The sequence below is a fragment of the Penicillium oxalicum genome, chromosome IV, assembly GCF_001723175.1.
Source record: "Penicillium oxalicum strain HP7-1 chromosome IV, whole genome shotgun sequence".
In the NCBI taxonomy this organism is placed as follows: Eukaryota; Fungi; Ascomycota; class Eurotiomycetes; order Eurotiales; family Aspergillaceae; genus Penicillium; species Penicillium oxalicum.
This window is the reverse complement of record NC_064653.1, coordinates 1,302,043-2,225,329: the sequence shown is the minus strand read 5'-3', so window position 1 is coordinate 2,225,329 and position 923,287 is coordinate 1,302,043. Positions and strand designations below refer to the sequence as shown.

The following is a 923,287-nucleotide window of genomic DNA, read 5'->3' as shown; positions in this document are numbered from 1 at the left end:
TGTAGCCATTTACTAATATGCGCACGAACGCCGTATGAAAGGGGGACCAAACAATGGAACTAGCAACAGGCACCTCCAGGCTGCAACCACTCAGCAATCACAAAAGGTAGACTTTGTCAAAGTCGCCCCAGCGGGTGGATAAGCCCCAAGATTAAGTGCAATTTCCCACGGGCCCGATCCCCAGCGCGCGGCAGATCGACCAACAAACTACTCCTTCCTGTACTCACTCAGGAGCCAGACTCTGTCGCCCGTACGTGCCAACGTGCTAGTGTGAATTGCAGGAATGGCAGCCCTGCGACGTGAAAAACATAGAAAAGAAGAGGATGACCATCAACGGGGAGAATAAAAAACTCTAAACATCTTGCATCCTCGACCTGATTCCAAAAATGAATATGCTTTCAATTTGGCTATTTCGGGCCCTCCTCAGACGACCACGTGTGTCATTCTTGCCGGCATCCATGGAACGGGCCTCGCCTGTCTCAAACGAGACCCGAGCCGTCGTTCCTTTGTCTAGAGACAACCACTCTCCCTGGACCTTTTTCCACTTCTGCCCCCTCTGAAACGAGAGACTGCGGTCGACCCTCCGACCAGCTGGGAATGGTCTCAAAGTCTCTACACTTTGTCCGCTCAACCCTATCCTTGAAAATGGGCCCAGGAAATCAACTGTACACTCACGAGATCTCCAGGTGTAAGTACGGTGCATCTGCCGTGCCAAGCAATTTGCCGCGGACCTTTGAAGTGTCCACGTTCTGGAGCATCTCGCTCGGTCGAGTCTACAACGTAGAGAACAAAGTCTCTCCGAGCAAAAAAAAAACAATAAATTATCTGGTGTCAAAGTTGACCAATCCGATTGCGAACCAGAATCTGCCCTCGACAAGTGTTATGTAACTTTTAATTAAGTACCCAGCCCTGCACGAGCTGGTACTGTTTCAGCGCCCATCTGAAACAACGCAGTGTCACGTGGTGAAATTACCAGGGCTTTTCCCCACACAAAGCATCCCCAGTCAGTCGAGAGCTGTGGCTTGCCTCCTCACGACTCCGAATGGGTATGGTCAGATATCAATATACCTTACATGATCAAGGCAGCACAGCTCCTCGCAGACGCTAACCTATCTAGCTGCGGGAATATGCCATGTATGGATCCTCCAGATTCAACATTACCCCATCATTACATACCTGTGTATTAGTGTAGGGTCTCCCGTCCATTTCTCCACCCTATGCACGAATCAATCTGTTGGACCACGATGATAGTACAGTACTGTACGTTTACTAGCAGAACACTCAGCATTCAATTCCACATCATTCTCAATATCGACCTGGTGTAGCACAGGACCGAACCTTAAGTCCTGTCGTCTTACCACTCTAAGAATTAGTCGCCTGCTTCATGGATACGTTACTTGAATCTACTGTTTCCTCCCGACTCCGAGTTCATTCATTACCCTATCGAGAGATATTCAATTATCAACCAATCCCCAACCAATCGCGTGGAAACCTAACGCTTTCAGACTGGCAAAACAGATGGAGAGAATAGGCGATCGCCGGCTCGAGGAAGTAGTCCCTGCCACTTCCGAAACATGCATGTTTCGGACCTTCCCTCAAACAGCCGTGAGACCGGAAGCGTCGCAGTCGAGGCGGAACTCTCAGATCCCAAGGGCCACGGCTCTTTGTCTCTCAAACAAAGGGTGTTATGTACATGACCTGGCACTTGAAATGATCTATCGAAGCTTGGACTGGGTGGTCAAGCCTTGGTTAACGTAGTTTGGAGGTCGGAATTCCCACTTTTGAGGCCAAGCAGGACGATTCATCTACTGCATGACCGTCTATTTCAAATATAAGTAGAGTCGCTTCGGAGGTGATGCATGAAGGCTTTGCCGACTTTCAACAAGGGCGACACGACAGGGTTCTGGACAATGAATATTTCACGCGACTTTGGTAGATCTATGGAAATCAGGTCGTCTCTCAGAAAAGCCTTCAATATGTAGATTATAGTAGCGGAATATCAGTTCAGGTCACAGTCCAGAACGTGCTGTGAATTCAAAACCATGCCATGAGAAGTTCCGGCGAGCATATACGACAGAGACCTGCGGTGACAAGGATCACCCTGACATCGGTTCATTGAGTGTTTCTCAAGAAAGCTTCTCAGCACGGCCCATGGTCTGATCAAGTTCAAATATCCAACGGTTCCGTCCGACTCCCGGCAGATGTCATTGCACGTGAAGCACCTAAATTGCTCCCCCCCCCCCCAGAAAGAGGCCCAACACTCGAGGAACTGCCTCTGATGATGCAGCCTGTTATGATCTGGTGTCGGCACAGGGACCATCCGAGACCCGCTTTGATGCGACAGTGCTAGTTAAGCCGGCAGTCGAAAGCAACGCAACACCAAGGCCTCCAACAGAAGGAGGATTGTCTTATTCTCAAAACATCCGGGCACTCGCTAGAGGATTTGCTTGCGTCCAAAAACGACGCAGCGGGAAATAGTCATATAATCCCATCAAGGAGAGCATCACCCCTCCTCACGTAGGTTGACCGTCGAGGTGGCGCAGTCGATATTGAATGGCATTGCGGTCGTCATGAGCCTCGTCATCCTCATATTCTTGCAAGACGATGGTACGCATCAACCGACGGGGTGCTCGTCGGCCCGTGAACAGCTCGAATTGGGCAAAGCCTTGTTCGGGAAGCACATCCAGGCCGTCCAAGGCGACCCAGCCCCGGTGAGACAGAGCTCGAATTTGTTTCATGAGCGGTGTGTTGAGAGGTTTGTAAGCCAGCTAGGTGCCAAGTCAGCTCTGAAGAACACAGGCCACGGGTGAGATACGAGAGAAACTTACGTCGACCACGACGCCACCTGTCGGGCTCTCCAGCCATTGAGTCGGCACATTAAAGTTGGGTGGGGGCTCCCCACTAATACTGTGAGCCGGAATCCCCGAGACGATGATTGTTGGTTGCTTGTAAGCCGCAGGCCAAGGTTCGTCTGTGTGGTTGAGAATCCTCACCCGGGGACGTTCGTCGGGCCTCCGTCCGTTGGAAAATAATTCTTGTCGATTGTAATGATCGGCCAGCTTTTCGGCTTTCGCGATAGTACGGTTGAAAACAAAGATGTTCCGTACACCGAGATGAATCATGGAGTAGATAGCTGCGCGGGCCATGCCGCCGGATCCAATAACCAAGCCGGTGGTGGACTGACGCACAGCGTTGGCAGGCGAGAGTCCGCGTCGAATACAATTACAAATCCCGATCCAGTCGGTGTTGTCTCCGTGTATGCCTCTGACCGGGCCAGCTCGTGCCCTTTCAAGATGGATTGATGAAACCTCAGAGAGGCGTGGATCCAAGAGATCATTGTTTCGGATAGGAATGATCGTGTTGACAGCCCCAATGGCCCGCGCATGTGGCGACATGGAATCCAGGAGAGGGATTACCTCGGTCTTGTAAGGCAGGCTGACGCTTGAACCACCGAAGAAAGGGTTTCCAACAAGCTCATTCAGCCCCCGGAGCTCTGGACTTTGAAAGATAGTATACCGATGTGGCATTCCACACACCTTGAAGGCGGCGTTGTGCATAGCAGGAGACATGCTGTAATTGACGTTGGCACCAAAGAGAAAGAATTGCATAGGATCATGCACGAAAGAACTATAGAGCGCCTTTTGAACAGCAACGGCGGTGACATGCGAGTCGGTAGGACCGAGAGCGTCGCCGAGACACGGATGTGTGACCGGCGTGAGGATGGGGTTAAAGCACCGTGACATGCGACCGAGAGGTCCTGTGTTGTAAGCAATCACGGGGATAGCTTTGGTCGGCAGATTCTGGACTCTATTTCGAAATCGTTGTACGGCGTCATTGTCTTCCATCTTCTCGGCTGGTTGACAAATCCGTAAAACGTCACATCCAAGCTTTTGCGCGCGATCGTAGATTTTCATACACTCCTCACCGTCCCAGCCTCCTGAGAAGCGTTGATGAGACTCAAAGTGTGCAATGATCTTGGTCTTCGCCCTACTGTTCATGACTTTAGATATGAGGGTTTCTTCGCGACTCAGATCAATAGTGAGAAAGCCGGGACCGAGCCGCAGACCATGTTGAATAAGCGCCGAGTATTCTTGATCACATAGGCGACGACTTCTCTGAGTCGGCGAATGTGGTCTTGTAGGTGTCACATAGCTTTCAACGTGGTAGATAAGTGGGACAATAGTCTGGCGACGGATAAGTGCCACCGCATGACTGATTTTATCATTCAAATTTGAATCGCCATTGGGCTCAGCAACGTGGCCTGCCACATCAATGACTAGTTCAATAGCATCAACATTGAACTCGAGCTCCTCAAGGTCCAAATTCCTCTCGCACAACGCAGAGAAGGGAACTGATAGCGCCAAGGTATTTCGTCGGCTTTCAACGGGCAACAGTGATAATGGGAAAGAAGCTTGCTGACGGCTCGTTTCCGCACGGTCATCCGTCAAGAAAGCAACAAATGAAAGGAAGTCTCGCTGGACCTTCTTCAGAGTCAAGAAGGGTGTCGGTGCCTGTGTGCAACGGTCGAATTGAGGCTCAGGCGACGAACCTTGACCATCGGACCCTGGACTAGTGCTATTCCTCTGGAAGGTTTCTGAGAGATTGAAGAATTCCAGGTTGGAACAGCTCCGGTATATTGGGCCTGATATCTCTAGGAAATGTTGAACTTTTGGGGTGCTCCAGGCTTTGAGGTATGACTGAATACTCTGAGGGTCTCGAACGACGTGGATCACTGGATGCGTGCGCGCATATTCCCTCAACAGCGTTTGACCACGACGCTCCATTGTTCCCGCCCCGCAGACAATTATACACCCTTCTTGATTTTCCCAAAGCATAGACTCAAAGACCTGAGATTCTTGCTGTTGGAGAGTTGCATGATCGTTGTTTTTCTTGAATTCAACTCGCGAACAGCCGGTGACTTGATGAAAGTATCGATCAGAATCTATCAATTGACGACCGGGGGCAGCCGCCAACATAACCGCCAGGCTGGACTTTCCAGTGCCTCGGATACCGATCAAGACGATAGAGGAACTAGGCTTGAACTGGCGCGTACTCGACGATGGTTCGTAATCCGCAATGACTGTTGGAGAGCCTCGGTTGGAGAGTATCGTCTTCATGTTGCGTTCGTGATACGTGTCCGTCTGCCCATCAAAGTATCGCGACGACCCAATGTGCGATGCCAGCGCGGATGACGAGAGGGAAGTCTCTCTAGGGCCGTACTTTCGGGGCCGCGCATCGTGGTCGTCGGTCGATTTACGTTTGGTCTCTACTAGAGACATTGTCGCATCGGAGCGGCTCAAGGATATCTGAGAATTTCCATCGGCACAGGTATGCTGAAGGCTTCACATGAAATGTCAGAAGCTTTCTGGATCGATGGTCCGTAGTTTTCAGGGACGAGAACAATGCAGAAAAGGCAGGCGTTCAGAGAGCTAGATTGGACCGGGACTTGCAGAATCGCAATCGGCAAGCTTCTCTGCGACCGTACCCCAGTCGGCGGGGAAAATGCGGGTCATCTTTCTGCCGCTGGGCCTCCTCTTTCCCCGGACTGAGCGTGGATGCACTCGTCTGCTTCGTCTTCTGCCGGTTTCGGGTGCGCGACAAATTGCTACCATTGTCTTCAATATCTGAAACTCGCCGTATTATCTTCTCAACGGACTGCATAAATTAGCCAATGAGAGTGCACGATATTTGCGACAGTTGCCGTCGGCCAAAGATTCAATTGCCCAGCGCTTGATCGCTTTCCACAGATATGCGGCGAAAGCCGCGGGGTGCAGTTTTTTTCCATTTCTTCTCATGATGAGCTCCGAGCTAGGTCAAGGCACTGGGCCAAATAGCAAACTCAAGCGAGGATTGATAGATGCGGACGATGACGGCAGAGCGAATGCACCAGACGACTCGGCCCAGCCCAAGCGCCAGCGAGTATCGCGGGCCTGCGACAACTGTCGAACCAAAAAAGACAAATGCGACGGAGCCCGGCCTGTCTGCTCAACATGCGCATCACTGGGCCGTCAATGTACCTACAAGACCAATCCAAAGAAGCGGGGACTCCCGACAGGATACATTCGGTCGTTGGAGTTGTTATGGGGACTGGTATTTCAGAAAATCCGAGGCAGCGAAGACGTCATGCGCGCGTTGATGAAGTCCACCAATCTTCTCGGTCATCTCGCTGCAATGGGGAAGGAAGCTGAAGGGTCGGACACTCTACTTGCATCTTTCAAAAACAGCATGATGCTCAGGGACATCGAGCGCATGTTGGTTGTGTTAGAGCAACCACAAGAAGACAGGGAACAAAGCACCTGCCCACCAGATGATGCTGAGACACCGCTCGATGTTGACACAGTCTTAGCGTCCCCAGAAGCACGAGAATGGCAAATTCCCACGGAGATGAATCATAAACGTCATTCGCCGCCACGCGCAGCCCAGCAAAGCCCGGCAGATGTCCGTCGAAGCCACCGAAGTCAGGAGGCGGGTGTTCAGACGCTACCTTCAACAGAGATGTCCTCTCCGATTCGTGCCCGTTCGGGTATTGAAGAGCCCTCGACGACTGCGGGCAGAGTTCTTCTTGAGCTTCCGCCCAATGTGTGGTCTCTCCTCGATGTATACTTCACATACACGCAATGCTGGTTGCCCATTCTTGAGAAACATGACATGCTCCGTACCGCCTACCAGTACACCGACGGCCCACTCATGATGTCAAGCGATGTAGCTGGATCCGGAGATCATGCGGCTTTGTGGGCGATCTTGGCTCTGGCCACCTTCCAAGATGCAGCCAACAAGTCGTCGTACGAGCGCAGTGCGCAGTCCCGCTCTGGCAACGCTGCACAGCTATTTCATATCGCACGCTCATTAATTCCTGCTGAGGGCTACTCGTACGAGCTTGGTCACGTACAGGCCTTGCTAATTCTATCTTTGATAAATCTTGGTCAGCATCAATGGAATGCCGCGTGGATGCTAGTAGGGCAAGCTATTCGGATTGCCCAGATTCTGAGACTGGACCAACCAAGCTTCGAAGTTGCTACACATTCCATCACCAGGACAGTTGGTCGAGCTCAACATGTGTTTTTGGCTTGCTTTCTTCTCGAGACGCTCACTGCGGAGCAAACATCGCAACTTCCTTGCCTTCGAAAGGGCGATTTAGCTCGAGTGGGGACTGTCAGCGAGGACGGACTTGAAGAGTGGCATCCGTGGGAAGATCAGACTGGCTTCAGCCCAAGTCACTCTTTCCGTCTTTCTATGCAGCGGGGGCCTCTCCATGCACTGAGCACGTTCAACCATCTGATATCTCTCGTCTCAATATTGAACGACCTCTGCTTCATCAAGCGGGATCCGACCGCGTCCCGCGCCCAGCTAGACTCTCTCCAGATTCAACTTCACAGATGGGTCTCGTCATTACCCAGGAGTTCTCGCATTGAACTACAGAATCGCCAGTCAAATCCGCCTTCACCTCATGTATTCAGCCTTGAGATATTGTACCGGAGCACTGTCATGAGCCTCAACATGCATATTGCTTCACGCGAAGGTGACAATCATCTTTCACAGCTTTCCCATCGGGGTAAGGCTGTCGAGAGCTCTCAGGCACTCTATCAGCTGCTGCACTTCTTCATGGACACCTATAGCTGTGCAGCGGCAACACCCATCTTCGGGATGATACTCAGTCAATGTCTCAGAGACTCAGTACATCAAAATGGACCAGGGAATTCTAGAGCGACCTTCTGGCCTAAGCTTGAATCGCTCAATTCTCATCTGAGGCAAATGTGGATGACGGCGGATTCCCTTCATGGCCCCGCGGGTAGAAAATTCGAATTGCAGCAAGACTATTCTGAGCATTCCGAAAGCCAAACACCACCGCGTCAGGTCTTATCAACATCTGCTCCTCACCATAGCTTGTCTTCCACCAATTTTTCACCTGATCTTGATGGCCATTCGCGTCGTCCGATGAACTCGATGCTTGCAACGCCCTGGCTTCGAAATACATCTGGTCTATCCGAAACTAGTTATGTGACGATGACCCCCACGTCTTCCCTGGCTTCCATGGCTGGTGTCTTAGGACCTTCGGCTCATACGGGCCACCCAAAGAGAAACTCGCAGTCAACAGAGCCTTCTCTTTCATTGGTACAAGAGTCTGCGCTAAACCATGAATCTGATATTCCGTATGGCGGGCAGTACTCTACCTATGCAGAACCATCGCTTGGTCATGATCCCTTTACAGAAGTGGATGATTACGGGTCTGTGAGACGTCAGGCCCCGCAACGAATTGCGCCGGATCTTGACGCTCTATTCGATGAGCTTGCCTCGCTAGATGGCGCAGAAAAGTAAGTTCCCTGCTAGATCTACCTGATTTGCGGGCTTGACATACTCACCAATCGCGTTCAGACCCGATAATCAGCCTGAGTTCATGCAAAATCTTGGATATGTTACAGAAAGTGGGGTACCAGAACTCTTATCTTTCTCGGATCAGATAGAGCCATTTCTGTTGGCCCAAACACAGCAATTACCGATGGCCGTGCAATCTTCTGCAAGGCGACGGGACTCGCTTGGTATTGGAGACGCACCCCAGAGATGAGCCTTCACTCAGCCTCTGTCATCAAAACATGCTGCGAAACGTTGACTCATTCTCCAGCCCCGCCCAAGTCTTTGGGGTTGAACTTATGCGGCCCTGGAATAAGTTGAGAAAGGCTTCCAGTGAAGGATACTTCTTACAATTTCATACTAAGCCTTCATGTCAACAGAGACAGATCGCTTTGTCTCTGCTCGTGGCGAATATTTGTGGCGAACTGAAGAGTCTTTCACACAGTGTCAAATCTCGTGGCGGATTCCTCTCAAGTGATGTCTACGGGGGCTTGCAACATGTTCTTGAAGTGGAATCCTCCCCTAGAAGAAACCTTTTCTGGCAGCTGGCCTAAAAGCTACGAGAGCAACTATTCCGTATACCTCCTCCGGCATGAAAAGCTTCTTGCCAGAGTGAGACAATCATGAAAGGACGTTTCGGTCTTAAGGGACCAAAAATCATTACGATTAATTCCATAAGTCGACACGATTCTTGAAACAACTCATCTTCGACCTGTAAACATTGAAGTCAAATGACCAGGCAGCTCACAGTGCAGCCCTATTATCTTTCTCCAACTCCGTGAAATTCAACGCAACATGCTCGACTGCAGCCTTGTATCCATGAACACCCAATCCGACAATAATCCCCGAGGCTTTGTCGCTGAAGTACGAGTGGTGTCGCCAAGGTTCTCGTGCGTGGACATTGCTCACGTGTAGCTCGATAAAAGGAATTCCTATGCCAAGCAACGCATCACGAATCGCCACAGAAGTATGGGTGAAGGCGCCTGGATTGATGATGATGCCGTCCACCCGACCTCGAGCAGCTTGGATACGATCGACGATGGCACCTTCATGGTTGGATTGAAATGCATCGAAGCTACAACCATGCTTAGCGGCAGTGCCATGACAGTCATTCTCGACGTCCGCCAGCGTAGTATGGCCGTAAATATGCGGTTCACGAGTGCCGAGGAGATTGAGGTTAGGTCCGTTGATCAGTAGGATTGATTTGCCCATCTTGTGTGTGCGTGAGCAATGCTTTCAGCTAGGCCAAGGAGTTGAATAGATTTTGAATAAATTATCGGAAAATAAATGTGATGGCATCTATAAGATCATATAAACTACAGTGTTTATGTGCTATCAGAACTTTGATTCGGAATCGCACTTGTCTGAAAGTGATGTGAAAGGTGGTCGGCAAAATACTTGTTCACTGCCATCGAATTGCCGAGGCGTCTGTTCAAAGTTTGCGTGGACCATCCGGCTGAGCGCTTTGCCGGTCCGCTGCGCTACCAAAGTTGCCGCATGTCGTGGGCAATCCCCCACGGTGGCTATGATTGCCAATGTTCAATTGAGACTGTTACGATGGTTTCATGATTATTTCATTCCAAAAACTTTTCTGAAGAGGATACATTGTTGCATTGACAAATGGTACATAGTAAACACGTCGCATCGGCTGGGTAACGATCTTCTGACTGGTAGACACCCGGAAAATGAACAAACAGATCATGAATCTCTAAGGGTCCACGCCTCATCGTGTCGCCTCCACCTTGTTGGCCATTGGTTCAACATGGACCAAAGCATGCAAAAGTGGAAAATTACTCTAATGAGCTCTTCGGTTCTATTGCAAAGAGAGCCGTCATTAGCCGGACTTTTCCATTTACCTTCGATACTCATGATGTAAATGGTTCAATAGGGACCTTCACAGTCCGTTTTCGAGTGTCGTGCTGGCCTCTTTGCATGAGTCCAGTATGACTCATTTCTATAAGATTTAATTGACGAATTTTCATTTCTGTTGCGATCAGCAATGAAATCGTATATGACGACCAATTATACAGTCCAGAGAGGTGGCCGAGCTCGCTCAAGGATTTTCGTGCGGCAGGCAGGCAGCCGGCCAAATGACCTAGTCGTATCAATAGCTTAAAACATATCAATAGCTTATTCAACTCAACAACAATGGCGAGCGCAGCATGAAGACAATCTCTGAGATTAAGTATGAAGCGCTTTAATCATCAAGTCTATCTGCCAGCGACGAAAAATAGAACGAATTCGAACACAAAGCTTTATTTGATTCTTGGGGTTATATACCCCGCAGGAGGGTAGCTGGCCGGTCCTGTCCATGCGGAGACCCGGGTACCACCGGTCTCTTCAATCATCTTTTCAGCAAAGATTTGTCCGCGCTCCATCGACTTATCCTTCAATTTTCTCTTATGAAAATCCTACACTTCCTACTCATTCACCCGAAAGATCAATATCCTGAAAATCAAGCAGCCATCAGCACATTTCAGTCGAATATTAGATTGAGATTCGCAATCGATCGCAATGACCGGTGGACAATTATCCCAGGACGACCTGGATCAAATATACACTTTCGCAGTGGATTTAGGGCGGAAAGCTGGTGAGCTTCTTTTGGAAAGAGTCGAGCAGCGAATCGGCGGCGTTAGTACTCCTCAAACGTTTGAAGAGAAGGACAATGCGGTGGACATCGTGACTCAGACCGACGAAGGTACGTAGGTTGGACTTGAAATCGCACTTCCACAAACTTTGGTAATTACAAGAATTCTCATTCTCTTCGGCTGGAGTTAGATATCGAAGTCTTCATTCGAAAAGCTATACAAAGCAAATATCCTGCGCACAAGTTTGTCTGCCAGTCTCCTGACCTGCGCGATTGGGAAAGCTAAGCAATCTGATCAGATTTCTCGGTGAAGAAACATATGCCAAGGGTGAATCGCGCGATTATTTGATTGATGAGCAACCGACCTGGTGCATTGATCCCTTGGATGGTAAGTAGCAATCCATATTACTGCTGGTGCGTTTTGGAAAACTTGAACTCATCATCACATTATAGGAACGGTTAATTACACACATCTTTTCCCCATGTACTGTGTGTCCATCGGGTTTGTTGTTGAGAATCGCCCTGTCATTGGTGTCATTTATGCACCATTCCAAGATCAGCTCTTCTCCGCCTGTCGCGGACGTGGTGCCTGGCTCAATGAGACGCGTCGACTCCCTCTCATTCGAAATCCAATTCCTCCAATGCCACCACACGCCCCGTCCCAGTGTATCTTTTCCTGTGAATGGGGCAAGGACCGTCGAGACATTCCCGATGGGAACATGCATCGCAAGATTGAAAGCTTTGTCAATATGGCAGCGGAGATTGGTGGAAGAGATGGCAAGGGTGGCATGGTGCATGGAATCCGAAGCTTGGGTAGTGCCACACTAGACCTGGCATACACAGCGATGGGGTCTTTTGATATCTGGTGGGAAGGGGGTTGCTGGGAATGGTAAGTGGGAGATTTTATCTTCACCAGTTCTGACCATTCATCTGACTATCATCGGTATCTCTAGGGACGTGGCCGCTGGTATTGCCATTTTGCTTGAAGCTGGTGGACTCGTCACCTCAGCGAACCCTCCAGATGACCCCAATACGGCCCCAATTCCAGATGTGAGGCTAGGGAGCCGGCTATACTTGGCGATCAGGTAAGCACAGCTGATTTTACGTCTCTCTCTCTCTATCACATTTTACTGAATCACTCATGCTTGGATATTCTAGACCCGCAGGCCCCTCAGCCACAGAATCTGGTCGAGAGTCCCAAGAGCGCACAGTTCGAGAAGTCTGGCGGCGGGTCCGTCATCTGTCATATTCTCGACCTGGTGCTTAGGTATCGATATACTTCCAACATCGACGCATGATGCACTTAAGAGGCACATATCGATGTGCGGGGGAGAGAAAATGACTCGCATAAATGTCCCTTCGATAATAGGGCCAAGCGAATTTCAATTTCGAAATGTCTAGATATGCAAAGCCCAATGGATTCTCGCAAACTAAGATTTTATCCTCTCAATTACCATCGAATGACTAACGCCGCAGAAAAAATCACGGCGACCAGCACGTATGTGGAGTTTCAAATGTATTTGGCTTTGTAAATTAGCATCACTTGAATATCGGATCCATCAAGGTTCCTCGTCTATGTATGTCATGGGATGCATATGTCGCAACACAAAAGAGAAGAGAGACTGTACTGGAAAAGTACCAAGATGCGACCAATTGCACCTTTTAATTATAACACGCTCGAAGCCTTCTTCATATGGGCAGCTCGTTCCGCCACAGATCCATTCACGACGGCCTTCACAGCATCCACCACCCCCGGTATCCTGATGACATCTTGTCCAGTCCAAAGACGCGCTTGTTCCAGGCCTTGCCAGATCAAAGCCTCGGAGCCAAGAATCACCTTCCATCCAGCCGTAGATGCCATCTGGGCAATTTCCGTCCACGGGACTGGGTGATAGCACATCTCCAGGATCACACCATCCTGCTGAGAAGCCTCGGCTGCCGAGCCAAGGAATGACTTTACCACTGCACGCGCGCTCAACTCCTCCGGAGTCTTGGGAGGGTAGTTGGGGACTCCGGAGACAATCGCGGCAGGAGATTCCAAACGAGCGGCTTCTTCGGGATCGGTGACATGAATGAGCGGTGCCTGTGCGGTCGGGTCTGGATTTCGCGCCCGATCCTCCGCCATGATCGCGGCCACCTCGGCAGCATCTCGGTTGACAATGTAGATACGGCTCGAGCCAAGCCATCGACGCATCACGTAGATTGCCGTGCGGGCTGTGCCACCGCCCCCAATAATCAAGGCTGGCCGGTCGCGAAAGCGTGATGGATCGGGCGAGTTTTGCAGCAAAGCTTCACGGATACCGTCACAGTCGGTGTTGGTGCCGACGTAGCAGCGGGCGCCTGTTGAGGGGTCCTGGCGAATGAATATTGTGTTACAAGCGCCGGCTTGGCGGGCGTGCTCCGTCAGATCGTCCAGATGAGGCATTATGGCGACTTTGTGCGGCATTGTGACTGATGAGCCGACAAATTTGGGATTGGCTTTAATCGAGGCGAGGAAGGTTTGTATAGGCGGAGAGCGGGTGTAAGGGGGTGGGTAGGTGGCAGAGGTGCCATATACGCTGGACAGAGGGATTTGCTGCCAGTTGAGACCCAATGCATTGTAAACTGTTTGATGGAGAGACGGAGAAAGTGAGTTGAGCAGTGGATGGCCGTATAGGTAAGCCACACCGTCGAGATGAGCAGGACTATGAATGGGCTCCTCTGGCTGGGACGGGCAAACAGACGTCTCGGTTGTTGGTGCGGCCATGACGGATGAGGGTGGCACGTTGAAACTGGATGATTTGGGCAGAGGTACAATTGCATCTGAAGAGGAGGCAGATCAGAGATATTAAGAAGACTTTCTATTTCCGTACCACTTCTCCACGACCAAAAGCTAAGGCTCAGGCCAGGCTAAAAGCTCTGCCGTTTTGGCTCTCCCGCGTGTCGTGTTCGAAACTTGGGGATGCGTGCTGCTTGTTTGGGCCCAGTGTGAGAGATGTAAGTCTTTGAGAGGCAGTCAAGCAAGTTTGGCGATCCCCATTGCTGTCTCGTCGAGTCTTGAAGTTCAGGTCTATTCTAAAAGTGGAGGGTGACCGCAAGGCGCTGGAATCTTTTCGGAATAGGACCAGCCGATTCACAGTTTGGGATTTCTCTGCCGCCGGATAATCGCTTTCCCCAGCCATTCTTCGACTTGGCGTCCGCTCTTCTCTCTTTTCTGTCGTCACTCCACTGGTTCCACTATTGATCGAAAGACTCAATCTAGCAGGCGGGATTGACATGCAAGAAAGCTGCCTTGATTCCTCATCGGCTCCGCTGCCAATTGCATAAGGGCACTTGCCAGATTCCCTGACCCGCATTGGCTTCTCGCGTGGGGAGATTTTGAGTTGTGTCAGTTGGAATTGGGAAGCCCTTTGCGCCTGGAACTACTGGAGACTCGCAACTCGGAAACTCACTGGGCTCCCACAGCTTCCCCAGTTCGCCTCCGCGATATCGGAGACCCCCACACTCTAATGCCGAATGCGCGCACGGAGATTTTGCAAAGTTTTCTTTCCTCTCCGGACGTGATGAGCCAGCCACGCTACAGCTTGAGCTGTAGCATTTACGGTTTGGAAGTACTTTCATCCCCACCCACAACAGTCACTGGTATAGCCTCCTGTGCACAGCCTTAGAGTCAACTCTGCCGTCCCTTCTTTCGTTTTGCCGGTCTTCAAGCTCTGCACTTGGCAGCCAAAGCTTGCGTTATACGCTTCTCCGCACGTTCTCGATGCCTCCAGGTTTTGGCTCATCCCCAGATTCCTTTTCCCTCCCCTCCTTATCCCATGACATTGGAAAATCCGGGGATCCAGCAGGACTATTTAGATTGCACGCGATCCTTTCGGCATTGACATAGTATATTTTTTTTGATTACTTCCCCCGGACTTGCCCCGGATTTTGTCTCGGTCACTTGTTGAGCACACGATCCGTTTGCATTCAACGCAACAGAAGATCGTGCTGCCTTTTGTTCAGGCTTGACGGGAACGACATCTCATTCTGATAGATTTCACTTCTATTGCCTATTATGTCTATCCTGAAGGTGGTCGAAGACCGGCCGACCCCCAAGTCCGTCTACAACTGGCGGATATACCTCCTGGCCGCTGTCGCGTCGTTCACGTCCTGCATGATCGGATATGACAGCGCTTTCATTGGTACCACGCTGGCCCTCGATTCCTTCAAGAGCGAGTTCCATTTCGATACCATGTCCTCCGAGAAGAAAAACCTAATCAGTGCCAACATCGTATCACTGTACCAAGCCGGTGCCTTTTTCGGAGCCTTTTTTGCATACCCCATTGGTCACTTTTGGGGCCGACGAATGGGTTTGCTTTCTGCTGCGGTGGTCTTTGTGCTCGGCGCCGGTCTCATGCTGGGCGCGACTGGTTCTCGGGGACTGGGTTTGATTTACGGAGGACGAGTCCTGGCGGGTGTGGGAGTTGGTGCCGGCTCAAATATCACGCCCATCTACATCTCTGAGCTCGCTCCTCCCGCCATTCGTGGTCGCCTGGTTGGTGTATATGAACTAGGCTGGCAAATTGGCGGACTTGTTGGGTTTTGGATCAATGTAAGCTGACCTCATACAAAATGGCATCTTGACCGCGCTTACCACTAACCATCGATCCTAGTACGGTGTCTCTGAGACTCTCCCAGCTAGCCACAAGCAGTGGCTTATCCCTTTCGCGGTCCAGCTAATCCCTGCTGGTCTCCTTCTTATTGGCGCAGTTTTCCTTCGAGAATCGCCCCGATGGCTCTTTTCGCGTGGTCGCCGTGAGGAAGCCATCAAGAATCTCTGCTGGATTCGCCAGCTACCCGAGGATGACATCTATGTGATGGAAGAAATTTCTGCGATCGATCAAGCCCAGGAGGAGCAGCGCTCGACTATCGGAATTGGTTTCTGGAAGCCTTTCCAGGCGGCTGCCACCAACAAGCGTGTCATGTGGCGCTTGTTCCTCGGCAGCATGCTTTTCTTCTGGCAGAATGGTTCTGGTATCAATGCCATCAACTACTACTCCGTGACTGTTTTCAAGGTGAGACTCCGATTTGTCCCAGACAAGCCGTTCCTACCAAGCTTTGCCTGTGCTAATATTCCTTGCAGAGTATCGGTGTCACTGGTACTAACACCAGTCTTCTCACTACCGGAATCTTCGGCGTGGTCAAGACAGTTGTCACCTTTGTCTGGCTGCTATACCTGATTGACCGTGTCGGTCGCCGTAACCTTCTTCTCTTCGGCGCAGCCGGTGGCTCTGTCTGTCTGTGGATCGTCGGTGCATATATCAAAGTCGCTCAACCGGTTCAGAATCCGAAAGCCCAGTTGGATAGTGGGGGTATCGCAGCGATCTTCTTCTTCTATCTCTGGACTGTCTTTTACACCCCGACCTGGAATGGTACCCCGTGGGTTCTCAACTCAGTAAGTCCCAAGCCCCCCTCGGCAAGAAAGAGCCTGCCCAAACTTGTGGTCGATATGAGAGAACTACTGCTTATCTTATTCATTAGGAAATGTTCGATCCAAACATGCGCTCGTTGGCTCAAGCCTGTGCCGCCGCATCGAACTGGCTCTGGAATTTCCTCGTCTCGCGCTTCACTCCGCAAATGTTCACCTCTATGGACTACGGAGTATATTTCTTCTTTGCCTCGCTGATGATTTGCTCCATCTTTTTCGTCTTTTTCCTCATTCCTGAGACAAAGGGTATCCCACTTGAAAGCATGGATGGCTTGTTCGCGACCAAGCCTATCTGGCGTGCGCACGCTCACATTCTCTCCACCTTGCGCGATGACGAGGAGCGATTCCGACAGGAAGTCATCGAGTCAAATCTAGCCGAAAGGAAGCTCGGTTTGGAACAAGTTGAGGATACTGCTGTGCAGCAACCAAAAGACTCATGATCTGGATTGGAAAGGTGCTTCGCTTTTGTTAATGGCATTTAGTTTATGTGTCGTATATGATGAACTCATCCATTTCCTGTTCACTCATCAAGAGCCACGCTACTGCGTCGAATAAACGTCCCAATTCGCCTCCCCTTGAGCATTCTAATTAAAAAACAATTGGCCGTGTGCACAACTGGCAAGTAACGAGTATCTTGGGAACGTCAACAACAAAGGTCGACTCTTAGAATTTTAGTTGCTTCCCATCACTAGGTCCTTCCTGTATAACCGTCAGTCCTAGACCGGTCATCATCATCTAATTCTCAATAGATTTCCCCCTGGCTCTCAGCTACCATTGCAGAAGACCTGCTTGATCTCCAACATCCGCTATGACTTTGCACGACTCTCTTCTCTAAGGAAGGCTTTCCTTTCATCGTCAAACTCATTGACAACTAAAAGCATCCTAGATCCTGAAAGAGAGTCATAATCTCTTTTCTATTCTTCTTCCCAGGCATCTACGGTCCTTTACCAATCTCTCGATCTCGTCATGCTGCCAGATGGACCTGTTGCAAAGAGCATACCTCAGGCTTGCAATTCTTTCAGGAAAGGGGGTATCCGATGTAGGTATCTACTTCTGACTGGTCTCTATGACTACCTGACCTGACCTGGCCCTAGATGGGTGTCTACTACTTCCACCAAAGCAAATGATCCGGATACTAACTGCACAGATTTCTCTATACAAGCACTCCAAATCCGCTTTACTACTTTGAAACTGAGCTCGTCAGTTCTGCTCAAGTGTTTGTTCATAGAGTTTCCGGTTCTAAACCTGGGTATCGCTACTCCACTGTCCGGGCCGTCAGCCTGGATTTCAGTTGATAGTATCTACCATCTGCCAATAACACCGTCTAAGCCTACGCGTCTCATCGTCCTCATTGAAAGTACTTATCCCTCCGTAGGAAGATAATTTTCCAGCTCCAATAGACGCCATTGCAAGGTTGACCAGAAAAGTTTAGCCCGGGAAAAGGCATTGCGTACATGTGTGGTGTTGCCTATCTGCGCCCGGCTCTTTCTTTTTCCGATACGTCCAAGGTTTTGCCAAGTTCAACCATTTGATGGGAGTGGGTGAACTTTGAAGCCAGAACCTATCAGGGACGTAGAGTTGCACATCGATCAGAGACACCCTTTCTGTTCCGGGGGGGGATAATTGTTTCTTGCCATTTTGGGATTTTGTTCTTCCTTTCTACACAGGTTCGGGAAAACGAAAAGAAGGGTGCAAAATATCCGCCCGTCAATACCCGCGCATCTGATGGTCATTTGCTGTAGAATGTAAATGATTTGTTTACCCCCGGGTGTCCGGGTCTGATTCATCATAGTTAGCAGTGCATATCTAATATCAGGTTGGAGAATTGCCAGGCAAAGATCCATTTATCTACCCTTTCCGGCACTCAGCACGGTTGCTCTTCATTCTTTCTAGAGGCGCCGGTTCACAGGCACATTCCGATTGTTTTGACTTTTTTTGAGATTGAAATACACATCCTCCATCCCGCCGAGCATCTGACAACATTGAATCAACACCCACTTTCGAAGCCTCAACTCACCAGCACCCACCCAAATCTACCAAGATGATACTCAATCGACCAGGCATTGCATCCATGTCCCTCGGTCGACCATGGATCCACAATCTACCCGATAAACTGATCCAAGCCGCGACTCACGGATTCCAGGGCATCGAGCTCTTCTTCGACGATCTTGACTGCTATGCGCACCGCACCTTCAACGGCGATCGCATCAAGGCGGCCCGTCAAACACGCAGTTTATGTACCACCCTCGGACTGACAATCATCTGCCTTCAACCATTCTCCATGTATGAGGGTCTGATCGATCGAGCCGAATCGGACCGTTTAATCAACGAGAAGCTTCCGCTATGGTTCACTCTCGCGCGGACACTAGGAACCGACATGATTCAAGTCCCTTGTAACTTCCTCGGGCCTGATCCTCAAACAGGCGCACCCAGAACAACCGGTGACCGCCGCGTGATCGTCCGCGATCTCCAGCGATTAGCGGACTTGGGCGCCGGTGAGGGGTTTCGCTTCGTATATGAGGCGCTCTGCTGGGGAGATCATGTGGATACTTGGGAAGCGTCCTGGGAGATTGTCCGCGCGGTTGACCGGCCTAATTTCGGACTATGTCTTGACTCATTTAATATCGCCGGACGAGTTTATGCAGACCCCTCGTCACCATCGGGAAAGACACCGAATGCGGTGGCTGACCTGGCTGCTTCGCTTGATCGTCTTCGGACCGCGGGGATAGACCCCGAGAAGATCTTCTATGTCCAGCTGGTTGATGGAGAGCGTCTCACTGCTCCTCTGGATGAGAATCATCCGTTCCACGTTACTGGACAACCTGCGCGGATGAGCTGGTCTCGAAACGCTCGTCTTTTCCCCTTTGAAGAGAGCCGTGGTGGGTATCTGCCGGTTTTGGACATTGCACGGGTCTTTTTCGATGATATTGGCTTTCGAGGATGGGTGTCTTTGGAGTTGTTTAGTCGGACATTGGCGGATCCTAATCCCACGACGCCTGCTGAACACGCCCGTCGAGGAATGGACTCCTATGTGAAGATGAGTCAAACCCTTCAGTGGGAGGATCGGACGCACACGAAGATTGTTCCTGTTCCCAAACGTGTCTTAGCAGACTCGGAAGGCCCTCTGCAGCATCGTCTGTGAAGTTTTTATCTGGCATTTAAAGCGAGGACTTTTTGTAGCGTTGCAAAGAAAACCCCAGGCGTTTTTTTTCCGGGATGAGTCGCTTGTAGAAACTATCAACTATCAAATGAACAACTTCAATTCAACGTGGTCCCGGCGTTTCCGTCTTTTCTTGTAGAATCTTTTGGGATATGAAGGGAACAGAGTATAGATGGACCTACCCACCCCGCCGCGGCTTCGTTCTGCTGGGGGACGTTGCAGCACTCATGTAGACTTGGATTGTTCAGTTTACGCCAGGGACATTTCTAGTAACAGAGCCACTCAGACGCGATTGTGGAAGAGACTATCAATAGTTTTCATGTTTTTTATTAGTATCATTATTTGATATTCAAATCGTGGATTGTGACATGCGTGACGGTCTGTGGCTCGGGTTTCAAGAAAAATGAGCAAAAAAGACCAAAGAGCAAGTTGTCAGAGCATCACTTGTAGGAGGAAAAAAAAGAAGTATGTGCAGTGCAGAAACAAAATCAATGCGGCAAAGAAACCGTACGTCTCCCTGGATACTCGAGAATGCAAAAGCAACGCAAAATCGAAGCCCGGCGGATTGAACGCCATGAAACATAAGGGCTCGCAGTCTTTTCAACCCAAACGCCAAAATTAAAGATCACGCAGATGGAATACCAAACATCAGCCTGTGGCAGATTGTCCTTTTGCTTCCGCTTCCAGACGAGTCGCCTGCGGTCCCTTCATGAAGCTTTGTTGACTGAAAAAAGGACAGACAGCAACAGGAGTCAACAACAACACACGTCGAGGGCAAAGAAGTATGATTGGCCAGTCTTTGCCTTTGGACAACCTCGTACAGAGTCATCCGCCTTGGACTCCCGCGTCGGAATAGGGTGGCCCAGCGGCAAAAAGGCGCGGGGTCATGATGAGTGCAGGAGGCTAGCAACAGAGTGTCGTGGAGTGTTTGACGACAACCATAGCAGGGCTTTGCGATGCGGGGCGAACAGTGGGGACCCACCGCCAATTCGGCATTGATGCCGCTGGGCCACATAGGTGAGAGGGGGGAAAAGAATAAATGCAAATACGGAGCGTAGAAAGTACGCAAGTGGGTAAGAGGCGAAATGGAAGAATCGTAAAGTTGACGGTCGCGGGAGCAGGTCTTGGGGCGGAGGCCGGGCGGCGTTCGTACGTCAGATACCAGAACCAGGCCAATTAATCGAGGAGGAAAAAAGCGCATGGGTCATCGTGAAATGCTGCAAGACGTGCTCCCACTCAGGCTTCTTGCGCCCAGCGCTTCTCACGCAGGGGCACCTCCTCGCCTGCCTTGGCTCGGCTGCCATCCACTTCACGCTTCCATGCCCAGTATTCGCCTAGCCGTTGCTCAGCATAATCAGCATAGTCAAAGTCAATCTGCGAAATCTGAGCCTGAATGAGAGCCCAAACACCCCTGTGGCAGAACCAGAAAAGAAAATCAGTACAGATTCCTGTCCGTGCAAGCAGATAACTCCCGGTCAAATCCGGGGGTTCTTTCTCCTCGCCTTGATGAAACGTACCAGTACAACCCAGGAATACCACGGAATCGATCGACATCTTGATAGAGGCGGTCTACCATTTCCGATTCAGAAGCAGCATCTAGCCCCCGGTGCTTGCAGTAGCTCTTGGTATACTCGGTGAGGAACTGCCGGCGAACCGATTTGGTAGGGATCATGTTGTAATCGCAATCGTAGCCGATCCACTCGGCCAGGTGGTTGGCAATGTCGAAGGCTGCGGGGGCCGGCACAGCATATTCGTAATCGATGAAGTTGACCGGAGCCACATCGTCTTCGGTCTGAGTCCCGACGTCATCAGGCAGAACAATCACGTTGGCACAAAGAAGATCGCAGTGAGCAAAAACCACCTGCATATCGAAAGGAGAGGACGTTAGTTAGCGGCCTGCCAGACCCAGATCATTCGGGGGGGGGAGTCATGGAATATGATTGGAAATGTGGTAACGTACGCCGTCTTCGCCAATGCCCATTCCATCGTCCAGTTGGCCCACAACCCACTCCAACTCATGCTGCAAGCTCAAGCGACGCGCCCGCTGCTCTGGAGTTGCCACGGGCAAGGCAAGGACCCATCGCTGGAGGACCGCCCACATGGAATCACCCGCCCGGCGGGGTTGAATAGGTGTGATCTCGGCATCGAGCTTCTCCGCGGGCGTCGGAGAGACCGAGCCCGCCGCGGTGTTGGGAAGCACAGCGTGCCATTGTGCGAGTTTGCGCGCGACGCCGCGGAAGATCGGCGGCGTCACCAAATCTTCGTGGCCACAGGGCTTGCCGCGAATGAAACGGTACAGCAGACCATTCTTGAAGCGAGCAAGGAGAGGAGGGGCCAGGCCACGGCTGGCAAGGAGGTTGTGCGATGTCGTTTCACCTGTGGCGTCCCAGGTTCTCAGTTAGCATGTGATGCAGCGGATCAGGTCGATTGTCTGCAAGAGCGTCGCGAGACCATCGAGGCCATTGTGTTGGGACACGGGGAGTCCCAAGAAAATGGGGTGGAAGGGTCGAGCATCACATACGTTCGCGATCAATCAAAATCTCGGTTCCATTTCCATATGCGCGCATCAGGACCGCGTCATTGTCAATTTGCTCATCAGTCAGGCCGGGCTTGCGATTGATGATTTTCAGGAGCTGTGAGCCGATTAGCCCCCGGAATCCCTCCATCAGCAGTGTAGAATATCTCTGAACACACGCACAGTGTTGGTGATGCCATCCGTGAAGCGAACGAATTCAATTTTGTTGTCGGGGCCCTCCCAGTGGGGGAAAAGGGTCAAGATCAAGCGTAGTGCGGAGGCTTGCGAATCGGCGGGAGAGTAAGTGAGGGGAATGTAGCGCAACTCGGGGACGCCGTTCGTCGTCTCGGTAGAACCCATCGTGGGCAAAAGGACGAGATCAAGGGGAGGGGAAGCAGTCGTTATTTTCTTGTATCTGTCTGGACCGGCGCAAATGTGAAAGGTGTCGAAGACGAGTCTCGTAGTTGTAATTGCGGTGCTGAACTTCTCAAAACACTCGAGGACTAGGGGTAGGGGGGGTGGTCCCCTGGGGGCGGCGGGGACGGGATTAGAGGGCCGGAAAAAAAAAAAACTCAGGGTCAGGTGGAGACAAGTTGCAGCGGTGGCCTGGGCACTAGAGCTTAGACACAATTGTCCCGAGATGGTAACGCAGGAATCCGTCTCTGAGGAGGTGAGTGTAGAGCGAAGAGCGAAGAAGTACAGAGTGAAGATCGGTCAATGTGATGAGCGGAGAAGTTGGGGGAGGCAAAGAGTCTAAATATGCATGACTGAGGTACGAGAGACTTTGAAGGGACCGTGTTGGTGTTGCATGGATGGACCAACGAGAGACCTTTTTTTTTAGACCAAGGGATACGGGTGTGGTCTGCGCGATCGAGAGAGAAGGTACATGGTCTTATTGGCACAGGCGTACAGGTACATCTGCACTGTGGTGTATGGGGAAAGAGGTCGCATGGTCATTCTCAAATGGTTCTAACTTAAAATGGCCTAAAAGGGGTCGGGCGGAGGCGCGCATTATGGGGGGAGGCGAAGGACGTTCTCAGAGAGGGGCAGATCAACTGGCAAGGCAAAATCGGCCAGGTTGCAGGATAGACCGTACTGCTTCATGACCAGCATAGAGATCGGTTGATGTACAAATCAGGTAGGCCGCTATGCCACCAGGTGCTCCTCGGATATGGGGCACACCCCTTTCTCACCTGGGATCTTATGGAATGGGGAGTTCTAGGTCTCGAAGGTAGTGTGGTGAGGATGGACCGGAGTGGAAAAGCTGAGCAACTTTTCAAGCCGCAGGCACCAAATTGGGACCACGAGCAACTGGTCTCGTGCCCCGGTACCCGAAACACAAAAAAGGGTGGACCTGGTTACACCGTGACCGAGAGAGATTAAGCAATCAGCCTCCAGCACTTTTGTACGCTACTCAGTGCCCGCGAATGGGTACCACTCAATGGCTCAGGTCCAGTCGTGTCAATTGTGGGCCTGGGTCAACATGTTCTCGACTCACGAGGGGTCGACTTCGGGGCAGATCATAAACAAGGCTCGACATGGTTCTTGTTCAGGGGCTCGGAATGCATTCGCCAGCGACCAGTGTGGTACAGGCATTATGAGGAGTGCAATTTGAGTTGGCTTGGAGTTGGGACGCATGGAAATCTGCCGGCTCAACTACCTCAGGTGCGAAATACAAACCTGTTCCATGAGGAATGTACATTGTACAAGTATTCAATAGAGTGTGCATGCAGCCATGCACATCAACCAACAGCCCGAGTGGAATCAAAAGGGAGGTCGTTGGCCGCTCTGAAACGTATGAAGGCACCAAATGGCCGAGGGAAAAGAGAATTCAAAAAGAAAAACAAAAAAAACAAAAGGAAGAAGCCAAACCGGAACCCATCTGACTCGCAGCGGTGGAGTCGTGTGTACATATTTTCGGGCGGCTGCACAGGCTAAGGCGACAAGTCCTGCACGAGTGTGTGGGACTAAAGAGGGAAAGCCGACGGAGATTCCATTTGGCTGGGTCTAGCTGGGACGGAGACTTCACGGCACCTTCAGGTGATTCGATCAATCATATGCTTGAGGTGGGGAGAGTCACATGTGAATACCCACCGCATCTGAACCCCATTTGTCACCTGACTTGAGAAGCCCTGACCACGGTCCGACGTTTCACCGGCAAGAAGGGATCCACGAGCTGCCGGTCAGCCCAATGTGCACTAGCGCCGATCCCTGTCCAGGGGGTTTAAATAGACCGGTCACCCATGTCCCTTTAGTCTTTTTTTCTTTTCTCTCCATCATCAGTAGAGGTTTACTATATCTACAATATATGTAAACAATCCCGTGGCTCCATCACAGATGGCTTGCTGAGGGTTATCCTTGTGGCTTTTGCTCTATGGGTTTCCTTCCGTTCCCGGCTCCGGAGAATAGTTCGTTTTTGCCTTTCACATCCTGCTGAGCAAGGGTTCCCTTCCGGGAGCTCCATGCGCTTCGGCACCTGTGGAGGGTGCGGTACATACCTTTTTTCGAAAAGACCCAATTTTGTTCGTCGTAGATGTCTCGATCTTGCAGTAGTCCGACACATTGATCGGTCTGTGTCCCAGCGGCAAGCCTTATCGGTTATGTGCTTTTGGAAAAACTCTGTCTTCATAGTCTTGATCTGTGAGAGGCAGGTGTTCTACCTAAATGTACTAGACATCAAAACTGGTCGTGTTTTGTGAAGTGTCTGCTTGCCACAGCGGGCATGTAAACAAACACTCAAAACCTGTGTTGTGCGGCAACGCAACGCAACTCGCAGATTAGTTGCGCAGTGTCTCGATATCAACATGAATGATGTCCATGTACTACCGTGTCAATATGGACACTATCTCTCCGAGTTTTGGAGTCAATCCCAACGTTTCCGGCCAGTGTGCCTTCAGCGGCAGTTCTACCATCATGTCCTCTCGTGTAGTTGAGGAAATGCCCCTTCCATGGCCTTGTCCACAGTGTTCACCACTCGAGTCGTGCTTCATATCTTGGGAGAGGGTCTTGAGAATCGATTCGTCGAGTGAGCTTAATATGTGAACAAAGACAGGCGGTACTCACTGTATCTTGACGATCAAGTCAAGGTCTAAAGGTTGAATTCCAACCTTCCATAGTCCAAACCTTAAGTGCTTCCCCAACGTACGCAAGGCTCCAACGCCGTCAGGTCGCAGGGCTATAAGGCACCCCCGATAGGTTAGGTCAACATTTGTGCCTGTTCAAAAACCCCTCGCGACATTCTGTGGAATTTGAGTGCTACAAGATCTCTTTGGCAATGGATGGAAGATTCATGGATATACTCAGACAATTGAATCTGTATAGGTACCGGGCAAGGGCCCGGGGATATATATCTCAGCCTCCTCTGATATCCATGTCCCGTCTCAGCTGAATCGTCCATGAACCTCCCAATCAAGGTACCCACCATACGAGTACCATCATCCCTTCAACATACATGACGTATTCAATCATCTGCCTAGGTAGGGTGCAAGAGAGAAACCCCCGAAATGCCAACAACGCGTATATTTACAGTGAATAATTCCCGCCCCAAGGTCAGATCTTCAACATATCGATTGAAAACGCGACAATTTTCAAAATGAACGTCCAATCACGCATGCCTGGACCTCACCACGTGTGTGTGTGTGTGAGAGAGACGCGATCACTGATCCGAAAAGCAGGTATGAGATCCAAGATATCATGTTATGCCGTATTTTGGCTACGAACTCAATCTGTAAAATCTGCACGGGACGCTATAGGTATATTCATATGGATCGTGCTTGATTTCAAGTCCGAGTAGCATGTTAATGCTGTTGAATATCCGAGGAAAGGCAAAACTGTATGTCCGTCAAGATTAGTCCATGTATACGCCCAGTATTCAAGAGGTATTCACATCGATCTAGACATAGCAACAAAACCGGTACTAGTCTACCAGCCCGGATAGCCGGTCGAGGGTGCATGAAATGTCAGATCAAGAAAGACCTTGAAGCCATTCAGACGCTGATGAGGATTTCTATTGGCGAGACTCCGCGGTTCATGCTCTCTCTGTTCCGTCCCATCGAGGGGCTTGCTTTACAAACAAATAGACAAGGTTTGCGCAACTACCGGGTTTGAAGATCTCTTTACTTGGAAATCTTCCCACTCGGGAAATTCCTGTGAGTGGGACAAAGACAATTCAAGGCACGCGCTTGACAACGGATTCTAAAGCGCGTCATTTCGTAATGGAGGATACTATATGTCCGCCATGGTGTCACATCAGACTGCAGTGCGTGTTCCACTCTGAAATTGACATCAACGTCTGGTTCTTTATTTTCGTAGTCATTCATCTAGCCCATGGCTTTTCAGCTGAGGGGTGGTGTATTTAAGCTCGTGGCGCATTTCCGATCTGAATCCGCTCTCCGGTCCACTTGTCGTCGCTGCGCAGCACCGGCCAACTGGTACCGTCGGCCTTGGCCAGCACCAACTCAAGCTTGGTACCCAGCACACGGAATGATGACTTTGTGGGATCGATCGACGCAAATAGATTATATGTATCCTGGAAGCGCTTGTTATCGGTGGTGGGCAGGTCAAAGGTGATGGACTTTTCGGTCATATCGACGCGTGCGCGATCCTTGTCGATTTTCTTCAGGTATAGTGACACGTTCACGGAGGATGCGGTTTGGTAAAAGTCGTTTCTGTCGAAGGGCGGGCAAATCCCCAAGTATCAGCGCTGTTACTCTTGCGTGCAATTGAGTTGATGATGCGGGGTCATGCACAAAGCGACCAAAATTACCACATCAGACGGAGGGAACTGGACCTTACCGGACAGATTCAACCTTTTCCTCCCCGGCAGACTTGGGCTTACCCACAAACATGTGTTTCACTTTCTCTGTACAGCCGGGGATCTTCAGGAACTGATCAAATTCCAGCACCCGGCGCTTGCAGCAAGACCACCCTTTACTGCCTTCATGGAAGACAGGCGCTCCAGGATGGTGCACACACTTTGCATTGCGATCTGCTGACGGATCGTATGTGGCACCGCAACCCTTCCGACGACATGTCGCGTTCACGGGAATCTCTGCATCAGGATCATCCGAGTCGGGCTCCTCGACGACAAGCTTTGCGGGGGGATTGGCGGCGATCTTGGCTTCCACTGGAACGGGGGCAGGCGCGGACGCGGGCGCGGGCGTAGGTGCCGGCGCAGGTTCTTCTGGGGCCTTGGTAGGTTCAGGAACAGGAGTATCGTCAACAGTCGAGTGTTTGCCCGTAGTGCAAGGGGGAATGGCGAGGAATTCCTCGAATGTCAGAACGCGGGGCTTGCAGCATTTCCAGCCTGAGGCGGATGTTAGTTGAGAACGGTCTCGGCTCAATTGTCATGCAGCTCGCACCCCAAGGTCCTCACCTTTTTGACCTTCATGGAACACTGGCGGACCCGGATGATAGACGCAAGCTTCCTCGGGATCATCAAACGTCTTCCCGCACCCTTTGTGAACGCATTTACTCGCCATGGTGTTGCACTGGGCCGAGGGATCGGGCAAGTGAGAAATGTGCGGGGTCTTGAGCGGAGCGCGGACGATGTTCACGGGCAAGCGCAGTGTATCTTTCTTTAAAAAAAGGATTGAGACAGAGGGCCGAGTGAACACAAAGAGCCCGCACGACTTTCGCCAAAGTGAAGCTCGAAGGTTCCATTGCTTCCACCATTTGAGAGAACGCCAATGTGGGGGTGGGAGAGACCCAATCAGATTGCGGGCCTCAAATGACCGCCACCATTTTAACGTAAAAGCCTCTTGGGGTACAGCGTTTGTTCCCCTCCCGTCATCGAATGATATCCAAAACAGCCGATAGCAAGCAGCTTTGCATCGTGACCCGCGCATCAATTGTGGAACGACAGTGACCATCGGTCGACGGCCTCACAATGGCCGCATTTTACTAACGGATGATGTTTGCGGTGAAGATGTTTTCTCCCCGTCACCCACGGAGGCCGGCATCAATCGTCGGCACCTTGACCTTGGCTACAGAATTTGGTTCGCCGTCACAAGTTAGCTCAATAGAACGAGAGAGACTTTATGTCCGCTGCACACGGAATCACTACGAGGTAGATAGCCATGCCAGTAGCAAAGAGAACTATCAGAATACGATGGAGTACTGGATTGTACCACGGCGTCTCTAGAAGCCGAAATTGAATCGAGCTTGGAGGGTCCTAGAGGATACCGGGTATTGAAGCAGCTGCTGGCAATTGAAAGATTACAAAGGGAGAACTTGAGTGTTGAGAAAATCGAAAAGCCCAAAGAGCAACCAGCCTAGACACTTCCATGTCCCCTCCGTGTCCCCTTGGAAGTGATCACAACTTTGCCTTGAAGGCTAAGTCGGAAGGTCAAGGGCCTCCCAGGATCATTCAATGATCACAACAATGATCAAACTTTGAATGGAATATTGTTGAAAAAAATTCTGCAAAGTATTAAAACTCATGGCCTTCGGCGTTATTTGATAGCATTCAAGAACTGAGATAAAACACAGTGAGACATTGGTTGCAAAGGAGACCAGAGAATGTCACTGCTCATCAGGACGGGTTTGCACAAGCATGAGCTTGGCAGACACTCGGCGAGGACATCAGAATCAAGTTTGGTATTTCGAGATTGGATTTGTGCAGATCATGAAAGTTGACCACCCAAGGTAGAGCGGATTACTTCTAGTACCTGGAAGCTTGCAGGTGTTACTCATCAGGTGCCCGACGACGAACCTAGACGCGTGTCGTGAACCGAGAATTGCCCATCTGGCTCGACTGGGCGAAGACATTTTCACCCGATCCTTACGCCTTGCATCGAGTCTGCCTCGCCTTACACCTTGAAAACGACCTTTTGTTTTCCTGAACTGGGCAACTCGCAGATCGGAGACCCAAGAGTTGTACGATGTAGATTGACAAGATCTTTTGGTATTTTTTCTCTATTGATAAGCTCCTCAAATCGGACCCTTTCCTGACTAAAAGAGGCCCGCAGGACCAAGTGATGTGTAACGCGAGACTGGTCCAGACGGTCTCCATTGCTGGTGCCCGGCGGATGAGTGATCGGAAGTTCTGGAACACTGTGAATTAGGTAAGATTACAGCATGAGGTAGATAATCAAGTCTCTACGAATCTCCAGCCTGGACTCGTTCCCAGGCTTAGAAGCCAATCCGTGAGAGTGGAGGAGGAGAAGAAGAAGAAGAAGAAGAGGAAGAAGTTTTTCTGGCCCCACCCACTGGTTCCATGCAGCTCTCACGATGCTCGGATCTGCATACCTCAATGGTTCATAGACTCTATACGAGACGAGACGAGACGGAGGGCCTTGTCCATGTCAGGCATCCACGATATGTACGACTCCCAATGGCTCCCCACATACAGATAACATGACGATTGGTCACCTGTCCACCTGTCCACCTGCTGGGTGAATGGTCGATCAGGATCTTCGATGGGTGACTGGCATGTTTGTGGACTCCCAATTGGCATAGCATGTCAGCACCTGCTGGAACAGTAAAACCAAAATCACACCGATCTTCAGAGCGGCCGAGACAATAATGTTGGGATGGCGTCTGGTGGTGACGTCATTGGCCAAGCTTCTGCCCGCCTTCGCCGCAACGGTTACCGCGGTGCATGGCCACACCCACCAGGTTTACAGCCTGACAGAATCGCAGACCGGGTGGCCGATGTGTTTCATTCTATCATTTCATGATTGAGAGCGAGCCGCTATGTCATGTCCGCCATATCGGGAGTCCCATCGTGGACCCGTTCTCAGCCCCTACGTGGTGTCAAGTCGATCTGCAAGGACAGTCATTGATGATGAGGATGCACAGCTTGTGGCTACGCTAGAGATGGCCAAATGCTCTGAATTCAGGGTGCCATGTGGTGACCGTGAACTGTCATCGGATTGTTTGGAACAATTGGGCAAAAGAGAATAATTTTATATACATTATCATTGACCATGGAGAGCGAGATCTCTGATGATTTGTACGCCGACCATTGGAACCGTGGTCGAGCAAAAAAAAACAAAAAGAACGAAGACCAAGTTGGACGGTGGTGGTACCTTTGACTGCGGTACCGCAGGGGGGGTTGGAGAACTCTCAGCTCCTCTGGCCACTTCCGAGGTCCACCGCTCAGACTGGATGAGGGGGCATCGATAGTTCTCGAGGTCCTCTCCGATCGCTTCATTGCATCACGTTGGTAAACAGACCTCCTATGTCTTGCTATATTTGGTCGCTGAGAACAGTGAGGATGCAATTCTCGTACTTCAAAGAGAGAATACACTACGATCGTGCAAGTCGTCAAGAGTCGACGGTAGCTGGCAAGTACCGGCGCGACGGGGATCGCCGTTGCCCATCTCAAGCGCCGCTCCCCGCACCGCGAAAAACAGACGGAATTCTGCATTACTACTGAGTCCCCCCCCCAAAGTCGATTCGTACATACGAACTCAGGTCCCGTCTTTGGGACTACAAATAGATGGCTTACAGAACTCCCAGATTCCAGACCTCGACAAATGCAGTCCACTGGAGGATTGAAATCAGTGGCGACTTCATGTCAGAACAGTTCAATAGACGTAGTCTCATCGAGCCGGATCACACGGTCCAGCTCCGGAGCCATGAATAATCTCATCTCTATCCCGTTCTGTGTTTCCTCCCCCCGCTCTCCACGGTTCGGCAGTGGTGATCACATCCAATCGTAGGCCTCAGACGGAGGCAATCGCCCGTGGCCGAGAACCCCCAGGCTGACAAAGACGACACCAGACATGATCCATCATTCCTCCCTGAGATGGTGGGGTGAACGCATTTCCCGAGGGTTGGCGGCCGAGAATTGGAGAGAGAGGGGAAGAAAAGGTTCCCGTACAACGCTGGGTGGGACAGAACGCTGGGTTGCTGAGGTAGCTGTACCCCAATGACCGAATGGACCAGTCCGGCTCTCGCTCTCGTAAGATCATCAGGTCGAGAGTCGACGTAGTCTGCCCCCGGTAGTGCGACGGCTCTCTAATGCGGTTCCCGTCATTCGCTCCAAGACCCGTGATTTGGTTGCTGGACTTCCTGCGCAGTTCATAAAGTGCGGGGACACCCCATCCCATCATCTCAACAAGCAACTTTTCTTCTCTCAAGTAATCCACCTCTTTTCCCTTTCTCTCCCTGCCTATATCACTTCGCTACTACTCTTCCTCTTCCTCCTCCTCCTGCTGCTACCTTCAAAACCTTAAAGTTTCCCTTCTACGATCAATCCAAGCCAAAAATGGGTGAATGTCCCGTTCACAAGCCCGCCAATGTGGCTGGCCATGGCACTCGCAACGGTGACTGGTGGCCCGATAACCTGAAGCTCAACATTCTGCGTCAACACACCAACGCCACAAATCCCATGTCCAAGGAATTTGACTATGCCACTGCCTTCAAGAGCCTCGACTACTATGCCGTCAAGAAGGACCTCACAAACCTGATGACTGACTCTCAGGACTGGTGGCCGGCCGACTTTGGCCACTATGGTGGTCTGTTCATTCGCATGGCGTGGCACAGTGCCGGCACTTATCGTGTCTTCGACGGCCGAGGTGGCGGTGGTCAGGGTCAGCAGCGATTTGCCCCCTTGAACAGCTGGCCCGATAACGTTTCCCTCGATAAGGCCCGCCGCCTGTTGTGGCCCGTCAAGCAAAAGTATGGCGACAAGCTGTCCTGGGCCGACCTGTTCTTGCTCGCCGGTAACGTGGCCCTGGAGTCCATGGGCTTCAAGACCTTTGGCTTCGCCGGTGGCCGCCCCGATGTGTGGGAGGCCGATGAGTCTGTCTACTGGGGTAGTGAGGTTGAATGGTTCACCAACGACGCCCGCTACAAGCCCGAGAGTGACGCCGAGTCCTCCAAGCAGAGCAACCTGTCCACTCGCGACCCCGAAGACCCTCTGGGCGCCACCGTGATGGGACTCATTTACGTCAACCCGGAGGGCCCCGACGGCAACCCGGACCCCGTCGCGGCCGCGCACGATATTCGTGTGACCTTTGGCCGGATGGCCATGAATGACTACGAGACCGTCGCCCTGATTGCTGGTGGCCACACCTTCGGTAAGACCCACGGTGCCGCTCCGGCCGACAATGTGGGCAAGGAGCCTGAAGCCGCCGGCATCGAGCAGCAGGGCTTGGGCTGGACCAACTCTCACGGCACCGGCAAGGGCCCTCACACCATCACCTCCGGCCTCGAGGTCACCTGGACTCACACCCCCACCAAGTGGAGCATGCAGTACTTGGAGTACCTCTTCAAGTACGAGTGGGAGCTCACCAAGTCGCCCGCTGGTGCCAACCAATGGGTCGCCAAGACAAACGACGAGATCATCCCCGACGCCTTCGACCCCAACAAGAAGCACAAGCCTACGATGCTCACGACCGACTTGTCTCTGCGTTACGACCCCGCTTATGAGAAGATCTCGCGCCACTTTTTGGCGAACCCGGATGAGTTTGCCGATGCTTTCGCCCGGGCGTGGTTCAAGCTGCTCCACCGTGATATGGGCCCTCGTGCGCGCTGGCTGGGTCCCGAGGTCCCCAAGGAGAATCTTCTGTGGGAAGACCCGATCCCCGCGGTCAACCACCCTCTGATCGACACCGAAGACGCTGCCGAGCTGAAGCGACACATTCTCAGCTCGGGCGTGGAACCCACCAAGTTCATCTCCGTCGCCTGGGCATCTGCCTCGACTTTCCGTGGCGGTGACAAGCGCGGAGGTGCTAACGGCGCTCGTATTCGTCTGGCCCCCCAGAACAACTGGAAGGTCAACAACCCGGCCCAGCTGCGGGAGGTTCTCAACGCCCTCGAGGAGATCCAGCGCAAGTTCAACAGCTCTCAGACGGGTAACAAGCGTGTGTCGCTCGCCGATCTGATTGTTCTGGCCGGTTGCGCGGCTCTTGAGAAGGCGGCCGGTATCCCCGTCCCCTTCACTCCCGGCCGCATGGACGCTTCGGAGGAGCAGACCGACGCCGAGTCCTTCAGCTTCCTCGAGCCCGTTGCGGATGGCTTCCGTAACTACGGCAAGTCCTCCATCCGCGTTCGCAGTGAGCAAATGCTCGTCGACCGTGCCCAGCTCCTGACTCTGACCGCTCCCGAGATGACCGTCTTGGTCGGCGGTCTGCGCGTGCTCAACGGTAACTACGATCGCTCTAACCTGGGAGTCTTCACCCAGCGCCCCGGTCAGTTGACCAACGACTTCTTCGTCAACCTGTTGGACATGAACACCGTGTGGAAGCCCACCGACAGCAACAACGACAAGTTCGAGGGCGTGGACCGCAAGACTGGCGCGAAGAAGTGGGATGCTACCCGTGTGGACCTCATCTTCGGTCACCACGCCGAATTGCGAGCTCTGTCCGAAGTCTACGGTTCCCACGATGGTCAGTCCAAGTTTGTCCGCGACTTTGTGGCTGCTTGGGATAAGGTGATGAACCTGGACCGCTATGACGTCGTCTACTCTGGTAACCAGGGCCGCGCTCGTCTTTGAACGTCTCGTCTGATTTTCACGTGCACATGACAATTGAATAGCCGATTGATGCATTTCCTTTTCGTTTTCTTCTTGCTCCTTTGTTCTTCACTATTCCCACCCCATTGAAAATATGTCGCCAGCGGATTATATGGACCTTTTTAAATTCCAAATGAGAATGAAAGCATTTTGCTTTTGGAACCAAATCATTACGCGTAGCTCTAGACCTCCTCTTGGAACCTGGAAAGGTTGGAGAATTTCTCAAGCCACCTACACACCTCTAGAAATTGGGACTTCTCCATTGGCAGGTGACCCAACAGATCCCATGGTATTCATCGCTTTGCATACCTAACTTTATCTCCAGAGCAACTTATGATTCTCGTAGTCCTGCATGTTCACCAGCCTTCCTTCCCGTGTGGGTACCCTTTTTGCCTGCGTCAGCTAAAGTGACCAATCGTGACACACCTGACCGACATCGACTTGAAATAGGTAACTAGCTCCTCCACATGGTGACCATCAGTCTTGACTTTTTATATCATCACGTTGAGTGAGTCTCTCATATATTCAGTCGCAATAAATACATGCTAATTTTAACGCCTGATGTACTACTTCTCTTGGTGGGCGGGTACCTCCAGATAACTTAATAGGTCGTCTATTCAGTACCGTCAAGGCGATTAGCATCACGTCCAGAGCGTTTCATAAACCACCATTCTCTCGGTACAATGTAAAAGGAAAATACCAGAAATGTAATCCAGCTATGCTCTACTTGAGTGGATCAGATCAAAATCGAAACGTATCGAAATTGCTATCTCCCAGGGAGTCGAGTACTCCACTACAGTCAGGAGGTGGTAATCTATCATTGAACGATATCTTCCATCGTGCGCCTGAGGTATAATTCACTTTGAAACCCCTGCTTTATTCGTTGAACAGGCCAAGAGATGTGTGGCTGATATTCGACTTCAAGATTGGCGGAAATTCCTTGTAGCACGTGCTGGGACCAGCCCTGCATGAACCACACGCTTTCCATGAAGCTCAAAATAACTGCCCAATAGGCCAATATTGTGAGAGCATATGGCTCTTTCTGCTCCAACAAACAAACAAACTCGTCAGGCAAACGGTAGAGCCAGCCCATGAGGAACTGCGTCAAAGCAACACCTGAGTCGGGGGTAGACCGTTTTTTGTACACTTCCTGCATCATCATCAAGAGATCATCAATGGCCAATTGATACATCGCCCGACTAGGATCGGTGACGATGTTCTGCAGGACGAAACTTCTCAATTTTTGAACCTCGCCAGTGAACTCATCAAGCTCCATGCGCAACGAATCATTCAAGGTTCCAGGCTCTTTTGGCGGGCCGGGTGTCAGGACTCCACTGAAAACTTCGTGGCGATATGTTGTGATGATGACCTTCACGCCTCTCATCAGTCTTTGCCACTCTGATGCACCATTGTCGCTGAAAATGAGGTATTCGCCGGGCTGGGGGCCACGGGCAAAGTATGCAAGACAGACCAGCACGGCGGCCATGTAGATCTTCTGGCAATTTTCAGAATTGAAATTGGGGAGTTGGCGGGTCACAATGCGCAAACCAGACGCAAAATGATCTTCAGCTTGCCGTAAGTAGTCATTGCGTAATTCAGGGGTCAAGTGAGCGAGATGCAAGGCGGATAGAGCCAGTATTAGGTGTAAGATGGACGGAAACTCCATTCCCCATTGAACGATATGATTTTGCATCACGCCATTTGGGTCATTCTCTTCAGTGAGGGTTGCATAAGTCGAAATGGTATAATGATGAAATAGACGGAGATCAGCCATGGAAATCCCGTCTGATGGCGAGGACTCGACTGGAAACTCTGCCGTCTCATTCTGAAGGGATTGCTCTGCTGTCTTTGATGTGACTAGTTTAAAGGTCTGCTTGCGGCCTCCATTTGAGAAAACTTGCGCTCGAAAGCGCGACGCGCGTGGTTTTGGTCCCACTTGCGTACTCGACGACGGTGAGCCGCTTTTTGCTGAGGTTGCTGGGCTGACTGATGCAAATGAGCATTCCTGCCCGCGATTCCCGCAGTTGAAACATACTGGTGTTCTCTCGTCGCACTGTTTCGGAGTGTCAGTAGACCATCAAGCTATGGGGGACCAATTGTGGCAGTACAAAGGGAGATGAAGGCAATGCCCGTCGCGGATAGCAAGGTCAGATATACAGAGCGCAAGTAGAAAATGAAACCATGAACACGCAACAGTTCTTTTCCACCAGGTCTCCGGGGTTGTGCTTTGACCAAAAAACAAGCTGCAAGCGAGATAGCCTTTGAACTAGATGCACATACCTTGATACGCCGCCTTTTACATTCTGCGCAACCAAGTCGGGACTTTTGATGCGACCGCCGTGTTCTGAAGGGCCTTGAGCTCATGGAGAAAGCCCAACGATCTCGTAGAGAGAACGAATCCAAATTCTGCGAAATGCAATGATTCAACTTCGGTACTCGGAAGCTGAGATGGCACAGCAGACGGCTCATGGATACCTCAGGCTTGATCACATTAGTCATGGCTGAAGTGCGGCCACCTCATTGCCCGAGCTGCGGCAAGGCTGTGCCACCTCATATCCACGGGCCACGAGCTAGCAGGCAGCACTTCCGCTCCGATCATCCTCTCCTTTTCGTAGGACCAATTCATTGCATGCCCCTGGCATTTACAACAGTCGATTCGATGACATGACGCATTTGAGATGAGGAGTATGCTCCCCAAAGGCAACGCCTCATGGTTCTCATAGTACTTCCTCGGTTTACTGTCCATCCCCTGCACGAGGTCGACACTTTTGGCTTGTCCATCCTGTCCATAACTACCGACGGTTTTTTCTAATAGATCTGATTCTTTCTGCAATCTTTGTCAATGTACAAATTAAAGAGCCAATTGCTAGTCTTCTTTTTTCTTTCTTTTCTCATTCAAACTTCGCACAAACCCTGTCTCCATCGACGTCAACCAAGCCAGAGAGTGATTTGAAATTCTGCCAGTGGTAGACAGCGATTAGGCACCTGGCACTTCCTCAAGGTTAAGTGGTCTATATTTAGAGTTATCTCCGACTCATACCCAGTATTAATAACACTAAAAGCTAAATCCAACAGTCCCTGACCTTAATTCCATGGATTCTGCCCAGAGTCCACTTGCAGAATTCATTAGGGGGCTCCATCAGGTACAGTCTTGGAGCGGCCGCCTTCTGACCCACAGACTGGATCATATAGAAGTAGCTAGACTTGAAACAAAGGCTTCAAAAGATATGTGGCTCGACTTGAAAGCTGATTGCAACTTGAGACCCAAGGCATCCATGATCTCATCTATCCGGCAGCCTAGGCATATCAAACATTCCCCGAGCCATTCGAACGCCCTTGAAGGCTAAGCATCGGCGGCAACGATGCACCATGTGGGTGCTTTCGCAGACTGAAACCCACCCGCAACCTGCAAGTAAGTTGGAGACCCACACGTATTCGTGTTGAATATTTCCTCATTCGGTAATATCCATGTCTAGCACTCTCAGAGAATGAGGGCTTAACAAGGCGCCCTTGTTGTACATAAATATACCAGCAGACTGCAGGCAGACTGAAGTAAACTGTCCTTCGTTCAAAAGCGGAGAGAAATCATTCATCCTACTGAATTTTAATCAAGAGGTTCTTCGAAATGGATATCGTCTTCCACAACGGCACGAATGGCGGATCCCCTTGGGTGGAATTCTATCCATATACGCCCTCAGCACCGGCGGGATACGCCTTCGTGGTGATATTTGGCATTGCAACTATCATTCACTTTGCTTTGATGTTTCCATATCGTGCTGCATACTTTTTACCCCTGGTGATAGGAGGTGTTTGTACGTCAACCCTTCCACCGATCCCATCTCGATCCCCCATACGTGAAGGGAAAACTGTCTAGCTAATCATTTACCGGTATTCAACGTCGCAGGCGAAGCATTCGGCTACTACGGCCGAGCATGGTCCCATCATGACCGCACAGACATCAGATCGTGGGCTCTTCAAGAGATGCTCATCCTTTGCGCACCGCCTCTCGTCGCAGCGACAATCTACATGGTCCTCGGCCGCATCATCCGCGCCTTTGACGCCGAGCACTTATCCAGCATGCGGCCCAAGAGACTCACGCTCGTCTTTGTCATGAATGACATTATATGTTTCTGCACGCAACTCGGCGGCGCGGGTGTACAAGTCACGGGAGACGCCAACGTCATGAACATTGGTAAAAAGGTCGTTCTTGCCGGCTTAATCTTCTCGCTATTCATCTTCATCATCTTTGTCGCGATCGCGGTGACCTTCCATCGACGACTGCAGAGGGAATCAACTCCCATCTTGACGATGAATCCAGATTTGCCGTGGAAGAGGTACATGGTGATGCTCTACGTCGCCTGCGGAGCACTGGCGGTGCGGAACCTGGTCCGCACGATTCAGTTTGGCGCCAACCGGACGGCTGATATCAATACCAAAGAAGCGTATATTTACATCTTTGATGCCTTCTTGATGGCGTTGGCCATGGGGGTCATGGTCGTCCATCATCCTGGACTTCTGGTCAAAAAACTGCGGCGAGCGGCCAAAGTGGCGGAATTCTGTCGGCCGTCGACTTCGGAGGCGTACAGAAATTCTGGCGGTGTTCCTTTGATAGATCGTGATCCTCGGCCCATGTCTACTTAGTGCACTCTTTGAAGGACGGTCCCTAAGCTCCGGGGGAGGGGGACTTCCGATCTTTCGAGAGTAGAGACATGGACATCACTTGCGATGATCTCCCGATTAAGATACACTTCATTTTCAATCTGGAACCCATTGGTGCCACGCCGGGAAGTAAAGACGTGGTCAAGTGTTGAAGTTCTTGGTCTCGACTCTTCACGAAATTGTGTGGATTGTGCATCTAAACAGTCTCCATACATGAAGCGATGCCTGGCAGAAGACCAGGGCTGATGTATCAAAACGACGTAGGCAGAGCAAGTCACATAGTATACCCGTCCACAAGCAGGGGTTTCCTCCCGCAATGAGATTCGAGGAAAGAGTCAATTAGAGAGCAAGGTGATTATTCAAGTCCACTGGATGCTAAACCAGAGCCATCCATACCAGGTGCCAACCCAATTATTCAGACCAGGTCCGTCCCGTCACCAAAGGCATGATGAAGGTACCACCGGTCCACAATCTTGCTTCGACGCAAAAGCCATTGGCGAGACGGGGAAACCGGAATGTGTGACACGTCCGACCCGAGACGCGACTCACAGGCGAGGAATGTAACACCTCTCCAGCATCAACATTATTAATCACAGCTGTTACCCGGGTCTGAAAGAGTAGCAAAAAAAATATTAAAACCACATTATACCGGCCACCAGGCCAATTACTACCGCCATACAGCTGCCCCGCAGCTCTGCTGTAGAACCGGCAGCGTCTGTCGTCTGATCATTTGTTGTGAGAGGAGAGATGTGCGTCTGAGAGCTCGGCTCAAGACTGCTGTTGACAGCAGACGCTCCTTTCGAGGAGACACCGTCCATGTCGGACTCCACCTCTCGCGCCTTGGTCTGCGGCTCGGTCGACAGCTCCAGCCCCGTTGACGCTAGCATCCAGAACGCAGATACAAATTTGTGAGGATCCGCCCAGAGGTCTCTCGCTATTTGGCAGGCCAGCTGCCATCTGTCGCACAAGGACGGGAGCTGCAGTCCCGCCGCAGTTCTCTCCTCAGGAAGCCTAGTTGGTGTTTGAAGATTGCGATCTTGCTGTTCATTCGGCGCATCAAGTCGTTCATTGTCGTCGATCAAGGTGGGCAGAGGAACGGCGTGAGAAGATGTGATGGGCGATGGGGGGGTCAGAGTGGATGCCGCCGAAGGAGTTCGATTGGCAAACGAGGTGAACAGCTGATAATCATCCAAGTGTTGTATAAAGTACGTTCGAAACGCGCGTGCACGTTTCCCGAACAGAAACGGCGAGGACGGCTTGGAGGCAGGATAGGGCAGCCGGCTGTCGTTTTCGTTGGCGATGATATTTCTGGATTCTACCGGTCCATCTGGAGCTTGTGGAGCGCGCGCAGATCCTTTGGCGCGTGAGTGAGATCGAGTCGACAAGCTCCACGATCCGAACGGTTCAGCGGGAGCTGTGTCCGGTGGGAATGTGGCACCGCCATCTTGAATCAGGGGGAGCTCTGCAGGGAGCCGATCCGTCAGCACCGATCGAGGCAGACGTCTTCAACCAAGAAGAAAGGGAAGGAATGAAACATACGAGAGGCTCCGCCAGTAAAGCAACTCCAGTCCGCTAATTTTAGGCTGGAAACGCCCGACAATGAGGGCACAAGAGTCGCCAGCAAAAAGCCCACCAGCACCAGAAGAGGGAGCGCGCCCGATTGACCCAGCCCCGGGCGCATCATCCACGATTCACCGGTCGGAACCAGGAGCCGTTGAGGATGATAACGTGAGGGGGTTTAACTAGGAGAGCCAGGAGACGAGAAAATTGTGCGCTTTGTATGCCATGGAGAGGGGTCCGATGCGGCGAAATCTGGAGGATGGGTTGGACTCGATGTCTGGGATTGAACGGGGGGTCCGGCCAGCCTGGGGGAGTCTCTCAACCGGGTCACGCAGCAAAGCGAACGCGCTAGCGGGTCACCAACTTGGTGAAGAGTGGTAGAGGACGGGACAAAATGGACTGTTCGCTGGAAGTGAAGGATTTCCAAGGCAAAAGGATTGAAAGGCAGGACTGTCGTCCGAGGGCAGAGAGGGGAAAACAAAAAGTTTTTTCAAGACCCGAATATCAGTATCACACCTTGACTCAAAATGGATGACGGCGAGGAGCCCAAAACGGTATGGATGGACAGGATGTACGACGGACCTAAGTCGCACGGAGCTGGCCGTTGGTGGTTCGGACAGTTGCAGCGCACAACTTTAGTTGCGGCTTCATCTCTTGGCACCGCTTGGGCTCCTGTTTCGGCCCGAGTGACGTCGTCGGAAAAAGAGAACGAGGACGGGTCCATGAAGTTTCTAGCTGAAATCATGATCACACAAAAAGCTCGTTTGTGAAATGTAAGCGTCAATCTGACCGTGGACAGGAGATGGTACATGGCACTACGATATCGCCTATGGTTTGATACAGAACCTATCAGTCAAACTCTCGAATCAGGTCACCCCAACGACAAGATAAGCGGGATGTATCTTTTATCTGTCTTCTCCCTTTCTGTGCAATGATCCCCAACTCGGTCAAATGACCATTCCATCTCTCAGCTATAAAACCAGACGAGCACCTGTTAGTCTCTAGACTATCCTGATGACCCCTATTTAGCTGTCGGGAGAAGTGCCAACCTCATATAATAATCCCCGCCTGTACTTCATGGTGGGCACAGGAGTATCCGGGACAAAATCACACTATGCCTCCTACTTTCCTCCCTCATGACGTGCAGGATTATTTCAGAGGTAGAGAGCTAGGGCGGTTCGCTAGAACAGGGACAATGTCGTCCAGGCTCTTGTTTACTCTCACGGTGGTGTGATCAGTGCTTCCATAGAGTCTGCCCCAAAAAAACCTGGGACAAGGATCGCATGACGCAAAGAGAACAACAACGTTGTCCTCTTTCGGTCCTTTGAGAACCAACGTCGAACAATCTCCGGACCACGTCCAAGCTTCATTTCAAAGCTCGCATGAGGGGGATGCAGCTTTTAGCGGCACAAGTGATCTCTTGGCAGGTGCAAATGGGACCTCAATGGTGGTTGCCTAGCCATCAATATTCACTACTTTGATCCATCAATCCGGTTTGGCAGGCGGTGCTAGTAGCCTACTAAGGTAGTAGAGGGCAGGGCAGCGATCCTGCGCTTACATGAGCACGGCAAGTTGAATTCTCTCCACTCCGATAGACCTCATTTCGTCTGAAGGTTGCAAGTAGCGAGTCATACCACCTTGCAAGAATTTCGAAGCTTGTTTGCCAATTATGGTCCACTGACTTATAGCTCAGACAGATGTCCCGAGCGACGATATGACCTCTTAACAACGACTAGCGCTTCAGCCTGTTGCTGCAGGTAATGTTGTGCTATTAGGAGAAGAGGCTGGGCAGCAACGACGGGACCGGTGATCAATCCAGCTCATGTTGCTTGAGGTTGTTCTCGTCATGACTCTCGTGAAGGATATCCATGTGCCCAAGGCTGACAGGCCCAGGTTTCCTCCGCAGATCCATCCATCTCCTCTGCTGACATGCCTGACTAGATCATGGATCGGCCGTAAGCTGACAGCTGAGGGGTGTGGCTACCGCCAGGTCTGTTCAGCCGGGAATGCTTGCCGAAGGTAGATTTGCCTTTTGCCAAATAAACGCAGGACAAGCTTTACGTTGCTCGTGCAGCTACTGTCCAAAGTTTACACTTTCTTTCGTGCTTCGCTCTCACGCGTACTTAGAACAAAGTGCTGAACTTAAAAATCTTTCCCATCCTGGACTTGAGACTGAACCCTCAATCTCTTCGACGCAGCGATTGACCTCCAATCGTAGCGTAGCAGATGGACGCAGAAGATCGTGAGCTTAGCATTCTCATTTTCAGTTCATGCTGTGAACAAGACTGAAAGATTTGCGTTCGATGCTTGTGGCACGGCGTGTGAGAAACATACCGAGGTAGCCCGTGTGGCTGTCAGCTACTAAACTAGTCCAGGGGCTCTCCGCTCAAGACAACAGGTCGCTGAAGAATGATTTCTGCTGGAAGATCCAGGCCCGATCAGGCTTTTCGAGAAAACTGGGCAACCACTCTGGGAGTGACAGTGAGTCGCTCGTGGGGGGGTTTGGACCCTCCTGGGCATGAAGGGACACTAGAGCATGCTCCAATTGAAAGTTCGTACCTTCTGTCCCCCTGACGCTGAATGCGCCCAGGGTGGCCATCTCACTCTCCTCGTTACTCTTCAGCAGTAATTCGCGGCATGGAGAGGTGTACACGATCTGGTACAGAGTTTCGAGCGCTTCCAGGCCCTTCTTCACAAATGCAGATCGAGAGGCCCCCCGGCGGAGAATGTCAAAGGTGTTTAAAAAGGTGACAAGACAGCATTTCAAGTCTTGATCAGGGCTGATCTGTAGACCCTGATTTGCGAGCCGTCGCTCGTCGGCTTGAATCGATAGAAAACAGACCCCAAGACATGCCAAGGCATCGATAAGCCAGACGGGCAGCAAGAATAACTTCTCGGCAGCGCTCCCCGACTTTTCAGTCGTCGACGCAAAGAGCTGCACGAGGCAGGATATGGCTTTGCAAATGGCATCCATGTATGCTCGACGGTGGGACAGGGCGAGCAAGTCGGGTGTGTGTTTGGGTGGGGTGTTCGTTTCTACATGGAGGCGATTGAACGGGTCGGCAAACGCTCTGTACAGCGAGGCTTTGGTGTGGTAGATGGCCAAATGGAGGAACTGTCGCTTGCGAGGAATCGCCGGTTCTACCGTGTCCAAACGCAGGTCCGGGTTGTCCAGCCAGTAAATGGAAGGCAGCTGATCAACCACGAGAACCTGAAACTGCTGGGCAAATTCAGCCACAAGCGACGCATTATGCCGGTCGGCTTTCCATGACGGTGGACTCGTGAAGGCGGTGATGTAGCGGGCGATCTTGATATGATACACTCGATCCGTGAAGGTTGTGACGGAGCCAGGAGTCGCGGTCAGAGGCCGGAAAAGGTCACGCGGCAATTCGACATCAAAATAACCTTCCGGTATGAGAGGCCAAAACCCGAAATAAACGCACATGTACCTTGAGCCCGGAGCGTTAGATTGCAAAGGGGAATGGATGCGCAGAAAAGCAGCGTGTTTTATGACAAACGTACCGGTCCCAGACATAGAGATTCCAAAAGATTTGCCGACGAAGCTCCATTTCCAGATCGTCGACGGCGGCATTATCGTCTCGACGGTGCAGCCCTGTCTCATGTGCCTCTTTGATGGCGGCGTTCAGGGCGGACCAACACGCTCTGACCTTTGCGTACTTGATCAGGTAGCAAACGTGGCAGAGTTTGTGCTGAACCGCCACTATGGAAGGTTTTCTCTCCTGCTTCTGTGAAGCTTCAAGCTCATCGGCGAGCGAACAAAACCAGTTCTCAAGCTGATTCAGATGCGTGTTGAGAACTCCAAAGGCAGGATATCCGGGACAGGGTAGGCTCTGAATACTAAGAAGACACACGCGAAGCACGAGAATCTCGAAATCATCGCCAAGCTCGTCGTCCGCCGCAAAGGGGGTATGACCCGCGTCTTTCGACTCTCGTCGTTCGCACCAACGATCATATTTGGATTGAAAGGATGGATCAATGACTGATTCAAATGTTCGATTGACTTCATTGAGAAACATCTTTACCAGGAAATCACTGATGGCTTTTTCTGGCCAAGCTCTCCGGAGCTGGGGCTGCTCCCTTGAAGAAGGGCTAAAATATCTGCTATCAGTCAGTGACAGCCCAGGGCTGGATGGAAACATTACACAGCGGGAACTGACAATCCCTCCGCCGAGATCTGAGAACTCTTCGATCCTCGTATCTGGCCATCTGTGACCCATGCAAGTTCAGTCGCGTCGGACTCATAGGAGGATGTAATGTTGTCTTCGCCGTAGTCCAGAACAGAACTTCGTCTTCTCCCTGGAGCCCGGTGGCCACTGCCACTGGCCAAATTCGAGACAGCGTCGGAATAAACACAGAGGTGTCCCACACCTCGACTTGTGCAATTATTGCATGGCTTTTCACGATTGCACTATAAGAGAAGAAGAAAAAAAAGTTAGTTTCTCGCGTTTGTAATCGTTCATTTTGCTCGCGTGCCTTTTGCTTCCGTCGATTGCATTCCAGACAAGTCTTGATCGCCTTCCGGCGAGTGCGCCTCTCCGTCTGCATGTGTCGTCTGGTGGAAGTAACGAGTGAGCGGAGGTAAGTCCTGCTCGGAGGAAATCTGACAAGATGAAGGATAAAGATAGTTCATTTTTCTCGAACTTCTCTGCCATCTCAACTTTAAGGCCACCTTCAGTTCCCTTTTCATCGATGGAGCTGGAACTGCCGCGTCTGAACTGGCCCCCACCCCCGGAGACACCAGGTTGCAACCCAAAAATAAATGCGACCGTCGTGCGTCCATCTTGAAATTGTAATAATTCCCACGGCGGAGCTGTCAAGACATCATATGCTCTTCCTGGTTTAAGATCTAGCGATCAATTTCGGATCGCTTTCCCCTTCCCCTCCTTGAAACCACCAGAGCTGGTGTTTGGTTTGCTGCCAATTGACGAACCTCTGAGAGTCACCGGCACTGGTCTGCATGTACGGTTTACGTTGCCAGCGAAAATCATTTCGGCGACGGTATCTTTAATAGATCCCAAAGCATCAGATGAGCGTAGGCCGCGTATATACGGCCAAGAGTCGTCACACTACTGCGTTGCCGAATTGTGATCAAGCGAATCACCGACCAGGTCGCTCAAAAAAGGAACCGGATCTGGGAAATCTTCCAGATATCAGCCCAGATTGCGGCTCCAAGCTAGAGACGCAGTCATATGCAGTCACCTCCAGTCATTGGCAGCTGATCTGAGCAAAGAAAAAAAAGAAGTTCCGGGCGCTAACAGACTGGGGGCCAGTGTATGGCATTCGCCAGAGTCCAGAAGAGAAGCTGGACGAGAGAACATCACGCCAGATCCTTTCCGGTCGCTGACCGGATTCTCGGATTCTCTCCACGTGGAGCTTTGCCGGCTGAAAAGGGTAGGACTAGACTATGTACTACCATCATGCACAAGCACTAATTCACTAGGTCCCGCAGAAAGCCTGGAAAACGGGGCTAAAGAGCAAATGTGGAAAGAAATGGATCGTTGGCTCCAGTAATCTGGTTGGGTTTTCGCCCCCAAATTTGAAAACCTGCAACCACGTTCTGACTACGGCAGGATAATGGGCTTTCTTGAGCTTTCTGGAATGGACTATCGAACGCTTGGGTGAGAACTTAATGGTAACTTCGTAATCGGAACGAATCACGATGTCTACTATTTCAGTAACGTGACAGGGATAATGGAATGGGTGATGTATGTTCTAGGTACGGCAGTTAATGTTGTTGCCAACTTGCCAGAAACCTTTCGCGTCACGACATGTTTTTGATTTCAAGAGACGGGAGCTTTGATAAGAAGCTAGGTAGCAACCTTGCCATTCTTATTCTCTCCACTGCACTCCACTGCACTCCACACAAGAACGGGATCATCATCCTCCCTGTGTTTTGATGAAGGTTTTAGGTGATTCGCCTTGATCGATTCAACTAAACTCAACGACCGCAGAGGGATATACCAATCTCCATGCGGCTGTCAGCCCTGTGACGTCCGACAGTCATTCCCTGGGAATGGATCTAGTTGCTACATGAGCTCCGTGCTCGTCGCATCAGAATACTCTACTTGGGTTGCTTCAATTATTCGTTTTTTATATTCTTGAGGTTTCTCGTGCAAAGATGCCAGCCAAACCCCTGGACGCTTGAGCTTATTTACTTTGCATGAAGATGAGGCATATTGAAGTCACTCTCCGAACGAGGCCGTGCGTCAATGGCCTTAGGCTCAGCTTGATCCAGCCGGTGTACAACCTGGAGATTTCCGACAGTCATCGAACCATTGAAGTTAGACTAAATTGTCCGGGGACATTAGGTTCCACAATGGATATATCGGATTCCATGGCTATTCTTTGCGCCATCAGCTGGACTATCAACAGATTTAGCTACAATGAAAAGGCGCAGATGATATCACAGGGCCTCTTTAGACTTTTAACAAATAGAAAAGCATAGCATTCCACTGCCTTTGCCTTATGAAATGGGATCTGACATTCAGACATGCTAGCGGGGCATATCAATCTGAGAATTTGGTGTCCGAGTATACTGTCCACGAAGATTCCAGATCCCTAACTTGGTACATTTGCAAGTGCTGAGAAGATTCCACCTCAATGCATTATAATGAGGTGGAGCATGAGCTCGTCAATTGACTTCGTGCAAGGAGTCAAGAAAGGTTTGAAGTGAGACTGCTCGAATTACAAGATAGACGCCCCTTCTATGGATGAAAAGATTGAAACCCGACCATCCAAATGAGCCATGACTTAACGACCAGTAAAAGGTCTTGTGAAGAAATTCATGAGCTGGCGTAATGATAGACATCCTCAAAAGAAGAACTCCAGACTTGGATAGAAAGCCGAGCGACCTCAATCAGCCTAACCTAATAGATAGTCAGGTCTTGAAGGAAATGACAGGTCGGAGCCCTTCGCTACATATATACAATCGTCGTCAGCTTGCTATAGTAGTACTCCTGCGACTCTTAGATTTTTCCGCCCGTAAATCCGTGTGCCTTGATGATGCCCATTGAAAAACGCTGTGCGGCATACCTTGATGACCCACTGCACAGGGACTCTACATTGAGGAATTTCATGCAGAACATCTAGAAGGGTATCTGCGCAATCATTGGAATGTGTGCTACGCCAAATTGTAAACCAGCCCCTTGTTTTGTTTCCCACTCGGCGACGATCCTTGAGAACGCCAAAAAAAAAACATCTCATAGTGCACTATCCCTGTCAGTTCAGGAATTCCCAAGGGCATAAACACAGACCAAGGCCAAGACAGACCGCCATGAAGAAGATGCCAGAAGATATTGAATTAGTCTCACTCCGAGTGAGTTTCCGTCGTAGGCGAGTGAGATCGGCTCATCAGTGATGTATCCCAGGCCGTGACCTGAGTAAACAATCACAAGACAACTTGAGGCATCAATATCGCGCGACCGAAACGACGAGACGGTTGACCTCAACCCTTTCAAAGACAAGAAACTCAAATTACGAGTTTGATAAAGTGCCAATGGGTCAAACGGAAAGATCAGAGGCTGCTTTTGGCTGCGAATCCAAAACGACTCTGGATCTTCCAAGTGGTTTCGACCAAGGGACGCCTCAAAAGGCACAAGAGAGCCAGTTACAACTTTTTGAGGGGCCCCTTTCCGACGAAGAGCCACAATGGCAGCCAGATCTTCGAGACTGGCTTGTTTTTGTCAATATCCTCATTTTCGCCATGATGGATACCTTTGACGCGACGGTCATGATGCCGATCCTTCCAGTACGTGACCTAGAATTTTCTCTCTGCCCCCAGTCACTACTGAAGCGAGCAACTAATGATCATGACTGTTTTAAAGAAATTAGCAAACGCATTTGGGAAACCGCTTGCCAGCATCTTTTGGGTGAATACCAGCTATCTCATCGCAAGCACCGCTGGCCAGCTTTTCTTCACCATGGCGTGCGATGTTTTTACACATGGACCACTATGGATTGTGACCGGTATCTTGAGTACGATTGGATCTGGAATCTGCGGTGGTTCGATTGGCTTGACCGAGCTCATCATCGGTCGTTTAATTCAGGGCGTGGGCGGCGGTGGTGCGACAGCACTGTGCTTTGTGGTCATGGTCGACACCACGCCAAAGTCAATCCATTCGCGATACTCGTGCTATATCCAAGTCACCCGACTGATGGGTCTGATGCTAGGACCTGCAGTCGGTGGACTGTTCATCGACAAGGGAAACTGGACGTGGACCTGCTATTTCAACTTTGTCTTCTGCGGACTAGGTTTACTACTAGTTCCCGTTTCCGTGGATCTGCGAATCTCCAGAAACATTCCCCTTCGGAAACTACGCATTTTGGATTGGTCTGGTGCGACTATGGCAGTTCTGGGTCCGTCTAGTATCCTCATCGGGCTCGCCTGGGGTGGTGTTCTCTACCGATGGACTGAATGGCGAACCATGATGCCCATCGCAGTTGGAGTCTCGATCATGATTGCCATGGTCTTGTACGAGTCAACCTGGGCCCTGCACCCGCAGTTTGGGTCAAAAGTGTTCAAGTCCACTGCAATAACCATGACCTATCTCGGCTGCTTCTGCCATGGTTTTGTGGTGAGTTCCACGGTTTGCACCGTACTGAAATACATTGGGTGACTGACCGCAAATAGTTGTTTACTCAAATGCAGTATTTTGTATTCTTTCTGATGGCGACGAGATATTTTTCTGCAACGAACGCGGGGTTGTCGCTGTTGGCACTCACCGGGCTGGCGCTCACGCCAGCAGTCGTACTGGGAACGGTGTTCGCAAGCAACCTTCGCTTCGCGAAATACTTCACTTCGGGAGGCTGGGCGTTGAACATTCTCGCATCCGGCTGCTCAATCCTCCTCAGCAGAACAACACCCATTGCTGGATGCATTTTCATTCTCATTGCTGCTGGGCTGGGGCATGGACTTCTTTTGGCAAGCTATAACACGAAGATGCACAATATGCCTGGATCGGGGGGAAAGTCATTTGCGACAAAGCCTGTTGTAGTCTCAAGCTTTTTGCGAGCATGGGGTATGACAATCGCGATCCCAATCGGGGCCATGATGGTTTTGAATACCTTTGGGCATGAATTCCAGCGCCTCGGACTCAGCAGAGACCTCATCAATACCACCAATGGCTACTTAGTGCTGATGGACCAGGTCAAAATGTCCCACCAGGATCGAGTGGCAATTCAGAATGCATCTGCAAATGCATTACACTTGGTGTGGGAGGTGATGACCGGTATCAGCGCACTTGGTGGCATTTCTTCGGCCTTTTCATGGAGTGGGAAATTTTGAGCATGAAAAAATGGACCGTCAGGTAGTGATTTCATCTATTCCATCTCCTTAATAATACAAAATAATCCATTGGGCAGTCATGACAAGAGAATAGACCTTTTCGAGGCCACTGAAAGGGAAACAAAAGCAATGGTATGAATGTGATGAGCACTGAGCAAGGTGCGTGCGTCGGCATGGATCTCAATCAAATGAACCCTCGTTCCTTGTCTTAGCTGAGATTGCATTGATCTCGCACCCGCGCTACTCGCCTGAGTTTAGTATCAGTAGGGACCTTCGGGGGGGCGCTATCCCTGCTAGTGGAGGAACGGTTCGCCTCAGGGGAAGTTTGAAGGCGTTCCAATTCCAGCTGCTTCATCCGTTCCTGGCTCCGGAGTCTCGCAGGGACCACCGGTGCTCTACCACCCTGGATAGTCCAACCATCTAGACGAGTTTTGCCGAGCTCCTGGAGAGTCTTTCTCTCGACGATGCTGTACTGGCTTGGGTCTGAACGATCAAAGTTGAAGGGTTGTTTGAGTGAGACCGGGGGGTTAGTAATGATCCGAGGAATCCTCAAACTATTGACTGAGGCAGAGTGAAGCATTAAGGGATGAAGGAGAATCACGTCTCCAATGTTACCAGTCATTTCGTGGAATTCATGGCATTGCTGAATGACGGTGTCGTAAAAGTCACCACTCTGGTCATCAGGCTGTCCTCGAGGAACCATGTACGGAGAAACGCCTTGCGGATGATTGTACTAAGCGGTCACGGAATCAGGTTAGATAATAGACACGCATTTACAGAGGTGTGGACGCGACGGAGCGCACCAAATGCTGAGCCATCTTTCCAATCGCGTCTGAGCAAACCACGGTCCCACCAGCATGTTCCTGGATATCGGTAAACAACGGGATGACCAGCAGTCCCTGTTCAGGGGAGTCGAGAAAATGGATAAAAAAGTCGCCATCGACATGCCAGCCGGTCAGTTCGGCTGGCTGGGGCCATTTGCCCTCAGACTCCGGGGTGCCCAAATTGACAATGAAGGCGTCGTTCCAGACGGCCGAATGCGCCGCCACACGATCCTCGCCGCCAAGGAGTTCACAAATCGCGGCCCATGCTTTGGGGGCGAAGGTCTGCACCGGCTCCGATTTGTGATCGGGCATATGAATACGTTCGGCGGCCCAGGTCGATTTGTCGGTCGGAGAATAGCCTAGTCGTGTCCACACCTCTGCTGTCCACTCGGCCGCTTTCTCTCGTGAGAAACAATTGGGGATGCGGACGTAGCCATGCCGCAAGAAATGGTCAATCTCATCCTGGGAGAGACGGTACTGGCTCTCTTGGCTATTTTTAGCGGTCATTTTGGAACCCGGGTGCAGGCTGTCGAAGGATCAGAGAAGGACGTTGAAGATTGAATCGTGATAAACTGTCTGGTCGTGGACTGTATGATGGTTTTCTAACTGATGAGGGGATTGTGAAAAATGCAAAACCATCAAACATGATCAGGTGCTTGAGCCTCGTGTACTCTCCATTGAAAGGGTTGGACCTTCCTCGAAGATAGTCACATCATCTCTCCCGCCAACCAAGCAAAGCAGAGGTCTGCAAGTGCTCTAGCCTCCAAGGCTTCGAACTCCTCGAGCTGCCAGTTGACTCACTCTCATTTGGCGTGACTTTCCCCCAGCACAATTCTGACTTTGTGAGGCTGACAAAGCGTTGCCCAGCCGGGGCCGGGTGCTCCAGATGAAAGTCTGAGCTCTGGTAGAAATTACATACAGTACTCCAGAACTTCCTCGGGTCAATGATTGAAGACGGTACTCAATACTTGCAACTTGATTGATATAGCAAGTAGCAGCAAGTACCGCCTACTTAGTCCCCCTGGAGGGTAGGCCCGTCCAAGCGGCGGACGGGATCATCCGTCCCTCCGCGAGTCCACTCAGGAGTTACCCAAGAAGGCAGGTGCTCTGCATCTGTCTCCTCTCCTCCTCATCACCACCAGCACTTCCAGAGCCCACCAAAACAGAATGAGCAGCTTCGACTGGACAAGATCATGAAATCATTCGGGTCAACCGCCGTGTGGAAGTCAAACCACCCGGAGTAGTTGTCTTGCCATTTGCACAAGGTCTCCAATGAGGACACTCGAAGCCTTGCATCTATGCTCGTGATTTAGCCCACCCCCGCGCACAGATCTAATAAGTTCCGGCTAAATTATGATCTCACCCCTCAGACGATGACCATCAACAAGCGTGCTTCGTTATTAGAATGGGCACGCTAGTCTTTGCCTACTCTGACAATGACAGCCTACACCACACTGGCACGCCATCCCCAGCAGCCGCTAGACCTGCTGGGCCCGCCTCCGAGCTGGGCTTGTCTAGATTCATCGAAATGCCTTCCACACCACGCGCTACTGGACCTGCGTGTCGGCCCATACTGTGCTCGCGCACGTTCTACCCCAGACGGGGCGGAAATCGCTCCACCACTCAGATGCGTCTCGTTCCTGCGGTTGGTTAGACGCTTATTTAGCCACGGAGAGATCCAACACCGCTGAACATCAATGGATTTGTTTTCCCGACCGACGACGACAAGCCTGGTCATTTGGATCTGTTTCCTCCCCCTTGAATTGTTTGACCAACGTCCCACTAATAATGCCCATTAAGCTTTGAACTACTCTGCGCGCAACAAGGTAGGACCGTCTGTAGACCTATGTACCCCTGGCTTTAGCAATGACCCTCCGCTCGGCTTCAAGGGCCACTTGCTCCCAAACCGGGAACGGGGCACCCCCGTCAGAATCTTTTCAAAGACAAATCGCGGCCATCTCGGGGGATTCTCTTTGCACCAGGGAAATAAAAAACCAACATTTCGCTGGTGACGAATCACAGTTCTTCCACTGGAAAAGTTTCTTCAGCAAGACGGTCCGATCGGCCGTGGCTAATTGAACCTCGCTTGACGAAGCCCATCTCTCGTGGAAAGATTCCATTACTTTGCAGGGCACTGTGTTGCTGCTCGATGGAAAATTGCACGCGATTGTTTTTTTTTTTGACAGGCAGATTTGCTAGTGAGAGGCGGCGGCCGTACTATTGATTGTACAGCTCTCCGACTGCTGCCATGTGTGTCTCAAGAGACGCGCTAGCATGGGTACCCCTCACATTCGGCGGTGGGATGAAACACACGGAGGAAGCAGCCATAATATTACTTTTGTTTTGCGGTCTCCATGATGAATCGGGAATGTGAGGACAGAAGGAACTGTCGGCACTTGCGTTCCGGTTGATCTAAGCGAACGCCCGCTCACTTTGGCAGGCTTCCACCACTGCAGTAAGATCCAGGGCACAGCGAGGTCAAAGCAGCCAACATGAGCATCGATTGACTGTTCTCGTAAGATCGCATAAGACTGTGATTGGGAGTTGGGGTTTGAACTACTTTGGTCTATGGTACCCCTGGAGTCTCGTTTCCCGCTAGTTCAGGGCCATGGGTATGACCATGTCAGCCTCGCGGCGTCTTGAGGGCTGGACTCCGGCTTCCATGTTGGGCTGAAACCAATCGCTTGTGTCTCAGTCATCCATGAGAAAAGCTGGGGTAAATCCCGCTTAGAGTCTCGATGCGCCACATGGAATTAGCCTGGTGACACCCATAGCCTCCCATAACGTTGTGCCGTGAGCACTGCGGCTGGGCCAAAGATTAAAAAGTCCACTAGAGTCCCTTGTGGGGAATTTCCCATGGCATACTTGCTCGAGAGATCTTCCAGAATCTTGGAGGAAATCTCTCCCAAGCCTCGCCCTCGTCGAGTACGCCTTACCTGATTTCACAAGGAATTGAACAGACACCATGCCTCTCGGAGTGGGAAGCAGAGCTCTCAAATCAGAAGTAGAGGTCGCGCAGGCCGAAATGCCTCGCCTCGAGGAGGTCAATTGGTGGCGTGAGCCAGGGCTTCGTCGACTCTACTTCTGGGCCTCTGTTCTTTGTGTTGCATCAGCCACTACGGGCTATGATGGGTAAGAGTCGAGATAATTCCGACAATGCTCCTCCGCCAGCGATGAGCGGTAGTTCCGCGAGATAGGAGACTGATTCGCAATCATAGAATGATGCTGAATACCTCTCAAAATTTGGACTCATGGCAAAAGTTCTTTGGGACACCTTCAGGCTCTCAGCTGGGCCTGATGAATGCTGTCTATCAAATCGGCAGTTTGGCTAGTTTCCCATTCGTGTATGTTATTCCCAAACAGATCAGATCAGGAAATGCCCGTATCGAACTGCAAAATCTGATTATCTTCCGGGACTCGCAGTCCACTCATGGCCGATCGCTGGGGCCGAAAACTTCCCATCATCATCGGGTGTGTGCTCATGATTCTCGGTGGACTTTTAGGCGCCTTCTGCAAGGACTACGGGAGTTCGTCTTCCACCTTTCCAAGCATGACTTGATCTTGTTCTGACGAAATCCACAGTGTACGTCGCTGGTCGTCTCTTCCTTGGCTTCGGAAACAGTCTGGCCCAGATGGCCTCGCCTGTTCTTCTTACCGAGATTTGCCATCCCCAACATCGAGGCAAGGTGACGAGTATCTACAACTGTCTTTGGAACCTGGGTGCCTTGGGTAATCCATCCCCGCTCATCACTTGATTAATGGCATCACTGACCTTGAAAAGTTGTCGCGTGGATCGCTTGGGGCACAATGTACATCCACGGAGACTGGTCATGGCGAAGCTTAACCATCCTTCAAGTCTTCCCCGCTGTAATCCAGCTCGCTCTCATCTGGTGTAAGTGCTCATGAGTCAATCCCGATGGAGTTCAATCTGACCTAAATAAAGGGGTCCCCGAGTCTCCCCGATGGTTGGTCTCGCAGGAGCGATATGATGAAGCCCTTGATATCCTCGCCTACTACCATGGTAACGGCAACCAATACAACTCCACCGTTCAGTTCGAATTCCGCGAGATCAAGGAGACCATCCGCCTGGAAATGATCATTCAAAAGAACAGTAGCTATCTGGACTTTATGAAGACCCGAGGTAACCGCTATCGATTGGCCATCCTTGTCTCGCTGGGTATTATCTCGCAGTACAGTGGAAATGCCCTGTTCAGCAACTACACCAGTCTGATCTACAACAGTATGGGCATCACTGATCAGACCAAGAAAATTCCAGTAAGTCTCCTGGCGTTTCCTATTTTGTGATTGGTCACAGGTCTCAAAAGCTGACATACGCTTCCTATAGCTGAATGGTGGTCAGACACTCCTGAGTCTCGTAGTCAGTATAGGCAGTGCATTCTTTGTGGATCGGATTGGTCGCCGTCCTCTATTCCTAATCTCCACCGCTGGCATGGTGCTCATGTTCTTAGCCTGGACGGTCACGTCTTCGGTCTATGAGAAGACCCAGGACGTCAAATCTTCTGGTTATCCACAGGTCGTCTTTGTGTGGCTTTTCTCCGTCTTCTACGCCATCGCCTGGTCGGGTCTCTTGGTCGCCTATTCTCTCGAGATCCTTCCCTATCGCCTGCGTGCCAAGGGCATCATGATTATGAACTTGACAGTGCAGGCTTCTTTGATTCTCGGAAAGTGAGTAAAGACAATAATCTTCTCGCGGTGAAACAAATCTTTAACGTGTTATAGTTACACCAATCCAATCGCCTGGGAGAATTTGCCTCACCACTGGAATCTCTCACTCATCTATACGGTATGTTGATGATGCTTCATCATCTGTAGCTGCGCTCTTACTGACATGTCCTCGGGCAGATCTGGATTTTCATTGAGCTTGTCTTTGTCTACTTCTTCTATGTGGAGACCCGCGGGCCTACCCTTGAGGAGCTGGCCAAGATCTTTGATGGTGATGATGCCGCCATCGCCCACATTGACCTAGATGAAGTTGAAAAAGATATAGACGAGGATGCCAGGAGGCTGGTCTTTCGCCGACCGTATTAGTACCTTCGCACTTTGTTATCGTTTTCGAAACCAAAAAACAATGAACCCAAGAAATGAAATATATTGTGACATCAATCTACAAACTCAATCTAACTAGATCCCCAGTGCCCCGCCCCTCTCGTGCAACTCCAGTCACTCACATTGGTAGCGTAATGAATGTTATGACAATCTTTTTGTCTCTACCACCCAGCAGACGTCTCCGGTCTATTCGCCCTCCCGAATTTGTGGTCCCGATTCCACCCTTCCAAATCACTTTTGTCCAGTAACAAAAGTCGGAAGCAGACCCTTTGAATGCACTGAGGCGGTTCATGACCCCTTCAAGCGGCTAAGCCGACACCGTTTGTCGAAGCCACGGCGCCATACTCAAGCTTATTCCGAACAAGTCCACCCTGCTCAGCCTGATCGAAAGCAATCAAGGTCACGTACAGCCGGCGATTTACTCTCAAACTCACCCAGAGCCGCAACTTGAGCACCAAAAATCCATTTTTACTCTGGTGGCTGTTGGTCGGCCCCGCCAACCTCAAATCGGAGCCGATGCAGCCCAAACAAAGATGAACCGTCAGTACAGCATGCTATTTTGAGCCTGTCCGTACGTGCGATCGCTAGCAATCTATCGAGCTCTAATTCCACCTCGCATCGACCGAAATCGAATTATCTTTCTGCCTGTCGACAAGTCCATGAGCTAAATTTGGTTTGAGAAGTCACACAGCGCGTCGGTGCCTCGTTAAGCGCTACACAGTCAGCTTTTAGGAGATTCCTGGGAGTTCCATGCGTGCAACTGCAGAAGTCAAACAACAAATCAACGTTTGCCGAGGCAAACTGGTTGTACGTCCACAATGGAGGTGGCAGCTCCTTCCAGAGTAACGAATCGAGTCGACCGATTCGCTCTTGCACTCGATGCCTGTAGATTTGTACCCATTTATGGCAACCTGGTTCACTTTTTGAACTATTTAAACGCGGTAGTCCGCAGTTCTGACACTTGGTGTTGCGCCTTTTCTTTTGTCATTGATATCCGTTTACACAACGGGCTTCAGTCCTTTGTTTAGCTCGTCTCCATTGTTTTGGTCGTGGGTGAAATCAAATCGAAGCCAGCCCATCAGCTTTTCCTTCTCATTTGATCTTCGATTCTTCTCAGTCCATCGGCATAATGCGCTTCGTTTCTCTGGCGGTAGCGGTCTCGAGTCTGACCTGGTCAGTTGCGGGATCGCCAACCTCCCAAGTCATGAACCAGCTACCCAGCGGACTCCCATTCCCAGATGCAAATCAAGTTGAGGGCATCGAGAAGGCTGCCCATGGCACTTTGCCAAATGGGCCGCCTCCACCTGTGATCAGCAACCAGGGGATTGTGAATCTCAAGTTGATCGCCTTCAATGAGCTATTCGAAATTGCCTTCTTCAATGAGCTCGTCAACAATGTGACCAACAAGGTCGATGGCTACACGTTCGAGAGAGGGACAGATCGGGCCAACATGCTCGATGCACTGAAAGCCATTCTAGCGGTATCGTATACCAACCTGATCCGGACGTTGCAGAACGAGTTCAAATGACAACTGACCGTCTATCTTCCACAGCAAGAGGAACTGCATGCTCTCCGCGCCAACGATGCCTTGAAACACTTCAAAATTCCCCAAGTGAAACCATGCAAATACAAATTCCCCGTGCAAACCCTCGACTCGGCCATCACTCTCGCCACAACCTTTACCGATGTCGTTCTCGGCACCTTGCAAGACGTCGTTGAGCGATTCGCGCTCGGCCGCGATTTTGACCTGGCACGTGAGATTTCCTCCATCATCGGCCAGGAAGGAGAGCAGCAAGGCTGGTTCCGCACACTTCTGGGCAAAAGGCCCAGTGAACTTCCATTCTTGACAACTGGTAACCTCAACTTTGCATTCACGGCCATTCAAGGCTTCGTTGTTCCAGGCAGCTGCCCCAACATTGCCGAGATTCCATTGCGCACTTACGAGGAACTGAAAGTGCTTTCGACGCCGGCGCCGCAGAACCAGATTCTCACTTTCCAGTTCAACGATCCCGATCATGAAGCCAAGAACCCGCTTTGGTTGACCTATATCAATCAGCAGAATCTTCCGATTGTGCAGCCTCTTCGTGTTATGAGCCGTGACGCGGGTACCAAGGTGGTTAAAGCGGAGGCGCTGTTCCCTTATGAGAATCATAAGATGAACGGGTTGACTATCGCTTCGGTGACAAAGTCTGCTGGCCCATTTGGTGATGCGAGCAATGTGGCGAAATGGGCTTTGGCAGGACCCGGTCTGATTATAATTAATTGAGTGATGGGTTTGTGACTTTTGGGTCTTTCTTTTTTTTTTTTTTTTGCTTTGTGTTTCAAGCTTGCTCTCCAATCCGAATATTACTTTCTCTTTGCGGCTTTTGCTGGATGCTCCTTGGACATTTCTTGCTGACTTCAATATGAGAGCTTCGGTAGTGGTCGATTACTGGAAAAGTCGGATGGCTCTTTGCTCCGAAGACTTGAGCATAGCATGAACGAACGACCTTATATATTATTCATACAATCTCGTCATGCTTGTAGTGGATGGGCCCCTTTAAGCAATTGTCACAGGAGATGCAAGACAGACTCGGTAATGTGCAGGTCCGCTTATCTACTGATGAACTGGACTGCTCTGAGGTTGGATCTTATCCAGAGCCGCCACCCGGAAGAGCGTCGAGCAGGACTGTAGCTACAGATCAGATAGAAGAGGAGAGTCCAGAATTGACCCAGTGATCCAAGAGATTTGATCTCGAATTAGATTGAAATACAATTCCGAAGAATCTTGTTCAGAAGAGAAAGTGGAAAGAAAGAAAGGATAGTTCAAATGACAATGTGAGCCCGGTCATCTGATTCGAAAAGCAGAAAGAACATCTGTTTTCGTGTGAAAACAGCCAGAGTGATCAACCAAATCAGACAATCCCTCGTAGCTGGTACTTGATTTCTTTTCTCTTTTCTTTTTGTTTCAAAGAGAGAGGAAGAAAAAAAAAAATAAGAAAGCTCACAGCTTGCCCTGACCGGCCTTGGCGTTGACGCTCGCGACAACCGAAGTATAAAGAGCAGCAGAGGCGATGTTCTGGCCCTTGAACTTGGACAAGAAGCTGGAGTCAGCGGAGCTGAACTTGCCGGAGCTTCCGAATCCGTTGATCACGCATGAGCGGCCGAGGGCGCTGCTGCAGGCCTTGTTGGCACCATCAGAGGGAGAAGTGAACAGCTTGCCGTCCATGCTGGTGTCGAGGATGTTGGCGACATTCTGGAAGACGTTGCCCTCGGCGAGGACGTAGCCACCAGAGCCGATCTCGAAGGCGTGACCGCCGTTGTCGTACCAGTAGTTGTTGACCTGGAGCCGGTGAGGAGACAAGGTTAGTTATTCATGTCGCGAAGAAGAATGAACAAAAATTGGTTCGTTCTTTTCTTAGAGTTTTAGCGGGGAGAGGAAGGGAGGGGGGTAAGAAGCTTACGGCGTGCAGAACGGTGTTGCCCTGGACCTTAGGGGAGCGACCGCTGGTGTGGTAGATGTAGTTGCCCTTCAAGGTGACATAGTCGTTGGAACCATCCAGGTAGATACCCCAGTAGTGGTAGCCATTGCAGGTGGCGGACCAGTCGCTGCGACCATCAATGTAGCTGTTGGAGATGGTCACACGCTTGGAGGCCGAGGTACCGAGGACGATGTGCTGACGACCGATGCGAGCGGTGGTGACGTGGTCAATCCAGACCATATCACTGTTGTCGATGGTGATAGCATCACCACCCCAGACGTATTGAGGGTTGATGTCGGTGATAGCAACATTCCTGAGCAGAGGAGAGTATGTCAGCGGGGGAGAAGTCCCTCGTGGTGATGGAGTGTCACAGAGCTTTCACATACTGGATAATGATGTTGTTCGCGCCGCTGACGATACGCAGACCCTTGCCCTTGATCACACCGGCGGAGCCCTGGCCGATGAGAGTCTTGCGGGAGGCAACGGTGATACCAAGAACACCAGCCTTGTCACTTGGGGGATATCAGTGGCTTGTCTTTCTGTGGGAATTGTGTCGGAATCAGATCAGATCCGGGAGATTGCTAACTTACTAGGAGATGGAGCCGACGGTCGGGGCGTTTGGCTCATAGTTCTTGCACCAGTTGTTCTGGTTGATGGCGATCTGACACTTGGAGTTGGTGCCCCAGGGAGAGCATCCACTGCTCTTAGCAGTTCCCTCAGTGCCGCGGAAGTCAAAAGTCTTGGTCAGAACAATGACACGGGGCTGGCTGTCGCCCAAGTACGAGACCAGCTCGGAAGTAGTCTGGGGATAGACAGGGCTCGCAGAGCCACCGCCGGTCACACCCTTGGCGAAACCCTCAGCAGCGCCGGAGACACTGATGGCAGCGGCCTGCGCAGCGAAGGCTGCGATCAAGGCAGTGAATTTCATGATGACAACCAGGTCTCAAGAAAAAAAAAGGGAAAGAAAGGTAGTTGGATTACAAGAGATTTTGTCCCGACGAGATCGAGGGAAGGGGGCGCGACGTGGCCATCTTTATATCAAACCTGTCCCGTTTCCCTTTTGGAGACCTCCAATCCCCTCCCTTCAGCAGGTCTACGAGGAGACCGAGGGCTGTTTCGATGATTTTCAAAAGTGGATATTATAGGGACGGTGCTGCAAGATTTCTCAAGTGCCGACTCCACACGGAATCCACACCCAATTTGGATGGATGTTTTGGCTCCGAAGTGGGCTATCACCTCATCTGCTCTGGTGTCGCGCGTGAGCCGTGCTCGAAAGCACCAATTGAGCACCAGTCAGATGGTTCCCTCCAGAGGGATGATGCAGTTGCTTGTCAGGCTTGCAGATACCAGAGACGTGTATGAGAAGAGGCCCCGTTGCGGAGTCCCGTCAGGGGCATCAATCCCCAATTTGGAAGACGGAGTGTCCAGGGGTTCATGAAGAGCCGAATGAGTTTATCCGCGGATCACAGGCGTGTTGGACGTTTATTGCACATGCCAAGCTTGTACAGTCATATAGATAATTATATTGGGCCTAAAATTGAGGAGTAAATCAAAGATCTCGACATGAGCACACCAATCAAAGTTCTCCTGGCCCCGAGCCTGGCTCGTAGACAGAAGCCGGCAGAACGTCGGTGATGGAGTCAAAATGTGGAGTGCATGCTGAGTGGACTCGGTGTGACTCCAGAAGCCTCAGGAGTCGCAGCATGATTGATCGCACAGCTGCACAAGTAGATTGGTCCAGACCTCCTTTGGCAATTCCCGAAAGACTTTTTCGTCTTTTGATTACTTTTGTCAAAGTGCGTGTCAAGCCGATTCTGACCCCGTTGCGATCGTTAGTGGTCGCCCTTGTGGCCCAAAGCCGTTAGGCGGTTAGAGAATCATCTGTTCGGTGCGTGAGGATGTTTCACCCTGGCCATGGAAAGGCATCTGGGACGACGAATGCCCCACTCGGACCCCCCGCCGAGACTGACTCGCCTTGATCTCCAGAGTACCAGAGTTCTGTGGTTTCAAGTTGTCATTGCTGGCGGAATAATGTTGAGTCCTGAGAATGTGCTCCATGTGAGAAGAGACACAACCGGATCGGGCTAAAGATATTCCCCGTCACGACTGGCCTTGAGTCAAATCAGGTGTTTTATTTCCGAGAGAGACCTGGTCCATTATGGAGGCAGTGAGGTGCTGCTATACTCAGGCGGTACTGTGTACGAGGGGGTGCATTGTATGGTGATCAAGGCTGGAGTGGCCATTTCCCTTCAATGGAGATCATCGACCGACTCTCAGACCTCACTTTTGATCACCAGCAGCGTCGAATCCCAATTCGGTAGCTCAGAAAATAACCCGGTCCCACGCAGTTACATTTCTGAAGAAACTCAAAGCCCTTTTAATCAGATCCCTCTCCGCGAATTCTTCCGTCTTGGCATCCTCGTCCCCGCCCGGAAATGTGCCTCTTCTCGAGAAGCCGGACCGACTCGTATAGGAAGTCGTTTAGTCGATCTGACCCAGTGGACTTCTTGCAACAATGGTCTTCCCAGACAAACGGACAGGGTGAAATGGGCGTTCATATTCAAGCATCGAACTGCCAGACTTGATCCCGTGTCAACCGGCCGAGCAGAGGAACACGCAGGCATGTGGTTGGTTGTAGGACGACACCATGGTACTATCCTGAACAGGCTGGGTTGTTTCGATTTGGTCTACTCGTTTGGGCCGGCCTGTCCCAGACGCGCATACTCACCCGCTCCTTGGCTCCAGAATCTCGCGACGAGGCATGGCAATACGGCATATAGTCCTCCATCCAGTGGTCTCTCGATCACATCTACATGGGTGTACTGGACGTACGAGGAAATACCGACGTATATAGCTACTCAAATGCAAGCAAGCCATCCCCCAGATCAAAAAAAAAGAGGTTCGCCTCCCTGGATCCCTCAAAAGTAAGAAATTCTGCTCACATGTACGCGGTGGCCGATACACCACCCTGTTTAATTCTCGTTCATTCAGAGCAGACCCATCGTTGAAAAAGGGGCTCCCACAGGCTGATCGGTTATACGAAGTTACGAGCCTCCTATGTCGTATTCAAGCAAGGTTTCTTTCAGGCCCATCAAAGCCAGTGCGAGGTACGTTCACGGCAAGAACAGGTACTCTACAACCCAGCCTCAGGTTCGTCCCGTGAAGCTTTGAATCTTATTGGATACCCCCCCCCCCCTTTAAAGGGGCTAAGAGCTCCAGGCTCCAGGCTTCAAGGACGTGGATGATTAGATTCAATTCCAGTAAGCGCTAAACACAAAATACAATAGAAAGAAATCTTCTAAATACTATATGAAGTCGACTGGTCCTATATAAGCATTCAACTATCCACAAAGTCAATTAAAACTCCATTCCAAAAAAAGAAACTCATCCCAATTATGGACCGCGTCCAAATAAGCTCTTAATGTTGCAAGTCAACGCAAGCACGCCAGCATCCACACTCACTTCCCCAAGCACCACAACTCCTGATATACACGAAACAACGATGAAATTAGAGGCGGGGCCGCTAAGCCCTTGAGACGGGATTTCAAGATCTTTTTTTCGTGTAGAATCGTTGGTGTAAAATTTGTGGATAGGTGCTTGGCGTCACACGATACCCCACTGTGTGAGCACTTTCGAGCCCCATGGATCACCCACTCGGAAATTCCGAGTGTCCAGCGTGGTGGTATAGTTGGCATGGCTGGGCTACACAGCCTTCCCCCTGCGGCACTAAGCGTCATGCCGTTCCCATTGTCCGCCATGTTGGAGTTGAGTTGAGCTTGATTTTTTGTTTGAAGGGTTTATTGGTTTGACATATCGCGATGGCTTTGGAAAAATTTGCCGGGAGCCCAGTGTGGCTTCATCATGTGGGGATAATCTGGGGAGCATGAATTGTAGTTTAGAATGAGATGCGGTTCACTATGTGCCTGACTCTCGTTTTTTGAAAGGTACAGTATCACTGTGCAAGTGCGGGATAAACATTAATTCAATCGCTGTATATTTGATATACTCCAACAATCTAGGTCCCCCTTTTCTGGTTTGTACTGACGAACGGACCTGGGCAATATTTCTATTAACGTACAGATATTCTCGACAGCTCTATTTGAAAGAGAAAGAAATGACCCTGAGGTCGAAAGCGACGCATGTCTAGAAAGGAACAGGCAGATTACGCACCAGATAGCCGCGCCACTCAGGAAGAGTACGCTGCCATTCTGTGCCCGAGCTCTTCTGCAGGTCCTCAATTGCACTTGCATATTTGATCAGAGTCGGCTCTGAGAAAGCGGTATTCATAATGGCCAGCCCATAGGGCATGCCCGACTCGGGACTGGTACCGGCGGGGACGGTAATCACCGGATATCCGGCCTGGGCGGCAATTTGAATACTTTGGGCAACGTCGGGGGGAACGAGAAGGCCGTCGAGGGTTCGATTATTGTATTGCAGCGCAGCGTCGATTCCCTCCTCACGCGTCGTGCGCTGGCAGAATTCCAGCGCAGAGTAATATGTTTCGTCCATGATTCCCTTGGACTCTAGGGAGGCGATGAAGCCGTCTTGGCCAGAGCCAAAGGCAGGGTGGATAGATGGGTAACCCCCTTCAGATCCATAATTATCTTCGTAGTACTGGACGACATCCTCAAGGGACTTGATGTTGGTGTTGTTCACCTCGGAGAGGTAGTCACGAAGGTTGTTGTAGAAGTCGACCTTGATGTAGCTGTACTCCGACTCGTTGGGATAACCACGGGCTGAGCCGTAGTCCCAGTTCCAGCCCGTGGGTGACACAATCTCTTTGTAATGAGGCAGCTCGGTGCCGTTGATAATCGTCGCTCCGGCAGATTCGATCAGTGTCAGAAGCTCTTCTAACTGGGCTATCTGTACGGGATCGCCCAAGGCCCAGAAGGACTTCCAGGGTAGTCCGAAGACTGCACCCTTCAGGGCGTCTTTGTTAGACAGGAACTGGGTATAACCGTTCGCCGGGGTTTTGCCCCGTTGCGCAAGAGTGTAGTTGTCTCGAGGGTCAACCCCGTAGATGGCATCCAGAGTGTAGACAGCATCACGCACAGTCTTGCCGAAGGTGCCGATGGTATCTTGGTGCCGAGACTCCGGGATGACGCCTGCACGAGAGGTCAAACCGACCGTGGGTTTGATGCCCACGATGGCGTTTCGCTGAGCGGGATTGATCACTGCCAGTATTGTCAGCTCCGGATACGAGGACCAGCGGGATGTTTGCAGATGCAACATTTCAACTTACCGCTTCCATCGGTCTCAGTGCCAAGGGCAATGGGAACAAGATTGGCACCGACGGCGACACCAGGGCCGGTACTCGAGCCACCAGGGTTCACCGTAAAGTTATAAGCACTTCGGCACTGTCCGTTCCGTGCAGAGTAGCCTTCGGAGTAGTTGTTGGAGCGCATGTCCGCCCATTCACTCATGGACCCTTTCCCCACCAGGAGGGCACCCGCCTTGCGCAAGCCGTGAACCACGAAGGAATCGCGAGGCACCACATTGCCAATCAAGGCCCAGCAGCCCGCTGTGGTCTCCAGACGGTCCTTTGAGGCAATGTTGTCTTTGACAATAAAAGGAATGCCATGGAGGGGACCACGGACATGGCCCTTGGCACGCTCCGCGTCCAGCGCTGCCGCAATGGAGTACGCGTCTGGATTGAGCTGCATGATAGCACTGCAGGGGGTTGATTTGTCAGATCGCAGTGCGCGTGCACGAGGGCTCTCGTGGAAGACTCACTTGAGATAAGGCTGAGTCTGATGGATTCGGTCCAGATAACACTCAAGAAGTTGCACACTTGAAAGAGAGCCATTGCTCATCCGCTGTTGCATCTCGTCTACGCTGGCTTCCTCCAATTTGAATCCATGGCAAGAGCGCATGGGAAATAACGAGGCGCCGGAGGCGCCCAGCCGGGGGAAATCATAGGCATACGGATCGGTGACAATCTGGGATGCGACGAGAGGATCGTCGTCGGAGTGCTCCAACGACGCGACGGCCAGCCCAGCGAGGGGCAGTCCGCTCAAGAAGGCCGGGACCTTGGGCAACATCATCGAGGGGATGGACGATCAACAGGGATCGGCTTTCAACACAGCAAGGGGCCCCACCAGACAACCATGTGGCATTCAGAAGAAAAAGGTCAGCATGGATTGATATACCAAGCAGATTAGCGAAACTCACATTTAGTGCACACGAGAATGTGCATCGTATCGTGACTAATCGAGTCATGTTACTTTCCCCCCTTGTGCAAGCCGTGACCATCGAACTGTTGACGGCGTGCCCCGACTGGCCGCTGAGAAATACAGTTTCGGCGGGTCCCGATTAAACTCCGCCGGTTCTCCCAGCTGGAAGTCCTTTCCCCCCAGCCCAAGTCGAGCTTTCAAAATCCTTCGCGGAGACTTATCCCACGGCTGCATCAAACTCCTTCAACTCTCGTTGCTAGCGGGAACTTCCTGCCCGTGACCTGCCTGTTCCGGTATACCGCCTGAGCAAGGGCCTCGCTGCACTACTATGTGGTTGTGTGTTTGACTTTTTTTCTGTGACTTAGCGTCCAAGGTCGACTTTGGGTTTGCGCTATATACGTTGTTATCCACAGCAGGACAGTGAACCTCCTGCGTAAACTCTCCAAAGGCGGTTTGCCTCCAAAGACTCCGAGGCCCCCACCCCGGGCGCCGGCTGCCGATGCTGCCGATGCCGACGGTACGCGCATCGCCCAAAGCGCCAAAGCGCCCGTGTGGAAAGGGTGGAAATTGCGGAAAACCGACAAACTCGGAGTCAAGTTTGCCTCCGGTGCACTTTTATCAAGTCAGACTGCGCTACCAAATGATCGAATGGATTTCTCGTGCCCTCGTTCTGATGAGTGGTGCTCCTTTTTCTTTTCACCTGGTAAAATCTAACGATGCTCCATAGTCTGCTATACAATTATTATAATTATCAATGGCGACGACGTGCTGCAGTAATCAGGGCTGCATGCAACCACCGTCACTTGGCTGGTCTACGATCTCCCCACTCCGGACGATCGCCTCGATGCTCGTGCCGGTTCGGGTCCACTTGACACCAAAGAAGCCATGGGACGCGGGCGTGGGCGACATGCCAAATCCGGAACTGATGCCCAGAGTTGCCGAATGCGGACTGCAGGGTTGCAGAAAACCATCTCAGCAAGAGGGGCCAAGTCTCGGCCAACAAAGTCTAAGAGGCTGAGTGGTGAAATTACGTCTATCAAACTCTGGGCCGGACACTCATTTGACTCCACGAATCCTTCGTCTGGCCATGGTTGAAACCTTTTTTCCCCCTCTCCCTCTAGTTCTTCCTGTCGCATCAGCCTGGATAAAACTCCCTGGCGTGTAGGGAGGAAGGAGATGTGCTCCGCTGGTGTCAGGCCTGTAGCGGCAGCCACTTATGATTCGGTTCGTTCTATAGTATGTTCACCAAGTACGGTCAAATTCAGGTGCCCCCCTCCGATCCAGTAATGGAAACGAAAGTCTGTCGTGGGAAGGGCCATCGCTCTCATCCTCCGGTCGCTCAACACTCTCCTTTCTTGAATTCTACAAAGTAGTAGTAGCCTTGCTGGTTTCGCAACGCTGTTCACGCGCCAGCTCGCAGATCGGAGTCTTCCATAGTCCTCTCACACCAGGGACATTGCACCCCCGTGGGAGACGCGACAGATCGACGCTACTGCGCTTTCGCATCGTGCCCAGGGCTGGCGTGAGATTCTTGATCCATCGGTCGTGCCGAGTGACGGCTCGGTGTCCATCGGTATCTCGTTCCACTCCAGTGTGCCGATGGTTTAGACATGGTCAGCACGCTTTCCACAACTGGAGATCTTTTCCCTCGAAACATTCATTCTCTTTTTTTTTGTTTCCAAAAGAGCTCAATATGTTATCCTGATCAAGTCCAACTGAGTCTCGTCCATTCGTTTACAGAGATTCTCGTCTACACCGTGTCCATTCTGTTCTAAACCACATATGAGATGTGATTGAAACCGTCGTCGCCAAATCATGTCAATACCCAAAGATATTCTCGCTGCTGAAGCGGCGGGCAGAATTCCCGATGGCATACCTCTTGAGTATCTTGCCCAGTCTCGAGACTATCCCGCCATCGTGGGCATTTTGATCGTGGTCTGTCTTTCAGCAATCATTCTGCTTCTGCGCCTCTACGCGCGAGGGTTTCTCGTCAAGAGACTGGGACTTGATGACTGGCTGGCTGTCGCGACTATGGTACGTCTTGGATGCAACATGAACTAGAGGGCATGTGAGCTTTGCTTCTTGGGCAGTATGGAATGAATCGGCGATTCAACATTCGAACCTCTGGATCCCAGCTTGTATTAAAGACATGGCGTGTGTGTCTGAAGTGGTCACTGATCGGTGGCATCATCTCCAGGTCCTCTACATCCCCTTTGTCGTTCTTTCCCTCATCCTCATCAAACTGGGCAGTGGTCGGCATATCGAGTACATCCAGTATGTCCTCTCCATGTCGACCGTCCGCCAAACCGAAATCCTCGATTTTGTCGCACATATCTTCTATACGACCGCCCTCTTTCTGTGCCGCCTGTCCGGTCTTGCCTTTTATTATCGTATCAGTGTCAAACAGAGCAAGCTCCGTCTGGTGATCATCGTCGTGGGAGTAATCATTTTTGCCGCATATTTGCCCCAGCTCTTCCTCCTGATTTTCCATTGTCTCCCCGTGACTGGACTTTGGCCCTATGGCTGGCAGATAGAGCCAGTCGCCTATAAGTGTCTCAGTTGGGGTTTGGTCTACTCCGTCAATTCCGGCGTTTCCCTCGCCTGTGATGTGATGATGTTTATCATTCCGGGAATCTTGATCCAAATGTTGCATACCTCTTTGAGAAAGAAGATCCAGCTGTCGGCCGTCATGTTCCCCGGTATCCTGTGAGTATTTTGTCTCCAATTTCGGACCCAGCTGCTGACATCTGCCCCCACAGCGTCATCATCATTTCTGCGATTCGCGTCTGGCTCGTCGTTGAGGGCCAATGGGCCGCCGATGGTAGCTGGGCCTACAATCCCATGTTGTGTGTTGAGAATGCCGAAATCGCCGCAACTCTGATCGCTCTCTCCGTGCCTGCGTTGAAGCCGCTCTTCGGCAATATCTTCGGCCACCTGCGCCTGACCGAGTATACACCCAGCAACAGTCGCTCTCGCTTCACGTCCCGCCGAACGCAGCCCCGACCACCGAGCGGCGAGGGTTCGACGAACTGCGACGACAAAAATCTGCTGAATTGGTCCCAGCGTGGCCATGATAATCATGAGATGATGCCCACGGAGGTCTTTGTGTCTCGTGATCGGCAAAATCGGGGCTCTTCGATCAATGCAGCCGGCATTCGGGTGACCAACGAAGTGGACGTTACTCGGACACAGACTGATCGATCGCGCTCTCGGGCTTCCACGAGAACTTCGACTTCATCGCGTGTCCAGACACCACATCTGCTATAATTTCTTTTGATTTTTTCCTTTGTCTATATTCTTTGATCCAAAAACATAGTTGCCTAATTGCTAGAGAGTCTACTAGAAATCTCACCGTTCTCTGTTCTACTCTTCTACCATTCATGCCTCAGGTGTCTAACTCTCTAACCAACCCGACTACGTCATTTCCGACTGGATGATCTGCCACGATACGGTGGCTTTTCCACCATCTCCCACTCCATTCTCCAGAGCGTGTAATTCTGTCGTGTCCTCTGACATAATTGATTTTCACCTGCAAGTACAAGCCACTTGTCACAGTTCACTCAGTGCGTATGGATGGGGCATTGGGCACTGTGCAGGGCGGGGGTACCTACATAGTCATCCTCGATTGCATGGAATACGAAAGAAACTTCCTGGCAGGAGGGGTCCGCATGCCTCGTCAGTTGGTGAGCTAATCTAGGACGGACTCGCATTAAGGGTCATTCTCACAGCATGATCCGTCCTTTCTTTTCATAGATGTACTACTGAGGGTACCTCCAATGATTGGTAAATATCAACCTGCATTACTTGGTGACGATCACTTTAAGAGACAAAGGTCAGGTCCAAGAAAAGTAAGCCCCATCCTCCAATGAAACAAATCGATGGAGCCCTTTTGGCTCATACAGCACCTACAGTACAGGATGTACTGTACGATCCCAAGTCCGAAAGTGACGTATACAGGATGAAAGTATGAATGAAAAAGACTGACTCGCCAACGCCGAGGACCCAGGATACCCCTGCACTTGTAAGCCCGGTGGGTCTGATGGTATTGACTAAATTCGCTGCTCCTCTTCAAATTGGTCAAGTGTGAAAAGCGCAGGAGGCAATTTGATCATTTGCTACTTTGAATCATATTGGGTCACACCATTCACAGACTGTTTTTATTTTTTTTTCTTTTTCTTTTTTTTTCCAGAAAAAATAAAATAAAATCGGGAGCATGTTCGATTTAGACGCTTGCTTGACTATTGTATCGTCAAAAAGTCTGCAAAACCGACTGTTTCTGACTATAACATTATTGTGTACCTGGTAGGTGTTAGGTTCCATAAGGTTGTGGCTTCTAGGTTATGTAATGGTTGAGCAACTTGTCCGATTACAAATGCTCTGAGTCGATTCAGGCCCCTGCGCCAACTGAGAGCTCTGAGTTTGTATTAAGGTGATGAGCACAGCTATAGGTAGGGCTTGGGTTTCTTTTTCCGATCAGCGTGTGGGCACTCGTGTATCGAATCATAGACTTTGGATGGACAAGGATGTCTGCTGGAGTTCTAGAAGTTGCCACACGAATAACGCACAGATGAGCTTTTGGAGAGCCAAGTTGGAAGTCGGGAAGTAACATATTTGTCCATACACCGGAAGATCTATATATTGGTTGTTCCGGTAATTACCTAGCCCGAAATGGAGGTCTTCAAAGTTGTTGACAATCGCGTACATAATAAAGCTCATCATCCCATTCTACAAGGGAATCATGATGGATGAATTGGACTTGGTTGTAGGATGATAATTGATCTAACATTACAGTAGTGACTCGCCCGATCGCAATATGTGACAAATCATTTTTTGACTACAACCTTTCATCATCGACGGGTTGAAGCGAGTCTTGAAGAGTGGATATCAAAATTGCTCCATCTTGAGTCGGCTACAGCAGTTGATTTATAAGCATGGAGAGGATGTTCAGGGGTGCTCTCTGTTGTGATGCTTGATTGATCGACAGCGTGTCACCAGATTAAGGTGGGAGGGTACCTGGGCGAGAAGAGGAGCCTGTGATCCGCGCGGGAGGTTCCCCATCAACATAAAGGCTACCTCCGCCCCACTGGAGTGGGCAGTTGGTCTTCAGGTAAAGAAACAATCCATAAGAGTCTCCCCAGCCACATCGTCGAAGGCAGAAAGTGTCTTTTCATCTTGTCCTTTTTCTTCATCACGAATCAACAATGACTCTCAAATATCTCGTCACGGGTGCTTCTGGAGGGCTGGGATCACAAGTGCTATCATATCTAGTCGCCAACGTCCCCGCCTCCGAGTACGCCGCAGCGTCTTCAAATGAAGCGAATCGCAAACGATTTGAGGACCAAGGGATCGCCTTTCGACTTGCAGACTACAGTGACCCAGCAAGCCTAGAGGCGGCATTTGAAGATGTCGAAAACCTACTGTTTGTGAGCACCAACACGTTTGACGTTGCGAAGCGAGAGAAGCAACATCAGAACTTTGTCGATGCGGCCAAGAAGATGAATGTCAAACATGTAAGTCCAGCACCCATTGCGAGCCCCAGAGCTAGGTATTTACTGCACATGCTGAGCTGAGATGGAACGACAGGTTTGGTACACATCATTGGCCTTTGGTGGCTTCGGGTCTTCCGACGCCGACGTGCAAAAGGCCCATCTGCTGACTGAAGAGATGATGCGCAAGTGAGTCCGAATCGAGTCGCCTGATGTAGGAAGACGGCAAGACTGATCCCGGCACTAGGTCCGGTATTAACTACACCTCGATCCGGGAGGGTCTTTACGTTGAGGCATTTCCCGTCTTTATGAACTGGTACCCTAGCACCTCTGTGATGTATCTTCACTCCGATGGCCCGGTCGCTTTCACTCGACGCGCCGAGCTAGGCGAGGCCACTGCCCGATTGATGATCCGAGGTGGCCATGACAAGGAAATCGTCCTTCTTACCGCCCAGCAGACCATCACCTTCTCCGAGATTATCGACGTCATCAATGAGACTACAGGGCGCAACATCCAGGTCAAATTTGTATCCCCGGAGGAGTTTGTGCGTGTGAAGGCGACCGACGACGAAGGTGGGAAATCTGAGGCTTTCTTCCAAAAACTCCTGTCATGGCATGATGCGATCAGCAAGGGCGAGACCGGGACAACAGACCCATTGATGGCGGACTTGCTGGGGAGAGAGCCGACACCACCTCGGGAGGCTATCCGACAGTTGCTGCAGGAGAATCGTGACTATGAGTGGCACCAGAACTATGTGAATCGGCGTTAATGAAGTGATGGGCAGTCCATCCACAGCACACTGTGTGTCCGAGCAAACTTCGTATCAAGGCGGCAATGCTTTGGCTTTCCCAAAGCAGCAGGGTCTCGGGTTGAGTTGTCTAGCATGGGAGATCTGCTTAGTTGGAGTGGGCCACATGTCATCCGCGATCACTTCCGAAGAAATATGCTCGGCAACCACTGAGATGAGGAGCTTGCCACAGTGTCTGCCTGGCTGCCTGATCCGAGATTGTGGAGGAAGAATGGGCCGAGACAGCGTAATAATACCTATTGGACCTTCTGTATGTACCAAGTGAATCCGATACCTATGTCCCTACCGAATCGATTCAAAATAGAATCGATTCAATCAATTTGCATTTATTTGGCACTTCAATGTAATGATTCTTTAATGATCAATACCACCCTGAGGGTATATTATGTGCTGCACACATGAAGATGAATAATACAAGTGCACATGAACTCAAAAGGTACCAATCGATCGTCAATCTCACAGCGGCAATCACCCATTAGCATCACGAGCCCTCGCAACCTTGAAATCCAGGCGACGCCCGTGTCCGCCCGACGCTTGTAATTAGCCCCGCCATGATTGGCTCAGGTCAGCTGACTCAGCCACTTGCCGACTCTCGAACCCGAGGTTAGTATGCCCAGATCTCCTTGATCTCAATTTGTCGCCATCGTCACCTCTTCTCACATCGTGACTTCAAGCCTCATATCGGCTCTACCTGTCTTTTGATCTCCTGAACGATCACCACGCCGCCGCTTACTGGCATAAATTGACAACAACTCAACTCGAAAAAGTTCCCTCCGGGTGGAACTCGCCTTTCCATAATCCTCCATTCGTCCGTCATGGCTTCCCTCCGCACCACTTCTCGACTCTTCGCTGCGTCGCGGCCTTTGTTCCGCCCAGCCAGCTTCGCTCGCACCTATGCGACCGTCGACAGCAATGTCTCCGAGACCCCCAAGATGAAGACCTTCAAGATCTACCGCTGGAACCCGGACACCCCGACCGAGAAGCCCACCATGCAGTCGTATGAGCTCGACCTGAACAAAACCGGTCCCATGATGCTGGATGCTCTTATTCGCATCAAGAACGAGCTTGACCCAACTCTCACTTTCCGTCGATCCTGCCGTGAGGGTATCTGCGGTTCCTGCGCCATGAACATTGACGGTGTCAACACCTTGGCTTGCTTGTGTATGTGCTTTCACCCACCTTTCGAATCGTCGCAATTGCTGTCTCATGGGGGAATCGTCTACCTGCATACAGCCCATCTAATGCGTTTTCAACAGGCCGTATTCCCACCGAGACCACCAAGGAGTCTCGCATCTACCCTTTGCCGCACACCTACGTCGTCAAGGATCTTGTACCGGACTTGACTCTCTTCTACAAGCAGTACAAGTCTATCAAGCCTTACCTTCAGCGTGATACTCCCAGCCCTGATGTAAGTCAGCTGCCCCACGAGAAGTCGAGGATATGCCAGCTTTACAGACACTGATATATCTATATTTGCAGGGTCTTGAGAACCGCCAGAGCCCCGAGGACCGTAGGAAGCTTGACGGTCTCTACGAGTGCATCCTCTGTGCCTGCTGTTCGACTTCTTGCCCCTCGTACTGGTGGAACCAGGAGGAGTATCTCGGTCCCGCCATCCTGCTCCAGTCTTACCGCTGGCTGGTTGACTCTCGTGACGAGAAGACTGCTGAGCGCAAGGCTGCTCTCGACAACAGCATGAGCGTGTACCGCTGCCACACCATCCTGAACTGCACGCGGACTTGCCCCAAGGGCCTGAACCCTGGCCGCGCTATCGCCGAGACCAAGAAGATGCTCGCCGCGTAGATTTGGATATAAAATTCTGGAGTTTTGAGATACTCATTCTTTTCTTTCTGCTCTGACGTGTTCTTTCTCAGCCATTGTCGATTTGCTACCATCATTCATGCTCTACTTTTGATTATATGTTCTTCCATTTTGAATGTTCCCATTAGGTGTATATTGTACGAATCTGCTCTTACATGCATACATTTCTAACTCTGTGTTTCTCGGTGTCTCTGATCCGCTATAGTATGAGCATGATGCTCACCCCTAATGACCTGATCCTAAGTGACTGAATTAACCAGTGTATCTCGCAAGGGTTTGCCCCTTTCCCACTCCATCCAGTCTGCACTCATCTCCGTGTCTCCACCAATAAAATGACATCGATCTGATTAGATCTGGATCTCGATGACGCTCCCCGATCACTCCGTGTGATCCGAAATCATCCACCCGATTCGATCGCCAAAACGATTCGTTAGCCAGATGATAACTCCGTATTCCAATAGACATTTCCCAGTCTTTGTGGACTCGATCTCACTCGCTTTTTCTTCAACGGGATATGATAACTCGATTTGCAGCACGTGATGCTTTAGACACAGTGGCGGATCTGTAGATCGAGTGTATAGACTGGCTATCAACAAATGAACCAAATTCAGAATACGTAACAAGTACTAAATGCACACATTTGCATTCTGGTGACTTTGGGTCCTCCAAGAAGTAGATCTGATATGAGCGGTATCAGCTTTTGTCTCGGTATGCAAGAGTAGTTGGGTTCTAGCCTCCTCGATGATTTGAATTTCTGAACAAGCAGCTATCCCACATGCCGTTGAATTGCTCCAGGTGTGCTGTCATTCGCTATCAACATTATCTGTGCATATGGATGGGCCAAAGATCTCTCTACACATCTAGGTTTTTCTGGACCCATGAAACAACTCCTTCAGTTATAAGCAGACCTGAAGACGGGAATGACCGACTTCAACAAGTAGAACTTCTCATGGTAGATATTGAAAATGGTAGTCTGCTGTACGGCGTTGCAGGTCCTTCCATAAAATCGGCATGTAAATATTATGTTTTCGGCGTTGAACCCATGAATGACGTTGCATGGACACTTTACGCCACAGAATATCCGGTTTCACATGTAAGAGCGCTCGACTGTTGCGAATTTGCGCGAGTCCGACTAGAGAGCTGAAGTACCATTGCTAATTTCCATAAGTAAAACTTCGCGAGAGAGTATGCAGAGCACATTTCTGGACCATTAGACGAGCTGAGGGAAGATCTGCCTAGTTTTGGATAGATGTGAGGTGTAGAGATATATGATTGAAAATGCCAGGGGCTAGAAATTACATAATGGGGACTGTCCGGAGACTTTTGAACGGCATTGTAGTATGAGTTTGTGATTGATAACTGATCATAACAACGTCCACAAACTTATACACCCTGCTATCAGTAAATCCCCGCATTCTCGTGATGTTGAATCAATCGAGAAGGTCAGCGATACATGATCAGTCATCTAGGCCCGACGATTCAACTGACAAGCGAAAGCACAAAGTAACAGCCTCGAAGAGTGTCTTTCCATCCCGCTGGCCTTTACCGCTACAAGGCATACGGAGTAATCAGCGCCTCTCCAGTCTTGTTTCAGGCACTCCCAGCAGTCTCCCAATATCATCACCCTGAAGCCACAGATTGATAGCGTCGTACATCTCAAAAAAAGCCTTATTGTTCAAGGTTGGAAGCCCAGGGAGGACTTGATGCCCTAGTGTCGATTGTGCAAGCCCAAGGTATCGGTATCCTTCCGGATACAGGTTGAGCTGAGCTTCATCAAATTTGGGCACAGACTGGCCATCGACTGGGATCATCTTGTCCTTTTCGTATATCAATTTGACATACTGTGTTTTCCACTCCAAGGAACCGGATTTCGATGGGATCTTCTTGCAGAAGAATTGGAAGCGACAATCGCATTCAATGTCGACAGAGCAGCCTTGGATATTGAATCGCTGTGTGATGGTCGCTTTCATCTTTCCCACAGCCCGCAGTTTGACCGGGTTCAGGTCAACGAGCGTGCTGTTCTCACGGTGCATAATGAAGTCGCCGCGCTCACGTCCTTCTCTGGATACCTTGATGAACTCATCCACACTGAGACCACCACTCCATGCTGATAGATCGGCCCGGGTTAATTCATGCATTCCTCGCAAGAGCAGACGCGTCAGCGACGGTGGATCAGAATAAAAATCAACTCACTCGTCCATACGAATCCCCCATCCTTCACGAATAAATCTCGGTAGTTGCTCCACTCAGACGCATCGCGGTATACTGGCCAGCCTTTGCATAATTCGGACACCTGGAACCGATCGAGTATCTCATCCAGGGTCCCATTTATGTGACTGTAAACAATCGGCTGCGTGTCCTCTGCACTGACATTGTATGTGAGGCTTTTTGGCTTTTGTTTTAACTCTGCTTCAACAATTCCTGGGCCTAACCCATCCGGCAGCCAGAACTTCTTAACCTCCAGATCGACAGATTCAAGAAGCTTTGTCCACCTCTGGCGGGTGCGCTCGTTACCCGGACACCATACCATCACAATCATGTCCATCAGGCTCTCCAGATATGCGGCGTTTTCGTCCGGAAGGATATGGTCCTCAATGAGGAGCTTTGAATATCCCTCCTCCATGGCAGCAGCAATGTGTCCAAGAATGACTTTGCAGTTTTCGTCGGACCAGTCGTGCATGATGTGCTTCATATAGTAGATGCGAGCGCCTAAGCAACTTGCTTAAGACGCATTGCCGCAAAGGGGAAGGGTAAATGGGAACTGACCTTTAACTGGTTGAGGTTGAAAAAAGTCATGCTTAATTCGCTTGATCCCGCTATCCAGACTCTGAATATCATCGATGACAGCCGGCAGATCTTCAAGAACGAGGGCACCATGGGCGTCAGGGAATCTCTGTTTAAACTCCATCAAGTCATGACCACGGCCCCCAGCAATATCCACTAGCAAGGTGCGATCGTCAGCCACTACATCATCCAGTAACAAATGCTGAACGGGGAACCAGCTGGTCCAGTGAGCACAATCTGCTTTGTGGCCTTCCATGTAGGTATCAAAACGATCGAGGACTGGGGGGTTCTGAGCTAGCCAGTCCCAGCACGTCAGAGGTGTTTTATAGGCATACTGAAAGGGCCCATTCTTTGGGTCTTCGGGGTTTCGGTATCCTGTTTTCTGGAGAAATTCCGGCGTCTGGTGAATAATCGGGAGGAAGTCCATGAAGCTGAGTCCATGACCTCCGTTAGAATTGGTACAGGTCGCGAGACAGGAAACGGGGTCTTACAGTGAGTTCACAGGCCCAAGAACCGTCCTGTCAGTCATTCTGTCCGACATGGCTGAGGCTGTGTATTTGCCAGGTCCTCTTTCCACAGCGAAACCACCGCACACAAGAACGCGCATGATCCGCTCTGGTGAACGTAGAGTGTGTATCAATATCTTGGGTCATGCATTTAATCAGCGGGTATTTTGAACCCACCAGTGAGTTCAACGCTTGCTCCTTTTCGTGCCGCGAGCTCCTGGCAGGTGATAGATGAGCTGCTCGTGGAGAGTATTGAGAACATATCAAGGTCCGAGGCTACTTTGACCGCCATAAGAATAGCTGGCTAGTGATGGGCTCAGCGAGCTGCTCCAATCTTGTTCACGGACCAGACATACCGATAGGAACAGCCTGTATATCGCATCTGCCGGTTTTTCTAACGACCTTGTCAAGTTTGTAGCTGCCTCAACGGCACGGACTCGATCAAGTTCTTTCGTAGTCGCACGATACTTGTCAATAGATGACAGTAGGCTCTTGCATAGACCTTCGACGTTGTCCATATCGATACATGTTTTTGCCTCGATGGCCATATCTGAATGTAGCTTTTGCGTCTGCGGGGAAGGTTTTAAACTGAACCGCATTAGTGCTGTTGAGTTAGACCAGATGATTGCAGTTTGGATGCCCATTCTTATAGATGTCCATGTTTACTTTTCAAGAGAGGGACTTGAATCGGCGTTGAGCACCACCTCCACCTGCACCTCATGTTGACCGCTGATTATGATATCATCCAGGTCCAGGACTCCAATGACCATGGAACGAGGAACTATATCTTGTCTTTGATAAATAATCCAGATCCATTCCAAGGCGGCATAGGCGCCCCAAACTTAAACCTCCTGCTTGTCGTCAATTTGGGACAAATTGTGGCAAAGAAGCACCTAGGACCTACTGCGCTCCAAGTATATTGACAAACCCATAATGTCCACATTTCCCCTTCATTGCGCGGTCTAGTCTAGGTCAGTAAGAGTGTCTTAAATCTGAACCAAAATAAAATGCTACGTGTAGCTCTGATCCGCCGCTGCATAGAGAAAATTTTTTTCTAATAACACAATACTGACCCTTTTATCTTTCACGTTCTGGTGACAGCGTAAATTTCAGAAAGTTGTTAGCATACATTAGGCGTAAGGCATGGATGTAAGACCGCCTTCACTGAAGATAAACCTACTTTCTAATCTCCATAAGGAGTAGCCCGACGTAAAATTGGCGGTATAGAATTGTAGCAGGCGATTCCACCCTGATCTACTTTCACAAAAGTGCTTCCTCACTTTAATGCTGGAATCATTGTGTTGGCGGATGCTCATAAAAGTTTAAGTCGCAATTCCATGCCGAAGAAATGTTTGTTTAATAGAAATAATGTAGATCTGCAAGGAGTGGTTCTCTTGGCACCCCCTGAATTTTGTGGCGGCACCCCTGAGGGCCTCAGGACCGGGATGGGAGCCTGAATCCCTGCCAAGACGGGCGAGTCAGCATTTCGTCCCTTTTGCCACCAGAGTGTTCATTACCTGCACACACTACCCGGAGTCCTCTTAGTCACATGACCTAGAGCTCACCTTTGTCTTTGTTGTTCCCCAGGCCCCTTCCGGCCCCAAGATCAACTTGAAGGTATTCAAACCTACCTGTATCCCTCTCCTTACTATAGATTTTGCCCTTATACTAGGAGTCGTGTTTTGAGTAAGGAGAGGGGAGAGGACATATAGTAGAAGCGCAATAAATTTATCTTGAGGTAAGTGGAAAGTGTAAATATCTCTGAGATTATAAACATTTGAACGTGCCTTAATTAGAATTGATTAGTGTACGGTTTCTGAATAGCTTCAACTTTTGGAGGGTAGTAAGAGAAAAGGATGGGAAGTGGATAAAAGATCATGTGACTAGGGGGGCTTCGGGTCAGGAGGGAGTAGTGCGTGTCGGTGATGTAAAAGTGTGGCGGTGGAAGGCCGGGGGTAACATGCTGACTCATCCGTCTTAGCTTAAAGCCGGATTGGGCAGGCTTCTAGGCCTATTTGAAGGCCCCTAAGGGTGCCGCCATAATTCTCAGGTGCCAACAGCGGCACTATAGAATATTGTCACGACACGAGTACTAAAATCAAGAACACAGGGGCTCAGGGGCCGTCGAAAGGTACTTCCAAAATGTTTTCTGAAAATCTAAGAGTAGCTTAGCTCGTTTGCAGAACTAATGATGCCCGTGATAACGCGCTGTAGAAATACGGGATTACATGCCTAGCTTCTCGCCTCCTAGTCTTTCAGCCAGTGCGGTTCACGTAGCCCAACATGTCCGAAGCACGGATACGTATTATTGAAATAGCTCATGCAGATTTACGACTTGATAAGTCAGGAAGTAGGTCAACTTTGCATTGGTCTAGCGATAATCTCAGGCGGAAATGAACTTTGAGGTTTAACCCCCGGCTTGTTCTCGGGCAATCTGCAGGTTGGAACCCTAATTTTCCATACAGCAGGTCAATATAGAGACTGCGATGTGACTGACTTCTAGTGTCCTGAGCCTAACTTTGTTTGCAGCGGCCTTGCTCAGAAACATATTGGCTCACGCTAGTCTTACTGTCTTCATTTGGGGATCGTGGTTTCAACGGCCTCGATGTGCAATTTGTTCAGCGGGCCCCTCCAACTTGAGTCAAACAGTCAGAACTGGATCATATACCCGGCAACGATCATATTCTTACGAACCGTGCGCCTGAAGTTCAATGAGACTAAAGTCTGTCTTTGCTCGCAGAGCAGTACGGGGCTCTGATGCATGGACGATATCTGTTGCCTGGGTTACTCAGGGTGTGGATGCTTTCAGCCAAACGCCTCGGCACGAGTCCCTTTGCTCAGTACAATATCCAGCATTTGCTCATAGGTACGTGAAGCTAAGGAGTTTATAATCTCTATGGAACTAACTTGAACTCATGGCTTCATTTCATGGCCGTGACCCATATTGAGCTTTCGGTCTGTTCAATGCACGATGAATGTCAGTTCAAGAAAGGGGTTCGATCAAGACAGGACAACACCTCCCTAGTGAGATGCCAATCTGAGGCTTTCTGCCTCTATCAATGATGCAGCATTCAGCTGTGCGATTCGGGTCACGATGTTCCACGTCCAGTCCGTTCTTAGTCCTCGTTATTTAGCTTATAATTGGCTCACACAAATGCCTTCTGCATGCGCGAAAGTGTTCCGGCACAATTGCAATCTGAAAAGCTTATTCTTTGCTGACGGACATGGACGGGGAATTCCTGCTGTCGATCATTCCAGACTGCATCTTTGATCCTTGACCATTTGCGAACGCGTCCCCCAAATTCCAGCCTTTCCCCCCCCTGACCTCCATTCTTGACAAGCTTTCCCGCCCCCCCGTTTGTTGTTTCACCCCTTGTTATAAATGTCGGCCATGTTCGTTCGGGGGGAGCGCTGCCGGCCGTTGTGTACTTGTTTCGTGGATCTTTCAACTTCGACGCCTCGTTTGACTATCATCGACGTGGTCCATTTGAATTGGCAACGAGATTGGACAATTGAGTTTTCACACATCTTCCTGCAGAATCTTTCTATCAAGTGCACTCACACAATGCACGCGACTTACTTGTCTCTGGCGGCTCTTGCCGTGGCTGTCGCTGCCATCCCCGAAGTGCCAATACCGAGTGGCAATCCGTTCGAGGGTAGCTACCCATTCATAGCTCCAGGTAGCTCGGCCGTGGAGGATGGCGATGGCTTCACGCCTGCCTACGAGGCTGCCATGCAAGCCATCGAGATAGTCCATGCGGCCTCTTACAGCAAGTCCGTCTCGGCCAATATGGCAGCGTCTCGTCCAACATCTTCTTCGTCTAAGGCGACCCCGATCAAGCCCATTGACCAACAAGCGGAGTCAACCGGTGCATCTCAGCACAAATCTCCGAGTGGCGGCTCATCTATGGCCACCCCGATTCCTACTGCGGGTGACGAGCACATGGAGGTATACGAATATTCCTCTTCCATGTCGGCCGTTGTCTCATACCCGTCATATCCTTCATCCATGGCCTCCAGTGCATCTGAAGTGCCCGCGACATCGGAATCTTGGCCAGAAAACATGGACTCTACCACCACTAGCAGCCCGGCCATGACGCAACATGGCATGCCCACCTACGGTAGCCTGAAGCCATCCAGCTTCATCACAGTTGCGACGACGTCGGCTCATGCCAGTATGCAAGCCTCGTCCAATATTCACGAGGGACACATGGCTTCTGCCTCTGCGGCGTCGAGTGCTAGAGGTGCCGCGTCTTCGAGCTCGGCTAGCCTGTCGCCCACCTCCGTTGCCTCGGACGCTACGAACATGCTTGGCAAGATTCCTGTGGTGGGTTCTCTATTCAGCAGTCTTGGCTTCCGCGCTTAGGCGATCTACATTGCCAGCGCAGGACTTGCCCGACTACTTTTCTTATCTCTTTATCTTGTTTCTTTTCCCCTTGCTTTCGAACCATACCTTTGATGTTCAAGGAGACTTCAATGTTTCTCTTTTTTTCTTTCCCAAGTGGACTATTCTTTTTGATAACCTCCATACACAATCGTAATACAGATTATGTTAAAAGTCAACGCTACTCCGGACTGGCAGTCGAAGTTGATAAGATTTAGACATCCATCGACCATGAAGGACCTCTCTAACAAAGGAAGATGAAACAAGAAAAGAAAAAGAAAAAAAAAATCAAATTTATACTGTAAGACAGCATTTCAAACGCTCCGCTTTAAAGTATCGCTCACGGGTATCTTCCAGTCGACTCGAGCATGTCCATGCATCGCTCAACCGCCTTCTGCATGGCATTGGTAGCTTCTTCCAGCAAGGTCGTCAACGGCACCTTGCCCGCCTTTTCCTGCTGCACCTTGATATACTCATTATTCAAGACCTTGTTGATATTGATCTTGGAGACTCCACAATCAATGCACTTTTGAAAGATCTCCTTGGTAAACGGATCTGCTCCATGCAGCACCAACCGCACCTGTTTCCCCACCGCCTGATTGATCGACTGCAATCGCTCATACTCCAACTGGATCCCACGAGGACCGTACTCGCCATGCACATTTCCAAAAGCCGGCGCCAACCAGTCAATCCCGGTATCCACAAACTCCTGACTCTCCTCCGGCGTCGTCAACAGACCCTCCAGATCCGCCGTGTCGGCAATTCCATCCTCACCACCTTCGATACGCCCGGGCTCCGCCTCCGTCGCAATCCCCCGCTCATGACAATAGGCCACCAGTTCGCGCGTCAAGGCCAGGTTCTCCGCCTTTTCATAGTGTGACATGTCGACCATGATACTGTCGAATCCGCCGAGGTCGGCGGCCCGGCGGATGATCTCGGGCGTTTGCGCGTGGTCCATGTGGACGGTGATGGGAACCGATGCATTGCGCGCGGCTTCGGCGGCGGCGTGCACGAGGATCCCATCTGCGTAGTGTACGGCCCAGGGGAAGAGGAGGATCATGGCGGGTGAGCGCTTGGCTTCGGCAGCGCGGACGGTGGCCAGAATGCCTTCTACATTATAGCAGCACATGGCGGGTACTCCGTAGTGGTTCTCGGAGGCATGGTCGAGAATGCGCAGGGCGCGATTGTCTGTGAGAGGCATGGCGATTGATTGGGGAAGATGTGGACAGAGGGGGGAGAGAGAGAGAGATAGAGAGAGAGAGAAAGGAACGGCAATGTTTATTGAACCTTGAACTTCGTCTCTTCTTCTTTTTTTCCCTAAAAAAGAGAATGAAAAACTGTATCCTTGCTTCTACTCTTGCAGATCTACACTTATAAGCTTGACCCCGCGTGCTGTGAGCAACATCGCATCGCATCGGGTCGCATTGGCTTTACCCGAGCATGTGCGGGATCGCATCATCTCCGAGAGTTTTGTCGGAGGAAACCCGAAGTGGGCGACTTGACGTCAAAATCAGTGCCCCCCCGCTCTTCCTTCTTCCTTCTTCCTTCACCCCCACGCTTCGACCGGGTTTATTCCAGGCTCGGAGAAGACGATGGAACCAACCTGGTGAAGTGATCACACGAGGGTGGTTAGGGAAAAAGATAGTCACGAGTGGCTGGGTATTTCAAGGCATGGGAATACACCCTGCAGGTCTTAGCTCAAACTCCCGCCCCATCTATGTTTGGTTGCATACAGGTAGTTAACAAAGAGCCGGACATGAGAATGGACCAATTAGGGTTTGATGATGGTAGAAGTGGGGGTTGATGCGTTAGGAATCCATCCAAGAAAAATGAAGGTTTCTCCGTTTCTGCTTCTTTTGTCGCTCATTTCACTTATTCTCTACAGAAGGGAAGTCATACACAGTGAAAAGGGATATGGTGATTTTGAATACTGTATGAACAAAAAACAAAGAAGGGTAATAGTAATCCTAGCCAAGTGACTTTCATGAGAACCCAAACATCTTCACCACGCTGGTACTTCCCTCGGCGCCGAGTCCAGCTCGCTTCGCCATCAACAGCACACCCATCGTAGCGTTACCCAGATGCAATGGACAGTGCAGGTCTCGCGCTTTTTGAACCGCCTTCTCCAAGCGACTGATGGCATGATCGATCGTCTCCGAGTTCTTCCCCACCTGATTCTCGATCATTTCCAATCCCACCGTCATGAACTGCCGACTCGCACCGGCCGCATCGCTGACCAGGGTGAAGAACTGCTTCAGGTCCACCTGGAGGTATTTGGCAAAGGCGATCGCCTCAGCTGCTGCCACGAGGTTGGTCAATTGCATCACGTCCAGGACTAATTGCAGAGCTTCGGTGGTTTCGTCCTGAGTCTTGGTGCTGGTCACTTTTGTGATGGGCTCGGAGAAATATTGGCGGACCATGGAGGAGTCATCGACACGACCGTAACCCTGCAGCAATGCAGAGAGATAGACTTGCTCGGCCGTGGAGCAAAGAGGGGTCGGGAACTGGTTCTCACGCGCAGAGGTAGTAATAATGCCCTAGAAAATGAGAGAGAATCAACCCAAACTGCGTCAACAAGTCCCAGGTCTCGCAGGGTTTGCGGATATGAAGTCTCTCGGAAACTTACCACGTCCTTGAGGATGATCGTCAGCGCACTCGCACCAGGATGCCAGTCCTCCTCCAGCATGCGCTGCAGTCGATTCTCGTGCATCCACGTCCACGAGTCCGAGCTCTTGATAGCCTCTGCGGTCTTGGTCGCATCCAATCCTAATTGAGCCGCAAATCCCATCGCTTCACTGGCTCCGAGGATGTGAATCCCTGCAAGAACCTGATGGACCATCTTCATATTACTTCCGGCGCCCACGCCCCCGGGGACAAGGTACAGCTTCTTCGCATCCGACATGGCCTCGAGAAGGAATTGACCCTTCTCAAGTGCAGTATCCGATGCACCCGCCATGATAGACAAGGTCCCATCACCGGCGCGCTTGGCCCCGCCCGACACCGGAGCATCAATAAAGTGAATGTCGCCGCGGCCACACGATTGCAGCTCCGAAGCCACGGATTGTGCGTAGGATGCAGGCACGGTGGAACAGAGAATCAGAGTTGCGTCTTGTGGAAGAGCTACAGTAACCATCTGGATCAGTACTGAATTCGCTTCGACATCATGTCGACCAGGACTGCGTCGGTCCGTCCCACATACCGGAGACAATGCCATCTGCGCCAAACAGCACCGATTGCACCTGTGGTGCTGAAGCTACCATGCAAATGTAGTATTGCTTTCCCTCGGCCGACTCCTTCAGAGAAGACGCCGGGGTTCCACCTGCTTCCTTGAATCGCTCCACGGAAGCGGGGAATACATCGAAGCCAGAGACGGGATATCCCTCCTTGACCAAGTGTGTCGCCATACCGAAGCCCATGGCTCCGAGGCCGACAAATCCAACAGCAGGTTTTGACATGATGTTCTTTCTTTCTGTGTGTGGTGAAAGATGAATTTACAAATGAAGGTGGACAAAATAGAAATTAAGAAAAGGAAATAAAATGCGATGAAAGTTGAGTATATAATGCACTTCTACCAAGTGTGGGGGAGTATGAGGGGCTCGTCTGGGGAAAACCAGCGACGTGGGGGGGGAGAACCGTTTCGGCGGAAGTCCGATTCCACCGCAGCTCTGAAATGCCCACCCGGCCCGAGCGGCCATTGAAAATGAGAGAGAATGGAGTAAAGCGGAGAACGGCTGGAAGAGCGAGATGCCTGGGCTGCAGGATGGTTTTTTTTTATTTTTTATTTTTGGTTCAGGCTGAATGATTGGAATACTCTTGTTCACGGATTACGGGATCGTTGACGGCTCAGTGGATGCTGACATGGTTTCTACGTGGACCAGCCCAGAATCGGAATGTTTTTCAGAGAAACCCTCTAGACTTCGGTTCGAGGGCCGAGTACTTGACCAAGACGATAGCCTTGAAATAACCTGATATGCAATTCATGCCTACAGAAAAATAATAATGATCCAGCCTGGCATTGGAACATGATACCTGCTCAGTTGATTCTTCCCGGCATAGAGACAGATCTAATTCTTCGATGCACTCGCATATTCCCGCTTATTAGGTATTTGGCTGAACTGATTCGGCCGAGCAATCTTACCTGCTCATCAGGAAATTCTTCAGCTTCGTCCAAATTGACCTCTGACTCGTCAAGCGGCAGCTGTCATGGCCGAACGGGAAACTCTTCTTCACCGTCGACAGCTCCTGGATAGCTTGCTCGAGAACTGGAGACTCGAGGCTAACAAATCGACGAGGCCTCGTGATTCTCAGTGGTGCCGGACACAGGATCGATTCAGATGACGGGCTCTCCCGATGATGCAAGAGACTCGACGATGGCGAGGGAAGCAAGTGACCCGTCGAACACGCGGCTGGTGAAAAAACACGACTCATTCTGCATGAAAAGCCATCCGAAAAGGATTCTTCGTCACAGGAGCCTGGCGCCGTCAGATATCGAGATTCAGTCCCATGGTTAGTCACAGCAGGATTTTCGTGCTCGAATGAAGCCGACGATTGATCTTTTTGAAATTCTGCCTTTGTGTATGGTTCTTTCAAGCACATTTTTGCAAACAAGCTATCCGCATCAACGGATGACTCATCTGACAGGTCAAAGTCGCTCCCAGAGGGAGGACTAGTGCGGTGGTGATCTCTCCCGCCGTCATGAATTTCCTGGGTGAGTCTTGAGATAGCACCGCACAAAGCATTGCGGGATCTTCGCGCACCTACCTGAGTCGCGGAAGGGCAAATATCCTCGGCCGAGGATTTCTTGTGGAGAACATCCCATGAATCAGCAAAGGCAGCTTCGTCTGCCAACAGTTCACGGAGCATGAAATCAAAGGTCTCTTTGCGAGGAGACGCGGGGTTGGGGCTAGACTCGTCTACGTATTCGGAGGGACAACCGGTGACAGCGTGTCCAGGTGCTCTCTGGCAGCAGTTGTGGGGGTCATCGCATGTCTTTGTCAGTCGGAATGAAGTGTATTTGTCGGCGATTGGAGTCAGATCATCCATTGGAGTCGACCGAGGGCACACTATGTGTTGCCGATCAGGAACGCTCAAGCAACCAAAGAGGTCGAGGACCGGATTGGGTGAATTCAAACCCTCAATTTCCAAGTATTCATGATGAGCATGAGAATCCTCCGCGGTGGACTCAGAATCCGCCAGTAATCTGCACTGACTGCAGTCGGCACTGTCGAGCGAGAAAAGAACATCATGGTCAGAGTGAATGTTGTCGCAGCATTCAAACATACCTTGGTGGCTCAACATGCGCAGGGTGGTGGTATAAGCTTGGCAGCTGCTCACTGTCCAATTTGCAATGTGCCCACAGAGTGGGTAGTGGTGGAACGTGAAAAGGCACATCCTGGCTTTTGCAGGGGGGAAGAGGGGAGAATAGATGCGACAAAGCCTGGGGTACTTAAGTTTGAGAAGACAGAGTTGTCTGATGAGGCTGAAGTGTAATGGACCTCGATCCAAGCATGCTCGGCCACAGGGATTTTAAATCCAAGTCCGACAGAGCGCTGGAGGTCACAGAAGTCAACAAGAGCCTTTGTTACCCAATTTCGAGACAAAGGCGCAACATGCTTGAATCAATGTCATTGTTGAAATCCCGTCTCTTGTTTACAGATCGAGTCTTCTATTTTTATAAATAGCCCTTTGTGTGAGGAAACAAAGGCTACATGGATTTCATCGGATCAGTCGATGATCAGATTGTAAATACTCGAATAGAAAGAGCATCCAGGAACATTTGCATTATCTGCACTACTAAAGATAGACCATCACCGGTACTTCAGGATGTCTTGGTCAGCGCCAGCACCTCCAAGAAGGTCTCGGCGTAAACGAGTCAATACTACTTGGCCTCAAAACACAAACACAAAAGTCGAATCAGACACACGCAAGCCTTCCACGTCTCAAGATTCCAACTCCATCAAGTACTTGACACCAGATTCGAGCAGCCACCACGAAGCTGTTTCATGCATCCACTGCAACAAAGGCTTTTCCAACGGCATCGGTCGACGTTCTTCAGTCCGTCTCCACATGAACGTCTCACTGGAAAACACAATGTGATCCCCAATCTCCCTATAGCCCAAAGCGAGTCGGCCGTGAAAAAAGTCGACATTCTTCATCTTGATTTCAAATTCCACCTTGTTTTCGCTGCGGTCAACGACACGGTAAGCCCCGCAGACAAGGTCACCTTTGTCAAAGTTCAGAGAGCCGAGATGGGAGGCTTTGAAGCTCTGTAGCTCTTCTGGTGTCGTACTGACGAGTCGTATCATCCACGCTTGGGGAAGACGGCTAAACGCCGTCATGTTACGGCGCACCAGCCTTGTGAAAAGCTGGTCGGGAGAGATGTTTTTCGGGAGCGCATCGCGTGAGACCTGCTTTGACGAATGGTCATGAAGGGCAAAGTGCTCTTTGGTGAAATCATGCTCGGGCACTGAGTTGACCAGCAGAAGTCTGGGGGACTGTGATGAGAGTGTTCCACGGTGTGTGTGGTGTTCTATTCGCGATGCCAGCCTTTGGTGGAACAGATAGAGATATACGGCTGATCCGCCGCTAACTACGGCGCTGGCTGTTACGAGGATGCGGAACAGCATCTTGGAGCTGAGTGAGGATTTTGATGACCTCCAGAGACCTGAGAGAGCTTTTGGGAGACAGATTGCTGATGATTGATCATGTAGCTAAGTGAAAATTTTAAGAGGAGATGCTCCCCGGATGTTGCAAAGCGACCACACTTGATCGGACCACAGCAGCCGCCGAATACGAACGTGTCTTGGCGTCATACGCCACCAGCTCGGAAATGTCCAAGTGACAGCGGCGACCCTCTCAGACATGCTGCAAAGGATGACAACCTTTTAAAAGTTTCTGTTCTGAGCTCGTGCATTTTTTAAGTCAGCCACTGCTTCGTTGCAAATCTGCTTCTACATGAGAGATCCGTGGGACAAAGGGTCGACTTTGAGTAGCTGTAAACGTGTGTTTCAACTAACAAATCAGAGCCGCAGCGGAGAGCATCATTATTTCCATATGTTTTTATCGTGGACGAAAAAATTAAAAAAAAAAAAGCAGCCCCACGCGAAGTATATAAGGTTAATTTTCAGCAACTGGGAGACGAACCAGGGAAGATGCACGCCCATACCAAGCCTTTTGGATCGACTTGCAGGGGTATGATGAGAGACGAAAAGAGCATCTGGATTCGTCCTCTGGAGAACAAGAAAATGGATTTTTGTCGCGGGTAACGGTTCGTGCGAATTGCGCTGTCATGTTTATTTCTAAATTCCTCCTTGTGGTCGAACCTGTTGATGGTAAGACACCGTCGGCTAGACAGGTCGGATCGAGATGACGTGGACACCAATCGACCAAAATAACGATAACGCGAGTGTCCTCTTCTAGTTGATCTCACTGACCCCCGTCTCCCCCCGCCTTGTGGCCGATAAGCATCTCCTGCGAGGAACATGCCCCGCCAACACTTTTCCAACACCCTACGAACGATGGCTACAACTGTGAATTCGACCCTCAGACTCGCCAGTGGCTATGAGATTCCTCGTCTGGGATTTGGTGTAAGTCAATCATGAAGTCGTCGTCAGTACTAAATTCAGAGAGAAGGCTCATACGATACTTCCAGGTCTACAAGACGTAAGGTCTTATCCTGCAAGCATCTTGTTCATTTCTTTGGGTCACTCCATATCGTCCGACGCTCACATTATATGGTTCTCAATTGTGTAGTCCGCCCGAAGAAACCGAGCGATGCTGCCGGGAGGCTCTAGAAGCTGGCTATCGCCATGTGAGTTGCTGTAACCCCATGTCCCTTGCGACGGCCACCTTCTAATATCCACGTAGATCGATTCGGCCGCGGCTTACAAGAACGAGGCGGGATGTGGCAGCGCCATCCATGCCTCGGGGATTCCCCGCGATCAAATCTTCTTCACCTCCAAGGTCATCAATATCAGCTATGATGAAGCTCGGGCCACGGTCGACACGAGTCTTGCTCTGACAAAACTCGAGTACATCGACCTCATGCTTCTCCACAAGCCCATGGGTGGCTCTGAGAACCGAAAGGGAGCTTGGAAAGCGGTACGTGAAATAAAATAAAAAAACCCCCAAATCCATTTGGATGTCCCCAGATCTAGTCCCTCACCTGGAGGCAAGTTCCGTGGCTAAAGGCATGAAGCTGGTCGAAGCCGTCGAAGCCGGTAAAGTGCGGTCCATCGGTGTCAGTAATTATGGTGTGCACCATCTTGAGGAACTCCAGCAGCATATCCGCGAGCTGGAGGCGGAACGCGGCGGAAAAGGCAGAGGAGGTATCCTCAGCGTCAATCAAGTCGAGCTTCATCCCTGGCTGGCTCGCAAAGATATTGTGGAGTGGTGCACCTCCAAAGGTGTTGCCCTGCAGGCGTACTCGCCCATTGTGCGAGGTGCCCGGTTTGAAGAGCCATCGCTGCAGAGGCTTGCCAAAAAGTATAACAAGACCCCGGCTCAGATTCTCATTCGTTGGAGTCTGGACAAGGGCTTCATCCCGCTGCCTAAGAGTGTGACACCGGAACGGATCGTGGCCAATGCCGACGTCTTCGATTTCAAGTTGTCTCCTGAAGAGCTCCGGGACTTGGAGACCGAGGAATATAGCCCGTGTGCCTGGGATCCTACGGTGAGGAAGCTTGACGAATGACGGAAGCTTGGCGACTTGGACGACACTTCTAGAATCAGCCTTCCAATGAATTCTTTGCCCCCTTCCCTCACTCGCGCTTGAGTGATGGTTCGGGTTATTTTCCTGTGCATTTTCCTTGATATATACAAGGGTTTACAAATTGACCTACCGTAATAAACCTGTTGCGTTGCAACTGCAATTGGGCATGCATGTGAGTAGCATAGAACAAAAGTTGTCTCGTCCGACCGAATCTATCTTGTATCTGTCTAACCCCCAGGGCTAATCTTCCAGAATAAACGCCACTCGATAGCAATGGTTGTAGACAAGCAGATTTCACTGTTCACATCTGAAAGTTCTTCAAATGCTTCATAGGGAAATGCAAAGGTACTTTTGGCTTCTGGTGAGGTCTCCGATTATTTCCGTTACCTGCAGATACCTTTTTCAACACGTTTGCTAGAAGCTCTGCTTTTAATTCAGCCGTTCTTTTTCATTTTGAAGATCCACCATAGAAAATCAGTAGAAAATTGATTGAAGAGGAGGAGGAATGGGTGAAAATGGGGAAACATGACTGTCACAAAATGATACGAGTAACCTCACCGACTCTGGGCAAGTACCTAAGGTCCCTTTAAGGGGGCGGGGGGCAGCGATGAATGGACCTCGGCGATAGAATCGGGACTCCGAAAGCAAAGATAGGAGATATCAGAAGAACTTGCAGCTGGCCTAGAGCCCCCTGCACAGACCGACAGCGTATGTACCTTTTACCTCTACTACTTAACGATTTCCCCGAAACGATACATCCACTACATCAAGATGGAATCTCTCTAATTTACCTCCCCCCCCCCCAAAATGGAAAAAATAGAGGGGAATATTTAGTCAAAGTGCTGATTTTGCCCAGAACTACAGTAGAACAAGAGCAGATCTTCTATCCTCAGATTTGGCTTCCAAATGTCCCCATGCAGAGCTACAGCAATTCCTCGGTATCTTCCAGCCAACTAAAAGGTGGATACAGCCATCCACGGTCTAGACCATGGCTTGTACACCGGTTTGAACCCAACCCTTCCAATACCACCTAGAAATATGGACTTGTCTCCCGGAATTGATACTGAAAACCCGTTTCAGACTGGGGGATCTGCATGCTTACCGGCAGTCTCGCTCGTTCCTCATGGCCGGGGGCGTCTGACGTTTGTTCGCGCATATCCATTTTACCCTAACATTTCCTTACATGCGCGGGTTCATGTTCATGCTCTCTCGCTTTGCAGATGCATGAAGGGGGTTGCAAGGCTGAAAAGTTCAATTTTTTTTTTGTTCTTGCTTTTTGTTTTTGGTGTTTGCGGATGATTTTACAACTCACGCAAGTACTGGGTAGTCAAGCCAGTAGTAGCAAGTAGTAGAGTAATACTACTACTGGAAGTAGTTCAGTACCTGTTGAGTAGCTTCGTACGAAATCAGTACTTCTTGGTCGGCAACCTTACAACACGGGGAGATCATATGACCCTTTTGTTCAAGTACCATGAATCTGACTTTTGATTTTCACTCTTCTCCTCTTTCCAGCTTCCTCTTCTGACTTTAAAAAAAACACAACAGGTCTATGGCTCTGCTACTCGGTCACCAACACCACTGAACTAGTAGGGATCCCTTGAAAGTAATCGTTGTTCCCGACGCGCTCGACCACATGTAGAAAGCAGGCATTATCATCACCACCCACCGACTCCCTCCTGGTAAGATCATCGTCAGCTGAGAAACATACAATTCAGGCGGCGTGCATGGCAAGATTAGAAATACTAGATTTTTTTTTTTGTTTCTGAGCAGGATTTCCAGTTGCACTGCCTCTCAGAAAGGCAAAAAAAAAGAGAAAAAAAAAAAAAAACAAACCAGGTTGAAATCACTCATCGAGGAACGGCCTCCCCCCGGGGAGAGGGGGGAGGGGGGAAACCGTTCCATCAACGGTGCAAAAAAAAGTCTCGACCTTTTCTCATCTGAAAAAAGGCGGCTTATCTGCAAGTGGCCTGGAATTCTCGAGAATCGGCACCCAAGTACGCACAAGGGCCGATCATGCGAACATGCGTTTCTGACCGTGACCGTGCGCGCGAGCGAGCGGCTTGTTCTTTTTTTTGATTCTTCGCTCTTGATTTGTTTTCTTTGGTGGGCGTTCGCTGGATTGATGAAGCATGATGAGTTTTAGGCGGGAGGGGTCCTTTCAGCTGAGGGTATTATACGACTTTGTCTAGGTACCGGCTACCGTAGACGTTGATTATCACGTACTTTTGGGGACGAGGAAGAGGAGAAGGGGGGTGTTTTCTTTTAACCGAGTGTTGCTGTTGCAAACGGTGCCATCTACCTGCGAGAAGAAGATTGATTTACTCATGGAGAGGGAGAAAGACAGGTTTGGTGCGGAGGACTTTAAACAAGGTGATTACTCTCCCTCCCTCTCTCTCTCTCTCTCCTCCCTCGTTCCTCCTCTTTCCCTCTTGATCGCTTCACCTGCATACAAGACCGTCCATATACGCTACGCAAGCCGACCCGTGACCTGATAAGATGCTGAAAACTGATGACTATTGTCTGGTCTCGGCATCCAGGGTTGGCAGTCTTGGACAACGAGATGGGCAAGGATGACTGGCTCGTTGCCTTTGCACCCATCACCCTGATCTCCACGGGAGGCTTTCTCGCCACGAATTTCTTCCGAAATCGCGAAAGCACCGGCGACATCGACTATCTATTGGACCCCCAATGGGCGCACGATAACGAGATCAAGAAACCGCTACAGAACGCCATCACCCGCGCGGCCCGGCGTCTTGGATTCATCGACGACTGGGTGAACGAAGAACTGGCGTTCTTTGTCCCCGATCAATTTCGGCAACTCCTCTTTGAAAAGGCGGAGGAGCAGAATATTGTTCTCTGGGAGGGTCGATATCTTCGTGTTCTGGCCGTGCCCTTGGAGTGGGCGCTGGAGCGGAAACTCCGTCGCATCCACCACAGCAAACGGCATGCGAAACGGGGATCGGATATTGCTGACGTGCTTGCAATTTTGCATCACCTGAGAAGGCAGAATGGTGGACCGCTGAATCGAGAGTATATCCGAACGCTCAACATATGCTCCTTTGAAACGGCCCCAGACGACGCAACGATGGTCGAAATCGCTACTGCGTATCGGCAGCAATACGATAATGACGTCTTTTTCTGAAATTCGACATCCCTGGACTCGACGCAGACAAGGAGTCACACCGGCCCTCAACATTCTTTCTTTCCTCAGACGGTATAAAAGTGGCCCGTGTCCATGATGATGTTCCTTTGTGCAAAGATGGGATTTTCACCGCCATGCTCAAGCACCAGTCTCCCAGCTGGATCTAAGAAATCAGACGGAAACTCATGCAGAAGCTCGACATCGATCGGAGCCACCACTTTGGCCCAGTCGGGGGCCATCTCGGGCACAAATGACGGCAAGCAATCTTCAAAGGTCTTGCGATAGATATGCTTGTTCTTGTCGCGTCGCATCCCGAGGCTCATGCGCCAGTTGAATGCCAGGGCGAGCTCTTCGGCAATGCACGCCAGGATCGCATATCGAACCGGGTCGCTATCTTGAGGATCGGGGATCCGATGCACTGCCCAATTCTTCCGCGGCTGGTACCAGAAGTACTCCACTTCCGATCCGATCGCATAGAATTCCCGCGCAACCACCGCCTCGTATATCCGGTAAAGCGCACGGAGAGGTGTGTCTCGGGAGCGCCACAGGGGTACGGAACGCATGTTGGTCAGGTCGGCTGCCGCTTTGCGTGCTTGTAGAAGCGGGACGTTATTGAGCATGGTCTTGACGGGGACGGGCGCGGGGAGCGGAAACTGCCATGATGGAAATGGGCACAGCAGACGAAGTAACGCCCAGATCGGATGCTTGTGCCGATGATTGAGCCGTGTGAGGGTGCCGCGCAGTTGAAGTGGTGATTCGATGTTATAGATAAATCGGCGGACGCGCATCCACCAGGTAAGTTGGGGTCGTGGCCGAGGTTGAGGCTTCATGGTACCTGGACATGGACAGGCAGAGAGCGGGCGGCAGAGCGAAACGGAATGGGTGGAGGACTCATGGCGATCAGGTAAAGATCACGACTTTCTGGATGATTGCATGGTGGAAACGCTCCGATTGAGAAATGGGTGTATGATGCTGTTCCTTGCCCGTCGTTCTGCTGGTCTGGATATCGCGGAACTCATACAAATAGCGTGACTGGACTATGAATTTCTTTGGGGGGTTTAGGATCCGGACTCGGTTGGCGATTGGAAGCTTGACCCTCGGGGCAACGCGCTAGTCCCTTTTGGGGGGGCACAGGGTTGGTGCCTTACCGCTAGGGTGGACAACTGGACATGTCGGTCTGCCCGAGACTGAAGCAGCCCTGGATGATTGACCAGTCTCGGCTTGAAGAGAGCGAGAGAGACAAGTTACCACATACAAGCTCGGTTACCGCGGCCAAGTGATTATTATTCCTTCACTGCTGTGATCATCTTTCACTGCACAAGTTGAGGTCACGCTCTTCTTTACGCTAATAATCGCTTCATAGTTGAGAGCACCCTTGTGCTTCAGTTCTTCGATGATCGAAATCACGAGGCCACGGTGACGACTAGGAAAGGTGCTCGTAGTGATGGTAGATTGCCTCTTTTCTCACGAATCATGCCGAGCCATTCCCGATCACCATTCATCAGGGCCTTTGTTTTTTCTTTTCTGTTTTTTTTTTCTTTTGCCTCCTCGGTTCATGACTCGGCTCATCGAGCCGGTGGATCCCACCCCTGCTGGAGCCGAAGATCCAGTGAAGTCCATTCTTGGCCATGCCATAGCTTCCTCCCCTACGTCAGTAAGGAGATGTGATCACGATTGCGGTGAGCTCACTCCCTAGTCCCCTATACTGTGTGTGTGCGAGCCCGGAGTCCTTGCCTCAATCGGCATGTCCTTAAGAGGTGGCCGTTGCACCGGTGGAAATACCAGGTCCAATCCACCCAATCCCTGGTTGTCAAAAGACGGGGTCAAGTCCCGTTCTCCAGAGTGCCCTCTTTGCATGGATGGGACCTGTAGCGAGGCCGATTTTTGTGACCCATAGATTGTGGTCTGCCTCTTCTGGGGGTTATCCTTTGAGATCCTTTCGAGAAGAAAAGCATTGAGAATCATCAGATCTGCTCAAATTTGATCTTCTGGAAGATCGTTTCCGTCTCTTTTCTTTTTTTCCACTCGGGAAAGAGGGACATTAGCCTTTGCTCTTGTTGATCTCAGCCAACCAAGCATTCCACGTGTGGCCGATCGCCATGTCGATCCAGAGAATGTAACGAAAACTCATATGTGAGCCCGTTGATTTGAGGTCCAAGCCGCCCGAGACCCAGTCGTTCTGCAGAGAGGTCGGTGGTGCACAGTACACACGGCCACACAGACAAACACACGCACTCTCCCTCTCTCTCTCTCTCCCGTCCCTTTCCCTTCCCTCGGAAAGAGCAAGAGAGACCGGACCACTATCTAGGAACGAAACCAGGACCGGTAGTTAGAGGGAAACCCATCTGAAAAGTAGTGGCTGTCCAACGACCGAATAGATTCCCGTGGGTACCTGAGCCACAATTCAGCAGGACATAAATGTCCGGTTCCGATGACCCGCAGTGGATTGCGCCTGAGCGGCGGGAGGAAACGAAATGGTCAATTGTGCACGATGGACCTACGGGCGACGAGAGGCGACGGGTGAGACTGCCTGTACTCTATGACCGGTCGGTAGACTCGAAAAGTTGGAAAACCTCCATGGTGCAGCGCAGTTGATTCGTGCAGATGATAAAATGGTCATCTCTCTGGATCCGAGCCCCTGCCGTTGGGCGGATGCTACCGACGTTTCCACAACGAGTCGCATCGCCCTTTTCTGTCCAGGTGACAACATGTTGGTCCCGGATTGGGTGGTAAACTATGGCTGTCTTGTTCGTGAAGATTAAGCAAGCGCGTGCATGGCATGACTACTCCATATGGTCCCTACGCACCGTACACACATGTAGAGGAGAGTGGGAGGCCTTGTCGCAAGAAGGGCACTTTTGTGTGATGTATCTTCGCATGCCAACAGCAAACTGGTTCACAGCATTACATGTTCATAGCATAGTCGTTTAAGTGGGACTGGGGTGGTCTTCAGAGACCCAGAGAAAGGACGCGAGGTATGGGGACGGGCCCCGGCCAAGGACAAGCCATCAAGAATGGGTGCCACTACCGAAGGCGCCCATGACGTGGGGCGCATTGGATATCTAGGGCTAGGGGTCTCAGGAAAATGAAAAAAAAAAAAAAAAAAAAAAAAAAAAGAATAAAACAGAAAAAAAAAGGAAAACAGAGAGGTCTAGAGTTGGAGCCGTGTCTTTTCGGGCTCATCCCTTTGGACTTGTTACTGTCTCGGGGCACAAGGACAGGTGCCTCATGGAGATCAAGGACTCGAGCAGGTTGTTCGGATGGGACTGCTGACGGTTTGAAGTTGGTCTGACGCTGGTCCAAAGAAATTGCAGCGACAGACGAGGAAAGGAACATGAATAGGGAGAAGGAGAGAGAGAAATAGTGGACTGGAGGCATGTCAGACGTCAGTGCCATCTGTGTCAATATCCATGGGACTCTGATGGAGACCCTGGATAGCCAAGCGCACACTAGTCAGAGACAATGGATGGACAGCATGGCCACGAATTGTGCTTACGGAACTTGGCACATGTGCCGTAGTCAATCCTCGTCTCCATAACGGGGAAAACCTCGTGGGGCCAAAAGAACAAAGACCCTTAGCACGTGCTGACTGGATCATGACTGTATGAGCTCGTGAGGTGCTTGCGGCAGGGGAGGAGGGCGTGAGTCCACACGGAGCCGACAATGACATTTGAGTAGTCGTTTGGCCCACGCTTTCGTTTTTCTTTGGTGGTTTGTAAATTGCTGTTCATCTTGCGCTTTTTCACGGAGCGAAATCAAGGCCATAGATCGTAGGTCTAGCTGCATTGTGACCACGCTCACTGGCAACAGCGAATGTTCAACCTTCGGTCCGCCTGTCCTCCAGATTGTCTTTCACAGCGACCTTGTCCAGGTCACAACACAGGCGATGAAATAAAGATTCTCCGCAATGCTCTCCCTTAACATGCTGGTTGGCCTTGCATTTCTGGCCGCAGTGTCTACGGCTGACGATTGGGCCCAACATGTTGATGTCTTGTAAGCAAATGCACCTCCCCATCCCGTTGGGGGCGGTTGGGTGATGTCTCTGAGGTTCATCCAAGCTGACGGATCCTGATCTAGTATGGGAACACAAAACGGTGGAAATGACTTTCCGGGAGCTGCAAGGCCTTTTGGTATGGTCAAGTTGGGACCTGATCTACTTCAGCAGGGTGCCGATGCATACGCTGGCTATCTCCCCGGAGGAGAGTTCTCGGGCTTCAGCTTGATGCATGAGCAGGGGACGGGTGGCGCTCCCAAGTATGGTACAGTCTCTCAGCTGCCCCTGGTAGGCCACATTGAGGATCCCCTGTCCAACATCACCGTGCCTCGCGCAGGAGCCGATACAGGCTCCGTCGGGTACTATCAAGCGCATACGGCAGAGGGCGTGGAGGTTGAGCTGAGTGCTTCTGCTCGAGCCGGTATTTATCGATACTCGTTCCCTCGGGACTCGGACGAGGAGAACCACGTGCTTGTGGATGTCTCCCATGTGCTTCCGTCGTTTCGCGGACAGGGCTTAGGACAGCACTATGAGGGTGGAAACCTGACCGTCTTTGCGGACGGTCATTATGAGGGTCACGGGATATACAACAATGGATGGAACGAGGCTCCCGACTGGACAATCTACTTCTGTGCGTGTCTGCAGCCAATGCGAAAAAGCCAGACCCCCTTAGCCCCCTCCCTATTACTGGGCAGTAGGAGAAAGAGAAGACAGGCTAACATGACCGTCTACCGATATAGGCGGCTACTTCGAGTCCAATGCAACCAGCAACAAGACATTTGTGGCTGCGGGTGCCAGCCCGAGTGTCGAACAACCGGGGGGATTTGTCTCTTCCGACTCGGAGACAGTTCGTATCGGTGCCCTCTTCACCTTTAGCGACGACGAAGTGATATCTCGAGTCGGCATCTCGTGGATTTCCTCCGACCAAGCGTGCCGGAACGTGAATAACGAGATTCCCTCTGGAACCGAGTTTGCCGCCGTTGTCAGCGATGCTGTCGCCGAATGGAATGCCAAAGTCTTGTCGAAGATCCAGACGACCAACACGAATGAGACAAGCCTCAGTTTGCTGTATACATCTCTGTACTTTATGCATCTCATCCCGACAAACCAAACCGGTGAGAATCCCGGATGGCAGTCGGAGGAGCCATATTATCAAGACATTTTCACTTTCTGGGTAAGTTCCATGAGATCCCAGATAACTCCTTGACTCCATCTTCTGGGAGCATTTCCCAGATGAACCACCCCCGTTTGACTCGTTCAATTGTCTAGGACCTCTTCCGTTGTGGAACAGCTTTGATGCAGGTCCTGCAACCGACTGCCTATGAGGAGCAGATTCGATCGCTCGTTGATATTTGGCGAAATGAGGGCTATCTGCCTGATGCACGATCATCCAACTACAACGGCCGCACCCAAGGCGGCTCCAATGCGGACAATGTCCTGGCCGATGCATATGTCAAGGGCGTCCGAGGATCCGTCAACTGGGAGGATGCATACCGAGCCATGGTCAAGGACGCTGAAGTAGCCCCGTCGAATACCCCCGTCGACCACATGGCCACCGACTCGTCCACGCACGAAGGTCGAGGCGCGCTGCCCGACTGGCTTGAATTGGGATACATCACCCCCAAGTTCAGTCGGGCCGTCAGTCGGGCTGTGGAGTATGCGGCCAACGACTTCAGCCTCTATCAAGTAGCAGCGGGACTGGGGAAAGGAGAAGATGCCGAAAAGTATCTCAACCGCTCACGGAATTGGCGCAATCACTGGAACCCGAAGCAATCGTCGCTGGGCTTTGCGGGCTTTGTTGTCCCGCGGAACACCACCGGCTTCATCGCAACGGATCCGCTGGGTGACAGCGGCTACTGGGCAGATCCTTATTACGAGGCCAACTCCTGGGCGTATTCCTGGGCCGACGTGCACGACATGAAGCATCTCGTGGAGCTGATGGGAGGCCCCGAGACGGTCGTCAAGCGGCTCGAGACCATGTTTACCGATGGCGCCAAAGGATCACCAGGCATCATCTTTGATCCCACGAATGAACCGTAAGTGTCCTCCAGGGCGCCGGGGGGGCGATCATCTGAGAGAAGCGGAGAGCAATGTCCACGAGAACTAACGGTGGTCGATAGAATGTTCAACATCCCTTATCTCTACCACTACGTCGGACACTCGGACTTTTCTGTCCGTCAGTCCCGCAGCGTGGCCAAGCGCTTCTATTCCACTGGGCCCACGGGACTCCCCGGTAACAGCGACGGCGGTGCCATGCAGACGTGGCTGTTATGGAACATGATCGGGTTGTATCCCATCACGGGCCAGACCACCTTCCTGATCCATTCGCCGTGGTTTGATTCCATGACCATCGATCTCGGCGACAGCAAGCAACTGATCATCCTTTCCTCCGGTGGTGATGGCAACGGCGATGAGAATATCCACGTGCAGGGGGTCACTGTCAACGGCCAACCGTGGACAAAGAACTGGTTGACGTGGGACGATATCTTTGCCGACGGAGGGGTGCTGGAGTTCCGGCTGGGTCCTACGCCGGTGCAGTGGGCAACTGGCGAGTTGCCTCCGAGTCCCGCGTCCGAGTGAGTCCCGTGATTTCGTCAAGAAACTAGGCCCTGTGTGATCTCCTGCTTCTCCAATTTCCCCGGAGGTCGTCGATTGACCTTGGACTTGGAAAAATGTCATGACTGCAATGATCGTTTCATTTCTTTATCTCTCCCTCTCTCTCGAACTTCGAACTTTTATCGATTAGCATAATTATTCTGTGATTAGAGTAAACAGACGAGATATCTTTGTTTTCTCTCTATCTTTTTTTAAATCTCGTCAAACTAGACGTTCTTGACTTGCGTGTCTGCGGTGTTTACAGCATCAATCTTGCTAGATCCGTAGAGATCAGTCTCATTCTGTTTGACTGATATTCTTCATTTAGAAAAAACCCCCACGAAAGACATGTTTTTTTGGCCATCATAAGAAAAATCCTTTCTCCACCCTCGTCCATATCGCGGGCTGGCCGTGCAATCGGGTGGCCGAGATTTCTACACCGAGACGCATCTGGCGTTAAGGGGCGAACCCGTCTCCGTCCACGTACCGCGCCCGGCCGAGCGCCGATGGTGGACTTTTGACTAGCGCATTCACATTGGTACAAGGTGTACAGCCAGTTGTTACTTGTCCCTACTCCAGGATGATTCGCCGGGTCCTTTGAGAATGAAGGATCTTCAAGACCGTCTGCATTGTACAGTGACTTGCTCTGTGTTGGGGTCCATGCGCAGATGGCGAAGAATGAACCGGGCTAGTCTATTAATTGCTCTCGATTATACTTACTACTAGTACTTAGTATTCTCACCTGGCATTATCATGTACAATGTACATTGTACGTACATGCCTGGGCCTGTACGACGAGTTCTCTTTCAAGGCTCTGGGGGGGCAGTGATGGGTGCCAAATCAAATGATTGCTCTTTTGCAGGAGCGTGCAAACGGTGTACGGGCAATCGTTCATGATACCAAAGTGTACCGTATAGTCTGGGCGAGGAACAGGGGACCTCTGTCCAGAAACTGCTCACCACCAGACCGAAAACCGGATTATTGTAGTCGAGACTAGTCCCCGAGTGTCCACTATGAGGATCTTGGCCACAGTCTGCGGGCGAAGAACAGCATCGAAAGGGGGTACTGGGTTAGTCTGTACAGGTTCTCACTCGTAGGCTAGCAGGTTCCTAGCTACCAGAGTCTGACAATTGGAATGATCGGTGGCGGGAGGAGCACGATCCACTGCGATGGTGACTTGAGGCGTTTGGTGTTGTCCATGTCCAGCCAGGTACCGGGCGACGGTTGTACTGTACCTTGATGCAAGTGGGACTGGAGATGTACCCCTTTGTACTCTGCTGTATTTCCCCTCACCCTCCATGCATGGTTGATACAAAGAGGAACCTGCTCCTCCTCCCCCAAAAGTGACCCGCAGCAGGCCCGAGCTCCCCGCATTAGGCCAGTCCCTCATCGCCCCCCTCCGCCTGAGACGGAGACGCAAAAAGTGAGAAAATAGGAACAGGACATTGGAGGGATAGGAAGACTTGGGTGAAGGACAATTCACTCCCAGAGAGAGAGAGAGAGAGAGAGAGAGGCAAAAGAGCCATAGTAGAAAAGAGGAAAAGAGGAAAAGAAGAAAAGAATGAAATCCTCCGTTCAAAACCCAACAATTCCAAAACAGCCCAATCATCTCGACGGTCGAGACCGATAAGCGTTGAACCGTCGGAGGAGGGGGTCCCGCACATGACGGTTCCAGGTTCCCTTCGACGGGAGCTCTTCTCAGCTGGGATGCCAATTTCATTCCATCCATTTATCTTTCTCCCTCTCTTCTTCTTCCATCCTCGCTCTTGTCGTCGATCTCCCTTTGTTCATTTCAACACAGCATTGCCAGTTGACCCGTCGATAGTCGACTCTTTGCAACTGCTCAAGATGGCTTCGACAACTGAAATTCCCACCGACGGAACAGGTACGTCACCCATCTGCGCTCCCTCCATGTTCCGCCAGACCCTCTCGGACAGAGCTCCCCATGCAAGTGGAGTGGACGAGGTCGGCCAGGGAGATAGGCGACCGCCGTCGCTCAGAGCTTCAGAACATGAAGTCGGCAAAAAAAATGACATATCACGTCTTGTGAAGCAATTGGAAACTAACCCCAGACCTTGTCCTGTTCAGGCGTCCTCACACTCGACCCGTGGTTGGAACCCCACCGCGCGGTACTGAAGCAACGCTACAGCGTGATCGAGAACTGGATCAAGACCATCACCGACTCCGAGGGTGGTCTGGACAAGTTCAGCAAGGTACAGTGAAGCTCCCGGACCAATCGCTCCGCCCAATTCTGACCATTCTCCGCGCCTCGCCAATCAACAGGGTTATGAAACATTTGGTCTCCATGCGCAATCAAATGGCGATGTCAAGTACCGGGAATGGGCTCCGAACGCAGTGGAGGCGTCGCTGGTCGGCGAATTCAGTGAGTACACCGACTCCATCCTCCTCACCCGAGGCGGGAGAGAAGGAGAAAGCTGTGATTGAATAGCACTGACACGCCATTAGACAATTGGGATGCACAGGCCAACCCCATGACGAAGAACAGCTTCGGTGTATGGGAGGTGACCGTCCCCGCAAAGAATGGGGCCCCAGCCATTCCTCACGAGAGCAAGATTAAGGTGAGTGGAGCTCCTTGCGATTGACCTCCTACACCAGTGAGCAGAGCAAAGAGAACAAAGGGCTAATCCGTCGCTTCTCGGCATCACTCTAGATCACAATGGTGCTACCTAGCGGCGAGCGTATCTACCGAATCCCCGCCTGGATCAAGCGGGTCGTGCAAGACCTCAGTGTATCCCCCGACTACGACGCCGTGTTCTGGAATCCGCCGGCCAGTGAACAGTACACGTTCAAGCAGTCCCGTCCCAAGAAGCCCGAAAGCCTCCGAATTTACGAGGCGCATGTCGGGATTTCCTCGCCCGAAACCCGCGTCGCAACCTACAAAGAGTTCACCAAGAACATGCTGCCCCGGATCAAATATCTGGGTTACAACGCCATTCAATTGATGGCCATCATGGAGCATGCTTACTATGCCAGCTTCGGATACCAGGTGAACAACTTCTTTGCAGCCAGCAGCCGCTATGGATCCCCGGAGGACCTGAAGGAGTTGATCGACACCGCACACAGCATGGGGCTGGTGGTGCTGCTCGACGTGGTGCACAGTCATGCCTCGAAGAATGTACTGGATGGTCTCAACATGTTTGATGGGTCCGACCATCTCTACTTCCATGAGGGCGCCAAGGGCCGCCATTCATTGTGGGACAGTCGCTTGTTCAACTACGGCCACCACGAAGTTTTGCGATTCCTTCTTAGCAACTTGCGCTTCTGGATGGATGAGTACCAATTCGACGGTTTCCGCTTTGACGGTGTCACCAGTATGCTCTACGTACATCACGGTATTGGAACGTGAGTCTATATCGTTCCTCCCACCTTCCCGCTCTGTCCTCTCTGTCTCGCTCAACTTGTTCTGTCCTGGGTCTGGGCTAACTTAAAAAAATACACATGCAGAGGCTTCTCTGGTGGCTACCACGAGTACTTCGGCCCTGGCGTCGACGAGGAGGGTCTGGCCTACCTGGCCATCGCCAACACCATGCTTCACGATCTTTACCCCGAGTGTATCACCGTGGCAGAAGATGTCTCGGGTATGCCCGCACTGTGTCTGCCTCACGCGCTGGGTGGAGTCGGGTTTGATTACCGACTGGCGATGGCTGTTCCCGACATGTACATCAAGCTTCTGAAGGAAAAGTCAGACAGCGAGTGGGACATTGGAAATCTCGCGTTCACTCTCACCAACCGCCGCCACGGTGAAAAGACCATCGCCTATGCTGAGAGTCACGATCAAGCGTAAGTAGCACTGAAACAAAGGACACCCACCCTTCGGGCCTTGGGGGCGGTTCGAGAAGTGAGGCACCAGCTAATAGACTTTCAAAAAAACAGACTGGTCGGTGACAAGACTCTGATGATGTGGCTCTGTGACAAAGAAATGTACACGCACATGTCAGTTCTCACAGAATTCACTCCCGTCATCGAGCGCGGTATGGCCCTCCACAAGATGATCCGTCTTGTGACGCACGGTCTCGGCGGCGAGGGCTACCTCAACTTTGAGGGTAATGAATTCGGCCACCCCGAGTGGCTCGACTTCCCCCGCGAAGGCAACGGCAATTCCTTCTGGTACGCCCGTCGTCAACTCAACCTGACCGAGGACAACCTCCTCCGGTACAAGTTCCTCAACGAGTTCGACCGGGCCATGCAGGTCACCGAGGAGAAGTATGGCTGGCTCCACGCTCCTCAGGCCTACGTGAGTCTGAAGAATGAGAGTGACAAGGTGCTCGTCTTTGAACGGGCCGGTCTGCTGTGGATCTTCAACTTCCACCCCACTGATAGCTTTACCGATTACCGTGTGGGTGTCGATGTCCCCGGCACATACCGCATCGTGCTGGATTCCGATGACCCGGCTTATGGTGGGTTGGGCCGCAACGTGAAGGAGACGAGGTTCTTCACGACGGATATGCCGTGGAATGGCCGCGCCAACTTTACGCAAGTGTACATTCCGACAAGAACTGCATTGGTGAGCCTCCTGTTCCCTCCTTTTTTCCCGCTCTTATTTTCCCCCAACTTTGCCCCATCGGGTCCTCGCTGGTGTGCTTTGAAGTGCACTCAACCCTTCCAGTGACCTGTACACATTTCCTCATGGAGATTTTGTTTTTTTTTTCTTTTTGTGATCGGGTACTAACCATATTCCCTACCTCTAGGTTCTTGCTCTGGAGAACACTCTGTAATGAATCATCTCATATTTCCGATGATGAATCATTATCCATTTGAACCACGCACCCTGGGAGATCTTTGAAAACTGTTTGCATATGAAATAAATCGTTTATTACTGGTAGCGGATATCTCATTATCCCATCGAATCAAATTTAATACACTGAGCGGAACCCCAGTCTACCTGAAATTTTGCTTGAAGCTTGTGCCAGTCTCCAATTCTCCACTCTGGGAATTCAAAGTGCATCCATACAGATACTAAAAGTTGAAACCCCTCACTGTTGAGTAATTCTCCCCCTGCATTAGTCGGTAGGTAGTCAATCCCTGCCTAAATGAATCACGAGTTTCATTATGCCCCAGCGCACGACGGCCCGACAACCTAAGATACGGCTTCCATTGACATCCTTGGGTACCTCGCGATACCTCCCTCCTACCTAACCACCAAGGTGGTGGAGTTCTGCGAGTTTGAATATAATACCTTGGTATACGGCTGGGGTTACTGCTATCTGGGTATTTATGCCCGTACACAAGGTAGGACTTTGAGGTACCATTACTGTGACCGCCGGACATGCCGTATGCTCTAGTTTCACACGATTTCACATAGGATCAGATCAACCGGATAAAGGTCCAAGCCATGAGAACCGGTAAACTATTTGTAGATCCATCAGAACTGACAATTTTGCATTTTGCAATGGGTATAAGGCGGGGAAATCATCTATATCTTGGTAGTTATCAACTTTGCCGGGGCCGTTCATTATTGCTACCAGTCCTACTACTGTCAGAATACTATCCCCTGAAATCGGTCTGGCTCATCAAGATGGAAGGGATCAACATGGAGACGGACCAAGCTTGAAATATACATTCTAGTCGGTACGGACCTGACAATAGGGATCAATGATGGAGCCGGGCCTGGCCTGGCCTGGAGCGGGCATGTGGAGTGACAGGATGCTTTTGTCCCGACATCAACCTTCAGGTTAGTGGAATGGATCAATGGTAGGAATGCAAACTAACCAATAGGTACTGGAAGTACCTATTATATCACGAGCTTATGTCCATCAATTTTGATATTGACCTTGGTCTTGCTCTTACGAATAATAGTAGTAGTAGTAGTAGTAGTAGTAGTAGTAGTAGTAGTAGTAGTAGTAGTAGTAGTAGTAGTAGTAGTAGTAGTAGTAGTAGTAGTAGTATCACAATTACAAAATAATCATGACAAGCCTACAGATCTAAAGGCAAGGATTAAAGCAATCTGGCGGCGAGACATCTGGATTGGGGAATTTAAGGAGAGGGAAGGAAGAAGGAAGAGGGAAACGCATGACTGGGAGAAAACCCCTTTAGACACCTGACTGCTGGGCCAGTAAACATCTAGAGAGGGTAAACTCTCTCAAATCATGTCAGATCGAACTGGACTACACACTGATTCGACATCTTGCATCTCAGACTCAACAGGTATTGTTTCGCGAATCTCGCGTGCTGTGAGTACAGGATGGAGAATACCCGTTCAGCATCAATCATTAGGTTGGACCTGTCTGCCTGAGCTGGATAGGTCTCGTAGATAAGTATTTATGTGGCGTGGATTTCTCGAGGGTCTGGAGCCTTTTGGTGGCACAGCAGGAGTTTAGGTAGCCGAGTGGGATATTGATAATATCACGAGCAGAGCTGGTATAGACATAAAAGTGTACATCTGCTGTTCATGGATCAGGCTGGACGAGACAATGTCGCTAGGTGGGAGGTCAATACCCTCATCACAGTATGTTGGCAGTCATCCGCGCAAATTGACTACAATATCCCACATTAAAGTCGCAACCTCAGACTACAAGACATGATGGGTTCGCTATGAAAGACAACAGACTCGAAATTTTCCAATTCGCGTCAAATCTAAACGACATAAGAAAGCTAGCCAAATGCACATGGACAAAGGAAACTGAGTTGGACACCAAGACGATATTTAGGGTTGCCATGAGACGGCGTAGGTTTTGAACCTCTAAATACACAATAATGAAACACAAAGCCAAGTCAGGGTGCGTCTAAACAAGGCTTTTTTAAGAAAAATGCGAAGGAACCAGGGGAGGCAATCTCATCAACCTGCTCGCCAGACAACACGGGGAAGTGTCTTGCCTCGTTCAACGTGCACCGCCTCTGGATCTCTTTTCCTTCCCCAGCCTCCTCGTACTTTCTTCTCAACAGATCAAATCCGTCTCTCCCCAAGCGCAAGTCAGCTCTCGTTCCATCTCCTATCCCATGAGAACCAGATGAAATTCTCGCCATCCGTGTCATAGCCCACGCTTTGACAGCTTGACTGCCAGTGTCGAAATCATTCCAAGGCGGAGCAGTGATCTTGCGTCAGGTTACTCGACACAAAGAGGAGTGAATCGAAACTCGGCGAGTTCGTTTCTTCTCCACTTTGATTGCGAGATCGACCCAAAACACCAGTCTCGGTATCTCAACCAAGAAAAGGAGGGTCAAATCTACCTGGACAAAACACCCCCGTCAAGAAAGACTTGGAAAACAATCAACAAAAGCAACGAGATGTCATGATCCCAATCGGGACATCCGGACATGAAAGAACAAAAGTCAACAAACAAGCATACGGGAGAAAGACAGATCTTTAAAGGCAAGAAGATTTCAGAAAAGCCGCGAAAGTTTTCGACATGAGGGGAATGTTAAACATGGGAAACAAACCCCGCCGCTAGCTAAACAAAGTGGATAAAATTACATTTAGGAAGAGCCCTCAAGCTCAGCCAGAATCTTCTCACCCTTGGCACGGGCAGAGGCGAAGTCACCGACCATGTAGAAGGCGTTCTCAGGGAGGTCATCACCCTCACCGTTGATAATAGCCTTGAAGGAGGCGATGGTGTCCTTCAGGTCGACAAGCTGACCCTCGATACCAGTGAAGACCTGGGCGACAGCGAAGGGCTGGGACAGGAAACGCTGGAGCTTACGGGCACGCTCGACAGTAAGCTTGTCAGCCTCAGACAACTCGTCCATACCAAGAATGGCAATGATATCCTGGAGAGACTTGTACTCCTGGAGCATCTGCTGGACACGGCTGGCGGTGTTGTAGTGCTCGTCACCGATGATACGGGGGTCGAGCATACGGGACTTGGAGTCCAGAGGGTCGACAGCGGGGTAGATACCCAACTCGGAGATACCACGAGACAACACAGTGGTGGCGTCCAAGTGGGCGAAGGTGGTAGCGGGGGCAGGGTCAGTCAAATCGTCAGCGGGCACGTAGACGGCCTGGACGGAGGTAATGGAACCCTTCTGGGTGGTGGTAATACGCTCCTGCATGCCACCCATGTCGACGGCGAGGGTGGGCTGGTAACCGACGGCAGAGGGGATACGACCGAGAAGGGCGGACACCTCAGAACCGGCCTGGGTGAAACGGAAAATGTTGTCAATGAAGAGCAGCACGTCCTGACCCTCCTCGTCACGGAAGTACTCGGCAATGGTCAGACCAGTCAGGGCGACACGGGCACGAGCACCTGGGGGCTCGTTCATCTGACCGAAGACCAGAGCGACCTTGGAGTCACCCTCGAGCTGAATGACACCAGTCTCCTGCATCTCGTGGTACAGATCGTTACCCTCACGGGTACGCTCACCGACACCACAGAACACGGAGTAACCACCGTGAGCCTTGGCAATGTTGTTCTATTGAGAGCACGGCGGATTAGACCACTGTCAAACCGAAGGGGTGAAGAATGAGGAGAAGAGCAGCGAGACTTACGATCAGCTCCTGAATGAACACAGTCTTGCCGACACCAGCACCACCGAACAGACCAATCTTACCACCACGGGCGTAGGGGGCGAGCAAGTCGACGACCTTGATACCAGTGACGAGAATCTCGGCAGAGGTGGACTGCTCGACGAACTCTGGGGGCTCGGCGTGAATGGGGAGGAACTTGGTGGCCTTGACGGGTCCACGCTCGTCAATGGGGTCACCAGTGACGTTCAAGATACGACCGAGAGTGCCAGGGCCGACGGGAACCTTGATGGGAGAACCAGTGTCGCGGGCAGCGGCACCACGCATCAGACCCTCGGTACCTGAGAAGGGGCGTTAGCATGCCGAGGTCGATAGGTGGACAAAGGATTGCACATCAAGCCAGGCAGCCCCCCATTCGGAATCCCGAAGGAGGCTCCAAAGCATTGCCGGGTGACCGGGCGCAGTAGTTGGGGGAATAGAAAGCTTACCGTCCATGGCAATAGTACGGACGACATTCTCACCCAAGTGTTGCTATAGATGCAAAAAGACGCGTTAGCCGTGTACCTTGGGGTGAGTAGTGGATAGAAAGGTGGTTGGTCTTTTGGGTAGAGAGGAAGGTCCAAAGTGGACCCGACCAATCAGAGGGCACGTACGGAAACCTCGAGCACAAGCTTCTGGCCGTTGTTCTCAGTCTCAATGGCGTTGAGAATGGCAGGGAGCTTCTCGCCCTCGAACTTCACTGCGATATGGCGAATACCAGATTAGCGTTTGCTTCTGACGTGGCGTGGAGAGCGATTGCGATGAGATTGGCGATGGGTTGGGGCGACGGAAAAGATTTTCGCGCGTGTCCCTTCCGATGCCGACAGGGCGATCCGAGTATCCAAACGTACCGTCAACAACGGCACCGATGACCTGGTGAATCTTGCCGTTCTGAGCGACATCCGAGCTGGCGAAGCGAGCAGAGAGAGCGGGCAGAGCATTAGCGCGGAGAGGCTTGAAGGCACGGGCGACGGGGGTCGGCCGGGCGAAGGCAGCCCTCCCGAAGGTCCGGGCAAGTCCGCTGTTCAAACGAAGAAATCATCAGTTTAGGGGGCGAAAAGTCTTTTGCAGAGATAATAGAGGACCAAATGTCGATGAAAATGGGTAGGAATGAGATGGGTGACGTACCTCTTGAACATGATGGATGTGTTGAAGAGCGAGGTGTAAGGATCAGGAAAGGTGTGGATGGGGGGAAAGGGAAAAGAGGGAAGAAGAGGAAAGAGGTTGGTGGACTCTACTCACCTTTCCTCCCTTCTCGCGCTGGCACGGGAACTGGACCGCACTACACCCTTCCGGGATGGTTTTGCCGATGGTCCCGTGATGAACCGATTGGGACCAGGTTCTGTTGGCCAGCACAACTATAAGCGTCTATCAACGCAAATTCTCTCTACTCGCAGAGTATAGTGTTTTTTATTTGAAAAGAAAAAAGAAGATCTTTAAATAGATCTCCATATGATTCTACAACCCATTCTATCTCAGTGTTTCTCTCACAGTGACTGCGATTCAATGTCTGCTGTCTTCAATGCCGGTTTCTCATTCTCCCGTTGCCAGGCAATTCTCGTCCCTTCTCACCGGTCGGCTTGGCACCCGGATGCAGGGAGAGCAGAACCCCCAGGTATCGATCTATAATGTGCGTAGCTTATTCAATGCCCTACACCATTTGAACGCTGCGATGATCTAGGCCAATGGCTTGACTCTAAAATCCTCCACCGTGGATTCAATTCATTGAGCTTCTCTCATCGAGGGTCCAAGGATGATCGTGTGTTGCTTCTGCCCCAGGTACATCTCCTGTAGAAAATCTCTGACGTGTACCTCGGGGGGTCCTTTAACCGCCCATCATTCCGTTTCTGGGATGTGTCTCGAACGCGCATTCCAGCGGGTCTGTCCAAAGCTCAAATGGCCTTCCATAGTGGCAGAGACCCAATTTCTGAGCAGCTTGACCTCTCTGTCACAATCGTAGACGCCATTTCAACTTGGCCACGATTCACTTGGAAATGGTCGTCTCTGTCGCTGTGCGCTTGAGCGCTGGGACAGGGGTTCTCCGCACCAGCTCTGCAGGTTCCGAATCCCTCCGGTAGCAGGACGCACCAACGGAACTGAAGTACCTCCCAAGTACCAACTATGTCAGAAAGGTGGATATATGCCACATTACGTACATAAGATCCCAATTACACATATATTCCAAAGACAGCGATGGCAGCGAGGCTAGGAGAGCTGCGGCAGAGATGAAACAAAAAGAACAGTCCAATCTGTTTCTCTATGGCTACAAAGGAGATACATTGACTATAGCACAGTACGGGATACACGCATTTTCGGATGCTTGTGGGCCAAAGGACAAAAAAAACCACACAGGACAATGAAGGGAGTTGACGGAATGCCCATCAGCAGGCGTGTCGGGAAAGACATGACTGGCGATCTGGAAATCGTAATCCGAAGAATAGGTATCTTCGAGTCCATGCGGGCGTGCGAAGTCTGGATTCGCTTCAGACAACTCGGGCGCCAGAGTCCCGCTTACCACTTCAAATCAGGAAGACAATCCATTTATGACTTGTCGGCGGAAGGGCTCTGGACGAAGCCCTGGCCCTCGTAACCATCCTTGCTGATGCCGTGGATGGGGTTGATCTTCTCGGACTGTTGTAAAGGAGATTTAGTCAGCATGTCCATCCCACCTATGAAAAAGGACAACTGCAGCCGTGCACATGTCCCCTCAATCAATCACTTGGGGAGAAAGAGCACTTACCAGAGCGTACTCATTGCTGGCCTCCTGCCACTCCTTGGACATGGTCTTGGGCTGGGGCTTGGCGAAGTAGTGGATGGCGTAGAAGACGGCGACCGAGGCAGCGGTGAGCTGAGCAACCTTGAAGAAGATGCGGAGACCCTCACCCTTGGGGGCCTCGGCGCGGGGACCGTGAGGACCAAAGGCAATCCAGTAGGCTAGAGGACAAAAAAGGCAAAGAAAATCCTGATGTCAGCGATGATCGCACCAACCGGAATGGGAGGGAGGTTGAGAGCAGCCGACGATCTCATGGCCTCGGTGACTCGGCAGGTTTGCAATTGATATGAGATTGAAGGAGTTCGTAAGACATCACATACCGGCCTTCTTCTCCTGCAGGGTCATCTGGTGCCAGTCGACCTTCATGCGGTCACGGAGCTGCATCCACAGCTCGGCCTGCTCCTGAGGGGGCATAGCCTCCCAGCGCTTCTCAATGCTGGCGAGAGTAGGGTTGGCAATAGCGTGCTCAGAGGCAGCACGGGTCTGCATGGCGTTCAGCGAGGCCATGGGACCGGCACGGATGGCGGCCGGGCTGCGAGGAGCAGCGCGAGCGATGGAGCGAAGAAACATTGTGCGGCAGGTGGGAGGTGGGAGCACCACGTCGAAAATTGGTCAATTGATGGTAGAGGGAGAAGTCCGGGTCCAGAAAGGTCTGGCGGCGAGGGCGACTCGGCTGGAGTAGAGAGTGGAGGGGGAGGGTCGTGGGATGGGGAAGAATTGAAGTTGTTCGGGTGGTTCGAGGTGGAAAGTCGCGAGGTTTCCGGACTAGCGCTGGCTTGGTTTGTCCGCCAGCTGATTGGGCCGTCGCTCAACCTGGGCTCCCACGGGACATCATCAATTCTCAGCAGCATCATACGACGATCGAGGCGCTCAATGCTTCGTCAATGCGCTGACCACAAAAACCAAGTGGTATGAACGAGCTACACTTGAAGCACAAAGACTACCTCAGCATTCTCCAAAATTCTTGAACCAACAAAAAGAAGTAGTTGAACTACTGCTTGTATAATACCTCCGGTCGGCTGCCGACAGCGCCCTGCGCTCACCACGGATTCGATAGCAATCTCACACCGAGGCTTGCAAAACCCAGGCAGCGAAAGAGCCTCATCTGCAAGATATACAAGGCTCTGAGGGACTAGACTTCACGCTCTCAAAAGAAGGGTCACTCATTTTTACTGAAAATGCCATCGAGGCGAATGCCGCCTCTATCCGATCATCAGCATTTGCTTCAAATAATTGACCAATCCATTCGCAACTACGTCTTCCACTACCAAGTGACCCCACTACATAAAAAGGATGAATACAAGATTGAAACACTGAGCCCACAAAGAACTCGGCGCGATAGATATCAGAGCACTAGGCTTGGGGGGAAAAACCAAACCCGCCACAAATCCGCGGGCTCTTGGAGAAAGTCAAAGATGAGGCCAAATTCATGTTAATCTTTGCATTGCTACTGAATCAAAGTCGCAAGAGAAGGGTAAAACACGAGAATGGTGTGCAGAGAAGGGGATAAATTCGAATGGGCCATAGTACCATTGAGACGGGAAACAACCCCCCCGTCGATCACGCAGCCCGGACCCAGCCGGCGCAATTTATCTATTTACCAGCCTTGCCACCGCTAGCCTCGCTAAGGACGGTCTTCCACTCAATGTCAGACTTGTCATCGGCGTGGATGGAGGCAGACAGGTTGAGAGCATTCTTCAGGACCTCGCGGGTGCTGGCGTAGATCATGGACCACTGCGTGTAGAGGTCAGTACTGGAGTCTTGACCCAAAGGCAATTCTTGCCCAAGCACATTCACAGGGTGGTCACTTACGAGAGTGGGGGTGTCGCTGGGGACCCAAGAAATGAAGATGATCTTGCTTCTGTAGTTATAGTCAAGGTGAGTAGCCGAACTGACAATCACGTGGACTGCGACTGCTCGCGATTGACGATTACATACCTCTTGCCCTCACCACCGCCGAGGTCGTACTCGACATCGTAGACAGCGTACCGGGGAGCAGGACGTCCTTGGCTGTCCTTGGAGGCAGCGAGCTGCTCACGGAAAACCTCGTAGTCCTGGTCGTGACCAACGGCGTCGACAACCACGTCCCTCTTGTTGTCGGAGATCTTGTAGATGATGTACTTGGTCTTGCCCTTGCTCAGACGGAACTCGTTGAAGGCTGTCAAGCACTCATCTTGAACCGAAACACTGCGAGATCAAATTGTCAACATCAGAGTCGATCGGCTTGGCCGCGATTCCACCGGCAGCGGAGAAGGAAGGATAATGAATCATACCCGGATGCGAGCTGTATAGAAATGAACAAGTTAGTCTCACAGAGAATTATCTCGAAACTCTCCACCGGTATAACTGACCGACATCGTTGTTTTTTTTTCTTTGGAGGTGAGAAAGGAAAAGGGGGGAGGAAGGTCGACTAGGCGGCACACGATGTCAGCGGCTGAGAGGTCAGGAACCAAGACATTCCCAACGTCTAGAGTTCGAATTGCAGAAGCGATCGAGTCAATCCGTCGGAAGAAATCTGGTATGATCGCACTGGATTCAAGTATATTGCATCCTCACAAAGATACGATTCAGGGGCGCACTCACAGGATTGTTGGGGAGAATGGGGGTGGGTAAGTTAATTGGGGGGGGGGTTCAAGGCGGAGGGGTTGTTTGCCCAGATGTTGCGATGGTGGGGGGGGATGGCTTGCACGTGATGACCACCTACTGTACCTCAGGAATAAACAAAGCTGGGATCAAGAAACCGAAAGTATCCGACTAGGCGCAGTTTCCAATCACCACACGTTATGCCAAACGAAGTCGGATGTACGCGTGATATATAGAGCTTCATTTTGGAGACAGGCAAGGATACTCCTCTAGGCACCTCTATCTCAAGATTTGAGCAGCCTGGAGCAGTCGCGTGGTTCTAAAAAGGCACCAACAAACGTCAGCCAGTTGCCGGTGTACGCGGGCGTGACATCTATGCGTCGGTGCAATCAGAAAATGTCTAGTTGTATTTTTGGGCTACCTTGAAGGGGCTATGCAACAGCAGTAGTACTCTGCATTGAGAGAAGCACTGTACCTGCGCTGCAGGAGCATCTATGGAGGTAGACAATTTTCATGGTAAAACAATCGACCGGGTACCGACCCGACACGTCAGTCGTGCCGTCATGGCCTGCTTCCACCTCCGTTCCTGCGAGTAAGCCGATGCTACCTACAGATAAAGAAGTGTTCACCATCAAGATCGTAGCCAGATGACTCATGAACGATGTTTCTGGTGGTCATTACACTAGATGACGCGGGGGGCATGGCTCCGCGACCTTTGTTATATTGTTACCTATTCCATCCAACGTTGTAAACAAGATGATCTGCACATGATTCCGTCGGTCTCATGAGCTACCCAGAAGAGCCACAATCCTCCTTGCTCACAGATTTTCCGCAGCCTACTGTGGCTTGGGGGCAAACTTGGCGCGCATCTTGTCGGCGACGTCTTTCTCGTTGTAAATAAAGTTCACGCTCTCGTGTGCAGACGTCGCCTCCATCCACCGTTTGAAGCGTGGAGCCTGCTGCTCCAGCAGACCAGGCAGCTTCGAACTCACCAAGCCATGCTCAGGCTTACTGAAGCTCAGGATCCGAATCAAGAAAGATCCCGATAAGACCTGCATAAGAAAAGAAAGAATAGAAAGAAAAATGTTACCATCGATCCTGGAACGGGGCATGCCAGCAAGCAGAAAGGGAACAAAAGCAAAGGACAGGGATTCCGAGAGGGATCATCGATCATACCTCAGCCAGAGTCAACTTGTGGCTTCCACCAAAGAATGGGCCCTTGCCCTCCGTGTCGGCAAGCAAAGGCTCGATCTCCTTCACGATGTTAGCCACCATCTGCTCCGCGGCAGTATCGCGCTCCTCTTCCGAAGCAGATCTGATACTGGCGAAAAGAGACGGTATAGCCTTGCTGAAGAAAGCATCGACGAAGAAGGCCAGACGCGCGCGGTAGAGCGCGTTCTCTGCCGGTGCAGATGGTGGCAGGAGATGCGACGGGTGGGCGTCGGCAAGGAACTGTGCGACAATGCCAGACTCGGTGATAACTGTGCCGTCATAGGACAGACTGGGCACAAGACCACGCTACGTGGTGCAAGAATATGAATGTGCCTATTAGAGTCTGACTCGCTCAAGCAGCTTGACAAAGGCTCATATCCTCGCAGGACTTGCACATACAGGATTGATTTCGAGATACCATGGTTCACGAGGAACACTCAAGTCAATAGTGACTTCCTCGTACTCGAGGCCAAGTTCTTTGAGTATGACATGGGCACGATGCGCCCAGGGACAGTTGCGGTTGGTATAGAGAATGATCTTGGGTGAAGGGGACGCCATCGTGGGGATTTGGCAGAGAAGAGTAAAGTGTTTTGTTTATCCAACGGGGAGATTTTTCTTTAGGCGTGCTTTAAGACAGGTGGAAAATGACGATCTGGAATTTCTAAGCAACACGGTAATCACGGAATGCAATCGAATAGGATGAACAAGGTATTTTGGGGTAGGACGTGCGTGATGGCGCGATCGAGATCTCCGATTCCCCTCTAAACGCCGAGGCCGAGGAGACTCTCCGAGGAAGTGGGGTGATGCGGGAGACGCGGACACCTCAGCTTACGGTTTCTAGTACCAGATCCTTCACAAGATGGATAGGGCCAGCATCTCGAAGTCCCTCAAGACTTGCCTACCCTGCACGATCCTTAGGGGCTGAGATGTCTTTATGATTAGAATTAGGGAACCCAGGTGCTATTCGAAAGGTTGTCTGGTCGTTCGAATCTGGAGCAAGCCGAGCCTTCAAGGTAGTTCACGTCTGATGATGTACATACGCTATGGGAATTATTCACTATATGTAATCGGCTACTCTCGAAAGCCAACATCTGGGTCAGGCCAGCTCAAGTGCCCAGTCAAATGGCGACATGCCGATGTTCACAGCAAAGATAGGAAAGATATTACACAAGCTTCATCGATGAGGAAAAGAGCATCTTGCGTGCCTGATACAGGGTCCGTTGATGCAACTCTCGAGGCTTGGGTAAGAAGAAATATCAAGAAAAGACGAGAAAAGAAGGCGCCAAGGACCCGGTAAGGAGCGAGGAGAAGTAGTTGGGATGACGAGAGGGTCAATCGCCTTGAAACCTGAGGGTATATAGAATGAAAAGCGCAGAACCACAGAAAAGAGAATCGCAACCAAGCACCACCTGCCATCACACCCAACCAGCTTGGAGATCACCAGCGAGATCGTGCACACAAATCCAACCCTTCCGACGTCGAAGGGCAAGATAGAAGGATACAGAGAGTCCCGCGAAGGCCCTGGTTGAAGGCAGGAAGAACAAAAAAGAAAGGGAAAAAAAAGAGGCAGAGGCAACCATGAAGGAGTTAAACTGTAAGCTCCTCTCCCCCAGGGCTGGCGTGCGGAAATGAGAATGCGGTACACGCTGTCGTCAAGGCGTAAGATGGGGTTGGAAATTGCACAGAGTCGACCCCAGATTCCGAGTCATTCGGTCCAGGCTTAGTCCTCTGCCGGTACACCTCCCTCAAAAATCTTCCGCCAATGCTGGGGAAGGCAAACACATACCAAGGGAAATGCCTTGATTTCTCCTGAAGGTGCCGGTGACGGTGCTGGACGGCGCGAACCACTGGACACTCCACTATCCCGTTGTTCGCGATGGCGAATGTCATAATCCTCCGCCCGCTCGGAAAGACGCACACCCGTGGCCCAACCATCATCCCAGATACCAATCACCTTCAGCATGTCGCCCCGGTCCAGCTCAAATTCATCCCCAGCCCGAGGAGAGTATGCCCACAGCGCGGCCACCTTGTCACCGGGCTGAATGTCGTCCCCGGAGTAGTAGTCTCGGAAATACGACAATTGCTCCGATTGACCGCTGGTGAAACCCTCGGGAGAAGAGAATTGCTGTCCAGATAACGGGGAGCTATCGCTATCCAATCCAGCCAGCACCGAGTTACTCGAGAGCGAGCCGTGGCGTTTCCCCGTCACGGGGGGAATTCGCCGCGACATGGCCCCCGGGCTGGCCCCGAGCGCCTCGGAGTCTTCATCGCTATACTTTGCGGTGCCGAGCACGAGTGGCGATTTTTGAGAGGGGACAGGAGAGGAGCTTGGAACCTCACGTAACGCAGACATGCGGGCGACACGACCGCCGGGAACTAAATTGTACCCGGATGGGCTTTCGGGCTGCTGCATTGGTGGTGAGACCCCTTTTCGCTGCGGATTGGGACGGTTCAGAACGACATTCGATTGAGACCTGCGGCGTCGTCGTAGACAAAGGAAGGCCAGCAGAGCTGCAAGGACGGCCGCGGCCACGAGACACCCCACTACAATGCCTGCAATTTGCCCTCCGGTGAGACCATCGTGACTGTGCGCCGCGGCGGCGGCGGCAGCAGTCACTGTGGACGTGATAATCGGCTGTAAAGTCACAGTGGAGCTGGGGATGCTGACGCCGCTGCATCGATTCGAGGCGTTGGAACTAGAGCAACAGGTGTCGGTAGAGTTGGGCGAGCTAGAGGCGCAGTAGGTGCAGAGACCGATGGTGTTGGAGGAGAAACCACAGTTATCAGGTTCGTTATCGGCCCCCTTGACACAGCTCCCGGTCAGTGAATCAGCCGGGTTGGAGCAAATTGTGAAGTCCGACCGAATCTCGTCCATATAGGACTTGTTGACATCCGGGCACAGTTGCTTGTTGACCATGATTTCCTGCTCACTCGTGGCCATAAGCGCGCACGTCTCGGCGCACAATGGCTCGGACTGGGCGGTGGACAGATCACAATCCTTGATCGAGCTCTGAACGAGGCCACTGCAGATGACACTCATAGTATACTGGGCATAGTAGTCGGTCAAGGCGCTCTTGTTGAGACCGCCGCAACCTAGCTGGTTCACATATCTAGAGTCATCGTTAACGGAACTGACCCCGGAGAAGAAGCGAGCCCGATTGTTCCCTGACGAATCACAACATACTTGTAGGTCACGAAGGTGTTGGCGACATAGTTGCTCAGCGCGGCGTCGAATGCGGTGAGATTGGAGACCCCGTCCAACCACGGACTGTCACCCATGCTGTTAGCTGCTGGCCCCAGTCATTTACACATCGCAGATGATCGTAGTACTGACAAGTTGGCATATTGATTGGAATTGATTGAGATTCTGGATTCATTCCATGCGGGACAGGCCTTTGACTCGGATAATGAGAGGCAAGCGGACATGACGACCGGCGCGTCCCACTCGGAGTGTTCGCTTGGGTCGGGTGTTCCGAGTGATGGAGCCGTGGAATGTGTCAGGGCAGCGAAGGTAGTATATGGTCTCACGCGTATCGCATATCGAACAGAGGTTGAATTGCCGAGTACGGTTCGAGGGACTTTGAAGGAAAGGCAACCCGATCGCAAATTGGTGTTTGCCAGACGTGTTGAAGTTGAATGTCAACCACGAGGGGGGTCTGGAAGGAGAAGGATTGGCCTGCAAAGAGGGACCCTAACGAGTGACTCGGGCGCCAATGATGGACGTATCTCCGTTGAGAAGGGAAGATTGATCGAGGGCGCGGTGGCCACGACTGGCGAAAGGAAAGAAGGACCAATTATCTGCAGAGTGACGAAGGGGGAGACAAAAAGAGTTGTGAGCTGTGTGCTGCTGTGCACTGGATAAGATTCGGACGGGTCTGGGCGTGGTGGCTCCGGGGGGATGGGTTCAATTTTGGAGGAGGGAAGGGGGTCCGTGACTCAAGAGAGCTACAAGCACATTGAGACAAGTACGAACTGGTAGCATATGATTAAGCTATACGAATGTCTGAGCTATGATTACAGGAATACTGTTTACAAGCTTTGAGTTGTTAAAGTGTTCACCTGGCAGGCGACAATGGGTGGAACACTGCCCTGATACGATAGTACAAGAGTAGATGCCAAGCACAGTATATTACTATCCCCTAATATCTAGTAGGGCCCGCGGATCTTGGTGTTGTAACCTGCATCGTTCTTGTGTTGGGGAATCTGTAAGGTACAGTGCCTGAGAAGCTCGGAGTGGTACAGCACACCTTTGTGTTCTGGCTGGGAGCAATTGGTGGTTGCCGATCTAGACAGTGAAAGACTCGGGCAGGAAGGGGGGGGGAAACAAAAACAAAAAAAGGGGGCCACCGGAGTGCTGGGAAGAAGCGAAATGAGCGCTGATCTCGAAGACTCTGAAACCCACCGGGCCAGCCGCGGCGGTACCTCGATCAATTGACCCAAGTCAGCCTCCACTCGGAATGGACTGTCTTAGAGGCCCTATCTGCTACTGTACATTGCAATCGCATCACCACAGTACTAATGACGGAGATCGCACTACTTGACATCCTCTAATTCTAATTTTTGCAGGATGATCCGCCCGCTGCCGTTCTGTGTTTGCATCAATGATGTATCGTAACATGGCAGACTGTCCGTCCTCTTGGACCTCGACTCCCACCTAGGCTTCTAGTGCGAGGCCAGTTTCGCCGACCATCTGAGGTTAGGTCGATAGTTACTGGACGATCTGCAACAATCACTGTCCCTGTATAGGTAACTGGTTGAATGTTTGCGAGATACAGGGTTGCCAGTCAATGATAATGACAACGATCTTTTTCATCCGTTGGCTCGTCCGCTTCTGTCTGATTTTTGACATCCGCTCCACCAATCTTCACATCACTCTGGGACGGCTGCCATCGAGGCCGATCATGCTAACCGTCAATCACATGGCCGAAGGCTCTGTCTCGGTATTTAAGTACTTGTGATCGCTGGTGTAAATCAGACCTCAACGATAGATAAGACACGGCAACCACGATATCCGGACGAGTCATCGTGATCACCTGCAATGTTCCACCGTAGAGTGGGGAGTCTACACTGTTCAGTGCACATTCACCCAACGTTTGATATCTTTGATCAGAAGAGTGACTTTGTGGGTCTTGAATCAACCTGATGAGCGCACTCGGCTACTGCGAAGTTTATCGAATGTCCTCGCTTGTTTGCGCCTTACATCCTGGGCTGCAGAAGTGGAGGAACACCCAAGATGTGAGCTGTCTGGCGGCGACTGACAATGACAACGGTGCGAGGGACAATAGGTCGCCTTGAAATTCCATTTGCATGATGGATGCATACCAGTCCAAAGGGTGCAACTTCTGCCTTAGGAAGCCGTTGGATTTTTGGTTTTCTTTTTTTTCCCTGTGAGAAGTCTAGTCTACGGACCAGGTCCAGTAGCATAGTATATAGTTGATATGCTGAACAATACACACACATAAACTTCATGAGAAATACGCTTAGGTTGCGCCCTGGAACGAAGAACCAATATTCATAATTCGTGTCTCTTCGACGGCAATTGGAAGAGCATTTCAAGTTCTCGAGTAGGTGAAAAGCTTTCATGTTGTTCGTGGGAGACCCTTCCTGCACATAGTCCCAAGGCCTGCAGACTAGAGCCGCTCAGCCCGACAGGAGAGGGCATTTGGAGACCAATAGAAGATCGTTCGATTATGAAAATTCTGCAACAATTCTATAGCTCAGTCTTCATAATCTGGGCTACCATAGCGGACAACCCCCGGAAATATGTTGGCTTGGTGCTGGGCTACAGGTAGTGTGTTACTCGTGTAAAGGCTGACGAGAAGACGACCCCGGTTCCTCCAGTCTGGTTCCGCCTATCAACATCCCACATGTCACATGATCAACGTCATCTGATGCTGGCGCAACGAAGCAGGCAGCCACGAGGATGGATAGACCCAGTATCCAAAAGAACCTCCTTCATCAAGCGCCTGTGTGCATGCTGTAGCTAAAGCCATATTGGCCAGACTGGATATCGTGATATACACATTCCCCAAATCATCCACAGGACCTTTGGACCTGTTCGGCTTTTTGGTCTGTGCAGGCGAACACTCCAACAGAACATCTTCCACTCCACCACCACCTGCACTATTTCGAGACACCATGTGCAGCTCCGATATCTTCCTCGCAATCCTCGCCGTCTTTTTCCCTCCCATCGCGGGTAAGTAACCTGGGCTCGTTTATTCCCACACGCGCGAATGGTTCCCGTCGTGCTCATTCGCGTGGGTCCAATGCAAGTCGGCTTGCTGATGTTTCTCTCTTTCGACTAAAGTGTGGATCAAAGCCGGCATCTGTACCGCCGACTCCATCATCAACATCGCCCTCTGCCTGCTGGGCTTCATCCCCGGCCTCATTCATGCATGGTACATCATCATGAAGTACCCTGAGCCTGATTACGATGAGGTAGCATACGAGCCTGTTTCCGGTGGCTCTGGCCAGCGCCGCGATCTCGAGAATGGTCACGTAACGTATTACTATGTCTCACACCAGCCTCCACAACATGCGCCGCAGCCTTCCTACGGGACTTTGAACCAGCAAGGACAGCAACAGCCCGCCGGCCACTCCAAGACCTCTGATGACCCCCAGCAAGGTGGTGCGGCGGACAGCGGAGAAGGGCGATCAGATGCCCGCCCCCCACCCACCTATGCCGAAGCTGTGAAGGGCGACAACAAGATTCAGTCTCAGGATTGAGGGGGTGGGGTTGAGGCAGCAATGCACACCGTCATGCACGTGCAAGTGTACCATGCCTCCCCGTATTATTTGCGCCACCGGGTGCCTCTTGACGTCTTGACTTGTAAACTCCTTCGTCTGCGTCTCCTCCGAGCGTGGATTCATGACCTTGATGACAGAATTCTGGACGGGAACTGATTCCTTTGATGATGTGCCTAGTCTTTATGCAGTCGGTAATGTTGAGGGCTAATGATGGGAGGCAACGAGCTTTCTGACTTTACTTGATGATGCCTATAATGTTACTCTTTTCGTTTTATGCCAGTGGATCTTTTTGTGTTGCCTCCACCGGGTCAGAACTTGCCTACCTGGGTCGAAAGATGATATCTCTCTGCGTGCGATGTTGGGTCAAGAACAACCCGTTTGGGCCTCGTAGAGCGAGAGTATACGCTGGCAGACACTACTGCCCGGCTCCCTAGATACATATATATGTCGGCATTCGGGCGGGTCGGGTTAAGCAACTCGACGCTAGGTCAATTTACCAAGTACGGATGGTAGTAGGTGCATTTATTCCCTACGTAGAAACACTCACTGGAAACACAGGAGCCTGTTGCATTCCTTGAGAAATTGCATGCTCATCATCTCAAGGAGCTATTATCATTTGAGCTAGTCTCCTCCACGGCTTCAATCCCACTGGAAATCTGTAAAGTCAAGAGCCCGTCTACGCGGTTGTCGGGAATGACAGCTGACGATCTGATAAGCCAATCTGCTCCGCGACAATCCTCTTCCGACCGGAGTTACCCAAAACGAGCGGAACCCCAACATTTCACTCCACGACACTCCATCATAAAAGCTCTCTGCGCTGACCCATGGCCATGCAGTCCGTGCCATTGCTCTTACGGCAATCGCTGCGAGCTCATTCCCAGATCATACGCGCAGGCGCCCGATCGAAACAATCCCCTCAAGTCCGATTCCGTACAACACCTCCGAATGTCTTTGCCGACAGGCCGATCGCCCGAAGCTTCTCGATTTGCAGCCAATGTCACTTTCACCAGCTCCCCAGGTCACTCGCCCCGCTTCCGGATGAGAAGGATAAGATCTCAGACGAATTAGGGAGGGTCAATGAGCATTCTGCGGCAGGCATCGTGTCAGACGGCGTGCCAGACTCCAATGCAGCCGCGGGGACCCCTCACAAAAGCTCCTCGGAGCAGGACTCGACCTCGTCATGGCAGGCACAAATGAAGATCGAAAACGAAGCATCACCTGAGGGGACAGCGGCCGAGCAGAAGAAACAGTCTACACCTTCTTGGTCAACTCTAAGCTCTTCAGCCGGCGGGTTGCCGTCTTACCTGGAGAATCGCCGATCTCAATTGTCAAAGCAGTTCACTACGATGATGGATACAATGCAAGCCAATGTCTTTGTCGCAGGACAGCGTCTTAATGATCTGACGGGCTACTCTGCCATCGAGGTGCTCAAGAAGGATATTGAAACTCAAGGTAAGATGGAAGAATGAAGAACCGCCCTGTGGTGTGCCTTTTTTCCCGGACACATAGTTGTTAACACCCCAACTTTTGTCCCACTACAGAAGATCGACTCCGCGAAGCTCGTGCTCAAGTGCGCAGGGCCAAGGAAAACTACACATCTGCAATTAACAATCGGTCTACTTCGCAGCGCGAGGTTAACGAGCTCCTGCAGCGTAAGCACGCCTGGTCCCCGACCGACCTCGAGCGCTTTACGTTATTGTACCGCAATGATCATGCCAACGAGCTCGCTGAAGCGGAGACACAAGAGGCACTCTCCCGTGCAGAGCGAGAGGCAGAAGAAGCTGCCGCTTCGCTGAACAAGAGCATTCTTTCCCGTTACCACGAAGAGCAGGTCTGGTCGGACAAAATTCGCCGGATGAGCACCTGGGGCACCTGGGGTCTCATGGGTGTCAACGTCCTGCTCTTTTTGATTTTCCAGATTGCCGTGGAACCTTGGCGCCGCAGCCGACTTGTCAAGGGGTTCGAAGACAAGGTCGTCGAGGCCCTGGAGAAAGAGAAGAGCTTGAACCACATCCATAGCGCCGTTTCCTTGCCCGCAGGCTCGGTGACCCTCCCCGAGGTCATTGATTCCACGGTCGAGAAATCTGTCGCGGCCATCGAAGCGCCCAAAGACGAACCTGCCGAGGCTCCTCTCACTCCGGCGATCTCACCAGTTGAACCTTCTCTCACCGCCGAAGCTACCGTTGAACCCGCTGCTGAATCTACGGTTGAGCCTACGCCCGAGAAGTCACTCTACACTCGCGTGGCTGAAATTCCCTGGGCACCAATCACTCTTCAATACTGGCGGCAGGTGATTGATGAACTCTTCGCCGAGCGAATAGTTTCGCTCTCGCAGCGCGATATCACCGTAGCTGCGTTGCAAAGCGCTGCAGCCGGAGCAGCTTTGACCAGTCTGCTTCTGGCCCTGGTGAGACCTCGCTAGAGGCAGGTTTCCCCCTTTTGCATAAAGCATCCATTGTCGATGCGCATGCTGCAATCACTTATATGCTTGTCCATTGCGGCCGCTGCGGGCGCATCCGCACCCTTGAATATGTACGAAAATCCGAAATAGATGTAAATCAGTGTCATCACAAATGTATACTACAGATCATATCATTTCTGGTCTCCACTCGGCCCGTAGATATCTACCCATAGGCTCGTCAACGATTATTGGGTTGGGTCGAATCCAATCAAGCATCTAGTTTTCCCAGTGCAGAGTGCCAAAAGTAACTTGGCTGGACCGAGGGCATTCGTCGTAGATCGACTCTATACCCACAAATACTGGATGGTAGGTGGCAGGCGGAGGCTTGCTCAGAGGGGAAACGAGACTCATTTTTGTCCATATTATAACACAGTCTCTTAATCTTGACAAGACACACGGACGCTCTGTCTAAAAAAACAGGAAAAAAATAAACATCGCACAAGCACATACACAGACAAGATCAACTCGGTCTAGTTTTCATCCTTGTCTTCATCAAAGATCCCCACTTTTCCCAGACCTCAAGGGACTTGCATCCCTGTAGATGTCATGGGAGAGGGCAGGGATGCTTTGTTCTGAGCAGAACCCGATCACAGAAGCAAAAGAACTTTCCATCCTTTTAACCGATGATGAGGGTCTCGTCCTCGGGGAAGCTGTATTGGGGAACCTCGAGGTTCAGAGGGGCGGGGCCCTTGCGAATACGGCCGGAGATATCGTAGTGGGAGCCGTGGCAGGGGCAGAACCAGCCGCCGTAGTCACCAGCCTCACCGATGGGCACACAACCCAAGTGGGTGCAGACACCCAGCATAACCAACCACTCGGGGCGTTGCACACGGTCATCATCGGACTGGGGATCACGGAGGGACTCCCACTTGGTCTCGCGGGCCTCGGTAATCTCATCCTGGGTGCGGTGGCGGATGAAAACGGGCTTACCACGCCACTTAATAATGACCTAGAGCAAGAGACCAATGTTAGAGAAATACAGATGGAGACCCCTTGACCGCTAGCTGTGGCAGTAGTGATTGACGTACGTTCTTTCCCTCGGGGATAGAGCCGAGAGCGATCTCGACCTTGGCCTGGGCGAGGACATCGGCGGAAGCGGACATGTTGACGAGGAAGTCTGTTCATTGGAGAAGCACATTGATCAGTAAACTTTGAGTCCGCAATGTGATCATGTATATCGATTTCCAGAGCCGGCGGAAAAGTCGAGTGGATCCGACGAGGCGTGTCGCAGAATGATAAGAAGGGTTGACGTACCCTGAACAGTGGCCTTGGCGCCGACAGCGGTGGCCAGACCCATAGTACCGGCCATGAAGTAGGAGAAGACCTGGTTGGAGCGAGGAGAGCTCTTGGACTGGTATTTGCTGAAGTTGGGGACGTTCAGGGTCGAGCCACGCTCGTTGGCAGAGGCGAAGGGACTCTGGAAAGAGGACTTCGCATCGGCGACTCCCCTCCGCTGCTGGCAGGAGGTGACGGCGGCGCGGGAGGTGGTCAGCTGCTGGCGGGCGCAAGTGCGCAGCAGAGTGCTGGAGGCGGAAGAGAGCGACATTTCGAATAGCAATTGACCACGGAGTGTGAGGTTGACCGCAATTGCGATGCGTCGGATGACAAGGCGGGTTGAGAAGTTGGAGGGAGTGGATGAAGTCGGAAGTCGAAGTTGGAGCCAGAGCTTTCGCTAGCGATCGGAATCACGGGGCCTGTCATTGGCTGAGCGGGTCTTCGGGCGAACTTCATTTCTGGTCGCAGGACAATTCGCATCATTCTACCACCATATTTATTCTGGCAATTGTCATCAGACGCGCCCAGGGGAGAATTCTTGATCGATTTAGCTAGGAATGTGATCTTCTCTCGTTGTTGATTCCTGATTGATGCAGTACCTAAGTGGACCGGCGCGCAAACGCTCGCCTCTATGATCCTACCGGAGGCCCGCAACTATAACTGAGAAAAAGAGAACCAGAGCCAGGTTGCCAACAATAGCCCTGGGAGACGTCCCATGAAACTCCAACACAATCATTAAAGACATTATATAAAGCAGTGAAAGGCTCTGCTCAACCGTGCTTACATCACCTCAATCCCGCATCTCAACGTCGGGATCACCTCGGCCAGACGGCTCAACCGGCTCGTCAGCAATCAGAACGCTCACAGGCACAACTGGCGTGCGTGGGACAGATGTCGGGGAAGTCGTAGTATCGATCTGATCAGGATCAGCAGAGGCGCCGTTTGACCTTCCAGGTCCAGAGCCATTCCCGTTCAACGTTCGTTGACCCTTTTCCATCTCGGTGCGTTTCGCAGCATCCTTGGCCTTTTTCTCCTTGAATTTCTTATAGGTTGTCGTTTTGGGAATCACGTCCGAAAGGAATTCAAGGTTGTCGATATGTGACACGGCGGTGGCTGTTTGGCGCATGGAAGAATCAGCAAAGGGCTCGATCGACGATGAAAGGATGAAACTTGAGCGGAAGTTGGCTGCAACCTACCTAGGTCCTTGTACTGCACCGTCTTTCGGGGCTTCCTTTCTGACTTGACAACATTGTGCCCTTGTTCTGCGAGATATTCGATAAACATCTCCTGTCGAGCGGTTAGTCGAGGCGAACCACGCCGTGAGATGAACGAGAAACGGCGCACCGTAGCCATGGCAATCACAAAGGTTGCATTGCTGGAGCATTGCGCAATGTCTTCATCAAGCTGTATGATCTTCTTGACTCGCGAAACTGGAATAGCATTAGGCGCTGTTTCTGAGAACTCCCTTGCACGTCCGAAGGTCTACCTACTGGGAAGAGCACTTTGCCCAGTGATCTCCTCGGGCTCGGGCACGACTTTCGGGGACATCACGAAATGTTTTCTGCCGGCTGACTTCTGTGTTCTTTTATATTCGATCGGACCTCCAGTGTCACGTAGCGGGGGAGGCAGAACCGGACGACTCTTTGAATGCAGCTTGTTTCAGGCGCGGGTCTTGGGGCTAAGGAAAGTTAAACGCGCGGGCGCGGCGTTATCTTACCACGACTCCGTTATCGATACTTGGCATTGGCGGAGCCTTGACCCTGCGATTGATTCCACGAGCACCTTAGCTTGGTCACTACTTGCTATTCTCACGTCCAGCGGAACGGCCTATGCAAGCGACTTGCCAAGGTGTGCACTGTGTGGCCTATCTCCCTTCAAATCCGTCTTGCATCTCGGCTTGCGACATCCGGCCGCGGCGTGGAAGCACCATTGACGCTGACACCCACCCGACTATGCTGATTCCACCGCATAGGTCGATGCCATGACCTCACCACGCCCCTCCTCCACAAATTTGAGGTCGCCATCAATCGTTGACGAGCGCCGTATTTTGCGCAGACTCTCTGGCCTCTCTTTCGCCTCGACTGTCGATCCCGAAACTGCCCCGGGAGCTCGAAACTCGCAAGGGCCCACCATCACGGACGAGATCAGTGAGATCAAGCGCTACGAGGACTTTACGACGATTGACTGGGTGCAGGATGCAGTCAATGAACAGAATGCTCGTCGGGTCAAGCGACAGAGCGGGGGCGGTTTCTGGGACCAAGAAGGTGTCTTGGGCTGGCGACGAAAGGTGCGAGAGTCGTACGACGCCGGGCAGGCCTGGCTTGTGGTAACTCTCGTCGGCATGGCCATCGGGCTCAATTCGGCCGTTCTCAATATCATTACCGAGTGGCTATCCGACATCAAGCTGGGACACTGCACGACGGCGTTTTATTTGAACGAACAGTTCTGTTGCTGGGGGGCCGAAGGAGGTAGGTCTAGATGCTACTGAAAGTTGGGGTATATCTTGAACATTGACCCATGATTCAATCAGGCTGCCCGGAATGGAAGCATTGGACGTCTTGGTGGCTGATCAATTATGTTGTCTACTTCTTCTTCGCGGTAAGTCGCCCTGCCCTCCATTGCGCCGGCGCAAAAGCGCACAAGCTGAGAATGTTGTAGGTCCTATTTGCCTTTGTCGCAGCGATCCTAGTCAAGTCTTTTGCTCCATATGCTGCAGGATCCGGCATTTCAGAGATCAAGTGCATTATTGCTGGGTTTGTCATGAAGGGCTTTCTTGGAGGCTGGACACTCCTCATCAAATCAATCGCATTACCACTGGCTATTGCCTCTGGTCTCTCGGTAGGAAAGGAGGGCCCGAGCGTGCATTTTGCTGTGTGTACCGGAAATGTCATATCACGCTTTTTCCACAAGTACAAGCGAAGTGCCTCCAAGACGAGAGAAATCATGACCGCATCGGCCGCAGCTGGTGTAGCCGTTGCCTTTGGAAGCCCCATCGGAGGGGTTCTGTTTTCCCTCGAGGTGGGTGATCGAACTCCATCGGATCTGTGGAGAGGAGGTTGAGTCACTGACATTGACTAGGAAATGGCAAACTACTTCCCTTTGAAGACTTTATGGCGCAGCTACTTCTGTGCTTTAGTCGCCACCAGTGTTCTTGCTGTATGAGATATATCCCATGCTGACGTTTCATGCTCTCCGTCGGAAAAGCGCCGCTAACGCTGACAGGCCCTCAATCCTTTCAGAACTGGTCAATTGGTCATGTTCCAAGTTTCTTATGATCGCACCTGGCACTTTTTTGAGCTAATATTCTTCGTGTTTATTGGTGTCTTTGGAGGGTTATACGGCGCATTTGTGATCAAATGGAACCTGCGAGTGGCAGCCTTCCGCAAAAAATATCTGTCCCAGTGGCCCATTACCGAGTCACTGGTGCTCGCGGCACTGACGGCCATCTTGTGCTACCCGAACATGTTTTTGAAGATCAACATGACTGAGATGATGGAAATTTTATTCCAAGAATGCGAAGGAGGACATGATTACGATGGCATTTGCGAGTATGTCGACTTTGTCGTCCCTTCTTTCCTGCAGCTGGTTGATCTGATGTTTATATCCACAGAAGCAAGAACCGTTGGTGGACGGTGCTCTCACTTGCCATTGCCACGATCCTGCGTACCGTGCTGGTCATCATCTCCTACGGCTGCAAAGTGCCTGCGGGTATTTTTGTTCCATCGATGGCCGTCGGGGCGTCCTTTGGTCGCATGATCGGCATCATGGTGCAAGCGCTCTACGAGTCCTTTCCTAACTCGTCATTTTTCGCATCGTGCAACCCAGACGTACCCTGTATCACTCCCGGCACCTATGCCTTCCTGGGTGCAGGCGCGGCTCTGAGTGGGATCATGCATCTAACCATCTCGGTCACGGTCATCATGTTTGAATTGACCGGCGCCTTGACCTACATTTTACCAACCATGGTAAGACAGTCTTTGTCCCAGCAGCGGCGCTTCTCACCTTTCTTTCCTTCTTTCTTTTCTTCCACCCTTTTTCCCTTTTCCGGTTCCAACACAGCTGACCTTTGGATGCCTCGCTAGATCGTTGTCGGTGTGACCAAGGCTGTCGGAGACAGATTTGGAAATGGAGGTATCGCCGATCGAATGATCTGGTTCAATGGGTTTCCATTCCTGGACAATAAAGAAGACCACGTCTTCAACGTGCCTGTGTCGCACGCCATGACGACGGATCCGCTTACTCTGCCCGCGGCCGGCTTCCCCGTGCGGGAAGCAGAGCATTTGCTGAATGACAATAAATTCCAGGGGTTCCCCATAGTGGAGGACCGCACCTCGAAGACCCTGGTCGGCTATATTGGACGTACTGAGCTTCGGTATGCCATCGATCGCGCCCGCAGCCAGGGCTTACTCTCTCCGCGTGCTCGATGTGTTTTCACACCCGAAGCGGCCGAGGCGAGCGCCACCCGCCGTGTCTCCGTCTCCCGACATCTGCGAACTCCTGACACATTCGAGGACATTCAGGCCAGTGTTGGGGCCGGAGTCGTGGACTTTTCGCGGTATGTTGACCATACGCCCTTGACCGTGCATCCGCGTCTTCCGCTCGAGACCGTGATGGAGATCTTCAAGAAGATGGGGCCCCGAGTGATTCTCGTTGAACGCCATGGCCGTCTGACGGGTCTGGTGACGGTCAAGGATTGCTTGAAGTATCAATTCAAGGTCGAGGCCGAAGAGCATGCGTTGGCGACGACGGGCGCGGCCGACTTTGCATCTGCTCCGCTCGGTGGTCATTTGGAGACTGCTGCCCCGGAGGCGCTGGAAGATCGACTCTGGCGACTGATCCTCACCGTTGCTGGGTTTGTCAACGGATCGATCCGGCCTCGGGGCCCTGTCCGGCTGCAGGATTCCCGTCCTCGCGACAGAGCAATGGCGTCGGAGTCGGAGCCCGGGAGATCGGATAACGCTGTGGATGATGGCTTTGTGGAACTAGAAGACAGAGACGAACAGACTCGGACTCGTGGGCGATAGACCTGTACAAAGATGCATTTTGCATGGCAAATAGAGTCATATACACAATGGAAGGCCCCCCCCCCCCCTCTGGGCTTGTGTAGTTTTGGTCTTGGATCCGAGTCAATTCACATTACTTCCACAAGTCCGGTATCTATGATATCATCCGCTTGGACCTGAAGGTCTATGGAAGGTACCTAGGTAGGTAATCGTTCACGACCGGGCTTCCAGAGCAACGAGTACCGTTCCAGGTATGCCTCGCTATGCAAGATGGATCCTCTAGCAAAAAAAAAAAAAGGAAGACGGAAGAAGAAACAGAATCGCTTTTTGATCGCGGCACAAGCACGCGAAACAAAATACATCGGGATGTCTTACCACTTTTACAACCCTGATCCTTTCCAGCCATCCGGTCTACATATGAATTTAGATATTCCTCGAGTATAATCATTCATTCCATGGATCCACCCAGCCAGAATGGATGCCCACATCCTACCTCCCAGGCCCTAGGCCTCGGACCTGGCTGGATGAAGCTCCCACGGAGCTATACACCAAAGAACCACTGTCCCTATCCATACAGCCCCTTCTACCCCCTCATTCCCAAGATCCAGCAAGGTCCCGAGTCATCAGGAACCGGGACAAAAATCGACACCGACGGAAATCCACAGAGCACCCGTCCAGTCTCAAGCTCAAGCTCCTTCACGCATCCCAACCAATATACAACCAGCACCCATCATTGCCGCCCCAAGCCACCACAGCCCCCCGACCGATTCCCGAAAGATGACCATCCCCAATAAGGCCGTCATCAAAAAGTTGGCCGAGGTGTTTGTGATCGAGACTTTGGTGGTGGACGGTCCGGCCGTCAGAGCGCGGGTGAATAGTGCCCACATGATGATGTTACAGAGGACATTGAGACCGAGACAGAGCTGGAGATGGTGTATAAGAAAGGGTAGTGTTAATGCTTAGGTTGTTTTGTGTGTCTCAAGAAGTTTCAAAAAAAAAAGGGGAAGGCAATGGAAGAGGCGAGAGCCAAGGGGGGGGGGGAAGTAAAAAGGGAAACGTACGCCACGGACCAGGAGCTCTAGGAAGCTTGAGGACTCGAGCCCAAAGAGGTGGGCAATGGATTGAGCGAAGGCAGTGGTGTGAGTGTCGGTCGTTCTGAAAGTGAGAGGAGGGGAGGGATCGTTAGCACCTTGTGTGACTTTTGAAGTCGAGACGGGCAAGAGCACACACTGCAAGCGGGGAGGGTCTGGATGCAGGTACGACGGGGAGCTGTACCCCTGGACGTCGTCTCTGTCTCCCCCGTCGGTGCTCCAGAGCTAGCTGGCTACAGTGGCTGGATGAGGGAGCTTACAGCTTTGCAAAGAGTCCATTCAGGGCGGCGAATGCGCCGCTGGCTAGCGCGATCACGATCCACGACGATCGAGTCGAAGGTGTGGTTGAGATTGGTGTACTCATGGTCGAATTGGAAATAAAAGGAAAAGGAATAAGTAATATTGTTCTCCCAGTGAATATCTCCCACCACTGTACAACAATGCGCAATTGTCGAATCTTCGAGGATGGAGGATCGTCGGTCGTCCACTCCTCCCACTCCAATCCCCGCGGAGATGCGCCAAGACTGATAAGATAGGGCGTGATCGACAATCACATACATCTGGAGATTCCGTCGAAGTGCTCTGAATGTACGGAGAGTGGGGCTAATTCAATTGAGTAGGTCGCTAATGTTGCTGGAGCTGATATGAATTTACGGAAAATGCGATATTGCACATCCTAAGGAGAGAGTCTCTGCAGCCGCCATTTCGCGTTCTCTCCCTCCCCGGCCACGCGGACATAGCGGAAACGATCATGCAGTCGGCTTCGACGGCCCTGCCAGAACTCAATGGACTCGGGAACCAGACGCATGCCGCCCCAGAAGGGAGGGAGAGGAATCTCCTTGACATTTGCGAATCGTGCCTCGACTTCCTTGACGCGCTGCTCGAGCAATGCTCGCCCGTCATCGATATCCGTCACGTCGATGTCGGCCGGGACATTCGCACCGGGAGCTGATCCGGCTGAGCCTTGCAGCTCCGTCACGCCCGCCTGGCGTTGGCGTTCAGCCAGCTGGTCGGGCTCGGCAGACCACAATACCTGGCTCTGCCAACTAGCCCAACCACCGATCTGACTTCCACGCTCGCGAGTGCGCCAGTATAATTCGCTCTCCTCTCGACGGAGTGGCTCCAACATGCCTTCGATCCGCACCGAGCGTTCCGTGATCGACCAAGTGAAGGTCAAGGCAGCCCATTTATTACCCGCCTCGTGTCCGTCAGCGGCCTCTTGACCCGGCTCGGGAATCGCTTGGGGCATGTCGCTGTCCGCTGCTGATGTTCCTGCTCCTTGTCGTCCAAAGATATGGGCACCCTTGCCCTCCCGACTCCCCCAATTGCTGTAGACAACCCATCCGCGCTCATCTAGCTCCTTCAAATAGACCGATCGTGCGCTAACTCGCCCTGAAGGCAGCTCTGCTGTGGCGAGGGTGCAGGTCTCGGGCGCCGAGCTCGCCGGCAACCGTGGGTCACGGAACCATGTATGGAATTGCTGAAGGGGATCCGTCATGTGGAGCTGCGACACGGTGAGAGGGGGATTGGTCACAAATTGGTGAGCTCGCGCTGCCTTGGACACCATTTGGCTATCGGATGCTGCCGTGGGCGCGACGGCCTCGGTGGGGAGGGTCTGCGATGGACCGTGAGACGTGGACGTTGAGTCTTCACCTTGCGCCGTTGTGCCGATTTGCTCATTGTCGGCCTCAATGTCGCCGGGAGCAACTTGGAAGAAAGAAATCATTCGAGTCAGTGGATCGTACTCAATTCGGTCCTTTTCCACCGCGTTTGATCGCTGCAACTCAGCGGGAGAGAGCCTTCCCCGCGGAGCAAACTGTGGTGACGCATGGCCGATCTCGAGGCGGATCTGGAAGCGCAGTGCTGACTTACAGATCAATTTCTTTGGCCGATGCGACGAGACATCCGAGCTGTTCCCGTGAGATGACATTGTTCTGAAGCGTCTCGTGTCGACAGCTGTGGTGGACTTTGCGAAGCGGAAGTGGGGTGGATGGGATGAGACTCGGCGGCCGATGCGGAGGAATACTGAGTCGCGAATGACGGAGGCGGCGGATGGAGATATGCGCATGAACATGAATGAGGTTGATGTGGAATGAGCGCCCAACAGTGAGATTATGGGATGTAGCGGAGAACAGAAGGGGGGGGGGGGGGGAAAGAGGTAGTCGATATGAAGAAGGTGGGGGAAATCCAACAAGGGCGCAATCCAGTTCAGCTGATGCACACCCGTATCGTACGACTGTGAGCCTGCAGCATGAGGATGACTACGAGAGTATGTGGACAAAGAGTACACAATGACAGCAGTAGCCAATTCACGGTCGAGTTCACGATCCACCCGAGCTATAACAGCTTGAGACTGGCCGTCGAATGCGATCTGTTGATCTATCGATCTCTCGATCGGATCGCTGAGGCCTTGTCATCTCCTCTAGATCGAGATGACGGGCAATGGAACAGAACTTCCATACCACATCGGCAAGACCGCTCCGTCTGCTTCTGCAAGGGCCTGCAATGAGCTCTACTGCAAGACACGAGTTGGTCTCGCGCCCAATCTCATTCACATCTATTTTGTAGCAAGCATCACCCTCTCTGATTCTTTTTGGAAGATTCGAGTCAGTCCCTGTGTGCGAATCAAGCCGTTCGTATCCAAAGTCAAGGCTGGGGCCTGGCTTTGATGAGAGGCTTTGAATAGGACCAATGCTTCATCTCATTCCATTCACTGGAGCGAGAAGTGGTAATATTATTAGATTGTTATTCTACCAGCTGGACACGATACTACACCATTGCACTCCAGTAGCCAGACCTGGTCTCTCCCCCTCCATTTAATAGACAGATCCCCCTCGTGGAAATTCCCACCTCCGTATCTCGTTCTGCGAGGTTTCTAGGATCATGTTCACTCGAAGTTAAAGAATTTGGTTGAACCACCGCCAGGGTCGGATCGACATTTCAAGCGTCCGATTCGACTTAACCTGCCGGGTCCAGTAGTGAAGTCATCATAACGTGGGTTGCACCCGCGCTCGTCGCGCCAGACATCCCGCGAGGTATTTGCCCCCCCCTTCTTCGAACTACGGTTTCTCGGCTGGTCGACTGGATTCCCAGTTTCAGTCGGCTCTTTCAGGATGACGTCCATGTCAATGAGTACGCTTCCATAAGCTCTCTGCGTGGCCGATATTGTAGATATTATTATCAGTCATCATATATACCACACAGTCACCGCTATCTCTACTACCACACGTGAATTGATCAAATCTTTTCAAGTCCAGTCATACGTCTCCTTCCTTCCAATTGATCTCCAAGTCTCCTCCAGCGACCAGGTTGATCATACCAACCGAAACAGAAGAACAACCTATCTATCTTGGATCTCCAACCGCCGTAGCTAGGGCTCCTCCCCAATCCAGGTCGCTTCGCAAGATGTCCTCCTTCTTCACGCCTCGTCTCCAGAGAACCGTAGGAACTCGCACAGGCTCTCTTGCAACAAGAACACCCCGAGCTCCGGTTCTGAATCGAGATCTGGGCCGCGCTCTCTACTCCAGCCAGGGCTACGGTGATGGAAAAGGCGATCCGGCCGCTGAGAACCCAACCGAGCAAGGCGTGAGCTCTCGCAGTCGGGAGTTGGAACACCCCGGTCCTGAACAGCATGTGAAGAAGCCTTCTTCTTCCTCCTCGAAACAGATTGAGAATCACAGTGATCGGCGAGACGGCAGTGAGGCTTCGGGTACGTCGTCGTCTCCGTCCAACAAGCAAGGCTTGGAGAATGAACTGGCGCGAGGCCGGGGACAATGATGGATGAATTGGTCTGTTGTGTATGATGTATGGAGTGTCGGAGGTGTTGAGAGATTCAAATTGGGCAGTCGGACGGGATGATGTGATTTGGCATTCTGGCTATACTCCCACCTGCACTCCCAAGACGAGTGTTTTCTGTCCAATGTGTAAGATTATAAAATTCATCTGCGATACCGGTAGCTGATTCCTGTGGGAATACCCGACGTAGTCGAGTCACCGTGAGTAGCCAGCTACTGTATATTTCACTGCTCTCAAGACAACGCCCAGCTCTCCACTCGAGAGCTGAAAGCATGTGTATTCTAAAAAGGTAACAACATAGTTCATACAATATTGCGTTCCCGTCATTAAACCCGATAGTATTTCATGAAATGCTTCACACAGCACCTCTCAAGATGACTCTTGACTCCCAAAACCCTCCTTCCCAAACCTCACCCCCTTTAGACACTAATCATGCGCAAGAACCGATCCCCCAATTCATTCGCCGCCATCGGGTTGGCCGCACTGACCAGTTCACGATGCAGCGTCGTCGAGCCCACCTTCTCCGCCAGTCCCTCCACCATCTCCGCTCCCGCCGCCCGCAACGCCGACTCGACCTTTTCAATCTCCCCACCCATCAAGGTCTCCATCATCTTCTCTTCCGCATCACTCCACGACGTAATCTGATACCCCTTGTACACAAATGACCCATCGCCCGCATACTGGGTACTCAACAGCGCATACGGCCCGTGACAGATCACCGCCGTCGGCTTGTTCTCCTTGTTAAAGTATCGCAGGATCCGTCCCAACTCCGGATCGTCCCCCAGATCCTTCAGAGGCGCGTGTCCGCCGGGGATAAACACGCCTGCAAACGTGGCCAGCTCGTCGTCACCGAGGGACTGGAACGTCCGGGGCCGAGTGAAGCCGTTCTCTTTCTTCATGCGCTCGATGAGATCCTGCTCGCGACGGCGTTCGTAAAAGTTGCCTGCGTAGGCGAGGAGGGTCTCGCTGTTGGGGTCGGGCGTGGGCTCGTGGCCCTTGGGGGAAGCAAAGGTGACTTCGTGGCCGGCGTCGAGGAGCTTCTGTAAGGGTTTGGCAAGTTCTTGGAGGAAGAAGCCGGAGGGCTGGTCGACGGTTTCGCCCTGGTGGGCGCCGCTGGTCTTTTTCATGGGGAAGGAGTCGGCATCGCTGAGGATGATGAGGACCTTTTTGGAGGGCATCTTGTAGAAAATAAAAAAAAAAAATAGATGAAAGTCTTCGTAGAAGTGTAGGAAGTGGTCAGGGGTGTTTATTCCGAGTGATGATGGTTCCCAGAATGTTTAGGGTGGTTTGATGGATGTAGGTGTATGTAGATACCGAGACAAGAATTGAAATTGCGTCAGCTACCTAAACTAGTGAGCAAAAAGAGGAACCCTGGTGACAGTTTTAAATCAAATGACAGAGGATGTCTGCCCGGCTTTTCGAATCAAAATGTGCAATGCTAGTTTCTCCGGCATGGACATCCATCCATGAAGCCAGGAAGAGGATCTTGTTGACATCGTAATGACGTACCCCGCAAGTAGTGCATTCAAGGAGAATCTGAATTGCGCTAGTAAGCAACCAGTCGTCCTTCGCGGGTACACCGCCGGGGGACTAGAGGGTGTATGTGAAAGTAGACAGTCATCATCGCATCTGGACGTCATTTTTGAACTACCAGACGTCAGGATCATCAGTATGGCCTTGGTGGTCGTTTCGGCAGTTCTGCTGGTGTCGCTCGTCTCGGCGGCGTCGTGGATAGATTCTTGGATAAAGCCCTCCACAGAGCACCTACGGCCAGGATAAAGGCAGGCGTCTTTTCTGAGACAGCCAAAAGTGAGAGAGATGGAAGAAATCGTGAAACTTTTTGTATTTATTGAGCGCCTTGGGACGTGGGAGTTGAGAGGTTTCTATCGTCATGCTCAAAGCCAAATGGTATACAGCCAACATAATCGCGTCTCACAGAAAACCAGAAAAGTAAGAAATCCAGCCCAGAACAATGTCCCAGCATGGAATGTGACATGTATCGCGATCCCAAACCTGGGTATGAACAAAAATCAATCCCCCCTTTTAATCGCCCGCTCAACGCCAAACCCTCGCTGGATGCCAAAAGCGGTATAAAACATGAGAAACAGAACACGTCACAGAGTACAAAGCGGAATGGGTCTGAGAGGCAGAGATCATATTAGAGACCGTTGCTGGTCCCAGACCAAACAGGGTCAAGATCAAATACCTCACCAAGACGAAAAGCACCGGTGAAGGCAAAATCCAAAGTCGTGGGACCCCAAGCCGGGATCCAGCCCTGGCCGAATGCCGGGCAGTTCAAATCTATTGGCAGCGGGAATCCATTCGACAGAGAAGAAAAGAAGAAAGAGGGTATCAAAGTCGATGCGATTCGGATATGACTTAGGCGGAAGGAGCAGCACCAACCAAGTCAATGATCTTGCTTGCCACTGCGGACGGATAGCCGCGGGAAACCATCTCGTGAACGATACCGGAGGCGGCTGCCCGGTCGTCCGCGGCAATGTAAGCACGTGTCATGGCCTCGTAGGTACTGGGCTCGCGCTTCTCAAGGCCGATGCCGTCGTAGATAGCCCTCGCCTTGGCAACATGGCCGGCAGATGACCAGCCGTGAATCAAAGTGTTGGCAATGTACGCCGTCATTTCAACGTTACGCTGCTTCATGCCCGCAACAACGCCCTCGGTGTCTGCCACCTGATCATTGGCCACCATGCCCTCGAAAAGAGCTTGGTAGAGGCAAGGCTGGAGACGCACACGAGAGTCGGCGAGCACAGAATCAAACACCTTGCGAGCGGCCGGAAGGTCATGCTGCACACAACCCTTGGCGTGGACCAGGGAAGCGTAATGCACGGCATCCGGTTGCACACCCGCGGTTTGCATGTCATGCAGAACACGCTCCGCAGCCGGCATGTCGACAGGCTCAAGCGAAGCGTAAGCATCAATGAGCAGCTTGTAGGTGTGCGTCGTGGGCTGAATCTTTCGAGTCTGCATACGCTCGTAGTAGGCGAGGACCTTGGATCGATCTCGCTTGGTGTTCAGGAAATACTGGATCATGGAATTGTAGGGCGCAGGACGGGGCTTGTAGTTGGGCATGGACTCCATCTCCTCAAACATCTCTTCCGCAAATCGCTCGTCGCTCACGCGGCAAAGGGCGTTCACAATGGTGCCGTAGGTGACACTGGTGGGACGCACATTGTTGGCCCGCATCTCAGCGAAATACGCGAGACAGTCGTCAATGCGACGAGCTTTGCCGAGTTTGCCAATCAAAGCATTGTAGAGGAATGAGGTCGGCTCAACGCCCTCGGCAACAGCGCGGTGGAAAATCTTGAGAGCCTCGGTCGCCTCGTCAAAGGTCTTGGTCGACTCCTTCAACGTGGTGATGTAGAGACCGAAAGTGTTCGCAGAGGGTGCAGACCCAAGGCTCAAGAGTTCCTGGTGATATTGTGCAGCCAAATGCCGATCACCAAGGGTGAGGCAGGCCGCAACCATGGCATCCAGGATAGAGACCCAGCCGTACTTGACGGCGTTGTGCACTGGATTCAGCGGGACATCCGCGCGAGCCATCGCGTGGATATCGTGCACCAATTCCATACGGCCGACCTTGGCAGCTGCGGTGATGAGTTTGGCGTAAGTAATGTACCGAGGGTGACGTCCGGCACGACGCATAGTCTTCAAGCGAGAGAGTGCGTCGTTCAAATGAGTGTCTGCACGGCCGGAACCTTTCTCGAGCTCCTCAGCAATGATTGCTGAGCCTCGGAAGTCGGTTCCTTGGGCATAAGGGTCAAAAGAGTCCGGACTGACCGAGGCGCTTGTCATATGAGAGTCGGCCATCGAAACAGGGCTGTGGCGATCTACGACGAGAGGTGCCTGGCTCAGAGATTGAACGTGGTCCCGCCATCTGAGAACAATGTCAGGACGGCTAACAAACACCTCGGCAACAGCTCGATCGACGAGACGGACGGTGTAGGCATCAAGAGGAAGACTGGCGGCCAGGACCACGTCGAGCATGTGCGCAAAGCGGGCCGGGTGAGCCACGTCGAAGAGCAACGCGCTGTTGCCGGTCAACATGCGGGCCTGCACTTGGATGGCTAGGGTAAGATCCGTGGGATTGAGCTGTGAGATACCCATTGGACCAAGATTGGCGACGGCGTGCTCCGCAAGAGGGGAGACAAGACCACCGTTTTCAATCATGGCCCACAATAGCGTCATGGAAGCCTGAGGCGAAAGAACGGTAGCTGCCTCGGTGAGGGTGCGACCGAACAAATGCAAAGACTCGACAATTTGCTCACGGACGGTGTCGGCAACAGTCGTTTGATTGGCAGACGCCTTGCGGATGCGGGCAAACATGTTGCGCGCCTCGTGGAGTCCATCCTCGACTTGACCACTCTTCAAAAGGGCGAGGGCATACATCGTTGTCGGTTGGACCATTTCCGGAATTGCCTGACCGACAGTATTCAGCATAATCCACATGGACCGAGCCGCGGATACATTTCCTTGGCGCACATGGAGGGCCAAAAGGGAAATCGCAGGGGGTTGGCGAACGTCAGGTGCGGTGGATAGGCGATCGTATGCCTCCGAAGCGGTGGTGAGATCGCCAGCATCGGCAGCAGCAATGCAGATCCGGGAGATGGCCTGATCGCGGGCCACATCATGCAATCGCTCCTTGGCATGCGTCAGGGCCTTGCCGTAGTCTGCGGTATTCAAATAGTGCTGGACAAGGGCGTCCTTGACAATCACCGACTCAATGGCCGCCCAGCGAGCTTCACGATTTTCAGTGACTCCGTCAAACGATGACTGAATCCGGTCAAGGAAGTGCATTGCACCTGCTTCCTTGTCGCATGACAAGTATGCCCGGATGACAGCTGCGTAAACCTCACCGTCCATGCGATCAATGATGCTGAAAATGCCATTGTCATCGGACACGGCCATGTTTCGGTATTCATTATAACACTCGACTGCACTGGACAGGTCACCAGACCGGGCAAAGGCGTCAATCATCACGGGGAAGATGGATGCGTGGGGAGTGGCTTTGTGAGACTCCATGTGAGAGTATACGCGGATCATGTCTTCAACCCTGCTCTCCCGGGCACAGGCTGTAATCAGCTGCCGGTACAAGTTAATGGGGAAGACCAGACCAGGATGACGGGTCGTGGCTGTATCAAATAGCTTCACCGCAATGGCTAAGGAATGATCCTCGGCGAGCAAGTCGCGCTCTAGTTCACTGGATTGCAACATGAACTTGCCCGGCTCTTCCATACCGCCATACCGAACTCGCTCCTGCTCAAGAACCCCCTTGGCCTTGATGGTGTGGTGAGCCCGGGTAATCAGCAGCTGGACGAGGGTCTGATAGGTGTCTTCGTCGGGAATTACCCTGCGACGGAGCATATCAGAATACACATCGAGAGCCTTGTGAATGGCATCAGCAGCCTCCGGGTGAAGACGGATCGCGGCAACCAAGAGAGCATTGTACGCAGCCACAGTGGGAGTCAATCCTTCACGGAGTATAGACTCGAACGCTGCTGGAATCTCCGCAAAACTCTCATCGGTAACCAGCTGCACAACGCGGTCCGAGGCAATTTTGCTCTCCTGGGAGATCGCATCCGACAGAACAATGTCATCCACGTTGGACTCAGTAACGGCCACTTCGGATGCAACCGAAGCTTCCTCGGCCTGTGCCTGCTCCTCCTGAATCTGGATCTCTCGTGCGACAGCCTCTTCCACTTGCGCGCTCACATTCTCGTTGGCCGCTGCTTTAGACAGATGAGGGGTTTCGGGAGCAGGGATACCCTCCTCCGTGGGCTCCTCGACTCCGTCTGCGGGATTCCAACCGATACGGCGCGTGAACTGGAACTGGCGCCAATCGGTGTCATCACCGGTCAGTTGAGCGTGCTGCCATGCCGCATAATAAGCGGCAAGGCCAAAATCACCGTTGCCACCCGCAGCCTGGCCTGCCTTAGCACCTGCACCCGATGAACTTGAAGCTGTGGAGAAAGCATTCTGTAATTGGGTTGTTCGGGAGAATTTTGCAGCTGGCTGAAGGGCAAGCTGGTTGAGGGTCGACTGCGATGCGTATGACTGCGACGCCGCGACTACCGACTGAGCATAGCCATGGGTGAAGGCTTTGGTGAAACTCTGGCGCGCGAGATGGGTGAACGGCTTAAAGACCATTTATCTAGCGGGAGTCCTCTTCACAGTGAAGAGGCAAAACTGGAGGTATTATGTGCACGTTAGTTGCTGTGCACAGGGACATCAACAGGCATCGTTTAGCGCCAGCGCAAAAACTTGGCTTGCTTACCTTGCTCTCAAAATTAACAGGACAGTGCAGGTTCATTGAACGACTCTGGTCGCCAATGAACGCGCTGATTTTCAAGGGTGTGAGAGAGAATAGGTGATGGAATGGTATTAGGTGTGACACGGATAGACACCGCTAATGTGGAACTCCTCTTCAGATTTGATTGTCGAGGGAGGAAGTATTATGGAATAACCCGTAGGAGAAGGGGGATGGATAGAAGGACGTGTATGTGTGGAATAGAAGAAAGGAAAAAAATTTGTACAGGCAGAGGCGCAACGCCTCACAAATAAGGAATGCAGGAGATTCTGGAAGGTGAAGGAGTCGCAGCGCAGTGGGCCTGGCTGATTGTGCTGATGATGGGTCCCCTTGGCCCTGACACCTCGACAGGCCGATCCTCTCCGGGCAAATCTGGTGTCGGATGTACTTGGTACTTTGGAGCTGTCGCGTGTGGAGTCTGTGGGCTGTGACCTGCACTCCGGCGTGGTACAAAACATGGTTACCTGCATTTGACGATGCCATAATGTCATTGCTCTCTCAAAACACTTCCCATTTCCTCGACATCAAATACAATGTCCATTTAATCAACAGTAGATTTATCCGATTTCAAGAGTTGCAAACTGATGTATAGTCAATGAAGGGTTCACCGTGACCTGTGACCAATCGGTACGCCAGTCCTCCCTAGAGTCCCTACTGCCCAAGTGTGTCTGGGGTACATGGCTAGCGAAACTCATCGACCCCCTTGAAGCATCCAGATCGTCCTGTGGCAAAAAGAATTAAATGATTTTCCTTCATTCGAACTTTTTGATATTGTGAATTTCAGGTTAGGACCAGAGATCCCATGTCAAATCCTATCAAATGATTCGAAGAATGTCGATATACTTTCCCATCGGTTCCCGAGTCTCCAGCGACCAGGTCAGGTCAGGTGGCTCCATGGACGGAGAACAGTGAAAAGTCCGACAACAAACGGATGCAAGTATACAACCAGCCAATGACAGGGTGGAACGGCTTGAACGATCGAGGAAGGATGTGTCTCAAACAGTGCAAAGGAATCCCAAAGGGGCAAGACGCAGGGCGGGATGAGTCACCCACTTCCGGTTCTTTTTCTTGTCCGCTTTTCGGTCGGAGTCGTCGTTCTCGTTCCCCGTCGGCGCGGCGTACCGAATTGTCCGACGGCGTTAACGGTCTTTACCTGAACCATTGAACATACCCGCAAATCGTAGGCCACAGCTCGTGCTTGGCTTTGTCCAAAGACGCTGTTTGACCATTAACTACCACATGAGACGGGCATTGATGGTTACTGTCGGACATGGGTCTATCACGTACAGTCGGGCTACCGGAGGACGGACACACTTCTCGGACGAGTGCAACACTTGATGTTTTTCGCATTCGATTTAGTGCGGCTTTGCCTCCCCCAATGACGTGGGGTGGATCAAACATGAATAGTTATGGAAGCGTCACCTCTAGGCCCACACTCGATCGATCTTGCATACTTTATCTCAAATCTCCGGCCAACGGGGCCAGATGATAATGCAGCTAACTACGGTCTGATCGTTGATCTACACCAAAAAGGAAGCTTTGACAAAATCCTATCCACAGACACGGCATGACGTTGCCAAGGCCCATCGGCCGATGACTACACGTTTGTCCACGTTGAGGTGGAAACCGGATCACCGATCTGATTGTCCTGCTATAGAGTTTCCGTTTTGTCATTGGCTCCCCCCGAGCCAAGTAGGATCTGGATTCAGATCTGAATCTAGATCTCAAACCCGCCCCTGGTCATGCAGAGATTGTAATCTCGAGTGGACCGACGCAGGACTGATCTCAAAGAGGTCACATTCTCACTTATATTATCATTCGCCGCAGTTGACCCTGAGACATCACAGCTCTTCCAGACGGGGCCATTTCCTAGGAAGGAGAACACGTTGGCGACCTTACGAGTCACAGTGGCGGGGAGGGGCCTATCAAGATCTCACTCCAGCTTGGTTACTGTTGCGTCGACGATATATTAGGTACTGCCAAGGTCCTGGTTTGCCATCAAGATTGCTTGTGTCCCCGCCCCACTCTTACAGATTCGCGGAGCTGGGAAATACGTACATGTAATGACTCAAAACGTGTAGAGCTCCGACTCAACTGAATTGGGGTCTCCCTACTTGAGCCTCAGCTATTTGCGTCAGGTCTCCGCACAAGCGTGCGTTAGTACCACGATTGAACAAGCGGAGCACAACCTCGGGGGTTGGTCACAACTTGTTTCCATATCACAACCGTCAAACCTTCCCCGGAGCAGGTTTCGGGTGCAGGTCATAGCCATCCGTGGTGCGCTGGCTGGTAGGCTAGAATCATATCCGCTGGTTCATAGTACAGCCTGTCGAATACTTACTTTCGCACGTTTCGCCATATTTCCTGCAGCAGTCAATGCCTCCCATCCACGATCCATTTTCAAAAGTCCGTGCTGCACGTCAGTGTCCAGCCAAGACATATGTGGATAGCGGAACTTGGTCCCATCCCTCGCAGGATTTGGTTGAGCCATTCCAACAGTGAATTTTGGGCCTCGGCTGTCAAGACAGGCCAAAAAAGTCACAAATGCTTCAGTTTCAACTTCGGCCACTATACTGTAGGTATTTCTGTCGATCCTAGCAGAATAAATCTTCAGTCGTGGCTCGAAGATCAAATCGGACATCTTTAGATCTGGACAGTTGGACAGTGGTTTGAAGAAACGCCGGGGTGAATTCTTGGGCCCTCAATGAAGGGTCATGGGGAACTCGACCTTGCAAGCATGCAGCACAAGATCAATTTATATGTAGTCCATTCTTAGTGACCCAAGGATGAGTCAGTCTAGAAGTCTTAGTTGAGCGCGTTGCATTTTTTTTTTTTTTTTTGCTCCTGGAATACGACCGCGAACAGAGCATTGCTTGGTGAGTCCATGTCACTAGTCCCTTTTAGGAGATTCAAATACAATCAGCCCTCACCGGATCAGGGGGCGACTTTCTACACACAAATCATTACGTTGCTGCCCACAAAAACCCTCCACAATAAGCCACGCTCTTGGAGACCGACAAGGAAATTGAAAAGCGTCTTTCTCCTAATCATAATTCTGTAATCGGCGCGGAGCGGTCAAGTCTCACTCTCGACATAAGAACATCACCTTTTTGCGGGGCGTTCTATAATTGCCTACACTACTAACTCTCCACCCCGCCTTTCCCTCCACAAATCTTTGGTCGAAATCCATGTCCCCCCAACCCTCTTCCATCACGGCCTTGTCCGCGCCAGGCAAGGTCCTCTTGACCGGCGGATACCTTGTCTTGGACCGCGCATACACCGGCACTGTTTTCGCGCTCGATGCGCGCATCCACGTGGTTGTTCAGCAGCAGCAGAGGAGGGGCCACCGCCGCGGCCCATCCACCGCGAGCGCAGATGTTCGATCAGCAGCACCCAGCGGCGGTGCCCACGACGACAAACCTGACGATGAGGGGCTAGAGTTTCAAGATACTGTTGTGGTGCGATCACCACAATTTGTGGATGCAGTCTGGGAATATGGCGTGCAGCGATGCGAGAACGGTGGGGGCGTCAAAGCAATCCAGAAGAGCAATGGGTAGGACATCTCGCTTTGCCTCGATGATTTCATGTGACGATGGCGCTCTTTCTGAGGTCTGTCGACTAACTTGCGCATCGCATTCGCAGGCCACGCAATCCGTTTGTGGAGACCTCTCTCAGCTACGCCCTCACGTATATCAGCTACGTCGCTGATTCCAAGGATTTTGGATCCTTGTCAGTCACCATTCTCGCGGACAACGACTATTACTCGGAGACGGCTACCTCGAAGGCGCACTCTGCACGGGAGCCGTCTGGACGCTTTGTCAACTTTGGCGTCCCTTTGTCGGAGGCTCACAAGACGGGTCTGGGCTCCTCGGCCGCCCTCGTCACCGCGCTTGTCTCGGCTTTGGTGATCCACCGCACCATGCAGGCGGATGACCTTGCTGCTGGCCGAGACAAGCTGCACAACCTGGCTCAGGCGGCCCACTGCGCGGCTCAGGGTAAGGTCGGGTCAGGATTTGATGTAGCGGCTGCAGTTTATGGTTCCTGCCTCTACAAGCGGTTTTCGCCCGCGATCCTGGAGGCCATTGGTGATGTGGGCACCAGTGGCTTTGATGAGCGATTGTTCGCGATTGTGGAGGACGTGGACCCCCAGCACCCCTGGGATACCGAGTGCGTTGACTTTGGCATGCAGCTCCCCCGCGGAATGCAGATGGTCCTGTGCGATGTGGAGTGTGGCTCACAGACGCCCTCGATGGTCAAGAAAGTGCTCGAGTGGCGGAAAAACAACCGGCAAGAGGCCGACACCCTCTGGGGCGCGCTCCAGAATAACAATGAGCGGCTCCGACAAGAACTGAAGCGTCTGGCCCAACATCCCGATGCCAACGCGGACAGCGAGTTCACCGAGATCGCAGCCCTGATCCAGCGTACTCGCCATCTCATCCGCGCCATGACTCACCAGACTGGTGTTCCCGTGGAGCCTCGCGTGCAGACCGAGCTGCTGGACAGCTTGACTGAGATCGATGGCGTTGTCGGAGGGGTCGTTCCTGGTGCGGGAGGCTACGATGCCATCGTGCTGCTGATCCGTGACGACCCCTTAGTCATTATGCGATTAAATGAGCGCTTTGAGAATTACCAAAGTGCCGTTGAAGATGACTTTGGCGGCAAAATTGGCAAGGTCCGCCTGCTGGGTGTGCGGCATGGGTCGGAGGGTGTGAAAAACGAGGTGATTGATCAATACGCAGGCTGGGTGTAACCGCTCCGACCATCTGTCCCTTTGCCCCCGAACACTTGCTTGGATTTGACGACGCCTCACTTGGTCGACAGAAATTTTCTCCTTGCATTTCCTCAATTCTCCTCAGTCATGTTCAACCCGGCCTTTTTCCCTCCTCGGGGTCATTTACACGAAACGGACTCGGCAAGAGATCTCAAGATGAACCTCGAGGGGACAGGGGGGGGGGGGGGGGAGGGGAAGAATACACGATAATCCACGGGCCCATCACCTCGTACGAGATAGATAAGACTCTAGTATGAAAGATACCCGGCATGCCCTTTTATATTCTCACTACCACTTCAGTAGGCCCTAGGTCCCTGAGTATGGTTCTTCCCTTTCGATGATGTAGTTGCCCCCCAGTACCACCACCACATGAAGCCCTGTTGGAACAGCTGATTGAGATACGGAGCCCAGCGCTTCCCTCCTGCAGCCTGGCAGAACCTTCATTTTGTCTCCCTCGCTGATCTCTCGTGCTGGCGCCGTGGAGTGTCTTTATGAGAATGACCGATGCTGCATCGGGATCGACGAGACTCTGGACGGGGAGATTGCCTCTGTATTGATTTTAGGTACCCGCGCCAAGATCGACAGTCAGTGGCTGGCCTCTCCTGCCGGGCATCGCCAAGGAGGAGATGATGAACGCAATCTCCAGTCATTAACAGAACATGCCCTTGGTTGATCCTGAACAGAAATATCCCAAACCGCCCCAATTCCATCTGCACGGGTTCCATGCCCGTTTTTGAGTGAGCCGCGTGCGTTGTCTGCCGATTACGGACGGGTTGCCCTCCTGAATCCAATGGGGCCGGTCTCCTGTCCAACCCAACACTTCCAGGCTGCTCGGGAGATTGCGACCGTTTCTTCGTTCTTGGTCCTTGATCTTGTGTCTGGTCCAGGATCATCTTTTTTGAAAGCAATCCTTTGATTTAAAATTCATTGCTGTGTCCAGTTCACCAAAATACAAGTCTCCAAGGCGTTGCATCGACACTAGCCAGATCCCTGAACTCAAAAAAGACTATCCCCGATCGAACGAGGGCGAGGTTTCGCTAGTGACCAAGAAATTGTCCCAGCGCCTCCCGCTTAGGGGTCGACTCCTCACGTCTGGACCGATCGACCGTCCGACCACATCTTCTCCTCTTCTTGCTCCTCTAGCTGCGCTGCCTTCCTCCTGAGTCCTGACTGTTCAATTCTTGCGTGAACCTGGGTGTTTCTGGTGATTGTCCATCCACGCCAAATCTTTGATCTTCTTCTTCCCTCTGGGGGAAAAGCTCATTGCAAGCTCATTGCATCATCTCATTGGGGCCGTCGCAATCATGTCCTCCACCGATCATCCGGAGTCTGGGGTGCCCGACTCCAGCCATCCTCTCGAGTCGGGGCCGACCACGACGACTCCGCAGCAGAGCACTCATCCTGAGATCGACACCACAGATTCCACTGCTTCCCTCGCCAAATCTGACACGGTCGCAAAGGCGCCCTCACCCACCTCGCCAGCGGTCCTTCACCAACCTCTATCCGAGGAGAATGCCGCTACTGCGCCCCAGCACCCCGCAACCGGTGGCGAACCCGTTGCCCCCATGACCACTACCACCAACACCACGACAACAGGCGCCGCCCAGCCCGTGGCTCTTAATCAGTCGGCCACCGCGATTCCAGCCGACACCACCGCCACAAGCCCGATTGCGCCGTCTCCATCTGCGGAGTCGCCATCAATGGAAACTCACGAGCCCAAGGCTGCGGCTGAACCCTCAGACCAGTCAGAGGAGCTGGGGGGGAAAGAAGTGGAGCAAGCAGGCCCAGCTCTGGTGATCACTCTGTTGTTGACCACCGGATCACGACACCCATTCACGATCGATGCGAAGTACCTACGAAAGCAATCGGTCAACGTGGAGAATGGCGATCCTTTTACCATGAGCGTGTACACGCTCAAGGAGTTGATTTGGCGGGAATGGCGATCAGGTGAGTTTCGTGGTGCAAACGAGACCGTCATCCCCTGTTTCTCCATACTAATCCTTTTGCTTTTTTTGCCAGACTGGGAAACTCGTCCTTCATCGCCGAGTGCCATCCGTTTGATCTCTTTTGGCAAATTGTTGGACGACAAGTCGCCTTTGTCTGGTCAGTCTCTCTTGAATTGTTCTCCTTCACTGAGGGTACAGCGAAAGCGGAGAATGCGGAATACTGACACATCTTTCGCCGCCAACAGATTCGAGGTTCAGCGCAGACCACCCCAATGTGGTCCACATGACGGTTAAACCGCAGGAGATTATAGACGAGGAAGACGCCAAGGGCGCAAAGTCGCAGCTTGGCCGGGAGCGCGAAGCCAGCGAACGTAGTCCTGGGTGCCGCTGCATTATTCAATGAATACGTGTCCAGAGTGTCCTCGGGACTCGAGTCATGTCTGTCTGGCAGGAAGCAGATTATTGCATTCTTGATTCTCTCCCATCCTTTGGAATACATCCTACCAGGCTACCGCGCAACCCGCTTCCCCTCCCGCCTGGCTGCAGGGAGGGGAAAAGACGTGCATGAACGTCCTCGGCCGCTGCACATCTCGCCCCCAAATCTATATACCCGCTTGGCTTGCCCTTTTTTTTTATTGCCCGGCGGCTGGAACTGCCTCTATCGATTGGAATCTATCCCCTTTTGGCGGCTCTCTATCTCGCCTATGGGGCTGTCCTTCCACCTCTCTTTTTCATCCTGCCTCGCGCCTCCTACGACTCCTCGCCTATATACCCCCACCACCCGACCTGTTCCCGAATCTCTGACTCTCTTCCCACGCGCTCGATTTATCTCATTCGGCTTATTTGCTTGTCTCCTGGATCTATCGTCTGTTCCCGTTCTGTTTCGTCTTTTGAAAGGCATTGCTTTTTTTTTGGTTCCCGAGTTGGGATTTCCCGCATTTGCGGATGTGTCTCCCCCGACTATTTTGCGTAACGCATCCTAGTCGTGACTTTGTCTGCAGGTCTTGGTCGGAGTTTCTTTGCCATTGTGTACATTTCCCCTTGCTCCCCCCCCCCCCCCCCTCCTCTGATCAGTACATAACTCAATTTCATACGAACATGGTTTCTAAGGCCATTCTTGGAGAGCATGGCCACCCTGGCGTTTGTCATTTTCAAGCTCGACGCAAGTCACATGAGTGCGCAGAACTGGATTGCTTTGGGATGACGGATCTGCGACATTGAGCATGAAACGTATATCTCCACCCAGCAGGCGAGGGCTCTTTGAATTGAGAACTCTATACGGATGATCTGACGGGATCATCAGATCGGGAAGAACAAGAAGAGAAACGATCAATGGTGGAGTATCAAGTCGTTTCAAAAAAGGAGACATATTGCTCTATCCAATAGCCGTACACTTAAAAGTCCATCTTCAGTCTCTTCTCCATCTCGTCGTGGAACGAGGGTGGTTCCCGAAGCTCGTCGCCTAGATACGGTAAGAGAGTCTTGTTAGCCCAAGTCCACTCTTCTTCATCTTCCCACATCACGGTCGAAATTTCGCAACCAGCACTTCAACGACGAAGCGAGCAGGGTCAGCAGAAAAGAGGCAGAACATACCCTGGAACACATCCTCCCAGCCAATCTCCGTATCTCTTCCGCCAAGCGCAAGGATGTCTTCGTGCACATTACCACCCCTCATTCCACCCAACACGGCGGGCCGGAACGTGCCATCCCGGACGATCTTGAGCTCCATTCCACGACGCACCGGCTCGGCGATACCGTAGGCGCGACGCAGAGATTCCATCTTCATCGAGTCCTGGGTGGCACGCCAGGCGAGCAGGCGAGCTTCCAGGGGGTGTGTGGAGGCAGGGATCTCTGATAAAGATGGGTGGTTGGTGGACGAGGCGGTTGCCGTGGCGGGGAGAGTGAGCTTGTTGCGGAGAGTATCGGGCAGACCGGGGGCAGAGGGAGCCCCCTTGGACAGGTGGGCAACTTGTGAGGTCTGCTGGCGGGTGGTGGTGTTGGTTGTGGAGGTGCGGTTACCGCTTGGAGGTGCAATGCGGAGAGACTGGAAGGGCAGAGAGACGTCAATGAAGTTCATCTAAGGCCAGACTCGAGACGATAGCCAGAGTGGATGGAAGAGATTCATGGTTGTAATGAGAAGAATGCGAAAATGCCACCGTTGAGGTGTAGTACATGATGAACAGCGGCTCTGTCCACCATGGTCTTGGTGTCCTTGAACCAGGATCATGGTCCGATACTCATTGAACCGGGGAGTGACGTTCAGGACTGGAGCATGATAACGTACCATTATGATGGATGTGTGAACTACTTCCGGTGCCTCCACTGGCTATATCAATTCCGGAATCGAAGAGATCGATGGACTGGAAGACCAAGATGAAATTGAAGTAGAGGAAGGGTAACGGTTGGCACGGAAGATGCTTAAAGGCAGTGGACTGAATTGCGGAGGACTGACGGCGTCAGGCAGAGAGCAGCAGCGCGTCCAGCTTCTCCGGCCACCCACAGACACCCACTGCGCCGTTCAATCTCCCAAGTCACGTGAACCTCAATTTCCCGGAGAAGTTCAGCATGGTGCTTCCGAATGCGAGCGACACCTGCCATTGAAGATCCCCATATCCATACACACCAAATGCCTCAATTAGCCTCACAACTGGCCCTTCGGGCCCTGCGGACTCTTGTTCAAGGCCCATCATCAAAATCAGCCTCCATCCGTTCCCTCACAACCTCCTCTGTCAACGCCTTCACTCGCCGGGCAACCACCACATCCACATCCGCACCCTCAATCGCGAACCGATTCATATTTGCGCCCGTCTTCCGCACCCAGACAGCCCTCACGACACTCTCTGCCCGCCAGTTCTCCAGCTCTCCCATCGTCCGTGCCACCTACAATCAAGTTCGGCGTGGGTGCCGTACCGGCCAACGCGCACGCCGTGGTCGCTCGCCCGCCTTGAAGAACCATCCCGCGCTCAAGGGCGTGTGCGTCAAGACGGGTATCACGAAGCCCAAGAAGCCCAACTCGGGTGAACGGAAAGTGGCAAGAGTCCGACTGAGTACGGGCAAGGTGGTCACCGCCTATATTCCGGGCGAGGGTCACAATATCCAGCAGCACAGTGTTGTGCAGGTGCGTGGTGGCAGAGCCCAGGATTGTCCTGGTGTGAAATACACTCTGGTTCGAGGTGCTATGGATTTGGTAAGTTGTTATATCGCGATTGCTCTCCGAAGTAGAGGGGGGAGGTCCTTTTTTTTCGGCGGGCTGCGCCCAAAGCAGGAATCGTACGTGTTGTAACAGGACGCTAATTGATGATGATAGGGTGGTGTTGGAAGCCGTGTGACCAGTCGTTCCAAGTATGGTACGAAGAAGCCTAAGAGCAGCTAAAATTTCTGAAAGAGGGAATTGTGTACGATACTGCTCATAGCCTCCATACCCTGTGGAGCTTGATCTCTACCCTCGGTTTGACATGGAGTAGCTGACACGAAACTTCAAATCACGGACAAGGCGTATCCAGCACTGCACTGTACTGTACTTATGCGCGAGGTTCATCATCGCTTTGTTTTCTTTGCATGTACAATTAAGGAGCAATTATTCAAATTTTTCTTTTCCGATCAACTGTTTCTATGTCCGCAAGACAATATTTATTGTCCCTCAATATTTACGAGGCTAGACGAATGTATGGGGTCAAGCCCGAGTCGTTCAATTTGTAGATGACAAGGATGAAAAGACGTAAGAAACAATGAGATAGCTAATTGCTCGTCCAGTGAGATTTTCGTTCTTCAGCCAGCAGTGCGAGCAGCTCGGTGAATCCAGTCCAAGGGAGGAAGGGGAAGGTGGAACAGATGCCTTGCGTTACTCGCAGGATCCGATAACCAGTGAGAATAGTGGTGATGAAATCAGGAAAGGCAACAGAAATTTCGAGACGAGAGAATCATTGAGCATCAAGGACCGTCCAACGCCGGCCCAATTGAGTTGAGGACGAATGGCATTCCAACGAGACTTTTCATTTTTCTCCCCTTCGATCGAAGCGCCGTATGAGCACAGTGACCAGGAAGAGCGGTGCCTCGCAAAGGAGAGGAAGTAAAAAAACATATTTTATACTTTCTTTAATACTCTCGTTTCTTTTCAATCGCGGCTTCTCGTCGTAACGTGCGGCGGCACAACTTCACAACACTCGGAACCAACTCGATCACCGTTCGCAGCCCCTCGATGGCCCGGCTACGTATCCTTTCACTGCCGAGCACGACCATCATACCTATGAGGGTCAGAGCCACAGAGTAGTGACCGAGTGCTCGAAGTCAATCCTTCTTATCCCAGCCATCGGGTTTTTGAAGATTGTTTACCGAGAACCAGCGATTAGTGCCTGGTACCACATTAGCCGCCGACGTAGATACTAATCGTCCCTACACACATACACACACACACACACACACACACACAGTTGGAATGGTCGAGAAACTTACAAGAATAGTCCTTCCAGTCAAAGTTGTCGTGGGGCTTGCAGTGGCAGCGCAGATCCAGCCGCGTCTGCTCAGAACTGGGGCAGTGGGTGAAGGGATTGTGATAGTACGCAATCTCGTCGAAGAAGTGGATCTCATCTCTCTTGAGCATGGTCGCCGCGGCGATGGAGTGCACGGGCGCATCACCCCATCGCTCGTAGAAGAAACCACCATCATGGTCCAGGGAAGTGAAGTAGTCGATGTATGCCTGGGATCGCAACCACTCGAGGCTGCCGATCTCAAAATTCGACCACTGTGTCCAAGTTTCTCGTTAGCCACATTTCTCACTAGCCATGTACATAGAAACTTGAGGGAGCTCATACGAAGTGGCATTTGTTGTACGTCTCACCGCCATCCTCACTGACAAAGTCCATCGCATTGTTGTCGGCAATGTGTTCGGGGTGTTCCTTCAGGAACTTCTTCGCGCTGTCCCACAGGGTCGGAATAGTGTCGATATATTCGAGCAAGCTGATCACAAAGCTGTATTTCTTGTTATTCTGCTTCATGAACAAGAAAGGGTCTCGAGGAACATCGCAAAAGAGCTCCACGCTGGGCTCCACGCGCCAGTAGTACTCGTAGTTCATCATGAGCGGGTGACGGAAGAAGAAGCCTGACTCATAGCGGCACATGTGACGGTAGCTCTCCGAGTCGCCGTAGATGATCTTTCGACGACCCATATCCTCCCGCACTTCGCGGGCCTTATTTTGGTCAATCCATTCCGGGTAGGACCAGTGCTCCTTGGGAATGCGGCCGTAGTGAGTCGTGCCGGATGCCAGAGACGTCGTCAGCTTCTTGAAGTCTTCGTCGAAATCTTGGTCATTCAGGAAGACCCAGTCATAGTTGAAGTTGCGATTGAACCGATCTTCCACCGTTCGAATCGACTTGGCAATCTCCCAAATGTCGGGGTTGCGAGCGAGGGTCACAAAGGTTGCGTTGACCCGCTCGGTGCTGTTGATCCCCGTGTTGTGTGGTTTCTGTGATTTGAAGTCCTCGTAGGTGGGTTTGGGCTTGGGGAGAGAAGCAGCGCTCGGTAGCTGGAAGGATGATCGAGTGACAAAGTAGAAAAAGGTCAAACCCTACACCAATTGACTGTCAGTATGGCGGCGACTCATGGAGGGGGTGTGATGCGATCTCGGTCGACGCTTCAGTTGGTTTGCTGGTGCAGCTTACCACAACGGCCAACACCAGGTACCTGGTGTATCGCGCAGAGATGGCCATGACGGGCGTGGATGAGGAGGTATGAAAAGGGCCCTGAGGAGCCGCCCGATCAAGGATTCACTGGAATACTTTGGACCGGCCGATAAGGCGAGACCGAGAGGATCGCCGATCGCAGCCTATGCTTTTTGCTATGGTCCTGAAGGAAGAATGCGCGACACGTGCGTCTCGAGGGGGCCGGTGGACACGAAGCAGCAAGGGAGGAAACGAATGTACACTGAGCGAACAGCCGAGAACGCCAGTCAATTAAAGTGTGACAATAACCGATGGCAAGGTCATTGAAAAATCGGGTGGTGAAAAAGGGAGGGAAGAAAGAATCAAGTCGGCCGCGCAAGACATTCAGTACCGCAATCAGCCGCGTGGTTTGATTGATTGCGAGACATCCGAACCGCTTCTGGACGAGACCAAAATCCTTTTGGAAATGATGGGGGCCTTCAGGGATTACTTGAATTACTTGGTCTTGGCTCCCGGGTGGCCCCCCGGATGGGTCCTTAAACTCTCGAGGCCTTGATGTGCTTAGGTGCTCGACATGTAAATGGTTCATCATTCGACCAGACGTCACTCTGGAAGTTGGGCATGCAAGCCTTGGGACAGTCGGGTGGCACTTGGAGGGCCTATTGAGGTCATGTTGCACATTGCTATCGACTCGTGGACTCCTAAGTGGTCAGCCAACTGGAACCTAGGCGCCAGTGACAAACCAACAACTTTCCTGCCGGTGTCGGGTTCTAAAATTGTGTGTGGACGCTGTCAAGTTCGAGCCAAAGAGTAAGAAGACCCCTTTTTGGTACGACTATAGTCCTGTCTTACACCGAAGAATTCGCTGTCTGTCCCGGTACCTATTCAATATGTACAAGACCCGATGAACCTCGATGCGCTCGGGCGTTTGATAATGCACGTGGATGATTTGGCCCTTTATTTTTGGGTACTTCACTTTCTCCCCAAACCTGGACTCAGATTACAAGTAGTGAGTGAACATTATTGCACTTCATAGCTTGAGACATTCATATGACCTTCGTTGCGAGAAACCCCACCTGGGTATACATTCTCAAGTCTTATCAGTTCCCAGAATTGCAGTAACATATCCACACCTTTAGCCCCGACGGGAGCTCGATCTGATTGACGACTGGATGTCCGTACTTATCTTGACCGGGCACCAGGTTCAGTGGAAAGTACCGCTTAATGCCAGTTGGCTAGGTCCCTCAAAAGGCACATTAGCTTGATTGTCAAGAAGATCAACAAGATGAGGGTTTACTTTTTTTTTTCTTTTTCGATTACCAGCTGGAGACTAGGAATTTCCAAGACACGACCAAAAGGGTTGGCCTGATGCGTTGGGTCATGTTCAGATGAAGTTGGCTGTTGCCTGAGGCGTTCACTCCAGAACTTCGCACCGTTCCCTTCCCCCACCACCATCAATCGGCCGTGTCTTCCCTCCCCATCGCCCCCGTTCCTTCTCCTCCTCCACTGTCTCCGATACGATTTGGCATCCGGTCAAAGAAGCATGTCTTTCTTTGGCTTCGATACCAATCTCCCTCGGGATCGCCAACAGGGTGGTTCCGCGCGGGGATTTTTCGAGAACCCGGATCCCTTCGCGGAGGTAGCTCGTGCGCAAGCACAGGATGATGACGATGGGTAAGCTCTTCCTCGCGACCAAAATTCGCGAGTAACGCGCAGCAAGTCGAAGCTGCTAAACTGCATTCACAGAATCGATTTCGAGGACACTTACGACGGCCTCGGCGATCAACTGGACGATGACCAGGACGCCTTCAATGACGACACCTTCGGCGGTGCGGATGCTGGAACGAATTCTGGAGGCCAGGTCGGCCGTGACTTTGACTTCTTCGGAACCACAGCCAAGGTCGCCGATGTGATCGGTGAAGAGCAGGTCCGCTATGCGCTGCAGAATCCATCTGCGGCCCCATTGGCGGCCCAGCAGCATGCGAATAGCCAGGCTTCCATGCCGACGGGCGGCACCACTGCGGCGACGACCACCACATCCACCAAGCGCTCTGGATACGAGAAATATTCGGATCCGGATTTTATTCCCGATCTGCAAGCAAAGTCGAGCGTTTGGGGCATCTCGCAGAAGAAGCCCGACCCGACCCCAGCCATGTCTCGGAGACCGATGATGAGCTTGGAAGAGGTCGAGGCTCAGATGCGCCAACGCTCCCAGCCCGGGCCGATGATCCACCCTCATTCGATGCCACAGCACCCGGGTGAACCGCCGTACCTTCCCGCATCTCAGTTCCCACAGGGTGTGCCCGAGGGCTTCCCCGCGATTCCCCCAGAGTATTTGCGAGCGGCGATCGAGAAGGGCGTGCTTCCCCCCGGCATGCCCGGCCTCCCCCCTGGAATCCCTGAGCTTCATGGCGCCCCCGTCATGTCGGGTCCTCCGCCGATGCACATGCCGCCGCAGAATCTTCCTCAGCAGGGTCCCCGCCATGCTGGTCCGCCCCAAGGCCAGCGAGGGCAGCAGATGCCACCCCCACCGGCTCGCGGGCCAAATGGGGGCCTGCCTGTCATTACCAACCCACAGCAACTCATGCACCTGACGGAAGAACAACGCAACGCTTACTTGGTCGAGGATGCCAAACGGGCAAAGCGCAACCACAAGATTTTCCTTCTTTCGCGCGGTAACGGCTTGATGACACCCCAGGACAAAAACTTCATTACCCGTATCCAGCTGCAACAGCTTGTGGCTGCCGCCGGCAATGTGGCCGATGCTGACGCCGAAGCAGTGCTCGCTGAGGACTTCTACTACCAGGTCTACAGTCAAATTCGCGGTGCGCCGCGTCAACACCCGCATCAGCCTCTCGGACACTTTGCTCAGACCTACTTGCTGCAAACTGGAAATCGACTGGGTGGGCACGGCAACCGCCGCGCTTTCCAGAGCGCCGATAATCACATGCAGCGTATGCAGCAGCAGGTTCAGCGGGCGGTGGAAGCCGCAAAGGCGAAGCCCAAGAACAAACAGCTCATCATCGAGGGTAGTTTGGGAAAGATCTCCTTCAGCAATGCCAAGGCACCCAAACCCATGCTTAACATCAAGCGGCCAGACAGTTCCGAAGGCCCCCGACCGAAGAAGGTGCAATCAGATCTCAGTCTCAGCGACCGCAAATCCATCTTGACGAACATTGAGAGCGTCTACAGTGCCCTGATGGCTATGGAGGACATGGAGCGCACGATGCCACCACCCCCCGAGGAGGGCGACGCCGAAGCAATTCAGGCACACATGGAATGGCGGCAAAAGGTCCACTCGTTGAACCAGAAGCTGTGGCGCGCTCTCAAAGTGATGGAGCCTATCGTCCCCAACTCCACTACCCCTCATCCGTTCATCGCGTTCCTCTCTTACCCGAAAGGCAAGAAGGCCATCCCTCGTATCTTCCGTCACATTGATCAGGAGCAACGGGTCACCATCCTGACCATGATTGTTGTCCATTTGGATAGCTTGGATGTCGTGCGTCTTGCGCAGCCCGTCCCCGGCGAGGCTCAACCGTCCCTTGCGGTGCGCGAATCCATTGACCTCTTCTCCCTCGCGGTCATGCCGAGCTTGTTGGGCTACGTGAATGAAGCCCCATTCAACATTATCATCGGACTCCTCGGACTGGTGATTGCGCAGACCCACGTGCAAACGGTGGCTCGCACCAAGGTTGGTCTCGGCATCCTCACTATGCTGCTCAGTCGGGCCGAGATTGTGAAGGAGGCTGGCCAGGCTGCCGAGCGAGACTGGCAGCAATGGGTGGAGAAATTCAATATCTTGTTCGACACGCTGGAACCCGGCCTTGCCGACATTTTCCCCGGTGCCATCAACACCGGAGACGACATGTATGTGTGGCAGTTCCTTGCTGCCGTCGGTATCGGTGCTAGTCCAGAGCAACAGCAGCGTCTGGTCATTGCTGTGAAGTAAGTCTTTCCCCCTTTCCCTTTCAGTGGAGGATTCCTCTCTGCCTCTCATTCACGGACCGTGCTTTCCCGCCACCTTTCTTTTGACCCTTGAAGGCTAACGCGAACGTCACCAGGGACCGGGTTATGGAGACGGTTGGCTACAGTAAGACACTGCCTGCTGATATGGCCAGCCAGCGATTGGGTAACGTCAATTTGTTCATGAGGGCCATTGGACTTGACGTGGAACTTCTTGGTTGAAGCACGATCGTCAACACGTAGAAAGGACATAGATCCGAGTGGGCCTTTTCGACTTGTCGCGCTGCATCAGTCCCTGCGCATGACTGTCTGCAACCCTTCGGCAATTCCCAGAAAACTTGTGTCACCCTGAAAAGAGTCGGCCGGTGGCGATGCCCCTGACGGTCCGTCCCAGCTCGTTTCTGATGGGCCATGGTTCTTCGCGACTTGCGACACGATACCCGTTGCTGGAAATGCACGCGTGCGCAAGAGGTCCTTGGGAGCATCGGAATTGAATTCGCCGGCCATTCCTTTTCTTTTTTTTTTTCTAACCTCTCCGCCGGGCATTCATGATCTCTTTTGGCTCGTGCCGATCCCAAAATCTTGAAAACAGAGGTCATTATTCTATTGATTTATCTTTCTATTCTTTCTCCTGCCCTTCCCTTGCCCCGGCGATCTTCCAGTAGGGTATCTGCTTCTCCATCTTCGTTCTTGTTTGACGATTGCTACCACTCTGATCTTATGTCGATACGTTGTGACGGTTTCCCACTGCGGTGTTGACCGGGGGATGAATTTGCCCCGGTCTGGAGGTGGAGTCCTGGGCTCCGCTGACTGGGCTGTCCGGGAATGTTGACGGATCATTTGTATTTTCTGATGGTATGGAGATCCCTTGTGAATTGACCTCGAGCATGAAAGGTGTGTACTTTAGGGTCCATTAGCTGTTTTTGAATGTATCTTGGAATCATCCAGCTCCGACCCAGTTGTCCAGCGATCTGGCGCCCGGAATCTCGAATCGTCAAGGCGGTCCGAACGCTATTATCCATGGGTCACGGATGCCTACGTAGGTATAGCAGTAGGACCAACGCCCTCTGAAAGTCCGGCCCGGTACCTCACATAGTTATGTAGCGTGAGCAGTGAGCCCCGAGGTATGCTACAATGGATGGACTAATTGAGCACGAGTGGCAGTACTTGGATAGCAGTAGTACTACCTTCGTACCTACATACCTTACTGTCGGCGGTGCACGGACGGACGTAAATTCTCCGTGTCCGGACAACCGTACGGATTCGGGGCGCCCGCTCGGTTTGGTCACCTGAATTTCTCCGACGTGCCGAATCCGAAGAGCCAACATCTCCCGATCCTCTGTTCTGCTCGACAACTCGGGTGGAATCAGGAAGCTCGACGGTGTTACTCTGAGTGACAGGCACCTCGGCCATGACGTGTTCGGAAAGAAATGGGGATGCAGAGCGTGCACGGTGGGTCCCGGATACGAAACGAGCAATTCCCACGTCCATCGCAATGTGGCATCGCGGGCCAAGTCTCTCTACTTTGGGTGGGACTGACGTTTTGGTCCTGCGTGAAGGACCTTTCATTTTGGCTGCGAGAGGCATTCAGCGGTTGTGATTTGGATCTTGCGCCTCGAACAGGACTCGTCAAGCTCGCCCGGTACTGGTACCTGATCATCCCGCATGTGCTCTCTCCAAACAGTCGTAGTGGTACCGCCCCGTAGTCCCCGAGTCGAAAGTGGTCCAGACTCCACCGCCCACGCGGGACCCCCTGAAAATGGCGAAAGCTGCCAAACTGAAAGCCGACCGACTTGCGTGCCCCTCCTCCACCCCCGCCGCTTTGAGCCCACTCCGTAATTGTCTCCTGCTTCCCCCTCCTTTCTCTCTTCTTCACTCTCCTGGTCAGACTTGCCATCTACCGAATCTTCATCAGCCTCTCTCATCATGCCTTCTGGTTCAGTTCTCGTGACCGGGTAAGTCTGTCGATGCACTCCGTTGGACATATCGTCTCGTCCTTCCCCCCTCTCCTCGCCATTCTGGTGTGAGCGCGACCTCTCCAGCATCATCGTATGCTAACCCTGACCATAGTGGTACCGGATATATTGGCTCCTTCACCACCTTGGCTCTGCTGGAAGCGGGCTACAAGGTCGTCGTTGCCGACAACCTGTACAACTCCTCCGCCGAGGCCTTGAACCGCATCGAGGCCATCTGCGGCAAGAAGGCCGATTTCATCCAGATCGACGTCACCGAGGAGAATGGCTTCGACAAGGCGTTTGAGGCCCACCCCGACATTGACAGTGTCATTCACTTCGCTGCACTGAAGGTAAAGTCGAGCATGGCCACTGGGGAGTGAGATTGACGGCGCAATGGTTCGCACGAGACTGACCCTTTCTCTTCTGTATGGAACTGCAGGCTGTGGGTGAGTCTGGTGAGAAGCCCTTGGACTACTACATGGTCAATGTCTACGGCACTTTGAACCTTCTGCGCTCCATGGTCAAGCACAATGTCACCAACATTGTCTTCTCCAGCTCGGCCACCGTCTACGGTGATGCGACCCGCTTCCCCAACATGATCCCTATTCCTGAGGAGTGCCCTCTGGGTCCCACCAACCCCTACGGTAACACCAAGTTCGCCGTGGAGACGGCCATCACGGATGTGATCAACGCCCAGCGCAACAATGCTCTCAAGGCCGGCAACGAGGCCGAGGCCAAGAAGTGGAATGGCGCTCTCCTGCGCTACTTCAACCCCGCCGGTGCCCACCCCTCGGGCATCATGGGTGAGGACCCCCAGGGTGTCCCTTACAACCTGCTCCCTCTGCTCGCCCAGGTGGCCACGGGCAAGCGTGAGAAGCTTCTCGTCTTTGGTGACGACTATGCCTCCCACGACGGTACCGCCATCCGCGACTACATTCACATTCTGGACTTGGCCGACGGTCACCTCAAGGCTCTGAACTACTTGCGTGACCACAACCCCGGTGTCCGCGCCTGGAACTTGGGTACTGGCAAGGGCTCCACCGTCTACGAGATGATCAAGGCATTCTCCGCCGCTGTCGGCCGGGACCTCCCCTACGAGGTTGCCCCCCGCCGCGCCGGTGACGTCCTCAACCTGACTGCCAATGCCTCTCGCGCCAACAAGGAACTGGGCTGGACTCCCAAGTACACTTTGGAGAACGCCTGTGAGGACCTCTGGCGCTGGACCGAGAACAACCCTCAGGGGTACCGCCAACAGCCCCCCGCGGAGCTTCTTGCGGCGTTGAAGAAGTAAAATGCAGGCTTGGGAGGAATTTTGGGAAACATATATGCTTGCTGATAATACCCTCGGGGTCTCTTTTTCTTCTTCTTTTTCTCTTCTGATGTTTACAAAAGCGTGTCCAAGGGCATGCTATGTATATGGACATAGACCTGTTTTTCTTTTGGTAGAATGGATGAAACGAATTTCCTTTTCTTCGTGGGCCGCACCCATTAACTCATAATTCACCCAACGGAGGGCCTCACAATACGATAAAACGATATTTTATAATGCCATTTTGCCCAGCTAAATTGAAAACGCCGTCCATGATACCTCATGCCGCTTCAGATGTATACGTACACACAATGCGTCTCCCGCGGATGCTCTTTTTTATTCTCTCGCGCCAGTGGGAATACCTCCCTGAATTGGAAAGTTCACGGCCTCTCTGTCCAACATTTGACGCGTCTAATGTTTATTTGGTCTTTCGACTATTTGGCCTTTCGACTCCTCCTTGATCCAGCACTTTTCTCTTTATTTGAAGCTGTCTCCTTCCGAGCCGTTTTCTCCTCGGCTGCTTCTTTCTCCTTTTTCTCCAATGCGCGTCTCACCGCACCCTCCTTTTCAGCCTCTTCGATCTGTTTCTCACTGAATTCCCACACGCGCTTACCCAGGTCCTCGTCGCGGACATCACGCCGGGCACAGTCCACTTCCCGACATTCTTTGATCATCCAGCCCCCCCCTCCACGACCGTATGTTTCCTCCATCAGAGCATACAGAATACTCTGTGCACCCTGGTCGGGCGACTTGAGGATTAACCACCACAGTGGCCAGGTGAGCAGATAGAGAAGAAGACCCAATAGGGAGCCACCGGTCAGCCAGCGACGAGTGCCGGGGGTGCGTGACAAGCCCGGATCAACGACGAGAACTCGGGTGCAAGGCGGAAGACCGTCTGGCCGTTTATACGCGTTCAGGTGACGTTGGAAGGAGTGGGCGAAAGTCATGAGGGTGAATTTGCTCAGGGCGTAGATATCCTTGGTCGAAGCGGGGGGTGGAGTGTTGGGATTGAATTTGGACTTGTTTTTCACGGAGGCGGTTGTGGTGCCCGGGGTGAGTTTTTCTCTCTTGACGATATCCAGGTTGAATTTTGCGCCGATGTAGCTTGAGCAGGTTGCAAATACCACTCGTACGTCGCGGTGCGCGGGTTGGACACGGAGCGCTGGGCTGAGAATGCTCAGCAGGTGGAAATTGGCGAGATAGTTCACCTGCCATTCCTCGTCGATTCCATCAATGGTGTTCTGGCGCGCACCCGAGGGCACAGCGACGCCACCGCAGAGGACGACGGCGTCGAGACGGCGAGGAGGGTTATTGTCGATCCATTTTGTGGCAAAGGTTCGAATGGAATGGAGCGAGGAAAGATCGACTTGTTCGGCGTAAATCAATTGACTCCCGGTCATCCGGCGCAGGTCTTCAATGTATTCGACGAGAAAGAAGTCGGATGGAGGTTGTGTCGTCAGCAGGATGACTTGGGCACCACGAGCGGCTAGTTCGCGGACCACCGAGGCTCCTATCCCCGATGTACCACCCTGTCGAGGCGGGAATTAGTTGATTATCTCAATGTCCGTTGATGAAGGGGGAAGGGGCTCGTTCAGGTCCGTACCGTCACCATCACCACCTTGGAGTGCATCAATCTCTCGGAGGTGTTGCGGGCGCCACCAAAATAATACTTGAGCGCAGCAAGTAGGAGGATCCATGGCGCTGTCTTGATGACAGACCAGGCATATGGGATGGTATCAATCCCCTCCTGGATGCCATGTGCAATGATAGGGATGGGCATCTCGTGGGGACGATCGATCTGGGTGCTGTGTCGTCGAAAGCCAAATACAAGCAAAAGGAAATACTTTTGATGCACGATGCTGCTCGAGCTGTCGGCCGTCAAACGTACGTGGCCGTTATCTCTTATCTTATCGTTCCGCATGACAATCTTATCGGGGTCACCATCGCGCCTTATCGCCAGTGGCATCATCTTTCTTGCATTTGTCCCTCTCACTCAGGTGGCCTGCCCTCGAGGCTGCTGTGCGTCTCCGGAGCAATCTTTCAGTATTGTGTTTCTTTTTCTCTCCTTCTCCAAGGAAAGAGAATGTCGCATATGCAAGGGGATGACGAGGAGGACTACTATCTCCCGCTCCACGACCAGCGCGTCTTCGGCGCCGGTGTCCGTCGCAAACGAGTACCCTTCGTGCGGTCCTCCGATCATGAGCTCAGTACGATCAAGCCGGCAGAACGTCCATCGTCTACCCCGGCCGGTCTCAGCATCGCAGATAGATATCTATCTATCGTGCTCAAAAAGGATTCTTCAGACACATCATCAGCCGCACTGACAGATCAAGCCGCCGCTGGTTCCGTGCGCGCAGTCCATTCTGCGCCACCCGACAGACAACTCATACCCACTTCAATAGTCCAGCCCATACCTCCGTCTCAACCTTCGCCGGCCAATTACTGCGAAATTTGCAATCTCCCACTCTCCTCAGAAGCCCCGCAAGAAGATATGCCCGGCACGTTCTTGACCCGACCCCACGAGGCCTCGCTAGCTCATCAAGTCTGTCTCGAACATTCACATCCACCCTCGCATCTCGATCGCACCCGTCCGGGACTCCGCTATCTTTCCAACTATGGCTGGGATCCGGATAGTCGTCTTGGCTTGGGAGCTACTGGACGGGAGGGAATCCGAGAACCGCTCAAAGGACGGATTAAACAAGATACCGCGGGATTGGGCGCAGGGCTGGATGCAGATGGAGATCGGATTCCAGCACAACCTCCTCGACCGAAGAAAGTTGAAAAGCTGAATGCAAAGCAGGCTCGGAAGGGCGCTGCCGAGGCCCGTCGGAGAGGTGAGAAATTGCGAAATATGTTCTTCCAGAGCGACGAAGTGCTCAAGTATCTGGGAGAGGATGTTTGAGAGAGAGAGAGAGAGAGAGAGAGAGAGAGAGAGAGAGAGAGAGAGAGAGAGAGAGAGAGGGAGGGAAGGATGAGTCCGGTCGCTGCGCGGATGGTTGATTAATGGGACCGTCTAAGATATGCATGTGATTATGGCGTCTCGCGGGAATTGTTAAGCATTTTAGATACCCAGCAATAGAAGGGGTCGTGGAATATGTGTTCGTGATGGCTTGTCAGGTATATACAGCACAATGACTTGGAAACGACATATGCTAAAATCAAGATGCAGAATCAGTATTAGTTTTCCCAGAAATACTGGATTGGAAGTTCGACCAACTCAGCGGTATCCATTCTAGATACCTGTAGTACCTCGCGGGCAATGCCCTGACGTAAGGTAGTTCGGATTAGAGGCGCATACACTACAAAACCCACCCAAAACTGTTATTTTTATTTTTTCACCACATAATATTCATATTTTGCTGATATTTAATCGAAATCTTGCAATCTGCTATTTCTCGTATATCACAAATGGCCACAAGTATTGCCATATATGTCTGCGTTGTCATGTGTGCCGATTCCCAGCCAGAACCACTACTCCTCGATGGGGAATCCATAACCAACCATCAAAGCAGGCTCCTCGATGTTGTGATGTTGATAACTATACTCCCGTTAGAAATGATGATGTGACAAGATTCAAAGTCGATCGACAGTTCGGAGAGAAGAAAAACTTTACCTCAAAACACCAACCGCACCGGGGTCCAGCATCAGAGAGAGAGGGAACTCGAGCGGATACCCAAGCCAGCGCTTGGTAAAAGCGCGCAGTAGATGGCCATGGGCCACAAGTACTACATCGCAGTGCTTCTCGCCGTGCATGTTACCACGGTGAATATCGCGGATCTCTGCAATGAGATTGTCGATACGGTCCGAGACTTCTTGAGCAGATCTGTGATACAGGCAGTTTCAGAAAATGTCTCTACCGAACGTTTCCGAATTGCTCAAATCGATGCCGCGCTGTTCAACAATCCACATGGCAGAGACTATGGATTCTTTTTCCAAGTCTCGACACACACACGCGCAAAAAGGAATATAGGGTACTTACTCTCCACCTTCACAACCGTCACGCCAAATATCCCACGGTTGCTCGGTGTCCAGACCATGCTCCTTTCGCAGGGCGCGAATCTCCTTGGTCAAGAGACCCTCGTATTGACCATAGTCCCACTCGGCAAGTCGCTCAGTTTCGCTAATCTTCTGAGCATCCTTGAGCTTCTGCTGATCTTCTTCCGAGAAAGCAATCTGGAAGGTCTGCATAGCGCGCTTGCGCGGACTGATGTAGACATGGGCAAGATGAGCCGGGTCGATCAATTTGCCCGTGCCAACGATCTGCTTTCCTGAAGCGCGGACTTGCTTCTGGCCGTCTTCGGTCAGATCAAGCTCCGTCTTACCGGTGTATTGGCCACTCTTGGACCAAATGGTTTGTCCTGGAGTTAGAGGTTGTGAGAATGGAAGGGTTCCAACAGAGGTGTTTCATACTACTCCTTTGTGTTGGAGACTCTTGATGTGACTAACCATGTCGGTAGATTAACACACGAGGTGTACCGGCGTCTTTGTCGGGCATGCTGATGGGTAGGATCGAGTTCTAGTTGAGCTCTAATTGACAAATAAATTTCCTTGGTTGTTTGGGTTTCCTGGACTGGTTCTGGCCAGACAGAGATGGTCGGTACCTGTGAATGTAACCTCGAAAGTTGGATGAGGTTCTGGGCTAAAAATTGCGAATCAATGCCCCGCGGTGCCAGTCCCCAGGCCCTCACCGAAGACCCGCCATGACGGGGGACCATTAAAAATAAGCATTTTCACAAATGCAAAAAGTTATCAAGCCAGAGACTCTTCATTTCTGATGAGTTTGACTCTCTCAAAAGAAATCTAGTCGAGGAGTCGAAAAAAAACAAGTACTAGTGGTATGAAGCGATCGTTTCTATCATTCGCAGTTCCGATCCCCCAAATACCATCTAATTGTGCTGTATCGGCACTTCTGATCCTATAGATGAAGAATGTACATGCCGACGAGGCTGAATTATGCATGAAACATACAAGAAAAAGCAACTGGTATCCACAAAAAAAACAAAGTGTCAAGATATGATCTAACCCCATGTACCACCGCCACCACCTCTGCCTTGTCGACGCTGCGCGGAAAGACGCCAATCGTCCTCGCCGGCGAACCGGTTGTGGAGAGGTTGGATGCGCTCCGCCTTCTTGCGCTTCGACAATCGATCTGTGGGCGCCACCTTGAAGAAGGTCGGCGCCGCCTCGACGAGCCATTTTGGTTCAATTGCAGTGGTACAATGCATGTACTCCTTGGTCGTCAACACCAAGGTGTGATAGATGACATGCTCGGCGGGCTTGCCAAAGAGGGCGGAACTGGGGTGCATGTACACTGGCGTGCCCTCCACAAGTGTCTTGTAACCCTCCTGCGGATCCTTGCGAGCTGCATTCCGGAAGAAACCAGTACACAGTGCTTGTCGCACTAGCGTCGTATCGCGTCCGCATGACAAGATCTTGTGACGGTAACGATTCATAATTCCAAGAAGTTGCTGACGAACATCCTGAGCACGACGAATCTGACGGGCCTGAATGAAGTTTTCATAGCACCAGGCGTTGTTGAACTTGGAGTTCTTCCATCCGTTGTAAACGTTCAGCAAGGTGAGATGGTCGCCGTGGGGGTCATGGAATTTGGCTTTCTTCTGGTCGGCTTGTTGTTGCTTTTCCTTCGGGCGATAGAAGACAGACTGGATGGATAACATGGCGACAATGCTGAGGATCTCCTCAGAGCATCCCATATCAACAGATGCGATGAGTACCTTGGCAAGAGCAGGCTCCATGGGGAAGTCTGCCATTTTACGGCCCAGGCGGGTGAGCAAACCTTCGTCGTCCAGAGCCGACAGGGCGTATAATTCTTCAAGAGCGGTCAACATGGTATTTGTGGGCGGAGGATCCATAAAATCGAAATGGAGAAGATCATTAATGCCCATGGCTTTCAGCATGAGAATGGTGTGGGAGAGGTTTTGCCGCTGAATTTCAGGAATCGTTGTGGGAATCATCTCAGATTGATAGGCGGCTTCAGTATATAGCCGGAAACACTTTCCTGGGCCTGTTCGGCCGGCACGGCCGGCTCGTTGTTTCGCTTGCGCTTGAGAGATGGGGGTGACAACAAGCGAGTCCATACCAAGCTTGGGATCATAGGCATTCTGCTTTACAAAACCAGGATCAATGACGTAGTAAATATTGTCAATGGTGATGGATGTTTCCGCAATGTTGGTCGCGATGATAACCTTGCGGCCTCCTGACGGAGCGGGCTCGAAGATTCGACTTTGCATTTCGCTGGGAAGTGCAGAATAGACGGGAAGGATGACCAGCTCGGGCACGGATGGCCCAAGAGCCTTCATACGCTCGTACAAAATTTCGCATGCGGTGTCAATCTCCTCTTGGCCTGTCAAAAACACCAAGATATCACCGGCGGCTTCGGTCAGATGAATCTGCATCACCGTAATGAGGGCAGCATCCAGATAGTCCGATTCAGGCTCCTTGGAATACATAATCTCCACAGGGAATGTTCGTCCTGGGATAGAGAAGATAGGACATCCGTTGAAGTATTCTGAAAATTTCTCGGCATCCAATGTCGCAGAAGTGACAATCAGCCGAAGGTCCGGCCGTCGTTTGATGGTCTTCTTGAGCAGGCCGAACAAAATATCCGTGGCAATGGTTCGCTCGTGCGCTTCGTCAAGCATGATCACAGAGTACCTCTTGAGGTCTGGGTCCATCAAAATCTCTCTCTGGAGCATGCCGTCGGTCATGTACTTGATCTTGGTCTCCGGGCTTGTGCAATCCTCGAAACGAATCGTGTATCCCACCTCGGCACCTAGTCTGCAACCGACCTCCTCTGATACACGTTTCGCAACTGACATAGCAGCAACACGTCGGGGCTGAGTACAGCCAATGATGCCGTTATTTCCATAACCGGCCTCCGCCAGGTATTGTGTCAACTGTGTGGTCTTTCCAGATCCTGTGTCACCAACGACAATCATCAATTGATTGTCTCTGACGGCATCCAGAAGTTGCTTGCGGAATTTGAACACAGGCAAGCTCTCCCGTTGTTGTTTGATGGGCATGTCCGTTCGCTTTCCGAGAGACACATTCTTGCCCATCGTGACCCTCTTCCACTCAGGAACTGGTTCATCTTGCTTTTGTTGCGTGGTGCGGAGGTCTGCGGCAAACTTGCGATCCTCTGGGGCGACCATGGGATCCTGCCACTGTTCATTAAGGTCAACTTGCGCAGCTCTTTCAGCAGCTTTGTCCTGAGCTTCTGACTGTTTCAATTCACGTCTTTCCTTGGCAAGATTCGTGCCAGACATAGCCGCACGGTTCATAGAGCCATCGGGTGCCTTCACGACTCGAATGGGCGAAAGCTCGAGCGATTGTTTCGTTTGTCCAGCCAAGAAAGGAGGCTCCTCATCTCGGACTTCGATATCGACATCTTCCTCCTCTTCGAAAGTACCTTCACCCTTCAGAGTAGCGTGATACTCTTCCTCGAGATCGGGATAATCAGCAGCGGACGCGACACCGGATGCAATAAGCTGTCTGATCTCCCATCTCTCCGGGGACGTCATCCGTTTCCGGCTCCTCGTGGGCTGGCTATGAGATCCTTCGATGACCGGCACCTCTGAGCTTAAATTCCCGTATCTGTCAGGGCCTGACCCGCCATCGAGGCGTTCCATATTTGCCCCGGACGCCAAGCGCTTTTGCGGGACAAGATCCATCCCTGAGACTTGATCAACCTCCTTCATCGACAGCCCGATCCGGCTTCCTTGGATACTGACAACCTTGACCTTGACTGGCTGTCCACGCGAGACCAGATCCGAAGGATGGTTTACTCGTGCTCCTTCCTGCATTGCAGAGATGTGAACAAGTCCATCGACTTTGCCCTTGACCCCGCGCAAGTTAACAAAAGCACCGAAATCTTTCACACCCGTCACTTGTCCGTCATAAATTTTGTAGAGCACGGGCGCATCGTCGAGTTCAACAGGCGGGGGTCGTCGGAACTCGTCATCGTCGAATCTCTCGCGATCTCGGGGTTTCCGCCGATCGCTGTAACCGTTCCGACTCGCGTCTTGATCCCCATATTTCCCAATAGACCTTCCAAACTCATCGATAAAATCGTCATTCTTGGAACGTCGGTAAGGGCTGCGTGATCGTGAGCGGTACTTGTCTCGGTGACGACGCCCTCGGTCGTAGTCGTCATGGTCGGGACTTCGCGTTCTTTTCCTGCTGCCGCGATCGTCTCTGGAAGCGCCGTGTTTGCTGTCCTTTGCCTTTCCAGCTAGACCCTCAAGCATAGCGAATGTGTCATCCATCGCACCATCTGGCGCATCGGCCCTTTCATCGGCCGGTTGATCGAGGTAATCATCTCCCTCCCAGCTTCGCTTGCCATCTGGTACAGCAAGCCCTTTGAAGACACGCGACTTTTTCTCTAAAGCGTCCAGTTCGTCCATAATATTGTCGCCCCCAGATCCCGAATCGCCATTTTCATGCTTCTTCCCCTTGTATTTTGGATGCATCGTCAGCACCAACCGATCAATACTCTCCATTAGGCTTGACGGAAATTCAGCACCCATCTCGTCGAGAAGCTTCTTGAATTCCAGGAATGAGCCGTTGCATTTGAGATGTTGATCGATCACAAATTCCGCCAACGTTTTGTCATTGATGCCCAGGTAGTTCTGGAGCTCTGTTGTCACCCGCGAGACGAGCGACAGCAGCTCCAGCGACTCTAGGTCGTCCATATTGACGCGCCCAGATGGCCAGTGAAGAAGAAGGAGAGTGTATCCACCGGCGAGAGGACTTGTAAATCAGTAACTGTCGCTGGATGCGCGGGGGATTAATGACCGATAGTTCGCGATTCACCAGGCAAAGAGCAGATGCGGCGGAAAATCAGTCTGGCCGGCGTCGCCACCGATAAGGATGGCAGATAAGCTTCACAGTACAATTTAGACTCAATACCGCGGGACACCCTCTCCAAGATTCAAACAGTGCGATAGATTGTTTATACGAGGAAACTTACCTTGTCGCAAACTCAGTAACGCTTGATGTCACATCTAAAGAATAGGTAAGTAGGGCTCAAGCTTGTAGAGACGTCAGGATGGGCCAAATATGCGATTGGGCCGATTACTAGGCAGGTCCCTACTGTTCTACATGTAACTACTTCGTTTTCGGTCACTGAGAGATCGTCCTAGGCTCGCTGGAGACCTTGAAAACAGCTTTAATATGACAATTCTACCACTAGTTGGCTCAAGGCAATTTTTTGATAAGCAGAGTGAAATGTTTCATCATGCGAAAGAATGGAAAAGTAGCTAATATACATTGTTTTACAGATACATACAAACGCACCTTCGGTCAACCTGAAGCTGAGACAGATCGAGGTTGTTTAATGAAACCTCCATCGCCCTCCACTGACCTGCTGCCTTCAATGAGATCATCCTCGGGAAGACTGTCACTGAATCCACCTTCTGGGCTTTCTTCAAAAGGACTTTCATCATAGCTGTCGTCTCCAGAAGACGTTGGCTGATCTTCAGTAGAATCGTCCTTGGACAAATCCACTTGTTCCAAATCTTCGCCTTCGCCATGGGGAGACATCAGGTCCGCATCCGAAATGATGCGCATCTGATCAAGTTTCTGCTTCTGCATCGCGATCTGGCGTCTGAGGGAAGCATTCTTTCGAAGCTTCTTATTGGCTGAGAATTCAGTCAATGCCCGGATCATTCGCTCTTCAACAAGCTCCTTGACATGAGCCGCAAGAGTTCTATCAGTGAATATACCCCCAAACCGGAAGCTCAGCCACGAGTAGAGAATGATTGATCTGTGAAGACTTTCGAGTGCATGCATGTATTCCTTGTTTCCAGAAACTCCCTGTTCGAGAATTTCAAGGTCCAGACTGGGAATATCCAGCAACCGACCACGCGTATTCTCGGCCACACAATCAGCAAAAGATCCGCACACCATTCGCGAGGGCTGATCTTTAGTTTCCATTGGTGCGGCCATCAGGGTAAGCTGGTCTTGAATCTGCAAGCCTTCGACAGTGTCGATAATCTCCGCATTCTGGAGCTGACTTTCCGTTTCACACATGAAGAAGAGTGGATTGACCTGAGCGAGCTCCATCAGTCGCTTGATCAAATACTCGAAAGGAACACTTCTTGGGAAGTATGATGCGAATTTGTGGAAGACAAAATCAGGGGGCCAAATTCCTGCGGCCCGTAGTGGTGGTGGCTCCGTGTTCATGGCTTGTTGGATATAAGGCAAATCAACTTCTTCGATACAAGTGACGAGGCCAATGTTGGGCTCCGATGAATCTTCCGTGCCGCTGTGGGCCGTAGCTGGGCGATAACGCCCAGCCCGTCCGCCTATCTGTTTGATTTCAGGGACCGAAAGACGTTGTAAGCCACTCGGAGTTCGTTTGATGAGAGTTTCGAAAATGATGCGCTTGCAGCTCCTACACATCGGCAGTTTAGTAAAGCCTGATGAAACGCTGGTCCTCACAGGGCTGACTCACAGGTTTAACCCCATACCAATGGCATCACTGGCCACAAGGAAATCGTAGTCGTTATCTGGGTCATTAAAAAGACTAGCTTGCTGAGTCCGAATCTCGGCAGGAAGGCCACCGTAGACGATTGCCACGCGGCGACCAGTCAGCTTCTCAATGTCGGCTTTAAGAGCATGAATGCCAACTCTTGAGAATGAAACAATGCAGTCACCCTTCTCGAGTTTGTTCAGATTGCCTCTGAGGCTGTGGGGCATAACTTGGAGGGGATTGAGCCGTTCATAGCGATGAATCTCGAGGGTATCGCCCGTAAGCGCGCATAGTTCCCGAATAAGGGGAACTGCACGCGTCTCACCACACAAATGCAACTCCTTGACCTGTGCACCCAGAAGCGCCCGAGTCCATGCCCAGCCACGTTTAGGGTTGGCGATCATCTGAATCTCATCAATGACACCAACATCAAACTCGCGACCCAAGCCAACCATTTCCACCGTGTTGCTGATAACACGGGGTGTCTCACCCTTTTCTGGAAGCTTGACATCGTCTCCCGTCACCAGACTGACAGGGATCCCTTTGTCTTTGAAGCGATGGTATACTTCCTGGGCCAGCAATCGCAATGGCCCCGCATAGAAGCCCGACTTGCACCCCTCCAACCGCTTCAATGCATGATACTTTTTTCCTGAATTGGTTGGACCAACGTGCAGATGTATTGTTCGCTGAATCGAGCGTGCGCGCGGATACCATTCCGCCGGATAGCGACAATCGGCCACCTCTTGCTGGCCCTCCAAATTCGGCAAGGAGTACAAGGCCGTTAAGCTATCGGCATATAGTAAGTATTCAAGTTCGTCTCGTAGGCCATGGTCGCCAGATCGTAGGTACGCCTTCTGTAAAGCCACCTTAGTGCGCCGATAAGGATTTGCTGAGTCGTGTTTGTCCGTGACTTTGCCCTCGTCCACACGGCAAGCATTTTGTATTTGGCGTTCAAATTTGCCCCACGAGTCCGGTAGTTGATTCGTATTCTGCATTCGATGTTTGATATCCCGCAAGGCTGCTTCAACTACCCTGCTAAAGTCTCGCGTCGCTGCAATATCCTGCCGAGTAGATTGTCTGGTCGCGGCGGACTTTTTCTTCAAGGATTTATCGAGCCCATCGTGACCGCCAGCCTCGTTGGGCTTGGATTTCGCCTTAGAATTTCGCTTGGATCGTTGAAATGGCAAGGAGACTGAGAAGTATCGACAAGTTGGCGGAGTTAATGGATTGAAGGCGCGGACAAGCAACCGACTGCCTCTGCCAGTCATGGAGCCAGCCCATGACTGCATTGATGCACGTCGGGAGCCTTTGCAAGCAGCAAGCGGCAGCCAGAATGGGCCAGGTATTGTGTGTCCGATGTGTCGATGGCTGGGTAGGGCAGACAGGCGGGTCAAGCATTCAAAGTGTAAAACGACAGCCAATGACGGAGGAATCGCAAATTGTGACTCGGATCGGCGTTACTTGTATGACGGAGAAAAATGGCATGCATGCGCAACTTTGGACTTGGGTACCAGTTGCTTATCGGGACGAGATCCCTGGCGCGCCACCCGGAGATCCACTTCTTGTCGATTGTCGAAGCTTCCCCCCATGGTGGGGAAACCCTCTCCTACGAGCATCCGACCAGTCAACCATCCCTGAACAAAATCCGAGGCACTGTCGGAGCCACCCGCTCCTAGATTGAACGACTCAAGCTTGCTCTCGAAAGCTTCCATTGCCACTGCTCAAGCTCCAATAGCCTTGGAGGGGGGTCTTTGCCGCGATCCTGGTCCCGACGGTTGTCCACCAGCATGGGGTCTTCCATCGTCGATATTCAACGTGACAGTACGTGGCCCGCTAAGAATATAGAATGATGCGACACATTGGCTAATCTTGCCCTCGCCATCTTCAAGTCATTCTCGGCGCCATTCGCAATGTGGTCGGCAACGAGGTAAGTCGAATTCATCCCACTCCCTCTTTGACACAATATTGACCGCCGATCTCGCTCAGTGGAAAGTTCTCGTGGCCGACGAGGCCAGCCGCAAGCTCATCAACAGCGCTGTCAAAGACGAGGAAATTCTCAACCTGAACGTCTCGAGTGAGCATGGCCCAAACTGGTGCGTAACTCGGTCGCATTGCTAAAGGACGCCACTCCGCAGACATCGAACAAATCGAGAATCGCCGGCCGCCCAATCCGGATATGAGTGCGCTCTACATACTCTCGCCGCAGTCATGGATCGTTGACTGCCTGATGGCTGATTTTGAGGTGGGACGATATAAGAAAGCATACTTGGTTTGGACCTCTTGTAAGTGCGGAATGCGGTTGCTTGCCTAGGCGTCTCGGAAACTGACGATGATGATAGTCCTCGAGCCTCAACAACGCCAGCGCCTCGATCGATCGGAAATGGCCCGCAAATACATTGCCGATTATCGCATTCTGAATATCGATTTTTATCCTCGCGAGTCACACTTGATCACTTTCCGTGACCCCTGGAGTTTCCCAGTGCTGTACCACCCAGCCTGTAACGGGCTAGTTCGCAAACATCTGGAGGAATTGGCCCAAAAGGTATGTTGATCAACACTGGCAAGCAAAGTTTAGTGTGGTCGAATTCTAAATCGATTACAGATCGTTTCTGTGTGCGCATCCTTGGGCGAGTATCCCGTGATCAGGTATTATCGGCCACGTGCGCCGACCCATGAAGCCGGCGTCCTTTGCTCTCACCTAGCTCGGTTCATTCAAACTGAATTGGATCAATTCGCACAATTTCAGCGAGATTTCCCCCCTCAAACCAACCGGCCTCGCGGTGTTTTACTTGTCGTTGACAGGTCTATGGACGTTTTCGCACCTTTACTCCACGAGTTCACATACGGTGCGATGGTTTTCGACCTTCTGCCCGTGAACGACGGTGAAAAAATCACTTACAAGACGCTGCTGAATCAGGGAAAACCAAACGAAGAAGTGAAGGAAATGGTGATCGGGGAGCACGACAAGGTGTGGGTGGACTATCGTCACATGCACATGAAGGATGTGCTTGAGAAACTCGGTGACGACTTCGCCAAGTTCAGAGCCGCGAACCCACAATTTGCCGAGGAGTAAGTCTGCCACCGCCTGTTGGAATAGATCTATGTAATGTGCTGACTTGTGCTACAGGAGTGAAAAAATCAGCGTGAATACAATTCGGGACATGCTGGTTGGTCTGAATGAATTTACAGAGGGTAAAGATGCGTACACGCTTCATTTGAATATGGCGGAAGAATGTATGAAGTTCTTCCAGGAACGCAAACTTATTGAAGTCAGCTCGATTGAACAGTCATTTGCGACTGGCCTTGACGAGAACTTTAAAAAGGCGAAAAATCTGGCTGCACAACTTGTCCAGTTGCTTGATGATGAAGCTGTTATTCATCCAGACCGACTGCGATTGATTCTGCTATACATCATGTATCGTGGCGGTCTTCTTGGGGGCGACATTCGCAAGTTGATGGCCCATGCACAATTGCCCGGACAGAATGGCCAGATCATTGCCAACTTGGATCTTCTAGGAGTTCGGGTGGAAAAGCCACTCAAGGATGATAAGCCAGCCGTCCAGCCTCTGTTCAACCGCAAGCCTCCGCCTCCGGATGCGGAGGAGCTCAGTTTGGCTCGCTACGAGCTGAATTTGAAACAGATGCTGGAGGAGCAAATTAAAGGCACGTTGGACCCCACGGTCTTCCCCTTCACGCGACCCCACACAGAGACCGACGGTGGCACCGCAACTCAAGAGATGCTGTCTCAGCAGGCTTCTTTGCGTAGCGCCAAGCCCACTTGGGCACGTACACGAGCTGTGGATCAGCCACGCCAGCGCATTATTGTGTTCATGGCCGGGGGTGCCACGCATTCCGAGTCTCGCGCATGCTATGAGGTGTCACAAGCTCACAATCGAGATGTCTACCTCGTCAGTAGCCACATGCTTACTCCGGCGCTCTTCCTGCGCCAGATCGGAGATCTTAGTGTCGATAAACGTCGACTGGATCTCCCTGCGGACCGACCCAAGCCCACGGCCCCGGCCCATCTTTTTGAGAGGAACGAACCCTCTCCTGCTGCTCCACAGCCTCAAAAGAAGGTCGTGCCACCACCCCATTTGAACCCTCCCGTGGCTCCCGGGGACATGATGGCCAAGATGTCTCTCAACAGCGAAACAGCACCCCCACATTCCAACGATTCACATAAGAAGGACAAGGACAAAAAGGGGAAGGACAAGAAGGATAAAGACAAAGGCAAGGAAAGAAAATATCGGTTCTTCAAATGATCAGTTGCTCCGATGATTCGGCGTCAAGCGACTTGATTCCATATATGTATCCTTGGTTGAGGATTTCAGCGAGACTATCATATGATACCATGTTTTTAAATACCATCTTGAAAGCTCGAGTTCCGTCGGGTGTTGTGATTTACGATGAGGGATAATGCGCTACTGAGCTACTGAGATGCCCCCGTCCTGAGGCCACTTCCACAACCCTATCCTGTTTCCACCCGACGTTTTCAACATATGAGTCTTCAAACATTTCTGGGTATGTATCAGTACTACCTGAGTACCTTTGCAACTCTGTGGGCGGGTGCCAGCTCTTGGTCCACCCCCATGTTTTGGGTAGCGGAAAAATGTTTCTTGTATACCTGCTTCTTGTAATGTGTACATCCAGTTGTGACCTTTTGTGACTGTACTCCACCTTTGTGGGTATCTCCGTGGCTCTAATTCAAAAAAATCAGAAGCAATGTCATTAGATACTCCATCTCTATCGATCGAGTCTTCAAGGGCAGTTGAAAAAACACAATCGAAACGCCGTGCTTGACACAAGTCTACTCCACTAGAGTTCTTCAGAGTGCAAGATAAAGTAATTATGTTGCCTGAGGTGTCAGCAACTTTGGCCTAGCGCACTGGTCACAACCAATCAGCACACGTGAAAGCTCGAAGGCATCGGAAACTTCAAAAATGGGGATTGGAAAAAAAAGGACGACCATTCTCACAGATCACCGCGCTACCAAAAAGATGCCTACTCACAGTGAAGATCATTCAAGAATAAAGCGTAGGAAGTTAGATGAGGGCACTTCCGCTGAGAATGTCAATTTCACATCGCCGGCTCAGCTACGCGACCTACTAGTTTTTCAACAGAATGCGCCTATTGCCAAGCAAGGTCAGTCGATACCCATTGCGGAACCTGAAAAGTGCCTCTCTATTAACAAGAATGTTTTGAAAGGAATTCTCAAGTTTAAAGAATTTCTGATTTCAATTGGGCAAGCGGAGAAGGAGAGTGACAAGCTTCAGAGGCTTCGGATCTTGAAAGGCTATTGTGACAAGCAAATCACCCCTGGCAAAGAGGAAGACTCCTCCATCTGTTTTCCAGACCTAATCCAGACGTGGAGTTTCGCTGACAGCAACAATAATGAGCCTCTGTTAACGAATGTGCCGTCTGTCCTGGCTCTTTTCCTGAAGACAGTCTCTCACCACCTTGAGTTTCGGGAATTTGGTGTTGCCTTGTGCAAGCACTTATTGCAGAAGGATCAGCTCAGACTTTTCAATCGTGGTCTGACAGCCACCAAGACAAAGGAACATCTGATCTCTCCATGTCTGCGTCTCCTTACTGAAATTGTCACATATGATGGCGGCGCTGTCGCGCGAAAACTCTACTTGAGTCGTTACATCACCTTTAAGCGGCTTGAGATTTTCTTGACGCCGAGCAAGCTGCAGCTTGAGGCCGCAGAGGATGACGCGCCCAAATCGACTCTCAGACGCAACGCTGTGAAGTATGTCCTTGCCAATCTCCGAGTTCAGCAAACCCTGGAGAAAAGCGACATTGTTGAGCAACCAAAGCTCACTCGTGCCTTGCTTGAACACATCCGAAAGGACTCCCGAGGAGATGTCATGGATATTATCAAAGCCGTTGAGCGAGATGTGGTGCAAGACGACTCACTTTCACGCAAATCCAAGAGCAAATTCTTCAACAAATGGAATTTAGAGAAGCTTGTGACGCTCTATGGATATGATCGGGAGTCCGATGAGCCCAACCCAGAGGGAATAATCATCGCAAATGAAATTCATCGGGTTCTGATGAACGTCTGCAAGACTGCTGGCCTAGGTGTTCTGTTACCAGAGACAGGCTGGTATCCAGTTGGAGCAGACCCCGAGCTCTTACCAATTGAAGACGACGAATGCATTGAATTAGGTCTTGACTCTCCTGCACATGTGGAAAAATACAGGGAAAATGTTCCTGTGCGAAACAATTCCTTGTCCCATCTGATTCAATGTCTCCGCCCCGATGCAGACAGTCTACAGATTGAATTGCTGGTCACTATTTTCAAGGCTGCCCCGGAGCTGATCGCCGATTTCTTCTCGAAGAAGACCATGTTCACAGCTGATCCTAAGGCTACCCCTTCATGGATGGCTGAATCTACCTTTCTCTTTTCAACTGTGCAGCTTCCGGTCCCAGCAAATTGTGGCTGGAAAGATAAGCTACCTGCTCTGGCGCCTCCCGTATCTGTTGTCATTGAGAATGTCATTCCACGACCGCTGAGCCAGAAGACCATGACACGATGCTTGAATCAGAATGCTGAAATCATCACTTTATTTGCAGTCCGTATTCTGACGCTCGCTTTCAAGAAACTTGGTTTGGTCCTCAAAGTCTTCCGAGCTGATCACGGCCAGTCTCAGTTGTTCTGGAATCAAGCTTCTTCAAAGCTTCTGGCTGAGTTCTCTCGCAGAGCGCCGGCTGTCAAGGATGCAGTCACGCTTTTCCGTCGCACTTCCAAGGATGACCTGCAACAACAGGAGGCTGTTGCGGAGCTGTTGGCATGCTACTACGAGTTGATGCCAGATATCGCTTTAGAGGAGAATTTTGATGTCTCGTTGGTTCTCGTAGATGTTTTAAAGCGTATTGAGGAGCCCGAATTAAGCAAGGACGACTCCGAAATGCTGTTAAGTCAGCTGCAGAGCGTTCTCCAGATAGCTCAACAGTCTGCGTCTATGCGGTGGTGGCAGAAGCCAGGTACGTCGCTTTTCCCAACGATGGCATGGCTAAATTCATACTAACATCTCATTCAGCATCTATGCAATATTCGCCCTTCACTTCGATTCTGAAGGTTCTCACGACAACATCTGATAAGGATTCTGCACGTCGCATTTCGGCCTTACTCAGGTCGATCCTCGCGGAGAACTCAGTTCTGCAAAATTCACCTCATTCATTCAATGCCTTGCTCTCCAGCTTTGAAGATTCTGACTCAAAGGCTCTTCATCATCAACTAAGCTTCCTCGATAACTGCGTGACCCGAGTCGCAAAGAAGCCTGTCCACTACTTGGACTTGATCGGAGACAGCTCGCCAAATGATTCTCTGACAAGTCCACTTGTCGCCGCCATCGTTGAACAATGGCCTTTTGTGGTGAGAGCTAAGGATGAGGCTGCTGAAGCCGCTATTGGTGCATGGATCGCGAAACTTCTTGCTCACCTGAAACAAGCTGGAGAAAGCTCCGATGCCATAAAGGCCGCTCGAGACACTTTAGTGGACGCTACCGAGGCGAAGAAGACCCGCTCCGTCCTCAAGAAGTCCCTGAAAGGGTTGGATGAAAGCAGCAACGAAGACAGAATGGATGTTGATTCTGGGCCATCAACCTCTCACGCCGCGTCTCAGAATGATTCTGCGGTGGACCTAGAGGAGATATTCGGTCCTCTGCCAACCGAGGGAACCACGCACAATGCGCTCCATCGATGGGAAAGAGAGGATATAGAGCAAGCTGTTGAACAAGGCCGTATTGCAGAGCTAGTACTTTGTCTTTGTTCGCAACACGAGGAAGTACGGAGGCAGGCATTCTCCAAGATCGCTCGTTTCATGGCTCAGCTGAAAGTAAGTCCGACTGTACCCTGCCCGACTCTAGTCTTTACTAATCTTGTATACAGGAATCTAATTACGCAGAGTGGCGCACCGTTTATACTCTCGCGGGTGAGCTTCTCGAAACCGTGAACCAGATTGGCATGAACGAGCCGGTTCCCTGGATTGTTGGTGAATGTGCTGCCAATTGCTTGCGAGTCTTGGTCAGCCCTTTGCATAAGGTCTACGGCAAAGTCAATAAGTTCCTGCAGAAGGCCCCCGTTTGGGAAGTGGAGAAACTCCCGTCGTACTGGATCGACAAAATTATTTTGAATGAGCCTGAGCTGGACGATGGCTATCCTGACGAAGTTGACTGGCTACTTGGGCTGTTTGTCAAAGGCCTTCGAAGCCACGCTGTGAGTTCTGAGATTTGAATCATCTAACGTCATCGATTCCCTAACAATCTCTTCAGGATATGGAAATCTATAGACGGGCAAACGTCTTTGAACGCATTCTCTCGCTCTATCAATCGCCAAGTCTCAACGACGCAGCTCGGCGCAAAATTCTTCACATCTTGTACCGTGCTGCGCAGGTGGGTGGGAGTACTACGCTCATCACTCGTGCCGGAGTGATTAGCTGGATACACATTCGAGTTGCGGAAGCTGACGCGAAGGAAGCCGCGCTTCTGGTGGCTTTGGCACTTACTCTCCATGAGACTTCTGACCGCGCACGCGTTGACACATGGAGTGCTGGCACTGTTGAGCATGCTCTCAAGGAGATTACGCACGACAAAGCCTGATGACCATATTGTATAATGAACGTGTTACTTCTTCCGTCATCCTTGAAGTGTGTTACATCAATCATCGCCATCGACTACGCAGGAAAGCCGAGATGGGTTTCGGATGCTCGTGTCCGACGCCAGTTCGGCGTGGGTGCCAAACAATCTCACAACATAACCTTTTTCTTTTGGCCACTTTCTCAATAATGACGGCCATACTCTTGAGCCCTATAAAATCAGACTGCTCCCCTTGCCTCGTCCTCTTTTTTTTTTTTCTCTCCTTCATCCATCCTCTTCTCGATTTCACTCTCCTCACATCGTGGTATCATCCATCTCCTTGTTCCATCAGTTTGTTTGTAATATCATCGTTTCTTCTTGGAATCGACCTTTGTACGCAATGTCTTCTCCAATCATCACTTCCAGCCAGCGAGCTGCTCCTGGTGGCAACAGTTATCTTGAGGATGAAGTCATCACTTGTCTCATGAATCTCAGACTGATCAAGCTGCTGCCTGACGAAGCAGCGGTCAAAAATGGCTTCACTCTCACTAAATGCTTGACCCGTCAGTACCTTTCTCGCTTACCCATGTTCCGCAGCCGCTTTCCTTGTGGGATCTTCAGTGATGGATCCTCCGAGGAGCTGCCTCTCACACGAGTGGGTACCAAAGCACTCGAATTCATCGGGTTTACATCTACAGCCGCAGAAGTCATCTGGGCTCGCTTCCTTCAGGACCATTCGGCCATGAAAAAGATCTTTTCTCGCAACCCTCACTCACCTCTGCACTTCCTCAACTTCGTTGTCACCTACCTCGGCTCCTTCCAAGACCTGTTGGCAGTTGGCGTGTCGCAAGACAGAGCTGCCAAGCTCATCGGCCTGCAGCCAGGCTTCCTCCCAGATCTGTTCAGCCACTATGCAGATGGTGCTGGATTCAGACCCCAAGTCCTGTGCAAGCTTGTGACCCACATGGTCACACACAAATACCAACAGCTCACTGAGTGGCACTTCGCCCTTCACAAGCTGGCGAATGAGCTGTTGGTCAAGAAGAAGAAGCAGCTGCTGTGGCTGCCGAAGCTGTCGATGCAGAAGCAGAAGCAGCGGCGGCGGCAGCAGCAGCAGCAGTATCCGATGCAGCAGCAGCATCCGAGCAGGCCCCGCATTTCACCTCTTGCTGCACCAGAGGTGTCTTCTCACAAGGGGTGGTCCTTCCTCGAGTCACTGCCTCTCCCAATGTGAACGCCCGTTTGGGTGTTCGTTTGTTCAAGTAGACCTGAGCTGAATTGAATTGAACTTGCTCTTGCTATCTTTTGATCTACCCTCCCCGTCCCCTCACTAATCGTGGAAGGTCCCCTTGGATTGATAATAGATAGAAGCTCTCCCAGCTTGCTCGCAGAGCCCGCACATTGTAATAATGCCTCATGCTCTACAGCATGTGTCTGATTTTCGATCATGGGGACTTTTTTTGAAGCTAGAGAAGTGTGCACTGAACAGCGCTGTGAGAGTTGTCTGCACATGATTAGACTAGCTTGTGAATTCTAGATCATCTCTGGAATGAGAGAAAAGCTGCTCCATGGTCGGTCACTTTACACGCTCAGTTCAAGTATGTGGTACTCTCGTGACTTGCTAGCTGTTTACTGTTGATGCGAAGGTCACGGGTGGTGCTGCCCGCACACGCCTCTTCTCAATCTCCCGCTGCTACTTCATCTTTGGCCCATTCAATCACCACCCCTTCCATTTACAACCGTTGATCATTCGCCTTCAAACTCTCCTATCGCTGGAACAACCTCCCATATTATTGCTTCTGTTCGAGTGATTCCGTCATCCAAGTCCCGCTTTCTGGCTGGGAGGACGGTTCGTGATCTCCGAGACTCCTGCTTGGCTCCTACCGTATTCAGTTATCCACCTTTCCCCTCCATCCTCACCGACCCCGACTCCGCCTTAAGCCTCGCCAGAGTCGCCACAAAGTGGCTTGCGATCTGCGCGTTTCACTCAATCCCGATTTCACATCTACTCCCGGCTTTCTGCTCTCCATACTCCTTCGGCGTTTGGTCCCCTTCAGCTAACCTCTCGCCCCTCCTCAAACGTCTTCCAACCCTGTACCACGCGTTTGCCCGCTACGCAACCTTCATCATACCCAATGAGAGCACAGTGATCGATCTCCCGTGGATTATCGACCGCACACAGCTACTGCCCCCTCACCACAACCTCAACCCCGGATCTAGCCGTCATGGCGCGACGGTACGAGATCGACGAATTGCTGTCGCTGCGCTCATCGCCTCTTGTCGCCAAACCCCCTGGTTTACCCCCAATTGAGGAATGGATGTGAGTTGACCTGCCCTCGTCATTCTGATTACTCTGCATCCCCATCCGTGCAAAGCAAAGGACTGACATCGCCTGCCTAACCCCCCCCCTATTCCACACAGGCCCCAACCAGACCCAGCTAGTCAGACCAAGCAGCGAACCCCTCGTGATACGAACAATGCCGGGGAGACAAGCACCAACAGAAGACCCAGTTTCTTTGAAGCTCGACACATCGCCCGCGGCTCGAACTCCGGTAGGTCTAGCGTTCGGGTTCTAGAAGTCATGAGCCATTGGAAGGTTTCCACCCTGGGGATTTTGATTGCTGATTTATCCGCGATGTGCTACAGAAGATATTATTCTCGGCCCTCCAAAAACCGCCTTTGCTTCATCTCGTATTGGCGGTATCGGCAAAGGATCATTCGACCTTAATGACCGTCCAGGACGCACGGGCGACACGGATGACAAGAATGAACGCTTCAACTTCCGCGACAAGCTTCTGAAAGAGAAAGATGGGTCTGAACGGGATCTGGACCGCCGCGACGGAAAGTCTACGGCCTTGACCGGTCGACGCGGGGAAAGAGAGGACTGGAATGCTACCCGCCCTCGTCGCGCTCTCGGGACTGATGAGCAAGATCGCAAGCCGCGTCGCAATGGCGAATTCGACCGTTGGGAGAATCGAGAGAATACTCGGGACCTCACGACCGAGCGAGGCGTTCGGGATCGAGACACTCGTGCGGCTGTGAAGAAAGATGGCCAACCCACCAGAGCTAAATTGGAGGGAAGCTGGTTCAGAGATGAAGCCGCACATGAAGTTGGTGATGCCGAAGACGACAAACAACAACATCGCACTCGAGAGTGGCGTCGTGACCGACACGGTGCGGATCGCGATTGGACCCGCGGTGCGAAATTGGAGCAAGAGCCGGAATGGCTCGATAGCAACGAACGCGATGAGCCACGACGCGCTCACACGCAGGAAGATTTTGAGCGATGGAAGGAAAGAATGAAGGCTGGATCTGGTGCTGGTCAGCAGGCTCCGGTTCATGAAGAGAAGAAGGAGGCCCCCGCCGAGCCACACGTCCCGGACAATCGGCCAGAATCCCACCCTACAGATGGAGAAATCTTCAGTCATCCGGGTGCCCATTTTGCGGCAGATGCTTCAATGGAGCGATTTTTCGGCATGCTCGGGGAGCCGAAACCCCAAGTGCCAGATGTTGCATCTCCAATTGCCGTTGAACAAACTCCCAAGAAGGAGACCCTGGCCCCGAACACTGCTATGAAGTCTGGCAAATCATCTCGATTTGCTGGGCTTTTTAGCCCACCGCCAGAATCGCCAGTGAGGGAGCCCGCTTCTCAAGGACCCTCGCTGGCCACCTTGTTCGGGGGCGGGAGTCCAGCCAATGCCCAGGACGCAGATCAAGAAGGATTCCAGCGCATTCTCAAGATGCTTGGGGGAGGAAGCAGCCGATCTAACAACGGTACCCCAAACCAGGACGAATCGCGCCAGTCGTCTCGACATGTTCCAATGGCCCGCCCCGAACCACCACTGCGCGCACCTACAGGCATGTCCTCCCCTAGAGACTCTCTTCCGCAGTCGGAGTACATGAGTCCCTTGGAGATGCCTCACGCCCAGGCTTCTGGAAAGGAGCCTCAGGCTCGCGAGCGCGAGCACCTGCTTCGTCTCATGCAGCAAGTTCGTGTCGGACCCCCCTCGGGTCACCCGTCCCAGCACTCATCACCGAGCTCCAGTGTGGCACCACCCCCGGGCTTGATACCGGAGATGATGTCTCGGCCTCCTCCTGGACTCGGTGCCCAAAAGACACCTAATTTCCTTGATGATCCAGCCATTGCCAACATGCAGCGGCCGGATAGCGAACAGCTCCGCCGAAGGGTTCCTAACGGACCACCTCCGTTAGGCTACTTTGATGATGCGCCATTTATCAACCAGGCCGGCCAGGGTTCAATGACTCCAGGTGGTTCTCGTCCTCTTCAAGGCTTGACCCAGCCTCCAATGCCACTTCAGCGGCCACCAGGGCTGGAACACATGCCGCCCCCTGGCTGGGCTGGGCAACATGTACCTCAACCCAATGGACCGAATCCAATGGGTGCTCCTCCAGGTATCCCAGCACCCAATCGTGGCTTCCCGCCGGGCATGGTTCCAATGCCCCTTCGCGGGCCCCCACCTGGTATGATGCCACCCCCAGGATACATGGGGGGTCCACCACCGCCTGGCTTCCCTAACATGCCACCCAATCCCGATGTCATGATGGGAGCCGCCCCTGGAGGTCAAGGCCCCTTTGTACCAGGCCCTCAAGGACCGCCGCCGACCTCTCGCCATCTCCTGGAGATGTTTGGTCAGCCCAACGGGGGTGATGGGCGTGGCGGCATGATCGGACCGGGTCAGTTCAGATAAGGGGAGAAGAGCCGATGCCAGCACGAGATTTTGATGTGTTTCCAAGCTTCACGCAGTTTTACTCTTTCTTTTTCCAGTCAATACTACGAATTGTCGTGAGCGTCAGAAGGATGGCTGGGCCGGCCGAGGTTCTTCCTTTCTTTGCTTTCTAACTGGTAGCATGTCGTCTAGCAGCTTTGCATTTCATGGAACCATGCAACACCTCTTTATGTTTCTTGGCCCTCATACACCGATACCACGTGTTGTCGCTTTATTGTGTTTGTGCTGAGTATTCTCATTATGAGCCTCTGCCTTTTCTGCTGGCTCTTCTGGTCCTCATTCTGCGACACTTGGCTATTCTGTACGAATCTGCCCTTTGTGCTTGTTGCACGGGGTGTAAACATTTTCGCGAACGAACAACCCTTGTCCTGTATCATGTGTTAGCTAGATTAACAATCCTGTCATGAACTCTATGACAACTGGAAATCCACATGCGATGGCGACGAAACCACAATTCACTCCCATGTAAGTCAGGTCGGGTTCTGTAAAAATGTATCCTTTGCCTGGAATTTTGTACATACCTTATCGCAGGGAGGAGGTTCCGCATAATCCCAACGGCGAGTCAACCTAATCGGACTCAGGACTATTAGCTCTTGTAAAATGGACGCTACTATCAGGGTATGTCTCGATCTTGAATATATTGTTGCAGTGGAGATAGTATCAGGGGCAGCCCGATATGCATTTATCCCCGATAGGCAACTGCTCAGTGCTATTGGTAGGTAGTTCTGCGTCCTAACTTTCGATGATGTCGCACTGAACAGGTAACTGGTAGTTGGAGGAGGGTATATTGCGGAAAATAAGGGCTGTAACAAGACATACCTTGTCAGAATCAGTAGGTTTACATGCTCACTCGCCTCCGGCTGGTGACTACATGTTTCAGCAGGGCTGTCAACAGTAGAGCTTGCTTATATAGCATGTTCATATTACACTTACCTGGAAGGTGTGCTCTCTATGGCGACTCTTACCAGACCTCGAGTGTAATTCATCTTGAATTGAGTGGGACACGACTACTGGCCTTGCAATCAGTCTAGAATGGTTTTGTAACAAAAGGGACAAGTACGAGAGTTTTCAAGTCTCTGAGCATCAGGGTAGGACTTTCTGACTGACGTTTCTAGGTCTGTTGAGACTATCATGTACTGCGTAGTGATGAGTCCCCGCAAACACAGGGATTTTCAAGACAAACTCAATGTGAAAGTACATTAAATCGGGAACATGAATCTCGAGCCATTCGATATCATTTTGAGTCATTAAGGCAGCTTAGCGTCTATGAATACCGAGGATAAGTAAAATTTTCTGGACTAACCTATTTTCAAACTGGAAAATGATAACTTCTTGAGGGAACTCGTAAAATCAATTTGGGCAGAAGTAAATAGTCTCTATGCCTATAGTAGCCATGCCCTTTACCGGCGTGAGACTGAAGATATGCGAGCTCTGGCAATGTTGAGTGGAATGCGCTTTATCTTCTGTGTTATTTGAGGTAGTGAACGTTAAAGACGGCCTCACATGAAGGTGATTATGCTTTCAGAGGAAGAGAGATCAAACATTAGCTCGCGAAGGTAGACTTTACCGCGCTCAAGTGCCTTCTCGACTCGTACAGAAGCCTCACTTGATACATAAACAAACATAGACGATTCTAGTCCTTGCAATTTGTTTGATCTGCCGGCGTTATTCCTCAAGCACGTGTATTATACACACACGAATTCTTCCATCGTGTACCATCTTACCTTTTTCTTGCCATCCCTTTGGATTCACAACACCGAATCGTGAAAATCACCATGGTTTCAGAGCATCTTCACCACCGTGCTCACCACACTCACGATGTAAGTTGGAGAGCTTACCCGTCTTCTTGGAGTCTTTTTGTTGAATGCTAAGAGACCCAAAGCATCCAGTCATTCAACCATCTCCTGCGTTGAGTCCAAACTCCAACAGACTCTGCTATCGTTCGTACCGTCTCGCCCGCCAGACCCGTCTGCCCCCCGGCCTTCACCGAGTACCTCGCCTGCACCGTGTGCCCCGTGTGTCCCGCCTGACAAGCATGCAGTGGATGCAGCGAAGAGCTCGCCAGGCTCGTCTCTCACGCCTCCGTGGAAGGGGTGTGAACTCCTCGCAGACTGGTTTTACCATGCGCCCCCTCTCGAGACGACGACTCGCGCCCCGACTTGCCCGTGCTCATGTCCCGGGGTCGTCAAACCCGTCACTGGCGATGACCCGACTAGAAGCTCCCGAGAATATCGTGGAGTGGCCATGGCGTAGGTCAAAAACTTCTACTTTATATATTAGCACAATAAAGCCGGTCTTTTCCAACTAACCATCGTTATCAACCAGAGTATTTCTCACGGGCTCGCCGCTGGGACAGCCCGAGTGAGGAGCGGCACCAGTCGCCACAGAACGTGGGCGACGGTGAGATGGATAGTGAGGCCGATACAATCATCTGTCCGGTCCTCAACCCGCAGTTTACTCCAGATCGGCGAGCGAGTCGAGCCTTCCGCACGACCAACTCTGGAGGCCAGGACTTTGTGATCTACCGGGACCCGGTAGAATGGCCTGTCCCCAGATCTGGCTCAGCCAGTCAAGAAGATATCCTGGAGGAGCTAATGAACTGGGATGAGGATCAGGAGAATCAGCCCCCTGTAGACCACGAAGATGAGGAGAGTGAGGGGTAACAGCAACAGCCGCTCGTGTCAAGGCCCGAGAGGTTCCCGGGCTTGTGTGTCTTCTGTATGCACAACCTTAGTCAGAGCATACTCAAGGAGGGCTGGGTCATGCTGTGATAGATTTGTCGTGGGGAAGAGTGGGCGATTGGTGGTTTGTCAGAGAGCGAGAGAGAGAGAGAGCGTCCAGCGGTGGTTCGCTGGGCAGGATCAATATTACGAATTCATGAAAGGCAACGACTCGCTATGAGTGTACATTAGCCTCATTTCAATCCTTTTCTTTCAAATTTCCTTGGGGGCATACCATTACCTTTGAACATATGTTTACATGAAGATCTATGTTGATCTTTTCAGTGCCAAGGCAAGTGTATACGGGTGCAGAACATTGGTTGATCTCGTCCATTCTGCCGGAAGAGATCAACCTCCCGCTCCCGAACGGGAAGCGGGTCCATTGAGGCTGATATGACTAATCATGTCACACTCTCTCATAGGCTGTGAGGAAGCACACGGGCCCATAATTGAACTTTGAGATAGAAAACGAGCCCCACAAAGAGCCCCACAGACTCAGCTACAGCTCATCCAAGTAACCTTCACAGGTCCCTAAAGTTGTCTGCCTCAGGTATTATGAAATTGCTCTCTTCAACATGGTGCAACTTCTGAATAGTGAGCCAGATCATCCGGGCTAAGCCATAGCGCATTTTATTGCTTGATGTGTCCACCAGACCCTATCATCATGTTGAAGACGATCTGAGCTGGTAAATCCCGGATGGCAATTGTGTTGTCGATCTCTGCTGGGTCCGATGAATATCCATGTCAAGGTTTCTGTGATATGCTTCCTCCCGTGGTACGGATACTGGACGCTACACCCAGTACTTCTATGGATGGAGCCAGGAGGTCTAATTACCCAATTCAGTTACTCGCTGGTCATCGCAGGCCTGATTACGACGGTTCTAGTAAAGGCATTCTATAACAAAGACAATAGGCAATGGTACTGGAGAGAGATGCTGGAATTCATCAAGTTTTTAAGACAACAGGACCTACATGATTGAATTTGCTTTCGCATGCAGAAAGTTGAAGATTATGCAAGTTGAGCAGACTATGACACTTCGGCTAACTCACGTGGGGCTTTAAAAAAACACAAAACAGAAACAGCTCTAGGGAGGAACAAAAGTCCGGGTATCGTGGTGGTGCAGGACAAATACAAATTTTACTCCGAAGGGATGGTCAGGAAACAGGACGTGACCGCAACTGAGTCTCTTCAGCGGCAGAAGGCGTATCGTGATCACTTTGAAGAGCAGACATCCTATCGTGATGGGGCTTGTCGTCCTCAACAGCCACGGCGGTCCTCTCCGTGCTGGAAATGCTTGTTGCCCGAGATGCAGTGGATGCTGCACCCGTGGCGGTGGAAGCCATCGAGCGATCCTCGGAAAATGTGCAAGTCGACACCGGTTCTGAACCTTCGGAAATAACGGACTCTGATTTCGTCGCTTCAGTGGAGTTTTGGGTCACTGAAGCATCGATATGTTCGTAGAATAGCATGAACGCACCACCTTGCGACATGACATGAGCCTCGCTCACCATTTGCACGTCATCGTCACTGAGCCGATACCAGCGTTCGGGTTTCTCTTTATCGCCCTCGGCCTGGAGGACCTCGTCTGGGACCGGTGCAGAAAACACAGATGTTGGGTACTTGCGATAGCAAATATAATGGCCATTCTCATGACGACCGTAGTGAGTCACGATGGCGCGCAGTTCGTATTGCCGACTCTGCATATGGATTGCGTCGCCTTGTCCTGGTAGCATTGATTCTGCGGGATTTGTGACCCACTTTTCAATGATTTCACTGGATCCACGAGTCTTGTTACCAAGACACCAGTCATTCAAGTCTAGATTTTTGGGAAATGCAACAGATGCATAGTTCTTCCGGAGCATCCCAGTCATCTCATCGAATAAGCTGCGGTTGATATGAACAACAAGGCACCGTGGCGCTCGAGCAATGACTGCTTGCCGAGACTTGGTAGTGGTCATTCGATTCTTGGATCGGATGTGACATTTGTTTGAAAGGGTCTCTTCGCTGAAATCGTCTTCCTCGATGGCACTCTGAACAGCAGCGAGGCGAGACTGCGCAGATTCCTTGACAGCGTCGGAAAGCCCCGGTGATTTCAGTTTTTCGGTATCGTCTTCATCTGCCATGCTGCCCAGGAGGTTTCGCAGCTGATCTCGAGCGCGCAATAGAGTACATTTGGCACACTCGACCCCCTCAATGGGCTCCAAAGCCATGTATTGATCCAAGCATTCACGAATATCATAATCATGTCTAGCTCCCAGAGGAACTGTGAGACAATTGAAAGGTATCATCGACAATCCTTCTGACCATCCGCATTTCATACAGCCTACTCGCTGAGCAAGCAAGCCCTCAAGAGGGTTGCGGAATGAGGCTTCTCTACTTGGTGAGGCGTTGTCGCTCTCGGCAGATGTTGTGTCCAGGCGCGCTTCTTTCAAAATGTTCTCTTCTGGTCCTGCTGTTTTCAGGCCAAGATTCCTCGTCTGCCGCCGCATGGCTTGCTGAATCTCCATATCGATCTGATCAACAAGCTTGGAAAAATATTCCTGAGCATCCTGTTGCTGCCAGCTGCTCATGGACTTCAACTCAGCAGGAATCCAGAGCTTGTACCCTTGATTGGAGGCGCTATTCAGGAGATCGATGATCTCTTTGAGTGCTTTGTGCGTCGTCAATGGGCTGTTTTCACCAAGAGTGCGAACATTTTCTCCCAAGTAGGCTGACAGTGTCTCAAGCGAGGCAAGGCCTTGAATGATACTGTTTTGATAACAGGAATTATCCCAGTTGCCCAGCCCCGAAGGAATGACATCTTTACTGTGACCCAAAAAAGCGCCACCAATGCCGGAAAGGGACCTTGCTCGAGAGAAGAATGGAATGGCGTTGTGATCTAGCCCCAGTATCCGCTGCAAAGATTCGCTCTTTGCTTGAAACGACAATCGCGCCGGGCTGGAAGGGGGTGTATCTGAAGGCGACATACGGGTATCGAGTGCGATGAGAATCGAGGACGGGATTAAATAGACAAACGTGCTCCAGATTGTGCCGATGAGTGAAATTGGAGCGAGATGGAAGTAATCGAGGATCAGGTAGATGCAGGTGAGGATAAGAAACGTCAAGCCTATCGAGTGAGGATCTTGCAGTTGCGCTATTAATGTTTCATGGTGACTATTCCGGCTTCCGTGGTGATAGAGAGATCCGCCAGGAAAGATGTCGGCTGTCTGTCTGCGAACATTCATGGCGAGATGAATGGTAAAGAGTGTGGCGCAAACCAGGAACCGGATCTGTGTAACATGTGTTGGGCGTGTTCTCGTGTTTATCCACTTATGCGGCAAGTGCTAGGTACGGAAGGCGGAGCCGTCACGAGCGGACAGGACATGGACGCCTCTCTGCTCCTCGATTTGTCAACAGCATGCACCTCTAGTGGGCAAATGCTGATTATGCAGGACTGTTCATCGACCCCGGTCGGGACGGTCGATGGGACTCGTGCGCGGCAAGCCGGAGCTGCGTGCGTGGTCTGTCTCGTCGGCCGTAAACAATTTTTTTTATCGATAAAGGAAAAAGAACCCCACACACAACCAGAGATGTATGCCGAAGTGATTCCCATATCTTTTTTCTACCTTCCTACAACACATCATCCGCCATGGCCAAAAGCAAACGTAAGTTGTTTTGGGTTGCTTCTTTGATTCGTGCTCAACTAACAAGCTTTCTTGGAAACCTTCAGAAAAAGTCAACAACTCACGGGCTGCTCGGCGAGGCGCCTCACCCAGCGTGGATCTTGACAAGTCCTTGGCGTCTTTGCCTCGAGTCGAGAGCTCAACCGTTCAGCGAACCTCGCTCTTGATCGACCGTTCTAATTCTGGCATCCAAAAGAAAAAGAAAGACAACAAGCGCATGACAAAAGCGCAGCGCCAACGACAGATGAAGGGCATGGAAAGAGCAGAAGCAGTCATGGATCAGCTCGAGACCAAAAAGGCGAAAAGTCTCAATCGAGCCAAAACAATTCACGAACGAAGGGTGAGCCATCATATTTCATCAGAACTGAGTCCTTCATTTGCAGCTGGGTTCCAGGACCGTGCACTAATCATCTTTCATCAAAGGCCGATTGGGCAGACATGAACAAGAAGTCCTCCGCCATCCTGGCTCTGCACCAGAACGGGGAGCTTGAAGAGAACGATGAGGATGACGATGCCGAAGAAGTTGACGATGCCATGACCACCGAGGCAATTGAACCCAGCAACCCACTCATGGGCAGTATCTTTGCCCCTCAGCCTGGGACTGCCGTGGCCAGCACTACCGCCGTGGCCGCCCCTACCACTACCACCCAGACCATTGTCGCCTCTAGCACTGCGGCCGAGCCCGCGCCCGCCGACGAATTCGATGAAATCACCTGAGTCATCAATTTGCTTCCAGCACCGAATCAATCTGATATATTTACTTCCTCGGTCTGAGCTGGTTGATCATGCGCTCGATTTCCGTACTCGCAGAGCCGGATGCTTTGGTGCGCAGGCTTTCAAGTGTATGGATATCCTTAATCTTCTGCGCTTCCTCGCCCGCCTTGACGATCATACCGCATTTGACCCACATCTCGATTCGATCGGCCACGGGAAGGTGGGTGCATTTGGGCACGAAGAGAGAGGCAAGCTTCGTATTTCCTGCGCCAAGGATTTCGTTATAAAAAGGCTATTGTCACTTGGATCAGCGGGGGTCCACGTAGCATAGAATCCCAATTCCAACTTACCGCCCAACCTATCGGGGATTTTTTAGTCTTGGCTATTTCCTCCAATTCGCCCCAGTCACGTTTGGCCACAAGCGCTCGCAGTCTCAGCCACCAAAAAGTTTTCTCGGGCATCTTGAATTCGTTCTGTAGCTTGTGCGCTCGTTTCCCATAGCCAGCGCGGATCAGCCGGTAGATCGTCTCGTTGAGACTCAACCCAGAATATTCCCCGTGATCTGCAAGATCTTTGTCCAACGCCTCCTGGGCCTTGAGAAGTTGCGAGGCCTCTGCCACAAGCTTCTGTTGGAACACCACACTTGGATCCTTAGAATCTGATAAGAGCCGCGAGGCCAGGTGAAGCTTTTCGAGTCTGCGCTGTGGATCTGATTCACGCAGGGCCTCTGTCATCAGTACGTTCGAGCCTTCCATAGGACGGTCGTCTTGATAGTAGAGATCTTTGAGCAACTCAGTATCGTCGATCCGAGCCGCAGTCTCAACCAGAGCCGATGCCATGGACCGGGTATTGATCATCCTGAAGAAGCTTGCCAGAGGCAGCTTAGTCTTCAGATGCAGCAGAACATAATTCACCAAGTCGTCATCACCACTTTCAATCGCCTTGTCGAGGGCAAGCTCATCTTCTTCCATATTCAAAAGTAGGGGCACTTGTTTGCCTGCTCGTGGTTCATGATTCAGCAGTTGTGTAGCAAGATGGGATCGGCCTTCGTCATAAGCGGTTTGAGCAATAATTTCGAATGAAATTCCAGGTTTCCCCTCCAGTCTCTGGACGATCAATTTACAGACCGTGTCATCGTCCCCCGTCGAGACGCGAACCTTCTGGCTAGCCCAATGAACATAGATTCGGTCTGCAGGAATTTGCAGGAATTCAGACACTCGAATGGCAAGAAGATACTCATGACGATTTATCAGTCTGTCAATGAGTCCCTCGGGTGTCAGACGGAGGTACTGCTCATAAGACAAAGGGATCCCAACGTGGTAGTCCCTCACAGCACTAAGGACTCTCAGTTTCTCGGTCATTTCGACAAATTCGTCGCTGTTGTAAAGCTCCAAGACCGACTTTCCAAACGAAGCAGCTTTCAGAAGCCGCTTTTGCCAGTAAGAATCGAATTCATGTCCCGCGGCCCTAATACAGGCATCCACTGCAGAAGGTAAACTAGGACGGATGCGCTGGATGTTCTCGTCTGCCTTTGGAGATTTCTTTTCCAGTTGTTCGACCGAGTCAAGAAGGACCGAAGCAGGTGAAGACGATCCTAGCCTGAATATTTCTTGCGTGACATCTGTTTTACATTAGAAGAGATTCAACGAGACGCTGCATAGTGAGACGTACCCGCAACCTTGTGTAAGAACTCGCAATTATCGTTTGTCAACAGCCGCACTCCGTCAAACTCGGGTATAACGTGCACCCGGCCATCGTAATAGTACCTAGAGGTAATGCACGCTATGAGAAGACTGTCACACTTGCAAAAGGGTTGGAACCTACTTTGAAGCCGCGCCGTTCGGGCCAATCAGATGAACCTCATCCTCCCATGCAAGAACAACGGCATCGTCTCCGCACCAGCTTACACTGCTTGGCGCTACTCGAGACTTAGAGTCGTACTCGCTGAGCTTGTTTTGGAAGTCGCTACTGACGATCCACAATTTGCCCTCGGCTGTGAAAAGCGCGACAAATCGTCCACTAGGCGAGACAGCAAGATTTTTGAAGGGTCCATCTTGCAAGATCTTGTCCTCGGCTTCGGTTGAGTCGATCGAGTAGACGGTTTTGTCAACAGCAAGCAACACTTCCACAGATCTCGAGAGCGTGTGAGCTGGAGGAATCAAGGACCACGAAGAAACCTCACCCTCGGGACAAGGCGCTAAGGCTCTTGGTCGTGGCTCGTCGTATTTCGAGACTGCGATCAATTGATTGTTTGATAATAGGGCAACAAGGCCCGATGACCAGAACTGACAGGCTCTCACGCCATATTCCTCCGCTCCCTGTGCGTGGTGAGCTCGCCATGCTTAGAGTGCCACGGGTTCCATTACAAGACTCTTACATTTCCTAGAGAAAAGGACGTGAACTCGCCGTCTAGGCCGAAGTAGCGGCGAACGGTGCCGTCTTCAGACACCACAAGAAGCTCCTCCTTGTCGGACCAGCCGAGCCCTCTGATCGTTGCTTGCTCCCACTTTTGCAGTCAGCTTTGAAGCTACAGCATCATATGTAGGGGACACACATTAATGCGAGTGATCTGCTTTCCGGAGCAGGAATAGATCTCAATACAAGACCGAGAAGCTTGACTGTCTCTAAGCTGAAACGGCTTGCTCTCGTCTCGATACAATGCTGTGCGAAAGATGAGCAATGGCCTTTCTCGTATCTTGGTGCCAGTGCATACCTATTGCGCCGCCGTAAGGGGCCCCCACGACAATGTAGTTCTCTAATTCAGTATCTTCATCGAAGACAGCGTCGTACACAGGAATTTTGCGGTAAAAGCTGTCATCTACCTTTTCCCAGTTGGCCAAAGGATTAGCAGGCGCCATATTTCAGCCGGATGTCACACAAAGGGTCTCTGGACTTTGACAAAGACCGGCAGGCCATGCTTTGTGGTAGATCAGGTTCCGTGATTGTTAGGTTGGCGTAGCTCCGCAGCTTCCCCGTAAAAACACGCTAGTCTGAATTCAGCAGCTGCTGGCTGCCAGTAAACTCAGGCTCTCAAAAGCTACCCGTCTTACACCCATTCCTGGACCACAGGTTGACGCCGTGGAAGCTAAACACCAGAGGTTGCAACCAAGCCTGAGACCAATGGGTCTCAATGATGGATTTTTTGAGCCTCGAAAACCTCGCTCGGCAACTTTCTGATCTCGAAGTTGCTTTGTTCCTGTGTTTTGTGGCGCGTGAACATTGCCTCATCGAGACCTCGGCTGACCTTATTGATGACCTCGCTCAAGAACTAGCCCTGGTATCGACCAAGTGTACCCTCATTGGTCATTCGCAAAAAAGCTGATTTTTTGAAAGATATCCACGCATTCTTTTGACTTTACCTTTTCCATTCTTGATTGTTCCGCGCAAACGTTGACCGATGATCTCTATAATGGGGTTCTCACGGCGAATGCTCGCAAAGGACAGGAGCGGCCGTCAAGCACCAGGCTAAGGTCCGGGTCTGTCAGTGTCTCTCTCCTCCTTTTTCCTTTTCTTTATGATAATGACTCGGCTAACTTTCTGAAGTCGAGCAACTTGTCAACTCTTGTGGCGGCTCGAGATCGGGGTCAGAGCAGATCACCAGCTCCCAGGAGCACGACAGAAGAAACAAATGTCGTGAACGTTGTCATTGCGAAGAATTTCAATCTTGTTGATCATGAAATCCAACTCCAAGCTCTTCAGGTCAGTGGGAGGTCTGGCGCTGATCTGGGCTATTCCAAGCACTGCTAATATAAGGCATAGTTGATGCGCAGCCGAAGGCTAATCATGGAACCGAGGACGTTAATCGCGCCGGCTGATTTTCTCTTCATACCTCTCGTTGTACGAGAATCAGATCAGCTACAGCCGCCATTGAATGGCCATTTGGTAAATTTCGTCGAATCACCAGTCACGGACGCTGGCCACTGACCTCTTCTCACACTAGAACGAGAATCTTATTGTGTCTCATTTCCATGCTGCAGTAGATGGCTTCGTCTATCTTGAGGAGGATGATTGGCTATCGGATGACCGGCAGTCGGCTTCTTCAGTCATACACATACCAAAAAATCAGCAACAGAGAAGTGCCAAGGTCGGGGAGACCGTGAGTTCCACGCTCTTTTTCGTGTTCAACTCTTTGAGACCGGGCTCTGATAAACCTTGACGGGTATCCAGATGATAGAAAAGCTCAGAGAAGCTAGCGAGCTCGTGACCGCAAGTGCAGAGGTCGTGCGCTACATACAGGATATTATCGTCTTCTTGCGTTTGAGCCGCGCAGTGGGTGGTGGGATCTCTGCGAAAGCGAACTCTCATTTGGCACACTTTGCGAGGTTGGTCTCTGCGTTTGAGCGTTCTTTCCCCATCTCGATTTGGTTGCCTGATTGTTTATACGTCCAGATTACTCGCCCCATTACATGGCATCGACTATCTGACACCATCCATCGTGGCCCTTGCCGCGCGAAAAGTGCTCCGACATCGAATCATCGTTGCGAATCCAGATCGGGATAGAAGTTTATTGTATGGAAGTGATCTTCAAATGGTCTCGAGGATATTGGCAAATGTCACTGCAGATTCCATTTTGGATGGCGTCCTGGTACTTGAGCCGCCCATTTGACATGCGATGATATGCCTAGTCGCTAGTATTGATTGTAATCGAATCTTATCCTTGACGAGTGTTTCTGCGGACACGGGTTCATTCGTCCATCGTGGAGTCATTATTGGGCATCACTGCCTATAATGAAATGTTTGATTCATGCGCAAGCCAAGTACGCTTCACATTCTGAATCGATACTTGTTCGTCAATCACATGTAGAGGATTTCTCTCATTGCCCAGGTCCACCAGTCACCAGTGGCCTCCGCTTCAAGAACAGGTCAGGCGGATTGTACTTCTCGCGGGTGACCTGGGCCGTACTTGTAGCAGCCTTCGATCCAGCATCCATGCATCGCTCGCCATGGCCGTTGACGTCGACTCCACGCCAAGAACTTTCCATGGCCTTTGAGTAAGCGCGCCATTCCGCGAGAACAACATCAAGCTCAATCTTTGTATCCCCTACAAGTGCATCCATTTTGATGTCGTTTCTGTCGTAGCCGAAAGGATCTTCCAACTGGGACCCAATCCCTTCGATTCCGTACAAGGTGAAGATCACCAGGCAAACTATCGGAACGGTCCACCAGCCCATCTCGTCAACCATTGCAAAAGGTAAGACGCATCCAAACAGAGCGAGCACTTGCTTTTGGTGAATGCTGCACCGACACGTTAGTTAGATTCTCTGGTGCTGGTTTGAGTTGGGTTGGGACGGGGAAAAGTCTTTCACTGACAGGTGAGCCACGGGCATCGGGGTTAATTTAATGGTTTCCATCTTTCCATAGGCATCCAGAAATCCATTGAGCTGAGCTTGCATCTGACTCGCACCGGGGGCACTGAACCAGCCACGGTCCTCACCGCGCTTGATGAACCCATCGACAAAGAAAGTCAGTTGGTACGGGAGCCCCAGGCCTTCGTGCTCATGTCCTTCGAGTCCGGTGGGAAGCAATCCAGCGTAGTCGGGATTGTAAGCTGCGCTGCCACGCTCATCCACAGTGACACCATGAGTGGTATCAGTGGCCCAGGCTGCCCCCCACTCGGCCCGCACATGGTTCTTCACCGCAAAGGGAATTGCGATCAAAATGCGCAGAGTACGCTCAATGTCTTCGCGCTCGAGGAGATTAGGCGGACCGCGAGTCGAGTTGTAACTGTTGGTGACGATGGTCCGCGTCAAATTGCGGAGGCATGTGTTCATTGTGCTCATAGCGTTACGGCCATCCCAGAACCTGTTGTAGGAGGTTTGATTCCGAAACACGAGCATCAAACCGACCACGATGGAGAGCGATGGGATCTAAACCAGCTGTCAACGAAACGCTTCCCACCCCAAAAAGCAGTGATTCATCAGCAACTTACAATACTTGTTGGAAGCCCGACGGTATCAAAAACGAAGATATCAAGGTAGACAACAAAAGCAGTAAAAAGCGCATGGAGAGAGACCGGGACGAGAATCTGGCCATGAATGGCTCCTTTGATAAAACGAAACACCAGCGGCCATCTACGATCGAGTCAGAAAGAAAGAGCCGGCCAGAGGCTAGGAGATCAACCAGAACGAACCGCCTTGGCTTTCTACGTGACGACAACAGGTGTGGATGGGTTAATCGCCTGTGATGGTGTCGCCCCTGCGTAAAGGTACTTTGACGACTCAGTGTCGGGGTACCTGGCTCACTGAAATTCAAGCGCATGGTCGATGCTCGATCAGGCAATGTCATGACCCAATTGCAGCCTCGTTCTACCAAGGCAAATAAGAAGAGATGCTGAATGACTTCTCCTTATTTCTCGGGAATAAAGGAGGAAGTGGCGGAGATCACGAGGCCCAAAGTAACGAAGAGCGATCGGCCGAGCATTTGCAGAGGCGTCCGTTAGCGCGGGACAAAACGCTATGATCAGACTGAGCGCCATGCACTCGACACCGCAATCGATCAGGTGAGTGATTACGGTCTTTCGTCTAAACGCGTGCGATCGGCTTCAGCTTCAGCTATGTAGTAAAATGCTCGACAGCGGAAGTGCTGCTTGCAGGAAAGAATTATTTTGTATAGAAAAAGTGAACAAGAATCGTCAATCCTATAGGACACGCCCAAAGTGAAACTAGATCGGTCGCCATCTGCATGCGCAAGTCTTCTGGTTGAAACAGAAGGAGACTTGGATCTACCACCTGCATCCATTCGATCAGAGCATCCAAAGGGGACATCGCGCAGTGGGGTCCAGGGAAGACCAGTTTGGCTGCAGCGCGGGGTCAAGCTTCAAAAGTATCCATTTCACAGCCTGGCATTTCCCTCGTCGATTCAAAGAGTCAAGGATGCTCACAATCTGGAAACCTTCGTAACAATGGAACGCTCCTACTCTCGGGGCCAATCCCCAAATCCTCCAGCGTGCATCAAACCTTCTATCCGTGCGTTTCTTCCGTGATTAGTATTCTTCGCCGATCCATGCCTTATCCGAAATACAATCTACTTCCTCCTACTGCGGACGCTGACTGGCTGAATAGTGGATCCTCTCTTCCAAATTCCTCTCAAGATAGAACGTCGCCAGTATTTACGAATGTTGTTCAATGTATTATCAGTCATATGTGCTTAGGGTCACTTCCAACATCAAGGATAAGCGATCAAGTCGCCGAGACACGAAAAAATATTTCATGCAGAAAAACGCTAGGTTTTACTCCAGGAGACTGGCCCACCCCCGTGGGAGCGACCCAGCTTGCTCAAATGGGTATATTGGAAAGAGAAAGGTGCAAAATGCAACTCGAGGCAAGGAGAGAAGAAAGAAGAATGTGTCTCGATCAAAGCTTCTGAATGCGATTGAGATGAGGATTGCAATGAGAGCAGAAACAAAAAGAAAACTCGGCAATTAGGAAATGAAACGGCCACGTGCGGGGTGAAATGGAGATGTGTGTCGCATTGGGGGGAGAAGAAGGGAAGAAGAGAGGCGGCTAGGCGAGAGGCCAGGATCAAGATCCTGCTTGGTAGAAGCCGAGGTTCCCGAATCAGACTATGATATTGGTAGATTCAAGTTCCGACTCACGTAGACGGCACCGATAACCCCCATCAGGTATTAACTGGCCGTTTTAAGCTCGTAGATCTACGAGCGGATACTCGAGAGCGGGAGACAGCTGATCACTGGTGCATCCCGGCCCGACCATCGAATGCAAGAGGGCCCAGGTCGTTTCGAGGGGTCAGTGGGTTATCATCAGAATTCTCCGCCGGGGTGTCTGCGCGGAGATGTGGTGAGTGAGATATGGGAACATTGACTGGCTGTGTCGGTTGAAATCCAGTGACGCTGACGGTGGCACTGCGCACCAGCTCGTCGTTGCTGGTGCTGGGACCTGGGGATTCGGCGTTTCGATCGTCCTCGGCCTCATTCCCAGATCTGGAGCGCTGATCATCATCGTCTCGCAAATGGAGATTTTCCACGTCGGTCGCGATATCCGGTTCTTCGGCATGAGGGTCCAGCGGAGAGCGACTCTGGTTCTCGGAGCCGGTCTCCGCTGCAGACGTTGACGCGGCGACAGGCTGCGTCTCCGGGGTAGGCTCTGTCGACTCGCCCGTAGACACAAGCTCCCCTGCCACGTTCTCCTTGTTCTCCTCCACCGAATCTGGGGTGTCATCGACCTCGGCGCTGAGGTCGGTGAATGCCCGGCAATTGGGACACTGGAACATGGGATAATCGGGCGAGTGCAGCAGGCGACTAATGCACTTGTAGTGCCACACGTGGGCACAAGCTGCCATGAAAAGACATTGGTACGGACGCTAAGAGATGGTCAGAGGAGTCCACATGGGGCGCGAAACAAACCTGGAGCAGGGAAGTCAAACGTACCAACACCGAACCGAGACAGATGGAGCACTCGCGGCACCCTGAGTAGTCAGCCCCTTCACCTTTTCCGAGGTTCTTGATCAGAGTCTCGGTGTTTTTGCTGTCCGTTGTATTAGTCACCAACGATGAACATCATCTCCAATACCGACACAATGAATACTGACTTGAATTCGTTGGGCTGCTGCTGCCAGGATCGATTGCATTCGATCCGAATGCGAACACAGCGGAAGATCATTTCCTCTCCACCGCGGAAATCGATCCCCAATTGTACAATATCGCCATCTTTGATGGAATACAACCGAGAAACCATGTTTGGCTGGCTCAGGCGCATGTGGTTCAAGAAGGTGCCCGATGAGCTGCCCACATCCTTGATGTGCCACTGCCCATTGCTGTAGATGAATTCGCAGTGTTTCCGGCTGACTACTTTCGACTTGAACCCGACGGGTGCGTCCGAGGGTTCAGAGGGATTGGACACGGGGATGCCATCCCGCTCCGAATATCGACCAACACGGATGATCGAACTGTCCGAGGGCAAGGTGCGTGCGATGGGCACAAAGGGGAGAGAGGGTCTCGAGTTCTGAAAATTATCCTGATACGGGAAGAAGCGAATGGTCGCTTTTTGATTCGCACTCGCGGGGCTGGGACTCATGGCTGCAGGCGCATCGCTGTTCGTAGTCACGGAAGCGGTCTCGGGGGAGGCAGTGGGAGGATCAGGCGCGGTCGTCCTGGCGAGCGTGGTGGTACGGGGCGGGCGGCCCTGGACGGCCGAAGCACTCCTTAAGCGCGCCATCACATTCGAGGCCCGCGGGACAGACTCGTTGGAAGGTGTTGATCTGGTTGACTCGGCCGATGACGTTTGTGTATCGATGGTGAGGCCGTGAGAGGAGCCCGCAGTGGGTGCAGACGTGTAGCGAGACAAGGCCGGTTGGTCACTCTCGGGGACTGCGTCGGCGGTGGAGTTCCCCACCGGTCGTGTTGATGACTCGGGGTTCGATGACGATGGCGACAGCCACGGCACTCGGCTGCTCAGACTGTTTCGGGAACGATGACCGTTTGAAGAGGAGGAGAAATTCTGTGTGTATGTCCGCAGCTGACTGAGGCGACGAAGTCGTCCTGGGCGCGGATTTTCCGACAACGAGGTGGAGGCGGTGGCAGTTGAGGTCGACATGGAGGAGGGGAGAGGGGAAAGGGTTTAAAGTACGGGGAGTTTTGCTGGGTGGGGGCGCAGAAGAGTGTTTTGGCCTGTTGGCGTGGGCGGTTGGCTTGATTGGGGGAGCACGCGCAGACGTAGAGGGGGCTTTCTGCTGGTCCTCCGCTGAACAGTCCGTTGCCTCTTCCCGCAAGAGTGCCCACAGTGGTCCAAAGAAGGGGTCTCTTCACCTCAACGTGTGCGCGTGTCGGCAACCGGAACGATCCTGATTGATGTCGGAAGTCGATCACGAGAGACCAGGACAGAGAAAGAGAGGGAAAAGAGGGAGCGAGGGAGGGGGAGAGAGAGAAAAGAGAGAGAGAGAGCGCGCGAGAGATGAAGAGATGCGCGATATCGTGGTCCCGAAAGTCCGGGATCTGCGACTGGACCGGCGTAGCGCGGCTCACAAAAACGGTCGTCGGTACGATGCAGGCATTGCCCAAGAAAGGAACAAAGAAAGGCGGTCGAAAAAGGGGAGCTTATGGGGAACAGCGTCTCGAAGGCAGTCTGGAATCCTCGACCCGGAATGTGGGCGGAAAGGAGAGGCGTATCAATGGGCCCGTTCAATTAAGATGGCGGTGGGAGAGGAGAAATCAGCAGAACACGCAGGAGGGCAGATGGGAAGAGAGAACGAGACTGAATTTAGTTGCCTCGCCTGACGGTGGATGAAGACTCTTGCGGAACCAGACCCCGTTGATCCACGTTTGATGTCTTAACTTGGCCAACAGGCTGAGGAAGCGGACGGGGGCTTGTGCTAAGACAGATACAGACGCTACGATGGGAGCTCTGGCAACGATCGCAATCCTTCCATGGGTACCCTTTTTGACCCCGACAGACCAAGGCACCGGCGAGACCGTAAGCGGAGCTCCTACAGACGCTGGACCTTCCCATACACTCAGCACATCCAGTACATCCAGTACGTCGACCAATCCAGGACAGGTTAGGTTAATTTAGCCGTGCGCAGAGGCACGGCATTTTGCAAAGCTTCTGCGGCCAGGCGGACGCAGCGACATCACGCGAGAGCGCACCGTCCGGGCCTTGCCTGCATGAGATCTCGGGCGCGAAAAGTGCTCGATCACGAGGTGTCACCTGTCACTCCTCGAGGCTTAAAAAGAGACCCTTGTTCCTCGCACTCGTCCGCAATGCCACCGAGTACCGTACCAGCATTTCTACTCCTGCACTTGCAATCTCTCACATTTGAACAGGAGGAGGAGGAGTATAGGAGGTGCCACAAAAAGGCCGAGTGGATCCCGAACACTCGTGGCCGGCCGATACATCAACCCATCGGAGTCATCAGGCAAACAGGGCAACAAGGCACGTACTCATGACTCGCGATTCAGGAGTGTCTCCCAACTCCAGAAGTGAATCATCGTGTCAAAAATCGACCGGAATACTCATCTTTCTTGATGAGAGATTTCTCAAAACAGTGGGGAATCAATTACTTACTGCGACTCCATTACAATTCCCATTTCTTCCATCTTGTCCCCTAATTGCCCTCCGTCATTCTCCCGTGACTTTACCCCACAAAATCACTAGTTGGACCCTTTGCGGCCCAGAGGAATTGAGACCCGCGGCCTCTGACTGGCTCGGACCAGTCGCCCCTCTGAGACTAACTCGGTCTCGGCTTGTCGCTCTCGCTTGTAGTAAGCATTAGGGTGTCCACTCGCGGAGACATCTTGTCCATGGGTGACGGGACTGTAGGTCATGCTACACAGCTTACAGTGTGTGGTCTGACTGGACGGAGCTCCTGTACATGGATTCCCGGTGCGTGCGATCAACGCAGTGGCGCAGATAAAAAGGCATCATGATTTAAAGTACCGTGCCACGAGCCCGTTGAAAACAAGGATTCTTCCCGGGTCTCCGTGATGGGACCTAGTAGGCATCAGTGGCCCAGTAAAACCAAGCGGCAAAAGTACCCAGGGTGCAAAGCCAGTAGCAATGTACTCTAGTCACAGGTGGCTTTACGTACAGGCCTGTAGGGTTCTCTGTCCAAGCTGCTGGTCAAAACTCTGACGCAACGTGCAGATGGATCTCAGGGTCCACATCCTCGGTCCTTATTGCCCGACGATCTTCGTGATCCTTGTTTTCTCAAGCTGAACCAACAGCCTCTATGAGGATAAGCTTTATGGGTATGGCCTGGCTTGAAAATGGTTCACCAATTCGCATTTGATACAATGTGACAACGTGCATTTCATTTGGACATTCGACGGTGATCATGCAACAAGTCCAGAGGGGTCTCCCCGGGATGCAAGTAGCCGTTGTGGGCCTGATGGTTTAGGCCTTGAACATCATGAAGGTGCTACCGACGGGTGAGAGGCATGATTGTACTCCATTGTCTTCGCTCACTACCGAAGTCGCCCCTTCTCCTACTTCAAGCCCCTCGGTCCCAGTCAGTGGTCCAAAGCCGCATGTATACACAATTTTGACACGCTATTCGAACGGATGATTAGCCAACGCGCAAGAAATGCAAGAGCCGGGATAAATTACGCAATATTGGAAGGGGCTATGATAGGACAGTCGTAGTCCTATCGGCCAGCCTTGAATTCAAATAAAACGACAGCATACCCGGACGATCGTTGAGAACCGACTGGAAGCCACAACGTAAGGTCTTCAAAGGTCTATCATTTTCGGGCCAATTCGATCTCGAATCCAAAATCAGCCTGCTATATGCTTATCGACGCCACCGACAAGGTCTGCCCGTGGTTGGTGAACGAGCCAAAACTTTCATCCGGAGGATACAACACCCTTCAACATATGCTTCGTGATGTTTTGACGTATTTTTTGCACTTTCACTTTCCAGTTAGGGAGCTCCCAACTTGTTTTGGGGTTGACCCGGGGTTCCATGACTATCGAGATTTCCACCCTTGGTGACCTAGGTACATAGTATCGATCGGTCTTAAATTAAAAAAATATTCAGGATGACCTAGCATCCCCGAGAGCCCATGTATATATTCAGCTGATAAATCTTTAATCACCCGCTTGTTTTCCCAGAGCAACCTCCAGTCAGAGCCAGCGCTCTGTACAGTTCAGAGAGACGCACAACAGCACAACGCTTGACATACTCCTCCACGGTGAGTGTCATCTGAGGATCTGATGAGACTGATGAGAGAGACTGTTGATGAAGCTAGGCGATTTAGTTTGAACTCGCTGGACTACCTACAAATAAACTCCGTATGGAGAACCTGGACTTTATCCGCACATGAGCAGATCATCCGTCCGCTGATCATTGGGCATGTGCGCCACAACTTAATGAGGAGATCACAAGGACAGAGGGGACAGAGGGGTGTCAGTGGGGTGTGATTGGATCCGACTCAAGGGATGCACGGACCTCGCGAGATGCGAGAAGACAACGGCAACTGACGGACCGAACGGCAGACGGCAGAGGTGCTCAGGTTACACCGTCGGTAGTTGGGAAGTGCACCTGAGTTTGGGGATGGAGTTTCGCTCGTCGGGGCAATTTCAGCTTCCAGCAACGTCAAGATCCGATCAAGCTGAGGTATGAAAGCTTGACCTGGTTGGGGAATCGACTTGACGGATTAGCCTCGGGAAAGGCTGGGTCAACTGGTGAATCAGACATCCCGGGCAGGTGCAGCAGCTCCAATTTGCGATCGACGGGACTAAGTACTAATTGCAACCTGAATGGTCCAGTAAACGGCTGCCAGGGCTGCTGAACCCCAACGATACCTATTTATTTGAGATTTCGTCTAGCCTGACTAGGTAGTTGTACTTTGACGGCTCGTCCACGTGAAAGGGTCCGTCCGAGCTCTTGTGTCTGCAGCCCTCATGGAAACGTATACTGTACATTGGTTGTCTTCCATAGTAACACTGAGTCCAGGCCGGTACTCGCGTCAAAACCCGACAGATCCTTATCTAATATCCCAAAGATACCTCATACTGTATCGACTCGAAGTAACCTCGGGTGCAGCCCCAAGAGGACTGTGAAGTAGTGAAATCCGCCGAAGCGCACATCAAGTGTAACAGATCGGTGATGCATTCGAAGCGACCTGATGACCTTGTTGTGCTTGTTAGGCTTTCCAAAGAGACACGATGCTTTATACGCAGCAAGTACCTCGAACGTTCCCAAGCCCTGTCTGCAAAGTTCCGTCCCGTCTCATCTATTCTAGGATATACCTATCCAAATAGTACTTTCTGCCGCAGCGTGCTGCAGCTACAGCACGCAAGGCATAGATGTAGCCCGTACTGCGGGATACCCACATGAAGATTCACCCAATAAGCCAGTTGATTCAGAGTGCCTCACTGTTCGTGATACTCTCTCCGGTTCTGGCACTAGTACAAGGTATGGGGTAGGTACTGTACTAGGTATGGACTGAAGTGTACTAATGGAGTACTACGCGGATTGGTCGCAGCTCCAGACATGATGTAAGATGGGATGCGCGGGAGGAGTGGAACAAAACAGCTTCAAGGAACGGTTAGAATAACTCGAATCCTGAGCAACCGCGACCCCGATGAATCGGTAGGCTTCACAATACATGGAAAAATAATAATTCTCCCTGCAAGAACTTACTGAAAAGCTCATGAAGGCTCTCCAAATCTACCCATGAGTACATGAGCGCGGTGTAAGCGTAATATTTCTGCTGCGCAGGAGAGTACCACACCAAAGTACACTGGTTGAAGAGATGTAGCAAGACGGTGTGGCAGCGTGTAATAACAACAGTACATGATCCAGTACGGTAGGAGAACTCAACAGGGCCCGTTGCCTGGGTGCATTAAGCTGGGGTCCTCGCTCTAGGGGAGGTCCCGGGGCGTGTCTTAACTGCTACACGGAGTTGCTTAGCTTGCCGGTGACGACTGACGAGTCCTCCGCCCTGGTGTGGAGGTGCGCCTGCATTCTGCAACCTCGTTCCACCTGCCACTTCTTCACTCCTCCCCTCTCTTCCACCACTCCTCCCCCCCAGCGTTGACTTTTTGGCTTATCTGAACCCTTCAACGTGACTAGGTAGGCCGTGGATGCCCACCCGAGCCTTTGACTGTTCGGGGAGCCATTCTGCTCGATCACGCGCCTGCGCCCTTGTCTTCTCCTTTCCCGACGCTTGACCAGAGTCTATGCAACTGCTCTCTGATCTAGCGACCCGACAACCCTCCTCAAATCCAACTGACCCGGATCGTCCACCCACCCAAATTTTGGAATACCGCTCAGATTTGGTTACCTCCATCCTGCCCGAACTCATCTTACTTCAATCTCCTACGCGGGCCTGATGCAGGCCTGAGGACGGCATGAGCGGACTCGTCACCACCTGTCTGTCATGCCTGTCGGCAGTCGACCGATGGTGTCATATCACAGCTTGTCTTGGTGGAGGTCGCTCGCGGGACGGTATCTATGAGACGACCCTGGCCGACAACGAACGAGAAGCTGTATCGGACCTGTTGGGCTACCTTGAAAACGTACGTCGTCATCTTCTCCACTCTCAGCTCCTGCGCACCGCCATTTCCCCGATCGGGGCCATGAGACAGCTGCGATCCCGCGACGGCAGATGAAAGTCGCTAATGACACACTCTTTGACTCTTTTCACAGCGTGCCGAGACGGATTTCTTCGCAGGGGAGCCCCTGCGAGCCTTGAGCACTCTTGTTTACTCTGACAATGTCGACCTGCAACGCAGCGCGAGCTTAACATTTGCCGAAATTACTGAACGAGGTATGCCCGAATGAGCGATGGCCGATGTGACTTCCGCCCCGATCTGACCAGCTTCTCTTTAAGATGTTTGCGAGGTGGATAGAGACACCCTGGAGCCGATTCTCTTCTTACTGCAGAGTTCGGACATTGAAGTGCAACGAGCTGCCAGTGCGGCACTGGGCAATCTTGCAGTCAACGGTATGTTCAAGGCTCTCAGCCTGATAGGGGGAGGAGTCTTTGGGCTGCCAAAAATACTAATTGAGACCATGTAGCCGAAAATAAAGTCTTGATCGTTACCCTCGGAGGGCTGGCGCCGTTGATTCGGCAGATGATGTCGCCCAATGTCGAGGTACAATGCAACGCCGTCGGTTGCATCACCAATTTGGCAACCCATGAGGATAACAAGGCAAAGATCGCTCGATCAGGCGCCCTTGGTCCTTTGATCCGTCTTGCCAAGTCCAAAGACATGCGCGTCCAGCGCAATGCGACCGGTGCTTTACTCAACATGACCCATTCCGGTAAATGATACTCTAGTCTTTCCTATGGCCGCGAAACTTCTGCGGCACAGTGATTGCTGACTCTGAGCCCAGATGACAATCGCCAACAGCTCGTCAATGCTGGTGCCATTCCCGTCTTGGTCCATCTTCTCTCGTCATCGGATGTGGACGTCCAGTACTACTGCACCACAGCGCTCAGTAACATTGCGGTCGACTCAACGAATCGTAAGCGCCTGGCGCAGACTGAATCCCGTCTCGTTCAGTCGTTGGTGTATCTCATGGATTCCTCGACTCCCAAAGTTCAGTGCCAAGCCGCACTTGCTCTTCGCAACCTTGCCTCCGACGAGAAATATCAGCTTGAAATCGTACGAGCCAAGGGTCTCTCCCCGCTCCTCCGACTTCTTCAGTCCGAATATCTCCCCCTTATACTTTCCGCCGTGGCTTGCATTCGCAATATATCAATCCACCCTCTTAATGAGTCACCGATCATCGAGGCTGGCTTTTTGAAGCCCTTAGTAGACCTGCTGGGCTCAACAGATAACGAAGAGATACAATGTCACGCCATCTCAACACTTCGAAATCTTGCTGCCAGCTCGGATCGCAACAAAGAACTGGTTCTTCAGGCAGGAGCAGTCCAGAAGTGCAAAGATTTGGTCCTTCGTGTGCCTCTTAGTGTGCAATCCGAAATGACCGCTGCAATTGCAGTACTGGCTCTCAGCGACGAGCTCAAACCTCACCTTCTGACACTGGGTGTGTTTGATGTTCTGATTCCGTTGACGAGCTCGGAGAGCATTGAAGTGCAAGGAAACAGTGCCGCTGCCCTCGGTAATCTGTCCTCTAAAGGTTCGTTCTCCACTCAATGCCGATCCCTCTCTTGGCGAAGGTTAGACTGATCTTGGATGCAGTGGGCGACTACTCAATTTTCGTTCGTGACTGGGCGGATCCCAATGGTGGGATTCACGGCTACCTCCAGCGATTCCTCGCCAGCGGAGATCCAACTTTCCAACATATTGCTATCTGGACTCTCTTACAGCTCCTCGAGTCGGAGGACCAGAAGCTTATTGGATACATCTCCAAATCGGACGATGTCGTGCAGATGGTCAAGTCCATCTCCGATAAAAACATCGAGTCAGACGAAGAGGACGCGGATGATGGCGAAGGCGAGGTTATCGCTCTCGCCCGTCGCTGCCTCGAGCTATTGGGCACCGGGCCTAAGCAGACTCTTGTCGAGGCTTAAGCCAATTCACGATTTGTTACTCTTAAGCATGCTGTAATACCCCTTTGGACCTTTTTGTTGGCGACCTCAGAATTTCGCATCTGCGTCGCTGTCTTCAATCCCGCTCTCTCGGTGCTACGCGGGCACTCGACCCTCCATGGTCGTTCTCATGCAGGTAGCTGGCGTGGAAGGGGCCGCTTTTTTTTCTTGTCTCTTTCTTTCTCGCTCCTCATTGTTTTGTGTCAGCTTTCTTAAGACCGGTCCCGCTGCCTAATCCTTGTCCTTACGCATACAATCATGTATATCTGCTAGAGATGGGCTTTCTCTTTTATAATGAATTGATACGCATTTTCACGCATCCCCACCTGCGTCGCTTAGTCAAGTCAGGGGCAAATTCTAGTCATTCGAAGAATCCACACAGAAATATGCATATACTGCAGCAAGGCAGAAGTGCAGAGCGCAGATGGTCTCGTTATCAAACGTGGGTCCCAAGAAACGTTGTCCTCAGACCCGGAAAATAGTGCCGCCGTTCCAGAAGAGTCCGAAGAGAGCTCTCCCGAACGAGGAAAAAACCAAGATTCCAAGTTTCTCATCATTGCAACTCAGCTCTGTCCTTCTTTCAACTGCCCTCCAAGCAGGTGCGATGGCCACCTCCGTACCAACATTGGCAATTCCCGGGCAACGCCTTGGTTCAATTACCTCATACTCCGCTGGTCCTGGTACACACGTTCAGCAATCGAATATCTACGCCTCTATTGCTGGTCCAGTGGTTGTCGACTCTGCGCCTTCGCAGACAAACAACAAATCCACTCTTCGAGTTTCACGGGTCTTGGCTGGTGCTGATCAGCTGAAGTCAAACTCGGCGTCCACGGCTGCTCCCAAGAAAAAGCCACGATACAATACTCTTCCCGCTGTCGATTCAATCGTTCTTGCTCGGGTCACTCGAGTGCAGAAACGGCAAGCGACTGTGTCCATTCTCGTCGTGCTCGATGAAACAGCCCCGGTCCACCCTGGCTTGAACCAAAGTGCATCCGATAATGACAATATTGCGTCGATTTTGACCACTGCTGCAAATCCAGAGAATCACAGTAGTACCGACGAGTTGCGGTTCCAAGCGCTCATTCGAAAAGAGGATGTCCGGGCGGTGGAGAAGGATCGTGTGGTCATGGACGAGATGTTCCGTGTGGGTGACATAGTTCGAGGCTCGGTTCTCTCGCTCGGTGATCAGAGTTTCTACTATCTGACCACTGCTCGAAATGATCTCGGCGTGGTCATGGCGCGCAGCGAGGCCGGCAACATGATGTTCCCCGTGAGCTGGAAGGAGATGCGTGATCCAGTCACCGGAGCAGGAGAACAAAGAAAGGTTGCCCGGCCTTATTGAACGACTCTTCGCAAGATGCAACTTGCTTTGCAAAAACCACCTTCCTATCAAGGATCCAGGGCCTGAAATATCCATCCTTGAGCAATCATGACCAATCCGCAACACGCATCCATGATCTGGTGCACCTGGCTCTCTTTCGAGTCTTACTCATTGACGACGTCGCAGACCTCTCTAAACAGACAGACGACCGCGCGTTGCGGCAAGCTCCCAAGCATCGATCTTGGAAATCGAGGTGACTGGCTCGTCTAACCTCAAGCCGCGACCTGGCCTCTTCAACAGGTCCAAATCCGGTAACCTTCCACTGAGGATGGGACTGCCTCGTCCACAAATTCGACGAGTCGCACATCGTTTCTATTCCTTTGCTCTCACAGCCTAGCAACCCATATAAGATACCCAATCAACGAATCCGAAGGCGAGGCTCGACTTTCGCAATCATGAAGCTGTCCAGAGTCGGTGATATCTACATGATATATGTTTGTAGATTTTTCTTTATCGTTTCACACCCTCCTTAGTATACACAGCCGAGATTTTATCCATGTCGGATTTGTGTTTGTCAATGGAGGGAGATTAATGGATTCTTTGGGATCACGCGGAAAACTCTCATTTTTTGCGGAACTTTTGGACTCATTTTCTGTTGAAATTTTTTATGAGACGGAAAGCAAGTCCAAAGTTTACATTTCTCAACTTACAGTGGACCAGAGCGGCTAGGTAGTATCTACCATTTTCTTATCTGTAGAATCAAAAGCGTTTATCAAACAACTTCCCCAGTGTTGGGCCTACATCAAGATAAGAGATTCTTTCTCATGCGTAACCGTCGTCAATTCACGTAGATAAAAGAGGATGTGTGTAGGTATTACTACGTACCTTACCTACCTCCGACTGCTCTGGTCCTTGCTGCTAGCGGTGCTCTCGATCCATTCCTATGCGGGTTGATAGTGCATCGTAATTGGAAGGTCACCCTTTAAGTAGAATAGGAACCTTAGTACTTGAACAGGTGAATAGAAGGAATTTATAGAAGTTGACGATTCTGTAACATGATTGAGTTCTCCTTGAGGACTGTAATTTGATATTCAAAGAAGAAATGTATTTTCTAGACTCTATCCCACCAGATGGTCAAATCGTCACGTCGTAACGGTCCGATGCCTCTATTTCTTTAACGTTTTCTGCTTTTCAGCATCGATCAACTTCCGGCCCTGTACGACCAAACCCTTGCGAGTTCTGACGGCATCCATATACCGCTTGGCGACGTTCTCACGGTCAGCTAATTCGCCCAGATCTTCCAGTTCTTCCTCGGTGGCAGGCACCCAGAATGGGTCCTCATCCAAAGCCTCAAATCCGGCAAAGATGAGCTGGGGCTGCGCCGCGCCGGATGTACGCTTGCGGATCTCTTCGGCGAAACCAAAAGACTCGGCGACTGGAAGGAGAGCGAGAATAGTGAAGAAGGGTGTTCCTTCTTTCATGACCTCGGACAGGATACGACCTCGTCGTCGAGTGATGACACCGTATACTCGGCCAAGGACCTCGGCTGTACAGTAAGTAGATGGGTTAGTTTTGCGATTTCAATGAGGATCTTAGTACGGTGGGCGGAAATAACATACTGGTTGCTTGAATTTCACAGCTGTACATTGCAAGCATGATGCGCGGACTCCAATCCAAGAATCCCTGGGTGATACCTTCGCGAACAAGCTTGATAGAGTCACCTGTGAGGCGGCCCATGTCGAGCTCGTCAGTGGAGCTGGCGTCTACAGAGAGTTCCTCCAAAAATACGGCGACACCCTGCATTGGTTCCTGACAAAGTGGGCCCTGTCCAGTAGCCAGCTGGAAGGCATATGCAATCTTATCGCAAAGGTCGCGTACGAGCAAGGCTTTCATATCATCCGCAGATGCGTTCTTCTGCTTGGAGTCTTCGAGCAAACTTCAGAATGCCAGTCAGTCTTCATCTGCACCAAAGCAAGCCGTGCCCAACGACGATTTGACTTACAATTTCTCGCAGGTGTTAACTGCCGTGCCATCCACGAGGATGTTGGGTCCAACCCTGCGTGGACCGAATGCGATAATTCGCTCAACAACGTTGTTCCATAGATCCTTCTCGTCTTTGATTTCTTCCTCAAAAATCTTGTTCAATTCATTTCGGAAGTCCTGCATCGACAAGAGATTCCCTTCTCCAATTTCACCGGCTGCGGCGGCACTGGAGGCCTCAAGTTGCTGCGCAGAATCCGAGACTGCGGGATTCGAATCTTTCTTTGAATCGGCAGCCGTGCGCTTCTCCGCTTGGAGTCGCTTGATAGTCCCGACATGTTTGGACAAAAAGTCTGTGATAGGTGAAGGCATGGGCATGACACGCAGTCTAATAGTCATTTGCTTAGATGCGGAGACAGAGACAACGCAACCACGGCCCAGCTCTGGATTCTTGGCGGCCGCCATCTCAGCAGCATCTGTGATAGTTTCACGATAGGGAACAATCGCTTCACCTGTTTGGATATCGCATCGAGCAAAACGCTCGCGGAGGTCCTTTATACAGCGTTCTAGATGCAGTTCACCGGCTGTTAAGATGACATGCTCACCACTAGGAAGAACTTCATATTCTGCGCACGGGTCGCTCTGCTCGAGCAGACGGAGACCGGTCACCATCTTGCTAAGGTCTGCCGGATTAGTGGGTTCCAGAGCAACACGGACAATCGGTGGTGTGCTCATCGAGACACCCGCCAAATTGATGCTTCCTTCAATTTGGCTGCAGAGAGTTCCGGTCTTCAGGACATGTCCGGCAAGACCACCAATACCGAAGACCACACCAGCCGGTACTGATTTGAGAGGCTCCAAGCTTCGACCCATCAGTAGGTACAAGTCTGTCACAGTGACCTTTTTCGGCTCGGGGTTTGCGTGCGGATCAGCTGGCGAAAATTTCGGCGGCAGCACATAGATCGAATCTCCAACTGAAAGTGTTCCTGAATACAGTCTAGCAAAACCGATGAGATGCTCCGGATCCTCTTTTTCGGCGGGCTCTTGAGGTTCCTCCGTCTCGGTGATCAGGTTCGTTGACTCAAACGCAGATGTCATTCTCTCAAACGCGTCATTTTGCCCCGACCCGGCTTCAGCTTGCATCTTAGCGATTTCCTCCCTTTTACGACGAGCGATTTCTCTGGCCTCGTCCGCGGTCATGGTGCCCCCTGCACGCTTCTTGCTTGAACCGAGCTCACTCTCGGGGATAGCCATCATTTTGCTGACGTAGGCAACGACTGGTTCCTCGGGTCCAGTCTTGAATGATACCATCGCCTCCTTGATTCTCTCAGACACTTGATCCGAGCCGGGTGATGTTTGGATCATTTCAGGAAGACGGGCAGCTTGTGCAGCCGGAGGACTTGGGAGGTATTCGATCACGGAGACGAGCACTGCTGTGGACAGTGGTAGCCATTGAGAGAAGAGAGTAGTCATGATATTTCTGGGATCACGCGAGCGCATCACATAAGGAGGAATTGAGAGATTCAGCGATTTGGTAATTTTCTCCAACAAAACCGCGTCACTTTTTGAAGAGAATCAGTATTCAATAGTCCGACCAGAGAGAAAGTCCCGACAGATTTCTTACCCTTTGCCCTTGCCGCCGCCAGTAGTGGCTTCATATGCGGCCCAGATACTGTCCAAAACAAGTTGCACAAACATAGGCTTCAACGCCCTACCCTTGAGATGCTTTTGTCCCAGCACACGTTTTGTCTTGGGATCAAGGTAAAAATCACCCCAAAGCACTTTTTCCAATACACTGCGCTTGATTCCAAGTTTCTTCTCGTAGATGGCAGAAAACTGCCGGATGGTGAAGGCCCAACCGTCCACGGCACTGCAGAAGATGACGTTGTTTTTCTCTGGTGCAAAATAGAGATCTTCGTCATCGCGCTCCTCGAATTCGACAAAATCGTTGACGGTCTCAGAGGTACTGTCGTCTGCCGATTTGTTCTTCGTCTTCTCCTTGTCCCGTGCGGCGAGAGCGTTGACTCGATCCTCCATGCGCTCTCGCCATTGCAAATCCTCTTCCATGCGCTCACCTTGGTAGAAACTACCAATCACGGCATTAACTTGTTCCAGGAGCCGACTCAGGTGTGAGTAAGCTTCGCTAGGGCTCATCATAAGCTCAGTCACAAGTCGATCCATCTTGTTGATAACGAGGATCGGCTTCAGCTGCTCAACCCATGTCTGCCGCAAGACTGTGACGGTCTGACTGCAAACACCTTCAACCGCATCGATTAGAACCACAGCACCGTCACAGAGACGAGACGCCGTAGAGACCTCACTGCTAAAGTCAATATGACCCGGGGAATCAATGAGGTTGATCAAATACTCCTTCCGTGTAGGGGCTGCCTCCGGGCTGGAACGGCGAAGCATTGAGAAGAATAGAGAAATCGCAGAGGACTCCATCGTTATACCTCGTAATTGCTCGTCTGGTCTTGAGTCCAAGTAGCGGATCTTACCCGCCAACTTGGGCGAGATAATGCCGTTCGTGGCAATAAGACTGTCTGTCAAGGAGGTCTTGCCATGGTCCTAGAGTGAGAAACCACGAAATGTCGCTGAATTAGAGTCATCCTTGAGCGGTGCACAATGGAAGGCGACATGATGTGTCACGCTAGCACTTACGACGTGGGCAAGAATACAGATCTGGCACATATATTAGTATATCACGGGATCTGACATCACTGGTAATGTATGGATGGAGGGGCACAAACTCACATTTCGAATGTCCTCGGGTCTGCGCTGCAGACGAACCAAATCATCTACGTTGACCACAGGCATCTTGAATTGCTCAGTGGCTTTTTCTTCTTTGCCACCAAAAATTCAAAAAGTGGAAGATGGTGCGGAGGGAGGTGGAAAGGTGGATAGCCGTCGGAGGAAAAAAAAGTGTCGGCTGCCCAGAAATCGAACTTGTCTTCGATCTGGTGTTTTGGAGAACAGCGGCCCGACCTGTCGATGGTCGCAGTGCACAATTAGATTATTTCCACTATCGCCTATATGGCTTGCTATTTAAATTCATGAGCTATCAAATGCCAAACTACTACCACCACATCAAATACCTAATGGTGCAAGCTGAGGCTCACGCCGGCTGAGTGGCTTCGTCATCGAGAATTGACTCATGATGAATCAACTGGGCTGGCTAGGCCCGGCTTTTCAGTGGAAATCGATTTCAACTACGAATGATGTATTTTGAGTCAGTTCAGCCATACTGACGATTTTTTTTTGGAAATTTATGTATTCATTCATCTTGATCAAATGATAGCTTGATCTTCTTGGCTTTCTTGGGCTTTCGATTTCCTTCCTTCGACTTCACGGCCGGAAGCTCCGCTTGCTCAAGAGCCGGCTGCTCTTGCTCATGGTCACCCACGAGCTTGGCCTGTTTACGCTTCTTGGAGCCTCCGATCTCCAGCAGATTATTTTGTTGTCTCGACACTGTACTCTTAGCCGGGGATTGTGCGCCGATCTCGCTGATTTTTGCAGTCTCGCTCGTCGCACTAGTCTCGTCGGTCTTCCCGTTCGGGCCTCCATTCACAAGAGCGTCGTAGTCTGCTTTAGAGATCACCTCATTGTTCGTTTCATCAACGTAAACCGGAGCGTCGTCGTCTTCCTCGTCTTGATTTTTGAGTCTGCGAGGCCGGGCGGCGGGCCGCTCAAGCCGACCAGCGTTGTCGCCGTAGTGACCACGAAGCTTTTGAAGAAAGGCAGGCTCCTTCGCTTCTGTAATTCAGGTGAGCGAAGTTTTGACAGATCGCACGATTCGCATACCATAGGCTAGCTTCGCGTTTTTCGGCATGGTCATGCAACAAACACTTGGCTTAATATCGTGTAATCAAAGTCATTCTGGACAGGACCAACACAGCACGATAATATAGATGAGTCCCAAGAGCTTCTCAAGCCATCTATGAATACCGGCAGTGGGCAAGTGTTTCGGTATGGAGCATCACAAAAACACGAATGAGATCTTTGGCGGAGTGCGAGTGTGGAGGATGAAGGTAGTTGACCGCATGCACAACTTCCACGGCGCTAAACCGGAATGGGACACATCGAAAAGTCCAATGGAGCCTCCGGGTCGCGTCAAGTCTCCTCCATCCATCAAACCTCAGCAAATCTAAATCAGTCATGCTTTGCGCAAGTGAGTCACTTCATTGATATGCAGAAAGTCATTAATTGGAGCCTTGAATCTAATCACTTCTTCTCGCAGTCTCCGGAGAGGCTCCCCAGGTTCCGGTCGTCTCTTCCAAGAGCGGTAGGTCTTCCCAGTCTCTACCAAAAGGATGCGTGTTAAGCTAACAAATTTACAGGCAGCGTCTTCGAGAAGCGCCTCATCGAAGCATACATCACTGAGCACGGCAAAGACCCTGTGAACGGTGAAGACCTCTCTACCGATGACCTGATTGACGTCAAGACGCAGCGCGTTGTCCGACCTCGTCCTCCTACCCTCACTTCTATTCCATCTCTACTCAGTGTGTTCCAAGAGGAATGGGATGCGCTAGCTTTGGAAACATATACATTACAACAGACTTTGGCGCAGACCCGTCGAGAACTGAGTGCTGCACTTTACCAGCATGACGCTGCTGTGCGGGTGATTGCACGACTCACAAGGGAGCGGGATGAGGCCCGTGATGCGCTGTCGCAAGTGACTGTCGGTGCTAGCAAAGCTAGCGCCAGTGGGGAAGCTATGCAGGTAGACTCCGCGACCTTGCCACAAGCAGTACTTGAGGTCATTGAGAATACCCAAGCGACGTACGTCACCCTTGATCGCAAACCCTGCCTACCTATACTACACGAGTTTTTCCAGCCTGACTTTCTCCATTCTATAGCTTATCGAAAACTCGTCGAAAGCGTCCAATCCCTGAAAATTGGGCTACCGTTGAGTCGATTTCCTCTTACAAACCTGCAGAGAGCTCTGAGCCTCTTTGCTCAGGGGGCCGAGCGCTCGCCGTGCACCCAACAGGCGAGCTGGCCCTGGTCGGTGGCGCCGATGGTGCTGTCAGCGTCTACTCTTTGTCACAGAAAGCTGTATTGCACAATTTGAAGACGGATGGACCAGTGACCGATGCTACTTGGGCTGGAGACAAAGCTGTGGTTGGATCCGCAACTGGCTCTGTCAAGATATTTGAGCAGGGCAATGAAGTGGCGAGCTTTGCTGCCCATGGCGGTGAAGTCACTGGCGTTGCTGTGCATGCCAGTGGTCACATTGTCGCCTCTGTTGGAGTGGACAAGAGCTATGTGCTCTATGATCTGATCTCTAATACTGCGATTACGCAGATTTGGAGCGACGCTGGTAAGACACCCTATGACTTCTCTGAGTTGACCTCATGCTAAAACCTTCGCACTAGCCCTCCTGTCTGTCAAATTTCACCCTGATGGCCACCTGCTGGCTGCCGGTACCGCTAATGGCCAAGTCAAGATCTTTGATGTCCGAACTGGCAATGCAGCTGCTGATTTCACAATGTCGGGCCCGGTGAAATACCTCTACTTCTCCGAAAATGGAACTTCTCTCGCAGCGGTATCCGCACAATCCACTACAGTATCGATTTGGGATCTTCGAAGCTTCAAGGAGATCAAGGTTTTGGACACTGGCAACCAAGTCAACTCGCTCCACTGGGATTACACCGGCCAATTCCTCGTCACAGGCGGTCCAAGTGGAGTCACTGTTCAGCAATGCAACAAGTCCGCAAAAGAATGGTCTGAGCCGCTACGCAGTGCTGTGCCTGCCATCTCGGTTGCATGGGGATCCGGCGCTCAGAGCATTGTGGCCCTTAATGAGGCCGGTGCAGTCACGGTTCTAGCAGCATAATCATGATCTTAAATTTTCCAAGCAAAGGTTGTATTTTGTAAGATAACTCTTTGAAATTCCATATTCTCATTTTCTGGATGCTAGATCCATTCACTGTTTCTTTGTATAGAATGAATATGTTTCAGACTCCTAATTCAACGCTTGCACCACTTTGGTCGTTGATTCTCCATAACAGAACCTTTCAAAGTGACAAATTCTCACTGGCTTTCGTGACCATTACGGTTGCTTCTTTTTTGGGGCTGGTAAAAGTATGTGAGTACAAACTATCTCTGCTCTTCTGGTTGCTACCCGTGCCTATGTTCTACTATGGTAGGTGCTCTTTGTATGACGCAAGTGGCATTATGTTTTACCGCCTACAAGTAAAGGTATCCCTGGGCACCGCCTTCATCAAAAGGGGCAAAATGATACCGCCCTCGGAGACTCGGGCCTGCTCGTCATATCTAAGCAGGTCCTTTTACCTTCTTGAAACGAGGAATAGCCTTGATCCACAACAATTTACCCTCCGTGGCCGCACTCTCAACTGACCGGACCAATATATTACTATGAATGAAGATCCTGGCGTCCAGTTCATGGGCGCCAGGTCCAAGGTATGCAAAGACTATTGGATCATCTCGCACGCGGGGCAAACGTGAAAGGAAACTCAAGAGGGGGAGAGCCTAACTGATCTGGGTATGAATCTTATTATTATAGCCGTCTCAGCGTGCCATGTCGCATAACTCCAATGAAAGTGACCAGTCTATCTGGCATCGCCATTTCCACCCTATACGTCCGGATGTCTCTGAATCTGAATCAAGCCAATTGCCACCTACAATGACCTCTCGCGATCGCCATGACTATCGTCAACCACCTGGAGCTCGGCGTTACAATGGAAACGTAATTGACTTGACGAACGATCCAGAGTCGCCTCCCCAGCGTCCGCAACCTTCCCACGAGAATCCTTACTCTAACACCCCACGACTTCCTCGCTTTGGAAGAAATATCATGACTCACGTGGATGTGGTGGACCTGGAGCAGGAGCCGGATGATCCTGGGGAGGGTCCCTCTAGTAGTCCAGAAGTTCAGTTTGTGAGGGCCACAACACGTCACAATGTACCTCCGCCGAGATGGGACGCCTATCGCGCAATTAGTGCGAACTTCCCACCAGGTGGCCGGGCCCCGGCTAATACGTCTACTTTTGGCACGCATCGTCCCCCACGATTTTTCGGAACTCACAACTTCATGCCTGCACAGCTGGACAGGCTATTCGTTGGTATGCCACAGTCCATGCCTAGCTTGAACGCGAACGACGTCTTTCTCGACTACGCCCTGTCAGCCTTTTCCATGGAGCAGAACTCGACCCAACGCGAAGAGCCACCCCCTCCTAGTACATACAAACCGCCCAGCCCAGCTCCAGAGGGCTTTGCGAGAACTGTGGGCGAGGACGAAGTGGCAATTTGCCCAAATTGTGACTGGGAACTCGGAACCGGGGAGGGCAAGAAGCAGGAGATTTGGGTTGCTAAGCAATGTGGCCATGTAAGTGCCCTTTTGACATCTGCCCTTCCAGACTGCTTACTAACTGGTTCATTTCGTCTGCCTTTAGGTCTACTGCGGTGAATGCGTAGAGAACCGGTCTCTGTCAAAGGCTAAGAAGGCACAGGGTGCACCCAAAACAAAGCCATTCTCCAAGTGCCAAGTTGAGGGCTGTGGCAAGCCGGTCAGCGCTCCAACGGCCATGGTCCACCTTTACCTTTGACGATGCCCTCATTGTCTCACGGCTTTTTGATTTGCATGACTGGTGGAGTTTTTCTATTACTGCTATCTTTTTATTCGTCTCATGTTTTCGTCGATACCCAACTTGCATGGTGACTCAGGGCGTTATTCCTCTCATCTCAGTGGCGGAGCAATTTTATTCCCATTATGACCTGGATTCCAACATTACGTAGTCACGGTTGAAAGCCCCGGTTTCGTAAAAACTTTCATCAGTCGTCACCTCAAGCTGCTGTTTCCCCGTAATACACCAACGGGATATACCATTGTCGAAGACTACCAATAGATCCATCTCCTTTTGATTTCGATGCAAGCGCAACCATAAACACAAAGTTGGCGTACGTCTGCACCACTTTGGGGATCCCCCAAAATTCATGAATCGATTTTGAGGGAAAGTAAGAAAAAAAAGCCAAGATATTGGGGAGACGCTGTGGTTTAATAGTACATGCGATGCGATACCGGAGGGTCACTTAAGGTGAATGACCACCATCGTTGCCAGGAGAGAAGATAAACGCCAGAAGTAAAACAAACATGATTTACACGCCACGGAGATCGCCGTGGTAGGGTGACCAAATTCCACGCACGCTTTCGTTCAAACTCGTCACGGGCTTCTTCTGGGCCTTCAACTTCTCACCACTGGCGTCCTTGAGAATCATAGTTTTGGACAAAATGTCCTTCGGCTCGAGATTGCGTACGCATATGGCTTTCTCTCGACCATTGATGTAGTGTCCGCGGATAACGGGGTGCTTTGAAGGTCGTGGAGACACACGAATCTCGATCTGTGGGTTCTCGCGGGCAAAATTGGGAAGGTTCTGGGTGATGAAGGCTCTGGATACCAGTGGTCAGGACATAATCCACCAATGTATTGCACTGGAAGATCTTGACTCACAGCATCCCACGGGAGCTCCCTCCGTAGTTACAGTAGTGGAAATCAAGGCGTTTGCATTGTAAGATGAATGCACCGACTCCGTTCTGTGGTGGACGTCCGTTAGGTTCCTGATCCCTCCTTCCTTTGGTCCCTTTCTGCACCAAAGACGAGAGATTACTTACTCTAGCGGCGGTGACCGTCTTGATTCCCTTGACTGGCATAGCTGTGACAAGGCGCGACTTTAGACCTGTTTCGGTTTCTTTGCATGCTTCCCCGACATATTTTCTTGGTGACACGTGAAGGCGGTGAGAGAAGGCCAAGACGATTACCGCGCTAGCCGCGGCTGCCGCCCTTCGCTCGACGACCATCCGACTAAGGATCTGGTTCAGTGCTTACCTAGCGTTCATCACCCCAACTTCATCAAGAACCCGAATTGTGCAGTCTGAGGGGTAAAGATGACTGACAAACTCCCTCCGCCATTGTTGGCGCTCTTCCAGCCCCGGCCGCCGCTACGCTACATTCCCCCCTCAGATCGCGCACCAGAGGACTGCGGCAAAAGCTCCATCTCTGGCGTTGCGCAATACCTCCCTGCGGCCAAGGAATTCCAAGAAGAAGTACCATACAATGCGACTGAATGCTGGTTGCAGCGGAAATGGCGGGAGAAGGTCGAGAAAAAGGAGGAAGTGGCCACCAGGTTGGCTGAGAGTTTGGAACACTGTATGTCTTTTCCAGTCGATCTTTGCGATTCCTACTTGACAACTGACCATTGATCGCTCGATAGATGATCCCAAGGAAGACCCGCAAGCTCGCGGTGACCCATTCAGAACCCTTTTTGTCGCACGCCTCAGCTACGATGTGAAAGAAGCTGACCTGGAGCGCGAGTTCGGACGTTTTGGTCCGATTGAACGCGTAAGTCTTATCACACGCATGCAATTCTCATTGTCGCTCCAGATGGCTGACTGCTCTTTGATACAGATTCGAATTGTTACGGACTCAGTGTCACCAAAAGCATCCAAGAAACCTCATCGCGGATACGCGTTTATCGTCTACGAGCGAGAGAAAGATATGAAAGGTAAAGCGCACCAATGGCCCGCATCAAACAATTCTATCTTTGCCCTTCACCGGCCTCATCTAGAGTTCAATATTGACCCTCTGTCATTCTCAACAGCTGCATACAAGGAAACGGACGGCATTCGCATCAAAGATCGGCGAGTTCTCGTCGACGTAGAGCGTGGGCGCACAACAAAAGGCTGGAAGCCTCGTCGTCTCGGTGGTGGACTTGGTGGCCGCGGTTACACAAAGGCTATGCCCTCGCGCCCCATGGGACCTGGATTCAATGCACCATCTGGTCCCGGTGGGTTTGGCGGAGGTTTCCGCGGTGGCTTCGGTGGTAGGGGCTTCCGTGGCGGTGGAGGCTTCCGCGGTGGCGGTGATCGCTTTGGTGGTCGTGGAGGAGTTGGCTATCAGGGCGGCCGCGGTGGTTTCGGTGGGCAAGCTCCGCCTAATGCACCTTCCGGCCCCGGCGGTGCTCGTAGCGGTGGCTTCGGAGGTGGCTTTGGTGGAGCCGGCGGCGGAGGTGGTGGTGGCAGATTTGATCGCGGCGTGACTGGGAGCAACCGCGAGCCTGTTCGCCCTCGAGATGCATACGCAGATCGCGATCGCCGTGATGACCGTGACCGTGGTGAACGCGCAGACAGAGGCGATCGAGATGGTGGTGATCGTTACAGAGATCGGGATCGTATGTCGGATCGCAACGGAGACCGTTATCGTGACCGCGACCGCGAACGCGATAGATATGGTGGCGGTGGAAGCCGGGAGGACTATGGACGCAAGCGACCTCGTGAGGATGACGGCTTTGATGACAATCGCTCTAGGAGACGATACTAAGTGCGGCGAACCCTCTCCCGCACATTTTCATGGCCCTCGGTGCCTCCCTGCTGAACCTCGACTTGCTGGTGGGTACCCTTGCCCTTGACTCTCGCTCGTCTCTTATCTTCAGGGTAAGCAATGAAGGCAGGAAGAGTATCGGATACCAGTGTGAAAGCCTTATTCTTCAACATGCCATCGCACCATTGCTCTGTTGACGACACGGCCCCCCCACTCACCAAGCAATTCTAGTCTATGCACTAGCATGCATCTCACCCTGCATGGTCCTCGTGGAGTGTTTTGATATTCACCTTCTCTTTTAATGTCCCCTGCGAAGGTCATTTTTTGTTGTTGCATCCATTTTCTTGGAGGGTCCCTCAAGCGACCCTTCGTTGAGGGTAAGTTTGTACTTTAGTCGAAGCAATATTCTTTTATGTTCATGGAAGGCAACGCAAACACGGCGCAGCACTCAGGTAAGACGAGGTAAGGGCCATTGCAACGACTAATGCCAAGGCATCGGCCGAGGTCACATGCGAACGAAATAGTATTCTTGAGTGTCTTCTGAAGCATTTTCTACCACCGTGTGGCGTCCATTTGTAATACTTTTATGTCCAATCTGGTATCTATCATCGTAGGTATATCAACTGGCAGAGCCCGAGATCTTCCCAGAACAGTATGTAGGGAGATCAAAAGTTCTTGACTATAATTGAAGGAAACGAAAAGCGCCCACCCCATAACTCCGTAAGATGCCCTCGAAGAATCTTTCTGTTCTTGCGTTCGGAATGGCCAAGGCAAGATCAGAGAAAAGCCAGCAAACGAGACAGTAACGTGATGACGCATCTAAGCGTCGGTCTCCATGCCGCTCTCCTCCAAAATTTTGATTTCTCCAGTCTCCCGTGTCCACATGGCCTTCAGATCGACCTTGAACTCGGAGGATGTGATTCCAAACATCTTCAGAATAGTCGTTTGGCGGGAGTCGAGCGTCTCACCCTCACGGCAGATCGGGTAACCCTCCTGACCCTCGGTCAACTCGAGCATGACCTTGCCCTTGACCAAGCGAGTGGGAATGCCGAGTTTCCGGAGAGCGGGCTCGATAGTGTGGCTGACGGGCTCATCTTGATCGGCCGGAATCTCACCACCGCGGGCAGTGACGAGGCCGTTGGGGAGAGTGAAAGAGCGGGTGGCCACGGTGCCAGCACGGGCAAAGTCTGAAGGGCGGAAGTTTTCGAAATATTGAATGACGGATTCGGCGGGGCGAGAAGTGAAGAGCAGGCCGACCGCGCCAGTCAAGTAGGAACAAAGCTTGTGCAGATTATCGGCGGCTTCATTTTCGGGAGCCGTACCAAGAGCAACGGCCATCACCTTGGTCTTGCCGAAGAAGAGACTGGAGACAAAAGATTAGCGGCTGGGTGTGGAAATCAAGCCGGTCCGACACAGAGATCTGTCGACGTCGGCTAGCACATGATTTGGTTGATTTTGGGGCATTAATTTCTTCGAGATCATACCGGCTGTCACCAAACTCGGCGCGCACATCCTTCAGATAAGTGTTTCGCATGTTGTCCACCGAAAAAACAAACAGGCGATCATATTCCTCCACACATTCCCGAATGTTGGCGTACAGACGGCGAGTCTGTTCCTTGTGGTCCTTCTTGACGGTCTTGGACTCGTGAACGACACGCGCGCGCTTGGAACGAGGCATCTTTTATGATTGAATTGAGGAAGATTTTGGTGGACGAGTGAGAAGAATAAACTGCGACAACGTCTACTTCTATCCCGCAATGGCTGTGGGCACTTGTGGCATTCGTTTTTTTCGCTGATAACCGGATCAATAGTTCTGCCGACCTTATCCGATCTTCACTAGTCTCAAAAAGGCAACCAGCTGTGATAGTGGCCTGGTCGTCCGTCTGCTGGTTAACGGACGTTTCTTATCGCCTGCAGCATCGTGAGGGTCGTTGGTGATCGAGAACATGCTGGACTTTATGGATTACGTCCAGCTTGCCTTTGCAGAGGCCACGAATTGGAACACCGACAATTCGTACTCGGCCCTCACAACCACTGCGCAGTGTAAGTGGCTCCAGGCGCACGGGTGACGCGCTCCCGGGCTGATGCGAGAGGTGCAGCGATTCTAGAATTCGAGACGCCCGAACGATTTCGTGTGCGACTTTCTTCATTATCCACACCACATTTTGCCACCAGCTATTCACTGGGTACCGTTGGCTTGCTTGATGGATCTGTGTCGTATCTTTTCAGCACTGTGCCCTTATACAACACTCCGAGCCGCAGTGCCCTGATCCCCCTTCGAAAGATCTCTCCAGGATACCGACAAGTACAACCCCCCGAGGCGCCAGTCCTTGCGTGGGGGTGGAACTCGCTGCTGGAAGATGTGAACATCCCTGGACTCTACAGCGGTAAACGCTCGACAACTGGGACACAAAAGGATGGACTCCAGACATCAGAGGACGCAGCTCAGCGAAAGGCAACCCTCCTACATGCGTCCCTCCATCTTCCATCACCCACCACACTGTATGCGCTGTTTCTGCGCCGACTGTCTCCCACAACTCAGCTGTCGCTCGCAGTTTGCTCCACGCGTGGACCTCCTATGTCCAAGTCTGCACCGCAGGCGTCCATGCTGGCTCAATTGTCTCATGATACCGGAAAGTATTGTCACGAATACCTCTTCAGCACGGACAATGCGCTGTTCGGCTGGCGAGGATTGTGGAATTTTGGCGCTGATCCCCGATACGCCCCTGCCAATGCGCCTCCTCGCCTCTCTCTACTGTCTGCCGGTGCCGAGGCATACTACTCTCCAGTATCTTCGATCATTGGAATGTCAACAGGGCTGAGATTCAGTACTCTCCCGCTGCGACTCAAGCGCCTTCTGCTTCCTCGTCATCTTCCTCCATTCAACCCACGCCAATATCGACATTCCCCTACACTTTGACATTGACGCTCACTCCCATCACTGGTTCCCTATCCACGACATACTCATTACGTGCTTCGCCGAATCTTTCTTTCAGTTCAAGATTTGGATTCAACGTGTATAGCTGGGAAAGCGAGATGGTTGCAGGATGTGAGCTCTGGCGGCGATCTAGAAAGACCACAACGCCTCCCGAAGATGATGGATTAGAATGGGCCCGTCGCAAGATGCGCCTTTATGATTCTCTTACGCCCCTTTCAGGCTCCCAATCAGATCCTTTGCATGTGTCTGACCCGCTCCAATCTGCATCCGTGACCGGCTCAGAGGCAGATTCCCAGGGCGACGAGGCTAGCGATTCTGTCATCAAGCTTCGGGTTGATCAGTCTTGGAACGTACGACTGCTCTGGGAAGGCCGTGTCAAGGAGTTATTAGTGAGCGCGGGTGTTGGACTGGGTCCCGGTTCTTTTTCAATAGCACCCAACGTCTCGTCCGTTGCCGGGAGCGGGTCGGTACAAAGTGGAGGCGGCGCCCCTGCTACGTCGTACTGGCGTGGAGTTGGGGTGTCGGTCATGTACTCATCGTGAGTGACACCGACTTGAGTACCGCAGTTCGTGAAGGGGTTAGCGAACGTAGGCCGGAGATCACGTCTGCAATTGATGAGGGTTCCGATGTCACCTTGGCCAAAGACTACAAGTGATGAGGCGAATATCGTTTTTGATGTGCCGCAAGCTGGGCAACCTATGTGGTTGCTTCAATGTACATATATTTTCATGACCACATATTTCACATTTCTAAATACCGAGGCTTTTGTTGAGGCCCCTTCAATTCCCAGCCCCGCTGATTCAGGCGAGTCAACGTTACTATTGACGGGATGCAGACTTCATGCCAAAGCCTCTTAGATGCGGGCGTTGACGATGTCGACGACTGGTTGAAGATGAGTTAGTGAGGTTTCAAGCGTACAGGGGTCTCCCGTCTCTGCTTCGGTCAACTTACAGGCAGGCTTCAAGCTGGCACCGCCGACAAGGAAGCCATCAACGTCGGGCTGAGTGGCGAGCTCGCGGCAGTTCTTCTCGCTGACAGAGCCGCCGTAGATGATACGGACAGTCTCCTGGGCGTGAGAGTCAATAGTCTTGCCGAGCCACTCACGAATGGCAGCGTGGACCTCCTGAGCCTGCTCGGTGGACGCAACCTTGCCGGTGCCGATGGCCCAAACGGGCTCGTAGGCGATGACAACCTTGGCCCATTGCTCCTTGCTCAGCTCCTTGGCGGCGGCGTTGAGCTGGCGAGTGACAACCTCGATGGTCTTGTTGGCCTCGCGCTCCTGTGTTCAGGTAAAATCGGCTGTTAGCGGCGACTTTTTATCTTGGATGGCCTTGGCCTTCCGATGCCCCACACCGGGTGCTCGGGAAAGATGCTGCATAGCCGAGAGTAATATGACGTACCTCAAGGGTCTCACCAATGCAGAAGATGACAGAAAGACCGCCGTCAATGGCAGCCTTGGTCTTGCGAGAAATGAACTATCACAAAAGGAGGTCAGTATCGTTAGTTGCAGATAGATTTCAGCTGCGTTCCAGCTGTGCTAGGTCCGAAGCGGGAAGAACCCGAGACTTTGACATACCTCGTCGGTCTCCTTGAGGATGACACGGCGCTCACTGTGACCAATGACAACCCAGTCAATCTTGGCATCCTTCAGCTGCTCAACGCTGATCTCGCCAGTGAAGGCACCATTGGGCTTGTCGAAAACGTTCTGGGCAGCAACGCCGATCTTGGGGTTGGCCAGGCTGCGGGTGAGGGTGAGGTAGAGAGAAGGGGGAGAGATGACGACCTCAGTGTTAGAGTCGAGGTTGGCAGAGTTGAGGTTGTTCACGATGCCGGTGATGCTCTCAGCAACACCGTTCCTGTGCTAGAGGGTCAGCTTATGATTCTGGCGCGTAGCAGTCGCATTATGGAGGGGTAGTCCATTGAACCGATTGCGGGGTTAGTACTATGAAGTGGACACGTACATCTTGAAGTTACCACCGACGAAGAATTGGCGAGGCATTTTGATGAGATATGAAATTATTGTTTGTGAAGAAGATTGGGTGTCGTAAAGCAGAACGGGGGTATAATGGTAAGAAAAGTATGGATGGGAGCTCAGACGGCGGTTGAAAAACATGGAGGGGCATCTCCCGAGGATCGGCGCCTGAGCAGCCAGGCCAGCCCCGCCATGACATAACCAGCTGACCGGGTGACCGAAAGACCTTCAGGTGCATCCGTCTCCGGTTCCCTCCAGGATCACGACTTGACCGAAGTCCATATAGGATCGTGAGGCACCTTAGTCCATGCGTGGTATAACTTGGAATGAGATGTGAATTATTTCATTGAGAATGTTTGGTAGAAGACAATGGGAACCGTTCTACGTGTATCACTGAAATAATCTTTGAAACACCACAGCAATGCATTTGATTGCCGACCACAACAGTTTTTTACTTGAAATCGATCCAGGTCAAATCCATCTATCATCCAACCCTCCACCTGATGCCAGACACTCGAATATACACATATTACTTTTTGTATCTAGTAGATCGCATCATCTTCTAGAAAGGTGGATTCACGGTCTAAAAGGTTGTTCTATATTTAATCCTAGTCACCTCGGCTCATCACCCGGGCATAGCCGGTCATCACAGAGAAGGTTCCGAGCGAAGCTCCAACGCTGGAGATTCAATGGACTCATCACCACTATGTCCCCGAATCATATCGGAATTTTCCATACCCAGTCGTCTAGAACATGACTGAATAGAGTGAACCACCAAGTCTCCCAACTTCAGTCCGTATCTCATTGGCATGATTCGAATTACATGATGGGGTAACTGCATCTATAGAGAGGCACCTGCTAGCCATAGATCGGGATTTGGGACAACTCGTGGGGACAGCCATACAACCCCACGGCCGTCATGAGAATAAATGAAAGGCAGACCTGGTAGACCCTTTGCAACTCGCTCTGTCTCAAAGAAACTGCATGGCCAGGGTCAAGACTGTCCCTGTTTTGATCAGCGATTGTCAAGTCTTGCTATCCTTCTTTGTTCCGCCAAAAGCCTTTGATCTTTTTGATTGCTAGCTTTGAAGCACACAGGCTTTCGGTGGAGCAAAGAAGAATAGCAAGACTTGACAATGGATCGATTCCTCGCCTATACAGCCATGATTAATCTACACAATTCAAAGCATGGTATTTTTAGCAAAGACAATGTAACCATGATCAACAATATGTTGCCTTCAAGACCACCAAAGGATGTCTTTGTTGGCCTTCTTTTATCGGTCAACTAGACATCTCAAGTACCTTCAGTCTCCAGAGTGTACTACTACTTTGACCACTATCATATTTCAGCTGCCGCCGCTTTTATGAGGGCGCTCAGGGTCAGGCTCACCGAGTAAATTTCAGTCCGGGAATCAGAGCCACTGACTACTCAGATATTCGTCAGAGGCATCTATTGAGCACCCAATCGATGACCAGCCCATACCCAAACGAGCGCTTTGCCCCACAGTATTGTTTACCCATCTTCCAACCTACTTTTGATGGACCTCATTCTTCACCGTGTCCTGTTTTTTGAGGTACTAGACCCTCCAATATTTTCCCTAAGCCCCTATAGAATAATGGACAGAGGTACGGTGACTCAATAATGGAGAGTTTGGGCATTCCGCCATGCACCGACGCAGGAAAAAGTCGATCCGCTATCATCAGACCCCAAGATCTGTGAACAAGTTCTGGAGTACAAATTGTAGCTACATCCCGCATTTCAAGACACAGCCCATATTTTCTTTATCTTTAACCTCAACAATTACTTCCATTCATTCGTGCAGGCTTTCTACGAGAATACTTTCCGCCATAGGTCAGAAGACCTTCTTTGCTCAGCAAGATAAGGCCTCTAAGCATCTGGCAAAGAATCGCTATGTTTTTGGCGCCTATACGAAGTAGGATTCTATCAGACGAAAAGACAAAATGATACCCAAGACGAAGAAAATATATTTTAGCGTTGTCCGTCGTTGGATGGAGTGAGTTTTACTGTCCAGAGGATTGCCCGCCGGATGCAATGCTGACTACTCTTAGCTTCGTTGAGCAAAATGGCATCAAGAGCTTTGAGTTTGGGCCAGGATGTTGGGTGCGACTCCAGACTATGTGCCAGGTCCTCAAAGAATTTTTTCCGCTGGTATGGTTATACATATAGGTACCGCACGATGTAAGAAAAGTAAGAACGAAAGACTGGTGATGAAATCGTTTTTGAATTGTGTAGAAAAGCTGCCTGGTGGGTTTGAAGAAGGCAAGGTTGCAGATCAATGGAAATTGTGATGAAAGACAGGAGCGAGATATGTAATGTCAGCTTTTGCTGAACTCCATGGTACAAGCAAGACTAACTGCAGCCCAGCCCTGTGGATAAGGAGAACATTGACAGGCAACGAAGGGTGGATTAAGATCTTTGAATATCCAGACCATAGTTTCACTAAGAAGAATTTTCTCCGAGTGATATTGTCTAAATGGAAATCGTATCACCGCCGACTCATCTCCGGATCACTCCAGGCTATCACCACGCTAGCTCTTCAACTGTATATTTTTAGCGGAGCAAGAATTGGAGCATTTATACCAGCCCATGAGGATAGAGACATAAGAGGCCTAAGATACAAGATGAGAATATCCTAGCGTTGGAGTTGTGCTATGCTGTTGAATTCTTGACTTAGGACATAGAGCTGGTGCTATTTCCATCCCCTACGGTCCTGTAGAAGGGCGAGTGGAAAGTCAATCTATTTGGGCGTCGCCTAGAAGCAGCTTATGTCGGAAGAGATTTCAAAGCAGTCTCGTTTTGTGCGCATACTGAGATTCAGAGCAAGTATCAAGGTAGTCGCAGCGACTCTGGTCAGTTTCAACGAACTGAATAGCTCAAGCGGATTGGAAAAGTTGACGCGATCCCCGATAATACTCAGAATCGGATGAAGTATATTTGCAATGATCTCAGAAATCGGATGGACATATACGGCATTGCCTGTGAAGACAGTAAATTCACCTTTACTTACACGTCCTCTGTTTTCTTTTTGTTACTGACAAATTGGACTTTAGCCTTCAAATCCGTGATTCTTGCTCATGAGCGCAACAATAAGGGAGTTCAACCTAGTCACCTTGAAAATTATGCTGTCAAAGTGAGAAAAACACGAGACTCTGGGTACTGGGAGCCTTGTACGATTATCGCTAGAATCCTCCCAACGGAGTGGTTCCAGACAACCGAGCGTCTCCGCGCTACATCCCCGATGAAGCTTTGGTTATGCTTTTCTTGTCTGAGAGTATAGATTTTCCAAATTGGACTCGGTCTACACCCATGATCGATACCAAGCTATTGTCATGTCTCCGTATGTTGACTACAAATCTGACCGACAGCCCGATCCTGCGGGCGATTATTCTCGTCGCTTCCCCGGGTTCACGGCTCGACATTTGCTAACCCGCGATCGCAAACCTCTGCCCGACGTGATACAGGGACGCAAGGTATCTACTGAACTTTTATAGGCGATGCGACAGTTAGCTGACTTGAATATTTGGCATAATGACATCTCTCTCATCTAATCAGAAAGTGAATTGGCCGAGATCAATCATTTGAGTCTAAATATATAAGAGCGGTTAGCCAAAGTGGAACAATGACCGGAAGAGGTAAGGAGCAGACTTACATTCAAACTCTTATCCACCAAGATGTTGTTGACAAAGACTTCTTCCAGAAGGACTACCTTTACGTTCCATTTCAAGAGTATCAGATGACACCTGAGTTAGCATCATATCTAGCCACAGAAGTCGGACGTTCTACCAACGTGAGTGCGAGACACGATGTATACCAGGAATGTATGTGGAAACTTGGCACAATTTTATACGGTATTCTACATGGTCACTGGCCATAGGACGAGGCTCCGAAGAACGGTGAGCCTCATTTGGACTTCCTTGAAGCAGATATATATACAGACCCTTATCAAGTCGTGAACCAGGGACATCGTACTCTTAACGAGCCTTTGCTAGTTAAAAAGAACCTGCCGCAAGATTGCAATGACGTCCTACAGGCTTTGTTTAGCAAAGACCCAGCCAATAGACCCAGTCTTGCCGAGCTGGAGATATCCCTGCCCGATTCTCGCAATAAGCTAGGGAGACTCAACTTTTTGAGCGGCCCTTCTCCGAGGACTCTCGGAGCACCTATGCACTACGGCGCTAATGATTGTGTGGCAGAGAGCGTCGTCCGAGTTCCGCCGGCCTTTCTTATACTGTGATCCCTGCCACTACCGCACGTGGGTCATTCCTGAAGTCCCACCTATTATATGACCAGATACAGTGGTGTCAGGTTCTCCCACTTTAGCTCGCACGTCTTCATAACTCAGGCGCATGGGATCAGTCCATCGAATACATCTTTCTACTCGGTCCTGGGATGAACAAAAGGCGATAGTTTGTTGTTTCTAGATATTGAACACTATGATACTCGAAAAACGAATTAAATCTCTTCTTCGCAGTGTAAATAAGCACGGTATTGTCCTCAGAGTCTTCGCCTTAAGATCGGAAGCACCAGCTGAAAAGCAGCTGGTAAAGCCATTTGGTAGGTAGCTTCTGCTTCGCAAGATCTCAAAGTCACTGATATTGTCGAGATCGTGCCATAACCCTATCTTAATTATTCTAGTGACATATAAAATGAATGCGGGTGCTGTTGGCCACCGGGCAAGGGTGAGAGTGCTGTCAATTGATGGCTGATGGTCTTACAAAAAAACAAATCGAGTGTACCTGACTGAGCATTGGACTGAAGATGCGTCTCCGCTCTGGTGTACAGGAAGTCCAGAACATGAGAACTCGATGCTTTCAGAGAAGACTTCCCTAGCCATGAAAGCTAGCCAAACTGCACGGCCCTATGCTATATACATCTAATGATTTCAATGTTGTCTTCTTTTTCGGGTCGTTCGGACAATGTGAGCCCTGAAAGGGAGTATTCCTCGAGATTTGAGAGGAGCGCATGCTTCATCTGACCGAGGACAGACCCTGGTATCTACTTAGACCTGATACTGTATACCATAGGCAAAAAGCAAAAGACTCTTCGAACCGTATTTAGGTACTACTAGGCCAGTGGATCAAAAATTCGGGCAGAGCGGGCAGCAGGCAACGGTCGTGCCATATAATTTGCATTAGTACGCTAAGATCGAAAATTAAAGCGTCAAGTCGTATAGAGCCGCTAGTAGAGGCGGTATTCCTCCAACACCGGAAAAGCACAAAAACATAGGGATGACAGGCAGAAGAGGTACAGGAGGTGAAGAAGAGCACCACTCAGCGTCTGAGGCTGTCCAGACGCGCCTGGAGATCATCGTCACCAGCGTCCGGTGCACCGCCACCACCTCCCCCGCCGATAGCCTGAGCAACGCGAACATTACCAGCTGATTCTTTTTGGATCTCGCCAGAAGGTGTCTCGCCCAGCTAGGAAGAATGGTCAGCATCTTTGTCAATAGAAAGGGTTGAATCGGGTGAGCACGAACCGCCTGCGTCAAGTCAACACCAATTTCGTCGAGAACTTCCCTGACAATGTCCTCGCCCTCTGCTTCGTCGTCTTCCATTCCTGTTGCCTCGTCAATGGCATCATCCATCATTTCCTGTCGTTCATCCATGATCTCATTCTCTCGCTCGAATTCCATTGTTATGCGCTGGAGAGCGGGCAGATTCATCTGGCGATTCATACTGCCCAAGAGCATCGTGGCACCCTTCATCGACTGCATCATTTGCTCATTGCTGCGAACGGTCTGGCGGCGCATCCATCGTGAGCTTCATGGCACGTGCCAACTTGGCGTAGCGCACAGGAGACATACCTGAATCCGTAACGAGATAGCTTGTAATTGAGTGCGCATCTGGTAGAATTTTTGAATGTAGCTGCGAGATTATGTCATGGGTCAGCCGGGTTGAATCGCAACATTCGGGGTCCATGACCAACACTTACCGTCTGGTCCGAACCAAATCCTTTGCTTGGATCTTGCAAGCTCCAATTTGACCATTTTTGGCACTCTTCTTGATATCTTGAACCAGCTTCTTCTCTTGGTTTTCCAATTTGGTGCGTTCGCGGTCTAGTTCACGCTGTGTTCGATCGAGTGCCCGCTGATGCTTGCGCAGACGCTCCGCCGGCGTCATGCGCTTGCCAAAGGCCCACTCGACAATCTGTAGGTATCGTCAGCCATACGGAATTCATTTTGGAAGAATGGGGTAACGCTGACATTCATGGTGGAAATATAGCACCTCAACAAGGCTCTTGGTGATATTCAGTCAGGCGGCCGTGCTTATTTACTGGACGGGGCAGTGACATCAAGCGGGACAGCGGCAGCGATCAGGTAAGATAACGGTAACTGTACTGCCGCCTTACCAACTTACCGCTCGGTCACATGCCAGTCTAAGCCTGTTCGGGCGCTAGTTTGCTTCAATCCTGAGCCGTGGCACGTCACTCCACATAAAACTACGCTCTTCCGTATACGCCCCGTACATGGACCTGTCGCCCATAAGTGACTCGCGATGAGCCAGAACAGTTCGCCAGGGGAAGGCTCTTCCAAAGCCGGCGCATCTCGTTTCGCCGGTGAAGATGAGGAGCAGAGTCCATTTGCGCCACCTCCGGCCTACATGACCGTCGGCAGCGGTTCAACCTCGGCGAGCGCCACAGCGCTGATGACAAGCTTGAATAACGACTCGGGATATGGCGGCAGTGTTGCTGGTGACAGCTCGGCTGATCTAGATGGCAGTGCCGCTTGGCGTGCTGGTCTTTTGGAAGACCGACCAACGCCGCTTCACACTCCAACACGTACTGGAGAATGGAACCCTGCAGGTAAGCGAACTTCTCTGCCATCTGCTAATTTTGCCGGATTCCCTTCAGCTAACGGTAGAAATTCTGCTGGTTCAGCTGAGCACGAAAAACAGATTGTCGCCAATCACGTCCATCAACTCTTGTAGTACGTTAATGCTTTTCCCGAGCTTTCAATACCGGGCAACTCATTAATGTTATACTCGTCTTTTTAGCAACTCGAACCGGACAAAACTCGGCCGCGCCATCTCACGAACCATCGAGACACTGAAGGAACTACAGGAAATGAACCGGCAGTGGCCAGCACACTACCCTTCTGTCCAAAGCGTCCCCCAATCTCCCTCAGATCGGCCCCGTATCTCGCACACGTTCTCACAACTAGGACATCAAGAAAGCGAAGAAGCCCTGCCAAGGCCCGAACTCAGGCGCGCAGCAACTACATTTGGTGGCGACAATCTCTCAGAGTCTAGTGTAGCGGCCGAACGTCGTACGCCCGCTGGGCCTCGCTTGATGACGCCTCAGATTGCCCAGGAGTTTTCAATCCTGAAATTGGATCTTAAGCTGGGCAACCTCTCTCAAGCAGAGCTTGTGCATTCCTTAGAAAAGGCCTCGATTGCTTCACTGCTTGACGGAAAGATCAGTCAGAGTATCAAACACCTTCTTTCTCTTCGAGATCGAATCGAGGACACGTCCAGCAAAGTGCTCGTCACTGGCGACTTGAATGCTGGTAAATCGACATTCTGCAACGCTCTTTTGCGACGAAAGGTCTTGCCGGAGGATCAACAACCCTGCACGAGCATTTTCTGTGAGGTGCTTGATGCGCGGGATAATGGTGGGATCGAAGAAGTGCATGCCGTGCACAAAGATGCGCAATATAATCGGAACGATGAGAGCACGTACGACGTTTACCCTCTGTCGGAGCTCGAGAACATTGTGATCGACAACGACAAATACATGCAGTGCAAGGTCTATGTCAAGGATGTACGGTCCATTGATGAGTCCTTGCTCAATAATGGGGTAGTGGACATCGCGCTGATTGACGCACCTGGATTGAACTCGGATTCTCTGAAAACGACGGCTGTATTTGCGCGTCAAGAGGAGATTGATGTTGTTGTTTTCGTTGTCTCGGCTGCAAACCACTTCACCTTGTCCGCCAAAGAGTTTATTCTCAATGCTGCCCATGAAAAAGCCTATATTTTCATGGTTGTCAATGGATTCGATCAAATTCGCGACAAGAAACGGTGTGAGCGCATGATCCTCGACCAGGTCGGTAAATTGAGTCCTCGCACATACAAAGAGGCCGCAGAATTGGTTCACTTCGTCTCAAGTAACGCGATTCCAGTTGCTCCCGCAGGGGCATTCTCGCAATCTGGCTCAGGGAGTGGAAGTGGTGGGGGAGATAGCGATCCCAACGACGACGACAACGGCGACTCTACGGGTAAAGGAAAAGGCAAAGAGAAAGAAAAAATTCAAGACTTCGAGAATCTGGAAGGAGCCCTTCGCCGCTTCGTGCTCGAGAAGCGATCAAGATCCAAGCTTGCTCCTGCTCGCACGTACCTCCTTAATTTGTTAGCCGACATCAACGGTCTAGCCACCGTCAACCGTGATGTGGCTCAAGCAGAGTTGCAGCGAGTGACAGATGAGCTGGCCGAGCTCGAGCCTGCCTACGAGAACGGCAAGAAACAGAAGGCCGAGTTGACTGAGGGAGTCAACAAGGCTATTGATGACTCTTGTGATGACGTTTACAACCACACACGCTCGACCCTGACCGACACCATTGCGCGTGTGTCGGAGGCAGATCTGGGCGTTGAATACCCGGGCGTCTTTTCCGCTTTCCAGTACGCGGAGGACTTGAAGCAGGCCATGCTCGACCAAATTTCAATGGCGGTGAATGGCTGCGAGGACTATGCACGTGAGAAGACCTCACAGGGCGTGGGCTTTATTCAAAACATCGGCTTGTTGCACGTTGGTGAAGACAAGTTCTCCCCTCTCAATTTCCGGGCCGACCTCATGTTCCGTCGCGGGCGTCGTCATGGCCTGGCCCGGCAGGTTGATACAGAGGTGGAGCTCTGGGACTTCTTTGACATCGCAGCCCTCTGGGAACGCCAGGAAAAGGTGGCCGGAACTGGAATGGCAATGACCGCAGTCACTGTCCTCGGTAGCAGAGCTCTTGGTGGCTTTAGCTGGATGGATAGCGCCCTGAGCGCAGCCAGGCTTGTTGGCGTAAACAACATGCGCCGATTGTTCTTCCCGGGTGTGCTTGCTGCTGGTAAGTTCCTCTCAGGCTGAGAACCACGCTATTAGGTTGCCCGCATGCTAACACATCCCACAGCTATTCTTGCTACAGCCTATGTCTTGTCGAGTATTCCTACGACTTTGCCCCCGCGGCTCTCGAAGAAGATTGAAGCTACTCTTAACGAGATGGATTACGTCCACTCCAACGCCAACCGCATTTCCACCGAGGTCCGAAAGATCTTGCGCTTGCCGGCCAACAACTTGCAATCCAGTCTGGCCCAAGATATCGAAGATCTCGCACGGCGCAAGCAAGAAGTTTCCAAGGTCAAGCAAGAAAGTGAAGTCGCCCTGAAGTACTTTGCAAACCTGTACCGCGAGAGCGGAGAGAACCGTCGCTCTATCGAGGACCTTGATCTTGATGGGCCTTTGCCGGGTGCCATGGGTGCCTTTGACCCATGAACGTTGCGCTCATCGTCAAGGGCGCACACTCTGTTTATCTGACTTTCCCATCCTCTTTTTGTACATTTCTCATTCCTTGAACCCTCTCCTTTCTATAACTTCCATTCTCATGGCTAGTCTTCGTTTCCCATCATTGTCCATGGCGTCAGGGGCTTCAAAAGGTCGGCTTTGGACCATTCTCATCTGTCCCGTGGCGTGTCCAGGCGTGTTTTTCTATGGCACTTCTTCCTACTTTTAGCCCATGATTCCCACCTGAAATTCATCAATTTGACATACTTTCTATTCTGGAATCGACTTTTTTCCCCTGCTTGTGAGCTACCTAATCAGTCTGGAATTTTGTTCTCTTTCGGAGGGGTTCATTTCCCCAGTCTTTCTTCAAGGCTTGTCTTCATAAGACTTGCTCGACAAATAAAGATATGGGTGTTTTCAAGGTCCTCTGCCGAGTGCAGTGGATTACTGACTTCAAACCTACTATCACCAACTTGAACTACTCAAGTGACCTTCACCCAGCTCTCTACTGGGTCAGTCAGACTTGCTCATGTTTCAGACTCCGAGTCATGGTTTTATGTGGGATTGACCTTCTATTGCAAAAATTCTCCGCTTTCAATTTTTCTCCTTTTTCGATGTCGTATGGACCACTCTACCTATCCCTGCTTTCACCGATTCCACACAAACTCACCATAGCCGATTTGTTGCGCCTCAGGGGTATATCGCCATCTACTGACATACCCTTCCATGGCATGAGTTCCACCATTTGTGGTTGCATAAGCCCCAAGCAGAGTTCCGGTGAACACCAGGGGGCCGCTGACGAGGGACGCAGAGAAGATCGCTAGCTGCCTGCGCTCGTGGAGCTTAGCGGTGGGCGCAGCGGACAATTCATAGTGAGTGCTATTGACGCCATTGATGAACAGGCGGATCGACGAATCCATCCATTTCGCGGGAATGGGCGTAATGACCGGCGATGGAAGCTCAGATTTCACAACCGCCGAGTCAGTCGCCCGACAGCGGAAGGATAATTTTCTGGAATGGGCACTATCCTCTTCCATAACGATCCCAAGATCGATGTGATGGTCTTGATGCAGGAAGACGGTGATGCCGACTTCGTCGCCGGGAACTTTGTTGAAGCCCAGGTGTACGTCCACGGAGAATTCAAAGAGGGTGTTCGTTTGAAGACGAGTGATCAGAGTCAGTCCATCCAGAGCTTTGAACGATGCATCGCCCGTGAGATTGGCTCTGGAGGCAGTTAGCCGGAGAGTGTGTGGATGACCTGGCGGAGAGATTGTAAAGGACTCTGGCTTGGCGGGTGCGCGCCAAAACAACCACTCTTTGGGAATTGATGAGCCTGGCTCAAAGTCGACCACGTCCGCGATTCCCATGAACGTGGGCGACTTCTTTTTTCCCTTGGACGGCGTGACAGGCAAAGGACCGCGCATTTTCCCCTTGACTGGGTCCGCTACCGGCCAGTCTCCCTTTGGCCAGCTCACCGGGTATAAGACGGTCTCTCGGCCCATGGGAAAGATGTTCTCGTTGAACAGAGTCGGTCCTCCTCGAGTGGCGAGTGCCACACCCCACCAATTGCCATTGTGATCCTGGAAAAGATCCGAGTGTCCCACGGTCTGGAAGTAGCGGTCTGTATCGCGGGCAGTGACCAGTGGATTGTGCGGAGAGCTTTCCCAAGGTCCCCTGATGCTTTTGGAGCGCGCGATCGTGGTAGAATGAAGGATCGCCGTGCCGCCTTCAGCAATCAGAAGATAATAATATCCGTCCTTTTTATACAGATGCGGACCTTCTTGATTGTTGTAGCCGGTACCATTCCACATGGCGAATGGCTCGCCCGCTTTGCCAGTGGACAAGTCAATGTAGGCGGCTTTAATCGGGGCTCCTGAGAACGCCATGATTACTTGCCCATCATCGTCCCAGAAGATATCGGGATCAATCGCGCCCTCCGGGTTCTCGATGTGAAAGGCATCTGTCCAGGAACTGTCGTCGTAAGGATCCTTCGTCGTGAAGAGCACAAATTGGGTCCCATTGTTTTCAGTGTTGAGCCACGCTGTGAGAAGGTAGAAGGTGCCCTTGTGGAAGCGCAGCGTTGATGCAAATATCCCGAGAGTTTGTGAGTTGGTCGACGTTTGAATCTGCGGCAGCTGCGCAGGTCGGTTGAGAGCATTGCTGATGAGATCCCAGTGAGTCAAGTCGGCGCTCGCGTACACGGGACAGCCTGGAAAGGCTGAAAACGAGGACGTGGTACAGAAGAAAGTGTTATTCCATTCTGCCACAAAGGTACAACTGGGGTCCGAATGCCACCCCGGCAAGATGGGATTATTGTAGGTGGAATTGTGAGTATGGGGTTGTGCAGTCGCCAACTGAAGCCCCAGACTTGCCAGGAAGGCCCCAAGCACTCTCATTTTAAGAGTTGCCGAGATGGAATCTGCACGCTCTGGCCAGAATATACTAGATGGAGATGAAATAGAAGCCCAGTTTCATGGAGTGATATCCTTTTGAAAGGTTTGAGTACCTATGCAAGGAAGCTTCCAAGGTCAGTTTGCTTATTTATATTGGTCCGACAAAGCCCGTCTACGTCAGCAGCGATCCAGGCGTGACTCCATTCTACCTCCGAGCAAGCAGTAAGATGGTCATGGCGATACCCTGATTCGGCACTGTTGGATTAGCCTAATTGCGCCAGTTGACCTTCCAGGTAATTGCAGATCCTTGCTTGTTTCAACAAAGTGGAAGATCACCGTGAGTGCGGGGGACCACATTTTCCCCCTCACGACAAAAATTCATTTGGCATTTCCAGCAATGTTCAGTCTGGTCCAAGCAAGCAGAATTGAGACCGCTTGTCTCGGTGGATTTCTTCCATTCCGGATGCTGTGGAGGGACCTTTGTAGTTGGAGATCGATTCTTGTTGCACCGGGCTATCTCCCAGCGTAATAACCGGGATGGACACGACTCGCATCGGATCGATTCTCGGAAAGGTGGACAGGACCTGTTCTCTCTCGCTGCATACGGATACCATGTAGGATGAGCCTGACCATCATGCTGTGTACAGTGTACACACTAGAATACATTGGTGAGGGCAAAGTCTCCTCGTTGATGTGATCGACGTCCGTACATTCACAGGTTTGTAGTGTCTTGTTGTGTTCTACCCATCGCTATTCTATTCCTATAGTATACACGACGGAGCATGCAGTACGAATATAATCTACTACGTATTTGGGGGGGTAAAATAATCAACGGCTTACTTCCACCAGGCAAAAGCGTCGGCTAATAGCCGTCGATAAGGAACAGACCATTACAACGTTCCGGTCCATCATTGATGGGTCCACCGGTCGAATGGATTCCACGCTGATTCAGAACTGACCTGAAATCATCGCATCAATTGACTGTACCAACTTGCCCACTGGTAGCAGGCACATAACATAGATTCACTTCAACATCAGCCCCCCAAATTGGGTATTGACTCCACATCCAGCGGGGGTGCTCACCGGGGGATTGACGCTGCCGGTCGAGACGATCACTTTGTTCCGAGAGTCGGGCCGTGACTCGTGGAACAAATGACCTCGCCATGCAGCTTTAAAGTCACTGCCCGTCTGTACTGGGTAGTTCTCAATCGGTTGTTCATTGCCCGCCGGACAGCCGAAGCTGGCTGACGGTGAGGCTAACATCGTTTGGATGAAAGTACATATTTTGAGTGACGTCAATTTGGGATTGGATCTGTACAAATATTCGTCCAACGCCCACTGGTGGGCTGGGACTAGTCTCCGACGACTTCTGCGAAACGGTACATCAGGCATGCCCCATCGCAAGGCGACCGTTGCGGCCAGAGCAAATTTTGAAACACAAATGGGACACATCGAACATATCTTGAGCAGGCTAGAGCAAAACGAAGTGGATTCGCAGCTTCGTTAGATCATCGTACGTACTAGTGGAAGCATCCAGACAAGCAACTCTGGTGTGTTGATGCGATGCAGGTGAATGTACTCAAAGGAGGCGTATTTGTCCAAGCACGTGCCAAAGCGGGTTGGCCAAATGCGCCATACTCGACTCGCTTCTACTATTATCCTTGCCGGCTTTCTTAAATCAATTGCTCAGTTTCCGGAAATCAGCCTTTCAAAAATGCAGTTCACCAAATACCAAATGATTCATGCGCCAATCTCGAGCCATGCAATGCCTCCACAGCCGAACAAGGACCTGCGTGAGGGATACCTTTCAGGACCGTCCGGCCATCCTCATTATTCGTAATCTTCTTTGGGCGGTTGCTTTCGAGTCCGACGCCCATGGCCCCATCCAACATCCTCTAATTCCCGAACTTGACCCAGCAGCATCTCTGAATCGGCGTCGGTCGCCTTGTCTGCTAACTTGCCTGCGTTTCGCAGGAACTCCGCCCTCATCGCTTTGGCGTCAGGGTCTTCGTAGTCCAACTGAGTCATCTGGGGTTGCTGGTTTTCTTCATCTTCGTGAGCGACCGATTCGCCGGCCGGGTGTGCCAGGAAATCGAATTTGGCGCCGCTGAAAATTGACGATAGGCTCTGCTCATGGCGACTATTAGTGCGAGAGAAGGAATTCTCTCGCGTGTTTCCGGCACTCTCGAGTACCGATCCGAGCCCGTCGTCATTGAGAGTATCGATAGAGCTAGCACGCGACGGTGCGTGGCTGAGCTCGGCGGCTCGATGGGACGAGTGTGAAGGCGCACGGCCGAGAAGAGGTTTGCGTTTCCGACGGAGCGGATGGGAGCCTTCGTCTGTGGTCATACTCTCAGACTGACGTCGAGTCTTGGCCGCTTGGGCTTGTTGAAGAAGACCCTTCAGCGCAGAGTCCAGTGCCGAGGGTCCTGCTGCCTTGAGTGGCTCTGGAGGGTCCTCGCTGAGAGTCGTAGCCTTGCTCCTGTCGGGCGAAGGAGAGCGTGATTCTGCTACGCTCGCTTGCGGGTGTTCAGCTGACTTCTCGTCCACGAATCCATCGCCAGGGATCATTAGTCGGGAAGCACTATTGCCATCGTGCAGTGACTTTTCCACTGGCTGTTTGACGGGCGCATCCTGATTCGTCGTGGGGATTCTTGAACTGGCTTTGGCAGATAGTTGACGGAACTGCTTGCCACTCGCAGAGTCTGCATTCAGCCCGCCGTCGCTGCTTGGATGTTGCGAGACACCCTTGCGAACGATGTACGGCTCGAACGATTTCTTCTGGCCCGCTTTCACAGAAATCCAGAACCAGTCAGCAGACACGGCTGGAACTCCCCATTCACTGGTATGGCGAAGCTTGTCAGAGCTCGCCGTTTGAGGGTCATTACAAATGAGGACGGACGCCTTGGGCGTAAGGTATTCATCATAGCGCGCCCCCATTAAATCAACTAGCTTAGAGAGATGGAGAAGATCAATGCGAGTGAATCCAGTGGAGCAAATCCGCATCCCCGCAAAGCCGGGAATGGGGAATTTCGGAAATGGAGTACTCGCAACGTGAGATTCGGGTGGCACCAAAGTTCGAGCATCCAGACATCGTTCTAGCCACATGTCTGTGACAATTTCGCATTCAAATGCCATATCGTCTGTGGGCGGGATGTCCGACCTAGGGGTCTTATATGGAACCATGACATAAAGCCCCTGTCCTGTCTTGGGGATACTGGGGCTTGCTAATTCAGATAAGGAGCCAACGCACTGAGCCGCGTTATATTCGAGGTGGTGTCGTAGCACGTCTTTCTGATCGTGGAATTAGTCTCAAAATCCGTCGTGCACATCCCTACTGGCCCGAGCTTACCTGCTTAGGTGTGAATCCGTGAACGTAAAAGAAGCATCCATCTAAAAACCCTTTGGGGACATGAATAGGTTGCTCAGGCGGCCCCCGAGGCTCCAGAGGTTCACTGAAGGTCGATTCACTTGCAAACGATTTGGCTGCTTGTATCAGAGGCTTCGATTTTGCCTCCTTCGTCACGTCTGACAGCTTGGACCTTGATTCGGCCACCTCGTTGGCGAGACCAACCCCAATTATATCGCCCCAGATGTTTTCGTTTTCACCGACCAGTTTGGTGCTCGCAGTACGACGGATCTTTTTCTTCGGCCTCGGATTCGACGAGGTATCATCCGCAGCCGCTCTTGCTTTACCGAGCTGCATCTTGGCACTGAGAGGTATCCTTCGATCCCAAGCCCCGAGGCCTTGCTGCTCCAAGGGCAGAGATGGGTGGTACTTGTCTTCATCCAGGATCATTCCGCGGTCGAGACAATCGTGAAACCATTTCACAGTCACAACTTTGATGTTCCACTGGGTGGCGAATTTGTATTTCTCGCCCTCGGTGCTGCGAGAGACGAGGTGAGTCACGCTTTTGGTGAGATCTTTCCGAAATTCAGCTCCGTTTTCTACCGCGAGGTCGTGCATCTGAGTTCGAAAGGCCACTGACGAGATGAGATCAGTCCGAGCGAAATTTTTTTTTTCCAAAGCTTTGCGTGGATGAGTTACTCACTGTCGGAGAAACCTGTGATACATATCGTGAGGCCAAAAAAAGTCGGAAGTTCGTATTGTTTGACTAGTGCTTGAATGTCCGTGTCCCCGCCTTGCATCCACGATTGTCGAACAGCCTCGATCCATTCTGGTCTCAGAACAGTCACGTCATTCCGCTCGCGGGCGACAAATTTGTATTTGGGAGAGTCGGTTGCGCCGACAAGTAGGTGTGTCACATCTGCTGTAAGGTCCGGCCGCTCAATTGCGCCCATCTCCTTCGCGACATTGCTGAGTTGGGTCTGTGAGTTGGAGATTGGTGCGTCAGTGGATTCTGTCTCTTCAAGGCAAGATTGTCGTCATGATATCATACCCTCTGTTCTAAGGGTACCGATGTAAAGCATATGACCGCACCCAAGAGCGGGTGCTCTTTGTCGTGTTTCGCAGCATGAGCATGTCGCATACACACGGAGGCGAGCAGACCACGAAACGGCACCACTCACCTGGGGCTTCGGTCTCCGACATTCTTCATGGCTCTCAAGAAAATTGATCCAGCTCCAATCCAGCGGGTCTGACAAGCAAGTATCTCGTCCTCAACACCTTGGATGAATGAGAGTGTCCATACCTGGTTCCTTCTGATCCCAGCGCGTCGCGGGATTCTTTGGAGATCACGTGTCTTCGCCCTCGGCGAAAGTTGATCGGCAGATAAGGTGTGGGGCCGCTGCGGAGACAGTCCAACGCAGTACTTCAGCGCTGTGCTGTTTAGTACATGACTGTGGCAGTAAGTGTCACCCACCGGTTCCAGTCCCTGCATCAATCTTGACTTATGCATCGTTCATACTGAGAGCTTTGCCGTGCGCTCTTTTGACTCTCAACGTATTTCAACGAAGAACCAAGTTGGATCCACCGCATCTAACAAAATGACAAACTATGTCCCAATTCAGATTGAAAAAAGGTCATCTGGAACGCAATGATCATCGGATATCCCATTGGTGAAGAAGTTACTATCCAAAAACATTGCTTCGTATAGGTATGTAGCTGATATCCTGGGTCATTGAAGTCAGAAGGGGATAAACATATATCTGTGCTCCATTCGACTGCAAGGCTGACCAGGCAGTAGCAAAAGCGATAAAAAACCCTCCACGTGGGTTATATGTACCTAGTGGCTGCTTGTTTTTCAAGCTTTACACGCCTAAGCATGTATTTCAGTGATCTTATGGAATGGGCTAGATCCATAGCGACTTGGTGATCCCGCAAACGCCAAAGTACTACCTGTATACCGCCAGAGCTCATCTTCATGCCAAAGAAGGCGCTGACGTACCTGTTACGAAAGTTCTGAGCCTGTACAATCATTAACCTCGTATTGATGGTGTGCTCCACATTTTGAAATGCATGCCGAATGCTAGTAGATGGTGACGGAATTCTGGTGTTTGAACTTGGGGGTGTGGATAGGTGCATTTTTGTGCTAAGAGATTGAGTGATTGGTTTGGGACTCGCGGAGAATAGTATCGAGGTTTGAGAAGAGATGGCACGGGCACAGATTTCACTAATCAAGGTCAGTCTCGCTTGCATAGATTGTGTAAGCTGACAAGAATCAAGTATCGGCGGTACCGACATCTCGCTCCAAGAACATCAATGTCATCTACATGTGTTGGAATCGTCAACAGGATAATTAAGATTGATGGTACCTGACTCCACTCAAGGCGCCTGGGCGGTGGGGTGGGTACGTCCCGAAGAAGTTAAATTAGGTGCCTCAGGCCATCGGACAAGGTTGATCCAGAGCGCGTCGCTCGTGCACGCGTTACAAAGAAATGGAATCTATCGACGCCGCAATTTGGCCGAAAGCCCCCATCCTCGATCATCGCCTTCGTCGCGACGCTATCCGTGGTGATCCCTGTTTATGCGCGCTTCCAGGGCTAGTCCTCGAGGTACGCGTATTACTCGACTACTCTCACCAAGCTGTTCTCTGAGGCCGACAATTTCTTCCACCTTCACATCGGCACCGCCACGGCTCCATTCCGGGGACACTAATATGTTCAAAAAAGCCGTGAAAGATCACCCCGGGGGACCTGCCAAACCGCTCCAGTCCAATTTCCTTCGTGCAAACACGGTCTTGCCCTCCAAACCTGCTCAGCCACAATCTGTCGGTGTCAAACGAAAGATAGACATGACGAATGGTGGGGAATCCACACTGGGCTCCCTCCACAGTGCCGTCTACTTCGACGAGAATGATTTCGACGATGATCTGGATCTCGACATTGACGAGCCCATAGCTCTGAATATACCATCGGCGACGAGTTCGACCTATGCTTCGAAACCTGATCCGGTCAATTACCCGACCATTGATTTAACTTCCCCCGATCATCATAATGTGGTTGCCCCGCGCGCAAAGGAGTCTCCATCGGACATCAAGTACCCGGAGCTTCCACCCCTATCCCAAGAGCAAGCTGCGCCACCCAGTAGCATTCAAGTTCCGTGGTCATCCTCTCCTCCATCCCACTTTCAGCCACCACCGAAACCGCGGACTCTGCCCTGGCTAAAGGAGACCCAGGAGGAGGAGCTTTCGGAATCACGGAAGAACAGCTTTGCTACGCCAAAAAGACCCAGACCCGCTGAACCCTGGAATAAGAGTGCCAGTGCTATCAAAGAGGAGCAGAAAGAGCTCCGGCGGGAATATAAGAAAAGCCAAAAGGCCGATTGCGCTCCCAAGCAACGAGGCAACGCCAAACTGGCCAAAGTCTTCCTCAGTGACGAACAATTACACGTGGTGGATGCAGTTGTTACCCATGGCAAAAGTATCTTCTTCACTGGCTCGGCTGGTACCGGAAAGTCAGTGTTGATGAGGGAGATCATCAAGAAGTTGCGGGACAAGTACAAACGGGAGCCAGACCGAGTTGCAGTGACCGCGTCGACTGGTCTGGCCGCTTGTAACATTGAAGGCGTTACACTTCACAGTTTTGCAGGCATTGGATTAGGCAAGGAGCCCGTTCCCGAATTGGTGAAGAAGGTAAAAGGTTTTCCATGCCCAATGAGAATAATATCTCAAGTCTGACACGAAAGTAGATAAAAAAAAACCAGAAAGCTCGCAATCGATGGCTGCGCACCAAGGTCCTGATCATTGATGAGGTGTCTATGGTTGATGGTGATCTATTTGACAAGCTCGAGGAAATTGCACGACGAATTCGCAACAATGGTCGTGCTTTCGGAGGCATTCAACTCGTGGTGACCGGGGACTTTTTCCAATTGCCGCCTGTACCGGAGGGCCATGGTCGGGAGGCACGGTTTGCCTTCGCAGCAGCAACGTGGAACACCACGATCCAGCACACGATTCTTCTGACACACGTGTTTCGCCAGAAGGACCCTGAGTTTGCTTCGATGCTCAATGAAATGCGATTGGGCAAGATCAGTCCAACCACTATTGATGCATTTCGAAAGCTGTCCCGGCCTCTTGATTTCCATGACGCCCTTGAAGCAACCGAACTGTGCGTTTCCATTTTTGATACCCAAGCTGGTCTGATAAACATTGACTAACCTGTGCCAGATTTCCCACTCGTGCCGAGGTAGAGAACGCAAACTCACAGCGGATGAGTCGGCTCTCCGGGGAAGTCATGACGTTTCAGGCTGTGGATTCAGGAACGATCCAGGATCCTCAACATCGGGAGAAGCTTCTCTCCAACTGCATGGCGCCGATGACGATACATCTCAAAAAGGGTGCACAGGTGATGCTTATCAAGAACATGGAAGACACGCTCGTGAATGGCTCCATTGGCCGGGTGGTGGCATTCATGGACGAGACAACTTTTGACTGCTATAAGGACAATGAAGGTGTCTTTGTTGCGGGTGAAAATGAAAATGAGGATGAGGCAGCACTTCGCGCTCGAAAGAAGCTAAAGCCCCTGGCTCACAAAGAGGGAGGAGTCACAGTGACACGAAAGTGGCCTCTGGTCAGTTTCGTTCAACCTGATGGGACAGAACGCCATCTGCTGTGTCAACCTGAAGCCTGGAAGATCGAACTTCCCAATGGAGAAGTCCAAGCACAACGCCAGCAAGTGCCTCTCATCTTGGCTTGGGCATTGTCCATCCACAAAGCTCAAGGCCAAACTTTGCAGCGGGTCAAAGTTGACTTGGGTCGAGTCTTCGAAAAGGGACAGGCCTATGTGGCATTGAGTCGTGCAACATCGCAAGCTGGTCTACAGGTCTTGCGATTCGATCCGCGCAAAGTCATGGTGCATCCGAGGGTGACGGAGTTCTACTCGAATTTGATCTCCATCACGCAGGTCATGCAAGAAAAGCAAGGCAAGTCACGCGGGGTTGAGAATGAAGAAGACTGAGATACAGTATGCTTCGCATGTGACTGGAATCACATCCGATGTACAATTAAGCCGGTGACGTTTTTAGGACGCAGGAATGCCCATGTATGATTCAAACATAGTGATATCCCAACACCATGATACTTTGCGCCAGCTTCACAAAAATATCTGCCATTCTCGTCGTTCAATCGTGTAACGTGAAACAATAATATAAAAGGTTTAGTCCCTCCAATCTCCACCTTCGCATGTACGCATCATCGTTGGCGAGCTTTCTACCAAAGAGAGGACGAGCAACTTGCTTATCGGCTATCGCACGTGATCTGACGGCGGCATCGGCATTAAGCGTAAGCTTCCCGAGCTTGCGTTTGAATTTCTGACGAGCTTATCCTTGGTTCAGTCACAGATCAGTCCGAAGTCACATCACGATCACATAGGCCGAATATTTCTCGGAGCAATCTGTGACACGTAGTGACTATGGCTTCGGAGTTTATTGGCTACGATGTACTTGTGACCCTACAGGTGCCGCCCGGTGGGAAGCTCCAAGGGCAAGTTGCTGATGTGATCGGCCAGACGTTGCTGCTCAGAAATGGTATGATCTGCCTCTACCTCTCTGCGACATCTTACATACTGCTCATCATAGTTTCGATTACCATTTCTGACTAATATTGATTTAGTGACCCTTTTATGGAGTGGTCAGCAACACGCTCAATTCTCCGTGGACGCGTCAGCCATCGTCGATCTGAGTCTGGGTTCAAGCAAGCCCGCTCCTCCACCTACTCACCCAGCAACGCGGATCCCTCCGACACATGTGCCTGTACCCGCCTCAAATCCTTCAGCGCAAGACTTTGCAGACCCAGCGATCTTGAGCTTTACGAAGCCCCCCACGCAGCGACTCGCGCAACCCACGGCGACTCGTCTTCCCTGGAATTGCACAGGGGTTAGTTCCCGTTAGCGCATCTCTGACCGAACCATTCAGTAATCTTGAGCTGGATGTGAATGCCACGCGACAGGACGGCCGTCAAGTCCCGATCGAGAACGATTCCCATATCGTGCCAAGCGTGACCACACCCATCAAGCAGACGCAAAAGCGGAATCGCCAAGGAAGTCACGGCGGATTTGTCAAACATGGCGCGGCAGCAAGCACAAACCCAAAGAGCAAAGGCTGGCGTCAAACGGCTTTTGTGGAACCAGCGACCTCGGTCAACACCAGATCGCCGGAGCACGGTACACAGCCAAGCGCCAAGCTTCGCAAGAAGAAATCGCGCCGTCCGTACGCTGAGGATGCAAGTGGATGGGCCACTGAGGATGCTACTGACATTCAAGAGCTTGGCGAGTTTGATTTCCAGACCAATCTTTCCAAGTTTGACAAGCGAAGTGTGTTTGAGCAAATCCGCAACGATGATACCACTGCCGATGAGGCCCGCCTTGTGAGCTTCAATCGCCGACCCAAGCCAGGTACAAATGGCGGGAAGAACCTCCATTGGACGGAGAATGTGCTAGACAGTCCTCCCAACAGTGATACCGCGGATGATATTGCAGGTGCAAGTGATGCCAGACACAGCAGTGAGAATATCTCCGGACGCGAGCGCTCCAGAGCTCCTGCCCACGTGCAGATGTCTCGCAAAGGTAGCGCTATCATGGCTCAGCCCATGGTACCTCAGATCAGTGCGCTGGGTCGCAGTCAGCTTGGCACATCTCGGGCTGCTAGTCCTCGTCCAAGCCGGTCATCTGGATCGCCGATGGTGGGCGTTAATCCGACTGGGGCAACGCTACGACTCACTACCACCAACCGCAGCTGTCCCACCGTGAGCCCGTTGCAGACACTTGAGGTTGAGCAGATTGCAGTCGCGGAATTTGGGTTGTCAGAAGACATCTTGACTGAGAATGCGGGAAGGGGTATCGCAGAAGCTGCTGTCTCCCTACTTTCAAATGATGCGGCTGCTCCAACCATCCTCATCATCACTGGAAACCACCGCACTGGGGCTCGCGCAATTTCCGCTGCTCGTCATCTCCGCAACAGGGGTCATCGGGTTTCGGTATGCTTGCTTGGACTGGAGCATGACGAAGAGTTGCTCGAAAATTGTCGCCGGCAAATGGACATCTTCAGGAAAATTGGAGGGCGGGTTCTCAAGTGGGAAGACTTGTCCGCGCGTCTTGCCACCGCTGATCTGACTCCTGACCTGGTGATTGATGCCCTGTTTGGAATGCATCTCGCATTCGATGACCTTCGCACGGACGTCCAAGGCATTGCCTTTGAAATGATTGCCTGGGTGAATCGCAGCGATGCCGAGATTCTCTCAGTCGACGTACCATCGGGGATGTCCGCGTCAAGTGGTAAGTGCTTCTTTCACAATTTGGTCCTCCATGATGACACAATACTCATAATTCATTTTAGGTGAAGTCACAATGGCAGATGGAGGACGGCTCTGCGTCAATGCCTCGTCGGTAGTCTGTCTCGGCGCGCCCAAGGCCGGAATTCTCAATGCATTGCTCTCTGGCGAAGGAGATGCTTGGAATCTCACAGTGGCTGACATCGGCATTCCGCAGATAGTCTGGCGAAAGTATGGCACCCGTCGCCGACATGGCATTGACTTTGGAAACCGCTGGGTAGTCCCCCTTCGGCTGCACACATTGGCAGGATGAAGCATTTCTAGCCAATCGAGCTAGCGTTGACGACTCTGGCTTCGTCACTGCATGATTCCTATGGATAGCGGGCGTTTTTTGATTGATAGCTTTTTCTTTTACAGGATTGGGCGTTTTCTTCCGAAGCCGGGGCAGCTTGCGGACAATTATAAAGCGCTGTATTTTTATTTCCGCTGCAGGCACAATGTGTTGTGTGTTTTTGAGCGATTTTGGGGGTTTCAGTTCAATACCAGGTTTATTCACTTTGATGATAGTGATTATTTTAGCAATAAATCCATTGCGATTTGCTTTGCGCTCAAGCCCAGGATTCACCTTTCGCTCCCATGAATAGGATTCTGGCCATGAAGCCGACGAAGGTTTGCTTTAAGCTTGCCAACAATACGGGTCCTGCCCACAAGATGCAGGCGTCGCTGGAAAAAATGGTGTAGAGAATTCATTTGCGTGTACTATACGAATATCTCAAATGCGACTTATATTGTCAACTTCTCTGCCGCTTTCAGCAGATCCTCGATTGAATGGGGAGCAAGTCGCTGACCAGAGCCTTCAGGAGGGGCAGAGTTATTACTAGGCATGACGGAGTATACCACATAATCCGCAGCCAATGACGCAGTGTCAGTGGCAGTCCAGTACGTCCCATCAAGCTGATCCATGATGGCGGCCGTGCTAGTCGTCATCTGGTCGTTGCGGATCTGTTCTTTGGCCAAAATGAAGGCAATGAGCCTGAGAAAAGCTTTACCCAGCCGACCCCAACTGACAGCCATATTCCAGAGGCCCACAACGCTGCTTTCCAAGACCCGAGTCCATTTCAGATCATCTTGACCGGGTTTACCAATTCGTGCTATCGAATGTATGCCAGCAACACATGAGAAATGCAGCATCACAATGGGTACGGATTTCCAGCCGTGGAAATGCTTGTATAGTAAAATTGTTGAGCAGTGGGCCTCAATGGCCTTGGATTTGCTGGCTGCGGGATCGAAATCGGAGTGCTCGTGTGACTGTTCGACTGTATAGCCCTCGAAAATATCGCACAACGAAACCACGGTGCATTGATACGTCATCCTGCGACTGAATGAGTGACCGTGGCCATATATTGATAGTCATGAAGAAAAACGTACCTTAAACACAACGCGTGAGGAGTGCTGTTTCGTTCCAGTAAAAGCTCAGGCGGGAATCGAAGCTCCCATTCCACCAGTTTCCGGTGAATTAGACACGCTTGAGCCCAGGTCGCTTCAGTTGGAGGTGCGTCCTGCAAATCAAGCGCCAGGATTGAAGCTTGATTGACCAGTGTGGCCAGATCGCAGCGCAGTCGGGTGATCATGTACGTTCGTGCGGCAAAGAGTGGAATCTGAAAAGGATATGGACTCCATGTAAGCTGCTCATCGAGAGCCCTTGCCTCTTCCTCTGAAAACCCTATTGAAGGTGGCTTGGGCCACACACTGGGCTTTCTGTATACTTGGGAGCACAATCTATATTGGTAAGCGGCCGTTCCTGGATATTTGTGGATCAAGAGCAGGCAGTCGCCCTCAAGATTCAAGAACTGACGACTGCACGTCAAAAATACCCCATGATATCAGTTTTTGAGCTCTTACCATACTGATTTTCAGATCTTTGTTGACACAGTCAAAGTAGGGCGCCCCTTCCTTGTGCAGGCCCAATCTGTAATAAAGCGATGCGCCCCTCATAACAAGTCCTATACCTAAGCGGTCGGTTCCGAAAGTGCAGCATAAAAGGCCAAGTAAGATACCTGACAAGAGCGTCGGTACGTCGAGTCTTTCCTTTTCCAGTTCCCAAAGTCGCACTATTTCATCGTAGAGCTTTTGCGACAGTGCTTTCTCTTGACGTCGATCGGTGAACGAGTGCATACCATATGAAAGACTCTGTCATTCGTTAGCACCTGAGTGGGCCGCTAGGGGGGTCAAGTTTGGACGCACGCAACCATAGAGCATCATAATATGGACCAGTAACGGAGAGCAGAATCGTGTGGAACAAGTTTCCAAATCGTGGACAAACAGCTCTTGGTCGACCAAATGCCAAGTCGGATTCTCCCATGCGAAGTATAGTGAAAGCAGGTGGCTCGCAACGTCGTCATCCACAATGAGGCCCCAGTATTGTGATGACCTTGTCTGAATCAAAGGCTCGCGTCGCAAGCCGAGTCCCGCGGTGGGCTTACCTCGAGCAGTGATGTGCATTCGCTCAAGGTTGAGGGTATATTTCGTGCTGGGGTAACTGCGAGGTAAGCTCGTGGCGTTGTTGAATGCGGCAAGAAGTTCTGGACGACGTTGCTGCTTGTCATTAGCTACGGTGAGGTGAGGCCACAGGCGGGGACCACAGAGCAGCATTACCGATATCAATTTCAGGATCGGCTTGAGATCACCTGGTGGACAATTCATGAGAATATCGTTCAGAGTGGATTCATACTCCTGTACCTTCCCCTCCAGACGGTGAAGGTCAATCTGGAGTGCTTCCCGTTTGGACGCTGAGTAGAGGCATGGTTCCCCGATCGTGGCACAGTAGCCACACGATGGACGTTTCCCGTTGCATCTCAACTTGATCAAGCGGCAAGCATCACACGCTCGGGTGACTCGTTGGCGTTTGGCGATGGCCGCTCGCCCCGCTACACGGGGAATGGCAACTTTGTAGCGGGCGTTGCCTCCTGGATCGTTCAACGGCCATACACTCATGGCACCACTTTTTTTTTGACAGCGAGACCCGCTTCTAGTTTAGCAGTCAAAATTAAACCAGGTACCGACTGAATGGATCTGCAGTTGTGTCAGGACGACCGTGCTGAGGGGGAGGAGTTCATTGGGCACCCTAATCCGATCCTCGATGAAGCTGCTAGGTTTAGAGGATCGATCGTGAGATCGGAGGGATTAGTGACGCACTAGGCGGAGGTCCAGAGATTTGACTCCCGGCCCACCAGGATCGGGGCAAGATCGAGTAGTGTGTGCAGGATATCTGTCCGGTGGTCCACTCTTGGGGGGGGGGAAGAAGGGGGAAGAAAGCTGTGGCAGAATGACGAGAAATCCCTTGCACTAAAATCTTCGCAGTGTACGAGGTGATTGAGATGATGATGCGAGGATCGAGGGCCCTGTCATATCGTGGGTTGGGAAGATGATTGGGAGGCGAATGAGAGCGAGGAAATCGACCATCCCGATAGAGTAGAAAAGTCCGAGGCAAAGGCACAAAGGCACAAAAGGGAGAATGGGAACGCTGATGGACCTGCGGGGCCCTCGAGGACACTAGTGGTTGGCTACAGCACACATCTGGCAAAGGATGCGATCGCTGAACTCTGTGAAGCATTCGCTGGTAGCGGGCCTGGCCCACCCGTTCACAGACCACCTCCAACCCTCGGCTCCACCGGAGTGCATTGTGCTAAAGCACTGCCTGGACATCTCGAGATGGCTTCATTTTCGAGCAGTTGTGAGGACCGGGAGACCATATCAAACCGGAGTGGATACTGTAGGCTACTGGGACTGTGGAAGGATGCATAGCAGTTTTCGTGAGGCCCTGGCCGTTCAAAGGGGTTCAAAGCGGTCTACCAACGTTTGCTCGTGACCAGGCGACTCATTTGGTGCCTGAGGCCAATAGGCCGTGGCAGCCAGACAGCGAGCAGACAAGATATGCAAACTGCCTGATGAATGGAATCAGACGACAAGGCAGCACCATAGTGTCCAGATAATAATCTTGCAAGTCCGACATGGGTGTTAGTCCCTAGCCAGGCCGACTGCGACTACGTAGTCAATTGGATACGGTCTGGTGGAATCAGATTCTGGGTGCTTACCGGACGAGGGAGTTCTACCTGTTGTATGCCAATTCAACGCGTGAGGGACTGGTGGGATATACACCGCTCTGGCCCTGGAGCCTAGGGATATAGGTATTTCTCGTTGATGGGTGTCTACTGTCTACTAGGTTTTGCATGGCCCAATTGAACGTAAACCGCAGTCAAGAGCCGGGTTACAATGAGGGCATCTGCACCGAGGCAACGCAAAGTTTGCGGGGATTGGATAGATACGAAGCGTGAATGTGTCCTGTGATAGCAAGGCGGGGAGGGGGACCCATTTCCGAGCCGTTCTGGAACACTGTCAAAGGCCAATCATTGACGATGAGCCCGAATTAACGTTTTATTGTCAGTCGGGTTCAAGATATCGTCCGAGCGGCGGAGGAACCTCGGCTTCGTGCGACAGAGCCTCAAATTGGGCCGTTTCTCGGGAATATTTGACACAGTCAAGCTCATTTGATGAGGCTCTGCGTCTGGTCCCGTCATACCTGCAAGGCGGACATCTCTACGAGTATTATGATGTCCTTGGGTCAGAGGTTCAGTCACCTGGGTTCTAGATCTACCTATCCGGCAAATGTGAAGCCGGCAGTACAGTAGTAAATAGGATCTTCCGGTCAAAAAGCCCGCGCTTTGTCCTCAGACTATTATGATATCTCTCAATATGTACAATCTCTTTCGAGTTTCCATTTTCTATGCATTAGGGACTGGGCTAGTGGCTGGAGCGTGACTTATGTAGGTTCTAGTGATGGGTTATTATTACCTACAGTACCAGATTCATCGTCCTGTTCAAACATAAATCTTCATCACTTGGACTTAGATGAGAGGCGAGTCTGTAGGTATTCCCGCAAATTCAGGAGGTACTGACTTGTCATTTCATCCCAGCTCTTCATGCTCTTTCTGTCTCTCCGTTCGGCCCCTCGCATCTCTGCCACATCCATCAAAGGCCTGGCTCATTAATCGTCGGTGGTTGCAGGGCATTTCTGGTACTGCAGATACATTCCATCAGGCTCTCCCATAGTCTATTCTCGCCTAAATTATTGTAAAAATAAATCACTGTATAGGAAAAGAATTTGCAGCTCTAGTGGGTTTGCATGAATTCAATGGTCGGCTTACATGGCCAGTCTGTCGTACGGAAAGTCAGACTGTGGCAAAGGATGTTGGAATAAGCCACAGCGGCGGACTGTCATACTTGAGTTCAGAACTCTTTTCCCCGATTCGATCAATTCTTTGTTATTGCTCCCGTTATGCACCTCGATGGCGAGTGCTGATGGTTCCATTGAAGACGCAGCTTTCCTGGAAACAGCCCCGTAGGGACTCTCGGGATGAATGTCAGCCTTGCTGCCTTAAAACCCTTACCCCAAGACGGCTAGCCGCCCCGTCATCCGCGGCATTCTTCGAAACCGCAGCAGATAAAGCAGGTCTGCAGTTGAAGCCTCAAGCAAGATGGGTAAAGGTACGTCTCAAGCTCGGAGGGTCCCTCAAATTGTCACAGACACTAATCATATGTCTTGCATAATTAGGAACGGACAAACTCTACGTATGTCATCTTTATGAATTGCGTTCTCCGAGTTCATGCTCGCGTTTTCAGCGCCGCTAACATACCGCTGCATCCAGATCACGCACTCCGAGTGGGCATCGGAGGATGCATTCTCTGCCAGCGCAGGCGCTGGGGTCGCCAAAGCCCGCCAGAGTGGCTCCCATGCGACGTTCAAGCGATTACCATTTAACTTCTGCTCTCTCTCCCTACAACCTTTCTCGCACCCTGTGTGCACGCAGTCCGGAACCATCTTCGACCTCACCAACATCCTGCCGTGGATCAAGAAGCACGGGACGAATCCAGTCGACGGATCGCCGTTGAAGAGTTCAGATCTGATCAAGCTCACCATCGCCAAGAATGAGGACGGCGAGTATGTCGACCCGGTGACATACAAGGTTTTGACGGATAATACTCACATTGTCGCGCTACGAAATACTGGCAATGTGTTCGCTTGGGATACTGTGGAGCGACTGAATATCAAGGGGAAGATGTGGCGCGACCTCGTCACCGACCAAGAGTTCACCCGCAAGGACATCATTACTCTACAGGATCCACAAAATATCCAGTCACGAAATCTCAGTTCGTTCAAATATCTGGAACAAGGCCACACGGACATCCCAGGGCAGAGCCAGCCCTCAGGGACGGTTAATACGGATGCATTGGGAAGCTCGGCAAAAATCCTGAAAGCAAAAGAGGCAGTGGCAAAGGCGCGCGCCGAACGTGCCCAGCAGCAGGCTGGTTCCGCTGCTTCCAAGGCAGGCTCAAAACTCGGAGCTCTGGGATTGAATGCGACGAAGCCGGGAAGTTCTCAGTCGAGCAAGCCTACCCCGTACAATGCAGCCCGCTTTACGACCGGCAAAGCCGCTGCCTCCTTCACAAGTACCGGACTAACACCTCATACTTCCGCTGAATTGGCGTTGCTCTCGGAGGAAGAATATATGCTGAAGCGGGGTCGTATCAAGGCCAAAGGCTACGCCCGCATTGATACGACTGCTGGGCATTTGAACGTGGAGTTATATCCGGAGTATGCCCCCAAAGCTGTTTGGAATTTCATCCAGCTCGCCAAAAAAGGGTACTATAAAGATGTCGTTTTCCACCGGAACATCAAGGGCTTTATGATCCAAGGTGGTGACCCCACCGGTACTGGTCGGGGTGGTGAGAGTATTTGGGGCAAATATTTTGCCGATGAATTTGAAGGGCCGTTGAAGCATGATGGACGAGGTACACTCAGCATGGCCAACAAAGGCAAGAATACAAACAGCAGTCAATTGTGAGTCACTCTCAGGACCGGATCTCTGTCCTGTCCACCGGGATTCGACTATGTTGCTCTCAAAGACGGACCTTCCTCTGACAGCCCCTTCTAGCTTCTTTGCATATCGCGCCCTTCCCCATCTGGACCGAAAGCACACTGTCTTTGGGCGACTGATCGACGATCCCTCGCCCTCATCCACGACCCTCAATGCCCTTGAAATACACCCGGTCGAAGCAAATACCAATCGACCTGTCCCCGAGGTTCGAATCAAAGAGGTAACTGTCTTTGTTGACCCGTTTGAAGATTTCCTCACCCAGAAGCGCGCCGAAGGAGCGACCGAAACGGGCGGTGGAGATGCTGCCAGGGATGAGGTCGAACATCAAGTGGATGATGATCGTGTCACCTGGACTGGCAAACGTGTTCGTAGTGCAGGGACAGGTCCGTCCCCCGAAGGTTCCGGTGGCGTTGGCAAATATTTGAAAGCTGCGCTTGCCGAGCGCATTCAGGAGGAAGATGAAATTGTGGAATATGTGGATGATGAGCCTGAGCCTGAACCCGTGCGCAAAAAAGCAAAGGGGACAGGTGGCTTTGGTGACTTCAGTTCGTGGTAATCGGCCTGCGTCAGGGATTCCCAGTCCGATTGTCACATGAGGCACCGGGGGCGGTGCACCCAGTAGAAATGGCAGAGACTTGGGGGATGTTCGCCAACGACAGGCTTTCTTGTCCTTCCTCAAGCTTTTTTGGCATATTCGACGAGGTATCTCTTCAGTGAGACCATGGCGGAGATATGGCATGGGAGACATCATGGACGTTGACAACAGCCATACAACGTTACTTGTTCGAGGGGATGGGCTCTGTAAAGCTCAAACCCTTCCTAACTATAGCCATTACAGAAATCATTCATTTCCTGGGATGCATCGGTCGCTTGCGACTCGATTTGATATGGACGTGGATCTCTCTTGCAGGATAATCCGATTAAAGCTATCCCATCACCGACTAGCCTCTCTGAGCCACAATCCACTCGATTTGCCAATAATTGGCCAATGATCTGCAACTATTGAAGTGCGTGACACTTTCTCCTTTTTCGAAGAGTGTGTATTGTTCGTTGCTAGATCGACTTTGTATTTTTGGAATCAACTGGAAGGACGGCTTGTTGGCTGATAGTAAGCATCGGTCTATGGGGCAAAGGCATGACAGTTTGCCTACAGTAGGTTAAAATATCCCGGGCTCAATATGGCAGGTATTCATTCCATATACCTCCATGTAGAATTGGTACAAGTCACGTTTCTCCGTGGACTTTGGACAAGACTATCGTTCCTGTCTCCCCTCTCCTTTTCCTCCACGCAATTCACATCAACTAGTTCCCGGGTAAAGGTAGTGTCCCCCATCCAAGCTCCACTCCTCTCCTCTCCGTTCTTGGCTCTTTAAATTCCTCCGCCCAACCGTCACGGGGCGGAGTTAAGCAGCACTTCCACCCGTTCCACGTTCTCTCCCGTCCCCGGTACGTCTGCCCGATCCGGAACGCATCATTTCCCCTCCCCCTAACCATCGCCCCCGCTCGCCAGGCCACTCTCATATCGGCCTTCTTGGAATCATCACCATCCATCAATCTGAGGTTAGCATTCCGTCGCGAAGAGCGTCCACTCGTCAGTGTCTTTTGAAGTCTATCGGTAAGCCTACCTTCACCAGCCTGCACTAGTCAGGTCTCCGGAGGTTCCGTGCAGCGGGGGTGTCGGGGTCCGGGGCGAGAAACGGCTTTCCTGCAGGTTAGTCGCTCGATGGGACGTATGCCACTGTCAATCTGTGGGATGATACAACTATCTGCGACTACGCAATGTGTCCTCGGGAGTGTTTGTCACAATGGCTGCTCTTCTCTGGCGCGCAATGCCAGCGCGAATCCAGTCCAAAGCCTGTAACCTGGTCGGCGCTTGTTGATTTGTGTCCTGCGCCTCCTCAGCTTACCAATCCGCCTTGAAGTCGGTGATCTTGTCTGGGATGGTTTGCAAGGACAAGAAAACTTTTGGACCTGCGCCACGGACACGTTGCTCTGCTTTACCCTGCGTTGTTTCTGGATACTTGCACACGCTCCGACGTTCAGCTATTAACTAGTTTTGTTCAGACCATCCAGCCGGTTATCCACGAGTCACCTTGAAGATTCGACACCAGCCGCACGTATCTGGCACCTGTACTCACAACCTCGTGATCTCTCCTCTTCAGATTCAACTCCTCAATCCCCGTCGACAAGGGACTCTATCAAGCTGGCAGGAAATAAGCGCCGCAGCTTTTCTTCTCAGGGTGGGTTGCTGAGCAGAATGTTCAGTGGCTCCTCGAGCCCACCTAAGGAAAGAATCGACTCTGTCTCGGCTCCGATAGCTGGACTTGAACCCAGCGACCTGAACCTTCAGCCGGAGAACGCCAGCCCTCGTGACAAACGATTTTCTCCCCCGAGCAGCGGCTTTTTCAACCGTCGTCAAAGCGATCACGAAGCCGTGACAGGAGAGAAGAAGCGCCGCAGTAGTACGGTCACTAAAGCCGCCAATTTCTTCAGCAGTGCCAAAAACTCCTTTAGTTTGAACGGGGCGCGTGACTCGCCTTTCTCCGCTCTCAGTTCGAGTCCCTCGGCCCACGAAGGTACTCTATCCAAGCTTGGCAGGATGGACCCAGCTCTTGTCGTCCCGCAGGGATCATTCAACAACTCTGCGGGCGAATCGGCGCCCACTCCACGATCGACTTTCCGCGTGGGTGTTACGGAAGATCGGAATCGAAAATGTCGCCGTACCATGGAGGATACCCATGCCTACTTGTACAATTTCTATGGCACACCTGCCCCTACGTCACCGGACACCAGTGCCACCAACTCGGCCGAGCCGCCGAGCGATCCGCATACAAGCATGGTGGAAACAGACAATGGCTACTTCTCCATATTCGACGGTCATGCTGGTACCTTCGCGGCTGAGTGGTGTGGCAAGAAATTGCACCTGATCCTCGAGGATGTCATGCGCAAGAATCCCAACACTCCTGTCCCCGAACTACTCGATCAAACTTTCACCAGTGTCGATCAACAATTGGAGAAGCTACCTCTCAAAAATAGTGGCTGTACTGCTGTAATTGCCTTGCTGCGCTGGGAGAATCGCGTGCCCAGCTCTCAGTCCGCGACCGGTTCTGCCAACATTGCCTCCGCGGTAGCCGCTAGTAGGAGTGACGCCAATGCCAATGATGTCTCAGATCAGGAGGGCTCCGCCACGTCGATTCCAAAGCTGCAACAACAAGCTCAACGCCAACGTGTGTTGTACACCGCGAACGTTGGCGACGCCCGTATCGTACTGTGTCGTAACGGCAAAGCTCTTCGGTTATCCTACGACCACAAAGGCAGCGATGAAAACGAGGGAAAGCGAATCACGAATGCTGGAGGCTTGATCCTCAATAACCGCGTCAATGGTGTTCTCGCAGTCACTCGCGCCTTGGGCGACGCATACCTGAAGGATCTGGTCACCGGGCATCCGTACACGACCGAGACTGTCATCCAGCCGGATGCAGACGAATTCATCATCCTGGCATGTGACGGAGTAAGTTCTTTCTACCAGATACGCTGCTTTTGACTGTGACATTTTGTAGCTGACACCTCTCTTCTAGCTATGGGACGTTTGCTCAGACCAAGAAGCTGTCGACCTCATCCGCAACGTGCAGGATGCCCAACAAGCGTCTAAAATCCTAGTCGATCACGCGCTGGCGAGATTCAGTACGGACAATCTTTCCTGTATGGTTATAAGACTCGATCCGTCTCGTGTGAAGGACGTCGTCAACAGCAAGCCGGGCGCAAACGCAGTTGAAGGCGATCTCGCGGCCACTGTCCCTCGGGGAATGAGCGAAGCAGATAAGATCGTGGAGACCGCCAGGAATAGCATGGCCAAGACTGGAACAGGCGACCAAGGGATGACAGAGGAGGCGCAGGATGATATGGCGGTCAAGACGGCCACCGAGGAGGACAAACCCGCAGTCCAGATGTCTACCAGTGTACCTGGCAATTTTTCACAAGCAAGCGTACAGCCTTCGACGCATACCACTCAAGAAACAAAGTGATGCCCACGAAGGGATGATGAGATTGCCCGGATGATTTCTTAACGTGCACAGTTCATGGTTTACCTCGATATCCCACACAGCCTATCTGGCCAAGGTCACTGGGCATTTTTCAAAGTGGAGTAAATCGTAGGATATTTTTTTATCCATTCAATTGCTCCCTGTGTCATATTCGCCGAACTATTTCCAGGCCGTTTACCATCATTTGCGGTCAGTCTCGAGACTGTTATCAATCAAAGACTTCTTCCATTGCGGAGGAAATGGATGACTCGACTTGGGTTTCACATTGATTTTACCAATCTGCATTCCGTCTATCAAGTAGATATCAATATTGGAGGCTTAGAAGTATTGCCCGATGCTGTAATTCCAGCGTACCGTTCAAGGCTGGTTGTCATCCCGTTGTATGATTTCTCCATGCTCGCCTGTAGTCATAGATCCTCATTTTCTGGTTACTGGTTTATATTAGATGACTTCCGAAGGTCAAATGGATTGACATCGCCCCCTGGTCTCTCATGGGGTCTATCAATCAGTCCCAGAAGTCATAGCTACTAACTGCTACTGAAATCCCGTAATTGATGGAGCAAGGCAGAATGTCCATACTTGATATGGCCGTGGCTACTGGAGTCGCTCACGCCTTCCATTGCTCTCATACAGTCTGAACGCGACCCAGCGCTGTGAACGATTCGCAAGATCTAACTACTATCTATATCATCTGAAACTTGCACGAGATTTAGATACGGGACCCTTAGCTGGCGACATACATTGTCTCCTCCACTCGATGCCTGGCCATGAGGTTTCGAGATAGTCATCAAGAATCGAAATCGAGACATACTAGGCATCAGATGGAACCACAAGGGCAAACCGTGTGCTTAGAAATACAGTTTATGCAATAGATGGGAAGCTTAGGAGATAGCCCGGAGGTAAGAAAACAGGCCGATAAAATACACAGAAATCGGATGCCCAGACATCCGAAAAATGACGAACCAAGCACATGCCGCTCAGGCGCCTGAAGCAGACTTCGTGAAGAATCGAAGCAGACGAGAAGATAAGACCATTACCCGCGACGTGTAGAGTCATTAAGCTTCCACTGCAGGCACGACATGAACCCGCTCACCACCGATAATGTTGTCACGCTTGAGCTCCAGCTCGCCATGCTGGACCTTGGCAGGCCACGAGGCAGCGTAGTTTGCATCGTGGACATCACGCCAAAGGATCTTCACATCGCCTGGGGTTTCGGGGTAGTCACCGACCTCGCCGATCTTGACTTCCACACCCTCGCGCTCGCTCAGCTGCTTTTCCAAAGCCTCAATTCGAGCCTTATACTCCTCCGATCGCTCGGCCTCCTGTACGATTGCCTCACGTTGGCGCCTTCGCTGGCTGCGCCAATACTTTTGGCGCCAGGTTTCCTTTTCGAGAATGCCGTCCGCGATTTCCTTCTCCTGGATTTCCAGCACTGCCGCGATGTCAGCAACCGAGGTCGCCTTCTGGTCCATGAGAACCCGCGCACGCTCCTTCTTCTCCATTGGGTGCCCAATGCGCTTTTTGTTCATCCGATCGAACTCCTCCGCTTCAGAGGGGTCCTTTGGTCGCCTGGACGCAAGGAATTCCTCGGTGACTGTGATCATCTCGGGAGGCGGGGAGAGCTGGCGTCGCAGGGAGAATTCGCGCAGCAATTGGTAAGCCCGAAGGCCAAGACGAGCGTCACCGAAGTGAACGGAATAGTATGGAATCCACATATCGCGGCGTAGCTTGGCGGGAACAGTTTTCTTTCCGTGGTAGACCATTTGGCGCAGGACGTTGTTTTCCTACAGTACAAGACACGGATCGTTAGTCATGCTGAGAATGAAGACACAAACTGCTTCTGCCAATATCGGTCCCCGCAGCCTCAAAATAACTGCTGCCAATGCAATGAGATTCCACCATCACGCACATACCTCCAAGTACCGCGTCAGGGAGTACACAACTTGCTTCGTCTGAGCATTGTGGTAAACGAAGATGTGCTTCCCGTGTGTGATTGAGTTGAGCGCCTTCTGCAACCGCACACTCTCGCGCTTCAGGTGTTCTTTGAATGCATTGGACGAGGTCTCTCGGATCTTTCCCTGAATCGGCGCCTTGGGATCGATAGGCGGGTGTCGTACGAACTTCTTCAAGGACGCAACCCGGGTCGAATCCAGGATCTTTTGTATCGGCTTTGACGCCGTGCTGGCTGAGGCCATAGCGGCCAAGTGAAAAGCGGCGTTTTAGAGATTTCAGGTATCGTTGTCGGATAGCCAGGCTCGTTCCTGTCAGAGGGCAGTGCAGGGTTGTTGGGTGCCCGAGCAGTCGATGTCGATGGGACGCTGGGAATTCGGAGGTGGATTTTTTGACGGGAACACCTGCGGGTCTTGGCACAGTCTGCTCTCCGCATCGACCGCATCGTCCCTCCATAGCTCCATCACTAACACGTTCAACTCATGCGACGGTCGCTTCAGTCGCCTCCTCGTGTGGAAAATGTGCTTCAATAGTCTTCTGTTCTCTCTTTCTTGTGGCAAATACATTTAGTGCTCAAGTCGGTCGCGGTAACATCTGCAATGGACGCCTCAAACGGCGTGCTGATAGCTCCGGATCATGACGCAGTTGTGCGTAGGGACCGACCGTGGCTGTATGCATCGGTCAGTATTTTCTTTTCGAGGAGCGATGTCTACTTGATCTAATGAGTACTAGAATCGAAAGCTCCGCCATTTACATGGCGTCTCTGTCCGTAACCTGGCAGTCCCCACCCTCAAATCGAGCCCGCGGAAGAACGATAAACGACGACGAGATTCCAAACACCCTGACATCACCATCGAAGCTTCTTGCTCAAAATGAGAGCCGGCCTCTGCAACCATCGCGGTCTTTCGCAGACCTTGCGTCGCAAGCGGTTTCTGATAGCCGTCCGGGCAAACGGCCCGATCTAGTTCCTTCAAGACGCCGAAGTCTGCTGCCCTGGAACGATCCCAATCCAGCAACAAGTCAATTGCGTCTAGAAGATATCACACAGAGTCGCATGGCCAACACGTTCTTCTCACTGCATTGCAATGAATTCGAAAAGCCAGTGTATGTCAGTGAAGTAGTCGACAAGGCAACAAATCCGAACTTTCGCACGTTTGACTTGAACCCTGTGGCCCGGCTGTTTCCCGCCTGGACACGGTTACCTTGAAGCTCTGGGCAAAGACTGAGTCAATGCCGGACTACCTGCTTCTGGTGGAGCTGCAGCAAAACATGCGGTCCCTGCAATTTTTGGGGAAGACTCTGGAAGACTTCCATCAACCTCTCCCCGCCAATTGTGTTTTGTTTCATTTTCCCGATGGGGTATACACAAGCCTTACCGATATCCCCCCAATAGAGCTGCCTGGCGCAGTATTTGGCCAGAAAGGCACTAGCGGAAGCAATGTTTCACCCACATCATCCTATGAGGCGCTGATGCGATTGGCGAACTTGGATGAATGCATCCAGGATGCCTTGGCCACCCGCGAGAAGCTAGAGACGCAGATCGGAGAGATTCTGCAAAGCAATGAGGCTGCATTGAAGACGGAAAGTCAATCAGCAAGAGCACAGGATCGCCTCGTCTCAATCAGACAGGCCGTGGCCGCCGAGCGCAAGCAAATTCGAGCGGCGAATAAACGCAAGGAGGAACTTGCTGCCAGTATTCATGCTCGCAAAAGCTTCATGGAGCAGGGTCGCAACCGCCAAGAGAAGGCTAAGATTCATCTCCCAGATGCCCAAGAGAAACTTGCAGCGAGCGAGAAACTGTTGGCCCAAAATGCCGACGAAACGAAGGGCCAGATTCGGCGCATTGCTGAGGATCTGATGTTGATCTATCCAATTGACCCAGTGCCTGACAAGGTGCTTGCCTTCACGATTGCTGGGCTATTCCTCCCCAATTCCAAATTCGACAACATCGATCGTGAAGAGGTGGCAGCGGCGCTGGGCTACACTGCTCATGTTGTCTATTTGCTGTCTTTCTACCTCTCGGTGTCGATTCCTTACCCAATCAGCCCCAACTTGTCGACGTCTTTGATTCAGGATCCGGTGTCTAACAACCTACCCCAACGTACATTTCCGCTCTATCCAGTCAGTGTTCAGTACCGATTCGAGTATGCCGTCTTCCTTCTCAACAAGGACATTGAGTTCTTGCTCAACAAACAAGGGATACGAGGATTGGATATCCGGCACACACTTCCCAACCTCAAGTATCTCTTTTACATTCTTACTGCCCAGACGCAAGATATTCCCGCTCGTAAGGCGGGCGGCATCCGTGGTCTCCTCACTGGGAGACTAACACCCAACATGTCCCGTCGAGGGAGCCTCGACAGCACCCTGTCTGGCGAGGTAGTCCAGCCACGGAAGCCACTTGATATGATCTCCCGCATGAATGGGCTTGCACTCAGTGCGGATGCCACTGTATCAAATGGGATGTCCCATTGTACACTAATACTGTCGAGCATATGTTTATGCTATCATGCGATTACATATTCAAGTCTATAATAGTTTTGATTGTCGAATGTATATTTGGAGATTGCCGTTTGATTCTATCCATCCAGCCTGCAACTAAGAGGCTCTACGGACATTACTCTTTTTGTCCATCACGGTTGTCTAGGTTGCCCGTCAACTTGTGTTCGTCTCTATTACGCCCGAGTCCGTGTTCCCGCACCATGTCCGCATATTCTCGTATTGTGAAGGTTGTCACACCTACAATTTCATTGGAACAAATGAGACATACCGATCATCGCAAACCCCTCGTCAGCTACCTCCCCTGAAGGGTGCTCACTCAGTGGTCCCATTCTCTTTGCACTCCCCGCCCGGTCTGTTCTGGGCGATGGAATTACTGAATTGGGTCAGACGTGGTGCCTTTCATGCCTCTCTCTTCCTTTGTGTCTGTACGGCCCACGACTTCAAAGCTGCACCTGAAATACCCCTAGAACTAATTACCGGGCTGTGCTCACTTTGTGCTACAACCCCACGTGGGGATAGCGTGAAATTTATATCGTCATCCATGTATATAATTAGAAGCTCTCTGACTGGAGATCGACTGACAGTTGGCAGCCTCCGCAGTCTCAGTTCCAATACTTAGACTAGCAATATTGAGTCCTACTACCTTGTACTTGTTCCGGGTTTCTTTTTGTGCTATAGATATTTACCTACTCAGGCAGCCAGGTGTTCCATTCATGTACCTATGATTGATTCAGGGACCGGACACCTCCGGCCAATAATTTGCTTGAAGATGGTCGAATCAGAACCGCTGTTGTGAGTCAGCTTTCTCGAGTTGGACGCTGAGGTTGTCATGTGCTCAGCCTGAACGTGAAGGTTGGGCTCCTTGAGTTCATTGGATCAGCTCCTTTGAAGGTATCCATATCCATAATTTGATCCATAACCCCACATTCAACCCCAATTCGGCTCTTTCTTGCATGGCCATTCCATCGGATTCCTGGAATGGACACTCAATCGTTGCATCTGCATGGCTACCCCGCACTCTCCTGCATTATTCATCTCCCATTCGATCTCAATGGAACCTCACCTGAGCCCGGACCTACAGGAGTTGCTGGTGCAATACAGTCAGCATATGGGAATCCAGATACTGTACTTAGGTACTTAAAGGGTAGTAGGACAAGTTACACGTAAGAGACCAATGATCAGGTTCCCAAACTGAAGGCTCGACTGATCTCCTTTTGCAAGATCGTGCTATGAGCCCATTTTTTTTATCACAGACTAATGATTTGAGTGACCCTGGTCCCTGTGACCATTTCAAGTATGCCCATTTAGATGGTGGAATGAGCTCAATAGCGTCGGTCATTAACGATGTAGCTCCAGTCCTGCTGGACGTTCAGGCCTTTCTCAATTCCCAGGATTTTGAGTCCCCGTTTTCTCCGCCCTTCTTTGACAATCCTGCATTCTTCTCACTCCTTGAATATTCCTGGTCAGATGCTCGGTAGGCTCAGTGGTGAGCTGTTGTGCAGTCTGTGTTGGACACTCATCTCTCGAGCTTGCAGATAAGTCTCTTCGTTCTACGGTTCCTGCAAGCGCCCCCGACTGCCACCTCAAGATTCAGGCCACACCCCCACCGCCTGTTCCCCCCTCAGCTTATCTTCGCTTTGCATCGGCTTTCCCCAGCATTTGCTATCCACCTTACTGCTTCTCCGACGATTTTTTGAACCCCTCCCCCAAGCATGGGACAGGATACCAAAGACGCGGCCAATGACTCCGGCAAGTCGCCGTCACCATCGCCGTCCGCCCCGCAGCATAGACGCGGCTATCAGGCCTGCGATCCGTGTCGCAAACGCAAGGTTAAGTGTGATCTAGGCAGTACGTACTCAGCAAGCGATACCCTTGTCCCCCTCCCAACCTTGCCGAAACAATTGATGGACAACGGTTGGACTAATTACCCCAATTTTTTTTCTATCAATCCTAATAGGCGTCGATAATCCTCGTCCACCACCCTGCGTCCGATGTCGACGTGAGAGTAAGCGATGTGAATTCTCGGCGACTCGTCGCAAGCGCAAAGCCTCCGAGGCGGCCGAGGAGGATGCGGACGCAGCTGAAGTGCTTCGTCGCGACAAGCGCATGATGATCGGAGAACCGGCTATGGCTGATATTCCTGCGAAAATCGAGCCAGCGCATTTCCCTCAACCAGAATTGTCGATCGAAACGGATGCATTTCGATCTCGCCAGAGATGGCCCGAGGCTTCCCCCGCCACAACCACAGCCTCCCAGCGATTTACGCCTCATGCACATGCACCGACCGCTTCTCCATCAAGACCTTTCCTTGACTCTCGCCACCAGCGCTTGCCTTCCTTCCAAGCCAGCGAGCGAGCTGTGGCGCCTGCCTATGGAGGCCCGCCCATGATGAACCGGACTGCCGTTGAATTGCTGTCGCCGGCCATCACAAATACCCATGACGCTCTTCATCTGCTCTCCGAAGCCGCTGGTCGGACAGAGGATCTCAATCGCCAGAGCTTGGAGAATCGTCATGCGGCGAGACGATCTATGTCATCTTTTAATTCTGGCCCCTCCCCATTGGCACAAGCAAATTCTCCAGGTCCAGTGGGTGGATCCTTTTCGAGGACACCGCGATCTGGCATGTCGGCCGGGGGCAATGGTTATTTTCCTCCTGGCACGAACCAATCTGGGACGGTTGAGCCTCCGATAGTAGAAGAAGGCGGGCCTCGAGAAGGTTCTCCAAATCCCCAGGATCCCGGCTTCGTTGATGCCGTGCGTGCGTGGTCACGATTACGATTCGTCCGTGCGGGCTGGATGACAGTGGAAGAAGGCATGGACTATGTGGCCTACTACTACGAAAATCTCGCGCCTATGAGTCCGGTGGTGACACCTGACTATTCTCAGCCATCCACACATCGTACACTGCTCACGGATGAACCTGTCCTGGCAGTCACCATTCTGACCATCGCATCCAGGCATCTGAAGCCAAAGGGTGATGGCGCAAGTACTCGAGCGTTCTACATTCATGATCGTCTATGGTCTTACCTGCGTGGCATGATAGAGCGTCTCTTTTGGGGCCAAGAAAAGTTTGACGCTCAGGGCGGTCGCCCTGGGTCTTTTGGTCTCGCTTCGGGGGGAAGCGGCCCAACGTCCAAGGGAAACCTCCGGGCGCTGGGGACTGTGGAAGCACTTTTGATACTGACGGACTGGCACCCTCGGAATTTACATTTCCCGCCCGGTGACGATGAGAACACGCTTCTAGACAGAGAGGCCCAGTCACAAAATCGGCTCGATAAGGATTTCGATCACGAGGGTGATCATGCAGGAAACAGAGGATCGGCCGCCGAGGGGCGAGTTGCGTTCCAGAAGTGGCTTGAGCCTGCTTGGCGGTCGGACCGAATGTCGTGGATGCTCCTCAGCACGGCGCAGGCTTTGGCATTTGAACTGGGCGTTTTCGACCACAAGAGTGACTCCAAAGGTGCACCGGAACCTCCTTCTGAGCAAGCCCGAAAGCGACGACTGCGAAGATTGATCCTCGTCTTTACCACGCATAGCAGTGGAAGACTCGGCATTCCGTCGATGCTTCCTCTCACGGAATGGGCAAGAGACATCCCAGAGGCTCCGGCGGAGCTGAAGGAAGTTGACCGAGACCTCAATCAGATGCAAGATTGCTGGATGGGTATCTCCAAGATAGTCTACCAAGCGAACAATCAACTATTTTCCTCTAGTGAGCAGACGTCGGAGCTCATCAGGAGCGGAAGATACCGAGAACAGATCGACTGGTTCCAGCCTCAGTTGCGAGATTTCCGACTCAATCTGGATCGCGTCAACTGTAAGCATGATCTCACAAGCCACCATTTTCCTGGGCTGGAAGCTAACGACGGACAGTGTCCGCACCCATGCGATGTATTTTGATTATTGAATACGAGTATACCCGTAAGTATAGTGCATGATACTGTTCGTGATCAATGGATGACTGACATATCGCAGGGTTATACGTCAATTCGCTCGCCCTTCAGGCAGTCGTTGACCGATGGACCACCATGTCCAACGAATCCTCTGTGCAAGCACAGCCTGGGCGACCAGGGCCGTCTGCAGGAAGCAATGGATGGTTCCGCACTTTGATGGAGCTTTACCGTGTAAATGAACCATATATTCAAGAAGTTGTCGACGCTTCCCGGAAAATCCTTCAGACGGTCCTGGAAGGTTTAGTCCCGGGCGGACGTCTGAAGCATGCCCCCATTCGCACGTTCTTTCGCATTCTTTCCGGCATGATTTTCATTCTGAAAGTAAGTCCACTAGGGTCAAACGAAAAACATCTCTCAACTAATTCGGTCTTTTTCTCTCACGCAGACCTTCACGCTCGGCGCTCGAGAAGATGACGTACGAGTCTCTCTAGACCTGCAGGACCGTACAGTTGAAGCCTTACGAACCTTTGTCGTCGATGATGTACACATCAGTAATACCGTGGCCCGTCTCCTGGAGCTTCTTACCAGTAGCATCCGTACGCGATTCTTGCGATTCGCACCGCACGACCGCGGGGTCGACGGCGATGGACATGCCTCGGCTCCCGTTTCCCGCGCCCAGTCACCACCCCGCGACAGCATCTTGGCTCGTCGCGATGGGCTTCAGACGCCCTGGTCATCCGCCAGTGACGCCCCCTCGGGATCTGGCGTAGGAGCTTTCGCAGACAGCAATGGGGCTGGTGGCACATCATCGGCGCCACTAGGGTCAACGCACGACCCGCTGGCGAGCATCCCTGCGCAACCGATCAATTCGTCCAACTTGAACGTTTCGTTTATGCCCCCACCGCCGTCCGTATACTACAACTATTATGACTCGAATTCGGGCCTCTCTGCAAACGATCTCGAGCGACCATCTCCCAATCATGTCGTCTCCTCGCAGTCCGTCGGAGAAAACAACGGGACGAGCACATCCTCCGGTGCCTTTCCCGATTGGTTTGCGCTACCTCTTGATCAATTCTTCAATAGCTCTAGCGGAGTGGTGGATCAGGGGCTAGGAGGCACCGGTCCGATGTTAGGCGAGTTTGACATGCTGGAAGTGCTTTTGAATGAAGGGTATGATGGACACGGTAACGGCGATAATGACTCTGGGGCCGCTCAACCGCATTTCATGGGCTGAAAAAAAGTGGTTTGTTTGACAAAGTATTGACGTTACGAGACCCTTGATTCACCCGAACTGTTCCGACGTGATATCTGTCCTTGTTGTATTTCAGAGTTGTATACCCCCCAAACCAGATCTTTGAATGAAAGAGGAAAAACGGGTTTGTGGTACCGCAATACTTCTTCGATCGAGTTGGCTGTAGCCATTGCCTTTAAGAGATGGCTATTGAGGGCCATCCTGGCATGATTCTTTTGTTTCCCAAAAGACATTTGTAGCGAAACCTTACAATCTTTTTGACTGTCGGTATTCCCCAAGGCAGGACGTGTGAGGGCAGCATCTCTGCCGTGTCTACACAGAATCGCCTCGGTGAGGACCAAGAAAGGACCCCGCAAAACTGCTCAGTCACTGCCCTTATAAGAAGCGTCCAGCTCGACGATGAATATCTCTATCTAGATTCTCTAGCATCTGTGACTGGACAAGACTTTGGGTGCACGCGTTTAGGTTTCAACGTGGGGGGAGATGAATGTGACGAGTGACCTCGCCGATAACGCAACGGATGACATTGCAGAAACCGTGTACTTTGATCCCGTGGCTGCATGAGACTCGAAAAGCCACCTGATACTGAGGGGAAAATAAACTTTATGAGTGAAAAACCCCGGAGATGACGAAGAAAGAAGGGTCCATTGGAAGACCAGAAGTACACGGGTCTTGTCTCTTACGTGCAGAGAATAAGTGGGCACCAAACACCGCTACACTGTATTAGGGTATCGTTGGATCCACCAGGTCTTCCTGAATCAGTCGAATTAGGTAGGTGTCGAAAATGGAAGTCTCTTCACATTGCTGTACGTTGCATATTCGCATATCTCTATGGAAATTATGCCGTTCACAATCTGATGCCTTCAAGTTGTTTGGGCACAATTTACTGTTAACATGAGACATATCTCGATATCGGCAGGACTTGGTCTCGAAGGTAGGTAGGTGTCGAGAAAATCCCGCATCCACCGGTGCTATCCGAGTCCTATCATGTAAGTTCTTGCATTAGCTTCACCAGTTTGTCTACCGTGATGTCACTCTCTCCCCATTTGGTCCTAGCTGGGATATTCTGATTCTTTTGCAGCAGATTATATTAGCAGGATCGGTCGGTCTCCGTCGGTGTTAATGGGATGAATATGCTGGTGAGATTATCCCCTCAAGTTCAGGATTCAGAATGATGGTTGTCGGAGCAGCATCCACGTTCTTCCCGTCTCGAATTATATTGTCTCCTTTGTGAGGGCAGGTGAAGTAGTTGGGTATCTATCTTCACTGCATCACTTGGATCTCGAATCATGCATGTGGACTAGGTAGTGGCTTACTTAAGATTACGGGCTGCTAGGTGGTTGCTGGCTGCTGGAGTGGAGGTCCGATCCTTTTTGGTTGATGACTCGAACTGAAATGAAAGAATTATGCCATAACACTTGGCATATAAAATACCTATTTCACCCATGATGTGGTTGTCCAACGGAGTCCATTTCAACACAAAACGTGATGCTATCTCTCAAGGAATATGTAGTAGACCGGGGGACCCGGGAACAGGTGACCCCTATGGAAGAATATGCGATCTAGTCAACCGGTAGACTGCCCGAATAAGGGCGGTCTGTGATATATTTGACAGTAAAATCACATTCCCCCCCAAAAAGGAAAAGAAATCAAGAGACATCAGTAAGCGGGCATCGGTTATTTTAATATTTAAAAGCTGAGCGAATCGATAATTTCTGCTTTATTTGATAGAGCGGCGCCTGGATTTCGCAATACATGTAGTTGTGTCTTGACTCGTCACGACTACAATACCATATCACTAGTAGGCCACTAGGTACCATATTCCTCTGGGTAGTGAATATTGAATGATGATTGATGTTTATAATGAGCGTAGTGTGAGAGCACCAATTAATCGTTGTCAATTCCCAACACGGCCTTGGAATCTTCAAGTAACATGACTTTGGCGACGCGAGGCTATTGAACATACCGAGATCGAAGTCCTTGAGAGTAAGAATAGGATTCAAAGGGGATCAATTGAATGACGAATTTCGGTTAGGAACCCGCTCGGGTTCCAGGATCATCCGCTCTGTTGGGTGCCACCCGTGACCAGGGTCCTTGAATGTCCGAGGCCTGCCAAGGATCGTTCACAGATCACGACTGGTAATCACGAATCACGCGCCCTGCTGCTCTTATCTTTGTCCTTTTGTCAGTCCGCACCTGGTACTCAAGAACCATCACATCATGTATAGAGCCATGAAGACAAGGATGGTGCCGCGGGGGTGATGACAGTCGAGTGTCTTGAGACCCAATCAGCCCGCCCCGATCCTCATGACTCTTCACCCTCACAGATGGCACATACGCCCCGTTTCAGCTCTTGAGTTTGACGCGATGTGACCCTCGCACGGCCGGAGACACCACCCCCACCCCCCACCGAGAAAGGCTTTCCGAGTGAAGAGAGTCATTGGCTGCACCGAGGAGATGACCGGCTCCTGATCGACAGAGCAAGCCTCCTGGACCCTTCTTGGTGGCTTCAATTGCTTACACATTGCTCTCCTCTACGGGCCATCATCTCGCAATTTCCACCTGTCAAGGGTCTTCGTTCTTCTCTACTGTACAGTAGAGAGTGACCGGCCTATTTGCTCCGGCCCATTCACAGTCCACGATCCATACTCTATTGTCCAAGCTAAACGCTTGTGGACCACTCACAGACCGCAGCCACGCCGTCACCCAAGGTCGCTATCACTTTTTCTAAATCATTCAGGATCGCTATTAGTTACCAGGTTCGACTGCACCCAGACATGAGCTGGTGAGGGTCTTGGTGGCGGAGACACAGACCTCGCTGCTATCTACGGGCGCTCAGCGAAGCACCTTCATACCACTGCAGGTCCGTAGGCTGACTGGTTGGCAACGAGCGCTTGCTGGGAGCACGTTCGTAATCCTAGGTTTAGGCTTGGCTCTTTTGGGGAAGTGACAATGCGTGTGTCGGTCAATCAGGTTCAGTCCAATCGGCCCTTTGGTTGAGTCAAGTTACTGGTATTTCTCCGACCAACGCTAGCGTGCTCACCAGGCAGCCAAGATTGCTTGTCAGGATCAAGCCTTCCAGTGTCAGGGACCCACCGCGAGTGCGGCGTCTTCCCCGCTTCTTGCAGGTTCCCGAGGATTGGCCTCTCAGAGCGCACGGATTCTCGAGGCAAATTGGGGCTTATCTGCTGCAATTCGACACGATGGTTATTACCCACAGGGCAATATGCAACCCTATAGATGTTCCCACATCGCACTGCTGAACGGACTCCGGCTTGGCCGTTGGACGTCCGTGACAAGTCCGAGGTCTTGATGACCCTGATAGCTTGGGCGGATCCATGAAAGTCCTGCAGAGATTTCGATCGACAGAGAGATCTTCCCAGAAGAGCAATATCTCCTTCTCGACCGATCAAAGAAGATGCGGGATCACTCGAGAGAAGCATTCGCCTTGGATCTCTTGCTGCCGCTGTTGCTTCCAGGGCTATCGTGGACATCGCGAGCTCAGCGGAACCTCCAGATGCCTGAGACCTTCTCTGAGATCTATAAAAGCACAGCTCTCTTCGCAGAACTCAGTGAATCTTTCTATCTCTCAGACTCGTCCACATCTTCTGAGCCTCGATCTTAGCCTTCTCTGAGACCTTCACTCCTCCATATTCGCTTCTTGTCCAATCGTACCGTCTCGTCCATCATGGTTGTCTTCAGCAAGGTTACGGCCGTTCTGGCCAGTCTGGCGGTCGTCTCATCGGCCATGCCCACCGGCGACGCGGCCAAGGCCTCCCCCAAGGCCAACTTCTCTATCAAGCAGACGGTTCGGCCGGGATCAAAGAAGGTCGTCAACTTGCCAGCCATGTATGCGGCCTCGATTGCCAAGTATGGCGGCAAGGTCCCCCAGAGTGTCAAGGCTGCTGCTGCGGCCGGCACTGCCATCACCACGCCTACGGAAAATGACGAGGAGTACTTGACTCCCGTCACCGTTGGTGGCTCCACTCTCAACCTGGACTTTGATACCGGCTCTGCTGATCTGTAAGTCACCCTGTCTGCAAATCACGGGGTATGAGGCTCCTTGAATGCTAATGAATTCCTTAGGTGGGTGTTCTCATCCCAGCTGCCTTCATCTGAGACCCAGGGTCACGACATCTATCGCCCCAGTCGCAATGCGCGAAAGCTCTCTGGCTACACCTGGTCCATCTCCTACGGCGATGGAAGCACTGCCAGCGGTAACGTCTACAAGGACACCGTCACCGTTGGTGGTGTGACCGCCTCTAGCCAGGCGGTTGAGGCTGCCCAGACCGTCAGCCAGCAGTTTGTTCAAAACGCAGGCAATGATGGTCTCCTTGGTTTGGCATTCAGCTCGATCAACACCGTTCAGCCGCAGGCCCAAACCACCTTCTTCGATACCGTGCAATCCCAGCTGGATTCGCCTTTGTTCGCGGTTACCCTGAAGCACAACGCTCCCGGTACCTACGACTTCGGTTTCATCGACAACTCCAAGTACACTGGCCAATTGGCCTACACCCCGGTCGACAACTCCCAGGGCTTCTGGTCCTTCACTGCCGACTCCTACTCGGCTGGTAGCGCTCAGGGAGGTTCCATTCAGGGTATCGCTGGTAAGTGCAAATCTGCTCTGTCTATGATGAATCCACTAGCTGTGTCAATCACCCACCATCCGTGACCTGGTACAGACACCGGCACTACTCTTCTGCTCCTTGACGACAGCGTTGTCGACAACTACTACAGCCAAGTCGAGGGTGCGAACTCGGACTCCTCTGCCGGTGGTATCACCGTCCCTTGTGATGCACAGCTGCCCGACTTTGTCGTCAGCATCGCCGGCTACGACGCGGTCGTTCCCGGCTCACTGATTAACTACGCTCCCCTGTCCGGCAACACCTGCTTCGGTGGTATCCAGAGCAACTCCGGCATTGGCTTCTCCATCTTCGGCGACATCTTCCTGAAGAGCCAGTACGTCGTTTTCGACGCCAGCGGCCCTCAGCTCGGTTTCGCTGCTCAGGCATAGATGTAGATCACCAAGTTGCACGCCGACAGCCGTGCCAAGGTTCTCCCCAGTTCTTAGGGAGAGGGGGAAACCCCTTGTTCAATCAACTTTGGCTCTGATGGCTCTTTGAACGGGCCAATAGGTTATATGGCATGGACCAGAGTCGAACTCACATTATGCCTTGATCCGATTTTTTCGGTTCCCTGATCTTCTCATGTCTATTGATGACTCGTGACCGGAAGCTCTGACACGGCCGGTCTTGTATATAAGTGTCCTTGATCGATACATGCAGGAGATGATTGAATATAGGAGCAATTGTTTCTACCACCTTATTCTTCTCCTATTGTAGCATGAGACCTATTGGGCAGTAGCTTTTGTAGGCCACGGTCAACTGCTAAAATCTCTCGTTATCCACTTTGACTTGCAGGAGTTTTTAATAACAGCCTTTGTGACAAAGTCCTTTTGCAACAAATGGAGTCCTTTCAATCTATGAGAGTCCCCCAGCGTAAGAAATTTACTTCCAATCCGGAGAAAGAGGCACTTCCAGATCGACTTTTGGTCACAAGTTGTATTGCGGGTCAACCTGAGGCTTAGAGACCGATGAACCGGACCTGAGCGACCACGTGCGGGTGAACCCACAAGAGGACGAGGGGCAGTAGTTCAGCAAAGTTCACTTGAACACACCAGAAACCGAGCCCAGACGGGCTGTCGGACATTGCCGTCTACAGCACATATTGTCTGTGCGCAGAGCATCCTCTGAAATATTCTCACTTCATTGCAACATAGACGATGATTGGTGCATGCCAGCCCTGCAGAAAGAGAATTATCATGGTCGTATCCGGGGCGATTCGACTTGCGGGGGAGAGTCACGTTGGTGGAAAAGTGGAGTCCTCTGCGAGTGGCGGATCGCCTCGTCTCAATTGACGACCCGCCTTGCCCGAAACTCCGTTCTCGACCCTCGAATGATCTCAGTTCAACGATTCGATTTGCACAGTTGCCCGCCCCGTCTTGTTCTCGATTGCTTTTTCCGATCAAATTGGAAATTCTCGCGCCCGCTGTCTATCCATTGTGTCCTCCATCTCCAACTGCGATACCCCCCCTGGTACACAACCTTTCTGTGTCTCTCCTTTTCTCGAGCGTTCAGGTCGATTTCCATCTGCCACTGACTACTGCACGCCGACCGTGTCTCAAATCGCCCGCCCTCCCCCTTAGGCTCCAGAGTTCCTTACTCTGCCTTTGTCACAGTCCCTCTCACCCGGCTGGTCGTGGCAGCGCGCGGCTTATACCCGATGATGGACGTCTGACTCTTGAACCGACATCGTTATCTACGCAGATCCTCTGCAGGGGCATTTATCATCCGAAGGAACCGAATCCTAACGGCGCGGACTTGGGCGAAATCGGCCTACCGCTTGAAGCGGCATCCTGACCATGGGAGATGCGCCTCATTTGACGCCCCGCCAGATTTGGGCGGTACCAACAACGACCACAGCGCAGACGTATCCCTCTGGGTGCACGCCTTTTGTTCTGCCGAGCGAAGGTTGGTTTCCCTCTTGTTCGTTCTGGCCATCTGTTCGGCTGAATTCCCGGGCCGAGTTATTGGGGACCCTCAGCTTCGCCTTCGCGGCTTGGCGTGATCGTGACTGATGACCGTGTACCTGACGTTGCTCTACCCAGGCATCGTTCGTATCAACAACTCTTATGCCCTAACTTTGACCGGCAACGCTATCTACGAACCCGTCTGCACTGGCGATCCGACCGACTACGTCCACGTTTCCGCCGTTCTCGATACTCGTGACCCTTTTTACTCCTCCGTGACCCCGCAACTCTATGCGATTGGATGTGCGACTGTCGTCAGTTACGTCCTGGTCATCATTCTTCTTATCACGCCTCGCACTTTCTTCATTGGTGGCCCTGGTGGAGGCGCCAATTTCCTCGGACGCCATGGTATGATCACCGGCTCCTACAGCGGCAACTCGTCCGTCGTTGGGGTGGGTGGACGGCCCTGGCTGCAAAAGGTCGCCGCGACGTTAGTGGCGATATCCTTGACGATTGCGACGGTGGATTCTTTCAAGGTGGCCCAGCGACAATATGATTATGGGTTCTCTGATGCGGAGGCGCTTTCGCAGGAAGTGATTGACGGGACAGAAATTCGCATCTTCCGCGTGATATCGAGTACTTTCCTCTGGCTGGCCCAGGTTCAGACGCTGATCCGGCTCTTTCCGCGCCATAAGGAAAAGGTCATGATCAAATGGGCTGGGTTCGCCCTCATTGTGCTGGATACGACTTTCAGCTGCCTGGAGAATTTCATGGTGCGCAACACGTCGACCCACCCGCGCTTGTACGATGATGCAATCCCTGCCCTCAGCTACCTGTTCGAGTTGGCCCTCAATCTGCTCTATGCTGCGTGGGTTATCTTCTATTCGATCTCGAAGCACCGCTATGCATTCTTTCATCCCAAGATGCGCAACATCTGCTTCGTGGCTCTTCTCTCGCTGTGCGCAATCTTGATCCCCGTTATATTCTTTGTCTTGGACATTGCAAAACCCGAGATCGCCGGGTGGGGTACCTATATCAGATGGGTGGGCTCGGCCGCGGCCAGTGTGGTCGTGTGGGAGTGGGTCGAGCGGATAGAAGCGCTAGAACGAGATGAAACCAAAGATGGAATTCTCGGAAGAGAAGTCTTTGATGGCGACGAAATGCTCGAAGTGACACCGTCCGAAGAGGTCGATTGGCCACGATACTCATCCAACGACTCTGATAAGGGAGGCGGAGACGGCAATTCCTCGGGATGGGGAGGCATGATCAGCTTACCGGGACGCCCGTTGCGGACACGAGTCGGCTTTGCTCGTGGTAATCGCAATCGTGGTAACGCACGAAACGGCCAAGGCAAAGGGACCATGTCTCCTCGGCGAAACCCCCGTCCCACTCCTCCGCCGGCTGCGGTAACCCCCGTCAGTCGAACCGATACCACAAGTGCGGCAAGTACCGTCTATAATGTTCGATATCACCCTGTGGCGACGCCTACCCCTCCCGTAACGATGCCGCACATGTCGGAGGAAACGGATTTGGATGATCCCAAAGAGCTGGCGATTGAGGATGTTTCTCCGGATTCAATGAGAGCCGATCACGATCCTGCAAACCCCGAGAGCAGGGAGCAATCGCCCCAGATCATCGCGACCGATCCACGATGGCGAAATTTGCTTAATCCTTTTAAGAGGCGGCGTGGCTCATTGCCTAAGGAGGTTGCTTCGGCCCAAGCAGGCGAAGCTCAAACAGGCGATCACGACAGCCCTGCTTCGTCCGATGATGAAACTCATATGCAAAGTGCGCAACCACAGAACCGAAACAACTTCTTCTCATTACACCGTAATCGCTTCCCTGGAAGCGGTCCTCAAAGCACAGATGCGCCCCTGCCGGTCACTGTCATTCCCGCCCGTCGCCGGGGCCAGCCGCACACTTGGTCTCCACAAAATCGGATTTGGGAAGAGCGTACGGGATCAGATGCTCGGCCCAACCGTGCGGACCTGCCCGTGCGTGTGATCCCTTCACAGCCTCAGGCTTCTGCCCCGTGGGAGGGTGCAGATCTCGAGAATGGGGATGGAGACTACACACTGCGCTACGACCCCGACGCCGCCGCACTGATCGACGAGGATATCCATGGTGGCTACAAGGATCCGCGTAGGACCCCCGAAGCAGGCCATTGGACGGAAAACCACGAACTATCTGATCGAGATTATCCTGCTTCGCAACAGCCCAGCTCTCCTCTTGACGATTCGCCTGGCCCGTCGAGATCTTAGTGGAGCACACGGCCTTTCTTTCTTTTGCTCAAATCCAGAGCGGTATAAGCAGCGGGTCGATTTTTGATTGGCACCGCGCCGCGTGCCGCCAGCGGCCTTGTCAACCTTTTATACATATTTTTTTTATTTGAAAAGCGGCTGAAAGCATCTGGAGTTCTTGGAGGAATCGCAACACTGATACATATGCGCAAGGCGGGAACGCGTGGTTCTGGTATTCGGTCTTGCTAAACATGGAGTTGCGGCGTTGTTCGTTGATGTTGTTTGACATGGAGGATTGTTGTATGTGATACCTGGATTCAATCTGTTTGATATATACCCCCCCGACATATTTACAAAATGGTATCCATTTTTATACATTTTCTTCCTCGAATCTCAGCGCGTCACGCGTGGACGTTGATGCGTGTCGGTGGCGATTTGAAGGAAGAAACCAAATCATATTCCAGTCCCCACCTCCTGCCCGGACGCCCGGTTATTTCCCAACTCTGTTTTTTTGGAACCCAAGAACAGGCGAGCGAGGATGGCCATGACGATAGCGAGCACACCTACAAGAGACTGTCAGTACCTATTTCGCGACGGATGGGCTCGAGGAAAGGGCAGTTGATGACTTACTCAGTGTCCAACACATAATGTAGTACCCAAAACGCTCCGTCAAGGCGCCAGATATGACCGGGCCAAGAGTCATCCCACTCGTTGCAGCCACTTCGAGCAATGAAAAGACCCTCGATAGACCACCTTGGGGTCCAAAAACGCCGGGACGTTTCGCTTCTTCTGCCTTAACGGCAACTGGAACAATATCGTTAGAACGACTGCTTTGCTCAAGGCATATCCATGTTGACTTTGTGTCGCTACAGTGACTTACAGGTCAATTCCACGGGGCCGATCCCCGAGATAAAGGGACGAATGATGCCAAACGTGACGCAACAGAGAATGTACAGAGCTTTGCCGCGCTCGCCCGTGCTGGACCATTCAAATTGCTGGTTTCCAGCAAATCCCAACAGGACCAGGAACACCGCTTGAGAGGCGAGGGCGATGGTAGCAGGAAGACGAGTCCCGATACGGTCTCGCAGATGCCCGGCCCAGGGACTGATCGGTAGACTCGGCAAGGACAAGAGCAGGAACATCAAACCCACGCGCGAAGGACTCCAGCCAAAGACATCCAGCACGTGAAGCGGTAGCGTGGCATTGAAGCTGGTGTTCAAGGTTGGGCCCCAAACACTGATGAGTAGAGAGGTCACCACACGACTGTTACCGAGCATCATGCGCCAGAAGTTGGCAGATGGGGCAGTTCCATCGCCCTCACGAACAACATCACCATTCTCATCAACAGCAACTTCTGCATCGTCGTTTGAACCTGGACTCTGCAGCAGCGGTTCCACCTCCGAGGACGCCACATCAGTCTCCGACTTGGTCGCCAATTCCTTCTTTTCCACCATCAAAAGCCGAGCCACCACGTCCAAGACCAGAAAGACCACCGGCACACTCCAAGTGAACCAATACCCGGCCAGCTCCAGCGTGAGACCCGAAACCATCGGTCCAACAATCATACCCGCATTCACAAAGGCCATCACCACCCCAGTCGTGACCCCGATCCGCTCCGGTGCGACACTATCCGCCACCGTTGCGAGTCCGACAATCCACGTCCCCGATCCCGAAACGCCCTGCAGGACTCGACCCACGAAGAAGACGCCCAGATCGGTCGCACAGGCGACCATCACCGTTCCGATGATGCACACGATCAGGGAAATAAGGAAAGGGATTTGGCGATTGGGCGCTTGATCGGCCCAATGGCCGAGAAGGGGACCGCCAAAGGCGGATACGATCCCGTGCAGAGCCAGTGAAAGGGAGGTGAGACGTTGGGTTTGCTGGGGAGGTTGATGCATGCGCTCTTCCAGCATGTATGGCAACATTGGGACGAGGAAGCCATAGAGAAAGATTTCTGGGAGAAGAAGTTAATGGGAGATCTGACAAGGTGTTTGGGGGTGGTAGGAGGGGAAATGATTGTTGGATGACCGGTGAACTATGAGGAGTAGTGACCAGTGAATTCAAGTATGGGGAGTAGATGGGAACAGACAAGAGTCCTGGACTTGGTACAGAGCGCATTTACGGACCTAGAAACAGGGCCAAAGTCACAGTGGACAGAATGAACCACGTCGATGAACGCCAGGCCCCATGGTGCGCAGACTGGTGATGACTCTGCATCTGAGCGGGCGTGTCACTCTTTCAACTGCTAGAGGGCTTGGAGGAACTGGAGGAGAGCCTTATTCTCGAATCCGACAGCTCAAAGATTTCCCCCCCTAGTCAAGTGATTGGCGCGACAGGAAAAGCTTGCTTGATCCGAGGTTCTCCAAGGACTATTCCAGAAGGATTCTCGAAATCAGGAAAGTTCCACACGTGAATCCATACCCAGAAGTCAGAACCCTCACACCTTGTCGATTCTTTCGCCAACGGATGAGAAATAAGAGAGGGCGGGAACAGTCTCGAGGTTGAATCTGCGGGGATGACTTTGAATGACTCGACCACGATGCAAGGATCGATTTGTCTAGCGAGAGACCGATTTGAGGGTCCGGGAACCCATTTGCAACGTGCATCAGCACACCAGCACCAATGAGAGTCTTGAAGTGGCGCATTGGATCTGAAGAGTGGGGCGAAAATTAGAGACCATAATATGATTTCAGTCAGACTCATGATGACTCGACAATCGATCATTATCTGATATTAGAGATGATGGTCCATGCTTCTAGGCCAAGACAGCTGTAATACAAGATTCGGGGAAATTCTTTTGTAGAGACAGGAAATACCAAATGGAGACTCGTGTGAAGTCCCAGAAACCGGTAAAAAGGTCTCCCTGGGTCTTTTAGAGAAAAGAATTCTTGTGCATGTTGTGCCTCGGGGTCTAGCCGTTTCCCGACAGAAAGCGTAAACTCGGGGCGATTGATGGCTTTGCGTTTCGGCTTGGACCGCCCACCGCCTACTGCCGATGGCTGATGGGCTAAAGAAATGGAGAGATTTGGACGGCAGAAAACCGAAGACCCGATTGGGAATGACGGGCTGCCGACTGGCTGATCACACCGACTGTGGAGCGTAGACTCGAAGACTGCACAAGTGCACAGTGTGTGCACTTGTGCAGCTGTCAGAGTCAGGAATCATTATTATTGTGCTACTACATTACTAGTATCATGTGGAGGAGAATTCTTGATGTAACAAAGTACGCTATCAAGCACGAATATTCTTAGTCTCCCAACATCTCGTGCGTGACTCTCGGTGAAAAGATTGAATATTGTGTCAACTGTCAAATATCTCCAACTACCAGAAAAGAACCATGAAATTCATGTCAGCAACGAATCGAGTCTACCAAAGGCAAACCAGAGATTCCAGGCGGTCGGTGAAACGATGACGCCCCACTGTGTTGGCAGGCTTGCCGCTTTCCTCCGCTGGACCCGCCGCATGGCGCGCACCGGCAAATTATTTGCAACGGAAGATGAGCCCTCCGAAGCTGGCAATCGTCACTGACTTCGACCTTCACACACCACTTCACGCTCTTTGAACAAACCAAATACAAAAATACAAAACTCTAGCAACCAATAGATCTAATGCAACTTGTTCAGACATTTGTATCACTGTGACCGCCGTCGTCGACATCTCTCCTTCTCCTCCATTGGCCAGTCGCCCGAGTCGATGCTGCGCTACGAGCCAGCGGTCGCATCATGGCGGCTGTCAACCAGAACATGTTCGCCGCCAACGTCGCCTCTGATCGTCCTGGTGGGGTGTCGCTGATGCTCCTCCCACTCAATATTATCGCTCAAATTGTCTCCTATGTAAGTGCGGTGTCAAACCGTGTGCGAGCCAGCACGAGGGCCGCCAGACGAAAGCGTTGTTCGAGTTTTCTAACGAACAAGATTAGGTCGGGGATATCGCAGATCTTGCTCGCCTGTGTCGGACATGTCGTGTCTTCAACTATATGGCTCTGCCCCAGCTATATCGCAATCTCACGCTCACCTCATATGACAAAATTCGATACCGTGGCGAGCTGCCAGAAGGAAGCGGAAGCGCCAGTCCGTTCACGATGGGTCTCAACGCGGTCATGACCAGGCCGCATGCGACACTGGTGCGATCCATCTGTCTGCGTGGCGATTGGAAGGAACCCCATATTGGGGAGTTTGCGCAGGTCGGGCGAGTCCCCGACTCTTCCATGCTGCTGAACGTGGTCGTGAGAGCGGCGGTCGATCGCATGAAAAATCTCGAGAGCTTCAGCTGGGAGCTCAACACCAAAATGCTCGAAATTGTCTACGCCGGTCTAGTCAATTCCCCCCACCTGACTTCCCTCACAATTCGTTTCCCATCGACACGACATCCTCAACCCACTTTTGTCCTGCCGGGAATGCCGAATCTGCGCCGGTTGAAAATCACCGACATCGACCCGCTCTGCTATCCTGATGACATTTCCACCATCCTCCTGAAGAGTCGAAAATTGCGCGATCTCCGACTGCATTGGTCCCCTCGCATGCGACGGGCGCAAGAACCCAGCGTCTCCCTGCACGACCATTTCCGGAAATGTATTGCCGCCAAGCAGCCTCTGAGTGTGACGAAGCTCTCCTTCCAGAATCTGTACGCATTTCACAGCGAGGAGTTCAACTTTGCATTCGACCCCACCACTGTCGAAGATGTGACTTTCCTCAGTGGCACGGATACCTTTGGCCTCATCAACACCTTTATCGACAACAGCTGGCCCACCACCATGCCCGATCGGAAGCTCAAAATTAAGTCTATGCGGCTGGATGCCACCGCGAAGCGTAATGCCGACTTTCTCGGTAACTTCAGCGGCCTTGAGAGGCTGTACTTTGTCAATTCGTTTGACAATGCGCCCGATCATCTGAACTCTCCTCGTTGGGCCGGTGGAGGCCGAGAGGGCGCGAATATCACGTCTCCGATCTCTGCCCAATCGCCGGTGAGGCACGGCATCACGGCCAACTCTCCGGGAGCCGCGGCCTCGCCCGTGAACCCACTGGGCCTCGTGCTCAGTGTCCGCGACGCTTACCTCAGTCATATCACGATGAACCACGGCGCGACCTTGCGCCACTTGCTCTTGAGTGCCAAATGGCCTCTCTCCACGTCCGTCATTGCGCGCCTGGTCCACAGCTGTCCAAACTTGGAGCAATTGGCGCTCGCGACCGAACCCTCCAGTCTCGACTCCCTCGGCATGCTGGTTCCATTTCTGCGAAATCTGGTTGCCCTTCGCCTCTTGATTCCTCATGGAACCCCCGGTGCGTCGCCGGTCACGGCTGGGCTGTCGGGAGATGCCTGGACGAGGCCGTCGGCATCAAAGATGGTGGCAGGCCCTCAATTTTTGGAACGATTACCACTGTATCAGCTCCCCAAAGAGGCCGCCAATGCTCTTGCCACTGCGAGAGGCCTCGCAGATATCGTCAACGTGGATGATGAACACCTGCTCAAAATGATGAGTTGTGAAATGGCTGATGGACTAGTTTTCGGCAAGCTCAGAGTCGTCGGACTGGGATGGAAAGCCTTCGAGCTGCACGAGTCTTACAAGATTCCCGTGTCCGAGCTCACGCCCGAACCGTCCGGAGTCAATACACCGGCTGCTCACGCAGACTTCCTGACCACCGCCGCCGACCATTTGCCGGGTGCCTCCTATGCCGACGATGGAATGAAGGGATGCGAGGACACTCCCTCGACACGTCTGGATCGATCCACCTCGACCCCCTTGAACAGTCCCCCTGGACGCCCTCCAAGAACCTGCACCACCGTGCCACCTTCTTTGCTCGGAAAACGTTCACGAGATGATAGTCAACATGCCCCTCCGCCTTCCCTCCTGTCATCGCACGAACCGATCACCACTTCCAACTCCCCCTGTAACCCGTATGGTCAATATCCTCCTTTCTGCAAATCCGATGGCTTCGTGCATCGACGGCGTGTCAAACGGGTGGGGTGGGAAGTCTTGCAGAACTGGGAGATTTGGGCCCTCGATGCCCAGGAGATTTAATTTCAGTGTGATGCGGGATGAAGTTTTTGTTTGCCTTGTCGTTGTTTTTCTTGTGTTTCAATTTCTTTCCCTCTTGTCACCGTGGATTTTTCCCCCTCTCTTTTTTGTCATCAAGACAGACGGCCGCGGCGCCCCTTAGGGGTTCCTGTGTGCTCTCGTCTTGATGCTCGAACATGGCTCTGTTTTTGCAGGTCGGGATCCAACACAAGGAGTTTTGTGGATCGCAAAGGAGTTTGCATCGTCATTGGACGAGGACAGAACCCATCGGTTGCATTGCATTTTGCTTACAGTCAAGGGAATGCATCAAGATGAGCGCTACGGTTGTCATTTAAAATACCGAGGCTCATAATGCTGGCGCTGGCAGGGAGAGCCCGATCTTGTACATAAGATTATATATAAGTATTGTCAGTGGTCAGGGAGATTACTTTTTTCCCGCCCTGATATAATGTACTTAATAGTGATCCATCCACTCATGGAGTCTGGGAGAATCTTTTCTGGATTTGCTTGATTGACTGTAGGGTCGAGACCGAGTTCAAAGGCATGAAAATACCTCTTCCTGAAAGGAGATTTCATGATATTCCACCAATTACATACATTTCATAGATGTACAGTGTGTACTTCAAACTCCATCCTCTTGCAATAACAGAGTAGGTCACCCTCTGAAAGGCCGCGGGTCAATTCGTCCAGTCAACTAATCTCAATCAGGAATATGGATGCATCCCATACATACACGCATGCCAGTCAGCTCGGTGACGTCCAAGAGATTTCCACCCCAACTCTCTTCGGGGTGTTAGAGGGGGGGCTAACAGTGCCGTCCTGGTCTCCAAGTCGTGGAGACTCCCCGGTCCCTGCCTGTTACCGCTTTGGGTGAGGTCGAGCTCCCGCTTCGCGCCCCCACTCATCAGACTCCACTTCTTTTTTTTTTCCGCTGTGAGCGTTTCGGTTCTCTCACTTGCTCGCTGCCTTGTCCACTCGTAATGGACTCAATCATTTTACAGTTCTCGTGCTAACTGAAACTCGGCTCTTTTGAACTTTATCTCCCGGTCTCATTTTTCCATAAGTGCTCGGGCTGTCGACAAGGGGAAAAGAGAGAGAAAGAGTCTCCGAAGATTAGCCGTTTACCCCAAGCTTTCGTGTGGGGGTGTTTGCTACATGTCCCTCTGTGTTCTCTACCATTAGTGGAGAGACCTGAATGCCCACGTTGGGTGAAAATGTACTAGGGATGTATGACTACTGTACAAAGACGTAATGAAGAGACCGTGATCCGTTTAGCCACTTGTAGACATGTACACTTGATTTTCTTTTCTCTTTCTTCCCCCCCCCCATGTGACTCCAATGTTTTCCTCTCGTTCTGATAGGTGGCTATGAGGGAGGGGCGAGGATAATTGGTTTGCCGATCGGTGATTCGAGAGGATGGACACATTCGTAGCCCGCTATGTGACCTATATTCGGGACCTTTGTACCCTACTTACCTTATGGTACTTTGATCTCTACTCATCATCTACGAGTCGAGTACCTATCTGCTTAGTACCCCAGTAGGCGTCCACGGTAAAGTACCGGTCGTTGTATGTCGCGGAGATCCTTCTGTCCATCGTCATTGGTCACTGGGGCTGTCTCGCTAAGAATGTTGCTTTTGGGGTCTGAAGGGATGGACTGCTAAGGATCCTTTTTTTTTTCTTGGATCTTTTTCTCCCTTTCTTCTTCTTCTTATCATTGTATCTAAAAGATCTCGCTGCGTCCGAGGGTGACATGCTGGTCCCTCGAACTATTTGAACGTCAACTTTGCTATCGGTCCCGCGCATTTACTGGGTCAAATTGCCTCTCTCGTGAGACGGAAAGAATACTTCGTCATGGCCGCATCAACGTCCACTATTACCAGTACGCAGACTTCAGTTCCTCTGAACAAGTCTACGTTCAGGTAAGTTCCATGTCTTTTTCTCCTTGCCCTTTGTGCAACACAATGCTTTTTTTTGGTTCCCCCCCTTTCGAATGCCCTCAAGCATCATGCTAAGTCACCACAAATGATGCAGGCTCACAGGTCCATACGGAGACTGGCGCGACGACCTTCAATCCCAAGGATACGCGGTGGTTAAAAGCGTCATCACTCCTGAAAAAGCCAAACTGTACCAGCAAAAGGCACTGGAATGGCTCTCCTCATTCGACACATCTCTGGATCTGAACGATCCCTCAACATGGACGACCGAGAACCTCCCCTTTCAGAGCAAAGTCAACACCTTTAACAAGTATGGTGTCGCCCACGAGAAATTCATGTGGGACGCCCGCATGGAACCCAAGATCCTCGAAGCCTTTGCCCGAATCTGGGGCACTGATGAACTTCTCGTCTCGTTTGATGCGCTCAATATCACTCTCCCGAATCGGGCGGACAAGCCTGCTCAACGGCCCTGGCCTCATGTAGATCAGTCTCCCCTGCGACGGGGTCTACACTGCGTCCAGGGAATCATCAACTTGAGCCACGCGGGCCCCGAAGACGGATCTCTCATCGTGTTGCCGCGATCCAATACCGTGACGGAACAATTTTTCGACACCGAGACCGACAGGGCGACCTGGGAGACGAAAGATATTCGCTTCATTAGCGAAACTGAGATGAAATGGTTTGAAGAGCGGGACATGAAGCCGCTCAAGGTCATGGCTGAGCCGGGCGATTTGATTCTTTGGGATTCGCGGACCATCCATTGGGGTGGGGAGCCCACTGTCGAAAGTGACACTATCCGCACAGTCATATATGCGTCGTATTCTCCGGCAACATGGGCACGACCGGAAGAGTTGGAGCGGAAAAGGGAAGCGTTCGAGTCGTTCCAGGCCACGACGCACTGGGCTCATGACAATGTTGTGCCTCGTGAGAAGGAGGCATATCTTCCGGATGGCAGTCTGGATCCTCGAAATCGATCAGAGCCTTTGCAGAAGCCGGAGCGGACGGAAAAATTGCTGAAACTCGCTGGAGTCAAGCCGTATTGATGGGGAAAGAAATTCCGCATGACCATTTGGACCGGTTTGGCATGTTTCGATCACGACGCCAAGTAGAGATTATGAAGAACCTATGTTACTGCATCAGAGATGATGAGTATTCCCATTTTACCCACACCAACGGCACTGAGTTCCACACGCTTTCATTTCTGCCTGGTGGACATTATGATTATGATCAATTCAACAAAGTAAGACTCATTTCTGTACAATTTTCCAGTGAGCAAATGGTCATCTCTGTGTGGTATTGTCATTCCTCGGACCAGAATCTAGGTATCTATGCCGGTCTCCGGTATTTGGCGCTCACTCTCTTGTCTGTGTCAGCCCAGACAACTTGCCTGCATAATAACAATGCGGCTTTTCTTACGCGCCAGGTGCAGCTGTGGTGATTTCTAGACTTAGGCTCAGCCTTCGTATCCTACATATGCTTTAGACAACTTTTCGCGAACCCACTACCCGCGTCGGTCGTCAGTTTTGGCTTTTTTCTTTTCATGGACGGTAGAAATGATCGATCCCAGACAGCAGATGAGACTTACATCGCCCGCCTTGAAGGGTGCCCGGCAAGGTGGATTCTCGCTCGAGGTATACTTGTCTAGCACGGAAATGGTGCTGTCGTAGTCAACGCCAAAGAAAAATGGAATAGAGTATCTTTCCTCCCCGGACAGGTTATTCACCCGGTGGATTGTTGACTTGAATTTTTTGTTTGTCCTGTTGTGCAGATCAAAGAGTCAGGAGAAAAGGGAGTCGAAAGAAATAAGTAGTGTCGATCTACACGGCAGAGTAACTGACCAGGTGGAAAGACAATCGGCAATGTTGACAACCAATGTTCCTGCAATCGGGGGAGCCAGAACCCACTCGCCGTTGTGATTGAGGATTTCCAAGCCCGGCACATGCCCCTGCGAGAGGATTGTAAAGCACTCCCAGTCCTGGAAAAGATACCCAATTGATATCCTGATCTAGTGTGCTAACGAAAAAACGCAAAAGGAAGAAGGCAAGGTGAAGCATTCAACCAACTTACAGTATGTGCCCCAAGACCCTCCTGTACTTCTCCCGCCACCGGTTGCGCCGGGTAATGCATCATACGAGAAGTCACACCAGGAGTCTGCATGCTGGAATCAAAATACTCCTCCGGTAGACCCAGTGCAAGGGCAAAAATCTTCATCATCTTGCGACAGAGGTCCAACGCCGAGACGCAGTATCCCAGATACGTCTGAGTGAAACCAGCCAGTGTCTGCTCATCCGGCCACTGGTTTTCACCATAGAGACCATAGGTATCCGGCGGGAGAGTCGCGCCGGGCTTCTTGGTAGAGTCCATAGCAACTTCGTATCCGATATCAAAAGCCTCGGATAGCATGACGCCAGCCTCTTCTTCGGAAATGGGGTTCTCTTCGGTACCAGTAGCTTTTTCGCCGCCGACGGGGCTGTAACCGCGGAATTTCTGCGTCAATTAGTCAGTACACATTTATAAGGGGTCTTGCCTATGAGTTGAATAGATCAGTGAGCTGAGATGTCTTGTCGTCAACTTGCCAACAGACCTGGGAATTCCCAATGTAAAACTTCATTTTCTCTTCTTCGGGCAGGCTGAAAAATTGAGCAGCTACATTATGGACGTCATTGACGAGGGTCTCGGGGATTCCGTGGTTCTGAAAAGTATGTGTCAATCAAAAATTCGTTCTTTTTGCCTCTCTTGGCATAACCATGATAGTCTTTTTTCTTCTTTTTTCTTTGTCTTTTCTATATCTTCCTCATATTATGCGGGACAATGATACCTTGACGTAGAAAAAGCCAACTCGAGTGCAAGCATCATAAATCTGTCGTGCCAGCCGTTGACGCTCCTCTGGACACGAGCTATCCAAAGCCGAAAGATCGATGACTGGGATTGCCGCACACTCTGCAAGCTGAGATTGGTTGCTGGATGGAAGCATTTTTGCGCCACTATCATGTGTTTTCAGGTGGAGATCTGGACGCAGAAGTGGTGCTGGTCAGGAGTAGGCTTGTATGTAGGAAGTTGTACGGTATTGAGTCCGGAATCTGGTGGATTTCTTCACGCTTGATTCCCGTTTCTACTTGGACGTCTGAACAAAGCCAGCACTCGGTGCCTGATCTACCCCTCGTTCGGATATAAGGTTGTGTCCCCCGCACGGCATCTCCGCACTTGGACTCCAATCTCTTCACTGCGTTCTCATTGCATCCTTTCTGATAGCCGTGATTGGCATCTTTTGCGTGTCCTTGAAGCAATTATTATAAGAGAAAATGAACAAGAAGGACAAAGGCTTTGATTTATCGCTATCCTATCTTTTATACATATTTTTTGTAATCGCCGTGACAGGTGACATGACTTCGGATCATATGATTCACGTGATGAGGTAGCTATCTCAGCGAAACAACACATCCCGTGATGATCCAGTCTGCTTCGACTTCTTTTTCAATAGAAGCCGTCCCCCATCGCCGACGCCGATCAGCTCCAACAGGATTTACAAGGGCTCAGTCTGGTCTATTTGGATACAGCTGGTAGATTACCAATGCTCAGAGGTAATAACATCACGTCCCTCACATTGTGCAGGCCCTTTTGGCTTTCGAATTTCCTATCATCATGAACATAATTTTCCATGACTGCCGTTCGCAAGAATGAAGGGCTGTCAGCGAGTGGCAGGCGGGTCAATGTCGTGCACGTCTAATCAAAGGGTTCCTTTTTAACCAGTCCGAAATAGGTCAACCATGTCGAGTCCTCTAGTGACGCTGTCAACTTCACTGGCGGAGATCATGCAGTATCACCTTGACTGTCGGCATGGCAAGGATGACAACTGAACAGACGCTACAGTGATGTGTGAAGCCCATCCAGTGGGTATCGCATATAAATGACTTACGCAATGTTCTCGAAACGAGTCTCCACCGACTACAGCCCACCGCCGGGCACCGCCCTCTGCCCACCAAACTCGGCAATTCCCAATCACCACCTGCGAAGTTGCCCTCGCTCGTGTTTCAGGGGCTCACGTCGTCTCAAATTCTTCTTTTTGCTGGTGTGTGTTCCGGCACTTCACCGAACAGGGTTAGTATCAGTGGCTCAGATAGTCGAGTATGTCTCCACCTCCCACCGTGCGTGTGGACGCCACCGTAACTGTTCCTTGGTTCGGGTGTTCCGTGCGCAATTTTGGCAGTGTCGGTGGGTGCTTGTCGCCCGTCCATTGGTGTGTTCCTGGCTTCTTATCTCCCCGGGTCTTTGCACTCTTCCACTTTGCTGCACTCTTGAGCGAAACTGTAAATCGGCGTGGACGTGAGCGAGACCCTCTCGGCCCCCGTTGATTCGTGAACCGAGCCCCCAATGGATCGTTTGGAGATGAACCGCCGTGCGTGGCGATGGGCCAGAACGTGGCCACCGGTGGCTTCTTGACTACTGGTTGGATTCCGTCGAGACTGGTGCATCCTGTCCGCACGGAGCTGCTATTCGCAGGTAATTTGTGTCGACGAACTATTGAGCAATGAGCAGCGGCGATGTATTCTCTCGCTGAGCTGCTAGTCTCCGTATTGACGGGGTGAATGCAGGCGCTGCAGATTCGGGATATACTACTCGGCTGATTCTGCCGATCGAGGGCAACCTTCGCCGAGTATCCATTCACCCTCGTTTGGAATCCGTCACCAACCCCTGATCGTCTGTGATATCCTGGGTAAGCCAGACCCTCCTGGAAGCAATCATCATGTACAGAAGTTCCCCAGCGATCTCAGAAGAAAGCTGTGTAGTTAGGTTCTTGTTCGAATGAGCATCCGAGGCCACCTGGTGAATATCCCATCTAAATGGTATACAGGCATGACAAGATTGTCATCGGTTTGAATTCTGTCGAGTGGACGGGAGGAGAGTGTCACCGTTCTCCTATCGATTGATCACTGAACCTGCCTGGCTCAAGATTGATTACCCAGAGGCCTGTTTGGGACCCTCTCAATGGCACCTCCTCACTTTTCGGTTCTCACTCTATACCACAACTTCACAAAGGCCCCAGCTGAAGCAGGCCTGTCAACACCGGGAACAAGGACTCAATGGCTCAAGCGGTGGCCCACCGTCTGAATCCGGACTGTGGACAACGGACCAGACTTGCTCAACCTCGTTCCATTTGGTGAGCAAAGGAAGGTGGAATCGCCGATGATCAAATGGAGACAAACGCATGTTGGACCCTTGTATCCAATCCTTCACCCGCTTACCCACTCACCGCCCGCGCGGCCCGCCGATCTTTTGCCATCGCCCCCTAAACTCCCCGACCAAAATGGAAAAGAGTAAAGAAAAGAGAAGAAAAAAAGGAAATTAGAAAAAAAAAACCAAGAAAGAAGGGAAAAAAAGGCCAGCTCGGAACAAACTATTACCTTACTTTATCCCCCCCCTCTCTCTGTCGGCGCCGCCGTTTCCTTCGTCTCTTCTCTTCTTGTCCATCCTCCCCTATCCAAACACCGAAGAACGTCAGGTTCACTCACCCATAGTCACTCTTTTGAACGGGTTCTTCACCTCCACCTCCACAATGGCCAACGAACGCTCCGCCCAGGATGACCGCAACCTCGAGAAAGGTGCCGCTCCGGCTCCAGCCCCAAGCACCGGCTTGCACCCGGCCTTCTACATTGCGTGCGTTGCCCGCTGACAGGACTGCTGTCGATGATTCCTTTGTCGATGGCATGTATCGGGGGATTGGTGTCGTCTTGTTGAGTCAATTTTGCTGATTGTTCTCCTCGGCAGTCTGTGGATCGCCCTGAGCTCCAGTGTCATCCTTTTCAACAAGTGGGTTCTGTCGAGCGCCAAGTTCAGTGAGTACTCCTCCAGGCCCGGCCATGCCTTTCTGAAATGGGCCATTTGTTGGGAAAGTGATGTACTAACCTATCTTGCTTTCTAGACTTCCGTAAGTGCCTCGAACCACGACTTCCTTTTTCTTTTCATCTCGCCGAGGTCCCCGAATGGCCGCTCGATCTCTGCCGCATCCTTCTCCAGATACCGATAGCTAACTCGGTCCACAACAGCACTGTTCCTGACAACATGGCACATGGTCTTTGCTACTGCCATGACCCAGGGTCTGGCCAAGTTCACCACTATTCTGGATTCCCGCCACAAGGTTCCGATGACCCCAAGCACTTACGCGTGAGTCGAAGTTACCCATTCAGCTGCGCCGACGCGCGGCGCCCATGATACTCCCGCTAATTCTCCATTCCAACAGTCGTGCGATTGTCCCCATCGGTATCATGTTCAGTCTGTCCCTGATTTGCGGTAACCTGGCCTACCTCTACCTCAGTGTCTCGTTCATCCAAATGTTGAAGGTGCGTATCCCAGCTTGCAATAATTCAACCCTCTCCCCCGGCATTGTTTCATGTCATGAATTTCAAAACTAATACCCTTTCCTGGGTGGTAGGCTACCAACGCCGTCGTGACTCTTTTCGCCACTTGGGCCTTTGGTATCGCTCCGGCCAACTTCAAGACCCTCGGCAATGTTGGTATCATTGTCGTTGGTGTGGTTATTGCCTCATTCGGCGAGATCAAGTTTGATATGCTCGGCTTCCTCATCCAGTGCGGTGGTATCATCTTCGAGGCTCTGCGCCTGGTCATGGTCCAGCGCCTGCTCAGCTCAGCCGAGTTCAAGATGGACCCCCTGGTTTCTCTGTACTACTATGCCCCCGCTTGCGCGGTCACCAACGGTGTTGTCACTCTCTTCACTGATGTGCCCCGCATGAGCATGAACGACATTTACTCTCTCGGTATCATGACTCTGATTGCCAACGCACTGGTTGCGTTCCTCCTCAACGCCTCTGTTGTCCTTCTGGTAAGCATCTTTCCGGCCGTGTGCCCATCCCTTGTGGCGCGGTGACTGACAATGTCTACAGATCGGCAAGACCTCGGCTGTCGTCCTCACCATGGCTGGTATCCTCAAGGATATCCTCCTGGTCTGCGCCTCCATGATGATCTTCCGCGACCCCGTCACCCCTCAGCAGTTCTTTGGTTACTCCATTGCCCTGGCCGGTCTGGTCTACTACAAGCTTGGCGCCGAGAAGATCCAGGCTTTGAGCACCGACATTCGTCTCCAAGTGGGAGAGTACCGGCGTACCAACCCCGCCCAGGCCAAGGGTATCGCGATCGGTGTCGTTGCGATCATCGTGCTGTTGGTCCTCTACACCGGGGCCCCATCTGGCGCCCACTCGACCAACTAAACCTCGGTCCCTCCAACACGCCTCCCTTCCCGGGCCCTCTCTTCCTCTGCTATTTTGCCAAGACGGTGAACTTGCACAATATGCATGACTATAACTCTTTGTTTTCATCCTGCCTCGACTGGCTGGGAATACCTTTTGAAGGTACTTTTACGTGACACCATTTACCCCGATTTTCCACGATAGAATTGATGGCACTGCTTCGCTCTGATCGGAGCCACCCGTGTACATTTGGCGGGGAGTTTTTTTTTTCCTTTTCTGCTTTTTTTTTTTTAATATCACGACATTCTCTGGAAACCCTTCATCTCTTTTGGGGGGGGGGGTGTCTTTGGGGGACTCCGTTGGTGGGCTCTCATTTTAAAACTTGTTGCTAGATCAGATCCATACTAATTACTGAATGACATGTGTGTGGGTCTGTCCACAAAACCTCTTCACTGCAAGATGTTCATATTGGTCCTTTGAAGCCTCAGCTATTTACAGACGAGAACTTTCATCCTGGCCGTACTCCGGAACCTCCTTCTGAAACGGAGAACCGGCGGATTTGCTGATCGCCATCGTTGATTCGAAGGAGCAACTGCCTAGCCCCATGAAATGGACCGAATCAAGCACTCTTGAAGACGCCGGGAGTAAAATCAACCACCTGACCTTTCTCCAGTACCCCGTCCAGACTCTGAACGAATTCCCGATGCACCGGATCCTCCTTGACGTAGTAATCTCGATCTTCAACGCTTGCAAATTCCACGACAAAGGCATGAGTCATGCCACCCTTTTTTTATTTGAACGAGTTTGGAAATTAGCTTTCAGAGTTGAATTTTGAGACTCATGCCAATATCGGGAGAGGGATCCTGTAGTCTCTAGACGGGGCCATTCTGGAGGGAGACCCGGGTTTAAGGGGGGGGGGAAGGTGCAGGAAGGACAAGGTGAAGTGATGGCATTACCTGTAAACCTTCGATAGAATTATCGCTCCCTCCGGACGATGACTGGATGTATGATCTGTTTGTTGTCGGGTGTAGGCATTTATCTTTGAGTGCGAGCATACGATCGCAGGTCTTGATTGGATGAACGATGAAGGGAGGCGGGGGTTTGAAGGTTAGTTGGTTTCTCATTATTTGATTCGATTTTCTTTTCTTCGTTTGCGAATCTGATTTATTCCAATCGTCTCTTCTGACAAAGAAATCCAAGGGTTCGGGTTGTAAACCTCTCCACGTATCCGGGAACTGATTCCGCTAGAACCGTTTCCAAGAGCCCAAGGGAGTATGTACAGCAAGATGGATGTTTTCTTCTGGTCAACTTACATCCTGGATGATATGGGCCGCAGTCCCGGGTTTGAATTGGAAGAGCACAATGTGAGTGATTGTCATTGTGGAGTTGAGATTCAGGATTCAGGATTCACGTAGTGGTAATGATGTAGTTTGTTGTTCTTGGTCCAGGTATCACAGTCAATTGGGTGGGAATAGGGTAGATGTGTGAGATCCAAAGATGGAGATTCATGAGAAATACTGACTGTTCGGAGTTTCTTGAATTGACGTAATCAGCGGGGGTCTTTGTGAAAGTGGAGAGAGATCAAGTCGAGTAAATACACTTCAATGCCACCTTGCCAGATTGGGACTAAAGTGACTGTCTTCAAAGTCCCACGTGATGCGGTTTCCTAAACGCGGAGAGTTTGAGCCGAGCGAGGTCGGGGGGAAAGTTATCTTACAGTAATAACGTGGTGACTGAGTACTAAGTGGACTACGGTACTCTGATGCTGGATCTCAACGGGAATACTACGAGAATTCATTCCCTTCGAGTCATCAAATCACGGGAAATATGTCCATCCACGCGCCTCCTCACGTGTATCATCTGACGATTCAATTCATCCACCCTCAACTCTCCCGAGTCCCCGACAAACTAACTATCTTGCTCGATCGCGCATATTGTGATCTCCACCATCGCTGCTATTAATGCTGTGGACGGTTTCCCCTGGCAGGTCTTCTCTCCCATCTTGCCAAGTAGAGCAATTCACGCATCGTTTGGCCTATACATCCATTAGACTCAAGGGTCAAGGCCTCCATGTTTTTTCCCCATACCTGCACACTGATAAATTTGCGACAATACCGACATCGAACCGTCGGTTTGATAATCTTGTCGCGAGACACAAACATGTACAAATGAGCCACAGCAAACAGCGTCAGACTCACACCTGCAAAATTGAGCAGCGTCTCGACAAACATTCTGCATGAAACTCATTAGCAATCTCCTGAATCACTCAATCTCGCCTGTCCATCAAAGCCACGGTCAGATCTGGGAGGGATTCATTGCAACTGCAAGGTGAGAAGGGCAAAGCCACCTAGGCGACTCTATTCCGATTCCGATGTCCAAAGACAAAGATATAGTAGTACGTACCCCCAGGCAAGCACCAGCGCCCCATCATCCCGCGCCTGCTTCAGCGTGTTATACCCTTTGCTCTCGTTGTAATTGGGACCGGGGGATAAGACGGCGAATTTCTGATCCATGTTCCGATTCAAGAGAGGCAAGAGCGATACCACGGGCAATACCACGTCGGATACGAACGAGGTCACCACTTTGGTGAATGAGTTTGCGATACTGGGGATTGAGAAGTGAGCGCGAGAGTCTCGAGTTAGTTACTTGGATGCTTCTATGCACTAATTGCGCTTGTCTCTGATCAGGGAGTATAAGAAGCGCGAGAGAGAGAGAAAGAGAGTTGGGGCCATACATCAAACCGAGCGCTACCTCGAGGACATTGTCTCGCGCGGCGAAATTGACAAATGCCCGCCAGACGGTGTGCACTTGTGCGCCGGCAGTGTGTCCAACTCGGTACAAGACATTGTTGGTCTCGTCCAGACCGCGCATATTTGAAGATGTTAATTAGGTAGCAGGCTTGAGACGAGTCAGGACGGGCATTCATGGGTGGGGATGCTATTGTGATATTCTTGCTGGAGCCGTACCCAGTGCATCTACGGTATGCGGTATTCCACTTTGTCGGCTCGGTCCTCTGTGATTTGAGGTTATCTGGTTGTAGGTCGGTAGGACTTAAAAGAAATATAAAAGGGGGGGGGAAGAGGATGATCGACTGGATGAAAGTGGGTATTTCCACATGAGGGGAAGCTGGTCTCAACTGTGGGGGGACTGCCTCCAGCCCCAACTGCAGCCCGAGCCACCTACTTGAGTCTACTTGAGCTGATCAAGATCGCAATATGCCTGCACAATATAAGTAATCAGATGCAGCTCTCTGTACGGGCTAGAGAATTTGAAGTGGAGAAATACTATGAATCTATCATTGAGAGTTCCTTCTTTTTTTTGTATTTCGGATCCATGAGTGCATTTCATCAGGTCTGGTCAAGCAGCCTATATATATAAAGGTAATGAGTTGCGTGGAGCAACAACGGCACTTGCTGCATGGATATTCATACGATTGAGTCATTGCCGATCGGGTATGAAAATTGAATCCTGATCGAGGTCAATGACAGGACTCTGTAATCTACAGAGACTTGATTACTCTATAGATGGTTTTACTTGGAGAGGATCAAGTAAATGCCGGCGGTGCTTGAGTGAACAGCAGGTCTTCCCCGGAAGAAAATAGTCCTATCAAACATGCCCTCTCCGATCTATAGCGAATAGGAATTTTCATATATCGCACCATAGTTGAAGAAATACCAAATTCCCTACATCGATATTCTATTCTAGAAAAGAACATTTGTTTGGTGGACAACCGCTAACTCCGGTATCTACGTAGTAGTCGACATGAACTTTTGGGAAAAGTATGCACAAAAGTAGAAGCGAACAAGTGGCCAAGAGGTGCTTCGCAGAAAAAGTCACCACAGCCTCAGATTAAATTGTGTTCCACTGCCTAGGCAACAACAGTATGAACAAGGTTCCCCAGGGATCAGCAGTAGACATGAATTGAAGTTCAAAGAGAAGGAAAGAAAAGAAAAAAAGAAGTGACCAATGAGTGGTGAACCCAGTAGATTATGATATGTAAACACCATGCCCGACACATGGCTTATCTTACTTCGAGGGAGAAGTGGTCCCGTCTGTGCCCGCGTCTAAAGCAAGACGATGAGAACCCGAGGTTGAACAGCACTGGTGCCTACTTGAACTGAATACTAGATTCTCGCCTCAACCTTTCACCAAAAAAAGAAAGACACAGTGACCCGTGGGCGGCTTGACCGATACCTAAACCGGGCTATCCATACGAGGACTTTGCGATTGGCAGCTTGGACTTGTGGCGTTGGTGGTGCTCAAGTCCCGGGTCCAGCGCTTTTCACCGTCCGCACCCACAATGTCTTGTTGACTGGTGTTTGCTGTAGACCCGACATATCGCTGCCATACTTTGCGATGGACGAGTTTGAACAAAGGTCGCATGTTGGAGAGGCAGGCGGCGACTATTCCGACGGCGGGCTCGATACATGTCCACACGCTCGGGTTCACTTGGGTGTCTGGATAGTCAAAGTGGTAAAATGGTTAATATGCATACTGAGAAGCCGGAATCTCTCTTTCCTCCTCGCTTCGCTTTACTTCAACGCGACGTTGGGGGAAAACAAAAAGAGGATTCCACCTACAGGTAATATCATTGCCCGCCTTGGAGAGATCGACGAGAGAGACCAGGCGAATAATGTCAAAAATCAGTGTTCTGAGGTTTGTGGGTGACATTAGCAAAAGGACATCTTCAATCTCGACTTGGAGGATATGTTGAAGCCGACTGGAAAAAAGGGCGTTTACTGACAAGAGCCCGAGAATGAAAATGATCGACAAGCCGGTCTTTTGTGCCTTCGAGATGGGTAACCCCCAGACGATATGCATTGGCATCACTAAGATGACAGCGTCGGTGACAATGTTGGGAATCTGCAATCCGTAATAAAACTTGCCCAGATCCATACAGCCGCCGGGGATCATTGGATTCCAGAGCTTCTCTGTCGGAATACACGTGAAGCAGCCGGCCAGGATTCCACAGGCGGCCCAGAGAATAATGATTAAAGAGACAACCTGAACAGCAGCTTTCATGGGTCTGACTGGGAAGAGTCGCTTATAGAGCATCAAAATGGAGAGTTTGATGGACGCGACACACAGGGTGTATAGGATAGAGCCTGTGAAAAGAGTCTGAATCGGTAATATTATTAGTTCTTGTATTCATGCAATATCACAAGCGGTTTCTATCGGCGCGCAGGTTCCAGACTCGGTCGAGCCGTTTACTTACCTTGAGATACACGACAAGCTGTTCAGGCTTCACGTACTCGATGTGGGTTCCAAGTCCATTGTAAAGAACTGTACAGGATGAGTAAGAAGAACCACGCAGCCATTGATTTCAAAGTCGGACTGAACGGTGTCCATTCCCGGCAAGTTACTTACGAACAATGCCCGCGATTGAAATCCCCCATTCCCAGATCTTTACGGGTGGAGCGAATTATGTTAGCGCTCTGATCATAGTCCGAAGAAGTGCAGACTTTCAAGCATGAAGGCTTACCAATGCAGAAATCATCAACCAGTCGTCGACAAAGAGCCCACTTCCATTGATCTTTCGAGAGAGGATTCGAAACACCACGGCCGTAGTAGACAGAATGAATGCAAAACAAGTCGACGTGATGACTACATGGCGGAGGTTGTCGTGATTCACACCGGTGCTCGTAGCCTCGCCTGACATCGACATGGTGAAGATGTATGGATCCCCTACTGAGTGCACCGAGAGGGGACGCGGGCCCTGATTCAGCCCAAGGGGCAATCGCTGGAAATGAGTGACTTTCAATGGAGTTGGAGGCGCGGAACAAAAGAGTCGTGAACGGTATGGATCAGATCAATATAAAGAATGCGATGATATTCTTGCGACACCGGGGTACGTCCAGATTGAGGGGCAAAATATAACCCTGTCCTCTCCCTATCCGACCTCGATCAATATACAGGTCTCAATTCTACTCAGGTAGGCCTTCGTCATTACACAGTGCACACAATTAGCTTTCCCCCATTTGTCTCCTCTTTTTTTTTTAATCTTCGTGTGGGGTGTATGGGATGGACCAAATAGAGTCCGAGGTTGGTTCATTAGGTTCTTGCGCGAACGGAGGGGTCAACCCAATGTGCCCTGTCAACCCTTACATGCGTCAGTTAGTTTGCCTCTCTGCAAGATGCACATCTCTCAGCCAGCTTCCGACGAAGGGGGCCTACGGACCAGACTTGAACGTCAACAATAGAGTTCTCGGAAAGTCACCCTCTGACTTCCGGAATCACTTTGATTTCCGTGAATAGAGAAGAATCCTTGGACGCAAAGGCAGGCTCTGCGCTTCTTCTTTGTTGACTTCTCTTTTCGATTAGGAGTTGATATATCACTTGCGGACCCGTCCCGATGACATCGACCTATTGCGAGAGATTGGCACAAGCCTTGCTTGGCCTTTCGTGTGGCTAGTGGGGGGTGGCCAATTCCATGAATGGGCTAAGATACACCCGCGATTGTTATCCGCCAAGTCCAGGTCCAATCGCGTGTAGGAAATTCACGAAGGATTCTGGTCGTGGCAAAAGGTGAAGAACATCTGCCCATCCTGACGATGACAGAAGGCCCGGGATCTGAATGGAGTTCCGATCGGAAGTGTGGCTCGAGCACGTAGCAACGCAGTAATAACAGGCGACTCTTGATTCTTCTCTAGAGGTTCCGAGGCTATTGATCATCATCATCACCAGAAAATCATGCGAGCCACTTTGCCATCGATAGTTTATTACATCTACCGCGAGGGGGCCCCGGAAACAGGTAGGTAGTTCACTGATCTGAAGCCTCTCCCATGCTTTGGTCGGAGGTAAAAGTGACAGGTCAGCAGGGCAAGTATGCCCCGACCCACGGAACTCAATAGCCGTGGGGATCTTCACATCGGATCAACCGCAGTACGAGTTGACTAGTCGATCCATTGAGGCGTTGCTCATGCTCAATTTCCTCATATGGAAGAATCTCTACTCTGCCAGATGCCACGTGACCTATTCCATTGCCTTCGTCCGCGTGGTGTGTTCCTGCGTGGGCGTCTACTCGCCGCGCAGAAATCCATCCTCTGCCCCCCAGCATTTACAAGCGGTCATCCACGAAAGGAGGCAGGAACATTCATTTCATGTCTCGAACATCGAGCCATCATCCCGCTCCGAGGGTATTATTTGTTGCGCTTTACGACAGCTCGGTTGCCAGATCAAAGAATTTAGTCCTTAACGCAAGGCCGGCTATCCCATCCGCCCGTGTCTCATTTGGGTAGGTGGCCCAGGATAAGTCATGGCGGTAGGAGCGGTATATGGCGACAAAAGAGTTGCGCCCTGCTCTCGAGCCGCCCTCCCCCTACGCTCCTCTCGCGTCTGGATTTCCTTTTCATCTTGGATCAGTGTGCAACACGTACAACAAGTAGCTCGAACACAGTCGGTACAGATGTTTCCCTGAATCCCGTAAGCTTTGCGCGTCCGCGTATGCTGCACGGTAGCAAATAACCCTGGATGGGACAATGTCAGAAGAGCGAAAAAGAAAAAAAAAAAAAGGGGGGGGGGGGGGGGATCAAGATGGAAAAAGACAGAATTGAGAGAAACTTACATTGGCAGCCACAGAGAAAAGCCATACCGATGCATGACCCATTCAAGGTATTATATCCCAGCATATTCGTTGGGTCTTGCTTTCGAGACTTCATGGCCAGACGATGTTGAGTCCTTCCATACAGTATGCAAGGACAGGTGACGCCCAGACAGCAGGTTGTGATGTTGGAGCATTCACACATTTCATGATGCCAGTTTCCACCGTGAGCTTCTTGATTGGGGTGCATCGATTGCCCAGGATGATGAAAGGCGCCCAGGTCACTCAAGGGCTGGTCCGGTGACGAGATCATCGTCGGCGCTGTGGGGGGAGGGAGGTACGTGGCGAGAGGTGATTGCAATGGATTCGAGTCTGGTTCAATGGAGAAGGTTTCGCTTCTCTGGATCTCGGCAGGATGGAAGCCATCAGGGTACTGCCCAGCAGAGCTTGGTACTTCATCATGAGGATACTGGGGTGGCTGAGGCGAAAATTGCAACTCGCGATTGGGAGTCGCTGGAACATGAAAGGCTGGATGTTGCTCGACCGGGGGGCATTGTGCGTATGGAGGCATCAGGCCTTTTTCATTGCCATATGACTTCTTTTCGTCGGATTCGTATTGGTGGGGTTGCACGGAATGGTTGTAGTTTTCATACTGGCCATGTGGTGATTGTGATGTAGTTGGAGGCTGTTGAGGTACATGCTGCGACTGTAAATATGCGGGATCATGGACACTGTGAGACGGCAGACGTGGAGCGAAGACGGGAACGCTGGATTCATCGGATCCTTGCATCTCCCTCGGTGTATTCAAAAAAGAGTATCGTTGGTCTTGACCCTGACCACACTGGGTGTCCAAGTGCAGCGGTCGGTCCATCCTCGCAGATTTCGTCTCCAGTGGCTTCGCAAGTCGCGCGACAGGAGACCACTGAGAAGAGCCCAGTGCTGCCGAACCACAAAAAAGGGACGGTCTAGAATAGGCAAATTATAGGTCGATGAACAGAACCGTCAATCCAGACTTTCCTTGGAGCACGATCCGACTATGATTGAGGCCTTTCGATCTGCGTGAGTAGTACTCTTCCCCCAAAAATAACATAGGCACTGGTGGGAAAAAAAAGCTACTGAAAAGGAAAACGAAAGAGCAGTGGGGGGATCCGTCCGAATATACCCTTCGAGCGGAGATCATGGTGTCGAGTCGTCACTCCTCCTGGAGTGATTTGCACGCCAACAGTACATCGTGACGGGCCCTAAAGGAATAGTGGTTTGCAGGACAGCTGCACCTGAGGATCGCGCGACCGTCGCCCTAATGCAGCGTCTCAACTGTCTTCACATCGCCGGGGCCGATGGTTGGGTTAGAGCTTGCTCGGCTACTACCGTTAGGCGTTAGCCCCCTGTCTCCATCACACGCAGGTCATCACATCCGCGGCTGTACTGGCTGGCGCTTTGCACTCGTGCCGACGAATCTCCGCGCTCAGAGTCAAGAGAGCATCAGATGCCCCAGCAGCTCTGTCCGATCGATAGGCTGTCCAGCGCTTAGCTGGTCTACGCCCCCCTCGACTCGGTGGTTTGGGTTCTCACTGCTTGGGCAGGCAGAACCCATGCTCACGTGAGTCCACCCCAATTTCATAGGGTCAAAAGATTCCCTCAAGGACGGTGGACACACGCGCGAGAGGATATAAATGAGGCTGGTATTTCGAGCCAAGTCTCTACATTTGTGAGAGCTGGGTCAGCTGATGCGGGGGTGGGACAAAACTGTGTTTCAAATCTCCAATCCTGCTCATGTTTGTCCAAATGATTTCTCTCGGTGCCCGTCAGTCTTGGCCAGTCCACATCAAGGAACTGCGCTCATGATAGAATTGGATGCAGTCTGTAATATTCTTGCAGTGGGTATCATCTCTGGACACACGGCGTCTGTCTTGAAGGAACCGGCCGCCCTTCAGTTTAACTATCGTGGTGGGTCAGTGGGACAAATGGTGGTGAAATCGTCCCAGAGAACTCGAGCTGGACGCCACCATATCGGCCTCACCGCCCGAGAGTGTCCTGAGGAGCTTCAATCAACGACCCGTCAAGAGCATTCAAGATCATCCGCTTCTCTGGGCGTAGGCCTGTGAGGCCGCAGGCCGCAGTTACTGGACATTCATGGTCCCATTGGTACAGGAGTGAGGGGGACAACAAAAGCACTCTATGGCGTAAATCTTGGCGTACGATCAGCCAGATTATTCGTTTCAGCGAGATCATACCTTTTTCGACTCATGTCTCCTGTATAGATTTGAGGCGATTCGGTTAAAGCTCCAGCTCGTGCTCAGCTAAAGGTTGTTTGGAGAATGTAGCCCTGCCACTCACTGCCGAACCATTTATCTATCGCAATTGAGGCCTCAAAAGACCGTTTCGACCTAGGCGACATGAACCCTGCGCTGCTGAGTGATGAACACGTCCGAGCGTTTTGGATCGGCACGTTGTTCAGTAGATCACCGGATCAAATTCCGCTTACGCGCGTCTCTCCAAGCTCAGATTGAGCAGTACAGATGCGCCAAGTCACCCCAGAATAGGGATGCGAATATTAGGGAGGCATGTGACTGTCGTAATAGAACCCTTGAATTGCTGTCCTCGGGTCTGGATTCCATAGGAAAGCTCATACTCAACTCTGTGAGGTACCAACCTTGTCACGCAAAGAGTGCACGCTCGCCAGGAGGTCTTGTGATTGGTCAAAGCTGCTGTCGAAATGATTCGAGCCGCCAAGAGAATGATGATCGGCCCGAGAACTTTCTTATCCCTTGGTCTCCACACTACGCCTGGAACATCACCTCCTGACCATGGTAATCGTGGGTCACAGACAAAATATGTTGTATCAGGGTCGAGATACACCTAGAGTATCAAAAGCTTTACAGTTTCTGGCAACTTTGAGAAAGCAAGGATGAGAATCTGCAATGAAGGGTTCATTTTGTGGAGAATCCCAAAGACTCACAGAGACCATGTGCGCGCGCTGTTGTGCTCCAGTCTGTTTGTCCTCAAAGTGATGGATGTGCTGACCAGGTCTCAGGTCTGTCTAACTCGTCCTTGACCCTTGCAGAATGTTGCAGCAATTGCACTTGATAGTCTAGGGTAGTAGATGGCGGAGAAGGGAATGGAAGATCTTCATGCCTTTTTCTGCTAGACTCACTTATAGTGAGGGTCGGAGAGGCTGCGTGTGTGCTGCGCTTATCTGTGCTCCTGCGGAAGGCGTGAACGATAAGATGCGGTGAAAGCAGCCCAGAACATCGCCGGAGGCAGCAACGATAACCTTTTCGTCCAATGATTTGCAATCATGATCGACCGCCCGTCCTTTGGTGGTCAACTGGTCTTCCACAAGGCCAAATGGTGATATGTCCACACAGTCCCTATGCTGCCACGATCGCCCGATCATACACTGGAATGAATTTACCCTCTGAATGTCTCCCTCCCTCTATTGAGCCTCTGGTCTGATAAATCCTTGTAAGCAGCATGTCTTTGTGCAAGGAATTTAGGGATGTCCCTTATCTTGCGCTTTAACGAGACTGAATCCTTCATGTCATACGAGCGGTAACGACTGATCGGTGGCGTCATTGTGTTACCGAATCGATCCCGATGAGGACCAGCGGAATAGTCTGGGAAGGCCAGGAAGTCCAGTCATTAGGGGAGAAGGTGGTCGCGACTCACATATCATGCATCCAGTATTATGAGCTCTGGTGCAAGGTTATCTGAACGGTCAGACATCTGCACCGTGTGTCTGATAGTGATCGTTGGATAGGTAGTCTCGAGTACTATCAAGATTCCGACAAGCTTATCGTCTCTTCCTCGTTGGTTGCACGTGAAGAGCATGTACATCATGAATACTCCATGTAGTACATCGTGTGTAACAGATCATCCATACACGTCACTGACTATCAACATGTACACTACGAGACTACATCTTGAACTTACGTAGAGCACCGGCGGCTGGTCGTTGATAACTTGGTATCTTTCGTCTTATCCCCCACCAAATGGCGTACTGATCCACCTGCTCCCAGTGACTCGGTGAAACTTTGCGTCCCCATTGTCTCGAGTCTCGACTCTGATCCTGACTATCATTATTCGATGTACAGTCAGCTGCCTGGCCTGTAAGATGCCGCTCTGGGTCAACGTGACCCATATCTTTCCACCTGGAAGAAGGACCCACTCCCGTCAGAGAAGAGACGCTAGAAACAAGGAATAAAAAAGGGAGGCCGCAGTGAAGAAGAGCAGGCAGAGCAGAACGGACTGCCACACCAATCAATCATGAACGGATGATAAAAGAAAAAGGGGGGGGGGGGGGGGGGGGGGGAAGAAGAAGACAAAATTCAGACATACCAGATTGGGCAAATAAAATAAAATATTACAAAAAAAAGAAAGGAAAAAGGGAAATAAGGCAAAAGAAGGATCAGACCGCCCTGTTTTTCGGGACGCCTCCCAGACTCTCGACTGCTCAGACGGGTTTGCACTCTCTTGCCACCCCCAGTTCTCCGCTCCACTCATTTGCTTCGATTGTCTTCGTGACGCCAACTTTCCTTCTGAATCGCTCGAGAAAAGCCTCTGCTCCTTAACGACCAACCCTTCCCCACCCACCCTCTTGACGAACCGCCAACTCGCGCATCTGCTTCCTTTTTGCTTTTCTGCGGGATTTTTGATGGTTTTCTTTCTGACTATCTGACAACTTCCTGAATCGTCCTGGACCTCGACTCTGCCCACTCTCATCAGCCAACCATCGCCGGCTCCGCTTCCCTTTCTTCCGACCATCGCGGCCTGACCAATGTCCCATCCATGTCAAGCCCGCCGCCCGCTGCCGAAAACACTCTGCCTGACCCCCTGGTGACACCTGCCACGCCTGCTCATCATGATTGCTCAACGTGGACCGAGCGAGAATGGCCAAACTCACGTCACCACTCTGCCGCGCAGGGCCAACACTCATGCCAGGGGGCTCAACAAACGCAATCTCCGTCGCGCGCAGAATCCCCCACAATCACCCAGCAATGGGCTCAGCCCACTCCTGCGACGGCCCTCAAAAGGACATCATCAATCCCGTTGGAGAAATTCCCCCGCCCAGACAAATCTGCAAATTACTCCCCTCAACTATCCGAACGAGACAGCATCTTCGCGACGCACTACCTCCCCTCGGATAGCGCCGCCACTACCCCACACATCCCCCGAGGTCCCGGCGGACAATGGCCAGGTCAACGCAATCCCTGGTCTAGATGATACACCCGAGTCGCTTGGCCCTTCTACCCAGGTCTCTCCCCACTGTGTTCGTGTCACCCCTTCCCACATGGAAGTGGACGTTCGCCGACACTTCCCATTGCGCTCCGCTTCTCTGTACTCCACAACGAATGCTGGTGGTCTGTCTCGACTGCGTTCATCCATCCTGTACGGAGCGAAGGGGCCGGCAAGCGAGACGCAGACCGCTCTTCGCTCCCGGTTGAAAAGCTCCGCGGACGCATCGACCAAGGATCCTCAGGCTTCTCGAACCGGCCCGTCGGAGCGCAATCTTCTCCCCTCTGCGTTGGATCATGGCTCTCAGCCACTATCATCCTTGACGCCCTCTGGAGCCGGGCAGGCCTGGTCCGGGGCGAGACCAGAGCCAAACCCTGACACTTCCTCACGAACAGAAGCTGCCCGGGGCATACCGCTAGAACAGAGCTCGAGCAGAGGTCGTCGAGGTCGGGTGGACAATTCAATCGAGGCAGACCTCAGCAACGTGGAGCCGGCTTCTCACGTGCGAAGCCGCAAGTCTAGTCATTTTCTCGGCTTGTTCAAGGAAAACACCACCTCGCCAGACCGCAAGCGAAGAGAAGATCGAGCTCATCCACACGATGAGCTGCCGGGTCAGCCTGCTCACGCAATGGAACCAGAGCACTCGAATCTGCGTGTGGCGGCAACGGAGGCGGATGGGGAAGACAGCCTGCTTCGAAAAAGCATCTCCCTCCCGTCGCTCTCAGATGGTCACAGGTTTGATATCGAACCGCAGATGGACAGCACCCACCAGCGGGCCGAACGGCACGACGAGGAGCCGCAAAAGCGCCAGCCATTGGCCTTGCCGCGCAGCCTCTTGGAGGAAATTCGAAATTTCCACCTCACTCCCGGTGGAGGACGCGGATCTTCTTTCTCTAAGAGCATTCCCACACAGTATGCTGAACGAGGCCGCGATTACTTTCAGCAAGAGCCTCACGTGGATCGGTATTCCGAGTCCCTCAGCTCGGTCGAAGAGGCAGAGCGTCTGCCATCAGAGCGCTTTGAGGAGGACGAAGATGAAGAAAAGGAGCAGATTTCGTCTGCCGTCTACTTTCCCCACGAGCGGGTAGCGGTGTCTCAAGAGGGAGACGGCGAAAACCCCATCCTCACCGATTCGGAAGCGACCCAGCCTCTCCAGATTTCCGCGGCGGAGCAAGGCCATGAGTTGATGTTGGTCCCCCAAGAGCCAGACGCTTCTTCAGAGCAGGAGGGTGGTCACGTGGACATCTCCTTCCGCTCCAGGACCGAGAACAAGACGCTCTACGGAGAACTCGGAAACATTCGGCACCCACCCGAGAGTGTGCCGGAAAAGCCGTTGACGGCAATTTCGGAGCGCAGTTATGATTCCACCTGTGAATCGGAGATAGCGTCAGCGGACGAAAGTGGGCTCTCCGTGCACGACGAGTCAAGTCTGACCGACGACCCAGAGATAACCCCGACGGCCACCCCCACTCAACGCTCTCGATTCCCACCCAAGCCCAAGCCAAAGCGCAAGGCCGCTGCCCCGCTTGGAGCGGTCGAATTGAAGCCCTATCGACACCAAGTTGGCGGCCATACCACGGTGTTTCGCTTCTCGAGGCGCGCAGTGTGCAAACAGCTCAACAATAGAGAGAATGAATTCTACGAAAGAATTGAGAGGAGGCATCCTGACATGCTTGTGTTCCTTCCTAGGTATGTATCTTGCTTTGTACATCCCCCGCAGATTCATCGCGTGCGTGCGAAACCATGTTCTGCGTTTAGAAGAATTTCACCTCCGGTCGATTCTGACTGTCGTTCTGCAGATACATTGGCGTCCTGAACGTCACTTTCTCAAAGACTTCCAAGCGCTCAAAAAATGCGGCCGACCAAACGGCCCAAGAAGCAGCTGAAGGTCATCAACCGAATGGGGCTTCAGTCTCCCACACCCCATCAATTCAGACCCCGGAGCCTCAGCGAATTGTGAGCCAGAGTCAGGTGACCGGCGTGATTCCCAAAGTGATTCTAGAGAATAACAGGCATATCATTCCGGCCGACCTTTTCTCTCGCGGCCATCGCCCACGACTGTTGGATGACACCATGCTGGGGCGCCCTCGCTCCGCGGACGGACTGGGAAAGCTCTCCACCGAGTCTGATCCGTCCCTGAGAAAACGAAACAAAATTTGGGGCGCCACGACGGTCAATCGAAAACTCCAAGAGCAAGTTTTGCGGGAAGTTTTCAGCCCACCAGCAATTCATCATCACCGCCGTCATCCTCGCGGGCACTTGCAATTGCCGCGAACCTCCTCCGACATTGTGCGTCGGCGTGGCAATCTGTCCGAGGACCACACCGCGAGCAGCCGTACGTCTCCATTGGCCCTGAAGCAAGACTCGCCCGTGGCTGTGAAGAAAACTGTACCCCAAGCTGCCGAAGGACAAACCTTGTCTTCTTCAGCTTCGACAGCCTTGGATGAGAATCGCAATCGTCTCGAAAAGGTGAAAACGCAGGACGAGCCAACCCGGTCGAGCTCACTGAGCCGTGGTCAGCAAAAGCGCCGCCGGCACTCTGGAGGTGGTCTTCAACGCCGAGGCAGCATTAATTCGCAGAATCCCGAGCTGGTGTTCTTTGATGACGAAGGATACGGGGGTGATAAAGAAGATGAAATTTTCTCCATGGATAGCGACGGGCCCGCCGCCGTGACTGACTCCGTCTTATTCAAGCCATCCTCGTCTCCTTCCTCGGTGAGCACTTCTCTGTCCAACCATGGACCAGGAAATGATCAGAACGACGCAGCTTTGGAGACGCCCAAGCAAACGTCGACAAAGGAAGAAACTGAAGATGTAAGCACTCTTTTACCGAGCAATCCCAAAGAAGCGCAGCTCAGCAAGGATGAACGTGTTCAATTCTTCCTACTCTTGGAGGACCTGACCGCCGGTATGAATCGACCCTGCGTCTTGGATCTGAAAATGGGCACTCGGCAATACGGGATTGAGGCCACTGAAAAGAAGAAGAAGTCGCAGCGGCGAAAGTGTCAGTCTACAACCTCACAGCAGCTCGGTGTCCGTCTGTGCGGAATGCAAGCCTGGAATGTCAAGAAACAAGAGTACATCTTCGAGGACAAATACTTCGGCCGCGACTTGAAGTCTGGCCGAGAATTTCAGGATGCATTGACCAGATTTCTCTTCGATGGGGTGAGCTACGCCAGTGTAGCAAAGAAAATCCCCATCATCTTGGAAAAGCTCTCTTTGTTGGAACACATGATTCGAAAACTGGATCGATATCGTCTCTACGCGAGTAGCCTTCTGATTCTATACGATGGCGAGCAAAGCTCCCCTCCACCACCCACGCCCGGGCTCCCAGGCGAGGCTCCGCCTCTTCACCGTCGGGCCTCTGACGATGGCCATAACAACGTTGATGTACAGCTCAAGATTGTGGATTTTGCCAACTGCGTGACCGGCGAGGATGAATTGCCACCAGATACGCCGTGCCCACCTCATCACCCCAATGACATTGATCGAGGGTATTTGCGGGGTCTGCGGACTCTCAAAATGTATTTCCAAAGAATCATGAGAGAGGTGACCCAAGATGAATTCGTGGAGCGAGGTGAAGGCGAAGCCGTCGCTCTCGGTTCGCGGCCTGTTGCCCGCGATGCCTCTTCTGATCAATTCTGGGATGAGACCGTGGTTGAGACTGACGTCGGTGAAGTCAGCTTCTGATTTCATCTTACCCGGCGCGCGTCCCCAGCACTCACGGTCTACCTTTGTCTCTTTTCTCTTTGATTCACATATTTCCTCTTTTTTTCCATTCATCCCCCCGTCTTCTCCTCCCCGCCTCCCCCCCCTTTTGATCCTCTTCTACTCCTACGTCTTTTCTTTCTTTTTCTACCTTTTCTTTTGGTCGACACTCAATAAGGGTCCGGATGGAGTTTGGTTGGTGCTTATTTTCATTCTGATTTCTGATTTTCACTTTTCCCAAGTTCGATTCCCGGTTTGCGCGATTTGATTCTTTCCTGTCTACTCTACTCGTTTGATTCTGTGTTCGTGTTCCTAAGGCAGACTCCACAATATGAGGGTGCTATGAGAAACGAACTTGCTATTGATGCTTCGACGACCCTTTCCACCGCGTGACTTGATCTCGAGAATGCAGTCGCTTTTCGCTGTGCGTCTTTTTGTTCACCTATTCTTATCTTATTTTCTCTCGGTCTCGTTCACTGCCACCTTCGCGTTGCCTCACTCTCACCAAGCGTTTTCACTTCTCGAAGTTGTCTTATTGGAGATTCCCGGTCTTTAGGCCATCGACTGATATTCACGCGGCGAAAGAGGGCGGCAAAACATTCCTGCGGCTCTGTACATGGGAGTTTGTTTGAATTAGACTATACATTGGTGGGATTATCTGTTTGTTTGGCGCTAGGCTTTGCACCTTCTCCCATGATGGACCGTGTTGGTGGAAGTGGCTGGGTAGCGAGAGCGACTTGGCATGTGTGAGTTCGTGCTAGGAAGTACAGTAGTTGTTAGATTAGTTTTCTCTTTGGGTCCTTTCCACATCTGATGCCGAGCAATGGTCGATGTTATTACTCGAGTCAGACTAAGTCCCCTGAAGCCTCTACCTTGTCGATTTTCTCCGTCCCTTTTCCAATCCACCATTAACCATCTCCGCAACCTTGAGATTGATGTGATTTTCGCAGGCATCTTTCGACGTAGAGGCGTGGTGTGCCAACTCAGTCACAGGATGCTAGCTCGCGCTTGTTGGATGTTTCAAAACATGCAGAAAAGGTGTATTTATTCCCCGGCAATGAAAAAAAATTGATAGGCAACAAGAAAAAAAAAAACGGGATAGGTACCTAGTAGCTCAAAGCACGACCTGGGTAGTATATGAAACGATTGACAGACTGCGGTCAACCTCCAGTTAAATAGAGGCTCTCTGTCCTGATATCATCATTCCATGTTGGACGGTTGGGCCAACGAGAATATGTATATTCCAATGGTTCCAACTCTACGACACTTGTCTGATCTGGGGAGTGCTAGGCCAAGGACTTTCAAAGTTCAAATCTGGTAGGCTGGCTTGAAGGTACCCTACAAACACGCACCTACGTCAAGAGGTCAAGGTGCAACAGTAGCAGCTTCACTAGCTACTGCATACCTACCTCACGCTTTAGACCAGTTCTCTGGTTCATAAACCAAACCCTTTGCCAGAACAGGGCCGCGTATTTGTCATTGAACGGCGTTTGCAAGATACGGTTCAAAACATGCACCTGGGGAATGCCCGCCCTTGAAGATCGACCAACATACGTACTTGGAAGACTCCTGGGTCTTCGAGAGAATGTCGGTCAGCATGAAGGTGACTCGAAAGTGGCTGTTGTTGTCCGGCAGTATGACCTCGACCATTCACACAGATCCGGTATATCAACAATCATCGTAATCACAATGACTTCCTGGTCCTGAATGAGTCATGGATATCATCGTGATCCCAGAACAATAACACAGCATCGTAATTATCCGAGCCGACCGTTCAACGTGGACCGTGCTGGCAGTATCACGTGCGCGGCTGATAACCGCTTTGCCCCCCAACGTCGGGCGTGCCCGCATCTCTCCGCCTCCACACGATCGAGTCAGCCCAACTGGAGCTGCTCCCTGCAAGAGATTCTACTCGACGTATTCGGACGGAATCTGGAAAAGTTTCAAATGTTCCGAGATACAGCCTTGCAGCCTTGATTGTACCAGTATAGGCCGGATGCGCAGCCGCAACACCATCAATGACGTAGCGCCGCGCAAACCAGAGTACCAACAAGTTAATCCAAACCAGCTGACCCAGTGTGAGCTATCCCTCACGCTCCACCTGCAGTCACGGAGCAAAGTCACGGAGCTCCTATTAGGCTGATCTTACCCCGCAGGCTGGGGCTCGCAGTAAGCTTACAATCACCACGAGAATTTCCATCTTCATTTTGTACCCATCTTCCCGCCGAGTCCTCCTCTCGGCACGCCCGACACACATCGACTGTAAGAATACTTGTACAGTCAACATGCCCGGCACCTACGGCCAACCAGAACAGTCTATTGACAAGCGAGACTTTGACGCAAACCGAGCTCCTCTGCTGAGCACAGATCCGGACGACCCTAGTGAGGAGTGGATGCCTAAACCAGGCCGATCGCGACCTGTATCGAGTTATTCACGTCGCTCGGGGGAGAGTCGGCGCATAGCGGGGAGTGAGGATGGTCTTCTCAGCGATGTGGTGGAAGGCATTGTCGAGCGCGATCGGGAGAAAATGCAAAGGGAGGTGATTCGGGTCATAAGCTTTGTCTGGAGTGTTGTGACTTGGTATGTCTCTTCCGACAAGGTGCAGTATGAGAGATCATTCGGTCTTGGCTAACGGTGTTTGTGGCCTAGTCTTGGAGCCGGTAGTATTACCGCCTTTTCGCTATATGGTCATCTGTTCCTCACCCGGCTTCGATATACTCAGCTTCAGGTGAACGCCGTGTCGATCGCGGCCGAGGTTGCCTTGTACCTACTTGCGCCCCTGTTTGGATACCTGTGTGATCGGTACAGCCCGTCGCCCTTGGCACTTGCCTCGGGCATTCTGTTTGGAGTGGGATACCTTGTTGCGGCTTTGGTGTATCGAAGCGGGCCTCCCGTAGACGCTGGTGGTTCGGGATGGCCCTTCTGGATGATGATTGTGGCCTTCATCGCTATTGGGATGGCCACTAGCTGCATGTATTTGGCTGCCGTCTCGACATGTGCCAAAAATTATGGCCGAGGCAAACACAAGGGTGTCACGCTGGCTGTCCCGATTGCCGCTTTTGGCCTCAGTGGGATGTGGCAGAGTCAGCTTGCAACGTATGTACTCTGCGAGCGAAGTTCCGATGGCACCCGCGGTGATGTGGATGTCTTCCGGTACTTTGCGTTCCTGTCGATCCTATTGCTGGTCATTGGAGTCGTCGGAATGTTTGCTCTGCGCATCGTCGATGGTGATGAGGAGAAGTACATCGACGAAACGGTTGAAGAACTGGAACGAAGTGGCTTGCTCGAGGAAAGCGAATTCTTCCGACCGCGAAATGAGATCCAAGCCGTTCTCGAGTACGGCACGTTTGGGGACAATGCGGATGATCACTCAATGACTCTTTCCGAGGAAGAGCGCGAGCAGCACCGTCTTGGAAAGGAGCGAGAAGAGGAGGAGCGCCGCAAGAAAAACTGGCTGCTCAACTATGAAACGCGAGTCTTTCTTCAGGATCCCACAATGTGGTGGCTCGCAGCGGGATTTTTCCTGGTGACGGGGCCTGGGGAATCATACATCAACAACGTGAGTTTCCACCTATACGTTTCGAAAACATACAAAGATTGACTTTTTGTGTTCAAATGTAGCTTGGTACAATCATACCGACTTTGACACCACCTTCTTACGAGGCAGACGCCTCGCCTCCCGCTGGTCTCCCATCGACTCATGTCACCACTGTGGCTTTGACTTCAACTATTGCCCGCCTCCTCACCGGCTCTCTTTCGGACTTTTTTGCGCCGTCTGCAGTCCATCTCTTCCCCCCTTTACCCGAAAACGCTCGCCTTCGGCCAGTCCCATCCAACGACAAGCGTCCAACCATCTCCAGAATGCTGTTTCTTCTTCCCTCTGCTTTTCTCCTGGCAATCGGCTACCTGATTCTCTCCACTCCAATTCCTTTGCACCAGCCCCCCATCTTTCATCTCACCACCGCTCTCGTTGGGTTCGGCTATGGTAGCGCCTTTTCTCTCACCCCCATTATCATCTCGGTGGTATGGGGGGTAGAGAATTTCGCCACGAATTGGGGCATCGTGGCCATGATGCCGGCTCCCGGGGCAGCACTGTGGGGTATCATTTACTCCGCTGCATACCAGCGTGCGGTCAATGGAGGTGCTGGACTGGGCTCTCCCGAGGGAGAGTGCCGTGGCTGGGGGTGCTATGGACCGTGGTCTGTTGGCTGCACAATCAGTGTCTTCGTAGCCATTCTGGCCTGGGTAGTGGCCTGGAGAGGATGGAAACGCAAGGGCGTTGTTGTCTGATATAGGACGATGAGATTCGTTTCTTTGTCCTTTTCCCATATTCATTTATCGGCGTTGGGGGTTTGACATCTTGCATATAAGGGTGGAATGTTCTCTACTATAGAATGGAGAGTGAGAATCTTCACATGGATCTTCATCTATTTTTCTCGGTCATATAACACGCTACCACTCAACGCCGAGGAATGTCGTCCCAACTAGGCGACCTTGTCCGGAGTATACATTGGATTGAGTAGGAGGAAACAGGTAGGTGTTCTCTTGAAAGTCCAGAGCCAGTCTCGCACTCAAAGCACTCTAAATATCGGTGGACGAAGGGTCAAGTCCAGTAAACACTTTATACAACCGTCTGCTCGCAGCTGGCCCAATACGAGCATCGGACAAAGCGCCATTTCTATTTGCAGATTTCTATAACAGATCCCAAGCTCGATCAGCATCTGTCGCTCAAGAGGGAATTGCAGGCGCCCTCGGGATACATTAGCACATACCTTGACGTCTTCCAGCATTCCCGGTCCACGCATCTGCATTGCCTGGACCAAATCAGTTACACAAGAATATTGTGCTGCAATCCCATACGCCATGGAGGCAGTCACTCGATTGACTTCTTGGAGCATCTTCACAAAAGTGTCCTGTTTGCCGTCGCCGGTCTTGACCTGTCCGGTTTCCATGCAAAATGATGCATCATGGGCATTTGATCGTTCCCATCGATATAGATTGGTAGATATGTGCTCTGTGAACAATTTGATCCACTCAGCAGACTCTGGCGGGGCCGCAGTATGGTGAATGAGACAAGAGTGCGCGACTTGCAACTCGAGAAGACCATCCTCAACCAAATCCGGATCAACGGGGGGCGTATCTTCGGGTTTGCGCTTGGGTTTCCTCCCTCGCCGGGAGGTTGTGGTCTCCTCGGGGACAGTTGTCTCCGGCACGGTCTGGCGTAGCACTTCAGCTACATAAGCCCTATTACGAGCATTTCCGTGTTTCCTCATCAGAGAAGTGAGTCCCTCAATGAGATAGATAATCGTAAATCCTGGATATGCACTCTTCAACTTTAAAACATGCTCTTCCAGGGATTCTGTTTCTGCCTCTGCGGCAGAGTCGACAAGCATATCCACAAATTCCTGTGCAGGTACTAAACAAAGCAGTTGCTTCTCTTCGGCAATATGGAATGGTGCCGGCTCCCAATGGCCGACTTCGTCATTGTACTTGGCATTCATCTTGCGACGCCACTTGACCACGTTGCGAATCGGACCGGTAAAGAAATGATGCTCGACATTCAGCCGTTTCATGTATTCGACAGATTGATTGCCAACGCTCGTATCCTTGAGAGAAATTGACATATCAAGAATCATCTCTGCAGTGGAATTCTTTTTGTCCGTTTTGAGTTTATTCACATCTGCAAGGTCAGCTGCCAGCTGCTTTTCCCTCGCCTTTTCCTCTTTCAACTTCTGCTTTCGTTCTTTCTCAAGTTTCCGCTCAAAGTCTTTCTGGGCTTTCGCTTCAGCACGCGCCTTTGCTCTGGCTTCTTTTTCTTCCGCGCTGAGTTTGCCAGATTTCTTCAGCAACGGCCGAGGCGGCTCCGGTTCATCAAGGTCGTCAGATAAACCGCCAGCGACTCGATTCCCTCGGATAGCGATGTAGGACTTTCGAGCAGCCGGTGCAGATATTCCTTTCCCGGATCCATTCCCACTGGCGGTTGGCTCGGTCTCGATGGCGGACAACAGTGCAGCGGTTCTGCTGGAAAACTGGGACGTTGGAGCAGAATCTTCATCTGAGGAGACGCTGAACGGGTCATCAGCGCCAGCAAAGACGAACGGGTCGCTGAAGTCTCGTATCTCATCCCGAACAGTACGGGAACCTCCACTCTTTGTTGGCGGCCGTGAGCTCTCGTCGTCGCTGTCATCATCAAGCGTGATTGGATCGGGTCTGTTGCTGGTTGAATCCGTAACTTTTGTAACGGGTCTCCGGGAAGGCTCGGGCGCAGATGATGTAAAGATGATCGGGTCGAAGTCGTCAACCTCACGCTCAGGATGGAGTGTCTGAACTTCTTGCTTTGAAGGTGGCAGAATCTGGTCGTCGTCGGAGAAGGAAAAAATATGTGCATCGACTAGCTGTGCTGCTCTAGCCACATTTGTCTGACGTACGGTCGAATTCTGCTCGCCACTCAAACGGCGTTTCTTTGCGGGCTGGTCAGGCACAAAGTCGGAGAAACCGGAGACATCAAAGATCGAATCAGACGAGATCAGCCCCAGACTGGCTGCCAGTCCAGCTGGTGCCGGTCGCGGCTTCGGCGATACATGTGTCGATGACTTTGGATCTTCAGGAAGAGGCGGATCTGAAGAGATGAGGTCGATCACCTCACGCATGGTGGATGGATGGGCGACGACACGAGGGGCACGCGCATTGGCCCAAACGCGGTGTCGCGGAGTCATGTGACTTCTAGATGGTGTCCGAGTCGTACAAGCCATGGACTGTTAGATGCTGGTTTTTTAATGCACTGGTGGAATAGAACGATGAAAATGGGGGTCTTTTTGTTTGAAAAAGAAACAGAGCCACCTAGAGCCTCGAAAGTAACGTCGCCAACATGACTGCGGAAATTGCAACCAAAACGGCAAGGGCAATTGACGCTTGCTGCCAACCATGGAAAGCACGCCTGTCTACCGACAACATCTTGGATATTTCCTCTTCGAGTCGACCACCCATTGCGGTCAGTGAAAAATGGTCATGAACTCTTGCCTTCCCCGCAATGGCCATTCGCTCAAGGTCCTCCTCGGACAAATGATACAAAACCTTTTCCATGACCGCCGTCCAATCTTCCACCGCCTGGACGTCACGAAGCCAGCCCGTTTCACCTTCGACGACTGTCTCCAACGGGCCACCTGTGTTGGACGCAAGAACGGGTAGACCAGCAAGCATTGCCTCGACGGGTACGATGCCAAAGTGCTCATTCATTGGCGTGTAGAGAAGCAGCTTTGACTGGGCCAGTAATGTGTTTTTGAAAGCTGTTGGGACAGAAAGCAAAAAGAGAACATCGATCTCATCAGGAATGGACAGGGCTGAGACGACCGTCTTGGCCGTAGCGGTTTTCAGCCCGAGGCCTTTGGCGAGATCATCGAGTTCTTGGTGATACTGGACATTTTCCTGAACACGATTGTCGTAGCCACCTGCCCGTGCAGAAACCCGGTCAGTATGTAATTACGACGCCCATATATTTTTAATTGCAATGAAGAGGTGCAAAGAGAGATGAGGGAAAAGGGGTTCTCTCACCAGCAACGACCAATCGCGTGCCTCTTCTTTTCTCAGGACTCAAGCCATGGTAGGCTTGAATAGCTAATCCCGTGTCCTTCTTTCGCTCGAAGCGATTGATGCTGAGTAACAACTTCTTTCCCGCCCAAAGCACATCATCTTCTTGTTTGGTGGGCGCACTCTTGTCTGGATTGGTATCAACGCACGGGTAAACAACCTGGATGTCACCGAGCTTGTCGGCCCCAAACACATCGTGGACGACCCCGCGAGAGAAGTTGGAATTCGCAACCACTCGATCAGACGCACTCATTGCCCATCCCTCAAACCAGTCAAATGGGTATCGATACAACAGCTTCGCAAAGCGTAAAAGAGACCCGCCTTCATTTCGCCGGGCAAGCAGTTGATCCGGGAAATGGCAGTAGAATAAAATCCGCTGGCGCCGAGATTTGCGAGGTTGCGCAAATGATTTCAGCACGGGAACACATGCCGGTAGCTGGTCCACAATGAAAATATCATCTTTTTCCTCCGCTTCAGCACCAGATCGCGATTTCAGCTCCGTCAGAAGTGACACAGTCAGATGCAGTTGGCGCAGTGATGCCATAAGAATATGGAACCTTCCGAGGAAATTCGATGGGAAAATGGTGTTCCCACGAACTTGTACATTTAGTGTACCATCGCGGGCTTCGTCAAAGCAGTGCGTCTTGTCGCAGTGTGAGGTGTATATTGTGACTCGATGGCCATTGTTCTGAAGAGCCAGCGCAACATCAATAATTAGCCGCTCAGCTCCGCCAATCCCAAGATCAGGATGAATTATAATGACGTTCGCTGGGTCAGTGCTTGGCATGGTGGTTGCTATTTTCCCCATTGACACTCATCGATGCCCCGTCGTCAATCAAAGAAGTCTGAGCGCGTGCCGCGATAGTTGCGATTAAGACACGTGGAGTACGTCATCACATGACAAGCTTCTCAGCAGTAGTCAAGTGCAATGTTTCACGTCCAACGAGAGTGTTCTACGATCTCTTGTTCACGGAGTCTTAGATTTCTTACTCGCAATTATGTGCATGCATGCCTCTCTCAAGTGTTAATTAAGTTGATCTTCACGTGACGGAATCCCTTCGAAGTTGGTGTCGTGGCAGAACTATACCGGCAATGGAAGGAGCCCTGGCCGAACCTTGGGCAGACACCCCTTACAAATGAAATACATGGATTGGAGAAATGTACAATTCAGGTGAGCTGAGTCACCTTCAGAATGTGCTAATAGGTACTAAGCGGGCAAAGAGTAGTCGTGAATGAAAAAAAAATCAAGATAGATGCACCGCAACGTTATGTGAGAGAGCACATGGGATAATATAAAAAGAAAAGCAGAAAAAAAGCATGATGGATCTGTACATAAGTAATACCCACCGTATCCAAATACAACAGGTAGGAGAAGAAGAAAATGACGGGGCGAAAGAGGTATCGAAGTAGAAAAGCAATGTCAAAAATGAGGCCGCATCTCACGGTACAGGGAGCATGCATGTAATCGGGAGACGGCAACCAGTTTCATATCGGAGGTAGAAACAACAGACAATTGTAAACAAGAAAAAAAGGGGGGGAATATCAGAAAAGGGCGATTGTAAGCATGATTATCCATGGTCGGCGTGGTAGAGACAAAAAAGAAGTAAGTGAAAACACGGCGCTTCTGCAGAGACCTTGCAGAGATTCTTGAAATGAGTTGGCGTCGCGGCCAGCGTGCTCATGATCCTAGAAGCAGTTGAGTGTGCTCTTTTTCTTTTTCTTATTCAGTGCATTCATACGCTCCTCCAGCTGTGCCCGAGCAGCTTCAGCTTCTTTGCGTGCGCTTCGCTCCTCTTCAACAGCTTGAAGAGAAAGTCGCGCAGAGTTGCGCTCTTTCCTGAGACTGGCAAGCTCGTCCTCAAGAGCCCAAGCCTTTTTCTTCCAGCTTTCACAGTCAGTTTTAACTTTGTTGCTTTGCGTCTCAAGATCGCCCAGGGCTTCCTCGAGAGTGGCAGTCAACTGCTTCTCTGCGTATAAATGCTTCTCGATAGTCCGAATGCGGGCTTCCTGATCCTCAACAATTTGAGCACTGACAAGTTCCCTGCTGGCGTGACGAGAATTGGGCGGAGATACGCTGCTACTGCCATTAGTGGCAGATGCAATAGTGGGGAGAGGAGGTAGCGGGATGGCGGGAGGAGGGGAAGGCAAAGACGCTGCAGATGCACTCTTGCGGAGGTTGGAGGTCAGAGAGCTGCTGCGGTCATGAGAGATGTCGCCGGTACCGTTCTTCAGTTGAAGCTCAAGCTGCTCGATGCGAACACGATAGGTTTCAATATCCCTTTCCAGAATGATGATCTTGGCTTTGGCATCTTCGAGAGCTTGATCCCGCTCTTGCTGAATGATGGAAAGGCGGTTGTGATGCTGATCGAAACTCTTGGTCATCTGTTCCTCAAGCTCTTCTACTAGGCGGACGCTTTTCTCCTTTTCGGCCATGATCTCTTCCACGAGCGCTTCCTTCTTCTTCACTTGCTCATCTTTCTGGCGGAGTGAATCCTCAAGAGTAGCAACCAAGAGAGCCAATTCATTGACCTTGGCCTCCTGGGCGACATGCTTTTGAGTCAATTCGTCAATTGTGCCGGCCTTCTGTCTCAGATGTTCATTGCTGTCCATCAATTCGGCATACTTCTCCGAGAAGTGTTGCTTCTGGGTTAATACATCCTGTATTTGATCCGGGAGAGTGGCACTGGTGACATCGGCATCGAGCAGAGATGAGACAGCCTTCAGAAGATTGACCAATTCATCACGAGAGTCGGCGATCTCCTTGTGCAGGGACGCCATGGCCTTCTCGTGCTCTGCATCTTTCTCGGTCTGATCAGGGGTTCGTTCCGCAACAAGTGAGGCTCGCATTTGCTGCTCCAGCTCATCAAGTTCACGCCGGTGGGAATTCTCCAGGGAAACCAACTTGTCTTCGAGATCGGCAATTGTGGACCTGTGCACGCTAATTTCTTGTTCAAGCTCGGAGATGCGAGCCATATCACCTCCTGACTCAGGATTGGTTGCCACAGATCGCGTGAGAAGCTGATCTTGAAGATCAGCCTGAGACTTCTCAAGGGAACGAATGGTATTCATGTGGGTAGAAATGGTGCTTTGGTGTTCTTCGATGTTTCTTTTGAGACCATCGACAAGCTCTTGCTGCCTCTCACGCTCCATGTCGAGGGCTCGTGCGATCGCCTCTGGATCGGAGGCCGATTCAATAGGCACGGATCGCTCGGAGCGGAGAGTTTCCACGACTGCCAATGATGACTCGAGCTCAGCGAGCGTGGAAGTGAGCTGATGCTCGGAGGCTTGCAAAGACTCAAGCGCCGTTTTATGCTTGACTCTCCATTCCGTCAATTCTCCTTCTAAAGCATTGATCTTCTTGTCTTGCTCTTCAGTGCCAGCGTCCAAGGCCCGAGTGGCAACCTCCTGGCTCTTCAGCAGCGCCTTGAGATTCTCAATCTCAGCTAGTAGCTGCCTCTCTCGGGTCTCGTGGGCATCGCGCAGGACTTGAATCTGATTTTCTTGGCTGACGACTTGGTCACGCAATTGCGTTACAAGTCCCATATCGATTGACGAGGCCCCTTGCAGACTTGAGCGCTCCCGGGTGAGACCAGAGATGATAGTAGCCTTCATCTCCATCTCTTTCTTCACGTTCTGGTTCTCAGCCTCCAATGATTGCAGACGTTCCATGCGAGACGACAATTCATGCATTGTTACATCCAAATTGGCCTCAAAATGTTGATGAACTTCAGGTTTACCAGAGAGCTCCTCTTGAGCAATGTTTCTGAGCGCAGTAAGCGATCGGTGGGCACGGTCTACGCCAGAGAGGAGGCTTTGACTGGTCATGCGACGAATCATTTTAAAGCCAGGCGTGGTGGGTGGAGTGGACCTTTGGCGTTGAGCTTCCGCTTCCGCCTTGAGCTTCTCAACTAGGGCCAGCATTTCCTCGTGCTCAACTTGCAGTTCAGCGTATCGCTGGGTGATACGGTCAGCATCGGCTTGGTGCTCGGCCAGGACCTTGCGCATTTTGTCTGCTTCTTCGCTGTCGGTAGAAGCGATGATAGTGGACCCGACGGGAGATGCAGGGGTGATAAGGCCGTCATGGTGAGGGTCTTCAGAAAGCTCGCGCAAACGCGGCGACTCCGCGCCCGAGGATAACTCCGATGAGAGCGACTGCGAGAATGAGTGTTGTGCTCCAGACTTCGAGGTCGGAGCGGTGGTTTCGCCTAAAAAAGACACCGGGCGCGACAATTCGTTTTGAACAGCGGAGGCTGGTTGGCGAGCCTGATGGGCCTTGTCACGCTGCATTTCTGAAAGTGCTTTTAAAGCCTCTTCGTACTTGGCCTCGAGCGATTCATACTCACTGAGGGTGTTTTCGTGGCTCAGACGAAGTTCGAAGAGCTCTTGTGTCACAGTCTCAAGCTTGTCAACGACAAATTTGGATTGTGCAGGACTAGCAATAGGGTCCGCGTCCGCAGCCTCGGCGCGACGCGCTTGAAGTTGGTTGGTCACGCTCTCGAGAACCTTAAGATCCTCGCCAGGTGCCTCCAGGGCCAGGTCGGGCTTGTTCCCCTCTTCGGACTCGAAGTCCTCATCTGCCTCCGGAATAGGCTCGGCAAGATCCTCGTCCGATTCAGGAATTGCGGTCTCCGAAGCTTCATTCAAGACATCTAAGGAGGGCGTATGCTTGTGATGGGGAGCCTTTGTTTGCGGAGGAGTTTGGAGTGACTCAGAGCCATCGGGCTGGACCTGTCCCCGAATGCTTTTTTGATCATGCCTTGTGTCTAAATCATGGAGCAGGTTGTCCAAAGCCCCGAGACCTCGTTGGCGCTGGATAACATGCTCCAGTCGAATTACCTCGCGCGTCATCATCTCCATGTCTTGATCAGCTTCGGCAAGGCGATCCTCTAATGTGGAGATATACTCTTCGCATCCGACTTCGTTTTCTCGGGCCCGGCTGAGTTCTTTGCGAAGCTCATCGACAATAGTGGCGTGCTTCTCCTCACCCGTCGAAGCTCCGTCAAGCTTGGATTCAAGCTCATGAAGATAAGACTCCGTGCTTGCCTCGCGGTCCAGAAGCTTCTGAAGCCGAGACTGGAGCTGCGAGTTGACCGTCTCGACATAGGTACATTTGCTCTCGCGCTCGAGGAGGGTACTCTCCGTCGTGGCTAGCGAGGCACGAGTATCAGAAAGAGACGACTCCAACGCCTGGATCGTCTTCTCATACTCAACAACGACCTGTTCCACGGACTCGGCAAAGGATTTTGAGCGCTGGATTCTTTCAATCGAGCTCTTGCCCAGATCATCTGGATGAGTGTCAACCTCACCTTTGGCCGTCGATTCATTGGCCAGTTGGGAAATGAGCTTTGTGTGGCGTTGGCTTAAGGCATTATAACTTTCCTGCGTGTCAAGCAGCTGATTTTGCAGCTGAAGTACTTGTTCGCTCTTGCGCTCACCCCGTTCGACAGACGTTTCTCGGCGATCGGAGCTTTCGGCGTTGCGAATCTGCTGACGAAGGAAGGCCACTTCGGCCTTCAGGCGGTCAATTAGAGCTTGCTTATCACTCTCGTCGGCGACCTGTTGAATGCGGGGTTTGCTCTGAATAGCTCTCGCTCGCTGGGCATATTGAACCGTATTCAGGGTTTCACTCAGGTGAAATTCTGCAGGAGTCACACAGGCAATCATATAGGTCAAGGCGTTACCCCCCAGCGAGTCCTGCAAGAGGCGAGTGAGTTTGGAGTCTCGGTAGGACACATGAGAGCCTGACTGTCGAGAGGAGAGCTGTGAAATGACCTTGCCAAGGGCAGCAAGACCAGCGTTGATTGAAATGCCTTCCCTGGCTCGTTCACCAGAGGCACCGGTGTTCTTCATACGTTCACTTCCGGCCAGATCCACAAAATGAAGCTTGCTGTCCACTGTTACGGTTTCGCCTCCAGAGACCGGGTCCAGGGGCATGGACATTCGTTTTTCCTTCGGGGACATTGGCTGCAGCGTAGTTTTCTTTTGAACGAGATTTAAGCTGAACACGGCGTGAGAGCGAGAGGATTTTGCGTTGATGGCAGTCGAGTCTGTCTGTCGAATGGTTGACCCATGGTTCAAGGCCCCGATCAGATCGTCGACGGAATTAATGTTGACCTGGTGAAGGCCCGTCAGGAGAATGCGACCCTTGGCGTCCTCCCGAATGGCCACCGCACTGCGGTCTGTTGTGGACATCGAGTCGGGAAGCAACAAATCGCGCAATTGCTCGTTGTAAATCTGGAACAGGCTCTTGTTAATCACGGAAGCGGGGACAAACAAATGACGTCCACTTGGGGGCGACGGACCTCGACGTAAGTGGCCTTCAATTGCCAATTTTTTTCAACGGTGGGCCTGGCAAAGCTCGATGCTGAGCTCATAGAGTATCGCTGCGGAGTCCGAAGGCCCGTCGAGCTGGAGCTGTTGCGTGTGTGTTTTGTTCCATCGAGTTTCTCAAACAGGGCTTGCGCGGCGCGTGGGATGATACCTGCAAGGGGACCGAGCGAATTCATTAGCGCTGATGCTTGCGGATCATCCTTATCCTCTTGTGCCACCATGGCGTAACTTACCCATTGCCGATGGCTGGCTTTGTTCGCTTGGCCCTGCCGTGCCCATTGTGTATGACTTTCCCGCGCCTGATTGACCATACGCGAGAATGGAAACATTGTAACCCTGGACAAAAGAGCTCACGCTTTCACTCAAGTACTCCCAGATCCCATCCTGCTCTACCGTCTCGGGAAAGACGCGGTCAAACACGAACAATTTACGACCTTGGGGGACATCGACCGCGACACTCGTAGGACTCGTAACGTGCACCATGGACCGCTGGAATCGCTGCGGGATCAGCTCGTAGCCGGGATCCGTGGGCTTGAGGGGCGGTCGCACTCGGACAGCTACCACCAAGAGACCTCTGTCAGTGAATGTACACAATAATCATTTCCCACGAATGCGCCTCAAACGCCCGGGGGAGGGGACTTTTTTTTCTTCTTCTTCAAAGCGTAGTTGCGCGGCAGATCAGAATACAGGAGAAACCTCTCAGGACCTGGACGTACCAACTTTCACTGCCGTCTTTCCATCCTCGTCGGACGCGCGACTGCCCCCATTTCGACTGCTCATGCTCAAGCGACTATTGCTGCGCGGCGTGCGCATCATCGCACTGATGGGCCGCGGGCGGCCCCTGCTGGTGACGCTGGCGGTGAGACGGTCATTCTCCCCAGGAGAAACCACGCCGGGTGGGTAAAAGGAGGTGATCGGGGACAGACGTCAGTGGAATGAAGAATGGAATGTTCGTCGGAGATTTCAAAGGGTCGGTGTCATCAGAGAAGGCGGAGATGGGAAACTGCCTCAATGCCTAGACTTTGTTCCCGGGGGGGGCAAACAATTAGTCCAGAACTATAGCCCCTTAAATTTTGGGGGAGGTGGGAACAAGCCCAAAATGGGCGGGAAAAAAAATTAAGGCGAACAAAGAATCGGCGCCGAGTGCATTGCGATGGTGTCGCACCAGAGAACTTTTCCACTTGGTCTGCACCGAGAGAAGAGGAGCCAGACTGAGATGAGATCGTACCTGTTCAGCGTCGGTTGGTGCGGTCTGTCAGCTCCAGAAACAATGGATTCGTTGGAATCGAATCCTCCGAGTTTGAGGCCGCGATCATATTAATCTCGGTAATGGTTCGATCCGAGCATTGAGCGGAACGTCTGGAGAAAAAGGCCGTGCACCGACTAACTACGGGCGAATTAGCTTGATAGAGGTTGAAAGGGGGCGACGTCCAGTCGTCCACGATCCGGACTGGAGCAAGTTGGAGTCTGCGATGGATGAGGGTGGAGCCGTGCAGGCCCAAGGATTACCGAAAACGGGCACTGCAATTTGGGTCGTCTCCGTCACGGTCACGGGTTTCGCGGTGTTGATGGTACGTTCGCTAGTTGTTTCTCTCCTACGAGAACCTCCGCATCCTGAATGTATTATTTCTCTACGCCTACCTAACGTTGCTGCAGCCCGCTGTTCTAACAATTCAAGACTTTTGTCGATGCCCCCGGAGTCTGCACGGGAATAATGTCACCACATTGATTGTGTTTCTTTGGTCTTTGCTTCTTTCGATTTGCCTTTCTTTTCCCGTTTCCAGTGGGTGCGCGGCTTTGGTTCAGGGGAAACAACCGCCTAGACTCAACCTTAAAATTGCTCGGAGGAACTGTCAAAGGCACGCGTGGTGTGAGAGTGATTCTCTCATCTCATCCAAAAGACACCACGAACAGCCAAGTCCTCTTTTCCCCCCAGCCGGGCTGACCTGACTCGCATAGAATGATGCAGGAGCAACAGCATACTAAAGTCCACAGGCACGTTCCGGTCGGCCTCCTTATTTGTTCTGCGCCTCCGGATACATTTCCGGGATTTGGGACTAGACTTTTCCTACATTAGCGCAAATTGAACGCGCCCTTGCCTCCACTCGACCCTGGGTCTTCCGGGGTGGTAATGTCGTACTTGATCTGGTCTGGTCATCCGTAGATGGATGATTGAATTGAGCAAATAAAATTTCCAAAGTACAACCCTCTCAGCATCAAGGCCCATCTACCGCTCATTAGACGGGCTATTTCTTTGCTTTTTTTAACACTTGGACCAGAGAGCAGTCTCCTCATGCTCCCACCCTACATACCGACAGGCACCGAGGCGGGAAGTAAGCCCCAGACGATTGTCGGTCAAACTCCAAGGCTGGATATTGATGTGACGTGACACTTTTTCATTTTGTAGTTCGCAGTCACTGCTCAATCAAAATATGCTCACTTGAGTACATTTAGCCCACCAACCGATGTTCCTGTCTTTCTTCAATGTTCATCAACAAAAAAAGGGGTTGGGGCGCGCAAAATGAGTCTATCCCAGTGGCGACTCGCGAGCAGGATAACTCAGCTTCAAGAAGCCGCATAGTCCTCTATACGTCTCCCCCCCCCCCCCCCCCCCCCCCCCCCCCCTGCTCTCCTCATCTCATTGGTTCCGCGGATTGTCTGTGCGGGTGACTCTCTGTAAGTCTATAGAAGAATACACAGTAGACTCTGTTTTCGCCAGATCTGTCGCATCGTTCTACTCCTTGAAGAGACCTGAGCTGAGATGAAGTCTGTATCGTGGGCTCATAGGGATGGACTCATTCAAACAGGCCCACCCCCGCCTATTTGACTTTCGGCTCCCCCGGCATCGCAACGGTTCTCTAACCATAGTAGGTGAGTTGGACTAAATCAGACCAGTCCAGATGGAGGTAGACTCTCGAGAAACCGTTAAACAGTCCATCTCCACTTGACAGTGGCCCACATTGGATATTAAGTTTGTATTGAGACTGACGGCTCTCCTGGGGCCTTGGTCATTGGGAGCTTGGTAGGCAGCATGTATTGAATAATGTTTCGTGCTTTGCTAAGTCACTTCGCGTCGCTGATTGAGGCAACAAAATGTAAATCGCTCAGGATTCATTGTCCCAACATCATCACGACTTTCGTGAACACGTTGAATTGAAAGGGTAATTGGAAAGAAAAAATTTATATTCATCGGAAGGTTTCCTTGAAACGACTTCCAGCTATTGACAAGAGAAATTTACTCTCAGAATTCCTTGTGCACGACCAGGTTTCCCGGCTCTTCATTTACAGTTCATGTTCGCGGCCTCCAATCGAAAGAGGTCCCTTCTTCACCATGATAGTAAGGACTTCATATAGTACGTCGGCAGCAGCCCTGTGATGCAAGACCAGGTCAGTGTCTTTTTTTTTTACCGAAGTCTCTTCTTTTTTCCCCTACTTCTCCCTTTATGGGAATTCCAAAAATAAATTGGGTCAGCAGAGACTCACATTGTAGACAACTCGGCGTTGGTATCATAAGCAGGAGCCACCTCAACGATATCCGCGCCGATAAAGTTCAGTCCGTCCAGACCACGAATGATGGTGCGCAGCTCACGCGTTGACCAACCGCCCGTCTCGGGCGTGCCGGTAGCAGGAGCAACTGAAAAAAGAACGATCGATGGTAAGAATATGATGGCTCAAAGACAAGGCCAATGTCACCTGGAAAGTGCAAACTCACAAGCGGGATCAAGAGTGTCAATGTCAATCGACAGGTACACCGGGTTCTCCGTGCCCACGCGGTCTCTGATCTTCTTGATGATACCATCCGTACCAATTGTGTCAATCTCCCGAGCTTCCACGATCTCAAATCCACAGTATCCATCATTCTCATAGTCTGATGGGCCCGAAAGTGTAGTGCGGATGCCGGCGTGGATGTTGGTGTCATTCTTCAGGAGGCCTTCCATCGCAGCATGATAGAAGTAAGTTCCGTGGTTGATTGCAGCTACTTGACTCGGTGAGCCGCCAAAGACCTTTGGCTTCCAAGTATCCCTGGATATTGTCAACGTAATGCTGACACTTGGGTCGCTTGATGATTGTCGGGTAAACTTACAGGTGACTGTCAAAATGAATGACAGTGACAGGCCCATAGGCCTTGTTGATGCTGCGCAGCAATGGCAAAGTGATAGTGTGGTCGCCTCCCAGGGTGATGACACGAGGAAGAGTCTTGCCGGCGCGGGATAGACCCGGCTTATTCGCGTTGGTGAACGGCTTTCGCATAAGAACACTGTTGTGTCCCTCTTCAATTTGCTGAATTGCCCACGCATTGTCATACCTAATGGCGATAAGAATTCATCAGCCTGGGTTCTGACGGTATTTAGACACTTATTACATACGAGGTCACTGGAACATCACCACAGTCGAGAATCTTGAGGTCGCTAACAAATGGATTCGCTTCCAAAGGAACGTTGTAACCGCCGCTGTTGAGCTGTGATTAGTGGGCTTTTTTATCTCAACTGTCTCGCTCAATTACTCGACATACTAGAGGTTAAGACGCCGAGACCCCTGTCGAATACCACTCGGCCCAAACCGAGCACCGGGTCTGTATGAAGTGCCTGTGTCGAACGGAGCACCTAAAAAGGCGATATCGTAGGTCTCGTCTTCGCTCGAAAGACAGGGGAAGTAGGGAAGGCGGCCAAATGTGGAGATACCAGAGAACACCGAGTCAGCCTATGAATAGCAGACATTATTCACGAGTGAGTTTTGGATATTCACAGTCATGACTGCTGAGGTTTTTTGCTTCAATGGCTTTTTGACCTTGCGTGGAAGATTCTCACCTGTGTGCCACCATCTCCGGGCAGCGTGTTGTACCAAAGACCCTTGTGAGGGCCTGACATTGGAAGTTGTCCATGATCGCCATGCGCAGCTGAAAGCCCCGAGAGCGCCAGGAATGCAAGGGCTGTACTAATCATGGCGAGAAAGAAAAGGATCACGATGAGATATCTTGTGGTAAAATAATTTGAGTGAGTGTTTTCGTCCAGCTTCAAAAGAGCGGCCAGCGATCGAGCTCTAATTATATGTTCGTTTTCAACATTCAAGGATTGGTGCTCCATAAATTGAATATTCACAACTCTACGAACATACTGTTTCAATTTCTCGCATCAAAGCCACCCCGACTCTCGTCTTGATCTACGTTTCCGTGTCTTGCCCGCACTAGCAGATCTCCTCTCTTTACCCAAATTCAGAAATCGCACTCCGGACTCACGTCAATCATGGCTCGAAAATTGACGTCACTTGAACTAACAACGATATTCTTATCCAACATGATACCGATCAAATCGTCTGGTTATCAGTATAACATCAGATCGCTCTCTATCTGCCTTCCCATTTGGGAAATCAGACCGGGATGGGAATTTGCGGGGGAAACGGCAATTCTCCGCGGGACGAGGGGCAAAGTAAGCACCCTATGGGGAAGAGAAGCCAATTGAGGAGGAAAGGCGGCATTGAATCGACCAAAATGGAAGTCCGGAGGAGAGGCTTTTTACCAGGAATCCGATCGAAAAGAAAGATAACGATCTGATGTCTTCGAAGCGCGAGGAGCGTCACTTAGGGCTGATCGTTTGAGATGCTTATCGTCGAGTCGCCATTGGCGATCTGAACAAGACCGACGCCGAAAACGGAGCTATCACGCAGATCCCGCTTCTAGCAACGACATCAAGCTTTTGTTCTACTTGATCATCGTAGTTATCATGATTATAATGGAGTGAAAGCTTTCTAGACCTTGATGGCTTTTTTTTGTCGTGGTCTAGAGCCTACGGAACATTCAGGGTGGCAAGGCTCGACTAATGTATCTAATCACTCTATCGCAAGGCGGTTATTCGTTTGAACCACGACCATGCCAGGGTAAAGTTCAAAGGAGGGAAGAGTATCTACCCATAGCTTTGATAAGACTCAGCGCACTATTTTCAGAGACAATCAAAAGCCATGCTTTCTTTTCGTATAGAAGAAATGCACAAGTGCAGGAATTAAACTTCTCGTTGATAAAGATTTCGGGACCCTCTCCATGGAAGCTTGAAGACCCCCTGTGACATTTGGGGATATTTATCAGAATTCAAACTTATTTCATATATCTCCTATTCCTGACGGTTCCAAATACGAAATTTGGAGATTCAATTGAGCCACTTAACTGAATTAACACCAGTCAGGCAATTCAGCCAACGAGGCTACCCTAATATGACAGATCAAAAGGAAATCGAGAAAGCGTCGCAAGGCGCTCACCCTTCTACGCCATTTGACCAGACAGATACTACGGTCGAAGAAGGTATCACACACATAGTGTCCGATTCGAAGGTCACGGTCGACGGATTGAAGGTTCACCCACAACCGACCACAGATCCATTAGATCCTCTGAACTGGTCAACCTTTCAGAAACATGGCATTCTCGGCATTGTGATGTTAAAGTAAGTTATGCAGGTTTTGTGTCAGAGAAAGCATAGTCGAAAGCCGACAGATTGCTGACTTGGTAAAATTTCCGCCAGATATTTCCTCTTCACGTACCTCACAACGACAACGGTGCCTTCGTTTGTGGAAATCCAGAATCAGTACCAAATCAGCTATGAGCAAGTAAACTGGACTGTCGCCTTGCCTGCTCTTGGTCTGTCGGTCGGTCCATTGATCTGGTCCTCACTGAGTGATATCTATGGTCGGCGTGTCATATTTCTGGTTGGGACGCTTGTGGCACTGGTCTCGACAGTCGGGGCGGCCGTGGCCGAGTCATATGCTGGCTACATGGCTACTCGATTCTTTCAAGGCTTCGGTGTTAGCCCTGCCGCGACGGTAGGAATGGCCGTTGGTAAGATCAGAAGTTCAGGAGATAGAAGGAAATAGAACGCTTACGGATATGACCAGTGAACGATCTTTTCTTCGACTACGAGCGAGGGCAAAAGCTCGGCTTGTGGGTTCTGGCAATTGACTCGGGACTGCTACTTGGCCCTACTTGTACGTTGCGATCTCTCCCCAGTTACAAATGTAGTTGATCGACTGCTAACAAGTAGAAAATAATGCAGTCGGAGGCTTCCTTGACTTGGTAAGCCCAGCCTGGATCAATTGGTTCAACGCGATTTTGTTTGCGGTTCTCCTCTTGTTGGAATTATTTTTCATGCCCGAGACACTTTATCCTCGACAAACGATGCTGTTACGACAGAACAGCACTATGGTGACACAGTCATCACCCCCAAACAGTGAAAAGGTCCAGAGCAATGAGGTTCCAGCAGGCGGATATCACTTCGCACTACTGGAGGTTGATCTGTGCAGGACGAAAGATTTGCCCTTTATTAACCTGCGACCAATTCCTGGTGTGCGACACCCAAAGCCCTGGGACTCAATTATCCGGTTTTTCATCACTTTCAAATTCCCATCCGTCTCAATTGCAGTTCTCGGCTACTGCTTTCTCTGGTACTGGTGGGTTCTGAGCGTCATCACCATGGTCCCCGCCGCCTATGCAAACTATACCCCTGTGATACAGGGACTTCTGTTCTTGGGACTCTTCTTGGGCACTGTTTTATCCGAGATCTTCTGCTCTGGCCGATTGAGTGATTCGATTGTACGGAGGCTGTCCAAGAAACGAGGCAATGTCCGTGTGGCCGAAATGCGATTATGGCTAGCTTATCCCGCTATTGTCATCACAGCAGGTACGTCCCAATGATGTCTGCCATGTTGCACGCTGAATCGTTAAATCTGATCAAAACATACAGTTGGCTTGATTCTGTGGGGGATCAGTATTGATAAAAACTATCACTGGATGGTCGGACAAGTTGCATTTTTCCTGTGTATGCCATCACCACCACCGCCACCTAATACTTACTAAACCCTAAGCCCCGGACACGAACTTGAACTAACAACCTCCATCCACAGTCGCCGCAGGCATTCAGATCGGAAACACGGTGACCAGCAGCTATATTGTGGACAGCTATCCGTTGCAATCAATGAGCGTGGTGACTTTCTATTCTGTGTTTCTCAATTTAAGTGCATTTGTCAATCCGGTGAGTCCACATTTACAGCCCAGAATGACGAAGCAGGAGATCAGGGAAGACACATTTGCTGATACCAGACAATCTCAGTTCTTTATTGCGCCCTGGCAAGTGTCTAATGGCTGGACTTGGACATTTACGACGCAAGGCCTGATTGTCCTGGTGGGAGGCTCTTTGTTGTTCGGGACCTTGCATAAATATGGTGGTGCCATGCGAGCGAAAGCGCCGCAGCCGTCTTGGGTCAATCCCGAGTATGACGCTGTCCTGGAGGTCCCGGCAGCATAGGTTCGAATCAATATGGAGAATATCAGATTTTGTGCACTTGGGATAATAATGAATTGAATTTTGTCAATTTACGATGAGATAAGATCTTTTGAAGAAAGCATCAGGACAAAGTTGACGGACTCTGATTTGGAAAAAGGGCGTCTTTTCTCTACATGCATATCGATTGAGAGGGTAGATATTAGGTATACAGCTGCTTTTGGGAAGCATGCGAGAGAGATTCTCCGAGTCTAAAACAGTCTTCTATGGAGATCTTTAGCATTAAAACGAATAGAGTAAATTCCATTCCATCATCGTACAACAACCATGGAGAGTTGACCGCGGATCTGCAAAACGCTGTCTGATCGATATTCTTCAAGGGGCCCACTGGACTGGGTCATTCGGGCCTATCTACAGCAAGTTTCGAATTGGCGAATAGACGAAGAGAGCTCGCTCTATCAACCTTCCCAAACGGGATAAAGTCTGGAGAGACTTAAACCCCGCCATCTTTCACAACACTTTGGGAGATAACGAGATTCCGAAGGCCCTGCGCTGCACAAATCCGAACCCTTTTTTGTGACAAACAATCATATTATGAAGTGGCAACGGAAATACATGATTCTTATCAACTGAGAAGAGCGATATCGGTCTGAAAATTGCAGAGATGATCCTTGAAGGCGAAATTGAACGCCTCCGCACGGCTTGGCTGGGAGTCTTCGGACCCCCTCCGCATCGGAAAAGCCTTGCTTCTGTGGATCGAGCTGCATGGAATGTCCCGCGCGGAAGGGTTCCTTTCAAAGTGATTGATATTGATATCAGGGTAAATCAGAGTCGGATAGCGCAATCATTTTGTACTAAATCAGTCATTAAATCAGCATATGTGAGCACATCCCATACCATATGGCTACTCCTTTACTTGAAGCATATGGCCTTTTATGTCACATCATTCCACCTCTTGGAGACAATTAACCCTTCCGACCTCTGTCTGTGAGTTGATTCAAGCTCAAATATATCAAGACATCATTCCGTTAGCCCCAGAGGCTTCTCACCCCAAAAACCTTCCACATGCCTCGTTTGAGTAACCATGCCAATCGGCATGCGCCTGAACCTCAGAAGAAGTCTCACGACGATGACCAAACCCCGCCAAGTGAATACACGTCACTGCTGCCTAAGCCACTTCCAGACCCAGAGGATGTGCTGCAGGGAGACAACATTGGCTTTGAGGATGATAGTAATCCCATACGCCTGCGACAACTCCTGACCGAATTTTGGACACTCACCATCAACTCTGTCCCGGTGATCGTGGCCTACACTTTACAGATGAGCCTGCAGACAGCTACCGTCGTGATCATCGGGCATTCCTCACCGATGAATCTTGCGGTCAGCGCTTTCTCGATGATGTTCGCGCTCGTCACCGGGTGGATGATCGCTCTTGGTGGGACAACAGCGCTGGACACGCTCGCTTCCTCCACGTTCACGGGGAGCGGCAACAAACATGACCTGGGGATTCTGCTTCAACGGGCATTTCTCGTTCTGGGAATGATGTATATCCCCGTTGCTGTGCTGTGGGTGTGCTCCAATTCGTTTTTCCAAGCGCTCGGACAGGACCCAGAATTGTCGTATCAGACCTCTCGTTTTTTGACAGCACTGGTCCCGGGTGGTCTGGGGTACATTTATTTTGAGACGATGAAGAAATACTTGCAAGCACAGGGTAAGTCACCCGGTACTGTTCACGGTACGTCATTGTTGAAAGAACTTCTCCGCTAATGTTTGATGGGTTATCTTCCAGGAATCATGAGAGCCGGAACCTATGTTCTCATGATCACATCGCCACTTAATGCGGGCCTGTGTTATTGTCTGTGTTATAATTTCAATTTTGGATTGATGGCCGGTCCGATTGCCGCGGGAATCTCGTACTGGCTGTCGTTTTTCTTGTTAGTGTTGTACGCGCGCTTCATCGCTGGGTCTGAATGCTGGGGTGGCTGGTCAAGGAAAGCATTTGAGAACCTGGGGACTTTTGCGAAGCTCGCTATCCTGGGATTCTTCCACGTTGGCACAGAGTGGTGGGCGTTTGAGATTGTTGCCCTGGTCGCCGGACGACTAGGGACTATTCCACTCGCCGCACAGAGTGTGATCATGACGGCAGATGGCATTCTCAACACCATTCCCTTTGGCCTGGGAGTTGCAACCTCATCGCGGTTGGGCAATCAACTCGGTCTGCGCAATGCCAAAGGTGCCTCAGTGACTGCTCACTCCTCGGCAGTCTTGTCTATCATCTATGGCGCAGTGGTCTTGACAGTCCTTATGGCAACTCGCGACCACTTTGCGAAGATCTTTAACAACGATCCTCGTGTTGTTGATCTGGTGGCTGAGATCATGCCGTATGTGGCACTGTTCCAGATTGCGGATGGACTGAATGGAAGTTGTGGTGGAAGTCTTCGAGGCATGGGACGACAACATCTCGGTGCGGCAGTCAATATCGTAAGTTATTACTGCTTTGCTCTGCCCTTGGGCATTTATCTAGCGTTCCATGGTTGGGGACTTAAGGGTCTCTGGGTCGGGCAGTGTATTGCGCTTTACTGTGCTGGAAGCCTGGAATGGCTTCTGGTTGCGTTGACACAGTGGGACTCACAGGTTGAAATTGCTTTTAGCAGGATGGATCCCTCTCATTAGCTGCGCAAGTATTTCCGATGCACTCCGTCAGATCAATTTGATCATTTCTGAGATTCGTGCATTCAAAGCTCATAGCAAGTGTAATGTCCCATTTTCTCTTACTCGAGGTCCCAGCCCTTTTGCTCTCTCATCGTGGCGTACCAGGTTTTTATGTAGTCCTTTCCAGCGTGAGGTCCATATATACAGCTCTCCTTCCCATTGCGGTACAGGCGGAGGTAGGCCCATCTTCGCGATACGGCTTCACAGCGAGATTGGCCAAGTACGTTTAATTGACCGCTTTGACCAGAGCATTTGTGTAAGTGGTGACCGCCCGCTCGTACTCGGTTGGCGCTCAAAAGCTCTCGCGCTCTCTGAATGCCATTCTGGATCCCAGCACTTTGATCCGGTGTCGTGATTGGTACTTTGGCTCGTATGTTTTGCCCCTTGAGGGGACAAGACGTAAGGATCGTTGAAAGTTCCACCGACGTCCACTCCTTGTTGGTATCCTTGTGTCACTACGAGGTCTACTGGGAGTTAGACGTAAGTTGACCAGCAACGAACGTGGCACTGAGATCAGGCAACTCACGCAGAAAATCATACATAATTATATCTCAGAGGAGCTGCAATAACTGAAGTATAGAGTGATAAGTACAAGAAGTGACTGGTGCATGAACCTGAGCTAATCAATCTCTCTGTAACTGCTCATGGGTGATGTCGTGAACTACAGTGCTTGCAAATCTACCGTTTATCGTACTTTTAGCAATATTGTTCAAGTAGGGAAGGTTAGCTTCACAAAGAAAACTCAATTATACTCACCCCAAAGACTCAAATTTTGGTATGCGAATCTCATAGTACAGCCAGAAGTCATCCATATGAGTTCTCTCATCTCCGCTGATTTGGCTCTATCTTGCAAGGATCTCCAGGTGATCACAACTTAACAAGACCAGCCTATCAGTGCAGGCGGAATTGGCGATTTGAATACCTATCGTCAAAACATGAGAAAATCGGTTTCTTCGGACATTAACCCGATCATCTCTCGCGCTTCCCTGGGATTAGCGCTGGCAGGGCCAGAATCTTCAGATTGATCGGAATGGAGGTCGATCACGTCCAGTTTCCTAGTATACGAGACGTAAGCACAGTATTATTGCCCACTCACCAGGTTCTAATGAGGATTCGGTTTCAGGGAGTGGAGTGTCGGTCCCCAAATGTGCTCGGGAGAAGAGAGCCACGCCACTGTGGAAAGAAATTACAGCGAGCTTTCCAGTCACGGTATGTATACTTCTGGGAATGAGGTCCTGTACTTAAGCTGCTGAATGTATGCGGTTGATGACCAGGTTGAAGGGACTCGATTGATTGGTCTGGCGATATATCCAAGACCGCGAGTCTCGCTGGTCTCCAGAGTGCCAAACAGGGTGTGACCGCTAAGGACATTAGCGTCGGAGTGGTCAAAGTACGTAGCTTGGTTTGGTGAAGCAGTCCCATTCTTCCAGGTCGTTAGGCTAAAGAGCATTTAGGTTCATTCCATTCGATGCTGCGCATTTGTTAGAAAAAACAGGGTCATCAATCGTGCCAATATAGTGTGCACCTCTGCCTGCTTGGGTTAATTAATAGACTGGCGGCAGGCCGAGACGGCCCTGCCCCGTTCCATCGATAGCGCACCGGTCTGTTTATGAGCAGAACAACACAGTAGACTTCAGAAAAAGTTGACAAAGGAGACGAATATTACGTACTGCTGGTCCGCTCGCGTTTTTCGTGCAAGTCTTTGGCTATTATCCCATTGAAAGCAGAGTTAAGACTGCCACTTCCTATTTCCGCAATCGAAGACGGACAGTCGCAGGGTTGAGTCGACTGATTATTACACGTTAGGAAGAGTAGAGACTTTAGAACGACCGACAACAGAGTAGCCTGGAAAACAGGGAGAATTACGAAGAAAAGAGTGTAGCTTGTAATTGACAACGCGAGAAATCAAGAGCTTCTGTAATAAAAGGAGATCTTCGCAGTATGCAAGAGGTATCATCTATCAATAAGTACAAGAGTTGCACAATCGTGCCGATGTTGTTTTTGAGAAGAATTTGTCAAAGTAGATATGTGGATCACCCCCGTCCCCGAGAGTAAGTTCATTTGAGAACTTTAACTTGAAGACGTGGCGCCAGTCACCGAGGTGTTTGTGTCCTGAGACACACTCGGGATGTCGACTCCCTTGAGAAAGTTCTCATATTCTCCAATTTGCTTACCACCCTGAATCCATCGCTCCCGGTAAGCATCGCGTCGCTGTTGGGCGAGCTCGTTGAGCGCGGGCCAATAGATCGAGTGGTCATATTTGAACTCGAGCTCACCGCCGACAGGCTTCATAAGCTGGCTTGCGGGAACATGTTCTCGCAGGTCTTCATTGAACTTGAGCTTTTCACGAGTGTTGGGATCAATGAACGGTGTGATCAACTTGAAGAAACCCCAGATAAGGAAGGGCACTGAGAAAGTCAAGCAAGTCAGCCGGAGGGTATAGGGTTTACGGATCTGCTCTCTTACCATTGATCACCAAGGCACGGCCTAATCGCTCGGGATAGTGGTTCTGCAGGATGTCCAGGGTCTGCTTGGCCTGGCCCACAGAGGCATTTTCACCCGATTTGGTCTCCTTGAAATTGACCAGAAGGGCCAAAGTCTCTTGATCGGGTCCCATCAGATCAATCACCCGCTCCAGCATGAACACCAAATGCTGGATCTGACGATCACTCCTTTCGGTGTTTTGGTTGGAAGGCAAAAGATACAAGCAAGGCCGGGCGTGGATATCGTATCCCATAATCACCTGCTTGCCTGTTTCGTTCTCAATAGAGATATACTCAGAAGTCAGCTTGTCCAAGCCGTATTCCCGGCGCCAGGTCAAGGTTTTCTGAAGCCGAGTCTCGGCCTCAAAGATGTTCCATTTGGAGGCGCGCAGGTATCGGAGGATGCATTCCCGCGTTAACCACATGCGCTCATCATCCGTGATTGGCTCAGTGGGAGCATTTTTTTCAGCCTTGATTGGCACAGTGGCCCACAAAGAAACTGTTTTCAATACAGTCTCATACTTGGCCTGTTGGTCGGGAGTCAAATTTGGTGGCGACTGTGGTTTGGCACCGTCGGCTGGTTGGGTGAGAGGTCGTTGAACGATGCCAGGGGCAGCGCCATTCGGCGAGGAGCCAGCACCCTGGTCTGGCGTAGAATCTTTGACAGCCATTGCTTTCAGGACCAGAGCTTAGGAGATGTATGAGAACAACAAGACTATATTCAACGGTTGCTCAGTTCGAGTGTGCCCCTTTTTGAGTTAGCCGCTGCTCAAATATGACCGTTGTTGTGTTCGGTTGAGCACAAAAGGTCAAGTCGGGTAGCCTCCGGGTTCCGCAACGGAGCTCCACTCATTTACGAGTGAAGTGACTAACAACCTGTGGCCACTGACGAATGCTTGCTTCTTGGGATACAATAAATGATTGATGACGAAGAATGATCTTACAGGGTTTAATGCCCAGAAGCGTCTTCTTAGTACGAACTTACCCCTGGTGATGGTGACCTGAGCCTGAACGAAATAATTTACCCTACCTTGTTGAAAAAGGGTTGAAGTATAGCGATTGGCTGTGGACACCTCATGTCCGTGGCACGACTTCTTTCTGACTGGTCCCGTCCCGTTCTTGACAACCCGCAGAACTTGTCAGACTCACCGCCCTGCCACCGCCCGATGAATGGGCTTATGTCAGCACCTCATGACCGGCAGATTGCCCCCCCGCGCGCGGGTTCCGTTGGTGCCTTTCGGACGCGTGCTACGCGTCCAACGGTCTCATTCGGCCGGAAGTGCTCGACAGCAGTACTCAGTTTACATTGCGACACACATCACCACTTCGAGCCTTTATTTATTCGTCGCAGAGTCGGCAGTCAACCATCACGGACATGTCAGATACGACCAAAGAGCTCAATGAGCTTTTTGCGGCAAACTTCCCCGATGGCCTGCCCAAGGATATCCTCGCCGAATTACAATCTATTTTAAGAATCCACTTGATCACACCAGAGGAGCTGTTTTACAAATGGGAGTCATACAGTATCAAGATGGGCGATGAGCTCAAGTTGAGCATCGACACAGTTCGCGGTTTCAAGCAGGATGTTCAGGAAGCTCTGGAACGCGAAAGCCGCGGCAAGCTCGGTCGACAGACGGAGAAAAGGAGCACCGTCACAGCAACACCGCGTGCGGCAACAGGCGCCGATGTGTTTGGGATGTGAGTGCGCCTTTTGGCATGGGGGAATTGTGGCGTGTGAAGACTTGGATCTAATGATTTGCTGGAATTGACAGGCTGGACGAATTGACTCCCAGTGCGGCCAGCACTCGGACAATAAACGGAACTGGGTCCGTGAAGCGCAAGTCCGAGTTCACATCCCCTGCGACACCGAAAGTCGGTCGACTGGAGAAACCGGGGACACCATTTGGGACCAAGACCCCGACGACTGTCGCCAACGGCCCTGCAGTGTCTTTTGCAGAGCGACCGAACCCAGGCCAGACGATAGAGACACTCAATGCGCACCTATCTCTCGCGGAAGCCCCAATGGCACCCTACGCCGAAGCACGCATCCGACCGACTGCGAACACGGATCTCAAGAAGTTCGGATACAAACCCATGGGCATGCGTCTTTCAGAGGCGTCGGAGATTCTCGACGATCGAATCGACGAGTTTGCGGCCATCTTCCAAAAGCACTATGACTCGGATGATATCACATTCGGCAGTGCCGCGACACAAAGCACGAGCGAAATCATTGCGGTCGGTCGAATTGCATCGGACTCCTTGGAAGGCAAACTGAACCCAGCCTCATTGGTACTCGAGACGTCACGGCGAACTGGCGCTGGAAGACGGGTTCCACTCAAAGTGGACTCTGTACCCTCCTTGAATTTCTTCCCGGGTCAAATCGTCGCACTTCGGGGAATCAACCCCGGTGGAGATTACTTCACTGTCAAAGAAGTTCTTCCAATTCCACTTTTACCTCCCGCTGCCTCTTCGGCAGTCACACTGGATAACATTGCGGAGCGCTTGGAAAGCAGCGGAACCAACTCACCACTCAATGTCATGGTCGCGGCAGGACCGTACACGACAGACGATAATCTTGATTTCGAAGGTCTGCGGGAACTTTGCCAAAAGGCTGGCGATAGCTACGCCGATGCTCTGGTACTTCTGGGCCCGTTCCTGGACATTGAACATCCATTGCTCGCTACTGGCGACTTTGACTTGCCAGAGATCAAGGGAGTCGACCCGGATACGATGACAATGACCACTGTCTTCCGCCATTGCATATCGACCCCTTTATCGCGCCTGGCTCAGGCCGTACCGAGCATCACCATTGTGATTGTTCCATCTGTGCGCGACATGATCAGTCGCCACGTGTCGTGGCCACAAGAACAGCTTCTCAAGAAAGATCTTGGTCTGCCCAAGCAGGTCCGCATGGTATCTAACCCTGTCACGCTGTCGTTCAACGAGACTGTGGTGGGCATGTGTTCGCACGATGTCCTTTCTGAGCTTCGTCGGGAAGAGGTTCTTCAGGGTAGGCCCGCCGAGGGCAACCTGCTGACTCGTCTCCCAAAGTACCTTGTCGAGCAACGCCACTTCTTCCCTCTTTTCCCCCCTACTGCCCGCGCCAATCTTCCCAAGTCCGGCTCGGATACCGGCCTTGGTACTGGCGCCATGCTCGATATCCCCTACATGAAGCTGGGCGAGTGGTGGAACGTCCGACCCGACATCCTGATCGTTCCTAGCATGCTTCCGCCTTTTGTAAAGGTAAGCCGTCCTCTCAGTATATCTTTGTCGAATGACTCGTTCCCCCTGGCGCCACTGACCCGTCTCCATGAAAATTTAGGTTGTGGACAGCGTCCTGGTGATCAATCCGGGCACCTTGTCCAAACGCAAAGCAGCCGGCTCCTTTGCTCAAATGGCCATTCACCCCCGGAATGTGACCGATGAGGAGCGCGAGTCCAAGCAGCTCGACCATAAGCTCTACGAACGGTCTCGTGTGGACATCAACCGCATCTAGGCAGTCAACGTCTTCGGTGCTGAAAAGAACAAGATAAATTTATTGCATAATACCCGGGCATTCGCGGGCTTTGTATTGGACTGCATGGACCGACAAAACCAAATCAGGTCCAGCTCAAGTTTTTCAATGCATGCAACGCTTCAAATGAAATTAACAAATAACCAACCCACCCTCTAAAACTAAAATGAACGCATTCCCATAATGTTGGTATCGTAGCTCAACGCTCGGCAAAAAGCGATCCGCCCCCCAAACTCCATCTTGGACTCACAACTCGGGAGTCACAACTATAAGGATTCAAATGTATCAAGCACAACAGCAACCTCCCTCCCTTCTCAGCGCATATTGACCACCCGCCGACCACCCATCTTCCTCCCTTCATTGCGAACTCGCACCGCAGCCGACGAAGCAGCCGCCGCCCCACCACTACTCCCTCGCAAAGTCGCCGCAGATCCAGACATCGCACCTCCCGCGCCGCCACTACCACCACCATTTGCAGCCGTCAATCCAGCGCCACCCCCACCGTGCCCGTAGCCATTCACCAGAGCCTCGAGGCCGAGATCCCTCCAGATCGCTTCACGTCTGCGCTCCATTGCCCGTGCGATACCAAACGCAGCATGTTGATCCGGTACAACATCATCTTCATCCTCTGGGTTAGACGGCTGGTACTGCGGCTGCAGGTAGATGTCTTCAATGGGGAGGAAAGAGGGAATGGTCGCGGGGGAAGTGAATCCATAGGCGGCGGTGTTGGCGTTGGCGGCTTGATGAGCGCCTGGTGGCGGGGCCAGACTCTGTGCAGAGCCGGACGAGATGCCTGCGGCGGAAAGGTGTGGTCTAGTGAATTCCTCGAAGAGGTCAGCTAGCCTGGGCTGGTGCATGTGAAGATACGTGGCTGAGGAATCTTTGCTCTGATGGGGTATTAGCGTTGAACGTTCACATGGTCAGATAGTTTGATTTCGACTCGAGAGGACTGACCATTTTGACGGCCCGCTCTTTGATTATTGTACTACGTCGTGGCAAGTGCAATTAGCGGGGGATGAATTTCATTACACACATCAAGCGCGCATCGTGCCCCCACGATTGCGGCGATTGTTGACACGAAGGAACGGCAGAATGCCGAATATCACATACCGCCCTCCTCACCGGCCGATGTGATCGAGAGTCCAAACGAAGCCAATGGGAGGGCTCATTCTTTCTAGTGACGCCTAATCTGAGCCTCTTTGAAAGTCATTCTATATTGTTGTACAAATGATCCAGAAAGTGAAGGAGACACGAGCAAGTTATAAAAGTTTTCACGGAAGACCCAATTTACCCAATTGTTCCAACCAGCGCTATGTTCAGCCAAGGTCATTAAGCACCAGGAAAAGAAGAAGAGAAACTTGCAAAAGTCCTTGATAAAAATCTGCCAACTGAACCCGTTTATACCACACCCTCGGGCGGCCATTATATTGTCGTTAACCAGCGCATGCTCATTCGGTCATTCGGTGGACAATCGGGACAGCGCTTGGTGGTAAACTTCCCATCTCGGTGACTACCATGTCGACATACTCGGCGGGCGTGACGTCGTACATGATGTTGAGAAGTTGCAGGTTGGAGTTTTCTTTCCAATTCCTCAGGGGAGAAGACGATGTGTCGAGGTCGGAGGCCGAAGTGGCTGGTTTTGGCGCATTGGCAGCGCTTTTGCCGCCTTTCTTGTTGTCGGGCTTGGAGGGGGCCACTGGATCAGTAACGCCGGTGAGCTGCTGTGCTGGCTGAGCGGACACCAGCTCGTCGGCGTCGGCAATTTCATTCACGACAATGCTGTCCAGGGCCACACGATCGGTAAATTTCACAGTCTCACAGCACACAATGACAGGCACTTCCACACCGCCGGCACGTTCCTTGGCAGACATGGCAACAAGCGCAGTTCCCACGCGAGAATATAGTCGGCCATTACTGGTCATAGCATGAGCCCCGAGGAAAACCTTGGTGGCATCCTTGATGGCGTGGCTGATGCCATGAACAAGAGAATACTGCACATCCAAGCCTGCATTGGCGAGTGCGCGAGCCATGTTCTTTCCCTCGAAGAGTGGCCGCGAGTCGATGATTGACACCCGGAACTTCTTCCCTTCCTTGTGCGCAGAGAGCAGAGTTTGTTTGACGATAGAGCTACCCGCAAAGGTAACAATGACATCGCCATCTTGAACCTTCTGCGCGGCGCTTGCCGCAATGACTTGATCGGCAACAGTAATTTTCTCGCGGATGAAATTGTCGATGAACTCGCAAAGGGTGGCCTTGGCGCTCAATTCCGGAGTCGATGGATCAATAGAAGAGATCGCAAGCTTTAGCGCCCGGATCGCATTACCTTGTGTGATGGAAAGAGGTCGACACGTCGAAAGATATGTGATTTGGTGGGAGAGATGCGTGGTCAGGTGGCGGGACAGCGAGGTTCCGAGGGGAGTTGTGTATGATTCGATCACCTGCAACTATCAGCAATTTGATCTTCTATCGAGACTCAGGCCGAGAAATAGCCGTCAAAGACCTACCCTCTTAAAGGCCAACAGTGTGGCCACGCAGCGGGCACTGCTGCCACACACAACATAATCCCGCAACTGTAGACCGAGCGCCAATACTGCAGGATGCACTTCCTTACCAGCGCCAGCAATAGTTGTCCGACGCGGTTGGCCATAGAGGTGTCCAAATACCGCGACGCTCTTGTCCTCTTTTTTCACCGGCTCGTCACCTGCGTGGCCGGTGGGGGCAGATCCACGGCGAGACTGCATCGCCTTCTGCCCCTTTTGTCCCATACTCGCTCCAGATGTGTCCTTCTTTGGCGTGGCAGGCGGCCGACCTTGAGGACCTCCAGAGGCTGGGCTGCCTGCAGCACCAGCCCCGCCCTCTTTGGCAAGCTTTTCCTTTGCACGACGAGCCGCTTTCTCTGCCTTGGCCTTCTTTTTCAGCTCCGCGGGCGTGAGCGGCTTTTCGCCGCCGGCAGCACTCGAAGCATCAGCGTTGGAGGCGGAAAGTTTTGATCCATCACGTTTCTTTCCATCTGGATTATCCGCGGAGGCGGGGGTCTTTGCGCCCTTGGATTCGCGGATTGGGAGCGACTTGGTCGCCTGCGACGAGGCGCGGTCACCCGTGGGAGTGGGCTGCGCTTGCGCGGACGAAGGGACGGGTGAGTGTGTCTGAGCCGTATCAACAGGGTCAACCATGGTGAATGGCTCAATTTCTCGAAGCGCGACGGGGCTGCGTTCAGGATCTTGGATCGCTTGGTGGGGAAGAAGAGTTGACTCAGAGAAAAAGCAGTGATGCCATAAGCGGCCCACCGCGCGGCGCACCTGCCCTAATCTCCGCCTCCGCATCTGCAGCTCCTTCGAGGAACTCTTGCTCTGGACTTGGGGACTGTCAAACTAGATTCCTGAAGATTGGGCTATACGAGGCTCTCTTCGAAGTCTCATACTCTTCAAATACGATATGCAATAACCATACAACCTCGGCCAGCTCTGGGGGGGCATTTGGGTATCAGGGATTCATCTCGGGTTTCATTACTCGTAGCAGGGAATCTCTCGCTAATATCACAAAAGGATCACAAAGAAGTGGCAGCAAAGCAATCAGGACAAAGAACCGCCAACTCGACGCTATGATAGGATACTTGCCACCAGAAGACAGGAAGGTGCTCCGCTCAATAACGACCGTAGCAACTAGTTCCGCCACCAACGCCCAATGTACACGCTTGAACGGAACAGATCGAAACCAAAGGATCAGTAATTAAAGAGTGTTGGAAGTAACGCTGCCGAGCACTCGGCGTTTTCGGACACCCAAATGCTCACTGGTAGGTCGCCAGCGTTCGTGGTCAGAGGCAAGTTTACGCTTGAACATGCCGAGATCACCGAGTAGGTCTTGCATGCGCTCCTGCATCTGATATGCATCGTTCTCGTCATTGCCAAAAATAATCGTGTCGTCGTCATCTTCGTCATCCTCGTCCTCGTCCTCATCCTCCCAAATCTCTGGCTCCGATTCTGGTGGACCGATGGTCGGAGACCCGTCCGGACCCCGCTGGTTGTGATCCTCCTCGGCCAGTGATGGTTCAGGCGATCCGAGTGCCACAGCAGGAATGGGATTCTTCAAACTCTCCAGTGCCAGCTTCAGATGCATGCGCAGAGCTTCATTCTCCGTCTGTAATTGGCGAATCTTGCACTCGCTGACCATCTTCGTCTCCTCCATCAGTCTCTGCATCTTCTCCACCTTTTGTTGGTATTCCTCCAACCGTTCGTCCTGCTGCTCGGTTGCACGTGCATTGGCATGCGCTTGACTCACGCTCAGCTGAAGAGTACGGATAGTCTCGGCCATCTCGGCGATCTGCTGGTCACGTTCGGCAGCAGAGACATGGTCCTGATTCACACGAGCGCGGGTTCGGATGCGTTTTGCCTGATCAGCATACCGAAGGGTCGAGAGTGTCTCCTCATAATCGGCGGGAGAGATACATGCAATCATGGCTGTCTTGGAATTACCGCCCAGACTGTCTTTTAAGAGCCAAGTCAGGATTGAATCTCGATATGGGACCAGGGATTTGCCCTTTCGGCCTCCTCGAATCTTCTCTGGGTCAGCTAAAGCTGCAATAACTCGACCCAACGTGGTCAGGGACTTGTTGATATTAGAGCCTTCACGCAGACGTGCACCCGTTGCTTCAGTCGCCTTGGCACGCTCGGAGCCTGCAAGGTCAACCAACCGAATGCGAGCTGTTCGTTCCGTCGTCTCATCCGTAGAGAGATCGTGATGTATTTGTTTTAGTGTGATGGTGAATACGGCGTGAGATCGCGAGGACGTGTCGTTCATTTTGGTGCTCGCCACAGTACGCGACACATCACCTTTGCGCATGAATCTCATCAGTTCGTTGTAATTTCTCGCTGTGACCTCGGTCAAGTCTTTGACATAGGGACCCTCCGATGGAGACTCCCTGATTCGAAGATAGTGAGGGGGGTCAGTTCTGGGAACTAGAAGATCCCGCACGTGTTCGTTGTAAACCTCAAAGTACGACACCCGGACATTGTAGCTGATATCCGGAGATGGCGAGGACTCTATCCGCTCGAACAAGTCCTCGCAGGTTCGTGGGATCAAGCCAGGTTGTTCCGGGGTGCCCATCATCGTGTAACTTTTCCCAGATCCCGTCTGGCCATAGGCAAAGATGCAGGTATGGTATCCCTCGAAGTTGTGATCCAGAAACTCTTCTCCTAGACAGTTGTAGACGTCTTCTTGGTGCGCATAGTGATCATCTCGCTCATCGTGTGACCAGAACGAGTTATCGAAGGTGAATGATTTATCCTCCAGGACTTTTCCTCGTGCTTGAGATTTCGGCTTTCCGCGATCATCTGGGCTTGGTCTGGGCGCTTTAAGGCGCGTCATCTGAGTTGCAGGGTTCATCTCTATCAAACATTCTGCCTGACGTTCAATCTCTGTGGTCACTCAGTCAGCCTTGCACATTTTTTGTTATTGCCGGTCATTATGCGGCGCGGCGCATGTGGCCGACACCACTGCGACTCAACGAGCTGCTGCTCTTTACCATACCTCGTGGAAGGAATTTCCGAACTCGAACCACTACTCGCACGTTGCCGCCAGGTGAAGGGCTTGCGACTCCATCTTGATGGTTGATCGGCACGGATACGCTCTCTCGAGCTCGAAGGGAAGGACTGGATGCCGTTGATCGCATAACTGCGGCAGAGGCCGATGTCGAAAGCATGCTAGGCGATGTGATTCCGGTAAATGCAGAGGATTCGGACGATGTCGCAGACGAAATCGAGCCAGGCCCATGCCCGTGGCCGAGGTGTCGGTAGAATCGCGGATCTAGCGCCATCTCCCCGCTGTGTTTCCTTAATAAATGCATCCAAGTTTTGACGGCATCGCATCGTCGTTCGACCAAATGAGAGTACATGCAACTGCTGGGGGTGGGTTGAATGGCGTGAAATGTGGGGGAGGGAGTGAAGGCACGAGTCGAACCAACCTGATCGTTGGTCGACGAGCGTCGAATAGTGTTGAGATGGTGTGCAAGGAGAGGTGTAGTAAGATGGGATCAATGCGTACAGTGGTGAAAATTCTCGATTGTTTGCTTCTATCTGCCCCGACTGGTTGTGGTTTCTTGTTTGAGCGTGTGGTGGTCCCCGCGGAGAGTGGCAGGCCAGTAAACAAGAGTATAGATCGGTATGACACGCTGCTTCAGTGAATCATATTGATGGAGAATCTGGGATGCGATTGTTCTGCGAGGGCAAGATCAATATGTCGGAGAAAAGATGATCTTAATGATCCACACGACACACAACGATGACCTCCTCATCGGCTTATCAACAGCGCCGGGGATGGTTGCTTCGGTTGATGAAGCGGGCGATTTGACGGTGGGCGTTGCTACGGCAATGCGTCCATTGATGGCCGCCCGATGAACCTAACGTGCCCCATGCTAAAGTTGCATCTACGTGGAAACCTCGGTCACGGGTGGATCTTACTCAAATGTCATTGTGGAACCTCAATTCGAGCTTGTTCAAAACGGTTTGAATTGTGTTGGGTCACATTGTACGAATGTCTATCATACAAGAATATCCTATCATCTGTCTTGAAAACAAGCTCGGTGTGTGCATCACGAGTGAAGTGTGAAGACTAGGTGGCCCAGTCTGAGTTCTTGTTCTTGTTTTTTAAAGTGCATGCCCAAGATTGCCCCAGACTTGCCAGTAACCTACTCAAATCGAGTTGTGTCCGCATTCATCGCCTCGAACATGTCTGCCTCCTCCATTTGACCCGACTTGTTCTTCGCTTTGGCTTTGGCTCCATCGCCGAAAGTTGCTGGGTCGGGCTCGGGATTGCCCGCCGCGTTCATGTGGGATTCAAGCATTTGCTCCGGAGACCAAGCCGTGCTCTCCTGGGATTTATTCTTGCCATATTCGAGCTCATTGTTTGCCCTGGCTGCAGCTTTCTTGTCTTGGGTAGTCCAAATCCGGCGTTGTTGGTGTTCGCTCGCCGGGAACCGCATCGCAGTGTCTGTCTTGGAGGACGGCATGATGTTGATGTACTAGACGACTTTTCAGTCAGCAAAGTTCTAAAGCTCCCATTGATTTTGTTGGACTTGACAGTACCCACCAAGATCGGTTTCCAATTTGCGTTTCCTCAAATAGGAGAAATCAAATGCTCTCAAAGACAACGAGAACTGATGACTTCGTCATGGAGCTCTTAATAAACAGACACAGAGTGTGAGTGGCGGTTGAGGCGACATCGTGATATGATTATGACGACCCCGTTTATCACACGCATGTAGCCTTTCCTGGGTCATTCTACAGCAAATGAAGTATTTCGAGCACCTACTAGGTACAGGCCACTGGAGTTTCAGCACTGTAGTGCCTCTCAACTCACACGGTGAATTCTCAGATTTTGGAAATCTCAGGATACACTGATTGCTGGAAGAGCGAGTCGTGTCATCCCTCCTCTCAGATTTAGCTCCTAATTATGATCTGGGGAGCTTGATTAAACACGATCACGGCAATCACAAATATTCAGATTCCTATGTTCTCTTTAGAGACTCCAGTCGTTATGGTGGTCTAGAAATGTTTCACTACCATTCGTGGGCCGATCTTTGCTCCTCGTGTGGAGGCAAATGCAGTGACAGTATCAAGACGCGATAAATATTCTGGTTCACCCAGAAACTGGGCTGTCTTTTCGCCTCATCCATTACCTCCGATGAGCACCAACAATCATCGACTCTCTCCTCATGCCCAACTTAGCGACCGGATTGGCTGGGAAACTTCCACCGGAAAATACGTCTTTTTTTATCTCCAAGACTCACAATGGGAAGCCGCTCGCTCTAAAAGGTCAATCTACAACATGATTCCGGAGCAGGAGCCTTACACGAGTTCTTGATTACTCTGCATCTTTACGAAACTTGGCAGACTCCAAAACTAATCAGCTTGCTGTCCTTCATCCCAGGTCACCCGGACCTCATTATCGATCTTCTCAATTGTATCCCATTGCAAGGAACCCCAAACTTGAGGGTTCTCAAGCGCATCCACAAAATGCTTCATGGCCAAAACAGTCTGTCCCGCCCAGCGTGCTTTACTGACTTTCCCGATTCCCGCAGCGAATGGCACCATGAGCATGCTTCTGATCTTTTTGTGCTCTGAAATATGCCGATTATGTCCTTCGACTTGGCACAGCAAGCTCCACACACATTCATACACCAACTCGCGATCCCAGCTGACGTTCTCGGGCTCTCGCATTGTCGGACAAATTGCGACCCAGTGACAACCAATGGGGTTCTGCTTGAGGTCTTCTGGAAATTCGACCAAAGTGCACGAGCCTGGGGGCGCAAACCCACGCCATTTGTCGTAGAGCACTGTCTGAGTGGCGCGAGTGAGCGCATGGTAGTCGTCTCGTGGGCAAAAGGTCATGGAGATGGCATGGTCGAATGCTCCATCGAGGCGACCGTAGGAATTGGCGGGTGAGACCACTAGATCGAACTTGACGGATGGTGGGAGCATATTGAGACGGTAGTTTAACTTGGTGATCTTGATTTGACCGGGGTCGAATTGAGGCCAATAGTTGTGCATGGCATCGTCAAAGGCTGTGAGAAAGTCGGCATCCTGGCACAAGAGGATAATCTCGGGGATGTTCGTGGTCATATTGGCGACTGGTCTTGGAATAATCCCAGACGTGGCAGGAGAGAATGGGGCAGTTTACGTAACGCTCGAAAAGAGAGGAGGTGGTATAAGCACTTTGTGATTCACCACATCTCATGTGTGAAGGAGCAGAGCAGGATGGAGGCTTTGCATCGGTCTCGACTCATGTTTTGGATTGGTGGGGTAACGTCCGGGGGACCAGCCCTGGCTCAAAGCTCCTGAGACTATTTGACACCGCCGAGGACCCAGGGATATTCTAACGCTCAGTCTACTTAAGAGCATTTTTTATTGATTTTCCCATTGAAGGCTTGAACTGGACGAAAGATCTACTCCCTGACTGTGCTATAGGAAGAGGTGCACAATCATGCATCGGATGACCGAGATAGATTATTGGCAAAGAAACCACTGCAACAGCATGTTGACAGCATCGACCATGACCAAGCAACGATGAATATTTGGGAGTTGAAACCTAGACCATCGTGTGGCCCTGCATGTATTCTGAACGATTTCTACACGGCCATGCAAATATCCAAATCCACAAGCCAAAGGCTAGAGTGAGCCGCGATGCACCAGTGGTGTGAAATCATGTGCTTCTTGAAAGGCATTCGATCACTCGAGAGAGGGCCCAATGCTTCAAGTGTCTTCAATGCCCAAATCCCTCTCTTTCCTCAGAGTAAATTGTTCCGCCACATCATCAGGTTGGTTCTGTACAGCAGCCCATCCTTGCTCCTGTGTCGATACATAACGGACGAGGCTTTCACAAAGTCTGTCTAGGATCCACTCGGGCTCCGATTGATGGGCGAGCATCGGGCTATCTTGACCAATCCAGTCCCAATTCAAGACCCCGTACTCATCAGCATCAACGCTGGTGCTCCCCTTTGGGAACGACCTACTCGGACCCTCAGATGGCGCTGGCCAGGATTTTGGATTTGTGAATTGAATGAGCCGAGTGAACTCGACCCATTCTTCATAGGTATATCTCTTATGTTCGAATTCTCGTGCATCTTGTGTGGTTCGACGGATGGCAAAAGCAAGCTGCTGTGCAAGTTCATAGGGCGATGGATTTTCGTCCCGCGCAAGCTCTTCGAGTGTACGGATTGGGTGACCGCTACTCGAGCGAGAACGGAGGGGAACAACTGGTCCATGCTCCTGCGAGCCGGGCGTCACAAAGTCTGTTTCATTGCTTTCGCTGGCTTCCACGCCAACTTCGAAGCCTCGATTGAGGCGCTGCTTTTCCTGGTGAGCCGATATCCATCTCTTGAGGAGCGGCAGATGAGAAAGAGTCTCTTGGTACACTCCCAAGCGAGGTAAGACAAAATAGTCACTGAACTTCTCCGCCGAATGCTTATATCCAGCCACCACCGTGTCGCTCATTTGAGAAATGAGCATGGTCATGGTTGGAATGGCGATCAGTGACCAGACAACGAAGAACGGCCGCCCCGCATTGGATTTGGGTGTAAAATCTCCGTAGCCGATGGTAATGAGCGAGCAGAAACAGAAGTACAACCCGTCAAAATAAGACATGTCTTCAAGACTCCAGAAAACCAGGGCGCCTCCGGTCCAGACGAATGCATACACAATGACGCTGATGACGAGGTCATTCCATCGACGGAATTGCATTGTTTCGTGTTGGATTTTGCGCATTGCGATGAATCGATCCTTTTCTTCCCTCATGACAAGCAATCGTGGACGGCGCACAGGATTCAGGGCGTGGATGGTAGTGCGGACCGGTCCGTGTCGATGATGTCCATTCTGGCCACTGTGAGGACGGTGGGATAAGGCAGCACTATCCCGGAGAGGGAGGCAATCCATGGTGGTTGAGGCCTCATGGTTTCCAACCAGTTGGATATTTTGAAGGGGAATAGTGGGATCATCACGAAGCTGTTCGATTGTGACAGATCTATCAAACGTGGCTTGCCGTTTCGTCTCAATATGTTTACGCACGACATTGTCGTAATGGACCTCTCGAGCGAACTGGTGAATACTGCCCACTACCAGACCGAGCATCACAATGCCAATCACGGCATAGGGCCAGATGAGACCCTTTCCGGCGGAGGTTTGAGGAACCACATCGCCAAAGCCTAAAGTAAGCACCGTGATATCACTGAAGTACAATGCATCCGCGAAATCAATGCCCAAGATTTTTTGAAAGATGGCAGCACCGATCAACAACCAAATCACAAACCCAGTCATCTGCAGAATGAGGGTCCGCTGATCATCCGTGAGAGAGAAATGCTGCGGATATTTCCCCAGGAAGTAACCGAGCATGTTGATCATCAGAAGACTGCCCAGCATAAAGTAGAGCACGGCTGCAATGACAGCACTCCAATACGCTTGGGAGTAGAGTTCATTGGGGGCGATCGGTGGGTCGTAGATTGAGAGGGAAGCTGTGATCCCGCACAGCTGTCGTGGAGAATTAGAAAACAGGTCCCAGGTTGATGCGAGTGGACGGATCACTTACGATACCAGTCGCAAGAAACCACGCAACAACCGTCACAGGAAGCGCAATGATATACCGCACCACTTGTGTAAAATTAAATAGGAGGAAGATATTGCCCACCACACCCCAGAAGAGTGACACAGCATTCAAAGCTAATACCCTAAGGACCACACGTTCATCAATCGGTCATCTGCCAAGACAGAGGAGGGGAGCTGGTATATCCTTACCAGTGGGGGTCATCGAACCCCTGCTGAATCGTCGTGCCGGCCGGACCTTTTTCTTGCGAAACAATCGTGTTCCTCCAGGGTGACACCAGTGCCACGATGGACATGACATTCGCAAGAGGGCCAGTGGCTGCCGCCACGAGCGGGATCGCTGTTGAAGCAATCCACCACGACTGCGGCTCATCGTCTTCGGCGGGTCTCATGCGGAATTTGCTTGACAGGCGCCCCATCAGCGAAAGTCGCGCTGTCGCTGCGTTCGCAGCGGCCGCCACGGGCGGGAATTCGTTCTCCATGGTGGCGCCATGCACCACACTCGAAAGCGTCACGGCGAAGATAAATTCTGGCCGAGGACAGGAAATAGTTGAAAGGATGCAATGCGCCTTGAAGACTTGACTCGGTGATAGCCAAGTGCGAAATGGCTCTTTCTCTCTCTCTTTTTTTTTTCTCTGGCTGAGACGGGGTACCTCCACAAGCTCTTTTGTGTTCGTGGCGCGCACGCCCCGCGATGGGAGGGAGAGACTGGCCTGCAGGATGTACCGCCCTCGATCCAAGAACGGCTACCCGCTCGATTTGTCCATCTCGAGTCATCCGTGCGCGCCACGTTACTTGAAAGCCCAGCGAATATGTGAGCTTCGCCACCCGTCGTATAAAATGGGCCTGTCTCCAGCACTGACCAGCGAAAGAAGATCAACATCTATGTAGCAATTTCCCACCTACACTATGGACAATCAATTTAGGCACCAGGAGTCTCTCAACCCCAACAGCAAGCAACGTCTGCTAGGTCATAAGGTAACAGAACTTTATTTGGTGTAGCTCGAGGTGTGTCCGAGTGAAAGTATTGATCCAAGTCCTGCCTTTTCTATTTTGTAACAGTCCATCCTATCAATATCTATAACTTTACTCCATTCAGCACAGTTGCCCAACCTAAACGGGCGGGTTTGCCTGGGTCTTACAGTATTGCTCTAAAACCCCTCCAAGGTAGCTTGAGCTAGGCAGTTCATCTGTATAGAAACCTAGGTAAGTGTGGAGCGCTGGTGTAGTCCTGACTCGGGACTCTTGCAAAATCTGACAATGGCACTGCTCATAGAAATTGAATCTATTGATAGTATGGTCGTCCTGCCTATTGTTATTAAAATTTGTCTGTACCTGGATCTGAAGATAAGATGTGCTCGTCAACCATGTACCCAACTGGCACGCGTACTCCAGGGCAATATGCATGGTCGCATGAGAGCAATGGGAGCAATGAGAGAGTACTTGTGAGTTGACTAGAATGAGATGCGTAGCACAAGCCGAGCCGTCTCCCAAGTCAAATGTGGGGACAGAGAGCCCGACCGTTTGGCCTCAATCGACCTTCTGCCGAAAACAGACTCTTTGTCAAGATCCATCGCAAAACCAGCCGACAAAGACCCAGGCATGTCCGTCGATAGATCATCACGGAATCCCGTCGAAAGGCGCCACAAGCGGCAGACTCGGGCGAAGCCGACCGAGTGTGTCCGAATGGAGTCATTTGACGGGAACCACAGGAAGGGTACTTCAAAGCATTACATAGTCGGCTGAGTCAAAAGAAGCCAGCGACTATCGAACAGAATACCTAATGGTAATATGTGCAGGTTCTTCAATTGTCATCATCCTTCGAGTCCCACCCAGATCAAGACCGCGCTTGGACCATTCATCTGCGATTCTACGCGATGGACACCTTTTTACCTGCAGACCGCACTACTGCAGGCGTCGGGTCGATCCAGCGGCCAAATGGTAAAAAAACCAGGATTAGTTTGACGATCTCACAATGCGCGCATTGGACAGCCCTCTCTCTCTCTTGTGAAGCACGACATACAGTCCAGCTCAATAGGTCACGCGACAGAAAAACCACGTCGCCCGGGCCATGCGCCTCAGGCGCCGCCTCGGCACATTTGAAGCCTGAGGCGTGATATCCTCTTTCAAAAAATGTTGGGATTTGGAGGGGCCATGATCACATGTCAGTCCCGCTCCCGTTTTCTTATCAGGACAGTCTTCTGCTGCACGTTGAATTCATGCGAACTGGAGCATCCCCGTTGGACTCTTCTCTTGTGGGGTTTGAGAAAATGGGGTGCTGGAATGGAGTCCATGTCATCGTTGCCCCCTCACTACTGCATCCATCTCTTGTAATGACTGGTTGCTCTGGATGGCTCGTCCAGGCATGGACCCATCCCGAAGAGGGTCCTGGAGAATTCCAGACTTTCACAGCTCAAATCACAGAACTCCGTCCACGGAGCTCGTGCCCCACGACAGATCAGTGGTGCCGAATAGCATTTTCCGACGAACAGAGAGGATAGGGAAGCTCACAGTGCGTTGGCCATGCGGGGTGAATCTTGTCCTTGGTAATGGTCAACCGCCACGGTCCGCACCACATGCTCGCAAAAGGGCTGGAAAAGGGCCGGACAAGCTCGAAAGAGACCGTGAAGAGAGCACCGTGACTTCCACCATACGCTACACCGCGCGGGAGACCGAGGGGGGAAAGGTCTTGGTGGGCGATCAGGGCCGGTTCAGGGACCGGATGGGTGTGGTCCTTTACAGGCCTCATTGGCTCCGAGGCACCAGGTAGAGTTGGCTAGTTGGATGCTTCCAAGGTTGACTCCTGGACGGATGTTCGACTCGGAGCCTGTTCAACAGGGACTCCTGAAAGCAATCGCCAGGTTCTCGTCCCGTCGAGCCTTGATCTGGTCGGCCAGAAGACTTATCAGCAAGCCAACCATACTGTCAATGCGTAAACCCCCACTCGGTGGCTCAAGATTTCTTATTTTGGAATCACCTAGCTCTTCCGCCAGATGCAGCGATCATAGTACCATAACGAGTCCAATGGACCCGTGGATACTGGAGTCCCCCGCTCCTCCGCAGGGGAGCATCATAGTGGATAAGGAAGCTCCATCGCCATGTCAGTGATTCCGGAAAAAAAAGGACGAGTGTAGAGGAGGTGGGAGAAGAGGAGTTGAGTGGATGCACGGCCGAATGTAGTGGATGTGGATTGTTGGTATCGCCCTCGGCTCCTCCTTTGAGTTTAGCCGCGAAGCTGTAGCACTCTAGCCAGCTCATCGCTTCCCTTTTTTTTTTCTTTGGTTTGGTTTGCTTCTGTTCGTTTCTTTTTTTTTTGTTAAGACTGTCCCAAGATTGATCTGAGCACCGGGAATCTTCTCCTTTGCACCTCTTTCCCCCTCCTTCCCTATCCCCTCTCTCTTGGCGTGCGGTACGTTTGCTGTTTTGCATGACATTGCTAGATTCCCAAAAGGCAAACGCAAGACCACCATTGAGACTCCTCGATGATTGAATGAGCCTACAATTCGACACAGAACTGAAAAATCACAGTCAACACACGACGGAGCATCAACCCCGTCGCTGCTTCCTCAATTGACAAAGTGATCCTACCATCAATCACCAACGTCTCGATTCGCCATTGCGGCTCCGCCAACGGACCTCTAATTAGGGAGAAAAAGCAACACAGGCAAAAGCAACGCCTCCTTGCGATTTTCTCTTGGTTCAGAAGTGAGACAAAAAAACAACAGTCCGACTGAAGAAAGATGGCCTTCATCGATACAACCAAGGATCTTCCCACGCTGTTCAAGCGCCAAGCGCAAGCAACACCCGATGCGATTGCTTTGGAAGACGAGACTTGCACATATACTTATGCTCAACTTGACCACCAGGTCGAGTCTCTGGCGAGTCACCTGCGACTCCACGGTGTCAGTCGGGACTCACTCGTCGGAGTTTTGCTGCCTCGCAGCGCTCACTACGTGATTGCCTGTCTGGCGACCTTGCGCGCAGGTGGAGCTTTCTTGGTCCTGGAGTTGGCATATCCCGCAGGACTGCTGGCCGACGTGATCGAGGATGCCAAACCAGCGGTGGTGATCACGGTCCAAAGCGAGGCTCCGCGTGTCAAGTCGGCTTGCCCTCTTGTGGTGATCGATCAGCCCCTCGCAGAGGTCAACGGCCACACAAAAGAACCCGCCCCGTTGCCGGCCGAGGATGATCTGGATCGCCTCGCCTTTGTGTCCTACTCATCAGGTACGACGGGAAAGCCCAAGGGCATTGCCAACCCACATCGCGCCCCGGTGCTTTCCTACAATCTGAGATTTGCCGTGCAGGACGTGCAGCCGGGAGACCGCGTTGCCTGCAACGTCTTCTTCATTTGGGAGATGCTACGTCCCCTGCTGCGTGGTGCGACCGTCGTGGCGGTCCCCGATGATGCCAGCTACGACCCAGCCGCGCTGGTTGATCTGCTGGCTGCTAAAAACATCACCGAGACTCTCATGACCCCCACGTTACTCGCCACTGTGCTCGCGCGCTATTCGAATATCTCCAGCCGGTTACCCAAACTGCGTAATCTGTGGCTGAATGGGGAGGTGGTGACGACGGATTTGGTTCGCAGAGCCATCAAAGCTCTACCGAACACTCGACTCCTCAATTGTTACAGTGCCTGTGAGACCCATGAAATCGCATGTGGTGACATTCGCGACGTAATGAACCCCGATTCCCTCTATTGCCCCGTGGGCGCACCCCTCGATCCTGCACACACGTATATTCTAGACGAGAGCGGGAAAGAAGTCGAGGCGGGCACGGCGGGCGAGCTCTTCATCGGAGGAGATCTTCTGGCCCGAGGGTACCTGAATCTCCCCGAGACGACGGCCAAGACTTTCACCTCGGACCCCTTTGACTCCCAACCGGGTGCGCGCATGTATCGAACGGGCGACTTGGCTCGCAGGTTACCGTCGGGGCTTCTGGAGATCACCGGTCGCGTGGGCTCGATGATCAAACTGCGGGGGTACTCCGTGGTGCCGGCCAAGGTGGAGAGCGATATTTGCCAGTATTTGGCCGTCAGTCATTGCGTGGTCATCGCCCATGGCGAGGGGCTCGAGCGACAGCTTGTTGCGTACTTCGTGTCGGATAAAGAAGGCGCCGGCAGCAAACCCGCGGTGGAGATCAACGGGACGGGACACAGCCCGGCGGCGCGTCGCATCCTGGAGAAACATCTTGCGCACTACATGATCCCCGCGCTGTGGGTGGAGATGAATGAATTGCCTACCCACGAAGTGTCCGGCAAAGTCGACCTGAAGAGTCTCCCCCCTCCCCCCAGTGCCAGCCCAAGCGGTAGTGAGAAGGCAATGGACAAGGACCCGATCAGCCTCGGTGACGTGGCCGCCATCTGGGCTACCGTGCTGAAGACCTCCAAGACTCTGCTCAAACCCGAAGACAACTTCTTTGATTTGGGGGGCCACTCGCTGTCTCTGGCCGATTTGGCCTCTCGATTGTCCGCCCACTTTGGCTTCCGCGTGCCGATCCCCCGCCTCGCGGATAACACGACTCTGGCAGGCCACCTGCAGACAGTGCGTGATGTTCGCGATGGCCACACCGCGGCGGTGCAAGCCGAGCTGCCCGCTTTCCTGGTGGCGGATTCCAAGCTGGAGGATGATATTCAGCCCCCGTCCAACGTCTCCATCACCTCGGTGACCGATGCCAATACCATTCTCTTGACCGGTGCCACCGGCTTCCTGGGCGCATTCTTGCTGAGCGATCTCCTGGACAACACCACCGCCAAGATTATCTGTCTCGTTCGATTCAACGACCCTGAAGACGATGACCAGGCGAGCGGTGTCGCCCGTATTCGCCGCAACCTGCTGGACCTGGGCCTATGGCGCGATACCCTGATGGAGCGGGTCGAAATCCTCCCCGGTAACCTGTCCAGACCTCATTTTGGCCTTTCCTCCGAGGCCTTCGATGATCTTGCCGGTCGTGTTCAGGTGATCGTTCATGCTGCCGCCACCGTGAACTTGGTCTACCCTTACGCCGCGCTTCGCAAGGCAAACATTGATGGAACCCGCGAGATTCTCCGCTTGGCTGCCAAGGGGGGTGCCACCGTGCAATACGTCTCTACCAACGGTGTTCTGCCGCCGTCTGGTGAAAAGGGCTGGTCCGAACATACTATGCTGGACGTAAAGGATGTGCCAACGAAACTGTTGGACGGTTATGGCCAAACCAAGTGGGTGGCCGAGCAGTTGGTCCTGGAGGCGGGCAAGCGGGGCCTGCCTGTGAAGATTCATCGCTGTGGTACCATTAGCGGTCATAGTCTAACGGGTTCCGCCAACGCGTGGGATCTACTGACTGCGCTGCTGGTCGAGTCGATCCGTCTCGGATACGCCCCCGAGGTTGAAGGGTGGCGCGCGGAGATGACGCCGGTGGACTTTGTCAGCAAGTCGATTGTTCACCTGGCCACCCAGACTCAAGCCGACGAAACTGTGTTCCATTTGGGCGATCCCAACCCCGTCAACACCCAGTCTGTGTTTGAGAACCTGAATGAACTGGGCTACCCCACGAAGCCTCTGCCTTGGGAGGAGTGGGTGGCGCTATGGTACGAGAAGCGCGGCTCGGCCAAGGGTGGAGATGGATCCTTTACGGTCGACATTCTACGCAGCGGCATGCCGACGGTCGAATTCCTGCGAGGCATTGTTGTTCTTGACAACGCTTTGACCCGGCCGTTCCGTGAGGTCGTCGAACGACCCAAGGTAGACAGTCTGCTGTTGGAGACCTACACACGCCACTGGTTTGCCCGCGGATGGCTTCCGCATGCCCCGTCTCGCCGGGACGCTCTGCACCGGCAGGCTGTGCAGATCAAGAAAGGCCCCCTCAGCGGCAAAGTCGCCGTCGTCACGGGAGCGTCCTCCGGCATCGGTGCAGCCGTGGCCGAGGCCCTGGCCAAGAAGGGATGTTCCGTTGCCCTGGGTGCTCGCCGTCTTGATGCCTTGGAATCTGTTAAGCGCCAAGTCGAGTCATATGGTGTCAAGTGCATCATTCGATCCACCGATGTCACGAGCAAGGCGCAATCGGACGCGCTCATTCAAGTGGCCAATGATGAACTCGGCCCCGTGGACATTCTCGTCGCCTGTGCGGGTGTGATGTACTTCACCATGATGGCCAACGTGCAGACCGAGGAGTGGGAGCGAACCGTCGACGTCAACTGCAAGGGTCTCCTCAACGCGCTCTCGGCCACCGTTCCCGGAATGCTCTCGCGTGGTCAGGGTCACATTGTGGCCATCTCTTCCGATGCGGGCCGCAAGGTCTTCCCTGGTCTAGGAGTGTACTCGGCCAGTAAATTCTTCGTCGAGGCCACCCTTCAGGCTCTTCGTCTCGAGACTGCGGGCATGGGCTTGCGAGTGACCAGCATTCAGCCGGGTAACACCTCCACACCCCTCCTGGGCATGTCGACCGACGCCGAGGCTGTGAAGAAATATGGGGAGCCCTCGGGTGCCAAGATTTTGGAGCCGTCCGATGTGGCCAATTCGATTGTGCATGCGCTGTGTCAACCGGAATACGTCTCTGTCAACGAGATTTTGGTTGAACCGCGCGACGAACCTATTTGAATGCGTTGAAGAGATCTGCATTGATGGACTCCTTGATTGTGTGTCTGATGAGTAAACGACGAAACCATTAGAACTGCTATAGACATGATGAATATGGCGGAATATGTGACACCTTCCAATGAATTCTTTTTTATCCTTCCACTTATGCCGTCTTTTTTTGAAGGGTTGCAGCGTAATGGAATTAGCTTGGTGATTTTTTATCTTCTACCTTGTCGATTACTCTAAGTCGACACATTCTGTTATGTCATGGGTGCTTGGAAGTCGCGCGTTTGACGACGCCTACCTACTGATCTACTCAGGCAATCTACTGATAGAGAACCGTTAGTGACTCATACCCGATCTGCAGCATCTCAGACGATAGGCGACGCTTGATCCACCATTTACAAGGGTCTTCTTTTTAATCTTTGCTGGAAGAAAAGTTGGTCAAGGGATAGTTATGAAATTTCCCAAAGACAATGTTCTCGAACCCACTCGGACTTTCTTTCCAGAAGGTTTCTAGAAGGGTTCGATCATGATCAGGACATGCAAGTGGGCATCCGGATCGGGTCAACCCAGCTGCAGAGCCGGCAATTCCTGTTAATGCAGTAATGTAAGCCAGTAGAAATTTAGACTTTATCCACGGCCAGGGCTGTTAATACGAGTAGAGTTTATATGAACGGGAAAGGATTCGAACACTGCGCTACGGGGCTGTCATTCCTCCCCTGCACATCTGGTAGACGTACCATGGAGCAGTACATCCATCATATCAGACAGTGCACTAATGTTGCACTCTCTCGTAGAAATGCATCGCGTCGTCGACCCCTCCCGTCTCGATCTGAGTGATATATCCAGTTATGTGAAAACAAAGGTGAGCCCTTGAGAATTCCCCGTACTATAGTATAATAAGCGAAATCAATCGCAATATCTAGTATCCACGATATTAAATATTAAATATCATCTCTTCATTTAATCCAGTATTTACCTAGCACACTTTACCCCTCATCTTCTCTTGGCCGTGTGAACCCCCCTCTCCTCATCGGCTACGGCGGCAGGCCACTGGCAATTTGATATTTGATCTTTCCCAATGTGTAACCTACAATCACTAAATTAGATATCCGCCATTCTTTTGACCACTTGGGACTGAGTAGATACTACCTACTCGTATATCCATCTTATGTTCAAACCACAACACAAGTAGTTCCCTCTTCTCTTCCATCCTCGAAATGCCCCTCTTCGAGAAGCTCCCCCCCTTTCCCCTCCCCCACCCGGACTACCCACCTACATCCATGCAGACTCCTGTCTGTATTCTTGAAAGGTTAACAGCTAGTAAAACATGTACCAATCAAAGATCTCCTAGTCGCTGGCTCGCTGCACCCTAATCAGATTGCTCGACCAGTCATAGAGGCCATCACATCATCACCCTGCAGCTTCGGAACTTGGATCACTGCGTGGCATTGGGGATTGGATTGGATCGTGCCGGGGAGAGGGGGGCCCGGGTCGGGGCTTTGTCCCCTTCTTACTGGGACATTTCAAGGTTGGTGGGGGGGGTGTACAATATACGGTACGTTTAGAGTACAGAGTACATCTGAATATGTCGTACCTGGATAATAGCACTAGTAGTAGACATTCAATATCGGACGTCGGACCCGACAACTTTCTCTCTTAGGAGGTGCAGGTGCTGGACTGAGGATAGATCAGAAGAGCGCGTCACACTCCCATGCTGTGGTGGATTTCCTTTTTTTCATTTTTCATTTTCCATTTTGCTTTATTTTCTCTTCCTTTTTCAACTCTCCACCCCTATCTGTTTATCTTTCCTTCTTTCTTGATTTGTGTTATTTTCTCTCTTTGGCGGGGGATATCTCTGAACAAAAGTCCAGACTTGGATGTACTTGATATAGGGTTCGGCATGTCTTTGGTAGTCGTTGGCATGCTTTTCTCTGACATTTTCTGAAAATAAATATATAAAGAAAAGAAAAGAAAAGGTACAAGCGTTAAAAAATACAAGATATCTGCAGTTACCTAGTAGTCCTTTTGATGTACCATGCGCCACTTATACGGGACTTGCTTGTACACGGGGGCCGTAGCGGAGCTCCCTCGGTTCCAGTCAAGAGGTGACATCATCCGTATCTTCATGAATGCCGTCATCGCAGTGAAGGTCCCAGCCATGGGGAGGGGGAAGGCCAAAGCGGCATCTCTATTCTCTAGTGATCCACGACGAGAGAGGATGCTGAAGTCTACATAGAAGCGGAAGCTCATACGGAAAGACCGGGACATGGACAGTATGCAATTCCCGTCTGGATTGAAATAAGCCTTGCATCATATCAGATCGTGGAGGGGTTAGTATTGGTCAGCGCTACAGGGCTGGAAGGGGAGGAGGGGACAAAAGTCTGCCTGCAAAGAGGTGTACATGACTAGCCCAATTGTCTGGTGTCACGCCCGCCCCTGAGGTGTGTAAATCTACTGCCGAAACCGGCTGCATGGATGGGAGCCACGGATGCGTTGTGTTGGTGGTGCCACGTCTGATATGTACCGAGTAGAAAGGGGACCCCAGAATTACGGGTGGAGAGTCATGTCAAGAACTATGATAGGGCTGACGCGATGGATCATTAAACTATGTGGATATAAAACGAGACCTGGGGTCACCGGCGATAAAAAGAGTCAAACCAAGGCTTTTGGATTAAACGAGTGGAATCCTGGCGAGTCCCCACTATCGGTGACGGTCGTCACAGAGAGAGAGAGAGAAACACAAGGGGCTGATAGAGTCAAGACATCGAGATGAACAAAGGAAAAGAGAGATCCAAAAGCCTCCAGAGTGACAAATCAAAGCAAAAACGGGCAGTCACGAAAAGACACGAAACAACGATCGCAAGATGGTATCACCAAAGACAGAATGACACAAACATCAAGGATGGGAGAGAAACACCACTGCAAGATACAAAGTCCTGCGGGGGAAAAAGTCAACGCCGACCCAGTAGCAGCAAGGTAAATCAGGGGCGCCACCTCCAACATGGGAGGTTGAACAGAGTCCCGAACCGGGGGACATGGAATGTATCCCAAACGACGAGCTTTTAGACGAGAACTTGGAAAACGAAACAAATGACAAGACCAAACACTACCAAGCGAGTAGTGGGATAAACCCGCGAAAGGGGGTATCAGGGATATAAGCGTAAATGCAGAAACCCACGAAGAGAAATGTGAGAGGGAAAAAAAAAGAGTAAAAAGGGCCGGACATGGCGTGAACCGGACCACAAGCGCTGAAAATGCAGAAGTCTAGAGCGCCTGAAAATGCTCCGCGCAAGTGAAGACGAAAAAGAACAGTAAAAGTCGGAACGATCAAGACAAAAGGCGGCAAACCCTTGCAGACGTTCATCGATCGAGTGGGGCTCACTTGGTCGAGCTGGACCGTGGAAAGCAAAAAAAAGGTCCGAGAAAGAAACTTGTGGTGTCGACCACGATCGATGGGTCTCCGTGGAGTAGTGGAGATTGGGTTTCCCCACTGGGAACAAGTCCACCGGCTTATTTGGCGGAGGGGCGACGCAGGATCTCCTCACAATTGGCGTCGAAGCGCATGTTCCACAGTCGAATGCTATTCATCAGCTTCTCGGTGTTTTCGAGTTCGCGATCACGGCCAAAGATCGAATCGACAAATTCACAGCCAGCATTGCGCCCCATCGACACCTGTCCCTTACCGCCCTCGCGCTTGGCGGCCTTCCACATGAACATCTCACACGCCTTGAGAAGCTTCTTGAACCGGTTCCACAAGCGATCGCCACTCTCCAAGAAATCCTCCACAATGTCTGCGGCTTCGGGACGCTTGATTCGGGGCAAGCACTCGTCGGCCCGCTTCACCTTGCCCGCGAGTTTGATCAGGAGAAGCCACAGGTCGCCCGCGACGTCCGCCATGGGGGTCGATGCGCCGTGGTGAAAGACCGTCCAGTCGTAGATCCATTTACCGAGCGAGTTGGCATCAAAAACACTGCCGAGGAGGATGATAGGTGCTTCGGTCGGATCCCAGTTCTTGGTAGAGTAGCCGGGAGGGATGCCCGCGCGCTCGGCATCCTCATCGGTGGCGACTGGTGGCGGCTTGGAAGGGGGCGGTGCGGGCTTGGGCTTGGATGGCGTGCGAGTTGAAGTTGACTGCCGGCGGGCGTGAGACCGGCGGACGGCATCGAGATCTTCATCATTCGGAGTCTGGTTGAAATAGAAATGAGAATCAGCGGCTGAGGATTTGCGATACGCGGCGGAGGCGGTTCGACGGTGCTGGCCGGAGCCATCCTGTGGCGACATGGGGGGCTGTGCCGCAGCAGCGGGGGGACGGCCATGGCGCGACGACCGAGACTCGTGGGGCGATGGCTTCTCGTAGAACGAGGCGCGACGCGGTGCCGCAAAATCGTCAGCCACATCCACAAAGATGGGCTGCTGGGTTTGCGGGTGAGTGCCAAATCTGACGCCGGTGCCAGGACCATGACCATCCCCCATGGAGGGCCCCATCGTGCGGGCGCGACGGTGTTTGGGTCCCGTAGAGGAAGCACTTACATGATCGTGCTTGCGCGACGGGATACCATACTCGGGGGTGGCCTCGTAGTAGGTGTGAGGGTAGCCGGAATAATATCCGGATTCTTTGGCGGTGGCCGTGTAGCTGGCCTTGCGAGTGTGTCGACGGGAGCTTCCGCGAGGGGAGGCGTATGAGCTGGCGTACTGTGAGGCATATTGTGCGTGGTAGGGTGAAGTGGGCGGCGACTGGGAGTAGTCGTAGGTCGACCACCCATGGGATGGAGTGGGATAGTGATACATCTTCTCTGTATGTTTGTAGTGCGGACTGAGGAAAACGATCACATGCGGGAGAGGGAAGAGAAAAAATTAAAGAACGTTGAAGCAGCGCTCTGTGAACGTGTAGATCGCGGTGGGATATTAGGCGAAATTGGGTGAGATGATAGACCAACGTGCGGCGGCGGGGATTTTTGCCGTTCTGAAGTCAGCCAGGAGGTGGCGAAACGCGACCAGGCGATGCAACGGCTCCAGAGAGAGGATCGGTGGATCACGCAGGTACTGAGACCGAGAGATATTGACACCAGGTCGGACTGCGCAAATGAAAAACCAGGCGGGCAACAAACTCGAATGCAACAAAAAAAAGAGAAAATAGTTGGCACGGTCGATCCACGCAGAACCCAATCAAACCCAGAGAGAAATTGTACAGGATATCGTGCGCCAAGAGCCAAAACGACGCCGGAGAGAGAGAGGAACACCAAATCTCAGGAGGGTTCAGTAGGACCGTCACCGCTGTACGGTTTCCGATCGGAGAGGAGAGGAGGGTCGAAGCTGACTGTACCGAGAGTGCATTTGAACGTTCTTCGGTCTGAACCAGACACGAAAAGGAGGATGCTAGAACTGGCGAGACGAGGCCGGAGGGCCGCCTGGGGGAGAGTAATTATCGGGTGAAAATCGATAGTGTTTTGGAACCAGAGTCCTCTGGAATGTAGACGCCAAACGCGTTGGGCGAATGGTTGAGATAGACCCCGTCAAAGAGTCTCTCGAGAGCGTTTCAAAGAACTTCCTGTACACCTTTGGTGGGAAGCGCAACTGGTTGTGAGTAGAGAAGGATAAGTTGGGGGGGGAGGAGAAGAAGGGAGAAAGGGCCTTTGGATGAAAGGTATGGTGGGCAGTCTGACTTGGCCCTTTGGCGCAGGTTGTTTGTGTGTGTGTGTGGGTGAGTGTGGGTGCCTGCCCGTAGGGGGCAGGTGGGTTTTTGGCGGGTGAGTTGGTGGAGACCAGACTGGAGAAATCGCAAATTCGATTTAAAAAACGATAGCCATTCAAACATTTCCTGGATGGATTTAATTTTGCCAGGGGTGAGCGATGGATCCAACCCAACTTGACCCTGTGGGCAATTTAGGAGAAAATCACACTATACTTGGTCGAGGAAAATCTGAGACTATCGGAGGGTGACGGTAGGGTGTACCAAAGGGCGTTTTGCCTTCTGCCTTGGCCGATTTGTTCCCAATCGTGCCTCTCTCACTTCATACTATTCCAGGTATGCCAGCCTCTCACCTCGTTCTCTCTGCCTCGAGTTTCTCGACCAGGAGATATCTGGTGGGCTACAAATTACCTCCTTCATGTAAGTGAATTATCTCTGGAACTTTTTCGGGGCGTGGTCAGCCAAAACAGGAAGTGGGCGAGAGAGAGAGAGAGCCCTTGCGACTTCAAGTTCCTCGCGCAAAGGTCCCAAAAGTGGGCTCCCTTGAGTCCTTGACGCACCGGTTGATTATGCAGGCTGTGCCAATCACCGACTGCGGGTCCACTGAAGACTGTGGGATTTGGCGTCATCCGGGCGTGGCGATAAAGCCAACGGTTCGCGCATTGCGCAGCTTCTTTTTTTGTTTGGTGTGTGGGAGATGATCACATGTGGAAGCCGTCGAAGCATTGTTCGAATTCCCGATGCGGTGGGCAGGCATTTTTTTAACTGGTCTTCTGAGAACCGGTATCGAATTCGGGGAGGTACTTCCAACCTCTGATAGACAATGAATGAGACGCTGGCCATGGCGATAAACCACTGCGATAAGATCAATATGACCTCAAAGGTAGTGACCTCCTCGGCATCATCAGGAATGCACCGATCGGGATCTTGCCTTTAAATCGTTGGAAAAGAAAATACAGCATGGCAACCGAATGGCAGACCAACCTCATTTTGTCATGAGAAATCAAAATGTCCTTTTTTTCCCCTTCGTGATCTGTAACCTGTCTCTTGGACTCGTCCAGTAAGGAAGTGACTCGGCGTGTACGATAAAGTTTCTTGATCTGAACCGTGGACTGCGACCGGCATTCATGAAAAAGGTTCCAGACTGTGTCTCCGTCTCGCGTCTTGGTGGATCGGAGACTCGACAGTTGATCTCGAGGTCCTTTGTGACTACCTGTAAATTGGGTAGATTCTTATCGCTGCTTTCTAACTACTGGACAACCTGAGTGGACAGGTGAGTATTACTGAGTAGAACTCGTCCTTTCCACCTGATGACCAACTCCACAATCCGCAACTACAAGTGTTGGGCGAGGACGATACATGCACTCGTCAGTCGAGGTGAGCCTAAGGGATTCAAGCCCGTTGTGATGGAGCCATCCAAGCGCCAGCCAACAGCCAGAACATGACGCGCAGTGATGGGATGCCCCCACCATCGGATGCAGATTCTCTAGCCGACGACTCTACTCACCTATTCCCCTCATCTCATATCGAGATCAAGTCTGGTGTTTCATCGAGGGTGTCCGCATCGAATCTCTTCCGATCGGTGCTGCTGCTTCGTGAACGGTTAGCGACCATCGCCATGATCTCGGCTGTGTGAAGGACTCGGCAGACCTCTGTCCCCGATTCGTGCTTTTGAGGCGAACATCTCAGCCACCGACCATCATGGTCCGACATCGTTGGATCGCGGTATTTGGGAGGGAGTCGCCGCTACTGGGCTTCCAGAAACGGTGCAAGGCTGAGCGCATGGAGCCACACGTGAGTAACAGGGGGGGACGAGGGCTCCTCGATGGCGAACAAGTCTCGAGACGCGACCCATGATTGGAGAGAATTTCCAGTCCTTTGGCGCGGTTGGAAATCCGACGGAACCTGCCCAACGCGAGCCTCGGAATTTAAGCATCCAACCTTACCCCCCCGTCAGCAGCAGCCTGACATACATGATGTATGAAGCCCTCTTCCTGTACGTCAGTTTTGTATGCCGGTAAATGTTGCCCTCTCGTTGAGAAAAGTCAAAAATTCATTCGACTTGACCAACCCCCAAAGCAGTCGATGTGGGACATGGAACATTGTGTCTGCAAGGATCCAACTACGTGCACATGTGAATGTATCCTTTGCTGTCTACCGGCATTCGACTGGAATCATCTGGGATCCAGATCTGGCTCGATCATCCCCGAGCCGGACTCCTTTCCGTGGTTTCGCGTAACGGGCGACTCCACGGACCATCCCGTCTTTACCAGTGGTTCCGACCTCCGCGGACCCATCTTGTAATCCACCGTGAAGCTGGTCGGGAGCTGTTGGTGTGGTACGGTACCATTTACACAGTCTCGACTCTTGATCTCCAGTATGGACCACATGCAGTACGGGTTGTAGTTCCCACCGCCTGATATCATCAAAACCCGCCCGTACGTTGCCAGGGCAAGATAAAAAGAAATGGATACACTTTCCAAGAGAAACCCCCCCCCCCAAAATTCTCAGTAGCTCAGACATGTTCATGCTCATGTGCAGGCTCCCTCTCGCTTACACACACGCACTCAGTCCAGAAGCCGGAATCTCCCCCCAAAAAAAGTTCAAGAACCGAGAACGAAGTTGGGCAACCTCACGGACCACGCCTGGGCTTTACCGCTGCGTGGTCGCTGGGCAGCAACCTCGCGATTCGGGCCAAAATGAGAGAACCCATGGAGCGCTTACAGACCGCAACTTGGAGGTCCAGGTCCAAAGAAGATAGCTTGACATTATCGAGCCAATAAGGTCCTTGAAGGAAAGGAAGTTTTGCTCGTTAAAGCATTTGTGGGAAAGAAAATCATATCAATTTCAATGACCAGAATCGAAGAGCCACAACATCATCGCGTGATCTGAACAGACAACGGAAATCTATGTCAATTCAGGCTCTCCGGCTTGGAGGGATAACCTGATGGAACTTATTTTCTAGACTCATGTGCCCACTGACTCTTTTCCCCACTAGGCAGGATCTGGACAACTCATCGTGTAAACCCTAAACACTCTCCGGCTTTTGCTCTTGCTTTTTTTTGGCATCTTTATCCTGCCGGCACTGATATGTGCGTCGTGAACGGAGATGAATGTCATACATATTTGGAATCGGGCCAAGTTGCGAGTGACAAGTGCATGGCTCGGTTCATATTGATTCGGCCAGCGCCCTATCAGCTCGTGGTGACCAGCCCTAATCGAATCGTTTCGAGGTGACTGAGACAAATGAATGGCGGTCTTAAAATTGATGACAAATTCTGCACCACTTTATCGTTTTACCGGTCAACCCGAATCTCTCAAACGTGTAGTAAAGGGAATGTCATCTGGTTGGTACGGGGGGTTTTTGGCTCACAGGTGACTATTCCACACATACAATATCCAACAAAAACAGGCAGTACCCTGAGAATGTACCAGTTAGATAAAAGCTACATCAAACCTATCTGGTCATATCTCTCACCTCCTCTTACCGCTATACCTGACGCCAAGGGGCACTTTCAATCCCCAGAATACGATGGCCATCAGAAGAATAACCCCACTCTCTTCCACAGACAATCACACTTCCACCGTCAAAGTATCTCGAAATGGCCGATTTCCAGCGTCATCCAGGTTCCTCTCTGCAAGTTTGATGTCATCCTGATCAACATGAGATTGGTGTCGGACAGGACTATGCCTACTGACATGCTACTGGGAATGAACTAGCACTGCATTGGCTGAATACCTGTATATACGACATGTGATAAGATATAATCATGCCGACAGACTTTCCACGACATAGCATCTATTTTACTATCTACACACTACACTGCTTGTACATCATACTCATACTGAATTCCTACCGGATCCCATAGACTCACCATGCTAAGAAACCTTGGTTGGCCGGCATGTTTGCCGTCTGATGTAATACCGACTCATCTCCTAGGTCTACGGAATGGCGAACAAGCCCCCCCCCCCCTTTCTTTTAACATTCTCGTCGAGGATATCGTCTAGGAGGTACTCTAGCAATGACGGCTCCCGTCGTTCCAGAAACATGAACACTCTGATCTCCAGAACCTCGACCCGTCCATGTAGGTATGAATGCATCATGCTTGGTAAGAAAGAGTGCGACAGTATAGTCTCGGTAAAATCCGCTGATAGGGCTGATCGAGAATTTTGAATCTACCGGTCTCGGGCTGGAAGGGCACAACCCTCCTGATCTCCAGTACCTCACATAGACGGTGAGTCAGATCTACGCGAATACGGAAACCCGGTTCATCCAGACCTCCTATCTACGCTGTATTGCCCCTTTTTCGGAGGCCGCGGATTACAGAATTGGCTTCGAATGACTGCGCCACCGACAGGCCGCGTTGATCGACCCCCGTGCCTGCCAGGGCATGTTGCACATGGCATGGCATAATTTTTTTTGGCGTTTTGGCTTTTTGGCTGGTAGGCTGTGGTTAGAGTGAACAACCAATGAGGTTGTGGTATAGACAAGTAGGATCACTTGGTTCCGTCAAAGGAGTCGGATGAAGGTGTCCGACACGGTATGGACTCACTGGACTCTTCTTGATTGATCTTTGAGAATCTCGCTAGCGCGCACAAGGTGGGAATCCGCGCTGGCGAGAGTAGAGACTACAAGATAGCAAATTTGAGTTTTGCAATGGCTGGTCTTTGACGAGAGCCAAAATGGGGATCATCGTGGCACACAACTGGTTCAGGAGATCCAAAAAAAAAGGGTCGTATGTTTCCTGAGCCCGTGGCTTAGTAGAAGTAGAGAATGACCCCAAACACAACGAGCAGCTCCCGCCTTTCTTCGCGTTTAGAGTGGGGGGCCCACACCAAACCCGAAAGACGGACTCCCGGGTGTACTATTCCTTCCATCCCATCCTTGATCTGGCCCTACCATGTATTCAGATGCAAATACCGTCTACATCGTAAGTCTCTTCCCTCTGAAAATAAACATGGAAAACTCTATATAAACCTTGATTGGTCCAGACTCGGGATTCACAAGTCTACCAAGCTGCGCCCACCACCCTTCCCTCGCGCCAGAAAGAGTGGATCGGATCTTCTCCAGTATGCCTACAGCTGTAGCCTACGCCTCCAGTACCCGCTTTTCACCTTTGACCCCTTCCATTCAGCGGGTCTATACTTGATCTTACCTTCACCTTTTCCTCGGGATCTGCTTCCACTGCATGTGAGAATGTGTGCATTCTCGAGGCGCCTAGGTGTCTATTTGTATCAAAAACTTGCCTTGGACACACAGGGGACGTGGAAAAGCGAGGAGATGGAAATGACAAGTACAAGTCTCAAGTTGCAGCTGATATCATAAAAAAAAGAGCACACGATTGAAGTTGGCATTAGCAGAATGGTCTGCATGTATCGGCTCGGCTTGATCACATGTAAAATATGATTGCTTGATTTCCTCGTGGTACCTAAAGGTTCTTTTGATCCTGGAGTCGTTCAGTAGATCAACTGAACTTGAACGTAACGTGATTAGAAGAGACTTCCTTTATTTGATATGGTATAAGTATAGCTGCATTCATTTTTTCTAGGAGAATCTTTTGACCTAGGCCCAGTCTAGAGTTGGATGGATAGGTCTATCCAACGGTGTAAACAATATCCTTCAACCTCCATGTGTATATGTAGCTGTCGGTATGGACTGTGCTGGGCTAGAATGGCACAGGCGTTGAAGTAGTAGTTACCAGACCTCGATGATTAAAGGATCCCCCCAGTTAAGAGGTTACTGATACCAACAACGCCTGTTGTCCCAAATGCCCTTGAACTAGGTTTACATCTTTTCTGGACTGGACTGCCTTGTCTCAAAAAAATGGCCCATGCGCCGAACACATTCAATCTCGTAATCCTGGTCAGAACGGGTTCAGGGGTTAATCGTGGGATCAATTAAAATTAAAACCAGTAATCGTCATATCATTGATACGTATGGGAAAAAGATCACCGACTCGGTTGTGTAAAAAAAACAAAGAAAAAAAAAACTTGAATATCTTTTCCCCCTACAGCCTTCCCTTTATAATCGTCCCCACCAATGTTGCATCCTCTTCACTTGGTTCTTTTTTCCCCAACCCCTTGCCGGAAGATATAGTACTGTAAAAACTAGACGCTCAAGCCACACAAATAAGAAAATTGCAAAAAAAATAGCCCATCCAGATCCAATCTCCAATAGATCATCGAGGATGGGGGGTGGACGGGCGGAGACACGGCTCAAAGGTCTCCCGATCCAAAAACGTTGTCGAGGTTGTTCTCATTTTCTTCCCCTCTGTTAATGCTTTTCATATCAAACCTTGCATATTTGGTAGTTGAATGAACTTTCCAAAGTTCTTAAATGATGATCAGTATTTTACTTGATTTTGAGGAATGTTCATTGCCCTGTCTTAATAAGTCGATGGTGTCTGGGTGTGTGTGGGAAAGCGTGCACTGATCACATACCGCATCTGCGTGCGGCCTGTTCATGTGCCCTTGCCCTGAGCCCTGATTATCTGCAGTTTTAAGCGAAAGAAGGAGGAGCAGCAGCAGCAGCAGCAGTAGGGGGATAATCAGTAGCAAGGAGACGACAGATGCAAAAGTGCCACGGGAGGGAAGCACGAGAGACAAGTGAAAGGGTCCTCTTAAACCCTTGACGAGTATTTGGACTCTTGGTGGTGTGTACTTACCTATCGCTCTATTAAGTTGAGGGGGGGGATAGAGACTCGGCGTTCGTATGATTGACATGTGCTTCGTAGTTGCATTCATTCTAGACATCAGGGTGACGAGGCCAGGTAGTAGGGGGACTGTATATGGCCGGTAGGCCCACTGCAGCTCCCATCCATCGGTGCTGCACCCCAGACGAGACCCTCCAGGCGAGATCGGATCGATCACTGGGGAGCTTTACCCGGACCAGCCTGAATTCCCAGGCACCACTGGAGCGGCCAAATGTCAAAAGGCACACCCGCCTCCCGGGCCAGATTGTGGAGTGCTTGGGACGAGCTTTCAGTGCCCGCCTAGGAGGAATGTATGCCCTTTCTTACCTAGACGGGAACAAAAGCACGGGGTTCAGAACTGCTGTTCAACGATTTACGGGTTCCATAGTCACTTGTAGTGCAGAGAGCTGTCCGAGAACCGCCGCTCTGCGGGTTCACATCGTACGTCAATTCAAGTCTGGCTATGTACAAAACTGAAAGATGCTCCGAGAGGCTGAAGAGGCTGGATCTGAAGAAAGAAAAGAGAGGAAGAGTGAAACAGGAGCGAGCAGGCGAGGAGGAAGGAACGGAGAAGGGGCGAAGGGGGACGGGGAAGCATTGTAATGGAGACTGGGAGGTGACTTTGTATCATCAGTCGTGACTACACCACCATGTATTCTCCATCCCCTCGTTTAGCCTGCATGGCGCGGGACCAGCGGAAGGCCTGAGACGACGGGGCCCGTCCGTTACCATTCTGTAGTGGTGGAGTGCCCATATCAGACGGATATACAGGGTATGGAGTCTCTTCCGAATGATCGGCCCAGATTTTCTCAAGCAGTTCGAGGCACGAAAGATTATTGACAAAGCCGGAATCTTTCGAGATATCCTTACATCGGGCCCGGATGGCGGCTCGATGATCTTCTTGCACGCACTCCGAGCCCACAATGAATAGGGGCCAGAGAAGGTAGACATCCGACTGCACGGTACAGAGACAATGCATGGCAAGACGCACAAGATGCTGGATACGGGCATGGCTGGACGGCAGGCTGGGCTCGGCAAGTCGCTCGCAATAGAGCAGGGCGGCGTGCCGGAAGCACTCTGAAATCTGGTAGACGTCATGGAGATTCTCGGCCGCCACTTGATATGTCGTCGAGGGGGCGGGGGCGGAGGCGGTGGCCGCGGCACTCGACGGGAAAGAAGATGCGGATGTTGTCCAGGAGGACGCTTCGGAATTGGACAGCGGAGGTGAAGGGAATGAGGCGTGGAGCGGGGATGGTGGGTCGAATCTCCAGGATTCGAGACGCTGTCGAAGCGAGTACCACTCGGTCCAAAATGCGGGCGACGATGGCCTCCTGGTCTGATCATTGTTCGGCGGCATGTTGCTTGCGGCGGACGAATACCCTTGGCCATAGTGGGAGTCAGGTGCCACACCCGGGGTGACGGTATTCCAGCCAGGGAACACCATATTGGGGGGCAGTGACGCAGTGGGAACAGACACATCGGCCGGACGAGACTCGGTCGGTTGTTTGTCTTGGCTCAACAGGTTCAGACGACCGAGTTGAGAGATCAACTTGAACAGACGGCCGTCGCAGCCGGCCAGATTTTCAAGCCCCCATTCGCCATCGGTGATGGAGCTGATCTCCAAACATTTCCCGCGAAGCTGCACGTCACGATCATTGGTCGTTGCAGTCAAGGTGTCAAACCAGGAGAACATGCGGATGAACCATTTCAGATCGTCCGAAATGACGGGCGAATGGCGCATGCGGATGGCCAACAGTCTCGTGACCCCTTCGAACTGGGTTCGGAACTCAGCAACACCCGTGTCGCAGCCATGGAAAAGTGAGAGGATCAGCAGCGTCGCCAACACCGAGTCCGACAAGCGGCGACGGGGGTCGGCAAGGTCGGCATTCAGGGCCTTCACGGCCATGCCGCGATGGTGGTTCTCTTCCCGAGCGTATCCCTCTGGGACAGAGATGCCGTATCGATCTTGAAAAGCCTCCTCGGTCAAGGCTCGATGAGCCATCGAGGACATACGTGCAGGCAAGGTTCTCCCCGTGGACGTGTGGTTTCGTTCCCGTCGCTGACGCAGATTGCTGGTTGCCAGCGTTGCGATCGCTTCTTGAAGCGCCGGGCTATCCTGGGCCAGGCGAAGGATCTGGATCCGGAAAGGATTGGTGGGCGTGTCAAAGGCAACAATCATCGGGGCGATCACCTCGGCAAAGTAGCTGATCAAGTACCGCAGACGCGGGGTGCGCCCGACCGATCGTGCCAGCAGCATCTGTGAATAGGACGGACTGTGCCCAGAGTCCCACAATATCGATTGATGCGAGTCGTCTCGCTCAAATTCTTCGTCCACCTCCTCTGCCGAGAAATTTGGCTGGGTAGCCGGCCAGCTCTGAGTGACGGGCCAGACAGGTGCACTGAAACTCGCTTCCGGACTCAACGTGGGCGCATATTGCATCGAGGCTTCCGAGGCGAGACTGGGGCTGGATCGATTCACGACCATCGGACGATTGGGGATGGGGAGTCCTGATATTTGCGGAGGCGCGGCGGGCACGTTGGTCCACGTGTGCGGATCCGGCATGTCCAACGCCCAAGCCATGCTTGCCGACAGTTCTGGGTGCGTCGACGCCGGATAGCCATATCGAGGGTCCGAATCGATGCCACCCATTAACCCGGGGTCGAGCATCGTGTTGGCCATCGTCATCCCCATCGGAGGTGCTGCGACCGGTGTTGGACGTGAACTCGGAGGTATTTGCGTGGTAGGAGGGCTCTGACTGCTTGAAGCCGGTCGTCGCGGTGCTCCCCCCGAGGCCGCCGTTGTAGACGGTTCGGATTCCGTCTCCATGACCGGCAGCTTCTGACCACGCAGCTTGCCCCGGCTGGCCACGCCCACTCCCCATGTCAAGGTGGTCTTGTATCCGGAACACTCCCGGCCCATCTCGAGGCACTGCGAGCAGTAGGGGCGGCGCCGGTCGCACCGGGCCCCTCGTTTGGCGCAGGCGAAACAGTCATCGGGGGCACCGCTGACGACCGTCCTCTTGCGGCGTTTTCGGATCGGCGCTGCACCGGGATCCGTCTTGCGAGATTTTCCTTTGGTCTTCGCGGGTTCCTGGGAGGTTCGAGCCATAGTGTCAGACATTATTGGCGACATGAGCGGAAAACCCTCTCGCGGGGCTCCATCGGTATTGTTGCTGATGAGGATGTCTGGAAAGGGAGAGACACCGGCGACTGGGTAAGAACCCAAGACAATGTCGGGGAAATTTGCAGAATGATCTGAGCCCTCGTGGCGGGAATGAGTGGAGCAATCCAACGGCGAAAATTGGGTGTCGCGAACTTTGCAGCAAATGTAGGTAATTGGAGAGGGATGGCCTGTGTGGAGACAGCCGGAGACGTAGTTGCTGGGGACGTTGCCAAATTTGGGGAGGGGGGGTTGTGTATGATTTTAAATGATACGATGGGTGACCTGAGTGATTAAGTTGTGAGAGGAAGGGGAAAGAGTGGTCGGTGGAAGAGAACTGGAAGGGAAAACGGTGAGATGACAAAGTGCATCGGGAGATCGGATGCGGCTAGCTGGAGAGGGGGGTGTGTCCAGCCATGGGACAGGAGGACTGGCACTGGAGGACGGAGGGAATCGAGCAGAATGGGGCGGGTATTTGGTATTTGGGGGGGGGGAGACACTCGAATTGGCTTCTGGAAGAGACGGAGGAACAGAGAGGGGGGGCGTAGTACTGTGGGTATTCTCTTCTCTGGGCATCAGGCATTTGGCACGGAGATGGACTGGACTGGACTCCGCTGGAAGAGGTCCTGGTACATGCTCGATACATCATGGGTACATGATTGGTCGTCTTGATTACCCCGTTAGCCCCGGTCCCGTAGTGGTCCCTCTGTCCCAGTGTTCCACCGTCGGTTGTCCCGTAGGCTGTAAGCTGCACAGTGATCTCCCCGAGTGGAGACGGATCCGCAACTATTTTTGAGCGCACCACGGCCAGTCCATCATGCGCCCCCCCCCGCTATCTCGGTCCTGGGCGAGCCCGGTTGTTTGTGCTCGCGGTGGCAACAGGGCCGGAAGAGAGAGAGAGACAGAGAGAAGAGAGAGGACCCGAGTCAGGGACTGGAAAGTGACCAGAGCCCGTCACTTTCATTCGGAGGGTATGGGAATAGGTCTGACCAGGCATCGTACCGCGTTCTTGTCCTGGTGGGTTCTCGTCGATCCAGCTTGGCAAATCATTCACCAATGATCGCCACAGACAAGGTTCATCCGCGAGAAGGGGTGATTCATTACAATTCCTGTGAGGAGGACTGGGTTAGCTTGTCCGGGGATGTACAACCCGTCGGTGGGACTGGACGAATTGCAAGGCCCGTATGTCCTATCAAAGGTTGGTGGACTTCTGTCCGCCTTGTTCTCTCCCTGGCTTCTCCGACTGTCCCAGATAGCCGGAGTGCGTACAGCAGGGTCCTTCCAGCAAAACGCAGCCATCAATCATCGTGGTCAAGGATGCACAGAAGCGAGCCAACCCCCAGCGGGGCTCCTGACAAGGATCTACGGCACAGGGCTTGCGCACTAACAGGAAATCCCACGTAAGATAGAATATGCCACGTGGACATGGTTGCCGCACCGATAGTGTTATGAAATGGAGACGAGATGATCGGACTCACCTGAATACGGCGAGAGCAATGGTGGGAGCTGGTGGTGCGTCTCGTGAAGAGACTGAAGGCGGCCTCGTATCACCGCATAAAAAGCAATCATGCCCAGACGATCAATACAAAGCGTCTGTCTGATTTTCGGGTGAGTGGGTGTTTCACGATGCGACCGATCGGCTCAGCTGCCTCTAAGAATGGTCTCAAAGTCCGAGTCCTCCCTGCAGTCGACCGCAATGATCAGCTACGCAAAGGGCATGGAGGGTGCTTTCTTAGTGTACTCCAAGAGCCCGGTTTCCATCCTGATGGCTGACTGCATTCGCGTGCAGATCAGTCTAGTGCTCTTAGGTCGATCCGACCGTGCATATGAGGCTATCTGGGAACGAGAGTGTGCCATGAAACTCGTCGCAGATCTCGAACTGAATAAACGACCAGGTCCATTTTACCGCATATTGCTTTTGATGCATGTTCCACGGACTGAAGGAGGTGGGATTGGTCATTCGGGCCCTGCAGACTGTGGGCTGCCGCAGAGTCGACGACTGCCGTCACGCAAACGCTCCAGACTTTCGGTGGAAATCTCGGGGGCCACATCTCGTCTTACAGGATCACTGATTCTAGAGGTCCTCAATTGTCTGAACTTGCCTCGTTCAAAAATACTTGCAACCACTCGCAACGCTTCGCAGGCTAAGGTTCCTCCAAGTTTGAACCAGGTGGTGGAGCAAAGCGACACGAGTGGGCTCTCCGGGCCAAGCTTTGCGCCGTGGGCCTCCACACAACCGAGAAGCTTTGGCCCAATTCGTGCACTTGAATGTGCGGTAGTGTGCAGACGGCTGAGTGTCGACAGAATTGATACATCATAACACAAAAATACACACTACCCAGTGCAGGTTACACGGTGAGCCCACATCGAATCGATTGGATCTGCAGTACTCTGCGCCGTGACGGAAATGGATAAGCCACATCAGTATCTTTTTTCGCATATCCACTCACATGCGGGACTAAAAACACCGTAGTCGATCACGTGAGGCTCTCAGCAGTAGTGGAAGCTTTGTGATTTCGGTTTGCCAAATCCCGCTCAGCACCTGCAGAACAGGCTCGGACTCCATGGAAGAACTTTGACAGTATCACCTTGATGAGTCAGATGTGAATATTGGATCATCATGCATAAAGTACAGTTCATGATCCCACGGCTTATCAATCTGTGTCCCGCGCCAAAGGACGAGCAAGCTGATCTTGAAGGACTCATTCTTACAAATAGAATGTGAGTTGCGGAAGACTTCTGGCGGATACATGCACAATCCAATCCCACTGATATTTCAGTGTCTTCCATCGACCATCTTGAAATGGGGGAGACCGCCCTGGCGGTTTAGACCTTGAGACAAAGGTTGACCAGAGCAACTTATGAACGGACGGACTGGCCTTAGATGTCTGGCCACTCAGGCACCCACATTCATCCAGGCACAGAGATACGCTATTCCTCATGTGGGCGTCTCACACCCACTCTGGAGTCTGGACCCCGTCAGATAGTTCCAAGTTGGATGGATGTAGATGGCTCGCGATATGAGTAGACATTCTAGGAGACAGTCTTCCTTTCCACGCCAAGCTGTTTTACTCTGAGCGCGGCTGGGATAATACTGCCTCGGTAATACAATAGGGCACGCGTGCTTCTCATGATACACTCACTGGAAGGATTCCGTGACGTTGCCGAGGCGTCCCGACATTTTTCCCCGACGGGATAGCTCCCGGTCAGATTTTAACGTTTTCTGCTGATCAGCTCTCCGATGTCAGAGACACTCAATGACCCTAAACCAGAGCGTCCGATCTCCCCCAACCGTCCGCCCCTTTGTGAGGTCACCATTGACTTGAGTGACATTGACACTGCCACTCAGTCGCACTGAGAACGAGCGCATCTGATATACATTTCCAGAAACTGTCGCGTGGACAACTTCCACCAGTCCCTGGCTAGGTTGACGCCCAGGCTTCGTAGCCACCTTGGTCTTTGCCTTATTCATTCTGTTCCAGCCAAGGATTGAGTTGCGCACCGGCAAACTACTCGGTATCAATGGGCTTTATCCGGCCGGGTCGTCTCCGATCCCTTCTGCTCGCCTCCCTCGCGTCGATCCTCGTGTGCACCGTCTATCTTTACTGGACTCCAACTACTGCCTCGGCCACTGTCTCCGTTGTCCCGAGTACGGCATTTGAAGTCCCGCTTTCCGAGCGCCAGAAAGAATTTTGGAGAACCCTTCAGCCGATTCTGGACCGACATCATCCCAATTGCCCGTCTCCCGAAAAACATGGCGACGCTGGTGCCAATCATTTCGATCCGAATACGGATGCACCGAGGCCGGACGTGACGGTGATGAGCGCCGAGGCACAAAAGTCGATGGGGGATGCGCACGCCAACTTCATCGAGGAAATCAAGCACCCCGCAAAGGCCTTGAAACCCGTTCATACACCGGGAAAACGAGGTCTGGTGTCCACCGCCGGCGCAAAATACCTCCCTGTGTTTCTGTCGAGCTTGCGCATGCTCCGCCGGGCTGGATCGACTCTTCCTGTGGAATTATACATGAAGGATGCTGGTGAATACGAGAAGAAAATTTGTCGCGACGTTCTCCCCCAGCTCGATGCGCAATGTATCGTTCTCGCCGATGTGATGGGGAAGAACGTCATTGAACATTACCAGCTGAAGATCTTTGCTGTCTTATTCTCCTCTTTTGAACAAATCGTCTGGATGGATGCAGACTGTTTTCCGCTGGGGAAGCCAGAGGACCTGCTCGAATCCGATCCCTTTGCGTCGACGGGACTAGTGACCTGGCCCGACTTTTGGGCGTCTTCCGCGTCCCCTTTGTACTACAAGATCTCGGGGCAGGAGGCACCCCCTATGACAGCTCGTCAATCGTCAGAGACGGGCGTATTCCTCGTCTCCAAAAAGACCCATTTGCTGCCCTTGATGCTCGCCGCCTATTACAACTTCTACGGTCCGTCGCACTATTTCCGACTCTTGACCCAAGGTGGGCCGGGGGAAGGCGACAAGGAGACTTTTCTTCACGCTGCCATGGCTTTGGGCGCGCCTTTCTACACCGTAAGCGAGAGAGTCCAAGCCATTGGCCATCAAAACGGGGACAAGTTGTCTGGTTCAGCAATGGCTCAAACAGATCCCCGGGAAGACTTGGCCCTTACCAAGCAGGACAAATGGCGTGTCAAAGATTCATCCGTTGCGCCAGCGCCTCGGCTATTTTTCGTCCATGCCAACTACCCCAAATTCAACCCGGGTGACAACGTCTTCGGCCTGGGGTGGGAGACGACCCCCACGATCAAGGCCGATGGATCGGATAGTCGAGCGTGGACTGCACCACCAGACACACTTCGCCGATTTGGATACGATGCGGAGAAAGCGTACTGGGAAGAGATCAAATGGGTGACCTGTAATCTCGAAAATGTATTCGAGTCGTGGAAGCACAAGGCTGGTCTTTGCGACAAGGTGGAAGACTATTGGAAGAACGTCTTCGCCGAGCCGCATGACGATGAACCCACGTTTACCCAGGACGGCTGATTCAGTGGAAATTGCCTTGATCCAAGTCCACACACGGACGTCTCCAGTTGGACAGTTGGAGTGTCCCATCAAATCTGCTCACTCATGAAGGCTGTACCTCTCCCCTGTGCTGGTTTACTGGGAGGACTTGCCCATTTTACCTTGGACGGACTGGACTACGCAAGACTCTGCCAACAGGTCAAGGTGGCAGGTCCACAGGAGCGTTTCAAGGCTCTGTTCGCGGAGTTGCATAGGAAGTCACTTGCGTGTGACTCGGACGGTCGACACGCAGGGATGTGCGTGCCTGTCAATCCACACGCGAAGTCATCCTCTGCCCCTGGCTACTCATTAGGTACTCACGGTGCAAAACGTAATGAGGCCATGGACTATTCATGATGAGCTCCGACACATTTACGACAATTTATCCAACACCTTTCACCGGGATTTTTGTTGACCAGAGTCCGTCGTGGGGAAAGAAAATTCATTCGCTGTTCTCAATGCGCTTTCAAAGGCAAGAGGACCGAATTATCCACATTATCGTACAAGGAAAAAGAAACAAAAATCATAATGCAACCCCCGCTTCCAAACTGGAGATATCATGAAAATCATGCAACATCGTCAGAGATGATCTATTTCTTGATGCCCTTCTCGCGCAGACGCTGCTCGTCTTCAGCCTGAAGCTCAGCGTCGATCTTGGCGCCCTTGGAGGGGGCATTGCCGTGCAGCTTGGCCTAAAACAAAATGAAATGAGCGATTAGTGGACATGAACCCTTTTTTTTTTCTCAAGCGTGTGGAGATGGATTGCAAAAGACAGAAACTTCTTGACTTACGGGAGCAGTGGGGTCCTTCTTGCTCAGTTCAGCCTCCTGGTCGACGGCACCGTTGTGGTGGTGAGAGGGGTCAGACTTCTTGCTCTGGGCGGCGAGCTTGTTGGCGATGGAACGCTCATCCTTGGAGTCAAGGTTCTTGTGGCTGTGCTCCTTGCCCTCGGCGTAACGCTCACGCTCGTTGAGGACGGACTGGGGCTCATTGCGCTGATCACCAGCCTCATAGAGAGAGTTGGTGCCAACGCTGGACTGGCCGGCGCCGTGGGTGGGCTTGTAGGATGCCATTTTGATTATGTTTGTGTGTGTGAAGGTGAAGGGAAGATAAGAAGTGGGAGAGCAATTGATGAGGATGTGGGACCTCTTCTGGATGTTGTTCTTGTTGTAGATGATGGTGAGGGTCATGGAAGACTCTTGATCTTATACCCCGAGTGCAAAGGCCCATCCGTAGTAAGTGATGTCATGCAGTAGTCACTGAGATCATTTTAGTGGGGCGTGGGTCTGGACGAGTGTCTGCTCGTGTGCCTTTTGATGGATCCCACCCAAGTCCTCGCATTTCCTTCCCAGACAGCCTTTTTCTTTTGCATCAGCGGGCGTCTGAACCAAGGCACAAGCTCGTCGTGGTGACATCGTCAAGGACTGCCAACTGGGGCCCTTGGCGGGGAGTTCTGACATCGGCGCTCCACTTTTGGTGTCTGCGGCCAAGCTCTCGGGCAGTTGGCAGGGGCCGAACGATTGTAGCGGACGATCAGCCAATTACTTCATAAGTGGGTTGAAGCGATTGACCAGGATTGGGAGGTTGATTCTCACTTTTGATTATCATTTTACTTGATGTGGACATTCTCAATGGACGCGGAGATAGATTGAAAGACATCTAGGAAAGGGGAACTTGTACCTATGATCTTCTTCCTTTGTCATGTTGACCGCCGGTCACTATCGTCTCTTTGAGTGATGAGTCCCGAGGTGCTGCAGGATTGACGTTCCGGACTGCGCGACGATCCCGAGTTTCCTCGCGAAGAAGCCGCCTGGAATGGGCCGCGGAGAGTAGGCCCATTCTTGCAACATGCTCTTCATCTCGGGCAGGAATCACGCGAAATTGAGTCTTCTCCAGGTCACGGGGCAATGCGTGGATTGAGGTTATTTCAAAGCTCCAACCCTCTCAGGTCGCTCACCCGAGGCGATTCACGTCCGCCTGCGTGGTCCGTCATAAGGATCAGACATTCCTCACGTTGCTCCGAAGACCGGAGCTGGTCCTGCCGAAAGGAATCGGCCATCCTTTCTGATCATCACCATCGCGGCCCTCGCTGTATTCGATCTTGCACACCAAGACCGATTTCACCCTCCATCTTCCCTCCTCAATCGTCTGTCCATCAGGTAACCCGTGCGATGAGTTCTGCCTCCGAGTCGACGGGGGAGGTCCAACCCCGCTATCAACAGCTCTTTATCGAGCTCGAGAAGCGCTTCGCATCAACATCCCTCGGCAAGGACAAGTGGTACATACTCGCCCTCGCCACGATAGTCGCCAGTCCGGATCCCGAGCGTGCAGACCAACTGTATCTCCATCTCTGCGCGCAACCGAGCTACTCCGCCTCTTCCGACCGGCAAGCCCTCGTGCGTCGCCTGCGAGAAACCCTGGTCAAAGCCGTCTGCATTGTTGGAGTATGTAAACCCATCGAGGCCATCCTCGCCATCGCCAAGGTCGAACGCGACGAGGACAAGGACTACTCGTTCACCCGTGAGAACTGGCAGTGCAACCAGGCCAATCATGAGCGTGGAACAGCATGGATGCAGAAGCTCTACACGCGAAACACCAGCAGCACGGTGAATCTCTTCGCGGCCCACCAGGATTTCAAGTGGCTCTCGGAGGAGATCACGTACGGCCTGTTTCTTTCGGATCGCCAGGTACTGGATGACGTGGACACACAGCTGGTGGTGTTGCCAGGAATCATGAGCCAGAACCTGCCCACTGAGACTCATTGGCACATTCGAGGCACGCGCCGACTGGGAATTCCCAAGGAAGAAGTTCAGGTCATATGGGACTGTGTGCAGCTGGTAGCGCAGTTTTTTGATGTCAAGCTAAACAAAGTGCCCACTGTTGACCAGGTGGAGTCCGATGTGTAGACGAAGTCATCAGGAGGGGCCAGAGGGCTCACAGTGTTCCATTGAGACTGAAATCTTACGAGGCCCGTTTTCAGGACTAGTGAGATGGATGCATTACGCCATCAAATGGGTTGTGTGCCATTCACATGCACGGGTGGCTGGATTAGAGCACTAGATCCGAACGCACAACAGATTGACAATGGATGTCTTCTCGTATAGCCATGATTTACGGTATGCCTACTCATCTGGAATCAATTGAGCCCGACCCACTGGAGGATCCATTCCAGCCTATATATACCTCAGGTACATGACTTATGTTGTGAGGCATGTGTTGCATGATTGATCTTGTCCACCTCCCTAGACAACTCCATCGGCAGAAGTTCAAATCAGCTAGATACCTCATTCAATTCACCCCTTGCCATATGGCCACCACAATTGATCGATGCGTCATCAGCAGTATATCTACCATATCAACCAATTGACTACTGCAGCCAACCTTCATACCTACCTCATGCGATCGAAATCGAATACACGCAAAGGCTACCTTGAAGTCAGTCTGAACCTAACCTGACCGGGCGCTCCCATCACCTCTTGAGGAAGTTGAATATGAACGTTGCTGGGGTTTGTCTACTGCCATGTCCGCTGAAGTCCGGAGAGCCTGGGAGAACTACGTAGGTATTAACCCATGTGCAACAAATATTTATGTTCATGGACTTGACAGCCACGACTAGGTAGATAGCCGTATTCATTGCACATACGGACATCTTATGTAGAAATTGGGTCTTTCTAAAAACTACTAGGTAGTAGGCCCGTTGATTTTCATGGCTTTTACCCTGGGCCAATCGATCGGGACCACCTGTATATATGGGTACATGTAGGTGAATCTCCACTGTGCCTCAAAGACAGTCAGCTCGGCATCATGTTGATCTCCTCGAGATGATGGGATAGGCTCAATTTGCTCAGGGCTGGAGGTACGTTTTGTGGTGCGACATGTTGGTGCATAATGGATTGCCTTGAAGTGCTGACATATGTGTGTACCTAGAGTGGGCTGTTGACCTCATTTTGGAGCTACCTAGTAGGTACATAGATCAGCTGCTGTTATCATGGGGCAAACCTAAGTTCTGTCAGCTTTTCTGAACGCACCATCTAGAACATTGTTCTTATGTCTCTCCCTCTGTCATAATGACCTCGAGTAGTACTACCATCTCGATGAGTTTCATTGAATTCCAGACCCCAAATGTCGACTCAATTCTGCACTGACGTATTGTGATAATTGTCTGCCGCAGACAGCTCGAGGACTCCGATAACAACCGATAAGAAAAAAAAATGTTCGCAGGCCGCGGGCGCGGGGCGGCCTTTCATACAAAGTTAAGAGAACGTTAGCTCCTCCTGTACACCCGATCACCTCTCTCCCCATACAACGAATCACCACACCGACGGCAGCACACGGCACAAGATGGGCAAGCGCAAGCAAGATCTCGGCGACGTGCCTATGGGTGGCACTGGCGCTAACGACTCGGACTCAGACGATGTAAGTCCGACCGCTCTCCTTGGGCATCTGCTCTTCGATGCTTGCTATTCTCAGCTCGACATGGATGGCTCACAAATCCATTAGGATGTTGACATGGTCAACGTAGAATTTGAATGGTTTGATCCGCAACCTGCTGTCGATTTCCATGGTCTTAAGAATCTGTTGCGTCAATTGTTCGACAATGATGCCCAGTTGTTCGACCTGTCCGCGCTGGCAGACTTGATTTTGTCACAACCGACGCTGGGCTCGACGGTGAAGGTGGATGGAAACGAGTCAGATCCGTACGCATTCTTGTCCGTGGTGAACTTGCAGGAGCACAAGGTATGAGACTGGATCATTCATCATCAATCGGGAGGGGGGTTGTTTGAAACGGTGAGCTAATGCGCCCATCTCCTCGCTCTCAATAGGACAAGCCAGTCATCCAATCCCTGATCAACTACTTCAAAGAGAAATCTGCCACAAGCCCTGCTCTCGCCCCTCTTCAAAATCTCCTTTCACAAACCCCTGTCCCGCCAATCGGCCTCATCCTGACCGAGCGCATGATCAACATGCCGACCGAGGTGATTCCGCCCATGTACAACATGCTGATGGAAGAGATTGCGTGGGCCATCGAGGACAAGGAACCATACAACTTCTCTCACTACCTGATCATCTCAAAGAACTACGTGGAAATCGAGTCGAAGCTTGATTTGGAAGAGTCCCGACCTCAAAAGAAGAAGAAGAAGGCCGGTGAATCTGCACAGCGCTTCTTCTTCCATCCTGAAGATGAAATCCTGGAGCGCAACGCTATCTGCGCTGGCGGTGTCGAATATACGCACAAGAAAGACGAGGGCCACTCGGATTCCAAGCGTGCGTTCCAGGATTTGGGAATTCAGACAAATGGTAGCTTGATCTTGATCGATGGTGCCAAGTTCGAGACTACGGTGAAGGCTCTCATCGAGTACGTGAAGCCACCCGGCATGTAAAAGGACCGGGTGCACTAAATAGCTGTCCTGATTCGTTGCTCGATTCGCCAAATACTCGTTACTACATTGGTTGCGATGTTATTCTCTTACGGGGATGGGGGTTTTGATCTGCCAACATCAATTCGTGGGGGAAGAAGCTAGTAATCATTCCAACTCAGTTACTCCCATTGCGTTCCCTTCAGACGTTGCATCAGGTACTCCACCTCGACCACCTTTGTCAGAGGGATCACGCATTCCTGAAAAGAGATGAAAGTGATTAGCATACTATACCCGCATTGTAGAGGATTGGTTTTTCTTTCTTTCTTTTCTGCTTGACACTCACCTTGTACATCGCGACAACAGCATCGATGTTGATCTTAGGACCCTGCTCACCCGGGAACGCAGGGTCGGTGCCGTACGTCTTGGCCTTGAGACCGAGGCGCTCCAGAACCTTTGCCTCCACTGCGGCGTTGGTGATGGCAGCATCGATGCCTTCCCGGTCACCAGCACGAATCAGGCGCACAAACAGCTCGGGATCCTTCTGGAACTTGGACTCGGCCACAAACTTGCCAAAGTGAATGCGTCGCGACAAGGCCTGCAGGCATGCCACATCGCACGTCGCAGCCGAACCGTAGTTCTCTTGCGTCTCGCCGCGATCCTCTCGGTCCTGTCGGCAAATGGCGGGCAAGATTTCCTCAATGTAGCGCTTCTTGATGATGTCGTTGACGTTCACGTCATTGTCGTGCAGAATCTGCGGGTAGGACAGCGGCTGCAGGACCGGCTCCTCGAGAGCATCTGGGAAGAAAGGGTACTCGTCGGGAGATTGGTAGCGACGGACGCGCGATTGGAGACGTTCCTGTTCGCGCAGCAGATAGTCCATGAGACTCAGCTCGCTGTTGGGGATTTTGACGCCGCCAGGAACATAGATCGTCTTGCTAAGCTGGAACTGAACCCGCTCAATGAAGTGAAAGGTGATTGTGTCTTCGAGACGACTGTCGCATTGTGACCCGTTAGCAGGTGTCAATCTGGGTATTCACTTTTCTCTATGAGGTCATGGAAGCTCTTGGTAGTGCTTACTGCTCACTCATCGCCGCGGGGCACGGAACTGCGGAAGATGACCAGCAGATGGATGAAGAGGGCGACTCAGGGTCAACCGGGCAGGGCTGACGACCATACTTACATCAATTGGAAACGAATGTTTGCAAGGTCCAACGCCTTGGAGGCATCGGACAGATCAATTGCGGCATCCATGGCTCTGAGGTTGTTGAGTGTAGGAAGTTGAAATGTTGCTGACGGGGCTTGCGAAGTCGGAGTTGAGCTGATTGTCCGGATGGAGCAGCTATGTATAGCTCTGACCGATCGCTTTGGTGCCACCGTGGGGGCGTAAATTCATGGCTGAAGTCCATCTCTTCCTTCATTGGAATTGTGGCGAGCTGTCCACGGCTTATTTATGTACCCGCTGAGCTTGCAGAAGACGCGTCACACTCGATCAGGTCAATAGAAAAGTCGGCTGCATTTCGACGTGCTTTGCGCCGCAATCGGGAGCAATACTCATGCGGTACCAAGCTCAGCCAGCAGACCGATCAGCATTCTTAGTACCCGTTAGGTAGAAGAACTGGACAACGCCTGACGGCTTATTGGAAACTGGCCAGTCTTAAATGAAATGCAGAGAGGCCAATCAAATTAATCCAGTCCGGTTGACAGATTCCGAGGCAAAGGTGTGAGAAATTAAAAAAAAATACTGGCTAAAAAGGGAGGTTAAGTCTAGGGTGTAGCCGGGGCACGCGGTAAATCATCGCGTGGACACATGACGATTGTCTCTTTCGCCGCCTGCCGCCGCTAACCACACATCTCTTCAACCGCGCATGGTGATCGCTTGATTGTCCCCCGCAAGTCATTCTCCGGGCATGGAGACTCACCGTCGCGACGACTCGCCCTCCGGTCTCTCGGACATTGTCGAGGGTGAAGGTCTGCTGGGTACTGGTATTACGGTAGGTGATGCTCTTTTTTTTCCCCGACCGGTTCCCTGTTTGACGGCGCTTCCCCGACGTTCAACCTCGCGCTCTTCTTTGCTCCACACGGCCAGCGTCGATTGGATTGCTGATTTGGATCTTTGATGACAGACTCGACACATCGAGGCCTTTGGGCGCAAAGTCACCTCTACGGCGGGACACCTGATCGGACCGGGCGATCAGTCTCATGGCTCTCATTATCACAATGCCATGTCTGATATTCATCGCGAATTGCGCCGGCCCACGGCGCAGCGAAAGGTCTTCTCGTTGACTCAAACGACTCCGACGGACCTGATGCGATCGAAATTGTCCACGTCCGAGATCCAGTCGCGGGCGCTGTCCTCCCTACCCGATGACCTGCTGGCCAACATTCCGGAAGACACCAGCTCATACTCCCTGTTTCAGGGCTTTCAGGCGAGTGTCCCCGAAGAAGAGCCGAGTACAAAGAAGCATAGGAGGCGAAGCTCCAAGGCTCAAAAGGCGCTCAAGGACAATGAAAAGGCCGGGATGTTAAAAGCAGGACCAACGGCGTTGAAAGAGGAACGAAAAGCGCTGGCCCGCCGATTGGACCTCATGGGCATTCGAAAGAATATGTGCAGCGCTGAGATTCATGAGATCGACAATAAGATTGCCAATTTGCACAAAATGCGGCAGATCGTGCTTGATCGTCTAGCTGGGCTAGAGATGGACGAAGCCGCGATGGAAGTGGAAAGTACGTTGAGAAAAGCATCGCAGGAGACGTCGCTCGCATGAAGAACCAGTCACTCCTTGCTGGTGGCTGATTACGCTAACACAACTTTGCCAGTCACGGAACTCGATAACAAACTAGAGGACCTCCAAGAAGAGGAGACCCCGGAGGTATCCTCACCGGTGGATACGCCCAAATCCTCCGAGGCCACCGGCGACACCGCTACTCCCACGGTTGACCCTGCTATGGATGCGTCTTTCATGTCGGAGTCGATCTACGAGAAGCTTCCAACATCCTCGCCTCGAAGCCTACGACATCGATCGATCCGAAAGCGATCCATGCCAATCCTTCATGAACATTTTGCTCCTGGGTCTTTGATCAAGGAGATCGAGGCGCATACCGACATGGTCACCGCGATTGATTTCGATTATCCCTTTGGGACAATGGTCAGCGCCGCATTGGATGACACGGTCCGGGTCTGGGACATGAATGTTGGTCGCTGCTCAGGACTGTTGGAGGGGCACCATGCTTCAGTTCGAGCCTTGCAGGTGGAAGACAACATCGTGGCGACAGGTTCAATGGACGCCTCGGTGAGACTATGGGATCTGAGCCGCGCTAGGCCTGTCAGCCGGGATAACCGATTGAATAAGCACGAACGGGAGGGAATAGATGACGACGAAGTGTCAACCCGCCCCATCCCACCGTCCTCAAACCTGGAGGATTGCCACGTTTTCTCGCTCGAAGCGCATGTTGACGAAGTAACTGCCTTGCATTTCAAAGGTGACACCCTCATCTCGGGATCTGCAGACAAGACTTTGCGCCAGTGGGATCTGGTCAAGGGTCGCTGTGTTCAGACTCTGGACATTCTGTGGGCTGCAACTCAATCTTCCGCCTCCACTGGTGGGGATAGTCATTGGCGGCCCTCCGGCCGTCTTCCAGACGCATCGGCCGACTTTGTCGGGGCGGTGCAGTGCTTCGATGCGGCCTTGGCCTGCGGTACTGCGGACGGCATGGTTCGTCTATGGGATCTTCGTAGTGGTCAGGTTCATCGAAGCCTGGTCGGACATACAGGGCCCGTGACCTGTCTTCAGTTTGATGATGTCCATCTGGTGACAGGTAGTTTGGATCGTAGCATTCGAGTAAGTTTTCTCTTTGGTTATTTCTCCGTTTTGATGCTCTTTCTTCCGTCCTTGGACATTTGTAAGCTGCGCATGCTGACTCTGAGGTTAGATTTGGGATCTCCGAACTGGATCCATCTACGATGCCTACGCCTATGACAAGCCAGTCACCAGCATGATGTTTGACTCCAAACGAATCGTTGCGGCCGCAGGCGATAATGTGGTCAAGGTTTATGACAAAGCCGATGGCCACCATTGGGACTGTGGCGCCGGGGTTGGTCTCGACGAAGAAGGTCCACACCCTGCCACTGTCGAGCGCGTCCGCCTCAAGGATGGATACCTTGTCGAGGGCCGCAAGGATGGTACTATAGGCGCTTGGACATGTTGAGGCGGCGCAATGGCAAATGTGGACCTGTGATCTTTGCCCTCCCTATAGCTTGATACCTGCCCACTTGGTAGTTTGCCTAACGGTTTTCTCCCTATATACCCGTTGTATATTATTTTCATCATCGCATCTAGACAACCGAGATTCTATCAGCCAGCACGCTGTAAGAGACAACGCTCCGATATCGATAGTTGTATGAAACCGGTTACGGAACAATCAGGCTCAAAAAAAACCAAATGAACAATGCTGTAGAGCTTTGCTGCTCGCTTTTCCAGCCAATTCACCCTGCTCAAAATCAAGTTTGACACCCACTGACGGATTCTTTGATGGTCATCAGAGCGTCGAGGCTGGAGGTCGGGATGTCAGTGGTCCGCCGCGCCTAACCCAGGCCACTTTGGCCCCTGGAAGTCACAAAGAAACGGATGTAAATTTAGCACACATGACCAAGAAGGAAATTCAAAACATGGACAGAAGTGAAAAAACCGTCAGCCCAGAAGATGGACTGTCTTCTGGTCAAAGAAACAAAGAAAAAGACATCGAGCCGACAGGCTTGGTGCATTCTGCCCCTCGAGTCTACTTAGATTCCTTCTTCTTGGACTCGAGCCCGGTCGCCACTCCACACCCACTTTCTTCTTTTCCACACGAGCTCACCTCGCCTTTTGCGCCTCCTTCATTAAACGGATTCATTGCACTCCAAGGAGGGCTGGCAGCGTACCTAGCTTGAATGGATGACTGATTTCACATTTGTATGCTCGTACTTCTTGGTCGGCGAAAGCAATTCCCGCCACCACGTTCCGTCGCGTCTCTGCGCGTCGTACCCGCCGCAGATCTGGGGCCGCGGTTTGTGAGGATCTACCACTTGAACAAAACAAACAACGCCGGCTGCATGCCGAGCTGGATTCGGACATCTCTCATCTATACATCGGTAAGTACCGCGCAAGTTGTTTCTGTCAGCAAGAGCGAAGTTCGGGTCTCGATTGCCCGGAGACGTGCACTTGGAAAAACCGGGGGCTCGAAACCCTGCGTCTACATCTGCGCATGGAATGGAACCAGTGCGCACAAATTCCGTTGGGCGGCAGATCACTCAACCTCGAGCGCACAAATGCTTTTGCAATGGTGAATCGAACAGCACCTTGTCTCGTCTGCCTGGATGTCTGGGAAGTGGTCGATCAGGTCGTCCTGGTGACGAGTGACAACCAAAGGTTGTCCAGGTCGACATGGCGAGTTTCATATTCCCCGGCCAGCATTCGCTTCAAGTGCCGCTCTGGAGTTGGTGTCCAAGTTGGCTTTTCCGCCAGAATCTCAATCAAAGACCCTCTTTGATTTGACTCAATGGTCTAAATCGCCCGGTCCATCCATGACTTGAGGACCAAGGAGGCTTGATCTCCCGAATCGGTCGAGCGCTCCGTTGTTACCGTTCGACTGCACTTGTACTTCCCTGCTTGGTGGCAGTTAGGTCGTGAGGTGTGAGTATCCAGGGACTGACATGTCTCTCGCAGGATGAACCCGACACGATCACCTCCTCCTCCAGGGGTCTACGCTAGTGATCCAGAGGACGAGAATAGCCTCGAGAAATTGCTGGATCTCGTGCCAGGGCCTGCTTTACCAGCGATCCCTGTTGCTAACTCGGTCAATTACGGCGCTTCGGCTGGGACAGGCCTTCCTCGACAGATGGCCCTGGAGCCCATCTTGGAACCAGACTACGTGGCCAGAAAGATCGACGCCGGACTCGACATGGCGGAGAGACGCCCTTGGAGTCCGCCCTCCAGGCGGATTTCCAATGGGAACCTGGACTCGTTGGGGACCAGGTTGCGAAGAACTGCAGCCAGAAACCCCGCTCCTGCTCCAAGGAGGAGTAAGCGTCAACCAACGCCAGATCAGACGCAGCTCATGCGTTCCCTCCGAGATGCAACGAACTCACCAAATGGATCTGATATCACGCCTTCACCCCCTGTCGCGCAGACCGTCTCCACCGACTCTAGTCCTCCAGCTGATCCCCCTTATCCGCGTCGACTTTCTGAATTATCGGACGAAACGTTGTATCCCTCATCGCTGAAGCAACGCGGAGTCCATGTAGAGAATATTATTGTGCGAAGCACACCCGACCGACAAAGCTCAGTCGACAATGCCTCCGAAGTGTCGTGGAACCTGGAGCGTGACATTCATGAGGATGATCTACAACGGACAAGGCCTGGTAAATATCGCGAAGAGCCCCATGGCCGCGATATCACGAAACCGCCTCGTCGGCCGTCGGGCCTTTCGATGATTCAAGACACGATATTAGAACAGGATGAAGAGGCAGCGGAAGGGGACGATGAGCTCGCTTTTGAGCCTGAGGAGGCCGTTGACGAGCTTCCCTCGCCAGAGTCCCCGCAGGAATGGGAAGCGCCGGCCCGGACTGTCTTCTCGCGAGAATTTCGCTCAAGGACTTCTTCGCAGTCATCGACTGATGACGGACAGCGTCGGGACAGCGTGGCTCAGCAGGTCTGGTCTGCAGTGTCATCCCAACAGTCCGGCGGCGCTTCAAGCAGGATGTGGATACCGAAGCTACGGATCAGATGGTCCCGAGTCCTGCTCATGTTCTTGATTCCTATGGGACTTCTGAGCTGCTTTTACTGGCAGATCCAGCTACTTCGCATCTTTCCAAGTGAAACCCTGGAGAGAATTCGCTGGTGCCTACCGTTTGGGCCATCTCCGTTTGATTTTCCATCAAATTTCACCGACTCTGCTGCATTTCATGGGTTACAGAGTCAAGTGGTGAATGTCAACTCCAGAGTTTCCTCTCTGTCGCGTGAGATTGACTCGATCCGGTCTGAACTGGCTCAATCGCCCCATCCCCCCGTCGGATCCCCCAGCCCGCCTCCAAAGTCCGCACCGAAGGTGAATTTTCTATCACCGGGCATGGGTGCAATTACCCACCCCGACCCGCGGAAGACATCGCCGACCGCTGGGAAGAAGCTCACGGTCATGCAAAAGACCGTCCCCAAATTCCTTCGCTCGATGGCTGGCGTTCATGGTCCACCGCCCCCCATCGCTGCTCTTCTGCCTTGGAGTGATTACGGCGACTGCTGGTGTGCTTCCCTCCGGAATGGTGTAGCCCAATTGACTGTTGAATTACAGTATCCGATTGTTCCTGAGGAGTTGGTGGTTGAGAATATCCCATTCAGTGCCACCATCAATCCGTTTACTGCTCCCAAGGATATTGAAGTGTGGGCAGAGTATGGAGTGTTTCCCCTCTCGAATTCGAGCGTCGCAAATGGGACAAAGACATCGCCTCGGTGGTCTCTACCCAGACTGTGGACGGCTCAAACGCCAAACGTGACTGATAGCGCGCACGAAAGCATCTCGAGAGCAGCCGTGACCGAGGAAACCCTTCCTCTCGTGGTGATGAACACTCTTCGTATAGCCAACCAAGGTGTGGCAGAAAGCGAGTACTCGAATGATCCCGAGTTGGGCCCTTCCTTTTATCGCATTGGCAAGATGAGGTACGATATTTATGCCGTAGACCATGTGCAGTTCTTCCCAATCGAGAGCGTCATTGAGATCCCTCATCTTCGTGTGGATCATGTGACGTTCCGAATCAAGTCGAATTGGGGTGCCAACCAAACATGCATCTATCGGCTGAAGCTCCATGGTCATCTCTGATCGCTTGTGATGGGAGAGATAGATACTGTACAGTTAAATCAAGGTGATCTCTCGGCACAATGAGGCTCAAAATCCCTTCCACCAGTTGTTCCTCGGGTGGAGCCTTTTCCATCCTCCTGGACCCGTCGCTTGCTTAGAATACTGGTGGCCTGCTTGTTGGATCGAAAGACTTCTGTTGGAATCTATTATTTTTCCTTTTTTTTGTTTACCCATCCAATATCTTTCCTTTCCTTTTTTTTTCTTCAGGACATCCCCCTTTCTCTCCCCCTTCTTCTGTGACTTCCCTTTCTATTCCTTGTGCAGTAGCCTGGCGATGATATGCTCCTTGAGTTTAGCGTGTGGTAGGGTCACGAGGATGGCGTTTGCGGGATTGGCCCCTTTGCAAATCAAAATACAGTTGCATCTGCCGTTGTTCGTGAACCAACACAACATGTCGGGGCGTTAGTTGGGGGCCGGTTACTGTTGGTCCCAAACCCAATATAGACAGTCAATCCGGCACCATTGGAACCAACTTGGCTCGAAGCGAACCCTCGCCAGTCAGGGAGTGGCGTCTACCTACATCAGAACGCCAGCAAACAAACGGGATCATGTAGCCGCGCGCACAGCCTTGGTCCCGCTGGATGTGATAGGATAGCCTCATGGATGTTCTGCGGTACTGTACGGCGGCAATGCGTCCCCTGTTCATATAAGAGTGTGCAACTGCTGGATGGGATAGCAAGGCCGTTGATCACGACCACCGTTTCCAGTTCATTTGCCTCCAAGATGATCACAATGCGAGACTCCCCCAATATGGCCGAAGACAGGAAACGGTACAAACTCAATCAGAGCAATCTCCACATCAGTAACCGCTACTTTGGAGGCAGGTTCCGTTGGTCTACAACTCCCCACAATGCGCCCCAGACCATGGAGGAGGCACAAGCCCTGATTGACGAGCTGTATCTGTCGGGCAATCCCTTCTTCTCCAAGGAGATGATCCGACTGGCCTTTGAGCAATGTCAGCGAAAGCCCGTTCGGGGAGAGACCCTGTATATCCATGACATTACCGGGGCCGTGGTCGAATTTGAATGCCAAACCGGTGAAGTCAAGATGGAAAGGGACCAAAACGGGGTAGAAACCACCTACCTCCTGTACGATCCTCTCACAATGCCGGGTTTTGGACGGAGTGGACTGAAGCTGACCCATTCATTTTCAGACTTGATCCCGTGCTATCATACGAATCTCGCGCCCACCTCAAGCATCATCTTTGGTGGGCGGGCATCAGAAAGGACCGATCACCATTCTGCAGCTTGACTCTGCTGCATCCGTCCTTCAAGTTCAGAACTGATACCACAGAGCCTGTGGACCCCAACCCTACCCGTCCTCGTGACAAAGTCGCCCAGGAGTTTCTTGATCACAGCCGCAAGTGGCACGAAACCGACGTGGCCCAACAGCTTGTCTGCCTGCTCAGGTCTCACGCGTCGACTCACGACATTACCAAGATCATCGGCCTCGCGCTTGGCGCCATCTCCTACGGCGCTGATGACCGTTCGGATTCTTATATTCAGCACGCTCTACTGCTGACCCTCCGCAATTGGCTATCGGGGCAAGGTGATCCGGCCCATCTTGCCTGCTACGCCCAGGACCCTGGATATCGATCCGTTGATCGACAGGTCCTGAAAGAGCACGGCATCGACGTGATCGACGATCCCCAGGCGTGGTTAGAGATCGACAATCAGTCCATTGTGTTTTCGGTGGCCCCCAACGTCCCTGTGAAGGAGATTGTGGCGGACATTGCGCGGCCAGCCATTGTGATCTGGGAACGAGTGGGCTATGAGGATGCCGATCAGGAAGGGAAGATGTCGCGGTAAGTATAGTGCCTTTTGTCACGGACGAGGGTCGTGTGTCACCGTTGCTTGTTTCATTCCTCGCGGAACTCGGCGCTTGCGTGTCGAGTATCGGGTTCCGCCTTTGTTGCCTTCTTCCCTTATCTGTCATGTCTCCCAATTGGCACAAGTTTCTTACGCTCGGCCTAGGACTGACCCAAGTTCCCCCCGGGTTCGAGCCATGCTGGAGCAGTACGAGGTCTTTGACTTTGGTGCCGAGGACGATCCGACCTTTTGCAATACCGTGATGTACATTCGTCGTTGTCGGGGCTAGCCATTGATTGATGTCAGGTCGACCTCTTCATACTTGGGAGGTGCGGTGAGTCTTTTATTATTATTATTATTTTCGACCTTACTCTCCCCCATGTCTTGTTCAGTGGGCGACAGAGCCTCCTTCCAGATGTGTGGCCCTGGGAGATCGGGCCGGTATTCCAGCAGATATACCATCGTAGTATCGTTGATTGCCTCTTCTCAGAGAGCTGCATTTATCTCCTGGCCCTTATTTTTAGTTCGCATTGGGATTCGGCGCAATGGCCATGAACGACGAACGGAGACGCGGCTGGGATGCCTCATGCGTATTCTTGCGGCAGTCGTGAGAGCACCGGAGGGGGCCCCTTCATGGACATACGGAGACTCGGAGCACAGGATTTGTTCCTCACGATGTGGTTTTGTTTCTGCTTTCGATTGCTGGACACTTTGACCGGCTTGGAAATTAAGTGACCCCCCTCCCCCATTTTGGGCTTATTCTGTCCTCGCTATTTTTTTATTTTTATTTTTTTGGTTTTCTCTCCCCTCTCCCCTCTCTCCCTCTTCTACCTCAGAGTTTAACTCTTCTCTTTTTCACTTTTTACATACATGTTTCTCACACGCTCTCTCTTTGTCTTCTTTTTTTGTGTGAGCTCTCATCAGTGTAGTCCAGTCCCGTAGCCAACGGATTCCCCCCGCCTCGACCACGCCCTGAACGGTTCCCTCCCCACACCGCCGAAAAAGGAAACCATAAAAACGAAAAAGGGAAAAAAAGAAAAAAAAAAGGAAAACGAAAAGAGACAAAAAAAAGGATGACGAAGGCGGAAGACACTCGGCCTCACCTCGCGGGGCCATTGAATTCCATCGGTCACGCGCCTTTCGTGCAGCCATCCTCGTACCTTCGCCCTCCAATGTCCTCCCAATCTGAGAGACCAATTGATGTTGAAGAGCGACAAGGCCTGGTAAGTTGTGAGAATGTCAAAAAACCTCTTCTCCGTCTTTGCTTTTCCCACTAGGCTGGCAATTCCGTCCCACCTCTCCCCTCTGGACCCCCTCCTCTCCTCTCGAGGAGCTGCCCCCGCACGTTCGACAACTTTTTCGTCGCGCGCAGCAGCCAAGCCTTTGCCTTCCTGTTTATATCCGGATAGACACTGTGTCTGGGGAGAGACGGAGCGCTTCTTACCCTCTGCTCGGCCTCAGTATGCCGATGGCTCTCTTCATGCCGCCCGCATGTCAACCCGAGGAGCAATTGCGGAGGAAAAGCATCAGAGCTTCGCGCCGTCCTCCACGTTGTGTTATCCTGGCCCTGGCCCGAGAGTCCTGTGATCGGTTGCATCTGCATCATGACTAACATGGCGTCACTCAGCGTGCCATTCGCAATTTCCTCAAAGTGCGCACCAGTTACGATGTCCTTCCCTTGAGTTTTCGCCTGATCATTTTCGATACCGGACTATCCGTCAAGGAGAGCTTGAATATCCTCATTCAAAATGGCAAGTCGATGCTTTCCCCCGCCATCGTTCCCCTTTCTCGATGGGGGTGCGACGATCTTCTCCGATCGTGGAATGTGTTGGAAGAGGGCAATAAGCTGACGGTCAAGCATTGTTGGATACCCACAGGCATCGTTTCCGCTCCACTGTGGGATTCCAAGGCGTCAAAGTTCGCTGGACTTTTAACCACCTCCGACTACATCAATGTCATTCAGTATTACTTTCAGAATCCGGCCGCACTCGACCAGATTGATCAGTTCCGGCTGGATAGTCTGCGAGGTGAGCACCGCCACCGCCCCCGGTCCTTGTTCCTACGAAGATGGGACTCTCTTTCCCGAAAGACTTGGGCTCTGATTCTTCTCCGTGGGAAATGAAATGTAGAGGTGGAAAAGGCTCTAGGTGTCGCCCCTCCGGAGACCATCTCAATTGATCCCGAGCGTCCTCTCTACGAAGCCTGCCGACGCATGTTGGAGTCGCGTGCACGCCGTATTCCCCTGGTCACCAACGACAGCCAGACCGATCGATCGCACGTCCTCAGCGTCATCACTCAGTACCGTATTCTCAAGTTTGTGGCCGTCAATGTCGGTGATACTCAGAAGCTTCGTCGCCCGTTGGGGGAATTGCTGCTCGGTACATACAACAATATTGCAACGGCATCGATGGACACCCCCGTCATCGATGTGATTCACATCCTTGTGGAGCGCAGCATCTCCAGTGTACCAATTTTGAACTCCGAGGGTACGTTCAAGTAACCTTTGATGGGTGATCTGCTCTCTACAAGATTTCTTCTGTCTGACTGCGAGAATGAAATCCCATACTAACACGGTGCCTAACTTTGCTAGGTGTGGTGTACAACGTTTTCGAGGCCGTTGATGTGATTGCTCTGATTCGTGGTGGCGTCTACGATGATCTCAGCTTGACTGTTGGAGAAGTGCTGAAGAAGCGTTCGCCGGTATGATAGTGCCCCTGCATGCTCCCAGCATTGCTGCTGCTGCTGCTGCTGCCACCACCACGCAACCTCACTAATCATTCTCTTAGGAATTCCCTGGCATCTACACATGTTCTTTAAATGATGGACTGGACACCATTTTTGACACCATCCGCAAGTCTCGGGTGCACCGTCTTGTGGTTGTGGATGAGCACTTCAAATTGAAAGGAGTCCTCACTTTGAGTGATATTCTCCACTACATTCTCCTCGAGGGAGAGACTGACGAAGTATGATGATGTGACGGAGTCTGGCTGACAATCTTCTTTGATTTTGTGCTGTTGTCCCCCCCCCCCCCCCCCTGCTTTGTGGTTCCCCACTCATATACACTGTCGTTTTTGGCTACTTGCATTGGCATGGCGTTCTTGTATCTTGTCTTCATCTCTTGGAACAATTCGTGGTGGTCATCTACCCTCATGGCCTACGGAATCTCTCACGGTGATGTTTGTTCATTTTGTTTGTGTGCAATCTTCAAGGTCGTCTTTGCATTCATCGGCTTGGAAAAGAATGAGCTGTCTCGAGTCAATGCACAGAATTTCCTCATGAAAGTTCTGGACAAAGGGACTAGTTATTTGGAGTACAATAGATAGTCTTCACAGACTGTGACAAAATTGCGTTCTCTGTTCCAATTTCGTGTCCTTCATCATTGAAAATCGACCTGCTTCTAGGCCATCGGGGTCTGATGGGGGTCGCACATGGCCTGCTGGGAGGCTGGATGTTTGCTCGCCTCATGTTTATCCCAAAGTGGCAGGAGCGACCCTCGATGGACCAACGTGGATGTGACGGCCAAGTGAACGCTGTGGACGTTCCTTTCCGCGGTCATCACTGTAAAAAGCTACCTGACTTCACGTGGCTTTTCTCTCATGTCCCCCTCAACTCCTTCCCTCACAATACTTCTTCAAAAAGTTGCTTCTCGATTTTGATAGAAGATTCTTTTCCCACGTGCTTCATCATGCCAACCCTCCGCAACCCTTTTCGATCCCACCAGCAAGACATCGACCCTCCCACCCAAGCTCGACTGACTCGAGCCCGCGTGCGTCGGTCCAAGTCTGCAGCTTTTGTTCTGGACGCATATCGTCCACGTGTCTCTGCCGAAAACCAGCCTTTGATGGCTGCGGAGAATGGGACTGGTGGTGATTCGTCCTTTCGTCCTCAATATCAAGTGGCCCCAGGCTTTCAACTTCCAGCCTGGGCAGGAATCCATGACCCTGAAAATACTGAACTCACTCACAAGGCCTTTTCCTCAAATGAGCCACTACCCCCTTTGCGTGGCTCTGGTCGCTTCAAGAGCTTCCTCAACCGACTTCGCACCGGCAAGCCCCGTGGCCGAAAACCTCTTGCAGGCACCTTTACCATGTCTGAGGCGCCCAACACCAAGCAAGGTTCCTCAATGGACCCGGGCCAGGAGATTCTTCTTCCAAAGAGGATCAGTTCTGCTGAGCTGAGGGCCTGGAATGAGGAACGTCGACAAGAAGCTTTGCAGAAGGCTTCCTTGGTCAATTTAGCAACAGACCCCTCCAAGACCCGCCAGCATCAATCTCATCATAACCCATCGACCGCACATGAGAAGCTGGTGGAGAATCGGCGACCGGATGTCATCTCCCCCCTCCCTGGACGATTCCGGGAATCGAAGCTCAGTCGAGCCCCTTCAGACCCATTCTCAGATGACAAGGCAGTGAGCCTGGATCATCCCGCCGAAGCCTCTTCCTTCCACTGTGCCGAACCGACCCTGGAGACGCCAACGTATGCGAGCCAAAATCCATACAAGAGTTTACCGTACCGCATCGTGGACAACCGGCAGGCAACCTACCCCCATGGTCCTTCTTCCCTTCACCGGCGCTCCATTCCAGCCTTCGACATCGTGCGTGTTCCTACGATGGACAGCCCTTCTGTAGGTGGGTCTTATTTGGGTCGGCTTCAGCCCGAATTGATGAGAGCGCAGTTGGAGATGATGGTCGACAGGCTGAAACTCCCATTGGCCATCCCGCCTTGGGCTTCCATCACCAGTGAGGGTACGTCTGTGTATAAAGATTCACCCATTCCTCGTTGAGAGCGCGAAAGCTGACGGATAACTTACATATGCAGAGACGAAGACGACTGTTGAAGGCAACATCAACTTCACTCAAGGGCACCGGCTCCTCAGACGTGTTCGACCGCGCCAGTCAGTCCTCAAACTTAGAGATCCAGAGGCCCCCGCCCCCGTTCCACGCCTACGACGAACCAGAACATTCGGATCCTTTGTTCGTCGATCCGAGCCCATGACATCCCTCCGGGGAATCTCGCTGGAAAGACTTGCTCTTCTTGGTGGACATAGCTATTTCAGTTTGGACCAGAAGTATGCTCCGGGTGCGATGAAATTGCCAGCCGCTATTGTCGCGCCACTTGCGTTCCTGCAAGAGCTGCGTAAGTGCTCTTTCCGTTTTGGTTTTTTCTCTCATCCTTCTCGAACAGCGAGGGTGAATACCTCAGTAAGGAGGTTTTCGTTTGATTCCCAAGATATGCTGACAGCTCAATTTCATGACAGCTCCCAGTCCCGAGCTTTCACAGCTTTTCGTTTATCCGGGAGATATGAAAAGAGCGATTCGTCTGTATGACTATTTTGCCAACCAGGTGTTGTCTGCTACCAAGGATGAGGCACTGATTGAATCGACTGTACGCGCAATTTCTGTGCCCCTGTGGGACCGCAGCGAGCAGTATCCCGTCCTGAGCGTCGCCTGGACTCTGAAGGCCCTGTTGGCTGGATTGCCTGGAGGTCTTCTGGGATCTCGCGCGCTTTATCAGCTGCTGAAGGAAATCAACTATCTTGAAGGCTTCGACGCGGCCGGATTTCCCCAAAAGATCCGTACTAGTCTCATTGCCTTTGCTCTGCCAGGGCTCACCAGTCCGATGCACCTGGCTTTGATATGTGCCATCTTTGGAATTTTTACCAAGGTGCTTCGTGAAGAAGTGGCTGCAGCCCAGGTCGCTAGATTTCCGCCCCGGAGAGTGGTCAGTGTGACCCGAGAATTTGAAATGGCCCGCGTCCTCGCACCGCTCCTGACTGGACCTGTGGAGGGTGCTGGGGCTGAGATGAGGCCGCTCGGGCAGATTCCTGACTACAACCTCGTGCAGCCCATGACCATGGTCGAAGTGGAGCGGGAGATGGAGCGTGAGCGCGTTGCGGGGATGCTGCTTGAGCTCTGGTCTGACATTAGCTCTGAGCTCTCATTTTTGAGTCACTGGGCTCCGAGTGTGCACTGAAGAGTGGTATGCCGTGGGCTTGTATGATAGGAATGTGCTATCTAGGAGGTGCCCCCGTGATGCATGATGGGAACCTCAATGTTCGGCCGGGGACTGGCGTGGGTTGCCGCGCGCTTGCTGGTGGTTTGCTGTCGAATCGTCGTCGGCCCTTTATCGTTGCCTGACTCGCAGGCCCGGTTGGCCTATGACTGCAGGCGAATTGGTCGTTTCTTTTGTTCAAGCGTTACCTTTTGAGTACTATCCCGCGCACGCAAGCTATTTTTTGAAAGAAAAAAAAATTCACCTCCATAGGGTACTTGTCATGTGTTGGACGACTTTGAAGAGCCCTCCGAGTAAGATCGTGACGGCATGGTAGCTACAATCTATCATGTTCCACCACTACGGTAGGCAAGTGGTTCTGGATTGATTGCCAGTCCAGCATGCCAATTGTACTCGAATGTATACACGACTGTGAGGAGTAGTCATGGAACCTGACTGTAAGTACTCGGTAGCGCTACTCATCCCTACTCCTTAAGCTACTGCTAGGGCATGCTCTCGTAGTACCTGGTAAGCTACTACCACGTTGGATGATTCCCAGGGGAGAGGCTGCTTCATCATGCGTACCAGATTGAGTCTGATCCCCTTTCTCTACCGTAGGTAATCGAAGGTGTTAATGGACCAGTTGCCGCTCGACCTTGACGTCATTGACAGGTCGGGTCAATCTCCGACTGGCACCAAGTGAGACCCGACTCGGTGGGCGGAACCTCTTGATTCCTCCTCCCATTGGCATTCCTGAGTATTCAAAGATCAGTGGTCCGGTCCGAACTGCTCGCTGCTCGCTGCTCAGTGCTCAGTGCTCAGTGCTTCTAGATACTCGAGAGCAAGTTCCCGTTCTAGCTCTGAATATCATTCTACTGGTTTGTAGCTATGCAGACTTGGAGTCGATTTTCTTTTTTTTTGCCAGTTTCCCTGTCTGGACACGACACGGATGGGATGAACAAGGACAAAAGTTGAAAATGATTGCTCCATTCATGCTACGAAGTACAAACAAGTCCGTACATGATGCCCCATGAAGCAGCCAGATCGATTGTTAGGAAAAAGATGCACTGAGGTTGGTATCGGGACACGAGCCGGACATAACTCGGTCGATGGACCTAGTGGTGTGTGGGCTTAATGGCCCCAACCTATGCCAGCAACCTTGGTACGGACCTCTGATGTAGTGACTCCCCCCCCCCCCCCCCCCCCCACTGAGCCAGTATAACGGTACATGGCTATCGGGTACCTGTGTGTCACTGGTGTCTTTTCTAGTGGTCCTGATACAGTTTGATCATCCTCGAGCGAGAGCTCAGAGCTAGGAGCCCGGAAGTCACTCGAGCCAGGATACCAGTGGTAGAAGGTGGTAAGGTGATGAGAGCGAAACTAGTACTGTAATCTGGACCAGTCGGTTTTTTTTGGGATCGTAGTGTGGTTGAGTTGGCGGTCCGGAGGTTTTCGAGTCTACCTTGAACAATTCCTACTACGTAGTTTTCTGAGGTACCTCAACTAAACCTTCCCAATGGGCCACCTAAACCCTAGGCATCGGCAGTGGATTTGGCAGATAGGATCCGCCGAGGTTGAGACCGATGGAGCCGACCGTCTAGAAAGTTCACGAGTCTTCGGTAGCATGGATCAGAGACGTGTGCCCACGGGCACCTCAGATAGTGGGCATTTCCCAAGTCCCGGGGGTGATCGTTGACTGAAAGTGTACTTGATACCCTATCGTCTTTGAGTCAATACCACAGTGTAGACTCTACACTGTAGAGTCGGCACTTTATTACAGTGCATGAGGGAGTAGACTTGGCAGTCAACAGTGTGAATCACAACGGACGGATCCACCAGACCGCACGACTGGGCGGGTTCAGATCCCGGAGGAGGCTTGCTACCAAGTGGATCTGGTGCTCCAAGAACTCCTTCCAGGCTCTGTTTCCCCCCTCGGCCCAGTTCCACTCGGTTGACCAAGTTCACCAAGTTCACCACGGTGACCAAGTATGTGCACCCCTCTCCTCTCAGGACTTGGAAGTTGAACTCTTGCCCTTTTTTTTTTGGCTCAGCCCTGTCGCACATGGAATCTGCTGGTCAATTGACGTGGACGGGAGAGAGGAAAAGGGTCCGGTGGTGTGTATTATTGAGTATGGTATGGTACCATGGTGCTTTTGTCGAGACTCGGATGACATGTCCAGCCAGTCTGCCCAGTTCAATAACCACGAGCTTATTGTTATTGTATTCATCTAATGTATGTACATGCCTCCTCCTTCTAGTAATGAGAGCCCAGCGACAACCTTAGGCTATCGGCCGGTCTAACCACTCCATCTGGTTATGACGGTGACATTATACCTGATCAAGTATATATTCCTGTCTCCCTAGTCCTGATGTTGCATGGGAGACAGTTGATGGGGGGATACACTCTGCTCTCTGCCCTCGTGGCTGGACCTGACCAGCCACACATCAACTCTGTCGATCTCCCTTCACTAATGCCCTGGAAGCGTGTCTCCCTCAGCCCGCAGGTTCAACTCCAAACATGATGGTTTTTATTACTCACAGGGTATCTGGCACCTTTTATGTTTATCTTCCTCCACTATGACCTTCTCCTCGGCCTTGTAGATGGCTCCGCCCCCGTCTAGAGAACTGGTCAACTGTAGTAAACGACCGTCAGCCATGATGGTGTCAAATACAGTGTAAATTTTACACTGTAAATCATACCGAGTCCATACTCTCTCCGTCTTTCGGGTTTCACTCCAGTGTGCTGGTGTCTCCACCCGTACGGATGGAATCTCCCCCGGAAATCATCTTTCATGCCAGATGCCGATCCCATCAAAGTCGTTCAAGATGAAATGATGTCGCTGATGTCAAAGACTGACCTGCTGCTCCACTTGGGCTGTGATGGTCCCCCTTCTCCTGCCGGGTCAGGAACCACCTGTCCTGCTGCGACTGTCATCTAGAGAGGAATTGTGGAATCGTGGAATCGGTCGAATCGGTCGAATCGACATGGATCATTGGATGTGCGCTTGAACCTGGTTCTCCGGGATAAATGCGTATCCACGTCTCTCGTCTCGTTGCAATCACAATCGTAAATTGACCATCACTCGACGGTTTCTCTTCCGCACTTCATTCACACTTCGTCTGAATTCTTTGGTCTCCAGCTGGATTCTTTGCTTGCAGATTCTCTTTCCACTCTTTCCTCTCCTTCTGATCCTTCACTAGTTTGATTTCCTTTCTTTGGGGTTGTCTTTTGTGTGTGTCTTTGTGAAAGGGAGGGAAAAAAAGCAGCATTATTGAGAGAAAGGCAAAAAAGGACCAGCAGCCTTGCAAATTCCCAACTGAGAGGGCCTAGACTACCACGATCGATTCATCCGCCGAGGGCGATTGCCAGCAACTCTCACCAGTGTTGTACCCTCTGTCCCCTCCTCCCCTCTAGCTCGTTCTCTTCCTGCTGCCAAAGAACCGTTCGGCGAGTGGAGATCTCCTTATCACGCATACTGCCTTGAAGCTCCCGAGGGGTCCATCGTTTGTCGTCAGATGTCCCCTTCCATCTGCATCTATCCCGCCTCCATCGGCCCATACACCCGACACTTCTGCCCTGACACCGCCGAGACATCCACGCCGTCCACCATCTCCATCGTCTAGTCGTTCTCGCATCTTCTCTAATGCCAGCGATTGATTCACCTTGTGGGGACATTGATTGCACATTCTCTTCTTCTCACCTTCCTTTTTGTTGTCTTCTTTAACGCGGGGTCTCCAATCGTGCTTCTCCCTCCACGTCTTCTTTTCTCGTCCGTCTCTGACACACGTTTATCTCCTCTATCTGCGCTGATCCAAACGGAACTGAAGCCCTCACCCAAGATCCATCCATTTCGGGACGGCTTCCTAGTATCTTCTCACCGTGTTTCTAGACACTCGCCCGTTGCTGAGCGGAGATTTGTCCGGAGCTCCTGGACCGCTGGAAGTTCTGTCCGACCGTGGCTCGAACCCAATCGACCACTGCGTCGACCTTTCCATTCAGTGCTCGCAGGCAAGGCAGGCAGCCACTCATTTCGCCTTCTTTCTCAGAGCCGCTTCGGGAGGCACTAGCCACCTGAATGATCCGTGGCTCTGTGCATTTCTGGACCTCACCTCCCGCTGGAGACCTGTGTTTCTGCTAGTTCCTGACGCCAAAGACTCTCGTGGGCATTTTGCCTTCTGGGGGTGCATCTGCAACGGTTTAAGGAGCACCCACTATCCAGGGAGTGGTACCTGAGTTGAGCTGAATAGCGGAAGTCAAGCGCTGATGCAAGAAGGCTTCTGCAACTCACAGTACATGAACTAGACCGATTCTGCAAAGAGCCCTCAAGACAAAAAAACAAGAAAAAGGACCCCTCGATTCGTCCCAAAGCTTCATTCCTCCTCCAGAGCCTGGTTGCTTGTCGTCCACTTTCTGGATCCACGTTTGATCGACCGGCATCAACCAGATTTGGCCTGGGACGCAGCCGACCTCCCATCCACCATTTGGACACTGTCTAAGAGCTTGACCCGGCTTGGTCCAGCTTGATACGTGCCCTTGGAACAGCTCCGACGCTTCATTCATCCCCGTCACCCAAAAGAGGATTAGCCATCGCTCTTTCCGCAATCCCAAATTTCTTGTGCAACCCTCCCACACACTCAACCCCCCCAGCAACTACGCCTGTAACCCTCCGCCGCCAAAACGGGAATCGCGCCATGTCTACCGGCCATGTGAATCCCCCACCTCTGCCTGCAGGTGTTCCCATTGCAGACTCGTTCGGTGCCGTCGACCCATCTGCCTTCTCATCCATCAACCCACTGTCCAGTGATTTCCTGGGGTTTCCACTTTCAGATAACGACCATCTCTGGGGAATGGGATCCATCTCACCCAACATGGTGGCAGGTGCATGGGACTCCAAGATGGACTCGGCCGCCTTTGCGAATGCCTCCCTGGAACGGGATCTGAAGAATGCCCAGGTGCGAAATGGCCAACCGACCCCTCCTCCATACCCAGATCAGCGCTCGCAGCATACGTCCAGCCCCGAAATGGAACCCGCCAGCAAGCGCCGGCGGGCCAGAGAATCCAGAGCGGCGGCTGCCAGCATGAGTCCCGATCTCGATGACTTTCCACGAGACGGCAGCGATAAGCGAGCCAAATTTCTCGAGCGAAACCGGCTGGCGGCCAGCAAGTGCCGGCAAAAGAAGAAAGAGCACACGCAGCAACTGGAACAGCGGTACAAAGAGCAATCGGAAAAGAAAGAGATGCTCGTGGCTGAGATTGCGCGACTTCGCTCGGAGATTCTCAGCCTCAAGAATGAGGTCCTCAAACACGCCCAATGTGGGGACGAACCGATCAAGTTGCACCTGGCCCAGATGGTGAAGAAAATCACCGACCACGATGGGGCCTCCTCCATGGGACTGGACAAGTCGATGCAGCTCTCCCGGCAGGCCGAGACCTCTCCAATAGACCAGATGCCGACACCTACACCGACGGTGACGACGGTGACAACAGCACCAACAACCACAACAACCGTTGGAGGCACGACTGCGCCGTCCGCGGCCGTTCCCCTCGCGCTCTCCTTTGGGTTTGATGACCCTTCACATGTCGAGCCGGCTGCGGCGGTTGCTACCGATGTCTTTGAGCAACAGTTTCGACGGGCCTCGGAAGCGACGATGGTCTCCGAAGCATCGTTTGCGTTTTCCGCGGACGATAACTTTGACGATTTGATCAATGTGTAGGGAAGAGCATCTGCAGCCTCACAATTTTGCTCGGGAATATGAGCCCAGGAGGTGACTGGCGAGATGGTGCCTTATGATTGCTTCGCTTACTGTTGTACGACTCTTCCACCCTTTTGCTTGTACACCAGGCTACACGCGTCTGGCTCTTGCTTGTTACCAACGGACTCGAGACAACCCTTCTTCGTGGCTGTCAAATTTTTCTTTACATGACCGGTGTCCTCGTCTCTATCTGCTCTCTGACATGCCCCATCCCGGGAGTTTTTGTTATTTTTTTTGTTCTGGATCAGCGCTCTGGCTTTGTCTCAATCATGAAGCTATGTAGAGGGTGTTTGGCGTCACTTTATTTGATGTTTTTTTTTTCCCTCTTTCCGGAGGTCACGCTCAGCCGGTTCGAACCTGGCGACTCGAAAGTTGTGTTTTCTTTTCTGCTGTCTTTCTTTTTGGTGGCTTTTTCTTGGCCCTTCTGTTGTCCTCGATCTCTCCTTCGCCATGTTCAATTGCTTGGGTCATTGTTGCGGTGTTGAACGGGTGGTGTGGAACGGGGGGTTTGCTTCTCTCTAGCGACGGCCAGTCTCTGTGGCTGATCAGTCTGTGCCTTTGTGCCTCTCTGTATCTCAGTACTTTAGCGTGGATGAAGTCGGGGCGCTCTGTTGCTTATCACGAAATGACGACTCTGGAGCTATGAAAAATTTCCCCCAGAGATCCTTACTCGATCAAACAGAAAATAAGCCATGTAGAAAACAAGATCAATGAATGAGAAGCAAAAAGATCGGGAAAATTTGGTGACTTGATAAAAACAGTCTTCCTCGCTTGTATTCTACCTCTCATTGACTATTCTCCCGTGTACTAGGTACCTACACCGGTCGACGACTGTTCCACCTGTTCAGTGAAGAGGATTGGATAGCTGTCCCACGAGGATCAAAGCCCTAACATGAAGGTTGATTCCCGTCCGGAGCATCTTTCGCCGATCGGGTTAGTCCAGCCGCAAATGGGTCGGACACTAATTCCACCCTTCTCCAGTCCCCCACTACATTTCATCATCAGGGGCTTTCCAAGTCCATGTTCAAGGTTGGCGAGACGGAGACCTGTGCCACATATCAAGGAGGTACTTGAATTCGTGGGTCGTGGCCTAGGGATTTTGCTTCTGTTCGACTCTGTGTGTGAAAACGGCTTGGGAAATCTAATACTGAATCTACTGAATCTAGCTTGGGGGGAGGGAATTAGTTGGTCTTGGATTATTACCTGCTTGTGTTGTGTGGATTGAAGGGAGGTAGATATATAGAGGATGTGAAGTAGAGAGAGATGTGAATTGGTAACTGGACGAAAGTTTCTATATCATGGGGATGTTTTGTAGAAATCGAGGATTACGCGAGGTGGCATAGGGATATGGTGCGGATATGGGGTACTATGGTGGTACAGTGGACAGATATAGATACAGTAGATTTGATGCTCGATATACTCGGTATGGTAAATGGGTCAAAACAAGCCAGATCACTGGATCAATAAGAGACAATAAATAATAATCTGCCATCTATATGGTCTCTTTAGTGGTCCATTTCTCCACTGGACTCGGTCAAGGACTGTGGCAGTTTACTTTGACTCGAGGCTTTTGGACTATGGAGACTGTCTCATGAGTTGATTGTGTGGGGGGGGGGAAGGGGTGGTGAATGGCACATGTGTAACTTTACCATATCGTACTATTGTTTCATCAGGTCTGAATGAGTGAATTGCCCTCACTCTTGCACCCCCCGCACGTAACCTTACAGCTCCATACCGTCTCAGCCACACTCTTTTCCATCGGTCCACAATCCCACATCGTCTCCACTGCAGACAAGTAGAGGGGACCTTTGAAGGTGACTTGTAAAAATGATACACACACACACACCACAGAGAGAGAGAGAGAGAGAGAGAGAGAGAGAGAGAGAGAGAGAGAGAGAAATATTTCCGGACCTCATAAGTGGTGCAAAGTTCAACCTCACACAAAAGATCTTCCATCAAGGATTGCAAATACCCAGGTCAGAGTAGCTCAGCCTAGAAGCCGATCGGCCACACGACACGATGAAACGGCCGAGCTCGACGCGGACAACAGGTGACTGTACTCTGTGCTACAAGCTCTCACTGGAAGACTCTACCGCATACACGCGTCAACCTTACCCCTCTCATCATTTTGGACTCTCTCCCATTCTCCAAGGCACCAACAACACACACTGTCATCGCCTTGTGCCTCGACTTACCCTTGAACACGATCTCGAAACCCAGCTGTACGCAATCACGGTGAAGAGTGCTGTACTCATTCGGCAATCATGACCAAACGCCCCAACTTTCTCATCATCGTCGCAGACGATCTAGGGTTTTCTGATGTGGGATGCTTTGGCGGCGAAATTCGTACGCCGAATATTGATCGAATCGCCCAGGAAGGGCTACGATTCACAGATTTTCACGCGGCGGCAGCATGCTCGTAAGTTCTGTCTGTGGTCTTCACCTCCCTGTCTGTCTTGAGAGTCGGTGCACGTAATGCTTTTGCATGGAAGAGAAAGGAGAAGGGAAAAAAAAGATGGCAGAGTTGACCATGCACGACGCTCGTAATGCCCAGTCCCACTCGAGCCATGATCATGACCGGTACAGACCATCATATCGCGGGTCTGGGAAACCTGATTGAGTGGACCAACATCTCCGGTCAAAATGGCCCCAAGGGCTCCGCCATGAGTACGGCACCACAGCGAGGAATGCCCGGTTACGAGGGCTATCTGAATGAACGCGTCGTCGCACTGCCCGAGCTCTTACGAGATGCGGGCTATCATACGGTCATGTCGGGGAAATGGCATCTGGGGCTGACTCCCGAGCGATCTCCTCACAAGCGTGGCTTTGTACGCTCGTTTGCCCATCTACCTGCCTGCTCCAATCATTATGCCTACGAGCCTCAGCTTCGGGACGAGGACCATATTCCCACTTTCATCGAGGCGAGTTATATTGCGCTGCACATGGAAGATGGCTCATATGTGCGTCATCTGCCCGAGGGGTGGTACTCGTCTGATGGCTATGGGGACAAGATGGTGGATTATCTTCGTGAATGGAAGGAGAGTGGAGGGAGCTCCGGTCCCGGTGGCCAGGCAGATCGCCCGTTCTTTGCTTATCTTCCCTTTACAGCGCCGCATTGGCCCTTGCAGGCTCCACGGGCGTATATTGACCACTACCGGGGAGTCTACGATCAAGGGCCGGATGTTCTTCGCGAGAAACGCCTGCAGCGACTCAGAGAGCTGGGGCTGGTGCGCCAAGATGTGGTTCCTCACCCCGTGGATGCTGATGAGGTCAAAAGCTGGGAAGAATACACGCCCGAGGAGAAGAAGAAATCATCCACGGCCATGGAAGTCTTTGCGGGCATGGTAGAATGTATCGACCACAACGTGGGCAAGGTCGTCGACTACCTGCGGGAGATTGGAGAGCTCGATAACACGTTCGTCTGCTTCATGTCTGACAATGGCGCCGAGGGTGCGGCCTATGAAGCCTACCCCATGGTCAAGAATGGAGTCATGCCGCATCTCCAGAAATACTACGACAATAGTCTCGAGAACCTGGGCAATGGCAATTCCTTCATCTGGTATGGCCCTCGCTGGGCACAGGCTGCCACGGCGCCATCTCGTCTGTACAAAGCCTACACCACCGAGGGCGGAGTTCGCGTTCCGTTTACTTGCCGGTTTCCAAAACACATAAACATCCAGCCGGGCGATACCACGCCTGCAGCAGGTGGTATTACCGATCAATTCGCCACCGTCATGGACCTGGCACCTTCCATCCTCGAGATGGCCGGTGTCCAGCACCCAGCACCGGGCACCTACCAAGGCCGAGAAGTTGTCACGATGCGAGGGCGCAGTTTCTATCCCTGGGCCACAGGGTCGACCGAACGGATCCATCCCACCGATTTCATCCAGGGCTGGGAGACCTGCGGTCGGGCTGCTCTTCGCTGCGCCGATTGGAAGATCGTCTTTATCCCCAAGCCCAAGGGCCCCGAACGCTGGCAGTTGTACAACCTGGCGCAGGATCCCGGTGAAATCAACGACTTGGCGGACCGGGAGCCCGACATTCTGCAGAAGCTTTTGAAGCTGTGGGACCAATATGTGATTGAAACGGGGGTGATCCCACTATGTCCTGATCTGGGTGACTTCTTGGAAGCGACAGATGCACAGATGCCGGAGAATGCGTGGATGGAGTTTGATTATTGGAAACAGGGTGCGCGAGATGAGCCGGAGAAGTTTACTCGTCAGCCGCCTAGGTTTCAACGAGTAGTCAGGCAGTTTTAAGAACAGTCGTTGGTGGGGTTTTTTTCTTATCCCAAGTCTTGACAGTAACTGTACCTGATTTGTATCCGCTCGAAGTTTTTTTCAAGGCTTTTCCAGGGAAGCTCTAGGGTCCTTTTTTTATTTCTTTGACGGTGATCAATATCACCGGGGCTAAGCCCAAGTAGTGTGATAGAAGCTCCCTTTTTTTACAATTTAGTCCCCCAAGGTACTGAACCAGGGCGATGAAACTTGGGGATTTTCCACGGAACGAAAGAAAAACCCAGCCATTGAATGTAGCCTCCTGCAAGGCTTCTTTATAAAGACTAGAGAATTAGACAGACTCTCTTGTCCATGTTCATGTCCACACCCGATATGATCAACGGGCTAACAGTGAGATGATCCAAAGCTCCAAGCTTTATAAACCAAAGACTTGATTGCCTGCGTAAGAGTTGGTCCCCGCTGTTGTGCAAATGTACCTTACCACTGGACGCTTCCAACATTTCCGATCCAAAGGGGGGCAGGGGTTAGACGTCTCTTGGTCCGTTTTGAATGGATGTCGCTGCGGTACTGGACTAGGTCATCTTTTGATGAAAGCGTTCTTGTATAGTGACCAACTCCGGAAGGTTGAAGACGATTCTCCAAGTTACAATACAATAGACACTGTCCACTTTATCTCAAGGTGTATCGTATCGGCTCAAGTGTCGGGGAATAATAGTTTTAATACATAGCGAGCAGTCCGAAAACTTCGAATAGATGCAAAATGAAAAAAAGGGGGGTGAAAAAGAGAAAGATGAAGAAGAAAACACGAGACTGAAATCACTTATAGTGTATATGACCGGATATCAATTCCACTCGGGGCGCTTTACTCGACCCAGAGAAGACCCTCATGCGAGTTCTTTGTCCGTCGAGCCAGAACTTCAGAGACCTTCTCGCGCACACCATCCTTCTGGTTCCATCGTCCGACAAATTCATCAATCACCTGGCTTGGTTTTTGACCGTTGCTGCGAACAAATTTTTCAATCTGAGCCTCGGAAGGCAGGGCAAATCGCTCATGGGGATATTGGTTGTAGTCTCCTTCGCTCAAGACGGCCAGACGCTTCTCACCCTCGGGAATGCTGAAGAACTTGTCCACAGTCTCATTGGATACTTCGGCCAAAGTCGCCGGTTGCCAGGTAGCCTGACGGGGAGGCTTGGACATCAACCGAGCCTTGACGCCCTCGACGAAGTCGGGGTGACGCATAAAGTTGGCAGCGATTTCATATTCACGTTTGAAAGTCTCTGTGATGCTCCATTTCTTACCCAGACGCATCTGGCGAAGGGTCACCTTCAGAGAGGTGGGAGAGCGGCTCGAGAGGGTCTCGAGGGTCTTCTGCGCCCACTCCTTCTGCTCCGTCTCGTTCTCCAAGGCCTGGAAGATCTCCTCGACGGTATTGAACTTGAAGCAGCGGTCAATGGCAGATCGCATCTGACCGGCCAACAGGATAGGCTCCTCCTGCAGGGAGGGAAGTCCCAGCGAGAACTCGGCCATGGTCTTGTTCATGATGTTCAAACGTTCGGGCAGACTCATCTGGTCGGGGAAGACGAGCTCGGCGAGACGCTGAGTCATGTTGCCGAGGACGCTCGAGTGCAGGTAGTGAGTCGCAATACCGGCGTACAGAGCCTGGACACCGTTCAGACGCTCCGACGTCAGGGCCAGATAGGTGCCAGTCTCTCCGTCCAGACGCGGAAGGAAGAAGGATCCACCAACATCCGGGAAGAACCCAATGGTTGTTTCGGGCATGGCAAAGACGGTCTTCTCAGTAGCAATACGGAAGGGCGCGTGCATGCTCAGACCAACACCGCCGCCCATTGTGATTCCATCCATGAACGAGATGACCGGTTTCGAGTAGGTTGCAATGGTGTGATCCAAGCGGTATTCGAGTCCGAAAAAGTCCGTAGATTCGCGCTGTCCTTCCACGCCTTTTTCATTCTGGAGTGCCAGGGCAGCCACATCACCACCGGCGCAAAGCGCTTTGTTTCCAGCTCCGGAGATCAGAATGATGTTCGCAAGGTGAGACTTTTCCCATTCCTAGTGTAGCCGACAATGATAAGCACGTGTATCTCGGTCTCCAAAGGCGCGAGGATCGCCCTTCTTACTCACCTTCAGACGAGGCAGAATCTTCCGAGCCATAGAGCCATTGAGTGAGTTGAGCTTCTTGGGCCGATTGAGCTCAATGCTGCGGAGACCGTAGATGGAGTTGAAGAGGACATCATCGGGCTCGTCGCCGGGGAGCTCTTTGGGAAGCTCAGGGGTGGTAGACATCTGTCTTTCAGTCAGCATTCACGCTCGACGCCTTCAAGCCGAACACCAGAAAAGCTTATGCGAGAGCAGAATTCGACATACCGAAGCCGCTGCGCGGAAGGCAGGGTTCGTCACCTTAGCGCGAAGAGGCATTGCTGGCGAGTGGCACCGCGAGATCCAGCTCGGCGGCGAGGGTAGTCGGGAGAAAGATTGTCTAAGCAACATGAAGACGGGGCTCCAGGACGAACGAGGAACCGAGGGAATTAAAGTGCAACTTTATAAAGAGGATGATCAACTGTTTCTCCGCTTTGCCGTTGCCGTTGACCTCGGGAGTTTGGTTTTCTTGGACTGGATTTTCTTCCGGTCCGAGAGCCGCTTCTCCGCCTCAAAGCGCAGTGAGATCAAAACAACTTTCTGGGGCAACATGAGCGGTCCTGCACGTCGGATTCTTTGGACCATCTGACCAGACCGAGGTTGTCCAGTGGTTTGATAATTCCAAGCCCATAATTACTCAAAGGAAGGGTAGTGCTTGTCAAAATTGCTTGTGATATGAACCTTGCGGAGGGATTTGCATTACAAGTAGCATGCCTTGGTCCCTTCTGAGGTACTCACCTGAGGCACATACTACGGCTCACGTAGCCAAACGGCCGATTATTTTGGAGAACGTACGCGCGTCGCACTTTTGAAATCTAGTTAAAGACTGAATTGGAAAGGCTGGAAAAGGAAAAAAAAAATCCGTACTCTATTTATACAAGAGGGCCAAAAATACAAAAAGGTTGCAGTGAAGCTGATGGGAAAGTGCAGCCTCACCTCGCGACGCGGAGCAGCGCCTACAAATATCGCGCTTTAGCGGGCTGGCTGTTCAGGTCTCGAGAGTGCTTCTTGAGAATCTGGTCCAAAGCCTTCTTTTCAATAATCAACCTCGCAGTCTCCAGCAGATTCTTCACGTCCACATCGCTACGGTCCATAATTGTCGCATAGCGGTGCATCTTTTCAACCTTCTCAAACAAGTCCGCGTCCACCTCCGACGTAATGAACGTTGATCGGCCCTTCTTTGTGTTCCAGTGATTGGTTTCGAGAATCTTCTCCAAGAGATATGGTGTGGCATTTGAGGGCAGAGAGATCTTGTCGTCAATCACAATCAGCTCGCCTCGCTGAAATCGGTAGCTCAAGGCGATGCGCCACGCCTGGTCATAGAGCTTTGCGGGGAGATCGGTCGAAAAGTCGCGAGGATGGGGGCCGTGAGCGACACCTCCACCTCTGCGAATGGGCGACTGCTTGTCACCTGCACGAGCACGACCGGAACCCTTTTGGGGATGCACCTTTCTGTGACTTCCGTGAACCTCGTCCCTCCACTTCGTACTAGCTGTACCTTGCCGGGTCATATCACCCTCGTAAACAATGGCGCGGTGAAGGATATCTTTGCGAATTGGCATCTGGAGCTCCTTTTGACTGTAGTTCACCAGGCGTACGGGCTCCATCGAAGGGAAGGAGTAGGTCATCACGTTGACGGGACGGTCCCAGGGCGCGAGCACTGAAGGGTCGGTAGAGGATGAGGCGTTAGCCTGGGCATCAGTTACCATAGATCGGGCGAGGCATCGTCGCTGGCAGAATCTCGAGGTCAGTCAAATCTCTTTGTGTTCAAGAGGCCCCTCGTGAATCTTGGGATCGCGAGGATCGGATGGCGTACAGTCACATTCTCTGACCCAGAGAGGAGTCCGCATGAGCTGCGCGAAAGCAGTCGAAGTGCCCGAAAAGTATCTCCACCCGGCATTTTCAGCAACTGGTTGACAAAAGATGGTCCAGTAGTTTAAGAGCAATGCGGCTTGTGCTGCAATTGAGGAGCAAAAGTTGATTGATCTCGGAGAGGGCGGTGGAGACTAGCAAAAGTCTTGGCTCCGGACAGAAAATGTTCCCGCGTCGACAACAACATCCATCTCCCCCCGGTGGCCTTCGTGTATCTCCATTCATTACACCTTTTTCACAATGGCACAGTGCGAGCGTGCCTCTAGGCCGCTGCTTCAATGCCTTCGTTCCACCTATACTAGAGGCCTCCCCGGCCTTCAGGCGCGTGGATTCCAGTCGTCGGCAACCGTCTCGGAGGCTCAGAGCGAAGAGAATCAACCTTTCTACAAGAACCCTGATCCGGCCCTTGTCTCGAGTCCGCGCCTGGAGCGCCGGCTGATGAGACAAGGAGTCAATCCGGTGGGCTCACGTCGCCGCCGTGCTGCTCTCCAAAACTCCTCCAACATTCCCTTCGAGCAGTTGCCTTACCAGTGTTTCCAGGAGGCGCGAAAGGTGCTTTTGGAAGATCGTGCTGAGAAGCTGAAGGAAATTGATGCTATGAGGCAGAAGATTGCGAGAGTCCAGGCACAACCTGTGGAGGAAGCTGGAGGAGAGCAGGCGCAAAAGTCTCGATTGCGGGCTATGCAGTTGCATCTCGAGCGACTGAAGATCAACGCGGATATTAATGACCCCCTGGTCAAGCGAAAGTTTGAGGATGGCAAAGGTATGAATCCAGCTTTACAATATAGTCTTCACGGTTTCCAAGGCTCACGACTTTGCTCTCTACGGTACCAGGTGACATGAGCAAGCCCATCTACCGCTTTTTGGCCGACCGGAAATGGCGGGAATACCGACGCAAGATCTTGGTGCAGCGTATCACGCAGATGAAGGTCACTCCCGATGTTCTCCCTCACTGCGACCCTACGGTCGACACCAAGTTGTACTTCAACAAGCGACAAATCCAGCCCGGAGATTTCGTCGAGGCAAAGATGAGTGTCGAGCCTCCCAAGCTCGACATTCAGATGTTTGAACGTGGAGAGAAGCTCGTCACCATTGCGGTTGCCGATCCTGATGTGCCAAATGTGGAGGCGGATAGCTTTGACTTCAAGATGCACTTTTTGGCTGTCAATGTGCCCATCTCCGCAATCAACACCAAAGTGGACCTCTCCGCGCTTGCCGAAGATTCGCAGGTTGTTTTGCCTTGGCTGCCTCCTGTTGCCCAGAAAGGCAGTCCCTATCACCGCCTTTCAGTCTTTATCATGGAGCAGAAGGATTCGAAGCCCCTCGACTTTGCTGCTGTGAAGGCGAATGAGTCGGACCGAGACACCACTCTTCTGCGCACTCTGCAAGCTCGTTACCACTTGAAGGCCATTGGTGCGCACCTGTTCCGCAGCCAGTGGGATGAGACTACTCTGGAAGTCATGCGCCAGATTGGCTACAGCGGAGCTGACGTTGAGCTTCGCCGGAAAAAGGTCGAGCCTCTTCCCTACAAGCGGAGAAATCCTTCGTCTTTCAGGTGAGGAGATCATCCTCTCCAATCCCTCTCATCTTCCATTTCATGTTATGTTTGAGAAAAGATCTGTATTGTACAATTGAATATGTATGAGTATGCCCCAGCGAGGTCCGATCCCTTTTTTTGTTTGTCCCCCCTCCCTTCAAGCCATCAAACTCCCTGTAAATGCAATTGAAAGGATGTCCCGAATGACAGTTTCCGACACACTAAATGCCCAATTCACTGTGACACATCTGGGTCAACCGGCTGCAACGTGTTCTCCACCCACTTCATCTCGGAGAGTGGCCAGATTCTGGCGACGACTTTGCCATTAATCAATCCCATTGGCACGCTGCCATAAGCTCTCGAGTCTCTTGACCAGGGAAGATTATCACCACCCAGGTACACATGCCCTTCGGGAACCTGTAGTAAGATGATGGATTGTCAGTCGCCGGCCTTGATCACTCTGTCACACAAATGCCTTATCCATACCCGGATCATGTCTGGCTGCGCACCAGCCCTGTCGCTGTATGGCGGGTCCGAGCAGACAAAATCTCCCGGCATACCCAGCACGCGTTTCGCTACTTGTGAGCCGAGAAGCGACGGATGATGACATCGCACTATGTCACCGACTTGAATATCCTTGCCAAAGGCATGTCGTTTCGAAATCACAAGCCAGTCGCCCCTCACGTTGAAGGTTGGATACATCGATGGCCCTTCACTCCTCTGTATGGTAACGACGTGCTCCCAAACCCAGGAGCAGGCGCAGAAGACACCGGCGCCATTCAGTACCGTTAGGGCAGCTGCGCCGGGTCTCTGTAAGACCGATCTGAGAAGGCGTTCCATCGAAACCACGGATGATGCGATGCACCTTTCGCGCCAACTTGCAGGCGCGGAAGCTGTCCGCCGTGCAATGGGCGTCCAAGCGTTCCCGGGGAGGATATATCACGTGACAGCGGTAATAAAGTCGCAGATATTTCCCGGCCCCTCTCATTTTTCTTCTCTTCATATTCTAATGGCATGAGATTTGACAAGCACAAATTTCAAGGTCGGCTTCTGCAATGATCTGTCGCAATTGGAGTTCCGTCATACCGTTGTGATAAACAGCAATGCCTCGCTCGATCTTCTCATGATGTTTAGAGAAAGATTGAGCAGTGTGCAGCTTTTTTTTTTCATTGCGCGGTCTCGGACTATCTTATGAAGACCGAACGGGCAAATCCTTCGCACATGCTTATAAAATTGTGTGTCGATCTCTTTGCAGAGTCAAATTACCCACACTCACCTGCCTTTCGGTAAAGGGAGAGTGACCGCTTCTACAAATGCTAGAGCTTGCCGTCGCCGAAATAATATCACCAGGACGAGCAAGTGTGGACAATGAAGCAAGATGAAAATAACCAGCCTTGTCGGATGACAAGGCTGTCCTCCTGCTGGTTCTCAATCTTGACCCCATTTCATTATGGGACTGGATCATTGAGACTGGTGTAGCGGGGAGACATCTTCGTATATCTTGCCCCCGTGGTTTCTTAGTACTATCACATTGCAATGAATTACATGACTTGACAGACCAATTTTTTTCCATCCTAATGACCTCACAGCTCCAGCTCCAGTTCAGTCAGTAGAGGATTGATCATCGCAGCCACAAATGTTGTCCTCATTTGGACTGTTTGTGCTGATCCCAAAAAGAATCGGCATCTGTTCGTATACGGCGTCGATTAGCTCTCGTCCGGGATGCGACAAGGACGACGCTCACTCACCAGGATGCTTCTCCACAGGCGGAATCCCCTCCCGTTTGCGTGCCTTTTCTCGCGAGTCCACTCCGAATCTCTTGTCGCGGTCTTGAAGCAAACTTTCCATTCCAGCTGGGTGCGCCTTCTCGACCGTCTCCACAGACGTGAAGCTGCCCATCAATTGCGGTGGTCCCATGGGTACCGGATCGCCCCGATCAACCTGCCACATGTGGTACGTCTTTCCATAAATGGGCGCGACATCCTCCATCTCGGCAGTCTCGGCAGCTTCCCACGCTGCGTTGGGTACCCCATGTGGCGTAGGCATGATGAGGAGCCCGCTCTTGACCTCGAATTCATGGGTATGCCACAACTTGCGCTCTTCGGCGGGGAGGGTCTTGAAAACACGAGGCGAGACCATATACTCGACACCGATGAGTCGTGCCTTGGCATCCGGTGAATCATAAATGAGACACTGTCGGACATCTGCGCGTCCGGGTCAGTCGTCATCAATCTGGGCTGAAGGGTAGTTGCACTCTAGGCCCAAGGTTGCGCAAATTTTACCTTCGTTCAGATGAGTACAATAGTGATTGGCCTCGACGCATCTGGTTGGATCGTCGGCGTAGACGTGAAAGGCGTGCAAGTGCGCGCATATCTGCTTGACAGGTGTGAAATCCTGTGCCATCGCGGCGCCACCCTCGAGGATACGGCTCTTGGTCGTGCGAGGCTCTCCTGGGAGCCCGGTAGAGTCCGAGGGCAGCTCTTTTGTAGCTTCGCTCATTTTGTTTTCTCTTTTTCGACACGCGGCTAGTTTTGGCCTGTAGAAAGATTCACAGTGTTGTTGCGAGATCTACTTTGGAGAGAGTGAAGTGGAAAAGGAGTTTGGCGTTTGTATTTGAGCAAACTGAAGAGTAGGTGGGCGTCAAACGAGATTAAGCAATTATCAGTTGGCTGGGTCATTAGATGTGTTTAATGTTTGCGTACTTGCTGATGCGACACTTTTGACGTCACGATGATTGAAAATCGCGTGGCTGCCCGACGAGCCAAGAATCTTTGATTACTGGAAGGTCGTTGTGGTATTCTTGTAGAAATGTTGATATCTCTCCTCGGATGTGTTTCGATCTTTGTTTTATGAACAGTCCACTTTATATCATATACATGATCATAGCCATAATCATCGGCTGCTTTGGCGCACTTCAAAGAGTCTGGGGGCGAGCGCCCTGTTCTGTGGTTCCAAAGGCATCAGTTATTGTGAAATGGATGGTTGCGACTATTCCAGTGATTTGTTCTTCACGTCCTCGTCATTCGGACGGCCACTCAGTGGCCCATTCAATTTTTCCATGTTTTGCTCATCGCTGTGGTCATTTCCACGATACCCTATCCCAAGACAGGATTGTCAGGCCGGAATTTGAACTCCTCAAACGTATCGAGTATACTCGCCGGAGCGGGATTGAGCATGAAAGACAATTGACCTCTTCGCTGGGAGCTACACAGAATGCACTGTGCCCGAGGGACGATGAAGCCTTATTGCCCGTCGAAGCGAGCATCCGAATTAAACTATCAATAGAAAACACAGCTAAACTAGCGATGACTCCGCATCTGAAAATGGATACCAGTGCAGTATGCAAAGGTCATTTACACTTGAGCTGTCGCACGTGTTGGTCATGGGTCTCTACACATCATCTTTCTAGAATATCTTATTTATCCTACCATTCGGATACTTTGGGGTCTATCGTTACCCCAATATGTCTTTCAACGGACCTACTTCAGGTTCATCCTTGCCCCCTCGCAACCCAGCTGAGATTAATCAGCAACGCTGTGACCGAGCGGAATGACAACTCCTTCTACCGTCATCATTCCTGATCAGAGCCATGGTCTTCCCCGCGAAATCTGCTGGTCACTACACAAAAAACCGACTTCAGCCTCCATGGATCAGGCAGACCAAGCGTCGCATAAAAAGAATCTTGTATTTCTCGATGCCCTCGATTGCTACCTTGGGGCTATATCATCTACCGAACAGTCTAAAAGGCCGAATCAGATGGACAGACTAGCTCAGATCATGAATCACTCCATTGACTGTGATCTTCACGCCGAGCTTCAATACAGGGAGTCCAAAGATTCAGAGCTCGACACGGCACACAGAGCGATTCGTCAAGTAAATGGTGCACAAGGATGTCATCTTCGCCAGCTAACAGTTCTGAGATGGAGCCAGAATCAAGCAAGTGCGACGACGTTTTCTCAGAGTACAATACCTCCTTGTAAGTAAGGGCCGGGGTCGGATCGCAGGCTGTACACCGATTGATGAGCAGTCACTGGAGCTCATCATCAACAGGACTGATCATCAGCCCAGTCCACCCTGGGAGGTTATTGGAATGCTCGACGCACGGGATCCGGAGAATCGGTATGAATCGCATCGCAGTACACATGATACATGCGCGTGAAAATCATGTCGATGTGGACTCTCTAAATCAAGTCACGAACGAAGGGTATGTCGTAGCTCTATGTATGCCACAGTTTCCCATTTGATTGATTCCAGTACATGACAGTAGAATGATCAAGGTACACGACGAGGATGATATTTTGTCTCTGATAGTAGTAATCCGTTGTGCCTCTACCGTTTTAATATACTGAAGTCCAGCCAGTTGGCCATTCAAGACACAAGATCAACTGACTGTTGGCCGTACCTTGGGAGTATCTGTCATCTTGCGGATATAACTAGATAGGCAACCTTGGAGCCCTTTGCACCCCATTCGAGAGCTCTTACGGGAACCTGCCACCGCAATCCAACCCTTTGATGCGGAGGCTCAGACAGTTCAAATGCAGTTGTTCGAACCCAGTATTATTGATGAAATGATATAAGTTTGAAGACGAGGAGACCTTCGATGGGTCGCGCACCTGTATTCTTGGAACTCGGTTGATATGCATACCTGGCTGTTTCTGTCGACCTACAAGGGACACATGTAACACAGGTGTAGGTAATCGCCATGAGCGAGATCTTTCTTTCAGTATTAATCAGTTAATTTAATTAATTTGGAACGTCACTCAATCTGGATCCCTGAAGTGCATTTCCTTTCTGTGTGCCTCCGCCGGGACTATAGCAAGGTCGAATGGGCTCCGTACGACCCGGTCAGCTTGCTTTCTGTGCACGACAATGCTTCGAGGATCCCGTCTGCCTCAAGCTATGGGAATAAATATATAATATAGTACTGTCTGATAGTACTCAAGCGGCTCTAGTGTATATATTGTACAGACTTTAGCATGTGATATAGTACTAGGTACTTTACATCCGCCGCCTTCTTGAATAAAATCGACTGTATTCGTTTTCTTGTCAACGTACTGTACTTGCTTACCGGTACATCGCTGCATGGTCCGGGATGTGGGAGAAGCTGACGACTCGTGCATCATGAGATAGTAAGACAGGCAGAGGGCTGCACGTATTTGCAAGATATAAAGAAGGATATGAGCAAGTGACTACCTTCATAGGTCCAGAGGGATCTGTACATGCACATCAGCGGAGAGTGGACTATTAGAAATCATGTCTGCCCAAGACAAGTGTCTACAATAGCACCATTTTGAGCCCTGGTGAGGAAGAACTGGAATTTGAAATGTATATCCCTCCAATTCAAATATCCTGTACCAGTATGTGGGAAGGTAAAGATCCTCGGATGGTTGGGTATTGCTTCGATCCTTGATATTTCAGAAGAAAAATAAAACCATTTGAATTGTTTCATATGCATCATGATCCAGATGTAAGACATGAAACTACAGTACCCATCTCGCCATGAATCACGGCACTAACCAGGAACAGCCCAGCCCGGCTGTATCCTCACCATATTAATAGATGTATGGGTAAAGAAAAAAGTAGGGAGTGCATGCACAGCCCGGGCGATACGCCAAGTTGCAAAGCTTGGGCGCCTTAGCATGCTCGACATGGGAAGCAGAGGCCACCAACGGAGCGATCATGGCGATCAATGACAAGGAGCTGATACGTATACAGCGGGGAGCAGGTACCCCGGCATTCTATAGCAGTGTCCAGGTCTGGAACAGGGTGCAGAACGCATGCATCGAGATCGGGCGGTAGGGACTTGTTTGCATGGCCCTTGAGAACTTAGTTGATTTCCGTGGCTCCAAGAGCCCTGCTTGATTGGACTGGACATGAAAGGAAGTAGACCAATATCACACGCATCTGCAGGCTAGGAGTCACCTCAATATACCTGTTGGAGGGGTTTGGGAAGAGTGGCATGTTGACTTGTTCGAGTCTCTCCATCTCTGGAAGAAGGTCAAAGAGGCAATGGACGAAGGTCTCTACCGTAGTCCACACGACTCTACGATAAGTGACACATCTCCGTCTCGATCACAAGTGCCCGCAGAGCTCAAGAGATGGTGATTCAACTGGATCAAAGCCAGTTCCGAAAACGCAGCAGCCTGGCTAGGGATTTGCGCTGAACACACGCACCCTTGAATTCAAGAGGCCGGAAAGAACATCCCCTCCACATCACATCTCGAGCGTGCCTCCTCCCCCCAGCTGATCACAGTTTATTGGGTGATCTCTCCAAGAACGGTTGCTACATCCATGTACCTGGAGCTATCGGTATCACGTAGCAGTGTCGTGTGTTGGAATGCGGCATCACCAGAAATCCAGAAAAATCGCTTCAATCATTGCGGGCGCGGAGGATCCCCGCCGAGTGAAACTCGCGTGGGGCTGGGCCTGACCGCCTCGTCCGTCTCCCGTCCGACGGAGTAAATTCACCCAAGCAGAGGCGAGTGATCTGCGCAAAAGCGGTTGACCTTGCCTCGTGAAACGGCGAAAAAACAATGATGTTTTCTCCTTCCCTTTCTTTTATTTTTAGGGGTCGTTTGTTTTCATCTATTTTTCCAACATGCAGAAATTAGATATAGAGTATGTACAAGACTAATACAGTTGGAGAAGGGTCAAAGAGTAGGTTACTAGGTGATATGGACCTGTCTTCTTGGCCTCCCAAAATTGCGAATCCCAGTGCGGGGGAGATCTCCGGCGATTCGGCAAATAGAAGAACGAATTTCTTGTGATGATCCCAGAGATGACCGGTAAGATTGGAAATGATGGGATATCTGCTCAAGAGACGAAGATCCATGCTCAACTGGCCGACGCGAACTTGTTCGGACTGGGGTTCCCTCCCAACTCGGCCTGAATCGAATCCTGGTCAGAATGGAACTCGGCCCACACTCAGTTTCGTAAGCTCCCCTTGGCACGGCCGTTGGGTTCAGGAGTGCAGCTACAGGATGTAACTATGTAGTTACCACACTCGGTGTACTGTAGTACACCGAGTGTAGTATACTCAAACACTGTAGCAACTCCAGTATAAGTACTACACCGAGCACACAAGTACCAAGTACACCACAGGACCGATCTATCTACTCTGCTCCTCGGGAATCGACCTCAAAATTGGGTCCTTCTTTAGCTCGGCTGCACCTCAGTCCAAGCCCTTATTCTGGCCACCACACACGGGGCGCCCGCGATTGATGTTGGGAGCCTGGAGTGGCGTAACTGGGCGTCGTGCGCCCTGACAGTCAAAGTCTTGTTGACCCAATAGCCCCTCTTTGAGGTGATGTGGACGAGTTGGCCGCGCGCGTAGACTCCGGATTGTGACCGATGCAATCAAGGATTTCCTCCTCGTGGGAGAGAGGAGGTGGGGGGGCAAAGAGGTGGAAGGGTGATTCTCGAGTCCTGGTGATTGATCCTTGCAGGGTGATACGACGAGGAGGAGGAATCTCAAGTTTGTGCATGTGGACAGGGAGAGACAAATTCCTCCCACGTCTGACTCGAGCAAAAGTCGATGAGTGGGAATAGAATGACCTAGTTGGAGCATCGCGTGAATCCTTGAATCACGAGGAGTGAACGAGTCTGCAAGTGGTTCACTTTGATGTCTTCTTTGATTGTACTGTTCATCGCTAGCATCCAAAGAAGCAGTGAGCACCGGGAGGCCTTCCCCTGCCCCAATAGCTCGAATGTTGTACGACTTTTTTGTTTTGTTTACTGTTGATTCATAATCGTAGGGCGTATACTAGCAGGAGCGTATCCCAGCCTGCTGATAGATCTTTTTGCGAATGATCATATCTTTCGTCTTTCTTCCCCTGTACATCCTCCTGATCCTATGTGTTCAGAACCCCCCCCCCCCCCCAAAAAGAAGGAAATTCGGTTCAGGTCAAAGATACTGCTGTGATTGATTTTTGAGGTCCAATTTGACAAGTTCGATGCCCTCCCCCCCGCACAGGCGCAAGGTCAGAAAAGAAAGAAAAGCACAGACTTTTCGCGATGACGAACCCAGTTGGAGGCTGTCCTTTTTTTTGTTTTTCTTTCTCCCTCTTACCCTGGTCGGCATTCGATCTACTTTTGTCCTGGACTCCTAACATGACAGCCTTTATGCGGAAATGACACTCCCGCCTGAGTCACGGTCTAATCGGTCCTCGACCTATGAGAACGCTCGTATCGATGTTGGATGCTGAATGCTGACTGGGTACGTTGTAGTTTGACTGCTGAAGGGTACATTGAAAACATAATGGGATGACGCAGGCCGGGAACAACGGGTACCACACAAAGTACATGCAGGAGTAGGATCTGGACATCTGATTGTTGATCACAGTCACATACAGTCTATACGGTCCGAGCTCATCACGAGGAGGTGGAGATAGTGGACATGACTTGATTTTGACATTTTGGTTACATACTTGAAGGTACCAGGACTCCACATTGGATTGAACGAGGTCTGGCGCCGTTGGAATTTGTACAGAGCGATAGGATGCCGGCGATGGATTGGTCATGTTTGGTAGTATCATCGTCAACTGGGATGGAACCAAAGGGGTCCAGGGTCAATTGACCCATCTCATCTCCGCTGGAATTGCGTGGCCATCCACCGGACGGCAGTTGCGGTCTGGCTCGAGGTCGACGGGCGGGGTGGTGGTTTTGTTAGTCTGTAGAATTAGACCCGTGGAGACTAGAGAGTATAGATTATTGTACTTTCGGAGCGATGCACCGATCAAGTGACCTCTCGAGAATTTTTTTTTTCTCCCAATACTCAAGCCACAGGAGAACCAACAAGAAGGACCTCTGGCACGGATTTTGAGCCAAGCTCTCACCGTTGCTCCCTCAAGTTTCCACTGTTCCAGAACCTCGACCTTCCACAAGTTCACCCCTTCACGTGTTGATCCACATGTGGATGCCGCCGGGCGCTATGGCGACGATGATCCATGGCAAGCGAAGACAAAGTCCGATGGAAGCAAGAGCAGGAAAGGATTGCCCTCCACCTTGAAGCATTGATCAATCCACAATATATTATTCAGGAGCGCACCACTGTACCTGGTCCTCGGCCCCTCAGTATTCACAGAATCGGGAGATCTGACATGGTCCATGCCCAAGGATACGAACATGAAAGATGAGTCAACCCTCGAGAATCCCAGAATGGGCATCCGACGGGCCTTCAGGGTGGAACCCCCCAAGCCTCGTAGCGCAAGACCGGATACGGTGAGAAAGAGGACAGCGAGACGATCTCTGACAATTGGGTGCCATTCAAATTGAATCCACTTGGGCAAAATTATGTATAGACCGCCACTGCAATGCTGTCAACAATAGGATCGGAGATGTACGAACTCATACACTCGGGCAACGAAGAAAGGGAAACCCCATCAAAAAAAAACACCAAATCACAAAACTTCGCACAATATCCTTTTGACACAGCCGTGTTATCCAGAAATCATTTGTCTGACATGACGGTCCTGTCACCTTGGGTCTCTTTCCCACCCCCGGGGGGGTTTGACTGTTGAAAAGTATGAGAGCGACACACAGAGAGAGCCAACAATCACCCCCAGACGAGCACACACGCACCCGCGCATCGAAAGTCTGTCGCGAACAGAGGGAATCACCGGATGACTAGGGGAGACCGGATAGCCCGACAACGGCCCCCCCTCTAGTCGTAGTGGGGGCGAGATCAGGTTGGCCCTTTTGTTTCCTTGTCTGCGTCTGCCGTTGCATTCCGCAATCCCTGAGGAGACTCGATGGATTCTCGAGCTCAGAACATAAGGAGAGCGTGGGGCCGTGAGAACAGCGCCGGACTTGTTCACAAATTGATGACTGTACCCCGAGTTCCCGACTATGATATGGATGGAGTAAGCCAATTATTGAGCCCAGCTCACCGGCTCCTATGTGTATGCAGAATGGGTGTAGCGACTCTTTGCAAGGGTGGGGAGGGGGGCTTAGTTCCCAAACGCATCACGCATGCGGGAGTCCCATTTCTTATTGATGACCTGCTGGTAAGCCGACCGGGATCGGCAAGGCATGGAATCTTGAGATGCAAAGTGATGGATCCAAGGCTGGTACACTGGCTGCTAAAATCAGTAGCGAGTGGGGGGGGGAGAGGAAGAAGGATCCAGACTGGGTTTGAAGGTCTGCTCAGGTGCTCAGGTGCTCGCTCGGGTGCTCGCTCGGATGCTCTCTCAGCAGGAGTGACAGCCCGGTCGTGTCCACTTTTCCACAGGTCCCCCAACATCACACAGGCAATACCAAAGCCACAAAAGCCACAACGCCGAATGGGTCTCAGACCATGGCTAAAGTGAATCAACGACAGCCGTGTGAACCCGCTACATGTCTGATATTGATGGAGGGGGGGGGCTTCGACCCGACAATCGGTGAACGGGAAACACTACGACAGCCGAGGCAGCTGACCACACCAAGTTGAATTGGTGAGAAGTCTCCAAAGTTCAAACGGAGTGGACCAGGATAGACCGCGGTCTTGGTGTCGGAGAATGCCCGGCCGTTGATGACCAACGGGAAGGAGATCGTTGTCCTACTTCCAGTGCCCCTTCCCTAGTGGAGTGGATGGTCATCGCTTGATCAAAAGGTTACACTGCTGCACGAGAGTCGACACACTTTCGTCATCGAACGGAGCTTAATTTAATTCCTTCCAGATGTTTTGGGTTCCTTTTTTTTTTTTTTCCTCATTTTTTTTTCTCTCTCTTCCTCCTTTTTGGCCCTTTACTTTGTTTTGGGGTTGCTTTTCTGGACTCGGACTCAAAAGAAATTGAACCTTATGACCGCGCGGCTCGAATCATGTTGCCTAGTAGACACTCAATGTAGTAGACACTCAATGTTAACTCGACGGCTCAAAGTAATACCCATATACATACGTGGCAGTAGTAAAGTCCGAGGTACGATAAAGATCCAAAACAGGGTCCCGGGACAGGTGCGCAACCCTCTCCTTGACTCGTTGGTTTCAAAAGAGGCCCCGTTCCGTCCGGTCTTTGGACTCCAAACTACAGTATATTATTATGATTGTCAAGATTGTTTTTTTTTCTCAACATGCATGACAATATAAAACTCATCCGAGGCCGGTGTCACACGAGAACTTATTGGTTCCATCTTGATTCATGCATTTCCGAGCGATACTACACGACTAGATTCATATTAAGTATCCACAGTCCTACAGTTTTTTGAGTCTACGCCTGTATAGCCCAAGATAAGGCCCCCCATTTTTGTTGAGATCGGCAACCTAGCTGAAAGTGAGATCCTCACCTCCCGCTACCTGAATAGGATGGAATGGAATGGGGGGAAGGAAGGAAGGGTGCCAAGGCGAGGAGCACAAGAATCGCCCTTAGTCAGCCTGGACCGCTTTTTTCGTGTCTCTCCAGCTGTGGATCTCGTCAATTCACTGATGAATTATGGGGGGGGAGGTATGTAGTCGCAATGTATCGTCGCGACCTTTGCACATATTGTTCTGCAGCCGGTGCAGTGCAGCAGAGCAGAGTGCAGATTGTCCCGAGCATCAGTCCAAGGGCGGAGGTTCCATCTCCAGCCAGTGGAATCCCGTCGTGGACGACGCTGGGCAACAATCATACAGAAGGGACATGATTGGGGGCCCGCTCACTCCTCCAAGGCTTCTGGAAAAAGGTGGATACATCACTTTCGTAAGAAGGGACTCTTGTTTGATTTTTATTTTCATTTTTGGGTCTTTAGTTCTGCCCTTTTTTCTCTTTCTTTCTATTTTCTTTTTTCTTTTCGTTTTCCCTTCTCACTTGCACACTCGAGGAGGGATGTGGACCCTGCAGAGTGCGATGTGGAGCTGTTCATCCTCCTTGTGGGTTTCCGAGCCGCGACTCGCCCGAGGGAAGAGAGAGAGAGAGAGAGAGAGGGTTCCAAAACTGGTGAATGATTACGGCTAGGTGGCCGGAGACATGCAATCCAGGTGTGTACTGTACCGCCTGCTTTTTCTTTTCTTTCGCCTGTCTATCATCAATGATAGCCTTACTTGGTAGGAATGTACTCGATGAGTGGATCACTCAATAAACACACCTTGTCGTACTCCCCCCATATGCAATATTACATAATATCCCGTCCTTGGACCGACCTGACCGAGTGCAGAGCGGTACAGTGCTGAGTACGAGCCATAATCTGTTTTTTTCCCTACTATCGCGAGGTCGAGGGCTGGAGAGGACCGATCAGATCTCACTGGGACAATCATGCACCATGCGTGATTCAGTTGCGATGAACACCGATGGCAGTCAACCTGCATGCGGTCCTACATAGATCCATATAGACGATGTACACATGAATGACGATGCTGACAATGAGACCCTTGATGAACCTGGCCAGGATACACAGTACATGGAACCCAGGGCTATCACTCAGATCGTAAACCTATCACCTCGGCTCGGTGGATAAAGTACGTGTGAGATCGGAGATCGATACCTACCGGGATTGCCTAGACTGTTCTTGAGCAGCATCTAGCGAGATTGCTATGGATGTATGTAGGGGTCCCTCCATGTCTACTCTATATATTCGAAAGTCCTGAGATGTCGACTCTTGGTGCAGGATGTCGGGATCCATTGGATTTTGCGGACAACGACTCCTAGGGGTTTCCGGAGGGCTGGATGAATAGATAATCGATCCCGTCCATCGTACGAACCTTACCACATCCGCTCATTAGATCAGTCCACGAGAACATGATAATGACTGGGTACACATAGAGGGTTCCCCTCCAATACAATCTACATACTATACGTGGGAGCCTCAGAGAAAGCTCCAGGAGGCTTCTCACACGCAGACCGAGATGAACTTCTGCGGCTACATACTTTTTTCCCTTTCCGGGAGTCATGTTTTTTGTTTTTTTAACCCCCCCCCCCCCCCCAAAAACAGTAATAAATAAATTCATGGATGATCAGGGGACCCAACATCAGTGGAAAAGAGGCCAGTGCAAAATCTTAAAGCCAGATGAACAAGTCCAGTGAAAAAAAAAATTAAAAAAAAAAAAAAAAAAACAAAGAAGGAAAGACAGCCAAGTCGAGACCAAAAGAGGAAAAGCATCACTCGAAGCAAAAAGAAAATTCCCCAAAAAAGTTCAAAAGTGAAACCTGTTCATCCGGAGGGCCCGGGCTGGCGACATCAGACTCGTTTGGAGGGGAGTCGCTCGCACCGTGGACGAGCTTTTTGGCAACCTTTTTTTCTTTTTCTTTTTTGAAATGGCGCTAAGCACGATCAGATCTACAGTACTCGGCCACGTTGTGAATGGTGGCTCAACCGCCTAGTTTCGTAATCGAAGAAGGCCTGAATGGGAAATATCGGAAGGATTAATTTTGTTTGATTTTATTTTCGTTTCCATCTCGATCCCCGCTCCCTCTATTTCCCCCCAAATTTTACATGTTTACTCGTGAAGATGATTGGATCAGAGGAGAAAGTGGATTCGAGAGAGCACTTGGCAGCGGCATTCTTCCTCTGCGTGTAGCCGTGCGCAGTACTGGAATGTCTCAAAGATAATCTACCCACAGACCACCCCCGTGCCACGATGTGGACTAATCTTAACCAAGTCTAGCCTCTCTCGACTGGGTCTGCAGAATGGTCACTCGTCTCTTGAAATTAGGGAGCAAGTGGAATTTTAAAGAGGAGAGGAGACTGCCGAGTGGAAGCTCAGTGGTAGTCCTTCATACTTTGGTGCTATTGAACCGACAAAGTGGGCGGACGCGCTGGTCACAAGCCCCAGTGGGATTGGAATGGACCAGGGCCAACGACAGCAGGTAACAAGATAACCAGGTCCTGTAGTTCGACCGGGTCGAGCTCTCGAACTGGGAGCGGATGGAAGACCGGCGCCTTGGGTCTCACATTTCCAAGTCATCAAAGTGATGGAGGAGCGTCCGTGGCGCGATTGGGAGAGGAGGGGGGGGGGGGGGGGAACAGGAGGAGGTCCCCTCATCATTTGGCATGCAACGCGTCACAGTCAAGCCTGTTGGTGATATTGGATTTTTGACAGGGAGGCTGCCTCCGGCACTGCGCATCCAGCAAGGTTTCACAATGAGCTGGGGGCCGAACTGCTGAGTTTGCTTGCTCGCATCCAGTTTACGACAAGTCATAAAACATGGCTGAAATCCCCTTGGGAGCTGACCATTGAGGGACTGTGCTGCGTGGGTTGAGTCATTCTAGCTGGCGCTCAGAGCTTAGCACCGGCAGAGATGCGCCTGTTTGGGATTTCAACCCCTCAAAGTCAACCCAACCAAGACCGTCCACCGGTAGAATCTCCAACCGAGACTAGCAGGGGTAGGAAGTAGTCAGCTAACGGTCACGATCGTGCAGTTGAGGGCTCATCGTGAATCCTAAACGGCCGGGTACAGAGGAGAGTTGTACGGATGGCCATCCCAGCACAAGGGTTCAAAGCGAGGGTCCACTTTGCAAACACTTTAGATTGCCGAGCTTCCCGCCCATGAGGGTGGTTCAGGTTGATGACCACGGTTCCATCATGTCCATGGCGCCACGATACACACTAGAACCAGTCTGCTGTGGACATGGAAACGAGGTTTGATACAGTAGAGACCACACTGTTGTCTGGTGATACTTCTCGCCGTGCTGGCCCTCCAGCTTGGCAGAAAGGTGCGTCGCATGGTTGAATGGCTTTGTGCTTTCTATGTTGTATAACCACTTCTGGCTTTCCCCCTTCACCTGCTTCGCGAAGACACAACGGGGACCCAATCAGACAATCCATACTGGATGGACCAGTAGTGCTTATCCGTAGGAGAAGCCTCGGGGCAAGGGCGTGTGTGTGTCCGTGTGGTAAGTGAACAATCCTCCTGTCGGGTGAGTGTGACCTATCATCCAATCATGAAGCAGATACCCCCATGCTGATGATCGGGGGGAAGATACGAGCTTAGCAACATCACTTGAGCAGATCGGGGTGGCAATGATGCAGGAGATGCATCATGTACTCCACGACGGCGCGGATAGTCGCCTGCAGCGGAGAAAAAAGAAAAGAAGAAACACTGCCGGGTATGCACGGTGCAAAGGAGGGTCCAAGAGTCACTCACGACCAGCTTGAGGATGGGTTTATTATTTCATTTTTATTTTTTTGCTTTTCCAGTGAATCGAAATTGATCATTTTTTCGCCTTGGCCCCCCCTGCACCCGACTGGATTTGGGATGTCTGAAGCGAGGGTACTTCAGGGTGGTGGCTGACTGTCCTTTTCCCTGGCCGAGTCAGAAACGGGTTTCAAGAGGGTAGGGCACAAGGCGTGCAGTACCGGACTCAGCATATGCAAATGGCAATCACGTTGTACCGCGCGGAGTTACAAGTCTCCAGCGATACTTCCATATCCCCAGTCGAGCACCAACAAGGAGACAAAGAATGGCCATATTGCAACCGAGAGGATCCATTCCTAGTCCTGTCTTGGTTGGGCTGGTAAGAGGGCCCCCCCCTCAGGCGAGGTGGCAGAACCTTCCAATCTTCCACCTTGTCTCGCTTTGCTGTGCACTCTTGTCAAATCACGAGCCCGTACATGTCCACTGGAGAGTGGATCGGGGACCGATGGAAGAATCATCGGCCGTGTCGATCTAGACCACTTGGGAAAGCCTCCGCGAACCATTCCCACTCATCTGACAGGAGTCATTGAAATCATCCCCAATCATTGCGCCCTGTCGTTCTCGGCTCGAAGGATTCTAGGCGGCACGCGGGATTCGGTCAAAGTATATTTTTAAAGGACGATGATGACGGAGTCAACCTGTCTACCGAAACCCCCACTCGGGTCTCGATAGGAAATGGAGCAGAATGCGGGAGCACAGGACGCTCATTTGCTCCCACCGGTAGTCTTTCCCGTCATTCATCTTTTTTTCTGACTGCGTTTACCATTTCCCGAGTTTCGTAGAGGTTTCCATTTTGTGTCTCTTTTTTTTTTTTTTTTTTTTTTTTCATCCACACCCCTTTTGGGTTCTCCTTTGTTTCCTTGACCGGGGCCAGAGAGAACCCGTAGCCTCTTTGCTGCGGCACGACGCTACACAGCTCGGACCACCTTGCCCGAATACTTGACGCACTTTACCGCCGCAGCGGTGGAGCCACGAAACCTATTTGAGCGGACGCGAGACAACCGTGACGCTCCTCGGAGAAACCTATCCCCCTTGCGTATCGTCCCCTGCCGGCGCTGGTGAATTTGTGAATCCATCCGGTGGCGCCTCGTTTAACAACAAGAAAGCCAAGGGAATCCAGTCTTTGCACAGGCAACCTCGGTCAGGCCTCCCGAGCCCCAGCGGTCTGCTTCTGTTGCTTGCCTACTGCCCAGTTTCAACCTCATACCTACTCTCGGACGAGGTACGGTACCGGAATATACACATATGTATCAGCAAATCCTTTGTGAGGCGCCAAAGGATGGAGTGCTGACTATACATGAATATGGACCTCCACACTCTCCTCGTACACGTACCCTGAGTTCGATCAAGCGGTCGACTAGCACGCCGTCACCCTCATCCACACTGGTCATCTAGATGTATTACAAGGAGCCAAGGAGTAGTCATTTCATAATTGGACACGACTGCATGGGCAGGCACCCAGCTTGACAAAGGAGCATTCTTCTTCTTCTCGCAGGGCTGATCATCTCGTCGAGTATCACATTCATGAAAAAGTGGGAAGGGGAAGAAGGGGAAAAAGAAAAGAAAAAAAAAGGAATCAGAATTGATTTGGATCCCGTTGGCCCAAAGCGGTAATCAAGACCGTTGATCAAATCAGATTGCGCCCCGAGAACAGATGATGAGCGGGTATGAGGCCAAGGTTCCTGGCTCTTGGGACGGTAGTCGGCTGAGAACTTTTTGAGAACTCGACTCGACTGCGCGAGGTTGGGCCAACGAGACTCGAGGGCACTAAGCTGCATTCGTCATCCTGAGCGGCCTCGAAGTCATCGGCCGTATTTGAGACGATTAGTGCTCCTGATTCAGTAGTATAGGACCATGTTCATCTACATAGTTCCTACTCGATGTAGTGATGTACACTACGTAGTCACGTACTGCCTCACTAGGGCTAGTACGCGTAAGATCCATGGCCCGTCATCGATGATTACTAACAGTGCATGTAGACACGACCTCAGAGAGATCTTCGACCGGTGGGCCGTAGAGCAGAGACTTTGTCGTATATACGCCCCGTCGGGGCCAAGAGCGAAAAAGAACCAAAAAAAAGAGAGAAATAGGAAAAAGGGGGGGGGGGGGAAGGAAAAAGAGGGAACCATCAAACGTGTTGGCGTGGATTGTGGATCATGGACCAGATTCGCATGTAGCCCCAGGCCAAGATCCGTGTGAGGGTTCCACGCCTGCTTTACCTCTCACGGTCGGCTCCTTTGAGCTGGGGCCTCGTTCACTGGTTTTCCAGCGCAGCACGGAAGGAGTCCATGGCGAGATACCGATTGTAGTAAGATCAAGATTCCCGATGAAAAGTACCAGCTAGCAATCTCAAGCCTCGTACAGTAGTGGGTGTCACTCTACAATCGTACAGGACTGAGTACCACAATTTACACACCGACCTTCCAGCGAGTCTGGTCCACACAGCGAGGACTCCCGATCCCCTTCGTCGAGACAGGGCCCGGTGGGCCATCACCTTCGCCATTGGTCAGGTCGTGCACATGGAAATGACTTCCCGTGACCGGCCGTCACCAGTCTTGAAGGACGGATCGTCTTTCCTTCTTGGCACTCTCATTGCAGATTCAGATTCTGCTCCGTTGGAATGATCGTCTGTAGGGCCATCAGGCCGTCAGAGTGACCACAGCAGGTCCGTTATTCATACAATGTACATCGCGGAGATGGACGGCTCAGTGTCCATCAGCCGGGGGAAAGGGAAACCGGAAAGTATGTAGCATGTCCTCTTGACGAGTCTACATCTTGGGCCACCATCCTTCTTCCCGGATCAGGTAGACTAATATTGCTTTTTTATTTTATTCATTTTTTTTACACCCTTCAAATGGCCTAGAGGGGTCATTTGTCTGATGCGAAAGATCAAAAGACCGCCGACAGGGCCAGTTTTCTTCCCCATGCTCAGCGTCGGATTGCGGTGGATACACTAGTCGACACTGGGTAATGACACTGTCTCGGTTTCGACATGCCCGCCTGTATTGAAGGCCTCGGATGATCCTATCCACCGACATAGCATTTCTGACATGGTCCATGCCTCTTCTATGATCACTGATGACACGATGCTCATACACAGGGGAACGCGGTACCCGCATGCTTGGTGTAACCACGCTATGTATCTCCAGACTTCAAAGACCGTCGATATTCAGACCAATTAACCCTCTTGAGAAGTCGTCCGATCGTCCTTCCTGCACGGTAGGCTCCGGAAAATTCCCCCTGCCCCCAGCTTCTTGGTTGACCAGCCAGCTGCCGTGAGTTTAGTTGCCCAGAGCCGGTTTTGGTTGGCTCTGCGTAGCGACCAGCAGGTCCCCCCGCCACACAGTGGAACCGCAAGGAGTGCCTTTTTCTCGAGCTGATTCATCCACGAGTTTAGATCTGGTTTTTGTGCCTTATTTTATTTTTCTCAATTTGTGATTTTTCGTTCTCTTTTAGGTTAAAAAAGGAGAAATATAGAAAAATGAATTTTTTTTTCTCTTTCTTTAATTTTGAATATTCCCTGGATTTGGGACTTCCATCGAATCCCTAGAGTTCGGAACTCGGAACTATAATTGGGCTAGGCTCGATTCCTTAGTGTCAACGTCGTGTCATCTCCTGGAGCATGCCGGCGGCTGCGGGCTGCGGGCTGCAAGACTATGGTGGGATCGTGGAGTTTGGGGCGGTAGATCATCGCGCTCCTTGGATCAGTCCCTTTATATTATATGAGCCCTGTCCCCATCACCCTTCAGAGGTCCTTCAAAGGTCCTGGACCGGATCGAATGCCTTGATTCAATACAGAGCTGTTCGCCTTGCTGCATCATCTTCGCCATCGTGTCGGGTTCACCGTCATCATCTACATAATACCCGTGCCTTCCTCACTCCGGGAGAGCTTCAGCTTCGGTCACCTTCCCATTGTGGACGATCCCAACTTACCAGCACGAGTCACCCTTCCAGTGAACGACCACCTGTGATCATCCACCTCACTTGCCGCAACTCCATCCACACCTGGGAGTCTCCTGCTGTACTTTTATCCTTCAACGACGATTCCTCAATTGGACACTCGCCCTTCCCATGGCCGACTTTCAAAACTATCACCGCCCTCAGGGTCACTCTCAAGCCGCTCCAACGGGCTCCCGAAGGCTTCAACGAAACATCGCTAATCAGTCCACCTACGCGACGATGCAGGACTGGATTCGTGCATTCCCCCGTCCCCGCCTGAACCGTGTCACGAAGCCTCGAAGTGCGGGCAACAGCCCCTCGGCCGCCACGCGTCGACGCACCACCATCGGCCAAGGGGTGGGTTCCGGAGTATCACCTCAGTATCACCAGTCATCCTTGGAGGCGGCGTACCTTGCTTCCGCCACCCAGCAATCTCGCCCGATCAGCTGGCATCCTTCGTCGGACAGGTCTCAAGGGCTCGCAACCCCCAGCTGGACGCCCGACTATCCCTCAGGGAACTGGACAGCCAACGGGTCGATGGACCATCAAATGAACGGACTGCCAACCGATGGCGTCAGTGCCTACTCGCTTTTCGCTGGAGAGGATTTGCAAACGGGCTACTTCACCACCTACGGGGGTTATCAAGAGAATTGGCCCGCGCAGCCGCCGACTTCAGAGTCGATGGGCTGGGACGGCTCAAGCTATTATGATTACACCACCATGAACTCTTCCGCCTTCGATCCCTGGGCGGTAGATTTGCTCACGCCGGCGAGCAACATCCCCCCGGCGGAGACAGCCTGTCCCAGTTACGCTAGCGTGCCATCTCCCGGCGAGATCAGCGGCCCCTCAACGCCGGATTTCCTCCCCATCCAACAATTTGAGGACGAGCCGGTCCTGGACAAGAAGCCAATCGGCCAGCCGGAGGAGGAAGAGCTTGTGGGTATGGGTCTTTACAGCCAGCCCGGCAGTGCTCAGAACTCCCTGCAACAGGGTGTGCTTGGCAAGGGGCTCAAGCTCGAGGAGACCTTTTCGCCGTCGGAAGATGGAGATGAGGACGCCGACGCCGATGCTGAAAGCGACGATGATGAGGATCACCCCCCATCTCCTCAGCCACAACAGAGTGTTCCTGAACCCGTCTCCACCTCTTCGCGTTCGGCCTGGGCGGTCCCCAAGCAGACATCCAAGCACGCGCTCAACCTCCTCCAAAAGTCCTTTTTCTTTGATCATGATGAATCAGATCAAAGCCCCCTGACTGCTACACAGCCCTTTGCTACCCACACCCAGCCCTGTATGACCTATGGCTATTCTTGGATCTGACATCGTTCCCTTTTGACTTTGATTCCCCCCCTTTCATCGTTTGTATTATTTCAGCGAGCATAGCGCGGAGTTACCGAAGTTTTTCTTTATCATGACCCATATGACAACCCCACCTCTGGCTCTTCTGTGCCTTCCACTCTCCCTCTTGATCTTCTTTATTGACATCCTCGCCTTTGCGGTGGAATGAACCTTTGTTGTGAAAATACCCCCCGCAACCGGACCTGGTTGAAGAGCCCTACACAGAGCTTGAATGTTGCCCACGACCTCTTTGCTCATCCTTAGCTAGCTTCCAAGCGGGTAGCGTCAAATACGCGCCCCGCTTGGTCAACTTATGAACTGTACAACGACATATCTTACCCCTAGACGCAGTCTTCAAGTTTCCTCTCCTATCCTAGTATGACAGTAGACAGTAGACACTTGGCAGAAATAAAGCCAGAACCACATCAGTATTCAATGGCTCACTGCTGGTCTTGAACCCTTGAACTTGATAGCCCGTCTCGTCGAATAATAGAAGCCTTCCAAAACGCGCGTCCATTGGGAGGCTTCGGAGAGATTCACGGCTACAGTGGATACACTACATTTTCCTCCCTCAGCACAAGGTTATCGAAGACCCGATCCATCACAAACTTCAAACAACTGCCGAAGTTTTCGCTACTACATAGGATGTGCCAAGCAACCTCACAAAATGAGGTTCACAAAGTCTAATGGGAACACATTGGCCGAGGCAAACCACACGAGGCCTTGGAGAGTGACGGGTCGAGTTGTTTGGCGGGGGCACAAAAGGGGAGCGACGTCATACCCACTCATCGGGACCTCCAACTCCATGTTCACGCCAACCAACCGCCAAGTCAAAACCCGGACAGCATCCACAATGACAGCCTGAACAGGTGCACCTTGAAACTCAAAGAATTGATCTTGCGATGGCCGAGATTCATGGACCGTCGTCGACGGGCGCTGCGGGTGAAGTAGGTGTTGAGTGTCCCTGTTGGACTGCTCCTGGTGGCCGCGCGAGAGTGTTGGAGACTGACATGTGCAGAGCCGCGGAGGTACTGCTACTGGAGTGATCAGCGACTCAGAGCTCCAACAAAACCAGTTAGAGGTTCGGCAGGACCCTGCGTTGCTTTCGAATTCATCCACGGCCATTCTGACGATGCCCGTCCACCTTGGGGGCCCTTTGCTACAGGTTGTCTTCTACCCAGATTCCACCCATCGCCGCAAATCCTCCCTCGTCACCATGGAAAAACCGCGCGTGAGACCGCACTTTGACCAGCACGACAAGACCACAGCGTGCTACGTGCATTCGCTCATTGCCGGTGAATGGGTCACACCCCCGACGACCCATATCGAAGAGACGCAGGACGTGATTCGAACACTCAGTGATGAAGAGCCCAACCTCGATTCCGAATCTCATGACGAGAACGATGTGGTCTCGGTGCTTGACAGTGATACCAAGATACTCAAACCTGTGCCGACGGTCGTCCAGTCGAGGCATCTGACCAAACGGCAACTCAGCGACATGGCCTGGAACGTGCGCAAGCTGTCCAAAAAACTGGGCAGCATCAAGCTCAAGTTGACCGTCAAAAATGTCTTCATCGTCAGCAAAGCACATGATGAGTCCCTGGTCAGCCTCACACGGAAGGTGACGCGATGGCTATTGTCAAAGGATCGCGATGCGTCATATAACGTCTACGTCGAACGGCGCTTGGAGACACATCCCGATTTTGGCGCTCTACAACTCATTCAAGAAGAGCCGACGGCCAAAGATCGATTGATATACTGGGATCCCAAGCTTGCGCAGGAGCAACCACATCTGTTTGACTTTGTCGTCACTCTAGGTGGGGATGGCACCGTGCTTTATACGAGCTGGCTCTTCCAGCGTATTGTACCTCCCGTTCTCTCCTTCTCACTGGGCTCTTTAGGATTCATGACCAAGTTTGACTTTGCCGACTACCAGAAGATTCTTGAAAGCTCATTCAGAGAAGGCGTCGTGGTCAGTCTTAGACTACGATTTGAATGCACCATCATGAGATCCAAAGCGCGCTTGAGGAACAGTGACGCCAAATCTCTCGCTAGTCGGGACCTGGTGGAAGAAATCATCGGGGAAGAAGGGGAGGACACATTGACTCATACCCCGGATCGAGTGTATGAGATTCTGAACGACGTTGTTGTAGACCGTGGTCCAAATCCAAGTTTGTCTTTCCCCTCCAACCCTCTCTACCCGTGACAGTCCGAGGTGTGGCTCTGTCCCGTCTTTGTAAAGTGAAAAGACTAATCAAAGTTATCAGCAATGTCACAAATTGAATTGTTCGGTGACGATGAGCATTTCACGACTCTGCTTGCAGATGGAATTTGTGTTGCCACTCCGACGGGATCCACAGCGTATAATCTTGCAGCCGGTGGCTCGCTTTCCCACCCTGAAAACCCCGTCATTCTGGTGACCGCCATCTGTGCCCACACACTCTCATTCCGTCCGATCATTCTGCCTGACACAATTGTCCTGCGCATGGGTGTACCATACGATGCTCGAACCAGCTCATGGGCTAGTTTTGATGGAAGGGAAAGGTACGATCTCTCGCGACCAGTGCTAACCACGATTGAACCCCCAGGAAAGCTGACCATATCTCAACGCCAGAGTTGAACTGCATCCCGGTGACTATGTAACCGTGTCGGCGTCAAGATATCCATTTGCCAATGTGTTGCCGCAAAATCGGCGCGGCGAGGATTGGGTACACAGTATCTCCAAGACATTGAATTGGAACTCGCGAACCAAGCAAAAGGCTTTCAAGTAGGCCGACTGCGCTCGAGATAGGGGATAAATATTTTTCACGTGGTCAAATATAATTCTCGTGACGAGGTCTGGAGAGAAATTTTCTTACATTTATTGGTCTTCATTTGCTTCATTTTCCCCCTCTATAACTGGCCACTGGATGGCTTGATTACGGAGTAAAACGGGTGACGGTGGAAAGGCTATGGTTGTGCGTGGCTTTTGGAGGGAAATCGTGGTCTTTTCACCTGGCGCACCTGGTCCTTGCGCCACTTCCCTGCACTCTCCTTGTTCTTTGCTCGCTCCCTTTTTCCTCGGTTTTCCTAACAGAAGACTTGCTTCGATTTACGCTCCTGGAAAATCGCGTCCTACTTCAAGCATATCTCGTCATGGATATTCGAAGCCAGTTCCCTACTGTGCACTGGATTTGGGGGGGGGGAGGCATCTCTTTCGTTTACGAAGTCCACCCTCGTATTGTGGTCAAGGTCCCGAGATCTGGAGAGTTTGAGAGGAATCAATTCTGTAAAGAGCTAAGGATATATCGAATTCTTGCACAAAATCGACCTTGCCCGTCTATTGTGCAGTGTATCCTCCTTTCAGACAACGGTATCTTTCTCGAGTATATGAGAGGTACGACCTACCCCTATCTATAGTAAACAAGCTTGTCTACTAACTACGTACTTTAATTAGACATAACGCTTTTTGCTAGAATACAAAGCAATTATATTCGGGACCAGAAAACTATGGTGGTTACAAAAGTAGAAAAGTTGGAGCCTCTGTCCCTACGAAAGGAATAGATAAACGATCTCGCTCAAGCTGTCGCTTTTCTGGAATCGCTCAACCTCGCTCATGGTGACCTACGACCGGAAAACGTCCTCCTTGATCGCAACCGCCTCAAGCTATCCGACTTTGATTGCACGGGCGAAATCGGGACGGATCACGAAGCTTATATGGCTTCATACGGCAGAATACTCAATAGCAATGAGACGGATCAAGGAGAACGTGGAACTTCTGGCTTCCTAGGCGCTCGAACAGAGCAATTCGCCCTTGGTTCCTTGTTCTACCTGATAAACTACGGCGTTGAGGTTTATGGGGATCAATGTCTTACAGAGGACCCTTACGAGCATGGTCCCAAGGTCGTGGACTTGCTACAGAACATGGAGTTTCCAAAACTGGATCACGATCCACTGATTGACCATATTATCGATAAGTGCTGGCATAATAGATATGTCACCGTTTCAGAATTAGCCGCGCACACGAAAATGCTTCTGGATGGAGGACACGGAGAAAGTAGCGAAGAGGATAAGAAACTCCTGGAAGAGGAACTTCTTTCTAAAAGGGAAGTCTGTTTGGACCTGGAGAAGCGTGGACTTCTTCATCTACTTTGTTCAGGTGAGCCTGAGCAACTTGGATTTACTTTTGATTGGTATAGACACAATCTCTGAAATTGGGTGATTCAAGATGCCATGGACCTTCGGTTAGAAATAAGAGAGTTTCTATTCCATGCTGGGAAGGTCCCTCGCTTCTCTGTTTGTCAAGACAACACTTTGGCGTTGAATTCGAATGCTTTAACTCGATCAGTTTTTCGTCCATGTCATTTATTAATATAACCAACGGAGACGGTAAAAGGTCTGAATTGCTGCAACATGTACAGGCTCTGGCTCTTGACTAGTCTTCTGTGTTGTACGAGTGAAGTCGTGTCGCCAATTGGCTCTCCTCTTCCCATTCTGGCACGATTGATTCAAATATCACAATCCCATCTGACTGTTTTCGAAATCCACAGACACTGGTACCGTGATCGTCCTGGAGAACTTTCGGGCAGAAGGTGAGGAAGAACTTTGGGTCTTTTTGTTCCAAAGGGACGACGGAGGACACAAGGGAACCAATCTTTGTCGCATTTGAACTTGTCTCCGGCGTCGAGGAGGATGCTCTGCCAAGCCACGCTTTCTCTGATTGGCTCTTTGCTTCTAGCAATTGACCTATAAGTAATTTGGCCGTGCATATCTGACCGTTATTCTGTTTATCAGGGCAGCCTCCAGTTCTCACGAAAGTTCTGGAAATTTCGCGTTGATCCGTCTTCAGAGTGGAGCCCTGGTCAGTTCTCGGCCTCCTTCACCGTGTTAGGTCACGTGGATATCATGTGATACGAAGGCTAGGCCCAGAACAGAAGAGACCCACCTGAGCACCGTGAATCCACCCGGGCATATAAAACCCTGTCGACAATTTCTTCCCGTCTTTCCATTCTCACTACCTTCGTTGCTACAGTCTACTGGATTGATGCAAAAAGATCTAATGCGATCTTGCGCAGATTCCTCACTGGCTTGGCAACATTCAACACCAAAATCCTACGCGGTATTCACTAGCAGATGGTAAGTTGAGCTTGTTTTGCCGTTTTGTCTTCTGTCGCGATCGACCAGCAAGGGTTGTCTGTTCTGGGCAACCCATTTCTATGATGAAAATTTTTCCTACATTCGCAGTTTCCACGCTAGCCATCGTCGAACCTAATCACAAGATGGTGTTGAGCGCATAACTTCCTTGGATGTCTGATTGAAATTGCTGGTCACGCTATGCAGTCTTGCGGCGATTTTGACTTGAACCTGCACCCTGCTAACATGCTCGGTTCGCAGATTTTAGATTAGCATCAGCTGGTGGTTTTTTTGGCGACGTGGAAGAGCCTGAGATTGTGCGACGACGTCAGGTTTGTTGGCTAAAGGCAAACATTCCTTGCGTCGATAGCGTTTTCTGGCTCGCGCGTCTGCTCAGTCAACTCCACGGTTTTTGCCTTGAGTTCTCCTAGTATATGCATATCAAAATTCAATCATATTTCCACATAAAACATCTCCCAGTAACTTCTATAAATTTTTCTCTTTGTACCGTAGAAGTTTCATGCGCTTGTCGGTGGTTTCTCAAACCACTAAGACTTGCATTCCCGGGCAATGTGCTCCACCGTAGATCTTGCGTAGTTATCGATATCGTCCATAGCTTCACCACAACCGGACCCTCCCTGTCTGATTCCTACCAGGTCGTGCTCGCTATCGCAGTCTTGGTCCGAAGTACCTCACAACAGCTTCGAAGCATCAATTCGACACACGAATTCCATCACTCGATTGCCCAACTCATCTGAACCATTCGCAGCCCCGCGATTTTATCATGGCGGCACCGCCCAGACACTCGGCGATGCTGTCGATGAACAACGCCGTGGCTACACCGCAGCCCATGTCAAGCGACAAGTCACAAAATCTACAGCAATCATCAACACCTCAACCCTCGCAAGGTCTACGTGTGCCATCAAATCGCAAGACAATTTACGACCGACACTTGAATCGAAGCCGAAATGCAGAGCTCAGCCGAGCCAGCTTCGCGTATCTCTTTGCCGAGATGGTCACATATGCGCAGCGCCGGGTAACAGGCATTCAAGATCTGGAGAAGCGGTGCGTGACTGACCCGTGGTTGGAGCAGAGGGGATCTGACGATAAAAAGCAAGAGTCAAAATTACTGATTCTCTACTTTTTCCAGTTTGAATGAACAAGGATACCCGCTCGGTCTTCGTCTCCTCGATCTCCTGTTTTACCGTACAACGACAACTTCATCCTCTGCCCTCTCCAGCTCCTCAACGTCCTCCTCTCCGCCCAATCGTCCACTTCGCATCCTTACTCTTCTCCATCTCATCCACGGTCCGCTTTGGCGCCTGTTATTTGGCCGCTCAGCCGACGCCCTCGAGCATTCGGTCTCCCCAGACACCCCGAATGAATACATGATTACGGACAACGATCCGCTCGTCAATACCTACATTAGTGTGCCGCGGGAAATGAATCAGCTCAATTGCGCGGCATTTGTGGCGGTATTATTGAAGGCGTCTGTGACGGCTGTGGGTTCGAGGCCAAGGTGTCCGCGCACAATCAGCCAACGGAGATGTGGCCAAGTCGAACGGTCTTCTTGCTGAGTTTCGGAGAAAGCGTCATGGAGAGGGAGAAGGTGCTGGAGCGATCGGGCATCAAATAAACGTCTCGTACCGGAGATTGACGGGCTGTCCGCAGATGCGCTCAATGCCCGAGAATCAAGCATGCCTTGCCCTGCACGGGGAAACGTTGGCCAACACCGGCCTGGTACGCCGTGACGAAAGTCCTTTTACCGACGTGACCACTTTTGTCTGCCTGACGGCTATCCGAAAGGTACGTCTTACGTAGGGCCGAACGAGAATCTCCGGGGATATGCAATTAGGTGGCCCGATGCAGGCGCTTTTCGCATATAATTACGATTTATAAAGACCTGATGGGTGATGGAGGGAAATCTAGAAATAATGATCACCAAGACAAGAAAAATGGACCTTCCCGGCGAAGGTCATGGTTTTACCATAGAGCTCAATTCTGCTGTAAGGGTAATCGCTATTCAATGCCTGTACTATACAAAAGCAGACTTCCTCAAAGGCTGCTTCTCTGGCGTCTCATGTTAACGAGAGCGTCATCATGAAGTGCCTTCTACCCGTCGCCTCTTGTCGCGGTCGTCATATGGGGATGGACTGCGTTTCCTACGCTCTCTTGATCGACTTCTGTCGTGATGGCGGTCTCTCCTGGGAGATCGCGATCTTGATCTGTGTCGTGGACGCACAGCACTGGCATTGGCCCCGGTTGGCCCTGAAGACCCATGTCCTCGGTCGTCACCTCGATCAGGCATGAATCGCTCGTCTGTAACCCCGACCGGCGGAGCGTTTTGGCGCCGTCGATGTTCAAGGCCGTCGCCGAAGCGTCCGGTATCCTCCGTCTTCAAATCACGATAGCGAGTACGACCTTTCTTTCCAAGCTTGGTCATATCACGAATCTGCATGTACTGTGGTAATGTCTCAACCGCGACCTCGTCGGCGAATCGGCGACCCATCACATTGCGTTGATCCAGACCCTCGCGCTCCTGTTCATCCCGGAAGAAGGCACCCTTGTGGAAGTAGCGTTGCATAAACCCAGTCTGACCCCGATTCGCCTCGCGCTCTTCGTTCTGTTTTGCGATGAATTCGCGATCCTCACGATCCCGCTCCTCCGCGGTGAGGTTGCGCCGGCGCTCCACCTCTTCGCGTTCTTTTTCGGCCTCTTCGATTGCTTCGCGCTCACGCTTCACACGTTTCAATTCCCGCAGTTTCCACGCAGCATATTCGGCTTCTGGGTCAATCCCGTCGCGGTCGTCAATGGCAGCTTCGTCGTCGGCTTCTGCGAGATCGTCATCATCCCATGCCTTATTTGCTGCAGAACGCGCGATAGCTTCCTTCTCAAGCTGATCGCGCACCAATTGATCGGCTAGCTCTTGTCGCTGGACACGTCTGGCTTCATTCTCGGCTGCAGAGTCGGCTGCACTGATAGAGCGTGCAGTTGAGGCTTCTGCGCCCTGGCCACCGGCATTGCCTCTCTTGTCCTTTTTGATAAATGTAGGACGAATCAACATTCGTCGTGGAGCCTCATCCTCTGAGCTGCTGTCCTCTTCCGAACTTTCCTCCTCCTCCTCTTCTTCTTCTTCATCTTTGTCGTCGTCGCGGGCTTTCTCGTCGTCATCACTTGCTACGGACCTTGTCTCGGGCGCTGTTCTTGAGACTGTTGATGTCTGCGCCTCCTTCGTGATCGCATGGGGCTGATCAATATCCTCCTCGTCTGTCACAAAGCCTTCCTCGTCCTCATCTTCTTCTGGTTGGCTCTTTTGAACCGCAGCTGATGGAAATGAGCTGGCTGTGGGAGCCTGTTGCCGCCTCCTCCGCTGCTCCTCCGCGCGGCGCCTTCGTTCTAACTCCTTCTTGGCCTCGACGTCTTGCTCCTCTTCCTCTTCCTCTTCATCGGACGAGGGTTCCTCGGCGACTGCCTTGCCTGGTCGGTAGCGGCCAGGCCTAATCGGGTTCGCGGTCATCCCGCGATGATGGGAAGGAAGTGGAGGCGGCATGGTGGTGGAAAAGTGGACAATCTGAGGCCGCTTCTGGTTGGAATTGCACTGTCACAAAAATAGGCTCGGGTTTTATGAAATGAATGATGCGATTCGCCGGGCGATCGAAACCAAAGGCTGCAAAGCTATTTTTCTTATCGTGGCTGCGCGCGCGCCATTGGAAAGTCGAGCTTCGGTTTCAGATGATATTGATAAGGTCACGTGGTGATAGGAGATGACGCTGGGGGGTTCAATTCGTTCATCTATCTTGAGGAAAGAAGTAATCCAACAATTCTAATCACCGAACCCAAGGTTACTTCTTTTGTACGTAGTCTCCCTCCCTCCACCTTCGATTCCAACAATACAGGTAATGTTTGTGACCGAAATTATAAGCTGATCTCGATTTTTCGGGTGATTCCACGCGGAAACTCACCTGCCTGAGCGAGTCGGGACCGGTCTAATTCACCAAAACTGGGCATTACTACGTCCAATACTCGACTTTTGTTCCTTGGACTTTGTCAATTCTCCATAAAATTAAATGGAGGTATCTGGCTCGGAAAAAATCGAGGTAGATAGCTACTACATATTTTGGACCCGACTATTGTGGTAGGCACTCCCACGGTGCCTCCAGTAGCTACTCATTATTGTCAAAATAGTCAATTTTGAGTTGCCTGTCGGGTGCAGACGGATCGAGGATCAACGAAGAGCTCCAGTGTAGCATGAAAAGGCATGATGAATAGCTATAGCATGAGTAGACTATAGATCGCGTGAGACTTAGGTAACTTTCATCGATAAGGTGTATCTGCCTCAGGTACCCAGGTCTTTGACTATTTTCCGGCATCAAAAGCCAGTCCCATGTCGACTGTAGGTATGGGTGTGGAGATATATCTCCGCTGGGTGAAATTGATGAGGTAAATAAGTGTCAACTTCCTGGGTGGGCGATAAAGTTGACATGTAAGGGTGCTATCGTTGAGTAATTTTAATATGACTCTATGCATCAGTATGTAGTCCATTCGGTGTGAGATTATCGCTTCTTACAGATTTCACGCCATCCATCGACTCGGGTTGGAAATCGTCATCGCCGGGGCTTTAACTATTGGAGATTCACGTGACCACGCGTCCGCGTATCGCGTCACGAAACTACGGCATCGGATCTCTTCAATGATCATCAACGCCTCATTGAGAGCTCACGATTTCGACAGCCGTGTCCTGGCCAACTATCAATTCTCAAATACAAAACTCTCGGTTCTCCGTCAGTGAGGTCTTTTGCGATAAACATTTTCAACATGTCTCTTCAAACCCCACGCATTCTCCCAAGCCATCTTAATGCTTTCCACCCCTCCAGCTCCGGCCCACGCTCAACACATACAGTTCGTATCCTCGGCACTGTGTCTGGACTTCGCGGCGACCAAGCAACGCTTACATGCGGTAACAATGGTGACGTGACGCTTCTCTTGAAGCCGGATTCACACCTCCAGATGGGAAAACTTGTCGAGGTCGTCGGAAAGGTGACCGACTTGGAAGGTGGCCAGGTAGGCTAGCTGCATGCATCGGACCTTGCTTGGGATCAGGAGGAGTCTTTACGTGTGGCGGAAGCTTGTCGTAGTGTCCTGCTGCACAGGGACATATTCTGGGAACCAGAGGACAAGACTGGGAGCTAACGGCGATTCTTCTTCTAGGGGCTGGGCATTCGAGTATTGGGCACAACAGACTGGGGCAATCCCTCTGACTGTGGTACGTTTATGATGCGCCTCGCTTGTGGGAATAGACGAGCATCTAGGTCCAGCTGTAAAGATAACTAATGTTTGCGGTGGGGGTTACAGACTACAAGATCTATGAGCAAGTTGTGGAGGCCACGCACCGCTTCAAATCTATTTTCTACGATGGCGAATAAAAGGGCAATTAGGGGAAGCTGGGGGCTGGGTGGAGAGCTTTCGAGAGGGAAGACTTTCGGAGGCGAGGAGATGGGACTCGACTGGTAATTCAAGGTATCCATACCAAGCCTTTATCCCGTTCCATCGTCCGCCTCTATGTTCCAAGAGCTTGCATATAACGGACGAATTCATGATCAATTGGGTATCTTTCTACTGACGATTTGGGAGATTGTTGACTTGTTGGCCTCGGTAAGAGAATTTACTCATATGACGAGGCAGATTTTTGTTTCAGGATTACCAACCGGACTCAACTTTCTTCATCCACTCTTCATTGGAGATTGATAAATAGATGGATGCGCCGTGAGTTTGGTTATGGATGAACCTCCTACACATAGATGCGGGTCCAATTCTCCGTGCGTAAATCCCGACCTCTAGGGTTAGCATCAAGTCTCAGCTATGACTCCACCGAAAGACATGCAAAATGCTAAACTGTAGATTGTTCTTGTGTATTAAATTGTATTTTGATTTGGCACAAAAGCTGCTTGGAAAGCCATCTATCTGGTTTCCGGTCATAATGTATTACTAAAACAGAAATCACCACACGACTCAGAGGCGTGGCCAGTCTAACAAGGGGATCAATCTCTGGCATCAAAAATCCAGAACAAGAGCGGGTCATAGAGTACTCATCCATATCCCAAAACGCCGACGCTAATAGTCAAAGATAACAGAGAAGGTCAAAGCAAAAGCAAAACAATATCGCATCACAGAGGAAAAAAAGAAGTAGTGCACCAATACCGTCAACGATCATGCATCAGGCATCGCGGACTGATCAGACTCCTGAGGAAGTTTTGCCACATTGGAAGCAACGACATCCGCCTGAAGAACGTCAGAGCTGTAGAAGCCCGAGTCTGGAATAACGCCCGTGGCGAAGTTGAAAGAATTGAATTCCGCGCCTGGCATGTTCTCTTTGAGGATAGCCGGATCCGAGAGAATTGCATCGATGAGATCCTCAGGTGGGTTGTTCTCATCATCCGACGCGGCGGGAGAGACGTAATTGGAGGGAAGCCAGTCCGCCCAATTGCTGCCGGGGAACTTGTCGTTTGACAATTGGAATGAATTGACGCTGGTGGGCAGCTCATCAAAGATATCGAGAATCATACCATCTAGAGGTGCGAATGCTTCGGAGTGAAACCCGCAATCGGACAACACTGAGTTGCCATGCTTAGAAGGCGATTTTTGGGGGGAAGTGTCCACACGAGGGGACCGCCCTGGACTTCCTTGGATACGCTGCAAGCGTTCGGCACTCAGCCGAGTGGCGGTGGAAGCGGTGACATCTTTCCGCTTGAGGCTCGTAGGGGAGTTGCAGGGCAAGGACTGACGTCTCTCCTGCAGCGCAGCACGTGTGGGTCGGCGCCGAGGAGTAGGACTGACAGGAAGGTCAAAATCCAAAGCCGAGTCTTCGAAAAGGTCGTTAACGGCATCGTGTGAGGGCTCCAGATTCTCTTTTGCCTGCATTTGCTTCTCGGTCTTGGAAAGACGAGGGCTGCGACGGGGCGAGCAGCTGTTCACCATTGACGGGCCCAGTTCCTTCAGCGCTCCTTCCTTCTGAGAAGACGCAAAAAGGGCACGACGTACAGGCTTAGGAGTTAAGTTTGTCTCGTCGGGGGCAGAAAATTTCCGGGTGTCGAGATTTCTGGCCGGACTTGACTGGATGGCGAGTCGCAAAGCATCACGAGCTTCGTCTTGGTCCCAGCAAGACTTCTCGCTCGATCTGGTCGGCTCTGCACTGTTCGCCCGTCTCCTTTTACTCGGATAATCTGCTTCGTTTTCAGGATTCTGAGCTTGTTGACGATCCTGACTGGGGTCCTCATAACTTTCGGCGTTGGGGGTCTCACCCTCCTCATTCTGCGCGGATGAGATATCGGTGGGGGCAGGAGAAGACTGGGCCGGGCGAGCGGCGGTAGCCTTGCTGCGAGTCCGTGTGGAGGGTTTTGACAGAGGTCCGCCACTCTGTTTGCGATTCCGAGAAGAGCGCTTGTGCTTTCCGTCCGCTGTGGATGCGGTGGCCTTATTATTCCACCGGTTTTCTGGACGCATGCTTTTGAACTTGTGTAGCCACAGTCCGCATGGGTTGCAGAGAAGCAATTGACTCCAGCCATTATCCTCGGGAGTAATTCCAAGACCCTTTTTGTAAAGTCTGAATTTGGCAACTTCTTGCTTGTCATTCCTCTCAAGAGCCTCCCAGAAAAGAAGCCCACGTGGCTTCATTTCTTTTGCATCTTGTTCACTGCCAACGACATCTTTCGTCCAAGCCCTTCTCCACGTAGGCGTTTCGATGGACCCGCAGTTCTCGCAATAAGGGGGAACGGCACCGCTCGCAATGGCCGCATCCAGACGTGCCTGAACCTGCATGGCTCTGCGCGCTGCGCCCCCACTGCGAGGCGCCTTCCGGGTACATTCGGGCTGGGGCGCGGGTGTCTCCACGATAGAGAAGTCACTCATGGGGCCTGCAGCGGCCTGTGAGTGTTGGCGCGTGGGCTGGATATGAACGACAGGATCACTGGCTGGGGTGCCTCTCAGAAGCTGCTCTATTTCGCTTTGCGACATGGGAGCAGGTGCCAGTGGCTTGGGCGTTGGTCGGATGCTCATACGCGAAGAGGGTCTTGACCCAGATGAAGTACTCGGCCGGGGTACTTGGACAGCCTGCTGTGACTTTAAATCCGTTGGAGCTTCGCTGGCTGTCATCGCATCGGTCATGACTTCAGAAACTAAACCAATAGCACTCGCGGGAGACGTGGCTTGAACCGTCGATAATACGGAACGTGAGCGTTTCTCACCAGTCGTCTGGCGATAATTGGGTTTTTGGGAGTCTTCCACGGGAGTAGCGGCACTGTCGTCGATGAAGTCATCCAGCCCGCCACTCATGAAGCCCGAATCCGCGTCAATCAAGAGTGGAGGCAAGTTGGGGCTTGATCGGGATGAAAATCGAGATTCCATGACGGGGGGCGACGAGGGCATGTTAAAAGCTGGCTCAAAGATGCCCTGATAACGCTCCTCAGGCGAGTGTGCATTCTGCTCCTGCGATAAATCATCACTGTTGTGGTAAGGAGATGCGTAGGAGCTGTTGCTATGCGTGGAGCTCTCGCGCAACAGACTTGACGGCAGTCGCGCCCGTCGAGAAAAGCTGGATGGATGAGAGATCGGAGTGGGCGGGCGAACTGGCTCATCCTGCGATTGCTCAGTGCGGGTGACGGGGTTGATCGGAGTGGGACGATGAATTCGAACAGAGGCGGCGGTACTGGCAGCTACTCGCAGAGAGCTTGGTTGCCGTTCGATGTTCATATCCGATTTTCCTGGCCAGCCAGCCTGGTAAAGTTTGGCGCGCTTCCTTTGCTGAGGCTCCGCGATGTCCTCTCCTCCGCTACCGTAGCCTGATTGGAATGAGTCTCTGCGCGCACGGTTGCCAAGCTGGTGGGTGTGGAAGTCGCTTTCCTGCATCGAGGCACTCGATGAAGGACGAATATTGTCACTGTGAGAGAAGCTCTGGCGGGACTGAAGACTCTGGTGGTTATGCGTAGGCGTGCGAGTTCCTGCTGGAGTGGACATTCGGCTAGGAGGACCGAACGAGTGGGTTGGCGAGGATGACCGGATCGACTCGTTGGTGGAATAAGCGGGGTATTCTCGCGGCGTGGTGCCGTCACTCAGAAGCCGGTGAACGCGCTCGATGCCGGATTGATCCATTGGCGAAGGTCCACGGCTCTGACTTTGATTCCTTGAAGCCTCAAGCAGGGATGGATTCTGTCTCAGAAAAGCCGTCCAGGACTGTGCGTCGAAATCGTGAGGGATGAAGTTGCTCAGTTCACGATACTTTTGCATGCTGTCCAGATATTCGCTTTGCATCACCGTGGGCACGGGAACAAGCCGAAGTTTGACTTCCAGCGTCTCATGAACGCCTTTGGAGAAAAGACCCATTGGGTTCTTGCACACACGACCTGTTACCATTGTCTTGGATTGATGAGCGGGGGCATCTGGTGTGGGCGAGGCAGACGCGAGCACCCATGACAACATTCCCTGACCAACCAAGGGCGTCTCGTACTCAGAGTAGTCGTATGCGTAGACTGTGTAGTCTCTGCCCAATTGGGCCACCAATTCGGGACTAAGTCATTCCACGTAAGTTTTCTATCTCTTTAGACCTTTATGGGGAGATGGGGCGGGCCAACCTGGCAGAGACGATGGCCTGAATGCATGTCTTCAATTCAATGACTCCGATTTGAGTCTGCTCATCCAGGTAAGCGGTCTGAAGGTCCAGCACATGCGGCCAACGAGCCAAACAGTTCGTCTTATTCTCGTTGTCGAATGTGTACAGGACCTTCAGTCTCATGGGGCGGACGGTAATACCGTCCTGCGATTCCATCTCAACGAATTCTTTCTGTAAACCATGCAAATAGCCAAGCGGAGATGAATTGTCGAAAATTGACAGTGGGCAAAGACCGAAAGAGTGCGGTGGATAGAGACAGCGTCGATGCTTAGCAAGGTGAGGGTGTAGCACGCAGAGACTGTCCAAGTCTGACTTGGCTGGGAGTGTGCGATGACGGGAGATTTATTCGCTTTGGGTGAAAGGCCGGCAGGGATAACGGGGGAAGTGGAAAAGGGCGGGCGGGTCCAGACCGAGCAACTGTTGAATCTGTCGCCCGGGAGAATCGATAAGCAACTGTGCAGCCCACTAGAGGGGAAAAGCTGGAGCGCAGGAATGTTAGCAAGGTCATAGACGGCCAAAAGTCCCTAGCAACGTCCGCGAAGTTGACCGCTTCTTGCAAAATAATTTCCAGGACAAGACCAATAGGGGATCCTGAAAGTTGGAATTACTTACATTTGCAGGTAAGATGGAGGAGAAAGAAAAGTGGGGAGATCAAGAGAAGCAAGGAAAGCGGACGTGGGTTAAGAGGGAAGAAAGCAAGCCTTGCATACGCGGGTTGAAGCTATCCGCCGAGCAACATGCGTGGACGCGACGTGACGCAGCCTACCGCGTACAGCACTTGGTGCCTTGTCTATAAGGCACATAACACTTCCGGGTCACGAAGTCATGTGATATCGATTATCGAACTTGACGGCCACGCCGTATCGCTGGGACTGAGAAGACGAAGAGCATCTAAGACCTTTTTATACCCCACCTCTTACACACCATGGCGACCGCTCCAGACCCCAAGATCCAGTAAGAGCTCGAAAATGTGACTCACTCTCAATCTGATGAAGCTTCGCTGACTTCTCCGATCTCCGCAGAGACCTGCTCAACAAGCCCAAGAGCGAGCTCACGTATGTGCATTTATGTCCTTCCATCTCAGTTGCCCCCACCACCAGCTGCAGTGCAAGTTTGCTTGGACTATGTTTCTTCATCAAATCATGTGCTTCCACCTTGTGCCGAACTCTGGTCCAGACATTGTGCTGGTGACTTTGATGATTCCCGACGACATCTCCCGTCCTCTCCTCGGCCTTGTCACGTTTTGACACATGCGGGCTCTGAATCGGATACGGACGACTAACTGTGCGTTGGATCTACCATAGTGAATATGAGGTCGCCCTCGTTGAAGAGCACGAGCTCACGGCTGGCCCTCTCTCGCTCCTCCAGACCGCCACTCGCACACACACCCAAGTTCTGATCTCTTGCCGCAACAACCGCAAGCTACTCGCTCGGGTGAAGGCTTTCGACCGTCATTGCAACATGGTGCTGGAAAATGTGAAGGAAATGTGGACTGATAAGCCCAAGGGCAATAAGGGCAAGGGTGTGAACAAGGAACGCTTCGTCAGCAAGATGTACGTTCACTCGCCGGGCCGCTCTCGAAACCCAACTTGCGTCGAGGGGGTTCAAGCTTCTTGCGTTCAACCTGCACATGACTTTTTGTGATCTCTCCCCCTCCCGTTGACTGACAATTATTTCCCTCCAGGTTCCTTCGCGGCGATTCTGTCATCCTCGTTCTGCTTAGCTGAGCTTGGTACTTCACCTGGGCTATCACTACCGTATTTCTTATCGCGCACACTTATCGTACTGGGGTCGCCAGAGCCCGCGTTGTCTGTGTTAGAATTCGACGGGGCTACTGATCCCCGTATTTTGTGCAAATGCTTCCGTGCCCTTGAAGCCTCTGCTCCCGCGCTCGACATTCTGCGGGGCCAGAGACTTTGCCATGTTGTCGATCTCGATACCCTTTTTTTTTCTCTCTTACCTCCTGCCACCCCGACTGCAAATGCCCCTCCGCCCTTGCATTCGGTCACCGCTAGTCCTAGCCAGAGCTTAGCTTTCTGAGTTCAAGTCGGCCTGTAACGGCACCCTGGCCGATGCTCACAAAATATGGACGAATGAAAAATGAAATGTGCAATGGTGTCAAGATCTTTGTTTTTCCGCTATAGATCCATCAAAAGAAGGGCCAGATTTACACGCTCCATTTTCTCGTATCCATAGAGCATTTCCACTTGGTAATCTCTGTTTTCGAGTCACTATTGTCAAAGCGAAATAGTCTTCTGATTGGAGGCTTGTGTGCTCCGAAAGCGTCAAATCGTTGGGGAGATCTCGTGAATGTAGCAGATCCCCACGCTCGTCTTGAAGTCCAAAGAATCAGAGACTTTGACTAACTGAAATGATCCCTCTCCCCGGCGCGCAGCAACGCTATAGATGGCCCAGCGAGAGAGAAATCTTGAGATGTGGCGAGAAAAGACTTTGTCCTCGATCGCTCTCGAACCAGTTGATGCATAGAAGCAATCCGCGCTTTCAAAAGAAGTACACGTGCTCTCCTACCAGTTATACCGGCTATGCACATATTGAAGCATAGTCATGATTGTCCGTTTTTTTTCGGTTCTTGCCAATGCCGCTCAATTCCAATTGCGATTAAATACACCAATGCCCAATGCTCATACACAGTTCAGAATGCCTCGGATAGTCCAGTCAAAAATTCACTTAGTCCATACGCTCCTGGATCAGGCACCTTGCCTATCCACTCGGTCTCACTACCCACATAGACAGAACGACCCAGACTCGCCTTCATACTCTTAGTAGACTCGGTGCCCCTTTGTGCAGCAGCCGCCGCCGCCCGCATGTCCTGTGTCTCATACAGAGTCTCGCAGAAAGGAACTAGCGCATCCATCAGTGTACGGTCGCCTGGCTTCGCGGGCGTGTACTGGCTCAAGGCGGTGACCGAGTGCTTCAGTGCCTTGGCCCAGATTTCTGGTGTTGTTTGAAGCGGGGATCCTGTATCTTGGGCGCGAAGTCCGTGGACGAGAGCGTTGAGGAAGATTGCATAGATGGCGCCAGATGTGCCGTCCATGACATTTTCGACCACTTCGGTGATGCGGAGGACCGTCGGAACGATATTGTCGGTCAGGGCGGGGGACGCTTGGTCGAGGAGTTTCTGAATGGCTTCGGCGCCGCGCTTGAGACCTATGCCGCAGTCACCATCGCCCACGATTGTGTCGTATCGTGTTACTTCTGGCTCGGCGGCAATGACCCGTTTCAAACCCGCACCGAGAACTGTCTTGATGATGGCTGGATCCACTAATATTGAAAAGTGATGAGTACTAATGCCAAAAAAAGAAAGAAAAAACCACCAAATCCGATTGCGATGGACAAAAAAAAAACTTACATTGCAGGTTACTTGGTGTCTCTTCGACGATGTTGGTAGCCTTGAGCTCCACGGGCGTATCGACGCGGTCATTCCACGTAGCTGTAGAAATGGGCGCTGACCAGCCCACAGCCTCGGCCGGGGCATCAATCAGCTCCAGCATCGACTTGCCATCGCCGAGTCCATTGTCTGCCAGTCTGAGCAATGAGATACTGAACCCCATGCCGTTGAGACTCGTCAAGAAGGTGCCTGAAATGACCCGCACAGGCTTGATCTTGTGATCCCGTACGAGCTGACGATGCACCTCGTCAGTGATACCTGCCAGCTCGATAGGACTGACGCCGCCCAGATTGTTGATCAGCAGGACAAAGTCATCCCCCAAGCCGTACTTGAGATATGCGCGCTCGGAGTCGTGTTGGTCCAATAGTTGCCGCAGCATGATGGAGACAGTTTCCACCAAGTCGGCCTTCATGCGATGGGAGCCGGGCTCGTTGTGAATGCCCATCCCGATCTCCACTTCGCCATTTGGAATAAAATCTTCGGGCATCCCCCGACCAGGAACGTGGACATGCTCAAGGGAGGAGCCGATGGAGACAATGTTCTCGTTGGCAAATTGGGCGAGCTTATAGACCTCTTCAAGAGATCCCCTAACCCCAACGGAAACCCCAGAGAATTAGCATATGTAGCGTCGACTTTTTTTTTTCTCTTTGTAAGAGTAAAAGACCTACCCAGCCTCTGCCAAAGCCCCCGTGATCTTCAAGATCAATATACCACCCCCGATACCCCGTCGGCCAACCTTGCCTCCTTTGGTGCGGCCTACGCCCACATCATCGTTGATTGGGAAGAACTCGGTTCGGATTCCCGCCGCGCGGCATTTCTCAGCCGCCATACCAAAATTCAAGACATCACCAGTGTAGTTGTTGGGCAGGATCAAGACGCCCGCATCCGTGGGTACACGATCAATTGCAGCGCGGCGAATCTGTTCGGCCGAGGGTGAGGCAAAGATCGATCCCGCAACCGATGCATCACAGAAGCCCTTGCCCACGAAACCTGCAAAGGCCGGCTCATGCCCTGATCCACCTCCAGTAATGATTGAGACTTTGCCGGGCCTTCGTGCAGCATCGGGCCGGCGGAAAATGATCTTATTTTGAGCATCAAAAGCCAGTGACGGATTTGTCAAGGTGAGTGAATTCAGTGCCGTCAGAACCAGGTGGTTCGGATCGGAGAAGAAATGTTTGGCTGTAAAATGGTCGGGTTAGAATCAAAGCTGGTCGGCTAATCTCCATAAATGCAGCTATTACTATCCCAGCACCTCGGTGTTCTCTTCGAGCGGGGGTCCATTCACGAGAATAAACTCACTTTGCATGATTGAGGTGAAGGAACTATGTGTCGCAGTTCAACTGATCTCCAATCCGACTTGAGCAAGGTACCAGAATATTGCAAAGCTGTCCACCCAAGCAATCTCGCTCTTTCAGAAATAGAGATGGGAAGCTTCTCTTAGAGTAATCGCCCTTGTCCGAGACCGTAAGCTAGGGTTTTACAAGTTTTGTAACACAGATATTGTCAATGCATGTGATTCGGGTATTTTGGCTCTTCTCCACAAGTCCGGCAATGCGCCGTGTCGTCCACTGGCGTATAACAAGAACGACAATGACCGGCGCGATTGACAACCGGTGCGATGCGCCTATACACGCCCTGAATTTGGTCTTTTGTACTTCGTCCGGTGGAGGATCTCCAGACGATGCGATGGACCGGAGAAAGCGGGGAAAAAAGTGGGGGAGCGATACGATCAACTGGATGTTGTGGGGATACTGCGAGGTTCCACAGTGTCAGCAGCTTTTCAAGAATCTCAATTGCCAGCAAACCACCGTATTGATGCAGAAGGCCAGAAGACTGTCGTAGAGGAACACGGCTGAAAGTATTGGAAAGATGCGATGATATATTTACCTGTTGTGCTCTAATTTAGTATATAGAGGACCCGCGATAGAATGTGCGATTCCAGTATCTACTATCAATTGTAGTACGTGACGAAGAAATTCATGGACAACCGCTTCGCACAGGACCGGGGGAGCAGCTGCACTCTTATGCCGCAGCAGCGCAACAGTTGGAGCACTTACTCAATCCTGACAATCCGTTGCTTCCCCCGCTCTTATGGTAGGTATCTCCAAAAGGGTTCACCTATGCCATCGAATTGACCTGCCCACTGCGCACTCTTCTCAGTGCCCGCATGTTCCGAATAGGCACGATCTTCATCGGCATCTGCCCCCTGGTCTGGACCACCTCGGCTTACCCTCTACGGACATCCCGCCATAATCTCCCCCAGCGCCGCATCGCTGGCCGCGTGACTGAATTCGTGGTATTAAACTGCCGGATGCGAAATCTGACATCGACCTGACATTTTGGATCATTTAATGGGTTCCGATGAGGGCGATACGTTCATAGCTATTGCATCCTTTGAATTAGACCGAGAAACGTAGAGACAAATCTGTCACGAATAGGGGCCCAGTTTCTTTGCCCTTTAATTTATCAAATTAAACGAGTCCAGACTGGCAGGAAGAAGGTTAGCGTACCCACCATCAGCATAGTAGTAAGAGGCTAATGGAGCCGCGCCGTGCTGTGTACTTTCTCGCCCGAGTGATCTAGTCTCCCGAGAGGATCGATGTATGTGATGTAACTGTGGACCGCCGTTGCAATGAATATCCGCGTTGTCCTTTTTACATTGATTTGACCACGGAATCCAGATGTAACAATGCAGCTTCGAACAGGTGCTCGGTGCCTTGTCCTGTAAAGCGAACCTCGTGTATCTTAAAGTTACACTACAGGCTTCAAATGAAAGTGGCAGCATCGGCGAACTCAATGGGTGATCTGCATCTCATGCCGTTGTATTTCTTTTCCATATACAGCGTTCGAGAGAACAGAGACTCTTCGTCATCCCACCAATTGACACGAGGCTCTGAATAACTTGGCCAGATTCCCCGAGGGTTGATGATGGGGAATGGACTAGGCCCGCGTGACATCGCCGCTGCAAGTGGAACGGTCAAGGTTCCACCTCGGAGAAGCTCCGATCTGTCCAAGTTGTCCGCCCGCCGCGTGCCGAGGATACCAATTCCAAGTCTTAGAACACAACACCGCTTGGAGACAGGAACGGGACTTCTGCACAATTGAAAAAGAAAGAGAAGAGATCTGGCTCTGATCGACCCGGCGGTGAGTCTATCATAGACATGTACGATGAAATTGACAGGTTTATACGAAGGCAGTCCTCCAAGTGCATGACACAATACACCAGACAATGAACTCTGCAAGAACGGAAAGGCTTCTGAACTCGGTGGTTCCGCGGAAGAAATGAAAAAGATCAGATGAAGTACCCTGGCGCCATACCTTAACCCCAAGTACCAGTGCTCCAGATCGCTAAAAGAGTGAAGAGGGGAGCAGAAAGATCGCGAAGAAAAACATCCAAGAAAAGAGTCAAAGTCAACCAAAGCGGACCGAATGGAATCAAGTTCTACGCCACGTATCTGTACTGGTTGTTCTCAGCACGCTCCATGTAGTCTTTCTCGATCAATCTGTGATTTCATGACATGGTCAGCAAAAGTTATTATTGTAAAGGCCCGAAAAAAAGGTCCCCAGGCCTTTTGAGGAGGATCCGACACATACTTTTCAATGTTCGTCTTGATCTCGGCAGGTTGAAGGGTGCCCCGATGACGCGTGGCTTCGATCACCTCTGCAATGAGCTCAGCGTGCTTAATCGTCTTTCGACTCTTCATGATGCGCACGACCGCTGCCTGGGTTTCATAGTGTCGATCTGCAGCCACTCGCTCATGAGTGGTCTTGTTCTCTTCCTTGGTCTCTTTCAACTGAATCTGATTGATCTTGATGCGCATCTTTGCATCACTGAATCCGGTGTTGTACGAGAAGACGTCAGTCGTCTCAACTTCCTTGCCCTTGGGCGTCTTCGTCAGAACGCGGTATTTGGCGCACGCGAGGGACTGCAGAGTCCGCTTTAACTCAGGATCCGCTGCAGTGAAGAAATGTCAGTTTTCTCGATAATCAAGTGGGCGGACGTAGGAGCTTGCTTACAGAGTCCTGTTGCGGTTTGAATATCGACATAGCGCAGCGTCTCATTCTCTTCAATATCGTTGAAGAGAAGAAGCACAATCGCTTGGAATGAGCTGACCACTAATTCCTTGGAACCCTTGGGGAAACGGGCGCGCAATTGACAGTGTGCAAGCTGATGCTTCCAACTAAGCCGACGGCCAGTGTGTTTGTTGCAGTAGAATTCTTGGAAATCGTTGATGGCAGTGGCAATGATCGAGGGGATGCGCACAGGAACATCGGCATATGTAGGCCAGGCAGCGGCAGAGAGCACATTGACACTGAGATCGACCGCTGGGCGTTGTTTTCGGTCGCGCTCACGATTAAAAGCCGTGTATGCCGACATCTCGTCGCGAGCCACCTCGATATCCTTGAACATGGTCTCTAGATTATGTGTGAAACTCGAACCACATTCTAAGAAAAGTCAGCCGACCGCACACACGGAGGGACTATGAGGAAGGGCGCATCCTACCTTTTTTCAGACGACCGAGCATGCTCTTTTCGGCGTCGTCACTTGCACTTCGACCCATCAACAGACGTCGTGCAAGGTCATTTTTGTAGAACGCCTCGAACACGGCCTTGCCTTGCACGAACCGGAAGAGATCCAGCACCTGATCCAGCTGCCGATTGATCTCAGCATCCTCATCCGCCATGGCGTCCTCTTCCTGGCTGGCAGGCATCTTCCAACCGCCTTTCAGTAATCGGTCCACATATTTGGCAATCATCTCCCCTGTCTTCGGATTATCAGTCCCACCGGTGGATTGCCCCTTTCGACCGAGATTCATGAACTGTCCAAATGCTTCACGCACTGTGTGACCGAGATCTTCGTTTCGGTCGAACGATTCGGCAAGGGTTTCGTCGAGCTGTTTCTTGAACTGTAGAAGACGCACAATCATCTCCGCCTCGTTCTCCTCGTCAAAGACAATGTTCGAGCCCTCTTCGACGATGAAATGACCAAAGGGGGTCTTCAATTTGTGAGCCAAGCTGCGCCGGCTGAGAAGGCGATAAAGTTGCTTCAAGGCTGTCTGATTTTCTGCCCGCATGAGGCCTAGTACCTCGCTCTCATTGAGGAGGACCGCCTCGTGCTCTCCGACCAAGATTTCATCCAACAGCTCGGCCAGCTTCTGTTTAGTACTTCGATTCAAGGCAAAGAGACCGCATCGTTCTACTTCGCGTTCAATCAGACGCTGGCTGTTCTCGACGAAGGATGATAGAGCCCCAGTGGATTCTCTCTGGGCCCATGACGTGATGAAATTGTGGGAACTGGTGATGAACAATGGCTCAAAGTCACTGTTGTAGACGTCTAGATGATGGAACAATTCGATAGCATCCCGAAGCAAAGTGGCATCGTGCGCGGTTCGAGTCTCAGCCCCCCGATCAGCAGTGATGAGGTCGCAAGCGCCTCGCAGGATCTTTGGCTTAAGGTTCGAATCGGCAAAGACGTACGTGCGGAATTGGATCAGACCCATCTCCTGGATCACCGGGAAATCCTTGGAATGCAGTAGGAAGGATTGGTCCAGGTAATAAAACACCCAACGAACAGTAATCTGTCACATGTCAACTCCCGAAGGCTGCGCCAGTGAGGCGAACTCATACTCACAAGTCTCAAGTGCCATGCCGACCATGCCTCGATCACTGCCCGCAATGTATCGACATCCGTCCCCCCCTTGGCCCTCTCAACTAAGTTATCACGAAGCATTCCCGCCACATAGTTCTTGCACCGCTCTTGAACCTTCTTGGCCAGTAACGCGGCTTTTTCCTGACGACATATATTTTCGGCCCCTTTGTACAGCTCTTCCAGAGAGATGTCTTTCTTGCCATCAAAGATCGCTGACAACGCGGCATCCAGCTGTGCCCACGTCTTATCGAAGTATTGCTCATGGTTTGCCCGAGGACCGGCCCGAAGATTCTTCACCACCAATTTCTTGGCGCCAGAATGGGGACTGAAGTTATTCTGCCGGGCATTGACCCCGGAGTATGGGGGATTTGACGCCGGTGTGCTGCGCATAAAGGCGGCGCCGTTCTTGGGCGGAGATCCGGAGAAGTTATACATCTTGTTCGGCGATACGGAATGGCCAACCGCGGGCCGCGAGGGGGACACAGAATAGCGAGATCGTTTCAGAGCGGTGGGGGTGCTCTGGTGGTCGGTGTTGCGAGAGGAGCTGGATGCGAGTAGCTCTGAGATCGTCCGCTGCGAGTGCGGTTGTAGTAGCTCTCCTTGATCAGCAAGCTTCCTCTTGCCGCTCGGCTTGCGCTTACCGCTCCGCAGATCGGGGTCGGCACTCAGATTCTGCTGCATCCAGCCGATTCAGTCCGACAAGTTGTGTGGAGAAGGGGCCAAGCTGTGGACGGGGAGAGTGATGGCGATGGATAATGGATCGATCATAATTCAGCCAGGGCGGTCTGTGGCGGAGTGATGCGGGAATTGGAGGAATGAGGGGATGGCAGTGACGGATATGAGTGGGACAACGGCGGACCAGGCCAAGTGCCCACCAACCTCCGCATGGAACCCTGGGCGATAAGATAGACGGCCTTCCTCAAAAAGGCTGGCACGTTCTATGGGACCGAGGAGTGTCATCAACCGGGCTACTCATGTATGACCTACTACTACTACTACTACTACTACTACCACCACCATCACCATTCAGTGTATCCTTGCTGTCACCAATATACGGGATGGATCCAAGTCTGGATTGGTGACCTTCCATCTGTTCATGCCCCGAGCGAACTGCCATTACTAAGCTGTAAAGCCGGTCGTCCACTGAAAACATACATGTAGGCGTGTTTGACGCGATCGTACTGAAGCCTGTGCTCGCACGAAGATCCTCAGTCGGAATGGTTTTTTGACCGGAGGGTGGATCGGGATCATGGCGTGCAAAGTAGCATGGCTCTTTTCATCATCCAAACCCCCCCGTTAAAAAAAAGGGAAACGAAGAGACAATACAGACAAATATGATCCGTTGATATTTAAGAAGATGCCTCCAAATCGCTCAGCCAGAAACTCCTCCAAGTGATGCCAATAGACGCCGCACTACCCAGCATGCTGGGGCCACATATTTTTATTTGCAAGTTCATGAGAACAAAGTAGGTTGCTCGCTCTGCTGCGGCTCGGGATCGTCGAACTATGAAGATGTCAGTGGTGTGCTCAGCCAAGGAATACGTAGACGCGGATCTCACCTCGATGAAGTCGGCCACTGCCACAAGCGCCATGAACGACTTGACCAGTTCGCAAAGAGCTTCGTGATGGGCGGAAGTGGTCCTCCCGCCAATCTTAGCGAACCGTTTGAACACGCCCACCATGCACGGCCTGTTCTCGGAAATGAAGGTACGCGTCTGCATTCTGATTTGTTCGTTATGGGCGCCTCGAGATAGGACCGCGGAGACAATCACGCGGATCACGCAGAGCAGGAGGTCGTAGTATTTCCGGAGCGCATCCGGATTGTCGATGTCTACAGGTGTCAGTGGGCCTTCTATAGAACTACTCTTTGTGGGGAAAGAATGGAGACACTCACCGATTCCAATATCCGGATCCGCAGCAAACAGCTGCGACTCACGAACGGATTCAAACAGACCGGACTTGATGACATAGGTCGCCCCACTCTTGGTCTGAGAGAGCTGCTGGAGAAGCGCCAGGAGAGATTCGTAGTACGCCAATAAAGAGGCAGTGTCTTCCGAAATATGTATGTCAGCATTTATTGAATTCCAAACAGATTGGTCGAAGCAATCACGCTTACCCGCTGCCGGCGCCTTCCGTAATTCAGAGGGTAACGACCTCAAAGAATCCAAGAATAGACTGAGGTAGTTCGACTGCGACATCAACTCAGCGAGGATGCCATCCGTCCGGCTGTCCAGAGCCGCCAAGCTGTTCAAAAACAGCAGCGCAGCAGACCGACAAGTCTCCTGCCCAGTGTAAGCGTCGTCGCAGATGACCTCTACGAGCCCGGGGCCCGCAGACTTGACCAACTGTTGACTCTTCCGACGGAGACTCTCATGACTGATCTCTGAAGATGAAATGCGAGTAACGTAAATTGAACATATGCTGTAGAAGACTTCTCTTAGTGCCACATTCCCCGAGGCAAGCATGATGCCACGCATTGAGACCTGGAACAGCTGGTGAAGCTTTTCATCAATAATATCTCCATTGCGAGAGGTGGGGGTTTCGGGAAGATCTGCCGCAAGCTTGCTGATCAGTGTCTCACTCAGACGACCAAGCTCTATGGCCTCTGCGGAATCATTCTCAATGGAGGCTTCCAGTTTAGGAAGGGTAAGTTGAATTGCATGCAGGATAAAGGTGGGCCTGGTGGAATCGTCGAGAACGGAGCAGGTGGTAATGGTTGTAATGAGCTCTGTCCATGCACGAAGGGCGAGGTATCGGTTGTACACAATTTGCCGACTTTGATTGGTGGCAAGTATGAACATCTTCAAGGCTTCAGCTTCAGCTTCAAAATGCTCCTCATTTTGGGGCCGTGCGGGAGCGGAAGCAAACAGCTCAGATTTACGGATTTGGATCAACTCCTCCACTTTCGCAATGTCGAACAGTGCCAGTGCGTCTCGTTCCAGGGTGGCGCACTCGTTGACCGGGATGGTGTCAAGGAATGTGAGTTGAGGATTGTGGAAATTGCGCAAGATATCCAAATCAGCGAAGTCAAAGAGGTCGAATACCGAGGCGTGAGGAACCATCTCGCCGCTCTCTAACGTCGAATTTCCGAGCAGTGTTGAGAGAACGCTGGTCTGAAGTGCCGGGGAGCTCACTTTCGCCGCGGAGCGTATTTCAGTAGCTGCATACGAGAACAAGTGACTGCGGTAGAGCAAAAACTCCGCCAAGGCTGAAGTAGCATCGGTCATCCAAAATTCCTCAGCGGTGAGGGGATAGCCATTCCATAAGGTGTTGGGGCCAATGATGGGTTGGCCCGCGAAGGCGTTCATCAAAAATGCATTGGAGCGCATCTCACTCAAGGTGAAGAACGTGGCGAGCTTTGACGACCAAAGATGCTTGAGAACTTCAAAGGCCATCCGCTTGAGGTGCACGGTGTATGAAGTGATAGTTCCGTCCACCTCATCCGGATAACTCTGTAAGAATCCTATGATGGCGTGCAACAACGACATGCCGTTGGCGAACAGCCCGTTCGGAGGCAGGTCAAGGATGTTGCCCAAGCAGCTGAAGCCAAGAAGTAAATGGGCGACCGTGGGGCGGTCTGTGATCATACCTAGACAGCTATTCAAGAGCGCAAGGAGGCTTTCACGAATCACGTACCCAGCAGTCTTGGGTCCGCATTCAAGCTCTCTCAGATCAGGCTCCATCATGGAGACTAGTGAGCGTGCCACGCTGTCAACATCAACCTCCGATGCTAGAACCTCCACAATCTTGTTGGAAGATTGCCACTTTACAATCTCCGGCGACGACATCTTGTTCAATTTTCGTGAGCTTGTGAGCTTCTCAAGAAGTGTCATGGAAGTGACAGTGAGTTGCTCATGACCTGTGCCGCAGAAAAGGCAGAGCGCAGGTACAAGGGACAGGTTGTTCAACACGCTGTCTTCAAAAGAAGCAAGCGAGGAGTTTGCGACAGTGGGGCGATCTGTGAATTTAGACTTGACCATTGGCTTCACAACGTTGAAGTATGTCGACTGAAGATCCATCAGCAAGTTCATGACCTCAACGCTGCGTAGTACCGTCAAGACCAGAACCGAATCAGACGACGCTTGAGCTACTTCTGAGATGTCAACTCGGCTGATTGAGAACAACGCCTTCAAGACATTCTCATTGAAAAGCCATTCCATCACACGGGAGAACGCGTGTAGTCGCGTATATGACTCAAGATTGGATGTCTTCGCGGCAGAGTCAATAAGAGTCGACTGACTGAGAAAAGTAACAAGATCCTCGTTGAAGGTGCGCAGGCTTGTGACGACGAATTCAAGACAGTTGTAGGTCAACAAGCGCGAATGGTGGTTTCCTGGATCCTGCATTCTCCGGGAAAGAGCATGGCCCATAATGAAATCAATATACGGTTCAATCCCAGGCATCCGATACGCAGCCCCCAAAGAATCAGGGAAAGGAAGCGAAAAAGCCTGTGCGCTGGGGTCGGAGACGGGTGTGACCAAAGCATTTATCAACGTCACAAGGGCGTTGGTCTGATCGAGACTCTCGCCAATCTTCTGTAAAGCCTGCTGCTGATACCACAAACTGTGATTTGAATTGGCAGGTGCTTTGATGAGTGTTGAACTTTCACCCACTGGCGCACTGGTCAAAAATGAGTCAAGGGACTCCCACATATCAAATCCGTCCCCCAGAGTCTTGTCGATCATCAAAGACGACAGCGTAGTGAAGATAGTAGCCCTCAAATGAGTCGGGATCGGTCCTCTACATAAAGTGAGGAGCTCCTCCGCAACTCTGAAAGACTTGTTTTGAAGCATCCAATCCCGAATGGCTGCACTCTGCCTGCATAAATGACCCATGAGACGGAGATAGCAAGTAAGCATCACCGGGGACTCTGGCTCGCTAAGGTCCACACGCCCTGTCTTCCGAGTAGATCCAGGACCCTGTGCCGTCTGTGGAGTATGACCACCGGCTTGCGCTTTCTCCGTGACACGTGTAGCATAGAGGTGCAATTCGGCAAACATTTGACTCCAGTTCATGTTTGTGGATCGCCTCAATTTCGAGGTGAGAAACTTTTCCTCCTCGGTCAGAAATCTGTGCGCAGCAGCGGCATTTTCTTCTCCCTCAGATATCGAGCATAGCATTTCACAAAAGGCACTAACCCGCGGCACAGTCTGTCGTTTGGACGCCCATTGTAGGAATCCGTGGAGGTTACCCTCGACGTCGCCCCAGAACTCTTGCGCGGCATCTTCTCGACGCTCAAAAGCGAATGAAATGATCATCAAGAACGTTTCCAAATGGGTCTTTGCCTCTACAAGAGCACGATTTGTGCTCGATGTGAGTCCATCCCTGAGAGCAGTTATTTGATCCAGACGTTGTGTATCCTCCTCAGATTTGAGTCTGCGCACAGCGTCGGGCATATTCGCAATACAAGATTCCACAAAGACCTCGAAGTTCTCCATCAATAAGGCTTTCATGTAACTGCTGCAGTGGCTGGAGTCCAGCAGGGTGATTGGACTTTCTTTCAAGAGGAGCGCAACCAGTTCACTACGTGCAGGTTCTGCCCACTCCTCACTATTAACGTTGGCACAAATCGCCAACATCAATTCTAGTGCCCCGTCGTCGAGGGAGACCATGAAAGTGTCTGTCCGCTCTTGAGCTTCTTTCTCGGCGTCAAAGCCAGGGCCAAGATCTGATGGACCATCATCAAAGTACCAGCCACTGTAGATAGCAAGCCAAAGAGCAGTCATTGACGCATGAAATTGGGGAAGCTTCCACGACTGGCCATCCTTGGCTTGAGTTATCAGCTCGTGAAGGCGTCGAGCTTCATCTCGCTCACCACTTTCAGCAGACCCGTATCGGACGAAGGCGGCAATGGCGACAGGGAAGTAGTGAACAATTAGCCCGTCAAGACGATCAAGCTTCTTCAAGTGAGAGACAAGAACGCGGAAGTCTTCAGCACTAGTGTAAGTCCCTTTGAAGAGGTAGAACAAAATCGCCCCAAGCGACTCATGCTGCTGCTGTAGGCTGTATCGTTGGTATTCAATGGCCTCCATGATGTCGCGATCTTCTTCTTGGCCAACAATTGACGCCTTCTGGACCTGGTCGCCCAAGAGGGACAGCCATTTCTCAACCTCCCACATAGACTCGAGCGCCTTTCTCGTGTATTCTGAAGCATTCTGCATCTGTCTGTTCTTGATTTTAAGAATATGCGCAAGCGTCTCCTGCATGATGGGGAGGATGTTCCCTGGCTCTTCTGTTTCGTAGGTTTCTCGGCAAATCAGGCGGAGACATTCAAGAAGGAAATGGCGGCGCTCGTGGAACCTCATGATCGCAGTAATCAAGGGTGGTCGATCCAGAATGCGCGAATCTTCTTGCGCAGCTAGAAACATTACTGCCGCTTCTAGTTCATCAATATTCAAGGCATCGGCAAGCTGAAGAGCACCTTGCTGGAAATCTTCATTGATAGAGTACTCGACTTCGGCAACCGTGATCTTCCCTGTGACATTGCGCGATTATTAGTGAGAACTGCTGAAATAAGCACGCGCTTTGCGCAACGGAGCTTAATGATTTCTTACCAGAAAGTACAGCCTGCCGACTAGCATTGCTTTTCGCGGGCTTGTCCAGGAGTTTCTGGAAGTCCTCGATATGTGTCTCTAGCTCGAGTATGAGCCGCTCAACATTGAGAAATGAGCTGTCGGTAATTGCAGAGAGATCCTGGTACAGGCCGCGAAGGCTCGCCAGGTTCTCGTGAAGCTCTGCCATGACGGCGCAAGGTGTGTAGAATTGAAGAGTGTAGCTTGGAGCTCTGTTGATTCGTGAAAGGCGGAACACGGTCAAAATTCCGGGCGGTCATCCGTTTTGGCAGTACTGCCGCTCCACAACAACGCAACTCGCGAGGAGCTGTCAGAGAGATGCGAAAGCGAGGTCAACTTAAACTAGTCTCGCTGAGGCGCACCGGCTTATCTCAAGGAAAATATCAGAGCTGATGTTTGAATCTCCAGATATATTTTTGAGCGACTGCTCGGCGTTGGAAAATGGGGGAAATCTTTATGGACAATGCGCTTACGCTGCTGTCCTCGGATAAACAGAAGGAACGTGTTGATGGTCTTGCAGGTTAGATTTCATCCATTGGTTCGAAAATCACTGTCTTCTTCTTCTTCTGAACTAAAGTGCTGGTTAGACCTCAAACACATTCTTCAGCAAAACAAAGAAACCTCTGAGCTGTAAGGGCCATGGCTAACCCTGTATTCCCGTAAACAAACTAACAACGTTCTTCGATCCTTTTCAAGACGCTGTTTCAGCGACAAGGCTTGTCATAAGGTCTTTGAAGCCCTCTTTCAATTTGTTGCCAAAGAAAGGCTAAGCTACGTTCGTGCCAAGCGTTCAAGCAGCAACTCGAAAGCTTCGGCTACACGACTGTCGTCATGTGCCTCGGTCCTTCGTACTGCAGTGGACGTGTTCCTACGCAATGTCAAAGCAAAGACTGTGCGTGCTGTTCTCGATCACATAATTGAATCGATAGCAGACACGGGTGAAGAGCTTTGGGAGCCGCTCAGTGTCGACTACATGAAAAGTCTCACGTGTCTTCTTCAATATCCCCCTCACACTGAACATCTGGGCAACGCCGACTGGAAGAAGCTTCTCGCTTTTTGCATTGATTTACTGGATGCGTCAGAAAGCAATGAAAGCCAAATTAGCATTCGAAGTGGACAAAGGTCTACTCTAGACGATCATTGGGATACAAATGACAGTCGCTCAACACCGCAAAGATCAACTCCGGTCCCAGGAAACAGGGACACGTTCACTGGCAATAAGAATGCAGTTGAGGAAATTCTATTGTCTATCAGGGCTCTTACAGTTTGTCCGGGGGCCCCTCTTCAGTCGGCCGCCGAGAGCCTTTTGCAATCATTGGCGAACTTTGTGAGATCATCATCACGGATGTCTGCGATTGCACACCAACAGGCATTCAGCTGCGTTAACACGGTACTGTTGAGAATCATGTTTGATCAGTCAGAACTCGTGAGATCCACGTTATCCCAGTTGGTCCCAGTCATCCGAAGATTGTGGAACACAAAGCTTCAGATCTTAAAGGAGGAACTTCTTGTTACCGTGATGTTGCACTTGGCCACTTTGGAGAATACGACAGACGACACTTCCTCGACGACGGACAATCGCTCGATCTATGGTCTGATAGATTGCATTCGGGCAGAGTATACTCGAAAGACCGACAAGGAGATGCTTCAAGTTGATGACCTTACGTTTAAACAGAATCGAGATAGGTCGATCAGGCTTATACATGGACCGAGACTGGGGAACAATCGCTCAGTATTTAGTTGGACAGTCATCTGGACACTCGCGGAGTTACTGAAAAAGGCAGAGACTGTTGCTGTGAGTGAGATCAATGAGCCTACAGCGTCAGGAGCTTCAACCAAGAGAGCTCGTCTCTCGTCGGAGATTGAAGATGTACTTCGAGATGCAATATCTGGGGTTGGCGCACAGAGGATCTGCAGTCTTCAGCTAGTGCCTTTTCTGGAAGACAAGATGAGCATTGATGCGAAGGAAAACTTTGTGCAAAGAGTCATACCGAGTATACTCGATGACAGTAGCTCAATTTCTTGCTGGGTAATGATAGCCTTGACCAGGTGAGGAGAGCCAGTTTCCATCGAGAAGAAATGTACTAATTCACTTCAAACATACAGCATTGCCAATGGATCTAGCTGCCGACACCAGCGCCTAAAGCCTTACTGGCCACAGGCTGTAGATCTTGCGATTCGTGCTTTTTCTTCCTCTGCAACATCCAGACCAGCCTGCAATTTTCTCAATACAGTTCTCCATGAAAATCTGCTTGACCATTCATCGGCTTCGGAAATGATGCTCTCTATGCTCTCGTCAGCAAATCTGAATGGACCATCTTCAATTTCCGATTCAGCTCTTCAAATGTGGGCTACAATTGCCAGAGAAAAACTGGATACAAATCCCGGAGCGGCACAAAATGTGTCCCAACAGATTTGTTCTTGGCTGAGAGAAGTGTGGACCATTGGTATGTCTCTTTGATCTGCTAGCTGCCACTCCTAGGCTAGGTGAGCTGTTGCTAATCTTTCCCTAAAGGTCACATGTCAGATCGTTCTCAGACTGCGCAGACCGCTATCTTCGCGCGCCCGCTATATCTGCTCAATCTTTTCATGGCATGTAGCAACCGTGTCTTTCAAGAGTCAAATCCGCCACACTGCGGGCCTTCTGGACCTATAACGCAAACCTGGTATCACTTCTATGAGAATAGAAATATACTGAGGTACATGTTTGAGAATGCTTGTGAAATCCCCGAGCTCGATATCGAGATCCATGAACAGTCATTATCCCTTAAGCCGTCTGGCCATCAGGATGCGGATGACCTGGTCATTATCGAATTTTTGCGGACGAAATCAGATGCCTTCTCCCAATTTTGGAAGACGATAAGCGAAGACAGAGCGCTCCATATCTCTGGCGACGTCTTGCAAATCATGGTATCTTTCTGTGTCACTTGCTTCCTTTTCGTCGCATGTGTGCCCAAGCGCTCAACCCCTGAAGTGCAGAGCCTGCTAAGGAATTGCAATGATTTGTGGAATGCTCTTAGTAAGTTCATCTGCGCGAACATCTCAAGTGCCATTCAACCATGCCTGGAAATTCTGTCGCCTTTGCTTTGTTCAGAGTCTGAACTGGAATCTTCGGGCATTGGAGTACATCTTCTTCCGTTACTACGACCATTGGTAGAGGAGCTAGGTAGATCTCGCCTTGTTTCTCATGCGCAACTGCCTTTTTGGAAAGCCAGCGTGGATCCTTTTGATTCCCTGGTTCATGACAGTACGAATGATGCGTCAGGCCCGTGGATTCTTGCGTCTAATCGGACCGCAACCTTCCTATGCTCTGATGCAGTTACATTTCAACGTCGCGAGACGATTCGGCTCTCTCTCATAGTTCACATACAGGATGCCGAGCCAGCCAATACGGACCGTGAACCAACACTTTTGGAGTACCTGAAGGGACTCAATGATTATGATCTTCTCGCTGCTCAAGCAATCTTACCTGCAGTTTATCGAGGCTGTTCCAGGTTGTCACAAAATCATCTGACACAAGTACTTGAAGACGTTGGAGAGAAATGCTTACAGTCGTATGAAATGGAGCGTTGTGAAGCTTCGCATATGATTTGTATCCATATGATGACTGCGCTGTCAGAATCTTGGCTACAGTCACTGGATGATGATCTGAGTGATTCAGCAGTGGATTTGTACAGCTGGTTCACAGGAACTCTCATCGACAAAAGACGAGCCACAGTTCGTGTCTACATTGCATTCTCGCAGCTTGTTGAAAATATCCTGCAGCTATCTCCATCCTTTGGTCAAGAGCAAGGACTGCCTTCACCGAGAACACTGATCCTTACAATATTACAACAAGGTGACGTTCAGGTCAAGTTTGAGATCGCAAAATTCTTGCCGAATCTCTTTGACCGATTCCTTCTGGAAGACCATGATGCCATTTTTGAAGATGTATTGGAGAGTTTGCCGAGAGACCCAGATTGGATTGAAGGAATTGCTATTCGTCTTCTTGTTCTATCAAGCTTGGCATCCAGGTGGCCTTCACTGCTGCGCAGAAGTATCTATCACATGTTCGAGACTCCAGCTCAGGTTCCTGGTTCCCTCAAGTATGCTCAAACGTGCGTATTGTTGACGTCGACCGCCCTTGGGCTGCAGAACGCGCAGGAGCTCTTTCGTCTATTTGCATCTCAGGTGTTCTACACTTGGAGCGAAACTCACAGTGTCATGTCGATGCCGTACATGATCTTCAGATATGATAATCTTGCCGAAATGCTGACGGACGTCAGAGATGAGCTTGTTGGCCAGATGGTAATGCGAGGCATGGAGGCAGATATTCAAGAGCTTGCGACCATTCTTGGAGTCTCTTACATTGAGATCATTGAAGCTTCATTTGCCAAAGCAGAGGCTTACAGCATTGCGCGAGACATCAGCACACCACCTGGTCAAGGAAGTCAGCCAGGGGGAGCTGAGATTCGCTTGAGAAAATTGCTCGGCCCAGAACGCTTCGTGACGCAAATTGAAGCTAATTTCCCTCAAATAATTGCTTGTTTCTTCCGCATGCTGGACCGACATGAACAAGTTGAGCGCGCATATTCCAAACGACCTCAGTTTCATTACGCTCTTGACATCCAGTCCAAAATATCTGCAAGGGCTGCTTCACAGCGCCTGCTACCGGTCAATCAGCAGCCAGCTTTCCGAGCTCGCTATTTACTGGACGAACTCGAGTTCTTGTGCAGCTGTGCAGGCTATGAGATAGAAGACATATGGTCACCAGCTCTTGCAATATTCGTGTGCCGCTCCCTACTGGATTCGGTACACCCAGCATTGGGATCCTTGCACGCATGCTCGGTGATTCGAAAGATCAAGATTTTGGTCTGCCTTGCGGGGACTATCGTCCTAGACAACTATCCACTTGAGATGCTTCTCAATTCAATGTGTCCTTTCCTTTCTGATCTTGACTGTGCCGAGGACACCATAGGAGTTGTGTGGTATTTGCTCGAGGCAGGGACACCTTACTTGTCGACGAGACCTGATTTTACAGCCAGTATCTGTCTCTCTATACTGGTGTCACTTCGCCAACTTTCACTTTCATCTCTCGCAGGTACAACGCAAGAGACCCAACCTCAAGCGATCATATCGATCGTACAGCGTTTCCGCGAATGGATTTGCAATCTTATCGAGAGTTTTCAGAACTCAGACTGGGACGATGAGATTAAATCCTCTTTCACAAAGCTACTTTCGTTGGCGAAAAGTTTGCCTACGACACCAGAAACGTCTTCTCAGGCCGAGAGAGACTTGATACTCGCCATTCTCCAAGAGCGCAATAATCCCCAATCTCTCTTGAGTAAATCTACTGCAGATATGGTGCTTTCCATGGTGTGTCCCCATCTCAGGGATGATGAGACAGATTTCGATTACAGCTCAGGATCTGTGATGGATTCTGCATCATTCACTTTCTCCCTCTGGGATACACTGTCCAAGTTCAATGGAGGCCCAGAGTACAATCTTTGGGCTGCCAAAATGATTGGACGCTCATTCGCCACTACAGGCCAGATCGATGAAAGGCTGACGCGTGAGCAAGAATGTATCTCCAAAGAAATACCCCAGTTAGACGAACCGACCATCCCGTCCCCACGCTCTAAAGACACGATTCTCCGCCTCCTTTGCGACAAGCTTCAAGATCAAAATTTTACTGAAACTGGCCTAATCGAGAGAACCTTGCAGTTGATTCTCAGCCAGATGCCATCAGACGAAAACTTGGATATATATGTCGGTGTTGTTCCAGCGCCACTCATACCAAGCCTGCTTTGGAATCCATACTCTTGTCCCTGGGTGCCTCCTCCACTCACAGACGTGAGTCTTGGTGACTTGGCTGGTCAGCCTACTGATGACGTGAACAGTTTGAGTGACTGGGCTTGTAAAATAGCTCTCGCTTTGAGCAGTGCTGTCTCACATGACTATGTCATTGGGCCACTCCGCGCGGTTTTGAAAAGAATGCCCAATTTCGCTGTGCAGCTTCTGCCATACATCATTCATGAAGTGCTTCTTTCAGAAGACTCTGGGGCAAGTCATGTCCGACGAGACCTTTCAAATATATTTCAAGCAATCCTCGATAATGTCACTGACGGAAGAATACCGCACGCTCGTCTCGTCATTCGCTGCATTTTGCATCTACAAAACTCACCAATTCCAGATGAATCGACTATCGTTGACCGAGATAAATGGCTCGATATAAAGTACGACTCGTTGTCTTTCGCAGCCCATAAGTGTGGACTACAGAAAACGTCGCTTCTTTTCCTCGAAATAGAGGCTTCGAAGGTGATCTCAAGCTCTCGTCGCTCATCCACGGCAAAATACGAGCCCCCAGTGGAGTTTTTGAACGAAATCTTCAGAAACATTGATGACCCAGATTTTTTCTATGGTATCCAACAAAGTTCATCCTTGGCAACGGTTATGGAGCGTCTTGAATACGAGGGGACTAGTCTGAAGACATTGCTTTTCCAAAGTGCCAACTATGACACCAACATTCAATTATCCGATAGGGTCGACCCTTCTGGGGTCTTAAAAGCTCTCAACGCGACAAATCTGCAGGGAGTCGCTAACACATTGCTGGCTGCTTCTGGTGGTCACGGCGAGGGCTCTTCTTCTGCTGCCATGCTTCACGCTGCAACCAGTCTCCAGCAGTGGGACGTTCCAATTTTACCAGCTGATTTCTCGCCTTCAGCAATGGTGTTCAAAGCTTTTCAAGGTTTGAACAAGTCGATTTCCATGTCCGAAGTTGAGGCATCCTTGAATGAATGTCTTTCGAAATCCCTAAGCCACCTGGTTCAGCCCAGCCGTTCCACGATCGAATTAAGAAACACAATGCGAGCACTTGGCATCTTGTCGGAGATGAAAGATGTTCTTCAGGCTTCTTCGTCCGAGGATATGAAAAATGAATGGCAAAAGATCATGACGAGGAGTAATTGGCTGAAAAGCGAAAGGTATGCTGCTGTTAATCATCTTTGCGTCATGGCACACCTCTTCTAACAGTCATAGTTATACGGAGGCAGGGGAAATTCTCAGCTGGCATGAAGCACTTTGTTCTTCGATCCGCAAGAATGCGTTATTGACCTCGAAGTCGAAACTTCAACCGGCTGAATCGCACTTGCTAGAGGCCAAGGTGTTTCGTCGGTCGCTGGAGATCTCAAGAAGTCACGGGATCTCCCAAGCATCACTGAAGAGTGCAATCACTCTGTCTAAGCTGGCAAAGCCATGCGCTGACCTAGGAGTGAACATTGAAGCGGCCGCGGAATTTGATCTCGCAAATGTTCTCTGGGACCAGGGCGAAATGACCGCCTCAATACGAATGTTGCAACAGCTGAAGGGAAAGAACGATCTGCATAAACAGGCAATTCCGCTAAGTCGTGCTGAATTGCTTGTGACTTTGGTATGTTATTTCGGTCACTTTGTTATGCTCCTCTAATTTGTCTTCAATAGGGGCATCGCGTTGCCGAAGCTCGGCTTGAAAAACCGGAATCGATTCTTCAAGAATACCTCTATCCCGCTGTCAAGGAGCTGAAAGGCGTCTCTGCAGGAGAAGCTGCAGGGCGAGTTTATCATGGTTTCGCTAGTTTCTGTGATCAGCAGCTTCTGAATCCTGATGGCATTGAAGACTACAAACGGGTCAAGCAATTGCGTGATCGAAAAGAGAGCGAATTGATAGGCCTAGAGGAAATGATGCGGAAGGCAGAAGGCCGCACGAGAGAGTCTCTTAAGGTTTTCCGGGCCAAGGCAAAGCAGTGGTTCGACCTCGATGACCGCGAATACCAACGCCTTTCGCGAAGCAGGGAAGCTTTCCTACAACAGTCTCTCGAGAACTACCTTCTAGCTCTTCGAGAAAGTGAGAAGTACAACAGCGACGCGCTTCGATTCTGTGCTCTTTGGCTTGATAACTCGGAAAGCCAGACAGCGAACAGGGCGGTGTCTCGCTACCTCAAAGAGGTACCCAGCCGCAAGTTCGCCCCCCTTATGAATCAGCTTTCATCGCGACTCTTGGATGTATCAGATGAGTTCCAGGCTCTTCTCAGTGAACTCGTGTTCCGAATTTGTACTGAGCATCCATATCATGGAATGTATCAAATCTTCGCAAGCAGCAAGTCAAAAGGTGGAAAAGACCCGTCCTCGCAATCGAGATTTCAAGCTGCGAATAAGCTTGTGGAGCGCCTGAAGAATGACAAGGAAATTGGACCGATCTGGGTGTCGATCCATAACATGAACATATCTTATGTTCGGTTCGCCATCGACAAGCCCGATGCTAAATTCAAAACTGGCGCCAAAATCCCACTCAAGAAACTGGCTACAGGAGAACGCCTTGGGAAAGACGCAGAGTCATACAAGCTACCTCCTCCTACGATGAAGATCGAGCTCCGAGCAGACTTAGACTACCGCAGCGTCCCCTCAATTCAAAGATTCGGATCCGACTTTACCCTCGCGGCTGGCGTCAGCGCCCCCAAAATCGTGACTGCTGTTGGCACAGATGGTATTCGCTACAAACAATTGGTAAGTATCAACCTAGTAAAGCTTGTTTAAAGCGGGCTCTGATCCATTTCTAGTTCAAAGGAGGCAATGACGATCTACGTCAAGATGCTATCATGGAACAAGTATTTGAGCAAGTGAGCAGTCTCTTGAAGGATCATCAGCCTACGCGTCAACGCAAACTAGGCATCCGTACTTACAAAGTCCTTCCCTTGACACTGCATGCTGGCATCATTGAATTTGTGCCCAACACCATTCCCCTGCACGACTATCTGATGCCAGCCCATCAGAAGTATTTCCCTAAAGATATGAAGCCAAGCGCATGTCGAAAGAATATTGCAGATGTGCAGACGAGATCGTTTGAACAAAGAGTCAGGACCTATCGTCAGGTCACGGAACACTTTCATCCCGTGATGAAATACTTCTTCATGGAAAAATTCAGCAACCCTGATGATTGGTTTGCCAAGCGTCTAGCATACACTCGGAGTACCGCCGCTATCTCTATTCTCGGTCACGTCCTCGGACTCGGAGACCGACATGGCCACAATATCCTTCTCGATGAGAAGACAGGGGAAGTGGTGCATATCGATCTGGGCGTAGCGTTTGAGCAGGGACGTGTTCTTCCTGTGCCGGAAGTCGTTCCCTTCAGGCTTACGCGGGACCTCGTTGATGGATTTGGCATCACCAAGACCGAAGGTGTATTCAGGCGCTGCTGCGAGTTCACGCTTGAAGCGCTCCGCCAAGAGTCGTACAGCATCATGACCATACTCGACGTTCTTCGGTATGATCCATTATACAGCTGGACGCTGTCACCATTCCGGATGAAGAAAATGCAGGATAACCAAGAGGCTGGTGATGGCCCCCCCATGTTGCCCGGCGCTGAAGACAAGGCTCCCACCAACGAGCCCAGTGAGGCCGATCGGGCCTTGACGGTGGTCGCGAAGAAGCTGAGCAAGACTCTCAGTGTTACTGCCACCGTAAACGAACTGATTCAGCAGGCAACGGATGAGAGGAATTTGGCTGTGCTCTATTGTGGTATGATCCTGTGGCCCTCTGACCGTTGGAAATTTTTCGAGACTAACTTATTTACTAGGATGGGCTGCCTATGCCTAATCATCACCTGCTTACTCAGATTGAACGTGTAAATAGTTGCATTACAAAGAGAAAACTCAAAGCGCGACGATGTATTTTCCCAACTCAAAAATTGATCTCTGACTTTCGGTTTCATCTTGTGATCTCAATTCCTTGTCGCTGCTCGCCTATGATCAAAAGGCACTGCTGTCTGCCTCTCAAAAATCTCGCTGTTCTTGCCTACTAGATACCTACCCCTATACGTTATAAAGTGCAACATCCATACACATCAGACCGAGGATCGAGTACCCACTTTGGAGCTCACCAGTCTATTTTGAGGATAGGAATCTCTCTCTGTAAGACAGTGTGTCCCTGTCGATTTTGAAGTAAACAAGATGAATCTGACACTTGGCTCCCCAGCCTTTCGCCACTTGTCCAATTACCAAGCGCTCACTTCATACCTGGCTTGTGAGTGGGCTGGGTCGCTATTGATAGTCTTGTCAATTCTAGACCGTCCCAAAAAGTGGATAGAAGGACAGATAGACGAGAACCCGGTGCTGCGCCGCTCGATATATTTATCGCGCAAGGAATGCTTAGAGTTAGCGGAGCCCCACCTTGTTCAACCTGCCGACACCGAAAATCTCCTGCAGCGCTGGTCTACCCCTACAGCACGTATACCGCGATAGATTCCCAGGCGCCAGTAGCCGTTACTTCCAACCTAGTCCCTTCCATAGGTTCTCGCCTCCACATAAAAGACACCTTTCAGTTCTCTCCTCAGATACAAATAAGAAAAGACGTCCATTTTCAAATAATTGTTTTGGTATTCGTGGCGTCCAACCCGCTGAAGCATATCCATCAAATTCGCACGTGAGACATCCATCAACCTTTGATGATCGAATTTCTTCCCTCAAGCTCCCAACTCTGCCAAGAATTATTCTTACAGTACTGACCCTTCATCTTTTGGCAGGCAATCTCTAACCTGATACAGCGATTACAAACCATCGACTGAATATGTCTGATCCCTCCAACCGAGGCATTGTGGTGGTTTCTGGAGGCAGTGCCGCGAACAACCTGGTAGACGTCTTCAATGCGGTCCGCGACAGCAAAGATTGTCTACTCAGCTACATCATTCCAATTAGCGACAATGGCGGGTCATCCTCGGAGCTCATCCGTATCTTTGGAGGGCCTGGAATAGGTGATGTCCGAAGTAAGTGGCATTAAAAGAGATCAATATGTTGCGAGTAACATGAAGCGAGTTGTGTGATTAACACTGGAAATCAGGTCGCCTAGTACGATTGATTCCCGACTCACCCGCGAATCCGGAGCGTGCAGCAATCAAAGCGCTGTTTAATCATCGTTTGCCTGCACAGGCCGCGACGGCAGCGCATGAATGGCTTACTATTGTAGATGGCACCTCAGGCCTCTGGCGATGTATCACTCCAGCGAAGAAGGAGCTGATCCGTTCATTTTTCAACATGTTGAACCTAGAAATCCTCAAGCGGGCTCGGCCGCCGTCATCCACTTTTGATTTTACTTCTGCGAGCGTGGGCAATCTCTTTCTGACGGGTGCTCGGCTCTTCAGCGGCAGCTTTGAGAGTGCAATTTATCTCCTGGGTAGCATTTGCGGCGTCCAGTCCGATGTTGTGCGGGTCATTCCAGCAATCAATTCAAACTTCTCGCACCATATATCTGCAACGCTTGAGGATGACACGGTCATCGTGGGCCAGAACAGCATTTCACACCCCAGTGAGGCAACAGCTCTTCAGCCCGATCGAGGCTCTAGGCCGAGACGCCCAAGCCTCCTGCTTGCCGATGGAGATGATCTCGAAGACACGAGTTCAGATGCTTCCGATGCCGTGTCCTATGAAGAGGACCATCTTCCAGGGTCTTTAGCCACTCTGCGAAACAAGAACATCGCCTTCAGCAAGGCTGGGAACGAGGATCTTCCATGCCGAATCAGTCGAGTGTGGTACATCAATCCATACGGACAAGAGATTCGACCACCTGCCAACCCCCGAGTGCTAGAGGCGTTGGGTGATGCGCAAGCGATCATTTACAGCATAGGTTCTCTTTATACCTCCATTATACCGGCGCTCATCCTCCGGGGAGTGGGCAAGAACATCATGAAAAGCCCAGCACGCCACAAAATACTGATCCTCAACGGCTCTCTGGACCGTGAAACTGGACCTCCTTCAAAACCCTTTGTAGCCTCCGATTTTGTTGAGGCTATTGCGCGGGCCTGTGAGGAAAGTCGGGGACGCCATCACCAAAGATTTTCACAGAGGCTGGAAGAATCACCAGGATCGCCGGCTACCATTCGACCACACAGTTCGATCTCGTACACTGCTTATGTGACGCATATTCTGCACCTAGACGGTCCCGGTACGCCGAGAGTTGATCGGGAACGGCTAGCAGAGATGGGCATTGAAACGCTGCGCCTATATGGGCGAAAAATCACTGCAAAAGAAGGGGATCGGGAGGTTTGCGTGGGAATGAAGTATGATCCTCAGGCCCTCATACAGGCTTTGGAGGTGGTTCTTGGGAAGAAAGGCGATGCAATGGTACGCGGCGGACTCGGAAATGGGCTGAATAGAAGAAACACTTTGGATCCTGGCCGGCGCGACAGATAACTTGAAGAGACTCAGTTCACAAGCGGCAGATTTCGGATAAACAGGAAGCATTTGATCGCAACTATCTACAGCCGAGCAATTACCATGGGGAAAATGGTAAGAGCGGTATCAAATAAATCCACGTAACCCATGCGATTCATAAAAAGAGGACTTATAATGCAGTCCTCGTGCAAAGAAAGATATTCCCCGATGATGTAACGCCAGCTCGCTATGATAAAAATAAATGATGAAAAAGTCGTCAAGCCTGGCCCGGCGCAACACGGTTACGTTTCTTCGTGATCACTCTCAGCTTCAACGGTATCAAGCTTCGTCGAGGGCCACTCGAATCGTTCGACGTGATGGTCTTTCGGCAGACCGGGCACGTTCCTTTTGACTGTTTGGTGTGATCCACGCGCCGATCCTCAACGGATTGTAAGTAATCCACGATGCATTTATGGCAGAAGAGATGGCCTAGAATCGCATGCGCCAGTCAGAAAAACAGACTCCTTGATCGATTTTGAAGTGAGAGAGATTGCACTTACCACATGACGTGCTGGTGGCGTCCTCCAGGTTATCCATGCAGACCGGACACTGATACGCAGCCAGGAGCGACCGGGACTTGTCTGATTCATCAGTCGCCTGAGCTTGAATAGCATCCTGACGCTGTTTGGCCAAAGCCTGAGCAAGCGACGATGAGTCTTCAACTTCTGTCAGGTCGATAGCTTCGATAGGACTCTGCACCTCATTTGGGGCTTCAGAGCGAGCCGGCACGTCTTCTCCATTACGGCGCTTCCGTTTGGTACCACGGGGCATTGCGTAGGACTCTGATAAGTTCAAGGGAGCAGGCGAAGCAGTAAGTGATGGAGAGATCTCAGCAGAGGTGCGCAAGAGAATAGGTGGCGGCACTTGAGTGAGATCAACAACGGAGGCTCGTCGATTCATGATGGATTTGAATGGTTGGTGGTGACGGAGTTTGTCAAGCAGAAGCTTCTCGGCGTCTCGGGGGGGGCTCTTAAGCTTCGAAGGTAGCCATCGGGGCTACTATATAGTGCGACTAAGTGCACGCCTCTGAGAAGGACTTGTATAAGACGTTCGACGCCGAGCTTGAAGTTGGTCGCCCGGACGATTTCAACGAGTGAAAGATGACGATGGAATGGAGGCGTGGGGCTGTTTATCGATTGGAGATAAGTCGACCGATAAGGAAAGCGGTCGGCTCTATCGGCTGCATACTTTTCCGCCTCCTGCATGACGCTGTGATATCTATCGCGATAGCTATTGATTGAGTAGACATTACTAGACGATAATTTTGTGCGATTCTTCATCACTCATCCGGCATTCCCTCTCCCACAAAGTTCTGGCAATGGCTGCATATTCCTTGACTGCCATGGTATAGTGCTTGCAATGTCATCTACCAAATGATGTTGTCTTGGAAATGCACTCCCTGTCACAGGGGCGTCTTGCAATCAGCGCGACCTAGGCTACGCCTTGCTAGTCCAATCTACCAGCACACGATAGTTTCGCTGAAACAAAGCCCTTTGGCACTATATTCCACCTCGATAGCCGACAAGACACCCCCCAAATTCTCTCTTGCTAGTAAGTAAATGGCTTTGATCGAGATCTGTTGACTTTAATTTTCTGTGAGACCAACTGACCATCTTCAGTTCCCGCTTCGTCCAGGTTCAATGAAATTGGTGTCCAGCAGCTAAGCGACCATATTCATGGTCAAGTTTTTCCGGGAAAGGGCCGAGTGCCTGATCCCGAACTCGTGGCTCTCTCCAAAGACCACTTAGCCAGACACGAACTTCTCGGCAAATCTCAGACTGGCGCTGATCCGATTGCTTTCGATCTCCCACCCCTTCACGGACATACACTTGACGAACACTTCTATAAGATTGGATCAGATGCGTCGGAGCCTTATTTGACATACGCGAAGAGTTTTGCCACACTGAGCTGTCCTCCCAAACCGAGGAAGTGGCTGAAGCGAAGCGGTTGGACAAAGTACAACACAGACGGATCTTCCGAGTCTGTCGAGGCGCCAGGGGAGGCAATGTTGACCTTCGATACTGAGGTCATGTATAAGGATAACCCTTATGCAGTAATGGCCTGTGCCGTGAGTCCGACCGCCTGGTACGCATGGCTTTCTCCATGGCTCCTGGGAGAAACCGACAGCAAGATCCATCTGATTCCCTTGGGTGATCCATCTCAACCGAGGATAGTCGTTGGTCACAACATAGGTTACGATCGCGCACGAGTGCTGGAAGAGTATGACATGGAGCAATCTCGGAACTTCTTCCTTGACACGATGTCCCTGCATGTTGCTGTTAATGGAATGTGCTCGCAGCAGAGGCCAACCTGGATGCGCCATAAGAAGAACAAGGACCTCAGAGACAAAATCGCAAGCGAGCACAACTCTGCCGAGCTGGCAGCGTTGCTTGAGAGCAACATGCTCAGGGAAGAGGAGGAGGAGCTGTGGGTTGGGAGAAGTTCGGTGAACTCACTGAGAGATGTTGCCAAGTTTCACTGTGATGTCACCATAGACAAGGCTCAAAGAGACTTTTTTGGAGAGCTAGACCGAGAGACACTCCTCACAAAGTGGGAAGAGCTCTTGGACTACTGTGCTGCTGATGTTGCGATCACACACCGCGTGTTCCGAAAGGTTTTCCCTAATTTCCTCGAGACGTGCCCTCATCCTGTCAGTTTCGGAGCTCTTCGACATCTCTCCTCTGTCATCTTGCCCGTCAACCAAACTTGGCAGGAATACATTGCGAGAGCCGAAGAGACCTACCACAAACGGCTCGACGATGTGCAACGGAAGCTTCGGGAACTCTGTGATGCTGCATTGGCGGTCAAGTCTCAACCCGATGTCTACACCAGCGATCCTTGGCTGCAGCAGCTGGACTGGTCTGGCCAGGAGATCAAAATGGTGAAGGGCAAGAAGAAGAATGATCCACCACGGCCGGCTGCCAGGCAGAAGAAGCCCGGAATGCCCAAGTGGTACAAAGACCTATTTCCTTCCAGTAATGCCGACATCAACCTCACCGTGCGCACAAGAATTGCACCAATCCTGCTCAAGCTCTCTTGGGATGGCTACCCTCTCGTGTGGTCGGACAAGTACGGATGGACCTTCAGAGTTCCTCGTGATCAAGTCAAAAAATATGAAAATCAACCTGTCGTTGTTTGTGATATGAACGAGGAGCAAAACCTTCAGCTTCGTGACGACCGAAAGAATGCATACTTCAAAATTCCCCACAAAGATGGGCCCCAAGCTCGATGTACAAATCCTTTGGGGAAGGGTTACATGCAGTATTTTGAGCGTGGAGTTCTCTCGTCACAGTTCGAGCTTGCTAAAGAAGCATTGGAGATGAATGCTTCATGTTCGTATTGGATAAGTGCCAGAGATCGCATCATGGGTCAGATGGTCGTATTCCAAGATCAAATGAAGAATATCCAGACGGACGTGAAGTTGACTGAAGGCCGTCTGGGATTCATCTTGCCTCAAGTGATTCCCATGGGTACAATCACCCGCCGTGCTGTCGAGAATACCTGGCTCACCGCCAGCAATGCAAAGTCCAACCGGGTGGGCTCCGAGCTGAAGGCCATGATCAAGGCTCCGCCAGGTCATGTCTTTGTCGGAGCAGATGTGGATTCTCAAGAGTTATGGATCGCCAGTCTGGTAGGGGACGCGCCTTTCCAGCTGCATGGGGGAAATGCCATTGGATTTATGACCCTTGAAGGATCCAAAGCTGCAGGAACCGATCTTCATTCTCGCAGTGCTTCAATTCTGGGTATCTCGCGGAATGACGCAAAAGTCTTCAACTACGGTCGAATCTACGGAGCTGGGGTGAAATTTGCTGCGACGCTACTGCGCCAGTTTAATCCATCCCTCACCGAGAAACAAACCCAAGAGACTGCAGCTAATCTTTACAAAGAAACCAAGGGCACTCGCACTTCCCGTCGGGCTCTCCGAGAGACCCCTTTCTGGCGAGGTGGCACGGAGTCCTTTGTTTTCAATAAGCTCGAGGAATTTGCCGACCAAGAGAGGCCTCGCACCCCAGCTCTCGGCGCGGGAATCACCGAAGCGCTCATGCGTCGCTTCATCAACAAGGGCAGTTTCATGACCTCTCGCATCAATTGGGCCATTCAGTCTTCGGGTGTTGATTATCTTCATCTCCTCATCGTGAGCATGGACTACCTCATTCGACGATTCAACATCCAAGCTCGGCTCGCCATTACGGTCCACGATGAGATCCGTTATCTGGTCAAGGAAGAAGACAAATATCGCGCGGCCCTCGCCCTCCAGATATCAAATGTGTGGACGCGGGCTATATTCTCCCAGCAAGTCGGTATTGACGATCTTCCTCAGTCTTGCGCATACTTCTCGGCCGTTGATATTGATCACGTCTTACGAAAAGAGGTTGATATGGACTGTGTCACTCCATCTCATCCAGAAAGAATTCCTCACGGCGAGACCCTGGATATCTCCCAGCTACTGGAGAAAAATGAGGCAGCATTCTTAGATCCCTCAACTGTGCCGGTTTCGCCACCTTGTCCCGAGCAATACAGTTATACCCCCCGAGAGTCGGTCATGTCCTCTTTCCAGGCATCTAATGATCTCGCGTTTATTAAGGCCCAAATCACCAAGGATGACAAAGAACTGCGTGATATTATCAGGGAGAAAACTCAAGCTGCACACAGCGATAAAGCTGCTGTCACCCGACCCTCTTTTTCGAAAACACAGAACGCTCCCAGCGGGTGGGCATCAGCCCAGCCTCAACGCGCAGTGCTCATGGATGTTGACTCTGGGCTCTACCCTGACTTCAGAAGCCCTCGATCCACCAATAATGGATCTGGCAAGTCTCAACATCAGGTGGGCATGTACAAATCCTGGAAACCCCGGCCTTCAGCTCGAGCACAGTCCTAATGTCGCTTTCGCTGCTTTCATTTCTTTCAATCCTATTACCTCATCTGTCTTCATCTTCACCTTCTCTCTGGTGCTCTTGTATTGCGTTTTTCTTGTCGCACGTCTACCCATGGATATGGATTGGCTAAATGTGCCATGCTCTTATTGGCTTGCATTGGGAACTCGGACTAGCATTGGGAATGGTGTCTCGGAATGTATTTACATCGGGGTTGAAGCCCATACCCGCCTTGTACACAATCAAACTACATTTCATCTTCTTTTTCCAGCACAGTCCAGCTCCCAAGCATGTTCAAGGTTGAATTTATCCTTGGGATTCCGACTGCGAGCACAGTCTCAGTCTCCCCAGGTAGCAGCCCTGGTACCTCATTCTTGGGAGACTGTATTGAAATTCTCCCCAGTTTACAGATTGCTCTGAGCGGGCCGTGGCCCAAGCGAGTGTTCTACCCTCCGAATGGTTACAATTGGGTCTCAATAGGTCATTCATGACTGAGATCGCTTGAAGGTTCATGATTAAACCACCGTCCGGCTCGGCACCGGGCTTATCATACATTTGACATTGGCCCCGTCTTTGCAATCCTTGGATGCGGGCGTGGTCGATCCACTTCTGGAACTGTAGGCTGACTTTGATCCGACTTCTAGGGTTGAGTTTAACCGTTTCCACTCATAAGATATCAACAAGATCGGATAATTAACGAGTTCACTTGGCCTTTCCGTGGTGAAATGGAACCTGCATTAACAAATGAGTCCATCTTCAACATTCTAGGCTCTGTACCATATGTCCGAAGCTCTTAAATTTAGATTATTCTTCGAATTAAGTGGAAGCGTCCTGTAACAAACATTATGTCATGAGTCATTCAGAGTGCTAATACTCCAAGCCGTCGTGACCGTCCTGGGCTCGAGAGACACTTTCGTTCGCGAGGTCAACTTTGGTGTTTGCGAAATCTCGCGCCTTGACCTTATTTTTGAAAAGGATGTCCATCTCTGCAAAGGTGCGATTGGCGGTTTCTGGTAGCCGGAAGTACGCCCAGACCAGTCCGATCCCCATGATCGCTCCATAAAAGAACCCGGACTTGGCTCCCCAATTCCAAGCCGCCTTTTGCATCATATGCGGGACCAGCTGTCCATATACCAGGACAGCGACATTGTAGACGGCGCGGGCCATGACAACACTTTTGTTGCGGAGAAAATTCGATGGGATCTCGGTGACAATGGTGTAAATGATTGGACCAATGGTGATGAAGAAGACAAAGTACTCGACGAGGAGAATGGTGCCAATTCCATACCCGATATTGGGATGAGTTTTGATATCTGGTATGCCCATGAAACCAATCACAAATGTAGTCGTGGTCATGAAAGCCGTTCCAGACAATAGCAGAGTACGTCGACCCAGCCTTGGCACAAGAAACCATGCCACAAAGACGCCCAAAATTGCGAGGGAGTATTCACCCATTCCGAAGTCGAATGAGGCTGTCGGGGACAGTCCGGCTTGCTCGAGGAAGTAGACAATGTATGCGACCAAAGGTGCACATAGCTCCTGAATCAAGTAGGTAAGCACCGTGATCTCGGTGCGTCGCAAGTTCGTACCCTTGAACAGATCCGCATACGTGCTGGTGGACTGCATTTCATTCTCGATCTTCACTGTCTGTACCATCATGGAGACAGTGTCGGCGATCTCCTCTTCGGGACTGTCCTTGGCGCGAAGACGACGGATGACTTTGCCAGCATCGTCGATGCGACCCTTACGGACAAGCCACCAAGGGGACTCGGGAGCAAGGTAAATACCGATCATAAGAGGAATAGGCAGGATCCATTGCAGAGCAAATGGGATACGGTAAGCCCACTCTCCGGTCGACGACAGAAAGGCACGCAGCACACCGGTGCCCAGTAGGTATCCGACGCTCCAGCATAGTGACACCAGCATTGTGAGATAGGGCCGGAGCACGTTGGGACAGACCTCTGCTGCATAGGTGGTCGTTAATGTCTGGAAGACACCCCATGGGAGTCCGAGCAGAATCTCAGCCCCCAAATACATGTAAATGCTCGTCGCAAAGAATTGCAAAAAGATGAAAGCGCACATCAAAATGAGACAACCGATCATGACCCAGCGATACCCCAGATGATCAGCCAGGATCCCGTTGATCAGCAGACCAACAATCTGCCCAGCATTCACGCCGTTGCCAATGGCAGACTGAAGGGTTGCAGGGACTTGATACGTGCCATCTGATTGCAGTGACCCATAGCGCTTCTGAAAGGCAGGAAAAGCAAAGAAACCGGTAATGAAGGCATGATCGAAACCTTCCATGATCAACGCCGAGGAAAACCAGAGGGACCAGAAGACGGCCTTTGGGTATTTTCGAATCCCCTCTCTCAGACTCATTCCATGCTCCTCCTCTGTCGCACGTTGAGCCCCCTTCAAGGTATCTTCAACATTCTCGACGTATTCCTCATCTTTTTCCTGAACCACCTTGATGGTGGTGTCATCATGGACATCTTCTTGGTGTTCAGGCATTGCAGTATCCCGCCAGGCCCTAATTCACCAACCGAGAAAGGACAAGGACAACTGGGATCACTAGGAGACTCGAAAAAGATCAAGCACACCAATGCACAGCTCGATTAAGTCGATACTCGCCGAGAAACAGTTTTCAATGCCTCTAGGATCTTTATATGCGTCACTGCACTGTTTGACTCCGCATTTCCAGCCCTGCGGTACCCCCCCTGTCGGCGTGTGCTGTGTGGAGATCCTCTTTTTCTGGGGAATGTGCATCCCAGATGGCGGGGAAACTAACTTCATGATTCAGTCACTCGACCGGGCCAATGAACACCCGATTACGCGCGTGATTTGAACTTTTCGGAGATGGAATATACCGACACGTTTCCTCTTTTGCTTTGGCTCATCCACACCTGCTAAGAATGGATCATATGCGCCTCTCAACGTCCCCTCATTTTCGGGCTGTACTATGCCGCGCACCGGCTGGAGGCCATCTCTTCATGTCAATTCCTGCCAAGAAAGAAAAAAAAAGAAACCCCAGCCGGGCTCTTACTTGGAGGCTTCTCTTGTGAAGGATAAAATTGGGACCGAGTTGTCCTCCATACAATAGTCTTTTTCTGCTGTTGGCCCTCCCCTCATACTCCCCCAGTCAGGCCCCACCAGCTTATTTGGCTTGGTATTCTTGTCTCTTCTGGTCCCCGCAGCGCCTTGATGCCAAGAAGCGCCACCAAAAATCACGTCTGAGCAGCTACTGTCGACTGGACGTCTACGTCTCTGTTCGCGATGTCGGTAGCCAATTTACGCTGGCTCGATGGACATTCCTCCAACGAGACGTGGGATGGCATATCTTTCGGAATGCCATGGCCGCGAGGCCTTTACCACACGGGCCAGCAGTTTGTGATCGAGTCAAACCATGAAGTATATCCTCTCGACTCCCTCGAACTGGCGTATTGGGCCGACGGGTCACTCAAGTGGACAGCACATTCTATTAGTGGAAATGTCTGTTTGGCGGAACATTACACTGTCAAGGCTTCCCCGGTCCCTCTTGAGCCAGTGGAGAGCATAACAGTCCATGACCAGGACTCTGCTTTATCCGTCAGAACTTCTTATGGGCTGTTCTTGAAGTTTGCACCAGCTGGGGGCTCAACTATACTTGAGCAGCTGAACATTCAAGGGCAGACTGTATGCTCCGCAGCAACAGTCGTTGCGTCTATCAACAAGATAGATTTTCGGACTCGAGTGCATTCAGTCGAAGTCGAGAATCACACCTCGAATCGGCTTGTGGTCAAAGTTTCCGGCATCGTGGAAGATGAGAACAACCGAAGCCATTTACCGTTCGATGTCCGATTTTACGTCTACTCACACAGCTCGTCCGTGAGAGTCCTGCATTCGTTTATCCACGACTTAGAGCCAAAAGAGGCACTCACATCTCTGGGACTACGATTTCGAGTGCCCTTTGAGAAAGCTGCGCTGTACAACCGCCATGTCCGATTAGGCGGATCATCGGGCGGTGTTTTGAAGGAGGAAGTGAAGGGCCTCACAGGATTGCGACACGGTCCCACCCTTCCCAACCGCATCGACCAAAGCTTAGGACGGGAGCTCCACTTGGAACCTGCCGAGTGGACAAGAACGCCTCTTGCTCGAGGGCTTTCGTACATTCCGGCATGGGATTCGTACTCACTCTCTCAGCTCTCATCTGATGGCTTTACGGTCAAAAAGCGAACCAAACCGGGTTGCTCATGGGTCAAGGTCATAGGTGGTGGAAGAGCCGACGGTACCGCATACATTGGCTCCGCATCGACTGGTGGGCTGGCAGTTGGCATGTCCGACTTTTGGGAGCGGTACCCAACACAGCTTGATCTTGATTCCTTGACTACAGAGCAAGGTCTCATCACTCTGTGGCTTTACTCGCCGCTGGCAGAGCCTCTTGATACCTCCCCGTACCATGATGGATTGGGATTGGACTCATACGAGAAGCAATTGCAGGCTCTCGATGTGACGTACGAGGATTTTGAGCCAGGTTTCGCGTCTGCCAATGGCATCGGAAGGACAAACCAGTTGTTCTTGAAACCGTTCGCTCGCACACCATCGAATGAGGAATTCAGTGCGTTCTCACGAATGGTTCGCAATCCGTCTCGACTCGTTGCTACCGCAGCGCAGATACAAGTAGCAGAGGTGTTTCATGGAAGTTGGGCACCTGATTCGAAGGCTCTGGGTGTCAACCCGTCTAGACAGCGGGCTGACGTGGAGTCAAAATTGGCTCTTTTATTTGATTACTATCGCAAGCAAGTGGAGCAACAGCGCTGGTATGGATTTTGGGACCACGGAGATGTTCAGCATACCTATGATTCATACCGACATGCGTGGAGATACGATGTTGGTGGGTTCGCGTGGGACAACTCCGAGCTCTCGACAGACATGTGGCTTTGGCTATACTTTCTCCACACTGGAAGAGCGGACGTGTTCAAAATGGCCGAGGCGATGACTCGACATACTGGCGAAGTAGATGTTTACCATTCAGGAAAGTTCAAGGGATTCGGAACACGACATGGTGTGCAGCATTACAGCGACAGCTCAAAACAACTCCGAATTTCCAATGTGCTGTATCGACGCATCTACTATTTTCTGACGGGTGATGAGCGCACCGGCGACCTGATAGCTGAGCTCCAGGACTGTCAACAGACATTGCTTGTCCTGGACTCTCATCGGAAGGTCCAGGAGCACGGTGATATACCTCCCGGATTTGCCATGACGAACATTGGCCTTGACTGTGGGTCACTCATTGCAGCGTGGCTTACTGCGTGGGAGCGGCGCTCTCCGGGTTGGGTTCATTCTAAAGAGCTCCTCGTGAAGCTACTCGACGGTATTGCTGGTCTGAAGCATGGCATTGGTAATAATGCAATTCTCCTCAACCCTGAGACGGGGGAGGTGCGTCCGTGTCCGCCCCCAACGCCCGAGTACGCCATCTCTCATCTGTCCATGCTGTTCGGATTCCCCGAAATCATCGCTGAGCTCTTCCACTTCGCACAAAAGGACTACCCAGATACTGTGAAAAGATTCATGAAGGTGTGGCTCGCTTATTGTCGAGCCTACAATGGCGGTCCCGACGTTCAGCGTCGAGAATTCGGGTTCGAGTTTCCTCCTCACGCGACATGGCGACAGAGTCATTCTACTCTCACGGCCTTTGCAGCTCGCGAGCAACAGAACGGACAGTTGGCACAAGCTGCTTGGGATCAATTTTTCAACACAGATGGCTATCGAAGTGATCACGACTGGAGTGTGAAAGACTGTGCACCCCCTGAATATTTCTCTACCGGGATAGAGGCGCCGTGGATGACGACTAATGAAGCTGCCCGTTATGGGGTTTCTGCAATCTCCAATCTTGCGAAAATCGGAGAGCATCTTTATTGAGATTCAATAGGTAGTCAGAATCGGCTATGGATGGATGCATGCAGTAGTTCCTCGACTGAATAGATACCTATTGAAGGTATATGAAAGCTTTTCAATACAACCTTGTCTACAAGTGGACTATTCTTCTCAAAAATGGTTAAAATTTCATTTATCTCGACTGAGATGCTATTTTATCAAGACCACTTGAGTACGTCAAAAACCACAGCAGGGTCATGTTAGTACAAGCTTTCGCCCCCACAAAGAGTGTTCCTCCATGCTGCAATTCAAAAAAGAGCGTCGGGTTTCATTGACCCGTAGGTCCGAAGGCATCGTGCATTTGCTGCGGGGTTACAGTCGTTCGATTTTCTATGTTGATCGTCTTTTCTGCGGTAGATTACATTAGAGGTCTTACCTAGCTGAAATTTTATTAATGAATAAAGCCACTTTTCGCCAGCGCACAACCCTACGTTGGACAAATCTCTTTGGTTTGTCCGGAGATTTCACGACGACCTTGATCCATCTCATCGGTTAAGCCCAGCTGCCCGAGGGCTCGTAATTGACCTCTTTGGTTGGAAGAGAACCCAAATGGTTCTTTGAGCAGGTACGATGTTCACTTTTATTCCTCTGTCTTTGAACGCTCTAAACTGAGTCTTTACTGTCGACAGCGCCGAAATGACCCCTACCAGATATGCCCTCGTCGGAACCGGGGGACGAGCCTCGTTCTTCTATACGGCAATCATTCAGAGCTTCCAAGAGAGCGCACAGCTGGTCGCGTTTTGCGATACGAATCAAACGCGAATGAATGTCGCTAATGACCGACTGCAAGAACTGGGCGTGGCACGATTGCCGACTTTCAAGGCCCATGAGTTCGACCGCATGATCGAGGTAACAAGACCCGAGACCATCATTGTCACCACCATTGATCGGACACATCATCAGTACATCATCCGGGCGATGGAACTGGGATGCAATGTGCTCACCGAGAAACCCATGACCGTGGACGAAGTAAAATGCCAGATGATTTTGGATGCTGTCAAGGCGACCAACCGTCAACTCCGAGTGGCCTTCAACTATCGTTACGCTCCGCATAATAGCAAAGTCCGAGAGCTCCTAATGAAAAATGCCATTGGCAAAGTGACCTCGATCCATTTCGAATGGTTGCTCAACACTCAACATGGGGCGGATTACTTTCGTCGCTGGCATCGAGACAAGCGGAACAGTGGTGGACTTCTCGTCCACAAGTCGACGCACCACTTTGACCTCGTCAACTTTTGGCTCGACAGTCACCCTGTGACGGTCTTTGCTCAGGGGGATCTCAAGTTCTACGGTAAGGAGAACGCCGAGCTTCGTGGAGTGACGGAGTTCTACTCCCGGGCCCATGGCAGTTCCGCCGCGGCCAGCGATCCATTTGCCCTCCATATGGAGGAACATCCCCAATTGAAAGCCATGTACCTTGACGCAGAGCATGAAGATGGATACTATCGAGACCAGAGCGTATTTGGCGACGGGATCAGCATTGAAGATACCATGGGGGTTCTGGTGAGCTATCAGTCAGGAGCCATCCTGACGTACAGCCTCGTCGCTTACTGTCCCTGGGAGGGATTCCGTGTTCACTTCAACGGGACCCAGGGCCGCCTTGAATTGGATGTACTCGAACAGTCTTATGTAAATTCAGGCGGGGAGCAGGCTCAGGAGGGCGCCGTGGCCCATACGAAAGTCACCGTGCATCCAATGTTTGCACCACCTTTCGAGGTGCCCATTACTGAAGGGGAGGGTGGCCATGGAGGAGGCGATCCGGTGCTACTGAATGATCTCTTTGGAGAGCCAGCTCCGGATGCATTGCGACGCGCTGCATCCCACGTCGACGGGGCAATGTCGATCCTGACAGGAATCGCCGCCAACAAGGCCATCCGTACTGGACAGGTCGTGCAAGTGCGCGATCTGGTGAGTTTTTAGTGAAAGGCTCACCATCAAATTAACAAGCTCGTCCGTCTCGTGTCGAATCAAAGGCCCGTCTGGACGATCATCACTTCCAAGAGGTCAACTCATTGAGATGGGATCAATCAATCTGCACATGTCTTAGTCTCAAGTAGTCTTAATAAAGACCATCTGACAACGCGTCTGGTGGCTCATTATTTCCCATTTCCCACTCTGTTTCTCGAGTTTCCGACTCTGTGCCTTGCAAATAGGACCCACAAAAAGCCTGTACCGTCCAAGGACGACCGATCGCGATATCAGCGAGCGTGTGAGCCCCTCTGGTAGCGTGTCCAGCACATAATGCCGGGGGCTTGTTGTGGCTTCAAACATGGCCGGTTATGATGGCCCCCCCTTGCCGCCCCTTTAATTAGTCGAAGACTTGCCGTCATCTTTTCGGGGCGCTACAAAAGCAAGCTTCAAGCTTCTATGCGTTCATTTGGGGAGCCACACGCCGATCGAATCTCGAACAAGACTGGTCGGGACGGTTGACGAAAAGCTGAGGTGCCGGTCCGGTTTACTCTATTTCCACCTGAACGTTGTTCCCCCGCAGCTTTTACCAGACACGCGGGTGGCCCGAGATAACCTCACAGTAACACCACTTGCAGCACAGGTTGGACGACTCCGAAGATCTGATCACCTACCATCTACACTCTTGACTCCTTTCTGTTCTTCAAAGTGACTTGAACTGGCGCACTCCAATTCGAGGCCGATGCAGAACCATTCGTCACAGCAACCTGGTTCCTTCTCCTCCGAGCCGTTGCAGCCATGAGCATACACTCCGTCGACTATGCGCAGCGAAGTCCTCAACTGGAAAATTCCCCTGCGGTCGACTTGGAGGCCGGCCATCAATCGCCTGGCTCTGCAGCATCTCCTACAAGGGGAAACTCCATTGCCGAGGCCTTTACGAGTGCCGCGGCCAGAGTCAATTCCACCGATACTGCGAAACGCCGCGGGCGGCGATCAAACACGGCGCGATCATACCACCCCGATGGCTTTTTGAGTGAAATCAACTGGCAACCTGGAACGGAGCCGGGAATTGATCCCACAAAACCTCTACCGCCCTACAGCTCAGAATGGTCGTCAAATGTGCCGGGCGACCTGCAGCGCGAATGCGAGATTACCGTGGTGGATTTCTCGCAGAATGAGATGCGTCAATACGAGCTCGACAATGAGACGCTACCGGCATTCCTGGCTCGCGAGCGAGAGCCGTGGGTTCAATGCCGCTGGATCAATGTCAATGGACTCAGCTGGGACGTGATCAAAAGCGTGGGCAGCCACAAGGGGCTCCATCGACTGGCCATTGAGGATGTTGTTCATACCACCAATCGAACCAAAGCGGATTGGTACTCCGATCACGCTTTCATTTCGCTGACGCTCCAGAAGCTCGTCAAACTTCAAGATCCCGATAGCAGCGACTCGGAAGACGAGGAAGGGGGGAATATCTGGGACAGCAAGGAGCGCAAGAACTCTGTGGCAAGTGACAAGAGCTCTGTGACGATGAAACGTCTGACCAAGCGACGCCTCATTCTCGATGCGCTGAAAGACCTGTTTCCCGCAAAACGCCCGAAGCAGAGCAGTGAGACAAGGGCACCCGTGGGCGCAAGTGTTCGCCCAGGCCCGAGACCACGAGATGCCCAGCGAGCCTCCCAGTTTGGAAACGTCGCACCAGCACGGGCGGCGACGGCGCGAACGCTTCAGCGATATCGCGGCGGTCCCAATGAAGATCGGATTGATTTCATGGAGCGCCACGCCTCTTTAGCTTCCAAGGGCCTATGCGTCACTCTGGAACAAGTGTCGGTCTTCCTACACGCCGATAACACGGTCACCTCTTTTTTCGAAAACAGTGCAGACGACATCGAAGCCCCCATCGTTCGGCGTCTGAGCTCTCCGGAAACGATCCTCCGGCAATCATGTGATGCGAGTATGCTTTTGCAAGCGATTCTCGACGCGGTCATCGATCTTGCGATTCCCGTCACAATGGCCTATCAGGATGCGATTGGCGATCTCGAACTGGAAGTCTTGACTGACCCAGACATCGATCAGTCCAAGAGCCTCTATATATTGACATCCGAAATCGCCGTGTTGCGAAACTCGATGCAGCCCATGGTGGCAGTCATCAACGCTCTTCGGGACCACCGATCAGATCCGATTGGAACCCCGGGCTTCGGAGGCCTGCGAAAGGCAATGTTCAGTCCGACTGTGACTCCAGGAGAACCTGACCTGCCACCGCACTCTGGTGTAATCGGCACAATCACGCCTAATCTGAAGAGTTTGGGCGGCTCGAGTGTCACCATCAGCACCATGTGTCACACGTACCTTGGGGACGTTCTCGATCATTGTATTACGATTGTAGAAGGGTATGATCAGATGCGACGAGCTGCCGATAACATGATCGACCTGATTTTCAACACCATCGGAGCCTACCAGAATGAAAGTATGAAACAACTGACCATCGTCACTTGTCTCTACCTTCCAATGACCTTCCTTACGGTACGTTCTTATTCGCGTCTGATGTCATTGCCCCTGCCAACATGAGAACTGATGATTGAACCCTAGGGTTATTTTGGGATGAACTTCACGCACTTCCAGGGCATCGAGAATAGCGACTCGTAAGTCTCATCCACTGATGGTGCCTGATTTGAATTATGCCTTATCTTCTTCGCAGTTACTTCTGGAAAATTGCCGTGCCGTTTGTCGTTGTGACCACACTCTTTCTCATGTGAGTTACCTACATTGCCCCTCCAGGTGTGGTAATCCATTGCTGATGTGTTCTTCTTTCTCTCGACCAGGCGCGATAAAATCCAGCGCTACGCTGTCATGCTTGCACAGAGACGACTCATTGTCAGTTCGCGGAAGCAACGAAAAGAAAGGAAGAAGAGATGATCTTTCTACTCGCATCTCTCGAGTTTTGCGCAGCATTCAAATGGCGTTTCTGTGCTTTACTGTTGAAATATCCCCTTGTTGTATCAGAGGTAGCTCGGCAAGCCCCTACCCCTTGAGCAGAGATCATGTCTTCCATTCATTTTGTATTATACATTGTGCATATTGTCCACGGACGAGGTGTAACTCATCCAATATTCTTTCGGCGGAAAGCCATATAAGCCTTCCAGGGCAATCTCCAGTCGCCACTGAGTAGTTCGGGGCGGAATACATCAAAATCATACTGCTGTAGGCGCTCCAACCACAGGCGAGTAGCCACCGCAGGCATAAAGACCCCGAATGCTCGGTTCACTTCATCAAGAGGCGACTCACTTCCCCGGGCTTCCCCTAGCGCGGAAGTATCGTACTCATGACCTTCTTCACCTTCATGCTCAAAGGCATGTCCCACGTCCTCTCCGGCGCGAAGATTGCTCAGCATCTGGTCCACCGTAATCAAGTGGTCACTTGCTCGAGTTGCGACTGCGAAGACGGCATCTCGAAGACCCTCCGCGTCGGCACCTCGTCTCAAGACCTCTTCCTCCTTCACACCGTGCTGTGCCATGATATCCAAGGGCAGCATCACTGCGCCTTGCTTGGCTCCACCGCTCATGCCGGGAGGTCCACTCGGGGACTGAGGTGATGGAGGCGGGAACGCAACCAGGGGTAGTCCGCGCAAGATTGCAGCGATACCCACAGCCTTGCCAATGTGCGATGCGACATGGTCCGCGGTGACTGATGTCATCGGCAGTGCGGCCAGCGTGAGGTACATGAGAGTCGAGTAGGTGTTCTCGGCGTAGGATTCAAGAGCCGCAATGTTGGGATAGGGATCGTTTGTGAGGGTTTGCTCTCGAGCATTGATCAAGCGAATGAGCCAGCCTCGGGTGATTTTTGCACGGCCCTGGGTGCGCTCGTGAAGGTCAGAGATGGCCGAGGCGAGAAGAATCGCCACGGGTTCCTTGGGCGGAGCGCCAGCAAGGATTTTTGCGATCGCATCTCGCCAGAATTGTAGTCGCATAAGACCGATCGTAGGCGAAGATGTTGTCTCGGGAATCATGGATAGAGAAACATTGAGAGCACGCAAGGCGATGTAGAATGACCGGGCATGCTGTGGGATAAAGGTGCTGAGAGTGTATGAGGGACGGTCATATTTTCTGGTGCACAATTATAACGGTTAACAGTCTGATTCCTTCAAGAAAATCACTCAGAGTCCCCATCGATCTGCGCAAAGAAAACAAAAATGGCTCGAGGGGGAATCGCATACGAGAGCAGGGACACGCAGTATCGATGCGCTCCTTTAATTTCGTCGGGGGTAGGAGAAGCGTGGATTGGCGCAGTCCGACTGAAACTTCTTGACTGAGGCCACTGACTTTGCGATGAAAGCCAGCATGTCCTCGTGGCCCGACACGGGCTGGTTATATTGCGGAGAAGTGGCATTGAAGATGGATGAAAAGACGAAGATCAGCTTGTCCGAGCGCCGGTCTGGATGTAATCCACTCTAGCGTATTGGCCCGCTCAATGAGATAGACGACCATATGGGGCAATCTTATGAAGAACTTGAAGGTCTTTCTAGAACTAACAATGCTTATTTCCCGTATCAAAATAGATTTTGCAAATACTAGTCAGATCGCAAAATTGAGGGCAAAGAATGTACCATGTTCTAGTGCAACTGATAGTTTTCGACCTAGAGCACTTTGACCTTTTTCGGACGCTGACGTCGATCGCGCCGGTTTCGCGTCTCTCGGCGCGTCTTCCGAACTTTTCTTCTCGAGCTCTCCCTCTACTCCAAACTGGACCGTGTCAACAACGACCATGGACGAGGATCTCGACCACCGGCCAGCGAAAAGACAACGTTTCTTTGCTGAAAGCCCTGCAAGCCTGTCAGGGACCCCAAAGTCGGATGTTGCACCCAATCCACAGCGCTTTTTAGAACAAAACGATGGCGAGACAAAGCAAAACGGTCGAGCAGAACAGCCAGAAACTACGAGGATTCAAACATCAAACTGCGGGTTGACAAATCCGATCGCTGCCCTTCCAACCGCCGCCTTGTCTGATGCATCGACACGACCAGCAACGAATGGAGCGGCTACACCAGAGCAGCCTGACACCTCGGACGGTTTCGATGCCGAACTATTTACAAGCATCATCGGGCAGGAATTGCCCACCGATTCCCTTGAGAAAATCAAATCAGCCTCATCCAACGATATCGAACGAGCTGTCAATGTGTTTTTCGACGGATCCTGGAAGAAACCCGTCAAAGCCAACACGGGCGGAATAGGCGGGACAAAACAAGTGCCACTTCGATCGACATCGAGTGTGAGCGGGCCGAATCAATCGTCGCCTGCACGAATGATCTCCAAGGGGCAGAAAGATCCAACGGAACCGGAGTCTGTACTCTCCAGGCAACCCGCAGCCCGTTACGTGGGTGCATTCGGTGTTGGAGGTTGGGCGACAAGGAGTGGACAGGCGCTGCTCAAGCATGGCGATGTGGTTCACATTGAGCGAGCTCGATCTCAGCCAGTTGCTAAACGTGGTCGCAACGGCAAGCTTTTTACCAACACCAAGGGCGATGTCCTGACACGGTTCACAAACGCTGCTGGGCAGGAAATTGGCCGACTTCCGCACGAGACGGCCGAATGGGTGTCGACTCTGATTGATCAGAAAATATGCCGGTTTGACGGAGTCTGTGTTTTTATTCCTGACAGGGTGCGAGTCAACGATACGGTCTATCTACAATTGAAATGTTGGCTTCGTGAAGAGGCATTTCAGCGTGGGGCGTTCTTGAGCAACGCGGATGACAATCGGTCCATGGGTCTGTTTGAAGAGAAGGAAAGTACAGAAGAGAAAAACTTGCGGCTTCGACAAGTGGCTCTGGTAAAACTCTTCCATGAAATCAATCTACAACCAACCTCCACAAATCCAACAACAGAGAAACACAAGCGTGACGGCATACTTCGCGCGGCTGAGATGGCAGAGCAGTACGACGGCACCAAGAAAGACAGACCTAAATCCAGCAAGGATGCGAACGACTCCTCATCCGAAGAGGAAACCGCGGAACTTGAAGAAGACCAGCTCGACACTCTGTACCGTAAGGCGCAGTCGTTCGATTTCAACATGCCCGAGGCTGAGCCCGGGCCAACTTTCAGATTGAATCTCCGAAAATATCAAAAGCAGGCTTTGCACTGGATGCTTTCTAAGGAAAAAGACCGGAAGGAGGCACGAGAACGGTCCATGCATCCCCTGTGGGAAGAATACACTTGGCCGACCAAAGATGTGGATGATCAAGAATTGCCGTCCGTGCAGGGCATCGATCATTTCTACGTGAATCCTTACTCCGGTGACCTCAGCGTAGATTTCCCTGCTCAAGAACAGCATTGCCTGGGAGGTGTTCTTGCTGACGAGATGGGTCTCGGGAAGACCATCGAAATGCTCAGCCTTGTTCACTCACACAAATCTGAGCCTCGATCACAAATTTCGGATACAATCAATTCGGTCAATGACCTGACAAGGGTCCCAGTCGCAACTAGTGGAGTGGTGGCTGCACCCTACACTACTTTGGTAGTCGCTCCGACTTCGCTCCTGGCGCAGTGGGAGAGCGAGGCACTCAAGGCCTCCGAGCCCGGCTCAATGAGGGTCCTTTTATACTACGGAGCAGACAAGGCCGTGAATCTGCGTGAGCTTTGCTGTGAGGCGAACTATGCCAATGTGCCTCATGTTATTGTGACTAGCTATGGCGTTGTTCTATCGGAATACCGCCAGTTTGCGGCCCAGTCTCCATTCACCTCGGCCTCGCATGGAGGCCTCTTTTCAGTTGAATTCTTCCGCGTCATTCTTGACGAAGCTCATATGATCAAAAATCGCCGCTCAAAGTCCGCAAGAGCCTGCTACGAGATCCAGGCTGTCCACCGGTGGGTTCTCACCGGTACCCCAATCGTCAACCGTTTAGAGGATCTGTTCAGTCTCGTGCGCTTTTTGAAGGTAGAGCCTTGGAGCAATTTCTCTTTCTGGAAGACCTTTATTACGGTGCCCTTTGAGAACAAAGATTATGTCCGTGCGCTTAATGTTGTACAAAGCGTTTTGGAACCACTTGTGCTCCGACGAACAAAAACAATGAAGACGCCCGAAGGCGAGCCTCTAGTGCCGTTGCCTAAGCGCACGGTTACAATTGAAGAAGTAGAGCTCTCGGAGCAAGAACGAGAAATCTACGACTGCATCTACACTCGCGCGAAGAGAACGTACAATGACAATGTTGAGGCTGGAACTCTGCTCAAGTCATACACTACCATTTTCGCTCAGCTCCTGAGGCTCCGCCAAACATGCTGCCATCCGGTTCTGACGCGCAATAAGGAAATCGTCGCCGATGAAGAGGTCGTAGCAGCAGCGCTTGATGCCACCAATGACTTGACAGATGACATGGACCTTCAAGAATTGATCAATCGATTCACGGCATCCACCGAGAGTGCCGAGGCGGAGGATAGATCCGTTGTTTTCACTACACACGCTCTCCGACAGATTCAAACCGAGTCGAGCGGAGAATGTCCAATCTGCTGCGAGGAGCCCATGATCGATCCCGCCGTCACAGCGTGCTGGCACAGCGCCTGTAAAAAATGTCTCTCGGACTACGTGCACCACCAAACAAGCAAAGGGGAGAAAGCTCGCTGCTTCTCGTGCCGAGCGGATGTGGATGCACGGGACATCTTCGAGGTTGTAAAGCATCCTCTCTCTCATCCAGCCACGCCCATGGAGGAGAGCTCCGGTTGTGACACACCACTCCCAAGCTCGCAGCCTGCTCCTCGCATCTCTCTCCGTCGAATCAACCCTCTTTCGCCCTCGGCCCATACATCGGCCAAAATCCACGCGTTAATTAACCATCTGGCACGCGTCCCACCGAACACAAAGTCTGTCGTCTTCTCCCAATTCACCTCGTTCCTTGACCTCATCGGTCCCCAGCTTTCCAAAGTGGGCATCTCCCATCTTCGACTCGACGGATCCATGCCACAAAAGGCCCGTGCCGCGGTGCTAGCACAGTTCACCAAAACCGAAGATTTTGCAGACGACACTGTCGACGCGGAAGACGAAACGCCCGGACAGACTCGCTTTTCAAAATCGAAATCTGCCAAGCCAGATCCCAGTCCGAGTGTGCTACTCATCTCCTTACGGGCCGGTGGTGTTGGGCTGAACTTGACCGTTGCCAGCAACGTCTTCGTCATGGATCCTTGGTGGAGTTTCGCCATCGAGGCACAAGCTATTGATCGTGTGCATCGCATGGGCCAGTTGCGTGATGTTTCCGTGACTCGGTTTATCGTGAAGGATTCGATCGAGGGTCGAATGCTTCGTGTCCAGGAACGTAAAATGAATATTGCTGGCTCGCTCGGTCTGCGTGTCGGTGGCGATGAGGGAGACGACGACAAGAAGAAGGAGCGTATCGAGGAGCTGAAATTGTTGTTTGAGTAATTCAAGCAGTGGATTTTTCCCTCGGTCTGGCTTGCAGGCATACGAGAAAAGGGAAAGGGACCCAAGTATTAGGGCCTGGCTTGTACATGTGTTATCTACATAGCGTACCTGGTAGCATTTTCATATACCCCTTCATAGATTTGTACAAACTCGCGTCTAACTAGGTTTGTCTGCTTAAAGTGGATGGAAGACTTTCATCCGTTCATTGCACCCTTAGTAGCCTTACATAGATGATCGTTCTTTTACACTATGATGCTGAGAGCTTCTATCTAGACACCGGACCCGTCTCAATTTACTATCAAGTCGAGGAAGATGGGAATCCGTCTCAGGCAAGCACGTTGATGGTGAGGTGCTACCTGAATTGTAAACTCCAGAGCACAATCCCTTCAAGGCACTCATCACATAGGAAGAATCTTCAGCCAAGCAACCAAATCACCGAATGAATAGGTATTACTTCGACAAGAGTAAATCATCACATTAGACACAGGGGATATATCTCAGTTGCTCAGGAAACAACAAAAAAAAAGAAAGGTAATCAAAAACAGAAAATCGAAATCGGAATCAAACCAGAGATTCTCTCATCCAGGTGATGAACGAGTTCCTCAAAGCTTCCAAGTACGAATCGATGCATCACTGTTCACTCTAGTGACTTCCAGAGTGAGGGTGAGCAACTTTGTGCAACTTCTCCTTCAATTTGTGCAAAGTACCCTGCTTTCCGTGGTCGGAGCTCGTCTTGGGACTTGATTTATCCGCGCTGTCGGCGGCGTTATATACCTGCTTATTGTCGGGGCTGGGTTCTTTCTCTTTCTGAGCGGCTGACGCATTTTCTGCCTCCTTTTCGAACTTCTCTTCCGAGACGGGCGCGAGGCTCTGCGGCCCTTTCAAAGCTTCTTCGCTGACATCCTGGTGGCCGATGGTCTTGGAGGGATTGCTACTCTGCGCTGGGCTTCCACTCGCAATATCAGTGCTCTCGGACACACGCTGCTCGGTCTTGGTGGGCTCGGCAGTGTGAGTGGTGCCCTCGCTTGTTCGAACTTGGCCTGAGCTCGATGGAAGAGCGGTGGTGGCTGCGCCCTCAACAGGCACTGGTGACAAATCGGATGAGCCGATGTTTGCCTTTGAGCTCACCGCGGCACCCTCGACAGGCATGGGTTGGAGGGCGCTCGAGGTCATGTCCACTGGTGCGGGAATGTTGGCTGAATTTGAGGGAATGGAAGTCATGGGCCCGCCCTCAACAGGCACTGGAGAGATCTCAGACGAGCCCAGAAGTGGCCCAGAAGTTTGGTTTGGGTTCGAGGCGGTCAAGTTCACAGCAGCACCCTCGACAGGCACAGGCGAGTTCGCAGTTGGAACCATATTGACAGGAGATGTAAGGCCGGCCCTGAGTACGGTCGAAGTAGGGTTAGTTCCCTCTGCGTTCGTACCCTCAACAAGGTCCTTGCGAAGGGGATCTGACTGGGCACCGTCTAGTCGTGGCTCCTGAGGAGCAGTGTTGGCTTCGGAAATGGAAGCACCGGGTTGTTCTTCAAGAGCTCAAGATAAATGATTAGCTTCATTTCCCTCAATGTCGCATTCATGCAGGTATTCGCCAGTAGTACGATGGAGAAATCCTGGTCCTCGCGAGACAGAGTACCCGTCTCTTATGAGAGCACTGCGGCGCAGCTTGTCTTTCACATGCCCCTGCAGCTAGGCTCGGGAGTAAATTAGAAAAGTGGTAAGTCTTACCATCGCGATTACCCGCATCGTAGGGGTCATCCGGGCTTCCCTTGCCCTGTACTCCGGAGACCGGTTCGTCACCGTGAGAGGTCGACTGCTGCTGGGCTGAGCTGCTGCCCTCGCCCCAAATAGCAGCCGTAGCTGCACCAACGACTTTATTCACGGTTTCCATTTTGGCGGAACGATTTTCCGAAATAACAGAAATTGACAGTATGCGTCCCTCCGCAGGGTAGAGTTAATATCAGTCGGGATGAGAAGGTTTACAAGATGGAAGATGTAGCGTCTGACGAGATCTCGAATTCGTTACTGGGCGAGACCCAAGGAGGGGGATACCGGTGCGCTTTAAAGTCTTCCGGAGAGTACCTGTCAATGTGGATAATATCAGGGCCGATTGAGATGAATGGTGGGGGCTTGCACAGATGTCATCAATGGCCGAGACAAATAGATTAATTGGCGTCGGCCACCTGCACAATGCGGCAATGGGACAGACGCAGTTTAGCTTTAGTCCAGAGTTTGCGAGGCGGGCGAAGAGAGCGGTATATTTTAAAAAACTACGTCAGCGGAGCTTCGAAGTCGATTCTGGCTGCAGAAGACAAGCTGCCGTCATCTGCTGATGGCTAATCTTCACTTGCAGAAGTGGTGATGGATCCAAGTGGATTGGGTGATTGTCGTCTGGAGAGAAGAGCTGTGGCTCCAGAGAGATGGCATCATATGACGTCACTATCACACAGGGACTCGTAACGTGAGGCACGTGAGGAACGAGAGGAGCGTGGCTTCAACCACACTGGCGTACCACACGCTATACAGATAGTGTAAGCTGCACGAGAAGGTGCAGGTACACTGGTGTGTGCCTTCTGATCGAATCAGTTGTGTGACCATGCTGAGCTTATTTTCAGATCTCTAATGTAAGAGTATTCTTGGGGGTGTTTTTGGACTCGCAACACGCTATACTTGGTCCTAAGGCTAGAACAGGACTGCACTTTTCATCGAGGCGGCATCTGCGAAAGTGCTGCTCTTCGACAAAGTTCTAAAATACCGTAGATTGGCTGATCCATGAGCTCTTAATAGACTCTATAGTCCATCTACGATTTGTGTGTACCTTGCCTATGAGTTGCTCTGTACTCTGTCTACCAAGTCGACGTTTCAAATTACAGTGCTGAATTGTGGAGGGTCAAAGCCCAGCACTGCCACACAAAACCCACGTATCTCGTGGACGATCGACGGGTCTCGATTGATGGGCTACTAACTAGCATCTAAACTGAATGCAAGGCGCATGAAAACGGTCAAGTCATCCCGTACGTCCGAAGCTAATCTCTCTAAACGTGAACTCCCCTCTCAAACAGGGGGAGGCGGCTTGAAGCCAAGGCAATGCAGCTTTTCACGGATGACAGCCAGATACATGACGAAATAGTCGTTGTCCGGTGATACAGGTTTAAAAGGCATATGAGGATAGGCTGTGGACAGAACCATTCAAGTAACCATCTGCCCAGGAACGGCGAGTCCTGTAGATATCATAGGTGGGTTTGCATGGCAACCTCGCGGGCACCCGCGGGCTTCAGTATTCAAATTTGGAAATGCGGGCAGGAGAGTTCTTTTTTTACTTGGTGAATTCTCTTGACGGGTACATCTACCCCCATTTGCATGCCTCGGACGGGTGTTGGTTCGTCATTCCACTACGCTGAGAACACACCTGAACATAACAGACTTGACAATTACAGGTTCGTTGACATAGTTTGAGTTTCTGTTCTATTATGATGGCCTCAGTCGATACAGATGATTCGATTTCTTACGGCAACTAAGAATAAACCTGCTGGATCTTAGCTGGGCGCGCTTGGTGAAATTCAAAACAACTTTCTAACACCGTGGCGCTATTTTGCTACGTCCTGTGCGGAGCTCTCTGTCTTGACTGTCCCCTTCTCTGCCCCCTCGTGCTCCGGCTTGGCCGCATTCGGATCAAGGGGATGCGCGGGGTCATAACCGATGCTCTTCACAATACCAAGACCCTTGGTCTTGCCCTCGCGGAAGAGTACCCGATCACCGGGAGCCAGGAATTCGGGTCTCTGAATGAAGCGGAATGCAACGAGGGCACGGTCACCCGTGCGGATGAAGGGCCGATCGATGTCGATCACTGCGCACGTTTGGCTGACCGCGCCAACGTGCAGCATGGCCTGGTATTTGGGCTTGATGGTAGTGGCGTGTGACAGGATCAAAACTATAGTGAGCGAGTCAGTCATGAATCAAAAAAGGAAGCTCACCAAAAAGAAAAGGAGCTCAATTGCCCTGGAAAAAGGCAACAGGCCAAGAGCGCTGTACGTACCCTCGGCTACAAATTCTCGATACACTTTAGGCGGATTGTCCATCTTTTTCAAGACGACCATGCCCTTGCGAACCTCCTTTCGGCGAACACGCTTCAAGGCGAATGATCCGGATTGACCGGCAAAGCAGGCATTGACCTGTATTCGCTTGCGCTCGATACTCTTGATCGTGGTGGTCGTGAACTGGCCCAGGGAATCCGGTCCGACCACAACAGAGTCACCCGCATGGATGACCCCCGACTTGACCACGCCGGAGACCACGGTACCCACGTGAGGGACGGAGAAGGTGTCGTTGATGAGGAACTCAAAGGGTCCATCCTGGTTGTAATGGCCCCGGTGGGGCAGGATATTGAGGAAGGTTCGCACAAGCTCCAGGTTTTCGCCCGTCACGTTGGACACTTGGAAGATGGGGCAAATTCGTTGGCTGACAAATTGTGTCGCAGTGTTGATTGTCTCCTCCATGTTCTTAATGAAGATGGGAATCTTACGCGCACCCGGTGATTTGAGAATCTTTGCCAACTGGGAAAGAGTCTCCTGCAGGATCTGAGGCGGGCAGATATCGATCTTGGTGACGATGACCATGACGGGGACGTTCAAGGCTAGGGCGATTCCCAAATGCTCTCGGCTCATACCGATCAAGCCGTTATTGGCAGCGACCATGAGCAGACAATAATTCGGGCTGCTGCTCAGCATACCGAACACGGTGGTTCTCAGGTACCGTTCATGACCGGCGAGGTCAGAGAAGGAGATCACTTTGGCAGAGCGCCTCCCGATTTCCTCCCACGACAGCTTCCTGCCTTGGGTATGTCCAACGATCTCGCCGTGGCTGTCAAAGCCCATAATCTCCATGCCGACAGAGCTGGTTCGCCCACTCTCAATCTCGTGTTTATGCCGGAACAGATTAAGTCGCGCGCGACCACGACCGTCGTCTAGGCTGCCTTTTACCAGCACGCCAAGCATGGTACTCTTCCCAGCATCGACATTGCCCACGACTGCGACGCGTAGTTCTGCAATCTCTTCCATGCTCGCGGTGACCTGCCGTATCAACACTTTTCCCCAGGCGTCTTTCATGCGTTCATTCTTCACCGAGGACTCCTCGGCCCCTCCCACATTATACGTGAGGAGGATTCGGCAGTGAGCGGGAATGCTCTCAGCGGCTTCTCGTAGTCGTGCGAGCGCGGTCTCCCATTGCTCAAGGTCAAAGCCCATGGAATCGCCACCATCTTCGAGGCCCAGGTCCACGATTGTCTCGCCATGACCCTCGTCGATTCTCGTCTGTATCGTTGCGGCGAGTTCCTGTAGACTCTCTTCCGTAGCCGCCTCTCCAGTTCCCAGCAGAAGGTCCTTCAACTTGATCGCGCGGGGCGCGTCCGAAAGACCCAGCTGGTCAAGGATCTCGAGCTCAGCGTGGTCTTCCAGGTCGCGCGAGACGCTGCCTGTTTCATATCCACTATCGCTTGGAGGGATGGGGGCGGGGACGGCGGATCGGTGCGCCTGCTGTTTTTCAGCGTACTCGGCGAACTCGCTGAGAGCCTGGCATCGTGTGAGTGAGGAGGCGACTTCTACTGCGCTGGCTCAACTAGACAACGTACGATCTCGCCCCTCTTCCTCTCCTCCGCATTTGCTTTTGGTTTGAGCTGAGGCATATCTATGCGTCCTTCTTGAAAAACGGTCGATGGAATGATTGGGGGAAGGCGTGATAGGCCTTGTCGAATACCAAATGAGGACTGCTTTCTGGGGTAATGTGTAGACGGTAATGACGTTGCGGGCGGTTCGGGTGGATCTCGATCTCTCTACTGTCTGGGGACGTTCTTGCGTATCGGGGTGTAGGTCAGACTAGATGGATATTCGAGTGATCATCGCTTGCCACTTTGTGAAGCGTCTGTGATGGGGTGAGATTTGAGGGGGATAGCTATTTCATGATCTGTCGAGTAATGTGTGGGAGTCAGAGGCGTCTGTCACGAAGGGGAAAGAAGATCGGGGTGAGAGAGAGCATGACCTCGAAGCTTTATCGATAAAGGTGACCGACTCCATCAGTTCACCACGCCCGCCTTTTTGAGTCATCGACAGCCTAACTAAATTGAGCTTGACCAAAACGAGCCGCCGCCACCGTCTCCGAATGACTTTCTCTATACACCCTGCGTCGCCACAGTCTTAGAAGTGACTAGTATGTTCCAAAAAGAAATCCAGGGATTCAGGCACCACCTCGAGTGGGGATGTTCAAACCAAAGGGTGTCTTTGAGTCATACTTCTCAACCAGTCCCCGTTGTAGCATGATCATTGCGGCTCTGCGACAAAGGAAACACCGCCACAGTATTGAGCAGGAAGCACAGTCGGTACCGCATAGCTACGGGAGATTAAATCAATTGTGATTGAATAACCAGGAAGTCATCATCTCATATCTATGTTTGTGGATTCGTTTGTGGATGCAGTCATCTTCTCATTCCTTCTTCCAGGAAACTTGGCTCAACAACAGCTGAATTTTCGACAGAGGGCTTTCCTCAAGCCTGTGGAGAAATCAAAACGACGGAATCGCCTGGTGATGAATGATCGTGAGTCAGTATTCTCGAGCGCGTCGATCCAAGGAGAGAGCGTGATTTCGAGTTCCACCCACCTCGCACGAACAACATCTCTTCTTGCTTCTTGATTGTCTGTCATCACCGAAAAGGACCGTTTTTTAGCAACTCTGGGTAAAAAAGCAATAAAGATATGACCTCGTTCACCCGCGGTGCCATACCCTTGTGACCTCTTGCTCGTTCTCGTCCTCTTCCACCACGTAGATGGTCTCCTCCACGTCTCCTAATACAAGGTTGCAGTGACTGTCGTAGGCCTAGGAACACGTCGAGGTCAGTCATGCGTATCCTCGAGGATTGAAGGGCTAAGACTCAAATGAGGAGAACACGCACATGAAGACGGCCCTTCAGCTCACGGTCTCCGCGCAGCTTCACAAAGACAATCTCATCGAGAGAGAGGCGGACAAGATCGAGGGGCTCCGAGACGGATGCACCGGCATCATCGTTATCGGCCATGATGAGAAGATGGTATTCAATCTGGAACTGGAACACGTCGCGGCCATCCCACCTCGGGGAGATCAGAATCGGCGAGCTCTGTCCGCTGCCTAATTGGGACTAGTGCGAAAGTGGCCGCAGTGCGACTGAGTTTGACCTCAGTTCAGTCGGGCGGTCACTCTCTTCAGACTGAGGTGGGGTCCACCTGACGGGACCTCGGGCAAAACTTGTGCTGACTCATCCGAGTGCCGGCCAGGGCGGGTCCACTGCTTTGCAACCTGAGGGAAGCATGGGATGCCTTTGTCAATCTTGTCCGGGTCAGTCTCGACTGTTCGACCCTAGACAAGTCTTCTCACAGTCTGGGCCGGGAGGAGTGTTCTCTGTGTAGCCACGAGGTCTATCAATGTTCCCGTGTCTCTCATCTGCAGTGAAGTCTCAATATACCAACCCATTCCTGCCCATGCTATGAAACCGATGGACCTGTCTGATCCGTTAGCTAGGTCTTCTATGATGCGTCGGCAACAGTCTCCATGTGGTATTTCCCTGCTCACCAAGGACAATTGTGTGGCTAAGTGGTCCATCCCATTCGAGCCTCGCTGTACTAGTAGGTCTTTTATTTGCCGCAAAGATCAGAGTCTTCATTCACCCTTGAGGTCTTTTCCTTTCACTCTCACCCTCAGATGTTGAGCATCTCATCTATGGTCCTAAGTTCCAAAAAATCCAGACAGTCCGCGTGCTTGAACACAAGTCTTCTGTCTCAATGCGCCACTCTCCGTCAAAAGGAGGTTTCGATTCCTGACGGCCTCGTGTCTGTAACGGTCCAGTCCCTCGATCCCCAGATTGGCCCCCGTTTTGACATGCGCAAACTGGCGAATGATTTCTTGGTGTTGTGGCTTTTTGTCTCCACTTTTGACCCCTCTCCCTCTTCCCCCACAACGGGTCCTCCCACCGTCAACCGCCTTGTGATTCACGGTTCCGCTCAGAGAGACATGACAGGAGCTGGTGTGTAGTCGTACCCGAGCTGGGTACTCCAGCTCGCCATCGAGAGAGAACGGAATTGTCAATACTGAATAGACTGACTGTATGCTACACCCGCATGCTGTGTGGATCGAGGCGTCCTTACATTTAACTGCATCGGATTTAGTCCATGACCATACGGGCAGCGTGTCCTTTGTGGCCGCTCCCAGGGACGCGGCCGATGCGTCGATGATTCGGTGGTACCTCGTTTGGCTCGACATGGAGACCCCCTCTCGCACAGACAGGTACTTTCAGCCCAAGTACCCTCACGACCTTGCTCTTGTCATGAGACACTCGTCGGCGGGACACAACTGGATCGGGTCTGTGTGAAGAGCATGTACAGAGCATGTACTCCCCCTGTCTTCCTGTACTTTGCACCGTAGTATCCCCCACCGCTGCCTGCCGAAATGAGTCGTACCCTGGAGACTGCAGACACACGCACTCTGAACGTGACCGGGGTGATCAGAATGCAGAACCCCCTCTTCCACCACGGACCTCCCTGATGCCTTTTTCCATCATCAGCTGGAGGTCTCCAATCCTCTTGTTTTTTTTTCTACATCTTGATATTGCTGAGAGACCTGGAAATCTTTCCTGATGAGAGGACCAATCTGTGTGGGCGAGAGACTCTCCTCTCCATGGCTCCACCTCCGCCAAAGTGGATCGTCCATTCCTCGTGCCCACAACGGTCAATTCACCACGCGACACCGGGGACAACAGTATGCTCCGGAACATAGGCGTCCAGCGTCATTCCTGAGATGGTCAGATGGATCGACCTCAATGCACCCAGGGAGTATTCATCGAGGCAAGCTGTCCACAAACCAATTGGGCGCTCGGCACTACCATTCAGCCAACAACCGTCTCCAGGCCAGCGTACTGTCGACACACGAAATCAACCGTGCCCATCGAGCAGAGCATTCACATCAAAATCATCCGGAGGCCGCGTCCCTCTCGTGGGACTCGCCCGAGCAGGAGCACGAATATGCCCGTCGATTCTACCGTGTCCTCAACGATGGCCAGCCGGATCAAGTCATGAAAGCCATGACCGATCCACGGTCGGCGGGGCTGGTCGGCGCCTTACCCCAGACCGTCTTCTTGACGGCGCTCCACCTCCTCTCCCCCGCCCATTTCGTGGACCCCTTCCGCCAGCTCCACCACCCCTTACACACATGGGCCGTGCTCATTCACGGCCTCAAGCGGATCGAGGAGGTTTTTGACACGTTTGTGCAGAACCTCTTCACCGTGATCGGGTATCGCACCTCCGAGGGAGGCCACATGCTGGGACTAGCCGAGTTCACCCACATCCTGGACTGCGCCCGGGCCATGGGGAATGGCAATCTCGCTGATCAGGTCTGGGAGACGATGAAACAGATGCAGGTGACCCCCAGTGCGCTGTGCTATACGCACTACATGGAGGCCAAGGTCTGGGACCACTGTTACACCGGCGTGGAAGCCTACCGAATGCGCGTCCATCCCAAGGGCTATCGGAAGCGGCGCACGCGAGAACCCAAGGTCGGCTGGCAGGGCTTTGGCACTGCGCAAAGAAGTGTTCGGAAGCTGGTGCTTCGTCTGTTTGGAGAGATGCAGGCAGCCGGTCATGCGGGCGATGAGCGAACCTATATCAACTTGTTGCTCGCGGCGGCCCGAGTAGGTCATGCGCGGGCCATGTCCCACATCCTGAAGGAGGTCTGGAACGTGGACGTGGATGCGCTCAAGCAGGAACCGGACGATTCCAAACTACCGGCCGTGACGGACTATGATTCTTGGTCTGCACTATATCCAACGGAGAACCTACTCTTTGCCGTCGCCCATGCCTTTGGCGTCAACAATGACATTGCAGCAGCCGTTCGAACGGTTCAATTCATTTCAGCCTCCTATAAGATTCCCATTCCCGCCAAAGTCTGGCACGAGGTCTTCGAGCGCGCGTACGTGCAGTCTCGCGAGAGATGGTCTGCCACGGAGACGCCGCGGAGTGAAACGCACACGGAATGGGCCAACACGATCGGTCGAGTCTCGGTGGATATTGTGCAGTCTGTATTTGTCGCCATGACCTCTGAGCCCTACAATGTGAAGCCGACCATGCAGGAGTGGCGCTTCATGGTCAACACGGCCATTGATCGAGGTTGTCTGGAAGACTGCAAGGAGTACCTACGCGGGGCGTATCGGCTCTTGGAGGAGACGCGCACTAAGCAGACGGAGGCACGCAAGGTTGTGTTGCGATGCTTGAATCCGGCCCTTCAGGCGGCACGTCGACAAATCAATCAGGGGGCCCCTCGGCCTGACCCAGAACTCTTCTCATCTCCATTGCTCGCGGACGCGATTCGGACGTACGACATCATTCGTCTGGAGGTCTGGCAACAGGTCTATCTTCTTCAACGAATGCTCCACCTGGTTGTCCGGGTGCCAGGATGGAAGGACCTGCCCGAAAAGAATTGGCATCTTCAAGAACGACCCAGGATGCTGGAAGAATGGGTTGATTTCATCCCCAGCAAGATCCAACTGCTCTACAGCACCAACACCGGCCACGTTGACATGTTGGGCACCAAGGGATTTGGCAGTCGTTCCTACAAGGTCGACACGAGAGACATCCCCGTCCGCAGACATTCTGATCGACAAGATCTGTTCGACCCGGGCGCCTGGCCCGCGTGGACGGAAAACTCCAAATGGGAGGATCTGGCGACGCGATACCCATTCCTGGATCGCACGGTGGCGCCGCTCGACAGGCTCTTTACGTTCCAGGTGCCTCAGTCGGAGGAGCTCCGTCAGACCGTGTCCAAGATGCGCAACACGTGGACAGAGTACCCGGCGGACCATGAATTGTCCACGGCGAAGAATCCCCACGGTGGATTCTTCGGACGTCTGGCAGCACTGGACATGCTCAAGACTGGAGAGAGGAACAGCGTGTTTTTGTTGGATGAGAAGTCTTGGATTTAAGAGATGAGGTTCGTAGGGGGGGGGGGGGGGGAAGGGAGATGGTGTTCCCCCCTCTTGTTGAACAGTCAACGACTTGTGTACTCTTCTGATGTATTTATGCCTGATACCCACCCGGACAAAACATGGATGGTCCAGCTGGTCCTCTATGTTTTGCTCCTGTTGTCGAGAGTGCTTACATGAGCCCTTGATCAAAACCACTGCTATTTGAATTGGAACCAAGTTACTCTGAGATGTAGATGTACGGGAGAGAACGGTCTCACTCAAAAAGAGAACCTCAAGCCCGCGATTTGAAAAGAGCAAGTCCCGGGGGTCCTACAACCGGTGGATGGAATATGATGATTTTGTACAATTTTGATCAAACAGCCTCACCATCTGATCATACACCCCGTATATACATGTGTGTGTGTGTGTATCAACCGTCCTCTCATCGTCCTAGATCTTCTCTCGTTTCAAATCATTCACCGTCATGTATCGTCCAATCGTAATCCACCCCCAACGAAACCAGACCATCTGACTCTGATGACCCATCACCATGGCCGACTGCGCCGTCAACCACTCCCCCACACCACTCACATAGATCAACCTCGCCGGCTGATACGCCCCAGCTCCAGCTCCCGTTCCAGTTCCAGCCCGCGCATTACCCTTCTTCCCCCGAAACCCATTCACCAAATTCCCCACCACACCCATCACCATCGTCAAGGGCGCATCCAACACTCCCACATACTTGCGCAGCATCGACGTCGACGTCAACGTATACATGGTCACGGGACACGCAAACCCATCCTTACCCGCCATCATGGTGCGCAGGAAGTGCACTGCGCCGTGGTACAGCGAGCGATGGTTCGGATGGTTGCTGACGCCGTGCTGATCAAAGGTGAGGAGGACATCGATGGTCGAGGTGGGAGCTTTGGAGGGATTCTTCTTGGCGGATCCGTTGAGGGTGGCGGCGAGATCGGGAGCAAAGGCCGAGGCGAGGAGGGAGGTGATGTGGTCGGGGGACCAGATGGTGCTCATGCTATCGGGGAAGCGGGTTGGGTCGTCGAGGACAAAGACGTCGGAGCGATCGCGGACGCCGAGGAGGAGAGCGGATTTTTCGAGTTCTTTGCGGCGGGTTTCACCGAGGCCGTCGGCGTCACCTGGTGAGGGGGGGGGATTGGTGATTTAGAGAGAGAGATTGGATCCTGAGGGATGGAGAGAGAGATAGGGGGGAAGGGTGTGCATGTGCATGAGCTATGTCGACTACATACCGGTGCTGAGACAGAGGATCTTCAAATGATTGCCCAACTCCGGTTTGGTGAGTGCCAACACCGTCGGCGAGAAGAACATGGCCTCGTCATCGGGATGAGCGATGAGCAGACAGATACGCTTGTTGCGAAGACGGGGAAAGGAGCGGGTGAACGGGGACGAGGTCGAAGAGATGGTCCAGAAGAGAATGGTTGCCCCGATTGCGACCACCAGCGCGGTCCAATTGAAGGAGGACGACATTTGGAGAGGAGACGACTGGCGATGGCAGCTGACTGGACAGAGCTGAGCGGAGATGCGAGGTAGTAGTGGTCGTCGTCGTGTGTAGACGGTCTTGGGAAACGGTGCACGGGCGACACACTCTATGAGCACGTCGCACTTGTCCAGATCGCAGTCGGGCCTAAGGGGACGTCCAACTGAGATCTAAGCGCACGTCGATAGCTTTCGACTCGCGATACTGAGTCCGCCCGATTCCGATCGAGCTTGAAGCGGAGATGGCACACAGTGGGGGAGGGGACAAGAGGAGAGTGCCGTTTGACATTCCACTGGAGGAAGCGTGTGATTGGAGTGTCCAAAAGTGAAGACCAGCTTGGTGACTGCTGCGACAATGCCAATCGTCTCCACCACAGACCGATCCCGTGTCTGCAATGGCCAGGAACTTTGATCCAGAATACTCAGTCTACACAGGTATTGGCTATGGATTTAGGAAGTAAAAAAAAAGAGAACACGGTGGCCAGAAGCTCTAGAATTATCGCCAGTGCCAAACCTGAGTGCTCAGATAACATTCTCTCCTTTTTGCTTTTTTTGGGCTTTTTCCTGCGCGTCGTCTTGTGCTCGGCGACGGGTCGATCCCCGGCAGTAAAGTCACGTGATAAACTCCGTTACCATCCAATAAGACGCATGGAATCAGTCCATGATGCTGAACAGAACTGCGAGGAATCTTATCCTTTGGAGATCTCTCACCAAAGTCAAATCCAAATCCTCTAAGAATTCATACCTTGATAGATCAGATGGATCTGTCGAGATCCTTTCTTTTTCACACGCCCTTGAGATGTCATTGTGCCCTGTGGTAGATCCCATTCATAGGCGATTGGTGCGGGGGAGACCCGTTATCAAGATCTTCCCAGTTCTCATCCAGCCAATTCCAGCGAGTTGATCTACGCCACTAGGGGGACTTTGCTGCATGCACAGTCCCAGCCCAAGCAGCCCTGAATACTTTAATTTGCAGGACATGCCATCTGAGTGCACATGCGAGACTGAGTCCTATTTCCAGACAATTCAGCATGCCCTCGGTGCGTAGAGGGGGGGGGGGGGGGGGGCACCTTTATCGAGAACCTGAGTTTGAGCTTGTGTAGTGGAGTGCCAAGAGCAAAAGATATTTGCTGCATGATTGACGCAGCTCAGCTTCTCTGATCGTTTGTTTCCGTATAATATGGATACACCGGGAGAGGGAGGGAGGGAGGGAGGACTCATGCACCTTTTTCTTTGAACTCAAAGGGCAGGCTTCTTAGAGAGAATATGTAGAAACTGGTTCCAAAATCAAATCTCTTGTACATCAATTCCGTGTGTGTTTGTCCATGTGTCTGTGTCTATCCAGTACCTGGAACTGGTCTTGCCTTGGCATTCGGATTGCATTGTCCTTTACCAGATCAATGTCAGAATGATCAGCAAAAGATGGCGTCAACCTCGCATCCCGGCCTCCTGGAAAGACCCCCCGGCCTGCCATCTGAAGACGCCATTTCGGTGACACTTGCGTGTCTCCCGTGATCCACCAGAGCCCGAGCACAGTGGCAACGATGACCGATCACGTCAATCTTTCTTCTTCTTTCTCTTTTCTCCACAACCACGACCATGGCCTAAATATCAGAATTCGATCGTACAAACAGGTGCAGTACTCATTGGTGATGGTTTGTCGACACGTCAAAATCAAGACCTTTCAGACTCTCAGCCCAATACCCGTAGTAAACAAATTAAAAAAGCCAAGGCGTCGGGCGCCGATCCACGTCAATAGAAAGGTAGTGGATAGTGGAACTCTCCACCGGCACACCGAGATTTCATCGGCCCGGTGTCCGGTAAGGACCTCCTACAAAAAGAGGCGAGAGAGGGAAAAAGAAAAGAAGGTTTCAGTTGCCCTCTTTCTCCTTAGGACATTTCACCTGGACACCACTGGCCGGTGGGCCAGTGACCATGTTTCCCGACGGAGAAGAAGTCAAGGCGGAATTCCGGCACTTTACAGCAAAATCACCCTTGTGGCGTCGTAGCTTTGACATGGCAAGGCTTAGACTGGACTTTATGAGAAGAAATACTAGACATACCAAGTCTGAATCATGGTTTTTTTTCTCTCTCTTTCTCTTCTTTTTGCTCTCTCCACTCTGGAGGCCATGGGCTGACTCGGCGTGCGACCGCTTCTTGATTGACACATCCATCGCTTTTTTGAAAACAAAAAAATCATAATAATTACAAAAGAGAAAAGGAAGGGGGAATGTTTGCAACCACAACTGGCCCGAGCAACCGTCGAGACTGGTTTCTCGATCAAAGTCCCTCATTCGAGCGATGGTGTGCGACACCATCAGGAGCAGTCGTACTCATTACTAACAGATAGAACCTAGTAGACCTTAGAGAGTCCCCGGCAGGCAACGAGAAGGATTCCTCACAAGAAAGCAGAGCTCATCAAGAGAGAAAAACACATGCAATCAACTTCTTCCACATCATGTCGATCATGACTCTATCATCATGAGGATCTTTTTTGAAACGCTCGACAAACTTCTCTCGACTGACCACAATAGACATCCCCCTACTAGGTGAAAGTCCAATGGTTGCGCGCATAGCCATGGTTGCATACCGCAATAGCCAACATACACACGGTATATCGTAATCGATCCCTATGGACAAGCAGAGTCCTCTGCTGTACCTGCCTGATTCGTCCATCCACACTTGAAGGATTAAACCCCCCCTTGCAACCACGCATACTCCTGCTCTTCCACCGCCCTCCGCCTCCAGTGGCGCGCACACCCGGCCGAGCATCACGTTGTCTCGGACCGAAGATTTGACCCAAATGTCCCACACTCATGAATATTATAAAGTAATGTCCGACAAGACTCACCCTGCATGCGCGCCCATGGCCATCAGCGGAGAAATTCTAGACGCGGTGGGTCTGTTTTCAACTGGTGCGGACAGGTAAGAGCGCGGAGCCAAAAAAAAAAATTGAAAAATGGAAAACAAAAAGGTCTAAAAAAAAGTACACACAGAGTGGGAAGAAGGGACTTTTGCGCAAACCAAGGGCAAACCAAGGGGAGAAGATGGAAACCTATGGTTAGGACTCGAGTCTTGGAAAGAGGGATGTCCTACATGGAGATATACACGCAGACACGCACACTCACAAAAAGCAGAGTCGGTGGCTCAGTCTATTCAACTCATCCGCCCGGCTAGAACTGCCTAGGGGAAAAAAAGGCCGACTGGACCTGGACCAACCTTGCCGGTAGGGAGTAGGGAGCAGGGAGCAAAGAGCAGAAAATTTCTTCATGGCACGTTGTCGCGAGCGGGTACCTGCGGGCCTGATCCATGCGGGCGAGAACCCTCGAATTTGGGCGGTGGGATTGGAACAGGAGCGCCTTTTAGCATTTTGGAAAAATGGAAAAAAAAAAAACGTACACAAAACGTTTGCACCGCATTGACCAATCTGAATTTAGTCGGATGGTTGGATATGGGGAGCACATGCAGCGTGAGTCTTTTATTGCTCAAGGGGGGGGAGAACAGACATGAGAGGAATCTCAGCCTTGCTCGCCATGACGGGACTTTTCTTCGAGTTATTTCCTATTTCGGACATGACGTTTGGCAGATGCCGTGGGATGGACCGATCGTGAAATGGTTGCCATAGAATCAGTTCGTAATACACAAGAAACCCCGCCCACAGTACTTTAGCCAGATTCTATGGACCGGATGAAAATGGGCAGATTTGAACGATTAGGTTGTACGTGCAAGTCGATGCCAATGTTTCGTTCGCAACCAACGGACTTGATATAAAAACAACGCCAAATATTTTGTATCATTCTCAACATATCAAAATTCCAACCTCTCTGTCTTTGACAGCAGAAGCATCACCGCACACAGAAAGCACCCAAGGTCCCTACCCAAGTTAACTTGGAAGTTTGCAGTGGAATAGATGGTGTGACTCAGCGAAGACCCCCTCCTAAATAAAGAAACCTTCCACCCACGGAACAAAGTTCCAGGATTTCACCCAAAAGGGAAGTTCGCCAGAGTACCGACAAATGGCTTACCCGATTAGTCGAAGGAATCGCCATCTTTTTTTTTTCCTTTTCGTTTAAAGTCTCCCTATGCACATCATATGTGCGCAACTCCTGTAGATCCATACCGTTGGATTCCATCATACGGGCTGGGGTCATGCAAATATCAGACTTGGTCTCCAAATAAGTCACAATTGAGCTACATGCGTATAGATGGTACCCGCTGGATCGCCTTTGGTCGAACAATCAGCGATGGCGTTACCAGTTGAAGCCGGGTACTTGATACGTACAAGTCTAGCTCTTATGTACCTAGCATATGATCATAAGATAGAGCCCAGGTGTGTTCAAAGACCATGAATCTGCTCGTTGCGGTGGGTGGGATCCCATTCTCTCTCTCTCTCTCTGATTTTTTGGGGGGGGGAACTTGACTTTGCCTTGTGGTGTGTGGCGCCAACGGGCTATCGATGTAATACTGGGTTTTGACTGCCCCACGCGGGTGATCGATTGGAACAGAAATCTCCTGGAAAAGTCCGGTTCTGATGGAGCCTATTTCCCGTGTAGATCGAGATCTCCATTTACACCGACCTCGGACCAAGATGGCAATGGACCTCGCCATCAGGCAGAACGACGTTGAGCTGTAGCTATGGCAGCGATCTAGCTACCAGTTGATGTGCTCATTGGGGTATACAAATTCCGATCTGACTGGTTGTAGATCATGCACATCATTTTCTTTTGTTTTTCTTTTGTTTGTCTTTTCCTTTTTCTTTTGTTTTGCGTACTTCTGCAGATAACTGACTGAGAGGCGAAAGATTCAAACTACAGTAAGACCTTATCCAGTCCATTCCAATTTCACTGTTCCGCTAGCATTGCTAGACCGATCGAATTGGTCAACAAATAGTCGAAACTTCTAGTCGGATACGGAGGTCGATCCGGATTGACTGTGGCACAGTGACCCGATCCGATGGGAAGCGTGTCATTCCCGCTAAGCACCGTGAATCAACACTGCGCCGATCCGATAGATTTACCCTGCCACGGGCCTTACCACATAACATCCATTGATCAAGTTTGATACTCTGTCCGACCGGATCACCGAGGAAGGGGCCTCAAGTGGTAGTACTGAGGTCCCCTAAGGGTCCTTGTCTAGCACGGACGATGGGAACCGAGCTCCTCTCCCGTCCCTCAAATGATCCCGAGTCCGACTAGTCCTGTCCTGTGCGTACCTGGACACTCACAAATAGCTGATGAGAAAGAAAATGTCTCTCACGATGTAGCAGCCACGGCCTGCATGCTCAAGCCACTGGTTGGCGCTAAAAAAAAAAGGGAACGGGGGCCCGTCTCCTGATGCAGTCGAATCACGAATAGCCGCAGCAATGCTGAACTGGGAGTGGTGTGTTTTGAGGCATTTGTTTTCTGCATGGTTTCAGCTACCAGCTAGGAACTGCTCCCTGTAACATATCTGCAGGCCTGCAGCTGAATGACAAAGCCACGGCAATGGGCTGATGGGAGTTATATGGACTTGCTTTCTAGACTCATCCATACGGTCAAGAAGGGAGGGGAAGACCTTGTCAAAAAATATTAGGTAATTAGCGTGGGCACGGGATGCATTGACTCGCTCGAGAGCGCACATCTGAAGCACGGAGCAGTTCTTGACAGGCCCTAGAGATTGACAGGGCCTCGAATCGTTAAAGAGATGAAGCTTTTTTGAGATTTCCTCAACCCACAACTTGTCATGCTCCCGCGACATGATGGTGTTTCCCGACGGCGACACATACGAGTCCTACGGGACTCGAGGACAAGAAAATTGCGACTGTGCGTATGACCAGCGATGTGCCCCGCAAAAAGGCGCAAGCATGCGTTGCGGGGGGAAAATGTTGGAATATATTTTTTTTGATCCTAAAAACAATTTTTTTTTTAAAAAAAAAAAAAACACAAGCATGAACAGCATGGTTGGATGGAAATTTGGGGGGGGGGGGGGGGTAATTCCTTAGACACTAATCCCAAAGGGGTGAATCGGCGGTGATGTTCAGCACTTCAGGACAAGTCGAGAGACAGTCGGTCTTACCTGAATGACGGGCAAAATCTTCGAGTGAGCAGTCCGCACTCGGTCCAGAGGTCTCTGAGACGAAGCTGCACTCTTCTGTGATCATGGGAGGCAGAAGGTGAACAATAACCTGAGCCAACGTAGAGGGGGAAAATATCAGAGTAGACATTCGCACAATGGCAACAGCCATCTGCGGTGGATCAAACAGGGTCCTTCGACACGAATTTCTTGCCCGAACCGGCCGAGTGGAGACGCGAGCGAAAAAAAAATTCTTTTGAGGTTGCACCGCACTCGGCGCGCAGAGGATCTGCCACTAGCGGGAAGCCGTATTTTACCCAGTTTCGACATCGTACAAGCAGCTGTATTGTGACTGAAAGAACCAGTCCATCGATCGGGCCGTCGCTGGGCCTCTGGTGGCGCCACGTGATGGGTCAGAGCCTCTCGTCAGGCGGCTTGGAGTCGGCTCGGGGTAAGGCGTCGAGTGGGATGCGTTGGTGCGGACAGCCGTCCAGGTGTATGTGGTCCTGTCCATCCAGCTTTCTCTTAGAGTCCCAGCACGTCTTCTAGAGACCATCTGAGCCCATCGTTCATGGTCGATGGTACCATATAGTTTTTTTTTTTTTTTTTTAAAAAAAAAAAAAAACAAATGTAGCAGAGAAATTGAAGTTCTATCACAGGTCAATCGTATCATTCTAGTCCCTTGGAGAATAATATCGCAGAGCCTAGGTACCAAACATGAACGCACTTGACTCCTCCTTAGGCCCGCGATTGCTGTCTTGGTCGTTATAACCAGGCACTTTTGGGGGGGGAGACTGGAGACTGGAAACTTGCTATGCTCATCGCCCCGCGTCCCCGGGTTCCGCGGACAAGCCTGGATGTGCGTGGCAGGCGTCACACGCCATCATCACAGAAGACAACAAGCTCCCAGGGTGTAGCTTTTCCCCGCTGCTTTTCGGCAAATTCCCCAGTAGGAAGCGTGGAAAGCGTAAAGCGCAGAGAACTGCGAGACGTCTCGGTCGACTCGGCACCGGCAGGTGTAGCCGCTCCCAGGTTCTCAGGTGACCAGCCAGGTCTCGGTGTTTTCTCGCTTTTGGACCCAGTCTCTCCATCTTGGCATTGGCGTCTCCATCTTCTGTAGACGGGGGAGGAACCGGCGACCACGGAGTTGGGCTGTAACGCGGGAGGGTAGATTGATACATTCTATTCTTACTTCTAATAGTCAGCAGTCGCTGGTTGCTAGTCACGGTCCGGTCAGTGACTTGGTGTAGACCACACCGTGTGCTCTCTAGCATGACGTGGGCAAGGCTCAGTCGTCGGCCTCCTTCCCCCCGTGTCGAAACCTCTTCTGGTCATATCACATGAACGCCGTAACCAATTGAACCGGCACGTTCAAGTGCGACCGGTCTCGACCTCGAGGAAGACCACGAGGGGTGTAAACAAACTTTCATCATGAAGAGAGCGGTGTAACACCCAGAGTACTACAGGATCTCCAGACGGCCTCACAGATGATGAGACACCACCCTTCTTGAAGCTTCTTCAACCCTGCAGGCTGTGGACGGGTGACTGAAAAGGCAGACCAAGTAACCGGCTGGTAGGAACGGCAACACGGCACCGACCCCTCGGCTCCTTTCCCGAGTTTTCACCCGGACAAAGGGTTTACAAGTCAGTGACTCATGGTTGCATACACACACATCGTATCGAACAATACTATAGATCCAGACAAGTGACAACCGAGAACCGCGGACATTAGATGGATTGCATCTAGCAGATAATGTGAATGACTAAAAAGAAAGTTTAAGCCACTGCTCTCCACGTCTGGCCCGGACCTACGAGACGGCATTGCGAATGACTCTCAAATAATGGCCCAGGACTAATTGATCCTCACCTCTGCGGGGTGTGGGGTAAGATAGACCTAATGGTGAGTTAGCTCGCACCAGATAGTCAGACGGTTCTGGGCTGCGATGGAGGGGTAATGTCGAACAGCGGAATAGATTCACCGAGGTAAGGACTCCTGAAATATGAGATCAAAGACTACATATGTATAGACGAGGAGAGGAGTACATTGGATCTACATACTCTATCAATCACGGAGGGGTAGGCATGGCCCGAATAGGCGGGAAGCCTACTACTAGAGATGACCTAGCTTGCCTGTGGGGTCTTACGTGTCTACGTGAATATCTGAATATCAGTTTACTACACAATTGGAAGATGTAGTACATGTGGAAGTATCCGACCTGGAGACAAGCACATATCTTTAATGGAGTCTTGGAGGGGAATACTGACTGAATCACCTTTGATCAATGGTGGGTACCTAGGAGCAACGCATAGATGCATGTCAAGAGGTTCCAAGCCTTCAACGCGGCCGAGAAGACGGGTGAGAGAAGCAGAGTACACCAAGGTCCCCTACCCGGGTAGACACATTCTCGTCTCTTTCACAATTCACCATCATGTTCTCCACGACTGATCACCATGATTTCGGCCCCTTCCGCCTGCCCGGTGTGATTTTGACTCACAAAGACCATGTACATCACTAGTACCAAGGTTTTCCTCCCAAGGTTTCTAACTCAACGCACACCTGCTGTAGGCGGATGCCTGAGGTAGACACCGTTCTAATTACCCTAAACAAGATGACGGTCGCTTCCTCCCGATGGTGTAACAGCATGGTAAGACCCTGGTAATGGTACTGTCAGGATCCACAATGACGAAAGACCACTCCCCTATTAAGCCATCGGATCAAGAAGAAAAGAAAAAGGAAAAAATCAAAAAGAGAAAAGCAAGAGTCGGATCTGATTTTCATGCCCTGTAAGATTTCCCAGTTCAGCCATGTTGGTGGCCAGGCCCGTATGACTCTGTCCGGTACCTGGCCGCCGCATAAGAAGAAAAAAGTGGACAAGGTGGGGAACCTCCTAGAAATTTTCTTTGGGTTCGAAGAGTTTTCCACGGATTTGGTGGTTTTAGGCTCAAGCACATGATTCTTTGGCAAGAATTCAAAAGCAGCGCATTCCCCATTAACATACGGCTCCTCCTTCTCTTCTCGCATTGGTATACAAAACCTTTGGAACACTGGATTATGTTTGAGTTTACTGGATTTATTACTTCTCAACTCTTCCAGCATCGCACTGCCTCATAAGCATTGACTCTATACTTGCCCGCAATTCCACATAAGATCTTGAACCTTCTTGGCATCAAGCCCGAGGATCAGCCTCCGCACCCTGCGTTAACGTGCGGTTGTCCCGAGAGAACTTCTCCTATCCTCCGGAAGATCGAACTGCCCACTGTCACCATGCCGGGCCGATTGCTTGCCAGTTTCGTTCGAGGCTCTGGTTCTCACCATTCCTCTGCGGCGTCAACTCCCATCCACTCCAATTCCTCATCAACCACCTCTGTCAACGAGATCATGCATTTTGGCCCTAAGAAGGCTCATGGTCCATCAGATCGAGCTCGCTCTCCCGAGCGCCGCCTCTCCTTCCACATGGATCACTTGATTCACCCGCACCGAGACCACAGCAAGGACAAGCGCCGCAGTCTCGGACGTGCCGGCCGCTCCAAGGAACGCCTGGGCAAGGAAGAACTTGCTCAGCCCTCGGCCAAGTTGGAGGTGCTGGTGGAATCCCCGCCCCTGGTCTGCTACGGCACCCCCAGCAACTCGACTGGCGCATTGTTCTCTGGTCGGTTGCGTGTCACCATCCCCGAGTCGGCGGGCGAGGTCATCCTCAACGACTTTGATGTCCGCCTCATCTCTAAGAATACCACCAAGAAGCCGGTCTCGTCCCACTGCTCCAACTGCGCCACCCGCACTGAGGAGCTCACTCGCTGGAACTTCCTCACCGAGCCTCTCCACTTGAAGCCGGGTGACCATGACTTCCCATTCAGCTACCTCTTCCCCGGTCATCTGCCTGCTTCGTGTAATGGCGCTCTGGGCCAGGTTGAATACTTCCTGCTGGCCCACGCCCGCAGCACCACGGGGGAGGATTTCAACCTGAAGTTGCCCCTGAATCTTCGCCGCGCGCTCATTCCCGGAAACGACAAGTCCTCCATCCGTATCTTCCCTCCCACCAACTTGACCGGTCGTATTGTGCTTCCGTCCGTCGTTCACCCCATCGGCAGCTTCCCGGTCGAGATGACCTTGAGCGGTGTCGTGGACAAGAACGAGGAAACGCAGACCCGTTGGCGCCTGCGCAAGATGATGTGGCGCATCGAAGAACATCAGAAGATTGTCTCGACTGCCTGCCAGAAGCACGCTCACAAGATCGGAGGCGAGAACAAGGGTGTCCTTCACCAGGAGACCCGGATCATCGGCCACAACGAAGAGAAAACCGGTTGGAAAACTGACTTTGACACTGCCGGGGGTGAGATTGCCATGAAATTCGACGCCAGCATCAACCCCACGACCAACCCAGTCTGCGATATGGACGCCCCCAGCGGCCTGGAGGTCAAGCACAACCTTGTCATCGAGCTGATCGTTGCCGAGGAGTTCTGCCCCAACCGCAATACCCGCCTGATCACCCCCACCGGCGCTGCCCGTGTCTTGCGCATGCAATTCAACCTTCACGTCACTGAGCGCAGCGGCCTGGGCATCAGCTGGGATGAGGAGATGCCTCCTGTCTACGAGGCTGTGCCCGCCAGTCCTCCCGGTTACTTCAGACCTGACGACAACGACACTCGCAGCGTGATGGAGGATTACCGAGGATCGCCCCTGCCCCTGCCTGATTACGAGGAGTTGGAGCGCATGGAGTCCCTCGGTCTGGATAGTGATTCGACGCACTCTTCCGCCAACTCTACCGGCAACCGAGGTCGGATGCGATTCACCGTGGACGATTTGGTGACAGAGCAAACCCCACCACCATCCGAGCCCGTCTCACGCGTCCCATCGCGCTCGCCATCTGTTGACTCCCCTCGTCGCTAAAAGCTCCCTTTCAACACCCAAAACCTGCCCATCTCCGCCTCCCTTTTTCCCTTCTGCCGTTCTTTGCTATGATGACGTTATGATCCCCACGACCTAAAGAAAGATATCCCCCAGTCATGGACTTGGCTCAACTTTTTTAATTCTTTTTCGCCTACAATCCCCGATATTCAACCTGTCGAGAGGCGTCCTCGGTGTCTTTTCTGTCAAACCTCTATTGTTCCTTTTCACTTTTTCTTGCTTCTCCCCTCAACAAAACAACCGGGTCACTATTTGGCGCAATTCCCGGGATGGAAAACAAAAACAGGATCAACAGTCAAAGAAAAATCATGATTCAAATCTCTCGAGCAAGTTACCGATTCTATCTCCGCTAGAGGAGCGCCAACGGGTGGGTCACCTGGCGCGTGATTTCGGTCATTGAGCTCTCTGTCTTTGGTTCTCTTGCATTATACCCATCTTGCTCTTTCCCTCTTTTTTTCCCCACGCTTTTTACTTTAGTAATCATTTAATGAAGACCAAAGCTGTTATGACTTGATTCTTGACCTTAAAGCCTTCAACCTTCTTGTAGATTACCTTAGATTAACCGGCACCAATCATTTCAAGAGGTTCCAATGGTTGTCTGACATTTCTCCAGATGACCAACGGCCAAAGCGAAAGTGGTACCGGCCGTAGACTTGACCCAGACTCCGTGGCCCCTGTAGAACCCTCTCTTCGACAACATGAAGTAGTCATCGATGATCCTGGCGACCCTCCGATGGTCCCATGGCCACGAGAACAAAGAGCTCACCACCCGATCTGAACCATGGCAGATGGAACCCAAATGGGCAAGTACCTTTACATTGACAATCAACCTTTCGGCCCATCGGCCAAGTACTATGACCACCACAATAAAAAAAAAGGAGAATCTAGTTCAAACGGCTTTCAATATTGCTCCTCTTTTGAAGCCTCTCTTACCGACTCCCTCAAGTCTACATTTCTACGGCCCGTTCAAGACTGAAAAGCGTTTTCATAGAGCATTCACTTGGAAATGTTACCGTCAGTTGAGACAAAGTGATCAATTTCACCCGAATGGATTACCAGTGAAGTCTCGGCCTTTTTCGCCACCCACGACTTAGCCATGTTTCCGCGCAACTTTAAAATGACCACCTGCTCATCTCATCACTGAGTATAGGCGTGATGGCGTTATTCGAGGTGAGCTCTAGCCTCTTCCATCAGCCAGTGCTCATCCAAGTCGTATGATGGGTCTTTTCTCTTTCCTCTCTCTCCCCCCCCCCCCTAAGGAGCATCCAATGACATCATGATTTTTAAATGATGCGTGATGGTATAAGATGGTCCAGAGCCCGTGGGCAACATTTGAGGATCTCGATGAGGATCATGCTGGTAGTACCTACACTATCACTCCGATTGTATATGTACTCATCAAACAATTCGACTTGAAACCATCCTTATCAACTTATACCGTGGACACTGCCAGACCGGACGAGCACGACTCAAATCAAAATACCTTCGACCTTAAGCTCTGAACTAAGATAAGATACCATCTCTGAAAAGAAAACCAAAATGTCAAACCTCTTCCGCCGAGCCTCGGACGCCTTCCACCATCGTTTCGATCATCAGCGAAAAGACTCGGCCGATTCCACGGACTCCTCAAGAGCGGATCAAGAACATATCAAGTCACCGTCCGAGGAACCCGTGGAACCAGCGGGAAATTCTCACGGGCTTTCCAAGACAGCAGCCGGCATGAATGAGTCCAGAGCGAGGGAAACAGAGGAACATCCTGGAATGGTACATGGAGGCCAGAATCAAGAGGGTATGTTTGTGTTTTTTGTCTTTTTTTCCCCTTTGAGCCCAGCCTTGAGGGGAAGTAAATTTCTTGGAATGCCATTGCTCTGTTTGGGTTCTGGTTGAAAAGTCCGCTGATAATTTTCCCCGTTGGGCTTTTTCGTTTAGGATCCAAGATGGGCCATCATCACCACCATCATGATGATGATCACCACTGGAAGTTTTTCCGTCGATTGAGTGGAGCAGGCCAACATGATGATGCTCACCCTTCGACTGAAGCTGGAAAAGGGCCCGAGCGTGCAGAGTAATCTCTGCCCGCGCTGAGGAGGATATTCGATATCTGCCAGGTGGCGGAGGCCGTGGGATATTTGAGCCAGGAATGGGTTGACTCGATGTGTTTACAGTCCGGTGGTGTAGGGATGCACAAGTTACGGAGCATATATTGAGATTCTTTTTTCTCTTTCTCTTTTTTGGATAGGATGCGGGATGGCGGGTATTTTCTATGTTCAGGCTGTGTTTATGAGAGATGAGTATTTGACATTGACGTTCTTCGTCGATGGAGAGCACTTGGAGATATAGGACATGAGAATATGCAATTCTGAGCCTCTGTGTATCAAATCATGCGCAGATGCGCACAACATACCCGGAAAAGGCTAACCTACGAATTAACAATGATGAATTCGGAGAGTAGCCTTTCATCTGGAGACCCATTCAATGACCGCCCTCGATTCCAGTCCATGAACAAGTTTCAAAAGAGCTGAGCCTTCGATCGATCCCACCATCCCGAGTCTAAAGTGAGTTCACCAAGTTTTCGATAGTCTTGCATGCGGTACTAAATCAATTACACTCACAATCCGGTGGCCAGGATAAAATACCGCATGCATGAAGCTAGGTACCCGTTAGCCGCTGCAATACCAATCGAACGAGAGAGTCATATTTTGCTTGATTGACTCAGATGGGGATTATCCATGTGGCTCCAAAAGCATGCACTTTTTGTTTTTTAAGAAGTGTACGGTTGGGCTCTTTAGTGAAAGTAAAAAATTACCAGTCATTTTACATGTCTCCGAAGACTCTAGTCCAAGCGCAGTCTATGGCTCTCATCTACGACAGACATCCTAAATACACATCCAAAATTACCCTCAGACTAGCAGCATATTGCCTCTCTTGCAGTTCCCTAATAGATCTCACCTTTATCACCCCCACCACCTCCCAACTTGACCCTCTGAAACGACATAAATGAAAACAACGACCCGGAAGAGAAATTGAAAAGGGAAAAGGCTACCCAAAAAAAGTAAAGTGCTCTCCATCTAACAGTCTCCAGCCCTATCAAAGGTTGAGAGGTCAAGAACATTTGGAATTGGAGATATCACATCCACGTCTCATGCATGGCGGCCGAGGGGGCGTGAGGCACAAATGCAGGTTGGGTTGTCTGTGCGGTTGGGCACATGCAACCGCCCTACCCACCCGGACTGCATCAAATGGTTCGTGGGGAGGAGATTCGTCTGCCTTCAGGCAACTGCCCGGCCTTGTTTTTGACCGGTCGAAGCGAACTATGCATGGACATGAAGCGCGATTTGAAAGCGAAGATATTGGCGCAGGTGAAGAGATGGAAATGCGGGGTGAAAGTCAAAAAGATGAGAGGGTCCTGGAATTTGGTGTACTCGGTATGTCTTTTTTCTTCCTCTCTCTCTCTCGTCTTTTCTCTTCCCCGCAATGGTTTTTCATCACTCTACCTTTTTAACACCACGTCGAAATGAATTCGCTTTCACATACGCTGAAATTGAGAGGGCGACCGAGATTGCTTCATCTACTCTATCTTGATACTCGCGATAGGAAAAAAACAATCAGGTACAGGAAGCAACGAAAAAAAAAATCGACCTAACCATCCAACACAAAACGGAGTTGCACAATTGAGACACACCAAAACCAGAGCCAGAATCAAAAACGCCTGAGCAATTCCACGGGGTATAGAAAAGAGGAAAACAGCCAAACTCGGAAACAGAAAGCGTCAGACATCCACGACCGACTGCCATAGAAAAAGAGGTGCCGGGGAGGAAAAGCAGGAATAACAAGAACGCCGCACTGAGAGGATCCTCTCTCTTGAACGAAAATCTGCACAGACCGGATAAGGGGGGGGGGGGGGGGGGGGGGGGGGGGGAGAGCAAATTTATGAATCAAAGATCGGACCAAAAGCTGGCACACCACACGATTCCAATGCATACACGATCCGTTGAGTCAGACCAGGGTTACTGATCACGCATACTGCTTCAGCTCCGAATTCTCGGATCTGCCGCTGAATGATGGGGATCATGTCGACACGACCCAATTGATCAGTGTCCATGATGATCGGACAACTGTCCATGCGATGGACATTGTCCATCACCTCTTGGCCATAGGTTTTGAGAGGTGCACGAGTTTGCCAGAGAACCCGCAGCTCAGGACGATTGTCGTCCCCAAGGAACGACAGACAGGGACCGATACCGAGCCGGTGGTCACGACAATCACCTTTTTAAATACCCGCATGGAGTATGCAAAGCCATAAAGAAGTACTCCACGCTTCCAGAGATGGGTGGGTGGGTTCTGAATTGTATCGGCTGTCCAGTCACCCGCCTTAGACACAAGACAGGAGAAACTGGGCTTTCCGCGCGGTCCAGACGGGGTGATATCGGGGAAAGTGGCAAACCCGTGCCAGTCCCGCAGAGGATGTTTGGCCAGCTGAGTGCCTTTGCCAAAGGTGGTAGTGGCGTGGTCAAAGTGCAGCCGCACAGCATGAGTGGAGAGGACCTCAGCTCGGACGGGGACTTTGCGCAGCATCACCCACGGCTGGACGATGGCCACGACGGTGACAAGCAGGAACCAGAACGCGGGTAAAGCAATGAGAAATTGGCCCAGCGTTTGTCCTTGAGCCCGGCTGATCTCATGCGAAAATACCAACAGCAATGCAACGAAGAGCATCACAATCAGCCAGCCCGAGAATCGATGGATGAGCTCGAAATAATCATGAAGTTTCATCCGGAACGTGGGATGTGCCACAATCACAATGGCCAACAGCAACGCAAGAATCACATACGCCAGTGCTACAGGAGTGGCGGACAGGCTGGCGGCCATCGCAGTGCTATCGACAGCGGGACTCCAGTACTGATGCGACATGACTCCGACGAAACCCAGGTACCAGATGAGGGATGCAATGCCGCAGCCACTATGCACTCCGCCATAGTGGTAGACCTTACAGGCCATGTGCCGCAATGCAAAGGGTGCTGACCTGGGGACAGACAGCACGATGCGATAGATGGCATTGATCACAAGTGGCTGTCGAGCCAAGCCACAGGCCAACAAGTTGGCCGCGGTAGCATTCACCAACGGGAGCAGCTTCTGCCGCGAGACCATGATCCAGACGAAAAGTCCGACGTTGCAGCAGAATACGAGTGTGAATAGCCGGCGGTACAGAGTCAAGATGCTGTACCGCACAAATGCAAACCGCCTGGGCTTCGCATGCTCCGTCTGAGCCTCGACATCGAGAGTATGGTTTGAGTTTATCTCTGATGAGCCCATCTCATGAGAGATGACCTTCTCGGAAATGAGTCCGTTGTCACCATCCGTGAGGGTGAATTCGCTTGATGTCGGCGAGGTCGAGACATCGTTAATTGTCGGAACCCTCACCAGCACCGGCTTGGGCACCGTCACGGGCGACTTCTTCTCCGAGTCTGACATGGTGTGAGACGTGGGACTGCAAGTAATGAGAGGGGGATTCGAATAATAACTGCACCAAAGTGGCAGGGATAGTTGGGCAGTTCTCAATTTGGCGGGGAGCAAGGTCTTATGGATCGTTGCGAGCGCGAGCTCACTGCCAGGTAGGTATGGAGGGGTTGACCTCGGTTGATCTGAAAAACACCGGTGTGGCGCCAATGATTGATATTCAGCTCTTGCGATGAAGCAAGATTCCGGTCAAAAGAGAGTGTGTAAGTGGGGAAGACAGAGGATCCTATCCAGATGTGGTATCTCTGCCCATGGACGAAAATGATTGTGACGGCCTGACAAGTCGAGTGGGTTCCGAGATGATGCGAGAGAGTCGAGACAACGATACTTGGTCGACTTCGGGGGTGAAGGGAGTGGTTTTATCACCATCTCGGTCACCGTCTTCTCGTCAGATCGAACTGTGCATGTATGCTCTTCTCGGCCTCCTTTCAAACATCCCATCCCTTTCATCACCGTCATCTTTCGAGGCATACTATCCGAATACAATCAGTGCTGTGCACCTTGCCACTAGACCAAGAGGATACCTACCTCCCTTCCTCCAGCGATGGCCATTATTCCGTCGGCGGCATCCCCTTGCGAGGAGAGACCCCATTCCGTCTCTGGACAGGGTTTCCATATTGCGGGTCAAAGTGATGCTAGCTCATACCCTGCATCGACTAGCCCAAGTTACTCTGGATCACCAATGGAAGAACGCGTCTATCGCGGGGCCAAAAGAACGATTCCATCAATTATTCTGTGATTAGCGGATGGGCGATAGAATGACCACACCCGCCCCCCCCTCCAGTACCGCGTCCCAAATGAACCGGAACGTTGTCCAGGAAGCACGGGATGAATCGGAGAGGAGCGTGATCCATTGCGAATACAACATTTTGAGGGGGGGTGGACAACGTCTCCTTGAACTCGGTGAGATGTAAACCCCAATCACAACGCTGGAAATGGGTTCGATTACTGAATCTGGATTCTGGTCCAGACTGGGACTGGAAGATCTTGCATTATTGTTGTCCTGCAGGTCGCCACCACCATCTTTGCGATCCCTCCATGCGTCGAGTTGCATCTAGTCTGGACCCACGAGGTCTGCTGTCCATGCATGATGACTCCATCGCCCTTGAACCGTCCAGCTGAGACTGGATCGATTCAAGTTCAACTTGAGGGCCCCACCAGCGCAGACTCAGCGCCTGGGAGCGGGGTTTCCCTGTGGACTGGTCGCCGAGACGCAAGACTGGACACCGCCACGACAAACACATGAAACTCAGAAAAGAGAAGAAAGGAAAGGCGAAAAAGAAGAAAAAGATTAAACAAAGAAAATATGGAACTGGAAGTGAATGTGGCATGAGGAACCGCGCTTCGCAAACATCAACACATACCATGGCTCAATCAATTGATCGTCGAGATGTTTGATCCCGTGCGGTATACTTCACATACTTGCCGCCTCCAGCAGCGGATCTACTCAATAGGAACCTCATCTTGAAATTTTGTTTTTGTTTTGTTTTTGCTTTTCTTTTTTTTTCTCCCCTCTATTCCTTTTTTTCTTTTTTTTTTTAAATTTATCTTTCCATCGTCCTTTTTGCTGCACGGTGTTTTCCAGTCCTTGCAGCGGGAGAGGGAATATGGTCACCTTCCGTCGAGAGGCACTCGAATTACGGCTGATTGGAACGAGGTATGCAACCCGGGAAACGCACCCAAGAGAATAAATGAGCCCCACGAGCTTGAAAAGGAGCCAACATTGCATGAAGGTGGAGCAGTTCTTATCGCTAGTGGAATCAGAACGAGGGGTAGGATCGAGAAGCTCGGTCAAACTTCGGTCCGCTCTCGCCATTCGGTCATGCAAATGCAGCACGCATCGCCATCCGGATCAAGGAGAGTAAATACGACCTGTTGGGCCGTCCCGACGCGCCACCGGGACCGAGCCGAGACGAGACGCCCCTTGGAAATGGTGGCTCAGACTATAGCCTCAGCATGGGCTAAAAAGTAATCAAAAGCACACCAAAGAAAAGCAAGAAAAAAAAGAAATGGTCAACCTCAAAGCATGGGGCGGACGGCAGATGGGATATGATCGATGGGAACGACCGAGGGAGAACAAGCGAGACAGCATCCCGACTCTAGACAGGATGATCCGCGGACCCGGTCGACGGGAAGATCAATCGCTCAGGCCAAAAGCTGCCACTACCCACTGGAGCCTGTCATTGCGGGAGGGGGTGAACGAGCAGCGCATTTACTTTCCAGTATGGGCGGAAATGGGGTCATATGTTACAGTGCCCTAGATCATCCGGTGGACCACCGAGGTGAAGTGACTTTCTCACAGTTCCAGCGTGACCATTTGCACTAGCCGCGACGATAGACAATCCCTGTCGGCGTGATCCCGAACTCAGCCTGCGCCGCTTCATGCCGTAGCACAAAAGAGCGGGGAGGAGGGGGAGAAGTGATGTTTGACAAGTTGACATGATCGGGTTTGTGAGTTGGATATCCATCTCCAGCAGGATGAGTGGGGAGAGGGTGCCGCCAATTGCAGCCAATACAGGGAGGAAGAACAAGCGCAGCGGGGAGGGGGAATGAATCGGTGAGGAACTGGTCATTCTGTTGGACTGACATCGAGTCGTTAGGCATCAGACGAACTGCTCTCTGGGTGCTCTGGGTGGACGACTTTAGGTTGTGGAGATGCTGGAAAACAGGCGATCTGCACATCGATCCGAGGATCTTCGATCGGGATGCCCCCTTTAGACCCGTCAGGGCCCGTCGTTCGTGATACCTTGCAGGCTGGCCAAAGCAGGAGTGGGCCCTGTAGTCCCGAGACGCTGGATGAGAACCGAATATGAAGTTTTTTTCCCCCTCCTCTGGGTCCTTTGGTCGTGGCACGAGAAGGAAAAGCCAACCATTCCGAGGAACACGAAAAAGCAAAGTCACACTCTCGACCCGACGGCTGACGCAAACATGTTTGAATTCCGGTTTTACGGGTCAAGCCACCAGACTCCTTTGGGGAGATCTGATTGCGCATGCGTAGTGGACCGATTCTCGACTGGTACAAAGATGAGTCGCAGAGGTACTTTTTGCGCGTCAATCGATAAAATAGAAAAGTCCTGCGCCCATCATTGCCGACGGCTCAGCCGCCGATCTACAATGGCATCGATTGCCAAAGAGCGATCCGAGCTTGTGGCTGAGGGAGGCTGTCTGATCCTTGATTCACCTTCACCTGCATCGTCGTGCATGTTTCGGAGTCCAGCATGATTTATTGTTGCCCTGATGGGGGTTATTTTGCCCATGACGGAAGGGGGCCACCAGTTCTCCTGCGCCACTAGTGGCTTCCATGATTGCTCTGGTCTGGCGCGTACTTTGACATTGCGCACCAGAGTCCTCGGTGTGAATGCAAGGAGGGAGAGACAGTCTGTCACCGAACGTTCGAAGACAGCCCTGAAACCTTTTGAGGAGCGAAGGGGGAGAGAAAGTACCGAACTGGAAAGAGAAGACAGCACGGAAGGGAATCCGCGGTATCGGAAGGTGGGACGAACACTCGCCCGTCCGTGATCACGCCTCTTGACAGGGATTCTTGTCTCGCATGTACCTTTTTTTTTATTTTTGTCTATCTGATCTCTGCCCAGACGATCCATGGACATGGTACATGTCAACCACGTACGACGGCATGTTTGTACATACGACATAGTACATACTCCCGGCTGTCCGGTGTATTCCCACGGTCGATCTGGACGATGCAGCCCTGCGGAGAGGATCTGGTGATTCAACAAGCCCCATCTACGATGCTATGCGACCGGTTCCCATGGAACGTTTTCGTTCCATGGGTGGTCTTTCGGCGGGGTCCCGCGCTTTATTGCTGACAGTTTTATTGACTTTTGTCCTCCCGATCATGTAGGTAGTAGGCGATTTAATTCAGTACTTTTTCAGATTGTTTGTATTTTCTCTGTCTCCAGGCTCTTCAACTTGTTGTCCGGACCATTGGATTGTGATTCAACTCAATCATCTCGATGACTGTCCTGGTCCTGAGAATGCGTCGGATTCTGGTCGTGTCTAATCGGTATTTCCCCCAGTTGTAGGTCCGCAACAGGCGGAATGGGGACGTGTCCAGCGTCCAAGCAGAAAGAGGTATAGTGATGCCCTTTTTTTTGGCTTCTGACAAATTCCCAAACAGGCGGCCCCAGTCAGTCCGGCAGAAAGGCTGGAAACCCGGTCCGTTGATTGGCGAATCGGGCGCCTTGGACAATCGAGAGAATGGCGGATAACCTCCAAGAATCATAACAATTAAAAACAAACATTATCTTCAATAAATCATACAATAAGTCCAACCCCGTCCTCAACGCCAGACAATCAGGTAGCAAGCGGGCCATCGATGAGAACCAGAGGGACCAAACTGGTAGTTTCATTGGACTCGGTTCCCGTCCGATAGTTTCAACGAGGTCCTGCTCGGTGAAGGACCGGACTCCCGGTACATGGGCCCCCCTACTTCATAACTGTATGAGTGGCGTGACGAGAATCCATGGGCGCAGTGAGGGCTTTGCACGTTCGTACTCATCGTAGGCATCGACGCATGTACCTCTGCAATAGCGGCATCTCACTAGGCACTCGAACTCTTCCCGATGCAGGTTACTGAGTGGAGCTTATGTCAGCTGGAGCAGGGGTGGAGGTATTCCAAATCACGGGAGAGAGATTACCGGATTGGGAAAGACTGACACCCCGTAGGGAATCGGTGATCAGGTCTGGCTGGCAGCGACAGCCCCAAATGTGCCCGAAAAGAAAAATCAAAAATCAATTCAAATCATAGTAGGGGCGTATCGTGGGGCAGAGAGTCCGGTCCTCGATGGGTAGTCAGTGGGGAGGGTGGTGAGTTTATTCCCCAGTGAGGGCCAGGTCTCCTCTCTCTCTCTTTTTCTCTAATCATGGATTTAATAATATCGTGATACACTGAAGGATTGATCTGCCCGGTCCAATTGATCCAAATATAAAGGCCCCTGCTTCAGGACAGGGATTTGGTCATCGTTCTCACCCATCAGACAAGTACTCTCCCTTTTCCAATCCACATCCAGTCCACCCGCCAAGTCATCCACTATTTCCAGCTTCGTTGAATCTTGGATGATTCACCTCTGAGCGCATTGCTATTGTCGATCCCTTCAGATCATCCACATCTCTGAATCTTCCTCATCACTGTATAAGTGTCTCTCCTTTGCCCCCAAGTTCCGTACAGACCGACCTGCTTTTCCCCCCGGAGGTTCATCTGAAGTGTCACAATGATTACCAACTACTGGTCCACCAACAATATCTCCCTTCCCACCAATAAAATGGCTGATGCCATGCTACACCACGACTCGAATGCGGATCTGTTGACTTTTACCTTTGGTGGCCCCCGAGCCTACAATCCCAATCAACCCATCTTCATCGACGCAGAGGATCCATCGCGATCCTTGACGGCAACGCAGTTTCAGCATCTGGTTCGAACGTTGATCGCCAGTCTGAAAGCGCACCATGTGCAACGCGGAGATTGCGTATTGCTGCATCTGGGAAACAGTGTAAGTGTAACCTGGTCCAGTTTCATATCGTGTCAGCTCGCGTGCGCTGGAGAAAGGGTTCTTCCCGCGTGACTCGGATCGTCTATCGATGAAAGATACACAACCATGCCATGCCATTCCCTTCCAAGGAAGGAGGGGGGAGCACTCTAAGAACTCGTGCTGATTTTGCTTTATGGGGTTGCTCCCTTATGCTTCATAGATCCTCTATCCGGCTCTCTTCTTCAGTATCATCGGCGCCGGGGGCGTGTACATGGGCTCGAACCCGCGAAGTCACCAACAGGAACTGGATCACATTGTAGGATTGGCGGAACCCAAGTTGATTCTGACTACGGAAGATGCCTTGTCCACCGTACAAGAGGTGGCTCGAGTGCGTGGCATCGCACCCAGCCAGATCTTCGTGGTGGATGAGCGCGCCGTCGATCATTGCGCGCAGCTCTTCCTTCGATACGAAATGGCATATCCCGGCGGCGCAAAACTCTCGAGCACTTCTGCCCGAGGCACAGATGGTTGCGTTCAAAACTTTGCCGATTTGCTGTGCTTTGGCGAGTCCGACTGGATGGTTTTTAATGACACCGTCGCGGCGCAAAACACTCCTGCTGCCATGTTCTCAACCTCGGGCACCGGTGGTCTTCCCAAGGCGGCCGTTCTGTCCCACCACGCCATCATCGCTCACCATCGCTCCATCTACTACGATGTTCCCTACCCCGTCAGTCGCTTAATGTCCCTCCCCATGTTTCATCTGTTCGGTGCCTTGTGGACCCATATCTTCCCTGTTCGTTACGGCCACCCGCTCTTTGTGCTCCCTCGCTTCGAACCCAAGCAGTTCCTGGCGACGGTCCACCGATATCAGATCTCCGAGACCTATCTTGTGCCCGCCATTGTGACTGCGCTCATCCGCTCTCCACTGCCTGTCACGGAGTATCTGACATCTCTGCGCTACGTGGGTATTGCCGGTGCTCCCATCGATGGTCCCTCGATCGTGCAATTCCGCAGTCGTCTTCACCCCATGGCCTATGCCTGTCAACTGTGGGGAATGACCGAGGTCGGGGTGGCTTTCCAGACCCGATATGGTCAACATGGTGACCCCGGCAGTATTGGTACATGTCTCCGTGGATATGAGATTCGCCTGGTCGACCAGGACGGGCAAGTCATTCGCAGTGACGAGCGTCCGGGGGAGCTCTACCTACGTGGACCGGGTGTCTTGATGGCATACAAGGGCCGCACCGATGCCAAAGAAGCACATGGGTGGTATCGTACAGGTGACTTGGCATACATGAAGGAGGGCCACTACTTTATCGTGGGCCGAACGAAAGAATTGATCAAAGTTCGAGGGTAAGCCCAGTAGTTCTCCTCCCTGGAATAATCCAACCCTGGAACACACGTGCCTCTCTATCTCTGTGTTGATTCTAACCGCTTTCCCCCTCTTTTCTAGATGGCAAGTTGCCCCCGCCGAGATTGAAGGTGTCCTTCTCGGTCATGCCGGGATCGCCGACGTCGCCGTGAGTGGTGTAGACCTCAAGGATGGTCGTGGTGAAGTTCCCCGTGCGTTTGTGGTTCGCTCGCGTGATCCTGCCTCTGGTCGCTTGACGGCAGAGGAAGTCTACGAGTACGCCCGGCGACAACTGGCCAGCTACAAGGCCCTGGACGGCGGCGTCGTCTTTGTCGAGGAAATTCCCCGCACGGCCAGCGGCAAGATTCAGCGGTTCAAGCTTGCACAGATGAACGAGTATAGAGAGATGGTTGCCTCGCTTCTTCAGCGCTTCGAGGGACCAGGGCTCTCGACCCCGGGACATCTTCCCTCGAGCGCTGATGTTGCGCCGGTGGGTGTGGCTTGAGGGTTGGTCACTCGTAAGTCAGGGGGTTTCTTTCTTGCGGCTCACAAGTCGTACGGCGAGTTTCTGGTGTTTGCGAAGCAGCACCACTCTTTAAGTTTGATTCTTTCGGTGGTGTTGGGTGTTGAGTGGGAGTTTCCTTTTTTTTTTCTATTGCATAGCGGTGACGGTTTTTTTTTGTTCATAATTTTTTTTCGGGCGGCTTTGTTTTCTTTTACTTTATATTGAATCTTCAATCCAGATATATAGCTGATATTCCATGGGTTTCTTCTTTTCTCCTTCATGGTCAATTAGATGTTCGAATATCGCCCCGGCGTGAGACACTTCAAGCTCGGACTAGGAATTTACCGCTGCCCACACGACTACCGACGGAAAGATAGAGTGCCTAAGGTTCGATATGAGACTTGCGCTGCATGCATACCACTTTCACCACCCATCCTGTCGGCGCAATAGGTACCTAGGTTATCAGTCTCTAGCAAGATCATACATCTGCCAATACAACAGCTATCCACCAACAACAGAAGGGTCTCCCCAAGTCTACCAAACAAGCCTCACTTTCTTGAGAAATTCTCAATTCCTTCCTCCCCTCGCCCCCCCTTCCTACAGTGCCATTGATTACAGACACAGATTCCATCCGACTATATCGGCCAATATCCATCACCCTCGTCAAGCAGAGACAGCACATTCATTCCATTCATTCCATTCCATTACTCTTGTCATCCCTCGCCGCACACCTAAGGTTCACAGCTCGAACCGGATCCAATTTATGCATGCACGCGTCAGCCGGGGGGGGGGGGGGGATCCACACTCGGCTGATCAGTGTAGAAACAAGGATTCCAACCCTAAAATCCAAATACCCCCGTCCATAAATGATCATTATATTTAGTCGGGCTCAGTCTGAGACAGAATCAAGACCGTACCTGGATTTGGATACTTGTCAACCCGATATCTTTGATCAATGTAATTTTGGTTAGTATTTTAAATGCAATGGATGGAAGATACGAAGGTATTGATTTGGAATATCGGGGTGTCTATCCTACTACCCAAGGTCAACTCGTGGTCGGAGGTAGGTGTCCAGATGCATTTGATGTAACCCCCCGAAGGGCATTCGGGTTGCTTTGTAAATAATTTGGACTCACAGACTGTGCTTATTTGTGTGAAGCATTTTATGCTTTGTGTGGATATACGTACCGGGATAATATTGACAAGATTGTTATTGAGGACTATCTGGAAGGACTGGAGACTGGGCGGTTGACTTTTTATCTTCTTCAAACATACAAATATACACTCGAAACATGTTCCTTTGTTCCTTTGTGCTATGAGATACTCGGGTAATATAGGCAGGAGATTGATCTTCCTAGCCGAGTCTCGACGTGAAAGGGATCAGACATGATCTATACGCTGACCAATCGCAAATACTGGACCATGTGACTTCCGTTGGAGCTTGCTGAAGGTAAATGTCAATGCGTATATCAATTGGATTGAAGTATGGAGATTTTTACCTGCTACGATCGCCAGGTCAGTGTGTTCCTCTGATTCCAGGGCAACCCTGATCGGGCAACTCGCGGGCTTGAAATGGGTAACATGTTCATTCTCAAGGCTCAAGATCAGGGAACATCATAGGTGAACATGGAAATCCCAAGGTTGTTCCTTCGTCGATACAGGTTGGACCAAAGCGTAGTATAGACTCGGGACTTCAATAGAAAGACAGCCACGGACGGGAGTTTCTCATTCTATTCTGAGAAAAAGGTATTTGAGACTGTGTAGTGTGTACACTACGTAGTACGAACTTGTACTATATAACAACCCTTGACGTAAAGTTTCAAAATGAACAAGACATTCCTAGGCACGAGATGCCTTTTTATACCCCCTTTTGTTTTCTCCTTTTGAACACAGGATCTAGCCTTTTATTTCTAGCGTTCCACTCTCCCTTTCAAATCCCGAACCGATCGTCAATCACACCAGACACACTGGTAAATATCCATCAAACAATCCTCAAGTCTGCGAGATCGGACACACTCGAGAATCTCTCGGGATCCAACTTGGGCACCATTTCAAATAGGCGCGTGTGTGAGTCAGAGGAGAAGAGTCCCACCTCGCTTCGACAAGCCAAGACCTTCTATCTTTGATCACGAGCAGACATATACTTTGGGTCTAGGGATCTAGTCAAGTCTCTACTGTCCAATTTGACTCGGTTCGGTGAAGCGAGTGGAGAGAAATAGACCAAGTCCTATGATCCCCCTCGGAGTGTCTCCACGCCGAGATTTCGGAGAAGTCGAGGGTTCACTCCGAAGAAGGTGGGGGAATGCGACTTGACGTGTGGGGGGGGGGGGGGGGGGGGGGGGACGCGCGCGGGATGGTTCGAACCAAACGCTCCGGAGTGTTTGATGCGCGTGTTCACCTCGGCGTTTGGAGTTCATTTTGAATTGGTGACTCGACTCTTGTGAGATCCCGATGGAGAAACTTTATGATCTCGACTCTCCGATCCCAAATCCCCCCCCCCCCCCCCCCATAAAACCCAAAAAGACCTTCCTCTCTCTCTGTTCCTTTTGCTCTGAATTTCATACATATATACCACTTCTACTAGATCTATTAAACATCAATCTTGATTCTTTCTCCTCTTTTTGACATTCTTGTTCAGCCTCATCATGCCGCAAAAGTTGACCGTCGCAGTCGCCCAGGCCCGCACCGGCCCCTCGCTCTCCGCAACACTCTCCGCACTGGAGCGCATCACTCAGAATGCCGCCTCCCAAGGTGTAAGCCTCCTGCTCTTCCCTGAAGCATATCTAGGTGGATATCCCCGAACCTGCGACTTTGGGACTGCCGTCGGCGCTCGGGCACCTCATGGCCGGGAGCAGTTCTTGCGCTACTTTCAAGATGCCGCCGATCTGGGGGATACGCCGGCGGGTGCAGGAGATGACTGGATCGAGCGCAAGCTTCCGCTGGCCAAGGGGTCGGATCGTCGAGGTGACGGGACACGCGAGTTCCTGGAGCGAGTCGCTCGTGAGACGGGGGTGTTTATTGCAACGGGGGTGATTGAGAAGGCCGGGGGGACATTGTATTGCTCGGCGCTTTACGTCGATCCAACGGCGGGTGTATTGGGGAAACGGCGAAAGGTGATGCCGGTGAGTAATTGAAGCCAGAGAGAGGGGGGGAGGGGGAACCTGAAGGAATTTGAAAACGATGAATATGTGCTCTAACGAGAGATTTTTTTTTCCCTAGACTGCCTCGGAGCGTCTCATTTGGGGCCAAGGCTCTCCATCCACCTTGAAAGTCGTCACGACGGTACTCAAGGGCGTCAGGCTCACCATCGGTGCGGCCATTTGCTGGGAGAGCTTCATGCCACTTCTGCGACAGAGTCTGTATGCCCAACGGGTGAACATTTATCTTGCACCGACGGCGGACAGTCGTGATACATGGCTGCCGCTGATGCGAACAATCGCCGGCGAAGGGAGAACCTTTGTGCTGTCGGCAAACCAATGCGTTCGGTATCGTGAACTGCCCTCGTGGATCACGGAGCAGGCGGACCAGCAAGGAACGGCTCTAGAAGGTATGATTTTGAAAAAAAAATTGTTGCGGAAACAAGAGAAACCATACGGTCTGTGTGCTCATACAAATCGCCGTCACATTTAGGAAACCCTTACATCTCTCGCGGAGGATCTAGCATTGTCGGCCCTCTAGGAGAAGTCCTGGCCGGTCCCGTATGGGAATCCTGTGTGGAAGATGCGCTTGAATCGTCTGGCTCGAAAAAATTCTCCAGTGATGAGGGTCTTCTGATTCACGAGATTGACTTGGAGGATTGTGAACGGGGAAATCTCGATATGGACGTCGCTGGAAGTTATTCCCGAAGCGAGTTCAAGTTGACCGTCGACGGTCTTGATTTGAACCCTCCTCCGTTCTGAAAACATGAGTCACGCCCTGTTTTTTCGTCGAGTTGACTTGATAGGAGAGGATCCCTCGTGATGGACCTAGAGTACTCGAAGAACCAAAGTGTCATGTTGTGGGGGGGGGGGGGGGGGGGGGGATTCCGTAGTAGACGCGCTAAAAGTCCGATGGATGCATCCTGCTTGAAACCTGCATGCTCTTGTAAAGAGAAACAAGTTTGTGCCGTTCTTGTTCACCTTGGTAGCTACAAGCGGTAGGAGATGAAAGGCTGCCTATTGTCCAACATGCCTCGTCGTAAGCGTGACTTGATTTTCCCGTGGCCGATGAAGCTCTTGAGTGACATCGTCCTAGTCACGCATCGTACAACCTGCTCCGCACCCGAGCTGACATGTCATTTGTACTATCAAGATTTGCATCTCGAGTACTGCAGAACACACCTATTGGTGCTCGCCCTCGTACCTTCAAAGATGCTGGCTGAGAAAGAAAAAAAAACAAAAAAAAAGACCCGGTGCTCACTGCTAGGCAGTTTTTCGCACTACCGCGACTAAGAGCACTCAGTCCCAAGGACTTTTCCCTCAGCTCCGTATTTCTCTTTGGTTCTCTCCAACGAATCAATCACGACGTGCAGGTTTATCAATGCCCTTCTATTGTTAGAGAGACATGTCAGAAAATTCCATATCCCTTCCAATAAACTCCCCAAACCAAGGGACCCAACGCTCCCAGGACCGCCGGCCCAAAGGACATTTCCAAGATACACCAAATCCACATGGTACCATACGCAGGCGCCTTCTTCATCACCGCGTAATATGGCTCCCCATTCGTCACCGCGACCAAATGTGCACCTAGCAAAGCCGCAATCGGCAACAACATGATCGTTCGTGCAGTCGGCGGGAAAAGCAACCGTCGTAGAAAAGACATGGAGAACTTTTCTCGAGTCAGCGGGAGTACTGCAATGGGCTGGGAGGTCGCGGTGAGAAAGCCGAGACGGTGATGCAATCTGAACGAGACGATGTGACCGTGCATGAGATGAACAAGGAAGCTGAGTAAAGGGAATGTGATCGAGATAGATTCCTTGATCAGAGCCGGGACATTGGTGGATTCCGCGTATTGATGAGCAGCAAGGTAGGCGAGGGTCAAGTGGAGCGTGGTCAATGGAATAGAGAGCAAGATTGTATCAATGAGAGGAGGCAGAGGTTGATCGTCAACCTCAATCTCGGCGTCTTCCTCATCCTCGCCATCGTCACCGTCTACTTTCGACGCCGCATTGCGCTGTTGTTTCTGCATTCGTCGCCCTCCCTCCCTTTTGCCCGCCAACAGCTCACTATCAATCTTGCCATCCGCATCCACCAGGTTTCCCGACTCGTCGACCGTCACGATCCGTGTCCCCGATGATCGAGACGATGGGATATGGCTCCTCCCCGGCGCCGACTGGCTATTCAGACTCTCCGCTTGCTTCAGGAGCTCCCTTTGTCGCTGCTCGATGATGTCATATAAAGTCGGTGTATCGCGCTTGCCATCTTGGCTGCGGTCAGGAAGCGCGAGCGGAATGTCGGGATGTTCAGAGGTCGTCTCGGTGGTATTCGCGGCCGCGGCAGCAGCCCGGCGCTGCTTTCGATTCCGGGGAGCGTCCATGAGCCAAGGTGGAGGAGGTCGATGGCGAGCGCGAGAGAGGAGAAGCGGATGGAAATTATAAAAATAACACGCGACCGGGTGGGTCGACTCCTCAGGTCAGAGACTCGGTCGATCGGGTGTCAAAGCTCGAATTGTCAGGGGTTTGGCATTCTTGGCATAGTCGGGTACTTTAAAGTTTCGGTAGTAAGACGTTTGATGAAGTATACAAATGGGTTTAAATTTAGACTATTCACGACTTTGAAGTGAAAAGACCGCCGGACGAACTATTTTTTTTATGACTTGAAGGCCACCTTCATGCTAGCATGAATCGCACCGAGACAGAATATTCCCTTTTTACGATGCCTTTGAGTCGACGAGCTTCAAAAGAACTCTTGGTTCGCTAAACTCTTCTAGATTGAAATTGTCATGAAGCAAAAGAGTGCAGAGAGTCAAAAAATCAAATTTAGACACCCATTGATTAATAACAACTATCCATTAAGCCCGAATATTAGGTCAATAGATCCAAATCCCAGTTTATCCCCTAGTCCAATAACGTAACACACATGTCTACTCCAAAATTTCATCCATAAAGCAGCGAGTCAAAGCACTTCCTAACGGAAGATTGAAAAAAAAAATCTCCTATGAGTTCACGTGCAGGGTCATGACTGCTTGCACCGCTCATTCCCTTAGCCAGCCTGGTAGATGGCAGGACCGGCAACAACATGCGGGTTGATCAGGCTCAAGTTGAATGGTGACAGGTACATGTCGGCATCGGTGATGGCAATGAAGATGGTGCCGTTGATGGCGGGGTCGCCCTGGAAGGTCTCCAGATCGGGCTGAACGGTGTATCCACGGCCCCCGACTGTGCCATTGCCAGGGTTGCTATAGGTGACGGTCAAGGGAGAGTAAGTGACATTGAGCTGCGAGACCCAGGCGACGTATTTGCCCGCTCCAGCGGTAGTGTTGGTCACGTAGCTGTTGTTGGGGCCAACTTGCTGGCCGGGCTGCTGCCACTCCAGGTAGACCTTGCGGCCGGGGTAGGAGAGAGCACCGGTGTCGTGGGTGACCAGGGCACCACTTCCACCGTTGTCACTGGTGATGGGCTGGTTCCCAGTGCTGTTGCCGCGGACAACGTTGGCGGCAGGGCCAAGGGTGTTGTTCATCGGGGCGGTAGCGTTGCCTGCAGTGGCAATGCTGGGCTGATTGAGGACCTGCAGCCCGGGGAAGTTCTGCCATGCCAGGCGGGTTTGGTTGTCCGGGCAGGAGGAGATGTACGGAGCCAGCAGAGTCCAGGCCCAGGACTGGGGAATGCCAACTTCGAACCAGACCGGCATGGGGAAGAGACCCTGGAACTGACGGAAGATCATTTGCTGGCGAGCCTCGGTGGTAATAGAGAGGGTCAGCAGGTTGGCGGCCTCACGGGAGTCCAAATGAGCGAGGAATCCGTAGACACCAGACTCGCCGAAGCGAGTCAGCTTCTGGCAGAAGTCGAGGTACTCGGCCACATTGGTGTACGGATAGTTGTAGGAGCACTGCTGGGGTGCTCGATCACCGAGGATGTTGCTGATCAAGGTTGCGTGACCAACTTCCTGCTCGGCCATAAAGGCGATGAGGTCGCGGTCTGCCTGGCTCAATCCCGCAGCCCGGAAGTCCTCGTCGGAGAAGCGTCTCAGACCGTCCTGGAACAGATCAAGCTCGATCCATTCCTGGTAAAGCGCGAGGGCCTAAAAAAGCTCGGGTCAGCACGTTGTGCCACACACATACACACAATGCCAAGTGGTTAGGGCGTTGTCTTACCAAGGATTCAAAGTCAAAGTCGCTCTTCGCATTGTACACGGGAATGCTCCCGTTGGTACCAAGGCCTCCAGCGGGCACATACGGAGCAGGCTCGGGGTTGTTCAACTGGCCATTACTGGGATACGTAGTCGCACCGGGCAAGATACTGCCCTTAGGAATGCCGGTCCCGACAGAGGACGCAGTGACTGCACCGGTGGTGTAGGGCGTGCCGCTGAAGGGAGTGTGTGCCACAGAAGATGGGTGGCTCCGAGTAGGAGGGGCGGACATGGAAGCCGTCATGCCCGACATGCCGGTTTGTGAGCCGGACTGTTGGCGTGCAATTACAACCCCGTGGGGGCCAGCGGGACCAGCAGCCACGAGGGGCGCGAAGCCCACGGCGCCGGCAAGCGGAAAGGCGTTCCACTTCATGATGGAGCCGGTTGAACTTGCTCAAACGTGGACCGTATGAGGATAATCTCTCTTTCGTCGAAAGAGACAGGAGTACGCTCAAAGTTGGATTGGGTTTATGGGAAAAAAGGATTAGCGAAGGAGGCCAGAGGCAGAAGTTCAGATAATATAGTAGTAGTTGGACTAGATGGTCACGACTCAGAAAGAGTGGATCAGCTTTCGATGATTCCTAGATCATCGATGTCGGTGACGACTCATGAACTTGCCCCAGCCAGGATCCAAAGCGCATTGCGCCATTGCTCAGGAACTTGAAGGGGCAAATTGGCTACATCGACACGACGATTCTCAACGTTGGACATGCGGCCATGGACTCGTATTCGCGCGTTACACCCGCTGACCATGAAGTCAACGACCTCTAGCCAATTGCCTAACGCGTCGGACCACGACTGCAGGGCGATGTGATCCAGTGGAGACGCCTCAAGATTGAAGTCAGTCATAGACAGCGAGCAGTTTTCCCTCTGGGTACAGAGAGGAGCAGGGTGGGGAGGCACACAGGCACGCGGAATACGATCCCAGTCGTCAATTGCTCACGACAAGACCACGCATGCGTGTGCGGCAGGCAACGGCGAAGATTCCTGCTCTTTTCTTGGATGGGGAATATCGATGTTCGCAGTCAACGGAGTCAGTTGTCCCGATAGTGATTGGCGAGCCATGTTCATCATGCTGTCATGCATGTTACCCGACTCCCTTCTGACATCCCGCGAGATCCTGATTCTGAGTTGGTGGCGAGAATACATCAGAATAAGGTAATCATCATACTGACCAGGAGGGCGGCGGATGTCCCGGATCGTTCGACGCATAACGTTGCGTTCTGCTGATAAATTGTGCGTGGATCTACCGATCAGATTGCATACGCGTCGGTAGATAGACTCGATCTCCATTCAGCGGAGTCCTCATCGTGTTCCAAAGCTTGTGGCATTGGGGTAGATGCTGCGCCCGCCTGATGCGTGCACACACACACGCTTCAGGGATGTATGTGGACTCCATCTTGCTTTGCGCCCAGGCCGAATCTCCTGCAGTAGTTGATCGATTCGATCGGTATACCCTGCAGCCCATTCCAAGCTCCCTCGAGTGCATGACTCTTCTGCGATGTGACATGGAAAAGCTGTTGAGTAATGATTCATGGTGGAGACAGGTGCCGCGACGGTGACGTCGAGCTCGAAGGGGGGAATCACCGAACCACGTTGGGAAGGGATTTGGAACGGGGATCTGAACGAGATCCCGTCGGGAAAGCGGAGAGACGGCAAGATGAAAAGTGGGAATTGTGATCCGTTCAATCATTTTCTTCATCCAGGACCTACAGCTGGGGTTTTGATTTTTTTTTCTTTTTCGTTCAGGGCCTGACGGAGAACCTGAATATTCTCGATCTGTACAGAATCGTTTTCACATCTAGACCACGCCGAGCCAATAGGACAGGATCCCGCCTCGATCGCTCTCCAGGTTCAGACTAAAATGAAGTGCGGTGGTGGGTCGTGAGGGAGCGTCAAGAGCAGGATAAAGACTCCGTGAAGTAGTAACCCTCCGAGGTGGGCCTGTCGTCCACAGACGAGGTCGTCTGTCCTTACTTTGGACCGTCAAATACCAAGTTGCTACATAACCTGCGAACACGATCAGGGAAGCCACGTGACCTGCACTCGTTTGCCCATTCTCACATCACCGTCTCCGACCCTACTCATCCTCACGATCGGTCGCGAACATGGAGGAGAAACACCGAGGCATCCAGCTTCTGGAGTTGCGCTCAATCTGAATGGATCAATTCTCCCTGTGATGCCACGTTCCGCTTTGTCGAATGGTGCGAGCAGCGTGGCTCATCTGGACCGAAGGATTTCAGCTACAGGCTAAAAGCTTCCGGGCCGACCATTTGTGGCCGACCATGCGTCGAGCTGCCTCGGAGAGTCGGAGGAGCGCCGATCGCACGGTGGGGGGAATTCGGCAGGGGAAATGAGGAGAAACGGGTCCCCGATCGCGGGGGCAGTGCGATTTACCCTCCAAAAACAAGTGACCTTCCTCTCGTCAATAGTCGCGAACGAGCTGCAGGGCTTCCATCACCTAAGCTCAAAAAGAGACTCCCCTTCCAGCCATGTCGCATCTCCAGGCTTCCAACCTTTTCTCCGTGCAGGGGCGCGTGGTAGTCGTCACCGGCGGAGGCAGTGGTATGTCACGATCTTCGGCGCATAGAAGGAGAAGAAAGCTCTTGCCGTTATTGCTTGTTTTTTTTGGTTTTTTTTTCTTGGGGATCCATGAACATACAATATTCCAGAATGGTCAGGCTCATACAAAATCATCTCTCTGAACAGGTCTCGGCCGGATCATGGCCCGCGCTCTGGCCATCAATGGCGCCGCAAAAGTGTTCGTCCTTGGCCGTCGTGAAGATGCGCTCCGGGAGACGGCAACCCTCGCACCTGCAGGGATCGTCATTCCCGTCCAATGCGACATCACGTCAAAGGAGTCGCTTGAATCTGCATACCAAGCTGTGGCGGCACAAACCACTCACGTTGACGTCCTGTTCGCCAATGGCGGAATCTTGGGCCCGCTGATGCGGTCACCGGAGCCCAAGGCAGATGGCACACCACCCTCATTGACTGAGCTTCGCGATGAGTTGTTCAACGTCCCCATGGAGGAGTTCACCCAGGTTCTCAACGTGAATGTGACTGGTTCCTACTACACCGTACTGGCCTTTTTGCCCCTATTGGAGGAGGCCAACAAGCGACGTCCGGCGCCGCAGGACGGTGTTCTGACTCCACCCACGGCGCAGGTCGTCATCACCAGCTCTATTGCCGGCTTTGTGCGAAAGGTTCCGTTCAGCTATGCCTATAATGCTTCCAAGGCTGGCACGAATCAGCTGGTCAAAATGCTGGCAACTGGTCTGGCCGCCTACAACATTCGAGTCAATGGGATCGTCCCGGGACTCTACCAGTCCGAAATGGCCCAGAATGTCTTTGTCGCCCATGGCCAGAGTCATGTCATGGGGGGCATATCCGAGGGGTCCTTCCCCAAGGAGATGATTCCCCTGACTCGAGCGGGAAGCGAGGAAGACTTTGCCGGTCTGGTCGTCTGGTTGGCAAGCAACTCGGGCGGCTATGTGAATGGGAACCTGCTCGTCACCGACGGAGGCCGGATGAGTGTTGTGCCCACCTCTTATTAAAAAGAAAAAGAAAAAAGAAAAAGAAAAGGCCAACGCCTGTCTCTCTTTTTTGTATGAGATCTTTGGTTGTGTTCCGGGGGGAGAGACTCATCTGCAAGGTGGAATCTTGTTCAAAAGGGGTTCCTCTGGAGCTAGAACCTGTAAATATCGAAAGCAATACAATATACATAAATTCCAAGAGAAATATTAAGATATTGAAATCATGCCCATTTCCCAAGTTATCCAGACTGACCGGTCACAGGATCATTCAGCACCGCACATGGCTGGGAAATCCCACACGGTAGCGGCACATGGACTTGGAAGGTGATCTGATCAATTGCCCTCAATACGTAGCGGTTAGACGCTGGACCAAGTAATCACCCGCCGTGATGTCGGCGTATTTCTTCGACACGTTCATCTCTTGACCGTACGTGCCGGGCAAGGCCTCGATCAGCTTGTTATTGTTCGGGTTGCAAAAGTAAGCGATGCTGAACCGGGAGGGGTACGTCTCTGCCAAATCGTCGCCCTCCTGCACCTCTGGCTTGGGCGGCTCGATCACACGATGTCGAGTACTCTTGATCGTATCATTGGACCAGCGAGCCAAGAGGTCACCCGCGTTGACCACGATGGTGTCGGGAATGGGTGTCGCATCCACAAATGTCCCCTTGGGACTTCGTACCTGCAATCCACCATGTCGATCCTGGAAGAGCAGCGTGATCGAGCCGTAATCACTGTGCTCACCCGCACGTACCTGATGAGGATTTTGTTGAAAGACATCCTTGCGCACGGGAGGGTAGTGCAAGAGACGGAGGTTATTGTCCCCTTCGTCGACAAACTCGTCGAAAAAGTGTTCGGGGAGATTCAGCCCCAATGCGATGGCGCTCATCACCTGTTTGTGCAGGTCCTTACACAGATCAAAGAAGGATAACATGGTCGCTTTGAAGTCCTTGCCTTCCTCATCCAGGTGATCGGGCCATCGATTCGGGAGCCCGGCGACTCCCTCGCGACCGATCTCCATTGTTTCTTTGATATCCGGCGCGGTGCCCCGCAGTGTCTCCATCTGGCTTGTCTCCTCCACCGTTGCGAGCTTCTCGCGCCCAATGGCGACGTACCCGCGATTCGACTGTGGGGTCGTCCAGCCCAGAGCGTCCTTTTGGCTTTGGGGGCGGCGGAAGAAGGCTGCTGATGAGGCAAAGACTCGCGAGACTACAGAGGGGGGAATGCCATGGTTCTTTAGGTAGACGAACCCGGATGATTTGAACGCGTTGGTGATGGACAGAGCGACCGCATGCTTGTCGGAGGGGGTCCCGGTATAGAAGGGTCCAAAATCGATCAGCTGTAGATGGGTAGAGTTAGAGGGTCCTCACAGTTTTACCAGAGAACCACGTCCAGAGATTCCACCAAGAGTCCTCTTTGATCATTTTGGTAGAGGGAAGGGGAGGGGGGAGACAGGACAGGCGCAAGAGATGTCTTTGACCAGGCCTTACCGGTATGACGAGATCATCCTTGGATACGGCATTTGACACCGGATTCAGCTCTTGGAGGGGGCCAGCCATCTCTTCTGCGGATATTGGGGACGGAGGCGATCTTGGTCTGATTCTGTGTGAGCTCTTCGGAGGGATGTGACAGTGAAGACTCAACGATCGAAATACAAAAGAGAACCAAGGTTAGGAAAAGAAGAGGGGAATCGAGACAACGGACGCATGGATGATGCATGGCTCGAAAGCCATGCATCGCATGATAAGGCGGGCGTCCCAAGATAAGCTGCGATATACACTCACCACAGGGGGTCCGGTTTCCCCTCGTGTTATTGGGGATAGGGGATAGGCGGGGGGATAAGCATTGGTTGGTCATTGGATCATGGTTCCAACTATCTACTCTCTTTCATAGGCTTAATCCGACATGGCAAAGGATAAACGGGGCTGGGCAACTGATAGTCACTGGTCTCGAGGGAGTCTCAATTAGTATGATCGACACGTGCATGTGGTACACACACGTCCGGCTGGGTGGCTACAGCACACCGTTGAATGTGGCGATACGAGAATCTTCATATTGCAATCTTATCAGGATGACAGAAAGAATTGATCAAAGCAGACGGTATTCTTTCAGGCTGATAATATGGTCTCCGGTATAAATCCAACAGCTCAACGAGCTGAACGCGTGTACCTCACTACCTACAGTACTTGTCCAGTCTACCCGGGGGTGGTAAGCTGGTCATCATGTACAGGGCCTGAAATATTGAGGCTGGATACCTCCCCCTCCATATTCTCCTCCATTTCTCTAACTCATAGCCAATATCAATGGACCGTGTCCAGCTTGACTCGAGGTGATCAACGTGTTGATGTGGATGTTGATGCTGCTTTCTTCCCGCAACGGTTGGGCCGGACCTCGGCCTGGCCAGCGCAAGGATCAATTGGGTACTTCCGATCCACCGCTGGCCACCTGAATCCACCTCGGCGTGAAGAGACCGCTGAATTGGCAGGACCCAGGGACAAGGGAGAATCATCCGATCAGAAAGCAGTTCAGTCCCTGACCAGCTGGAATCCACTCGGTCTCCACTGTGTCTGAACCCGACAATTGCATTAATCAGCGTGGACTGCAGCCCGAGGCGGTTCAACAAACTGCCCGGTAACGAATACAAAAGCTACGTACTTCTTCACCCCGCGCTACTACACTTAGTAGACCCCCTCATTACTAGACTGCGTGTACCGCTACCGCTACCGCTACCGCACCTACAAAGCCCAATCGTATACAGGTATTTCTCCTACTGTTCCACCTAATATCCTCATCTCCTCCGTTCCAAGTGATCTCATTTTAGCCTCTCTCTCTCTCTCTCCCAGACTCCCAGACCTCAAATTCCATCCTCATTCATCCCCCTCCCAAAATGCCTTACACCGCTATTGTCGCGTATCCGAACGAGCCGGACACCGAGTTCAACACCGACTACTACCTGAGCACCCACATGCCCCTGGTGGCCAAGACTTGGGGTCCTCATGGTCTGAAGAGCTGGAACGTGGTCCGATATGAGAACGATCTGACGGGCGCAACCTCCAAGTATCTGATCGTGGCCACCTTGATCTGGGAAAGCGAGGAGGCTCTCAAGAAGGCGCGTGAGGTGGAGGGAGCACCCGCCATCTTTGCCGATATTCCCAACTTCACCAACAAGGCTCCGATCACGCTTGCCGGTGGTGTGATTGCCAGCCAGGACCTGTAAAATTGGCGGTCAAGATGCTCTGAATTTCTCGGTCAGTCGATTGGAGAGGGAAGGGAGGGGAGGGGCATCGGACTTCTAGTGCCATTTGGTCCATCTTGGGTGGTTGCTGATTGTGGCATCGTTGATAGAGTCACTTGGATGGCGACAATGGGCCTGGACCGCTCATTGACCAAATTTCAGGACATTGGGCAGGAGAGAAATGTATTCATGAAGAGATGTATATACCATGCCAAATCTCGGTGAAATTACCCGTTGATCAAGGTTACTGCGTAGTGCGACATACCGTCTCCAACTGGCACTTTCTTGTTTAGTAAAGACATCTCCCGTCGGGCGGGAACGGCCCTGGTAGGGACTGAGGATGATGGTGGGACATGGGATTCATCCTGTTCTCCTTGATGTAGATTGAGCTCAATCTCCTTTCGAGGTCTACTGTAGCCTGACACGATGCGGGTGAACGCGAGACTTGCTCTTCCAGAGATAAGAGTATAAGCCAAGTGTAACTTACAGACCCATCGCTCCCATGTTTTTACCCCCTCGGTCGAATCTAACCAAATCACCCATTCGGAGGGGGTCTTTCTCGGAGAAGAGATAAGCTGCGTTGGAGATAATCCCCGCATTTCACTTTGTCTTATCTTCGCACCACGAGAGTCGCATGAGCGAAGTACAACTCGCAAGATGCAGCTAACCTAAACAGCTGCACTTGCGACTGCACCTCCTTGTCCACTTCAGTAACTTAGCCCCTCAAATTCCACCTCCCCCCCCCCTCTCTCTCTCTAAATTGTTCCTTTTTTTTTCTCTCTCTCATCGCATCAATTGGTCAGTTCCCGTAGTTTCTTGGCCTCCTCTCTCCTCACCCATCTAGTTCCCCAAATCAGCAACTTTTACCATGTCGAACCCTCTCGTAGTCGACATCCACACTCATGTCTATCCCCCCGCATACATCGAGATGCTCCGTGCCCGCAAAAAGGTGCCCTATATCCACGATCCCTCCGACGGTGGACCTCCGCGACTCATCATCCTTGCATCGGACGATGACTCCAGCATCCCCGTCGACGAGCGCGGTCGGCCCGTCGACTCATCCTACTCCGACATCAAGGTCAAGCTCGACTTTATGCAAAAGCACGGCATCGACTGCAGCGTCATCTCCCTCGCCAACCCCTGGCTCGATTTCGTCGGGGAAGAGCAAGCCTCGGAATGGGCGCAGAAGATCAACGATGATCTAGACTCGACCTGCACGCAGGTCAATACCACCGTCTCTCAGACTCAATCCGCCAGACTCCCTCGTCTTTTCGCTTTTGGCACACTTCCCCTCGGCGCACCTGGCCCCGAGGCTATCGCCGATGAACTGCACCGCATCAAGACCCTGCGCCACATGCGCGGCGTGATCATGGGCACGACGGGACGCGGCCATGGATTAGATGATCCCGGACTGGATCCTGTGTGGAAGGCATTGGAGGATACCCAGTTGATGCTCTTCTTGCATCCACACTACGGTCTACCGGACGAGGCTTTCGGGGGACCCGAAGTGGTGCGACGTTATGGACATGTCCTCCCTCTGGCATTGGGGTTCCCGCTCGAGACCACCATTGCGGTGACGCGCATGTACTTGAGTGGTGTTTTTGATCGTTTCCCCAAGCTTCAGATCTTGTTGGCGCATTCGGGTGGGACGCTTCCTTTTTTGGCGGGGAGAATCGAGAGCTGTATCGCTCATGAGCGGACCTTCAAGGTCAATGGGGGCACTGTTCAGGGGCCGCAGCGAGGGATCTGGGATGTTTTGAAGACAAATATCTATCTGGATGCCGTCGTGTACGGGACTGCGGGGATGAAAGCCGCAGTCGAGGCGAGTGGAGGGACCACCGATCGCCTGCTTTTTGGTAAGTTCCTTGCGCACATCAACTCCCCTGACTCAGTGAAGTTCCTTTTTTCTTTTGCCTCGGTTACTTTAAGTCACCGCTAATCGAGACTTCAAAGGCACCGATCATCCATTTTTCCCTCCCCTCAGTGACGAAGACGAGCAGTGGACCAGTGTCGTGACCAACTATAAGGCGATCAACAAGACATTCGAAAATGATGGAGATGCCGTGGCAGGAGTACTGGGAGGAAATGCAATCCGGATTTTGAATTTGAAGTAAAATGTATCGAATAAAACTGACCTATCCTAGTGAAGTTAAATCTCGCACGCGAATGATAAAGCTGGGGTAGAATAAGAATATCCAGTCACCAAGAATGGAAAGAAGAATGCACCATGGCAACGCAAATGGAAAACCGTCATAATCAAGCATAGAAGAAAGCATTTCGAGATGAGCCGGCAAGAATCACTATGACGAAGTGTCGGGTTTCATCTTCTCAATACACTCCCAACCAACCAGGTACCACACTTCGGTGATGAACCATTCCTTGAAGCTTGAGCACGCTCGATTGAACGGTACCTCGTCAACAGGAGGCGGTGTCGACGGACGAGCGAGGCCATTGCGGAAGTTGGCCTCTTTTTCACCGAAAATCGCCTGGAGTAACTGATTCGTCATCTTTTTCTGCAATTCCGCTCTCACGTCGCTTTCGGAGCGAGTCCCGGTGACTTTGGTAGGCTTGAACCAATTGCCGATCAAACCAGTTCGGGAACCGTCGTTCATGGTGAATTCTCCAACGGAGAAGAATTTGGCCCTCAGCTTAACTTCGCGCAGGAAGCAAATGAGTTGTCTTCCCTCAATCTCAGCCCATTCAGGTGTCATGCCAGACACGATCATCTTCTGAAGACCCTCGGGAGGTCTCAAGTCCGGGACAGAAACGTGTGGGAACACCATGCCATCGAAGCACAAGAAAGAAAGCAACTGTCCGACACGATTGATCATGACGTGGAGCATTCCTTCCAAGACTGCTCGACAGGGCTCCTCGTTCAGATCCAATGAGAAGACCATGTCGCAAAGAAGATAGGTGAGGAGGTATTCTGCTTCATGATATTCCTGGGTGGGCTCGTATTCCGGATTGTCGTATAACAAATTCATCAGAACGGTGTCAGGGCGGGGCCGAGGAATCTTCGCTTCTGAGAATGCTTTGCAAAATTCCGCAAGCGCAGTCGCGATCGACTCGGTGAGACATACCATGTAATAGACGACCTGTTTACCGGGGTCGGCAGGACTGGCGGACCATTCGCAATTCACAAGCACCTCTTGTAGCAACAGCCACGACATTTCTACGGCTTTCGTAACTGCTGTGAATTTTGGCTGGGAGTATGTCCAGAGTTGAGGCATCTCCGAAGCCATATTGGTCTCAATTTGAGACTTGACCGAGACTAAAATGCTCCTCTCTGCTTCTTTGCAGAGATTAGCTGCGCACATCGCCAAAACCTTATTCTTTTCCTCTGTCGGACGGAGAGTGTGCAGGGCCCGTGTCAGATAAACCATGTGCTTCAGGAAGGGTATTCCTAGAAAATTCATTCAGTGAGTGTTTGCATAGAGAGGAAAAAGAAAGCATGAAAAGCAGGCATTGCCGGAGTTCTGGAAGCAACAAGAGGGCCTGTATACCTTTAAAGGTATTCCTGAAGCGAGTCCACTCTGTCGCAAGCGGATCAGGAACGAATCTCCTTGATCGCTTTCGGGCACTGTGGAGCTGTACTTGGAAAGCACCTAGATCACGTTTCCGTCGTTCTGGTAGCTTATTTTGCTTCAAAAGCAGCTCTGTTTGTTTCTGCTCCAGTTCGAAGATCTTGTTGTGGAGGGCCGTCTGTTCTGCCTCGGATTTCAGAAAAGCATTACGCCAATAGGCAGCACTGTCCCAGAACTTCTCCGTGAGATGTGACTTGCTACGGTGGACGGTTTTGACGGTTTTCCGAAGATTGTGGATGTGGGCTATGTTCTTGTGCTCAGAATATCACTCTCAAATTCATAAAATGAGAACAGGGGTACTACCTTTCACCGAGATGCCAGCTGGTTTGAGCTTGACAATTGCCAGAGCAAGGGCCAACTCGGCTCTGGGAAGTTTTTGGGCCGGTCTGGTCTGTGGTTGTTCTTCAGGCATGGTGGCTGATGTAAAGTCAGGGATTTCAGTCAAGATTTGTTGAGTAAAGAGGTGTTTGGGGGAAGGAAGGAAGGAGCGAAGGATGGATGGATGAGTGGATGGATGAGTGGATGAGAGTAGAGGTCAAGTTAACGCAAAGTAAACGGGGGCAAGATACAAGACCTCTTCACTCTCCGTCGGTGCGAGGCGACAAGAACGGCAAGTCAAGGTGGACTGAGGAATATCATTCTATATGAGTATTTTCATGTTGATTTTTCTCTCTGTTGACAGATAATCTGTACCATAAATCTCTTGTTGGTCATTTTCAATTTAGTATCAATCATCCTAGAGTCGTTCATTGCCTAGTTGCCAAAGGTCTCCTTGCGGGCGTTGCCCAGAAGCTTGAAACGGATACTCGGAAGAAAATCTAGAAGCTCTGTAAGTCTTTTGGCTGCTCTTAAATTGCTTGTAATTACGTCGTAAATTAAAATCTACAATACGACGATACATTGCATCGGCGAGGGCAGCGCCTTGAATAGTATCGGAATCACGACTGAAGTGGTCCGGTGTTGCCCTGCGGCCATCAGTATAAATCGCCTGGAATTAACCAACGCCTTCTACTAATGATCTCTCCATGCCCTCCTGGGACGATCATGTGGTACTTTTCGTTTTGCAAAAGTGTCTGCTACAGAAATCCAACGAAACGAAGGTTGTATTTTCTGACTTCGTCTATATTTTTCTGCACGAAAGTGATGGTGATGCACTTCATCGTTGAAATTCTATACTGTACATGTATGTACTGGATTGTTTGTGGAGTCGAACCCCACCAATCGCTGCAACTCCGACCCCAAACCACCCGCCCCATCTAAATTAGGCTCTCCATCTTTATCTTCATCGCTGTTGAAAAACCTCCTTCACCACCTATTTCTCTCCTTTTCTCTCTACCTCTCTCACCCCCTATATCGCGTTCTTCAAAATGCCAGGAGACGATTTAAAGGCGCATGCCGCCTCGAACCAAGATTTTTACGCGCTATTGGACTTGTCCCCGGCGGCCAACGAATCCGAGATTCGACGTGCCTACCGTCGCACCGCACTGAAATACCACCCCGATAAGATCGCCAACCCCACCGATGCCGATATTGACAAATTCCACCTCCTCCAAATTGCCAACGATGTCCTCTCAGATCCTGCGATCCGGCAGCTCTACGACAATGCGCGCGAAGCGCGCATGCGCAAGCAGCGCGAGCGCGACCAGATGGACGCTGCAAAGCGGAAAATGCGCGAAGACCTCGAGGCCCGCGAGCGCGCGGGGGCAGTACCCACGCAGCAGGGTGTGAAACGGTCGTGGGGAATTCCCGGGGGAGACGAGGATGCCGAGGCCAAGCTTCAGCGGGAAATCGAGCGAATCGCCGAGGATGGACGACGTCGCCGGCGCGAGGCCACGGATAAACTCAAGCGGGAGCTGGAGGAGGAGCAACGTAAAGTGCAAGCGGAAGAAGAAGAAGCACGCAAGGCTGCAGATCGAAGCAGTCAGCGTGTGGACAGGTCCCAGAATGGCGGCACAAATGTTTCTGAGCTGGATCGCTCCGTGAAAGTGCGCTGGGTCAGAGAGGGACAAGGTGCGGATTGGGATGCGGAGCTACTAAAGTCTCTCTGTGCGCCATTCGGAGAGATTGAAGGTGCCTTCGTTTTAAAGGATAAACGGGCGCGTGTGGAAGGAAAAAAGGGCAAAGTGACCTACGGTCTCGGTGTTGTGGTTTTCAAGTCGATTGTCGCCACACAAGCCGCGGTGTTGGATGGCGAGAAAAAAATCATGCGGAAAGAAGGAGAATGGGCGTTGGTGGACTCAATTGTATACGCATCGGGGGCTGCCCCAGATCTTGGGTTTAGCACCGCCAACGAGCCCGCGGTGTCAACGTCCAAAACGACTGCCGATACGCCAAATGCACCCTCTCCGGCCTCAGCTAAACCTGCATTTAGCTTCGCCGGCCTCAAATCTGGAGTCCCATCCTCTGGCAAAGCTCCCTCATTTGGGTCATTTCCATCCGCGGGTGGGAACCCTCCCAAAGTCTCTTCCTTCAATCCATCTGCCGCCTCGTCGACCCCTAGTCTACAAGAGATCACCATGATGCGTCTCAAGAATGCACAGCGGGAGAAGGAGCGCAAGGCGCTCGAGGAGCAGCTTGTCCGGGAGGATGAGGCCGCCGACGCAGCAGAAGCCGCAGCAGTGAAAGCAAAGCCCGCTGGTGTTTAAAAGGTGTTCTACTACCCTTTCTCGTGACCACTCTACGGTGTCTGTCTTTTTGTTTCTTTCCCAATTTTCGATTGCAAGGTTGTTGATTCTTCATCAAAAAGATACCCCGGCTACTTGCAAGGCCTCATGTACATGGATAGACAAAAACATTGAATTACATACGCTGCATGACATGCTCTGTTGTACACTTCTTCCAGGTCCTGCATAGTTACACTTATTCTCGCCGTTGCGCTTCCTCCTCTTCCAGTTGCTCGACGAGAGTCCGTGCTCGCTCGCCTTCGACATCGCCTGAACGTGCGGGTGTTTTTTTGGCGCTTCCGGCAAGAATGAACTCTCTGGTCCAGGCTGGCACGAAAGCCTGCAGCTTGACTTCTTGCGGTTGTTGATCGGACTGATTTTCCCACGAGACTTTGAACTCGTTGTCAGGAGAATATTGTGATCCCTCACCGGTCAGGGCGATGTCAGTCATCATTTCCAGTCGACATAACGCAAGGCCGATATTGCCGACGCCGCTTAAGAATTTGCCGGCGCTCCGGCCCCGGCGACCACCAGCTTTGTTGATGTTGGATCCCTGAGCTGGCAGTGAAATCTGCGCTGAGGGGTCGTAGATTGGACCAGACGCTGAAGGGGCCGCTCCAGTGTACAACTGAACGGGAAGTATACGCTTCCGCACCACACCCGTGTGATGCGTACGAATGGTCAATTCCTGGCCCACGTAACAGCCTTTCCGGAAGTCAATGGCGCGACCCAGGTCCATATTAGATTCCAGAGGCAATGCTGATTCCCGAATGATCTCGCCTTGTCCTTCTGCTATCCCGTGGAGTATTCGACGCACAATGTACGAATCCAGATCCACCTCGGATCCAGCAAGTTGCGACTCGTCGGGCAAGTGGCTGCGCAGGTCTTCTGATCCCGGAGTGACGAGACGGGACCCGAAGCCGGGAGCTCGTGAGTCAATGCATCCAACTACATTCGGCGAGGACGCAAATGGGGACGCAGTTTCCGCTTCGAGATTGTACGCCGCCCAGCGTGGTTCGGAGTGATTCTTCCATGAGGACCAAACAGTTCGCTCACCCATATCAAGAGCACGCAATTTCAGCTTTGCGCGAAGCTTGTGTTTTTTGAGGTGTTTCAACAAGGTGGATAGCTCGTTCTGGTCAACTTCAACTAGCCATTCTCGCTCGGCATGGTCTCCGTTCGGGCTCGGGAGTGGATAGATGAAGACATCGTTCAGAATGCGACCTTGCGAGTTTAGAAATGCAGCATATGTACCGGTTTGGCGGACTCTCTTATTCGGGTCATTGGCCACCAGCATGTTCTGAGTGATCAATCCTTGCAGGAAAGAGGTGCTGTCGGCTCCGGTGATGGATATAAGGCCCCGGTTAGTGAGCCGGGAGTAGCCGACATCCGGTGGGTGAGGCGCATTTTGTATTTGTTCTGATTTGCAGCTGCTTGTAGTAAACAGTCTTTTGCGCGCGAGACAGCGGCCACAGATCGATGGACGCGGCCGAATCATTATTGACAAGATGGATGAGCTGGAATGGAATTGCTATTCGGCATCTCTCCGACGGAACGGAGTATGCAATGACGTTTGGCGGCAAACAGCGGCAGAACCTTACTCTCGGTCCAGTTCTCGGAATTGAGATTTCCCATCTGCCCGTCCAATTGAAAAACGGTATTGATGTGTAGTCACTCGGGCTTTAATCGATGATATGAACGATATATTGATCCTATGCGCTGTTGCTGGTCTATCTGGAACGGCCATAAAAATGAAACTTGAAAGGCTCGTATATAGAAATTATCCACGGTTTTCAGAGGGACCACCTCTGAGGTTGGAGAGTCGTGGATTGGGGCAGAATAGTAGGTGGAAGGCGCTGTCTCCCGCAGGTATATGTTGTTCCTCGTGTTGGGCTCACTGTAGCCCGTCGCACCGCCATGACCAATCTATGTTGACTGGTCCTAACAAAATTATATCATACTGCTCTTTAGGTAACTCCCCATAGGTACTTCAATTAGTAGCTCTATGCCTGTACGGCTGCGCAAATTCCTACTACACATAGATCAATGTCAGTACCCAGCTAGTACCTACCGGGCAGCCCTTTGAGGTGTCTACTACCTACCAGTGACATGTAGATATGGAGAGGTCCAAACAACAGCCAGATGGAGGTACACTGTGAAGACAGGTTCTCATATAGCTATCCAATGGGTCCAATGTGGATAGAAGGTCGCTCACGTCTTCCAATGGATATCCCCCTCCTGCATCCGTACTTCATCTATATGTATAGTACGGGTACCACCTACGCCCGAGCCTGCATATACACGTGGAGGTTAACCTACCAAGTACACGAGGAAGATGAATGTATGGATTCGTCTCGATGTACATGCCAATGGTATTTATTTTCCATTGGTTCGAGCCCAACCGAAGGTGGAGGTCAGACAACGTGAGGCAGGTAATTGGAAGCTCATACATATCAGGGCCGATACCTCACAGTTCCTGTCGTATGCCCGTACCTAGTGCTAACTGGACACATGAATGGGACTACACGATAAATCTTCCAGCAATCCGAATACGGATCATCTTCGACGTTCTCCTACAGGGACCAGGCAAGGTGTCATTCGACAAGAATAGACCCTGCATCATGAATACTATAATCGATGATGGAGAGATCGCCGCTTTCTCTGAGCTCTACGAGTTAATCGTGAAGGTGCGGCCATCGGCTAGAGATTCACAAAAGTTCAAATCTCTACGACTCGCTCATGACTGTAAGATGAGCTGCAACATCGCTCTTTCTTTTTCGCTTCAGCATCGCCGAGGTTGGGGACTGAGGCCCATGATTGTGTTCTCCATTCTTGATTCTCAACTCCCAACAAGGCAGATTGGGACGATCAGACAAGACCTCAAAGCCCGGTCGCCCCGGCGGCGCCGCCGCACGTCTCCTCAACTGAAGTTGGAATTTACAATTCGTCCCCACGGTCTTTCGCGACCTGGGATGCTCTGGATTCGGCCAACAGGCGCAGATAAAGTCAACCTTCATGGTATCGGAGCGCTTGATGGTCAGGCTGTACCCGTGACGGAAGGCAAAGTCATTGAGCTGCACCAGACCATGTTCGCGCGTTTCGAAGATGCCCGGCGGCGGTGCAGGAGGTGGCCCGGCAGGCAGCGCTGGAGGGGATGGTTCCTTGTCCGGATCATCGCCTTCCTCCATATCCGCTTCTGCGAAATCCTCGGGAATTACGGGATGAGGTGGAGAGGTTGGCCGATCCACAGGTATACGCAGAGTTTCTGGCATCATGACTTCAGGTCCATTCCCGTTCATGAGCATAGTCGCCAATGCATGACCCTGGGCGACCTCGGGAGACACCTCCTGAAAGCGCGCTGCATTAAGAATATGCCGCGAAGGTCCATGATTGTGATCGCCATGGGTTACTCTGAGCTTCCACACCGAGGGTGATGGGGTCTCCGTGGTGACATTACGCTTTCCTCTTGGCACGGCCAACCGCCGTCGCAGCTGCAGTCGAAAGGGACAATCGTTGCCAATTTTCGTTCGGTCCCCCCTCTCTCGTGACAGGATGTGATTCTCTTGCCTTGATGGGGGTGTGACGCGAGCAGACAAAGTCCACCTTGATCTGATCTGAGCGTTTGACTGTCAAGCAGTATCCATGATAGGCGGCAAAGGCCTTTACGTGCTGCAGCGCCGCCTCCCGAGTCTCATAAAGTCGTGGACAAGGCGCCGGAGGTGGGGGCTCACAGTCGGCGGCGATATTGAGAATCTCATCTTCCACGAAGGGATCGTAGATTGGATTGGAGCGAATCACCTCAAGAATGCGATCGATCACTTGCTTTCCATACAGTCGTGGGGGTGGGGCATCTCCGGCGGGACTGTCGGTGGTTGCCATTGCCCCTCGTTGGAGTGCCGGAAGGGCGTCGAGGGGGTGTTGAAGACGATCTTGAAGGAGAACTTTAGGCGGGTGTTCCGAGGCGAGGACGCGACTCACCGAACCTGGGTCGGAGTCCAGACACCCCTTGGGCGACCCGGTCCCACTAGGCTACTGCGCCTGGACTCGCAAGTCGAGAATCAAGAGTGGACTCACTGGAGCCTCTCGAACACGTGTGGAACGCTGATAAAGGGGGAAAAGAAAAAGGAAAGTGAAACACAGCGCGTGAGCACTTAAAGGTGGAATGGTACTATAGTCTAAGCAGAAACAGTATCATTTGCGCGATCGCAAATTTCAATGTGGACATGACTTGACCAGAGATATTGAACGAAGACAGTAATGGTTTATCAATGTAATAAAATCTGCCTCCAGTATCTGGACGATCTGGCCGAGTGGTCTAAGGCGCTTGACTAGAAATCAAGTCTCTTCGGAGGCGGCGGTTCGAATCCGCCGGTCGTCGAGGTCTTTTTACATTGCACGTGTGCATGTCAACTATTTTGGGCTGTCATTTGAGAATTTAGATTAGAGTGCTAAGCTAGCTTACCTTTTCAAGTCACATGACAGTTTGGCCGAGTGGTCTAAGGCGCTTGACTAGAAATCAAGTCTCTTCGGAGGCGGCGGTTCAAATCCGCCAGCTGTCGTTTTTTGCCCGGGCCTATTGCAAGTCGTTCACGCCAGCAACTGTCTCTGGCAAGATGAAATCCATCCGTTGGGGATAATTTTTAGAACTTGAACTGTACTTGATTGCGGTTCGTTGCTGCAAAGATTCCTGACTTAAGCTACAAAATTGGGAGGCGACTGCCTTACTATGGAGGATAGGGCACGACCTGAGAAGGAGACGTTGGGGCGGATATCATTCCGCAATGCATTCAGTATCGCCAGTGAAAGGCTAGAAAAAATCATGTACCTACGAACCACGAGTCTTTGTAATTGATGCCGGACCCCCAGAGTGGCGAGCCAGCCACGAAGGAAAAGCTGTCACATGGCTCTTGACCAAGGCTCAGCGACCGTCCTTTGCAACGCCTTGCAAATAGCTGAGTAAGAATGCCTTGTTGCTGGGAGAAGAGACCCGATTCCCAGAGCTCGAGGGCTCGTCGATGTCCGGTTCTAGGGGAGTTCCACGACGGGAAACGGGTCCACCACTGCCAGCAATGTGCATTGATGAGAGAGGACTGACCAAGCCAGAAACATTTGGCGGCTGTGAAGGGAGAGATGTGGATTCAAGCTCTGCAGCTGATGCCATTGCCGGCGACCCTTGCGATTTACCGAAAAGAGAGAGGAGGGCCTCCTTCTGCGCATGGGTCTGACTTGGGCGGCGATCCATATTGGCCGGGAGAACCAGCCCTTCAGAGTCTTGCACGACGCCCAGACTGGACCGGCGGTCAAGCTCAGTCACCTTGGGAGCGGTCGCCCGAATATCATGGTACCCACTCTTGTCCGAGCGACGCAGAATCTGCGGCTGAAAAGGCTTGACTGGTTGCGCAGGCGAAGATTGGACCTCCTGAGGTGACGAAGGTTGGTGCTTTGACGTCGTAGTTCCTGAAGTTGATGTATCGCGCTTGACGCTCCGAGGTCGAGGCAAAATAGTGATAGGAGAGGAAAGCTGCGCTTGGGGTTGACCTGGGTTATGGCGACCAGAATTGTCTCTGCGCCTTGAGCTTCCATCGGCTGACTTCTTCGAGCTTGACCGGGAAGACTTCTCCAGTTGCAACTTGCTTGACGCTGCGTGAGGATCCACTGAGGGTTGAGCCGTATGCGTAGACGGTTGGGACCCTGCAAGTCCCCGCTGCTGCCGATGATCCGGCAGAGGTGATGGCCGCTGAAGAATTTGCTTCTGCGAAGGTGGCATGGCGCTGACTGAGCGGCCAGACAACTCTGCAGGCGGAGGTACTGGCGAACCTTTTGCACCCTTGAACAGATTCAACAGACCGTCCTGATGGAGAGAGGTTTTACGCCCTTGGCTAGGATGAGGGCCAGGTGAAAACCCGGGAAAAGTCACAGAACCGCTAGCCGGGTTTGCAAACGACGTCTTGGGAGTCTTGTTCTCATCTTTGAAAAAGCCGAGAAGCGCGAGCGAATGACTTGTCAGTTTAGGCGGGGGAAGTTTGCTGGCTGGTGGTACGGCCGCTCCTGGACCTCGAGAGGGCTCCATCTTCTCAGAAAACTGAGGATCACCTGTCCTTTGGAATGGAGCCACAGCGTTCCTCGGTGGTGCGGTGCTGAATTGAGAAGTGATGTGCGCGTGGTTGCTCTGATATTGCTGATGTCCAGAGTGTAGGTTCGCCGGTAGAGCGGGTGGATTCGCGAGGTCATGTTGCCCGGACATTGTGAATGACCGAGACTGAGGATGCGACTGGACCTGGGAAGGTGGCAAAGGATTACCAGGAAGATGCTGTAAATTTCTTTCCGGCATGAAATCGGAGGGCCGCACATGTTGCTGCTGCAAGGGAAACCCGGGAAAGAAATCAGGAGCGAAGTGGATGTCCTGGTTTGACGGGAAGCCAACGCCGCTGGGAGCTTGAGGGGTGACGTTCTCTTGTGCCTGAGAAGAACTGGCTTGGGAGCCGGTTCTGAGAAGGGCCAGCAGCGCATGAGATTTGCTTTGATCAACTGCGGCAGCGGGCAAGACTGAAGGTGGAGCCGGCACTGGTGTCGACTCAGTTTGCCCTCCACCAATCCTCAGCAGCTGCTTGATATGAGAAGAGACATCTGGCGCAGGTGCTGCTGCGTCAGCTTCTGGAAGATCAGCCATGCCGCTTCCATACGGAGGATTTTCGGTATTGTTAGCACCTTCGTCCATAGATGCATAGCCCCCAACATGCACAGATGACTTGACGCCTGGCTGGTCCTTGAGGGCTAGTCTCTTTTGCTGAGCAATCCACTTCTTTAATGGATGCAGGAAAGGCGCGACCATGTAGAACTTGTTGGCATTTGCGACGGCCATTCCCTCATCCTGCTGCTTGTTTTTCTTGAGCGTCGGTAGCTCTGACAGCTTGTACCATTCAATCTTGCTAATCTCTTTGCGAGTTCGCGGCTCAAAATGCGTGTCGCGAGGAACGCCAGGGAACACAAACAGTCGCATGTGCTGTTCTCGCATCGTCACCTCAATCGACTTGACAGAGTCTTCTGACTTGATCAAGTTGGCTGCGCGCACGTCGAAGCCAGTCTCTTCGTAGACCTCGCGGATTGCGCAGTCCAAGTCCGGCTCGCCCTTATTGATCTTTCCCCGCGGAAAACTCCAATTCGCACCTTTCTTCCAGCCTTTTACCAAGACCACCGAATCCATCTCTTCATTAAGAAGGATTGCGCCACGAACCGGAACTCTAGTCTTGTAGGCTAAGAATTCAGAGAACGCCGCCATGTGATGGTAGTGAGACCATTGCGACATCAGAGGGCAGTGTTGGAAAATGCGCAGACTGAAAGCCTTCAGTGAAAGCGAGGGCAGCGCAGGATCGAGGGGTCGAATAAAATCTTCATAGAACCATTGCGCCTCTTCGACCTGAAAACAGATCCGTTCAACAGACTCGAGTTCTTCGTGGGGTAGGTTGATAATGAATCGGACACATAAATCATCCAGCCCTGACCGAGGTTTAAACGTGGTGTGATTAGATATGCGCTCCAACCAGAGGGAATCAGTTGACTGTCAAAAACCCACAATCTTCTAGTTGCATCTTTGATTCGGTCATGACGGGCAACGAAGCTTCGCATCTCCACGCGGACGACCAAAATCAGACGCTTGTTGAGGCCGCCGAACGCGACAAGGCTCGATACCACAGGAGGGGGCTTGCCGAGTGGGTGCCGCAGTCCAAATAGATCGGAGTTACGAGAGCGAATAGGAAATTTGGCACTCGATCCAACGAGCTCGAGCAAAGAATGGCAAGATTCCAACCGAGGAGAGGAAAAGAAGGTGATGATCAAACCTTAGGCGCAAGTACAGCGGAGCTGCCCAAATGCAGCTGAACACAGGCGGTAGGTGAGGTGGTGACGATCTGCTGAGTCAGGCAGCCTGCTCGGGCTGCCAAACTGAACTGAACCTCCCGTCTTGACCTGGCAGAGTTCCGCCCGCGGGCAGACGCGGGAAACTCTGGTCGGGTGAAATATGTGGCGTACGATAAATGTGGCTGTGCGAAGCTGTGAGCGCCACAGAGATCGGCAGCCAAAGTCAAGCTTGGGGAGATGGCCCAATCGAGAGGGCTGTGGAATGACGTTGTGCCAGACTGCCAGCAAACAAAATGCTCTGATCCTCTGACTTGTCTCGCACCGCCATTTATATTCCGGCTCTTTCTTCTCACTACCCCAGCCGATTTGAAATTTACACCTACTGAAGTTTTCCCCCCCTCCTTCTGGCTTGCTCACGACAAGTGATCAATTCTCCACCGTCTGCTGGCACTTCATAATCTGCCCGTAGCAGACAGCCCTCAATCATCGCATTCCCCCCCGAGCTGCGCTTGAGCAACTGGATCAACACTTGGGAGTTATCCACCATTTTTCTATCCCTCAGTGAGCCATGTCCGGGCTACTTTGGTCCCTCGTAGGCAAGAGAGTGCTTGCCGAATCTGCTAGAAATCATTTTGGAACCGAGGTAAGTCTGTATTCTGCTTATACTTCTTTGGTCCTTCTACAGCCCCCTCTCTTTGCAAGGCGTTTCTGCGAGAAAGTCAAGCTAGAGCTAATGGTGTTGATGAAAAACTGCAGGACCCGTATTTCGAAGAAGTCCCAGCCTCACGTCTGGGTCAAGCTCTGGGCAAAAAGACGCAAAGGCGTCGCAAAGCGATTCCGCCTGGATTAACAGAGAAGGATGGCAAGATCCTCACTCAGGTTAAGCGCAGAGCGTACCGACTCGATTATGCCTTATTTAATTTGTGCGGGATCAGATTTGGGTGGGGAAGTGTGATCGGCCTTGTTCCATTGTGAGTGTGCGATTCGCAAAGGATTCTGCTTCCTTCTTTCTTCGATCCCAGGACATAACTCGCTGACCAGACTACCATTTCAGTGCCGGAGACGCCGCAGACGCCGCACTTGCCATGATGGTGGTGAAGAAATGCGAAGAGATCGAAGGTGGACTTCCGCCGCGTCTGCGGATGATGATGATGATAAATGTAATCATTGACTTTATCATTGGCTTGGTTCCCTTTGTCGGCGATGTGGCAGATGCCGTGTACAAATGCAACACTCGGAATGCCGTCATTCTGGAAAAACATCTTCGCGAAAAGGGCGCGAAAACACTCAAGTCCCAGATACCACGCGACGGTGCTGCAGCCGCTGATGGCAGGCCAGAAGCACGAGTTGTTGATCACAGTCTTCCTGATGAGTGGGATAGGCAGGAAACCGGCGTGGTCGATGACTTGCCGCCTCAGTACAGCGAACAGACCATTTCAGGCACGCAGGGGGCAACAAATGCTCAGCAACCCCCTGCGAGGCCTGCACGGGTTAAAAAAGCCCGCAACGAACGTCGTTCGAAGAAGTGGTTTGGTGGTTCGCGCCAACCGGATGATGATTTGGAGCGAGGAAGATAGCCCCGTGTGCCTCGAGCTGGGAATGAATGAGTCGGAATCATGTTCTTCGTACGGTGTAATTAGCGGAAATCGGTTGTTTGTTCATGTTTTTATTGCGGTCGGATTGGGTCAGTTTGCGCTAGGGGTTTTTTTTCTTCAAGAATCGACTTCACTTCATGAATGCCTCTGGGCGAGACCTCATGCATCCGTAACAAAATCTGGCACTGTAGTTGTCGCTGGACTGATTCGCGACGGTGACCCCGGAATTTCCCTTCACATTTCCTACAAGTCCTCCACACAGCGGACATGAAGGGTCATCGGATTCGATGGTTGACTGCAATTTGTTTGCAGTTCTTGAAACGTTCGCCATGACACCTCGATATTTCTCGCCTTGCGTCCGCACGTAGCGCATCATGAGCTCGTCGATAGAAAGATTCTTGGTCAAAACATCATCTGCAATAGGTTCGTCAGGAACGACCACACCTGAAAGCTCCTGACAGACGCTCATGTACTGCTCCAGTTCAGGCTTTGACAGGTCTCGCAGCGGAAAGTCAAAGTTGACGCCCCAAGGAGACATGCCGTCAGACACGGACCAAGTCAATGAGGCACCGCGGCCTTTAGCGACACTTGCTAGGGTTTTTGCAGCGAGGCGCGTATCCGAATCACCCCAGATGACAGTCTCACATTTCATGCTTTTTGCATATTCAACGACCAGGCGGGTCAAGAGCACAGAGTTCAAGTCAGCCTTGGATGTAGGACTGGAAATCGCAGCACGGAAAGCCGCGAGGCGGTCCTCGTTGGACAATTCCTCCCAGTCGACCACAGCATGACCGGCATATTCCTCGATAATCTCTTTCATTTCTGTGACATAGTCGAAGACGCTGTGCAATGGCAGTTTGGTAAACGAAAGCCTGGGGAAAGCCTTGGTGACTGCCTCATAGACCGCGTCGAAAGCGCCATTTTGTTCATCGACGACAAGCACATGAACTTCGAAGCCAATATTGACAAAATTCTTGGCGAGCTGCCGCTCAATATCCTCATTAATAATCTGCAACAGAACCGAGGAAGAAATGCCGAGGGACAGCGGAAGGAGAAGTCTGGGTGCCTGCCCGCTCGTTCTTTTCATTTGCTTAAACTTCGACATGCGCATGGCGACCTTGTGAGAAAGAAAGCGTTTGAAGCATTTTCTAGAATGGCGCTTTTTAGTACTTTGTTCACTGGAAATTCTTGGAGTATGGCGGGGTTGAAGTTGCTTTGCATACCCACAGTAATGCCTGTGTCGGGTGTGTAAAATGGCATCTGCATCTTTGCAGTCCATGCAAGCACGTTGTATCTCCTGAGATGGCATAGCTGCACAGTGAGCGCTCCCTTTCTGAAAAAGAGCGACAGTGTTGGTAGAACACTTCTCTTCCAACGGACAAGAGAAAAAAAAATGTTGCTAAGGTGGCGGGCCTGACCGGTCCAGTACTGCCATGGCCGGAAGTGGACCTGAGAGACGGTTCTGCCGCAGCGGGCAGGCTTAGGTAAGATTCCATGCGCGGAACCCGGAAAGCTGGGCGCTCCCGGGGATGTTTAGGCCACGCAAGTGAAGCTCGGCGGTTCCGGAGAGCTTCTGTGGATCGCTCTCGAGAGACCGGCTTTTCCTTTCCAGACACTATCTGGCCGACTTTGGATGCGGCGCGACATTGAGATAGTCTTGATACCCGATTACGGCGCCTCGAGTGTTTCTAACTTTTCTCTTTGATTCCGTTACAATGCAGGGTTGGCTCCGAACACTGAGCCTAACGGCTTTGCTGGCGGGCGCCGTGGTGGCCAACGAAGTGCAAATTGTACGCCACGACCACCATCGCCTTGAGCCTAAGCAATGCTAATCAGATGTGACATTAGAAATCCGACGAGGCGCATCGTCAACAATGCTCAGGCATGTACGGTCGAAAGAGCTGGGGTGGAAATGTCGACCCCTTTATCTTGGTCAAGTTTGCCAAAGCAGAGAACCAGGAAGGAGACCCTCTCGCCAGCCTGGTGATCTTCGAGTGGAAAGATGAAGAATTGATTGGCCGATATCGCACTACCGATGATGAGGTGTGTCGATGCACTTGATTCGAGGAGGAACACAAGCTGATACAGGATTCAAATCAGATCAAGGAAACAATTTGTGACGAATCGGCCGTGGATGCGAAGCTGTGTACGAAAGATGAGGTCGGATCCTTTATACTCACCAACAACGCTACGGATAGCTCTCAAAGCCCGATTATCTCCAAAGCCATTCACCTGAACAGTCCCGACGTCATCAAGTATCCGGTGCCCAAGACCGGCTTCTACTGCGTGAGCACCTACGCGTATTCAAATGTGGATTATAATGCGGTCATCACCTTTCGCAACTCCTATGGTGAACTACCCGCGGCGCAAATCGCTAAGCTCCCCTTCTATGGGGCTTTGACTATTGTTTACGCTGTGGTGGGAATGTATGCGACCATCCAGGTGACTCCATTGCTGGACTTGACCCGAGCTGACTTGACACCAGATTCTGGGCTTTCCTATATGTTCAAAATCGCCATGATATCCGTATGTCATACAGCTTTTTCCACATCTCCTCATCTCCAACGATTGAGTGCTTATTGTGAACAGTGCCGGTCCAGAACTACATCACCGCGATCCTGGTTTTCTTGATTGTCGAACAGCTGATGACCTGGGGCTTCTATGGTACGTCTTTTGTCGGATGATATGTTGACGGAGTATGGCCTGACTCTCTTTCTCTTCCCCCCTCTCTTCTTCCTAGACTATCAAAATCGACATGGGTTGAATACAATGGGTAAAGCATTGATGGTCATCGTTGCGATCCTCAATGCTGGCCGCAATGCCTTTTCGTTCTTCCTGCTTCTCATTGTCTGCATGGGTTATGGTGTGGTGAAACCATCCTTGGGTCGCACCATGATCTATGTCCGCATCTTGGCCATCGGTCACTTCATCTTCGCCATGGGATACTCGGTCGCCAGTCTGTCCATCACGCCAGAGACTGCTGGACCCCTTGTCCTTCTCATCGTTCTACCTCTCGCTGGTACTCTGACGGCCTTCTATGTGTGGACATTGAACTCATTGAATGCCACGATGAAGGACCTCATCGACCGAAAGCAGAAGACGAAGGCCCTGATGTACAAGAAGCTTTGGTGGTGCATTCTTGGCAGCATCATTGTCATCTTCGGCTTTTTCTTCATCAACTCCTTCGACTTTGCTGGTCATAGCGACGCTGACTTTGTGCCTGATCACTGGAAGACTCGATGGTTTGTTCTGGACGGTTGGCTGAACTTGGTGTACTTCTTCGACATTGCGTTCATCGCCTACCTCTGGCGCCCCACGGCGAACAATCGACGCTTTGCTATGAGTGATGAGGTATGTCATCTTGTGCCCGAGAAATGAAACACGCGAGGCTTGCGATTTTCATGCTGACTGAACCCAAATAGCTTGCCCAAGATGATGACGGATTCGAAATCCGATCCTTCGGTAGTGGTCTGGACGAGGAAGATCCTGCCGAGGCGCCTCCGGAATACCCTGGCAGCTCGTCTGCCGCCGGACACCGCGACCTCTCTCCGGTGCCTCCCAAGCCCGTCTCGGCCTCAAATCATCGTGCATCTCTTGATGACGAGACCATCTTTGCAGTCGGCGAAGACGGCGACAAGTGGTCTGACGATGATGAGTCGCCCCGCAACTCCGGCGAGCGGCAAAGACTGACCCGCTAAAATGGACTCAAATGTGGCCTGTCCTTTTGACTTTCCGACTGTGTGCAACCCGGGGAAATTGATTGGGTGTGTTTAGTTTGTGCGGTTTACAGGGCAGAAGAAGGCGGTCCTCGAAGAACCTGATGAGTTTCATGCATGTTGTGGCGTTAGTTTCCTTCTGAACTGTATTTCTTGTGCTCGCAATCCGGTAGGCTTGAATCGTTCAGTCTTGTTAGCCAGCAATCTCGATACCAGACTATTCTCAATCGTTTGCTGCACGGGACGGATCTTCTCTGGCCGCGGCACCCGGACTGTCGAGTGTCTATACCCATTTTCCTTGTAAAATCAGGTGTTTTGACAAGTCGCACATCTACCGAATCTAGTATACAGATTGATTGTTCCGATGAATAAATCCTTTGCGTCCGTTCAAATCGTTTCCCTCGCAATGAATCTCGTAGGCTTACCGGGCGAACCCGCCAGAAACCCATCGATTCGATCCAAGGCGGGTCTCCGATGTGCGGCTTGACTCATGCAACCAGAGCCTGAAGTTACTAGCGCAGGTACCTGATCGGTTAACACTACTCTCTCCCATTCCTTGACCACAACTTGGACCAACTTGCTTTGACATTGATTCACTGGTTCCCATACATCAAGAACTTTGGCACACAATTCCAGATTCGAAAGTTCCCAAGCCTCTCTGGCGCCAAAAGCTTCGTGGGCATTGGTAGAAAGAGCGGCCATTCTGCTTTGATCCCGCCTTCTCCAGCTTAGCACTGAAGCAAAAGTCCACCAACTTCTTTGATACAATCCAATCTTGAAATTGATTCCCCCTTGCGAGATCATCCTGCATTTTGTTCAGTCCCTGTGAAATAAGCTGTGAAGGTGCTTACCCATTGAACTCCGAGCGTGAGACTGTTGTGCGACCTCATCAAGGACGCTCCTGACCAAACATGACGCACGATCCTGCGGGCCAGGAAGCTGGGAACAGCGCTCCATCGGACCACAGCGTCCTCTCTGCACTAAAGAAATACATCTCTTCCCCAGTTCCACCCAGCTTGAAAGTCTCGGAGCAACTGCATGAGCAATGCCTCACCCTTCTCTCCGAAGTTGACGAGCTCCAAGGCCTTCTTCAGCGGACCTTGCGCAACCCACAACTCGTCGAGGTCCGCCAGTTTCGGTCCAATGTCATCTCAGAATTGAAGATGTTGCAGAAGTTAGAGCAGCGCTTCCAAAGTAGTCCCGAGACCGAGGGCAATGCCGCTCAGAGCAAAGGGCAGAAGAGCCAGAGTCGGGCGGCGGAGGGAGACAGCGACGAGGACGAAGCGGCCCGTGACGACGATGAGTCCACGGTGGAAATGCGGCTGATGCATGCGCTGCGATCCTCGAATTTACCCTTTTACCAGGCTGTGTGGGACATTGCGAAAGGGACTTGCTGCGGATTGTCTGCCATGGGAAAGCGATTTTACTGGGATGCTCCCGCTAGACGGTCCGAAGATGAGCTGAAGACTGCGAGGAGGCAGGGAGGTGGGGAGAAGCAGCCCAACAAAGACAAGCGCAAGAGCGTCTTTATAGATATCGTGGCGGATGATGGAGAAGAGTGGGTCAAAGTGTCCACAATGTCGGAAAGCAGACTGCTGTTTGAAATGGCCAAAAAGGGCTGGGAGCGAGACTCGGACGAATGCTCGTCTGACGCAGGGAGTGATGGCCGGCCACGACGCACAGTGCTTCGGAACTTTGATGGCTCAGACTGTGATGAAGATGAGGATGAAGACGAACTGGAACTTATTAAGCTGGCCAGAGATATGAGAAGAGCGGCCGACGCTACGCGGTTACGATACAAACACCCACGGCTACGAGTGGTGCTTTCGAAGATTCAAGAAGGGAATGTTCCTGAGATTGACGATATCATACGTGACATGCGCAGCTACGGAGTCACCATCGAGTGCCAGGATGCTTTGTCGAAACCATCAAACATGCAAAAGCCCGACCTTTCACACCTGCTTCCTCAGCCCTTCAAACGTTTCACTGAGATCCTAAATGTGGACTGCACCCTTCTCCTCGCTTTGGTGTCTGATCTCTCCCACACCAAAGAAATACCACCATCGCCGAGCTTTCATAGAGCAATTCTCCGCCAAATTGAAGTCGAGAAGCAACAGCCGCTGCTCCAAACCGAGCTCTGGCCCGCCATGGGTGACCACGAACTGGTCTGCACCAACGAGGCCGCGGTTCGCATGCGTGAAATCGTGCAGCTGATAGGCACAGAGACTGAGAAAGAACGGACAGGGATCATGATGGGAGATGCGCCTTATGGTGTTCTCGACCGGGAATCGGCCATTCAGAAATTTCAGGAGCTGTCAGACTGGAAAGTGCCGCTCGATTGGAAGATCCCTATCAAGGTCGTGGACGCGCAGCCGGTCATTGCCGCAGCCGAAGCAGAGGGCACATTGCCACCCGTGGCGGAGCATGTTGCCAGAGGCTTGTCGGATATCAACCACAGCGTGTTCATGTATGGATGGGCGACCGGGATGACAACCATCTCCAGCAATCGCACGATTGATAAACAAATTGAGGCCACGGTAGAAAAGAACCGAGGCGCGAACGAAGACCTCGAGGGTCCCATGGTCTGGATATGTGATACCGCCCGCAGCTTAGCTGGAAAAGAAAAAGACCGTAAACCATAGACGAACGAAGGGGGGGTCTCGCCAGAATTTCGTGAGGGATTCCCAGTGAGGATCTTGCCCCGTGGAGTCGATTTGGATCGGCGAGTCAACGCGGAGCCGGATGGGTTGTGACAAAAGAAATCCATAGAAAGAGCCTGACAGTCCAAGAAAATATAAACCATGACTGATCCAAGCAGCAAATATAGTCCATAAAAACGCTAATGATATGAGTCGTTGAAGATAGCACTGACAAGCTTTGGCAAAATGGCCTACTTGTCGGAGGGTCTGGATGGCTCATCAGGGAGCCAGAAAACGATGTCTCGGTCGGCACTTGCAATCATATGGTAGCGCGGATTATACTCAATCAGTGCGGTCCGGCTTTGGTGGGACAATCTCGCCGCAGGTTGGAGTGATACGTTCGCTTGTCGCCCTTCTCGAATGTCATTCAGATCCCAGACAAGCACATCTTGCTGGTCTCCATTACCCCCAATCACAAATCGTCCATCCGTCGTAAAGCAGGCGTCACCTTGACCAAGAGGCTTGCCGGTGGTTGAAATAGGCGCGGCTCGCCCAGGCGATCCACTCTTTCCAGTCAAGAAAGCCTTGATGGTTCCATCAAAAGCATCCAATATGTAGTGTCCGTGATAATCGGTTCCAACCATCAAGTACTTTCCATCATTGGAGAACTCAAGCCTTGTCCAAGCGCGCCCACGAGTTGAGGGTGTGTACATCTCCTCATATGGCGCTAGGTCGAAAGTGGAGAAGGGCGCTTTATCATAGTTTCGGAAATCGTAAAGGAGGATCGAGGAGGTTGCCTGAGAGGCAATTGCGATAACCGAAGCAGACGGGTCAAATGCAACAAGATAAGGAGTGGCCAATTTTAATTTGCCTTGTGGATTTCGAGAGCCCAGATCCCAGACTGTGACGGTGTCGTCCTTGGAGCACGAGATGAAGGCATCGCTACCTGGAGACATTGCCAAGCATGTGACCTTGTCTGTGTGCCCTGAGAAGTAGCGCACATACCCTTCGTTGTGGAGATCCAGTAGACGCAGGGAATCTTGTAAACAATGTAAGCCAGATATTCGTCCTCGTGACAGATAGTCCGCTCACTCACGATCGACCTTGGTACTGGCGTGCAGTACCTGACGAGAGTGGTGGGTAAACCGAGCGAGATGGACCCCGTATTTCTTGCTAGGGACCGATTTGGTGGATTTTCCTTCTTTGACGTCGAAAATCTGGATCGTCTCGTCGTCACCCGCCGCGACAACAAATTCACCCTGATCATCGAAGTCCAAGGAGGTTGTGCAATGAGAGGCTGACTCGGATTTAGAGCTCTTGAAGGCCTGAGCGCAATGTTTAGTACTAGAGTAAAAGTGCTGTGAGGTTGAATGGTTATGCATACCTTGCATGGGCGGTAGCTTCGAATTACATCGGATATCTTCAGAGACTGTGAGGGCTGAGTGGCCTGCCCACTTGACTGAGCCAGGCCCGTAAGCTGCGGGCCTTCGGCCATGGCGAGTGAGTACACAAGGAAGCTAGATCCGAGATCCGAATAGGGCTTCCAGAATGTTTATGAGGAGCGAGAGGCACGAGCTATGCTGAAGAAATTGGTTGAATGCTTGTCGCAAACAAATAAATGGCAGAGGGAAAGCTCAGGACGCGCCAGCGGGGCCAGAGCAGCGTCGCGTTTTCCTCTTTCGGCCGGACAAAGAGCTCTCCACACGCAATTGCCGTTTTTTTCCAGAACAAACAGGGAGTTTTGTTTCTCCGCTTCACCGCCCCCGGCGTCGGAGAGGTGGAGTGGTGCCCTGCTGCATTGGCCAATCATCAATGCTGACCTGCGGCCTACGGTAGCCGCAGGTAAGCTTTACGTACGGATGCATCTCTGGAGCCTTCTCAGCTTACTTTGAACTTTCCCTTCGAGAGACGCTCAAAGAGGCAACCAGAGCAGTATATACTCCCTCGGTATAGGCGAGACCCCATCCAGAAGAAATATTGCTAGGATCTGATGTCTTTGTGGTGCATAAATTGACAGCTCAACTCTGAACTTGTCTCTGTTGCTGTCTCCGATCCCCCTCCGATCCCCTTCAGACTCCATCACTCTCGGTTGCGACAGGCTCGCATTTGAAAAATGTCCACGACAACAGGGTATGCGGGAAACGGTGAAGAGCAAGCGCGGTAGAAATTGAAGTCTGCTCCGTCCAATGCTGACCTCCTCTTAGCGCATTCCTCGCCGGAGGTATTGCAGCATGTGGTGCTGTAACAGTCACTCACAGTTTCGAAACCGTCAAAATTCGGTAAGTTCGGGCTGACTCCAACGCTTGATACGTTTGTGCTGGGTAGCGCTAATATCATGAAGCTTGCAGTTGCAGGGAGAATTACAGTCGAAGAATGAAGGTGTGAAAAAATATCGAGGCGTTTTGCACGGCGTCAAGGTCATCCTTCAAAATGAAGGGCCGAGGGGATTATTCCGTGGTATTGGGTCCGCCGTGAGTTCAACCCCCCCCCCCCCCCCCCCCCTCTTATGTCCGATTATGCGACTTCGGACTGTGAACAAGATTCTGACATCAATATTCTTGCAGTATATCTACCAAATTCTCCTCAATGGTTGCCGTCTCGGCTTCTACGAACCTCTTCGCTCCACAGTGACGAATGCCATCTACAGTGACCCGAACGTGCAATCGCTCGGCGTCAACGTCTTTGCCGGTGCAGCTTCCGGCGTCATCGGGGCGGCGGCTGGATCGCCGTTCTTCCTCGTGAAGACTCGCCTGCAATCGTATTCTCCTTTCCTGCCCGTTGGGACCCAGCACAACTACAAAAACTCCATCGATGGACTGAGTAGAATCTATCGGAGCGAAGGCGTCAAGGGCATCTACCGTGGTGTTGGTGCGGCCATGATACGAACGAGCTTTGGTAGCGCCGTTCAGCTTCCGACGTATTTCTTTGCGAAACGCCGGCTGACTCGGCATTTGGGAATGGAGGAGGGTCCTGCTCTGCACTTGGCCAGCAGTGCCGCTTCTGGTTTTGTTGTGTGCTGCTTCATGCATCCTCCTGGTATGACAATTATTCTTCCTAGGAGACCATCGTTCCCGCTTGTACTGACTTTGTTGGACCAGATACCATCATGGCTCGCATGTATAACCAGAGTGGTAACCTGTACCAGGGCGTCTTTGATTGCTTGTTCAAGACTATTCGTACCGAGGGCGTCCTGGCAATCTACAAGGGCTTCTTCGCTCACCTTGCCCGTATCCTCCCGCATACTGTATGTTCAGCCTTTTCAAGAAATCTAGCAACCCTAGCTCGTCCACTAATCTTACCTCGAACAGATCCTAACCCTGAGTCTTGCCGAGCAAACAAACAAACTGATGCGCCGGGTTGAAAGCCGCATATTGCCTGACGCTGTGCGCGAGAAGCTCTAATCGTGTAAACCAAGCGAGGACTTGGACTGGTCGGTGGTTGCTGGTCTCTGGCGTGGGTCAACCATCGGAATCTTTAACCTCGCCTTTCCATTGGACATACGATCCCGCGTCGAGGGTGATGAACTCTGCGATGTCGGGCTCTTTCACTGGGGTCTAGAATTGGCGTTTCATGGTCCGCCTGTCTAGGATCGCCTTGTACATGAACACGGGGCAGTAGAAGTTTATAAAGAATAATTGGGACATGGTAACAAAAATTGGATAGAATTGGTCTTTTCAGCGCTCTGGTTTCTTGTAATCGGTATCCAGCCCCCCTAGGCAGGGACAGCTTCATCTCTGATACTTGCGGACCGTGGCAGACGACAAATGGCGCTACGAACGTTGCTCTGTGGGTGAAAATAAGATAAGCCCACCCTATTCGACGGAAGCGAAACCCAGTACTGAAGTAAGTGAGTCCTGGTAGTAAAATGGATACCAAAGAGGAAAGTTTTCAATCCAGTAAAAGTAGTACGTTGCACGTGCTCCTGGGGCGCTAGTCTGTCCAGTATGGATGGATCTCGGATAGACTGAGCGGAGAAATTTCCCTGTTCAGGCATGTATGGGAATCCCCCGAGTGGCGGCTCTGGCCGCTAGTCGGCAGCCGAATGTGCATTCAGTAGTTCATGCGGTCAAGTACCTCGGGAGGGAACTTGATGCCCAGTGCAGACCGAAAGCCGTGCACTGGGAACTTTTGGTATTGGATGGGGCACCACTTCGTCTCTTGGCCAAGACGCATGACTAGTAGGGAGCAACGTGGGGGCGGAAAGCCCAAGTACCGCAAGATGGCTTGGGCAAGCGCCACAGATTCTATAAAGCTTCAGTCAAGTGTTTGTCTTCTTGAAGCGGGAGGTTCTGAAAGTCTGAGATCGAATCCACCAAATGCTTGAGATTTCTGGAGAACCTTTCCAAATGGACATTGTTTCAGGTCAATCGGCATGTGTATGAATGTCTTCCAAATCAATGCTATGAACTTTCCACTCACATTAAGGCAGGTCCAGTGTCCGTGCCCCATTGGCCTGATTCCCTAGCGCACGAGACTCCACCAGGGCAACCCCTTAAAGGCCAAGAACCGCTATGCCATTGAGAAGCCAGCACTAGAGAACACTAGTTGCCTGTCTCCATCTGTAGCGGCGCATGAAACCCTGTCACCTGTCACCTGCGCTTGTGAGTCCTGCTCCATATACTTGGCCCACAGTATCCTTAAATATTCCAGGATTACCCACCAAAGTGAGATTGAAACCAAGATCCCTCACCAGAACTCAGCCGCCTGCTCTGAGATCTCCATTGTCATAAGCCTCGCCCCCATGCCGTCCTTGAAGAGCCTTCTCCTGCCGCTTGCCCTCGCCATCGCAGCCACCTCCGCTACAGCTGTTGCTGATGATGAGACCTGCCCCAAAGACTGGCTTCCCCAACATCAACATGGGGGAATGAAGTGCTGTTATGGCAATAAGATCCTCGATGGAACGGAGAATTTCTGCTGCGTCTACGACATGAGCCCTGTGCCGACCAGCAGTGTGTCCACGGCCACTGAGGATGATTACGCTGCTTGGGCGACCGCCGGCGACGGATGTGTTACCAGAATCCCTTTCACTGCGAGCAACTACTCCGATCTCGTCTCTTCGGCCTCGTCAAAGATTGCCGCCAGTCGAACAGCTGCCGCGACCAACGAGGCGAGTGCGACGACTACTTCCTCCAGCTTAACCGCTTCACCTACCAGCTTGACTGCAACTCCCGCGGGCTCACAATCAACCGCCGCAGTGCCATCTACCACCGAGAATGCCGCTTTGCCAATGGCTACTGCTCAGGATATAGTCTTGGGTGGAGCCGCCGTTGTTGTTGGTCTTCTTGCGCTGTAGGGCGGGACTGAGGTCTCAAATGAAGCACGGCAATCTGTGTACAAGATTCTGGGAGACCAGTCTATAGTCTCAGTGGCCAGAAACCATAGGAGTGAGAAGTTGTACCAACGAGAATAGATCGGCATTAATTTCTGAAGCGGCGGTCTTCCCACTGAGAGATCCGGAATACCCTAGTGAAGTAGTTCTTGGGCGAAAAAAAGGGACCCGTTCCCTAGGTATAAGAAATCCTCGCCCGTGAGGTTCTCCTGTTAGGATGTGCATTCTGCCTTGTTTGTATGGCGCCCTGTACATCTCACTGCCCTGTCCTGAGCTCTTTTCTGACGCTCACTGAAATATTCAGGGCTCAAGTTCCGATTCGACCCTGGGAAATCAGTGGGGCCCTTAGTGGAGTTGTGGCTGCTTCAACCATATCGTGAGGAAACGGAGCCGCGACTAGCGGGATGACAGAGACAGGCGTCTGCATGATGGTGAAGACGAAGATGACAAGGTATCTGCTCGGATCGGAAAGTGAAGCTACTTGAAGCCCCAGTATGAGGGTTTATTTTTACAGTGCCGCCCGTTTTTGCCTTCCATACCTGGAAACAGAGAGATACTCTTTCAAGCCCTTGTCACGTGGCAAAAGAAGCCCAATGTGGGGTAGCATAAATTATGAGTCATGAATATACATTATAATACCACCAGATCATGTACCCCCGCTGTATCACTACGAGTTCCTGGAGGCATACATGACTAGAAGGGTCCATGCAAACCGAGCAAACTAACGACCGTTAGCAATCGGTCAACTTCTCTCCTCCGCCTCTCAGTTGCTTCACTGTAGAGGCTGGAACGCTGGCCTTAGTGTCTATCTCTGGTCAAGTTGGTAGGCAAAGCTTGACAGTAAGATTTGTTTCGTGATTGCTATTGCTTAACGCTATGTGGCGGCTTCCGATGTTCATTGGGGCACCAGGCATACCTGGCTAGCCCTTTACGAAGTATAGCTCTACGTTACCCCTCCTCGGACATATTCGCCATGACCTATAGCTCTTTTGGTGACGATGCAGATCAACTTCGGATAATAATAATCGACCCATCGGAAGCAACTTGGCACTACGCCCCCACTCCTGGTTACTTCGGTAGAACACCCGAGAGCTCGTACTCCCCAAGCCCTGCCCCGTGTTGTGCCACGGGTCAGCCACAGTCGGATCAACTCAATTGTCTAGCATTTCCCGAATGAGAAGGTGGCGAACACTATGAAGAGCCTCCGAGATACGTCAGCTACACAATCGAATGGAAGCTTGTACTCAACCGCAAGACGGTAGGTAGAGTGACTGAAGAAGATTTCGTTGTAGCTCCTAGCGAGTATTAGGAGGAGACACTGAAAGCAGCAGTTGAGGATATGCTGCAAATGAAAATGAAACGTTATTAGAGAGTTTGATCTGAGGGCACGGCTATTACAATGAAATCGAATGACCGGTCCTAGAAGAATATCAAGAAGTTCTGCAATTCCACTAATATCGACTGGAAACTAGTGGAGAAGCAGCTGCGTAAATGGAGTAATTTGCTTCGTATTGGCAAGAAGCTTACTATAGTCATTGCATTTAATTATAGGAGCGAAGATGATGATTATTCTGCGATAGAGTTAACGAGAGTCGACAAAAGAGGCCGCGCCTCTGTAACAAGCAGAATGTTGGCTAAGCGCGAGGCCTATATTGCTGATGAGGAAGAGAGAACTAGTCGATTCGCAACGTAGAGTGCTATGTAAAACCGTATGCGGTGTAACGTTCGTTCATGCCCGCTTAAGTCCGATTCCAGTGCTGGGAGGACACAACAGAAAAGAAACATTACAAAATAGGAGCTTCAGACCTACAGTAGAAAGTCATTGAGCATATTGATAGCGGGGGGAGGCTTGATTGTTATGATGATGTTCCAAGCGATATCTGTCGAGACTTGGTTCTGGAAAGTCGGATAGGAAGAAGGTCGAAAAAGGCTGATACGGCATCAACTGGACCACCGTACCCTCCAACCATTATCAATGTTCTGCCAGCGCTGGAAACCGGCAGTGCGTCCACGATTACTTCGTCCGTACCTAGACATATGCGTGATGAGCCCTTCGTGGTTCCTGGACCTCGGGAAGCGGCAGTAAGGGACTACTGCAAGTGGCTAGAATCACGCGCCACCGACGAGGAATACAAAGCAGTGGATTTCCGGAAAATTGGAAAAGCACCTCGAGCTCGAACTGATCCTTGAGGACCCAGACGCTGGATTCTTCGTTCGGCGAGGAATTCAAATTGGAACAGCCCGTCGCTTCCTACGTGACATAAGCGAATGGGCCACCGTCATGAAGTCAGACCTGAGACTTGACTAGGCCGCTGGAGAAATTCTTGATAATGCCTAGTGTGATAGGTAGTTATCTTTTCTACGCCAAAGTTCAATTGGCTCAATACCGTGTTATAGGGGCAGGTTTTTTGCTTGTCGAGGAGTTACCGTTTCGGGTTTGGGAGTCCGTAGTATTGATTTATAAGTTGATTGAATGTGTCCTTTTTACAGTACAGAGGCACAGTAGCATTCGAAGATAGATTTCCCTCCGAAAAGACACGCTTTCTTACCCAGCGCCCCACTCAGATCACACTACTAGTCTGAACTAGGTCAAGAAAAGTCCCCACTATCATTTCTTGATGTATACTTCTAGTATATCACCAAAATTACCGGTTTCAGCAGAGAAAAGGATATTTGTTGAAATATTCCTATGCCATATAATTTGGATAAGACATCATATATTACCATGTTATCATTCTGAAAGTTTTCTCAAGAAAGGGTCGGGAACGGAAGAGCTGGAAGAGAAAAATTTGAGGATCTGAATTGATCTGCGCCTACTCGTTGCCTTTCATTTCTGGGCATAATCACACAGGCAGTATAAGTGACCCGGGGCGAAAAGGGGAGCCAGAGGGGGGTACTGGCAATCAGCTGCACGTTAGGTCAATTTACGACACGATGATCCTACGCGTATAACGGTATAACAATGGCATACAAGCTTTGATGATTAGTCTCTTGAAGGCTGCCTGAACCCTGCCGCTCCAGTAGAAGACCAAGCAGCGGGCGTCACTTCAGCCCGGGTTGCAGCTCATCACTACCCAAAAATTGTCCAGCACTACCCAAAAAATCACGCTAATATTTTGGCAGCTTTTGGGTAGTGCTAGACTTGGGATGTTCAGCACTACCCAAAAAATAAAATATTGATTTTACCTATGTCTACCGTTTTTTGCTTGTTTTAACTAGTCGAGCCGCAAGTTATTGACCGAGTCTGAAAGTCTGGTCTTTGACTATACAGTTTAAGATAAGTAATATAAGATGCAAACTTAGTGGTAGTACTGAAAACCGCAAGTGCAGCACTACCCAAAAGCTGCCAAGATATTAGCGTACTTTTTGGGTAGTGCTGAACTGTATGCCCACTTCAGCCAGCCACGCACAAAATGGAGCGATCACGACGTCACACTGTAACTCTTTTCCTCAATGCGTTTAGAACCCAGACTCGACACCATAACAGTAGCGTAAAAGCGAATCAGCGCCGAAACTAGCGTTAGCACAAGGGAATGAATGGCTCGCCCGCCTCCCTCGCTCATCTTCCCCTCCCTTTTTCAAGCACATACCTATATCATTAATAACTCATCTCAGCCTCCTCAAATTACCTCTGATTTCTTCTTTCTTCTCATTTTAATTTTCATCTTCTCCCCAATATCATCTCACCAAAGCGTTTTCAATACCTCACAATGGGTTGGTTCGGCGGTATGTGACAGTCCTATCTCATATCGCTTGCCGTATTCCCGACTGACACTAGGCCAACTATTTAGATGACTCCGACGAGGCTCAAGCCTATAAGAAAATCACGCAACGGCCTGATAGGGCCGAAGTGTCGCACACGCTACTTGGCGATGCCGCTGCCTATGAAGCTGGCAAGGCGTATGAGGATCACGTCGCCGCAAACGGTCAATATCCCCATGCCTCCCTTGTTCTCAGTTACTAATACTCACGCGTAGGCCACCCTGACGAGTACTCCCAGGCTAAAGAGATAGTCCTCGGCGCCATTGGCGCTTTTGTCGACCGCGAGGTTGAGACGCAGGGTCTAGATCACATTGACCGTGAGCGGGCCAAGCATCTTGCCCGGGGCCCAGCTCTGGAAGAGCTCAACAGCCGGTATGGCGATCGGTGGTAACTTTAGCCTTGACTAGAGCGGGAAATTTCCCGATGGTATGCGGAGCTCAATTTATCCACTGCAATAGATGCAACTCCTCGCACTTGTAGGCTTTTCCTCTAAAACGCTTCTAAGTAGTTGTCCCTATAAGCACGGCTATGTTTTTTGCTAGATCTTGTTTTCGGTGTTCCTTTTCTAGAAGCCCCGTCAATCTCGAATCGCGACTTTTCGTTTCAACTACTTGCTCCGCCTTCGAGTAGATTCCCTCTTTTAGGCGAGGGGTTCTTAAGGCGGGTGGTTTGGAGAAGGGGTACCCCACCCTCCAATGCTTATCGATTACGAGGTCTGACAGTTTCGGCGCGGGCTGAAGTTGTCGAGGTATGGTACTTCCAATCAGTATTATCCTCTGCTCCAGAGAGTATGTACCTAGTAGCTTTCTGTAGCTCCCCTTATCGATAACCATATACTGTAGAAGAACCGTGTTTCATCTGACACCTTAGTCTAGTAATGATGAGCTAGGTTCCAAATTAGCAGTGACTTCTTCACTTCCATCAGCAGGAACTTCTCTCCTCTCGTCATTTCCGTCGATGGTTTTACCCCCATTACCATCTTCATCTCATTTTTATCACACTAAATTGAGGAAGCCCCTCGTGGATTCTGTCTCTGCTTCACCTCCCCTTCACTGTTCTGCTGTCAATACCATTGACCGTGGCACTTGCCCTCCTTCGGATCTTGCGCCCAGCCGACGGGCACATCCCCGCAGACCCACCCCTAACAAAGGCACATGTCTAAGTTTCAGACATTCTCATCCTCGCGGTGAGTCTTGGTCTACATCGAAAGGCTCTCTATTTATTATACACACACTCGGAAGCACGGGGCATACGGCAGAAAAATCAACTGCCCGGGAAAATCTCTACCCTTCAACCCCATGAACGCCTCAGAGCCATGGCTGACAATGCAGAACCGCCCAGGCGTTCCCCCAGTGCCCCCTCAGCTGCACCCCTCCAGTATCCGACCTTCCCACCAGTATCTGCCTCCGTCCAGGAGTGGCTTTCTCACTCGCGTCCGGCCGTCATAATGCCGCAAGACCAGTCTCCGCCACTGGCAGCCGGATCGCTTGGCGATAGCTGGGCAGACCTCAGCGTATCTGATATACATTCAGAAGACGGGAGCCGCTCCGAACATACTGACACGGGATCCTTGATCGACCAGACTACACCCGACGATGTAGCAAGTCTGGATGAGCGATATAACAGCAGTGAGGTCGGTGGCCCCGACGACGAGTCAATCCAAGGGGATAAGGAAGAGGAGGAAGATGACGAGGAAGATACACTGGAAGCAGCCGAAGCCGGTCTCCGGCATTCGACAACTTCAGAGCAATCTCTACATCATTTTGCTGAGGGTGACAACACGATCGACAACAGCAGCTTGACTACCCGCCCTGCGTGCCGCCAGTCTATCGGTTCGATCGAGTTTGTGGAGCCAGAGAAGTGGCCAGAGAGGGAGCGAGTCGAACTGAAACATACAATTCACGTCCTGAGCGAAGCCGAAGCAGCCCAACTGAAGGACACTTTGCCATACAGTGTCAAGGACGCTCTTCTTTTGACCACAGTGCAGCAAACCATGACAAAGGGAAGCCTGGATCTGGATAAGCCATATCGCGTGCTGTACACGGGCCAGCCGGACTCGCGAAACATCATCCTTGACAAGATTGGCGATGTGTTGGTGTCTAGCTCAACCGGCGGCTCACCAGCAAGTTCCGCCAATTCTTCCCGATACCACGTGGTACCCACATCCTTTGGGGCTGGGGCAGTACCCAACTTCGCAGAACTGCTTCCCATCCATGTCCAGCTAGTTGTGGACGAGTGCAGGGAAGCAAGTGCTGAGCCTCACGAAGCCCGCCGGGACACCTTACACCTGGACTTCAAGAACCGCCCATCTTGTCGTTCATGGTGGAACGGCGAGCGCTATCAGGTATCTTCTGCATCGGAATGGACCCTGCCAGACATGGCCATTATATTCGTTTCCGATAGGGACAGTCCGGCTCTCGTGCAGTCGCAGCACTGCGTTCATGCCTTCCTGGAGAGACACGGTATCCCTGTCATGTTTATCTCAGAACAACCGCTCTGGAAGCGAGCGAGTGAGCTCATCCCACTCAACCAAAATAGTCTTCATATGTGCCTGGAGTCTCGACATCCACGGACAGGAGAAACAGCTGTGCTGCGTCGGTACCCCATTGATCTGGCGACGTTTGAGAGCATCACGCCTGGTCAACTCAATCGCAACTTGGCTTCACTTGTGGATCTTTATCCCAAGGAGATATGCAAAGTCGCTGCTGATTCTCCCAAGGCCGCAGAGATGTACTCTTCCACGGACCCTGAGAAATACCCTCGTCATTGGATCCCGCCACCGAGCACACGGAAGACTCGCGAACTTGGCCCCACACTTCGTCTGGTCACACTAGCGCTGGTTTCAGTAATTGCCATCTCTATTGGATATGCAGCACTGAATACAGCAATCTTGGGGATGTCCCAGTGGATGTCCGGGCCGGTAGCATTCGAGAGCCTCTCCACACCCGACGATCTCCTATTGCCTTCTTCTGTCGTGGTATCAAAGGTTGTCACTACTTCCTCTCCTGTCTGGGGCGCTTGTCAGTCGGGATGTTCTTCGAGTAACCCGGTGGCGCGCGTTGGTCACAGTACCAACTCGATCAATTCCAACCAAAATCTGCCTCAAGCAGCAGACCTGTTTGAAATTCGGATTGTTGGTGATTGCCATGTGGTGATCAAACCTCATCCCGGTTTTTTCAATGCTCGTAAGGCTCCACTGTTCGACATGCGTGTCCAACGACAGGGCGAAAGTCTTGCTTATGAGATCTCCAAGCTTTTTGATGGGGTTTACACACTTCGGCTGGACCGAGAGGATGCGTATGGCCTGCTGAATATTACCGTTTGGACCACGTCAAAAACTCCTTTCAAACAGGTGACCATGGTCGACTTTGGTACCCCGTGGTTGAAAGCTGCAAGCTGGAGATGGGCGGCGCACAAAATCTCTTCGCAATTGACCAAAGATTTGCAAATTGCTCAAACTAGCCTTGCTGAAGTGTGCGGCCGAGTCTCTACTGACTTGCAAGTCAGAGTGGGCGATTTGGTCCAACGAGCCCATTTCCTCCATCAGAATGCTTTGCGAGATCGGAGCCTGCTCGCTCGAGAAACTGTGCTGTCTAGGTCTAAGCAGCTGTCCGAGGTCGTTTCTCGCAATGCACTTGAACAATTCCGTGCCGTCTCTTCCCTGGTGCATAGTCGCTCCGTCCACGTGAATCAGGAGGCCAAGGGTCTGATCAGTGGTGCGTGGAATCGCCTGGGGGACAGTGTTGTCCGCATTGACCTGCGTTCCATGATTGATCGAGTGCGGAGTGCCCAAAGAGCCACGCTGGACCGGGCTCAGGCGCGAGCACGCCGCTTTGTGGGTCGCCGGGATTATGATGATTGAGATGAACTCTGCTAGGGGACTGGAATGGTAGCGGTCTTTTTTCTTGGTCTCTTCGCTGTTTGAAAGTTGTCTGCATTTCGATGCTTGCTATTTTGCACTAATTTGTTGGCTGCGGGCGTGATTCCTGGGTCGTATGGCGATCGGATCTGGGCAACAGTGCAATGGTCCATTATGAACTTGAACGAGCTTCTTTCACTTAATGATCCAACTTGAATTCGGTACAGTCTCCTGGGGTAGAAGTTATTTCTCCACCTTTAGCTTCTGTTCCTTGGCCTTTTCATAAAAAAAAACTAATAAAAAAAAGGGAATATAGAAGAGCACGTATGAACACTATCGGCTACAAGCATAGCGCTTTGAAGCAGTACTAGTAGTTCTTACTTCTCAGAGTACCCGCATCGGGTGCGCTGACCACCACCGCGCCCCTCAGACTGAAATTCGTCCCTCATGTTCCTGGCCCACTGGAACAGTTTGGTCGCAAGGCGGTGGCAAGTTCTGCCTGCACATAAACTATTAATTTTTCCCCCCACCTCATCACACCCTCCCGCATCATCAACAAACAGCGTTTTCTTACCCCTGGAAATATCCGAGAGCCCTTTGGTCTTCCGTCCGTCTTCAACCTCTATAACTTCAGTCTCACACTCCCCAAGACACCACCGCCTCATTCACCATGTCTGACGTTGCCGAGACTAAGCCCGACCCCGCCACCCAGGCTCCTGAGGCCGATCAGCCCCAGACCACCACCGAAACCGCGACCGAGAAGGCTACCGAGGCTGCCCAGACAGTGAAAGAGGCTGCTGTGAAGACCTCTGATAACGTCTTCTCCATGTTCGGTGGAGGCCCCAAGAAGGAGGAGAAGAAGGAGGACGAGGAGGAGAACGACCGCTCTGGCTCTGCCAAGGCCCAGAAGGAAGAGAAGAAGGATGAGGACAAAGAGGAGGATGTTGAGGCTGACAAGGTAAATTGAGATTCATGCCTGTTGATTCTGGCGATCGATGATGGTTCCCCTTGCAGTCCGAAAGCATCGCCCACAGCCTAGAACGCGGGGTGAATTCTTCAGACCCCGCAGCTAGTGTGGCTTGCTCCCTTCCGGGTCCCAACATATCCCGATGATTTTTGCAAGTAGATTTGAGATTTGATTTCCAGGTTACTGATAGAGATGTCTTCCCTTTTTCTAGGTCGTTGCCGATGCCAGCTGGGTGAAGACAGAGCTGAAGGAGGTCGTTGAGACCAAGACCCACGAAGAGCTGGAGGAGCAGGTGTTCAAGATGCGTGCCAAGCTTTTCAAGTTTGACCCTGAGTCTAAGGAGTGGAAGGAGCGCGGTACCGGTGATGTGCGTCTGTTGAAGCACAAGGAGAACCACAAGACTCGCCTGGTCATGCGCCGGGACAAGACCCTCAAGGTCTGCGCCAACCACTACGGTGAGTGCTTTCTTCAACTCCGGCTTGTGATTTCTTTTCAAAATAACGCTGACCATCTTCCTCCCCGTCACAGTCGTCCCCGAGATGAAGTTGAGCCCCAACGTTGGCAGCGACCGCAGCTGGGTGTGGAACACCACCGCCGATGTGTCCGAGGGCGAGCCGGAGAAGCAGACTTTGGCCATTCGTTTTGCCAACAGCGAGAGTGAGTGGAGCATCACTACGCTTTTGATTTCGGGCGATAGCTAATGACCTGTTTGATACAGATGCCAACCTTTTCAAGGAGGCGTTCGAGAAGGCCCAGGAGGAGAACGAGAAGCTTTTCAAGGCTGAGTAAATGCAACTTGCATGAGACGTCGTCTTCGGCTCCCCATAATGATCCGCAGAGCCTCTTGCAGTCGACAGCATGGCGTGGTTGTCGCCGAAATTTGCTCCCGTGACGCGAGGCCTGCACTAGCACCAATCCTTACCCCTACCATATCATACCAATATCCCCCCAAATACGAAAGAACTCATGACCATTCCCCCCATTTTCGCCCTCTGCCCTCGACCCTCCCCTTCACTCCCCGCTATCTTTGCCCGACGAGGCAAAGATCAAGGCAGTCAGTTGATGATTGATGCTCTTTAATAGAAGAGAGCCATCGCCATGTGATATGAACCAAGGGCGACTTTTCCCTTGATGTCTTTTGATTCCTTGTCGGCAGTAGATAGACAGTCTTTTTGTCCTCCTTATTTTCCCCTCCACCTAAGATATACAATTTGCACATTTGGCTCAATGTCTACTCCTGTTTCGCATAGACACCCATGCATCGAATCGGATGGGTCGATCCCTAGGTAGTGACCAAGATCTCGTGGCTGATGAGTCAGTAGATTTAACCCCCCAGGCTGCCGATCGGCGCTGGAATCCATGGGCGAAAGTTGCAGACAGGATCAAACAGCATGTATTGGGCCCAGTGATCTGAATGATCAGTCCCCTTCTCCTTGGATGGTGCTTTTGACTCGCGTCTATGTTGGTCTCCCTCTCGTAGTTAAGGCGGTCTTGTGACTGACAAGCTTAATGAAGCTCCGCAAGTTCCGCCCGCGACCTCCGTTTGTTTGGCTCCCACCGACCCCCTCGATAACTTCATTTGTCCCCACTCCCGGAACTCTCATCTTTCATTCATTCACCTCAATCTCATCTCACTCCACCAAATACAAGTTTCGAGTGTGTAGCCACTCTCTCAATAATCCTGCTTCAAACCCACCTGTTCTGCCATCTTCCGGATCTGCTCCGACCGCTGCCCGCAATTCCGTCCTTCCATCATTCCTGCCTGCCCGCGCAAACTGTTCCCGAGCGTTTCACGCCGACCAGCGCGCGCACTCTGCAACGATCGCTCTTATACGCTTGAGCTTGAAGTCAAAAACACATAGAACATCTGCAAATATGCCTGACGTGAGTAAATTGTTCCTGGCTTTATCGCATGCGGTCGCGCCCTATCCCTGTCAATGATGCGCAGGGCCTGGGGTCAGGATTGTTGAGAATAGCCTCACGTCGCGTCTACGAGGAGCGCTCTGGTGGCTGCTCCACGTGCTAGCTTTCTATAACGCTGCATCAGCTCTGATATATGGGTTACTGACCGTTCTCTCTCACATCTTAGGTCAAGCGCACCGTCCGCATTGTCACGGAACAACACATCATGTACGTTCCCTCGATTTATCATACCTTTTCATCTTTGCCTCCCGACCGAAACTCCTGCTCTGTGCCACACCATCTATACTTCACCATCTAGAGCCTTTCATGGCGCGTTTGATTTTCATTGCTTCCCACACAGCAGAGTGAATGGGACAGCTTTTCTGCCCATGCAGGATGCTACGGCCAAGCGGCGCACATCGAGCATGGGCAGTACTGAGCTTCCTTTTCTGCCGGAACTGTGATGGACTTGGGCTCACAATGAACTTCTTTTGATGGCACAGTGACAAGCCTTCCGAGGTTGAGGGCTTCCCGCAGCGTGCCTGGTCAATCGAGATCTATCTAGTCAACGACAAGGGCGAGCAAGTACCCGCCAATGTTTTCGACAAGGCCGTGTACCGACTGCACCCCAGTTTCGGAGACCGTGCGAACCAAAGTTAGTTTTCTTGCCCCTTTTCTGATCGTGGGAAAGCTGTCAAAGCATTGCGCAAGCAGCTACTCGGCCTTCATGTCTGGACCGATGAGCCATTGCTGACCACACGTCTTGTCTGTAGCTTTCAAGAAAGCTCCCTTCCGCATTCAAGAGGAAGGATGGGGTGAGTTCGATATGACTATCGACTTGGTCGCCGACAAGACTCACACGGTCCGCCATGACTTGAACTTTGCGCAAGAGCGTTACGAGGCCAAGCATTCGATTGTGAGTATCATCATCCCCTTGTGGGGTGGTTCCTTCTCGACCATGAAAATACAGCCGACTGACATTTGGAACCCCACGTAGACCTTCCGCAACCCGAAGCCGGCCCTTTTGGCCTTGCTGCGCGAGTCCGGTCCGGTTCCAGGAGACGAGAATGGTGTCAAGTCCAAGCGTGGGACCACCGGCGAGGAGAGTGTGAAGAAGAAGAAGCGGACCGAGAAGAATGTACGTCTTATGTCGTGCCCCTCTTGATGATGTGCTCGCGATCTAATTCACTCTTTCCAGGTTGATATGGACAAGCTGGCCGACGGCTTGCAAAAACTGAACGAAGATGACCTGCTGCAGGTTGTACAAATGGTACATGACAACAAATCCGCAGACTCGTATACCAAGAACGATGCCGAGTGTGAGTCCTTCATCTCCCCACCATACCCCCTTTTCACTTTGAGAATGTCCAGTGCCTGGATGTACTTCATATCACGGAGTGAAAACTAATCTGATACCTTCCTTTCAGTGGGTGAATTCCACGTGGACCTTTACACACTCCCGGACGCATTGATCAAGATGCTCTGGGAATTCACGGCCGAACGAGGTGCGCTGTAAACATGTCCGTGGCGCGTAATCTTGCAACCTGAAGTTCAAAACGATTATAATCCAATTCATATCCCAATCCAATCTGTTCTGGCCGTTCTACCTGTCTTCTCTGCTTCTGACAGAAACAAAAAACCAAGGTGCCTTGCTTGCCATCATTTTCTAGAACTATCCCCTACCTTTTCCCCCGCTGGCTTCTCTTGTCTTTTGCAACTTTTCTTTTCTCATATTTCCTTTGTTGAATATCAATCAGGAGGGGGCGTCTGTCACAGGGAGGATAAGAATTGTACTTTATAAGTGGGATTTGGACAGACCGGTAGGGCAAGCAAAAATATGATTCTACATTTGTTTGTGTCCCTCCCTTTTTTTATATATATATCTCTATATACTTTGTTCATGGGCGAGGAAGCGGTCTTACAAGGTGCTAAGGTTGGATTCCACAAGGTAATGCTGAGAAAGGTATTTGACCTTCCGTGGCTGGGCGGAAATGGCATGTCTACCAACTTGGTGTACTTAGGAGAGGGTGGCACTATATAATTCGTCATGTTCTTACACAATACGTATTTGATACTCCGGGTGGAGTGGATGACTACTGCAGACGATGTGAGAATGGACCAGCAATGTAAGTTGTCATTCGCCGATCCAAGACAAAACAAGGAGAAAATTGGGGATATCCAGGAAAAAAAAGGCACGATCTGCCCACAAGGTCGACAAATCATGTATCACAATTCCACCCAACGCCACGCCAACAGTCGTCATATAGGGGGCGCTGTTTCGAATGCGTTACCCAAGAGGCAAGGAGAGCACTCCACGAGAGAGGACGAGAAAGAGAGAGCGAGAGAGCGACGCAAGTAAATGTCCATTTCAAATGCAAAGTGTCGTCGAACGGTGGCAATTCAGGGGCTTGAAAATGCATGAAAATAGAAAGAATCGGTATCATAGAACGAGATCAGAGGGAAAAAAATCAAATCCAGGACGCCTGATGCTGTGCAAGAAGATGGTAAAAAGCTTTCGAAAGGTTCGTCCCGAGTATTTTCAGAGAACTCGATGCCTGGAGATTCGAATGTTAGTCTTCCAGCGGCGACCACAACCGTCCTCGTCGGAGGCAGAAGGGGGGGAGGCACGTACAGTTTCAATAGATCCTCCAGGCTGTCGGCACTACAGCTGCGACCCCGGGGAATATTGCGAATGATATCGGTGATGGTAGTGAAGACATCACCCCCGCGGTAGGCCAGCAGAGCGGGGGCGCGGATGTGGTGCATCTCGGCAATCTCATGGTGTAACTTGACAAAGCGAGTCGACGTTTGTCGGCGGGCAATGGTCACCAGACATTCCTCGACAATGGCGCTTTGATCAGACTAAAGTGGAAAGTATGTTAGCTTTGCAAGGTCAATCTTGAAAAAGGCCTGAGCTGAATCCAACGAGACCGAAGGCCAGAAACAAGCGATTGAATCTTGAAAAGAGAAAAAGGAAGAAAGAGAAACAGGCAAAATAGCGTACCTGGGGATCGTAAATGCAGACTACGACGACCGTGTCTGGGTTGACTTGTTCAACGGCATCCAGGTAGCCAGCCGCATCCACCGTCTCGACCGAGCCAAATCGACGGCCCCGGGGAGATTGGCGCCGGTTGTTACGGTTCTGCAGCTCCTGCATCCGGGAAGCACGCCACTTGCTCATGAATCGCTCCTCATCATCATCACTCCCCGATGAGCCCTCTGGAGCAGAGGACTCATCTCGAGATGCCTTGTTCAGGCTGAAGGTGGGGCCATTGGAGTCAAAACCAGCGGCACTCAGCAGAGTCCGGCGGAAAGACTTCTTCCGAGCACGTTCAAAAGCCTGGGCATCGGCGATGACACCTTTGGGGCCAGTGTTGGCTTCAAAGACGGTATTGGGAACGTGGTAGTTGCTTCGGGAGGAAACCATGTTGTTGGTAGTATCTTCGTCCTCGTCGGAGGAGTCCACAAGACGACGTTGGCGTAATTGGCGGGGTGGAGAGGAGAGGGAATCGTTGTCGTCCGAGAAGTGGGGGGAGTCGTCACGGTCTTCGGGATGGGAGGTATTGTAGGCACGATTGTTTTGAACCAATTGATCGAATTCTTCCTGGGCGGACATGACGAAAAAAGAAGAAAGAGAGCAGAAGCTCTCGAGAGGCGAGGGGGGAGAGGGAAGGGTTTAAAGATGACGGGGGGGGGGGCGATCCTCTGGGTGCGGAGACTGAATGACGGAACTTGTGCCGCGTTTGAGAATTGAGGGACTGGGGCGTAGGGATTGAAAGAACTTGGGGGGGGGAGAAGAGGAGGTGCACGGTGACCGAGTGGGACGGGCAATCTGAGGAAGGAGAAATGAGGGAAACAAAAAAAAAGGAATGTCTGGGGGAGGATGGACGCGAGAAAGGAAGAGAAAGAAAGAGCGGATGAGGAGCAACGTGGTGGCAGAGTCGCGAAAGAGGGGCCCGGCACGGGATTTCGGGGCTCGGGTGTGTTTCGGAACTGCGACGAGGTGGAGTCGGTGTCGAGTCACGTTGGCTGGGGGGCACGGTCAAGTAGGGCAGAGCGGCCACCCGTGACTCCGGACTACTTCCACAGTACCTACCCTCGCACTGGACTACATCTGCAATAGTGACTATTCTGTGGGGAACAGACTCGAAAATGTGTATCTACTGAAGAGATGAGGTACTGGCTGGTAGTGTATGAGTCTCGAAACAATTCTTAATTTTCGGGGCGGAAAGTGCCACGCGATGCCAATCGGTCAGGATCGACCAAGTCAGTCGGTTTCAGATGTCTGGAACAGGGCGAAAATGAGGCAGATCCTCTTTGCCATGCGGTATCCCACGCATCTAAACTTTCTTCTTTTTTCTGGTTTTATTTTTCCTTTTTTTTGACCTTTCTGACACCTCCGACTTTTTTTATTTTTTTTGCTTGTCTGCGAGCTGCCAGGAACCAGTCGAGAGGAAGCTCGAAGCTCCGTCTATTTATAGATCATCAAGCAAAGATGGAACCAAACGACCACCGCAACCCTTCAGCTGTTAGGCGCTTCGAGAAGGGTTCATCCTCCGATCGCTTCTGGAGAAGGAGTCCCTCAGACAAAGAAAGGTCTGCAATCTAGCGTCGTGGCCCAGCGCTAAAGATAGCCCGAGTGGAATCAGCGGAGGGGCTCAAGGGGGGAAGAGATCGACGACTGAAACGGTGAGAAAGTGGAAACCGCTCGAGAGATCAGGTGGGTGAAAAAGGAGTCGGTCTCGGCCTCGGCCTCCGCAAGGCCATTCGTCACCCATACATGTGGGTGGAAGAAAATAGGCTGACACCGATACTCTCTGGTAGTAGTATGTTTGGATCTTCATAGTGAATGTTTTACACTGCAAGGTTGTATTTAGGTTCCAACTGGAGGTTGGAAGCACGTTTGTAGGAGAGAGCCTTACCAGATTAGGCAGTACGTACGCACTAAAGTACGGATATTCCAGGGCCCTCTAACTTGAATCGGAAACGCAGAGTCTGTTGGAAGCTCAGCCCCCTGATCCATGTTTTTTTAAGGTTACAGAGGGAATCCAGTTCGAGGACTAGTGCTTGGATAAAGGACCGGCAGATAGAGGATGAGCTGGTCTACCATCCGGTGTACACTCCAAATAGCATCAAGGCTAGGCGAGCACTGCGATGAACGCCATGCTGCATATGTGGTGTGCAGGGCGTCAATCCAACATGAGAGATGTCATTTCAGCGTTTTTCCAAGTGGAGTAACGCGCAGGAGACCGGCTGCCGTTTCAGTCCAGCATGTTTGATCTCCCTGATCAACGATCTCTACGGCGGGGATCGGAAAATTCTCCGAGTCGTCCATGTCCAGTTCCACCGACCTTTGGAATCAAGGCATCGTTGATCCAAGCCAGCCAGAATGACATCAAAGGTGTTATAGAGACGGGGGACCTACTACGACTCCTAGTACAAGGCTTGCTGCCATGCTTGCACACACATGCATGGCGTCATCTGAATCTGGCACTCCAAGTTCAAATCAGGGTCCCCTTGGCGAGACGAGAAGATATCCCGTCCGAGTCTCAGTCCCAAACCAAAGGCTAACTAGACGGAGCCTTAGTATCGTCGCTTAGCTTGGATCATGACGGAAGCCTCGGACGGTCTGCCAAGGTCCCAAAAGGCACTCATCCCCGACGGATCGTCATGGGGTAAATGAGATTTCAATTAACCCTTCAAGAGGAAAGTTTCTTTTTTTAGAAAAAAAAAAGAAGAGAAAAGACACTACTGCACCCGCACGACAGTTCTCAGAGACCCTAGAGTTTCTTTGATCGGGTGTCTCCGTTTTATAGGATCAGCACTCGACGGTGCAACGGGCTACCTAAAGTTCGAGACTACTACGGTTGTGGTCTAGTCCACACGCGCGATCAAAAAATAGTCGCCTTTGGACGGATCGACGTGGATATCATCCGCCGAACGACCAGAGACACGAGGTCAGCACACTTCCTTCTAGTAAGCGGTGGAGCGATATCTGTGCTCAATGAGAATTGCTTCAAATTTTTCCTTGAGTAATGAAATAAGCGAGATGAGAACGAGAGGATCCCGGGATTCACCAAAAACAAAGATGATCTTCAGACACACCCGTCTCGCGCATGCTCCCTACATCATTACTGAAGCCAAGGGTCCCATGTCCAGGGAAAGAATTAGCGTCATGATGTCCTTGGGCATCTGCAAACCGGGCATACTCGTGAACCTTTCATTCATCAGTTCCACACCCATCTCATCCAATTGATACACTGGGTAGACAGGTGCTAGGTGCAGACAAAGGAATGACATCCCTTAGCCTCAATTAGGCCTCGGAAATTGGAAAAAAGCCCTCCTTTTTCTTTCTTTTTCTTTTTCAAAGGAGTTGGCAACGCTTGTTTGACATCCCTGGTGCTGAAAAGGTAAGCCCCATGTCCAGCGCACAGGCTCGTTGGAAGATCCCCTCGAGTTCCCGAGGTGAGTCAATGGATCAATGAGGGTGATCTGATTGGATAGACTCTCAAAGGTCAAGAGGAGTTCGAGGAATGAGAAAGGACTATAGAAAAAGAACAGTTGAAAAAAAGTCGACTCGGAAAATCTCCGGCAGGTGGAGCCTGCATTTGATCCTTCACCAATCCATCCCACGTGTTGGACTTGGACCTTTCGCTCCTGACATGTTAAGTGGGAAATGGGCATCGTACCATTCTGCAGTCGTCTCACGCACTCGGGCATCCGGCTCTGAGCCTTGTGCAAAAAAGTGTGAAAGGAAGAGGGAGGGGGTCATTTAGGCAGTCGCGACTACTCCCTTTCCCAGAATCTAACGGCTCCTACAGGGTATCCCAGCGAGGCACGGAGGATAGGATTCCACAACAAAGGACAGCCTCTATGGGTACAAGCCAAAGGAGACCAAGAAAGGAAGAAAGGAAGAGAGAGAGAGAGAGAGAGAGAGAGAGAGAGAGAGAGAGAGAGAGAGAGCTCGTCTGCAACGACGGCTCCAAATGGGATCAAAGGTCACGCTGAAGCTTGACGTGGCAAGGCAGATATCAAGTCGGTGGGCGAGTTTAAGGGAAGTAGAAGGGTTCCATACGTGGGGACCTTTTCAGAAAGATATCTGGAACATGAGTACGAGCCTGCACCGAGCTGAAGCCGCGTCAGTCGAATCCTGAACTCAACGTGGCTGTTCTTTCTGTTTGTTGACCTCTCTGACCTTGCTTGCAAACTCACGTCTCCTTTCTCCAAGTCACCACTATACATACATGGAGAGACCGACCCTGTCAACAACCTATGCCACTCTTCTCAGCACTGATTGTTCGAAGCACCTGGAGCTGCTGCATCGAAGAACAAAAACATGATGACAGGGTTTTCAATGGAACAGCAAGTGCCGACTCCTAACCAGAGCCCGACTCACGTTCGTCGGGTGTTTGCGTACTGTTGCACTGCAGGTACTTCCATCTGGAATACGATCTAAACAGGGAAGGGGATGGAGAGGACGGGATGACGGTTTGTTGTGCTGTCCTTTCGCTCCAGTTTTTTACCTGTTAGCATGCTCATCTCCGTCTCCGTCTCTCGAGGCTCCTTCTCCAATCTACATCTCGTCAATGGACGTCATTTTTCTGTTAGTAGCAATCCGGAGGCGGAAACTGTGTGGGTTCGATTGACTAGTAAGCCCACGTGGATCTATAGTACCATCTGCCAACACGACTCGGTACGGCTGGCAAGACGAGGTTCAACGGTCAATCGGACCATGACTGTAGGGCGACTGGCCTCTTGCCTGAGCCCGCGCCCACCGATCTCAGATGGCGAGATGCCACAAAGCTCCCCCACTCGAACCGAGTCTCCTGCAAGACAGCAGTTTTGGTATTGGAGTATCTTCTGCGACTGAGTTGGTACTTATTGGGAAATCGCGTGACGTCAGTACCATGGTTCGTCAACCGAGCCCCTTCTAAGCATAATGTACGGAAGAACGACAAGGGATCACATTGTGGGCTCATCGATCAAGACTGTGAGCGTGACCAGCAGACCAAGCATGAATGTGGTCTCGGGAAGGCGCTCAATTGCAAGGGAAGATTGTATAGAAACCAATAAGCGGCGTCGAACCAATTGGTTCCTCGAAAGGCCAAGGTTCGAGGATGAAAGAGCATAAGCACATGTGGATGTGGACATTGAGACTTTGTAGATGATCATAAGAAAAGAGAAAGAGGTAGATTTCAGATAAGAAGACCCAAAAATCAAAGCCATCTGAAGGGCACAATTCGTGGAAGACGCACTAAGTACAGACAAAAAAAACTTTCTGGGGGGCGAGGTGAAAGACAGCGGCGAGGGAGAGAGGAATCTCTAAGGGGAGGGGGAAGGTCAAATAGATGGGCGAACACAGATTTAAAGCAATGAGATCATGGGTGGGAAGTCTCGCAAGGGAGAGTGAAGTTTGAAGAACAGGAATTGACGCGAAAACGCAGACAGCAACGTCAAAAGGCAGGGCAAGGTCATATTCAAATTCCACCGAACCCGTCCTTGTTCGTCCCTTCACCGAGAGAATACATACGAGAACCGATGCAAGAGGGGGCAATCAAGAACATGGAGAATGGGGTAATTGAAAAAGGAAAAAAGATCGAAAGATCGAAAGGAAACGGCGTTCAAGGGTGGGACATTGTAAGATGAGAATAAAAAATGGTAAAAGACAATATCGGGGGTGGGAGAAAGAAGAGAAGGGTAAAAGGGAAGCGTCATCACTGACGAGAGAGAAAGTCAAGGGACCGGTGAGGCCATGGAATCTGAAGTGGGCGGAATCGTGACCGCAGCCGGCACTCTGGGAGGTGCCACCGCCACACAAATGGAATCGTCGAACCTCCGATCATGGTCGTTCAAGCGGCAGAGCTCTCGTCGTGGTGAAACATCGCTGTCGTCGCTTTCGTCGAGGATCCCGAGGTCCCTCCACTAGTCTCGCATCACACAGCGCCTTCCTCAGATGGGATAGGACGGACCGAAGTCTGCGTCGTAATTATCCAGAGAACAGAGCAAGTTCAATGGTGTCTGTTTATTATCGTACAAGGGCGGAACCATCGAACCAATGGAACAAGTCGAGAGAGACAAGAGGGAAGAAAAAAAAAGAAGAACAGGGCGAATGGTCAATATGGGTATCTTGTTCGTTTTCCAAATCGCGGAAAACTACCAGGCCCAAACCTTGAGCTAGACGAGTGGGGAAATGAAGTTAGTCAAAAAACATTGTTGAATATTTCAACCGGTGATCAGCTTACCAGAGAGTCCCAGGATCCGGTGCATAGACTGATGCCGTCATTGCTGACACCCAGGCAGCTCACCCGATTCTCGTGTCCGCTCAGCGAGCCGACCTTGTCGCCCCGCAAGACGTCCCATACCTAGCAATTCAGTCAGCCACTCACAGATTCTCACTAGTATCGGGGTCGGGGATAGTCAGTCATACCTTGCATTCGAAATCATCGTAACCAGCAAACAGCAGTCGACCAGACACGGAGAATGCGACCGAGGTGATGCCACAAAGAACTTGGTCACTCTGTTGGATTCAGACAATTAGCACCACGAAGCACACCCCCAGATGAAGGGCCGCGTGGGACGTCGCGGGGGTGAAGAAGAAATCCTACTGGTAGCTATTTAGCTCCCGATCGGCCCGAATGTCGAAGAGACGGCATGTAGTGTCATCAGAGCCGGTACCAAAGGCATTACCGTCGGGGAAGAACTGGATTGCATTGATGTCGGACTCATGGCCGGCAAAGGTTTGAACAGCCTTGCCCGTTCGAATGTCCCAAAGCTTGGCAAAAGCATCACAAGCACCGGAGACGAAGATGTTCTGGTTGGTCGGGTTGATGCTGATCGACATCACGTCGCCGAGGTGATCCGCAAATTCCGTGACCTTGGTGCCGGACTCAATATCCCACAGCATACAGGTCATGTCTCCAGAGGAAGTGATGATGCGGCGATCATTGATGAAGCGGCAGCAGGACAAGTAACCAGAGTGACCAGACAACTCCCGAGCAACGCGAGTGGGACCTTCGCGCGAGGACAGGTTGTAAATGGAACAGATGTTGTCAAGACCACCGCAAGCCACGTAGTTTCCACTGGGCGCGTAGGCGCACGTCATGACCCACGAGGAGCGCAACGGGATGGCGTGGACCTTGTTCGTAGTGTAGGCGTCCCAGATGATCAGCTTGCCGTCTTGTGAGGCCGAGACGAGATGACGGCGGTCGGTCGACCAGTGCATGGCGTAGATTTTGGCGAGATGGCCCTTCAGTGTCCGACGAGGTTTCATCCCAATTCGAGGAAGGGTATCGGTCTGGCCCTGCGCAACCTGACGAACTGCATATAGGAGGTCAGCTGTCTTGATCCTTTCTGCTCAAGGTTGATTCCAAGGTGTCGCGTCTCCTTAGAGTCACTCATCGCAGCGGACGCGATCGCGGCCTCCACGCGCGGGATCGAGTGAGAAGAGTCTGTGGGGTGGGGAGGAAAATCGTACGAGAGGTATCGGCCAGCTCATCCTTCCGGCGTCTGATCCTATCCTTCAAACCCTCAGCTTCGCGCCTGGCCGCAGTGATCTTGGCCTGCATCTGTTCGCCGTCATGTCGGCTGCCATTTTGCCGAACAATTACCCCAATAGACCGTGGTGGTGGAATGCAGGGGAGCGATGGAAACGTCGTTCCAGGGGGTAGGGCGGAGGAAGTGTGGAGGAAGGTAGGCGGTTGGGCGAGAGAATCGGAAAGGGACCCAAGGGAAAGAGGACTAGAAGCAGGAGGAGGGGGGAGGAGCAAGTTGGGACGAGGGGGCTGAAAGTGGAGCGAGAAGCACAGGAAAGGGACTGGTGAAAGTCACTTCAATCAGACTCCAAGTTTACCAGGGTACCATCAATCAACACGGTCGAGCTCGGAGTGAGGAACGACAATGGGGTTGAATTTGGTAAGCCACAAATCTGTGCGAGAAGAAGAATGTCACCTAGAGCTAGGAAGGCCTACTTTGGGACGAGACAGATGGCATCAATGGGCGCCAGGGTGTGGAAACGGGAATTGGGAATTGGGAAATCGGGAAATCGGGCTAAGGGGGAGAGGAGAAAACGAGCGACTGTTTGCTGCACGGATATTGGACCTTGACCCAATACCGCACGGCTCGGTGGTCGGTATGGCTGGTATGAATATGACTGTAATTACATACTGTAAAATCTGTGATGTTTACATAACAGCGCTGGGTTACTGTAACTTACCAGACGGGACCGAGGGATCATCCATGCAAGTCAGTTGTCTCTCCGCCATCCGTTGTGTACAATTCATTGCACAGAAACGAGGATAGCACACGTGTGTCAATCCCCATTCTGTCCAGATCTAATTCGACGCAGCAAGAAGGGCATTCACCACAAGCGTCTCCTTCGCATCCCTTACGATGAATCACCTCGCTTTCAATGGGGCTCTGACGAGCCTTTGGACTGTATAATACGGTCGAGTCAACCATCGGACCCGAAAAATGGGAATTTCCAATCAGTTCACTCAAATGTGATTGGTAACCTATATCGATTCATCTGTAGCAGGGGGGAAGCCATCCACTGGAGTTCCACACTCGCTGCAACTGTACTCGAAGACTGTTCTTGCCATGTGACCCGTGAGATACTGTCGGATCTACAAAAACTCAGGTACCTAATCGATCAGTGCTCTACCAGGCTTCAGTGGCTTGTGCTTCGCTAGGCAAAGCTTGAGGACTGGAAGGCTCTGAAGGAGGGTTACAATTTTGAGACTGCAAGCACAACATAAGCTGCGTATGGTACTGTACATCGGTATAGTATGTATGTACTGTCTGTATCGGTAATCGAGCGGCATCGTTATTGGATGAATTTATGGATGAATTGAATAGAACGGCAGGTTTTTTCAGGGGGAACAATCAACAATGTCGTTCGGGTCCACTTCAAGCACTGAATAGTGGGCCACCGGACACTAGCCCCGGAGCCCGAGGACCCAGTTGGTAGAATAGTATTTGACTGATTTGGCTTGGGGATACTACTAATTCCGAGTAGATTATTTTGTGGATTTTTCTTCCCCTACTCGCACAAGTCGCCTATGCTATCCAACTCGAGCCATTGACGTACAAAAGTCAGAATCCGCAAGTCGAGGAGGTCAGCACGCCAGGGATCGCAGTCCCTGATGGATTGGAATTCGCACCCCTCCTCCAGCTTCCAGAGTAAACATGCACGATGGCGGTCTGGGAAATTACTGCAGTAAGCGTGAAATTACTAGCTCTTCGACCAACGCCGACTTTGCCGCCCCTATTTGTTCAGTTGCTTTGAACCCTTGAGAATAGCGAGCTTCAATTGGCAATCTGCTTCTAACTTGTTGTCTTGGTTCACTGACCAATTGTGGAAGTCAGCCTGCATTACCTACTTCTATATTGTAGGTGGTAGATGCTCTATCGGATATGCTCCACGCAGAGACCCTCTTACAATTCGGTATTCATTTTTGCTTGATAAATGATTGTCTCTGGTATCCAATATAGATCTCTTTCTATGAGCGGGCGAACCGCCCGCTCAAACCCCAAGTTTAATACTGGCATCATGACAAAAGTAGGCTCACGTACCATTTAGAATTACTTGAATAAAGATCTCGACATTCCACCATAACGGAAGTAGATATGCTCGTCTAATGGCAATGTCAAGATATCGATAGATTCTATTTGGTCGGGGCACGTTGTTGGAGACGTTGGCTCAATATCACCTGGAGCCTATCGCATGTGATGCTAATATCAGTTTTGTGCAGCCTGAGCAACACGATACATGAGCCACAGTGTCACAATCTGCAGAGATCTCTGGGTAAAAACGATTATTTGCCGTGTGGCGGCAGCACAGCTAATGTCAAGATGAAGGTTAGTATTTACCTGCACTAGTCATGTCAGCACTAACTGTATGGAAACTTCACCCGCGCTCCATCCTGACTAATGAACACCAAAATGAATCAGGGATGTTCGGCCGATTTTCGAATCTGGAGCCCTTTTCGTGTCTGCGACTCATGTGGTTATCATACTGAAAAGATCCTCGTCGAGCGCTTTTTCCGTCGATACCGCCAGTTTCTTGATGATGTCCCGGCTGTGTTTCTACAGCGTGTCTGCGTCCGATCCGTCCACTAGGTGACCTATTGTTTGATGACAGTAGTCTAACACCGGTATCTATGAGCTTATTTACTTCTTGGCTTTGACCTGGAGAACACGGAGCATTCCTAGCGCTTCGAGAATATGGCTTTGACATGCCTAGCCGCCACGGAAATCCAACACCCGACGGCCAAGATCGTGCTACATGCCCAAGGCTATATATTGAGGCAATTGAACTTTCGATGACCGAGCGTATGTGAGCATCGGGGGTGCCAATCAATGCAATCTTATTTCGCAGTTGTTTTTGTGCACCATAAGTGGAGTGGAAGTCACATTCATGTCAATGCATCCATCTCTCTGTCACCTTTCATATCGAATATCCTGTTGACCTACCACCTCGAGGAGATGGCCAAGACGCAACGGAACTGCACCTCTTCTGACCGCTGCGTGGCATCCGTGATTGTAGTACAAACCTGACATGTCGGTATGTAAGCCTCTGATTTGAATTTTGTCTTGTCCTCGGCAGGGCCTGATCTGTATCAGACATACTGTAATATACAATATGTCACGATAGACCCAAATACACCTTACAGTACATACTGTTACCACAATACTTTCCGCACTGGCCCCATTCTCATCTCCGTCAGTAGGTTTATGCAGACAGACTACCGATTCTTCATGGGAGCACTAGTGATCGAGGTCTCTAAAATTGCGAATGTGCGGAGCTCCCGTTCACTTTATTTTGAATCGACCGTGGCTGTTCATCCACTTGAATTTCCTCGCGAACACGAAATGATGCTGGCTCTCGAGGCCATCTTGCGCAGCAGTTGTACATCTGCTTCTAACAATCCCCATGCACTCTTACTATTTTAGCCCCTCCCTCTTTTCATAACAGAGTGATGGCTGTAAAAGAAAGCACTTGGAAATCGAACCCGATCCACCATCTGCTCCACCGGCCCGACTGACTTGAAATTGAGTGCGGTTATCCAGTCACCAGGAGGAAAGACGCTTCGAAACGTGCCCTTTTCCTCCTCAAATGACATATGACCATTGTATGTGTACATGTCTGATTTGGAGCAATGTAAGCAAGTCACTCTCAAGGCTCATTTCTTTGACCATACGCAGCAAACAACATAAACAGGCCAGGCGCAAAAAGTACCGTAAAACCATGCAGTAGACTAGATTCAACCCTGGAGACGACTAGACCAATTCGAATTCCTGTTTGCCGCCGCCTCAGCGGGTCCAAGTTTTAAATCCTAGCCGCCCTTCCAATTTCAATGTGTGCACGGATTGGTCTGTGCCGAAGCAAGTCGAGAAGCGATACCCCCACCTGTCCGAGGTCCAGCTCCCTATCTTCTCGAACCTCGATGGAACTAATGGTATGGATATAGGGCTTGGTCCGGTTGTTTTGCAAACAATCACCGGGCGGATGATTTGTAATGAGGGAGCAATCGGCATATCCGTGCTGTACATTTACAGTGCCTGGCGAGACACCATTGGGCAACTTGGTACCATACACACTACTGTACAAACGGTATGTATGAATATGTATGGTATCTAAATGGGGTATTACTTTTAGTATGTAACTGAATACTACTTAGGTTGTCGCGCTGGGATGAATCATTCAGGTCGCCGGCTGATCCTCTACTTGAAGCGCTCGATGAGCACAGCTTCGGTCGTGCACCAGAATTCAACACCCACATTCCGCTGGCTCCATCGCTACACTATTTGTTCGATCCAGTGATACATCATGATCATGCAGGTCCTATGATATCGAGGGGGGGCCCACAAGTGACTACTGAACGTGCGAATTCTCCTTGCTCCACCCAGGATCCACAGATGTGACTGGAGATCTATGGAGTGCAGCAGAACACGCTGGATCTGTAAAATGATTCATGTCGGAAACACCCACCGGTTCCCGTGCAATGGCGGAAACCCTGCCCAGGCACAGTGGGCACTGATCTGAACTGGAGCGATCATATCTGGCAGAACTGCAACCATGACGCTTTGCCGGTAGACTGCTGGCTAACTGAGTATACTCATCCAGTGGATGAGTAGGGTGACTGGTAGCTGGCCCATGGCACACAGGCATGATAATCTCGATGATCGGGAGATTGTCCAGCTTCCGTTGTGCCTGACAGCATGCATTGAGGGAGATGTGTCATTGTTTGTTGCAGCATGCCAGAGCAAGTATCCCTGACGCAGTCACCATGCGTCACGGGTGTTTTCTAGAGTCTACACGTGCTTTACATTCTGTCGAAACTCATGAGGTCTGGACCTGCAACCGAGGCCCTTGAGGGTATCTCTGTTGATTTTCCTCTCTTGGATACAGAGTGCTTCAGCGAGATAAAATCGGATTCTATAAGGCGCCATTGAGGATTACATACACCGCGATGTATGTCCGGTCTCTTACAAAGTGATAGCTTTGTTGGCACCATTGATAAGGCCTGCATGAGAGCTAACAGGCGCAGATCATGAGTGGCAAAGCCTTCCTGGCACCATGAGGGGCCGGGACTTGTGGACTTGAACAGGCACTCCTTTGACGTTGATGGTTTAGCCTATGGTGTGGGTGTCGGCAAAAGCTCACAGGGAGGTAATGTGCACTTGTGCACTCTCGGAGGAGCCGACTGGCAGATGCTTGCCAGAGCAGTCTACCCTGCTTCACTTTCCACACCGAAGCGAGGGGAAATAGAGCCAGAAAGAGAGATAGAAGTAGGGAGAACTGGCTCGGCTTTGTCCGCTCAGGATGAAGGTCGTTGTTGAACAAGAAGAAATGGCTGACCAGTATTGCGGCAACTCCGTGCGGTGGCCCAGAGGGTTATTTCAATTAATCAGCGTTGCTGGATGATTCCCGTCCCTCCCGAGCCCGAGCCCGAGCCCGAGCATCTGTTTGATTCTTAACCACCAGTGGCCACGAGGGTTCCAGAGAGGCTGTGCCGCATTTGTCTGAGCCTTGAGAGATCAATCATCCACGGGCAGAATTATCCAAACTGGTGGGCTGGATACTGGATACTGAATATCAAGAATGAGAAAACTCAAACCCTTGGTGTCTGTTAGGAAAAGCAGAATCTCGCGTGGCTACGGTCGCGGGGATAGATCAAGATAGTCTCGGCTTGTGCGGATGATTCAAAAGGAAGCATCCTCAGAACTGGGCAGTGGGCACCGATTTGTGACAAGTGCCTCCGTCTGCAGTCCGTGCAGGGGACGGCAAAAATAGCAAGGGAGAACGGAGAGCTGGATGGAGTCGAGGGTTCAGAGAGACTACCTCAGGTAAGCCGACAGGGTCGCTGTCATCAGGAGGTCGTGCCACCAAGTACAGTCTCGTCTCGTACCGAGTCGAGCAGTATTGTAACTACTAGTCAAGTCTCCTGCACCGTGAGGATGCAGTGACTGCAATTTTTTGCTCCGGGAGTAAGTTTCTACCTAATTTCTTGGGAGTGGCGGGTGCCAGTCCTCGGGTGCCATAATATTAAGGAGGCACCTGACGCCTCTCCGCTTTTGCCCTCAAAGGCTTTTCAATCTCACTTTCCCTTCCACCAGCCCTACCGATCAGAAGCGCGGTCTGTCCATCTAATTTTGCATCTTTCGATTCTTCACCCTAGCCGATTCTATCATCCTAGATCCTTTACCGACCTCGCTGACCCCCACCGCCGCCGATTCCCACCGTGACCTCGGGGAGTCATCACAAGTTCTTCTCCCCTCCCACCAACCCCCTCTCGCTTGCCTTCCCCTCACTCTTGGGAATTCATCGGGCGCTGTATATATCCGTGACGCTGAGTTTCCCGATGTCTCTCGGTCAATAAGACTCTTTTCCTCCAAAAGGGTTTACATTTGCCATCCCCCTGGAATTCACTGTCATCCTGGGCTGTCATCCCTCCGGTTAGGGGCTGCCACCCCATCATCTTGACCATCCCTGAGGTCTTCATCACCTGCCCTGTTCCTCGGGGGCCCTTTTTCCTCGTTCGCGTCCAGTATCTGTCGGCTTCATCTGCATCGCTTTGACACTCTCTCACTTTCATCATGCGTGAAGTCAATTTTAGCATCCCGAATGTGAACAAGGCCTCGGTCAACATCACCACCACCCTCTATGACCGGCGGGCCCTTGATTGCACATCGACTCTTCCACTCATCAACTCGCTCAACCACCTAGCATACCTCACGACCTCTTCAGCCCGCATCAGAGATATTCTCACCGTCGATGGCGGCATCGAACGACTGGTGTGTATCCTGAAGGAGGGCCGGAGCAAGGATTTGATGGAAATGTGGAAATGGAGCCTTGCCTTTCAATGCGTGGTCAACATCGGAGTACGCGGATCGGAAAGTGTACGGACAAGAGTTGTGGAGGCTGATATGGTCCCTGTGATCGCTACCATTCTGGACAATTACATCAAGGTTGTGGACAAGGTCCGGTCGCGCGCCGAGCCCGACTCACACAAGCACACTTCGGGTCGACATGCTGCCAAGACGACTTCCTCCGGTCGAGACGCCTCCGATCGCATCGCACCACCAGATTCCAACAATCACACCGAAACCCGCCCTCCCTCTCGTCGACAGGCTCCTCCGAGCATCGAAATTCCCCAGCCGTTTTACCAAGACACTCAACCGACCGACTCAGATGCCATGGACATCACCTCCCCGCCTCGTGCCCCAATGACCTCTCCCCCCGAAAGAAGTACCTTTCGCCATGATGTCCACAACCACCGCGCTCACGATGTGCGTTTGTCCCGAACAAGTCATCGGCTACGGGCCATGCAACCTCTTGCCACGGCTATGCCGTCGATCGATACCAACGAGACCTTTGGTCTGCGGCCCGTTCGCGATACTGAAAGGTTGCCCAGCATGCCACCTGGGCTGCAAACCGGGCTCATCTCACAACCTGACTCGCCGACCACACCCAGTGTAAATGTGCACTCCCAATCTCGAACCCCTCCACAACCAGTACCTGCTCCCCCGCATCCTATCATCCGACAGCAGCCATCGGCTTCAGGCGAGTCAGATGATGCAAATGGCGAGGATTCCGCCATGGGAGATGATGTTGTTCTGGGAGAAAATCCGGGCCCTATCGTGGCACTCCCAAATAGAATGGAGATCGACGGCGTGGATGAGCAGCAGACGACCATGATTGATGATGTGTCCCCAGCACATGGTCTTTCGGTCACTGATCCCTCCGAAGAGGGCCAGGACGCCGAAACTTTCAATATTGCTCATCGTTCCGCGGTTGATGGCAGCATCAACAACGCGGCGGCTCCGCCAAATGGCGGTCTAGGTCTTTCGCCGACTCAGGCCACGAATAACCAGAATTCCCCTACCCTTGCCCCAAGCCCCTATGCCATGTATCTCCGTGATCGAAACGCGCCTGCTACGCAGAGTGTTCTCACCACAATGCCCCGGGATGAGGATGTTCTCATGTCGTTGCAGCTGCTGGCCTATGTGTCCAAGTACTGCAACCTGCGGACGTACTTTCAACGTTCTCATCTCGTCCCCAGGCTCAAAATTGACCGCGAACTGCACCTTTTGGACGAAGGTGCTGATCCGACCTCTCCTGTGGAATTTGAGGAGGAGGACGAATATCTCCTCCCCGACGATGTCAACATCTTTCCTTTGGTTGAAAAGTTCACTGTGAGACATCACTCGAAAGACATGCAGTATTGGGCCTGCGTGGTGATGCGAAATCTTTGTCGCAAGGACGAGTCACGCGGCGGTATTCGTCAGTGTGCATACTACAAATGTGGCAAGTGGGAAGAATTCCAACGCCAATTTGCCAAGTGCCGTCGCTGCCGCCGCACCAAGTACTGTAGCAAAGACTGCCAAAAAGCGGCTTGGGTCTATCACCGCCACTGGTGCCACACAACCCCTTGATCTCGTCCTCCCCGTCGACCGGCTACGAGACCATATCTTACATTTCTCAGACCTTTCCTCAAGTTTGTCAAGTATGCTCTGCTCCCGACGACTTCGAGGATCGAGGCCCAGCTTTTGATTCTCGCATGTGCATCTTGACTCCCGCATAGCGTTATACCGCATCTTCTCATATGTTTTGTTCCCATGGTCTCACGTCTCACTTGCGTCTAGCATTGCAAACTTTGGCGTTCCCAGTTCAACAATTATCATCCCTCAAAGATACCTATTTTTCCCGTCGAGTTTTGAATCTAATCCGTCATTTTCCATCATTTTTTGCGTTGTTGTCGAGTGTGCCCGACCATGAGTGGGAACCTCCTCCCTTCTGTCGCCGCTCTGCCCTCACCACTGTCGATTCACCTCCGCCTTTCAAGCTTATTTCAAAGTGTATATCTGTTCATATCCACATTTTCGTCCTCATTTATCATGATCTCCCGAACCATTTACTACTTCGCACCCCCATGCCGGCTCGCCTCGGCTCGCTGGGCGTGTCGCTGAGTGATATTTCTTCATACTTAATGAATTTCCTTTGTATCTAGATGGGCCACGGTGTCGATTTCTTGATCTTCTCTCGCGGTCGAGCAAGTCCCATCGCCCTTTTACTGGAAGTGCCTGCTAACGTTTGTGAATGGTCTTGATTTTGCTTCTTTTTTTACGCGTTATGAGTCTGCGTGTCTGCTCAATGTCTTCTACGTTTGCCACTCTCATTGAGAGCCCTATAAGGTTCGCTATTCCCCTTCACAGATGTCGCTTTGCCCGTATTCTGTCGAAAAAGAATGAACCGACTTGTGTGCGTGTACTGTACGTGTCTGTGTAGTGGACCCCCGAGGAAATCCTATGGCAAAGCAAAAGAGCTCCCTCGACCTTCCGGTTCTTATGCCTCTTTTGTGAACCCGTATGTGGCCGCCAGCCTCGATTCCAAATGCTCGCATGCGGTCAAGGGTCTCTTGCCCGGCTCGAGGCTTCCAGCACCACCACCAAAGCCCACTGCTGCGTCGCCCTTCAATCCACCTGTCTTCTGTCGATGCTCAGCTACAATTTGACTTGGCACAGGCACCAACTCGGTCGTGTCCACTGGATGGCAGAAGTACACAACGGTATATCGATCCTGTGGGTTCGGGCTCCGCTGCTCCTCCAGAGGAAACACCACCCGGTGCACGGTCGACTTGAGGAGCCCATCAGTCCAATAGCTCAGCAGATCCCCGATATTCACCAAAATTGGCGGGAAGGGGAACGCGTCAGGCTGGTCACCGGGAATGATGGGCACTGGGGCCCACGAGCCTTCGGGCGTCAGGATTTCCAGACCCGGTTGACCTGGTCTTTGGAAAAGCAGCGTGATACTGCCGTAATCGGAGTGAGCGCCGGCACGCACATCCTTGTCGTGTTTGTAAGATGCGGTCTCGGGCGAGAAGATGGATGGATACCAGAGGAAGCGGAGGATGCTACCTGTTGGACCACTGCTGGGGTCATGTCGACTTGCGAAGAAGTCTTCCGGCATCTAGTGGGTTGTGATGAGATGATCAGTTGGATGACCAAGCTTTTGCAAAAGACAGCTAATGGGGATTCCGAAAACTGCGTTAATTACCTCGAGGCCCAGAGAGAGCAAATCCAAGATCCTCTTGCAGGTTTTGTTGCACAGCTGAGCAAAGTCAGCGATCTCCGACTCGTGAGGTGTCAGAGAGGTTGGGAGAGGCTGTTGCGCCTTGCCATTCTTGAAGTCGCCGAAGTTCATAGCTCTGGAGAATAATGAGTCAACTGAGAAATTGTACGAATCAAGGCGAGTGTCCTGCGAATACCAAGGCACCTACTCTTTAAAATCACCGGTCTTTTTGTGTACAGTAAAGAGTTAGCTTTGGAGACAACCAGCTCTCTCTCTCTCTCTCTCTCTCTCTCTCTCTCTCTCTCTTCTCTCCTCTCTCTCTCTCTCTCTTTTTTTTTGCTTCTTCTTGCTGCTTGTCATCTTTCATGTTTGGACGTACCCGTTGATGCTCAGGATCCAATGTCTCTGTGTGCATGCCAGACCAGCCGCGATTCTAGAGGCCATCCAAGCGTTTTCCAGTCAGTTTTGTGGAAAGTTTAATTGATTTATCGGGACGTCTTCCTTCTCTGTTTCTTTTGACATCCAATCCCATTGGGATGGAATCCTCCGAGGTGCACTCACATTTGGCGTAATGCGACATGTCTCCTTGTCCGAGACCGGAGAGGCGAAAAACTTTCGGGACTATTCAAATGCAACGATGAACCATTAATACATGAGTGATCGGTCACGTTGACTCAGAGCAGCCGAGCACCAGCACGCGTAGTTTCTGAAAGACGGGGGGGAGAAAAGTCAAAGAGGCACGTACAAGGCCAAAAGCATGATCCACGTCCTGCGCGGTGAAATCCGTGCCCTTGCTATTCACGTACAAGAAGCCATATTTGGCCGCTGCATCGAGCATCGCCTTCCCCACGGCGGGGTCATGGGGGTTCGAGATGTCAATGACGGGTAGTTCGATGGGCACGGCGGTATTCGACATGTCAGGCAACGACCAAATGCTGGTTCGAGATAGAGGTATGGGACGTTCGGGCTGGAAAGAAATGGGAGGGTCAAAAAAAACACAAAAAAAGAAAGGGTAACACTGTCGGCAGAGGTGAGGTCTGGAATCGGGCGACTACTTCCGACTATATAGATTCTAGTGGGTCACTACTGAATCCGTAGGTTGGCGCCACATGGATGCGACGTCGGATAACTGCCCGCTGCTGGTACATCGTAGTGCATTTGATCATTTGATAGCCGACCGGAACTCATACGCCAAGACTCCAGCACGGGGGACTCGATTATCGTGTGACTGTAAAGAAAGGGTGGAAACATCTCCGGGTTATCGCACGCTGACTCGACTCGGCTTGAGGAGTGACTAATGGGATGCTCGGGTTCGCCAAAACGCCGACTGTCCATGGGTCTCCAGTCGGGTCTCAGAGGGTGGAGCGGACCGCTTAGGCGATATCCGTATCAATGTGCTGGAGGAGAGAGTCCCCGCTAAGAATGTGGGATGGAGCTAGCCATGATCGAGAAGGCCGAGGGAGAAGAAGTCTCGTCGATTGCGAAAAGACCGCCTTCTATCTGTCCCGGTGGAGGATCCATGATATGGCCTCTCGCATCATAAAAGGATCGGAAGGGTGGGGTAACTGTTCTACCTACTAATGTGAGAATGCTACCTAGGTATTCAAGCGAAATTCCCGTATGGTCGAGACGGCCGCGGGTCATAAAACATCGGCTTGTCTCTTCAATAGAGCATGTTGAATCAGTTGGTGCACATGTCACTACGTACTCCATCGTCGTCCACTCGCAAAAGCGCTCATGAAGCTGCCTGCTCTCGGAAGGCACCGTCGAAGATCAGCTTACCGAAGCTCTGCTGTATATGTACATTTTTATCTCATATCTCTCTGAGGTGCAATATGTATGCGTTTTGCAGTTAATATTCGCCAAAAGGATTTACCCGGACTTGCGATGCACGGGGTTCTACGATTGCGGTCTATCGATAGGCGGACAAGAGGGATAGAAAATCGTATTCAATAATTAGTGAGCCAGAATAAACGTATGTAACCAGGTAGAGAGAGCCCCTTCATGGAGATAATATATATATATATGTATATATATTTTTGATACTAAAACACAAGACGAGGGGTTCTCCACAACCACCGCAGCTTTTCTAGTATAGATTCGTGATCGCAGACGAGTCTAGAGCTCGGCACAAAATGAAGTGGTGCTGCTGGGTACCAAGTCCAACCAGAGTGGTAACATGTTTTGCTGCCAAACCCTCAGCGAGGCCCGCCTCCGCTTCCCCCTCCCGTCATTACCCAGTTGATCGCGAAACCTGGACCTCTGCCCGATCCAACCATCCTCCTCAACCTCCCCACATTCCCAGTTCTGCTCTTCCAAGGGCCTGTACGCTCGGCTCGGGGCTGTGAAACAACAACAGAAAAGTGCCTCTCAGCTTCACCCGCCATGCCGAGTAAGTCTTCGCGAGTCATCCCGGGCATCGCTGGGAGCTTTGACCTTGGCCATCACCCAGAACACGTCTGACCGGAAGTTTCATTGCTAGTCCGTCCCCTTGACGAATGGACCGTGGGCCGCACGCAGTCCCTTCCTCTCTCCGCACTGAAAGGTGCGGTCATTGGCCTCGATGCTTCCCACTACATTCAACAGCACCTGGTCAACCAGTCGACCCGAGAGGCCCTGCTCGGCGCCCTAGGCGGCTTTCCCTTCGCGCTCAAGGCTAATATCGAACGAGAGCTGCAGACCTTCAAGAGTCTCGGGGTGACCTGTGTCTTTGTCTTCAATGGACTAGATTTTGGCAAGAAAGATGAGAAGCCTCGCAACCAGGCGGCAATGGTTCGCTCGTTTGAGCAAGCCTGGGAGCTCTATGACCAGCAACAAGCGGACCAAGTCGTGGATGCCTTCAGCAATGCCGGTATGAAAAAACTTCTTGCACGCATGTCCGATATCTGGTCGCCTTCCATGCCGGCCACGGTCCCCCATGGCAGCCCGCCGGTAGCTCCTGTCGACGCTGACGATGAAACCTCAGGGACCCCACCCCCGGAAACCCTATACAAGTTCCTGCAGCGCACCCTCTCCCAAAATGGCGTATCGTTCATGGTCGCTCCGTACAGTGCATGCGCGCAGGTATGTTTTGCGCAATGGACAGCCCGTCCACGACGACGACGATTGAGCCGAGCCGACCCGATGACACGTGAGAGAGTTAAGACGTGGAAGCTAACCAAGCATTCCCCGAGCAGCTTGCCTACCTGGCCCGAGGCTCCAGTCCGGTCATTGATGCCATTTACGGACCTTCCGAAGCTCTCTTCTTCGACATCGATAAGCTCGTGACCCGCATCGACATCGAGCCTGCGCAATTCTTCTGGCTCACGAAACACACACTTCAGGAGGAACTGGGTCGCCTGTCGAACGAACAGTTCCTGGAATTCGGCCTCTTGCTTGGATCACCTTTCTTGAGATCCTTCCCGCTGTTCGAGAACCCGGCATTCCCTGGAAAGCTCCCTACCGTTCGTGACGCGCTGCCCATGTTCAATGCGGCCGGCCGGAGCGCCTTGACATTGTGTGCGCAATTTGAAGACGAGCGCCGCATGCAGGAGCTTGATTACACAAAAGCGTACAAAAGGGCGTACTTGGTCGTCAAGCACCATGTGATCATCGACATCGATGGACGGGTGGCCCCCATGCACCAGGAGCACTCCTCCTCCGACATGCATGAAATTATCGGGTTGCGACTTCCCGAGGAGCTGTATTTCTACATGTCCAAGGGCGTCATTGGCCGTGACGTACCTAACTGTCTCACCTCGGGTGAAATTTGCCTGAGTCTGCCTCTAGGAACGGAAGACACGGAGATCTACCGCCAGCTTGTGGCAGACACTCTCACTCCGATCAGGGCACAGTCCATTGGGCTTTTGGCAAATTGCCTCCACAGGTTCTACCAGACAAAAGTGATCACCATTCGGCCCTGGTTCGATGAAGACTCGAACCAAAGACAAATTAGTCTCAAGGGACTCCCCTCCGTCAAGGAGACTGTTCAGGCCTGGAGGGTATCCAGTGACAAGATGCCCGAGGCTGTGAAATCGATTCAAGCCCCCCGTGGCTCTTTCAAGTTCGGCCTGCAAAGTCTGACCAATTCTGAATTTGTGGCAAGGACGTTCGCGACCAAAGACACCCCCGTATGTCTCAACCAGATGAACAGTTCCGAGTTCATTGCCAATGAAGAGGTATCTCAGCTAATCGAAATTCTCCAGATCCTGTCAACGCAAGAAGATATTCTGTCGAATGTGGTTTGGCGATTCTTGCAGCTGCGTGGCTACGTGGATGAGAAGCACAACCTGACCGCATGGGGCAAATGTCTCGACCAAGCCCTCTCAAGCGTCGATCCTAATGATCATCTTGAAGATGCAATCTTCATTGCGATCGAAATGCTGCGCATGGATCTTCTGAACACAAAGAATTGGTTTTCACATGTCTCGGGTGGCCCCATGAGAGGATCCGGTACGTTTTCCCATGAAATTGACCGTGAAGCTCACTAGTGAAACGGGCGACTGACCAGTCCCATGCAGAGGAGGACAAGACATTTAATATGCTGGTGTCTCGGGTGGCATGTATTGCCAAATTGCAACACAAACCCATTGGATACTCTGGCCCTCTCAGCCGACAACTTCTGTGCTACCGTTCTCTCATCTGTGAGGTCCGCACTGCGCTGCGGAATCTCATTGAGTCGGTGCTGGCGAGTCTTCTCCTGAGCGGTGATGCTGATCGCGACCGTAAGGATTGGGTCCAGCTGGGTATCAAGTACGCGTGTCCCTCTACTGCTCCTGGCGATGCACCCCGCGGAGATGTACTGACCTTGACGATAGGCTTCCGTTTATTGACGACAACGACTGTGGTCTCGGTATCGCTGTGCGAACCTACCTGGACGACCTGCCGCTGCAAGCCAACCCCACATCACCGGAGGCTCGTCAGGAGGTCAAGTCCAAGGGCAAGGAATGGTTCCAGCACAGTGAAAGCTTCACCGGCAATTTAGATCTTGCGTTCAAACTGTGGGATGCGGTAAGTTTGGGAGGTTCCTCGGGTGTTTCTGTATGAACCGCCGGCCGGAGCTGACAATGTGTGCAGGTTTACCAGGGAACGCAAAATGCGGGCAGAGAGTTCAAGGAGGCGACGCTTTGGGAAAACGCCAATCGGTGGTTGGCAGACCGGCGATGAGGCACGAGGCACGAGATAGTCTTTGACCCAGGCACGATATGGATTGACCGGTCACATTCTTGCTTTGATCTGGAGGCATATTTTTGAGTCCATGAAGTTGTGAGCCACGTTTGGACCCGGCTTTGGGGACATCTTCAACCTCTGGGTGTATTGCTACCACCACGGACACGATGCTGAGCAGCCGCTTCTATTATGTATTACTACTATGGTAATCGATAAAACCTAAAAATTTCATTTCGGTACCTCGAGGCACACGGCTCGCTTGATTGGTACTCATGGGGGCGATAGCTTATGAGATGCTTGTCTTTCTCTCGGTCGACGATCCTGGACTCCTCCATACCTCGCCACTTCTACAAGATCAACACGATCGTGAAATAGAATCCTCAGTTGATCCCATGAAGCCCGGAGAGGTGCCTGACGAGTCGGCGTGTGTCTGTGCCCCCAACTCCTCCCCGCCACCGAGAGGATCTGCGGGTTCGGTGGGCCTCAAAGGAACCACTTGGCCTCTTCCAATGGTTTGTCATCCTTTGTCGAGCGGCAATCTGACGGGCATCTCGGTCGAACCAGCTGGATCTCTCAGGGGGGGAAAGATTTTCACTTCTTTCAATCGCTCACCACGCACTTTCACACCAAGCAACCAAAAACATGGCTCGTCTGAGCTTCCTTTTACTGGGCGCTCTGTCTGCGCTCAGCGGCTTCGCCAACGCCAGCTCCGCCGTCAAAGACCTGATCCCCAGCAACTTCGACCAAGTGGTCTTGAAGTCCGGCAAGCCCGCTCTCGTCGAATTCTTTGCTCCCTGGTGCGGCCACTGCAAGACCCTTGCTCCCGTCTACGAGGAGCTCGGTGCAGCTTTTGCTTTTGCTGAGGACAAGGTCACCGTCGCTAAGGTCGACGCCGATGCGAACCGTGACCTGGGCAAGCGCTTCGGTGTGCAGGGCTTCCCTACCCTGAAGTGGTTCGATGGCAAGAGCGACAAGCCCGAGGAATACCAGGGTGGACGTGACCTGGAGAGTCTGACCAAGTGGATCACCGACAAGACTGGCATTAAGCCTCGTGGTGCTGCCAAGGAGCCCAGCAAGGTTGAGTTCCTGAACGACGCTACCTTCAAGACCGTTGTCGGCGGTGACAAGGACGTCCTGGTCGCCTTCACTGCTCCGTGGTGCGGACGTAAGTCTGGACCATTTTCTCAAATGGGCTCCATGCTCTCAATGAAACATCCCCCTGAAGTACTAACGTGGCGTCGCTTCTCTGTTTAGACTGCAAGACCCTGGCTCCCGTTTGGGAGACCCTCGCAAACGACTTCGCTCTTGAGTCCGACGTTGTTATTGCCAAGGTCGACGCGGAGGCCGAGAACGCCCGTGCTCTGGCCAAGGAGCAGGGCATCACCGGATACCCTACCATCAAGTTCTTCCCCAAGGGCTCCACCGAGCCTGAGACTTACACTGGTGCCCGCTCGGAGGAGGGATTCATCCAGTTCCTGAACTCAAAGACTGGCACTTTCCGCGCCGTCGGTGGTGGTCTGAACAGCAAGGCCGGCACCGTTGCCGTCTTGGACAAGCTCGTTGCCGAGTACGTGCCCACGAAGGACTTTGAGAAGCTCGCCACCGAGATCAAGAAGGCCGCCAAGGGCCTCCAGGACAAGTACGCTCAGTACTACGTCAAGGTTGCCGACAAGCTCAGCGCAAACCAGGAGTATGCGTCCAAGGAGCTGGCTCGACTGGTGAAGCTTGTTAGCAAGGGTGGCTCTGCCCCTGAGAAGCTTGACGATCTCGTTTCGCGCAGCAACATTCTGCGTGGCTTTGCTGGACAGGCAGAGCCCAAGGATGAGCTGTAAATTAGACGCTTGCTTTTGTTCCGTTGAGCTCCTTGGTTCAAACCCGCGGTGTAGGGAACCCCTCATAAAAAGAACCATTTCTCCTGCACGCGCTCTGCACTACGTGATGAGCTACAGATATATCATCTACGCTACTTTCGCTGTACTTTAAGGAATTAGAAGCGTCAAAAGAATGCCGCGTGAGCCTACGCCACCTATCACGCGACTTTGGGCATCTGCCCATACACCCGAGAATAGATTCATTGCTCTTTACTGTTTACAGAGATGAATTGTTTTCGTCACTGCCATTATTCTTGAATTGAACAGGGTATCATTGTACTTGAAACAAGAGAAAAAGAAAAAATAGAGTTCTTGCCGTCCAGCTCTCGCCATGTATATGTATGGTGGACAAACTCCAGGCCTTCGGGTGCCGGCCTGTCAAGAATGAAATCGCTTCGTATACACAGCCTTGAAACATCAGAGCCCCTAGTCTTTTGGATTCCCTCATGTGGAAGGAGCAGCAGGAGGAGGAGCGCTTGGTGACTCGGCACTCGATGCTGTCAACGAGGCCTCCAATTCATCCAGGCGGCGTGTCATATCATCCACTGCGAGGCGTTAGTCGATCACCAACATTTGTCACTAGCTCGGGTGAGATATAGTTTGAGAGAGAGAGGGGACGCACATTTGCCAAACATTTCTTTGGAGACTTTGTCAAATTTGCCCTGCAATTGATCGAGGAGCTCATCGACCGCCGCCGTCAGTTGACCCTGGGCATCTGAGTTCTGAAGAGTGTCAGTGGAGGCACAATGCCGACAAAGGTTACGGCCGCTAGGAGTCCACGCATACAGATTGTGATAGAAATGACTCTTCCGCATTCGTTTTTTCGGGAGACTTTGAATCAGCCATAGCGTACGGTAGCAGCAGTAGCAGCAGTAGTAGTAGCCCAGACAAAGAAGCAGATGCAAGAGTTGTGGGACGGTACTGTGTATGATCTTTCTACTGTAGTTCAAATGACCAGATCCATTCTACGGATGCTCAGCAACAGGGACCATGTCACCGGTTGGGCTCCTGCCGATAAGAGCGGATCAACACTCTTTTCCGGGCCCGATGCAGGCTAGACTCCATTTGTCCCTTATCGCAGCGCTAACCCGATCAGGGTGGATCCGAGTTCAAAAAAATCCCGTAGCAGCATCTCAGCTACGCTTTTTGCAACCGAATAACCGACTCTTCACGTTTTCCTTCCCCCGTTCAGAACAGGCACCATGGTCAAACGAAGCAAGTTACTTCAAACTCTCGACGCCCACCGGGGCAGAGACTACAATGCTGAGAAGCAGAAAAAGATGGTGAAGGCGGCGAAGAAGCGCAAGTCTACCGATCAGACTCCCGCCAGCGCCGAAGTTAGCAGCAAGAAGGCCGAAGAGAAGAAGATTGCAGAGTCTGAGGATGAAGAGGAAGAAGAGGAGCAGGCTCAAGTTGCAGACGGTTCTGATGAGTCTGACAAGGAACAAGAGGTCGAGGCCGAGGCTGAGAACAAGGAAAATGAAGATGAGGAAGAAGAAGAAGAGGAGGAGAAGGAGGAAGAAGAAGAAGAAGAAGAAGAAGAAAAAGAAGAAGACATTCTCCTATCAGATCTCGAGGAGGATGAGCGAGAGGATGTCGTTCCTCATCAGCGTCTCACTATCAACAACTCTGCCGCGATCAAGACTTCCCTCAAACGCATCTCCTTCATCAACCAGAACACCCCATTCTCTGAACACAATTCGTTAGTGTCGAAAGAACCAATCGAGGTGACCGATCCCAATGACGACCTCAACCGAGAGCTTGCATTCTACAAGGTGTGCCAGGCTGCTGCCATCCAAGCGCGTGGTCTTCTGAAGAAGGAGGGCGTCGCATTCACTCGCCCAGGCGACTACTTCGCCGAGATGGTCAAGAACGACGAGCACATGGATAAGATCAAGAAGAAGCTGTACGAAGAAGCCGCCGGCAAGAAGGCCGCTGCCGAGGCTCGTCGCCAGCGTGATCTCAAGAAGTTCGGCAAGCAGGTGCAGGTCGCCAAATTGCAGCAGCGCGCCAAGGAGAAGCGTGATACTTTGGAGAAGATCAACACTCTGAAGAAGAGTAAGTCTTTCCTTTCCGCCGTCTATGATTGGCTTTTGGAAACGTTCACTGACATGCCCTTTACCTCTAATAGAGCGCAAGGCTGATTCTTCTGCCCCTACTGATGATGCCAATGATCTGTTCGACGTCGCAATTGAGGAGTCTGGTAAGCCCGAGAAGCGCAACCGTGAAGGCGGCCCCAACGCCAAACGCCAGAGACGGGACCAAAAATTCGGCTTCGGTGGTAAGAAGCGCTTCTCAAAGAGTGGTGATGCTGTTTCCACCGGTGACATGCGCGGCTTCTCTCAAAAGAAGATGAAGGCGGGCGCTTCCAAGCGACCCGGTAAGAGCAAGCGAGCTGCCGCCAAGGGTCGGTCATAGAAAATTTGCTGTCTTTGGAAATGGTCTGAGTAAATTTGAAGTTTGCTTTGGACCGCTATGTCCTTCTGAAGTTAAGGGAAGTGATGGCGCAAGGCGCAACCAAAATTCTTGTGGGTGGACATCCGCCATGCTTTTCTGTAATATTTTAGAGATTTACCTTGCATTTGCACATGATCAATTGAAATTTACCTCTTCGTGGGTTCCAGCCGCGGCTTTTTCAAAGTTCAAAGTCATACACTCACGCGCCAACACAGGGCAATTACCATCTTTCCCACAAATTAGGTGGCAAACGGGAAAATATTCCTGTCACGCTCGAATCCAGTGAAAAGGCAGTATGTGCTAATTCAATAATGAATGACCCCGGCCATCCTTGCACGCATGAAGGCTACTGTACAACAGCTATTTATATTAATGACAAGTCGAGATCAATCATTCGACATTACTCCCCGGCTTTTGCTTGCTCCTCGGCCTCGGCCTTAGCCGCTCTCTTGCGCTCCCAGTCCTCAAGGAATTCTGCACCTTGGGGCCCCAAACCTCCTCGCCTTGTTCCAGGTCCTTGTATTCCAGCACATTTTCCGGTTTCAGCTCAAACTCGGCTTGGCGGCTCCGAACAAGCTCACTCATCAGAGCGCAGCTTCCAACGGCCTTGCCCAAGTCATGTGCTAGTGATCGAACATAGAAACCCGAGGTCACCGTCATGTGAATCTTGACGGCCGGCGGCTGGGGGCGTGACTTGTCTGTCTGCTCAGCAGAGCCATCCTCCGGTTTTGAATCCGAGGTAGTCGGTTCGGTCTCCGACGCGGGCGCAATCGCCTGTGCGGCATTGTCCTCGGAGACCTTTTGCTTCTTAGCCACTTCCTGGTCCTCCTGCGCTGGCGACTCCGCTGGGGGCGGCGTCTTGCGCTTGGAGGCTGCGGATGACTCCTGATCTGCGGCTTCATTTTCAACCGGCAGCTCAGCCTCCTTGTCAAGGAGCTTCTCTGCAATCATTTTCTCATCGCCAGTCATCTCTTGTTCAGGCCACTTGTAGTCGTGAGTGCCCGGTTCGTACCACTCGACAATCTTCAATTCGACAGTCTCGACTGGTCGCGACTTGATCTCAACGGGCGGCATTTTGCCCTCCCGCGCGTACTCATACAATCGTTTTCCGTCAATTCGCAGCGCCGAGAAGATTGGTGGGCGCTGCATGATCTTTCCCCGGAACTGGTCAAGGGCCTTCTCAACCGCCTCGCGGGTGATGTGCTCATACGGTGCCCGACGTACGATCTTGCCCAGGCGATCGTACGTATCCGTCTCCGCACCGAAGAGAACGACCGTCTCGTAGGACTTGGTGCAGGCCAGAAATTCGTTCAGTGACTTGGTACCCTTTCCCACACCGGCGATCAGCACACCTGTCGCGAGGGGATCCAAGGTGCCACCATGTCCGATCTTGACCTCAATCTTCTTGTTCCTGTTGCGGCGGCGATTCTTTTGGAAAGTACTCTCTTTCTTGCGGAAGTCTTTCTCGGCGTCGAGCCATGGCTTGAAGAGCTTTGAGGGATTGAAATGGCGCTGTAGATCGCGGAGCACATCGGCGGAGGTGATGCCTTGCGGCTTGTGGACGGCTATACAGGTTAGGTCAGTCTTGTACTGGCCGGAACTCTGCCGCTCCTTTTTGGTTGCGCGCTCGACTAACCAAAACAGCCCTCGAAGATCTTTTCTCCCGACATAGTGGTACGAAATAGCTGAAAATTTCGTGGGAATGGCATCTGTCACCCCGGATGCTCTTATGACCAAAGCAGGAGACAATGTCTTGGGGGGAGGAAAAAAAAAGGACTGGAGCTTGGAACCGCAGCGTCCACTCAATCGGCGCGATAACCGTCTCGGCGTCGGAGGCTAATCGATAAGGCCAATCGGTGGGCATGGGAAGCTTGGCGGCTAGCAACTAAAGACTCGCTTTGTTGATGCGCGCGAGCTTCCAACCCAACTTCGCTCTTTTATTCATCGATTCTGCACCCAGAGAAGATCGACGCCGTGATAAAAGACCTGTTCCCGTCGAAAGTGTCACCACCATGGTCTTCCCGCAGCTAACGCAACCATGAGCGCCCGCGAAGATACCGTCCTCCCTCCCATTAATCCCTCCATCACTGACGAGAATGACTGGCCCGACTTTGACTTGGTGGATGTCAAAGTCCTCCGGCCCGGGAAGATGCTTTATGCCAATCTTCTCGATGCCACCGAGCAAAATCCGGTCCAGGTGATCGGCTGCCTGGAGCTGAGAGAGGACCAAACACACCTACGTAAGTTGCTATTGCATGGTTCTGCCGCTTGTCGCACTGCACCTTGTGTTGATCGCCTTGTGAACCTCTCTTCTAATATCCAACTGTTTTGTTGTATAGTACTTGACCCGGCAACTGCCTCAAAGCGCGTGATTATCGATGATGTTACGCATTACGCATACGGACAGACCGAGGACCGGAGCATCGAGCTCTGGGTGGCCGGCAAAGCTGGCTGGTACAACATTTCACCAGCCAAGGGCTACGTTCCTACTTTCAATCGGATGGTTCAAGCGGTCGATATGCTCTATTTTTTGACGGATCAGCACCAGCATGGCAAGAGACAGCTCAATCCTTCTTTCAGAAACCTCTGCGAACAGGTACGTTTCTTAGTTGGGAGTTCCGGTCCCCTGCGAATACCCAATTGACCACGGCCTAGTATGTCTTTCACACGCACGGCGACTGTGAGACCCGAGAGCAGTCTGCGGAAGTTTTTGCGGAACATGCGCCATTTCTCCTTCGACGCATGATCGAAGACGATGACGCCGATGGCGTGGAATGGAAAAGGACCAACGTCTTCGTACACTTACGTCGCCAGTTTAGTGTAAGTGGGAGCAGCGTCTTGTATGATCTTCATGGCTGTGCACTAACAACTATTATCCCCCAGGAAATCTACCATCAACTTATGGAAGAGCGGTCCCACGAGTCTACAGACGACTCGGAGCAGACTGAAACCGGAGCCTCGACACCACGGCACGATCCAGCAACGATTGCCAGATCACAGGTCGAATCCATTTACTCGATGTTGAAGGATTTGAGAGATGAAGGACACCTAGCAAAGCGACGACTGCACCTGGACCTGCTGACGGAACGCTTGGCTGATCGATACTCTTTAAGTCGGGAGAATGCGAGCAACGTCATTGCCGCCAGAGCTACGGCGGTCATTGAGCGGATGGATGAAGAAGACTCTCCGGGCTTTCGTTGGTCTCGCTACGTGATTCATCGCGAGCTAACGAATGCTGCCACGCAGGACACTTTGCTTCCGCACGAGCTCCAGCTGAATCCTCTACAGCCACTTGAGGACTCTAGCGATGACGAGGGACTGAGACACACTCAAAAGTCTGTTCTACGCCCTAAGACTAATTCTGTGGTGTCGGGAAAATTGACTGGAAAACGACACCGTAACTCTGTCCTCAACAAAGATGTCATCATGGCCTCTAACCATGAGACCAACGGCGATGAAGATATAGAAGGTCCGGAAGATGTCGATACTCCCAGCAAGGTTCGCGGCCACGAGTTGATCAGAACACCCTTTTCAAATGCCGAGTCTCGAGGTCGCTCTCTGCTTTCCAATTCCGGATCCGGTGCCTCCTCACTCCTAAGAAGCGTGCTCTCCTCGGAACATTATCACACACCGTCTTTACCTTCTAAGAAAAGCGAACAATTGTCTTCCACGCATCCACTTGCCGAACTGAACAAAATCTCGGAGGTCTGGTCATGTCAGATGCCAGGATGTTCCAAAACCATATCCGCCAAGGGTGAGCAGCGCCAGAAAGAAATTGAAGCTCATGCCACCGAACACGACTGGGAGGCGCAAATGCGGATCGAGGTGATAGAGGCGGAGCGACGTATGCACACCACGATGCCTGTCAGCAATCTGATGCAATATCTCCTGAATCAGCACACTGCTCAGATGCGTTCTGCGTTTCCCGAGAAATATCCTCCGCAAACCGCTGGAGACGAAGAGAAAGAACAAGCACAGGCTGCTGGCGAGAGCGATTGTGAGAAACAGGCCTCACAGTCTAATGGGCAACATCACGCAAACGAGAGCCATGAAAAAATGACCACCTAAACAAATGAGACGATCTCTATGCCCCTTTGGTTCATGATCGCTTCAGTACGAGCGCCCCTCTCCCCTCCCAGCCTCGGACAAAAAGGGACGAATCCAGGTGTGTCTACCTGTACGAAAAGGGGCTTATGGAATGTACAGTTTTGCTGTGCCCCAAGTGACCGACGTACGTTATGAATGCCGTGTCAAGTTCTCGCCGCAGTCAACATATAAAGAAATGTTGATATTGTGCGGGCTCATCGCTTCCTGGCGTGCGCAGTGACGGCGACCACAAAGACGGCATACTCAACTGGGCCGTGCCCACGACAGAAATTGCTCGAAACTTGTACTTTGGGGTTGAATCCTTGGGAGGAAAGAATAGTACAGAATAATTGCCAGAAAGTGCAACTCCAGTATGCATTGAAAAAAGTCGATTCTTTGCTTCTGGTGTTCATGGAATGATCCTCTCATCATCCCCCAGTGTGTTGAGATTGTCACATCCTCGATGCTCAACAATTACCCGTGGCTGATATCTAGCTTTCACCCCCCGAGACACACTCTGCCAATAGAAAGTAGCTTCAAAATCAAACAAAAATTCTCCAAAAAATAACCCAACGCCCCCACTGGCTTAAATCCCACTTGAGGTTTCTCCCTTTCTCCCCCCCCCCTCTAAATCTTAATATTCAAAGCCCCCCTCCACTCACATCGCAGTCCACCTCCAGCCAGTCTCCCAAGACTCCTACGACACATCCAAGCCGAATTCATCGCATACGCACTAATCACTTCATAAGCACGCCGCGCCTCCACATTTCCACGCTGAACCACAAGCACAAAATTCTCAATATTGCCAATGCCATATCGGAATCCAAACTGGTAATGCTCGTTCAGACATTGATTCATTGCAAGGCCTGGCTGGACGGGATCTTTTGTGGTCCTGCTTACTTGAATCAGAAGGGTGCATTACTCAATTGGACGGCAACGCTAAAGGTTCCAGTCGCCACCGCTTCTGGGTAGAGGAAGGGGAATAGGAGTAGAAAGAGGTGGGCGTTGTATGAACGAATTGGAAAATGGGAATGAATGGATAATTTCAAGAGGTGCGTATTCGGTGCCTACCATGTGAGTGTGCAAGAGTCATGGAGACCGGTTATTAGACTGTAAAGGGTGAAATGTAAGTAATTGGATCCATCGGCTGCTTGTTGGATGTAGAAATTTTTGACGTCGAGAGAGTCGGTCAGAGTGCTTGGTGTAGCGGTGGTGAGGCTGGCTGTGCACAAGATGAGTGGAATGATGGGTGGTATTCTCATGGTGAGCAAATCAGTAGGTAGGTAGGTTGCGTAGGACACGAGAGGTAAATCGCGATCAATTGAGGCGGGGGATGTTCTTTGAATGTTCGGCTGATGGAGGGTTGAGCTTGGGTGTTGAAAAATGTCTCCCTTGAATCGAGATGAATGGGCTTAGGAGCCAGGAAGGATGTGTTTCAATGGGAATTATCGAGTTTTTGGTAGAAGACCTTGGAGTAACCTGGTGATGCGTGAATGAAGTCGACACTTTTGGATAGTACCATGTGTCGTGGAAGTCATGCGATTATACTGTCTTAGCTTAGGGGGCATATCCACGGTTAGGACAGCGTGCCACCGTGGGTGTTTCCATGGTTGATGGACACAGTCTATTTACTATCCGGGCCTCCGTCATCCGGCTTCTTCAAGTTGCACAGACATCTCGGTCAGAATAGACGCAGAATAGACGCAGGAGAGACATCAGTTAAAATTACCAAGCGGGCCGGACATTGCCGTGTTTCATCCAGGTCAACATCGCCTGACGTGAATCCGAGGTACGATTGTACATGTCAATCTTGTAGCACTGTGTCACTTTCCGTGTGAATTGTGCTGCATCGAATGCAATTTCTAATCAAGCTTATCGGCTGCCAGGTTTTGAGCTTTTTGAATCAAAAAGATAGGAAATAAAAGACGCTATGCGATCCGAGACTCTTCTGGTCATCTGATTTGAATAGAGACTGGGCATCCAAGAGCACTGCAGTTGCCCATAATTCATGCCGTAAGTGACAATTGCATTGTACCGGGGCTTTTTTTTTTTAAACATCTTGCATGCACCGGGGGAGGTCAATAGTCATAGTGAACAGCACCTCCTCCCAAAAAGTAAGAACTTGGCTTGGCAGAAGACCGAGGAGAGAAAAAGGGTTGACACGCAGAGAAGCAATGCAGTCTGCTTTTGGCCTTGAATTGAGAATGAAAAGAGAAAATGGGGGTATACCACGAAGATGCCGCATACATCTTGTGCACAGTCAAAAGCAAAGAGGCACAAGATGAAGAAAACAGTTAGGAAATCTGTAAGTGCAAGGAACAGCAGGGGAAAAAATGAACAGGACATTTTATCCTTAGGGAGGGGACGAACCCACCCCGCCAAGTGAATCGAAACAGAGCCGGAATGGCGACGAGAAGGGGAAAAGTGACACAACGTGGGCCGCACAGTAGACATGCAACGAAGGGCGGGACACCCAAAGGTCTATGAACTAAAATATGCAAAAGAAGGGAATCAAAGTTGATGGAAGAGAGAATGATCTCGGTCACGGCGAAGGAGAGTTTGCTCAGTGGTCAAGTCATTGTTGATAAGTACTGTGGGCGTCACGGAGAGCTGTTCAGGTATACGAGTTAGTACTGATGTGCCCTTGGCTCGGTTTAAAAATGAAGTTGATGCTGGGTGGTTATCTCCCCCCCCCCCCCAAAAAGGAAATAGGAAAAAGTGGAAAACTTACTCTGTAAAGTCCAGGCCTGTCCCTGCCGAGACTCACATGCGCACTGCAATGAACTGCCATCCAAAAAGTCGAGCAAGATGCTATTGGGGAGCTCCTGCATGTCCTCATCGGGCAGACAAGGCGCCCGAACCTCCGACAAATGGTAGCGCTTTACCATGTTGCGAGCACTGGTATCATGAGTGCCAGGGGTGAAAACCACATATCCGTCCCCGTCAATGCGCATGAATCGGCGCTTCCAGAGCAAGGTCCCGGGAAATTGCACGTTGACCTCACCAATGTCAATGGGCTCGGACAAGGTCTGGCGCGAGGAAGAAGCTGAGATGACCGTCTCCTCTGGAGGGGAGACGGCCGCGTGTTCCTCCTTCACGGGTGAGCTTAGCGCCCCGATGATGTTGCGGCGAGATGTCGACGTGATCGAGGAGACCCGGCGCATCAGTCGAGAGGCACGGGAGCCTTTCTTCTCATCTGGCGGGGAGACAGAAATCACGTTCTCTTCGGTCTTGGACCGTGACGAGATAGACAGGCGACTGGCAGGACGAGACACGGGGCTAGGTTGGAAATAGGATCCAGCGGACGACATGGACATCGTACGGGCCTCGACGGGTACCGCTGCCGTGGGGGGCTCGGGAGCCGTGAGATCCGGTGATTCTGTGTCCAAAACCTCATGTTGCTCAACAGTCAAGGCGCTCGGTTGAAGATTGAGGACCTCCGACTCGGACGGCTCCACGCCAGAGGAATCGGGCGAGGCACTGCTATCGCGGACGATCCGAGCCGTCACCGAGATCGAGGTCGTTCGGCGATGAGCCGCCGCCGACACCGGGCGCGCATCGTGATGATTGACACTGGGCGCACGAGAGAAATCCGGCAGGGTGGTGCCGTGGGGGACTTGGATCGACGCGCGTTTGCGTAACTCTTCAAATGACGAGGACGCGGACGGACCTGGCACGAGATTCGACCCGGAGGGCGTGCCTTCACGACTGGAGAATTTTTCCAAGGCTTTGATGCGGCTGGAGATGCCGGACGAGACGTTGATCTTCTTCGCCACTAGGACCGGAGTCGGCAGCCCCCTCTCGACGTGGGAGCTTGAAGCGGATCGACCGACCATCAAAGGTTGACCGGCAGAGGTGGATGGTATATGAGGTCCGGAAGCCGCACGAGGACCCTTCCAGGGTTGATCCCCGCCATTGGGGGACTTGACCGAAACCGGTCTGGCTTCCTCGACGGTGGCTGACCTTAGTTCCTCCATGAACGAATCATCCGAGAGAAGGCCGTCCTCGTCGGAGAATTCTTGTGCCGAGACGTGAATCGGCTCCAAATAATTTTTGCGTCGGTGGTTCAAGGGGGGAACTGTAGGCGTCGCGGTCGCGGTCGAGGTCAAGGTCGTCGTCGAATTCAATTGCTCCTCAGAAGCGTGCTGGTTCTGGTCTTGCCAGACAGGCTCGACAGAGACCTCCACGGGCGCGACTGTGGGGTTGCTGCAGGGCTCCACCACAAGGAGAAGATCGGGGTGGTTGGTGCGGTCAACTTGTGCGAGGCCTGCCTCGGCGGAATTCTCGTCCCTCTGGTCCCTGTTAAGGACTGGGACTATCGTGGGTGGTTGGACAGGGGAAGTCTGTTCGAGAGCTGGCGTCGGGGTTGGAATGTTGGCTGCTTCCTCGGTGAGTGGGACCTCAACGTGGGCGCTAGGTGGGACTCGGTCGCCCTGAGCGTCTATTGGACCGGAGAGGGTGGATTCGGTGTGCTCCGCGCGCGCTTCAGGCTCAGAAACCTCAATTTCAGGAGACATGCGCGATGCGGCCTTGGTGATATCTGGGGGCATTTCTGCGCGATCGGCGGAGCATGTCGTGTCAGCACTGGGACCCGACTTGCCCAAAGAGTGGCAGTCAGCGTCAGAGACAGGTGTCTCGCGGTTGAGCGCCGGGTCATCGCTCGACACGACGGGTGACGAGGCCATGTCCGTTCTCGCTTCAACGATATCCATGGGGACGGACGGCTGAGGGGGCGCTCCTTCCGGGGGAGACTGGGATTCAGTACTCATTGCTGAAGTCGTACCTCCGGGTCGCACTGGGGGTTCGTCGATGACCGCGGAGGGGGAGCCCGTGGGGGCCAGATGCGATGTAGTGATGTCTCGATCCACATAGATTGAGATCACCTGCGTTGCGTTGGAGTCATTCTGCACTGAGGAAGGTGGGCCTTCACTTGCGCCCCAGCCTTGAGACGAAGTGAGCTTCTTCTCCCCCACTGAATCTGCCGACGTGGATGTCGCCATATGCTCCTGCCCTTCTGCCTTGTGTTTCGTTTGCTCCGCTCGCTTGGCCATCTGCCTCTTCCGTTGTTGGAGGGCTTTCATCAACCTTTCTTTCTCGGGGGTCAGCCCAGATGAGGTGGACAGCGCACCGAGGGACTTTGCCCCCGGAGAGAGGGGCGGTCTCGACAGGGGCGCGGACGCAGGAGGGACCAGCAAAGGCGGCACTGGTGGTGCTCGACTGCTCGGTTTGGTTGCAAAGGCGCTCCCCTGCGAACGCGGACGGGGCACGTCGGGGACACTGGGGGACGGCTTTCGTACGGAGGACGATCGCAGGCCGGCGGGCATGGGGGCCACTGGTCGCTGGTCTGGATTGGTACGAGAGCTCCCGGAGGTGCGTGGTCGCCCGCTTGCATCAACGACCGGACGTGGGCCCAGCTTGACCTTGTGTGCGTGCCCGGCCGCGCGCTCGAGCTCGCGCAACGAGGGACGTGCCGACTGCGAGGACATTCGGATGTCATCCGACGGACGCGGGAATTCATCGAGAATGTTTTGGTACCGGGGCCGCTCGGAGGTCGTCGACCCAGGCGATCGGGGAGACATTGGGGATGGCGTGCGTTCGTGGGAATCCTCCGGGTTCCTGTAGGAGAGCGGAGACCGAGAACTGGCTCGCGAGGGAGGAACTGGCAGATCTGGAGATGAGATCTCGACGTGATGCGACGGGGTGGAGGGGAGTGGCACGAGGGTTGCCTCTGGCTGTTGACTCTCGGTGATCTGTAGAGAAGGCGATGGTCGCTGCACTTGCGACACCCTGTCGACGCCGCTCTGCCCTTCCCTTTCTTCCCTGGGGAAATTCTCCTCCACATCTTCCGTGATCTCCATCAACCGGCGGCCCCGCACCGAGTTGGATGCCGAGAGTGCCGACCCTGAGGCCGTGTGGAGAAGGCACGCGGACGAGAGAGCGCTCTCGTTGAGGTCGGACACCGAGGCGATCGGAAGGACAGTATCGTGAGGCGTAAACCTGTCGAGGATCGATTGAAATTGTACGTTGCTCCGCGCTGTGGTGAGAGAGGTCTCCGTCAGTGATGTGCGCCCGATCATCGGCCTCCCGATGGAATTCATACCAAGTATCAGCCGAGACAATCCCTCGGGCATGTATCGCAGAATGACTTTTCGTCTCCGGTAATGCAAGAAGCCGTACAACGGCGAGCATTCATCGTAGTGATCGACCGCATTGCGAACGTCGGGTACTCCGCCGGTCCCTCGATCCAGGAGAGCGACCTCATCTCGGGCCGTATAGTGTAATAAGAACCTAGCAGAACGATCCCACCCGTTAGAGACTGGGTTCCGAGGCAATCAATGAGATAAGCAGTGCTCCGACGTGCGACCACCTGTGCCCGGGACACCCGAGTGGAAGACGAGAGGTGGATGAGGCATGATTTCGCATTCCGCGACGCATTCAGGGCGTACGTACCATCCACCCGCATCGGCCAACGCATTCTGGTAGGCTTCCACGACCGAGGGGGAATCTAGCCCATTGAGCGACATGGCTCGCACATGGAGAGCGTTTCGGAGAGAAACTTGCAGACCAAGCCGTTTGGTCTCTCAATCCGAATGAGCTTGAGACTTGCAGGAGAAGGGGTTAATTTTTTTTTGTTGTTTTGGAGAAGGTGAAAGAAGGGGGAGGGGGCTTTCGGGTGGTTTGGCGTCAGGAGCGCCCCCGGGACGGCTTTCCCAGCCATCGTCAACGTTGATGAGCGACACCATCTTTGGGGAATCAAACTTCCCCAAACACCAAGTTGCGAACGTGGTCACTCGGAGCACTGGACTCATGATCGTGGAGTTGAGTCTGTGCCGCATGGATCACTTAGTACACATGTGCTCGCTCCTTGTGCACCGTTATTTAGCCGTGGGTTTTGATCTCCCCCTCGAAGCCTGCAACTCAAACTGCAGCGACTGCTCTGCGTCGCAGTCGCGTTTGAAACAAGCTCTAAGGATTCCCTCGTTCCGTTCCTGACCTCTTCTACAACAAACAAGGGGCCCCATACTACAATAGTACAACGCAAAAATAAAAGAGAAAACCCCCAAGTGCGAAGATGAGCCAAATGCAGGGGTCCCATCCGGTGTGACCATGAGGATGTTGTATGTCGCAGTAGGAATGAAATGAACTTGCTTGAGGCTCATCGAAGGCTTCAATCCATCACTGGACCGATTCGACCATGTCTCGGAACAGATGAAGCTGAGGACGATGATCGTCATTTGGTCAAGTGACTCCACCTCGTTGGCCACCTGTGAAACACTCGCTCGGGCGTCCATGCTTCTCCCTAAAGCGGGCCCTTCCCCCTGATCCTGGATGCTCGTGCGCTGCACCGATAAGCTCTCCCGGCCCTGGCCGTCTCGGTCTCGGTGGATTCGAAGGGAGAATTCAGTTGTATTGTTCTGATGACCTCAGCACTGACCATGGTGGAAGCTGCTCGTGGACGGCTGTAGAGAGAGAAAGAGAGAACAAGCAGGGGACCCGGTCCAGAGGAGATCCTGATAAGATAGCCATCCATCCTACTTTGTGCCATGAGTGATTGGATGGTCCACCCTCTGACGGTACGCTACTGTCAGAATGAACAATATTCACGATTCGTACCGCAATCCCATCTGAGAATTCCCGTCGAATCTACTATCCTCCCAATTCATCCTAACCCGTTCCTTGTTCCGTGTGAGGTGTGCACTACCTACGATGTTTTTATTATCTAAGCGTGGTAGAAACAAAGAGTTCAGAGTCCATGCTGCACGGAGACATTGAGGGCCTCGGTATTCTTCTCTAGATCACGAGGCTTCCACATTTGAAATGATTTATATTTCAAACATACTCGAGACCAGTCATTACTCCATCTAATCTTCATAAAAACTAGAATTAGGAGACAAAAGAGCCCTACTGAGGCCATTGTCACTGTGTTCTCCAGACTCGAGATGGATAGAATCATTCCACTTGCCAACCCCCCGCTAATCCCCGCCCGAGCAGCAGAGAACATTCGGCGAACCCCGACAAGACGATATCACAACGGGCATTTCAAGGCTGTTCATACCTTCATTCGATCTCCCTCTTTCACTTCTCATCTCATTCCATCTCACCATCCAACACGGACAGACCCCCTCGAACAAATTACCCTTCTTCGAGTCATCAAGAAAGCCCCCAGAAAAAACACACCCTCCCATCTACTCCGGCCGAGACCATCATGACCAACCTACCATCGCTCGCATCACTCGCCTCTCAGTCGCCAGAGACTCAGCTGCGAGTGCTGGACACTCTCTTCGAACCCTCGCCGGGGCTGCACCAACTGACGCTCCCTCTACTCGCGGATCGTCATTCACAATGGCCCTCGTATCCAGCCCTCATCGATGCCGTTGGACATCGCATCTCTGCGCTTCGGTCCCCCGCCGAACGCCAAGTCCTGTTTGGCATTCTGGGTTCTCATCCGCGACTTGGTCGCGCGCCGACCAACCCCGAGCATCTCAGTGACTTGAGCAAGAAAGAACAGGCGCAATTAAATACGGGGGCTGAAGAACAAGCACAGAAACTGTTGGCGCTTAATGCTGAATACGAAGCCAAATTTCCAGGGTTACGATTTGTGTGAGTTTGCTTCTGTTTATTGTCATTTTTGTCTTGGGACAATAATCTTGTCCTGGATTTGGGAGGGGGGGATTTGCTAACGACAGGATCGGTCCGGTAGCACTTTTGTCAACGGACGCAGTCGGGAGGTGATCATGGAGGAAATGCGTCAGCGTATGGACCGGGCCGACATGGAACTGGAAATCCAAGAAACGATTCAAGTATGTCACTCCTACTTTTTCCTCCTCCTCCCATAATTTCTCCCTTCCCTTCGGTGGCGCTGCATCATTCGGCTGCAGAAACACCCCCCCAGAGAACTGATCGCGTGTTCTTGTTTGTCAGGCCATGTGTGACATTGCCAAGGATCGGGCCCGAAAGCTTCAATCGCGCATCTAAAAGGTGGCATCCAACTTTGTTCTGCTCGGGTGGCCCGCACCAAGGCAGGGTGGAACGGAGGCATTCATCAAATGTGAAGAGCATAGCGAATCTGGTGATTGGTAATGCACGGTAAAGTGGAGGACATGCACGAGGACTCCATCCCATATGCATAGCATAATCCACTATCCATTTAGAGCTTGGCTAAGAAGTTGAACAATACCTCCAAACATCTGGAAACTTCCCGTTGAAGCTGCAGTCCATGCCGTAAATCAAGAAAAGAGTTGATCCATGGCATATGACCGGATCATCCTAAGGAGGCTCGCCATAGTTGCATCTCCCAATCGACTGACAGAAGAAAAGAGAAGGTCTAAGTACACTTTCCTGGCGTCCATCTGCCTCTCTGCACCTAAAGCGAGCCTCACGTAAGGTTGGCTCGGAGCGTTGAAGCACCCACCGGTGCCCGCAAGAGCCGAGGTATAAGGATGCTAACTCTAGCCCTCGAAGATACCGGCAAACCAACGAAGAAGCCGTAATACCTAATAGGACTAATTAGACTGAGGAGATTAAGAAAATTAGGAATAGAAGGAGTGGACCCGGAGCCCTGCGATGATCCAACCCTCGAGAGTCCTGAAGCCGATCCACAGACCCACGGTTCTCGCTCTACACACCGACTGCTTTGATGTCATCCATCGACATCCGGTCACTGCCGTTGCCGCACAACCCGACCCTTGGGTAAGATCGAATTGGTTTGGGACGGTTCCCAGTGAGCCTGAGACAGCAGTCATTTGAGATCCAGGAATGATGGTCTGCAAAATGGTCCCCGGAAAGTTAGAGAAGACCATGGAGACGCAGCCACAAGATCAGGATGAGCTGGCATGAATCGTCGGATCTAGATTTTCTGTAGCCCTTTCTTTCCCCCCCCCTCCTTTTCTCCTTCTTCTAACCCTCCTCCTATCTGCAGCTGCTCACCATTGGACCCTATGCGATCAGCACGAGCGTGGAGATGGAGGAGAGCGCCGACCAGCAGAGCGCTCTACCGCGCGGCCTCTCCAATCCGATGATTGTAAACGAGTCCCAATCGGGGTCCTCGAGAAGGTCGCAACCCTTTCCAATTGGTATGTGCAGTGCGGGAAAAAAATCCATTACTTTTTTTTTTTTTTACCTTTTAAGTTTTACGCCATCATGAGACCGTCTGGCAGGACTGATGCACGATTTATCACCAGCAGTAGGTGCAGAGTCGGGCGCCTCGGATGCTGCAACAGCCCAGCATGATGCGCAGCACCATGCGCGTCGATCACAGCCGAATGAAGCGAATATGGATCGGAAGTCCAGACATGCCGGACAGGAATCTGTGACGGAATCGAGTGCTATCGACCCGCTATCTCAGGTAAGCCCCGAAGCACAGACGTATGGCAGAGGTCGTTGACATCCGATCTACGCATACTTCATCACCCGGGAGTATGAGTATTGAATGCGGGCTGATCGTGGTGCTTGGTTTTCTTTTCCATCGGAGTTAGCATATCATTCAGCGGACAAATACACAAAAGTCGATTCCGGTCAAACTGCTGGGTCGGGCCTCGCATGAAGCCGAGGCTGGAAGTTATGGCGTCCATTCGTCCAAGATGGGCAGTCTCCGGGGCCAGCCTGGTTCAATTTTGAATGACACGAAGAATAAAAAGTATGTGTTGATGCATGGCCGGAAGTCACAAGTTCTCCAACCCCCCCGCAAGAGGCTAGTCAGACAACCATTCCGCTGTTACGAACTCGTGCATGTCTTCCAACTGTGAATGCCTTCCCAAACACTTCCGAGATCACTACCTACCTTATGGGGCCGAAGTTGCCTATTCTTGCGTCCCCCTTCCTGCGGGCTTTGCGATCACTGGTGTGCTGACCAGAGTCTGGTTGACCTGCACCATTAGAAAGACTACCTCGTTCCTCAGTCGCCTGATCCCCGGGAAAAAGAAAGATCGGATGCCCGAAGTAGCGGAAGATGAAGCCCCAGAGCCCGATGCGCCACGAATGTCGATTGAGAAATTGAGCCCACTAGGGTTCATCCCTCAGCACCCAGGTCCAGCTAAATACATCCGCACTCGAGCGCATGGCAAGAGAGAGAAAGAGTTTCACCGCGTCTTCCTCGCCCAGGAACTGCTCGCTGGTGGCAGACCACAGTATCAGACCGCAGATCGGCGCAAGTCCTCTTCCTCCAGTAACCCGAATGACGAGTCATCTGGCGGTGCTATCTGGGCCTTGTCCTTCTCCAAGGATGGAAAATACCTTGCGGCCGCCGGGCAGGACAAAAAGATTCGAATCTGGGCAGTGATCTCGGCAGGCGACCAGCGAGAGGACATCCTTCACGGTGATGAGCCAACGCTCTCATCGGATCGACCACCGCGGTTCCAGGCACCTGTATTTCATCCCAAGCCCATGCGAATCTTGGAAGGTCATACCGGGACTATCCTGGACTTGAGTTGGAGTAAAGTAAGCCTGTTCGCTCTGGATCGCGCTTCCCCGCCCTCTTTTATACCCATACCCATACTTCCCCATAGATGACAGAAGCAGACAGGACTGACGCTTCGTGAAAAAAAAAGAACAACTTTTTGCTCTCCTCGTCAATGGACAAGACGGTCCGATTATGGCATAGCAGTCGGACTGAATGTCTCTGCTCCTTTCAACACACCGATTTCGTGACCTCTATACAATTTCACCCCAGAGATGATCGCTTCTTCCTGGCCGGTTCGCTTGACACAAAACTGCGCCTGTGGAACATCCCGGAGAAGAATATCGCGTTCGTCACCGCCGTTTCCGATATGATCACCGCAGTGTCTTTCACCCCAGACGGTCGGCATGCAATCGCCGGATGTCTGAATGGGCTTCTCAGCATTCATGACACCGATGGTTTGAAGCGCTCCGGCCAAATTCAAGTCCGGTCTTCCCGGGGTCGCAACGCACGAGGAAATAAAATCACCGGGATTGACACCGTGACCGATCCCGCCGATGATCCTCACGGTGAAATCAAGCTGCTGGTGACCAGCAATGATTCTCGCGTCCGACTTTACAACTTCCAGACCCGACTGCTGGAGGCCAAATTCCGCGGCAACGAAAACACCTCCAGCCAGATCCGAGCCAGCTTCACCGATGATGGTAGGCACGTCATTTGTGGGAGCGAGGATCGCAGAGCATACATTTGGCCCGTTGAAATGACACAACACGAAGCGGATAAGAAAGCCGTCGAAGTGTTGGATACGCACTCGGCCATCGTCACCGTCGCCATTGCGGCTCCAACCGCCACGAAGCAGATCCTCGACTTGACCGACGACCCCGTCTACGATATGTGTAATCCACCTCCGGTAACGCTCAAGGGAGTCGAAGAGGACTCGCAACCGTCCTACTCCCAGCAGTCGGCCACCACGGCCCAGGAACCACCGAGTCAAGACCGTCCGCGGTCCTCGTTTGACCCGCAGATCGCCATCAATCAGAAAATGGCCCAGGAGTCCCCTTCCTACGTCGCCCGCTCCAAACACCCCGATGGCCACATCATCATTGTTGCCGATTACTCGGGCAAGATCAAAATTCTCCGACAAGATTGTGCGTACCAGAAACGGCGGCATGAGAACTGGAGCGCCACCTTTGCAATCTCACGCCGCATTCTGCGCCGGTCCAATTCTGCGCGCAATAGCGTCGCATCCTCTGGCGGCAAAGAATCTACCCACAGGACCACTTCCGAGCGAATCATCTCATGGCGCAATTCAGTCGTTCGATCAGGCCATCATGGCAATGGGCCTTCGCGCTCCAACTCTCGCACCCGCACCTCCTCCCCCCCCGGTCATCACCGTCCCTCTATGCGGTCACGCCTTTCATCTCGGCCTTCCAGTGTAGGGCCCCATGATTCTCATTCAGTGGCGATGGCTTCCAGTCCCCCATCTCCTAGTCAACCACCCAAGAATCCGAATGAGGTACAGGCTCGTCGATCCAACACGGATCCCTCCCGTCCTCGGAAGCCCATCAGCTCTCGAGATATCATTGCAAACGGCGCCTCCCAAGATAACCCTCTCTGGCTCCAAGGCGACCACAGCTATGCATTCTGGAATACAATCTCGCAGAATGCGATGGCGATTAAAGAGCGCCAATCGAAGAACCCGCGCGGTTTGAATCAGATTCCGTCTCGTGGGGAACGCAGCATGAGTGTTGCCACGAGCGTTCTCAGCAGTGAGAATGGTTCGCTCACCGGGGAAGATGATCTTGTGCGCTGTCAACAGTGCGGAGGCTCCAGTTTCCGGGCCGTCAAGGCGAGGGATGGTAGTCAGAGGTTGATTTGTTTGCCGTGCAATTTGGCCCTTTCGTGAAATGTCTCGGTTTAACGCGCGGTCATCCTCGAAATCATACCGAGATGCTCGGTTATGGGGGATTTTTTGGGTCCCAACTTGATATCGTCCTCTTGTGCATAATGTCTCACATGACGGTCTACTGAGCAGACAACCCGTAACGGACGGAAAAAGGATGCTGGTCTGGGATCAAAGGTGCTGAGCATGAGTTTTGGAGAACACGCTTTTGGCCATCCATGCCACCTTTAGTAGTGGCCAACGAAATATGATAATGTCAATTAGAATCTAATTCATGAGTCCACCCATCAAATAATAGACATATAACTCAATTGATCTCAAATAATCAAATTTTCTAAAAAAGCAAAAAAAAAAAGAGAAAAGAAGGAAAACGAAATCTAAAAAGCCTCCAGATTAACAAATCTTTCCACCGTCTCACCTCCCGTCGACGGCTGCCAAGACCTGGAAAAAAGTCCGCCGCAGGTGACACCCCCCCGAATTTCGAACTCGAACCTCCTGTGCACACTAGACCAAGCTTACCTCTCCCATCCGGACAGCATTGCACCATCTGCACCTTTCTAACCCCTCGCTCTCCCTGCCCCTCCTCCACCGCAGCGACTCCGGAGGACTCTTGTCAGAATCGAGACCCAATTCCTCTCATCTCCCATTGAAACGGGCTCTCCAATCGAACAATCCAAGAAGCCATTTTACCCCGCGCGCACACTTTCTCCATTCACACACGATCACGATCCGTTCGCGCAAGAGGAGAGAACTTCCCACCCAAAAGAAAGATAGCCATCCTCGCTTCAGTTCTTTCGGCATTCTGACCAAAAAAAAACAAAATGCCTTACCTTCCTACCTCCCAGGCTTTCCTGGAGCAATCCGCTCAGCTCCTCCAGGCATACCCTGACACGGTACGTTCAATCACACTCGTGTACCTCGGAATCTCCACGTCTGTCACTCGCAGATTCCTTCTCTGGTGACAGTCAAAGGTCCAATTTCAGCGAGAGGAGACAGATACACACACACACACACACACACACACATCCTCCCTCCCCTCTCCTCCTCCACAAATCAGAACAACCCCAAATAAATCAAGAGGGTTAGTTGCACAGCGCTAATTCCTCACAAACCCACCCCAGACTCGGATAACAACAAAATACCACTTCCCCACCGAAACACCAGGCTCTCGCTCCAAACGCGCCAAATCACAGGCCAAAAAGGCCGCCAAGTCCTCCTCTTCTACAGATTCGCCCGAAACACCCTCGACACAGACGCAGACTCAGTCCTCTGCCCCGGTTGCCGCTCTGACTCTGAAGACTTACAATCCTACCGCCGGCATTGTGCTGCAGTATCAGACGAACAAGATCGCCGAGGTCAGTCGGTTGATGATTGGGTTAGGCAAGCTGGCAAGCGGTGCGGATCTGGAAAGCCTGGGGCTGTCCGTGGGCCCTGCGACGGCTGGAGGTGATGTGGAGATGGTTGATGCGCCGGCTGAGGAGGATGTAGCTGCCTCGGCGGGGGCATCGACCGGGAAAGGGCAGGGTCAAGGGCAGCAGCAGCAGCAGAGCCAAGGGGGGAAAGGAAAGAAGAAGGGCGGAAAGGGGAAGCGATAGGAATCTTGACCTCCAAGGGACTTACTTGACGGGGAGAAAAAGGGGGAGAGGGTGTGGAAAGTACGAAGCTTTCTTGTGCGCTTAGCGACAGTGGGTAAACGCAGCGTTCATTGCTGCTGTGTACGCAGAAATCAGAGATGAAGGTTTATGCCAATGGTCGCGAGGCCAATGCAATGCTACACTAATCATGAAAAAAAAGAGAAACGAACGAGGCTTGGGAAGGGAGAGGGAAATAGATCTCGAGTAATTGGGGCATTCAGATACATAGCGTACATTGAACAAGTGATTCCAAATTTAGATACAAACATCCACCTTTCCTCCCATATTAGACAATGCAGGTCATGGCTGCGGAGAACCGACCCAGAAGTAAGAGACAGAAAAAAAAGAGGAGTAACAGAAGAACCCAACGCCCTAACCATGCGTAACCACTAAAAAGAGAACAGAACACATCACGGACAATAAAAAAGACAGGGGACGTAGACAACAACGTGAAATCATGGGAGAAACAGCGCGAGCCAAGCTCAATCGCTGAGAGGGTATAAAACAAGTGAAGAGGAGAGAGAGATAGAGGGGGGGGAGAAATGGACTGATACCCGAGACGAGTATCAGACATCTAGAAGTCCTCGTCAAAGCTGAGGCCGTTGTTCTCCTTGGGAGCCTGCTCGCCTTCCGAGCCGCTGGTGTCCTTCTTGGTAGAAGCCATGACACCGGCCTTCTGGTAGTCGCCCACACGCTTCTCGAAGAAGTTGGTCTTGCCAGCCAGTGAGATGGACTCCATGAAGTCGAAGGGGTTGGTGGCGTTGTAGTACTTCTTGTTGCCGAGAGCAACCAGGAGACGGTCAGCCACAAACTCGATGTACTGGCACATCAGCTTGGAGTTCATTCCCAAAAGAGCGCACGGCAGAGCATCCGTCAGGAACTCCTGCTCGATACCGACAGCCTCGACAATCACGTCCTCGACAACCTGCTTGGAAGGGCGGTTGTTCAGGTGGGAGAACAGAAGACAGGCAAAGTCGGTGTGCAGGCCCTCGTCACGAGAGATCAGCTCGTTGGAGAAGGTCAGGCCGGGCATGAGGCCACGCTTCTTGAGCCAGAAGATGGAGGCGAAGGAGCCAGAGAAGAAAATACCCTCGACGGCAGCAAAGGCCACCAGGCGCTGAGCGAAAGTAGACTCACGGTCGGAGATCCACTTCATGGCCCACTCGGCCTTACGCTTGATGCAGGGAACTGAAGACTTTGATTAGCAACCGAGACTGACCATTGGGCGTGTCGCATGTGTGGGGTCTTTGCACATACTGGTGTCAATAGCATCGAAGAGGTAGGTGCGCTGCTTGGGCTCCTTGATGTAGGTATCGATGAGTAGAGAGTATGTCTCGGAGTGGATGTTCTCCATCATGATCTGGAAACCGTAGAAGCAGCGGGCTTCGGGGACCTGGACTTCACCGCTGAATCGCTCCAGCAGGTTCTCGTTGACAATGCCGTCGGAAGCGGCGAAGAAAGCCAGGACGTGAGAGATGAAGTAGCGCTCATCGTCGTTCAGACGGTTGTGCCAGTCGTGCAGATCCTTGGAGAGATCAATTTCCTCGGCGGTCCAGAAGGAGGCCTCGGCCTTCTTGTACATCTGCCAGATCTATGGAAGGAGGATCATAGCATGGTCAGCTTTCTATGTTCCACCGGGATTCGAGATAAGAGGTGGTTGCGATTGCATTAACCGCGTCCGAGCCACTTTACGCGTGGACGCGTCAAGAACGTGACTGACCTCGTGGTACTTGATGGGGAAGAGGACAAAACGGTGAGGGTTCTCCTGAAGCAGAGGCTCATGGGCCTCCATCTCCTTGATGCCCGGAGCAACCTTGGGAGTTTCCACAGCCTTCTCCATGGGCTTGGTGACAGTGGTGTCGACAGACTGGAACGCCGTCGGAGTGTTCTCTTTGCCGGTGGACTGGAAGTCCAGCTTCTTCATGGGGGAGTCGCTCATCTTGAAGTTCTCGAGGGAGGACGCAGCCTGGTAGGGAATTCGTGTTAGTCTCGAGGGTACTTCCAGACGCGTCGTTTTTTTTAAGGGTGCGAGGGGGGCGACATGGTGACATCACGTACCTGCTTGGATGGAGTGAGTTGAGTGGCCATTGAGTGATGTGTCTGAGGGATATTATGACTCTGGTAGAGCAGGTGAGAAGGACAGCACAAGCACCACGATCAAAATCAGTTGAATTGAGGAAGATGAAGAGTAAACGCGAAAGTTGAGGGGGAGGAAGAATCAATTAAGTAGGTGGTGGACGTGAATCTTTTAGCGCGACGGGCTAAGTCACGCTACACGTGACCACGCGTATGCTCGCGCTGACTTCAGCCGCCCCGCCGGCGGGCCCGGAGGTCGCGCGAGTGGGACGCAAGGCGCGTCGTTGTCGCTTGCAACCAACTGAATACTTGAACGCTGCGGAATTACGGAGATGCCAATGTCTGGACCGCGATCTCATGCCATCATGCCACCGTTCCCCAGCAACTTCCGGCGCGCGCGAGAGTAGTCGATCCATGGCTGTGAGCCGTAATTTGGCGTAGCCTCGCCGACTACGTTGCAGCAGGTTGCATTCAATCGGAGGTTCATCGGCGACGATCTCATCATGATTATTTTCCATTGCGTCTGCAATCCAATCCACCCAACCCACCGTGCTTTCTCCTGCGCTGCCTTGTACCTGCTTTGGGCGTCCGCTCAAGCCGCCTCCGTTGCCCTGGCTGTAGACGAATAGTGATGAAACGCGCCAGCTAATTTGCATCCTTCTGTAAGACAAGCCTCAGCAAGCTAGGACCACCAACAACACACGCGACTGAGCGTGCAGAACGCGTCTTTCCCCTGCAAACAAAAATGGGCGACCAATTGGCTCCACTGAGATGGGGCGAGGAGGGTCCGAGTCTTTGATCATGATCAGATAAGCCGTAGGAAATTTGTTCACGCGCTAAAACAGGACGCGAACTTTCCAAATCTGGGCCGGTGCAGAGTGAATGGATCTGACCCTACCATCTAGACCAGCCAGATCATGGAGAAAGAACCCATCCAGCATGCTAGATTCGTCCGATGATGACGTTGGTCTAAACCCACCAGCCTGTTTTCTTCCTCCGTGTGTCTTGTCTTTCGACGCGGAGCTGCTTCAGTCAACGCGTTGAAGGACCCTCTGGGAGCTAGCCAAGCACGGACTAGCGCCAGTCTCACTCAATGTGCAAGTATCCCTCTCGTCCATCTCGCCATCGCCCGTTGTACGTCGGAGAGGCCTCACCCTCTGGTATGGGTTGTTTATCCCGGCATTGCCAATAGCTCGATGGACGCACTGCGTAGAGTGTATTAAGATGTGTGGTTTCACCATGTCCTCTTCGCGATTTCCATTTAGGGTACGCGGTCAATACAAAACGCGTCTTGCAGTTCATCCGCCCAAGAAGACTAGTAGATTTCACAACCCGGCTATTGGATAAATAGCACATCGTAGACGCGGCTTGTATACTCATCTAAACCATGTTAAATTTTTTGTTGTCGGGTACAAAGGTTGATGAAATCCTCCGCTTCCCCCTTCTTCTTTCTCTTAGTGACTTCCCGTACCCGCGCGCATTCGATGTCACCTCTCGATTCAACAATGAGCCACCTACCGCCGGGTGTGCTTCTTCAGCAATATTTGCCAGGAGACCAACGTCCCCGACTTAATACTTCTGAGCATTTATTCAAGCTCGCCCGGACCAAGCAGTCTCGGCGCATTGGGAAGTTCGTTGGCGAGTGCTTAGATTATCCTCACGAGGTGGTGTGCCCGGTCCATGCTCGACTCTGAGGACACGCAATCTTTATTTTTCCTTTTTGGATAAATCTCCAGTGAGTTCTGGGCTAAGTGGCTGCACCTGGGTAGGATTCTCATTCTCGAGGCTACCAGATGCCGTTCGTGATCGATTAGAGTGAAGCAGCTATCGATCAAGGGCGAAGCAGAAGCAGAAGCAGGCGGCCGTGGTATTCAAGCCTAGGGAAATGATAACAGAACCCGGCCTCAAAAAGAATGAACCCAGAGGTCGACAATAGAGCAAAGAGCTCTTTGCTTCAGTGTTGCTAGTCCAGCAAACGACTTTTCTCTACTGCCTGGATCAGCACGTGTGTAGACAATCTTTCGCAGACGCCCGACAGGGAAAGGCCCTAGGGAGAAATACTCACGGGCTTTTTGGACCTCGGTCCTATTGATCTATTGCTTGAGGTTGACTTATCATCCCGAGGTTTCATCTATGACGGAAGCATGGCGATCTGTTGGCTGACCGTTCAAGTATTCCTTTCTGTGATTGTTCGTGTAGCCCAATAGGCCCATTCTTACTTTTTGCAACGGGCCCTCCAAATCAACCTCGTCAATCTCATCTCCAGGGCACTCAATTCCCCGTTCAGAATCTTTTCTTCTTCATTCACGCTCATGTCATACACATTATCTTGTGGTTCATTCATCCCCCGCACAAGAGCTGAGCAGTCAAACCTAAGATTTAGAGAACGTGAAAATCCTGGCCACGTAAGTGAAGGAGTAATGCATCAACATCGTCTCGAGAGACAGACTCGGTGACTTTGTCGTTAGTTTGACACGATCTCCGGCGCTTCTTTGAGCCTAAACACGTGTGATCTCGACTGGTACAGAGGGAAACGCGAAAGAAAAAAAAACGGGCACGGCTTTGAGGTGGTACCACTGGGCATCAAATCTCAGATAATATCGTAGTCACCAAAATGAGCAAGCTCTCAAGTGAACTGACCGCTGATTTCTGCATCGTTAAAATTCCTCAGATAAAATACAGTCATGCTGGGTGCGATTGCAAGTCACTGAAAGCGGACTTTGGATATGTAAGATCTAGGTTTTTTTCCTGTCTGTTTATGTCTAACCACAATTGAGGGAATCTAATACAGTTCTCGCACCAGGATTGATCCGGTGCTCTCGTTTTTTGAAAGTCTCACTAAGCTATCAACCTACTAGCGAACAGAATTGCTCCCTCTGGTGTTTTATTGTGAGGTATTCATCAACAAGTAGGGTGTCTCACGTAAAGAAGCCTCAACAAAGAGTCTTGAGCGGCTCTCTAGAGTCTCACATCTCTGTGAGTATCAGGCCTTCTTGCTGCTCTTCTTGAATCTCACAATTCCCCTCACAATTCTCATATTCCCCCGGCGTCGTAACCTATGGCAGGTATTTTTCAACTGCAGCACAGCGTTTACCAGACCTTTGTCAACCTGACAGCGAAGCGAATACTTGAGTCAAATGGATGGCAGGTAAAAGCGGACCGTCAATTGGCCAGACCTGCAGCATGGCACATGATACTGCTGAGTATACCACTTACATTTGCAACCGTGCCGCCTCGGAGGCATATTAGCTCTGCGTCGGGAGGGTGACACTCGGCTCTGGCCGCCAACAGATTTCTTGGCTTGACAACATGCCGAGGCTCGAAGTTGCTCGGTCTAGAAGGTGCGATTCTTGGGGTCCTATGGGCGGCCCTGAAAGCTGCAGAGGGAGCCGTGCGAGAGTGATAGTCCAAGCGACGTTTAAAGTTCTTGACCAGCATCTTGAGACTTGAAATCTTCTTTCTTATCACAATGTACAAGTACAACCCAATGCGAACTCGATACAAAAACTGAGAAGTTCCTCTGCTTTCAGCCTACCGACATCAGATGCCTGCCTATATGTGCGTAATACATGCTGCATTCCATGCACGCCAAGGGACTTGATTGCGGGGAATTCCCCGCGTTTTTCGATTTCCGCCTTTGCGCCGGCCTCTTCACCCATGCAGCATGGATGAAGAGCTGCATGAGGCGTCAGATGACCCTCATCTTCTGCTGAAAGAGGGGTGACTTTTACAACAGAAGGAACAGAAAAGAACCGAGGCATTCGGAATTGCCTATGCGCTGATTTTATCTCATGATGCCGTTGTCATCTGCCACATACTCTATTTGCTTCATCATCGACAATTTCCAAATCGATGGGCTTGGCAAATGTGCGCTGTCAACAGTCAATTGGAACCGACTTGAGGCGAATTGCCCATTCAAGATAGTGCACTCATCTTGGCATCAAGTGATGGAACCCTGGGTCTGCATTGAATTGAGCATTCAAGGACGTCCGGTCCGGAGACATGGGTGTTCATCAAGAAATTTTCAGATCTCCGATTTTTCGAGGCGATTTTGATACATTGCACACAGTAGAGAGGTACGAGTGACTGCACGTCCCTACTCAATCGACCCGCCTGGCTGCCTGGAAAAGGTACTAGTGGTTGTGAGATGGTGGAAATAGGCCGAGGTGGAGTCGGTATTGCATATAATTCAGTGGATCTTAGTTCTGCACAGTGCACGACCAATGATTGAGCTTGGTTGCCAGCCTTGGAAATTTGGGGACCGTCGCATCCTCGCATTCTATTATGGAGAAACGGTCTACAATGATACTGCCCCGAGGCAAGTTGGAGCTTCACTCCGACTATTTGTTTCATTCACCAATTGAAGGAGTTATTCGAGGCATATCCAGCTTGATATCACAAATTGTCAATTTTGGTGGATAAAAGGCCGCACGAGCTTCGAAGCGTACCGGCAAGATCGCGTAGATGAGCCCGAATGTTACCCTCGCTCCGACTGCAGGTATCGTCTACCGGCGAGACCGTTTGAAGCCAATTTCCATTTTGTTTGATTTTAAATATAGCCTATTGCAGTGACTTGTCCAGATTGGACATTCACATGAAAGGCCCATCGTTCTCTACATCGGAACCGGATTGCCGTGTCCAATCACTCACTGCAGGAATGGATCATCGCACGAAAAAAAGACTCCCGTTATGGATACAACGTCGGCCGAGGCAAAGGGCCTGACGGGGAATGAGTCCGTGAAGGGGAAAAAATAGAAATTGGAAAAAAGAAAGAAATGAAAATTGACCCCAAAAACCTAACCATCGACGAAGGTCCTTTTGAATCCAGGGGGTTCATGCCATGGAAAATGCATCACCAATTTTTCAGTCTTCCAGTTCTGGTAATTCTGTCCGGTGTGGAGCACCGAAGGATGGCCCCCTTTGTGGTTCCCCAGGAACTTTTGACAGTCGATAGACGATCACCCGTTTCACCGTTCTTGGTGACCTATCGATTCTCGAACTTGTGGGGACCCTTCAAGGTTGACTCCACGTTCGACTGGTTCCATTTTTGTGAGGATCCAACTGCTCAAGTCACTCGCTGAAACGGTCTGAAACATGCGTACCCGAACGGAACCATCCACCACTTGGCAAAATGACTCGTCTGGGTAGTGACGACTGGATCCTTGGATCCATGATGTATTGTCTACTCGACAGGTCGGGCAGAAGCGATGACCGAGGTTCTCGGGGCAGGTAAATCCCCCATCATCCACGAAAATGGGGTTCTCTGGGGGCAGGAAAAAAGTATAAGAAGGGCCCAACGTCCACGGTGATGTGGATCTGCAACCAGGGCCTTCTCAATCACATCCACTTCTCCCACGATCACAGTCAACATGAAGTTCTCTCTCGCAGCACTTTTCTTTGCCGGCCTTGGAGCGGCCAGCCCTGTGGGGTTGACTGAACGTCAATGTGAGATCTCCTGCCGAAGCTACGTACTTGCACACAAGGCTAATACATATAAAATCTTATTTGAGCACCATCAGTGATTTCAGGAGGCAACGAACTTCGCAGTGGCAGTTGCCAACCTGTGACTTTCATCTGGGCTCGTGCGTCGACTGAATTGGGCTTGCTTGTAAGGGTCCCCCGAGCATGATCTTATGTGTAGTCAATCTCCATGCTCACCCCCGTCGTAACAGGGACAATCCGTCGGTCCTGCTCTGTGCCAGAGCTTGAAATCCTCCCGGTCAAACGGCGTCGCCTGCCAGGGAGTGGGACCTCGTTATACCGCCGATCTTCCCAGCAATGCTTTGCCGGATAACACTTCGCCTCAAGCAATCGACGAGGCGATCGGTCTCTTCAAGCAAGCCGCGCAGAAGTGTCCCAACACCCAGATTATCGCCGGTGGCTACAGTCAGGGCACCGCTGTGATTGACGGTGCGATCAAGAGACTCCCCGACAACGTCAAGAACATGATCAAGGGTGTCACTCTCTTCGGTTACACCCGTAATGCTCAGGAGCGTGGTCAAATTGCCAACTTCCCCAAGGACAAGGTCAAGGTCTACTGTGCCGTCGGAGATCTGGTCTGTGATGGTACTTTGATCATCACCGCCGCTCACTTCACTTATGTTGCGGATGTTCCTGATGCTACCAGGTACCTCAACTCGAAGCTGGGCTCTTCGTGAGGACAACATCTTTTCTGGCAAAGGATGGCAACGTAGCACGTGCGGCGGGTCTGCAAACAGACATAATGCCTTGGTCCATCCCTGTTGACTGGGAGATGTGGAGGACTGGGTCTTTCCTTGGCTCGTGTGGAATATGTAGTTGAGTGAGAATAGTAGGAATCTATTTGATCTGCCCTCTCGTCACACGAGTTGTTTTCCCTTATAGATCTGATGACAGTTGTGGCGGCCGACGCCCCCGACCAACATGCACGAGGGCGGGTGGGAGAGTGGAGACCCACTACTAAATTGTGGCGACCACGTTCGCCGAAGCATCAACAATCCAAACAACTCCCTCTCTAATGTAGATGTGGTCCGTGAAAGACACACGATTCTCCATAACTACCTATCAGTGCCCCTTAGTGGCCAATGCCCGAGGGCTATGGCCTTGTTTCAAATCCACGTCAAAAGCCGTTGAAAATCTAATCCGTGCCCGCTGTGACCATTCATGTCGTGCACAGTCACACACCTTCCGGTTGATTCATGTAAAGCAGGTAAAAAAACCTAGACATTTTTTGACCGTAAAATTGGTGATTAGATAAACTTTCGCAGTGATTGTAGAAGAAAGCTCACCGACATAATAATACTGCATCTAATGAAATGAAATAGAAGCGTGGGTCTCCAAAATTCTCGTAAATTTGAATTAATAGACGGTGGCCCATAACGGATCAAGTCAGTTTGGCACTTGTGTGAATCAATGTCTTGGCTAGGAGATATCTGCATATTTTAAGAGATTGTCTGACGAATGTTACAGGGATAAATCTTAGATTTAATCGCCATTTCGGTCACTTCTAAGTTCTAGTGAAAGAGGCGGAAGATGAAAGATGGCACCCAAAGCGACCTAGCCTTTAAGACATAGCCAGCCTCAATACATAGGGATAAGACGCATCTTTATGTGGATGAATAGCTGATGCAGCAGCAACACAGTTGACACCTTCTCATCATCCCGCACAGGTGAGAGTAAACGTGCCGTCATGGTACCCAAGCTAAAGACTGGAAGCCGGCGCAACTGGTTTCAAAAGAAATGTCTTCGTGCTTGCACGAATTCTAATCAACGGAACATATATCATCTACTATGGGGACTCGGTGCGTTGGAACTATATCAGTAGCTTCGTCGGTGCATGTAAACGCACATACACGTCAAATGAGAAAAAAAATGATTTATCCATGCAAACCAAAAGCTTGTCGAAACTTTCATCGATGGCTGAGTTTTCATTTTCTCTGTAGAAATATGGCTTGAAATACGGATAAGCTCGCATTATTCAAACCGGAGAGAGATTCAATGTCTATTCCCAGAAGGGTCTCAAAATCGGGGTGGGACAGAGTAGATCGTGATCAATTTTCGAAAATCAAGCATCGCGCCACTATATGTAGGCTAACAAGGATCTTAGTTTTGCAGCCTCGAGAATTAATGATTTAGGCAGAGTCTAGTGGTGCTGGTAGCAGACACTAATGCTGTAGATTTGACCATTGTATTTGAGTGGAAAGAAATTCCATATATTTCTCATCTACAGAGTGAGCTGCAAGCAAGGCCATCTTTTTGCAATATTGGGGGCTTTGGTGGTAATCAGCCTACATAGGGCCTGAAAAGACTTTGTTCCCGGAATTAGTTGCCTCAACATATATTTGCAGAAGTACCCATCTTTCCGGTTGTGCAGCAATGGTCGAACCGTCCTCGATAGAATTTCATTTTGTTCTGCTTTGGTCACGTTGGCTGAGAATTGGGGGTTCCGGCTAAGTCAGCAGAGATCGTGGAGCCTCGTTGAATTTCGACCGTACCGACAGATTTTCAGCCGTAGGGGTAGGCCATTTGAATTAAGCCATCAATTAGTCCTAAGACGAAATTCTCAATTTTGATTTGGTTGGCGGATACAATTTGTGAAGCGTATACTTACAAGTTGCTTAGTTTTTTCTCGACAGGATTCTACAAATGAAATCAGTCCCAGCTTCAAGGACATTGGTATCCAATCTCTGAAATACTATGACTGAGAGTGTAGCTTTTGATAACCCTTGCAGAACATTTTTCGATGGATAAGTATGCCAAGAATCCGCTGCTTGAGACCAATTCAAGGTAAGAGGATTATCCTATTAGGGTCCTCCACGTCACAAATTCAGACCCAAGTACGAGTATGGATGAGAGAACATGTATACTCTTTTGTAGCTAGCGCGTCTGCTTCATCCAACTCAAAGATAAGAGCACGAATATTGGCGGACAAGAACAAACCATAAAAAGACAGAGAGGAATGTGAAAGGAAAAGGAAAACAAAAGAAAAATGGGTACTCCCGGGCCCGCAAGCGATCTGTCTCCTCTCCTCGCCGTGGTCCGTGGACGACCATCGCTGTGTCTTCCAATCTATCAAGTTTGTCATTCGATTTCACAGCAGTGCTGGTGCAACTCTTCTCGAATGAATGTTCACCACCTGTACAAGAAGATGACAATTTCAATGTGTCATACCTCTCTCCTCGACAAGATGTAAAAATCAACAAGGCAACTGTACTCATGCTCATGCAGACGTGAGATCCACACCCAGACAGCACATCTGCATTTCGGAAGTTCATGTGCCTATCCGGTTGAGGCTCATGATTCGTAGGAAGGGAAGTGCGGACAAGGGTATGGATCTATTCTCGTTAGGGGAATGAGACCTTGAGACGTGAGTCTCTGGAGCTCGCTTCGAAGAGCCAGGCGCTAGTAGAGACCTTGAACAAGAGTAATGATTCCTGATCATATTATCTGCATTCAAGGAGGCCCAAATTGGATGCCGGAGCTGAGCAGAGGCTCAGATCATTCCACCGGCAAATGGGACTGCAGTTCAGATGACTGGAAATACATGCCACCCTAGGACAGAATGATGGCAGGCGAGAAAAACAAAACATACCATCTGGCCAATGGGGAATGGAGATTTCAGTCGAATTCGAAATTTGTTTCAGAATCCACCCTCAGTACTGTAATGTGTCATGCTTGCTCTGTTCGATTAGGGAGATTTTCCCCGCGAGTACATGCAGCCCTGCCATATGATAGGCCATGGTAAAATTCGCGTCTGTCAGTGTTGCGTAGTGTTAGTATTAATAGCCCCAATTCCCTCGGGAGGGTTGAGATTTGAGTTCATGCAAGTTGAAATGAGCGGCTCTGTGCCCGCTTGCGAGTCGTGTCCTCTGTGCAACCATGGGGACAGTAGGTTGGTTCGGGTCTTCTGGCACGGTGTGACAACAAAAGTACTACGGTTCACCGCAAAGCGTTCCTGACCCAAAAACTCGGTGTCGGGAAAGACCCAAAGACCCGAACCCACGGTGCTGGAAATTCTTAAATGAGTTGACACATAGGACTTCTCGAAGAGCATTTTCATCCCAAAGTGAATAAGCAGTGCAATCTCATTCTCCTCCACGAGATGACCATATAAAGGTGGGCTCATCTTATTGCAGCACCCGGGGGAGGGGAACATGTCCCGTTCTCTATAGTAACCTGGGGTGATAGTGTGCTTGCGAGGTTGACTAATCGTATGTGCTTCGACTCCATCCATGTCAATGAAGCAGAAAACATGACTAGTTTGACGTCAGTCAAAAGCATATTGAGTGTGGTAGTCAATGAGAGCGGCTCTGTCAAAGCGCCCTGCGAGTGAATTGTATGCAGTGTGCATCTTTCGACGTCCCCCATTTGCCCGCCGAAGATTTGATGGGACTCGTTGGAGTGACTTGTGCCGCGTCGGGTGAGATGCTGCATCAAATTTCGAGGGAACCGAGTTCAAAGTACTCGTACTTTGTGCACGGTGGGGGTCAACAACCCCAGCGCGTGCGTTGTTCAAAGGCATTTCTGCTGCTTGGGTTGCAGGCTGCTGTGCGAGCGCGCGCCGACCAGGCCACCCACTACACATGTGCCATATTAGGACCCTCGGGATCTACGGTGCGCTCAGATCGCTGACTTGCAGTTCTTGGACAGTCTGGACAGACTGCAGATCCCTCCCTCGTCTATGGAACAAAAGGTGCCGCTTTTTTTTTCTGGTGGAATGGCAGCAATTTACGTATAAAAGACTAAGGCTGTCAAAGGTCTCAAGAATCTCACAGGGCCAGAGTTCTTTCCCATAAAGCGCACTTTGAATTAATTCATTCCTATACACAATCTACTTTGCGGAATTCACTGACGATGTCGGAGGTTGTTGATGCATACATGTGGGATGAGGGCTCCGAGCACTCGGCGTCTTTCTCGCCTGATGGCAAGACTCTCAATCATGCAGACACCCCTTTAGCCCAAGTTTCACGGCCTGAGAGCTGGAACCTGTCTGTTCAAAATGCGGCAAGGCCAGATTTGGGGTTCCCATTTATTGCACATTATATGAAGTCGAACTTGAATGCGATCTTTCAGTCAATGTGCACTGATAGTATTGGAAGGGATCCAGCGGGCCCTTTTGGCAATTCAGACACAATGAATTCCTCGCCGATATTGGCATTGAACGAGTCAGCTGAGCAAGTAAGATTTCCATGATTATTCCCACTGCCTTTGATAGCCCAAGTCTGACTGTACTTTGACCCTGCCCCAGATACAGGCCTTTCATCACCTTGACCCGCAAAGCCTCTTGACAATCCCTCCAGAAACAGGTGTCACTTGTACAGACCGGAGACATCAGGTACCAAACAGTTCAGTCGACCAGTTCAAATCAGAGAATATCATCAAGTAAGTTACTCTCTTTACATTACATTCCGAAGCTTCAATCTACCATTCACGTCAGTGTCATTATTTCTGGGTATTTTCTTTTTATTCGTCATTCGTGCATGGCCTCGTCGCAGCATTTACTAACATGTTCCAAGGCGAAAAGCCCCCATACCAGCCCAAGCGTGGTACTGTACATGGGAAGGCTGTCGATACCGGGGATCTTTCAGTCGCAAGGCTACCCTCAAGCGTCATGTTGAAAAGATTCACGTCAACCCGGGAGCTCACTGGTGTTCGCATTGCGGGAAAAGATGTAATCGGGCAGATACTTTGGCACAGCATCTTCGTGACTCTCATCACCTGAGGCAGTGATACCTGATGATATGGGGATTGTAAACACTCTAGGGCAATTTCATACTTGCAAGGGCGATTGTGGTGTCCGGTTATAGATTTTTCTTTAAGCTCTCAATGATGGAATGCTTTTTGGGGGGGGGGGGGGGGGGAGTTCTCCTCGGTCTTTTGCGCGTAAACGTCGATCAAGGCTCGGCTTTAATTTGCACAGATGAATAGAGGAAAAGTTGATTCTTGAGTCATTAGATAAACGCTTGACCATACATGCAAGGAAAAAAATATAAAAAGAAAGTTTGAACACGAGGCCAAATGGCCATTGGTTCCTGTTCAGTCCATCGGCCACAAATGATGAGTGACACAGACTCGTCGACTAGGCGATGATCCGCGGATGTGTCCCCCTTCTGACTGCCGAACCCGGTAGAGCGGACTTTGGAATTGATTCTTACTGGCAGTACGCAGAGCATCCCCGACATTGACTATGAGGCAGTTGTCGCGCGGCTCGATGCCTGCCCAGCCGTCGCTCTCAGAGTCCCAGTATTCCAACAAATCCTCCTCACAGTATCGCAGCGTAAAGGAACTGCCATCGACAAATCCCCCCACGGGAGATTCATCATGATCTTCTTCCGGCAAACAGAGAAACTCGTCCACTCTCATTTCCGAATAGGACGGGTCACTGTCACCGTGCATGGAGGCGATGTACTTGCGGACTTGCTCGCTGCCGATGAACGGGGAGAGCGTGCGGATGAGCCGATGAGCGACGGCATGTGTGTACTCTTTGACTAGATGCTTGGTCTCGTCGTCTAGTGTTGAGACAAGATCTTCTTCTTGAAATGAGCTGCCCGAGGCGTAGTAGGATGATTGACTCGATGTAAAGGAGCCTGAGCTCGACTCTATGAAGCTCGCCGCGGTACAGTGACTCCTTCCACGAGGGTCGGAAGTTTCAGAGCGATCAGTCTTGTATTGACGATACAAGGCGCGAAGAGAATTAAGGTAGGAATTGCCGTCGAAATACTTTGTTTTGCCCGAGAGGTCTAAGTAGAAGGATCCTGGGTCCTGACATGATCGGAGAAGCTTGGAAAGTTCCAAGGCATCTTTCCCGAGGAGCGCGATGAAATTGATCACTTCAAGAGGCGATGATGGAGGTTTCTCGCCTTTGAGAACAATCATTGCACTAGTAGTAATTGAAGTTGCCATCCTTCAGTTGTCTCGAGTATTCGAGGGGGGGCAATTGTCATGGAGCAAAAAGAAAAGAAAAAAAAAATAGTATAAATTGAGACACCTTTTAAACGTTTATCAAACGATTCAACCCGTGCTCACATGCTAGTATTTATAAGAAAAAAAAAGTTTCCCCCCCTCCTCCTCCCATCCCGTGTGCTGCAAGCACTAGTCCAGCAGCAGTGACATTCTCTTGGCTGAATTCGGTAAAAGAGCACGCGTCGGAGTGAAGCGGGTGGGGATTTGCCGATAAGCGAAGGACGCTTTGATTCGCTACAGATTGCGAGTGTCTCTGTTCCCCGTTGAGTGGAAACGGCGCGATAACTCTAAACAGTTAAGCCTCGAGACCCTAAAATCGCAGGGAATCGCCACAACGAATGAGATGGGGGGGGGTTGCTCAGTAGAATCCCATCAGACAACTTGACAGTTGAGCCGAACAGTGATGCCTATTGATCCTTTTCTGCCCGGACATGCTCCACCACAGTTCACAGAATTCAAACCCCGACACGGCTAGAACAGGCGAACGGTATTTTGTACTGTAGATGCCCACGTGCCAAATGTGATTTTTTTGTTCTCGTCAACCGAAGCATGAATTCCAATCACACCATCTGCTGGTCTAATCCTGTATAGTAGTACCACCGAGTATTCAGAGTTTATACCTTAGATCTGCAAATGAGGTTGGTGTCTATCGTGCTTACAAAAGAGACTTTCTGTTAAAATGCCCAGTTATGCGGAGAAGTCGACAAGTAAATCCAAGGCCGTCATGAGCCTCCATTCACCAGTCTTGATTAAGCACCCTCTGCTTTAACCTCTGATCCTTTTCCCTCCCAAAACCCTTTGGCTAACGGCGTAAGCTCGATGGGGGCAACGTGATCTCGACTTCCGAGTCCCCACAGTGTCCGTTGCAACGACAGAACGCTGACAGGCATCTGCGAGTCAACTCTCCAGCTCGCCACATTCGCATGCCCCCACATCACGATCCCCTTGGCATTGGGGTCCTAGCTGAGCACAGCCACTGATTTCCTCCTCGGCAGTGCGATACTATGGACCAAGAAATTCCGTGCCCAAACACCATGGGCACGCTTTAAAGAGTGTTCGGAACCATTGAACCCCTGAACTAATAATCCGCAAACCAAACCGGTCAAGTTGCGCGCAGGACATGACGCCGATTGTCTTGACAGTCATCACAAGGCCACAAGGCAGCATGGACAGTCATCGGACCAGATGGTGTTGACTGCAATCGGATAAACGTCCAGAAAGAATGAGATCTGTATCGGAGAGGTTCTTCCCATAGTGATCCATGCAACGGTTAAGATCCAACGAGATCAGACCAAATGCCATGAGTCTTGCCACTAGATCAAGTCGTCAGTGATTTTTCTCGCATTCAACGCATTGCCTTGGCGATCTGACTGGGTATCGACCGAGTACCTATCACAAGAAAAGTAATCTCCGTGCCTTAGGCATATCTTCTTGCTCGGTCCATGTACCCAAGTCAAATAATTCTTGTACATTCAGCACATGTCATATATCATCAAAAGACCGAGCTCATCACAACGGGGAGAGAGAAAAATGGAGTCCAGAAAACATTTATAGCTTGAGTGGCATGCCCGGCATTGAAGACAATATGGATGATGGTATTGCACTCTTAGGTAATTCTCGAACTGATGTATATTGTCCAGAGAACATAATGGCGGAGACGGTCTCACTTTTGTTTTGTGTACCACTACTCCCTTACTCCGCCAAAGACGCTGTCGATTTCGGCCGACCGAGAAGCCGTCAGACTTGTATGCGTGCATTAGTGATCCTGATTCCCATTCGTCCGTGTCACTTGGAAAGCAATATTCCACAACTGAAAGCGGAGGATCGAGATCGTATGCATGGCATTCCAGCGCTGCCGAGATTCGACTTGAGACTCATGGCTGATGCTGTAGTTGCGGGTCTGGATCGTCCACCAAGACCATGAGGTCTCAATTGACAGTCTGCGACTCATCCGCATGAGTTTCCGCCAAGATAGGTCATGTCTTATATCGGTCATGAGCTGGTTGTTGTTGTATTTTTACTGCTTTGTCAAAGGCCGGGAGATGACAAATGAAGGAACTTGTATACATGAATAGCCCTGCCCGCGGGTTAGAAAAGTATTAAAATATCTCTTCAAGAGGTAACAGGTATACTCTGGTAGACTCTCCTCTTGACCGGTATTATTGTTTTTAGAATCCCCTTCATCGCCCCCACCCCCGGCCGTCGTTCTTGACACTCTCTTCCCTTGCATGTACTGCCGTATTTCATCAAAGACAACACTTGCTATCGAGCAGCCATGGGGAGATGATTCAACGAGTGCACCAGCTGAATGTTCCAAGTCGATTAGTATATCCCCAACCAGGTTGGCGGAAGAAAGAGGCGTCAAAGGCGCAGACCTAGCCCTCGAAACGTTCACATGTCGGCCAGGGGATCTCGTTCTCTGGCAGATGACGACTCGGATGCAAAACCTACTGGCCCAAAGCGTATCATAGTAGTGTCGCATACAGAACCGCAGGTGGTCTTTTGATCGACACAATCTCGCCATGCATTGTGTAACGAAGCGGGCAACGGTGGAAAAGTGTACAATGGAACACTCGTATTCAAGCGACATGCGACTTGAGGATGATATTGTATACATTTAGATGGTTAATGCAGGACACTGCAAGTTTCTCGTCGCAAACAGGGTCCGAGCAGGGAAAAGTCTCGCTCGACTGATTTGCAATAAGGGAAGAAAGTCAAAATACACGAGCGCATGACGCGAACCTCAACGACAGAAACAGTAACGCAAGATGGGGGAGTTTATCGACATGATGGGCGATGCATGAATGGGATTGGTCATACCACGCTCCAAGGAAAGAATCGGCCGTCAAATCCTCTGAACGCCACATACAGAAAAGAAGGGATTCCAACATGACACGCAAGCTTTTCACAAATCTTGGACTTTGGCCAAAAGGCTTTGCTTGCGAGTCCATTTCCACACAGGGAAAAGAGAGAGCCGCACAGAGAAGCGGAAGTGTAATGTATACAGCACACGCCGAAACTCCTGCATTAAGAGACACCCCTCCTCATGGCGAGGACCAGCCGCCTGCCACTTCGACCCACTCCGCGAGACAACTGCCTTGCTTACCCTCGACATCCACAATGTCAGTGTCGCACCGACAACGGCATCCGACACCATTCTCTTTGACGGGATCAGGATTGGCCCAGTACTCATCCTCCTCAATTCGCTTCTTCTCATCGTCGGTGGTCCGTTCGAGGTAAGGCTCACGAGGCAATTGTCTGGCAGGAGCATTGGCTGGGCAATGCTGAATGGTCGTGTGCCGATATCCAAAGTCACGGAAGTAATGAATATCGGCGGGGGAAAGAAGAGCACCGGCGGCGGGGAATGAATCGGAGCATCACCCCACTAGAGAGAGAAAAAAAAGGCAAGTATTAGCAACCATGACCCTTGGCTCGCAACTCCTTATCCCGGAGGAATGCACTTACTCGTTCATTCCAGAACCCACCACTCCGGTCCATCATATTGAAGAAATCTTCGTATGCCTTGCTTCGGAACCAATCCAAGCGGGCGATTTCAAAGTTACTCCAGAAATGACACATGTTATAGCTTTCGCCTTCCATGGCTTCGGGGTCAATGTCATCGAGATTCTTGTCGCCAGGTTCGGTCAAGAGGATCTCATCCGGAAGCTTGTCCTGCTTGTTCTCCTCGGGCGGGGTTTCAGGCTCGGCGGGATGCTCCACAAACATCTCCCACAGACCTTTGGATTTGAGATTATACTTGCGCTTGTAGGCGGCGGCATAACGGAAGATGTTGGGAACGGTCTCGCGAAGTTCTTTGACAGCAATGGTGAAGCCGTAGGTTTTGTTAGCCTCGGCCATCTTGATGAATGGATCGCTGGAGAGAATGTTAGTGTGCTGAATTCTCATGTTTAGCGCAGAGCAGAGCATGCTGCACTTACTAGGTGATGTCACAGAAATACTTGATCTCGGGCTCCAAACGCCAGTACCACTCATATTTCATCAGGAGAGGGTGCTTGTAGAAGTGTCTGTGGAAGAATGTCAGCAAATGGGAGCGGTGATAATGGAAAAGCGGATTGCGACGGACCCAGAGTAGAAGCGACACATATGGTGGTAGCTTTCCATACCGCCGTACATGATTGCAGCGTCGCCTTGCTTGCGAATACCTTCCTTGGCAACCTCGTGGTCGACCCAGTCGGGGAAACCCCACATGGAATTGTCAATCTTGCCAAACTCCACAGGGGCACTGGTGTAATTCTTCACGGTAGCCATGAACTTGTCGTCAAAGTCACCGTCGTTCAAAAAGACGTAGGGATAGTGGTACCAGCGATTGAAGTGACGCTCGATGGACTTGAGTGACTGGATGACACCCTCTAGCTCCTTGTTCCGTGCGAGCACAACAAAGGCAGCGTTGGCACGCGGCTCACTATCGATCCGGGCCTGGTCGATGGGCAGACAGCCAGTGGCGAAGACCTTGTCATACTTTTCGCTGATCTTTCTGTTCGGAGCAAACGCCGATTGTCAGCAGGAGAAACATCGCCGCATAGCGAGTCGCACGGCCAGAGGAAGAGGAATGGATGAACGTACCGAATTGACGGTGGGGTGCCTGCTGGAATTAAGATTCCCCCGGGAGAAGAAGGGTGTCGAACGAATAATAGTAGAATGAACACAATTACAAGACAAGGAAATAGTAAAACAAATCCCAGGGGTATAGAGATGGACGAATTGCCCTTCAATCGAATGCGCCGGCGGAAGAACGCAAACCGCGAGGAGACACGGCCTTTCTCACGGGGGGTGTCATCGAGTGGGAGGCTCGGCGCGGTGGGCAGCCGTTTCGTAATGCGCTGAATAAAACTCATGATTGCGGTCGAAGAGGTACACGTCGAAGACCCCGCGGTGGTCAGTTCAACGGACCCAGAGCGAGAGATACAAGAATCGTGGAAAGCGTTCGAGGGATGTGATTCGGTGATAGTGGTGGCCGACGAATTGAGGTGGTGCGACTTCGGAAATGAATCCCTCTCAGCGAAGAGCTCGCGTCTATGTGGCCGACCTGACCAAGATACGTGGAGGGGTCGGGGCAAGACTGGTTCAAATCCAGACGGTTTGCGATCCAGATCTCAACGGACCAAGAAAAAACGAATGACCGGAGGCAGGCCTCCTTTCCACCCTCAACTTTCCTCCTCGTGAAGCCGTGATGGCGGACGGGAAGGACGCCGGGGGGCGATGGCAGCAACTGTGGCTCAGAGAAAGATCCACAGAAGTGAAGTGGAGGACATCAGTAGATGGAGATGGATGGAGAAAGGAGAGGGGAGGGGTGGTGGTTTTTTTTTTTGGTCGGGGAGACTGAAAAGGACAGAGATCGAGTAGGGGCCAGGACGGGGATGGGTTGAGGTCAGTGCCAAGACTAGGGAGGCGCAAGCGCCCGAGTGTTTGGTGGTCTCGTCCTTATGGGTGGGGGGAAAGGGCAAGGGTCACTGTTTCCGGCCGTTTTGAACTCGTCGCGTAAGTACATTACGTGGCACTTGCGCGAATCACCGCTCTGTTTGAACTTTGTCGTTCTTCTCATTGGCTCCATCGGCCCTCCTATCTCCTTGATGTTGTATTATTACTTTTAGGAGACGCCAAGTATACCGTACAAGCCATACAATACACGCCTATACAAAGTCATGTCCATCGATGCAGTGCCGGCCTCAGGTTCTGGCGCAGCGTTCATTTCCTTGTCTCGGTGAGTTGGACGGTGGGAATGTTCAAATGGATGGCAGTCGACAGTACAGTGTGCCAGGTACCTTCTTCACATCAGCGAAGAAAAATCAAAGGCCCGGTCGCTTTTGGATCCGAGCTTCTGGCTGCCATGTAACCTTCGTGGATGCTTAGCCCCGATCCCGTGATACGAGACAGTCGGTTTCTTGTCCCCGTGATCTTGGGGTCTTCTTCCCGGGTAGGGCCCCCCGCACATCCTGTCCCATCATTTTCCCCCTGAACATGCTTTTTAGTTGACAGCATGGATCCAGTATCAGTTCAGAACCTATGAGCGGTAATCAGCCATTTGAAAAGTGCAACTTTCCTCGTTATCGCAATCAGAATCGGCGTCCGTGTGGCCCGTACTGAGCCGCCTATCGGGCCGAGATCTGACAGCGCCAAGTGGGCATCCATCCGTAGCCAAGCTCTAAGAGATTTGTTCGCAAGAACTCACGACCCAACCTCTCTTTTCTTCTCTAGTTCGTTTCTTGATCAGATTGTCAATCACTACTCTGGAGTCTTGCAGCCATGGCACATCGGTATTCCATTGCCCCTCACCTGGAATACTTGAACGTGCCATTCGCCCAGTTCGCCGCGTCCCGACCCGAGTTTGACGCGTTTGGAGTTGCTGGCTTTATCTTTGTTCATTCGGCGCCTCCCACCGGCGGTCACCCTCCGCCTCGTCTTCTATTGATTCAACGGGCCCTGACTGATTCTATGCCGGGCTGTTGGGAGGGCCCTGGCGGGGCTGCTGAGCCAGATGAGGATCAAACCCTTTTGGATGGTGTGGTGCGCGAAGTCGCCGAGGAGACCGGTCTGCATGTATCTCGAATCGTGGAATTAAGCTCCGTAGATGTCCGGTACCATGAGCGTCGGAAAATCCGCATTGCCAAGTATTCCTTTATTGTGGAGGTTCACGAATCAACGCGTTGCTCCCCCGATGGAGGGCTTGAGATTGTACCGCCAGAGCAGATTCCGGTCAGGCTCGAGCCAACAGAGCACTCGGCGTTCGACTGGGCTGCAGAAGAAGATATCCGATCTTCGATTGAGACTGGTCACGGAAGATACAAATTTTGGCCGTCGATCGCGGGCTATCCAGCCCCAGATGTTTTAAGGGCTTTCTTGTCACTGAGGCAAGGGGAGCGCTCCTTGGTCAACAAGGTAGGTGGATGATCACCGCGCTTGATCAAACTTGGCGGTTGACGAATCATGCGCAGGTTGCGCCAATGCCCGACAAGTGAAGCTCGTCTCCCTTTCTCCCTCGAGGGTTGTGGTCGTCACATTCAGGGCATGATCCGCCCGGGATATCAACATCTTTCGCTCGCCGGAAGCTGTGGAATCGATCAAGGGCACAGGAAACTGCGCCGCAATCCAGTGCAATACATGGCTGAATACTGGCCAGTTGGGTAAATGAGCTCTGTAGTGATGTCTGTCTTTGGTTTTTACTTTTTACTTTTTTGTTTTCCTTCTTATCTCCTTATCAATTTGAAATTCCAGTCTCTATTTTGTATTGGGCATAGACATCATCAGACACCGAGTTTCAAAACCTCTTCAAATTAACCGTGTTCGGATATCAAGGGGTCGAAAGAGCGCAGCCCGGGACGGAGGACTATCATCAGAGGCCTGCACGACTGGTCCCGGACCGTCAGCATTTTGTGACAGAGCAGTCTGCGTTTCTTTGGGAGCCTCACGAATGTTGGGGTTAAATTTGAGAATCTTTTATGATAGTCACCTATCATTCAGAGGGCATCATTGATGGATATAGATCGGCATAATCTAATTTACTCAATGGTTTCGGCATCGGCTATTCAACCATGAAGACGCTTTTTTCTCCGACAACGGACAGCAACTCGCAGTCAACTTCAGGTTTCTTCATCTTGGTCTGTGAACTTGAAGCTAGTAGTCACAGGTACAGAATAGTGGTAGATCGCAGTACCGAGTAGGTTTACACCCATCTCGACTTCTTGTGCTCCTCCCGTTCGTGTAAGGTTTGGGTAACACTGTGTGCAGTTGAAGGGGGGCGTCTGTGATTGGTTCGATGCCACGCCTCCACCGGCTGAACCTCCATCCAGACTCGATCCCTTCGACGGGATCAGGAGCCTGAGGCTTCCTCAGGCTCCTACATCCTCTGCATGGGACCGGCGGTCTGGACTCTCGCCGGCCTGAGGCTGTGTTGTGGGAAGCTCGGTACCCTGTACAGAAGATGACTTGCCGGTGGTGACCTGGTAACTGGGAAAACAAACCGGTGGTCATCAATGGTTTTCAAGGGGAAAAAAAAAGATTGATGACTCGTGTGACCCGGCAAGTGATGCACATCAGGCCACGCCCTGAATTGAGTCTATGGAGTAGTAATCTAGGTACATAGAACTTGAAGAAATGCTGGACTGGGAGTAGCGGGTAAAGCACGATACATGGACACTACAACATAGCAATCAATCGCACCTTGGCCACAACGGATGGCAATCTTGCACATGGGGAATCGATGATTGTACATCTGTAGCAGTATCTATTTCAACCTCGAAGCACTGTATTGAGAAACTGCAGTCTTTGAGCGATGACGAGAAATTTTCTGGCTTTCTCAATCCGCCCGGCCTCATTCTTACTAGCTTAGCTGGGTCATATAGCACATGACTACATGCTACTTCTTGAAGACTGCAGTACTAGGAGATCCATCGAACCATAGATCAAGTGCCTTTTTGGTCTGCTGTACCTCCATGCAGTGCAGGTGCGCGATTGCCACCAAAGAGGCTCTTCAAGTCTCGATCCACGGGTGAGAGCCAGCTCCCGTTGCACAAGTGGCCGGTGACCTTTCGTCATCGCAGCTCGAGGCGGACGTGGATGAGATGATCATCGTTGCCTACCAGATGCCCGAATTGGTCGTCGACTAGTCCTTTTTGAGCGGCGCTGTCCTCTCTACTTAAGCAACTCGAGTCATCTCTTAACTTCTTCGTCTTGCCACCTGTGCATATCACCACCTTCACTGCATGCAACTCGTTGAGGGTGAACTCCTTGGAACCACTGCATCCACTCTCCGACTTCGAGGGTATGACCTCCCCTGGGCGGGTCAACAATTAGAGTCCACTTGGCACCTGCTGCAACATCGTTTGTCGGGTCCATGCAAGATCCACGCTAACTCCTGCCGTCCGTTTCGGTTTCATGTTCACTTCACATCGCTCTTGACCCTGCGTTGCCTCGGGTCTCCAAACTTGCTTCATAATCCGCCACGGTCGCCACGCAATCGACATCCATCTGCAGTGCCAACCAACATCCAGTCTAGACCGTCCAGCTTGATCAAGCATCGCAGACAAGGCCAGCTCGTGCATCTTGGTTGACCCTGAAACGTGGAAATCATCCTTGGCCTAGCCCACCAAAAGACCAAGCTCCATAACGAAGAGCGCAACGGGGACAAGGTCGCACTGCCGCGGGGCCTTATCCCACCCCTTTTCCTCATTTGGCCGTCGATCTCCAAACATCAACAAGACAACCACCAGGGCGACCTCGATTTTCCCTTTCACTTTTTCTTTTTTTCAACTCTTCTCTTTTTCCGTCTGTCTTCCCATCTGTGCTCTCACCCGGAGCGAGATCTTCTCTGTACCCTGGACCTCCTTTCATCCACTCTTCCCTCTCCCCTTCCTGCCAACACTACGACGACAATTCTCACCACCGCAATGACCCAAGTCGTCGCCCGTTCTATGGGGCTGGAAGGGTCAAATACCAAACCCACGACCATTCCCATTCCTCCTCCCACCGCCGATCCGCTCTCTCGTCTCCGCCCACCGCCATCCCGCAATGGCCAAATCAACGTGGACACATTCTCGCCCGTCAACGAAAATGGGAGCTTTGCCTTCGATCGCGTCCTCAAGACCGGCCAAGTGTTTCGCCGTGTCAAACACAAGCACGTCTTCCGGGCGTCATGGAAACCCGCATACCTCGTCCTGCGTCCCAATCTGCTCTCCGTCTACAAGGATGAAGAGGCTACTCGTCTCCGTGTCTCTATCTCCCTTTCTGAGGTGACCGCCGTGGCCCCCGTCCGATCTCCACGATCCAACCGCGAACACGTCTTTGGCATCTTCACCCCCTCCAAGAATTACCGATTTGAGGCCCTGTCCGAACGGGATGCGGAGGACTGGATCAGTCGCATCCGCCGCGAGACGCCCGCGGACGAAGAGGAGGCCGCCTTCCTCGCACTGTCCAGGACACGGAATCCACCCATTATCCAGAAACAGTTGATCGAAGATACGACGGAGCATTCTGACTTTGACGGTGCAGGCATCGGGAGCAGCGCTAGTCCTGGCTCACCCGAGCCTGCTCATGGACTGTCTGCCGCCACCAGGATCGGGGCCGGAGCTGGACTCCGTAAGCCACCCTACACTCAGGACTACTCGGGCAATGAAATCACCTCCTATTCGGAGCTCTCCGACAATGGAACCCCTCCCTCACGAAACGAACGCCTCCGGTCCATGCCATCGATCCATACTATGTCCCTCTCGGCCCCCGAGGATAAATCTGTCACTCCCTTGCCTCGAGACCCGCCTCGACAAGACACCACGCGCCATGCGGATCCGGCCATCCTGCGAGACCCCGAACGAGTGATCTGTCAAGGCTATCTCCAGGGTCTCCGCATCAAAGGGGCGGTGCGACAATGGAAACGACTGTGGGTGGTCTTGCGCCCCAAAAATCTGGCCTTTTATAAAGATGACCATGAATACTCGGCCATCAAAATTATCTCCATGTCCCAAGTGATCGACGCCGCGGAAGTGGATCCCATGTCTCGCTCCAAGAATTTTTGCATGCAGATCATTTGCGTGGAAAAGACGTACCGTCTTTGTGCCGGGGATGAAGAGTCCCTCGCGCGATGGCTGGGCGCATTGAAGAGTATCATCGTCGCTCGGAAAAAGCTCGAAGCCATGCCATCCGCCACAGTGTAAAGGGAATATGACTGGGACAATGGCTTGGGCCGAAAGTGATGCCCTGCGCAATAGTCGCTTTGCCTGCTTTATAACTTCTGGGAAAGCACCGCCACGCCTTGTACAACAGTTGACAACCCTTGCTTCTTGTATCTTTTATCTCCCTTCTGCTTTGGTTGTCCATAGTTCCTTTTTCCTTTTTCCCTATTATCGATCACTCGAGCAGCTTATACCCCCCCTCTCCTATTATTTCCTTTCTCCAACCGGGATTCCCCCTTTGCTATTGGCCCCCATCCATGCACCATTTCTATGTTCATCTCTCGGCGCGGGACATTCATGAAAGGAGCGTATTCGCTCTTTCTGTCGTGATTTTCCTTTTCCTTGTCGTTGACGGGTCCTTTTTTTGAATCTTTGGCTAACAGTGCTGCGTATCGGCCCTGGCGGTTGTTTCTTCACTTCGTCTATGAGATTAGTTAGGTACCTCGAGCCAGGAAACATATTTCAGTTGTACATTTGTACTCTCTAGAATAATGCATTGCTCCAGAACAACACGCAGACTTTGATACCCTCTCCAAAAAGGGAAACATCCATATTGACCAGGATACCCGTCTTTTCCGTCGCGCAAAGTAGTATCTATTCCCATTCTATCGAATCAAAGAGGAGAACAACAAAACAAATCCATCTAAAGCGGCTCGTGCCGCGGTATGCTCTCATACTCCCCCGAGGATGGCCTTCCAGTCTCGCCCGAGTGATCCGCCTCTTCCGGTGTCTGGCTTTCATGGTTGACGACCAAGAAAGAGAGAAAGACAATCGTGGCCCCGAGCCAATATAGCGGGGACGCGTATTGAGATTGAAGGAACATTTGTCCAACGAGGGATAGCGGAATGGTCAAGCTCAGACCGACGGTGACCACGAGCGGAGTGGTGAGTAGCATGGCGTATGCCCATGCAATGTCGGAGATTAAAGAAGATAGCGAGTTCACCTGAGAGGGGAGAAATTTTAGAGAAAAAAAAGATCGGAAGGGTAAGAACCCGATAATGGATGGTTTGGATGACAGGCGTCAATCTGTGGGGGGGGGGATAAAAAATAAGAAAAAAAAGATAGAAAACCTCAAGACGTACCAGGATGATCACCCATACTCTCTGCGTACTGGGTAGCGCAAAGGGCTCCACTCCGGTCCAGTGTAAGACGAAAAATCCTGGCCACAAGAGGATCAGATTGAAAAAGCCGACCATGCCGAAGAACATGGACATATCGACGCGGGACTCGTCCCCAACCTGTTTCTTCATGACGATGGTATACACGCCGTACATGACCGAGCTGAATGCGGCCATAGCATCACCGACGGCGATTTCGGTGGGAGTCTTGTGAGGAAAGGTGCTTCCTCCGCCTTGCACGGAAGTAGCATCTCCTGCGTCTGTGGTCGACAGATCGACGCGTGAGATGAGAATTATTCCCACCAGAGAAGCAATCACTCCGACGAGTTTGCGAAGCGTGAACCGTTCAACTCCAAGCATGGCGCCAAAAATGAGCGTCCAGACGCCTGTAGGAACGAGATCTTAGTACCATACAGAGGCCCTCGAAAAAGAAAAAAAAACAAGGTTTGAACCACTGGGCTCTTACCGCTGGTGGAAGTCAGAATCGTTGTACTTCCGACCGTCGTATACTGCAGGCAAGCCATGGCGAAGTAGTTTGCCTAATGCGAACGAGGAATTGACGGTCAGTTCCACACGGTTGAAAGGTCTATTGGTCGTGGACCCCAGATATCGAGAGTGGAAACATACAACAAACTATTGCAAGTCAGTGAAAAGACCAGGGTAAGAGTTTCTGATTTACTTCAGGACATACCCATAAGAGACAGAATTCCAGACTGAGTTTGGCCGTGGCCCGCAGTCCCAATTTCTCCCCCTCCTCGGGCACCTTTGATGGCGTGTAGTGCGAATTTTGATTCTCGCGCTCGTCATCGAAGGAATCCGCTCGCAACATGCCCCGCTCCTCACGCTTGGAGCTATAAGAATCCCAGTGTCGAAGCAGACTCTGAAACGAATCAACTTGCGACAACCGGTCGCTTCGCCATAGAGCCCAGGTCCGAGAGATAAGGGCGCTAAAGAACGGCAGTGTGAACAGCGAGGTATTGATGTAGGTCACGAAGAAAGGCTTGGGATAGGTGTTATCGGCGAAAATGGTCTATTCATTGACGAGGTCAGAATCTCTTCTGTTCATGTACTCGATCGCGACCCGGGTATGCAATGCGCGCCACAGAAATGTGTTGGTTGCCGACGTACGCTTCCCATGAAATTTGAGGCCGTCCAAAGGACGACTACCAGTAAAAGCAGGGCCATACCCAAGGTCCGCCGACCTATTCCGAGCACTTGGGGGCTGGCACCCTCTGCGGTGGTTGCCATTTTGACCAGTTGGGACGATTGCTGACAGGACCGGGAGAACAGAATGCGGCCTCGAAACGGTTGGACTTGGTGATTGTGTCCCGGAAATACGGCCCCAGGGCGCTTGAGTCCCTCTCGAGGCTATCGGAAGCGACCTGGGTTGGAAGCTCTCGAGACTGAAGAAGTCTCAGATCGTCAAGGCTGGCTCCTCTTCTGTCCGGCAGGGAGGGTGAGAGGGAAAAGTGGTCTACCGCGTGCGGGCTGGACGTGGACAAAAGATCGGCGATAAGACCCTTGCGGGAGAGTGGGGGGACCGGGGTCCCATGTCATCGAGGGCTCACATGCGGCAGTACTGGCCAAGTGAAGGATGCAGTGATGCATGAGTCTGTACATGTACTGGAATGGAGTAGGATGTATTGGGTAGTCTATCGTTCGCGCGCGAGACAGAGCTTATGATCATGACAATAAGCTGATCTTCGATTGCCTTGATTCATTTGTATCCATTTCTTCTTGAAGTCGATGAAGAGTGGAGATGCAACTCGGTGACGCGGAGGAGCCCCAATTCAAAGAGCCAAGTTGAAGCGATGACTACTAAGTAGTCATCAGTGATCCTCGTCCGTCAATGGAACTTTTCCAGCAATCAGCTGATCGGGTGACTTCCGACGCATGTTTGACGCTGTGCCCGACGCACGTGAAGCCAACCACTTGGGGGCGAAACAACTACATGCCTTCTAGAGGGTCACATATCAAAAGAAAAGAGCAATTCATAGGAACAAGTTACGATACTGATCAACAATCCATTACCTACTGCAGCGCATTTACAGGTATCCCAGATCTGATGGGCCAAAAGCAAAACGAGTCAACACCAGGGGCCCTGCCGTCAGGCGAAAAACCCGTAAAAAAGAGAAGAATGAAGGCACAAGCTCCCAGTAGAATCATGTCGGACGTACCAAAAGAAAAAAAGATACAGAGGTAAAGACAAAAGAGGGAGAGAGGGAGAGGTCAAAGGCGACCCCCCGAGAAACGGTCGCTCAAAAGATCGAAAGATTATATAGGAGGGTGATCAACAGGCGCAACCGTCACGCTCATTGTCCAGGTGGATATTGATCGGGTCGCTGAATTCGCCATTGAATTCCTCTGCCTCTTCCTGGGCGAGCGCGCTTCGTGCGATGACTGTGCGGGGAAGGATTAGAATTTAATTGACAATGACGGAAAAGGGCGACGAGAGGACATGGTGGAGGAGCTTACCCTCGAATGCTTGCTCCACGTTCAAAGCCTCCTTGGCACTGGTCTCAAAGTATGGGATATTGCCCTTGGACTGACAGAAGGTCATCGCCCGCTTGGACGAGATCATGCGTTTGTTCTCTTCCACGTCGATCTTGTTGCCAATCACCACCTGGATACAAACGTCAGCTTCAAGCACTCCCACGAGAATGGTGAACAGCGACCGCTCTTGACCCCCGTCAATGAACCCCCAGAAAAAGAAAAAAAAAACACGGCCTACTCACAAAGGGGAAGCTCTCCGGATCGCGTGGGCTGGCTTGGATAAGGAACTCATCACGCCAACTGTCCAGCGCTTCAAAACTCTTCGAATTGTTCACGTCGTACACCAGGACGCAGCAGTCAGCTCCTCGGTAAAAGGCGACGCCCAGCGATTGGAATCTTTCTTGGCCAGCAGTGTCCCAAATCTACGCAGAATGAGCATTAATCCTGTCGGGCTTCTCCACTCAACCAGTCGGGTGTCGATCGATTCGTACCTGCATCGTCACCAACCGGTCATCAACGAGCACTTCCTTTGTCAGGAAGTCGGCCCCAATGGTTGCTTTATAGCTTCCGCTAAATTTCTTGTTGACCTGAGAATTGCGAGAATTCGCATCAGCACGGACAGTTCTTCGAACGCCATCGCCCGGGGGGGGGGACGGATTGGGCTCTAAGTGACGGCATGGATATTAGGCCGTGAACGCACATATTGGTTCATCAAGCTGGTTTTACCAACACCACTATCACCAAGGATGATCACCTATAGAGTAAGAAAAGCACAGAGTAAGCTTCCCATTCAGGCTTCCAAGGATATCGTGGGAGTACCACACAGAGCGACTGCGGAGACATACCTTGAGGAGGACCTTCTTCCGTGACGCCATGGCGGTTGGCTATGATTGGAGAGAGGACGGCAAGTGAAAGCCGTCGGTCAAAGAATTCGGGTGAGGATAAGGTAGAAGCCGGAATGTAAAAGTCGTCACAAAGGTGCTGTCTAGGTCAACACAGAGAACAGAATGCAGTTAATCGGGAGATCTCAAGTAAGTTGAAGTTGGAGTTGCGGTTGGGGGTTGCGGCGGGATCCACTGATGCACGAAGGTTTCGGGCGGTGGAGAGGGGAGCGAGGCGGTGGGCGGTGCGCAGTCTGCTGATAACCAGATCGCATCTGGCACTAGCATGAGTCGAGTGCCAATGAAGTAGCAGCACACCAATCCTGAAAGTCGGTGTTAGTGTCACTAGTCGCCTCGCGTGGGTCACCGTAGGCCACCCAGTTCTTATCTTTATCTGTCCGGTCGTGGGAGACGAGCTGCCGGCAACCGTATACAAGCTACACACCACTTGCGAAACGTCGAGAGGCAATTACATTCCAAGAAGGAGCTGATTTGCAATCTGTTTGAACCGTATCGCCGCACTCGATGCTCTTTCGGAGCTTGTTGCCTTTCGCGCATTCCGCCTCTTCTCGATAGCTCGAGCTTCTTTCCCCTCATTTTGTCGGGCCGATGCCCCACTGGAGAGACGAGTATCTGGCTGCGCTCGCAGTGCGGGATCAGCGGGAGAAAGCCAACCTCGCGTTCTACGAGGCTTGTTCGTATATCTGTGCTGCCGAGGTCTCTCATCTGTCTCTGAAACTGACCAGGGACCATTTGACAATAGACACTCGCTTGGCGGATCGGACCGCCCAGTGCGCAACGCCGACAGAGCTCAATAATGACGCTGAAACTGACAGGCGGGCCTCGGTCTCCCTGAGCGAGGCTCAACGGCCCAACATTTCTACAGCGGGGACAAGCCCACGAAGCAAAGCCATTACCGAAATAGGGCCATCACTCGCAGAGCTCTTGAAATCTACTCGCGCCGATCTGGCTGAGGCGCAGCGGTCTCGAGGCGAACTTCAAGACCATGTCCGTCAGTTGAGCGTTGAAGTTGAGAAGTTGCGCAAGAAAAGTAGTCGCGACGTACGGCGCCTGAATGCACTGGAAAATGAGAAGAGCCTCCTCGGCACGCGCTTAAGGGATAGAGACGAGGAATTGAGAGAAAAAACAAAAATGCTTGAGGTGAGCGGGACGAAAGTTGGACTGTCACGTAGTCCACCCTTCATTTTAGTCAGACAGAAGTCCGTGATGAAGTGCGATTGACTCACATGCTGCAGGATTTCCAAGCGGAACTGGCGTCTCTCAATCTGGAGTACAACATGGCCGAGAAGCGTTCAAAGGAGCTCCAACGCGAAAACAAGGAGCTGGTAGATCGTTGGATGGCCCGGATGAGCAAGGAAGCAGATGCTATGAACGACGCAAACAAATTCTTTTGATGAGTAGATCCGCGACTGCGGAGAGACTTTCAACCATGCGCTGGTCGTTTGGATTTTGATATCTTGGCATATCTACCGTAAAAAAAAGAGGATCATGTGCATTGGAGAGACCAACACTCTCGACAGTCTAGCACTGCACTTGGTGGTCGATGACTTTGTGCAACTTCAGATGGTAATATACAAGGGGGGGGGGGAGCATAAACAGGGATATATGCAGGTGAAAAGGTCAAGGTAAAGTACAGGACATCACAAACGCACCGCTCGAGGTTCAACGATCGGTTTCTGCATATGTGAAAATCCTCGCCACTCACGTAGAGTCATCGATAAAAGCTTTCAAGCGGGAACTGTCTTTTGTGGCAATAAAATAGGTACCCCCAACGTCGGTCCAGCTGACACTGTTGGACCAGTAATTCTTCTGCTGAACTTTCAGAAGATTGATTGGGGAGTTCAGGTTGCGTGATTGGATCTTGTGACCGGCCGGAACGAAAGACTTTAAGGAAACAATTTTGCAGCCCTCCTTCATGTCGAGAAAATGGTTGATCAACTCGTTGTTGAGCTGCGGAGTGAAAGCTTGATTGTTAATCAACACGACGTCGGCTCGCTTCAAGACGTTGATAATGCTCTCCTGCTCAAGAAAGTCCCCTCGGACGAGATGTGTCTTGCCAGGCAGAATGCCCCAAAGTCGACAACGAGCCTTGAATTCTGCCTGTTGCAGCTCCGCCAAGTCACAGGCATTCGCCATCATCTCACACCCCCAGCTCTCGCAACCGATCTCAAGCGCCGCTTGGAGGACTACGTTGCCCACGCCGGAGCCGAGGTCAACGAACACGTGACCAGACTTGAGTTTGGTCTCTTTGAATATATCGCTGATAAATCGAGGGAGTAATTCACCGTAGACGTTGTCCGTGCCGTTCTCGTACTGTCGTAAAGACTCGACCCGAGGGGAAACCGTCCGCGCATAGGTCTGGTTGAGAATCCGTTCCACCCAGGGTAAGCCCATGCGGTGGGTTTCGTCCAAGGTTTTCGCAATGTGACCGTCGATCCTCAGGCGCTCAACCAACTTGTTGTAGTCTTCCACCGCCTCCCGGAATTGAGTCTCTGACGAGAGAGCTATAGCACGGCGCAGCCGCCGCCTGATACCAGTTGTCTCATCGTTGAATTCCGCGGCCTTGTCACTCGGGATATAATGATCTGCAACAGTCTCGATAACCTGCACAATGTCGTCGATGGGCCGGAATTCATCATTATCTTTGGGCACCATGCAATCGAATCTAAAGTGGCAAGTCATGATTAACCTTCTGTACACCAGCCCATCTGTAAGCATCCACATACCGTTCCTTCCTGGAGGCGCTGGGATACTGTAAAAGAATTTCCTTCGGCTTGCTTGCAGCGCCAAAAGCCGGCTTGAATTTGCCAGCCTTTTGACCAGAAGTGATGTCGGCTGCATGGACCATTTTAAAAGGACGACTGGCTTCCTCTGAGAATGCTTTCACCGAGCGAATGCGCCGCTCAGGGTCAGGTTCTGCACTAGCACTGACCCTAGCACGCTTGCGCATTTCAAAGGAGGTATCGCTGTCAGTCACGTCGTCATCATCGCTCGACAGACGTGTTTCGGGCGTCGGTCGTTTTCGTGGGCGACTGGGGGTTGTCAGTCTTTTCGAGGGACGAGGATCTGCATCGCTGGAAACCGATCGGGCTTTGGGTGCGTGTGTCTTTTGGCTCGAGGACTGGGCGCGAGGGGTTCGAGAGTTTGAATTCTGGACCGAAGGGTTTGTTGGCGCCGCTGGTTTCGTTTGGACGACTTTGCGAACTTGCGTCTTTTTCGCCTGCAAGGAGAACGCTCCTCCTTTTTGGAGGTGGTCAAAAAACCCCATGAGAGATGGAGGGGGAAAATGTAGATATGAGTGTAGATGCACAAATATAAACAGCAGAGAAAATACTATAAGAATAATATATGCATGAGGGCGTTGAAATACCAAGGACAGCGCCTGTATATGAATAAAGAGCGAACACGAATGAATGTGCTGTAGGAGGGGTTGGGGTGTCGGGAGAAAGATCAATGAGACGAAGGATTATTGTGATGCAAAAGGGTAATCGATAAGCAGCGCCACTCGGGGAAATCACCGCCGCGGTCAATATCAGTTCTTGGCACGCCCATACTCGGACTAGTTTCGAGGGGCTGAGAAGTAGGTCTTGCGGCGTCGGCTTTCTTGTCTCGTAAGCTCATTCCCTATTTTTTATTTTCCAGTTAGGCCAGCGCTCTGGCAAGACACTGGCTTAGCTGCCATGATGGTGCCCACCGAAAAGTCCCCGCTACCTCGTGCAAGCCCCCTCCACCCTATTCACCGGCTTCATGGACAGTGTTTTTAAGCAAACTGGGAATGTTCACGCTGAAATATTTATACTGCAAACCCCTCGGTCTTCGGGTATCTTTCAAATTCTGGTCGAATCTATGAGTTATGTACATCAGAAGAATCAAGACTTCTTCTTTTTCGCCAGGCGCTTTTGGGCCCGGATATCCTTCTTCATCCGGGAATCGACAATCTTGTACTTGCCCTTCACACCCTTGGGACGACCAGAAATACCGCGGTTGGCGCCCCGGGCAACAACAAGTTTGACCTGCTGCTTTGGCTTCTTCTTGGTGGCCTTGCCCATCAGCTTGGAGATGGCTTGGGCCTTGTCACGTTCACTCAAGGCCTCATCATCTGCCAAGAGAGCAGACTTCTTGCGCAGCTTCTCCAGTCTTTGAGCAGCCTTGAACTTCTTGCGGCCTTTGGCTTCCATCACCTTCTTAATGGGGCGAGCGTTAATCGCGCGCAGCTTCTCCTTGATGGCAGCGGCTGCAGCCTTCGTAATTGGCCGCTGAAGCTTGCTGTGTTTGCCTTCATCGTCAACGAACCACTCTGGTAGACCATCAACATCCCGGAACGAATAGCGGTGCCAACCATCGTCCACAACATCTGAGGCTTTCTTTTCACCGGAAGCCATTGCTTGGGCCAACGCCATAGCCTCTGCAGTAATGATGTCGATGTCTGCAAAGTCCTTGTTAGTTTTTTGGACCGATAATGGGGCTTTATGCAGAGGAATTTACTTACCCAGCTGACCGTTGGCCTTTCGTGGATCGGCGTTGTCGTCGACTTCCTCGTCAGAATCGGCCCACTCAGAGTCCTGCTTCTTTTTGCTTTCTTTCTTGGACTCCTTCTTCAACTCTTTCTTCGACTTGGATTTGACTGATGAGGGTGGAAGCTCTTCATCCTCTTCAGCTTCACTGTCCTCTAGATCTTCCGCCTCTTCTTCTTCCTCCTCTTCCTCATCCTCCTCTTCCTCATCCTCCTCTTCTTCCTCATCCTCCTCTTCTTCATCATCTTCCTCATCCTCCTCGATATCTTGGAAAAGATCCTGATCAAAGAACATAGAGGCGTGGTTAGAGAGGCTTTCAGGCTTGGGAGGAGCAGCTTGAGAAGTCTCAGAATCAGAGTCCTCGTCTTCCTCCTCGTCCTCGGCATCACTTTTGTTGTCTTCAGAGAACCCATCCCATTCGTCAGCCTCGTATTCTTTGCGGGCCTTCTTGGCGCGCAGCTTCGAGTCCTTATCCTCCATACGCTCTTGATATCTCTCGTACATGCTGTCGAGCTCACGTTCTAAACGATCACCGTCATCGTCACTGTCGTCATCCGAATCGGAGTCGTCCTCACTCTCGCTGTCCGCAGGCACGTCACGGGCGTTGACCACAGCATCTCTGGCACCGAGCCGATCCACGCGCTTTAATGAAAATGTAGAGTCATCGCCACCGGGCCCGATCTGTTCCATGCCGATATCCATCGGGGTGGTCATGTGCATTTGCAAGCGAACGATTTCTTTTCGCTTCTTCTCGTTCTCTTTGCGTCGCTCCTTCTTGCTGCGCGCGGACTCTTTCTCACGCATGCGCACCAATTGCTCTTGAATTGCGAGTTCCTCGTCCATCGGAGCGACCTCCGCCACCTCATCTCCCTCGCCGTCCTCCTGTTGCTTCTTCTTGACACTGAGACCGAATTTCTCACGGACCTTGAGGCGCCATCGCAGCAGATTTCGGAACTCCTTTTTGCCGAGGATCTTAAGATCCTCACAGCAGGTACGAATTTCATCCGTAGTTTCCTCAAGTCGTTCCAGCGTAGACATAGCCAAGTCTCCTCCGATGGGTTGTTGGAAGCTCAATTTGTTGTAGCCTCCGAGGATCGCAATCGGATCGGTGGTGTTGATGAATTCGGTGACTGGAATCTCTTTGTGCTGAGTGTAGTCGCCCTCCTCATAACCCTCACGCTTACGCTTCTTTTTCTCAGGATTAAACACCTTGGCTTCATGATTCGGTGTCGGATCTGACAGTTCGGCGAAGACGTGCTTGGGATCAAGGAACTTCGGATCGATATGTTTGGGCGCCTTGAAGCCGCGGCAGACAACAAAGATTTCGGCAGACACATTTCGGGACGAGGGAGGCTTGGTTGCCTCCACAGACTGGAAAAGCTGCTTGAAAACCCACAACAAAGGATTGTAGTCCTTGGATCGGAAAACCTTGGTGACAAAGTTTCCACCTTCGTTCAAAAACTCGGTGGCCAGCTTCAACGACTGGAGCACAAGCTCGGCTTGGGAGAACGCATCTTGAACCCAAGCGGTACCCACATTGGGGGCACCGTCGTGAAGAACGGTATCCGCCTTCCAGCCTTTCAAATGTCCGCGAATTGTCGAACGACACTTCTCAGTCGTAATATCACTTTGGAAAGTGATGGCTCGGGGGATAGGTTTAATTGGAGCGAGATCGACACCAATAATAATACTCTGAGCGGGCATGCACTCCGCCGCAACTTGACACCACGACTGAAAGATAGTCAGAAAGATTTTCCTTCTGGAAACATGAAAAATGCATCTTCACAACTTACACCGGGAGCAGCGCAAAGATCGATCAAGACCTTGCTCTTTTCCAAAAACCCATACTTCTTGTTCAGTTGAATCAACTTGAACGCAGCACGAGCACGGTACCCCTTCTCTTTGGCCAGACGATACCATTTATCCAAACGACCTTTTCCGTGCTGGAAAATAATTAGTATTCGTAGCCCCAAAGACACTGCAACGAGTAGCGCACCTTCTTTTGGATCGCCATTTTGCGATAGAAGCGGCCTTGTCGAAGACCAGTCTACCTCAAAAGCAGAAGTGGTAAATCCAAAATTTGATAGAAGTTGTACCTTGCCTACCCCAGCTGCGTCTGGAGAAGAAAAAAAATGTCGAACTTATCGCTCACCGCCTTCCGCAGACCCACCACCCCTGGCAGCCTGAGGCCCTCAACCCTCTCGGCGTAATTGGATCAGGCCAAGGCCAACAGGTGACGTGCGATATCAAGGCTCCAGGGTCGGGGCGGCTTGTAGTCCATTCTTCCTGGAGCTTATTCTTGATCTGTCCTCACACACTTTGGAGTGATCAAAATTCCCTGATGACACTGAATTCGCCTCCATGATTGCCAAGGGATCTCGCAAAAGAGCAAAGGCCAGCCCTTCTGGCGGAGACTCACCGTCCCCCGCATCCCCGAACAACAATGCCCGGAACAGCTCAAACGCTCAGACACAGAGCCCTACGGTATGTTTGAGGTCTTGTGGAACGTCACGATCTCTCGAGCACTATCTGATCCTGGAGATTTCATGGCCAGAGCTGGTATCCCGGATCCTGGTCGGCTATTTCTCGCGTCTACAAAGCAGCCCCAGTTACCGAGGTTGCCCGTGAGAGCATATCAGCCGCGCAAAATGGAGCTTCAAGCTCCGTCAACACTTCCCCCATCCTCACTGACACAACCAATCGATCCCGCCATAACTCGATTCAGCTTACTAAAAAGTCCGGGGCATCTACGAGGTCGCTGCCTGCGGGTGTCACCACGACGCGGGTAAACATTGCGTCGGACGGTTCATCTTCCGCCGCAGCTTTAGACACATTTGAATCACGAACGAATTTGCATGAGGGCGCGACACCGGAAGTCTTGAAGTCAAAGCTGACCGAATCGTCACAGTCTGTAGTAGAAGGTGAAGGCCCAAATACCAACATACCAGAACCCGAGATCGAGAATCCCCAGGCCACACAAAAGCAAACTGCGCAGCCGAGTGGGTGGCTTTCGTGGATATATGGGAGCGGCTACGCTGAGGATGATAGTATCACCAAAACAGATATTCGGCTCAAGACAGATGATCCCTCTGCAGATGCGATAACGAATCAAACCGAGGCTCCAGGCACCGCAAGCGGCAACGAGGTTGCCAATGCCCAGCAAAATCTGAGGCAGAGTGAAACTACAGCACAGGAAGCGAATACAGTCGAGACAGCTGCAACGCCCCAGAAGCGATCGTGGCTACAGATGTGGTATGGTACTGGTCCGTCAAACCAACAAGAGCCACAGGCAACGGAGCCCACTCCGCAAACACAATCACCTACAACCCTCTCAGAGAATTACGACGTCCAGATGACAGCGAAAGAGCCATCCGAACAGGCTGAGAACGTACTGCCTCCTGCAAAGGGCACAGCGAATGCAGTAAGATCTTCAGGCTGGTCGTTCTGGTCCAAAGATGCGTCGAATGATACGTCTGCAATCAAACACCAAGAAGTGGAAGCCGTGAAAGCAACGGTGGCTTCAGATCCTTCAGACGAACATTGTTTTCCACCAACCAGAGACACTGCGACTAGCATCTCCAGGAAAGAGACTCTGAAGATCAAGTCATCCAACGAGATCCGCTTGAAAGATGAAAATCGCGTCTCAGCTGAGGCTATTGCAACGTACACAACCCCTGCACCCTCTAAAGGGGCGGAAGGCTCAGCATCGAAACAACTCCAGAAAATTCTACCAAATCAAGTCCTTCCCAAATTCGAAGATACCTACGCAGTCGAAGAGTCACCATCCCTGCTGCGATCCCTGAGCCGTTTATTGCATTATTCCCATAACCCCGAGCATGTTCACGTCGCACGAGTGAAAGAGCCACCGCGCATCAAACGAGCTCTAGCTATTGGTGTCCACGGTTATTTCCCTGCCCCACTGATCCGGAGCGTGCTTGGTCAACCTACTGGAACCTCGATTCGATTTTCCAACATGGCCGCCGACGCAATCCGCAAATATACTTCAGATCATGGCTATACTTGCGAGGTTGAAAAGATTGCGCTCGAGGGCGAAGGTCGTATCGCGGAGCGGGTGGAACTTCTATGGAAGTTACTTCTTAATTGGATGGAAGAGATCCGCAAAGCCGACTTTATTCTGGTCGCCTGCCACAGCCAAGGCGTACCTGTGTCTATGATGCTTGTTGCCAAACTGATCTCTTTTGGCTGCGTCAACGCTTCACGTGTAGGCGTTTGTGCTATGGCTGGGGTTAACATGGGTCCCTTCTCTTCTTATCGTTCAAGATGGATAAGTGGCTCCGCCGGCGAGCTGTTTGAGTTTGAATTACCGTTCAGCAAAGTTTCGAAAGATTATGAAATTGCACTGAAACGAGCCCTTGAGTTTGGAGTTCGTATCTCCTACATCGGCAGCATCGACGATCAGTTAGTGTCGTTAGAGGTAAGTCGTTGATTCCACATGTTGAGAAAGTAGCCAGGTGCCAGAAAATGCGCTAATTGCTCACCTCAGTCATCGCTATTCTCTCCCGTCAATCATCCATATATTTACCGCTCCGTCTTTGTCGACGGCAGGGTGCATGCTCCCAGTTTGTATGCTTCCCGAGCTACCTGGTGAAGACATTAATACTCATCCGATACTGATTGAACTTGCCAGTCTCTCGCACCTTGTTGGATTCGCTCTGAAACTACGAAATTTGGGAATTCCCGATCATGGCCTCATTCGAGAACTGAGTAGTCCGCTAGCTGGAAGTCTGTACACAGGCGAAGGACACTCTAGGTTATACGACGAGGAGACAGTCTATTAGTGCGTATCCGCATCATTCCAAATCTACCGAGGCTCTAAAATATGCTTGCTAACATTTACAAAACCAGTATGGCTATTCAATTTGCCATGGAAACGACGTCAGTTCCGAGTGCTGAGCTTAATATCAAACGATCCAGCCCGAGCATATCTCCGAATCCTTACATCTTACCTTTCGCTATGCGCGGTCTGCTCGAAGAAGAGTATGTCAGGCGTGAGTTGCACGAAGAGACTATGGAACTTCTGCGTCAATTTGACGATTGGAAGCCATCTACCAAAGTTCTCAAAGACGTGAAGTTCAGGCTTGAAGGAATTCGGTCAAAGCTTTGAAACCGATTCTACCGACCCTATTGGCTTTGTGGTAGGGGAAGACTATTGCTTTGGACTACTACTCTCATCAAGTCTCTTCAGTAACATGCTCACCGAGTCCTTCACATAATGAACGAATTGATAAACAAATCAAGTTTCCACGTGAAATCAAGTGAAATGAGATCATTTTCTCCCTCTTGAAGCAGCTCTGGTGAAATGTAATGTATGGAATACCTACCGACATCATCTGACGGGCGTGTCCAGGTTCCTCCAGTGCCCGTTGTGCTAGAGCCTCAGGGCGTCGACCTCAACTTGATTAATTGGCACTTATACCTCTGTAGCCTACTATAGGTACTCCAGCATGTGATCATCGTACCGGGCAGGCGAGCTCTAGGTAGCAAACCGATGTCTTCTCCTTTTCTAGATTTTCGTAGGCTTCGTTATAGAATAATGACATACATCCATCACAAAAAAAGAAGATTTCGGCCATGTTTCCCAGCTCTCCAAGGTTGCTCGGCGGCGAAAACCTAGATAGTGCCTCGCTGCGGGCTACGGATCCACCTCACTACCACGTATCAATGCCGGCTATTAGGCTTACCAGGAAAGATTACTTCAATTTCTCTACAATATTTTGATAGTGGATGCGATAAATTTGAATGGGTCTGTGATTCTGCTCGGAACCCTGATTGATGTAGATGTACGGCGCCTGAACTTAGATGTGGGCCATTGAAGATTATATACCGTAAGAAAAACGGCCGCTCCACTTTGGCGAAAGGTTTGGCTTGCAGCTTTTTACTTGATACAGGTAAAGCATGTGAGCAGCGGCACGGGTGATTTTTATGTAGATTCAGTTTGTGGTATATTTGGCAATATATCTGGCGAGAGGTCGAGAAGAGATAATAGTAGACTTCAGGGTTTATGATGGATATATAAACAGACGGGCGGGCACTTTCGGTCTCAAGGAAGTACTCTGACCGCCCCGAAAACGCAAAGAACAGAGCTGGTTTCGAATATAGTAGTTGAAAAAAAGGTTTTATCTTCCACGTCAATATCGAGGATGGTCGCATCTTCAAGCGCCTCGTTTGTATTTCCACTCAGTCTTCAAAATATTAAGGCATTGGAAGATGCCGTCGTTCAATGGTCACTCAAATCGCTCAAAGGTAGACAGTAGTACCCGGCAGAAGACAAAGAATATTCAAATTTAGGTCATGAGGAGTGGAGAAGGAAACAACTCTTAAGTATGTTTTGCCAGCATATCTTTACCCGCCACATTTGATGATGTGCTAAATAGTTGCCGAAGGAAACGCCGTTTGATATGCACCGTGGACTTCGTCTGCGAAGCAGTCAATGGTTTGCCACGTTTCAGAAATCGTTCGGTGGACAAAAGGAAACCTACCTCGCATCCCATCCAATGCCTCGAATGCAAGCGAGTAATTGGAAATTGCCGTGATGATTCGTTGTAGGCCTAGCCTCAATTCTTCCACTATCGGGTCCGTGGCATTACTGACGAGCTCGTTTTCCGTGTCAGATGATAGCTGCTTTGCAACACGCGCTTTGTAAAATATCATGAGCATCGCATAGCTACTTTGCATGAGGCAGCACGCAAATGATGGCATCGTCCGAGGTACAATTTCACCGGTAGTGAGTCTCTGCACTGCGCCATTCCCGGACAAAGGTTGAGGGTAGGGTAAGGCCTCGAATAGGCGTGAAATTGAAAGTGCGGACCGAAGACAAATTTTTGCAGACTGTTGTGGGGTGTATGGGAAGCCGGAGGTGAAAGGGTATTGAGGCCACGGGGGCATATAAGGATGAGTATCGGATGAAGTTGAGGAATCCGATGGAGTCAAATATTCACTCGATGGAGCGCGTTGGAATTGGTCAAGGTTACTGCATGAGCAAGAAACGCTCTGGCTCCCCAGAGCTCGAATTGCTGGTTTGGCTTGTATTTCCGTTGCCATGTCGCCAGAATTTGCCGCCGTGAGATCACAGTGTCTCTTGATAAATATGGGGATATCAGAAAAGGCCCTAAAACGATGGGTTTTGATTTGTGCACTGCACTATGATCAGCGAAGAAGAACTTGAAATCAAAGCCTTGCGATCGGCACGCACCTTGATAGCTTGATACGCGATATTGCGCGAATACTTCGAGCGGTAACCGTTTCACGTCGATCGCCGAAGTCAGGCTCTGTAGATGGTGTTGGAGGCACATCCGTCTGCGCTATTACTGAAGTGGTCCAAGAGTCAAGCTGCTGCATGCGCTCAAACAAAAAGTGCAAATCTGATGACGAAGCGAGGCTTTTGTTAAGATCCGCTATGTATTGGGTTGCGGACACCAACACCTGCTGTGATTGGATCAAAATAGACCAGCCCTGCAAAACACTCAGCGAATGGAACAAATTGCGTGAAGACGAAGACAAACCTCCGCGTCGGATTCAAAATTTGGGTATGGCGTTGTAAACTGAGGATCATTGATAACTATTGTGGGTGGCTGCCGGTTTGTTAGCTCTTGCTCCTGATCGTTCTACATGGTTCGATGCTGATACTTACAGTTGTGCTCACTATAGAGCCCTGGAGGACACAATAGTACTAGAGATGGGTTAATCAGCTATGGTGTAGAAGATTTTGAAGTATTGTCGAGCAGAAATACCGTCATCCACCAAGCTCTTCGCCGAGCCTCGGAACACTCGTCATTTTCATTGCACGAATGTAGGGACTTCTCGAGGGCAAGTGCCAATGCTTGACCAGCGCGATACCTCATCTTCAGGAGGTTCCCTCTTTGCGTGTATTCGTACACAGAGAGAATCAAGAGTGCCAGCAGCGTCTCAATATCTTCGGGCGTGGTAGGATGCAGTCTCTCGCGATTGACCATTGGCCGTGTACTCGACAGGGCCTGGCCAGGGTATGTGGAAGATAACTCAAGATCGCATTCCGCCTCAATCATTGAGTTGGCTAGTTGCGCGAACGAATGCGCGTATAACCTGCGTTGAAGAACGGAAGTGGATGACGTTGGCTCCGGGTCGTCAGGATGAGGGACAAGAGCGAGGATTGCTGATATCGCCAGGCTCAACGGCGACCGAGGCTTGTACATCATGACAGGCTCGGGAGTCGACTCTGGAGAGACCAGACAATGCAGAGGCCGATCCTCGAGCTGTCGTGATGGTCGCGGCGGAAGAACAGGAAAGTAGAGGTGAATGAAATCGTAGTACGCATTCAAACTTGAGGGGTCGCGTCAACACCCGGTAGACTTTAGAAAGCAAGGGCAAGGGCGTGCTTCAAGACCTACATTTCAGACTCACTCCCATACGTTCTCACGAAGCAGGACCTTGTACTCATGGAAGGTGGCACAGTCTCCATTTGAAGTTGAGACGATGAGTCGTCCCCTGTGTAAAAGCCCTGAAACAGTGAGCCCACATTAGGAAAGTCCAGGTGCCGTAGGCCTGCACCCGGTAGGGACAGAACATCGATTTGATTGAAGATCGCCGGTGCTGGTGCAGTGTCAGCGACTTGACTTTTCATCATCGTTACCATCATCATCACTTGAAAATTGAGCGCATTCTCACATTCACTGAACTCTGTCGATGAATCTGCAATAAACTGGGCCTCTTCTTGGGCTGCTTCCATTTCTGGTGAAGATGAGGGCTTTTGTCTCTTCTTGCGAGGGCCACCCCGTTTGCTCGGCAAGTAGGAGCATTTGCGTCCCTTGGTAACACACTGCAGAGACGTTTGAAATTAGAATGCCACTCTCATCAGGACGAGCAAAGACAGCTGGTCACGTCTCTCTGTCTCTCTCCCTCTTCTGCAAAGAGAAAGCTTTCCAATCGAATACAGTCATGGCTCGAGGACAAATAGAAATATGCACAAGGCAACTGCGTACATTTGAACATGGTTCCTGGCCGCCGCAACGCGTTCGGGAGGCGCGACTACGGATCAATGGTCAGCAACTACTCTTTTGAGCTCGAAATTTGCGCGCACACAAAGACGGAAACATTCATGTTAAGCAAGCTCATAATGGGGCATACCAAGGCAAGCACGCGAGTTTGACGGGCGGTTGGGCAAATTTCTTGCGAACCGGCCTAGAAGCCGTCAAGGCAGGTCCGCTCTCGTTCTGAACAGCGTCGACCATGGCGAATCACACTGCTGGATTGGCATGGGGCGATGGTCCGCTCGTTGAATCCCCGCCTGTTCTTCCTTTCCTTGTGCTCGTCTGGAAGAATTGTGAATGCAGCAATCGATCCGCAATCAGCACTTTCGGAGGTGGATAGCGCTCGACCCTTTGCTTCTCGGAGCCGTGCTCAGGTCGAATTCTGTGAAGTTGAATTCAAATGCGAATAAGAGCCCGCCTTGAAAAGAATGTGACGGAGCTCTGATATAGAAGAGGCGCGTTGATTGTACGATCCAGGGCATCCAAATCCCGAACCGTGGAGATTCGGGATTTGCTCTGCGGGATGGCGGATGCGAGCCATCCTGAGTCATGACTTCGTGGCGACTTACACGCGCGATGGACCGTGAAATGCTTCCTTCCACGGGTCCATGGCGACCATGTACGATACGTTCATTAAAGACTCACTTCCGAGTCCCCTGCGAATTTTATATAGAATTTAGGGCTGCCATGTGTGGTGATGATCCTGTCTCTTACGAATTTCCCCTCGGCCTTCGCAAACTGGTCAGTGAGCGGACAGTAAAGGCCTGGAGTCACGTGTATGCATATCCCAAAGGTCTGGATACCTACAATCTCTACATAATTACTCTCTCTCTCTCTCTCTCTCTCTCCCTCTCCTCTCCGGGAGCGCATCGTCCTGGTTTCACGGAGACGACACTTGTCGGTAAGCTCTGTGCATCTCACATTACTGTAGGCACACGAGCACATGGCCCTTGCCCAAGGTGCATTGTGATCCTCGACGGTTACTGGTTGTGCAGGTCGATCAACTTGCTACAATCGATAGACCCAACGAACCTCGAATGGCTGAGTAGAGCCAGATCCTGGCCACGCGAAGGAAAATGGATCAAGGGGTGACGTTTTTCAATGAAACATTCATTAGCTTTGCAGTGGTGCGCTCCTGTGCACGAATGCGACAGAATGGGATGCTTGGAATTTGGGAAGGTTCTAATCTATCAATCTGCCACCTTCCCATCTCTACCAATGTCATGCGATTTACTTGCATCAACCAAGTGCCTTGCTCGAGGGTGCTGCCATGACCACCAATATTCGGCAAGTGAGTGGTCCGATAATTGTACATACCAGACCATTCCTTGCAGAGGGGCAGCTGTACAGTAGCACGCAAGTAGGGGGAGTCTCTTTGATCTCTACACACAATCAAATGTGCTGGCCGAGATGGCAGAGGCCAGAGTCTCCGACTGCCCGTGATTGCCCTCGTGCCTGTATGTCATACTCGTAGGCCACGAGTCTGCCTCGTCGAGCACTGCGGGATGTCCAGTCCTTTGTGCTCATAGTATAATTGAGCCGGCTAAGCTGCGGATGGTCCTGATAAAAATAAAAAGCGGTGCAGATAGCGCATTCTTTCTTTGTGGCTTCCAGTTGCCAAATGTGGCTCATCTTGAAGTCCTTTTGTCTGTCGTAAACCGTCCGATCACAATACCCAGGTCTGTCAGCCCTTCGGCCCAACAGACGTGAGTTTGATCCCGCTTGCGAATCTCACACTATCCCAGATCGTATCGGGAACTTTGACGGGCAATTTGTGACCCCGCAGCAGTTGGTCAATCAGCCACATTCCAACCACAAACTCCTCCTTGGTGAGGAGACCAATCTGCTGGCTATCCACAAGATCCCACACTTGTGCCAGCGTTGCAGGTGGCAGGCGACTGCGGGACCAGATTTCACGGGCTACCAGATTAAGTACCATGTCCGCAGGGATCGGCCCTGGGGCGTACCCGTTGAATCTGTGGCGGCCTAGCTCCCGGTCTGCGGACACAAACAACCCTCTGTTCGATGCCCACACGCCTTCGTAGCGCTTGCGTTCTTTTTCGGTAACTTCGCGCTTCCATCTCTTCCGATCGCCTTCGTGATGCTTATGTGGATGTTTGTGGAGCAGATTGATTTTATATCGGCGATGCGACTCGGCTTCCTCGTCCTTTGGTCTACCGCGTAAAGTCATCGGCATTCCTTTTGTCGGACTGAGGCTTCGCGACGGTTCCGACTGAGAGGAGCTGGCAAATTGAAGTATTGATCGGGACCGTGCGCGTCGTCTCGAAGGTGGCGGGGGCGGAGCCAACTTTGTTGTAGGAGACGCTCGAGCGGACGCGAGAGACGAGGCAACAATTGCATTTGAAAGCGCTTCCTCGTCCATGCCACCCAACTCATTGACAGTGGTCGAGCTGCTGGTTTGTGAGAGGCCGGACGCAGAAGTCACACTGGGCGTGGAGGAACGTATGGAAGGGATCCCTGCAGAATTTGGGGTACGTGTTGTGGATATGGAGGGTGCTGTCCGTGGCGGGAGTTGCAATTTCCCTCCATCCTGAGAGCTTGGGGGCTTCCGTGATCGTTCTGGTGGACGAGGGCTGGCGGTGGAGATGCGCACACTCGCGACGCGCGGGGGAAGAGAAGAGCCCCTTTGGGGAGGTTCTGCTTCTGATTCGATATCGGTATAAACAACTTCTGCTCGATTTATTGTGCCCGCTGAACTGTCTTGCAAATTGGCTCTCGGTCGACGGGAGGTTGGTGCTCGCAGCTCCTGTCGTTCTTCCGGTGCTCGAGCCGACATGCGACTGGCAGTGCGCGTAGTGATTGTTCTCGCGGTAGCCATAGCGACCGTGGCTTCCTGTGCTCGAGACGGTGATCTTTCAACGGCGAGTCGCGCTGCGATTTGTCCTGGAGATGGGGATGAGGAGCGGGTTGGCGTCAGCGGCGGTGACAGTGTGTTGTTCCTGGTAAAGAGCCCAATTTTGTCCTTCACCGAGCCGACCTCCGGCCCTTGATCAGACTCCATTTCAGTGCGACGATGAGCATACCGATTCACGTTGCTAGCAGATGCACGCTCGGTGAAGGTAGAGCGATTGTGAGCCGCATCTTGCGAAGCTCTCGACGAGTTGGCAAAGGCAATCGTGGCACCTCGCAGCGCGGAGGTGTCTCGGAAGGTCGGAGATGTCAACCGCGGATTGCCGGCGGCGATCTTGGCGTCCATTGCCTGCAAGTGGCGTCTCTCCTTGAATTCAACAACGGTCGGGCCAAGGGGGAAGGGCAAGGTTACGCCACGCCCAAAAAAGCTTCCCAGGGGCACAATTGAAGATCGCCCGAGGTTGCACCCTTCGAAGCTGCTCAAGATTTGACAGGGCGGTAGTCAAGAGATGGAGCATCTGTTGGTCATGTCGTCGATTGTAAATTAAGGAAGGCGCGCAGGGTCCACTCTTTAGGCCCCCGTGTGGCAGTGTCACTCCTTTCGTTGTCAGGTCAGCCCTGTGGTTGATTGCTTAAGTCAGGTAGGCAGCGGCTGAGTAAGATATGCAACACGGTGACCTCAGCCTCCAGGAGATCTTTGACACATGGTCTGTGGTCGCGCGGGCACCAAGAGCCACGAAGCCGATGCGATAAGTGCTCACATCTGTATAAACAACCACGCATAACGGCCTTGGGTGTGGGGAGGATGATTTCACTCGCGGACCATGTGGGCGCGGTCTTGAGTCCCGTGACAATCCCGAGTATTGAAGAGAGTGTGTGGAAGCATCCTTACTTCCAAGTCCGAAGTTTAAAGACCGTGCAGGCTTTGATGGCCATTCGGTCTGGCCTTATGTCCAACGTGTTGAGCGGTTTCTGTGGTCGACAGAATCCACACCATTTGAGGGTCTCCTGCGTAAACCCTCGAACACTACTCAGGTCTGTACTGACCACTGTCCCTAGTTGTAGATGATCATTATTAACCGAGCCGACCCGTTGCCCAGTTCCAAGGTCTCTCAGGAGTTTTGAGGCCGAAGAACCAATCGCCGCGGGTGTGCCTCCGCAATTAACCATGGGGAAGTGGATAAAGTGTTTTCTATTTAGCCCCCCCGAATCAAACAAGGATCTCCTCCACCCCCTCTTGCCCAAGTCTTCACTGATGGGCCAAGCCTCGACGGCCCAGATGGGCATGGCGAGGTGTCCACTCGTCCAGACTCGTTCAGTGGTCCACAGCCATCGTGACACTCTCTCCCCGGAGTGACCACCCCCCGGATTTCCTGCTACCTCTGAAGGTGACGTAGATTGCAACAGCATTTTGTTCGCCTCGGAGATGCCACACCCCATTCAACCATACTCATTCAAGACGCGATGCTCTCGGAGACTGAGCATGACCATGCGACGTCGGCGAGTCACACCGACCACAGAATGTCCTCGGCTCCGGAGCCATTGAATGGCGGCAAAGCTCCAGATATCCATGAAAATGGGGACCGAAATGAACAGGCTGGCGTGACCACCAGTCAGGTAAAATGCACTGTCTGTGGGAGCACCTTCCGGCGTCCCGAACATTTGAAACGACACTTGCGCAGTCACACCAAAGAAAAACCATTCGAGTGTGCGCAATGTGGGCGCCATTTCTCTCGAACGTAGGTACTAACAGCGACCTTTTCACGCCGATCTTTGGTGGTTAGCTTCGATCGATGCTGACGCGAGGAACGGTCACACCAGCGATACCCTACACCGACACGAGTTGAGCCACCATACCCCGGGAGGCGAAGGGGGCAAAGATCGTCCGCACCGGATCACCGTCAAGACCTTCAGGGCTTGCTTCAGCTGCGCGACAGCTCGAGTCAGATGCAGCGGGGGCGTGCCTTGTGGGCGCTGCGAAACTCGGTCTCTCGAATGCCACTATCCGACAGAACGTCGATCAAAAGCGCGGCTCCGCGGCGTGAAGACGAAAAGAGCGCCAGAGGGACCGCATTTGTCTCGTAAATCACCGCCTCGGTCGGAGGCCAAGCAAGCGGAGTCTACAGCCCGGCCTGCTGATATCCCCGCCCACCAGCTTGGACAGTTCTCGATTAATGTGCTCAATGATGTACCAGCTTCGTCCAAGAGACGTGCGCAGCGAATTCCGGGCTCTGACAAAGCCCCCACTGCCAAAGTCTCGTCTCATGAATCAAGCAATCAACCCCATATGGCAGGGTCTGTTTACTCCCACATGCTCGCTCCGCCTTTGACCTCTGCTGCCGAGCCCGGCAGGATACCACTGAATATGCACTCTCGTGCGGGGCTCAGCAACTACGAAGCTTTCGCTGGACCAGAAGCTGCTACTGGGGGCTCAGTCAATAATTTCAATCCGTCGGACAGTACGTTTGGGCCCGAGGTCATGGCAATGAACGTCGCAAATTCCTCGGGGTTGAACCTAGGATTCGACCCTACAATCTTCAACCAGTCAACTCTGCACACGATCAACTGGCTGCCAACGGAGTTGTTTCCAGATCATTCTAGCGATCAGACTCTTGCACCAGTGATTCAACATCAACCACTAAATGATGCACCTAATCAAACTCCTGCAGCGCGACCTATCTGGCAGCCTGCAGTGATTGAGGAGAAGAACACTAGCCTTTCGACCACTGTGAGGAAAATGCATAGGGCTTTGAATTCGGTGTCTTCGAGGGTAGGAATGGCGAGCCCAAGACGACGTTCCTTCATCGACGGCAAGTCTGCAATGGGAAATGATCCTACCAAGGTCACAAAGCGCACTCAAGGCTTTCGCACAGATTCCGTCGGTGGCTGGCCACCGAGAATCCGGAAACATCAGAAAAGGAGTTCCTCTGCCTCTGTCGAACTTTCGGTCTCAGCAGCCAGCCTATTGTTCGAACAGCGTCCAAACCCCGTATGTTTCCCCAAGAAAGCGGATAGCTCTTTCAAACGCGTTCCCGAAGACTTGTATCGCCAAATTCGACCGATCAAAGCTTCAACCTATGATAAAGTTCATGAAAATTTCATCTCCCTCTGCCGAAATACTCACACAATATTCGAAATCTTTGACACCGACGATTTTCCCGAGCCAGAAGAATGTACGAGATACCTATTTTCTTACCTCAGTTCATTTCAACCTGTCTATCCCATATTCCACATTCCTACGTTTGATGTGAATGAACATCATTGGGTTCTCGTGTTGGCTATTTTGGCAATCGGATGCCAAAGCTCGAAAACTGCGAATTGCGATCAGACAAGTGCTGCATTCCATGAAATGCTTCGACGAGCCATTCTTGTGGAGGTGAGCCAAGCCTTAATCATGCAAAGAGTGGGCAACACTGACATCTTACAGAAAGAAAAAGGTTCTACCAGAAGGGCATCTCTCGATATGCTTCAGGCCATGCTCCTGAGCTGCCTTGGCATTCTCTACAGTGGTGATGATAGGAACAAACTATCCACACTAGGTGTCTTCAAAGAGCTTGTAAGGCTGTTTGAAGACGAAGAGCTTCTAGCAGATTCAAAGTATTTACAGAGCTCGGAACAACTTTCTGGGGAAGCGCTTTGGCATAGCTGGATTAATGACGAGATCCGGAGACGCACTGGATATTGTATATGGGTAAGTCTCGGCTATGAAAATCATACAGCAATCATACTGACCCATGGGTGAAAGCTTGTGGACTGCTCACTTGCTTATGAGATTGAAGAACGGCCACTGCTTTCCTTGGATGATGGGCAAGCTGCCTTGCCTGCCAACGAGGAACTTTGGCACTGTGAATCAGCGGAAGCATGGAAGTTATCGTGGGACCAGTCCACAGGTAAGAAATGTCAAGAACACACCCTGTTTGAAGTTTGGCTAACTCGGAGATCGCTAGCCAATCAATCGCTATATGACTCCGTACATATTTTGTACATTGAAAAAAGACTCGTCACCGGCCTCGGGGACTTCAGCTACACTCTTCTCATTCACGCCCTTTACCACCGTATGTGGGAAGTTGGTGATTACTTTCGACGACCGCTGTCATTCTGGAATCCAACTGCAAGAAAACAATCTCGAGAGACTGCCATCCCGAATGGGTCTGTCTGGTTGCCGGGTATTCCTTCATATTCCAAGTGGCGTAACAGTGCATGTGATTGCCTAGAGATTCTGCACTGGACCGTGAACGCCCCCGTCGCCGACCTTAGTAAACATAAGAGGCCCGTTTCGCTACATCTCCACACCGCTCGATTGATTCTTTTGGCACCATTTCGGGAGATCCGCTCACTGGTCATGGACCTCGCGACGGATAGGCTACGATGGAGTGATCGACAACAGGCTATCCAATGGCAGTACATCTGGCGATGGATCAAATACGACCAATATAAGGCCAGAATATCGGTGCTTCATGCTGGAGCAGCTCTTTGGCACGTTCAGAAATGCTCGAAGAATGCATTCCACGAGCCAATCGCTGCTTTTCTCGCAATTCTTGTTCTCTGGGCCTACGGATCATGCCCACCTATGACACCCACGGAGCCTGGTCCTCACTTACAATCCCATAAAGACGCATCATTTCCAGAATCAAGGTCTGTTCGTTTGGATAGGCCATTTGATGACGAGCAAGCCCAGTTTTTTGTCCGTGAAGGTCACTCAATGAAGGTCGGCATGACAGGCATCCCAAACTTATGTGCAGCCGATGGCCCTGAGAGGATGCTTCGGTTGGGCAGCGAAGTCCTGTCCAATTTGGATGCCTGGGGCCAGTCGAAAAGGTTCGTTGCAATATTAACGCGACTGGCCAGCATCGTGTCGCAGGGCGCTCAAGCTGAGCACAGCCGCCATGGGAATATGGAAGACTGATAAGCCTTTTTGTCTAGCCTCAAATGAGATACGAGTCATGTCTTCTTTTTTTTTCTTTCAACACATCACTCTAAGATTTTGTAATAAAGAGATTCAGGGAATTGCCATGGAATTTGCACTCATTAAATTTTACTCAGTGTGTCTCGGCCAGTATCTGAAGTTCCCTGGCAGAGAAGTTTCATGAGTACCTGTGGTCAGACGGTTGATGTCACATGTGCGCGCTCCCGACACGAATAGTAGACTACTCCTCTTATCTTATCGCGTAGTTGCCTAGAGTTATCCGCCCGGGGAACTTCTGGAACACTAAATAACACTCCATCGTTTCCGTCATGTAGCAATCACAGACGTGGCAATAATGGACTCAGACGAGATTGTCCCTGATCATACGCAAATCGAGCTGGAGGACCTGGATGAGAAGTAAAGAATGCTTTCTCTGGCAGATCATTTTGATCATACTAACCACTACATTGTTCAGATATCCGAATCGCCCCCACAACCGTGGTCAAACGCTGCCCTTTCATGAGTTGTACCTCAATCTTTTTGACCCACTCAGTGAGATCAGAAAGAGACCCAAGGGCCCAAGTCTAGCTCGAAGAAAAGCTGGACCAAACGGAAAGAGTGCAACGACTCTCAATCCTTATGAAATCAGGCGAGACATTATCGCCCGTTTCATTTCCAAATGGCGGAAAGAAGTTGGAGATGACATCTATCCTGCATTTCGGTTGATTCTTCCTGATAAGGACAGAGACAGACCGATGTATGGCATCAAAGAGAAAGTCATTGGCAAGATGCTTGTCAAGATCATGAAGATCAACAGGGAGTCTGAGGACGCTTCGAGTCTGCTCAATTGGAAGCTTCCGGGGGTCACAGCCGCCCGAATGGCGGGGGATTTTGCTGGGCGCTGCTATGATGTTCTGTCCAAGCGACCAATGCGCACGGAACCGGGCGACATGTCCATCGAGGAAGTGAACAAGAAGCTAGATGATCTTTCTGTCGCAACAAAAGAAGATCAACAGATTCATATCCTGTCAGACTTCTATCGGCGCATGAATCCGGAGGAGTTGACATGGCTGATTCGCATCATTCTTCGCCAAATGAAGGTCGGTGCCACAGAACGCACCCTGTTCCATGTTTGGCATCCGGACGCCGAGAATCTATACAGTATTTCAAGCAGCTTACGCCGAGTCTGCTGGGAGCTGCATGACCCGAATATCCGACTTCAAGCGGAAGATCGTGGGATCGGGCTGATGCAGTGCTTTCAGCCTCAGCTGGCGCAATTTCAAATGCACTCGTTTGAAAAGATGATCTCGCGAATGCGCCCGACTGAAGATGACCCAGTATTCTGGATAGAAGAAAAGATGGATGGGGAGCGCATGCAACTTCACATGGCTGCCGATGACTCTGTGCCTGGTGGGCGCAGGTTTCGCTTTTGGTCACGCAAGGCTAAGGAATACACATATCTCTACGGAAGTGGTATTCATGACGAAAAGGGCGCCTTGACGAGGCATATGGGGCATGCTTTCGCAGAAGGCGTGCAGAGCCTGATTCTAGATGGTGAGATGATCACATGGGATCCAAAGCAAGACGCTCCGGTTCCCTTTGGTACATTGAAGACCGCTGCTCTGGCAGAACAACGCAACCCTTTCTCCGATGGACCTCGACCGCTGTTCCGCGTATTTGATATCCTCTATCTCAACGGTACCGACCTCACCAAATATACGCTTCGCGACCGTCGTAAAGCTCTGGAGAAGGTAGTCAACCCCATTCCTCGTCGCTTCGAAATCTTGGAATATTACGAGGCGACAACCGTCGCCGATATCGAAAAACGCCTACGAAGCGTCGTTGCTGAAGCCTCAGAGGGCCTGGTGCTGAAGAACCCGCGGTCGCCATACCGGCTGAATGAGCGCCATGATGACTGGATGAAAGTCAAACCAGAATATATGACTGAATTTGGCGAGTCTCTCGATCTCATCGTCATTGGCGGGTACTACGGGTCCGGTCATCGAGGCGGTAACCTTGCAAGTTTTCTCTGTGGTCTTCGTGTTGACGACCAACATGCCTCGCAAGGAGCAGACCCGATGAAATGCTGGTCATTCTGCAAAGTCGGAGGGGGATTCACTGCTGCAGATTATCAAGAAATCCGCCACCATACTGATGGCAAGTGGCATGAGTGGGATCTCAAAAAGCCACCGACAGCATTGATTGAACTTGCCGGAGGAGATGCTCAGCATGAGCGGCCAGACACTTGGATCAGGCCATCAGACTCTGTGGTTCTGTGCGTGAAAGCAGCCTCGGTGTCCGTGAGTGACCAGTTTCGTCTGGGGTTGACGCTGCGCTTTCCACGTTTCAAAAAGTTGCGGAAGGATAAGAACTGGGAAAGCGCTCTATCTATTCAAGAATTCTTAGACCTCAAATCGAATGTCGAGCAGGAACACCGCGAGAGAGAATTCGCAGTCGACAACTCTCGCAAGCAAAAGCGTGTGAAGAGAGCGGTCAAGAAACCTTTGACCATTGCTGGGTATGAGGAAGAAGAGGAAGCTCGATATTTTGGCCCTTCGGGTCATATCTTCGATCATCTCAACTTCTGTCAGTATCGCCGAAGAGAAGATAGTACACGAAGACTTGCTGACTTTGCCCTACCCAGTCGTCATGACGGAGTCGATAACGCCAGAGAAAAAGACCAAGGCCGAGCTGGAGCAATTGATCAAAGCGAATGGAGGCAGAATATTTCAAACTCACACAGCTGCGCAAGACACCATCTGTATAGCTGACCGCAGTGAGTGTCTCTTGATCCAAATGATATGTGATTAAGCATATTCATTGACGCGATCACTTCAGGGACCGTCAAGGTCGTATCGGTACAAAAAAGCGGGCAGGCTAATATCGTTCGGCCATCATGGTTGATTGATTGCATTCGCCAGAATGAGAAAGATGCCGGTCTACCAGATCTTCTCCTGCCGTTTGAACCCAGGTCTGCTTCGCACAATATTAGGTTCCCACCCTCTTGACAAGAGCTGATCTTGGTGAATTGCCTAGACACATGTTTTTCATGTTGGAGGACCATGTAGAGGATATCAAGCTAAATGTCGACCGGTTTATGGACAGCTATGCGCGAGACCTTACAGTTGATGAGCTCAAAGAGGTGAGTCCGGCACGTGCTCCTGAGACTCCTCTGAAACCCTCTCACCGGTTTTTACTTTGCCCAGATAATGGATCAGAGGGTCCTCTTTGGGCATCAGGCACAAGAATCCTTTGATCGTCAATCCGCTGCAAGGATCGAGGCTCAAATTCAACGGAAAGTCGACTCTGGTTATGCGCCTCTGCGTGGATGGCTATTTTGCAACCTGAAATTTTTTTTCCCGACGAGACAAGAGAATCGAGCATCTGACAGAGGCAAGAATAACGCGCACCCTCTTGGTGGTGTTGATGATATTCGTGTGACTCTCGCGCGCAACACAGCTCTCTTTGGCGGGGCACAAATTCTCAATTCGTTGGAAGTAGGCGCGGTCACCCATGTTCTGATCCATACCACACAGATGCCCCCCGCCAGCATCATGGCATTGCGACAATCCATAGCCCTGGGGTCAACTTCGAAGATTCCCCATCTGGTCAGCCTGGATTGGCTGGAAGAGAGTTGGAAGCACGGTACCTTATTGGATGAAGAGAGTAAGTGCACATCATATTTGATTGGATGCCTTTGAGCTTCGCTGTTTGAGTGAGGCTGCCTGACGTTGCACCGTTACTGATATCCTAGTGCCTTGGAAGGATTCTCTGTATCACGCTAGTCTGAAATAGTGACGGTCCCCGGACGTTGCTGCTAACCCGATAGGAGCGAGCAACGCACAGACGGGGAATATCTCAACGTTTGAACGAACTGTAGCAGATTGTCAGATAGTGACACATGCATGCGTATCACTCTCCATCAATTCCCGTCCAGATACCCAACCTGTACTCTGACTCTGGACTGGACATGTCCAATCTACCTACCTACCCTAGTAATTTTCAGTCCCGTTTTTTTTTCACCTTGCTTTTTGATTTTTGTTCCATGAATGCATCGTGCATCCGGACGGTATCTGACTGGTGTAAACGTACAGTATTATACAATTGTATATATTACTCACTGACTCGGTCGACTCAATACTCTAGCCTGGGGTGGATTGTCGAGCAAGGCTCCAACGCAACCTCGACAACACCACCATTATCGTCATCCTTACTCCAGCACTCGACTGAATGGCCATTCAATTCACCTACTTAGATCCCAGTCGATATTTGAGTGGACATTGTACCAAAAGCCAGCGAAGACAGCCTTCACCGCATCAAGTGTTCTCCATCTGGCTGCGGTGTGAGGAACCCAGTCAAAGGCAGTCAAGCCCTTGTCTATAGTCCTCCGAGTTGGACGTAAAGTATTGCCTCACCAACAATACTGCATTTCAACCAAACCACACATCCTACCACAAAAAATACCAAAGAGAGAAAGAATTTCAAACCTACCCAACAACTAGGAAAGAAATAAAAAAGGATAAAAACCAAGTATACAACAGCATACAATACGTTGACAGCCGGGAGGTCCACCATTGAATTACTAATCCTAATAATAGGTGTTGGAGGTCATGTCCATCTGTAGCACCTACCCTAGCAGGTCCACGCCCGCCTCCCCTTCTCCCCGAAGATCCTTTTTACCAGGCAGCTCCAGCTCCTGTCTCAAAAGTACCTAAATCCTCCTGGATCCTCTGCAGGAGAAGATAGTGCAACATGCGCACTTGGAGGGGGGGGTTTAAAGGGGGAAGGAGAGGGAGGCCGGGCCTTTGCCTTGATTTCCAACCAGTCCGACAAGGAAACTCGAGGCTGAACTGGACATTTCCGTCGGAAATCCGTGCGGTTCGGCGGCACGTGCCGTCAGACGAGTGACCGAGGGAGGACAGAAATTAAAAGGGAAGAAGGTGTGTATGTGTGTGAGTGTGATAAGGAATTTCATGCAACGAATCCGAGGACTGATCATGGCGACTTGGGGAGTAGGGACTAGTTCGGGAAGTATTTTGATTTGGATCCCTTTGATTTCTCGTTTAGTCATGCCGAACTGGGGAAAGGAGGGTAGCGGAGATTAACCATGTTTTTTCTTTTCCATTTTTTGCATTGGGAACATTCTGACAGTTTCAGCGTAGAGTATTATCGTTATTATTAATATTATCGTGTTGGCAACATCGACCTGATAGAACTGATCGGACATAACCAGCACATGACATCCTAGGTGACCGAAAGGTCGCCCCATAAAGACAATAATTATAATACCGAGATCGAATCGAAACAGACAAAGCCTTGTCCAACCCGACCTCGAAACGCGCCCCAGCTGAGATCCAAGTGCACACGTGCAGACGGAGAACGTGAGATCGTGAATAGAAAGTGTGACCGAATGCGCTCGTCATGGGAGAATCTTATTTCGAGACCGATAAGACAAGGACCCAATGATCAAGAGATGCTTCCTAGGATCGGGCGGTTCCTACGGCTAACCAGAGTCCATCGTGATCCAGAATCGTGTCTTGGGGTCCCCATGCTGGAATGACAAGCAACAGCCATGAACCAACGCCACCCAAAACACGTCGGTCAACAGTTGCACACTTTCTCGGGCATGCGCACATCTGCACTGAAGAAGGCCAGCCGGATATTGGGCAGGACTCGGGCTGAGGCTTGGCGGTAGAGTGGGAGTGAGAGCATCCACGGGTGATCTCATGGGCTGCGGGGGAATGATATCACGATGCAGCGGGGCAAAACCCTCTGTCGAAACTCGGGCCCCCCGCGATAGTGCGTCAAGCAGCTGTCGTGCAACTTTTTCTTTGAAAAAAAAAACATTTGGGTTACAGGGCACAAGTAGACAAGGGACATCTTTTCCACCGCCCGAAAAGAAAACCTGGTTTAAATGCAGAGACATTGCGTAGTATGATATGGTATTGATATCGCCCTCGTAAGATAATTTGATAAATGGTAGAGCGCCATCTGGAGCCCAATGGACGAAAACAGAAGGGGGTATGAGAGTATGCAAAGGAAAAAAAAAGCAACAAGGAATGTTTGTGAAACCGGATCGACCGGGACACATGCAGAGAATGCAACGCCTCGCTAGCGTGGGAAGAATAAAACAGGAGACGAATAAGAAAAGGCATCGTGAGAAGAAAAATATACACGGAGAAGGTGAACGTGGGATCGCGTCTAGCGCGAAGGCTCGAAATCTAGCCGTAAAATGGCATAGGACCAAGCCACAGGTTTATGCCGATATACCCACCCATCGGCTAGGGACAGTGTTGTTGTCGTCACTATCTTCATAATCGCCAGATACCCGGTGGGAGTTGCTCTTGCGGGGGGGAAGCATGATGCGCGCCCGCGGGGGAATATCCTCTCGCAATTTGCCACTTCGACGCATGTTCATCTCAAGTACCACCATGCGCAGGAAATCGCAATTTTCGCGGGGTTCGCGTTGTCGCGACATGGGCGGCACCTCAGGATCATATACATGGTATTGGTCCCGATGTTTGGGCGCGACCACATGGAAGTTGTTGCGTCGATTGCCCCGTCCGCGAGAGCGACGGTAGGTCTGCATCTGAATGGAGACGGCGCAATTGCTACTGGGAGCGGCGGAATCGTGAGGCTGGTCGTGGTACACGCACATCTCGGCCGGGGAGATCGGGGTTGGATTAAGATAGCGACGTAGAGCCGGAGACGGCGGCTGTTGCATGGGTGGAGGACGGCGGTCATCAGTCATTTCGGGAGTAATCGTAAAGAGCGATCGCGTCAAAAAATCCTCTGGCTGTACAGATGGCGTCGCAAAAGTCGACACCGACTGAGCGGCAGATTTGATGGCCCGTAGGGAAGCCGTCAGGTTGGATTTGAAGGATGACTTCAAGCTTGGGAACGCTCGACCAGAGGAACTTGGTTTGGATGGAGTAACGGTCTCCGGGACCGGTGACTCAAGGTGGCTTTCCAAGACGAGCGCCTCGCATTCCTCCCAGGGGGTTTCAAGAAGGGGGTGATCGAGCGCACAGTCCTCGCCAGGAGAATATCGCAACGTGCGCCTCTCGGGCGTGCTTCTTTGACTACCCGGAGTGGGCGGTTGAGGAGAACTGAGGGGAGAGCCCAGGTCAGGCACCAGCGAGGGCGTGGAATCACTTGATGTAGATCGCACGGAAAAGGGGGACTCCGTCTCCGAATCAGCGCAGAGAGCGAACTTTTCGCATTCATCATCAGGCGGACTCAGCAGAATATCCAACGGGGAGTTGCCCGCACCACTCATAAGATCATCTTCTCTAGATCTGATCCCCTCCTGCATCATACGGCTGAACTCCTCCACATGGTTTCTTCGCGGAAGTTTCTTGGGCCGCCGAGTGGACCACGACCGGCGTGGCACAGGAATTGCTGTTGCGTCCAACATGGATGCCACAGACCGCGGCAATGGTCGGTCATTCGCCGACGATGAGGATGAAGACCGGCGGGATGAGGTCGCCGCTTTGGACGTGGTCCGCGAGCGGGGGTCTCGATGAACCGGGGTGCGCAACCCTCGCTTGGGTGGGATCACCATCGGCGTTGTCACCGTGGGTGGCTCTGTATTCTGACACTCCAGGCGTTTGATCAACTCCGAGTCTGGCTCGTTCAAGCCCAATAGCAACGCATGCTCTCTGATATCCAAAGCACCAAGTGCCTTTTTGGGCGGAGCGGAAGTGAACATGAACGCCCGTGGGACCATCATTTTGACGGATTGCAAGTCAGATGGAGGAGCGGGCGTCTCAGAAAAAGGCGAGGCCGGAGGAGGCACTTTGATCGAGCGTTTGAGCGAGATACATAAGTGGGTGAAATGGCTGAACAGAGATGTCTCCCGGCGTAGGTGTCGGGGAGTTATACTATGAGGTATCAATCAACCACAATGCTGATCATCGGAGACTCCGTGGCGGTGGATATCGGGTGGGGAGCACGTATAGATCGTTGTGAGGAATGTGAGTTCAACGGGGGATGCGGGAGAAGTGAGGAGAAGTGTGTGAGAGTCAGAGAGAGCGAGAAAAAAATGTAACGGTTGTGACAAGGAGGTCGGAAGAGGAATAAGATTGCCGATCGTTCAAAGTGGAGATGGAGGGAGGTGGAGAGGATATACTCCAGTTGCAGTAGGTTGTATAATGACTCGTGCTGCAGTTGTAGTAGTAGGAAATCTAAGATCGAGAAGACGTAGAGGGAAAGATAAGGAAAGGTGGTGGTGATCTCAGCGGATGACGGGATGATAAGAGGCGTGTTCTTGAATGATTGGGGCTTGGGGGAGTCACTCTTTGGGTACCCTTTCGGTATTTCGTGGGTAATCCTAGGCGGCCATGATTTGCAAACCGACGGAAGGCACCGTAAAATTACCTGTATTGGGCAGGTATGCCTCCGGGCCAGCCTTCGAGACTCTCTTGGAGGGATCGGCCTCGCACGGTGGGCCCTGGCGTTTGCAGAGTGCCAGAGTTGACCAAGCGCTATGGTTCGATTGGACCGGGGATACCTCTCTCGAGTGGACCAGATCCCGACTTCCGGTATTTCCGCAGTACAGGGTTCGTCGACTGGTGACGACGACTTGTCTCGTAAGTTTTGCCTTCAGGTGTATGAGACGTGTCACGGCCAGTCCTTCTCATGTCCGCAGTACTTCCCGTATACTGTTCGATCTGGAGCACCGGCCCCTCGCAGGCTCACATTATTCATTTCCTTTTTCGGTGGTGGAACCCCCGGTTTAGGTCACCAATGCAGTGATCGTGCGACCTCCAACCAAGCGGACGTGCCTAGTGGGTCTGACTGTGTCGGGCTTAGCGCCTGACTTAAGGTGGCATTCGTCCCGTTTCTCGAGTCTCCTCGAGTCCATCGACGGCGGACACCTCCTTGTGCTCCGTCGGGGATACGGGGTGGAATGTTCGACTGGTGGAGCCGTCGAAGCCCTGCAGGAGATCTAAACAAAAAATCTATCATCTGTTGATCTTAGACTAACGTGCCGCTACTGCAGCATGCCAACAACCAGAGCAGGAATGTATTCACATTGTACTGTAGCTTGGGCTTATCGCTTTTGGTCTGCTCCACGAGGTGTCAGATCGATACCATTACATGTACTTTGTTCAGGTCATATGTTCGTATCTCTACGAAAAGGGTCAGACGTCTCTCCCGACGAGGACCATCAGCTGGTCACATGTCATGATTCTCTGCTGTGTCGAGGATAGACAATGCTTTTTTTTTCCCTTTTATCCTTCAAACTTCTCTCTGACAATCTCGGTGGATCTGATGATTAATTGTTTCCATCTCCGTCTCTCGTAGTATGTAGTGGAGCCCCTTTTTTTTTCTTTTAATTTTTTTTCACAAACAAAAAAGTCAGCTGTTTATTTTTACGGCATCTCGATTTTCTCTTCATTTGCTGTCAAAGCTCACCAAAAGTTCTTCCGGGTGTCAGAATTTGATTGTAATACTGTATCCACCTGGCAAATCTTTGACAAATGGCCTTTACCTTTGATTCCCAACAGTAACCCTTGCCTCGGCCCTTTCTTTCCTCAGGATCCGTCCCGACTCGTCCCGTGTGGACCGTTTACATAAGGTTGAAGTTAGGGCGGTGTCTGCTGGAGTTGTGTTCCTGCATGCATCTTTCGGGAGTCGGCATAAGAACGTAAGACATCATCAGTCACAGTGTAAAGAGGACCATCTATAGAGTGCAGATGACATGGAGGTAGCTCGCTGTCCACCTACTAGGTAACGTGCTGATCTTGATGGAAGCAATAGGGAAGCGCATCAAGGATCGTCCGTTCCTTGTGCAAGCCTTCCGTTAGAATCAGACCCTTGCCAAGAGCGGCCAGAAAGCCCACAACAAACTTACAAAGGCTAGTGTTGTTAGCTCCCTGGAATTGTCTACATGAATTTGTCCCTTGGAGATGGATAAATCAACGGAAGATCCATTGGTCAGTTGAAGTGATGCACGAGGCCAGCCAGGGTCGCGGGAAACTGCAGATGTCTTTGGGTCCTCCCAATTACAGAACGAAGGGCCGAGGGTTCAGGCTGCTCAAGACGCTATAAGCTACCAACGGAACCTATCTATCTAGCTGCGTAGCTTGTAGTATTGAAATTGAATCTGCAGTGGGAATTCTTGTACTGTGGATAGGCCACCAGCCAGCAGGGCACTACAGTACGTTCATTGACACAGAAGGTCTGACTGACATCCGTTATATCCATCATACACTACAAAATACACACTATTCGGTACATTCGCCCATAAGGCTCGAGATCCCATCAATCGAATGGTTTAGCAATTCGAAGAGTATGGTCTCTGACACCCGCATACTCATAGTGCCACCGCATAGCGTACCTTACTTGGACAAGGTCTGCGCAGCAGTCGACTTACGTTCCTGCATAAAATGGCGGTGATCAGCGCGGTGTGACTTTTTCTCACGGCAGTGGAGTCTTTGATTTCTACCTTAGGCCCTAATGATCATAAAACAGTAAAAATGGTGTTCCTTGCTGCCCCTTTTCGCTTTCACGGGCCTGAAAAGTGGTGCGCGCTCGGTGGCGGTGAACCATGCTGCGTTGTGTCCTTTCCAGTGTGGCTTAGAATTTGACATCCATTGGGGCCGTCGCTTAGCTTACGAGTCATTGGTCTCCATCCAACTGGTCTTTACGCCGGATTCGGAAGGCAGTCGGTGTGGGCCAGAAAGGCACACGCACTGGCAGTTGTATGTGAATGAATAATTCAAATGGCTGGATTAGAGTACAGCCTGCGCCGGGGGGAACCGGAGTTCAACATGCACTGAAACTTCGCTCATCTGAACCTAGACAATTTTGAACACCCGTGAGCTTGAACTCTTATGGCTGCTCGAGTTCTCCTCCCATAAATGAAGATGCCAAGACCTTCTTAATTAGGTATAGCTAGCTATTCAGCCGAATGTTGGTGAATTCATCCTAATCTGAGGCCCATCACCCATATTCACGTGACTGTTTTCTGCTGGATTTCCAATCTGTTCCGGGTCAAAATTACTGAAATTCCTCTCTGGGGATCCCATTTTTGCAGTGGTTACTCTTCACGTGATCATCAAGCCTTACTGGTATGGCTTCACCATAGGCCTACTCCCTCGGGTGCTCGAAACTGCGTGGTTTTGAACATTCTTTTTTCTGAATTCTGTTTAAACACAAAAGGTACCGTATGTCAAGGACTGAGTATGGTCAAAATTATTGATTCGAGATTGACCTTTTCCTCTCTATTTGGGATGTGAGGGGACTATTTGTCAGTTCACCGACTTACCTAGCTGCTACTGTTGGTGGAGCGGCAAGATTGTGTGTACTACAGGGGCGGTGGTAGAGTATACCTCCAGCTTCATCGAATGCAGATGAGGCCTTGACTAGCCAGAGGACAGGTCAGCAGCGATCCCAAGTCCCCTTTAGTAGGCGCCTTTGATTTATACTGACTAAGGCATGGATGATAGCCAATCGTTATCAGGTACCTTTCATCTCGTGTTCAACGTCCCACATTATGTTGTAATGAACAGGACCCAGCTGCTGCTACTGTGTTGACTTTGGCCCCCTGGTGATCACACATAGAGCTACAATAGCTCAACATTAAGTAGTACACTCAGCGCGTGTAAGCATGTCCCATTGTCTGGAAAGAAACACGGTCACACCCTTTCAAAGCTCACAGCAGTGTTCAGTGTTCCTCTAGCTAGGCCTCGTCCATCCGTGGTCGTTTAAAAGCCCTCTCAGTCAACATTTGGTACTTCAGTTATTGACCACTGAAGCTTCGAAGCATGTGGTCTATGACATGATGATATCTTTGAGAGACTCATCGGTCCAAACAGCAGGAATACCACGCAAAAACGACGTAAATAGTGTGACAGCCCCGCGACTATCAACCCGAAAGCGGAAGATCGGGTGCTGTAGCTACGGACCAAGCAATAGTGACCGAGTGCCACTGTACCGCCATGATCAGCCTCACCTACCGCACACGGACAGAGATCACATGGCTTCACGTGACCTTTGTACATCATCAGTCCACTAACAATCCGATTGTCTATCTCGTCCTGAAAATCAATTGTCAAAATTAATTTGGTCTGGTGAGCTGGAGGAGGTATCGAATCTGGAGAGATGCCGCTTCTTGGAAATGGTTCTCTCAAGAGGTGGGTGGGATCCCACAAAGTGGGCGTGGGGAAGGACCTTACATGAAGCATCCAACTTTCTATTGGAAGATTTGGAATCAGCAGGCAGTGGTTGGCTGAGTCAGCTTTGACAGTCCGCGCCGCCGCTGCGGCATCCAGACCACTAGTTCCAGCATCCGTCTTGGTCCATGATCCTATCGACCTGGCTTTCAGTAACTCTGGAAGCAAGAGTGACTAGGCAACCCTGGATATATTCCTATATGCAGACTGCTCGAAACTTCTTGGATCCTTGAATTTTCAAATATAAGCTTCTATCACCATCAGCTCATCTCTTGGCACCCCATGTCCTACGCAACCATTTCAAATCACCCCGCAACATTTTGACGGCATCACCTCATGTGTGGGGGTGATCTGCGGGGCTGGAGGTGACCTACAGATCTATACTGGTTGCTGTCAGGTACACTCAAGACTTGAATAAGCTGTCCCAGAATTGGCATTTCTTTGGGAAGTTGGCAAAAGACAACGGAGCAAAAATCGACTACCTTGCAGTCAACCATCACTGGAGCCGGACTCACGATATCAGGGCCAGCCGCTTCCTGTATAGCTTGTAATCGCTACTCGTGGCTGACCCTAGCAATCTTATGTGCCCCTTGCGAACCCATTGGGTATTGAGAAGCGAGACTGCTGAAAGCTAGCTCGGTCGAGTGAACCATGGAAAAGAACAGTCCAGATCCTCTTGAAGATTGGAGTCAAGAAACGGAGACTGGCACCGAAGAAGGTGGAATGATCACTCGGCGAGAGAGACACACCACCAGCGCATCTACTATCCAGTCCCAAAGTTCACCTAGCAATGGCCGCTGAACCGAGTGCGCCTAAAAGGCGTTGCGTGAGCACCGCCTGTATCGCTTGCCGTCGCAGAAAATCAAAGGTTCGTTGGTCTCATTCCCAAGTGTAGACTTCGCGAGTGGCCGGCTGACTTGATTTTCAGTGTGATGGTAACCTGCCCAGCTGCGCAGCATGTTCATCAGTTTATCATACTCCATGTATGTAAATTTTGCCCATCAGATAGTGGCACATATTTAACTCGGGAGAAAAGGCATATATGATCCAAACTCCGACCATCGACGAAAGGGTGTATACAAAAAAGATACCGATACGCTCCGGACTCGTCACACGACACTGCAGACACTCGTCCAAGCACTATTGAACTATGAAGAAGAAGATGCATTTGATCTCGTTCGTCAAATCCGCTCATGCGACGACCTAGAAGAGGTCGCCAAATCGGTTGTTGCCGGGGAGAGAGGTCTTCAACCGGCTGGTCCAGCAGCCTCTGCTGAAGAAACCGAAAGACAGTTAACCGAAGAAGAATACTTCGCGGGTGATCAGTTTGAGCATGAGCTTTCGGGGAAAATGAGCCAGCTCGTGTTGGACGGCACGCGCAGGCTCATTGGAGGAACGTCCAATCTGATCTTTCTGCCTGCGGGCTCAGAATTCGACGAATTCAAATCAATGGATAACAGCTCTGTCTCCAACAACACGCGTACCGTTCGACAATGGACGCGAGTGACTGACGACGATTCGCTCATCAGTCACCTTCTTACGATGTATTTCACCTGGCACTATCCTTTCTTCACGCTTCTCGCAAAGGACATGTTTTATCGCGATTATGTCCACGGGGTCTCCAGTCCTTACTGCTCGCCACTGCTTGTGAATGCGATGTTGGCACTGGGATGCCATTTCAGCTCCTGGAGCGGGGCACTCGCGGACCCTCTAAATCCAAACACAGCAGGAGATCATTTCTTCAAGGAAGCCAAGAGATTGATTCTGGAAAACGATGAACATGAAAATGCCAAGCTTTGCACGGTACAGGCATTCGCTCTTATGTCGGTCCGTGAGGCTGGATGCGGGCGAGAGGGCAGAGGTTGGGTATACAGTGGTCTCAGCTTTCGTATGGCCTTGGATCTAGGCCTAAACGTGGACGCAAGCAGTATGGGTCCGGATAGTCTCAGTGAAGAAGAAGTGGACGCCCGGCGAATCACTTACTGGGGCTGTCATCTTGTCGATAAGTAGGAGCGAATCATGTCTCAGCTATTCAATTCCGAGGGCTAACAGGTCACAGATGTTGGTCCAATTACCTTGGTCGACAGCCTCAGTTGTCTGCATCAAACACGAGTGTGTCCAAGTTTGAAGTGCTCCCTGGAGAGGAGACAGAGCTCTGGTCGCCGTACACAGACGCTGGTGTCGTTCAGGATCACACACAGCCTTCCAGAACCAGGGCAGTGGCATTTCACATCTCGAAGCTGTGCGAGATAAGTAGTGACCTTCTTGTGTTCTTCTACCATCCAGCCGAGCTGGAAAAAACACAGCAAAAGCAGCTAGAGCTCAAAAGATTGAGTGACGTCCATACTCGGCTCGAGGCATGGAAGAAGGAGTTGCCAAAAGAAATGGAGCCAAAGGAAGGACAATTGCCGCAGGTACTCGTAATGCAGTGAGTGGTCTCTCCCTTTCTCGAGGCGGCATTGAACCGTGCGTTAACATATCATAGCATGTTCAATCAGCTATTATTCATCCATCTATATCGGCCCTTCTTGAAATACAGCCGAGCCAACACTCCCCTCCCATCGCATGTCTCACCACGCAAGATCTGCACACAAGCAGCATCTGCCATTTCGAAATTATTGAGAATGTACAAACGCACTTACGGACTGAGACAAATATGCAATATCGTGGTCTACATTGCTCACACTGCTTGCACAATTCACCTTCTGAATCTCCCCCAGAAAAATGCCCAGAGAGACATCATTCATGGGCTTCGAAACCTTGAAGAGATGGCCGAAGGCTGGCCTTGCGCTCGACGAACACTGCGAATCCTCGATCTCTCAGCCCTCAAATGGCAGGTAAACTTGCCCTCTGAGGCCACTGCGATCCTATGGCGCAGCCACAACAAATGGGGCTCGTGGGGCTCATGGGATCACTCAGCTTCGCCTACTGCGTCCGATGATTCGCAGATGGTTCATTTTAACTTGAAATCTGCTGTCACGACGCCGAGCCAAAGCTCCCCGCCCCCTCGTGCTCGACCTATCCCTTCTGCTGCAGCTTCGAACTCGACGGCGAAAATCAACTTCAACCTGCTAGCCTCGTCGATTGAACTTATTGGTGACACACGTCATACAGAAGCGCCGCCACAGTTTTCCCGACCCCTACCTAGCGCTGCTGGTCAATTCTCTGGAATTGTGTCTCACGAATCAAGAGATTTACGACCTTCAATGAATTCCCAATCCAGCTTGACAGGCCCATCATCCATGCGTCATGCCGAACCGGGATGGTTTGATGCCGTGACTCCGCTCTTATCGTCACAGACCGCGCCCCAGCCTGATACTTCCTATTCAGATACCGCCTCTTCTGGAGTTGTTGAAGGTTCACAGCCAGTCGTGAACACGGGTCAAGAATGGTGGTCCCGCGACTCATTTGGATTGGAGACTTGGCCCGGCTTGTGGAACGTAGGCACTGCAAATCCTTCGCCCAACGCACCGTATGAGGGTGATCAATCCTACCCTTTGGCCACAGCCCAGCCACCAGCCACATCATTTCCTCCCCCACATCAGGCACAGCTGACTGTACCGGTCCCTCCAGGCTCAAGAACTCTCGGTAGTCAGGTCAGCAGCACCATCAACGACGAGCCTTGGGAATAAATCAATGTCTTTTCTTGCCAGTCAATTTACTCCCATTTGGTCTGCGCATTTGCAAGGTTCTCCGTAAGGATGCCAGTTGCTGATTCCCCTTGTAATAAATTTGCTCGTCTTTTTCGTGAGATGACCCTGAATTTGATAGAATACTGAAGCTTGCGGCTGTTGATGGGCTTCTTTGGCTTACGTAATTAGGTATATATTGGCACAAGCCAGTTGATTTAAAATCTTTACACTAAACGGGACCTTCATGTACCTCCTATCTGAGAGCCATTTGATTTGTCATGAATGATCATTAGAGTTGAAATGTGTGAAAAACACCTGAGCGCAGAATGGTAGAAGAAGAATCGCGCAGCTTCCAAAAAGTGAGACCGTCGAGAGAGGCGCGAGGAAAGGCAGGCATCGGTATCACTGCAAGAAGATGTCAGCAAATCAGAACATGCGAAGGGAGGAAACAGATGATTCATATGAGAGTTTCGTACCAGGAAATAGTCGGCGACGGGCTTTTTCGCAGGCATACCCCTAGTGTCTTGTGCTGCCGCCTCGAAGACACGGTATCTTCTTCCGGGGCTTAAGACCGGACTTGGACCCGAAAGACCGTTGCTTCGATTATAGTCGCCGTTGCTGCGCGCGATGGTACCGCCATTGCTTGTATCTTCGCCTAGTTCCAGGATCGCAGCCACATTCCCGCATCGATAACAGTAATTAGGCGCGGACCACACCGTGACAATGCCGCCGTCGAACATCTCTTTGTAGCCCTCCATCACAAGTTGATGAGCTCTTGCAATCAATGACAGTCCATTCATATGGTTGAACTGTTTGACGATGTCTCCACCGAACAGGAAACCGGCACCGCGCGGGCTCAGTCCCCAACCCTCAATCTCGTCGGGATCCGACCAAAGAAGATCGCACATGGCACCCTCGTGAGGCACTTCTTGTTTCCGATCAATTAATCGAATCTTGTCCACCGAGTCAATCAAAGGTGAGAGGCCACCATGGACGCAGAGCACGGCGCCGGTGCGACTGGTTGTCAAGCTGCCGTTGCCGTCTCCGCTAGCGCCCGTCCCCGGAGCACCCGTCCGGGTGGGCGCACTCGTCTGCGATGGTGCAGCGGATATGTCACGGGGAGGTGAGATTTCTCGGGAGTCGGTAGAGACGTCTGAGGGCGCTCGCTGTCGCGGACGATAGGAGCTCATTGTGACTTCTCCACGAGAATTCAAAACCTCGGTTTCCAGCTCCCCATCGTCCATGGGTATCGTCGACTGTGTCAAGTCGTTTGCGCCAGTCCCACTGGGTTCCAGTGCTGAGCTAGCGCCGAGAACGATCGCGCCGAGTGCGAGATAATCGAAGACTTCACAACAGTATCGCCAGACATTGGCGCTTCCGTATTTCCGAATGCACTCGTCATAGAACCCATATACGGTAGTGATTTGACGCGACTCGTGATTTCCGCGGATGAGGGTAATGCGATCTGGATAGCGGACTTTCAAGCAGAGGAGGAGGAGAAAGGATTCCAGGGAGTAGAATCCGCGATCGACAAAGTCGCCCATGAATAGATAATTGGTGTCGGGCACATCGCCGCCGACGCGGAACAGTTCCATGAGGTCATGAAATTGGCCATGAATGTCGCCGCAAATGGTGACCGGCGCATCGACGGAGACGACATTGCCCTCTTCGATCAAGAGCTCACGCGCCTTGTAGCAGAGTTCGCGAACCTGAGATTCGGGGATCAGGCGGCAGGCCCGCAGCTGCTCGATCGCCCTGTTGGAAGAGGATTGAAGAAAAGAGGTCAGATACGAGAATCACCATGAGAGAAGTCGAGATCCAAGTCTTACCGGTCTAGGTCGCTCATATTGTGGATGAGGAAGGATAAAGTGGCAAGGTTCAGGAATGAGGTGACAGTAAGTTACGGATAAGGAAGCGGATGAGGGGCGCGGTGACTTGGGGAGAGGATGTTTCCCCGTGGAAAGCTGCAACTCAAACAATTCAAAGTCAATCAGATCCCTTTCGCTACTGAGAACCGGCCCATGCTTGCGATACTGTCTAGGTTGGGATCGTCTATAGAGGGCAACTGACAGTCACCGCTCTCCGCGAAGGTGATTTCGGACTTTGCGCGACGCTCTGGTGGCCAATCACGCGGATGACAGATAAGATTAGATGTCCGCCAAAAGTCTTCGCATCCGCATTGCCGACTGCGTTGCCTTCCAGTCTTCAAATTGAACACGCCCCTTCCAAGCGAATCGGCCTCGTGAACATTCGCCTCGGGGAAGTCAAAATTGGAGCGTCAGAGTGAACCATTCCAATTGAGCCCTTTCGTGAGCATCTGCACTTGTCCTTCTGCCTTGGTCTTGAACAGACCACTCCGTCCAAGTCCTCCAATGGCCTGAATCTACAACGCACGAAACCAAACAACATCACAGCCACCGGCACTTGTGCCTCTCTTACAGCGCCCGCGTTCTCTCAACTACACCCACCATGCCGCCACATTTACATCCCAAGTCTCGTTCGACGAGCACCCTTTTCGCAGGGACCCTGCTCGCCTCCCTCGTTGTGGTCGGGCTACCACACCTCTTCCCGTGCCCAGCTCCGCGACGCACCTTTGCCGATTCAGATATGGTCATGACCGCCGATGGGCAACAAGTACCGCGCATTCGTCGACGCAGGAGGAGGGATGCTGAGATGGACTCGGAATCAGGCCAGCCCCTCTACTCATCCGCATCGAGCGTCGCCGAGGACGAGGTGTCCACTTTCTATGAACAGCAGGAGGAGGCTAAAAGGGTGGCACAGATGGGACACGAATGTCCTGTACCAAAGCCCAGAGGTGTTCTGGGGGAGCTTCTTGGATTTCGGAATGCGCGTGTGAACGAGCCTTCCCAGTCACACGCCAGCGAGTCAGTTGATGGAGGCCAATAGCGATGTCGGAAATTGGCCTGATCAGCATTGTCCTATATTTTTTTTCTCGGCTGTTGCAAGACTTCGCTTCATCTCTTCTTGCCATTGTCTTTCTATTTCCATATTTTTCTTTTTGCTTCGATGATACCATATGATTGATTACAAGCTGGGGAGATCCTCCGCTTGACGAGCGTGTTGCTCCTTTAACTGAGCAGCCGAAGGAGGACAAACCTACGCTTTCATGTACAAAATGTCTTTTTTTTTTCTCAGTATAGATTGGTCAGCAGAGATGAATCATTTCTGTAAATGACTGCAAATCACTGCAAATTGAAACATGAGAAATTGAGTATGTGAAGATGCTCATCGGCCCGGTAAGTGGACCAAGTCTGCATGTCGGGGCTGTTTCCCAGCCTGCCAGCCCATCCCGACAAGCCGCCGATAAATGGGACGCTCCCGGTTGAGGCCACCTTGAACATACAACATCTGGCAGTGTCGCCGCAATGTCCAATCCTTGGATCAAGTTCGTGCGTACAGCACTGGCACATCCAAAGCATACTCCATGGATTGTTTCCCTGCTCTTTTTGGGCGACGCCGCCCTCTGTGCACTAGTCATCTGGAAAATCGCGTGTAGGCACCCTCTATGTTCACGCCCGAAGAAGATCGTATCCAAGGAGTCACTAATCCTCGATCGCCAGACACCGAGATTGACTGGACAACTTATATGCAGCAAATTTCCATTTACCTTGCTGGCGAACGGGACTATACTGCAATCAAGGGTTCAACTGGGCCTTTGGTCTATCCTGCTGCTCATGTCTATATCTATACTCTGCTCCATGACTGGACTGACGGGGGACGTGACATCCTCCTGGGTCAAGTCTTATTTGCAGGCTTTTACCTGGTGACCCTGGCCTTTGTCGTTGCTTGTTATCGTTCCGTGCAGGTTCCGCCATACCTTTATCCTCTCCTGGTTGTCTCCAAGCGACTTCACAGCATCTATATGCTGCGCATGTTTAATGACGGAATTGCGGCGTTGGCGATGTGGATTGCTATTTATTTATGCATGAAGCAAAGATGGACTGGTCTGGTGTCTTTGGTCTTTGGCGTCGGAGTTAAGATGACCCTGGTCTTACTGGTTCCAGGCATTGCAGTCGTCACCCTCTTGAGCCTTGGTCGAATGCGCAGCATCGTCCTTGGGCTGATGGCGATTCTGATTCAGGTGAGTCATTTCTACGCCAGCCGGAATACTACAGGCGACTTATCCTATATCAGGTCCTCATTGCCATTCCATTCCTTCGAGAGAACCCGCTGGGTTATTTGTCAAAAGCATTTGAACTGTCCCGACAGTTCATGTTCAAGTGGACTGTGAATTGGCGGTTTGTGGGTGAACAAGCTTTCCTATCACGCGGATTTTCCGTCGGATTGCTAGTCTTGCATGTCTCACTGCTAGTTCTGGTTTCGACGGTATGGATCAAGCCCTCCGGGACCAATGTGGTCCGCTTCCTCCAAGATAGCATCCAGGGCCGTCAGCCGCCCGTTTCACTTTCAGGGTTGTTCATCATGACCGTACTCCTGAACTCGCTGACCATTGGCCTGCTATGTGCCCGGTCTCTGCACTACCAATTCTTCGCATATCTGGCTTGGGCCACGCCCTTTCTTTTGTGGCGCGCCGGCTTCCATCCTGTCCTGATCTATGGTATCTGGGCCATGCAGGAGTGGGCCTGGAACGTGTACCCGAGCACCAATGCCAGCTCATTGATTGTGATTCTGTCGCTTGCCGTCCAGGTACTGGGCGTAGTTGCTCGAGGATCTGTTGACACGGGGACTAAGCGAGGTGTGGGTGCGGGTCGCACGCCAGGGCCGCACGCAGTGAATCGTGCTCATTGAGCGCGAGGTTCCAGTCCTGCTCGGGTCTGCGGAGAGAGATAGAACGGCAGGCTCCCCTTTATGCATCAGACTCATCGGAAGATGGCATCTTTCCCACCCTTGATTCTTCCTCGTCGGAGTCAGAATCAACCACAGCGGCAGGCTGTTTGACGAATTCCTTTGGCCTACATCAGAATGAAAGATGATTAGCATGTGTCTGGATCAGCGTGCGAAAGCGAGAGTCAAAATACCAAAAAGAAGCCTTCCTCCAAGCCTTCTCGTCGCGCACAATGTTGATAATTTCTCCTCCGATCTTGTTGTCCCGCTCCTCCTGCGCCTGGGTGTCAATCACCACGTACGATCCCCGTTTGATCCAGAAGGTCGATCGGAACCTCGCTGGTAGCTCCACGAGCATCTGAGCCTTGTCGGCTTGCTCAATCAAGTAGATATTGTTTCCGGTCGCCTTGATGGCTCGAACGATCTGTTGCGTGCTCGACAGCTCGTCGGGTGGGAACATGGTTCCTTCGGCGGTCGCAAGGACCTTTCTGCGTGGAGGCGCCATAGCTTTCGAGTGTGAATGTGCTTCAGCCCTTTGTTTGACCAGGGGGGATTTGCGACGGCGCTCTGATAATACAGGTGTGCTCGTGTTCAGTGCTATAATTTTCTGAATGTGGGCGGAAGAAAAAGATTTGTTGCTTCCGTTCAACTTTGAATGTAGAGCCTCCCGTGCGGTGGACCAGTACCGAACTGGCTCAAGTCCAAATGTCCCCCACTCAAGGAGGAACAAAAGCCAAGCTTTTTGCGCATTCTTCGATGTACGACCCAAGTTGTGACCACGCTGATTTATACCGTATCAGTCAGGCTCTGAAAAGAATAATCGCATAATTGATTGCGTCCTCATGTCTTCGAGGGCCATAGATTACTGATGGACATATTCCATATCGGTAGGCTGTTGATGTACTCTTGTTCTTCTATCCGAAAAACATGGCATTAATGGCCTCGAAGCACGTTGCACTTGAAGTCCACTGCCCTACTAATTTTCCATGAGCACTAGAATCCATACCTTCCATAGATGTGAACGGGCATTTTTCCAGGCTATGAAATTTGCTCTCAAGCAGTTTCTCCAGGACTTGTTCATAGTCAAAGTAATATGAAGGCGAGATTGAAGGTATGACAACCCGACGAAAAGCAGGCATACACAGAATGAGACGCAAAGATTGATGTATGGGAACATTAGTATGTGATGGCTAGTCGCAAGACAGAAAAGTGATCCATTGTCAACCTGTCCTTCCTACAACGTGAGATTGCCCACGCTTTGAGCTGAGCTCTCATCTACTCTCCCACCTAGGCGAGACTAGCACTGACTGGCTTCCGGAGAAGTACCTCACCTCATACACATCATGAAGTGAGATGGAAGCCACTTTCCGAACTGTCCACCCCATGCAGTATGTTACCCCTTGGGGAAATAGTGACAATCTTGGAATTCTGTAGCACGCTCGATCACATGTCTCTGCGATATGCTCTTGTCTGGACAGGTTGATTAACGTAGCCTTGACCATTAATGTTCGGTTGAGCCGCCACGTCCTAATAGAGCTGATGGATCCTGCATGATAGAGTCTCTTCTCAGTTTCTATACACTCTGTATGTTGAAGCAGGCGAATGGACATGATGATAATATTCGGTTTTTCCAAAATCGATTTTTTTGATGGCATCGATCAGGTTTACAACCCACAGTTGTGGCGCTGCTCTTACTTACAGATACGCATGACAGGATGAATCGGAAAATAGCTGCCGAGATGTACCCACCTCCGATGTCAACCCGAGAATCGGCCAGTACATAACTACACACAATCCTCAAGTTTCACTTCAAAAGTACATCATCGAGGAGTTTTTTTGGGGGATTCCACGAAGGTAATACCTAATAGATCGCTTGGAGGATATAGCCTGGAGGGATTGGTCCATCAAAGACATCAGAATGAGAGCATATCAGAACCGATAAGTAGGCATAAGCCTCAGTGCTACGAGGGGCAGTAAGTACAGGCAGCATTTTCTTTTTCAAAGAGCGAAATTCACATACACTAAGCGATACAGTCTTCCCCATTTAGTATACTGCAATTGGCATCTTCCTCACGAGGGGAATCCTCGAATTCCATTGGTGTCTGAATTGTGCTTGTGGATGGAACTTACTCGGTGATCTCTCCGATGCACAAAATGAGGTTGGCCAACAGATTTCTGCGGTCAATAAGAGCTGACGGACTGTGATTGAAATGTACCTAGCAGGTACCTAAGTAGTGCAGCTTATTTGTAATCCTGGCCTCTGAGTCCTTTGAAACCTGTCATGGTTTCTTCTTCTTGTCCCCAGTTGTTACGCCCCTCCCTTTTGAGATTTTCATACCAAACAGCCTTCTTAGTTCGTCATCTCCTTTGAGCTTGCCCCTTTCCTCTTCTCAAAGCAGCAGTTCAATAGTTTGCAATTGCTGTTGCGGCTCTGTCTTTTGGCTCTTATCAGTGTAAGATTCGATCTTCGGGCTGACAAAATATCCAGACATGTCGCTACCTAATTTGGGAGCCTTTATCCAAGTTGAAGGCTCGAGTCGTATCCCCAGCCCACCAGCGGCAGCCAAAAAGGACAAGCACAACATTCCCCGATCCGGAAGTGCTTATGAACTACGGGAGCTTGGTCCACAACCAGTCTCTGTGGGCTTATCCTCCTCACAAAAGCTCAGCGCCATTACTTCATCGAGCCCTCAGCCCACACCCCGTGTGTTGGAGGCGGACCAGCATGATTCTCCTACTGCTTCTGAAGCTCAGGACTGGGCACCAGACCGTACGGTTATGCCATGGAAGACAAAGTGGCGGCTATTGAGTTGCAGTATGATAAATTTTGGAAATGGCATGAACGACAGCGCGCCCGGAGCGCTGATCCCATACATCGAGAATCATTACGGCATTGGATATGCCATTGTCTCGCTGATTTTCGTAACCAATGCGTTGGGCTTCATCTCAGCCGCCCCGGCTACTCATGCCATCGAGCACAAGCTGGGCCGATCAAAGAGCTTCGCTCTGGCGATGTCACTGCTGGCTGTCAGCTACGTGATTATTATCTGCCAGCCACCCTTCCCGGTGGTGGTCCTCAGTTTCTTCCTGCTTGGGTTTGGCATGGCTCTCAATTTGGCTCTCAGTAATGTTTACTGTGCCAACTTGCCTAACTCCACAACTGCCTTGAGCTTTCTTCACGGGGGCTACGGTCTCGGTGGCACGGTCGCTCCTTTGTTCGCCACGGCGATGGTCTCGAATGGAATCCGCTGGTCGCTTTTCTACATTGTTTCCCTGTCCTTCTGCTTGCTCAACCTCATCTATGCTTCATGGGCATTTGCCGACTTCGAAAGTGACACACCGGCTGAACTGATTCGTTCAGCAAGCTCGCGCCCATCGACGGAAGAGGGAGCTGTATCCAGAATGCAGCAGCTGAAACGAGCCATCCACAATCGCACGACTCTTCTGGGCGCCTTTTTCATCTTCGCCTACCAAGGCGCTGAGGTTTCCACATCCGGCTGGGTGGTTTCGTTTCTGATCAGCTACCGAAACGGTGACCCATCGCACGTTGGGTACGTCAGCGCGGGTTTCTGGGCTGGAATCACAGTCGGACGGTTCCTACTCACACATCCCGCAGCCACGCTGGGCCACAAGACTGCCGTCCTGATCATGGTGGCAGGTGCTGTGGCATTCCAATTAATGACCTGGTTGATTCCAAATATCGTCGGAGATGCCGTAGCGGTTGCCATTTTGGGTCTGCTTTTAGGACCTGTGTACCCGAGTGCGACGGCTGTATTCACCCAGCTACTACCTCGCAGGATGCACATGACCAGTCTGAGCTTCATCAGTGCTCTTGGAAGTAGCGGTGGTGCAGTCTCACCTTTCTTCACCGGTCTCCTTGCGCAGCATGTGGGAACTATGGTGCTACATCCAATCTGTCTTGGGCTGTATGGACTGATGGCGGCCAGCTGGCTTTTCTTGCCCAAGGTTTCGAAAAGATCCGAATAAGACGATGTGAGAATGATTTGCATGTCACGGCGCATACGGGCAATGTCCTGCTTATTGATCCCGGTTTTCCCTCCTATGTGGACGTGTTTGTCCGGTCGATTGCACCGATCCAGTATCACCCGTGTCTAGTGCAGCGGTTGGTATTCGAAGATGAGACCGAGAAAGGAAATCCTTGCCCCCAGATTTACCAATCGAGCCACTTTTCCATTTGATCGAATAGTCATGTCATTAGAAGATCATTTGGAAAGGCCTTCGCGGACAATGCATTAGGTCGCTTGTTGCGTTTTTGTGTAGGGCAAGACATTTGCTCTTTACACTCTTCCTTTGGATTGCCAAGTATACATCACGCTAATCCTGAAGTGGACTAGCTATGCCAAATGCTCCCTTCAGTCGTAGGACACTTCCAAAGTCAGGCCTGCTTCCACAATTGGTGATAGGAAACTGCTCAGACGAAGCTACTACTGCCTAGCCCCGGCCTGCTGCTATAATCAGGAGATTGTACCCTGCATTGCGTGCTAATTTAAATCAGTCACGTACTCGGCAGTCTCTTTGGTCTTTTCGGCACTTGCTTGATTCATGTGACACTTCAATGGTACGTGTAAAATGATGGGTACGAAGAATCCCTCGCGGCGAGAGCCCTCTTGGGAGAGACGCTAAGCCTAAACGGGAAGGCCTCCCTCTCTTTCTCCCTCTCTGGATTCGATCGTGTTGTGGTATCCTCACAGAGTACGAAGCCGGTGGACTGATGAGTAGTACAGTAGTGCGTACATCATCCTACTAGTACAATACTTAGGTATGTACCTTGTACATAGGCACAATCTGGATTATGAAATCCAGCATGGGAGGTGGCTTATGTGTATAATGGCTGGGTCTGGATCGTTCTTTGCAGGCCCCGTCGCCACAACTTCATTGTTTGAATGTTCGGATCGCGATGGGGCCATGGCATCATTCCCGCTCGCCAGAGTCGGGATGGCGTGGGCCATTCACGGTACCACATGACATCAAATCTCCTGTACCCGATGATGTGGTGGATGTCCACGAGATCTTGACGCTGAGTGCCATTCTGGCTCATAGGCCTTGACTCGCTTCCTGATCAGATCGTGATTAACTTTGGATTGGGCCTTCCGGGCGATCAATGATCCATGTGCCCCTCTCCGGCCTTTTAGGATCTCCATGGCGAGCATGCAACGCTTTTTTGGAACTAATGGAAATGCAATGCTCGAACCTTTATTTGTTTGTCCGTGTTTTTTGTTCAAGTTAATATGACTAGCAGAAAATTTGAATACATTATTGTGTTGTAGTCGACTGACATATTTTTTTGTGGGGGTTATTTTTGTTTTCTTGCTCCCGAGGACCATTCCAAGTACTGTACGGCTTTCATGCACGAGGGTGGCTTTTCGTCGTCGGGCGGTGATCTCTCTGTATCGTGTTTACATTTTCTGTCGTGGTATTTGGCCAAAGCCGCGTGTTGACCTCCCCTCCTTCTGCTCCCTCTTCCTGAGGCGCCGATTGTCGATGCTTTGCCCCCCCCTCCTCCGCTTTGGTCAACAGAAACATTCCGAGTGAGCCCCGCGAAGCTTCTCTCTCTCTCTCTCCGTGTCTCTCCCTTTTTGAACCACCCCATTCCGCTCCAGACTGCATCCACTAGTGAGACTGCACGGGACTACGGGGCCACAAATCCACCGACCAACCCGTCCTCACAGACTCCTCCACTTCCCATCCCCATATCCTGAGGTTGTTGTCTTCTGGCCGCCCCTCCCCACTACCGCGACCTCATCATAGACCACCTGAATTTCGCACACTCCACCCCCCTTTTCACTTTCTGTTCCCCTTTGCTTTCTCTCGTCTCTTCCGACCGTCGTTGTGGGATTGGTTTACTGGATCTCCCTCCCCTCCTACGCCCACCCCCACCATGGATGGCGACGAGTTGATCGCCTCGGTCCATCACAAGATCGAGCGGGAGAAAGCTCTCATCGCTGCCGCAAATACTATGCGACAGTCGACCGATAATGCCTTGGTGCAACAACCGGTCGATGCCAACATCCGCGATGGCCGCCGAAACATCGCCTATCTCGAGGAGAAGATGCGCGAGCTGCAGCTGCGTCAAATGGAACGGGAAGGTGGTGGTTCCCCTCATGATTCACGTCGTCAGCAAGCCGGGGGTCCTCCCCCCCTCCAAAAGATCACTCGGGTTATCGCGGTGAAGGCGATGCGCATTATCCTCAAAGTGGTTCGGGTTCGATGCCCTCGGGCGCCCCATTCGCCGACCCCCGACCATACGCCCCGATTCCCAAGGCGCGCCCCAATTATACAAAACTCGGTACGCCGGTCATCTCCTCCTTGTGTTCAAGAGAGTTGCTCTCGTGACCCTCGCTCGCAACTGGCCCTTGTACCTGTCGCAGTGACCGGGAAACGCTAATCAGAAACGTCCTCTTCCAGATCTGATCAAATATGATACTCCCTACCTTGGACCGAAGATTCAGCTCATGCTCTCTCAACTCGAGTTCAAGCTGACGGTGGAAAAGCAGTACAAGGCCGGTATAGAGAAGATGGTTCGTCTATACCAGGACGAAGGGGATCGACGAAGCCGTGCCGATGCGGAGAATCGTCGTGTGGAGAGCAACCAGAAAATTCAATTGCTGAAGCAAGCCCTCAAACGATATGAGGACCTTCATGTCGACATTGACTCGGCGGATACGCCCGATGGTGGGTTTCCATCGTGTGAGCGTGATGGGTTGTGTTTGATGTACTGACCTTTCTTCCTCGATACAGACGAGTCGCTCAGCAGCCCCAACATGCGGAAGCCCTTGACCGGTCTTCTCACCATGCGCATCCACGCCGTCAAGGACGTCGACCATGCCACCAGCTCACGGTTCTCGCGCGGTCCCGAAACGTTTGTCATCGTGAAGGTGGAAGATACCATCAAGGCCAGGACAAAGGCTACCCGAAATGATAAATGGATTGATGAATCATTCTCCATCGACATCGACAAGGCAAACGAGGTCGAGTTGACCGTCTACGACAAGTCGGGGGATCGCCCCACCCCCATCGGCATGCTATGGGTGCGTGTCACAGATATTGCTGAGGAGATGCGTCGGAAAAAGATCGAGACAGAACTGAATGCCTCCGGGTGGGTATCAGCCGACAAGATGAGTAGCCCAGGCACTCCCCGAACTGACCAGCCTCTGGGATCCCCGGGGTCCTCGCACGGCGGACCTGGTGGTGGCAACTTTGGTGCCTCAGCTGCGCCTGGAGGAGGCCCTCACGGTCACAACCCGAATACACCCCCGTCTGTGATGATTGATTCCTGGTTTGCGTTGGAGCCATTTGGCCGTATCCATCTGCAGATGAGCTTCGGTAAGGGAGATTGGTCCTATAGTGATGCAATGATATTCCTCGCACAGCAGACTAACAATCTGTACAGCCAAACAGTTGAAAGATCGCCGCCCCTTCGATATCGGTCTCAACCGACAGGGTGCCGTGCGCCAGAAAAAGGAAGAGGTCCACGAAAAGCAGGGTCACAAGTTTGTCACCCAGCAGTTCTACAACATCATGCGCTGTGCCCTGTGTGGAGATTTCCTCAAGTACGCCGCAGGCATGCAATGCGCAGACTGCAAGTACACTTGCCACAAGAAGTGTTACGGAAAGGTGGTCACAAAATGTATCAGCAAGGCGAACTACGAGACCGACCCCGATGAAGAGAGGATCAACCATCGGATTCCTCATCGGTTCGAAGGATTCTCGAATCTGTCGGCCAATTGGTGCTGTCACTGCGGTTATCTGTTACCGTTCGGACGCAAAAATGCCAAACGATGCAGCGGTATGACCATGGTCACCTCATTCTTCTTCAGAGCTGGAGTACGATATGCTGACTGACATCTTCATTTTTGTAGAATGTGCCCTCACTTGCCATGCTCACTGCACACATCTTGTGCCAGATTTCTGCGGCATGTCGATAGAGGTTGCCAATCAAATTCTCGACGCGCAAGCCCATGCGAAGCACCATAATAAGTCCACATCTGTCAGTTCTGGTCTCAGCGGTCGTACTCTCCGACCAGGTGGTCCGCCGCAGCCCCCTCAAGACCATCCCCAGAAAGCCTCCGACAGCCCTTATGGGGCGCTCAATAGACTGCCATCAGCCGAAGCGGTAAGCGCAGCGACTAACTCTTACATGACTTCACAGTCACCTGCAGCAGTGAGCCAGGCTGCTCGCCAGCCAATGCCTCCAAAGTCGCCATCAGTCGCCTCTGATGCAAAGGCTGCTGCGGACGCTGCCGCGAGGTTGCGAAGCACCCCTCAGACCCCAGGTATGTACATCACGGTGCACTTAGAGACAAATTCCAAGAGTTCCGCTAACGAATGCATTATCAGTCGAAGCAAACCGACTCCCTGAACAGCCTCAGCAAGCGCCTCCGTCTTCGCACGTTCGGTATGATCCGTACCACTACGCCCAGTTCCAACAGCAGCCTCCAGCCCCGCCGATGCAAAAGCCTAGCGGGCCACCCCCTCAGCAGGCAGTGCAGCCCATGACTCCCAGCATTGCGGCGCCTCCCAAAGAGCCAGAGCCTCCAGTTCCACAATCCAAGGCTCGTATTGGATTGGACCACTTCAACTTCCTGGCTGTGCTTGGTAAAGGTAACTTTGGAAAGGTCATGCTTGCTGAGACAAAGACCACGCGAAAGCTTTATGCCATCAAGGTGCTGAAGAAGGAGTTCATTATTGAAAACGACGAAGTGGAGAGCACCAAGTCTGAAAAACGGGTGTTCCTCATTGCCAACAAGGAGCAACATCCCTTCTTATTGAACCTGCACGCCTGTTTCCAGACCGAGACCCGAGTGTATTTTGTGATGGAGTACATCAGTGGTGGTGACCTCATGCTGCACATTCAGCGTGGCCAGTTTGGACTGAAGAGGGCACAGTAAGTCTTCCAACCCTCCGCAGGCTGTCATTCAGTCTCGACCTGGCATAGGGGTGCTAACATAGTGGGAAAAGATTCTATGCCGCCGAGGTCTGCTTGGCTCTCAAGTACTTCCACGAACACGGTGTAATCTACCGTGATCTGAAATTGGACAATATCCTCCTCACACTCGACGGCCACATCAAGATTGGTGATTATGGTCTCTGCAAGGAGAACATGTGGTACGGATGTACTACCAGCACCTTCTGTGGTACTCCCGAGTTTATGGCGCCTGAGGTCAGTCTTTACACACTCTCCCCTATCTCACTGTTGACCCACTCCTTTTGCGTAAGCCGGGAACTCACATCCGCCATCTAGATTCTGCTCGACAAAAAGTACGGTCGGGCTGTTGATTGGTGGGCGTTTGGTGTCCTGATCTATCAAATGCTGCTCCAGCAATCTCCCTTCCGCGGTGAAGATGAAGACGAAATTTACGACGCGATTCTTGCAGACGAACCTCTCTATCCCATTCACATGCCTCGTGACTCCGTTTCGATTCTGCAGAAATTGCTGACCCGGGAGCCTGAGCTGCGTCTCGGCTCTGGTCCAACTGACGCCCAAGAAGTTATGTCGCATGCCTTCTTCCGAAACATCAACTGGGATGACATCTATCACAAGCGTGTTCCCCCTCCCTTCATTCCTACTATCAGCAGCCCCACGGATACAAGCAACTTTGACCAGGAGTTTACCAGTGTGACTCCTGTTCTCACGCCTGTGCAGTCTGTGCTCTCCCAGGCCATGCAGGAAGAATTCCGCGGCTTCTCGTACACTGCTGAATTTGCATGATCGCTCGAAAGCGTTGTTGGGTCATCATGAGTCCTCCGTTCGAGTGCTTTTCGAAGGATCCCAGTTGCTGCGTCCCTCATTCATTGAGCTGGTCACATTTCGTTCAGAAATCTGCCGCTTGAGATCCCACCTGATTTGTCGTCCCAGCTTTCCTTACTCTACATACCCGTTACATTCATGTTTGGTTCATCGGGTGGCCTGGATATGGTCTTCCCTTCTGCGGCTTCTCTCCTCAAGGAAATGTGGCACACGTCTTTTTCTCTACCCTTCATTTTCTTTGCGGCACATCCCAGCATAGTCTTCGCAGATCCACAACGGGCGAGGCAGTGCCTCTGGGTCCCTGGCTCTTGTCCATGGCTCGGACCTGTTTTTCAGGAGCCTGGTGCATCGGATGCGCACCTTGCGGCTCCCAGTTGTTAGAAACGGATAGGCTTTGGTGTCCGGGCGTTCAATCGGAGTGTGTCCGCCAGCTGTCTGGCTTCAGTAAGTGTCCATCCTCAAGGGGCTTGCTGTGCCGTTTCAAACCTAGACTCGTTGAAACGGCCCTTTAAAGGCTTTCACAAGAGGATGTGAATGAGTTGATATGTAATTTCTCCCCCTCTACCGGTTGCCCTCGCCGCGAGCGCTGATCCAGGGTTCACTCGAACGCGTGTCACTTCTCGACGCTTGCACAGCCCGCCATCTTGTCGAAGAAGTATCGAATATCTCTAGGTCCATGGAAACAAAGATGCAGATAAGAACTAATATACTCTCACTTACTTCTGGTGAAATCTGTGCTTAAAATGGTAAATCAGCGACGATTGTTTTCAAGTAACTGGTCTCTCCCCATCAGCTCTACTAAGGCCATCGTGTTGAACCAGATCATTCAGCGAGCCGGCAAAGTCTTCATCGCGATGTTGACCACCCGATGTTGGTGGAGAATATGTGTGCTCTCCTCGCATTGAGCTGTTCGGTTGCTCAATGAACCTTGCTGCACGAACTATGCGAGAGGTCATTCAGCGAAAGTATATTTGCCATACTCTGTGCTAGTCATCAATTCTATGCTTCAACAAGCTTGAGTTACGGACTAGACGGTTAAGTTTAGTTGAACAAAGACCTGGGCCTGGCAATTGGGCATTTCACTTGGGGCTGTGCCTTGCCGAAAAAGAGTCTTTGTGCTGATATCTTCCAAGCCCTTTGTCCCGTCTTTGTCTCAGTTCACTGGGGTGGAAAGTTTACGATTTTATCTTCTTCCATAAATTCCCACATATATTCTCACGTGTGAAGCTTGCCTGAATCACTGACATTTCTCTCTCAAGCCAGAGACACTCTCTCATATCGACGCATAAAGTTGACTTCCACGGACTTTCTCACCGGGGCTTCATACGCCTCGCTGATCGGAAACCGTTCACATATTGCTGCCAAAGTGAATCAAAAGAGTCCTCAGTTATTTCTCCCTTGATCATCTTTTCTCTCAAAAACCAAACACCTATGGTGCGTAAGCGCTGCTCCTCGATTGAGGATCGAAGCAAGTTCAGCGGACAGAGTCGAGAGCCCTGGACCATAGCCAAAATGACACTTTCACCACCCCCAGATCACCCATTCGAAGATTATTCGCCACGAGATATGACCGGATGTCCATCTTGGTTCGGTCACGCCGTTGACGACTGCGGTGACGATGTGCGTTCGGCCAAGCGGGCCAGAATCTTCAAAGATGAAACCAACGGTCACAAAGACGAGCCATCCTCAGCTATGCCAGTACATGTTCGCTGTGACCAAAGCGGTGTGCTCGGTGAGACTAATTCACAACCCGACTGGAAGACATCATTTGCATCAAGGACTGCCCTAGAAAGGCAGTTACTGGATTCTCGCCGTGCATGTGGCAACCGGAAGAGAAGGAAGAGAATAAGAAACTCGGATGAAGGGGGTCGCAATTACATTGATGAAGAGGAGAGTGATGACGGTGATGATGACATGCCGGGTGTCATACGTCGGGCAGAGCGAGACGACGTTGTTTTTGTGTTGAGTCGGGAGAAAGCAAAGCGCATGGCCAAAGCTATCAGAGTGCCCAAGAACACCAAGATGGGAGAAGAAGAGAAAGCATTGTACCTGGATCTGGCAACCCGTGGCTGCTTTGCAATCCTCCCGTCGGATTGGAAAAAGGATTTCTCTACACTTCCCGATTCTCTGTTCCCCAGCGCAGACGGTGAACTTGATGAGAACGATTTCGCTTTCACAGTCCATATGGGCTCAAATATCTACGCTATTCGTGCGTTTCATGAGCTCCTTCGTGTTCCGGGTCACGTTCGAGACTGTCGATTCCTGGCTGTTCGTCCATCGGATGTGATTCGAAAGGCGATCAAGAAGTATCTTCGCTGGGCTATTGCCGATGCCGGCTTGAAGAAAACATCCGAGACGAAGGCTGTCTACGCAGTGACTAGTCAGCGGCCTGGAGAAAAAACGCTATTAGCTGTCGAGCGAGCTATTCGAAAAATTGAGCACCATGCCGGGGAGCATCATCAGATGTTCAAAGATATCGAGCATCCATATTGGCCAACCCTGATTGGATTCTGTATTTGTGGTCCCATCGTCACAATTCTTTCTGTGGACACCGATCCCGACTCTCCAATATGTAATGGAGGATCGCAGTCCCATACAAAGTACATGGGTCAATTTGATATGTCGGAAGATGATCAAGACGTATGGAACTCGCTGGCTTTGGCTATTGCCGTGATTCATATTCGGCGCACCATGATTCGACTTGCGAATCATTATCCGGACATGCCGGGCGTGGCCCATCCTCCGGAGGAGGGAGATGAAACTGAAGATGAGGATTTGTGATTACGTAGACGAATGATTTCTGGTTCGCATTGTCTCTGATTTGGGGCTTGAGGCAAGTGGTCTGAGATTCCTGGATTTTTGGTTAACTGGCGGCTCGCGACTGTTTACTACCTCTCTGGATGAATTCTGACTGAATGGGGCATTTCATTGACGACTGGTCGTTGTCATCCCCTTCGTCCAGGCAAATTTTTTTCTTATTTCAAAGATAGACGCATTGATTTCAAACTGTGTGGGTTTTCAGTTGTTCAGAGCGAGTAAGGTTGTCGGGTGAAAAGTATCTATGGATGTGTCGACCAAAGGAACGAGTGTAGAAGAGAGGTACATAGACAGCTGGATGTCTTCCTTTGGAGGGAATAGAGAGCATCTCCCTAAGAGGTTGCCTATGTTCTCCCGAAGTATACATATGAAGAGGTGGGGATGAAGCTTCCATTCCTAACCAACGCATGCTTAATGTCAGTGAATGTCAAAAGTGTCTCGATGAATTCAATTCTGTAAGTTTGTTGCAGATAGTATCTCGATAGTATCTCTGCCCTCTAATACATACTCCAAAGGCCCTTGGAGCCTGAAATTAATGCAAGTACGTCCATTGTGGATCACCTTGAAAACCTGATAAATACCCGCCATCAGAATCTCTTGAACGTGGTTTGATGAACTGAAAAAAGTAGAAACAGGTCATTTTCGATTTTTCAATGAATTGACGCTGGACAAGTTGAATTTAAGAGCCTAAGTTTGTGTAGAGGAGGTACTGTATCCAGTTTGTAGTCCATCTAGCTGACGGTTTATTTGATCAGCCCGTCCAGGAACATCATTAAGTGTCACATGACCTGGCCCGCATCGATGTTGACGCTTTTTCTGGCGCCGAATTCAGGAGAGAAATAACACATGCATCGAGCAATACCCCACGATGGATGCTTCAGAAGATCGAGATATCAAGCTCCAGCGAGCGTCAAATGATCTTGTCGCTGAGTTTTCCAATCGGTTGCCAAAGCTGCTTTGGAAGACCCAGGCCGAACATACTCATCGAACCCCACGCAAATGGGCCGAGGTATCCAAAACAGAGAAGCTTGTTGCACTGGTAAGCACGCCATAATTACCCACAATATACCGACACTTTTCTTTTTTCTAGAGTTGACGCAAGATCGATAGCTTGAGCCATTTCAAGAATGGCCCCAGCTTTTGGATCCGCACCTGCAAAAGCTGCTTCCCACGTTAGTGGATGCTTTTTTGGCTTATCTGGTAAAGCACCGCGGGGAGTATGGCTCTCAGCCCACCCAAGGCCCTCGCAAGGTTGATTTCTACCCCCTTCCACGGGCAATCAGCAGACTTCTTTACACTTTCTGCAAAGTCCGGGGCGTCAAGGTCATTAGTCGATTCTTGAATAACGAGCCCAAGTACCTAGACTCCATGCTACGTGCCTTTGTCGAATGGGACAACTTGAACCACGTGGGCATGGACTCAGACATGATCGGACTGGAAACAAAGAGTCTGCAATGGGAAGAGCGATATGTCATGCTCATCTGGCTTTCGCACCTTCTCTTGGCGCCATTTGATCTAGTCTCGCTGTCGTCTGATGATATTCCTGTACCCTTTGACAACCTTGACAAGTTTGGTAGAATATCGGCTCACACTCCGATGGTAGCAAAATCGCTACTTTCGCTCGCGACTCATTATATCAATGCCTCTGGCAAGGAACGTGAGGCGGCCACTGCCCTTCTTGCACGACTCGTCTTACGTGGGGACATGCAAGCCCTCGGCTTCTTGACAGAATCGATGAACTGGGCTTTTGCCACGATCAATCCCGCCGAAGAGAAACAGTTACCGTCAGTCTACTCATGCATCGGCATTCTTTCATTCATTGCTCGTCTCGCAGGATCAGGTCATATGGAAGATCTGGCTCCCCTGTTGCAGACTATCTTCAATGAGACCCTCAACATCGTCCAGGGAATCGCACATGTGTCAACAGTCGCGCAGACCTCAGCGTTAGCTCGAAAAACCGTGGTCAAGATTTTACGCAACGTCACGACTATGGCACTCACTCTGGCTGAAAGGGGGAACGGCAATATGACCGATGAGACTCTATCTAGCATTCTAGAAGAGGCCGTTGATCATTTCTTGAATGCGTTGGCAGACAAGGACACCCCCGTGCGGTTCGCCGCCAGCAAAGCCCTCAGCGTGATTACTCTCAAGCTTGAGCCGGAGATGGGTGCGGAGATTATTGAGGCTGTCATTGGTTCCTTGGGAGAGAACATTCTCTTCGAAAAGGAAGATGGCACTTTGATTACACCTTTTGAAGCACGCCGGGCAGGATTGACACTGCTTAAGCGTAATTTGAGTGGAGTTGATGCTCAGCGTTGGCAGGGTCTGATGCTTACATTATCTCATCTTCTATTTCGGCGGGCACCTCCCACCGAACAGTTACCTGAGATTCTCCAGTCACTCGTGGCAGGTCTTGGCTTTGAGCAAAGATCATCGACCGGAAGTTCTGCCGGGACAGGTGTCCGTGATGCTGCCTGCTTCGGAGTCTGGGCTCTATCACGGAAATACTTGACCTCGGAGCTGCAATCTCTTCAGCGCCAGACGATCCCAGCATTGTCTGGTGTTGTTGAAGTTGAAGTTTTGCAGAAGCTTGCCGTTGAACTTGTCTGCTCAGCCTGCGTCGATCCATCTGGTAACATCCGCCGCGGAGCCTCTGCCGCACTTCAAGAGTTGGTTGGCCGCCACCCTGACACTATCACGCAAGGCATCCCTCTCGTCCAAGCCGTCGATTACCATGCTGTTGCACGGCGTTCCCGTGCGATGATAGACGTCTCCAAGGCTACTGCATGTTTGGATCAAATGTATTGGGGCCCCTTGATTGAGAGTATGATGCAGTCGCGCGGCATTTGTTCCCCAGACGCCGAGTCCAGAAGACATGCCGCTCAAGCTATCGGTGTCTTGAGCAAGCAGCAGAGTTTTTCAACTATTCGGATAGTTTTGGAGAGACTGCTGTCTAAGCTACCTCAAATTCCCAGAAGCGAGGTTGAATCGCGACATGGTTGTCTGTTGGCATTTGCCGCTACGGTTGACATTTATCTGAGCGAATGGAAATCATTGCCAGGACTGCGGAACTCGCAAGAGGTAGAGGCAATTTCATCCCAGATTGTCAAATTGTGGGAAATTTTCGTGTCACCGTTTGGACCCACGGACAATGACTTGACACTCCAAAGCTTCCGCCCTGAACTCACCTCGGAGGCTTCTGCTCGTTTGATCGCATCGCTTTCCCAGGCCATTCGATCCATCGGCCTACCCGCCCCCTCAGGCCCTATTTTGGATCGTGTGCTACATATTTTATCTCTCTGCGTTTCTCGAAGAGACGATACCTCTATTGAGGCCGCGTCTGAGGCTCTGTCTACGCTGTTCCCCCTCCTCGACCGCCAAAAGCAAGATGACACGGTACAGGGCTGGATCTATCATCTGCGCTCCTCGTCCAAGCTGCCCACTGGCCGTGGTCAGATTCTTGCTATAGGAGCAGTATATAAGCAACTTGAAGGATTCAAGAGCCTCCAAGACAAGATTGTTAGCGAGATACTCAGATCTTCCGGGCAAGAAGAGCTGATCGAGAAACGGGTGGCTGCTGTGAGTTGCTTGTCAGCGAACATCCTGCCACACACCGGTATGATTAGTCTTTTCCCCCTCCAAAGTCCTCTCACCCCCGCTGACAGACATTTCAGTCGTCGTAGAGGAGATTGCGGAGAATGTGTTGAATTATCTCAATGATTATACCACAGATAGGCGAGGTGATGTAGGATCATTGGTTCGTGTGGAAGCCGTCAATGCTGCGAGCCTTCTCCTCAGGTCAGGCTCACCGTTGGCACCGACTTCGCCGCTTGTGAAAAGCCTGGTGGGATGTTTGTGCCGTCTGTCATCTGAGAAGCTCGACAAGGTCAGACTTCGGGCCTGGCTCTGCTTGCAACAAATCTGCGACACAAATTACCTGGATCTGCCGTCAATGCAAAGGTACCTGCCCCATCTTCATATGTACCTTTACAGAAGGCTAACGGGAGCAGCAAATATGAGCATTTTAGCAATGTATCCTCTCAGGGATACTTTGAGCAATTGCTATCCTTGTATAAGGTTGAATGGCTTCGCCAACCTTTGATTCAGGGTCTTGCTACGTCAGCAACGGCGGGCGCCGACGGGCTTATTCGCTCCTCACGTTCGGCGCTCATCCAGGTTTTGGTCTCACACGACTCCACCGACCAGCAGGCACTACTGACGAATATCCTCAATGATCTCGCCACTGTCCTGGGCTCCAATATTCAGGATGATCGCTATGCCATCCCGGTCGTCGATCTTCTGGGTTTTTTGATTGACAGCTTCGTAGTCCCAGACCAGTCAGTGTATGATGCCGCACTGCGAGAGGTTTTTGTCTTAGTACAAAAATTTCATTTCCGGTCATCCAGCATTCAGCGGCTGGAATCTGCCGTCAAGGTTTACGCGGCTTTATCCCGATGTACTTCGTTGCGCGAGGATGCGTTGAAGAAGTTGACTGGGATTCTACTTCACCCATTTCCAAGGGTAAGCTCTCCCTCCAAGCAAATATAAGTTCGTATTTACTAATGAGTTGATAGGTTCGCGCTTGCGCCGCTGATTATTTATATGTAGTGATCGGCTCGGAGACGATCAAGTATGAAGATTGGTCTGCTCAGCCAAAACACTTGAAGCAGAAAGTGGAGGAATTAAGAACTGTTCTCCTTCCGGTTGAATGAGAATTATTATAAGCACACTCAATCAAAAGATTCAGTTCTCATAACACCTGGACTTTGTACTGTCTTGATCAAGATCAACGTGCCCATGAAAAATGGTGTTCCACTCATGTCTCCACAAGTGGTTCTGTTCTGCCCATCTCTTAAGCCCTAGAAAAAGGGGGGACGCAAAAAAGAAATTGCATCATCCGTGAATCGAACACGGGCCTCGTCGATGGCAACGACGAATTCTACCACTAGACCAATGATGCTAGTTGATGGAAAGCAAATCATTTTTCAACATTATGTATCTCAATCAGACAGCCTCACTCAGGATTGACGGTCGATTTTCTGAACGAGACCTCCGCGGCAGTCCAGAATCTCCGCATTTGCTGCTTCAGTGCCATTTCAACACACTTGTAACCATGGCTGCCACAAATGATACAACGGGGACCGTCCCCCCAAACTCCACGTAAGTTGAGCCACTGTCCCATATGATTCAAATGCTGACTGTCTTTCCACAGAGTCTACGTATGTTCGACGAATGAGCTCGCCCCCTTCCGCGCTCTTCAATCTGTGCGCTGCCCATAGACTGACATATTCATTGCACTGAGAATAGGTTCGGAATCTAGAGGAGCGCATCAAGATTGAACAACTCAAAGTTGCGCTGGAAGAGATTTTCTCAGAGTTTGGCAACGTGGTCGAGATCGTTGCCAAAAAGAACCTGAAAGCCAAAGGACAGGCATTCATTGTTTTTGATAGTGTTGAGGGTGCCACCCGCGCCATTGAGGAGGTCAATGGCTTCGAGCTCTTTGATAAGCCCATGGTTCTCGACTATGCAAAGACCAAGAGTGACGCGACGGTTCTTCGCGAGGGAGGAAATGAAGAGCTCGAGGCTCACAAACGACGACGTCTAGCCGAGAAAGGTACGTGAAAAGACTGCCATCCCTTCTCTTTCTTTCCTTGAGCCCTTCTTCTCTTCTTATGCTAATATGACCAACAAACTGTCCAGAGCGGAAACAAGCCCAGGAAGCACTCGAAGCTCAGAAGAAGCTCAAACGTCCCGCCGCCGCGGCGGCGGATGTTGCGCGTCCAGCCAAGACAACAAAGGGAGCAGGCCTCAAGCCGACTACAGGTGCTGCAGCTGCAGTGGTCCCCGACGAGTATCTGCCGCCCAACAAGATCCTGTTCCTGCGCGAATTACCCGACGATGCCAGCCAGGAGAGTCTTTCCGAAGTCTTTGGTCGTTTCGAAGGCTTCCAGGAAGTCCGTCTGGTGCCTGGTCGCAAAGGTATCGCGTTTGTTGAGTACGAGACCGAAGCAGGTGCCATCAGCGCCAAGGAGGCTACTTCGGGCATGGCGATGGGCGAGCAGAACAAACCCATTCGTGTTACATACCAAAGACAGTGATTGTCGCCGTGCTTACGGCATCTTGGATCTGAAAATCAATTACGTTCTGCTGATATGATGGCTCACACGTTATATCGCGTTAATCTTGGCGCAAAGGCTTGTCAATAAGCAGAATTTCCAGGATTCGCTGGCGCTGATTCCAATTTCCCGAGAAGCCCCCAAACATTACCGGAAGCGCTTTTGAGTATATTTCCAGAACCCAACGCCAATTCAAGACGTAATTCTCATATAGAATAGATGCAATATATCGTAATACACAAATGAGTCAAAGACAATACTCAGAGATTTCAAGTCGTTTCTGATCAAACAAGCGGAAATGATGGCAGGCAGGGTTTAGAAAATGACATCGTTGTCCTCATTCTCCCCGAGAACGTCGGGAGCATCTGGCTCCGCAGGTGCAGCGCCACCAGCCGCTTCTTCAGCCTCCTGCTTCTTTCGGGCCGCAAGAATTTCGGCATCGGCTGCGGCGGTATCTCTCTGCTTCTTACCAGAGACTTTCTTGAGGCGGTAGAACTCTTCACGATCAAGTTCGTCGAGCTCGGAATTGATGTCTGTAATAGTGTGAGTTTCTAAGGATTCAAAAGCTGGCATAGAGATGCCACATACATTTGATCGTGTTCTCAGTCCGAGGAATGATAACGTGCTCACTGTGAATGGTTAGAAATCATTCGGAAATATCTTGTGGCTCACATATCGGCGGCTTACATTGCATTAACTATCCGAACAAGGATGTTAGTTAGTGCAAATAGATAGATTGCAACGCACTTGAGCCCGGCTTACCTCTTCGGTTGACGACTTTGATCACCTCATCCAGGATCAAGAATGCGGTCTAGTATGGTTAAAAAGAAATCGCCCACTCTATCATTGTATGACATACCTGAAGACTGGCTAATTCGACCAATGTCTCCACAGCCCGCGCATAAGTCTCCCTGCATCGCTGAATCTGCTGTCCTCCCTTTCCGAGTCCAGTCAAGGCAAAGTCATTGACGCCTTCCTGAGTATAACTCTCGAATTGCGGAAGGAATACACCCGAAACGTTCTCTTGCTTGGCTCGAACTCGGAATCGAGCTTGCTTGGCTGACTCTTGCACTTGGTACCCGATATCTCCACCGACAGCATAGCTCACTTCAGCGAGAGAGAAAGCGGCAATCTGCATCACCCGGCCCATCTTGCGCTTTGCCTCATCGATCCGGCGTGTGATCTCTGTCCTCTTCAATCAGCTTCGGCGGGGATGCGGAGAAGTGCGGGGAATGTTCATGGGTGTATCATACCCCGGAAACGTCTGAGAAGGAGCAAGAGGTCAGTGAAGCTCAGCTCATGGGTTTCGGACATAGGAACTTACTTTGTCAAAGCTTCACTCTTACGTTTAAGCAAGCTGTGGCCCGTCTCCGCCCCCTTCAGTTTGCTCTTCATCAACCCCAGCGACTGGCGAGTCGGAAAGACAGGCTCACGGCCCTTTTTGTCGGAGTCAGCTTAATTCACTGTTCGTCAGATGCAAAAAAAAGATCCACTTACAACTGCACCCGACATGATGGCAGCTTATGATCCCTAATGTCGACTTGGCGGCGTGGTGCTGCCACATTGATATGACGCTCGTGCCGATAAAGCTCCACCGCCCACTCTCTGCGTATATTATCACGTGATACTGATGCGACGATTGCCGCATTTCCGTCCCTCAAACAGACGCGCACGAGCTCATGCGCTCCACGACGACGATATTTTCACATTGAACCTTTGCTGCGCGTGATTAAATCTCGCTCAAATAGAGTGGCGCAATGCCAGGGACGCTTTTGCCCCCGAGATCGCACCGGCAGCACGCAGAGATGGATCGGCCATCTGCGTCCCAGCCTGACTTCTACCTGATTGTAGGTATCTTCTGCACCCTAAATTCAGCGTTGATGCTGACATGTATTCACCCAAATAGACAGACCAGGACACGGTCTATGAACAGGATTTGCTGCGTGATGCAGGCAGTGTCAAGCCATGGCTTGCGTACATTGAATTCAAGCAACAAAATGGCACACTTTACGAACAAGCTTTTGTAAGTCGACTTCCTTGTTCTCTCTTCCACCGCGCAGTGCTGACATCCAATTTTAATATAGGTCATGGAGCGAGCATGCCGCAAGCTGCCACGATCATACAAGTTGTGGAAAATGGTGAGTGGTGTCATATCGACAGCGTTTACGAGATTGCATGATTTACTGACTTGATCCTACTTTTCAGTATCTAGAATTCCGGACGAAGCACCTAAAAGGTCGAAACCCAGTTGTCTACCGTGCCGAGTACGTCAAAGTTAATGCTTTGTTCGAACAAGCGTTGGTCCTTTTGAATAAGATGCCTCGCATCTGGGAGATGTACTTGTCATTCCTACTTCTCCAGCCTTTGGTTACACACACTCGACGAACATTTGATCGCGCTCTCCGCGCATTGCCTGTCACCCAGCACAACCGAATTTGGCGACTCTTCAAGGGATTCGCACGATCTGTATCTGGCCCTACTGCAGTCAAGATCTGGGCTCGATACATGCAAATCCACCCTGAAAACGCAGAAGATTACATCGATGTGCTGGTCGAGATGGGACAATACACGGATGCCATTAAGGTGTACATGGAAATTTTGGACAATCAACGATTCCAGTCCAAGAATGGCAAAAGCAATTTCCAGTTGTGGACGGAGATGGTCGATCTTCTGGTGTCCAAGGCCAAAAAGATTGAAACTGGGCCTCATATTGGCATTGACGTGGATGCGATTCTCCGCAGCGGAATCGAAAAATTTGCGGACCAGCGAGGAAAATTATGGGCTGGTCTTGCCACTTACTGGATCACCAAGGGTAGCTTTGAAAAGGCCCGTGACGTGTTCGAAGAAGGGATCACTACTGTGATGACAGTCCGTGACTTCACTTTGATATTCGATACCTACGTCGAGTTTGAGGAGTCAATTATCGGTAATCTCATGGATGCTGCTGCTGTGCGTTCAGAAAAAGGCAAGGTCGACGAGGAAGCCGATTTTGACCTCGATCTTCGCATGTTGAGGTTTGAGCAGCTGATGGACCGACGTCCATTCCTTGTCAACGATGTCCTCTTGCGACAGAATCCACACAACGTGATCGAGTGGGAGAAGCGAGTGGCTCTGTGGGGTGACAATAAGCAAGAAGCCGTCAACACCTACACAGCCGCTATCGCGGCAATCAACCCGAAGAAGGCGCATGGCAAGTTCTCGGAGCTCTGGGTCAATTATGCCAAACTTTATGAAGAAGGGAAAGACCTGGATACTGCAAGGGTCATCTTTGAGAAAGCTGTCAAGGTTCCCTTCAAATCCGTCGCTGAACTGGCAGAGACCTGGTGTGAGTGGGCGGAGATGGAACTTCGCGCTGAGAACTTTGACAGAGCCGTTGATATTATGGCCAAGGCAACTCAAGCACCGAAAAAATCTACTGTGGATTACTTTGACGAGACTCTCTCACCACAACAACGGGTCCACAAGAGCTGGAAGCTATGGAGTTTCTATGTTGACCTTGTCGAAAGTGTTTCCTCGTTGGAAGAGACCCGGAAGGTCTACGAGCGCATTTTTGAACTGCGCATTGCTACTCCCCAGACCGTGGTGAATTACGCCAATCTGTTGGAGGAGAATAACTACTTCGAAGACTCATTCAAGATCTACGAGCGGGGACTGGATCTTTTCAGCTATCCGGTCGCCTTCGAATTATGGAATCTGTACCTCACAAAAGCCGTGGACCGCAAGATTGGCATTGAACGCCTTCGTGATCTCTTCGAGCAAGCCCTGGATGGATGCCCGCCAAAATTTGCCAAACCTCTCTACCTGATGTATGGTAACCTGGAGGAGGAGCGAGGACTTGCTCGACACGCGATGCGCATCTATGAGCGAGCGACGCGAGAGGTGTCTGATGAGGACCGGTTTGAGATGTTTGAATTTTACATCACCAAATCTGCCTCTAACTTTGGTCTCACTTCCACTCGACCAATCTACGAGCGAGCTGTCGCCGCCTTGCCCGACCAGGAGGCCAAAGAAATGTGCCTCAAATTTGCCGAGATGGAGCGCCGACTTGGTGAAATTGATCGGGCGCGAGCCATCTATGGCCATGCATCTCAGTTCTGTGATCCTCGAACCAATGCGCCCTTCTGGCAGAAATGGGAAGCTTTCGAAGTGCAGCATGGTAATGAGGACACTTTCAAGGAGATGCTCCGTATCAAGAGAAGTGTCCAGGCTCAATACAAGTAAGACAGGCTCATTGATCGCATTTTGACAGACATTTGATTTGCTAACCTTTTGTAATAGCACCGATGTCAACTTTATCGCTTCGCAGGCCATCGCTCGCAGCCAGCAGCGTACCCAGCCAGATGCGGGTGGGCATGGCGATGAGGACACAGAGCGTGCCGACGCGATGGCTGCGCTTGAGCGTGAGGCTCGTGCTCCTGTGGGCTTTGTCGCTGCTAGCACCGGACCTGAAGGGGGTAATCGCCCTCCAGCTTCAGGCAAAGAACAACCTGCCCCGCCGGCGAATCCAGACGCCATTGATCTTGACGATGATATGGATGATTAGTCTTCAGGCCATGCATCTGCGTGTATTGCGATCCTTCCTCAATCCTGGATCATTTCGTGGTTGCTGTGCTAACCCACTGGCTTTCTCACTATTACTACTTTCTTCCTATTAGCATGCTCTCAACTTTTCTATGTTGTGCACCCAGGGCTCTCCCCGCTGTCTCTTCGGATTTCCCTTTTGAAGTTCTCTCTTTCTTCATTGTTGAGGCTTCCTGCCCTACGTTGTCGATTTTTCAGGAATATTCCTCCTTGCATAACAGCCATATGCTCCATCTGAACCAATCTCATACTCGCTGATTGAACATTTTATTACCTCATGCGCGGATAGCTGTAATGACGTCTCCGATACTTGCTTAATCATAGAACAAGACTTTTAGGTAAGGACTGAGTCTCTGAACTTGATTTCCTTTGGTCAAAAAACCCAAAGATATTCCTTCTTCCTGATGTCAGTGTGTAGGAAAGAACCACTGACACACACAGGTTGCAGACCACTTGAAAGACCCACATTGGAGGCGCGTGATCTCTACGGAATTGATATCGTCGTTATTGATTGTTTAGAGTCATTTTAGTTTCCTGAAGTTTCTATAATGTCTCGGCACTCCACAAGGGTAAACAAAGTCATCATGAATGAAAGACTTCGTTATTGGAAGGGCAATTGGACTGCAGCGGAAGTCTGTTCGGAAATGGACTCGGGGTATTGAATGAGCGAGGGATGGGAGTTCTCGACTTTTCGTCCGTTGGGGGGCAGGAGGAGTATTTCATCATTATGCTACACTAGCACACGTATATACAAGAGTTTTGATATGTGAGCTCTGACTCTTTTGTTGTTGGTAAAAGGTAAAGTCTTCGCACCACTATCAAGTAAGGTGGTCTGGGTTCGGAGCCTTAAATCAAATCCACTTCCATCGTCGATCAGCTGACTTTGGAGAATTATCCGGATTGGCTCAAGGACCCTTCCTTCATCGACCGCTTTCATGACATCTTTTGTTGTTGACGTTGTTCTCCCTATTCTTGTTCTTCCCCAATGCCTCCTCGATCGTTCTGGTAGTACTGTCTCGATCAGATCAAAGTCACTATATCCACCAGTCCCCGTGGAAAGCGAGTTTGTCACTAGAATGGGCCTCCAATGAATCAAGTCTTGGGCAGTGCTGTTGTCTGTCTGGACCGAATGCTGTCTGGTCGAACAGTCAACCCTAGTCACTCGCATCTCGCGGTCCACATGGAGCATGCTACGGATTAGTGGGTGAACAATCCAACGCTTACCGAATTCTGCTTCGGTATGATAGGAAGAGCCGACATGCCTCGAGATGGTGCATTGAATTCCCACCGAAAGAGCTACAATCAAAGGTAAAAAGTGCAATTTTCAGCAACGCGGTATCACTAGTGTCGGATTTGACAAAGGGTTGACCTTTTTTTTGGGCCAAAGAGGCTTGGCTTCCATCGAAAGAGCCCCCGGTCAATTATTCCAGCAGATGCCGGGTACTCGGTAAGTTGATGCGGTGTCACGCCTGACATGACGAGGCAGCGAGATCATTGATCCCAGTCTCAATGAATTATTTCATTCTTTGAGTTGTCGTTTCAAAGAGAGTCTCGTGTATTAAGTGAACTGAGCCCTCGATTTCCGTGAGAATGCACCCTCGAAGAATTGGCGCAGGTACTACAAATATGACAAGGTCAGAGCTACTTCATGTGTGTCAATCTAGAGAGACAGGCTTCTACAACTCTACGCTTTCGCGAACTTTTTTTTCTTCAATCTTTTTCTATTTTCACCAGAATCTTCAGCTGTTTGATTCAGAGTGCATGACATACAGGCTGTGCATGGCCAACTCTCTAAGAGATTGAAGCCTTAGGGAACGAACCGGCGAGTCAGGTAAGCCCTCCAGGATTTGATTAAAGAAGTGTTGTTCTCACCAACCGACACCCCCAGAGACATCTGAGAGACCCGCAGTCCTCAAGCCTCAAAATCAAGAGATCTATGGAATGTATCGAAGTGACGGAAAGTCCCAGTAGTCCAAGCACTTGGGGGCCGCTTTTTCTTTCAAAGCCGAGAATTGATCGGCCTTCAATCAAACAAAGAAAAATCAAGGGAGCTGGAATCCTCCGGACTCGGTCGTGAGGCTGTAGAGAAGCATAAGTAGGAACTTATTTCACATTTCAACATGCTTCTTCGCTTGTCAGACAACTTCAGGCCAGGCACATCTCAATCGTCATCTGTTGCGCATCCAGAGAAACTTGGCTGCCGACATGGTTCGTGCAAGCTCACGCACGTCTGCGGGCAAGCCCCCTGGGTTCTATAAGGAGTCGAGACTGGCAACCATCAATAACGAGGCAAATTCCTCTGGCCGTCATGCAAAAGACGAACAAGCACCAAAGGATTTTGTTAGATATCCACCTCGACCAACCCTGCCACTGTCGCAATCCTACGCGGATTTCCAAGAATGGCAGCCGCCACCCCCTCCTCCACGGCCAGCGAAAAAGACCTGGCCAACGCCGGCTGAACCGATCACCCAGCCGAATGATCCAGCTATTCCTGTAGGATGGACTTGCGAGGACCCGGATTTGGACCCTTAGTATGTTCAGCTTTCACACCTCTTGGATTAGGGCTCGGGCTGTCATATGGAAATCACTTTCCCCCTCACCCAGTGCTTTTATGTACAGAAATGAAAATCAAAAATGCATCATGACACTAACCGAACATTTTCTTCAGCGACTTCAATGCACAGATTGCACGATGTGATGAGCGAATCGCCAATAGGATCCTGCCAGATGTCTTCCGGATTAAGAAGAAAGCTTTGGAAGCGCGCAAAGCCGAGATGGAGTGAGCCACCTGCCCTCCGTGGTTGGATACCATGCGAGAGCGTTCAAACTGACAACAAATCATGAACTTATAGTGCCGTGATTGAAGCAGAGAAGGCGTCGCCCTCTCTCAATCGGAAAATCATCATGCGCCTTCGACAGTTGGAGGAGATGGAACGACAGATCGCGGCGAAAGGCGAGGATAAGCACGCACTTGGAGCCAACATAAAAGCGCTGATTCGTGCCTACCGGTCCGGAGAGTTAGGATGGCACCTGGGGCTTGTGACTTACTGGTCGTATGGCAAACAACTCTGCCAGCCACGACCATTCCATTATTTCGAGTTTTTGGAAATCAACAGGGTGGCCAAGGGACACTGCGGGTTCTGGGTTGAGGGCGTGAGTAAAGATTTTGATCTATTTCTCCGAATTTGAGAATGGCAACGTGATGCGCATGATGCTAATTTGTATTCGTCTGATTGACATCTAGTTGTTTGGGATGGAACTTCTGCCGCAAATGGTCTGTCAGACACAGGAGGTTTTTCCACCCCCAGGGGAATGGCTCCGAGATGTAAGCAGCCCTTCCCCAATCTCCCCAGTCATGCATGCCTTGATCAAGCAATTGGATTGGAAGGCTGGCCGACACTAACTCTCCTCTCTTCACTCCTTTTTGCTGATCGTTTAGATGTACATGACTGTGCGAAGTCCCTACAATCAGCCCGCAGAGTGGCAATTCATGTTCACCGAGGACACCGGGTCTTCCGTCACAACGATGTACGACTTCGACATGGAAATTTTGGGACACCCGGTACTTCTTTTGCCACCGATGTTATGTGCAATACAGCTTATCAATGCCGGTGGTGGTACAGGAGTCTTGACAGTCCTCAGGGCTGTAGAAGTCAACATGAGGGCGGACAACACGGGCCAGTTGATGACTGCGTGGGACTGGATCCCAGTTGGTGTGTATGATACAGCGTCCACGAGTTGGCCGTGGCCACCCCGACTGAGCGGCCCATATCCACGCTACAAGTTGTACATGGGATCATGCCCCGACGGGACCGGCAGATCCTGGTTTTTCAATCAGAAAAGGGGGTTCAACGACGTGATCCCAACCATCGCAAACGTTCAACAGGCCCTCAGACCAGATGTTCCCGGAACCACTCCAATGTGGACTGCTTATGGCCAGACGGTGCCAAAGCAGGCCATAAGAACTCAACCGGGCTGGATCAACACACCTGGAGCAACAGTTCCTATAGGTCGAGCAAAAGAGGCCCCTCCCCTTGTTCCCGTGGCTCCAAATCCGTATCATCCTATGATGCGACAGCCACCACCTCCACAGCAGCTGAGGCTTCCTGCAGATGGGGCTTGAGGAAAGGCGAGTCCTTCGAGGAGCAAGCTGATATTGCATTTGGAGAAATGTGGCAGCACATTCTCTCCCCTCTGCTCAAACTTCATCTTCAGCCCGTCATGTCTGACCGAGTTACAGCTTTTTTTGTCGTCTCCCGTGTTCCCCTTTTTCTTTTTTTCTACGTCTGAACAGTGCACAGTCTAGTCCGATTTTATGCCTAGGGTTTCTTACTTTGTATTGCACATCGCGCATTGCAACGTCAGTCGTATTGAGGAAGTAGGGTATTAGTGGAGGGCCCCATTTCTCATCATAGATATCACCTAGTTGGTTTCGATCTGCTCAAGCGCGAATCAGGGCGTACTTGTGTTAGGATAACCGTGCTGGGAATGGACATCCTTCCTGCAATGGAATCTCTTCGTGTGGGTGAAGAAAGACCACAATTTCATGTCCTATGAAATATGTTTCATCAATTTGCTGCCCTCTAGTAGTGTGATTCACAGCGCCTGGCAAAGCCTATATTCTATGTTGACTTAATGGCGAAGACGACAATAATTCTGTTGTGTGTTGTTTCGTAGGCGTCATCCGCAGATGCAAACGTGGAAATAAAATGAATTATATGATATCACTTAAAATAAGACAATCTTACAAGCTCATCAGCTCAGCCAGTGACGGGACGCGCAGAAGCGAGAAAAGAAAAGAATGCATCAGGGTGATGTTTGGAGAGAATTGCTAATACAGACGGGATGGAAGATTTCGGCTTCCGAAAAGGCGACTGGCTAAGGGTTCGCTGTGGTAGTGGAGGCAGCTGTGTCTGTCTCCACGTCGACAGACGCTGGAGGCTGCGACCCATCTTCTTCCGTCTTGCTCACATCCGCGCCGTCGGTTTGAGAAGGAGGTGCAATGACCGACTCGGCTGTCGCCTTACCCGGGTGCTTATCAGCGTCAGGGAAGACCTCGAGGAAAAGATTGGGTAGGAATCGATCCAGGCGTTTATGAGTCTCGACCCAGATATTTTCCTTGCTTGCATCCTGGGATGGAGGTACCAGGTAGCCACCATCAGCCATGACAAGCAATATGTTCTTGAGACTTTCAGGGATGGCCTCTTCCAGGCTATCACTTTGACCGCTATTCATCATTCGATCGAGGATATCCAGAATTTGCAGCCAGAGTGGGAGCATGCCCTCACGGTTAGGCAGCTGATCCAGGAAACGGAGGAAAATTTTACAGACCAGAGTGGCTGCCTGCACCCGAGTTTCACCCATACCCACAGGGTCGGAGTGGTAAACTTCAGGCTTGAGGAGACGTAGAATTAAAGGGAAGAGAACTTCATCGAAAAGAGCACTCCACTCTTTGTCGTCGCCTGAAATCAGCTCGACGGACAAGAGAGCTCGTTGTAAAGTGGAGATGGCATGATGACGGATGTCACGACACGGGTTCGTGCACTGGCCTCGAAGAGACTCAAAGATTGGTGACCAGTACGCCGACCAGGCTGAAAAGAATACAGTAGTCAGTATTGAGTGTGATATTACTCGGCAAAAGGGGGAAGGGAAAGCAGACCTTCGCGCTCTTCAAGGTGAGACTGCTTGACGAGCGGGGGGACCCGCCCAGTCAGGTGATAAATCAAACCAAGTGATTTGACCGCTCTAGTGACGAGTTTGTTCTCGCTGTAATCATGTCAGAATGACTATTTCTGGAAGTTGGAGTAACAAATCTTCGTACCTAGCCTTGGGCGGCTTGATGCCCTTAGTCCGTCGAGCGTGAGCATCTCTCTGCCGCTCGTCAATCGAACCGACATGACCCGCAGTAACAAAGTCATTGGCGAGCGCGACCGCCGACTCGTAGTTGTCGGCTGTGATAATGTCCGGCATGGAGTATATGATGCTCTCAAGTAACTCGAAAACAAGTGGGCTAGCCTCCTCATGCTGATGCAAACGTTGCAAGATGGACCAGAAGTCAGGAGATATAGCGATCTCATTTCGTAGGCGGCCAGTGTGAGAAATACATCGCGATAGACCTTGGACGGTGGGGACAGCAACGGCATCCAAAACGTCTTGATCATATCCGGAGATCGCATGGAGCACGACGGGGACTCGAAGGAAATGCTGATTCTGGATTTGCATTAGGTTAGGTTTGATTGAATTGCAATCGAATGTTTCTCGGGAAACACCTACGTGACTGAGCCTGAGCAAGTTCAGAAGGTAAGAAACAACGCGAGATACAGTCAAAGGATGTAAATTCTTCGCATCCCGTGTAAAAGTTTGCAGAGTTGTTGCCAGCGATTCACCAAGGCTTGCCAATGTTTGTTCGTCACGAAGAGTAAGAACCGTGGCTAGTTCCAGATTGAATATCATTGACGGATCGTACTTTGGTCGGTTTGGATCAGCTCGAGAGCCTGGTGATCTCATCACCGGGCTCGGGCGTTCCGGTTTCACAACGATGACCGCGGATGCATTCTCCTCGGGAAGTTGCGACAACAGAGCGCCGACCAGAGACTCTAGTGAAGATAACGGCAAAGATCTTTTTGCACTGTCAGGTACCGATCCATAAGAGACGAACGAGCGATACTTACTTGATATTGTTCAAAGTTTCGGGGATCAGACAAGCCGCAACACAGTCGACTGTGCAAAGCGTGTTTTCAAGTTCCTCGTCAGATGGCTCTGGAGGGTCATCTGCTGCGTAACTTGACAGATAGGAGGTGAATGCAGACAATAAGCCACTTTCATTGGCACGGCCATCTCTGTCTACAACTTGTGACGGGGGCTGCAGGGGTATAGGAGAAATGCCCAATTCGGCGGTCAATTGTGAGTCGAGGGGCGGAATGAGAGAATTGATGAAGAGGTTGCTGAGAATCCGGACGACATGTTCCCACGCTTGCTTCGGCGTGGATTCATTGCCCGCCAAAATTCGGAAAAGAACTACAGTCGCCAGCTGTGCCCTGAAATCTCTTCCGAATTTGACGGCTAGCTCGCTGACCATCACGCTCTTCTTCCCAACTTGTACCTCGGTGTTCAGAGCAGTGCTGGGTGGCTTAGTGGTTGCCAAGGTGCTGATTGATGCGAGCGACGACACGATACGGTCGAACGGTTCCGTTAAACCGTAATGTGCCGCAATCTGTGCACACTGGTCGAACCCGGTCACTACTCGAGAATAGACAGCATCATCGGATGCTGACATGAAGACGTAAGACAGGGTTGCGATGACCGGCTTCCACGTCGCAGCAAACATCTCCGCATCAAACACGTTGGTGTCGCCTATCACAATTTCCCCAGCGGTTGAAGATTTAAGTAGCATCTCCTTCCAAGCATAATCGAAGGCGTGTTTGTTTTCATGCTCGTCGGGCAAAATGATTTCATTTTCTTTGATGGAATCGTAAATCGACTGGAGAAATTCTTCGGAGAAATCGCTATCTCCGTTGACGCCCCGAAGATTTCTCGCAAAGGCAGTGAAAGACATTCGGTTTTGCGATTTGACGTTGGGATTGTAAAGATCGGTATTCAGCATGATAATTGCATACGTCAGCACATAAAGCGCGTCTTTGTCGGCAATCGCCTCTGGCTGGGCTTTGTCCATATAAATTTGAGAAAAGGTGGTGATGATACGTTCAATCAGCTGGGATTCTCCAGGCAAACGGAACGCGCTCAGCAGCTCTCGAAGTGCCTCCACGGCGTTCTTGCCGGAGAAGTCCAGAAGGTCCACGAAGGCATTCAACAACTCCTCATTGTTTCGCTTCGAAATGAATTCGCCAAGGACTTTCTTCGACAGACGCCCCGTGCCTTTAAGGAAACGAGCAACGAGCACAGGGTTCTTTGCGTCTTCGATGATACCGTGACTTTCCAGGTAGGCGATTCCTGCCTTTGGATCCTCATTGAACAGGTTCGCACCCTTGATGATAAGCTTCTTTGTTCGTCGCTGGGTTCGAAGACGATCCAATGGAGGATAATCCCCTTGAACTGGCTCATCATTCATTCTATCATAGAGGAACTGCACATAGCCCAACAAAGAGTCGAGACATAATGGAGGCACGTTAGTCGTGCTCCACGTCGCAGAGTCTGGGAATGCATTGCGGGAAAGAAGGCCAATCATATCCTCACACAGATCTGCTCGATCTACCTCGCAATCGTAGTTGACGAATAGTTCAACCATGAAGCTCGGAATCCGCGAAAGCAAACCCAAGCTTTCCACCATAGCTTCTCGGGCTTCCGGTCTTCGCGACCCACCTTCCATGCCCAGCTTCTGCCTATCCTTGACAGGCACAGGAGTAGACCGACCACTATTCGTCTGGGAGGATGGCTGCTTCACGAGTTTCGGCACACGAGGAACCCCCTCATACAGAGAAGGGTCAATGCCTGCCTCGCGAGGGATTTCAACTCGCGGGTGCAAGCAAGCGACTACATATGAAAGATAGAGTTCTTGTTGCAACTTCAGTACCGACCGGCAGGTAGACAACAAGGTCCCTGCCACTCTGAGAGATCCCGTGAGAATGGGAAGCTGCTCAGAGCGAACCAGCTGGAATAAGTAGCGACAGAGGTCGTCCTTGGCTAGCGTAGCAAGGCTGGGGTGTCGAGCAATGGACGGACCGGCCACTTCCAAAGCGACGTCAATGATACGAAGGGCCATCACTCTCATGGTGTCCGTATGTTGGCGGTTATGAGGGTCGAGAAGATCGATGAGCACCCGAAAGAGCTCGCGAATGGAGGGAAGAGAGTAGGGTTTCAGCTCGACCTCGGAATCATCCTGTATAGTAGGCGGTGCCGTAGCTGCGACGGTCGCTTCATCAGCTCCTTCCGGGGAACCCTCACGACTTAGCGTCGCTCGCTCCGGGCCTGCTGTGTCTGAGCTGATCGCCGATTGATGTTGAGAGGTCACCGTGTCGCCGTTCACAGATGGGTCCATCTTCAACTGTGATCGGTCCGTCTTGCCGTGTTCATCTGCAAAGGGATCCGGGCCCGGCGACGTCTCTTGGTCGAGATGTGAGAGTCGCATGAATATGACTTGACACATGTTGACCATGGCCATCTCGGCAGACCTCCGCAGGACTTCTGACAGTCGGCCTTGACAACACATGCTCAACCCCGTTTCCATCATTTCGCAAACACTTTCGTCACCCAGTAGTTCTCCTTCTGGCCGCGACAACATGCCTTCCATCAGTTTGAGAATCCGGAGCAGTACTATTTCATCTGCCGAGGAATCACTCGCTTCGAAACGACAATGTGTAATTGCAGCCGAGAGAAGCTGCATGGCCAGAGGCAGGCGGGGCGAGTCTCGGTTGATAATGTTATAAGAGAAGAACTTGGTGATGGCGACCAGAGCGAGAGACGTAATTGTTGCCGACGTGGAGGAAGAGCGGATGACCTGGAGAAATGGATGGAGAAGGGCCGGCGTGTCGAATGTTCTGATATCCTTACAACCCTTGAGATCACTGCGGAGACGGGTGAAGGCCGACATCAACGGGTTATCCTGCAAGCTCTTGCCCTTCTTTCCTCGGAGACCCCATCGGCTGGCCAGGTCATGGTTTTCATCTCCATTCCTGGTGAATTGACCACTCTTGCGTGGACTGGATGGCGCCGAGACGTCCTGTTCATATAGCCGTGAGCCACCATTGCCGCCCAGGATCGCGGAGACGGAGGAGTGAGCCCAGCGGGCTTGCTTCCGCATGGATGAGGTGACGGTAATGCATTCGGTGGTCACCAATGCTACCGGGTCAACTGCAATAGAGAGTGATTCGGACATGGTGTAGTCCCGCATCTCGAGCTCGAGATGCGCTCTTCGATTCGTGTCACCGTTGAACGCGGCGAACAAACAGCTGGTCTCTCTGTCTCCCCGGGCTGCTAGTTGCCTCTTCGGGGTTAGTGTTTCCCCCGCTTGTTCACCGCCCTCACCAGGGGAGGTTCCTGGTGTCGATTGGTCCATTTCGTCGTCCCTTGATCAACTCTCTCTATATGACCACTTGGGTGTATGTTGTGATCATATTCATGGCTGTCCATGGTCCTGTTCCAATACTGGAGTTGTGGCCCAGCTACAGAAGCTCATTTCCAAATCAAGATCATCTCGAGGGTACCCATGGGTGTGGTATGTGGCTTATACCTGAATTCGACCAGCATCACGTGGTCGTAGGCTGGACGCCCGGCTTGATTCGACACTGGAGTCTCGGCTCTAGAGCACGCTGTCTTTGTTGAGTGCCTCGGCGGGCATGCTGATAATTGCTTTGTTCACCATTTGTCTCGCGTACTGAGACAAATTGACTCAGACGGAGTGAAAATATTTAGGAATCTAGTGGTTTTTCGCATCGAAGATAAAACCTTGGAGTTGTTTCATTACGATTGTCACAAAGTGTTTCAAGATAAAAGGTCTGTAGTACCGGGACTAGCATCGACTGCCCAGTAGTTTGCTAGTTTCGTACCTCCATGCATCAAAAGGGCTATTCGAACTTGGTATCCGGATGATTACTCTGCTGAGCTTGTTTTACCCTTTCGGATCAGGCTAGCGAGCCTGGAGATCTTCCCAAGCCACATGCCCTATGTACAAGGCGATGCTCCATGCTCCATGCATGAGGTAGCATGGAACTGCGGTTCCTAGTAGAGACTTACTAGTCCTACTACTAGCGACTTAATGACAGTATTCCGTGGAACTTGTACTCAGTACTCCATCCAGCAGAGGAGCACCGAGTGATGCTCGCCGGGCCCGTGTGTACCAGCAACCTCATGTATTGCCGTTCGCTTCAGCCTCGTTTCAGTAACCCCGTGCAATGTGACGAGTCCGATTGATCCGCCTTGCAGATACACTTTGGCTAGCAACGGTCGTGATGGCCCGCGTTGGCCTGACAAACATAGAATCCAGTCATATCTACCAATTGGCTCGTTCATCATCGTCATGGATGTTGCCTGTGCGGAGGGGTTGAGCCAAAGATTGTATCTTGGCTCAATCCAACTTCTAGATTCTTGCAGACCTTCCCCACTCGTCAAGGTTTGAAGATTTGAACGGTACCAGTAATCAATACATCGACGGGCGCTAAGCATCTTTCAGTCGATAATTGTCCTTGTACCTTGAGTCGATCTACTTCTCATGGTCCAATAACAGAGTGCTCAGGGTACTCTCGTACTGACATTACTAAGTATTCAACTACTGATGACCCGATGCTCTGGAAGCCCCGATCAGCCAGCATTCGCTTTCTGCAGAAGGGATACCATCAATATACGCCTCAACCCAGTGTAGAAGTGGAGTCTACAGTCCACGAACCCGTAGTACCTGGAAGCAGTACTCTTGATTGGTACCTGGATCCAGTCAAGTCATCACCTCTTCAGGAGGCTCCAGTTATCGTCGTGATCGTGACTGCCCGCACTCCGCCCGTATCTCCATTTCCATCCTGTTAGTCTACTTTCCTTCCCCGCCCCCCTCAAAACAATCCGGTTGCGCTCTTTCGCTCTGCTTTGCGCGCCCCTCCTTCCTCCTGGTGGCATGTCACTCTCTCGAACTCCCACAACCCAGTGAGAGCGTTCATCATCCATTCTTTTACACTTTCCTATCAAATATTCCCTCGTCAACAAATTCTGTGACAGAGCAGTCCAGCCGCCGTTCATTCTGACAACGATGCCCTCCGCGCCAGTGGCTTTCCGATCGTCTCCTCCTCCTTCTTGACTGCGCACGCTGGACCGCTCCCTCTCACAACACTCACTCGTTCTAATTTCTCAATTTCGACCCTCATCCATTCCTCCAAAGCTACCGGACGGGCACCGGTTTGTGACAGGCACTCTCGCAACGGGCAAGTGCAACCCACGCCCCCAGCATGGCAGTCAACACGAATGCGCCGGCAGGCACCCTGATGTCGGACTTGCCTTTGGAATACCTCAGTCTCTACCATGCTGTCGATTCTCACCTCACCTCCATTTTCGTCTTCTACGGACCTGTCGCGACGGCCAACGCCACCGTGAGCAGCTCGCGCATTCAGGCGCATATCTTCACACCCGCTGGATTTCAAAGCTACTCCCGAATCACCATCTCCCCCGCCGCTCCTCTCTATGCAGCCGTCAATCATTTGCCGCGCGAAAAACAAGGAGACCCGGTGGCCCGGGGTCTTGCGGTCAGCTTGCTGAAATACTTTGTGGAATTATCAGATCCAGTGAGGAAGCGGTTGATCGGCTCCGCTCGGGCGTCTCAGCGGCCGGGCGATAAAGTACCCCGGCTTTTCGATGAAGTACATGCTGCAGAATTGGCCAACAACATGAAATTGCTGGAAGACTCGTCGGAAGTTGTACGTGATATCCGTAGTGCCTGTCAGGAAAGGAGGATTCCGTGGGTGGATATGGATGTAGTGCTGCCGGCAGGGCTCATCCAGTCTCGCCAGCGGCGAGAAAGTGTCGACTCGGATATTGAAACCACCCGTCCCCTAAACTATGGGCCGTATACATCGCTCATCGAGGCTTTGGGGGACCCCATGTTTCTCCCTACGTCTCGGCTGAAGCGGGCGCCCTCGCAACCAACCAATGTCAGCAAATCAAGAATCTTCTCCCGAAATCAAAAGGAGGCCTTGAGGTTGACCATGTGCGAATTTGTGGACACGGAGGAACGGTATGTTGCCAAAATGTACACCCTGGTACATGAGGTCGCAGAAGAGTTCCGGCAAAAAGCCCAACGCCGAGGCCCGGCAAGTCTTAGCCCTGACGAGAAGGCCCTGGAGGCGCTTTTCCCCCCCTCCCTGAACACCATTCTGGACGTCAACCTGGAATTCCTCGACATCATCAGAAACGTGCTGGAGGAAACCGAAAAGGATGCCTTGGAGGATATTGGCCAGGATACCGAACTGCCCGCGTCGGGATCGCATCGAAGCTCGTCCCGGGATGTTAAAGATACTATCGGCGCCACAAAATTTGCCCGGGCACTGTTGGAATGGTTGCCCAAATTCTCCGCGCCCTATGCTGACTACATGCGTGCACACAACGGCTTCACGCAAACCCTCAGTTCATTCATGCGCGACAAGACATCCAGCTTCTCTCGACGTGTCCATGAAACCGGGGAGCAAAGATTACGCTCCTTGCTGATGGAGCCGGTTCAACGACTTCCCCGCTATAGCCTTCTGATTGATACCATGACGGGAAGTCTGCCGCTTGTTCACCCAGCAGTTCGCCCGCTGCTGAGAGCCCGCGATATCGTCAAAGACATTTGCGCTCTAGATAGCGGCTCGCCCAGCAGTCACGCACAGAGCCTTCGACGCCTAAGAGAAATTGTTGACGGTTGGCCTGCCAAGACCTTTCCTGAAGGTCGACTGATCACAGCCGTAGATGTCAACGAGCTCACTCCACCATATCGTCTGGAGACACGTGTCTCGGGGCCCACTGCCGGAATTTTGATGCTCTACAAGAATTGCCTCGTGCTACTCTCGAAACCCGCGGGCAGTCGGGCCACGGCACGCGGATTGTTAGCGGACATTGATAATGCGGCATCGTCTAATGGCGAAGCCACAACGGCAATATCCGTTTCGGAGCTCAGAGTGGCTCGGGTTTTCGAACTTCAATCAGTGCGATGCATGCAATCTGGCTGTGGTCGGATCATCTACATTGTACCTGCGACCCACTCCACGGTTTCGGCCTCCTCGAGTGTCGGCGACGAGCTTGTTGCCTTGGAGTTGGCGGCATTGTATGAAGCCAAGGTTAGCAAGTTGATCGAAGAGATCACCAAGGCTCGCATCGAAGGGCGTTTTCCAGAGCAAGAGCGGGAAGGAGGCAAATGGACTTTACGAAGCCCTCCCTCACCACCAAACAGCACGGGTATCCTAGCCTGCGTCTACGAGGACGGGCGGAGCGTAGCTCTCGAACAGGGGCCGGCACCTTTCATCCGGTTGCTCTTTGATGCACCCAAGGCTACCTGGTCTGAGGATCCTCAAGCCACCAACGCAGATATCGTCATGTCGATCAACTCTTCCGAGAGCGATCAATTTAGATTGGACATTGATTCGGTGATTGGATCTCCGTCAACAGACTTCGTGACCGTGGACACGTTTGTGCCGACCCTCCTTAAACGCTGTATGTGCACACAAGTGGCTTGATTTCCTGAGTGCGTTGCTGACCATGTTCGCTCCTATAGTGCAATCACTTCTCGTGCCCTTGAATAGCACCCGCAACACGAAATTGATGGAGTCCTTGATACACTCCAACTTTGACATCCTTCGTTACATCGCAAGCGGATTGACCACACAAGTCAAATCTTCACGCACTTTCCGACCCCCTTCACCCACTAAGCTCATTTCAAATTTCCTTGGTGGCAGTCGCGAAAGCGTGCCCACTATCAAGCAGCCAAGCTCGGCGACGTTACTTGGTGAATTTCCCAAAATGCCTCCGCAGCGCATCAACATTTCCAGGTCCAATACTCTTCCATCTACATTCCCCGGAAAAGACAAAGAAAAAGAAAAACAGCAACCAGATCAAGAGAGAGACAAAGACCCAAGCAAAATTTCGATGGTCGGAGCATCCGGCGCCAAAGGGTCAGATGGTCAACTCGGGTCCTTGGAACAAACGTTTGCTGCTTACGTTCTCTCTTTGCAATCTCGCAGCGGTAACATCCTCGGACGCATGTTGCGTAATAGGGAGCATGCGGATCGTGCGCTGGTGAACGAGCTTTACAACATTCTGCTGGAAGATCCAAGCAAGTTGCAGGCGGCCGCTGAAGTACCGGTCGACACACTTTTTGTTGCCTTTGAAACTTTCATGAAAAATGCCTGGAGAGAAAGCATGGGATCCGTAGTGGATTCTTCTGCACTTAGAAATCTCCAGAACCAGTTCGACACAATGTTTCCCCGGGACTTTGAGGAACAATTTCGCAAGTTTTTAGTCAACACCAACCCCCAGAATTGCCGAGCGTTAGCTGCGATCATTCGACTCCTCGCTGAGCTACTGGATGCGTCTGGAAATGACGGTGACCGTGGTGCTCTCACGGTAGCATTTGCAGAAGTGCTGACAGAAGATGGGGACCCCGTGCAGCATGTGTCTCTTCTGGATCGCCTTGTGGATGATTTTGACAATTTGTTCGAGGAGCTCATCCCTTGCGGATCGTCTGTCGAGGGCACCCTGAACTTTGAACCAAACAAATCATCTCAGACAAATACCGGATCAGTGAGCTCCAACAGCTCTTCCTTTCGCAGACGTTTCGGATTCAATCTTCACAGAGACAGCTCAAAGGTTGAAGGGGAGGGCAAAGTTGCATCTATCCTCCGCACGCTCAGCAAGAAATCAAGCCCGGGCGAATCCGATCTCAATACATCAAGAGGTTATTTACTTCGTTCGAAATCCACAGACGTAGACTCTCGTTTGGGTTTTCTTCGGCCAACGTCTCGTGAGCGTCCATACGGCTTCGCGTCCGAAGAACAGATTTCAAGGCCAAGCACTGGACAGGGGCAACCACCGTCTTTGTCATCACTCCGTGGCATATCTCACGATAGTGTCGTGAAGCTGCGGAGAAGACGAAGGAGTTCATTGTCTGACTTTCGCCCCGACACGGCTTCTTCTGATGCCTCCCACGTCTCCTCAGTCGCAAACCTGCGCCCGGCGACCCCTTCCAACCGACCGCGACCAGATTCGACCACACCCACTAGCCAGCCTCGACCCCATAGCAGCTACTTGGCCTCACCGAGTCGACCTAGGTCACCTGCGAAGGCACCCTCTCCGGGCCATTTGGGATCTCCCATTCGCCAAGCGTCGCCCTCTCGTCCTGCGGCCTCAAGCTGGAAGGAGAACATTGACCCAAAGATTCCTCAGAGGGAGCGATCAATTCAATCTAAATACCAAAATCCCGAGTCACCTCCTCAGGACACTAAGCGGCGGTCTCGCGCAACCAGCATTCCGCAACGAACCCCTGCACTTCGAGAACGAGCTCCTGTGAACGGTTCCGAAGTCAGACGACCACAGTCATCATCTGCTTCCCAAAGACCACAAAAGCTGCGAATGCAGAGTCCTCAAAAGGTATGCAATATTCGCCGCCTGAAACGAACAAGATTAAACTGACAGTATGCATTAGCTCCGTGAGCGTATCAATACGGAGAAAAACCATCAGATCAACGGCAGCATCGGCTTCCGCACTGAGCTCAATGCTTTTAGTGATGAGATGGTCAATTTCGAGTTTTCGGCAGACTGTGGTGCAGAGGACCCAGACCCTGCTGAAGAACGTCGATCTCCAAATGCAAAGCTCCCGCTTCAAAGCCGCTTGAAGCGTCTCGAGGAGCGATTCGAGTCCATGGCTGGAGAATACGATAGCCGAACCTCCGCTCTTGAGAGAGACTTGGAGTCTTCGTTGGTCGTCAGCGAGAAGCGTGTCAAAAAGCTCGATGAGCTGTATCGGGAGGCGAGCGCAGAGAACGAAGCGCTTTACGATCGGTTCAACGCCGAGCTCAGCAAGATCGCCAAAGATGTTCGCTCGGGCAGCGCTGCGGATGCCCTGAAAGATCAACTGAGTAACGCTCTTGAGGAAATCAGCCGCCTCAAGAAGGAGAATTTCCGACTTAAAAGAGAGGTTGGAGGGCTCAGAGCCCAATCTGCTGCTGCCGCATTGCTCAAAGCTAGTGAGCAATGAGCGATTGAATCTCCCCAGACCCCAAGGATGAGCTTACGATGTGTCTTGATGCACCCTGTCTTTGTACCTCCATTTTCTACCGTCTCATCACCACGCTTTCATTAATCCATTGGCCGATCACCCCACCTCTCTTTGTTTCTGTGATACCACAATCCTTCTCTCCTTTGTTCTTTGCTGTCGTTTTAATGCGGTTATTTGACCACTGTTTAGGGGAATGGTCTATTATGGAGTTCTTGTTGGACTCGAACCCGCATCCATGAATGTGTCTGTATTATGCATAGCATCGGAGAAATCATGTCGAACTGGATATCCTATCTCTTTCGTTATGCCCTGTCTATTTCGACCCCTTTTCTAATTGTACACTGATATCTTCTAATCCAATATCTCAGGCCCGCCCATCAGGCGAATGGCCTCGGTATCTATCATCTTGAACATCCACTCCCACTTGATTTTCCACGTCTCTTCACAGTACGTAAACTCAACAGCGTCCTGTCCTTGTTTCTTGGATAATGCATCCAGCCTAAAATCGACCGTTGGCAATGCCACAAGATGCTCGGAGTCTGCCTTTGACACTGCCTCTGGCTTTTTCACAGCCAAAAGCGGAAGGGTAAACCGCGCCGAACCGGGAGCATGTCCAGCAAGTCGGGTTCTGAGCGCGTTTTGGATAATCAAGGGAAACTTCCTCCGCATAAGTTTCATTTCTTCCCTCCGAGACGGATCAAGTCGAATCCTGGCTATATCCGTCTTTTGAAGTTGGCGAATCACGAGGGTCAAAGCGTGAGGCCCGACCGATTGGTTCTGACTCTGATCATCTGCCGTGACCAAGTGGACTTGAAATCTGAGCCAGTACCGGTCATCCCAAAGAATCCACGGAGTGTCAGATGAAACGGATGAAGGGCAATTTTGAAGATTTTGCGATGCTCTTCCTACCAACGAAACTTCGTGTTGAATGACTGGACTTTTGTTTTTGAAAAAAGGTTGTCGAGATAATAACCATATGTTGCTGCCTCCGGACACTTGGCCTTCAACTTGTTTGACGGAAAGAGGTTGGAACATCACGCCTCCCAGTGTGAACGTTTTCCGCGATGAGAAGGCTGTTTCCCGGATGAAAAGTCGTTGCTCTCGTGACTTGCTTGTTGTGGAGAGAAAATCCGGTCGACAAAGGGCTCGTAGCTGCGCACTGGGAAATGATTTCCATGGAATGGAGATATGAGCTCCGTGATGCGGCGGAGTGTGAGAGACTGAATCTGCAAAAGGCGAGAAGAGGCCAATTGAGACTGAAGCGGATCTAAAAAGGAAGGGAGATCCACGATCTGAAGGACCATGGTTCCTGATCTGAGATTCAAGTCGAGGATGCGGCATCTCGACGCAAGAAGCTGATTGGAGAATTCGGTCGACGTATGAAGAAATGTCTGGCTGGAGTGAATTAAAGACAGTATCGAGGGGGCTCGTAACGCTCGTGGTAAAGAGTCAGAAGCAAGCAGGCTGCGAATGGCATTCCGCGGGGTCAAAGTCGGATCGAAGTTTGTTGGGTCTGAAACGTAGGGGATCTTATTTTTGTGACAAGTTTCCAAGAGGCGGACCTTTGGGAATGAGAGTAACGGACGACAAAGATAGATTCCCCCTGTCGCAACAGAGACACCTGGTAGAAGACCCTTGTTGGGCCTTTTTGTGGCTGTGCCGTCTGCCGACGGCGGCTGGCCCTTCTTTTTGCTATCCGAGGGTTCAAACACAATGCTGCCTTTATTCTGGTCATCAACCTGAACATGAAATGACATGCGGGCTTGGCTATTCTGGTCGCTCAATCGGACCGAAGAGCCACTTTCCGAGACTCCAAAGATGCCATGGCACTCGGGAATGCGTGCAACTTCGGGGATGCCAGCTAAACCAGCACCTTTCCCCACCAGAGCTGAGGCGCCATATGGTCGTCTCGACGGTGTCATCTTGATGGTGGCCCATTAGGAGGGCGTTAATCCCTTTTTCTCGACAAGCTGTACCCAAGGCACGGAATCGCAAATGACGAGCGTGGGTTTCAAAAGCTGTAGGTAAACTTGAGGCCTCTGAGATGTGGCCCTGGCTATTCTGCTTTGCAAATCGGGCCCAGTCTAGCTCTAGTACATGTGTCTTGATGCCTGTCCGCGAGGTTAATGTCTCGGTCCTCTCAATCATCAAGTACACGGCGAATCATGAGCAGATCTGGGAATAAGGCCGATAGACCTGCCCTCTAAGGATAAATATATCATAAACTTACCCATCGCATCAAGCCAAGTGGCCACCGTTCGGGCCTCCTGGCTACTTTCCACACGAGCACGATGGTCGACCACGAACGCGGTGACTGAAATACGCCCCAGTAAACCCGAGCGTTCTAACTGGCGGCACAGAAATGCCAGTGCCATAGAATCGGCGCCACCACTAACAGCAAGTCCTACATACACTGGTCAGACCCAAGGATAATTAAGTTTGGAATATCTGATCAATTGCGTCGATCCGAGTCGGGCGTGTCTTACCGAGCCTGCGCGGCAACTGGTTGAAATCATTTCGATCGAGAGCTCGGCCGGCTGAGGACCGCCCCTGCGTACCCAGCCATGCCCGGCGAAACTGCTCGACAAACTGTGAGACTGTGATCGCTTTGCTGCCGGCCATGAGGACGAAAGTTGACGAAGTAAGTTGGTCCTGGCGATGGCTGGTCTCGGCCGATTTGTTCTTCCGGAGGCCCGGGCTCTAGATGCGTGTTCAGTCAAGAATGTTGTGGGTGAGAAGAAATACGCCCATGATCCAGCTGATGCATCCGAATGTCTGAACTGGTGATTGAAGATGAACCTTGTTGTTGGCCTGTCGTGGACCTGGTACCTGGTCCCGTTTTCATTGTTGGAGCCCGGACGCGATGACTCCACTGAGGCGTTTCCCGAATTTCGTCGGATGAGTGAGTCCTTTGAGAACTGCTCTGAAGAAATATGTTGTAGTACCATCCACTGCCTTGAACACACGTATTCCATGTATATTTTCTTGTGCCTCTCCCAAAAACACCTTGGAAGGAGGCAAAAAAAATGGAAACTAGACGGAACCCATTTCTCAATACTTTAAAGTCAATCTGCTCCATTTATCTGCTCTGATTCTGGTCGGCCCTTTTGCATGCGACTGATTCAGGCGTGATCGCAACGAGGGCGGAAATGAAGGTTTCAATTCGGACCCAGGGATAGCATTCATTAATTGCAAATGGATGCTTCACTTTAAGGTCCGGGCTCCAGTCCTTGTTCTTCAGGTACAAAAATAGCTTGTCTTCTTACAAATACCCCCCCTTCCTATGTGATGGTGGAAGTGGAATCGATACACAACCTAAGGTTACCATGTAGTGAGGCTGAGAGATCACCTCACGTATGTTCGCCATATGCTGATAATAGTAAGGTAGTTTCATAAATATGATTGATTATATTCTATGTCGGCAATAGCCGAGTATTCTGAGCAAACTGTCTTCTTGCAAGTGTATCAGATTATGGAATTCTTCCTGCACTCATCCTGTGGCGCTGTAGAGAACGACTTCTACGAAAATCATAGTAGGGAGCCGTAGATAGGTATGAATACCTATCTCTTACTTACTGGTCCTACTTAGCCTTTCTGACAAAGATCTACCCATGATACGGTCTCTCAAGAATAGGCATTTCAGTTAAGATTCCATCCGCTTATCTAATTATGATAAGTTATTTTAATCAACACCTACTCTTTGAAAATGCCTGAAGGATAAAGAGATCCATTTGAATGGCAGACGCAAAGACAAATAGAAGCAAGAACACATTGACGTTTCATCATACTTGCGACTTGGGGCATAGCGAAGTATGCTTTTCTTTTGAAAAAAAAAGAAAACCAGTTTGCATTCGTTTCCCAGTCAGAAAAATACATTCGATTGTGCGAATCTCGCGTCCGAGTCTCCATTGGACTTACATGACGTGACTAGGTTTACATATTGCACTTGATACTTGGACAAGGTCTTTCGCCGTCTGAGGCTGGGTCATTGTCAGTGCGACAGAAACACGATGACTGGATCGGCACATCAGCCAATGCAACTGCCACCGCCAACTGAGGCTTGATGATGTTGGCTTCTCTGTCACGACCTAGTCGAACGAGACATTCGTGGTATCCTTGCAAAGCCCACACGTTGTTCGGATGGCGGCGAGCTCGAATGACCGACTCATCAAGCCCCAGGTCAGCGCGGTACACGGCTGCTGCTTCCTCTACATGGTTCTGTTCCAGCAGTAACGCAGCATACGCATGACGCGCCGGCTGCATCCAGCTCCAGGGTTCACTGTAGCCCAATGCATCATCCAGCTCCACGGAGCGGCGCAGATGCTGAAAGGCCGCTGGGTAATTACCGCGACGGTACTCAATCTCGCCATTCAGCATTGCAGAGGCGATTCCCATAATGTCAATGCATCTGTTTGGGAAACCAAGTCGGCTTTCTGGGACACGCTTCGCCGCCTGTTTAAACAGATTTTGCTGCCCCAGTGCATTAGGGATGTCCCCCGTTGCGGCGTAGGCGACGCCCTTGGCATAGTGTGCTAGAGCTGTGGTCACGCAAAACAGCTCCTGATCCTCGGGCAATGGTTGATCGATAATTTCTTGCCACATACCAAATCGAACCATGACGTGTGATCGGACAGACATGAAGACTTCAGAATAATCCGGCATCGCTTTCAAAAGCTCCAATGGCAATGTGTTCTCCATCCGATTCACCGCGTCCAAAGCGACGCCCTTGCGACCTGCGAACATGGCAGCGTAGATGAGCGTGTGGTAATTGTGCATGCGGTAGACCGTATAGAATCCCATCGCGCCACGGTGATGCATATATTTTTCGTCTGCAGTAGTGGCTCGCAAATTGCTACTCATTGCTGCGCGATAGTCACCGACAAGGAAATCCAGGTGAGATGGCATGTGGCAGAGATGCCCCGAGTCTGGCACCAGATCACGAAGATGGTCCGACGGGATCAATCCGAGCTCCGGTGTGGGTGACATCTCTATCAAGTGAATATAAAGGTGCAGCAAGCCCGGGTGCCGTCTGGCCTCTTCACGAGCGAGTGCCTTCTCCAAGACCGCTTTGGCATCCAGCGTTCTCGTGCCTGGGTTTGGTTTTCCAGTGACTAAATTCCACAGCTTCCACGGGCTCAAGATCAGAAGGGCATCGGCATACAGAGCAGCTACGTCCAGGTCATCTCCGAATTGTTGATACACCGCTTCCATTGCATCACAGTACGCTTCGTTCTGACGGCGATACTGCTCCATCGATGCCGGTTTGTCACTGTGATAGCGAGACTGGATGGCGGTAATCAAAGCCCTTTCCACCGGCGCGTTCTCGCTGACGAGGGCCATTGCTCGGCGGGATGCCTGGTAGGTACGCCGGACAATCTCGGGAAGGTCCTTTCCTTGAGCTTCCCATGGCTGATTATAGTTGGGACCGAGTGTCAAAGCCAGACCCCAGTGGGCCATTGCGCATGATTCATCGTATTTGATAGCCTGCTCAAAGCAGACACATGCTTCTGTGTGATTGAAAGCGTAGGTCCAAACAAGGCCACGGTTGAACCAGACTTGAGCCTCGGGACTGCTGGTGGCAATAGTGAGTTCGAATGTGCCCAGGTCAAACGCATATTCGTTTACATTCAGAAGGTCAGAGGGGATTGTCGGTTTTGCCATTGTGAGAATGTGGGTTGAGGATGCACAAAGGAAGGTCACAAGTCAAAAGTGAGATTCGAGAGTTCTGATATTGTTGGAGGGGGGGTGGCGGTAAAGGAGGGGACGGTGGTTGAAGGCGAGGGAAATGGACCAAATGCACGTTGGAAATCAACTCCTCTTTTTCGACACCCGCGTATTGGGTGTATTCTACTTGGTATGACTCGGTGTTGGGTTCCTCACCGAGACTTGCCGAGTTTCAATGAATCAATTTTTCGGAGAGGGTCAGATCGGGCAACAATGGTGAGGGTGAGCATGGTCAATGCTGCCTGCAGGGAAGCCCATCTATACATTTTGTATTTGGCCCGTTCGGAGTTGGCCCGAGGCAGAAACCAGATCCCAATGCCGAAAGTGTTTAGTCGCGGCCCCAAGCTTCTCGGAGCGCAGCCCTATGAAAAGGAATGTCGCTCGTCTTCCATGTTCCGAGATAAAGAAGCCCGAGTCAGTTGCTGCATTCTCGTTACACCTCATGATCCTGTGTACTTGGGTTGTTGAGTATGTACACATTCTTTTACTGGACTGGAGGGAGAGAATTAGGTTTGAAAATCTGCAGGTCGCCGTCTTTGTTTTTTAAATCTCCGACCCCCTTCCTGTTGCCTGGGAGTTCCACAGTATCAAGTTCCAGTGAGTCGTGTGAAATATTCCCCAAGGACGGATTTCAGGATTTCATACAAACTGAAATTCTTCTTCAAAGACGAGGAACTGAGAAGACTATATTAAAGGTGGCCTGAAGCAGCCGCGCAAGGAGTATTTACCAAACGGCTTCGGTGACAACAACCCGGACTGGCGCTTTGCTAGCCCGACTTGATGTGTGTTTAAGACAACCCCACGAAAAAAGGGGAAACCGCAAGGAAGAGAAGACCTGGCATGTCGCTGGAGCCCATCAACCGACCAAAGGGTGCAGAAGTCCCTTTTCTCAGAGTACGAGGCGGTTCACGGGCGGTCATGGAAAGAATGGGCAAAATCGATCACAAGGGGCTACCGGCAGATCTTCCACAGCAAGACAAAGGCGTCGGACTACATGAGAGAAAGATTTGGGAAGACGACTGGGAAAGTAGGATAAGAGAATGAGAACAGGCAAAGTTTTGGAGACATGTCAGGGGAAAAAAAAGCATGCACTATGCAGCGGCAGACCCGGCCACCGACCCTGAATTGGTCATGGAGTGGATGCTGGATGGAGCCGCCGTTGAGTCCCCATTGGGAACGTGACCGTCGCCCATTGTCGAGCGATTGGTGTCGAAATTCATTAAGAAAGGCGGGGGACGGATCTGCTTTTTGCCATTTGCCTTGTAGTGAAGAATCATATCTCCAGAGGTACGCCAAAGATGCGTGCGGATGGTGGCCAAGGTCATGTTGGGCGGGCATAGCTACGATGTGAAGGTTAGTAACGAAAATGTCAGGGGAGAACGGGCGAGACCCTACCATCTTCTGGCAGTACAACTCGAGGTACTCTTCGGGTGGCATTTGGTTGGCTTCAGGCTCATCAGGGTTCGGCGGATCAATTCGTTCAGCCACGTATGCCAAGACCTTCTTTGTTCGGAGCATCCGATTAGCGTTAAGCCGGGAATTGTTGACGCCATTCGCAGGACCGGTCGTAGCACTTGGTCTATTGACGAAAGACATTAGCTCATCAAATCATCCCCCTCGTGCTATATCTGAACTACTCACGGGTCAGGTTTAGCCACAGGAGGCAAAGAATCGTCAAACGGCTTCAGGATAAATGCAATCTTGACCTGCTCCTTGAAGGGAGTTTGATTCTGATCAAAAACAAAAATGTGTTAGTTGAGTTTTTTTGTTTAAATTTTTGATGTGGGTGGGGATTTCAGACAGTCGCCATACCTTGAGAAGCAGTTCTCCAAGCCAATGAGGAAGAGCTTTTTCCAATCGTTCAACATCCTGTCCGATGAGACCGACATTGCCTCGATACAGGTCCGAAGCCACGGCGGTATCACCGGTCTCCTCTTGGATGAACACTGCGGTCCGAGCAGGAATGTCCAGCCGAGGTGTCTCGTCCTCTGAGCTGGGAGTGATTGCTGATTTCAACTCCTTGCAATTAGGATTCTGAGCCAAGTACTCCTCGTAGTCATCGTGGATTCGTTCGATGACTCCACTGATGTTCGGCTCATAAACCTTTTCTTCCTTGACGGAGGAGACTTCAGATTCCTCTGGTTTTTCATCCGGAACTTGCGGCTTAGTCTCCGTCGACGTGCGTCCAAGCTTCTTAGGGAAGTTGAGCTTCTTGCCAAAGAAGGATCCCTTCCGTTTCTCTTCCTTTTCAGGTTCTACCGGGGATTGCGGTAATCCCGGATTGGACACACCATCAGAGGGTGACATCGGGCCTTTTTCATTGTCGTTCCGGGCAGGTCGAGAAGAAAAGTAGTCGCTATACTTATCGGAAAAGGAGGAGGAGGCCCCGTCGGGCGGAGGGTTCCCTGACGGGAGTGCATCTGGAGTTTCCACGTCGGTGGGCGAGAGGAAAGAGTTGCTCTGCATCGACGAGCTCAGAACAGCCGCCGAGGCAGGCGTCCCAGCGTGGATGCCAAACCCGGGAGTCGTTGGGCTGCCTAGGAATTCTGTTCCCGGGCGCAAAGTAGTCATGGACAAGTCGCCCTGAGTCGGGATACCTATGCTGCGAGGAATTTCGTACCCGGGCGTAAAGGGGCTCTTGGGCATGAGTTTTGCCCGTTCCTCTGCTTTGGCAAGTGCCGCATCACGATATTTCTGATCGCGTCGGATTTCCTCGTCCACCAGCGGGGCAAACAGCCAACGGAGAATCCATTTCCCAAGATTGACTGTACGACCTGTCAGTACGAAAAAGGACCCCATGCGACGCAAAAGATGGAACCGTGACATGAGACTTACTGCGCTGGTCTTCGCGGAATTGCGACAGATCCGTTGCGGGAAGATCTGCCTCGTCGGCGTAAACCTCGGCATCGAAACAACGGTTCGGCTCAAGAATGACCGATAGTCTACCTGTGCGGATGTCGATGGTGCACCAGTGAGAAATACTCTCCGTCGTGTTGATTTCGCTGGCCACATCATCCATATGACGCTTGCCGTAGGATTGAACGGGAACACACTGTTTCGAAATGTTAGTTGATCCCGACACATTTTCATCTAGTACACGAAGGGGGAGGGAGCTTACCTTGAGCAGGTCCCATAGCACAACCTCACCCGCTGAGTCTTGCGTGAGTGTACGCTTCCGGTCGTTCAACATCAAGCACTTAATGAGACCGTGCTGGCCCTCTATCGTTTCCTCTGGCGATGAGTGTACCGGCATGGTCAAATCCAGATCACCTTCCAACCCCGGTTGCCCCGGCTGGGCACTACAAGCTGCAGCAGGACGAAGCAGCTCTGACGTGGCGGAGAGTTGCAGCATTGCACTGTAAGGAATCGTCTTCAGGGTCTTGTCCTGGGGGGTCTCGTTTTGGGGCACTTCCGGCGTTGGAGCCTCAGCCTTGGAGGCCTCGGCGGGCACGTCAGCCGAGTCGCTTGTCCGATTAGGCTCGGGAGGGCCCGCAACCTCGAGCGTTGTGTCGACGTTTCTCCAGCGATTGATGCCTGATTTAGGCGTGGCCGTCCAGATGAAATCGCCCGCTGCCACCACCTTGACCACGCCTTCGTGCTCCTGCAATGCGGCAACGCAGGTACCCTGTTCGATATCGGCGGACCGACGGGTGTCGGTTTTGGCCACCAACCCAGACCGATCACTCGAGTAGAATACTGACAGGTCTGGTTCGTCCGAGTACAACGACCAAACACTGTCGTTATGCATGGTCAACGTGTTCATGCATCGACCTGCCGTGAGCGACCAGACTTTGATCGTCTGGTCTGACGACGCGGTGAGAATGGTATCACCCGCCTCGTTAACCAAGATGTCACGAATATTATCAGTATGGCCAACAAATTTCGTGACCAGCTTGCCCGATCTGGGATCCCAGACTCGAACCACATTCTCGGGTCCTCCGCTTGCTAGCACCGAATTGACTGCACCCAGAGCGTACACGGACCCCTTTTCGGTGGTCTCATCCCCCTCTGCATTGATACTGAGTATCTCGCCGGCGCCACTGAGATCCCACAGGTAGAGCTTGTGATCCAGCCCGCCCGATGCGACCCACGTGGCCTGCCCGTTGGGAGTCGCAAGCGTCTTGACATAGTCGCTGTGTTTGCCAATCCGCTCCGGGACATCGGTAGACTCTGAATGTGGCCGCCACAGTCGCACAGTGGTATCCGACGATGCTGACACCAGGGCCGAATTATTGTGGGTCAGGACAATGTCGTTGATCCAGTGACTGTGCGCCTGAACTTGGGTCTTGAAGCGAGTTGGACCTGGCTTGCGATTGGATGATGCATAAGGATTCGAGGCGTGCAGCGGAGCGAGCGAACAGTCGAGGTCCCATGAGCAGATGACACCGTCACGACCAGCGGAGTACCTAGAAAATACGAGACAAGCGACCACATTAGAAAGCTGTGTAACCCACGTGGGACGAGTGAGACACGGGCGAGAACAATGTGCGCAGGGTTGCACAACCGAAGACACCAATCAAATCCAATTGATCCCATGCATGAGTTCGGAGAAGCGGAATTTTGCAAAGGAAAAAAAAACCAGAGGAGGGAGAAGAGAAAGGCGATTTACGCGATTTACTCACAGAATGGAGCTCTGGCGGTCGACAGCCAGGCCGTTGACTCCTAGCCGGTGGCCGCCGGGGGCATCGGGCAGAGGAAGCACTAGATTAGAGGCAGTGAGTTTTGCATCGGACCAGTCGAGATCTCAACCATGTGGTTGCATTCGGCTTACCGTACGTGACCCTTTGGTGGCTGAGTTTTCGTGCCATACATGCAGTTGGGGGAGGAGCGTGAAGACGGGGATTGCGGAGGAAATGCGGAGCTTATCTGCCGCTTGTAAGGGCCGATCACACGTTTACAGTGGGGAGAACGACGTCACAATGCTCAATCCACAAGCCCACCGATTTTAGTAAAGGAAAGAAAATCTGCAATGACCAAGAAAGTAGCAGAGATCTGCCAAGATCTGTCGATTAAGCAAATGGTGTTCGGAGGGAGAGAGAAGTGAGGCAGGGGGGCGGGAAGTTGGAGAGACGATGTTCAGTTGATGAGGGGAAGTTGAGTGGGAGAGTAAAGAGGGCCGCGCCAGGGGCAGGCAACGCCGGACTGTAATTGACCAGGTGGGTTTTCTGGGATTCCTGTAATCCGGCTCACTCAGCCTCGGACCATGTCCGGACACGAGTCATAAATGTGATGTGGACGAATATTCAAGTTACTGCTACAGACATCTTTCTATTCAACTACGGTGCGACTAACCCCCCATAGAGCAGGTGCGACAACAGCCCCTGCCAATGCCGTCGGGAGTGTCGTTCCCACGTTCTTGTAGGGTATCGGATATCTGGGGAAGTGGACGGTCCCACCGATCAACAACTGACGATCTTTAACCGCCGCTTGAGCCTCGTAATGACAAAAAAAAGTCCGGGCTTGAGCTTCTTGGGTCATGACATTTCATTTCAGCCAGGAGACAGGCAGCATTGGGCCGTGGAGGCGGAATGGGGGCGACTGATGCATGCACTTAAGTTCCCGCTGTACCTCGACTCCGAGAGGCAAATCAGTATTCCGCTGATGACGCTGTTAACCACCGGTCTCGGCTTAGAAAAAACACCGACGGAATCTTGATAAAAAGTATCTCGTGTGTCCGGGGCCGGAGTATACTAAGAGGCAGGTCCACTCAGTCATTCACGCAACCTTTCGTGTATAGATAAGAGTCCTCTGTTTCAAAGGGCAACTTGAGCTTGTGTTGACACCAGGGCTACCTACATAACAGTAACGCGACAACCCCCAACCAAATTAAATACCAGATGTAACCATAGCCAAATCCAAAGTATTTGATTGAGTACCTAGGCTTCTACTTGATTTCCAAGATTCACCTACCAGAGATATACCATTCCTCTATCTTCCCAAACCCCCTATTTGAGGATAGGAGAGGATATTAAATTTCATGCCAATTTCTCTATCCGGATCGATCATTCATTCAATCGACAAATGTAACATGTTAATCCACTCAGCCGATCAAAAAAACCCATCCAGATTGAAGCGGCTGAAATTGACGTTCTCAGCTCTCTCCAGCCGCCGCAGCGCCCCGAGCACCATCGAACACCAAAACCTTCAACCTACACGTCCGTCCGGCAGTCTAAACGCAGCAGATTACCCGTTTTGCGGAAACTTTGCAATAGAATTACACGACTAGTCTACATTATGTCTAGGGAGTAGATACAGAAGTTTTCCACAGGGTAGCATCCCCAGCTCCCCATCCCGGCCCATTTGAGATCCAAAAAAGGTTCCCGACAGCCTGACACCTAGATAGATCGAAATTGCTTTCAATCTCGACCAACCTATATCCCCTCAGACAGCTGCTCATCTCGCTCTTTCGCACCCTCCAATGTATTCCACGCCCACTGGTAACTTCCCAAGAAAACCGCTCCACCGATACCGATCCAGGCAACGCGGGGTCCAACGCCGCGCCAAAAGGCACCGAGACCTTCTTGCGCAATGCCGCGGACAATCTCCTTTACCCGCACAGGTGCATCTGCGCCGCCATCTCCCCGACGTGCCAGCATCACTCGCGTCTTGATCACATCGAGTGGTGTCGTCAGACCGGCGGCAATCGCACCCGCCACGCTACCGAACATGGCACTTGTGGAGGCAGGAATCTGCGCTTCCTTGGAGGAGACGGCGGTGGACGACGAAGACGACGAGCCGTCTCCTTGTAGATAGCGTCGAGCATAGGTGGCTTTCATCGATTCCCACATGGTGAACTGGAGCACGGTAAAGGGGATCTCACGAGCAATAGTGATGCCCGCGCCGCGGTACAGTTCCCGGACAACCTGGCCATAACCACGCTTGACGGGGACCGCGGACGGACCCGCGCTCGACCCGGCCGAGCCCGACGTGGAGGGTGCCGCGTGGCGGAGGGACAGGATATCCTTGAGCGCCAGTAAACTCGATCCGCCAAAGAGGCCAGCTTGTGCCCGTTGCTTGATCACCTCGGTGGGCACGCGCACGGCGCAGGCGGAGATCTCACCGAGAGAGGAGGCGAGGGAGTGGGTGAGAAAGACATGGGCGGTGGAAGGGATGTCGGACGAGCTGGCTGGAGGAAGAAGGGCGCGCTTGACACCGTCGTAGACAATGAAAAAGGATGCCGCGGAGGGCGCGGAGCCAAAGAGGACGGAGGGAAGTCCGGCGTAGATGCCACGGATGGTCTGTCGGAGGGACAAGCGAGGAGCCGGAGGAGCGGAGAGGTCGCGTGCCTTTTGAAGACGGGTTTTGATGGTATCGAGAGGGTAGAGAGAACAGTCAACGGTGAGACCAGCGACGGCACCGGACTGTCCCGTAAGAGTGTATCAGCTGACTGTACGGGTCAAAAATGAACAATTGAACATTTGCGCCGTACCAGGAGGGATCTCGTCCAGAGAGAGGAGACCAATGGTTCTCCGTCACCTTGCTGCGTCATGGTGGGCGACAGTGGACGTGTGAACGAGGATGAAGATTCCGATATACTCAGTTCGGGATCATTCTGCGTAACCTCATCAATCGAAGGTCAATTCTCCAAGAACAAAGGGAGGAATATTTGAGCAAGGAAGGGCCACTTCGAGCTCAATGCAAAGACGCCGATGTTGGCAGAATCCCGCTCCGGTGCCGCAAGCTGGTGGAGATCGAAAGATTTGCTCCGCGGCCAACCATGCGGGTGAGAGCCAAGGTCGTCGCGGCGGAGAGCTTACGTCAAACTCAGTGCTGAACGAGAAATTATCGTGTAAGGAAAGCAAAGAACTCGTGGACTTTGACGCAGCAAAAATATTCCTCAATTTGGATGGCAGAACTCGAGTTTGGCAGAGGACTAGCCGAATCTTATTAAAAAAAAACTTGGTATTCTTTACATGTAAAAGAGTATCTACGGGTGCCGAGGTTCCACGGACAGCGGAGTATGAACCGGGCAAAAGAACCAGAGCAAGGACAACAGCTGGTGCCGGTCGCTGGGACTTCCAAACGAGGAGCAGACACCAGCAAGCGATGATAAAATAGAAACACACCCCAGAAATCACTAGCCATATCAGCGAAGCCGTTCTCGGCTCGCAGGTGTGAAGAGCCGGGTGAAAGAAAAAGAGACTCCCAGGTTTCCCCCCTTAGGAGCAAGCCTCAGCTTCAGAAAGCTTGCTCCCGATCTGCCTGATGCCAGGACATTGGACAAGTGAGGTTGATTCCATGTTCGGGGATGGAAAAGGAGGGGGTATGACAAAACTCGCAGGGTGGGGAAATCTCGGTCAAAAGTGACCGCCATGATATGATGATGCAGGTCGAATCTATCATGGGAGACACAAAAAGGTCGGTCGCGGGGCTTGAACAATCGGACGAGGGGGGTGAGGAAAGGAAGGGTCCTGGAAGGGAGCCTCCAAAGCAACCATTCACTGATGACAGCGGGTTGTCAGGGGGGGTGAACATTTTCACACAACTCCTCATTTTGCTTTGGCTGCTTTGCTTGCCACTGCAGGGCTTTGAGACGGTGGCTCAAGAACGTGGGTATGGTTAGGAGCGTTGATGACCTCGCCCCAGTCCTCTTGGCGACAAGTCATGATGTTGCGGACCCATTCATCAGCGAGTACTTCCTCGAGGGTTGCACGTTCGATCGGGTTGACCTTCAACATCCGGCCAATGATGTAACGGCTTTCACGAGGAAGGATGCGAAGAAGTCTCCACGGTCCCTTGATAACCTCTTGCTTTGGGGCCGGAGGCTGCGCATTTGGAGGCAGGGGTGGCGCTTCCTTGCTGGTCGTGCGTGCAGCCTTATGGCCGCTGGTCTGACTCGGCTGTTTGCGCGCCGGATCGCCAGGGCAGTCGTTCTTGTCTGTGGGAGAGTCGGGACTTTTGTTACCGTTCTGGTTCGCCGCAGCGGAGGCGGACGGTGCGGCAGCTGTTGGGGCGGGGGCCTCTGTAGGTTTCTCTTTATCTGCCTGTGCCGCAGACACAAGGTCTGGACTGGACTTGGCTTTCGGCTGACGGCGGTTCTCGGCGTCGGCCACTGGAGTGCCGGGGGTCGGCGAGGCCACGAACAGACGATATGAATTGTCGGTCGTGCGCGGCTGCTTCCATGGGAAACGACGAAGAGTCATGCAACAGAAGATGATCGCCAGCGACCAAACATCCGTGGGACGGGGGTCATATTTCTTCTCGTCGTATACTTCGGGGGCGAGATATGGATCTGAACCGACGATGCCTGCAAGTGGAGGGAAAAAAAGCAGGGTTAACAAAATGATGGAAGGGGTCACCGAGGCAGCTTCAGAGAGGGAAAGGAAATTTACCTGATGCGGGGACAATATCGTTTTCGAATGGATAGCGGAAGACAACCGCGCTGCCAAAGTCGATAAGCTTCATGATGCCCCGATCGCTGACCACCACATTATCCAGTTTCAAATCCCGGTGAGCAAGACCCATGCCGTGAAGGTAAGCCACTCCACTGAGAATCTGCTTGAATGAGCAGGCAATCTCCTCCTTGGTCATCTTGCCCGTCATGACGATCGCAAAGAGATCGAAGGGAGCGTATTCCATGACCTCATACCAATGAGACCCTTCTTGAATGATATCCAAAGTCTCGATGATGTTGCCATGATGCAGGGTCGATCCGATGCAGAATTCCGCCGTCACCTTCTTCGAATATTCCTTCAAACTCTCCCAGCTATGACGATCTCGGAACTGTTTGACCGCAAAAGTCACCCCGTCGCTATTCCGCTTCAACAGACGAACCGACCCTCCCGCGCCCGACCCCAAAACGCGACCCATCTTTCCGTACTTGGAGTTGAGACCATGATCGTCCGCAAAAGGCACGTTGTCGGGCGCCATTTGATAGGGCGTGCTCTTTCCTGAGTTGCGGCTCGATCGCTTCGACGCCGAAGTCGGGGATTCGGGTCGCTTGTTGCGATGGCCCATCTTGAAGAATCGCTTGAGCTCCGACATGGACCCATGGTGGTGGTGGCCGTGTCCGTGCTTGCTGTCGCTCGGCTCCTTCTTGCTCGAGCGCTTGTCGCTGGACTTACCCAGATCAATTGCACTGGCCGACCGCGGGGGATTTCCGGGGCGAAACGATCGCTTCGAGTCTCGACTGCTGAAAATGAACCGCGCATCCAGTTGAGCAAGGTTTTTCGGCTGCGGAGGCCGCTTACTCCGGGCGTATGGATCGTTGGGCTCCCCTACAGGGGTGATGGTGCCGGGTGGGGTGTGGGAGGGTCGTGGAGTCGGTGGAGGGCTCTCCTCCTGGGAACTGGCGTCGGCCCCGGTGAAGAATTGGGCGCGATGTCTAGGGAGTGCAGTATTGATCTGAGACGGCTGCTCCGCGGAGCCGGTCTTTCTCATCGGGAGATGGTCCGTCGAGGAAGGGCGCGAGGTAGGTGCGCTTCGCTGCGCCCCATAGTTTTCGCCGGAGGACACAAGGGGTGAAGACTCCGGAGTGATGGCAGACGGTTTGCCCCGAGCGCGATCGACTGCTTGCAGAGCGGCGAGAGTGTCGCCGCTCCGGCCCTCACGAGAGTTTGTCCCCGCAGGCGTCAGAGGAGGGGATTGAACGGCCGACACGGGAGGGGAGTGATGAGGGGAAGCGACGAAGGAACCTGTGCCGTGGGCGCTGCGATCGCTAGACTCTCTCGAGCCAACCTAGATCGCCGCAACAAGGACCACAATAGTCAGTTTGAGGCATTAGAAAGGGGGGAGGGGGGGGGGGGGGGGGGGGGGGGGGGGGGGGGGGGGGGGGGGGGGGTCGAAGACACGCTTGGCCATCAACCGAGAGGCAGGGTGATCATGCTGCAGTTGGCCATCGTCCTCCTGCCCAACGACCACTCCCCCATCACGAGCCGAGCGGGCAAGAGCAAAGAGATACACATACCCTGGATGGTGGCAGAGACATTGGCTCAAATGAGTAGTTGCGAAGTCGAGATTCTTGCAGCTGAGATTTTTGCAAGCTCATTGCCAGCGACCGGAGCTCCTCTTCGCTGGACACTTGCTTGTACGCCTCCGGCTGCTGGGGGGTCTCCAGCACCGGCGAAAGAACAGTCTTGGAGGGTTCGATCTCTTGTGTGACGGAGGAAAATCGCACTTGGCCAGGCTGTAACTTTGGACTTGGCGTCCGCGTCACCGGCCTCCGGGAGCTGAGCGGGCATCTTGGCTGCGGATTCGGCAGTCTGACACCCTGAGGGCGAGTCTATCCACGGGCACCAAAGTCAGCGAGATTCCATCCTCCCCCCCCCGATTGGTGTCCCGTCCGCGTGTTGGAAGCAATTGTAGCGGGTGAATCAAGCGGGCGCACACATACCTGACTCCGTAGAATTGGCGGTTGGGGGAGAGGACTCGGCCAGTACAGACGTCATACTCCCGAACAACCCAGTTCCGAACCGTCTGAGGGTGTGGAATCTCAGGCGGGACGCATGCCCCTCGCAAACCGCAATAGGAACAAGGGGAAAAAAGGAAAGGGAAGATGAGAAGTCCCGAGAAAGAAGCGTATGCGAAGTTCTGGTGATTGGGATCTAGTCGAGGAGTTTTAGGGGGGGACGGTGGAGAGAAAAACCGATGACTGGCGGAATGAAGAAGATGGAACTTCGGGGCCTGGTCAATTACGTGGGTGAGGCAAATCTGCTTCTTCGAGTTTTCGGCGCGCCGAGTGCGTTGCGTTACGATAGGTCAACCCCAATACAACAGTAGCGGTTCTTCGCGGGGTGGGGGGGGGTCCTTTCGAATGCAGCCAAAAAAAATGAGGGCACAGGAAGAGTTGTTGACAATGGAAGAGGATAGACCCAGAATTGACCAGGTTGGATAAGAAAGACTGCAGGCAGAATAGGTGATTATGAGAGAAAAGAAGAGAGGTGGGGAGAGAAAGAGAGCCAGAGGTGAGCAAGTGATTGAAATGAATTGCCGGAAGACCGGGAAAAGTCCTTTTGGGGGGCAGTGGACTGTACAAGTTCCAGAGGGGAACCGTTACGAGTCAGCAATTCACTTTGGAACCGCATGGCCCGCCTGAGAGTTGAGGCCTCGTGGGCGTCGGGTGGGGGGGAATGGAAGACTTTCCAGAAGCGTCAGGACGGCCAGGCCGAGGATGCAGTGCCAGCTGCAGTACCGGCTACAGATGTCCAGCATGGAATTCCTCCTTGTTATTGGGTAGTGGGTACTGGAGACTCGAGAGAGCTCGGCCTGGACATGCCGGGCTAGATCGGTACTCTTGGCAACCGATACTGGGAACGGGCACGGCACGAGGTGGGTTGCAAGCCCTCCATACGTGATTGAAGAAGTACAAGGGTTCTTGGCTTAATCTGTGATAAATAGGAAGACGTCAACTTCTCTCTGTGCAGGCTAGATGACTGGAGTATGGCAGGGGGAAAACAGTCAGTTCAATAGAAGAGACCACATCCAGAAGAGCACGGGGGTATTGGCGTGCATACGGACAGAGGGAATCCGAATGATGTCGTGCTCCGGCACCGGTACCTTCGCCTTCGAGCGAGACCCAAAACTTAGAGCTCATATTTCAGCGCCAAACGCACTCTACACGCTAGAAATAGAGTGCGGTGCAAGGATCCTCAGAAGAGGTCTTTCTTCACCATCTACGAATTCTCTGGGAGCTCAGATAAGCCATGTGGGGCTGAGAGACGACGGAGTGGGTAAGTACTAAGGGTAGTGAGGAATCAAGGATGAGGGTAGTAGTATTTAATTAGACGCAGACTCAACGACTTCCAATCTCCGCGTTTGTGTTCGAACCGGCCATCAGAACAGTTGCGCGACTCGTGCTTGTCATCCACCTTTCTGTTTACCTTGTCCACGCCACAAAGCGTATAAAAAGATTGCGGCGAGGCTGTAAACCAAAACACCTCAGAGCACCGTCAAGAGGCGCCTCCTACAGCAAGACAAATCCCGTGGTCAGTCTTTTGTCTTCACTGACGACCCCACGGCCGATTTCGACCATGTGACGATCAGTCGCGAAGAAGCAATCTCATTCGATTCTCTTATCATGCACAAGCAGGCGCCTCGGTCTCAAAAGGTCTAGCGTGTCCGGAGCACGGCATCGTCGCAAACGGATCCCTAATTGGTCTTCAAGAGCTACAGTCTCTGAACTGCGAAGATGATGTAGACTTTCTCGGTTCAACAACAGTGGCGATTGAGAATTGAAGGAACAAAGCTTATTGTCGCTGGGCTACTGCTTCGATGGATACGGAGCTTAGCTTTGTGGTCGCGGTAGGGCTATCAGAGTCTGCTCGACACTGGACAACGCCAAACCGATTGCGCCATGACGTTTGGTTCAGTGTGTATTGCTAGCTTATGTCTCACTTTGCTTTGATTCAGACATCTGTTCAACAGGTATCGTGACCACTGGGTTATCCACGCCAATGGTACCTCCATCCTCTGTATCAGTGCCTACCCACACCCCGAAACTACGCATTGCATGGGAAATACACGGTTTCCGACGGTCGGTCGATCATGTCGAATTGCTTGTCCAGTCCGCTCACACATTCACCCACACATAAAAGGGCCAGTCGCAGACAAGCCCACCGTTCTCACGTAACCGGAGATCTGCGCGAAATAGCAGCGCGAGTATCGTCTTTTCTTGATGTCTCTCTCTTTCCTTTTTGATATGACCTTCTGAAGTCTTTCGTCCACGCGATTAACTCCCGGGATCCTACTCCATTAAAGGAATACGTGATATATGATAAGAAGACGCAGTGGACCTCGATTGTCAAGTAGGACGGACTGTGATCCTAGCTCATGACACAGGTGTGAGAGCACTACAACGCAAGACCCTGGAAAGGGGCAGATGTGATGGGAGGAATGAAGTGTATGAGATATGTATAGTACAAGCGAGAAGTAGGCGTCTTCATGTCCACCTCTTCTCGCGAATGAAACGCCTTCGACACCCGAAATGGTCAACATAAAGGAGCAGGTATATATGGCTTCATGGGCACCCATCCAGCAAAATGCAGCGACTCGGCAGCGAACCTGACTCGCAAATCTCGGGGCAACGGCGAGGTTGTTTTTTTCGTCGCCCGAGCCAGCGTGGTAGATGACAGCGTCAAACAGGGGGAAAATGGAAAAAGAAGAATACAGAAAACTAGGGCGAGGTTCATGTCACAAAGAGAGTGGTGGATCCGGTCGTATCGCTTCAATGAACCACTTGAATCCCGATCGACTTGGCTTGGGCCATCACACTCTTGCATAGGCCCTGGAGACTCAATCCTGACAGCCGCGTCTCGCTCTGCTTGATCTTGGCGATCTCGTAGATGTGTTTGAGCGAGACCGTCCCGCAGGTCTCATGGCCGGGGTTCATAGCGCCCCGAAGACGGTTCTTCCGGGGCTCAACATTCGCCGCGTTCAAGAGGAGGTACGTGGTCGTAGGGGTGCGGAGGTCGAAATAAAAGGAGCGATCGGGGCGGACTGTCACGCGGGCTGGGATAGGGACGCCGACATTGATGTGAGCTGTGCGCGCATTGAACTCCTATAATGTCCACCAGTGTGAGTGTTGGAAGTCAAGAGCGAGAGAAGGACTCAGTGAGAGAGTCAGTGAGATGGGATGCCAGATTTCGAGCACTCACCTTGCAAAAGTCCATACTCTTCACACCCTTACTACCCAAGGCTGGACCGACTGGCGGACTGGGGCTGGCCTGGCCAGCACCCACGATCAGCTTGACAAACTGCTCCTTCTGCAGAGCGTTCCGGGCCATGATGATGAATTGCTTGTCGATGAGATGGTGTGAGGACAATGGCACCGGAGATCAAAATAAAAAGGCTGACGAGTTTCCGAAAGCTGCAGAGATGCGACTTGGCGCGGCTTGAAGATGAGCCAGATTTTCCTCGGCTGCTGATTGGACCGGACGCCAAGCAATCCCCCGGCCAGTTCGCGACCAGTTGAGCACCAGCTGAGCCCGAACGTCATCGCCAGTAAGAAAAATGCACCGCAGCAAAAGATTATTCAACATGGTGTGTCTGGAGAGTCCGGCTGGGTCACTGGGTATGGCTCCCAGCTTCTCCAAGTTTCCCAGTCCCCGGTCTCCCATTGCTGGCCCATCTGGTGCCTGTCGCCAGCGCTTCCGTGCGTCGCGGCTCGTCTCGAACTCGGCGTTGCCGCACCCCCTCCAGGCCCATTTCCACCCGCCAAACCTTTTGAGTCGCCCCGCCGTGTCGATCTCTCGATCTTCTTTCTCTTCCGTTGATCCCCCCCTCTTCCTTCTTCCTCTCACTTCCCTCACTTTTCCACCATCAAGCGTGGTCAATCCGAAACACCTCTTTCATCAAAGTGAGACTGAATCATTCGTGCAATCACCACTTGACTTTACGACAAGCTTCTACCGCATAACGATCAAACCATCATGAACTGGCTCAAATCAACGTATGTTTCTTGCTGTATGGTGTTCGGTGGAGCTGCAAAATGGGGGGATCTATGTGACTGACCAGACCACTTGGCGGGCAGTCTTTCTGCGGCCGTTGGCACGCAAGAGCCCATCTATGGCCCCGAGGCCATCCACTCGGTCGCCAAACAAGCCGGCGAGACATCGTATACCGAGCTGTCCAAGGATCAGCTGCGTTGGAAGGCGTTCCAATACACCAATGTGGAAACCAAGACCTTCTACATCATGGCCGACGATGGGAACCTCTTTATGGTCCAAGTAATTTACAGCAACATTGCGTGAGCATCTCTTTCCCCTTTTTGCTGTTTACGAAACCCTGCCTTTCTGTTCCCTCCCCGGGCCGCTTCCCGCGTCTCCCGGGCCCAGGTCGGAAAGAGGTCGACTGCCTGGATATCGTGACATGCCTGGTCCGGTAGCTGACGGTATGGTTGGTGAATGGATAGTGGAATCCATACCACGGCCCATTTCAACACCAAGATCTTCAACTTGAAGGGGGACAAGCCGCACGTTTGGCACACGGATGCGCTGTCCAACTTCATGTTTGACGAGCAGATGCACTCCTTTGGTGCCGACAACCTGACCATCCACCTCAACGACCAAGGCGATGTGTACCAGATCAAGTCTACCGTCAACGCCGACAGCGTGGTGGATCTCAAGTTCAGCCGGACGGCACCGGGTTTCGTCGCAGGCAAGGATGGGACCACGTTGTTCGGCACGGATCCCAAGTCGCCCTGGGGTTCCATGTATCACGGCTTCTGGCCCCGCTGCGCCGTCGAGGGCACCCTCACCACCAAGGAGAAGACATACGATCTGACCGGCCGCGGAGTCTTTATCGCGGCTTTGCAGGGCATGAAACCCCACCATGCTGGTAAGTGAAATGAACGTCAAGAGGAAATCCCCTGTGAGTTGAGCGTCCCGACTGATCACGTATGCATCCAGCGGCCCGTTGGAACTTCATCAACTTCCAAACCCCCACCTTCTCCGCCGTCATGATGGAATTTACCACCCCTCCCTCATACGGTTCCACCACAGTCAACGTCGGCGGTGTAGTGAAGGACAACGAAGTGGTCTATGCCGGTACCACCAACAGTGTCGCGCACACCGGATCTACGCAAGACCCGGAGAGCGACTGGCCCGAACCCACCTCAATCAAGTGGGAGTGGACTGGCAAGACTGCCGATGGGAAGGACTTTAGCGCCGTCGTCGATGGCCCTCTGGGCGCCCGCCAAGACCGCGTGGATGTCATGGGTGAAGTTCCCGGCTTTATCAAGACCATCGCCGGTAGCGTTGCGGGCACTCGTCCGTACATCTTCCAGGTAATCCCTTCTCCCTCCCCCTCCCTCTCATATTCCTCTCCCTCCGTGGGTTTATTCCGCTTCCCAGACTGACCCAGAATGTCGCATCCAGTACTCCCCAGCAAAAGTTGAAGCTGATGGTCAAGATGGGCGACACCGAGGTCGAAGAGGAGGGTATCATGTTCTCCGAGTCGACCTTTATCTCCTGAGGACGAGAAGCAATAGACCTTCTTCGCCTCTCCGTACATAGGCCCGATGCTCCACCCTGCCCTTCTCCCCCCCCTTTTCTTTCCTTCCTCGTTCAAATTATTCAGAATCTTATGTTTACCAGTCCTTGAGACTGGGCCGCTTGCATCCACCGCACCCGGTATTTTTACAGATTGTATAATGAAATTATCTAATGCTTTTTACTCTGACCAACTCTCTCCCTTGCTTTGAGCTCTGCTGGTTAGACGATGTATTTCAGTCACACAACAAAACCTCAGAAGATGGGGAAGAAAACAGTCTCAATCTCAACCCCCCTAGGACAAAAAGGGGGGGAAGGAAAGACAAGGCCACTTGGACCTGGACCGTCTACCGCACGGGAACATCATTCCCAAATAGGAGTTCCAAGTTGTTTCCGGCGGGACGTGTCTACCTCAGGGAAGAGCCCCAGGGGTAGTAGGTGCCCAATGATGCACTAAGCCAGAACTGTGACGTGATACAAATTGATATTCATACAGGGTAAGGACATCTAGTCCTGAGATAAAGGATAGGGTACAGAATAAACGTCCTCTAAACAACCACCAGTGAAAAACACATAAGACCCTCCAGCAGCCAAAGGGTATTCAAAGATCACTCTGCGCCTTCAATGCTGAATCAAAAGGCTGTGTGTGATAGCTTCGACCCGATAGGGAAACTTGCCGACATCCTCATCTCTCCGTCTGAAAACATGAAAAAAAAAGATTGAAAGCACACCGAAATAAACAGGCAAAGACAACCCTGGAGACCAAGTCATTCCTCAGTTGTCAACCATCAACTGCTCTCCCTCATCCAACAATGTCGTGATGCGTGACAGATCGGAGATCATCTTGCCTCCGTGGTTGACAAGCAACAGCTTCTCTGCATTGCCCGGAAGGCCCAGGTACGTTGGTGGCTCGCGCTCGGGGAGACGATTCACCCAGCTGATAAAGTCGCGAATACTAGTGCCACTTGGCAAGGCAAGGAGCTCGTCATTTTCGACACCGGACACAAGTTTGTGTTCCTCCTCGAAAGCGGCGGGGGTGAGGAACCGATTCACCAGACTCTCGAGCTGCTGGAAGTCACCCAAATCGTCGATCTTGCCACCGTACATCTCTGTGATGAGGGTGCGTATCATCTCCCAGGGCAGTTTGAGAGGTGCGACGTTTGAGCGACCCTGAGCCACCTCGTTGACCCAATAGTCAATGATATGAGCCGAACACTCGTACTGCATTTAATGTGGTCAGTATGGTCTTAGAGAGAATACAAAAAGCCTCAAACACAGATTGGAGAAAAACTTACGTCACTGTCGTTGAACTCCCAGAAGCCCTTCCAGCCCAGGTTTGGCGCGTAGCGCAGACGCTCTTGAACCACGGCGTGAAGGAAGCAGAGGAGGAGGTAGACTCGAGCTTTCTCCACAGGCGCTTTACTGGCGCGAGTCGTCAGGGTCGATAGCGAGTCCTTCATGTTTGCACGAACACCAGCGGGCTGCTCAAACATCAACACACGGGATGCGCGAATGAGATTCACCGGGATCTTAGGGCTAGATTCCATAGACAAGAAGAGTCGGAACTCCTTGTGAGGCTTGAGGGAATCCAGGCGCTTCTCGAGGCTCTGAAGCCACGACGGTGCCAAGTGCACGTTTTTGACAAGCACCCATGTACCGGTCGCAGCAGCATTACTGATTGCCTTGTCGGCACTTTCGAGGCCTTCATTGGATCCCATGGCGATGTTGGCGCATGTCGCGTGCGTGCGCTCCACCAAGGCATCGACCTTGTAGCTGGCATCGAATCCAGGACTAGAACTCAGCGCAATAGGAGCGGTAGCGGTGACCTGGTCAACCACGTCTTTGAGGTCACCGCTGCCATCGTAGAGCTCCCGGCCAAACACAGCCTCCACAAAGCGTTCTGCGGTGGGCACAAATCGATCCATGCGACAAAGCTTGACGAGCAGCAATGAAAGGAGAAGTTGATCAAGCTTGGTCGTCTCCTCCTTCCAGACGATAGGGACGACGTTCTCGGCGATCTCTTCATTGAAAAAGCGATCCCAATCCTCCTGGGAAACATTGGGTACAAACTCCTTGAAAAGTGTCATGTTCAAAAGCTTGCTCATCACATGCTCGCGTGCGCTCACGTCCGTCGACAAATCATTACCCCCGACGGATTCATCCAGGATGCGATCCAAAATACCTCTATCCATGGGGAATGGAGTGGCTTGAGCAAGCAGTATGGCCAGGGTAATTCGATCCTTCTGAACTAATCCGAGTGAAGTCCGCTGATAGGTTGTAATAAACAGATCTTGAATGATGATACCCACCCGAGCCCCGTGATCTTTCTCTTGGGCCAGGCGTTTGTTCTGATAGAGAACGGCGTTGAAGATGTCCACAAAGTACTGGAGCGAGAACTGATAGAAGTGGTTGATATGATGAAGTTGTTCCAAAACAGCGAAGACTGCACTGCACGCTTTGGCAATGCTGCTGTACTGGTTGGTGATATTTTCCACTTCCGACATGACGCCCTCTGTCTCAGACATCTTCTTTGAAATCTCGGCAGCTTCTTTCTTCAGCGTCTCTAGCGTCTCGATGACATTGTCGTCGTCGAGGATGTTTCCACGAGACTCGTTGAGAGCCTGCAACAAGCGCTTCTCGAGTTGTCGAAGGTGGACCTTGAATTCACCTTGCATCTTGACGAGATTGTTGCGGCGCTCATCCACGTCAGGTCGCTCGAATTTGAGGACATCGTTCAACGACTGCGTTTGCAAACTGCTTTGCGTGACTGTGAAATTGACAAAGGTCGTTCGACTGCAGATATCTGGAGGGAATTCTGCAGAGGGATCTCTGGTCGAAAGGAACAGCTTGAATGATGGTGAAAAGTCAATCTCCTGCTTGCCGAGCTGTATCAGAACACGACCACCGGTCTTCTGGTATTCTTTGTTCAGGACGTGATTCAGAATAGGGTCCAGATGTTCAGCATCCTGGATCAATATGGGGTTTCCGAAACGGAGGGCACTCTCCAATTGCTTAACAAAGGAGTCATCCAAGAAACTGGTCACTGTGAGTTTGCGATCTTTGCTCTCTTTCTGCAAGAACTCTGTCACTCGGCCCGATGGATCGACAATCAGAGGGTATCTGTTGAATCGATTCAGAATGATGGCGTTCTCGGTACAGAGATCGTCGACCGGAAGCGAGTTCGCCTGCCACTTGAGACGCTCATCGGCATTGGAGAGATACTCAGTGATCGGGTTGTGGGGCTTGAAGTGAATGCCCGACTGAGCAAGCTGGTGGACCCAGTCATCAATCATCGCCTTACGGAATTGTTGATCGTAAAGACCCGCATATGCCAGGAAGGCTGCAGCGATCAAAACGTCACCAACCAGAGTACTGATTTGGGTCTCGAACGACTTGCTTCCCTCTTCCCACCGTTCACGTTCCGATGCGAGACTGTCAAGCAAACGAACACTTCGGTCGACCTTGAACTGGACCCGGGACATCTCAGATTTGATAGCCTGAGTCTCACTGATCAAAGCAGCGTATTCGCTCTTGTATGTGGCAATACTGCTCTCGAGGCCTTGAATGGTGTTTTCAATAGCCTGGGCCTCGGCCTTGGTCTGAAGGGCCTGCTCCTCCAATTGATCGACTTCCTCGCGCAGCGGTCCAACTCTATCCAAGATAGCTGAATAGTTCACTTGCGCTTCAACCCATTGCACGAGTGGACCACATGCTTTACTGGCACGGTTCACACGCTCGTAGGTGAAGTCTTCTTTGGACAAGAACTCATTTTGCATCTTGATGCGATGGTTGCGGGTCATGTGACGCTCATTGTCATAGTTCACGATGCTAGCGATGAAATCCTCTCGGCGGATGATTCCCTGAATCGTCTTCCAGCTGTCGACCTTGTGGCCGAGGAGAGTACAGACAGCTTCAAGAGCAAGCCGGACGCTTGCGGGCGGGTTACCCATGGAACGAACCTCGGTCAAGTGCTGACGCTTGATGTTGCTGACACTCTTTTGGGCTTCAAGAACGGCAGGTTCTGCGCGCGCCAGGTCATTCAATACAACCTCCTTTCGTGTTGCTACTTCCTTCTCTTGCTTTTCTAATGCTTGCTGCACTTCCAACGAGACCTGCTTCCGTTGTTCAGCTTCTTGTTGATCGGCAACCATGCGTTGGAGTTTCTCATTGGCTTCGGTGTCCTTCCTCTCCAGTTGTGTCTTTTTCTGAGCCAGACTAGCCCGCAGATCGCTCACTTTATCCACGGTATCGCGAAGCTTTTCCAGACCGACATTCAAATGACGCTGTTGTTCCTCAAGATCCTCACGCTTCTCGTTGAACAACTTGACATATTGAGCCACGAAATCGAGATAATGGCGTGGCGTGAGGAATGTTGATCGGCCTTGCTGCTTTTGCAAGCGTTGATTGAAACGATGCAGCGAGTGGTGAATGAACACCATCGAGTTGACAACTGCATCTCTGTGCGACGCAGGGAGAGAAAGTTCCCTATAGGCAACAGGGATACTGTCGGGAGCGACAAAGTTGGGCTTGTCCAAATCAACAGACTGAGTGAGCTCAGATCCGACTTGGAAAAGAGCCTGGTCGGACCAGTCACCCATCCAATTCAGCACGCAACGGTTAAAGAGAGCAGGACTGGTTGCGGCCTTGGAGGAAAGTCCATCTTCGGGTGGATTCATAGTGAAGACCACATGGAGGTTTTTGATGATTTGCTGTGTGAACCATTTGTAAAGCTCCTCTTGGGAATCCAAGAGCAGGCCCTGACGTTGAGCGCCCTCTTTACAGGCAGTCATCAATGACGCGAACTCGTCGCCCTCAAAAAGACCGGGGACCTCTGCATTGGCAAGAAGGGTATTCATTCGTTCCAAGAAACCCGAGTCGAGAACATTTGCCTCATCCATGATGAAGCAAATTTTTTCACCTTTGCAGCCTGCCCGACGCAGAACACTTCTCAGATCATCGTCAAAGTCTTCCGACGAGTACTTGCCATGGACCTTGATCTGGAAGACTTTGAGTCCGTTCATCCAGGCGACAAATCGAGAGAGTGTGGTTTTTCCACTGCCACTGACACCAATTAGGATGAGATGACCCTGGGGCTGCCGGAACACTCGGTCAATACGAAGAGCGTGTTCCAAGACATCATTGAACAACACCAGCGGCACATCGACCTCTTCTTCACAAAATGTTCTGAGACGAGCCTTCACAAAGTCACGTAAAATTTCCTGTTGCACAGGAACATAGTGCCTAGAAAGCCAGTTGGAGAAAAGAATAGGGCCCTTCAGCGCCTCTTCCTGGTCGATTGTCGGGAAATGCTCCAGTGCAATACGACGAACAGCATCTGAAGTCCAAGCTCGCTCGTCCTCGGCAACCAGGCGATCTTGGAAGAGGCGTAAGGCCTCGTGAGCCCATATTCGCACCAGACCCTCGATCGACAGGGACTCCAGAGGCTTGATAGCCTCATAGACACCACGGACCCATCGGGTGAGCTCACGAGGTGAGTACACGTAATGGGGTTGGATTTTGGGTGTGAATCTGGTCTGTGATTCGAGATAGAATTGGACCATGGCCTTTGTGAGTGCCTCCGAGTATCCGCGAAGTAAAGGCAAGATCTTGAGAATTGCAGAATTAAAGGTACCATAAATCTGGTTGAGTGACAATTCACCAGGATAGTCCACCATGATCAGTGGAGCATGACGCAGGAAACGCTCACCCATCGGCGTACGGCCTGCATCAGTTGGCGGATTACACGCACCAACGAATTGTATGCGGTCGAGACTAACCCATGTCTTGTCTGAAGTGCGCCAGAATCCATTCTGTTCCACAAGTTGACGCAGGAATGCGATTGCTCGCTGCGTCCCATAGCGATCAGGGGCGGGCAAATTGATCTCGTCACAGAAGATGACAAGCCAGCGTCCAATCTGATTGGGAGACATAACAACGCCATTGAGCGTCTTTTTGTATTCACAATACTGCTCAAAGGTCTTGATCAAAAGATCAGGTGTAGTAGCGCTGGAGAAATTGAGACCAACGACCTCCAAATTCGGCAATTTTCTCAACGCAGCGAATAAGGTCATTGTTTTACCAGATCCAGGTGGACCGCACAGCAGGAGAGGCTTGTGTTCGGCCAGCCAAGAATAGAGGACATCCTCGTGACGCACGGTATCCACAGTGGGAATGATGACATCTGTTTGAGTGATCGAATGTGTGTTGATGTCGATCGTGGGCACTTGAGACTGCCAACTAGCCCACTCTGACTTGGGGAGAGTGACATCGTAGTCGATGAGAGAGGAGTCTCCGTCAGGTGGAAGATCTATGGTGGTCATTCCAGCAACATACTGACCAAAGGCTTTGCGATCCATCAGCGGACAGTCACCCGTGAAAGACCACACAAGGGTAAGTAGAAGTTTTTTGGACATGTAAGACTCGATTTGCTCGGAGTCCAAGGGAAAGTCAACATGCTGGATGTTGTACTCCAGAACGTTTCGACAAGCCTTGTTCAACAGGCTGAACATTGTGTTGAGAGCACGAATATCGGTGAAGTCCATTATGTGACCGTAGTTCTTCGCTTCCTTGAGGGCTTTGAGAACAAGATCATCGCTTTCCAGGTGCTGTTTCAGCACCACCGAAAGCATTTCCTGGGTACTCTGCGTTCTGGCTGCGGAGCTGCCAACTGGGGCGCTATCATCATCCAAATCCTCGAACGTCTTGGTTTTCAGGCTTTCCACGTAATTATTGATCATCATAGAAGGGGTGACGGTGTCCTCGTTGAACCAAACCATGCCACAGCGACTGACTGTGGCCAGAGTTGCATACTTCAAAGTTTCCACTTCAAACATGACACGCACATTGGAAGGCAGGTTGAGACGTTCACCATTGGGCAAGGTCAAAAGCTTGTTATCGTCCAGAACACTGTTCAAGTTCTCGACCCACTCTGGATCAACGTCGCCATCGAACACAATCCAGTGGCGTTTGGTATCCTCTCCACGAAGGTTGTCTACAATCTTTCGCAAAATGCCGGTGAAGAGACCGTCCGTCCACTCGCGAGTGGTACTATCCAGGTTACCATAAAGGGCTTCCTTGGACATAACCTTGGAATCGATAATGTGGCAAACGCCCTCAACATTTTCAATGGCTTGCATTGCCTGAAGCAGGATTTTCCACGCGGCGGATTTACCAGAACCCGATCTGCCAACCATCATGACACCGTGGTGGATACTCTGGATCTGATAAAGCTGAAGAGCTTTGGTGATCCACATCTCACTGTCCACGTAGTGATTCGCTTTCGCAATTTTACGGATTGCTTCGACCAACTGGTCATAATTCGCAGGCACATACTCAACCCCAGGGAAGGTTTGTGTCTGAATCTCGAGCATGCGACTCACATCTTCTTGAACGAGTTTAGGCGCAATGGTCTCACGCAAACTCTGAACAATAATCTGAGGTTCGATAATTTCGTCGGGTCCGAGTTCGTTTTCTGAAGTAGCCAGTCGAGCTCGCTTCAGACCACCGGAGCTGACGAGAACACTCTTCAAAGCACGGAGACCAAAATCGTAATGAGCCTGCTTCGAAAGCTGGCCCGCACAGTGGTCGAAGAAGGGTACGGTCTGTTTGGAAAGGGGTTTTGCTTGCTTGAATCCTTGGGAGAAAAGCATGACTTCCGCGATAAGTTCCTTGTCGGGCTTTGACATAGCGACACTGCGGAAAAGCTTTTTCAAATTGTCTGGCAAGTTGGAGCGACCAGCGTATCCAGGATTCATGGTGATGAAGATGCCAGTATTCGAGTTGACTGCTAAGCGGCGGCCAACCAACTCTATCTGGGATTTATCATCCTCTTCTCCCTTCCGCAGTCCGATTTGGATGTTTTGAATTTGCTGCGAGACAGCGGACAAGATTCTTTCCTCCAGACGGTTGAACTCATCGAAACAGCCCCATGCACCCACTTGACAAATACCTAGGAAGATTCGGCCCATGGCTTGGAAGTCGAAGGTATCGTCACAACAAAAGACAAGGGTGAAACGGCCAAGTTGCAGACCAAGAGCCTTAACGGACTCGGTTTTACCAGTACCTGCTGGACCATAAGGTGATCCACCAAGTCGCTGACATAGAGCTTGAGTGAGGGTGAGGAAACAGCGATCTGTGAGTGGAGTGCGAACTAGACGTTCCGGCACACCGAGATATTCAAAGCCATAGTTGAGCTTTGCATTAGCCATGTGAACGTATAAGCGCTGTAGGAAGTCACCGTCTGGCTGGTACACGTATCGCATTTGCAGCAACCAAAGATAGTGGGTCGGGGTCGTGGCGTTGTGCTGAATGAGCTTAGAGATGGCATCACGTTGGTGCACAAACTCTGTAATCATGTGCTCGCATTTCTTGCGAGTGATCGCGTCCAGCTCACCGAGAACAGTGGCGGCCAGCAACTCCAGAATTCGAACTTCCGACTCGTACAAGGTTTGAAGAGTGGCTCCACCATCCTCAAGAGATTTTTGTACTGCGTTAGTCCAGACAACTTGGCTAGCGAGGACAACGATCTGAGCAGGATAATTGGCCAAGTAGTCGCTGAAGGCCGTGCAGTCCACATCTCCAGCATTGTAGAGCGTGTCAAATTGTTCAACTGCTTCGCCCAGAAGCTCCGCCAAAGTCAATTTCATGTTGGTTTCCAGTGCCGATAACCAGTCATTGATTCTAGGGGTTTTGACAAGATTAACCTCCCGTTTGAGGCGCACCTCTTCGCCTTCCTTGGAGGTGAAGCCGACAATGTTGTTATCGTCGTCCATGAGAAGCCCCGACAAGCCTGCGAACATTTTCTTGAAATGTTTTGCAACACGGAAGATATCATTGCTATTTCCGATGATTTCCAAGAGGTCCTCATCACCCACGAAGTAAAATCGAGGGAAAGACACGCGCTCTCGCTCAAGATATTCACCGAGCGCTTTCTGGATCTTGTTGAGCAGCTCAGCCAATCTTTCCAAGGATTTCTGGACGCCATTTATTGCCAGTACATCAAGCACAAAAGGCGATTTGTAGACCTTTTTCATGACAGCGAAGAATTCAGAATTGATGTTCTGGAATCGACTTGATTCAAGGGGGAGCAGATGCTTGATATCGGCATTTCCAGTGAACACACCCTCCAAATAGACCCACTGCCTTTGCACGTCGATCCAAACATCGAATAAGACGTGCACACGGTTCAGTTTGTCTTCCCAGGCAGCGGCCTCCTCCTCGAACTCTTTGTAGTATGGAGAGTGTCTCATTGCCTGGAGAGAGTTCAGGTTTTCGCTGCACTTGGCAAAAAGATCGTCAAAGCCACGAATGAGTCGGCACTTATTCTGATAATTGACAAGTTCCAACGAATAGCTCTGCCAAGTCTCACGGACAGTCTTCAGGAACTCTTCGAGTGCTAGCTCGCCCTGAGCTTGTGCAATGATGTTCCGAATAACAGGCTCGCTGGTTGCAAGTTGAAGGTCCCACACATCTCCAAGTGTGAGGGTAACGAGTGAGAACCGTTTGCCAGGCTTCAGAGACTTGTAGATCTTCTGCCAGTGTCTTTCCTTGACTGCCTCAGATTTCATGTCTGACAGGAGAGAGTTGACCTTCAGAAGCTGTCGCAGGACATTTTGGATATGTTCAAATGCAGCATATTGCCTCATTCGGCTAGGCATCTCCTTGGTCATCTTGATGAGACCATCCAGCGCTTGGCGCAGCTTACGAGGCTGAACACTATTCCAAAGACCCTCGCGCAAATCGTTGAGACTCTTCCAGATTGTCGACAAAGCGGCCCAGACAGACATGAAATCCTGGACCTCCTCAAGAATGGCAGGGAGTGATGAGTCAGAGCTCGCAGGGAGATCAAGGGCTTCCTTGGCCTTGGAAACCATCTCAAATTCAGTCTGGAGTGCTTCAAGTCGCGATTGGAAAGAGCTGAGAGTTCGAGAAGCCTCTTCGGGAGGGATTGTACCCGAGACTGGCTTTTCGTCGTTCCATTGAGAAATGACTTCCGCAATCCTATCGCTAATGACCCGATCCTCTGCTGCGATTTTCGCACGGAGAGCATCAGTTTGATCTTGAACGATCTTGCTCTTTCGTTCAAGAAGCTCATTCAAAGACGTCCACTCGCCGTCCACGTTTCCGACATCAAGCCAGTCATTCGGGAATGTATATCTCTGGCGTGATAATGTGGTCTGACCCTGGCGGAAGAGTTCAACCTCCGGCTCCCAGACCCGAATCTTTCGCTTGCACTGTTGAACGATAGTGATGAAAGAAACTGCGTGTGCGGTCGAGGAAGCTTCTAAGCTCTGGCCTTCAAGATCACGGCGGGCCGAGGTGAGTTCAGCGTGAACCTCCCGGACACGACCGCCAAGCTTGGCGCCGAACTTTTGAAGTATTTCGTGCTGCCACTGGTCGTATTTCGCATTGACCTTGGTCTGGACCTGCTCGTAGTCGATCCTGATGTTGCCAAAAGACCGGCTCACTTCGGAAGTATCGAATGTGGCTCTGCTCTTGCGAATTTCTTGAAGGAGTTGCAGCCACTGGGACAGATCATCTCCAAGAATATCATAAACATGCTCTGACTGTAAGTCCCAAAGAGATTGGAACTGGAGCCACTTGTCAACATATTCTGAAACATCCTTCAATCGACTCTCAACAACTTCATAGACCTGCTGAAGCTCTTTGGTACAAGTTTGCGGAAGGTTCGCAAAGCAGACTTCCGACTGTCGCACCGTTTGCATGTTAATTGAAATCTGATAGCGTGAAGCCTTGATTTTCTCCAGATTGCAAACAACTCCTAACCAAGAGTCGAATTGAGAAAACCAACTGGCTCGCGCAAACTGGAGAGGCGGATCAACGTGGAGAAGCTGGTTTTTCATAGAGATCTCGTGGAAAAGCTCAGGGAACGAGAGATTATAGATCAATGCGGTGTCTGTCTCGGTTTGTGATAAGGCGAGAGTGCCTCCACTTTGGGTCTCTTGGAACGTACTAATCCACTCTCGAATGGCACGGTGCAGTCGTTCACTCAAAATTGCCTCGATCTTTGCGTTCAGCTCAGAAACCCAGAATTCAAGGTTGACATAGTTTTCGAGGTTCAGCTTATCCACGGCAACTTGAATGACGTCCAGACGTTCCTTAAATGCCCCGGCATCGTATGCACATGTCTTCAATTCATGAATTGACTTCTGAATATTCTCATTGATCGACGAGAGTACCGCGGTCTTAGACTGCAAAACAGATGCAGAGCCGGCGAATTCGCGAACGAACTGAACATGTTTGCTTTCAGATCGAGAAGGGATGGATGTGTCAATGGCGCCATTCGCGAGTGCCGACTGTTTGACGTGCAGTTCGTAGGAGTGGACGAAAGATTCCCATCGAAGCGGGATTCCCTTATTGACCATTGCTTGGCAATCGTTCACGTAACCATTGAGAAGAATGGCAACATCCGACATCGACGTAATTGTACGATTCGTTTGGAGTAAAGTACGCACACTCTCCATCAAACTAATAGCATATGGGTAGACACGTTTCGCCTCTTTCGAGATATTGCTGACGGCATGAGGGACCTGGAAATTCAGCCAAATGAGATTGCGAACCTCTTTGAACAGCGCAATGATCTGAGCGTCGAAATTGACAGCAAGCTCTAGCTTGTTACCAGCAGCACGATTGCGCACAATATTGAATAGTCGCCCGGAGATTGTGATGTGGCGTCTTTGCACATCGTACAGCCAAGATTCGAAGACTGGCCGAGTGTCGAGCTTTTTACGGAAGAGATTGCCTTCCGCCTGCAATTTCTGACCCTCTGAATGAAGGTGCCAGTCTTCACCAAGCACATTCTCAACTTTGCGCATGTAACCATCAAGTTGACGCTCAATCTGGCGAGCCCATATGATAGCGCCGGAGACGGGAGGCAGATCTCTCAATTGAGCCATTGCATGAGCCTCGGAATGGCCATACTGCTGCTTGAAGCGCTCATGCAGAGCAGCGATATCTCGCTTGACGTTGTCAATCAGCTGCGTCTGATACTCGCCAATGGCGCCACGAATCTTCGGGCGAACCAACAAAGCATTGAACTTGGAGAACACTCGGAACATCTCGTTGGCATTTTTGGCAGTTGCTAGGCGATCACGGAGGCGCGCAATGATGGAGTTCTCCACGCGAGAAGTGCGCTCGCTGTAACTGATCTCAGCTTGCTCCCATGCGCGCGATCCCTCGGGCGAGACGTCAAGTGCGTCTACGTTCTTCAAAGCAGCGTAGGCATGTGTGACCTCCTCAACAGCATCCACGTCACCAATTTCCTCAACAATGACTGTCTCCTCAGAGTCGACGCCGGCACCGGCCTCTGTGGGGGACGTGTTCTTTGGTCCAAGGACATTGATAATAGTTTTCTGGAGCTGCTCGTGGTTGATGCGGAACGTGTCGATATACTTCAACCGCTCACGGGTCTTGTCGTGACGAGCATTGATCTTGATGGGGATAAACTTCTCATTTCGACGTCTGGTCGATTCACGGGCAACATTTGTGAACTCTTTCAAGTTTTCGTCCCATGAGCGCCAGATTGCCTGGGTCGTCTTCATCAATGACCGAAATTCGCGATAGTCGAGTTGCAGAATCTCACGACCCTTGACTAATTCGTGAATTTTCTTGTCCAAATCACCAGAGATTGCTTCGACAAGTGAGAGGGCGCGCTTGATCGGATATGGGCAGATCTTCAATTTTTTGTTCAAATGGTTGAAGACAAGACCGAGAGATTCTTGCACTTTCTGCAGGGAAGTTGCTGAGAGAAGCTCATCCAACGGGAAATCACGCATGAGCTGGTTGTACTTCTGGACCAACTCTGTGGCATCTTTCAGCCCAGTGTCAGCCACAAAACTCAGCGTGGGCTGGTAGCGCTTCGCGTGACGAAGAATATCCATAGTCAACCGCACTCCATCGCTCGCCAGCTGACTCTCAATCCCCTCCAAGGCCGTTTCCATCGACAACCAGAAATTTACTTCCGGGGAAGCAGATTCACCATCCGGATCTCGAGACATCTTGGTAATGGTTTGAATCGACCGAATCCATCCGTTCACGGTGTTCTGAATACTGTTGGTAAACGCACTACTATCCAGGACCGAGGACGGGATCAGCTCGACGGTTGGTTTGATCCCTCTGGCCTCCGCTTCTTTCAGTGCGGCCTGCACGACCTCGTGAAGCGGTAGGATCAAGGCTGGAATCTCCACATTTTGTTGCAAATGCTGGAGACCTAGCTCCAGCTCCGCAAATCTCCTCTTCGTACCAGGAATTCCAGTCTTTGCCTCCGTATCGGTTCGCGATTTTGAGCCAGCAGCTGGTTCCTGGTTGCGCGTGTGGGCCTCGAAGTATGGACTTAGGGCATGGTGAAGAAAGAGATTGATAATTTGATACGGCGACATGGACACTCCTTGCTGAGACTGTGTGTTGTTTAACGATGCCAGACCAGGCAGGTTGATTACCTGGATCTGGGAGGCGATCGGGAGAGCTGGATCAATCGGCGCGGGACGTTTGATGAAAGCTACCGAGGCTACAGTTGTGGATGCAGAGGAGATATCGGAGGATAATGTGTATGAATACTGTACAACTGGCTCTTCAAACATCTTGTCAGCTTTGTGACATAGAATCCAGAACGGCGCCATCCTTGCACTTACCAGCATCCTCACGATCACCATTGGCTTCCTCTGCCGTAGCAATATCCTTCTGCACATACAAGGCAACTTGCGGCTCGCAGGCAAATCGCATACACTTCTGCGCCGTGTCCTGATATCTGGCACTTGAAAGCAAGCTTCCCCCACTCTGAAGCTCAGACTTCAGAGCACCCAGTGTCACCTGGAGAACTTCTGTGAGGTACTGAATCACTGTGTCGGAGTCTACCGATACTGCAATATCTGGCGCAGACACGCCATTCGGCGTCTCTGTGGCAGCGACTTCCATGACGCTTCTCAAGATCTATTGCGAGGTGGCCTCTGTGTTCATCGATGTGCAGGAATGGTGGAGCAAGTCGAGCGGGAGATTCAATGGTCGGCCGCGGTACGCGTCGTTCGGAAAAGATAGGGGATGAATCAACAACACGAAATTCCGAGTCAGAAACCACTGGAAAGAGCGTCAAGTGATCTAAATTAAAAGGTAACTCTCGAAGGTGGAAAATAAAGCATTCGAGCTCGACGAAATTATTTAGACACGCAATGATACATGAAAGTAGCCAACTGCGCACGCCGTGTTTGCTAGGTTGTAAATTAGGGGATGCGCCTTTCCTGTTTCGGTTAAGTCCATTCTACCGAACCATGTGACGGCGGCCGGGTCCCGAAGTCGTTCCGCGGAGCTTCCCTGCGCTTATCCTGCAGCCCCTGGCCGATGAAGCAGTGCATCATCTTGAGTATTTACCAAGTCGTTTGCTCCTTCAACTTTTCATCGTGTGATTATGTACAGCTAACTACTTACGCTCTGCATTTCAATATGAAAAAGTCATGCCTTTGTTCTTACGTCTTTCTCACTCTATATAGTTGATATATTTTCACCCAAAATATGATCCATCGGGTACTTACTGCTAATTCCTACACAGTGCTCTCTATTTATTTCTAGTTTAAACCTCCCCGAACAGACAATTTATGTAGAAACCAACACCAGCAGCCAGGAACCGCAGTCAAAATAGCTCTTGTGTAATACTTGCATGATAGGTGAGCCTTGCTGTAATTAAACTAGAACGCATTGGGCTTGAGATATCTCGTCGATCAAGAATTCATCGCGCCCGCGGAGTACAAATATCTCCCAATATGGAAGAATGCTCTCATTGACCCGTTGCAACTGCACCGAATACAGCCCGGGACATCCATACATTATGTTGATCCCGTCTGACTTTCTCAAGCGTATTGCACCTCGGGCATCTAGTTCCATTTCATCTCCCATAGCAAGGTTTATCTAAAGCTTTGAAATGAATTTAGGACGCGGTGCTGTCTGTCGTGCGGAACCGTAGCACTGGTTGAGACCCGCTTCACCTATTTATTCTGGTATTTAACCCCTGAGATATACCTCATGATCCAAAGTAAAATGTAATCTTGGAAATTGGCTACGGAAGAGGTGATACCGTTTGACCACAGTGGGAATCAGGGTTCCGTTGGTTGAAGGTTACATCGTATGGTAGGCGGTAGCCCAGAGCTCGTCTGATGCCAGAACTGCGGATAGCAAGTGGAGGTTGGCAATAACGCTCAGGTGGAAACTTGGAGATACCTCAGGCAGGTGTTTTACATAGCTTAAAGCAGTTGGAGGCCTCAGTAGGTACCTAAATTGTACATACTGCAGTAGTATTGACTGACGACAAGCGTCCTTCACCTTCGGATCACCTTCCTAGCCCTTCATACCCGACGGGATATTACTGTTTTTATGAACATGTCATTTCAGCATTGACGGCTTCTATCATTCGCACTAACTCATTTCCTCTGATGCTAATTAGCCCATCGGCAAGATACACTCAAGTTTTCGCTCGTCATTTGATCACCGAATATGTCTTTTATGGCTGAATAAATTTTCACCATTTCGGACTTTAAAGTAGCAGTTCGCCCAATATTTAGAAAAGAAAGAAACAAAAAACAAACAAAAAGGAACAAACTGCTCGACCGAGCCCTTCATACTTTCAAGATCTCGCCTGCTAATTCCATACGAGCCTTTTCGGTTTACTTTTCTTTGTATCTAATTCTCCTCATGTTCAAGGCTTGTTGACTCACAATCGCACGAGTATTTGGCGCGGAAATCAGCGGGTAGAAGCGTGCTGATTGTCTCAGAGGCTCGCTCACTTGCTCTGACTTTCGCATAACGGCTGGAGGTTCCAACCGCTTCTCCAGCACATTGTCCATGTATCAGTACGACGGCAAGAATTCTAGGATGGTCTGCGTCGGTTTCGGGTATTTTGCCAATCTTCAAGCAGATGTCTCTGCATCGATAGACGGTCGTCACCTGATGAAACAGGAAAGTCTTTTGTGGGTTAGCATCTATTAATTAAAATTCGGAAGTATAACAAGTATTCCTACCGTTGGCTGTCTGTTTGCAAAGGTGTCATAAAGCGACATATCCTCAAAGTATGGCTGGATATGCGTGACAAAGAAGTCCTCAACGACGGTATAGTCGAATTCAGAGTCCACGAAAATTGCAGCAATGTATGCTTCGAGCATATCCGGAAGACACTGTGGCAGAAAACAAAGTTTTAGCACGAATCTAGGCCACGATGGTTGACGTTGGCAGAAAAGACTGTTCACTACCTTTGGAGCGTCGGAAACATGAAGCCAATAGTCTCTTTTTCCTCCACTCTTTTCCTCTGCCTCTTGCATTTCCATTGCATAGCGCGTGATTTGACCTTGAATCGGCCCATCAGCATACTGCAAATGCCGGTGAAGCCCGAGATAAACTGCCAAGGCACCCAGAAACTTATTCGATACAATGGCCATCTTGGAGCAAAAAGGTCAGTAAGTGTTTGTCAAGGCTCGGTGCTGGAAAGCGCTTACCTTGTGTTCTGTAAGCCACTGAGGATCCCTGTCAGGGAATCGATGGAAGAGGTGCTCGACACAAGCCATATCAAGAAGTGCATCTCCAAGAAATTCAAGACGTTGATAGCACGGTACAATTGCAAGATGGCGTGGCAGCGACGAGTGCGTAAAGGCGGAGCGGAGTAATGCAGGATGTTTGAACTTGTAGCCGAGCTTTGTGTGGATTTGTCGCGCAAGATCCAACTCGTACCCATTGGGTAAGCTATCCTGCCACTTTGGCTTGGTGTAAGCCGAATAGTAGTCTGCCCAACACGTCGCGCTATGGGTGACTTGAAGGGTATCGTTGTGCGTAAAGCGAGTTACGGCGCGAACGGCGCTGTCAAAACGATGGTCTTCGCCGCCTGACAATAACGCGGCCGCGATGAGGGCTTCACACACATCAGCAATCGTTTTCTTACCAAGTTCATGGGTGCTTTCCATCTCGAAGCTCTTGGAGAAATCACGGCCATGGAGAAGACGGGGGCCAGGAGGAAACCAAGTATGACTGCAACCCACGTCAGTTCATCACCCTGCAAGTGTTCGCTCCGTTGAAACGTACCGAGAAAATCCGCGGCTTCGGATGAATTCATGCACTTTGATATGTATGGCTTTTTCGTAGAGGTTTTTGTTGCAGACAAGACACATTCGGTAGACATGGTAGTCAAATTCGTTATCGTCGGGCCTTTGGCAGTAGAGTGCGATCGACGTAGCCATCTTGAGAAAACTGTCTCCCAGAAATTCGAGCCGCTCGTAGTTCTTACCCATGCCTCTTTGAACATGTCTTTGTTGCTCTCGGTGTTCCTCTGTGTTATCCGAGTCTTTGGTAAAGGCTTCGAGGGCAAGGTGCAGCCGCAGGTTGAGATCCAAGTGCCGACTGGCCTCCCAAGCAATCAGATAGGACTCTGCTCGGCTGATGATGGATGGGAACGCTAGGCATGTCGTCACGAAGGTCAAGGGCAGCTACCAATTATTAGCACCTCCTTTGTCAAGTCACATACAGTGCAGGTAGAAACTCACAGCTGATAGCATTAGGGTTTCCGGGCAAACGACACAAATGGCTCTCTCTGCTTTGTCTGACTCGGCGCCTTTGTCAAGGAAGTTTCTGCGAAGACAAACTAGCTCCGCTCGCAGAACTGGCTGATTCCAGTCACACTGCTCTAGGAACGCGACGCGTGACTTCTTGCTTAGACTTGAAGAATAATTTATAATGTTTTGCATATTGAAATCGCGCCGGCGAGGCACGTACGCGGGCGGCGCATCGGATGGACGCAATTCTGGATCAATATTGAGTGGGAAATAGCGATACTTTCCACTCCATGCGTCATACATGAATCTGTCCAGAAGCATTTTTGGATCCATCTCCGGTGACCATTTCCATTCGTTGTGTTTTTGCACAAAATCAAGGACTTTCCAGTCAATCAACTCAAGTGGTGATCCCCCAGGATTCTCACAAGCCAGGCCATCTTTTGCGGGCGCGAGCCAATACGGGAAAGTTTCTGGTAGAAGCTTGAATGTCTTGTGGAATACATCACGGAAAACCGATAGTGTAAAAGCTGTCAAGCGGTCCAAATCCTCTGTTGAGACAGTGATTGGATCCTCGACACAGGTCGTTTCAACAGTTGTCTCCAAGTCCTCTTCTAGGTAAATGGGAAACTGAGGAAAACCCGGAAGCTTCGTCCGTGTGAGCAATAACATCGGAGCATGATGACGGGTCAATGGTTTCACTGGACGTAGCCTAATTACCACCACGTAAAGCAAACCTGGGATTTTCCCAATCTCATGCAACCACACAGAAGGTTTGCAACGTCGATCATACTTTTCTTGCTTCTTCGATGCGATTGCCAAGTGGGCATTACGCATGGCAGGTAAGCATCGTCGGAATGTTGGCCGGAAGTGACTATCGAGCAAGTTCCTTTTTCGAAGCAAGAGGCACGTATCGAAAGCTGCTGAGCCTTTGGCCATGGCCTTGCTGGACTCAATTGTGCCAAGCACGCCTCGGATAGGAGAGTTGTCTGGAAGCATGACCTCACAGCTAAATTTGTCTCCCATGGGGAGTATGATGTAGGTAACGGGTCCGTCTGCACCTCTCTGGCCGACGTCAGGACCCTGATCGGCGTCGTCTTCACGGTACTGCAGCGAAGCGGCATATCGACTGAGAATATCCATGGAATGCTCGTAGGTCAACTTGGCCCCCGTCAAAGCGATGGTATATGTTCGCTTCCCCTTTTCCTTCCCGAGTATTGTTTTCAGATCGGGCTCATGCTCATAGCCTCGCAACAACCGATCTTTTGGCAGCGTCTCGCAAAATGATCTCATTAAGACCTCCGCGTCTCGCACTTCTTGAATCCTCCGTTTGTGTCTCTCGTTATGCGCTTCGACCATAGTTGCGTACGTCGATTTCATGTGGCGGGCACGTCCTCGACTTTGAATGTACTGAATGAGTGTGCCGTAGAGATCAAATCTCACAACAAAGTTGCAGTCTGGGATATCCAGTCCTTCTTCTGCCACTGCAGTCGCAAAGAGACAATTGACAGTCCCGTCTTGAAATTGCCCTCTGACTTCAAATTGATAACGAAAGGTCACATTTCCCGTGATATCTGACTTTCGACTGCCGATGAGGATTCCGGGACGAAGATTCTTGATTGCTAGGCGCTCGCAGAGATGCATTAATGCCTTCGCGGTGTTACGTCTGTCCGTGAAGACAATGCACTTTCTTTCACTTGATTCGCTGAAATAGAGGGCCAGCCTGTCAACCAGCAGCTGGACCTTGGAACTGAGTTGACCGGGAGCCAAAGGGTGGTGTAATGCGTAATTTTGGACCATTTCATATGCTTTCTTTGCATTGAGAAGCTCTTCCTCTGTTTGTGTTTGTGTTTGATCACAGGAGACTTGTGCAGAGTGGGCTCCAGTGTTGCTTTGAAGATAAGGTATCACGTCTTCTCTCAAAGCTTGGCTCCAAATTTGATCAGCACACCACTCGCCCAGCTCCGAACTAGCTGTCCAAGCGAACCTGAAAGCTGCCTCCAGAGACTTCACTTTTCCGAAGCTTTGCTCGAGTTGGGTGTACAGCTTGGTTGCGAATGGAGGCTCTAGCTTAGAGTAGGTCCAAGTTTCTTCGATTGGCTTACTCACAACCTGTCGAAGCCCCGTCAAGTCCGCCGTGGTCGCTATCTTGCTATTGAGAAGCATCTCAAGTCGCCTAAAACAGCTTCCGTTAGATTCTTTGTTATGTATTTATACTTCGAGGGAAGAAATGCTTACGCTGCAGCTTCTGTCATCTTAGTCTTTCCATCGACTGGAGACGCCGTCATGCCAAAAATCCGTGGTCGGTCAGAAGATTGAGCTTTGAGGTAAAATTCTCGAATGATTCTAGGTCGACTCATTAGAGAATTACCACCGAGGCTTTGTGAACAATACAGACACTCACCGTGCGTAAGGATGGGATTTCTTCGCGTGATGGGCTTCGTCGAAGATAAGGATGTTGATCTGGTTCATTTTGATGAAACCATTCAGCAGACAATGATTGAGAATTTCTGCCGTGCAAACAATGACCATGTTTTGGTTGAACCATTCTTCCCATGTGCTTTGTTCCCAGAGATCGGGACCCATGGCGCCGTAGATGAAGGTCACGTTTTGATCGAGATTGTGCCGCAAGACTGCTGCCTGTTGATAGACGAGAGTGACACTGTGCGCCTGTCAAATAGTCAGTGATACTTTAAAAATTTGTAGAAGGGTAGTGCATGTTTTACCAAGAAGAATGCAACTCGGGGAGGTCTACCCTTCCCACGATATATGAGCTCTTGTTGGAGAATATGCTTCAGGAGCAGGACGGCAATCAAAGTTTTGCCAGACCCTGTTTACTGTTAGTTGCTTCCATCGGCAAAGGCGTGTCAACAAAACATCGTACCAGTGTCGAGAACGGCAATCGTGTTCTCTGCCTTCGCTCGCTCAAAAAGCTCCAGCTGGTATGCCCGTGGACATAAGTCACCGCGGCCAACCTCCTGTCTCTTCAGTAACTGGGTGATACTTGGAGTGTTATGCGAGTAGTCGGCATTATTTTCAATTTTTTCATCATAGTCTCCGAGCCTTGTGCCTGTATCTGGCGCTTGTTCTGCATGTTTCTTGAGTCTAGACCTGAGTTAGAGGTAATCGAGACTGCGTGTGTTCTGCCATAACTTACAAAGATTGAAAATAAGCATCATGAAGCTTCTGATGGTGGGGTGTCGAACTTTCATGGAGCTGATCCTCAGCCTCACTTTCCGAATCGTCAGATGAGCTCATAGAAAGCTCATCACAGACATCGAGAGGAGATGTCATTGTGTTTTGACTCCGAGAAGAAACTGGTTCTGAAAAGAGGTTGATATTTCCAGGTGTTCAAGGCTTTAATTAAGGCCTAATACCAAAAATAGATGTCAAAAGACTGTGGCTGGATCAAGTCTGTAGGACTACTATTTCCAGCACACAAGCACAAGACCCAAGTTCAGCAGACGATTGATCACGTTCTGTGGGCTGAATTGATGCGGGAGTGAGGTATGTGTGAGATGGAAATTTAAATAAAGCCAAAAAGGCCTCAAGAATGAAGAAAACATAAGGTGAATTGTGCTCATTGTTATCAGGTATATCTCGTTGTCCAGAACATAAGTACATCAACCTCTATTGAGATAAGCGAGATTGGAGACCACCAAGAACACCCATGGTATTCATATTTGGCTCAGATGAGTGCAGCTCTGCCTTCAAGGCTGAGTGATGTGCCACCATAGCGAATTGGTCACAGTATACTTCCCGCTCGTTTCACACGACCATCCAACTCTATATCCTATCACCAGTTCTGTAGTCTAGTCGTGGCGGCGGCTGTAGGGCTGCCCGCCGATAAGATTGTCGGAGCTTACTTCCCCCCACTTATCGCGCCTTATCGCCTGGTCAAAATCTCCAGGCGAAGACTGCGGGGTGATCGCAAGACCAACATTGTGACACCCTCACGATTGACAGTGTCGATCAGCCAAGATGGAAGAGTCTCAGAGTCTACGCTCACTTTTTCAGTCAGCGAAAGATGCCAAGGCAGAGCTGGAATCACGCGGAGACACCAACTCGCAGAGCTACCAGGATGCTGTCAACACGGTGATCGCCAAGTTCGATGAATGCCAGCGACAAGTCAGCGTTCTTTCTTTGTTCAGCGCAAACGAGTCATTGGATGACCTATCGACGGGAGACCTGCAGTTCGTTACCGGAGCTCTTTCTCAATCACCTTCTCACGGGCTAATAAGCTTTGTCTCAGGTACCTCACGCTAGAATACCATCTCGCAGAATTGATGCAACGCGCTTCGAGCTCAGATCGAGAGGCTGCGTTACGACGCGCCCTGCAACAATATGAGAACTTCCTCACACGACTCGATGAATATGAATTGCTGTCGGCGGGGGATAAGAAATTGTTTGAACGATACATTGCCAACCCATCTACTTTCACACTTGCACCTCTGGACGACGCGGCCGCTCGGCGAGACATCAAAGTCAGGAGATTCCGGGAAGAGAAAGAGCTCAAGCAGAAATTAGAGGTATGATCCTTGAGAGTGAAGATTTTTGTGCCTCAAAGTCTGACAAGAAATGAAGTACCTTGCTCAAAATGAAGCTCGGCTTCAAAGTGACGACGACGATACTCGACGCCTATATCTCGCAGAGCTACAGCTATATGTGCACCAAACATTCCAGTCGCTGGATCTGCTTGTGCAGGAGTTGTCGATGCTATCTACTATGCGCCAGGCGCCTACCCCGTCACAACATGTCCCCGAAGACTTGAGAGAACGAAGCAATTTGGGAGGAGCGAATTACTCAGATCGGCTGGACCCGTCGTTATCACAACTGCTGGGTCGCGGACGGAATGGGCCTCTGCTGGACAGAAAAGGCAAGCCAATGCAGCCTTTCACTCTGCTGGATCGTCGCACACAGCTTCAGCAGGGAGTTTTCCGTTCTGGTCACAACCTCCCGACCATGACAATTGAGGAATACCTGGACGAAGAGCATCGGAGAGGCAATGTCCTTCAAGGTGGTGAGCAGTCTGGTATCAAGCCGGAAGTGGATGAAGATGATTTGGACAAGGCAGATGAAGAGACTATGAAAGCGCGTGCCTGGGACGAGTATGTCGAGGCAAATCCGAAGGGGGCAGGCAATACGTTGAACCGTGGCTGAGCATGCATTCTAAATGAATACAATCCTTGAAGATAATGTAATGTTACAAGAATGATCCGACTGAACTTTTTCAATTGCGACGATGCCTTGTCAGTTATTTTGGTGTTGTTCCGTGTGCGTCAACGCTAGGCGTCTAGCCTGACCAGCAGGCAATACCGAAAATCGAAAACAGATGATCCGACCTTGTTTTATGTGGATGGGGCTTGGTCTCGAAAACCTCATTATTTGGGGGGTGACTTTTTGGTGCAACCTTGATAGGGTATCTACTGTAAATATAGCGTCCGTGGGCCGATTTCATTTGGGGACACTCTCCTTCGCCGCCTTCTGACGCTGAATTTCCTCCAAGATGGATCCAGCACCATGCTCAATCAAAGCTCGAGCCACGGTAACACCAAACGCTTCGGCGCTTTGTGCTGAATCAACATCACCGTCGATTTCTACCTCGGCGCATTGCTGTCCATCGACGCTCACCACCACGGAGCGCATACGGAGCTTCTTCGCCCCCTCCGCGGTTTGCACCCACTCGGTTTCCACTCCCAGCGGGGCGCTGCAGCCACCTTCGAGAGTCCTAAGGAGATTCCGCTCGGCCAGACACGCAAAGGTCGTTTCCTGGTGACCAATCTTGTTCAGCATTTCTTGCAGAACGACATTGTCCTTTTGAATCTCAATACCCAGAGCACCTTGTCCGACCGCGTAGAGCATCCCACAGCTCGAGTCGAGGTACTGTGTGATGCGGTCTCCAAGATCCAGCCGCAGCAGCCCGGCTGCGGCAAGAATGATGCACGTGTATGGGCTGTCCTCCGCGTCCAACTTGGCCAGACGAGTGCCGATGTTTCCACGCACATCGAGAATCTTGAGATGGGGGTATTTGCGGGCGAGTTGGGCCGTGCGGCGGATGGACGACGTGCCCACGATAGACCCGGCGGGAATCTCCGCCAAGCTTTTGTAAGGCAGTCCTTGCTTCACGACGAGCACATCCCGGCTGTCTTCGCGGGGCATCATCGGGCCAAGCGTGCAGCTGTCGGGCAAGACCGTGGGGACATCTGAGGAGAGGGCGCGAAAACAAGAGATGGGTTAGCAGATTGGCCTTGAGGAGGGACATCATACGGGCATCATCAGAGATATCTTACCTTTGAGAGAATGAACAATCAAGTCCACCTGGCCGTCCATCATGAGCTCTTCAAGCTCTTCGGTCCACAAATTCTTGCTTGTAAAGTCCCGCAGCGCAATCTTCGTGTTCAGATCGCCGGCGGTCTCCTTGGAGAAAATCTTGAACTCGCATCCTGGGTTGGTTTTCTGCAGCGCTTCCGATACCAGCTGTGTTTGCTCCAGAGCGAGCTTGGATTTGCGAGTACCGATGGTGAAAGAGGTCTTGACAGCGGGGGCGGGGGAAGCCATGGTGGGATTGGAGGGTCTGCGCTCGATCGCAGGTTGAACTGACGAAGTGGGGATTCGGCGGGGGGGTTGTCACACTCGAGATGATGATTCAATTGCACGGACAGAAGACTAAGAATAGCAGGATTGTGGGCTGTGGAATGGAGAGAGTCACAGTGCTCTTGTAGAACTCTCGGGCTCCCGGTCGCAGTGCTCGTAGTTTGTTCCTCGTGGATTCCACATCCCACGGCCGAATGGCTTGAGGAGAGAGGGCCCCACAATGGCACCGGATACACAAATCAGAGAGGTTCCGCTGCTGGGTACCGAGCCAGTCCCGGTCCATCACTGTGAAGAGCGCAAGATGAGGATGGAAGACGATCCTGATGCTGCAGAAGTGGAGGTATCGATCCAATGCCGGAGAGAGGGCCGATCACGGGACACCACGCGATCGGCTGTTGCAGATGGTCGCCGCGTGATTCTATCTGGATCGATGGGGAAGAACTGCATCACACACCTACTTACAGCCGTCGCTGTTTCAAAAACTGGGGATTGGATCAACCTCCCTTTGACTGTCTACGGGAATGAGCAATGACTTCTCAATCACTGCTCCAAGATCCCTCTTCTCACCGACACATCTTTGATTTCCGATGGGTTGAATCTAACTAGCACCGAGAATGGGCCTGTTCAAACAAAGCAAACTATGAGATTTCCAGGTCATAAAATCCGAGGAAGTCGATTCAATTGGTGACAGGTGGGCTCAAGAGAGGTGGAAAGAAGGGTGATTAAGAGATGCCCACAGCAACATGTTGTAGGTTGAGTGTAGGAGAATCCTCGTATTTCGTTCTTGTCGTGTACCAGGATCGTCAATCGACGACAGGATGATCTGGTGTCTTGATGTCTCGACAGAGAGTACAGGTGTCCAGTTAGGCTCAGGTCGAGATGCTGTAGTACTCGACGTTACGTTTTGACTCGGGAAGAGAACAGAAGGTACATGCGAGGTACATCCGTACCTCGGCTGCCGGGCGTGGAGATGACGAGGACATGCGGACTGGGCCCTTATCATCTTCCCCCAGACTTCCTCCCCCAAACTTAAATCCGAGCCTGGAGTCATATGAAGACAGAACGGCTCGTGGCACCGTAGGTTCTGGAATCTCCCCAGCCGAAGCCATATTTCTATGTTTTTCAACTTCCCCATTTCGACATCGGCCGCCTCCACGGTCTCTCCTTCACTCGTACATTCCTCAGAGAATCCTCCCGAGCTGGGTCGATACTCGCGCAGGTGACCGTCACCGTCCCGACCGCTCAAGAGTGATACTCTACCCCGATATTCGCCACTGCCCAACTGGTCTGCCTTCTTGAAGATGGGAACCAACACCGGTCGAGCCATCAAATTGCCGCTGGTGCCCCTGGCAAAAGGTTCAGTGCTACTGCCGGGGGTGACTTTGCGCATTCCCGTCTCTAATCGCCCTGACTTGACTAACTTGCTGTCCTCGTTGGTCGACCGACCTGCAAGACGTGATGGCAACACCATCACTTTTGGCTGTGTGCCCTTGGGCTCTCCGTTCCTCAGCCGAGATGGACAACAGTTGCTGGAGGGGGATGAGTCTGAAAATGTGAGAAAAGATGACTACGATACCATTGACGCCGGCCAAGCGCGCAAAGAGGACCTCTTCCGCTACGGCGTGGTGGGAAAGGTAATCGGCGTTCAGCGTCGAGCATACGCCGAGCCTTTCTTGCTGGTTCAGGGATCTCAGCGGTTCACAATCAAGAAGGTTCTGAAGGATCGGCCATTCTTCGAAGCAGACGTGGTTCTGCATGATGAGAGCTGTGAGTTCCCCTCCCTTCAAGCTGATACATCCACCAGTTTACGCCGCACAAGAACTAGACTGATCTGTGTTCCCACTGTAGCTTCATCCCTGCATGGCGACCCCGAAGCTGTTGACCTGTTTCAGCAGTTGCGACAACTCTCCCGCGAGCTTTTGACCCTCCTTCGCCTTTCTTCCCTGCTGTCCGCTGCCTCCAATCGAGTCTCCCCGCTCGTTGCCCGCAAGTTCGAATTATACATCTCCAAGTCAGAACTCAGCCAGGCAGGGAAGCTTGCGGACTTCATGGCCGATGTTTCCGATGCGAGTTATGAGGAGAAGCTGCGGATACTGGCCTCTTTCGATGTCAAGATGCGCCTGGAGCGTGTTGTGGAGATTCTCACTCGCCAAGCTCAGCATATCAAGAGCAGCGTCAAGGTGACATCTATCACTACAACCTTTCCTTCCAACTCCAGTGTTGATATCAGCCAGATTGACCCAAGAGAACGGGAGATCCTGGCGCGACGGGCCCTGCAAGGTCTCTCGGGCCTGACGCCTCCCGGACCGGCAGGAGGCCGCAGCAACGATAACGAAGACAAAGAACCGAATGAGCTAGACGAGCTGGCGCAGAGGTTGCAAGATGCGCAGCTCAGTCCAGAAGCACAGAAAGTGGCAGACAAGGAGATGAAGCGATTGAGAAAGATGAACCCGGCCAACGCCGAGTATGGGGTTTGTCGCACATACCTGGAGAATCTGGCTGAGATCCCATGGACCAAGGTGACGCAGGACCAGCTTGGCCCTGAGACGTTGAAGCGAGCCCGCAAGCAGCTTGATGAAGATCACTATGGGCTAGAACGGATCAAGAAGCGTCTGTTGGAGTACCTGGCTGTCCTGCGGTTGAAGCAGAACACCAACGACGACGTGGAGCGTCAAATTGGGAGTCTCACCAAGGAGCTTGCTGCCGGCTCTCCCGATGATCTCGAGCACGATGTGCCCATGATCTCAGAGGAGAACCGGGTGGCTCTTGAGACCCGTCTTGAGATCCTCAAAGCCAAGCGCACGACTGACAAATCTCCCATTCTGCTCCTTGTCGGTCCTCCGGGTACTGGAAAGACCAGTCTGGCCCGTTCTGTGGCTGCTTCGCTTGGCCGCAAGTTCCACCGCATTTCCCTAGGTGGCGTTCGTGACGAGGCCGAGATCCGGGGGCACCGACGCACTTATGTCGCTGCCATGCCGGGACTCATCGTCAGCGGACTGAAGAAAGTGGGTGTCGCCAATCCCGTGTTTTTGCTCGACGAAATCGACAAGATTGGCGGTGCCAATTTCCAGGGAGATCCCTCAGCAGCGATGTTGGAGGTCTTGGACCCGGAACAGAACCACACCTTCACTGACCATTATATCAACATTCCCATCGACCTGAGCAAGGTGCTTTTCCTCGCCACGGCCAACTCCTTAGATACGATTCCTGCCCCTCTTCTCGATCGTATGGAGACAATCTCGCTGTCGGGATACACGACGGTAGAGAAGCGGCACATCGCTAAGCGTCATCTCATTCCGAAGCAAATTCGCGCCAACGGCTTGGCGGAGAACCAGATCAACTTGCCGGATGAGGTGATCGACAAGACGATCACTGCTTACACCCGTGAGTCTGGCGTACGCAACCTGGAACGCGAGCTTGGCTCAATCTGTCGCTACAAGGCGGTTCAATTAGCCGACGCCGGAGACACGGGCCGACTGGGAGAATATGTCGCGGACGTGACCATGGAAGATTTGGAGGAGATCTTGGGTATTGAGCGATTCGAGGAAGAAATTGCGGAAAAACATGGGCGACCCGGTGTGGTAACTGGCTTAGTGGCCTTCTCCAGTGGTGGCCAGGGAAGTATCCTCTTCATCGAGGTGGCGGACATGCCCGGCAATGGGCGCGTCCAGCTCACTGGCAAACTCGGTGATGTCCTCAAGGAATCCGTCGAGGTAGCCCTGACCTGGGTCAAGGCTCACTCATTTGAGCTGGGCTTGACCCATGATCCCAATGAGGACATTATGAAGAGCCGTAGCCTCCATGTTCACTGCCCCTCTGGAGCAATCCCGAAGGACGGGCCCTCTGCCGGTCTTGCGCACACCGTTGCTCTTATTTCATTGTTCACCAACAAGGCAGTCCCGCCACAAATCGCCATGACTGGTGAGGTCTCCCTTCGTGGTCGGGTGATGCCGGTTGGCGGCATCAAGGAGAAGCTGATCGGTGCCCATCGGGCTGGTGTGAAGACGGTCCTTCTGCCGTATCCCAACCGAAAAGATGTCAAGGATGTGCCGCAGGAGGTGAGCGAGGGATTGGAGATTATTTATGTCCAGTAAGTCACCCCCTTCGTCGGTGTGGAGTACATTCAGCTGACCATATTATTTACAGGCACATCTGGGAAGCCTTGCGTCACATTTGGCCTGATGCTCACTGGCCTGGCCAGCATCAGCCGAACTATATCGAGAGCCGACTTTAGGTGCAATCCCTTGGGGTTGTCCCCCGAAGCAATATCTGTGCTTTGAGCTGGAAGGTGACCGACTCTTACTCACTTCCTCCATATGCCAGCACTCCCCTCTCTCTTTCAGCATTGCGATCGATTCTCCTAGTCCATGTTGGGAATCTTGTCACCTTTCTTTTCCTTTTTGATTTCTGTCTATTTTGAATAGTATATTTAGCATTGCAGCATATTTTCCAAATTTTCATGCATTTCCATTCTAGTGGACGCGGATCAACCCATGAAACAAAAAGGGAAACCAACATTGGATTTTATGTAAATTGTAACGCAAACTCATGATGATATAATACACGGCGCACCCGATGAAGATAACAATACAAATGACATGCAAATGTCAACCATAAGAGCCCATTATGTGCACTTTCATTTCGCCGTCTTCGCTCCTGTCCTGACGGATAACCTGCGTGCGAGATCCACGCCCAACGCCTTTGACGACGGTCGCCACTCCTCAGGAGTCTTCTTGAGCTCCTTGGCCTGCTCTTCAAAGGCCTTGCGCACATCTGTATCGGGCTCCTCGGCGCTGTGCGACTTTTGCTGCATCTTCTTCTGCATACCAGTTTGCCACTTCTCACTAGCATCCCAGGATTCCTTCTCCCATCTATCGATAGAGCAAACCACAAGTTAGCAGAGAACTCGAAACAGTCACGCGCATTGACAGCCCAGAGGCTGTAAGACGGTATTTGAACAAAACACCCGTCAATGCGGACATGCGCATCGGAGTCAGTCACGTACGGGCTAAGATCCTTCGGCTCTTCAGGATAAACGAAGGGTTCGCGCAGTTCCACGGTCATCCGCTTCTGCGCCTTTGGTCGTCGCCAGGCACCGATGTTTCTTCCATCTCGCGTCATGCGAGTGATTGGCTGTTGTTCAATGTAGCTGCGCACACTGACAATGCCCACATTATACGCATTTTGGAGGTAGTCGCGCAAATCCAGCTTGTTGAAGTTGAGAGGGACGCGGAATTGAGCGTAACGAGGAGAGAGGAAGGGTGTGCGGGCGAGGGCGATCACAAACTCAGGCCTGTATTTTAAACCATGTTAGTCTTTATGAAGGAGAGAGCATAGACTCGAGATTGACTGGGGTGATGTGGATTCATGTAAGACCAGGAGTCTTATTTTGAGGACTGCGGCAGACAAGAAATTTGAAGGGTTCCTTCTTGAGGAAGGGGCCATAGATGGAGGCAAACGTACAAGAAGACCTGCTTGCGTTGAGAGGGTGGCACAAAGGCATTCTTGGCTGCCTTGGGAATGGCAACTGCTCGGCGCACCATGGTGAAGATATTGTGTCTGGGTAGATTGTGGAGATTATTGCATCCGCACGACACTTGAAGCAACTGGAGTATCTTGCACGGGCATTCCCAAAAATGCGCAGGTGGCCGCCACGCTTACCGTAGTCCCGTTTGGTTGGCCAGCGCAACTTTCTGACAAAATCAAACAGACTGTCGGTAGGAGTATAGTATTGAGGATTCATGTGTCTGTTGATCGCATATTCTAGGTCCATAAGAACCTTTTCACTTAAATATATCCGACTGTCTACCTTGTCAAAAAAGCATGGCTGTGACAAGTGTTTTACTGCCTATAAGATCCTATATTGATGGAACAAACTAATTAAACATTTCAAATAACAAACTTAGGATGTATGAGCGGTACATTCAATACACTTTCAAGTCTAAGACTGTAAATAAGACAAGAACATATACCTATTTCTATAACTTGTACATTATTATTGATGTCTTTTTTTTCAAATTATCTGAGGGGGAATTGTATTGTATTTGGCAAGTACGACTGTTCATAGATATCAAATGGGGCTGTCCCTGATCGCAATAAATAGGTAACTAGTCATGAGAACCTATTCCTCCTCCTGCGACGCTTCACCCGACGCAGCAGGACTGAGCTCATTTCCACTCTGGACAAGACAGAAATGTTACAGCACACTGCTATCCCGGCTTAGGTAATAACTCATTCTGATGCCAGGATGGATGACCCAAACTCCGTGAGTCCAGCTCTCGATATGGAGTCGCAGGGCCATTGTTGCGAACCCAAGTACTTGGCCTTGGCGACACTGGTGAAGATGGATGTGCCAGTGGCAGATCGAGACTCTGTTTGGCCTTTTGCCGCTCGCGATAATCCAGCCACTTCTTATGCAGATGTGGAATTGAGATGCCGGTGACTAGCCCAAAACAGTAGAAACCGAAGGAAATCAGACCTTCAGAGGCGGACATGGATCACCGCGGGAGACTGTGTTTGCATGGAATTGATAGTGATATGGGTGAGAATTCCCACGGCTGATGGATAGAGACCGGGAAAGAGACACCCTTCTGTCCTGTCTGTAGCACCAGAACTTCACTTGGAGGAACTTAGAGCGAGAAGAGGTTAACGGGGGGTTGTAGGTATATTTATCATTTGGTCCTGAGCAGTGCCTAGCTACGAATGACGAGCTGGGCAGGAAAGTAGCAGAGCTGGAGCAGAGTTGACTGGATATGGTTTGGATTGATCCGCTTCTGGAACACTAGGTTTATATCGGCAGAAAAGATGGTTAATGGCAGGTTCCATCAATGATGTGACTGAGATGATCATCATCCTTGGAGTAGGTAGTCCAGATGCATTAACAAAGAACCTATCATACAGTCTAAAGTCATCATCATTATAGTCATCAATGCACAATGTCAGAGCTGCTGTAACTTCCGAGCCATCATTGCCTTGATGACCCAGATACATTCAAATCCGCCAAACGTTGCGCACTTTCGTCGACTTCTGCACTGCTTGGCCCGCCTTGTTGCTCTTGCTGTGTGTCCTCGTCTCCGGCATCCTCCTCCTCCTCCTCTTCTTCATCCTCTTCTTCATCCTCTTCCTCGTCGTCATCATCGTCGTCAAGATCATCCCGAGCAGCACCAGCATCCCCGTCTGCTCCGACTTCCTTCATGTAACTTTCCAGTTCACGAGCCATCTTCCTTGAGAATCCAGATGCTTCAACCTCCACATCCAGTCGCTTGCCAGGATTCCTGAGGAAGTTCTTCTTCGCATCGGCAAAGAATGGACCCGGCACATCGCTGACAAAATGGAATTTCCTTTGGAAGTATCGCTTGATACAGTTGACATCTCGATCAAAGTACATTTCCGCATTCATGTGATCAATGGAGACCATCTGAGGAAAATCAATAATCACCGGTTCCAGCCGGATATTTTCGTCAGAATCTTCGGGGTCTGCATCAGCGGAAGCCTTTCCTTTGCCGCTGGGGTCTGAAATCTCCTTGATCAAGATATTGAATTCATTGAAATCACCGTGGATCAACCCAAATCGAGCCAGCTCCAGAATCGTGTCCATCAATTCCGAGTACAGCGCTTCTGGATGAGCCACCTTGGAGATCTGGCGGAGTGGGAATGCGTCAATCAGCTCCATCACGATCGTATGTCTGTTCTGGGCGATGGGCTCTGGGACCCGGAATCCATTCTCCTTCAGGGCTTTCATAAAGGCGAACTCTTTCATTGCGGCCAGGCGAGACATGTACATCCAGGAACCTGTGTTTCGATGGCGAAGGTAGTCGCGGTTCGTCTTGACGGTACGAAAAGAGATACGACCGAGACGGTGGATCTTGAGGATGCGCTGAGCACCGCTGCTGTGGGCGACCACGACAATATCTGACTCCTTACCCACACCAATCTGATTTCCGACCGAGTAAACCACCTTTTGCTTCTGATGCGCATTGAGCGCCAGATAATCGAGGCCACCGTAGGTCAGTCGATAACCGTCATCTACAGCGCAGCCGGGAATATTAGTCCTTGCATTTCACACCATCGGGATGGACAGTATATTTGTGACATACACTTTGCATTCTTGACCTTGGCGATCAGGTTCGTCTTGGCGAGGTTGGAGATCGAGCGGTGCACGCCGCTGCCACCACGAAGGCCGGAAAGTTGAGCGATGAGAGGAGTGGGAACAACTTCATGATTTCGACTTCCGGCTTCAACCTAGAAAGCGCGTCTGCTGGTTAACTTGCTGCGAGCGCTCAAGTCGATGACAGGATTCATGGCGGGGGAGGGGGGGGGGGGGGGGTGAGGGGCGGATAAGTACCCCTTGGAGCACTCTGAAATCTTCAGAGGTCAGATAACGGAGAGCTTTCGCGTCGAGTTTCATCCTGACGTATTCGCAGCACGATTTCAAAACAAATCCACTGGACTCAAAAGTCGATGCGCGATAGCAAATCACCGAAGTCGTCGGCTTCGCATCCACGGAGATGCGGAGATAGAAAAAAAGATTAAGCTCATAGCCCTAAGCCCTACTTCCAGATTGGGGTCGCAACAGCCCTTTGACAGGATCCCCATCGGGGTGTATACTAGTCTACAAGTACATCTCGGGTAAAAAGGTCTCCTATCAAGAGAATTGACGTGCCGTCCGAGACTATCAGGATAAAAATCGGAGAGATCATGATATGCATATTGATTCTTGGTTGTTCTTATCACGAATTAGATCCGGCGATCCTTCGCCCGCTATGGAGAACCGGTTGTAGTTAGCTGAGCCAGTGGACTGGCCGACGTAGCGTGTCATCTTATTCGGGCGCGACCCAATCCGGATTCTATCAAATTGTTAGTTTGGGGTTAAAACGCCTCTCGGCGGCGGAACGGTGGTCTACTCACTTTGCGGAGAATAACCAATCCTTCAAGGGTGCTGCTGAGAGGAAGGTACTGCTCGTCCTCCAGCTCGGCTCGCTCGCCATACGAGAGAAGAACTGGCGTACTCTGCGTCTGCCAACCGGTAATCGTCTTGGGACGACCAGCCTGACCCACAACGTCGACAGCTTGACCCACACGAACGTTTACAGTGACAGGTTGCAGATCTTCATCTAGCGTCACAAGGAAGCGAGGGTACATGGCGGTAATGAGGAAGTAAAGGAGGTAGTGGTGTTCGGCCAAGATGAACTGCTTGGCATCGATGAGAGACACGAGCACGGTCAGAAGACCGGCAGCTGACACTCGTGAGAGGACCTGTCGGTCCGTGTGGAAGGGGTTGAGCGTCATGGTACCCTTACCCATGTGCAGGAGACCCTGAGCAATGCGCACCATGAATAGAGAGTTCTGGTCGCGGTGGTAGTAACTTGCAAGTTGGCGAAGAAGCTGAGCCAGACGAGCATTGTTCGTACCCGCACCACAGAGGCCCATGGCGAAGATTGCGTTGATGGCCACGTCATTGTCGTTATCGTGACTGTATCGTGACAAAGTGTCGTAAACCTTCATCTGCGGGTTGCTGGGACTGATAAGACCCATGGCAAGGGGAACAGCACGGCGGATGTTGCTGGATCCATAGTGCATAAGGTGCCCAAATTGTCGCAGAATCATGTCTTGACCAACGTCTTCGCCCATTGCGATCAGGGAAAGACCCAAAACAGCATAAGACTGAACAAGCTCGTCGCCCTTGTTCTCTTCTTTCTCCTCGATAATATCGTTACAGATGTGCAAAAGTTCCTGCAACTTCAATACCGTTCCGGTACCGGCCCATGCACACACTGATGCGAGAACGGAGGTAGGCTTGGCCATGGGATGGTCAACGGCCTTGAGGATGTCAAGGATGACATCAACTTCCTCCTGACGACCAAAGTAAAGAAGAGCCAATCCAAGGGCCATGAACCTTGTCCACTTGTCCTTAAGCTGCTTTTGGCGCTCCTCGTCCATAAGCGTTGTGGCAATGGCCTCGCTGACCTGATGGTTAGATGATCCAACGAAAATGAGACCGAGGGAGACGGCCGCCATGGCAGACAGCTGCATGTCTAAAGAGGCATCCTCGACAATAGGTAGCAGAATCTCGAGAAGGTCTTCCTTGTTGGAACCGGCGTATGCCAGACCAAGACCCATGATCGATGCGACACGCATCGGCACGCTCTTGGCTTCGAGGTTGTCTGGATCACTCAGAAGCGCAAGAGCGGGGTCGGTCTCGATGCGCACTCCAGAGTTCAGAATACCAATAGCAAGAAGTGCACCGGCCTTGACCTGGTCCTCCTGCGCGTATGTGAATTTGTCGATCTTGTCGAGTCCATCATCAACGTCTCGGTGCAGCAGCATACCCAACGACGCAGTGGTCGAGAGCATACCGTCATCCTTAGTTTTCCAGACCCAGGGGCCCTTCTCTCCGTCGACGAGCATCATCTTGTCGTTGCCAAATCCTGCATTGACAAACGAATTGACAAACGCACTCGCCAAGTTGTGCCGAGCCGAATCGAGGTTGGTGAGGCCGGCCCCTCGGCTGTTCTCCAAATGTGTCTTGTAAATATCCTCGGGCATTTTTGGATCGAGAATGTTGAGTTCCTTGCCGAGAGACTTGAAATGCTTGGGAATAGATGTGTTGTTGAGAGAGTCATTCAGGGCCTCATCCTCCTCATCCTCCTCGGGCATATCAAGCCAGATCTGTTGCCGTGAGACGAGGAACGCCATCTGTTTCTTCAGAGCCCTATCATCAGTGGCGTTGATGTCACTCTTAATCAGGTCGATATCGTTCAGACGAATGGCAAGAACAATAGCTTGGGAGAGCTTGTTGTAGCGAACATAGATTTCGTGTGCTGTCCGCAGGAACTGCTGATCCTCCGGGTAGGTAAGCAGGTTGACCATGCTGACCATGTATAGACACACGCGGGGGTATGTGTTCTCGTCGACAAATCGCGGGATCTCCTCGATGATCTCCATCTCGCTCAGCAAATCGACCGCATCAGCCTCGGCGTTGTGGCTCAAGAAATACGGCACCAGAGAGAGTGCAAGATCCACTAAATCTTGTGTCTCCTTCTCCGCATTCAACCGGTTCTGATATTCTTGTCCGATTTCTAGCGCGAGGTGGCGGATGTATTCGTGTCCCCATGAGCCAAGGTCCTCGGACTTGGCCAAGAGGCGGTATTTGAGTGTTTCCAGCTTCTCCTCGTCGCCGTAGGTCATGCCAAGAACAGAGAGCATATCGGCTAGCGAATCCTGCGTACATGAAAAGATGTTTAAGTAAACTTGGTCCTCCCAGCATAAAAGATTGCACAACTCTTACCTTGACAGGGCCCGCCGCCCACTTCTCATACAGTTCCGTGAGCTGATCATAGTGCGGTCGGAGGAACTTCAGGGGCTTGGGAACAGCGGTCATAGATGAGGTTGATGTCTTGATGAAGTTTTTGATGGCATCAAGGGCTGGTCCGTACAAGGATGTATCTGGCTCCTGTCGCGAGCAACGATTAGTATAGACGTCATTGCACACACCATGGCGGTAGTGAAGACTTCGCATACCTTTAACCGCTCCACGAGCATCTCCAGCTCATCCTTGAGCTGCTGATCCTCTTCACTGAGCTCATCTTGGACATGGTCAGCGTTCGATCGGCAAGGCGAACAGGTTCGACGAAAGACGACATGACGCCCCATTGACTCCGAGTCTAGAAATGCGGTTGGGAGGACTCACCTTCTTGTGGGCCCTCATCCTTCTTCTTGCCATCTACGGGTGTCTTCTCGTCCTTTTGTGACTTCTTGCCGTTCAGCTCGCGAACATCGTCAACTTTGCCCTTGCCCTTGTCGGCGGAGGTTGGCTGTTCGCCGTCGTTCGCCATCACTGACGGGGGTCTAGCGGCGGGAGCGTATGAAATTGAAAGAGCGTAGTAGCGTCTCAAGAGCAACGGAGCAAGAAGGAGTGGTGAGTTAATGAGCGAGACTGGGACAGTCTTGCAAATGATGAGGGACGATGTTGATTGTAAGCTGGTTGATGGAAGCGCAGAGAGCAGAGAGCTCGGCCACCGGTGCAGCTCCCGAGTTACATAATCATCGCGCCCGAACTTCTTACGGGACCAGATCCATTCCGTCAGGTCGGCGTCCTGTGATGGACACCTCAGGCTGCAGAATCGAGAGGCGCTTATCATTATTTACTATGGTTTGCCACCGATCCAGCATCATGTTTTGTCGACTTTGCAGGTGTTTACCAAGTGACTAAAATTCTTTAGGTCGTACTACCTGCTCTTCCATTGGATTTTCAATTGAGTAGATGCTATTACGTTCAATGAGTAACGCCCAATCAAGTGGTAAAAGTCGCCCCTCTTGGTCTCCAGCTTCTCATCCCACCTGTCTCCTGATATGCCTCCAATCTTCACCTTACCAAAAGCCCACTCTATATTAGAGCTCCAGTACCAGATGGAAGGTTTCCCCCAAACCGGCCGCTGTTGTCAACGACCGAGAGTCAAATGCCACACATGCACCATGCAGACGAAGGTGTGACCCTCGTTTCACTCGGTCTTGCCAAGCATCTGCATCCAAGTTTTGAAAATCAAGTGGAAGAGTTCATAGATACACGTTCGACGAATTTTTACAACATCCGACGCTATCTGATTTTGGGAAGGTCCCATTACCGGAGAGTTTGATGACCGTACTTTGCCATATACTCTATATCATTCAATAGCGACGAATATACTGTGCGCTAGGAGTCGAAGACTAATTGTAAAATTGATCAAATGCAGCACTGCAGAAGGTGGTTTCTGCAGTAGACACGAACACAACTGCAGAAACAATTAGAGGCCCAGGTGAATGTACGGGATCTGCACGAGCCATGGCCTCCGATCCGATCTAGCTTTCCGACCGATGTCCATTACATCGGATGCTCTAGGGGTCAGCCTGGAACAATTTGAGCTGTACCCTGCTTTTCTACAATAGTCGGCCCGACTGAGGGAGAATATCATTGAGGCATTCCCTCTGGTAAGTCGCAGTGATAATTCCGGGTGGACTGTGAGTGGAAGCTCTTTTATTTCGTCATCAGAAATTCGCCCCGGGAAAGACTCCACCAGAGACGGTCCTCGGCAGCGCTTATCGCCTTATCTCCAAAGCACCTGAACCCATTTTCTCTCCGCATCACGTCGTCACGCGTGTCGCGCCATTGTTCACCATGGAGGTTGTGATGAATGATGCCGCCGAAGAGCGGGGGGCTAAGCGTACTGCGGAAGAGCTGGAGGCCTCCGAGCCTCCAAAACCGAAGCGCATCAAGGTAGGAGGAGCGCCGATGGACAAATTAATTCTTTTCATGTTTCCAACTTGGGCTTATCGCGAGTAACTTCAGGCACTAGATCCCGATGTGGTCAACAAAATCGCCGCCGGCGAGATTATTGTCGCGCCAATGCACGCATTGAAAGAATTGATTGAAAATGCCGTTGATGCAGGCTCCACATCTTTGGAGGTACTGGTCAAGGATGGCGGGCTGAAATTGTTGCAAATCACAGACAATGGCCATGGAATCGAGGTGAGCCTGGTGGATGAATGAGACCAGAAGGGTCAGAATGGGACTAACATGGCAATCCGTCCTAGCGCGATGACCTACCGATCCTGTGCGAACGATTTACGACCTCCAAACTGAAGGAATTTGAAGACTTGAATTCCATTGGCACGTACGGTTTCCGAGGTGAAGCGCTCGCCAGCATCAGCCACATCGCTCATTTGACCGTGACGACAAAAACTGCGGGATCGAGTTGTGCCTGGCGAGCTCATTACGATAGCGGCAGATTAGTCCCAGCTAAACCGGGTCAGCCTGCTGCGCCCAAGGCTACTGCAGGACGGGGAGGAACGCAAATCACAGTAAGTGTAGAGGCCTAGTTACACTGATGTCAGGGCACAGGGCTGACGGTGCGACTAGGTTGAAGATCTTTTCTATAACGTTCCCACTCGACGGCGCGCTTTTCGATCGGCGAGTGAGGAATATGCCAAGATTCTTGATGTTGTCGGCAGATATGCCGTCCATTGTGCTGGAGTTGCCTTCTCGTGCCGGAAGCATGGTGACTCTGGAGTGAGTATCTCTACCCCGTCAAGTGCTACGACGGTGGACCGCATTCGACAGATCTATGGCAGCGCTGTTGCCAACGAGCTGGTCGAGTTCAAGGTCACCGATGACAAGCTCGGATTTCAGGCTTCGGGCCTTGCTACCAACGCCAATTATCATGTCAAAAAGACGACGATTCTTTTATTTATCAACCACCGCGCAGTTGAATCCACCGCGATAAAGCGAGCGGTTGAGCAGACTTACTCTGCCTTCTTACCCAAGGGCGGCCATCCTTTTGTCTATCTTGATTTGGAGATTGAGCCCAACCGGGTCGACGTCAACGTGCACCCAACAAAACGAGAGGTCAACTTCTTGAATGAAGAAGAGATTATCGAGATGGTGTGTGACGAGATTCGGTCCAAGCTCGCCCAAGTCGATTCGAGTCGTACTTTCCTGACCCAGAGTCTCCTTCCTGGCGTGCAGACCATCGAAACTCTGCAATCAACATCCAGCGAGGACCCACCAGATGGGAAGGTGACTGCTACGCCCAAGACTCCCGCAGCTTCCAAGCGACCCTATGAAAATAACCTGGTTCGCACGGATTCAAAAGTGCGGAAAATCACGTCCATGCTCACACCAGCTGCGCTTGCATCGCCGGCCGATCCAAGCGCATCGGGGGAACACGGAATTGCACCACCGTGCTTGATGGACGACGGACTCCAATATGAAGTCACAGACCGACAACCGCTTCTCATCGCGCTGACTTCTGTCAAAAACCTTCGCGCCGCAGTGCGAGCGAATATGCACAACACCTTGACTGAGATGTTCGGTTCTCTCACCTATGTGGGCTTAGCCGACGAACAACGCCGTTTGGCCGCAATCCAGTCCGGTGTCAAGCTCTACCTAGTCGATTACGGACTCGTCTGCAACGAATTTTTCTACCAAGTCGGATTGACCGACTTTGGCAATTTCGGGACCATCAAACTCGACCCACCGCCCAAGGTGGTAGATTTGCTACAAATAGCGGTGGACTTTGAACAGGAAGAGCTCGCGAACGAAAACACTCCTGACGCAGCCGCCGTTTTATCCAGCGCAGCCGAGCAAATCTCGAAAACTCTCATCGAGCGGCGTGAAATGCTCGACGAGTACTTTTCCATGAAAATCAACGAGAATGGAGAATTGCTTACTCTCCCCTTGTTACTGAAGGGCTATGTGCCCTGTCTGGCAAAGCTCCCGCGCTTTCTCCTCCGCCTAGGTCCATACGTGGATTGGACGAGCGAGGAGGATTGTTTCCGTACATTTCTGCGCGAACTAGCTGCGTTTTATACACCCGAGCAGCTCCCTGTGGCTACTGCATCCTCATCAACGCACAATTCAAATGCTCTGACAAGCGAGGCGGGACCGCAGATGCCTGAAACCAGTCAGGATATTCCAGAGACGGCAGATGAAGATCCCCGAATTCAGGCCCGCCGTGCCCAGTTGACCAGAATGTTGGAGTATGCGGTATTCCCCGCGATTCGATCTCGTCTCGTGGCTACGACGAGGACGCTGAAGGGGGTCGTCGAGGTGGCTGATTTAAAGGGGCTTTACAGGGTGTTTGAGCGGTGCTGAGTGTTTGAAGAGAATAAGGAACTTTATGTTGGGCCCCCCTAAATCGGAGGGATCAATGTGTTTTGCATCATCGTCATCACCATCCAGATTCAGAGAGTCATTCCTCGGCATTCACATATATACCTTTACTGTGGCAGTTACGTATCACCATGAATGTACTGGCATGAGTATCATGCATCTTCTATCGAAGACTAATCGTAACATCCCATCATCTCCTCGAGGTCTGACCACACCGGGACTTCAATAGTAAGTGAAAATGAAGAAGGGATTCAAAGTGAGATGCATCAATCTTAGCATCGAGCTACCGTCAAGGTATGACCACGATGAAGTCAGTGACTGCAATGTAGAATAGAAGGAAGTAGTCATTCAGGAATCCAAATGAGTAACAAGGCGCATATGAGTCATGAAACGAGACATAGTCCGCGAGCAAAGCGGCATGAATAACGTATGGTCATCAAAGTGATGAAAGAACGCGGATATGCCAGGCCTGATGGATATGCACTGAATAAAATCCCAGCGACAGCCAGTCGTGGCACATAGAAAGGTAGTCATAGAAGAGGAAGAAACAAAAAGAAAAGTCAAAGGAAAAGGGAAAAAAATTCATTTCCCATCCCCGAAACCCAATTGCCGTCGTAGTACCATGTCATCAAAAATAAGTTCTCGCGAAACGCCAGCCTGAGGTGATTATATTAGGCAAAGTTCACTGAATGCGTGTTCAGGTGTCGTAAATAAGATCATTGAAACATGATGTCGGGCGTCGGTCATGAGCACACCCCAGATTCCAGCCGAAAAGGTCGTAAACATGGCGCAAGAGAGAACTCGTGTTATTCAAGGAAGTTAGAAAGGGTCAAATATTCGTCATTTGGAGGAGGCGATCGGCCGCCAGTGCAGATTGAGGTGGCTCAGCCACCTGGAATTCCAGCCAGAGGCTCGTGGAGAATGTGGAAGCATCAGAAAATCCGACACTGATCGTTCGCCATAGGGAGAAAACGGATGGGACAGCGGGCTACGTCCGCGCATATGGCTTATTGAGCAGAGCGATCTCGCGACACACAGTCGTCCACTCCAGCTCACGTTTGGACGGGAGGCCACGCTTCTGCTTTTGGAGTTGCTCCCATTGCAACAACTCATAGCTATTAACGATTTGGTTAGACAAGATCAAACAATATCGACGCGACCTATCACGTACACGAAACGAAGATGCGGCTGAATAATCACGTTCAAGCGCCTGGCGCGGACGAAGCAACTAATAAAAAGGCGGTCAATAACTTCGTTTCACTGTCAGAGAGAGAAAGGCATGAATCGGGTGATACATACTAGGCACGAGGGAAAGACAGCCCCTGCGAGGCCATCACCTCAGCAATGCAGATACTGGCGGATCTGGAAACCCCCACTCGGCAGTGCACCAGCGTCGCGCCCCCATTGTCCTTGCCTTGACCTGTGACAAAATGAGAGAATGTTCAAGCGCCAGCACACTAGACAAATGTCTTGCTAAGAAGATTACGGGTACTCACGAAGGAATTCGAGACATCGGTCAATCTCTTCCGACAGAGGATCAATACCGTTGTCCTGGACATTGTGGATAAACATGAGATTCTCACTGCCCCAGCTCGAGCGTTCCTCGAGACTCCAGGAGACCGCTTCTCCGATACTCAGCACTCGGTGAATACCCAGGGCTCTTAGCAAATCGGGATTGTTCGCATGATTCAGGTTCCCCAGGTATAGGTACGGCAAGATCCGGCTTGGCAAAGAGCCGTCCATCTTCAAGAACCAGTCCGGGTCCCAGATGCAAGATGTGTCGACGGATTCGGTGGCCGGGCTTTCCTGCAAAAGGCGTGTCTGGACGTGACTCAAAAGCGCGACGTCTGTAGGATATGTGAAGAAATTCCGCTTTTTGTCGCAATGCAGCTGGAGCCAGGCTTCTGGGGCAGGAACACCTTCAGCGAACATGTAGTATGCAATGGCGAGCAATGAGCTCTCGGTGTATCCGTCAGCACAGTGAATCAAGACCCGACGAGCTTTCTTTGCCTCGTGGCCCGTCGCTGTCTCGCCATCTCCGTCGGCCGTCTCAGCCGGAAGGTCCGGATTCGCGAGGTAGTAGATCCATCGAATGGTGTTGACAATGTCTTCCACCTCCCTGGTGTGACCGGATGGGAGTACAATCGAGCCGGACGACGGAAATTCCATCCGTTGAGTACCGCCTTCCAGCTGCCTGTCGATCATACCCAGCAGACGAGGGCCAGGAATGTTAGCTGTATCACTGGCTTCGATTAACAGGTCATAACGCTCGTCCATTTGGGATGAGCGCGTGTGGCCTCTCAGTATGTACTCAGGAGTTGGCCCTAGGAAGACATTCCTGGAGATTTCCGAGGCCCGAGACATGCTGCGCATTTCAGATCGCTCCCAATGCACTTGAACATCATTAGCACCACGCCCGCTCGGAAATGATTCTCTCTCAGATCTGCAGTCACACTCACACAAGTCCATGACTTTGCCGGTATTCAGGCCGTTACTATCCATTGCGACGAGGTCGGGGTGTCCCTTTTCGAACTCGGCAAAGCTACCTGGATCAAAGGAATCAGCCTCTGCGGTGCGATCACGATGAGAAGACATGACGGGTGACGCGGGAAGCTCACTGGTCAAGACAAAAGTGTTGTAGGCAGGCCGCTCCTGGGCGGCATCGTGCTTCATCCGCCACGCCTGCTGCGCTGTCACAAAGTCCTCCGCTAGCGCCAAAAGCTCGGATCTGCAATCGCCATCCTCGGCATAGACCACGATATCGGACATGGCGGCCAATTTCGCCGTCTGAATCTGGAAATTTCGCACCGAGAATCCTTCCGGGGGGTCTGCCATTAAGAATCGCCCGGAGGGGGTGATGACCTCGTGAGCGGGCACAGCACCCTTGATCCGTGACCGACTCAGATCGCCTCCCAGTTTGACAATGGTGATCCCTCGCCAGCACCTGGGGGTGCGGCGCAAGCCGCGTTTGCGATTTGCAAAGAATCCCGTCTGGAGGCGGTTGTCAGGATGCAGTCCATGTAGCCATGGGAACATCTGCGAGGGATCTGGCAATGGCTGCGCTGCCTGGTGATGAAGTGCTGCGGCCAGGGTCTCCGCATCGATGGCGTAGATCGAGGGTGACTGGGACTGCGAATGGGCAACAAACCCGGTAGGCGGGGATAGAAGCGAGGAGGTCTGTTCATGCGCCGCATGGGATTCCCAAGAGTCGTAAGAGGGAGCATCCACTAGAGGTGACGGGCCCGGTGGGCAGACGGGCAGATGTTTGTTGGGAATTGGGCTGGCTCTGCGGGGAATCGCGAGTGCCGCAGGAATTGGGGAGGGTGGAGGAGTCGAGTGTTGCAACGCATGTTGCTGTTGAACCACGACGGTGGCCATGTTGGGCAGGAAGAGGGCAGTGAACGGCGCCCTGCTGGCGAATGATTGGAGAAAGCTAGAGAATTCTGGGGCAGCTGGAGCAAGGAAGAGCGATCCGGGGATCGTAATCACATCCTTTGCCGATCGAGGGTGCTGAGATGTCTTATCTCCCAGAGACGGATGGTGTGTTCACTGGAATCTCCTCGAGTTCAAAGCCGAATCTCTGTCGATACCGATGAAGCGGTTAATTTCATACTCTCCAAAGCCACACTCTCATCAAAAGGGACCAAGTGGGCCAGCAGCAGTACCCAGGAGGCGGGGGAGGCAGACCAACTCCGCTGACCGACGGTGGACGTTGAGATCACAGGGGTCCAGCAAGGGGGATTGAAGAATGGTAGACGTTTTGCAGATGGAGGAAGCAACAGGGATGATCTGGAATTGAAGTGAGATGAGAACCAAAATCGGTTTCTCATCAAGAGGATGGAAGAAATCCGCCAACGATCTGTTGATTCTCGTGTGATGCAATCCAGACACGAGCAGAGGGAGAGCAATCACAAAGTTGACAGTGTGAGGTCAAGCAAGAGAGGGATGAAAGAAGGCAGAATGTGATGGGAGGCGGACGTGTGGTGGGAATCAAGAGAGGTGCCGTAGCCGGGGGGAAATGGCAATGGTAGTAGTACAACAGGAGAGTCGTGGGCGAAAGAGAAGGCGGAGGAGAAGGACTAAGAGGGTTTTCCGTTGATGTTGGTGGTGCTTCGTTGGAGTGAATCCGTGGTGATGGTGAACGGAGAGGTCGCAGATCGAGGGTACAAGAGATACCCCAGCAAGAGGTACCTCATCCAGCACCGAGTCGCCAGTCGTTCAGTCCCGCCGATAAGTGCCTCCCCGTTGATCCAAGTGGGCCTGGTGGAACGTTATTTCGAACGGGGCGAAGAACAGACTGCATCCTGCCAAGTGCTTCCAGCCTGAGCCAGTCTCGGTGCGGCAGACTGGGACCAGGTCACTGTGGACTGAAGTGTGCACCCGATCCCTGCATGAGGACCGGAGGCCTGAAGGTGTACTGAACTGCGCCTGATTCCTAGTATAGTAGACTCTACATGTATAGACTCAGTATCGACCCCTCCACACGGAATAGATGACCGGCCGCCGGAGTCTGGTGTGCGCAATTATCGACTGTTGCCGCGTATCATCCAGGATTGCGACCAAGTTCTTGGATGGGATACTGTCCATCGTCGCGGAAACTCTGATCCTAGACCCTAGACTGGGTACCGAGGTGAGAGAGGAGGAGGGATAGACCTTTGCTGAATCACCGGGTTCAGGGAGGCAAAAAAAAGTACATGCCGACCATGTCCCTCCCTTATCATCGGCGTCAGCAACAGCCTCGGGCTCCCCCAGGGCCCGCCCATGGCGTCGCACGAGTCTCCACTTGGTTCCAGCAAAGGCCATTGCGGCGCAACGAGATCTTGTTCACCCGACGCAGACAATATCCATTTCGTCGCAAGTTGATTCTCAGACGACAGTGTGAGTTTTCAGAGACTAGCAGTTGTACTTCATAGGAGGGAGATCGGGGACCAATGGACCACGCGCCACCATACTCTCTTCATTGATACCTCCGCCGATGATTCCCTGAAAACATGCGACTGGCACGGAGCCCCATCGCGTCACTGCCCCACCAACCCGCGCAGGCCTCATTGGCAACTCGTAACTAGCGAAACTACATACGTACAACTAAACCGGTCACAACTCAACCATGACGGGAGGCCAGACCAGGTCTGGCAAGGCAGGGCTCAGATGCAAGGCCCGGGACGGGAGCAAATGGAAGTATGAGAAGTATTCTCCTATGCGGCCTTTCACGCCTGAGAGGTGCCAACTGCCAAGGACATCCGGGCTCGTACAGTCGTACTATCAAACTGATGCGGGAGATTGCGGGTACAGCCAGCATTGCATGAGTCGGACAGCCTATCGTCACACTCTCGACGGCAGGGCAATCTCGTGAAGCCAGCGCTTGGTCTCTGTCCAGTCCGATGTTCATCATCCACGACAATAGCGACCGTTATGGGAAGATCCCCAAAGCAAGTTGGAACGGACGAGTGGTATGGATTGACTACTGAAATCTCCAACTTCCAAGACCTTTCCCCGGTCTAGTTCGGGGGAGTTGCCCCTCTTTTGGGCTGGACTGCCGCATCTCATCCCAATGGCGCCAATCAATCCCCTTCGCCGAACCTTTTGCCCGTCGTGATGACGCCGAGATTGCGGTCCCCGACCGTTTCTTGTGCGGGTGTCCCGATCGAGTTCCTGACGCTCGGTACGAGGGTGCGAGTGCGTGATAGCAGGCGACTTGCCAGCCCTGGGGAGTTGCTTCGCTGACTTTGGATTCTCGGCCTTGCTGTCCTCCCCCGTCCGTCCCGCAACTGCAATGCTCTCTGCATCTGCATCTGCATCTGCGTCTGCGTCTGCATCATCGTCCACCCCACTGGCTCCATCGTGAATGGCTCCACCTCCTTCCCTTCTCAATCTTCCGTCTTCACAACCTCAACGCGTAGATGCCCACAGGCGGGGTGGAAAAGCCTCTTCTACCAAGTGACTCTCCATCTCGTCTTGCCGCTAGGGCGGCCACTGGCATCCACAGAGTAGTCGCCAGGGTCGTCGCCGTCCGCCTTGGATCCTGGTCTAGCCAACCCAGATCATTCCCATTTGTATTGCGCTTGCTGTACACCAGGCAGACATTCAAGCTTATGCATCTAGCATCTGAGAATTTGAGCATACTGTACGCTTGCGCAGCTCATAAATTTGGACACACATCCGGAGCTCGGATGACTCCCAGGTCTCTTGGACCCATGGAATCACCGGACGGACGTGCTTTCCTGCGGAGACCCGTGGCTCGTGCTGCAAAGTCAATTTGTAGACTTTCCATTGGATCCAGAAGAGAAAAAGAGCAAAAGCGATATCGATATTATCCCCTCCTTCCCCTCCTCCGTCCCAGTGCACAGGTTGTAGAAGGTAGCGATCACTGTCATTGTTGCTGATTCTGACGGTTCACCCGGTGGATTGAAAAGGCTCTCCCGTCCTGATGAGCAAGTTGACGCAAGATCCCGATCGGGGGAGCGTGAGGATGATTCCGACCTGACGACATTGAGAGTGATTGTCCACTCCATCCGGTCTCTTCGAGTCTGCCCAAGGAGTGAGAGTTTCGCGTCCCACGTCCATGATTCGTCCTTGCGTGGCCCGTGCTGGGATCGAGACTGGCTTACGCTCGCAAATGGCGATGAATTGGAGATTGTGTGACCCCGGATTATCCCCCCCGTGATCCATCGATCCACTCGCTTCCGAAATTCAGTGGAGATCATCATCAGAGTGCGTATTACATTTTTACTTTTTACCGACGGACATCTGCGCCGGTGCGGGACATATTGGAGAAGTACCCGGGATTCTAGTGATGTCCGGCATAAGTGGGGTACGACTGGAATCTGTGGATGTGGGCCGCCACAGAGAACGATCTCACTTCAAGAATCCCATCCCCTCGGTGTCGATGAGAACGACTTGGTTCATCAGAACGAATCATCAGCTTGTGCACCTTCTGGCCTGAGAGAGAGAGAGAGAGAGAGAGAGAGAGAGAGAGAGAGAGAGAGAGAGAGAGAGAGAGAGATGTGGACCGAGGAATGTCACTATTTCTCTTTTAGACAATAGTGATTTTCGCCCAAAATGATTGTTGTGCTGGGCTCCATTGCAGGACGGAAGAGCGCTCGCCAGCAAATCGTTGCATACGACAGGTCCTGGCTACTAGTGAGAGATGACTACTGACTGGAGTGTGATCCTGAACGAGTTCAATTCTCGACAAAAGGGGTGCATGTGCGGAGAAGATGGCTAGAGCCGGTCTCTCAGGACTCACACCCACTTTGATAGACTCTCCTCGCTCTTGCCTTGTGCATGGCAAATGATCCATCATTTCTTCAATAAGGCTGACGATGACTACCTCCTATCATGATTGCGCATGATGCTCCGTGGACTTTAGCGTGCATAAAAGGTATCTCTTTGTCCCTGCACCACATCCATGTGACCTTCGGCGAGGGTCCCTGCCAAGACGAGCATCCGAAAACCTACAATTACCTTGTAGCTCCATGATCCCAAAGTGACGGCTCATCTCGAAACATTCGTTTGAGATGCCAGATTTGGTGACAACAATCTGGCACTATGTATTGGGTTCATAGAAGGCAGTCCTAGCAATCGGGAACCGCGTGTAGCTCACGAGCTGCTACTTGATTTCACGGTACCTCCCTCCGATCATCACTTGACTCGCCACAGCCAGTCAATGAATGTCCTCCTCGGTCGGATGATCACATTTTCTACCCTGGTGTGACCACAGGACACAGTTCCGCTGGCAATGCTGACGAGGACAGGCAGCCCCCTGAATGAACCCATCGCCTATCACTGAATTCAGGTAAACCCTTGCATTACATACGATATGTCAAGATGTCTCATTCTCTCAGCTTCCCGAAAAGGGAAGGGCAGGGGGGGGGGGGGGGGAGGAAATTGGAAATGCATGATATCAAGTTTTAACCTAAAGAAAATGCAGACCCTTCAACACTCCGACTCTAGATGGTGCTCATGCGTGCGACTCGACCCCATCTATCTTGGTACAAAGCACAAAGCACTTCCATATCTGCGAGGTCGGCGTATTAGTCGCTGGAATGTTATACGACCCAACTTCTAATATACGCAAAGAGAAATAAGATGGCGCTGTTAAGGAGGTACCTCTTTGCATACGCGCCACGCATGATCGTGGTCATCCCCCCAGTCCGACTCGGCTGTTCTGACATCCGAATAACGTGTCCAGCGAGTATTGGCTGCCTGGCGAGATATCCTCTAAAATAACGCATTTGTCTGAGTCGCCTAGGGGATGGTCGGAGGGAGAGAAGTCGTCGCGATCCAGCTTCAACATTCTTGTATCTAGATCCTTCTTTGAAATCTATAAATCAAACGTTTCGAACATGCGTTGCTTATTCTTTCATTTCAAGAAGCTCTCAGTCGGGGTGCCTGGGGCGGCCGACCGGGTTTCTCTAAGTGCATCTTCTGGAAATTGTAGTACGTATGTGCTCTGACCCGTACTCACTAACGAGCGAGGACTCGAGTCAGGTACGAGATAACCAGCCTAAGTTTCAATCCCAGCTGTCCGGGTTCAGGAGATGCTTTTTCATCACTGCTTCTATATTCATTATTTGATAGCATTCAGGCCCATTGATCTTTTGTGATCTTATATTTTTGTCTCAAAGGCAGTGCCGCTTGGCCAATACTATTGATAGTATGGATGTTCGATTGAAGGGTAGGTACCTGAATGAAATGTCCAGGCGAGTGCCGCAAGTATGTCTACTAGGTGGTTCTTCGATAGCTTTCCTTGTCACCGTGAGAATGGCATTGAATTAGCAGAAAAACCTCATGTCATCTTTTTTTGGAGTCCCATCACTCTCAATATGGCGCATAGGTAGAATTTTACATAGGGTTGAGGGAGTGAACAGTGAGTACCTGGTCCAACAATACTTGTGGAATGGGAGTTGAAGTAAACCCATAGGTGATCAGGGCTGACCACATTTTGAACATTGAGTGAGAAATTTATTAGGATCCACCGCAATATACAACCATCTCCATCCTCACACCATTGCCCCTCGCCGAGTGGAGCGCGTGTTGGATGATCACATTCAAGGAGGCACAAGGCTTGACAGATGACTCAACTAATTATTGCGAGACTGGTAGAGTTGATTTTACAAAATCACCGACCATCATTCATGAGAACCTCGAGGTGACTGGACTGCTACATCAAGGGCGTTTACAGTCACGACCGAGGCGACGATAAGCACATGGAAGATGATAAGAAGGCCGGAGGGCGGTGGAGAATCAAGGTGTGGCCCAAGCGCCTCGGTGAACTCGCTTGCGACAGCAAAAGTTCTTCCAAGTTTGCCTGGAGCCTGTTCATCGCGTTGCTTGTATTTTGTGTATCAGACGCACTTCCTGGTTGTGCTTTGTGGCCAGCGATGAGCAAGATCTAGGGTGCTTCAGGGCCGACTTTGAGAGCTGACAGCGTACCGATCCAACGCCCGTCGCGTCACCACCAAGCGGGGTATAACTTCTCCGCAATAATTTCTGATCTCCGGTGACATCACGCATCTGGTGGAAAAATGGCGATGAACTTTGTGACCTTCAACCAGGACTACAGCTACCTGGCTGTGGGTAAGCTAGCCGAACCCTTTCGCTCTGTCTTTAAGGGTATCCTCCTTATCGACTTGTCACTGAATTCTTCCCTCAGCCACGTCTAGAGGCTTCCGCATCTTCACGACCGATCCCTTCGCCAAGAGCTATGAAACAAAGGAAGGCAACATTGCGGTTATTGAGATGCTCTTCTCAACCTCCCTAGTTGCGTTGATTCTCTCTCCGCGACGACTTCAGATCACGAACACCAAGGTTCGTCCGGAGCCTGCGTCCTCAAGGCGGCCCCCTCCCCCCAACCGTGAATTAGCATAGTGCGGGCTACTTTGGCCTGAAGCGGCGTGTCTAATGAATTCTATTTTCTGAGCAGCGTCAAAGCACAATATGTGAACTCACATTTCCAACGACGGTGCTTTCTGTGAAGTTGAATCGGAAGCGTTTAGTGATCGTGCTCGAGGACCAGATCTACCTCTACGACATTCAAACAATGGGCCTCCTTTCCACAATCGATACTTCGCCCAATCCGCACGGTAAGGTCTCAAGGGGCTAGGGTGGAAGACTTTCATGATACAGAGCAATGACTGATATAGGACAGCGATCTGTGCCCTGGCGCCCTCGTCGGATAATTGTTACATGGCATACCCACTTCCTCAAAAGGCTTCCACGACAGCTAAGCAACCGGCCCACGCTCCCCCAGGAGCGTCGCATGTCTCGCCAACCACTGGGGACGTCCTCATATTTGATGCGTCCAAGCTAGAAGCGATTAATGTCATCGAAGCCCATCGCTCACCACTGGCCTGTATCACATTGAATAGTGATGGCACACTACTTGCGACTGCCTCTGACAAGGGCACTATCATCCGTGTCTTCTCCGTCCCCGATGGTCGCAAACTTTATCAGTTCCGGCGCGGGTCTATGCCTTCCCGGATCTACAGCATGTCTTTTAACACCACTTCAACCTTGCTCTGCGTCTCATCCTCCACCGAGACAATCCATTTGTTCAGACTAACCCAGCAGGGACCTACTTCAGATGCCTCATCTGCCCACTCGCCAGTTGGCCGTGACTCGCAATCCGCCAGCAGCCTCTATGGACAGCATGACGAGGATGAGCACGGTGGTGAGACGGGTGCCGATCTGGAAAACAGAAAGCACAACGGCACATTGATGGGCATGATCCGGCGGACTTCACAGAATGTTGGCGGTGCTGTTGCTGCCAAGATGGGAGGTTACCTGCCCAAGGGTGTGAGTGAGATGTGGGAGCCCGCACGCGACTTTGCCTGGTTCAAGCTTCCTCGCTCAGCTCAAAGTACTGGTAACGTCGGTAACAATGGACCGCTGAGGAGTGTTGTTGCCATGAGCAGCAACACGCCGCAGGTGATGGTTGTCACCAGCGATGGGAATTTCTACGTCTTCAACATTGATTTGTCCAAGGGGGGGGAGGGAACGCTCACCAAGCAGTACTCGTACGTACTTCCCCTTTTTCAAAGATTTTTTTTTTCATTGCTAACTTCATTAAGTGTGATCGATTCTGTTGACAAACTAGGCCATCCATCAATGGATTACTGAAAGCGAATTATCACGTCCACGGCCCGAGACAATCTGCTCCATACATGGCATATCACACTCGTATCCTGCTTTCTCAGCCGACGAATTTCATGCCTCTCTTTCCGTCATTACGTCTTTGCGACAGGATTTCGCTTTGAGCCTATAATTGATCACCATAACTCATCACCCTCAAGCCTGAATCAGGTGTCATGTCCCGTAAAGTGATGGGCGGAAAGCGTAATACCTATCCGCCGATCTGCCTCATGCCACTTCATGGTTTTGTGAGATGGATCATCAAATTGTTATAGTGGCCCACTCTTTCGACTTATTCATGATCATTATTCCCCCATGTTAACACATAAAGCGCTAGCGTACTTCTCCGACCACATTTACCATACCTATTCTATCTCGTGTCTGCGATTCAACATTGCGAGTCTATGCCCTTGGGTGATAGTTTTGCCAGTGTCGTGCTTGCAGTACATCGGGTGGTCGAGCCTAAGCCTCCAATAATCTACTTTGACCCTAGATATACCCCATTACCTTGGAACATGATGCCAATCCCTATAAATCCATATCACATCAAGCTCTCGGGGAATAGGGATGCAAATATCGATGTAGTTTTTTTGGCCAATCCTACTTGAGAACGGATGGCATGTAGATGTTCACTCGACCTGCCTGATTCTTGTGTGAACTGGCTTTCTATGTCTCTAGCAGGTGTTTCATGTCTGCCTGAGTATGAAAGGAGACATTTTGAGCCAATGCCGCATTGATAGGTAGGTAAGTTGCCTGCATTTCAGGTGATCTGAAGGTTTTCAACTACAGAACTCGCACCAAATATTGATCTGTGATCAGGTCCCTACTAAAGTAGGCGATCGAAATCGCTCCTTCCAAGAAGCGAGCATGTGTCTGTCTCCGGGTCATTCCTATCTACCACCGTGCTACTATGGACGCCCGGACCGATTAGATGACTCAGCATTTTCGGCTTTCAGACTCGAGGCCCACCTGCACGCCGGGACCGACAGCATTTGCATTCCCGAGTTCCGACGGTGTACTGGCGTACTGTGTGTGTAGCCCCAAGGCCTGACGCAGGTTGACTCAATTGGGCATGTTATAATGCGGTCAAGCCTGTCATGTGAATTTTGCCGGTGAGTCTCTCAATTCAGACTTTATATCTCGGAAACTCCGCTCACACACCATCATAGGCGATCAAAAATCAAATGTGTGAACACGGGAAAAGCACCATGTCGAAAATGTCAAAGAAGAAGCGGCGGGATTGCAGACTGCGTCCTTACTCGACCGCAGAGTAGGCCTCAAAGCACGCCCCATAGAGGTCCTGATCCGGCCCGTAGAGCGGATCCGTCTGCAGCCGGCAGCTCTCCATCTGCCTTGACAAATGAGCCGGGTTTGAACGAGATACCTCGCTCAACAGGGCAATCTCAAGGCGCTGCAGGTGTTCGTTGTCAGCCTCCCATGCATCTATCTTATAGCGACTTTACCGATGAGCATATTCGGAATCTTTCGGCGAACATTGTACTGAAGGTGCTGAATATCTTCATCAACAAATTTCCAGAGCTTGGTATTCTTCATCTTCCCAGCTTCATGCAAGAGCTGCAAACAACGTGTCATAATGATACCAAGACGCTGCTGGCAGCCATTCTTTCAGTCACGCATTGTTACTTCGCGCAATCGAACTTGGCCGGGCTAGAAACTTTATTGTCCAGGGAGCAATATGCGTCCTACGCCCGAGCCATGTTGGCTCACAGTTCTTTTCAGGCACCGAGGCTTCAAGTTGCCCAGGCTTTGCTCGTAATGGGTCTGTTTGAATGGGGGTCACGGGAGTTTCATCGCGCTTGGATCTACTGCGGTAAGTTTGCAAGAAAATGCATGAGATGTCTGTCCATTGCGAGCTCACACCTGTAGGGATCGCAATTCGGATCATGCAGGCAATCAATAGCCTCCAAATAGCACCATATCCTGCTGATCCACAGTCATCCGGCAGTCAGGATCCCAGCCAGGAAGCTATTGCTTCTGCGGTCCAGAATCGAACAATGTGGGCATGCTTCATTATGGAACGCCTTATCAGCTCAGGAACCTATAACCCGCCTATGCTCCCCTTGTCTGAGATGGAGAAGATCAAGGTCCTGCGTCCATTCTCAGCAGTCGAATTTGCTTTCGGAACCGACGCGACATCCCAAAGGAGCAGTATGGAACAGAGTCTTGCAACTCTCCAGAATCGTAACTCTCATCTGCTGGATATCACCCAAGCGTTCGAAGTTCTGGTGGCAGGATTTGACATCTGGACACACGTAATGACCTTTGTTCTGAATGATGGACGACGAGCACCGGAGATGTGCGCACCCAGGAATTGTCCCTGGGTGCCTGGATCGCCGTGGTCAAATACTCGCAACCGCCTCGAAGAGTGGCGTGCAAACCAGCATCACCGTCTGCACTACCCGGAGAACTCCGTTGTTGCTCATATCACACTTGGATATGGGGAGTCCTTCACTTACGTGAACTTGATTTATTACCTCTGGTGGGTTGCGCTGCTCAGCTTCGATGTCTGGGAACAAAATGACTAACCTTCAACGCCGCCCATAGCACCCTCATGCTTCACCGCGAATATTTCCCGTTTCTACCGACTTCCGAAACACTTCCCAGAGGTCCAGTAGATCACCCTCAACTTCAGGCGGAGGCACCCCCTGGTTGGTGGGACAAAAGTGCGCTTGAAATGTTTGGAGCCACTGAACATATTGCGAGGATCCTGCACGAGGCTGCAGAGTGTGGGTCGGAGCTTTTAACGCCATTTGTGGGATTCTGCGCCTTCTCGGCTGCCTACATGAATCTTTATGTCTCCAAATTCCCCCAGATGAATCTGGGCCGAAGCCCTCATGCTGGGCAACACTTGCAATATTGCCTCGCTTACCTTGAGGTATTCCGGCGTGAGTGGAAGCTGGGCGAGAGTTGGGTGAGTGGCGCCTCAGTTTGCCTTGCGTGGCCTTGTCAAAATAGAGCCCTATCGTTGACGACGTATCGATTTTGCAGATGACCACGATCAAGCATGCCTCCCTTCTATACGAGAGAGCAAGTTCCGACAGAGCACGATATCAGGGAAAGTCAAGAAAGGACTTTGACATCCTGCACCAATCTATTCATGAGTTCCGAGTCGTGGACCGTTCACATCAATACATTCAAGAGATAGAAGGCGCTGAACGTGCGACAGATCCGTCAACCTCTGGCACTACTCCCGCGACAAATGCTGCATCGGATTCATTGGATCTGGACGCCCCTCTCAACGACTTGTTGACCGAAGTGAGCACGTATGCTCATGAACAGGGCATGTGGTCACATTGGTGGCCATCTTTGGAAGAAATGAATGTTCTCCTGTTTCCAGACAATATGCCTTGAGTATGCGGCGTGGCCATTTCTCGAATCATGCATGTGCCTCCCAGGGCACGGGTCGGAATTCTTTGGCGCAAGTTGCGCATCTTCAATCATTGATTCGTGACACCCATAAGAATCAGTGCGATAGTCTATTTACATGACATGAACATGAAAATGGAATAGAGGAAGGAACTCCAGTGAACAAATCCTCTAGTTCCCACGGCGGAATTTGGAGGGAATGTTTGCTTCAACAATTTGCATATCCTCCAGCTTGTCGAGCCGCATTTGGGCGGCCTCCATCTCGTCGTGCAGGCGGAAATGCTCGATGTCCTCAGGATGAGTGAGATCCTCCTCCTTTGCATCATCGCCGTGGAACTTCTCAAAATGATGAATTTCATATTCATACTCCAAATCGCCGTGGTGACCAGGTCCAAAGCCGAGATCGGGTAGTCTTCTCCCCGCAGCAATCGTTCTCACGAAGTTCTCGCGACTGATCAGACCTGTGTGTTGCGGGTCGAATAGATCGAAGACAGCGCGCACGGCGGACTCTTTGCTGGACTCGGAGACGCCTTTGTTGGACTCGTCATCAAGACCGTATGTTTTGCGAACTTCGTCCGGGGTCCATGAGCCAGAAGAATCGTAGTCGTGTAATGTGAAGAATGATGACGGGTCAAAGCCTTCGATATGGTGTTCCTCTGTTGTGGCAATTAGTTGCTCGATCTTATGAGTATCGGAGAAGGAAACATAGCCTCACTTACCTATCATGTGTCTCGTGGCCCAATCATCAGAGGGGGGCTTCCCGTCACTAGAGTGTGTGCCATGGGCATTCGCGATACCGCTGCTCAGCGCAAGGACACTGGCCGCAAGAAGAAGTAAGCGCGATACCATTGTGTAAATCTGAAGCCGAAAGAAGAGAGAAAGGGTGAGTTGCTGCTACTGAACAATCGTCGAAGTACAGACACATCAGGGGACCCAGTCGGGGGAGCCACAGCCTGTTTGCACTGTTTGCACTGGAAGATTTGGGCCGCGCGCCGGAATTTCACGATATCCTTTCACTTGAGATCGTTCGATCAGCGAACGGACCGTTAAATTTTGAACCATCGAAGCAGCCAGGGCCTGCACCGGTCCCTTCAACAACATCTTCCGATCGAATACGCCGCTCAGAAATGCCCCGATAATGCAAAGCATGTGGTCCCGTGCCGCTCCGTCGCAGGCATCCTGCCGGTGTGTGTCCTGTTTGAGTACCGTTACCAACAGCGTCACTTCGCGGTCGGCAACAGCTGCCAGCAAGAGGAAATTGAGAATTGGAAACTCCGTCACGGCGCTTTACACAAGCATATTTGCAGCCGCTGCTCTAGCGGACGCAAAGGCCAAGACCAAGCGTCGAGATGATCTTGCGGAGAAAATTGCCGCGGTCAAGGCGGAGGTGACCGAACTCGTGGACGAAGAACAACGGCTCCTCGAGTCCCTACTGTCACGCAGAAAGAGCAGGGGTATCAATCGGGTCCTTCTCGACCAAGGGCTTGGTGGCATGGTATTCCCCCAAAGAGGGCGCCAACGGACGACGCTGAGCCAACCTGCACGGTCCTTCCACACAACACGCCGCCTCGGCATTCAGAGTTCACAAGCTGATGAGAATGTACCTGTACCGACGGAGGAATTCGGGCACCTTGATCTTCAAGAAGCGGAGGCGAGTGCCTTACGAGCGGCCATGAATGAAGCACTTCCCGACTGGGTTGTGGGGGATACGGCTCGCATCAAAGCTGTGCAAAAGCTTGCACTCAAACAATTTGCTATCCGCATCTTGCTTCGGCCATCAATAGCGCATAAATACGCGGGTGTACCGATGAATTACGGGGCCGATTTTGATGTCCCGCCTGTCGATGTGAACAACTTGCTCAATGAATTGAACGTTATCCGGCGGCAGATGAACGCACTCCTACACAAGCGAAATGTGGATTTATCAGACGCAATTGAGGATTTTGATGCGATGCGCTCCGAAGAGGCAAAAGAAAACGACCGCAGACTCGACGAAGAGCTACGGGAGTATGTTCAGCTATTCACCAGTCAACAGATGTCTCTACAGGAACTTCTGCTTCGCATCTCCAGCAACCTGATCAAGTCCGCAGACCCGGACCGTACTGCGGCCTTCCGAGAACTGCTCATCATATTTACGCAAACGCGCCAAAATGATCTCAATGACCTCCTGCTCCAGTCACTCTTGCCCAATCGGTTCTATCTGAGCACCTCGCTCATTGTGACAATCATCTCGTTCTTCCGCAAGTCCAAAAACCTGAAGGATTTCGATCTGTTCCTACAAATGCTCAGTGGCGAGGGCTACACGGTGAATTTGGGAGCAATTGGACTCTTCAGGAGACGCAAGATCAACGGTCTGACCACGGTCATTCCGCCATTGTATGGGAGCAGCACCGTCATCTACACAGAACTCATTGCGGCTGCATTACGGTTCAATCAGCCCGATCGAGCAGATGCCTGGCTTCAAGCTGCGAGGAAATCAGGGTTTTTCGATAACTTCAACACCTTGTTCACATATATCCGTTTCTATAGCATCCGGCAGGACTGGGAGAGGGGCCTCAACGCTTTGAAGAGAGCAGTTACCTACCTTGTCTCGTCTACGGATCTTTCTCCGAGACTAGTCGAGCGTTTGCTGCTGTACATGGTACATCTGTGTGATTCATGCTGCCAGAAGGAGGTGTCTCAAAACCTGATATCAGCCGCGGTTCATTGCGGGTTCAACCCAAACATCCCCTATCAGCACAATGACATCACACCTCTCGTGGATCAAGAGGGGCAAAGATGGAAGAAGGCCGCCGAGATGGCGCCCCAACACAACTTGTCTCGCCCACTCTGGCAGAAATGCTACGACTTTGCACATGACTTTGGTCAGCAGCTCAACCATCTCGATACAGCCGAGGATGATCTCACATCGCGAAAACTAAATAGGCTCGCTGCTGTCCACGCACACGATGCTCTATCTGCTGTCCTTCCTCGACACAATGAGCAATCTCTTGACCGGCTTCCGGTATCGGATCCAGCGAATTCCGCCCAGAATCAAAGCTCTTCGAACGAGGAGATAGCCGCATTGAAAAATGAAGTTTCTCAGCTTCGACAGCTGGTCTATGAAATGCGAAAATACCACATCGAGGCTTCTTTCAAAAGAGACATCCATCATGACCTTGAGTATGAAGACTCATTACTGAAATCATCTCACTCGCCCGCGCCTCAATCATCACCTCACGAAACCCACAACCCGTCCTCTCGGTCTCGGCGCACATCAATGAGCATCGAGTTCGAACGTTCATCACCGCCGGTTGAACGTGATGAACAAGCCGCCCCGTCATCCAATTTCTCTTTCCGTCCGGCGCAAGTCATGATGGGCCCTGCACACGTCCAGGACCACTCCATCGACACCGCTGATGTTCAAATGCCTCGGCCGACGCAAAGTCCATCACAGAAATCAAGCCGGGCTCGCAAGAATGCGAGAAAAAGCTTTACCGTGTCATCTCAAAGCGCTGCTGGTCGGGCATGAGATCTTGGGTAACCCCTTTCTGTAACATATTCCATCCACTGTATACTATGATACACCCACAGTTTTGCAAGCAAATGCCACACAATGCATGGAAAGAGCCCGAAGGTCTTCTGTCTCAGAATCTATTCTACTTCAAGTAATTCTCCCATCATTTTAATTGGCCGGAAGCGGACGCCTAATTGGGTAGTTGTATGTCGCGCGTAGGATTCCAGCTTGGCGCCGAAATAAGAAAGACGGCTCAAATGGTCCAAGCAACCTTGTGCTAAAAAGTGGTGGAGTCCGTTCATTCTCCAATTACACGCAGAGGTCAGAGATGTATGTTACAACGCGTTGCGGACTAGAGTCCATCCAGGAGAAGAAAAAAAAAGAAACAACCTAAGAACATGAAGTACCCGGGCACGTGCCACAAATGGCTAATAATATACCGAGCTGCTATAGAAAAGTGTCTATCTTCAAAACGTGGTTCATAACTCGCAGTAAGGGAATCTATAACCGTGAAAAAGAAATGCGATTGACCCAAAAAGAAAGCCTTGCGGTCGTGATTGTCTATCGTCGCTTTTCGGCACGCATCTTCTCCTTGCGCGCAAGTCTGTCTCTAGCGCGAAGGAGAGCAGTCTGCGTCTCACCCTTCGGGAAGGAGGAAGGATCATAGTAAGTGGGTGCAATGTCCTATACGATGGATTAGCACGCGATGAATGACAGCATCAGATAGCATAACAAATAAAGATACATACCAGCAACCACTCAGGCTTGACTGCAGTAACTGTGCGAATGTAGTTCTTCGTTGTCAGAACGAACTCATTGTACAGGACCCACTCGGCGTCGTGAGCTAGTACTGTCGAAGGGTGTAACAGGACATTCTGGTTGTCCTTGATTGTTGTGTACACGCTCTTGCCCTGGGACTCCTTTCTGGCCACTTGCATAAAGAAACCGGCGCAAAGAGCGCGGCGGATATTCTCGTAATACTTCTTGTCTTCAAAAGGTGTCGAAATCATCTCAAGCTCCGATCGCTCCATGATGCGAAGCAATTGCATCCGCACGTTATCGGCCGATTGAAGGGAACGAAGGGAAAGGAAGTGGTCATGGCACCATTGTTTGGGATTTGCCTGGGCCTCGGGGCTCTTGAAGGCGTGATAGACGTTCAGCATAGTGAGATGGTCACCATCTTGATGCGCAAACAAGTTCTTCATCTCGTCCGCGCGCTTGCGCTGCGAATTAGGACGAACAAAGAGCTGGGGAACAGAGAGAAGGGCGGTAATAGAGAGGATCTCGTTGGAGCAATAGAACTCTGGTGAGCTGATCAGCATTACAGCAAGAGCCGGGTCGAGAGGGAAATCGGAAGCCAGTCGGCCAAGCTCGGTCAAATTTCCATCGTCGTCCAGACAGGCAAGGTAGTTGAGCTCTTCAAGGGCTCGCATCAGAGTTTCAGGAGCTGGCGGGTCCATCAAGTCGAAGTGGACAAGGTCGTCAATTCCCAGCTTCTTCAACTCGAGAACAGTTGACGACAAATTGGACCGAAGAATTTCCGGGTAAGTCTGCTCAATCAGTTCCTTCTTGAAGGCTTCCTCCGTGTACAGACGGAAGCATTTTCCTGGTCGTGTACGACCGGCACGACCAGCACGCTGCTGAGCAGAGGCCTTGGAAATAGGAGAGACGAGAAGGGATTCAACACGAATGCGAGGGTTGTAAATCTTCTGCTTGGAAAATCCAGGATCCACCACATACACGATACCGTCGATGGTCAGGGAGGTTTCGGCAATGTTTGTAGAGATGATGACCTTTCGACCAGGTCGCCCACCCTTACGGAGAGGAGCTGGCGCAGGGTCGAAAATGCGCTGCTGCATGTGAGGTGGCAGACTGCCGTAAAGCGGATAAACCTTCAGTGGACCGGCATCGGCCTCGCGCACCATTTCCTCAGCCTCCATACTGATTTTCCGGGCAGCATCTTCGATTTCTTCTTCACCAGTCAAAAACACAAGAATATCACCCTCGTCTTCCGTGGCATGAATCTGCAAGACTGTCCGAATGGCTGCCTCGACGTAGTCTTGTTCAGGCTCCGGAGTGTAGAAAACCTCGACGGGGTGGGTACGTCCAGGGACGGCGAGAAGGGGCGCATCCATGAAATACCGTTGGAACTTTTGTGCATCCAAGGTAGCGGACATGATGATGATCTTCAAATCCGGTCGACGCTGCACAACCTCCTTCAACAGACCCATCAGGACATCTGTGGCCATTGTTCTTTCGTGGGCTTCGTCGAGCATGATTGTGCTGTACCGAGACAGATTGTGATCGTGCATCGCCTCTCGCAGGAGCATACCATCGGTCATGTACTTGAGGATCGTCTTGGGGCCTGTCTTGTCCTCGAAACGAATGCTGTAACCGACTTCTTCTCCAAGCCTAACATCCATTTCCTCTGCGACACGCTGAGCCACCGACATGGCTGCGACACGACGCGGCTGTGTACAAGCGACCATTTTGCGTTGGTTCTGCGGCAGGTCATCGAACAGAACAAATTGAGGAATCTGCGTTGTCTTTCCGGAACCGGTTTCACCAACAAAGACCAAGATCTGGGATTGTTGGTATAGCTGAAGGAATTCATCACTAGCAAGAAAGACAAGCAAGCAATCAGTCTAAGAAGCCTATCTGCGTCACAAATCCATGGAACGTACCGCTGCTGATGGACTGGCAAATCGCGCCGAGACTTCAAAATAGAAAAATACTTGGTCGAGAAGGGCTGACCGCTGAACGGATTGATATTGCCATCCTCGGCCTTCATGGCTAGAGACGCCGTCGTCTGGTGGCGTTTGAATTTGGCCAGGACAGAGCTTGCGTCTGCGCCATTGGAATCCTCGTACATATGAGCCAGGTAGGGATTCTCCCTGGGATCGCCGGCATCCATTTTCTGACGCTTGGCGCGCGCACCATCGTCTGAGTCTGATCGGCGGTCGACCATGCTGGATGACTTCGAACTCGGCGGGTGGGAGGAATGATCGAAAGCAAAAACTTGGCGGTCGATAAAAAAAAAACTTCGGATAGGCAAAACGAGCGGCGATCCTCCGAGGATCTTTATCAGAACTGACCGCCTTGATGATTCTGCCGGCATTCTTTCCTTCCCCACAAGATTCAACGAGAACTAAACAATCACGATTGTTTGGGATCGTCTTTTCGTTACCCAATTGTAAGGCGAAATCTAAGAATATCGCTAGAGAGGACAAAAGAATCTTCGAGTCTGGGGCTTATCTAGGGAATCTCTTGGAAATCTTGCCTTCTGACTGATCTGGAAGGACTGGCTCTTTTTTCCATTTACTTTGACCCCCACTTGGCCGCACCCAAAATTTCCATATCAACATGGATCATTATGAGGCGGGAGATGATCCGGGGGTGACATTTTGTATTGGACATCATGAGCCAAATCGATCCCTGACAGTGACCGCTGACCATGTCATTCGGGCACATGAAAGCAACGTTAGTGCTCGCCTTGAATGACTGCTTCTCATCCGTCCATCTCTCTTGGCTAACTAGCACATCCGCAAATTCCAGTATGACATGCTCACTGTGCCTATCACAACGACGCACTTTCACTCCAGGGTCCTGAGTCTTCTCTCCTCCTACCTATCGGATTTGGAGTCGCCGAAATCGGACCGGCTAGGAACCATGGCCACATCGCAGAATACTCGACCCTTGGTCATCCCACCATTGACTAAGCTTGACTCGAGGTTGACTCCGAATGAGGCAATCAGTCAATTAGTTGGCGTCACAAGCAGCTGGATTGACTTGTGCTCACCAGATCCCCTTATTGCAGATCTGTCCCGTCAGGTTTTCATGCTTGAAGTCGCATATGCCGCATTCTGCGGTATTGGCTATTTGTTGATACCAAGTCCCAAGTTGCACCACGGGAACTTGCATTCCGAAGGGGTCGTTTATTATGCTCGTGCTGTACAGGATGCCTTGAGTCTTGGTCCATATATCCAATTCCATATTTGGCTAAAGATGGTTGACAATCCTGAGATGGAGGTTGACACCATGGGTGATTTGGCACCTTTTGCTCGACAAGAGTACCTCCAGCCGGAACCCAGCAGCTCAACGAAAATTGACCCCTTTGGAACCTGGGACGCGTGGGATTTGGTCAGGAAGACCTGCAAATATCATAGTCGTTTGCTTGTCGGTATGTTATCACTTGCGAACTCCAATCCACTTCCCCACTTGTATCCACGATATACTTACCGAGACCCAGCTTTGTCGATGCCCAAACAACTGCCCGCTTTGTGTGTTCAGTCACGTTGGCATTCTGAGCCGGTTCATTTGCTCACCATCGATGCTTCCTCATTCTTGAAAAATCCGAAAGGGTATCCTGTGCTTTCCAAAGCCCACCAGGCCTTCATTGCACGGCTTATGCGTTTGCGCACCCCTCCATGGATCATTTTATGCAATGTTGGGCCGGTCCCAGGCTTGGATGAACCAGAAGAATCCGAAGGAGCTCAATCGCAACTGTCTCCCTCCGAATACCCTAGTCTCAAAGCGTCCAAAAAGCATCACGATCCCACTCCGCATCTGTCTTACATTCGAAACCTGCAAGAGCGCCAACCGCCACGCACTCCAATTGAGAGATTTGGAACCGGGTATCAGGACTACCTTCAGGCCCCTTTACAGCCATTGACTGTTAACTTGGAGAGCATCACGTACGAAGTTTTTGAGAAAGATCCCATCAAGTACGAGTGGTACGAGCGTGCCATCACCAAGGCTCTCAAAGATTGGGCGGATCAGAAGAAGCCCACCTCCCACCCGGATGGGAAGGTTATCGTTGCGGTTGTTGGTGCAGGACGCGGCCCTCTTGTAACCCGAGCGCTGAAGGCCAGCGCAGCGGCTGGAGTGGAAATTGATCTGTGGGCAGTTGAGAAAAACCAAAATGCCTTTGTTCTACTACAACGACACAACGAGAACCTTTGGGATGGTAAAGTGACCCTTGTTCAGTCCGACATGCGGAGCTGGAAAGGCCCTCGAGTTTCAAGGCTAGCGACGACAACGACGGAGACCCAGCAGGCAGGTGATGAGTCACAAGGTGCAGGCAACGCTGCATCTGAGACATCAGCAAGTCCCAGCGGCTTATCTGATGGTGTGTACACGCACGTTGATATCGTTGTTTCGGAACTGCTTGGATCGTTTGCAGATAATGAGCTCTCTCCCGAATGTCTGGACGGTATCAATGATCTGATCCACCCTGCGCACGGAATTTCAATCCCTGCATCCTATTCGGCCCACCTGACGCCGATTTCTGCTCCAAAGCTACACAGCGATATTGTGAACCAGACGGTCTCCAATCCCGCCGCGCCTGAGACACCGTATGTCGTGATGCTCCACGCCATCGACTTCCTGTCTACTGCAGAGTCGACTACGAACACCGAACCCTTGAACCAGCACTCCTCAAGTCGTGCCTCTGGAACATCTTCACCAACTCCCGCTACGGAGTTTCCCACTCCATTTGTTCAAACCGCTTGGACTTTCTCGCACCCCAATCGAAACATTCCCCCACCGTCGCAAACATCATCCACCGTCTCGAATGCGCACAATGTGCGTCAAACTCGTCTCTCTTTCCCCACACAGAACCGCGGAGTCTGCCACGGTATCGCCGGGTATTTTGAGACTGTCCTGTACGGGGATGTCGAGCTCTCGACCAATCCTGTGACTATGGACGCCAAAAGTGCTACTATGATCAGCTGGTTCCCAATTTATTTCCCTCTGAAGGTACGAAATGATCTCGCAAAAGCTATTAAGAAATGTCTTTCAGACCGCTGACAAAAAACAACGCTGCCTAGACTCCTCTCAATGTCCCTGACAATGGGGAGGTTGTTGTAACAATGTACCGCCAAACAGATGATCGGAAAGTTTGGTACGAGTGGATGGTTGAGGTCTACGCTCTTGAGCGGACAACTCCAACGGCAGCCTGGCTCGCTTCCCCGGTCAGTCCGGCTGGTCGCTCCGGGTCGCCAGGTACCGACACCCTGAAGGGCAAAGACCCAGTGGCGAGACCGCAAGGTAACGGGTCGAGTCAACCGGGCTTCCGCCGAGTACGTGTGGGTATGAGTGAGTTCCATTCGAGCATCAAGGAGGGATGCTTGATGTGAGGCCAGCCCTTGAATAAGTCGGTCCAACTCTACCTAGGTTGATGATGCCTGTTTACATTTTGAGTGAAAGGATAAGAATTCGTTGTTTGGAGAGTCGTCGTGTGTTTGGACCAAATGTTGCATATGGTCCCATGCGGTAGCAATTGCTCAACTCGATCTGGGAATCTTGGGTGTTTGGCGCAAAACACATGTAGTCATCTTACTAGTGGAAATGCTGTCCATGGTTGGAATCCATGACCTGAAGCTCATGCACGGAGAATCCCAATTCTGTACTCTCTTCCCTCTGTCGTGCCGTCGCTAGGGTGAACCATTCTGAACCCACACATCTGTCAATTTGCACTGCCTTGTTCGTTAAATCTGTTAATACATACAGCTAATCTCTGGGATATGCCCCGGATAAACGGCACATGCCACTCCATTGGAGCTGTCCGAAGCAAGAATCTGAATAAGAGAAGTTTAATTGTAATCCCACCGTCATCCAGCATTTTCCTCTTCCCGTCGCGAGTTCCATGGCGCATGTTTTTTTTTTATTTTTAGATGGCAACGCGGCTCAACGGGTCCGATCTGTGAAAAAGAGCCAACTGATCCGCTCAACTCAAGGCTACACTTTCCGACCGAAGTTCGGCTCCACCATCGTGTGGTGTACGTACACAATCCACGAAGGATGACGCTCTCCACGCAAGCACTCGCGCGGTCCTCGGCCAACCAAGCTTTTTGAAGTGGACCCTAACCACGCGATGTCTTATTGCGATGAACATCCACGCAATTGTTTCACCCACCTGATTCTGATCTGCTGGGGGCAAATTATTTGCTGATTTAGCAATCCATGGGGTGAAGTCATATCCAAGAAAAGTCTTTCCTCCCGAGATGAATCGATTGTGTCGGTAGGAACAGGGAACCCAGTGTTACCAGGTTCCAGGTCTGGTGGGACTGACTCTATGTACTTTAAAGACGGAGCTTTCTCTGGTAAATATTCTGTTTGAAGGGTACGGTACATGATCGTAGACCTTTCAATTGTCTTGCGCTTGCCGTCTCCTTCTTCGATCTCTGTTTGAGCTAAGTTCGGGTCTAGCCAGGGCGAACTAAAAGCTTTTTGACGATGCGCCTGAGCTTATACCAATGCTGGGCAGTAGTTGCTTTGGCTACTGCTCGATTTGGTGCTGCCCAAACGTATACGAGCTGCAATCCACTAGAAAGTAGTCTCTAATCTGTCTTCCGCTTCACTCTCCGCACTCAGACGCTGATTTTCACCTACAGAAACATGTCCTGCCGACACTGGGCTCTCCCAGTGGACGATCACCACGGACTTCACATCAGGATCCTCGGCGTTCGACAAATGGAACACCACGGGTGGAGCGGTCGAAAGCACTTCTCTGGGTGCCAAATTCACGATTTCGGAACAAGGTGATGCTCCGACGATTGAAAGTGACTTCTACATTTTCTTTGGTCGAGTAGAGGTCAAGATGAAGGCCGCCAACGGGACCGGCATTATCAGCACAGCCGTGATGGAGTCGGACGACCTTGACGAGATTGACTGGGTGAGATTATACCCTCTTACTCCTAGGAAGCTCTTCCCCTCTGACCTCGACTATGGACGGGGGCTAAACTTTGACTAGGAGCAAATCAGTACATACGACGCATCGATCCAAACGGACTACTTCGGCAAAGGTAACACGACACTTTACAATCGCGCTACTACCGTTAACGTCACAAGTCCCGAGGAGCAATTTCACATCTACACCGTGGACTGGACCTCCAGCCGTATCGAATGGCTTTTGGATGGCGAGGTCGTGCGCACATTGGAGTATGCCGATGCCTTAAACGGGAACAATTACCCCCAGACACCCATGCGTGTCAAGATCGGGATTTGGGCCGGTGGTGATCCCAGCAACGCCGAAGGAACCATTACCTGGGCGGGTGGGGAGACTGATTACACTACCGGCCCGTTCACCATGTACGTTGAGTCCGTCAAAGTGATCAACTACAATCCAGCCTCGACCTACACCTATTCCGACAAGACTGGCGCCTATACCAGCATCCAGACGAGTAACGGTACGACCTCGGCCAACAAAACACTCGGTTCGACTGCTGTCAAGGCGGTTTCTGCTTCCAACTCGTCCTCGTCAGAGTCGACTAGTATCAGCTCTGCCCGGACTGTTGCTTCTTCTTCGTCCTCTTTACTTTCTACGGTGCCAAGCACTCGTGTCACTTCCTCGACTTCTACCTCTGTTGCTGCTCCCGTGTCTTCTTCAAGCTCATCCGTTCCTAGTGTTTCGGCGGCGTATTTGGTCTCACCACACTCTTATGGGGTGGCAGTATTGTTAACTGCGGTTACGGCCTTATTGCGATTCTGATGCTTTGAAATTTCGTCTCAATCGATCGGAGTGGAGTCAGAAAGCTTTGTCCAGTGATACCATTCAGTCAGACATGACACGTAAATGTCCCTTCAAGCGCAGAGAACGTTTCCTTGTATTTCTTTTGAATTAGATCGAGTTCTGCCTGTATATGATCATGCTCGGCTTTGTGGGCAATTTTCAACATTGAGTGGGACACCTTGTCTAAGATAGCTCAATTTAATTCTTTGGAAGCTCTGCTTGACTCGACAAGCTTTCCATGAGAGTACATGCCCTTGTCTGCAGAGTCTTGCCTGGGAGAAGGCTCCGAAAATCTGATCTTCGTGGAAAGTCAGGGATCTAAGATTTCCTGGCTATTGAGAATATATTATGTTTACTCGGACCAGGACAGAGTGTTCCAATAACTCCTGAACTCAGCTTTGCATAGGTACGATAATTCTATTCCCGTTCCGAATAGCATATCTTCCAAGGAGGCTTCAAATAGCAACAATAAAACATCTGATCACGGCCAAAATTTCAGCCAATATCTTTCGAGCCGCTTCAAGTTACACAAGTTGCTTCGAGGCGGTTTCCCCCGGTCCGGTTGGAATGTATTCGCAAAGTCGGGGCTATTACCTGAGGCTGCTCTGAGATCAATTTGAGTAATTTCATATGCTATAGAATAACAGGACCTGAGAGAGACTGGTATGAGGGCGTGATGGATATTATCGCCCGCAAGACACAACCGCTCCTAGGTGACATGTACTCTTTTTGGATATTAACTATAGAGTCTCACACAAAGTGAAGCGGATATCTTGAGGGTCGCAAACAGAATCTTTCAACGAATGATATTATCATTAAACTGATAAGACCTCCACGGACTCCTCAGCCTTTGACGTTGAAGGTTTTTCCGTTCTGGGAGAATTGAGCTGGGAACGAGTGAGAGCATTGATACTTCCTTTTCCGACGATTCTGGTGATTGATATGCCGAAAATACTGCGTTTTGTTCATGCTCTGCAAGCATATCATCCTTTTGTTTTCTCCGGGAAGGTTGAGGTAGATGACCAAGTCATTAGATTGAGAATAGAGAAGGGGCTAATTTCGATGGTTGCCGCCGGTGTTTAGAATTCACGTTTAGAGACGAAGATCACTTGTCCAATTCCGTCATATTATACTTGTTGTATGCTTGTTTACTAAGTTCATTTTGAGCAATCTTCCACGTCTCATAGTTCGGATTATAGATATAAAGGCTTCTATGTCGTCGATATCCACGAACGCGGAATGCCAGAAAGATACATCGGTGGAATGTGTGCGTCTCACCTTGCTTCTCAGGTATTGAAGGATTACGTTCCCGGATTCCAAACCTCTATTATCTAGCTGGTATCTACACAGCCTCGTCGCTTTCAATCAGAAGCTTGGTTGATTGAGCCAGAAATGACATGCTGATAGTGGTTCCGAACGCGAAATCTTAACGCTGCCGGTTTCCGTTTGCATAATGATGCAGCATTGAGTCTTAGACGATTATCACATAAATTAGAGGTAAAGCTCAGTAATTCAAAGACAATGACCAGGTTCAGAAAAGATGTTGCAAAGCGATCCGGACGAGAGGCTGATATACTTGGCCTGTCAGCATATTTTCCGTGGGACGAATTCTCAGGTGAGAAAATTGAAGGCTGTGAAGGGGTTAGTTAAACAGAACAAAGTTGCTCTCACCGATATCCTACGAGAATATAATATCGATCGCACCAGCGCTGTGGCTAAAAAACTTCTGAAGAGCCAAGTTTTCGACTCGACATTGAATGCCCGAAATTGATTTCCGGAGCTATTTGATGTGTCACCTACCCTGAGCGCAGAGAGAGAAGCTTCAGAGAAAGAGGCTGCGAGAGATGAGGCCAACACTGTAAGGGAGATATCGAATAGGGAGGTTTCAAAAGACATAACAGTCACGTCTCACACCGAAGTCGAAGGCGAGCAGACACTTGGTGATAATCAGGTCACTTCCGCAAAATGTTCAGAGCAGGGCAGAAGCACCGCTTCAGCGGTCCGATCGCTCTATCCGGTCTATATTCACTATCGGTCTCAGCATATGCTTTTGACGACTATACAAGAGCTGCTCGAGGAGAGTTGCTTTGAGTTTGCTCAGCAACATTTCCCTCAACTCTTAACAGCGAATGGATGGGACTGTCCCGAAGCGGTCGAACTTACCGAATGGACCAAAATATTCTCCCCTCAGTCTCACCCGCTGATCAATAATCTGAGATTCCCCCTTGACGCGTTCATTGGCCTCCTGCGAGAACTGCGACATTCTGCTGTGCACCGGCTTCGGAAAACTGCAGCTGGTATTGAGCGACTTGCTGAGAATGCACAGCTTTTCCTGGAAGCCTTGGAAGATACAAATCGGTCAGAGAAGGTCGAGGGTCTCCGGAGGGAGCTGCGATCTGCGATTGAGGAACTCAAGCGCAACAAAGATCTCTTTGAAAGGAGATTACATGCGCAACTCAAAGAGATACAAAACAAGCGAAGTGAATTGGACATCTGGGAGAAGAACGCAAAGGAGGCAATGATCCGAGAGGACTTTGAATGTTCAAGAGACATCAGTCAAGGTCTGGAAATCATTGTTCAGCGAGTCCAGTTAAAAGATCCAAAAGAAACCGAGGAGGAAAAGCCGATGCCGGATGTGTGTTCAGATTCGTTGGATTCGGAAGAAGAGTTTCTGGATGCTGCTTTGATGATCCCGCAGTTCTAGGGAATGATTTAAAGAAGTGTTGATGTCCGTCTTTTCAGCACCCTCTCTGCACCAGCCACTTGATGGTTTCCTCAGAAAGAATATACACTCACGGCTCTTCGATAGATTTTCACTGTGACTGGCTACTCAGAGAACCCAACCGCACCGAGGATCTCCTTGATCAACAAAAATTGTGTGGGTAGCTAGCGTCGAGGATTGTGAGCCCGGGGAGAGACCACTGGAGCAAGTTTGAATGAGTGTTTGTCGTGCTTTCATTGTTTTGTTTAAATTGTTGATTATCTCTCGAGAAGAATATCACTTATAGCCTTCCCGCCGGCCTAGTAGGATGAATTAGAAGGCGGTGCCAGCTACCCGTGGGTGTCATTGTGCTCAAGTCCCATGTATCACACCTAGTATCTATTTAAATGAGAGAAGTCTATGATGGTTCAATTTTAAAAGCGTCATTGAATTCATGAGTCGAGTGATTTGCCTTGCAGGTACCATTTAATCTGCAACAAGTACCTCAAGATTTTATTACTTGATGGACCTTCTTGCACATACGTCCAGAGAAAGGCTTCAATCAGATAGCGGCTATGATTCGGCAAACACGGATCAGGGTAGGTTGAATAAGCGCCACTTGTACGTACAGCTCTATTTATCAAGCGGCAATAGTCGGCAGGTAATTATACTTTCAAGGGTTTGAAACTTGTGTGGATTACTCAACTCTGTCTCATCGAGTATCAATCACTCGTGATCTGTGTTCACCTCAATTCTAAGGTTGCTAACACGTTCCTTATTGTGATATCTGACCACTGCAAGCATGGCCTCGGTGGTCCAAATTAACAGGAGAAAAAAATATTAAAATCTCGTTTTTGCAAACGCAAGTCTCAGATTAAATGCTCCGCCTTGCGCACCTCAGGCACCGACGATACCATCGGAGGGTGAAGACCCGCCGAATGATTCTCGTCACTCTCACTGGGCCATCGGAGGAGGGAAGTCTCGCAGTCGAATAGCTAGAGTCTCGTGAGTTAAAAATGGTCCGCCCTCAACAAGCGTAGGATTTTCAATCGTGTCACTTACTGCAGGGTCAATTGGGGGAAGAGTATTGTCAAGATCATTATACCAATACGGTGGAGGTACCTGCTCGTAACCTTTCAAGCGTGGCGACAAGGATTGAGGTGGACTGAGGTATGCCTCTGGGAGAGACGTTCGTCTCATATATCTATCCAAGTCTGGCTGGTGATACACGCCTGCAAAGGCCATGGTTGATATCTGACTCCCTGGTGAATCTGATATTGTTGAAACTGTCGACGCAGGATTGGAGTGCGTTGTTTCAGTGTAAATGCCTCCATGGATATCATGACTGGAAAACCCATAATGGATATTCTCTTGTGTGTAGGAGTCGACGAGGTCGGGCGTACGATAGCGTAATTTGTAGTCCTGCGTGCAAGTAGTACCGACGTTCTCGACAGATTTGAGCATTTCGGTATATGTCGTTGTTTGCGACCTCGGCGATGGAGAATGTGCGCGAGTGGATTCGGCAGTCAAACCAGTCTGGATGGATTTGGACTTTTTCGACGAGGTTGGTTTCCCAGTGATCGTGGAACCAGGAACACCACCGCTATCAGATAGGAATGTTAGAGTCATGATCATACCTGCATTCCATACAACAGATCGACATTGGCAAGATCTTACTGGCGTGCTAAATGCTGCATCAGGTAGTCCGGCCGGTGAAATGACTTGTGGCATCCAACAAAGGTACATGTATGAGCCTTTTTGCTTTTATGCACGAGTTCATGTCTTCGCCGATGCTCAGCACGGGTAAATATCTAGACGGCTGTACGTCAGTCTACCAGACCTCACTAGCAAGAGACTTCGACCTCCGCGGCCGGTGACGAGTATTGACGCGACTGACCTTTTCGCATCCGGGAAATTCGCACACATGTACGCGCTTGCCCTTTTTGGCCTTGCTGACCCGCTTTTCGGTGGCATTTGATGGTCTTCGAGAAGGATGTAAAGACGTATTCATAGAGGCATTTATTTGTGTATCTGTCGGCTGAACAATCATGTTTGGGAGCGTGAGGGGAATTTGAGCGTGCGGTGGATTCGTTGTCGACCTCATCTGGGCGCCTGACCACGGGCCCGGAGCATACAACGTGCCTTGAGTCGAGATGCACTCCATCTTCTCGTGAGTTACTGGAAAAGAAGTGGGTCTGTGATGGAAGGTGGAGAATATTGAAGCTGAGGCCCACAAGTCGTGACTGAATAGTGCGCACTCTGCGGACTCTGCGTCAAAACCGTGGCGGGGAAGGGAAGGACACCAAAAGCACTGGATTCCGAGAATTGTCACAGCGATCGAAAAGACGACAAGAAATGAGAGAGCCTTTGCTCGGGATCATGGACTTCTATAAATCCCTGAACAAGCTTGGCGCAGCCTAGCTGGAGGGGCTCAGCGGTGCAGGGGTCGGTCCATTGAAAAGGTCCAGATCGGGGTGGATATTCTCAGCACTGGATGAGAAGGGTCCGCATGGATTGAAAATCAAAAGACCGCAGACTCGGGTGTTTGACGGGAAATGAAAAGCTAACGTGAAACGAGCAAGGCTCTTTTACTAAACACTTAGCGTGGGACCGGCGCAAGGCGACCAGTTGATCAGTGGAGGGTCTCCTCTCCAGCTTCCACGGCGCAGGTGAATCATCCCTGTCCATCTGTTCATGGCAGGCACTTTCTCTCCCAGACACCTCGTGGAGAAGGATTGATCTCCTTTCTTTTCGAGTCCAACGCCGTGATCCGAACCGAGACAACAAGGATGAGTCAATGCGACGGTGGTCTTCCATCCCCAAAATTCGGCTCGCCATAGGATAGAAGATCATGGCCCTAGTCAGCTCGAACAATATGATCACACTATCCCGATAGTAGCAGCTCTAGGCCCTCCCGTCCATTACTACATCCGAGGTTGCCTCCGATCACAGCGTCCACGATTTCTGCAAGCTCGTGGAGAACAATTACAACCCACTGGTAGGCGGGGCGTTCGTCACATTTACTGTCATTTGTCTGGATTCAGCCTGGGCAGTGTGCAGCTGTACACTGCCGACGTTCTGCCGATAGCTCGAAATCCACCGAGTTGACGGACAAGCCTCCGGTTTGAGTACACCATATAGAGACGGCCATCCGAGCCATCGGATTGTCCGAGGCTTTTCGGGTGTCCGCCCAGCGCCCAAAGCAAAGCCACTCGTGGTAACGGAGCACAGAGGATCTGGCCATCGTCATCCCATATGACAAGAGACATCTCCAACCAATTTCTTTTCCCCCCTAAAGTCTCGTGCTCCACGTCAAAGGTACGATTTCTGCACTATCACGCCTGAAATTTCAACGGAGGTGATGGTCAGCCAACCACGCACGGGACAGTGGCCGGGCACTCGCGCTAAGGCGGGTTTTGGACTGTGCGCCGGTTAGCGCAAGCCGCGGCTAATGACACGGTCGTATCATCTGTCGGTGGATCCTCCCTGGCCGAGCCGGGATTGGCCCCGTCTTCGAGTTGATTTCGGAACGCTCGAAAGCGTGATCGACAGAGGCTCGTGCTCTCTTGACCCTTCTCCACTTGAGGCGTTGCGCGTTACTTGATACGATCAACAAGACGTGGATGCCCCCGGGGTTGCAACTTCAACGGGGTTCTGTCGGCGACGTTGACAGTCCTGGTCAATAAACCCCCTTAAGGCCCGCTCTCATATCAACGATACTGGAGATCACTCCGTCTGAAAGGGCCAATTTCCATCCCGATCGTCTCCTCCCAGTGAGGGTATCGCTGAACCCTTCCGTCCGAACGCGAGTGATTGGTTTCAAATCCCGGGTGTTTGACGAGGTCTGTCTGGGGAGCTTCGTTTTATCCACTTGGGCCACAATCCGCGAGGAGAATGAATTCTACAACCCTGACTGTCTCTGATTGCAATGGCCCTTGACGTCGGAAACGCTTCAACCCCGAGAAAACATCCTCTCAAATCTAGCAAGACGCACTGATTGATCCATCACCATGTCTCTTTGTGCCCTGGACGTCCACCATTCGTTTTACTTTCGGGCCGGTCGGTTAAGATCAAACCATGACTGAGTGCATCCCGTCGCATATCCACACAACTTATACCAGAGACAGGGTCCGCCGGTCTCGTACCTGATAGCGAGAGGGAGATTCATCCTCATGCGTGAGGCTGTCAGCATTGAGCATTTGGCATAAATTTCTGGCAAGATCGCTGGTCACTTCCAACGTTGTGGTTAGTCTCTTTCCAGGCAAAATTGTTCCTCCTCTAGTTCAGTGTCAAATTGGAGGGTTGTTGGATGAACAGCATGTCAACTCTCCATCGGGCAAGAAGGGCTGAACGAGGCCATACGACTGCATTCATTCAGGTGGTCGAATATCAAGAGCCAAAGCACCAAAGACACTACTCGAACGACCTCCGATGACTCATCTAGCCTATGCGAGCACTAACCTTCTCTGAGATTCAATGGATGCAACTAGCTATTCTTTTTTCACCAAGTGAGATCAAAATTCCCACACTCTCCCGTCCCCCTCATCGGTCATTTTCTTTGATTCTCAGCCTGTAGTTGGACCAGAGCCTGTACGGCGACAACCCCCATGTGGCTGCAATTGGCTCCCGCAGGTCTTTTCCCACATCCACTGCAAAGAACCGCCACCCCGACGACCCGCCACCAGCACCCAGAAGACCGAACGGAAACTGTGCGGAGCTGGAAAGTTGGCACCAATGAAAGAAGAACATTCAATTCTTTTTCTGGGTTCTGGAAAGGGATGATCCACACCGTGCCTGAGCACCCATCGAGTAGGCACTTCCGTATGGTTACCTACTAGGTACCGCTTCCTATACCGTGCCTGGCTGATCGTTCATGCAGTCAGGCATGTATAACCATCGCGAACATGGACTGTAGTAGTGACGGGTGAAGCTCATCGCCCACGACTTCTTACAGTATCACAAGCACGATGGGGCCTTCTCTTTGATCGAGGACGATAAGCACTCAGCCTCCTTCGCCTTCTATGCGCGCCCGGGCTATTGGAGGGGGGGGGGTTTCCTCGAGACCCCCTCAGATGCCTCGGCGTGGGAAAACGACCCATTGCAAAAACAAAAAACAAACAAACAAAGGTTAAATTTTCTTCCAATGTCACCGAGGCTGGGATACAGAAAACACAGAATCATTTTGGTGCAATGTACTAGGTACCTACTACTATCTTTGAGCCTCCGGTCAATGGTACGGGGATTAGGTACCGATCCATTCTTCAGCCGGAACTCAGCCAGCCGTATAGACCGTCAGTGATAGGTGATAATTTATATGATCGAGCATGTGGTAATACTCTATTTGCATTGTGATTGTGAGTTTCGGCCGATCGGGGATCACGTCGAGCGCCCTGAGATGGACATGGACCTCTTCGTGTAGACACCTGCAACGTCTCCCGGCTGAAGGTTGAAACTGGAAATCCCCCCGGCTGCAGCCGTGGCCTGACTAAGCGTGTGGCCTCCGCGTGCTTCTCCACTTGCCCACTCCGACTCCCCTTCGCTGTCCCTCGCCCTTGTCTGATCCGATCCCGTTTGTTTCTCAAAAGACCATCCTTCAGAAATCTTTCGTTCCGGTTGGTAATCAACGATGCCGAGCGGTTGACACCATCACAGCCTTCTTGCCCTTCCTCTTGCAGCACATATCGTGGAAAAGTCCCGGTTGTTGGTCTCTAGATAAGGATTCTGAATCGAGAGCCTCTACTCCCCTCCCTGTGGTGCCCACATCCAACATCCACGCCATCCTCATCATCATCGCTTGACTGCGGGCGCTTTTGCATTGTTTCAATCCATCTGCTTGCAGGCTCCTGATCTGGAAATTTCCCATCCTCTCATTGTCAGCAATTGCACACTTGGCGACGCATCTTTCTTCTCGATATGACACAGCTTTTTGCATCCAGTCCGTCCGCGATGACAAATGCCGAAAAGCGTGGGAACTTCCCCGGCTTATCTCTCCCATCTCGGAAACACTCCAATGACTCGAGTCATCTGCCCACGAAAATCAAAAACTTTTTCCGCATCAACAGCTCAAGCGGCGGGAGTCCCGTTGGCTCTGATCGAGAACGGGAGAAGGAGAACAGCCCTGCAAAGAACGAGAAGACCGGGTTTCGACAGTCCCGCTTCCTCCCTACCATCGGTCGCAACCGTTCGACAACTGTGGCCAGCGAGGGCAATCCTCTCGATGATGCTGTGTCGCCCACCGCTTCGGCAAATCCATACTTTGCTCATCAGGGCCAGCCGGCCCTGCGACATCGCAATGATGGATCCGTCCCATCGTCTCCTCCTGATACTCCCGAGCTGCAGGTCACCGGGGTCTCGGCGGCGGAGCAGGCTGTGACGTCCAACAAGGAGGAATTGGCTCGCAAACTCCGGCGCGTAGCCTCCGCACCCAATGCCCAGGGCCTGTTCTCCAACGGTCAGGGCAACGCTCGTCCACAAACAGCCGAAATGGGCCAGGAAACCGTGGTGGAACTTTCCGAGTCCCAGCTCGCCATGGAAGAGAAAGACCATGCCCTTACTGTACCGACCACTCGCCTAGCCAACCGGATCGACACCAACAATGCCGCCTTCCGCCGCACATACAGCTCCAACTCAATCAAGGTTCGCAATGTGGAGGTGGGCCCAGCAAGTTTTGACAAGATCAAATTGATCGGCAAGGGGGACGTGGGGAAGGTGTACTTGGTCCGAGAGAAGAAGTCAAGTCGTCTATACGCTATGAAGGGTATGTTTCCCAGGGTTCATTTTCTATCTCTTTTTTTTGGCTCGATACAGCCCCAGCTGACTCAACGTGCAGTATTGAGCAAAAAGGAAATGATTAAACGAAACAAGATCAAGCGCGCTCTGGCGGAGCAGGAAATCCTCGCAACCAGCAACCACCCTTTCATCGTCACCCTGTACCACTCTTTCCAATCGGAGGACTATCTCTATCTTTGTATGGAGTACTGCAGTGGTGGAGAATTTTTCCGAAGTATGTAAAGCAACTCTTGATCCGGATTGCTCTCAGGCGTTAGTCTTGAATCATTGCTGACCCCGCTTGTCTTGCCAGCCTTGCAAACACGCCCAGGGAAATGCATCTCTGAAGATGCTGCCCGCTTTTACGCCGCCGAGGTGACAGCTGCTCTGGAATACCTTCACTTGATGGGATTTATTTACCGTGACCTCAAACCAGAAAGTACGTCGATCCTCATACGCGAGGGTCCTTTGGTTCTTCCCTGGATTGAGAATGAGTGTGCTAACTTTCTTCCGAAAAGATATTCTCCTTCATCAATCTGGCCACATTATGCTTTCGGACTTTGACTTGTCCAAGCAGTCTGGCCCCGGTGGTGCCCCGACAATGATTCCCGGGAGAAGTGGTGGCTCCTCAATGGCTGCTCTTCCCACGATCGATACCAAGTCATGCATTGCTGATTTCCGCACGAATTCGTTCGTCGGCACTGAGGAATACATCGCCCCTGAGGTGATTAAAGGCTGCGGCCACACCAGTGCCGTCGACTGGTGGACACTCGGCATTCTCATTTACGAAATGCTGTACGGAACTACCCCCTTCAAGGGCAAGAATCGCAATGCAACCTTTGCTAGCATTTTGCGAGACGAGCCTCCCTTCCCGGAACACTCGGGGGCTCAGCAGATTTCGACTCTCTGCAAGTCGCTGATCCGCAAGCTGTTGATCAAGGATGAGACCAAACGTCTTGGTGCTCGCGCTGGCGCGTCTGATGTCAAGACTCATCCCTTCTTCCGCACGACGCAGTGGGCTTTGATTCGCCACATGAAGCCGCCCATGATTCCTCATCAGGGTCGTGTCGGGACCGATACCGTCAACTTCCGCAACGTCAAGGAGAGTGGCAGTGTGGACATTGGGGGTACCACCAACCCCAGCAAGTTGAAGGGTGTCCCTATGGATTCGGGCCTGGCTACTCCGAACGCAGAACTGAACGATCCGTTCGAGGAGTTCAACAGCGTCACTCTCCACCACGAAGGGGATCACTAAACCAGCTGGTTCTCTGACTCGCCCATGGCCGTCCTTGCCGTGCATCCCGCTTTCCGTATCCATTATACCATTCCATATTTTCTTCGCCTTGTGGTACACAGCAGGCGGGCGGGACAGCTCGGCATCGGCCCATTGATGACCCTGATGTTTTTTCTTCACTTTTTTCCTTTCGGGTGGGGATCACGAATACATTGCGATCACGCTTCTGTTCGCTCCATCTGCCACCGCACAATCAGTCCAGATGGGGCGGAGAAGACCTCGGACCTGTGTACTAAATTATATATGTTTGTGCTTTACCTTCTTGCGTTGTTCAACTCACTTGATTTATGCTGGCATTTTCATTGCAGCCGTCCTATTTCATTCTCTGGGGTTTGCCCCAGCTGCTTTGACTCCTCTCTTTTTGTCTCGCGCACGTACGGCTCTGTCCTCGCTTCGTACGTTGTCACGTTCTGGATGCTCTCGTGATGATTCCTTCTCTCTGTGGATTTTCTCCTCCCTGCAGCGGTGGCGTTTTCGGATTTTGTCCCTGCTTTTTTTTGGATGCGTTTTGAAATACGTTGTTTGGTTGTCTTCCGGCATTTTTGACGTCTGCCTAATTTGTGATACTGATCGTGAGGAGGTTTCCTTGACGAATACAAAACACTGTTTCACTGGTCTTGCAAAAGTCTGAATGGCGCCCAACCTTGGAATGACCCTCATCGTGAAGCCTATTTTGTGTGGTTGCAGAAAGTGGTTGAAGTAGAAAGAATTTCTGATTGAAGGACATGATTGTCTAATATATAAGATGACAGAATTATCTCAGGTCGGTAGCTGGAGAATAACCGGCCTCTGATGAATCGGGTTAAATTTCCACCGTAGATTCGAGAGAAGATTGAGTGATCGATCGGAGGTGGGAGGTTGGAGGTGGAAGATGATTGGAAGTATCGTTCTGTATAACGTTATCCTCTTGACTGTGTAGGGGGGTAAGATGTGATCTTATCAAATACTGAATTGTCTATCTTGAGAATACCTCAATTGTGCTGCATATAAGAAGGGAATTAAATGATAGACTAGCTTTATGTAATCTGGAAAATAGCTTCCTTTGAGCAGACGCCGAGGTCGAAAAGTTGAATATTTGTACTGGATACATGATGGTTGTGCTGCGGTAGTTCAATCTATAAGAGTCCGACAGTTCTCTTTGTATCGTCTCTATCGAGCTGTGGAGCAGAGTGCTACCTAGTAGTGCCTCATATCTTACATTCTTCATGTTTGGCCCACATGACTGTATTTCCACACAAATATTACCGTCAGACATCTCCCTGAAGAGATTCAAGAATACATGTACTGCCAAAAAGAAAAGTCATCTAGTCCTGTTCCAGTCGACAGACCGAGAGGACGGGAGGAGCCAAATGAGAATCGCAGGCTCCGCCGCAGTATTTCGGATCACCCACCGAGTGGACCTCCGCAACTGATTGTTCAAGCTCCCCCACCATCCAGCTCTTCACTCGCCCGACAATCCTCGATAGAAAACCCCCAGACGCTCCTCTACCTCCCTCCACTTTCCCCGAAGATGTCCGCCTTTGCACTTCACGATGACCCGGACGCTCTCGATGATTCCTACACCGAGCCAGACCCCGAGACCCTGGAGAGTCCGTCGTCGAGCGCGCAAGAGCGAGACAGGACCTCTCCGGCCGCCGGCAACTCTCATTCCCGCTCCAACAACCCGCTCTTAGGAGATGATACTGCACTCGTTTCTGACTTGGAACAAGAGGTGCTGGACGAATATACTCGCTTATTGCGCAATGTTAATCAGGTCAGTTTTGATTTATCCCTTCCCCCCTTCTCTTCTCCTCTTCTCTCCTCTCAGAACCTGGCAATCCAACCGGCGTGTACCTACACCAATCCACCATTTTCTCTATGTCGGGGTCCAGGAGGGGGAGGCTTTTCTTTTCTTTTCTTTTCTTTTTTTTAAAAAAATAGAAAAAGAAAAACAAAGCAAAGCTGCAAACCACAAATCCGAATGCGAAGCTAAATCTTGACTCGCCGCGTTGCGAATGAAATCCCTTCTAGCTCTCTGAAAAAGTCGGCCTTCTTGCAGGTTCCCCAGCCTCCATGACGTTGGATGGGATGCGTCTGTTAGAACGGAAAACCGCCACGGTTTGCACACTGCTCAAGGCGAGTGTGTATAGTATTGTGTTGCAGCAGCAGATTTGGAATGAGAGTGAGGAGCAGCAGCAGCAGCAGCAACAACAAGAACAACACCACTTGCATGGTCATGATCCGGACGAGCCATTCTCGGATCAGGAATATCAGCGCAGTGATGTCTATGATCGGGATGGAGATGTCACTTTTCAATGAAAGAGGGGGGAAGGGAAAATATCGCCTAGGGCACCTTGGTTGCGTATTTGCGTGTTTGGTGTCGAGGTGGTTCGGAGTCCTGTTGAGAGCCTTTTATGTTTGTTGCCTTTTGTGGTCCTTCTTTCTTTTTTTGGGTGTTTGATTTTTTATTTTCTATCTTGGTCTTCGATATACCCTGTATTCCTTTGGTTTGGGGGGGGGGGGGGGGGTAATGGTTCAATAGACATGGGCGGTCTGCAATTTGGAAAATACTCGATTCCTTTCTTTTGTGATAGGATGGTAGAAGCGGCGGTAGAGGGTTGTCACTAAAACAGAGAGTTGGGTTTCCCTCCCTCTCGTCTGTTTTTTTTGGGGGGCGGGAATTCAACACACATGACCGTTACATATCTAGATCTGTCACTGCAGATATTTTGGATCTAGGCCAGAGAACTGGAAGTCGATCCGCGTGGTCAAATTGAAGCTGACCGTGACATCAAAAGGCAGGGAGCAATAACCAGTCAGGAGACAGTGTTCTAAAATGGGTTGGAATGATCATTTTGACGGGTGAACCGCGGGATAGTACAGGTACAAATACATAGAGAAGATGGAGGAAGAAAAGGGGAAACAGAAAGGACGCCCATTATATACACGCCGAGGGAAGAAAAATGCACGGCTCAATCAATTGCAATGTCTCACGCAAAAAGGTCTTTTGACTAAACCTTGCCAGCATAGTAGACCTTGCGCACATCGACCATCTTCCGACCGCGCGCACGAGCAACCTCTTCAGGGTCTCGCTGGCTCATGAGAGCCTCGTACGCAGCCTTGACAGTGTTCATCTTATTCCGGGAGCGATTGACGCGAGCAGCGAGGTCGTGGATACCAGCGGCGCGGCACATTTCGTAGATCAGATGCTGTACACGGAGACCAAAGCCTGAAGGGTTGCGGGTTAGCTAAACTGATTCTCAATCAGGGTGTACGATGACACCGTGGCTTCCACGGGTGCTTACCTGGAGGACGGTGCATCAACTGCAGCTCTACGGCGCCGACCTTGCCGGTCACGTCGCCAAAGATAGTCCGGTTCTCATACCGAGGAACGGGCTGCATGTTGCGGATAGCACGGTACTGAGACTGCGTCTTGGCATCGGAAGCCTCATCGGACTTGCCCTCGCCAATTCCCAGAAGACCGTTGCCGTTACCGGCAATAGAGAGACGATAGGCACGGCGAACCTTACCCAGACGGGTCTGGTTGACGACAGAGTGAGAGACCAGTGTTTTCAACCGGAACTCGCGAACCTGGCTGGCAGTGTAACCGGTGGCGAGGAGTAGACTCCGGAGGGCATCCGTCATCTCCTCGGCTTCTAGTGACCGCTCCTTCTCACCCTTCTCAGCTGCAGTCTTGCGCTCTTCAACACGAGGCTCGTCCAGGGTCTCGCCAGCGGCGAACAGGTCGGGAACAAGGGCGCTGTGTGGGCTCATCTCATTCTCCTCCTTGCCGTGGGTCAAGCGCAACTCATCTGCGAATCGGACAAAGTCTGCACCTGTCGCATCTTCCGGCATCTCGGCAAAGAAGCGGCCAAACTCCTTGACAAAGTCATCCTCGCTCTTGAGCTTGAAGTTGTAATCCGAGTTCGACTGGGGCGAGCGCACGTGTCGATCAATACTAGGCTCGATGACGGAGAAGTCGTCCACGTAGTTCAGTTTCAGGGGGTCATCACGTTCATGCAGCTGCTCAGCCAAATCCTTGGGATCAATGGCTGCCTCGCCGGCTTTAACAGCTTCCATCTGCGAGGGCGAGTACTCCTGGGCCAGATAGGCCTTCTCCTCCTCCGTATAAGGCTTGAAGTCCGTAGGCTTCGCCGTCTTTGTAGCAGACTTCTCGAGAGCCTTGATCACAGAGGACTCTGGTTTGCGGTCATTGAATTGTGTGAACGATGGGTGGAATTGGCGACGGGGGACTCGCGTGCCTTGTGTAGCAGCTCGAGAGAAGCTGCAGAACACGCATCTTGCTGGCCGAGTAAAACTCATTATGAGGGAGTTGTATGCAGCTCGTCAGCTAGCAAGAATCGCTAGCCACGAGCTCAGGAAATGGAAAATCAGGGAGCAATCAACAAACGGCGAAACCAGTGGGCGCAGGCAAAGAAACGGCCGGAGGTCAACCTTCGGGAGGAATTTCTCGCACGGCCGGGCGGTCAGTGCGGAGCCAATCAACACTGCGACAGATACAACCTTCTAATAAATTTCCAGATCGCGGAAAAGCTTCTTGATTTTTGCGCATTCAATCGTGACTCGATTTGCGGCCATTACATGTTTTCCGTGAGGTTACCGATCAGTCAGTTGAGAAAGATCTTCGTTACTTCGACTCGCTCATTGGGACTAGATCAGCTTGCTTTAATACCACCTAGTTCGCGCCATTGGCGGTCTGCGACAACGGCCACTGCGACAATGTCCGGCAATCCGAGGAAACAGTTTGGCGGTAATTTTCGCAAGAAGGCAAAGTTTGACAAGAAGAAGAAGAGTGGCGAGCATGATGAGGTGCTTCTAGCAGATGTCAATGACTTGATCAAGCGGAATCGCCCTGAAGAGGACCAAACTTCGGACGAAAATGGCACCTCGGCGTCTCCCACACTCCCCGAGACTTTTACCGAGATCGAGCTGACGGTCTCTGATCTCTCCTCGACAGGAGACGGTCTTGCTCTATCAGAAAACAACGACCATGTATATGTCGTGCCTTTTACAGTTCCTGGCGATAGAGTGCGCGTCAAGGTCATTCGCCATTGTCCTGCTCAATCATACACAATCACCGACTTTCTCAGTGTGATTGAACCCGGCCCAAAGAGAAATGACTCTTTGATCAAGTGTCAATACTTCTCAAAGTGCTCTGGTTGCCAACTCCAGATGATGTCATACGAAGATCAGCTGGCGCATAAGCGGCGCATCGTGGAGAAGGCGTATGCCAACTTCTCAGGATTGGTTCCGGAGCTAGTCCCAGCTGTTGGCGATACATTCCCATCTCCGATGCAGTATGGGTACCGGACAAAACTCACTCCGCACTTTGCACATGGAGGCGCGAAGAAAAAGGCGAATGCAGATGGTCAAGAAGCCCAAGAAGTTCAAGTCCCGCCAATCGGCTTTTGCTACAAGAATCGCAGGGCGGACATGGATATTGAGGACTGTCCCCTGGGAACAGACATTGTCCGCCGTGGTCTCAAAAGCGAGCGGAAACGCGTCACCGAGAACATTCGCTCCTACAAGAAAGGCGCCACTCTTCTCATGCGTGAATCCACTTCGCGCATCATGAAAGACGCATCAGGCGCTGAGACAGAAGAGAAGGATTTGAATGGACTTACATCAACGTCCGGCGCCGACACTGGCGACGTGATTCGCACCGATCGTGGGGCCTATATTGAAGAAAAGCGCTGCATCACTGACAACAACGCCACAACGGTCGAGTACGTTGACGACTATATTTTCAGCAACAAAGCTGGTGCATTCTTCCAGAATAACAATTCAATTCTCTCCGGCTTCACCGAATTCATCCGCTCGCATGCGCTCCCCCCAAACAATGATCAAGATCCTACCCCGATCAAATACCTTCTTGACGCGTACTCGGGTTCCGGCCTTTTCACCATCACCCTTTCCACCATCTTCAAATCCAGTCTCGGTGTTGACGTCGCTGGCGACTCCATCGTCTCTGCTCGTGAAAATGCCAAGGCCAACAATCTCCCCAACACCGGCTTCGCTGCCGCTGACGCCGCCGTTCTGTTCAAGGACGTGCCCTATCCGCCCGATCAAACGCTACTTGTCATTGATCCCCCTCGCAAGGGATGCTCCGAGGACTTCCTTCAGCAGCTGCTCACTTTCAAGCCTCGTCGCGTTGTTTACGTGAGTTGCAATGTGCACACCCAAGCTCGCGACGTCGCGGTTATGGTGCAAGGCGATGAAAAGCAGGATGTGCGCTATGAGATTGAGAGCATTCGTGGATTCGACTTCTTCCCTCAAACGGGACATGTGGAGGGTGTGGCTATCTTGAATCGCACGTCCTTCCCCAAGAGCGAGTCGCTATAATAATCTTCGCCAATTTCTCTTCAATGCTACTCCAATTGTGCCTATGTGAGATCTATGTGAGATTACTATTATTTGCATGTTTCATGAAGCTACTAGATTATAATCCCGGGCCGCTGGCATCCAAGACCAGCAGTGAGTCCTTGAATCACACATTGATTCTGTCTTAAAAGATTGCCTCCGGTTCTCCACAAAAAAAAGCCGCCTAACAATCCATTAGGTCCATCCTTAATACTCGGGCCCAAGCACAACCTCTTGTGTACCCATGCCCTAGTGCTTGATTGAATACAACACAAGAAGAGATCAAGAGAGGTTTTTAAAAAGAAAAGACAAGCTCGGAAAGAAAGGATGGAAAGATAGCGGACTATGAACAAGAGTAATCAGCGACACCTGCTGTTGGAAACATCATAAAGGACAGTGCGGATCAAGGTCTACGAGCTGCCGGGGCCACCCAGCAGGGCAAATCTCCGCACGATGCTGGGGCCAATCTCATCGTATTCAGCCTTGGTATGGCAATAGCTCCGGAACTCGGGCGTCTGACCCAGCAAGCTACCGCCGAACCAGGGTCCGTGCCGCTGTCGCTTATGCGTGACAACAGCAACATCCAGACCACCACTGCGCGCACCGCCGCTGCGTGCTTCTGAGGCGCGGATTCGAGCGTCAACCAAGTGACGGATATCGCGCTGAAGACGACGCCCAAAGTCCTTGTACAAGGTAGAGCCACCGGAAAGCACAATGTTCTTGTATAGACCTCGTCGCACATCGATAGGAGAAGACTGGATCACGCCATCAACGACGTTGGGAAGCGGGGTCAAGAAGTCGGACGAGTAAATCTCTGGGTTGAAGAAGATTTCGGGGGCCAGGAAACGTTCATATCCCACGTCGATGGAGACACTGCGGCCGTTGGGCGAGGTGACAGTGTGTTTCAGGAAACGATCGGGCTCGCGGTCGTATCGCGCGAACTCCTTGACGATGTCAGGGCTCACGTAGCAGTACTCCTCTTTGACTTTCTCGGCTGTCTTCAAGCTGCTATCGGGCTCACCCCGGTCACGAAGCAAGCTTTGAACAAAGTAGGTAATATCACGACCCGCGATGGGAATGCTCTTAATGGAAGATCCAATGACATAGCCCTCGGCAACCGGGATGACGTGGGTGACACCATCACCCGAGTCGATGACAGTACCGGTGAGCGATCGATCGGTGACCTTTGAGGAAGTCCAGGAAGCGGCGAGTGCGAGCACAGCTTGCACGGCAATGTAAAGACCGGCACAATTAAAGGATTCGAACATGATCTCGGCGGTGTTTTCGCGATTCTCAGGCGGGTTCAAGGGCTGTAAATGATTCCACGTTAGTACGGATCCAGACAATCAACACAGAATGCGGGGAAGCCGCGGAATTGGGACATAGTCATACCGGCTCAGTCAGAAGGAAGTAGTGGTCTTCGGGCTCGACACGCAGATATTTGAAGATTGAGTTGGACCAAAATCGCTCCATGTGATCCCAGTTCTCAATCTGACCGTGGCGGATTGGGTAGTTGACACCATAGCCCGGACCATTGCCTGCGGCCAGAGCCTCGTCTCCAATGAAGAAATCCAGGTCTTCCGTCCCACGCTTTGCAGACAAATGCGAACTACCTCCGCCGCCTCCACTCAAGAAAGTGGGCTTGCTCGCGACAGCAGGCCGCGAACCGGCGGAGCTTCCAGCGCTCCCAGCACCGGCCTTGGTGGCAATTGCAGTGGGAAAAACAAAAGAAGGTGAGTCGTTACCGGCAAAACCTGGTAGAATGATCCGAGTGGAATGTCAGTTCTGTGGGGACACTATGTGTGCTCAATTCAGCGCCGCCATGCTCGCGCGCACGAGGCACCTACCCAGCTTGGAGTAACCGGTACCGCTGAATCGCAATCGCTGGTTAGCCTCGGTTTCAAGTCCCAGGTAAAAGTAAGACTCACTTGTCCATGACAACGGCAGGAGTTTGGGACGCCATAGCAAAGAGCAGTAGGCAATGCCAATTCAGTCGTAAATGGGGGAAACACTTGGTGCCTCTAGAAGGGGGAGGGGATATGAGGTCAACCGTGGAGGAGCTCAGGCAGACAAGGCGGGGACGTAATCTTACATAAGCACCGAGCTTCCCTCAGACTGACTTCCACTTCAGTCCAGTCTCGTCAAGGTCTTGTTGTGCAGATTTGTCTGGTCTTGCATGATGACAATAGCAGAAATTCTAAATTAGTCACAGGTGAGCATACGCCAGGGAGAAGGATGAATCATGTTCATGATTGAACATAAAGCACAGAATTCACATCGTACATGGTGTGCTAGGTGTGGTTCACTATCCTAGTCACGTGTATGTCTAGCAGATCTACAGGCTCGATCGATCATCTCGTAACGAAGTAAAACTTGCCATGCATTTGACAACATCATGATATGTTCAGATGGTCCCAAATTCGCCAGTGCAATAATCAGGTCATAGAGCCAGTAAGAAATCCGCCCGGGGATTCTCCTCAGTCCGGATACCGGCGCTATTGCCATTCTCCACATTGATGCTGATGAAATAAAGGTAGAAGGAGCGTTTGGAGTATGAGGGCCTCAACTGGTAAATCACGCGACGATAAACATATCAACATACAATTGTTTGCCCAAATACAAGCCTTTGCCCACCGCACAAGTCAGTGGCATCCTTGACCTATCTTTTACAAATCCAGCTTTCCTGGCACAGTCCTTCGTTTCGTCTCTTTGTATTGCTATCTCCTATTAAAAAACCTCCTCTTCCGTCGGACCAAAATATTTTTTTCACTTCTCTCTCCAGACACGTCTCCGGAGGCATCGCTCATTCTCTCCCTGATCGGATTAAACCAGCATCGACACGTGTCTGAATCCTTTGCTTTGAATTTCCTGGATTCAGCTCAACCTCGAAACACTCGCTCCTCAACTGGCCGACTGCTTGACTGGCCTGGCCCATCTTGCAAGGACTTCCTTTCTTAACCACCACTCGCTTTACCTTGCTGCGGATTACCAAGTGAAAAAAAGAAAGACAAATAGCTTTGGAGGTTGTAAGCTCATCAAAATGACAAGCTTGCGGCAGACAGAAAGCCTCTATGCTATCTTCGTGCATGCTGGCGCTGGCTATCATTCGCACGAGAACGAGGATATGCATCTCGAGGCCTGCAGACAGTATGTATGATTGAAAGGAAGGTTACAATGTTCAAAATTGACACAAGTTTCATTGATAGGGCGATCGAAGCTGGAATGAGCCTGCTGCGAAATGGAGCCACTGCGGTCGATGCCGTGGAAATGGCCATCATGACCTTGGAGGATACGCCTGTTACGAATGCGGGCTATGGTAGTAATCTGAATGCTCTTGGTGAAGTTGAAGGCGATGCCTCGATTGTCGACCATTTCGGACGCAGCGGTGCATGCGGAGCAGTTCCCAGTATGACCTCTTCTCCTTGCCTTACCTGGACATCTGACTAACTCGCAGATCAGCTGTCAAGAACCCCATCATGCTAGCTCGCAAGATCTATGACCAAGCGTACCGTAACCCTGGACTAGCTCGAGTGCCACCAAACTTTCTCGTGGGCCAGGGAGCTGCTGACTTTGCCTGGGACAATGGTGTCCTTCTTACCGTTCCGGAACATCTCATCGCTCCTGGACCCCGGGCTCGGTACGAGATGTGGTGCAAAGATATCGCTGCCTATGAAGCTAAGCACCCAGAGAAGAGCAAGCGAAACCCTTTTCTCGCATGGGTTTGCCGTCCCAGCGTCTGTCCCACGAGCCAAACTACCGTCGTCGAAAGTGGAATAGAAAAAAATGTTCGCACAGCAGATGACACGACACAGGTACACCAGAGTGATTATGTTCGGTTTGAGCATATCGAGGGCGCAGATTCTACAGATGGTCATCGCACGACGTTTCATTCTGAAACCACTCCAGAGACCACCCACACAGGCCCCAGTGGCACTCGCTTCGGTCTTGAACAATCTGTCCACCCTGGATCTTCTGTGCTTCCCCCTACTAACTTCCACGAGGACGCAGAACACTCTCGGCTTGACAATATCGTAAGAGAACCAATGGCGTATGTGCGATCTGTACGTAACATTAACCATTTGTTTATTTAAATTACAGCATCAGCATGACCCACGACTCGATTTTCCAGCTGGCTACGGATCCAGCCTTCGAGCGGAGCTTGGGGATTCAAACAGCCTGAATGGCACCGAAGAACGTCCCTCTGAGAAGGAAGATTCCATCACGGACACTGTTGGAGTCATCGCGGTTGATAAATATGGTAACATCGCCGCGGGATCCTCCTCCGGAGGCATCGGCATGAAGCATCGGGGCAGAGTTGGTCCGGCTGCATTGATCGGTATTGGCACCCATGTGACTCCTGTTGATCCAACTGATTCCGAAAAAGCCACCGTGGCTGTGTGTACATCTGGCACTGGCGAGCATATCTCGTCTACATTCGCCGCCAGTACGTGTGCCAATCGTGTTTACTACGCTCAACGCAAAGACCGCAATGGACGTCTTGTAAACGTGAGCGAGGAGGAGGCTATTACCGAAATGATCAAGAACGAATTTGCGCGTATGCTTGTTCTTCAAAATGACACCGAGGGTGTTTTGCTGTGAAAAGATGCTGACACAGACAATGTCTAGGTCATCCTGCTGTGATCAATAGCGACATCGGCGGTTCGATCGGTATCATGTGTGTCAAGAAGACTATCGATGGCATCGCTCTCTTCTTCGCTCATAACAGCGACTCTTTTGTTGGTTTCCAAGAATACGCAGTTGCCAGACTATCACTGATCATTCTATACAGGCGGTTGCATCCATGTCAAGCTGCGATGAGCAGCCTTCTTGTATCATGTCTCGAATCACACGATCCGGAGCTACTGCTCTTGGAGGAACATACTTCCAGTATCCCGAGTAAGTGAGAGACCGCTTCGGGCTTTTTCGAACGAGCGTGCTGATAAATATTCGTACGTGGTACTGTTAGGCCCGCGGCCAAAATTCGAAAGATCGATAGGACCTAAACACGAGAACAGCATAAATGTCTTGCCGGCAGGCGGCGGAATAAGGTTTGGCACTTCTCGCCCGCTGAATCTCGATCTACAAATGCTAGCTCGATTGCCGCTGTGGGTGTTGGAGACCGCCAGCAGCATTGTGGGTGTTCTTTATGTGCTTTCCTGGGCGATTCCCTATTAGTCTTACGCCCTCCAATTATCCTATGGCATATTCTTTCTTCACGCATCGATTATGGCTGACCATTGTCTCCATGGTCTTAATTCTCTGACATCTGTTCTGCACATTGCTCTGACCGGCCATTGCATGGTCCTCAATTTCAGGCGTTCAAGATTTCCCCATCCTGGCCTTTCCTTTCGAGCGCACGTCCGATGTGTCTGTTCACTACACCGTCTTGGCTCTAGGACATACGTGAATCTGCGTTCATTACCTAGATGACCTAGAAAAAACTCCATGAAATCACGCTGATACGTCTTTTATGCCTCATTGATTCCATGATAGCATCAGCCGAATTAGAGACCTTTCCAGTTCCTCGAATCCAGCGAGAGAAATGGTTATAGAGTACAAGGGAATATGAGTTTGTCACTTGATTGAAGCCTCATTCTTTTCCAGTCCATATCAGCCCGGGCCGGGGGTTGGCGTTCCCGTGGACATGGGCGTTCCTACCGTCGATGTCCCATTCGCTCGCTTCTTTTTCTTCTTCTTTCTCGGAATGAGAGCTGGTTTAGAGCCAAAGTCACCAATGTCGAGCGGCGTCCCGCACGTCAGACACTCATTGTCGGGAGGCGGCTCGCAGAAGATGCTGAGGCAAATAGAGCAGACGTAGCCAATGTCCACGACCCGTCGATGACAAAAGCATGCCGCGCGGAAATCAACATCGACGCGCGTCGGCAAAACGAGATGTTTGCGTGAGCGTTGGTCCGGAAGAAAAGCCATCATCAAATACTGCAGCAGGCCACGCGGTTCAGAAAGAGCCATGTAGACGCCCTTGGTGGCATCGCAGGCCTGCTGCAGAAACACCGCATCGCCACTCAATTTGCACACGTCAATAGGAATGTGCAATCGCTGGCAGGCGAAAATGCCGTTCATGACGGGGATGTACTGGTGCGCCGAGTCGCTGGACCCACTGACCGAAACGATCAGGATTCGGCTTTGGAGGCGTTCGTCGTCGCTTGCTGCCGAGTACCGCCCTGGTCCTGTACCCCCTGCAGGCCCACTGCCACCACCACCGGTATCACCGGCGGCATCTTCCAAATCTGCACCGCCGTGCTTCTCGGCCCAGGCAATGGTCCGCCGATTGATGTTGCTTAAAGCCAGGGTCAGCGCCCCCGCGAGCATAGTGGATGTGTTCCCGCGAAGATCCTCGCTGCTCGTCGTATCCATAAGTTCTTTCAACCGTTGTGTGACTCGTTCCTCCACGACGCGGAACGGGCGGTATTTGTTGGTCTGTGACCCTGTTCCATCCTGACCATTCATTGTGATGTCGCCGTCGCCGTCGGCTAATGCTTTGGTTGGGTCTTCATCGTGCACAGGGTACAGCCATGTTGCTTTCGTGGTGTGAGATGCCACCACCGCGACCTCGTTCGCATAATTACAGGCGAGATGGGCATTGATAAAGACGAGAATGTTTGCCACGGCCTTGGTCAGCGGGAGCGAGTTCTCCAGGGTGGCCCAGGCATGTGGATTCGTATCGAGAATCACGGTGAGCAGAGAAGGTGCAAGTTCTGGCGTTTCTTGTCAGTGACGCTGGATAGTGGAGAGAAATACCCCAGGACTGTCAGAGTGCAGATACCTGTTGCATTGAGCTCGTAGTGCTCAGATGCATCGACTGAGTTCATGATTCTATGCGGAGCAAACGGAGCGAACCTTGACCATGACGAAACTGCCAGGGATACTGGAAATCAAAGATCGAAGTCAACCGCAACGAGAGATGACAACCGTAAGTACAGTCTGCGAGACTGTCAATCAAGTATTGTACTGGACCCAACTCGACGTCGTTGATCGCGAATGAATGGAGGGAGTCAAATAGCTCCGCGATAAGATAGGGCCAGGTCACGAGGTGATAGCGTCGATCGCGGTCCCTCCTACAATGTTGGCTTTCGAATGCTCCGTGCTCCAGCTGAAGTCCTGTTTGTTTCTGTCAATATGTACCCTCACGGTATCTTGTCCTCTCGCCTCGTTGGGATTCAGCCGCGATTAGCTACATTGATTGCAATTAATGTGGTTTTAACAATGTGTCGCTGAAGCATCGTCCACTGGAGAATGATTGAGTCTTGACCGAGCAATCGCCAAACTATATCATGGACAAAGCACTTGCTTCAAATGGGGTGAACAAGGTGCCCCTTGGCAAGTAGGTAGGTGGGCTTAGTGAAAATGCCTGAGCTGGCATTCCCATCATGCGTACGGAGATAAATGATGGCCTTTGTATCACTAGGTCGAGCTTTCTCTCGCCGATACGTGTTCATAACTTGGAACAGTAGCGCAAGGAGGGCCTGGATGTGAGTGGCATGCCCGTTAGGTGTTCTGGGAGAGGGATACCAGGATGTTTCGAGGCACTGTACTTCCAGTATGTACTCCGTTACTGAACCAGTTGTCTCATCTCGACCTGTGTAATTGTAGGATTTGCAAGAAAGTGGAGGAACTGGAATCGGCCCAAAGGTTAACTCAGATTCATCCTCCGGGGATTCAATGGATCTCTCAGATCCCTGCCCGGTGATCCGGTAGACTATTTCCGGTGCTGACTACAGATGATCTCACCCCAGCATCGGTCGTCAATCCCTCTCTCTGTAGATCCCATCGGCTCAATGGCCGTTGGAAGTGATCTCCGTGGCCACAACTCCAGGTGTGCAGGTGGGTATGGGTGTCACCACGATAGACCCAATGTATCCCATCAAAAGACTGGGCAGGCCTGGAAGCCACCATACCATGAAGGGTGATCCAGCCTAAATGACTTCCATGTTTCCGATCATCCCATCTTCTTGGCAAGAATGCACTTCTGTAAGCAAGTACGCATGTTCTTTGTTGTCCCACCGACGGACTTTTGAGACTGCTAGCCATGCGTGCTTAGCTGAAAGTCGATGGATCGTCTGTGCCATGAGCCAAGTGATGAAGTGTACCGTCGCTGACTAGCTTCCACCCCGAAGACGAAGAAGTGAAAAATGAATTTTTTTTTAAGGTTAATGCTTGGCAAGACTCGCTACGAACTTCCTCGAATCAGCAGTGGGAATGGATGTCAAGGGCGGATGGAGAAGAGGTTGTGTTCCTTGACACCTCCGGCTTGGACGGACTAATCGGGCGGCCGGGGATTGTACCGCGTTTAGCTCATCCTGCTTGTTCGGGTCAAGGCTGGCAAGATGGACGTGCTTCGATCGCCCTTTCACTAGTCCCCATTTGATGGACATGGTAAGTGACGTTGTACAATGCCATGGACATCCATCGCGGAGACCTATCGACCGGGCCCGGATGATCATGCAGAGTCAGAGCTTACGACTGGAGCTGTGCCGGGGTGGTTGGTCCGTGAGTCTGTCGAGTCCGTACTATCACTGAGTGAATCGTAGCCCTGGCAACTTATGTCATCTTGTCCAGTCTGTCTGAATGATCTGAATGAAGATGGAGCGTATCGCGGGCAGCCTCTCGGCGCGATTGTGAGTTTTGGTTTATCGGCAACGTGATGGCGGGCGCCTTCGTGGTTGGTCTTATCAGGGCGATTGATAATGGGTATTGGTGGCGGAAATGGGCTGACAGAAAGCCCACCCGTACGGTATGCAGTACGGTATCATACAGTCAAAACCACCTGGAGCCAGCTGAATCATGAAAGTGGTCGCCGGAAAGGAGCCAATGGCCAATTGGACACCATGGACGGTAATTGTAACCAGCTGGACCGGACGCTGGACTGACCATACAATTAATTAGGCCTAGGCGTGCCAAAAAGGCGAGGGGCCCGTCCGGAGATAAGTGGGTGGGGGCCAACGCCCCCCGGCCGGACGCACCTGTAGATCCTTGTAATGCGAGGGTCACGGAAATGCCGTATCGTTGGTCGTCAATGCCGATGCGATCCAATCCACGGAACTTTGGGGGATGCAGCGCGATTGGTAATACCGACCTCGTAATCGGTAACAATACACATTACACATGCTCTGATGCATTATGCGTCCCAGTCAATGTGGGTATACTTGTCTATACTCGCTCCTTTCTGCAATCTGCCAGGTGCAGACCAAAGCCAAGCTGGCCAAGAATAAATCATTGGAAGATCGACGCGAGTCTGCAAGAAGTATCTCCGTCGGTGGTTCACCTCTTTACCCAAATTTCCGTGCCCGGTTGACGTGGCTCTTACACCTTCATCCCTGTTGAAACGCTCGCGGCTCCGTGGATCTGATAAAATCCGCGGAACTTCCTTTTCGCACTGGTGCAAACTGGACTCATCTCTCTCTTCCTCCTCCAACTCCACTTTATCCGCGACCCTCCCCCCCCCTCCATCTCCGAACGGCAGAAAAAAAAAACAACAGATCTCTCTGCCAAAGAACCATCCCACAAACAGTTGATTCTCGTGCTTGCCACTAGCTTCCTCTTATCTTCGGAACCCAGTTTTCCTGATCTCTCGCTCGCAGCGCGCTGCTCACAGCACCTCCGGCAATGGTCTCGGCAACGGGCGAAGAGCGCGCTGTTCACCTGGCACGCGAGGCCGTCGAGTTATTTGATGCGGGTCACCGCGATGTAAGTCTCCGAGCGATTATGAGCTACCCAAGTCCTTCCTAGGGTCCCGGAACGAGAAATTGATTCGCTCGGTCTCTTTCATAGGCCGCATCACGCAACCTCAGAGAGGCATTGTCCATCTCAAAGGATAACCTCGACGTGAAAGCCGCCTTCCTCAAGATTCAACAGGAAGAAGAAAGTGGCCACCCGCTCCTCGACCTCTGCCGTCGGTACGCAGCTCGTAAAGATGAAGTTGCCGGCAAAGAAGCCGCCTTTTATCTTCGCGCCGATGGCCTGAAGCCTCCCGAGAACGTCGCCTTGGAGGCGCTGAAACTTCTACTCGACCAGCGGGCGCATGTTCTCTCGGATATTCAAGACGAGATCATCTCCGGGCTAGTCCGCCAAAATACCAGCGTCCGTCAATACTTTTCCGACCAACTCCAGATCTCTGTGACAACTTTCTTCGATGAAATCTTTGACCGTGGCGACGGAGCGGCAGTATGTCTGGATACGGTGGTCCTCGATCCGCAGGTCTGGCCTTGCGAGGACAAGCGCCTCCACTGCGAGAGTGAGCTTTTCCAACTGTTCTTGGCCAAGTTGATGGAATCGGGCCATGATCTCGACGGTCGTGCTCTGAAGGGAATCACTCGGTTATTGGCGGTTGATGCGAGCCGCCTGCAGCATTTGGTGGATGATGAAGAGTTTGAGGTCATCTTGACCTCCCTGGACAGCCGACTCCCTCTGGAGCTACGCAGTCAAGCTACCCTGGCCACCGCAAAGTACCTCGAGGTCTCCAAGGAGGCCGGCGAAAAGCAATTCGCCATGCTGATCACCGCAATGATTGCCAAGGGTCGGTTGAATGACATGATCATCGCATTCTCCGCGGTCGCCGCGGTCTTTCCCGTGGCCCCGAGTGCCGCTGCTGGGATCTTCTTATCCGAGGGATTCATGGCGGCATTGAGTCCCCTGGCAACCCGGGATGCCACCCGCAAGAAGGTCGAGCTCTCCATTTTGGAGCTACTTAATGCCGCATGTATCAACCGGCCCTGCCGAGAAATCGTGACCAAAAACTTCTCGGACTGGCTGTCACACACCCTGACCAATGGGAGTGACGAGGGCTCGGAGCTGGCCGCGGTGGTTTTGGCGAAGATTCGCGCCTCCGAAACCACCCAGCCATCGACCAAGAACGGTGAGGCCCAGGAGGCGAACGCAGGCGTGACGGACTTGGTGCAAAAGTTTAAGGGACTAATGACTGAATCCAAGGTTGAAAATATTTCTCACGCGGTTGAGGGTCTAGCTTACTCGTCCGTTGAGCCCTCGGTCAAGAATCAAATCGCTATGGATCCTCCTTTTTTGCGTAATTTGGTCAACGTCTTGAAACGCCATACCGCCGAAACTTCCGTGCTGTTTGGCGGCCTGATGATCATTTCCAATCTCACCAAATTCCTTCCCACCATGTCTGATGAACAGAAAAAGATGTCTCAGTTGAAGAATTATGCCGATGCCTCTGCCGGAAATGCGCGCGCCCCCGTCGATCCTCGTGACGAAGATGATGCTGTTCTTGAGCGCTGCGGCGCTCTTGTGGACGCGGGGGTCATGTCCCTTCTGGTCGAGTGTGGCCGACTAGCTTCCCCATCTGCCAACGACTTGACTGCCAAGATCATGTTGGCCCTAGCACGGCGATCCAAGTCCCGAGGTACGTTGGCCCAACAAGGTGCCATCAAACTACTACTGGGACTGTCTGTTTCGAAGCCAAATCAGACCAATACAGTGTCCGAGACGAGTCGAACCGCATCTCACGCACTGGCTCGGGTTCTTATTTCGGTTGACCCAGCCCATGCTTTTCCATCCACCGGGTTTCCTCAAGCGACTTCTCCAGTGCGGCCACTACTTTCACTTCTGGCCTCTCCCAACGGCGCCACGATTTCCGTGGACCAGCCTCGCGATCTCCTGCCTGTTTTTGAAAGTCTTCTTGCCTTGACCAACTTGGCGTCTTATCCGCGTGATGATTCCCCCGCCGAGTTGATTGTTCGAGAGGGATGGCCGGTCATTGAAGACCTCCTCCTCTCTAATAACTCGCGTGTGCAGCGGGCTGCCTGCGAACTAGTCTGCAACCTCATGACTTGTGAATCGGGAATCATCAAGTTTGCCGATGCCACCAAGAGAGCTTCGCAACGACTGCACATCATGCTTGCTCTTACCGATGCTGATGACCTGGCTACTCGACGGGCGGCGGGTGGCGCTATTGCGATGCTGACCGAATTTGATGCCGCGGTGGCAGCAGTTCTCGAAAGGCCACGGGGAGTTGAATTGCTCCTTGGTCTGTGTCAGGAGGATGACGATGCCCTCGTTCACCGCGGCGTGGTGTGTCTTCAAAATCTCACCACGGCCTCGGGGGACATTGGGCAGCGTGCCAGAGCTGCCGTGAAAGAGGCCAAGGGCGTCGAGGTTCTGACCTCGTGTCTCAAGAAGACGTCCAATTCGGCCATTATACAGACTGGAGTCGAGGCGTTGAAGCCTTTGGTGCAGCCATCAGTATGCTAAGCCCTGCGCTTCCTGTTCGCTCTTGGTCCGCTCATTTTACCAGAGGGGCTCTCTGGCAGAGCATCTCGAGGACCAATCTTACAATGATCTGTGAATTTATCAAAGGAGTGGGGCGTGCTCATGGTGCTTGGAGTTTCTGGCTGAGGAAATCGGTCCCCTTGAACTTTTGTGCATCTGGAGTTGGGTTTTCTGCAAGGGTGTCTTTTTTATTGTCTTTTTCTTTTTTTCCTTTCGTGTTGGTTATTCCCATGTTGCACCTTATTTCTTTCTTCCTTGTTTTGGGAGGGGCTCTCCTCGATACCCTTCTAGTATGTCCGGTTGATTCACGCGCACCGTTACCGAGTCAAGAGCGATGATTGTCTTTGCTTTTTCTGCCTAATGTATGTCCGCAATGATTCTTTTTGTCCCTCTCATTTGAATTTGTAGTCTCTTCATCTTTCACTACTCTGCAATCGTACTACGAAAACCTGTATGGGAGTAAATGCGATGGGGCCTCTAAGGGTATGGGTCCTCGGAAATGTAAACGCCTTCTCTTGACAACGGTATCTACTAGGCGCGCAGTAGCAGACAGATTGTAGTCCGGAGAGGCAGAAGGATGATGACAGGTGGTCTCTTGTGACCTATGAAGCAAGAGTCCGAGATGAAGAGGGCGATGCTCAGGTGACTTGCTAGCCTCGATTGCTGACGGATCTTGACAGAAGAACAACAGCAAAATCTCTGAAGAAGATGGGGAGATACCAAATATTGGTAGATGATCGATTCTTTTTTACCTCTTAACAGGGACTTGCCAATTGATGTACTGGGCGCTGGGATTGCGATCGAACGACGCTGGACAGAAAGACGTGAGTACTCGAACCAGAGGGTACTTATTGCAGACCGGCGTCCGTAGTTTGAGACTCTAAATAGGTTGATAAGGGGCAATGACCCAAATTCTAATGAAGTCTTCAAGTATCCAGTGATTACGAATTGAAGTAACTGCCTGTAGCAATCATGAAAACCTGAATACACCAACACTGTTGATCAGAGAGACCAGGTCCAAAGTTCTTTTTTTTAAAAAATAAAAAAATAAAAATAAAAATAAAAAAAGTAGAAAACATGAACAGACCCACTGATCCCCGGTAGTTGTGCCCCCTCCCCGGATCGACAAATCACGCTAGCCAGACTGCGCACACGTCCCGCTCATTCGACCTCGGGGCTTCTAGATCTTGTGCCAATACCTACTGGCCATTCTTTTCTTTAAAAAAAAATATTCAGGGAAAAGACCCCATGAACGGGTGCAACTGAGTACTTAGCTCGATTTGGAATTGCTCGTATTTGATCTACTAGGTATGTACTACTGGGAAGATCCTTCCTCACCAGAGACCCATTATTCTAAGCCATCCGTCTCATCCCGTGGGCTCCAGGATGACGCGCTTTGGTCCCATCCGACATCCCGATCATCCTATAACTTTGACCTTATCTTCTCTCCAGATGGTTCTCTTTTGGCCCAATTGCCCGTGGACGATAGGAAAGGGCGTCAAAAAAGTATACACAAAGGATGACCAGTAACAAATAATCTCGAAATTGGGGTGGTTCCTCCTCCCTGTGGATGACCTATCTAACTAGCCTGGGCGCGACGGATTTGTCACTATTGCCGCCCCCACTCTACATGGAAGCTGAGTGATCAATCCAGACAGGACATGTCGATGCAGAGGGTGAGGCAGAGGTCAACATTCCCGTCATCCACATTCAATGTGGGGATTCGATTTCGAGAATGCAGCCTCAACCTAGGAGAATGGAAGGACCACGTGCTCTTGTCTGGGTTTTCCAGATGTCAATGAATTATGTACTCTTTTTCTTCTTGGGGAAGCGGTGTCTGTTTATCAATGGGGGCAGACGCCCGGATGGGGCAGATCTGTGATGAAGGGGCTGGCCAGGTCAAGATTCTCATTACCTCTATAATGGGGCAGGTCGGATCCTTGAGAGGATTCCAGTTTTAGCGGATCATAGCTTTTTATGGATTCCGTCTTGTACTATTAAAAGAGATGAAGGGTTATGGAGGTTTGAAGCAAACGTTATATAAGTAGGTTTCATGTTAGCGGGTAAGCTTCTGCAAGTAGGCTTGAATGCCTACCCAGCATGGCTTTCCTGGAGGCCAGAATCAAAAATTCAGGACCAGATAAACGAGCGAGCTTCATTCAGTTGTTATGCCAACAAATAGATACCAAGGAAGCAGGTAGATAGTTCTGAGTAACTTGGTTTTTGGCGAGACGGCTTTATATATAATAGGAACAGAGCGGTCAGGAATGTCGACCCTTACAGTTCTCTGGTAGGTCGACCTACTATGACCGTTATTCTGCACAAGTATCAGGTACCACCGGAGAGAAATGCTTGGTATGAGTACTGATCTCTTTGTGATTTTCGGCCGGGGGGCCCCGCGGATCTTGCGAAGTGTCCGACTAGCCGTTGCCGGGGAGTAAAGGTTACATCAAGCTTAGGCGGATCAGGGGCATGATAGATGTGTTTTTGGGTGTCACTAATGAGCAAACAGGGCAGGAGAATAATGAATAGTTTGCTACTGACAAGTACAACCGTTGAGCATTATTGAGTGAATAGTGAGTAAATAGGGCGGACTCGCTCGAGTGGTACAGTAAGAGAATGGCAGAAGCTGCCGGATGAATTCTGGTCAGGTCATATTACTACACCGCAGCAAAGGACTGAAGTACTTAGTACAAAACTCTCATCGTACCACGAGGCATATGTAGTGGTGTACTGTAGTACATTGCGGGCGTGGCTACATTGGGGTACATGTGATGTTCCCACAGGGGCGGAAATTCGGTTGCTCGGCCCTTCAACCCACCGCTTTCACCGCTCCACCGGTCCCGTGAGTCAAAGCACCAGTCCGACGAGGTCAGCTGCCCACGAGCCCTTCCCCTTCCGGCCCCACTTTGCTCATCCTCACAGGCCGTCAGGTACTGGTGTTATCATCCGCAGTCGCAACGAGGTCAAAGTCAGCATTGCTCGATTCTTATTACTCCCTGGGGTTTCCTTCGACTCCTCTTCTGTTCACCCATGGATTCCACACTCTCTTTCGCCCGTGTGCGTCCATTCGCCTGATCACGGTCCTCGTGGCTCTGCGCAGGTTGGCCCTCCCCCCTCCGTCAAAGAACCAAAAGCAACACTACTCCCATACATCCCGACGACGTCGGTGTGGAGACGTGCCGTCCTTCGGTGGCAAAATTATCTCCGGGCGGTGGAATTGGGGTTCACGATCAGAACTTGAACCCAAAGGATTTGACGAGAAATCTCTTTCTTTTTTCTCTTGGGGGTTGCAGATTAGCAAAGACTGTCGGGGCATCTCATCGTTGTTTCGGCATCGCCCAGCATGAAGTTTGGCCGCAATCTGCCCCAATTCACGGTGCCAGAATGGAGCGCCTCGTACATCAAGTACAAAGCGCTGAAGAAACTGATCAAGTCCGCGGCCGAGCAGATCAAGACCGGCCAAGAACCCGATCTAGCTGGTAAGTGGCCATGACACAATCCCTCACCACTTTGCGTTCGCGCGCGATCGCGATCGACGGTGCTGGTGAGAATTGGGGGCCCCCGTCAGAACTGAGCATCGTCTAGGATTCTTCTACTCTCTGGATCGCAATGTCGAGGATGTTGATTACTTCTACAATAAAAAATACGCCGAGTATGCCCGACGGTTAAAGCTACTGGAGGATCGCTATGGCTACTCAATGGAAGGACGTCATCGCTTGGAGCCCGAAGACCGTCATGATCTCCGAGAGGCCCTGCTTGATCTGCGGTACCACTTGCGGCGCTTACAGTGGTATGGAGAGGTCAATCGCCGGGGCTTTGTGAAGATCACCAAGAAATTGGACAAGAAGGTCGGCGCCCAGGCTCAGAAGCGGTATCTAGAGACCAAGGTGGACCCCACACCCTTTGCAACCAATTCCCGTGCGATCAAGGCCCAGGAGCGCATCAATGCCTGGATGGCCGTCATCACGGAGCAGTCCAAGACGGACGAGAAGAGGGCGGACGATGCCAGTTCGACCCATTCTTCTTTGTCCCTCAAACGAGGCCCCACGCGGCCTTATCTGAATTTGCCAAGAGAGGTGGTGACTGCGGTGGATGATGCCTTGCGCAAGGACGACGTGCATGTCTTGCTGGAGTTGCTCGAGACTTTGAAAGCGGCCGCCGAAGACGCGGGTGAAGGTCTATTTCCCAAAGTGTTGAAGGCTTTGATTCAGCGAGCCATCGTGCACCGCGCTCGCCAGTGTCTGTCTGCTCTCTTGCCCAAAGTTGACACCCTCGAGGAGGACGACGATATCAATCGGCGCAACTGCCTGCATCGGCTGGTCATCTCGATGGGGCGAGTGCAATCCACAGGCGATTCGGAGCCCACGGCATCTTTGGTCCTCGATTTCCCGCCTGAGACGAGTAGATACATTACTCCCGCAGCGCCTCCAACCCTCCAGCCTCCACGCTCTGTGGTCAAAGAAGCCGACTCCTCGCAACAGCTCGGGCGGGATGATCCCGCAGTCATTGTCTTCGAGCATTTACTTGATGGAATGCGCCCAAGCCAGCGGCCGTCCCTACTCGCAAAAGACCTTTCTGGTCGTACTCCTCTTCACTACGCCGCCCAATATGGGTTCAAGGACGTCTGCCAGGTGATTGTCGAGCACTTGAAATCATGGGGAATGTTTGACGTCCGGGAAGGGATTGACGGTACCTTGTGGCAAGACAATGATGGCTGGGCCCCGTTGCACTTGAGCGTGGTTGGTGGCCACCCAAAGACCACCCGCTACCTGCTGGAAGCTGAGAACTGGAAGGAATCGCACGCTGCGGGGGATCGTGTGCGAAAACAGTGCCCCAAATCCTCTGCTGTGCTGGCGCTGGCCACCAAGGCCAACTTTGTGGATATCGTCCAGTTGCTGGTGGACGCTGGTGTCAACATCAATTACCAAGATGAGCAGGGAGAGACGGCCCTGCACGTCGCCGCTCGTTTTGGTCATGACGAATGTGCGCGGATTTTGTTAGAGGGGACCGAAGATCAGAAAGCAAACCCTGAGCTGGCGGAGAACACCTATGCCTGGACCCCGCTGTTCATCGCATGCGTCGACGGTTCTCTGAGCGTGGCCCAGCTGCTCGTGGAAGCTGGTGCAGACGTCGACCGTTTTGACTCTTCTGGATGGACGGCCAAGGAACATGCTGCACTGCGTGGTCACCTGGCTATCGCTCGATGTCTCGCCGAAGTCAGCCCTGGCCTCCCCGCCAGCGAGCCTGAGCCCATTCCTGTCCCCACCGACCGACTGTCCCCAGCATCCTCATCACCACCAAGTCAGTCGTCCTTGACCGACCGACGATCCAATACCCCAGGACCAACGTCGACGAGTAACTTTCGAAATGCGGAGCCGATCAAAACCTTTGGTCATCGTTATCTCACCGACGAGACCATGATCTTAGTCAGTTTAGGCACGATGGACATGCGTAAACCGCTGGAGACCGTCAGCCTGGATCAGATTCCAATGGAAAACGCCCACGCCACGCAGCTGGACACGGCACTTTCGATGGTGGTTACCGCGAGCGGCGCTCACGGAGAGCCCGAAGTCATTGATCTCCCTGTTCAGGAGAATATCTCCACGGAGCCCATCGTATTCCACACGACGGATCTGAGGAAAGTTCGGCTTCTCTTCGATTTGGTTCCCACCTATTCTGGATCCAAAGACCGTATAGTCGGTCGTGGCGTCGCCCTCCTCTCCAGCATCAAACCAGAAGTGGGCTCTCAGCGGATCAATCTCAAAGGCGATTCTACCATTCCTATTGTCGCTGCCAACACCCTGGAGGTCATCGGCTCCGTGACTTTCAATTTTCTGGTTATCACACCCTTCAAGCATCCAAAAATGTCAATTACGGGCAATCAGACCTACTGGCGGTCTATGAGCTCCACGATGGTCATTGGTCACCGAGGTCTCGGCAAGAACATGGCCAGTCGAAAATCGCTTCAGCTGGGCGAGAACACCATCCAGTCGTTCATTGCTGCTGCGAACCTGGGTGCCTCTTACGTCGAGTTTGACGTTCAACTTACAAAGGACCACGTTCCCGTCATTTATCATGACTTCCTCGTCAGCGAGACAGGTATTGACGCCCCGGTGCACACCCTAACGCTCGATCAATTCTTGGAACTTGGCAAGAGTCGACAGCGGACCGTGCTCCCCCGCAGCGTTGATGTGCAGGGAGCGACCACACTTGGCTCGCGTCCACGATCCATGTCGGTGGGTGGATCCGAGTACGATCCAACCGAGTTGACGGAGAAAATCAAGCACACTCGCGATTACAAGAAGAAGGGTTTCAAGGGAAACACTCGTGGTGAACACATCCAAGCCCCATTCGCCACCCTGGAGGAGCTTTTCAAGAAGATCCCCAAGCCCGTGGGCTTCAACATCGAATTGAGTGAGTACAAAATTGCTACGTAAAGAACAGCTACATGTCGACGATCTAACCAAGATCGCCAGAGTACCCCATGCTCCATGAGAGCGAAGAGGAGGAGATGGACACATACGCTGTCGAATTGAATTCCTTTGTGGATACCATCCTCACCAAGGTCTATGATCTTGGTGGCGGCCGTGATATTCTATTCTCGAGCTTCAACCCGGACATTTGTCTCCTCTTGTCTTTCAAGCAGCCCTCGATTCCAGTCCTCTTCCTGACTGATGCGGGTGCCTCTCCTGTCGGGGACATTCGGGCGAGCAGTCTTCAGGAAGCCGTTCGCTTCGCTTCCCGATGGAATTTGCTGGGTATCGTTTCTCAGGCCGAGCCCCTGGTTCTGTGTCCACGTCTCGTCCGCATCGTCAAGGAATCCGGTCTGGTCTGTGTGTCCTACGGCACGCTCAACAACGATGGGGCCAATGTGGACGTAAGTTTTTGCTCTTGGTTTTTTCTGTCCTCTTTCCAGCCAGTCACTTCATTCAATATTCCTGTGAGCCATCAGCTAATCCTCTCTGTAGTACCAAGTTGCGGAAGGCATCGATGCCGTTATTGTCGACTCTGTCCTTGGCATCACCAACGGTCTCATTCAGCGCCAAAACAAGGGGGAGCGGACCCCGGGACCTTCTCCCATCCCGGCACCCGTTGCTGACAAGTCTGCCATTCGGGTTCCCATTCTTGAACAAGTCAAGCCCAACGAAAACATTCCTGATCCTGACCCGGCAGCCAACGTTTAGTGATCTGACCTCGAGTTGCAGCCCTGGTTCTGTCGTCTTGTAAGGTGGGCTCCATGTCCCCCCTCCTCCTATGTTCCGTGGCTCCTGAATGATAGCGGGAAATTCTCAAGTCATAGAGATCTTGATGTTGCTTTGCATGGCGAAAGAGTCAGTAGTAATTGTAAAAGAAATTTCCAAGGGGATTTCCGAGAAGGTAGAATAAGGGGTCCGGTTACCTACTCCAAGGCATATGAACAAGCTTGGTGAAATGTTACAAAAGCCAGACAGCGTCAAAACGAGCACCTTCTCATCACGTAATGGAACCTACAAGTTTGATTTCATGATGTCCTTTGTTTCCTTTTTATGTCTTTTCAGGTGCACTTGGGGAAGTACTACAGAATTCCGGAATCTTCTTTCAAGAAGAGAGGTTATTTCCTCCTAGATGTGGCCTTCTTTCTTTCTAAAGAAGAAACTCGCCTCAGCGACACTTGATCTCGTCGTCTGCCTGTTGAAGTTGGCTCTTTGCCGAGCCCGATAATGCACATCGAAAATGTCCTCTCTCATCAGAAATGTGGAGGGTAAACAACTAATATTGACTCAACTGCATAGGTGTTCATCTTTCCATTGCAAGAATCATGAAAAAGAAAAATATGATGGTAGATGGAACTACATGTAGACGATAAAGCACACTCCTCCCCTCAAAAGTAGGAGAAGAATCTATGAAGGGGTTGCACATGATCAGAAAAGGGTAATTTCCCTGAGGCGGAGTGCCCAAACGGGCACACTTCAATGTTGGTGCAGGAGTGTATGAGAGTCTAAGTCCATTTTGAAACCTTGACCTCTTGGCGATCCAAAAGGCCGTTGGCTGCAGGAGTGGCGAGATAACTAGGCACCTCATTTTCCTGACAGGGAACCTTTGCACCGTAAAAATAACGCCCTTCACAGGATGGGTGGTGAGAAGCAAGACAGGGTCCGCACGTAATCAAGTAGCCAGTCTCATCTCATGTAGCCTACCGGAGGTCCTTATTAAAGGGAGGAACAATGTAAAGCTACCAACAACTGATAGACATTAAGGAATATCCCAGATCGGTCGAGTACCTAAGCCTACTTCAAAAAAAACAAAGAAAAAAAGGACTGGAAAAATAACGACCATGCCGGGGCTTCATCCCACCTCCCCTGAGCCCTGACATGTCAACCCATGTCTCCTCCCAACCAACTGCCACTTCACCTCTTCCTCACACGAACTGACCTACACCAGAGAGTGCGCCAGCCTCTTCTCCGCTGGCGACTGTCCAGCTTTTGTCCGGTAGGTGATGCGCCGTGTTACCTCCGCCGTTGGGCCGCCCGCCGTGACCATGAAAGTCCGCAAGAAGCTGGGTATGGCGCTTGAAATTTTCGGCACCGTCCACGAAATCAGCGCCATCCCCGAAGCTCCCAGCTCGCTTCCAACCATTATCAGTGATAAATCAGATAATGGGGACGGGGACACTGATCCTTACCTGCGTTCTGGATCACAAGCGACTTGCGCGTCCTGCGAGGGTGAGACGTTGATACCCGCCGATTGCGGTGTGCTCGCGACATCAACATCCTCCCCTGCAACGGCCGTCGGGGAAGCAGCTTCTCCGCCCTCAGCATCAACCAGCATGGAAGCGAGTTGACCGTCAGGGTGATCCTCACTATCGCCGGGCGACAAGTTATCATCGGCGGCGGGGTGGTTGTCTTGGGGATCATTTCGTAGCTGTGCCGCGGGTACATTCCCCACAACCCCCTCATCAGCCGCGCTGTGCGCCGGTTCACCATCGCTCTGTGGGAAGGGTACGAAGCGATTGAACATTGTCAAGGCGATGATGTGGCGGTGCAGATCAGCCGCTGCAGGCCCGGATGGTGTGTGTGTGAAAATTGTTTCGAGTCGCTCAACGGCTGCATACGCAAGAGGCCGTGCCTGGCTAAAGAACAGTGGAATGATACCGAGCCCGTGGAAAACATCGTTGAGATGAGGATTCGAGCAGAGCACAGTCAGCAACATTGCGTGATACCGGAGCCATTCTGTGGCGTGGAGCAAGATGAACGCATCATATCTGTCTACTGGGTTGCTGACACACGCCACCAAGCTGTTCAGCAGACTCTGATATCGGCCCAGGTTCAGAGTATCATCACCAGAATAAATGGCATCCACATATGGGTTGCTGTTGGTGATCCAGAAGATGTCCACGAGCCGTCTCCAGTATCGGCCACGAGGACCGATTATTTCCGGCCGAGCAAGATGGGCTCCTTCGAAGATCACAGGTGTGGGAGTACATGGCACGTAATGAGGGAGGCCGGGATTACCTATCATTGGCGGTCCTGGGTAAAAGTCGAGCGAGCGAAGAGGCGCCACGGTCTGCTGAGCCATGAGCTGAAGACGCAGTCTGACGGTGTCATTATTGGACCAAATTTGATGAATCTCAGGTGGAAAGAGAGGTGGCCAAACATTTGCCCAACCTTCGATATTGAACTCCACAGGCACACTGGGCAGAAATTCATTGTCACGAGAGTGGTCGGCGTTGTTGATCGGATAAATCTCCCCATTCATGGGCACAAAAGGTTCGATAGTTGGGTTCAGGGCGATTGCTGGGCCAGAAACGGCGGCAAACCCTACTGTTTCAGGCCGATTGACCGTGTTTTGCCTACCTACCCACCATTCAATACCACCTGCACGGCTGATAATGTTGCCATTTGTATTGGCGGGCATGTTGGCATTCACGTCCGGATTCATACTACCATTCAGGTTGGAATGCATGTTGGTGTCCACACTACCACCGATATTGCCACCGGCGTTGGCGTGTACAATGCCATTTGGGCTGGTGTTGTGAGCATCCATGTGGCTGTAGTTGCTGCTATCTGACCGGCCATGCGCGTCAGCATACTCAATATGGCTCACATAGATACCATCATCAGTCGTCACGGGTATTCCAGATGTATGATCCATTGGGACGATACGCCCGCCTGCTGTGACTCGATGGGCAGTGAGGGTGGAGTATGTCTGCAGAAACTGGGCAAAGCCTGTTTGAGAGGGAGTGGATGGTGAAGTCGAGTGTGATTTTGACGAGAGTCTTGATTGACGCGGTACTTTGTTTCTGGTACGTCGGGGTATGCTTGATTGTCGAGCTGCAGCTGAGCCGATACAGTTGGAAGTAGTTGCGGTGAGTGGCGGTGCTCGCTCTGAAGAACCAGCTCGGACCAGATTGCCTAGAGTTCTTGTTAGCATTTTTGAAACTTTGTGCATGGCTGAGACCATGAGACAGGGAGACAGAAATGAACAGCAAAGAGGCCAGAGAGGCAGTCTTCGTGAATGCTGATCTGTATGCATACATCACAAGCAGTCTCCGAAAATCCAGAAAGCTGCGGTGATCATATGCTTCAGTCTTCCAATCACGGATGGGATATGACCATCATGAACACCCGATCAAAACAGAAAGGAGTCAAGGCGATATCTATTTACAGTCTTCTCTTTGTGCTGATCGCAGTGGTGGGGATCAAGTTTGGGGAAACTTACACTTGAACGCGTGAGAGGTCCACTTGCAGTCAGCTCCTGTAGTCTGGCTCAAAGCCATGAGCGTTGGGATGTTGTACTTCATCTTGTGAACCAAATCGATGGGAAGACTTACGGAGATGAAAAAACAAAAGCCAAGGGAAAGGAAAGCAATTTCTTTCTCTTTTGCCAAAGAAAGATTGGAAGGCGCGTGAAGGAGTAGGAACGAAGAAAGTGAGAAGGATTGGGAGAGATGATGGAAGAGAAACCACGCGAGAATTCCAGTGAGTGTTTATGACAAGCTTTCAGAAGGAAGTGGCGACCAGAGAGCGAAAGTGATAACCGATACCGCCTAGGGCTGAGAGATGACTTGATAGATTTCCATTTTTGGAGCATGCGTCCTCTAGAAAGCTATCGAAGGATCAAAAATCTCGCGACTGGCACACCAGCGGATCTGCTCTTTGCTCTGCACTTGGCATACACATATCAGCGTGGTTATCAGACACTTTCTCGAGCTTCCACAGCACGCAGACCTCGAACAATGCGCCATTCCTCCTCGTTTTCATCGTCCGGTGCGGACAAGCTAGAATGTCTGGCAATTTCGAGATCTTCATGGGTGTCTTTCGGTTGTCCCATCTCCCAACTTCCTGTTCTTTCGTGCCCGCGGATGACAATACCATCAGCCATGTTGATCTTTGATCGATCATTTGCGTTTTTTGAAGTAGTCCAATGTGGACCCTGGAACGTGACATCAAGATCGCTTGCCAACTTTGAGGTCCCTTTGAATCCACCAAGGCTGGGCGTGCGACTAGTTTCGCGTTTGCGCATAGCCCAGATACACAGTCCCACGGCTCCAAGAACACCAATAATCGCTAGCATGATCACCGCCCCTATGATACCAGCAACTGCAGGAGCCATTTGCTTTCGGTCACCCATAGAGGCATAGGCCCGCTCATCGTCGAGTACTCTGCAGAAGATGGCCTCTGAGTTACACTGCCTACACCAATTCTGGGTGCTCTGCGTAGTGAAACTCTCCAGCTCGGATTGAAACTCAGTGTAGGGAATGTACTCATGACTCGGGCCGTGTCCAAACATTGGGTATGGGGAGAATGTCGTGTTGCTTGTACCGTTGTGGATCAAAAATCGCACGTACAAATCGTCCACAGCGGGATACGCTGGGTATGACTCTCCTGCCTGGAAGCTGAACAGTTCAAAGACAAGGGATGCTCCTTGATTTGGACGGCAATACAAGTTTGGCTGTTGGTCTGATGGCAATCTCAGCAGTGATGCCAGAGCCACCGCCGTATCGCTTCCACCGAACAAGAGACTCAATTTCTGGCTTGTACCTGACTCCTCAATGTTGAGGCGAAAAGCATTCATGATACTGGCTGCCAGAGTTTGACCTGCTATTGACATGATAGACTCAGCTGTCGATTTGTTGAAATCAGATTGATGGTTTGTGGCGTACGTGTAGTGGTCAGCCCACCATCGTGCTTGTCGGATCTCAGCTTCGGTCAGCTGAGTTTGGACGGTGCTGTTGTGTATCATTTCATATTCAATGTATTCGAATATCTCAACGGCGTTGAGATAGTTGGCTGATGTTTCATCCATCACCCCGGACAGCACCTCGTTCCACAGCCTCACGTAAAACGCGTTGGTGATTTGGGAGATTCCATGTGCGTAGTCTCCATTCTGATACTCCGACTCGGCCGCTTGGTAAATCGGACAGTTTTCATTCCCAGTCAGGATCGTGGACTGCGGATCTGTTTGTCCGAGAGTGAGGATTTGAGGATACTGATACCCATTCAGCGGCGAGATTCTCAGGGAGCCATTGGCTGTGACATCTGATGTCTCCAGACCGGCCTGACCCACCGGTGGGTAAAGGCCTTGCATGAACGCTTGCGCCGAGGCAATGGCGAATTGATCCGTCGAGGCAAAGATTTCGACATCTTGAGGGTCCAGGACCGTAGCAGACAGATATTGAATGGTCGATGGAGAATTGTTGACGTCTTTTCCAGAAGAGAGATAGCGATCTCGGAACGCTGTACCTGCATCTGCAAGCTGATTGGCACCATAGTCCGATAGCACTCTTGGGCGAGCGTCGGCGAGAAGACTTGGAGTTTTGTCTCCATACGTTGTGAATGCGAAAATCCCCCAGATGGTCTGCTGATACTCTTGAGCCCACCCGAGGCTCAAAAAGCCGAGCCAGAGCGTGATCTGGACAATAGAGCGATTTTTAAACATCTCGGTGGCAAATGATGATGCAGTCTCTAAAGCACAACTCAGTCACCCGGAATGTGTAGTATGATTGCAATGGATCCTCGAATTGAGTCGGAAAGCAGGAATCCCGTCAATCAATGGTCGTTGACACCTCGTATATAGAGCTGCTTAGGGAGGTGATCGAAAGTCTTTCAATATGCGAGCCAAGAAATCCAGCGGCTTATTTATCCTTCGGACGGCCTGGGGAAGTAATGGAAAGATGAATGCATGATCTGTGGTCCAGACTCGCGGCCAGCACTGGCATCCATTTGCCGCAAATAAGCTAAGACCCTGTCAAGCGGGGATTCCAGAAAGTGACTGCATTCGGAAATCTTCCATGACATGTAGATTGGGTTATGAGTCGTGCAGGGTGGCAGTCATCTGCCCAAGCTCCGTGGATGGACGTTAGGGTTCGGATCCACCGGGACAGAGCTCTGTGTAGAGCCTGGCCACTGCATTTGACTCAACCATGGATGTGCTAAGCTTTAAAACAGGCATATGGCACAAAAATCCCTTCTTCAACCATATACCGTATTATTGCGTTGGAGAGCCGAGCTATGCCAGGAAAGAGAGTGCTCCTTGGATCAGTGACCCCTCGTGCCTCTGTCCGCTGAATGAGGTCCTCGCAGAAACCGACAAGACTGGACTGGACGGCTACGGCCAGTGAGCGCTGAAGCCATTTCATCATTGATCCACGAACAATTTGCAAGCAGAAATGACTCAAGTGTAGTAATTTGTGTCCTTGGACGACTCTTCACAGCCCTTGTTGCATCAACTCTCCAACGTACGCACAAAATAGATCGTTTTGAATTCCTGGTTATTGAAACATTTCGACACCTTGCAAAAGTGGCGTGCATCCAAAACCCACCGTGACTGCGGGCTCTTGCTGAGATCGAAGGCAGAACTCCACCGCCGAGGCTCGAACACCTGAGAACTTCGATGACGCGCACGACATTCAAATGGAGATGAAGAAGGCAAAGAGAGTAACCTTTCCATGAGACCATCACATGAAACTTTTAAACATGAAACAAAATTGATACGATCGTCATGCTACTGTAATTCATGGAGCCATGAGAAGTCACCCCGATCATCGAGTTGTGTACTGGTGAGAATCGATGTCTTTAAACACCATTTCTTGAATTTGAATTAGATTAAGGATGGTCTCGCTCTGACCGAGGATATTATTGTTTGAATCTGATGCAATGCACACGCCTTGTGGAATTGTGCAGTAGCGTAGAGGAGAACGGAGGCAGTGAGCTTGACTAGGGGACAAAACATAAGCTTGAAGTTCTAGTCTTTGATTATAGCCCAGAAATTGCGTTTACCGGATACCGGGAATTCTACCCTAGCTCGTGATTCACAACAATAGAAGATGGGGCCAATGTTGATTCTCAAAGTATGATAGTTGCATTTGTAACAGTAGTAGTGGTCTTGGTTAACACATGATTTCTTATGGACGGATTCACGTTGGGACCAATTAGTTGTCAGATTGAAGCCTGGATAGAGCGGTAGCTCCAGGCTGGCCAATCATGACCCTGTATATTCCCCCCTACGGCAGAAAAAAAAAATCCTCCCACTGCCGCTCCCTCCCTCACCTCCCATCCAAAGCCCTACAGTTGCGCCCTATCCCTAAGCCCTCATTTCTGCTCTTGGAAAGTTGACATCCCAGCTTGACTGGTTCTTGCGCCTCAGATGGCCGAAGCTCGGGGCGAACCCTCGTCATTTGATGAGGCCTCGGATCTTCCACCCTTTCCAGATGATGGGAGTGCTTTTGGTGAGTGTCGTGACTCTCATGCTGTCACCGTGTCTACTGCTGCCCGTCGCGGCCAGCGGCGACCCGCAGCTCGACCATACTCTCGAAAGGCCAATTCTCGGCCAGATCTCCTGTCGCCTCTCATGAGAATTCACTAACGCGGCCAATGATGGGAAATCACAGAACAGAAAGCCACGCATCTGCTGGATCACGATGACCATATGTCACCGCCGGCCGCAAAGAAGCGGAGGACCGACGCCGGCCCAGAGGATGAGATTTCAATCGACCCCCAATTTTCCACTTCTGACCTGCATGGACCAGGCCATAAGATTGAGGAAGAAATTGCCAATGCGCTAGCCGAAGGGAACAGCCATGTCATGTCCCAGGGGAACAACACCCATGAGAAACATGTGTCGGAATCTCCTGCACCGCCTGCCCTGGCCCAAGATGGCACGGCCAATACCAACTCGGACTCCAATATAAACCCGAGCTCGAACTCACATCCTGACGTGAGCTCGATGATCACAGATATTCTGGATCACACAGAGCGACAGGAACAAACGGTCGCAATGGGCCCGCAGGAGATTCCTTCATCGGGGGATTTCCCAGGGGCCAAAGGGTACGCGTTCCTGAACCTGAAGGCCAATTCACATCTCAAGATTCAAAGCCTACCGATCTTAGATAACCTGGTAGGTTCTTACTATCCTCTCTTGACAATGCTTCTTTCAAGAAATTGCTGACCATTCGCCACAACCGCAGTCAACTCAAATCCTCTCGTTCTTGTCCAAGAATAGCTATCAAGATCTTGCTGCCATGGTGTCGGAGCCTGATTCTGAAGATGGCCAAGCGTACGCGACAATGCGCTCATTGTTTGACCATACCAAACGCGTCTATACGATCAAGCGCTCATTTCTTCAATCGTCCGACATCGAGGTCACGGACGCATCCCAACTTGATGTTCTGCGAAAAGCCAACCTGGCTTCTTTCGTATCCAGCATCTTCGGCTCCCAAGAGATTGGATTTGCGGAATTGAATGAGCACTTCTTGGACGTCTTTGTACCGGAAGGGGGCCGCTTGCTCAAGGTTCAAGCCGCACTATACCTGGAATTGAAGACGCAAGCTTTTATCGCTGCGTTGAACACCAAGTCCCGCACACGAACCCAGTTGCTCTACGAACTGTTCCCCGACGATATGGAGCAGCGGCTTCTCGCTAGACGGCCAGGCACTCGGCAACTTGCGCCCAGTGAGACGGACTTTGTCAACCGGCTCACCTCACGCCGCGACATTCTCCTCAATGACATTCACAACGAGGATGCCTTGAAGGCACTTCCAGACAAATATCATTGGGAAGATTTCCTGCGGGATCTGAGCTCATATATTGCCAAAAACTTTGACTCGATCAATACTCAACAGGTTTGCGAACAGCTCGATTCACGGACATTTGGTTCCTTTGCTAATCCGTCCCACAGGGCAAGAAACCTGTCAAAGGTCGCCAGCCATCCACGTCAACCAGCGATGCACAGGAGACGCCAAGCACCACTCACCAAAGCCAGTTCCCTGTAAATCAGCCGGTGGAGGTTCCGGTGGACCGTAATATGCACGGAGACTTGGTAGCCCGCGCAGCTCGTGCAGCGCAAATCGCTTTGCAGGGCCACGGTCTTCGCCGCTCCCAGCAACAGCAGCAACAGCAACAGCAACAACAGCAGCAGCAGCAGCAGCAACAGAATCAACCGCAGTCTCAAGCCACGCCGCCACCTCCCCTTGGCTCGTCGATGACACTGTCCCAACAGCACCAACCTCAGTCGCAGCAGCAACCTCAATCACATCAATTGCCTCAATCTCAAGGTCCACCTCAGCCCCAACCCCCGCATCAGCCGCAACATGCGGGTCAGGGCGAGAATCAGTATCTACACGGGTACACTGCTGTTCAGCAACCCAGTCAGCCCGCTCACCAGCACCAGCCGCAGCAACCGCAGCAACAACAACAACAATATCAACACAGTCCTACACCACCGGGTGGATATCAACAATCCCCAGGACTTGCATTTCAGCAGAGTCCAATGCAAGCTAATTTCCAGCAATATAATCCTAATGCAGCGCAAGTTATGCAAGCTCGGGCCAATGGGATGTCGCCCGGGAATCACGGATACATGCCGGGGATCCCTCACTATTCGCAGTCTCAGCCTACTCAGGTCCTTTACGAAAGAGCCCGCATGGCAGCTTCTGCCAAGTCATCTCCCACCAACCGCAAAGCCGGGTTGCCAAGTCAGCGTCGCCCTTGGACTACTGAGGAAGAAAATGCGTTGATGGCAGGTCTCGATCGCGTCAAGGGCCCCCACTGGAGTCAAATTCTGGCGATGTTTGGACCCGGCGGCACCATCAGCGAGGCTTTGAAAGATCGCAACCAGGTTCAACTCAAGGACAAGGCCCGCAATTTGAAATTGTTCTTCCTCAAGAGTGGGATCGAGGTGCCGTATTATTTGAAATTCGTTACCGGCGAGTTGAAGACACGCGCGCCCGCTCAGGCTGCCAAACGGGAAGCTCGAGAACGACAGAAGAAACAAGGCGAAGAGGACAAGGCTCATGTGGAAGGGATTAAGGGTATGATGGCTCTTGCCGGAGCCCATGCTTCGCCGGTTGGTGGCCATGAAATGTCCGCCTCGCCCAGCTTGCCTCCGGATGCCAACGCTCAGTCCATGTTTGACCAGACTGCTGAGCAGAATTTGATGCAAACCTTGAGCCAGGAGGTTCATGGCAGCCAGTACCCCCAACAGCATCCCGCTCCAACGCAAGACCACCATATTGATCCTCACATGCAGCTTGGCCAATAGAAGAGATGCATCGCTTCTCTTCGTCATGTCTTTTTGTCGCCCACCCAAATCACAGTCATCTACCATCTTATTAGCTACCCATATCGAAGGCGTTTGTTTGGACTTGTTTATTGGCTTTACCTTCCTGCTCTTACCCATCTCTTGTTCGCCACCGCACCACATGCGCTCGAATCGTGGGGTATATGATCAAAAATTGACGCAATTTCCAGGATTGTCTGAATCTCATGACGAGAATCTGTTATTTTCCCTGTATCATCATGCATGACATTACTTTTTCTATGCACAAGGCCACTTTCTCTTAAAGCAATGACGCTCATTAATTTACAAACACGGGAATAGTGCTGGTCGAGTCACCAGATCGATTGGTAGGAATGGATATGAAAGTCAGAGACGTACAAATGATTGGGACTATGTCAGATACGATTAGCAAGTACCTCCTGGACCATTTCAGAACTAACATCAGGGCCCAATCTACATCAGCTGGTGTAGATTACCATACACGAACTCCATACGTCCTCCAGAAGTGGAGATGTTACCTGTCTGACCTGCCTCGGTGCCTGAATCGCCCGCCGTCTCCAGTGGGTCCGTGCGCTTCCATCTCCCGATCAAAAGAGCTTGACGTTTCTTGAAGGCTCCTCTCCTCAGCCTCAGATACCCGACTAATTACTCACTCAACTCCTGTCATTCGACTCATCCCGCTGGGCTTTTGGAGGAAACTTTCCAATTGTTATTTGGTTTTTTACACTCAGTCATCAAGCCAAGTTCCGGCGTCACAGTCGCGCTGGACCTCTAATGGTTCGCCCATCATGACCGATACTCCAACCTCTCTCCCGCAACCCGCGAATGGGTCACAAGATCACCAGCCCGCTGTGCCACCTTCAACGTCCTCTGCGCCACCTCAACCACCAACAGCCTCGACTGATGCCACAGACTCCGTGATCAAGGCTGAGCCAGACCTGGATGCCTCCATCGATCAGGATATCGACATGAGTGGTGAAAAGGCCGACGCGGCCGCCGAGGATGGGGCCGAAGCAAATGCGTCGGCTGTGGACCAGTTGGCCGAGTCCGCTCCGCCCAGCAAGAAGGAGACAAGCTTGCGCGAGTTCCTGGGGAAAATGGATGAATTTGCGCCAATTGTAGGTGATATGATTTCTGGGCGATGCTGTCCGCCTTGCGATTGTTCACTCCGCTTCTCGTCGGATCGTGATGTTTGAAAATAACACTGCTTGGCTCCAGCTTATATCTGTTGGCCGCGCGGCGTTCTCCACGTGCGACAAGGCGCAGTGCATCGAGTCGATGTAACTTGAGTGATCGCCAGAGGCTAACTCTAGCTTGTTTGCTGTAGATTCCCGACGCTGTCACCGCACATTACCTGACTCTTGCCGGCTTGCCTCCTCCCGGTACGGGTCCCAATCAAACACCACCTCACCTCGCTCGCCTCCTCGCTCTTGCAACGCAGAAATTCGTTGCCGACATTGCTGCAGACTCGTATCAATTTGCTCGCATCCGTGCTTCCAACTCTTCTTCCGCAAATAACCCCATGGGCAGTTTGACCAATGCTGCAGGTGTTCCGGGTGGTGCAGGCGCTGCCCCGGGTGGTGTGGCCGGGGGCGATGGAGCCAAGGGCGGCAAGGCGAATACGCATCTCGGTATCCAGCGTCCTGGATTTGGTGGTGGTGGCTCCGGCGGTTCAGGACAAGGCCGGACAGTGCTGACGATGGAAGATCTCGGCATGGCGGTCTCTGAGTATGGTGTCACTGTGAAAAGAGGGGAATTCTACCGTTGATTCTGCATGGACATGTGGGTGCGACATTGCCATTTACAGTTTCAACCTTGTTTTTTTCCTTCTCGTGATTGCCTTTTTTTTTCTCCAGGTCAAGTCTTCATAGGGATGGGGGGTTGGGAATATGGCGCCAGGCGTACAGTCCTGTTTACAAAAGGGAAATGCCCTCGGACTCATTTTTTGAGCGAGGCTGGGAGGGTGCTTTTTGACCTTGACTATAATATCCAAATGATAATTCCAGGTTTTGACCGTTAGTGAATGTGGTGTCGCGCGTAGAAGTACATTCAATTTCAAGGAAGCAAAGCGTGGACATTGATCTTCCTCGTCTTTGATGTAGTCAGTATTGCAGCGGGTACTTCCTTCTAGGGTGTGTGTCTACCTGCAGACGAACAACCCGAGTACTAGACGATAGCGCAAGTTGACAGCCAAGTAGGATGAACAACACAAACTCCAATTTCCACACATAGCTAATACAGCAATAGAGAACCCAATAAATGTATCTGTACACGGCACGACAATGGCCAACCAAAATGAATGCAAAGATGCTTCTTGAAAAGCCGACTTTTCCAAAATCATGGCAGCATCCGAGATCACTCATTCTTCGAATTCTCACTCCGGGGTATCTGCAGGGCCCATCTCCCCACCTCTCTCTTAATCAAGCCTGCCTGGACCGGTGCACCAATGGTCCACTTTCATAAGAATAGGGCAAGGGAACCTGCCAGAGGATCATCCGATCGAACAATGTTCCAAATTTGAGACAATCCTGTCAAACCAGGGAGTCCGTGATCCCGGAATCCACACAGAGAGAAGGGAAACAAGACCGAAACGTTCAAAAGCCACGTCTATTTGTTCTTGGACTGCTTGTAAGTGAAACGCTTGCGAGTCCTATGCACATAACTCTCAGGTCAGCCTCTCCATTCGCAATCGTCTCATTTTATGATGTGCTGTGCTCTTTTTTTCGAGCGCATATGACAAGCAAAACCTCCCAAAATGTACCGACAATCTAAAGGAAGAAGAAAAGAAGAGGAAGAGGATAGGATCAACTTACGCAACGTATTCACCGAGTTTCCGACCAACCATCTCCTCTGTAATTTGAATCTCCTGATATGTCTTGCCATTGTGAACAGCAAAGCGCAATCCAACAAAATTGGGAAGAATAGTCGCAGCGCGCTTCTGCGTCCGAATGGGTGGTGTGTTGGGGGGAGGAGGGAACTTTCGCGGCAGAGGGAGACTGCATATGTGTTCAAATTAGTTGATCCAATCGTATATGCATCACTCGCAACCTCGCTGGTTCGACAGAAGGGGAGAAAGAGGCTCGGGCTTGAAAAGATCAAGGTGATTGATGCAGCGATGGTTGAACGTACGGAACAATATTTGGGCCTAAAAGGCTGGGAGGTTAGCGCGAGAGAACTTTTCGAATTGGTTGAAGCTTGAGTAGCAATCGATGATTCTTCTTAAAGCTTACCTTTCCAGACCGAGCGGCCTAGGAGAGCGCGCGTGGGAAACATGATTGGGCTAGTGACTCTCAAAGCGCGGTGTTTCTCGAAAGTCGAAAAGATGACCCGGAGGCCGGTCCCGCCGCCCGCGGCGCTCACTATGGCTGAGTCAGCATTTGCGGACTGCTGAGGTGCAGTGCTAAAGAGACACTTGATAAGAGATACAACTTTATGATAGTTGATCACATTCTCCTCATTCAAAAAGCTTCAATGAATAAATTGCAGAAATAGCATGTCAATGTCTGTGTAAACATGCTGACTATGAGCGGAGTACCATCCGTCATTAAACTGCATTTCTGGAACTATGAACTCTCTGGCACGCAATGATAGACGCGAGCATGATACGAGGCGGCTCTGTCGTCCCGACATCTCTACATCGACTACGGAAAACATGGAGCTTGAATCCGCGAATATACAGAGCAGTTGGACGCATCATCGTCTATCCTCTATGTGATTATAAGTAGGTAGCGACCTTGCGGCAAACAAAATCCATGCAATTCGGCAAAGCTTATATGCTAATGTTCCGAGCCCGTGTTTGCGCTCAGAGCAATCACCAAGTCTGTACTTGGAAATCCCGTTGAAGATAATATTCTGTACTGAACTGAGCACCATCGCTTGAAATGATGGCGTCTTTTCCACACAAAGCCAGAAACCAAACATGGCCACATCAATTATCTAGAAAAAGTAGACTCGCCAAGAGATCGCCCGCAACCTCTTCGACGTCACTGTAAGACGAAGTCACGTTGCCAACTCCTCAAACATCCGGACAAGGTTTCTAATGCCCAACAGCATGTTTTCATCCGGACCCAGACCGGGTGTCCACTGCGCATGAGCAAAGTCGATCAGACGGAGGTCATGAACTTTGGGCGTTTCTTCTTCGTCTTCGTCCTCGTCAGTCTCACCCAGATTGACAGCCTCGACTGTGGAAGGGTCGATGGTGATGTTGATCGCCTGTCGGGGCATACCATCACCGAGCTGAACATCAACAAGTTCCACCGATTCCTCATTGATTTCAAACAGAACTTGATTTTCGTCATCACCGTCATCCGAATCGCCGCCCGTTTCTTGTTGGTGGGCTGACTCCGAGATTTTCTTTTCTTCCTCCAAAGCAAACTCCATCGCTTCCGGGTCACCCTCATATACGATCAATACGCTTGCAGAATACATGCGACTCTCCTCCGATTCAAGAGCATCTTGCACGTTGCGCAATTCCTCCGCAAGCCGTCGAGCGATCATTTTGGAGCGGTCTGCTAGGCCTGCTTTGGCTCCCGCCAGAAATGCTTCAAAGCCTTGCTTGACTGTTCGCTCGGTGAACGATCGCCCGTACCATTTGTCGTAGCGCCGGTAGCCATCCTTTTCAATCACTTCCCCCTTCGCGCCTTCTCGACCTTCATACTTGGTGGCATAGGGATCCGTAAGAGCACCTTCGTCTGTTTCCCCGTTTTCTCCCGTCCACACTTTCATCCCAGCGATGCGATACCCTAAACTGGAGCTTGTGGTCTCCTTTGCGACTATGTCCAATTTGGTGCGCTTCGCAGGGGGTGCGTCATCTGCCCACAATCGTGCACCTAGCTTGACGTCTAGCACGTTGGGTCGGCGGAAACCCGAGGCCACGTTCTCAAGGACAATCGATAGACCAGTATCGAGCTTTTTGCCTTCTGAGGGCACCCATGCAGATTCGGAGGGGAGGGCTGGGTCTACTGGTGCTGACCCTAGGTTGGTCTGCGACCCCGACATCACAGCTGGGGCGACCGGAGGGGTCGCAGAGTCCGGCGCGGGCAGAAAGATGGCGCCTGACTGCTGAGCAGCAGCGATCGCCAGCGGTTGCTGCTGTTCGGCGGAGGAGAGAGAACCGATGAACAAAGGCATGAATTCCTGGACTCTCGGATGAAGAGCGCTGGATTCGTAGAATTCCACTTCCTGGCGTGTACACGGTTTGGCAATCAGCGAGCCGGATAGGGTGCATCGAACACCGTCACTGTATGTAGCAGCAACATATAAGCAACTTGTTTCCCCAAAAAACCACGAGTGAGAACACAACGAGAACGCAGAGCCGCCTTTCAAGGTGGACCGCTAGCGCAGCCTCGCCCCTAGTCAATGTCCAAGCGACCACCGGTGGGAAGGACGGCCGTTCAGGCTATGCGGGTAAGAATACGGGCATGGACTTAGTCCGGGGAGGTAAAAGGAACGCCAACGGCTTTTCGAGGTGAACCTACTGTCCTGCAGCGGCATGGTCAAACGGCACTAAGTCGTCGCTACCTAGCTGCGGTGTTTTTTTGCTTTCTGATTTGGAGGCGGGCATTGCGAGAAGGGAGGGTGTATGAAATGTGGATTGCGAATCAGGTAAGCGTTCAGCGCATTCCGGCTGGCTCGAAGAAAGGCGCGATATTTAGCGAGTAATAAGACAGGACAACTTCCGAAATCGCCGTTGTCTCACAAAATGGAGAAGTCGAAAGAACTGGAGATTGGCAGCGAAGGAAGGAGCGGCTGATGCTGAACAGGCGTCGAAAATTCAAAGATCAGGAGAGAAAAGACATGATCGGCGGAGGTGCGCCAGGTCCTAAGCGGTTGAATTGAAGGTTGAGAGTCGAAAAGCTGAAAGTCGGCAAGGGCGGGGCGGGGGGCTCCAGCGGAAACTCAAAAAGGGCAGCCGAGGAGGCTGAAAGACTGAGCGATCCACTAACGTACAGCGATCATAATGCCTAATGCAGGATGGAGTCATGGATCGATCTGGAATTCAAATACAGAAGAAATACATTCTTTAGAAATTTGCAGTGCTAGTCGTCATTTTACGAGAAACTGGTCATTTCAACTTGTTAGAGCTGGAGGTGGACCACGCAATGATGAGAAACATCTTTATACAAAGTAGTCGACGGCGAGCCCTAACGGCTTTTGTATCTTGCATGGAATCAAGAGGAACCCAATTGGAACCTAACCATAACATATACCTAGTAAAGAGAAAGGGAGACATAGTCGATAAATCTGCGAGCTGATCATCCTACCCCATGGCTGAATCTGTGTCTCTATCAATACCCTGCGATTTTTATTTTGAGTTGTTCTTGAGTCATTTAATGCTACGTACCATGATCTATACAAGAAATGACATAGTGGTCAGTGAAAACCTCAACCTGTCTCTATTGACCTTGTGATATTATAATAGCAGAATAAACCGGAAATATACTCGGACTACCTAATAATAGGTATTAATAATTACTTTTTCATGATAATAAGTTCTTTGATTAAGCTACTAGCTTCTCTTGCTTCTCTCTTGCTTCTCTCTTAGCTCTATCTTATCTCCCCTTCTACCTCTCTCAATTCGTACCTTACCAAGTCTACTGTATAATCTGTATAGTCATAGTAAGAGTATTCAAAGTGATTGCGAAAAAGTAGCTATTGATGTCGCTTAATAGGTATCAGAACCGAATGGTGTCAAAGGCGGTACAGGTCTCACGATCTCTAGTAGGTACTCTGCAAGTCTCACCAAGACACTTAAGCGCGTTCATAACATCAAATCTTTGACTGGGTAGATATTAAATCTATCCTCTGACCAAAAGCATATCGACCCGTCACTTCTGATAATGTGATACTTCCATCTGGCCGTGGAAGATCCCATGTTTTCCTTTCATAAAGCAGTCAAAAACCAAATGTGACACTCATTTCCCTCTCTCTGATCTACTTCCTTCGCAACTCTTTTCCTGAAACTTAGCTATCTCGGGCAGAATCTACTCTCAGGTGATCACGACAAGACATTCATTCTATCCATTACATGGGTAATCCTCAAACTTCCCTCGCTGTTGAAGCCATCTCCTCAGTTCTGCACAACATGGCACCTTGCCATGACGTCTCTTCCATAACCCCCAAGGCAGTACTGTTTGCAGGCGAACCAGGTGACACAACATCGCAAATCCAGCGCCAAAAAGACGAATCCTGTGGCGTCTATGTTGATGAGGGTGCTTGTGTCGAGGAAGGAACTATGACAGCGCTCGAACCCAAGCATAAGCGCAGACGCCCAAAGAGCAAGCGAGGAGCCGACAAACCCACCGGCTTTGAGGATTACTATGCCGATGGACCTATGACTCCAGTGGAATATGAGGAAATCCGGAAGCTCTACGATCCGTAAGCCTCTCCTTTCTCTTCTTGCGCCACTGAATGATGGCTCACTGACAATTTTCACCCAGGTCGTATTCATTCGAGCAGTAATTGATTTTCCCTGTTGCTCGTGAGACAAAAGCATAATATTTGAAATCGACTAACAATGCTGCACTCGCAGGCGGATCGAAGAGGCCCTTACCCGATACCAATGGAAGCGCCGAATGGAGAATGAAAGAAGGGCCATTTTCTTCAAATACCTCCAGTATGGGGGCATCGATGCCAGTCAAAACAGCGGGACTGGCGTATCCCCCAAAGAACTGAAGCAGATGTCCACTGACGATGCCCGACAAGCCCGGAGTCAGACCATGATTCCACTAGAGAGACGAAAGCTGAGAGTCAGTTTTGAAGAGGTCGCTCGTGGCTTTTGGTGAGTTGCACCCGGTTTCTTCAATGATGATCCCCTCATTTTCCGCTGACTTTTGCCATGATAGGAGCTCTTACTATTGTAACCACTACAACCCCGACAACCAAGAGAGTATCAAGATGGCAACAGTGACCATCCACAACTTCTTGACATACCTTCTCTATCATGATGTATGTCACGAATATAGTGACGACATCGACAGAGCCCGGCGAATCTGTGACCTGGCCTTTGTGGAGCTGTGGAAAAACGTTCAACTGGTCCAACAAGGACCAGGAAGTTTCAACCAAGGCTACTCGATGCTGTTTGGCGGTCGATACTTTGGCAGTGGTCATGATGTACACACTGACTGGGTTCCCGCTCAGGTCAGTCCAACCGGGCGTCTCACGGTCAACGTTGCTCGCAAGGTAGTCAAATTCGCCATTGCAAGCCTGGGCACCCATGAACAGGCGACTCGCTTTCAAAATCTCGCGACCCAGGATCAACTCTCGGCTCATCGGGTTCCGGACATCGATGGATTTGAGATTATTTCCGTGCATGAGCCTGGCAGTGATGTGCGTGATTTCTATCGCGAGTTCGCACCAGATCTACCCGTCGTGGGCACAATCCGTGCGAAATCCTTCAGAAACGCGGCCAAACCGGAACTGGACATGAGCGCAGAGGAGCATCACGCGTGGCGAGCAGGCAAGGCTCCCAGTTACGAATTTGATTTTTGTCTCGAGAAGGATCTTCTGCGACATTGCTATCCGGGCCAGAGAGTCTCTTCGGATGTTTGGCAGATCAATTGCGGAGTGTACTATTTTGATGAGGTGATTTCGGCCTATCCATCCTTCCACCTGGTGTTGGCAAATGACCTGATGCTGCACTGGAAGACACCTCGTGAGGTCGAAGATACGTCGTCTCAGCGTGCAGAAGACCCGGGTGAAAATGGGCATCCGTCGGGGCAAGAGAAAGTGGTACAAATGGTGCAGAAAGATGGCGACCAGGACGAAAGTTTAGCGGGACTTATTGGTGCGATCGACGCCGATATGAGTGCTGTTTCTTTGAACAAAGGGGCCCCTTTTTGAAGCCTCGAAGGAACCGAGGTATCTTTAATTTCTCAAATTCTAAGAAATTAGAGTGTGGGGGGAATGATGAAAGCGAGAAACGAGATACTAGTTGAGGAAAAAAAACCGCCCGAGCGTGATTTTTCTTTGCTCGCGCAGAGTTTTGGAGAATTTATGACTGCGACAACGGTATTGCGTGCGCTCTTCTAGGGTTGTAAATAAATTTGAAACTCTATAACGATGCATCAGCCATGCAAGTGATCTAAAGACCTCATCTGACAATGATGGGACGAAAATTGAAAGCAGCTCCTCGACCTGTTTACACAACACGTAATGCTTCGCGCTTCCCCAATTCAAGGCTTCAAGAGCGATTTACCCATGGTTTTCCGAGCTTCCAGATCCTGCATAGCAAAGAGTCAGTCATTGAATGGATGAGACCAAAGAGACCATAATCCTACCTGGTGCACCTGTACAATATCCTCCATTGGGTAGATCTTGTGAATCTTCGTCTTCAGCTGGCCAGACTTGAGGAGGCTGAACAGCTCATTGGTGTAGAATTCAAACTCCTCCCGAGTCTCGATGTAGCCAAAGAGCATCGGCCGGGCAACCTTGACACATTTGGGTGCGATTTTCCTAGAAGTAATCCACTGCGTGAGCTTTGTGTCAAGGGGCAAAAATATAGTCGCTCCTGCGGAAGCATTTCATCATCACCACGCCCAGATCGAGTTCACTTACTGGAGAGGAAGAGGAGGCACGGGGCCACTCGCATTGCCAAACCAGACCACAGTTCCCTTGCGCTTGACAACTTCCAAGCTACCCTCCCAGGTATCCTTGCCCACGGAGTCGTAGACCACATCCACACCACGGCCACCGGTGGCCTCCTTCACCAGCTTCACCCAGTCTTTGCCCTCGTCGCTTCGATAGTCAATCACGAGATCGGCCCCAAGACTCTTCACCAGTGCACATTTCTCTGCTCCACCCGCGGTGCCGATGACCTTGGCTCCCATGGACTTCAGCACTTGGGTCATCAAGAAACCCGCACCACCGGCTGCGGCGTGCAACAGGACCCAATCCCCCTTCTGCACAGGGTATGTCTCCTTGGCCAGGGTCAAAACCGTCAGCCCACTTAGGAAAGAGGCTACCAAATCTTCCTCGCTAATACCATCGGGGATCTTGACGGTCTTGTCGGCGGGAACCGCTGTGTACTCTGCATACCCAGACGTTCCCAGCCACGCGACACGGTCGCCGACCTGAAAGCTAGAGGTGTTGGGGCCCACCGCAGCGACGACTCCGGCGCCTTCACGGCCCAAAACTTCGGGTTTCGGTGAAGGGTACAGCCCTGTCCGGAAATAGGTGTCGATGTAGTTGACGCCGGAAATGTTGTTGTGGACGAGCAGCTGGCCTTCCTTGGGTGTCGGCACCGGATGGTCGGTCTTGAATTGGAGAACTTCTGGGCCTCCCGTCTGCTCAATCACCACCGCTTTCATTGTGGAAGGGATGGACATGGTGGAGATGTGGTAGTTGGGTATGTACGAGGCGGATGCGATGTGATGTGGGGGGTTCAATTGCCGGGTTGGCTGGAGGAGATGACCGCTCAAGGACGCAAGGCGAAGAGTGCTTCTACGAAATGCGAGAAGGGACATGGAACAATTGCAAAGTATCTCGATCCGCGTGGAATGAAGAATTGATTTGTAATTTCAGTGAGTTGAAAGGATGACACGAACCCTCCGATATGATGAATTCCCCATGTTGAATTTGTCATCGCGTTCCCCGCAGTGAGGCCCGGAAGACGGAATTGTTTCCCCCCCACACGAGTTGGAGCTCCCGTCTGTCGATTCCACCATGGAACTGCACGACATGTCCGTGAGTGGAACGGATTCCAGCTCTTTATTGACAATTACAGATGATCCGGTACGATCAGTCATCGAGGCTGCTCTCGATACAATCTTCTGTATTTCTTTGCGATCTTGTGAATTGGGCGCTGGTAGCCGTTTGGAGCTTGCTCAGCGTGGGTTGTTGGATGACGCCAGAAACCGAGCCGTTTGATCGGAGCATGGCCGAACTATACACTTGTGCATCTCATCCACGACTCATGGATCGCAGCTGGGTTGATTACAGAGCGAAGCGAAACAGCTTTAAAAACAGTTATTTCGGCGATCCAAAAATGGTGTCATCAGGTGAGACCCCCTGGTATCACATGGCGAGTACAATTCTACGAAACTATTCGAGCACTCGACATCAAAGATGGGGTGAGGAAGTGACTGTGGTACTTGGCGGGAGCTTATACTTGGCATCCGAATGAATGTCTTCTAATATACTAGAGTCCTGCCGTGAACGATTACAACTGCCTCATGGATCGAGAGAGATCTTGACGATTCAAGTTAAGAGGGAAAAAACGGGTTAAATATCAAATAAAAGCTGAAACTGATACTGAATTTCATACTAAAGGCGACGCTGGATATGAAGATTAGATTGATGAGACGTGTCGCTTCGCTTCGCTCCGTTGGAATTCCACCGTGCGAAGGGGACAAAGTCTCTGGCCTAAGGAATCACGGCCGTCAACCAACCAACCTTTGTACTGACGACAGCTGTTTCATGAGGCATCATCATTCTGTCTCATTGGTATAGGGTAGACCAGCCCTCTATCATCAGACAATCATCAGAGACAGCCTTGCCGCCACCGAGCCGCTTCCTCACTGTACTGTGACCCTATTGTCCCGTGACTCGTGACTCGTGATTCGTGATTTGTCTACTTTCGAGGCGACCCGAATTCATGCCAGTGTCCCACTTGCAATGACCAAGCCCACAGTTTTGAAGTCTATGGTGCGAAAAAGGGCATGTCTGACAGTTTCCCTGCCATTCGGTTGCATTGCCACCAAGGCAACGAAGGGTCTCAGGCCAGCTGTCCCATGACGAGCTTTGGGCAACCGTGCTGTCATGAAATGCGGAAGCGCCCAGGGAACGAATGTGAATTTCTCTCCACTTCAAGCCATCACACACCTGTGGAACCTACTGGACAAGACTTTCATCGATATGAAACCCTTCTAGATTCACCAACCTTGGAATCAGGCCGCCAGCTGGCCACCCAGTCTTTGCTAGTTCGACTGTCAACATCCTGCAGTAGCTCAACGGGGCAACGGCTCCACGCCTCCACGCCTCCACAAGTGGCTTTTGAGGACCGCAATCCACTCTTCCACCGTTGAGAACGCCCAGGCACCTTTTCTTTCCCGTGCGAGATCTCAAACGTGGAAATGGGGCTCATGAGATCGATTCATGATCTCTCTAGTATAATACAGACCTAGCAGAAGGACCCAAATACTTATTGCTGAAACAAAGGAGCATCGTGACACCCAGCTCGATGCTTGAATGCCCCAGCCTGGATGCCCAACGGGCCAATAGTTGACTGGGAGTATCCTTGCACTTGGTCGACCCCTTGGATCTTGGATTGACCCTCGCTTTGAAGAATGGCATGATTTTTGGCACTTGCGCTCCTCGAGACCGGCGGCTAGACGGAATTCTTGTGCTTCAAAAATGTCACCGGGCGCACGCGATGATTCTTCTAGCCCTCAGAGTTGCGCGTCACGCTATTCCGAGGTCTGGAATCTGCAGTGTCTTTGTGACTTCTCCCAGCGGATCCGACCTCGCGGCCCTATCAAAGCTGTCGGGTCTCCAGGATGATGCCCGATGGACCGACACTTAATCCCCCTGCCTCCGGGGCACGCGCAGGACCCTTCGTCAACTCGCTTCGGTGCTTTGTTCATTTTATTTGAAGAGGAAAAATTTTCATTCCCACAGAACCTTCATTGTTTGAAGATCTGTTTGCTGGATTGCTCCCGAAAGTGCAATCTTTTTGACGCCAAGTTAAGACTATGAGCTATTCACCTCGAGTTATTCTACCACGACACATCATCGCAGCCGGCTAGCGCACTGAAATTAATCTTGAAACCTCACAGTTTTTCGTGAATGATCACGACTGTCCCCCTTAGGCAATCGACCGCCTCTGCGTGAGCTATGCGGTCCCACTACCCCCCACCACCATGTGTGGAAGAGGAGCCCGTCTCCCTTGCCCGAGAGCTTAACGGACTCTCCAACCTGAGCGACAAATCAGGCGCTGACGGTGCTTATGGACGAGGCAGCGTGGACCAGTATCCGATCATTGTCAACTCGACTTCTTCTGGATCTGCAGATCTTCCCATTATGAGCAACATGGGCGAAGCTGACAAGTTCTCTTCGAATCAACTCAATGGACCGGCAACGCCCAGTCAGCCCCAAAAAATCCCCAGTCCACGCCTCAAAGCACAATCTCGAACTACTTCCCACGTGAATTCGCCAATCCCCTCTGCACCGGAGCCTGCCTCGTTGGTCACAAACCGAGAGCGCGAGCACTTTGTCCAACCCCAATATGCGCACCCAGCTCATGAGGTAATTCCGCCTCGACAACCTCGTCCACGGTCTCCTGCACGGGGGGATGGTTTACCTCTTCGCGGACGTGTGCGTGCGTCATCAGAGGCCGTTCTACCAGGACCGATGCTCGAGGCCAGAATTGATCACCGACTCCCGGCATCCGCCATACGCGACGAGGAACACAGAGGACGTGAGCGATCTCTGCCAGGCTTATCTCATTTCCCCAATACCGCATCGAAGAACCGGCGACAGTCGCGGCCACCTTCGTCGACCCGTATCGATCGCTTTGGTGGGTCGAGCAGGTACGATGACCTGGCGCTAGATGTAGAAGCGCAACAAAAACTTTCTTATCAACCAGTTGCTCCTCAGCCTCCTCGCTCCTCATCACGTCCACGGCAGCAGACTGTTTACACGAAAGAGACTGCCCCGGTGCATATCATTCCTCATGCTTCCTATGGCATGCGCACGGCGCGATCTCGCTCTCGCGGTCCTGACTATCAAACAAGTTCTAAAGAATCACTGCGGCCGTCAATCATTCGGTCGGGAGGCTCAAATGGAAGCTCGCACTCTGCGAATGTGAGGCCATTGCAACGGGTGGATCGACAAGAGTCACCTCCGGGCTACCAATCGGATACCATCACGGTGAGGCCTCGGCCTACTTCGTATGCTCTTCCGTCAATCGAGTCGAGGTCCTCCGCAGCTGGGAATGTAGCCAACGGCCGCACTTTAGCCGAGCGGATTGAAGAGAAGCTTCGGCAAAGACAGGAGCTCCGCGAGTCGGCATCTCTCTCTGATTCCGAGACTCGCTCCCCGAGGGAGCTGCATCCCGTAAACACGAGGATGCAACCATCAGTCTCAGCATCAGAGCCTCACTCGCCATCTTCTGAGTTATATCGAAACGCCAGTCACCGATCCCGCGGAAACTCTTCGGCTTCTACGAATGCACGCACGTCAGTGACGACCATAGTCTCGCAGGCAGCTCCCCCGCTGACCCAATCTAAGAGCCGTGGCCATTCGAGATCCATCTCATCCGACAGTTTCAGACCATCTCGGGCTACGACTACTGTCAAATTCCACGACCAACCTACACAAAGCCCAAGTCCGTCGCGTGCTCCTGCTCTCAAAGCTACTAGTCTGGCACAGCGACCGGTCAATCCTTCGGGACTTTGCATTACTTTGTGTCCACGATCCGTTGCCGTTGCGGGATATGACGACTGGTACACGCTGAAAGGATTAACCCATCTTGATATATGCCCCAGCTGTATGAAGCAGATTGGACACTCTCGATTCCGCGACTCTTTCGTCCCTAGTCTCGCCAAGCAGCCGTCTCAAAAGATCCGATGTGCCTTCAGCAACCCCTGGGTCCGGCTCGCTTGGACCCAGATGATCAAACAGCAGCACGAAAGCCTTGAGATGCTTTATCAGATGACTCGACCACCTCCGGGGACCCGGCCTTGCTCTGGTCGCGCCGCTTCGGAACAGAGCTGGTATCGCATCATCAATCCGGACACAGGCTCTTACCTGCCGAGCTTCCACGTCTGCGGGAGTTGCGCCCGCAACATCCGCGTCCTGATGCCCGCCCATCGAGAGACTTTCCAGCTGTGCCCGGACATCCAGGAACGCGCCTGCGACCTTGTGACTAGCAGCCCTCGCTTTGTCAAGTATATTGACCTTCTTGATGATGCATCTTCTCGCGCAGACTCGGACCCCTCGCGACGGCCTGACCCCCGTGAGTTCCTCGCGTATGCCAAACGCAAGGTCGTCCTCCGAGACTGTCTCCGCGATCGACCCGTGCTCGGAAGCTGGCACTATATGACCGAGCTTCCTGAATTGAGCATCTGCGAGGATTGCTACGATGAGGTGGTGTGGCCTCTGGCTAAGGCGCATCACCCTCTTGCCCGATCCATCTCCAGTTCCATGCGCTATCTCCCCGGTGACGGACCGAGTCTCTGTCGTGAGGCAACTTGCCAGTTGTACTCGGGTCGAATGCGCGCACGATTCAAGGACGCAGTCATCAAGGATGATTTCCCGGGTCTGAGAGACTTTGCGCTGCGCAGATTCGAGGCGGAGAGACGATTCCGAGATCGGAGAGAGGAACTATTTGCCGCCGAAGAGAAAGGTTATGATTGTGACGTGGAGATGAACAAGGCGATTGAGGAATGGAGACGGTGGGAGTAAATGGCTCAATCTGGGACGAGCGAAACAAAAAAGTTGAGAGTGCTTGTTTTTCTATTTGATTCTCGAGGTTCAAGTTGTCAATTTTGGTCAGGTTCAAAGCGCGGATATTTTCCCATCTCGTTTGTGTCGCATTCCCCATATCTCATGTACCAACGGCGGCCATCAGGTGGAGCGTCAGGAGTCTTCTATTCAGTATTTTTACATTTCTCGGCGTTTATCAAGCATTGATAAATTTCATTTTCTTGTTATTTAGGTGTTTTGCGCAATGCCAGCGTTCTTCAAGATTTAATCACTCACAGAGTTAGATAGACACCCTTCAAGTGTGGAGCAAGGTACATATACTAGCGACATAAGGGAATGACTCGCGGAACATCAACCACCTGAGTCTCTTTTGTACGAAATACCGTCCCACTTCCAAAGGAATACGTGAAAACCTCCATGTCTATGGTAGAAATTGCGATTGATTCCGATCAAGTACCAGAGCATCAAGTTCTATCGCACATATGATGATTCCAATCAACGCCGAGTCCAGAGTATGTCTGGTCATGCAGTCGTAAATAACTTCGTTGGCGTATGTACAGCCAACATGTGAAACAAATTAAAAAGAGAAAACTCGTGCATTAACCAACCAGGCCAACAACTTCTGTAGGCCAGCGTCGGGCCCAGATCATCGCCCGGGGTGGAAGCCTCCCGCCGACCGGTGCAAGGACCCTGATCTTGCCCTTGTCTGCATCGACGTCAGCAACGTAGAGAAAGCCCATGACGCTCGCATCGCGGACCTGGGCAGGTGTGGAGGTTGTCGAGGCATGAGTGATGGCAATCAAGGTATTGGCTAGCGCGGAGGGAGCAGGGGGGAGGATCTTCTTGAGCGGGACGTTGCTCGCCGTCTCGGAGCCAGATGAGCGCTGCCCATCGTTGAATGATCCCACGACACCTGGGAGTGGTGCAGCACGATCTGAGTTGGAATTGTGAGGTGCGGAATCGTCCGCACCGCTTGGTAAAAAGGAACCACCCATGCCGAAGGAAGAAGGATCATATTCATCCTCGTCGTCGTCCTCGTTCGAGACAATGGTGTAGTTGAAGAGGGACAACGAGGCAAAGTCCATGACTTGCGCGTGTGGGGAGAGAGTCACGGCCGATGACGAAATTGACGACAAGGAAAGGGCTGTAGCGCCCGCCGAAGGAATTGTGGTACCGAAGAAATATGATCGAATTTGAGATTCGCGTGTAGCTTTACGAAACAACTCGTCGCGGTCCACACAGCCTCCTGATTTGGATAATTTCAAGACGGAGATTCGTTCGTCGAAGATCGTAGCCGAAGCGCTGGCGCTGGGCTTTTGGTCATATTGCTTGACCATAGTGCTGTACAAGCGCTCCGAGCCAAGGATCACGATAGTCGTAATAGCGAACTCGGTCACAATGTGGTTAATTAGTTCGAGACTGCCTGGTTTGCCAGAGCAGAGAATGCCAGGCGTGTCAACAATAATTCCCGTCTCCCGCACCTCTTCGTCTTCAGCCAGGCGACCCATGACTGACAATGCCAGACGCGATACAATTGGCTTGAAAACCGACCCTTCAGCATCGAGAGGGTTTGCAGATGGGTAACAATAGACCAGAGGGAGCTTGACGGGGACCGGACTCGGCCCAGACATTGGACTGCTTCCCCAGCCATCCTCAATGTCCAGCATTGTTCGGAAAGCCGTGGCAGTCAGAGTACCAGGCACGCTCAGCATCCCCTCGGTTGGGTCCAGATTGACAACTAGAGGCTGTCGACCACTTTTCGTCGAGTAGGCGGTCAAAATTTTTGCAAGGCTGGTCTTACCCGCATCTTCTGGTCCCAGCAGAAGTACGCGAGGTCCATCTTTACCTGACCCTTGAGCCTCTTGTCGCATTGTTTCCAAGGCAAAGTGAAGGTTTGCATATTCCATCATGGGAGTCTCTTCCGCTGTGTATTCGCTTTGGCAGCCCCCGGCGCCAAGTCCAGCAACTGCATTCACTCCATCCGAGGTGGCATTGCTTCCAGTGTCAACTGCACTTATTTCTAAACTGCATCCATGCCACGTGTATATCGCTGCTTTGGTGCCAGTAAATGTGTATGTTTGGGATTCGGCAAGCTCCGTGCCGAAAAGCTCAGCGGTACCGGTGAGAAGCTACAACGTTGCGCCAAAGTCAGTAATTTAGCAATCTCTGAATCTCACGCCCTTTTTCTTGCCTCAAATCAAGCCACTATATTCTCTCAGAAGCCAGACTCACCTTGACCCTAATAATATGCCCAAATGCGACTTCAAAGCGCCACTCAGACTCTGGCTTCAAGGTGATCTGCGACGGCGGGGCAGCAGCCAAGTGCCTCTCCTCCGAGGGCTGTGTCAGCTCCAAGCCGGGGAGAGACATCTTCTCACAGAGATGTGTTTGGTGGGGAAAAAGTGAAATCAAAATGCGAAACAAGATCAATGGCAAGTCAAGTCACTCAATAGGTTCCGTGACGAGCTTGCGGAGATCTGCGCGGAGGTCATGGAGCTACTTGAGCACATGATTCCGCGGTGTTTTGACGTCCGCGCCAGTTCACCGCCTTCAGACCGCCGTGGCTCACTGGAACCTCAACTCGTGTATGCTTCAATGGTTGTGATGCCCGATGCGGGTCGGCTTCCAATGCCTGAATTTATGAGCAGGCCAGATATGTGAGGATTCTATGGGAAATATTCGAGTCTATTTTAGCCGTGGAAAGTTTCTTTACCACCGCCTTTATCAGGAGCCCCGAAGGCTTAAGAAAAGCAGATCTGGGAAAATCGAACGGATGGAACTCGACAATCAAGCAAGTGGCCACTTGATGTTCATGGAATGTAGGTCGTCGCATGGGGCAAGAAATGACCGGCTAGGGCTGTTCTTAATGGCAGCAATCTAGAAAGAGGACGAGAAAATGGATGTATCCAAGGAATGGAACTCAACAAGGCTCTGGGCACGTATAGACTGGACGATCTTGACTAGAAGAAATATATTTATCATAACGACAAGGGGAATGGAAGGTAGAGTCAGTCCAAACAAAAGCCGACTGAGAGGAAAGGCGTAGTGAGACGCAAGACGTGCAGAAGCGCAGAAGCAGTAGACAAACCCATGGGAACAAGCTGAAAGGTGTCCGCATCGCAGAAATGAGAGGCCCTCGACAATTCATCATAAGACAATGGGCAAAGAAAAGGGGGGGGGGGGAAAGACTCCGCAGGAATCCAGGGGAAAGGGGATAATCAGAAACAGAAGGTCGGACCTCTCAATTCGGCTGGGCCAAAGCTATATAGATCATCTCGCCCTAGAAGAAGTAGGGAATGGAGGCGCTAGAAGCTTTGTCAGTCCACGAGTTCTGGAGATTACGTAGCCATGGGGACCAACACGTACGCAAGAGCAAAAGCTGCTGAAACTCCAAAGAGAGCACGGTTGCGCACACGCTCGCGCTTCAGTTTTTCCTCCAATACCTTAGCTTTCTTCGCCCGCTGTGAGGCCTCGGCTGCCGTCTCCTCGTCCTCATCTTCTTCGACAGTCTTGCGCTTCTTCGTCACGGTCACCGACGGAGGCACTTCGACCGAGCCACCTGCTTGGCTTTTAATGGCATCCTCGACCATCTCTTTGGCCTTGGCAATCATTTCCTGCGTTTCAGCAGCTGAGGGCACCTCCGGGAGAGAAATTGGCATGTCCAGAGTAAATGTGTTTGTGTGCGCATCATCGGTAGCTGGAGCAGGAGCGATAGCGTCGCTCACAGGCTCTTCCGCGGTGTCCTTCTTCTTCTCCACCTTCTTCTTCTCCTTCTTGTCGGCCTTGGGCTTCTCAGCCTTCTCTACTGTGCCCTCCTCCTCGGGCTCCTTTGTCTTGACCTCCTCTTTTTGATCACCACCCTCTGATGAGACCTTTTTGGGCTTGCGGCCCCTCTTCTTCTCCGGAGAGCCTTGCACAGCAATCTCAGTAACCTCGACCTCCTCCAGCACCACAGGAGGGACACTGCTGCTGGCAGCCGCCTCAATGGAGGCCGTCAATTCCAGGGCCTCTTGCAGACTGCTATTCGCAGCGTCCGTAGATGGAGTGCTCAGAACGTCCTTGGCGGAGCGGGCCGTTCGAGACTTGCGCGGAGAAGTAGGCTTCTTGCTGGGCGAGACTGACCGGCGGCTCCGGCGAGTGAGAGTCGGCTCATCCATGGGCAAGTCGAACCTGGGCGGGGGAGTGATCTGCTTCTTCGCGCTCGAAGGGCTCTGAAGTATATCGGTAGGGTCGAGCAGGGCACGGACCCAGTCGTACATTTTGTACTCTCGAGACAGCTCCAGAGCTGAAAAGACATCGTTAGTGGCGGAGAGCGATGAGAGTGACGGCTGATGACGTATCAATGGACCTACCAAACTCTGGGCTGATCCATACATTACCAGCGACCTCTTCGTGGCTGGTGTGCTCGCGTGACTTCAAATATTCTCTCTCTGACTTCTCCTCCTCGACCTTGGCCCATGGGAAAGCAATTCTGAACATTCCTGTGGCACTGACGAAGCCATCCTTGCTCCTCCGCTGTCATCGAGTCCACGAATTAGTATTGCCAGCCATAGATTCTGGCCTGCAGGTGCACATGCATCGGGACTCACCATCAAAAAGTAGATCTCCGGGTGCTGGGCGGGAGAGTGTGAAGGAAAGATCTCCGAGCCCTGCAAGTCCCTGGGCAGAGGTGCCCGTAGATGGGCATACTCGAACAGCCCCAGATTTTCAGGCTTGGTCGCATTGGAGGTACCAATCTGGGCGGCCTTGACGGCAAGATTGGTCTTACCGAGACGGCGGCGCGCGAGCAGGTCCTCATCTGTTCATGAAGCGCAACACAGGCAATCGATTAGCGACCGCTCCGTTGATGGAGGCCCTGGTATCTCGGGTGCCTATCCTGGAATGGAAGATTTGAGGGGATGCGCAAGCGCGCGACCATGCGCGCTGCAAGCAAGCTTACATGACGGTGCCGCATCCGGGAGAATGAGCGGATTGTGTTTCTTGGGCAAATGGCGCGACATGGTGAAAGATGTGTACAGCGTGCGCAGATTGAGAGCGGGGAGAGAACTCGATGCGAACAAAGCTTAGGCGATGCGCCCGCGGCGGCGGCCACGTAGCAAGCGCGTCTCACGAGAGAAGGCTTCAACCGGGGTGGAGAGCAGTCCACCGAAAAGCCACGTGAATGCGCAAAGGACGAAGTAGTGCGCCGCAGCCGACTTGGTGGCAGGAAGTATAGATGGGTGTAAAATATAATATCGCGATAGCGAGATAAAGAGAAAGAACGATAATAACTCAGGGGAGAAAGGCGCACGGCGCGACGGAGGGAAGGCAATGATGGGGTGGCCCTTCTCGAGTCGTATTGATCTTGGCCGCTTCTGGTAAGGGTCGGTTTGGAGATGGTAATTCCAGCAGTATTGAAATGAAGTGGTCACTTTAAGAAGACTCTATTGGCCAATTCCATCTTCTGATGTATTCACCCGTTCCACTCTTGTTGGGCGGGCGTTGGCCCCGTGACCTGCTGCCCTCGAGGTCGAGGGCTAGTTGTTGCCTCAGGCACCAACAACCCATACTGTATGGACCAACTGGATTCGACTGAGTCCAGACGATCTGTGATTGCCAGTTTGGCCTCGATTCACTTGCTTTTCTTTGGACACCAATGGCCGGTAGAAGGATTTTTGCTGTAGGTGCACATGATAGCCTCCTCGAGTCCTCCACGACAACGTGAAGATATGTGTCTCAAGTCTACCTGTGCGCGCATCTTAGTCTTCCACGTGGTATCTTGAACCTCTTCCCATCTGCGCAAAGGAGGCGATGGGTTTTACTGCAGAACGAGATCTAGGCGTGGACTGACCACTGGTTGACGGAACGCTTTCCTCACACAATAATGTTCCTTCTTCTCTGGCATCGGAATGTTCAAATTTCGCGTCCACCTCTCCTCGAAATCCTGAGATGGTCATTCTCCTTGGGTACACACTCGTGCACCAGCCGTCCGTCGCCCCTCTTCTGCACGCTTGTGGGGACGCGTGGCCCAATTCTGACCTTGAAAACTCTTGAGCCCAATCATTGATTCTCTATTGATCTACGACGGCCAGAATGTCTTGGTTTTTTTGGGCCAGAATCTGGTCGGCATAAGGTTCAATCGAGGACCGGGTCTCTTAGTAGAAGTAGGTACCTAAGACGGGGATGGGAAACATTTTGAAGCCCTAGGTGCCGGTCTTCAATTGCTATGTATTATCGCCGGTGATGGTTATAGGTCGCTAAACACTTGAATAGTACTCTACCACGAAATTTAGGTTACCTTGAGAAAGTCTCAGTGACGCTGATAGTACTGATCTGTATAAGGCGCAAGTACTACATCCACTACACCTCCACTGGTGCGCGTGTGTTCCAAGATAGACCTGCTGCTGCTGTGCGACAGAGATCCTTTTGAATATTGAGCGGACAATCCAGACAAACCTCTCCACGGAAAATCTTCTACTGCTGTGCGACAATGTAGGAATAAGCTCGCAGTGCCTTGCATTTCGGCTCATACATACAGTGGCTCTACGCATCATCAGGGGCAGCGCTAGCTAGCTTCGGGTGTGCTTAAGGCCCCTCGGGAATTGTCTTGTTCAAAAAGCCAGGAACGGATCAAAAACATGCAAAGATCGATCATCTCTGTAGTCTCGCCCCTCTTTCCTTTTTGGGATTTCAGTGATCCTAGATGGCCGTGTTGGGGTCGTGGTACAAAATGACTCTCATACGTGACAGCTTCCTGTACATCACCTCCACCGCCTTTCCGTCGACCCCACCAAGCACAGTCAGGAGTCAATGTCTCTTGTCTGAGAAAGACTCCCCTATTTTGTTTTCATTCTCCCCATTCTATTATCTCTTTTTCTCTCCCATCCTGTCCGAGGCCTCCCTCTCCTTTGCAGTCCAATTTGTACAATTGTGGTCTGCAGAAAGTCATCCACCCCCCTTCACTCAACCGTCTCCGCATCCATTGTTTGGGTCCCATCCACCCCCGCCCCCTCCATCGACTATAGAAAATGGCCGACCACCACGATGATGATCTCGCCGCCCAGAAGACCGAGGGCTTCAAGGTTGGCGAGAAGAAGACGTTGCAGGAGTACCAGGAGCTTGGTGAGTGTGTGAATATTCTTTTGTGGTTCAATCAAATTGATCCATACACCCATTGATCGCTACGAATGTCGAGATTGTTGACATCCTCGGAATTCTTTCCCCCTCCTTCATTGAGGTTCACCCCTCCTTGGACTGACCCGCTGAACTCTTCCGCTTTCCAATCTAGACAAAGAAGATGAAGCGATGAACCGCTGGAAGGCCTCCCTGGGTCTGAACTCTGGCGAGCCCATCGGCCAGCCCAATGATCCCAAGTGCGTGATCAAGTCGCTCGCCCTGGTTACTGCCGGACGCGAGGATGTCGTCGTCGACCTATCTTCTCCCGGCGCTGTGAACAGTCTGAAGAACAAGCCATTCACCATCAAGGAAGGAGCCAAGTTCCACATCAAGGTTGTCTTTCAAGTCAATCACGAGGTCCTTAGTGGCCTCAAGTATATCCAGGTGGTCAAGCGCAAGGGTATTCGTGTGAGCAAGGATCAGGAGATGCTTGGCAGCTATGCCCCCAACACCACTCACAAGCCCTCTTATACCAAGGAGTGTATGTATTGTGTTCTTCTCTTTGCTCCTGCTGTGCGATGGTCGTCCGGTCAGAGCTTGACTGCAATTCGAACGTGACTAATTCCCTCTCTCTCTCTCTTTTAGTCAACGAGGAAGAAGCCCCCTCCGGCATGCTTGCCCGCGGTCACTACAATGCGGTCTCCACGTTTGTCGATGACGACGATACCACCCACCTGCTGTTTGAATGGTCCTTTGACATCGCCAAGGACTGGTAATTGCAGGTACTCCATCTCTTAGAACGTCAACTCATGTTGAGTCATTGAGCGGCCTATTGTTGTTTTCTATTTCCAAGCGTGACGAATTTCCTTAGTCTCCCAAATCCTCATACACATGGCCTAATGCCACAAGCCAGGCAGTTCATGTTGTATCAGAGTCAGAGAATACTCATTGTTCTTCCGGTCTCGATCCCCCCCCCCCCCCCCCTTTTTTTTTTCAGCAGAAGCACTCTGTATTGCATACGTACGCTATTGAGTCCGAGCATCACGATGTATAGTCAACACATGAAAATTTCATGACAACCTTGTGTGGTATCTATTATCCCCCACAAACCCTAAACTCGACAATTCAAATACAAGGAAAAGAAAACAAAAATGCAAGAGCGTAACGAAACCGCGGTAACGTAGATGGCAGCCCATCAGGCAATCAAATGTTCTATTTCTAGCCCCCCTGACTCCGACGCAGTGCAAGCAGCTTACAGGTAATTCAAATCAAAGGGGACAGTTTCAAGAAGAAAAAGCGCAAGAATTCATATCAAAAATCCACCGGGGTATCACAAGAAATAGTCAATCACTGGCTGGGAATCCCTGCTCTGCTGTGCCTGCTGCTCACTGCGATGGACGTCGTTCTCAGGGGCCGCATCAAAGGTATTGAAGAACCGCTCCATATTATCGCCAACTTCAAGCACACTGGCTAGGTTTCCGCAGCGGTAGCAGTAATTCGGCGCGCTCCACACTGTACTGAGGCGATCATCAAACAGAACTTGATACCCCTCATTGCAGAGCTGATGGGCCCGTAAGATGTGCGACATATTGTTGACCTCCAAGAACTTGCGCACAACCTGCGCACCGAATGTATACCCGGCACCACGTGGTGATAGTGAAAATTCATCACGTTCCGGATCTGGATCAGACCAGACAAGGTCGGCCATGGGCCCTTCGTGTGGGATTTCACGGAAACGATCGATGATCTTGATCTGATCGATAGAGTGGATCGATGGGGAGAGTCCACCATGTACACAGAAGATCTCATCGTTGATGACCACGCTCAACGTGAGGTAATCAAACATGTCTGTGAAGTAATGCCACACATTGGCATTTCCGTATTTGCGAGCACATTCCGTATAAAACCCGTAGGATTGTGTGACGCCGCGTGATTCATGATTCCCCCGGATTAGGTGAACTCGGTCCGGATAGCGAAGTTTAAGGCAAACGAGAAGGGAAATGGTCTCAACGCTGAAAAGACCCCGGTCGACATAATCACCTGTTCATGTGACAATCAGCATGAGCATGCTTGGATTCGAAGTTATTTTCCCCTCCCCGCCAGTGACCGAGCAAGGAACATACCTAGAAAAAGATAGTTTGTATCCGGCCAAAACCCTCCAATCCGAAAAATCTCCAGTAAATCGAAAAATTGACCATGAATGTCTCCCACCACGGTCACCGGAGCTTTGATGTGGACAACATTGCTCTCTTTCATCAAAAGCTCTTTCGTCTTGGCGCAGATAGCCTCGATCACGGACTCGGCAAGTAACTCCTTTCGATACAACCGTGAGATGCACTCGTCCAGGTCGATACTAGCTGAATTGTACAGTCAGCACGTCATCGCTGCGAATAGGCCTCCTTCGCGTTCTATTTACTCCACGGCACACTTACTTGGCAAACCAGGCATGATGACAAAGTTTCTCGCACGCAGGGCAGCTCGATAGCCGAACTACCGTATGAAAGCTCCTGAGGTCCTGGCTGGGAGACCAGCAAGCGAGGCAGGGTAAGGCAACAGTGCTGCCGCACCAACGAGGCGATCGGACCGGCGTTGTGTCTGACCGCTTGAGGGGGAATAGCCGCACGTGGTGGGGATTAGAAGTTGCAGTGTACGGAATGGGAGGGGATTATGCTGATTAGATTCAGGAATACAGGCATCATGAGAATAGCACAGTTGACCATATGTAACCGCAGGATGTTCAATCTGCGAGCACAGCCTTTGTGTTTGGATGAGTTCGAGAACGTCTTCAATACCTTGAGGGGTGCTTATCGCCTTGTGTGAGGGTCAGATCTGCCAAATTTGACCGCTCGCTCTCCACCTGAGCAGTTCGGTGCCTGGCACGTGATGGGCTCCCCTCTGTCATCCGAGTGCCAACAGTTCTAGTTACTTGGAGTTATTGGTGCTTGTCGTCTGTGAAGGAGTCAGATCATGCATCTCGAAACACAATGGGCCTATACCTACCTTAGCGAGAGATCACCTGAGAAGAATGCATGCATGTGTACATACACACTCGCATTTTCAGTATGACGGAGGTTAAAGACATCTACCAACTTCATTGTGAGAGGATCGGCGCTACGGCCACCAACCAGGTAGAGCTCCTTGGCCAATTACGTACTACATGCTTTTTTGCTTAAGTAGACTGGAAGCGCACGGCGTTCAAGCCCGGAAATGTCTCAAATAGACTCAGCCGACGGCACCTAGTACCTGAAACATGGCATATCAGATAATCCTATCCTGGAATGCCACATTTTGACAATTATTCATTGAAGAGCATCCGAAAGATTTGAATTGATATTTTAGGCGGCCGCTCTCTGCTCAATCCGCAACAGATGCAGATATATATAGCCGGCAATCAGTCTACTTTAGCAGCTGCTCGGACTCTTTGTGCACCGCTTCGGTCTCGGAGTCGGTGTCATCTGCTTCCGAGTCATCATCTTCATCTTCTTCCTCGGACTCGTCTTCGTCTGTCTCATCATCAGATGCCTCTTCAGAGTCAGTCTCTTCTTCGGAATCAGTCTCTTCTTCGCTTTCAGAGCCAGACTCGGACTCCTCTTCTTCATCAAGCCATTGGTCCAAAGTCTTTTTGCCAGAGGGTGCTCCTCCCACTCCACTGCCGCTTCCTCTTGGCGGTACCATGGTTTGATGTTCTCGAAGGGCCTTATCTAGGCGCGCGCCAGCAGTCATGGATGCATCGAGGGTTGTTGAAGTCTCCGGTTTGGTCTCATCAGCTCGCAGACTAGCATCCGGTTCTTGCCCCGCTTCAACCCAGTCTGGAAGCTTCGCATAGCCTTGAAGACCTTGGTGTCCTGCTTCCTGTCCAACAACGAGAGTGGCTGTGCCAAGTAGAAGATCCTTGCGTGTTTCCGACGGACTGGGAGCATGCGGCACAGGCTTGGGAGCCAGCAAGAGCAGATTGGCTAACTGTGTGGACGATGGAGTCGCCAGGAGAGCCTTGTACAAGCGAGCACGATCACGGAGATCGTAAGAAGGATCGTACCGCGCGAGAAGCAAAATGTAGCGCCAAAGCATGGTGATTCGATCCTCACTTTTCTCTTCGTTTACAGCATCTGGTCGCGGAGTCTCATCTGAGATACCTTCATTTTCACGCTGGTCCGATGTCCATTCATTCTCAATCGCATCCCCGAGTTGGGTTGCCGTTGCTGTGTCAATGGAGGGTGGAGCTGGCTCTGATGACTCGGTAGAAGTTGTCTGAAGCAGATGATGAAGGTACACCTTGGCTCCCAATAGAACGATCTGCTGTTTGACAATTTCAGTCTCATCGGCGAATGTCCGAATCAGAACACGCAAAACGTCAGGGGCAATGTTGTGTCCGGGATCGACGCCCGCAAATTCCCCCACTAGCCAGATGATTGTTGCACGGGCATCAGGGTTTGCTGTTGTGCCCAGGTGGGTGACAAGCCTGATGACCGTCTGCTTGTGGGACGGTGGATCTTGCTGAATCAAGTGTCGGATGACCGTCAGCGACTCTGAGACCAGATTACCATCCAGGCTGGAGACTTGGTTGAGCAGGATACGCAGACAGAGCTCGGCGGTGGAGGCGTCCCCTTGAGCGCAGCGTCCAATCGCCCGCACGCTCTCTCGAACTAGCTCTGGATCGGTTCCAGCAGAGAAATGTTCAAGTTCGCTGATGATTACTCCCTTCCAATGCTGCCCGCAGTAAGGGAAGAGAATGGTTAAAATCTCTAGTTTCAAGCGCCAGATATGTAACGGGTCGCTCGCATGAACAAGGAATCGAGCAATGTACTTTGTAAATGGCTGGGGGTCTCTGAGAGCGACTGTGACGATATTGTAAAGAGCAACGTGCTGCATGTCTTGGGGGCACCGAAGAAGGGCCACTAGGGGCCCGACGGCCGAGTGAAGGTATTCGGGCGGTGCGAGATAGAAGAAACAGCGGACAACACTGACGATGACGGCAGAATTGCGATTTTGCAGGAGAAGCTTGCACGCCCGAAATAGAAGCTCAAGGTCCGAATCAACGAGCTGAACCTCGTACTCAGAGCCATCAATAGGCTCATTGTGATCTTGCACCTCGTCATCATAAAAAGGTTTGGTGGTAACGGCCTGTTTGATCTTTTGTGTTCTCCGGGGAAAGCATTTTCGCGCGTAGATAGTCAATAACCGCAAGGTTGCAAGCTGGCCCCATTCGTCCATGTCAACGAGTTTCTTCACCAGGCCGCGGTAGTGCTTGTGGATCAAGTCGATCTGGTCTGGGCAGACCTCCAGGAAGGCCGCGACGGCAGGCCCAACCACAAAGTACTGCGGGTCTCCAAGTAACGTTGATAAATATCCTATCAGTTGCGGTAGGGTGTTGGGATCCAAGCGGTAGCATTTGGGAATCGCCAATGCCGCGGCCTTCCGCACATGTGGACTCATGTCACCGCATCCTCGTTTGATGGCCAAAGAGACAATCTGACTGATAACCGGAACTCGAATGCCTGACATGGTGCGTAACGCCATGGTCCGGACTTGCGGATTCTGGTCTGTCAACGATTTTTGGATGGCATTGATCGACAACAACGCTAAGTCGGGCTCGGCTTCTGCATGGTGAACCAGATAGATGTAGACCAGCTTCTTGACTTCCAGGTTTGGACTGGCGGCATTTTTCACAACGGCTGAGAAAAATGGGAGAGAGGGCTCGGAGCGATACATCAACTAGAAAGCATCAAACATGAATAGAAGTCAGCTCCTGCAGCATCACGCGTCCTTCCAACCACTGTCGCCGTACCGAAATCACTCTCCGCATTCCGTCCAGGACCTCGCGCTCATGGCGACTGTCCAAGAGTTTTTTAATGTGTGACACGCTATACGTTCGGGAACCATAATCGGGATTTGAACTCCGATTACTTGCAGCGGCCTGGGCGGCTTCGAGGGTGAGCTCTCGAGCTATGCGCACAGTGACGTGCCTGCGGTCAGCTATCCTTCGCATCTCGAACAAGGCCTTGCTTGAAGTGGTAAGGGAAGAGTCATACCTGTTTCCAGCATCGATGATATTCTGGATATAGTCTCCATATTTACCGGGCCCACTAGATCTGCTCCGGTATGCGCAAGTGCGAGAATTGGCCCGAGAGAGTGTGAGGAGAAAGGTGGGGGGGTTTTCAACCCCAAAGCGGAGGAGAGGATGACCTCCGCGGCTTGGTGAATGGAGCAACCAGCTCCGCCGTCGGTGAGAGCTTCTCGTTCTCAGGGTCTACCAGTGAAGAGGACCTACCTCAAACACGCCACATTTAAGCAGGAATTGATTGGACCAACAAGGAGAGCGTGATCAAGCGCCGTGCCTGGCTTTGCGCACAGATACCTACTCTTGGCCTACTGAGGACGAAACTTCACATCATGGGCCTGAAGCGCACTGCCACCTCTTGCAGCTTGGTAACCGAGTTGCTTCAGAGACTCCTCGATCGGGGCGCAAAGACACGATTAATAATTTGTAGCACCAAAGCCGAATTTCTCATACAGCTCGCTTGTGCTATTCGGTCACAGGATGAAGACTTTCACGCCATACATGAAAATGACCTGCTCGCCAGGACTATCGGTGTTTTAGCAAACTCCAGCAATATTCAGTTGGGGTTTTGTCCATCACTAGAGAGTCTTCGAGCGTATCTGTCGGTTGATCATGCGCATGGCACTGGTAGGAGCTATGAGCTGAAATCTGCGAGACAACCCAAGGAACCCCTCCTCGTCATCTTGGATATGGTCGCTTTGCATTCCACAACCACGGAATTCTCGGCCCAGGGGCTCTCTCGGACTTTCGCCGCCGCAGTTGAGTTCGCGGCTGAGTCGTTCACGGATTTGATTATTTACGAGTGCAAAAATGCCATGGACCTGGTGAGCACGAACAAAGGAGCTAGCTTGTGGGACACCAAGGTACCTTTTCTCAATGGCTCTGTACGACTCCGCAGCGAACAAGACAAATTGGGTGGCCGTGCTGTGACTGTGAGAGAAATCGCCCAGCGATGGTTTGAATTTGGTTCTGGGCTGGACGCTTGAGGAGGTCATAAGAAGACTGAAATTTCATCTATCAAGCCGCCGCGGCCTTTTTAAGTGTTCAGAAGCCGATGAAAGTCAAAGCAAACTCCTGCCAAAAAGAAGAACAAAAACTAGTCAAACATTCACTGCCCGGGTATCCTGGTGCTGACCGATAAACTCCTGAATCATACACAAAAGCCCAATGATCATCGAAGCTCACAGAGACTTCTCCATCTCGGTGATATACAGCTTGATGTGGGATTCAAGCTTCAGGTACTGGTCATGGGCCGCTTGAATCTCGCCTTCAATGTTCTCTTTGAGATCAACCATCTATTACGAAATGTCAGCATGTCGTTGGGCAATTGCGGCAGTGTCTGACGAAACCCACCTTCTTCTCCGTTTGCTCAATTCGAATTCTTCTCCGTTCCATGTCCCGCTGCTTTTCGGCGCGCTCTTCGCGGAGCTGCTTTTGTACGATTCGGAGCTCTTCCATCCGCACCTGTGCAGCCTCGGCCTTTTCCTGAGCCGATTTGCGCAACGCTTCGATACGTTCTTGCCAACGTGCCAGCTGGCGTTGGAGGAGCTTTTCTGTCTGCTCGACTTCTCGCACGGTGTTACCCTTGTCTGAGATCGCATCCTTGTTTCGCGCGGCGCGGGCCTCTTCCTCTTCCTCTTTCTGAAGCTCGTTGGAGATATCCTCGAGCAATTTGACACACGCTTGCACATCGTTCGAAACGACTGTGAAGGTATCGGATGAGGTCTGAAGCGCCCGAGCGCGCCGTTCCATCGCGTCGATTTGCGCCTTCTCGCGCATCAGATTCTCGGCCAGCTCGGTCAATGAAGTTTGAAGTGTGACGGGGGACTCGAGGACATAAGGCCGCAATTTTTCGGCTTCCTGCCGCGCGCGGACGGTTCGCTCCATTTTCTCCTCTAGCTGCTGTTGTCGCCGTGCCCTGTCCCCCTTGACCCGATCAAGCGTCTCTGCCACGCGCGATTGCTCCGCTCCCAGTTCTCGGAGTCGAGCTTTAAGAGCATCGTTTCGCGCGACTTTCTCTCGAACTTGAATTTCGTTGGCTTGTTGGTCTCGGCGCATTTCGGCCAGGCGCTGCTGCATTTCCTGGTTCTCAGCCAGGAGTTGCTCAATCCGAGTCTTTGTTTTCTCAGTCTTGTTGAAGTGCTCGTCTATCACTGGTGTCTGCGACTCGCGGAAACGGACAAAGTTGATGAGGTAGGAGAAGATCTTGACCAGACGGTCGTGGGTCGGTCTTGTGAGATCAGTGAAGGTGAAGTCGTTTACGCCGCACTATTTAGAGATTTTCGATTTTAGTGTCTTGTCTGTTTTTTACGACGAGGGGTACATGATGCCCATACCTCGGCAAGCAATGTCCGGATGCTCACGAAAAAACCCATGAGGTTGCGCGTGTCGTTGGGAATGATGTCGGGGTAGTCGCCGCAAATATCTTCAGCGGCGGCATGCATCGCCGGCTCAACCGTCTCGCGTGTGATGTTCATAAGAAGCTCTGCGAACCACTCAAACACCATTTGAATTTGTTGCGCATTAGGCTTCAATAAATCTGCAGCAGTGAATGGGATTCCAATGTCGTTGATACATCCTGCGATTTCCTTATCTGGCTGTAGCAAACTCAGTCATGATTCTCCTGTAGCATGCACATCGCACATGTTTCTGCGGTTGAGGCTACGACTCACCAGGCGCATCAATGCGTCATTGTCATCTTCCTTTTTGCGGGACCGATTATTGTGCTGTTGAGAGCCAGCCATACTCATTCGAGAGTTGTAAGCCATAGTGAGTCGATGCAGCAGTCTGCTGCCCTATGCCTTTCCCTGTGGCCGAAGGGAATGGCCCGAAACGTCTCTCTGGGTTGTCGAAGGTGGTCGTTGTTTTGGGTTGCGGTCGATTGTTTACTTTGACCAGAAGCCCGCACGCCCGTCCGCATCGGGTTAGCGTAGCACTGAGGGGCAGGAAACAAACACGACAAACACTTTTCATCATCCAAAGAAATCGTGACTCTTTGAAGATTATCCCAATAGTTCCAATAGCTTCACACAACGGCATGGCGACGACTAAAGAGAGTGCGGCTGCGGCCGACTCAAATGCGTTTGAGTAGGTTTTGAACCCCTTCAGTGTTTCAACCCCTCCCCGCTCATACTTGGCCAACATAGCATCGTTGCGACATACAATGAGCTGCTTCGCTCTGATCCCGACCTCACGATGCCCATTGCTGCTATCGAGGCGCTGGTACACGTCCTCACCCACTGCCCTTCTTCGACAATTTCCGAAACTCTTGACCTCTTAGAAAAGTCAACCGCTCATCTGAAACGATCCATTCCCAACCCCATCGGTCTTTCGGCCGGCACCGATCTTTTCCAGCGCTATCTCATCACTACATTACAACGACCCGGTCAGCTAGGACCGGCGGGTGACTTCAAGGCCATTCGTACACACTTGCTATCCAACGGCCGTCTGTTCATTCGTCGCGCCAAAGAGAGCCGGCAGAAGATTGCTGCGTTTGGCCGGGGCTTCATTCGGGATGGCTGCACAGTTCTCACTAATGGAGGCTCCCGAGCCGTAGCTTCTTTACTGCAAAAGGCTGCCGACGAGGAGGGTGGCCCATCTGCGGTTCGATTCCGAGTCATATACGTCCTGTCTTCAATAAGCCAGAACATCGAGGAGCCCTCTGGAGAGCCGGAAGGAATGGAGACGGTTCGCGCGTTGCGAGCCAAGGGTGTCCCAGTCGCGACGATCCCCGAGTCGGCGGTGGCGTATGCGCTCGGAAAAACGGACATGGTCATTGTCGGTGCGGAAGGTGTGGTGGAAAATGGTGGCATTGTGTCCCGGATGGGCACTTATCAGATTGGTCTGCTCGCAAAGGCCATCGGCAAGCCGTTCTATGTGGTGGCCGAAAGTCACAAGTTTGTTCGTCTCTTCCCCCTGGGCCAGTACGATCTGCCCATTGAGCAACATGTGGTGGACTTTAAGTCTGCGGATGATATCGCCGAGGAGAAGAAGCGACAACAACAAACGCCCAATGTTGGACATTCCGACAAGCCTGTTGAGCTGCCACTGTGCGACTCGGTCGACTTCACGCCACCCCACCTTATCTCCGCACTGATTACCGACAGCGGTGTCTTGACGCCGAGTGCTGTTAGTGAAGAACTCATCAAAATCTGGTTCTGAGAGTTCCCTCCTCCCCAAAACTGGTCTGTGATCTATGGTCTGGCTTTGAATATGTCAGATCGTTGTGGTGCATCTGCGGAGACTGGAGTCAAGAATTGCGTGTTCATAGATTACTGAAATGGTTGCAACACTTAACGAAATTAATGAAACGACGGGTATAATCTAGAGCCTGCATATAACGCTCCTGGATGATCCACACTCTTATCATTGTCTCACCAAGTCGCTCCTGTGTGCTCGCACAGCTAGATTGCAATTTTGCTAAATGTAGGCTCTGGTGATATTTGGCCGGAGTCCAGGAATCGCTCACATTCGAACCGATAATCCTCCAATGAGTTCTACAAGCGCTCCCGTTGCATAGATCACTTGGCCACCGGTCACTAGCTCGCTACTCAATGGCTGGGACGACGAGCATTAGCCCCCCAGTGGAGATCTACTTAGATAGCATGCCGATTCTGCAAGATGGAGACATCACATTGTGGACGATAGTAATATGCATGTACATGTATCCTTCAGAGTCGCCTTTCCCCCCTCCCCCGGAATGCTCTCTAGAGTAAACATCCACCTGAGATCTCGTCATCAATAATTATGCTCCACTCCGATAGCCGGGCACCTTCCTTTCTCTTCTAATATTGAACAAATTCATCATACTTGCTCTCTCATAGAGTCCTCCGTAGCCACATAACACCAACGGCCGAAACGAGACATTTCCCCCCCAACTCCATCACATAGCAACTTCGTGTCCAATGGAAACACATTCGCCTGCCACCACCGAGCTGATCCCCGATCCACCGGTCCACGCGGTCTCCGGGCGTGACTTGGAGCAATCAGATCATCCATTTGGCGGGGGGCCACGCCACCTCCACTCCGCGTTGGGTCTTTTTTAACTAGCAGCTCCGAAGGCTCCAAAAGGGAAGAACAGGTGCGAGATTTCGGGGATTTCCTCTCACCAAAGACAATCTCACTTATCTGGCGGAACCTAGCTTATATATTGTCCGCTGAAGTTCGGTTCCGGACTGGAGACTTGAGAAAGACCGGACCTCCAGCTGAACATCTGACTCTCGACAGCCGGAGGAGAAGAAACGGCGCCTCGAGTCTCGTCAGTTCAGTGCTACCTTGACGCCAATCATCCCTGCGCTCTGCGATAATATCGGGCACATCCGACCTGCAGCATCATACCGTTTTGTACACGCTGTCCGCCCAAGTCTCGTCATCCAACCTTGTTTCATCAACCCGACTCCGATCAGAACCCAACTCCGCGGGGAGTTTGCATCCTGACCCATCCTAGTTGGCCATTGTCAGTTGCAGACATGGATGCACAGCCGTTGACCCGGTCGACCTTTCCCCGCTCCAAGTCAGCAGGCTCCGACACCGACAGACATGAACCCACCACGGATCACTCCAATGATCAGCCGCAAGTTCGCCGCTCCTGGTCGCTCAAGAGACTGCTGAGCGGACGCAAGAGACGGCCATATGCCGTGTTGGAGCGGGAGCCCAATCGTCTGCGCAAACGCCCCGACACCAATGATTAAGTGCGCGCATACTGCAGTCACACTTCCATCTGATGAGATGACGTCGGTGAACCCTCTTCTGGGATGGCCGTTGTCGAATCTCACTGCTTTCCCGCCAGTGACTCGTCCGATGATAACCGATACCCACCACAAGAGACACGATATGAGAGATTCGGCACCTCGAGAGCAAAGGAGAAGACGCATTTACACTGCATCAATGTAGTGAGCTGTTGCAGGGCAACGAATCAGATTTCGAGAGCGATATCCTTGGAGAGAGCAGTATAGACTCAGGTCGATGGGTTCTTTCCCCCCGATTCAATCATGCAGTGTAGCACACTCACGAGGACTCAAACAGACAAGCAATCACCTCGTTTAGTTCCACCGAGTCTGAGTGATTCATCCTCGTGGTCTTTGAGCCGGTTCCAAGAACGGCGGTACAGTACCTGGCTGGCATGTCGCATATATCGATTTGGAAACAAAAAAAAGGGCGTTGAATTTTACAGATTTGGCGGGATGTTTTCATTCATGTTTTTTTGCTGTTATGATGCCAACAGGTTGTGGTTTTTTGGGGGGTTGATCTGTCTTTTTTTCTCCAAATGGTATCGGACTTTTACTTTCGATTGTGACTCGACAAAAAGGCTGTGCGGTCAAGCTCGAAATATAGTAGGCAGGAGGCACTACTAGACAACACACTAGACATCGGCGAAATGGTCAATAGACCCTCTCCTTCTCATCAGTGACATTCCATCTGATTTGCCCTTCCACTTGGGTCCTACAAGCTCGACCTTGACGGGTATCTGCATACGACAGGACACCATCGTGACAAGCGTCCCGTCTGGCTGATACTCATTTCGTGCTCGTGGGTCAGGCTCGCAATCACAAATGCGGGAACCTACATTTCTCAAGGTTGACCCTCGTTCGATTCGATTCCAAACGCAGGCGTGTTCCAATCATCCAAATCTCGCTGATTTGAACTCCTCCGAGACTGGGGATTAAGGTATATGAACCAAGGATTCTCTTGAATTGCCACTATCTTCACGACGAATCATTTACGGTTGATGGGGGTGCTTTCTAACCTCTGCGGGATACATTCGTAGCTGTGTGCAAATTGAATGTCTATCGTACGAGTCCGGTCTGAGACAGGCATGTTCTGCCAGTTTGACACCAGTGGTAGGGTGCACTCCTCCGAGCCGATTTTTGGGGGGTTCGATTCTTAGAATAGTATTTTCAATCTTCTAGCGCGACATGCTTGGATGGAACGTGTATGGCATTTTAATGTCTCGATTAATCAAAGGGTTGGTAACATCTATACAATCACGAACAGATATCCGGAACTTTGCCGGGTAACCTTATGGGTTACTCGTGGTTCCGCTCCTCTGGCTGTGGTAATGAACGGTTCATGCCTAGGTAAGGACCGAAAGCATGTCCATCTTTTGAAAGTACAGTGCACGCTGCCGGTCGAATTCGATAGCAGAATATGCACGAATGGTTTCATTTCTAACTGGGTTGGTTGACTTGACCTATAACCTCCAGTTCAAGCCCTTGACTTATGTAGGACTATGCTCGAGTGATTCAACTGGACATGAGAGAGGCGATGTGCTATGGTGGAGGTCTTGCTCCATCTCGACGAGGTAGATCTTGGGAGGACAGAGACAATCACGAGACAATGATTTCGGAATAGCTGGCTAATTATGGGCAAAGATGAGGTGAAGAGGGTTATCTCGTACTCATACTGCTGGTAGTCGCCATGGTCAAGCTGGAACTTACCTTTCCATGACCAGTCTGATGCAACTACCGACTCAGAAAGTGCAACCGTCAACTAATCTACGGGCGTTCGAAGCATATGCAAACCTTTGGTGAGACAATGACATAGACTATCACTGTATTGCAATCTATATACGCAGGCCAACATCGGCAAGATCAAATATGTCAAACACGCTCGGCTCGCTCCTCCCGGTGATGTGATGTACAAAAATCATTCATGACGCGATGGTTCTTTCAAATTCAACGGAAGAGAGTCATCTCTATTCATCCATCCCTTTGTACCTCCAGTCGTCACTCCTGGAGGATTTACAATTTCCCATTCAATGGATCCGTCAACAAATGGTAAAAGTTGAATTTTCACCACGCGGGTCAGGTCCGCCGCTAGCGGGGCTGGGCGTCGACCGAAGAGGAATTTGTTGCTGATCGGATCCACTTTGTAATGTCCGGTTGCTGTTCCGCCCTGGTCTGCACGGCTGCCCGCCGAATTTGTGGTTCCGATTTAGTCTCCTCGTGGTACGTCGTCAGAATATATACAATTTTCGAGTCGAGGAGCGGTTTTCATTGTCTTACTCGAAGCAAGAGATGACTGGGTTGAATTAGTGTGTGTTTGTGCGGTGTACTGGTGATGAACGATCGGATGTCATAGGAGTTGGTCCGAGTCTTAGGGGATGTGAAATTCCAAGAATGGAGAGCGGCGTTGGTGTTGAGGAACTTGAAAAACGGCTGAGATCTTAGCCGCAATCAAAGGGTATGTGGGCTAGAAAGAGTACACCTATTTGGGCGATGGATGCAACACTTGAGTCACGCAGACGAAGCCAAAGAGGCTGTGCTGTGTCCCTGGGCCGTGGCAAATTCAAGGGAAGAATAGAGCCGGACGAAAGGGCCAAGACGGTAAATTCTGGTCGACGGGTGAAGGCGCGATATCAAGAGGAAACTGTAGCTGAGACATAGAGCTCGGTGGTCATAGGTAATGGGCCCAGAATGAGCGACTCAAGAAGACTATGCATTGCTACAGTGTACGATGGCGCACAGTCCCCGGAGATCCTCGATATTGTTGTCCTTTTTCCGTGTAAAAAAAAAGGAACAAGCAACCTCATCATGGAGAGACATCTTGTTTGTCATCATGCTGCTGTGCACCACAAGGAACCCGACATACAGAGACTGTCGCCTGATCAAGTTTGAATGGACCGGCCTCTTCGTTTGCTTCAACTCTGGCAGTGGAGAGAGAGGATCACGTTGTTCCTGTGGTGAGCGCCCTCCAGTTGGCACGGGCAGCGTCGATGCCTGATCATGTGCCCAAGTCCAGGGTGGAGATGACTCAAAAAGAAGATTGCGATGCTTTACGGGCCTTTGCCTTGTCGATCTAGGGTAGGATTTCCTTGATCGATCTTCCAGTTCACTGAACACTGTTCAGTGGACAAGATAGAATTTAACATTCACCCCATCTAGAGGATCAGCGAGAGCTGGTTGGGCCCTTTGTTTTATCTGCTTTCAGGTTCGCTTCCAAAACTCCGGGGTAATGAGATGCTGTACGACGAATGACCATCGAGTCTCCGTGTTACTGGATGGTGAGATCCGATCGGAACAAACCT

At 51.5% G+C, this 923,287-nt stretch overlaps 313 protein-coding genes and 3 non-coding genes across 316 annotated transcripts; 163 read left to right on the top strand and 153 right to left on the bottom strand.

Moving 5' to 3' along the window:
- Positions 1 to 2,513: 2,513 nt before the first annotated feature.
- On the bottom strand, positions 2,514 to 5,279 carry POX_d05558 (Quinate repressor protein; the record flags this gene model as incomplete). Its single annotated transcript, XM_050114400.1, has 2 exons — positions 2,514 to 2,768; positions 2,829 to 5,279. The coding sequence occupies 2 exons, from the start codon at positions 5,277 to 5,279 to the stop codon at positions 2,514 to 2,516; spliced, it is 2,706 nt and encodes a 901-aa protein (XP_049969351.1).
- Positions 5,280 to 5,796: 517 nt separating this feature from the next.
- POX_d05557 (Quinic acid utilization activator) lies at positions 5,797 to 8,563 on the top strand (the record flags this gene model as incomplete). The annotated part of the gene is made up of 2 exons (XM_050114399.1): positions 5,797 to 8,312; positions 8,374 to 8,563. 2 exons carry the CDS (start codon positions 5,797 to 5,799, stop codon positions 8,561 to 8,563), a joined length of 2,706 nt encoding a protein of 901 aa, XP_049969350.1.
- A 28-nt stretch (positions 8,564 to 8,591) lies between these two features.
- POX_d05556 (uncharacterized protein) lies at positions 8,592 to 8,903 on the top strand (the record flags this gene model as incomplete). The annotated part of the gene is made up of 2 exons (XM_050114398.1): positions 8,592 to 8,639; positions 8,730 to 8,903. 2 exons carry the CDS (start codon positions 8,592 to 8,594, stop codon positions 8,901 to 8,903), a joined length of 222 nt encoding a protein of 73 aa, XP_049969349.1.
- A 190-nt stretch (positions 8,904 to 9,093) lies between these two features.
- On the bottom strand, positions 9,094 to 9,561 carry POX_d05555 (Catabolic 3-dehydroquinase; the record flags this gene model as incomplete). The annotated part of the gene is made up of 1 exon (XM_050114397.1): positions 9,094 to 9,561. One exon carries the CDS (start codon positions 9,559 to 9,561, stop codon positions 9,094 to 9,096), a length of 468 nt encoding a protein of 155 aa, XP_049969348.1.
- A 1,302-nt stretch (positions 9,562 to 10,863) lies between these two features.
- On the top strand, positions 10,864 to 12,203 carry POX_d05554 (Protein qutG; the record flags this gene model as incomplete). The annotated part of the gene is made up of 6 exons (XM_050114396.1): positions 10,864 to 11,047; positions 11,128 to 11,179; positions 11,236 to 11,324; positions 11,390 to 11,825; positions 11,890 to 12,021; positions 12,095 to 12,203. The coding sequence occupies 6 exons, from the start codon at positions 10,864 to 10,866 to the stop codon at positions 12,201 to 12,203; spliced, it is 1,002 nt and encodes a 333-aa protein (XP_049969347.1).
- A 399-nt stretch (positions 12,204 to 12,602) lies between these two features.
- On the bottom strand, positions 12,603 to 13,682 carry POX_d05553 (Quinate dehydrogenase; the record flags this gene model as incomplete). Its single annotated transcript, XM_050114395.1, has 1 exon — positions 12,603 to 13,682. One exon carries the CDS (start codon positions 13,680 to 13,682, stop codon positions 12,603 to 12,605), a length of 1,080 nt encoding a protein of 359 aa, XP_049969346.1.
- Positions 13,683 to 14,972: 1,290 nt separating this feature from the next.
- On the top strand, positions 14,973 to 16,825 carry POX_d05552 (putative quinate permease; the record flags this gene model as incomplete). The annotated part of the gene is made up of 4 exons (XM_050114394.1): positions 14,973 to 15,509; positions 15,571 to 15,972; positions 16,041 to 16,352; positions 16,439 to 16,825. The coding sequence occupies 4 exons, from the start codon at positions 14,973 to 14,975 to the stop codon at positions 16,823 to 16,825; spliced, it is 1,638 nt and encodes a 545-aa protein (XP_049969345.1).
- A 1,601-nt stretch (positions 16,826 to 18,426) lies between these two features.
- POX_d05551 (3-dehydroshikimate dehydratase) lies at positions 18,427 to 19,527 on the top strand (the record flags this gene model as incomplete). Its single annotated transcript, XM_050114393.1, has 1 exon — positions 18,427 to 19,527. The coding sequence occupies one exon, from the start codon at positions 18,427 to 18,429 to the stop codon at positions 19,525 to 19,527; it is 1,101 nt and encodes a 366-aa protein (XP_049969344.1).
- A 1,254-nt stretch (positions 19,528 to 20,781) lies between these two features.
- POX_d05550 (uncharacterized protein) lies at positions 20,782 to 22,420 on the bottom strand (the record flags this gene model as incomplete). Its single annotated transcript, XM_050114392.1, has 5 exons — positions 20,782 to 20,956; positions 21,063 to 21,406; positions 21,506 to 21,921; positions 22,067 to 22,178; positions 22,244 to 22,420. The coding sequence occupies 5 exons, from the start codon at positions 22,418 to 22,420 to the stop codon at positions 20,782 to 20,784; spliced, it is 1,224 nt and encodes a 407-aa protein (XP_049969343.1).
- A 3,994-nt stretch (positions 22,421 to 26,414) lies between these two features.
- On the bottom strand, positions 26,415 to 27,540 carry POX_d05549 (uncharacterized protein; the record flags this gene model as incomplete). Its single annotated transcript, XM_050114391.1, has 3 exons — positions 26,415 to 26,727; positions 26,855 to 27,365; positions 27,435 to 27,540. The coding sequence occupies 3 exons, from the start codon at positions 27,538 to 27,540 to the stop codon at positions 26,415 to 26,417; spliced, it is 930 nt and encodes a 309-aa protein (XP_049969342.1).
- A 3,734-nt stretch (positions 27,541 to 31,274) lies between these two features.
- Positions 31,275 to 33,506, top strand: POX_d05548 (Catalase-peroxidase; the record flags this gene model as incomplete). The annotated part of the gene is made up of 1 exon (XM_050114390.1): positions 31,275 to 33,506. The coding sequence occupies one exon, from the start codon at positions 31,275 to 31,277 to the stop codon at positions 33,504 to 33,506; it is 2,232 nt and encodes a 743-aa protein (XP_049969341.1).
- An 835-nt stretch (positions 33,507 to 34,341) lies between these two features.
- POX_d05547 (uncharacterized protein) lies at positions 34,342 to 36,023 on the bottom strand (the record flags this gene model as incomplete). The annotated part of the gene is made up of 2 exons (XM_050114389.1): positions 34,342 to 35,577; positions 35,805 to 36,023. 2 exons carry the CDS (start codon positions 36,021 to 36,023, stop codon positions 34,342 to 34,344), a joined length of 1,455 nt encoding a protein of 484 aa, XP_049969340.1.
- Positions 36,024 to 37,149: 1,126 nt separating this feature from the next.
- POX_d05546 (uncharacterized protein) lies at positions 37,150 to 38,165 on the top strand (the record flags this gene model as incomplete). The annotated part of the gene is made up of 2 exons (XM_050114388.1): positions 37,150 to 37,336; positions 37,429 to 38,165. 2 exons carry the CDS (start codon positions 37,150 to 37,152, stop codon positions 38,163 to 38,165), a joined length of 924 nt encoding a protein of 307 aa, XP_049969339.1.
- A 650-nt stretch (positions 38,166 to 38,815) lies between these two features.
- Positions 38,816 to 39,867, bottom strand: POX_d05545 (uncharacterized protein; the record flags this gene model as incomplete). The annotated part of the gene is made up of 2 exons (XM_050114387.1): positions 38,816 to 39,645; positions 39,723 to 39,867. The coding sequence occupies 2 exons, from the start codon at positions 39,865 to 39,867 to the stop codon at positions 38,816 to 38,818; spliced, it is 975 nt and encodes a 324-aa protein (XP_049969338.1).
- A 403-nt stretch (positions 39,868 to 40,270) lies between these two features.
- On the top strand, positions 40,271 to 40,513 carry POX_d05544 (uncharacterized protein; the record flags this gene model as incomplete). Its single annotated transcript, XM_050114386.1, has 1 exon — positions 40,271 to 40,513. One exon carries the CDS (start codon positions 40,271 to 40,273, stop codon positions 40,511 to 40,513), a length of 243 nt encoding a protein of 80 aa, XP_049969337.1.
- A 1,616-nt stretch (positions 40,514 to 42,129) lies between these two features.
- POX_d05543 (uncharacterized protein) lies at positions 42,130 to 43,780 on the bottom strand (the record flags this gene model as incomplete). Its single annotated transcript, XM_050114385.1, has 2 exons — positions 42,130 to 43,192; positions 43,266 to 43,780. The coding sequence occupies 2 exons, from the start codon at positions 43,778 to 43,780 to the stop codon at positions 42,130 to 42,132; spliced, it is 1,578 nt and encodes a 525-aa protein (XP_049969336.1).
- A 3,479-nt stretch (positions 43,781 to 47,259) lies between these two features.
- Positions 47,260 to 49,047, top strand: POX_d05542 (uncharacterized protein; the record flags this gene model as incomplete). The annotated part of the gene is made up of 3 exons (XM_050114384.1): positions 47,260 to 47,511; positions 47,588 to 48,337; positions 48,394 to 49,047. 3 exons carry the CDS (start codon positions 47,260 to 47,262, stop codon positions 49,045 to 49,047), a joined length of 1,656 nt encoding a protein of 551 aa, XP_049969335.1.
- Positions 49,048 to 49,255: 208 nt separating this feature from the next.
- POX_d05541 (uncharacterized protein) lies at positions 49,256 to 50,378 on the bottom strand (the record flags this gene model as incomplete). The annotated part of the gene is made up of 2 exons (XM_050114383.1): positions 49,256 to 49,780; positions 49,851 to 50,378. The coding sequence occupies 2 exons, from the start codon at positions 50,376 to 50,378 to the stop codon at positions 49,256 to 49,258; spliced, it is 1,053 nt and encodes a 350-aa protein (XP_049969334.1).
- Positions 50,379 to 52,836: 2,458 nt separating this feature from the next.
- On the top strand, positions 52,837 to 54,920 carry POX_d05540 (uncharacterized protein; the record flags this gene model as incomplete). Its single annotated transcript, XM_050114382.1, has 9 exons — positions 52,837 to 53,003; positions 53,090 to 53,215; positions 53,295 to 53,398; positions 53,454 to 53,600; positions 53,653 to 53,763; positions 53,815 to 54,146; positions 54,217 to 54,557; positions 54,612 to 54,675; positions 54,735 to 54,920. The coding sequence occupies 9 exons, from the start codon at positions 52,837 to 52,839 to the stop codon at positions 54,918 to 54,920; spliced, it is 1,578 nt and encodes a 525-aa protein (XP_049969333.1).
- Positions 54,921 to 56,067: 1,147 nt separating this feature from the next.
- POX_d05539 (uncharacterized protein) lies at positions 56,068 to 57,204 on the top strand (the record flags this gene model as incomplete). The annotated part of the gene is made up of 2 exons (XM_050114381.1): positions 56,068 to 56,418; positions 56,491 to 57,204. 2 exons carry the CDS (start codon positions 56,068 to 56,070, stop codon positions 57,202 to 57,204), a joined length of 1,065 nt encoding a protein of 354 aa, XP_049969332.1.
- Positions 57,205 to 57,921: 717 nt separating this feature from the next.
- On the bottom strand, positions 57,922 to 59,327 carry POX_d05538 (putative pectin lyase A; the record flags this gene model as incomplete). The annotated part of the gene is made up of 4 exons (XM_050114380.1): positions 57,922 to 58,260; positions 58,382 to 58,712; positions 58,786 to 58,911; positions 58,990 to 59,327. 4 exons carry the CDS (start codon positions 59,325 to 59,327, stop codon positions 57,922 to 57,924), a joined length of 1,134 nt encoding a protein of 377 aa, XP_049969331.1.
- A 3,215-nt stretch (positions 59,328 to 62,542) lies between these two features.
- POX_d05536 (putative amidase) lies at positions 62,543 to 64,443 on the bottom strand (the record flags this gene model as incomplete). The annotated part of the gene is made up of 3 exons (XM_050114379.1): positions 62,543 to 63,573; positions 63,642 to 64,069; positions 64,133 to 64,443. 3 exons carry the CDS (start codon positions 64,441 to 64,443, stop codon positions 62,543 to 62,545), a joined length of 1,770 nt encoding a protein of 589 aa, XP_049969330.1.
- Positions 64,444 to 66,387: 1,944 nt separating this feature from the next.
- On the top strand, positions 66,388 to 67,839 carry POX_d05535 (uncharacterized protein; the record flags this gene model as incomplete). The annotated part of the gene is made up of 3 exons (XM_050114378.1): positions 66,388 to 66,606; positions 66,770 to 67,278; positions 67,332 to 67,839. 3 exons carry the CDS (start codon positions 66,388 to 66,390, stop codon positions 67,837 to 67,839), a joined length of 1,236 nt encoding a protein of 411 aa, XP_049969329.1.
- Positions 67,840 to 69,773: 1,934 nt separating this feature from the next.
- On the top strand, positions 69,774 to 70,828 carry POX_d05534 (uncharacterized protein; the record flags this gene model as incomplete). The annotated part of the gene is made up of 3 exons (XM_050114377.1): positions 69,774 to 70,082; positions 70,156 to 70,247; positions 70,306 to 70,828. 3 exons carry the CDS (start codon positions 69,774 to 69,776, stop codon positions 70,826 to 70,828), a joined length of 924 nt encoding a protein of 307 aa, XP_049969328.1.
- An 854-nt stretch (positions 70,829 to 71,682) lies between these two features.
- POX_d05533 (Succinate dehydrogenase [ubiquinone] iron-sulfur subunit) lies at positions 71,683 to 72,667 on the top strand (the record flags this gene model as incomplete). The annotated part of the gene is made up of 3 exons (XM_050114376.1): positions 71,683 to 72,028; positions 72,124 to 72,275; positions 72,347 to 72,667. The coding sequence occupies 3 exons, from the start codon at positions 71,683 to 71,685 to the stop codon at positions 72,665 to 72,667; spliced, it is 819 nt and encodes a 272-aa protein (XP_049969327.1).
- A 1,586-nt stretch (positions 72,668 to 74,253) lies between these two features.
- POX_d05532 (uncharacterized protein) lies at positions 74,254 to 76,574 on the bottom strand (the record flags this gene model as incomplete). The annotated part of the gene is made up of 6 exons (XM_050114375.1): positions 74,254 to 74,792; positions 74,879 to 75,394; positions 75,452 to 75,900; positions 75,961 to 76,084; positions 76,153 to 76,279; positions 76,332 to 76,574. 6 exons carry the CDS (start codon positions 76,572 to 76,574, stop codon positions 74,254 to 74,256), a joined length of 1,998 nt encoding a protein of 665 aa, XP_049969326.1.
- A 2,966-nt stretch (positions 76,575 to 79,540) lies between these two features.
- POX_d05531 (uncharacterized protein) lies at positions 79,541 to 80,341 on the top strand (the record flags this gene model as incomplete). The annotated part of the gene is made up of 1 exon (XM_050114374.1): positions 79,541 to 80,341. The coding sequence occupies one exon, from the start codon at positions 79,541 to 79,543 to the stop codon at positions 80,339 to 80,341; it is 801 nt and encodes a 266-aa protein (XP_049969325.1).
- Positions 80,342 to 80,699: 358 nt separating this feature from the next.
- POX_d05530 (putative fructose-bisphosphate aldolase) lies at positions 80,700 to 81,560 on the bottom strand (the record flags this gene model as incomplete). Its single annotated transcript, XM_050114373.1, has 1 exon — positions 80,700 to 81,560. The coding sequence occupies one exon, from the start codon at positions 81,558 to 81,560 to the stop codon at positions 80,700 to 80,702; it is 861 nt and encodes a 286-aa protein (XP_049969324.1).
- A 781-nt stretch (positions 81,561 to 82,341) lies between these two features.
- Positions 82,342 to 83,814, bottom strand: POX_d05529 (uncharacterized protein; the record flags this gene model as incomplete). The annotated part of the gene is made up of 3 exons (XM_050114372.1): positions 82,342 to 82,896; positions 82,986 to 83,479; positions 83,559 to 83,814. The coding sequence occupies 3 exons, from the start codon at positions 83,812 to 83,814 to the stop codon at positions 82,342 to 82,344; spliced, it is 1,305 nt and encodes a 434-aa protein (XP_049969323.1).
- A 679-nt stretch (positions 83,815 to 84,493) lies between these two features.
- On the bottom strand, positions 84,494 to 85,750 carry POX_d05528 (uncharacterized protein; the record flags this gene model as incomplete). Its single annotated transcript, XM_050114371.1, has 1 exon — positions 84,494 to 85,750. The coding sequence occupies one exon, from the start codon at positions 85,748 to 85,750 to the stop codon at positions 84,494 to 84,496; it is 1,257 nt and encodes a 418-aa protein (XP_049969322.1).
- A 548-nt stretch (positions 85,751 to 86,298) lies between these two features.
- POX_d05527 (uncharacterized protein) lies at positions 86,299 to 86,985 on the bottom strand (the record flags this gene model as incomplete). Its single annotated transcript, XM_050114370.1, has 1 exon — positions 86,299 to 86,985. The coding sequence occupies one exon, from the start codon at positions 86,983 to 86,985 to the stop codon at positions 86,299 to 86,301; it is 687 nt and encodes a 228-aa protein (XP_049969321.1).
- An 891-nt stretch (positions 86,986 to 87,876) lies between these two features.
- POX_d05526 (putative oxidoreductase) lies at positions 87,877 to 89,051 on the top strand (the record flags this gene model as incomplete). Its single annotated transcript, XM_050114369.1, has 5 exons — positions 87,877 to 87,945; positions 88,011 to 88,021; positions 88,112 to 88,169; positions 88,226 to 88,459; positions 88,557 to 89,051. The coding sequence occupies 5 exons, from the start codon at positions 87,877 to 87,879 to the stop codon at positions 89,049 to 89,051; spliced, it is 867 nt and encodes a 288-aa protein (XP_049969320.1).
- A 2,578-nt stretch (positions 89,052 to 91,629) lies between these two features.
- Positions 91,630 to 92,211, top strand: POX_d05525 (uncharacterized protein; the record flags this gene model as incomplete). Its single annotated transcript, XM_050114368.1, has 1 exon — positions 91,630 to 92,211. One exon carries the CDS (start codon positions 91,630 to 91,632, stop codon positions 92,209 to 92,211), a length of 582 nt encoding a protein of 193 aa, XP_049969319.1.
- A 65-nt stretch (positions 92,212 to 92,276) lies between these two features.
- On the bottom strand, positions 92,277 to 93,041 carry POX_d05524 (uncharacterized protein; the record flags this gene model as incomplete). Its single annotated transcript, XM_050114367.1, has 1 exon — positions 92,277 to 93,041. One exon carries the CDS (start codon positions 93,039 to 93,041, stop codon positions 92,277 to 92,279), a length of 765 nt encoding a protein of 254 aa, XP_049969318.1.
- Positions 93,042 to 93,111: 70 nt separating this feature from the next.
- POX_d05523 (uncharacterized protein) lies at positions 93,112 to 93,713 on the bottom strand (the record flags this gene model as incomplete). Its single annotated transcript, XM_050114366.1, has 3 exons — positions 93,112 to 93,300; positions 93,360 to 93,409; positions 93,680 to 93,713. 3 exons carry the CDS (start codon positions 93,711 to 93,713, stop codon positions 93,112 to 93,114), a joined length of 273 nt encoding a protein of 90 aa, XP_049969317.1.
- Positions 93,714 to 96,118: 2,405 nt separating this feature from the next.
- Positions 96,119 to 98,785, top strand: POX_d05522 (uncharacterized protein; the record flags this gene model as incomplete). The annotated part of the gene is made up of 5 exons (XM_050114365.1): positions 96,119 to 96,204; positions 96,289 to 96,836; positions 96,946 to 97,379; positions 97,475 to 98,241; positions 98,326 to 98,785. 5 exons carry the CDS (start codon positions 96,119 to 96,121, stop codon positions 98,783 to 98,785), a joined length of 2,295 nt encoding a protein of 764 aa, XP_049969316.1.
- A 242-nt stretch (positions 98,786 to 99,027) lies between these two features.
- POX_d05521 (uncharacterized protein) lies at positions 99,028 to 99,695 on the bottom strand (the record flags this gene model as incomplete). Its single annotated transcript, XM_050114364.1, has 3 exons — positions 99,028 to 99,102; positions 99,288 to 99,488; positions 99,567 to 99,695. 3 exons carry the CDS (start codon positions 99,693 to 99,695, stop codon positions 99,028 to 99,030), a joined length of 405 nt encoding a protein of 134 aa, XP_049969315.1.
- Positions 99,696 to 100,648: 953 nt separating this feature from the next.
- Positions 100,649 to 103,536, top strand: POX_d05520 (1,4-alpha-glucan-branching enzyme; the record flags this gene model as incomplete). Its single annotated transcript, XM_050114363.1, has 8 exons — positions 100,649 to 100,685; positions 100,889 to 101,013; positions 101,084 to 101,183; positions 101,267 to 101,379; positions 101,472 to 102,163; positions 102,266 to 102,601; positions 102,695 to 103,325; positions 103,510 to 103,536. The coding sequence occupies 8 exons, from the start codon at positions 100,649 to 100,651 to the stop codon at positions 103,534 to 103,536; spliced, it is 2,061 nt and encodes a 686-aa protein (XP_049969314.1).
- Positions 103,537 to 106,234: 2,698 nt separating this feature from the next.
- Positions 106,235 to 108,397, bottom strand: POX_d05518 (ATP synthase subunit beta; the record flags this gene model as incomplete). Its single annotated transcript, XM_050114362.1, has 6 exons — positions 106,235 to 107,167; positions 107,244 to 107,560; positions 107,708 to 107,750; positions 107,873 to 107,958; positions 107,999 to 108,279; positions 108,387 to 108,397. The coding sequence occupies 6 exons, from the start codon at positions 108,395 to 108,397 to the stop codon at positions 106,235 to 106,237; spliced, it is 1,671 nt and encodes a 556-aa protein (XP_049969313.1).
- Positions 108,398 to 109,799: 1,402 nt separating this feature from the next.
- Positions 109,800 to 110,601, bottom strand: POX_d05517 (Cytochrome c oxidase polypeptide 5; the record flags this gene model as incomplete). Its single annotated transcript, XM_050114361.1, has 3 exons — positions 109,800 to 109,889; positions 109,999 to 110,192; positions 110,352 to 110,601. 3 exons carry the CDS (start codon positions 110,599 to 110,601, stop codon positions 109,800 to 109,802), a joined length of 534 nt encoding a protein of 177 aa, XP_049969312.1.
- A 1,023-nt stretch (positions 110,602 to 111,624) lies between these two features.
- Positions 111,625 to 114,384, bottom strand: POX_d05515 (uncharacterized protein; the record flags this gene model as incomplete). The annotated part of the gene is made up of 5 exons (XM_050114360.1): positions 111,625 to 111,892; positions 111,970 to 112,218; positions 113,455 to 113,666; positions 113,791 to 114,132; positions 114,226 to 114,384. The coding sequence occupies 5 exons, from the start codon at positions 114,382 to 114,384 to the stop codon at positions 111,625 to 111,627; spliced, it is 1,230 nt and encodes a 409-aa protein (XP_049969311.1).
- A 1,162-nt stretch (positions 114,385 to 115,546) lies between these two features.
- POX_d05514 (uncharacterized protein) lies at positions 115,547 to 117,105 on the bottom strand (the record flags this gene model as incomplete). Its single annotated transcript, XM_050114359.1, has 2 exons — positions 115,547 to 116,936; positions 117,011 to 117,105. 2 exons carry the CDS (start codon positions 117,103 to 117,105, stop codon positions 115,547 to 115,549), a joined length of 1,485 nt encoding a protein of 494 aa, XP_049969310.1.
- A 2,859-nt stretch (positions 117,106 to 119,964) lies between these two features.
- Positions 119,965 to 120,552, top strand: POX_d05513 (uncharacterized protein; the record flags this gene model as incomplete). The annotated part of the gene is made up of 2 exons (XM_050114358.1): positions 119,965 to 120,022; positions 120,134 to 120,552. 2 exons carry the CDS (start codon positions 119,965 to 119,967, stop codon positions 120,550 to 120,552), a joined length of 477 nt encoding a protein of 158 aa, XP_049969309.1.
- An 845-nt stretch (positions 120,553 to 121,397) lies between these two features.
- Positions 121,398 to 122,995, top strand: POX_d05512 (Sensitive to high expression protein; the record flags this gene model as incomplete). The annotated part of the gene is made up of 2 exons (XM_050114357.1): positions 121,398 to 122,025; positions 122,115 to 122,995. 2 exons carry the CDS (start codon positions 121,398 to 121,400, stop codon positions 122,993 to 122,995), a joined length of 1,509 nt encoding a protein of 502 aa, XP_049969308.1.
- Positions 122,996 to 123,650: 655 nt separating this feature from the next.
- Positions 123,651 to 124,580, bottom strand: POX_d05511 (Cytochrome b-c1 complex subunit Rieske; the record flags this gene model as incomplete). The annotated part of the gene is made up of 3 exons (XM_050114356.1): positions 123,651 to 123,983; positions 124,063 to 124,151; positions 124,289 to 124,580. The coding sequence occupies 3 exons, from the start codon at positions 124,578 to 124,580 to the stop codon at positions 123,651 to 123,653; spliced, it is 714 nt and encodes a 237-aa protein (XP_049969307.1).
- Positions 124,581 to 125,099: 519 nt separating this feature from the next.
- On the bottom strand, positions 125,100 to 125,857 carry POX_d05510 (DNA polymerase epsilon subunit C; the record flags this gene model as incomplete). The annotated part of the gene is made up of 4 exons (XM_050114355.1): positions 125,100 to 125,422; positions 125,506 to 125,596; positions 125,654 to 125,739; positions 125,800 to 125,857. 4 exons carry the CDS (start codon positions 125,855 to 125,857, stop codon positions 125,100 to 125,102), a joined length of 558 nt encoding a protein of 185 aa, XP_049969306.1.
- A 433-nt stretch (positions 125,858 to 126,290) lies between these two features.
- On the top strand, positions 126,291 to 129,333 carry POX_d05509 (putative chloride channel protein; the record flags this gene model as incomplete). Its single annotated transcript, XM_050114354.1, has 7 exons — positions 126,291 to 126,777; positions 126,840 to 126,907; positions 126,968 to 127,327; positions 127,388 to 127,465; positions 127,532 to 127,857; positions 127,920 to 128,274; positions 128,392 to 129,333. The coding sequence occupies 7 exons, from the start codon at positions 126,291 to 126,293 to the stop codon at positions 129,331 to 129,333; spliced, it is 2,616 nt and encodes an 871-aa protein (XP_049969305.1).
- Positions 129,334 to 129,998: 665 nt separating this feature from the next.
- Positions 129,999 to 130,767, bottom strand: POX_d05508 (uncharacterized protein; the record flags this gene model as incomplete). The annotated part of the gene is made up of 3 exons (XM_050114353.1): positions 129,999 to 130,235; positions 130,374 to 130,602; positions 130,664 to 130,767. The coding sequence occupies 3 exons, from the start codon at positions 130,765 to 130,767 to the stop codon at positions 129,999 to 130,001; spliced, it is 570 nt and encodes a 189-aa protein (XP_049969304.1).
- A 312-nt stretch (positions 130,768 to 131,079) lies between these two features.
- On the bottom strand, positions 131,080 to 132,477 carry POX_d05507 (uncharacterized protein; the record flags this gene model as incomplete). Its single annotated transcript, XM_050114352.1, has 1 exon — positions 131,080 to 132,477. One exon carries the CDS (start codon positions 132,475 to 132,477, stop codon positions 131,080 to 131,082), a length of 1,398 nt encoding a protein of 465 aa, XP_049969303.1.
- Positions 132,478 to 133,808: 1,331 nt separating this feature from the next.
- POX_d05506 (uncharacterized protein) lies at positions 133,809 to 134,180 on the top strand (the record flags this gene model as incomplete). The annotated part of the gene is made up of 1 exon (XM_050114351.1): positions 133,809 to 134,180. The coding sequence occupies one exon, from the start codon at positions 133,809 to 133,811 to the stop codon at positions 134,178 to 134,180; it is 372 nt and encodes a 123-aa protein (XP_049969302.1).
- A 437-nt stretch (positions 134,181 to 134,617) lies between these two features.
- Positions 134,618 to 135,376, bottom strand: POX_d05505 (uncharacterized protein; the record flags this gene model as incomplete). Its single annotated transcript, XM_050114350.1, has 1 exon — positions 134,618 to 135,376. The coding sequence occupies one exon, from the start codon at positions 135,374 to 135,376 to the stop codon at positions 134,618 to 134,620; it is 759 nt and encodes a 252-aa protein (XP_049969301.1).
- Positions 135,377 to 136,577: 1,201 nt separating this feature from the next.
- POX_d05504 (uncharacterized protein) lies at positions 136,578 to 140,360 on the bottom strand (the record flags this gene model as incomplete). The annotated part of the gene is made up of 1 exon (XM_050114349.1): positions 136,578 to 140,360. One exon carries the CDS (start codon positions 140,358 to 140,360, stop codon positions 136,578 to 136,580), a length of 3,783 nt encoding a protein of 1,260 aa, XP_049969300.1.
- A 2,158-nt stretch (positions 140,361 to 142,518) lies between these two features.
- On the bottom strand, positions 142,519 to 143,161 carry POX_d05503 (uncharacterized protein; the record flags this gene model as incomplete). Its single annotated transcript, XM_050114348.1, has 2 exons — positions 142,519 to 142,563; positions 142,862 to 143,161. 2 exons carry the CDS (start codon positions 143,159 to 143,161, stop codon positions 142,519 to 142,521), a joined length of 345 nt encoding a protein of 114 aa, XP_049969299.1.
- Positions 143,162 to 143,708: 547 nt separating this feature from the next.
- Positions 143,709 to 145,270, top strand: POX_d05502 (uncharacterized protein; the record flags this gene model as incomplete). Its single annotated transcript, XM_050114347.1, has 2 exons — positions 143,709 to 144,073; positions 144,163 to 145,270. The coding sequence occupies 2 exons, from the start codon at positions 143,709 to 143,711 to the stop codon at positions 145,268 to 145,270; spliced, it is 1,473 nt and encodes a 490-aa protein (XP_049969298.1).
- Positions 145,271 to 146,595: 1,325 nt separating this feature from the next.
- Positions 146,596 to 147,640, top strand: POX_d05501 (uncharacterized protein; the record flags this gene model as incomplete). The annotated part of the gene is made up of 3 exons (XM_050114346.1): positions 146,596 to 147,238; positions 147,311 to 147,394; positions 147,483 to 147,640. 3 exons carry the CDS (start codon positions 146,596 to 146,598, stop codon positions 147,638 to 147,640), a joined length of 885 nt encoding a protein of 294 aa, XP_049969297.1.
- Positions 147,641 to 148,631: 991 nt separating this feature from the next.
- On the bottom strand, positions 148,632 to 149,314 carry POX_d05500 (uncharacterized protein; the record flags this gene model as incomplete). Its single annotated transcript, XM_050114345.1, has 2 exons — positions 148,632 to 148,699; positions 148,831 to 149,314. 2 exons carry the CDS (start codon positions 149,312 to 149,314, stop codon positions 148,632 to 148,634), a joined length of 552 nt encoding a protein of 183 aa, XP_049969296.1.
- A 549-nt stretch (positions 149,315 to 149,863) lies between these two features.
- Positions 149,864 to 150,610, top strand: POX_d05499 (putative 37S ribosomal protein S12; the record flags this gene model as incomplete). The annotated part of the gene is made up of 2 exons (XM_050114344.1): positions 149,864 to 150,424; positions 150,545 to 150,610. 2 exons carry the CDS (start codon positions 149,864 to 149,866, stop codon positions 150,608 to 150,610), a joined length of 627 nt encoding a protein of 208 aa, XP_049969295.1.
- A 722-nt stretch (positions 150,611 to 151,332) lies between these two features.
- On the bottom strand, positions 151,333 to 152,943 carry POX_d05498 (Glycolipid 2-alpha-mannosyltransferase 2; the record flags this gene model as incomplete). Its single annotated transcript, XM_050114343.1, has 4 exons — positions 151,333 to 151,481; positions 151,690 to 151,978; positions 152,049 to 152,801; positions 152,896 to 152,943. 4 exons carry the CDS (start codon positions 152,941 to 152,943, stop codon positions 151,333 to 151,335), a joined length of 1,239 nt encoding a protein of 412 aa, XP_049969294.1.
- A 1,495-nt stretch (positions 152,944 to 154,438) lies between these two features.
- Positions 154,439 to 157,080, top strand: POX_d05497 (uncharacterized protein; the record flags this gene model as incomplete). Its single annotated transcript, XM_050114342.1, has 3 exons — positions 154,439 to 154,569; positions 154,642 to 156,840; positions 156,957 to 157,080. 3 exons carry the CDS (start codon positions 154,439 to 154,441, stop codon positions 157,078 to 157,080), a joined length of 2,454 nt encoding a protein of 817 aa, XP_049969293.1.
- A 496-nt stretch (positions 157,081 to 157,576) lies between these two features.
- On the bottom strand, positions 157,577 to 158,271 carry POX_d05496 (uncharacterized protein; the record flags this gene model as incomplete). Its single annotated transcript, XM_050114341.1, has 2 exons — positions 157,577 to 157,759; positions 158,062 to 158,271. 2 exons carry the CDS (start codon positions 158,269 to 158,271, stop codon positions 157,577 to 157,579), a joined length of 393 nt encoding a protein of 130 aa, XP_049969292.1.
- Positions 158,272 to 158,784: 513 nt separating this feature from the next.
- Positions 158,785 to 160,104, top strand: POX_d05495 (Bifunctional protein GAL10; the record flags this gene model as incomplete). The annotated part of the gene is made up of 3 exons (XM_050114340.1): positions 158,785 to 158,813; positions 158,929 to 159,163; positions 159,253 to 160,104. The coding sequence occupies 3 exons, from the start codon at positions 158,785 to 158,787 to the stop codon at positions 160,102 to 160,104; spliced, it is 1,116 nt and encodes a 371-aa protein (XP_049969291.1).
- A 452-nt stretch (positions 160,105 to 160,556) lies between these two features.
- On the bottom strand, positions 160,557 to 161,902 carry POX_d05494 (putative oxidoreductase C19A8.06; the record flags this gene model as incomplete). Its single annotated transcript, XM_050114339.1, has 2 exons — positions 160,557 to 161,651; positions 161,726 to 161,902. The coding sequence occupies 2 exons, from the start codon at positions 161,900 to 161,902 to the stop codon at positions 160,557 to 160,559; spliced, it is 1,272 nt and encodes a 423-aa protein (XP_049969290.1).
- Positions 161,903 to 162,205: 303 nt separating this feature from the next.
- Positions 162,206 to 163,024, top strand: POX_d05493 (uncharacterized protein; the record flags this gene model as incomplete). Its single annotated transcript, XM_050114338.1, has 1 exon — positions 162,206 to 163,024. The coding sequence occupies one exon, from the start codon at positions 162,206 to 162,208 to the stop codon at positions 163,022 to 163,024; it is 819 nt and encodes a 272-aa protein (XP_049969289.1).
- A 569-nt stretch (positions 163,025 to 163,593) lies between these two features.
- POX_d05492 (uncharacterized protein) lies at positions 163,594 to 164,617 on the bottom strand (the record flags this gene model as incomplete). The annotated part of the gene is made up of 4 exons (XM_050114337.1): positions 163,594 to 163,660; positions 163,736 to 163,945; positions 164,102 to 164,480; positions 164,569 to 164,617. 4 exons carry the CDS (start codon positions 164,615 to 164,617, stop codon positions 163,594 to 163,596), a joined length of 705 nt encoding a protein of 234 aa, XP_049969288.1.
- Positions 164,618 to 165,140: 523 nt separating this feature from the next.
- Positions 165,141 to 171,903, bottom strand: POX_d05491 (ATP-dependent RNA helicase DHX8; the record flags this gene model as incomplete). Its single annotated transcript, XM_050114336.1, has 6 exons — positions 165,141 to 168,891; positions 168,955 to 169,023; positions 169,112 to 169,145; positions 169,438 to 169,454; positions 169,505 to 170,536; positions 170,597 to 171,903. 6 exons carry the CDS (start codon positions 171,901 to 171,903, stop codon positions 165,141 to 165,143), a joined length of 6,210 nt encoding a protein of 2,069 aa, XP_049969287.1.
- A 498-nt stretch (positions 171,904 to 172,401) lies between these two features.
- Positions 172,402 to 174,876, top strand: POX_d05490 (uncharacterized protein; the record flags this gene model as incomplete). The annotated part of the gene is made up of 7 exons (XM_050114335.1): positions 172,402 to 172,435; positions 172,504 to 172,541; positions 172,601 to 172,688; positions 172,750 to 172,896; positions 172,954 to 173,156; positions 173,217 to 173,683; positions 173,742 to 174,876. 7 exons carry the CDS (start codon positions 172,402 to 172,404, stop codon positions 174,874 to 174,876), a joined length of 2,112 nt encoding a protein of 703 aa, XP_049969286.1.
- A 735-nt stretch (positions 174,877 to 175,611) lies between these two features.
- Positions 175,612 to 179,220, top strand: POX_d05489 (uncharacterized protein; the record flags this gene model as incomplete). Its single annotated transcript, XM_050114334.1, has 4 exons — positions 175,612 to 177,604; positions 177,661 to 178,457; positions 178,511 to 178,837; positions 178,894 to 179,220. 4 exons carry the CDS (start codon positions 175,612 to 175,614, stop codon positions 179,218 to 179,220), a joined length of 3,444 nt encoding a protein of 1,147 aa, XP_049969285.1.
- Positions 179,221 to 179,596: 376 nt separating this feature from the next.
- On the top strand, positions 179,597 to 180,430 carry POX_d05488 (uncharacterized protein; the record flags this gene model as incomplete). The annotated part of the gene is made up of 1 exon (XM_050114333.1): positions 179,597 to 180,430. One exon carries the CDS (start codon positions 179,597 to 179,599, stop codon positions 180,428 to 180,430), a length of 834 nt encoding a protein of 277 aa, XP_049969284.1.
- A 991-nt stretch (positions 180,431 to 181,421) lies between these two features.
- Positions 181,422 to 183,905, top strand: POX_d05487 (uncharacterized protein; the record flags this gene model as incomplete). The annotated part of the gene is made up of 3 exons (XM_050114332.1): positions 181,422 to 181,516; positions 181,618 to 181,748; positions 181,843 to 183,905. 3 exons carry the CDS (start codon positions 181,422 to 181,424, stop codon positions 183,903 to 183,905), a joined length of 2,289 nt encoding a protein of 762 aa, XP_049969283.1.
- A 206-nt stretch (positions 183,906 to 184,111) lies between these two features.
- Positions 184,112 to 184,930, bottom strand: POX_d05486 (uncharacterized protein; the record flags this gene model as incomplete). Its single annotated transcript, XM_050114331.1, has 4 exons — positions 184,112 to 184,312; positions 184,466 to 184,511; positions 184,764 to 184,829; positions 184,878 to 184,930. 4 exons carry the CDS (start codon positions 184,928 to 184,930, stop codon positions 184,112 to 184,114), a joined length of 366 nt encoding a protein of 121 aa, XP_049969282.1.
- A 789-nt stretch (positions 184,931 to 185,719) lies between these two features.
- POX_d05485 (uncharacterized protein) lies at positions 185,720 to 186,607 on the top strand (the record flags this gene model as incomplete). Its single annotated transcript, XM_050114330.1, has 3 exons — positions 185,720 to 185,764; positions 185,827 to 186,193; positions 186,270 to 186,607. 3 exons carry the CDS (start codon positions 185,720 to 185,722, stop codon positions 186,605 to 186,607), a joined length of 750 nt encoding a protein of 249 aa, XP_049969281.1.
- A 1,212-nt stretch (positions 186,608 to 187,819) lies between these two features.
- On the bottom strand, positions 187,820 to 189,889 carry POX_d05484 (uncharacterized protein; the record flags this gene model as incomplete). The annotated part of the gene is made up of 1 exon (XM_050114329.1): positions 187,820 to 189,889. The coding sequence occupies one exon, from the start codon at positions 189,887 to 189,889 to the stop codon at positions 187,820 to 187,822; it is 2,070 nt and encodes a 689-aa protein (XP_049969280.1).
- Positions 189,890 to 190,293: 404 nt separating this feature from the next.
- On the top strand, positions 190,294 to 191,044 carry POX_d05483 (uncharacterized protein; the record flags this gene model as incomplete). The annotated part of the gene is made up of 3 exons (XM_050114328.1): positions 190,294 to 190,309; positions 190,375 to 190,667; positions 190,751 to 191,044. 3 exons carry the CDS (start codon positions 190,294 to 190,296, stop codon positions 191,042 to 191,044), a joined length of 603 nt encoding a protein of 200 aa, XP_049969279.1.
- Positions 191,045 to 191,084: 40 nt separating this feature from the next.
- On the bottom strand, positions 191,085 to 193,899 carry POX_d05482 (uncharacterized protein; the record flags this gene model as incomplete). Its single annotated transcript, XM_050114327.1, has 7 exons — positions 191,085 to 191,333; positions 191,392 to 192,662; positions 192,713 to 192,807; positions 192,866 to 193,359; positions 193,419 to 193,547; positions 193,596 to 193,702; positions 193,755 to 193,899. 7 exons carry the CDS (start codon positions 193,897 to 193,899, stop codon positions 191,085 to 191,087), a joined length of 2,490 nt encoding a protein of 829 aa, XP_049969278.1.
- A 275-nt stretch (positions 193,900 to 194,174) lies between these two features.
- POX_d05481 (uncharacterized protein) lies at positions 194,175 to 195,647 on the top strand (the record flags this gene model as incomplete). The annotated part of the gene is made up of 6 exons (XM_050114326.1): positions 194,175 to 194,318; positions 194,375 to 194,740; positions 194,801 to 194,923; positions 194,982 to 195,137; positions 195,209 to 195,363; positions 195,431 to 195,647. 6 exons carry the CDS (start codon positions 194,175 to 194,177, stop codon positions 195,645 to 195,647), a joined length of 1,161 nt encoding a protein of 386 aa, XP_049969277.1.
- A 208-nt stretch (positions 195,648 to 195,855) lies between these two features.
- Positions 195,856 to 197,299, bottom strand: POX_d05480 (uncharacterized protein; the record flags this gene model as incomplete). Its single annotated transcript, XM_050114325.1, has 5 exons — positions 195,856 to 196,276; positions 196,352 to 196,908; positions 196,971 to 197,112; positions 197,188 to 197,236; positions 197,284 to 197,299. 5 exons carry the CDS (start codon positions 197,297 to 197,299, stop codon positions 195,856 to 195,858), a joined length of 1,185 nt encoding a protein of 394 aa, XP_049969276.1.
- A 1,428-nt stretch (positions 197,300 to 198,727) lies between these two features.
- On the bottom strand, positions 198,728 to 200,592 carry POX_d05479 (E3 ubiquitin-protein ligase DMA2; the record flags this gene model as incomplete). The annotated part of the gene is made up of 3 exons (XM_050114324.1): positions 198,728 to 199,360; positions 199,428 to 199,524; positions 199,589 to 200,592. 3 exons carry the CDS (start codon positions 200,590 to 200,592, stop codon positions 198,728 to 198,730), a joined length of 1,734 nt encoding a protein of 577 aa, XP_049969275.1.
- A 5,256-nt stretch (positions 200,593 to 205,848) lies between these two features.
- On the top strand, positions 205,849 to 207,980 carry POX_d05478 (Vacuolar protein 8; the record flags this gene model as incomplete). The annotated part of the gene is made up of 6 exons (XM_050114323.1): positions 205,849 to 206,016; positions 206,147 to 206,267; positions 206,331 to 206,444; positions 206,519 to 206,764; positions 206,837 to 207,586; positions 207,649 to 207,980. 6 exons carry the CDS (start codon positions 205,849 to 205,851, stop codon positions 207,978 to 207,980), a joined length of 1,731 nt encoding a protein of 576 aa, XP_049969274.1.
- Positions 207,981 to 208,602: 622 nt separating this feature from the next.
- Positions 208,603 to 209,340, top strand: POX_d05477 (uncharacterized protein; the record flags this gene model as incomplete). The annotated part of the gene is made up of 1 exon (XM_050114322.1): positions 208,603 to 209,340. One exon carries the CDS (start codon positions 208,603 to 208,605, stop codon positions 209,338 to 209,340), a length of 738 nt encoding a protein of 245 aa, XP_049969273.1.
- A 1,145-nt stretch (positions 209,341 to 210,485) lies between these two features.
- On the bottom strand, positions 210,486 to 214,116 carry POX_d05476 (Ribosome assembly protein 1; the record flags this gene model as incomplete). The annotated part of the gene is made up of 6 exons (XM_050114321.1): positions 210,486 to 210,865; positions 210,939 to 211,255; positions 211,322 to 212,860; positions 212,924 to 213,867; positions 213,961 to 213,981; positions 214,054 to 214,116. 6 exons carry the CDS (start codon positions 214,114 to 214,116, stop codon positions 210,486 to 210,488), a joined length of 3,264 nt encoding a protein of 1,087 aa, XP_049969272.1.
- A 457-nt stretch (positions 214,117 to 214,573) lies between these two features.
- POX_d05475 (uncharacterized protein) lies at positions 214,574 to 215,128 on the bottom strand (the record flags this gene model as incomplete). Its single annotated transcript, XM_050114320.1, has 2 exons — positions 214,574 to 215,052; positions 215,101 to 215,128. The coding sequence occupies 2 exons, from the start codon at positions 215,126 to 215,128 to the stop codon at positions 214,574 to 214,576; spliced, it is 507 nt and encodes a 168-aa protein (XP_049969271.1).
- Positions 215,129 to 215,454: 326 nt separating this feature from the next.
- On the top strand, positions 215,455 to 217,135 carry POX_d05474 (uncharacterized protein; the record flags this gene model as incomplete). Its single annotated transcript, XM_050114319.1, has 5 exons — positions 215,455 to 215,467; positions 215,537 to 215,581; positions 215,637 to 216,078; positions 216,156 to 216,619; positions 216,675 to 217,135. The coding sequence occupies 5 exons, from the start codon at positions 215,455 to 215,457 to the stop codon at positions 217,133 to 217,135; spliced, it is 1,425 nt and encodes a 474-aa protein (XP_049969270.1).
- Positions 217,136 to 217,677: 542 nt separating this feature from the next.
- On the top strand, positions 217,678 to 218,867 carry POX_d05473 (uncharacterized protein; the record flags this gene model as incomplete). The annotated part of the gene is made up of 3 exons (XM_050114318.1): positions 217,678 to 217,722; positions 217,826 to 218,647; positions 218,715 to 218,867. The coding sequence occupies 3 exons, from the start codon at positions 217,678 to 217,680 to the stop codon at positions 218,865 to 218,867; spliced, it is 1,020 nt and encodes a 339-aa protein (XP_049969269.1).
- Positions 218,868 to 219,417: 550 nt separating this feature from the next.
- Positions 219,418 to 219,970, bottom strand: POX_d05472 (54S ribosomal protein L51; the record flags this gene model as incomplete). Its single annotated transcript, XM_050114317.1, has 3 exons — positions 219,418 to 219,709; positions 219,771 to 219,853; positions 219,932 to 219,970. 3 exons carry the CDS (start codon positions 219,968 to 219,970, stop codon positions 219,418 to 219,420), a joined length of 414 nt encoding a protein of 137 aa, XP_049969268.1.
- Positions 219,971 to 220,204: 234 nt separating this feature from the next.
- Positions 220,205 to 221,636, top strand: POX_d05471 (U1 small nuclear ribonucleoprotein; the record flags this gene model as incomplete). Its single annotated transcript, XM_050114316.1, has 3 exons — positions 220,205 to 220,466; positions 220,531 to 220,658; positions 220,725 to 221,636. 3 exons carry the CDS (start codon positions 220,205 to 220,207, stop codon positions 221,634 to 221,636), a joined length of 1,302 nt encoding a protein of 433 aa, XP_049969267.1.
- Positions 221,637 to 222,455: 819 nt separating this feature from the next.
- Positions 222,456 to 223,314, bottom strand: POX_d05470 (Ribosome assembly factor mrt4; the record flags this gene model as incomplete). The annotated part of the gene is made up of 2 exons (XM_050114315.1): positions 222,456 to 222,999; positions 223,121 to 223,314. 2 exons carry the CDS (start codon positions 223,312 to 223,314, stop codon positions 222,456 to 222,458), a joined length of 738 nt encoding a protein of 245 aa, XP_049969266.1.
- A 268-nt stretch (positions 223,315 to 223,582) lies between these two features.
- On the top strand, positions 223,583 to 225,229 carry POX_d05469 (Mitochondrial distribution and morphology protein 10; the record flags this gene model as incomplete). The annotated part of the gene is made up of 4 exons (XM_050114314.1): positions 223,583 to 223,679; positions 223,736 to 224,424; positions 224,466 to 225,112; positions 225,166 to 225,229. 4 exons carry the CDS (start codon positions 223,583 to 223,585, stop codon positions 225,227 to 225,229), a joined length of 1,497 nt encoding a protein of 498 aa, XP_049969265.1.
- A 198-nt stretch (positions 225,230 to 225,427) lies between these two features.
- On the bottom strand, positions 225,428 to 226,573 carry POX_d05468 (Triosephosphate isomerase; the record flags this gene model as incomplete). Its single annotated transcript, XM_050114313.1, has 5 exons — positions 225,428 to 225,456; positions 225,526 to 225,853; positions 225,975 to 226,049; positions 226,151 to 226,430; positions 226,536 to 226,573. 5 exons carry the CDS (start codon positions 226,571 to 226,573, stop codon positions 225,428 to 225,430), a joined length of 750 nt encoding a protein of 249 aa, XP_049969264.1.
- A 3,614-nt stretch (positions 226,574 to 230,187) lies between these two features.
- POX_d05467 (uncharacterized protein) lies at positions 230,188 to 230,442 on the top strand (the record flags this gene model as incomplete). Its single annotated transcript, XM_050114312.1, has 1 exon — positions 230,188 to 230,442. One exon carries the CDS (start codon positions 230,188 to 230,190, stop codon positions 230,440 to 230,442), a length of 255 nt encoding a protein of 84 aa, XP_049969263.1.
- A 1,396-nt stretch (positions 230,443 to 231,838) lies between these two features.
- On the bottom strand, positions 231,839 to 232,776 carry POX_d05466 (DOA4-independent degradation protein 4; the record flags this gene model as incomplete). Its single annotated transcript, XM_050114311.1, has 5 exons — positions 231,839 to 231,985; positions 232,045 to 232,305; positions 232,372 to 232,432; positions 232,500 to 232,714; positions 232,771 to 232,776. The coding sequence occupies 5 exons, from the start codon at positions 232,774 to 232,776 to the stop codon at positions 231,839 to 231,841; spliced, it is 690 nt and encodes a 229-aa protein (XP_049969262.1).
- Positions 232,777 to 233,062: 286 nt separating this feature from the next.
- POX_d05465 (uncharacterized protein) lies at positions 233,063 to 236,039 on the top strand (the record flags this gene model as incomplete). The annotated part of the gene is made up of 4 exons (XM_050114310.1): positions 233,063 to 233,369; positions 233,418 to 233,493; positions 233,561 to 235,614; positions 235,678 to 236,039. 4 exons carry the CDS (start codon positions 233,063 to 233,065, stop codon positions 236,037 to 236,039), a joined length of 2,799 nt encoding a protein of 932 aa, XP_049969261.1.
- A 656-nt stretch (positions 236,040 to 236,695) lies between these two features.
- On the bottom strand, positions 236,696 to 238,444 carry POX_d05464 (uncharacterized protein; the record flags this gene model as incomplete). The annotated part of the gene is made up of 1 exon (XM_050114309.1): positions 236,696 to 238,444. The coding sequence occupies one exon, from the start codon at positions 238,442 to 238,444 to the stop codon at positions 236,696 to 236,698; it is 1,749 nt and encodes a 582-aa protein (XP_049969260.1).
- A 1,020-nt stretch (positions 238,445 to 239,464) lies between these two features.
- POX_d05463 (uncharacterized protein) lies at positions 239,465 to 239,704 on the bottom strand (the record flags this gene model as incomplete). Its single annotated transcript, XM_050114308.1, has 2 exons — positions 239,465 to 239,467; positions 239,525 to 239,704. 2 exons carry the CDS (start codon positions 239,702 to 239,704, stop codon positions 239,465 to 239,467), a joined length of 183 nt encoding a protein of 60 aa, XP_049969259.1.
- A 567-nt stretch (positions 239,705 to 240,271) lies between these two features.
- Positions 240,272 to 242,993, bottom strand: POX_d05462 (uncharacterized protein; the record flags this gene model as incomplete). Its single annotated transcript, XM_050114307.1, has 5 exons — positions 240,272 to 241,735; positions 241,794 to 242,425; positions 242,494 to 242,770; positions 242,842 to 242,897; positions 242,972 to 242,993. 5 exons carry the CDS (start codon positions 242,991 to 242,993, stop codon positions 240,272 to 240,274), a joined length of 2,451 nt encoding a protein of 816 aa, XP_049969258.1.
- A 1,507-nt stretch (positions 242,994 to 244,500) lies between these two features.
- POX_d05461 (ATP-dependent DNA helicase PIF1) lies at positions 244,501 to 246,799 on the top strand (the record flags this gene model as incomplete). The annotated part of the gene is made up of 3 exons (XM_050114306.1): positions 244,501 to 245,475; positions 245,532 to 245,950; positions 246,010 to 246,799. 3 exons carry the CDS (start codon positions 244,501 to 244,503, stop codon positions 246,797 to 246,799), a joined length of 2,184 nt encoding a protein of 727 aa, XP_049969257.1.
- Positions 246,800 to 247,252: 453 nt separating this feature from the next.
- Positions 247,253 to 249,421, top strand: POX_d05460 (uncharacterized protein; the record flags this gene model as incomplete). Its single annotated transcript, XM_050114305.1, has 4 exons — positions 247,253 to 247,367; positions 247,453 to 247,715; positions 247,789 to 249,112; positions 249,174 to 249,421. 4 exons carry the CDS (start codon positions 247,253 to 247,255, stop codon positions 249,419 to 249,421), a joined length of 1,950 nt encoding a protein of 649 aa, XP_049969256.1.
- Positions 249,422 to 249,891: 470 nt separating this feature from the next.
- Positions 249,892 to 252,102, bottom strand: POX_d05459 (uncharacterized protein; the record flags this gene model as incomplete). The annotated part of the gene is made up of 5 exons (XM_050114304.1): positions 249,892 to 250,480; positions 250,537 to 250,958; positions 251,011 to 251,111; positions 251,166 to 251,298; positions 251,353 to 252,102. 5 exons carry the CDS (start codon positions 252,100 to 252,102, stop codon positions 249,892 to 249,894), a joined length of 1,995 nt encoding a protein of 664 aa, XP_049969255.1.
- Positions 252,103 to 254,002: 1,900 nt separating this feature from the next.
- On the bottom strand, positions 254,003 to 254,137 carry POX_d05458 (uncharacterized protein; the record flags this gene model as incomplete). Its single annotated transcript, XM_050114303.1, has 1 exon — positions 254,003 to 254,137. One exon carries the CDS (start codon positions 254,135 to 254,137, stop codon positions 254,003 to 254,005), a length of 135 nt encoding a protein of 44 aa, XP_049969254.1.
- A 505-nt stretch (positions 254,138 to 254,642) lies between these two features.
- POX_d05457 (Peptidyl-prolyl cis-trans isomerase-like 2) lies at positions 254,643 to 256,599 on the top strand (the record flags this gene model as incomplete). The annotated part of the gene is made up of 4 exons (XM_050114302.1): positions 254,643 to 254,652; positions 254,720 to 254,736; positions 254,814 to 256,006; positions 256,101 to 256,599. The coding sequence occupies 4 exons, from the start codon at positions 254,643 to 254,645 to the stop codon at positions 256,597 to 256,599; spliced, it is 1,719 nt and encodes a 572-aa protein (XP_049969253.1).
- Positions 256,600 to 258,300: 1,701 nt separating this feature from the next.
- POX_d05456 (Protein phosphatase 2C) lies at positions 258,301 to 260,068 on the top strand (the record flags this gene model as incomplete). Its single annotated transcript, XM_050114301.1, has 2 exons — positions 258,301 to 259,554; positions 259,622 to 260,068. 2 exons carry the CDS (start codon positions 258,301 to 258,303, stop codon positions 260,066 to 260,068), a joined length of 1,701 nt encoding a protein of 566 aa, XP_049969252.1.
- A 1,073-nt stretch (positions 260,069 to 261,141) lies between these two features.
- On the bottom strand, positions 261,142 to 262,281 carry POX_d05455 (uncharacterized protein; the record flags this gene model as incomplete). The annotated part of the gene is made up of 2 exons (XM_050114300.1): positions 261,142 to 261,870; positions 262,000 to 262,281. 2 exons carry the CDS (start codon positions 262,279 to 262,281, stop codon positions 261,142 to 261,144), a joined length of 1,011 nt encoding a protein of 336 aa, XP_049969251.1.
- A 354-nt stretch (positions 262,282 to 262,635) lies between these two features.
- On the top strand, positions 262,636 to 264,571 carry POX_d05454 (uncharacterized protein; the record flags this gene model as incomplete). The annotated part of the gene is made up of 3 exons (XM_050114299.1): positions 262,636 to 262,706; positions 262,769 to 263,204; positions 263,258 to 264,571. The coding sequence occupies 3 exons, from the start codon at positions 262,636 to 262,638 to the stop codon at positions 264,569 to 264,571; spliced, it is 1,821 nt and encodes a 606-aa protein (XP_049969250.1).
- Positions 264,572 to 266,250: 1,679 nt separating this feature from the next.
- On the top strand, positions 266,251 to 269,662 carry POX_d05453 (uncharacterized protein; the record flags this gene model as incomplete). Its single annotated transcript, XM_050114298.1, has 5 exons — positions 266,251 to 266,386; positions 266,496 to 268,352; positions 268,409 to 268,456; positions 268,511 to 268,809; positions 268,874 to 269,662. 5 exons carry the CDS (start codon positions 266,251 to 266,253, stop codon positions 269,660 to 269,662), a joined length of 3,129 nt encoding a protein of 1,042 aa, XP_049969249.1.
- A 3,706-nt stretch (positions 269,663 to 273,368) lies between these two features.
- POX_d05452 (Penicillopepsin-2) lies at positions 273,369 to 274,694 on the top strand (the record flags this gene model as incomplete). Its single annotated transcript, XM_050114297.1, has 3 exons — positions 273,369 to 273,703; positions 273,767 to 274,287; positions 274,363 to 274,694. 3 exons carry the CDS (start codon positions 273,369 to 273,371, stop codon positions 274,692 to 274,694), a joined length of 1,188 nt encoding a protein of 395 aa, XP_049969248.1.
- Positions 274,695 to 276,101: 1,407 nt separating this feature from the next.
- POX_d05451 (pH-response regulator protein palH/RIM21) lies at positions 276,102 to 278,470 on the top strand (the record flags this gene model as incomplete). The annotated part of the gene is made up of 2 exons (XM_050114296.1): positions 276,102 to 276,210; positions 276,348 to 278,470. The coding sequence occupies 2 exons, from the start codon at positions 276,102 to 276,104 to the stop codon at positions 278,468 to 278,470; spliced, it is 2,232 nt and encodes a 743-aa protein (XP_049969247.1).
- Positions 278,471 to 278,902: 432 nt separating this feature from the next.
- POX_d05450 (uncharacterized protein) lies at positions 278,903 to 280,377 on the bottom strand (the record flags this gene model as incomplete). The annotated part of the gene is made up of 3 exons (XM_050114295.1): positions 278,903 to 279,012; positions 279,080 to 279,253; positions 279,330 to 280,377. The coding sequence occupies 3 exons, from the start codon at positions 280,375 to 280,377 to the stop codon at positions 278,903 to 278,905; spliced, it is 1,332 nt and encodes a 443-aa protein (XP_049969246.1).
- Positions 280,378 to 282,174: 1,797 nt separating this feature from the next.
- On the top strand, positions 282,175 to 284,471 carry POX_d05449 (uncharacterized protein; the record flags this gene model as incomplete). The annotated part of the gene is made up of 2 exons (XM_050114294.1): positions 282,175 to 282,285; positions 282,372 to 284,471. The coding sequence occupies 2 exons, from the start codon at positions 282,175 to 282,177 to the stop codon at positions 284,469 to 284,471; spliced, it is 2,211 nt and encodes a 736-aa protein (XP_049969245.1).
- Positions 284,472 to 286,321: 1,850 nt separating this feature from the next.
- On the top strand, positions 286,322 to 287,447 carry POX_d05448 (uncharacterized protein; the record flags this gene model as incomplete). The annotated part of the gene is made up of 2 exons (XM_050114293.1): positions 286,322 to 286,389; positions 286,502 to 287,447. The coding sequence occupies 2 exons, from the start codon at positions 286,322 to 286,324 to the stop codon at positions 287,445 to 287,447; spliced, it is 1,014 nt and encodes a 337-aa protein (XP_049969244.1).
- Positions 287,448 to 287,857: 410 nt separating this feature from the next.
- POX_d05447 (uncharacterized protein) lies at positions 287,858 to 289,378 on the bottom strand (the record flags this gene model as incomplete). The annotated part of the gene is made up of 6 exons (XM_050114292.1): positions 287,858 to 287,905; positions 287,990 to 288,161; positions 288,243 to 288,349; positions 288,472 to 288,891; positions 288,989 to 289,096; positions 289,223 to 289,378. 6 exons carry the CDS (start codon positions 289,376 to 289,378, stop codon positions 287,858 to 287,860), a joined length of 1,011 nt encoding a protein of 336 aa, XP_049969243.1.
- Positions 289,379 to 291,958: 2,580 nt separating this feature from the next.
- POX_d05446 (putative sugar phosphate/phosphate translocator) lies at positions 291,959 to 293,627 on the top strand (the record flags this gene model as incomplete). The annotated part of the gene is made up of 7 exons (XM_050114291.1): positions 291,959 to 292,059; positions 292,171 to 292,238; positions 292,325 to 292,330; positions 292,449 to 292,566; positions 292,643 to 292,742; positions 292,835 to 293,242; positions 293,304 to 293,627. The coding sequence occupies 7 exons, from the start codon at positions 291,959 to 291,961 to the stop codon at positions 293,625 to 293,627; spliced, it is 1,125 nt and encodes a 374-aa protein (XP_049969242.1).
- A 598-nt stretch (positions 293,628 to 294,225) lies between these two features.
- On the bottom strand, positions 294,226 to 296,477 carry POX_d05444 (Anditomin synthesis protein L; the record flags this gene model as incomplete). The annotated part of the gene is made up of 4 exons (XM_050114290.1): positions 294,226 to 294,390; positions 295,694 to 295,838; positions 296,010 to 296,210; positions 296,341 to 296,477. 4 exons carry the CDS (start codon positions 296,475 to 296,477, stop codon positions 294,226 to 294,228), a joined length of 648 nt encoding a protein of 215 aa, XP_049969241.1.
- Positions 296,478 to 297,800: 1,323 nt separating this feature from the next.
- POX_d05443 (uncharacterized protein) lies at positions 297,801 to 299,271 on the bottom strand (the record flags this gene model as incomplete). The annotated part of the gene is made up of 5 exons (XM_050114289.1): positions 297,801 to 298,063; positions 298,187 to 298,724; positions 298,822 to 298,889; positions 298,974 to 299,010; positions 299,089 to 299,271. The coding sequence occupies 5 exons, from the start codon at positions 299,269 to 299,271 to the stop codon at positions 297,801 to 297,803; spliced, it is 1,089 nt and encodes a 362-aa protein (XP_049969240.1).
- A 1,541-nt stretch (positions 299,272 to 300,812) lies between these two features.
- Positions 300,813 to 302,017, bottom strand: POX_d05442 (uncharacterized protein; the record flags this gene model as incomplete). The annotated part of the gene is made up of 2 exons (XM_050114288.1): positions 300,813 to 301,072; positions 301,171 to 302,017. The coding sequence occupies 2 exons, from the start codon at positions 302,015 to 302,017 to the stop codon at positions 300,813 to 300,815; spliced, it is 1,107 nt and encodes a 368-aa protein (XP_049969239.1).
- Positions 302,018 to 302,951: 934 nt separating this feature from the next.
- On the bottom strand, positions 302,952 to 305,287 carry POX_d05441 (uncharacterized protein; the record flags this gene model as incomplete). Its single annotated transcript, XM_050114287.1, has 2 exons — positions 302,952 to 303,085; positions 305,080 to 305,287. The coding sequence occupies 2 exons, from the start codon at positions 305,285 to 305,287 to the stop codon at positions 302,952 to 302,954; spliced, it is 342 nt and encodes a 113-aa protein (XP_049969238.1).
- A 720-nt stretch (positions 305,288 to 306,007) lies between these two features.
- POX_d05440 (uncharacterized protein) lies at positions 306,008 to 310,071 on the top strand (the record flags this gene model as incomplete). Its single annotated transcript, XM_050114286.1, has 2 exons — positions 306,008 to 308,070; positions 308,181 to 310,071. The coding sequence occupies 2 exons, from the start codon at positions 306,008 to 306,010 to the stop codon at positions 310,069 to 310,071; spliced, it is 3,954 nt and encodes a 1,317-aa protein (XP_049969237.1).
- A 2,303-nt stretch (positions 310,072 to 312,374) lies between these two features.
- On the top strand, positions 312,375 to 314,380 carry POX_d05439 (putative transporter mch1; the record flags this gene model as incomplete). The annotated part of the gene is made up of 3 exons (XM_050114285.1): positions 312,375 to 312,670; positions 312,740 to 313,649; positions 313,712 to 314,380. 3 exons carry the CDS (start codon positions 312,375 to 312,377, stop codon positions 314,378 to 314,380), a joined length of 1,875 nt encoding a protein of 624 aa, XP_049969236.1.
- A 291-nt stretch (positions 314,381 to 314,671) lies between these two features.
- Positions 314,672 to 316,740, bottom strand: POX_d05438 (uncharacterized protein; the record flags this gene model as incomplete). Its single annotated transcript, XM_050114284.1, has 2 exons — positions 314,672 to 314,782; positions 314,863 to 316,740. 2 exons carry the CDS (start codon positions 316,738 to 316,740, stop codon positions 314,672 to 314,674), a joined length of 1,989 nt encoding a protein of 662 aa, XP_049969235.1.
- Positions 316,741 to 316,930: 190 nt separating this feature from the next.
- Positions 316,931 to 318,464, bottom strand: POX_d05437 (Alpha-1,3/1,6-mannosyltransferase alg-2; the record flags this gene model as incomplete). The annotated part of the gene is made up of 2 exons (XM_050114283.1): positions 316,931 to 317,538; positions 317,642 to 318,464. 2 exons carry the CDS (start codon positions 318,462 to 318,464, stop codon positions 316,931 to 316,933), a joined length of 1,431 nt encoding a protein of 476 aa, XP_049969234.1.
- An 899-nt stretch (positions 318,465 to 319,363) lies between these two features.
- Positions 319,364 to 324,820, bottom strand: POX_d05436 (uncharacterized protein; the record flags this gene model as incomplete). The annotated part of the gene is made up of 4 exons (XM_050114282.1): positions 319,364 to 323,911; positions 323,980 to 324,158; positions 324,241 to 324,564; positions 324,724 to 324,820. 4 exons carry the CDS (start codon positions 324,818 to 324,820, stop codon positions 319,364 to 319,366), a joined length of 5,148 nt encoding a protein of 1,715 aa, XP_049969233.1.
- Positions 324,821 to 327,289: 2,469 nt separating this feature from the next.
- Positions 327,290 to 328,950, bottom strand: POX_d05435 (putative agmatinase 1; the record flags this gene model as incomplete). Its single annotated transcript, XM_050114281.1, has 7 exons — positions 327,290 to 327,377; positions 327,491 to 327,641; positions 327,720 to 328,030; positions 328,092 to 328,313; positions 328,375 to 328,458; positions 328,521 to 328,708; positions 328,816 to 328,950. The coding sequence occupies 7 exons, from the start codon at positions 328,948 to 328,950 to the stop codon at positions 327,290 to 327,292; spliced, it is 1,179 nt and encodes a 392-aa protein (XP_049969232.1).
- A 1,261-nt stretch (positions 328,951 to 330,211) lies between these two features.
- On the top strand, positions 330,212 to 332,292 carry POX_d05434 (uncharacterized protein; the record flags this gene model as incomplete). The annotated part of the gene is made up of 7 exons (XM_050114280.1): positions 330,212 to 330,438; positions 330,517 to 330,830; positions 330,887 to 330,976; positions 331,045 to 331,668; positions 331,732 to 331,806; positions 331,892 to 332,019; positions 332,098 to 332,292. 7 exons carry the CDS (start codon positions 330,212 to 330,214, stop codon positions 332,290 to 332,292), a joined length of 1,653 nt encoding a protein of 550 aa, XP_049969231.1.
- Positions 332,293 to 333,333: 1,041 nt separating this feature from the next.
- Positions 333,334 to 334,941, top strand: POX_d05433 (putative transporter; the record flags this gene model as incomplete). Its single annotated transcript, XM_050114279.1, has 2 exons — positions 333,334 to 334,003; positions 334,058 to 334,941. 2 exons carry the CDS (start codon positions 333,334 to 333,336, stop codon positions 334,939 to 334,941), a joined length of 1,554 nt encoding a protein of 517 aa, XP_049969230.1.
- Positions 334,942 to 337,050: 2,109 nt separating this feature from the next.
- Positions 337,051 to 338,134, bottom strand: POX_d05432 (Phosphatidylinositol transfer protein PDR16; the record flags this gene model as incomplete). Its single annotated transcript, XM_050114278.1, has 2 exons — positions 337,051 to 337,388; positions 337,447 to 338,134. The coding sequence occupies 2 exons, from the start codon at positions 338,132 to 338,134 to the stop codon at positions 337,051 to 337,053; spliced, it is 1,026 nt and encodes a 341-aa protein (XP_049969229.1).
- Positions 338,135 to 338,838: 704 nt separating this feature from the next.
- Positions 338,839 to 340,959, top strand: POX_d05431 (uncharacterized protein; the record flags this gene model as incomplete). The annotated part of the gene is made up of 3 exons (XM_050114277.1): positions 338,839 to 339,161; positions 339,236 to 340,706; positions 340,786 to 340,959. 3 exons carry the CDS (start codon positions 338,839 to 338,841, stop codon positions 340,957 to 340,959), a joined length of 1,968 nt encoding a protein of 655 aa, XP_049969228.1.
- A 332-nt stretch (positions 340,960 to 341,291) lies between these two features.
- Positions 341,292 to 341,934, bottom strand: POX_d05430 (uncharacterized protein; the record flags this gene model as incomplete). Its single annotated transcript, XM_050114276.1, has 2 exons — positions 341,292 to 341,864; positions 341,932 to 341,934. The coding sequence occupies 2 exons, from the start codon at positions 341,932 to 341,934 to the stop codon at positions 341,292 to 341,294; spliced, it is 576 nt and encodes a 191-aa protein (XP_049969227.1).
- A 491-nt stretch (positions 341,935 to 342,425) lies between these two features.
- POX_d05429 (putative translation initiation factor eIF-2B subunit delta) lies at positions 342,426 to 344,150 on the bottom strand (the record flags this gene model as incomplete). Its single annotated transcript, XM_050114275.1, has 2 exons — positions 342,426 to 343,415; positions 343,482 to 344,150. 2 exons carry the CDS (start codon positions 344,148 to 344,150, stop codon positions 342,426 to 342,428), a joined length of 1,659 nt encoding a protein of 552 aa, XP_049969226.1.
- Positions 344,151 to 344,706: 556 nt separating this feature from the next.
- Positions 344,707 to 347,980, bottom strand: POX_d05428 (uncharacterized protein; the record flags this gene model as incomplete). The annotated part of the gene is made up of 3 exons (XM_050114274.1): positions 344,707 to 346,391; positions 346,504 to 346,796; positions 347,664 to 347,980. 3 exons carry the CDS (start codon positions 347,978 to 347,980, stop codon positions 344,707 to 344,709), a joined length of 2,295 nt encoding a protein of 764 aa, XP_049969225.1.
- An 892-nt stretch (positions 347,981 to 348,872) lies between these two features.
- POX_d05427 (uncharacterized protein) lies at positions 348,873 to 349,592 on the bottom strand (the record flags this gene model as incomplete). Its single annotated transcript, XM_050114273.1, has 1 exon — positions 348,873 to 349,592. The coding sequence occupies one exon, from the start codon at positions 349,590 to 349,592 to the stop codon at positions 348,873 to 348,875; it is 720 nt and encodes a 239-aa protein (XP_049969224.1).
- A 630-nt stretch (positions 349,593 to 350,222) lies between these two features.
- POX_d05426 (uncharacterized protein) lies at positions 350,223 to 352,546 on the bottom strand (the record flags this gene model as incomplete). Its single annotated transcript, XM_050114272.1, has 3 exons — positions 350,223 to 351,992; positions 352,051 to 352,189; positions 352,257 to 352,546. 3 exons carry the CDS (start codon positions 352,544 to 352,546, stop codon positions 350,223 to 350,225), a joined length of 2,199 nt encoding a protein of 732 aa, XP_049969223.1.
- Positions 352,547 to 352,973: 427 nt separating this feature from the next.
- POX_d05425 (uncharacterized protein) lies at positions 352,974 to 354,167 on the top strand (the record flags this gene model as incomplete). The annotated part of the gene is made up of 5 exons (XM_050114271.1): positions 352,974 to 353,034; positions 353,127 to 353,231; positions 353,412 to 353,509; positions 353,864 to 354,005; positions 354,103 to 354,167. 5 exons carry the CDS (start codon positions 352,974 to 352,976, stop codon positions 354,165 to 354,167), a joined length of 471 nt encoding a protein of 156 aa, XP_049969222.1.
- Positions 354,168 to 355,804: 1,637 nt separating this feature from the next.
- POX_d05424 (uncharacterized protein) lies at positions 355,805 to 359,638 on the top strand (the record flags this gene model as incomplete). Its single annotated transcript, XM_050114270.1, has 1 exon — positions 355,805 to 359,638. The coding sequence occupies one exon, from the start codon at positions 355,805 to 355,807 to the stop codon at positions 359,636 to 359,638; it is 3,834 nt and encodes a 1,277-aa protein (XP_049969221.1).
- Positions 359,639 to 363,133: 3,495 nt separating this feature from the next.
- Positions 363,134 to 364,411, bottom strand: POX_d05422 (uncharacterized protein; the record flags this gene model as incomplete). The annotated part of the gene is made up of 1 exon (XM_050114269.1): positions 363,134 to 364,411. The coding sequence occupies one exon, from the start codon at positions 364,409 to 364,411 to the stop codon at positions 363,134 to 363,136; it is 1,278 nt and encodes a 425-aa protein (XP_049969220.1).
- Positions 364,412 to 366,753: 2,342 nt separating this feature from the next.
- On the top strand, positions 366,754 to 367,616 carry POX_d05421 (uncharacterized protein; the record flags this gene model as incomplete). The annotated part of the gene is made up of 4 exons (XM_050114268.1): positions 366,754 to 366,914; positions 366,989 to 367,106; positions 367,157 to 367,308; positions 367,502 to 367,616. 4 exons carry the CDS (start codon positions 366,754 to 366,756, stop codon positions 367,614 to 367,616), a joined length of 546 nt encoding a protein of 181 aa, XP_049969219.1.
- A 2,597-nt stretch (positions 367,617 to 370,213) lies between these two features.
- POX_d05420 (uncharacterized protein) lies at positions 370,214 to 370,638 on the top strand (the record flags this gene model as incomplete). Its single annotated transcript, XM_050114267.1, has 3 exons — positions 370,214 to 370,243; positions 370,305 to 370,382; positions 370,573 to 370,638. 3 exons carry the CDS (start codon positions 370,214 to 370,216, stop codon positions 370,636 to 370,638), a joined length of 174 nt encoding a protein of 57 aa, XP_049969218.1.
- Positions 370,639 to 372,644: 2,006 nt separating this feature from the next.
- On the bottom strand, positions 372,645 to 375,125 carry POX_d05419 (uncharacterized protein; the record flags this gene model as incomplete). Its single annotated transcript, XM_050114266.1, has 1 exon — positions 372,645 to 375,125. The coding sequence occupies one exon, from the start codon at positions 375,123 to 375,125 to the stop codon at positions 372,645 to 372,647; it is 2,481 nt and encodes an 826-aa protein (XP_049969217.1).
- Positions 375,126 to 375,428: 303 nt separating this feature from the next.
- On the bottom strand, positions 375,429 to 375,740 carry POX_d05418 (uncharacterized protein; the record flags this gene model as incomplete). Its single annotated transcript, XM_050114265.1, has 1 exon — positions 375,429 to 375,740. The coding sequence occupies one exon, from the start codon at positions 375,738 to 375,740 to the stop codon at positions 375,429 to 375,431; it is 312 nt and encodes a 103-aa protein (XP_049969216.1).
- A 1,081-nt stretch (positions 375,741 to 376,821) lies between these two features.
- POX_d05417 (uncharacterized protein) lies at positions 376,822 to 377,484 on the top strand (the record flags this gene model as incomplete). The annotated part of the gene is made up of 1 exon (XM_050114264.1): positions 376,822 to 377,484. The coding sequence occupies one exon, from the start codon at positions 376,822 to 376,824 to the stop codon at positions 377,482 to 377,484; it is 663 nt and encodes a 220-aa protein (XP_049969215.1).
- Positions 377,485 to 378,686: 1,202 nt separating this feature from the next.
- Positions 378,687 to 380,177, top strand: POX_d05416 (uncharacterized protein; the record flags this gene model as incomplete). The annotated part of the gene is made up of 1 exon (XM_050114263.1): positions 378,687 to 380,177. The coding sequence occupies one exon, from the start codon at positions 378,687 to 378,689 to the stop codon at positions 380,175 to 380,177; it is 1,491 nt and encodes a 496-aa protein (XP_049969214.1).
- Positions 380,178 to 380,785: 608 nt separating this feature from the next.
- POX_d05415 (uncharacterized protein) lies at positions 380,786 to 381,268 on the bottom strand (the record flags this gene model as incomplete). Its single annotated transcript, XM_050114262.1, has 2 exons — positions 380,786 to 380,887; positions 380,987 to 381,268. The coding sequence occupies 2 exons, from the start codon at positions 381,266 to 381,268 to the stop codon at positions 380,786 to 380,788; spliced, it is 384 nt and encodes a 127-aa protein (XP_049969213.1).
- Positions 381,269 to 382,366: 1,098 nt separating this feature from the next.
- Positions 382,367 to 383,101, top strand: POX_d05414 (uncharacterized protein; the record flags this gene model as incomplete). The annotated part of the gene is made up of 1 exon (XM_050114261.1): positions 382,367 to 383,101. The coding sequence occupies one exon, from the start codon at positions 382,367 to 382,369 to the stop codon at positions 383,099 to 383,101; it is 735 nt and encodes a 244-aa protein (XP_049969212.1).
- A 1,435-nt stretch (positions 383,102 to 384,536) lies between these two features.
- POX_d05413 (Protein bcp1) lies at positions 384,537 to 385,576 on the top strand (the record flags this gene model as incomplete). Its single annotated transcript, XM_050114260.1, has 3 exons — positions 384,537 to 384,611; positions 384,696 to 384,932; positions 385,019 to 385,576. 3 exons carry the CDS (start codon positions 384,537 to 384,539, stop codon positions 385,574 to 385,576), a joined length of 870 nt encoding a protein of 289 aa, XP_049969211.1.
- Positions 385,577 to 385,734: 158 nt separating this feature from the next.
- POX_d05412 (Chorismate mutase) lies at positions 385,735 to 386,806 on the bottom strand (the record flags this gene model as incomplete). The annotated part of the gene is made up of 3 exons (XM_050114259.1): positions 385,735 to 385,812; positions 385,899 to 386,547; positions 386,736 to 386,806. 3 exons carry the CDS (start codon positions 386,804 to 386,806, stop codon positions 385,735 to 385,737), a joined length of 798 nt encoding a protein of 265 aa, XP_049969210.1.
- A 656-nt stretch (positions 386,807 to 387,462) lies between these two features.
- Positions 387,463 to 389,761, top strand: POX_d05411 (Mitochondrial division protein 1; the record flags this gene model as incomplete). Its single annotated transcript, XM_050114258.1, has 4 exons — positions 387,463 to 387,546; positions 387,679 to 388,279; positions 388,373 to 389,394; positions 389,486 to 389,761. 4 exons carry the CDS (start codon positions 387,463 to 387,465, stop codon positions 389,759 to 389,761), a joined length of 1,983 nt encoding a protein of 660 aa, XP_049969209.1.
- A 1,497-nt stretch (positions 389,762 to 391,258) lies between these two features.
- POX_d05410 (uncharacterized protein) lies at positions 391,259 to 393,403 on the top strand (the record flags this gene model as incomplete). Its single annotated transcript, XM_050114257.1, has 1 exon — positions 391,259 to 393,403. The coding sequence occupies one exon, from the start codon at positions 391,259 to 391,261 to the stop codon at positions 393,401 to 393,403; it is 2,145 nt and encodes a 714-aa protein (XP_049969208.1).
- Positions 393,404 to 394,174: 771 nt separating this feature from the next.
- POX_d05409 (uncharacterized protein) lies at positions 394,175 to 395,539 on the top strand (the record flags this gene model as incomplete). Its single annotated transcript, XM_050114256.1, has 3 exons — positions 394,175 to 394,530; positions 394,596 to 395,246; positions 395,416 to 395,539. 3 exons carry the CDS (start codon positions 394,175 to 394,177, stop codon positions 395,537 to 395,539), a joined length of 1,131 nt encoding a protein of 376 aa, XP_049969207.1.
- Positions 395,540 to 396,323: 784 nt separating this feature from the next.
- POX_d05408 (5'-AMP-activated protein kinase subunit gamma) lies at positions 396,324 to 398,219 on the top strand (the record flags this gene model as incomplete). Its single annotated transcript, XM_050114255.1, has 5 exons — positions 396,324 to 396,473; positions 396,878 to 397,277; positions 397,380 to 397,736; positions 397,841 to 397,950; positions 398,037 to 398,219. 5 exons carry the CDS (start codon positions 396,324 to 396,326, stop codon positions 398,217 to 398,219), a joined length of 1,200 nt encoding a protein of 399 aa, XP_049969206.1.
- A 716-nt stretch (positions 398,220 to 398,935) lies between these two features.
- POX_d05407 (uncharacterized protein) lies at positions 398,936 to 401,223 on the top strand (the record flags this gene model as incomplete). The annotated part of the gene is made up of 3 exons (XM_050114254.1): positions 398,936 to 399,995; positions 400,069 to 400,386; positions 400,508 to 401,223. 3 exons carry the CDS (start codon positions 398,936 to 398,938, stop codon positions 401,221 to 401,223), a joined length of 2,094 nt encoding a protein of 697 aa, XP_049969205.1.
- Positions 401,224 to 405,933: 4,710 nt separating this feature from the next.
- On the top strand, positions 405,934 to 406,956 carry POX_d05406 (Basic leucine zipper (bZIP) transcription factor atfB; the record flags this gene model as incomplete). Its single annotated transcript, XM_050114253.1, has 1 exon — positions 405,934 to 406,956. One exon carries the CDS (start codon positions 405,934 to 405,936, stop codon positions 406,954 to 406,956), a length of 1,023 nt encoding a protein of 340 aa, XP_049969204.1.
- A 2,303-nt stretch (positions 406,957 to 409,259) lies between these two features.
- On the top strand, positions 409,260 to 411,254 carry POX_d05405 (Arylsulfatase; the record flags this gene model as incomplete). The annotated part of the gene is made up of 2 exons (XM_050114252.1): positions 409,260 to 409,414; positions 409,550 to 411,254. 2 exons carry the CDS (start codon positions 409,260 to 409,262, stop codon positions 411,252 to 411,254), a joined length of 1,860 nt encoding a protein of 619 aa, XP_049969203.1.
- An 841-nt stretch (positions 411,255 to 412,095) lies between these two features.
- Positions 412,096 to 413,667, bottom strand: POX_d05404 (3-hydroxyisobutyryl-CoA hydrolase; the record flags this gene model as incomplete). Its single annotated transcript, XM_050114251.1, has 3 exons — positions 412,096 to 413,301; positions 413,374 to 413,535; positions 413,617 to 413,667. The coding sequence occupies 3 exons, from the start codon at positions 413,665 to 413,667 to the stop codon at positions 412,096 to 412,098; spliced, it is 1,419 nt and encodes a 472-aa protein (XP_049969202.1).
- Positions 413,668 to 413,737: 70 nt separating this feature from the next.
- POX_d05403 (uncharacterized protein) lies at positions 413,738 to 413,977 on the top strand (the record flags this gene model as incomplete). Its single annotated transcript, XM_050114250.1, has 1 exon — positions 413,738 to 413,977. The coding sequence occupies one exon, from the start codon at positions 413,738 to 413,740 to the stop codon at positions 413,975 to 413,977; it is 240 nt and encodes a 79-aa protein (XP_049969201.1).
- A 367-nt stretch (positions 413,978 to 414,344) lies between these two features.
- On the bottom strand, positions 414,345 to 415,288 carry POX_d05402 (50S ribosomal protein L4; the record flags this gene model as incomplete). Its single annotated transcript, XM_050114249.1, has 2 exons — positions 414,345 to 415,118; positions 415,205 to 415,288. The coding sequence occupies 2 exons, from the start codon at positions 415,286 to 415,288 to the stop codon at positions 414,345 to 414,347; spliced, it is 858 nt and encodes a 285-aa protein (XP_049969200.1).
- Positions 415,289 to 415,500: 212 nt separating this feature from the next.
- POX_d05401 (uncharacterized protein) lies at positions 415,501 to 416,819 on the top strand (the record flags this gene model as incomplete). The annotated part of the gene is made up of 2 exons (XM_050114248.1): positions 415,501 to 416,023; positions 416,095 to 416,819. 2 exons carry the CDS (start codon positions 415,501 to 415,503, stop codon positions 416,817 to 416,819), a joined length of 1,248 nt encoding a protein of 415 aa, XP_049969199.1.
- Positions 416,820 to 417,031: 212 nt separating this feature from the next.
- Positions 417,032 to 417,637, bottom strand: POX_d05400 (Mitochondrial inner membrane protease subunit 1; the record flags this gene model as incomplete). Its single annotated transcript, XM_050114247.1, has 2 exons — positions 417,032 to 417,214; positions 417,284 to 417,637. The coding sequence occupies 2 exons, from the start codon at positions 417,635 to 417,637 to the stop codon at positions 417,032 to 417,034; spliced, it is 537 nt and encodes a 178-aa protein (XP_049969198.1).
- Positions 417,638 to 418,442: 805 nt separating this feature from the next.
- Positions 418,443 to 419,296, bottom strand: POX_d05399 (Oil body-associated protein 1B; the record flags this gene model as incomplete). The annotated part of the gene is made up of 3 exons (XM_050114246.1): positions 418,443 to 418,483; positions 418,546 to 419,001; positions 419,080 to 419,296. The coding sequence occupies 3 exons, from the start codon at positions 419,294 to 419,296 to the stop codon at positions 418,443 to 418,445; spliced, it is 714 nt and encodes a 237-aa protein (XP_049969197.1).
- Positions 419,297 to 428,230: 8,934 nt separating this feature from the next.
- POX_d05398 (uncharacterized protein) lies at positions 428,231 to 428,395 on the top strand (the record flags this gene model as incomplete). Its single annotated transcript, XM_050114245.1, has 1 exon — positions 428,231 to 428,395. The coding sequence occupies one exon, from the start codon at positions 428,231 to 428,233 to the stop codon at positions 428,393 to 428,395; it is 165 nt and encodes a 54-aa protein (XP_049969196.1).
- A 7,559-nt stretch (positions 428,396 to 435,954) lies between these two features.
- POX_d05397 (uncharacterized protein) lies at positions 435,955 to 437,139 on the top strand (the record flags this gene model as incomplete). The annotated part of the gene is made up of 1 exon (XM_050114244.1): positions 435,955 to 437,139. One exon carries the CDS (start codon positions 435,955 to 435,957, stop codon positions 437,137 to 437,139), a length of 1,185 nt encoding a protein of 394 aa, XP_049969195.1.
- A 920-nt stretch (positions 437,140 to 438,059) lies between these two features.
- Positions 438,060 to 439,928, top strand: POX_d05396 (putative kinase; the record flags this gene model as incomplete). Its single annotated transcript, XM_050114243.1, has 4 exons — positions 438,060 to 438,104; positions 438,176 to 439,328; positions 439,425 to 439,701; positions 439,772 to 439,928. 4 exons carry the CDS (start codon positions 438,060 to 438,062, stop codon positions 439,926 to 439,928), a joined length of 1,632 nt encoding a protein of 543 aa, XP_049969194.1.
- Positions 439,929 to 443,053: 3,125 nt separating this feature from the next.
- POX_d05395 (Transport protein particle subunit trs31) lies at positions 443,054 to 444,090 on the top strand (the record flags this gene model as incomplete). Its single annotated transcript, XM_050114242.1, has 3 exons — positions 443,054 to 443,334; positions 443,420 to 443,771; positions 443,941 to 444,090. The coding sequence occupies 3 exons, from the start codon at positions 443,054 to 443,056 to the stop codon at positions 444,088 to 444,090; spliced, it is 783 nt and encodes a 260-aa protein (XP_049969193.1).
- A 277-nt stretch (positions 444,091 to 444,367) lies between these two features.
- Positions 444,368 to 445,819, bottom strand: POX_d05394 (uncharacterized protein; the record flags this gene model as incomplete). Its single annotated transcript, XM_050114241.1, has 1 exon — positions 444,368 to 445,819. The coding sequence occupies one exon, from the start codon at positions 445,817 to 445,819 to the stop codon at positions 444,368 to 444,370; it is 1,452 nt and encodes a 483-aa protein (XP_049969192.1).
- A 1,265-nt stretch (positions 445,820 to 447,084) lies between these two features.
- Positions 447,085 to 447,692, top strand: POX_d05393 (uncharacterized protein; the record flags this gene model as incomplete). Its single annotated transcript, XM_050114240.1, has 3 exons — positions 447,085 to 447,330; positions 447,478 to 447,532; positions 447,622 to 447,692. 3 exons carry the CDS (start codon positions 447,085 to 447,087, stop codon positions 447,690 to 447,692), a joined length of 372 nt encoding a protein of 123 aa, XP_049969191.1.
- Positions 447,693 to 448,476: 784 nt separating this feature from the next.
- POX_d05392 (uncharacterized protein) lies at positions 448,477 to 452,086 on the bottom strand (the record flags this gene model as incomplete). The annotated part of the gene is made up of 2 exons (XM_050114239.1): positions 448,477 to 451,828; positions 451,893 to 452,086. The coding sequence occupies 2 exons, from the start codon at positions 452,084 to 452,086 to the stop codon at positions 448,477 to 448,479; spliced, it is 3,546 nt and encodes a 1,181-aa protein (XP_049969190.1).
- A 769-nt stretch (positions 452,087 to 452,855) lies between these two features.
- Positions 452,856 to 453,657, top strand: POX_d05391 (Small nuclear ribonucleoprotein Sm D2; the record flags this gene model as incomplete). The annotated part of the gene is made up of 4 exons (XM_050114238.1): positions 452,856 to 452,884; positions 452,953 to 452,985; positions 453,235 to 453,483; positions 453,615 to 453,657. 4 exons carry the CDS (start codon positions 452,856 to 452,858, stop codon positions 453,655 to 453,657), a joined length of 354 nt encoding a protein of 117 aa, XP_049969189.1.
- Positions 453,658 to 454,583: 926 nt separating this feature from the next.
- POX_d05390 (Dihydroxyacetone kinase 1) lies at positions 454,584 to 456,645 on the bottom strand (the record flags this gene model as incomplete). Its single annotated transcript, XM_050114237.1, has 4 exons — positions 454,584 to 455,212; positions 455,301 to 455,926; positions 456,008 to 456,518; positions 456,639 to 456,645. The coding sequence occupies 4 exons, from the start codon at positions 456,643 to 456,645 to the stop codon at positions 454,584 to 454,586; spliced, it is 1,773 nt and encodes a 590-aa protein (XP_049969188.1).
- A 2,136-nt stretch (positions 456,646 to 458,781) lies between these two features.
- Positions 458,782 to 461,670, bottom strand: POX_d05389 (uncharacterized protein; the record flags this gene model as incomplete). The annotated part of the gene is made up of 5 exons (XM_050114236.1): positions 458,782 to 458,842; positions 458,934 to 459,294; positions 459,357 to 459,785; positions 459,844 to 460,918; positions 460,972 to 461,670. 5 exons carry the CDS (start codon positions 461,668 to 461,670, stop codon positions 458,782 to 458,784), a joined length of 2,625 nt encoding a protein of 874 aa, XP_049969187.1.
- Positions 461,671 to 462,442: 772 nt separating this feature from the next.
- On the bottom strand, positions 462,443 to 467,730 carry POX_d05388 (uncharacterized protein; the record flags this gene model as incomplete). Its single annotated transcript, XM_050114235.1, has 5 exons — positions 462,443 to 462,493; positions 462,549 to 462,820; positions 462,884 to 463,039; positions 463,106 to 467,464; positions 467,544 to 467,730. 5 exons carry the CDS (start codon positions 467,728 to 467,730, stop codon positions 462,443 to 462,445), a joined length of 5,025 nt encoding a protein of 1,674 aa, XP_049969186.1.
- A 272-nt stretch (positions 467,731 to 468,002) lies between these two features.
- Positions 468,003 to 477,170, top strand: POX_d05387 (Serine/threonine-protein kinase tel1; the record flags this gene model as incomplete). Its single annotated transcript, XM_050114234.1, has 9 exons — positions 468,003 to 468,081; positions 468,149 to 468,191; positions 468,258 to 469,610; positions 469,668 to 470,008; positions 470,077 to 474,523; positions 474,579 to 474,969; positions 475,020 to 476,081; positions 476,135 to 477,092; positions 477,151 to 477,170. 9 exons carry the CDS (start codon positions 468,003 to 468,005, stop codon positions 477,168 to 477,170), a joined length of 8,694 nt encoding a protein of 2,897 aa, XP_049969185.1.
- Positions 477,171 to 478,139: 969 nt separating this feature from the next.
- Positions 478,140 to 479,758, top strand: POX_d05386 (uncharacterized protein; the record flags this gene model as incomplete). Its single annotated transcript, XM_050114233.1, has 2 exons — positions 478,140 to 478,335; positions 478,410 to 479,758. The coding sequence occupies 2 exons, from the start codon at positions 478,140 to 478,142 to the stop codon at positions 479,756 to 479,758; spliced, it is 1,545 nt and encodes a 514-aa protein (XP_049969184.1).
- Positions 479,759 to 479,996: 238 nt separating this feature from the next.
- Positions 479,997 to 480,679, bottom strand: POX_d05385 (uncharacterized protein; the record flags this gene model as incomplete). Its single annotated transcript, XM_050114232.1, has 2 exons — positions 479,997 to 480,208; positions 480,280 to 480,679. The coding sequence occupies 2 exons, from the start codon at positions 480,677 to 480,679 to the stop codon at positions 479,997 to 479,999; spliced, it is 612 nt and encodes a 203-aa protein (XP_049969183.1).
- A 418-nt stretch (positions 480,680 to 481,097) lies between these two features.
- Positions 481,098 to 484,658, top strand: POX_d05384 (DNA polymerase gamma; the record flags this gene model as incomplete). The annotated part of the gene is made up of 3 exons (XM_050114231.1): positions 481,098 to 481,124; positions 481,243 to 481,330; positions 481,399 to 484,658. 3 exons carry the CDS (start codon positions 481,098 to 481,100, stop codon positions 484,656 to 484,658), a joined length of 3,375 nt encoding a protein of 1,124 aa, XP_049969182.1.
- An 862-nt stretch (positions 484,659 to 485,520) lies between these two features.
- On the bottom strand, positions 485,521 to 487,167 carry POX_d05383 (Maltose permease MAL61; the record flags this gene model as incomplete). The annotated part of the gene is made up of 1 exon (XM_050114230.1): positions 485,521 to 487,167. The coding sequence occupies one exon, from the start codon at positions 487,165 to 487,167 to the stop codon at positions 485,521 to 485,523; it is 1,647 nt and encodes a 548-aa protein (XP_049969181.1).
- A 762-nt stretch (positions 487,168 to 487,929) lies between these two features.
- On the top strand, positions 487,930 to 490,557 carry POX_d05382 (uncharacterized protein; the record flags this gene model as incomplete). The annotated part of the gene is made up of 1 exon (XM_050114229.1): positions 487,930 to 490,557. One exon carries the CDS (start codon positions 487,930 to 487,932, stop codon positions 490,555 to 490,557), a length of 2,628 nt encoding a protein of 875 aa, XP_049969180.1.
- Positions 490,558 to 491,208: 651 nt separating this feature from the next.
- POX_d05381 (uncharacterized protein) lies at positions 491,209 to 492,492 on the top strand (the record flags this gene model as incomplete). Its single annotated transcript, XM_050114228.1, has 1 exon — positions 491,209 to 492,492. The coding sequence occupies one exon, from the start codon at positions 491,209 to 491,211 to the stop codon at positions 492,490 to 492,492; it is 1,284 nt and encodes a 427-aa protein (XP_049969179.1).
- A 786-nt stretch (positions 492,493 to 493,278) lies between these two features.
- On the top strand, positions 493,279 to 495,396 carry POX_d05380 (uncharacterized protein; the record flags this gene model as incomplete). The annotated part of the gene is made up of 4 exons (XM_050114227.1): positions 493,279 to 495,003; positions 495,070 to 495,122; positions 495,179 to 495,232; positions 495,303 to 495,396. The coding sequence occupies 4 exons, from the start codon at positions 493,279 to 493,281 to the stop codon at positions 495,394 to 495,396; spliced, it is 1,926 nt and encodes a 641-aa protein (XP_049969178.1).
- A 184-nt stretch (positions 495,397 to 495,580) lies between these two features.
- POX_d05379 (uncharacterized protein) lies at positions 495,581 to 496,866 on the bottom strand (the record flags this gene model as incomplete). Its single annotated transcript, XM_050114226.1, has 2 exons — positions 495,581 to 496,583; positions 496,634 to 496,866. 2 exons carry the CDS (start codon positions 496,864 to 496,866, stop codon positions 495,581 to 495,583), a joined length of 1,236 nt encoding a protein of 411 aa, XP_049969177.1.
- A 375-nt stretch (positions 496,867 to 497,241) lies between these two features.
- POX_d05378 (DNA repair protein rad5) lies at positions 497,242 to 500,883 on the top strand (the record flags this gene model as incomplete). Its single annotated transcript, XM_050114225.1, has 1 exon — positions 497,242 to 500,883. The coding sequence occupies one exon, from the start codon at positions 497,242 to 497,244 to the stop codon at positions 500,881 to 500,883; it is 3,642 nt and encodes a 1,213-aa protein (XP_049969176.1).
- Positions 500,884 to 501,525: 642 nt separating this feature from the next.
- On the bottom strand, positions 501,526 to 502,771 carry POX_d05377 (uncharacterized protein; the record flags this gene model as incomplete). Its single annotated transcript, XM_050114224.1, has 2 exons — positions 501,526 to 502,415; positions 502,609 to 502,771. 2 exons carry the CDS (start codon positions 502,769 to 502,771, stop codon positions 501,526 to 501,528), a joined length of 1,053 nt encoding a protein of 350 aa, XP_049969175.1.
- A 1,696-nt stretch (positions 502,772 to 504,467) lies between these two features.
- POX_d05376 (GTP-binding protein 1) lies at positions 504,468 to 506,560 on the bottom strand (the record flags this gene model as incomplete). Its single annotated transcript, XM_050114223.1, has 3 exons — positions 504,468 to 504,811; positions 504,917 to 506,447; positions 506,507 to 506,560. 3 exons carry the CDS (start codon positions 506,558 to 506,560, stop codon positions 504,468 to 504,470), a joined length of 1,929 nt encoding a protein of 642 aa, XP_049969174.1.
- A 1,073-nt stretch (positions 506,561 to 507,633) lies between these two features.
- On the bottom strand, positions 507,634 to 507,943 carry POX_d05375 (putative U6 snRNA-associated Sm-like protein LSm3; the record flags this gene model as incomplete). Its single annotated transcript, XM_050114222.1, has 2 exons — positions 507,634 to 507,744; positions 507,821 to 507,943. 2 exons carry the CDS (start codon positions 507,941 to 507,943, stop codon positions 507,634 to 507,636), a joined length of 234 nt encoding a protein of 77 aa, XP_049969173.1.
- Positions 507,944 to 509,716: 1,773 nt separating this feature from the next.
- POX_d05374 (uncharacterized protein) lies at positions 509,717 to 511,870 on the top strand (the record flags this gene model as incomplete). The annotated part of the gene is made up of 1 exon (XM_050114221.1): positions 509,717 to 511,870. The coding sequence occupies one exon, from the start codon at positions 509,717 to 509,719 to the stop codon at positions 511,868 to 511,870; it is 2,154 nt and encodes a 717-aa protein (XP_049969172.1).
- Positions 511,871 to 512,302: 432 nt separating this feature from the next.
- On the bottom strand, positions 512,303 to 513,355 carry POX_d05373 (N-acetylglucosaminyl-phosphatidylinositol de-N-acetylase; the record flags this gene model as incomplete). Its single annotated transcript, XM_050114220.1, has 2 exons — positions 512,303 to 513,006; positions 513,118 to 513,355. The coding sequence occupies 2 exons, from the start codon at positions 513,353 to 513,355 to the stop codon at positions 512,303 to 512,305; spliced, it is 942 nt and encodes a 313-aa protein (XP_049969171.1).
- Positions 513,356 to 520,288: 6,933 nt separating this feature from the next.
- Positions 520,289 to 520,689, bottom strand: POX_d05372 (uncharacterized protein; the record flags this gene model as incomplete). Its single annotated transcript, XM_050114219.1, has 2 exons — positions 520,289 to 520,597; positions 520,657 to 520,689. 2 exons carry the CDS (start codon positions 520,687 to 520,689, stop codon positions 520,289 to 520,291), a joined length of 342 nt encoding a protein of 113 aa, XP_049969170.1.
- Positions 520,690 to 522,680: 1,991 nt separating this feature from the next.
- On the top strand, positions 522,681 to 524,303 carry POX_d05371 (uncharacterized protein; the record flags this gene model as incomplete). The annotated part of the gene is made up of 1 exon (XM_050114218.1): positions 522,681 to 524,303. One exon carries the CDS (start codon positions 522,681 to 522,683, stop codon positions 524,301 to 524,303), a length of 1,623 nt encoding a protein of 540 aa, XP_049969169.1.
- Positions 524,304 to 525,102: 799 nt separating this feature from the next.
- Positions 525,103 to 525,297, top strand: POX_d05370 (uncharacterized protein; the record flags this gene model as incomplete). Its single annotated transcript, XM_050114217.1, has 1 exon — positions 525,103 to 525,297. The coding sequence occupies one exon, from the start codon at positions 525,103 to 525,105 to the stop codon at positions 525,295 to 525,297; it is 195 nt and encodes a 64-aa protein (XP_049969168.1).
- A 563-nt stretch (positions 525,298 to 525,860) lies between these two features.
- Positions 525,861 to 526,390, top strand: POX_d05369 (uncharacterized protein; the record flags this gene model as incomplete). Its single annotated transcript, XM_050114216.1, has 2 exons — positions 525,861 to 526,110; positions 526,251 to 526,390. 2 exons carry the CDS (start codon positions 525,861 to 525,863, stop codon positions 526,388 to 526,390), a joined length of 390 nt encoding a protein of 129 aa, XP_049969167.1.
- A 2,071-nt stretch (positions 526,391 to 528,461) lies between these two features.
- Positions 528,462 to 529,793, bottom strand: POX_d05368 (uncharacterized protein; the record flags this gene model as incomplete). The annotated part of the gene is made up of 1 exon (XM_050114215.1): positions 528,462 to 529,793. The coding sequence occupies one exon, from the start codon at positions 529,791 to 529,793 to the stop codon at positions 528,462 to 528,464; it is 1,332 nt and encodes a 443-aa protein (XP_049969166.1).
- A 5,276-nt stretch (positions 529,794 to 535,069) lies between these two features.
- On the top strand, positions 535,070 to 537,183 carry POX_d05366 (Nicotinic acid-CoA ligase pyr1; the record flags this gene model as incomplete). Its single annotated transcript, XM_050114214.1, has 3 exons — positions 535,070 to 535,348; positions 535,548 to 536,680; positions 536,781 to 537,183. The coding sequence occupies 3 exons, from the start codon at positions 535,070 to 535,072 to the stop codon at positions 537,181 to 537,183; spliced, it is 1,815 nt and encodes a 604-aa protein (XP_049969165.1).
- A 2,645-nt stretch (positions 537,184 to 539,828) lies between these two features.
- POX_d05365 (Nitrilase) lies at positions 539,829 to 541,082 on the top strand (the record flags this gene model as incomplete). The annotated part of the gene is made up of 3 exons (XM_050114213.1): positions 539,829 to 540,305; positions 540,403 to 540,730; positions 540,814 to 541,082. 3 exons carry the CDS (start codon positions 539,829 to 539,831, stop codon positions 541,080 to 541,082), a joined length of 1,074 nt encoding a protein of 357 aa, XP_049969164.1.
- Positions 541,083 to 541,728: 646 nt separating this feature from the next.
- POX_d05364 (uncharacterized protein) lies at positions 541,729 to 542,697 on the bottom strand (the record flags this gene model as incomplete). Its single annotated transcript, XM_050114212.1, has 1 exon — positions 541,729 to 542,697. The coding sequence occupies one exon, from the start codon at positions 542,695 to 542,697 to the stop codon at positions 541,729 to 541,731; it is 969 nt and encodes a 322-aa protein (XP_049969163.1).
- Positions 542,698 to 543,362: 665 nt separating this feature from the next.
- Positions 543,363 to 544,881, bottom strand: POX_d05363 (Protein rds1; the record flags this gene model as incomplete). Its single annotated transcript, XM_050114211.1, has 2 exons — positions 543,363 to 544,400; positions 544,474 to 544,881. 2 exons carry the CDS (start codon positions 544,879 to 544,881, stop codon positions 543,363 to 543,365), a joined length of 1,446 nt encoding a protein of 481 aa, XP_049969162.1.
- Positions 544,882 to 547,000: 2,119 nt separating this feature from the next.
- On the top strand, positions 547,001 to 548,065 carry POX_d05362 (Short-chain dehydrogenase/reductase SAT3; the record flags this gene model as incomplete). Its single annotated transcript, XM_050114210.1, has 2 exons — positions 547,001 to 547,073; positions 547,218 to 548,065. 2 exons carry the CDS (start codon positions 547,001 to 547,003, stop codon positions 548,063 to 548,065), a joined length of 921 nt encoding a protein of 306 aa, XP_049969161.1.
- A 322-nt stretch (positions 548,066 to 548,387) lies between these two features.
- POX_d05361 (uncharacterized protein) lies at positions 548,388 to 549,600 on the bottom strand (the record flags this gene model as incomplete). The annotated part of the gene is made up of 2 exons (XM_050114209.1): positions 548,388 to 549,380; positions 549,532 to 549,600. The coding sequence occupies 2 exons, from the start codon at positions 549,598 to 549,600 to the stop codon at positions 548,388 to 548,390; spliced, it is 1,062 nt and encodes a 353-aa protein (XP_049969160.1).
- Positions 549,601 to 550,928: 1,328 nt separating this feature from the next.
- POX_d05360 (uncharacterized protein) lies at positions 550,929 to 551,258 on the top strand (the record flags this gene model as incomplete). Its single annotated transcript, XM_050114208.1, has 1 exon — positions 550,929 to 551,258. One exon carries the CDS (start codon positions 550,929 to 550,931, stop codon positions 551,256 to 551,258), a length of 330 nt encoding a protein of 109 aa, XP_049969159.1.
- Positions 551,259 to 552,144: 886 nt separating this feature from the next.
- On the top strand, positions 552,145 to 553,390 carry POX_d05359 (uncharacterized protein; the record flags this gene model as incomplete). The annotated part of the gene is made up of 2 exons (XM_050114207.1): positions 552,145 to 553,132; positions 553,230 to 553,390. 2 exons carry the CDS (start codon positions 552,145 to 552,147, stop codon positions 553,388 to 553,390), a joined length of 1,149 nt encoding a protein of 382 aa, XP_049969158.1.
- Positions 553,391 to 553,576: 186 nt separating this feature from the next.
- POX_d05358 (uncharacterized protein) lies at positions 553,577 to 555,272 on the bottom strand (the record flags this gene model as incomplete). The annotated part of the gene is made up of 3 exons (XM_050114206.1): positions 553,577 to 554,679; positions 554,780 to 555,103; positions 555,164 to 555,272. 3 exons carry the CDS (start codon positions 555,270 to 555,272, stop codon positions 553,577 to 553,579), a joined length of 1,536 nt encoding a protein of 511 aa, XP_049969157.1.
- A 955-nt stretch (positions 555,273 to 556,227) lies between these two features.
- Positions 556,228 to 557,505, top strand: POX_d05357 (uncharacterized protein; the record flags this gene model as incomplete). Its single annotated transcript, XM_050114205.1, has 1 exon — positions 556,228 to 557,505. One exon carries the CDS (start codon positions 556,228 to 556,230, stop codon positions 557,503 to 557,505), a length of 1,278 nt encoding a protein of 425 aa, XP_049969156.1.
- Positions 557,506 to 557,719: 214 nt separating this feature from the next.
- Positions 557,720 to 559,021, bottom strand: POX_d05356 (putative transferase caf17; the record flags this gene model as incomplete). The annotated part of the gene is made up of 1 exon (XM_050114204.1): positions 557,720 to 559,021. The coding sequence occupies one exon, from the start codon at positions 559,019 to 559,021 to the stop codon at positions 557,720 to 557,722; it is 1,302 nt and encodes a 433-aa protein (XP_049969155.1).
- Positions 559,022 to 560,249: 1,228 nt separating this feature from the next.
- On the bottom strand, positions 560,250 to 561,402 carry POX_d05355 (uncharacterized protein; the record flags this gene model as incomplete). The annotated part of the gene is made up of 2 exons (XM_050114203.1): positions 560,250 to 561,014; positions 561,073 to 561,402. The coding sequence occupies 2 exons, from the start codon at positions 561,400 to 561,402 to the stop codon at positions 560,250 to 560,252; spliced, it is 1,095 nt and encodes a 364-aa protein (XP_049969154.1).
- Positions 561,403 to 561,819: 417 nt separating this feature from the next.
- Positions 561,820 to 561,901, top strand: POX_tR106. Its single transcript has one exon. It is a non-coding gene; the product is annotated as a tRNA-Ser (tRNA).
- Positions 561,902 to 562,000: 99 nt separating this feature from the next.
- On the top strand, positions 562,001 to 562,082 carry POX_tR107. Its single transcript has one exon. It is a non-coding gene; the product is annotated as a tRNA-Ser (tRNA).
- A 359-nt stretch (positions 562,083 to 562,441) lies between these two features.
- On the bottom strand, positions 562,442 to 565,127 carry POX_d05354 (uncharacterized protein; the record flags this gene model as incomplete). Its single annotated transcript, XM_050114202.1, has 2 exons — positions 562,442 to 565,020; positions 565,097 to 565,127. 2 exons carry the CDS (start codon positions 565,125 to 565,127, stop codon positions 562,442 to 562,444), a joined length of 2,610 nt encoding a protein of 869 aa, XP_049969153.1.
- An 821-nt stretch (positions 565,128 to 565,948) lies between these two features.
- POX_d05353 (uncharacterized protein) lies at positions 565,949 to 566,957 on the top strand (the record flags this gene model as incomplete). Its single annotated transcript, XM_050114201.1, has 3 exons — positions 565,949 to 566,023; positions 566,137 to 566,351; positions 566,435 to 566,957. 3 exons carry the CDS (start codon positions 565,949 to 565,951, stop codon positions 566,955 to 566,957), a joined length of 813 nt encoding a protein of 270 aa, XP_049969152.1.
- A 148-nt stretch (positions 566,958 to 567,105) lies between these two features.
- POX_d05352 (Cytoplasmic tRNA 2-thiolation protein 2) lies at positions 567,106 to 568,086 on the bottom strand (the record flags this gene model as incomplete). Its single annotated transcript, XM_050114200.1, has 1 exon — positions 567,106 to 568,086. One exon carries the CDS (start codon positions 568,084 to 568,086, stop codon positions 567,106 to 567,108), a length of 981 nt encoding a protein of 326 aa, XP_049969151.1.
- A 604-nt stretch (positions 568,087 to 568,690) lies between these two features.
- POX_d05351 (uncharacterized protein) lies at positions 568,691 to 570,673 on the top strand (the record flags this gene model as incomplete). The annotated part of the gene is made up of 7 exons (XM_050114199.1): positions 568,691 to 568,765; positions 568,824 to 569,018; positions 569,076 to 569,401; positions 569,461 to 569,501; positions 569,565 to 569,639; positions 569,716 to 570,326; positions 570,398 to 570,673. The coding sequence occupies 7 exons, from the start codon at positions 568,691 to 568,693 to the stop codon at positions 570,671 to 570,673; spliced, it is 1,599 nt and encodes a 532-aa protein (XP_049969150.1).
- Positions 570,674 to 571,602: 929 nt separating this feature from the next.
- On the top strand, positions 571,603 to 573,333 carry POX_d05350 (uncharacterized protein; the record flags this gene model as incomplete). The annotated part of the gene is made up of 1 exon (XM_050114198.1): positions 571,603 to 573,333. One exon carries the CDS (start codon positions 571,603 to 571,605, stop codon positions 573,331 to 573,333), a length of 1,731 nt encoding a protein of 576 aa, XP_049969149.1.
- Positions 573,334 to 573,581: 248 nt separating this feature from the next.
- Positions 573,582 to 574,825, bottom strand: POX_d05349 (uncharacterized protein; the record flags this gene model as incomplete). Its single annotated transcript, XM_050114197.1, has 3 exons — positions 573,582 to 574,369; positions 574,427 to 574,655; positions 574,715 to 574,825. The coding sequence occupies 3 exons, from the start codon at positions 574,823 to 574,825 to the stop codon at positions 573,582 to 573,584; spliced, it is 1,128 nt and encodes a 375-aa protein (XP_049969148.1).
- A 618-nt stretch (positions 574,826 to 575,443) lies between these two features.
- POX_d05348 (Mitochondrial oxaloacetate transport protein) lies at positions 575,444 to 576,731 on the top strand (the record flags this gene model as incomplete). The annotated part of the gene is made up of 6 exons (XM_050114196.1): positions 575,444 to 575,460; positions 575,535 to 575,609; positions 575,672 to 575,801; positions 575,895 to 576,366; positions 576,429 to 576,574; positions 576,639 to 576,731. The coding sequence occupies 6 exons, from the start codon at positions 575,444 to 575,446 to the stop codon at positions 576,729 to 576,731; spliced, it is 933 nt and encodes a 310-aa protein (XP_049969147.1).
- Positions 576,732 to 578,071: 1,340 nt separating this feature from the next.
- Positions 578,072 to 578,623, top strand: POX_d05347 (uncharacterized protein; the record flags this gene model as incomplete). The annotated part of the gene is made up of 1 exon (XM_050114195.1): positions 578,072 to 578,623. One exon carries the CDS (start codon positions 578,072 to 578,074, stop codon positions 578,621 to 578,623), a length of 552 nt encoding a protein of 183 aa, XP_049969146.1.
- A 3,746-nt stretch (positions 578,624 to 582,369) lies between these two features.
- On the top strand, positions 582,370 to 582,812 carry POX_d05346 (uncharacterized protein; the record flags this gene model as incomplete). Its single annotated transcript, XM_050114194.1, has 3 exons — positions 582,370 to 582,385; positions 582,451 to 582,585; positions 582,637 to 582,812. The coding sequence occupies 3 exons, from the start codon at positions 582,370 to 582,372 to the stop codon at positions 582,810 to 582,812; spliced, it is 327 nt and encodes a 108-aa protein (XP_049969145.1).
- A 924-nt stretch (positions 582,813 to 583,736) lies between these two features.
- Positions 583,737 to 586,283, top strand: POX_d05345 (uncharacterized protein; the record flags this gene model as incomplete). Its single annotated transcript, XM_050114193.1, has 1 exon — positions 583,737 to 586,283. One exon carries the CDS (start codon positions 583,737 to 583,739, stop codon positions 586,281 to 586,283), a length of 2,547 nt encoding a protein of 848 aa, XP_049969144.1.
- Positions 586,284 to 586,950: 667 nt separating this feature from the next.
- On the top strand, positions 586,951 to 588,036 carry POX_d05344 (Ran-specific GTPase-activating protein 1; the record flags this gene model as incomplete). The annotated part of the gene is made up of 4 exons (XM_050114192.1): positions 586,951 to 587,238; positions 587,459 to 587,702; positions 587,776 to 587,904; positions 587,966 to 588,036. 4 exons carry the CDS (start codon positions 586,951 to 586,953, stop codon positions 588,034 to 588,036), a joined length of 732 nt encoding a protein of 243 aa, XP_049969143.1.
- A 1,086-nt stretch (positions 588,037 to 589,122) lies between these two features.
- POX_d05343 (Transcription initiation factor TFIID subunit 14) lies at positions 589,123 to 590,665 on the top strand (the record flags this gene model as incomplete). Its single annotated transcript, XM_050114191.1, has 7 exons — positions 589,123 to 589,131; positions 589,337 to 589,377; positions 589,653 to 589,804; positions 589,923 to 590,065; positions 590,147 to 590,287; positions 590,348 to 590,468; positions 590,577 to 590,665. 7 exons carry the CDS (start codon positions 589,123 to 589,125, stop codon positions 590,663 to 590,665), a joined length of 696 nt encoding a protein of 231 aa, XP_049969142.1.
- Positions 590,666 to 591,688: 1,023 nt separating this feature from the next.
- Positions 591,689 to 592,765, bottom strand: POX_d05342 (uncharacterized protein; the record flags this gene model as incomplete). Its single annotated transcript, XM_050114190.1, has 3 exons — positions 591,689 to 591,704; positions 591,782 to 592,011; positions 592,154 to 592,765. 3 exons carry the CDS (start codon positions 592,763 to 592,765, stop codon positions 591,689 to 591,691), a joined length of 858 nt encoding a protein of 285 aa, XP_049969141.1.
- Positions 592,766 to 597,882: 5,117 nt separating this feature from the next.
- On the bottom strand, positions 597,883 to 599,714 carry POX_d05341 (Guanine nucleotide-binding protein subunit beta; the record flags this gene model as incomplete). Its single annotated transcript, XM_050114189.1, has 5 exons — positions 597,883 to 598,071; positions 598,392 to 598,511; positions 598,577 to 598,664; positions 598,755 to 599,466; positions 599,624 to 599,714. 5 exons carry the CDS (start codon positions 599,712 to 599,714, stop codon positions 597,883 to 597,885), a joined length of 1,200 nt encoding a protein of 399 aa, XP_049969140.1.
- A 1,867-nt stretch (positions 599,715 to 601,581) lies between these two features.
- On the bottom strand, positions 601,582 to 601,722 carry POX_d05340 (uncharacterized protein; the record flags this gene model as incomplete). The annotated part of the gene is made up of 1 exon (XM_050114188.1): positions 601,582 to 601,722. One exon carries the CDS (start codon positions 601,720 to 601,722, stop codon positions 601,582 to 601,584), a length of 141 nt encoding a protein of 46 aa, XP_049969139.1.
- A 4,524-nt stretch (positions 601,723 to 606,246) lies between these two features.
- POX_d05339 (MYND-type zinc finger protein samB) lies at positions 606,247 to 608,085 on the top strand (the record flags this gene model as incomplete). The annotated part of the gene is made up of 1 exon (XM_050114187.1): positions 606,247 to 608,085. The coding sequence occupies one exon, from the start codon at positions 606,247 to 606,249 to the stop codon at positions 608,083 to 608,085; it is 1,839 nt and encodes a 612-aa protein (XP_049969138.1).
- A 910-nt stretch (positions 608,086 to 608,995) lies between these two features.
- Positions 608,996 to 610,637, bottom strand: POX_d05338 (uncharacterized protein; the record flags this gene model as incomplete). The annotated part of the gene is made up of 6 exons (XM_050114186.1): positions 608,996 to 609,619; positions 609,707 to 609,857; positions 609,930 to 609,946; positions 610,101 to 610,154; positions 610,283 to 610,342; positions 610,467 to 610,637. The coding sequence occupies 6 exons, from the start codon at positions 610,635 to 610,637 to the stop codon at positions 608,996 to 608,998; spliced, it is 1,077 nt and encodes a 358-aa protein (XP_049969137.1).
- A 1,219-nt stretch (positions 610,638 to 611,856) lies between these two features.
- POX_d05337 (uncharacterized protein) lies at positions 611,857 to 614,866 on the top strand (the record flags this gene model as incomplete). Its single annotated transcript, XM_050114185.1, has 7 exons — positions 611,857 to 611,874; positions 611,924 to 612,113; positions 612,204 to 612,784; positions 612,898 to 614,152; positions 614,221 to 614,452; positions 614,518 to 614,710; positions 614,777 to 614,866. The coding sequence occupies 7 exons, from the start codon at positions 611,857 to 611,859 to the stop codon at positions 614,864 to 614,866; spliced, it is 2,559 nt and encodes an 852-aa protein (XP_049969136.1).
- Positions 614,867 to 615,511: 645 nt separating this feature from the next.
- Positions 615,512 to 616,701, top strand: POX_d05336 (Protein disulfide-isomerase tigA; the record flags this gene model as incomplete). Its single annotated transcript, XM_050114184.1, has 2 exons — positions 615,512 to 616,034; positions 616,124 to 616,701. The coding sequence occupies 2 exons, from the start codon at positions 615,512 to 615,514 to the stop codon at positions 616,699 to 616,701; spliced, it is 1,101 nt and encodes a 366-aa protein (XP_049969135.1).
- A 483-nt stretch (positions 616,702 to 617,184) lies between these two features.
- On the bottom strand, positions 617,185 to 617,586 carry POX_d05335 (uncharacterized protein; the record flags this gene model as incomplete). The annotated part of the gene is made up of 3 exons (XM_050114183.1): positions 617,185 to 617,285; positions 617,363 to 617,462; positions 617,527 to 617,586. 3 exons carry the CDS (start codon positions 617,584 to 617,586, stop codon positions 617,185 to 617,187), a joined length of 261 nt encoding a protein of 86 aa, XP_049969134.1.
- Positions 617,587 to 617,942: 356 nt separating this feature from the next.
- Positions 617,943 to 619,158, top strand: POX_d05334 (rRNA-processing protein EBP2; the record flags this gene model as incomplete). Its single annotated transcript, XM_050114182.1, has 2 exons — positions 617,943 to 618,798; positions 618,872 to 619,158. The coding sequence occupies 2 exons, from the start codon at positions 617,943 to 617,945 to the stop codon at positions 619,156 to 619,158; spliced, it is 1,143 nt and encodes a 380-aa protein (XP_049969133.1).
- Positions 619,159 to 619,587: 429 nt separating this feature from the next.
- On the bottom strand, positions 619,588 to 620,867 carry POX_d05333 (putative tRNA pseudouridine synthase 1; the record flags this gene model as incomplete). The annotated part of the gene is made up of 2 exons (XM_050114181.1): positions 619,588 to 620,762; positions 620,834 to 620,867. The coding sequence occupies 2 exons, from the start codon at positions 620,865 to 620,867 to the stop codon at positions 619,588 to 619,590; spliced, it is 1,209 nt and encodes a 402-aa protein (XP_049969132.1).
- A 368-nt stretch (positions 620,868 to 621,235) lies between these two features.
- POX_d05332 (uncharacterized protein) lies at positions 621,236 to 623,265 on the top strand (the record flags this gene model as incomplete). The annotated part of the gene is made up of 4 exons (XM_050114180.1): positions 621,236 to 621,437; positions 621,537 to 621,793; positions 621,853 to 622,017; positions 622,081 to 623,265. 4 exons carry the CDS (start codon positions 621,236 to 621,238, stop codon positions 623,263 to 623,265), a joined length of 1,809 nt encoding a protein of 602 aa, XP_049969131.1.
- Positions 623,266 to 625,794: 2,529 nt separating this feature from the next.
- POX_d05331 (uncharacterized protein) lies at positions 625,795 to 629,807 on the bottom strand (the record flags this gene model as incomplete). The annotated part of the gene is made up of 3 exons (XM_050114179.1): positions 625,795 to 625,874; positions 626,015 to 629,571; positions 629,734 to 629,807. 3 exons carry the CDS (start codon positions 629,805 to 629,807, stop codon positions 625,795 to 625,797), a joined length of 3,711 nt encoding a protein of 1,236 aa, XP_049969130.1.
- A 1,682-nt stretch (positions 629,808 to 631,489) lies between these two features.
- POX_d05330 (uncharacterized protein) lies at positions 631,490 to 632,259 on the top strand (the record flags this gene model as incomplete). Its single annotated transcript, XM_050114178.1, has 3 exons — positions 631,490 to 631,884; positions 631,985 to 632,084; positions 632,206 to 632,259. The coding sequence occupies 3 exons, from the start codon at positions 631,490 to 631,492 to the stop codon at positions 632,257 to 632,259; spliced, it is 549 nt and encodes a 182-aa protein (XP_049969129.1).
- A 588-nt stretch (positions 632,260 to 632,847) lies between these two features.
- Positions 632,848 to 636,584, top strand: POX_d05329 (uncharacterized protein; the record flags this gene model as incomplete). Its single annotated transcript, XM_050114177.1, has 6 exons — positions 632,848 to 632,973; positions 633,203 to 633,356; positions 633,441 to 633,628; positions 633,759 to 633,919; positions 634,161 to 634,719; positions 634,830 to 636,584. The coding sequence occupies 6 exons, from the start codon at positions 632,848 to 632,850 to the stop codon at positions 636,582 to 636,584; spliced, it is 2,943 nt and encodes a 980-aa protein (XP_049969128.1).
- Positions 636,585 to 637,402: 818 nt separating this feature from the next.
- Positions 637,403 to 638,176, top strand: POX_d05328 (uncharacterized protein; the record flags this gene model as incomplete). Its single annotated transcript, XM_050114176.1, has 2 exons — positions 637,403 to 637,474; positions 637,703 to 638,176. 2 exons carry the CDS (start codon positions 637,403 to 637,405, stop codon positions 638,174 to 638,176), a joined length of 546 nt encoding a protein of 181 aa, XP_049969127.1.
- Positions 638,177 to 638,789: 613 nt separating this feature from the next.
- Positions 638,790 to 640,303, bottom strand: POX_d05327 (Ribonucleoside-diphosphate reductase small chain; the record flags this gene model as incomplete). The annotated part of the gene is made up of 4 exons (XM_050114175.1): positions 638,790 to 639,403; positions 639,473 to 639,806; positions 639,936 to 640,181; positions 640,274 to 640,303. The coding sequence occupies 4 exons, from the start codon at positions 640,301 to 640,303 to the stop codon at positions 638,790 to 638,792; spliced, it is 1,224 nt and encodes a 407-aa protein (XP_049969126.1).
- A 5,357-nt stretch (positions 640,304 to 645,660) lies between these two features.
- Positions 645,661 to 646,449, top strand: POX_d05326 (putative cutinase 2; the record flags this gene model as incomplete). Its single annotated transcript, XM_050114174.1, has 3 exons — positions 645,661 to 645,736; positions 645,811 to 645,899; positions 645,964 to 646,449. The coding sequence occupies 3 exons, from the start codon at positions 645,661 to 645,663 to the stop codon at positions 646,447 to 646,449; spliced, it is 651 nt and encodes a 216-aa protein (XP_049969125.1).
- Positions 646,450 to 650,623: 4,174 nt separating this feature from the next.
- Positions 650,624 to 651,491, top strand: POX_d05325 (uncharacterized protein; the record flags this gene model as incomplete). Its single annotated transcript, XM_050114173.1, has 3 exons — positions 650,624 to 650,947; positions 651,018 to 651,084; positions 651,286 to 651,491. 3 exons carry the CDS (start codon positions 650,624 to 650,626, stop codon positions 651,489 to 651,491), a joined length of 597 nt encoding a protein of 198 aa, XP_049969124.1.
- Positions 651,492 to 651,805: 314 nt separating this feature from the next.
- POX_d05324 (uncharacterized protein) lies at positions 651,806 to 652,672 on the bottom strand (the record flags this gene model as incomplete). The annotated part of the gene is made up of 1 exon (XM_050114172.1): positions 651,806 to 652,672. One exon carries the CDS (start codon positions 652,670 to 652,672, stop codon positions 651,806 to 651,808), a length of 867 nt encoding a protein of 288 aa, XP_049969123.1.
- Positions 652,673 to 654,296: 1,624 nt separating this feature from the next.
- On the top strand, positions 654,297 to 654,656 carry POX_d05323 (uncharacterized protein; the record flags this gene model as incomplete). Its single annotated transcript, XM_050114171.1, has 1 exon — positions 654,297 to 654,656. The coding sequence occupies one exon, from the start codon at positions 654,297 to 654,299 to the stop codon at positions 654,654 to 654,656; it is 360 nt and encodes a 119-aa protein (XP_049969122.1).
- A 1,120-nt stretch (positions 654,657 to 655,776) lies between these two features.
- Positions 655,777 to 657,588, bottom strand: POX_d05322 (O-glycoside alpha-1,2-mannosyltransferase; the record flags this gene model as incomplete). The annotated part of the gene is made up of 5 exons (XM_050114170.1): positions 655,777 to 656,016; positions 656,198 to 656,606; positions 656,671 to 656,757; positions 656,817 to 657,227; positions 657,317 to 657,588. 5 exons carry the CDS (start codon positions 657,586 to 657,588, stop codon positions 655,777 to 655,779), a joined length of 1,419 nt encoding a protein of 472 aa, XP_049969121.1.
- A 1,408-nt stretch (positions 657,589 to 658,996) lies between these two features.
- On the top strand, positions 658,997 to 659,709 carry POX_d05321 (uncharacterized protein; the record flags this gene model as incomplete). Its single annotated transcript, XM_050114169.1, has 2 exons — positions 658,997 to 659,629; positions 659,686 to 659,709. 2 exons carry the CDS (start codon positions 658,997 to 658,999, stop codon positions 659,707 to 659,709), a joined length of 657 nt encoding a protein of 218 aa, XP_049969120.1.
- Positions 659,710 to 662,136: 2,427 nt separating this feature from the next.
- On the top strand, positions 662,137 to 663,396 carry POX_d05320 (uncharacterized protein; the record flags this gene model as incomplete). Its single annotated transcript, XM_050114168.1, has 1 exon — positions 662,137 to 663,396. The coding sequence occupies one exon, from the start codon at positions 662,137 to 662,139 to the stop codon at positions 663,394 to 663,396; it is 1,260 nt and encodes a 419-aa protein (XP_049969119.1).
- Positions 663,397 to 664,057: 661 nt separating this feature from the next.
- POX_d05319 (uncharacterized protein) lies at positions 664,058 to 665,780 on the bottom strand (the record flags this gene model as incomplete). The annotated part of the gene is made up of 6 exons (XM_050114167.1): positions 664,058 to 664,357; positions 664,497 to 664,918; positions 664,999 to 665,071; positions 665,160 to 665,165; positions 665,224 to 665,562; positions 665,661 to 665,780. The coding sequence occupies 6 exons, from the start codon at positions 665,778 to 665,780 to the stop codon at positions 664,058 to 664,060; spliced, it is 1,260 nt and encodes a 419-aa protein (XP_049969118.1).
- Positions 665,781 to 666,822: 1,042 nt separating this feature from the next.
- Positions 666,823 to 667,900, bottom strand: POX_d05318 (putative Ras-related protein Rab7; the record flags this gene model as incomplete). Its single annotated transcript, XM_050114166.1, has 6 exons — positions 666,823 to 666,932; positions 667,008 to 667,155; positions 667,268 to 667,447; positions 667,517 to 667,689; positions 667,752 to 667,779; positions 667,871 to 667,900. 6 exons carry the CDS (start codon positions 667,898 to 667,900, stop codon positions 666,823 to 666,825), a joined length of 669 nt encoding a protein of 222 aa, XP_049969117.1.
- Positions 667,901 to 668,515: 615 nt separating this feature from the next.
- On the top strand, positions 668,516 to 669,321 carry POX_d05317 (Autophagy protein 16; the record flags this gene model as incomplete). Its single annotated transcript, XM_050114165.1, has 2 exons — positions 668,516 to 669,067; positions 669,163 to 669,321. 2 exons carry the CDS (start codon positions 668,516 to 668,518, stop codon positions 669,319 to 669,321), a joined length of 711 nt encoding a protein of 236 aa, XP_049969116.1.
- A 307-nt stretch (positions 669,322 to 669,628) lies between these two features.
- POX_d05316 (Histone-lysine N-methyltransferase, H3 lysine-79 specific) lies at positions 669,629 to 671,195 on the bottom strand (the record flags this gene model as incomplete). The annotated part of the gene is made up of 2 exons (XM_050114164.1): positions 669,629 to 670,592; positions 670,654 to 671,195. 2 exons carry the CDS (start codon positions 671,193 to 671,195, stop codon positions 669,629 to 669,631), a joined length of 1,506 nt encoding a protein of 501 aa, XP_049969115.1.
- Positions 671,196 to 671,796: 601 nt separating this feature from the next.
- On the bottom strand, positions 671,797 to 674,455 carry POX_d05315 (AdoMet-dependent rRNA methyltransferase spb1; the record flags this gene model as incomplete). The annotated part of the gene is made up of 4 exons (XM_050114163.1): positions 671,797 to 672,353; positions 672,417 to 674,172; positions 674,235 to 674,384; positions 674,438 to 674,455. The coding sequence occupies 4 exons, from the start codon at positions 674,453 to 674,455 to the stop codon at positions 671,797 to 671,799; spliced, it is 2,481 nt and encodes an 826-aa protein (XP_049969114.1).
- Positions 674,456 to 674,802: 347 nt separating this feature from the next.
- Positions 674,803 to 677,566, top strand: POX_d05314 (uncharacterized protein; the record flags this gene model as incomplete). Its single annotated transcript, XM_050114162.1, has 5 exons — positions 674,803 to 674,925; positions 674,996 to 676,876; positions 676,946 to 677,025; positions 677,090 to 677,239; positions 677,308 to 677,566. The coding sequence occupies 5 exons, from the start codon at positions 674,803 to 674,805 to the stop codon at positions 677,564 to 677,566; spliced, it is 2,493 nt and encodes an 830-aa protein (XP_049969113.1).
- A 1,262-nt stretch (positions 677,567 to 678,828) lies between these two features.
- POX_d05313 (uncharacterized protein) lies at positions 678,829 to 681,668 on the bottom strand (the record flags this gene model as incomplete). The annotated part of the gene is made up of 9 exons (XM_050114161.1): positions 678,829 to 678,878; positions 678,942 to 679,597; positions 679,655 to 679,914; positions 679,965 to 680,033; positions 680,093 to 680,131; positions 680,193 to 680,760; positions 680,829 to 681,256; positions 681,420 to 681,465; positions 681,565 to 681,668. 9 exons carry the CDS (start codon positions 681,666 to 681,668, stop codon positions 678,829 to 678,831), a joined length of 2,220 nt encoding a protein of 739 aa, XP_049969112.1.
- Positions 681,669 to 683,151: 1,483 nt separating this feature from the next.
- POX_d05312 (Increased rDNA silencing protein 4) lies at positions 683,152 to 684,684 on the bottom strand (the record flags this gene model as incomplete). The annotated part of the gene is made up of 1 exon (XM_050114160.1): positions 683,152 to 684,684. The coding sequence occupies one exon, from the start codon at positions 684,682 to 684,684 to the stop codon at positions 683,152 to 683,154; it is 1,533 nt and encodes a 510-aa protein (XP_049969111.1).
- A 1,118-nt stretch (positions 684,685 to 685,802) lies between these two features.
- On the top strand, positions 685,803 to 689,244 carry POX_d05311 (uncharacterized protein; the record flags this gene model as incomplete). Its single annotated transcript, XM_050114159.1, has 5 exons — positions 685,803 to 686,046; positions 686,123 to 687,714; positions 687,766 to 688,029; positions 688,084 to 688,228; positions 688,286 to 689,244. 5 exons carry the CDS (start codon positions 685,803 to 685,805, stop codon positions 689,242 to 689,244), a joined length of 3,204 nt encoding a protein of 1,067 aa, XP_049969110.1.
- Positions 689,245 to 689,599: 355 nt separating this feature from the next.
- On the top strand, positions 689,600 to 693,039 carry POX_d05310 (DNA ligase 4; the record flags this gene model as incomplete). The annotated part of the gene is made up of 7 exons (XM_050114158.1): positions 689,600 to 689,661; positions 689,720 to 691,830; positions 691,889 to 692,020; positions 692,083 to 692,215; positions 692,281 to 692,386; positions 692,451 to 692,910; positions 692,999 to 693,039. The coding sequence occupies 7 exons, from the start codon at positions 689,600 to 689,602 to the stop codon at positions 693,037 to 693,039; spliced, it is 3,045 nt and encodes a 1,014-aa protein (XP_049969109.1).
- Positions 693,040 to 695,500: 2,461 nt separating this feature from the next.
- Positions 695,501 to 696,976, bottom strand: POX_d05309 (uncharacterized protein; the record flags this gene model as incomplete). The annotated part of the gene is made up of 1 exon (XM_050114157.1): positions 695,501 to 696,976. One exon carries the CDS (start codon positions 696,974 to 696,976, stop codon positions 695,501 to 695,503), a length of 1,476 nt encoding a protein of 491 aa, XP_049969108.1.
- Positions 696,977 to 702,216: 5,240 nt separating this feature from the next.
- On the top strand, positions 702,217 to 705,058 carry POX_d05308 (Nitrogen assimilation transcription factor nirA; the record flags this gene model as incomplete). Its single annotated transcript, XM_050114156.1, has 5 exons — positions 702,217 to 702,294; positions 702,355 to 702,409; positions 702,463 to 703,432; positions 703,486 to 703,854; positions 703,912 to 705,058. 5 exons carry the CDS (start codon positions 702,217 to 702,219, stop codon positions 705,056 to 705,058), a joined length of 2,619 nt encoding a protein of 872 aa, XP_049969107.1.
- Positions 705,059 to 705,460: 402 nt separating this feature from the next.
- On the bottom strand, positions 705,461 to 706,904 carry POX_d05307 (putative serine/threonine-protein phosphatase; the record flags this gene model as incomplete). Its single annotated transcript, XM_050114155.1, has 3 exons — positions 705,461 to 705,463; positions 705,535 to 706,813; positions 706,888 to 706,904. 3 exons carry the CDS (start codon positions 706,902 to 706,904, stop codon positions 705,461 to 705,463), a joined length of 1,299 nt encoding a protein of 432 aa, XP_049969106.1.
- A 623-nt stretch (positions 706,905 to 707,527) lies between these two features.
- Positions 707,528 to 707,965, top strand: POX_d05306 (uncharacterized protein; the record flags this gene model as incomplete). The annotated part of the gene is made up of 1 exon (XM_050114154.1): positions 707,528 to 707,965. The coding sequence occupies one exon, from the start codon at positions 707,528 to 707,530 to the stop codon at positions 707,963 to 707,965; it is 438 nt and encodes a 145-aa protein (XP_049969105.1).
- Positions 707,966 to 708,444: 479 nt separating this feature from the next.
- POX_d05305 (Dol-P-Man:Man(5)GlcNAc(2)-PP-Dol alpha-1,3-mannosyltransferase) lies at positions 708,445 to 709,828 on the top strand (the record flags this gene model as incomplete). The annotated part of the gene is made up of 3 exons (XM_050114153.1): positions 708,445 to 708,571; positions 708,640 to 709,160; positions 709,214 to 709,828. The coding sequence occupies 3 exons, from the start codon at positions 708,445 to 708,447 to the stop codon at positions 709,826 to 709,828; spliced, it is 1,263 nt and encodes a 420-aa protein (XP_049969104.1).
- Positions 709,829 to 709,886: 58 nt separating this feature from the next.
- POX_d05304 (uncharacterized protein) lies at positions 709,887 to 710,369 on the bottom strand (the record flags this gene model as incomplete). The annotated part of the gene is made up of 2 exons (XM_050114152.1): positions 709,887 to 709,992; positions 710,059 to 710,369. 2 exons carry the CDS (start codon positions 710,367 to 710,369, stop codon positions 709,887 to 709,889), a joined length of 417 nt encoding a protein of 138 aa, XP_049969103.1.
- Positions 710,370 to 712,354: 1,985 nt separating this feature from the next.
- POX_d05303 (uncharacterized protein) lies at positions 712,355 to 713,851 on the top strand (the record flags this gene model as incomplete). The annotated part of the gene is made up of 1 exon (XM_050114151.1): positions 712,355 to 713,851. The coding sequence occupies one exon, from the start codon at positions 712,355 to 712,357 to the stop codon at positions 713,849 to 713,851; it is 1,497 nt and encodes a 498-aa protein (XP_049969102.1).
- Positions 713,852 to 715,763: 1,912 nt separating this feature from the next.
- On the top strand, positions 715,764 to 719,594 carry POX_d05302 (Protein kinase C-like; the record flags this gene model as incomplete). Its single annotated transcript, XM_050114150.1, has 9 exons — positions 715,764 to 716,171; positions 716,275 to 716,557; positions 716,624 to 717,208; positions 717,276 to 717,671; positions 717,745 to 717,998; positions 718,035 to 718,158; positions 718,223 to 718,769; positions 718,844 to 719,045; positions 719,127 to 719,594. 9 exons carry the CDS (start codon positions 715,764 to 715,766, stop codon positions 719,592 to 719,594), a joined length of 3,267 nt encoding a protein of 1,088 aa, XP_049969101.1.
- A 1,551-nt stretch (positions 719,595 to 721,145) lies between these two features.
- On the top strand, positions 721,146 to 722,414 carry POX_d05301 (uncharacterized protein; the record flags this gene model as incomplete). The annotated part of the gene is made up of 1 exon (XM_050114149.1): positions 721,146 to 722,414. One exon carries the CDS (start codon positions 721,146 to 721,148, stop codon positions 722,412 to 722,414), a length of 1,269 nt encoding a protein of 422 aa, XP_049969100.1.
- A 904-nt stretch (positions 722,415 to 723,318) lies between these two features.
- On the top strand, positions 723,319 to 727,162 carry POX_d05300 (uncharacterized protein; the record flags this gene model as incomplete). The annotated part of the gene is made up of 5 exons (XM_050114148.1): positions 723,319 to 723,489; positions 723,561 to 726,066; positions 726,125 to 726,410; positions 726,461 to 726,971; positions 727,025 to 727,162. 5 exons carry the CDS (start codon positions 723,319 to 723,321, stop codon positions 727,160 to 727,162), a joined length of 3,612 nt encoding a protein of 1,203 aa, XP_049969099.1.
- Positions 727,163 to 727,339: 177 nt separating this feature from the next.
- On the bottom strand, positions 727,340 to 727,410 carry POX_tR097. Its single transcript has one exon. It is a non-coding gene; the product is annotated as a tRNA-Gly (tRNA).
- Positions 727,411 to 727,563: 153 nt separating this feature from the next.
- Positions 727,564 to 728,548, top strand: POX_d05299 (U1 small nuclear ribonucleoprotein; the record flags this gene model as incomplete). Its single annotated transcript, XM_050114147.1, has 4 exons — positions 727,564 to 727,610; positions 727,663 to 727,669; positions 727,758 to 728,064; positions 728,151 to 728,548. The coding sequence occupies 4 exons, from the start codon at positions 727,564 to 727,566 to the stop codon at positions 728,546 to 728,548; spliced, it is 759 nt and encodes a 252-aa protein (XP_049969098.1).
- A 333-nt stretch (positions 728,549 to 728,881) lies between these two features.
- Positions 728,882 to 730,078, bottom strand: POX_d05298 (V-type proton ATPase subunit; the record flags this gene model as incomplete). Its single annotated transcript, XM_050114146.1, has 8 exons — positions 728,882 to 729,099; positions 729,155 to 729,195; positions 729,254 to 729,263; positions 729,329 to 729,377; positions 729,426 to 729,751; positions 729,820 to 729,830; positions 729,891 to 730,003; positions 730,064 to 730,078. 8 exons carry the CDS (start codon positions 730,076 to 730,078, stop codon positions 728,882 to 728,884), a joined length of 783 nt encoding a protein of 260 aa, XP_049969097.1.
- Positions 730,079 to 730,323: 245 nt separating this feature from the next.
- POX_d05297 (Pre-mRNA-splicing factor syf1) lies at positions 730,324 to 733,109 on the top strand (the record flags this gene model as incomplete). The annotated part of the gene is made up of 5 exons (XM_050114145.1): positions 730,324 to 730,413; positions 730,473 to 730,589; positions 730,651 to 730,704; positions 730,772 to 732,783; positions 732,845 to 733,109. 5 exons carry the CDS (start codon positions 730,324 to 730,326, stop codon positions 733,107 to 733,109), a joined length of 2,538 nt encoding a protein of 845 aa, XP_049969096.1.
- A 2,243-nt stretch (positions 733,110 to 735,352) lies between these two features.
- On the top strand, positions 735,353 to 737,270 carry POX_d05296 (uncharacterized protein; the record flags this gene model as incomplete). Its single annotated transcript, XM_050114144.1, has 5 exons — positions 735,353 to 735,678; positions 735,816 to 735,926; positions 736,000 to 736,300; positions 736,392 to 736,472; positions 736,587 to 737,270. 5 exons carry the CDS (start codon positions 735,353 to 735,355, stop codon positions 737,268 to 737,270), a joined length of 1,503 nt encoding a protein of 500 aa, XP_049969095.1.
- Positions 737,271 to 738,025: 755 nt separating this feature from the next.
- POX_d05295 (uncharacterized protein) lies at positions 738,026 to 743,159 on the bottom strand (the record flags this gene model as incomplete). Its single annotated transcript, XM_050114143.1, has 5 exons — positions 738,026 to 738,738; positions 738,807 to 738,913; positions 738,969 to 739,357; positions 739,421 to 739,766; positions 739,819 to 743,159. The coding sequence occupies 5 exons, from the start codon at positions 743,157 to 743,159 to the stop codon at positions 738,026 to 738,028; spliced, it is 4,896 nt and encodes a 1,631-aa protein (XP_049969094.1).
- A 1,873-nt stretch (positions 743,160 to 745,032) lies between these two features.
- POX_d05294 (uncharacterized protein) lies at positions 745,033 to 749,804 on the top strand (the record flags this gene model as incomplete). Its single annotated transcript, XM_050114142.1, has 3 exons — positions 745,033 to 747,265; positions 747,327 to 749,197; positions 749,253 to 749,804. 3 exons carry the CDS (start codon positions 745,033 to 745,035, stop codon positions 749,802 to 749,804), a joined length of 4,656 nt encoding a protein of 1,551 aa, XP_049969093.1.
- A 372-nt stretch (positions 749,805 to 750,176) lies between these two features.
- POX_d05293 (uncharacterized protein) lies at positions 750,177 to 752,447 on the bottom strand (the record flags this gene model as incomplete). Its single annotated transcript, XM_050114141.1, has 5 exons — positions 750,177 to 750,642; positions 750,864 to 751,713; positions 751,802 to 751,936; positions 752,056 to 752,229; positions 752,312 to 752,447. 5 exons carry the CDS (start codon positions 752,445 to 752,447, stop codon positions 750,177 to 750,179), a joined length of 1,761 nt encoding a protein of 586 aa, XP_049969092.1.
- A 1,311-nt stretch (positions 752,448 to 753,758) lies between these two features.
- On the bottom strand, positions 753,759 to 755,486 carry POX_d05292 (uncharacterized protein; the record flags this gene model as incomplete). Its single annotated transcript, XM_050114140.1, has 1 exon — positions 753,759 to 755,486. One exon carries the CDS (start codon positions 755,484 to 755,486, stop codon positions 753,759 to 753,761), a length of 1,728 nt encoding a protein of 575 aa, XP_049969091.1.
- Positions 755,487 to 756,640: 1,154 nt separating this feature from the next.
- Positions 756,641 to 760,357, bottom strand: POX_d05291 (uncharacterized protein; the record flags this gene model as incomplete). Its single annotated transcript, XM_050114139.1, has 8 exons — positions 756,641 to 756,889; positions 756,945 to 757,128; positions 757,191 to 757,279; positions 757,362 to 758,314; positions 758,385 to 758,601; positions 758,668 to 759,955; positions 760,172 to 760,250; positions 760,321 to 760,357. The coding sequence occupies 8 exons, from the start codon at positions 760,355 to 760,357 to the stop codon at positions 756,641 to 756,643; spliced, it is 3,096 nt and encodes a 1,031-aa protein (XP_049969090.1).
- Positions 760,358 to 761,920: 1,563 nt separating this feature from the next.
- POX_d05290 (S-adenosylmethionine mitochondrial carrier protein) lies at positions 761,921 to 763,038 on the bottom strand (the record flags this gene model as incomplete). Its single annotated transcript, XM_050114138.1, has 2 exons — positions 761,921 to 762,910; positions 762,979 to 763,038. 2 exons carry the CDS (start codon positions 763,036 to 763,038, stop codon positions 761,921 to 761,923), a joined length of 1,050 nt encoding a protein of 349 aa, XP_049969089.1.
- Positions 763,039 to 764,038: 1,000 nt separating this feature from the next.
- POX_d05289 (Serine/threonine-protein kinase oca2) lies at positions 764,039 to 766,936 on the bottom strand (the record flags this gene model as incomplete). The annotated part of the gene is made up of 5 exons (XM_050114137.1): positions 764,039 to 764,796; positions 764,882 to 766,226; positions 766,456 to 766,623; positions 766,682 to 766,770; positions 766,882 to 766,936. The coding sequence occupies 5 exons, from the start codon at positions 766,934 to 766,936 to the stop codon at positions 764,039 to 764,041; spliced, it is 2,415 nt and encodes an 804-aa protein (XP_049969088.1).
- Positions 766,937 to 769,710: 2,774 nt separating this feature from the next.
- On the bottom strand, positions 769,711 to 770,269 carry POX_d05288 (54S ribosomal protein; the record flags this gene model as incomplete). The annotated part of the gene is made up of 2 exons (XM_050114136.1): positions 769,711 to 770,043; positions 770,141 to 770,269. 2 exons carry the CDS (start codon positions 770,267 to 770,269, stop codon positions 769,711 to 769,713), a joined length of 462 nt encoding a protein of 153 aa, XP_049969087.1.
- Positions 770,270 to 770,914: 645 nt separating this feature from the next.
- On the top strand, positions 770,915 to 772,457 carry POX_d05287 (Survival factor 1; the record flags this gene model as incomplete). Its single annotated transcript, XM_050114135.1, has 5 exons — positions 770,915 to 770,934; positions 771,016 to 771,231; positions 771,397 to 771,821; positions 771,893 to 772,269; positions 772,347 to 772,457. 5 exons carry the CDS (start codon positions 770,915 to 770,917, stop codon positions 772,455 to 772,457), a joined length of 1,149 nt encoding a protein of 382 aa, XP_049969086.1.
- A 791-nt stretch (positions 772,458 to 773,248) lies between these two features.
- Positions 773,249 to 786,406, bottom strand: POX_d05286 (Dynein heavy chain, cytoplasmic; the record flags this gene model as incomplete). The annotated part of the gene is made up of 3 exons (XM_050114134.1): positions 773,249 to 773,695; positions 773,770 to 786,062; positions 786,124 to 786,406. 3 exons carry the CDS (start codon positions 786,404 to 786,406, stop codon positions 773,249 to 773,251), a joined length of 13,023 nt encoding a protein of 4,340 aa, XP_049969085.1.
- A 1,752-nt stretch (positions 786,407 to 788,158) lies between these two features.
- POX_d05285 (Dicer-like protein 1) lies at positions 788,159 to 793,305 on the bottom strand (the record flags this gene model as incomplete). The annotated part of the gene is made up of 11 exons (XM_050114133.1): positions 788,159 to 788,440; positions 788,497 to 788,649; positions 788,725 to 788,910; positions 788,968 to 789,493; positions 789,548 to 789,948; positions 790,006 to 792,187; positions 792,250 to 792,357; positions 792,416 to 792,681; positions 792,738 to 792,841; positions 792,896 to 793,116; positions 793,169 to 793,305. The coding sequence occupies 11 exons, from the start codon at positions 793,303 to 793,305 to the stop codon at positions 788,159 to 788,161; spliced, it is 4,566 nt and encodes a 1,521-aa protein (XP_049969084.1).
- Positions 793,306 to 793,992: 687 nt separating this feature from the next.
- On the top strand, positions 793,993 to 795,171 carry POX_d05284 (uncharacterized protein; the record flags this gene model as incomplete). Its single annotated transcript, XM_050114132.1, has 3 exons — positions 793,993 to 794,204; positions 794,264 to 794,540; positions 794,596 to 795,171. 3 exons carry the CDS (start codon positions 793,993 to 793,995, stop codon positions 795,169 to 795,171), a joined length of 1,065 nt encoding a protein of 354 aa, XP_049969083.1.
- A 294-nt stretch (positions 795,172 to 795,465) lies between these two features.
- On the bottom strand, positions 795,466 to 796,569 carry POX_d05283 (Porphobilinogen deaminase; the record flags this gene model as incomplete). The annotated part of the gene is made up of 2 exons (XM_050114131.1): positions 795,466 to 796,214; positions 796,302 to 796,569. The coding sequence occupies 2 exons, from the start codon at positions 796,567 to 796,569 to the stop codon at positions 795,466 to 795,468; spliced, it is 1,017 nt and encodes a 338-aa protein (XP_049969082.1).
- Positions 796,570 to 797,906: 1,337 nt separating this feature from the next.
- On the top strand, positions 797,907 to 800,839 carry POX_d05282 (Lon protease, peroxisomal; the record flags this gene model as incomplete). Its single annotated transcript, XM_050114130.1, has 3 exons — positions 797,907 to 798,372; positions 798,454 to 800,695; positions 800,752 to 800,839. The coding sequence occupies 3 exons, from the start codon at positions 797,907 to 797,909 to the stop codon at positions 800,837 to 800,839; spliced, it is 2,796 nt and encodes a 931-aa protein (XP_049969081.1).
- Positions 800,840 to 801,241: 402 nt separating this feature from the next.
- POX_d05281 (54S ribosomal protein) lies at positions 801,242 to 802,148 on the bottom strand (the record flags this gene model as incomplete). The annotated part of the gene is made up of 3 exons (XM_050114129.1): positions 801,242 to 801,476; positions 801,611 to 801,898; positions 802,069 to 802,148. The coding sequence occupies 3 exons, from the start codon at positions 802,146 to 802,148 to the stop codon at positions 801,242 to 801,244; spliced, it is 603 nt and encodes a 200-aa protein (XP_049969080.1).
- Positions 802,149 to 803,569: 1,421 nt separating this feature from the next.
- On the bottom strand, positions 803,570 to 805,012 carry POX_d05280 (Serine/threonine-protein kinase rio2; the record flags this gene model as incomplete). The annotated part of the gene is made up of 3 exons (XM_050114128.1): positions 803,570 to 804,630; positions 804,702 to 804,846; positions 804,950 to 805,012. 3 exons carry the CDS (start codon positions 805,010 to 805,012, stop codon positions 803,570 to 803,572), a joined length of 1,269 nt encoding a protein of 422 aa, XP_049969079.1.
- Positions 805,013 to 805,424: 412 nt separating this feature from the next.
- On the bottom strand, positions 805,425 to 808,439 carry POX_d05279 (26S proteasome regulatory subunit rpn-1; the record flags this gene model as incomplete). Its single annotated transcript, XM_050114127.1, has 5 exons — positions 805,425 to 805,451; positions 805,513 to 807,825; positions 807,893 to 808,057; positions 808,126 to 808,190; positions 808,295 to 808,439. 5 exons carry the CDS (start codon positions 808,437 to 808,439, stop codon positions 805,425 to 805,427), a joined length of 2,715 nt encoding a protein of 904 aa, XP_049969078.1.
- Positions 808,440 to 809,457: 1,018 nt separating this feature from the next.
- Positions 809,458 to 812,233, top strand: POX_d05278 (putative MutL protein; the record flags this gene model as incomplete). The annotated part of the gene is made up of 6 exons (XM_050114126.1): positions 809,458 to 809,484; positions 809,530 to 809,571; positions 809,633 to 809,857; positions 809,930 to 810,109; positions 810,175 to 810,441; positions 810,500 to 812,233. The coding sequence occupies 6 exons, from the start codon at positions 809,458 to 809,460 to the stop codon at positions 812,231 to 812,233; spliced, it is 2,475 nt and encodes an 824-aa protein (XP_049969077.1).
- Positions 812,234 to 813,239: 1,006 nt separating this feature from the next.
- POX_d05277 (uncharacterized protein) lies at positions 813,240 to 815,629 on the bottom strand (the record flags this gene model as incomplete). The annotated part of the gene is made up of 5 exons (XM_050114125.1): positions 813,240 to 813,366; positions 813,423 to 813,479; positions 813,551 to 813,671; positions 813,748 to 814,644; positions 814,711 to 815,629. The coding sequence occupies 5 exons, from the start codon at positions 815,627 to 815,629 to the stop codon at positions 813,240 to 813,242; spliced, it is 2,121 nt and encodes a 706-aa protein (XP_049969076.1).
- Positions 815,630 to 816,715: 1,086 nt separating this feature from the next.
- POX_d05276 (uncharacterized protein) lies at positions 816,716 to 817,054 on the bottom strand (the record flags this gene model as incomplete). Its single annotated transcript, XM_050114124.1, has 1 exon — positions 816,716 to 817,054. The coding sequence occupies one exon, from the start codon at positions 817,052 to 817,054 to the stop codon at positions 816,716 to 816,718; it is 339 nt and encodes a 112-aa protein (XP_049969075.1).
- A 4,724-nt stretch (positions 817,055 to 821,778) lies between these two features.
- Positions 821,779 to 823,372, top strand: POX_d05275 (Autophagy-related protein 18; the record flags this gene model as incomplete). Its single annotated transcript, XM_050114123.1, has 5 exons — positions 821,779 to 821,830; positions 821,907 to 822,061; positions 822,177 to 822,336; positions 822,402 to 823,269; positions 823,324 to 823,372. 5 exons carry the CDS (start codon positions 821,779 to 821,781, stop codon positions 823,370 to 823,372), a joined length of 1,284 nt encoding a protein of 427 aa, XP_049969074.1.
- A 1,220-nt stretch (positions 823,373 to 824,592) lies between these two features.
- Positions 824,593 to 826,756, top strand: POX_d05274 (uncharacterized protein; the record flags this gene model as incomplete). The annotated part of the gene is made up of 5 exons (XM_050114122.1): positions 824,593 to 824,654; positions 824,701 to 825,215; positions 825,272 to 825,884; positions 825,950 to 826,316; positions 826,394 to 826,756. The coding sequence occupies 5 exons, from the start codon at positions 824,593 to 824,595 to the stop codon at positions 826,754 to 826,756; spliced, it is 1,920 nt and encodes a 639-aa protein (XP_049969073.1).
- A 186-nt stretch (positions 826,757 to 826,942) lies between these two features.
- POX_d05273 (uncharacterized protein) lies at positions 826,943 to 827,620 on the bottom strand (the record flags this gene model as incomplete). Its single annotated transcript, XM_050114121.1, has 2 exons — positions 826,943 to 827,427; positions 827,491 to 827,620. The coding sequence occupies 2 exons, from the start codon at positions 827,618 to 827,620 to the stop codon at positions 826,943 to 826,945; spliced, it is 615 nt and encodes a 204-aa protein (XP_049969072.1).
- A 289-nt stretch (positions 827,621 to 827,909) lies between these two features.
- Positions 827,910 to 830,282, top strand: POX_d05272 (uncharacterized protein; the record flags this gene model as incomplete). Its single annotated transcript, XM_050114120.1, has 1 exon — positions 827,910 to 830,282. One exon carries the CDS (start codon positions 827,910 to 827,912, stop codon positions 830,280 to 830,282), a length of 2,373 nt encoding a protein of 790 aa, XP_049969071.1.
- Positions 830,283 to 830,828: 546 nt separating this feature from the next.
- On the bottom strand, positions 830,829 to 833,235 carry POX_d05271 (Pre-mRNA-splicing factor ATP-dependent RNA helicase PRP43; the record flags this gene model as incomplete). Its single annotated transcript, XM_050114119.1, has 3 exons — positions 830,829 to 830,951; positions 831,017 to 832,883; positions 832,952 to 833,235. The coding sequence occupies 3 exons, from the start codon at positions 833,233 to 833,235 to the stop codon at positions 830,829 to 830,831; spliced, it is 2,274 nt and encodes a 757-aa protein (XP_049969070.1).
- Positions 833,236 to 833,630: 395 nt separating this feature from the next.
- On the top strand, positions 833,631 to 838,758 carry POX_d05269 (uncharacterized protein; the record flags this gene model as incomplete). Its single annotated transcript, XM_050114118.1, has 6 exons — positions 833,631 to 833,747; positions 833,823 to 834,447; positions 834,517 to 836,024; positions 836,096 to 836,363; positions 837,662 to 837,942; positions 838,021 to 838,758. The coding sequence occupies 6 exons, from the start codon at positions 833,631 to 833,633 to the stop codon at positions 838,756 to 838,758; spliced, it is 3,537 nt and encodes a 1,178-aa protein (XP_049969069.1).
- A 2,065-nt stretch (positions 838,759 to 840,823) lies between these two features.
- Positions 840,824 to 841,483, top strand: POX_d05268 (uncharacterized protein; the record flags this gene model as incomplete). Its single annotated transcript, XM_050114117.1, has 1 exon — positions 840,824 to 841,483. The coding sequence occupies one exon, from the start codon at positions 840,824 to 840,826 to the stop codon at positions 841,481 to 841,483; it is 660 nt and encodes a 219-aa protein (XP_049969068.1).
- Positions 841,484 to 842,349: 866 nt separating this feature from the next.
- POX_d05267 (uncharacterized protein) lies at positions 842,350 to 843,530 on the bottom strand (the record flags this gene model as incomplete). Its single annotated transcript, XM_050114116.1, has 4 exons — positions 842,350 to 842,475; positions 842,543 to 843,083; positions 843,158 to 843,291; positions 843,378 to 843,530. 4 exons carry the CDS (start codon positions 843,528 to 843,530, stop codon positions 842,350 to 842,352), a joined length of 954 nt encoding a protein of 317 aa, XP_049969067.1.
- A 3,896-nt stretch (positions 843,531 to 847,426) lies between these two features.
- Positions 847,427 to 849,503, top strand: POX_d05266 (Serine/threonine-protein kinase nrc-2; the record flags this gene model as incomplete). The annotated part of the gene is made up of 4 exons (XM_050114115.1): positions 847,427 to 848,237; positions 848,310 to 848,483; positions 848,562 to 848,687; positions 848,767 to 849,503. 4 exons carry the CDS (start codon positions 847,427 to 847,429, stop codon positions 849,501 to 849,503), a joined length of 1,848 nt encoding a protein of 615 aa, XP_049969066.1.
- Positions 849,504 to 850,821: 1,318 nt separating this feature from the next.
- POX_d05265 (uncharacterized protein) lies at positions 850,822 to 851,840 on the top strand (the record flags this gene model as incomplete). Its single annotated transcript, XM_050114114.1, has 2 exons — positions 850,822 to 851,295; positions 851,553 to 851,840. 2 exons carry the CDS (start codon positions 850,822 to 850,824, stop codon positions 851,838 to 851,840), a joined length of 762 nt encoding a protein of 253 aa, XP_049969065.1.
- A 692-nt stretch (positions 851,841 to 852,532) lies between these two features.
- POX_d05264 (putative 37S ribosomal protein S5) lies at positions 852,533 to 853,844 on the bottom strand (the record flags this gene model as incomplete). Its single annotated transcript, XM_050114113.1, has 2 exons — positions 852,533 to 852,750; positions 852,827 to 853,844. 2 exons carry the CDS (start codon positions 853,842 to 853,844, stop codon positions 852,533 to 852,535), a joined length of 1,236 nt encoding a protein of 411 aa, XP_049969064.1.
- Positions 853,845 to 853,904: 60 nt separating this feature from the next.
- POX_d05263 (uncharacterized protein) lies at positions 853,905 to 855,884 on the top strand (the record flags this gene model as incomplete). The annotated part of the gene is made up of 1 exon (XM_050114112.1): positions 853,905 to 855,884. The coding sequence occupies one exon, from the start codon at positions 853,905 to 853,907 to the stop codon at positions 855,882 to 855,884; it is 1,980 nt and encodes a 659-aa protein (XP_049969063.1).
- A 428-nt stretch (positions 855,885 to 856,312) lies between these two features.
- On the bottom strand, positions 856,313 to 857,865 carry POX_d05262 (Actin-related protein 3; the record flags this gene model as incomplete). Its single annotated transcript, XM_050114111.1, has 4 exons — positions 856,313 to 857,212; positions 857,295 to 857,656; positions 857,750 to 857,772; positions 857,831 to 857,865. 4 exons carry the CDS (start codon positions 857,863 to 857,865, stop codon positions 856,313 to 856,315), a joined length of 1,320 nt encoding a protein of 439 aa, XP_049969062.1.
- Positions 857,866 to 858,942: 1,077 nt separating this feature from the next.
- On the top strand, positions 858,943 to 861,077 carry POX_d05261 (uncharacterized protein; the record flags this gene model as incomplete). Its single annotated transcript, XM_050114110.1, has 7 exons — positions 858,943 to 859,049; positions 859,109 to 859,308; positions 859,362 to 859,933; positions 860,001 to 860,457; positions 860,529 to 860,638; positions 860,692 to 860,798; positions 860,918 to 861,077. 7 exons carry the CDS (start codon positions 858,943 to 858,945, stop codon positions 861,075 to 861,077), a joined length of 1,713 nt encoding a protein of 570 aa, XP_049969061.1.
- Positions 861,078 to 861,512: 435 nt separating this feature from the next.
- On the bottom strand, positions 861,513 to 862,732 carry POX_d05260 (General transcription factor IIH subunit 3; the record flags this gene model as incomplete). Its single annotated transcript, XM_050114109.1, has 2 exons — positions 861,513 to 862,618; positions 862,687 to 862,732. 2 exons carry the CDS (start codon positions 862,730 to 862,732, stop codon positions 861,513 to 861,515), a joined length of 1,152 nt encoding a protein of 383 aa, XP_049969060.1.
- Positions 862,733 to 865,526: 2,794 nt separating this feature from the next.
- Positions 865,527 to 868,224, top strand: POX_d05259 (uncharacterized protein; the record flags this gene model as incomplete). Its single annotated transcript, XM_050114108.1, has 3 exons — positions 865,527 to 865,607; positions 865,692 to 868,121; positions 868,174 to 868,224. The coding sequence occupies 3 exons, from the start codon at positions 865,527 to 865,529 to the stop codon at positions 868,222 to 868,224; spliced, it is 2,562 nt and encodes an 853-aa protein (XP_049969059.1).
- Positions 868,225 to 869,809: 1,585 nt separating this feature from the next.
- POX_d05258 (uncharacterized protein) lies at positions 869,810 to 869,950 on the top strand (the record flags this gene model as incomplete). Its single annotated transcript, XM_050114107.1, has 1 exon — positions 869,810 to 869,950. One exon carries the CDS (start codon positions 869,810 to 869,812, stop codon positions 869,948 to 869,950), a length of 141 nt encoding a protein of 46 aa, XP_049969058.1.
- Positions 869,951 to 871,494: 1,544 nt separating this feature from the next.
- POX_d05257 (uncharacterized protein) lies at positions 871,495 to 875,335 on the top strand (the record flags this gene model as incomplete). Its single annotated transcript, XM_050114106.1, has 4 exons — positions 871,495 to 871,630; positions 871,737 to 874,565; positions 874,628 to 875,028; positions 875,120 to 875,335. 4 exons carry the CDS (start codon positions 871,495 to 871,497, stop codon positions 875,333 to 875,335), a joined length of 3,582 nt encoding a protein of 1,193 aa, XP_049969057.1.
- A 1,228-nt stretch (positions 875,336 to 876,563) lies between these two features.
- On the bottom strand, positions 876,564 to 878,931 carry POX_d05256 (uncharacterized protein; the record flags this gene model as incomplete). Its single annotated transcript, XM_050114105.1, has 3 exons — positions 876,564 to 876,756; positions 876,814 to 878,542; positions 878,850 to 878,931. The coding sequence occupies 3 exons, from the start codon at positions 878,929 to 878,931 to the stop codon at positions 876,564 to 876,566; spliced, it is 2,004 nt and encodes a 667-aa protein (XP_049969056.1).
- A 392-nt stretch (positions 878,932 to 879,323) lies between these two features.
- On the bottom strand, positions 879,324 to 881,069 carry POX_d05255 (uncharacterized protein; the record flags this gene model as incomplete). Its single annotated transcript, XM_050114104.1, has 1 exon — positions 879,324 to 881,069. One exon carries the CDS (start codon positions 881,067 to 881,069, stop codon positions 879,324 to 879,326), a length of 1,746 nt encoding a protein of 581 aa, XP_049969055.1.
- Positions 881,070 to 882,776: 1,707 nt separating this feature from the next.
- POX_d05254 (uncharacterized protein) lies at positions 882,777 to 885,668 on the top strand (the record flags this gene model as incomplete). Its single annotated transcript, XM_050114103.1, has 4 exons — positions 882,777 to 882,858; positions 883,021 to 883,526; positions 883,597 to 884,250; positions 884,307 to 885,668. The coding sequence occupies 4 exons, from the start codon at positions 882,777 to 882,779 to the stop codon at positions 885,666 to 885,668; spliced, it is 2,604 nt and encodes an 867-aa protein (XP_049969054.1).
- Positions 885,669 to 886,474: 806 nt separating this feature from the next.
- Positions 886,475 to 887,454, top strand: POX_d05253 (uncharacterized protein; the record flags this gene model as incomplete). The annotated part of the gene is made up of 2 exons (XM_050114102.1): positions 886,475 to 886,804; positions 887,014 to 887,454. The coding sequence occupies 2 exons, from the start codon at positions 886,475 to 886,477 to the stop codon at positions 887,452 to 887,454; spliced, it is 771 nt and encodes a 256-aa protein (XP_049969053.1).
- A 1,041-nt stretch (positions 887,455 to 888,495) lies between these two features.
- On the bottom strand, positions 888,496 to 888,959 carry POX_d05252 (37S ribosomal protein S19; the record flags this gene model as incomplete). Its single annotated transcript, XM_050114101.1, has 3 exons — positions 888,496 to 888,682; positions 888,816 to 888,831; positions 888,917 to 888,959. The coding sequence occupies 3 exons, from the start codon at positions 888,957 to 888,959 to the stop codon at positions 888,496 to 888,498; spliced, it is 246 nt and encodes an 81-aa protein (XP_049969052.1).
- A 726-nt stretch (positions 888,960 to 889,685) lies between these two features.
- POX_d05251 (uncharacterized protein) lies at positions 889,686 to 891,249 on the bottom strand (the record flags this gene model as incomplete). The annotated part of the gene is made up of 2 exons (XM_050114100.1): positions 889,686 to 890,925; positions 891,164 to 891,249. 2 exons carry the CDS (start codon positions 891,247 to 891,249, stop codon positions 889,686 to 889,688), a joined length of 1,326 nt encoding a protein of 441 aa, XP_049969051.1.
- A 1,464-nt stretch (positions 891,250 to 892,713) lies between these two features.
- On the top strand, positions 892,714 to 894,527 carry POX_d05250 (uncharacterized protein; the record flags this gene model as incomplete). The annotated part of the gene is made up of 3 exons (XM_050114099.1): positions 892,714 to 893,063; positions 893,218 to 893,466; positions 893,531 to 894,527. The coding sequence occupies 3 exons, from the start codon at positions 892,714 to 892,716 to the stop codon at positions 894,525 to 894,527; spliced, it is 1,596 nt and encodes a 531-aa protein (XP_049969050.1).
- A 332-nt stretch (positions 894,528 to 894,859) lies between these two features.
- POX_d05249 (putative quinone oxidoreductase) lies at positions 894,860 to 896,011 on the bottom strand (the record flags this gene model as incomplete). Its single annotated transcript, XM_050114098.1, has 3 exons — positions 894,860 to 894,907; positions 894,965 to 895,139; positions 895,242 to 896,011. 3 exons carry the CDS (start codon positions 896,009 to 896,011, stop codon positions 894,860 to 894,862), a joined length of 993 nt encoding a protein of 330 aa, XP_049969049.1.
- A 2,506-nt stretch (positions 896,012 to 898,517) lies between these two features.
- POX_d05248 (uncharacterized protein) lies at positions 898,518 to 901,088 on the top strand (the record flags this gene model as incomplete). Its single annotated transcript, XM_050114097.1, has 1 exon — positions 898,518 to 901,088. One exon carries the CDS (start codon positions 898,518 to 898,520, stop codon positions 901,086 to 901,088), a length of 2,571 nt encoding a protein of 856 aa, XP_049969048.1.
- A 620-nt stretch (positions 901,089 to 901,708) lies between these two features.
- On the bottom strand, positions 901,709 to 903,479 carry POX_d05247 (mRNA cleavage and polyadenylation factor clp1; the record flags this gene model as incomplete). Its single annotated transcript, XM_050114096.1, has 2 exons — positions 901,709 to 903,238; positions 903,342 to 903,479. 2 exons carry the CDS (start codon positions 903,477 to 903,479, stop codon positions 901,709 to 901,711), a joined length of 1,668 nt encoding a protein of 555 aa, XP_049969047.1.
- Positions 903,480 to 904,389: 910 nt separating this feature from the next.
- On the bottom strand, positions 904,390 to 906,109 carry POX_d05246 (uncharacterized protein; the record flags this gene model as incomplete). Its single annotated transcript, XM_050114095.1, has 5 exons — positions 904,390 to 904,414; positions 904,476 to 905,394; positions 905,462 to 905,624; positions 905,699 to 905,907; positions 906,049 to 906,109. 5 exons carry the CDS (start codon positions 906,107 to 906,109, stop codon positions 904,390 to 904,392), a joined length of 1,377 nt encoding a protein of 458 aa, XP_049969046.1.
- Positions 906,110 to 908,116: 2,007 nt separating this feature from the next.
- POX_d05245 (Rho GDP-dissociation inhibitor) lies at positions 908,117 to 908,980 on the top strand (the record flags this gene model as incomplete). Its single annotated transcript, XM_050114094.1, has 3 exons — positions 908,117 to 908,210; positions 908,377 to 908,745; positions 908,850 to 908,980. The coding sequence occupies 3 exons, from the start codon at positions 908,117 to 908,119 to the stop codon at positions 908,978 to 908,980; spliced, it is 594 nt and encodes a 197-aa protein (XP_049969045.1).
- Positions 908,981 to 909,534: 554 nt separating this feature from the next.
- POX_d05244 (putative serine/threonine-protein phosphatase) lies at positions 909,535 to 910,652 on the bottom strand (the record flags this gene model as incomplete). The annotated part of the gene is made up of 3 exons (XM_050114093.1): positions 909,535 to 910,244; positions 910,328 to 910,561; positions 910,637 to 910,652. The coding sequence occupies 3 exons, from the start codon at positions 910,650 to 910,652 to the stop codon at positions 909,535 to 909,537; spliced, it is 960 nt and encodes a 319-aa protein (XP_049969044.1).
- Positions 910,653 to 911,600: 948 nt separating this feature from the next.
- On the bottom strand, positions 911,601 to 914,190 carry POX_d05243 (uncharacterized protein; the record flags this gene model as incomplete). The annotated part of the gene is made up of 2 exons (XM_050114092.1): positions 911,601 to 913,916; positions 913,990 to 914,190. 2 exons carry the CDS (start codon positions 914,188 to 914,190, stop codon positions 911,601 to 911,603), a joined length of 2,517 nt encoding a protein of 838 aa, XP_049969043.1.
- A 404-nt stretch (positions 914,191 to 914,594) lies between these two features.
- On the top strand, positions 914,595 to 915,248 carry POX_d05242 (uncharacterized protein; the record flags this gene model as incomplete). The annotated part of the gene is made up of 1 exon (XM_050114091.1): positions 914,595 to 915,248. The coding sequence occupies one exon, from the start codon at positions 914,595 to 914,597 to the stop codon at positions 915,246 to 915,248; it is 654 nt and encodes a 217-aa protein (XP_049969042.1).
- Positions 915,249 to 915,443: 195 nt separating this feature from the next.
- Positions 915,444 to 917,030, bottom strand: POX_d05241 (putative kinetochore protein nuf2; the record flags this gene model as incomplete). The annotated part of the gene is made up of 4 exons (XM_050114090.1): positions 915,444 to 915,557; positions 915,616 to 916,530; positions 916,599 to 916,859; positions 916,935 to 917,030. 4 exons carry the CDS (start codon positions 917,028 to 917,030, stop codon positions 915,444 to 915,446), a joined length of 1,386 nt encoding a protein of 461 aa, XP_049969041.1.
- Positions 917,031 to 917,299: 269 nt separating this feature from the next.
- Positions 917,300 to 918,423, top strand: POX_d05240 (Translation initiation factor eIF-2B subunit alpha; the record flags this gene model as incomplete). Its single annotated transcript, XM_050114089.1, has 2 exons — positions 917,300 to 917,349; positions 917,409 to 918,423. The coding sequence occupies 2 exons, from the start codon at positions 917,300 to 917,302 to the stop codon at positions 918,421 to 918,423; spliced, it is 1,065 nt and encodes a 354-aa protein (XP_049969040.1).
- Positions 918,424 to 919,730: 1,307 nt separating this feature from the next.
- On the top strand, positions 919,731 to 919,952 carry POX_d05239 (uncharacterized protein; the record flags this gene model as incomplete). The annotated part of the gene is made up of 1 exon (XM_050114088.1): positions 919,731 to 919,952. The coding sequence occupies one exon, from the start codon at positions 919,731 to 919,733 to the stop codon at positions 919,950 to 919,952; it is 222 nt and encodes a 73-aa protein (XP_049969039.1).
- Between the last annotated feature and the right edge of the window lie 3,335 nt (positions 919,953 to 923,287).